Source organism: Cyanistes caeruleus, chromosome 4 (assembly GCF_971803275.1).
Source record: "Cyanistes caeruleus chromosome 4, bCyaCae1.hap1.1, whole genome shotgun sequence".
Taxonomy (NCBI): domain Eukaryota; kingdom Metazoa; phylum Chordata; class Aves; order Passeriformes; family Paridae; genus Cyanistes; species Cyanistes caeruleus.
The window spans coordinates 16268259-17421691 of record NC_141704.1 but is presented as its reverse complement, the minus strand read 5'-3'; the positions used below and the strand labels follow the sequence as shown (position 1 = coordinate 17421691).

At 35.8% G+C, this 1153433-nt stretch overlaps 1 protein-coding gene, 12 long non-coding RNA genes and 3 other non-coding genes across 36 annotated transcripts; 8 read left to right on the top strand and 8 right to left on the bottom strand.

Annotated features, from left to right (window-relative positions):
- The first annotated feature begins 94907 nt into the window (after positions 1 to 94907).
- On the top strand, positions 94908 to 97050 carry LOC147653450 (uncharacterized). Its single transcript, XR_015285881.1, has 2 exons — positions 94908 to 95122; positions 95412 to 97050. It is a non-coding gene; the product is annotated as an uncharacterized LOC147653450 (long non-coding RNA).
- Positions 97051 to 163066: 66016 nt separating this feature from the next.
- LOC111923073 (uncharacterized) lies at positions 163067 to 169858 on the bottom strand. Its single transcript, XR_002860902.2, has 4 exons — positions 169747 to 169858; positions 167405 to 167541; positions 166980 to 167063; positions 163067 to 163516 (listed from the first exon to the last, which is right to left on the bottom strand). It is a non-coding gene; the product is annotated as an uncharacterized LOC111923073 (long non-coding RNA).
- Positions 169859 to 199174: 29316 nt separating this feature from the next.
- Positions 199175 to 245839, bottom strand: LOC111923074 (uncharacterized). The gene is made up of 7 exons (XR_002860904.2): positions 245723 to 245839; positions 240764 to 240863; positions 229206 to 229270; positions 209631 to 209755; positions 205235 to 205297; positions 200364 to 200443; positions 199175 to 199358 (listed from the first exon to the last, which is right to left on the bottom strand). It is a non-coding gene; the product is annotated as an uncharacterized LOC111923074 (long non-coding RNA).
- Positions 245840 to 292063: 46224 nt separating this feature from the next.
- On the bottom strand, positions 292064 to 298015 carry LOC147653449 (uncharacterized). The gene is made up of 3 exons (XR_015285880.1): positions 297751 to 298015; positions 295814 to 295897; positions 292064 to 294256 (listed from the first exon to the last, which is right to left on the bottom strand). It is a non-coding gene; the product is annotated as an uncharacterized LOC147653449 (long non-coding RNA).
- Positions 298016 to 346217: 48202 nt separating this feature from the next.
- On the bottom strand, positions 346218 to 819425 carry TAFA5 (TAFA chemokine like family member 5). 11 transcript variants are annotated; one of them, XR_015286155.1, is made up of 7 exons: positions 818888 to 819425; positions 717957 to 718043; positions 592671 to 592820; positions 493339 to 493466; positions 488836 to 488956; positions 421146 to 421238; positions 418546 to 419816 (listed from the first exon to the last, which is right to left on the bottom strand). XR_015286155.1 is itself a non-coding variant. In XM_086886872.1 (6 exons), the coding sequence occupies exons 1-5, from the start codon at positions 818997 to 818999 to the stop codon at positions 386337 to 386339; spliced, it is 510 nt and encodes a 169-aa protein (XP_086742998.1). In that variant the 5' UTR covers positions 819000 to 819425; the 3' UTR covers positions 346218 to 348218; positions 386323 to 386336. The 11 variants fall into 11 exon arrangements, 7 of the variants coding, with proteins under 7 accessions (XP_086742998.1, XP_086743002.1, XP_086743003.1 ...); XR_015286157.1 differs by lacking the exon at positions 488836 to 488956 and adding an exon at positions 422108 to 422203; XM_086886872.1 differs by lacking the exons at positions 418546 to 419816; positions 421146 to 421238; positions 488836 to 488956 and adding exons at positions 346218 to 348218; positions 386323 to 386369.
- Positions 405023 to 415670, top strand: LOC147653448 (uncharacterized). 2 transcript variants are annotated; one of them, XR_015286166.1, is made up of 3 exons: positions 405023 to 410045; positions 412403 to 412510; positions 413191 to 415670. It is a non-coding gene; the product is annotated as an uncharacterized LOC147653448 (long non-coding RNA). The 2 variants fall into 2 exon arrangements; XR_015286167.1 differs by having other exon boundaries at positions 410476 to 415670.
- Positions 439422 to 445829, bottom strand: LOC111923035 (uncharacterized). Its single transcript, XR_015286168.1, has 2 exons — positions 445698 to 445829; positions 439422 to 444806 (listed from the first exon to the last, which is right to left on the bottom strand). It is a non-coding gene; the product is annotated as an uncharacterized LOC111923035 (long non-coding RNA).
- On the bottom strand, positions 647782 to 648641 carry LOC147653447 (uncharacterized). Its single transcript, XR_015285961.1, has 2 exons — positions 648078 to 648641; positions 647782 to 647964 (listed from the first exon to the last, which is right to left on the bottom strand). It is a non-coding gene; the product is annotated as an uncharacterized LOC147653447 (long non-coding RNA).
- Positions 709507 to 731132, top strand: LOC111923034 (uncharacterized). Of its 10 annotated transcripts, XR_015286159.1 has the most exons (8): positions 709510 to 709915; positions 711275 to 713477; positions 714336 to 714466; positions 715733 to 715906; positions 716502 to 716617; positions 717790 to 717873; positions 719314 to 719454; positions 719949 to 731132. It is a non-coding gene; the product is annotated as an uncharacterized LOC111923034 (long non-coding RNA). The 10 variants fall into 10 exon arrangements; XR_015286164.1 differs by lacking the exons at positions 717790 to 717873; positions 719314 to 719454; positions 719949 to 731132 and having other exon boundaries at positions 709507 to 709915; positions 715832 to 715906; positions 716502 to 716646; XR_015286162.1 differs by lacking the exons at positions 717790 to 717873; positions 719314 to 719454; positions 719949 to 731132 and having other exon boundaries at positions 709507 to 709915; positions 715829 to 715906; positions 716502 to 716646.
- Positions 819426 to 899225: 79800 nt separating the features above from the next.
- On the bottom strand, positions 899226 to 902281 carry LOC111923071 (uncharacterized). Its single transcript, XR_002860900.2, has 2 exons — positions 902145 to 902281; positions 899226 to 899829 (listed from the first exon to the last, which is right to left on the bottom strand). It is a non-coding gene; the product is annotated as an uncharacterized LOC111923071 (long non-coding RNA).
- A 24111-nt stretch (positions 902282 to 926392) lies between these two features.
- On the top strand, positions 926393 to 926511 carry LOC111923082 (5S ribosomal RNA). The gene has a single exon (XR_002860911.2). It is a non-coding gene; the product is annotated as a 5S ribosomal RNA (ribosomal RNA).
- A 256-nt stretch (positions 926512 to 926767) lies between these two features.
- LOC111923081 (5S ribosomal RNA) lies at positions 926768 to 926886 on the top strand. The gene has a single exon (XR_002860910.1). It is a non-coding gene; the product is annotated as a 5S ribosomal RNA (ribosomal RNA).
- Positions 926887 to 927170: 284 nt separating this feature from the next.
- LOC111923084 (5S ribosomal RNA) lies at positions 927171 to 927289 on the top strand. The gene has a single exon (XR_015286512.1). It is a non-coding gene; the product is annotated as a 5S ribosomal RNA (ribosomal RNA).
- A 31979-nt stretch (positions 927290 to 959268) lies between these two features.
- LOC111923031 (uncharacterized) lies at positions 959269 to 982095 on the bottom strand. Its single transcript, XR_002860877.2, has 5 exons — positions 981725 to 982095; positions 977847 to 981607; positions 976540 to 976633; positions 964583 to 964658; positions 959269 to 962923 (listed from the first exon to the last, which is right to left on the bottom strand). It is a non-coding gene; the product is annotated as an uncharacterized LOC111923031 (long non-coding RNA).
- Positions 982096 to 1064890: 82795 nt separating this feature from the next.
- LOC111923070 (uncharacterized) lies at positions 1064891 to 1069284 on the top strand. Its single transcript, XR_015286075.1, has 4 exons — positions 1064891 to 1064929; positions 1065334 to 1065437; positions 1065801 to 1065839; positions 1068832 to 1069284. It is a non-coding gene; the product is annotated as an uncharacterized LOC111923070 (long non-coding RNA).
- A 62951-nt stretch (positions 1069285 to 1132235) lies between these two features.
- LOC147653446 (uncharacterized) lies at positions 1132236 to 1135218 on the top strand. The gene is made up of 3 exons (XR_015286154.1): positions 1132236 to 1132356; positions 1134270 to 1134394; positions 1134497 to 1135218. It is a non-coding gene; the product is annotated as an uncharacterized LOC147653446 (long non-coding RNA).
- Positions 1135219 to 1153433: the final 18215 nt, after the last annotated feature.

Here is a 1153433-nt window from a genome sequence, read left to right as displayed (position 1 = left end):
GCAGTTAGGTAAGATAAGTGTACTTAGATTTCCAAATAATTACTGAAAAAAAAAAATTTACCATCATTAGATGGTATCTGCTAGATATTTTTCATAGTAAATTTTATTAACAACACTGTCATTTGGTCTTTATTTCTCCCTAGATCTGCTTCAAGAAAGAAATAAACAACTTTTGCATATTTTTGATTTTAACTTTCATCTATTTGCATATTTTATATTATTGCTCTCAAGTCTAACAAGATATATTGCATAGTATGTAAAAATGACTGGAATCTGATCTCTGTTACATCTGAATAATAAATAACACAAGACTGCCTTACAATGCAAGCAGCAGTACAAGCAGAAGATGTAAAAATGATCGAGAACTTGAGTTTATGGGAACACACAACTAAGGGGAATAGAAGTAAAGAAAAATTAATCAAACCTGTTTGTGAGGAAGCACAGAATAAATCTGTGTGGGTTACTCTTCTCCATCAGGCTTGTGTAATTGCATTGTTTCAAAACTTGTTTGCTGGCTCAGTTCACAAATGTGCTCAGGTTTTGGAAGCTTGCTGTTTTGCATTCGTGAGCCCTCTCCAAAAGCTGACACAGTGCAGTCATTTAGAGTGGGGCTCAAACATATTCTCCAAACCCAGCTCCATGTCTGCTTGTGATACACAGGATACAGCTGAGAGTCTGTGAGGGAAGGGAAGGGAAGGGAAGGGAAGGGAAGGGAAGGGAAGGGAAGGGAAGGGAAGGGAAGGGAAGGGAAGGGAAGGGAAGGGAAGGGAAGGGAAGGGAAGGGAAGGGAAGGGAAGGGAAGGGAAGGGAAGGGAAGGGAAGGGAAGGGAAGGGAAGGGAAGGGAAGGGAAGGGAAGGGAAGGGAAGGGAAGGGAAGGGAAGGGAAGGGAAGGGTCCTTAAAAAAAAAAATTACCATTAGAGCTAAAATTTTGTAATCCCAAGGATCTTTCTTTCTATATCTCTGTATTATGGGAGTCAGGTTAGAACTGTTTCTTTTACTCTACAGAGTATGAGAACTTCTCCTTATTCATGAAGCTTTTTGAAATTCCTTTCTAAGAGAATTCAGATCAACAGGTTGCCTTACAGGAAGACATAGTAGGTGTCTTGACAAGCCTTGGGAGGGTAATTGTTATGTAACACTGCCCACTCTACCACTGGCTGCTGTTTCAAATAGAAAATACTGAGTATGCTGAGGGAGAACACATTGTAAATTCATGTCCTATCTCTATCAGCTGTTTTTGCTGATCATGGACAGTCAGCTAAACATCTATAAAGCCTCTTCAGTCACAGAGCTGGAAAGGGTACATCTGAAGAATGAAAAATATGCTGGCAATGTGACAGATCTTCCTGCTTGCCAACCCATCAAAAATGGTGCTGAGTGTATCTGAAGGAGGCAGATGATGAATCAGTGAGTCAGGCTAACAGAAGGACATAAAGAAATTGACAGTTCTGTCAACTAGCTCTTGGTGGGAAGCAATTAGGTTATGATGAATAAAAGAAATAAATCATGCAGAAACTGTAGACAATTAATTAGAAGAAACCTCCCCCCAAAATACAGAATTGCCGTAAACTTTCAAACAGGAAATAGAGATTGCAGTGTTTCCACTGCAAAATTAAAATGAAGAGACAGAACAAAAAGGCACAAACCTCTGGTGAAAACTCATAATTCCTTTCATTCGCCTTTTCTTCTTGTCTGCCCAATCATTTCCCTTCTCTTACCCTCCCTCCATCCCCATTTTAATTTGAATTTTGTTACAGAATAGCTATCATGACCACTCAGAATAGAAGTGAAGTACTTGCATAAGAGCAGGAGTTCAGGAATATCAAGGCCTCTACAACTGTGGAGACAAAAAGAAAAGGAATAGTGAAAATGTGATGGGAAGTCAGTAATGGCCCAAAGATACAGGATAGCACCTGGGAGTGCAGAATGTTGCTCTTGTGGCTTTTGAGAAAGCGTGATGGGTAGGACATGAGAATTTCAGCATTCCTCTAAAGCACCAGACATCTTTCTCTTTCTCTGAAATCTGTCACTTTCTCTCAGAAATAGCTTGAATAGTTAAAGTGGATTACACTGGTCAGATCTACAGACTGATTTTTCTTACTTTTTTAAAATTTTTTCAATTACTAAACAGAATCATGACTTCTATTTCTCATCCTCCTAAGTACAACAAAGATGGGTAGCTGAGAATAAAACTGCCTTCAGTTTTATATTTTCAGTATTAGAATCAAAGTGGACCAAACTAGGTGTCAGCAACTGATAATTTTCTACTATGCAAACCCACTTCCTTTTTAATTTCATTTCATTCAGAGAAACAAAATTTACAGTATCATAGAATATTAGTCATATCAAAAAATATAGGGGAATCATCTCTCTGACTATTAAAAAAGTGTTACAGCAAGGAGGTTAAATCTCAAATGTCCCATTCTTTGCTAAGATTAGCTTTTAATTTTAACTTCTTCAAATTTCTATATGGGTTTTGTCAGCATACCTGAAATGTGATGGCTTGTTAATAAAGAATCCTAAAGAAATTTCTCTTTTGGAAGATGTATTTTATCAGTAATTTTAAGATTACATTATATTTCCTTAATGTTTGGTTTGATTGCACAGAGCACATTTTTGTAAATAATGAGTTCTTTAAAAAGCTTGGCTTCTTAATATTCTCTATTAAAAAGGGATTTCCTATTTTATCTGATATTTGGCATATCAAAATGTGTTTAGCTGAAAATTTCATTATATTTTGTTTGTTTGGTTTTTTTTCTGTTTTGTTGGTTGTTTATTTTTAATTTTTAAATCCTCTTCATCTATCATCCACCTAACACTTAAAAATACTAATAAACTCCTGGTACCATAGACAAAAAAAAATAAAAATTCCATTGTTGTTTCATACAAAGGTAAACATCTGTAAAACAAAGTAGATGCAGAACCTTTGTCTTTAGAAAACATTGAAGCTACAACTAAATAAAGTTTAAAAAAAATAGATTCAAAACTAAACCCAGTCAAAAATGATCTAGACAAAAGAAGTCTGACAAACTGCAGTACTGTGCTTTTGCAAAAGTATTGTAAAACTTTGGGAATTTTGCCTGCAGTAGCAAGACTGGGTGACGGTGACTGTGAGCTATTTTCAGGTTTGCTCAGTTTCTGTGTTTTGGGTTTGGGGTTTTTCTGTTTCAATTTGGGGGGCTTGGCTTTTTAATTTTTTCATTTCCTGTGATTGAAGGCCCTTGCAATCTTTGAAAAAAGGTAACAAAAAAACCACACAAAAACCTACCTAAAACTTTACATCTGAAAGAGTAAATAATCTCTATATGATCTTTGACTTTTTAACTGAATAATGATTAAAAGATCAGATAAGGACAGGACAAGACAGCTTTGTTCCTCATTTGTTTCTCAGATTTTAATTTCTGACCTGGGCAGGTCTCTTCCTTTTATAGTGTCTGTATTTCTTGCCTGTAGTTTTAAGGTGACTTACCTGACTTACTAAACATTCCTTCTCCCTTATTAACCACAATATGATCTAGAAATCAGAATCTTAAAATTCTCCATTTGAAATTAAATCCTCATATGAGTTTCCTGGCAGTAACTTAGGTGTGTCTGTGAGTGCCTGTGTTAACTCAGTGACAGAATCTTCTACTTTCTCTAGTTCCTCTCTTCCAAGTGGAACATTCCTGGATAATAAGAATTAGGCCCCACTTTCATCTGCACCAATAGATAAAAACTGCAGTTATGCACAAATATATGTCTCCCTATCCAAATCCATCATTACTGTCTGTCTCCTCTTGGCAGTAAGTTGGGCTCTTCTCTGGTTAAAAATCCTGTTACCATCCTAGCTATTGAGGCAATGGTTTCTCTTATTTTACTGCCACACAAACCATCATCTAGGCTAATGAAGTAACAATGAGCAAGCATTTACCAACTTAAGATCACACAGAAATTAACTACTTAAAATTTAATCCAAAACTTAGTTTATGTAAAAGCAAATCACTATTATACTACATGAAATTTGTGCAAGACAGATTGAACTGCCCAGATTTCAAATGGGAAAACTCTGTGTATCTAACAATGAAAATCACTTGCATAATTTCTTTTAAATATCTTTTTTTCTTGCTGAGTACATGGAAAATGCCATAGGCTGATTAGATCAGTGTTTATTTGCAGAGAGCTTCCAGCAAGTAGAAACATGGGATGGAGGTGGAGGGCAGCATGAGGGAAGTCTTCATCTATAAAGTGAGTTTGAATGACCTGAACTTGGGGACTTTAATGTTTCCCAGATATTTCATGCTTTCATGATCTCGTTTCTGCCATAGAATTTCTCAGTATTTTATTTTTATTTTAGATTGAAGTGCTAACTCAAAAATTTCAAGACAGCTAGCATGAATATAGCTTGAGTGAAGCATGATGTATTCATGTACATTAAAGCCAGAAAAAAGTAGATTTCAAGGTAATTAATCATCTGGATTTCTCATCAAGACATTTGTAGGTTGTACTCAATACTGTACCTTTTGTTCAGGGAAGATAGCAGTAGCAGAAGCAATCGTCAGAAACTGATAATGGTTTAAATTGTGCTTTCATAAAATGAGAAGAGTACAGCAAAATGTAGGGGAATCAAAGAGTGACTAAAGTCATGTTCTTACTGTGGCAAAGATTGAATCATCTTAATAAGCCGGCCATACTCTTACTTACAAAATTAAAAGAATATTTTTATTTCTCCTAGGTTATTAATATTCTTCCCTTTCTAAAATAAACATAGCTGATACATATATCAATAGCTACATGTCTTGGGAATATAAATCTACTTTTCCCACTGGATGCCACTGTTTGATCAAATTCAGGCAAACAAAATCCTGGAATAATAGTGAAAATTTGTAGCTGAAAAAAGCTGTTAATTCAAATTAAAACATAGGGTCTTAAGGAGACATTTGAAGCATGTTTTATTAAAATGCCTGGAGGACAATGACTGTGGTTTTAGTAAGGATTATACAAAATTAAAGATTGCATGAGGAAATAAAAAGAACTTAGAGGGTATGATAGAACAATAGAAAAATTTAGTGATATATAAACCAGAACTTATTTGCTGAATAAGAGATAATTGTTTCAACATCTTACTCATTTTGAGTATGAGTTTGTAATTTAACATTGACATTGACTGATGAGGGATTTTCCACTAACATTAAAATATTTCACAGGTGAAAGACCAAGTATGTTTTCTTTGTTATAATAGAATTAGCTTAGAATGAGCAGTTTCAACCATTATTCAAATTTTATTGTCACTGGAACCAATAGACTCTCACCATTCACTTTTAAAGGACATCATCTGACCAACATGAGTATTAAGAACATATTGACTTCATCTAACTCTTTGAAGAAGCATTGTTCAAGTGACAATAACAGTATTCAATGGTAAATGCTCTAGTACAAAATAAGAAGTGGCCTCTAAAATGTGGGTCAACAACATGCAATGCCACCAGAAAAGAAAATATTGTAAGAACATACCAGTAATAGCAGGAGATATGAGGAAGACATGAAGAAATATCAAAGACTGCAAGTAAAATTAATTCAGTTTCTGGAGATGAATTCCGATAATAAGGAATTATCAGAAATGTATAATGAAATATGCAAGGAAAAGATGGTGATAATATTGTAAATCTTCCATTGTATCTAGATTACTATACACTAGTCATTTTATAGCATTTGAAACTCTGCTTTTGCTCTTTTTTAATCTAATTTGAAGTATTACACAAATTGTGACAGCAAGACATTGGTTTAAGTATCTTATATGTATCTTGACTTTTGTAAGTACATTCCAAAAATGTTCTACAGCTAAGTAATTACAGTTATCTTATAGCAGAGACATAGCATGGGGATATTTTGTGATAAAATGAAATAATCTTTCGCATTACTTTTCAGTCTCTTAGACATTGAATATTATTTTCTGATCTCTTTACATTATAATACTGCTAGAATTTTGAAAATCCATCATAAATCACTCAAATACATTCCTAAGGCTTGCTTTACCATAGAAAGGAGCAGCTGACTCTCCTGAATTTGATATACTGCTTGAAGACAAGAATAACAAAAGCTTACCTATTTCAAGGGTGTGTATGTAAGCCCAGCCTTTATACAACACTGCAATTCACTGAGTCAGGACTTGTTTTTCCAGTTTACTTTAAATGAAGACTGCACTGTAAACCTTGAAATAATTGTAAATTCTGGCTAGCATAGTTCCATGATACTTTTTGACAGTGCCTTCTAGCATTCCAAAACAGAAAACTTTTGATTATGTTGCTTGGAAGCTGATGCAGTATGGCTGTCTTGAGCCTTTGATCAGCAGAGGAAATTCTGGCACAGGACAGTCAGTTTCATGGGGATGTGGAATAGTAGAAGCTAAGAATCAGTAACAAGAAGGAAGGTGACATGGGACAAAAAAAAGTGGAAGACAGACTCAAAAAGAAAAAAATGAAATGTTTGGTTGAAATTGAAAAATAAAAAAAAGAGCAAAGAAAGAAAAAATAAGAAACAAAATTTTAAGTGTTTTATATATCAAGGTTTTTTTGTCTGTCTGTTTATTTGTTTGTTTGTTTGTTAAATAAGTATTCTTCCCTGAATTTATTCTGTGTGGGTGGAGTTTTGGAGGGGATAAATGATCTCAGGGAAAACTAGTGAGTATGTTCTGTGTTTTTATCTATATATACACTTATGTGTGTCTATCAGCATATCTATGAGCATGTGTGCATATCTAACTCTTCTTTTTATGGAACACTGTTCCACTTTCCCTAAGAAGCTGTCTACATTCTGATTTATTTCTATATTTAATTAAAATTTTGTGTAACTAAATAAAGGAAAAGGGAAACTTTGGATATTGTATCATAAGGAGGAAAAAACCAAAAAGAGTCATACATTTGTGAACATCTACATGTGATTGTAAGGCTAAAGTAAAAGAGTTCCAGGCAGTCATCTAAAGTACATAAAAATAATTAGCAGCTTATTTAAGGATGCTGTAAATGTCTCAGTTAGAAACTTAAAATATGGATACTGCCAAGAAGAGATAAGTCAATAGAGGTATCCCGTCTGCCCTAACTGTGAGCCAGCCTTGAGTGCTAAGTGCCACCTTGAGTCAAAGCCACAAAGTTAAGAGACCCTACAGGAAGCAGGCAGAAATCTCAGGTGAGAGCTGATTTGTGTCAGAGGAGCTTCAAGCAGACAAAGCAAGCTCCTGTTCTCCTGGAGCTGCACACATGTCTAGAGCCCCTGTGGCAGGTTTGCAGCGGTGTGTGCCAGCAGGGAGCTGTTCAAGCCTCGCAGGAGGCATGGCACAGAGGACAGCCCTGCTGAATAAACCATAGCAGGGCCTGAGAATTATGCCCAGGGAAATCTGTGCTGCCTACTGCTGCCAAAGCAGGCAATGAGGAGGCACCAGTAAGGGTACAGGAATAGGGGAGGAAAGAAAGATGGTGGGGACTTAAATCTGAAAATATTACTGTAGATTAAATAGAGTAACAGGTAAGAATGAGGTTGAACAGATAGCATTTTATTTGACTGCAAAGCTTCCCTTTGCTCTTAAAATTTTAAATGAATTAAAGAAAAAAGAAAAAGGACCTGATTCTGAAAATATTCTGATGAGCAATGCCAATTACATGAACATATAAATACATATTACAAGGCTGGCAATACTGGAAATGGCCAAATGTAGTGCGTGAATTATCAATGTAATTGTTGAAAAGCACTTCTGCACATCTGAAATATCTAAGGAAACTCCTTTTGCATTACCCTTTTTAAAAGTTCATAAAAAATCCTGTTTAAAATGAAGCCGGTTGTGAAATAGGGCTATGCAATCTGACTTGGTTTACTTTGCCTATGTACAAAATAATAACAGCTTCTCTATTGTCATTCTTTGACAAAATTTTCCCTTTGTGTTTTTGTTTTTGTTTTTTGTTTTTCCTTTTATCAAAGATAATACTTAAAGCAAAGTCCTGTCTGGCACACCTTGTCATTTAAACATATTCTAGGCCCACAGTTTCTCATCTTAACCCATAGTCCACTTTTTCTGCTTTTGTTTCCATGGATTGTTGTGGTTATCTTAATTGCTTACTTTAAAGACTCACTAAGAAGCTTCACCTGTAACCATGGAAATTGCAAACAAAGAGCGCTCCCTATATGATAAATGAAGTACAGTATTTCAGATTTATCTGTTCTTTAATGTTTAAGGTAATTGTTACATTGAGTGTGATCAATGAATATGGTGTATATGAGGAGACTAGAAAACAGAAAGCTTCCATCCTAAACAAAGATATCCTTCTGTGGTTTTTGTGACATAACTAGAAATAAATTGCATTTCCATATGCTTTCTATGACATTCCATATGCTTTTGCTAATGAATTCTGGTTCATAATTCGTGATGATGAGAAAATATAAGTGTATATCATGATTTTCTTTGTAAATAATATATTCTCTTGAAAAGCTTGCCATTTGACTTAAATACTATTAAAAACAAATTTATCTTTAGGATGGACTTATGAATTTAGGACTGATTTATTCCATCTTAACTGCAGTTTAACTATTCTAAAATATCAAAACTTTCCATAATACTATTTATGTCTTTGGTATTTGGAGTCACTTTGATTGATGGAAGGTAGGAAAATTATCTTTCCTTTATTATTTTTTTTTCCTGAGTTCATAGCAATTACTAGAAGACATAAATTATCATTTCATGGGACTATTGTAAACAAGCTCTATTTTTTCTAGTATTTTTTAACACATGAAGAACAAAGCTTAGGGCACATTGAATTTCAGGTTATTATACCAAGGCTTTAAAAAGTCTTCTTTCTTTGAAGTCTCTGCAAAAATATGCTTCAATCATGGTTAAAATTAAAATCTATTGCAGGGCTTCAATATGGGAAAGTGGATATTTATAGAAAGGGTTAGGGAGAACATATCTTAAGAACTTTAAAATAAATTCTACTCTGTGACCTTCAAATACTAAACATAGTAGGAGATCTGTCATTACATTGTGATGACAAAGCAGCAGCTCTCTCTCTGACCAAACACTCTATAAAAACAGAAATGTTTTACAAAATTTCTTTTCCTATCTTAAACTGCCTTGTCTACCCAAGGGAATTGTTTAATCTGTCAGTACTCTAAGATACTATAGAAGGAGATAAATTCCCTACAATTCTTTCCCCTGAAGAGTTTCATTACACATACGTACAATCATGTGAGAGAAGGTGAAACAAAAGAATTAAGAAGGAATAAGGGGAGAGAAGGACGGACATCAGTTATGAAATCCTCAGTTTTAATGGTACTTTGGATAGCTTTCTATTTAGATATTTATCTTTCACGGAGGAATAATACAATTTGAAAAAATGAAAGCTGTGGAACAGAGGAAAAACCTATGAATATGAGGAGGAAGAAAGAGTAGGTAGCTGACAAGTAGCCAATGACAACAGAGAGAAGGATGTGAAATTAAATGTGTCTTTAAGTTTTGGAAGAAAACTGGTTGCAGTCATTGGTTAAGAGAGATGCATAATACAAAAAGTTGATCCCAGCTCTGGAGCAGAAGACCCTAATTTCTGTTGGGAGAGGTAGTTTAAAGAAACAGAACAGAGAAAGAAAAACAGCAATAAGAAGAAATTAGATTAAACTGCTATGCCTGTTTTTCTGGATGTCTGCATGCTGATAGAAGTTAGACTGTCTGAGAGTGCTGTTCTCTTTCTTACAAAAGATATCTCCCAAACCCAAGGTAATTTTGCATTAATTTACATTTCTTTTTTTTTTGGTATTTTTGTCTCTGTGTTCACAGCCATGGGATGATTGTCCTCACATACCAAATCTATCAATTCCCCCAGCAGGTATTTATACACTAGTGAGATACCTCTTAAACATTTTTGTCTCCAGGCATAACAGATCCAGTGTTTCAGCCTCTCCTCATACTAGAGGTGAATGAGTCTCTTGATAGTGATCAGAAAAGATTATTATCTTTACTGTCCTTCATCGGACTGTCTCCAGCCCATTTCTTGAACTGGCAAAACCAGAACTGAGAACTGTACTCCAAAGGTATTTCACAAGTCGTGAACAGAGGGGAAGGGTCACCTTCCCTGGCCTGTAAGAAACACTTCTCCTTATGCAGCCCAGGAGGCTATTGGCCACAAAGTCAAACATTCTACTTGGTTCCCACCAGGATCACTAGGTCTTTTTCTGCAAAGCCCTCACCAGATACCTCCACCTCAAGGTACACTTGACATTTCGTTTTGTTGAAATATGTGAGACTGGTCTCTGCCTGTTAAGTTCCCTTTGAATGGCAGCACAATGATCTGATCTAACCAACATTCCCATTTTTGTATCTTCTGGAAACTCATTTTGGGTGCAGTATATCCCATCATCACATCATTTATTAAGTGAAAAAGTCTTGACCCCTAGGGCACACCATTAATGACTGCCCTCCATCTGAACTTTGGTCCACTAGTAGATCCACTTTTGATCCTGGTAGTTCAGGAAGCTTACAAAAAATTTCAGTGTCCCTTTAACAAATGTGGAATTCAACAGTTTGTCAATGAAATATTATGACATTGTGGAAAACCTTGCTGAAGTCAAGTTACACAACATCTACCACTCTGCCCTCTTCTACCTTGTCAGCCATTTCATCATAGAAGGTGATTATCAGGTTGATTAGGCATGCTTTCCCCTTCATAAATCCATACTGACAACACCCAAGAGCCACCATCTCATTCATATTTTAGTGAAGGTTTCCAGGATTATTTGGTTCACCACCTTCCTGGGGAATGAGATGAGACTCATCAGTTCAGTAGAGGATCACCAATCCTCTTTCATACCTTCTTGAAGATGACAATGATCATTACATTCCTCCAAGCCTCAAGAGCCTCCTCCACGTGCCATGACCTTTAACAAATAACTGAGCAGCTTTACAGAGCCAGGTCCCTCAGCAGGCAGGCTTCCATCGCTTTGGGTCCCAGAGATTGCGCTTGTCCAGATCTGGTTTTTTTCAATACTGCTTAGGATTTGACAGGGAGCCATGATTTTTGACAAAGTCACAACCTCAGATATTTTCATACAACCCTAAGCTTACACAGTGTGACTGTGACCAGCCACAAATTACACTTTACCAAGAATGACAGAAAAGGAACGCAAAAACAGCAGCTGCCGCTTTTGTCAGTATCATACTCCACACGTTTTCATTTGACTTTTTAGTTGGCAAGTTTCCATTTGTTGAAATTGTCATGTCCATTTGCTCTCTGAGGAGCCTCTGGTTCACATTTTTGCTTTCAGATCAGGAAGAGCTCATGTCTGAAAATACAAAGAATTTTCCATATGTACCTATGTGTAAATAAGTACACAAATATTTATAAAATTTAATACTTAAATATAGATAAACTTTACATATGTTTATACATTGCATTTGTATATACTCAAATATGAAAGGTAATTATATGGATTCATAAAGGTTCATGTACAAAACATTCTGAAGTAAAAGTTAATGGGAAAAATAATTAAAGCTTAAACATAAACAGAAAGTAATTAAATGAAGTCAAAAATTTTGGGCACTCCCATGTAACAAGGTTAATGAGCTATTCCAAATGATTCCTGTTGGATCATGCTCCTTACTGAAATCAGTTTCTTGATGAATTGCTCCCAGCAATAATCCTCGAGGCCAGGTGGGTTGACATTACAGAAGGTCTACTTAATCTTGCATTAAGTTTCTCTGTGTACACTGTTGCTGTGTTTCTACCCCAGACAGCACCTAAGTACTGTACAAATGATCACTTATTCATTCCCTGACCAGTAGGGAGGAGAATCAGAAAAGAACCCAACCTCTTGATTTGAAATAAGAACAATTTAATAATTGAAAAAAACCCCAATTCTAATGAAAATAATAGAGAGGAATAAAGCCCAAGAAAAAAAGAAGAGATCTCTAATAAAATTGCTCAATGTCCACTGACCTATGCCAGTCCATCCCTGAACTGTGACTGTCACCTCTTCCTGGCCAATTCTGTGTTTGTATACTGGGCATGACATGTTATGGAGGATCCCCTTAGCCAGGTTTTTTTCGGTCAGCTTTCCCAGCAATGCTCTCTCTTAGCTTGTTTTGCACTTGCTCATTGGCAGATCATATGATATTGAAAAATCCTTGACTTAGGGTAAGCACTACTCAGCAACAAGCAAAACATCAGTGTGTTATCATCATTATTCTCATGCCGCATCCAAAACACAGCACTCCTCCAGCTACCAAGAAGAAAATTAACTCTATCCCAGCTGAAAAGAGGACAGTTATATACCTGTATGCACATGATATCAGCCCAACTTCTGAGAGGCAGAAAGGAGGAATTCCCTAAGCTGAAAAGTCCCATGGTCATAGATTTGAAAGTGAGTGCTGGTGTGTGTCCTGGGGCTGTGTGTTGAAGGCATTGTGAGCTCACCGTGCCTCAATGCACACTCTGAGCCCTGATAAGGGTGACAGGCTCTGTTGAAGGCTTGTCATCCCTTCTGATGGTGTAAGGTGAAAAGTAGTCTCTAATGAAACCCTAATAACAGGAGACCAAAAACTCTCTGTCAAAAATGATTAGTGAGTTTTATCTGAATCAAACATTTATCTTGATCTTAAAAAAATATAGATCTTTAAATTGTTCTTTAAACTGAAAAAACCCACTACTATCAAAAAAACCAAACAATAAAGCAAAACAAAACCTGGAAGTACAATGAATTTTCCCTATAGAGAGAAATTCCAACTAAATCTCTGATAGTTACAGAGCACCAGCTACCCAAAACACAATTTTCAAGGGAGCTGCAAACATGTTTTCAATTTGCCAATCATCATAATTTAAAATATATTTATAAGTACATTCTTGAATGTTTTTTTTTTTAAAGAAGCAACACAATTTGCGGTTCCCAAGGATTTTTTTCACTGTATTTCAACAAATATTGACATTTAGAAAGCTCTTTTTTTTTTTGTAAAGTTTATTCTATTACAAACCACATACTGTGTTTTCAAACATGTTTTTTGCATTGGATAGATTTATCACTGCAGTTATTTAGTTTTTCTGTAAATCAGACCCACAAAATATAACAAGATCTAAAGAGCACATTTTATATTTATATGGTAGCTATGTTGTACAAGAAGCCCATGCTGTGTCAATGAGAGATAATACCCCTACACACTGGCAGAAAGATGAATCCTCTGAAGCCTGAGCTGTTAGCTTTATGTGGGACAGCAACTGTGATGTTGTGGAATATTAACAAGATAAAACAGCAATTGCACATTTGATTCCCCAAAAGTAGGAAACCTGAACAGAAGCAGTAGGAAATGAGCTAGAAGAGAAGCAGGGACTGTGTCTTTTGTTCCCATAAGGCAGACAACAGAGCCCTGAGTAATACGTGACTTGTGAAATACTTTTATTTGTTCTCTCTTTTGTCCAGTGCTAAAACTTCTAGCCATTTGTTGAGTTAAAATTATTAATGTTTTAAAAAATATGAAAAACTGTGTCAAGTCATTGGTGAAAACAATTATATCATAAACCAAATTTAAATATTTATGTGCAACACTTTCCAGACCACAAATCAAAGGTATCACAATTACTATTGTCAGATAAATTTAATTTTTACCCATAAGACTTCTTTAATTTACTCTGTTTATTCCATCTTCCTTATTTATCTAAAAGTTATCATCTAACCGTAGAGGAATAAAGACATCTATATGAAACTATTTCTCTTTGTTCATACTGAAAGAAAAAATATAATATATATATATATATATATATTCTGAAGAAGAAAAAATATTCTATGATTAGAAGTTCAAAATTGATATGGTTCTGAAAATATTCTTCAAGATAAACAACCTATCTAAATAGATAAATATTTATGAATTTTCATATTTAAGAACTCCACACATTTGTCACATGATAAACAACAAATTAGAAAAATAAATATACTTTTTTGTTTATATGTAATAAATACCCTCTTTCCAAATCCTCATATAAGTACCTCTGACTAAAAACAGAAAAAAAAAAAAAATGCAGCATCAGTGAATCCTCATTTCTTGACGTAATAAAAAATAATTTCAATTTTCAGGTAAAGTAGATCTGGTGCATTTTTGGATTTTGTTATTTTTTAATGTTATTATTGTTGCTGTTTTTTTTTTTTGCTTTTTGGGGATTTTCGAATTATAAGAAAACAAAAACAAAACAAAATAAAACAAATCCACAAAAAAGCCAATTATCTCAGTGATTGACATGTTAACACTTTTGAATAGAGAACCAGTTGCAGTTGCCCACAGTCTGCATACTGGTTTCAGTATACTTAGAAAATACTCTCCATTAAAGTATACTGCCAGCAGAATATAAGAATATAAGAATATAATATAATTTTAATATAATTAAAAATAAATATTTCCAGAGCAGGTTTTCTTGCTTTATAGGTGGTGATATACAGACAATAATTTATCTTCATGTTGCATCATGTGTTCTGCTTGCTGTAATTTATTCACTGAGATATTTAGGTAGATGCACCTGTAGATGGGAAGAGATCCAGTCACCACGATATTGAGGAGCTGTTTTTCCTGGAGGGTGTTGTGGATCCACAGGGCACAGGCCTGGAGACAGTGCAGTACAAGTAAAATGAATGTTCAGTATTCTTCAGTCCAGGCAAGGAATGCAATTAATTAATACAATTAGTTAATACTGCTAACATTCAAGGTCTGCTCTCTGTCAGGTCTGAGGTAAGGTTACAGCTGATGTGTCAGTGCAGTGTGAGTATTGTATAAGCACCTGGGAGGATGAAGTGCCCTTCATCACCTATGCATCTGTGCTGTGACAGAAGCATATTTGTGTTAATAAATTGTTGCTTTTCGTGTTTATCTTCTCCTAAATATTGATAATTTAAGCACAATGAAGCAAGCCTAACTACAGGTGTGCCTAGGAATAAATTACATGCACATTCTCCCAGAGATATTGAATCATTTGAAAAATATCAGCCAGAGTCACTTTTTGTCATCATGGTTTTGGGGTTAGTCTTTCTTTATCACTTTACATTTATGAACAACTTTTAAAAAATGATGTTATTAAATATTAGAAGTTTCCTAAGTCTTTATTCTAGGCTCCAGAATTTGAGGGTTTATGTGTCCCAAGAGTTTGCTTTTCCTCCTCTTGTCTAGGCCCTGAGTCTGCCTGCTGTTATGTCTGCAACGTCACATTTTTCTGACTGCTAACACTTTCTAGTCCTTCATCTGATTTCCCCAAGATTATTTTGGTCTTTTTGTGTCGTTCTAATTCGGAACGGCGAAAAGAATGACATGGACTCTCAAGGGAGTCAGAACAGGAGAATTCTCTAGTTTATTGCTCTAGGTCTCTTTATAGACCGATACGTGGAAAGTACAGAAAGGAAACTCTTATTGGTTAGTAAATCACTACATCACCATCATTGGTCAGTGGGGCACAACACCCTCTGACTCTCTCTTGCAAGGAAAACAAGAGGACAGACAAACAGCACCTGGCAGTTGTTTTCTGTCTCTGAGGATTGTTTTGAAATCCTCCTATGAATTTCCCAGGCTAGCTCTCAGGCAGGACTGAGAGGCCATGGGGCCTGCAGCTTCCTCCAAAGCTAGCATCCATATTTCTGAAAATAAAAAAAAGGCCAAACCCAAATTATTTACAAATACTTTCAAGGAAAAGAGAAATCAGCCTTAACGTGGCCATTTGAAGTGTTTTGAATAGTGTAAACTCTTACTCATGGTAGTGTTTCTGAGTCACTGACCTGTGTTGGACACTGCATGTTGAGATATGATTTTATTGTACATGCCACACAAAAAACCATGACCTTTAAACTCCTTTCTTACTTCATTATTAACCATCAACTGGGCTTCTGGACTGCTGCTGCAAAGTGGGTTTTAGGAAAGAAAGGATAAGAATGGCATCATTGACTGCTAGCATTGTCTGCTGCTGTGCTTGGAAAGAGGCCATCACCCTGAGAGAAGAAAACCCTACAGATACAAAGATTTTACTCCTTCTCTACAACATCCTAGTAATTAGTCACACTGATATCAGCTCAGAAATACGATTCAAGCAATACATTCCTGTGGAACACAAAAGCTCTTTACTTATTCCAAGAGGTTTATGTAAAAAAATATGAGAATACAAATATAATATTTAAAAAAAAAAAACAACTTTAAGCAATATTCAAGACAGAAAATTATCTACTCATACTGTCCCCACTCTTGTTGGCTTTACTCTAACAATAATGTATGATCTGGCTGGAGGAGAAATATTAGTCAAGCATATATCTACATTTTTTGTCATGAGGATGTAGGGAGTGCTCTCCTTACCTGCCCTTACAGACTCCACAATTGATATGCTTGAGATATGTACACTAAAAAAACCCTATAGGATGCCTTTTAAAGCTCTGACCCAGGGGCAGAAATTTGTTTTAATATTACTGTAGTGAACAATAATTATCAAATTAGCCAAAAAAGCCCAGAACAAGAAAGTAACAGAAAAATATAATTTATGAGTATTTTCTAGTAAAATATACCATGTGTCCAAGATGCTTTGGAAAGAGGTGATAGTATCTTCCCTGATGAAAAAAGAAGAAAACAATACCACAAAACCCTTAGTTGATGAGAATAGACCTCCTTGAAAAATGTTCTTTTCGAAGATTAGCAAATCAATATGTAGAACAAAAACTACACATACCCATAATAGTGCAGGTTTTCTGTTTATTTTTAATTAAAAAAGTGAAGCATGGGAAGGTTTTCATTTCAATTCTGGTATATAGGTGATGCACTAACAATGTTTTTCTCTTAATAGCAGTTTCTAAGTGGAAGTATCAGCACAAATGTGATTGTGATAACCTAAACTCAATCCTTATTTTTCTAGTTTTGTACAATGAATTCTGAATTCAGTGGATGGTGTCTTTGTAAAAGCTGAAGAATAGAGCCTGATTTTAACAGCTAGGTGTATGGCTGGAATAAATATTTGACTTTGATGACTCTATTGACATGTATTGATTCACTCTGGATTTATGGATAAATGAGTTAGATCTCATTACAAACTAAAAAAAAGTATTCTAAAAAGTTTATTTACACACTTAGGTATGGGGCTGGTGTGGACAAAACAATTAATCTCAATTAACTTTGGGCATAAGTCTCATCATTCTACAGATTCTCTAGAATGGTAAGAGTAGTGTAAACTCTACACCAGCCTTAGGAAGCATTTGTTTTTCCTCAAAGATTATTCAGAAAATCCAAAATGAAAAGTGTCCTAATGTAAGAACCTTAGATGCTTTATTTAATTTAAATGTTTTTTTTTCTTTTTTTCACATAATAGAAGATATTGGCTGAGGGAATATTTTGATGCTGTCACTCAATTTTTCCACCTGGATGTTTATTGGATGTTTATAACTACAGATACTCGCCTCTGGACCTGTCATTATATTCTCCATATGTGTTAATTTAGTAGGTCAAGCTCTGAAAAAATGGATATTCACTGTAGAAATCATTCACTCAAAATAATGCCGGTTAAGCAATGAGGCAATTTTTTGACAAAAAAGCTCTGCCTTTGAGAATAAACCCTGTAAGATATGTAAAAAAGGCATTAGTAACGGAAGAGACTTGCTCTGCCATTTAGATACTCTTTTCTCAGTTAAATAGTGCTCCCAGTGGTTCAAACTGTGAGTAGTTTTACATATCTTATGCAGACATTGCATCAATGAATAATCCAAACCTTTGAATGCTATTGGTACTTTGGGAAGATCGTCTCTGCTAATCATATACTCTTATGTCATATAATCATTATCCTAGACAGAATTTACAGAACTGAAGCTGGAAAAAAGAAGTTTGCTCTCTTTTCAGGTGTATTTTGCCACTGAGGAGCAGATATATGCTGTATTTCCTCTGAATGTCATTAAATTACACACACATATTCCTTGGAATGACCGAGGGAATACACTTCATCTACATTCTATAGTCATGGAAAATTTTAATTACTTTGCTTCTCTTAATATATTTTTATTACTTTCATAAGGATCAAGGAGCATCCTCTGTTGGCTAATACAACACCTGATTCTGTTGTGCTTCTCGTTTACTATTGCCTTGTGAATAGGGTAATTGACAGTGTTATGAAAAGGTGTGGGTTCAATTCCTGTAGAGGATTCGCTTTGTTTAAAATTTCTTTTATTAACATCTACCTTCTTCTTACTGGGATGTGACTAAATTAATTTTTAAGTTTAAATTCTTTTCCTCATATTTCTAATTGGTTCTAACCCAGGAGCCAGTGAGCATGAGAACAGTAAGGAAGACATTAGAATAACAAAGGAGATATCTGGGCAAACTCTTCTAGTTTTATACAAGATATAGTCCTATTATATTGAAAGAAAGTCCTTTAAACTCTGAATTAAGCTTTTGAAGGAAGATTATAATTTGATCTGCAGTTTGAGCTGCTGAACAAGATTTGGGTTCTGTCTTATGATTAAGGATGGTATTAATAATGGCAAATAGAGCTGCTGTAAAGGAATCACTTTCTTGTTTGAGACAGAGAGTGCCTTGTACTGGATAACAGAGATCAGCACTTTTCTGTGAGTTCAAGATAAAATGTAGGCAAGGATTACCTTAAGCCATTTTGAATTAGTTCTGGATGATCAAGGTCAGTCATGATTATCTGGTGGGTTTCATTATGATTTTCTTTTCTACATAGGCGTAGTTATTATTGATTTCAATGCCCCTTCTTCCAGGCCAAGAGTTAAAGTCTTGAACAGTCTTCTCAGGTGTGTAAGCAGTAGCATTTACCTACTCATACATGAGGAAATCTGTTGTATCATCATCTCTCACACAAGACAGGAATATCATCATCCCAGAAACAAAGTATCATTCAGATTGCTTCACCTCAAAAATGACTTTGTAGAATCAAAAAGATTTAGATAAAAGGTGACAAAATTAATGAAATTACTTTCATTTACTTAAAATACAGTCAAACTGCAAAACTCCTTACCATAGGATGGCTCAGATGTCTGAAAAAATATATGTATATAAACTCAAATACAAATAGAATATGTTATTAGATGGCAAGGTCAAAAATACCTACCAAACTTTTGAGAACTTACAGGACATAGGGGTCCAGTTTTATGTGAGTAAAGGTCTTTGGTATTTGATATAATTTTGATATGGTCTAACTCCATAAACTTTATTAAAATGGGAAAATTGGCAAGTTGCAGAAAAGGATTGTGAAAAAGTACATAGCATAGAGCTATGTTAAATGAGAGAGCAGATACAGGGATAGTTAGCAGCTCAGGGGTAAGAGAGGAAAAGCACTGATAGGAAAATACATAAAATCCTAAGGAAAAAAACTCCCAAACAATGAGAAGACAGCAGGTCAGGAGCAATGTGTGTCAGTCCATTCAAAGGTGCAGTGGAGGCCAACATACCTGACCTTCCTGATAGCTGAGAATCCTCCAAAAACTCTCCAGCTACTTAATTGGAGATGGTGAACACATTGTGGGTTAGCTGAGTACCTCCTTTGACCTAAGTATCTATCATATGTGCTACTCTTTTGTGTCTAACTTCTGCTTCCAACTTGTGCTTAAAAAAAGTTTGTGAAATCTCTGTATGAAGCCCAGAAAAGATGGTTAAGAGGGGGGAAGGCTACATTATCTTTTGAAAGATGCATTCTGTACAGAAATACATCTCATTTGATCCTTTGGATGTTGACTTTCCTCATGTGCTAATTCATAGCAATCTTTGTCTTAATATAAAAGAGGAAAACAAATAAACAAAACACTTCCATTAATTCTAAATTTCACTTATCTAGACTGTTATAGGACTTGTTTCATGTCCACCAGGGTTGTAATAGAAATTTTTTCCTGATTTGTAATTAGCATAATTAGTCTTCTCTCAATCCTGATAAATGCCATGAGTTCAGAATCCGACATGTTCCAATGCATATTAATGTTAATTTTTACCTCATTGCCTACAATAAGATGCAATTATTTTGCAATGGCAAATACAGTTTGAAAAAACAATGACTACTGAATTAGTTGAACCCTAACTCTAAAGTAAATTCATAGTCTGTCTTTCTTTTAATGACAGGAACTGTTCTTATCAAAAAAACTATTTCAAGATACTTTCTTTTTTGTTTATTTTAGCAGCTACTTTTGATCATCACATGCAGAATTACAGAATGCTTCTAGAAACTTAGTAAATAGCATTTTGCTGAGAGGTCTCATTTTATGTTTAGATCAATATTCATTAGATTATGTTCTTTTTTTCTATTTAGACATTACAACTGGGAGATATTTTGAGAAAAAGCAGTTTGTACTGTCGCATGTGTATTGTATTTTAAATATATTGGCAATTTTGATGATCCTTAGCACAATATTTTAGCATGAGATATTGACAAGTGTATATATTAACATTTTTCCTTCATGCATAGTTTCATACTAGCACAATTATTCAGAACGTCTTCACTAATATGTGTTAACTAATTATGAGATTTGGAGAGCTATTGTTACTCTATTATCTATTGCCTCTTTTTTAAAAATAGAAGTATGTAAAATAATTATATGACCAAGTATTGGCTGCTCAGCTGTGTCATGTTCCATCCTTAGAGTTGGTTCAAAGAGAGTACTGAAAGGTTAGATGAACTTCTGTATGTGTGTTTTAACCTTGATGAACCATGCACTATAATGTAGTGTTACAGATATCAATACAATTATTGGCTCTGATTATCACTGGTGGTTTTGTAACGGCTATTCAGAAAATCTTTTTGACATAGCAATGCAAATCAACCCCTACTTCACTGTTCTCAAAGTTACATTACTTCAGGACAGGATGCTCCACTGTAACCAGCAGTAAATCATTGCATTTTAAAAATCTGCTAGTCCCAAGATTCCCTACCAATCACAAAAGTACCTGAGGCTCACAAGTGACTTTGATGGGAAGAGTACTGGTTTATATTAGATCCTCAGTTATTGCTTAGATTTCCAGGTTCAGAAGTATGAGATGAATTCTGCTTTTCTTAGCTCAGTTTTCTTTCCACTCACAACATTTTATTTTTTGTATAGGATATACAGTTTTAATTAACCACAGTTGTAGCTTTAGGCTTTATCTCTCCAACAGCCTAAATAATTAAAGATTTAGCAACTCTCCTTGGAGAGTTTCAGCTGGGATAGAGTTAATTTTCTACTTAGTAGCTACTACAGTTCTGTGTTTTGGACTTAGTACGAGAATATTAACACACTGATGTGTTTGTTGTTACTGAGTAGTGCTCAAGGGCTTAAGTCAAATGTTTTTCTGTCTTCCATGCTCTGCTGGTGAGCAGGTGCACAAGAAACTTCCTGAGAGAACACTACCAGCACAAGTGACCTGAACTGGCCAAATGGATATTCTGTACCATGAATTCCCAGTATATAAACTGGGGGGAAGTTGGTCAGAAGGGGCCAATAATTGCTTGGGGACAGGCTGGGCACTGGTCTCAACAGATGGGTAGAAAATACACTGTACATCATTTGTTTTCCCTCTGAGTTTTATTTCTCTTCTCTGTTCTTTGTTTTAAACCTATTATTACTACTACTGCTACTACTACTACTACTACTACTACTACCACCAATAATAATAATAATATTTTTATTATTATCTTTATTTCAATTATTAAACTCTTCTTACCTCAACCCCCACCACCAGCGATCAAGCGTCTTCATGGTATTTAATTATGTCTGAGGTTAAATCATTACACAAATTCAGAAGTGTGATTGTGTTTTTCACTGTCTTCTGCAATCCATATCAGTTAAATTGGAAAGAATTTACAATTTTATTCTGAGGAATGGGAAACAGTGGATCTGAGGCCAGTAGAGCCCAGGCAAGAGTTAATAAACTGCATCAAATATACTCATTTAGAATGCAATTTACTGCTTTCACAAGCAAGTTCATTGTAGAAATGTACTGACTCAAAAGACAAAAACTAAGCTACTCAAAGATGCCACTTCTGTTTATTATCCTTTAATATTTTTACTTGACCTTTCTTGTGATTCTCTAACTACATGTTTAATATGAAAGTATACTCCTATTTAAAATTTTCTGAGGTCTGAGTCCTAATTTTTCTTTAGGTTACCCATCCCTTCCTTTACTTTATTTTGGTTTTGTCAGATCTTTGGTTCTTTAGCCTCCTTATAAGTGTGTTTAAATTTCTGAATATTTTAGCACAAGATAATTTAATTTCTGAGTTGGTTAGAAGACCTCCTAAATCTCCCCTGTTTTCTTTTTTTTTTTTCATTTTGTATTCTTTATCCTCTAGAACTTTCTCTAAAGAGTGTTCTGTGTGAATTGGATTTTCAAGGTGTTATTTTTCTTTTCAATCATCACCTAATGAAGCCCAGAATTGTTCTGCATTCAGGGCTCTTATTTGGGGTATGGATGATTGACTTGTAATTCAGCTCTACCTGATTAAAGAGTATTCAGTATTAATCTCATGGGTTCCAGGTATGTATCATCTCACAGATTATTAATATCTCTTATCTTGAGACAGCTGAATTTTCTCTAAACAAGTGTTTGATGATTTAGAAAAAGTAATCCAGTAATTTAACAGCCAGCTCGGAAGAATCATATTAAAACCCTCAACAACATTGTAATGAGTGGGCTGCTGACAATATAAACATCAACATAAAATCATCCTTTCAAAATATTTCATACTTCATATCTTTTAATATTGTGCCTACTTTATGAATGCAGGGATTATTATTATTAACATTAATATAATTAATAATATTGACATTACTACTACTAATATAGATATTATTCACAGTATTCTGAACTTCCTTAAGGAATTGTGAGACAAAACAGGTTATGAAACTAATTCTGTCTATCTTGGAGCTATAGAAATAAAAAGAAGATAAAGTCTAGCAAGCAGGAAAATAAGATTGTAGAATTGCTGATAATGGATGTGTGATGAAGGTCTGAGTTTCATGGATGAGTTACAACACAAAGTTAAAAGTTGGCAAGCTGAGAAATGAAGATATGGATCAAACTCACATATATTCATGTATCACATGCTCAGATTTTTAAGAGACACAAAGTAGTAAAGTGATACACTATTTAGATTTACATTAGATAATTATGGTATATGACATTAAGGATTAAGTAAAAAGTAATTCTACCTGTTGATACAGCTGTAAGAACAGAATAACATCTGAGATATTGACATCTGAGGCGTTTTCAGTACATAAATATTGTAGGCATTTAGAGAGAACATTTTATTTTAAGTCAAATTTTACAACACAGAAGCTGAGAAAATTGCACTTTAAGAATATAACTCTCTATAATATATAATTCCGTGTGGTTTTAGTAGAAAGTTTTTATCATATCAGAAAAGTAATAAAAAAGTTGAACTTCTTTTACCTACTAGCATGCAATTATTTCTATAATGTTTAAGTGGCCATAATGCTGATTGACACTGTTCAGAGAGAATGTTCAATTTTAAAATCATAACCTGAAATTGATAAAACAATCAGATTAAAATTGCAGGAAATAAAATTTGAAATAAGATATTGTCTCCTATAACAAATCATATTTTAAATTAAAGTTGCATGATAAATATTTCAATACAGTGTATTTATCTCACATTTTTCATTTTCAGTGATTAGAATTACTATCTGTTGTTATTTACACCAAAAAATGAAATGATACAGACTTACTTGAGCACTGGGAATTGCTGGACAGTCAACTCAGTTATCTCATGGGAGGAGTAACACAGCAAAAGGAAAATATGAAAATGAGCACTCACATGTCATGCTACTAAACAGCCAACCCCATTTTGTTGCAGCTGCATAATAGCATTTTGGACACAGTCCACTCATCTTCCCCTGTAAATGACTTAGAGATGCAGCTGCTGTCCAACATGTTTTCTACTGGGACCATTTGTATATCGGGCCACACAGTAGAAAAATTAAGCAAATAATTTTTGTAGGAACTGGGACAGGTTTAATTTGGGTATGCTAAAATCTTTATATGTTTGTTAGTTTTTTCTTTATATATACTTATTACTTTGTAACTGTCACCGTAAACATATTTTTAACAACCCTTTCTGCCTTTCACAGGGCAACAGAATCCTAATCAAGCAGCAGCCATACAAATTATCTCCCTAAAGTGGTGAGCAATGTCACTGTAGTCCTCCTGCCCTGCCTGTCCTCGCTTCCAATGTACATAGTTTCCTTTTCCACCTAAGTTTTTCAAGAAAATCCTTGCTCATCCAAGGTGAGCTTCTGCCCCTTTTCATTGACCTGTGACACTTTGGGATTGCCTTCTCCTGCACTCCTAACAGATGTCTCTTAAAAAGTAACTGGCATTCATACACTTCAGTAACTTCAAAGGTAGATTACCAGAGATTTACTAACTACTTCCTTTAGCAGCCCAAAGTCTTCTCTGCCCATACCTAGGGCAAAAGTTTTGCTGGCAGCTTTTCTCCTCTTACCCATGATTTCAAGCTCAACTACATCATGATCATTGTGACCAAGGTATCCACCCATCTTAGCCCATGAGTCCCTCTCTGTTTGCAAATAAATCTAGGAGAAATCTTTTACAGATGGGTCTATAAGTATCTGCGTCAAAAAGTTATTTCCAACATATTTCAGGACTTTCCTGGACCTGCTTGTAACCACTGTATGTTATTCCCAGCAGACATCCGGGAGATAAAAGTCACCCATTAGGGCAAGGACAGGGTAGACTTTATTTTCTTTTCCTTTTATCTTTAAACAAAGTCTCTCAGCTGTCATCACTGTTTGAAGCCCCACACAATCCAATCCCTCCCTCAAGTTCTGTACCACCTCCCTGGTTTGTCTGCCTTCTGTGTCCCTCCAGAGGTGCCTGTGTCTGTCCATATTTAATACAGAAGGATCTCGTATAACATACATAAAGCATATATCTTTGTATAAAAAAATGGAATAATATGTTCTATTAAGAAACTAATATATATTTTATATAGTAAATTTTTTTATCAAGTTATTTAATTATTTTATATTAAAAGACACTAAATATACATCAAGAAAATATTAAATAATAAAATATATTAAAGTATGTTTAATATATGAATACATTACTAGAATTCCCCCTCCTGGCAGGATCTTTGGAATTAGATAATTTTAGGTTCCCATTCAACCCAAATCATTCTATAATACTATGATCAATAATAATTACTTAATGAGTGATAGAATGTATTTTACATTATGTAATAGATAATGGATACTATATATTCTAGTCTTGTTTTTTTCTGTAGTCACAATGTTCTAAGCTCTATGCTTTCAGACAGTCTACAGTATTTCTGAAACTTTAAGTTAAACACATATGTAGGGGCTTTTCCATGGAGCACAGCCAGTGCTACTCATCAGATGAAAGTGAACTGTTTTTCTCAGACATGCCTGAAGTTTTCTGGGGAACAAGCCACTGAGTGGTGGCTAAAAAGTCACTACAAAAAACCCAAAAGTTTTGTTGCTAACTTGTGAGAGGGAAAATGGCATCCATCAAAACAAATTCCTGAGAATTCTGTTCTTTTTAATAAAAATGCACATTTTTAAAATTTAAATGGATATATAAAAAAATCTCCTTATGAATTTAAGCTAAATAAAGGCTATTCATATATGTGCCAAAGTTCATCTCATCTATAAACTGAAATTTTTCAAGAAAGATTTTTTGAGTGTGAACATTCTCACTCCTGAAATAAGTTGTACCCAATATCTAGATATTCTTACAATGCAAATCAGAGTTTTGCTTTTTAATGTAAAAGTGGCTTAGAGTTTTTACAATGATGGACTTATTTAGCTACGAACCCACTGGCCAAATTATCCTTTTGTCCTTTGAGAAGGACTGTAATAAGTGATTCTCTCTGACAGTAAAAATAAAAAAGATCAAATAGATTTGCTCATTTACTGAGACCCTCAGTAATTTCCTACTCGTGACACTAAGCAGAAGTTTTGGCTATGTAACCCAAAGGGTGCCTGAAAAATTATTTTTTTACTCTCTTAATCGGGAGCAGATTTGGGATGTGTAGAAGTCCATGCACTCACTGATGGATTCAAAAAAGCCCAGAGAGCAGCTGTACTGATGTGGCTTTGAAGTGGCATTCTCAGGAGTACTGGGAATGATAGGCTGTTTTAATGGCCTCTATTCGTTCCACAGAGTTTCTCTTTTTCAATCCTATCTCATACAAGAGTTAACAACTCTAGTATGGTGGTGGGGATACTGTATTTATATGCCAACTCACTTCACTAGAAGTAGTGAATCCTTATCTGAATAGCAAAGTAAAAATTGAAACAGCTCTCAGGCATAATCCCTGTCTTCTCTAGTGCTTAAATAATAAAAGGACTGTAGTAAAAGAAGAACAGTGCTAGTAGCAATGAAAATATTATACAAATATAAAAAAAATAGAGATGAAATAAACTAAAATATAAGCAGAAAAGCTGACATATTTGTTAGAAAAAAGTGGAGAAGAGCGTAAAGAGAGAAATTATAAGATAGCTATGTAAGACAAACCCATAAATAATAATATATTTTTTTAAGAACAGAGGTATTTTTTACAGTGAAAGAATTCAATGAGTACAATAAAATAAAATCCATAAAGTCTTCTTGAAATAATAACAAAGGTTTCCATGTAGCATTTGCAATACTGTTATTTATATAATTTGTACATAGTAAATGCTTTAGATACTAAGTCCTTTAGTTTAATCATTTGCTCAGGAAAAACAGATTTTACAACTGAGCACTTTAGTAGTAAACTACTTTCATCAAGCCCACATGAATCAAAGACACTTAATATATTTTTTGGATATGTTACTCATTCTAGTGAGACTCTAAAAACAGTTTATTCATCTTACATGAAACCATTTAGGATTAACATGCATAGAGAAGAGCTGTTTACATACGTAGAGAAGCTGTTAACGTGCATAGATAGGAGCTGGGAACAAATTCTCCCTACTTTTTCCAATGTCATCTTTTTCCCATACTAAAGAGCATGAGGCTGACACTTGAATTTGACAAGTCTGGCACTCTCATCTGCACAATCAACCAATTTTGGAATGAAAGATGGAGTTTCCTATTCCTTCCTCACAGCAATTTTACTCCTACTTTTGTGAAGAAGGTGCTTGATTCTCTGAAAACAGAAGAGAGAAATCAGTCAAAACTTAAATAAGCTAAGTATCTTTTCTAACAGCTAATATTATTTATGAACATAAAGAAATGAGGCACTTGTGCTACCTCATTACTTATTTCCAGTCAAGCATCCTAACTTTTTCATGAAGACATGATACTGTAATAAGGGTGAACACAGAAATAAATTACCTGAATCTAAAAATCTGGTTGGCTAAAAACACCATCAGAAAATAAAAACTTTGCATAAAATTTTCTTATCGAAAGTGTTATGAAACTGCATAGCACAAGGCAAGGAACAGGTCACACAGTACCTGAAAGAAAAAAATGTGTGAATACCTAGGAATAATCTATCGTAGGCTTGTTTCATGTGGGAAAAATATGCAGCTCTTTAATATTATGTTAAAAATGAAGATAAATATGTGTTGCTACACTTATCAGGAAGAGTATCTTCCTCCTCATCTTCAATGGAAAATTCAAAATTTCCTGTCTGAAAAGAATAAACAGAATATTATATGAGCTTCTGTCCAGTTTCTCAACAAAGGCATCAGCCATTCATTGTTGTTTATAGTACCAGTTCAGAAAATTAAACTACTTGAAGCAAGTTAAGACTCTTGAGCCAAGTGATTCACACTGTCTGAACTCTCACAAGATAACTGTGAAATTTACTGAAATAGTATTATCTATGTGTTGCACTTATAAAACAACCACATTCACTCTCTTATCTGAAATAATAAAAAAATTTATTCCATTCTTGCCATTATCAGCTATCTTTGCCTTTCTAAGAACCACAAATGCTTTTCATGAAAGAGTTCTGCACCTTTATTTTTCTTCTCCTAACAACAAGAAATCTCTGCTCTTGCATTCTTAATTTTCTGTGTCACAAAGCTCGTCACAAAGGCGCTGCATACAATTATTATTATATACTGGTGACTTTTTCCCATCAATATTCAAGTAGGTAGTATCATTTATTATCAGCATGTCCTAACTCTGGTACTTAATTAAAAAATCAGGAAGAGGGAGCCTTTTTGGTTTCTGTTCACACTGCTTTCAGATGTGTTGGGAGGGTGCTGGCAGTCATATGTTGGAGGCATGGGCGATGCCAGAGCTGCACGTGGTCCAGAGGCAGCGTAGCACACCCCTCCTATGGAGCAGAAAGCACAGGATGTCACAGTACAACAAATACAGGCGCATACCTTGCTCTGCTTTTCCTCACTACATCAAGCACCACTTATGTTCTATGTTGTCAGAGAAAAATTTTGTGAGCAGGATATCTCCAGGCAAAGGAAAAGGGAGGTTTAAGGTAGAATCTCATGAAGCACTCCTCTCAGGTACATTTTATCATCACAAAGCAGCTTGCTCTTACCCAGCCTTTAAAAGCGTGGTTGAAGATCCATGACCTGTAACAAAACAGTGTTATTTCAGTGGGATTCACAGAGTAAAGAGGTTTGCTGTTGTAGCAAAGGGCAAACCCAGGTGAAGTGAAAGATGCATTCATTATACTAGACACTGAGCAGTACTGGAGGCAATAAAATACAATTCCTTCTAGGAACAACTTGTCCTAAACAAACCAGACGTGCATAAGTTAAACATGCAAACAGCAGCAAAATTTTCTTCCAGAAAATTAAAGAAAAAGTCCCAACAAACTAAAAAGCACAAAATACATGCCACTTGGCTGTTTTGGAAATGGGAGTACATTTGCTTGTTTTCAGTCAGAATATGTTGTCCTTCATACCAGGAAAAGGCGTACACAACCCTCAAAGATTACATGTCTTTTGTAATATGGCAAGGGAAAATTGAACATCAAACCAGGAGACCTAAATCCTCTGTAATTTGAAGTCAGGGAAAAATATGATCAAGGATAATGTTACACCTTTAACCAAATCTTCAGAAAAAACATCCCTTAAAACATGAATGAGTACTCAATTCAAAACTGAAACTAATTCACATCAATTACCATTTTAAGGGGAATTTTGGATGAATAGTGCTCAGTTTTTTTGATATGATTTTTCAGAAGACTGATGAAAATCCCCAAGAATTGAAAAGGAGCTATTTAGAATGCTCTATCTTGCTTTACACAGAACATGAGAACAGACCATAAAATCAGTCATATTTTAAATGAAATTTAAAAGTGAAAATAAGATAGCATCCTCCAAAGGCAAGATTCACAAAGATGAAATTATTGTAGGTGTTGGTGTACTTCATTCAAAGGTATAAATAATATCAGCTTGGTACTTGCTTAAGTGCATATTAATAGGAGTGAGGGGCACATGTCATGGAGAAAATAGCTATAATTGTTAAAATCATATAATACTAGTTTTATGGATTTTTGTATAATGAAAAGTTTCAATCTGTTAAGAAGCCAGTTGGGAATAACAAAAATGTCAAAAAATAAAATGTGATGCAAGGTGTTCCACAGAATTTAATTTAATGTCAAGGTAAACACATTTATTCAGTATTGTATTAGTTCAAATGACATCACAGCCACTAAAGATCTTTATTAATTTTCTGTTCAGCTTGAAGTATGGGCTGTTGCAGAATATTTTCATGATAATGATAAATGTACAAATAACATTACGTTCATCTATGCTGCATCTAACCCCAAGATTAAAACAGCAGCAATGTCAGAGAGATCTAGAAAGATAAATATACCTTTCCCTTCCCTTTTTTCTGATTTCAGATGAACAAAAGTAAAATAACCTTCTCTTACCCAAACAAATGCCAGATAGTCTCCAAAGACAATCAAGCTCATTTTTATGACAAATACTTTCATTGTCTGAATGATATTTCAGCCATTCCAAACATCAGGTTAATGTACACAATAATTTAACACAAATTAGTGTAAATAAACACTTTATTAAAAATCTTAAATAATTTACGTATTGAATAAACACATTATAGATCTGTGAGAGGGAAAGAAACATCAGAAGGAAGCCTGAACCAAAGAAGTCTTTTACAAAAAGAAATACAATATTGGCAAAAAATGAATAATGCATTTTACAGTAAAAAGGTTGGAATAAAGGCAATAAAAGACTCTGAGAACGAGAGAGGGAAAGGTGGCTTAGGCAATTGCCAGTGAAGGTAAACAGCACGTGGGAAGGGTTTGCCAAAGGAATAAATACAAATGACAAAGTTCAAAGTGGAGAAGAGATTGAGATAATGGGGATGTGTGACCTGTGGAGTAAGTGGGGAACCATGCACTAGACTGTGCAGATTAGCACTGCTCAGAAAAAAGGAAGTTGGAAGAAATGTACTTTGAGGTGCCTATATTCAAGATGTCTACATTGATGCAACAAGAAAAGGATGAAACTGAACAAGATATCTGAGGTAGCCTGAAGGAAAAAATTAATCAACGAAGGCAGTTTTGAAATTAAAGATGGTTAATGGGCTGAAACCTTAACACTGTGGGCATTAAATGCACTCAGGGACTCAGGAACTAGAAATAACCAAGAATTTTCCTAAACAGTGAACAAATTTGGGAATACTAATGTGATTTTTGAGCAGTTTACTTTGGAGATCACCTTTTGGTTGTGTTGTCAAAGCGGTGTGGCTGGTTATCAGGGCTGCAGCTATGTGCACACACATCCGCTGCACTCAGGCCATTCATTCCCCAGCTGGTACAACAATTCATTAGTTACTCATCTGCACAGACAAGATAGTGGCAAGATGAGTGATGGACTGCCCCATGAGGAGGCTGAAATGCTGGCTGCCTTGCAACAAAGCACTGGATTAGCTGGTGCAAGAGCTCTCCAGGTAGGAATTCTGGACGGACTTGAAGATCTCCTCAGGCAGGACCTTCCACGCCTACATTGAATTATATATTTCAACATGTTGATTTAATTTCTGTGGAAAAAACTGGACTTTATGAGGACTCCTAGAAAGGTTATTGCTGCAGGACTGACCAAATCCTACATAGATAAGACCTTTACAATAGAAAAGGGTCGAGTAGGACAAGCTTTTGCATACGATGACCATAGTTTGTGTGAGGTTTCTGAGGTTTAACAGCAGTGGGACAGATTGTGTCTGTGATTGTGAGCTGGAGTGCTCGTGGTGTGGGAGCACAAAGCAGCTGGTTACGAGAATTTGGGAACTGAGTGGAGCAGCAGGGTGGGGAATCTCACCCAATCCAGCTGAACACAACACTGTAAGAACCCTTGCAAGGGAAACTTTCACCATCTAGACAGTGACTGAGAATTTAGCTCGGAGCATTCAATTACTTGTATAAGCACTCCCCTCTTGGAAGATCTCAAAAACTCAGAATTTTTGAACAAATTATCTGTGGTTGTGCAGAAAATTCTAATTAAAGGGAGGTAAAAAAATCCCAGATACCTTCTTCTGAGTATAATGACCAGTATGGTTGAAGAAGACAGACTGCTCTCCCCCTGAAGCCCAAAGCAAATTGGAATTATCAGCTTTCAGATACTGTTACTTGTTTTTGCTTTTATTCCTAAAAGGGACAGATTGATATTCAAACTCTTGCATAATTTTTATTATTTGAAATAATAATCACTTGAAACCTTTTCATGTGTAAGCATGATTACCATTGTTATTACTAAAGTGTAAAAAGCAGAGAGAAAAACTGGCTAAAAGGTATTTGTGAATGAATTTGCTATTGGCACCACCGGGTATTAAGACTTTAAGATAATTCATTTAAAGATATTCATCTAGATTCCTGAGTCAGATGGAATATTCACAGTGTATGAAGCAATGTTTTGTAATTTATGTTTTTATAATATAGTTCCTTAAATCATTTCAGTGCAGGTACCCTGGCATGATAACTATTTTCTTTGCAAAGAGTTGGGACTTAGAAAAGAAGGTGATGCTAATAATTCTGGAAAAATTCCTTTAAGAGCTTTGGAGCTGTAGAAGATCCTCAGGCAAACAGTCTCACTGTTACAGTATCATAGTAAATTGTTTAACAAGAAAATATAAGATCTACATAAGACACCTGGATGTAACAAACTGTCCTCAGGTTAGAAAAAGGGTGAGGAAAATGCTTTGTGTGCTTCTGCTGTCGTAAAACAATAGGGAGATCAACACATTTAATGAAGAATCTACCTGTCAGTAGCATATGCAGGTCCCACATCAAGAGGAAGGGGCTGGAATAGTCCTTCCCACACACTCTTTGATCTGTGCTCTTGAGATATGACTTTCTCCTTAGTTTGACTCTGAATTTTAATAGGAATTGAAATGACAATTGTTGCTTCAAATCATTGACACTATTAATTTAAGTAGACCTAAAAGACTTTTCAATGTTAAAACACTTCTTTATCAGTAGAATATGAACAGAACCTGTTTTCATCTACTTTCTTATGTGTTGTTTTATTTTTTGGGTTTCTTTCCCCAATGGATGAATGAAATGTGGTTGAATTAAATTTTAAAATGTAAACTATGTTGATATCTTCATTAGGCAAAACTATTTTGGAAAATGAAATGCATATGTTGTATTTTTTAAGATGTTAATGTTGTATTAAAGTTCAAATGCGTAAATCAAGTAGAAAATATGATATCTTTCATTTTACAGTAGCTGGAAAATAAATGTTATATGCATTTCATAGATTTGAATATAAATAGGACTTCCAAAGTTTTTACAAATGTTTGACAATGTATTTGAAATTAAAAATGTGATTGAAATAGTGTCTTTAATCTATTTAATCATAATTTGTATTATGTTCTGCAATTTGACAATGCAGTTAGTAATAATCTTATGGCTAATTTGTAAAACTATCCAATCCATGTAAAAAAAAATAATTTTTTTATTTTTTTAAATGTAGGTAAGATTAAAAATTACATATGAAACTGGGCTTTGACTCATCCCTGCTTTCCATCTTGAAGATACCTAGAATGAGAGGTTTCTAATCTCAGTTCTTCTTCTCACTATCCAAGAAACTACAAGAACTTTACTACTACTTTACTTTTACTTCAAGGAAAATAAACTCTCTTTTTGTCAGTTCTTCTCTCTTAAATTTCCTCTTTCAATCACTCCTCTTCTTCCTCTACTAATTTGTGAGGCTGGGGAGGGACAGTTGAATAACTTTGATACACCTCATTTTATGATGAAAGGAATCTCAGCTAAAAAATTATTTGACATTTTACCTTAAAAGAAAGCCATGTAAAAAAAAAATTAATTTGTATATCAATGAAGATATAGCTTAAATTATTTTCACCTGATTTGTTGAAGGTCTTGAAATTCAAACATTTTCAGGCAAAAGTGAAAAATATTTTCATTTTCCAAATGAATTTAAAACTTGAAAATATTTTGGTTTGTTTATAATTAAATAATTTTTGTCTCAAACCAAGTTATTTTTTTAATGTTTTCCTTCCTTGTTTATATTTCTAGCAAAATTTGTAAATGAAGCAATATCTCAAAATGAAAAAGACAAGTGTTGTGAAAATATTGAAATTAGCATTTAAGCTGTTTTCTTCTCTAATTTTGCTTTGTCAAATCTGATAGAAATGGCATGATTTCACCAGCTTTTATTAATCTCATCTATGAATTTAGTAAAAGAGTTCAAAATTCTTAATGGAAAATACTGCAGTTTTCACTACATAATAGATAAAATGTTTCTCTTTCTAATGCCATATTAGAAGTGATTTCTTAGAATCAAGCAAGAGATTTAACAAACACATATCTAAAAATATAGAAGGGCATTTAGGCAGTAAACTCGTTTACTGCTAGATCAGCATGGTTTGTCCTTACTCAAGCATGTAGAAATACTGATTGTTTACTTATGAAGCATTAGTCGATGAAGTAATCATAATATCTAAGTAATTGGATTAAATAACTATTAATGAAGTTGTTACTGATTTTACACACATGCTTAGCTAGACAGCCAGTTTTTTCAAAAAAACATTATTTCTAGTTTTAGCACTATTATTAATTTAGTGACATACCCATCAGCAGAGATAAAATCTATTCCATTCTATTTCTATTTTTATATCACCTTCATTACTGTAATAATGAGCAGCTTTCAGTGGTGCATAAAGTATCATTAGTAATATTTTTCCCATGAGTTTTGCTCTCTATTTCCTCTTTCTAGATAATGATTATTGTGATGTAAGATTTTTTTTAGACTAAAATGCAATACATCCTTGACTAATTATTCACTAAATGGTGATTTTGTTGTTTAACTCCTGTAAATCTTTGGAGCTTTGGCTTGTAGCAGGAATAGGTATGTCAACTGTCTTTATGAGTATTAGTCTTATCACTGCAAAATTCATTGATCTTTTCTAGCAGAGCAGCCACAACAGTAGATTTATTAAAGCTCTTTTTCATCTGGATTATTTGTAGTCTTAGTGAGAACTGCAAGCCCAGAGGTTCATCCAAAGATTTCTGTGTGAGCCCAGACTAAAACCCCTTTAAACCTAGCAAGAAAATATATCACATACACTTACTGGAATGTTGTTGATCCATTAATGTAATTTTTTCTCATTTTTTGTTCAGATCTTAATTTACACACATTAAAAAAATATATAGAGAAGAAAATAATTAAAAGTTTGGTATCAAGCTTGCAACCTGTTATCTATCAAAAGGTTATTATTGTACAAATGAGACAGAAAAATGCACAGAAGTCTGAATGTGTCAGTGTTGTGTAATTCCCCTAAAACAGCAATAACAACACTTAAACACTAGCAAGACCTGTGCTGAGCTGAAACACGAATCAGTGAGAGCTGAATTTCAGAAAGCTTTCAGCAGCATGGCAGCTTTATTAAGGCCAGGAACATCAGTAGTACAGGCAGCAGCTCAGATGCAAGTTCACTAAATCCTGATGTTCGGAGCAGAAAGCAGCCCAGGGTGATGCCATTTCCTCCGGAGATCCACCTGACAGCTGCTGCAAAGGGTCAGGTTAGAGGTAAGGTGGAACAGTCAGATGTTTTTCTTCTACAAAGAGGAAATAGAAACAGGATCAAACTCCAAAATGAGAGCATAAAATAGAATATAATAATAGAAATATATAGAAATAATATATTAATAATAAAAATAAATATAAATAATATATTAATATCACATAATTTTGATTATTTGATGTGAAGAACTACCTATGCATCTCTTTAACAGAAATAGTTACATGGTTTAGCTCAAATACCAGGAATGGTTTAATTTACTCTAGAAACTCATGTCTTAAAAGGACATCAACTCACTATTTTTTTTATAGAGATATATAAAGTAAATCAGGCAGGATGTAATAAATAACTGCACTGGATTCCTGACACAAAAGGAAATTGAGACGGGTTTTTCTCTGAACTGACAAGTGGCCTTTGGTTTTGTAAAGACAATTTTGCTCTTTCTAATAAATGTGTCTAAATATCTTATTATGCCTGAAAATCATATCACTCAGCTTAACCCATTCTGACATTCAGAAAGAAAGCCCCCTTCTTCAAAATTATTAAATTCAGATTTTTTTTCCTTTTGATATTATTTGCATGCACATTAAATTGAAGGTGCAACTATTTGCAGATGAATAATTATTTACAAGGCAAAAAGTTATATTGAAGATTTTAATTGAACTGAACAGTCTATGTAGAATTTGTTATACTACCTGAAAAGGAGAAAGTAAGGAAGAAGGAAAAGGTTAATTATGACTATGATAATAACTGCTATAAGATTATAGATATAATTTTTTGTATTTTACATAATATAATTTTACATAATTTACATATGATTAGAGATATAATTTTTGTTTTTAAAAGCAATGACTTCGTAAATTTCAATTCTTCCCCAATTTTTTATGATCATGATTGTTGTTGTTGTTCCCATCATTAAACATTTGTTTTTGTCTCTTTACATATTCAAGGTCTGATTCCTTTAGTTCCTTCAAGATCACATTGAATTTTTTATAAAGGCTTTTTTTAAAGGCTTCTAATGGCAAAGTCCAAGCGTGACTACATATTTGGCTTGGACAAATGGATCTGGAGATTCTTGTCTTGGCTTCGAATCTGAAGAGCCAAATATGTAGCTAAAAGTACAATGATTCTTCATTTGCTTGTTCAATTACCAAGTAATGTAATACTTCTTTTGACACAAACAGAATTAAGGAAAACTTATTTAAAATCCTTACTTCACCTGCATATTTAGATTTCTTCTTTTACTGGTGGTAAAGAACAAAATGTTTGAGAATGTTGTAGAATCTTCAGATCTATGGATAACTACCTCATAATGTTTTACCTGTGGAGGAAAAACATCTAAAACACAGTAAAACAATGACAGTTGAAAATCAATTTTTTTTTTTTTTTGTATTAACATAAATATTTCAAGATAAAACAGAAAGAGATTTATTTTTTTTTCCCAGGGATACATCCTAAATGTTTCATGGAAGATGGGTGTTGCAGCTTCAGAAGGTAACTGGTGTTTATATGAGTAATATTGTCATCACCAGATTGTGCTAGAAAAGTTATTTAACAGAGAATTTTACTTGATGAGTCATTAAGGAAAGATAGATAGATAGATAGATCTTACTCCTGATTCTTGCCTTAGATGTGATCTTAGAGAGGCTGAATGAAGCGAGATATCTCAGTGAGCACTTGACATGCTCTTGGAACACTGCTCATGCTATGACTAGGTTTACCTTCAAAAGCTTGACTTAAAAACATTAGAGTATATTTTAGAAAATTCATTTTTATCACATAAAATTACTAAGCTATGCAGGCAATGCATGCTCTCATTTAACTCTTAAGTGTCCAGTTGAATCTATAGTGACTTTAATATACCAAACCAGGTGCTTCCTGATGTCATGATCTATTATAATCTTAAGAGACATCCTTGTAATCAGAATGACTTTTTTTTTAGCTGAACACTTTAAATTTTCATTCTACTGCAAAATATACATGCCATTTTCATGTTCTTGCAATTTCATATATTCTCAAAGTTTATGTAATAAAATGAATCAGTATGATCACCTCAGCATAAAAGTGCATATTGTACCACAGAATTGGTAGCTTCTGAAATTGAGGTATTTTCAATTCACAACAATAATTTAACTATGGCTTCTTCTAGAAATTATAGCACATATATTCTTAGAGGCTACAAATGATGAAGCACCTATCATTTGAAGTTCTGAAATTATTTTCAGAATCTAATTTCAGAGCTTGTTAAAAATTTTCTTCTTTTTTAAAAAAAATTAATATGTTGAAACATTATACTAGCTGTCAGGTAACTCAGTAGATTAAAAAAGCACAAACCTGGTGGATATTGAGACCTTGCCTCAGAGCTTCCTACCTGTCAGAGCTGAATTGTGTTTAGCATACTTGGCTCTGGGTCTTTAGGACTGAAAATGTCCAGACACTTTGAATGTGAGCAGAAATTTGGGATAGTTTTCACTTTCATGTGCCTGGGGAAACAAAACCATGAAGTGGTGTCCTCAGTAGCCCACAGTATAATTCATAAAATAAACCTAGTCTTGCATAATTTTAAGTCAGTCTGGATACCTGCTGTGAAAATGTAGTGCCTAAACTAGAAGAAGGACTGAGGAGGACCTGCCTGGGGCTTCCCTTAGACTGGCTCTCTCTAAAGGTGGAAGCAGCTTAGTGAATACAAGATGATGATCTTAAAAATTGCTACTTTAAAAAAATACTAATAAATAAATTAAAAAAAAAACCTGCCCCAAAATCATCAACAACCACACATATTGTTTGAAACATATATGTTGCACTATATTTATAAGCCATGACATCCATTAAAAGTTTTAAAAAGAGTCAGCTACACCAGGTATATGTTTTTCCTTCAGCATGAGGCATTATTTAGAGAAAATAAGAAGAAACACAATTTATTAAATAACAATTCAGATAGATCCTTCAGGAACCTAAGCATATGTTTGCAAAGCTGTAATTTGATGGCACGTTGATGTTCCTACCCTGGAAGTGTTTAAATCCAGGTTGGAGGGGGCTCTGAGCAACCTGGTCTAGTGAAGGTGTTGCTGTCCATGGCAGGGGTGTTGGAGCCAGATCATTAAGGTCCATTAAACACAGTCCATTATATGGTGGCTATTAGTTCTCATTCTTAAAATTCAAAACTACAAAGGTGCTGAAGAAATATTTGAATAACTGTGTTTAATGAAAACAAAAAAAAAAATAAATAACACCAAAAAAAAAAATCTTTATTTTGGTTGACCTGGAGCTATAGTGCAAATACCCACTTAAGCAGACACAATGGTGCACTCAGGAATTATGCTGGTAATTCTATAATTCTGAGAATATTGAATGTCAAATGTAAGGTGCTGAATATTGTTTTTGATTACTTATAAAAATGCCCTTGGAGAAAAAAAAAATATGTGACTAGAAAATGGAAAAAGAAAAACCTGAAATTTGGGCTCCATCATTATTACCTTCTATATGGAGTAAAGAACATGGAAAGTGTGTATATAGAAATCACAGGGGGTTCAGTGTGAATATAAAGGTTCAAATTATGGGTACTGCTTCATGTGTCCCATCACTTTGTATTTACTTACTTGGACACACACTAACTTACTTTTAATGTAGACCTATACAGACCACACAATTGTGTCTCACCACAGAAGACATCTCATCTCTACAAAATATGTCACAGCCTTTTTTTGGTACAAACCAGATTTGTGTAAACCTTAGTAAAGTCTATAATTGTTTTATTTTCCACCAGTGAAATGGGATGCAAACAATGGTGTTGTTTAGGACAATAGTTCAGGCACTGCTGATGGGGAAATGCTTCAAAAAAGTCCTCCAACCCAACCAAATAAAATAACCAAAATAAATGAATAAACAAACAAAACTTCACCAGATTTTGACTTTCCAGGCTATGGTAACAAGTAAGGGTAGTCACTTCTTTTCATGTTGTAAATTAGGTTCAAGTTGAGGGCAAAAGGAGTACCTTAGCAAATTGTGGAACACTTGGGTTTTTCAGCTTTGTTCTTTTCAAAGGCTTCCTTTAATCCCATTTGAGGAAACAGGTATTTTCTTACTTGAAACTTCAAAGATACAATTTATTTCTGAGACCACAAAATCAATATACTCTTTCTAACTGAACAGAGTATTTTATCCTGATCTTCTCATATGTTCCTTTTTTGTAATTTACCCATCTATTTAATTTTTTTTTACTTCATGTTTCTTATAGCCTGAAGTCTCATTCAGTTTCTCACTGTTACACCTGGCTACTCTTCTTATGCTACTATTCCTAGAGCTGCTCAAGTCAGAGCTGCAAACAAGTGTCCAATTAAGTCACTAATTTTTTTCCATGTGGATCTTCAATCACATGCCACGCATTATTCTTTTGAGAAGTTCCACTTAACCTGTGGCATTCCTGTCATCCTCTACCTTTGAGCAGTTCCAGCTCTCTTGATGCTCTTGAGTTCACTGTAAGGCTACTTATTTATTTTTCTTTTTTTCTTTTTGCTTTCCTCTTTCTTCCTTCTTTCTCTTTTCCTCCTAAACATGATGCATAATATTTACTGAGTTTTTTTACACGTACCTATGATTATTTTATATTATTAACTCCTGCATCAAATTCAGTGTGTCTTTCTGCCTTGGGTAGCATTTCTTTTTTTGGTCTATTAGCCATACATCTCTTACACTAAGAATCTATTCACACTTCATATGGTTCAGACTGGACAATGTCCTTTAGTTTGCTGTAGTAAAATTAAATGTAGAACTCCAGTTAGTGATTTATTCCAGATCTTAATCTGAGCTTCCTTTAGCCTTCCTTGTCAGGCAAAAATAAAAATTTTTAATATATCAAAAACTTGGTCAAATATAATGACAGCAGGAAAACTAGGAGAGGGTAAGATAACTTATTTAGGATTTTAAAGGCTTCAATACATGATCAGAACTAGTTATTTTGAGAATGACCATGACCACACATGTGAAAATTGAAGAAAAATAACTTTACTATCTGTAAAAATTTGTAAGTTATTCAAGACCTAATGCTTTCACTGCATCTTAGATTCAATAATAGATATGTTTTTGTTGTATTCAAAGAAATGTGTAGTCGCTTGTACAAGTCCTTGTGATTTCTATCCCTCACAAAGATGTTTGAGAAGATGGGGGTTTCACTTGTCTTTTATTTTTTTCATGAGGTTGTGTGAGTGTTTTGTTTTATTTTCCCTGAAATATGTGGTTTAGGGAACTTCTTCCTCATGGGAAATGGAAGGAGGGAATAGAGGATAAAATGGAAAAAGAAAAAGAAAAAGCAGCTAAGCAATAGGGCTGTTGGACAATTACTGCAACTACTATAGCATGTTATCCTATTACTGCTAAATACAAGAGTTACTGAGCTTTTCCTTACAAAAGATCATGTCAAACAAGACCTGGATTATTAACTATTAAACAGCTAAAATGTTTTGAATCTTCAGAGTAGAGAAGTCCAACATTTCTGTAATAGGATGTGAACAGTGATACTCAATTGTCCATGACAGTGACAATGCTACAGCTTTTCAGTTAACTGGTACTACCTGCATTTTCTATCTGACATTTTGCTTAAACTTCATCCTCTGGAAATTTTTATTAATATCATATTTCTATGAGATCTTATCTTAAACAGTGGTGTATATATTGTTTAAGATGGGGATACAAAGCTATTTATAATCTTCTTTCCTGTCTCATTTAATGTTTTGCAGCAACTCCTTATCCAAGCTAAACATGACCAGTACTAGAGATGAAAATCCAAGTATGCTGGGCTCACTAGAGGTTCTGTATTTTCTCTGAATCATCTGTAGTGTCCTCTAATGAAAGTTTCAATATTGGAAGACAAGAATTTCACAGCCTCTCAAAGTCAACTGAAAACGAAGACATGAATGGACAAAGGTCATCAGGTGTTTGTAGCAAAAGCATTAACCCTAAAAAATTGGCTAAATTTGAAATTTTATATTTATGTGCTCTCTACTTACATGTTCTGCCAGGTAGCAACAATTAGAAACAGTTGGACAAATTTTATAACCTGTTATTGATAACATCTCTCAAATGTTTACTAAATCAAATTAAAATTACTTTGGGAGAGAGAGTAAAAACAAGAAGAAAAATATATGTTGATGACTATGATCATCACAACAAAATTAGAGAAGTAATTCTCCTCTTATTTTCTGTCCACCTTCCCCATCAAGATGAGCAGCCTGGCCACATGCAGATATATCTTCTGAGCAATCAAAAAATTACAAGTAGCTATATGGGGGGAAAAAGGTAATGGAGAAGATTTATGTGTTTTATTGCTCACTATAAATTATAGCATTTCATGAGGATCTTTTAGTAGATATATGTAATTGATTTTTTAGATTGAATTGTGTAAAAATCAAAAGAAATGGCACCAAATAAGAGACACCTTCCTTAATTTTTCTTTCCTCACTTCTCCCTTTTTTATCTTTTCTCTGAAAAATTCTGTAAAAGATGGGTATTTTAAGCTTTTCCAAAGCTCTTTATCGCCAGTTATGTGATTTGGGGAGAAGAACATTTCAAACCAAATGATCACTACGAAGTTTGAAAACACCTTGAAACAAGCAGAATGTGCGTAAGGATCACTGAAAAATGGTAGACTATACTGCCACCCAAAGGCTCTGTTTAATACACTGGTTTTGTAATATAATAAAATAAGTCTCAAGGTGAAATGAAGATTTAGTTAGCTATTTCTTGGTTGGTAGTTACTATGACTGATTTTCCAGCACCAGTAATTTAATGAAAGATTCTTTGAGTTTTACTTTTAACTATGAAGTGGCTTGTGACTCTTTAGAAATAATTATTTTTTAAATTTTTAAAATCCACTTCCATATCCATTCTTCACTTTTGTCAGCTAGGTTTTTTTATTAAGGTGCTATCTGCCTTGGATTTAATAATAGTCTTTTCACATTATCTAACTTATCTTTTCACCAAGCAGAGAGTATAAATTGATAGCCTCTTGAGCAGAATTGGTGGTGTCCATGCGGAAATAGGAATGTGTCTCTTAGTTTTCTCTAATTTGTGCAGAGTGGTTGATCTGAATCTCATCCAATAACTTACAAACAATTCACCTCCTTATTTCTAACGGGTGTTTTCATGTCCAAAACATATGCATGTCTCATTTACCTAAGTGTGACATATGGCTTTCCAGAATGCTCATTTTGCCTGGAAACTTACGTGTTGTAGACAGATTTGCAAACCCTGCTCCACTCTTTTTTCTGCTGTGTCATTGAGTGATTGTGTGCTGTATAATTTGACAACCTCTTCGATCAGCTCATCAGCATAACCTGCAACATGCATAATAATTACAGCTTCATTTCAGGAAATACATGAGAAGGGGTCAGAAATATGTCAAACTGTCTAACTTCTGCTTCCACCACATCTGTTCTACTTAGTACTTGGGCAGAGTGGGACTGCCTTATAAAATAATAATGCATTTTTAAAACTGGACTGATCTCTTAGCCATCACACTGCTCATTCAATGTTATTCTATGACGTGTCTTTCTGAAGATTTCTTAATAAAATACTATATTTTAATAATAACATACAAAAATCATTGTGATCAAGCTACCATACACACAGTCCTATCCTTCACCAAGGCTTGAACCACGCAAATACAGCATAAGAAGTTCTGTGTCAATGTTCTGTGTACAATTTAGCATTATTTTGAGGGCTGCAGATAATACTAAAATGCCTGAAAGAAATGATTTGCAGGTTATTGAAATGTGTTATAATCATTTGATATGTTATAAACATATCACTAAAGTCATATATATGTGGTTTAAAATCATAATAATTTTATTTTTTTCTAGAATATATAAAAATTGATTTAATAAAATGTCTCTAGCAAGTTTAGTAACCTTTTTGTGAATATGGCTTTAAGCTATATTCTCCCCTTTAATGACTTTGTATATGTATGGATTTTATTATTTCTGTTTCATGGGTGATCGTTAAAACATATTTTCAATGTATTCCAGGAAACCATTTTTTATCATTAGACTTAATTTTTCACATTGAACATAATGTAGGTAGACAAGCAAATACATCATATGCGCCTTATAATTTATATTACACATTATTGTTAAAATTGATGAAGAAATTAATTGTAATTCAGTTTTCTGATAAGCATCAGGAAATTCTGAAGCAAACATTACATGTGGTAGCTCTTTATTTTTCTACTCAAACCATCAAATTCAATTCCCTTTTTTTTAAGCAAAAGATCAAAGATGTCTTGCAGAAGCAGCAACAAGCAAGTTGTAATTCATGCCCATAAACTAGTATATGCAAATACTCCTCAGAAACTGTCAGAGCCTACAGCTCTGATGGAGGGGAACTTCTTAACGTACATGAAATTAGAGCCCTTTAAAAGTACAGCGGAAACTATCTCACAATAAAGCTGCAGACAGAAAAGCTGACATTGCAATAGACTTGTCAGAGCTATTTTATAACAGGTGATCTGTTTTCCATCTGATGAGAAAGCAAACATCAAGGACACCATCCTACTTGGCATTTTTGTCAAAGGTTTCAGAGAAAAAAATATTTTTAAAGAATAGCAAGCTTCTTTTTGAGATTTTGATTTTGACTGAGCAACAAAAAATATTAGAAGCTACAGTGAATCAGATGAGGAAAAACTGTCTTCCATACATGTTGTTTTGTGTGAGTCCCCTGCTAGAAAAATAAGTATTGCTGCATTTTTCTTTTTCAAAAAAAAGAGATGAAAAGAAAAAGTGTTAAAGGCAAGTTATTTACCAAACACCCAATAGAATAATTAAAATGTATTGATATGTTTCAACAGAAAAGGATCGAACAGCAATGTGAGTCTTGTACAGATATCTGAATCACATAATTGGTGAACAAATTCTTACTTCCTTAATTTCATGTAAGCAATCATATTAGTATTTTTTTTTGGTTTTTTTGAGAAGGGGAGAGGGCACTATTTCACTTTTTCATATGAGGAACCTGCATCCAGACAGGGTGTCATATTTTGTTTTTCAAATGTTGATGACCTAAAAGCATTCAGATAAGATCCCTGAATTGTAAAATGGACAATATGGTATCTGAGAAACTGACTTGATAGTCTTCAGAACAAAACCAAAAAATTCCTGGGTAACATGTGATTGAAAAAAACTGCTTTTCTATCTCTTGTTTGATTATATATAGGTATAATGTAGTTCTTCTGACTACTGTCTGAGAAACTCAAAATGTGTTTATAATATATGCATATATGTAAATGAATGTGTATGATTGGATACATACAATCATAATTTTAAATATGGAACAAGCTTTATTCCCCAGTGGTCACAAAGTTCCTTTGAACATATTTTCCTTGGTTTCCTTTTTCCCCACAATCATGAATTTAGAGAATATTAAAAATTTGGTGCAAAATAACTGGTAAAATTTCATGCTCCAGAACAGGAAAAAGCTAAGCACTTTCTTACTTTGTCAATGTGATGGTTTGTAAAGAACCTGAGTGGCACTTTCCTGTTCTGTTCTTCACTGAGAGCAGTATTCTTTGCTTCTGCAAATCACTAAACCTATTGCAAACTTGATCAGCCTTGAAATCCTAAAGAAATCAGGCTTTGCACTCCCACAGTCCCCTCAGATTAAAAGGAGCCTTCTTGATTTAAACAGATTTATAGCTCATTGCCTACTCCCTCAACATTCATGCTAAAAAATGTTCCCCCAATTTTTGGCAAGGACTCACTCAAATGTGATCAAATTCATTGCAGTTGGACTACCACAAATTTATGGATTAAGAGATTTTGTTGTTTGTACACAACTACTTATCAAATATTTGAAAGCACTTCAATGAAACACTCTCTGGGATGAAGGGAAAGCCAAATTTTGATCCTCTAATTCAATAAAGAAATATGAGTAATTTTTTTCATGGTAGTTTTAACGGTCTGATACCAGATAATGATGTCTGATACCTCTCACCACTCTCATTCTTTGTACAGTGATATGATTGTGTAGTGTTGCTACTCAATGATATGCTTAAGGTGCTTTAATTAAGCTTTTAAGATAAATGTTCCTTAAATACATAATAAGATTTTGCAAACATATAGTCCTATGTCTTGTCTAAACCTCTGTTTCTTCCATTATAGTTTTTTTTCTTCTAATAGCCAATAGTGCAGGAAGGAATAGTCATCTCCTAACACGATTTTAACCAAGGAAAGTGAGTAACATCAAAGGGTTACAGTATAAGACAGTGTAATATTATACAGAGTAATCAGGAGGGTTTTTTTTACAGAAGAGCCCTAAATATGTCATTAGGCATGTAGGAAATTTTCAAAAGCACCTAAGCAGATTATGTATCTAACTCCCATTGACTTTAAGATAGCCAGATGTCTTTGGGAGCTATGAAACTGAAAATATGATAAGGCAGGCGATGTTTGAATTATTAGAGTAGAGTGACATCTCTAATATTATATCTAAAAGCTGATGCATTCAGCTGGTGGGGAATGAAAGTTGTTTGGGCAGAAGTGAAAGATCTGTGGAAAGACGGAATAATTTAAATGATAACTAATGAGATCTGTGCATGTAAGTTATGAATCAAATTCCTAATGCTGTTATAAATACACTATGAATACCATGGCAATTGCACAAAGTCAGGATACAGTGCTCCAAGACTTTCACTTTGATCCGGTATAATTTACTTCATGAAATTTTATAAACAATGATAATAGAGAAAATTAAATCAAAACCAGAAATGACAGCTTATCACAGGTAACACAGGATGACTTTTTCATCTCGCTGTAGTGACACTAGCTTAAAACTAAGGACAAAATGCTAACACAGAAGAAAGGGCTTGATAAATTTTTATAAACACTATTTTGTGAATTTGCCTTGCTGTAGAAATCACACAAGTAGCTTCAGATTAAACAGGCCTAACAGAGAGAATTTTTTTGGTGTTGTTTTCAGTGTAATTCATGAAATTGTGCTCTTAGTTCCAAAATAGTGTCCAGATGGGACCATGTTCAAATATTTTCCTTTGCTTAGAAACTTTCTTCAATGCCAGTTGGGAAAAAAAAAATTAAATAATCCTGTCTTCAAGATCTGAGTTCTACCCATTTCAACAGTATGTCAGATACTGGAAAATTTCCCACTGGGTTTTCATTTGGCTGTAAACCTACCCACTGCCATTGGCATAATCTATAGGATCTTAAAATCATAGTACCATTTGAAAATACAAATTAAAAACTAAGCCAAGTCCTCAGGTTTAAAAATTCAAGATAAAAGATCATTGGGATGAATACCTGGAATCTCACATAGACTGTCACATTCTTCCTCTCCTTACCAGTGGAAGCAATTCCATATGTTTGTCACTGAGAAAATTTTTCTCTCATTGTCAAGGACCATATTTATGTGATATTCATAAATGAGAGATTTCTCTGTGTTTTCTCACCAAAGAAGATACATCTAGTTGAATACTAATCATTGAATACTAATACAGTGATTTTCCTATTACAATAGTATTTTTAAAAACAGGCAAACCAAACTGTACGAGTAGGGTCAAGGTTTTCATGGTAAAATATTCAGCCAATGAGATGCATGAAACAACTCCATTTCCTGTGTCCTAACCACTGTGTCTACAAATTATATCTTCTTTATAACAGATATAACAGTTATTCTTGCAAAATTAATGTAATGAACACTTAGAACACAGAACCAAATAAGAAATTGCATAAATTCAGAAGGATTCTGACAGAAGTTGGTTTGACACCAGAGCCTCTTTTCACTACAGTAGGTCTCCTTTGTAAGAAAGCTCAAAAAATTTGGTCTTGAAATAAGACACGGAAAACAGAAATTCACCCTCACCCCATAAACATGCTCACATCCATGTTGCTAATGAGCCACATCCCTGATGGATTTTCCCTGACTTCCTGGTTATTGATGTTATGTGAATACCTGGGGCTGCACAGGAGGCGAGAGGAACCCGTGCTCCTCTAAATTCTTTTGTGACATATTGTTTGACACAGAATCTACCTGTTCTCTATTTAAGGAAAGAGCCCTACCTTCAGACTGAAGAATAATATAAACCTTTGTTATTCTTCCTTTAAAGAGATCATTTTGCAGATAAATCAATAGGGTTTTAATTAGACTATCTTATTTAGCAAACATGATCTATCTCTGTTTTATACTGCCACCATTTTCTTCAAATAATATCTAGCTGTGGGATCTGGACATACTCAGAAACTCATTAGACAAAGATTCTTAAAGTAAAGTAAAGTTTCATACAACTGTCATGAAAATAAGCTGCCATAACTCCAGCTTTTCTTTCACCAGACTTCCCCACCCATAGACCCACATATCTCTAGAAAGAGTAGGAATCTTGTCTTTTATCTGGAAGTTTTTCAGATCTTATTGAGCTTCAGAAATCTGGAAGTCTTGCGCAAGTGGCCATCTGCACAGGTCAAGTTCATTAAGAATGATGTATCTCATGGTTTTGAAGCAGAATCTGTAAATTTAGTGTGTTTGAGCACAACAGAAAAAATAGAGTTCTTGTCATGCTCTGTAGTGATGCAGATAATTTCCTTTGTGGAAAAAGACAAAGTAGACCAACATAGAGTATGCAGGTGCAGAACTCTGGTATGAGCTCAGCTGGTTAAAGCACTGTGCTCATAGCACCAAGGTTGTGTGTTTGGTCCTTGTTTTTCTCCCTGTATGTGCTGTTCATTTAAGAGCTGGACTAGAATATCCAGGTGGCTGAGGTAGGTCCCTCCCAACTCAGAATATTCTGTGACTCTGCACAGATGAGTTTCAACCTTGATCTACTAAAGGTGTTCTTTGCATGATTTATATAATCTTTTTTGCCTGTTTTTCTATATTAAGGGTTCTCCCCTCCCCATTCTCAGTAGTAAGAGAATTAATTTGAAGGAAAATGTTTCCCAAAATATTCATATCTACACTGTCTCAGACAGCCAAAAAGTATTAACAAATTCTTTAAGATTAGGATATTGCCAGCTTGGAGCATTTTATAGATTTCTAGTTTCTCCTTCTTTCTCAGAGCATAACCAGATATGACTTTTTAACAGTTTCTTTGCTTATTTGAAGTTGTTTTGAAAAATGACGTGTCCTATCCTTAAAATTATGTGTTGGCAGATATATGATCACATTTCTTTGTATTTTTTTCTTTTATATCCTGGCTAATTATCTATCTGGAGCAGGGAGTTACATGACGAAACAAATGTACATTCACTGTACTCCCACTGAGAGAAATACAGTTGAATAACTCTTTAACATTTTAGAGATCAGGCACTGTTTTCCAAGCAGAGATTTTGTCAGCAAAGACAGGAATGAGAAAAACAATCTATAAGTTTTTCTTTACAGTTAATTAACCATGCACAAGTTTTTGGTTTGATTTGTTTTGTTTTCTTTGTTTTGTCTCTGGAAAATCAATAGTGTTGCATGATGAAAATCTTCTCAATGATATATTTTTATTTTTGCTCCACACTTCCACCTGTCTGTATGAATATGATAACATTTTTCATTATCCAATTCTGGTACTTCAGGCTTCAGAATAGCTCTCTGATGCAACAATTAATAGTCAATTTAAATATAAATATCAAGCAATCTCCAGTTCTGGCCAGAATCATTGATTTAATTTCCTAATGACAGAAGAATTAGGTGATAGGCCTTAAGTAGGAATGCAAGCAATCATGTGAAACCATGTGCCAAATTGATATTTTAGCAACTCTGATAACTTATTAGGATGACGGCCATGAGATGTCACAGACCTGAATGATAAATCTTCAGTCTGCTTCTTTCCTACTTCTTATTTAAAATAATTTTTCTATTGCAAAATTAATTGGCAATCGTGTTGATGGTCAGGCATTTTTAGGAGTGTTTAAATTAAGAAGCTCACAATGTTACTAAATGTGAAAAAGTAAAGCAAATAACTTTGCACAATAAACAAGTAGAAAAAGGAGGCTGGAATCCCTTTTACATACAGCCAACCAAAGTCTGACACATCATTAAAGTTCATTTCATGGCAGGACACAGCTCTTAAGCACTGCAGACTTCTATAAATGGAGAGCTTCAAATAAGAGGGGTAAATTGGAAAACCGTGTATAGAATTTCAAGCTTAAATGCATTGGTGTCAATAGTAGCAGAACAAAAATACCTTAGGGCTGAAATAAACCTCTGGCTGCTATGAGGATTTTGGGGAAAAAGTCAGAAGCACAGAGTAGTGATGAATCTTCACAGTCATATATATTTTTTCAAGTGACTAAAAAGGGTCAATTAAATTTTAATAAAAAATTCAATGTGACTCATGCTTATAGGCTAGATTTTATGCTTTCAGATGAGCAGAGAAATTCTTTAAATGAATTAATGGCTATGCAGTTTAATTATCTCCCAGTATTCTCAGTAGCATATTTACCCCTGATTTTAAAAGAATATTATATCTTATCTACTTCTGAAAGAATGTCACTGATCCAATGCAATCATAGGACTTTTTCTCCCTCATCCTTGTAGTACTCTATAAACATTGACAAAATTGTAGAGGTTTCAGCTAGTAGTATCCTTGCATATACTCTATTTAACTGCCTAACTCTAGATTCTGTTCCAGAAAGCTTCTATAGAGTAGGTTTTTTTCTATTCTTTGTGCTCAAGAAAAGGATGCAGGCTTTTAAGATTGTATTGAATATCAAACAAGCTGGGAATGTCCCCTGAGAGCAGTGGTGCAGCTGTATTCCAACCTTAGGATCTGAAAACAGACTATTGTGTATAGAGGAAAAAGCTCTGTCCAAAATACAGACAGTCTAAATCCTGAACAATACTAAGAATCTGGACCAGTGATGATATGAAAAGGATTTGTGAAACAGTGCATGAAAGCAATACATGTTGTAGAAGTATGCTACTGTTGCTCTTCTCCTGTATTCTATGGCTTCTAGTGATTTCCCATGTTTTCTAAAGAAACTGGTTTTGGACACATGCCTTTGAAAGTTAATGCAGATCATGTGTTTTGAAAATTATACTTTCTGGTACAGAAACAAAGTGGATACTCCAGAAATGAGATGTGTAACTTCCCTGAAGCATTTCTGTCCCAGAACTCATTTACAGGTTTGCAACAAGCTTTGTGTAAGGGGACCACACATCGCTTTCACTACAAAAAGAAACCAGGGACTGGATTGGGAGGATGTGCAGCTCATTAATGTATGGTGGCTGAATGCATATTCCAAAAGCTTCACCCCTTCCCTCCACCCCAAATCCTACAAAACTAAACAAATGAACTAAAGAAATCTTAGTTTCTTTAACACTGCATCTCTGGGCAGTTATGACATCTTAACAGATGAGCAAAACAATTAACCTGCAAATTAAATATACCAATAATAAAGATAAATACCAAAAATATACCAATAAATAAAGATTATTCTTTCAGACACATTTTCAGAGATTAAAAAAATACAAATAAGGCTGGTAAATCCTATGTGAGTTGAAAAGACACTTGTATTAGTAAAAGAGATACTTAATGAATCCGAAACAACTGAAATGATTTGAGACATTAATTCTTTCCTCAGATATGGTTGCATAAGAATTTTCTCAGAGAGTGAGAAAATGAAAATTTTCAAAGAAATTATACCTATAATTTATTATAAGTGAGGCAATTCTAATTAAGCAGAATAATTCAAAATGTGAAGAACATGAGTTTGAACTTTACTAAAAGGTCAAATTCTGGCTTCTGATACATGAACTTTGAAGGAATGCTTTTGGCCAGAGTTTAAGCCCTGATGTTAATGGTGTATATATATATTTATATACAATGGTAAATATATTGAGCAAATATATTATTGAAACTATGGCTCTTTAAAGACATTTCAGTCATGTGTGTTAACTGTGCTGCAAGGAGAATAGGTCCTTGTGAGAGAACTCAGGAGTGCAGAAAGTCATTCACTGTAGGCAGTGATGAAAGTCCTGAGGATTTCTGACTCTTTATGGTGAAATATAAATTATTACTGAAACAGTTTATTAACATATAGCTTAAAATTACATTTATGAAATAATTTGAGTGTGCAATTATGGAGACAGTTTCTGATGCTCTGATATTGTGACTATTCAGAATATCTTTAAATCTATAATTTTTTGGTTGTATATCGTATTGCCAGGCTTCAGTAGTGTGGACTGAATATATCTACACTTGGTATAAAAGTAATACTAATAATGCTAATAATGCTAATAATAATACTAATACTGCTACTAATAAGAATAAGAATAAGAATAAGAATAATAGCAAAATTGTAAAGGATTTTAATTTTTTTATGTTTGGGTGAGCAAGGCTAGCAACTGATGCTGCAGGTAGTTTTACCTGCTTGATTGTTTTTCCACTGCTCTTTAGAAAATGTCTCTTGTGAGAATTGCATCTGTGTGGCAGAAAAATTCTTACTTACTTATTTAGCACTTTACTAAAATCCTTCCCAAATCACATTTATTTAAATAACTGTAAATTGTTATTTGGAAAAGCAAAAGCACCCACAAAAAAAGGAAGTAACACTCTCCCAAAACCACCAAACTAGAAGAACACACATGGAGGGGCCAGTTTTCCCTGTGTATTGAGTACAGGGAGTGTTGAAAGTGTTCCAACACTGATTTCTGAGATGAGCGTTCAGCTTCCTCCTCCACCTGGGAGGAATTATGGTACACATCATGGGGAAAATGCTTTTGGCAGAAAGATTTGAATAGTTCTTATGTAGGGAGCTAGAGAGGAAGAAGAAAATATCTCCATTTGTAAATTTTCCACTGGGTAGTGAAAATGAAATAATTTTCTCATTTACATGTTAGGGCACTCAATAAATGGAAGTTTGTAGGTGCCAATCCCCGGTTCAAAGCCTGGCTATGTAGTTTAGTGAATTATTTTTTTCATGTAAAATTCACAGCCAGTGACTAAAGCCCAGACATATTTGCTAGTTTTTTTCCAGTGTAGCAGCAGTTGCTGGTCAATCCTCACTGATACTGAGAAAAAAAACCAAAAACTAAGCACAGAATATGGATTCCATCCAGGATAAATGTCCTAAGACAGACAGAAAACCATGAATGTAAAGGAAGTACACTTATGTCAAAAAACACTACATGGATACAAGGAAGTCAGGCCTGTCATAATGGGGTTCTGAGGATGATGGAGGAGAGAAAAATAAACAGGACAAAACAGAATAAAAACACAGAACACAGGTTTTGTGTCCTGATTGTCCAAGGAGGCAGCTAGAGACAATCAGGCGGGTAAGCAGGGTTTCAGGATTTTAACCTTGGGTACTGAAATGCATTCATTTGAGGGGTTTAAATATTTATTTTCTTGATATGACCCATTTCAACTTCCTAAAACAGTTAGAAATGTAAGCCTCACTGATTGGGAAAGAAGCTTCCAGATTCTGGCCTGAGCTGTGATGACTGTCAGCTTCTGGTTTCTCTTTCTTCATGGTGAAGACCGACCTTTGTTTCTCCCACATTGTGAGCCTTAGTGAAGTTCCTGAAAGGAATTCAAAATGGAAGTACAATTATAAAGTCATAAGGTTCTTTTTCACACACCTGTCTCTCATGTGAAACCATGTAATCATTGTTCATCATCTTCCATCCATTCATGCCAAAAAACAGTTAGACAAGTTAGGTGCTCCACTTCTGGGCTCCAGTATCTTAGCTCTGATTAATACAGTGATGTTACTCAGACACCCTGGGAGAACTTCAGGGTTCTCATTGCCTTGCAATGGTTACAATTAGCAGAGAGTCATTGTTTGCAGAGCAGAAGACCTCTATTGACAGACAGTACTGACATTAAGACTTTATTTTGAAAGAATTCATGCCATCAATGTGTTTTAGCAATGTAGTATATCAAGCAAAGCCATGAATTAAGGTTCAGCTGAAATAACACTACCTTTAGAACACAACTTCTTTATAGTATGAAAAAATCAAAGGAAAGTTCTTTGTAGAGATCCATGCATTGATTTAAAGACAGCCTTTAAGTTGTGGTGGTGTTTTACTTGCTATGTATTCCTTTCAAGTTAAAGAAATATAAAGTATTTTTTCTTGTATTGATTTTTTTTATTATTTTAAGTCCCAAGCAGAGACCAAGGTAGATATTTCTAGTAATAGATAGTACAATTTTAGCATGGTATAATAGTGTGTCAATAATTTTATATTATGTGATGGTTATGACCAGATATCAGACAAGATGTTATGCTGCTAGAATAACATTATTGCATTATGATACTACAGATTTACCTGGTACTCATATATTATTTCTTACTATGGACTCTGACAAATGTCATAGCCTGTACTTCAGCCTGCCTTCTGCTATCATAAGAAATCATGTATCACATATTTAATCAAGCAGGAAAACAGAATTTGGAAATATAGTCTGTTGAGACTTTTTATGAGTTAAATTTTAATTTGACTCTGTTATTCCTTTGGTTTAACTTGCAGATGTATTAATACATGAACATCACCTTTTTGTTAGTAACATTAGAGGCCTCCAATACAACAGGCTTCATTCAGCCTGCTAGAAAACATATATTAGGTCACCTGGAACAAGCTTTTCTTGTACATAATGACAAGATTTAAAAACTTGTAAGACAGTCATATAATTTTTCATAATATTTGGAATAAAAATAAAAAAGAATTGTAGATATCCGATGTCAACTGACTCAAAGATTGATGTTCTGGAGAGTAATTGTGTAATCCTATAAAGGCATAAACATCCTGAAAGGTTAATTTCTGAAGGATTAAGCTATTATTCCATCTGTCCATAAAAAACCATAACAATGTGTACAAATTATTTATCCTATGGTAATCAATAAAAATTAATTTATTTCACTTTGTTCATGACATACTTTCATATGTAAGATTTCGAGCACAGGATTAATTCTAGGAACACTACTTACACTTTCATCTATCTGGTATTATATATCTACAGAACTGATCTGTAAATAATGCTAGGATTTTTGTTTTTATCTGCTTCTTTTATAACTGTTGAGAAACTTTCATAATATTTTCCTGGTCTGCAAAATGGTAACTTTGCAATATTTTTGTTTTATTTGAAGATCTGGAACAAGTGCATTAATTATAATCTAAATACTCAGGAAATATCTCTTTCACAGTCTTTTCAACATACTCTAATATACTAAATTAATTGTAAATACCAGAGACAGGAGAGAGCCTATGTTTTCAATTGCTGTTGCATATTATTTTGCCTAAAACATGCTGAGACATTTAACAACTTCCAGGTATCCAGTTGTCCATGACCCCACAGATACGTATCCAGCAGGAAAGATTTCCCCCTTATCCTCGGTCATTATGCAGACCACACCAAGCCTGAAAGGAGCGTGGATCTGCTGGAGGGTAGGAAGGCTCTGCAGGGGGATCTGCACAGGCTGGATCCATGAGCCAACAATTGTATGATGTTTAAAAAGGCCAGGTGCCAGGTGCCAGGCATTGCACTTGGGTCACAACAACCCCGTGAAGTTGAGGCTTAGCTGGAAATTTTCCTGGGGATAAGGGACCTGGGAATGATGTTTGACAGCCAGTTGAACATAAACCAGAGTATGCCCAGTTGGCTGAGAAGGTCAGTGGCATCCTGGTTTGGATTAGCAATAGTGTGGCCAGCAGAAGCAGGGCAGTGGTGATCCCTCTGTACCTGGCACTGGTGTGGCCACACCTCAAATCTTGCGTCCAGTTTTGGGCTCCTCATGACAAGAAAACACATCCAGATGTGCTGGAGAACATCCAGAGAAGGAAAATTGAGCTGATGAAGTATCTGAACACAAATCCTGTTAAGGAGTGTCTGAGGAAGGTGGGATTATTCAGCCTGGAGAAAAGGAGGCTCGGGAGGGACCTTGTAACTCTTTATAGCTACCTGAAAGGAGAGCGTAGCCAGGCAGGAGTGGATCAGCTCCCACAGGTAACCAGTGACAGGAAAGAGTGGAGTGCACAAGGGGATGTTTAGATGGGATATTAGGAAAAAAAATCTTCACTGAAAGAGTTGTCAAGTGTTGAATCAGGGGAAGTGGTTGAGCCACTGACTCCAAAGGGATTTAAAATACACGTAGATGTAGCACTTAATGACATGGTTTAGTGGTGGAGGTGTCAGTGCTGGGTTAATGATTTGACTTCATGACCTTAGTGATCTTTTACAGCTTAAAACATGATTCATTATATCACTTTGAGAAGTGGCTTAAGAGAAAAAAAATCTATTTGGCTTATGCCAGAGACCTGATTTAAAAATTTAACAAAAAAGAAATTCAAACTAAAATTGCATGAAAAAACATTTTATGATATGCCTTCATTTTTTTTTTTCTGAAAGTATTTAATTTTTAAAACTTTTGAAATGTGCTGTGACAGTAAAATAATGTTATTTCCTTTTAAATAGCTCAATCATTTCACAGAAAAAATAAAATGTCATGAACTGCTAGTCATTTTAGTACACAGAATCAATATTTTTCAAGCAGTTTCACAGTTCCATCTAATAATATTCTATTTCATTTTATTCTGCCACCTGAAAGTCCTATCTCCATATCATCAGTGAAAAGATGAAAACGCCTCCAGCTAACACTGCAATCAACAATACCGTTAAATTACAAATTTTGCTTTGAAACACACAAGCTGCTAACATTTTTTATGTAACACTAACCAAAAAGTTATGTAAAGATTCAAGTTTCACTCAGATTTGCTAATAAAGTAACTGTTATTATGAAGGAATAAAGGAGGAAGATTAATTAGAAATCCCTGAGTTGGGAGTGGGTATTTCTGAGAAATTTCAAATCACATACTGGCAATTTATAAAACAGCAGAATGTATGGAAAGTCCTTGCCAGATTTTTCAATTGTCAGGGTAATTTAGGTGTAAATGTGGGGAGCAATATTATATCAGACTTCTACATTAACAAAGCAGTCTAGTGAGACAGGAATTTAAACCCCGTATTTTAATTTGAATATATAGCTGACACTTTAATCACCTGAAGCTATTCCTGAAATATCTATAGGAAACTATGATCTAATTTTAATTTACCAAAAATAATCTGAAAAATATTTTGTGTTTTTTTCTTTTTTTATTTCAATGGAAACACACAAGCAAAATGGAATGATTCTCAATTACAATATATTTTACAGTCCATTGCACAGAAAAAACAGTGAAATATATTTGATTCTACACCGGTGGGGGTCTTTAGAGAAATTAAAACTACAACGCATAATGGGAATTATGCTGTATGGCACTTCCTTTAGAGCTACTTCTGGGTTTTAAGCAATATCTATCTGAGGTAACCTGCATAAATAAGGGACTGAGTTATCGGTCTAATGCCTTACATGGAAGTTACCTCCTGTGAAAATTTACTCCCTATGAGACATTAAAAAAAAAGCCAATTCCCATTTTTTTCTGTGTCTTGGTTCAAGGAACTTGCCTTCAGCAGAGCAGCATAGCTTTTAAAAAAGAAAGTATTTAATGCCTTTCTGTTCTTCTCATCTCCATCCTTGTCTTCAACTTGATGGTTACAGCACTCCGTGTTCCACGCAAGTAGGCGTGGGTTCAAATCCTGGCAGACTGAAGTGAGAATAAAATCAAGTCTTCCACCTCCTGGAAAAATGCACTAACCACTATTGTGAAAACTCGTGGTAGTAGCAGCATTCAAAAAGCAGCAGCAGCTACCACAGAGTCGTGTGAAGTGCCCAATCTTGTTGTTATGTGTTAGGCATTCTCTGAACAACACCATGAGGCCAAGCCCCTGAGGGGACTTGCACACAAACGTGTTGGTTTCTGAGAGACTCTCATGTGATGACACAGATCTCAGCAATCTCAAGTTTGAGAGACCCATGGCCATACTCAGGACAAAAACTTTCCTGTACTTAAGTGCTCAAAATTAAAGTAAAAAAAAGATAAGTATGTATATATGATGCTACTAGCCTTAGATGGATCTTTGAGTTTTCAAGATCACAGGTTTTGACATAAAATACTACATTCTATCTAGCTATCAGTATTTATATACATATGAAGATGGGAAAGGGGTAGGGGAGTTAAATGTATGCCATTGTTTTACTCTGGAAAAATGTCAAATTCTTTGAAAAATTATTTCATGTAGTTAGCTAAACTCCTAGATTTCACCACCCAGATTGTAACTTGATGGAATAAACCATTTCTTTGTATTTTATTACTTAGATTAAAATGGCTAACTGAGCAAATATTCACCTAAGCAAGCATATTAGTACAATTAATTAAACTAATTATAGACAGACAATTTTAATTGAGGTCACAGTAAAAATGGAGCCAAGAAATTACTATTTTCAAATATCTAAATCTTCAAATAAAATAGGCAATCACTGAATTATGGGTTTGACATGAGATGCAGTTGTTTTATACTAAGCTTGATTTACGAAATAGAATTCAGAACCTTTAAAACTGGTGAACAAGCAATTCCAGTCACTGCAGTTATAATTTCTTACCAGACAATTAGAAAAGAAATTTACAAGATGTATGTGTTCCTCATTTAACTGTCTCCTCTGAGCAAAGCTAATTGAGAAATGTGCTAAATTTTTAATCAAAAGAATTGTCTACTCTTTCTAGATTTGCTAGTTAGTCATTAAAAATTTTATTTTCTTCTTAAAATTATTTTAAGTAGTATCATCTTTTAAGTCCTACATTTATTGATTTATTTATTGGCATATGCATTTATTTTACAAAATTACAAATGGTGTTTTCCTTCTACATACCTGCATTTGTGCATGGCTATGCAAAATAAAAAAAGAAAATCTGATTAATATAAAGTTTAGGGTTCTTCTGCTTTATTTCTATAAAGAATAGAAGACATTTTTGCAGATAAAGTTTGAAGCTACATTTCTGTACTTGATCAGGGCTGTAAACCTATTTCAAATAGTTTCAAGAAATCCTGTTAAGATGAAGAAATGATATTGTACAGAACTATTTAAATTTAGATATCACAAAGGTACTGTGTCTTTTTCTGACCTTTGTATTAGAAATTCCCTTTAATCATCTTGTTTATTAAGAAGTTATTAAGTATTTGCCAAATAAATTAATTAAAATGTTTGTTAATTTAAATTAATCACTCTGGCTATTTTTGGTGGTTTAATATCTTAAAATTGATTAAATTATCAAAGTAGTCTAGTATATTGTTGTACTAAGCATTTATCATGATGAAAAAAAGGCCTGCATTTACATTTACTACATCTCAGTGAAAGGCTAGGCTGCTTTAAAAGTTTAAAGAAACAAACTCTTTTTCTTAAGCAAGTAAAAATATTATTTTTTTAATGAAAAAGAAGAAGAATGAACAGAAAATCTTAATGTGCCCACCACATATTTGTGATGTCACTAAAAAAATTATTGTGTCTTCCTGGAGCCACTGCAAGTTGTTGCAAGGAGCAAAATGGAACCAAGGTGAAGAGGGTGAATATATCTGCAGAAGGGGAAATCTGGCAGAACACCCATGTACCTCATGCTATGTCCTCCTCTGTCTAACCTGTCCACTCAGAGAATTGTGAATCTGCCACATGGAATAAGTTTTAAGCATCTATTAGGCTCATTTTGGAAAGGCAGTGTAATTCTTTTAAATTAATAATTTTCACTGACATAGACACTAGTAATTTATTTAATTCTGTATTAGTAATACAATGTAATATAGCGGATTCTTTGCCACATACAATAAATTTCAAGAGTAGGATTCACATCTGCAAAACCTCAGATAAAATTCTGACCTCAGACTGAAATATAGAAGCTTTATATTTATGTGTCCCAAGGGAGCTTATATTTTTAGTATTTCCCCTTGCCTACACAAAACATTATATCTCCTTGTACTGGAAATTTAATTTTAGAATGAGAAACACAAAATTTAGCAATTTGTTACTCATGACCAACATAAAAAATGTTAATATTTTTGCCATTATATGGACCCTCCCCTGTTACAAAGTGCCATAAGCTTGATTCTTGCCCTGAAGTAAAGCTGACACTTTTAGCTCTGCCCAGGAACAGAAAGGAGGGGGTCCATAATCTCTTAGATAAAATTGTCTGGGGATGAAGGCACTGACAGAGCTGGATTGTAAATACCGGCAACAAACTGAAGTGTCCAACCCAGAACACTGAATTCTTGCAATGTTCTTCAACCAATAAACCCATGGTGATGATGGGATGACTTTTTTTTTCACTACCTCTCACTGCAAACGTGCCACTGTGAAATGAATACAAGACCTGAAAAAGCAGAGAATGAATAAATGATTTAGTAATCAAGCAGAGGTTGCTGAGGACGCTTCCTCATTCTTTTTCCATCAACATAACATGCACGTAAATACTCCCCTTACTCTCCTCTACCTGTTCCTAATTAAAAGCAAATTACTCTGATACAATGATCTTTTAAATGTCACAGTCCTGTAGAATTTCAGCAGTTCTGCATTTTTTAGCAGCTTAGAAGCTCTGCAGAACAATTTCCGATTTGCATTTCATCACTACTTTAATGGAGGAACAGCAGTAAGCTTACGAATTAGAGCTTGCTAGATTAGGGAGTTTGTGCACAAGATTTCAGATCTCTGGTGAATGCCTTGCTGCAGCACTACAAATCATTCTGTCAAACTAAATCGCGGTGTTAAAATACGCATTTAAAACAATGCTCCCCAAATAGGTAATATGGAGGTAATTGAAAAACCCAAAGTGCATAAAATAGCTGGAGAAAGTGAGCAGGGAGGGAGTAAGAAACCAAAGGAAAAAGAAAAAAAGAAACAGACCACAAAACCAAGGCAAATGTAAATAAACATTAATGTATAAAAAAAATAATTTACTTTGTCACCAGTTACAAATAAACCACATACTTTGAGGCTTAGCATTTCACCTATTGTGCACAAAGTGCTATCTACTGAGAAGTGATGGGGAATCATGGGGAAAAATAGAGAAAACTTTGTGCCTCATAAGTCTCCCACTGAAATACCCTGAGAAACATAATCTGCAAATGCCCAGAAAAGATCCAGCTAGGAGTTCTTCATTTCATTAAATAGAATCATTTATTTCCATGTGAAGGTACAATTAAAAGAGAAAATAGAGGCCAATGAAAAATGCTAATTCTCTACCAGTTTTTAAATCATTGAGTTAAATATAAAAACCCAAACCTTCAGCACTATGTAACTCAACCAGATGATTTTGCAAATTGTATGAACCCTGCTGTAGGCTAAGATTAATAAAAAGACTTCTTCAAGTGTTCATCCACATGAGCTCCATAAGTTAGTATGTGCTCATACCAGTGACACTCATCAGGAACACCAAGACAGAATAAATTTGAATTAGTCTTCTCTGCTCCCCTCCCCCCAGCATCAATTGATGTATTAAGAGGAAGGGGAGATAATTAATAAAATCAGCTTAAGAGATTCTTAGGTTCATATTTTTTAATATTAAAATATGTATACTGAATATCCAGTTCAACTCTATATAATTAAGAACACAAACTTTTAGGTTAGATAAAGATGCTAATTAAGAATTCTGTTGAGTTAATCTCTTTCCATTAAACACCTAGGCCAACATGGATTTTTTCTTCATATGCATGAAAGGAAAGGAGAATACCTTAACAGAAAATCCTGAGCAATGTGTTATTATGCATTCAACTGAATTTTAAAAAAATCCGTCAAAAAAACAAAGCAAATTTTCTTCATAGAATGGAAAATCAATTATCTATACATATCAATGAATTTATACTGAAATTCCCTTCTGTCCCACAGGAATGTTTGACACTTCATTCAAAATTTAAAAAAAAAAAAAAAAAAAATTAATCCTTTGTGACCTTTCATCCCAAGAGTTCTTAATCAATTATCTTGATTGATTAATAGGTCTTTATACCGCTGTAAATTATAGTGCTCAAATCCTGTCCTTTTCTTCACTCTCTTTAATTATCAAATAATAAGAGCAAAAAGGTTATCACCAAATGTTTTCCCATGGTCTAAGACAAGCCTCATCCCTTAAAGCAAGTTTAGTGAAATACAGACAATGTAAATTCTGATTTTTTTCTATTACAATCACTTTAGCAAAGTTGTCAGATTATTTCTGCTAAAACTAAAGCACACACATTGTTCTTTCTATCTTCAGGAGTGCATATTTCATATTTCACATATTGCATATTTTGGTCATCAGAATTTAAAGATGGATTCTTTTGGTTTTGTTGTTTTGTGAGTATTGGCAGAGTTGGCATACTACAATTTCCTTATTAAGAAAATCATGTGATTAAAAGATATAACAAGAATTACAACTTCTATATCTGGAAACACTTCTACTTGAATGACTTTGAAAGTCCAGTCCTTCATTATAATTTAAAACTGATTATCTCTTATGCATGTAGGAAATATTAGCCTAAGGATTTTGGAACCTCTTAATCCTATTTCCTTTACACTGATAAATAAGGTATAAAACATCAAAGAAACATGTCTTGTTTGCCTTTTCATATCAACTTCACTTTTCTTATAATTACAGACCAAAACTTGCATGAAATGAGTTCTTTTACAGAATCTGCTGGCAAATTTGTGGATCTTGTAATGACCCAAAATTTTAACACCTGTAATTGGTAATTTCCAGATGAAGCTATACACAGGAATGTACTACTGATAAGCACATTTTAACCTTTCCTCTTCAGTGGAGTAACTCTATCTGCCTAACCATCTATTGAACACTGTGCAAGAAGGCAAAATATTTCCATAACTCTTGTAAGCCCACACACTGTTCAGATATGACAGTGAACCACATTTTAGTCATGGCAATATAATTTTAATCCACAGTCGTCTTTCTCCTCCCCTTCTTTTTCCTTCTTACACAGACCATAACCATGATCATATTTGTTTACTAATAAGTTCTTTATTCATGTAGATGCATATTCCCATTTAATCAGAGGCAAAAAGCATATTTAATGTAGCATGAGGAAGAATTCAAATACGGAAAGAATTTGAGTGTAAAGTAAGGGGAAAAAGAAGAGCTTCTATGAATAGTTAATTAATTAATTGATGCATTTCCAGATAGGAGAGGAAGCATAATGAATATTTATAACTGTGGGTTCTGAATTAAATCTATTTTTCTCTTTCCCAGAGGAGCAAAAGTATTTGAACCAAATTTTCTAATGTTTGCAAAAGGGTTTGGTTTTGGCTTCCTTTTTGGGTGTTTTTTTGGTTGAGTGTGGTTTTTTCCTCCTACTTTTCTGTGCAATGTACATTTGGTTTATCTCTTAAGATAATTTGTCTTGAAATTTTGCTGAAATGAAAAGAGAAAGTCAAAAATTTAGCCTTTTGTATGGGCAATCTTGAAAAACCGGTGCAGAACAAATGCTCTTTGATAAAGTTTTCATTTGTGTAGCACCTAATAATCAACACTTGATTTACTGGATGTTTTGTGTTCCTTAGGAGAGATGGTGTCTTTGGTAGCTCTGAAATCCCATTGCGGGTTTAGCTCTTTGCACTTCTGTAACCATTCACTTTAAAAGGACTTAATGAGATTACAAAAACTGTCAACCACATTCTATTAACATTCTATTAAGAGATAAGGATGTCCATAATGAGACTATGCTGAAGATGGGGCATTTGTTAATAATGATTTTTGGTGCACTTTATGTTTTGAAACAATCTCAAAAATATATTTAATTTAGTAGTACTACCTTGAATCTAAAATGCAGGTCTGCTCACCATTCTGTGATCAGAATTAAGTTCTTTTTCTATAGCAGATCAGAAAATTGAACTTCATGCTTTAAGCTGCTTCTACTAAGAAAAGCAACATATTGCATCCTTCCTTGGATAACAGTATCAAAGAAAATGATCCTTAGAAATACTTCTGTGATTGGCATTAGAAAGGCTTTGATACATACTACTCATAGAAAAAAAAACCCTATTATGCTTCACTTAGCTCCTTTGATGTCCTTGAAAGAGATTGCATATAATTCCTCATGTAGAAAATGTGCACAGCACCTTATAATGAACAGGAACAGTTTCCCTTACACACTGGGGTGTTTCATGTGCAGTCTTTAAGATTTATGCTGGATGTTGAGACTTCAACGTGATGGTAACTTTGCAGTTAGGAAAGAAAGCAAACTGCTGCTTAGGCCAAGGGACTTCGTACCTTCTGGCTCTGCATATACCTTCATGGCAAGTATGGTAAAAGATAATTAAAGAGTGGACAAGTACAATGGTGGAGTATGATATTTAATTGTGTTTTTTAATATATACTTGCTTGTTTGTTCGCAATAAGATAATTAACCAATTTGAATTTGTAAGTCTACTCAAAATTTACATTGACCATCTATCACAAATAGGATAGTTGACTTCACAGATTGTCCAGATTTGTTTCTTTGTTTGTTTATTTAATATCACTCATCTGCATATATGAGGAAAATTTTCTATCTTGGCACTACCAAATGTCAGCATCTGTTTCCATGTCCTCTTAATGTATCAACTAAGTTATATATATTTACTAATGATTCATTAAACTGTTTGCCATACAAAGGTGTAGAGGTGACACACATGACTTTAAATACTGTTATTTTATGTGTTATGTTATTACTATTTGAAAAGCTGGTAAAGAGCTAGCTGTGCAGAAAACAGCTGTCTTAGAAGGAATAAACTTAGTTGTTTGAATTCCAGCGAATTCCCACTTGGCTTTTCTTTTCAAAACTCTCCAGAACAGGGCATAACAATATCTAAAAACAGAGAAACAATATAAGAGAGATGGAGGGATTGCTTAGGATGGTTGCCAGAAAATAAATAAATAAGCAAATAATGAAAAACTATGCTGCATGGAAGTATGATGAAAGTACAGAAGGATTATGAAAAGATGAAATATATATATACTGAAAAACATATCACAAAGAACTTTCTCAGTGGATGTTAGAGAATTTCATCTTAATTGTAAGCAAGCCTTTGTTATGTTCCACTGTATTTGGGAAAAGCTGTACCAAGCATTTTACTCAGGATATGTTTTGGTTTTCCTTTAATAACCCAAACAGTGCTGACTTCATGAGATATATCCTCAAGAGATTTTCTGCTGTAGAGGCTTGAGATTACTATGATGGATTGTGATTTACTGTACACTAAGTGGAGCCTCACTAGTGTTGCTATATTCTCACAGAGGTTAAATGATATTCAGTATGGAATACTGTCAAAAATGTTTTCTATTGTGACAAGAAAACAACACAAGAAATAAAGGAGCACCCACACACTCACTCTCCCTGTGTCCAGTCTACTTTCTACTAAGCATCAAATTATGGAGACAGCAGTTTGGGAGTGAATTCTCTGGTGCTGGATAACAATGACTGGTGTGACTTCAATTTTTTTAATACATTTCATGATTCAGTTGAAGAAAAATGGCTGTTAGAAGTATAGAAAATAAAAAATTACACTGTTAACTCTATGATCTTAGTTTCCTATATTTGTGCTACTCCTGATTGCCAGTATAGTATTTGTGATTTAGTTTTTAACTTAATTTCAGAAGAATCTTATACTTTGAAGAGAGAGACATTGATTCTTCTATATCTATTCAATGCTTCAATAGAATGCTTTAGAATATTACTTTGACTGATTTAATTTATAAATAATTATTTTTATGTGGGTTATAAAATTATATTCTATGTATTTTTTAATATATAGAATTTTATTTTATTGTTGCAAGAGTAAATAAATCAATTTCAGCACAAAACTAAAGCAGAGAGACTGAAAAACAAAAGTGTAATTCAAATTAGTTTTTAGATAAAACACCAGCTGTATCTAAAGAAAAAAACTGTTGTTAGCACAGTTGTCACAATAACTTGAACCTGAATGGCTTCTGCATGACTCTTGTCATCAAGTGATTCACTTGTGTATTACTTTTAGAAAATCTGTCTGACACTTTTGACATATCATATCCTTTGAGTTTTTCCTCTCTTATTTAGAAATCAAGGCAAAAAGTTCACTGCATAAAATATTAATAGGTGCAAGTATTGTCTCTGACCTTACTTGATCAAAGCGATTAGTGTCAAAGTTTAATTGCATTTCATGTGTCTTAGCGACATCTCTAAATCTTTCATGGAGTCAATAAATTATTAGCATCACAAGAAAATCTCAGACAGCCATAATATAAAATGAGAAAATTCTGTAAATTAATACTTGAGAACTAAATGAAAATTTATTTTATTTAATCCTAGTATTTTTCCTCAGTTCTTACTAAAATTCAAAGATCAAAGCCTGAACAATTCTGTGGACATGGAATATTTAGGGTATTTATCACTAGACTTAGAAAAAGAGTATACCTTAATTTGAAGATACTGGAATAATCTTAAGATCTCAAAGGTCGCTTTCTTTTCTGGAATTTTTTGCAAGACTATGTTAGGCCTTGTGGTTTACAGTCAGAAGTCAGTTCCTGGTGCTTGTACTGAGCAGTCTTGCTGACATTCTCACAGTTCTTTCTCATTAGCTTACGTCTTCAAGTAGTTGATTTCCTTCTCTAATAATTTACTAGCAGTATTAGCAGTATTGTACCTCCCCTTCTAATACCCTGTTAAATCTGTGCTCAACAATGCCAGTCATCCTCAGCCAGCAGTGACAAGCAGTTGCCATTAGGGTCCCAAATACTTTGTTGGGACAAGTATACCACAGTGACTGAGTTCCTTTCTCCTCAGTAAGTTTGAATTTTTTTCATATGTCTTTCGTGCTCTCTGCTCCTGCCTTCTTTCTTCATGGCCCATTTCCCAGCCTCCCCAGCCTCAAATCATCCCCAGGGCAAAGAAGCCCTGAGTTTGCTGGACTCTTCCCATGCAGGCATTGGCACTGCTCAGGCAGGCACGTGCCCCTCAAAGCAGAAAGTGAAACCAGACAGCCCTGATACTGGAGTTCTCAGGGCAGAACCTGTGGCCTTTTACTAGGAACAGCAAAAAATCATATCCCTTGCGCTACACCACGGCAAGTGGAACTGCTTTCATGGAAACAAAGCTCTTATATGCTTCAAAAAGATTGGTAGTGGTTCTAAACTGCTCAGTCAGAAAGAATAATATTACTTCCTCACAAGAAGAATATTTTGTCACAGTCTGCTCATGCTGAAGAATTACAGTGAATTAGTCTGGCTAACAATTTGTCTTTTGGCCATGTCTTCGGCCTGAACTGTGCCTCTATTGGATCACTGTCAATAATTTCTCCCCTTAAGAAACCAGTCAGGGTTGGATTCCACCATCAGCTCTTCAGATGGAAGTGCAAATACTTCAACATTTACCTTAGCAGAGATCTCATCATTCCAGTTTTTCTGGCTTACAAACAGCTGCGCAAGCAAAGGGATCCCCTCTGCAGTCATCAAGATGCAGCCAGCAATGCCTGCTCCTCTTTCTCTAAAATACACTTGTGATTCATGTGAATCTCTACCTTATAACTATTGATATCATTAAGAATTGCAACAGCAAGCACTTGTCTTGTGTGTAGCTTCATTCATTTGATGGCAACGTTCTTCTACCATAACTGGTAAGCACTTCATTCTCATCTGGTTATTTCCAGTAGAGCTTTATTCCAATGCCATAGACTGGAACAACCCAAATGATAAACAATGTCTGTTTGTCATAGAAGATGAGTAGAATTGGATGTCAGTCATTTGATCACATTTTCAAAATGCACTTTTTTGCCACAAAGTCCATTGCCATAGATCTGTCCTGTCAAAGTAGCAGAGAGTAGTTCTGGTGACCATTGATTTTTGTGGCAGAGATGTACCAGAAGTTCAAAGAATAACTAGAGACATAAGCATAACTTGCTTATGTTTTAACTAAAAGTAAATTTAATGTTGTCCTGTGAAACTTACATGTATCTATTTAACATCTCCTATAACCACAGTACTCAAAAGAGTGATTATCCCTCAGTCTATGTTCTACTTTTCTGCTTTCATTGTTCGTGGACCTCCATAGGATGTGGGGAGACAGCCTGGATCACTGTGGTCTTCTCCCCTGGGCTGCTCTCATGCCTGGAGCACCTTCTCGCACTCTTTCACTCATCTGGACTAGTTCATATTTTCTTCACTCCTTCACAGCACCATTGCAGTGTTCTTCGCACTTTCTTAAATATGTTATCACAGAGATGCCACCAGCATCACTGATGGGCTCAGCTGTGGCAAGTGGTAGGTCCATTTTGGAGCTAGCTGGACCTCTCTGTCTGACAGATGGGGAGCCTGGTGTCTTCTCACAGAAACCACCTATGTATAGCCCCCATTACCAAAATCTTGCCCCATAAACCCAACACATATCTAGCTGTGCTTTTGTGAAATTTTTGTTCTTCAGCAGCTGGAACATGGTTTCACACATTACCTCCTGCATCGGATGAAGCTCAATAGTATCTGCTGTTTATTCTGAAACTTCAGCAGATGATTTCCATTCTTGTAAACAGATATTGCAGTTTTGGTTCTGCAACAGAATTCCTAGTGCTGAAGTTCATCAAGTGAATGGAATTATTATGCTAACTGACCACGTGAACAGTCACACACAGTAGGACCACCTGGTTTTCTCAGTCTGCTACCAATTAAATAGGGTAAGAGAGGGAGCAGACATGATCTCAATTCTTGTTCCTTCATCAAGAAGGAACAACCTCCTCTGAGCAATTCATTCTGCATAAAATGAGTACAGTAAAGTGTGTGTCCTTGAGCAAATACAGCATGCATGCTCATGGGACATAAAGCAGAGACTGGTGCTCTACCATTAAGAACAAAAAGATAATTACAGGCATGCACTGCAATATTGATTATGAATATTGATTATGCACTGCAATATTCCTCCTCTTCTACATATGTTCTCAATATATAATTCATTTAAATATAGCTACTATGGGCAATATGAAATAGTGTCTTCCAGCACCATGTTTATCTGGTAGAGGAAATTTCCATTGCTAAAACCACAATCCAGCTAGAATGTAAAAGTTTTTACAACTTTGTAGCTCTTTGTTGATTTGGGGTATTTCTGACGGTCATATGAAAACTCCTTTCCTTATTTAACAGTGGTGGTTTTGTTTTACTTTTAAAAATAGATTGTTCAAAAAATAGAACAAATTGGTGAAGAGACTTCAGAAATTCTGTACATCATTACCTTTTAACTGAAAGATTTTGACTGATTCTTCTTGAGTTATGCTGAAGGATAATACATGCATTAGAAACAGGGAACCAAGTAGACTTTTTTACTCACACGACCATAAATACTGGTTTCATGGGTTAGAAATACTGACCCTGTAGCATGTTTAAAACCTATTTTAGTATTTCAGATTCTTTTTTATTAGAGTTTTTTTCTTCAAGCAACAGATTTGTGCATTTTTCACTCTGAAAGTTGATATTTCAGACTGTTTTCATTCTTTTGAAGAATAGATATGCAGAATCATATATGACTAAAACCCAATTACATCAAAATAAAATAAAATTCTAATTGTGAAATATAATTTATAATATATAATTATATAAGTTATATAACATATAATATATATTATATATTTATTAATGTCAGAGAAGCCTAGAGTGTTCACAGCACCATTCTGAGTGACTATTTCTTCTGTTTTATCTCATGTCATATTTAGTTTGGTAATGCTAATGGATTTCTATATATCCTGTGAGCTATTTAAACATTGGTCAATGCACCAATAAATGCTAAAGTGAATTACTTGCATGTGATTTTCTATGGGCTAAAGCAAAAGCAAAGCAAAGAGAAACCATTCACTGCCTGCAAAATTGATGTGACCATGAAATCTAAAAAGTGCTATATGGATACATTTTTAAAATGCATAATTTTTATAGAATATTTGTTCAATATCTGATCTCTGTTTCTCCAGAGATTTCTAGACTACTAGACTTCTATCTAGTATTTCTATCAGCTCAGAACAGAATGCTTGTAATCCATGTAGTATCTCAAGAATAAAATATAGCTAGTCTTGAGAATATATTTTTCCAGTTATGTTTTATTTACATGAAAGTCATTCTGAAAAACAGACACAGTTTGACAGTTGCTCAAACACCCTAAAGGCTTCTCTTCCCAATCTCCCCTCATACTTAAACCCTTACCTGCAATGAATAAAAATGCTTGCAGCTATAATAATCGTACATAAATTGAATCTATTATCTTCAAAACCAGCTGATATTCAATTTCTTTTCTAAGCTTTTGTTAGCTTTAAGTACACTTGAGACATATTTGTACAAGTCTGTGCTCAGGCAACTTAAAGACAATTAGGTAGATATAGGAAAGGGAATTTAACACTAGAATGGTACTTGTCAGTTGCCTAGAAGTACTATGACATGTCAGTTTTACTAAAAATACACGGTGCTTGATCTTAGACTTCATAGTATGAAGACATATTTGGCCAGACCTAAGTGTTTCATCCTGAACCTGAATTTATTTAAGACTCCATGTTATGCTGTATGTTGATAGAGAAATATTTAATTTCAGTTCTATCTCTAACTGCATTAAGTATTTAATCTGGGAATGCAGAGATTGAACTTCTGTTCTCATTTCCAATAGAGGGCACATTTGCAAGCTATGTAAAGAGCCATTTCCCTGAATATATGAAAATGGGCGGGCGGCAAGCAGGCAGGCAGGAAGGCAGACAGGCAGGCAGGAAGGCAGACAGGCAGGCAGACAGGCAGGCAGACAGGCAGGCAGACAGGCAGGCAGGAAGGAAGGCAGGCAGGAAGGAAGGCAGGAAGGCAGGAAGGAAGGCAGGAAGGCAGGAAGGCAGGAAGGCAGGAAGGCAGGAAGGCAGGAAGGAAGGCAGGAAGGAAGGCAGGAAGGCAGGAAGGCAGGAAGGCAGGAAGGCAGGAAGGCAGGAAGGAAGGCAGGAAGGCAGGCAGGAAGGCAGGCAGGAAGGAAGGCAGGAAGGAAGGAAGGCAGGAAGGAAGGAAGGCAGGAAGGAAGGAAGGAAGGAAGGAAGGAAGGAAGGCAGGAAGGAAGGAAGGAAGGAAGGAAGGAAGGAAGGAAGGAAGGAAGGAAGGAAGGAAGGAAGGAAGGAAGGAAGGAAGGAAGGAAGGAAGGAAGGAAGGAAGGAAGGAAGGAAGGAAGGAAGGAAGGAAGGAAGGAAGGAAGGAAGGAAGGAAGGAAGGAAGGAAGGAAGGAAGGAAGGAAGGAAGGAAGGAAGGAAGGAAGGAAGGAAGGAAGGAAGGAAGGAAGGAAGGAAGGAAGGAAGGAAGGATATATAGTGTTTTTACTCACTACTAGTAAATGTAATAAAGACAGTATGAAAAGGTTATTAGAAAAAACATTAAATTTTCTAGAAATATAATCATTATTAAATGAAGAATGTTTGGGCAAACCTATATTCTATGGAATGTGTTTTGTAAGTGTGGTGTAATAAAATGAAGAAAGAAGAGAATTGATTAAATAACTCGTTAGTTCTATTGGTTGACAACAGGCAATTTGGAGTGAAATTTGTACCAACTTGAATAACAGACCAATGAATTTAAAAATATTTTAAGCTCTTCAAGACATTTTATTTTATAAAACTATAGAACTCTTTTAATTCAAATCAGATTATTTTTTTCTTTTGAAAATGTTGTATGTATATATATGCTTTGCTAATTCATAATTACAAAATATACAATTACTCTATGAAATATCTTGATTTGGTCAAGTCTATTATTGTGACAATCATGCAGCAGCTTTATCTATCACCTTCAGTAAAGTTGTGAATTTACATCCCTCCCCACATTAAAAAGCATGCACGAAAGAGGGAGGGAAAAAGAACTGCAGAGAAACTGCTGGTGAGTCACACAATGGTGTTAGTCAAAAATTAGCAGTGTTTGGTGAAGGCACCTATGTCAAAGCAGCCTCAAAGGAAAGAGCTGCTTTCTGATTGAAGGAAACAGCACGAGTCCTATTTTGGTGGAGACAGAAGCTTCCTCTATGCATTGACATGTATTCCTGAGCTCAAAGCCATGTCTCCCACTGCCTTGATTTCTGTATAATGTAATGTTGTCAGATCTTTCTATTCCAGACAGGTTTTTTCAACTGCACTCACTTAGAAGCAGGCAGAAATAGAAGTCTGTTTAGCAACAACAGTTAGCTGAGCTATTCTGCTCCCTAAATTCCTGCTCATCTCTCTTGACACTCTAGCAGATGCATTTTTAATTGCTATTTAGTGACAATGGCATTTAGTCAGAATTTTATAATTGTCAGAAGGCTTTTTTAAATTTTACAATACCTTGTCTTACCAACTAGTTATAGCTTTGTCAATCAGTGAAATTAGAGTACAAGTTAATTTACATGTCAGCAAACGTGGTAAGATTTTTGCAAAAATATCTCTGTAACTCAACCTTAATTTTGTCCAAACTGTTCCACACTGGAATATCATCATTCAGCAGATGCTGTAAAACCAGTTCACACACTGTGGAAATGCAAAAAAAGGAAATGCATTCTTTGTGCCGTATGGGAGATGAAGTATGTGCACAAAGCAGGACTGCACAAATCTTACTTACTGTCAGTATTGAAACCAGTACTAGACAAAAGCAGGTGATGTGAGTGGGAGAGAGAAGAGAACTCACAGTAAATAGGTACCGACAGAAGATGCTAGAATGAATTATTTCTGTCACTGAATCCTAAATGACTTAGAGTTGGATTGTTTCTGTCTTGCTGTCTATATCCTGCCAATGCCTACATGGTAAGAAAGTGTAAAATAATATTGAAGGAAAAGGTAAGTATCCATACATAAGCCAGAAAGATAAACATTTAAAAAGAAATATGAAAATAAGGAGGAAGTTATATGAGGAAAAGTGAGTTATTAAAATAAATAAAAATAAGTTTTAAAAGAAAATTATTTGCATGGTTAAGATGTCAAATATAAATTTTAAATCAATGTTTAACAAGAAAAATAAATAAAGCATTTTGTAACTCATGAAAAGTTCTAAAAAAGGCTTTTGAAAGAAGAGTAGTGGAAATGATTAAAGGGATGAATAGACTTACTTATTAGAAAAGATTAAAAGCATAAATACAAATAGTTTAGTGAAGTAATTAGGTTAGGGAAGAAAGGAGGACATAATAAACTACAAACATCTGAAGGCAGTAAACACAAAGGAAGGAGAGGAATAATTTAGCCTGATGCAAGAGAGTGTAATTAGAAGTAAAGGAATTAAAGTTAAAAGGGACTGAGCAGAAGAGAAAAGCACTTGCCTACTAGATGAAAAAAGATCGAAGTGGTGAGAGTCTATATCTGAGAGCAAGGAGATAAAAGGATTGTAAAGTATAACAAAGCAAAACAATAGCAAAAAGGTAAAAAACAAGTTCTAGAGGGCTGCATGCAACTGTCTGATTACAAAATTTACATTCCAGGACATTGCTTACCTTCTAAAACCAATACTTTTTACAAATAACTGGAAAGATCCTTTTAAAGATAATTTTCACTCCTGTGTAAATCCTTATGATGCCTGTAATCTCGCTGAGCCTATGCAGCTTTGTTTGGAAAATCCTCTGGGAGAGTGAAGAAAGATACCTGTACAATCACAATGAGCACCTTCACCAAAGAGAAAGAGGTTTATTTCCAAAAACATTGATGAAGCAATGATCAGGGAGATGTGTGAGAGGCTCAGTGCTTGATCTTCAATTTGCTTACTTCTAAAAGTTAGGGCTTAATGGGAGGCTGTGTCAGCATTTCAGATTTGGATTCCACTCTTCCCTGACCAGGTGTGCTCCACAGTCTTTCCATGTCTCTTTCCTATTTTCTGTCCATTTCCTATCAATTTTAGACTATCACAATTCCTGTTGCTTTCTTTCACAGCTCTCTTCTTGTCTTCTTGCCTCTCTTCACTAATAATTTTTTGCAAGTTTCCCTTTACTTTCCTTGCAAGCACACTAGTTTCTCTCTGCCTCCTTTCAACTAATACTTCTCCCAGCGGTCCTAATTCCTGCCTCCTAATTTTCTGTGTGTCTCCCAAAGGGACAAATGACATGGAGCATCTCAGTCCCACACTCTCTCCCTTAGCATCCTTCTTCACCTTCTTAATTTTCTCATTCAAAATCAGCTCTTATGATAAGAGAAAAAAGAGGACAGTATATAGTTGTTTACTTATATGTAGAAATAATTTACAACTCATATAATTTCTGCTATAATATGAAAAGTAAAAAGTAGATTCAAAAGGAAAGACACAGGTCCAGTTTTAAATTGTAATTTTCAATCCTTTTCTCCTTTTCTGATTTTAGCAAGAATAAGGTGTGTCCTGAGACACTTGCTAGAACTCAATTTCATTTTAGAGACAAAGAGGAAAGCAGTGTTTTAAAGTGAATAACCTCATATTACCATGAGTTTTAACTGAAGCACAAAGAGTGTAGCTGTTAGTAGAGAACAGCCATGTATGTATTGGCATGAGGTTGAGCTCTAATCTTTCTTTCTGTTTTTAGCTTCTGTTCCCAGGGCTTTTGATCCAGTGCTAAAGGCAGTAAAATATATTCCTACTGTCTGTTACGTTTCCCCAGTGTTTTACATCAATCCTGATACTCCTTCTCCTAGGTAAGGGAGGTTGTTATACTGTCCATCATTATTCAGACTTGTAATTATATTTTAAAAGCATCCTACTTTGTAGTGCTTTTAAAAACTTAGTCTACATATTTAATGCTTATCTTCCAATTGAGAGATTTAAGGTACACACTAAAACCAGATATACAAAAGAAAAAATAATTATTTAAGACTCCTTTTCCTATTTCTAGATTTGGAGGGTGTTTTTTTCTACTTTTTTGTCATGTGTACTGTAGCAATTATGACAAAGAATATCAGAACTATATATGATAACTTTTAAAGTAATTGCATGCACTGTTCAGATTGATTTATCAGTTTACTATCAGATCAATTTAAAAACAAACTTTAAAATAAAGAACATCTTCCATATTCCCTGCCTGGTTTGATTGTTAAAGAGGCTAGACTGGCCTTGCTATGATACATAAAAGAAATACAGTGGCTTATGAAAGGACCCTAGAAGACTCTGCCCGTTCCTTTAATTTGAGCAATTGGAAAATATCTGCAAGAATGTCCCACAGAATTATTACACACAAAGTGTCTCAAATTTGTTTCAAATAGCATAGCTATACAGTTCCTTCTTGAAACTCTGCTTTGGGTGCTGAAGCTTTAGATCATTTTCCTAAGCATCACTGAAACCCTCAGGGAAAAAAAAAAAAACAAAACACTCTAAAAGCAGTCACTGAAGTCACTTACTTTGGAAAGTGGTACCCAAAGTATAAAATTCAGAGGATCACATTATTTTTTCACTTTGTCTCATTTTAAAAATCAAAACTAATATCGTAAGTTTCCTGATTCAAGTTCTATTACTCAGTTATTACTCTAAAGCTCAGAAATATTTACTCATAGCCTAAAAGTAAAGTGTGCTCATGTTCTTCTGAGGGAGTCACTGGTTTTGTGGATTCACACTAAAATGTACATATGTGTAAGAGCATATGCACATGATTTTGCATATGATAATTATAATTTTTAAAAATGCATATTCATTTCTTAATCAGCATTCTTTATTGATGAAAAGCTATGAACTGGAAACAGCATTAGAAAACCCCCTAACCCTAAAATTATCAGATTCTGTTAAAAAAAATTAATAATTGTTTTCCTTTCCATTTCTCAGTCTGTCATTTTCTGATGGCTCAAGTAATCCTGTTTTCATCTTGCTCTTGATGAGATGGCTAACAGATAACTCACAAAGTATTTTAGAAAGAAAATGATTTTCTAAGTCATGGGCTAATTATATAATCCAAATATCTCAAATTGTTCAGTACAGGTCCATTTGGGAACACTGAATTGGTTTTAGTGACATCCTGTGATCAAACTATCAGGCATGATGACAAGTCTCACATTTGTTATCTATTTACTTGCTAAAGGTGTCCATTCTTTTATGACTAGACACATTAACAGGTCACAGGTCAAGTGCTAAAGGAAATTTTACTGTGAAAAGCAACACACAGCTGTTTGCTTTGGTTTGGCACTTTAAGAATAGTGAAAAATGAATAGAGTTATCAATATCAACAAGTCCAACTGGAGCTAAATTGTCATGTGGGGTAGAGGCTTACAACACTAAATAACGGTTGTAATAGGACAGTAAAGTATCAGACTGAATCTAATTTATTTAAATTTTTGCAAGAAAAGCAAATAGAAAATTTCAGAAAAGTGGTATGGAAGAAGCAGAAAATGTGTCTTTATAACCAAAAAACACATTTTTTTTTTTTTTTTTGTTTCTGTGAATGCACTTAAACATTCATCAGGCTGGTATATGTTTCTTTTTTTTTAGGTGTTTTTTATCCCATGCCATCAGGAGTAACAGCTAAATGTTAGCCACATAACTGAATCTATGCACTGCCTTATCACACAGTTCCACACCATTCTATCTCCATAAGCCAGGACAGCACAAAGAGAGTGTTAATAAAAGTGCTTTTTCACTGAACCACAAGGTTCATCTCTGGACTAGTACAATTTAGATATCATTGTTTCTGTCAGTAGGACTCTGATTTGCTCAGGGTCACACCCACTTGAGCCCTATGGAACAGAACACATTCTGGGGCACAAAATGTGTCTTAAAAGCCTCTTCATCCTCTCAAAGATTTTTCTCAAAAAAAAAAATCCCTCTTCACCATCTCACAGCTCTGGTCTAAGTATCCACTGCTGCAGACAATAGATGTAATTAGTAAAACCAGAAACAGTTCCACCACCCTGATACTTCTCAGCAGTTGCATTGAGCTCTTTAAAAGGCTTCTTAGAACAAGTTTATGCCTGATAAACATAAATGTAGTTACAAAATCCAAAGGACAGAATGTTGGTTTAAAGCTTCTTTTAGTTAAATGCCTCTCACATCTCCTTCCAAGCATTTCTTTGTGGGACCAGCAGATAGCAGGAGCACATGTTGTCGCTCTCTCCCTTTTAATATTTTTGATATGGTAGTAGAACATGTCAGAATCTATTTATGAGTGGCTGCCACTACTGACCTTTTTTATCCAGAGTGTTTTCTAATAAGTAAAGAATTAGCACCCAAAGAGTAGCAGTTTGTAATTTCCTGGCTTAACTGTGATATGAGTATTACCCTTTAGAACTCTATCATTACCCTCTTACTCATCTGAAAATTATACACAAAATTAAAATCAGTAGCTGAGAATATAATTTGTTCCATTCAAGCAATAGAAAAAAAAATAAAAATCTGTAAGAGAGTTTGAATTCAAACAGCAAAATTCAATAACATCTTTCAGTCAGGTAAGTCTAGATCCATCTGAATAATAGCTTTGACTTCCTAAATCAGACACAAGCAGTTATGTTAACATGTTATGTTAAAAAATACTGCTTTCCATGTCCTTACTTTCATTATTATGAATGAAAAGATGAAAAAAGTTATATTTTTGTGTGCTATATGTGTTCTACTATACATTGTGTCTCATCCCATTAGTAATAAGGTCCTAATTTTTAGTCAAACTCGTATAAAAATGTCCACTGTTTTGTTTTGCTTCGTATTGTTTTATTTCCCCCTGTATTTAACATTTACTCTTCACTTTTTTATTAACCAGTCTGATTTGTGAATTGCCACCTCTTTTACTGAAAAGATTTAATATTTGGCATTTATACTGTTCAAAGTTTAAATCTTTTTATCCTTAAACATGTAACATAATCTTTAAAAGGCTTTTCCATTCTTCCTCTCATTAAAAGACTCACCACATTTTGTCACCCTCCTGCTATTCAGAAAATTGGACAAATATACAGCTGAGAGACACCTGAAACTCTCTTCCTCACCAAGTTCAGCTTCATTCCTAACTTCTCTACTTCTCCCCTGAGCAGTTCAGAAGGACTGGGAGGAACTGAGCTGTAATATCAAACCCTGTATCAAACAGCCTATACTGAGTTCCAGAAATCAATACTCTAATTTATCCCTCTGGCTAATCATCACAATCCAAACTGCCCATCAAGAGGGACAGAATAATGCAAGAAAAGGTAAAAAACCCCTGCTCACTTTCCTGGGAGAAGGCTGAATTTCATCTGCATAAGGAAAGCCCCCAGAGGTCAGTGTTCCAAAAAGGTGATAAAAACACAGCTGTTACATGCAGCTATTGTGAAATGATAGAATTTTTGGCAGTACCTTTCAGTTTTAAAATTAACATACAGCAATTTAAAATGGAAGATCCAGGCAAGTTTTAAAAGTAACCAGAAACACTGAAGTGAAAATGCTGCTTACATTAATGTCCCTAACTGGGTATTCTGGGATTCTTAGAAGAAGCTGGAAGTGTTACTTTATAATTTTGGGATCTATTATCCTGAATAATTTTGAAATCCATTTACCTCAGGTTTCCATGATATATACCATTGACACTATAACTAATTGTTATAGTGTAAATACTTAAGACTTATATACACATTTAAGGCATAGGAACAACATATACAACTTTTTTTCATAATTTTTATATAATGAGTATCCTTCAAGTAGCCTCATTCACAAAACTGTTTTTGTATTAATAAAAAATATTTAATTTTGGACACTTAAAATATTACTATAAATAACATTATCATTAATATTAACACCAGCATAAAACTAAAAGAAAATGTCACTTATAATGACATTTGATTATGGTTTAATGACAATGACAACTTGATTATGGTTTTGAAGGCTTGTGGAATATGACAGAAAATAATCTATACTCTTTTTTTCTAAAGAGTCGATGTTACTAGAGGAATACAATTAGGAGAAAAAGAAAAAAAAAAAAGAAGGAAAAAAGATTTCTTAGAAATGCTGCCTTAACCATTAGCAGACAAAGTCTGAGAGGGAATAGAAAGATCTGTTGCATGAGTAACTCTTCTCCAGGTTTGACACTAGCAGCAGTAGGTGACACATCTACCTGTGGTAATAAATCAGTAGCTGCTTCTGTGCTAACTCATGTTGTCTATTTGAGTGGTATGCATGCCACAAGAAGATGTACACAATCCTTCAAGAAATAATGAGTTAGAACAAAATGAGACATGTCCAGATGTTGGTGCACCCTATTTTTATTTTTTTCAGTCAGTCTCTGGGAGTCTGAACTAAGTTAGGCCCAAAGGCTTGTAAATATTTTGTAATAGCTTTCATGTGAACTTTGCATAACTCTCCTATCTTGAGACAGATAAATAAACAGATGATGGATGGATAGATAGATAGATAGATAGATAGATAGATAGATAGATAGATAGAACAAACCCTATCTATCTATCTATGTACTTACCTGCCTACCTACTTACCTATCTCAGAGTATATTACTGTCTGAGAACAGAGGAGTTATTTCCCTGTATTTATTCATTCATGCCAGAACATTCCTGAAATTCTCATAGATGTAAATGGTTCTATGAAATCTCAGCAGCTTCTTGGATACTTTGAGACACTCAACACCGCCCTTTACTTCTACAGCAACTTGCAGAGTTGGTTCCTTCCTAATTTTAGCATGTTATTTCAGTATCTCAGCACTAGCTTTCTTTCCTCTGCCCCTCTGACACTGATTCTTCCTTTGAACCATGTAGTGTATTAGCAAAAGCTCTCATAATATTGATTTAATATAATTTAAAGGTGGGCACACTGCAAAGTACAGTCCTTCACAGGGGCAGGTTATTCCTTTAGTTTCATTAGAGTATTTGGTTACCATTATTGGCAGATTTATTGTTGTTGTTACCAGATTTATGAAGTAATGGAATAATCTCTGGGGTTAATTATTAAAACTGTTTGTGATAAATAATTATATATCTCATATATTATTACAATATTATACATATATATATATATAATATTATATTGTAAATATATATTGTACATTATAAATATAGACTAAATAATATATAGTGTTTAATATATAATATATAACATATATATTATATATTATATGTTATATGTTATGTATTATGCATAATACATTATATATTATGCATAGTACATAATACATCATGTATAATATTATACATGATATATAATATTATATATTATATACTATACATTTATATATATATATATATATATATATATATGGCAGAAATAATTTTAATTACGTTACATCACATGGAAAGGCTAAGTGTTTCCTGTTTCCAGAGTTATCTTTACCCATGTTCTCCAACCCTCAGTTATGATTTCGTCTTAAAAGGACTTTTAATTTTCAGCTCAATTCATATTACTGATTTTGTTCCAGCTAGTAAAGGAGTAGTGGAAAGGAAAGGAAAGGAAAGGAAAACATGATTAATTTTCTTTGCAACATATAAAATACTAAAATAGCTTTGTTGCTAAGAGCTTCTGTATCTAGCTTCACTTTTGCAGCCCAATGCTTGTTTGATAGGTTTGATTTCTATTGTTTTCTTTTGTTCTCCCCTTCTGTCATTTCTCAGCACTAAGTTGTTTGGATTCCCATTGCTGTAATTTCTTTAAAAACAGTGGTCTTCCTGCAGAGGGTGAATTTGGCCATGAATGTCTAATTAGCAAGATGTAGTGGTTGCCCATAAAATGCCCTGTTAAAAAAAGACCTACAGCCTGTACTGTCAAGTTAAGATAGCCAAAAGGAGAGGCACCACAACCCAACAACCTGGAAATCATATAGAATTAATATAATTACTTATTTTGATTTATTTATTCTTCAGTTTTGATTTGTTTTGGAGGATTTTGCTGCAAATCAGCAAGAATTTGTCACACGTGTAATTTAACAAGGCAAATGCCAAGCTTCATGATTCCTTATCTTAACAGTAATTTTCATAAATAACAAAAAGTTACAGATTTTTGGATTAAAATGAATAAAGAAATGGTTTTATAACAAAGAGCTAAATGTATGTGTGATTCTTGTTAATTAAAATAGATCTGAGGAATGATACATAGCTAGAAATTTTGCATAAGTATGACTGTGTTTGTGCATATCTGCCTATGGTGAGAAAGGGGAAGTCAAGGTTACCAAACTTCTTCAGACAACTAGAAACAAACCCTCTTACCTGTAGGGGACTTTACCTCAATATCTGCTCTCAGGACAATGCTGGACACAATCCAGGTGGGTTTTGGAGAGTTGAAAATAATATCTGGACACAGTGAATTCATGATCCGAGTGAGGCACTATATTGGACTTTTTGCATCAGATGATGCACAATGTCCTTCCAAATTTACTTGAAAAGCCTCACAACACACAATGTGAAGAACCAAGTATTTTGTGTTATCTAAGTACAATAAGCATATACTTATGTATATGCATACATGAATATACATATTTCCACTTTTTCAAGCATAAGTTATGTAAAAGAAGTTATTTCCCCATCCTGATTTTTTTTCCACAGGTTTTGTCATTTTCATAATAGATTTTGTTGTGTCTGCTTGAACTTTGACAGATCTATATTTTAGTTTTTCAGTTATTCATTTTTTTCATCCCTAAAGCATTGCAGAATCAAAAGATACCTGCGGTTGACAGGGACTTTTGGGCATTGCTTAATCCAATTTATCTGCTCAAAGCAAATTCAGTCAGAGCAGGTTGTCCAGAGCTGTGTCCAGCTGGGTCTTGAATATCTCTGCAGATGGAGCCTGCCCAACTCTCAACAACCTGTTCAGCCTGTGTCTGATGAACTTCACATTAGAAACGTTTTTTCCTTATGATTAAACCAAGTTTGCTGCATTTCTATTTGTGCATATTGCATTTTGTCCTGTCGCTGGATACCACTGGGAACACACTCTTTGCAACATCCTACCAGATATTTATAGAGATATTTATATAGCAAAGAATGCTTGAATAATAATATATTGCAAAGCTTTAGGTAAATTCTATTTTTAAATTTCATAATAAAACTATAAAGAGAGGGAATGAAAACTATGTGGATTTTTTAGACCTTTTTCTTTTTTTTTTTTTTTTTTTGCTTTAATTAAATCATCCTGACCAAAAACCAGCGCAGAAATACAAATTAAATTCATTCAAATTCTTTCAGTTAATTTTACAGCTTAAAATATTTTGGAGGTTAATGGGGAGGGAGTATTCTGAGTATTCTGCATATATTCCTTGTGTGCTTGTGCAGAACTTCCTGCAGAATTAGATTAATAGTATTTAATTTCAGAGAATATATTCCAGATAGTTGAACAGATACTAAATTTATTATTTGTTGATAATTTGCTAATAAGTTTTAATTACGTGCTTTGAGGCAAGTGTTGTTCAGGGTCAGTGTTAAAATTTTTAATTACTATTTTTAAATATCCCTTCAAACAAATAGGTAATACTTTGGTGTAGTTTTATAATCAATGATTGTTATACTACTTTCATTTAAAAAATCCTGACTTTCCATGGAAAGCAAACTTTTCTGAGAATGAATAGAGTAATATGTAGATAAAAAACCAAGAGCTTATTAGTAATTCTCTGTTACCAAGAGAAAGAATGAGCTATTCATGCCTAGCATTTAATTTCTCTGAAACCTTTTCTGTGTGATGTTATGTAGAAATGAATAATAAACAGTACAGACCCACGTATTCTTTTTATCAGATCTGCCTGAAAAGCTGTCTCACCATTCCTACAGTAAGAGTCAAAAACCTCACTCTGTGTCCAGGCTGTGAAGTCTTGTGGCACAGTTTATATTCAATCTGGCACTTCTTACTCACTCAGATTGGTCATTTACTGCATTTAGGCATCCCAAGGTTTTGCTGGACTTTATTGATCATCTGTTCCTAGATTAGACAGCTTTTAGGCAGGAGCCTGATTCTCCTGTCCCTTTAGGAATCCAGACTAAAAGATCAAACAGAAACTGGCCCAAGAAATAAAAGCAACATCTTTAAAATTGTATGCTCAAAATGATAGATGGTCACCCCAGTTTCTGATTTCTGTTAGTGAGGCACACAAAATCTCTGTTGATTTACATGGAATTTCAGTCTTCTGATGTAACTGAAAATTAATCTTGCTCGTACATTTTATATAAACAACTTCATATCCTATATAGGGAAATAAAGGCTGAAGGCTTTGTGAGGAGTGTGGACACTGTTTCAAACTTAAATACTGGTCTTGCTTACTTTTAAAATTAGTAGACTGAACACATACATCCTAATGAGACTGTTGTCCTTAGCTTTAAAGCAATTTTATTTAATTGTAACAAATATTCTGCATATCCTTATAAGAACAAGAAAATTGCCAGCACACTAATCATCTTTTTTTTGTGAGCAGATATGTTTTACTAGCAGATACATTAAACAGAGGAAAACAATCTGTCACCAGATAATTGCTAAAAGATGAGAATAAGTCATACTCTTTGTCTAATTCTTATGTTACTGGCTTGTGGCCTAATTTAATCTACTCTGAATGCACAGTAAATGCAAACCAGTCATTTTAAAATCATAAACCTCTCAAAAAAGCCAGGAAGAGGTCTGCTATAATGTGTTAGTGATGGATATCCTATTTACTATTGATCTCTGAATTTAGAACCAATCCATTCTGTACTAGCAAACATTTTTCATATATTTTTAGAAAATATTGAATGGCTCTTAATCAGTGACAAGACTGTTTTGTGTCTTACTCCTCAAAGTAGATTAGCAGTGCTTTACCAGAAAACAGCATTTCACCAGAAAAACAAAGCTTGTAGAGGCCGAATCTTGCGTGGTATAACCCGAATGAACTGACTTCATACTGAGATTCCCTTAAATTAAAGGAAACTTCAGAGTAAGCAATCCAGATGTAATGAGAGATGTGCTGCAGGAGTTATATATGGAGAACCACCTAAGCCTGTATTGTATGGACACAGCATTCATTGTAGTTTGAATCATTGCTGGGGAGGATTTAATTTAATTAGCTATTTATTATAGTTGGTTTCTGTGTTATCTGTCTCAAGAAGCTTCTGTTACATCCTACTCTCTACTCATTCCATTTTCTTTTCTTCAAACTACTGCATTCTAATGACCAGGTTCCTGCATCTCCTTCTTTATTATTTTTCTATTCAAGTTTGGATGCAGAAATCCCCAATACACTAACCTTATCTCACTTTTGTGCTCATGGGCCACTGGTCCAGGCTTGAATGACATTAAAACAGTATCACACATCTGGTCTAACCAAATATGGAATGCAAGTGGGTATGTACTTGTATTTAAAAAATAATATCATCAGGTTTTGACTATTAAAATCTTTTATTTCAGAAACCTTGTCCTGCTCTTGAAGCCTATTACTTCCTCCTTTACAACTCCTTAACAGCCTTTTCCTATAAAGACTGTGTTATTACGCTACCACAAGACCCAGAAGAGGCTAAGAATAGAGGGTATGAATATAAGAATGTGATTCAGTTCACTGATTAAAGATTCTCATTTTAAGCATCTACCAGCACATCTTTGGTAGATGTTTATCCTCCTATTACAGTCAACAGAAGCTGAGGGTAGGGCTCAGTTGTGTAAAATCAGGAATATAACACCACAAAATTTTCCATAAGGTGTCCATGATATCCACACAGGACTGGCAGGTAAGATAGGTAACAGCCAGGAAGCCTCAGCCCTTCTGAAGCAGCAGGAGAATGCCACACCGTATGTTTTATGGCATTTCACATGCCCCTCCATGCTTGCTTTTATTTCCCTTGTTCTCAGCACATCCAGTTTACCATGGAAAATCTTTGGGGACATTATCCCCTAGATAATATCTACCTGAGAATAAAAAAAATCCCCTCAATGAATTTTCAGAACAAAGAAACAACCCCTTAAAATAATAATCAATACTGGTGGAACACCAGCCTCCTTCCAAGGCTCGTATAAATGACACATTTCTTTTAATTATACTCTTATTTGTAAGGGAAGGGTTTGCACCTCTGCATGAAGAATGACAGATTCTGACTGAAAAACAACTAAACTACAGATGCTCTGTAAGAAAGGGAAATTCAGTGAAATGTTTCCAAAGTTAGATATCACATCATGCTCAATTACAGGGGAGTCAGGCTGTGTCTCTGAAGGTATTTCAGTTGCACTTCTTACACTGGTATTGACATTCACTAAAAGTACCAACTTCTAACCCTAGTTTAGTGAGGAAATATTTTCTGCCACCAGTCCATAGTCAATTCATTCAAATTTTTGTAGTTTCTGACAATTTAGTTTTCAGAATATCATTCACAAGGCCTGTGCACTTTAATAATAACTGCTTCCAGTCAGGAAAATAAGTATCATGAATGTTTTGAAGACATGAAATCTTAAAAAAACTTGTGGTCTTACTGACTTTTTAACTCATTTCTAAAACAAATAAAAAAAGAAAAATTTTGAAAATCCTGTAGCAGACATTAAAATCATTTAAATGCCAGTCCTTATTTTTTATTCTTTTTATATATTGAAGATATGCCAAATTTAATAGATTATATATTACTTTTTTCCTCATAAATGTCATGCTCACAAAAAACCTTCTTCATTTTTATCATTGACATTAAATCCCATGAAAGAAATAGCACCATTGCTGGCTCGAAAATTCCTCTAAATCAGCCCACAGAGTAACTGTTCTCTCTACTGTTAAATAGATGAAGCAGAATTTTGTTCTTCATCTCCCAGCTATATAACTATTCCAGAATGAATGCCAGCTAGTATCAGCACTTTCTTTTTTGACTCTTCCATTCATTAAACACTGAAAGAAAGTTTTCAGGTTTAAAGAATGCAGGTGCCACAATAATCTGAATTTTCATTACCTTTCATCACACTGTCTTTTTTTTCTGTCTCAAAAATGTATTTTCTTTTAATTTTCTCTGAAAAATAAAATTCCTGAAAGACAAATCACTTAAATAGTTTTGTCATCATAGAATGAAAACATTTGAAGTTTTTTAAATTATTTTCTCAAAATATATATAAAAATTACCTTTCCAAAGTAATTTAGAAGGATTTAAAAGGAGAAAAAAAAATGAAATCTTTTTTCTAGAGTGGCAAAACATGATGCTTCAATACTGAAACATTGCAGATTTTTTTCTGCTTTCCTCTTAACTTATGGATTATCTATTAGGAGAATACATTTCACATTGTCAAAACAATTTAATACAAAATGATCAGTACCGCCTAGACTTATTTCAAATAAATTTGAAAGCCTGTGAAGATTGCAATCTAAGCAGGCTGCAAAAAATAATTCATGTAGTGATGCCCTGAATAATAAAGGACAGTTATCTCTGCTGATACGGCTGAATGTGTCAGAAGCTGTTGCCACAATTTCTCAATTACCTGTTTGCAAGGTAATGTGAGGCTGGGCTTGGCTGTCCCTCTGACTGGCAGCCAGACATTTACACCCTTGCCATAAGAGAGCTGACCTTCAGGACACTGAAGTGTCTCTCTTTTGAAGGACTTTTCCAGAAGTAAATAATTCCATTTACTGGTCTGAAGTGAGACCATTACACACAAATTACAGACGTGGCACCAGGCAGTGGAGGGCTCCTCAAACAAGGTATGGGCAACAGCAGCAGGGGGAGGAAAATTTTTTCAGAAACTTGAAAGGTTTTAATTCAGTATATCTCCTCATTATAAAAGTAAAAGAGATTTAAAGGGTTATTGAGTTCATCACTGGACCATGACAAATAAACATACATTTTTTTCCACTGTGTGTCCTCTGTGATAGACATTTTTTTCACCCTTAATTTGATTATTAAAATGCTTTCTCATGTAGATAATGCAACAGAGAATTGGAAAGTCCAAATGCATATTATGGATAAACTCGACAATGAGATCCAGAAGAAAACAGTCTAAAAAAGTCCTTTTTTTTTTTGTGATTTCCTTGTTTATCTAGGATTCTTACTCTGCTTCCCAAAGAGAGTACAATCTGCAAAGAGATGATGCTACAGAAAGACTTATTATCAAACTTGGAATCATGACTCTTTCTATGGCACTGCAGGACTCATATTTACACAAATCACCTCCAACCCAATGAGTAATGTCATACTCTGAATAAACATATGATGATGTAATTAATACAGTTTAATTAATAAATTGTTTGTGAGGTTGAGGACTGAGGGGGTGGGAAGACAGAATATGTTTTAAATATTGTCCCCACCTCAAAGGCATCAGAAGCTGCAGAAGACTTGATATGGGGTATTTTACTGGTTGGTGCATCTAAAATTTTCATGTAGGCTAAATTGTAGTGCCATGTTTTTCAAAGTTGTTGTAGTTGCATCCACATTATGATTCTGCACAGACATGACATAAAGAAAAGGAGGAAATAAAAACATTATCAATGCTATGAATCCTGTACAGCCATGAACATAATGTGTTAATAATTTCCTTATATACTATTTGTACTTACAAAGACATTTTTCATTGTATGTTCTATATTTCATTTGATCTTCATTCTGTCTCCACTCTTCTTCTGGGTAATTTTTCTAGGTCAGAAGTAGTTCATGAACTGTGGGATTTAACAGTAATGGTTTTAATGGAAAGTCATTTTATTTGAAAGATTGGGAAATCTGGTTAACAGGAAGTGTACTTGAACATTGTTACAAGAATAAACCTCTCAGCTGGATGACTGATTGTGCCCAGATCATATATTACTAAACCAATATGTGTTGACATGGTCAAATTGTTTATTGCCTTGCAGATAGTGAAAAGGGTCGTATTTGTTATTAGAACACTTTTTTACAAGGCATGAAACATCCTTATAAAAAAAGGATAAAATAGAGCAAAATGGAAGAACAGAGATGTGAAAGGCAATGAAAGAGAAAACAGAGTTCAAGTTAACCTCTTTTTCATCATAAAAATAAGATATTTAGGTCGGACAACACATCCCAATATTTACTAATGATAAAACTCTTAAATGAGAAAACTATGTTCTCTTCAAAAATGTGTAAGGTGCATTTGATCTGCTTTAAAAAAAAAAAATGGGTTTGGGATATATAACATCAGAGTACAGTTTCACTGATTTAAGAGAAAAACAATGTAAAAATAGCTTTTTTTTTATCAATTTGAAAATTCAGAGTAAAATCTTGTGTTGATTTACTGAACATTTTTAAAGTTCAGTCCATTGAAAATTGCCACCCGTAGCCATTATTAGGGTCCTGTACCTTAGGTCTGGAACCTGCAACATAAGAAGGACATGGGCCTGCTGAAATGAGTCCAGAGAAGGCCACGAAGGCTGGAACACCTCTCCTATGAAGACAGGCTGGGAGACTTGGGGCCGTTCAGCCTGGATAAGAGAAGGCTCTGGGGTGACCTCATTGCTTTCCAGTACCTAAATGGGACTACAAGAGAGCTAGAGGACTTTTTATGGTGTATGTAGACAAGAGGGAATAGCTTTAAACTGAAAGAGAGGAGATTTAGATTACATAATAGAAGGAAATTCTCTGCTGTGAGATTGATAAGACACTGGAGCAGGTTGCCCAGAGAAATTGTGGATGCCCCATTCCTGGATGAGCTCAAGGCCAGGTTGAACGGGCCCCTGAGCAACCTGTCTGGTGAAAGGTGTCCCTGCTCATGGCACTGGCTTGGAACCAGATGATCTTTGTGCCTGGAATAAACTACAAGTTAATTGGTAACATCTTACAGGGTCTGAACTTTGTGCTATCAAAGATGCAGTGTTCTGCAACATTCAGAGTTCACAGACATCAAATCATGAAACTAATTATGTATAGGTCATCCAAATAGAAGCTATGACTTCCTGCAGACTTCGCAGTAGATAAGTTAAAATACCGTTGTTCATTTCTTGAGCTTAATGTTCATTTCTGTGATAAAATTTTTACCAAATCCAGGAAAGTTACAGATAAATTTGTCTATTCTGCTCGTACCTTGTCTTTTTGCAGAAAAAAATTCTGTTACCATAAATGAGTAATTTTGTACATACTATGTATTTTTTCATTATTTTAATTAAAATTAATTTTAAACAACCTGTTCATTGTGTATAACGGTTTCAACACAGCCCACAGTGATAGCTTTTATAAAGACTGCTATTCTCAACTTCAAAACTAGGACTTTCTGTGATAGTATAAGAAGTGAAAAACGGCCAGCACAGGACTCAGACTTTTCACATCTCTTGAACTGGATGTGAGACCTGGATTATTTTCACATTCCATAGAGATAATCTCTCCTGGTTAAATGAACTTAAATTTTACAAGTACCCCCTTGGAAATAGGTGGGGATTTGTAAAAAATTTGTGAAAAAATGCATAGAAAAATACATGGAAAGCCATGAAACGTTGTTTGCTACTGAGCTTTCTTCACAAATCCTAAAAAAGAAAAAAAATAATCTACATTTTATAGTTTAGCTTTGTAAGTATTATGATTGTAGTACTTGTTATATGACTTGATTTGACCATACTGACACATATTGTTTTCATAATCTATGATCTAGGGACAAATGAGCGAGCTACGGGCTTTATTCTTGCAATAGCATACAAGTGCAGTACTCATTAACCTTAACAAGTGCCATGCAAGCATGTCAGGTGCTGAAAAGTCTCCCTGAAATCTTAGTAAAGGACAAAGCAAACAAACAAACAAACAGAGCTACAATATGATTGCAGTTGTTATTCCATGAATAAAAATTACCATTGCAAAACTGCATACTTGGAAAGCATACACACATACAATCAGACCTCACAATCAAGTTTTCCTTCCTTTTAGCATTAGTACTACTAATTAATTTCATAATGTAATTTAATTTTATGTACAAAATTTTGTAAAAGGCAAAAATGTGTTTTAGCAGTGGTAATTCGGTTTTGCATAAAAACCCAATAAAGAGCAAAATGTTAATAGGTTGTAAATGGCCTATGACCTTTCCTAGTTATTTTCCAATATTTTTTCAACAGTTAAGAAACAGTCACTGCAGTAAGTCAAGAGTCTCTTAGTCTATAATTTACTTTTGAAAAATGAATGTTTATCAAATGGACTTGAATTGATAATAATATGATAGTTCATGCTTGAGAAGCTTCACAATCGCCAGTGTGAAGAACTGGATATTGTCTTTCTGGCATAATCACATGGAGAGTGGATTGCTTTTACACCTTCCATGACCTTGAAAAGAGCTTCCCATACCAATGTCAGAAACAATTTTTTTGATACTCATGCTGCTGCAGCCAAGTTTATAGATTAGACAAATAAAATTAAAAGGTATAGTAAACATACTGGTAGTATGTTAAATAGCTATGCTCTTTTTTCAGTTTTAGGATGAAAAAATCCTCAAAATTATGAGTTACGTTTTAAATTGTAGATTTTTTAAGACATTTCATAAAGAGAATTTTATATTGCTGAGTACTTATATATTGTAAACTGAAATTTAAATTGCTAGTGCTTTTAAAATGTGCTTTTAAATATTCACTGAGATTCCTTGATTCTATGATCCTAAGTTTCAAATATGTTAGATTTGATTCACAAGTTGCTGCATATTAAATGCTTTCAGTAGATTTGATTTCTTTGTTCCACTATATATTCCTAAATTTAGCAAAAAATATTTTTCTTTGTTTTCATGGCATTCTTCTCTTACATGTCTTCTAGATCTGCATATTTTTGTCATTTTCTGCATATTTTACTTCTATATTGGACATATGCTAATTCAGCTGTTACAAATTACAAAAATATTCCCTGAATCTTAAAATCAATATTTATCTATACTGTATTTATTGATCTGTTACTCAGCAGTTCCAATGTCCTTCTCTAAAGAAGACCAAGGAATTATTTTCCCTCTTTTATTTTCTCTCCCTCCTTTATTTTCCCTCTCTTCATACCTCAACCTTACTATAGTAAGATACAGAATTCTAAAATGTTGCAACCATAGCTAGGAGAAGGCAAATGCTCTGTGAATAAAAGAAAAATCTTGCTTCCTGACAGAGTGAACAAGAAGGCTCCATGGGTTTTTCCAATGGAAGAAAGTAAACTGAGCTTATGTACAATTATGAAATTCCTAAGCCCTACAAAGTCATCTGTTTCATCTTTGGATTTCACTGGTCTATTTTTCAGAATAGGTGAATTTTTATTTCACCTGTTTACATTGCAGTCATAACAGGTCACCTTATCTATCTGTAATTATATCCATATACCACATATTTTTATTTTATTCAAACTCTCAACACCGTTAAATTTTAGAAAGGCTCCATTGTATTTAAAAATCTAATAGATTACCTTATTACTTAAGATGCATTTTTGATTTGAAATGGGGATTTGAGTTACTGGCATGTTTAAGATTTGTTGGTTTTGGACAAGAATATGAAGCAGGTCAGTGTTTCTGAATTATATCACCATTCAGTGGAAAACAAGCCCTTTGAGAAACAACAATCCACTTCACAATCATGTTACAGCTATAGTTACAGTTTAAGATGATTTATTAATGAAGTCTGGTTTGGGTTGCTCAAGCATTTTATTTTGCTTGATCTGAGTGCTATCTCTGACACTGTTGATTATAACACTCTGCTTTATCATTTATGAAATTATGTAGAATAATCTGGCAGTGTTTTGAAATTGTGTCATTCTTATTTATTAAAACACATGTCCATGTGTGTCATTACATATAAGATGTTTTACTACCTTGTCAGCTCCTTCAGTTTTTACACAAATTCATTTTTACTTAGCAAATGATATAGTATTTTTTTTAGGTAGCTCCCTTCATCGTTTAGGTATTTCTTCCTTCATGTAAGGTAGTAAAGAACATGGGATAATGACTTTGTACAGCTGTATAGAAAACTACTAAACACTGGAAAGAATGTATTTGCAGTTTAAAGATATATACAAACTCAGAGGAATGTGTGTGCATGTCCTGGGGCAATGATAAAATTATTTTTCTTCTTTAGATTAAGTTAATCAGGAAAACATTATGAATCTGTGATATATCACAGGACAATATTATTAATCTGGGATTTGTCACAGCGGCAATAGACTTTATCAGGTGAAATTAGGAGTTTCCACAATTCTATACCTATATGTATATGATTCTTCTGAATATTTTTCATTACAAAGAAAACCTTTATTGATAAATAAGGTAAAATTAACTGTTGTAGCAATGCACATGGGACTGTACAGGGAAATTGAGATTCATTTACATTATCACGGTGTTTATTTATTTAGAGAAAAATCTTCATGCATGGCTTCAATTTGGTTTACATAAAGTATTTACAGGGATTTCACTTCAAGAATTTAATTGCATATGTAACTTAGAGGTAAAACACTGTTTTTCATAGTTCCTCTTGAACAACAAAATATTTAAGACACTCCAGATAATTATTTTCACATGGCAGTCTATTTTACTCTGTGAAACTGACAAAAATGATCTTGTGCCAAGGACATGAACTGTCACTTAGGAAATCTCTTTGCCTTCTTCAAGATTCTAAACTATGGTAGACCACTCAAACAGAACATGAGGGTGAGCTGAGATGTGCATGATAACCAAAATAACTCCAAGATCCTTTATCCCTGTGGTAAATATGTCTTGGGTCTACCCCAGAAACTTTGCCTGACACAATATTGTCAGCTATAGACATTTGGAAAATTTTTATGATACTGCTTAGACCACTCAAGGGCCTAAAAGTAGACACAGCAATTCTGAACAAAGAAAAGACTCTCTTTCTCACATAGCTTATTTTCTGTGGGAACCTGGTATCTGCTACATCCAAAGAAACATATTTTTATCAGTAAAAGCTGCATCTCCTTTTAGGGCTTTTGCTGAGATAGATGTTTTAGCAATCCCCCTCTAGTTTAGACTAGCCCTTAGCAGTATAAAGCAATTAAAGATAATCCTGGCATGCCTTGAAAAAGGATAATGTTTTCTGCAGCCCTTTTGTTCATGATTTTCAGGTGTGTGCTTTTCTCTACTGCCCCTGCAGATCGTGTAATATAGATTGCATACTGATAATGCGGGCTGTTATCTGTAGGTGTTCCTAAATAATGAATAGCCCACTGTAACAGCTTTTCTTACAAATAACTGGCAAAATCTGGCTTCAGTCTTTTTTTTGAACAAAATAATTTATAACATTTCTAAAATAGGAGCCTACCTCTAGGCTTTTAAATCCATTCTTGGGCACCTAAGGGTGTCTTTCAAGTTCTATTCATTTCAACTTTTAAATTATATTTAGTCCAAAAATGGAGATATTTCTTTAGACCACACTGTGCCTGGACAAGCACAAACTCTTGTCCTGAAGTGCATTGGATTTGTATGGCCTGTTTTTTTTTATTAGCAGGGTGTCAACAGTGAGAAGCTGCTGAAAGCTTTCACCATGCCCAGCAGAGCCAATCCCTGATGGCTCTGGAGATGGACACACTGCTGGCCAAAACTGGGCCAATGAGAGATGATGGTAACACCTCTGTGATAACAGATTTAAGAGGAAATCTAAACAAAGGTGGCAGCACAGTTTTGATTCCAGGCAGAGAAGAGGAGGAGATGAGCACATATGGACAGAAGAACATGGTGACACCAGGTCAGTGGAGAAGGAGGGCAGGAGGTGCTCCAGGCACCGGAGCTGAGATTCCTCTGCAGGCCGTGGTGAGATCATGGTGAAGCAGCTGTGCCCCTGCAGCCCAGGGATCCATGGGGAATGTAGAGATCCACCCACAGCCCCTGGGGGAGGTGTTCACACCAGAGTGGGTGGATGCCTGGAGGAGGCTGTGGTCCTGGTGGGGACACAGGGCCCTGCTCCCAGGCTGGAGCAGCCTGTCCTTGGGGGACTGCATCCTGTGGCAGAGTGACCCCCACCACAGCAGTTTTGGGAGATTGTTGCCCATAGGATGAACTAACATTGCAGCAGTTCACACAAAACTGTTTTTCTCATGTTGGAGAAGTCTGTGAAGAACTTTCTCCTGTGGGAGGGACCCAATACTGCAGCAAAGGAACAACCTCTCTCCCTGAGCTGTGGAAGGCATAGATGGTGCACTGACCATCACCCCTATTCCCTGTCTCCTTGAACTGCTGGGGTAGGTAGTAGAGCTGGGAAGGAGGGGGCAGTGGGAAGATGGTGTTTTTAAGGATTTATGTTACTTCTCATTATCCTGTTCTGATTTTGTTAGTAATTAACCCATTTCAAATTTCTACATTGAGCCTGTTTTGCTCTTGATGGTATTTGATGCTCAAATTCTCACAGTCCTTACCTCAACCCCATGAACCTAAATTTTCTCTCCTCTGTCCAGCTGCAGAACAGTCAGTGAGTGACTTTGGTGGGTGTCTGACATCTGACCTGGGTCAACCCATGGCATGAAGCTACAAGGGCCTTTATACAATATTTCAGTCCCCAGGGAAACAAATCTAGGCACGGCATTCTCTAAATATTCCTATCTTACATATCCATATGTGAGAGGAAGACGAATACTAGAAACATGTTTTATTCTCTCTTGAGTGTAAATGTATGTCTCCATAACATTGCAATAATATTTATGTCTTACCACATCCTCTGGGAATTACTGTGAAACATATTTGTAATGTGCAGGTTGGTGAAAGTTCTGGATTTCTTCTTAGCTTGAGGTTGCTTTAGCTACTTTCTCAGCAGGAGTTCCCTTGTTATTACTGGCCATGACTCTGTACATAATAAGAGAAATCTCAAACAGGGAACACAGTGTGTTTAGTAGCGTTATTGCCCCCTAATCCACTGCCCTGTCCTTTGTTCCATCAATGTTAGTCATGGGGTTTCTCTCAGCAAAGACTAATTGCTGAAAAAGCTGTACTCATTCTGCTCTGTCTGTTATTATAAACTAAAGCTGTAACTTTTTGTAGTCCTTGGTGCTTAATTGATCTACATTTAACAGAAGATTTTCCTTATGGAAATTATGCCTGCATTGACTCAGATACTGTGAATAATTCAGGATGAGAAGATCAGTTTCTAAATGACAGTTTGCACAATTGGAAATTGATGATCAGAATTTCTTCGAGCTGTAATTTACCATCAGATAGATCCTATTAAGTACACCAGTAGCTGTGGCATCACTATTTTCATTTGTTTGTCTTTATATAACCATGATTCATGATTCCATAGGAACATAAAGAAGGACATAATGTCCTTTTTTTTTTTTTTTTTTTTTTCTTTTTGTCACAGTCTTGCTTCTGTCTACCCAAGGAATTATTTCAATACATCATTAGTCATCTTGGAATGAATTTAAGAGTTCTTCCTGGGTGACCATAAGGGATTTCAGCACACTTAATTTATTGATTCTTTTCTCTGCTATTCTCATCAGACTAAAATACATGCCATATGAACAGCCCTTCTCACCACCCTTGTTTTTAAAAGAAAGCATTGCAAATTATACTTTTTTACATTCCCTTTAAAAAATAGTTTTAACACAAGCACAAGTGTCTCAGAATGAACTTAGAGCATATATGCAGTATATATATAGTGTATATACTATGTGTATATATATATACAGTATACATATTAGAAGAAAGGAAATCAAATAACAAATTAAGTAAAAAGTGAAATAACTGAGAAAAAATTCAAAATGTCAGAATTTTCATTTTATATCCTTATTTTTAGAGGTTTTATTCCATGTTAAAAACTATGTAAAGACTAAAAACTGATATATGAAATATGACATTTCTGCCTAGAAATAATTTTGTCTCATATATATTGCAAACAGTTAATTTGTGGCATTTTGATAATATTATATGATTGAATGAAATATGACATTACAAGCTGGAATCATGGAATAATTTTGAAGTATTTAGATAAATGTTAACATAAAAAATATCTCTAAGAGGAATATCACATCTTTAAATTCAGGTTTCCTTAATAAATTTTGGGGTTTATGTTTGGAACTCTGGTATCACTATTGTATTGCTCAGTATTATTGTTAATGTATAGGTAATTATAGTATAAACTGTGCTTATTTTGCTTATTTTTTGTGTTTTAAGTTGTGCTTTAAATTCAAGTTGTCCTCACAGTTAATGAGTTATATGTGTACATGTATGTACATAGTATTTGATGCTTGACAATATGCTCTCATTTTCATTCAATTTTCTTTTTCAATAGTCTTGTATTTGACTGCTGTATTGCTGAAGAGAAGCCAGGATATTAGAAAGCCTTCTGGTGTGTTATGAACAGAGCCATCACGTCTCACAACATGAGCATGAGACTTAGACAAGTGGCATTTGGTTTGCACCTTCTCACAGTAACACTTCTGTACCATATGTTTTTACAGCACAAAACCAGATCATTTGTCATACTTTGTGATCCCACATGACAATCACAACTGCATGCCTTAGCTGTGATCTGTCAAACCATTATGCCTGTCACATAGGGGTCAGAAGAAGGAGGAATACCTTGCTGCTGTGACACAGCCAGAGGGAAGAAGGAAAGATGTCAATGCAACATCTCAAAGGAGCTCCACCAGAGGGTAACAATACCCATCTCCAAGTGAGTGCTATTACACTCCTTCACCACTTGAATGTCCTGAAGGCAAATTTTAGTTTTTATTTTTTTAGGTAAAAGATTTTAGGCAAAAAATAAAAACTTATTTTATTTCCATGCAATCCCTTAAAGAATCTGCTTATGCAGATGCACTACAGGGCTTTGAATGGAGTTTCAAATTTTTGTTTTTGAAACACCACAGAAACCTCCATATATTGATCCTTTGGCTGAAGTTGAAATATAAAAAAGGAATTTAGCTCTTCACAGAATATTGAAAGTATGTTTTTCTTTGCAGATTAGCCCATGATTGCTAGCATAGCTACGCATCCATTGTTCACATTCCTTGGAGTATGACAACCAAATATTCCTGTTAAACATGGCAGATAGAATTCACAGAGAAGCAGATAAACACAGAAAATTTCTTTCTGCCCACCCAAAGAACCAATATACATAATCCTGAGATGTCTGATTATGTTCCTAGTTTTGTTCTTCATCAGTTAACATCTCTTGCCTTTACCTTTTCCCTCCAACAGTATACAAAGTAACACCTTTTCCTTTATGATAAATGTTACTTCCTTGGCTCTAAAATTTTCCTTTGAAAGGTCTGAAATACTCTGAACCTACTTGATAATTACATGAAAGTATGAGTTGATTCACTGTTATTCCTCTGTTCCTTAAGTATACATATAAAAAAAAAAAAACTAAAAAGAAAAGAAAAATCTCCAAAACAAAATAAGGCAAGCAAATAAAAAACTCAAAGAAACAAACAAACAAAAATAGGACAATGCAGACATAGCTTTAAAAAGTCCATATTTCTAAATGACATCTGGAACTCATTTCTCAATGAATGGAAAACAGCTGCCATATATGCCTCAATATAGGACAGTACAGAGAGTCACAAATGCTTTGCTGAATGATTAGTTCCGTGCTCCTGACCATTCAGAAGTGTTTGGTGCATTCTAAATAATTCAAAACCCTTTTAGTATGAGTATTTAAACTGCTGAGTTTAGTAACTCTTCAGTGGTTTTCTGAGAAAAGTTTAGGTGATTAAAAGAAAAACTACTATTGATACTACAAATAATCCAAACAATTTGGTCAAAATAATGTAGAGATATTATGGTATTTCCCAGTAAATGTCTAGAACACAGATGGATATTTTAAAGGCTAGGTGGAAGGCAAAGGGAGCTTTACAGATCTAAACAGACCCAGTGTCTCTCTACTGTTATCAGATATATCTGATCCTGAATGGTCCTGTCCTGAATGAGGGACAGTTAAAATTTGAAAGTCACCAGAACGCCTAAGATATGCAACTTCTGTCATTTGTTTGTCTGCACAAATAAAAAAAATCTGCAGTGCTCTTCTGAGTCCTGCTGGTAACACTTTTGAAAACTCTTCTTAAATGTAATTATTGACCTGTCTCTTAGGTATTTGTATTTTCTGAACTGTAGTCATCAAAATAATCCTGTAAACAAGAACCTGGTTACTTTAAAAATTCTATATTACCACTTACTATGTGTTTGTACAGTGCCTATCAGCATGATCCCTTATTGGGTATTACTGTAATTTGTGTAATATATTAATAGCAATTCAATGAATTAATATTTTTTCAAAGGGAAATAAAATTGTTAGCATGAACCAAGCCTGACAGAGTTCAAAATGTGGACATTTGGACAATACTCTCAGTCACTCCTGGAGAAGGTGCTGTGCAGAGCCAAGAGCTGGACACTGTAGTTCTTGTGAATCACTTCCAACTCAATATATTTTGTCACTATGTGGCTCTGTGAGCAAAGGAATGGGAAATTTTCTTACAAGTCTTAACAACAATATAATATCCAGCTATCTCAAGTGACAGACTCCAAACCTTCACAAAGACCTCTCCTCTGTCTCCTTCCGATACAGAAACACACAGTGTAAATAAATCCTTATTGCATCAATGAAAGATAATTAAAACTTTAGTGGCATCAACAAAATTTGAGACTGAAACACCTGCATGCATTCAGTTTGTGATGTATTAGCCATTTAGGAGACAAGTATGAGATAGGTCACAATTAATGTTGTGACTACTTTGTTTCTTCTAACCTAACTTGCCCTTTGATTTTAGGATATCAAATGATTAATTTGACTGGGTACAAACAATTAGCTCCTAAATTGTTGTCATTGGGTTTTTTTAAGTACTGATGTCTGACCTAAGATTAGATTCAATGATCTGAGAGACCTACAGTCAAACCTTGATATAATAATTTAGGGAGCCTTATAAAACAGGGAAGGAAATACTAATTGTTGTCATCTCTCAATAAGATTGAGGTGCCTAAATAATCAAGACAAAAATCTAAAATTTCCAAATAATTTCCACTATTTATGCTTATAACCATTAAAATTTATATAACTGATATCATATGTCAATAACTGATTTTTTTCAAAATAAAAGCATAAATATTTCCAGAGACCTTGAAGGAAATAGTTGTTGATCTGCTTTGAACTTTTAGCAGCTGTTAACTATTCAGTCTAATATGTATTCAATTCCCACCTCAAATTCGATTCTGCATAGATTAAATCCATACATAAAATTACCATGTCTTTCATGAACAAACATGCAATAGCCTCACCTTACTCTTTTTCTTATTATATAAATTCCTTTTCATTCTCACATCTTATTTCAGCTTTGCCTGTATTTTCTTACTTGTCACATATAGTCCTAACTTACCCATTCCCTGAGTTTTCCATATTTTCCTTTCTCCAATGACTTCGTGTCTGCCATTATTTATCTTCACAATTTCAGAGCCACACCCCCATCCCTCATCTCACATCAACTTGTTTCCTCAATATTTTCTTTGACACTTACCATCACCACATTTCACTGCTTCTCTTGCTCACATTCCAGCATAACATCTTTAGCACTTTATCTCCTCGCCTTCCCAGACCTTCACATGATTCTACTTACTCATTTTTTGTTTTGACTTCTTCCTAAGTTTTATTCAGGCAAGAAACACAGTATAATCATGTGTGTTGGCAGGGTACTGTTGTCAGTCATCCTAGGCAAATGGGGCTAAAGTACTATTTTGCATCAGTTTACTTCCAGCTGCAAAGATTATATTACCTGCGTTGTCATGGCTGTAATGAAAGATCCACAGCATTACACAAATTGTGTTGGAAATATATCTCTAAATGCCAGAGAGAGGATTTCCTTCCTGAGGCATTCTTTGAGAACCTTCATTGATTCAGACAAAACGATGGAGAGCTTACTGAGAAACTGATTAACAGCTTCTCTCCAAAGATATCTGGAGTTTTACTAGGATTAACTTCAAAAATAATTAGATCAAGTTAAAGTAACCCCAAGACTGGTTCTTACTGTACTCCAGAAAAATGAGAAAGATTTTTAGGCAGAAAAAATGTACTTACCTTTTCATATATTAAGATTGCTGTTTTACATGAGACAATCAAAGTGACTTGAATCAAGGAGAAATTTACAGTTTAAAAATGTTGTTTATTTAATATTCTAATAATGTTTTAATAATGCAGGTGTTCTTAATAAAAATAATTGATTAATTTATTTTTAGCTCTCATATATATATTGTTTATAATTTAGGGACTTTGCAAATCAAGGCATTTTTGACAATGAATTTTGGGTTTTTTGCGACTTGTCCATCTGTAAATCTCCTTATATTTTATAAGCACTTCATAACTTAAGAAAATAGGGAAAAATTAAGTTATTTGAGATCATTTCTGACTGGAAATCTCCAAAAATATATGATTTCCCTTCAGACATATTTAAAATTAATCCCTTTTGGACTACTGCAGTGGATTTTAATTAAGCTAGAATTAGTACTCCTGACAGGAGGAAGAAACACTATAAAGCTTTGTCTCTTGACCTTTAAAGTAATAGTTAACTTCAGCTTAAGGAGATGCTTTAAACAAGACTGGAATTAGGGAATACCAATTGTTCTGAAAAACAGGAGATTGTATTTGATTTAAGCTTATTTGCCATAAAACTTTCTTTGTTGCTTGTCAATCCATCTAAACAAAGCTGTGTGAACAAGCTGGGTCTCTATCAGACTGCCTCTATTTTCCGGGTTCCGAACCACTGAGTTTGTCAGCTGCTGACTTGCAGTGGGACTGGAAACTGCCATGGGGCCTTTACTGTCAATCTCTTAAATCTATAGAAAGAATGTTTGAAAATCATTGAACATGTCTTATTTTTACCTATTAGCTTTCCCGTTTGCATGCAGAATTTTCTTTCTGATATGACTATTTCCATCTTTTTATGCTGTTTGGAAGTCACCAGTAAAAAAAGGCTCAGCTAACTCCTGGTAAGGAAGGCTGCATAGCAGAGCAGCCCAGGCAGCTAATGGCTTGTCTAAAATTGTTATGGATTTTTAGAGAAGAAGAATTTAATGTTTAAAAATTAGTAAAGATTTTCTTTTCCATTCTTAACGTGTGTTTAAGAATAGTAACTGCTTTATTTTATCAAAAACTCATAGAGTGGAGTATATTTTTCTAGATCTCATATTCAGAAGTAATTTCTTCCTCATAAGATTTACCACTGGTGACAGACATGACATATTTGATTCTTCATCTGAAATATCAAAAAAATTGCCTACATGCAGGTGTATGTTTGGATCTGCACCTTTCTTATTCTAGATCAGGATCTGTATATTTACCATTGCTTTGTCTGCTGGTGTCAATCACAGCTTAAATACAGTTTAAATACAGTAAAGAACACAGAACTTTAATTCCTATTATACCACTCACTTTGCAGCTTTTCTCCTACCTGTGTCACATACTATCTTACCTGTTTAGAAGGCAATTTTATAAAATTACATGTTTTCTATCATATGCTATTAAAAGCCAGGACCACGTGGTCTCCTATAGTTTCATCTCTAGATTCCACTATAAATAGAAAATAATGAGTAATATTTCAAAGCTATAGTACCTGTCATAATCATGTGAGATTATGAAGTCAGCTATGTAAATAAAAGAATAATATTTTTAAATGTAAAAACAAATTCTGTGTGTGAGGAAAACAATATAAAAGAAGAAATAATGTTAAATTTTTTTTTTCAGCTTTCATGTTCTACATATAAAAAATGAAAAAGTTGAGGTATTTTTTCTTACTTTCCCTGATCTGTAGAACATAGTATATTGCCCTTTGTTTTCCAGTCTGTTCATATCAATTCCCCTGAATCTGAAAAGCTATCACAAAACAATTGATACAAGAAGCCTGATAAGGTATGGATTGTGCAGTGGAAACAAGCCCAAAACCAAGTTCTAGGCTAAAAACTCATGTCTTAAAAATGTTAAAAAAATCTGAAAAATCTCTTCCCAATACTCTTATACATTTCTAGTACTTGATTGGACTTTGAAGAATGGACTGAATAATATATAAAACAACAAAGGTAAAAAATACTGTGGGTTTCTGAAGACTTTCTGTATTAGAACACAAAAAGGTAATAACTAACTTCTGTTACCAATCTACGTATGCAGAGATGGAAGAAGCAGCAGACAGCGCTCCCTGAGGAAAGAAATCTCTGAAGAACTGACATCCAGTAAAAGCTGGAGTCAATCACCCTCTATAAGGTATATTCTTAATATTCAAAAAAGCTTAGGAAAAGCGTTTACTACTTGGAAATTATGTTATTCAAGACTACTGAAAAGGTCATAAAAGAAAAACCCAAAAGCAAGGGAAAGCACAGAGCTCTAAATATTAATCACTGCATGGAGAACCTTGGAGCAAGGAAAAAAAACTTGATATCAAGGAAGAGCTGTTATTGTAAGAATACAGTGATCTGAATGAATCCATAAAAATCACTGTCATTTTGCAAGAAGATGCTACCATGACTCCTGGGTTTCAGTGTGCTACATAAAATCTTTTACAAGCAACAGTGAAGGCTAATGCTGCTGCTGAAAATTATTTTTAATGACTCCTGAAATGTTAGTTTAGGTCAGTTTCTCATATTATTCATTAACTACAGTAAAACAGACTGAAATTTAATTTGAATTCAGGGTTCATTAATGTTTCATGTGGATACCAGTTCTTTAAGAAGCTGGTGAGTTACAGGGTACATGAGACTTTGAAAAATGCTACTTTTGTGACATGTTTCCATAACTGCGTTAAAACTTATTGCTATTTAGCTCATTTTTCAGGTTATTGAACTTGTAAATTGATAGAAAAAATTCCTTATGACAAACCAAACACAAAATCATATCCAGTTGTCTGGCAATAAACCATTTTGTGTTTATTATAATAAAAGAAAACAAATATATTAACTCTGAGCATATTCATTTCACTTCACTTTCCTCCGACTGGAATTTAAATTGAGGCCGTTGTTTTATTTGCCTTTTAAACTGCATATCAAATTAAGGTGTCCAAAAAAAGGGAGAATTGATCCATTAAAAACAAACAAAAAAAAAACCCAGAGAATATCCTATTTTCTTACCAAGAGGCAAGGAATAAATTAGTGAGACCAAATGGAAAATTTCAGTGAAGTATTTCAATACCAAAAATGTTTTTCAGAAATAAAAAAATGGTAATCTTGAAGATAATTCATTAAGACATTTAGAAAAAAAATAATAAGAATTAAACAAAATGTTGTGTATTTTAGTCATATATACCTGGAGAAAGAAAGAGAAAAAATAGCTTCCTTTTTTTCCCTGTCTTATTATATTCAATGTTCCAAGTCTGCAAAAAGTTCAATGTGCCAATGGATTAAAAGGGCATTAAAAGGGCAGTTAAACCCATTTGAGCAGATTAACACAGTGCCATGGATCCAATAGATTATTTTTCGTTTTTTCCTCTCTTTCTTTACCATTTCTTTCCTGTTAATCTCAACATCTGATAATGCAGACAAACACTGAGGGCTCAATTCAGTTGCCTAAACATCTTTATCTGGTATTTAAGAGTTGTTGGGACAGTCAGAGGGGTCTGAGAGGTAGGAACCAGCATTGTGGAGGTGTCCAGCCCTTCCACAGAGGCAGCTGGAGACCAGGACAGACTGGCAGGGAGGAGGCACAGGAGTTTCTGTTTAGGCAACTGACTTCATGTCACCGTATTCCTGTTCCTCTCTGGTGAAAAAGTTGCTGTGACAGGTTTTACCACAGAACTTCAGGAGGGCTTATGGTTTACTGATCATTTGTCATGAGCCCAAATTTTATTTTTTCACTGATTTACTCTGAGTCTTGTTGAAAAGGCAATTTTAAGGAATCTTGCTTTTGACACACGTAGATCAACGATATATCACCAAAATGGTAATTTTTTTTCTATCCTGCTGAAAGATCAGGTGAACTAGACAGTCTAAAACAAAGTAGCTTGGACACAGGGTACTAGTTAGTGACCATCTTTGGACAAAATCAAACACTTCTTCTTAGCTCTTTTCTGCTCAGCAATGCAAAATAGAATCATAGCTGGAGCACAATGGAACACTGGAGAAAGTATTCTAATGTTGCAAACTACTTTGACTGAAGCACATTATCTATTTAGCCTATTTTGTAATAAAATTACATTTTTTTAAAGTAATCTAACCTTTTGTTCAAATGGACACCAGCATTAAGAGAAAATATATTTCTTCCTTACTTGTCCTTGTTTGGTCATTTGATACAATTCTTTCTGGATAACAGAATCTGTATACAAACTGTGCAGAAGTATTCTTATTTAAACTAAGTACAAAAACCCAGTTGAGAAAAACTGGTGCATGTACTAAAATACTAAAATACTAAAAGTTTTTAGTTAAAAAACTAAACATGTCTGGCAAGTTTTGTTTCACAACTCCAGAAGTACAGTAGAAAATTAATATAGACAAGTCTGATTGTCTAAAATTAATTCTGAAAAACCGTAATGCTATGAAAATATGCAATGGTTAAATTATTTAAACCCCTCCTCCCCCTCCCAAAAAGATAAAACGACAAACACAAAGAATGTCTACAACTTAGTCATATTCTGTTAAAATACAAACCTAGTTTCAGAGAAAAGGAGAAAGGGCAAATACTGGTAATCCAATGGCCTCTCTTAATGCTTACCTATGCTCAGATTATAGTTTGGCCTCAAAGGTGCAACCATAGGTGTTTCAAGTACTTCATTCAGCATTAGGATTTGTACTTTTTTTTTTTTTTTAAGATAAGTTTCTGGGTTTTTAAATGAAAAATAACATTGGATGCTTGGGGGAAATACACATTGGCGGTATTTTGTTCAATTTCTTTGGCAATGCTTTTTCCCATCTCAGTAGCATGAGAAAATGAGATGAGAAGACATTTTAATAGGCTTTTGTCTTGCAGTCACTTGTTCAGTTATAATCACTAAATATTTTCATTAATTTTGTTTTCATTTTATATTATGTCAGTTTCTAAATATATTTCAGGAAAAAAAAGAAAGATGCCCTTGACACTATTTACACTAATTCTCAAGTTAGTGACCACTTCAAAATAACGTAATTCAGATGCTATTAAAATGTAGTTCAGAGTTTCAATAGACTGCTTGTGCCTGACAACTAATTTTTTTGTTGCTCCCTTGGGTAGTTGCTAGAAACAGTCTTCAATGTAGATTCATCCTGTGACTGAAGCACAGAAAGGAAAAGCTGAAAAATGAGCAATGGGAACAGCTTGCTGATGAAGTTGAATGAGGAGCTAGTAATGATATTGATGACATTACTAATTACTTAGCAGGCAGAATTTAAAATGAGAATTCATTTGTCATCATGATATCATCAATCAGCTTTCTATTGCCTTGGGTAATAGGTTTGTGCTTGCTTGGTGCAAGATAAACTTCGCTTTAGAACTCATTTTGGTTTGTGCATATGTACTTCTTAGTTATTATGTTTTAATGTTTTATTCTTCCCTGTATTGCATTGTGGTTTTATAACTGTCCCATTTCAAAGGTTGTGTATTTTATACTTAAATCAGATAATTAAAGACAGCATAATCTCTGCCCCTCAAAACAAGCAAATGTTCAACTAGGTTTTGTATAAGGATCATAGCCTGTAGCAACATCCATTCCTGATACAAAAGGAAGCCTATTCAAACTTTACACTTAAAAAAATTAAGATCTATTTCTAGATATTTTTAAAGAAAAAAATCAGCAATGATATGCAAATTCCCCTAATTTGGGGATAGAGGATCAGAAGTCGTAGTTCCTGAGTCCTGAGTGAAAAAAAAATCTCTTGACATTGATTTAAGCTTTTCAAGCAATCCAATATTCCTAATCCTTCAGCCTGTGAATCAGTGTCACAGTCCCAAGAGCCTGGAAACTATACTATCTCATCCAAACAGCTGAGATTCCTGGCTGAGTCACCCTGCTGGAGAGGGAGCTGGCCAGACTTTACTGATTGTGCACTCCAAGATTTTCCCCTCTCCTGTCCAACTTGGCATTTCTGTCATCTGCTTTCTGGATCCTTGAATTCCTGCCTTGGCTTTCACAGGGACACTTTCCACTTTTGTGGGCATACACTATGATCATTAATGCTTTGCTGTGATGGAAGTTAAGAGAATATTTGTTTACTCACAAGGGAACTGCTAATTGTCCCCTTGGAAACCAACAAAGCTGTCAATGGCTCACCCTACCAGCCCCGTGTCATGGCAGTAGGGATTAACTGAGAGTTACCCAGGGTCCCAAATGAAAATGTGGTCACCTCAGGGATCTGCTGACCAGCTGGGTTTGGCCAAGGAGGTGGTGCTCTGAATCAGCAAGTATATTGTCTTTTAATATGCTTATGGTACTATAGTGTAGTAATGTATGCAGCTTGGAGGTACCCTCTAACTCATTAAACAGCCTAATGGATCATCTGACACTTGGAAAGGTTTTCTGTGAGAGTGAATATTAAAGTGAATGTGTTAATTTGAGCCTATATTATTATGCCATCCCATTTGCACTGTTTTCTATCACTTTGATTAATGCCTAGATTGTGACTAACACATAGAAAGAATGAGGGATAATATGCATAAAACTGCAGTCTATGGACGTTCTTACCATTCTAGTTTGCTCATCTACTGAAATAAAATAAGTAAAAATGGAGAGGGGGAAAAAGTGTTTCTTTTGGCTTTCAGTCTTACAAAATTTATGATTATAAAATATTGATTTTCTCTATCACTTCTACAAGATGGGAATGAAGTAAGTTTTATTTAGTTAAATATCACAATCAAGAAAAAGCAATTTACATACATTTTAGTCAAAAAGAGAGGAAAACTTTAGAATATTCTTAGTATCTAGAAACATTTCCTTATTGAGCAGATTCTGAAGAATTAGTGTGTTCCAATTCAGTGGGTTTATAATTGTGGTGTGGATTACATGCAGGCTATTAATTTCTCCAGGACCCTTTGAAATACGTATGTAGCTTGTCATCAATCCACAGAACTGATTTTCATCTGCTCTATCTACATTGTTTCATACTAAGTGACATTTCACAGAAGCTAAATACTTTTTCACTTCATTTGTTTACCAATGTGGGTCATATTAAATAATAAAAAATAAACATTATATGAAGCCAACAATTTAAAAACATGTAATACCCACTAAAGATGCAATTCTTAGGATAATTCTATGTGTATTAGGTTGTACTACAGAGAAAATTCTTAAATACACCACACTTCTACTATATCAAATTCTTGTGAAAATGGAAGAGACTTAGGTGAATTTTCTGTTTTTCTAGAACAGGCTGTCTGCTTAAAATAGTTACCCTGAGTAGATTTCAGAGTACTTCACTGTTTCTCCTCTGAAAATCTCGCTTTAGGAAACTCTACAGAGAAAAGCAGGATGGCATACTAAATCTCATCAGAATCATACATGGAAATATCATTCAAATAACTCTCCCTGAGGAAAGAGGTGCCTCTTAACATGACAAATGGATGATTATAAATGAGAACTGCAGATCTAGACAATTGGTTTGAAGGTACTTGAATATTGCATTACCAGCTCATTGCTTTGCTCTGTACAGTAGAAGAGACGTTCAAATTTTGACACATCACCCCTGACTCTCCTGCATGTTTGTTTCCAGCAACTACCACAATAAGCTCTTTCAGAGGAAGGTAAAAAGTCCTCCATAATGTATGTGAGTCAACATTCTCGTGAGACATTGCAACTGTTAATATAGAATTATTTATCTGAATAAATGAACAATGTTTTCCCTACTTGTATGAGGGGAATGTGTCAATTACATTTGGAGGCAGGATAATATTTGCCATTAAGTGCAGTCAGCTTAATCTTATAATTAATTTAAAATATAAATGCTGTTCATAAAACTACTTTTTATTATTATTTTAACATTTTATTTTTTCTCCTGAGAATTACTTTCACTAAAGGACTCAAAATAGACTTCCCTTGATGCAATGGAAGATTTGGAGCAAGAAAAATTTCATCTCTATAGGTCAGGCTGCCAGCCTTCTCAGAGATTCCTACTGACAGCACTCTACTACTGAAAAAATGAAAAAAAAGGAGCAATTTTAGGACCCATTTTTGATTTATTTTCTTTTTAATCTAGGAAATATCTTCAGTCATGATATTGTGCTGGGAATAGCTTATTATTGCTAAATCTGTTCCTATTTTATAAGCAGAGGTGACTGACTTTGCTCTTTGAAAGTACTCATTTGCTTTTCTCTGTGTCATTATCTCTTCTTTTGGTTTTTAACTGAACACAAGAACTGGTACTCTAAAAAAGCTGTTGATTAATCTAATGCCATTTAATGAGATAAATACATGGCATGGAAAACAGAAGAAGGAGAGGCCTTTGATCTTTTCAAGTTAGACTAAATGATAATGGAAATTTCTCACTGTAGGTAGGAAGGTTGTTTTGGCCTCTAAAGTCTCTGATATTGTCAGTAACTCAAAGACACCTCCTAAGCTTTTAAGTTCAATTTAATTAAAATACATAACAATTGACTTCCATTTTTTCAGCACAGACAATCCTATCATGCTGTCATTATCTTATGTAAATGGGTTTGTTCTACATAACGTGCAGTAATTATAGTAGGGTCCATAAAAATATATCTTATTGAATTAGTGATAGGTAAAGTGGAAGGGGCTTAAATATGCATTCCAATTCAACTTTTCTATTTTTTTTTTCCAGTTGTAAAGCCTATTCATTCTATTGACTTCTTTTGTTTTATTTTTAAAGATTAAGGAAGAAATTTATTAGCTCTGGACTTCATTCTAACTATTGACTTTCCTGTTGTTGGTAATACTGATATTTATGTAATATTAAGAGACCAAAATGAGTACTGGGATATCTGGAAGTAGAGTTGAAGAAGTGGCTGTATCATTCCTGTCAGATCTAAATCTGCTGTTCTGCTTTAAAAAATCTCACCAAGTACATTTAAGAACCTGACTTCTACTATTCCATTTTGCTAAAATGGAATATACCCAGAAGAGAATTTTTGAGTGGTTCCCAGAGCTCTTTGGTGGGAGCAATGTACTTCCCATTAGACCTAACAGTGAGTGTGTGCCTGTGCTGCAGTCCCACACTGGTCTCTTTTTCACTTTTCTACCTTCTTGTCTCTCTGTAGGCATTAAAGTAATTCTAGCTTCCTTACATGGCCCTTATGACTCTTTGCCAGTCTCACCTATGACAAGCATATGATCTTGTGTTGAAATACCTTCTTTGATATGTGAGATAGGGCAAACAGGGCAATAAAGAGTGCAAAGTGGCAGCTTTTCTTGTCCTGTTCTCAGCTTTTATTTCAAAGGGAATATAAATCACTCTTTCACACAGAGATAACAAGAAACATTGATTATTTCAGCAGCTCAGGCTGTCATCAAGAAGGCACAGATACAATAACCTGGATCCCAGAGTGTCTTAAGAACTTTGACTATTCTTGAGTTTTAAAATATGCCACACTATATAGTTCCTATAACTATCCTGTAACTATTTCTGGAAATCATTGTGCTTTGGTCATTGTTATAAAAATACTTAACTACTAAGTCAATTTAAACTCAAATCACTAATTAAAGACTTTTAATTTTTCTCACTTAGTGAAAAGTACACTTCTACCAAAACAGACAATATTTTCAGGCTACAAGGAAGTTATAAACAGCCTGAGGACAGCTCAGAGGTGTGTCTCCCAAAGCAGGCTCCTTTCACCCCTGCCTGAGTTGTCATGCTGCCCTCTCCCTGCATGTTCAAAGAGCACCTGGTCCATCTCTTCAGTTTATGGATCCAAAACTATTTCTTATCTAGATGAAGATCCTTGATTAGAAATTATTAGCCTGATGGCAAACTTGAGTTTCTCTTTTTATCTTTCAACACAGAACAGTAGTCCACTACCACAATACTAGGAAGTGAACCAGTCCAGTGACTGATCCTTGGTATTTGACCTCAGTCACCAACATGAAATATTACTTATTTCTGCCAACTAGTATTTTTCCAAATAATGTCCAGGCATGATTTAGGGTCGGATACACCCCAGGAACTGTCCTTAACAAGCAGTTTGCATGTAGTGTCCTTGCTCTGGAGATAAGATACTTTATTAGCATAGACATGTGCCCAGTTCTGCCAGTTTGCCTCAGTAGTCAGAAATTTTCCCAGACATATTTAATCTACTTGCATGGGTTAAAAATGTGAAGGCCTTATATTGCAATAATTTATTCTGATACAGCTAAATTTTTGACTATTTTTTCCTTTCTTTTTCTTTCTCATGGTTGTATAAGACAAAATTTTTAGATGTTTTAGTCTTTGATTTCGTACTGTAGTAATCTTGATTTCTGTTTTCATTTCATTGTCATTACAGTGAATTCACAGGTTGGAAACACTGATCTATTCAGACCCATATATGTTATAAACTGATACCAGGAATATGAGGCTTGTCCGAACATACAATAAATAATTTTATCTTGAATATATGAATTGACAATTTTAAATATTTATCAGATATGCATCTTGAGAAACAGTCAAAAATTTTTTGTACATATTTTTCTCTCAAAAAAGCATGAGATTTTTTTAGAAAGAGCTGCATTCATTTTCCTCAGGCTTCATGAAAAAACTTGCCCCTGTTATACAGTATCAACTATCAGGGATGTTCTAAATTGTGTTGGTTTGACTAAAGAAAGCATTTCTGAGCCTTTCTACAGCAAGAGCTACACTCGTTAGAAGTGCAGAACAAATGCCTAGTTCCAAGTGCAGCAAGCCTATTTAACTCCTCTTTAAATAGCAAAAAGCAGAAAGTATATTTCTTTTTAATATTTACTTACTTAAATGTTGCCTGTGTGTGAACCTCAATTCACTTCATCAGTAAGCAAAATGAACAGTAGTGCACATCTGATTAAAGAATGGCTAGGGTTTCCTCTCTCTCTTGGGATTTTATGTATTTTCAATATATATGGAAGAGACCTGTATTACCTATAGAACTGAAGTCTATGGAAGCAGTCAAAATTCCTGATAAAATTTCAGAATTCTAATTAAAAAACCTGTGCTGATTTAAACGATATATTTATTTTGTTTTCTCATTGAAAGAACAGCTCAACTAGATGCTCCTGAATTACTTGTGGGATTACATGTGCTTATTTCAAAGTTATTTCTGAACCCCTTTGATGTCTAGCTAAATCCAGAGTACATCAAACAAAACCCTAACTAGTAAGGCTGTCATACAGGTGGGTGTAGAAGAGACATGGGACAAGAACAAAAGTATGTGTAAGTCGGACACATTCCATATATCTTCTGGACAATAATTGTATTAAATCACATTTCTATATGTTTCTAGCATATACCTTAGGATAGAAGAGTTTTCTTTTTCTATGGAATTACATTTGAATAGTAGAACTCAGGATATTGTACTAAGAGCTACTGATTTGTAATATTCAGGAAAAATAATAATTTCTTATTACTGAAACACCCAAGATAAGCAATATTTTTACAATTAAAGACTCTCATCATAATTACTGTTACATTTCTGGACATTTCAACATGATAACATGTCTTGCCCTTAAAAAATTAAAATTTGATTATGTTACAGAATGAAGGAATAATTTTGTCTTCTCAAAAAAATATTTCTATAATGGAATTTCTGATAAAGAAGGTTAGATATTTCCATCTCAAATAGCCAACTTTGTAATTGGATTTTTATTTATGTGACCACTATCTGTGTCAAAATTCAATTTCCTGTTCTGTGGGAAGATGATCACAACTTTGAGGTTCAGATTATTCCAAGGCAAAGCTTGCTTAGTCTGTTTTATGGCTCTTTTTCACTTCAACATCTCTGAGCAGAGACTCCAATTTCCAATTTGTGTCCGATATAGCTTCCATACTGTAGACTACAAATAAATGCAGCGATAAAATTTTCATGTAATGCACAGATTATACCACCCTAGAATATTCCATTGGTTCTTACCTGTATAATTAATCTAGAGTAAAAGAAAAGCAGAATTTGAGGAGTTATTCTTTGAACTTGCTTTCTCACATATTAATTGATTACATTGCTTACCTAGCAGGTGATCCCTTTCTAACATATTGTTACTGGATTAGTTTTCATTTTAAAGAAAATTTCATTATACATATCCTCATGAACTTTATTTATAAGTTATGGTGCAATTCTCAAAGAAAGTAAGAGAAGAAAGAAATAAGGCAAATAGATAATCAGCATTCTGCTTGACTGTGAAAATCCCTATGAAATACAAGGATTTTGTACTTTTTGCACAGGAGTCTTTGCTTTCATAACATGAGCATAAAATATTGAGTGTTTTAGGATCTGTTCCAAAAACCTTACTCAGTGATTGTTCAGTGCACTAACAGTTCTTTCTCTGGGAGTAAAACACTTAGAATAAAAAAACAAAAACAAAAACAAACAAACAAACAAACAAAACACCCAAAGGGAGTAAAAGGAAAAATAAAAAGAGAAAAATTGGGAAGAGAAAGAAATAGAAAGAGGAAGGAAGAAATAAGAAAATAAGAGAAAGAGAAAGAGAGAAAGAGAGAAAAAGAGAGAGAAAGGGTTTTCTAGTTTTCTTTTTTAGTTTTTTTAAGCACTTCCTTTGAGGCAACCAGAGACTCTTCCAGAGTAGGATATTTTCTGATTGATGATATCTCTAAAATAGCTAGTTGGACTACTCTTCTTACATTTATGTCCCATTTCCTATAAGGTATTTCTGGTCTGTTCAGAAATTCTTCTTTACAAGCATCCTGTAAAACATAATTAAGGTACCCTATCTTGTCCTGGCCCAGTATGGAGCTTCGTATAAGTGGAGAAATAAAACATCAAATGTATCTCCATAACCACCTCAAACTGGTTGCTGTGGGTTGCATTCGATCTAGAAGCTGCAAAGAGACGTAAGAGAGGGAGCTTCCCTCATTGCTTCAATCAGCCTGAAAAATTGATCAAAAAAAAGATGAAAATACTTTATAAATTAATTGAGTTTCTGTTTCCTGAACTTTGCAGCACAGAGAACTTTACTGTTTCATACACACAATGATCAAAGACAACCTCACTGCATCCCTTTTTCTGTCCTGGCACTGAGTGTCAGGGCAAGCCGGCCATGAAATAGGCAACACGTTATAATACTCCTGGGGGAACTGATCTCTACAACCCTCCTCAAGACTCCAAAAAGAATTTTTGAAGGACTGCCTACCACTGGATGCCAGCTAAAAATCTCTTTTCGGTACCTGATAGCAAAGAAGTCACACTCTTGCCTTCAATAAAATCGTTTATTGCTTTTTCTCCTGTCCAAATGCCTAAATATAGACACTGATCTTATCTTCTGGTATATTAATAAAATTTGAGTATGCATAGTCAGGATATAATTATGAGTATGGATAGACAGACAAACAGATAGATAAACTCAGGCCCAGTATAAACAAAGAACTGAAAGTTGAAACAACCTAGAGAAGATCAGGAAGTTCAAGGAATTAAGGGGAAAAATTGAAGAAATCACAGAATCCCAGGGTCAGTCAGGTTGGAACCAATAACCACACACCACCTTATCAACAGGACCATGGCACTCAGTGACACATCCAGACTTCCCTTAAACACCTCCAGGGATGGTGGCCAGGGATGACGATGCACTAGCTCCCTGGACATCTCATTCTGGATGTCATTTAGAGCGATAAGATCATCCCTGAATTTCTTCTTCTCCAGGCTAAACACCCCCAGCTCCCTCAGCCACTTCTAGAAGTCTTGTGTTAGAGACCCTTCACCAGCTTTGTTGCCTTTCTCTGGAGAGAGAGATGTATGAAGAAAAATGAAAATGAAATTTTAAAAATTTGCAATGAAAAGGAAAAAGAATTGTTAATTCTAAAGATTTCAACCCCAAGGACACCAGTAATTTTGTTAATCTCTCCTATTTATTTTTGTAGGAGACTATTTCCACATTGTCTTCTAGGTTGAACTTAAGGAACAGAATTTAAGTATGTATATTTGATATGCTACTTCTCCCAGAGTCCTGACAGTATTGGCTGATGTTGTTGCCAAGACACTCTCCTTAATGTTTGAAAGTCATGGTAGTCAGGTTAAATCCAGATGACTGGACAAAATGGAAAAATCACATCCTATTTTCATGAAGAATATGGAAAGGAGTATTCTGGGACCTACCAACTTGTCAGCCTCACCACTGTGCCTGAGACAAAAAGGAAACAGATCCTGCTGCAAGATTTGCTAAAGCACATGGATAACAAGAACGTAATTTGTGACGGCCAGAATGGCTTCACCAAGGGCAACTTTTGTGTCACCAGCCTAGTGGCCTTCTCTGGTGGAGTGACTACATCAGTGGGAAAGGGAATGGCTACAGATGAAATTTATTTGGAATTCTGTAAGTCCTTTGATCTGGTCCCCCACAACATCCTTCTCTCTAAACTGGAGAGAAATGGATTCAATGGGTGATTTTTCAGTGGATGAAGGATTGCTTGAATGATCACATCAAGAGTGTAGGGGTCAGTGGCTCCATGTCCAGACAGGGATCAGTCATGAGTGATGTTCCTCATCACAGGATTATTTTATACGGGGACCAGTACTGTTTAATACTGTCATGAATGGCATAGATGAAGGAACTGAGTGCACCCTCAGCAAGTTTGAGGATGACTCCAAGCTGAGTTGTGCAGCTGATACACCTGAAGGAGGGGATGCCATACAGAGGGACGTGGACAGGACTAAGAAATGGTCCCATGGGAACCTCATAAGCTTCAACTGAACAAAGTGCAAGGTACTGCACCTGTTTTGGAGAACCTTCCAACCCAAACTCTTCTGTGATTCTGTGATTCTCTACTTTACATCATATACATAAATATAAGTGATCCAATATAAAGATTTAAGGGAACAGCTGAAGAAATATGGTACTACAAGTACATTCAAACAACCAGTACACCTGCATACGTGTGTTAAATTGCTGTATGCTGTAATGCATTTTTCAACTGAATTTGCTCATTTAATTGTTCTGAGTTGATCTGTCTTAATTAAATTAAGTCTGTACAGTATATCTAAAGGCCATATAGAGAAATATGATTGATCTAGCAGTCACACTATGCTGAAGTATCCATCTTCTGTATAGATATTCAAAATAAACATTTTTCAGGGAATAATTGCAATTTTTATGTTTTACAGTCCTCATGTGGGAAACAGTGGAACAAATTCAGTGATGTGTCATGTTGGCTAGGTTCATACATTAGAAAGAACATATGTCTGACCCTGGTACCATTACTTTTTCTTTCAACTTTTTTTCTGAATGACAGCATTTAACATCAAGGGAAAACAAACATCCCCTCTTGCTATACACAAATGCAACAGCTCTTGTCAGTACTAGGTCATTTGCAAGCTCACTTTTTCTCCTGCTGTTGATGCCAAAAAAGTGCAGGGGCTCTGAGAAAGACTGGTGATATTGCCGCTAGCAATTGCAACCAAACCCCCCTGGGTGCAAACTTATGGCTGTATCTCCTGGTCTTCCTGGAAAACATTTGCAAATGTTTTCACCTTGACCAAACAAGTCAAACTCATAATCTCAGTGTGTTTCTTGCTCATGGAGTGTACTGTCTAACTACCAGGAGTGGGAATTGTCTCCATTTCAGACCTTTCCTGTTTTATCAGCTTTCACATCTGCCACTTCTTTTATATCATATGTCAAATATGACATAAGAACTAGGGCAATTTCATCTAAAGAAGTTTCTTGCACAGTCTGATGAAAAAGAAAACAAGCAAAGCGAAAAGTCAACTTTCATGCTGTATGTATTTCTTTTCTATATAATTTTAATGACCAGGATGGAAAGGGAAATCACAAGATGGAGACAAGTGTGTGGTGGACAAGGTATAGATTGGTGTCAGCTATAAAATTTGTAATGAATTATTGCATTTGATTCCAGTACTACCTGTTGCCATTTATGCACATAACTAGTCCCTAGATAATATCAAGACTTTTATGACATATTAAATCTAAAAAGGTATCAACCTAAAAATCAAGAGAAAAGATTCCTGCTCCCAAAAGAACTACAGCACATAATTTCAGCCAGAGGCCCATGATCACAAAATTTATTACTGTGTAAGCAGCAATAACCTTAATATTAGAGGATGTCTAAAATGAAGGTAGGGAGCTAGAGGTGTAGGAGAAATACTCTGAAAGGAGAAAGGGCTACTGAATAGTACCAAGCAGTTATTTATCTAATATGTACATTAGTTTCTCATTTTCTTCTTCTGTTTGACAAGAAAACAAAATCAAGATACCTTAGTTATGCCCTATTTTTTTTTTTAATCCTCTTCAGAGTTTTTAAGAAAGGAAAGTTTAAATATTAACATTTTATTTATCCCTTAACATTCAAGCTGAGAAGACTAAAGAGCAAAAGGAACATGCTTATTACATCCTATAACAGTGTCACTGAAAACATCAAAAAAAGTAAAAATTGGTCATACTGCAGGGTTTTTCAAGATATTTATGTAAAAAGAAACTCACCCTCCTTGTCTTCCAAATCATCTAAACTTGAAGAAAAGCCAAGAGATGAATTAGGGTAGTGCTGAGTCTTATTTCAAGCCTCTGCATCTATGGTAATTGTTTATCTCAAAACCAGGACAGGGACTAATTTAGAACTTAACAATTTACTAAATGGAGGTTCCTGTCTTCTTGTCCTTTTTTTTGAGATTGCATCCCAAAACACTGAATTTGCTGGTTTTCTGGGATTGTAGAAAGACTGTAAGCCAACTCATACTGACTTTCTGTGGTATTGGGGTACGCAACTCCCAGCAGGGCTTATGAAATGTCATTCCTAATTGATATTGAAAAAACTTACATTATTCTACATTAAAATTGAGGTTATTTCATAGGATTGCCATAGAAAATTATTTGAATTACAGTGATGCATGTTAATTTTTCCATATCACCACCCAATAAATTCTGCAATTAACCCATATCATTGCTCTAATATCATGTACTTTGGGGAAATCTTTTCAATTAGAAACTCAACACCAGAAGTGGAGAATTGGAAGGGATGCCTAAAATTGGATTTACTTTGCTTGTTTTCCCTTAAGGTTAAAATAGGCTTTTGAAAAAAAGCATTTTTTCTTTACATCTTTTCTTATGTTTTTTTCCTTTCCTCCCAATGGAATTAATGAATTGCACAGGATCCATAGGAATCAAAGAATATTTGTACATTTATTAAAATGAGAGACATAATTTGAAATAGTCATAAATGACTGGCATCATCATAAATTGAACAAAGACCTTTTTTCTGGTCCATTAAATTCTTGTAAGGACCTGCAAGTGAATAATTTTCATTAGAAAATTAAAAGAAAATAAAAATTAAAAAAAACCAAGAACAATGACAATGACAGCAACTGTCAAGCAATATTTAATCTATAAAATGCGTGTTAATTTCCTTTTGTAAATAATCACAGTTAAACACAAGGTGCTTATCATAACTAGGCTGTCAACAGAACTTTCTCTCTAGAGAGAGAAATAGGATATGTTTTCTGTTCTAAAGAGCTCAGCACATGAGAAGACAAGTGAAGAAATATTTATGGAGTTTTGCCTAAGGGGACAGATTAGGTGTTTGTGACTTAAGTTCATTTACTTTGGTGTGGTATTGTTCTGGGATTTTTGCTTCTTTTTCTTTTTCTTTTTCTTTTTCTTTTTCTTTTTCTTTTTCTTTTTCTTTTTCTTTTTCTTTTTCTTTTTCTTTTTCTTTTTCTTTTTCTTTTTCTTTTTCTTTTTCTTTTTCTTTTTCTTTTTCTTTTTCTTTTTCTTTTTCTTTTTCTTTTTCTTTTTTTCTTTTTCGTTCTTTGCTTACCTATGTTTTGCTTTTGCAGCTATTTTTGCAGTTTTAATGGAACTGACCCAGAAACTATTGTTCAAAATCTGCATTTTGCATTAGTGTGTTTCCTCACCCTAGCTTGGCTTTGGTTTTCTACAAAATTAGAATTGAAGTTTTCAATGTGGTTTTATAGTCTTGGTGCAATTTTTCCTTTTGCATTCCATTTTCATGTTCTCACACTGAAGGATACAGGGAGATGTCATTGACTTCAAAGGGCTAAAACATGCTTTAGGTTTGGAAAACATGGCTCCAGAAATTCTGTAGGCTGGCTCTAGAGTGTTTGTGGCAGCCTCATTCAGATGCTCTGCTAGAAGAGCAGTCAGTGGGAGCCCTTACACTCGGGGCACCAGAGCAGAAGAGCTGTGCAGAGCTCCATAATGGTCTTTTGCAATCCTCCCATACTGTGACTGTTCTTGGTATAGGGAATTCCCAGGACACAATTCATTGGCAGTACAATAATCTTCATTACTCCTCAATACATTTATATTGCTGGCCATTAAAAGTTTAATTAGACTTTAGAGAAGACTATTCAGCCCATTAAAATAATAAATTAATTTTGGCATTAAACAAACTTGAACAATAACCATTAGTTTTATAAAACAGAAATATATTTCTTTTGCCAAATGACATGACAATTTCTGGAAACAAAGCTCACAATCTAGTTTGTCTTGGATACAGGATTTCTCATTAGTCAGGAAATTATGTCAAGTTTGTGGGAAAAGCTCCTAAGACTCAGGCTCGAGTCCAGTTGCCTTTCACATTTGTGTAGCTCTAATATGGAGAAGTGAACTGTTTATAGAATACTGTTGACTGTGAGATTCTGTGAGAGAAATTAAAGCATCTGCCCTCACTGTTCAGAGAGCAAGGTATCTATTTCAGAACTGGGCATGCCTTGATGACAAGAGTTTTAAGAATTTGAAGTTATGAACTTCACAATACCAAGGGCTCAGTACCTACAGTGTGTGATTTTTTAGCTAGAATTTAATATATAAAAAAGTATTCTGCTTTCTGTAAAGGTCATCCTGGTCCTTGCATGTTAATTTGCATTGTGTGTATTTTTATATCTCTGGCTCCAGAGATATTTCACAAAGAAATAAATCTGAAGGAATCATATGTGATATTAAGTCTAGTTTGAAAAACATTCTAAAAATAGGAAGTCTTTGAGATAGTGTTAATAGATTTAGGCATATTATGAAGACACAAATTGCCATACCATGTCACCTCCATGTTACTTGTGATGGTGGAATTCTAGTTTTTAAGAAAATTGTCACAGGTTAAGAGACTACAAATGCCAACCCATATAAATAGTTAATATCGACTGGACATAATTTCCACAAATAAAATAACAGTAAGAAAACACCTAAACTCAAGAAAATATTTTTAAATGTATTCAAAAATGTTGCAAATAATTATCCCTTTACTAACAATATCAAGAATGTCTCTGTAATTTTTTATATGGTAAATGAAAAATAGATGTCAATGCTTATTCTTGTTCAGTACAGACTTTAATTGCTTTGCTTTCTTGTTATTTGCATTGCTATGCAAAATCCAGTGACCTTTATGTTACATTAGAATATCAGAAAAAAATGGAGAGACATTTCTGTCTTGAGATGAAATATGCTATTTGTTTTTCATGTTCCAGTCCACTGTTGGGACTTAAATCCCACATGGATGCATTTTAAAGTAAGATCCCAAGAGAAAACATGCTTATTTCTTCTCTCTCTATAGGGATGAAGATGAGTCAGAAAAATCAGTATGCATGATCATGCATAAAAAGATCCTTGAGGTTTTTAGTCCTCCTTTTTTTGCTCCTTGAAATTTTAGACAAACATCCTGATTCATTTTTTCAGTACTTTCTTAGGAACATATTTCAAGCTTAAATGACCTTGGATTTTTTTCTCCTTTATATTTTGTATTTTGTATTAAAATTATGATCTATTCATTGGTACATTAACAAGAAGAAGAAGACATGTTTTTTTTTTGGTTTCTTTTTAATTTTAATTAAGTTTAAGTAAATAAATAAAATTAAGTTTACTATTGTAAGCTGATTATGGGGAGGAGCTTCTATATAGACCAAACTTTCCTCAATAAAGAGTGGGCTGTTATCTAGCCCACTGCTGAGTTTTGGAATATGCACAGTGGCAAGAAAGTGCAGTGAGAAATCACTAAGGAGTTCAATATTTACTTTTGTTACAATATAAAAATCCCGATTTCTTTTAAGTATCAGGTGCTTAAAAAACCCTTTTATGCTGCAGTTATTATCAGTGAGTTTAGCTTACATATCTATTTTTTTCTAGCCTTTCCCAGTACGCAACTACATTCTCCCCTGCAGTATGTAGGAAGCTATCTGAATTAATGCTTCTGCAGTTTACAAAACCTCTTGTGCTACATAATTTTGCTGGATGGAAAAAGAAGGAATTAGATCTCTTTTGGCAGCCTCAGTGCATCAACTCACATATGAGCTGTCCTGCTGTTCCCTCTCTGAAAAGCCATTGTGTCTCTATCATTGTAGACTTCAGTCTTGGCAAAACTGCATTGCCACAGTGTGATTTCCATGGGCTTTATTTTAAACAGAATTATTTATGCAATTCTTACAGAATCTAAATCATCATGAGAGTCTCCAGAGTGAAGGTTAATTCTGTTGCCAGCAGCTGTAGCTTCATCCTCCAAAGCTGAATCTGGTGGTGGCAACAATTACTGGCCATTCCTGTTCTGATAAATTTGTGTTTTCTCTTTGATCAAATATGTCAAGCTTTTAATTCTGCATAATCATTGATTGGCATGAAGTGCCAGACCATCTTGTTTTATCATCATTCACATCTGCTGCTATTTTCCAGTGACACAGGTAAAATGCATTGACCTGGAATGTGCTCTTTTAACTTCAGCACCCTTATTGTGAAATAATGCCAGATGTGTCTGAAATAACTGTTCCCAAACACTTATAATCTCAAATGGCGGCATCCTGGATGAAATAACTGAAAATAAAAAATTTAAAAAAAATAAATAATTGTCCCAAAAATAGAGTGCCAGAAACTAAAATAAGGTGGAGAAACTCTATCACAAGGAAGAACACAAGGCCTTTGATCTTTAAAAATCCTGTGGATCATGCAGAATACCTGTTAAATTTATGGTATTATGTTGCACACTAGGGGTCATCAGGAATAACTGAAGCATGTTACTCTAATGACAAGTAAAAATAATAGGTCAAACCACAAATTTCTTTATTTCTTTTTTTTTTTATTTTATTTTTTTTTTTTTAGTTTGTGCCAAGTTTGGGCAGAAAGACACAATTTTAAAAATAATGCATTATGATAATAACAGGCTATTAAAAATCCCCAGTACCTCACATACTAGTTTCTGCTACCTATGATGTTTTGATTTCTATATTATATATTTTCAGCTCAAATTTCTACACAAAAAAAATAATTTGTGTGCAAATCGACCTTTTTTTTTTGAAATGGGACTCTAGCTAGTTCATAACTGCTTATTTTTTCTCTTCTTTCCACAGTGAATAAATCAATGTAACAAAAAACATTTCCTCCAAACTTTGTTCCATTAGAACTGTCTTTTCTGATACTTTCAAGAAATTTTATAATTCAACAAACATAATAGCAGGGTAGTGTCACAAAATGCTCTGATAAAATGGAGATATTTACTACCCATTATCTCCCTATGTACATCAGTTTTAAGCATTTACTAATTTAGAAAATAGGAAGCTCCAAGAACAGGGACATGCTTCCACTGCTTAGATAAATCCTATATTTTTACAGATGTGAACATTTTGCGTTCTTATTATGCCACGGTATGCTTTCAACTCTTCAAGCCAAAAGTGCTAAAACAAGGACAGGTTATATGGGGGGGGGTTATATCTGTTCTGAATTGTAGCAATTCAATTTTAGCAGTATTCACTCTCAGAATTTCGCACCTTGAAACCATAACTTAGAAACACAATTTTTTGACGTGAAGCAGCAAAATGTCATGAGGTTCTACATGTCATATTTTCACACAAGAGAGGAAAATTGCTAGGCTCAACACCAGACACGGTGGTATATATCTTTTGACCACATCAAGTAATATATACTTCATTTTATAGCAACTTCTAGGACTATTGTACAAATTTAGCTGTAGACTTGCTCTTTAACAAGCACTATTTACTGTGCATGACAAGTTTAGAAGTTCAGCCATTATTCAACAGTCTGAGTGATAAAACATGGTGATATTTTTGAGATGGAAGTTTATCACTGTAAAAGTTCTAATACAAAAAGGATTTTTTTTCAGTGGCAAAACCAGAAAGGACTAGGAAATACATTTATAACTGGATAGAAATTAACAATGAATATTTCCAAACAGGTGGTAATAAGAAGAAAATTTGAATGGATTTGAAAGTGTTCAAAACTGTGTTCTTTGTTGGTTTTATTCTGGTTTGTTTCTTTGTTTGATTTATTTTGGCTTGTGATTTTTTTATGCTTTGATCAACCCTCATTCCACTCACACTTGTTTTTTATACACTCCAATAGAACAAGGATATTTGAGTTCCCTCCTTGTTGTTAAGCTGCGCAGAAGGAGGAATTCTGATAAAAGCTGCAGTGCAAAGCAGAAAAGATATAGCAATGACAGTACACAAATAGATTATTCTCACTTGGATTAAAATTTTTCATCTCTTTTAGTAATGATCCTTCTTTTTGTCTGAATTATTTTTTGTTAACCCCTACATTTCAGAGTTTAATTATTTGGTAATTTAAGGAATGATATTTAGCCATTTCAAATAATCATTTTTGGGAAGCTTCTATTAATTTTTCTTGCTTGAGGGAGCTATCCAGCTTTTTACTATTTCACTGACTGCTGTAAATACTTTTCAACACATTTTGTATTCTCCCATACTCTCAGTAGGGGCCATAACTAGACTTTGAAAATCCATATAAGTATCATACTGTGGCTATGCACTTTCCACAATGTAGCAATAGTGTACTAGCAGTTGGCAGTTCAAACCACAATGTATATTTTTATAAGGATAGCTAACATAATCTGTTGGTTTCCCCTGTGGGGTTATGGACATCCAGAGAGTAAACAGTTATGTGGCAGGAGTTGGACAGGAATTCAACAGAAGTTTGACAGAAGTCCTTTCCACAGACATTGGAGGTGAACAGACATACAGAGGTATCATTCTGTTCATCTTAAGGTAGACAGAAAGAAATGCCAGAGAAACCATAGAAGTTCCTATGAGAAACCTGTGAGTATACCTCCATTCACATATAAAATGGAACATACAGGAGTGTAGCTCAGCATGGATGGCCAAATTGTAGACACCAACATCAGCCAAGGCAATATCCACCCTTAATGTGTTCCTTGTTTTAGTACATAAAACATGTAAAGATTTATTGGCCTCAGGCAGGCCAATCTTTCAAACTTATTACACTCTTAGGGAGCAGGGAAAGTTCCCGTCATTGCAAGTAAACTTGAATGGCAGATTAGAAACTAAGCTCATATATAAAACTTTCATTATCAGATATTAAAAACAGTGACAGTGTTTTCATTATCAGAAATTAAAAATATCAAAATGTGTTTGTTGGAAAGTCTTTGAAAATATATAAATATTGTTTAGTGCTGTGAGGGGTTTTCTGTGGGGATCTTTTTGTGTTTCTTTTTTTCTTTGTTTTGTTTTGTTTGCTTTCGTGGTTTTAGTGTTAAAAGTAAATCCACAAATTAACAAAAACTTAACGGCATTGTTCAGGTTTATCAAATAACTTCCATCATACCTCTAATGTAAGATTTTAAAATACTTCATGTCTAATTAATGCTTTTTCTGACAAAATTTGTTAAATTTGAAATCATGAAGCTTTTTTTAAAACTAACACTGACATTTCTGTTGCCTCTGTGTTCTAGAACTAAAGCTGTATTTTTATTAAGAATGAGAGGATGATATTTATTATGGAATACACTAAAAATTAGTTTAATAAATACCTATTTTCCTGTAAAAACACCTGCCATCTTTTATATAAACATAAACTTTCAGTGAAATAACTGTTCAGCATATTTTAGCTACAAAGTTGTTTTTTGGGGAATTAAAGCTCTTAGTAAATCATGAATTATAACATTTACCTCAGTGCACTAGTTACAAAATCACATATAAAACTGCAATGAACTTCATTAAGAAGATGCTTAGAGTTATTTTTACAAGCTTGCATTAGCTTTAGCAGTACATGACAGTGCATGCATATAAACATCTTGTGCACTTGGTTATTTTTCAGCATTAAGTGGAATCAGGAAGAAATATGACAATTATAGCAATACCTTCTCAATTCATGCATTAAAAAAATGTAAGCAGACAAGCCTTGTACTTTCATTCCTAATTTCAAAGATCTTTTTAAACAAAAAATTAAACTTCATCTACAGCAAAACGAGACCTTTCCTCCTAAACTTGTCTCAAAACCGAGGCAGTGTAGCAAATGGAAGAGCCAGAGATGATCTCATGTGTGTTATCCTGTTGCCATCTCACTTCTGCTGAGGTGAGATTGTCACCACAAAATTAAAACAGGGCTCTTTACCCACAAAGATTTAGAGGATTTACCCACTGATTTCTTTCAAGAAATGGACCTGAATATCAGGGGTTCACATGCACTCGTGTGCAGCCTGAGGGTTCGGTCGTGCTGCGCTGATTGTCTGTAGGAGGCACATAGTGCAAAGCAAAGGGCAATGGGCAGCACAGCTGATTTCTCATGTGTGCTCAAACACAGCTTTCCTGAGGGGTGAATTTCTTACCTTCAAAGGAAGAAATTATTGTACATCTGATCACTGCAGATGTGCTCTCAGAAAGTTTGGATGCCATAAACTCAGACCTAACTCACCTGTGCCCTGAAAGCAGCACACTGAATCACAGCGGGGAGGGAAATTCCCTTCTATCATTATTACGCAAAAGATCCGAGATCCTCACAAGGACAATTTTAGAGCTGTTCCCTAGAACATGTGGACTGCAAGCCGGGCCCAGGAGAGGAGCCGATGTGCGGACTGCACTGAGCTGTCACCAGCAGAGGCCAGCAGCACCAAGCTACTGCCCTGCCCGGGAAAAGAGCTGCGGCTCTCGGAGGAGCAGTAGCCAAAGTGAGACTTGCAGGGCAGTGAGGTAACCACGGAGGGAGATCAGCAGTTTCAAAGGCACCTCAAAGGCAAGGGACAGTGTATATGTACAAGAAGAGAAAACTTTAAAAGAAGATACCAAAGTTTCACAAGCTGCAAGAAACCCTAATATTTTAATGGTGTAGAGCAATGACCAGAAAAGGCTTTGACTTCTTCACTCTAAACCATTGCAGCTTCCCTGTCAGAGCCTTTAGCAGTGAGCCATAATGCACAACACTATGAAATGCAATGTAACGCTTGCTGAAGGCCTTTTAATAATGAAGGCATTACTATTCACAAGAGCTGATATTGTAGCGGTAAGGGACACATAAATAAGCTACCAGCTACCACCTCAGTGAAAACTACAAGTTCTTTCATAATCATTAAGTCGTACAAACAAGAATTACCTAGTGTCTAACAGAAAATCTTTTTTTCTGAGCAAAGGGAAGACTGCATGCATAAGAAAATAAGGGTTTTCTCTTAGTCTAAATACAGTTTAACAATCTATTACTGCAAGATATTTGATTAAGCTAGAAAAGCTCTTCACAGGTCATATCAAAAATTCTTAGTAAACTTCCTAATTAAAATCTTAATGAATGATAAATAAATTTAAAGCTACCAGGGGGATTTTCTGCCATGCCAGCATATTAAATACCTGGGGATTTTACAGTGGGATAAAATTTTTTGATAAATGAAACCAAAAGTGGACAGGCTTTTACAACATACAACTTCTTCCTCCTTGTCAAAACTTGATATGCTCATAAAAGCCATGCACTTGTTTTTTAAAGGGTGTTGAGTATGGAGCACAGTAGTTGTCTGATTCTGATACTTTGAGACAAAAACATCATACTTTCTCAGTACTGTTGTTGTTGAACTAACACTGAGAAATAGCTAGAGCAGGACTTAAAATTAAGTAACAGATAAAAGAAGTGAATGTGTTCTTTAATCTTTCAGGTGGTCATGTCAATTACACTTCTGATATAGATATTTTTTGATATGCATTATGAATGATATTAGTATTATAACTGTGAGGAAATATTCCACTGCAAGATAAAGACAGCAATAGAGCAGCTCTTATTCTGGTTCTGTTGAAAGTGGTCCTTCTTCTTCAACTCGATCTAAGCAGGAATAATCTAGAAAGAGTTCAGACTGTCTGGGAAAAGGAAAAAAATCTGTTGATATTATTGATGTCATTGTGCTGCCGGTTTTTTTCTCATGTTGCAAATAGAATCTTTAAATGTAGACGTGTTTTAACCTATCTCTGACTTTACCCTGATGGATAACTCTAGACTTCACAATTATAAGTGGATAATTGTTCTTTCAAGCCTTTAAATGTGAAACTGGAGACATGCTTTCTCATTTGTGAAATCTAATTACAACCTTTTTTCCATGTGTGTTTAGCTATAGACAGTTCCATACTTCTTCACCATGTCAAGTCAAGAAGAAAACAGAACAAAACAAAACAAAATGAGAAGAAGCCTGAAAACAACAAAAGAGGGGAAAAAAAACCCCAACAAAACCCAGGACAGTACAACCATTTACCAAACAGTTATAAAGTTCCTCGTTTATGAAGAAGGAAATCTGAGGACCAATATAGACTTCCACTGGGATAACAAAATCTGTATCAAATATGTTAGATTTGAGGAGAAAATTCACAGAGAAGTAGTAAAGACATTGCATGAAAATGCATCTCAAAGGCTGGGTAAAACCTTGTTTGAGCGCTGCTCTTCTTTCAATGTACATATTGGGATCTATCTTGTAATTGTAAAATTTTTCACACCATACTACATAGTTTTATAGTTATCTGATGGAAGGTTTAATGGATAAGTCTATTGTTTGTCTATGCTATAGCTTTAAGCTTTTGTTCCATCAAAGATGATCAAATGATAAAACTAATATCTGAGTGGTGAAAATTGACTAGTAAAACTACACAGAGCTTATCTGATGAAGAAAATTTCTCATTTTTAGTTCAGTAGAGAACTGACTCTAAACTGATTGAATTTAAATTTCCTTATGCTTCTTATACACTGAATAACAGAAGATAAACCCATCTTTGCATAGGAAAAAGCTTATATGCTACTCTTTTCCATAACCATGGAGGTGGAGCTGCCTATTCCCAGTTGTTCAGTCATCAGAACTGCCCAGATCTTTATTTTACATGTTTACTGGGTAGCAAAAGGGAAGCATCAAGTCCCTAGGTTCTGCTACAGCTCACTCAGTAGCTGTCACTGTGCTCCAGATGCAGAAGTGTGGTTAAGAATCAAGAAACTCTAGGAACAGTTTTTAATTTTTTTTGTATGCAAGCTAAAGATTGATCTCCCCACAATTAGATAAAAATATCCCATTTACAATTCCATGTAATTATTGTGTGAAAAATATTAAGCTGCACTAGAAACCATAGAGAAAATAAGCACATATTTTGATCCCAGATCCTTTAATATATTTAGTCACAATGCTAACCTACTACCTCATTTGCAACACGGGAAAATCCATTAGTTGTTGGAAATAGGAAGCTACATTAAAGAGGGTTGAAAATTTCATGGAAGCAATATTTATACCACAAAAATGCATAATATAAATTTATTGGAGCAGTAATAACACCCTTCTACACTAGAACTATTCTAAGACTTCAAGGGGCAAAGAAGTATCTTACTTCAGTAAAATTGAATTATATGCAATGTAATAAAAACATTCTTTAAATATAGATATTACTCTTAATTTCAAGATATGTTCACTAGCATGTAAATTTCTTTTTCAAATAATTAAAACTGCTTCTTAAAATGCCCTGTAATGAGTAGTGACACACTAATGCTGCACAGTTAAAATAGATTACTTTAAAATTGAATCTAAATGTACTGTAATTCACATTCATTAAAAGACTAGACATTTTTCAAGTAAATTAAACTATTCTATAAAAATCAATTCACTCTACAACAGTAACATATTACAGACCTGCAGTCAAAATTCAATCATGTAAATGGGAGAAACACTAATCCAGCAATAATAATTATATTGACTCAACAACACTTATTCAAATTTAAGAAAATAAAATACCTACCCTGCATCTGTGAGGGAGTCCAGAATATCTTTAGACCCAGTAATTGTTTATTAGCTATGAAAAAGACAGATTATTTTATAGATATCAAATTTGAAACATACATTGAGAATTTGAGAAAAAAAATTATTTTGAGAAACGTTTTAAACCTCCATCTATAGATTTTGGTCTCAGTATTGGATATTTGACATAAAATTGATGGGTTTGTAAATTTATTAGCTAATTTAAAAATATCAGATTATCTACAGTATCAGATATGATTGCATATGAGTTTATAATTAATGTTATACTTTTTCTGAAAACATAAGCTACTATGTGCTATTTGCAAAGTTTCGGTTTAGGATTTTTCTTCATGTATGTTTGATTGATTGAGGGGAGTTGCAGAAGAGAATTTTTTTGCCTTTTTAATACTAAACTTTAAGCATCAGAAGGCAGAATTTACAAAATTGGCAATTTAACATATTAATTAAACATTAACTTAAGGTAACCTTTTATTAAGAGTAACACCATCTCCCATTGTGGAGCTTGCATTCAGTTTCATATATCAGTGTGTAACCAGACATTTCCTATTCCAAATGTGGTGAATAGGATCATGATTTTGATTTTAAATGGCTTATCTCTTCCCTCTAAAAAAAAATCAAAATGGGAAAGAAAGAAAGAGAAGAGAGGGAAGAGAGGGAAGGGAGGGAAGGGAGGGAAGGGAGGGAAGGGAGGGAAGGGAGGGATGGAGGGAGGGAAGGGAGGGAAGGGAGGGAAGGGAGGGATGGAGGGAGGGAGGGAGGGAGGGAGGGAGGGAGGGAGGGAGGGAGGGAGGGAGGGAGGGAGGGAGGGAGGGAGGGAGGGAGGGAGGGAGGGAGGAAGGAAGGAAGGAAGGAAGGAAGGAAGGAAGGAAGGAAGGAAGGAAGGAAGGAAGGAAGGAAGGAAGGAAGGAAGGAAGGAAGGAAGGAAGGAAGGAAGGAAGGAAGGAAGGAAGGAAGGAAGGAAGGAAGGAAGGAAGGAAGGAAGGAAGGAAGGAAGGAAGGAAGGAAGGAAGGAAGGAAGGAAGGAAGGAAGGAAGGAAGGAAGGAAGGAAGGAAGGAAGGAAGGAAGGAAGGAAGGAAGGAAGGAAGGAAGGAAGGAAGGAAGGAAGGAAGGAAGGAAGGAAGGAAGGAAGGAAGGAAGGAAGGAAGGAAGGAAGGAAGGAAGGAAGGCAGGAGGAAGGAAGGAAGGAAGGAAGGAAGGAAGGAAGGAGGAAAGAGAAGGAAGGAAGGAAGGAAGGAAGGAATGTAAAGATTGAACACACTGAAGAAGTTGCAGAAGTCAACATGTCAGGACATTTTGTAGTTTTAGTTTTTCAAGATTGTGCATCAGCACAAATTAGGCTGCATAAGACAGCAGAAATGTCCCAGCATTTGTTACATATGATGGATTTTTCTATTTTAAATGTGTACTACATAAAGATCCCTCAGCATCAACTGCTTTTGGACACATGACATTCATAATTCTCAACAGCCATTGTCAAGTGAGTTTCATCTGGATGTTACTGCACTCCAAAAGATTCCTGATAGTTATCTCATTCTGCAGTGCCACAACATTTAAAGGCTGAAATTGAACTATGCCAGATGTTGTTTCAGGCAGGCAGTTGAGATTCTTAGGACCATTACTTGCCAGAAGAAAATTCAGTTGTTACCAGGGCCACATCCCACCACAGATGAGAAACATTACTTTCTCCTACACTTTTATATTTTAGTGGAGATATTTCCTACCTATGTTTTAATATGTTTAGCTGTTGAGATAATTTTTCCAGGAAAACACCAACCTGCCTTTGGGTAGATAAGAGACAAATGAGGTTCAGCCTGATTAAAGACTTCACTGTGAACAGACAAGTTTGATTCCATGTTACCTGCCATTATGACAATGGCTGACAAGAAAGCAGAGTTTGTTTCACACCTACTCAAACTCATGTTTACATGTTACAAACCAAGAAGAACATTTATGTCAAGAATTCTTAAAGAGAAGCAGCCAACAAATTGTATCTCACTTGTGAAAAACAATCACTGTATTGCTTAAGGGCTTTAGGAAACTGAAGGAACTATCTTTGGGTATATAGATTCTAAGTGCAATCAGATCAAAGCTCCTTGATGACACTTAGCAATAAAAGGATTCAGATCAACAGGAATGTAAATTGTCTGATGATCAGTAAGAATACTTTCATTAAGGTGTGACACAGAGTACAGAACAGAAACTGAAATTGTGATGGCTGGCTGCTTATCTCATCTGCCGTTATCTCTACCAGATGCCCAGATAAATGATGATATAGAGTACTTGCACAGATTACAAGCATATGTACTACAGTGCAGGACAGCAATTTAGACCTGCAATTTAACACATCTCATTCATCTGAAAAGTATGTATTTTCCTGATAATAGGGTGGCCCAAAAATCCCAGATATTTTCATTTATTTCTACAATAGCATTTTATCTTATTCTATAAAATGAGCTTTTCTTACAAAATATTCATGACAGGCTTGATCACGGTTTATTTTTCAATTTTTACAATTGTTTCACGAAAATAATCAACTGTTGAGACAAAACTGTAACTCTGAGAATTATGCTGGTTGCCAGAATTGCCTGTTGAAGTTGTCTACGTTTGAAGCCAGTCTTATGCAAATTTGCATTAATTTATATACTTTAATTATAAACTCTTCCTCAATTTTAGATATTTTGTTGTTATTGTTGTTGTTGTTACTTAATGTCACAACTGATGTATATGCTATCCTACTGCCTTGGTAGATTATCTGAAATTTATAAACTCAATGTGAGTCACATATGCTGTTGAAATTATAATATTTTCAACATGCAATACGTGATCTAATATATTTCAGAAAATTCTGAATTAATTAAATTAAAATTAAAAAAGTCTTATTTTTATCAGAAGGAGAGGTTTTATATACAGGCAATGAAGAATATTCTGCCTTGAATACAACACAGAGGCTGAATGCCTGACTAAAACTTTGAAAAATATTGCTAAGCTTGAAGGAAAATTTTGAAAATTCTTCTCTACAGACTTTCTACAAAATTACAAAGTTACATGTCTTCCAGCAATTCAAAGAACACCTGCTGATCTACTGCATGGATGGAGAATGCATACAAAGCAAAATGCTAAATGTTAATGGATTACCATTGTCTTATCCTGAAAGATCATAATCATTACAAGATAAAGCTAAAAATAAACAGAAAATATTTGAAATATACACAGACTGACATCAAATACCTTAAAATACACATTTGTGAAACTATGAATAACCAGACAACCCAGAACCCTTTCTGACAACCCAGAAAGACTATGGAAACTAAGTTTCACATAGTATTTATTTGCATCTTTTTTGACTGTTCCTTGTTTCACTCCTCAGCAGTAGGAAAGAAGGATGGGACAGCACTAGATTTTTCTTCCTCCTCCTGGTTCAGATCCTCAGAAATGTTTTTGCTTTTCACTATCAAATAGACTCGTATCACAGCTCTTGTCTTACAGACCATACTCTTCACACTGTACCATGAAATAAAAAAGTTCATTTTTGAAATTCATCAGAAGAACCTTTTTATGTGCTTCCAGTGCTCTAAATACTGTGTATGTGCAGTTGATAAGGCAGGCAGGGTGAACAGCAATTCAGTTGGAGCAGATGACAAAGAAGTGAATATCACCTAGGGAAATGATTGTACCTCTGTGATCAGCCTTGTTGGGGCCGTACCTCAAGCCCTGCGTTCAGTTATGGACCCCTCATTTCAATAAACACATTGATGTGCTGATCCAGAGAAGGACAATGAGGTTGGTGAACTGTTGAAAGAGTAAGTCCTGTGAGGGGAAGCTGAGGGAGCTGAGGGTGTTTAGACTGGAAAAAAGGAGGCTTAGGGGAGACCTTTATGCTCCCTATCACTCCCTAAAATGAGGCTGTAGCCAGGTGGAGCTGGTTTCTTCACCCAGGCAACCAGGGACAGGACAAGAGGAAATGGCCTCCAGCATGCCAGGGGAGTTCAGGTTAGACATCAGGAAGAATTTCTTCATTGGAAGAGTTGTCAGCCATTGATATGGACTGCCTAGGGAGGTGATGGAGTCACCATGAGTGGCAGTATTCAATAAGCAACCGGACGTGGCACCTAGTGCTTGGTTTAATTGACGTGGTGGTGTTAGGTCAAAGGATGATTCTATGATTGTATGAAGGACAGGACTATATCCTGTCTCTCAGTGTACCTAACATAAAAGGACTGTAATAGCCAGGCTCTATCTCGTATATGTATGTAAAATTGCTCATCTCTTACTTCACAGAGACAGTGTAATGCTTTTACTCACCAGCTGTATTTTGGTAGATTGCCCTCTGCTATTCAGCACAAAATGAACCTGACTCCAATCAGTATTCTCCTAGATAAAGAAAATGGAGACTAGACATGTGTATCCTGGAAGAGAGTTAGCTTTTATTCCTGATGTTAATCATGAAGCACAGGTCATTGCATAACTCTGCGCTATAAACCAGCTAGCCGTTTAGTGACTGTATAATTGCTGAATATTAGTATAAAGTAAATTCTAATTTCTCTACAATAAATCTGTCCAAAAACATACAGAGTGGTTGCATTGGTACTTCTCAGGAGAGGATGTCACTCACTGAAGCAGAAGCCTTAAGAGGGGATGTGTATCACTATTTGTGACTGGTTTTCACATGAATTGCAATTGAAAGTCATCTATACTGATGTAATAGACTTATTATAACCTATACATGCATTTTCAATTTAGATATGCAATGTTTACATAGAAAAGTCATCTGCAGTCAGAGAGACTAGACATGGTTCTTAGCTTATGTATCTGGAAACTTTTTAGCATGGCTGCATTAGACTACAGATACATCTTAGCTCAGAGTTCCTGTTGGAAAGCTGCCTAAAATCACTATGGTGCACTGTCAGCAGGGGTTAGCAGCAAAAATCCCCTCAGATCCAAACAGATTGAACATTCCCTGAGACACAGAGGGAGCTGTTCCTGCAATTCTAGCTGTCCCCTTCTATGCACTGTGAATTGACTATGATCAGGCCAAAAGGGAAACCACAGGACAGCCTCCTTGTTTAATTGCAGTGAATTGCTGTAGTTATTAACCTACACTTAACCTTCTTAGCTCTAGCTGTCCCCTTCTATGCACTGTGAATTGACTATGATCAGGCCAAAAGGGAAACCACAGGACAGCCTCCTTGTTTAATTGCAGTGAATTGCTGTAGTTATTAACCTACACTTAACCTTCTTAGCCAGAGATGAAAGGAAAGAAGCCTTCCTATGTGGAATTAAAAATTGTTAAAAGAGAGAAGAGACAAGAGAACAGAATTTGAAAAGGAATTAATTTGAAAAATGATGTGGAGGTGTAGTGCAGGGTGGGATCGTATGTTGTTAAAATTGTTACAATGGGCAAATTTGACTGCAAGAATAGTTCAGGATTAAGATTTTTAATACAAAAAGACTGAAAAGCTTTAGGGCTTCAAATTGTGCCAAATCAACTAATTTTTCTAATATAAGAGTTTGCAAATGAAAAGTTAGAGGTAAAGACACATTTTATATTGAAGAGAGTAACACATCTTACATTTCTGCTTTTTAAAACACACATAAAAGATAGAGGGAAAAGAGTAATGCCTAAATGGAAAAGAACTGGAAATGTTTATCCTTCCTTTGTTCAGCAGAGTCAAAATCAGAATATCCACAAGATCTATGGTACTTCTGAAATAAATAAATAACATTTTTTGAAGTATAATCAGAATAATTGAAACCTAAAGCTTGTTAATCTAGAGTGGTTTTCATCTTCAAAGCACAGCAAATTCCTATTTCCTAAAGCATGGAGTGTGCCCTATGAAAGGACTGATGAAATAGAGGCAGCTGGCACAGAATGACCTCCAAATTGCTCTCCAGAGTCTTAGCTATCATTAGTCACAACAGAGTGTAGGTAACATTTTCAAAAATATCTCTGTGATTTAGGAGCTGCCAGGCTGGTAGATGAAATCTGGCAAAATTTCTTCAGCATCTGAAGATGGCAACACCCCACAGTGATCTGTTTTCTGTCTCAGTTCAGAGTTAAATTCCTCTAAAACAACCTTAGATGTTTGCTTCTCTACACATGAATCAAAATCCTGTATTTTCTAAAACTTTACAGACACAGGAATATATAGATGTGTGTCCTCAAGGCACTGGTGTACATTGGGTGACTAACTCTTGTTGCCTCCCATCATTCAGTCCCAAGTTCTCAAAGGTGTTTTGGTGTCTACCTTTGGGGAAGGAAAAAGAAAAGGGACTAGACTTAGGAACCTGGAGGAAATTATTGATTTTCAGAAGCTGACATTCAGTATTTTCAAACTTTTCAAGCTTTTGAATTAGAATCTCAGAAAACTGTTTCAAAGATTTTCCTAAATAAATAAGCTTTCTAGGAAACTAGTACTAAATAAATCTTTTTAACATGATCAGGAATCTCAGAGCCTATACTGTTGTACAGTCCAAAATTACAAATAGGTCTAAAACCTAAGAACACTAGGATTCAGAAAGTCTCTGGCTTTCCAATTCTTAAGTCTGAGGAGCAAGTATGAGGGCTTTTCCTTCTGCATCTGCCAAGGAGATGGGGTAATTCAGTGGCCATTTGATTAAAAATGGGAACAGTTTTAGGAATGGAAACTAAAGTAATGCCTCCTTTATGTTCCTTTATGCTCCCTGCATCACTCATTATACTTTTTTCCAAAGGGAGAATGAAAGTCAAGGCCAGGTCTAAGAGGAGAGAGCTATCAGCTCAAATTTTCCAAGCCTGAAGGAGAGGACATCTCAGCTTTCCTGACACAGCACTGTCCCTGCTGAGAGTTCAATGTGAGAAGTACAGTTTGGGTTCCTCTCAGGGCTTAGATGACATTTAAGAAACATTAAAACCAGTATGCTCCTGTAGTGTTGGTGTCCTTTTTTTTACATAGTGTGTAATTTTAGATGTCTCTGAAATGTTTGTGATATTGGCAAGGAAGTGGAGTCTTATACAGTGTTAGACTTCTGTGCCTATTGTCTTCAGTTTCTTTTAACTGCTTAATCTCTGCTAAAGCATTTAACATTTTGTTCATTAAGAAAGCATTTAAAAATATTATCACATTGTTTTTTCTATGTTTGCAAAAATGAAATAACTATCACTTAGAAGACATTTTAATTTAGAGCACAGAACCAAGATTTCTGCGTGGAATCAAGGGGGCATGATTTTCTTGATAAAAAGCACTATTTCAGAAGTTTTCTTATTAAAGTTTGAGCTCCTGACATGGTTCTGACTGCATTGATGTTTTCTTGCAAGCACATTTTCAAACATGAGTGAAACACTTCTAAGGATACACCATAAAAATGAACCCAAAGATGACAGTATAACATGAAGTTTTTGTTTCAGCTCTGTGTGTTACAAATACCTTATGGCAAAGCAGAGAAGTTATGAAACTGTGTGTAAGTCATAATCTCAGCTGCTCAGAAATTGAAACAAGTTTTTATAAAAGGACTTGACTGGATTAAAATACCTGTGAATTTATTAATTCTTAAGCTCTATTTATTACATATCTTGTATTTGTTTTTTGAGTTTTGATTATTTAGCATATAAACATTATTTTCTCTAAAACTCAAGACCAATAAAAATATTATTTATTTTGTAATTAAAACTGAGGGTCTCTCGAAATGTAATAATGTTGAAATCCACAGATTTAGGAAAACCACAAAATATTATAACAATAAAATTATCTGCATAAGCAACTGTTCTTGCACAATGAATTTGCTGCTCATAAAGTTTGTTTTATAGAAGTAAATAATGTAGCTTAAATTACAAGGTTAAGTTTTTAATAATCTTTATCACATAAAGACTTATCAGATAATCTTTACCATTATCTGACAGATCATTCTGGGCTTGTTTGGCTTTCACTACCTACATTTAAACATTGTTTTTTTTCTCTTTCCTCTTAAGAAACTAGAACAGCTTCTGCTATTCAACAGCTTAGTGGTAGGAAATAATAGAAAAATACCTATGCATGTAGGAATTTTTAATCCTTTCCTGAAGATGAATATACAAATACATTCTTGAAGCAAGTAATAGACTAAGACATTTTACCTTCTTGATATATATTATGAATCAAGAGTCTCTGTACTTGACACTGGGCATTAATTCACTTGAGGAATTTCTAAACATCCTTAAAACACTGAAAACAGCTGTCCTATCAACACACAGATGCAGGCAAGGTAGATATGAAGAACTGGGAATTAGATGTAAATCCATGCAATACTCTGCAGGAAGGGAGGAAAAATTCAACCCTTACCCTTGGGGCATCTACTTGTGTTTTATGTGCAGCTTGTCAGCAAGGCTTAATAGCTCAAGATCATGCTAATTTGGAAACATATCTTCTGGTTTGGAAATTATCCCATCCTTCAGGATTAGAATACATCCAGAGCACACTCATTTCCACCTGGAAGTAACTGTGCAGCTGTACCTTACAGCTGAGATATGGGATACTAGGGCAGAAGGGAGATACTGCATTCCCTGGTTTGTCAGCAGCAGCTGTTTGGCTCACAGCAGTTGCCAGAAATCTAAAAGTTACTGCCAGTTTTCTCTCTGATTCTGTGTGTCCTGTGGGGTTTTGACTGCTCAGGAAAATAATATTCCCTTTAGCCTTGCTGTTCTTTGGTTTTACTACATTCATAGATCCACAGAAAGGGCCTTTTTTTCCTGGGGCTGTTGTGGCCATCGCAGAGCCCGTAAGTATGTCTCCAAAACTGATGTTAATCCCTGAAGCCTTTTAGCAGTGTCACAGAACCAGCCTGGTGTATCAGGCTTGACTGCACCAGGGTTTTTCAATTTACAGTGAAAAGAAGTGGAAAAAAAGAATGGGTTATCAAGAGAATTCTATGTATTCTAAAAACAACCAAAACAAATTCACAATTTAAACAAAACAAAACAAAAAAAACAAAGCAGGAAAAGGGTAGGCCAATCAGAAATTATTAATGTATAAAAAAATCCAGAATGCAAGCTCTAGTCCGTGAAAATGAAAAAAAAAGAACTCGGAAATCAAAGAGCTCTAATGTGCATTTGAAGTAGTCAGATTCTACAGTATGAGTACATGAGGCCTCCACACACAACCATGGCCAGGAGCTATATTTAAGCTCTGCCCTGGGCACTTCCTCTCTCCCTAAGCTGTGGTGCTCTGTCTTGCTCAGCTGTGCCTGGCCACAGGAACCTTGGGACTGGAGTTTGACCTGTGGCTGGCTCGACCTTGGTTCTGCCTGCTGGGTCCAATGCTCATGATCCTGGCTGTGACCTATGGACTGGCCTCAGACTTGTCTCATCCCTGTGCTACTGCCCTGTTACCTGGGCTTTGGGCTGAGTCTCCATCTCAGGTTTAGTCCTGGTTGGGTACTGTGACATGAGGCTCTGGCCCTCCTGGCCATGAGCCCCTTGGCTTCCCAGCCCTTAGGGAGAAGCTGGTCCTTGCTGTTCCCTGAGAGGATAGATGTCCAAGCACTAAATGGTTTCTCACAAAATAGTGTTACTTTTTTTCTTGTAGTGACTTTTTAGTTTTTATAGCATAATTAACTGCTGTAAGTTAAGTAAATAACAGGTGTGTTTAGCCAAGTGGAAGGCTGAGTGCCCGAGATTTTGGTCTGTAGTAGTAGGAGTGAAAGTTATGTTTTGTAAAGTGCTATAGAACCATGCCAGAACTGAACCCAATCTTCTGCTGTTTCCCTGCAGGAAACATTTCTGGTATGTAATATAAGCATTTCATGCGTACTCTTTACTTCAGCCAAGTTGAGGTGATGAAGTGAAAAGCATGCAGAGTTTGAACTGCTTCTTAGCTATTTATCAACAGACATTCTTGAAAGTAAAATGAAAACTAAAATGCCTAAATCTTTATGAGTCATATAAGTGATGCCAAAAGAATGTGCTAAAAATGTCTCTAGGTGCTGTGAAACAGGAAAAATAGCTATTTGCTTATGGGAGGCTCCATGGATTACTTCTGTATACACTATAAAATATGGAAGACACTTGAATTCCTGGTTTGAGTCATACCATAGCACAAAAAAAAAATCTTGGTAACTCTCATATGGTTTAAAGGATTTTAATATCTTAGTTTTTTGGTTGTGGTGGTTTTGGTTTAGTTTTGGGGGGAAGTTGGGGGCTTTTCTATTGTTGTTTTTTATTTTTTTTTTGGTTTTCTGGGTTTGGGTGTTTTGGGTTTGGTTTTTTTTTTTTGAGATTGTAGAGAAATAATGTTGTAGAATTGGTGAATGATACCACTGGGTTCCCATATGCAATTTGGTATGGGAGAATAGGAGCCCCACACTGGTGGCTGTCTGCTATACCTCAAAGAACTGGACTTCAGTTTTACAACTACATTCAGATGTGCTCTCTAATGCATGAACATGAAGAAATCCCTTTTGCCTCTTTTTACCTTTGTTCTTTGCTCATTTTTATAACAGGAAAATCTGTTTCAATTTGGGACAGCAAAGCTTTGTTGCCAATTTTGATACTGATGGCTGTGAAATTAAAGAGTGAAATGCATGCTTTCTTGATATCTAGCTTCTACTGAGTGTAAGGATTTATCCTTTCATAACCATTTCCTAAGAACTAACTTACAAGAATCCAAAAGAAGTAAAAGAGTTGGGAATTTATTCTCCTGTTACATTTTTTCATGATTTGCATAGAATCATTTGCATCCTGACTATCCAAAGCAAGGAAAACAGGAGGAAAAAAAAAATGGGTTTGGGGCTCTGCAGTGACTGAGAAACTAAAGAACTATTATATATATATATATATATAAAATTATGTGAAGATTACCAATTGTTTCCTTAAATTTAGTATTCACAAGCAAAACCATATTTCATTAAATCAGTGTAATAAGAAATAGGGAAACTACTATTTTATTTCCCGTGTTTAACTGAAAAGTGAACTGTCCAAAGTAAGTGGCCTCTCAGAGGGTGAGAAAATGTTAGATGACTAACTTTCAAATTCAGATGAATTAATTCATTGCACAGAACTATTTGTACAGAACGTCTTGATAATCACTTTATTTTGGAGCTTGTACAGGAAGCAGTTTTTGACCTGCAGAAATCACCAGGAAATGGTGCAGTCTGTTTGTTCTTCTTGCTATATCTCTCTTACTAATTAGCCAGTTCACCCAGTTGGAATGTATAAAGCTGCTGTACCTGGAACATCTTAAGCAGGTAAACCAATTTAGCTCCTTCTATCTCTGATATTAACATGCTTTAGAATCTGATGGATTTACTGCCCTGAACTCAGCTTTGGAGTTTGCATTAATTATTTGTTTTTCTCATGTGCTGTTGGCATCTGTATATAATTTTTACCCCTACAGAAAATAGCTCATAAAAGCTCTAACACGAAATGGATCTCTGAAGCTTCGTTATAAGAATAGAAAGCCAGGGGTGCTGTATTTCCTGTAAATTCTGCCAGACCCTTGACTGAAGGGATGTAAACCACATATCCTTCAATACTCATTATGTCCCAGGAAAGAGTAAAAGAACTTAAGAGTCTAGAAAAATGTATTAAATCAGGGATTTTTTCTTAAACATTTTATATTTCTAGCTATCCTTTCCCATGAGCCAGTACTGGATCAGTAGCTGTAGTGTTGACAGGTATTTCTATGATTGTGTGATAAGACATGGCTTCAACTTATAATAATGTAATATTTTCCATAATTGACATAATATTACATCTGTAATGGATATCTATCATAACTATTGTTTCAATGTCCTGTTTTATTGCAGTCCAATGCAAGATACAGTAATATATAGTAACATAATTTTTGAAATACTAAATCAAGGATGTAGACCATATGTATTTTTGTTAACCATTTAGATATACACTTAAATCTCAATGGTTTCAGTGAGTGACTGCTCAGTGGGTGACTAGGAATATCTAAAAGGAGAATATCATCGCTACACATCAGAATGCTGTTTAATTTTAATGTTTTTTTCAGAAATTCATAAACATTTTATATAAGATAGACACCTTTTTTCTCACACAGGAGTTTTTTTTTGCTTTTTTATCTTAAGTACCTACCGATACAACAATGTTGCCTGGAAATGCATTTTTTCTCCTACTACCAGAAAAATGAAGTCTAAAAATATGGGTTTAGTTTAACCTATAAGGTATAACGCAAAATATCAGTTGCAAATAGCAGCCTGAAAAATGCCTGCTGACAGCAGTACGATGATTTGATTCCTAGAAATGCTACTTTGAAACATTTTCATTGCAGAAATGTTATCACTTATGTCCAGTTTTACTATATTTGAAGCAGAAACATGCTTCTGTTAGCATTCCTGGAATCTGAATTTCATGGAATAATGGTAGCAGTTTTACTAGTTCTTTTTATGACCAAAAGAAATCACATTACATATGTGAAGGTAGTTTGATATTCCTCTTAATATTTTCATCTTAATAGTCTTAATCGGGAACACCCTCATTAGCAAAAATCAACCAAACAAAAAAAGGTAGCCAGTCCATAAAAAATTAAAACCCCCTAAATCTTTGTGGTCTGAGATAAAGACAATGGAAAGGCTGGGGATACAAGGGATGCAAAGGCAGTCACAGCCTTTCTCAACTGAGATGGTGACTGATAATAATCACCTTGGAAAACCAAATCCCCCCCCTTCTCTTAACTAAGGTTTTGGTGCTGATCATGTTACATGATATGGAATATCCCTTTAGCTGATTTTAGTCATCTGTCCTGGCCCTCAATTTCTGGCCCACCTGCAGCCTAATTCTGGAAGACCAGAGTATGGGGAAAAATGCTTTGATGCTGTGCAAGCACTACTCAGTAACAACTGAAATACTGTTGTGTTATCAACACTGGTTTAGCTGTAAATCCAAAATACAGCACCAGATGGGCTGTTATGAAGAAAGCTAGCAGCTTCCCACCCAGACACTTGTAATGGTGGAAATCACTTTAACTGGGCTGTAACTGTGATTGGCAGATGAGTAGAGGAAAAGACAGAAAAATATTTTTTATTTCTTGTTACAGTGCACTTTCACAAGGTGCTACAGAGTTCTGCTACAGCTATTTGAATATATTCATTCTTATCTACTTTTGTTTATACATTATTTCTGGTTTCTCAGAAAGATTTTACTTAGTGAGAATCTTTTAGTGAACATAGGGAAAATGTAACATAATAAAAACAAACTGTCCCAAATCTTTCAAGAAAAGTTCACTTTGAATTAAGGGGTTAAGAAGGGATTCAGGAAGGAAAAAATAATGAATCCTATGAAATGTTGTTTTCATAGACTGAAATAAAACAAAGTAGTTGGAGAATCAATGTAATTGTAGTGCCTTGGAAGAGTTCTCAGCACTAAAAATACTTTTTCTTTGTAAGTGAAATTATTATCATGAAACTGATAGCTATGTCTGAATAAAAGAAATAAAAATATTGTATCTCATGCTTCAGTGCCAGGTTGTCCTTGAGAAACTGATGAAAAATATTTGCCAAGACTTAAATACAAGAAAGAGTTCATGCTCTAATTGACATAAAAACATAATTATTCTAAGGGGTCAGAAACCTGAAAATAGCCTCACTTGCAAGATGTTTTTACTATCATAGCCTTTATGCATTATCAAGATCAGTCTTTTAAACAAAATGCATAAGTGCCTCGCCTTTCAAAGAATAAAAACTTAACTGTAAAATTATCTTTTTAAAACAGTAAATCATAGGTGAAGTTTTAAGATATTTTCAAGAACTGGATATTCAAATAGGACTTCATCAGAATCAATGCATACAGAAATCTGCTTTGCCAGAAGGACAAAACAGATTGTAGGGGATGTATTGTGTTCATAAAAATCATTATTATTATTGACATAAATCATGAAACAGATCTCAACTTGGGTCTTGTTGGTAACTTTAGTGGTATCAGGTAAGATTATTAGACATAAAATTGTATATAATTGTAGTTTAAATATATACACATTGAGTTATAATTGGAGAAAGTTCACCAAGTGAGTTAATTTGCCCATAGATAAATAAACACACATCCATTTCTCATTCAAATTATTAATCTCTAATATTAGCCCACATACATCATAAATTCTCATTACTCTTAATACACTGATTTAAATTCATATTAGCATTCTGATCTGCAAAACACTAGTAAGATGAAGCATTTGAATTCAGCTCAGTTGAAATCATTAAGCTACAAGTTTTATTACTTTAGTTTTCTCCCTGGCTTTTGTTTCAAAAAAAACAAGCTTAAAGGTTAGGTCTTTTCTGGTCTCAGTAGAGTTATATTATATGATACCTACCATTAGAATTAATGTTAAATACATATTTTTTCAAAGACTGCCTTTTTTGTGTGTGTGGATATTTCTCACATTGTTCAAGATCTCCAGAAAATTGAGGCGATTTAACATTACCAGTAGAAGTATATATTTATTGAAAAGTGATGACATTTTTATCACTATTGTATAGTTTGTCAGCCCTTCAGGCTCTTACTTGAAGTGTTTTGTTTTTTACTGATTCTCATTTCACCATTTTTTTCTATTTCTCCTGTGTTCTAACAGTAAAATGACAAAGGTAAATAAAGGAAGACGATAAATAAAGTTAAAAATCACTATAGATCACTATTATTTGAGCATTTTGGTAGGTTAGCATGTTAATTACAGAATGGGTAAGCCTGGAAGAGACCACAGTGGGTTGTCAGGTGGAACCTTCCTGCTCAAGCGGGGTAATCCCATAAAACATTGCATAGGGCTGTGTCCAGATAGTTCTTGAATATCTCCAGTGAAGGAGGCTCCACAACCCCTCTGGGCAACCTGTTTCAGTGCACAGTCACCTACACAATAAAGAAGTTCTTCCTCATATTCAGGTGGAACTTCCTGTGCATCAGTTTCTGCCTGCTACACATTGTCCTTGTGTCCGCTTGCATCACTGAGAAGAGCCTGGTCCATCCCCTTGGCAGCCGCTCTTCAGATGTTTGTGAGCGTTGATAAGATCCCATCTCAGTCATCTCTTCTCAACTTTGAACAGGCCCAGCTCCCTCAGCCTGTACTCAAACAAGGCTTGCTTCCATCCCCTTATCATCTTTGTACCCTTCTGCTGGATTTTCTCCTGGAGCTCCCTATGTCTCTTGTACTGGAAGGCCCAGAACTGGACATGACTCTCCAGGTGCAATCTCATCAGGGCTGAGTAGAGAAGCAGGATCAAATCCCTCAACTTACTGGCAATGCCCTTCCTAATGTATCCCAAGGCAGAGTTGGCTTCTTGACTATGAGGACAGACATCTTGTTCCTGGACATTTGTTCCAGGACCCTCCAGATCTGCAGAGCTGCTTCCAGCAGGCCAGCCCTCAGCCTGTACTGGGCTGTGGGGTTATTCCTCCCCAGGTGCAGGACCCTGCATTTACCCTTGTTGAATTTCAGCTCTTTGTCCATTGCTCCAATGTGGAGAGGTCCCTCTGAAGGGCTGCACAGCCCTCTGGGGCACCAGGCACTCCTCCTGGGTTTGTATCCTCAGCAAACATACTGCAGAGTCATCTGCCCCTTTGTCCAAGCCATTGATGAATCAGTCAAAAAAGTCTGGACATAATAATATGTGCATTCCTAGTTACTGAGAAGTTCTTAGGCAGTGGGCTCCATCTGAATGATGTTGCAAGGTTTTCTTGGGAAAAAAGATTATAAACATCATGGCTGTCATCAGAGAGCTGTATGAGAAAACCCTTAACAAATTAGATTTGTTTGGAGGCACTAGTCTGCAAGGCCTATAGGACAGCCTTTCACTTCATCTGTAATATTGTGGCTATTTTCCGGTGGCTTACATGCATTTATGTGATTTGCATGCCCCTGCTCTGTGCACTGTCATACTGTCAGCGCTAGCAAGCACATGAGATTGCAGCGGATACAAGGCTATACTAAATTAATCATAATAACAAATTCACAAACCTGTTAACACCTTTCAACCAAAGAAGTGACAGGGTATCTTGCTATGTTATTACTTATGTTGTAATTCCTCTCTTATTTTCTTTTATATGTCAGTGTTCCTTTATATTTTCCAACATTTCAATCCTCTATACTGAAGATAAGGGTCTTTATCAAATGTATTCACTTAATATTGAAATGCTTTTCAATGTCCTTGGCAAATTCAACTGGCTAGCACAGGCATTATTGTAAAATACCCAGTGTTAGTGATGCTTATGATATTAATTAGACTACTGAAAATGTGCATGGTAAGTGTTGCTTAGGCTTGGTTTTAATTCCAATGTCTCTAAGTCACATCTTCTGTTATTATATGTACTTCAAAAAATAAAGTTATTTAAGTTATTTTCTGTGTATGTATTATTTAAGAGATCTTGCTAAAGATAGTGTCATCCTAACAAATACAAAAAAAAAGCACACTCATTTCTTCTACAACTAAGTAGTCCCACCTTCTTTTTGCAATATAATTTTTATTCTAAAATTAGAAAGGCTTACAGAATGAAACTTCTTTTGCCAGTAAATAATTTACTTTCATTCTCAGTATAAAAATACATGAGGCAAAAAACTATAGATTTTTAACTGAATTCAAAATATATTCTAGAAACAAATAATTCTGCCTGGTTTGCTGGGGCTTCTTTCAATAAGCCTTTTAATTTAATACATAGCCTCAAAAGCATGCATACAAGGACTTTATTTCCTTTTACTGGGGTTTTTTGAGTAGTGCAAGCTGTTCCTTCACATATATGGAAAAAAACACCTATTTTTTCGCAGAAAACAGAATGAAAAATACTGAAACATTAGAGTATTTAATTGAAAAAAGATTAAATAGCTGTAGTATCTCCTCTTCCATATACATCCTTCCATTGCCCATATAGAATATGCAGAAAAGCGATGCTGAAAATAGTGATGCTCACAGTGTGGTGGGCTGTACTATTGATAAGAGAAGGGAAGATACAGCAGCGTTTTTAACATAGATCACAAGCACTGTAAATCATGCACACATGGAATACTTCCTGTTATTTTGCCTTGGTTAGTAAGGTTGCAGATAGTTTCATGTATATATCTCTGTATATATACGGAGATCATACTTTCTAAAAAAAAGGAGATGAAATCACAGTATGTTAAACTGTAAATTTAAACTAGTAGACTAAAATTCCTCCTGGTGGAAATAGGGACTAAGGAATTAGAGATGAGCTATTTTCTATAGTTACAACAACCTTTTAAATACTCACAAAATACACTAACTACTGGGTGAAGCAGGTAAAAGGTGAGCATGTCATTCTTCAGAAGAACAAAGCTTTCACTTTAAGTATCCTTAAAGATATGAAATGTACAAAATTTTATCGGCATCCTCATTTGTAGAGATGTTAGGTGTCAGATGGAGAATTATTGCAGGTCTGGTTGGATAGTCTGCTTTTTTTCCCGTGTTACTGCTGCTGGAGTTTCTGTGTACAAGAAAAGTAGCTTATGTATTTAAGAAGGAATATATTCCCTACTTACATTTTAAGTATATAACATTGTATCAGGAGCTGTTCTCTGTTAGGTGAGAAAAAGTAGTATTGCTAAGACCTGAATGGATGGGGTAGATCTTAAAGACTGAACTTAAAAGCTGAATACACCTGGATCAGACTTTTGTACTGCCTCTCTTTAGACTATCCAGAAGGATTTCTTCTGTAAGACCATTACATTGTGTCTCTCCAAATGTTTTTTCAGTATTCATGTCTCTTTGAAAGTCTTCAGAAATTTGGTCAATTGTAAATAAACTGTATGAAATCCAGTTAGGATTTAGTTGTTAGTGTTAGAGGGCTATAGAATTCAAAAGGATGGTTAATAAGTATATAGATTTAGTAGTTATGATTCAAGCTTGCTTTGTAGGTGCACTTTTCTGGGCATTGCTTATGCTTCCTTGTGAAGCAATTTACAACAGTTTTTAATACACTTCTCTTTGCTTTCTAAAAGAGGTAATACAAATGCCATTTTTCTATTGACTCCCATTCACAGACCTGTTAGACAGTGGTCTCATACAAAAAAAAAAACAACAATTAAAATAATCCATAATCTTTATAATTTCTCTGTGCTTTATTTTTGCAGATTCTTTTTCTGACAATAGTGGTTTTTAGGCTATTTCTTTTTGCTTCATTGTCATTTTTTCCCAAGCTAACATATTTATTGCAAACAAAAAACCAAAATCATCAGGATAAGAGGGCATATATGTAGAATGTAGTATTTGTAGCTCCAGTTCACTGAATTCCCCCCATTTGTTTAGTGGCTGTAATAAGAGACTGTTAGGTCCTGGTTTTAGTTTTAGCTGCCATCCTACACCAGCTTGTTAAAATACTTATCAAAAACTGGATACTACAATTCATAGACAACTACCTGCCTAACTTGTCTCTGGGCATGTAAAAAACAGGCTAGGGCCACAGGCAACTTTATTATTGCATTTCTTCTGGGGTTGCAGCTGGCTCCATATCACCACCCTTCTCCCATTCATTTTGGCTAATCAAGAGGTACATCCTCATTCCTATTAAAAACTTTTCTGGCAAGGTGGTTTTGAAGAAGATTTTTGGCTGCTCTGGATATTTCTTTATTTTCTCTTTACAATGCAAGAAAAAGGAATTGCTTTCTTTAAAGGAGAAACTAGTCACTTCACTGTTGCAAAAAAGACTTTGAGGTCAGTGGCAAAGAACTATGACCCTCTGACTGTGGCTGCACATACCTGACATCTTTTGCTCAATCATAACTATTTTATCACTGTGTAATGATTTTGCTCCATGTCGCTGTTCAGCTAAGTCTTGGTGAAGTACGCCTCAGCCAGCTTTGAGAACAGTAGGCTAAATCTCACTACAGATGGAGTCTGGCAGAGAGCTATTAATCAAATAGCCAATTAGCCATCTCTCATGATAGCAGGTTTCAATGCCATGTGATACAGAACATACCAGCTGTATTATACAGGACTGATCATCTTTTGGGAAAAGTTGCTCATAGCCACTGAAGTTTTAACACCCAACAGTCCTCTATGTGCAATGTCTTACCATCCATCTTTCTGTTGCTAGGAATTTAGTAGAATCGTTGTTCTTATCATCCATTTGAAATTAAAACTTAATATGTAGTTTATCTGGTTAAATAGAAAATAAAGAATTTATTTGGGAATTTTTTTAACAATCTAGAAAGAAAATTTCATATAAATTCTACAAGTTCTTCCTTTAGAAATATTTATTTTTGCTATGAAATTGATTGCTTAGTCAAAGGCATCCACATAAAGAAAACAAAAGCATCATATGGGCATCAGTACAGTGGATAAAAGAAAAAATATCCAAAAAAAACTGGAGACATGAAGATTAAAATAAGAGGGAGATGTGGGGAGAGTAAAATAAGAAGGATTTATTGCTATGAGTAAAATAGGAGAAAATTTAACTAGCAGCCAAGGGAAAAAGCATACTTGCCTGTTTCACCTTTGGAAAAAACAGTGGTAACAAGACCAAAGAGGCCTGCTGTAATTATTCTACTCAAGGGAAGCAGCTCTAAATTCTGCCTTGGGCTTCATAAGATCTGTCTGCCAAAGGCACTACAAGAGATGCTGAGAAACAGCAACATTTCTCTGTGAACTCTTTGCCCAAAAGTTATGTTTTTCTTCCTTCATTTGTTTTCACTGCCTGCATCCCTCAGCTTGTTGAAAGACTAGGTCTTGTTTCAGAAGGAAAGATGGGGAATGAAGATGTTCCACTAAGGATATAAAAATGAACAAATTGTATCCTACCATACCATGTCCTTCTCATGTTTTTCCCTGTTGCAGAAAGGGGTGCTTCCCACAGTTTCAGTATGAGTTCTTTCTGGAGGATACATTCCATCTGGGTACAGTCTGCTCCAGGGTCCTTCACAGGGTCAGTTCCTGTCAGAAAACCTCTTCATGCCTGGGTTCCTCTCCATGGGTTCTTGCCAGGAGTCTGCTATTGCCAGGGATTTCCATGGTCTGCAGCTTCCCCCAGGGCACAGCCTTTTGCTTCAGGGATATCCTTCACAGGCAGCGCATGGTGAAACTGCTGTAGGGGAATCTGCTCTGGTGCCTGGAACACCTCCTCCCCCTCCTTCTTTACTCTTCACTGACCTACAGTGTCTACAGGGCTGTTTCTCACTTATTTTTTTACTCCTTTAACTCACAGCTGCTCTACAGTGCTCTTACTTTTTCTTAAATATGTTTATACAGAGGCACCACCACTGTCACTGCTGGGCTCAGCTTTATCCAGCTGGATTTGCAGCTGCATGAAACTGTGTCTGACATGGGGTCTTCTTACAGAAGCTGCTCCTGCAGCTCACCTGCTATCAAAACCTTGCTGTGTAAACCCAGTCTTTAAGCAAATGAAGTTATAGAGACATAGTATCAATTGAAGTGTAAATTTCACAAGCTCTTCCAAAGAAGAGAGTCATCTGGAAGTCAAGGATTTTATCACAGGCCTGATTTGTCTATGAGAATCTGGCGTGAAAGAAACAAAGCCTAATTAACCCATTAAGTGGGTTTCTCATGATTGCAAAATACATTAATAGAAATCAGTCCATCACTACCTCAGGTTTTTTTTTTTGTTTTTTTTTTTTATTTCAGAGAATTGCCCAACATTCCTAAAAAAAAAAAAATCATGTTACTAGGTACCACAGAAAAGGTAAGAATCAAAAAAAAAAAAAAAAATATAGAGAGAGAAAATTATATAAATAAATTATTAGTTGTCCGTTTCCCACAGGGAACAATGGCTCATCTTGAAAAAATAGCCACCTGGTGTCAGAAGGAAAACAGGAATCCCCAAACCATCTGAAAAGTATGAACAGCAGTTTTCTATTTCTGCAATTAAAAATAATTGTTCATTTGGCCCTAAAGTCTTGCTTTTAAAGTCTGTAATCTACTTACTTTCTATTCTAGCTGTTAAAAAGAAAGAATAAAAGTAATTATTGTCAGAAATAGTAAACTCATATTAATCACAATTACAAGGAGTAATGTCTGATTACAACTTTTAATCAATCATGCTATTCCATGTTTAACTCAGTAATGTTGGGACCACTAGAGTGGACAGCCATCTGTGCCTTTGTAAAATTAGAAATATGATGAATTATAGCTACTGGTAGTTTAAGACTATACTATGAATACAAATCATTAGAGTTGTGGCAATTTTAACATACTGCCAAAAATATTTTATCAGCTGTGTTTGCTGTTCTCCTCATGGAAGAAAAAAATAGTACCAAGAGAAAGATCCACACTTCACTTATCAACTTTTAATAATGATTTACAGTGAACAAAAAAACAAAGTTTTCCTGACTTTCTGTTTACATAGCACAAATCCCTTTAGTCATAGTCAATGCTGCAGTCTGAAGGTTAGACTGCTCTTATCTCAGATGGTCACTACCTAAAGTTTTTTAAGCTTCTATACTCTCAAATAATTTACCTCAAGTGTTACATTCAGTCAAGTTGCTGCATATTTATCACCAGTAAACCTGAGAGAAGAATCAGATCTCTTTGGAATAGCTGAATTCTCTGCTTTGTCAAAATGATAAATTTAGGTCAGTAAGAGAATAAAATGGCACATGACACAGAAAATAAAATACAATAACATTTTTAAGATCACTCTAAGTGTCTGCTATTATTTCAGAGGATAAAAGAATAATTCAAGTTGGAAGGCACCCTAAGCTATCCCCAGTTCAAACTCCTACTGAAAGCAAGATCACCGCAAAGTATGTGGTCAGACATGGTTGATCAGGGACTTATCTACTCCCAAGCAGAGAGAGAGAATGCACAATAACTCTGGGCAGGCTGTGTCGTGGACTGAGTGTCCTTGTGGGGAGAAGGTTTATCCTGACAGGCAGTGAGAATCTCCCTTGGGTCCATTCATTTCCCTTGTCTCTGTTGTCCCATCTTGTGCCACTGTGCAGGGCCAGGCTCCATCGTCTCCACCACCCACCCGTGTAGGGGAGCTGCTGTTTGCTGCACCTAAAGCTGTCCTTGCTCCAGGATTAACAAGATCTTTTCATATGGAAACTATACCAAGCCCCCACTTCATTTGGCCTACATTGCACTTGGTCCAGTTTTGTCATGTCTTGCATGCACTGGAAGATCAAATCTGGATGCACTATTCTAGATATATAGAAGGAATAAATGCTAAAGGAATAGAGATGACTAGGTTCCTCAGTTTACCAGCTGTGCCTCTGCTAACACAGCCCAGGGATACTGCTAAATCAAGTACCTCTTTACAATGCATATAAATATGTGTACAGAGGTTACTGTTTTCAAATCCTTACAGTCATGCAGAAATGCATTGTAAAGGTACATCTGGTTTTATTTGTCAGTGATGGTCTCAAAATAAAGATACTGCTAATTTTCCCTCTAACGTATTGTGAATTTTCTCTTCATTTTCTTAGTCACATAAATTGTTTATTTACCCTATTTCAAAGGATTATTATAAATATGCATTTAAAATAGACATGGGGAGCAAAGTTGCAATGAGATTTTCTCCAACAATATTGTTACAATTGGTTAAAGATAATTCCTTGAAAAATATGGACAATAATAACCTTGAATGATTTAGAATTTAACAGTCTTTCCCTTTCATGTGTATGGATAACTATTCAGAATAATGTTTTATCAGAAACATTAAATGTTTCTGTTATTATTAGAAAGTACTACAGCCAGTAGTACTGTAAACAGTACTGTAAAACAGTACAGTACTGTTTTTTAGAATAGGATCCCTAAGTGTCTCAGCTCCTGACAAAGCTGACAGCTCTCTTTGAGAATTTAAGACAATAGAGATAGAAACAGGGCTAAATGTATGACTTTGTGCCTTATGAGAAAAGATCAGGTTTGGACAAAAGTTCATGTTCAAATAAGAAACCAGACTCTAAACTTAATCCTGTGAACAAAATTACTCTGCAAACAGTAATCTTTCTTAAAAATATATGACCAGATTTAGCTCCAAATTTCCTTATGTCAGTTAATTTTTTTCATTTAAATACAGAGCTTTGGATTACTGGGTCGTTCAACGTCAAGAAAAAGAAATTAAGATGTTTGATTTTGAATAATCATTTGATGATCCTTAGTAATTAAAAATTTAAGGAAAGAAATACATATGATATCTTAGTTCTTGGAATGATTTGCATATTATATTGGCTTCATTTTTTTCTGAAGCTTCCTATAACAAATCCATGGTAAGCATAGTTATAATATATTAATTTTACAAGAATACATGAAAGAATCAATGAAATAAAAAAGGGAAAAACTTAACATTTGTCAGCAGTGTTTTCAGCACTTGCCTGCTCTTACAAAGATACGTTTATTTTCAGTCTGTGTTATGTTTCACCATAATGAGCACAAAAAAATGCAAATATGAATCGATTTTATACAGAGGTCAGTACAAGGGACAAGCAATCTGTGAAAAAGTTAGCAATCCTAAGTGAGAAAAGTAATTAGAAAGATGACCATAACCTTTCTTTAATGAATAACAATAATAAATGACTTCCTTGGTGGTTTTGTGACCCTGTCAAGATAGCAAGGTGGTCTTTCCCAAGTCGATCTATGTTTCGATCCCTTTTGCAATCACAGTCTTACGGCTGTGGAAAAGTACCATTTATTAATTGATCCCTGATTGCTTTCATCTGTAGTGGGCAAGAAGCACTCAGGTTCATTTTCCACTGTTGTGAAAGGCTGTTGGGAGAAAAAAATGGGGACATTTGTCAGCCGTAGGTCTTGAAAGTTTTTTTCTTACTTCTTGGTATTGTTGCTTGAGTCATTCGCTTGTCAGTGTCGCAGTAGGCTCAAGAGCAAGAGAAAATTATAGCTTTAGCAGTCAACTCTACTGCACGAAGCATGCCAAAAATGTCCTCCCAAAACTAGCACTGGTGTTTTGAGATTCACTAAAGGTATCATCCAGTAAAAGATGTATTCAAGGAAATCTACTTATGTACATTAATTCGAGTATTTTCCTGCTGTCACAAGCATCTATTGTGAAAGACAACCATTGGTTAATAAGCACTGTGATAGGAATTGGGCACTTTGAGGCTTTTTACTCTTAAGGAATCACAAACAAATAACAGTGACTGGAACCTCACTGCCTGTTATGGGTCAGAAAGGCTCTTACTCCTGTGAGCTAGGATGCAGCAGCAGTTTTAACATTTCATTGAGGCATAGGGGAAAAGAAGAAAAAAACCCCACATTTTGTTTTTAAGTGGTACATCCTCTAATGCAGTACCTGAGAACAGCCTGTGCATTAATACATCTGATTAATTTAGCTGTCCTGATTTCAAAGCACCTCTGCCTAGAGGCATTATTTAGGAACTTGCATAAATAGACTTCTTGACTATGTTTCCTAGGCCATATTAAAATTTACCTCCCTCACAAGGTTTTGAGACAGACTTTTTCCTGGTATTACTATCTCTTGCTCTACCTTTAACAGAATTATAGGAGACAGCAAGTTAGAGATAATCATTCTATATGTATTCAAGAAAAAAAAATTAAAAAGAATCAGAGAACTATAGACTGACATTGGGGAATTATGGTGCTCCAACCTCTTCTAAAACCTGAAATTACATTTTCAGACAGAAGCAGCATTAAGTAAGCATACTCTGAGCTATTGATATAAGCAAGAATATTTAACTGCAAAAGGTTAGGAGTAGAAAAGGGAAACTACATCTTCTAAGTGATTACATCTCTGCTTATATCTCTAATTAATCTATTTTGGGGCTTATATCTTCACACAACTTCCAAAACAATAATAATGATTGAACAATTGTCTCTGATAGATCAATTAAATATTTACTAATGTATACTGGAATAAATCTTTTACTCTTGTATTTCTGAAACTACCATCAATGTATAGATTTTCGAAAACTGATTAGAAAAAAATCTTTTTCATTAAGTAAAACTTGATCTTGATCACTACCTACTACAAAAGAGAAGTTGAATCCAAATTTTTGAAATTATTCCGATATTTGTAGATGAAAATTTACAGTATGTATTTTTCGAGTTAGATATACAGTTGGTGAACTCATGCAAGTTTCCTTCCATTTGGAGACAAAAGTTCATATGAACAAATTCTGAGATGTTATTTAATTTGGATTTGAAGCCAGATGTCATTCTTTTAGAGAAATTAATCTAAACAATTCTCCATTCAGCGCACTTCAATTTTCAGGATGCAGTAGAAAAATCTAAATAAAATTCTAGGTTCCTGTAGGGCAGAAAGTGTTGATTTTATGGTAAGACATTCCCACCCCAAAATTTAAATAAAAAAATGCATACTAGCAGAACAACTGAAAGATTTTTGGGGCATTTTCTCTCCAGGTCACATTTTCAGTCTTATATCTGGCTTTAGAAATGCTAAGCGACAAGCCAAATATCTTAATATTTTATTGTAGGCTATGGAAATGACCTGCAAGAATAGATTTCCAAAACACAATTATTAAATCCTGTAAACATCAGGGGATTGAGAATCTTTTTTTGCTGCCAGCCTTGTCGTATGGGCAAAGTCCAAAAGCCCATTGAGAATGTAGTGTTTCTGTTCGATGAGCTGCCAAAATGTAATTAAATTTTTTTTTTGAATACTTACATGTTAACACATTTGAAGGAAAAAGCATCATAAAGGAAAAGGGAATGCAATTTATCATACTAAAATAAGTGCGCTGAAGAAATGTGGGCTTTATATTAGAGACACTGCCAACAGCCAGTCATGCATGCCTATTCTTCTGCCAGTGTTAATCTTGTGCATTGTACTTTTCCTTCTTTCCCTTTTTAATTTTTTTTTTTTTTTGTTCTATTTGAAAAATACAAAGAAAAGGAACATAGGACATGTGGGTGGAAACAAGCTGGGAAGAAATATAAGAAAAAAAGAATCTCTGAAACGGAAAAAAAATGGTTGAAGAAAAGGCCAAGCTTAAATATTTGGGCTAAGAAAAAGTCACTTAGATAAGCATCAATATTCCATGTTTCTTAAAAATTTGTACTTAATCTGGTTTTATAAAACTGAAAAATCTACTTCCTTGCAATCTGTTTTTGTTCTTCCCAAATATTTTATATAATAGAACACATTTCCACCCCCCATTTGGTAAGTATGCCGCGTGTGGAGGTCTCAAGTTCTAGTTTCATCACTTTTTTTTTTCTTTAATGTATGCAGGTCTTCCCTTTAACAACAGAGGACAGATAAACACTATTTCTTCAAAAAAGAGATTGAAATGTTACTAACTCACAAAAGTTACACCGTCAAAATTGCAGATAATCCACATCTTCGGTCACCTAAGAGGTCAAATACAAAACATTTCCTACACCGTATGCTCAGTTTACCCCCAAAAGAAAATGTAAACATGTTTTAGTTGCATGTTGTTTAGTATTTAGGAATCCAAGGTAAACTTTGAAGAAGATCAAACAGGAATCAATTGTTGTATATTTCGTTTCCTGAAGTGATAAAAAACATTTAGGCATGTTTTTCTTTTAGCAGTTCTTGTTCCCTGGATGCAATCTGTCTCCGATTGACATGAGAGATGAAAAAAAAAAATGGATGGTGTGATAAAGTCATTGGGTTTTATTGGAGAACTTATCATTATACTGTGACAGTGTGAGTCCTATTCATGCTGACATGGATGACAATTTTTGAAGGTCTTTTTTTTACAGTGTTTTTGCAGGGCCTCCAATATGTTCAAGGAAAAGTTTATTTTGTTAAGGAAATCCAAGCTAGCAAGGCTGATGCATGGTTCTTGATAGCACTGAAAGATGGCAGAATAAGAGAAAAGAGAGTAGAAGTTGATTACAGCTGCAGCAACAGCAATGACATTTTAAGTAATTATATCACTGAACTGTCAAAAGACAAAATGTGTGACAGAGAATCTCTGCTAATCTTGGTGCACTGAACGACAGCCACAATGTTACATCTTAGAAGACGGGAATTTAGCTGTTATCGAAAAAATAGGAAAAGAAGTAGTGATTATCTAAGACACAACTTACCAGGAAACAAACATTTTTGTACATAGATATGGATAAAATAAAGCTAAATCCAACAACTGCCTAATGACTTTGTCATTTGTTATTGAAAAAGTATGATCACAGCAAAATCCAACTTCTCATTTATAATCTGTTTGATCTGTTTTGGAGAGCTTTCATGCAAGAGACTCTATATGTGACCATTAAAATACTGAGATTGAATAGATAATTACAGGTGTTGTCTATTCTGTGGATGCAAGTGGAAACCTTTTCTCTCAGTGAAGATCTCATACAGAAGGGATTTGCATAAAAATAACACAGAAAAGATTTAAAATCCACAAAGCAATTATATCAGGTTTAAATCTTGTGACCAGTCTAAATTTATTTTCTTTCCAATGCCACGTTAAAGTCATACATGGAATCCAGACCTCAGGTCCTCCCTGAGGACATGTAGTTGTACAACACCTTTTATCCAGCTGCAGCTGTATCCCACATCACAGGATCCTGACACAGATTCGACAAAGTGTTTAACTGGACCACTGACAACAGATGGGATGCATTTCTTTCAGGGGGAAAAAAGACTTCTAACATAGAATTTAGTGGGGCTCCTTATCAGAGCTTTAAATTGGTTTGGAAGGGAAAAAGGGGAGAAAACTAGACTCATCACTTGCTCAGTGAAGAGCAAGTGGTGTGCCAAGACCTGAGGAAAGGAGCACTGTTGGGATTCCTCTATTTTCTTTAAGAGGTCTTGGCTACGAGGTACCACACCTGACATGTTTCTACACTAATGCACCCAGCAGGAGGAGCGAACAAGAGAGCTCAAGGCTTTGGCCCAGCCCCAGAGATTTGACATCACTGGTGAAACTGGTGGGATGAGTCCTGTGACTGGAGTGCCCTGTTGGATGGTTACAGGCTCTTCAAGAGGGATAGGCGGGACAGAAACGGCAGGGATTGGCGCTGCATGCTATGGAAGGGTTAGAATGTATGGAGCTGGCAAAGTTGAGAGCCTCTGGATAAGAATCAAGGGGCAAACAAATAATGTGGATGTCATCATGGGAGTCTGCTACAGACCTCCCAGCAAGGACAATGATGCTGATAAATTATTCTTTCAGGAGCTAAGCAATGCTTCCAAGTCAGTAGCACTTGTCCTTATGGGAAATTTCAATTTGCCAGGAATTAACTTTTAAGCATCACACAGCTGGTACAAGCCAGGCCAGAAGAGTACTAAGAATCTGACATAACAAGGTAACCCATCTAGTTGATCAAGGGGGGAGCAGTGGATGTAATCTTTTTGGATTTCAGTAAAGCTTTCAGTACAGTCTCTAATAAGATTCTTCTGGAAAAAATGTCCAGCCACAGCTGAACAAACACATCATGGAATGTGTGAGCAGCTGGCTCATGGGTGGGGCACAAATGGTTACAGTGAATGGGGTGACATCAGACGGTAACCTGTCATTAGCAGGGTTCTACAGGGCTCCAACCTTGTCCTGTGCTCTTCAGCATCTTTGTAAATGACATAAATGGACCCAGGATTAGAAGTTCTAGAAGACTAGAATGACTAAGCAAGTTTCCAGATAATACAAAAGTGGGAGAAGCTGTTGAGTCTTTCAAAGACAGGGAGGCCCTGCAGAAATACCTCAACAAATGAGGGGACTGGGCAATCACCAGCCAAAGTTTAGCAAAGGAAAGAGATGGAATCTGCACCTGGGGTGGTGCAACCCTGGACGTACAGACTGGGCAATGAGATGCTGGAAAGCAGCACCATGTAAAGGGAGCTGGGGATGATGATCAGTGGGAAATTGATTATGAGTCAGCAGTGTCCTGGCAGCTGGGAGGAAGAACTGTGTCCTTTGGGGCATAGGGTACAACATCACTAGGCGGCTTGCACATTTGCAAGATGTGGTTGGACAGGGTTCCAGTTTATCTCATCTAGGCTCCCTTTCTCACAAAAGATTGCACCAGATAATCTTCTGAGGTCCCTTCCAACCTGAGTTGTTCTATATTGCTATGATTATAACCTGATGTATACATTCTATATGGTAGAACTACATAGATGCAGAAAGTCAATGGCAGACCTGTTGCACCAGAGAAGAGATGATCCTACTAACCACTTTTGGATTAAATCACTTCATGTTTATCCCATCACTCATTGAAGGATACTTCTTCAACAACCTTCATTATCTAATCTGTTAATAATTTTCTTTCATTTTGTAGCTCCCATATATCTCATATATAACAGATAGTCTTTAAATATTGGTCTGAAGCCATGGTGAATACTCTTCAGTGTGTCCTGAGGGAAGAATCTTCCAAAAGTTGAAAATATATTGTTTTTAATTTCACCAAATATCCCAAGGTTTTGTACTGTCAGACTTAAAAAGAGAATGAAATTTCCTTCCCCTGTAGCTTTCAGTATTTTAGATTTTATTTCTAGTATATCTAGTCTTGCTTCATCTAAAGCAAACAGCCTCAATATTTGGTTATATCATATCTTCGGCCTCCAGAAATGTCTTAATTTTATATATATTTATACATAAAATATATATTTTATATATATATCCATTTATTTATAATCTAAACCATTCTAGTTCATCAGAAAGTAATAGGAAATTGCAAGGCATAGCACATTTAGCTATAAGGTAGGCAGCTGAAATACATCATAAGAAGTGCTTATTTCTCTCTGTTGACCACAAAGAAGAATAAGTTGACTAGCTCAGAAACAGAGGATCAGAAATTGAATGGATTCATTCTGCTGCTTCAGCAAAACACAAGACAGATTTACTTGTCTTTGATAAGGATTTTGTATTCTCAGCCAGTACTTCAAGACTGTGTTGTATAATAATACCTTGTGTATCGACATGTTAAAGGACAATGGATTGCATGCCATTGTTCCTGTAGTGCATACTGGTTTCTTGCTAACCTTTTCCTCTTTAATGGATCAATCAAGAATTGCAGTAAGCCACTAAAAAAATGTGGAAGAAAGACTAATTTGATGTCTATATGTACTAATTTATATATGACAGCAGAAGACCTAATAGTGTCTCTGTAACTGGGAAGGTTAGTTGAACAGCAAGCAGTAAATATGAAGATGTGTGGTAATGACTCCTCAGGAGCTCATTTCAGAGAGAAGAGGTTTGGGTTGTTGTTTGGGGTTTTATTTAACAACTCTCTGAATTACAAAAAAGACGAGGGAGAAGATTCTTCACTGGGATAAAGTGAAATTTAGTGTAATATGAAATTTAGTGGAACAGAAAATTCATATTGAAGTGCTACAAGAATACCTTCTCTTGTATGTTTAAATTTTCTTTTCCTCTTTCTGGTAAGATTATCCCAGAAAGACTGCACCAATCCAACAGTGCTGTTCTTACTCTTCTAAAGTCAGTAGATTGGACTGAAATATTTAAATTCACAGAAAATATCAACAGATATTTTGTAATTCACAGAGAATTCACATCTAAGCAGACCTTTTATCAAGGAAGTTTGAGATTTCAGAGTTGTGTTGCTCTTGGGCAAAAGGGTTTTTTTGATTGTTTGGGGAGCTTTTTTTGTTTCTTTAAGAATCTGGATAAATATGGCTTTCACCAAATCATTTAGTATTCCAATTAGAGACTAGCCAAAATTTCAGTAAGAGATGCTGAAGATCATTAAATCTCTTCCTACATAATGCACAGGAGCAAGTAACAAAACAAATGAAACAAACTAATAATATAAATATTTATCTCAGTGAAGACTTATTTAGGTTGGAAAAAAAGCCTTTCAGATAATTAATTACCATTTCTAGTATAATGCATGGAATATGAAAAAAAAACCAAAAAGGCACAAGAAAGCCTTCAAAATAGTAATTAAAAGGAGATAGTTGCTTTCAAAAATATTTAGATATCAGAAACTTGGCCTCTCTAAACTGTAAATACTTAAGTGGATGTAAATCACCAAATTTCCTACACTCAACGATGCCAGCTATCTATTACAAAAGGGAGAAAACTAAGTGTCTCCCTTTCCTTATCCTTTTTTAGCTATGAAAAGTGGTTAGGTTACAATCCCCAATGGATGTTTTTTCTTAGCTCTTCTGCAAACATTCAATGTCAACATGTATTTTATATATTTTTCCTTCATTCTCCCATCTCTGCACTTCAGGTCCAGATGCATTCCTGATATTCCCTGTTATTTAAGGAATGTATCTGAACCTGAATTTAAGCAGACCTGGAAAAGTATGGAAAATGTATGTGAAACGGCAAAGAGAGACCTCTAAGGATCAACAGCAAGACAAGAAATGAGGTGATTTATTAACTTTCCTGCTGAGGAGGCAGCTATAGTGTTTTGATTAGCCCAAAAACTCATAAAACATTTTTGACATTTTGTAAAGTTTGAGGATGCTGATGAAGCAGCAATAAAGTACTAGGGGAGTATAGCACTAAAACTGTAGTACTGGGGGTAGAGTTGAAAGTACAGCTGTGAATATTAAGCACTCTACCTTCTCAGATCTCCCTGTAGAAAACTTGAAATCTCTCAAAAAGCAGAAGGTACTAGAAATGGAGACACATTCCATATTGATAAACCCTTAATTTCATTTTTGCTCCAAAGAAAAAGCATGAGTCAACAAGAGAAGAATTTTGAGCTACATAAAAACGTTATCTGTATTAATGGGGCAAGGCCAGCAAAATGAAGGCTGGAAGTGCTGATAAATAGAAGGTAGTTTAAATTATGCTGATGTGTCTATTCCATTTTCTCAGCAGACCTTGAGCAGTATAATTAGATTGTTTTTTTCACTCTGCATCTAAAGGGCATTTATTCTTTGTGTCCCTATCCTTTTTACAGCAAGTGTCTGGGAGTGGTATCCTGCAATATTAACACTGTCACTGGAAAATGAATCCTTGGTGTGCTTTCAGCTGGAGTACAACTTCTCTTCCCCTAAAACCAGCAGACATACCTACACAGTCATAATTATCTGAACTATGCATTCTGTGCCATATGGGCACAGGCCTCAGTTTACCTTGAACAGATATAGGGACACGACTTTAATTTCAATTTCATTTTTCCCTGCTTTACTTTCCTCTGCCTGTTCTAAAGTATAACTTTTAGATTACCTAACTTTCATCTGCCATTGAGCAGGACAGCATGAAAAACCCAGGCAAGTCTGTGTGGTCTCCCACTGTCACTCAGTTGTGAAACTCCTTTTGAAACAAAGAATGAATTAATACTGGAAAAATATACGATTTTTTTAAGGTGTTTGAAGGTCTGCATGGAGGATAATTTGAGATGGGTTTTGGGGGGAGGGGTTGGTGGTGCATATCAGTGTATTTTTCATGTTGTCTTCAGCTGACACTCCATAAGAGTTCAGTCTTCCTTCTGGTCTCAAGTTGAGATCCAAGGATGCATTCAATTTGAGATTAAGACATCTAAACTTTAGTAACTACTTGTAGGTTTTTGTACAAGAGCTGGTTAATAGACTCAAGGTTAATGATGGAAGTCTGAAAATATCTATTAATTGGTTACAACTAGTGCTGCTTGAAAGGCCCAAGAGCACCTGAGATATCTGTGTGGCAGGTATTCTATGGGTCAAAAGGGAGAGACACTCTTGAGCATGTCTTGAGTGACACTGAACTACCAGGAGAGTTATATTCTGATATTGTGACTATATTAAGTGACTATGTTTTGGGTGCTCTTCTGGAAGTCAACTTTTGGAAGTCAACATCAGTCATTTGATATATTCCACTCACTGTATTAAGTAGATGTTTAGAAACACGTCTATAGCCACCTACATGAGCACATGGTAGTCCAGATTTCCTTAGGTTTAACTGAATTGTCTGTTGGGATGTGGAACTACTTTGTAATACTGACACAAAATTTGAAATGTGTATGGTAGTCCTGTACTACAAGCTTGATCACTACAAAATCTACTTAAGTTTAAACAGAGAAATCTACTTAGCTTATGAATTTTTACTTTAAAAAAATTCTGCATCTCCCACTGAACAGGAAGGTTAGAAGATGAGCTTTAAAAATCTGGGATTATTTTTTCCATAGATGAGATATTAGAATGCAAGCTGGATGTAATATTCAAGAAATAATGGGATAAGGTGTCAACATACCTTTCATATTTTTCCATAACCAGTACGATCAGGTATTACATATATTTATTAGGCCTTTTACTGTTTCTCTTCAACAACTCAGTTTCAGGAAATAAAATACTAATCATATTGGGGAATAACAATAATTCACAATTACTGAGAACTAGAATTTTGAAGAGTGATACTTATTTATTATGGTGTGAATAAAAATGCTTGACTGGTACTCCTTTACAAAATACATATGCTGAGAATAGCACTGCTTTCTGTACTTAAAGACAGGTGTCCTCAAATGAGAAAACTCTCAATTTTCAGAGACCTTACTCCTAACCAAATTCAAGTCATGTATGAAGCTCAAAATTATAAGTGACCTGCTGTTCCCAGCAACCACTTTCCAACAGTCTATGTACTAATTGTAAAAAAAAATTAAAATATACAAAAAATATTATTATTTTTATTATATTGCTAAAAAACTTGGTTTGAGCATCAACATAAAGAAAAAGAAGTCCTGTTCTGGCCCCAGTCTGAAAGAAAACTCATCAAGACCAGTACCAATATTGTCAATAAAGCACTATTCTGTGTAGATCCCTTCTACTATAGTCCCCTCTTCCTCTAGACTCCAGTGGATGAGAAAGTCACACAGAGTACACAGTAATAACAATTTTGAGACTAAAACATCCAAATGAGGATCCAAGTCAAAACAAAACTAAACTATTTGTTGCTATGTTAAGCATCTCAATTAATCCCAAGGGCATTTTCTTTCATGCACTTCTGGGTATATATTTTCAGGGTCAGGTCCTAGACCCTGAGACCTTACAGCACTGTTCTATACCATATAATGGAACATAGGACAGCTAATACAGCTTCGAGCATCTGCTCTATATTTTGATAAAAGGTGGCCTAGAGCTATTACTGTGGCTAGTTGAAATATGGGGTATGGATGAAAGGCAAGATGATGAAATGTTACAAACACCCACAAGACATATCTTAAGCTGTCACATTAGTTCTGCAAAAGGGCAACATGTAGAAAGAGATGATCTGCAATAGTGAGAATGCATCCTGGCCTGGGATTAAAAAGTCTGAAACGCAAGAAGAATACAAGTGGGTTACCAAGACACAAGATACCTATGTCCACAGCAAAAAGCTAATTTCCAAGAAAAATGGAAGTTGAGAAGTTTTAAACCAAACTGATGAGAAGCTATCATAGCCTAAGAAGTACTTACATCCTCAACACAAAATTTAGAATTTAAATTCTGGCCCGATTTGCAAACTGGACTCTTAAGTTTGTCATTGGAAGTTTATAACACGGTGAAATCATATTAAGGAGGAGATATGCAGGGGTTTTATTGAGATTCATTTAAGACAGCATAACCTGCCTCCATTTAAGTCAATTTTTGTGAACAATGTGGACCAAGATATGAATTGAAAAACCTCCTGAAACTTGTAATTGGTATTTCAGTTGTTATTTAGAATGTTCCCACTGTAACTTTTAAAATATTTTATATTAAGTTGCAATTTTTAAATTTGCCCAGTGTTGTAAGCTAAGATATGAAATATGAAGTAGGTTTATAATATCGTCCATTGTTTTTTTTTGTATATAATATAACAGTGTGAATCTTCTTCATGTTGAACATATCATCAGACTTGCTGAATACATCAGCATGTACATGTGAAGGAGGTTATGTGAGTTATGCTGCATACACTTTCACCTGAACCAGGTACAGTGTACTCCTCTAGAACTAAAACATTTCAACACCTCAACACCTCCTATAAAGGCAAAAATAGAGGAAGTAGGTTTCATACCAACAGTTAAGATAAAAATATACTTTGAGAAAGAGATGCTTTTCTGAGTACTAGAAATGTGAAATGTAAGTATTGAACAAAGCAAGAGCTCTTTCAAAATACTAGTGTATGATCATCTAATTGAGGCATATTGGGTAGCATATAAAGCATAAATTGATAGGATTAATTTACAGTTGCCCAAGTGAACTTTTTTCTTTAGCTTCTAAGGGTTTGATTTTGAAATGTTAGTATGTTTTTGAAGTGTCTTCCATATGAAAATTTATGTAGGTCATATATCTGATATTAATATTTTCTGTCCCTGTTTCTATGCAGACATTATCCACATGGTATGCCAGAGTTCACCATAAGGGAAAATTCCTGTCTGATTCTATCCTAGATTTTTTTGTAAAACTTCTTCCAGAATCCAGTCCCATTAGAAAAAATGTACAAGATTTAGCGAGCTTGTGCACCATTTATTTTATCTTTTCTCAATTAAAATTGATTATCATCTTCCTAGGAAAAGGAAACCCTTGATTCTACCTCTTATTTCCCAAGAGTGTGCAGTGCCTCCAGCAACAAATAGTGTGTATACAGCTGGTCTATGGTATCAGAAGTGACAACACTGAGATACAAAGAATAAACTCTGAGAACTAAGAATAAGGAAATATGCTGAAGTAGCTTTTATGCCTTACCCAGAAAAAAATAAATCAAAAAGAGAAAAGCTATTTATGCTGTAGTGTAAGAGCTGAATATGTCACCAGCTCCAGTTAAAATATCTTAGAGCTTTCTACAGCTGATTTGTTACTTGTTCATAGATTTTTTTACTTTTTTTTTTTTTCTAGAGAGCTACCCAGTACTCTCCATAGAAATATGGCTCTGATTGTTGTCCTACTGTTACAATGGATAAGCAGAGGGTAGACATCCTATGCTGGTTTGCTAACAGCTACATTGTGAATCTGTTTGCATCAGTCATGGTTATTCATACAGAGCTGGAGCTGCAACACTTGGCTGTCTCATCACTGAACACTGCAATACCTGAGCATTATTGTTTAGGGGATTCTCACAGTCTTGACTAACGCATCCAGGTTCTCTAGACAGTGCCTGAGGAGAGACAGACAGCTTTAAAGCTTAAAGATAAATCAATGTTGCAGTCATTTGTATGAGTACAACTTCTGTAAACAGACAGAAGTCACTTTAGAGTAGCTTCAGTACAGACAAGGGTGTAGCCATCTCAGCATAGAAGTTTGAGAATGTGTCTGCATTTTGCATTGAAAAAACAATGGATAAAATGAATAAATAATTTTATGACCATGTATCAAAATTTCCCTTGCCAGGGAGTGGCCTTATTTCTGGGCCATGTAGTCATACTCCCATTTTCTTATTCACTCAATTCCTCCCCTTTGAAATTTGCATTCTGCTATACTAGTACATATGGCAAAGAGAAGAATAATCACCTTTTTCTTTATAGCTTGCAACCAGCCGCTCTGCTGAGGGACAAGAGAAATGTGGGTCAGTTCCCATCCTGTAGAGGTTTTTCACCTCCTTGACAAACACTGTAACAACTAAGTAACTGAATCAATTAAAATGGCCAGTGCCTGCCAGACTCCTCTAACTACTTCTAGGAAGAAAAAGTTGAGCCTGAGTTTGGATAATTTATATAGCCAAATTACTGAATTTGCATTGGAGTCAAGAAGAGAGTTAGTATTTTTTTAATATTATTTTTAAAGGTATAATTATCTCCTATTATTGATTATGATTTAAGCCATTAAATTCTTGATACAAAATTGCAAAAAAAAATTAAATTATTTCCTAATGAGAATCTTTTAGGAAAGCAAAAGTCTTCCTCATAGCAAGCTCCTCATAATCTGCTATAAATAAACTTAATCTAATCCTGTGGACTGTTTTATGTGTTATAAATTCCTCTCTCAAATTGCCAAATTGGATTTATGAATTTTCCTCATGAGACAATATTATGAAATTGCTAAAAAGTAGGAAAGGCAGTTATCAACCTGCCTACAGGTTTGTGTGGATCTGGTCTTATCTTTCTTCTCTGAATCTAGGCCTCTGAAAAGGGAAAATTGTGGTGTATTTTCAATAGCCAGACAAGGGAGTAAAGAGCATGTTCGTTGCACCTCATATTAGTCATGTTTCAGTTCTCCAGACAAGAATAACAGAAGCCTCAGGGCACTGCTTATGCTCTTTGTGCAAGGGTTCATGCCAGTGTGTGCAGGCTGTTGCAGGAGCATAATCCTGCAAAGGTTGCTGTAGTTGGCTGGCTTGTCCCAGGGTGCCCTCCCTGCAAAACAAACAGGAACAAAGGGTAACAATTTACATCTTGCAGTACACAGTTGGATGCCCCATGTCCTGGGCAAAGCTACAGTCAAGCCCAAGTCAAACAGCAATTCCATGTAGAGAATGTTCTTTATAATTCTGAAAAACATGATAATCAGAATACCCTGAGTTGGAAGCGACCCACAAGGATCATCAAACAACTCCTGGCCTTGTAGAAGACAGTCCCAAGAAGCACCATGGGCCTGAGGCAACAAAGATGATTAAAGGTCTCTCTCTACTCAGAGAGACCTCAAACTTGAGAATGGAAAATTAAGAGGGAAACTCATCAATGTCTCTAAGCATCTGAAGAGAGAATGTCAAGAAGATGGAGCAAGACTCTTCTCAGTGGTGCCAAGAAATAGGACAAGAGGCAATAACCCGAAACTGATGTACAAGAAGTTTTACCTGATTATGGGGTAAAATTTCTTTGTTGTGTGAGTGACCACGCACAAGAACATATTGCTTAGAGATTGTGGAGTCTCCCCCACTAGAGATATTCAAGAATTATCTGGACACAATTCTGTGCAATTTGCACTGGGATGATCTGTCTTGAGCAGGGAGGTTGATGATGACCAGATGACTTCACTGTGGTCTCTTCCAACCTTACTCATTCTGTGATTCTGTGATTAGCCAGCTCTTCGAGTGTTCTCAGATGAATCCCATCAGGCCCCATGGACCTATGAGGATCCAGCTGGAGCATCAGATCCAGCACAGCTTCAGGGTTAACTGGGACTTAATTATTCTCACAGCCATAGTACTCAAGCACTGGCCACTTGAACCACCTTAATCCATAAAGCATAGAGGACAGAGGCAAACAAAAAATTAAATTTCTCTGCCTTGCCTACTCGCCTCTCTTCTGGACCTGTTTGTGCCATTTGTGCAGTGTTAACATCCAGCAACTTGATGTCCTCCATAAGGTCAAGGGCATATGATTTGGAAATGTCCTTTAATTCCTTGAAGAATGATTAATTGGATTCATTGTCCTGGCTGGGAGAAGTGAAGCATGAAACAGTATTGTAGCTGTATTACATACCACCAGCATACCAGCTCTACGGACCTATATTAGCAGAAAAGATCAAACAGTATGACCTTTATCAAGATCCATTTTGTTTTGTTTTCTAATCTAAAAGATCATACTTCAGAATCAAATTTGAAATTTGAAATCATCATGTAATTATATGCCATGTTTCATTTACTGTCAAACAGACACATGCGAGCTAAGAGAGTATTTTGTCCATCTGCTATAGCCATAAGTATTTTCAGCAACAATGTCCATTGATTTTCTCCTTCACAAAATTCCTTGTCAGTTTGTTTGACCTTCTTTTTAGAGATCATCAAGCTATCGTGGTTTTAGTTTTATTCTAGTGTGTTCTAGTGAGAGAAAAAAATGTAACATAACCTCAAAACCATTTAAAATTTTTAAAAAAAGGTATGCAGTTCTCTCTGATAACTGCAGAAAGTTACTTTTTTTTTTTTTCCCCCAGCAGACCAATTGGGTGTAGAGAAATAGGAGCTGAAAAAATAATCCTTCAGAAAAATACTAAGAAATGCAAAGTCCATGCAACTGGTTCAAGCAAAACATGGGACTCTGGTGCTATTAATAAAATTTAAATAATATCATTTGTTTGCTATAAAAATAATATTTTGTGAGTTTATTCAAGCAAACAAATATGTTGTCTAATGCAATGAATTAGTGTGTGCTGAAGAGGCAATTATCAGCTGAAGAAGAAATTACGAAAGGACATGGCCAATTAGTCAGGAATTCAGTGCAGGTGGCTGCCCTTGCTTGGGTTAAGTAAGCAGTCTCTAGAGGTGATGACACTTCATGAACTGTGAAAGAAACCTTATCAAAAAGATAAAGCATAAATCCCTTGTATGATTTGAAGTCTGAGTTTCAATCTATGCCTTGACAGAAGTGGTGGTTCAAGCTACAACTTTCAAATGGCAAAACAAACAGACAAGATGTCTTTTAAAAATAATATTAGAAGAATAAACTCACTTTTCTGTAATTTTGAGAGTTGTTGCCAAGATGCATTTTTCATAGTCTCTGCAATTTCATTTGTTTTCTTTTTCTCTTTTCTAAGAGTAAAAGTCATATGGAAACAAGTGTAGGAAACTGCATGGGGGAATCTTTCCTGTTTGGTTTCTGACAAATTTGAATACATTTGCCCAGCAGTTTTATACAGAGCATGTAGAAGAAAGAATTAATCATTGAGAACTTTCTAAGTTCAAGTTGTTGAATAGTTTGCCACACCATGCTGATAATATTGAGTTTTCATTAGGTTTTACAGGATAGAACTCAGACAGAATTAAATCAAATAAAGATAGGTTGACCTCCTGCTGCTCACACTGGCCTTCACTTTTGTTTCTGAACAGTAGGAGAAAATCCATTGTAAGCATTTGCTTTTGCAATGGTCTGTTGTATTATTTCAGCTGTGCAACAGCTATAGGAACAGAGAACAGCTCCCTTGCCAAAACCAGAGTGAAAGCACTTAAAATTGTCTGTGGGGAGCCTGATGAAAATTTACAACCACCACAAGCTGGTCACACAGATTTGCATGTTTACACAGCAGAAAAAGTGTACTGAGCTCAGACTTCTAAGTTTATCAGCCCAGGATGTGTTCCCAGGAAAAAAACCAAAAACTTCTACATCTGCTGTGCAGGTAGGCAAACAAAAGTTTGCATGCAGAAGTCTAAAGAAAATAATTATGATAGCAGTCACATTAGTTCTTCATAACTTATAACACTTTTCATCCAAGGGTCTTTACTTTGTTTCTAGAAATCTATTAGCCATTAAAACATAGTTTTTGGAAGAAAACATATACTTTCTTTTATTTAAATTCTTTATTTAAAAAGTAATGAGTCTGGACTGATCTCCATGATTTAGACATTCAGATGTAGTTTATTTTATTTTATTAAATCTAGTTTCTTAGCTCACTTCACCTTTCCTGTCATGTCCACTTTGGAAACTCAGTATGTCTTTCAATTTAAAAATTATGCAAAATTAGATGTGTAAATCTCCTAGGCAATTTACATTGCATTTTTTCATAAAGGCACATAAATTTTCCCCTTCCAACTGTTTTGTTGTAGTCTCCCTAAAGTTTTCCGCCCTTAACTACCCCTTACTCATATAAATCCATGCTAACTCATATATTGCCCTCTTGCTATATTGCCCCAAGAAGGACCCTTGATGAGCTGAATATGTATATAATTAAAGTTAGAACTCATTAGTTGGTTTGCTGATAGTTCACTATATTATATAAGACTGCATATTAAGTATTCAGTAAGGAAATATTGTCACATAAACACTGGGTCTAGTGAGATGCTAGGTCAATAAGCACACAGAATCCCCACCTTTCCCCATGTTGTCTATACTGTAAGCAGTGTGACACTTAAATACTTAAAGGTCAGAGTCCATATATACTTACTATTTGTGAGGTGCTGAACATTTTTACACTAGCTTGAAAATCTGTCCAGGGTCTTTATTCTCCAGGTTGTTTCCTGACCTTTGCCTACAAAAAGTGGAGAACTCATTATATAGTTGCAGCTATTTTTTTACACTTTGCTCTTTCCATTTCTTCTTCATCATTCCATCTTCCCTCATGTCAGAGAATTCTTCAGACAACTTCTGGCATAGCTCCTTTATTCCTTTAAGAACATCAAGAGATATAGCTCATCACTAACCCAAGGTGTCAGTGCTGTACTGGCAAGAACTGAGACATCTGTCTCCTTCAGCACTGGAGAGGATGGACAAGGACAGGCAGTGTACCAGTCACCCCTGCCTTGAACTAGCATTTCAGGAGATGCTGAGTTCTTTCACACACTTACAGGAGCTACTGCTTCCTGCACCTACCCAATCCTTCCATTGTTTTATGGCCCTCGTCCTCTTCTTAGCTTAGAGTCAGCAAAAGCAGAGTAAACATTGGTGCCTCCAAGGCCTTCTTTTCGAGTGTCTCAAAAAGTGATCCAGGATTCCTAAAGATTTTTCCACTAGAAATGACAAGACAGTGGCTGTAAGACTTAAATGGCATGGTATTCCACTTCAAATGATATCAGAGAAATTTTCACATTACAAGAGTATTATGTTAGCACAAGACTATTAATAACAAGATACATTTCATAAAGAGGTAAAAAAGAAGTTCATAACAAACACTTAAAATTTCTCTTTCTATAAATCAGCACCTATTATTAATGAATTTATTATTTACATAACTATAGTACTATTAGGTATAATTCAGTAACTACAATTTATTTGCTACAAAATTATTTGTTATTAAAAATATCAGATGTGGATTTTTTTTTATTGAAAAATCTTTATAACATCCCTCTCTCAAAGGAGAATAAAAATACTGTATTATTGAAATCAAATATATTAAAATTTTCCTGTGGTGGCCAGCATAAATCTATTTTAACTCAACTTATGAATTTAAATATGCAAATAACTCACAGGCAAAAACACAGAGCAATTGATACTAATTGCTCAAGCACTTATCCTAATATGTTCTTGGAATTATAATGAAGGAAATGTGGTGCTTTAAATACTATGAGTGACATCTCTGAAATTAAGTTTCTGTCAAAAGATTTACAAAGTAGTAGGCATATGCTCCAGTTTGCCATGAACACAGGATAGAGCTGAATGCTTTTAAAATTCGATTACAAAGTCAATGACTACATCAAATGCAATAGATGCTGTGTCACTATAGAACTCCCAACGCAGAGATTGCAAAATAAATTCCTGTTTTCACCCTAAACTTCTGTTTTCAGCCTAGCCCTTTGTCACAAAATTATCTTTTCTAATCTTGGTCAAAGTGACTATTTGCAGAAATTTTACAGTAAGAAAAGCATAGTTTAAATTATCACATAGTGTCTGCTCTCCTTCTGTCTCCCAAAAGAACAAGGTAAAGTATTAAATGAAAAGATAACAATATTTTGAATTGGGAACAATAGTTTAGTTACAGTCAAAACACACTGATTGTTTCTGTGTCTGCTTTTATTAAGCTTATTTTTTCATCATTTTGGAACAGAAGCAATTTGCACCTTAATATGTTACTAGATAGAACCATTGAAATACAGAGAAATAATAAAGGAAGAGAAATAAGAGTAAAACCTCTCAAGAGGACATAAAACATTTTATTCTAATGTATGCTGAAGAAAAGTATTCACAGAACATGCTGTGTTCAGCATACATACATACACAGCCACAATCAAAAGGATTAGGATACCTCCTAGCAAACTAGAAATAAGATTTCATGCAAGAGGGTGACAAAAGGCTTCCTGCAGAGACCTGCAGCATTAGATACCCTGCACTGAGGTAATTCTGCTTTACAGACCACTGCCTTTTTCTAGAGGTAGCCCACAAAAGGTACAACATATATTTGAAATACAGGAACTAATGGTCCCATTAAAAGAATTAGGATGTGTAAAGATGATATAAATATTTCACACCTAGTAGCCTTAACATAACACTTGTCATCCTCTGAGGTATTTCAAAGATTCTCTCAGCCATGCAACATAATCTATGCCATCTATCCCAGAAGGCTTTACACTTTTACTGTTTCCAAGTCCTTCCTAGGCCTCACCTACCTCAAAGGATCTATTGAGTTCCTTTCAAAACCCAATAAATCTGAGAAGAATTTCTGATCTGCTTTTACCAATATCTAAAATAACTTCCTTCTTTTGCTCCTCAGCAATGATTTCTCTGCTTCTGTGTTCTCTAATATGCTGTCATAGACTGCAAACTCTTGAGAGCTCTTAAGCAGTACGAAAGTTATGTCCAGCATAGGTGAGGTGCCAGATAATTTATCATTAGGTTATACTTGTCACAGCACTGCACAAGCTTTTCAGGAGCATATCTGAGTAAGAGAGGCTACCAGCCTTAGGCAGGAAAATAAAGCATATAAAATGCAATTTTTTGAGGACCACCTGTCACTCAGCATCAGCTAGTAGGGATCACCCATTTCTGGCTATGAAATAGCCTTCATAGACCTCTGCAAGGAGCAAGTTATTACTTGTGCACATGTCATTCCTGGATTCCTGTCTTTACCATTCCGGGTCCCAAGAAGCTTCCTGCTTTTCCTGATGAAACACTTTATTTGTTCATCAGCTACTTGTCAATCTACCCTCAAAGTTGTCTTTTTGCAAGGTGGTATTACCATCATCTCGTCTACCTATCAGAAATTGCTATCTGTGACATACCTGTATTCACTGGATTCTGGTAAAGCAGCATGTCCAACTGCGCTGTGACCGTCCGTGACAGATATATCCGGTAAGTCCCCAGTGGATCCCAGAAGATCATTAATGACAAGCATATCCCTGTTGCAAGACCAGGAGTTACTGATGTTGCAGAGAATTCTAGAACTTTACCCATCTGTTCAGAAAATTCAGACACACCAGAACCATTTATTTGATAGTGTTCTTCATGCCTGAGCATTTGACTCTTCCTGATGCAAATGGACATCTTATTTCAGTGCCAAACCTTTTCCATGTCCAGAAAGCATGACTCTGCATTCTCAGAAATGACAATCATCTCCACTGTCATCTTTCACATAGCTCTGTCTTGGTGACCAATGTAGAAAAGCAACTGCTCTAAGCTCTATCTCACCGACCTGCACAAACTCCGTTAAATGTTTCATTTTCTAAAAGAGGTGTCATGATATCAAGTAGATGTCAAATTGAGAATATAATCTGAATCACTATGCATGTACTGAAAACTGAGCAAAAGAAAAAACAAATCAAGAAGTCCTTCCAACATTTTTGTAGGAAAGCCTTGAATACAGCCTTAATAGCCTGTCTGAGAAAAATAAACCACAATTTTACTTAATAGCAGTAAAATTCTATGAAGTACAATGCTTATGAACCATTCTGTTGATGCAGAGATATCAGACTCCTTTTTTAATATCCTTCTGGTTTTTTTCTTCAAATTTAATCCAATTTTCCTTACTGTCTTGAGTCTTTTTGTGAAGGGCAGACTTTTACTTCTGTCGTGATGACAATAGCAGAAACCACTTGCTATCACATGCCACACTTCTCTGTACCTCTAACTGAAAACATTTTCAGATAAAAACTGTTGATTAACTCTCATTGTCTGCCATCTGGAAATGAGTTGAAAATATTCTTAAGATGGAGTACCAATAGGCCTTCTTCCTCATCAGAAAAGGCATTGCTCAATGTATACACTCAGGAGTTCTCTTAACCTTCACTCCATGAGAGCTTTGCCAGAATTGACACACTCAAGTGTCTGCCTGTACTGGGTCTGGCTGGGATGAAGTTATCTCTCATCACAGCAGCCTGTATGGTACTCTGCTTGCATTTGTGGCTAACAATTTTGTTAACACACCTGTATTTTACCCACTGATGATCAGTGCTTACACAGAATCAATGCCTTCTTTTTTTCTCACTCTGGCCCTGCCCTTATCCCCCAAAAATGATCCTGGGAGTAAACAGGAAAATGGAAGCAGTACAGCAGAGACAGCTGACCTGAATCAAAGCAAGGTCATTTGGTATCGTGTTCACAAAAATAAAATGCTTAGGGAAAGGAGCTGGAAGGGAGAAACACAGGTGCTTATGTTTGTCTTTGCAAGCCACTGCTGCCTGTGATGTTGATCTGCTTTAGAGGAAGTGGTTAAACACCTACCTGTGGATGAGAAACAGTCAATAGGTTTCTTATTTAGCTTTTCTTGCACATAGAATTTTGCTTCACTTATTAAATTGTGTTTATCTCAACCCACAAGTTTTGTCACTTTTGCTCTTTTTTTGTCTGCCCTATCCCACTGTAGCAGGGGAGTAGAATTAGTGACCAAATGTGTGGGTGATTAGTCACTAGCCAAGGCTGGCCACAACATCACCACATTCATATATCCACAGAGGCATACACTGAAATGTTTTTCTGTCTCCCTTGCACTATATTAATCTGTATTTAACTTTCTTCCAATTTTTATGCTTAAGCCATGATGTATTGAGAGACCCACCTGTGTCACACCTGTTATCTGTAGGAAAGCAAAGGAAGTAGCACTCCACATTCCTGCTGAAGAGAATAACCATCACCATTGATGTTTCCATCAGCTTCTTCTATCAAGAAGTGTCTCTGCTCTCCGCTATAGCCTGCACTCACCTTTCTGTAGACATGTCTTTGGAATACCTAGAATACCTAGGAATACCTCTTTAGCTAAGAATACCTAGAACTTGCACTTTCTTGAGATGATGATAAAAAAGAAGGACTTCCTAAAGGGTAAACAAGAGAACAAGACTCTATGACAAGAGATATATATTTTATTGCTACCAAGTTATAATATTCCTCTTGGAAATTATAGAAAAATTGCTGATCACATGAAAGGCTAGCATAAAGAAAAAAAATATGAAATCTGCAGCCACAATAATTCTGTACTTAAACTCAGATAGGAAAGGTGTCTCAAGTAACCTTGAAGAGTGTACTAAAGTCTAGCTGGAGATGCTGCCTCTGGAAATTATAGAGCTTGTTTTCTTTTCACAGGGAGGTCATGGGGTTGAAGAGAAGGAACCATAACAACCCTGTCTGTTATTAAATCAGTTTTTCAGGCAATACAAATCTGCTGTAAGTTTACACCATTTGTGATCCATGTTAGTGTTTAATTTATATTTGTGGATCAGGAACTTGAGAGGAAATGGATAAACCCACTTCTAAATCTCCACACTGGACAGCTTCAGACATATGGTTCCTATCAATCTAATCACTCTGCCTCATGGTACAAGGCAATCACCCTATTACAGTTTCTTCTAACGTTTCTGGTACTGAATATTATCAAAGAATATATATGAAGCTAACTGAAACACACGCCTGATTCAGAATGAGTATTTTGTGTCAGTGCATGATGACTGTTTCTTACTGTTCAGAAACAAGGAAAAGAGATATTATTTAGCACTCAAAGTCTCTGGGATTAATAATGAGCAATAACTAGAAAGGCAAAATGAAAGGTAAATACCATGGGGTGGGTTGGTATAAATATATACATCAAACTGTATGTGAAGATATCGTGAAGTCCAGTGATTCCTACCAACTTAAAATCAAATAAAATAATCATTCAGGGATGCAGAAACCAATCCTTTATCATCAGAAGAAAATAGACAAACAATTCTGAACTGTATTTGATATTATTTTCTTCTGCAATGTAACAAAATGATTGTCATATCTATTTAATGGTGCTATGAATGCCACTTTGGTCTTGGGACTCTGAGTTAGAGCTAGAAAAAATCTGCCATATTTTTTGCTTAAAAGAAAACCACAAACAAAACAACAAAACAAATAAATAAAAAACCCCAGGAGAATAATATGTCCCAAAATAGTGAAAAAAAACACTCCAGGGTAATTCATAGAGTTTCAGTCTCGTGCCAGGATATGTTTCCAGCAATGAATAAATGAACAGACCAGTCACATGTTGGATTGCATACTAAAACCTGTGGAAGTTATTTTACACAACCTTCTTCAAAGTATTGTTGATTGAGTTAAAATTGGATTTCTCCTCTGACTGATTATCTAATGTGATAGAAAATACACAGTCCAAGAACAAATTTAGATTTCTGTGGAAAATTAAACTGTAATGTGGGGTTATCCACTGAGGCATTAAATATAGCTGTATAATTGTATCTGCAGATGACAACTGTGATATGACTGAACTTCATCTGGTTTCCAATGAAGACTTACAGAAAAACATGTTCACAAAGGACAGATGCTTCCTTTGAAATATTTGGAGGGGAAAATTGATTTTCACAGTACACTTTTCATAAACAATTACTGAACTTGAAACTTCTGAAGAAGTAGCTTGAGTGTGAAAGTTTCTGCTACTGAATCACAAAGGTAAAGAGAGTTCAGTGTACGGTCATTTTCACAAAAGAGAGTAACTGAAAGACTATAAACAATTTGAGTAGTCAGCGTTCAATATCACTCAGAGCATTGTACTATTTTTATTTCCTTCTGTTTTCTTTTTCTTTAAGTGAAAGACTGCCCAAATATATTATTATAGAAGTACAAGCTTTATTCCAGTCTGGGTTGAAATACCGGTAAGGTTATGTACCTTTTTGAAATGAAAATATTCATAAGAAACTGGTACACAAAATGTAGGGTCATTTTTTATCAGCTCAAGAGTTAAGAAATTAAACATAAGAGAAGTGACTAGCAACTTTGACATATTTATTAAATTTTTACTTAGGAACAATTCAAAAATCAATATTCTAGTAATTATTTAACAGATCTTTTCAAGAAATATTTTTATTATGGTTATGATTTACCAAAGGCATAAATCCAGATTAACATTTCACTAGTCATCTTTATCTGAGTTATTATTTTTGCTTTTCTATTTTAACACACTAGTATCTTCTCTGTGTGTGATGATCACAGAATTATAGAGTTATTTAGATTGGAGAAGACCTCTAAGGCCATCAAGTCCAACCATATCATCATACAGTAGAGTTGAGCATCGAAAACATTATGTGTCATCCACAACTGTCAGGGGAAAGGGAAGGGGAAAATTGGTCTTGTTCCACGATTAGCATCCCTACACATCTTTTAATGCTTTTAGAAATTATAATGAGCCCCTAGAGGTACATGTGTGGTGTTTATCATAAATCAGGTTGTGTTACTCCTAAACTCTTAGATTACTGTCCAAAGCCTCTCAAGGTGTAGTGCAGCAATGAAATCGGAAAAACTGATTTAATTTACAACAATAACAAATATGTCTCCAATGAGCTACACAGTGGCAGGAAAATTAGGTGGTGGAAAACAAAACATGTTTCAAATACTTCCCACTTTTGCAGAACGATTTATTTTTTGTTGCAGAATTTTATTTGTAACACTGAGATTTTTTTCAGCTCTGACAGATTGAGGCAAAAATGTGACCCTTTCTTGTTGTCACTCAAAAGTCTGAATAGAGTGTAAAAATAATTACTATGCTTTATATTTTATTGATGGTCTTATTAACTTGAAATACTTGAAATACACCTAAAGTACTTATGTTACACATCTTCACACAGGAAAATCTTCTATAAGCTACTCACAAGGAAAGACATGCAAGTATGCACCTCTGGTAAAGGTATTAGATTTATACAGCAGCAAGATATCATGATTAAAACCAGAAAAAAATAACATGCTTTCACCATTAATACCATAAGTGCACCAGATAAATCACATAAGCAAATGTTCTGGCTTATGGAAATGACAGGGAAGAAAAACGTATCATGACCCCTATCAGGCCATACTATAGGAACACACGGGGTACAGTAGGGCTGTAATGGAGAATAATTGAATCTGTTAATATTAAGGCTGGTATTGTAAAAGTTAAATGCCTGGATGAAGTGAGAAATCTCTAATGTGTATGACAATTTCAGCTGCCTCTTTCTGTACCTGGAACACTCCTCTAAGAATTGCTACCAGGGCATATAAAAGCCTTGACAGCTGTGAATGGAGTTAAAGACAAATGCTAAAATAGAAAACATAAAGCTAGATGTTTCAGTCTAAAATTTAATAGTCAATGTAAATCATAGCTTATTCTCCTGCTATAAATAAGGCAAAGTAGATATCAAAGGAACATAATGAGCTACACTGGAGGCTGATGTAATTTGAGGTAGCTCCTTTGGAATCTAACTGGATTTATATCAGACAAGGATTCTTTCCTACAAGCTGCTTTACAGACTTAAATAAAACAGACAAGGCAAGCAGGGGGTATAAAACATACCAGGGGAGTGCATAACAACAGACTGATACAAATAAATAGTTATATATTAAGACTTAAAAGGGTGTGATTTGTTGAAACTCAGCTTTGCTGACTCTGCTTTGTGGTATGACTATGAAAGGATCCTTGACTCCACAGTTAAGAAACCAGAGATGGTCAAGTGAGACTTAGATAAGGATCAGATAAGGAACATATTGAGTGAAGGAAACAACTATGGACAAAGAAATCAATTTTTCTGTCATAATTAATTTTATTGTAAAAGAAAAATGAATCAAGATTGGTGAGAAGGAAAGACAATTTGAACAGATCCATGTACATGTATGGTTTCAAAATGCTTCTGTTAATTTCCACAAGCTTCAGACCAATCCCTCATCCTTCTACAATGGGAACAATTATCAAAGCTTTAATAAAAAAAAATAAAAAACCCCTCAGAAGTAGTTCATCCAGAAGAAAGCCTGGACCTAGTGGAGTCAGGTGTCAGGTTAAGTGATTACACTGCTTTTAGCCTTGTCATGGTTCAGCAAAAAAATCCTGACAACTTCCAAATATCTCCTGCCTTTTACATGCAGAGTGGTTCCCCCTGTTTTGGTTAGGGTAAGTCTCCCCAGCTTTGGCAGACTGCTTCTTAAATCCAGTATTTTTGTTAACTCATCTATTGCTGTAAGGATTCTAAATTAGTATAGTTATATTTTTTTCTAACAAATGACAATTGTTGCCCATTAGTATGAATCCATATTTGTTACTGATTGTCGAGAATGATAATACTTAAGAATATTTGATTTTAAGGAGGATACACTGATAGAATATATGTAAGTTTGGTTTTTTTTTTCATATTAAAGAGGGAATAAATTTAAAATATCAAAAGTACTTCATTATGGGCATAATACTCACCAAAAGAAATGTTTTGACTCATTTTGTGTAGTTATTTATCTGTTTTGTAATGAGAATATATTTAACTTTCTCAACTGATATTAAAATTAAAAATTTTAAACAAAGTATGCTAAATTTAGAAGTGTCAAGCGGGTTGACATAAAAGAATTAAGCTCTGTCAAATGGGAAATTATCATTTGAAAATTAAATTTGCAGTTATTTATGTAACATTTGAAAGAAAATTATAACCCTCTGAAATGCATTAAGATGATTTTTTTCTTTAGGAGACAAGTCTTTCATGTAACCACAGAAGAGCAAAGTATTTTAACTATTCCACTTATTTCTAAATGCCTATACTTTATCCCAAATTATTATTATTTTTTGGCCAAAGGTTGTGTTTTAGGTACTGGAGTACCTTTCTTTTCTGTACCCTTCCCCTACAAATGATTATATTCAAGGTTCTTCTCACATGTAGTGTAAAATAATTCTAACCCTGTAGTAAACCTTTGAAAAATGTCATAAGAAACAAAATTCTGTGTGCTACAATTGAGTTGAGAACATTTGGTGTGTACACAAACTTGGAGTGTTGAAAGACACATGTACTATTTTGTAAACATTCTTAAATATCTGACATTTGATCTGAGGAGGTCATTAATGGGCAGGGCTTAAGCTGATCTCTTGTGTGTTACAAGAGCACACAACAGATGGGCTGGGAAAAGCATAACTTCAATCATAAACAATTGCTAACATTTGACACTATTTCTCAACTCCAATATTTTTGCTAACACATTAGTGAATCATTTTGGAAAACTAGCTCTTTTTTAAATCAAAATAAGGTTTTACTATGAGGCAAGCAAGTCAGACTTTTCCGTTAGGTGCATATGCAAAATGTGAAATTATGGCAATGCTCTTAGCGTTTTCAAAATCTTGGGGAAAAAATAAAAAAGTAATTAAATTACAAATAAAAAAATTATTATTGGCTGAGGTGATATTTAAGCAGTCAAGATTACCCGATTAATGCATAATACCTCATCTGTAAGATAAAATTACTGAACACAAACTTTGAGTACTAGAGCCAGTGATACATATCTTTCAAAAATCAGACTTGACATCAACCTGAATTCTTCAAATGAGAGAATGCTACTCATGGTCAAATTTATCCTTCGTTGATCTTGGTTAGTTTGAGTTCATTTTTGTTACCAGGCATTGCTTTCTCCTCACTGTAGCCCAGTCAAAGTCTGGAAATGGCCCATCAGCCTTTCTCAAGATCAAGTAAAGAAGCTGCTGTATTTTGGGGGTTTTGTCCCCTCCATTTGTCAGATGTTTCCTGTTAACAACATTGTCTAGCTCAGGCAGCTTAGGCATTAGTAAGGGAAAACTGAGCTTATACTTCTAGCCAAGATGAGGGCAGATGAGTCCTGAGAACTTGCAGAGTAAAGTCAATTCAAGATACGAGGCCTTTTGTTAACAATGGTTCTATGATATTTAGGGATTAACTTTCTATTGTGGCCTAAGTCTGGCATAAAGACAGAAAGATTTTTTTTTTGAGAAAAAATGATCACATTTACCAGACTGGTGGATGCATTCACTCAAGATGCAGGATTTCCATTAGGAAAACATGATAAAATATGTTAAAGGAGAATCTTCAACATGTTCAAGGCTCCCTTATTCTACTTCTTAAAACCCATTCAGTAGTAACCTTGAGGCCTATGGGAACTTTACCAAGAATTTCACTGAACAAGATCTTTCTTAAAATGCATCTATCTAAAAGGATAAGCTGAAAAAATTTGGGAAACAATGACACACATCAATGGCATAAATCAGGTTCTAGCACAGGACTGGCTACCTCAAAAGATGAATTTTATTTTATTTTATTTCTGGTGTTTTAAATGGACCCACATGATTCAAAAGAGCTCTTTCAAAAGCAAGGGCTCTTCAGGCATCTTACAGAGAGTAGCAAGAATAGTGCTGTTTAACCCGTCTTTGGTGTGTCTTTGTAAGTAATTAGTTCATATGTGTGTATACATCTCTGTCTCCCTCTCTCCATCCCTCCCTCAATTCCTCTCTCCCCACACCACTTCTCCCAGTCCTCACCTTTGGAGAGAGTTTTTCATACAGATGAGGTTGCCTGAAAAAAATCAGAGTGATACAGGCAGGCAGGGGTTTACAGACACCTGCAGGTGAGACTAATTTTTGTGTGCCTTTTACACACACATATAAATACTCACTGCAAGAGATGAGAAGAAATCCGTAATAGTCTTATTTTCTTTTGCAGCACTGAATTCCAGATGGATGGCTGTCTGCTAGGACTCAGCTATTACAACTGATCAAGGTATGGGATAGAAGGAATGACATTAAGCCAATCTTGTATTCATGAGAGAAAAAACCCAAACAAACAATGAAACAAAATCCCATGCTTTCTGCAGACAGTGTGCTCTAAGGTTCAAGAAGTGAAAGACAAACACTGTTCTCAATTTCACTTCAAAATGGGATCTAAAAATGGATATACATGAAAACAAAAATCTTTTCCATGAATGTGAGAATATAGAAAATTTAAGTAATAATATATTGGTCCTATATCCAAAAATCATACCGAGCTTTATGTTCTGTAATACTACAACTCCTCACATAATTTTTTTGACCATACAGTATTTATTATCGCCTGCTTCCTTTTTCCTTTCTAAAGCAGTATTTTAAGTACAAAAACATCTACATTTTCAAAATCTGTATTATGCTGTTGTTATTAATATTATAAATTAAGTTGAAAGGGTATATTATATGCAATTTTGCCCTAAGGGTAATCATATGGGAATATATTCTTAAAACATAGATTTGATTGAACTTAAAGACTGGTATTTAAGTAAATAAATGTACTTCACATTTTTCATCTTACTTTACAGTGTTATTTAAACTGATTATTTTATCCATGTAATTCCATTTAATACTAAAATGTTTCACATTTTGCTTCACACAATAAATGTGTTTACAGAGACAAATTTCCAGATAAAGACAGTGGAAATTAATGTAAATTAAGAAATATAATGTAAACACAAAAGGACAGAAGGGCAACAGAAAATTTTTTTTTAAACTTTCAGGCATGCCCAGTGAAAACTACATAATTATGTGAAGAAACAGGGTAAATTCTAGCAGAATTACCATACTTTTGGCATTCCATTGCCAAATATGATTTTATGCTAAAGGCTGAGTTCATAGAAAATGAACTTGCTGAAGTTTGTTTTACAGGTAATGCTCAGATGACTTTTCTTTCTTGGCATGTTACTGTGGAAAGTCTAAAGTTTGGTATCTTGTTGCATTTTAACCTGAGACAACAACTACACACCACTCAGATTCTTGCTCACTCTTCCCCCCACCAGAGTGGGATGGGGAGGATAATCAAAATAGTAAACCCCATGCACTGAGATGAGAAAAGTTTAAGAATTGTAGTACTATTATTATTATTATTATTATTATTATTATTATTAGTAATAGTAGTAGTAGTAGTAGTAGTAGTAGTATGGAGACAACAAAAAGAAGGAGCTAGAGAAATAAAACCAAAAGAAACAAGCAACAAATAATACAATTCCTCACCATCCACTGACTGATGCCCAGCCCATCCCTCAGCAATGATCAGTTCCTCTCTGCCAGCTTCCCCCAGTTTATAGACTGGCCATGGTGCTCTGCATGATGCAGTTTCCCTTTGGCCAGTTTGGGTCAGCTGTCCCAGCTCTGCTCCCTCCAGTTTCTTGTGCTCCTCATTGTCAGAGCATGAGACAGTGAAAAGCCCCTGACTTAGGGTCAGCACTACTCAGCAACAGCCAAAACACCAGTGTGTCAGCAATACTAGTCTCATACTAAAGCCAAAACAGCATTTTACTGGACACTAAGAAAAAAATTAACTTTATTCCAGCTGAAACCAGAATAATTTACTTTATTTTTCGATACTAAAATTTTCCAGTTACACGAAAACTTTTTTTTTTTTTATGTTCATACTACTTTTGGGGAAATAAATTGTTGTTTGTGCTTAGGCAGTATCTGATTCTGTTAATTAGGGATTTATTAAAACAGGTAACCAAAGTTAAATTTGGTTTCAGCCTAACAGATCATGCCTGAAGTAAAATATTTTATACTACTTTTCACAGCTGCAAGAGTACATAGTGAGAGCTGAGTTAATGCATTCAAGATAGGTGTTCATCTCTTTCTCTGAGAAAATTCTCTTCCAAACCTTCTAGAAAGAATGTATCCTATTATGGATTAAACTCTCAAAGAAGATGGGACATTAAACACATTGTGTTGAAACTAGATGAAACTTAAAATTTGTGAGTCAGAAAGAAGAAGCTAGAAAAACTCTAATATTTATGGTTAAAATTTGTGTGCTGGCTGAGCAAAAATAATCTCTAGTCCTTGCTTTAAATACTATAGGTATGAGGGGTGTTGTGTTGGGTGGGGCCTGGGGTTGTTATTAAAAATATAATATATAGAACCAAGATGTGGGATCAGAACTTGCATTAAATTATTTCATGGGTAAATGGATACCATAGGATAATGAAGCTGAAGAGTTAAAAGGTTTTTTGTTTTATCCCTAGCATAGCATATTCAGAACTAAGCACAAAAAATAACTCAATTCAGAGAGTATATTCTGGGTTTTAAGATATTGTATTGGGAGGTAAAAAGGAAATGTGAAATAGCATCACCTCCTAAATAGCTACATAAAAGATGAAGACGGTGAAATCATATCCTTTATGAGGTGTTTTCTGAAAGAAAGCACTTGCCATAGTTTTCTTGAGGGAAGAAAACGTATGGACACATAACTTACAGGATGAGAACTGTGATTAAAACAAGGAAACAGGATTTATTAGGCACCTGTGTCATAAATGATATTTGTTGGTTTGCTTCTTCCTCTATCCACTTTGGGTACTTTTTATTTCATGTGGTTTTAGGTGACTTCTAACTCAAAATTCAAGGCAAGGAGAATATATTCTGCAATTTTTCACATTCTCTGTGTATTGTACAGAAAGTCGGTCCTGTAATTGAGATGTTCAAAGCTCTTCTGAATTTTTGCACAAGTACTTACAGTCCAGACCTTGAAAGATATAACATAGAAACTTTGAATCAATTCCCATAGTGTTTTATAACTTGCCTAATAACAATAAGAATTTTTAGGTAATGTTAGGATAAAAAAAATATATATATTTTTCAGGATCTGGACCATATTAATAAATTTGTAATCCTTTTTCTTCTTTTTTTTTTTAATTATTTTATTTCATTTTATTTAAGAGAAAAATAATTATTTAGTCTTGTATTTTAAGATCAGTCATGCATATCATGGTCCTTTACTTGTAAGGTGTCATCTTGAAAATTCTACTTTATGATTAACACTACATCGTGTGTGTGTATATCTATATATCTATATATCTATATATCCATATATCTATATATCTATATCTATCTATCTATCTATCTATCTATCTATCTATCTATCTATCTATCTATGTCTTGTGTAATTTTCCTAAATATAAGATAAAGGTTTTATTTTTCCCCTCAAGATTTGTAAAAATTGTCCAAATATGATATTTTTTCACCCTTTTTGAAAGTCTTCAAGATTCTGGATGCCCAGCTAATAACAGATGACATGATTTCTTATTCTCTCATAAATACTGTGCAGTTCATGGAAGAAAAGTCAATTTAATGGTTTATCTCTTTTTCTATTCTCTTTTACTCTGTTTCTTATTTGATCTTGAAATTTTCAACTTCATCCTTCACTGATCTTTTATTTTGCAGTGTTCAAAATCTTTTTAGAAATGTGGTTAGCATCTCTTAATACGCATATCTATTTCAATTATCTCTTTCCTTTCTAATATCTCCTTTATCTTTTTACTGTTTTCGTCATTCTTCTCAGATTTCTATTTAATCTTTTTCTGCATTTTTAATATCCTTTTTGTCTTTTTGTCTTTTTTCTCAAGGTCTGAAATTCACAATTTTATTTTTTCGTTTGATAGCCCTTAAAGAAAGATTTATCTAGTAATTCTAGAGTGTTTATTAACAGTTAAGTTGTTAATTATATGACATTAAGTTATTACATAAAACCATCCACTGTAAAATTTTAAAACACTAAACATTTCTCCTTAATTGATTCCTTCCTCAATATCATTACATTTCATTGTAAATAATCCCTTCAGATATGGCCTGCTTGAAATTAAACATTCATTCCAGTACTTATGCCTGACTGGAAAAGTTTTGGACAAACACAAATGAAGTGACCACAGTGAAATTTAGCAGTTGCACAATTTTTGTTTTATATACTGCATTGACTATGAAAATGTCAACCTCTACTTGGGTCACTTTTTCTGATCTTGAGGACACATTGTTTCACTGTCTCCTCTCCCTTTTAAAATTTCAAATTTTAATATATACATGTTTCATATGTTCATTTTATATTACTTTTATTTCAACATATGTCTCTACTCCTAAAATCAGTCATAACCTAAATTATCTCTATAAAGCATCAGTACTTATCTGAAAACATAATAGTATTTTTTATATTTTATAGCATTCAATTCAAACTCACCTCCATTTGTCACTTCTATCTGTTCTTTCTGGGACACATTTCATATAATCCTCCCCCATCATTCAGTCCATGTAACAGTTCTGTCTCTAGTTCCTCAATGAATTAAAGTAAAACTTTTGAAATTCTTATGTCTTTGTGAGTACTTTTTTCTTTTGTTGATTTACATAGCTAAAATCTATTCTCACCTCACAGCTGGCAGTGTCACCTAAAATCTTCCTTCAAGTCCTTGAGTCCATTCATAACCTTGAATTTTTATGTGGTTATGTTCTTTTCTGGAGTCTTTACTTATAAAGCTAGTGGAGTTTCCAGTTGTCCACACTAAAGTACTCCCCTGAATACTTGTATCTGGCCTGTATCTTTCCAAGCCTGAAATAATTACACATACATAATTATATAGACATGCATTTTCTTATTGCAACTTGTGTAAAATATTCATGCAGCTTTGCAGGACCAGCAGCTAAATTCTTACATCTGCTGAAGGGTCTTCAGGTTGTGGTAGGTGCAGGATGCCAGGTGCCCACTAAAGCTGCTCTATCACTTGTCCTCTTTAACTGGACAGGGGAATGGAGAAAATAAGATGCAAAACTCATTGGTCAGGTAAGAAGAGTGAGATATTCATTGATTACCATCATGGCAAAACACATTCAACTTGGGGAAAAATTAATTAAAATTGTTACCAGTCAAATCATGGCGAGATAATGTGAGATAAAAACCAAATCTTGAAACACCTTCCCTCACTCTCCCTTCTTCCCACGCTTAACCTTACTCAAGAATTCTGTATCTCCTCCTTCTTCCCAGTGATCCGTGGCAGCAGGGAAGTGGGAATTACAGTCTGTTCACCACATTGTCTCTGACGCTCCTGCTTCCTCATGAGTCGGACTCCTCTTTCCCTTCTTCAGTATCAGATTGTTCAGCCTCGAGACAAGGAGACTCTGGGGAGACTTTCTTGCTCCCTGGAACTACCCAAAAGGAGGTTTTGGCCAGGGGGGAGGAAGTTTCTTCTCCCAAGTAACAAGTGACAGGACAAGAGGAAACCATGCCCTCTCAGTAGTAAAAAGTTATGTCTGGATAAAAATGATCTACAAGGGATCATAAGTGAATAGAAGTACTCGTCTGCCCCTGCAGCTGCAGTATCTGGGTAGGATTTTCAAAATATATTGTCAACATGCCTTGGCTACTCTTCTCTTGGGAGGTTTTATCCAACTTTAAAACAATTAACTGTCTTCATAAATGTGTATGGAGAGTAAGTTTCTTAATTCTGAATTCCACTTAGGGGGCAATTCCATAATTAACCATTAATAAGCACTTTCTTTGCCACTGAGGTTTGTCTCCACTTCATTGTCAAGAAGTCGCTGTGAAACACAGAACAAGCAAAATTTTAAATCTCTAAGGTGGTTTCTTTGGGGAGTAGTTGATGTGGAGTCATGGGTGGAGCCTTTTTCCTCCAAGGATATGTTTGTTGGAAATGCCTGCTGACAGACATACTTTTTTAGGGTTATGGTGCTATTCTCACTATGTCTAGATAATTTATTTTCAAACACTGTTCATGCCCAGCAAGCTCACCTCCATGATGAAACAGATAAATATATAAACACAGCCTCCTTTGTGTAGCAGCTTTTAGTCTTTTTTCACAACTTCCCAAATGCATACAGTGAAGCTATGGAAAAGGCAAAGAACATCAGTAATACTTTCCATTGGTGGTAAACATATAATTTTTTTTCACTCCAAGACTATATGAAAAGTAAGAATCTGCAAAGACTGACTTTTTTTTTTCTCCCTACTGTGTCTCTGAAACTGCAGTATCAGACTTTCTGGTCTGTTTATATATTATTTATTTTTAATTCTGTAGTTATGGATGTGTCAGTTATCATATAATATACAAATAACATTATGGATACTTTTTCCATATTTGAAGTTTATCATAGGTTTGGCTTCAGGTTTTGTTATTTGCAAGCAACCCTTAATTTATGTTCATATTGTGCATTTTAATTTATGAAACAGAGGGAGAAAAACAAACTATTCCAGGATCCATAATTACAACCTGGACCATTTAAATCATCAGAGTCCAAGTCTGGTGACAGCTAATGTTTTATCCAGAAGGTATGTCTTTCAAAAAGTCTTAACCTTAACAGGAAACTAAAACTAGAGGAAAGTAAAAGATTCTAAGATATTCTCTTTTCAATAGCTTAAATTCTGCTTTTAGCCAAAGACCAGTGAGTCAGAGTCAATAAATTAAATGACAACAGCATTATGATATCTGTAATAATGTTATAAATACTAGCAGATTGTTTAAAAATAATTTCACCTTTTTTTTTAATATGTAATCTCCTTTCTAACAGAAATTTAAAAACCCACTGTTTATTAATCAAAAATAATTTTTGATTTGACAGCAAATTTTGCAAAAGATTACTCCATATGCAAACTAAAAGAACCAAAAACCACAAATCTAGAAGTATACCAAATGGCATATCCAGATATTGCTAGATAAAAATATCCTTTTAAATCTTAACCAATGCTTTAGCTAATTACCTTCATTAACACTGTCCTACTGCCTTCTGGCTTCTGAAGGCCAAGAACAGAGTTTGTACTTGGAATGAAATGTATTTTAATTATAAAGAATGTTATATCAAGCACCCTCTAGAAATGAAGCCTGTTTGATTAGAGTTAGCAAGTCCAAAGAGCACTTTATGTGCTTGCAAATCCTAACACTTTTTTTGTGCAAATAGTTATCAAGGAATTTGTCACGGTCTAAAATCCTAAGGGGTTCTGATTGTTCCTTCAAAAGCCTTTAGAAGCAAATACACTCAATGACTCAAGATGTCATCCTTTCCAAAGTTAAGCATTAAACATTTCAGGAACAGACTAATCATGTGTTTATTAACCTCTGCTCTGAAACCATCAAGTCCAGATAGCCTTGTTGACTTAATAGTAAGGTTAGGTTTATTAACCCATTTTATAAACAAGTATTATGTGCCACTTTGTGCAGAATCCTATTGGAAGGCAGAATAAATTGATTTTAATTGGAAATATATCAGTATTTTGTGATTTCTGCCCTATCTGCAGTAAGACTAAGTGAGGACAAAGAAAAAAAGCATCAATAAGTCCTGCCTACATGCACATGTATTTAACTAAATTTTTTAAGTGTTGCAAAACAACAAAAAGCCTTATTAGAGTATGGAATATATGGCAGATATGGTTTTCAAAATTAATTAAATTCATCCCTGTGTTCTAAAAATATCACTACATGACTTAGATTACTCAAAACCATGGATTATCATAGAATTAATCATAGAATTGTGTGGGTTGGAAGGGACCTTAAAGATTATCTAGCTCCAATGTCCTTGTCATGGGCAGGAACATCATCTTGCTCAAAGACCCCTGACCTTGAGCTCTTCCAGGAATGGGGCACCCACAGCCTCTCTGGGAAACCTGTTCCAGTGCCTAACCATTCTCACAGTAAAGAGTTTCTTCCTAATATCTGAACTAAACCTACTCTCTTTCACTTGGAACCAGGACTCTCTTGTCTTATCACTACATGCCTCTGTAAAAAGTTTCTGTCCATCTCTCTTGTAGGCTACTTTTGGGCACTGGAAGGCTGCTATTAGATGATGCCAAAACCTTCTCTTCTCCAGACTGAACACTCTCATCTCTCTTACTCTTTCCTCATAGGAGAGATGCTCCATCCCCCCAACCATCTTCCTGGCTCTACTTTGGCCTCACTCCAACAGGTCTGTCTTGTGCCAGGGACCCCAGAGCAGTATGAAGAACTCACAGTGGGGTTGTAATACTCTTTTGTATTCAAGTCTAACTTCTAACCAGCCATGTTCCACTGTGGATAAAAGAAAAGACAATACATGTGTGGATTCAACAATTATTTTTTATGTATGTGTGTGTAATTAACATCTCAGAAAATCTAACTAAAATACAACGGTCACCATTTATTCACTTAAAGAAACACTAGTATTCTAAGTAAAAATTAATATAGAAAACATTCACTGATATATTGTAACTTGTATAGAAATCTAACTTGCCTCTTCCTTTGATGCTATTCTCACTCACAATGTCCCACTAATGTCATTGTTCTGTGAAGTCTTCAATATCCCAAGGCCTTGACTAGGAGGGATATGATTCATCTTGGTCTAATTTTTGTTTCCTTGCCCTGGACTGCTGTCTTCTGGCTGCTCCACTGAGTGTGGGCATGGCTCTGCAGCCTCCCCAGGTCCCCAGAGGCTCTTGTTTGTCAGACAGGGTCTCCCTGAGTTTGACAGACCCCTCCCATGGAGGCACTGACACAGCCCAGGCTCAGGCAGGGGAGGCAGCAGGGACTTGGCCCAGAGATAGGAGCTGATACCAGTCCAGCCAAGCTCTGGCCAAGGTGAGCCCTGAGTCCTGGGAACTAAAGTCTATGACTGGCTTTTGAAACATCAGTTATATATACTGATATTGTAAAGAAATCTAGAAGCTCATACAAGCAGAAAAAAAAAAAAGAAAAAAAAAAAAAAAAGAAGGTAGAAATCCAAAGTTTTCCAGGATACTAATGTCATTTTGAATATCAAAATAGTCCTCTTTTTCCCCTTTGCTACTTATACTGCCAGGCCATCTATAGCACAAACAACATATGGCTCAATATATAAAGAAAAAATCCAGAAAAAAACCAGAGTTCCAAGGAAATCAACCCATAAATAAATCCAGTTTATTTTTTCTGACTTGTTTTACCTTATATCTCACCCTTGGATCTTTAATGTCATTAGGGACTGAACTGTATAATCAAAAATAAAGACACTCTGTGGAAAGCTTACCTATTCACCCAAATAGGTGAATTCATTTCCTCTACCATAAGTTACCTCTGTAGTGTTAAGCAAGACAGCATCAGGAGTCATAGTCAGCATTAGGCTGCTGATCATCCATACTGCTTAAGCGTTTGCATGCTCCCTGGCAAATCTGAGCCATTCCCATTTGCTTTCCAAGACATTGCCAGGGCATGATTTAGGTGTTAACATATGTTAGGGATCATTTACCATAGATAATATGGATAATAATGCACTTTCTCTGCCTTACATGGTCCTCCAACATTAGCCCAGTTGGCTTTGTATCTTCAGACACCCATTACATGATTCTACCCCACTGATCAGGGCTCGCCACAAAAGCTTTCAGTTTATTACTGTGAAAGCATTCTCATAAGGAACTCTAATGTATCTCAGCAATTTCTTGACTTACTTTGAAATGAACCTCCTCCTTCATACAGAGACACACATACACACACACAATTAGAATTAGATTTACTTCTTTTGGCTGTAGAGATGCCATATGGGCCCTGAAGAAGCCTTGGGTCAAATACTATACCGTGTGAATTCAGTGAGCCTGTGCTAGCTGGCCTCAGGTTCAGACAGTGGCCTCTGCTTTATTTTATTTAGCAGCATGACATAATGCTCTGTTCTGGTTTACCCCCAGCTGACAATTAAGCACTAAAATACCGCTTACTCACTCACTCCAGAAATGGAAGGGAAAAAGTGGGAAAACAAATGGCTTGTGATAAGAAGAGTTTAGTAATTGAGATAATAGTAATAATCATGATAACAATAATATTGTCATGAAAAAGAGAAAGGAAAAAAGTAAAAAGAGGAGAGAGAATTAAAGACAAATGATAACAAATGAGAAACTGTTGCTCACCACCAATCAAGTGTGCCTAGCCATCCCCCAACCAATTGTCCCCCTAGATTATGTGCTGAACCTGATGTCATATAGTATGGAATGCAATTTTGGTCAATTGAGGTCAGTTATCCCATCTCTGTATCCTCCAAACCTTTTTGTGCACCCTCAGCCAACTCATTGGCAGGGCAACATGAGTAACAAGCACTGCTCAACATTGTCAAAACTTCTCTCTGCTATCGGTACAAATCCAAAATGTAGCTCTGTACTCCTGTTCTGGTTCCTCCCAGATCAGCAGGAGGGAGCAAGGCCAAGACTTTGTGCTGCTCACAATTTATACCAATTTATATCATCGCTGGCTTGGGGGAAGGTGACTCTGGGTTTGGTGAAGAAAGGCATGGAGCAAGTCTGGTGGTTGGAACACTTGAGTTACTCTGCCACCACTGGCTGCAGTTGTGCAGCATAAATTCTAGTTGTGTATTTTTCATGTAAATCACCCAGTCTTTTTACACTTTTCTTATTCTATTCTTGCTTTTACTGTTCATTTTCTTATTTCTTTGCTTTATTTCCAGTAAATTGTTCTTGTCTCAATCAGTGATTTGCATCTTTTGTACCTTCAATTCTCAGCTCCTCAGAGCAGGAAAGGGAGGCGAAGGTGGGGAGTGATTGAGCAGGGTCTGGTTTGGGAGAGTCTCAGTGGCAGCACTGAACTGGGGAATACTATTCTTAAACCACAGCTAGTCATTATGTAAAGAAAATAATTACCCCTGGCAAAGCCAGCACATTCCACACCCCTTAATCCATGCCATCTATGTCATGCTTGGATATAGACACTATCCAAAACATTCTCATTAACCACCATCCTCATCATTTGATATTGTACATATCCCTGTACATTCCCTTAGTCTATTGATCACCTCCATGGAATGTCTGTAAAATATCTATAAATGTGCACTGACTTCATTTAGTGGAGGAATTTGGGCTCACCTGTTGTGGTGGTCACTCAGGGCAGGAGAGGTAGCACATTGCATGGAGTTATTGGGCTCCAAACCCAGCTCAGGTTGAAAAACAAAGATGCTTCAGTTATAAAGAAATCAACCTGAAAGCTGTTTTACAATTTCAACAACCACAATTTTTAATATAGCTTTCTTGATCAACCTTTTATGCCAAGACTTCAAAATTCTAACATTGTGTGTCTAGTGTGTCCTTTTGCTTTGTAGTTTGTATTATAAAGATAATGATATTTATTTTTTTAATATCAACAGGAGAAAATATATAAAACTTGCATTGGTACAATTGTTATGAATATTTTGATTAAATAAACAAATCATACAAAAGGGTTAGCTATGATTATAAAAGGAAAATTGTGTAGTATAAGGTATAGAAATATCAGGAGTGCCGTGTTTGGAATATGTAACTGTAGAAACTCGCCAAGAATTTACTGGACCTTTATGTTTCAGTCAAGAAACTATGGAGACTGTCATGCTCAGCAGTTATGCTTCTTGGAAACCCATTACCTTTCTCTTCTTGATTTTAAAATCAAGGATCCTGTTCCTTTTTTTTTGATCCTTAATAGCATCATTATTTTAGAATAAGAATATTGAAAATGTTATTAAGTATCGGAATTAATCAATGTAAAGGTGAAGTTTAGGAGAGGGCATAGTGTGCATAGTATGTAAAAGAACCTATGTCATGATGATTTAGCAAAAAAAAAAATATATAAAAGGGATGGGCTGTATCTTTTGAGTAGGATATATCTTGGAGGAACTATCCCCCATCCCACCAGTTAAGAGGTGTCTGCTAATTCACATCAAATTGGTGTTAAATAAGTTTATTTTGTCCCATTTAGCAATACAATAATTTGAAGCCTTTCAATTTTGCTTTCTTGCAGCATTTGTTTTCATCTACACATATGGAGCTGGATAATATGAACAAAAACAAATAACTAATAACTTTTCTACATTTCAGATACATATTTTTTGTTTCAACTCTAAGGGTGGTCAAGTGTGATGGAATACTATTTATTGCTTTTCATATCTTTTTAGAATAGTCTACTTGAAAGGATATAAATGATCTGAGAACTGAATTAATTAACTAACTCCCAGCTTCTCCATTAATCATCACTTTATTTTTATTCTGATTTTGGTTAATCAATGACATATGCATCATTTTAATCAAATACTTGATTAAATTCTTTAGTAAATACTTTTTCAAACTTCAATATTAATTGCACTGCAACTATTGGAACAGAGACTGAGCCTATGGTCTTTCAAGTGGTGTACACACAGGAAATGTTATCTTTTACTCTTTTGAATATTCCCATACATATTCAGCAAATATTTTGGAAAAGTCAGACATAGAATTCATTTTTATCTCACCAGCTTACTGGAAAGCCATTCTTTATCTTGTAAGATTGTTTTCTTTGTGATTTAAAATGATCACAGACGCCTTAGTTCAATTTTGTGAGATGCCTTGTACATTCATATGTGCTAAAATATCATTTACATCTGATTATGTAAGATAACACAGGTTGCTTTCCAAAAAGAGAACTACTAACTAGTTCATTGTATTGCCTGAATTTTTTAGTAATTTGATAAGTAACAACATAGGTAATAACATTTCACCATAAACGAAATCTTATAAAAGTAATCCACTTGTAGTTTAACACTGAGGTACAGTCTGAGAATCAATCCGCTATCTATATTCATATCTGTCCACAAACATTCAATTTATAATATGGCTAGAGCTCTGAAGACTCAGAACAATATAAGCAATTGAGAAAAAATTGATTTATTTATAAATTTCTAATAACTTTATAAATAACTATTAAATTTTTATCTTTTACTTTAATGTCAGTGTTTTTACATATCTTCCTGGACTAATTTGTATTAGTTAATTAACAGATCTTTTAATCACTGATACTATAAAGAAAATCACTGTAGTTCCTTCATATTTATCCAGATTTCAGGAGAGGAGTAGATGACCTAATTTCAGTTTAATGAGAAGCAGAAACACAAAATAGAGGAAAAACTGAAAAATCCCTCACTTTTGTTTTGATCCCTAGGTAATACTTTCTCTTAGAGAAGAATTTAGCTTTTTTTTCCCCCAGTCGTGGAGCTCTTCTGTCTCTAACCGTTTTCATCTCCCTTACTAAGTGTCCTCCTGTGCTACTTTTGGTCGGGGTAGAATTCTTCACAGTAGCAAGTAAGTGTAGAAATTGAGAGTTTGTGCTGGCAGCAGTGCAGATAACATAGAGATATTTTAGTTAGTGGTGATCAGTGCTTACACAGAGTAAAAGACTGTTCTGCTCCTCACATTACACAACCAGGGCCGGCGAGTGATGGAGTGAGTGGCTGTGTTGGGCCTAGTTGCCAGCTGGGGTTAAATCACAACCCTTTCTCATTCTACTCTGGCAGCCCACAATACAATTCAGAAATTAATTTCCTCCGAGAATTAGGGGTTTCCAGAATGAGGTATTGTAGCAATATCATTTTTCACAAGAGCTTGCAATCAAGAATAGGTCTTGTTTTGTCAATATTGTTAGTAATAAAAATAAAAATGTGAGACCAGCTATATAAAAGAATGCATCTATAAGGAATCTAAGCTGATTCTTTGTCATTAACATTTACATATCAGAGAACTGGAGATCAGACATTTTGCATTAATCTGGGTTTCTCTTCCATGTACCACTTCAAGTGTTTGCCATTATGTGCAGATGTGGTTGCAAATTCATATAGTGTAAGTATATTGTTTTCCTAATCTTTGTTGCAAAGAGATAGAGCGCAATTAAAAAGTTTCCTGTTTTTATAATTCACTGAAACACCATAATTTCCCTGTCAGCAAGAGTAATTCACAATTATCATGTAGTGCTGATTTAAGGAAAATCATATCTCCACTGTAAATAAAGAAATGTTACACTTTTGATATCATTATTATTGTTCAAAATAAAATTAACATATTTTACATCATATTTCAGAATAAATTTTTTTCTTGGATCTTATTTCAATTATCTTTTGACTCTTTCAAAAATCGGATTTGTAACTTGGTTCTTTAAATGTGCTCCTGAATGGCTTTTTAAAGCCAGAAAGCAGTGTTGTGAAACATAAGTGACTGTTTTACCCTTCAAACTTGTAGTTGAGGAGGTGAATACTGCTGAGTATCTCCAGAAGGTTGCAGCAGAATACTGGAAACCCCTGGAAGGATTAAAGTTGGATGGAAGTCTTAGAAGGGAAAAAGTAGCAACGACCTGTAAGGGACAATAGAATCTGTTGTAGGCATGGTGGGTTGAGCTTAGCTGGCTGGGCTATGCTCATCCAGCTGTTCTCATTTCCCTCTTTTCATATGATAGGGGGAAATAATGAGATAGAAAAGCTCCTGGGTTGACATAAAGACAAGGGTGTGCTTACCCCTCACTGACACGAGCAAACAGACTGAATTTGGAGAAAATTTGTTCTATTTATTGTCAGTTAAAATAGAGTTGAATACTGACAAAAACAAAATTAAAACCTATCCCTATCCCTGCTTTCTTCCAGGTGAAGTATTTAATTCCTCACTCTTCTACCTCCCCCATAAAGCATCACAGAAAGTATGGGAAATGGAAGACTCTTGTCAGTTCATAACTATTCTGTTTCATTCCTTTTTTCTGTGCTCCAGCATGGGTCTTCAATGGGCTGCAGTTACTTCAAGGCATATCCACCTACTGCATCATGGGGTCCTCCATGTGATCAGCTCCACTGTGGTGTCCCCCACAAACTGCAAGGGAATCTTTGATCTGGTGATGGAACACCGCCTCACCTTCCATCTTCTCTGGCCATAATCTTCATGCACACATGCCTATCTCACAGGTTTTCCCTCATTCCTCACTGACTGGGTCTCATGTTGAACTTTCCTAAAAATGTTTTCACAGAGGCACCACCAGCTTGGCTGATGGGCTCAGCTGTGTCCTGTGATGAGTCCTTTGGAATCAGCTATGCCCAGCACAGGACAGCCCTGGACACCTCTTAGAGATACTTTCAGCATCCCTGCTACTAACACCTGGATATGAATACCCAGTAAAATATGAATAACAAGTCAGAAATTTCTTGCTTTCATACTACCTAGAAAAAAAATTGTAGCAAAGGAACCTTTCATCTGATAGATTTCTGTAGATAAGTATCCTAGTTTAGGGAAAATTTAAGGAAGAAACTTCTGAAGTGGTCTTCTCTAAAAATCAGATTTCAGCATCCCCTCCCCCAACCAGTTCATGGGGAAAATCTTTGAGAAAAGTGGAAAAGACTGTTTTTTTAACAAGCAAAGTACTCACAAACATGAAAAAATTAGTAATATTAAACAGTGAAGCCTCTCGCTGTTCTGAAGAGATGGCAAATTCAGAGAGAGCCTTTTTCATGGGCTGTAACTTATCTCTCTTGGTCTCTTATCAGTCCCTCCAGCACTGGAAAATGCCGTGTCCCTGGCCTTGGTGTGCCACAGGTGTGAGCTCCCAGGGTTTTCTGGGTTTTCGGTTGAGAGCAGGTTCAAACAGATCCAGGAAAAGGAAAAGCCACAGTCCTGGGAACTTCTCTGCCTCAGCTAGCTAAAAAACATCTAAAAGCAAAGGAGAGATCTCCCACTGTCCTTGCTTCAGAAAAAAAGGTCCAGGAGCTGGAATTTGGGGGAGCCAGTGCCATTTCTGAGAGCTCCTTTTCTCCCCTTTCACTCTTTGAACCAGTGTTAAAGGTGCAGATCTTAATATCCAGCATAAACAGAACAGATGGCTGGGGGTACAAGCATCATAAAGTCACCCTAGGACAATAAGGAGAGACACTTTGGTGTTTGCAAATATATGGTACCCTACGTTTAGGTCATTAGTTAGCAATGTCACAAGGTAACATAGATGCTTGCTGGTATAATTTCTGTAAACTTAGAATCCAGTCCTATACTTTCTAGGGTATGTAACAGCCATGAAGAAAAGCAAAATAAAACCTTTTTTGCACAGGAAAAATAATTCAGTGTAACTGCAAGTTTTGTGAGAACATAATTTGCCTTATATGGCAAAATATGGCATTCAGCTCCTTCTCACATCATGTTTTGAGTAATGTGTTTCTTTTTGTTACTGAGATGTGAAGTACACATATATCTGGAGGTGGTTCTTTGTTTCCTAAAGAACTGATTCTTATCACAAAGTCCAATAAAATCACTATTATACTGGAGAAAATAATTTCTTTCCCTTGCTTTATTTCTGTCTCAGCAGTATTAAAGAGTGCACAGATGAAGCTCTTGTGAGATGTCGTCAGTAGCATTGGACCTGATCTAGTGCACTAACTGGGTCAATTGCTGTTTTGTATCCCTTTGCTCTTTTCCCTTTAGTAAGCTTCCTGTGCTTTCAGCATATTCCCATATGCTAAAAGTTACTGTTTCACAGATCTCCAATAGAATGGCCTAGAAATCATAAGTATTCAGTTTTGCTTGTAATATGATAATTTAGCAAATATTCTAAAATGGTAACATGTTTGTCCTCCAAATTACTTGATGAAATACTTTACCTTGAGTTTAAATTAACCCAACAGAACTCTAGGAACAGATGTAAATGTAAAAAATATGTTTATTGCCTGCATGAAGGGAAAACATTCCTTCAATGATTTAAATAAAGAAGGGATGCAAATTTTTTTTCCAAATTTTTTTCCCATTAGCTTGGAGGATTTAATAGAAATGAAATTCTTCAGGCTAATGAAAGCTTAAAAAGCTAATTGGGATTTTGGGAGGCTTTGTTTTCCTTGTATTGGTGGTTTTTTTCCTATCCATTATGACTGTAGGGTATCATAGGGCTCAGTGATAATGGTGGTGTTTCCACTTCTGCATTCTGTGACCATGGTTGTACAAATTCCTGCAGACAAATTGGCTCTCCCTCCTCATGCTTTGGACTGCCTGGATAAAATCCAGTTTTATAAATCTGGTCTTACATCCATAAAGCAGTATTAGCATGTCTTAGCCCTCTAAGAATCAAGACCTATTTTGTAGACATCAATCTCATTGTCAGTATCCAGACCGCCCTGGAAATTCCTTTGGACAAATTGTATCTAATGAAGATGAAGACCATTGTATCCATCGTTACCTTGGCAAGACAGCTTTGGCAGAGAGAAAAGGGGTTGGTGGTTCTGGGAATGCCTAGACAGCTGTTGTAGGAGACAAAGATGCAGAAACGAAGAGGAAAGGGCAGAAAGCCGTCAATATTCCAGGAACCTTGATCTTTGACAAAAGAGGTTGATCCTGTCTTAACTTAATGGACAGCTGTTTCTTGTCTTGTCTTGACTGAAACCTTTTGAATTCTTCCCAGAGCATACCATTTATCTCTAAAAACTCTTCTAAATTACCAAACCACAATGTCTGAAGTAAAGGAACATATGCGAGATTCATCCAAAGACTTCTCAGGTAGAAACCTGACAATAATAATAATTAAATTAATAAAAAGTGATATTTTGGTACAAGAATGGAATATACTTAAACAACATCACATTTTGTAAGGGAAACATAATTGACTGTAAATCAATTTACCTCATTTCATTAAGAGTCATAAGACATACTACTTCTGATTATACTAAATTAAAATCAGACAAGACCTGCAATTTTTAGCTTCTTTATCTTCTTGGAAACTAGGTGCACAAAACATTGTGATTTCTCCATCAAGCACATATTGAAACAATTAGAAATACTGAAAAATGGTCCATGCCTTAGTCTTTTATTTAGCTATTGGGTCATCTACTGTAAAATGTTCATTGCTGTAGTCAGGACAGTTTCATCACCTATCTGTGACGTATTTATTTTGTTTTGGGAATATCTTATTTGGTCCTCAAAATGAGATGGACAGCAATGAAGAATCCAGGCCTATTGGCAGCCACTGAAAAATTTGACAGCTCTCACACCAATGAGCTTAGTTCTCTATGAAAGAGTGCAACTGAAAAAAGACCATCTTTTTTGCCAAGTATAGAACTAGAAAAATAAAAAGAAATCCTCTGCTCTTAAGACTGCACTTGTGTATCAATTTCTTTTTACCAGAATAATTTCTGCAGCTTGAAAGTCACTGCATAAGTGATCTGATAAGTGATATTTCATCTATTTCTTTGACACTACTGGATTTGTAATCCAGGAATTTGTAATCCTTTATCTCTCAAATTTCCATTAAGAATCTCTGCCATATAGGAAACCAACAATACAATTCTTCACAACAAGTACTCAAAAATTCTCATATAACCTACTGTGCCTAATGAGGAAGAGTCAACATAATTCTTTTTGTAGAGTTGAGTAATCTCAAAATGAGTACAATTCTAACCACATTAGAAGACAATTTTAAATTCCTAAGGAAAAAGGTTTAGATCAGCATTCACGTCACACAGAAACAGTTGCCTAAGACATGTCTATGCTCTTAAGTAATTTTACAGCCTTTATTTAGTCATATTTCATATAGGTGTCTGTCATGAAAAAGAGTGCAGTTTTAACAGTCAAGCAAAAAGATATATTCAAGTTTCTGTTTATGTTTTTTTTTTAGTGAGTTAGTGAAAGCTGACAATTTCTATGACTTGTCAGCACCCAACTGATATTCATAATGAAAATAATTCCTTTCCTGTCAAGAGGAAAAAAGAAACAAATCACCTTTGATTCTATGATAAAAACTAAACTTGTCACTCAACACTGGGAAAGAAATTAAGCACTGCTAGCTTCACCATGTAGTGATATATGTTTATTTATTTACTTTTTAAAGAAGAGTGAAAGTATATTTCTTAACTAATGAAATAAACACTACTTTGACTCAAGATCTTGTTTGTTACCACAATAAAAAATAAATGCTTTCAATGGAAAGAACTTATTTTAAACTTTGGTCAGAAATACATCTTTAATTTCTGTGTATTTCTTTAGGGCTGGGTGGAGTTTCATTCTTATCTCTAGCTAGGCCTTTCAGAATTAATAAAGGAGTGATCATGATCACACACCAAAATGTACTGTAATCTTTCTACAATCACTACTGTAAATATTTTACTTCCACTGTGAGCAGAAATAAATAGCTACCCAAATATGCAGAACATAGAGATATCAAAGTGAGATAAAATGAGCTTAATTATTTTCTGTTATCTAGAGAAATCTGACTAAAATAAATGAGAACACAGGTACTATTTTTTTATCAAATATCAGACAAAGCAGAATTTGACTAGATTAATGCAAGTAACTTTTCTACTTTTGAAAAATATTTTAAAGGAAAGTTACATTTGATGCTTAAAAACAAGATACTGCAGACAGTAACACCCCAATTAACTCTCCCATTTACCAGTATAAATCAAGGGTTTAGTAATTTGTTTCTAGAATAATTTCAGTGGCAATAAGCAGTTTGTTATTTCAGTCAGTGATCTGAGCAGAGGACTGTGAAGAGATAAGAATGATGTTTAGAGGTCTGTTAGTGATTTTCAAGTTGAACTCAGTCAAAAACTTTATCTATCTGAGTCTAAATTTCCAAATTTGTGAAAGAGGATCAATGATATCACGTGAATTTTTTGTGGCATACTAATTGTAATATCTTGTTTTAGAGTATCAGAACGAAATATTAACTTCACTGTTATAATTTGGTGGCGTTCCAAGGGCATATTAAATGTGACCCACATTCTCAAAAACGATTACTTTGATCTTGGGAAAAGAGTGCAGGACTTTAAGATGGGGAATGTAATTTTCTGCCCTGTCCTTTATGATATGTTGAATACTATGAGTTGTGGAGAAATTATTCTTACTATTACTATTACTATTACTATTACTATTACTATTACTATCACTATTATTATAACTAGAATTATTACTGTTATTATTACTATTATTTAGCTTCTGGTCCTTCTGTAAACTGGAAAAAATATGCCCATGTAAACTTACATTTACTGACAGGGCAGGCACTATGCTTGAATATTTATCTGCTGTTCATGGAAACTTTTCTTGAATCAGGTTTTTTAAAGCGATATTTTTCGTTGCTATCTCTTGAACTTCCGTTGTTTGTCCCTGTTCCTTCAATACTAACAGAGTGATACAAAGGACCACCAGCTTTCTTCATGTGAGCTTGTGTACACATAGTTCTAGAAAGCAGAAACTTGAATACATATTTTTACTTGCCTGTTAAAATTGCATGGTCTTCTTCATGGCAGGCACCTGAAGGTTATCTGAATAAATAAAATCAGGAAAGCATATGTAATGTCAAACTAATATAATGATGTAAATGATTTTAATAACTTTGAAATTCAACAGAGAATAATGAAACAAGATAGATTGCTGTTCTTGTACATGGAATTTTCATGTTTTCTCTGTGTGAAACTGAACTCCATGTCCTGTTGGTGGTATTTTTTTCTCCATTTTTACACATTTTTCATGAGTTTCGTTTTTAGATACTTATGCCATATGTTTACCAATGCATCCTCCCATACTTTTTCAACAAGATACATGCATAAAAGGATAAAATAATTCACAGATTGAGCTATTAACAGTTAAGGTATTCTGTTAAAAATATTTTAAAATTATAAAAACGTATACAATTTTGTAATCTCGCTCTGAAAAACAAATCCCAAATTGACTTTAGACCTGAAGGCAGAAGTTTGTATCGCATACTCAATCTTGTCTGCAAAATCATTCTGTTTGAATTTTGAACAAAAACTTCACATATGTCCATTGCCTAGTGGCAATTCTGCACCCAGAATGCATATGATCTGGAATTTTTGCTAATGGTATGGATAATAACAAATATAATCTAGACATTATATTCATTGCATAGGTTTATCAGCTAATCTAGTCCATCCTGTCAAAAAAAAAAAAAAAAAAAAAAAAAGCAACCAATCTTGGAGTTTTAAGACTAAATTATTCTTTTTTGGAGCAGAAGAAAAATATATTTAACAGTGACATGTACAACAACATAAAGTAGGAAACAGTAATTGTCTACCAGACTCATGATTGGGAAGAGCTGTCTGGAAAGCAATTTTACAGAAAACAGTCAGGCTTCTAATGGGTCACAAGCTGAGTTGACTGGCCTGTGAAAAAAGAAAGCATCATAGTGGATTATATAAATGAGCATATAAGAGCCACGGGACAGGAGGTGCATCTTTGATAAACATACTTCAAACAAGACATGTCTGGAGTACTGTACTCAGCCTGGACCAACTTTGCATCCCAACTACATTACCAACTTTTGAGTAGAAGACTTAGACTGCAGTCTAAGTCTTTTACAGGATAGAATAGCATATGTTTGACTTGCAGGTGTTGATTCAAGGGACAGAAAAGAGGATCTTAATGTAGGGAATTTTCTGCTTGCTTTTCTCTTTCCCAAATCTATCTTTATTTCACACTGATAAATATGTACGGAAATATAATACTTCCATAACATATCTGTCATGTAAGATAATTTTCCTAGCATGCTTTGAACATACAGCTCCTATGGTAATCAGAATATGTTCTTTTTCTCTTCTTGTGCTCAGATATTGCCAGGAAAGAAATCCATAAAACCCCAGCAAATTCCTGTTCAAATCTGCTCTCACTTTTCTCTGCCTTTGGGATTTCTTTCTTAGTTCCTCTAGGTCTACAGTCTAAATCCTATTTCTCCATGGCAAAGCTTTCTACTCTGCCCAGTTAGGGATGGTTTACAGCAGAGGATGCATTGAATCATTGCAGTTCTTTCTAAAGATCAACAAATGTTCACAAGCTTGTCTCCCAGCTTGTTCTTGAAGGATTTACTTGATTATAAAATACTGTGTTATTTTGCCACTGAATCCTAAAAATAATATTAGGACATAATAAAATCTCAGGAAAGTAAGTTTGTATTTCATACATGTCAATTGGTAAAAGCCAGAAGTGTGTAGTTGAGATGAGGAATTGTGAGGATGATTGCTTGTACATGCGATGGAGTTACTAAAGGTTGTTAGAAGTTCACATTAATAGATTAAAAAAAAATAAAATAGGTGATTAGGAAGAGCAAAAAGACAGAATGGATTTCTCTCAATATAAGTACAGCATAGCCACCTCAAAAGTAATATAAATACCTGATCAACATAAACTCCTGCAGCTGTTCTTTGATATGTGTTATTTTTTCATGTTCCTTGGAACTGAAGAATGGATTGATCTGAGAATTTAAGTAAAATAAATTGTAATTTTTAATATTTTAATGAGTAGCAACCTTTGTAACTCCTTATCCTATATCAACATTCATACAAGGATCATGAAAATCAGCCCAATAGACATCTGAGTTGTAAGTGGCTGTTGCACACAGGTCTACAGTGCAAGGATAATCATGATAGATGTAAGACAGTGCCACTAAATATTGCTGTGATGCAAGTGATTGTGTTCTATTTTATTGAGGACTCAGGGAACACTAAGACACTCTGTCTGTCTCTTGAACACATATTAAAAGCAAAAAGGTAGTTGGCAACTTCATCAGTCACTTCATTTTGAAATATCATGGCCACATTGGTTCACTGTGTCCTCCTCAGCTGCACATCTCTACTCCTGAAACTCCTGGTGAGAAAACACTACAGACAGAAAGGTCTGAGAATACAAGCCTCATGGCCAGATCTATTTCTATGGATCAGGCACCTTGTGCAGGAAAATCTGTGACACTTCCCATTGGCCTCTCACAGATGTGTGTTTGACTTCTCATCTCCCCATCTTGGTCTCCTTTTCCAACTGGGGAAGAAATTAACCTCACTGCCCAGTCTGTATTCTAAACTCATTCACTCTACATATCTTTAAATTGACTGTGGCTGATGTAATATATGTTCCTTTTCCCCTTCTGCTCTGTCACTACACTTGCAGGAAAAAGATGGTAAACTGCTAAAACAGGGGTGGCAACCTCTTCTGGATGTCCCTGATGATCAGTACTGTGCACATAATCCCATGCCAACAACTTTTAGCCAATCCAATATTTTTGGAGTTCAAGTATATGTTACTGCCAGGTATTTAATAAAATGTATGTCTTTCTAGACTTGTAAACAGAATGCTGTAATGGAAGAGTTCTCTAATTGGGAGGGAAAGCTTGCTTTCGATGCATGCAATACAATTACTTTGTCTCTGTAGACACGTGCATCAGATAATATTCCCCTTGCCTCTACTATGATAGACTTCTCTTTTACTTACCACTTTGCATTGATAGAATGAATTCATATTTCATGCTAACCAATAGTTGTCTTTATACACAGCAAACACATCTAGAGCTTTCTGCCCCAAGACTTGCTTAAACAAGAAGTAATTACTTTACAATATTAAGAAGAAAATTTCTTCAATGCAAATTCTGTAAATATATTTTTCAGCTACTGGCTTCCCTCAGCAAGTAATAAAAAACATCTAACAATGTCATCTGGGAAATTAATACATCTGGAAAAACTGTAGAATGAACTGATATATGCTTCTAACATTAACATGCAGAGATGATTTCTCTCTCAGTATAGAATCTTTGTATTGTTTCACTACTTGTTCCTATCATAAAACACAGAACAAGTCTCTCTTGGTTTGAAATTGGATACATAGGGATAAAAATGATCTCTTTTTTTTTGGAAAGCTGAGTAATATCCTTTCCCTAACTTAGGGAAAACATGTGAAATAATGATGAATTTACTTTATTGTCAACTAAATCAGATTTGATTTCTTATAGCTAGCAAAATTACATATTCAAGGCCAATAGTTGATTAACCTATTTCTATAATTTTACATCCAGATACTCTTTTAAACCAAACATATTTCTAAAAGAAATTCTACCACTGTGGCCCCAATTCTCTAAATACTGAGATAAATTTTCCCATACTGCATAATGCATGCACAGACACATTTTCACTTTCAGTGTATATCACAGGAGAGAATATAGAGTGGAAAAATTAAACACCCTTAGGAAAAACTGTAAGACATATAATTGATGGGTACTTATTTTTGCAAATCCTAGACTTTGAGCATAGAAAAACAAATTGTAAAGGCATTATTTTTCTTTTTTGGGGTGGGGTTATGATTGAACGATGCTTGTAAAACTGATGGTTATGGGTAAAAATGTGTTTTCTTATGAGTTTTCAGATATTAACCTATAATTTTGCAAGTATTCTGTTGCAATTTTAAGCCCAGCTGGAAATGAAACACCACACAGCTTCTTGCTAACCATTCTTCTCTTCCACTCCCATCCCTGTGGAATGGGGAATCAAAGTAAAACTTGGATATTGAGATAAGAACATTTAAATAATTGAAAATACAGTAAAAATACAATAATAATAGTAAATAATAATAATAATAATAAATAATAATAATAATAGTAGTAGTAGTAGTAGAAAGGAAAAAAAAAATTGATGCACAGTGCAACTGCTCACCATGTACTGACAGATTCCAGATCCCTCTTCCTGAACCCAGATTGGCCCCCTCTTCTGGGTATCTCTCCCCAGTTTATATAATGGACATGATGTTCTATGTCACAATATTCTGTCTTTGGTCAGTTTGAGTCACCTGTGCCAGCTGTGCTCCCACTCACTTTCTTTTGTATACGCCCTTAATGTCAGAGCACGAGACAAGGAAAGGAACCATCCTCAACTTAAGAAAAACACAGCACAAAAAGCCCCAAAATATCACAGTGTTATCAACATCATTCTGATTCCGAATCCAAAACTGTAACAAGAACTGAGAAGAAATGAACTCTATCCTAGCTGAAACCAGGACACATTCTTAGTTTTCTATGTAAAGATGTGTTATTCATCTTAACTGGATCAATGTTGTTAAACTACTTAAAATGAGTCAAACTTAACCACTCCTTGACAGAGTGAGAGAAATTTAGCAAAGATGAAAGCTTGTGCAATTCCAATGACTTATCTTGATTTATGCCCACTTATACTTGAGATGAATTTGGTCAACTCACTTATACATGGGTTGAATAAATGACTTCATCACATCAAGCAATTGGAAATAAAAGCATTTTGCTAATGTAAGTCAGATTCTGTGGACATTTAGTTATATGTATGAATCAGTAAAGCTGGTTTTGTGGATAGACTGGCACAACATCTATAAAGCATTCAAAAGGAAACAAAATAAAAATGAAAAGCCAAGAAGCCAAAATCATACTTTGTCTCACATCTTTAAAATCTGTCTTGGAAGTATAAAGCTCTGATGCATGCTTACCATGGCATGATCCATATCAGCAATGTAACACTGATCACTCCATGAATATTTATTTTAGTGGAATTATCAGAGAATTTTCTATCAGTTTCTCAGCCTCAATAGAAATTTATGAGTTCCATCACACTATTTTGATCCTAAACAAGCAAACAGTATCATTTATAGTAACTGTAAAACCTTAACACGAGCAATGTCTTTTTCCTTTCTTTTCCTTAAGCTGCTCAATTTAATGAAAAGTAAACAAGAGCTTTAAACCAAACAAGAACAGTGCTGTTGTATTAGTTTTTAGTTTTAATTTTTCATAATACCTTGTATACTATGATTAAAACAGAAAACTGAAGTGAATGAAAACAACCCACTATCACAGGTCTCACACAGATGTGGAGAAGTTGCAGGTTCTTACTGTTTTTATGTCATAATCTGAAAACATTATATTAATAAATAGACCTGCAATATATTATCTGTAAGTCTTACAAAAAAATCATTCAGGACTCGGTCAGGCTTGATGTAAAATAGAGATCATCACAAGTGATCTCATTTTCCTCAGGGCCCTTTGAAGTCTATACTGAGTGAACAATTCCAAATACACTATTGATGGGAAAATTCCTGTTTATTTCATGTTTCCCTGTTAAGAAAAAAAATTGAGGGCTGAGTTGATCTTTCTGTTTCACCTCTCAGTGACTAGTTAAGGTTTTAGTGCCTAAGCACCATGAAAAATTGCCTATATTTCTGTCAGTAACATTACACGTTATACATTAATCCAGAAACAAAACTTATGCCTACTATTGTACACCTCCCAATAACTGCTCAATTAACCCATGACACTGATGTACAGTACAGGTCTCATTAGAACCTCTCCAGAGTCTATTCTCCAAGTCTATTCTCTTGAAATTCAGCTTCTTGGAAGGTTCTTGGAAATTGACATTGAAATCGCAATGAAATAAGGAGTATTAATTAGTTTATTTTACTAAGTTAGTTTACAGTTTCCTGGTTTGGGAATACTTTTCTTATATGTTTTGCAATTATTTGCATAGCAAATTTCAATTTGTAATTGAGATGTATCAGTGAAATATTAACTAATATTATCAACCTAGTGCATTTTCCCCTAATTCTCTGCTGGTACTCAAAGTACATCTTTTATCCTTCACTAGCCCTTACAGTAAGATCATCATCTGTCTCCAATATTTTCACTGTGTTTTATTTGATCATTTTACCTCTGACCAAATTTTCCTGCTAACTGATGATCCTGCTTCCAGTGTTTTGGAGACAAAACCAGAGATACACAAAGGACTCTGGAGAAAAAAAAATAAAAAAATACTCTCATTTGGGAGCTCTGATAGGATCAGCAAGACTAGTGTTCATGTAGTATTTGTCTCAGAAACTGCAGGATGAGAGAAGCCTGGAGACCTCAGTTATCTGGGAACTGTCCTACCGGTAGACAGGGCAGACACTGTTGAAAAAAGTAGGACTTTGCAAATTTCTTGCTTAGAGAGTATAGAGGCACATATGAAAAAAAAAAAAAAATATGTCAAAGAAACTCAAAACCCAAAGCAAGTTGTGTGAGGGGATCCCCATATATAGTTTATGCAGACCTAGGAAATTCTAGCTCATTAGGATCTTGACACACGTTTTGAGAAAGGCAGTTAAAATCTGGTAACGTTCAAAGCTTTGAGGATTGAAAGTAGATTTCCTCAGTTAGTAATTTAAGTCTTAAATGTATTTAGTTCTCCTTTATTTCAACTGGAATTGCCATGCAATAATCCCAAATACTCACACGGTCTATGCAGGCAGAAGCACTTCAGTTTGTGGCCAGTGAACCAGGCATCCTTTTCAAAATCTGCACATGCAAGAAATTTAATGAATATTTAATAAACTCATGTCAATCTTATGCTTCCCAAAAATATCAGATTTTCTATTTATGTATGGTGTATTGCATATGCACAAACTTTTTCTTGAAGCTACCTCAGGTTTATAAGCCGCTCTCCTGCAAGAATCCTGAGCATGATTTTAAAACCATACATCCAAGCAACTTCAGATGATAAAATCTTACACTCTTCACTGCTTGTTTTATGGTACTAGACTTGAATGTAATGAAAATATGAAGCCTGGAAGACTGGATACTTTGTGGTCCTTGATATACAGCTGAAAGAAATTCACATTCAGTTGACTACTGCACAGAAGAGCTTAACCTTGTGGTAGAAAAAATAAAGTATGTGAGAAAGGAGATTAGATGAGGGAAAAAAACCAGAGCAGATGGTTAATATGAGAGAGCTAGAAAGAGAATTAGACAGGAAAATAAATAATTTTACTTCACATACAAAGGTAAGCTCAAATGTTTATATAAAGCCCCAAAAATACCACTTTCCAGACAATGGATTTAAGTATTTTCTTCAGCAGTTCCAAAACAGATACTTTTTTCAAGAACTAAAAGACATAGTAAAAATTATTTCAGCTTCTGAAGCAGTCTTTAGATTATCATGAATAAAGAAAAAGTTTCTAGTAATAAAGCCTGATTAAAATCAGATATAAATCATATTAAAATGAAGTATATGTCAAAATATAACTCACTATACATGGAGCTTCTAAATACAAGAGAAGTGGTAAAAAAGCCTCTTTCAGACACTTTAACTGTATATGTCTATATAAACAAGAAGAGCTTTCCATAAAAATTTCACAAGTGCAACCTATTCCTATAAAAGATAGCATGTCAAAAGGGAAAATATTTACTATATTTTGAATATAGTAAACGTTATTTAACTTTTTGGGGTTTTTTTCAGAAAAGAATACCTGAGGGGAGAATACCAGGAAAAAAAATAATTACTGAATACTCAGAAATATAAAGAATATTTGAGTGGTCAGAGTGGAAATTGCTGCTTAATTTCTAACAAATATTCTTTTTTTCTCATTTATTTCAGAAATAGTTTCAAGGAAGGTGCAAGACATTCCATGAGCAAACCAATCTTGTCTTCACCTTTTCTAAGATTAAGAAAGCTTAAGCTTATTTGTAGATCTGCAACTGCCAGATAACCTTGAGCAACCTATTTGTCGTTCTCTGCTTCAGGTTTTTCCCTTAATAAAATGGAGGAAATCACAATGACCTTCTAGTACCTTATGTAGAATATTGACTCCTACAACAGCTGCTTCTTCCGTGTAATCAAATCCCAGGTAGATTCTCTTTTATCAAGAAGCGTTACTGGGTAACTTTAGATTGAGAAGGGTAATATGAATTTAGTGCCAGGCAGAAAATATTTGCTGCTGACTCAAGCAAACCAGGAATTATATTTTAAATGACATCTTAATAAAAGATGGGAATTTCAGATCTCTCACAGTACTGTGTGGTTATATGCTCGGACAGTGTCTGATATCATTTCAGCAACACTTTTCAAAAACCTGACCAATTAAATTAGACATCTGAGTGTTTGGAAATATTGTCCCTTTTCATGAATGGCCACTCTACTGGGAGATTTTCCATAGAGAATTGTAAAAGCAGTACTTGAATGCTCAAATATCTAGCCAAAATTTATTAAAGGACACAGTCCCAGTGCATCATCAATTGTCTTTTTATGATTTTGTTTACAATAGCTTTACAAATCTTGAAAGGGGCTGCTAAAGAGAAGTGTTTATGAAGGGAAGAGTCAGGGACCAGTAAGGCAGATAACATTTATCATGTCCATGGTGAAAATGCCAGTCTGAGACCACTCTATGACCCAAGGAGGGCAGAAGCCAAGTCAGTGACGCTGCATCACAGACGGTGGGTACAGTGCTGGGCACACAAGGACATAGAGCAAGGGCCTGAGCTTAAATAAAGCACCCAAGCAAGGGGACAGAGACCCCAAATGAACTTCCACAATGCCTTCTTGCTTATATGTTTGTCTCTGTGTTTTCACAGCAGACTGATCCCAGGTAATGTAAATATTTAAGAACACTTAAGCAAGCTGAGCATACCATACATTTATCACAGGTAAGCTGTTGAACTATGGGGTGGGTGAGCAGAAGTGAAGGGGATTAAGAGGGGACTGAACAATTGTGCCCAGAGGAATCAGATGATCATTGGCATAATTTCTAGTGCAAGACCAGTAACTAGTTCTGTATTTCATGGGTCAATATTGGCTCAGGGGTCAATACACAGCACAGAAGTTTCTGTCTGAACAGCAGAAAATACTTTTTGGTTTTTTTTTACTGTGAGAGTGACTGGCATAGGTTGCACAGTGAGGTTGTGGTGTAGATGATTTAAACAAGATTTCCAGATATTTTGGTGCAGCAAGTCTCCTTGCAAGTTGCAGACAAGAATGAACTGCAAGTGAACATGGTTCTTTCCTACTGTTAGGCCCCAAAATGTCACTTGATGAGACACTTAAAAGGACTTATGATTGTTCACATACTCTGAGTTAAACACATGACAGAAATACCAATGAGATATTCTCAAGGCATCAAAACAACAAAAAACATTACTGGAAACTTCAGAAAACCAGAGAACTGTGATAAAAAGTTTATGCATTCAATCAGAATGAAATATTTCTCAAAGCATTAATGTAACCCATTCAACTCAGCAAACTCTAAGCCTGTTTGATTTTAAGTTACTCAAAAAATCCAAAAAGAAGGACTTAGAAGAAGAGGAAAGACAGAGAGAAAATATACAGAAAAGAACAAACCACTCCTGGTTCAAGTGCTGTTCAACTGGTAGAGATTCCAAGTGAGCATGGAATAAGTACATGTGGTTGTTGCATGTTCTACTTAAAATACCCCTTGGCCTTCCCCTAGGTGGGACTTCATGTCATTTGGCCACCCAAGAGCTGGGTTAGAGGCTCCAGGGGCAGGACATCAGCTCTGCCATGCCAGGTTTGGCAGCCGCTGCCAGGCTGGGATGCTGGCTGTGAGGACTGGGGTGTACAGGACAGTGCATCTCTTCACCAGGGCAAGGTCCGACCTTGCCCTTACCCACACACATGCATCTGAAATGTTTTCAGCCAACAACCCCCCCGAGTCACACACCTACAAATATTTCCTTACATATTCCCCTACATATTCACTTTCAGTGAAGGTGAGCTGAGGCTAGTAGTGTGCACTGGTGAATTGGAATTAAGACTGTGCATGCTGTCTCACCTCAGTTCTGCAGAGGAAGAATTTAGCAAGCAAAAAATGTGATGTCTCATTTGCTGAGACATCAGTTTAAAAAAGTCCCTTTAGTAGACATTTTCTGTAAATAGGGAAGCAAGTAAATGTTCATGAACTTTACATTTATTTTGCATCAGTTTGTTGCTTGCTTGTTTTTTAAATTTCGTATGATACATATACACTTTAGTTAAGACTGAATTATGTCTTTCCCTATACTGAATGTTGATAACATTTGCTGATGGTTGGCCCAGTCTCAATCACATCATTTTGGTTTTCAGTAAAGTATTCAGAGAGTGTAATTACTATTAAGATTTACTGAGTTATTATAAGGCTGAAAAGATCTAGTATATACAAATACTTCCCCTGAAATGAATGTTAAGTATAATAGTGACATATTTCTTAACATAGATGGCAATAAGCCAGTTATTAAAGCACAACGATTTACGTCTAAGCCATGTAACTGAGCAAAAAGCTGCTAACCTTTAATATAAAAAATTAAGTTATTGTTTTACTTCATGAAACAGGTTGTTCACTTGATATGGTATAACTTTCTGCTTCTTTCTGCTTACCTTCTAACTACTTTTACACTTGTTCCCTTTAAAAATAATGTTCCCTTTAAAAATAAGACTTACTGACTGAAGATTAATGACATGATAGGTGCTGATAAAGCAAAGAACTTGACACATATTCCTCCTAAGTTCTTACCTATGGGATGATATAATTCTTACCCTCTACTTTCCAAGGAGAATAGTCATATGACTATTTAATTTATACAGCCAAATAGATTCATTGTAAGTGATTTTTTTCAGTTATATAGATTAGTTTAAGGCTAGAGGATGTAATATATCTAAACATTATAGAGTTCAAGAATAGTAATGAAAATTAATAAAATCTCCTGAATCTTGTGTCAAGTGTCAACAACCTCAACATCTGGATGTATTTTGTCATTTTTTACAAAAGATTCAGTGCAAAAACATCTCAGCTGAATACAGTCAGCTGATGGAACATACTTAAATGGCAACACAGGACATCTTGTAATAACTCATATTACTTACCTTCAGCTTTTTCTTTTCATATGAGCAGCTTGAATTTGGACTTCCTTGTGAGTTGGATCCTTACAATGTCCAGACAAATTTCATCAGGTAAACTGGAAAAAATGTATTTGCTTGCATGTCACCTTCTGTCAAGAAATGGCAAGGAATTTAATTTCACCATGATGTCAACTTTTCTTAGCTCTTTCTGATCAATGTCCAAGGCTATGACAAGTGCCTTCTCCAAGTTCAGAAATAAATACAGAAATAAAATGGAACCTTTTATCTGAAACTTTCAGAGCTTAAAAGAATTATTAGAAAGAGAAATAGTAATTTTGAGTTATTTTTCAAATCCTCCAAAAAGATATAGAAGGTTTTGTACTAAAGAGATCATCACAATGACAAAATTATAATTCTGTCATGGGTATGAGTTTACATATTTGGTTAAATTTACAAACAAACTGGAAAACGAGCACATGGAGACATCAAGAAGAACCTCAATTTTTCTTTATCCATAGTTACTTGACTCAGTCATATTTTTAATTCCAAAACTGAGGATAATGTATATTTTTCACTGTCTAAGAAACTTTGGCATGCCAGGATGTGTGGTCATGATCATGTGGAGCTGTGGTTGACATTAGAACTACAATAGTAATAAGATTACAGTATTCTAACATTGGCATGTTTGCCTTTCACTAACAAAAAATCTTGGATCTGGAAGACATTTGTATTTGACTGTTTTTTATACATTTCTTGTACTAATTACATTATTAATATGATGACTGTGCAAGAGATTAGCATACCTAGGATGTGTCAGATGAGCTGCAAAACAGCAGAGGTCTGTGCAGGGATGCTGAGCACAGCTCATACATTGTACAGGTGATCATAGAAGATGCAGCAAATGTGATATCTTCACAGCATGCTGAAGTCTCTGTATATTCTCCATAGAGTGCACTCTATATTCTCTGTAGAGTTCTTTGTGTCTGTGAAATCCCTGTCTTAACATTAAAGTTCATGTATGTGTAAATGAGCACATACAGCTCCGAGTTCATTCTATGATAGAAATGAGGAGTTTCAATGTGAAACACTAAAACAGGACAAGAATCATATGTATTTTTCTCCATGGGCTATGGATAAAGGAATAGGTTTTTTTCCTAGCAGTAGAAAGTACTGCAGTCATTCAAACTGGCATGAGTTCAATCCCTCTTTCCCACCTTTCACTACAAATCTGTGTTATCTCAGCAGACAAGAGAAAATTCTAAGAAAGGCATTCTACTCTGTCCTACTGGGTCTTTCAACAGTCTCTGAGAAGTCTTTGTTCTAGAAGGACCTGATCTGCTGCTGAATCTGAGAAGCACCAGGCAGCCACAATTCATTTAGGTGGTAAAATATAAGGTATAAAGTGGTTTTTAATTTTAATATTTTCTGTCAGAGTTGGAAATGCCTCACTAGTCCCACATATGTGCAAATTAGAAAATGAATAAGACACTTAGACTTCTATTTAAATGATGTGGAGTCCCAGTCTCCATTGAGTAAACATTTCAAGGTGTTGAAATAAGCATTCCTGCACTCTTATGGCAGGCAACACAAAGCAAAGTTACTCTTCTTCAGTTGTTGTTTATTCATTTCACCAAAGTTTTATCAAAGTCAAAAAATAAAAAGGAAAGAGTTATAAGGCCAAACTGATAAATCAAAAAAACTTGGAAACTTTGCTTACATTAACATCAATTTTGGAATGATTTGTGGTCAATCTAACCAGTCTGGGAAAAAAAAATATAAATAAATAAAAACATTATATTATCACAACACAAGAGAGGAAAAATATGTTCTCTCTGTCTCTTCTGCTAGATTTTCCTTTTATATGCCAGAATTTATGCTTGTTTGTTTTGCTACTTGCTTTTTTGATAATTCGGAAACACTTTTGTTTCATTTTTGGGAAAAGAATAAGGATACCAGGGTGACAGGATTCCTTATTGAACCCAAGAGAGGCAGATAGGAACAAAAGGGAAAAATTGTTTAGACTACAATAGTAGCCTAAGAGATCTGAGTAGTTCTGCTCAAAATTTTATTAACCCCTTGACAAATGTGGTTTAGACATGATTATAATTAGTTACTTAGCCACTATAATAAGTCTTCTATACTTATCTTGTACTTGGGATCTGGACAAAACACAGCAGAGACCTTTGAACTATCCTGCTATCCTATGCCCTTCAGTAAAACTAATCCTCTAATTGTGCTAATTTAAAAGTCATCAATCTAGATGGGCAAAAGAGCTCCCTCCATTTGGCATTCCATTATATAAGCATGAAATAAAAATAAAAATTTTAAAAAATCCCCAAAGGTGCAGTTTTGTTTGCCCAGACCCCAAATCTGCACTGACTGCACCAAAGAGGACTCATCAGGACCCTATGTCCTTTATTATCTTCATGTCACAGCCATGAATATAGAGTTGCTTTCTGTAAATACCTATTTTATGCTTTTTATTGATGTAAGTTTGCATGCAAATTCAACATCATGTCATTTAATTATAAGAACTAAGGTAATAAGTGTGAAGACAAATATTTCACAGGCCTAATCAGGAATTATCATTTTAAATCACTATTATCTGTTGAGAAATATGCACAGCAATCAATACCAGGCAAAGCCATCTAAAAGGTAATTAGAACTGTGCAGATTATAGCACGCCCATTTTGGATGCTGACATTATGTCAAAGATGTCCAGTTAGGATATTATATTGGGTTTTCTGCAGGGATTATTGGATTTCTTTTTATGCTGGGCAAAACATAACTTTCTTTATGATACTTCATAATTTTTATAAAAACTTTTGAACATTTCCTCATACAGAAATTGTGATGTGGATTTTTTTTTCCATTACTAGTAAAGTTACACAGTTAATAATAAAGAGAAATATCATGCTACAAACAGAAAGAAATAATAAACATATAAAGCTGATTGACTACAATACTGTGATTTTTTTCGGTGCTGCACAATAAGCACAATTACATTTTTAAAAGATTTTTTCTCCATAAGTCAAATATCTTTTATAAGAATTATATAATGAATCAATTAATATAAAATAATTAATAAAATTTTAATATAACATGGAGCAGTAAAGAAGAGAATTTTCTGACTTAAAGAAGTATCAGGAGGCAGAAATCATATGGAAGTTTAGAAATACCATATATTTCCAAATACTTTATGTATAGGCATCTTTTTATATAATATAATTTGATGTGTGGGTTTGTTTACTTCCAGGACATTCTATTAATCACTTTCTCTGACACACACAATTTTTCCTGCCCCTTCTGATCCAGCTGGGAAGGAATGGCTGAAGTTCTCTGGGGGACCTTCAATTTCACCCTTTCATCAGTCAAGAGAGAATTGAAGAATTCACATTATCTCTTTAGGACCAAGCATTCTTTTTGCATTCAGCACTCTTCTTCCCACTTGGCCTGGTGTGAATTGAGCAGTGAATTGCACTTTTTTCAATTGAGATTTAGGGGTTTTAATGGGGTTTGTTTTTGAGGTTTGGCTTGTCTTTGTTTTATTTTGTTTTTCCCCAAAAATAAGGGTCAAAGACATCTAGAAATATTATCAAACTGCTTGGTAGGATTTACTGTATGCTGCACATTCTCAGCCATTCTTAAATGTGGTTTATAACTACCATGAGTTTGCAAGAATGTGTTTCCATAATATTTAAAAGCAAATAAAAGGAAGAAAATAAATGTTTGCAAATAAACTTATCCTGTAGGATAGGAAATATTGAAAATTAAACCAGAAATATTTCAGAAAACAAATAGTACACCAATAAAGAATTACTGAGACAAAAAATTAGTGTACCAGTTAATTGCTTCTCTAATAAATATATAAATAAATGAGCCTTTCAGCCAAATGAACTTGAATTCTAGTTAACATACTTAATTATAAAATATGTTCTCATATATATCGATCCCAGCTTAAGAAACTTGAAGGCAAATACACTGATTTGACTATACAAAAATATTTTGTTGAAAGTCTTCCCAGATCTTGGGCTGCAAGACTGTTCATAAAATTCTGTGTTTCAATTTAGAAGAAAATGTTAGTTTCATTGAGAGTTATGCTCCAAAAAAAAATTTTGTAGAAATATTTTGGTACCAGGCAAATTAAGCAGAGATTTTTAAAGGAAACTAGAAATATCAAGAAATTTTTTCTTTCAGTAGGTCAGATTGCAAACATCTTAGATATTATAGTGTTCACTAACACAGTGTTTACACAATGGTACAATGCATGCCTTGACAGTAACTACATGATTAGCAGGGAAATTATTTTGTAAAAAAAAATCAAAATCAAGAAATTAGAGAACAGGCAAAGAACATGTTAAAACTTGCTCTGATAATTGCTGATGTTCTGATTTAACAGGGTATTTTATGCATTAAAAATGTAACATTTTATAGAGATAAAAGGAAGAATGTATAAAAATATTAACATATCAAAGGGGCTCCAATTCTTAAATATTTACTTTCCTGATAGTATAGGCTGATCTATTTTTAAAATGTTTTTGTTTCATGTAAATGTACAGGAGACAGAAGTTCAAAATATGAAATTTGAGCTAGGTGTATTCAAAAGAAAAAAAATTCACAGAAAATGCCATAAGACATTATTTCATAAAATGCAGCCCTTCATCTGAAGAAAACAGATTTTCTTTCTCCCCAAAAAAACCAAAAGAAAGCTTTGAGATAATTACCATTTATTTATTCCTTTCTAAATAAAAATATTAGTATACGTTGCAGAAGATTTGTGCAGCCTTGGGGGCTGACAACATATATTGGTGAAGCTACTTTGGTTTTGGTTCAGAAGGTATATTTTTCAAGAAAATTCTACAAAGAGATGCTTATTTTGCATGAGAAAACATGTTGGGTAAGACAAAAGTAAATAGTAAGAGAAGACAAGTGGAATCTTTGAAAGTAGAGAAGGTAGAAGAGAAAGGCACCTAAAACACTGAAAAACCAAGACACTTGTAAAAATGAATCCTGTAGTCTGAAATGTTCCCAATAAATTCCGCTGGACTACTTAGAGGCTGAGAATTAGTTTGTAGCTTCACTGGATCAAAATAAAACCTTCACCACTGAGCCACAGGTAATCAAGTTGCTTCCTGCAAGTATTATCAGTTCTCCTGAGTCTAGATATACCCATTTATTCACATCCACAGGCACAGGGAAAAACCCTGGTTCTATTTCTCTTACAAAGATCTTATTTGCTGCAAAGTAGGAAAGAGAACAAGGATGAAAATGGATAAAAACAACAATGAAATTCTATCAAATCATTTCTGGACTCTCAGCAGGAAGATATCAAACACTAATCCTACAAGATGGGTTTCTATATCAGATTAAACCACCTTGAATTTAGATGTTTTATTCTCAGATTATATCTAAGTTAAACAGATTTCGAAAAGGTAATGTGCATTTCATAAAATCATGGTTTAAGCAACAGAATTCTTAAAAAGTAGACAAAACCACAGAGGTAAATTATTCCATACATAGTTCAAAAAATGTTCTATAGCTTTTTATTTGCAAGTTAGTATCTACTCTGTAATATATATATAAATGTTTCAAAAATACCTGTCTTTCAATGGTTAGTATAGTAAGATGAAAACATAGATCAGGCAGACAGTGCCCAACTAGAAATCCAGTTTTGGTTTATATTCTGACATTACCCACAATTTGTTGCTGAGGGAAAAATATTGAGGTATTCTGGAATCTTTAGTGTATTTCCCATGATATATATACTCAAGTGCCATACATATGAGTTTTAGGGATGTCTACATCCTTAGGTTAGTGATTTTTATTTCTGTTCCTTAGCTCTTAGGAGCTGTGACCTAATCAAGGAGTAACACAGTTGAGATGTGTACCAGGAAATAGAAATATATAAGGAGATAAATAAATAAATAAATATGAATTTCTTCTTAATCTTTTACACCAGCTGTCTGATAATTTCATGAGAAAGTCCCTCATTTTCAATCTGTGAGAAATAGGAAATTGTCATTATGTTTTCACATTCCACAAACAATTCGTGACTTTATAGTCCTCTATTATATTTTTGTTTTGGTGAGAGACAGTCTCAGTACTTTTAGAAAGTAAAAGTACTTGCAAAAACACTTGGAAAATACAACAATATCAAAAAAAACAAGCAATGAGTGATATATTGTCTTTTGCCATGTTGAATTCTCTCAGTACACTTATTCAATTTTCCATTACGATCGTTTTCCTTGTCACAGTTTTAATTCCCTTTTTCTAAGTAAAATAGAACTGAGTCTGTAGTTTTAGAGATCACTTCCTAAGTCCTTGTTGAATAAAATATTCCAATCCTGAAAAATTTTGTGATTAACTATGAGAAATATATATGACCTGTCCCCTTTTTCAAATCAGGTAAATCTGAGGGAAATATGACCTGTGAGCCTCATGTTACACTGTTGTTACATGCACAGTTTGTTTTAACCATTGCCATTTAACTTTGCTTTGAACTGATCTCTGATCTTGAGGCATTGCTGTGCCAAGCACCAACGATGTCATGTGATATATGTTTCATTTTCCAGATTCTGGAAACAACCTGGATACAAGTTATTTAAATGGTCCTGCTTTCAAAGATATTCTGGTATTTAGCTTCTTGGCTTTAATGTGAGTATGTAACCTTTGAAGTATCTTTAAAAACATTGACAGTGTAGTTTTCAGAAAAGCAAAGTATGAAATCATTCCTTTAAAAATTACTGCACATGTAGAAGTCAGGAAAAATATAGAAACAGAGCAGGAAAATCAGATGCACCCTGGGATAATGGAATTAAGATATTACGCTGCAGGGAAGTTTTGTAACCCAAAATGTCATCAAATTCTCTTGACTGAGAGCACAAGAGAAAGAAGGGACCTGTTTATAAAAGGCATAATACAAAGGAGTGGGATTTGCTAAAAAATATTTCTATTGCAACTTTTCATACAATAATTTTGTGCTTCTTTTAAGTTTCAATAATTTTTTGTTAAGAAACATGGCATTTTGAGATTAGTTTCTGTTGCTTTTCAACAGGTCACTTTAGAGAAAGGATGAATCAATTCTACTTCAGGACAAATAGGATCTGTAACATTCATCAGACCCTTTAAGAAATTTACCTATAGGGTATTTTTGACAGAACAACTAATAGCTGACATTATGGTATTGAATCAGGTGTTGCATGACAGGTTTGCTAAGTGTCATATCACACACCAGACACAGTCATTCCATTCAGTAACAGATGGAAAAGTAAGTAAAATACCATATGATATCGGGTGAGTTCAGAAAAAAAATAACAGCTATTGTAAACAACTGTTTCTGAAATTCTGCTTGTGGCACGTATTGTTTTAATGTTTCAAAGTTGCTCTGATCTTTGCTTATATGGAGTGTGTAGCAGTGTTTACTTCTGAAGAAAAAAGAAAACACTATTTTTGAAGCTAACACTTTCTTTGATTTAAGGATACTTTATTTTTGTAAAGAACAGATTGAATATTGTCAGGAGTGTACTGTTGTTCACAGCTTTGCTATTATTCATTCTCTGAACCTATTTTGACACGCTTTGGTATTTGATTGTCTTGGTGGAAAAGTGCATGTTTTGAAATTTGAGCTCATTTTGGTATTGTTTTTTGCAAGACATTAAATAAAGTAAACTCAAAAGTGACAGTAAATTGCAAAAAATCAATATAAAACAGATCTTTCAGCCATGTTTCCAAATGTTCAGTTGTGGTAACATCCAACAGAATGGTAGAGTGAAAGAAAAATCAAGACCTTAAACCTGAGGAAAAATCTTTAAATTCAGACAAATCAGATTTGATTCTAAGAAAATAATTTAGAAATACTTATTGCTCACAGTAACCTTCTACTCTTTCAGTATAAATCCAGTAATATAGGAACTACATCTCTACTAGAGCTAAAGTGAAACAAGCCAGATTAGCATATGTGGAGCTCTGTGCTTGCAGTTAAAATGCAGCTAATAAGCTTGCTACACCACACAAAAACAATTTCTCTAGATATGCGCTCATAAGATTATCTTTAAGTGAAGAAATATCTACTGTTGCTGAGGCACAAAATCCTCTGTGACACATAATGGTACAAATTTGGAGCCATTCCATTTTATTCTGTGCTATTCCAGTTCTCTATAGATGCAGAAATTGTCCTTGCTGTATGGAATGCTTTGGCAACAAATAAGAAAAATCCATTTTGTATAGCTGGTGTCAGTCAGGAAGGATGGAGAAAATTCAGCATATGGCAAGTGGGATGATAAATGGAAAGAACAATTGACATGGACTACGAAATCTAGAATTGTATAGTTCAGAGAAAAGGCGCTGAAAGATAACAGAAATGTTTATTTTTTAAGGTGTGTCTAGACAGAATAAAGTGAGTTTTATTCTGAAACACCAGTGCTTCTCAGGTGATAATACTGATATTTAAACTTTCACACTTTTCCTACCACTAATTGCAGACAGGACAATATCTCGGCTCACTTCATGCCCAGTCATGGTTTGTAGAGAACATAACCCAAAAGCAGAGAGATAAGCATTAGGATCTATAGGTGTGAAGATACTTTGCATGAAAACAAAGTGAGAAGCTTGGGGAAAGGTTTTAGAGGGATGTGAGAGGAGTAATGAAAGGCAAATGGCAGGTCCCAGTAGTCAAAACTTTTCTTATGACTGTAATGTATTCTGACTCTCTAGACAGGAGAAGTGAGTTGAAGGTAACAAATTCCAACACTGTGAAAATTACACATAATTTATAAACTGCATATTATGGAGATTAATGACAGCTAAAAGAATACTGAAGATCTCTATTTTTCACTTTCAAATTTAATGAAAATAGTAACTAAGAATAGCAGATATACAAATATACAGATGAAAAAAGGGGAAGAACAATTAAGCAAAGAAGTGATGAAGGTGAGAAAGATTATATTTTCATTTTTGTTCTTAATAAGTTTAGTTTTCTATGGGAAATAAATGTTTATGTGAGAAGGAAAGTATGCTAGAAGGGAATAAAAGAGAGGAAAAAGCTGTATTAATGGGCTATGTTGAACAATGAACCCCACAAGGGTTTTAAGCAGGTCAGAAGAGGGAAAAGTAAAGCATATTCAATAGTTAAAGCTGCTTGAAGTTTCCTGTCTCAATAACTGAACGAAGTTCTGGACAGTAACATCTGGACAAAGAAGACAACACTTGTGTCAGTAAACAGAGCAAGAGGATACAAGAACTGTGGAAGCCTAGCAGAATTTTATGTTGGGTGACAGCCAGTATTTTCTGTGCCCACGGAAAATGACAACTACGGCCTATGACTCAGTGAGTTATCTAGCTAGGAATTCAATGCATGAATCAAATCCTGACACACCTGACATAATACAGCAATAACACATAATAAATGAAGACATCATAAGGACTTCTGACAATTAGGAAAGGGGGTATGATGATAGCTACATTAAATCCAGTTTAACAAGTTAATATAGCAATGTAATGAAATTACACATAAAGTAAAAAGGAGCAACAAAGACTGAGATAAGGCAAGAGATTTTTTTTTTTTAATTCCTAAATTTAGGTTTGGAACTACATTTGAATATTAATACACAAGGAATGCAACTCTTCTTAGAGCTCAGGCTATGTTTAGGTTTTTTGCCTGCTATCGCATTCAACAATAAAGGCATTCAAATACACAATTAAAATCAATTTTGGGGTGAAAATTATAGAGATTCACAGCTGGGATGAAAATCATAAGAAACCAGCAAGATTTACTTCCCCAGGCACAGTATTAGCACAGAATTTAAGAAAAGCTTAATCAGAAATCAAGGAGGTCTTAGCTGACACCAAAGCGTCACCCTCCTCTTCACAAGAGACACAAGGAATCTACTTTTGTAACCAGTCATCATTCTCAGACTACTTACTAATGATAGAGATTATTTCATTTTTCTCACAATGACTGTATGAAATAGTGATGATGACAAGAAAGATAAAAAAAACCCAAACTAGAAAGAGGATTGAGAGATGTTGTCATCTGGAGTTATAACAACTGTAGGTTGCGAGGTTTTTTTCATCTGAGGCAGGCTTTGAGGTATAAATTAAATTATCAGCAGTGAAAAAAACTCTAGTAAACAAAAAATGTTTTATAGTTTTTGACTTGAATTAGGATTTATTGACTCAGTAAGTGACAGGAGTTTTAAGCATCTATCTTATCTCCCTTTCTCTGTAATGCCATAATATAGAAATTTCATCTTCCTGTTATAGCTTAAAAATCCAAACTTTGATCAAAAGTCATGATTGATTTTTGCATTATATACCTTTCCAGATTTTTTTTATTATTATTATTTTGTTTGTTTGTTTTCTTTGTTTGGTTTTTTTGGGTTTTGTTTTTCAGAAATAAAGCTATGTATTAAAATTATTGCCTTAATCAGGATAAGTGCAGACTAAGTAGCTGGTTTTGTGTTTTGCTTAGCCAAATGTACCATCAATTATTAAGTTAAATTCCGGATTCTCAAAAATAGGTAACTTCTTCATCAAGCAACATTGCTTGAGTTCAAATATGCTTCTGCTTAAAGCAGCAATAATATTGTAATTATATTTTCACCAAACTCGGGAAATGAAGTATTACTATATCTCACCTACTAACACTGAATTTGAACTAACCAAGAAATAATAAATAAGGGAAAAAATTCTTTGTTGGATGTGGGAAGCTCATTCTTTCTTTTCCTTCTACAGACACAAAGCTAGACATAACAAGAAAACTTTTGGATCTTTGAAAGTGAAAGCATGTTGCAGGTGCTCACTCAAAAATAGAATATATATTCAAGACAGTTTAATTAGAATCTTGACACATCTAGAGAAGAAGAAGCTAGATTAATTTAGATTATTCACATACACAGAGACAGACAATTTAAAAAGATATAATTGCAGTGTGTCTCTCTTTTCAAAAGGCCCACCTACCTGATCAGGTACAATTTTTTATCTATCATCATAGGATGCCAGGCACATAGGAGCTAGGACTTGTGGTAGCTTTCAAAGTGTCAGCACTAAAGAGAGTGACTGGCAGGGAGTGCATAAGCAGCATCCATTTCCAATTCATAGATCTATCACCACCTGCACCACTCCCACTTTTTTTTTTGGATGGGGGTGCTCTTTTTTTTTTTCAGACAAAACATGGAAAGCATAGTACATGCTGGAATGTTTGAGAGATGTTAAGTGTTATGGTATTTTTCTTCTTTCCTCCTCTTTCCATTAAAATAGCAACTGTTAATACCTAAAATGAATTTAGAAATCCATCTGCTTAACAAACAGAGCATTTATATCCCTGCAACTGCCTTTCAGGCAGGGGAATAGTTTGTGGATAATAAAGTCAATTGGTTTCTGCATGTTTCCTGTCAACACCAAGGGAAACCAGCAGAGAGTAGGAAGAACTGAAAACAACTCAGAAATTAAGCAAAAACTTATTGCCTGTATTGGACAGTCTCTCATTTGGCCCCCACAATCAAAAATCAGCTTTCTTCGAGTATTGCTGAACTCTGTCAGAAAGATTTTGTTATCTACTGGCCTCAGCAAAGTTTACAAGTCCCTGAGTTTCTACATTATATAACTTCTATTGCCTTTAGCTTCATGGATTAAAAACCCAAGAGATCTTCCTGTCCACATAATCTGTAAACTAGATGGTACTTCCCATGGATGTTGATGTTCAGATGATTTTACTGTTGTTGGTGACAGAGGATAAACTTGGTCTTTCATGATTTATAGGTATTAAGGCCCTTCATCAAGTCAAAAATGAATCTGTGGAAAATGCACTTAGCTGTATTAGCAACACTCCTGTGTCATAGTCTTAGCCATGGAAATTCAGCTGTGCTCCCTTGGCATCCTGAACTTGCTGCAAGCCGACCAACAGAGAATTTTTGGCACATAGTTCCAGATGTTAAGGCTTGTTCTTGACTACAAACACATTGCAGAGTAAACAAGTAGGACATGCACCTTAAAACAAAGATTACTATGTCATCAGCTAACAAAAAGTTCAGTTTAAGAAAGTGAACTAAAACATACACCCCAAAATTGCCTCACAGCCTACACCTTACAGACACACAGAGTGTATGATGCCTGACTGGCTCTAAACAGTGGATTCATTCCATCTATAGCTTTGGACCAATAAAACATAGGAAAATTATTGTTTAATTTAATTACACTTGATTTACAGAATAATTAATAAGTATGGGAATGATAAAAATTATCTACCACTTCCCCAAAGATTTATTAATAAATTTAGGTATTATCCTTCTTCTGATGATTAACTACAAACTCTTGGAATACCCATTAAAAACATTTGTGGAAAGGAAAGAAGGAGAGAAAGGACTTCAAATTTTGTATTGAAAAAAAAACTATCTTTTAAAATATAAATGAGTTTACAATCTCAGTAGTTACCATCACTGACTATTTCCACAAGCTTCCCAAGTTTTCATCAGAAAAATATGTTCCCAAGCAAACTTAACAATTTTTGCATCATTCTTTCTCCAGCTGGGTTAAACATTTTAAGAAAAGTCCAAATCAAGCAAAGTCAAGTTCAGTCGATATTGCTAATGAAGAGCATAGAGTCACCTAAAAACACAATTCTAATGTGATTACCACTTAGGTGCTACATCTCTGTTCACACAGGAATGCAGTAAATGTTAAGGGTTTGCCCTGCACTGAGAACCATGCAAGGAGTGTATTGATTCCTGGAAGAAACCAATAGAAAGTTAAAGAAAATATAGGACTGCTAAGATTTGTGCCATAGAAGCCAAACTGATTTACCTAAATCTATGCAGATCAAAAACCTCATTAGTTTCAATAATCAAATTACTAACAGAGCAACCTCTTCCAAAACTGTAATTTAGAAATGTAGTAGCACAGATATTAAACACATAGTTGTATAACATATGTAAAACATCTTTTTCTCTAAATATGTGAAAAATGCTCATGTCATGTCAGCTGTTTATCACTGCTTTCTCTCATCTGACTAGCTACAGGCAAGCAGCAGCACCATGTTTCATTCCCCAGACAGAGGATCAAGAAAGGGGATATCACTGTCATTTTTATTCCAGCTATGAGAAGACAGAATGTTGTGGTGTTTCTCCTGACTGACAGATGAGTGAAGAAGTCAACCAACTGTGTCCTATGGTTGAGGTTATTTCCTTCAGAGAATATCAGAATAAAATTGAAAAATAAGTTCTTGCTATAGAGCTGTCATAAAATAATTCAAAAATCCTATATAGCAGCTATCATTCTTTCTTAAAATTGGAAAGCCAAGCATCCTTCTTTGACACAGGCTGGTTCTCAGACTATCTGAAATTCCTATTTCTTCCTGTCGCAACTTTCCTACTTAATTCAAACGTGTTTGTACTTGTTCTTCCTCTCAAAAGTTTCCTTCATCTTGAAAAAACATCCTTCTGCTATGTTACTTTCATTTCCTATTTGACTTGGTTCTATATTAAGCTGAAAGGTAATAACAACAAACTGAAAGATAAAAAATATCAGTAATATTGATTTATGATGTAAAAGCAAGTACCAGTGTTAGCTCTTGAAAAGACAATATTTTTGTAAAATTAATTGCTTGTTGCTTACCCATCTCCACCCCTGAGGATTAAACTAGCTGAAAGCTGAGATTTTTTAAGGTTTAAAAAATGGTTTTCTTTCAGAAGGAAGGAAAGAGGAATCAGAACTCCACAGCTAAAGAAAGAAAATAAGCAAAGGGGAAGTGATTACCTGCATCTGAGAAAGAAAAGGGATATTCAACCTGAGTGTGCCCCATCAGTTTCTGAATGAAACCTGATCTTGGGATGCAGTGGTGGAAGAAGAGTAGAAGTGGAGAAAGAAAAGAGTTCAGTTAATTGTGAACACATAAATCCTGCTGAAGATTTTTGCAGCTATTGATATTCATTAATGTAACCTGCCTTTGCACAACATAAGAAGAATAAAAATAGATATGTGACGGCCAGTCTGCCATACTGCAGCTACAAAGGTGAGGTATATGCAAGATGTTGAAGAAATCCATTCATATCCTGGAATAGTTGTGATTAATGTTTCTTTTTTTATTAATATTGGGGGGTATCAAAAAGAAAAATATCCACACCACAAAATGTAATATTTCAAATTCAAGGCATAATCTAGTATCTATTTCAATCATTTGTTTACTCCAAATCAAGGAAAATATGAAAAACCTGTTGGAGTTAGTATTTTGTCAAAAGGATCTAGGTGAACAGCAGTGATGGGGCTGTCTGCTTCTTCTGTCCTGGCTGTTGTGCTCAGGGTCAGGTGCAATCACTTGAGCTGAGGTGGGGATGATACTTTCCTAAAAACAATCAAAATATTCACACTGGGAGAAAAATCTGGTGTGCCATGTAAGGATGATAAAGAAGATATTTCACTTTGAAATCCAGCTTCAGGTTGCTGCTGAAAAGATTAGCCTCTTTGTGCCCAGGTGCATGTTCCCACCTCTTCTACATCTGCTCTAGGAGTCATGAACTAAACCATAAAGAGTGCCAGACAAGCCCTAAAGTCAGTGCAAAGGGGAAAAGAGGATGGTGTATCAGAATAGGAAGAGAGTAGAAAAGCAGAAGAGAATTCTCCCTAGAGAGAACTGATAGTTAAATTAGATTAGGTATATTGAGAAAAAGCAGTCTGAGATTCACAGGCAGGAGATAGCCTTTGGAGAAAAATGTTGATTGAAGCATTTCTGTGTTAAGTAGAAGAAAGAAAAAAGCATCATATCAAAGTTAACAGAAACTGAGACCTATTTTTATCAGCAACTGGACGACAGAATAGTGTTCTTGCAATCTGGGAACAGATTCAGAGCAGTAAGAGCAAAAACCAGTGTAGTAGGGAAAGATTCCTACAGTAAAGTGACACATATGGAGGTGTATTTTCCACCCATTGATTTTACTATCATGTACTCATTCTAATAAAAACTTGTATTGAGAATTGACTGCCCTTTTACTGTTTTCATAGTACTGATTAGAAGTGAAAACAGCCCTATTCCTCAGATATGATATATATTTGATCCTGATACAGTGCCTTAACATGAATGCATAAATATGCATGATCTAAGTTTAACAGTTCCTCAGAAGTTGGGCAGAAAATTTTACCATATGAAGGTCTCGAACCAAAAGTTTTAAAAATAGCTATTGGGTTTGAATGCTCAGTGTAGCCATACTGAACCTAACCTTCAGAGGAAAAAAAAAATATCTACCTTTTCTAAAGATGTGTCCTTTGCAACTGGACAAATCTGAAATCAAAATTGGTCACATAAGGACTCAGATGACAACTCTTAGAAACCTACTTTGTTTTTCTGTAAACAGCAAATTGTGGCTGATAATAACTCAAGATGTAACACAGTGAGAAGGAAAATATTTTGCCCTCGTAATTTATATTAAGTTCCTCCTATGATTGCTCCTAAGTGCACTTAATAATCAACTAATGTATTTATTAGAAATAAAAATATACAACTTGCATATCTGTATGATTGGAAATCTAGATTCAAGTCTAACAAATGTGCATGACATATTTTTATTAGTTGACCTTCATATACTTAATTGCCACATTCATGATGCATCTTAATCACATTTTTTTCCGTTTTCTTCAGGTTCTAACAGTAAATATTTAATCATAAATACATTTGAAATTTATATTTCAATCACGAATTTATTCTTAATATTGCATATGAGAATCAATTGTTTATTTCTGTGTTACTTTCAAATGACCACATAAGGAACACTTAGGAAGATAATCAGGATGTCAGACTCCAGCCCACAAAATTGCCTGTAGCTACCCCATAACAAAAGATAACCTTCTTTTCCTTGGGAAATATCACAGCAGATGTATTTATTTTGCCTTTCAGAAAGCTCTAGAAGAGCAGGAATTCCTGTTGCTTACTCCAAAATGGGAAAATTCTGTACTGTCTCAATATAGTTGCTCCAATTATAGATACTCCTTTGTCCTCTCCAATCTCTAGAAAGTCACTTGATTTTCCACGCAAAATAATGAAGGTGCGTGAATATTTTTTCCATGCTATGTATATCAGTACATCTGAAAATAAAAATTATCTTTTAAAATAGAAGTCTGACTTCTAACACTAATTTGCCAGAGTTTTTTGCTGCTTTAAGTAGTTCACAGACAAATTACAAAATTAGAATCTGTACCAAGCTAAATAAATAATTTGAACATCTGGTGGATGATGAAAGTTTTGGCTACCTAAAGGAAAAAGAAAAATATTAAGTTATAGATCTTGTATAGTACATTATTTCAGCCTGGAGAAAATATATTAGAAAAGAGTCACAGAAGGCCTCCAAAGCTTTGAAGTTAACAGTTCACACTAGAACAACAACCAGGCAAAACCATGAATTTATACAACTGTCATGATGATGTTGTTAAAAAATGTCTTTAGCACACAAATAATGAACAAGATATGATAGACCTTAAATTAAGTCACATCAGCTCTGGATCTGACATCCAGAGCAAATAATATGTGTAAATCCATTTCAAAATAATCTTTAAACTGAGATTTTTTTTCTTTTTTTTTTTTTTCTTCTGACTCTGGTTTTGTCATTGTTGCTTACTGCAGCATTTAAAATCTTTCAGCATATTATATGGTATATCACAAGAGAGTGACAAACTTGCACCTGTTGTGTGTGCAATATGGTTTTGCAGGAGCCCTGACCCTGAAGAGGCATCCTGGTCCTGTGGGACTCTGACACTTTTTTGGTTTCCTGTTCACATAGTCCAGGTTGCTCTGCTAAAAGTTGTGCTGCTGGCTTATCCTCAGTCCTGTTTTCCAAGACCTCCAGAGCCTTTTTTGCAGAGCTTCTCCCCACATTCCGCACCCAGCTTGTATTTTTGTAGAGCTCTTCCTCCCTGGGTGAAGGAATTTGCATTTGACTCCACTGATTTTCACAAGGGTCCTGTTCTTCATTCATCCACTTGTCTAGGTCCCTCTGCCTCAAGTAAACTATGTCATCTCAGTCTGATGTCAGCTGCACACTGGACTGAGTGTACAACATATTCTAAAGTCACTTCTTCCAAGTCATTAATAAAGATGTCAACCAAGTCATATCCCAAAATAAGACCCCTGTGGTATTCCACTTATAGCCTGAAGGTTGAGTGAGTCCCATTAACCATGGAGCTTCATCATTACATCTATTTTTTACCCATCTATTTATCGATCCATACAGATTGTGATATCTCAGTTTGGATACAAGAATTTTGTGGTAGACCTTGTCAAAAAAATTTTCCCTATACACCATATCTACCTTCTCAGGCAAATCCAGTCTTCCAACCCTCAGGTCTAATAACATTAGTTAGACATGATTTACCTTTTGGTAAGTTATGCTGTCTGTTCCTGAACACTGTCTCCTCCTTCATGTGCCCAGAAATGCACTCCAAGAGGACTTGCTCTATAATTTTCCTAGGTAACAAGGTGAATTTGGCAGGCCTTAGAGTTTTCTACTTCTGATCTTTTTAAAGATGGACTTTTGAACATCTACCTTTCTCCAGTTATTGGAGCCCTACCTCAGCCTCCATGATTTTTCAGATATGATGGAGAGCAGCCTTGTGAGGACATGCCTTTACCTACAGGCTGTTGGGTCCCACAGACCTGTATGAGTAAAGCCATCTCCACCAATCCTGGTCTTGACTCTCATTCACTGCTGCTTGCTCTTCTCTTGGAGCCATTTATTTGGCCTTGGCAGAGATCTTACTGGCAAAGGCCAAGACAAAGAGCACTTAATACTTAGACCTGTGTTCACTGCCACTAAATGACTTCATTCAGCAGTGTCCACATTTTCCTTGTGCAGATTTTCACTACTAATGTAGCAGTTGAAGCTCCTTAGGGCCCTTCATGTGTGTTCCAAGCTTCATTTGTCACAGAGCCTGTTTTTTTCTAATACCATCCTTATATCATATGGCAATGTTTCTGAATTCTCCTTTGAAGTGTGTCACTGCTTCTACCTCCTGTATACAATGATTAAAAAAATGAAAAGTGCATTATTTGCTTGATTTAAATTTGTCTCTCTACTGTTGTATGTAATTTTATACTGTAAAAAGAACAGTGGTTTCATTTCCTTTCATCTATAGACATTGTTGAATATAAGTGTGTTTGTACAATGTTGCATATTCTTTGGTTAATAAATTGAACAATTTACTACAATTTATTAAACAAAATGAACAAGCTGTACAATCTGTAGTGCTTCCCATTATAATGAGTATCTTACCTGTACTAGTAAAAATATCTCTCTACTTTTTGTCTTAAAAATATATTTTATCATTTCAACATAACGAAATCTCAGTCAGATCCATCACAGCTCCTACAATGACAAGCAGCTGATTTTCAACAAAACTGAAAGTTGGATAATTTAATATACAGTTATTATTTTTTTCCCATGAGTATAACCCAATGCTGTAATGCTGAGTGTTTAACAAGATTATAAAATGATTATAATGAATGATTATAAATTGAATCTAAACACAAACGTCTATAATATAATTAGGAGTATGTGTTGTTATCCATATGAATCTTTTGACTTTAGAAACCATTGTTGAACACTCATAGTTGAAAAACTGTTTTATAATCAGATTATAATGCAATTATGTCATCTGACACCAGTTAAATGTCAGAGAAAGTAGTAACTTGATAGAATAGACTATTGGTCAAATTTAGTATGTAGCTTTGTTGGTTTCCTTGAAATATAGAGAATTTACATTTAATACTTACATTAGTTTTACATGGACATTAAGCAGCTTCAACAAAGCAGGAATCAAATCCTCATTTTGATGGCAATTTACAAGAGGGATCATTGCTTTTATGAACATCAGATAATTTATAATCCCTGCAACTACTCTCAACAAAATCCATGTTTATAAGCAACAGCACCTTCTTTATGAGAAAAGGTAATTATTTTTTGTTGGAGGGAACAGATTTCTCATCAAATGCAAATCAAGGAAGTTTAAGTGGAAAACAATGGCAAGTCAGAAAAGAAATTTTAAAGGCTTTTGAAATGTTATATCTGCATAATTGGTTTAAGTGATTGAAAAAAATATTTAATATCCTAGCTATGATGATCTATGGAAGTTTTCATGACAATTAGCATATCTCATTTCACACCCTCCCTTTCTTCCACCAAAATAGAGAAATATCTTTCTTTCCTTCTTTAAAGAAATTATGATTTCATAGTACCTGGAGTAGACCTTTCTGTCATGAAGGACAAGAGAGTATTGATACGTAAAACTCAAATCCTTAATTGGCTAATTGGGCATTTAAAATATAAACCTGTGAAAGATACCACTTTTAATGAAGTGAAACTTTCTGAGAAATATGAAAGGCTTCCCTTTCACCTTCTCCATGAACCAACTTTCAGTATAAAGCAAAGAGAGCCCCTCATCTCCTGGAATAACCCTAGAGGCTGGAAAAGTTATTTGACGTACAGACTTTCACACAAAAACTCCCAGCAAAAAATTTTTACCAGAGCTAACATTTCTGTTGAATCCATTTAATTTCAATACCTAAGTAACCAGGGGGACTGAGACTTGAACTGCGATCTCCCTGATTATAAGTGAGTATCTTACCTGCTAGAATTATTTTTTTTTTCATTCTTCTTTTATTATTTTGTTTTATTCTTCCCATTCCACACCTGGAAAATAAGGAACCTTATTTTAGAGTAAAAATAGAGTAAATAATTTAGAATAAAAATTCTGTTGGACTGTGTTATGTTCCAAGAACATTATAACATGGATAAATGAATTTCTTATTGTTTTGTGTCCAAAGTCTCCAGGGATATAAGCAGTTGACATTAGCATTGCTATTTATTTCCTTTTAAAATAGTATTGTTTATGAATAAATTTCAAAGTTAGTTTTCATGTATAACAATACTGAAAAAAATTGCTGGCTTGATGCATTTCTTGGTGATTAATCTTCTTAAAATACAAAGCCAAAATAATCAAACAGCATGTAAATATGAAACATTTTAAATCTCTCAAGCACTACTTCTCATTCACAGGGCATAGCAGATAAACAGGTTCTTAAAAAACTGAATTAGTGACATAGTATATTTGTTACAATTATTTCTAAAGAATATTTCTTCTCCAAATAATCATATTGTCTAGTGCCAGCACAATATCTGCCGGTGCACCTGTTAGATATTTCTTCCCTTCCTGAAAGCACATGTTAGATTTATACATGTAGCATGACCAAGACTGCAAATATTAATTAATCTTTACAGCCAGTGGCTGAATGAGTCTGACTGGCACAAAAACCCCTGACAAACAGAAGCTTTGTGGTAAGTAGCTTCACAAGATCTGTTTGGCAAAAGCTTTTCAGGCATGTATAGCATTTGAATACTACATCAGTAGAGGCTGAAAGGCATGTTTTTCACAAAAAAATTGGTATTTATTACATTGAGTAATCAAAGTAATCAAATTTTAAAGAGATGTATATTTTGTAATGTTTATAATTTTTTTTAATATAAATCTTTTCCTTATTGAATTATTAGTTGGGCCCATAGGAAATATCAGTCTCCCAGAAAACAAACATTTCAGTGGCTTTTGTAGAGAATGGGAGCATTATTGCATTATATATATTCATCAAAGTCATGGATATTTCTATTACATTTCTCAGCTAGTTAAGCCTTTCTATAGATGCAAGTCTTAGAGAAAGCAAAAAGGAAGAGAAAGTAATTGGAAGTACAGATTCAAGTCTAAGCTAGGCAACTAAATTGTGCCAAAATTTTAAGATTCTAGGGGCACATTTCTCCTGAAAATATGCTCGCGGACAAGGTGAAAAAGAAAGTACTTTTGAAGTAGTAGACAAGAAGTTCTTGTCTACCTAATTTAGGGTTCTAAAATTAATTCCACCTTGAAAATATATCAGCAAGCAGAGGGAATGAAGTTCAGACATGATAAAAAGGCACTATGTCCATGTGCAAGGAAAAATTACAAAATCCAAAAGATTCAAAAACTTTAATAGCTTTACTCAGGGAAAAATGACTTTATAATCAGAAAGAGTTTGTGAGGGTGCTGTTGTAAACTTTATGACAAAGCTGCAGCATAGTGGATAAAACAGTCTGGTACCCAGCCTGAGAAGAGTCAGCAAGTGAGAGAAGCTCCTCCCAATGCAAAGGATGTCTGGAGACCCTGAGGAAAGGTTCAAAACCTGTGTTCCTAGGCACACATATATCCTAAACCATAGCTCAGCAGTTTCAGTGACATTTTCTGTAGCAGGCATCTCTTATACTGGAGGCAGAGCTATCCTCCAACAACCTGCATATGCTGCCCTGCAAAAGAATGATAACAAACGTGGCAAAGACCAGCAGGTTTCAAACTCGAGCTCTTTAGGGCATGACAGCTTTCTGACACAAATAATGGAGATGTGTCAATTTTATTGTCATTTGGATCTTACTTCCCCAAAGAATAGATGCCAAAATTAGGTTAATTCACAGAAATTTTTGGGGCAGAACCCTTTGGCTATGCTTTGTCACTGGACTCCCAGGCAGGCAGAGTACTTGGTGCACACCTATTCTCAAAAGGAATGTGACTTAAGAAATTAATAGCTATATATTCAATGGGTCATTAAATGTAGATGTGCTTCAATTTTGAATTATTATTACAGTGTATGGTGTCATAAAATTATATGGAATATCATCTAACCCTTTAAACCAACCAAAAAAATAGAAAAAAATCAGTGTAATATAAATTTGCTAATTTTTTTCTCATACTTAGAATCAAATTTCTACAACGCATTTAAAATTTATTTACAATATTAATTTATGAATGCTCCAAAGATATTTTTTCTTATATAAAATTACTAAAAGTAATTTTATACTACTAAAAAAGTAGTATATACTTTAGTATATATGTATACTACTAAAAGTAGTGCACTGTTATATAAAACTATGAAGAGATGAGTGCACTGCAGCTGAAGCACAAAACCCGGACCAGAAGCTGTTTGTCACCTCTGAGACTTGGATGAATTCACCCACTGTGGCCATCAATACTCTGGAAAGTTGTCCATATTATGTTTTCTTGTAAATCAACATTAAAATCAGCAGGCACTAACTATAGTAAGGTCTCTGTTAAGTTGCAAGCTCATTAAATCCTGTTCTAAATCACAATTAAACCTTCTGTGGTCCTAATCTCCCAAGCTACTGATTGCACTCACTAAATTATTGAGCTGCTGAAAGTAAAAAAAAAAAAAACAAACAACTGAGAAACAAGTAACTCAGACATTAAATGTACTTTGGACACAAATAAAGGACTTATGCCACCTTGGGAAAAAACCCAAAGAAATTGACTTTCACTAAGAAGCCACTTTGGCTTCTGTTTAGATCATTAGTTAGTTTCAGAGTCAGGAATGGGCCTAAAATTGCTCCATGTCTTCCTTAAGCTTACCATCAGAGAGTAGAGATGCCCTCGAAACTATAGTGGTCCTAGCTCAATGTCCAAAGGGCACAGTGGCTGTGCTTCCAATGCTCTTTTGTTAGCTTTTGCTGTTCTCTCTCTATTCATCATTTCTCTGTCGTGTTTAATACTCTTTCCTGCTAACCCTTGTCAATACCTCTTTTTTGTGTGCTCTACCATTGATTGACCTTGATTCATCTATAAGAGGATGACATGATGAAAACATAACTGTTCACAAAGAGGCAAGAAGATTTGTAACAGGTACTCAGTCTTATAGATAAAGAAACTTCATTCTGAGAAAAGAATTCTCTTCATCCATTCTGAGAAAAGAAACATAAATAACAGTCTTTGGAAAGACAGTTAACAAACCTGCTCACCCTGTTTGTGCCTCTCCATCCTCTAAACCATATAACCAGTGCCTGTGAATTTAAATAATACACATTTCTTAAATCTCTGGATGAATCCCCCTCCTAACATTTATTCTTGTCAGAAAAATCCCCAAATCAACCAGGTAGCAGGCTATGTCTACACTTGCTCAATTCCATAGAACAACATTAAATATGGCTAAGTTAAATACATTCAGACTGTGTTTTGAGAAGTAACAAATTTCCTGTACAGCATTTAGTCTACAGTAAAAAACCTGTTTTATATGCAGGCAGATGGTTGCTCAGTTGTGATGAATGTCATAGTTGGCTCAGCTGCGTGGGAACGACTGCTTTAGTATTGCAGGCCAATCCAGGAGAGTGGGCACTTATCCCTTTGATGGTAATACCAGTGAATGTATGCATGAATGCATGAATGTAAGTGGCTGAATAGCTGCATTGAAAAATCAGTGTCTTTGCTTTTGATGAGAATGTGAGTCAGCTATAGGAGACAGAAAATTTTCTTCTTCTTGCCTGCAGTTTGTCAAGAAACTGTAAATATGTTAGTCAAGAATCAAGACTGCATCATTTTAGGTAAGATGCATTACCAAACACAAGGTAGGCTACTCCTGTGTATGTTTTGAGGGCTTTCAAGTTTTCTGAATTCTCATTAACTATATATTGGTCCTTACTATAATGATGTAGTCAAGTTTTAAGTTATTTCAAGCTACATGTTTTCCATAATATATAAAAAGGAAAATATGAATTACCCCCCTTATTATATGAAGTATCCAAATACTTATCATGCATACTAGATATTTGCCCTTAAAATATTGCTTATTCCTTTAAAATGCTGTTTGAAGTGTGGCTTCAATCAAAACTGTAACATTTGGTGATACTAAAAAAATGTAAAGATGATACAAGCTCTTTCAGCCTTAATGAAACTTACAGAAATTTTATACTAATTTGTTGAAAGACAGACTCATGGGCCAGCAGTGAAAAGTTATTTTAATAGCTAAGTTGGAAGAACCCATTGAACCAAAGGGATATGAAATGTAAATTCTGGCAAACCCTCGACTGTAGCATTGTAAATTATGAAACCCTAATATTACACTAATCATCCTATCATTTTTCAAAAATAATGTTCCCAAAATGAAATATAATAACTGGGAAGCCCACTTCAACATTAGTCAATAAACTAATAAGCTTGTTAAAAGAAAATAATTACTTGGCTGCAGTCTTTGAAGAGCATCTATTTATTTTTGAAATCCTCTGAAATACAAGAGAAAAAAACTGAATAAATCTTAGCACAGGAATAAACTTTCCCTCTTGGATTTCTTGATTAATTAATGATTAGTAGACTCTTATACATGAGGCCAAACAGCTGAATGCTTAGAAATCAAGAAAAGAGAATCATAAGGCTTATCTCTTCCCTCTGAACTTCCATAATAAATATAGCTCTTCTTGTTGGATTCATATGCTACATGGAAAATAAATTTGTTATTAAATTTGAATTTCCATCTTTCTCAACCACTGCACTTCTAGCTGCTTGAGCAAACTTGGAATTCATGTTTGGGTTGTGGGGCTGATGAGTATAAATCAGAGATTAGCTACTTGTTCTTGGTGTAATTGTGAGAGAAAAGTTCTTTAGCGAAAACTTCCTCCATTCATCAAAAACTTTAATTAGCAATCACCTTACTCCAGGCTTGATTGGATAACTCCTCATTCCATGAAGGGCTAGTAGATGTTTTTCTGCTTCTGAATAAACATGACAATAATTTGGGCTAAAACGTTCCTACCGATTTCAATTTTAAAACCCACTCAAAGACTCAAAACATTTGTCTTATTAAAAACACAAATAAACAAAAAACCAAAAAAACAAAACCAGCTATGAGAATAAGACCTCTTCTGAACAAAAATAATGAATCAAATGAATTTTTGCTAGTTAACTGTTAAGACTGCATCATAAATTACCCTCTCTGGACATCAGAGAATCCAGGAGGGGAAGAGAAGGAAGAGGAGTGAGAGAATCTGCCTTTGGTGACTATCCTGTAAACACAAACTCCTGCTCAAGCTAATTGCCAGAGGTCTCCTAACAATCCTTACCTTTGTGCATTCTTGGGATTGCAAGAGGAGGAACTCATGCTCCATTCTTTCCCTGGGAGGGAATCAGTGTAGGTTCTCTCTTATCTTCCTTCTCTCTCCGGAGAAATTCTGCATTTGTGATGTCTCATTCTCACCACAGGGTCACTTCAATATATTCCACATTATTTCACATAAACTCATTATGTATGTTGGATTTATTATAACAAAGATGTAATCAAATTTGCAGTGTATAGTTTTAAGGGATAAAAAGAGAGAATTAAGATATAGCTCATGGCTTCCTTATTTAAAGAAGGTGGAGTTTAATTAAACAAAATATATTACTTGCGCTGTTTTCAGGCTCAAAGACAATGCCTTTTCTCAGAGAATTTCTGAGGTTATCTTGACAGATAATGCTGCTCTCTGCTGAGTGATTGCTTCAAAAGTTAACTTCATGAAGTAAAAACATGGGGTTTGTGGATTTTTCTTTTTTTTTGTCCACAAAGAATCTATGATTAATACTTTAAGATGTTTATGTGTTTAATTATCATGAAAATAATCTCCCAACCAGAAACTGTTAAAAAATATGTTATTAAACAAGTAGTCTTAGTATTGCAAATGGCAATCAACAAGTAAGCAAGCCACTTTGATTAGTAAATTATTACTAATATATCCAGTCTTGTCTGTGTCTGCTTGTAATACAGATGGATCTGGGTTTTGACTGAGTGTCAGAAGTGCTGTTGTTCTCCCAGCAGCAGTCAGAGGCAGATTTTTGGGAGTAGTCCTAAATTCCCTCTCTTGTAAGGAAATTTGAGCTCAAAATCAGATGGATACTTCTGCCCACTTTGCATAATTCACAACATTATAGGATGACCTTTCATGAAGACCCAGAAGGAAGAAAAACTGGGCCAGAATGACGGCTTCTTAGTAGATCAGCTACAGAACTTCTGTTATTAGTATTTAATAAGACAGCTACAGACTTGAATTCATGTCACCTGAGACTCCAAAGCGAGTAAACTCACCCTTACTTTGCTCTAATCAACAGGGATTAATAAATGCTTCCATCTTCCTTTAGCATACCTGAAATGTGAGCTATCTTTAAACGATACTATATCTGTACCATTTAATTGCACAAAGAAATATGCACACACCAATTTTACCATCTCAGGCTCCTAAACCAAATGTGGCTGATACAGAAACAGTTTTACAATTAGTGATAATACCATAAAGTACCTAAAACTTAGATTATCTGGTATGCAAAAGACTTCTGCTGGACAGAATGTTTCAGAGAGGATGGATTGACTTTTGTCTACTTGTGGAGTTGCAACTTCTGTGCCATTACAGTATATACTTGCTGAACACCAGAATTTTATGTAATACAAGGCTAACACTAGAATGGCATTTTGGAAAAGGTCTGTACAACTAGACTGACTGCTTTCTTCAGAATAAATAAAATGTTGATGTAGAAATTTAGATAATTATTCTTAGGTGCTCTGAGCTTTTTACATTCTATAGCAAACAGAATATTGCTAAATTCTTTAGAGAACTGGGAACAGGCAATTTGTTAGGTGTGCTTTATATTAATTTTATTTGCTAAGATGTTTGAGGTTTAAAGCAGTGACAGATTATCCTCAGTCTATGAGGGATTCAATTATAGCAAATATGTCTAGACCAGAAAAGAAAACCGCCTACTGATCACAACCTATTCAGAAAAGGAAATCAGTGCAACAAACCTGTCAAAGGTGTGTCATGACACAGGGTGAAAGAGCAAATAAGTACCCCATTTCTTAATTAAAATTCATATTTCCATCAGCAGTAAGCCCACATTTTGAAAGAAATATCACTCTTTCTCCAGTCATAGCCACAGTCCTCTCTAGAAAATATTTCCAAGGTGTGACAGCAAAGAGAGAGTGGAAATTTTACTTTCTTTACATATTTGTGTAATCTTCTGGGAATGGAAGCAAGAAAAAATATTCTTCTAGAAATAGAAAATGTCATGCGAAAGAGGAAGAAAAAATTCTGTTCCTCTGAAAGAGGATGAAAACTATGGAAAATTATTCTGAATTTTTCTTGTATCATGTTAGAAACTGAAATCTACAGATAGAAGTTGTTTCAGGTCATAGCGCCTAGTCAATATGGAAGATAAATAAAGTCTGGTCTTCTAAATGAATTGAAAAGTATAAGTTAGAGATTCAGAACACTGATCTGTTTTGTGTAGCTTGTTTCTTTTCCATTTATCTTACTTAAATATTTTTCACGCAGCATTTTTACTTTCCTACAGAGTGAAAAGTGGACTCATCATGAATCCTTCCCTAAACCAGAGTAGTAAAAAAAGTAATATTCTGTTAAAACTTTCAGGTCTATTAAATCATTGTAGTTCATACCACTGGATGTAGGTGCTATGTGGTTGTCAAGTCAGTAGAAATGAAGAAAAATTTTCTATGAAGTCAAGTAATGTAACCAAATATAGACCACTTTTTCTTCTGGAGACTGTAAGTTAACTAAAGCAGTTATTGTGTTGTGTCAAGAAAGACAACAGTTTCATATTTATAGGCTGAGTAAATAGTAAAGTGCACTTAGGCCTCTTAAATAAAACAAATTGGGTCCTAATGTCCATATCCTAGTTTGTGATTGAAAACTATCCCATTTCTTTATTCCAACTATTTTAGCCTGACAGTGAAGGATGATAATCTTCCAAATAGCAAGGAATAAAAAATGCTACATCAGGTATAATGTACTTAAACAGAGAAGCTCTGTGCTAAGGCTCAGAATTTTTCATGGTTTCAAGAATATAAACAGGTAGATAAAATATTAGCCCCTCTGTGAACATCTTAGAAATTGCAGCTAATGTAACATACATATCATTTGGCTTCTAAAATTATCAGACTTCTCTCTATTGAAATCTTTCAAGCAGCAAAAGCACTGATGCTAGACTGAGCCCTAGATTAATTTAGAGATCCAGAAGCCAAATTATTAAGCAGAATGGGGCCAGGTGATAGCAGGTGGGGCCAGATTCTAAAGAGAGATTTTCAGAACCCACAGGAGAATGGTTAAAAGCAGGCATTTCTACACAGCCACGGCAAAATAGTGTACAAGATGTGTAGGATAAAAGTGACAAAGAAACTGGGCTGGCATAATTGTGTGGAGTACCAGACCCATGCATGCTTTGTCTCAAACATGTGAACATATTGTTGCAGGGACAGTGGTCAGAGGAGAGGGTCCCAAGAGGGGCAGAGGTTTTCTGAGCCAACATCCTGCTCTACCTGGAGCCTCACGCTCCGTGTTGTCCCCCCTCACTGACAACTCACCTCCCAAAGAAGGCCCCTCTGTGCTTGTGTGAACAAGTTCCTGAAAAGTCTAATTTGCATCAAAAGTGCACCTGCTCTCTTTTCTCTCTATTTTTATTTGGTTCTCCTTCTCCCCCTTTTTTTCCTCTCTTTCCTCTGTCTCTCTCTCTTTTTCTCTTGCTCTTTCATCTCTTTCTATTTTGCTTTCTCTGCCTCACCACCCCAGCTCCAAATCATCCATGCAGCAGGACCAAATTGAGATCTAATTTGCTGATCTCTGCTGGTGCTGCTGATATTCTTTGTTTTCTTCACTTGCTTTTCCTTGGCATAAACAGCATGAGAGATCCCTGCACAGGGTGCAGTGTCTGCTCAGCCTGATGAGAATTCATAGTGAACATTTTTGCCCCTAGTCATGGATCATAACAAGGTGAAGTTGGGAAATAATTGTGATCTTAGAATATTAGCTGTGTGTGGAATTCTAGTTTTCTAAAATTTAAATCTAAAGCTGCTGTCACCCCAAAGTTCTTAATGACTTTTATGGCCAGTCTCAATCACACATTTATCTAAACATCTGAGGTACTATTTGTTTCTTTGCTCATAGTATGATGATGTCACCATGTGACACTTTCTCAAAAAATGTAGCATTTCCATAAAAGAAGAATCATGACAGTGCTTAGTTATAAGACTGGAAAAACAATTAGTTAAATTAAATTAGTATAAAAGAAGTTTAATATGTTGACATTATAATGACGAAAGATGCATTATTTTGTTTTTTATCTCTAGATCAGGATAACAGTGACACGTTTTTAGTCCCAAGTGCATTCTCCAGACTACCAAAGAGTAATAATGTGTCAGTGATAGACTGCAGACCTATCTCAGCGCTGTTATCAAAAGGTTGCTGAGAGGAAGAAATGTCTTTCAGGCAGTAGCAGTGATCAGGTCATGTAAGTGGAAGGCAATAGGCAGCACACCAGAATTCTGAAGATTAATAGGAAGTCTGTTGACAAAATTTGGATTACCATGGTTTGGATTACGTGCTTCAAGGAAAGAAAAGACCAAACAATCTAGGACAGAAATTTAATATGCAGGAGGTGTTAAGCACAGAGTATCCAGAAGTAGATTTTGGTGCCTATGATGACATTTAGGTATCTAAGGATGGGATTCATTTGCCCTAATTTATTATTAAATCTTCTAAATTAAAGTTCTATCAGTTGATGGTAGAAGAAATAGGTAATTCAAAGGGCAAAGTCTCTAATTACCCACACAAAGGGTGGTGATGTCATCTTTAATATCCAAAAGAATCTGATTTTTTGAATAAAGAGTTTTTTGATAAAAGCTCCCTGTAGATAAAAGAAAAAAAATACATAAATGTTCATTTTAATATGCAATTAATTTTTTTTAATATCTGAGTTATGCTGTTTTAATTTTTCTTTCCCTTTGTCTTTCAAAAAAAGCAGGATTATACCACATGTAGTTCTTAATATAATAAGAGTAAGATATGGAGAGATCTGGCAACATTCTGAACGGAAGACATGATATTTTAAATGTGAATGAGGCTGTATATGTGTGCATATCGATTTTAATTTACCAAGAATAAAAACATTAGTCATGATATTGTCACACTAACAATTGAGAACTCTAAGTCAGTGAAGTATCAGCAAATCTGTAAAATTAACTTATTGAGAACATCCACATATGGAGTAAAAACTTTTTGTTCAAGAAGTTTTATATTTGAAAGACGGTAGTATATTATAAAACTAATGTTATTTAGTATAGCTTTAAAAAAACCATGGAATTTCTCAGTAAGACTACATTGCTGTTGGGCTATGACAGTGTTGTAAATAAGTCAGTCTTTTTATTCTAGATGTGATCCAATAGCATTGTGTGCTTTTGCATTGTCATTTTTCATTACAGATATTCATTAATTGCTGTCATAGGAGCTTTTCAATAAATATTTTTGTGCTTCCAAATGAGCACAAAGCCAATGTATCGTGCATATCTACCTAGGCAAGATTATCTATCAAGTTCTGAAATGTTTTCTTTTCTATTGTAACCAATGTTTAAAAGTAAAATGATATTATTAAATTTGCCCAGAAGTAAATTAAAGCATTATCCATCAGAGGTATCACCTAAAATTCTTGCAAGTCCCCAGTAGTTTTTTATCTTATAATTGCTAATTTCTTTCATGAAAAGACTGGTGAATTTGCTTCTCACTTGTTTCCATGGAACTGGAAAAGCACTTTCCACATTGTAATCCACCAATATTTTTAACGTACTAGTTTATTTCTAGCCCTGCTGCTGATTACAAAACTTTGTATTCAGAGTATGGATCTCCCTTTCTCTCTATGTTGTGACAGAAAATTTATTTAAAAGGAAGATCGAAACTAGGTTTTCAAAATGATAATAAAACACAGGGGGCTATTTTTCCTATCTGTTACTCCATGTTTATGCTGGTCTAATTCCACTGAAGTCAATGCAATTACTGTAGAGTAAGAGAATAGTGTTGTTGCAGTTATTTATATTCAAGGTCTTAGTGTTTTGCCTATTTGGACACGTGCAGGTCAGAAACTTTTGAATGTCAGTCGAAATGGATTAAAACACTTGATGTTATGATCTTTGCAGAGTAACAGTATATACCACATGTGAACATTTTAAAGTGACTGAAAACATTCTAAGTCACATCTCTAAAAAAATAGTGTCATAAAAGTGCACCACCTCCTGACAAACCAACCAGATCAATTTCAATCAGGTGCGTTGGCATCAATCCTACTGTAGCAATTTGCAGGAGTTGTTAGGATCTGAGATAGGATTTTAGCTTTTTTGAGTAAGTGGTGTAAAAGGAGAGGAAGATATGTATTCTGTTCTCTGATAGCCCTAGGGTGCTAAACATACTTGATTTTCACGTGGGAATGAAGATAGGACTTGACAAATAGTATTTAAAAAGTGAGTATATCACATGCCATTCATTTCTGCTGAGAAAGGTCAGGCCAGCAGTTCTTACCTTTTGCTCCCATCACATGCGTGCACGCACACAGACACACTTCAGAAGGTGACTTGCAGACTTTGAACCTCAGCAATCTTCTGGCAAGATATGCAGCTTCCTGAAAGATTTAAATTCATTAAAAAATTATATTTCAGCAAAAATGCATTTTCCCAGAAACATTTCAGCCAGCTTCCTGGAGAGTAAGAGAGTTTATTTTCTCTAAAAAGGTATTGTGAGCAATAACTTTGTCGTCAATGTTGTTGCTCTTACTATTTGAAATTTGTTCTTCTACAAAAGGTGCATCAGGCAAAATGACAAAAGGGACATTTTAATTCAGACTATTCGTCAAATCTATGATAGCACTTCACAAAAACAATCTGTCTTTGGCCTGGAACACACTGGCAAACTCCCAGCTTACAGCACCTGTTTCATAGCTCACAGTGAAGATTTTATAAATACCTCGCAGTCATCTTGAGAAATCATTCATTTCATGATATGACTGAAAGTCGTTCCTGGAATTATAGGCATTCTATTACACTATTTAACTGTTCCACAGAGTCATTATATGAAATGCCTAAAAGTGTCAGGCATTTCATGAAATGGCTGGTGTCAGTGCTTTAGTCATTTTATGAAACTTAGCATTATGACATTCTATTCACTACTGCTGTGAAAAATCAATTTTTTCCAAGGGAAACAATGTCCTATCAAAGTCCCACTGATATAAATAAGCAGACATATTTGTCATATACTCCTCACAATCTCTCAGCTGCTGCAGGCCTGAGGCAGAATGCCTTTCCTGAGTTTCCTCACTCAGACAGACCTCCTCCTCTTTTGAATTGAGTTTCTGGGTGGTTCTTTATCAGCACTTGTCACTTAGAGAATGAACAAACCACAGGGAATTATTAGTTTAGTTTAGTTTAGTTTTTCATTGCTAACCCACACCTAAGTCTGTACTTAGACTTGCTTAGTAACATGCAACACTAATGAGATAGAGATAGCAGAAAATAACAGATAATAAAAACACCCACTTTCCTATAATTGACTCAGGCAGAATGAATCCACAGAACAGTTTAGTATCATAAAAGACGTAGATGAAAAGGGTCTGAAAGGGATTGGTTTGAAAAGTAAAATCTATCATGGGAAATATTGTAAGAATTAATTGGGTCTGTGTCCCAAGCAGCTTCTCCAAGAGAGGAAATTGTTAATGGCAATCGTGGTTCCCTCTTTTGAAACTTTACTGATGGAGATCAGCATTTTTTTAAATGCTGTGTAGGCTGAAGGAAATGTAAAATAACTAAATGCAAATGTTCTAAATTCAAACTGAATAGTTGATGTCCTGGTTCTGAAAACAATAGTTATTGTGTTACCATACAGCTGAAAAGTGAAATATTAAGTATTTATAAATAAAATTATTATGGAAATACTTTAAAATATTGTTTTAGGTTAATAGTCATAATTAATCAAGAATTGTGCATACAAAGCCTAAAACTGTTGTGCTTTATACAAGCCACTTTACAAGACAACCAATAGCAAGAAAGCAAGAATCATAATCTTGAAGTGGATTTGAATGACTCTTCTTTTGTTGTTAATGATATAATTTGTCAAATGGAATATATTTGAATACTTATGACTTCCTTCTTTTTTTGCATGCAGCTAGTTTTGGGAACCTTCTAGTTTCTCCATGGGTGAAGAAAAAAACCAAAACCCAATATAGCACTCATGAATCAATTAATGAAGAAATGAGTATTAATAAAAATGGAAAAAAATCCATGTCCTGGATGTTACATTCTACCGAGGGATGGCAAATTAGACTTCTTGCCAATATCCAATATAATAATCTACATTCACGGTTACTAAAATTATGAATTGTTTTTAAAAAAATAATTCTATCTCTCATGAGGTATTTCAGAATTTTTTTGTGGGTTTACTGAACTAGGGCACTCCTGCTGGAGTTAGCTTACCTGTTTACGAAAATCTTTTCCCATAATCTTGATGCTAATGGTTGCCTTTGCTCATTCACAGTGGAAGGAAATTAACATGAGGTGAACAGATTTGCACAGTAGGAAATGTGTGTAAGCAGACACCATCTTATAGTTGTTTGAGTAATTTGGGGACATTTGCAGAAAACACCCAGCATGACTTTCAGTACTCTTTTTTTAATGTGCCTTGCACTGAATTTCTCCAATGTGAGCAGGTTAGCTGAACACCCAGCTCTGCAAGTTTTCCGATAGAATATTCCATTGCAGACAATCATTTCTGCTGCACCAGGATAGTAAGATGGAATCCTTAAAGAATTTATAATTTTTCAGAATCCCAGTTTTCTTTGTCTTTCTATCTATATCCCTCACACTGTGGGAAAAGTTGTTACTAAATGGAAAGTTCCTATGGATCAGCTTCCACAGTCTTTGGTCAGGTGGATTACACCAGAAATCTCAGTGAATTAATTGAAATAGTGGAAAGCTCATGATGGCCCTTTGCAGCACTCAGATTTCATCAGATTCTTACATTGCATTCATTACATATTTTAATATATTCAGAAAGGGCATGGGAATGACTATGTTGAATCATTTAATTTCAGATATTTAAAAACATCTATTTATATGAGTTTTGTTGTTTCTACTTTGAAAGTAAATTTGGAGTCCTGAGAAAGTACTTAGGAAAGTTTCTCTGGACCGGCTGTCAAAGTCTAAAAGTTCTTTGATGTTCCTGTATTGACTATCTACTTGATAATTCTACCATATTTCACTCCCTTTCTCCAAAAGTAACACAGAATCTAAGAAAATCCACAAAGCTCTCTTCTTCTGCATTATATGTGGAAGAGGAAACAATTGATTAAAATTCCTTAAGACGTATAGGGGAAAGACCCACCAGCACTCCAAGGAGATTTTGGAAGTGAAGCACAGTAACAGCCATATTCCTGCCACTGCCTTTTTCTCCCCTTGCATACCCCACAGGGCTGCAAGGCTGCACCCAAAGGAAAATACTGCAAAAGGGTTACTAGAAATAGTAGCTACATTTGATCCTGCCATCAACTTTGTGTGTATTCTGCCTACAGATGTCGGGATCAGGAATGATGCCTCCAGCTTAGCCGCATTTCCCCCCTTCTCAGACAAAATGTGGTCTAAGGCTCTTGGTTAAGCATTAAGATAACTATGTTTGAATCATTAAAATAACTCTGTGATGTCATTGGGACTATCAATGATAGTTTCGATCATAATATCCTGGCAAACCTTATTAAAATGTATATTTGTTTAAATGTCCTGTTCACATATTTTACTGCTTTTTTTTCACCACACATTATATATTCACATAAGGAAGATCTTGAAGGAGGAAAATGGAACCTGAATTTTCAATCCTGCTCAAATAGGATATAAAGCTAAATTTGATACTTATGATACTTTTAGTACAAATACCGCATAAAGTAACAATTGCAAAGGCATAACACTATTCATTATGAGTGCAGAGCTGAAATGTTAAGTGAAATTGAAATTTTTCTGTTAAGACTTAGTAATGGGTGCCTGGATAGAAGTTATTTTGAAAGCAATAGTTAAAAAGAGGGAAATCTTTTCTCTCTTATTTTATTCAATAGGTACACAATTGCTCCTACAATGAAAGCAGGTTAGATCTCTAAAGTCTGCAAGATTGAATTCTGTTCCTGAATGTTCTGAGACAAATGAAATTAGACAGATTTCTCTAGAGGATGAAATCAGTCACCATTGTGCTGCATAGATAAATTAAACAGAACAGTATGTCTGAGGAGAAAAAAAAAATACATTGTCTTAAATTTTCCATGGCATTTCCATTACTTATATTTCATAGCATTGTATTTATGCTCCATAGCAAAGCTTTGGCACTGCTCAATTGCTGTAACAAAGGGCAGAATTGTACTCTGCTTGATTTTCTCAGAGAATGGGCCACTTAACCAAATAATGCTGTAAGTGAACTGATAAAAGTGGGCTACTAATTTTACAAATGATCCTCTACTACTGCCAAGTACTTCAGAAAGCTGGCATGAGCTTTCCAGCAGGAAATATCCCTGTGTGCAATAGTTCCCAAAGAATGCCAGCTAATGTGGAACAAAGAGGAGCCTGAATGTGTCATGAAGAGGTTTTGAGAACAGAGATATAAGGCTATGGAGTCACACTAGAGACACATTTGGCTCAGAGTTTTTGAACTATGAGTTAGCAATTTTTGTTAGGAGAGCTGGGTATGAAAAGCATCTGGTTGTTTTGGAAACAGGAAATGAGAAGTGCCCCAGAAGACACTAGTGAGAAAAGCTTTTGCTCTTAGCAACTTCATGTTAGCTGAACAAATTTGCATTTGAGTTCCAACTGCAAAAGTGGTACCTTGGTAAATGGAAATGGTTGAAACAGAACTTATCTATCCTGCATCTGCTTCTCATACATTTTCTCTCTCCTTTGAAACAAGCAAAGGAGACTCTGCAATACCCATTTGAGGTCAAGACAATTTTGTTAGATACATAGTAAATGCAGAATTTGCAAACAGTAGTCTAAAGTCTAACTAGGAAAAGCCAAAGTGACTAAATGACCAGAATATCTTATGAGAGTGCAGCAGATATAGGAACAGTAGGAAGAGAAAGTAAGATCCTAGACAAAAAACCATAAGAGTACATGGAGAAATTTGATAAAACTCTGTAGAAAATTTTGATACCCTCTTTTTAAAAACATTTTTTACAGTGTTTACTGTGTCTTGCGTTTAAAAACGTTCACAGTGCACGGCATTTCTTCCCTAACTCCCTACTTTGACTCACACTTGCTGCCTTCTGAGCTATTTTTTTCCAAGAATCTGTTTTTTATACATGATATTTTCTGCCTTGTTTGACCTCTACAGAAAAACTGTGTGTCTTCTCAACATTTTATGTCCTCTTTTCCCAGGATTAAGGCAGCAATAACAAAGGAGAGATGCCTTTCATTTATTCCATATTTCTCAGGCCACTGGGGCATCTTTCTTTCTCACCTTAGCAGCACAGCTGAAGGGCATCAGGAGTCAGTGCTCTGACTTCCATTTGGTGATATTTTGCTTGCTCCTTCTCAGCTGCTCAAATTAATTGATGGTTCTGCCCATAAGCTGTCAATCAGTCAAACACAGGAAAAGGGAAGCATATTTGAATGGCTCCTTACAGATATATTAGTGAGTTGAGGAAGATTCATTTCTGTTTGTCTTCTCACCAGAAGAGTTAAGTGTTGAAAGAGAAAATAAATCCTTTCCTTTGCTCCATAGGAATAGCACCTGCATTTTGAAACAAATTCAGGGATTCAATGGAAATAGCACTTTTATAAGTCTTATGAAGGTTTAGCAGGTATCCTCCACAAATGCCCAGAGAAAAGAACCTGAAATGAAATTAACACTGGGAGAAAACAATATATACAGAGAAGAAAAATAAAGTTTTCTGTTACAATATATCCTCAACACTTAATTGTATCTTCACAAAGAACTTTTCATTACATGTTTTTCTGGTTGACAAAATAAAAGAGAGTAAGAAAGATGTTGTGGGAAGAATCTGATGTCCTGGAAAAAATTCTGATGGATTTGGAATAATGATCTATCTTTGTAGGACTTGTCTGTTGTATTCTGAAGGAAAATCACAAATAAGTGAAAGAAAATACATATGTACAACAAATTTTATATCAGAGGGATTTCTGAGCTATAGCCTCAATTTAATTCTCACTCAAGACACATTTTTGAGACTCAGAGGTCTCAGAGGCTCTGTTACTGACCCTCTCTGTTACTCAGAATTTCACACCATTATTGATACCATTCTCATGAGATTTTTCTAATTGATACTTAGAAATGAGTCAGTGAGAGAACATGGGTGTTTTTTGATCAGCAGTCTTTGACATTAATCAAGGCAGAGTCAGTGAGGCATCACTCATTAACAAAGCTCACCTTTCATTGCTTCTGCCCCACCACAAGTTCACTTTATGTTCATTCAAAGAGTATGCAGCAGGTTCAGGTACAAACATGGCTTGGAAACAGCAACTGCCACTTATGCATTGAAGTATTTTTTACTGTGATTTCAGCCAGGAAGATCATTTTCAGAAAGCTTAATAGTTATGGCTGACTGAAGTGATGAAGACACAAAGAGCATTATGCAAAGGAGTGTGAAAGCACAAGGATGTCAGAAACAATATAGCAAACTGCTCCAACCCTGCATTTAGATCAAACTCTTCAAAGGAAGTAGAATGAAATTAATGCTTTTATACCCCTCAACTGGTTACCAGGAAACAGAAATCCCTCTTCTTCTGCAGATTGGAATGAAAAAATAGGCTAATAAACAATAATATATGGAGCTATCTGTAACCAAAGTATAAAGTTTCAGTGCAATATTTCTGTCTCCAATCTGGTAAATTGTGTACCACTAAACCTCTTCCAGAAAAGTTTGCTCATATCAAGAAGTGTTTTTTATCTACATTTTCAGGCTTGAGCATATTAAAGAAGTAAGAGAAAAGATTCAGTCACACACTTGCTATATGGATTTATGTCCTACAATTTTTTAGTTGCATTTGATGTCTTATTCTTCCTTGTCCAATAAAGCTACACTGCACTACCAGAGAAATGTAAGTTGGTCCTAAACGGAGACTTCTGGCAACAAGGGATTGATTTTAAAAACCTCTCTGTCTAGTTGTTTTCCCAAATTTAGGTGTACTTAGTCCTGAATTTAAATGTGCTTTTAAGCCCCTGCTGGGTGTTTACTTGCTTAAGGACCAATAACACTGTAAATTAGGAATTAGGACAGCCTTATAGGGGTTTATACTCCAGGTCAGTTTGGCCGCTCTGGCAATCTCAGGGCCAAGAAGAGAAACTCCGAGCAATCCTTGCCTCCAATTGCAGTTCTGCCAAGGCTGTGAGGCTCTAGAAATTTTGTGTTTCTAAAGTACTGGGATTAATAATACTTTAAGGTATTACCTATATACTTGAGGTATATCATATTACACTTCTAATCTAATATTTAGAAAGACCATAGCGTTTTATGTGAGATACAGATGGCATTAACCAGTTAAATTCTTTGAAAAAATAAACCATGGAAACTAACAGCAAAGAGTATTTTATCAGAATCTATGTGTTTAGAGAACTACTTAGGTACCAAACCTTGACATCAATGTTGACTTTATATTTGGCATTTATCAGCAAAGTTCATCACTGAACTATTAGGGTATGATTGAGATATGTATTTCAGATCCCTCACCAATTATAGTCTGGGTCATGTAGCCCATCTGCTTTACAGAAATCTATCATCATTACAAAGTAAAATAAGAAGGAAAATACTTCCAATGGCTTTGATAGTGAAGGACTAAAGCACATGGAAATTACAGACAGAGATGCTAGAAATGTCCTAAATTCTGTCATGGAGACCTACATAAAGGAGTATGTGGGACTTTGACATTTTTCTGGGTTCAATGAAAATTCTGAATATTTTTGTTGAAATTCAGTTGTTGAAACTCACAGCAGTTAATAGATGAAGAGGCCAATTCTTTTTCTCCAAAGAGCTGGTGATCACCATTAGCTCTCTTCACAACTGTGCTAACAACTCACATGCTCCTAGGACAGTGAGGGGACTCATCTCTGAAATTGCAACTCACAGATAAGGTGCAAGAGCTTGGGTAGTCTACAGGAGTGTGTTTGCCACCTTGGCTGAAATCTTGTACAGCTGCCTGAGCTCCCTCATTAAACTCAGCACAAGGGCTGGAGGCATGGGATTGCCCTGCTTCTAAAGGAGCAGCTGCCACTCCATGGTGTGCCAATCAGTCACTTTTTCCTCAGAACATTCCAGGCTCCAACTGGCAGTCTAAAGGCATGCTTAAGTAAATTTACAGGATCAAAGACAGCCTGAATAAATCTTGAAAATCTTGTTGAATAAGCAACATCTTGAGCCAGAGTTGAAGGCACTCCGCAGGAAATCCTGAGGTCTATTATTTTTCCCTCTTACTAAATTCCTTTTTATCAGAGAATTTGTTACTATACACATGTGGAACCTGGAGCAGAGACCAGATAAACTTAATCTTTCCTCCTCCTCATTACATTCTACATCAAATGATGTGATGTGAGGATCAATATTCTCAAAAACTGTCAGGAGCTCTGATACTGCAGTGATAAAGCACCATAAATACTGTAAATAATCCTCCATTTCTTGTGAAATGGTTGGATTCTGAAAGGGTAAAATTGGTAGCATTTAACTAGTATAATTAATTTGTAGTGAACTGTTTGGCTAATTGTTAGAAGAATAACATTAACAAAGAGTAGCTGAGGATCTCTATCAATATTGTTATAGATGGGAATAAAACCCTCCTGATCAGAACAATCACTTCACTGCTGTATGCATTCTGAGTCCTCCCAGGTGTCCCAGAGTGTTTGATTTAGCTTTTGAATCTCCAGTTGAACTGCAAGATGTGTGAAAATTCAAGTACCCAGACAGCTTTCTATTAGCTCTACATCTGAGGAGACTCAAGAGCATAAATTAATCCTTTCAAAGTCACTTACCTTCATTAAATTGGCTCAAGATCATTCTGCTTGAGATAATAACATATGACTGACTTAAACTTTTTTGTTAAAGACAGATTTTTCCCTTACCTCCTCCCTAAAAAATCTGTTTGCTTTTGACATTGACTGTCAGTGCTGAAAGAATAGGCACATTTTCTAATTTTGATTTCTGAAAGGGGGACAGAGTTCTGATACACATGAATGTGTGATATACTACTATATAAATACCTGATCCTGAAGAGTCTCTCATCTGACTGGAAGGAGGTGAATTAATGTGCATGAAACAGCAAAGTGGAAATGGCTGTGTGGCCTCTGGTGGATATCTACTTCCTACCCATTTAAAAAGTATTTCCTAGTATTTAATATGCCCTCAGAGCTATCAGTTTCCTAAGATAGTGGCAGAATATAATCACTCACATTCGTGTGAGGGCCAATGCCAATAGAATGAGTTCTGCCATGGAAGCAGGGGAAAACAAGTAGCGTTGCAGAGTTCTTTCCATTTTTCCTTTAAACATTCTGAGGTCTTCAAGATCTCCTTTACTTAGTGATCTCTTTCTCCAAACAAGTTCATTTAGAGGAACATCTCTGAAGGGCAGTGAACTTTGAGGGGCTGTCCTGTAACTACCACTTAGTCTGGATGGATTGCTACATAGCATAAAGGTAACATCAAGCTTTGGAAGCTTGAAGAATTGCAGAGGCACATTTACTGCTGATGCATTTGGATGAATCACCTAATTCAATTCAGTGAAAGAAAATGTCAGTTTCCAGTCAGTCTGGTCCATATAGACTTTTATCATTAAAAATTCCAGTAATACACAAATTAAATGAGACTGAATTTAGCACTTTAAGTTTCCTAATACCTCACATGGATAATCTTCCTTGAGATAACCTGTGCTTACCTTATTATTGTCTACTCTTAAATCTTTCTGCCTTACTGTAGAATTAGCTTTTAAAGACGAGATCATTTTTCCTTTATTTTTCATTTTCCCTCTTGAAAATATAGGGTGTTTTTTTGGTTTTTTTGATATTTTTTTAATCAACATCCATTAAGTTTCCAGTGTCTGTAACCCAGAACATTATTTTTAAGGGGTATCTATTTGCTTTGAAGTGCTTCTTGGTTTCAAGAATTCTGGAAGAGGACTTTCTGGATCACTTTCTCGGAGGCATGATCCAATTTTCAATTAATCCTACCTGAAAGCCCATTCAGTCACAAACAATATCCCAGTTTAAACAACTGGCACATCTTTCTCATTTTGACAGCTGATCTCAAAACCAAACAGGTTTCAAGAAAAAAAGCTTCAGTGTTTTAGTGAAATGTTTAAATTAATCAAATGCAATCATATCAAGTAAGAAAAGCTTAATCCAATTTATTGAATGCAAGATGCAATTGAGTTTTAAAATATCTTTCCATCTAAGCTGTTATAGAAAGATATATGAGTATGAATCAAAGTTCTTACACCATCCCTTTTCCACACTGGAAAAAAATTACAGTGGATTATGAATTTTTGTCCATTACCAGAATACAGTGCTCTGGTAGTCAATAAAAAAATCTCAAGAAGTCATGGGGAATTCCCAGAAAACATGAAACTTTTGATTGAAAATAGAGTAACACCAAGTAAAATCTTCTGATCATTAGACTGATATTACACGAGTGTCTGGGGGCAAAAAGAAGTATACTTCAAACTTAATGGCAGAGTTGGAGTCCTTATTTTTTCCCATTTTTTTGGTTGAATTTCTGACTCCACTTCCTGCTGCTCAGTACTGACTTCAATTATCTCTTATCCTGGTTCTTTGGAATGTCTTACTCTGATTTCATCTCCCCAGCTTCAGTGTGTCTTGTCCTGGCACTGGCACTCTTAGCTGAGCCTTCTTCTTAGTGTGACTCCAATATCCTGTAACCCTGGCCATGACTGTGACTCGTTACTCAAAACTTGGTAGAGTGGAGCACCTCAGACATGTCTAATCTCCCTCTTGTGCTGGTAGAACAGGGGATCAGACAAAACACAAAAGAGACCAGCTCTTTTTTTTTTTTAAGGTGCACTTTCTGTTCTTTGAGTATTTAAATGACCCAGTTATAGGACATAGATATAGTATTTTATTTTTAAACAAGAGCTCTATTTCCAAATGTAAACCTTTAATCAATTTGGCATATTGGGTATGTTGAGATCTACCTTACTTCTGGCTGTCTTCTATTGATAGAAGGTCCATGGAAACTATGGAATCCAAGCTTCTGCAGGAATTTATAGTTTGAAGGGAGTTCTATATTTAGGAGTTCAAGTTATCCACAATTTTCTTTACACTTTTGAAAGAGATAGGAAAAATCATTGGTGAAACTCTCTGTTAAAAGCTTACAGAACACGAACATTTCAAGAGGAAAACAAGAAAAAAGATTGATTTCTCCTCTAATAATGCCAACCCCCTTTTTTTTTTTGATGGAACTTGTAAAGGATTTATTGCTCACAAAAAAAAAACACGCAAAAAAAAACCCCACAAGCATTTTTCCAATTAACTCTCCACAATATGCTTTAATTAGATAAAATAATGTAAGATATTGATGTTGGCATAATCTATATAAGCTTTACAAAGTCTCTATATTTCTTGCTCACTCTCTCCAAATTTAAATATCTTCTCATGGTGCAATAAATATTTTAAATGGAGCAGAAAGACATAAACATAATTAAAAAGTGCTCTTGCACCATCTCCTTATAAATATTTTACAAGTTTTTACATTAAAATAATATGAGTCTGAACATAGTGAATTAGAAGGGTATTAGAAGCATCTGTTGAATACTTCATAAAGAACAAATTCAATTTCATTGAATGATAATTTTCAAAGCACAATATGAATCTTCGTATCATATGGCATATTTCAGTGTACTACATTATTTTTTATACGTCACAGAGATAAGAATGACTGTTCTATTTTGTACTGTAAATTATTTCAAAATTCATGTTGTAGGAAGTTGTCACTTTAAATTTTATAGACAAAAATTGTACATCAATAAGAAATTATTAGTGTATAATTTAGGATTGTGTGTTTACACATAAAACCCTGAAATTGCTATGTACTAGGCATCTCATTGGCTAATTCAGTCAAACATATTTAGCTGTATTATAAAGACATAGCAAAATTTACAGTGTATGGCACAAAACTCCTGACTGTTGTAAAATCTAAAACCAGAACAGATGGAAAACCTATTAAGACTGATTTTAAAGTATTCTGAAACCCTAGTTCCCATAAATTAGTGTCAGCACAGTTACAGACCCAACTTATGCGAACATAGTGTGTGAGCATCTTAAATATGAAAAGATTCAAACAACCACTCTGATGTAAATCTAATTATGCAGCTGTATAAACAAATACTTGGCTGAAACCATAACTAAATGGACACAAAGAATATGTTATGGGCATGGAATTCTTATACATATGTTCTACTGTTCAAGTCCAGAAATTCATTCAAAAGGAGCAATGAAGGTGTACTTTCCAGTGCCAACTCCACTTGGTCATTTGTTTCAAACAAATAATAAGGGCTGGTGACTGTTTCATGAATAGTATTTATTTAATTTCACTTCCAAATGTAGCCAGAGGACATCTAGTATGTTGGACAGCCCATTTCATTTAAGGCATTTTCCTCTGGTGTGGAAATGGAGAAAGATCTGTTGGAAGCACGATTTTGGAAAATTTTCCTTCACGATAAGTTCTTTTTCCAGTATAGTTTGTTAAGTGTGTTTGTGTCTAAGGCTGAATAGAGCATACTTCAGGGTGTTTCACACAGCTCTTGGTTTTATGTAGGTTTATTGTTATGAAAGTTTAACAGTATCCTATAGGTTATCATTTCATGTATGTTGATCACTACCCCTATGAAAAATATATAACATACATCTTAAATTTTCATAGAGGTATAATGATCTTTAATTTTTGGCTGCAATAATAGACTTACAATCTGAATTTTATGCAAAAGATAAAGATATTTTACAGACACACTGCATCATGGACTGTATGGTAACTTATTCAAGTATCCTTTGAACTTATTAACAAATCTCTTGATCAAAGTGGCTTATTAGAAGTTCAGCATATGATGAGACAATCAGTTATCTGTCATAGTCTGAAAAAACTTGTTGTTGTGAAAAGTAATTTTGACATGCTTAAGGATGAAATGGATGAGATTAGAGTTGTAAGAGTCTCTGGACAGGATGTGATTGACAGCATCATAACCTGAGTATCTGATGTACAAATTGTTCTAGACCATCCTGTTAATGAGAGAAAGATGTATTTAGTTGCATGGCTTATAGAGGAAATCTGATGTGCTTTACAATAAACTTTTTTGTGCCCTTTTTGTGCTCTTTCAGTGCCAGAGGGTTTAATAACAGTTTTGTGAGTCCTCCTAATTCTTCATGGAGAGTATAAAAGTTGTCTACTAAAAGCTTACTACTTCTTGAGGAAGACATTACCTATGTAGGAAATAGGAAGGTGGGATTATGTAATTTTTCCCATAGGATAAAAGTAAAATGTTGGATATTAACTCTGAGGTCTATTAGAGTTCCCTGTGAAAAACTGCTGTGAGAGGTTGACATGCAGAGACAGATTATTCATCTTAGGTTTAATTTTATTATTTTATTTTTTTTTCATTTTTCTAGCATACTAACATATTTCAGAGAATCTTTGGTGTGTTCCATATATGTACTTTAATTGAAGCTGTATCCTTTATATCTGTAATTTTATTAAAGGCACACAATTTAAAAAGTTATTAAAAAATTTGGAGCTGTAATAACTTCCTCAAAATGCTACCAAAAATCCTCCAAATGAAAGCAAATTAATCTTATAAATCTGCTTTTAAAATTTCTTTATCTTTCAAAAATAAAACCACTTCATGAGCTTTTCAATAAATTCCAGTCCACTCATATAACCTACGTGTATTTTTCATTGATTTTTATATTCCTAACAAAGAAAATCTATTTAATTCTTATTTTTTGTGTGAAAACTTATAGGAATTCTAACCAACTTGTTTTCTCAAAATATCTTCTGGCTTAAGATACTGAGGATATTTCTGTGCAAAGTTTCAATGACACAGAGCCACTATTTTTATATTTAAAATGAAGGCCATAACAAATTTTATTAAGCATGATAAACTATATTAAACTAGAAGAACAACATTTATTGTTTTGTGATAAAAAATGTGAGATTGGGCACATCAAACACACCAGCAGAGATCTGATAGCTAAATGAAGGAGGGAAGGATGGAAATAATTTCATTCTAGATAACAGATTTGAGCTGAAGGAATTCTTTACCTCATTTCTGCAGTTTTACCACCCCATAACTTCTGGTCAGCTGCCATCAGACCTTACTAATTGTTCAGCTACAGCAATATTTTGAAAGAAAACCTCTTAAACGCAGTCCTGATGTAGCACACTGCTCTTTCACAGTCTCTGTCCCTGTTTTCTCACATTTTTATTTTTGTATTTATTTATTTTTCTGTATTTATTTTTGTATTTATTTATTTATTGTATTTGTATATATATTTGTATTTATTTTGTATTATTTCAACATTGTTTACATCCTTTTATTCATTTCAAAACTATTTGTGAATAAGCAGGGTTTCTGTCTAAAAATGTAACAAGGCCCTTGTGCTACAAATGATCTGTAGGTTAAAACTTTATGTGCCAAATTTCATTCCTGAGGGAGGTCACTTGATGTTGCTGCTTGACACCCTTCAGCTGATAAATCTCTCATTAAACTAGACACCTCCACAGTTGTGAGAATTGCCTTTTATGAGTCTCCATCACGTTTTTAAGTATAAGTGCAAGGAGCAACTATCTGTTAAAAATGATTCTGTAAAACATGACTAAACTCTGGAACCAGGATAATGATTTCAGGCACTAGAGGAGAAAAGCTAGCTGCTTTAGCTGAAGGAGATTTTGTTTAGTAGCTACTTGCTACATAACAATACCTTGTTAGAGGTTTGATAAATATTTTATTGAGTGTTCAGTTCCTAGATTACACGAAGTACAATTACATCAACATGAATTAATTTTCCCTAACAGCACATCATATTGAATATTTAATTATTTTGTTCATACTATCATCATCAAAAAATAAAATATCAGGTGAAATAAATTGAAACAATTCTACTGTCTCTCAGTTCTTGTGTTGTGTAGAGCAGTGAATATGTTTTGTCTGTCACCTCTCTAAGGCAGTCAAATATTCAGCTACTAAATTTTGGAAGCAAATTTTACATGTAAACCAAAAGAATCCCAAAAATTCACATATGGAACAAAAAAAAAAAGAGAAAATTTATCATTAACTCCTTACTTGATATAAGCCAAGAAAGAGCTTGCATAATTAACACTCTTACAGAATACAAAAGAAAAATATCAATCCGTTCTTTATTTGCATGTATATGTTCTTACAAAATCTGAATTACAGAGAGGTATGGCCTGTATCATTCAGAAAAACCTGTAAAATTAATAAAGTCTGATGATAAGTATTCAGCATTCCATGTCACCTGAGAATCCTGTAAAGGATTGTCTGCCACCTACAACATCCCTTAACATTTTTAGTAGCCTGCTGCAATCCTTGGCAGGGACGACACCTCCATCTGCAAAGATACCCTGCCTTGTTACAGGACAACTGCATCCCATTTGAACTAGTCCATTAAAAATTCCATCAAGAATATCTGCAGCACCAAGAAAATATGGCAAATCTGTGGAGAGTGAGGGTTCAGTGAGATCAAAATAAAGTTGGAAATTTAAGCTCTAATGGCCAGTGATATCCTTCGGACTTACACCTCTTCAAGATCAGATGAGTAAAGGTAAATATTTCCTTCTGTATCTGAAGTCTCTGGTACAGTCTCTTATTCACTAACTGACTACCACTGCTGCAATATAGTTATATACCTTACAATTCTGAACATTAAGAAGGATGATTTAAATATTTTAAAGTTTATTAGTTCAAATTTTATATATGCAAATAAAATTACTACATACTCTTGTATACCAGAGTATGTAGATGGTCATTACTAAAATTCACTCAAAGTTCATTTTTCAAGGCACTCAGTACCTTCCAAAAGCTCAAGATGTTATTTAATTTTTACTGGAAATTATGATTTCAGTCTTTTCAGGGATTTGAACATTGCACAGCACTGTCAGTTTACCATGATTAATATGGGAATTGTGGAACTTTATCAAGGTTGTCCTGGATCCTAAGCTATGCAAAGTGAATAAGAAAAGCAAAAGAGCAATTAACCTTGCAGTATAGAATTTTTAGGGGTGAAAAAAGTCCCAACATACAGTAGCAGTCTGACAGGAGACAGAATTACATCACTGCTTTGGCTACAGACAGACTTCATGTTGTTTGTCTTTCCTTAATACATTTTCTTTCCTCTGCACATCTTTTTACTAATTCTATTGTTTAACTCTTGTTTTTTTTTTTACTTTCTCTCTATAAAACATCCAACTTTGCCAAGTAAAAGGGTTCATCTTCTGTAACAGTATCCCTAACTCATAGCTATGAATTCAATACAAAATCAAAGGTTTGAAAAATTCCGAGCCATAAAATTCAATTCTTTGAGCAACAGGTAAGATGATATGTCAGTGGTTTTCCACAGCAAGGATGTAAGAGAGAGTAGAATTCAAGAAAAAATTATCTGCTTTATCTCTTCTAATGTGTTTTAATTTCACATGGAAGTTTTCTGTTGGGGAAAGCAGTATCAGGCTGCAGAATACTTTTATTTTTCCCTTGAGTTAGTAGAAGTTAGTAGTTTGAAGTCAGTAAAAACTGTGTTGAAGTGAAAAACAAAACAGGAGCTGTTTACATGAGATGCATAATTAGTTTTATAATGTTGTAAGTATGCTTTTTTCTCAATTTTGTGTCTTCACAGCAGCTAATATATATATATATATATATTTTAATAAAGACATTTAATACAAAGCAGGCTACCTAGGGATACCTTGATCTGAAAAGGAAAAGTAGAAAAAATATTCTTGTTACTATTATAAGTGTGATTTTTTATTTTTCTTTTTCTATTAGTTTTAATTACCATCTTCACCCTGCTTTACTTCTTCTTTTAATCAATCACTAACTCTTTCAGTGAAATTACAGAAACTTTTTTTGCAAAATAAAATCTTCTCTCAGGTAACTTTAAGTAAAATGCATCTTTCACAGCATCATCTGTAAATTATATCTGTTAGAGGTAGAATAAATCATCTGGATCATTGGGGCAGAATATCACTGGTTTTCTTAATATTATGAACATAAATATCTGTTTATAAATCTGTCAATACTATTTCAGTTTGAATAAAATTTCAAAATAGACTAAATCATTGCTTATCTAGCATTGGATGTAAGCCTAAATGTTAGATACTCAGTTGTCCTGCAGTTACTTAAAATTAAAAGTGGCAAAAGCTAAATTAGACAATTAAAAATAATAATTTTTATTGTAGCTATAGATCTATGTAAAATAGGGTTTACAGTGTACCTGTGTGTGCCTACTTACATTTTAACAAGTGAAATTAAATTTGGGAAAAATTAATTTTTCTAGCAGTCAGAGAATAAACTGATCAGTTTTCCAAACTGAGGGCTACTTTTATCTTTCCTCTGTGAGGACAGAAAACTATTATTTAGAATTTCTGAAAGATACATATAGAGTCTGTTATAAATTCTCCTTTCCTATTACCGAGCTTGCAAGCCCTGTCTGGATACAAGAATCAGTTGAGTATTAAAAGATAGAATATTGTAAATGTGCTATAACCTGTATAAGTTAATTATTGTATATTTTTTTATATAATTTATTTATATAATTACTCTAGGACAACACGTTTACTAGTGAATTTCTTAGTTTGAGCTATTTTGGTAGGTTGCACATGGCTTCAACAGCAGGACTGAGTCACTCTCCATGATAGATACCAAGTACCTACCCTGGAGCACAGCCTGCAGTTGTCAGAGTGATTTGCTGGAAGCTAATAAGTGCTGAATCCTAAAGCAAATTCTCTCCTCTCTTACTCATATTCCCTGATTCATAACCTCACCTATATGAACAGAGAGAGAGAGAGAGAGAGAGGGAGGGAGAGGGAGGGAGAGAGAGAGAGAGAGAGAGAGAGAGAGAATGAGATAAAATACATATTTCAAATACAATAATTAATGTAATGTCTTCATCTGCCTACTGAATGGTTTGGTAAAGCAGAACTATTTGTTTGCAGTTGTATAAAAGATGCTTTACTGAGAGGAATTTCTTGACCCTGAGAAGTTTAAAACCAAAACACATGGAAGAGCAGATACTTGACTGCACTTTTTACTACACCAAGGTATTCTGATAATTACAGACTAAAATTCTCTAAAAAATTATCAAAAAAAAATGATGGATTGTGTACAGACTTGCACAGTTTGCTGAAAGGGATTGGTGTCATTGTAGTAATTTCCTTGTAGTAATTTCCTATCTCCTCCAACCATGTATCAGATTTTTTCATTACTGGGCCTTCAGTTTTTCACTGTCTGCATCATTCAAGTGAGGACTCTGTAAGTCTACACCTCTTTCTGAAGTCTTTAGTTGGGCTTGAGTCTAAATATAAAATAAGCATGCTATTTGCAAGTCATGCAAAACCACAATGCTACAGAAGATTGATGTTTGAAGTTTCAGCACCTGAGAAATATCAAGGTTTAATTAACAAGTCATGCAATGATGTATAGAATCTTTGAATATTTATGATGATATAATTTTTGGAAGGGACCAAGACAAGCATGACATGAAACTAGGAAATATTTCAAAATATTTTAAACAAAAACATTTGCTAGAGGATTCAAAGCAAATAGAAATTAGGTATTGATCTAAAAATTTTAGAAAAATAGAATGACTGGTGAACTTTTAAGTGACTGAAGTTTGTTTTCCTAGTGAGTGTTTTTGGGATTTACCTGTTTTATTTTATCAGATACATAGTGCGCATAAATCAGCATTCCTAGGATTTGATTTTTGTGCAATTGAGCATGCAAAATGAGGAAATATGCTCAGTAAGACTGTAAATGTATCCCTAATTTCACCTCCAGCTGTATATTATTGTAGGGTAGATAGCCCCATAGCTGTGGCAATCTATGAGCATGGTAGAGAAACAAATGAAAACTCACTGCCAAGTCTGTTTTATTACACAGAAAAATTTCAGCTTCCTCCAACCACAACCCATGTTTCTCTACATGAATTTAGTCTAGTCTGCTGGTTTAAAAATTCTTCTTGTATCCTGTATACAGCTGATTGTCTGCCATACCTTGATCCTTTGATTTTCAAATTGCAATCCTATTTTACATGAGAAAAAGGAAAATAATCCATGAGCACTAGGGGAAGAACAGATTGAATAGGAAGCAAAAAAGGAGGCTCCTAGATTACTTAGTTTTTCAACCAAATCTTAACATTTGGGGGTTTTTGACTTCTTACAAGTAAATTAGGCTCAGGAACGGACTTGTGCCAGAATTGTATTTTTTTAGGTAGCCTATTTATTTGATAAATCAAAAAATATGTGGATGTTTGACAACATAGAAAAAATTTAAGGAGCATAGCAAACACATTTATAACTAAATGTACATACCAAACATATCTAATAGAATATTTTCAGATTATCGCTTTGTTGCAATGGCTCCATCAGGAAACTACTTCCAAAATGCTTCCATTCTTTTGTAGATAGACATCTGCAGCTCCTACAGCTGTAATACAACAGAGCCAAATTTTCTTTAACATTGTTCATTCAAACTGCATCTCAAAGCACTTTATGGGGTGCAATAGCAGACAGAATGAGAAATTAAAATGTAGTTTTACAATGAAGTGACTATGAAATGGTTCTGTGGGGTTTTGTATTTATTGCATCTCAGTGATCCCATAACAAATTTGCTTAGCTTAACTTAGTTTAAGGATAAAATATTGATTTATTTATTAACAACTGAGCTTCAGAATCCATCTAGCCCTACATATCAAATCAAACTGAATTATTTCCTAATATGAATTATCAAATTAATAAAAGAGTTTACAAAGGGGAAAAAAATTGTCTTCAAAATGTAACCCCACAACTCATCAGCTGGTCTTTAACAGAGATGGGAAGCAGTGTTTGCATTGTTTCACTGTTCTTGTTTTACTCCATGTCTATTTCTGTCTTGATTTAGACTTTGAAATTTCCAAAGCAAAGAATTTCTGCTTGCTGCAGATTCTTCTAACTAGTCAGAAATTAATTTGTTGCAGACAGTTGTTATTACATCTCTTCCTTTTTAATATTACTAAGATTTATTAAATAGGATGTACAAGCCCCTGGATTTTCAGGTTAGCAGAAACTGTTTTCATTGAGAAACAGAAAATTTATTATTTCACCAGAAAATACATCGAGTATATTATAGCAGGTGCTATGTAAGTAATATAAAGCAACACCTAGTTTCAAAACTCTTACAAAATAATTGAAAATGTAGGCAATGAAGGGTAGAGGTGATATAGGGAATAGATAGAAAGGACCCTTCTCTAAAAGCTGAAATAATGACAGGTAGGCACCCTCTTTCTGGCAGACAGCACGGCAGCTGTGATTCTCTGCAGGTATCTGGGACGCATGAAGACACTTATCATTCAAATGTAGATTTTGGTATGACATGGACAACCTGAAAGAACACAGGTATGATAATGAAAGAAACATGAAGAAAGTCCCAAAGATGTTGTCATTAAGATGTTGTCATTAAGATGTTGTCTGATCAGTGACAAAACTGGGGCATGCAGGTCCATTTTGAAAGCAAGACCAGGGTGTCTGCATTAGGTCAACTCTACAAAGTCCATCACATTCCCAGCTCTAACTGTTGGCTTTATCACTAACACACAGTGTGAAGTACTTGGTATTTTTATGCCTTTCACAGGTTAGAAATACAATCTCATAAATTTGGACTTTCCTTCCAAGTGTATTAAATGACAAATTGAGGCTGGATCTGATTTTTTTTCCCCTTTAATGGAAAAAAGTGCCAAAGTAAGTTGAGCCAAAGTCAGCCAAAGCCAAAATACATTGAAATAAAGTTTTTAGGTTTGTTCTTGCTGTTAGTTTTGGGATTATTTGCAGGTTTTTTATCTTTTCTTTTTGTATTGTCAATACTGTTTATATCACCAATATTTAAGGTACTTATTTGGATTTTATTAGTTATAACTATAAATATATTTTCATTTACTGCTATAGCAATCAATTTTAAAAGCATTGCTGTGAATTCAAAATTTCCATCCTCTAACCAGTCAGCAGAAATTCTACAGAATTCACTCCCATTCAACAGGTCTGTATTAAAGATTTTAGAGTCTTGACAGCCCCTCAGCCTTCATCTAGAATATTTATTGAAGACCATATATCTTATTGATCAGAAGGTGCACAGGAAACAGTAAAAAGAGCCTAATTCTTCCCTCTCTTCCCTCCTTTCTTCTGAGAAATCATGGGCTGAGAAGGAATTTTTTTAAAGCCCAAAGACTTTTACTGTTATGAAAACTCTCTGAATAGAATCAAGCCTGAAATGAAGAAATGTGCAAGATTCCCCTGAATCAACGCCAGCAAGAAAACACATGACTGTCTGCAAGGCAATTTGCTATTCACAGCCTGCCCTGCTAAAAAAAAAAAAAAATTGATATAAAACAGGTACCATGTACAAAATATTTTAGGAAAGGGTAGTACTGGAATAAATAATATTCCATACCATTTCACATTATCAGCATTCAAAACTGTAATGCAAGGCCAGTGCATAATTTAGCTTCCTGTATTAGATGTCAGTCTTACAAAATTCCTTTCTGAGTTCCACATGAGAATGTATGAATTGTCACAGAAGAACAGACCAACATATCACCAAACAAATCTCACAGAGGGAAAAATGATGTAGGAATTCATTTGTGAAATTTGACTCAATACGGTTCTGATGACTGCTGTGTGTTTTACTTCTTTCTCTCTCTTTTTTTTTCTTTTTTTTTTAATATTTTTCCTCAAAGTATTTCCATTCTCTTATGTGCTTCAGTAGAACAGGGTCTTCTCATTGAATGCAACTAGGAAGAATAATCTAATCCCAAATCAAACGGGTTTATTTTCTACACAGTGACAAACGATACCTATTTGTTCTAATTACACTGTGGAATATTAAAGTGCTTCTCATATTGCTACAAAGATTTTTGGGTTTTGAGATAGTTTTATTCTGTTTGTGGGTTTGATATTTGCTTTTTTTTTGTCTTGTTTTTTGAGTAATGCGCAATTATCACAGAGGTATACATGTTCTGTTTCCTTTACTACTATGCATCATTAATGCACAAATAGTTCTAACTAAAGATTATTGACTGTAAAATATTAATAAAAACTTTATTCCAATCCATGATACTTATGGGTTATGCTGTAGAAGATTTCTTTTTTTTTTTTTAATATGTTTGGCAGCATTTGGGTATGATCAATAACAATCCATCCTGACTTTCTGAAGCAGTCACATAGCTTATTGCTGTGCTGGTTACCTCAGAAAGGGACTTGTATTACCAGCATTGAAAGCCTGGGAGTCACATAGAACTTTCCTAAATAAGGTCTACCATGGAATATTTTAAAGTAGCCAGCATTGTTTGTCTTTTTTATTTTTGCCAGACTCTTGTTTTTGTAACTAGTGTCTTTAGGAAGCAGAATGTCTCATCACAGTTCATCAACATATTAGGTTTTATAAATAAATAAATACAGAAAATTACTGAGGGGAAATTTCAAACATAATAATTTCACTGAAGACATTCATTCAGTATATGGCAGAAGTCAAAAAAGTAAGTTGATATGCCATTTAGAGGAAAAGGTATAATCTTGGCTTTCAGCTGGGTTTCCAGCATTACTTCTGATTATTTATTCTCCTAGAATAAAGAGCTTGAGAACTGAAACTAGAGCACAAGATCTTTCTACAGTGCATTTGGTCACATGAGTCTTTGCTTTCTTTTTCTCTAAATTCAAGAATCTTCTGAACTTGACTGTATTGTTGCTCAGCTTCAGAAAACTTTAAATATGGAAGATATTACAATTTTCTTGACATCCTGTATCCTTGAGGAAGATCTGCTTTCACAGGTCTCCTGATGAGAAGGGATATGAAAAATGAGTTCTTTAAGAAGCTCTCTGTGAAGTGGGTGGCATGACTCCTGGAGAACTATCTAAATGCAATGGTGTTGGCCTTTGTTTTAAAGGGTAAAACAGAGGGAAGAATGCTGTTACCAAATGGTATCCAGAGATCTGTTACAAAATCAATATAACTTGAATTATCACATAATTCCACAGTTAAGTAGTCTCAAAATGAGTGCACAAGCCCTTTGCAAGTTGTTGACACATCATTATTGTTAAAAGTTAAACTAGAGTTAAAAGATCTTTGTCTTGAGATAAGTGAGAAGAAATTTCTGTATAGAAACATTGTGCATACCCTGTTGGCTGGATGGTGTCATCCATATCAGAAACAGCATTATTTTTGAGCAACATCAGGGAATATTAATTCCTATATTCTTCCTGCTAATCACATGCTGGAGTGTGTGGATACTGATGAGAGTTTTCACATGGGTACAAGTACTGATTATGTTAGACCTCATGAAAAACCACCTCTAACTAAAGAAAGTTTTTGCAGCGTTTCCTGAGCACTTAATCAGATTCTTATAATGACTCAGAATCCTGTAGTGGATCAGTTATCTGGGGAAGTATGTGAGGTTTCTTACTATGGCACTTACCTGGGGGTATTTTTAGCTTAAATGGAAATACAACCTAAATTGGAACTGGATGACTAGTTTTCATTTTGTTATACTTCTGCCCAGAATCTTATTGATGCTCATGATCAGAATGAGTGTCATGCTAAACTGGGGTTTACAGTATTTTGCAGTACTGTGTTTATGATTTTAGTTTGGCACATTCAAAAGCTGAATATGACCTATTGAGAGTTTGAAATTAAAAATACATCTTTATGGAGATGTTTTTGAGTAATATTTATTGGGGATGACACTGCTCAGTTTGGCACCATTTTTACCACTAAGGTTTTTCCTTATACTTTGAGTATAAGAAGACTGTGAACTCTGCTTTTATCCATTTAATGACTAGAAAAAATTCTACACTGAAACCGAAATCCAATCCAAATATCATGGGAGAACCAGAATATATTTGCACTACCTGATATGTACTTATTTATATTTCTCTCCTAGATCATTCTTCAAATCTGTTTTCCACGTCCATAGTTCCATTACATAAGAGTAGATGTTATTAAATGATTAAAAGCGAAGAGAGCTGACCATAACAGGAATGCACTGCAGTTTGTCATTATAAAGCCTTCCCTAGAGGAACAGATACTTTATTTGACATCCATTCCTTCCATCTCCTTAGATAATCATGGACAGTCTAATAAAAAATACCTTATAGCATTCTAAGCTGCTTTAAAACATGGTGTACAAAACAGTATTTTCTATCATAGAACCATAACACAACCGTGTACTCCTGCTTTCCTACTCTAACCTGTAATGTAACCAGGCCTCTTGCTGAGTTACATTCAGCAGTTTCATTTTGTACCCTTCATGGAAGAGAGGTAGAAATTAAAATTCTGTCCAAAGATATCAGATAGAGGCACTACAATGCCTACAGATCAGGACTGAGTTATGGAAGAACTTATAATGAGCTTCAATCTGTTGCTCTGGTAATTTGCTACCTCATTCTCCATTTATAATGTGAAGGATGGCTCAGCTTTTGTCATCTGCTACACCTTCCAACAAGAGAAAAAGAGACTGGGGGTGACCTTATCCCTCTCTACAACTACCTGAAAGGAGGCTGTGGCCAGGTGGGAGCTGGTGTCTTCTCCCAAATAAGTGACATGAAAAGATAAAACATGCTCAAGTTAAAAAAGGTGAGGTTTAAATTGGATATTAGGAAAAAAATTATTTGGTGAAAGGGTTGTCAAGTGTTGGAACAGGCCAATCAGAGAAATGATTGAGTCAACACTCTGGAGGTATTTAAAAGATGTATAGATGAGGACTTAGGGAAATGGTTTAGTGGTGAATTTGGCAGTGCCAAATTAATGGTTAGAGTCAATGATCTCAAAGGTCTTTTCCAACCTAAATAATTCCATGTTTTTAATCCCCTGACCATCACTGTCCTGTCTCACATGAGATATTTTTCCAATTTAATCATTCACAGGGTACTTGTTTATGTTATAGGCAACAAAGATTTTGTAGTACATTCTGATGTGCTGGTTTATTTCACAGATTTTAATCCTTTGAAAGCCACAATGAAAAATTGTGAGGCCCATTTCTGTCTTTTTTCTACTGAAGGAGAAAACTGTAAATAACAAGGTGTGGTATTTTATGATACTGTGGTTCAAATAATAAGAGAAAAGAGATCTTCCTGTTTTCTCTTACATACATAAGATCAGTTGAAAAATATAAAAAAATGCATCTAGGATCTTGGTCTCTGATTCAGTATTGGTAACAAGTGAGGAGAGGGGGAGAAAATGCTACTGAAGAAATGGGGTATGAATAGGAATGAACAAGATGCAGCATAAGCAATGGGGAAAGGAGCTCTGTAGAGAAGGACCTGGAGATCCTGGTGGACAAGCAAGCCGTCCATGAGCCAGCAGCCTGTCCTTGCAGCTAGGGAGGCCAAGGGAATCCTGAGATGCATTAGGAAGAGCATTGCCAGCAGGTCAAGGGAGCTGATCCCATCCCTCTGCTCAGCCCTGGCGAGGCCAGATTTTAAGAGCTGCCCCAATTCTGGGTTCCTCAGTATCTGGGCTTTAGGATGACCCTACTTGAGAAGGGAGGTTGGACAATATGATCCACTGTGGTCCCTTGCAAACTGACCTTGTCTGTGATTCTGTGGAAGTTTTCCCTTTTAGGTAGAAAAAAAATCATAGAACGCAATAAATAATGTAGCATAGGTCCTATAGACACTAAAATATTTTCATTCACCAAGGAACCTAAGTTGTAGCCTGGAAGTAAACTTGAAGATATGTTAAGTGCAGTAGCAAAAAAATGTTTTCTGATGGAAAATTGAGGCTCTGGAGGGTAGTTTCAGCTTTTAAAAATTCTTTTAGCTTTCCCTTTAGGAGCAAAGTGATGGGGATGTTAAGGCATTTGTTTCTCTTTTTATCAGTCTATTTGAATTTCCTAAAAAATAGCATTATTTTTTAAAGATTTCTGAAATATTTAATGTTCTGTGGTGTGTCATAGAAAAACAACCAAAAGAACTAAGTGTATAAAATATTTGATTTTTTTTTTATTCAACTGATTGAGTGAGGTATTATTAAATCCTGAATTTCAGTAAAGAATTAAACAAACTCTGTTTGATACAGTCATGACCCCGTTATTACTGATGTGTGGCTCACACTAAGTCCTCCTACAAGAGGTACAGCTGATTCTGCATTTCCTCACAACCAGTAGTTGGAAACTGGAAGTATACACTATATAGCAGATGCTTAGGATGCAATTTTTGATGAAACAATGAGGAAAAAAAAGAAATTACTTCCGAAAAAGAGTCCAGCTTCCAATTAGGAAATGTCTTGTCTGGGATATCCTGAGCCAGTGAATACGCATGCAGATTGGAATGAGTAGAATCCTTTCCAGACAAAGAGGAGGTAGTTGGAAGGCTGTTACAATGACCCTGAGAGATGTGCCAGCAGAGACTTTTCTGCTAATCAAACAGAAATTTCATTGCACAAGGATTAAATTAAGATTCAATCCTTTGTTGTTCAGATTTAATGGACAGCAGAAAGTTAAAATCTTCTCTTGGTGACAGCATAATTTACATAAACTCTGAAATAAGATTTGGGAAAACAGAAATAATAGTACTAAGAAAAAAGTCCAATGCAAACCCAGACATAAAAAAAAAAAAAAACAAACAAAAGAATCCCCCAAACCACAAACAAACTAAAGCGGAAAAAAAACCAAAACAAAGGAAGGTGTGAAATAGGAATATAACATGTTTTGAAATTGTCAAATTATAGACCTTGAACATGTACCCATAGCCTCCTTTTCTTAACATAAATTGTAAGAAAATAGGTTCCTCAAGCTCAGAAGTTCCTTGCTATTTAACAGAAAAAGACAAAATATTTAACAAGAATCAAGGATATGAGGAGCAGTTCTAAAATTTGAAGATGATTGAATCCATGAGGAAATGACTCTTAAGACAAAAAGCCTAATGACTCTATCAGTTTTGGGTTTACTTAATTGATGCCATCATTGCAGATGCAGATACTCTTTTGCAGTGCCATACCAAAACTCAAATAGGAGAGAAGAAATACAGAAGCTGGCTAAAGAGTATGAAAGTAGTATAAGACCTAATTTCAGCCTCCCAATAAAAACAGTTTGGCACTGGGGGGTGGACCCTAGCTGGACACGAGGTGCCCACCAAAGATGCTCTATCACTCCCTTCCTCAGCTGGACTAGAGAGAAAATAATAATATATGAACAGGAAGAGAGCATTGAGCAGTTGCCATCACTGGAAAACAGACTAGGGGAAATGGGTTGAATTTTTTACCAATCAAATCAGACTAAGTTAATAAGAGATGAGAACTAAAACTTAAAACACCTTCCCTTACCCCTCTCTTCTTCCCAGGCTCAACTTGACTCCAGACTTCTCTCCTCTATGAGGGGACAGGAAAGGGGGCTTGCAGTTACCTCATGGCATTTTGTCTCTGCTGCTCCTTCCTCCTCAGGGGCAGAATTCCTCAAACCATTCCCCTGCTCCAGCCTGGGATTCCTCTCATGGGAGACATCTGTCACCGGTAAATTTGAGCTTGTTCAGTGGCACTCCATCTTGGAGCTAGCTGGCATTTGTTCTATCGGGCATGGGGAGAACTTCTGGCACTGATTTACAGAAAACCTCTCTTGATACCCCTCCCTAGCAAAACAGTGGTATGAATTCATAAACTCAGCATAATGACTTAACATGGAGGCATCTTAAAAGTATATGGAGTACGATCCAAGCAGCCAGCTACTGGATTGCTGTTCTAGGACTTCATAAACACATTTGTGAAAGACTTTCTTCTAATTTCCAGCCCAATTTTATTCATGGACACGAGGCACATACAGCATAATCCATAGGAAAATTTAAAATGTTCTGCCGTAGTCAAGAAAGATGCTTATTTGTTTCAAGAATAGGAAAAAATCACTTAAAACTAGATGAGGTTCACAAATCTGTTTCTTCTTTATATCTGTATGATTTCTTAGCAAAATTAATACAATTCTTCCTTGTGCAATCAGTGCACAGGTACAGAAAATGCACTTAGTTAAAAGAGATTAATCTAGCTAGCACCTCAGTAATTAGAATAGACTTTAATGTTATTTAATGTAAATAACCTCCAAAACATAAGGTTTAAAGTTTACATGGATTTACTATATTTTAAAATATTTTTTGACTGTAACTTAGTAAGCTAATCATCTTATTATATTTCTATATAGATGCCCTTATTACTGACTCAAGTACTTAAATCTATGTTCCAGTACAAATTCTGTATTACACTTTGTAGAAAAGTAATGTCTTCTAATTTCATGTAAAGACATTGTAATTTGGATGAGATTAGAATATTTGCTTCTCCTTGCATTTAATATTTTTTATCTTCATATTACTACTTCTCCATACTGTTTTGTTATTTTACAGCTATAAATTTGTCATACCAATGTTTTCTTTTTTGTCTTTTTTCTTTTTGTTGTGTTTGTCTGCTGTATTGATAATTTCATATTGTGTTTGATAGCTCATTTATAGGAAGAACTATATTTTATGAATTATCCCTTTGTTAATCTCGTGGAGCCTTAATTAATATTTAAATAATTTACTGGGAACTGCAAAGACATAATAGTCTTTAAACTCTGTAATTATCCTATTTCACTGCTTGCTATGTGGCTAACTATGAGTTTAGGTATTTAAGTACACAAATTACTGAAACAGAAAGTTAGGGATTTACCTTTGATGGTGGGTGCCTATGGCATTGTAATATCTCCAAAATATTTTCAGTGTCTGGAAAGTATGTTTGAAAAATGATGTCTCAATAGGTAAAATTTCTGGCTGTATGTTTCAGGGTACATTTATGGAGAAAGTACAAGTATCACTTGGATAAGTCTTAGTATTGGAACTGTTTGGGTCATCTTCAGTTCTTAAGGACTGCTGAAAATCATATCTGGAAGCAACAACATTTGCAGCTTAAGATCTAAAACATAATCCTTACACCTACTCCTGAGAGGATTCTCATGTGCCACAATTTTGATTGCTTTATTTATTTCCTGAAAGTATTTATTTCAATCTCCTGTTCAGGTTCCTCTAAGTTTGATAATTCCTTCTGAAGTTCTTTCATTTGTGACCTCAATACATCTTTCTGAGAAAGACACTCTGGAGACTTATGTTCAAATGATCTTTCATATTAAAAGAAGAGTTTGCCACAGCCATGTACAATAGCAGCTCTTTTTTCTCATGCTTTGTTGGGGGACTTATCTGTGGTACTTTAAGGTTGCAAACAACTTAACAAATATTGTAAAGCCGAGGTATTTATCTCTCAGAAATAGGATTAAACTACCTCCTCTTTTGTTTTCTTCTGCTTTACCTTGGTGATGTCTTTATTTTAAATATGTTTAAGTACTGCACTTTCTCAAATGCTAGTCATGCTGTTCTCCTGAATAGTGATCTTACTATGTTTTTTTTTTTAGATACAAAAAAAAACAGCAAAAGAAAATAAATGTGGATAATCATGTCTGAAGTGATCCTTACTTTTGCTGACTTAAATGAGAAAAAATTTAAGCAGACAGGAAAAGTAGAGAGGGAAAGAAAAGGAAGGGAGAGATACACAAGTTCTTTCCCACTAAAGAGCAACATGAATTTTTGACCGTGAATAAGCAATCAGGAAATGCACAGGTAAAGTGCAATTTATACATAGAATTTCTGGAGCTATTGTGTATTGAGTCTCAAGAATATTTCAGCCAACATTTTGTACTGGAGGAGATCTTCACAAGGCACTGGGGAAACCTAGGGGCAACCAGTAGCAATCTGGGAAGGCAGTTTATCACCTACTGGTAGATGCTTTGACAGAGTGTTCATCCACTACTTCACTATCTGTGCTCAGTAGGCATGGAAAAAACTGCAGCCTGGAGCAATGACCACAGAGAAGATCTGATACCCTCAGTCAACCCCTGCCAAGATACAGCAATTCCAGTGCACTTTCAGAGGGCATTTTATATAGTTCTGAGGCTTTGATTAAAATAAATCTAAACTTATATGTCTTTATAATTACTTTAACACAAGTCTGTGTGATAACAAAATGCCACAAAAATATACATCCTGTCAATTGAACGTGGCAGAACATCAGGGTTTCACACAGAAATCAGAACTCATCCTAATAAAACTCAATGGGAAGCCAATTCCAATCACACAATTTAATTTTGGTCCTGAGATTAAAACCAGGGGGAAAACTCAATTCATTAATTCCTACAGGAAACCAACTCTAGATTTAGGATTTGAAAGGCAAAAAATAATTAAAGTGAGATAAAGAAAATATCTGAAATCAAATATGAATTGCACGTTTGTAATACAAATATTGTTTTTTAAAAACAAAGGTTACTTTCTACTTAATGTCAACAATCCTACAGTTCCAAATATTATCCAAATCCTAGTTACCCTGAAAGACTAAAGGATCAGATACTATTACACAAAGAACTTTACTCGGTACTTTTAAAATGACCTGTTGCTTTAAGGGTTTGAAATTACACATATTTATGAAAGATACAAAAGCTCAAATATTACTACAATAGAAAATGTAAACTATATACCTCAAATGTTGAAGGTTTGAGATAAAAACCGTTAAGATATATTCACCTTGCTAAGTTTAGGGCTGCAGAATTTTCTCTTGGTTTTTATTTTTCCTTATGACTTTCTTGTATTGTGTGGTTCAAGTGAAACTTCAGTCGGTGCTCAGAGATTTTAATATGTCTGGGAGGTTAATCCTACCAAAAATCACTGAAAAATATTATTTGGCAACTCTACAGATTATGCAGTTTTTTATGTGTATATATCTAAATCCTACATCCTCATCTAAACAGCACTTGTGAATGAAGAAAGAAATGGTAAAAATAAACTAATGAACATTCTTCAGTGAGAGTACAATATGCAAGATAAACTTCTTACAGAAGAGTGGCCTGGTGGTGTGGTCTGTGTTTCCATGAGTGTTTCTGCTTTTCAATATTTAATATAAAATGTATTCACCTGTCAGGGATTAGGATCTTAAATGCCTCTTCCATTCTCTTTCAGTTGGAAGACTCCCTGTGGCAGCAATTCAAGCAGCAAATTGTAAAGGTGGCAGAACAGTATGAGAGGGACAGTGATCAGCTGTTCTACCTGGAACTCAGTCCAGCAGTTCCTGCTGCTAGTACTGCTGAAAGCAGAAACACACAGACTTTCTTGTCTTCTCTTTCTACAGGTCCATTCCCACTGGTCCATCCATTGTGCTTTGGGCTCCAAAAGTCCTCTTTTAGATTGTGCCCTAAACTCCTCTGTACAAGATTCTTGTCCACCACCATGAAAGTTCTTGCATAAACTGCTGTCCAGTAGGAAACTCAGATTTCCAAAATAATGGAAGATATCTTTGCCTGCTGGTAGTTGTGCCTTTTGTGTGATCACAACTCTGAGGCTTGTCCATGAATGTGGGGTTATTGACTGATCCAATGTATCACATGTATTCACCAGCGTGGTAACCTGATCTCGCAAAACTCAGCATTCACAGTGCAAATAAAAAATCTAAAAAAAACCCAAAAAACAAAAACAAATCAAACCAAAAAATTAAGAAAACCCCAAACAACATACACTAAAATCCAAACCAAACAGTGAAACCCAAACTAGAATTTTCCACACGTCTCTAATAAAAGCTCAAAACACCTTTTCTTAATCTATAGAGAGAAAAATGTGTTTCAAATATTCGGGGAAGACTTTCAGTGTAACTCATTGAATTATAGGATAACTCAGGTTGAAGAGGACCTTAGGCAAAACTTCTCAAATCAGGGAGGAGTTGTGAGATCAAATCAGATTGCTTAGAGATTTATATAGTTGGGCAAACACCTAAGGATGGAAACTTGGAAAAAAAAAAATCTTTCTTTGGACAACCTGCTTCAGGACTTTGTTATCCACATTTATTATTTATTATTATAAATGTGAAAGTGTTTATTCTTATATCCAGCTGGTTAGACAATCTTGTTTATGAAAACTCTCATTTCAGTGAATATCCATTGTCTCTTCCCCTCCTGCCTTCAACTGCTGTGTTGAGCCTGGCTCTGTCTTCTTGATGACTTTCTCCCTAATATTAGAAAAGTACTGTTCAGCTCCCTTAAAGCTGCCTCTTTTTTCAGACAAAGAAGTCCATCAGTCTCCCCTCATCAAATTTTATCCTGTTAAATTGACAAATAAATGGTGGCTTTAATTCTTCCATTGTAGTGCTCAGAGCATACATTTTATATTCCAAAGCTGTCTTTAGGAGAATATGAAACCTAGATTAATAAGAAAATTGAAAATAGGGAAGGTGTATAAACATACATGTTCAGACACTGTGATTTGACCAAAATAAGAGAAATTGAGTGGTTGGCTAGAGTGGAATTAGTAGTCACAGAACTTTTCATGCTTTAATTCTGTGATTTTTCCTTATTTCTAAGCTGATAAGTAATGAATTATATAAAGTTTTGCATGATGCTCTTCCAAAAAAGTTTATAAAAGAATCATGATTTCATCTTTTCTCTACTTTGTGGTCATAAGTATGTTCTAGTGCCCTTTATGAAAAAATATTCAAAAGGTCTGTAGTTTGCATAAGCTCTTTTAATATTTTAAAGTTCTCTGCCTTCTCCCTTATTTGCCAGTGTGTGTTGGCTTTGGCTGAAATAGAGGTAATCTTTCCACAGTAGCTAGCATTGTTTTGGATTTGTGCTGGAAACTATGTTGGTAACACAGGGATGTTTTTCTTATTGCTGTGCAGTGCTTGCACAGAGTCAAGGCCTTTTCTGCTCCTCGCCTCACCTGCCAGCACAGAAACCAGGGCTGCACAAGGAGTTGGGAGGGGACACAGTCAGGACAGATGACCCCAACTGATTCAAGTGATATTCCAGAACATATGGCATCATGTTCGTCATATAAAGCTGGGGGAAGAAGAAGAAAGAGGAAGAAATGGTGATCTTCCCCAGAGAGCATCAGGTGTGAGAGTCCTGCTTTTCTGGGGAAGGCTGAGCACCTCTCTACCCATGGGAACTGGTGAATTAATTTGTTGTTTTGGTTGTCTTACAAACCTAACTTTCACTTTATTTATTAAATGGTCTTCATCTCAACCTCTGAGTTTCCTCACTTTTACTCTTTGTATTCCCTCCCCAACCCCACCAGTGGGGACTGATCAAACAGCTGCATGGCGCTTAGTTGTCACACAGTGGTTCAGCCACAAACAAGAAAAAGGAAAGCACTTAATTCTGCTTACTTAAAATTACTTTAAAAACAACATTTTTGAGATTATAAGATTCTGTAAGACAGAGTAGAATGAGACTGCACCTTCCGTTTTACCCCTTGTCTCGTATCTCTGTATATTTTGTATTGAGAAATGGATATGAACCCATATTCATTTTAGGAATAAGTACAGCATTTATAAAATGCCTGGCTACATCTACATTTATAACCTGTGTTGTGAAATCCCTGATAGTTAAAAGAAGTTCTCACAGACAGCTGAGAATGAATCATAAGAGAAAGTCTGTAACATTCTCCTGCCTTTGAACACTTTATATTCTCCACTAGAAATGCTTTAGGCAACATAAACTGTCAGTTTCTGATTTTAAATACAGTCATCCAGCTGAAAATGCATTCAAAACATTGTTTAAAAAAATATTCCTTTTTGCTTTGTACTTTCAGTTTTAAAGGTGTGGGTATCAAAGGAGAAAGAGCCTACAAAAGACCCCTGTAAAGTGTCTTACACAGGAAGAAGCCCATACTTCAAGGTAATCAGGAAGAATCCTGTTGGTGTTCTTGATGCACAGTTTTAGTGAAGGGTCTCACTGGAAGCATTTATAGTTCTGACACTCTGGCTAGAGTCATGTGGTTGCTAGGGTTGCTGAGCTGAGTAGCCCAAGAAAACCAGGGCTGATTCAGGCCCAGCAGCAAGGCTGGGCACATTTTCTCAATATGCACACAGACAACTGCATGTATTTTATACACATGTGTATCCCCCTGGCAAGCCCCACAGATCAGCACAGACAGAAAACACAACATTCATGCACGTAGAAACAGCATCAGTGGTCTTATCCTGTTCCCCTCACAGGCTGAGCAGGCTGGACATGCCTTAGTGAGAAATATGTTGATGCACATCTCTGTAGATACCGTGTCTGTACCTGTGTGATACACGTCTCCCCAGGAGCTGGCCTTACAGTCCATCTGCTAATTAGAGCCCTCGTGTCCTCATTCTCCAGCTGCTGGCACCCAGGCACCCAAAGCCCCAAGGCACACAGACACACACACACACATGTAAGCCTGCACTGGAGAAGACATCTAGCAGGACCTGTGGCTCTCTGGGCTGGGGGCCCATGCTGGAACAGGCTTACAGGCAGGACCTGTGTCCCCGTGGGAAACCCATGCTGGAGCAGTTTGCTCCTGAAGGCAGCACCCTGTCGAAGGGACCCAAGCTGGTGCAGAGTCTGTGGAAAGGACTTGTGTTTTAAAAGTTTCTGATGGTCTCCTATGGGATGAACCCCATGTTGGAGTAAGAGAAGAGTGTGAGGAGTACCTCCCCTGAAGAGGAAAGAGTGACAATGTATGATGAACTGTTTACAGCATCCATTCCTCAATCCCCTGTGCTGCTGAGAAGGCAGTGCAGATAGAAAAAATTGGGGGTGAAGTGGAGCCCAAGAAGAAGGGAGGGGTGAGGGAAGGTGTCTTTAAGATTTATTTTTTATTTGTCATTATTCTACTCTGATTTGATTGGTAATAAATTAAATTAAATTCCCCAAATCTGTGTTGCCCATGACAGTAATCACTGAGTGATCAATCTGTGCTTATCTTGATATATGATCTGTCTCCAGTTGAGGAGGGGAGTGATAGATCTGCTTTGGTTGGCACCTGGTATCCAGTCAGAGTCAACCCACCACACACCCCCAAAAAGCATGCTATAAAAATTTTTGTACATTCCAAAAATATTATTCCTCTGGATTCCACACTGTGCCCCAGTATATACCTAGGCTGTCACCATACTCAGTGTGAAAGGTGACCTGGAGAGAAGCTCCCACAGTTTTATAGTGGTGGGTGTAGCCTGGTCAATGGGAAGGAAACACCTGGGACACACCTGGGGGATCCAGAAATGGAAATTTTCTCATAAAATTTGCCTCTGCAGGGATCAAAATTGAGATACCTAAAATCAAAATTCAGATACCTAAAAGACATTTTGCAGTTTTTCTCCCCTCCTAAAACACCGAAGTATCTGTCTGATATTTCAACGAGGGCTTGTGTCTTCTTTGTGTTCATAGACATGCTAAAACATCTTCCTATTGAAAGTGTGGAATGCCTGGCTCTATGGTTCTCAGCAACATTCCACCAGGTTCACAAGTCAGACATTCAGCATCCATATTACTTTCACAGTAGAAAAAAGAAAACTTACCACTAGTCCGTTTTCCTTAGGGGTTAAAACAGGAAATATAAATTAATTTTCCTCTTCATGGTAAGATTTGAACCTAAAGACATCTTAAACTCAGAGGAAAAAAAAAAATTACACTGAAGAATAAAATACATGCTAAATATACATAGTGAAGAACACAACCAACTGAAACTGCAAAATCATCCCTGCAAAATAATGGAAGGGTTTGATACCATAGAAAATGTAAAAATTTCAAGCTAAAAAAATTCTAGAAGAGAAATTATGTACCCTTATCTATACTATATGTTCCTCAAATATGACACTTCAATGATCTGAAAAATAGAGAAGTCTTTTTTTGCTCTTTGGATTGCCAAACTTCTAATATTAACTTAAAAAAAAATAATAATAATAATAAAAAAAACCCCTATCTTCAAAGGCATAGGACATGCAGGCTTTCCCAAGAATGAAATTCAATCTGGGCTATTCACATGACCAGCTGGAGTTTTTTTGAGAACTCTTAGCTGAGACAAAATCATCCACTTCCAGGTAGATCTTCATTTCTCTATATCTTCCTGGAAGAACCTGAAATTAACAGTTCTGTTTTCCTAAAAATTGCTTTAATTAGAGGTGAAAATTAATTAAACCATAAAGATTTAAAAAAGTGTATGATCATTTAACTTCCTACTGCAGCCTTTGTAGTCATGCTCTAAAGATGTCTTAAAATTGTTTAAAGACATTGTGGAAAGAGAAAGGGCACATAATAATAAAAAAAAAAAATACAAAAAAACTACTATCCTGTCTTTGTCCTTTGAAGATGATTAACCAGAGCAGATTTTGCTCTTACATATAGATAGAGAACTGGAAAAGTAAATTCATGTATCTGTCAATAAGGAAATCACCAGATAGATGGCTGTTGGGTATTTTTAAGAGTGCTGGGAGGGAGGAGAGGGAAAAAGAGAGAAAGAAGGAAAGGGAAAGGGGAAATAGAAGGAATGAAGAAGAGAAGGGGAAGAAAAAGGGGGGAAAAAACCAGAACAAAGAAAATTGAAATCCAGAGATTTCTGCATTAATAGAAGTGGGAAAGGCTTGAGAAAAGAATCAGGATATCAGGAATCTCATGCAGAAATCAAAGAAAAGTGTTCATCTTGCACTAAGGGCTAGTCTTGCTATACACAGGAAGAAAACCACCTTAATGATACCTCCATCTTCTTCAAAGGTGATGTATGCTCATCAATGACTAGAAAAATCAGGGGTTAATGTTTGCTGTTAGAATTATCAAACTCCCATAATATATAAAATAGAGCATGTCATGCATGTTTTGCATCAATACACTTTTTCCTCCATTAAGGCTTTTTTTGTGTTGGCTGAGCTGAGTTCATGTTCCCCCAGCAGCCCTCACAGTGCTGTGCTTTGCCCTGGAAGCTGGAAAGGAGCTGATAACCCTCCGGTGTTTTGGCTGCTGCCGGGCAGGGCTGGCACAGCACCAGCGCTGTCTCCCAACATCCCGGCCCCATCGGGGGGCTGGGGGTGGGAAAGGGGCTGGGAGGGGACAGGACCAGCCCAGCTGACCCAAGGGAACCAAAGGGCCGTTCCATAGCGTGTGACAGCTCAGGTATAAAAGCTGAGGGAGGGAGGAGGACTGGAGGGACATTTGTTATCTGCAGTGTTTGCCTTCTGGAGTGACTGCTCCATGTGCTGAAGCCCTGCTGCCTGGGGAGTGGATTGGCACATTCGCTGATGGGAAGTAGAGAATAAACTTTTTTTTTTCTCTTTTTTTTATACAAGTGCAACGTTTTGCTTTTTTCCTTTAATGAACTGCTTCATTTTAATCTACAAGTTGTTTTTCACCTTATTTTCTGTCCCCTGCCCTGATGGGAAGGGGAATGACAGAGTGGTTGGTGGGCTCCTGATTTCCAGGCAAGGTCAACCTACAATGTATTTCAGCTTGGAAAGACAAGTATTAGCACAAGTTTCCTTGTTTCGAACAGCTGAATTCATAATAAAGCATTATGTCCATTCTATTCAGCAACATGGCTAGAATTTCTCTGATTTTGTGCCTTGCATAGATCAAGAACACAAAATCTTAACTACTTCAGTATTTCTGGGCTTTTGTTTTTTACTTTTTCTTTCAGTCTCACAAAGCAGAGTGACAAAGACCAAAGAAATGTGGTAAATACATTTCACTTAAATTTAAACAAACCAGTCAGAATTCCCCTCACTCATTCTGTTTTTAATTCTGTAATTCTGTGGTCTTCATATTTTCTTTTGTGCAGAAAGACTGTATGTGTTTCTATCTTCCACTTAAATTCAGAACAATTCTTATCAAAATCTCCTTTGAAATACTATTCATCAAAATGAGGCACTTACAGATTTCTAGATGAACAGGGAGCATTGTTGGGATGCCTTGGAAACAGACTGTGGTACAAAAGTGAAAGAATTAAGAAAAGAAAATACTTCAAGTAACAGAATTTTGGTTTTGTTTTTGTTTTTTTTTATCTGAGCACAGACAAAGATGTCAGGAATTGTGGTTATATTGTTGTGGAGCATTTTTAACAAACAAGATATTTCCTCTGAATAAGCTGACCAAACCTGCGATTTTTGCCTTGTAGAAATCAACAGGGAATCAGAGGGCCCCAGGCATTCCATAAAACTATCTTCTTGTTATGGAGATTGATTGACTTAACTTAGCAGAAATTTGAACAGTTTGCAAATCTGCTACAGGGCAAACTCCCATTTAATGAAAGTTTTCCAGAGTCATTGGACCAAGTTTTTCTTATACAATTTTGCTGAAGATGCACCAACACCAATGAAGTAATATTCTGTCTCTGTGTTTGATTTGTAATGAAAATAGTAACTACAGGAAAATGAAAAGAGTGCATATGAAAATAAGTCTCATAGAACAGCAAAAAATTTGTGTAGCTTTCTTCCCAAATCAAAATCTGCTGGGATTATTTGTGCTGTCATTTTCTTCCTACCTACTTCTGCAAATGAGAACAGAGCTCATTTTCTGCAGAGATATCCTAGAGATGTTCTACTGATAGGATGTCTTAAAATGTGTCTTTTGCAGTAAATTATTTTGAGAAAATAATTCATCCCATGAATTACCATGATGACACCATGATGTCATTAAGCTACCCCAGATGGCTTACCCCAGCTTTAACATTTTAGCAAGAGTCACTGCCTTTCATTTGTCTGAGCCCTATGAACAAGAGAATGAAAATTTATAACATTTCTACAAACAAAAATTTTGAGTTTGGTGCATCCATGTAACAGCATGTGCCTTCATTTGCAGTAAGAACAGTCCTCCATCCTCCAGCAGGAAGACAATTGGCAGTAAATTATTAATGAGAATTCTTCTCAACTCTCTAGTGAACCAAACCTCCAAGGAGGTAAAGAAGTCAGGCTATGCTCTTGTCTATTCCTTCCACCAAAAACAAATACGTAGATCAGGTTTTTTTCAACCCAATGAGTTGAGTTGGGGTCCTAAAACTGTTGTTACTTATCTATATGAAAGTACATCCAAAAAAGCTATCTTGAAAATTCATTATTGAAGCTGCAAAAAGCAAATGTTCAAGTGCTAAGAACCAGAAGATTCCTGTTCCCTGTAGAAACTAAATTCAAGCTTCTAGCACATTTCTCCTACACAGTGAGTAAAAGAACCCCTTTATGGAAGCAGTAGCTTCCCATGTAATCAAGAATGCACTTGAGAGAAAGTGATGGCTCTGGAACTGCAACTCTTGTGAATACCTAAACACATGCACACTGCTCCTGCCTTTCCCAGGCTTCTTGTGTGCAGCAGCTCTCACACACAAACCCCAAAACTCAGGGTGAGGCAGAGTGTCCTAACTGACAACTCTTTGTAGACTGGGTAAGAAGGCAGTGTTTCACTAGTGTTTTGGCCAATTATCAAGCAAAAAATCACAAATAATTGTGATTTTTAAAAGCCTCACTCTGAAACTCTAAATTAGAGATGTTAGATCCTAACAAGTTTAAGATATGTTGAGGCAACTAGATACTGGCTTTACAAAAAACCCCAAACAAAATAGTGTTGCCCTTTTTGTAGTCACAGCCACGGGCAGGAGATGACTCTGTGTCTATTGCTAAAATGAGCTTAATGGTTCAGAGTTCACCGTTTTCTGTAACCAATTATTTCTTCTGTACTAATGCATTGGCTTAACCTTTTTGCACATTATCAACTATGAAGATATCTTAAAAGACTGACTCTCCATTTCATATGAAAGTTAATTAAAGTTTGGAACAGCTAGGAAAAAAAAAGAGAAGAAAATTGGATTACTTGTGACAGTGTTGTGACAGGCTTTTTGCATATGATGATTTGCAATAATAGCCTCTGAGTTCTGGGTGCAGCTCAATGAGAGTAATATCAAAACTAACTTGAATATGCAAATGTGAATATCTATGACAAAACTTTTATTTACTTTTTCTAACAGGTGCAAACAGTAGGGATAAAACAATTCCCTGGAGTTTTCATATTGCTGATGACCATCCCAGACATTTCAAATTCTGGACTAAAATATCTTCAACATTTTTAGGGTAGCTCTTTATGCATTCACAATTATTTTGTAAAAAAATTAATCTTATTAAAATTCAGACAGGAATATTTCTTTATTTTTTTCTTATTTTTATGTTTTGCTTTAGAATAAATAGAACATAACATATGTCAGAACATTGTGCATAAGAAATTTATATGACAATTTTAAAAGAAAATAATTTTTATAACATTTAAGTGTTGTTTTTTATTTACTTATGTATATTTTCTGTTTTAGTTAAATTTTAAATATTTAAATGGAATAAATTTGCATTAATTTTATTGCCAAAGGTAAAATTAAATCAACATAAAATTCCAGTTCATATTCAACTTAGTGAATATTTTTATTAGGAATATATGAGGGAAAGGTCAATTTTTACACATGAATAACTTGAATTTCTGTTTCAGATTCATATTCTTTAATCCCTACAGCAAAAATTTCAACTGAGCAGAAAATATTTTTTCAATGAGCCATTTACTAAAACAATCACATAAATGTACTTCTAACACTGCATGAACTACTACTGTGACAATTTGCCATGATTTAACTTTCAAATTTGAAATTGCTGACATGATGACAAAGAAGACAAATAATGATAGCAAACACATTACAGGAAAGGGCACAATTTTTTTCATAATTGTTACAGAATTGTGTCAAAAGGACATATAGCTCCTGTTGTGGAAAATAATCTCGTATCTTTGTTCAATTCCAGTTTCATACTGTGTATAATAATTTACAGCTCTTGGAGAGCAAGAGTCACCTACCCAAAACAGTGCATTTCCAGTCTTAAAAGCTTCTTTGTGTTATTGCTTGAAGGATTCATTCTCAACGTTGTGTTTTGCACATCACTAGTTTTTCCAAATATTTTTTCTCTTTGTACTTAGGGTGTATTTCTAAATGAATCAGCCTTTTATATCCTCAAAGTATCAGCAATCTCTCAACTTTTTCTTAAATATTATTTTGAAAATGAAGGAATAAAAAATTCTACAATATCTTGTTATTTATTATAATTTAAGGCTATCTTAGTGTTAGTTGTATTTGTTCAGTAAAAGAAACTATTGACTTAAGACACGTTTTTGTCTGTATAATGACAATCAAAGAATGTGTCTAGCTTGTTCCAGAAATAGGCATTCTTACTGTTGTAAGATACAAATTTTCCTTTACAAAGAACATGTCTGATTTCACAGAACATTCATATATGTCAACAGAACATCTAAAGACATGACATGCTTTTTCAACTAGTGAAAAGCAATTGTTTGCCTACTATTAACCCTTATTCTAAATACACTTAAAAGCTGCACAAGTTTATTGGTAAGTGCAGATTTTTTCTTCATGGAAGACTGTACTTCCTGAAAAGAATTTTCATGAATTTTTTTTCCATTTTCCAAGTCACGAGGTAATCAAACCATTTTTAAATAGGTTTAAAAGAAAATTTGTCAAAACTGCCTTGTACTGAGGCTTATAAAAACAAAACAAAATTGATCAAGCAAGTAGGTTCATTCCTCAAAAGTGAATTTGGAATGCACCCAACTAACCTAAAAAAAATTAGAACTTTGCAGCATTGAAAATTTTCTGCACTCAGAATGTGAACATGTGTTTGAATTTGAAAATTTTAAATTTTAAAATTCTTAATATTTTTCACTTCATTGATATTTTGCATAGGATAAGAAAAAAAGGAAGGGTTTTTTTGATAAATTGATTTACATACTGAGGCTAGCTTTGATAGAAAGGAACATGATGCAACTATTCTTGACTTAATAAACATATATGGAATAATTTGTTTTGAATTAAATATTTGAAAGTATTAATTGCTAAATTATTATTTTTTTTAATTTCCTGTTTATTTACTTACATATAATAAAAGTTATTGTCAAGATATTCTTTCTTTCAGTTTGCTAAACATTAAAAACATGAGAGCTTGCTTTTGTTATTCATGAAACTAGCTAGAAATAAACTTTTAAAGAAATTTATCTTACTGTGATATTCACTTTTTTGCAGTTTATGACAATAAAATGATGAATTGTCTTGCAGTAACACTCACTGAAGTCATGAAAGGTTAATAACTCATTTAAACATTCATTACATGTTCCTATCAAAGTCATCTTAATTTCACAAAGACATCTAAGTTTCTCTTTAGGGAAACACTCTCTCAGGATTCAAGTGTGATTCTTTATTAACAAAATGGCAAGTGCAAAGTTACATGTCAAAACCCTGACTGATGATGCTGCAAATTGGTTCTTCCACCAAAGCAGAAGACTTTAAATTACTGCTTTTTAAAGGTGTGCTCCCTCAAAGGCAATTAATGTGTCAGTTGTCACTCAGGATTATTTAATTTCCCAGTGAGGGCTAAGAAAATGGGTACAGCAGATTGATGAACAGAACGTGGTGCTGCCCACAAGAGAATTCTAATAATGCTTCCAGTTTTTCACCTTTACTTGGTCTCAGATTTAAGAATTGAAATTTCAGTGTGTCAAGTAGAATTTGGTTTCTTTTAATACTTTCAAAACCAAAAACAGACAAAAACCAAACCAAGCAAACAACAACAACAACAAAACCAAAACCCCAAAACCACAAGAAAACCCACAGAACAAACCACCACAAGGACATGAGCTTTCAAGGAACATAATATTCCCAGGGATTCATAACTTTCCTCATGCAAGTCATAAACAAGAATGATAAAATTTCTGTTTCCAGTATATCTCTTCTGGTATTTATCTCTTTGACAAGCTATGTCCCACACAGCCCTATCTCAGAATGAACAATAGTTCACCCAAAAGTTTTTTAACAAAATTTTAAATACTCTTTATATTGTGATTCAGGACAGTTATTTTTAACTGATATCCTATGATTTAGGAATGTCATCATGTTCAGTATTCAGGACCCTTTGCATCTGCATTACTAATTTTTCCTGGTTCAAATCAAAATTGTTCTCCAAAAGTGAATCTTGAAGTTAAATACACTTATATACTGTTCATTTCACACTGTAGACCATTCTTACACTACATCAGCTGAATTTCTAACAAATGAAATTAAATTGGAAAACCCAATAAATCCAGGATTATAAATCAGTCAGCCCATGAGTCTGCACTGAAGCCAGCCTGAAGTATACTCTCAGAAATTACATGGACATGAGATTCTCAGCACCAAACATTCCGGTGCATAAATCTATTCCAACTCAACCATATCATTTGCTGATGTATACATAGCTCAGATCTCTCCTGCTGATACTGCTCCACTTGTCATCATGTAGTCAAACTTCCAAAATAGAAATATTTCTGTAGGAATGCAGTGAACACTTGAATTGGAATAAATTCTGAGCATTGAGGAACAGAGGCCGTGCAGAAGAACTTCAGGGTGGAAACAGTCATCCCAGTTATGTTTTGCTCTTTTCAAGTCCTGATGCCTCTAAAAACAAACAGCATAAAAGCATAACCCTGCCTTTCAATAAAATAAATGTTTGCTGTGTACACAGATGGGATTTGATAAACCCAGAGGGTAACTTACAGAAAAATACATGACTAAGTTTTCTGGAAAAATGAGGCAATATGCAGTAGATTTCCATTCTCTGAATAAACACGATCATCCAAATTGCTGTCCAGGCATTTGTCACATTAAAGCTTTCAGTACATGATATTACTTACATCTATTGTTTTTCATTTTATTGATTCAGAATTCAATTTTTTCTAGTAACAAAATGCAGTGTTTCTAAAGATAGCATATATAAGTAATTTCCCTTTAAGCATGTAAACATGCTGAGGTGTTTGAGAAATCATTATCAGAAGAGCAGAGTGTTCCCTTGAAACTAAGGCTGTTGTATAATGGAGTGTAAAAAATAAGGCCTCTTCATGTATTCTGCTCAAAAAAAGATTTTGTATTAGAACAGGGACCAGAAAATCCTACATGCAGGGGTTTTTTTTTTGTATGGCAAGTTTCTACCTAAGAAATTACATGCAACAATTAAATACATGTGGTATTATTACTTATTTTATATATAACTTTTATAAATATATAACATTTAGAAAATTCTGAGGGCTGTCAATTGAAAAGTAGATAAGGCAATTTAGGTTTTCACACCAGAGTACTTGTGTTCTGCTTGACAGACAAGTAAAAGAAAGTAACATTCTGTTTTCTAGTTTCTCTTTTCAAAGACCTCTGAGAAGAAAGCTTGAATATTTTAAATATAATTTAAATGACAGAATTTTTGCTAATCCTTATAGAAGTTCATGTTGTCATGAAGAAAGAATCCCTTATCTTTCAAGAATCTAGTCCAAAATGCCTATGGTGTTTTGGAAAACATAACAACAAGAGCCTTTTACTTGTTTAAAGCCATAGGTATCATTAGAGAGCAGAAATAAATAACATATAGCCAAGGAAATGTGTAAAATCAATGCTGATAATGCTCTTAAGGACAGAATCATAATGTACTTTGTAAAATATATTCATTTCCTTTATTAAGGTATCTTAAATGTGTTTTTGAGTGTGAACAGGAATGTATACAAGACACAATTTCTTCGGAAAATAATCAGCTGAATACTGCTTCTGTTTCATTAATGTCAATAGTCTTTTGTTTTCCGAAAAATTCTCTGATTTAAAGATTTGATTGAAAGTTCATTTTATAGTATAAAAATTAAATCTAGTAGCATATTTTTATATTGCATTAATATATTTAGAATGTCTATAGTTATGAGCATGTGAGAGTACTTTGATAGCTTTTGTATTTCTTCTCTAAGACATGGTTGACAGGGACTCAAAGCCACTCACAATAAACTTAGCCATAAGTATTAAAATATTTAATAACATTTTGCTACTGGAAGACATGTCTGAGGACTTACTATATTCTGAATCATCTACATTGTGGCATCTGGCTCACTTTAAAATTCATTTTTATCTGAGTCATCTTATTCTTTTTTGCAATTTGACAGAATAGCTTGACTCATTTTTAAAGATACAAAATATGTTTTTAATTCCTCAGGATGTGAAAAGCTCCTTGACTGATAATGTTTTCTGTCATTCTTTTCTTCCAATATTAAAAGTTATCTTGATTTCACTGCACTAGTCTCTACACACTTTAAAATAGTCACCCAAATTTAAAGCTCTTAGAAAAGAAAAAAAAATTCCTGACTTCTGCACTTAACAGGCCTCTCTCTTGTGCCTTTGTGCTGTTCCCTTTCTGAAATGTAAAATTTGCTTCATGGATCAACAAGAGGAAAAAACTTTCTTTGCATAAAGATGGAGCTGAAGCAGTCATCAACTGCAGCCTGAAATCCAATGGATGGAAGGATCCTTCATCTGTTTCATGACTATGTAAAAGATTTGGATATCTTTGGAATAGAAATCATCACAAGTCAGATGAAAAGTTTTGGATAAAAAAAGTTTATTCTGAAGAGGGTTATGCAACTTCCTTGGGCTGGGGTGATTTCTTTCTGACAGAGATTCTCCAAAATGATGTGAATGATGACAATTTTTATCTTATTGCAGGAAAGAAACTTGCAGGCTTGATACAGCTTTTACATTTATCAGCATTCCTGACATTCTACCTGTTCAGCTTATTTCAAAGATGGTGTCATTTATGGACAAATTGTTCTTTATCTTAAAATACATGCTTAAGTGGAAACCTTGCAGCTGGCATAGAAGGAAAAAAGGGCAATAATAATAATAAAAAAATAAAATATATATTTTTGATACTTATGGTTTTCCTTTGGAAAAAAATGGAATGTTCTGCAGCCCATGAGGTTTCCACACTGTTGGGGGTCAGGTGTCTTTTTTCCCCATTAGTTGCAGGGAAACCAGACTGATGAAAGGCACGTAAAATGGATTTCTTCTTCTTCTTCTTCTCCTCCTGTTCTCTCTGGTCTAAAATTAATCTTTATTATTTCTGAGATGGATACAGCAAACATTCACAGAAATATAGGTATATATTGAGCACTAAGTCAATTTTCTTCCATCACTGTAAATGTTTTGTGTGTTTCATTATTTTGTGTATTTCATTCCATATTTTATTCAAATGTAGAAAAAATTTCATCCCACTGAAGCCAAAAAATCATGTTTCATTACGTTCAAAGAGAGAGGAAAGGGCAGGAGCCAAGATCAGGAAAAGGGAAAGGAAGGGAAAATATTTTGTCACTATTCAGACACAACTATTAAATTAAATGAAACAACAATTAAATAGACACAACTATTAAATGAAAACTATGAACATTCCAGAGGGAAGCTACTGGTGGGAAATCAGAAACTGTGAAGATTAAAATGTATTTATTTAAATTGCCTAACTTCCTTGGCATTTTTTGAAGAGCTAAATCTTATCCTAAGAACACAAACAGGACAGACTTTGAGAATTTAGTAGTGAAGCACAATTTTCCCTGAAAAAAATATTTTGTGTCACATGTTAAAAACTTGTAATTAAGCAAAAAAAAATATCTGTCTAAATTTTAACATATTGCAAATAGGAATGACAGTAATGCCAAAATCTACAAATATAAAGGGTTCTTCCTTTACTGGAAATAATTCTCTGTGGAGCAAAGATGAAGGGTATAACCAATTTTGTAACCAGCTTTTCCATTAGCATCAGCAAGGTCAAGAAAAGGCAATATCCATAAGAAAACGCATATGTTTCTCTTTTCTTCTCCTGTTTGGGAAGTGATAGATCCTTACAAATATTTTTAAAAGGAATCTCACAATTTTAGCTATCACACTTATGATCATTAGTCTGATTATTGCCTTTCCACCCATATACTTGTTGCCTAGTTCTGTGCCTTTATTTATCCAGTCAGATTCATTTTTAAGACAAAAACTACCTAACAGCTCCCTTGAAATTAAAGAAATCTTAACAACTCTGAAGACAGCCTCCACAGGCCCAAGGACGTGGAAGAGCAGTTGTTACCAGAGAACTGTACTATTAAATTATTAGAGCAGATGTATAGTTGTGGAGTAGAAGAGAATCAGAATCACTGAATGGTTTGGGTAGGAAGGGAGCTTAAAGATCATTTAGTTACAAACCCCCTGATATAGCAAGGAACATCCTTCACTACAACAGGTGTCTCAAAGCCCCATTCAACCTGGCTTTGAGCACTTCCTGGGAGGAGCATTAACAGCAATAAATATCTCAAAGTTGGGGGCCAAGACAATGGTGACACACTCTTTTAGGGGTGTGCAGTGATGGGACAAGGAGTAATGGGCAGAAACTAAAATACAGGAAGTTCCACCTCAACATGAGGAAGAACTTCATTATGCTGAGGTTTGGCAGAGCATTAGAAAAGGCTACCCATAGAGGTCATGTTGTCTCCCTCTCTAGAGACATTCAAAATCCACCTGGACACATTCCTGTGTCAACTGATGAAAACCCATCTATCCCTTTCCTTGGCATGGGAGTTGGACCATAAGATTTCTACAAGTCCCTTCCATCAATAACAGTTCTGTGATTCTCTTGGCAACCTGTTCTAGTACCTCACCACTTTTACAGTAAAGAGTTTCTTCTTAAAATCTCATCTAAACCTACTCTCTTTCAGTTTAAAGTAATTTCTCTTATCCTGAAACTATATACCCTTGTAAGCAGTCCCTCTTTAGTTTTCCTGTAGGTTCCCTGGAAGGTTGTTGAATGATCTCCCTGGAGAGACTTTCCTTTTTCTGGCTGAACAACCCCAATTCTCTCAGCCTCTCCTCATACTCCATCCCTCTGACCATCTTTCTGGCCCTCATTTGGGCTCAGTCCAGCAGGTCCATGTCCTTCTTATATCAGGTCCCCAGACCTGGATGCAGTACTCCAGGCAGGGTCTTCCATGAGTGGAGCAGAGTGGAAGAATCACCTCCCTCAACCTGCTGTCCACACTTATTTTGGTGCAGCCCAGAATAAAGCTGTCCTTCTGGGCTGCAAGTGCACATTTCTGGGTCATGTTAAGCTGCTTGTCAATTAACACCCTTAAATCATTTTCCTTAGGGCTGTCCTTAATGCATTCTCCACTCAGCCTGAATTTCTGCTTAAGACTGTTCTGGCCTACATGCAGGACCTTGCACTTGGCCTTGTTGAAGTTCATGACTTTTGCACAGGCACAAATTCCAAGCCTATCACTGTTCCTCTGGTTACCGTCCCTCCCCTCTAGCCCACTGACTGCTCCACATAGCTTGATGCTGTCAGCAACCTTGCTGAAGGTGCCCTCAATTCCACTGTTATGTGGGAGGAAGTATGTCATGAAGCAGAAAGCAAGTCATGAGAATGATGCAGAGACATGAATTGAGCGGCTGACAGATTTAAGAAGTGTTCAAACACTGGATTATTAAGTATTTTGATGTAAGAATTCCTAATTCTTGCAAAATAGTTCTGCTAATAAAATACATAATGACCCTTTCTTACTAGTACTTAGCCAGACCACTGGAGCATGATAAGTATTATAGATTTTCATTGAATATGTATAATGAGCCGAATGGACCCTTATAGATTTGTGCCTAAAATTCATCTAAACCAGACTTATCCCCCTAAATGCTATTAAAAAAAGTAGCAACAGGAAAACCTGTTTCCATTCTGAAGTATTTCTTCTCCTCATAAACAATATAGTAAGCTGAAATACTTAATTTTATCCTGAAGGTTAGCTACGAACTGAAGCACCTCACTCAAATTTTACGTAAATATTACCCATTCCCTAAGTATTGCAGTGCACCAGAAGGTTTATGCATATAAACACACAATCACAACTCACTTGTGATACAATTACAACTCACTTCAAATCCCAAACCAGAGTTTCAGTGCAGTGTAAGTTATATGTATACCTCTTCTTTGCACAGCACAAAATAATTGACAGAGTGGACACAAGTATTTGAAAGAAAACTATCAAGAGAAGTACAAGAAATTAATCCCTAGACAGGGAACAAGTCTGTTTCCTTTAAAAGGTGAATTGGTAGAAATTTGGTAATATTTTATCCCATGTCTCAGGTATAACATCTCTAAAGCTATCAGCCATGTAGATCACTCCTTCACTCACATTCATTATGCATAGTGCCTTAGTGTCTGTGTCTTAAATTGTAGAATGCAAGATGGCTGGAGGTTAATACCAGGTTTCTTATGCACGCTATCTTTGAAACCAGCATGCTGTGTCCATTTAGGATTCAAGCAAATTGAACAGAACACAAAAGTGCTTTACATATATTAACTCAGCAACTCTACAAAAAAGTTCACTTGTAATGTAAGAGGAGACAAATATCCGCATAACGTTTCAAGTGAAAGCTGATGCAGGCTTTACATCTGAAAGCAGGAAGGATGGTTTAAGGCATGGAGTCTAAAGAAGAAAGGATTTAAGGAGGATAAAGTATGCTCACAAATGAAAAGTAGTTCAAGACTGAAAGTAGAATGTGCTACAGGGATTGTCAAGCAAAAAGCAAAGTGAACTAAAGTAGACAACAGCAAAGAAACATTAAATTTGTATACAGCACATATATTTCTGTATATTTGTAAATACAGGTAGGCAACTATGGGTATTAATGTGTGTGCTGTACATCCAGCACCAGCCTTCATTACAAGGGATCACAGTTCCTCCTTCCAGACATGGCACAAATGCTTTCAAAGCCTAATGTCCTGAATTTCCAGCTCCTTCAAAGTCAATGTATAATCCAGCCACAGGATGTTCCAATCTGTGTTCTCTCATCCCTGGAAACATGCCGATGAGTTTCACAGAGACAGAAAAAGGTGAAGGATGCCTTTATGGAAGAAGAGCACGTAGGGCTAGAGGTAGGCAAGAATTGGATGCAACCACAGAGTCAGGCTGGGAAGAAATAAGTGTATTTACAGTGAGGTATCTGAGTGGGAGAAGTGTGAGGCAAGAAAGTTCCTGGAATTCCTCGCTTTATCCACCCACACTATGCCTGACTGGGGCAGGAGTTTCCATGAAGGCCCACAGCCCACTGACAAGGCATGCAGAATATATCCAGGGATGCACAGGAAGAAGTCTAAATTACTTCAGAAAAGATAAAGGCAGAAAATGCTCTAAAATAAAAGAACTTTTTTGAATACTATTTCTTTACAAGCAAAACCACACCAGTTTAGTGGAGCATGTATTTGACACAAAATCCAGTACACTTTAGGCAGCACTTCAGTGTCCCTCAGATGGACTACTAGATAAGATCTATATGTTTGGTGATTATAGCTAATTTCTTGCATTGATCATCAGGGGTTTTAGAGGAAAATATTTTTTTTGTATCTTCTAAATACAGAAGTAACAGAAACATTTTCTAAAATGTGATTAAGTTTAGCAGTACTTTTTTAAAAAGCATTTTCTTTACTAGACAGGATATTAGACATATAATCCTGTAGCATATGTTACTGATTAAATAGTTCAAAAATGTTTTTTAAAAATTCATTCTCTTACCCAGAGTAATAATTTAACCTTTTTTTTTTCAACACAATGTAGTCTTTGATAAATTTTAATTTTTATCATCTGAAACACTTTCTCATGGAAAATTTGAAGATGTATACTTGCAATAATTTAAATTATGACACCATATAATCCCAGTTCAGCTGACACTTAAATTCAATTATATCTATATTCATATACAAATAATTCAGAAAACTCACAGCCTGAAACAGCTTAAAAAGCAGTAAATAATAAAATGTGACCATACTTATGAGATATCCAAAATTTCCTATTATCCTCTGTTTTTACAGGCAAAATTTTCTATGTTCTTTTGCTATGTTCAATTGTGAATTGTGAACAGAGAATTCAACTCTGTTTCAGATGTTGACTCTGAATTAAATTAGATTGTGGTGTAGACAAATTGAAATGTTTTCCCTTTATGCAACTACTTATTTCCTCAGCCTAAAGAAAGATATTTAGCTGACATCAGTTGTGCAAATTTTATGTCATATCTTTGAAACTACATAGAAATTCCCTAACAGCTTTTTCAGTAAGCTGGAGACAAGATTATCCCAAGATGATACACATGGGAAACATAATACATGAAAAAATAACGTATCATTAATGTTAAAGAAATTAACTCAAAGCAGAAAACAGAATATCATAAAATGGAATTGAAATGTGTTTTTTTATGATTATTAAAACAGATACTTACCTTAAAATGCTTAAACAGATCAAATAAAAATCCAGGGTAATAAAAAAGGAGATGAGACAATTCATAACATATCTAAAGAATGAATTAGACCTGAATTTAAATGTTTCATTCATATTTGTGTCTTATGAATGTAAAATAAAACAAGCACAACATGAATGTTAAGCAGATTTTATTTAGACTGACTGCATGTATGAATACCCTTAAAGATGTTTGGACACCACTTTCCTTAAATGAAAATGCACACTGTTTTTCTACTGACTTTCTCTGTATCAGATCAGTAAAGTATGATATAAAACTACAGACAGCATGAAAGGCTATTTTTGCTTTCACATTTAAAAAGCCACTGACCTAGAATAAGATCAGCTGGGGCACATATACATACAGTATTGCTGATTTCCTTATGAAATCATTTCATTTCTTTTATTAAAATATTTTAACAGAGAATATACTGGTGTTATTTCAGAATAACTTTCTGATGCCAACTCTCAGCTTTACTATATATTCAGCACAGTAATCAGCAGAGTCTTTTAACCCCTGCTGTCAGGAGGCTGGGTTTATTAATAACAATGAAGATGATAATATGTGATATAAACCTGAGCAATATCAAAATAGAAGGTGTTTCCTTGACAAAACAGAGGGAAGCAAAGAGGCTGTAAAACATTATTAGCTTTTAATGAGGAATACGCTACAGCATCAGAATAAAAGCATGAAAGGATAAAGCTTTTAGAACAGACATTATGTCAAGTTAACTGAAAATAAACATTGATTAGTAAGGAAAAACTTCTAGTGCATACTACAAACAGCTTAATACTGGGGTGTTAAAGAGAAAAGGATGCATAGTTTTCAGAATCAGACACATTTAATCAATATAAAAATCTTTCCTTGCATAATTTTTTCACAGAATCCACTGGAAATTTCATATTCAAAGGCAGTTTTAGATTTAGATTCTATTGCATTCACATTTACATTTCACAGACTGTAAAAGAAGAACTAAATCAAGCAAAATTATATACCAAATCCCACACTAAATTTAGCCCAAAAATTAAATCATGTTTCTCTTCTTTAGCCTATTATCTTAAAAGAAAAGTAATATTATTTCTCTGTTTTTTTCTAATAATTCATATTTAGGTAAATCTTGCCAATTGCAGCCCCACTTTCTGCCTCATAAAACATAGTACGATATTATGAAGCCAGTAGGATAGCTGGACTTGGTTCATTTTTTAAAATAGATGGATAATTGCTTTCCTATTGAAACTCTCTTTGGATTTAGTGTGTGTTCCCACCTTTCATTGAGGGCAGTAGTAAATCAGGAAAGGTGTGGGAGACAACACCATGCATCAGCAGTGACTGTGATTTTCCTCAATTCTATTTTCTCTCTTGTTTATAGACTGGGTAGTGAATGAAGAAGATTGAAAAATAATAAGGACAGAATAAGGATTCTTTTAAATTGCCTGCAAACATTGTAGAAATCAAACAATAAAACAGACAAACAAAAAAAAGTGAGTGAATAAAATAACAAAATTATCCAAAGAAACTTCCCAAACATACAAACCAAAGATTCAAAAGCAGAAAACCCAAATTAGTTTGGTTTTTTTTCTTTGTAATAATCATATTATTTATTTTTCCACTGCTAAAGTGTCTGCTTATTTCTGTAACTGTTTATTGAAAATTATATTATTTCTATATTCATTTAGATACTAACAGTTTTACTTCTTCAAGTCTATTGCAAACTACTTCAAAAGTGGTAGATTATTAAGGAAAAAATAGATGAAAGTGCACGAAGTTCCAGACCCAAGAATCTTCAGACATTCAAAGCCCCAAAGGCTCTTTAGTACACAGTAAGAAAAAAACAAAAGGAACACAGAAATTAGTGGTCTTGTCTTTCAGATATTTCTTTTATTTCTGTGAACTGCTGAAGCTCAGAATTCTCCCTGTGACACACTGCTTGTCCAAAGCAACCCAAAGAATTTTCCTGGAAATATCTGCAGTTTTCAACAATCTGCAATATTTGTTAGAAAAAAGTAATTTAAAATATTCCTTCAAGTTCTCTATCTCAAAAATACATCATAAAAATTACAGAGCTATAAGAAACAATTAACAATTTGATTAAAAGCAAAGCTGATAAAATACAGTGTGACTTTTTTAGTCAATGATTCTTCATAAGTTATCTATGCATCATTTTTTTAAGAACATGAAAATCACAGAATCACCGAATGAGTAAGGTTGGAAATGACCACTGAAGGTCATGGAGTCCAACCCCCCTGCTTAAACAGAGTCATCCTAGAGCTTTTTACTGAGGTTTGTGTCCAGGCACCTTTTGAATATCGCTAGTGAGGAAGACCCCACAACCTCTCTGGGAAATTTGTTCTAGTGCTCAGTCAACCACATAGTAAAGTTCATCCTAGAGTTCAGTTCAAACTTCCTGTATTTTAGTTTCTGCCTGTGGTCTCCTGTCCTTGGCACAAATAAGTAGAGCCTGTCTCCATGCTCTTGACACCCTCCCTTCAAAGACAGGCATTGGTGAATTCCCCTCTCTCAAGGCTGAGCAGGCCCTACTCTCTCAGCCTTTCCTCATAAGGGAGACGCTCCATTCCCCTGGTCTGTGTTGTCTCCCCCTGGACCTGCTCCTGGATCTCCACGTCTCCCTTGCTCTGAGGAGCCCAGAACTGGACACAGCACTCAGGTGCAGCTTCACTAATGCTGAGTAGAAAAGCAGGACCTTGACCTGATGACAGTGCTCTTCCTAATGCATCCCAGCAGCTTTCTTGGACACTGGGATACACTTCCGGCTCATGGACAGCTTGTTGTCCACCAGGACCTCCAGGTTTATATCTTCAGAGCTGCTTTCCAGAATAATAAAAGAAAAAAAGTGATATAGATTCCTAAACCAGTAGTTTTAATATCATGTCTTGCTTTACTTATTAAATTCTCTTTTGTTATTGAAATGTAATGACAAACACAAATAACAACAAATTAAAATGTAATGTGGCAGTAAGGCACCGTTTGCAGCAGTGCCAAAATCAGCATGAACTTTATGCTGACCTGTAACTAGAAGTATCAATATTGAGTCTTACTGCAGTTTACTTGGTAACAAAGCTTACTTCAGATTTTTAGCCCTAAAGTCAAAAGGTCCAGAGAGGCTTTTATTGCTACTTTTTGAAAAATTAAAAGTATTGCCCCACAGAATTTAATTTGTGTAATTTCTCCAGGGAGATTTTAAGTATAGAATGTAAAGGAGTAGAAGAGACCCCCAGAGTACTGTTAGCCTGGGCAAGAGCTCTATTCTTGTGCCAAAGGGTTTATTTCCAAGCAGTAAGATTTTTCCCAGAGGCCCTAAACACTCTTGTCTCTAAATGTACTCTGTGCCAGAACCTTTCATAAAGGTTTCTCATGTGATGTATTTGCTGTAAGCGCTGTCATAAAAATCATGTGAGAAATAACACAGTAGAAGAGCTAGAGGACTTCCTGAGACCCACTTTCAATGCTGATCATTTTTAAAAGCCGATCAGTAAGTATAATTGAACAAAGATTTTTCTCAAGGACATTTGGCAAGTGTTTTTCTGAGATCTAGATACTAATCCACAACAGAATACTTTATAATGCTTAATTTAACCTGAGAGTCAGGTCTAGCTACGTGACATGGAATCTGCAACTGTTTTCTCCAATATTTATGATGGTGTTGTCTCACTTTATATCAATTTCCATCTTTATAGTCAGTCTTTTTTCAGGATTTGTGACTGGGCAAGTTAGGCCTCGTAAAAGAGCAAATGAATTTACACTCATCCTCTTAAAATTTATCAGTTTAAACTTAAAATACCTTTCTATTATTGTGAAGAGGCCATTAGTTATATTGACCTTTTCTGCTGGAAATAAGCAAAGAATAATAACCGCATATTATTTTCTCCTTTCCTCCTATGTTCAGATTGCCATTTACTGCTTAACCTGAATTCTCTCTTTACTGTAATATCCCTTACAAAAAAAAAAAAAAAAAGTTGCAAAAGTGGTTAATCTGCTTCTTTAATCTTCTCACCCATAATTTCTGCTAAACCTTGATTACCAGTGACGTTTTTTCAAGATTTTATATTTGCTCTTGGTAGAGGGTTAACAGATACCTGGATGCAGATACCCACCAAGATACTCTGTCACTCCTCTTCCCAGGAGGACAGGGGAGAGAAAATAAGATGGAAAACAACTTGTAGGTTGAGATAAGCAAAAATACAAAACATAAATAAGAAGCAAAAAACCCACAAAAGCTTGCACATGCATAAACAAAGAGAAAAAAGTTTAACCTCTACTTCCCATCAGTGAATGAAGTTTATCCACTTCCTGGGAAACAGGGTTTCTGCACATGGAGCAATTGCTCCAGGAGGAAAACATTATAAAATAGCAATCATCACCTGTCCTTCCTCCCTCCCTCTGGCTGGGGTGTTGGGGCTGGCTTGGACTCAATGATCTTGAAGGTCTCTTCCAACGTAGTGATTCTGTGTGTGATATGGTATGGAATAGCCCTTAGGTTAATTTGGGTCAGTTGGCCTGGTTGTGTCCCAGGATATTGCCCATTTCCAACCCCCTGATGGGAAGGGAAGGAAAGGGGAGATGGTGCTGTGCCAGCCCTGCCCAGCAGCAGCCAAAACACCGGAGGGTTATCAGCTCCTTTCCAGCTTCCAGGGCAAAGCACAGCACTGTGAGGGCTGCTGGGGGAAAATGAACCTCAGCCAGACCAAATAGATTCTTATTGAGCTTGCCCTTGTGAAAAGAAATAAATTTAATGTCATATTTTGTCATACATCAATGTGAAGCTGTGATAGTGCAATAGGTATTGCCTACAAATTAGACATTCAAACATGACTTTTGCATACTATTTCCACCAATACCCAATCTGTTCACAGGGAACGATACTGAAAACTCCATAGCCATGGGAATGGTTAGTGGTGCAAATTTTTATCGACCAAGTTCCTCTGGCCATAGTTTATAATAACATAAACTTCTTGACAACACAGTAAAAACACTCCTTAAAGATCTGAACTATTTTTCAACCTTAAATTTAAAAAGAATTCCTACCTTCCCCCATAGAAAACAAGTCTTTCACATGTCTTACCATGCAATCAAATCAAATCATACATATATGAAATAGGCTGCATCATGATAGACTTTTGATGTTTGTGGTAAATTTGATGGAATTCCTCCCATTCACCTTAGACTTCTACATCTGCTTAACAGTGGAGATCAAAAGTCTTCTTATCGGACCATTTCTCAGATGTATTTTAAATATTCTCTCTGGGATGATGGGAATCAGATCCTGATCTTTAAAGAGAGTCTGGACAACTGTCTCTGATGTATAATAAAGACATCCATTGAATCTTTTCCTTTAACCCAGAAAGCCTCTTAGAAATTTGCATCCATTTTTTCTCAACAAGTTTTTCTTATCTCAATAGCCTAATAAACCTATATAAATTTAGCATAATTTAGTTTCAACAGCCATCTCTTCCAACAACTCAAAACATATGGAAGTTCATGTTTCCAGCTTTATACTTTTTTTATTTTTTTGTGCTGTAACACAAGAACATTAACAGATAAACCTTGGATATAAAGTTTACTGATGGGTACAAATATAAATAGCTTCTGCTGCTTTGTAAGGTTCTTATGACCAGACATTCCCAATAGAAGCTATATCAATAAAAAGAGGTTTAGGTTTGGGATGTTGGGTTCTTCTTTTCTTTTACATTAAGCCAGAAGGCCCAACAGCACATTACTCAGCTGATCAGAATTGGTTGGACTTCTTTGTGGAGTGGTGTTTAGTCTTTATTGCATCCAGGTTTCCTCAGAAATATAGAATCATTTGATTTCTAATCATGGTATCTAGGAAATAATATTGTACACATAGAACTAAAACCCTAAATTATTTTTTAAGTGTATTGTGCTGGTTTTGCATTAATTGGTATTCGCTGAGGAGGGAAGAAGCAATCCACAGAAACGATCTTTCTGAGAGAAGCTGCTAAGAGCTTCTGTACGTGGCAAAAACCAATAGCTGGCTAGCTCTGTGAATTGACAGCCTATGAAACCATTTAAAAGGTAGGTCTGCCTCTGTGAGATTCACATTTTAAGGACAGGCAAGCCCAGAAGACCTCTCTCTTGCTTCAGGCCTTGAAGAGGTACCTGGGCGCTGGTGAGGCTGGTCCCGCTCTGCCAAGGCTTCACAGCCTGGTGGGGTCAGGCCGGACCCCAGATTGGTGAACCAAAACCACTACAATAAATTGGGGTTTCTGCCCAGTTTGAACAAAAATCACCACATATATGTACATTAAAATTTAGAACTTCTCCTCATTGTACTCACCAAACTTTCCACAGCCAGTTGATGCTTCATCCATTTGTTTCTCTTATCGCTGTGAGACTAAAATGTTGAAGGTCTCAAAAAATCAGCCATTTGGCAAAGCAGCAGGTGCTTGGAGGGAGTTCAAGGTCACAGCCCAGGTGCAAAGGGAGTGCACACCCACCACCAGAGGCTAAAAGCTGGATTTTGGCCCAGATAAGGGAAAAGGCCAATAAGAAACAGCTCTTTCAATGTGGGATAATGCTTTTTGTCATGCCAATTTCTGCCCTTACACAATTGGCTCAGGTGTGAAAACTTCTCCCTGAGAGAGCTATTGGGACATTCACCTGAAGGTATTCAGCACTTCTGTGGGGCAAAATTGTCTCAACTGTACTGACCTAAGAGGCAGCTGTCATGTCTTAGAAGATGTGACAAACCATCAAAGACTCCTGAAGTGCCCTGTGATCTGGAGTGCTCTAACAGTGTAAAACCCTCTACCCCAGTGAAGACACCTGGGCATTCCCACATAACAGGACTGTGTGTTAAATCATTGAACTCTGTGTTTTGTAGGCTTTGTCCACCCTGATGGATGATGGATCAAGACTGCAGCTATCGCTTTGACTAACAGACATTAAAACCGAAACAGTCAAATCTCATTGCTAGATTGTAGGTGGTGACTAACTTCCTTAGCTCCTAAAACCACCTTAAAGGTAAAGCCACCCCATGACAACTACCTTTCTGTCTCCTTTTCCTCTCTCTTTCTTCTCCTCACTTCCTCTCAAAATATATTGTAAGCAAGCCTAAAAAATTCCAGTAAATTTCTTAGTAAGTGCCTTGTTCTTTAGATAACTTAAAATTGGCAAAGTATAAATTTGCTAAGTTAAAGTTTGTGAAATGCCTTATTTTGCCTGGGTGTTGTTTTAAAACTTGCCAAGTGCCTTATTCTACCATAATGCTCTAAACTTTGCAAGTAAAAGTGTGGTTTTGAACCTCCTGAGAATTTTGCTGCTTCTTCTGTGCACAGCCCAGAATAAATCAAACAACCTTCCCCTAACCAGGCAAGTGGACTGGGGCGTAACATTCACCCACAACATTACACCATTCTACAAATTGTCTTCCAGTGACTTTTTCCTGTTTTCCAGATAATTTCTTTCCATCTTAGCTGTAATCATTAGCAAGTAAGTTATGTTATCGCAAAGTTTGTTTGGAATAAAACTTCAGATTTTACCTGCCGACTTTATATGTGTGAAGAAAATTGGTATAGAAAGAAGAGCTGTGCTGGATGACTTGTAACTCATTTTTTCCCTTCCTAATAAAAATTTGGCTGTATTCTTAAGTTTTTATAACAGACTAATAAAAAAGCTGTCTTCACCAGCTACTAAGTGATAAACAGTTCGTAACAAATCTACATTCTAACTGTGCCATTATTTCAATTGCATTTTCTAATATTTTAAGAAAAATTCTTGCAGAATGCTTAAAAATGAAGGCTGATAACAAGCATAAGCTAAGTGTACAATATACTTAGGAGTTACCACTGTTAACATTCTGTGTTATCCACAACACACAGAATTATAGACAAGCCAAATTAGCAGAGACTCTAATTCTACACTCCTACAATTTCCACTCTGAATTCTCATTTTTTCTGAAACTGAACTTGGTTATCTTATCTACAATTATGCAATACCATAACTTGGTATATTAAGAGTTTTATATTGAAATGCTGAATTTCAAGGCAAAGAACTAGATTTATTAAATGTCTCTGTAGAAACATTTCACACCATAAACATTAGTGTTAAACTAATAGCAAAATTCAGACATTTCTAACTGCCATTACTCATTCAAATGCTCCTTCAGCTGCATCGCTACAGCTCATTCTGCTAGTAAAGAGTTGAAATTTAAGTGTATATGCATACATTTTATTTCCACCACCTACTTTCACAACTTCAAATTATTCAAGGTAGAGTTACCTCTCGAGCTAAAAGTAATTTATTTGTATTTTCTATCTCTCAATGTGTTTTCCTTCCAAGAACTTCCCCAAAAGCAATAATAAAAAAGCCAAATTTGAGGTATTGGGTATTTAGCAGTATTTATTAATTTTAAAAGTAATTCTACACACTAGATTTGTACTAGAAGCAAAATAACTCAGAAGCATTCTTTGTGGTCACAGGAAAGAATGGTGTCACAATCTTTTCCCAGGATCTTACATTTTGCAGATCTTATTAAAATAAACATAAAATTATGGTTTTTACCTAGACATTTACGTTTCACTGAAGTACAAGGTACTCAACACATTTCCTTAATGAGGTTTTAATTCTTCCATGTAGTTTGAATTTACCAAGTTCTACTGATTCCAGCAAAAGTAAGACAATGATCCCACTGAAAAAGCTAACAAATGTGAGGCTTAGTATGATTGACCAAGATTTCTACTCTCCTTCTGCAGTCTCCTCCAGAAGGCAATACAGAGAAGGAGTTTGTCTGGTGTTTCAAATTACCCTGTAGAAGAGCCAGTTTCTGAAATTGGAAAACTCAGAAAAGAACATCATAACAGTTGGAAAATAACATCATAACACAGACTTGTAAATTAGATGTCTTATTTTAAAAAGCCTCATACAGATGAATGCATTGACAGAAAGAATTTTAAAAACAGGTAATCTTTTGAAGGAGGACATCAAGGGAAACTACATGATCACAAGTTTTATTTTTTTAACTTTACATTAAAATTAAGCATAATGAAATATTGGCACCCACGGCAGAGCAAGCAGGTAGTCTTCTTTGTTCTAGGAAATATGTTCATGTATACCCATGTCTACATATGGGAAAAAAACCAGAATGTAAATACAGAAGGATTATTTGGAGCAGGTAGAAAGTAAGATAAATATCTCCATAGCAAGCTGCCACTGAAAAGGACAAGGATTACCAGAATGCGGTTTTTAATTTGGTTTGACAGACTTTTGAGAATGGGAAGCATCAGTGCTATAGCTGTCATCATGTTCAGGGCCCATAGCCAAGAAAGAATAATCTCTGAAGTACATTAGCATTTTCTGAGGCTCTCCAGTTTTGTGACTTTAGATAGAACTGAGCATCTCTCGTGATTCTGAGGAAATGCATCCACTCTGCTACCTAATAATGAAAAAGTACCTGGAATGGAAGCCAGGGATGTGCTTTATTACTTTTATTTTAGGGAAGCTGTTGTTCTATCAAAAGATACATTACTGAAAATCCATTAATCTCATCATAATGAAGGACTGAGAATGCAATCACAAAACACATTCCTATAAGAAATCCCTGTTAAAAAGTCCATCTTAGTGATGGGTATAGCATCCCATCAAAGAGCTAGTGTAGCTCTAGCTTGATATTGAATTTGTATGGATACCATAAGATGGTTGTCTATTTTATTTTATGAAACTGTGCATAGAAAACAACATAATAATTTAAGTGAAAACTCTGGAGAGAAAATACTTTTCTCCTGTCATTCTGAGCACTGTACTTAAAAGAACTCTTGCCTGGATATAATATTAGAAGGGGAGGATATTTTGTGCTACTTCACTTGCACTTATTCAGCCTGAGAAACATTTTAAATAAGACTTGATTGTTTGGGACATAAAAATACTAACTCCCTTGATAATTAACTACTTAGCATTTCTTCATCACTGGTCAAATTTGGAGATCTTTAGTCACTTTCACTTGGGCTTGTGAACACTAAGAAAGAACTTAAGGCTTAGCTGGAAGTTGTGTGACCTGTCTGCTGTTCAGCACAGTGTGTAGCACTCAAGTAGTATAACCAGGTACAGAATCTAAGTGGGGAGTTAAAAAGAAGAAAGATCTCTGTGTTATTTATACACCTCAGAGGAAGTATGAGAAGACTCATGGATGGGACTAAAGTTCTGTAGCTCTCATGACTGGTTGTTTGGGGTTTTTTAAACAGGATATGAAATTTTCACGTCTACCTGGTTAGGAAGATGCAATTTAACTACCTACATAGACTTTTGAAACCAATTTATTTTAATAATTCCAATTTTGAACAGCAATTTCATATAGTTGGTCCCTCTAATAGTTAGGAAATACAAATTTATGAGAACAATGCAGCATCCTTTGTGATCTACAACTGTTCCAAAACCAAATGCTAGCTCCTTTAAATCATCTACTTATTCTGACATAGCTGCAGTCTCCTGAAACTCTATTTGTTGTAATTGGCTTAAAAGCAAACACTTCCAGAATAAAAATATTAATAGCACAGTCTATTCACCAAAAAGCAGAGAAGAAAACGTGAAAAATTCAAGAAATATATATTTTAATATTGTTTCCCTTTTTATTTTGAATACACAAAAATACATAAATAATATAAGGACTAAGTTTCTCTAGTTGAACATACAACATGCATCCTAAATTTTATCTTTTATATCCTCCTCAGTCACATCTTAAAAAAGATCCACAGAGCTCATCAGTGGAACAGTGAAGCAGCAGGACATCTTCACAAAACCATGTGACTATACTTGTAAAAGTTCTGTGTTCATTCACACGCAGTGAAGAGAGTCATTATTGTTACTAATGCTGAGAAAAAAGTACTTCAAAGTAAAAAGAAAATTACTTTATTAATATAGAATGCCTCATTTCCCACTGCTGGTTATTGGTGCTCTTTTGCTATTGCCTATAGTTTGTCTTTATTCACTTTCACTAAAGGAATTTTATCATCCTTTCATCCTACTCTAATTTTCCTTCTTACTGCTCATCTTCAGAAGATTGTAGTCGGACCACACTGTTCTAACACCTAAGTAAGAGACATTTAATACAGAACAGACAGAAAGATTGCTTGGCAAAGAAAGCACACACACACAAACACAATTATAAATATATAATAAATATAAATATATATAAATGTATTTCCTGCTTTCATTTACTTTTCTCTTAAATATTTTGTGTTAATATCTCATTTTTCAAAATTTTAATCTGGTAAATTGCTGGAAATTTTGTCTCTAATCAAACCAAAGATACAAACACATGCTAAGCTAGAAACTTCCACATCCATTTCTTTGAAGTCACTAACCTCAGAATTCTAAAATGAACCAGTCTTAAATACTTTGATGAAAAAGGAGCAGAAACAAACTTACAGTTCTGATTTCTAGAAGACAGAAGACAAAATACTTTCTACATGTCATGCCTCTGCTCTTGTTTGCATATATATATATATATCTATATATCTATATGTCATCTATATATATCTTAATCATCCTATTAACCCTGATAGTTTAGTACAAATTAAAATCAGTAGGATATGATTTCAAAGTGATTTTGTTTTGCTGTTTTCAGGGTTTCTTGGTGGGTTGGTTTATTGGTTGATTGGTTGGTTGTTTTTTCCCATGAGATAACTCTGCTGTCAATTTCAATTATCTTTCTTTTCGAATCTCCTCAGCATCATTACTCATCATGTGAAAATTTTCCCATGACTTCACTGAGTTTGTAAAACAAGAAGTGCATTGTGGAGAGTCATTGCTTTATGCTGATTTGGGCATACAGCAAGTCACACAATTAATTTTTATGCACTCCTGTAGAACAATAGGAGTAAACAGTGCTATATATTTTAAACACTATGTTTTCCAGGAGTCAGGAATATTCATAATGAGTACAGTTGTTTTCTTCTTCAGGGAGGGAGGAAGGAAGGCAGGAAGGAAGGCAGGAAGGCAGGAAGGAAGGCAGGAAGGAAGGCAGGAAGGCAGGAAGGAAGGAAGGCAGGAAGGCAGGAAGGCAGGAAGGCAGGAAGGCAGGAAGGAAGGCAGGAAGGAAGGCAGGAAGGAAGGCAGGAAGGCAGGAAGGCAGGAAGGCAGGAAGGAAGGAAGGAAGGCAGGAAGGAAGGCAGGAAGGCAGGAAGGAAGGCAGGAAGGAAGGCAGGAAGGAAGGAAGGCAGGAAGGAAGGAAGGCAGGAAGGAAGGAAGGAAGGCAGGAAGGAAGGAAGGAAGGCAGGAAGGAAGGCAGGAAGGAAGGCAGGAAGGCAGGAAGGCAGGAAGGCAGGAAGGCAGGAAGGCAGGAAGGCAGGAAGGCAGGAAGGCAGGAAGGCAGGAAGGCAGGAAGGAAGGAAGGAAGGAAGGAAGGAAGGAAGGAAGGAAGGAAGGAAGGAAGGAAGGAAGGAAGGAAGGAAGGAAGGAAGGAAGGAAGGAAGGAAGGAAGGAAGGAAGGAAGGAAGGAAGGAAGGAAATGACTATTTGAAACCCATTATTATTTGCATATCCCTTACTTTTGACTACAAGCAATTATTTAGCACATTTTTGAGATTTCAGTTTAGCACTGCTTGGTGATGAAAAGCAAAAGCCACTTGTCAAAAAATCAGCCAGAAATGTACAGAATAAACATACAGCTTTTCTTTCTCATTGTACCTGAGTTCATTCATCTCATATTCCTGCAATGATTTTTGATCACAATGAGAAAAGTCACACCTTTTAAAGCTTAATTTATGCATGCTTCATCTAAAAATATTATAAAGCATTTTCTGGATTTTGTCTTCTGTCCTTTTAATACAGAACAGAAATAATGAAAAAAAAATATTTTAAAACTTTTTCCTTTGTGCTCAAACAAGCATGCCCAGCTTTAAACCAAAAGAAAGATGTCATTACAGACTAGTAATGTTTCCAGAGAGGATGCATTAGCATTAAAAACAAGTATTATGCATTCACATAAAAGTAGAGATCAGTCTGCACAGTAAATAACACTTTTAGATTCATGATATTCAACAACGTACAAGAAAATGGTAAGAAAAAAGCTTTTACCATATATATATATATATATGTATGAGTATACAATGCACTTAGTACTTTTAGGAAAAAAAGATGATCATGCTTTTAAGCAAACCTGAATGCAATTAATTTAGAGGAATGTAGTTCATTCATTAATGTGGAGTGTGGCTAACAGACCACCAGTTAATTTACTGAATCAAGTCCATGTGAAAAACAGCTTAGGAGTATGTGTTCATCTGTTCCAGGAAATTCATCATTAATATATATTTAAATACAAACTATAGTGCTTATGAAAGCTTTTTTATAACAGGACTTTTTGTAAGAGCGTAAGATGTGATTTTGTACGTATTTTTTATAAAAATAGATGAGAAAAAAACCAACAGAAAAAAGAAACAGAATGAAAACCAAATAACAGTTTCATCTGTGGCCAGAATTGTAGCACAGTAAATTCTACCTTTTTTTGCCATTTCTAGTAAAAGGCTTTATGCTGTTCTCTGAGCTCAGAGCACCAATCTCAGGGCTGGCTTGGGCTTATCTTAGCCAGAGCTGGGCTTGGCTGGTTTCAGCTCCCCTCTCAGGTCCAAGTGCCTGGTGCATCCCCTGCCTGAGCCTGAACTGTGCCAGTGTCTCCATGGGAAGGGTCTGGCAAACCCCGGCATCCCCACGTCTGAGCATGGGAAAATGGTGAGGGTTATGCTCATCCCTCACCAAGGATCAGCCAGGAAGCATCAACCAGAGGTAAGGAAGCATTTAAAAATAAATTCAGGCATATCATGCTGAAGAGGAAGGGTGCACCCCACCTTCACACATAAATCTCACATGCACTTCATAAATTACCTGCTCCTCCTGGTGAGACTTTTGATGCTCCAAAGCCATTAAAATCTTTCCATCCTGTAGGTCATCGGGCATAATGAAATCCTGACCATCGATCCCAAAGCTATACTGAAAGGATGACAATGAGGCCAGGTTAAAGGGGTTCTGTCCAGTTCACATACAAGGATTTTAAGAGTATTATTGCTATTTTTTAGGCTGTTGGACTGTTAAATAGTTAATTGGATTAATAATAAGATCATACATAAATGTACATTATGTTCCTTTTATTTTTTAAAGATTTTGAGTGTAATATATAAACTGCTTGAGAAGAAAGCTGTTTTTTTTACTGTTTTCACACTTTGATTAAAAATAATCTGGAGCAATCACATGAAAAATGAAAATTTTAGAACAGAGAAATTAATTAAAGTCATAGTTAGGTAAGACTGCAGCTGTTCTTCTTAGCTCTGCTCTCATGCACTGTCTGTACCTGAAGATATAACATTTTTTTTTATATTTTTCTTTGACAAGAAGGGTTGTCTTCCCAACACACATTGACCACTGAAATACAAACTTAGGAAGGCAGATAGCTAAGACCTCTAGGTCAACAGAGCATGCATGTGGCATCACAGGAACAAATGTGTACCTGTCAATGAACTTGACCTTTAATACAGGGTAGAGGAAACTGTCCATCCCTACCCTGAAAAGTTTTGCAAACATCTCTTTCACATGGAAGGAAAGAAGGGAGTTTTACAAAAGAGAAGGAAGGAAAGAAGGAAAGTTCTGAGCAGGGAAGGGAGTTCTGAAGCAAGTTCTGTGCAGCATGTGATGATTTGCATGCATAGCACTTGAAGTTGTGATTTTATGTATCACAAACTAAGAAGAGTTTGTCTAGGTCGATGCTTTGTTGAAAAAGACTTGCAAGGAGCAGCCAGAGGCTGAGGGAATGTAGGTGTTCTTCTGCAGTAATATGCCAAATGGCACAATGAGGCTTCAGTGACAGGCCTTCAGCTGAAGCAGAATAAATATTGAAAGAAATTTTGTATAAAAAATTTTGTGTAACATTAGTGAGTGAGATAAAGAAATAGTAGGTGAACAATATGATGAGTATCACTCAAAAGGGAGAAGTGAATACCTCATTTCTTTCCAGAAGTGTACAAGATCACTTTGCACAGAAAAACACTTTGGAAGAAATCTGCTTTCCAGCAGTGAGCAAAGTGATCTTCTTCCTTATTAGTCATTTGAAATTTTCAGCAGGTTTTTTATGTTGGGACTGCTGTACAAAGTACCATGAGCTTTAGAGGCAAAAAAACCCCACAAACATAAAATTACATTATGGTCATATTTTGAAACTTTTGAAATGCATCAATGTACATTATGGGCTACCTAAAAACAAAGACACCAAAGATAAATAATTAGCACATTTTTGTACTCATATTAAATTGAGGATTCCTCACTTAACTTGCTGTGATATGATTTTTATATCAGCTGCCAAGAGACAAAAGATCTTTTTATGAAGAAATAGATAGATATCTCAGTTTTGCAGGTTTTCAAAAAGTAATTACACATGGTAAGAATGAGTACAATAATAATATAAAAAATGGGTACCATTGTATTTGAGGAGATGATAGCACATATGCAGTTTGATAACTACAGTGATGGTAGTTTGTAGTGCAGCAAAAGTTAAATTTGGAAAGCAGAGTTCACAGACAGATTATTATATATTTCTTCTGTAGAGTATGAGTGATTAGAAAATGTTTGGACAATTAAGGAAGCCTTGTAAATATTCATAATATATCTCTGAAGGGACTTAAATTGCTTGAATATTAGTCAAAATACAAATTTCAAAACAGACAAAGGAAAAGTGTTAAGCATTGCCTCATAATTTACTTGGCAAGTCACAAAATCATAAGCTCTTTTGAATCATGTCTCAAGAAATAAACTACATATTGGTAGTTTGAACGTACTAAAAACCAGAAATATTGACTTTTGATCCCACAATAGAGGACATGAAGTTTTTACATTTCCATTCTATGTCTTTATTTATGTTTACACCTTTGAGTTGTGGGCAGCTGTTCAACACACTTTCTCATTCAGGATAGAGGAAGTAAAAAAGAATAAAACATGCAAAATGTGAAAGAAATATTGAATATTCTGAACAAAGTTGTTTGTTCCTTTCCTGCTCACAAAGATATCTTTCTTCAGTCCTAGATTAGTGTGCTTTTAGCTGATGTATAAACCTCATTAGAATTAGGTAGTCATATTTATGTGCACTGTTACTCTTTATCCAATACATATTCTTTGTCTAGAAATTACTAATCTTTTATTATTTTTATGCAGTCTAGGTACAGCCATTCTCAAGCTTTTAGACCAGTTCTTCTCTTTTCATCTGTAGTAGTTTGGATGCTCTCTTCCTTTGCTTTTGCTAGATAAACCCTGTTTCTTCTGAAGGAGACTTTGTACAGACTTTGTCTATGTGGAGAAATAGCAGTGGCATTTGGTGAGTCAGTGGCCACCACAGCCAAACTGAGATCCAGACAAAGCCTTTGACATTATCTTACTCTTATCCTTCCATCTTCGTTAGCACAGAATGAATGAGTTAGCTGGAACAGATGTGAGGCATGGGAAAGGAGCAGTGAGGACTCAGCAGAAATGAAGGCTACCATTTGGAATTTCTTCCTTTTTTTACTGAACATCTTTGGTGTGTTGTGAGTAAGGAGTTATTTGCAGCTTGAGGAAAAATAAAAGAATAAATGACAGTGCAATGGTCAGTTGTAAAACAGAAGATGGAGCAGTAATCATAGAATATTACTTTACCTCAAAGTCCCATCTCCTCAAGTTCCTTTCTATATTCAACACAGAAAAAGAAAATTCTCTAAGGGACAGCTTGGGGTGGTGACAGCTGTAACATTGTTATGAACAGTCTTACCCCATTAATAGTCTTCCTAAGCCAGAGGTCTCTTGGTGAATATTCTGTAGTGATGATAACAATAAGGTTTAAAAGTACTTTTCTGACATACCTACGCAAGATTAGTCATATGTATTGCAGGATATTCAGTTGTGGAGTTTAACAACAATGAGCTTTATATGTCACAAGAGACCTGCAGGAACCTACTTCAGCATGAATTAAGCCAACAGTTTTTATTCTAGTCTTAAATAATATTGTAATAGTTTTAATCTGGAGTGGCCTAATTCTGATAAAAAGGATGGGAAGTTGTGTTTTGAGAGGGGTGAGGGTTTTATTGTATTTTTTTAAAAATGGAATGTGTGAATGCAAGATATGAATAGACATAATTATCTTACCTATTCTTTGTCTCCCACTGCATGCAAAAATTCACCTCTTATCCTCTTATTTTTTGTGAATAGGTGTACCCTCTCAAAAGACCCTCTTTACAAACTATTCCCAGTAGAATCTCATGAGTGAAAAAGAGCTACAGACTGAAACACCTGTATATGCTTTAATTAGACTGGAATAATTCCATTACTATTTAGCTATTTATTAATGTTGTAGAGTTCAGCTGTGTTATCATTAAATACTTGTCATGATAACGAGACTTCGTGGAAAAGCAGTTGGACATTCAAGTCAGTTTTTTAGAGTGATACTCAGAGAGCAGATGACAGAATTAAAAGCAATTACGGCTAAAATTTTACAGGTTTTGGGAAAATATTTACCTGTCCTGTTGTTTTGCTTCCTTCCTTTCATGAGTTTGATTATTTAAAGCCAACATTTTTTTACATAAGAATTCTTTAAAAGAAAAATAAATTAGAAAGATAAAATTTTCTCAATTGTGTTATGAATTATGATAGGAGCTGTAACTTAATGATTACATTTGCTGCTGCTGTCAGTGTCTGCAATGTACAATGTCCATTAAATCAGTAGGTATGTAGTTGTTATCTATTTGTTGTTCACTGCCTCTCCCCGTCTCAACTAGATTTAGATGTCTATATCCAAAACCAGGTTTGAAGAGACAGTTCTTAATATATCATGGACATTTTTTTGCCACACATCAAGATAAATTCGCTCTGGTTATAAGTGACTTTATTTCTTTTATTGCTGTCTTATGAGGAGAATCTGTGTTATTTCAATTTTACAGATGTAGAATGGGTATATATGGAAGTTAAGGTTTACATATTCATTGGTGACATATCTGGTAAGGTAAATGGCATGCACGAATATTTATTTCCAATTACTAACATTCAAATTATTGTTACTCTGCACTGTACGCCAAGCCCTGCTATCAGTCTCTTATCTGGCTTTTTGCCAGTGCAAGTGATTACCTTCTAATAAGGGATTCAGTCTATACCAACACTTATATTTCAAATAGCTCGATTATAGTTGCATATGCTGTGAAGTAGCAAATAGAAATCACACATTAATTAATTTTGTAATTTCTGTGGATAAGACACTGTAGTATGTGGCTGTGTTGAGCCTTGCATAGGAGGTCCTCATTCTCAATGCAAATCCCACACTCTGTGGAAATACAAATAATGGTATCATGTGTGAAGCCCCAGAGGTTGCACAGAGAAGAATACATACCCAAAAATTAATGAAGTAAACATGAGAAATTCAAGGAGTTGAACAGTCAGAGCAGTCAAAAAAATCAAAAGAATACCAAGCAGGGTTGAACCTATGCTGGGTTGAACAGGGAGATGAAGGAAATCTCAGTTCTAATTCTATTTATGTTTTACAGTAAACGCTAATTGGATTTTAAAGAAAATTATGATTAAAGCCTGGAACCTTGATTATTTCTCCACTACTGACTGCTCTAAATGCAACTATCAAGGCAGAAGACTATTTTTATTCTGCAATCATTTTCCAGGCTTGTAAAGTCCTGTGCCAAGGGATGTGCAAAGGAGCTGAAAGAACCAGCTCACCTCTGATAAACAGGAAATTTTCACAGAGTATGAGATACATAGATCAGATCCCCTGACATGGCTGTGTGAATTTACTAACTATTGGTTAAGGAAAAATGTGTCTTTTGGTTGCCTGTCAGACGCAGATGTGTAACTACTCCTGCTAGAACAGCCATTGGCTTTTGCCCTTAGCAGCGGGCTCTGTGTGCCCTCTACAACTTACTACAGCTTTACACCATGCATCAGGATGGTGACCCCAGGACAAAGCATGAGAGTTAGACCCCATGTGAGGCACCTAATTCATGCCATGCAAGAATCCTAAGAGTCTAATGTCACTGTCAGACATGAAATGATTCACACAGATGCAGCTTGAAGTGAGATGAAAGAAGAAGGAAGTTTATTTGTTCTTTCAGTATTTATAGGTTTTTGACAACGACCAGGGATTGGACAGTCAGGCTACCACCTTCCCAACCACACTGGCCATGAGAGACATCCATCAAAAGACATATCTTTAATGGAATGTATAAACACCAATTTTATAGCTACCTTCCTGGGAAAGAGGCTAGAAATTATGAAAACAATATCGAAAGGCCTGATTCTCAGGGCGACAGTCTAATATTCCTCTTTGGTTTCCTGTTTTAGCTCTTTATAACTATCTAGTCTAAAACTGAAATCAGCAGTTCTCTGCTCTGCTGATTTCAATGAGAATATTGCCAAGGGATCTATAACCCCCAGTCAGAGGCTTTTTGAAGACCTTTCACCAGTTTCAGAAATTTGGCTTCCATTTAGAAACCAACTTCAATGGGATATACAAATCTGTGTAGGATCCTCATTGCATGATGGCCTGAAACTCCTAAGCACAAAACGTGTATGAAATATCCAGTCAGAAGTTCATATTCTGTATATTATGTAATAAATGGTAGTATTGTGAAAATAACTTAAAAAAAAGGAAAATAAAATGGGGAAAAAATTGAACAAATAAAAGAGAAAACAAAAATGAAAGAAATTAAAGCTTTTTGTGTATATAAATTTTAAACCAAAGTATCATGAGTTACTGCTTTGACTCTACCTGTAACTTTTTCAATACTGCCATAGAAAGCATACTAATGGAGAAAGAGATTTCTTAAGAATTTAGGGGCAGATTCCAAATGTTTTTCATTTTATAGAGTCATATATAACACTTCAAAGGGCAGAAATATTCTCAAATTTTAGAGGCAATTTCTCATTTAATATATAGTGCCAATATATTATAGATATGTATGGCTGAATAGAAAATACATATTAAAGCTGGACTTCTCATCCTTTCCACAACTCAAGTGACAGTGTCAGCAGATTATTTCACAATTAATTATTTGAGGCTCATACAAAATAACATAATTAAACTAGATCCTTTTTATCTACTCTTTATGAGATTATTTTTTCCACCAGAAAAAACAGTATCTCTTTAGTGAGATAAGTAATAAATTGTGCCCAGATTAAGAGGAAATAGTGTAACTGGTTTTCTACATTTCTCATTTCATCTTTCCTTTTTTTGGTTGGTAACTTCAGTTTAATGATACTTTGTGATACATCATAGGGTAAAAAATGTTGGATTCGAAAAACAGCAGGAAGTTTTAATGGGCCTGCTATTTAGTAGCAGCAACAATGTACTATTCTCTATAAATGACCTTTTTTTATATGTTGGGAATTCAGCCCTCAGTATGTCCTTGAAAAATGAAAAACACCTCTGGCATGAGGAGACCAACAGACAGTGCCTCAGATATTTTAAATGATAATTGCCACAGCAGGCCATCTCACAACAGAATGATGACCAAAATTTGTAATCAGTTTTATAAACATGTTATAAGGGTATTTGACAGCTACTTTTATTTTACCTTTATTAGATGGCTGCCTTCATGGGGGGAAAAAAGCAAAGTCCAGGTCTACAACTCCATCATTCGTCTTTTGAAGCCACTTTAATAGGACCCTGGTGATATCATATAATTTACCAGTCAGCCACTGGTAACTTCATAAGAACTTTTCCCTTGGGGGTGGCTGGATGCTGAACTGCTGAGTCTGATCACTAATAGTACATTACTAAGTGGATGAAAGGGGTAGAATTAGATGAGAGCATTTACAACAGCATTTGGTCCTTGCTGTTCTGCAACAAGAATCCCTATTGTGCCCAGTGTGTGAGATCATGGAGAGAGAAGATAGATATTTAGAGTTACCTCTCCATTCATGAGCCAGTGTTACTGCCTGCATTCCCATCTGAAGAAAAAACACTCATCAACTACAGCAGTTTAGGCTTGTAAAAGATTTCAAAGTGGTTAAGGAGCAGAATGGATTTTAACTTTCTGTCTTTCATGGCAGAAAAGATTTAAAAGAAAGGAAGACAGAGAAATTTTTACAACTTGCATGTATCTACAAGTCTATGAATATAATAATTCAGACACAAATTTGATATAGCAGTATGTATTTCAAGGAGCAGGATGTGTGACTCTTGGGATTAATTATTTTTTAAAATGCCATTTATTGTTTGAATTACAGCAAGAAGTTTAGACAGTGATATATCCAATTTTAATTAGACTGCAATTTAAATTGGGGGCTTCTACCAGAAAGCAATCAAGGAGCACTTATAAGAGGGAAATCCTCTTGGATTTTAAGGTCCCCTCATCATCCCTTTCCAGTATAGACTAAAGGATGCTGCTACACTTATATCACAGCCAAACCAGATGCATACCTCGTTATTTGAGTCCAGAATGCAATGTCAGACGTCATATAGAGTAAGAAAGAATCAGTGAGTCTTCATGTATTTCAGAAAATATAATCATAATCCAAACAAAACAGTGTCTTTAAAACTGTTCTGTTCATAAAATGTCACCTTTGGCACTTCATATTAAAATCAACTATTGGAAACCTTGCCTTCTCAGTGCAAAACCATTATCTTCAATATTATGTAGAAAAAGACAAAATAAGCTTGTTTAAGCAACAGTGGCAAGTTATTGAGTGTGGAGGTTTTTTGTAAATATTTTCTGTGAGCTGTATCATTGATCTCAATCTTGTAAATGTTAATTATATTATTACTGTGAAATAAATGGGCTCAAGTCGAAATTTTTATATGTGACTTCCTTAAATTAGGAACATTTGTTTTGTGTTTACAAAATTTAAAAACTCTTACAGAAATTACAACAGCTGTATAATAATAATAATAATAATAATAATAATAATAATAATAATAATAATAATAATAATAATAATAATAATAATCTAATTAATCTTCCCCATTCCTCAATACCACGAGAAATGATCCATGCTGATATTTGACTGGGAATTTTTCTTGCATCTGTGGTAAAAATTCTACAGCATATGACCTTTTATTTTTAATCTTATGTCTGTAAGTTAATGTTGGGAGTCCCTGAAGCAGGACAAAGAACTTGTGTGGAACATATGATATAAGTACATGCAGGTTAGAAATGGAAACAAGTTCACATGAGCTTATTGACCAGAAGTCTCTGCCACCATGATATATAGCTTTAGAATTGAACTCTATAGATCATTTCATTTTCTGTCACTGTGTAGTTCAAAGTTTTTCAGGTCTCTTGTGGAAAGAAAGACATAACCCCTTAAATCTTTGTAGCTGAGACATTGATGTTTCTCATTCAGAAAAATGACCCTGGGATATAAATGAAAATGAGATGCAACTGCTCATCTCAAGAGGTTATCTCAGGGCCTACAATGTGAAACAGATTTTTTTAAAGATTTGTTTTGCTAAAAAATAACAATATATTTATTAGCTACATACTATAATGAATATATATCATATGATATTTATATTAGTCTTATTACAAACAACATTCAGGGACAAAGTGTTGGAAGAAGCCTTCTCATTCAGATTAGGGGAAAAAACAGATGTGACCTTGCCCTTAAAAGCCTTATCACAACACTGGTGTCACAAGCTCAAGCTTTGTGTCTGCATAGAAATGTCTTGTAATAAAAGTTTCCAAATAGTAGGAATTTGAGAGCTGCTCACATTCTTTATTGTGGGACCATTATCCAACACATTTTTAGAACTAGTCTTCATTTTTGCTGATTTGTTGTTTTAATAAAGGTACAAAAAAACTGGGAAGAACTTATCTTTTTGATAAATTGATACATCTATGTGAGTTATGGACACATATTTTACCACTGAGAAATTACTCATTTTGTCTGGTAGGCCTCAGTAAAGTAACATAAGGTTTTCTTATATTAGCTTTCATTTGGGTATGGTAAATATGAAAAATTAATTTGTTCTCCATAGCTGCCATATTTCAGGTAGAATCCAGGAACCCTATGATTTACATACATGCTCTAATTTCTGAATAGTGACTTTAATTAGAATTATTAACTCAAATCCAGTGCTATAAGGGGTAGCATAACTTTCCCCTCCATGTGCTCTTTGGATCAGTCCTACTTGCACTAATATCAACATTAAAACTCCTGTTGATTTTCCTGAGAGAGAGATGGGCCCCATTTACTGCATGCTCAAGATCCTAAAGGATCTTTTAAAACCTTCAATAAAGCAAGCCCCTGTTGTACTGTGGCTGTTTAATTCTGTTAGAATTATTCCCTGAGTAGCACTACACTGCAAAACATCTTTTTTTTCATTTCAATTTCTTTTTTCTCATACCATTTTATTGCTTTTAAACTTAAATTCCCTTTTCTTCATCTTTCATAATCAGCTTCAATGTCTTCTTAGGCTAGCACTCAAATTTACTGAGGGCAAGCAGCAGGCAGTGAAACAAGGGCAAACAAAGGAGTAGAACATGGGAATTACTGTGAAAAGACATGTTAATTCAAATAGTTTTAAGTTATTCAAATGCATCTACTTTCATTTTTATATGGCTATTGACACTAAATACTTGAGTTAGTTGAATCTTGTGGTCATCACTTTCAGTAGTTTAATATACCTCAATATTGCTATCATTTCCCCTGAGAGGCACAAACCAAAACCTCACAGAGATAAATTACTGAAGTTTGAAAATAATTAAAATTTTCAATTCTTTCATAAAACAAATTTAATCTTCAAATATACACATTTTATCAAGTAAAATAAATATTTGTTTACATTAGCCAAATCTTATTTCCTCAGCTTTATTTTTTAGTAGCAAAGATAACAAAGGACTCATATACACCCATATATATAACACATATAACTCATATATACCTAGGCACATAACTGGGTAAACACAAATGTGCATTTTTCAAACCACGTGTGTTGTGTATGCATATATATTCTGTCCTAATAATGCTGCTTCCTTTGCAGTTTATAGCACCATCTGCAGATTGTCCTCCAAATACACAGTATGTGGCATGACATACCTGTCAATTCTCTCCTCCACTTGCTCTGAAAAGGGCAATGAATACTGGAGAGAGAGTTAACTTGAAATGCCTAAATTCCTTTGAAGAAATATAACTGAAAGGACTTGACAGTACATTTCTGATTAGACCTTTCCACCTGAACCCATTCTTCATTCTTCTCTTTCTGCTGGCATCGGTTTTTATTGTAAGGGGATAGCTTTGTGCAAGCTACTGTGCAGAGCTAGTGAGCAACTAAGGCAAGCCGTGCAGCTACAGTGAAGTGAACAAAATTATAGTCTATTAAACTATGTCTACATATGGGATTAGCTGGATGATAATTAAGCTTTCCCTGCTTCTAGATGACAAAAACCTGTTGGCAGGTCTGGATCACTATTTTTTAAGTGGTGGTGTTTGTAGTGTGGAGAGTTGAAGAGCTCCATCCTTTTGTGAGATGCATTAGTTTCCTCTCTGGATCAGGGATCAGGGGCCTGGGCCACTTGCACTGAAACACACACTGTATTGACACTTGCAGTATTTTTCTCCAGAGGCAGGGTAAGATCTGGAGAAATGGTTAGTAAAAGGGAACACAAAACAAAGCCACACAGCAGGAATGTTGCAAAGCACCCCACAGCTGCATGAAATAGAGTTGTGCTTACACACAGTCTGGTAGGATGAGACTGTATGTTACTATGGGAGTATTTCAGAAGTCATATATCAGTCCTGTATTCTTAGGTAATCTGCACAGTGCTCCATAAAAAATGTCCCAAAGGGGAGCCATTTTTTTTTTCAAATACGCCTTAATTTAGCTACAAATGCAGGGAATGACAACACCTGTGTGCCACAGCTCCAGCTGAGGCATTTAACCTGGAACCACTGTGACTGACAAAGGGTGAAACCACCAAGGCAAAATCCTCAAAAAGATTCACCTAGTCCTGAAATCTGTCTCTGACAGAAGTTAATGCATTACCCAGTGGCTTAATTTTAAGTTCGTGAACAAGAGAAGTCATTGTCTTGAATATTTTCTTTGCCATTACAGGATATAAGAATACACATCTTAGGAACTGAAAGGCCGCTGGTTTATAGTTTCATCTGTGATAAGTTTCAGTAATGCCATAAGAAACTGTTGGGTTTTTGGGCATTTTTTTGTTCTTCAAAGCATTTAATTTTCTTAAAATGTCTGATAAGATTTTTTTTTCTCCATTTTATCTAGTTGCACTTCAAATTAAACTCTTCTTTAAAGGAAAATGCTTCTGAAAAAGAAATAATATTTTATGAAATAAACCCTGATATCACTCACATCACTTAACAAAATCTTATGCATTTGGAGCCATTGGGTCTGAGAGGAAAATCCAAGTCAATGTCAATGATTTTCTTTCTACTATCAGGCTTCAACTATTTTCAGAGTTTCTGTAAATAAAAAACTGTCTTGCCCTTCATCATATAATGTCCAAGTATTATCTTCAAAAATTAAGAATAAAATGTCCTAAGACTACCAGCAATCTGCACAAAGTACTGTCACCATCAACAGGTTATATCATATGACATGATGGGTCAGTATTCAGGTTTGACAGTTTTATTACAGTTTACAAGAATATTGTTATCTAATGTAAGTTGCCTAAGATTCTTGAATATTTGAAAGCTTGTTGACATTTTCTGCACAGTATATACATTAGAAAATATATTTTGAATCTCTAAAATCTTGGTGAATAACTGTCTTAATTTTATGGGGATATTTATTTGAAAATCTGTGATAACAAAGAAAGAGTAAACCAGGCTGGTTTTGCATAGCAGGTGAAAACACGTGGTAAAAATAATGTGATGCTTCTTTTTGTATTGGTGTGATGGCAACTGCACCCCCACAAGTTTAATTTGGGAATCCTTTCAGTCATTCAATTCACTTTAACAAGTTCATTCATTCAGTCTTAAACGTTCTAGAGCTCGATGCCCTGTGATTAGCTCTACTTTCTTGCGTATGCAAAGGGGAAGAATAGTCAAATAATTTGAATCAGGCTACAAGACTATTGACATATGCATTAATGTTACCCATGACAGGATAGGCCCTAGTGATGGTAATCCACAGAAGGCAGCATGCAGCACCGAATAACATAAATCCCACTAAACTGAAAACAGCGCTAGAATTCAAACCAACCTAATTCAATCAAATACAGCTGTGCTACAGACTGTCCATAGATTATATTTTGGAAGACTCATTAGAAACAAACAAAATTACGGTGATCATGTTTATTATTTAACATTTGATTTTGTCAGTATTCATATTTTGAATCAATTATGTATATTTTACAGTCTGTAATAAAAATATGATGCCAAGAACAACTGAGGGAAGTTGAAAACTACGTGTTTCTTTTTGAAAATATGTAACAAAGCGCTGTTTCAAATTGTGAATACACAAGCTGGACTTCAGGGCTGTTTTTTAAGAATTAGAAAACCTAAAAAATCTAGAATGCCTTACTGTGAAGAAAGAGAAAGGGAGAGAGAGAGAGAGAGAGAGAGAGAGAGAGAGAGAGAGAGAGAGGAAGGAACAGACAATTTTTCTCCTTTCGTGTATGAGAAATGTTCCCATCCACCAATGACAGATATGTGCATTATGGAGAAACCCACAGCACATGACCTGCTCTCAAATGTTGCAGTCAAATAGAATTCGGTATTATATTCCCATTATTGACCTTAACTGAAGGTACATCCTTGAGGATGCAGCATGACATTGACGTGATAGAGAATGGGGAGTCTTAAAAAGATTTGTTAAGATGATTTGGTCATGCTTGTCAAATCTCAGGCATCTCTGACTCCTTTCATTATTTTTTTATTTTACATTGAATCCTGGGATGTTTTATATTGAGTGCTAGGATGGAGGACTGAGTACTATGATGCAAATTTAACCTTGTGCAAGATGGCCCAGCCCTGCGGAGGTTGGCAATGTTTCCTGAACCGTGAATGTGTACGTGTGATTGGTGCTCACTCTGCCTCACGTTGCCGTCAGTTCTCCAGGGCTGCTCAAGTGTGACTGCAAAATCTGTCCTAAAATTTTGGAGAAATAATCTGTGCATGTGCAAAAATATGTAGAAAATCAGGAACTAAACCAAATTGTAAGCCCTTGGAACCTTGCCACCAGCAACAGATCACTGGTAATTCATTAACAGAGAATTCTTTTGTTTTGGCAATTAATTTGTGTGGTAGTAGGAGAAATTGCATAATTGCATTCAATATCTCCCAAGTTATTTACTGTTGAAACAGATTCTTTCCAAATATCAGTGTTTTTAGATGTTATCATGAATTAAGAGTTTGCTAATATACAAAATAAATCAAATATTAAATCTGTTTAATATAGGCTTTAGTATATTAATTCAATAGACTTTTCATCAGCCAGTATTTCCAAAAGAAAAGAAAATCCTGCCAAATGTAAGCAGTATAGACAGTATATGCTTATACAGAAATCATTTGCACATACCTGTCTTTAACATTCATTACCTTTCCCTAGGAGTCTGTCTTTATTACTGCAAAATAGATCATAAACAGACGCTACTTCAGCCTCACTCAAAAATCATAAAAAATTGGTTTAATCAAAATCAGCCTTCCATAACTAAAGAAGGCATATGAATCAGTGTGGTGAGTTAACCTTGCTGACTGCCAGTTGCCAAACCATCCATTCTCTCACTCCGCTTTATCAGCAGGACAGGAGGGGAAAAAAAATGTGAAAAGGGTCATGGGTTGAGATAAGGACAGGGAGATCACTCACAAATTACTGTCACAGACAAAACAGACTAGACTTGGGGAAACGTATTTAATTTACTGTAAATTAAAAAATAGAGTGGAATAAGAAATGAAAACAAAATTAAAAACACCTACTCCCAGCCTGCTTTTCTGCTCAGACTCAGCTGCATTCCTAACTCTTCTAAGTCCTCCCCCTGAGTGGCACAGGCAAGAAGGTAATGAGGGTTCTAGTCAGTTCATAAACTTTTGACTCTGTCACTCCTTCCTCATCACACTCTTCTCATAATCCTGTGTGGGTTCCTCAGCAATGGAATAGAGCCCTTCATTAATTTATTCAGTGTGGATCCTTCCCACCAGCTTCATGAACTGCTCCAGCAAGATCCTTTCCATGGTGTACTGTTCTACAGGAATGGTTTGGGCTCCCTACACAACTACAGCTCCTGACAGAAGACCTGCTACTGTGTTCCTCCATTGGCCTGGTCTTCTCCACAGATTGCAGGAGGAGATTCTCTGCTCCTCCTCTCCCTCCTTCCTCATTAACCTTGGTGTCTGTAGGGCTGTTCACCTCTTTTTCCTCTCTCTCAACAGCTACACAACATTCTTTGACCCTTTCTTAATTATGTTACCACAGATGGGGCTTCAGTTTGGATCCTGGGCTCAGTTTGGTCCTGTTCTGGGGCCTTTTGGAGATGGCTGGAACCAGCTGCATCCAACATGAGGCAGCCCCAGGTTTCCTCTCACAGAAGTCACTCCTTCTTCACACTGTGACACCAAATCCTTGCCAAGTCAACCCAATACAACGAGTCCAACAACAAAAGGCAATACAAGGCATTTCACTGAATCCTGTGTGACCTTCTACAGGCTTTTTCATTCTGCGGTTTTAGAGCTTCACTGTAAAGCATCAGCAAAACTGACAGTGGCAACAGCAGTAGCCAAATATTCTGTGGAAAAGATTGTCCAAAATACTATTAGGAAAACCAAAATTAGTATTCTGAAAGCATTTCCTTGATTTATTCTTCTTTAGAAAGATAGAAAAACACAAAAAAATTGGTGTAAATTGCTTTTCTGGAATGAGCATGCATCACATATTTTACTTCTCTTATGGCAATACAAAAAATATGGAAAATTCAATGTAAAATAAAGACTAAACCAAAAATTAAAAAAAAAAAATATAATCAACAAATAAAGATGAAACTCTGTCTTACATATCACAATAGATATAAGAGAATCATCCACCTAATAGAAATGCTGTTTCAATATTAGAATGCTCAGCATTTTTGGGATAGTTGTTTAAAGATAAAAGGTTGTAAAAAAGGGATGTTCTGTCAGATTTCAAAGAAGCACAGACACACAGCCAATATTTATCTGAATACTAAAGAAATGCTCAAATCTGTCACTTATATTTCTGCTTTACTTCATTAAGTCATACTCCAGTTGTTGGCTCTAGCAAATAACTTTCTTGAGATAATTTCTGTACCATCTATATGGATGTGAGTGCACCCTTCCTTACTATAAAAAAATATTAATGTCTTAAGATCATATTCTTTTAAAACAACATATATGAAGAACATCATATTGAATTCACAGTAAAGGTGTTATTGTCCAATTTTATAGTAAACCAGAGCAGCCATAGGACTCTAATAAAATTAAGAGTCCTTTATTTCAGATTTAGAAAAAAGAGAAGAACACAAACCTTCCATCAGAAACATGTATCTACTTTGGAACTACAAGTTTTTTAGGTGCTTTGAGGGCAATCAGGACATTACTGAAGCATCAAAATCTGTGTTAGTTTTTGAGTCAGTGAGAATAAAGGCAAATTTCTATACACCAGTTTTAGTTATATCAAGGACAGTGTTTTATGAAATTTTACAAATACTCTGGAATTTTCCCCCTAAAGAATACAGCAGTCATAGAAGTCTGCCATCTCTTTTTTTGAAAAATCAAAGTTCAGGATAAAGCATCTGAAAGGGCTGTTAATAAATGTTTGGGTAATATTGGACAGTATGAGTACTTTTCTGGAAGGCCACTTGTATAAACCTAGTGAAACTTCCCTAGATTCTACCTGTTCAGATCTCCCTATCAGAGTGTCTGTCTCCAACACATGGTAGGAGACAATTTCATGTTCAGCCTCCAATGCTGTTCTTCTCATGAAACTAAAAAATCACACTCAAAGGATGAGAGAAAAGTTACTGTCAAAGCTGTCATTGTCAAAATAAAAAAACCAAAACACACAGTATGGAAGTGAAAAAAATCTGTGCAGTAGTTATTGCATATAGCTGCATCTAACAGAAATTTGGTTGTGAACTAGGAAGGCAAGAGATGATAATTCACTGGATTCTTCAGCTGCAACTATTTTTTGTCTGTTTGTTTGGGTTTTGTTTTTTGCTTTTTCTTTTAGTATAATTCTTCCTCAAAAGAGAGAGATTAAATGGGAGATTGTCTTCTGAAAGAAGAGAAGCATTTGGGTTTTTTTCAATACCTCATTAAAGTAAAATATCTCCAAAAAAAATTATTTGATGCTAGACAGATAAAGGAGAGAATAGAGGAAAAAATGCTTCATGAAAACATCTTCATTGATATTCAACTACCAATGAATGAGCACACCCTTTAATGCTGTTTTTCTGAGAGATGAGAAAGTTTGTGTTTGATATGAATTTAAATGTGATGCCTTAGTAAACAAGCTGCACAGGTAATAAGCTCCCTTGGCCAATTGTGTCTGGGAAAATGTCACATGACATAGCAAGTTCAAATATTGTTTCTAAAGCAGACATTATATTAAAGAATTGTGGTATTTAGTCAACCATTCTCTCTAACAGTAGAATCCGTTTCAATGGTAGGAGCTTCATTTCAGGGAGCTGGGCAGTGTGAGAGCAAGCAACTCAAAGAATACTATCCTTTAAATCCGTGCAAGATATATTTCTTATATGTTACCATTTAAAATGGTGAAAGATTCTGCTGTGAAAGCTAAGTGATTTATTACCTTGATATGGAGCACAGGTGAACATATTTCTTCCTTTTCCACTGATACCATTAAGAAGTATTGCTTCATTTATCTTATATATTCTACCTTCATTTATCTTACATATTTTACCTTCAACACTTGTTAGCAAGCTGCAATACAAACTTCTTAAAGAAACTTTTGATACTCAAATAATGAGATTCCTCTGTAAAAAATACAGTTGCAGAGACTCTGATACATTGTTTTTCCCACTCCTTTTGTAGGAAGAATATTAAAAATTAATTAAAAAATAAATTAGTGTATAATCTTGAAAGAAAATAAACACTAGGCCCCTTCTTACTAACTCACCTCTCTTTATATGTAAATAATGTAAAAGCATTTTTATATGTAAACAAACTTTAAAATTTCTTAGTTGTATAGTTTATGATAGTAGGTGAAAATACTTCCTACTTCAAAGTTTATGATATTGAATGATAAATTATATTATTTCTTGACTCATATGGTAAATAAATCAACCACATAATTACTAGTACAATTAGTTAGTACACATAACAACTAGTACATGGGAAAAAAAATAACATCAAAATGAGACATTACAAGAACCATTTGAGAAAAGTACTAAAACAATATGATTTTAAAATATAAGAAAACAAATAATTCTCCCCTTGCCTCCCCCAAGATGTCAAGTGTTGCAGCTAAGCTCCTTGGGGCAAAACTTCAAAACTCAGCAGAAACTGGTTTATATAAAACAAGAGTTTACCAGGCTGAAAGACATTCTCTGTGCATTTCTATGAATGGCTTTCAGTGAAGTTGCAATAATAGCTTACATACATGGAGCTAAGATTCTTCTAGGTATTCCTGATAGTTCCAACCGACAACAGTCTGTACGTCTAACAAAGTGTTTCTGCTTCATTATAGAGTCATCTTGCAATTCAGATTTCTCTGAGGAACCAAGAGCTTTTCTCTGAACTACCTCATATATGTTTTTAATTGGAAAAAGAAGTTTGAATAAGCAGCATGTGTTTCTTTCCATTTGGATGTGTCACGTAAGTTAAAATGACATAAAAATATTACTATGATAAAAATTATGTTAGTAGCAAATTTTGTTTTCCAAACAGTTAAATGATTTCAAGCAAGCGGCAGCCACACTTCTGCTGTGCTTATGCTTTCCAGGAATTGATGAAGAAAATAACTCTTAGCAGAGAGTCTAATTTTTTTCATTTGCAAGAAATCTCATGCACATTTTGTTGAGGAATACATCTGGTCCGGGTAGCTGGGCTTGAAGCTGCAGATGGAGATGCAGATTGGGCTTGGGTGGGAGCCCGAACAAGAGGCTGTGAACTGTCAAATTTTGAGATAACAAAGGGCATGAAAACTGGTGACATCAGTCAGGTGAATGGACACTGGGACACACAGCTGAAGCTTGGAATTGCTGATCTTTTGGTAACAGAAGAGATAAAAGGGAGTGACAGAGAGCGATCTGGTTGGACATGGAGAAAGGCAGGAAAGGGGCTGGAGAGGAGCAAGGGTGAGACCTGTGGAGAGACTGTGAGGATATAAAAGCCATGGGGTTCCTTTTTTGGGGCTCCCTCCTTAGAAACACCAGCTGGAGCTGTTTCTGTGTCACTGCAGCATGACTAAAAGGCTTTATGGGACAAGACAGCTGAGACTGTGACAGGAAACCTGGGGTGGAAGCGGTGAGGGAACCTGGTCTGTGATGGGGTGTGCAGGGAGTCAAGGGGGCTCCCCTGGCCACTGCAGCTGCTGCTGCAAAGGGGCTCCGGCCCCAGCAGTGAAAGCCTCTGGCCTTGGGAGTGTGCCCGACAGAGAGGCTCCAGAATGCTCAGACTGAGAAGTTTCCTTGGCAATTTAAAATCTCCTTTTTAATTTCATTGTAATTTTAAATGTTTCATGTATTCACACATACATTAGGAGGCACAACATTCCCATTCCATAAAAAAAGAACCACCATAGTAGAAGGCCAAGACACATAAATATACACATAGTTTAACCCACAGAAAAAATTCAATGGTATTACCATGGCCTCTGCTATATTGGTAAAACTTACTCATGCAAAATTTTGTACTGACCCCAACAAGTGGACCATGTCCTCTGCTACAGAGAAATGGCATATTGTATGGAATATCATTTTGGGTGATTTAGAGTCAGTTGTCCTGACTATCTCACCAATCAACTCCAACCCCAGCCTGATGGTGAAGGGGGCAGTGTTGGTGAGACAGCGCTGATGCTGTGCCAGCACTGCTCAGCAGCAGCCAAAATGCTGGTGTGCCACCAACTCCTTTCCAGCTGCTAATACAAAGAACAACACTATGTGGACTGTTAATGTGGAAAATCTTAAACTTAATCTCAAACAGACCAAATTCACACCTCCTGTCCCAAACTCTTAGAATAAATTACTCTTCCATTCTTCCTACACGGAGTTGAGTTCATCAGCTCTCTTTCGATATGACTGTGATTTTTTTTGGGACATACAGGATACTGCTTAAACTTTTACTAAATCAGCATGCTATACTCATTTACTTTTTTCATAATGAACAGCACGGATTTAAATTAATTTCTCATCCTGAAAACTTTTGCTAATATTTATTAAAACATATTAAAGCTGCTACAGCCTGACAACTGTGTTTGGCTTCTGCAGTTTATGTACATGACTAGCAGCTATTTTTTAATATCAGAAGTGAGTGGAAAATATTTTTTAAAAAATTAAAAATCCACTCTTCTTTATGAAAAACAACCAGAATGTTTGTAGAGTTAAATCTCTCAATGTGAAAATGTAAGACCTTGGCTCACTCTATATGTGGCAAACCTCCAGAAGTCAACATGCTCTTTGGAGGTGAACCCTTCAAGCTTAGCTCCTTGGTATTGATTGTGACATTTTCTTGTCAGCATGAACATCCAATATCCAACACAGGCAATATTTCTCATTAAGTTGTATAGACTATGGACAGCACAAACTTAAACACATGTGCAGTGTCAGAGCATAGTGTAGCACCTAGTTTTAATAAACTGAAAACAATGCAGCTGACAATATTCCCTAATTTTACCTTCGACTTGGTTTACATTTTGTTCCATACAGCATTCCTCCTTTTGTCATTACTTTACCTTCTGCTTTTGTAATCTTTCTTTTTTTCCCCAAGTGAGTAGCTTCACAGAAGGCTGCTTCACTGAGCTCAGCAATAATCCTCTCATTGGCAGCAATGGTCCAGTGTCAAGCTCATCACTAGCAAAGGAAAATTTTTATTGCTATTGCTCTGTTAAGTGCTGAATACTCTTCTCTAGCTGTATAATTCAAGTATTAATTCTTCACTAGATTTACAGATTTTAAAGCATGAAGAAATCAACACGATCAGCTAATCCAATATCTTGCATAGCATAGTGCTTATAATTTTGCTTTATTTTTGTAATGCATTCATTACTTTCAGCTATACTATCTCTTTCCAAAAGTCAGCTCTCTTGAATGAATGACACATAAAGCAGAACGTGTTCTGGTCTTCCATAAGTTGTTGAAATGGCTCATTAAATCACAAACCAGTTATACTTCAATTTTCAGTATCTTTCATTTATGAGAAGTCACCTCTGAAACTTCTTTTGGGTAAGCTGAAAAGCATGTCTCAGTTTAGGTCACTGTCAAGCCATGAATACTTTTATCTGTGTTTTATGATGCTATTTCAATCTGCCATCTTTGCTCTAAAGAGGTTTACACAGTCAGTATTCAGGTAATGACCTCACTAATGTGGTAATACAATTTCCCTCTTTCTACTCAATAGTCTTTTGCTTGTTGAGACTCAATAGTCTGAAGATATTGTCTGCCATAGGTATGCTCAAAGTGCTTTCTGATTACTCACATTTCAAAGTTATTTGAGTTTTCCCACAATTTTTGTTGGTTAGTTAGCTTGTTTTGCGTTTAACTGTCTTAAAGGGTAAGTGAATTTGGTTGATGAATAGCACAGAGTTTTCTGTATAACAGCCAATATTTTTGTTATCCATTGAGTTCACTAGTAATGACTTCGCATTTTCTTCTACAGACTTTCCAGCTACTTGAATATTGTCTCAGAAGTTTCTGAAATTGTGTAAAACAACCTCTCTTTTTTATTCTTTGTTATTTGTTTTTTTCTTGTTTGTTTTTTGTCTTGTTCTGTTTTATTAGTGAATATAGGGGAAAAACCCAACCTCTAACACGCATTCTTATAGAACAGTCTGCAGCTTCCTTCAGCAGAAATCCCACTGTCAGAAAACAAAGAAATGGTGATACTGTGGAAACAGTAAAATCAATAATATTCTTCCCAGTGGCTGGTATGGATCTGTGTTTTGGATTTGTGCCAAAGACAGGATTGATAAATTAGAGATGTTTTTATTATTGCTGAGCAGGGCTTTCACAGAGCCAAGGCCTCTTCTGCCTTTCATACAGCCATGCTGGTGAGGAAGTTGGGGTTGCCTGAGAGATTGGAGAGACACAGCCAGGTCAGGTAATCCAAACTGATCAAAGGGTATTGCAGATCATATGGCATTGTGCAGTATATAAAAGGGGAGGAAAAAGGAGGAAAAGCAAGAATGTTTTGAGTGATAACATATGTCTTCCCAAGTCACCGTTATGTGTGATGGGGCCCTGCTGTCCTGGGGATGGCTGAATAAGCACCTGCCCATTGGAAACTGAATTAATTCCTTGTTTTGTTTTGTGTGCATGGCTTTTGATTTCCATACTGAACTGTCTTTATCTCAATCCATGAGTTTTCTTTTACCCTTTTGATTCTCTCTCCAGTCTCACTGGTGGGGGAGTGCGCAAGTAGCTGCCTGGAGCTGGGTTGACAGCAGAGGTTAAAACATGACAGAATGTTACTACTTCAAATCTATGTTAAGTCATTGTTGTAACTCCAGTGAAATCTACCAAATCATTTTGTCAAAGTTAAAGTACACGATGATTATGAGCTATTACACACTTTTGCACCCTCATCTTTCTTCCAAATCCTTTCTGCTCTTACCTACTTTTGTATTTCATGTAAATCATTCAAAATTACTTCTAATTTGACCTTCCTTTGTATTAGCCTCTGTAGCAAGCAGTAGAGTGAATCTTGCCATTGAACTCTGTAAAACTGTATTTTCACAAATTCATAATAAACCCTGCTTTTGCCAGTACCATGGACAGCATTTCTGAAAGTGGCCAAGCAACTCATCTACAACATTTCAAAAAATAAGTTTATTTTTGTTTTTGTATTTAACTTTGTTAATAAAGATATCAGATTAGACCTTGCAGAAAGCAGAATCCAATTTAATTTACTTACTAGCTCTGAGGTATTAAGCATAACTAAGTTTCAGGAATCCTGTGTATTCCTTGCAGATTTAATCTGCTTTTTCAAAGACACAACAAATTAGGCAAGTAAAACCACAATTTACCAAACAGAGGCATAGAATTATTTTCATAACCTTAAATAAATTTCCAAAAGCTTAGAAGACTAAATCCAGTACATATACATATATATACACACACACACATATATATGTATAGAGGAAGAACAAAAGATGAGTAGAAGAAAAATGATAGAAGGCAAAAACCCTAAAAACCAGAGAAGTAATTTGAATTACAGCATTGGGAATGAGGGAATAACTTTATGGTTTTGTGAAAAAGCTCAACATTGTAGTTGGATGAGATTTAAATTGTAAAAGGCTTTCCATATTAATGGGAAATAACAAGGTTGCTAAATAACATTATGATAGATGTTAAATCAGCAGGTCCAGATAATTTTGCCTGCAATTGCTGTAAAGAGTAAGCTGAGCAGATCTCTTGATCATCAGTGATGATTTTCAATAAGTCTTAGAGCACTGGAGCATTTCCAAAGGGTTGGTATGAAGCTAATGTTATGCCAATATTTTAAAAGTATAAATGGGACATCTAATTATAGGCCTGTCATCCTGACATTGATCCCAGACAAATTATGGAACAAGAGATATGGGATTTGATGAATAACCTATTAAAAGAGGATAATATAATTAATGGCAATCAACATGGGCTTATAGGAAAGACATACTTTTGAACTTGCTTGTATGCTGATCAGGAAAAGCTGTCATTGAAGTTGTTTGAGGATGATGCTCATGATCTTGTTTTGCTTCCATAGATCATTTAGTTTCATACTGAAAATGCTTATTAACAAAGAAGAAATTGCAAACACCAACATTATATATACTAAGCTGAATAAAATGTTCTAACATGTAGGTTTTAATATACTGTATTTAAAAAAATCAATGAACATGTTCTAAAAAAATGCCAGGGTCTTATTTTTGGTCTTATTTGCAGCCTCAGTATAACAGCATTATTGCTGGGAAAAAAATAATAGATAACACAGCAACTGCAGGAGGGATAAATGAGGAAAAGGAAAGATTGCTGACAAGCAGTTGGAACCCACCAGATATCAAATATAAAAAAATATTTATTATAGACAATGAAAATTATATACCTAGGGACAACTGTGTAAAGAACACTTGTAAAATGGGACCTCTCTCCTAAGCATTAAAAGTCTAAAACCTGTAACCTATTATTCCTGGAAAAGCTTAATATAATCCTGGCCTGTGCAGGATTCCACCTCTCTTTCTTGGTATATGAAGGCTATCTCTGTACTCCTCAATTAAAGAAAGACATTCATATATTGAAAAACAAGTGCCAAAAAACCTTGAAAATGTATCTAAGTATCAGGAAATAAATCTTACACCTAACCTTAAGGAACTGATTTAAAAATTTTCCGGTACAGCAATTCCTTTGCCTCTTTTAGCAAAGAGAGCATAGAAACAATTCTAGTAAGAAGTCAGCTTTCGTGACTAATCCCAAGAAGTTCAATCTGCTTAAGAATCACAAAAGAAAGTAAAATATTCATTTGACCATAAGCTGTCTGTACTTACATTCAGAGCAGAAATATGGCTGTGGAAATATGTGATAACCAGAATCCATTTACAAGACAGTGAAGCTTCTCTTTTTTCTAAAATCATACACTAATTATAACAGAAAGTGTAGTTATGTCATTAGCTGTGGGCTTGTTTGACTGCAGTTATTTCCCCCAGCAGACAACTTCTAAAAGTCAGCACTGATACATCATTCCCACCGATTTTGCTTTTGCTAGGTGCTGTCCTGGGTCATATTTAATTCAATAACATTTATGAGATTTATGTTTGATGACAATCCACTGTATAAACCTAACTTTAAATACCCAAACTTGAATGAATTATTTCCCTGCCCTTTATATCTTCTTACTCATCAAAAATAGAAAGGAGAAAAAAAACCCCAACAAGTTAAACCAAAACAAAAAACAAACAAAAAAACTACCACAAAAAAAAACCCACCACAAAACCACCACCTAAACAAAACCCTACCTGCAGAATAATTGTAGCCAGTAGTAAAAGAAATAACAGACAACTTCTTGGGAAACAGATATTAAGAGTGTAATGTGTAAAGTCAAAAATTTCTACTCAGTTTTGCTTGCTTTCATTCAGCTTGTAACAAATTTCCCTTCCTTTGGAATCAAACACACAAAGTATTATATTCCAAATATTTGTTTGTACAACAAAACAAATGTTTGTTTTGTATGCTAGAGAACATTGTGTATTTCTGTGTTTTCAGGAATAAATAATAGGTGTTCCTCTCTTTTTTGACAATAATGCTATGAAAGGATTCAGTTTCACCTGGCTGTCTATGCAATAACCTTTTTTGAACTCCTTCTCTAAGACTTCAGCTCTTCTAGCCTAAAATACAGCAGTTGTTTGAGAGCATTCCCAGTCCTTTCTAAGGAATTCCTATGAATAAAAATTAACATACTATAGCCATAACATTTTACTTTACTGTAAAGTAAAATGGTCTTTACTGTAAAGACCATACCAGTCTCCACTGAATTCAACATTCAGTGGAGGAATTCAGGACATTCAGTCAGGAATGTCAAGGAGAAACATGATTCTGTAATGCTGATGAATTCAGGACTCTTCTTCACAGCAAACAAAAAAGTACTTAAAGAAATAGCTTCTTCTTTAGGTGCTGATTGTTCCACTGCTGTCCTTTGATTTTGAAAACAAATCTAAATTCCAAAATGAAGAAATCTTGAAAAATAAGAATAATTTGAAAATCAAGTTTAGCATAAAACTGAGTTTGCTTTGCAGCTCCAATGCTACCATTTTGCACCAGTACAAGTAATGACAAGTGAAGTTCATTCAAATAATTAGAGGCTTTCCATATAAGGAGAGCTATTTTGAAAAAGAGAAATCAGTAAAAGTCTTACTTTATGAAATACTGTATAAAACTCTCTCAGTGCTATCAAAATGTGGTGGAGAACTTAAGGGGCAGAAACGCATATAAGAATACAATTTTCCAAAGGTGCAATGCCAGACTTAAACTTTCACTGGAGAATGATTTTGTAACAAGCAAAAAATACTTTATCCTGCTATTAATTGATTGGCAAAAACCAGCATAATGACTATGAGTATAACAAATTACGTGGTTCCTAAGTGTTTCACAGATGCACACTGCCAAGGTACTGGAGTGTGAAATTAGTGAAGCACTTATACAATATACAGACATTGTGAATATGATTATATCTAAGAGATGATTCTAGTAATGATAACTTGAAGTTCATGCTAGAACAATTACTCATTTTCACCAGGTGATAATGGTGACAATTTTAATGTTTAAGGTCTCTGTGTTGATTCCTCCAGAGTCTGTATGGATGTAGCCAATGCAACCATGCAGTAGTGTGGAAACAGTTTATTTTCTGTTGAGAGGGCTAATCTTACCTCAGTTCTGCGTGGTGTGCCAACGGCTAAAGAAATTTCAGTGTGGCACACAGAACACTAAGCCATGAAATATATTTAAAGAATAGGATAGACTAGAATAGTTCAGTTTGAAGGGACCTACAGAAGTAATTTAATCCACCTGCAATATTTTGCTCATATATGTGATAGGTCAAATGCTGCTATTATGTGGTACACTGACTGCAAATTTATAAGGTGAGTCAAAATTATGCATGGTCTAAAATGACACAGTAAAGAGTATGAAATGAGAAAAAACATTGAGCTAAAGCTAGATACTGATCATGATGTGTCTGTTTGGATACTTAGGGTCAGCTGTTCATGAATGAAGACAGATTGTGTGCATATTTCAATTCATGGAAATGTCACTGTTGATCAGTAATAAACCAAAACCAGTTGTGTTCGGGAAGGAGCTCAGTTAAGTTTCTTTCTCTTTTTTAAGGGGATCATTCTGGAGGATGCAGGCTCTCCACCCTGTCAGTAAAAGCACAGCAAGATAACTTATACGGACTGATGTCTTAAGTTTTAGCTTTCATATTTCTCAGATTGTGTAATGCATTGGTATATAACTTATAACTCTGAACTTCTTATAAAGTGTACACAAATTCTCTTCACAGGGTAGTTAGACAAAAAAATTCTTTTCCAGCCTGAGAACCAAGGACATTGTTGCAGCTTCAGGCTCAAAAAGTAAAAACAAGAGTGACATGAGGAGAGCAATCTGGGAGGATATGAGTTCTTAACCTGAAGTGGGAATTGGACAGTTAACCCAATATGTGAATGGACCAAACTTATAAAAGTGTGGAAACGTATGACCCATTGTCCATCTTGGGTGTAGCCTCGGCCGGGCTCTTGTAGTGCCCAAGGTGTATCCTTTGAAGACCTTTTTAATAAATACCTACTGCTCCTTTAACACTGTCCAGCCTCTGTTCCACGTAGCTTCTCAAGGCATCAGGACAATGCTCTCAGGTACAGGGTGTGACTCTTGGGGTGTGCTGCAGAGGGCCAGAAGCTGGATTCAATGATCTCGATGGATCCCTTCCAACATAGCATATCCTGTGGTTCTATGAATTAAGATCTAGATTAAAAAGAAACAGCATATGTATGAAGATATAGCTTGAATTGTACAAATGAGTTTTGACCTTTGCTACAATCTTCAGTGTATCTCAAATATATATATATTCAGTGTAAAATGACAGTGCCCTGTGCAGTTGAACATACCATCAAGCATTCCGAGAGCTCCAGTAGACCAAGTCTGAGTTTTAAAAGAATCCTATTCTCTTGAAATATATAAATCATGACAATGCACAATCACACTATTTAAAGTTGTTTTTATGCAGTGACTGAATTGAAATAATCTCTTATTCTGTCACTGAAGCCAACTTGCATCGAGCTTCTCAAGCACTAATGTTTGAAAGGAAGAAAACTTCCAATATTTATTTTAATATGGGCCAGAAAATATCTTGTTTTTCAGGCAAATGCAATCACAAATACTCAGAGGTGGTTGTCCTAGGCATCTTTAACTTTCTACTCCTTTGTATTGATGTCCTCAAGCAAGAATTCCTAATTTCATTTTTGAACATATTACCTACTGAATTATAAATCTAAAAACACTGACAACTAGCCTGCAGTAAATTTATTTTAATGTAATCTGAAACTTTTATTTGGATCCTATCTTCCTCCAATGGCAATATAATCACCAAGAAAATTTGCATGATTAGCTGGAAAACTCTTTTTCAATACTAAACATGAGTACATGAAAACCCATGTTGGTTTATTTTCTTCTGTATTTGAAAATGAAACTGAACACAATCCTTGTTGAACCTAATATTCATGAGTCTTCAGAGTAAGACCATTTTTAAAAAACATTTGAGGGAGCAGGTGGCTCAGGTATTCCAATAACTTTCATCTTTTCTCAAAATTTTAATAATAAAAATGGGAGGGATCAGTAAAGGTCTCATTCCAACAACTTGGCTTTAATATGAGCCACAGAACTAATATTTGGGAGGGTAATAACATTGTTTCATCCTAAGCTGACCATGAGCTAATACAGCCCCAAGAACTACAAGAGTTCAAGCTGATGGAACTGAAAGTCCTTGTCATCCAGTTAAAGATTCAGGTTTTAATGTAAATTGTATCATATGTTGGAAATTGTTAGTTTCTTACAGTTGCTTTTACAAGAATACATGTGCAAAAATCCAGAATGCATCTACAAATATGACATTCAAATTCCCAGATTTTCTCACTGACCTGACACAGAAGGTGTAATAATATGTAACAAGGCAGAAGAAGAAATGAAAATGTTTGCTAAAAAAGTACTTGTAGTTTAGATACTGGTCAGGAGACCAGTATTCATTTCCTGATTCAGTAAGAGATTCATTATATACTATTGAGCAGATCTGTGTCTCCATCACCCATTTTCAGAGTAAAGATAATGCTGTGTGATACTCTCTAACCACAACATCCCAAAACCTGCTCTGAGTTTCTGAAGCTTTCTAATGGTTTTTATACTCACAGCTTCATCTGTACAGTCTCTCTGACTGAAGATGTCAAAGGGAAGGAATAAATCAACATTTCCTTTCCCATCAAAAATTTCCTTCTTCTGTGATCATCTAACCTGACTGGTTTTGTTACTATCCAGATGGTCTCGCTGTATTGTCCTTGTATTTTCCTGGTAACCCACAGCCAAGCTCCAAGGACATTACCACTTTGGGGAGTCCTTCAGCTTACGTATTGTCTTGTTTATTCTTGTTTCTACTAAGAATATCACATTCTCTGTGGCTGTAAATTCTAGCTTCAAGGAAAGTCAGGGATGTAGGCCAATGCACGTAGCTACATCCTTAGAAACTGTTTGGAGCTGAACAAAAACCCACCAGAAATATACAGAACAGGCTTGATAGTAAGAGATAGTACCAAAACAATATTTGGTACTCAGCAGCCAGTCCACCTCTGCCCAACACCCTCCCATAATTCATAACAGCTCTCGTTAATTATTTATTGCAATTTGTGACAAAATAACATTCTATTTGAGGCTATGACCAGAAAAAAAACAAGGTATCAGTAAATGACATCTATCTGAAAGCACAAAAAAATTTAAAAAGAAATATTACTTCTAAAAAAAATATTTTTTTAATCTTATTTAAGCAACACTGTGAAAAGACCATTTCTGCACTAAATTATCCCAGCTGAGTATCTAATATGTTCTAGTTTTGAAAAAGTGATGCTCAACTGGTGCTATAAATTTCACATAAATATTCCAGTTATTTACCAAATGATTAAAATCAAATATATTATTGTCATATTACTGATTTCTATTTTTATTTTTTTCTGGAATCTTAAAAATGCTGCTCAGACATTCCCTTATTGTCATTCACCAATCCTGAAAGTTTTATTCTCATATGACAATGATGGAAAGTTTTATGAGTCGGCAGTACCCAGCAGCCAGGAGGGCCAAGTGTGACCAGGGGTGCATCATGCAAAGCATCACCAGCTGGGCCAGGGAGGGGATTGTCCTGCTCTCCTCTGCTCTGCTCTGCTCTGCACTGGGGTGGCCTCACCTTGAGTCAGGGCAGTTTGGGGTGCCACAACGCAAGAGAAACATTAAACTCTTAGCATAAAAAAGAGGGCAACAAAGATAGTGAAGGGCCTTGAGGAGAAGCCAAACAAGGAGTGGTTGAGGTCATTTGTTCCGCTCAGCCTGAAGGAGACTGAGGGGGGACCTCACTGCGGTGACAACTTCCTCATGAGGGGAAGGGGAGGGGCAGGCCCTGATCTCTTCTCCATGGTGATCGGTGACAGGAGATGAGGGAGTGGCCTGAAGCTGTGTTGGAGGAGGTTTATGTTGAATATTAGAAAAAGGTTCCTCCCCAGAGGGTGGTTGGGCACTGGAAGAGGCTCCCCAGGGCAGTGGTCACAGCACCAGCTGACAGAGTTCAACAAGTGTTTGGACAATGCCCTCAGGCACAGGGTGTGACTCCTGGGGATGGTGCTGTGCAGGTCAGGGAGCTGGACCCAATGGTCCTTTTAGGTCCTTTCCAACTCAGCTTATTCTGTGGCTCTATGATAATTTTTCTCATAAAAATGTTCTGAAACTGTATTCACTTTAATAATTTAACAATAATACTGATCATGTAATGATTTAAGTGCCTATTTCAAAAGCATTTTAGATTTTTTTTTATTGCAGATTTTTATTATGAAGTTTTCTGAGGTGGGGAGATGTATTTTTTCCACTCAAGCTGTTTTAAATTCATACATGAATTTATTTTGATAGAAAAAATTAGTTAATAAACTGATATGTCATATAATTAGTGTTGAATTCCTTTCTTCCTTCAGCTGGATAAGCTATCCGAAATAAACAAAGCAAGGTTGAATGCAGTTCTTTTCACAGATATCTGGCTTTAGGTGAAAAGACTTTGGGAAGCACCTGTCTTTTTCATCTGAGTTTAGGGTTTGTGTAAGGAGATGAGGAATCCCTTGTCAATGTTTTGAATCAGAAATGGGAACCAAAAATTGTGAGTCCACAGAAGTGGGTGCTTTTTTAATTACTCTGCCTCTGAGATCCTCCCTCTCTTTAGGACACAGGTAGGACAATCTATTATCTAAACAAATATCCATAATCTAAACAAATTAAAAAATTTATATAATGAGACTTCTTTATATTTGTGTATTTCAAATGTCTTGAGGAATCGACCTTCTGTTGCCTGATCCAAAACAAATACAGAGAAATGTGAGCTCTTAATTAATTAAATTCCAAAGCATAACCATAAAGCTACTGTTTTCAGGCAGCACACAACCCCTCTTTTGTGAACTGACTATTAGCCTTAATACACCACTGATGTATTTTACTCAGAATCATAGCAGACATTATTTTCTCTTCCCAGAATGCTAGTAAGTACTAAAAACTTAGTACTTCCCAGCACTAAGAAAAGTTATTTTCGGCAATTTTCTTCTTTATTCACTCTTTTGAAATGTCAACATAGAAAAAAATGTTAAAATCAGAGGATGCATCATTATATGCATTTTAAGAAAAAACATAAGTACCAAGCTGGTAAGAAATGTTTGTAAGAAAAGCTTTTTCTTGTCCTTCTGTTGTCATTTGTTTATGTCTGAATTACAGTAATTCTGAAATCCTAATCTTAATTTAGGCCAATATATACTGACAGGTGCTGCATTCTCTAAGTGTGTGCACTTGCTTCAAATTGACATCGCATTGACTGGACATGCAGAATCAATTCTTGCTGTAGGATTAAGTGACAAACTGACTCGATCTTCTCGAGTGTGACCCGGCTAGCTCAGTGATGAGGTTTCTCTTCACTCGAGTTTAGAGCCAGTATATGTTTGTGAGATTCACTGATTTTCTTCAAGAATTCAAGTCTATAGAGCGAGTAAAGAAATCAGGGGGGGACTCTCTCTCTCTGGTTTGCATTCCACAGTTTATTTCTGTGAAGGGGAATCCAAGGGACGAGAGACAAAGGATTTGGGGTCTGGGGGGTCTCTTTTAACAGGGTTTCTCGGAGGGAGGGAACATCAGAGAGAGAACCAATTATTTTTCTCAGTTAGTACATCTTACAAACTTTCTACAAATCAAGGTTACACACACCAAGATAAGAAATAACAGACACCAACTTCTTCAAATGCCCACAAAGGTGTAGGAGTATTCTCCCCAGAGGGGCAGAGGAGGAGAGAAGGGGGGCTTGGTTTCCTGGCAACCCAGGGGGGAAAGAAAGGGAAGGGAAGGTAAGCCTGGCCTCTCAGCTTCCATAGCTCAGAGGCATTCTGGGACAGGAAAAACAAAGTTACAAACTTCCGTGTTGGAAAGAAGGGTTCTCTTCTCTCAACCCCGTGCTTTCCTGGGCTAAAGAAACTTCAAGCAGCTGGAAATGCCAGCAGGGTCTTCTCTTTACTCTATCCGGCCTCTCGCCGTGGGGCTGAGGAGAGAAACTTCAGTAACCATGGTAACTTGACGCCAGGTAAACAATTAGGAAAAAGAGAAGCTGGGGGTGGGGGGAGGATCACAAATAAAAGATGGGAAAAGATACATCTCAGGCTATCAACTACAACATCTCCCCCTAATTTTTTCCAAAAGAAGGAAGGGAACTTGGTTTTACTTCTTCAAACCAAGGGGAAGGGGTTTGGGGTATGTTGGGATTTGGGAATTCCACAGCATTTATCTGAGGTGCAGGAGAAATTAACTTGGTGGTAGTGGTAACACACCAACGTTGCAAAACAGAAAACATAATCAAAACAACAACAACAATTGCAAAAAACCCTAAAACAGTCCGGAAAACAGAAGACAGCCATCCCGAAAATCCCCATCCTGAGAAAATGTTCACAAAACTGTCATGCTGGGGATGGTTTCTTCCTAAAATACAGGTTAACAAGGAACAAACAACATTAGCTGAATTCATCAATAAACAGATTCAACAGTGGAAAGTCAGGGTAGAATGGAGAATCTGGATTTCCTTCTCCACCCAAATACCTGTTTGTCCTTTGAACTTCTGCCACTGAAATATCGGGGGGTCTTGTGGGGTGTTTTTCAATGTACGGTTTTACCCACCTCTGTGGGACCCACCGCAAACCCAGGGGTGTCGATACACAAGCGTATCCTCTTCCCCATGTCACTAATTTGTAGGGACCTTCAATTTTTCCACTCTCAGGGTCTCTCATCAGCACTGGTGGATGTTCCTTGAGCTTGTGTTTGCCATGAGGGGAGAAATGCTTAACCACAGGGGGGTTTTGATCTTCCATAGAACAATTTAAAAAATTGAGAGTGAACAGGGCTTTGCATAATCTTTCTTGTGGTGTTAACTTTACTTTGTCTTTCCATTGATTTTTCAAAACTCTTTTGAGTGATTGGTGTGCTCTCTCTACTATTGCTTGACCTGTTGGAGAGTGTGGGATTCCTGTCTTGTGTCTCACTCCCCATTCCTGCAAAAATTCCTTAAACACTTTTGAAATATATGCTGGTCCATTATCTGTTTTAATTTCTTTAGGGATTCCTAGTACAGAAAAAGCTTGCAATAGGTGCTTTGTGGCGTGCACACCTTTTTCTCCTGCATGGGCTGAGGCAAAAATTGCTCCCGAGAAGGTATCAATAGATACATGTACATATTTTACTTGTCCAAATTCAGGAATGTGTGTTACATCAGTTTGCCATACTTCACAGCTTTCAAGTTCCCTTGGATTGACTCCAGCACCCAGGGATGGCAGAGCTGAGTGCTGACAGTGGGGACATGTGGCCACAATGGCTTTGGCTTGATCTCGTTTCAGATTAAACTGTCGAATCAGGCCTGGTACATTTTGATGAAACATTTCATGGCTTAATTTTGCCTGTTGAAACAGGTCAGGAAGTCTGGCCAGCCCAACAGGGGCAGCAGCCAGGGAATCAGCTCTGTCATTCCCTTCTGCTATGAAACCAGGTAATTCCATGTGCGACCGGGTATGCATAACAAAGTAAGGATGTTCTCGATGGGACACTGCATAAATCAGTTTTGAAAGCAATTCAAACAAAGTTCTGTTTGAGATCTCTTTGAGGACTGCATTTTCTGCTCTGGAAACCACTCCTGCTACATAGGCTGAATCAGTGACCAAATTGAATGGTTCTGAAAATCTCTCAAATGCTCTAACCACTGCTGCTAACTCAGCAATTTGAGGGGATCCTTCCACATAATCAACATCTGATTCCCACTGCTGCGTCTGAGGATCTTTCCAGGTCATTACTGACCTTCGGGATGCTCCAGAAGCATCAGTAAAAACAGTCAAAGCTTCAAGGGGCTTCTGACTCCTCTTATCTTTTGGTACCAAATTAAATTTTGAATTAAACAATTTGTGTGCAGGGGCATGAACTGAAATCTGCCCAGTAAAATTCTCCAGAGCAATTTGCAGGGTCTCTTGATTCCTCAAGAGGTGCTCAAACATTTCCCTGGTCATCTTCACTGAGGAGGTTTCTTCCTCAGAGAGGCTTAGGGGCAAATGTATACATGAAAAATCACAGCCAGCAAGTTCTCTCATTCTCAGCCTGGCCTTTCCAACCAGCTGGGCCATCAATTCCTGTGGCCGTGTAATATTTTTGGACCGATGGTGACTGAGAAAGACCCACTCAATTATTATCAAATGGTCTTTCTGGTCCTTGTCCCACTGAAAAATCAACCCCTGAAGGTGTGGCAATTTCCCCATTACAATAAATTTGAAAGGCAGCTCTGGATGGCATCTATGTGCTTGTCTCTTTTCCATCATACTGCTTACCTTCTCTAAAGCATCCCTGGCTTCTGGAGTCAGTGTCCTTGGAGCACTCAGCTCATCTCCCCCTTTCAATAAATTGAAAAGAGGGGCTAGGTCATCAGTGGCAATGCCTAGCCAAGGCCTAACCCAATTCAGTGTTCCACACAGAGAGTGCAAGTCGGCTAAGGTTTTGGGATTGCTGTTAAAAGCCAATTTTTGAGGAACAATTGTTTTTGCTGTGATTTCCAGACCTAGGTATTTCCAAGGAGGCATCTTTTGTACTTTTTCCTCCTGAAGGGTGAGTCCTGCAGTTGTTAAAACTTTGATCACCCGGTCCAGTGTGGACTGGAGCAATTTTTCCTGGGGGGCACACACTAGCACATCATCCATATAATGCAGGATAATGGCTTCCCCCACCTCAGCTCGCACAGGGGATAACAAGGTGGCAACATACCATTGGCAAATCACAGGTGAATTTTTCATCCCTTGGGGAAGGGATTTCCAATGAAACCTTCTCATTGGGGCTTCTCTGTTGAGGGAAGGCACAGAAAAAGCAAACCTGGGGGCATCTATAGGGTCTAGAGGAATTTTGAAAAAGCAATCTTTGATGTCAATCACAGCCAATTCCCAATCTTGAGGAAGCATGGCAGGAGACGGCATTCCTGGTTGAAGAGGTCCCATGTCTACAATGACTTTGTTAATTTCTCTCAGATCATGAACTAATCTCCACTTGTCTTTCCCTGGCTTTTTAATGACAAACACTGGGGAGTTCCAAGGGCTAAAAGTAGGTTCAATATTGCCTTGGGCCAATTGCTCATCTACTAACTCATTTAGCGCCTTTAATTTCTCTTTACTCAGCGGCCACTGGGGTATCCAAATTGGGGAATCTGTGGTCCATTCTAGTTTTTGGGTCTGGCGCTTCTCAGTGGCCGCAATCAAAAATCCTGAGGTGTTTTTGGAATTTCAATGCGGACTCCCCATTGGGACATGACATCTCTTCCCCACAGGGGAACCTGGAAATCAGTGACAATGGGGCGAATAGATGCTATTTGCCCATCAGGTCCTCTAATCTGAATGGGTTCCTTTGATATCTTGGCCAATTGGGCTCCCCCTATACCTTGGATGTGGCTAACCATCGGTTGCAGTTCCCATTGTGGTGGCCATCTCCTTTCAGGGATGACAGTCACATCTGCTCCTGTGTCTATCATGCCTGTCATTCCCATGCCTTCACTACCTTTCTTCAAATGGCATGAGATGATGGGTTTGTTTTCTCCCACTGCTTGAGCCCAGTAGATCTGAGGTGCTGCATCATCTACTGGGATCCCTGATGGAATGGGAATAGCTTGAGCAATTACCTGCCCTTGTGCCAGGTAGAATGGTGGGTTGATGCACCGTGCCAAAAGGATGAGTGCATCCAAGTCAGCTGAAAGAGTGACAGGAGAAATTTCAATCTCTGGGGGTGTGTTTTTTGTGTCCCCAATAACAAGAAACTTACAATTCAGGTCGGGGGTCAGTTTTTCCCTCAGTGGGTCAACGGAAACAACTGTCCAGTGGCGAGACCTAAAAAAATGATCTTTCACAGTAAACAATTTGAGAGGTAATTTTGGCTTCCAATCTTCATAACCCTTGATGTTATTTCGGTGGCAGAAGTCAGACCTGTGAGAAATGTCACGTTTAAGACTGTTATCACATTCAATTTTCCCTCCCCCTGTGACTTCTATTCCACTTGTGTCTCTGCGCGGAATAGACTCGCGCTGGGTATCTAGTTTTTTTGGTTCTGAGGACCCCCTCCCTTTTCCCGGTTTCCCTGCCCTTGCTTGTTAGGATATGGCACTTGGCAGAACTTTGCAAAATGTCCTGGCTGTCCACACCGATGACAGGTGAACGGTCCCTTCGGCTTGGCTGGCGATGGCAGAGTAGGTACAGTTGTGGCTGCAATCCTTCCTGGGGTTCTCTGGGAATCCTCAGTCCTTGGCATTGAAGTGCTGATTACATCCGTACACATCTCGATTAAAGTTGTCAAGGTCGGTGGTGGATCCTTCGGCAGCACCCGAATCAGAGCTTTGCAGGCTTCGTTCGCATTCACTCGAGCCATTTCCAACAGCAAGTCAGAGTGCAGGGTGGTATTCTGCACTTGTCTTTCAATCTGTACCTTTAATCTATTCACAAAATCTACAAATCTTTCATCAGAACGCTGTTTAACTTGAGCATAGGGAACAACAGATTCAGAAAGAGGAATACTGAAAAATGCTTTCTCTGCAGCTTTCTTTATTTTCTCTCTAACTCCTTTTGGCAAATTTTGGGCCTGGTCAATAGGTTCGCTCCAATCACCTTCGCCACATAAGTGATTCATGGTAATTATTTTACCCCTTTCATCTAAAGCCTCAAAATCACTGCTCAGTAATTCTCCCAAAAGGGTTTTCAACAATCTTTTCCAAGCCCCTTCCCAGAGCAAATATTCTCCTGGGGATAGAAGGCAGGAAAACAAATCCTTCAAATCATGTGGGACCAATTGGTTGGAGGAGAGGGTTGCCTTTAAAAGACTTTTAAAAAATTGGCTTTCCTTTCCAAACTCCTTTGCTGCTTTGCATAATTCCATTTTCAATCGAAATGACATTACATTCCATTCTGGTAATGTTCCTCCCCTCCCATAAGTTACAGGTGCTGCAAAGAAGGCAGGTCTCTGTTCCTGGTTTGTCCCTTCACCCCCTCCCTTCCCCACTCTGTGTGAGCTGGAGGGAGTGACCTGGGAGCCAGCAGCAGAGAGAGGGCAGGCGGGGTTGCAGGGGGGGTAGGAGGGGTCAGGGGTGGGGTGCCTTGGGAGGGAGACACCCCTGAGGGGTGGGGCGGAGGCAGAGGAGGGAGGGTCTGGAGGACCAGGAGGGGGGAGGTCTTGGGGGAGGAAAGGGTTGAAGGGGGGAGGGGAAACAAAGGGATTGTGGGAAGAAGAAGCAACTTGGGGGTCGACCATGTGCTCACCACCATTTTGAAGTTCCTGGGCCCTTTGTGTAACACTTGGGGGGAGACTCACCATGTGGTCTCCTCCATTTTGTGTACCCAAAAGACCACCAGGAATAAAAGGAGAGGAATATTGAGGGTAAAGAGGGGTAGGAGAGGGAGCTGGGATGGGTTTTAGGGAAAGGTTTCCAACAGCTTGGCCAGAGCTACTGGAACAGGGGTGCTGAGAGGACTCCCCCAGCTTAGGGTAACAGGGTTGAGGTAAAGAAACAGGGTTATCAGGGTTAGGATTGGATAACCTTTTTTCTTCTTTTTCAATAAGGGTTAGTCTAATCAAAACAAACAAATGGATTACTTTCTCTGCTGAACTATCTCCAGCATTCACAGATTCAGTCAATTTTGTCCCCACTCTGTTCCAAAAGGAAACAGAAGTTATATCTGCAGGAGACACTTGAGGAAAATTTAAAAAAACCCAATTCACTAATTTTTTCACTTTTTTCTTAGAAAACGGTTTCTCTCCAATTTGCAAAATGCCAGTCACTTGATTAAAAATCCCCCTTTGTGCTACAGACAGTCTTGCACCCATCTTGTGATCTCACCTGTCTGTTGCAACTATTTCACCAACGGCTCCAAACTGCTCTGCATCCAGAAGTTTCACCTGGGATGGGACTCTTCTCTCACCCACTCCCTCTTCACCACTTCCCCCCTTTGGGGAATTCAGTCTTCTGAATGCTCCTGCCGTTGTCTCGCTCTCAAAAGCAGCCCCTCGGTGCACAGGGGTTCTTGCTTTTCTCCCCAGCACGTCTTCCACTTAGAACAGCGAAGAGACACTTCTGGGGTAGATGTCGTCCCAGCGGTGGTCAGAATCTCACCTTCCGTGGTTCTTCTGTCCCCTTTATTGAGGGACAGGCCAGCCCCACGTTCTGGGCGCCACCTGACTCGATCTTCTCGAGTGTGACCCGGCTAGCTCAGTGATGAGGTTTCTCTTCACTCGAGTTTAGAGCCAGTATATGTTTGTGAGATTCACTGATTTTCTTCAAGAATTCAAGTCTATAGAGCGAGTAAAGAAATCAGGGGGGGACTCTCTCTCTCTGGTTTGCATTCCACAGTTTATTTCTGTGAAGGGGAATCCAAGGGACGAGAGACAAAGGATTTGGGGTCTGGGGGGTCTCTTTTAACAGGGTTTCTCGGAGGGAGGGAACATCAGAGAGAGAACCAATTATTTTTCTCAGTTAGTACATCTTACAAACTTTCTACAAATCAAGGTTACACACACCAAGATAAGAAATAACAGACACCAACTTCTTCAAATGCCCACAAAGGTGTAGGAGTATTCTCCCCAGAGGGGCAGAGGAGGAGAGAAGGGGGGCTTGGTTTCCTGGCAACCCAGGGGGGAAAGAAAGGGAAGGGAAGGTAAGCCTGGCCTCTCAGCTTCCATAGCTCAGAGGCATTCTGGGACAGGAAAAACAAAGTTACAAACTTCCGTGTTGGAAAGAAGGGTTCTCTTCTCTCAACCCCGTGCTTTCCTGGGCTAAAGAAACTTCAAGCAGCTGGAAATGCCAGCAGGGTCTTCTCTTTACTCTATCCGGCCTCTCGCCGTGGGGCTGAGGAGAGAAACTTCAGTAACCATGGTAACTTGACGCCAGGTAAACAATTAGGAAAAAGAGAAGCTGGGGGTGGGGGGAGGATCACAAATAAAAGATGGGAAAAGATACATCTCAGGCTATCAACTACAACAACAAACAATAGAGGTGAGTGTAGAAGCACCTGTGTAGAACAGTAGCTGCAAAAGATGGGCAAGGTAGCACTTTCATATCTCCATCAAATTGTACTGAAAGTCTGTAAAGCTATTCAGTGAATTGCAGCTCAAATCATCTCAGTTCCAAGAACTGATCCAATTGAGAATTCCAGTTTGAACATTTTTCTAATTAAATCTCTTAGCGACACATCTATTTGGATGGGGGTGTGGGGAAGTGGGTGGTCATTTTTCTGCTGAAGGCACCCTGAACTTTTCTTCATGGATTTTTTCTCTAATTTATTTAGGCTGTCATAAAGCTGCATGTTTCATTGCAGTATTGGTCTCTACAGGATTAGAAAGTCTAAATTTCAAATAGAAGATTAAAAAAAAAATAAAAAAATCTAGAATTAACCAAGCTAATTAAAGTCTCAAATGCTTTCTCTTTAGATAGCAAAGCAGAACAAAACAAAATATAGTGTTGAAAACCAGGCTGCCCTGCCCTAAATGAAGCATAAATATTTTTTTCTTGTAGAAGTGCTGATGCACTGCATTATTTGTTAACCTGATCCTTCCTAACTCAGTGGGGCACAAAAGCGTAATCAACAAGGCACAAATGTTTTATCAGAAGATGAAGTATGGGGCAGAGAAGTCTACTATTACATGCTGGAGGCTGCTGAGAAAACATCACAACTGCTCACTCCTGTCAGCAAAAGAGGTGTGTGTTGAGGTGCCTGATCAGCAAGGTGAAGGGAGAATTTTACTTTTTCTTTTCCCCCAGCATTGGGGTGGGTATCTATTGTCAGAATAACTGAATAAAGGTAGTGTCCCGAGGAAAGCACCCTCAGCATTCTTCATACTGACTGCACAAGGATAAAGCTTACTCTGAGCTTAGTTGTGCCTTCCACTAACACTTGAGCTAGAGTGCAAGTCCTGTGCACTGCCCAAAGACTTCCTATGTCAGGGCTTTTCCACAAAAGCTGGAAATTAATCTGAAGGATTCACATATCTTACCTGAAAATGCTAAGCACGATAAACTGCTGCTTCTATTCCTTTCAGACAAACAAAAACATGTAAAGGCACATCTACAAATATCTATATCCAATCTATATCTAATCTAGATCTATATCTGTATTCATATCTATCTATACCTATAGCTATAGCTATATCTATCCATATATGTCTCCCAAAAAAATGTTCCTCCTTTATGTCAATTTGTTGCAACATGAAGTGAATACATACCTGCTTCTCTTTAAACTGTATTTCAGAGAAAACAGTATTTTTGTCAAATGGGCTATGGATTAATTATTTATCTTTGAAAAGTAATTTCTTTGTCAATATGGATACATGAGCTCTCCATCTGTGCCAGGAGTACCAAAGCAAATTTCACCCATTGTGTTTTGCAACATTCCAGAACCCTCTGAATTGGAAATGGAGCAAAGATAAAGATTTCTAGTGCTGATCAGATGAAAATCCACTACAAATTAATCTGGAAAAAAATTAAAGAAGTTTGCAATTTACTCAGTAACTGTGCAAAATTGAGATATTTCAATTTGTTTGTAAAGAAATTCATGTGAAGATATATGTATATTAATAAAACACATGGTCAAACTTTTACTCTAGCTGCTCTAACTGAAGCTATCAGATGCATGAGGGTTTAGGTTCTATCTATAATTCGTATTTATTTTGTCTAGAAAAAGCTTTCTTAAAAAGAAAAAAAACCCTTGAATTTTATATGCTTCCACTAATTTTTCAGTCTGGATTAATAGACGTGTTTTGACAAAATTTATTTCATAGCAAATTCCAAGCTGTGTTTTCTCCAGTGTTCTCAAATTTTAGTGATTTAGATAAAACTGGATGTAAATCTAGAAAGCATTAATTTCAAAACCTAATCCACATAAACCAGTGTTGACCAGAGTGAAAATAAAAGAAGAATCTCTTTAATGAGCTCTGGTCATAATAGGCTTAATCACATCAGAAGGTTGAACTTAGAATTCTACTTCTTGATTTCTAGAGTTGATGCATTCTAGAAACTGAAACTTAATTATAGACCCTGGCCACATGCTCATACAGTTAAGACAGATGAGACTAATAACAGTTATTTTTGCTTGATAGCCTGCTAAAGAGATTGCATGTGGCATCATGATTTTCCCACTGCCTCTTCTCTGATGGAGAGGATACTTGATTTGTTTTATTTGTATTATAACCCACTTTTAAAACTGAGATTAAATCAATTTACTTTTAATAAAATAACACTGCTGAATGGCAATTATTTTATCACTCTGTATCACCCTATTTATTTTAAGAGGTAGAGATACAATTGAAATATTTTATGTTTTTTTAAAGAAGACATCAGAAAACAAAACTCAGTTCTCACACATGAGGTTTTAATCAAGTAAACATACAGCACCATATCACATATGATTACCAAGAAATTTTTATTGCCAGAAAAATATAGAAAGAACACTTAGAGTCATGAGCCTGAAATGCACAGCCATTCAAACATGAGCACAGCAACCCTGAAATAGTGCACAGATCTCAGGGGGTCAAACATAGTCTGTTTCCAGTGTTCCCTTCCAAGGGATTCCAGTTTTTCTTTCAACATAGTGGCACATGTGACACATTATTTTTCAAACGGACATCTTGTCAAGTAGTTAAAATAAATAGGTTCATACAACTTCTTCTCTGGACATGTCACTCTCTCCTCATAGGATGAGCTTTTGTTCTTGAATTCCTTGCTTTAATTAACTCTTTCCATGCCATATGATAACTGAGAGATAAAATCACTTGAATTTTGAATATTATCGAATCTGGTCTATAGTCTGACATAGTCATACTTCTGCATAGTCTATAGCATAGCCTAACACTTTCAATTGTATTTAAAACTATGTCTCCCACTGCAATGCCTAACTATGCTAGACATCCTCTCATTTTAATAAAGCATGAAAAAAATTGATATTTTATTGAATACAAATATTACCCTATTTTAAATATATAAGCCCTATTGTATGTGATTGAGAAAAATTGGACATATATAAAATCAGCTTATGTGCTGTTTGTTATCCAGGTGTTCTGTGAAAAACATATAGTTAAGGTCAAGAACATAAAAAGTTATACCAGGCCCAAAGGTTCAGAATTTAGGATATGTTCCTATAATAAGGTGCTTGGAATGAGGGAAGCCTTGGAAAGATGTTTGATAACATTCATGGATACAGTCAAGATTTTGATAGAATAAACAGAAGCATTGCACAGAGAAGAGAATTTGTTTATACAAGTCAAGAGCAGATTACATGCAGGATTGGTGTAGTTATCAATGAAACCTGGTGTCTTACCTGCAGGATGAAAGAAACAATAGCAAAAACTTAGCATTAAAGTTGAGTGTCATTTATGGTTCTGCAAGGTTGTTCTAACACACTGTTTATGGATGCAATGCTGTGCCATTTAAACGTAGGCAAGAAAGGACAGTGCAGTCCCAACAGCGAGGAATGACAGTGGATGTTGCCAGCAGGACAATTCTGGGCATAAAGGAAAATAAAACAACCACTAAAACAGATATGTAAAGAGAGATTATGTAGGGAATTTCTTTTTATGATCAGTGTCTGAATTTCCTACTCTAAAGGTTTTGACCATCCCATGTGAAAAGAGGTTACCTTTGATTTCACCAATTACAATAGAGAAACACGACCAGGCCTTTGTTTTGGCAGTGACAGATAAATACCTCTTCTGGTTATAATTGGAATTTTCACTGCATGCACTTATCTCCATGAATTACAGTATGCCTGCACATCCTCATTTGATGAAGATTTCAGGGAGGCTAAGAACTCTTCAGAAAAGCTTTTGAAAGAGGATCTGCAGAATATAGCAAATTTTATAAGGATTGTCTTGTTTTATCCCAAATCAGCCCCCTGCTCATTTGTCCTGGTGCATGTGAGAGAGAGTTACAAGAGTAAAAGTAACTCCAGCCAGCAGCTCCAAGCATTACCCAATAAGGTTTTGAAAACACAAAGACAGAGGGAAAAACAGTATACTACATAATGAACATATACTACATGATGAAACCAAACAGATTAATCTGGGATCTGAACAAGGTATACATTTCCAATTGAAATAGATGAAGCTTCTTATCATCTACATATGCACTGAATCTTTTGGGGAAAAAAAAAATATTATCAAGTATGAGAAAGCCAGTGTGGAAGAAAAACATTAATAAATACAAATTCTTCATATTTTAAACTATTAGGAATATGTAACAAACACTTATTGATGTATTTCTCAAATATGCCCCCAAATAGCTGAATCTCATAGTTGCATGGCTCTTGAAAGAAGGAGATGAAAATGGAAGAACAGCTGCTGAAACTTCATATTCCAGATTAATATCAAGTCACTCCTAGTGAACAGAAGAAAAACAATGTAATTAAGATTCAAATCATGGAAGTTATGCAGCACCTTTTATATTTTAACAAAGTAGTTCACCAGTAAAATTAGTCAGTTTGGTTTCTGCAGTGAAAACAAAGGTTTCTACTTCAATTTCATAGTCAGAATAAAAACAAAAACCTTAGGGTTTAGTGTTTTTGAAACTAAAATCTTAGATGGGACTCTGGTCACATGTCTGAAACTGCATGTTCTTAGTTGTTCTTAATGAAGACCGGAAGACGAAGAATGGAGGGAATATAATTTTTAAGAGGTGATTATTTGGTTTTTTTTCACCTGAAGACAAAATGATGAAATAGCTTTACAGACAGTATGTTCTGCAAACACAATTTATCTTAATGAAACTACAACAGTTACAAAAGGTCATGAAATCTTCATTAATTGAGATGACTCTTCCTCGTCATGTGTTCCTGCAGGTCTCCAGCACATGGTAGACATAATTTCATGTCAATCCAGCATTTACTGCTGAAGCTATGGTCAAACACTTGACATCTATCCCATATACCCCTCTTCAATGTCTGTATTAGGTGTACTTATTATAATTAACAGGGTTAATCACATCAGTATCACTCATATAGTGCTCTTGCAGAGTTTGCTATTGACCTTATATAATTTAACAGTAAGAGGTCAGGATCCTGAAGATAAAAAAAAAAAGCAGCAGTTTTTCTATTCAATATGTACGGTATTATACATATATAAATTATTACTGTTATGATTTCCTCTATCTTACATTTACAATTATGCTTGAGATTTCAGTTATTAAAACCCTTGTATCTCCAAATTTTATCACAAAATTCTGAGGTTTATATGTAAAATATTATTCATATATATTCTGCAAATGACTGTAAATAAACAAAACTACTAGCATATAGATGATATTTTATTTTTTTTTTTTACTGTTCTACCTTAATTTCCCCTTGATTAAATTCTGTGAAGGTTGTATTCTAAGATCTGTGATGAGAAAGAATCAGTTCACATTTAAGTAGTTCATGGAGAATGGTAAAACAGAGTGCTGAGATAATTAATTAAGTATTAAGTGGATTAGTTGGTTACATCCCAAAGCTCTGAAAGGCCTTTTCAGTATGAAATAATACAAAATTAATACAAAATTTTATGGTAGAACTTCAGTCATGGATTTAGCTGTCTTTGTGAGAATGAGCTTTTACTTTCTGTTGTATTTTCTCCTTGTCACCTTACAACAACAGAGTCATGACCATATTATAACATTATAATATGATATTTATAATACTTTAATTATTTTCTACTTTCAGTATCAGTTTACATGGCAGAGAAGGAGTCTAGAATAAAAATTTGACTCTGTATGGATTTCATAAAATATGTAAAATATGGAACCAACTGATACTCTTTATTTCTACTCTCATGGAAAATAAGAGCGTCATAGTACTGGAATTAATTTGTCTTTAAGTTCTGGATATTTGTTATTTGTAGGAATTCAGATAATGACCATTTTTCAGGGGAAAAAATGGTCTTAAATTGTTCATATTTCACATTAAACTGTATTTATTTTTTAACTGTTGTTTGTTTTGAATTAATACTTATAGCAGGACCAAAAAGTTTCAACTTGAATGGTATCTCAGAATTCAAATAGTATTTCTCAAGAAGTAAACATACAGAAAGGAGAAGACATTGGATAAATACAGAATTTATTTTTAAAGAGAGTGACCCGGCTTGTTTAAATAAGTCATTTTAGGATTATAAATAATCCCTAAATGGAGTGTTTGCTAGATTTCTCATTCCACTTTGGAAATCTGAATTATTCGGCATACAAACTTCTCTAAGGTTTCACTTAAAAAAATGTTGGTGTCCTTGTCTCATAACAGTGTTCCAATTTTCTATCTCTCATTTTTTCTTTTTTTTTAAAAACTGGCCTGGAGAAAGGTACTTAAGAAAAAACATGGGAACTGTTTAATCATAGAGTTTTAAATGTATGTTAATTAAATCAAAATTCTATCTAATAATTCTTCAAAGTGAAACTCCACAGAAAATCTTTGTCTTCCTTGGAATTTCCCGGGTTAAAAATCTGATTAATTAGTTTTTAATTTCATCTCTAATCTCTTGGAAATCACTTTTTTTTTTTACTTATGACCCTCTTTTTTTTCTGTGTTCTCTATCATGAATGACACTGCTATATTTTTATTCTGTTTTGTGGATGTTTTGCAATACCTTTTCATGTCAAGTCACATCTTCCTGGCAAACCCTCCCATTTTGTTTAAAGTATTGACATTTGATGGATTTTGCTTTAGACATCTGAAGAGAAATTTTCTTTTCTCATTCAGCTTAAGTTCTCCATGAAATAATAGTGATCTTCCCCAAGGTATTTCACTAGAGATTCTTTTCTTTAGTAATATCCCTCGCTGCAGTCTTTTAAATACAGACACATTCTAAAATTTGAAAATATTATGAAAGGAACTTTGCTTGAATAAGCCAAAGGCTTGTTGACAATGATTTACAATTTTCTTTAAAAGCATAAGAAAGAGAGAGGTCAGAACCATAATTACCAGACAATAGACAACAGTGTAAAATCAGCAGATAATTATTATTAGTTATTAATTTCCACACTTTCCAGGTGGCTTTTGTCAGCAAAAATAATTTCTTAGTAACAGGCTTATGCATTATCATAGTTGTATAACACAACAAACTATGTGTCTTCATGACAAATTTTGACATAAGGAAATTCCAGACCATTCCAATTTTATATGATTATTGTTTTGAATACAATTTTCCTAAAGAAGATGTCCAGTTATATGTATATGAAGTAAAGAATGTTTTGTAAGAATAACTTATTTTTTTGCCAGAAAATATTAAAATCGTTATCAGGAAATCACCTGTTTAAAGTGATACAAATGTTAAAAAATAATTTTTAATGTCTTTATAACATATAAATATGCAAGTATTTAGATAAAAGGAAAGTCAAACAACAAAACTGTCAGGTTGGGAAATTCTGGTTGAAGCTGTACACACACACACACACACAGACACACACACACACACACACACACACACACAGAGATGTCATTGCAAAAACTCTATCAGTTAGAAGGTCCTTAAAACTGGGAGGAAAACTGTGATATAATAATATCTTTTGAAAGGGCTGAATCTCTCTCTCTGTACTGAAAAAAGAAGAAATTAGACATTAGAAAGGTAATGGAAGAGAGTACAGAGAAGATAAAGGGAAAAACCTACCCTGAACCACAGTAGAGGAAATACTTATAGTACATGTCTTTAACCACCAGTTCTTGAGGTGTTTACTTCTCACTGCTGTTTTAAATTACCTCTCTTCAGGCTAAGAAAATTAGTAAACTGAATATAAAGTTTTCCACTGAAGTGTCCTTATGCAAATGATTCATTAATGCAGTCTCCAGGATGTTGTCAGCCCAATCTGTTTCTATCTTAGCATTAACTTCATAACATATGTTTGCATCTATTTTATGATACTGGTAACACTTCTATCATGTGAACCAGGAATTGGCCCCAAAACTTCTGAGTAGTAGCAGCTTGCTGCACAATACAGGAAACTGTTGTGCAGATCCCTTAAAAAATTATTTTAAACATTCCCAATACATGGCTTAAATAGATTGCTCCTTTAAAGAATTATAGAATAAATAGATAAATCGGTTCTATCCATTACACACACTGGTGAGTTTCCTACTTTGTTTCCTTACTATTTCAGATTTGACATGCTGGTACTGTGACTAATGCAACCTCACAGCGCCTAAAGAAGCTTATATGGCAGGAATCAACAATAAAGGGTATCTCTGCTTTGGTTTGCACACCTTTATTTATTTAAAACAATGAAAATATCTGTTTCTTAGTAACAGAGACAATACTTAGTAGTTCTTATCGGCTATTTTTAAAAATAACCAATAGCTACAAAAAGTGAAAAACTATTCAAAATAATGTACAAATGAAAACACTCTTTTGAAAATGAAAACACTCTTTTGATTGCACAGTGATTTAAAATATCCTTCTTAAACTGATAAAAAGAGCACTTTGTACATAAATAGCCAACAGCAAGCTGATATTGTGTCTCTTCCGCTCTCAATAAAAATGAAAATTATAACCCCAAAAAGCTTTCCTTTTTTGGCATTATTAAAAATTTGATAGCTACCTTTACACTTCAGTTTGAATTGCTGTCTGAATGATTTCAAATGAATTTTTGAGACTAGCAGTCTGAAAGAGCTCAGAAATTTTAAACTGTTACCAGTATAAAAGGCATTAACATCCCACTGAGCAGGGACTGAAATGCTGGATGACTTCTTAAGCTATCTCATGAGTTTTTGAATGAAGTGTAATTTTTCTGCTGCAAGAAAGAGAGCCAGGGTCTGGGCCACTTATGCCATAGAAAGGATACAGTGGATGCACGAAGCTCGTAGTTTCTGCATCACAGCCGGGGGCAGCGGAATGAAGAAAGAGAGAACTGACAGGTTCAGGTAGGAGGGTCCTCTTCCTCTGCAGAAACTGTTGTCCCAGCTTCTCCTTTTGGAGCTGGCAGCAAAGGGAGCCCACCTTTTCACAGCTTTGATACAGCAGGGAATGAAATGGTGCAATAACTGGCTGTCTGGGTCCAGCAAGAAACTGGCTTGGAAAATGGTACAATCAGAAGCTGCTCAGCCTTCTTCCTAAGTTATCATTCCTAACAATTGCACTTCAGCTATGCTTCCACTTTGTTCTTTTTTGCCTTGGTCTCATGAATCATACACTTTGATTTGCACAGTGATGCAGCTTTGTTATATAATTAGCCTATAACAAGTGGTCATGGTGAGATATGGATCTGAAGCTGCTGGACTGAAATGGATATTTTACCTTTATCACCAATTTCTTGCATGATTCATAAAACTGTCTATATAAAGTTGGCAGGAAATTGTGGCCCATGGGCAGTAATTTATTATGGATGCTTAGATAGTCTACAGTCATTTCTTTTTAATTTGATGAGCATATCTACCTGCAGATATGTCAGAGTTCTGAGACTGAAAAGCAATGGGATTTCAGGTACTAACTCTGTGGTCCTCCATATTTCCTAAATCCCTAATCAACACATGAGTATTTTGAAGTATCTAAGTTCTCTGTGTAATGCACAGGCTTTCCCACTCACATATTTGATTTCTGCCCAAATACAAAGGAGGATCTAATATACAATTTCTAAAAGAGTGGCAGCTCAGAATAACTGTGCGAAAATTTCCATCTCTAACCCCATTGCAGGATCACAATGCAAGATAATAAAAGGTTATTTCATCTTAATTTCCTTCAACCTACAAATTTTCATCTGGATATTGTAATATTCAATATTTGGGGCTAAAATGTCATCTTGGATTTTGCTTATTGATCTGTTTGTGGTGGATTTTACCCATTTTCTCTACAGGTTTTCAATACTGCTATTGTTGTTGCAATGACTGATACTACCTTTTTCACTGCTAAAATACAGAAGTAAAACATATATTCTCCAAGTTTAAACAAAATAGTCACCAGGGACATCACTATACAGGGCAAAACTAGACCCTTGGGAGCACAGCAAGAGAAAATCATTCCCCCAGAAGATTCTGCTGCCGAAGTTATAGCTGTGGGAAGGAAAATAACAACCCATATAGCAGTGAAATCCAAGAGTAAGAGAAGAAAGGAAAATGAAATAAAGTAAAGAGACTCAGTGAAGGTAGTCTTTAAGGAACAAATGGAAGAATATACCAGAGGTCAGAAAACAAAAAGAGATTACTGTTACTCTGCTTAATCAAAACTTGAAACATAAATAAATTTTTATTCCCTAAATGAGAATATTTATAGTAGATCCTTGGATGAGCAGGAGCTTACAAGGTTACTTCACAGCTTTCATTAAATTAATACTTCATAAAGGTTTTTTTTTTCTCCTAAATTTGAATTTCAAGGAAAAATTCCTATAGGAAATTGCAGAATCTCTTTCTGACATAATTACTTAGTCATAAAAGACTATTGAAATATAAATATTGGCTAAGCATTTATATTTAAAATTTTATGTTTAGATATAAACTTTGGGTTTAACCATTTATATAAAGTGTATTCATGTACAGCTGTGATTATAATCTTTAAATGCAGGAAAGACTTCTAGTGCTCCTCAAGAGTTTGCACATATGAGAAAAAATGAGTTCATTTGAGAGATTTAACTAAAGAGTCGTTTGAAAACCTCTCTAAAAGCTCTTCCTCCTCTGTTTATGGTACCTTCCTCCTTATGCATATTTAACTGTAGGATTATTCTGCTTTATATAGATAATATTAATTCAAATTTTTTCATAAAAAGACATATTCAGTCACATTCCGTCCTTGTGTTTCATCTGTTCTTTTTTGCATTGTATGATTTACGTGTGTTTTCTCCTCTGGCTTTGGTGTAGCTGGAAATAATATATGAGGGTAAATGTAAGGTGCTTGTCTGTGCCATTAAAGTTATCTGGTCAAAAGAGCCATAAACAAGAACACACCGAGACAAACCTGACCACACAGATAACAGGGGTTGTGATATAAACAATTGTGGTTAGTTACCCAAATCACTAAGGGCATAATGAATGGTGAGAATGTCCCTTTATTCAGCTGGAAGGATAAGGAAGGGGAGGAAGACAACACACAGACATAAAAACTGAGCTATAAATATTTACAAAGAGAACAGGAAAGAAACCTGGTCATTAGCACTAAATGATGTGCTCTCAGGAAGCTGCAGGCAAACCAGGACACTGGTTTTTGGCACATGGGAAGAGGTCAGTTGGACTATGCCAGCTGGTGAGGCACTGTGCAGAGTAAGAGCAAGCAGGGAGCGACAAAGTGAGGGCCAAACAGAAAATGGTGTAACAAGGAGCAGCTACATGAAAAATGGGGTCAGTCAGCACACTTCTCTGACTGAGCCTTGTGTCTGATCTTTCTTATCTCTCTGTCTGTGTAATCCCACACTTTATCTTGTGTGTATTTGTGCAATACAGTGGCTGAATTCCAGCTACTGGTGAGACCTGTATGAGTGTCATTTCACTCACTTGTGTGAGTGAAATTTGCCAGCTACCAGACCCAGTCTGGGGGTATGGGCACCCCTAGCCTGTGGTGTCAGCTATGGGAGCAAGTGTGATCTCAGCAACTGCGATGAGTGGGCATCTTTAACCTCCAGCCATAGAGTGGGAATGGTGCAGATCCCAAAAAACAACTGCTCGGGGCTCACTCCAGTGTGAGTGAGGAGCTCTGTGCTGGTGGATGGAGTGGTACCACAGGACAGAGGCCATGTGCCATGTGCTGGTTGCTGGGGCTCTGGCCTATGTGCTTGAATGTTCTCTGAGAAACCTTAAGCTGACAAGGGAGGGAGCAGGGGTGTCTGGTGGGTAGAGGGTCCACTTTAGTATCTGGGACACCAGTGACTGTGGGGTGCTTGTGTGAGTGCTGCATGTGTGCAGTGACTGCCAAGCTGGACCAGCCAGCAAAGAGGAGATCCGAGGCTGGGGAAGGGGAGCAGGTGGCAGGGGTGCCAGGCGGACAAAAGGGCCTTACTGACTCCCATGGGAACCAGAAATGTGCATGTGTTGCTGGAGAGCACCGTGTGTGTGCCTGAACCAGTGACCTGCTGCCTCTGCAGCCCAAGGACTTTTGAAGGCAGTGCCTTGTCGGTGACACCTGTGTGACCAGTGATGCCAGTGTCCTGTGTATGCATGTGTTTGTGTGTTTGTGTGTGTGTGTGTGTGTGTGTGTGTGTGTGTGTGTGTGTGTGTGTTTGTCTCTGGAGCAAGTGAACAGCTTTGTTACTGATTGTACCTGCAAACAGGAAAGCAGCCACTGCAACACCTCAGCCAGAGCAGCTGGAGACAGCCGTACTTTCAGCATCACTTAACATGATATATTGTTCTGCAGAATTTCTTTATCAAATTTGTGTTGAAGGGAATTCCACACCCTTTAAATCAGTGCAGTTTTTAGTTGAAAAACCTATATATTGTTAATATGTATTTGTCAATATGTATTTGTAAGTGATGCTGCAATACTTACCAATAAGTTTTTAATAAGTTCCTACTAAGATATAAAAGTCTTAACCTTGTATCTGAAGTTAATACTGTAATTTTAGTCTTTTGTCTCTCAAAGATTTAAAAAAAAGCAGTATGATAAGTTGGTTGCATGTATCAAAATGAATTAGTTTTTTTAAATCCTTTTTTTTGCTATGAAAATATAAAATGGTAACCCTTTGAGGATAAAAGATTGTTAACAACACCAGTCTTGATATTCAGTTTGTAGTAACATATAAGCCTTACATGTTATTTGTAAGGCTTTCAGACTGAGAAGCCAGATATCCAGACTCTGATTTGATTCTTAATCAAACTCTTCATTTTCTTTTCAAATTTGACTTCTTTCACAACATGAAAATGAAAGGAACATAATATAAAGGCAAAAATATTTCTACATATTTAAATAGGTTCAGTACAAAAATAGGATCACAATTCTCTTTTCAGTGCCAACTTCTGTCTTTTTATTATACTTAATTAAGCAACTGATAATTTTTTTTATTACTGTGGAAATTCACTGGATAAATAATCTTTGTGCAACTTGAACACTCAGAGCAAAGACTGCTTGTGTATTGTTTTTGAAGATGACTCAGATTTATGTGGAAACTGAATGTTCATTTTATGAAATAAGGAAGTATTAAGTTAGAAAGTTGACACTTCCCTAGCTACAATCCATGACAAAACTTACCTTCAAAATTGCAGTAACTATAAAAAATATGCATGGTTTGGTGTCTCATGTAGGGCATAAAAAGTGCATCTCAAGGAACCTACAAATGTAGGTATGTAATGCAAATGTCTATGACCAAACCAATAGATCATTCTCTTGAAGTAGAATGTTTGTGCCCTGCTGTAAGACCTCAGTAGTGGAAAAAGGAGTTAAGATGTTCTTAAGTCACATTTCACATTTCTAAATCCCTCATCTTGTCATTCATAAGAGTTGCCCAGAACAATTTTGCCTGGCGGAGCAGTATAATTCTCCTTTCTTTTCAGAGATTCCTCCATTAATTAGAAAATAAAAAATAAAAAATAATTAAATATATATATATATTATAAATTAGAAGTTAGAAATCAGGGTAAACAGTTCTCACTAGGTGGATCTAGACTATCAGAAAACAAATTTCTTAGTCCTTCCAGCATTTGTCAGCTCCTCCCACCCATCAAAACACAAGGTGGGTGTTATGAAACTTTCATGATCTTCAGAGACTTCAACAAACCATGAACAGTGTATGTTGCACAAAGGGAGTCACAGCAGAAAAGCAGGACTTCTTCCAACAACTGTTTGACTTACAGCATGAATTCATAAGCAAATGCCATCTAGAGACATGCACTGTTTGGTGTGGAATCGCATTTTTTAATCAGTAGAAGGAGCAGGGAGCTGAGCCAGTACAAAAAAAAAAAAACAAACCCAAATACATTTCAGGGATAATGTGATCAATAAATTTCAGTCTGTGTCAGAAGTCTGATTAGCATATCCCAGATGTAGTGAAAAGGACATACAGGGCTCCAATAAAAAGGTCAGAATACAGCACACAGAAGTAATTGAGTGTGCTGCTTATAAAGAACATCTACAAGATGGTGTATTGCCCTTAGTGAAAGAGTGAGAGAACTGACTATAGGTATTTTCATTTAAGAAAACTTGAAGGAAAACCTCTTTTTGCATTTTTCTTTAGAAAACAAAAATTGGAAGTTTATAAACAATACTTAACAAAAGAAAACAAGTAAAACCCAAGAAATCTTCTCCCTCAATAAAATTCTAACTCCCAACAAGAACTGATATCTGATCATATATCTAAATATAAATTCAGATCTGAGCTCTTTGTCTTGCAATTATTTCTGTTGAGGTTTAACTCTAAATATCAGAATAGATGAGCCAATTAACTATGTTAGATTGGTATTAACATCTGCTTTAGTTCTGTAATAGCACTGTTATTTTTAATAAATGATAAACAGTATACGGTTCTTCAATCTAAGGATAATACAGTTTAGATTTATGTAGAAGATTATGGGTTACTATGTCTTTACCACTACTGGAATTAAAATGAAAACTGCTGTTAAAGAGGAAAGGTATAGTGAGAGATTGATAAGTGTTCTCTGGCTGCAGGTCAGATTAAATTAGTTTACACACCTATTTGTGTTGAGAGGAAGTCATTCAGTAAGAGTTTCTGGCTCTTAATGTATTTGTAATGCTTAACATGAGAAGCCACTATCAACCTTCCTAATAACAAATTGAGAATATGGGAAGGAAGAGGTATTTTTCTGCATGCATTAGCAGAGCTGATGTAGTCTCCCAGTCATTTGTGTCACCTGCTGCTCTAGAAGGATGCCAGCATAAATATAATCTGCAAAATCTCATCCCAAAATAACTGTGTAACAATCCCTGTGTTACTGTGATCTTTTTCTAAACTAATTATAGAAGAAACTGATAGGTATCTAAAGAAAAAAATTACATCTTTCATTCTGTATAATATCTATGGATCAAAATCCAGCCAGTTCTATGGGAGAGATGTAGTTGAACCTTTGCAACAGACTGAAATACCCGTGTGAGAGTTTTTCTCTTCTAAAACTAAATTTTACCTGAATGCCTAACCCAACATATCAACATAGTATCTAAGCAAAAGGAAGAGACACATTTATGGCACATATGTTAACTATAATCTTCTTACTCTTTATTGTGTCCTACTGTCAGACTCTCAAATTCCTCTCCTTTGGGACATTGACTCTTTTGTTTCCCACTTTTCAGCCTGTAGAAGAGGTAACATGAAAAATTATTCCCTAGTGAATAGTGAATTTCTATCATTTATATACACAGGGTCTGATGTCTTACTACTGACTTGTATGTTCCTTGTAGTTGCTGTAACAATTGATAATGAATTGATTAATGCAAGTAGAGACATAGCCAACAAAATATGTAGCACTTGTAAACTATAGGCCTTCAAATATACAACTCAATTCAGCCTGATTGTGTCATTAGTGATTTGTGTCACTGTGATTTGACTCCTTCACAGTGATTCTTCCAGGCAGAGCATATTGGAGAACATCACAGAGTTTCTTGTGTAAAACAGAAGCAGCATGTTCACACATCCTAGCTGGCTGTAATTTCATGCTGAGAGTAGTGTATGTGCTCACTGGTAAGGGAGGCTGGCTACAGCCCAACAGACATCTTCTTCTTCCCTGTTTAGATATAATGTACACATTTGTAAATCTGCCTACCATGATTCCTAAAACACTGCCTTTACTTAAGGAAAGCTTAATCCTACTGAACATGCCACAGGAGAATAGACTTGTATAAGCACAGAAACACACAAACAAAAGCCGACAAAAAGCTCCTTATTTTTCAGAGGAATTGTATTCCCTTATTAACCTCTCACAAATAGCAAGAATTCAAATTCACTGTTTGCCTCAGGGAAAGAGTCCTGTAACTATGGTTGATATGGAGATAGGGTTTCTACAGTAGCCTCATGCAAGTAGATTCAGTCCTTTCAACTGATAGAGAAAGAAAACATATTTTATGTTTTCCTCTCCGTCTCACTCAGACTTTATCAAATGGTAGTGATATTTTCCTTGTGTTTCATAGGGGGTACAGTAGCTCATACACAGCCAGCTACTGCCATTCTTTTGCCATATGATGTCTCATAAACTAATGTGAAGTTTACAGACACAATTCAGGACTTTCAGGAGACAGACTAGAAGTCTTTTGAAGCAGCAGCTGGAAGACAAGAAGGGGATGCTAGGGCATACACCTGGCTAAAATACAACAAAGTAGATGGAAGAGGGGACTCTGAACACTTTCAAGTTCATTGCCAGATCTGCAATTCATGTGGCAATATGAGCACAGCAACTGATCCTACATACCTTTAAAAATTAACTTCCATCTCTGACAGCAGAGTAAGGTACCATTCCACATCCTCTGTATTTTCTCCCACCTTTCGACACAGTGAGAAGGAAGATTTGGGGGAAGGATTGAACATGCACATCTCTATGCAGCCTATAGCTCTCTTCAGACAGCAGTTATACTGCTGTAAGTGTATTTAAAAAAATGTGAACTAAAGGCTCTATTCACCCTTTTGTCTTGGGGGATGGAATACCATATCTAAAGACATCATCTCTTTCTTTCCATTTTTCTGAGTATGACAGCATTCCCAATAAGTGAATGATGCAGTCCCTTTTAGGAAGGTGTCATGATCCGCAAGGTGGGATTCGTGATGTGGTTCTTTTAGCCGGTCTTAGAGTACAAAAGATTATCAGCAAACCAAGGACTTAAACAAGAAAACACAGTTTATTGAGTGCTCATCAGCACTAATATGCGATAGAGGGAAAGAAAAGAGAAAGCAAAGCATAAGGAAAAGAGAGTAAGGGGATTATAGCTACCAACGTCGAAGTCCACTCAGCCGTCCAATGACACAGAATCTTCTGTCCGTTGGGGAGATCTCAAAGGAAGGTGAGTTTGGGGTATAATTTTATAGTCTTTTGCAAAGCGAGGGGCGCAGGGCCAAAACCAGATGAGATTGATGATCATTGTGATGAAATTCCATTGCGCAGGGACCAGGTGTAGGGTACAGAGCGATCCATGTCTTGCAAGTCTTTGCTCACCAGCAGGAACAAGGACAAGGTGTTGTGGAAAACCTATTGCACTGGGTACCACGCACAAGCCTCTGCTCACCAGCAGGAATGAGAGCCATGAGTCGTGGAAAACCCATTGTGCAGGTTACCAAGCCTCTGCTCACCAGCAGGAACGAGAGCAGTGTACCGTGCAACCACCTGCAAACAATCACTGAGCAAACATCCATCTCAGCTAGGCCCAAACCCCCAAACCAAGTCCCTTGTGATATTCAGGGTCTCAGTCTCTGTCCTTGAGACGGTTGTGAGACAGATGAGGGAATCTTCGGACCGTCTCTTACAGAAGGTTCCAAGTCAATCAGAAACACAAAGGGCACATGATTTGCACTCTCATGTCTTAATCAGAGTTTAATCCACAGGTGTTGCATAAGCAAAATGAATCAGATGACTGAGGCTGGAAATGTGGTTAAATTGTTTGACTTTCTGTCCTAAAATACTTCATATCACACACATTTTCTTTTATCTTTCAGCATGTCTTTCTTTTTACACTCACTACTTTGGCATTCTGAAGGGCAATGCTCATTTTAAAATATGTATAGACTTCATTTAAAATAAATGAATCTAAAATCCTTTGGGGCAAGACCACATTTGGTGTATCTCAGCTAACTTCAGTGGAGTTGCACCAAGGTTGAATCCAGGCCTACATCCTGCCATCATGAGCTTAGAAAAAAACAAAGAGACATCGTTAAAAATATAGATTCTCTCATTCATTGACTAGCTTTGTTTTATGGCCTTAATAAAACCTTATATTAGTGGGATTTCATGCATTTATCTTTATGTTTGATAACGTTTTTCAGCACTATGATAAAATCAGCGGAAATTAATGTAATTGTTTCCAGCCAGATTCAATAACTCTAATTACCACCATTTCTAGTCCAACTGCATAATATGCTTAACTATCCTATGTACTGAAGAAAATTTAACTACTGCTGACTCAGTGGTCTTTTATATTTGTATGTGGATAACAATCAGAAGAGTAAATAAAGAAAAAAAACAAATTTGCAAATTTCTGTTCATCATAGAATTATCATTATTGCCAAGCTCCATAGAAATATATGAAAAATCCAATCAGGAATCTTTCTTCATGGTGCATTTACAATTAGAGAAAATTGTATGAACATATAATATGAAGAAATGTGGTGACACAGTAATGCATTTTTAAATTGAAGAACATCTATGATTTCCTAAAATAGCTAGCTCTTTCTGGTATGATATATTCATGACTGTCTTTGTACACTTTGTACACCCTTATTTTTGTATTCCTCTTGGCTGAAAATGGCTTCATGTGCTGAAAACAACATGAAGAAAAAGATTTAGTCCTGATGATTTATCTGATTTTGATCAAGAGAAACAGGAAGAAATTATAACCTACTTGTATCAAAAAAAAATCTAAACAGACATCCAATTAAATTGTTCTGTTGCTAAACTTAAAAAAAGTATTGATATATCACTGAATTATGGGTATTTTGGCTTATGTGGATATTTCTAGATATTTTCATCTAGGAAATACACCATAAAACACAGGCACATGGTATGAAAGTTGCCAGAATGTTTTACCTTATCACAGCTGACTCATGTGTCTCTAAGCAGTATATTCTACAATATTTTAAGTTATCAAACAATTAATAGGGGTGGTATCACTGTTACCTTAAAAGGATAGACTGAAAACAAAGACTGAATAAGAAAGTTCATAAGGTTCACATGTGTGATCACTGGGGATGGAGGAAGTCACTACCACATGATAGATAAGAAAAATGCCAACTTCTTTCCACTGAAAATACAATTATTTATATTTCAGAGAGTCAAGATCTGGAAAATTATTTTGCATTTCTATGTAAGTTAGTGTTTAAAACTTGTTGTGGATATGGGATTATAATTAATACTTCTCAAGATTGAAAATACAGTTATTCACTGAGTTTATTACATGTGGCTCAACAAACCATTAAATTAAAATATATATACATCACATTACCTACATTAAAATAAACATTACCATTATATGATAAACACGAAGTGCAGAATTTTTTTTCTAAAATTTTCATTTCCTATAACAAGTGTTTTCTGTTCCTTGAACTTTACAAATTAAGTTTCCTATGCAACGGCCAAATACACACTTATTTTACTGCCTATATGTTACAGCAGTATATTTCATTGTGTGTCCCTATGGTGTTCAATTTTACTGGTCCACAAAACCAGATGAGACATAACAAAGACACAAAAATCTTCATATATTGTATAACATGCATGTTCAGAAGCTCAGATATCCACGATTCTTTAATCTGAAGCAAATATAAAGCAGAAATCCCTGTTATTCTGACATGCTCATTGTGGTTTTTTTTTTCCTAAATAGAAAAAAATTAATTTTTCTGCAGAGGAGTAGCATAGCGCCTCTACACTGCTCACATTGTTCTAAATCCCTGAGCTTTGTACTGTTCTTCTTCAAATTTATTAAATTTATCAAATAGCAGGACTGGTAAATTGTTAACAGTCCTGAGTGTCTGTCATTTTTAGAATGACATGCTAGGTCATGTTTATGTTCTCAGCTTGCTTCGTCTATTTTGGTTCCCTTATTCTGGCCTGCTGCTATATTTTGTTTACTGGTGCTTGTGCCAAGCCTAGTTTTTTCCTGTTCATGTGGAGACTGTCACCTCTACAGTTACTGTGATGATTCCCATAAAATCCAACATCTCAAGGAATCAGAACACTTGGTCTTCCTGAGAGTGCAGTGAGTATAGAAGTTTAGGGATGCAACTAATATTTTTTAATTAATTTATTTAAAGAACAATGATCAGATTCACACAAGCCTCCATAACTCTGGACATCAAAGCTTAATTTATTTCTCAGACTGCAGAGTGATAAAGTGCCCTAAGGAAGGTCAAAGTACCTGGAAAAGCAGACTCTTCTTAGGAGATTCAAGCTGTGTATGTTTATTTTTTGATGTTCAGCACTCTAAGGCTTCCTTTAAAATAATTAAATATTACTTCCTAATAAAAATATTCCCTATATTTATTTCCATAAAAATGTTTACTTCAGTAGATAATTTTTTGAAAATCAATGCTTCAGAAATCCTTTAATATAATTTGATGTTTGGTTTGGTTTTTTTATCTTTGTAGAGAGCTACCATTTTAGTACCTGCCTTTTGTGACCTACTTTTGATCCTGGTCTTGATTTTTTTTTATCCCTTATTAGAGTTTCACATCCTCATCTGAGCTGTGTCAGACAGAAAGCAGAATTGTAGGTACCACACAATGAACACAATCTCAGCTGCTGCTCTAACACCCTTCAGACTGATGAATATATAAAATAATGTTCACTAACAATGACAGTGCACAACTACATAGATCAACTTTCATGCTATAGAGCTGAGGAAAATAATGTTGCTTCACTTACCTTTTGGATTCTGCCCTTTTTAGTTGCTACCAAGATTAAAGATGAGGAGAGGAAAATAAAGTAGCAAAATTGCTCCCTAAGGAAATGTAAAAGTAATCGATGGCACTAGTTAAAACAAATTTACTATAATATCTAGGACCTAGTAAAACCAGGAGTGGGATTTTTTTCTTTTGAGCAAAATAATTATTAACAGTTCATTCACAAATTATATTGTCAGAGGTGTTATGTTTTTAATAAAAGAGTTTAACATCTTTTCCCAGATGTAGAATACAAGTGCTTTAAAGCAGTACAAGTACTTTCAATTTTATTATTTTTTTCTTACTGAATTTGTTGGGGGCTTTTGTCCCAGTATTCAAACATTCTGATGATTATTTGCCCTCCTTCAAGGAAAATGCTTTAAAGTACCACAGGCTCAGCAGAGTTCTTTGTGTATCCATCCAAGACCTTGGCACACTTCCCTGTGCTCTTCTAGCCTCAACCCTAAGGGCAGCCAAAGGCAAAAATATTTTCAGCAGACTAAGAAACACTGTAAACTTCAGGGATTTCTGGATGACAGATTTTAAACTGTAATCAAAGTAGAGGTGTGATTAAAAATAATGAGCTAAAACCTCTCTCTAAATTGTAAAGGGAAATGTAAAAATTTAGCTTTCTTCAACATTGTAACTGATAACTGAACAATTTCTAAGTTATTCACAAAAATTAAGACCTGGATCAATCCATAGGGCATTTGAGCCATGTTCCTAGCAAAGCAGTAAAACTTTACATTACATTTTCTCATCTTTTTTTTTTTTTTTTCTTTTTTTTTCTGTCAGAATTCAGGTGTTTTGGAATTGCCCTTGCTGTATATAAGGTTCTCATGTGAAATATCTATGCTCCCCTTGGCTCTTAAAGATTTTCATTCCTTAAATTCTGAAGTAACATAATTGTTTAGTCTGGAGAAAAGGAGGCTCAGGGGGGAGCTCATTGATCTTTTTCAACTATCTGAAAATCTCCTGCCTAGTCTAGAGTAAAAAGATGAAAGGAAATGGCCTTAATTTGTGCCAAGAGAGGTTCAGATTAGAAACTAGATAATTCTTTATTATTTTTTTTTTCCACTTAATGAGTGGTTAGACATTAGAATAATTTGCCCAGGGACTTGATAAAGTGTTCAAGAAGGGTCTGGACATGACACTTGGGGACATGGTTTAGTGGTGATTGCAGTGGTGATGGGTTGACCATTGGACTAGATGATCTTGAAGGTCTCTGAACTTCAAGGATTCTATGATTTTGTCATTCCTGTAGAAGAGTGTATAATCACAACAACAAAAATAGCCTCTTCTTTTATAGCTACAGCAATCTTATTAGCAAACCTGTTTTTAGACAGGTTATGGAATCAAAATCATGTAAAGTAGTGAATAGTTTCAGCTAAAACTTATAGAAGCATTTGTAGAATTAAGAATTAATTCAGGGTAAAGAAATATTTATACTTACAAAATTGAAATCTGTTCCGCACAAAGACCAAAATCCATCTGAGCAATGGTATATGTGCTAACCATTCTGCCACACATCTTCAGAATAAATGTGGTAGAAGAACATGGTACATTCAAATTTATAATAAAGTCTCTTATTCCAGACAAAATAGTTGTGCTAAAAAATGAGAAACCTTACAGTGAACGTAAAACAAAACCTGTTTGCATTTTATTGAGAGTCTTGCACCCGGGAATAGACATGAAGAGTCCTTGCTTTTCTTGGATCAAAAGGTCTTGACTCACCAACTCAACACAACAGTGTTCTATCCCAAGTCTACCTCCAAGATCATTAGATTAGTTAAGATTAAGATGTCCTTCCAGACAGCCCTCATTCAATCAAAGCGGATTTTTTCTTTTTTGTCACTTGTAGAGTATAATAGCTTTCCTTTTTCCAATCCCTACCAGCCTTTCTCATTCAAAAGCATGTCAGGGATAAGTTGAATGCAATTCAAACTCAAAATCAAGACAATATCTGTAGCTTTAGATCTAACAAACTAATCAAAGAATTATTTTTTTCCAGATACAATGATACTAACTAATATAATTCTAAGTATGTGCCTTTGAAAGGATAAATACTAACTTTTATTGGTGTGTTGCTCATCTATACTATGCCCCTCTGTACCATTCAATTTCAGTGCACAAGGCAGAAGGGGAAATATATATATTATTATATTATAATATAGTATAGTATATCATATATCATATATCATATCATATATATCATACATTGTACATATTATATCTTACCCTATTTATTATTTATTATGAATCCTCAGTTTTTTGTGACTATGATGGTGGTGTTGGTGATTTCCTTCTTACCTCTAGGAGTTGCTTAAGAACATTTGCATATTTGCTAATACACCTTACTCATACTTCAGTGGTCTGCAAGTCTACATAAACATGAATTTGTTGTCTATGCTGTGTTTCTCTTATGTTGGATAAGTGTTCCTTGCTGTCTTATCATTGGAATCAGTATTCCAATAATGAGAGGTAGTTGATCACTGGTAGGTGGTTTACAGTTCTGAGGCCTCCCATATTGTCCTGTGCTTGTATTTTTAAGGTCTTTAAATACAGGTATCACATCACCAAGTCTCCAGTAGCCTCTGCAGAAGGGTACATGCTGATTTACTACTTTTGTCATATCTGCCAGACTTAGAGTGTCTAAAATGGAGCTGCAACTTTACATTGAGGCAACTGAGCCTCTTCTAAAGTTCCTACAACTTTTGTGAAAACCTGTTGTCTAATGAAACAATGAAAAAAAAAAAAACCACAAACAAACCAGTAATTCCTCAACTGGCAAGAATCTACAGAACTCAGTGATTATCTGTCTAGATTGAACGTTTTTTTCACAGCCTGGTCAATCCCACACTGAGGTCAGAATCAGCTCTAAGAGCTATTCCCATTTACTCAGTTTTTAATATTAGGTTACTGAAAGGAGATGAACATACTGCTGAGGAATTTTGTGCGGATTTGGGTTTTTTCTGTCTTCTGCTTCTGAAATTCCTGATTATTCCTGAAGTGATTTATGTAACAATACAATTTGCCTGGCATGTGTCAGGAAGATGACTTTGGTCCTTTCTTAGCACCCTGACAGCCTTGAAGGATTTGTTCATGCTGATCCTCTGGAATTAGACCTGTTCCTCAAAATAATTCTCTCCCTTCAGACTATAATTCCTTTTCATTTCATCAATTAAGCTGTCCAGTTCTTGCAGTTTCTCAGCTATTCTACCTACTTCACAGATTACATTTTTATACGTAAGTTCTATATCAATCACTTTTTCATCAGCTGGTTAGTGGTGGATTCACTTCTTTTCCCTACCAAGTTTTCCATCTTATCTCTAAAGTCAGGGGCAGAAGGAATTGTTTACAGCAGGATTTTCAGCTCTGATCCAAGACTGAAGGAGAAGGAAGAAGTTTCAAAGACTTTTGTTCACCTTTTCCTCTTCCTGTGGAAGAGCTGCAAGGATGGAAAAGGACCAAAGAGAAGAAATATCTTTGTACTAAAAGGACAAAGAATCTGTCCTGAAAATCTTGTTCTTTCTGTATCTTCCTTCCCATTTACTTTAGGCAACAAAAACTTCATTGTTTTTCCCCCAAGGAGACAGGCCTGTTAAAAACAGTATTTTTCTCAAGGAAACTTACTGATTAGACAAACTTTCTATGTCATGGAAAATTCTTAATAGTCCCTGAAAAAATGTTATTATTTACATTTTTATACTGTTGATTGGAAACATTGTAATGGCTAGGAATATATTGTATTATAATTTGATTTCTCACACATATAATTTTATAGAGTAGGCAACAAAAATTTGTCATTCAGTGGTCCTTGTTATAATTATTTTAAGCCTCCAATTTTAACCAGACAATTTTAAAACACACCATGTTTTCTTTCAAGACACTAAGGAATTTCTGAGACACAGATAATTACAGTAGTTATAATTCACATATTTTAGCTTTGGGTTTTGTTTTTGTTATTTTGAACAAGTCTCTGAACATATCTATTTCAAAGTAATAATAATTTATATGCTAAATTTCTACATATTACAACTGAATATATTTGTCTATAGATTAAAACTTGTATCATTTAGGGAATTAGAAATTGTGTTGGGACTGATGTCAAGAACAAAAAAATCAGGTCAGGGGAATTGTTTCTGTATTGTTTGCAAGTATAGCTGTGGCCCTCAGTGGTGCTGAGTTCCTGTAACCAAGGTGAGCAGGCTTGATAGTCTTTGACATAAGAAATCAGACAATGAAGTGGAATTGTCATCTTTCTTCATCTTCACTTATTCCTGATGCACTTATAATATTCAATCCTCCACCCCAAAAGGAGATTTTATTTGGTCCTGATGCTACTTATTTTATTTGTTTTTATTTTCCCAGTCATCCTCAGGGACTTTGGTAATAAGTACTTATTCACAGTCCTTTGTGCTTACCTTCTTCATTGTTCTCTAACTTGAAAGAGCCATGATTTGGGTTCTTCTTAGGACCAACCACAAGTATTCATCTGTCCCTCTATGTTGACATACTGCATATGTATTTGTGCAAAATATCTATAAATTTTATTAGGCTATGACATCACAGTACTGCTAAATACCTATATACCGTTGTTGGTCATGTAATTACTGTGTAAATTTTATTTTGCGTATCCCATCCCATCCTTGTAAGCCTGGGCAGTTCTCACTTATGATCAACAGATTAATTTGAAAATCATTGCTTTATTTTGTTATATTTTATTTTGCTATTTAGCCATTTTCCATTTAACACAGATTAGGATTTATCAGAATCTTTTTGTCTGTGGACATTGATCATTCTCACATATTAATGGATCAAACTGATGTCATTTAAGGTCTGTGATCAGCACACACCATCAGCCACATTGCCATGTCATTCTATACCAGACCACAATGGAAATACTCATCCTGTGAGAGGTCCTGTGCATTGCACTGTGTTCTGTGCACAGTGGCTGGGCTGCATCTTGCCTAGCTGAAGATACCTACAGTGCAGAATTCTATGCCTTTTGTTCACAAAGGATAGACATTTTTAGGGTGTTATTCAGCTGATGAGATGAGGCATCCCATGACATGCCATTTTCTTTCCGTTGGCTCAGGTACCTGTTTTTACCAGGACACCCAACTTGATGCCTAATACAGGATAATAGCAGAAAGTCCCCCAGACTGAAATAGTGTTTTCTGTATGCAATCAATTTTCTGTATAGCTGAGTAATAAGATTCTAATATCTCCATGTTTAATTTGAAAAATGCAACTATATAGCAGGTAGTACATGGCTGAAAATCCAAATTGATTAAGATTGGTAGAACATTGATCCTTTATCCTTTGTCTTCAGGGTCAGAAAAAAAGGCAGATATATTTCTGCAGAAGTAACTGTAGTAGAATTAGTCAACTCTTTTCTGCTTTTCCGATTTAGTCAAAGCCAAAAGTGATCTTCCTTCTTTCAGATCAGCTTGGTAAGCTATATTTGCTTACATTACTTATCTTGTCATTTAGAAACAGGTGTTACTAAAATAGCATCAGTTTATAATTTATGTCTATTTTAAAATTTAACTTCCATCCTAAATTTATCTCGTATTTGATCTTTCTTGTGAAAATGGATCTGAGTTTAATAATGTCAGAGTATATTTCTTTTAAAATGCTGTCTTTGCATTTTTCTAAATGTTACTTGGAAAGACTCCCATTAATTTCAGAAAATTTGTTTTAGGTCTTTGTTAAGGAAAAAAATTCTATTTTAAGAATTCTATGTTGCTAGTTACAGTGTTTCCATATGGAAAATAATTTCCAATTTAATTTTTAAGCCAGCATGACACATAAAGGTACTACAAACATAACAAATATACAGAGATTTATACAAATTTTCAATTCGTTTTAACTCAATATATCAAGAGCAAGTAATAGAATATATAATTTACATCAGTATTAAATTTGATACAATTTAAAGCAAGATTTAAAAATAAATGTCTGAGTGATTGAAAAGCTGATATAAAACTGATATGATTTAAGTCCAGAAACTGAAGCATATAGTGAAAATAAAGCAACTCAAAAAGCTGATGCAGCTCTAAGTGAACAATGGAAATGGTGAGTTAATTTAACTTGAAGAGATTTAAACTTGAAGAGATTTAAAATGTGAAGCAGCTAGGTACATCAGAAAAACCTATGTGATTTAAAGAGAAGACTGGAAGACTGGACCTGAAGTAGAATTGACCAAAAAACTGATTAAGGTGGAAGTGAGAAATAGAAATAGTCAGCTGAATTATGACTGATAAATTTCAAGGAAGACACAGTATTAGACCACATGTTGAAGGTCAGGATAAATTTGATTTTAAACCCATGCCCACTTCCAAATATAAATGCCAAATACTTTTATGAGAATTTTCTTGGATTTCTTTATCTTTTGTATTGAAATTTGTTTTTTTACTTGCAGCTCCATGTGGAGCCTCATTCTTCTGCCTTGTGCTCCTTCATTTTCAAATGCAAGATTTTGACCCAAGCAGCTATTCCTATTTATGACCTAACCATGGCTTTCATACCTGCATTACTGTCCATGCTCACCTGTGTTTCTCTGTATCCCAAAGTTTTAGAGTATTATGAGACACTGCAGAAATATGCTGGTTTCCTTTTTTTTATAGTCAGGGGCTTTCATGGGTGAAATCTTGAGTGATATCTTCTTGTGTTTTGAGGAGAGGGATATGAATCATGAGTGAATCCAACCTTGGCACTAACTTTGACAGCTCCATGGTACTGGACAAGACACTTCATGTTTCTTCATCAATTTCTCTTTTTGCAAAGCTGTGATATAAACACTTCTCTGTCTACAGGCTGTTTCAGTGAATAATTGAATTTGTAGGTGTACAGGCCACTATTTCTGCCTGTTTTTTTGGCACAGAAAAGCTTAATTGTGCTGGTGGGAGAGCATCAGGGAAACAAGGGAGATATGGGAGTGGGGTTGAGGCAATAAGTAAATTTAATTATAAAATGTGACTCTAATTATTGGATAAAACTCTAAAATTCCCTGGGGATGACAATATTAATGATGTGATTGTAACATGAAGTAAACCTACTATTAAAAGAAGTGCATATATTGACATTCTATGGGTTAACATCAGATATTTAGACATTGGGCTATATTTATATCTCTTAAAATCCTGCACATTGCATTTATCAACTGATTAAATTAATCCCTGCAATTGTGTTCCATCTGAGTTTTAGGTTCTTATGTATCTGCAAATATAAGTCTGACTTAGAAGAATTTGACATTTTATATATTTTACTACTGAACACACACATGATTCTGCTCTGGATATGATTTTAACTCATAAATAAACTGTATCAGCATTAAAAGCATGTAAGGTAAATACCACATGTAGTAGGGGTGGAACAAGTACTTACACAAGGCACATTATTAACTGCAATTCACTTTCCTTCTATGTTATATTATCAGGAGGAAAATACAGTGACCATCTTACTTAGGCTGCCCTGTTCCCAGCTGCACTCCACAACACAAGTTCCTGTAGTTTGCTGTGGAGAGTGAAGCAGTGAAGGAAATTGGGAGAAATGTAACACTGAAGATTATTCAGTCATTCCAGATATTTGACTGAAAATCCAGGGATAAAATTTCATAATTCAGGAAGTTAAGTTTGGGGGGAAAAAAGGGAAAAAATATTTCCTAATTGCCAGTTTATTTTCTTTTGTCCTATGAAACAAATTATTAAAACAAAGCTCTAAGGAATTTAGCTGAATTCTACGAATCACTACTGTCAAATGAGCAATCTACTCATATGGCTGACAGGCCAAGTGACAACTTCATACAAATTCAGACTTCTAGATCTTATGCAAACACTATTTAAACAAAAGTATATGGATTATCCCATTAATTTAGTGGGACTGCAGACATGTTTTACATTCAGAAACATATAGAATCATTTTCAGCAATATGGCCAAATAAGGAAAGGGTATACTAAACCTGAAATAAAATAATAATTTATCACATTTTTATCTGCCAGGCAGAAAGGTCTTTGTGAATAGATATACCTTATTACTAAATCAAAATACAAATTCTACTCATCCTTGGTCCACTTCTGGTACTGCTTTGAAGAGAATGTTGAAGTAGTAAAATGATGATTAGCCTTGATATTCATCCAAAAATAATTTAAGATTCATGACTAGGGTAGGGGAGAAGAGATTTAATTAGCATCCAGTCTGTTTACTGGCAGATACATTTTTGTTAGTACTTTTTGATGGTACTCTGCCTCTTACTTAGATCCACTTAAAATCCAGATACTCAAGACTAGCCAGCTATAATCTTAGGAGTTAATTCTGAGCCGGACAGTTTGAGATCAGCCAAACTGTTCAATATCTAGGCATGTTTATGTGCCTGTGTGTGCATATGTGTAAAGTCATTATTTATTGCTTTGACAGATAATTACACAGCCAGTGTCTTAGGTTGTTCTTTTCAGATAGATCAAATAAAGAAATTGCAAGTTAGTGTAATTGAGACTTAATATCTCTATTTTCTTCCAGGTACCTAGGAATAGGAACTAGAATGAAACTCCAAAGGCCTGAATCCTAATCCCAGTTTTGCTATTAGGTTGTTCTCCAAAGTTGCTAAGATATTATAAAACTTTAAAGGAAATCAACACAAGTATGAAAGCTCACTGTCTTGGAATTCAGGAAAGCAGACTCTGGTCTCTTCAAGGACCTGTTCTGTAGAGAACCAGGGTGTAGATTCCTGGAAGATAAATGGGCCAAAGAATTCTGGCTGAATTTCAAGGATCACCTCCTCTATGCTCAGGAACAGTGGATAACAGCACAGAGAAAATTGTAATGGTCATGAAGGTCAACAAAGCAAAGTGCAGTGTCCTACACTTGGGTTGTAGCAATCCTAGGCACAAATACAATCCAGGTAGGTGAAGGGGTGATTGGGAGCAGCCCTGCAGAGAAAGAATTGGGGTGTTGGTTGATGAGAAGTTCAACAGGAGCCAGCAATGTGCACTCACAGCCCAGAAAGCCAGCCTGCATCAAGAGGAGCATGGCCAGCAGGTCAAAGGAAGTGATTCTCCCCCTGTGCTCTGCTCTGCTCTGCTCTGGGAGACCCCACCTGAATTACTGCAAGCAGCTCTGGTGTCCAGTGTCAGATGTGGGCCTACTGAGATGCCAGAAAGGAATTATTTATCAGGAACTGTAGTGAAATCACAAGGAATAATGGGTACAAATTTAAAGAGGGGAAATTTAAGTAAGATATAATAATAATTTTTTTTTACTGTGAGGGTTGTTAGACACTGGAACAGGTTGCCCCAGGAGGTTGTATATACCCCAGCCATGACAGTGCTCAAAGCCAGGTTGGATAAGGCCTTGAGCTACTTGGTCTAATGGGAGATGTCCCCTCAGGTGGCTGAGGGGTGGTTTGGGAGTAGATGATCTTTAAGATCCATTCTATATTATATATAAGTCTTCTATATTATATATAAGTCTTCCCTGAGAATATGGGTTCCTTTCTGTTCTACACATTCTTGACTTATTAAAGGGAGTGAGTGGATTCATATTTGGAATAAATATTTCCTCACTTTCACAGAAAAGACTGGAGATTAGACACTGAGGGTTTAAGTGTTGCACAGAAGCCTTAACAGATTCACTACCACCAAAATCAGCATTGGTGTCTACTGTGCTAGTACATCAGTGTCCATATTGTTCATACTCTAGATCACTCTGGTTCCATAAACCCATGGGATGTAGCTCTTTGGGATGACAGGGTAAAGGCAGCAAGGTAGTGAGAGATATTGGAATAAGCAGTTAGTGAGAGGTATTACAGTACAGGTTCCAGATTCTCTTTTTCATCTTGGATTGCTGGAACTCTTCTTATTACTGTTTCACACCCCACCAAAAATAAATTAAAAAATAAAGTTGTGGGGAGGAGCACACCAAACACGCAAAAGTTTTCTGGAGTCAATGATGCAGTAAATTTTCTATATATCACAGATGAAGGAAGAAATTTTCCTGGGGTCGTCACCAGACATCCATGGCATAGTGCAAGGAGAAGGCACTTTCACCTATCATAGAAAACCTTAATGATAGCTAAAGGTCCTTCCAAAGCTCACTGAATTCATCACAATTGCTTCCTTTGCCTGTGCTGGAAAGGAGTAAGAATTAAACAGAAGCAAACAGACATGACAGAAGACTGTAAAGACAAGTGAAGATAAAACTGAATGAAAGGAAAGCAAAAGCAGATAATTAAATTAATAAGAAGAATAGCTCAATGAACAAGAAAATAATGAAAGAAATGAGAACTGAAGTATGTGAGACACATAACCAATAGAAGGTACAAAACAAAAATTAGCTTGAAGTAGTTAAGGGAAAATTGTCTTTTAAACAGAAATCTGAAAAATGCAACCAAATTAGAAGGATGAAGGATAAGTTGACTAAATGCTGCTTAAGAAATCTTCCATGTCTTCATTACTGTTTCTCTTTCCCCTCTCCTCATTTTTCTTATTCTTTCAAAAATCTGCTTAATTTTCTTCTGCAATGGTCAGCAGTCAGTGCTGAAGTTTGTTTTAAAAGGACCACTTACGGTTCATTTCAAAGGCTAGTTGAGCTTTGTATTTCTATTTGTTACTGCTTCCAGCTAGCAAAATTTGTAGATTCTGCATGTGTTACTATACTGACCCCCAGTTCCCTACTGATTTTGCCATCAGAAACAAGAACACGGCAATTATGCACATTTATTTTAAAAATAAAGCAATCCATTACTCACCACCTGCCAATCAAGAATTGCAGTCACATGAACTGCAGTCACATGGCATCAGAGAGGAAAACGTACTGTTGGAGATGTTTCTATCAATCAGAGAAGGTCTTCTGAGTAAATGAGTTAAAGATTCTAGAATAGTTTGGGTTGGAATGGACTTTGGAGATCATCAGGTTCCAATCCCTCATCCATGAACAGGGACAGCTTCCACTACACCGGGCTGCTCGGAGCCCCATCCAACCTGGACTTGAACAACGCCAGGGATGGGGCATCCATGATGTAGGAAAGGAGTCCAACAATGACCTGTACAGAAAGGTAGGCAAGTAGGAGGGGAAATGATGTTACTGACTAAACATTGTTATAAAACAGGAAAGATTTTCCTAGTGTGTATTCAATTGCACTTTCAGATGAAACACAAATGCTTTTGTGAGGAAAAACCATGCCAGTTATTATATTTACTTTTACTAACACACTACTTTGGAGTTGTATTCTTGGCCAAGGATCACCCTGTGATAAATTAATTAAATTGATAACAATTTTAAATATTTCTCTATGGGTGTTTCATATTGATGACAAATCTAAATAATAAATAAATTTATAAAATATAGATTGCTGACCTTAGGCATTCCTTTTACAGACCTGTTATTCTTTGCAGCAGAATTGAAACATTCTTTAGTTAGCCCAAAAAAAATCTCTAGGTGTTTTGATTTTTCATACTTTTTCTCATAACAGCCTATGTTGTTTTGGTGTGAGCAAGTGTAGTCCCTGCAAGATAATCAGATAATCAGGTTTTAGACAGGTAGAAGATGAGATTCAAACAAAATTTTCTGATCTATGAAAGTTTCTGGGAAATATACAAGAGATTGTTTAATTCAAGATATAACGTGTCTGTATATTGGATTACTGGTTTTTTTTTCCTTTTTTTCACCCAGCATTTTTTCCTCTTTTTTTTCCCCCCAGAATCAATCTCTGTGCATATCTTGTAATGTACTGAACAACAACAATCCAGGAGTTCTCTTAGAAGTAAAACATAACTAGACTTCTAAAATATAAATATAAATATAAGTAAAACATTAGGACTCAGTTTAAATTTAGTGGCAATTTTCAAATCCAAATTAATTGCTTTGCCTGGATGTTGTAAGTCACCAACAACTGATAGATTAATGTCTTCTGATTAATTAGGTGGTCCAAAGCCAGAAGTCACATTTTTAAGAATACAAGTGCATCATGCAGCCCAGAATAGAGAGATCCTAAGCCAATTTAAATTGTAGTATCTTCCTTCTCTGACTCTTAGCTAAATTATTACATTTTCCAGAGATTGAGTACTAAGACACAGGTTGTATTCTTAGTGATATTCAGATGGCCTTTCCCCACCTTCATCCAAGAGATATTCATTGTGTTATAAAACACCTTTTTATTTTATTCACCTCTTCTTGGTGAATAGCTAATTTCTTTATTGTGAAAGATTGGTTAATAATATATCTACAGCATTATGCTATTATGCAACTGTCTCTCTCTCTTGATTTAGAAGTAAGAGGGTGACCTCCCAATATAGCTAATTTAATCTGTAAAAATAATCTTGCAAATTGACTTGCCAGAGACCAATATTAGATGAAATCTTTGTTCTATTGAACCTGACTGTCATTAGTGATTCTCCATAAAAGGCTTAATCTGCAATTGTAAAAAATCTCTACTAATGTTGTCAGGTTTCATAAAGTATCTATTCTATTAAGGAATTAGTGATGCTGATTCTGGTGGATTTGCAATATTTGGGTAGAGATCTTGGATCTGATTCAAATTCAGATCACCTTTTTGTATTAAAATTTGGTAGAGCTGAAAAAGTGTTGCAGTAGCTAATGTTGGTATAAGTCAAGAGCATATGGTTTTATGGAAACACTATTTCTTTTAGGAATGTGAAACATTCATGTTTTCCATGAAAAAGGAAAGTTAGACCATTAGAATCTTTTTCAGCAATCCCCATTAATGTGACTGCAATTTTCTTCTTACCTAAATAACTACTCTTTGTTTTAGATTTCCTATTTCACCATATAGGAGCAATTAATCTTCACAACAAAACAAATATGTGATGGTGCTGCACATTATAGGTAGTTCTACAGATTTCAGTAGTAAAGCAGCCAATCAATTTGAAATAGATTTTAGAGCTAAATATATTTAATTTTGTTAAATACTCAAGCAAAGATGCAACAGCTATACTGAAAAGTTAAAATTCTTTGTGCATATCTGGAACCCTTAAAATCATATAAAAGTGAGGATAAATAGGAGGATGATTCTCTAATGCCTAGGCTGTGTCGTGTTTGAAGTGGTCTCCCACCAGACAGAGTAAATTGCTAACACCTTATCATTTAAAATTAAAATGCATAGATAAAAGTTATAAAGAAAAATCAAGCTTTGACTGGGTGCAGAATAAATGGGATTAGCTACTTTTCTGTGATTCTTTTTACTTACAGATAAGTAAATTATCTATATATAGATAATTTGTATATATATAAATTGTATGAAGACAAAGAATATTTTTTTTTTAAATACAAATATAATAGACTGTGAACAGACTGCTCTGTGAGCCAACCAATGACTAGGTATGCTCAGTACATACACATATATTTTTTATTAGGTCAAGATTGGAGGCAAAAGATGGGTTTAGGAAAAAAAAGCAAAATCTCTTTGAACACCACAAATTTTTGAACATGAATTCTGTTTAAAATTCAGAGTTAGATGTTAGAACTCTTCCTTCTAATGGTCCATTATATTGTACAATTAAGTACTGAACTTCATCTGAGGCCACAGCAATAGTTTTATATATATATATATATATATATATATATATGTATGTATGTGCACATACATTTATACATGTCTTCTCAGAATTTACCTGGTTTACATTTTGAAGCTAAGCTCCTTCTTGAGTACTATTTTCAGTATGTTTGAAGAGTGTCATTGGACTTTGGACTGTCATATCAAGATATACAGATGCATGAAGAATTTAGTTTATATTTACATATTTATATTTAGTTTATATTTATATGAAGTATATATATGTAATTTACATGTACTGTTCTATATCATACCCCCATTTTTAATGCTGTCAATATATGATTATACAAAGACATGCAAGAAACAAGACACATGTAGCTGGTTATGTCTGCAAATAGCTGTGTCAGTACCAGCTACTTGCATAGTTGTATTTATTCATATCTTTGTACAAAATACAACCAGGAGGAGTCTGTTTTATAGCTGCTTAGAATTACAATAACATTTTTAACATTTGAGTCCTTAAAAGCTACTAAGTAAAGCCTAATTTTGGACACTGCTTAAAATGATGGATCAAACTATTACACTGTCATTTTTTTTTTACAAATTCAGCAAGTGAATTCAAAGGTGATGTTTATTTTTAAATTAACTGCCAGTGTTGTGTAGGATAAAGAAACTATTTTAATAGAGGAGAAGACATGGTAGCAGGCTTCTGAGTTAATATTACATAGAATGTGAACAACAGATAGCAATTCCAAACAGGCCATAATAATTACCCATTTGAATTGCAATGTGCTTTTTGCATCATATTAAATAAATAAGCATGCTAATGGGCCAATAACTTGTCCATAAAAAAAAGGTCATCTGTCACAGTGTATACTAGCACTTTAAACTGTTTCCTATATGCTTGGCTTGAACTGGCTATAGTTACATAAAACACCACATTTGATTACCTTTCAACAATCTCATGTTTTCCCAGTCAAAAGAGCCACAGTAGGAACATCAATGTTTCTCTTGACAGTTTCTTTTCATGAAGTGATACAATCAAAGGAAAGCAATTTGCATCCTTATAGCATGTCTGTCTGCATGAGGATAGTCAGTACATTTCTCAGGTATTATGAAAATTTCCACACTATGGTTAAAAATTATTGGTTAAGAGAAATAGTTTTCTTAGGGAACAATGTGAGTCTGAATATGAAATGAATTACAAAAGGATCTTGGGACCTCATAATTTTGCTAATGCTGCTTGTATGGTGACTCATTCCAGTGGGCTTTGTTTCTCTAGAAGGCTGCAGCTAGGTCATCTGGAGGAAATCACACATTTTCTGTACTTCAGCTGTTGCAGTCTGAGTCACCCAAATCCTCTGGAACGTGGAGGTGAGAGAGGAGACCTTCACATTTTGAAAATGAAGGGGTAGGACAAGGAGATGGAATGACAGTAAGGGTGGAACCTGAGGCACACAGAGGAAGATGGAGCTTGCTAAAATGAACCAGGTCAGGCTCAGCAGTCAGGGCTTGAGAAGGGATTACATAGACTTTGTTGCGAATCAGACACAGCTGGAAATTTTTTGGGTCAAGCCTTAAGGCTTAAAAATGTTACATCCAAAATTTTGTTATGGTAGAAAGAAACCAGACACACGGAGCAAGGAATTTATTTTCTGTTAGTGTTTTAGCAGTCTAAAAGAGTAAATTATCATATCGTAACAGAAAAAACTATGTCAATAGTTCAAATAAAATTGCATGTAAACAACTCACTACTGTTCCTGGTTTATATTCACCTTTCCTCTAGATCTTGAGTATGAAAGTTTCTGTCTTTCTGAAAAGCACTGGTTGTATGTAAGCAGATGATACATGATATGTCATTAATAGTCTAAGACTTTCAAAGGGAGGAAAATAATGATCATGGTAAGAGACCCTTCCATTGAGCCTTCCAGGGCCCTGCTCAGGCAATATTTATATTCTTTCTTACTCTGGTCTCCTGCCTTCTGGGTGCTCCCAGCTGAGTGTGAGTGTGGCCCTGCATCCTCCCCAGGCTCAGCCACAGGGGCTCTTCTTATCTGGGCAGTGACACCCTGGCTCTGCCAGACCTTCCCATGGAGGCTCAGCAGAGCTCAGGCCCAGGCAGGGAAGGTAACAGGCTTGTGGCTCCAAGGCAAGAGCTGAAAACAGCCCAGCCTAGCTCAGCCAAGGTGATCCCCAGCTTTAAGACCAGCACTCACAGCTCAGGAGTGTGTGATTTCTCAGCAGGATTGACAAAGCTTATTGGTCAGGCTATGCCAAGTGCATTTTTCAAGCTCCCCTTGCAGTCCATATGAATTGCAGAGATCAGAGACAAAGACCATGGATGTTCTTTAGGGATCAAGCATTGTCCATCCAGAGGTCTTTCCCTAGACTCCCCTCCCTGCCCCAAGTTGTTCATAAGCACATATGCACAGACTTATTGAAGGTGGAAATTTTTGCATTAATTTACCCGGGCACTGGGTAAGAAATGTAGGTGCAAAATCACACCCCACTTACAACAGAATTATTCATTCTGCATAGGAAATTCATAATAATATGCTAATTCTTCATACTATACAGCTTCAAAATGTACCCAATCTTCATTTTCTTGAGAGCTTATTAACATAATATAACTACACATCAACATAGTCCTAGCATTAAGCTCAGAAGAAGTGTTCACAAAAGGAAAAATAATACGATAATTAGGGAAGAAAATAAGGGAGGAAGAAGTTTGACTAAGATCATCAAAACATCTTCAAGAGGCAGGAAGGAACCTAAAGCTTTTTCAGAAACCAGCAAAAAAGCAGCATAACTACTAGTCCTCTGAACTATCAACTAATGAACAAAGGAATCAAAGCAAGACAAAAATGAAAAGTAGCTTTCTATGCTCATATTTGTGCAAAGGGCAATGAGGAAATTTCTTGACTCAAAGATAATTTTTATAAGGAATTAATGAGTGGACTTAACAAAGGCTGATGCCTCTAAGAAAGATGTTATTGAGAAACTCAAAAAACTCCAGGGCAGTAAATCACTGGGACCAGATGGTGCTGATGAAAGAATTCTGAAGGAACTGAAGTGTGAAATAGCAGAGGTAGCAATGAAGATATGCAATATATCCTTAATAAACCACACACTGTTCCCAAAGATTGGGAAGTTGTTATCTTAGGTTAAAAATAAAACAAAAAAGCCATATAAGACCTTTGGCATTACAGACCAGTGGGTCATATATTTGCTCCAAGGAAACCGGTTTAGAATTTAATTAAAGACAGCATTCATGCAATTATAGCCCAATAGGGTATGGTTTCTGTGAGGGCAAACCTTTCAAATCTCCTAGAAGTTTTAAATGACAGTGGAAAAAAGATTGGTGCTTCTTAACTGACCAGACTAATAATGTTTTATAGGTTCAGCATATTGCCAAACACATGGGGATCACAGTATGCAATCTAATAGATACAAGTGCAGGAAAGGTACTTCATTTTACCTTCCAGAGTTATGGTGTCAGGAGAGGCAACTGGGTGCTTCTGAAGTGCTGAAAATGTAATTACCATCTGAAATGAAGATAATCTCACTTTCCTGCTCCTTAACACTGTAATCTCAGGAGAAAGGATTCTCTGACAACCTTTCCAGAGTTACACTAGTAAATTGGCTATTGACTTCTCAATGATACATTTTTTAACTTGCTTTTACAGCAACTGTAAGGGAGAAGGTAATGAAAACTTAACTTTGAATAAGCAGACATCTACTTGGAAAGGCTGAAAAACGTTGCTTTAGAGGAACTACGATCAGGTCTTTGTTATGGTCTCTTTTTTTCCCTTGCCAGAATTCTCATTTTCTACCTCACAGCTTGAAAGAAGGTAGCTGCTAGATGCTTTGAGGTAGCAAGAATTCCTCATTAATCTTCTCATTACTTCATTTTTCTTTCTATTCTTCATACCTAATTAGAACTGTGCAGACAGGGACTGTATATTTTGAAATTATATTATGAAACAAAAACCCAACCAAAATAACCATTTCTTGTTGGTGAAAGAAAATAGACCTCTATTTAAAAGTGAATGACATGGCTTGTCTAAAATTTTGCATCCTAGAAATCCCAGAATCCATGTTTCTGGGTTCAATCCACATGGTTCAAGACCAGACAATATGGAAAAATTGCTTGGTGTTACAATAGGGTGTTGTGGGATCCTCAGCCCTGTGGCAATCAAAGTGTCTGACAGATGCATCAGCCAAGTTGTTTCCCTCAGCAAATCTATCTCTGAAGTGTCACTGGTGTACACTGTAACACCTTGCAGATACATTAGCACAAATCCCAAAGCAATATATTCAAAGTTATATTGAATTCACTTCAAGGTCTTGCTTGTTCAGCACATGAGTGTGGCTCTGGGCACCATGCAAAGCCTCACTTACAGAGCTGAGCTCCTAGGAAGCCAAAACTGCTGATGTATTGTGCAGGTAAATTACCTGGAACCTAAGCATGCCATATATTTAGGGCTGATTTACAAAACTTACAATGTTTATATCATTATTTTTTTCTAGAATTCCTAAACTTAAAAAAAAATAAAAACAAAAACAAAAGAAATACAAACATACTGTGTTTGGGATAATATGACACCAATTTATTATGTACCTGATACTTTGGTTCAACCTATTTCTATACTGCAAAGCCCCCATTGGACTTCCACCTTCTTGTTCCTCTATGACATTTCTTTTCAAATAAATACTATATCATAGATTGTGGAATTCTATTTTATACACCTTATAGAGCACTGAATTGTTGTTCAGGTGGTGTTTCAATACAGATGTTAAATAGCAGTAACAAAAATTTCATTCAAAATACAATTGTGTCAGAAGAAATTTGAGTTCCTACTTGAAAGAGGACTATATATGCTCTTGTATGACAGATTCAGTTTTTCAGTCTTGTAAAATAGTTATCTTGTACAAATGGTCAATATGTTTTCACATTCATATTGGCCTCCCTTGTAAATCAGTAGTACATTTATAAATGTTTATTTTTGACATACTGAACGTTATAGCTTCAAAACAAATTACCTTTCAGCATGGTATAAACAGAACAGAGGAGTTAGTTCTGAAGGCTGTTGATTTTCACAATAATAACATATCTGTCTTCATATCACTTTTCAGACTGTACAATAATCTTTGTAATGCAAATACTAGAGTAATGTAAGCATAAGACTAAGCTTAATTGCCTTACAAAATCTTTATCCATTTCTCAACACGCATTTTAGTCATTCAGCTATTCATTAACAGATAGTTTTCTGTGTGGAGATGATATTTTTAATATGTAAGGCAATTTATAGACTATAAGAGTGCTTACACTACAGAGCTGTTATACAGGTCATTGACCTGTAAGGAAATTAATGAAGAAAGCTTCTTAAGACTGCCAGTGAAAAAAATGAGACACACCAGCAATGCAAATCCATAACATTTATCTATGTAAATATCTTCTATATACATGAAATCCCAAAAAAAAAAAAAAATCAATAAATTAAACTCTTTTTTTCTTTTTTCCAGCAATCACTCTATTGCAGGTATCAATAACCAAATCAGGAAAACAAGAAAATGCTCTTCAAGTATTATTCATTATCATTTAGGATAATATTAAAAAATTAAGATCTACCAGTCACGAACCTTCTAAAACAACCCTTGCACATAGATTCAAGTGTAATTAAAATCAGTTTCAGTTCTCAGTTCTGAGGTGGTCTTAATTATATCTTAATACTAAGACAGGTGCAGGACCTTGGACTCCCTGAACTTAATAAGGTTCATATAAGCCTACTCCTTCAGGCTGAAAAGATTCCTCTGGATCCTTCCTTCAAGTGAATCAACTGCACCGTTCATCTTGGTATCATCTGCAAACCTGCTGAGGGTCCACTCAGTGCCAATGCCTGTTAATAAATACATTGATTAATACTGATCCCAATGTAGACCTCTGAGGGACACCACTTGTTACTAACCTCCAAAGGAAAAAGCACAGTTGACTGCAAGTCTTTGCAAACTGCCATCTGTCCAATCCCTTGTACATTTTATATTCCTTCCAGCAAACCCTTATGTCTCCCATTTAGAGACAAGAACATTGTGTGGGAACACTTCAAAGGCCTCATGAAAGTCAAAGTAGATGATACCTATAGCTCATCCACTGATGTGGTCAGTTCATCATAGACGGCCACCAGATTACCCAGGCACAATTTTCCCTTTGCGAAAACATTCTTGGTGCTTCTAATCACCTCTCTGGCATCCTTGACATAGATGGCACAAGAATAGGTTCCATTATACTGCTGGGGATAAAGAAAAAGCTGTCTGGACAGTAGCTCCCGTGGACTTACTTTTTCTATAGATTACCAATTTTAGATATATGGATCAGTATACTTTTTGAATTTTTGAAATGCTAAGCATATACATAAATGCTTATAATATTTTATTAAATACTTCTTGACACAGATGTTGTGGTAAGTGCTGTATACTTTTTAACAAGCACACTTTAGATTTCAAAAGAGTCCACCAGCATGTAGTGGCTATTTCAGCGATTGGTACTGTGCGTTGTTTCTTGACACTAAATTAACCTACTTTCTGCTTTTAATTTGTGTTAGTTTCATTTGAAATTTTATCTGCATTTGAAATAGTATCTGATTCCATAGGACATCTGTAGAGTGTATATTGGGATTTAATTTTTCAGCTTTCTCTAGTGTTTTAAATAGTTGTAAATATGTTATAATGAAATTTCTTAAACTACCTTATAAAGGTCTGTTAGTTAAGCCCTTCACTGCAATGCTCTGAAATGGGGTTTCTAAAGCTTGTGTCATTCTTCTAGCTCTTTTCTAAATCCTGAATTATTTTCCTATATATTTTAGAGGAGTGGAAGTGAGGAGCAAGGAAGCAAGGACTAATAGGTGATACATTGAAAGCCTTGCACCAACTGAAAATCTATATCTGCAGATGTATGAAGTATTCTTTAACATCTCTAATCATTCTCAATTTTTGTAATCTCTGTATTCACAAATAATATCACCATACAGTTGTGCAGCATCACTTTCAAAATGTATGCTAAATGTAGCTGTTTATTATGTCTGTTTTTGCAAAATAATTTTCTTTTTGTGACTCTCTCCTTGTAAGAGTAATGCAAATGCAACACTTCTACCTGTGTGATTCAAGCCATTTAGCATGTCCTGTAGAACTGACTTGTTCCATTTCAATGATGCTAGTATGTTCTTCAGAATGCAAGACTGTTCACAGTAATCTACTCAGCTTTATTAAAAATCAACAGCATTAGGGATTTTATTTTCTCCTGGAATTGTTAGGAATAAGTTAGTCAAACCTATAGATCTAGAAAAAAAAAAAAAAATCCATTTAGAATTTGCCTAAATATTTCTGAAATGGAAAATATGGCTGTTTCATTGAAACTATGAATTTGTCATCAAACTTTCCTGCAGATGCAGTAGAAAAACATTTGTTGAGAATCTTATGCCACTTTCCCATGCCTTTTTTAATCTTTTGAAACCTTTATTTACAGAAAATTGAAAACAACAAAAATCTGCTACATAACAGCATTGCACTTTCTCATGTTTAAAGTAGCATTACTCTTCCTGTATTCACTTATTCATTGTCTTTTACCTTCCTGGTTTAATGCTTAAATGCATTTCTTTCATTGGCACAGTCACCTCTACTTGTGGTCTATATAAATACAACCAAAGCCAGTGGAGAAATGGATAACATCTGCATGCTATAGATTCCTAGGCTACTGTTCCTCCCTCAGCAGACCTCATGAAGACTTGTCAATATGATGAGAATTTAAGTACAGAGAAATTCAGGGCTATAATAAGGGAAAGATGAATTGTGTGGTACCTTTCTCGTCTCTGCTGTTGGCACTGTCACATAAAAAGAAATACTGAAGCTTTACAGCCCTGTGGTTGGAAAAAAAGGCAAAAACCCAAAAGAGACAGAACACTCTATAGAAGGCTCCAGGAATATTAATCCCAAGATTTAGGATTACATTTTTATCGTGTGTTCTCCTTGTTATGCTGGGGATTGGTTCTTTTGGCTATGTTAAATTCAAAATGTTAAGAGACAGTTGAAAGCAAGCAGATTATCACCCACTGTTTCCAGAAGGCATAACTACATAAAATCTTCTGGCAGCTTTGTAAGCAGGAAGAAACTGATCACGATTGGCCATTTCAGCACTGAATTCATGCATATTTCCCTCAATATTCGCAGTTCCCATCCCTAATGGGAGCTGACAGAATGTAAATGAGTTCCTAAAGGAACCAGCAAAAGCGGCAATTTTTCTCATTTAATCTTTAGATGAGCTGTCTGTCTCCCAGCTGCTGAGCTTCATTAGAATTCTGAAACTAATTTCACCTATCAACACATGATTATTGGTTTGAGTGAGGGTTTTGGGATACTCTGAGTAAAAATCACTCTACAATGCAGTTGGCTCAATAAAAATAAAAAAAAAAAAAAAGGATTTGAATAAAACTGGCAGGCTTCAGAACAGTCAGTTCTTACCCTGAAGAAAACTTTCATCCATCTTTGGAGTCTGGGAAAAGTTCATCCTGTACAGATCAGGAAAGTAAAAATATGTGTTAAGTAGGAAAGCTAGAAAGAATTACACTTTATTTATTAGCTTAAAATAGAAATTGTTAATATTTTCTTCCAATGATGAAAGGTATTGTTAAATCGCTGTTGTGTTTACCCAAATAAAATACGAGTAATAATGAGATTTAAATTACAAAGTAGAATACACTGAAAAAAATATATAGAATCACTAATTTATTCTTCTCTGCAAAGTGAGCAAGTTTTCAATATTAACATCAGATGAATATTTTCATTTCCATATCTTCCCTGAAGTCATGCTTTGGTCATCTCTAATGTTTTCTATCAGTCATTCTTAATCAAGCAATCATGTATGTCCATTTACCTGTCTCCACATCTATGATGATCTCTGATACCATCACAAATTAATCATAAAACTGTGTGTATACAAAGCAAGAAATAAAAAAGGATTAATTTTGGACATTTTAATTTATTCAGAAAATTACATATGTCTGCAGGAGATGGTATAATTTTTACTGTGACTGTGTGTCCTTAGCACTGGACAACTGTGTTTTGCTGTGATTGACTTCCCATTTATCATGAAGAAATTTGTTCTCTGTCATCCATTTACCTCTGCATTTTTTCTTTATGGATCAGTACATGCTCATAACAAAACGTATTTCAGTTCTCTCACTGCTTTCATTTGAGAAATCAAGTTTTCCCTAATCTTGCAAACTATTCAATGCTCTCTTAAAGTACACAATAATTCAGCTTTGACCTAGTTATCAGTTACATCACAAATAATTTGTCTCTGTTGGTCCATCAGTTATCTGCACAGCTTACATGATTTAGCTTTATTATGTAGGGGTAACAGAATGGCTAATAGTCTCAACTGGCAGCCTGTTTCTTTTAAAGAAAATTCCTTTCCCCTGTGATATTATTGAATGCATCACAGCAGTCTTGAAATTTCTAAGTGACTTTGCCTAGTATTTTACATTCCCTTCCCTTCTCCCAAAAGAGCATTGCTCTCAGCTTGCAAGACAACATTTTGATTGTTTCCAACTCTGATTTCTCTACACTGCTACCCATTTTAACTTAATGAAATTCTACAGCAAGAACCTGTGACACATGTGGTAACAGACCATAGAAGCACTGGGCAGAAAGGACAATGTTGATTTCCTATCCCTCAGTCCAATGGCATGGGGCAGTTTGCAGAAAGATAAATGTACCAAAACAGAGATTAGCATAACCTGATACATAGGAGGTATAGTACAAAAGAAAAGGAACAAGCTAGCTCTAAAAAAAAGAAAACCTGTTTTTCAAGGTCAGATCATTATATTCTTTTTAGAAATCAGGAAATAAAAAAAACTTGAATACAGAAGACTTGGAGCTAAAATAGCTTCATATTCCCTTCTTATTTCTAAGGGCAATGAAGCACAAGGATTTCTTAAAAATAAAAAATTAAATTAAATTTAAGAACAAGGAATAATGATAGATACAACAGCAATTTGTGTTTACTAATTAAAATTCAGCAACCACTTACCAAAAAAGCACTTATAAGAAGTGAAAAGTAAAATTTCAGCTGTTTCTCCTTCTAGTATACATATGCAGGCTTGAGAGGTGAGCCCCTGCAAACCTCGTGAACATCAACAAGGCCAAGCTCAAAGTTCTGCAAGTGCCTTGGGTCAATCTAAAGCACAAACACAGGCTGAGAGCAGCTATGAGGAGAAGGACTTGGGGTTTTGGTTGATGAGAAGCTTGACATGACCCAGCAATGCACAATCACAGCCCAGGAAGCCAAATGTATCATGGACTGAATAAAAGGAACCATAGGCCAGCTGGTTGAGAGAGGTGATTATCCCACTGTACTGCACTCCAGCGAGGCCGTTTTGGAGTAATACATCCAGCTCCAGGGCCACTAACATAAGAAGCACTTGAACATGTTGTAGAGAGTCCAGGGGAGCACCATAAAAGTCATTAGAGGGCTGGAGAACCCTTCATATGAAGACAGGCTGGGAGAGTCAGTGCTGTTCAGCTTGGAGAAGAGAAGGCTCCAGGAAGATCTTACAGCAGCTTTTATTACCTGAGGGAGACCTACAGGAAAGCTGGAGAGGTCTTTGATCAAAGGGTGCGTAGTGATATGAAAAGGGATAATGACTTCAAACTGAGAGCAAGCACAGATTAGATATCAAATAAAAATTCTTCACAGAAAGGGTGGTGAGGCCCTGGAACAGGTTATCCAGAGAAGCTGTAGATTCCCTGTCCCTGAGAGTCTTCAAGGTCAGCTTGGATGGGGCCTTGAGCAACCAGGTCTAGTAAAAGGTGTCCCTGACATCATAAGGGGCTTGGAGTTAGATGGCCTTAAAGGTTCCTTCCAACCCAAGGCATTCTGTGATAGCACATCACAGAATGCATGGTCAGTTAGCCATGGCCTATGTGCAGATTCACATCACAGGCTTAAAAAAGACGGGTCTGAAAAATACTACAAGAGACATAATAGCAGTAGCCTACAACTTGTATAAAAAATCTGTAGCTGTATCAGAGATACTTGTCACTTTTCCAAACTAACATATGTAAGAATTGCTTATTACATAACCGTACTTCATGAATTTGTAGCTTCTATATAGGAGGTTCTGAAGGATAACTACAGAATGTCATTATTATTCCATACATATCAAGTGACAGAAATCTTTTAACAGAAATATTTTTCTGTTCTCACATTCACACATTTTGTATTGCTAATAACCCATAAAACACCTTTACAGTCAATTTAACCTGCTTTAAATTTATATTTATCAGCTATAAAACACACTCCCACTTGCTGCAGTTGTTTCAACAGGTTACCACTATATTAATACATTAAAACAGCCTTCCAGGGCTAAACAGCTAAACAGGTTCTAGAAAAAATCTGAAGAGGGATTTTGTAGAAGGGCATGTAGTGACAGGACAAGAGAGAACGGATTCAATGAGAGAGAAATTTAGATTATATACTATGTAGAAATTCTTTACTGGAGAGTAGCGAGGCAGTGGATCAGGTTGTCCAGAGGAATTGTGGATGCCCTGTCCCTGAAAACATGGAAAACCAGGGTGGATGGGATTTGAGAAAACTGGTCCAGTGATGGTGTCCCTGCCTGTCACAGTGGGCTTGGAACTGAATGATCATTAAGGTCCCTGCCAGCCCAAATTATTGTATGATTCTATGCTTCTATGCTACAGTAAAGTCAATGGTAAAGGATTTGACATATCATAGAAGTGAATCTTAACTATTATCTGTGCTACTACAGTGTCTTTCCTGATGAATGCCCTTCTTTTTTATTGTTTTACTGCTTGCTTTAATTCTTATAGTGGTGTAAAATGAGAAAAACTCTTCTCTGCAAAAGATTTCATAGCTAGCTAGAAATGGTAATTTTTCAACAGGTTCAGTTCAGAGGCTCTCACTAACTGTGTTTCTGTTCCTGGTAGATAAGTCACTGATGATTCTTAATCTCATAATGAAAAAAACAAGTCCTGACAACAGATATCGTCACATAAACAATTCTCTAAAAGATAATAATTATGTAGGAAAAGAAGCAACTTATTAAATAATACTGAAATAAAAAGCACCTTGAATTGGATAAGCAGCTGAAGATTAGACAGCTGAAGATGAGCAGCATATAACATTTGTATCATAGGAACACAAATTCATTCAAATTTTCATTTCTAATAAGTATGTCTTACTCTTCACATGATTTTGGTTATCTGAGAGGTCATTCTTTTTGTCTTATTTACACATAATATTTTCTAGAGAAAGCCACACTTTCAAGGGTATGTATGGAAGAGGCAAGTCATTAAAAATAGTCCCAGTCTCAGGGACCACTATTTCCCTAAAACCAATGATATTACTTATGTTGTTTCTGATGCTGTCTAATCAATCCTAGAAATGTCTAATCAGACAAAGCTGGAAAAATGTAGCTGAAGCTATATTAAATGAGTCTGAGCTGATTTTTTCTTGTTCTTCTCATTTTTTTTTAGTGTGTGGTTTTTTAGTGTCATAAAGGATTCTTTTTTCTAGGGAGTTTATGGATGGATTTTGAATATTAAAGGAAAAACCAGGATACAGGTGTTATGGCATTCCAATTACTTTTACAAAGGGACATTCAGACAGAGCATGAGTCATTGCTGAATTCTTCTGCCTGTGAAATGGCTGATATTAAGAAAACCTCAGAAGTGAAATAACCTTTTTTTAGACTCCTTTACCCCTTGTCATCTTTACACACTCAGAGCTTGCATTATACCGGACCACTGCCTATGATAAAATTTCATTTACATAAATGTGCTTCATGAATTAACTTGTATTTTTTGCATCCTTTTTTTCTGGTTTTCTAGAACTATTAATGTGGATCTGAAGGTTTTTCATAGTGTCATTCACAGTGGTAGGTTACACTTATTCATTTGCTTAATTAGTTCATTTATCAAATGGATGTGCTCCATTGTAGAAAAGCCTGATTAAAAGCCTGTCTTTTCTGTGGGTTGGTTGGACTCCAGCTCGGCTGTGAGTTGATTTCACTAAAACCAGCCAAGAAGTTTATAGAATGAAGACATGAGCCTGATCGATCTCCAGTTCCTCCTGTTGTGTTCACAAGAACATTAATAACAAGTAATTTTTTCTAAAATTACAGAAAATGAGGAAATTTCTTTCATTTGTGTGCTGAAGACAGAGTTAAAATTGGCCTTATTATAATTATTATTTATATTGCAGTGGTTTCATTGTGCATGCTACAAATGTGTAGTATAGACTCTTTTGAAAACCCTAAATTCTAAAGAGAAGAGACAAAGGCAGAAACAAGAAATGGAGACAGAGAAAGGTGAAGTAACTGCTTAGAGACCACACAGCAAGTCACAACAAAACCAAAAATAGAATGTCTCTTGTCTTGCAGTTCACATTGTCTCCAAAATCCCCAGTAAAAAATCATAAATTCTCTGAAATAAATTCTTTACATGTTGAATATCAGTTTTCTTGCTGTCGATTGAGTGAACATCTGCTGTTTTCTTGGCAACAATTCCAGCCAGTTTGAGGCACATAATATGTTTTGTTCCTTTGCAGTATTCATCACGGTACCTCACAAAAAAATAAATATAATTTAAACTATGCTAACATATAGAACATATATTACAATATGTTTCACCTAAGGGTTGACTAGAATGGGCACTGGAACAGATCAAACTTTACATGTGCATTTTAAGCCCATTTTGTTGAAAATACACATTATAGGAAAACAAAGAAACACATTTTTGCTGTGAAATGCAAGAGCAAAACAATACCTAAAAGATAAGGATTTTCCTCACAAATAGCTGAATTTAGTAGACTTTGAATACATTAGTTTTTACCAAACAACTAGTGATCTTGACAAGATAGGAATAATTGTTCAAGAAATGGTATAATTTTAATTAGACTGATAGTTGGATCTTGCTCATCAATCTGTCTTTTCCAGAGTAAATTATAATCTAAAACAATGGCAGTGCAAAACCATTAAGCAAAAAGTTTAAAAGATTCTTGAATTTTGTTCACTGTTTTAGTTGTATCCCTACCCCATATAAAGCCAAGATTGAAGTCTTCCTATCACATTTCCCATCCAAGACTTTCATTTCCCTGTGAAATAAATCTGGAAACACAGAGCAGTAGGAAGTGGAGCAGGTTTGAGCTGGTTTCTGGTCAGGACAAAGAAGAGGTGGGGAACTCCACAGTATGCATGAAAGGGCAAGAGAGAAGGAAGTCTGTCCCACTGACTTGCTTGCCAAATTAGGGGCTCAAAAAGTTTGACTATTAATACTACAGACAAGTAATATAAAGTTACCTTTTACTGAGTTTTAAAAAACTTGGAGGTTTAGGCTTTGGTGACGATTTTTGGGGCATGATTTGAGTTTTGTAGGGCTTTTTTTTTGGTGCGTTAGGGGAGTTTTCTATTTTGTGGGTTTGGGGTTTTATTGTTTGAAGTTTTTTTGCTTTATTGTGGTATGTTTCCTAATAAGTAGGCACAAGGGCCTATTTAATGTGCATAGTTGTGATATTTTGAGATTAAACACAGCACAAAATGGAGCTATAACAGTATATGAAGATGAAAGTGGGAGACGAGAAACAGCTTAAAGTCTTTAAAACCATTTTAAATTTGTTGATAATTTTAACAATCTCTAAATCAGTCATGTAATTGAAACATTCCAGATACAGAGAAGGGAGGGTTAGACATCTCTTCATTCACTTTCATATCTTCATAATTTTAAGACAGAAAGAAATATTGTCTAACACTTGTCCCCAACATTGACTCAGGATGGAATTCACGTCTATTCACCTATGGAAGAGCAAACGCACCTTAGAAAGTCACTTCTCTCAGTCTGATGTTCTCTGAAGTTAGAAGGAGCATCCTGATACCCTTGCTGCTCAGTCAGTGATTTATAATCTATTATCAATATATATTCAGATAATTGATAGCTCAGCTTCCTTCTTGACTAGCCCCAAAAATTGCTAAACTTTGAATTAGTAGAAAGGGGAGTAAGATACTTAAAAGCAAAATAACTACCCTAAACCTTGAAAATGTCTTCAATTTAGTTGAACAGGCTCTCAAATAAATACCCCAGCAAAGCATAAAGAATCACGTGTGCAGGTTTTACACATTCCAAATTTACTTGCCTATTCACTAGGGCTGCTGACATAGCAGAGCACGAGGCTCACACAAAGAGATGGACTCCCTTGTTATTCTAGATAGAACAGAATATTTCTTCCCTTATCTTTCTGTCTCCTCTAAATCACATCATAATTTCCTTTCTTAGTTTTAGTTTTCTTCTTCGTTTTATTTCAGGCTTCTTGAATTTAGAGTCATTGCATTTTGCTAAACTCACAAATAACTTATTTTATAAGTTTCCATATGAGTCCTTAGATTTATTGCTCATCAGTGTCATATTCAGTTTTGTAACCCACGTTGCTATGTTGTTCCCTGCTGTTCATCAATTTCAGTCAACTGATTTCTATTCAAAGCTAATAAAAAATGGTTTGGCATCAGCTAACTATAAGTAAAAATGTTTCTAGAGAAAGACAGCAAGATATGCATATACAGTTCTAATTATTTTTTATTAGTTACTTAGTCTGCTAGGTTTTTAATTATAACAAACACAGTTTCTTATAACCCTAAAGCCAAAATGCTTGTTTGCCCCTTGCTTGCATTAACCTAGCCAACAAGATGGACACAAATGACAATGAGATCATCTGCTTAGACAAATAATTTCTGTTAAAAAAAATTATAAATAACAATCTAGGTAACAGAGATAGTCTGATTATTAGGCTTCTCAGCAGATGATAGAAAAGATGTGGACTGCCTACAAGCAAAAAACATACATCATCATCCCAAATGAGTTCTATAAACATCAGGTTATGACGTTAACACCTTCAAAATTCCTGTCTTTCTGAACATATGTCACTTTTTTAAGAACAAAATCAGACTAAAAAGAATAAGCAACTAAGCACACAGTCCAGTGACTGGGCTATATAGGACCAATTCTTTACACAGACAGGACTTGCATGAAAGATTGAAGAAAAGCCACTACAGGATTCCCACTAGGGTGTTAATAGCATAATCAGAAAGAGATCTGGAGCCTGAATGCAGATGCCTCTTCTGCTGGGTCAGGCATAACCACACTCACCTACAGGGCTCTGCATGGAGTGTGCAAGAACATTTGCAATGACAATTTCATCAACAGTCATTAACCAGTTTGAACTGATAGCAAATTAAATGCCTTCTTTTTCATATGTTCTAAATTAAACTAAAGTTATGGACAGGTGGAATATATTGTTTCTAGTAATATATAAAATATATCTAGATAATTTTAGTAAGAAGGTAATATAAAGGGGGATCTTTGTTTGAAGGCCTTCAGGACCAGTCATGTCCACAGCAGCTCTGTAAACATTGGTTAAAACGATTAAATGAGAGGTTGTACCAAGGACAAAGCAGGACAAAACAACAGGAATAAAAGACCTGGTTTTCTGGAATAAAAGCAGTGGTTTCTGCTAAGAATGATGTCATGAAGGTGTGAGACATTGATTTCACTTAAAGTCTTAAAGCTGTGAAAGAACAAGACTTAAATGCAAGGAGAAAAGGGAATGAGACAAAACTCCGTAGAACAAAATTGGTGAAACATGAAAGCTCTTTTGCAATGAGGGGTTACAGTATAAAGACTATATAATATACTACTATCCTTCACTTCATAACAGACCTATTTGAAAAAGAAATATATATAGTTGCTAGGAAATTCTGTTTCCTTTATGACCTTATGTTATTCTTATTAATTTCAAACAGATCTAAGCCAGTGATGATAGATATTATAGATTAATTTCATGTAACATTTTTTCATAAATCTTCAGGTTGCTTATACCCACAAATCATTATGAAGACCATATTTTGTAGCATGCAGCAAGACTGCAAAGTCTTCCACATCTCTTTATGTACTTTTAGTGAAGAAAGAATGGGGAGAGTATGTATATATACATTTAGTTTTCACATATATGCAATTTTGAACAGATAACAGCTATCTTTTTGGCATAAGCCTTCTAACTATGCATATAGTACAAAGCATTTGCAATACTCTTTAGATCTACAGATCCTATAATACCTATAGAATACAATGATTGCATAGCTGTAAATCAAAAGTTGCTTTTATAGTACACTAAGATTTTTTTGTCAGACAACTGAAAAGACAGAGATAATTCTAATGGATTTGGATAATTACTGCATTGTGTCTAAGTAATATTTATAACAATTCATGCATCTTTATCATTTATTGAGGCAGGATCTCCCTAAACTAGTCTGAGACAAATTCTTAAGGAACTTGGAAAAGCAGTTTTCATGATTTGCTTCAAGAATCTTGGTTTAAGATCACTTACTTGAAGGTAGTATACTTGAAAGAGTATTCACAAATTAGAATACTTCTGAAGCTCATCCGGTTTATACCAAGTATTAGCTTGAGCCCATCAGCTCTCAGAAAATGTGCTAATAAGGCCAACTATGGGTTAACTCCCTTATCTAGGTGAAATGAGCCATGTGTGTGCAAGAAGGCATGTTTGCACACCCCATTATGTAGTTTCACATCATGTTCCAGACATATCTCGGTAGTTCAGTGTTTAGGAATTCACTTCTCATTGCTTTATACAGCTGATTACACATATAAAGGCTCTGTTATTGAGCACACAGTGCAAGGGACTGTTTTGTTAACAAATGTTCTGTTCCACGGATGAGATGGTACATAATTACAAACACACAGATCTTTTCCTTTTGTTATTTTGTGAATACCTGTTTTAAAACAAGCAGTGAAACATTTTTATTCCCAACATTACTTTCTGTAGCAATTTAACTTCATTTCTAGAGTCTAACATTTATGGCTTCTACATTTTTCCCTTGTCAAATAATACTTTGAAGAATGTAGGATCACACCCTTTTTTACAGCAAGTCTTTCTTCTCATATCTCCATAGCTGTGTGAATAGCTGAGGATATATTCAATCTTTAATTATCCTCAATAGAAGCTTAATGTGGATATATAGCTATCAAGACCAGAGCAGACATCTTGTCATGGAGCTGTACTAACACAGGAGATAGCTTAGAGCTGAATCTAAAAGGCCTTAATAGTGCACTGTGCTGATATGGCCTTCTTTTTATTTTGTCTTCTCTTAAAATGTGGAATGAAATTCATGGGAACAAATCCAGTCTACAAAAAGAAACATATATCATATAAATACCTTAAGGAGATAGTGTAGTAAACATCATGTATATATTAAATCTCTCTTGCATTACATTGTGATACTGAATTATTTAACTGCAGAAAGCAGAGCAGAACAGATACACCTAATTGAAATATCATGTTCTAAACTGGCCAGTGGTTTTGACTCCCTAAATAAACATGAGAATATGTAAGTTCCTCTGTTGACCAAATTCTGACTTCACTCACAATCAGACCGCTGGTCTAAGATGTAGCTCAATGCACTGTGAGCAGCAGAGAGGAACCAATCATTCCACTCCCATGTTGTGCTGCTTGAGGGGGCAGTGGAGGAGATAGACGATGTAGGAATGAAGGAGTGAAGTCGAATCTGGGAGAAAGGAAAGTGCTTCTTTAATTTTGTCTTTGTTTCTCACCATCCAAGTCTATTTTAATAGGCAAGAAATTAAATTTGTTTTCCCAAGTCAAGTCTGTTTCGTATATGACAGAAATTGGTAAGTGGTCCACTTGTCTTTTTCTTTACTTACAAGTTTTTTGTATCTTGTGCCCTGTCCTGTTGAGGAGGGGGAGTGAGACAGCAGCCAGGTGGACATCTGGCATTTTGTCAAGGTCAGTCCACCACTGTCAGTAACAGAAGAACAGTCACAAACACAAGAATGTCATTCCCAATGTTGCCTTTTTCCCAAACTGGAAATGAAACTCTAAATAATTTTAGTAAGGAGGTAATATAAAAGGGGATCTTTGTTTGAAGGCCTTTAGGACCAGTTATGTCCACAAAAGCCCACCCCCACCAGGGATGAGTACATTTTATAGGTTTTGGGAAATTAGAATAAATGATAAAAAACACCAATTAGGAGGACAAGTGGTGATGGAATTCCTCCCCTTCTCTGGAGCTCCCCCTTCAGCACTAGTTGCATTTTCTCCATGAGAATGCATCTCAAGGAGTTGATCTCAGCCTTGGTTCCCAGGAAGAACCAAGATAGCACTGAGCCTTGTGCTTGTGCTCCCAGGGCTTGTGCTCCCAGGGCTTGGAGCTCTGAATTTGTTTTTTCTTTCTGCTTAAGGCCATGGAAAAGTATTGGAAAAACTAGTCACTAATAAAATATGCTATAGAGCTACAAATATATGTGTGAAGAACACAGAGAACATATAAAAGAAAAAAAGGCAAAAGCCTAAATGGCATCACCAATTTCCCAAAGAAATCCTTTGTGTAATTTCCAGAGTGAACATACATCTAAAAAGATATGAAATAAGCTTGAAAAAAAATAAGCAAATTATTTGCATGCTAAGAACCACATTAGTGGAGAAGAGCCATCAGAGTTCTTTGGAGCTTTCAGTCAGCGTCTTTGAATATTACAAATTCTTATTCAACAAATTATATAATGCTATTATATTTCCCTGATTGCACTTAAGAATTCAACCTATTCAACTATTTATAAAGTTAATATATTAGAGCCTTATCACAGTGGAATTAGACACACTTGAAAGGCATCACAATACATACACATTTTCAGTAAAATATTTTAAAGAGAAAACTTCACCACTAAAATAATGACATTCACTTCTTTCCCAATGTATTTCCATGGAGATCGCCTAAATATGAATGAAGGTTTTACTTCTTTACCTTTACATTGTGTATACTTATAATGAAAGAAAAAATAAATAAATCTCTGTTTCTAGAGTTAATCCTGCTCTGCCTATTTTGTCTATGAAAAAACACCTGAAAGACCCTGGGATGTTTGAGACTCCTGGGAACAGACTTCAGCAGTTAATCGAACGCCACCCAGTGTTAGAAGAAGAAATCGCTACTTCTCAGTCCTGCTCTAAAATAAGATGGGCATTGAAAAGTGAGATGGGCATTGGAAAATGAGACAAGGGGAAGACTTACAAAGAAGGTCGAGCTGTATTTTATTTTTAAAGTAGTATTTTTAGATGTAGTTTTCTTACTGCTGCTGTGCTATTAAGTGGAAATTAATTAAGACAACGAATAGAAGAGTAGATAAGAAATAGTGAGGGAAACAAGTTTAACCTTCAATTTAAAAAATATTAGTTTGAATATCTATTTCAGGTAGTATTGATCTAAAGTTTAATATTGAATTTATAATCTACCAATTTTCAAAAAATTTTCAGCAGTGCTAGCCTACATTATATAAGTTGTTTTCTGTCTTTTGAACAACAGTAGCTCTTGATAATTAATGGATATTAGTGAAGACAATTTTGAAAGCTGTCTTAAGTCCCAGCCACATATTATTCAAAGATTAATTGTATCATTTTAAATTTAAAACAGAAACAAAACAAAACAAGCAAACAACTACAACAACAACAACAACAAAATAAAGTGTCTTGATATATTATATAGTTGAAGGAAGAGAGTGCTGGGAAAAGAATAAATATATCCATAAAATTCAAGAAGTTTCTGAGAAGAATAATCAATGCAGAGATATAAAAAGCAACAATTTTGAAATAATTTTTGGTCATGCCTCATGAAACATCACAGAAAAAAAACAGAATACTGGGGGTGGAAGGAGGGATTTTGCCTTCAGACACTCATGTTTTGAATATTTGTGACTGATAATTAATTTGGTTTTTGCTTCTTTCCCTGGTCCCAAACTGTTGGTGAGCAACTCACGATTGTTTCACTTCAGTTTATATTTTTCTGAACGACTGCTGCTATTGGTTGATCTCTTGGTTGTTCATATTCACTTTGTTACTCTTGATTCTAAATTAAAACCTGCCTTGACTACCCACGCAACAAATCAGCATGACAACAGAGAGCAAAACCCAAACACTTTCCACACTGTGCTGTACTCAGTAACAGAAAAGGAAATAGACAAGAAAACAGTGAAGTTTATTTGGTTAGTTTTGGGGTATTTTATATATTTGTGTAAATATAGAATTCATTTTATTATTCATTTTATAATAATTATTTTATATTCATGTGAATATTTGTGCTGCAATCTGAATCTTTGCTATACACTTTAATTCACAGCTAGGATAAAATCTTTCCCTAAGAATATACCTGTAGCTACTCTTTGTGTTTCTTACTATCATTTCCTAAAAATGACTGCTCACAGCTCAAGAAAGAGGATTTTATGTATTATTTTATACTACATGAAAATATAAGCCTCTTCTCTCAACAATATGCACCTAGCAGATTTGATAACCATCATGTCATATCTACTCTAGTTTACATATACTGATAATGTGAGACATTTTTAATGCTTTTGTTAAGTAGTGTATGAGGAAATAGAACAATGAATAGTCTTTGGAATTATTTGGAAAAAAGTCAGTTATCATGGGACCTTGATGGGCCAACTTTTTACTGAAGTTCCTAAGGTTATTTGAAACATTTCAGTCGAGAGTGATAGGAAACATCTTTTTTCATTAGTATATAAACAACTCTTTTTATGAGAACAATCTCTGCAATCATATCACCACTGTAATAGAGGATGCCAAATTCATAATCCTGGTATTGTAAGAGAATATAATGTGTACCTCACTGAAAGAAAACAAAAATCAACTGTCTTAATAAATAAATAAAATAAATTAAAATAAATAAATAAATAAATAAATAAAATTAAAAAACCAAAAAAAAATAAACTGAACTCACATTGAATTTAACAGCTTGAAAAGAAATTAATACTAATTATAGAGTAAATAATACAAATCAGAACCTCTGCAATCTGGTTCTTTTTTGGTAATAATGGTTACCTAAGAACAGTGCACATTCTTCATAAGCCAATAAACTTGTAAGAGATGTTTAAAAACCATTTTATTGTTTTTAATTTAAACTTCAAGAAGTTGTGGAACAAATGCCAAAGATAGTATTGTTTGCCACTAAAGAGATTCAGCATTTTCTAAGATGCTGTAATTTCCGCATATAGTAGTATTTAGATTTCCATTTACACAAACACATGCACTATAAAATCAAGATGGACCCCAGATGCAGATGTAAAATTAGAATTAAATCCAAAGTTTTTCAAAATAGGCCTTGGGGTTTGGGTTGGAGTTCAGCCTGCTTAATACATAGCACATTTTTTCACATAAACATATTTTATATCCCAAAAATAACAGAAAAATATATACTCTTCATTGTTTTCTATTCTAAAGAACAGATAACTGACAATTATAACAATTTTTTTTTTTTTTATATTGCTATCAGCATAAAACATAGCTGTATTTTCCAATTTAAAGGAATGGGAAAGAACGAATGACTGCTTTTATGCAGGGTTTTTCTATTTACTACATACCTACTTCATTAAAAACTCCTAAACTGATCAAAAAATAAAGTGGTTCAATTATTATCAGCACTAACAAAAAAGTGAAATCTGAGGGGTGGGGGAAGGATATATATATATATATATATATAAATGGTTAATAAAGCTAATATTTTATAATAAGAATCTCCTTTAACAGGTTTTACTCTGACATGATGGGGAATGAACACCAGTAATTAAATGAGTTTGTGAGGCAGAAAAAATAGTAGTAGTAGTAGTAGTAGTAGTAGTAGTAGTAGTAGTAGTAGTAGTAGTAGTAGTAGTAGTAGTAATAGTAATAATAATAGTAATAATAATAATAATGATAATAATAATAATGATAATAGGTTCGTAGCTATTTAAGCAAATTATTATACAAAACTTGTCATGTTCATATGTTATTTCAAATACCCCATGACAAAATGCCACGTCTTTAGCAAGGAAATATATCTCAGGGTATTTATTTAGATTTGTATATTTGTAGAAATTTTTGTATTATTTGTAAATACAGTATCTCTATATTTAATACATGGGGGTTTTTTCCCTTTTAGAGTGGAACTGGTTAAAACTTAAATGATAGAGATTAGATACATTTTCTTCAACAAATTTTCAAATTTAGTACAGCCCAGAAGAATAAGTGCCGTTACAAATTGGGTGGGAATTAATCACATCAAAATAGTCTTCTTAAACCATAATCACAAGGACTTTAGTATTTATACATGCCACCAGGAAGGAGATGCAATCATTACAATCTGTGATCTGAACTGTTCTCTGTGTCTGTCTTTCTCCATAGGAGCTGAAGAAACCTCAGTTCAGTGATGATGGTGCCCAGTTTGGGCATGTGGGCTGTTAAGGGTTTCTGCAGTCTGAGCTCATGAGAACAAATAGAGAAGAAGGCAGGCAATGCAGAATGAAAAAAAAAAGAAAAAAAGGAAAAATGGTCTATAACAAGAAAAAAAAAAATTAGATGAACGAGGTCTGGATTCATTCCACTTAACTTGAGATAGTCTGCTAGTTAGAATCATCAGTCACTCTAAGCTCCCTGCACAGAAAAACAAATTAGAGACAGAAACCTTCAGAAGGCAATCTACCCCACCTAAGAGCCAAGTCATCTTCGGGTGGCTTGTCCCACCCTGTTCACTCAGGAACAACCCTTGCTCCCAGATAAGGTATGCCATTTTATTCCTGTAGGTATCCTTGAGCTTAAGTAAGAGATGGGAAAAGTGGCAAAAATAGTAAGACATAGAAATTAATAGCTGTCCAATCAACAAAAAATTAGGAGCATGAATGAGAAAAGATTAAACACAAGTTAATCACCATAGAAAGCAAAAATTGCAAAGTGGAAACTGAAGAAGCAAAGAAAAGTGCAACAAATTACACAGAATTAAAAACAAGAAAAAGCTTTTCTTTCTATTTAAAAAATAACATGGATAGAGATGGCACTGATGGTGTGAATCAAGAGGCTGTGTTCCATTTATTATGTTTTATATTATTTTTATGTTAAAGCAGACTGGGATAGCTCTAGTCAATTGACAAACATTTGTCCACGCATATGGTTTGATGAGATATAAAGGTGATGATGATTTCAGCTATGCTGGGACTTGTAATATTTCAAACATCCCAAATTATGGCCAAAAAAACTAAATCCATCCAGAGAGAAAAAAATTTTCTAAGCACCCAGACCTTACTGAGAGATTCAAATGAATAACCTTTGTCAAATATGTATATACCCTCACTAAAATAGGGGTGGGGAGGAAAAGTCTGCAGAAAATGAAAAAGTATCTTGAACTAATTATTAAGCGATCTTTGGTAACACGGGTTAACAAATATTTCAATGTTCATTATTTGTTGAGCCATGTACATCTTGTTAACTAGAAGGATAAAATACTCCAGTTCCCCCATTGAACAGAACACTCTCTTTGACTTGGAAATTGCGCAGCTTCCAAAACCTACTTAATTTACACAGGCTATCTAAGATGTTAAATGAACCATAAAGGGCAGATGACAGAGACAAATAATCCTTTTCCCTGAAAGTGCCAAGTTTCAGGGCCTTGGTCTCCGTCTCACACTGACACAGTGTTTGACACTGGAGGACCTGGCTATCACTTTCTATAAATGGCTTAACCTTCAGCTTTGTGTGGTCTGTCTAGTACTATACCCTGACAATTAAAGAAAATCAATATCTGGTGCTTCAATGCTGAAAACATTGAACCCACTTTGGAGGTAAATAATTAGTTCAGAAATGCTTCAGGCAATAATTAACCAAACTAGACTTATTAGGAACTCTTCCCTACAGCATTTTTCCTTTTCAGAGGTGTTTAAAATCTATCACATAACTTCTAAATTATTTAGGTTTAAGCATTTCAGCTTTTGACAGTGTTATAATTAACATTGTTTGACTGGTTACTATTTTACACAATAAAATATTCTCAAATCATCTTAGTGAAGCTTTAGACCTCATGCTCATTTATTTAATCTACAAAGAGAGAAACACATAAATTATTTGATTCAGAAGCCTCTGATTTACATTCCTATTTAATACTCATGGAAAGGCATGATTGTTTTATATGTTTCTGTATGAATCATAGATTACACTTTTGATTATACAACACATTTCCTCAAAGAATTCCCATGTAAGCCACTGAGTATGAAAGTGAAGGACTAACACACTTAGCTGTCTGTCAGATTTTTTCCACTGGCTTTAGAAGGAATAGGAACTTATGGAAAACTCTTATGGTGAAGTCCAGTGATATGTCTGACAAATTTCATGTTTACCTCATTTGACTCAGTGACACAAAATGTAAAAAATGTCATTCCTGTTGGCTAGATACCTTATGGCTCGGCAGCTGGCTGGAAAGAGAGAGTGGGAGGAGAAGAGGTAATTTTTGTCAGACTAGATGTTTGTATTTTTCATTATCAACTGTTGAGTTATTATCCAGCTTAGGTCCTAGCAATTTTGAAAGCATCAATATTTATGTTGAAGTCAGCAATTCTTCTGAAGCTCTACAACACATGTAAATATTTTTCAGGATCTGGGTCTCTACATATGTTCTGTTGCTGTTACAAGACAGGAAAACTAACGTTTTGAAGACAAAAAAGACACTTCATACTTCTGGGTTCAGTGGTTCTGTGCTATCCTCACACTCAGTGGACTAAGCTATGATGCCACCACCATTCTTATGCAAGTAATTTACAAGAGCAAAGTAAGAGATTTTCACAAGGCTGGGACTGAGGATTGCATGTGAGTGTGAGTATGCCCGTGTACACACACCGCTGCTCAAAAATCCATCCTTCGCCTTCAAAACTCTATGGGGAAAAACTCTTACTAGAACATTTATACGAAAAAAAAGGAAAGAAAAATCCTAAACCCAGTTTTGCAGCTAAACAAATTATTCACCCGCAGCCCCTCTGAGATCAGTGGAAAGAGTTACAGAAGCTCTATATAGAATTCTACCCTTTTTTCTCCTCTAATTGAACTACTTGATAGATAAAATTAGTATGGTATGTAATCTGTTTTCTCCAGTGCCTCATGAATTTCATGGCTATAAAAGTACACTTCATTGTACAATGCCTTAAAAAACCCAAACACTGTAGGAATTGCCAGTCATGGATTACTTTCTATATTTTATAGAATCTATATCATCCGTTTAACAATTTAAACATGACTAGTCAGGAAAGTCAAACATGGAATCATAAGGGTTTACCTTATAAAGCAAAGTGCATACCTGTGGAACCTGAGACACTCTAACGCAGAAGAGAATTGTCCTGCTTTATTTCACCTGCTAATCTTGAAATGTAGAAGTACAAATAATGCAAGCAAGATATCTGATTTTAGTTACACACTTAAGCTTCCTGTATGCTCTCTGTAAAGGGATTCAGTTCTCTGTCCATTGGACCATATCCTACACTAGAATGCATAACTTCTGGAGCTGATTTATTGACTGCAAAAGGGTTATAAGCAGCTTATACTATGGGGAAACAGTGCCCTCATTTTCATAGTATAGAATGCAAGCAGCTACATATATTTCATTTTAAGGTATCATAAGTCAACAGAAATTAGGTTCATGATTTATAAGTTGTTCAGAGGGTCAAAAGTTTGTGTCTCTTAGGATAAGGTAAAATTGCTCCCAGAACACTATTAACCGTACTTACAAGTTCTCCACTAACTACACGGGGAGGTCTGAATAAAGTTGTGTGTGCTTGAGGCAGTTAAAGCCAAGGCAAAAAAATTCTACTCATGATGCCCAGCTTTTAGGCATATAAATTTAGATAAGACAAACTTTATCTATCAGTTATTTCCCACTAGACCTCTCTCTGCCCATTATCTTGTAATTTCTTTTATATGATTGCCATATCATGTGGCTCCTATTTTCACTTAGTTCTACCAGTTTTATATCACTGACCTCACACACATCAACACTCACATTATATTAACAGCGTGAATGTTTAATTTTCTTCCCATGTATTTAAATTTTAAAGGTTAATTCAGTTACAATACTTCAGGCTATATCCATAAGAGGTTTAACGAAACACAATTTATTTCAGAGTAGTATTATTTGAGTATTTTTTATTTATTTTCAGAAATTGAGGTATAACAGGAACAAAACTTTAAAAAATGTCAATATCTATTTTTTTTTTAATAAAAATTCCACCAAGGATGTAAAGTATTTATTCAGTCAGTATGTTCTATAGATATTTGAAGAAAAAAGGCATAAGGAGGATACATACTTGCCTTTTCTAAGATTATAGATTTGGGTTCAGTATAAGAGTAGAAAATATTAAAGACAAAACATTCAGTCACCTGAAATTATTGTAAAAATGTACCATGGAGGACAAAATAGGTTTGCAAATAAGTTGTTATAAGATTTTTGTTGAAGGCCAGGGTTACAAGAAAATAAAGTCAAATGGTGCATTTTATTATTTCATACCCATTACATTCTCATGGGTAGATGGTACCCTTACTGTGAAAACAGATTGATTAATTTTCCGTATACTCCCATATTTTTATATTGATCTTCACCTTATTTGTGTTCTTTTGCCTTTCATGGATTGTTTACCACAGAAAGTTTGACAGACCATTTTTAGTGCTACCCCTGTGTTCAGTGTAGGTCTTCACTATGGCAAGCATTTCATTCTGGCTTTAATGAGTCAGGGAAGTCTAAACTGAAGAATGAAATCCCAGCACTTTTCAGAACCATTCATATGAAGTCTTGGGCATTTTAGGCACAATCAGCCAGCTTCTACAACATTTGGTTGGTTTCCATATATTTTTTTCCATTTCTTTGCAAACCTCCTGCCCTCCAGTGACATTTTTAATTCTCAGCAAACATTGCATCTCATTCAATAAATATTTGCTCTGTTGTGTTGGAAAAGGTGAAGACTTTAACACCAAGGGAATAAAATCACTGACAGTCTAGAAGTAGGATGCCATTCAAACTGAAGGAACAGGAGGAAATGCAAGTGGAGGAAATAACTTTATTACAGATAATATTTCTTGTTTCTGTATGACCACACGTCATCCTTAATAGTATTTTAACATGAAACAATCATACAAGTCTCTGCCCAACAGGGATGTGAGCTCAGTCTAACCAAAACTAACATTAGTATGAAGGAAAGTTTAATTACTACTCTTAAGACTGACAACTACAGGTTTTTTGAACTATGAAGATTACATTCCTCTCTTCTCAATAATGTCTCTGCTGTACCACAGGAAAATTTCCACTGGAGATTGCCTAGATTTATTTTGAAACTAGATTCATGGAAATTTGCTATAAAAACAATAGGTTTTAGATGCCTTTAATGTAAAAACATCCAACATCCAAGTATTTAATGTCTGAACTGTCCAACATTTTCCCAGGTATTCAGGTGATGATGTTCCTATGCTTGAAATCAAAGATGTGTTTTCATTTAAAGATATTCCACAGTTAGTATTTGAGATACATTTATATTTTCTGTCACTTTTTTAATATGCTGTCTCATGACCACCTACTAATTAGGGAACTAAATGGATAATTTAGAGCATCCTATATCTCATCTGACCTTCTGTGTATCAGTGGAAAAGCAACAGAACACATGCGTGAGATCAAATTATTGGCATTTTCTCTGACATGTTAGCAGTGATGAGGAAAGCAGATGGAAAAAAACATATTAGATATTGATCCCTTTCTCATTCCTGCATACCCTTTAATTAGATTTGGATTGTAAATAATGCTATTGTATCTTGTGACAGTATGCATGAAATGATGGCCTGAACTGTATCTGTATATATTTTGACAAATGAGTCAACCTGATTGCTTGGGAATTTTATGTGTTAGAAACATATGCTTTTCGTGAATTTGCAAATTTTCTTAAAAATTAACATTAAAAAAAATGAAATGCACTTTTGAATGCATAATGAGGGAGTTTACCAATCTCTTTTAAGGAAAGGAAATAAAGAAACACACGTAAGGATGTGCTGTTAAAGTTTATATTCCAAGTATGCAGAAAATGAAAACTAACCAGGACACCAATAGGTCAGGATTTCTGTCCTTTTGTTATGCCACAGCTGTCACTGCATCAGCACCAAGCCAATACCATGCAAACAAGCAAACATGCCCCTCCATTTTACACAGACTGTGGTACCTCACAAAATTATCCTTCACAAAGGTGATGTAAGTCCTGCAGAGTTTTTCAGCTTAGTTCTGTTGTCACACAGGGAATGCTATCTGATTGTAAAACAAGCTCTCTCCTATAGCAGGCCACATCAACAGCCTGATCACAGGCTCTTATGTTTTGCCATAAAAACATGAGCAGCAGCCCTGAGCAGCTGAGCAGTCTGGATATTCTTCTGCATGCTTTGAATTCTGGAGGGGCTGATTAGCAGGAGATCTGTGTTGTAAGACTGCAATTACACTGCATAGGGTGCTATGCCAGTTCTTGGCACACAGGTGATCCCAGCTATCTGTTATTAAGACAGTCAGAGTTCAAGAGTTTGGTGCAGAGAGACAAGAGTTTCACACAGGAACAACTCTGTATTGGTTCACTTCACACTGTTATGCTCTGTTAATCTCAAAAGATCACTTCAGTGATGTTTAAAACAAATACATGAAAGTATAAACCTGAAATTAAATATAAGGTTGCATGTAATTAAAATTACCAATTTGGATTTCCCATTCTGTTAGGTAGTGGTGCAGACTATTAATGAAGTATCCTCTTCTTAGAGATGGCAAACAGGACAAGAGGCAAATTGAGGAACATAAAATTCCGTTTTAAAACAACAATTTCTGTTTCATTATTACTTTTTACTGGTGGGATCATCAAATAGTGGAATAAATTTCTGAGAGAGGTTGTGAACTCTCTGTTGTTCAAAGCACTTAAATCTGATTGATCAAGATCCTGGGAAACCTGCTGTAGTTGACAATGACCACCAGTCTCTGCCAAGCTCCACTATTCTGCCAAAAGACATACATTTCAGTGAATAAGTTTGCTGATTTTTCAGATATAGTAATATATATATTCCCTTTGAAGAGACTTGTATGAATATGCTGCTGCAAGACCTTCCAAGTATTTTCTACTAGAGGACAAAAACTGTATATTTATCTTTTTTTTAGAGTGGGTTACACTCCCCCATGATAGGACAGATCAAAAAACTCAGCATACCACACATATGAGTACAAAGATTCCTGTTCAAGGCTGTCTAGTTAAAAAAAAAAACCAAAACAAAAGCGGTTTCTTGAGATTTAGCAAATCCACTTTTTTTTCATTTAAAATACTATTCATTGCACTCCATTCCACATGCCATGCAATCTACTTCTCTGTTCCTTCCTCCCAAAGCACCACCAAACCTAAGTTTTACGAAGGATTTTGGAGGAGGGGAGGAGGTGGAGAAGATCTAAAGAGATTCATCCAGCCATTTCTCATACAGACTATCTATTGCTAGTGACTTCTTAGCATGTGGATACAGCAATGGGCAGAGTGCTAAATCTTACAATAAACTCAATGAGATGGTCTGAATGGAATAGCTGTAATGGTGTGGCTTCTCTTCAGTAAACACAAGCCACGGAGAAGTCACGGATTGCAGTGTATTGTGATCACGGATTGCAGTGATTGTGTATTGGTAAGTCTGCTATGGTTCTCCATGGCCTGCAATGAATGTCAAAAGCCTCAGATATCTGGAGCTGGCTGCAAAAGAGAGCAAGCCATAAATACAATGTCAAAGGCATTTGCTTTTCATTTTTTAATCCACTGAAAATACAATTATCCCCAGAGACAGGAGATGAAAGAGACTTGGGAAAAAGGAATTTTTTACAGTCCTACAGGAGATTGTCAAGAAGGGTGTTTTGTCAGGCTCTATTGGCTTCACTAATTTACTTATTTCCTAATTTCCTTCAGGCCTCATCACCTTTTTTAAGAAACAGTACTGTACTTTTTTTTTTGCATTTATGTCAGTAGTTTGAAAATTCTTTAAAGTGACTTAAGTGGCATTGAGGATCAGTGGAATTTTGGTTTGAGTTTTTTGTTGTTTTGGGGGGTTTGTTTGTTTGATTTTGGTTGTTTTGGTTTTAAAGACAGTTGCTATTAAAATGTTCTCAATTAGAGACCAAATCCCTTGTATTTCAATTAATGCAGAAAGATGTTAATGTTAAAAAACCCCAAACAATTACAAGGGAAAAAGAAAAGCGGCTGCTGGGAGTCTCAGTTGGGAGGGTCAGGGCTGCCCTAGGCCAGCTCCAACCAGCTGAGTACCTTGGCCAAAATGGAAACACCACTGGAAAAACAGATTTCAGAAAAGTCAACACACTGCACAGCAGTGAAAAGTGAGGTAAAAACTGTGAGAAACTGCCCAGCAGAAACCCAGATCAATGAAGGAGGAGGGGAGGTGCTGCAGGTGCCAGAGATAAGATTCACCTGCAGCCTGTGGAGGGGACCATAGTGGAGCAGGTATTTCCCTGCAGCCCTTGGAGAGATTGCTGGAGTAGATATTCACTGTAGCCTGTGGGACGTGACACATGGGTTGTTGTAGGTGGATATCCTGGTTTTGGCCAGGACAAGTTGTGAATTTTTCCACAGTAGCTGTGAGGGGGTGGAGGTTGAACCCGTGTGGTGTGTGGAGGTTGTTATTCTGTACAACTCATTTCACGGCCAAGGAGAAAAAGTAAGGGATTCCCACTTCCAAGGAGAGAAGTGTGACTGGTACTTGTGAAGGAAAAGGTGGCCTGTGGAGGGTCTGCTGCTATTTTTTTTTGTTGCCTCAGAGGTGTTTCATTTGGTGCTAGGTTGGTCAGTGAGCATCTTTTGCAAGCAAATCATTTTGTATTCTTATGTTATTAATATTGTTCTTGTTCCTATTTGTTTTCTTGTCTAGATTTCATTTCCAGTAAATGGTTGTTATTACAATTTGGGATTTCTCTTTGTCTCTCTCACCAGAGAGGTTGGGGAAAAGGAAGAAGTTTGTGGTTTGTATTTTAGTGGGAGAAATTAATCAGGGAATACTGCTCCTAAACCACCACAGTGGATAAGGTCTGAAGGAGCTGTGGCATGTGGCAGACCCACACTGAGCTGGTTTTCCCTTGAGGACTGCAGCCTACTGAAGTAACTGTGCTGAAGCAAAGAAGTCTCAGGAGACAAGAGCAGCAAAGAGACTGTTATTGGAGTCATCACTATTCTCCCACCCCACATCCTCCCCGTGCCTCTTGAGGACAGGAAGAGAAGTTTGGAATGAAGCGGTAAGGTTGAACTTTGGGAAAAAAAGGAGAGAAAATATGATCTTTAATTCTTGTCTTTTTTTTTCTTACTATCCACACATATTTTTTTCTGTCGATATCTTGGACTAATTCTCTGAAGTTCAGTCTGTTTTTCTTTTTAGATTAATTGGTAGGTTAGCTCCCTGTTTCTATTTCATTTTCTCCTCCTGTCCTGTTGAGGAGCAGGAGTGAAAGCAAGGTTATGTAAGTATCTGGCTGCATGTCAAGGTTAATCCACCCTATATATAAAATCCAAATAAAGTTACCTTGAATACCAGGAGCAGCAATACTTTTGAATACACTGTCAACATGTAGATTGAAAGGTTCTGTGAAGTCTGTAGCCTATGAATATATGTACAGTATGTGCAGTACAGGAAGAATATCACTAAAAGTACCCAACTTTTGTTAACAGTACCACAGAAGATGTGAAGACAAAGTTTGTCTTGTAGAGACCAGCATCTCCAAAAGGCCAGAACTACCCTCATATATGAAAGACTAAATATTTCTTCCTCTACTACCTAAGCTCTACAGATGATATCTCTATTATTTTTATCCATGTTGCTGTCACAGGTCCTGAGTGTAAAATCTATGAGAGCAAGAAAGACAGTAAGCTCAAACCAGTGTCCTTCACTATATATATACACACATACATTTACATAATGCATTTTAGATTGAATTATTAATAAAATGGTAAAGCATTAATAAAAAAATATTAATAAAAGATAAAGTTATCCTTTACCTGTTCTGAGTTACCAAAGAGCTTTTTTCCTTTTTAATTATCTATTTTCACACAATTTTAATCCACGAAAGAGCTTGTAATCAGGGCCTTGAAATAGGAAGGAGTATTTGGTCTTCCAGGTCCTTTGACACATTTAACATCTTACCGCATTTTCACGTAGCAGAGGGATCAAGGTGTCTCATGACATAAGGGCATTTTGATGTTCTCAAATGCTGCTGCAAGGTGTTGCATTTCAATACTTGTAGACTTTTAACTCACATTTATTTAAGCCTGCTAATGGAATTAGAGAGTTATGATGCTTCTTGACAGTAGGTATGTTGTCCCATAGATTTTTGCAGAACTTCCGTTTCCATTAAAGGGAGTTACACACTGGAGTACTGATGTCTATTAATACAAATAGCATCTTCCACAAACAGTCTTCTAAACAGCAATTTGGGTGTCCTAAAGCTCTCTAGTCATTCAGGAGAAATTACTCTGATGTCAACACTTTAGCAGCAGAGAAACATCCATTTCTCTGTAAGCACTCACAAGAGACTCTCAAGCAAGACCTTTTTTTTTTTTGTTTTAGTTAGTGAAAATGTCTTCTATTCTTGAGCCTATTAACTTGTAACAATAGAAATAATAGGAGCTGAGACAGGTGTAGAAAGTTTAATTCTCTTCTTTCTTGTGAGCTTCAAATTTGAAAAGGGAGTTCAAAATTCATGATAAAAAAGGTTATTAAAATTCATGAATGCCAGTATAATATAATTTTGATCTGCACAGTTTTTCAGGGATTGTTGTCAGTTTCTATTCCACTGTTAGCCATCATTAACAGCAAATATGACAGATACACTAATGAAATCGATTTGGTCATGTTATCAATTTAATTCAAAAATGTAACCCCATTTTATTACCATGTAAGTTATAAAGGCTTATAGGCTAATATCATCTGTCACTGTAAGGGTTCTCTGCTGGACTTCTTAATAAATAAATGTATGTTTATTTTATTTTTTTTTATATTTTCAATTAATTACTTCAGTACAGCAGTAATGCTGGTTTAGCTCATGGTAGGACTGAAATATTGGTCAATGCACTCTAGTAAGGGAAACCTTTCAGTGAAATGAATATAGCAATAGAGTATTGCCTTGGAACCTTGCTACAGCTGGGCTATAGATCACTTTGCAGCAATATTCCCTGCAGCCTACTCACTGTCTAAGAAATTAATACATTCCTCATGCCCCTATAAGAGGTCTGCCTTGTTGTAAGGAAGTTTTTTAAGGTACAGTGAAAGCAGGACTGTCCTCAAACACATACCTCTCTCATTAATAACATTAGAAAGCTCAGCAAGATACTCCTCCTTGTAGATGGCAATATTTTTTTGAGCATTGATTATCTGATGAAACCACTTTATAGGTTTTATGTTTTGTTTGGAAAAATAACAGACAAAGTTAGCTATCATTATGACAGGTGTCACCAGATGGCATCATTAGACACAGACTTCTGAATTATTTCACTGAGTGACCAAATGCTTAAATTTAGGAAAGTTCTCAATTATAAATATAAACTTAGGCATTATCTTAAAAAAATGAATAAGTAGCAGTATTTTTACTTCTGGTTCTAGTTTGTTCTTCAGGAAAAACTGGGTTTGGAGCACAGAAAAATACTGTTGGAGGTAAATAGTTGTTTTACCAGCTGATTGCCTTGTTTCCAGGCTGAGACATCTTTACAAGTAAGTAGAAAGTCAACAAGTTTTACTGTGTATCTATCTAGACTTTGTATGTCTAATTTTTCACAAGACAAAAAATAATGATAAAAGACTTCTGAAAAAGCAAAATTTTCTTTTTTAACTGAAGAGACATACTGAAGAAATCTTTAATTCCTGTTCATCTCAGAAAGCTATTCAAATTGCAGTGGTTTCATATTGTGCAGCCTATACAAATACCCCTCAAGAGCAGCAAACCTGGGGGCCAATTGCCACCTGGCATACAACTGCTCAGTATCATGGCAGTATCATGAGCTGGGCTTCTAGTTGGAACTGCACCACACACTGTCAAACCCACACCAAATCAGGATGACCACCCTTAAAATAATTCCTTTAGGACTGCTGGTAACCATTACAATGGGTATGTCTGTACAGACCTAGAGGATGAAGCCAACAGGAGAAAAAGGAGAGGAGAGGAAGCTTGCTGAGTTTGTCAAACTTCCTAAGGAGACTACAGTCACCATCTAAATAATACAAAGTGCCCTTGCCATGGAGTCAGTGACAAAGATTTCTTCCAGCAAGATTTTGTTAATCTATGAAGAACAAGTAGTGAAGTACAGGGAACATTAACCTGATGTGTACAATTAAATGCAAAGATTTCACAATAACTTTTCCCTTTAACTTGCTGTATATATCTTTGTGTTTAGACAGTTTTCATCTGTTTCTGGTTTGGAAGAAGCTCTACAGCAACACATGTAGGTTCCCGTAAGAGCCTCCATTTCAAGAACAAGGTGTGGCCATGTGCTCTTCTTAAGAACTGTCTGTGTCATTTCCAGGGATGTTTGTCTCCTGTGCACTCTAAGATCTTTGTTATTTACTTTGCTAGTATTTCTGCCCCTCCAGTTCTCACCCTCATTTGATTTGTCTTGCATGAGCTGAAAGTTACATTGTCACTCTCATGTTGCTCTCTTCAATATTCTGAGAAGAAACAAAACTGTCTGTGGAGAAAACCAAGTTCTGCATGGCTTCATTGAGGCAGAAATTGTAAGTTCTGTCAAATTAAACATAATTATCTTTAATCACCAACACACTTTTCAGTTTGCTAATAGCACAACATTTAGGCTTATATGCTTTAAAGTTGCAGTCCATGTTGAATTTCTCCTCTGGAGTCTGGTTAAATGCATCTTTGTAGAAGTGAATGGAGAGTGTAGACAGAAGGAGCCACATTAATTTCCATCTATCCACGTGGAGATTGTCTGCATATACAGGAAGAAATATATGACCCTTGCACTTGTTTTAGTTGTTGTGGTGGGAAGACCCTCTTTACTGCCACTGGGGCTCCATGAGCTGTTTGGTGCAATGTGTTTGTACAAACATGTTAACAAACACATCAGGCTTCTACTACCCACTGTTTGTTATCACCTTCACAGCTCAGTAAAAAATGCTGGTTGACAGCTGATGCCAACCTTTCCTGTCATCATAGCCTCTGCCTGAGGTGGGTGACATGTATTGTTATGCCTGTGTGAGAACCCAGACTAAACCACCTGTCTCTCTTCTTGGGTACATATAAATGTATACATCAGCTTCTTCCAGTGGAGCGAAGGAAGATACTTGCTCACAGTTGCTTTATACAATGGTTTTGAGGTAGTACTCAAGCTCCTTAGATAATGTAAACTGCTCTCTGCACATGCTAACATTGCTCCTTCTGTTATGTCAGACCCTATACTCATAATTACCTTTTGAGTTTCTATTCCTAAACAAAGATCTGTACAGAAATTTTCTTTTTCATTCTATATTTTGGTATGGGGTTTGTTTGTTTGTTTTCTTTTTTACATTGACAGTCCTTATGTGTTTTGTTTTGGTTTTTTTTTACTGCAGCTGTTCTTTGCATGCTAATTATTAATACTTTTAGAAAAATTGTTTTCTGATTATTTGTTAATCAAATTTGTTCATTTGCACAGGGCTTTTTTCATCACTGCTGCACAATATTGCATTTTAGTGTCACTTTCACTAGCCTGATACTGGCAACATCAAACCTACAAAGTTGTGGGCATGGTCTGTCCAAGCCAGATGTGGAGGGCATCAGTGCCATGAGCACGCTGAGCTTTGTAAGAGATATGTACTGAAAGGCTTCTCCAATGGCTTGCTGGAGCTCTGGAAAGGCATAACTAATTTAGGATTACCATATGAAACCAGTGATCTGACCTGGGCACTGAGTAGCTTGAAACCAACATTAGTATCCATTTCAAGAGCAGAAATCCCTTTTCACATAATTCCAAAAAATTGATATAGTTGAAGCCACAATTACTTTGATGGTGTAAGAAATGATAAACTGACTCCCAGTTTTCAGTTTTCCATTTTCTGCTAATATTTGGTGATCCATTTTGTCTCTACATTACTTCATATGCCTCCCACATCTTCACTAATCTGTGTAATTTACTGATACTAACAAACTGTGCAATCTCAGTATTCATATTTCATTCATAGTCAAAAGCAGTACAGGAACTTGTGTCAATCCTCCCACAGAATGGCTCATTATTAGTCACTATCTATTCTGGCTTATTGTCATTTCCACTTTTTAGTTTAGTTTCCATTTTTTAGTTTATTTTTAATCAGTGACAGAATTACCTTTTTATATATTACCCATGGGTCTCAAAGTTTAATGGGATTTATATCTCTAAAGAAGACAACCACATTATCAGTAAAATTCTCATCTCTGCAGTTAAAATAATGTTTCCTTTCTTATTTCCCTGTTTCAAATAATACTCCTTTTGACTCCCCTAGTAGGCACTGAATACTAAAAAGCACTTACTAAACAAGAAATGCTTTGAAATGAAAAATTTGATTTTCCTCTGGTCTTGGTTGTTTTTTTCCTCAGTTTCTTTCTTGACCTCCTTTCTCTACTCAAGCCCCAGTCTGAAAGCAGAATTAGAATGTTGTGATTTCTGTCCATCTTTATTTGCTTAAGCCCAGTGTGAGAGATTCATTACTTCAATGTAGGATCAATTCTGTGATGTCAGAAAAAAATAGTCAAGCCATTCCTGTCTTTGTTTGTTATTCATGTATATGTGATTCTTGATATACACTGTACAAAGATGTTTAAAAGGAAATGCCTTCTTATGTATTTTTTTAAATTGGAAAATATACTGCATATATGTACATTATATATAATAAAAGAGCTGGTTCTAGGTGTGATTTTCTCCCTCGATTAAGTATAATAAATATTTCAGGTTTTGTTTGGGGTTTTTTTGTCTTTGTTTTGGTTTGGGTTTTGTTTGTTTTGTGGTTTTTTTTGTGGGTTTTTTTTTGGAGGGGGCAGGGGTGGTTGGCTTCTTGTGCTACATCCACTGCTGGCTTGTCCATTTTTGACTTTCCACTAGCTCAGTTGCCCAGGCATTCAGTGCTATGATTTTTCCATCAACCAATCATTTACCACCTTCTAGTTCAGCTGTTCCTCACAGCTATAGAGGCTTTTCAGACACAGTGTTGAATTCTTTATTTTCTTATGGAAACTCTAATTAGTAATCAGGACTGTGATGAGTAGGCTATATGAGATAGGAGCTGCCTGGGTTAAAGATTTATGCAACAGCACACGGGTACAATTTCAGCAAACAAGTGAATGATTGAGAATACCACATAAAACCTGAGTTGCTGCTAAGAAGAAATGAATTGGCAAAAAATAAAAAAGGCTAAAAGCATAATTATGAAATTGGTGAATGATGTGTCACATTGATTGCTATAGTGTGCTAATGTTTGCTCCATTTGATATCTGAGATATTAAAAGCTGTACTTATATGTGTCCTTTCCTGGGCTAACAGAAAGCTACATAGAAGGTTTTTTCAGAAAACTTTTAAAGGTTTCCTGCATTTCTGGAGGTTGTTTTTATTAGCCTATTATGTGCTTTTATGTATTATTCTGTTCCTTTTCAAGCATGTTTTGAAAAAGTTACTTGTGTGCAAGCTGAGAAATGACGGATATTTAATAGCATTCAAATAAGACATTACCCTCTGTGTTTCAGATTCTGCTTTGGAAGAGGCACATAAAATAGTTTCAGAAACAAACAAATTTCTTTTATGTAACTTAGTTTTGTAAAATTAAAGTTCACAATATTCTGAAAACATATTGTTCCTGAGAGAGAAACATTTCACCACTGCTCTTAGAGTAGTAATTCACAGTGACAAAGGCAGCCAGTATATTTTGTTTGTTTAAAACTATACATTCTGGGGGAGGACGGAGAAGCACAAAACACATTTTAAGTGCCTTGAAGTGTCTGTTGTACACGAGAGATTCAGAAACAAGAATGCACCTCTGAAGAGTAATCAGAATATTTTTTTCAATAGCTCTTATCCAGAGTAGACCTTATAACCATGTCAATTTACCCTTTTTGGAGTATTTAAAGTAATTAGAAAACAAAAACATAAGGTTGCATATTCAGAACTGATTGGACTGTATGATATTAGATGTAAATATCTCAAAAATTGATTCTTAGATTCTCTTGTTCTTAGAGGATCCATTTTCCAGAAAATAAATGACCTTAATATGATCTGTAAGTGAACACACCAAAATGAAGGTACCCAAAACATAAAAATGGAAGGGTAAAAACTTCAATACACAGTTCATGTCCTCAGTTTCTCATTCCATCTTCCTCTCTGTGCTCCCACCTTACTTATCATCTGGTGAAATTCCTTTGGTGATGTCATGCTCAGGGAACAAGTCTCACTTATAAAAGGATTTTCTTTATTTTTCATAATTTAGCTGAACCAACACAAAACTGAATACTGTAAAGCAACAAAAATGATGTAACATCTTTCATTTTTTTCAGTGTTTACTAAATAAGGCTACGAAGCTCCCTTTAAAATAAATCAAAACAGAGTTGGTAGAGTGAGGGATCTGGCTCTTGAGGTCTACATGTACAGTAAATGTATTTACCATCATTTATTGCATGACATTTTAAACCTGACATTGGTCATTTATAGTGCAGTCAGTCCATAACACTTTAGAAGTGGCTGGGCTTTAATTGCTACTTTGATACTGGTCAAAATCCTATGATTAAATAAGAATTTTGTATATATTTATTTCACTTGAAGACAAAAGGATCCATAGTTCATCTTTTCCTGCAACCACTGCATTATATAATCCTCAGTGTTTGAATAGGTTTTTTAAAAAAATCTTTAATCAACTTTTCATTTTTTTACCTTTCATCTATGGTCACTTGAATAATCTCTATATATTTTTCTTTAGTAGAATAGAACTAGCATAACACTAAAAGTTAATTGGAGTATTAGGTAGTATACTTGAAACCATAATACATTTGCCAGGAAGAAATTAAGCTCCCTTGTTGATTGTATCTTACCAATATGTACCAAACTTATATGCCAAAAGGTACAGTAAAAGGAACAAGGTTTTGTTTGTGTTTTATCATAATTTCTCCCTTGTCTATGCTGTCTTTGCTAAATTTTCACTAACCAATAATGCTGAAAAAGTGGGCATTCTAACAATGAGGTAAAACACTGAAAATGGGATCAAGGAACAGGCTTCAAACTGACCCTTACATAAAAGAGGAAGGAGGGAAGGAGGGAAGGAAGGAGGGAAGGAAGGAGGGAAGGAAGGAGGGAAGGAGGGAAGGAGGGAAGGAAGGAAGGAAGGAAGAAGGAAGGAAGGAGGGAAGGAAGGAAGGAGGGAAGGAAGGAAGGAGGGAAGGAAGGAAGGAAGGAAGGAAGGAAGGAAGGAAGGAAGGAAGGAAGGAAGGAAGGAAGGAAGGAAGGAAGGAAGGAAGGAAGGAAGGAAGGAAGGAAGGAAGGAAGGAAGGAAGGAAGGAAGGAAGGAAGGAAGGAAGGAAGGAAGGAAGGAAGGAAGGAAGGAAGGAAGGAAGGAAGGAAGGAAGGAAGGAAGGAAGGAAGGAAGGAAGGAAGGAAGGAAGGAAGGAAGGAAGGAAGGAAGGAAGGAAGGAAAACCTTGCTATGAAGAGCAATGAGTAAAATATTTTACACTCTATTTTTATCAGTACATAAAGACAAAAAAATAAAAATAAAATAAAAATAAAAAATGCCTTCCAACAGTGCAATGGTTGAATGCATTTATGTAATATAAACAACATTATTCTTTGCTTTTTCTACACAGTCCTCTCTGGTCATGCTTTACATCCAGAATGTCCCAATGGAAGAAAGCAAACGACACTGGTCACTTCAGAGACAACTGAAGTAATAAAACACAACTTAACTCTGAACCACTTTTCATGACTGTCAGAGTTATCACGTTAATTGTTAAATAGGATTTTCTACAAATATACAACATATAAAAACTGTTAAATATATAACTTTAGGCTTTTCAAAATACATTTAATGATCTCTTTCAAACAAGTGTTACTTTTGTTTTCTCTTTAATTTGCTTTCTGGTGCTAAATGGTGTATCAGATGAGACATAGGCCACAGATGACCAAACATGCTCTTTGCAAATACTGTATTATCCAACTTTAACTATCAAAAATGGAACTGTAGAAGAGGCATGTTTAACTGGTTAAAACGGAAAATGATTTTAGTACGAGAAAGTCAATCTAAGTACAGAGGAATAAAGGTGCCGCGTAGACAGTTTGTGTTCTTTTTGTCTGAGTTTTTCAAACAGGTCATTTTCTCTCAGTGCTCCATTATGTTCTCTTGAACATGGCATTTCAAGAGCAGGTCTCTGAGTTAGTTTTTACTTCAGCTTTCCATAAAGACTTCTGCTGGACAACATTTCAGCTTTGTGAAAGCTGGAATCATGTCTTTGTTGAGACCTCCTTCAATTTAATGACATAACTCTCTTAAGAGTAAGATTGTGTCCACTTTAAAATAGATTTTGCTCTTTGGTCTATTGTAAATACTGAAAGTATAAGAAAATAAAAGCAATTCAGACAGTTTAGGGCACAAGAAGAGTTTCTCTTTTGCACCTCAGTGTCCTCCCATAGGCAAAACAGTCTTCTCTAAGGCTGATTGGGATGATACTCTTCATTGTAGCAGACTCTTCGGATTGAAACATGTAGGTAACAGCAAGTCCAGCAGTGGTGTATAACGCAGATGAAACGTTAACCATGAACTTTTTTGTATTGCTAATGCCCAAGCATATCTCTTTTTCTATATTCCTTAGTCCAGTGATCCTTAGAATGGTAGAACAAACTTTAGCTCATAATGCAGAGGAATTATGCTGTCATTCATGAGATACAGAGAAACAGACAGTTGAGTTGATGACATATAACAGATGATGATCAACAGCAGTGAAACTTGACTAAGTTAAGTAGCTCACAGAGAGCCTAAACCACTCCTACGAGGATTCTGTGTTGCTGCATTTGTCAGGAGACCTGTAAATCAATAAGAACAAATGAGTCAGTGTTTTAATTTACAATTCTGCTTATTCTTGATGTCCATTATCATAAAATGCACAGTATTGAGATCTTTCAAGGAGACAGTTAATGAATTAGAAGATACTTATTTTCCACAGCATTTGCCCTGAGAAAAAACATATGAAAAAGCTTATTTTTATAACAAAAATGTTACACTTTAATAATTATTTCTAATAAATGATAGCTTACAATAACTTCAATGCTATCTAATTTCTACTAAGCTTCATGCACATTCTCATAAAAATCACAGAATGTTCTTTTACACACATTAAAATTACAAATAACAATGTCAAATATACATAGTGATTAAGATTACTTTTACTTTTTATGTTTAGGATGTAATGAAAAATGGACTTGAAAGCCATGACCATATATTAAAAATGCAAAGACATTTGTACTGGAGGCTTTTCTGAAGTTAAATTTCCAAAGAGCACTAGAGTGTGCCTAATTTAATCAATACTGCCCTCTAGTGATGCTATTACAAGTTCAAATTAATGTAAATAATGGCTATTAATAGTCAATTTAATCAGAAAATTGTTTTAGTTACGCACCAGAAAAAAAAAAAAAACCAACGAAAGAAAAAACAACAAAAAAAACCCTAAAAAAACACAAGATAGCAAAAATGGGCAAAGTACTGCCCAATGAACCTGTTGCAAAGAAAATTGAATGGAAGCAGTATTTTGAAAGGGAAGCTGAACCAAAGTTCACACTGTTAAAGAAATCAAAAGTACTGAAAGACAGCGCAAACACAAATGAGAAAATAATGACTTATTTATACAACAAAGAGCCAGCTACTCATGCTCACACAAAATATGAGTTTATAAATGGTTTAAAAATTCCACAGATTCTGTATACAACAAAATGTTGTGGGGTGTATTAAGCAAGCATGATTGTTACAAATTGCTGTTTGAATTTTCAAACACCATCTCCTGCTTTGGCATTGTTCTGTCTCCAAGTAGTCAGAACTGTTATTACTGATGGAAATACCATGCAAAACTCCATAAAATACTGAAGAGTGAATGTAAAAGAGCAAAACAAATAAGAAAATCCAATTCAATTGGTTTAAGCCATATATTAAATATTGCATTTTAACCTAACCTTCAGAGCAGTATATGAAAGAAAAATCTGCCTCCAAATCAATTTAGTGACAGCTTGAAACATATGGATCTCTATATATATGCATGTAGAAAGAAAGAAAAAGAGAGAGAGAGAGGCAGATAGACAGATGAATACTTTCCTTACAAGGCATAAAGTGTATGTCATAGATTTCTGCTTTTGTCCTCTCACCTTTTCCAGGAAAAAACACCCCAGAAATCTTGCAAACAGCCTTTCCTTTTCGGACTAGTGATCAGATCTCCAAACCACATGGCCTCAGACAGGCTGAAGGCAAAAAACCTCGTTGATTATTGTGATATATTCCCCTTCTTAAATATACTTTCAGCAAGAGAAATAATGTTTTGCTTCTATTAATTGCCCTCTTTCCCCTTTAAACCCTTTCTTGACCTTCCTGCTCTGCCCCCTATTTTTTCTTCCCATTAGAAAAGAACACAACTTTTAAGGTAGTAATATTTTTTAGGTTGCAAGACACAAAGCAAACAATTTATGGTTTATTAGGCCTGAAAGTAAACTATTATGTGTTGAGAATTAGCTTGACATAGCTCCATCTTTCCTTTATTATGCCATAATGGCCCACAGCTAAAAGCAACAGCGTAAACTGCTGATGGACTGCATGTTCAGTGTTTTCATAGTGTACTTCTCTACCATATCGGTCCCAGGAAGAAGAGAGAATTCAGGTACAACGACATATATTCAGAGATAACCTGCTGCTTTGTCATTTTGTGGGGATAAAAGCTCCCTTCCTTCCTTGCTATCCCTGTCTCCACCCTGAACACCCCTGCTGCATGAATATGGTATTAACACTTTAAAAGAAGACGAGAAGAGGGGAGAAAATTATGCAGTTTAAAAATGTTGAGGAAGGGCATAGAGCAGGTTGGAAATAAAGTGATGACAGGAAGAGGAACATATTAGAGAATGGAGGTGAATTTACAACTTTGGACAATGACAGGAGAAAATGAAATTAAATGAAAGGGGGAAAACCCCATAGGTTAGCCAGTGATGTATAAACATCTCTTATTCATGAAGTCATGAAAAAGAAGTAAGATAGGTAATAAGAATAACAAATATAAAAGAGAGAGAAAATAAGGGAGAGCACAATGAGTCCAGAGAAGAGGAAGAGAATGCACACCTACCCTCCCACCTCCTGTTTTTTCCCTTTCGTTCCTCATTACAGGTAAATTAATCACTCCCCAGAAAAACAGAGATCAAATAAGAGAAAAGAGGGACTCCTAAAAAAAATAAAAAGGACTCGTTTACTATTTATAGTTCAATCCATATAATAGAATCATATAATCATATAATCAAGGTTGAAATATCCTTTTAAGACCATCAAGTCCACCCCAGCACTCTCAAGTCCACCACTGAACCATGTCCATAAGGACCACATATGTACATCTTTTAAACACTTCCAGGGATGGTGATTCAATCACTTCCCTGCATAGCTTCTTCCAAGGCTTGACAACCCTTTTAGTGAAGAAGTTTTGACTAATATCCAACATAAACCTCCCCTGATATAACTTGAGGGTGATATCAGTCATTCTGTCACCTGTTTCTTAGGAAAAAAGACTGGCCCCCTTCTGGCAACAACCTCCTCTCAGAGTGATAAGGTGATAAGGTGTCTCCTGACCCTCCTTTTCTCTAGGCTACACAACTAAGTTCCCTCAGCCACTCCTCAAAAATTTTGTGCTCCAGACCCTTTCCAACCCTGTTGCCCTTCTCTGGACATGCTCCAGTACTTCAACATCTTTCTTGTATGTGAGAGGCCCAAAACTGAATACAGGATTTGAGGTGTGGACTCACCTGTGCTGAGTACAGGGGGAAAATCACTGAACATACTAATGTGGATACAAGCCAGGATTCCACCAGCTTTTCTGGCTGCCTGGGCACAGCTGGCTCATGTTCATCTACTGTTGACCAGCACTCTCAGGTCCTTTTGTGCTGGGTCATTTTCCATCCATTCTTCCCCAGCCCTGTAGCACTGTCTGGGGTTGTTGTGACCCAAGTGCAGGACTCACTACTACACCTTGTAGAACCTCCTATACTTGTCCTCAACCCACCGATCCAGCCTGTCCAGAGCCCTCTGCAGAGTCATTCTACCCTCCAGCAGATAAACATTTCCATCCAACTTGGTGTCATTTATGAACTGACTGAGGGTGCACTCAATGCCCTTGTCCAGATCCTGGATTAAGACATTAACCAGAACTGGCCACAGTACTGAGCCCTGGGGAACACCACTAGTGGCTGTCTGCTAGCCAGATTTAATTCTATTCTCCACCACTTTCTGGGATCGGCCATCCAGTATTTCTTTTTATCCAGTGAAGGGTGCACCTATCAAAGCAGCCAGTTTTGCTGTGGAAAACAGTGTCAAAGGCTTTACTAAAGTTCAGGTAGACAACATCTGCTGCCTTTCCCTCATTTACTGAGTAGGCAGCCTTGCCATTAGATGAGGTTGGTCCAGCAGGTCGATGCCTTTCATATACCCATGCTGGCTGGGTCTGATCCCCTGTGCATGTGCCACAGGATGACACTCAAGATGATCTGCTCCACGACCTTCCCTGGCACCAAAGTCAGACTGAAAGACCTGCAATCTACCCCATAGAAGCCCAGGGTGGCAGCTCTGCTGATCTCCCTCTTTACTTCTCTAAGAATTGAAAACATTAATTGAACCACATGACAATTACTACTTGCCTAACAGGCAAGTTTAAAGTAAAACAGTGCTCTTGATGGCTGTTTGGCAGCAATTTTTAGAATATTAATTAGCTCATCAGATTGCAGTAATAACTGTAAATTAAATAACTACTTACATAAAACTGCTTCAAATCCTGGGAAATGTGTATTAGCATTGTTTTGGTTCTTTTTTCCCTTCACATAGGAAATTTGTAGCAGCATAAAATTAAAGAAAGGCTGCATAACTATCACATAGAACAACATTTTTTTCTGTTCGTACACAGATCTCATATAATTTCTAGGTACCCATGCACATGTGTGTTTGTCACTGACTTCAGTGAAGTCAGAATGTCTTCCCAGCACTTCAGACAGCAGGTTCTGCTTCCTTTGGAAGGAGGCAAATATTTGGGCTGTAAGTTTGAGTTTCCTCAAATTTGAGGTACTGAGCAGGCATCTAGTACCTGAGATTAAAATACTATTATATGTTTTCTGACTGTTTACATAGTGGAAGTCCAGGCCCCTGTGTTCCACAGGAATCTGCTCAAGAGGAAAACAAATTTTCCTGCTAATAACCCAAAACATAAGAAACAATACAGTTCACATGAAAATACACATCTTACTGTTGTTCTTGGGTGGCGTCAATATGTCATGAGAGTGTTTGGCTTATTAGAGCAATTATAACACAGTCCACTTAATTTGTCTTACTCTGCAGGGAGTAGGATAAGGGTCAGTCTAGCCCCAACTGTGCCCTAATGGCACATAAAACATGTTATTTCTTAATTTTTATGGTCAAAACAAAGGGAAAAAAGTTATTCAAGTCACCTTGAGAATATATATGATGCTTTGCTGACTTAACACAGGTTTTACACCATAAGAAATCCCCACAAAAACCTCTCTTTCAGTGCAGTATCTAGGATTTAACTGAGTGACAAAAACGTTTGAATTTCTCATCACAACCAGAAAGCTGAGACAGGCTTACTGCAAGTGGCAAATATTTTCAGTTAGGATCAAGTTTCAAGTACGTCTTGACCTTTTACTTTACATGGAATCCACATAAATACCAACAATTCCATATCAAGCCTGATAAAACTTTAGCAGTTTCATCTGTTTTTCACTTAATGTTTTCAGAATAAAGAGTTCAACAAAGTTGGGTTTTTTGCTACAGTAGCCAAGTGCTCTTACACGACTACCTATTGCAGCCACATTGGCACTCTGATGACAATTCTACCTATCATGCTTCCAGAACTGATTTCTGGAAATTTTCTGGACACCTACAAAGTAATTGGTCATTTTAAAGATGTTTCAGTGTTGCTTAAAAGCTGCACTACTTGTTTAAATTGTCTATTTTACACTTCCAACTACAGTCTTATGCCTCTGTGAGTCTTAGGATTCTGTACAGCATCCATCAGTGCAAATAGTTTTCTTTTTATTTGGGTTCTTTTTACACCAAGAAAATTCACAGAGATGGATGCAGGTTGAACCAGTCTCTGACTCACAAATCTATTCCTAATAGAAACAGTTCCAAACCTTTTACCAACTGACTGCAAGTCAGATAAACAGCATGTCTTTCCCCTCTGCTTCTGTGGCTCTCAGTTCTAGGTCCCTAAACAACTAAGCACATATGATACAGAAAGAAAGATGTAAAAGCATTAAAATGCCCTAGGAAAACCTTACACTGCCTTGCAAGATACCTCCTGCTTTATGGGAATAAAAATGTAAATTCCTGGTGATGATCCAAGGAGTAGCAATGACCTGTTTCATTCATGAGAACTCCCATAGTCCCTCCTGAAAATTAATTTTGTTTCCCTTCCTTCCTCCCCTTTTCTCCATGCTGTTCATATATGCAAACTGAATTGCTTAGTCTTCAGAAAATAAGGACAAGTTAATCTAACTCTAAAGTATCTGCAGCTATTAGGAATAAGAAAAAGAGCACGAAAGCTACCCTACTTAATGCTGTATTCTGTCTCACTGACACAGCCACCGGAAGAACAATTTCAGAGTTCAAACCACAGTACCTACAGAACTAGAAGTTATAAGACTGAACAAATTTAGTGTCTGTGATTCTGGGTGAATATTTATTGAAAAAGAAATCTAATGCATTAGGTAGTGTATATGTTGGTGCATATTCCTGTGCTGCACTTCAACAAAGTAGCATTCCTGATTTACAGATAGCAGAATCCCATTATCAGCCACCTCAAAAAGAACATGCCTTTTCTTTTAACACCCATTGTTTGTTTTTTTTCTCTTCCACTATTCAAATCTGACACAGAAAGAAGTGTTTATTCCAAATCTGAGACTCTTTGTAAAATACTTTTTTTTCCCAATAACTATTTTAATATCAGTCTGTCTGAAAAAAAAAACCCAAAAAGTCTCATTTCCCCTTAAATAACACTTCTAGCCCTATCTTCTCAACTTCCCCTGACCATCTGTCAGGACTATCATCATGATCATTAATTTCCTCTTCTATTAAAACCCTTTTTGTCTCATATTACCTTTTTTTAACTTACAAGATTTTGGAATACTCTGGGTCAGATGATACACTCTTCTTCTGAATTGCCTCATAAGCAATAAGTGCCTCATAAGCAATAACAGTGAAGGAAGTGGGGCTGTTGTTACAATTAGATAATCCTTACAATGACTGAAAATGCTAGAACCACACATTGTAACCCAACTGAAGTACATTTGAACCTGGCTCACGTAAGTAACCCTTGTTTAAGAGCTCAGCATGTGTAATAACTCAAGCTTGCCTTGGGGTATCTGAGCATATACTAAGGAAAAGCAATGGAGGTGGCAGAATCATAGACTCATTTAGGTTGGAAAAGGCCTCTAAGTAATTGGCTCCAATATCTGAGCATCACCTTGTCAACTAGACTATGACACTGAGTACCACATGCAAGTTTTTTGCGAACACCTCCAGGAATGGCGACTACACGACCTCCCCACTCAAGCTGTTCTAATGCTTGACAACCCTTCTGTGAAAAATTCCTCCTGACCCCAACCTGAGCCTCACCTGGTGCAGCTTGATGCTGTGTCCTCTCCTGTCACTAGATGGTTGTGACAAGGTGATCCCCACCTTTCTGCAGCCTCCTTTCAAGTACTTGTAGAGTGCAATAAGGTCACCCCTGAGCCTCCTTTTCTCGAGGCCAAACATCTGCCTCAGCTGCTCCTTACAAGGAGCTCCTTGTGTTCCAGACCCTTCACCAGCTCCGTGCCTTTCTCGGGACACACTGCAGCACATCATTGTCTTTCTTGAAGTGAAGAGCCCAGAACTGAACACTGGATTCAAGGTATGGCTCACCAGTGCCAAGTACAGGAGCCAAGCACTGCCCTGGTGCTGCTGACTTTATTGATCCAGACCAGGATGATATTGGCCTTCTTGGCCACCTGGGCTCACTGCTGGCTCATGTTCAGCCAGCTGTGGACTCACACCCCAGGTCAACATTGGTCCAGAAGAGAAAGACAGCAGCAAGAATATCTGTCCTCAGTACATTCAAAGCCCTTGGATACAAAGGTGATCAAGGGGTATTTTTTTCTCAAAGTAGCACTTAAAACTGTTGTGGAAAACAAAAGAGCAAATCAGGTCTCATTTTGCCCCCTGTGAAATCCAAAATCAGCTCCTTCAAGCAACATGGGTTGAAAGAGGGAAGGATGAAGAGAATCACACATCTTATGAGGCACAACAATGCAAAACAATGTGTTTTCATCTCTCACATGCTGGCTAAAATACTAAAAACCCTTAAAATAACTCCAGCTAAAGACCTTGAGTAAGTAACTTGATTTTATCTGATTTCTCGCTGCTGTTCTATATTGGTTAGAGGTACACATATGAAAGTTAACAGCAGATAAAACTAAGAAAGATTTGTAACTGGTGTGGAATTGTAAACTTGAAAAATTACTACTTCTCTGTCACCCTTTTACTCTTCAAATAAAAAGCAACTGCAATATTAGCAGATTGAAAGTGTCTCAGAATAGCCATGGGCTTTCCTCACGATACTGAAAAAATAACCTGAGTTATTTTATATTTATATATTTATTTATATTTATATGTATATTTATAACCATTTCTGACACTTTTCTCTAAGGTAGGAGACAGATTCAGATTAAATCACCAATGAATGTATGAATTTATTTTTGTTTATATGCAATAACTTAATCTTTTACTGAATTCTGAATGTTCATGACTATATACCTACATTCAGAGCATACTCTTTATAGACTAACAAATCTTAACAAAGTTACAAGCTTAATTACATTAAATCTTCTTGTGAAAAAAAAGTGACTTAAATATTTCTGTGTGCTAAAAAAGCTAATAAATACAATTATCTTCTATAAAAAATGCTTTTATTCAAACCATAGAAAAACATTTTGTTATGAGAATGATGTGACTTTTAATTACAAAGTTCAAAAAATAATCTTGTCACTACAGTCTACACTGTGAAAAAAAAAGGAAAAAAATCCAAAAAATGGTATCAGCCAGCACTGAAGTCCACACACAAATATAAGAATTAATTTTTCTTTTCTAATTAAAAGGAGAAGATTGTTCAAGGACATCTGGGGTTACTTTCTGATTGACAGGTGGTTGGGCTGAAACAAGGTTAGTCTCATACTCAATAAAAACTGAACTGGTTTACTAAGACTGATTGTGAAAATAGTTGAATAATGCATCAAAAATACAACATGCTTTTAGAGGGAATAGTTAGGATATTTCACCAATTAAAAGAGCCATTTCTGACTTTAAAAGCATGAGCTTTAAAGTGGAACTTGAACTGCTAGTGAAAGAACTGCATAGTCAATGTTCACCAGTGAGATACTTTGCTTTATGTGCTCCATTTGACAAATTACTGTTTAAGAAAGCAGTCATGTTTCACATCATTCTAGAAAGCAATGTAGCACTGTAAATGACTTCTGACAAGCAATCTTTATAAATACTTTGTGTATGGGAAATAAATTTTTGTCTTTGGAACTACTCTGCTTAGCCTTTGACTAGGACTTGAGGAGAAAGTAGTAAGTGGACAACTTTGGGGAATCAGAGTAGAGGAGGAATATATATATTTGTCAGATAAGAAGAATGCAGGAGAGTTTTTATTCTCTCAGAGACAGGCTTCAAAACAAAAGAAAGAACACAGACAACATTTTTCTGTAGAAATAACACACAGACATCTACTGAAAGCAGAAAAGCAAGTGTGGTCTTCAACACAGCTCACATGTAGGTAGATATGTAAACAGAAGAAAGTCTATTACTGCTTTTAGTCCTTACTCTGCAAAGGGAAAATCCCCTGAAGGTAAAATTTACTAAAACAGAATTGTTATACAGTTTTCTATTATGCACATGGAAAATAAAATAAGCATATAATAGCATAAATAATTCAGTTTTTTAAACCTTGATCCTATTCACTTACAGTGCAAACCCAAAAAATCCCAGACTAACAGATTGTTACATCCTTGTTAACAGGTTTATAAGATTTAGTTCCTGGCCCTAAAGACAATTTCCAAAATAAGAAAAATCTTTCCCTAAAACACCTCACCACAGAAAGAGTGAGGTTCTTCAGAAAAATGAAATGGATGTTCTTAAAAAAGTCAACTATCATTTTGTATCAAATTAAAGCCAAGGTTTTCTAGAGATCCTTCAATCCATCATTCAATCATAGACATTCTGAAAGGACAGTGGGAAATGTAGTGATTTAACACAGTTTTTCCTAAAAATTTGAGGAGGAAGAGAATATCTCTTGACAGCATAAGGGGAAAATTTACAAATATAAGGGATTGTGCATACAGCAGCACATATTGATTTTCTGTTTAACGGCAATATATCCATAGACCTCAAAAATATTCAAATCTTAGTGTTCTTCACTTCAGGAAATATTTATGTTTGTTTTGTGATATATTCTTATAATCCCTGGTAAAATATCCTTTTGCACACCTATGCTCATCCTCTAGTTTAAAGTTGTGCATGACTATGGCAAAGAAGTGGGAAGAAGGATGAGACAGGGAATTTAAGGACCATTATCCTAAAGTAGCCAATTAAAACAAATTGAATCCCCTAGAATAACGCATTTAGGCATAGCAGACACCTAAATGCATTATAATGTACAGCATTCTGATTAACAGTACAAATATATTTCAACTTAACACTGGTTATGGATGAAGTGTCACAGAAACAACCAGTGTTTCAATGACTACTGAGGCAGAGTGCTGTGTGCACTGTGCAGCATATTGGATAGAAATTCTTTGGCAAGATCACCATTACTCTCTCTACCCTGTTTCTGTGCTGTTTTGGCAAGTGGTTCTGTGGTGATCAGATTTCTGCAGTAGTCTGAAAACAAACAACAAAAGAGGAAAAATAAACTGTGGCAAACTTCAAGGAATTTTCTGTAATTTGCAATAAATTTATACAGACAAAAGACAAAACTATAAATGTTCTGTCTAAAGATAAAACTATGTAACTTTTGGGGAGCAGGAAAGGAAATAAATCTTATCTTCTTTCAAAGATATCAGTCTTATGTGCCTCTCCTAGAAGTGGGATGGATCCCCTACCTTGTAAAGCTTTTCCCAACCAGATTTTAGAGATGCCTAATGAAGTGTCTCTTCCACGACAGCCCTTAACACCCTGTTATTACAGTCTCTTTGGGTCAAATCCAGAGGTTATGAAACCTAAATGTAGGTATTATATGTGATGATTGTGATCTCAGTCAGGAGCAACAAAATCTAGAGCTATTATGCAATTCTACACAAGGATAGACGCTTAGTGCCTGTTGGACGTGCTTGGGTACCTCTCCTTGTCTACAGATGCTACTTAAAAACCCTTGTACTCTTGAATATATCTTGGACTCCTGGAACATATAGGCTGCCCTGGACATTTGAGTAAAGGGAACTGAATTCTGCCCTCACTCTCTTTACTCAAGCTGGAAAATTCCAAGCAGCTCCTGCTTGTGGCTCCGTGGGCCTCCTTTAGTCATGAGTGACCCACTGCAGCTGCACCAGTGCCCAAACCACGTCCTTGTGACTGAGCATTTCATCTGGGTCAAACAATGCAGATGACAGGGAAGAAGAATAAGGTATCAATCATGATTAATCTCTGTGCTTAAGAAAAGTGATCATTGTTCAATTAGTCAACATCATGAGACAGGTCATGAAGCATTTCTGTGGGTCCATCCTTGAGAAAGAAACGTCATTACAGTGATCCCACAGGATCAAGAGGATGGAATCACAGATAAGTGTCTTATTACACGAAGCACAAGCATTATGAGAGCTGTCAGTTTCTTTCTTAAAAACGTTTATCTGACCTTTTTATCTTCCAGGCTTGTTTTCACTTTATAAGAATGACAAATTGTAACATCAGACCCTAAGACTTTTTCGAAAGTGACTGAGCTATTTGAGAGATACTTCTGGATTAAATCAGAGTAAAATGATGGTTCCAATCATAGGTGTGGAACGGAACTTGTTGGTTCATAAAACAGTTACTCAGATGAAATGCAATGAACCTGAGAGGGAAATAAGCTTCAGGAGCAGACAGGATCAAGCTATAGTATTGACAGTGTCATTAGTGAATCCATTTTAGTGGGTCCTGTGCTGGTCATCACAGCACCATTTTGGTGTTCATAATCTAATGCAACAAACCAACTTCAGGAACCACTGACATGAAACTCATTTTTAATATAATATTTTATGCTTTAGGATGTTAGGCCTTTCATTTTGGTAAGATTCTTGCTGCTGAGACTTCACAGATTTCTTTTTCTCATCATAGATTTTCTCAGATTTCAAAAAAATATAGAAGAGATCTGAAAGAGTTCAGCTGCTGGCAGTATCAAGCCCTTGGTTCCTCTGGTATGCCTGGGTTTGTGAGGAGGAGGTTCTCAAGACAGAAGGAAGAGATATCACCATGTTTTAGCAGTTACAAGAAAGTACATCAAAGTTAAGGGGATAGGTCCTAAAATATTAACTATAGTCCAGATGGCCTGTGTGGGTGAAACTTGAGAATGTTTAATGAGAAATCACACAAGACTCAGATGCTATAGAAACAAGAGACAAAACAGAAAAAGAGGAAAATGTATTACTGACTCTGCCAGACATGCTAGGCAACATTTCATAAATATCAGATGGAAGAAGTCATGATCAATCTTTCCATTGAGGTCAGGAATTACACGCCACATAGAACAGGACTGGTGCACAAATGATACTGTATGTTTTGAGTTTCTGCTGTCAGAAAGATACTTGTATATTCTCCTCATAATAGGTATTGGCTTGGGCTAAGAGTTTCTTGGATGTTAGTGTATCAGGGTTAATTAGGAAGGAATAGTTTGTGTTTCTCTAACACTGGCCATTTTTCACTAATTAATCAGAAATGGGGGGGTGGGAGGGGGGGAAGGACCTTTTTTTTTTCCCAAGTAGTAGCAGAAATCTGGTCTGTGTAGGAGACAATGTGGGTGTGTTCTACAGATTCTGCAAGATTCACAGGGACCACTGTGGAATGACAACATAGGCGGGAAAGTACTATTGAAAGACAGCCTTGCAAGGTAAAAATACAAAGTTTGTCCCAGAAGTCACATCTGTTTGGAAAGCTTAGCTAAAATTATTTTCTATATACAATTAACTCTGATCACAAAATCTTTTATCACTCCTAGACTCAATAGGCACAAGAATAGTTAAAAATTATTTTAAATAATTTTTCTTAAGAGAAAAAAGATATTTCAAAAATTTAAACTTCCATTTGAAAGTTAAATAATTAATTTTTCATTCCAGAAGTAGTAAAATGCAATAAGACATGCTATTATGACCATGTGACTATATAATATTAATTTTATTACTTAAATAATTAGCATCATTAGTTAATAAGAATTAACTGGGATGTCTGACTTTGAGTGTTACAGTGTTACTAACCTGTGCTGAAAAGTAGACAAAACTTCAAATAGAAAAATGAAAACTTAGGTTGCAAATATTATCTTATTGACCTTTGGACATTTAAAAGCCTAACTTACAATTTTGTTGGTCAACAAGACTTCCTAGAAAACATGTTTTGAGATGGCAGTACAGTTTTTTCATACATACTGCAACTAGCTTTTTTAGGTGCCTTCATGTCAAATCCTCTAAAAATGTATAACCTGATAGTATTTGAGGAAAAGATACAATTGTCTTAATCATGTAAATGAAATTAAACCTCTTCTTTGGAAGGACCTATGTCTTTCTACTGATGATGGGGAAGGCTAACAGCAACTCTTTTCTGAAGTCATGTAGCTGGTAAATGCCTCATAAAGAAAAATGAATCTGGATGCCACAAATTATTTCTTTGATATTTTAAAAATCATGTTCCTTGGTTTTATTATGTTTTTGTTGGTTTATTTAAAATAAAAACAAAACAAAAAAACCAACTGCATGCTATGTAACTTCTAAAGATAAGATGACATTTTCATCTTCCCAGTAAAAATTATTTCAAGCTAAGATATTAACAAGAAAACAGGTGCCTTTCTAATTAGTACATTTGATGCTTAGCTTCTTTTCATTACAGCACAGACAGGGAACACTTTGATCTAAATGTTTTAATCAGTTTTAAGTAGCATCAGGCCCCAATAATTTAAAAATTATATATACATATATATGTATATATATAAAAAAAATGGATATATATACACACATATATACATATATATATACATTCATACATATATACATATATATGTAAATGTATTTTTAATGTACACCTAAAAGTTGATCAGATCAATACATTCTCTTACATCAGTAGGAACTGAGCATCTAATTGCTATGGATATGCCATAAACCAGTGCCACAAGTGTAATGCAAATGAGAAACACTGTGATAGAACTGAAGTTTCTTTTCGGTTTTGAAAGAAAAAAATATTAAAAAATATAAAGAAATAAATTTAAATATCAAAAAATAAATAACAATTCTAAGTTTTAACAAATATGATTAGTTTGTTGATTTAACATTTGGGACAGAAAAATTTGAAATTATTCCTGAATCTCCTCCCTTTCCTTTTTAAAACTCCATACAAGCACTCCATCTGATTAAAAGGTAGGGATCAGAAGAGTTTTCTTTTTTACAATATATGCACTACTAAGTCTTTAAATTTACTCAGGTAAAGTATGCTTAATTAACCAATAGTACTTCTTCTTCATACAGACTTCCAAATTGCAGAACAGCTATATCAGTGTGTAATAGAAGACATTTTCCCCATGATTTTCTATTTAAAGGTGCACTTATGTTGATATTTGATTACACTAGTGTTCTTCTATAAATAGCAGAATATAAATCTGCATATTCCCCCAATAAGCTCTGCTCATGGGAATTTTTATTCAAAATCTGGCATGAATGTAAGTCAGAGCTTTGACATCTGGAACACTTTGGGCTATCTCCAAATGAAAAAAAAAAAAAAACCCAACAAACCAATTTGCCAGAGGCCATCTTTCTCAAAGATGGGCCAATCAACCTTGGCCAAAAACATATAATGTTTTGATGGCACCTTGCCATCAAAATTAACAGAGTGACTTGAAAATGGCACTATCATTCCAAGCAATGACACTGCTTTGCTCACTTTTGAGATATACAGTCACCTGATAGGTGACTGTACAGTACACAGTACATAAACAGTATTTGGACTAAATTTATATGAATAATAACTAGACATGATTCAGAAGCTACATATTCAGACCTTTATTAATGTCAATGAAGAGAGAAATACATTTTAATTTAAAATCTCATACACTGTTTGATCAGAAAGTAGTGTCAAGATTCATCAAAAGCTGTCAATTGCCATTTGCTGTACTAATTTGAGATATTCATGTACTTAAATATAAGTACACTTTTTTGTTTTTCAGCAATCCTGCTGGTTCTCCTGAGACCATTATAACTGGCTTATTTCCCAGACATCTCTGTAAAGGATATTTGGCTCATAGAAAATATAACATATAGCGTCCTAAAGTGAAAAGTGTGGCAGAACACTTCTGTCTGTCAAGTTTGTGAGTTAAGGGAAAGAAGGACTCCAATTTCAAGATACAAAAGGTAAAATGAACTCTTGGCTAAGTCCTTACAGCTTTAAAAAAGACAAGTAAAAGCAAAGCTCTTTGGTCCTTTTGCCAAATTAATATAATTATTTTTGATTAAATCACTGCTTTTTGTTTTCTAAAAAATAATTTATGACTGGCCAACTGTACAAACAAAGACCATAGTTTTCACAATTCATTTCCTACTGCAAATAAGGCACAGAGTCTGATGTAATATCTTAAGCACTGGCTAATGGCCACACTTTATCTTAAACAGTGCTCACAACTACCACCCAGAAACTAAGAAAGTTATTCCCTGAGATGCTGAAGGCAGGATAAGGTGTACATATCTATAACACTTTCTGTCACAGAAAGAGATAAGGGGACTAGGGATATAATTTGTATATCAGTATCTGAAAGCAGTATGGCTGTTAACACACCAGAGTTATTAAATTTTATAACATCAGAGAAGCACTTAGCTGAATTGTATGAATCTGCAGGTTCTGGTTATTGTCTCAAAGCACAATGTCAACCTGCTTACAGATTCAAGTCTATTTTTAATCAGATGTTGAGTAAAGAACTATTCAAGTAGTTATTTTGTGTTTTTTTCTTTCTACTTTTTTTTTTTTTTTCCCCTAAGGAACTATTCAAAAGCCTGTCTTCTTTGCTAGGCTGCAGTTCCAAATTCTCCCCTGCTTCTTCCAATGTTCCTGGCTGTGGTTTGGTACATCTACACAAAAAAGATTCAGTGTTCATTTTCTCCCTTACCTTATCTCTATTCTAGAGACAAAGTAGATTTCAATTCCTACACTGAAAAGAGAACAGAACACGAGTTTCTTGCCTCATCAGTAATTACTTTCCATTAGGTCTAACCACTAAGTCTATGGGTCAATTCATTAACCCCAGAATGACATGTTTAGATGCCTCAGTGTATTGAGTGCTGATGGACCTGGTCAGACTCCAGTGATCATGGCTACCTGCCTAAATTTCATCACCAAGTACTGTATCTCCTAGTAGGGAAGCAGGTTGGCAGCTGTGGGAACTACCTCACATAGGAATAAATTGCAGCAGATGAGCCATTTCCTTGAAAAAAAATCAATTTTCTACAATCTTCTGCCTTACAGGTATTATGTGACAAAAGTCTGCACAGGGAGAAGTAGAGCAGAATACATGACTTCTGATAAATTGACTCAGAAGAAGTTTGGACAGCCCCAAACCTCAGAGGTTTCTAGAAATATTAGTCCCCAGGCAGCTTACTTGCAAAATGATGCTCAAACTCCATGAAACCTCCAACAGATTGGGTCCTGGTTTTCACTTTGAGTCCTCTGTGGTATTGTAACAAAAACATGGCTGGTGAATTCTTCTAGTTTTTGAGAGAAAGACTTTTGGATCCAGTGCATTGTGCAGAAGACCAGAGTACCAATATGCCCAGAATCAGTTCAGAATTGAGGGAACTTGCACTTTAGTGGATATTGAACACGCTTAACCTCAAAGCAGCACTAAATTTCTCCATTTTGCCACAGTAGCCAGACCTTGGGGTGCATGCAGAAGTGAAATTATATGCCTCTGAGCAACTTTCCTGGGAGAAAAATATGTTGTTTCTAAAATTACAAGGACAAAGATACTAGACAGACCATCTTGGATTTAAGGCTCATCAATAAAACAGGAACAGCATAAACACAAATATATTGCACTAGAGTATTCAAGTAGAACATAGTTCCACTCTAGAAAGCCTATTTCCCTGTATGCTGTCTCTGGTAATCTGTTACAGTTTACATTTGTGCCTTAATCACCACACCAAATGTATTGACAACCATTTTTGAGCTCACCTTTTGACCTCACTGTTAGAAAACACTCACCTCAGTTCCAGCCATGGCCAATATTTCATAGGAATTATCAAAAAGAAGTCAGAGTGGATAAAGATGAATGGGTTCTAGCCCCTATGGGCTTTAAATTGCTTTTGAAAATGAGCCTGGACATTTTGAATGCTTTGGCACAACAGAACATTTATTCAGTAAAAATTACTCAGTTGCCTTCCAGTGGAAATATGATAAATACAGTATCACAAGATTCAAGATGAATGAATGTCTACTCCAGGGACAAAGAATGCTGACAGGCTTTTCACATGAGGGAGCAGATATCCTACTGCAGATGTCTTCATTCTCACTAGTCACCAGTCTCATTCTCCATGTTGTATTTGAAGGACATCTCCACCAAAAATGTTTCTCACAAAGAATTAATTCTGAAGGAGACCTAGTTTTCTTTTCTTAACAAAGGTATGTTGCTTTGGAATTGCTGCAGAACACAGAGCAGAAATCAGTAAATCCACATTGCAGATGTTTTTTGTGACAAAGTCGCACTGTAGGCATGCTGGAATAACTGGAATGCCTAAGGTCAGACCTTTCCTTAGAGCTCAGACAGATGCATCTCAACATCTATAAGATGTTCTGGAGACACTGAGATGTGACAATTTTCATAGGAACTTTCATAAATGTATCAAACTGTCTGAGCACTGCACTAATGCATACTCTGTAATATTGCTAGTATGAACCTGATATTTTTTAGATCTAATCTAAAAATAATATATATTTGTAGTACTTTTTGTCTATTACCTGTACTCATGAAAAATGAGTACTTGACAATACAAAGGAAAGGGACAATAAAAAGAAGTGCTGGCACTTTCTTGTTCTGTCTTTTCAAACAAATATATTTTGAAATTCCCTAACATCCACTTCTTTCCACTGGACCGTGTGCAGCATCTAAAATCTTATTTTGCAATGTAACAGCAACCAACAGTGGGTGATACTGCAGAAAAGGAGGAGAGTATTGTTCTGTCTCATACAGCTGCCTGAAGTAAAGCACTATCTGTGGTCCACCCCAGGACACAAGAAGGGGTTCATGTGTGGCACAGCTCTTCTTACAGCACCTTCCAGCTTCACACAGCTTTCCTTCTCACTGAGGCCTATCTCGTGTTGTGACACAGTCAATTCCCAATTTACTTCTAAAGCTAATTTGAGCCCAGTACTGCCCAGTTTAATGCCCATGAAGTGTATCAAATATCCCCACTCAACAGGACAGATAGGAAATGACTGAGAAGCAGCCCATGACCCTGAAAAATACCTTTACTCCAGCCACTGCATCAGCCCATAGCTGGTTGCAGGAAAGCAAATGGAAATCATATAACTCCTTATGAAAAATTAAAGTCATAAAAGGTGCATAACTGACTGACCAGTAAGACAAGCTTCAAAAATCTTAAAAAGGAAAGAAAGCCCAAATTTAAAACCTTCTCTTATGCTTTAAAAACCTATCATCTTAGTTTCAGAGGCACACTTATCCATTTATTTTCCTCTTGGAAAGAAGAAAGGTGAAATTTAAGGCTTTTTTTTTTATGGGTGAGTTGCTATCAAGGGCAGCAGATGCACCAAAAACTTCTTAGTGGTTTTGAATTTGGTGGGGTGGTCAGTCTCTTCTCCCAAATAAAAACTGACAGGATGAGAGGAAATGGCTTTAAGTTGCGTCAGGGGAAGTTTATATAGGAATTTGTGACAAATTTCTTCACCAGATGGGTTTTCAGGCATTGGAAGAGGCTGCCCAGGGAAATTGTTCAGTCACCAGTCCTGGAGGCATTTAAACAATGTGTAGATGTAGCACTTAAATACATGGTTTAGTGGTGGACTTGGCTGTTCTGGCTTACAGTTGGACCCGAAGATCTTTTTCAGCTTAAATGACTCTATGTTTCTATGACCCCTGATGATCAAGAGAATAACTTGGGCCAAACTTCCTTAACTCCTAATAAAAAATCAGCAACCTTCAGTTGCAGGTGAAGGTAAATGAGATGCCAAGAAGGCATTGAGAGAAGATGTGGCTGTCCATTGACTCTTGTACCGGTGGGGAGCTGTGTGTTGAGCTTTCTAACCATGTCTGAAGTTTTGTTGATCCTGACTTTGGCTGTAAATGGGGAAAGGTTCTCTACAAACGTGTTGACGTGTGCTATACACTCTAGGATCCAGATATACAAAACCTTCCGCTGACAAAATATATCCAGTGTTGACATCAGTAAAATTCATGACTGTTACCTAAGCATACATCAATATTAAGTTTTTTTAGTATCTACAGTGACTACAGTGCCTATTACCACTAATGTTGATTGAAAATTCAGGGAAAATCTATTACAAACATTCCTTTTTTAAATAAATTTATTTGAAAAATGCATTCATTCTATAAAATAAGCTTTCCAAATGTTCTTCTTATATAGTATCTTTCCAAGACTTTCATGTTATCTGGATTTCATTTTGGTTTCTATCTCAGACAAAGATCATCCCCCTTCATTCTTGGGTATTTTTTCTGGCAGAATTAAAAAACCTTTTGTGAATTATAATTCTGGACAAAGTAGGTAACTCTGACATTCTTAATGATGGCATTACCATGACATTTTCAGGCACTTTGGGCAACATTTGTGAAGATTATAATGCATTTCCATTCCACTATGTACTCATGGCCTAAAAAGAAAACTTCCATTTCCATTCAAAAGGCAGAATTTTGAACTTTCTAAAGCATTGGAACTATATGCTTACATCATCAAATTTGAACGCAAAAATAATTATTTTATTTGAATAACGTTTTTTGTGTTCCTGATATGCTAAGGAAAAACTAAAAAAAAATCTAAACTATCTTCACAAATCTAAACAACATTAGCATATAACAAATTCTTTTCTGTACATCAGTTGATTTAATCTCTCTTCATTGCATCTCTCATGCTTTGTCACACAAGTGGAACACTGAAATAAATCAACCATTTATTTGCTTTATTGCATAAATCTCAGAACAGTAAAATAGAATTGATCACACAAAAAAAGATTAAGATAGGTTTCAGTGAATCCTTGAAACACTTTAAATTAATCATGCAAGCTGATATTATATTTCCCAAGGGAAATATATTTTAATAGATCTTTTCCAAATATTTTCCTCCTTTAATATATTTATAAATATTGTTACTACTCTTGCATTTTTCTAAGATGATTAAACCATTATTTTTCCCTAGCCTTGTGTGTGGAAAAACAAGTCAAAAAAATTTCTTTATTACTTATAAAAATATGCAACAAAATAACTGGGAAATTTAAAATGAAGCTATGTGTATATCTTCAGCAAAAATATGTATTCCCAAACTTTTTTTAGACCAAAATTGATGACATTGCAAGAGGATCCACAAAAATGGAAAGCCACCCTATATGTAGCATAAAATGCTACCCTGAGACAAGTTTCAAAGAAATGAAAGAAAATTGAACTTGTCAGTTCATCCTTTGCATTACTTGATACTGTCCATAATATAGTATTTTAAATAATTAAAAATTTGCTTCATTCATTTCAAAGCTGTTTGATTTCTAATACTAGAAAATATAGTTTAAATTCTCATTTGGAAAGTATGGATTTAATGATTTTATGTTCAAAAATGTAATTTAAAACAGGACTGCTACGAGCTCACAAATAGCTCCTGTGTGAATGCTGTCATCTTCATTGCTGTCTCCCTTTTTTAGAGACCTGAACTGTGAAAGTCTCTGCTTGCTCTTGAGATCCTATACTAAATCTTTCCAATGTCTACAGATTTGTGTAAATCATCATAATCTTGTTCTAAGATAGTTACCATTCTGAGAAGACTGAAACAAAACATGAGCATTTCTGTACTTGTCCTCACAATTGAAACTGACATCAACAAAAGGAGGGAACTGGGTTAAACTATGACTGGAAATGAAAGCACTTTCCCAGTCCTCAGTCTTAATTAACTAAATCTGACTAGTTTATTATGGAAATATGAGATTAAAACATCTGAAACCTGTGATAGACTAGGTAGTGTTAATTCCTTTAATAAAGCAAACATATATGATGGTTTTAGTTTGCTGGAAGTCTAATAGCTCCACTCTGTATGGGCACATCTGCTTGGCTCCTAACCATCAGCCCTTAAAAGGAAGTCTGGTGCTCATGGTTGTTGTTGCTATTGTTGTTATTATTATTGTTGTTGATGATGATAATAATACTAATATCATAAATATAATTGCTGCTGCTGATGATGATGATCTCACCAATATTATTTTCCTTTCTGACAAACAGCTGGCTGATAAATCCAGGTTGAAACACAACATTGTCACATAGTCAAAGTCATCATGAGGCTCTTTCACCAGAAAGATGTTTATGTGAATGGAAATCATGCATGATTTTTGGCATAGAACAAGGCCAGCAAACTTTGTACCTGGTTTCAGAGTACAAACTAAGGGCTACTTGTGACGAGTGAAATGGATAGGGTGAAACCCAAGACAAACTAGTAACACCATGGAAAATAACATTGAACTTTGCTGCACAGGGTAGATGTTTCCAGTAGGATTTCTACAGGATCCTGTAATAAAGGTATTATCTTTATTCTTCCATAATGTAGTTTGGTTTTCAGTGTTATTGAAAGGAAATCCAAACAGATTAAGAGTATGGTAAATGTTTGTTGCAGTATTTTGCCTTGTTACCATAATTTGAAGTGACTGATCCCTCATCAGCTTCAGACAAAAGAGGGCACATGTAAAGTAAAAACAAAAGAATTAAACAGGGCAGTTGATTGCAATAGTAAGCCAGTGTTAATCTGCTAACTCTTTCACTTTGATTAGTAAACTTTCCAGACAGAGAAATAAAGGTGTGGTCTCATTATACTCTATGCCATGGTTCACTCTTAGACTTTTTAATTCTTCTCCAGGTTTCTTGCACCATACACAGTTGCTTATCCACTTGTTTCAAATCTAATTATGGTGCAATCAAAGAAGGAAGTGGAACAGTTCAATGATCTGATAGAAAATTAACTCATTAAAAAAAAAGGAAAAAAGACTTTCTGTCAGAGCAGTGAGCTCAACTGATTTATGCACACAATTGCTAGTTGCAAGAGATGGACATGAATTTTCAGCCAGGCCTAGAAGAGCTTCCTTTTCAGAGGCAATATAGCTGTACTGAATCAGGTACAATGTCACAGTAAATTCTGAGAAAGATAAATACAAGGCTAATGACTAGATGTAATGTGATAGGAAAACAATGATTAGAAGTTGTCTTGACACTTTAACATAAGCAAAATATAATGGTTGCTTTCGTAAAGACTTTGAATATACAGGACTCAAAGTAGATGATTTTATCAGGTCTGTAGGTCTACCATACTTGAATTGGGCTAAGAACCATAACCTTAAACAGAAGGTTTTACTATATTTGAAGCATTTATAAGATGATTTCAAACAATGCCTTTTCCATGAGGACTGTGTTTCTCATCTTCCCAGGGACCAGCTAGCTGTATGCAGACTACTATATGTTTCATAATATAATCATTACTTAACTAATATAATTGAACTCTACTAAGCTAAGTGGTCTTCTTAGCTTTTACTACTCTCCTTCTTTTTTTGATCTGATGTATTGCTTCCCACAGATTTGAAATGGAAAGTTTTGAAGACAAGTAATTTCTCTTGTCTTATGTGTAAAAGAGCTGAAATAATGGTTGTTGATAATATTAGATTATTCCTATATTAATCATTTGATTAATAATTTTGTGTTGATTTTTTCTTATTAATAGGAAAAGCAATAGCTGATACCAAGGTTCAAGAAAGTAATTTATAATTTTAAAGAGAATTCACAAGTCATTCACCATCTTTGCAACATGTTCCAAATAAAGTTTAATGATGAAGAGAAGTGTTGGCCTTCAGCCCTTTTTATTTAATGAGCTAACAATGCTTCACTTTCTTGGCCAGCACTGAGAACATTTTGATTTACAGTGGATAAAACTGGATAAAATGTTTACAGCTTAAACTGGAAAATCTTTCTTCACAGACAGACTAAGCATATCCAGCTCCTTGCTAAAGAACTTTGAATCTATTTTCTTATCAGAGGTCAAGCTTGTCAACTATTTTTGCAATGGTTCAACCTCTCATGCACTTTCCACAGCACCTGGAAAGGATTAGTGAATAACCTCTTTCCACTATGGAGATCAAGAGTTAAAAGACTCTCATAGTGGCCTCTGAAGTTCCCTCAGATTATGATTAATGAGTTCATTCTATTTTCCTGATGGCTCTTCAGTTCCCTCACTATAGGCTGGGTTGAGAGAAACCCATTTCTTTGCTTGAAAGAAAACTAATTTCCAAGTATTTGATGGCTACTACAGTTTTGCTGTACAGCACACCCCACTTCAGAGTATTTGTTCAGTCAACATGACCAAGATATCTGAGTAAACACACCAGATGAATACAAGCAGGAAAAAGCAAGGGAATATGGCTGATCAAGCATGAAAATGAACATTTCTGCCCTTAAAAGTCTGTGTTATCTTTATGTTCAAAAGAGGCATTTATATTGGAAAGAACTCTTGTCATGAAAAAACCAATAAACACAAATAAGAACATACCACATAACCTTCAGTGAACTTCATTACTAGTCTTACTACAAGGAACTAATACTGGGAAATAGGAATATGAATGACCATTTCAGTGCTTCTTTTGATTTGCTTAGCACAAAAACTTGGTAGTACCTCTGGAAGAGATGCTCTTTAATACATGTAATCAGGTTACTACTCACATGTGCTACTCTTTGGGTAGTGGTGTATATATATGTACAGAAGAATTTACTGTCATATCAACTAAAAACAATAATTTTTGCCTGTTAGTTGAAATATTTCACTTGCACCTTTTTCCAGAAAAGGGAAAGAAATTTTTTTTTCTAATGTTTTTGAAAGAAATTTTAAAAGAGAACTTTTTTTCTAAGTTTACTCACTGAGTTGAACTTTATGTAACTAGTTTCCATGCATATAAGATCAACTATAGTTTCCTTCTATGCCACAAAACATTGTTCTTTAAAAAATGCATTGTTTTCAATTCAGTAGCTGCTTCAGGCTGAAAGAATTTAGAAACCATTTCACAGTGTGAGACAGGATAAACTAGAATGGCACATACCTTACATGAACACATACATAGACACACCAAAGAAATACCTGAAGGACAATTGTGTTGCCAGTGCCAGCTTAAGTAATCAAATCTTGTTGATCCACCAAGAATGAAAAATATCAAGGTTTTTTGTTTGTTTGTTTATTTTTACTGTCAGATATCTTGTTTTTAAATACTGTGATAATGCTGAAATCTCCATTCTTTCAGAATTTCAGAAGCTGACAGTTCTGAGCATGCTGCATACTGCTGTATTGAAGTGACTGAAGCAAAGCCAAACATCATAGTTGTCATCATATTCCTGAATTTCCATTTTTTCCCTGGCCTGTCATTGGAACAATTTGTCTTTTTCAGAAAATGCTCCCTTTCCAAAACACCCCTCAAACAGAACAAGCTGCCAGGAAGACTGAAAGGCACATACAACATGGTCATGATAGATTGTAATGAGTGCTGTGGGTGTTAGACATTACAATGGGTGCATTTGGTGTTCCAATTCAATGGTACTTCTCAAGATGATGTTTTTCCACATGGTTACTTCCAGTCTGCATTGTACATTATAAATAAGGATTTTCTGGGAAGTATATTTGGCATACTGAACAAGGAGGTACGATAATGTTATATTAGCAGGCCCCTGGTATCACTCATTTCTCTACCATTTCATTACTGTTTTTTCCTGCATTTCATTCAGACTGCATTTATACCTGAGGTGATATTTCTATAGGTTACATATATCTACCATATATAGCATGTGGCATTTCAACAAGGCCAGTCCAATTTCTTTATGGCAATTTTAGAAGTTTTTTAAAAGGATTTAATGTTCATATCTAGATTTACCATGTTTAATTTCATCAAAGTAGAGGATTTACCCAAGTAACAAACAATTTTATCATCCCAGTATCATTATAGTTAAAGGGAGACATTTTGGTAAGCTACATGCACACATGGACTGTGTGCTTATAATCATGTTATGAATATGAGAAGTGCTGCTTTCCACATTTCCCATGCCTAATAGAAAAACACCTTGCACCCTTGTGATGGTTTGAGAGACTGTCTCCTGTGACTCCCCCCACTCAGGAGGGGGTGCTCTCTGGGAACACCTCTGTTTGGTCAGAATCCCTTGAGGAGTACCTCAAGCACAATCTTGTGCAGCAGTTCAAATTCTCCTCTGACCCCCTGCTGGGGGCTTCCCTATGGCATTTTTTCACAAAGAAGCACGGGAGTCTCTGCCTCTGCATGGATTACAGGAAGAAGAAGGTCATCAGAGTGAAGAACCAGCACTCCTTGTCACTCACTCTGAAGTGCTCTGAACATCTGCAGTGGGTTCTGCTGCCCTCTATGGTGGATCTATAAGGAGCCACTATAAACATCCTCTGATGCCATTCGGTCTCTACAAAATTCCAGTATTCTGTAAATGCTGTTATTAGAGACTTTCTTCATAGCTATGCTATGGAATACCTGTATGACATCCTGATTTTCTGCACCTCTACAGAGATATCCATTAACAACCTTTTCAATGACTTGCAGCAGTGTTAGCTGCACTGATCAGAAGAAATGCTGCTTTGACAAACACAGGGTGGAGTTCCTGGGGTAACACTGAGTTGCACGTAGACTCCACGGACACTGATGACATCACAAGTTGGCAGCATCTTCTAGCAAAGCGCAATGGTCTTCAGGATTTACCATGTTCTAAAGATAGTTCAGGAAGGGGACTTCTGGTTTGTAGCTGCCATAACAGCACTCACCCAAAAGAGGGCTTGACTTTTATGGATGCCTGACACACAATAAGCTTCTCAAAATGGGTACTCACTGTAGCTTTTATCCTATACTGACTCTTTTAGTGCAGATCCAAATGCTTTAACCTGTACCTGCTTCTCTAACTCATCCCACTGAGAGGAATTATGCCTGACATAATGAGCTCCTGTTAATCAGATCTGACTTTTGAGTACTGAAAGCACAGTTGTGAGGGAGCAGAAGGACTGAAAATGGTGATGACCACCCTCCCAGCCTGGAAGAGTATTGAGGGATTGTATCTATCTATCTCTGCTTTGCCTCCTGGCCCCCCTTCTTTTTGTCCTTCCTTTTCACTTTCATTTGTCATCTATGAATTTCATGGCAGATACCTTGTCATGGAAGAAGGACCCAGATTTGGCTGCACACCTCATACACAGACCTGGTCTTTTTCTCTGCTTCACTTTAGCTGTGGCAGAGGATGAGCTCAAGGCCAAAATTCAACAGGTCACAGCAAACAGCATGCTTCTGGCTCAGCATTGTGATGGCACAGCATCAACCAACCTCTAAGCAGGCAGGCAGATACCTCACAGGGACTGCTGAAAAGATGGCTCTTCCACTGATGCCACAATGCATCTGAAACTGGAAATGAGCTTCAGCACCTTTGTATCCAGTCCTGTGGGTAATACATTGTACAGACATGTGTGGTTGATTATATTTGGGTCTGTAATATCTGTAGTTGTACCAAAAGGCTTCTGCAAAGACCACAGGGTGATGTATAGCCATGGTAAGAAAGGGGGGCTGTGATCCCTCAGTGGTACCTTAAGATCTGTCTCTAATCAAGCTAAAGATGTAAACACCTGTGTTGTTCCTACAGCTCTCATTGCAGGAGGTGGGTAGGAAAGACAGATCAACATTTCCGTGTCTGTCTCTCCCCCCATCCCAGATCATGGGTACAAAGGAGGAGAAAAGAACTTTCATTTCCATGCTTTCCATTTTCTGGATTGGAAAATGGTGGTCCTGCCATTTCCCTGGTGCTTTGAATAAACGGTGCCGTAAGGAGAATAGAAAGCTGCCATGGAGCCTTTGGAGAGATCTCCTCCAGCTGTGCAGGTTGCTGGACAGAGAGCTCCTTCTTACTTTTTTACTGCAGTCTTAATTTTTGAAATTTATTATCTCTCATCACTTTTTCAGTGCCCATATGGTAAGCAGAAAGGAAGAGTTAACAAAATATCTGTTGCATAAGCACACACAATTTGATGGACAGTTTCTTTTCTCCTTTGTATGTGAGATGCTCTATTCAAAACTAAATTTTAAACAGTATTTTATTTACATAACCAGTGCATCTCTACCAAATTATGGCTTTCATATTATTCAGTATTAAATTTATAATTTCTTTTAACAAATAATTTTTTTCCATGAGACCTTCTCTGCTTTTCTTGATGTCATGACCTAATGTAAGAGAAAAATCTTTGTGTAACACTGTTTCTATCAAAGCATCATAATTAGCACTAAAAGTGCCTTAATCTTTATTCTTCATAATGAGACTGTATCTTCTAACATTTTTCTTGGCTTGCTTGCTCCCTTCATTCTGCATTGCTCTTTCTGACTTGGTCAGACTATTTTTCTAATTGGAAAAATGCAAGCTGTCTAGTGCATACTCCATTAATTACTAGTTTTAGTCCACAGTTTGCAAAAAGTCTTGGCAAATTGTCAATAAAGAAAAAAATGTCCATTGTAAAAAAGAGAAAAAAGAGTTTTCTGGTGAATTTTCTCAGCCTGTGATTATGAACACTGGAATAACTATTATTAATAGATAAGAAAATATAGGTAAGAAAAGATACGAAAACATTCACCATTTTGATTGGACTATAATTTCTCTGGAAAGGTCACATACACTTAAATTAAACGCCAGCAAAATCTTCACAGTTGCACACAAAAGGTGCAGAAACACAATATGAAAACAAAATTGTGGAAAAAATAAACTGGAGATGAATATGCAAAATAAAGTAAATTTTAATGGCACCAACTTTCTGTAATACAAACTGTGAGGTGCTATTAGCAAAGTGAGTAAAGATAAAAAGAACACTAATCTTGTAAACACAGAGAAAAATTAGGAGATTATGTAAACAGAATACTAAGAAAATAACAGTTTTGTTTTTTTGGAAGCTCAAGTCATGGCTTTTCGAAGAATATTGGAACAGAATTCTGTGGTTGTGCCTAGTCATGTGGAAATTTGATTACTGCAATGACCATTTATGATTTCTGCCCTGCCAGACTGACAGTGTCAGCTGTTAAGTGTACAGGTCCCTGTATCCAGCACTGGGATTTTGATCACACAGCTTTGTTGTTGCTGTTCTTACACTGCCCAATGGCAACCTCCTGAGCTTTGGCTCTGCAGCATTTTGTACTGTAACATTTCAGGCTGACATTTCTGGTGTGGCACCTGATTCCCTGCTCCTGCAGACAGTACCCCTGAGCTTCCTCCATGGGCAGAGTTTTCATGGTGCTTTTTCCCTCTATCAGCCTGCAGTGGTTCAAGCCCAAGTGGAAAATAAGCACTATGCAGCCGCTCCCTGAACCCCCCTCTCTCCCTTGCTCTTGCACAAATTGCTCCTCATTATGCCCTTCTGACATAGGAGGGTGCTAGGGATACCAGTCACTGTCAGCTGAACCACCACCAGACCTTATTCCCAATTCATAGAATATCAGATGAAATTGGAGAAAAGCTTTGTATTTCTCTTAATGCACAACTGTAATTTTGCTCTGTCCTTAAAATGTCCTCACAGGCTTGAAAAAATCTGTAAGCCCTGCATTTCCCACATATATCCAGATAATATAAAATTCATTCTGGCATATAAGAACAATTTTCAATTTTTAGACAACTGGATTTATTAGATATGCATAAGAAGAAAGATACTTGGCATGCACTGTCTGTGGCAATGTCTCACACAGACTCTCCTGGATTCTAACATACCTACCTACCACCTTGCAAGTTACACAGCCCTGTTAGAATGAACAGAAAATATTTAGGTCTGGGAGTCAGATTCAATCTAGACTTTGAGCTCTAGGTCAGAGAGCTTGCTTTAAGTACCATCTGCACCTCAGGCATCTCCAGACACAGCACAGGACATTTTCCCCTGTTTCTCCAAGGATTGAATGACCTTCTGCATGACAGTCATTCAACTGATTCTTTTAACGTTTTAGTTAAATGCAAAACATTTCTCAGAGTCATTTCCCACTTGATACAATCCACAAGGCTACATCTGTTATTCTTTCCTAGTACTGCCCCCTGGTACATGAAGGACAGATGATAAATCTGGGCTAGATTGCATCTGGCTTTGCAGGGGCTTGCAGTGAATCAGACAAAAGGGTACAAGGAACTCCTCCTGCCTTCTTGAGCATTCAGTCAAGGGGCAGACACAATCTCATCCCTGATTTAGTAGAGCTCTGAATGTGCACAACTTTTGTATTTAATATTTATAGAAACACTGAGTGCCAAAAAAGGATCTAAGGCCATGGTCAGCGGTGGAGTTAAGCAACTTTTTTTATGAATTTCACTTAGAAATGCAATCCAGAAGAGACCAAAAATAGTAGGATAGGTAATTTGGATTTCTTGACTAGATTTACTCCACACTTCAAAACAAAAACACCAAGTAAAATATTTTCCTTGCCCCTCAAATAAGAATAATACAATGACAATAAATTAAGTTATTCTGTTTCAGTTGTCCTTGTGTCTTGATTTTATTTTTTAATTTGACTATAAAATTAAAAAACAAAACCAAAAAAAAAAAACCCACACAACTTTTTTACACAGTACAGGCAATGAGAAAGGCCAGTGTTTAAGGAACACAAATTGTACTTTTTAAAAAGAACAAAGGAATACAGCACAGTAAAGGTCCACCACACCTCAGAATATATCAATTTCATCCCTATCATACAGCACTACTGCCAATCACATTAAAATTTGAATTGAATTTCATTATACTGTCTTAGTTTCATTCTCTTATTAAGAGGCTAATCCAAAGCCTGCTTCCATTATTAATCAGAAATATTTTAATTTTAAGTTCACAATTGTCCATAGCTACTACTATCATCCAATTGATCTTGTACCAGTATTGTCTTTAAAACAATTCATTCCCTTTGGTGTTTACTTTCTAGCCTATCGTGCAATCATCTGCCTTCACAGGCTTGTTCTCTAGACAGGGCCACAAAGCACAAAGTCTCTGTATTTTTCTGTTTGGTTTTATTTTTGTTTTTATTTTGGGGTTTTGGTGTTGTGGTTTGGGTTTTTTTTTCAAAAAAGAAAAAACCTCAGTGTATTTTACAGAAGTGCTTTAATATGATTATTATAGTAACCTTTTTCTGTACATTTTCCACTTGGAAATAACCTTGAATGGTGAATATAATTAAACTTAGGATTATAGATGAAGTTTCATTTGTGTCTTGTGCAATGGCATTATAGCTTCTTTAATCCAGGATATGATTCTTCTGGTGCTTCCAAGGGCCAGTAACATTTAACTTATCACAACAACTCATATTTATTGGAAGGGCTGATGCAGAAGTGGTGGAGTTAATAACAAAAAAAAGGAGTGTACTCCTGAGGAGTTAGAGGAAACTATTATAATAAGACTATTAGCTTTGAGTTAAAAGAAAAAACAAACAAATAAAAGACAAATGCTCTTGGTAAGGCTTTGGGTCAGATAAACTAGATTAAAATAATATTTGTTTTAGCCTCAGGAGAAGACAACAAGCAAACTGGGAAATAAGAGTTATTACAGTTAGAAATGGATAAATATAAAGAAGATTAGCTAAGTAGTTTAAACCAAATAATCAAGGATGGAAACATTTCTTCATTGTGTTTATGAGGGTATAATGGAAAGCAGGAGTTATTTGAAGTTCTTTCCTCAGTGTCTTCCAATATGCTTTTGGATTGATTAGCCACCAGTGATTCTAATATGGATATAGAGCCCACTACAGTTCAACATCATCTCTCAAACAGAACCATTTGAGCACATAAAGCTTTCCATCAGGATGCTGAAATGTTGAGACATGTTGCCATTGCTATTCAGGATTACTTGTACTGAAATCAAGTCCAAAGTAATTTAATTTGAAGGCAAAAGTTGTAGTACTTTGAATGTCTTTAGAAATGTGTGATTTTTTCCACTTTTCCTTATTTAAGTTTGTAATTGCATGGTCAATTAGCACATTGGCCCCATAAAAGTTTCATTTCAGTTTGACTTCTGGAAATCTTCATTTTATTCTACAAGAAGTGAGCTTTTGTATCCTTTGCAGTTTCTCTGTTTAATCTTAATGTCTCATTTGTATTGGTTATTTATCCAGTTTTGAGCTTTTCTGCAATGTCTTCTAGCTCTCTGCTTGAGATACATGTTCAAGAACAATTTTGGATGTGCAAGACAAAGGACTTCCAGGCCTCTTTCACATCCGAGTCAAATATTAATCTGAGTTCTGTTGCCTGTATGAGTAACTTCTACATTTTATCTTAGCTTTCCTCTTCAAAACTGATACCCTTCATTACATACCACTCTTTACTCTTCTACTTAAATGAAAGTCAACTGCCTTACAATCATGCAATCCAATCCTATTTTCTACAACTGACATTTTCTATAACATCCTCACTACTTTAAAAATCCAATTTTATAGGTAAATCAGCTTTCTTGTTTCATTGGTGGAAGCAGCACAATTTCCATATTCTGAGGGAACATATTCTTTCTGAGTAGCTTGTGGTCAGAAGCTCTGCCCAGGAAAACAAAACCTGCTGCACATCATTTTCCCAAGGTACTGACAAGATTTTGCATATTTACTCTCAAGAGTGAGGTGACATAAAACTCTTTCAGGACGGGTAAGTTTCTTTGAAGTATCTGACTCACAAACAAAGTTCAGGAATACTCCAGGGCTGTGGAGCATCCTGGGATGATCAGAGCAGTATTGGAAGGGGTTTGCTTACATTATTGTCTCATAACCAGTTGGTTTCACTTCTATTACACTTTGCTTCTTTATTTTTTTTCACACTGCAAACAAGAGCATGTTCCCAAAGCAAGTATGTTCTCCCCACTGCTATTATCTATTGATTTTTTTATTCTTTATTTTTTTAGCTTTCTTTTTCGAACAATGAAAACTGATATGCTCAAATAAACTATAAAATATAAGCCTGAGTTTTAAATAATAAAGACTGGAAATAATCAACTAACATATATGAATTATCAGCTTTTTACTATCCATTCTGTAACAAAGTAATTTGAAAGCTGTTTCCAATTCCCTCACATGCTTGATGAAGCTGGGTACTGACTAAAAAATGGATGCCTGTGACATGCAGAAGGAGTGGCAGTAATACATTTGTCTTACTTACTTTCATACTAGGATTACACAAAGGAGGTCCTCTAGAACTAATTTAACAAACCTTCTGCTCTTTTGCATTGCTTTGTAATCTAAAAGGAAATCTTCTATTATGTTCTTACTCTGTGGGTCTTTGTGTCTCCAGATAAATAATTTTTCTTTGGAAACCATGACATTCTTTTTTAAAAATTCAGTCAGACTCAGGGAACATCCCATTATTGTTCCATGGACTCTGTGGCTTCACATATTGGTATTGAATGAAAGATTCAATACATTTCAACAATATGAGCTCACATGAGAGCTTTTTAGGACAACATCGAGAGGTCATACCTTTGTAGGGGATACTAGAAGAACACCAGTAATGTTAAGAAGTATTCAAAATAGATTAAAACCTCATATCCAAAGACTGTTTTCCACAGTGAATACTCTCCCTTTCATTTTCATGGATCCCTTCATTCTGACTGAAAAAAGAGTTTTTAAGCACATACTCAGTTTTCTGTCAATGTGCATGTACCAGTCCGAAAGCAGGAAGTGAATCACATTTTTCAGCATTAGTTAGAGGTGAATGTTATTTGGGGGCATTGCTTCACTGTAACTCCATTTCTTTTCACTTCTCATGTGGGGTCCTAATTTAGATTTCTGTAATTCTAGTGTAGCACTCAGTCTTTCTAATGAGACTTCAGCCTAAGTAAAACCACTGACAAGCAGGTTTTTATCTTCCTGTAAATTAATAATTCTGCAAGAAAGTCAAATGGTTCTGCTAAACACACAAAACTGGCCATGCCTGAAAATTAACTTTCTAGTCATTGCTCCAGCCCACGTGGCATTTGACAAGTGCTACAACACTCAGAAAAAACCATGTTAATTATCACATGACTATTATTTATATCTCTATTTCTTGAAACACTATTCAGTTATTAAGATAGTGAAAAATGGAGCTATCCAGAATGAATATGAAATGAATATTCATAACACAGCTAATTGTCACTGACATCTCAAATTTCATTATAATTTCTGTTTTGCTTAGCACTTTCTCAGACTTGCAATAAGCCCATCACTGTGTTATTCGATTGCCTACTATAACACCAGTCCAGACAAAATTACATATACACAGTAGGACTCTACATTTCATAATCAGCAATATAGTTAGGATGTTTAGAGATATGCTTCTTATAGAAGTTCAGATGCATTTATGTAGCATACCAGATCTTAACTTGCTTAACAGAATCCCCTACTTTTTTTATTTTTTTAATAGGCATCATGTGTTTTAATTCACAGCAAATCTAATAATTCAAGAGTTTTTAAACTTGTTAGTGTAACTGAAATCAACTTTTCCCTTCTATTGGGACATTATAATCGGCTTTATTTGTTTACTCACTGCATTTCGTCACTTCTTTGAATGTGCAGGTAGAAAAATGCAACTAAACAAAAAGGCTTACAACATTCTAATGTTTATCAAGACCATTAGTTTTCTTGCAGGCTTGTTAAGCTCTTAAATATGCATTTGCATCAAGTTAATGTAGCCCATACTTTTTGTGTAATATTACCTACTTCACATACACATAGACAATACGGGAGCTTAATTTAAAAATTACTGTGGTTATAATGCTGGCTATACAAAGCCAAAGGGAGATTATTTTAGCTTTAAAATTGACTTGGGGAAAATTAACACAGTGAACAAGCATATTAAATACTAACTGCTTCAAACCATACTGATTTTTGCTGCTGCTAAAGAAAGGGCTATCCAATTTAAAATATCCCCCAGACTTTAATGAGCACTTCTCTTACAAACACTTACTTTTACAATCACTGCTATTTGAACTGCATTAAAAAGGAAGCTGTTTATTGTCAGCTCTTTGGAGCTGAAAGTTTTGAACTGGACACTGTGATGAGGCAGTCTGTCACAGGTGGGCAAGTAGACATTTGGGCAGGAGAATTTTTGACGGTTTGATCATGACATATTTGCCAGCATTCCTGGGATGGTGGGTCAAGAGATCCCCTTTTCTATAAAGGGGAAGAAGTCAGCTCCTAACTAGAGGGCGGTGGAGCCACACGGAGCTGCAGAGCCAGCTGCAGAATGCCCACTGACTTCTGCTTGCCATAAATGTCAGCCTCCGAGGCTGTTATTTACAAGCTCTGTCTGTGGTAGCCCTGAGATTCCCAAAGCATGGTTGGCTGCAGCACTGTGCATAAAAGTTCTTTCAGTCAGAGCAACCAAGGCAACAGAGACTGAAGCTGACAGGTCACAACCCCATTGCACTTTATGGTGACTGACATTCTTTTTCGTTAATGGATACTTTTAAAAAATTTAAACCATTTTAAGAAACATTTTCCTAAGAAAATGTTTGCGTATCTATAAAAAAAAATAGCTTCTCTCAGCTTCTCTTGGGTCTGCTATAATTATTTCTTTTACTTTCCTGCTGCAGAAAATCATGGAGAGATCTAAGCAGGAGGGACAAAAAGAGCTGTGTGTATGAAAAAGTTTTAGACTAAATTTTATTTTGATTCTCTAAAAAGGGTAGTAGGCAAAATTTTAAAAATTCTTTAATGGGAAAAATCCATGCAGACACTCAGTTTAAAACTGGTTTTGTCTGTATGGTATTTACAGAAGCCATCCATGATAATTCTAACTTAGAGAAATATTGAATAGGAAAAAAAACCAAAAAAACTCGGAAAAACATCATATGAAGATTCTTTCTTGAAAATGAACTGTCTGGTGACACTCAAAGGCCTAGTTAGCTGCCCCTCTCTAAAGAAGGACTAACAGCTAATGACAGTGTGCCAAAGAATTTCTGCTGGAGGTCATACTTGATACTTGTGACATTTAAAACAGAAATGTACAAAAAAAAAAGGTGTTAATTCTGGGAAAAGAATCAGTGAACACAAACTGAGGCACAACTAAGTTATTAATCTTTATATCTATCTACAAACATCAGTATTTTCTTTATCCCATCATGCAGCTAGCTGTCTGATACATTGTTATGCTTTTTGAATATGCTAAATTTAAAGATCTATTTTAAGTGAATACAAAAGGAAGGTTTTTATGGACCCAAACTGACAGTACTGAACCCGCTATGGGAAAAAGAATTTGGTTGTCAGGAAAGAAATGGACAAATAAATAAATATACTGGTAGAAGTCAGAGAAAAAAAATTTGCAATACTGCTATTGGAATTGCTTTAAAAAGCATGACTTTAATCTACTAGAGGACCCTATTCAATGTGAAGACATTATTTTGACAAGAACAAAGGGGGAACAATGGGAGAGTAATTATGTCCCAGTTTATGACAGATTATACTATTAAACTGGCACAGTAGTCATGTTTGACCTCACCTACAGAGTAGTTTTTTAAAAAAATAAGCAAGCAAGAGAACAAAACATAGTGCCTGTAATAAGAACACAATGTACAAAACCACTATTTAATTGCAAATTTTGATAATGGAAAACAAGGCTACAAAATATAAGTGAAGTGATAAACCCTCCTCTTCTAAACATCCCTTATTCTACTTAATATCTACTGGATATTTGAGTTCACAAAGCAAAATATCACCTCATCTGGAGATGAGATTCTTCTCATTCAAATTTAGACTTTGAGGTCAATAAGATTTACCTCACATGTTTGAGGCACCAAATTTATCTATCTACATGTGGCTTACACATCCAAGACCTCAGTCCAGTCAGTAAAACCTGTAGTTTCAGTTAGTTGTCTAAACACAGTATTGCCTTCCCATTTAAAACGCCTTCCCACTAAAAATGCCTTCCAATTTAAAATACCTTTCAATTTAAAATGCCTTTTTAGATTATCTGAGAAAACCTCAAGGGACTGGTGGATATCACTGAGGACTTCAAGGACACTCTGAAAAAGAGGCTGGAGAGTAGACAGGAATACCCGAGACATTGCTCATAAATTTGACATCTCTGCATGGACAACTGAAGCAAAGTCATTTGATCAGTGGATCTAAAGAGTTATTTAAGCCCCTCCAAATTGGACATCTTCAGCAGATTAACTGAGCTGATCCCTACATGCCCCTGCAGAGGACCAGGATAAAATTAAAATTATGAATAAAAAAATGTGCATCTCCATTCTCTTATGCATACATATTAAGTGCTTGGTTAAACATTATTCTGCAGTGCACATGTTCTACAAATGAGCCAAGCCTTGGATTCATTATTAACCAAGTGAACTCCCACAGCACTGACTTTTACAATCTACTGGGTAAATCACTGGAAAGAAAGAGGATTATTGTCTTGTCATATGAAGCCACTTTATTTGGAATACCTAATTCAAATGAAGGAACTACATTCTCAGAAACAGATTGGGAAATGAGAAGGAGTTATTCAGAGAACAAAAGAATTAGGAATAAATATTTCAATTTTTACTTATTAAATCACTTAAATATTCCAAAGAACTCAGTGCTTGAACAACCACGGACAAGTGATGGAAAGGAAGAATAATAACAGCTTCCAATAGTACAACTCCTTAGAAAAGAAGGGGATTATAGTATGCAGTACTCTGGGGTGTAATTAGAAAACAAAGACAAAAAATATAAAGAGAAACTTCACAGTCAGTGATAGTTTTTTAGTTATTCGGTAACCTCTGAAATGTAGAAATCCCACTTCACAGGATACTGAAAACCAGACTCAGATTAGTAATAGAAAATGTGCTTTAGGAGAGCGTCCTATGTCAACAGGGAGAAAGACAGGATAATCTGAAAAGCTTATTTATTAGCAACACCTATGAATTTTTCTAAACACCATTAGTTGTCAGACATTTTGTCAGAAAAGCAACTATCCTGATAAAGAAACAAGATTTGTCAAGAGAATACCAAAAAAACTCTTCCTCAGAATTTAAACTGATAGGCCCTTAACAGGGCTGCCTTAAATCATATCTATCCACCAATATTTCTGTTTAGCAGATGCTCCTTGGCTAGTACTTATTTTGGACTGGCTTTAAAGTAAAAGATTAAGGGCATTGAGTATTGATAACTAAATTAAAAGGGCTGGCTGCCAATAGCTATAACAGTAAGTAAAGAATAAAGAGCATTGCCTGCTCTGTGTCCTCTTGACCACACAGAACAATCATTAAGAATTAAGTGCTGTGATTCAGTCCCCCTCCTCCCTTTTCCCCAGGAGGCAATGCCTCACACACCACCAAGTATGCAGTACTCCGGGAAAAAAGCCAAAAGGAGCAACTCGTTCTCTGAATGAGAACAGCTCAAAAATAGGTCTTACCCAAGACAGAGGGGCAGGGGGAGGGGAACTACAATGCTTCCTGCTATTGCTTATAGTGCAATTTTTGTAAATGGAATGAAATTTGTATTAACCCGTCTTTTGCTGGAATTCTTAAACAAAGTTCAGGATTTTAGCTGAGAGGTTACTACAAAAATCTGTAATAAAATTATACTGTTTATATTATTATTTTTCTTATGTAATAATATATAGATATATAAGCTAGACTTTTGTCTAGCCAGATCATGTAATATAGAGCAATTGATAATGTGTGAAGTTTTGAAGGAAATGGCTTCCACCATTCTATATCCCTCCTTCTCTTTTCTGCACTAATATCTGCTCCTGGTGCACATAAACAAAAAAACCTCACCAAAGAGCTGTATGATACATATTACAAATATGCATGCTACATACAAAGACGTCAGCCTATTTGTGTATATATATTCATAGACTTGCATTAACCCTTGTAGCTAAACTGAAGACCTAGTAATAATCAGAGTAATGATTTGAAAATCTGTTTTACAAAAAACTAAAGTGCAACTAAAAATAATAATTGAGAAACAGAGCCCCTTCTGTTGGCTTGAGCTTGCTGTCTGAAAATGGTTGTACTAAAATAAGGGCACTGACTCTATTGTAGTTGCAAGCAGGAACAAACTACAATGGAACTTGCATGTATGTATGTAATGGTTGCATCTCTTTAATTTATTTAATTTATTCTTGGTAGAATGCAACACAACTGTTGATTGTCTCAGTTACATTTTCAAAGGGTTTCTCTCTCTTTTGCTTACAATCAACAGCCAAATCATTTCAAATACATGTTATTTTCCATTTGGAAAACACATTGTGATTTGTTGTTTGTGGGTTTTTTTGTCTAGGTTTTAATTTCTAATGATCTTCAACATTATCATCACTTTCCTGTTTAGTCTGCTTTCAGATCAACTTTGATTGTCAGAACAACACTGTTGCTAGGTGTGGTTTTTAAAATTAGTTCTCTTTAGAGGACTAAGTGCTCTAGAGAGCAGAAAATGGGCATGATACCGGAATCATTCAAAAATCCTCCTGTGGCTCTTGTTTAGGTGTTTTTAGATGTCTACATTGATGACTGCAAGGTAGAATAGGATAAACACAAATGGTATTGAATTCAGTGATATTATACTGATGATGCATTTAATCAGGCATGTTCAGCATAAAGAAAACATTAAATACTCTCCAGGCTGTGGCTGACATACAACTGGCCAGATGACAGAAAAATCTACTCTTGCAGGTGGGAGCCACAGGAATACTGGGGAGGGCAGTCGAGGTTAGTAGAATTTAGCTGAGCAGCGACAAACAAGCTCTGAATCATTTCAAACTGTGGCTGAACTCCTCCTCCAGCATCCCCTCTCCAGAGGTCTGGCACCCTCTGAAAAGGCTTCAGTATGTGACAGATGAATCAGAGAGTATTCCTTGAGGGAATTCCACTGTTGCACGGCTCCTCTTTGTCTCTTGTTCCCTCTAGCGTAACACAGTGCATGCAGTTGTCACGTTCAAATATTCAGACCCTGGATTTACACACAAATACAGATGTTTGCATCTGCATAATGAATACACCTCTGGTTTTAAGGGTATGCTCAGAATGACTCCAGCATTTAATGTCTGATTAAATTAGGAGGATGTGCATTGTGACTTAAGATAAGCTTCATGGAACAGTTCTCAGATCAACAGTCTGTGAATTTTAACCATTAGATACCAATGTCTTTCAGTTGTTCCAATATTTTGTTTTTATTTTTTTATTATTTAATACTCTAAATACTGGAATTGGGCATGTCTTAGATTTCTCTTAGTATGAAAAAAGTAGATGTAAAATGGAATATTTGAACATTTTTTCTCGACTGAATAGTTTTCCTGATACCTGACTTTTAAATATCTCGGAACAAACTGGACACTAAGCTTGCATTGCAGTCACTAGAGGGGGAAGAAAATCTTCATCCAGAAGACAATCAATATTATTTTACAATAAATATCTGAGGTAGGCCAGCACATTGGTAAGTGCTCATTTCTCTGTGTAATTTACAGGTAGAAGCTAGGGTAGATATCTGAAAGATATCTGAAACTTCTATATCTACATTTTTGATGTCTGTTGTCAGAGAAATCAGCACAAACCCAAATGACAAATGCAAGTTAAAAATACCTCTATGCTTTTCCTCTTCCCTTTTCCCCTATACTTCATCAAGGAATTACAATCTCAGTGGCTGAGCTTGATGTGGACATCTGGAAATCCTTTAACACCTACACTCAGAGCAGCTAAAGCAGCTTGCCCAGAGCTGTGTCCAGGTAGGTTGTAAATATCTCAAAGAATAGAGACTCCACAATCCCACTGTGTTTGACCACTATCAAAGTAAAAAACAACAACAACAACAAAAAAAAATTCTCATGAATAACTGAAAGTTCCAGTATTTAAATTTACCTCTACTGTTTCTTGTCCTTTCACTGGGCACCACTGAAATGAATCAGGCTGCCCCTTCTTTATAACCCTCCCACCAAATACCTCCAGAAATGGCTAAGATCCACCTGAGCTTTCTTATCTCCAGGCTAAATGGGACAGATGCTGCAAGCCCTTAACAATCTTTGTTGTCCTTTGCTGGACTTGCCCAAGTAAGTCCATGTCTCCCTCATACTGGGGAGACCAGCACTGGACAGCACTCCTGGTGTTTTTCCAGTGCTCACCAGAAGAAGGTAACTCCTGACCTGCTGGCTATGCCCTGTCTAATGCAGTCCAGAAGGCTCTTGATCTTCATTGCAAGAGAGCTCAGCTGGCTCAGGCACAATTTGCTGTCCATCAAGACTTCCTTATTCTGCAAGTTTTCCACCCAGTCAGTCCCCAGCCTGTACATATGTGTGGTGCTATTTTTCTTTGGCTGCAAAGATCTGTATTTTCCTTTGTTAAACTTCACAAGATTAATACTTCCATTCGTTATAGCCATCAAGAAGTCAATTAATCCAATTTTTTTTAAGTCATCCCAATGAACTGGTATGGCAGAATTGCTTCAAAGGGCAATTTATCCATCTACTGCACCAAGTAACGTCTGAGAGAATGAGACACATCCCTCTCTACATCTGTGGCCAGTCACAGACTGGAGAGTATTTGACGTTTCCTTTATGCTGAATATGTTTGCTTGCTTCACAAAAATTTACTCTTAATGCCTTATACAGTCTCATTTCAAGAAAATATGGCTCCTAAATTTTTACTAAATATGGTTGTGATGATGCCCAGCTCTTCTTTGATCCTTGATAGTCAAAATGCAAATTCTCCTCCAATAGCACTTTCCCCCAATCTAAGGCATGTCTTCTATTTGCTGTCTTATTTTAGTCTTCAGTTACCTTATCCACTGTGCCAGAAAGTTTTATTTTTAGCTGTAATAATTTAAAGCTATTTCTGTAATATTTTATAAATCTCATGTGATAAATATTCACGATTCCTACGTCCAATCAAATTTAGTACCTCTAATATGTCTTGATTTTTTCATACATGCCACATATATTACGCCTGATTTTAAAGTTTCCTTAATATGAACTACATTTTCTATGATACTTTAATCGGTTTTTAAGAGTTCATGCTGTGGGAGCTTTCAGCAAAGAGAGAAAGGAACTGAAGTCAGTAAATTTAATTTTTTTTTCTAGAGCAAAAGCAAAAAAAAAGGGTTGATTTCATAATTTGCACTAGTCATTGAATAATGTTTGTATTGCCATTGGCAGTTTAAAATCCAATGACAGTTCATACATTAAAATCATAACATGAAACTCACTTGTAATTAAAGTATAGATTATTTTACAAAATTGTCTGCAGTCAAAAAAAATAAATGGAAGAATAAAGATATAGGTATGCTAGTTAAAGGGAAAATACAGTCAAGTGGAACCTTATATGTAAAGGAAAAAATAAGAAATAACAATTCTTGCACCCCAGAGGTTTTGTAAACACTTATGACTAAAATGATAAATCCTGTTGATCATGGAAAGAAGTTCTGTTACAAAGTACAATTTTATGATGGAATTCCATAATACTCCTTCTGGAGTTTTTTTTTCACAAAAATATTTTTTGAAGAGCAATTGTCACACAAATCACTCCATTAAGCCAGGTTCTGAAATTCTCATTCATTTTTCCCTCTACTGAAGTGGCCTTCAATAACCCTTTCAAAAAATGACAGAGCTCCCCCTCTGGCATGCTCTCTCCAGAGCTGTGCCTCCTTTTGAAGAGAGGTCAGCTGGTGCAATATAGACCACAGAATGCCAAAAGCAGACTGTTGAGATAGGCCTATCATTTGAAGTCATGAATGCTTTTCTCCACCTTTTTGTCACCTTCTCTTCTTAATTTTTAAGGCTGTTGGGAACCAAACTGGCCTCTGGCATAAGTAAGTCATTCTTAGCAACCACTTTGCTGGGCTTAATTATTGCAGTGATGCAGAAGGGCTGTGCACTTCGTTTTGTATTTTTACTGTCCTTGGTAGAATATTATTGAAGGACAAAGCAGAAAAAGTAATATATGTCACAACATATTACAGAATTTCTATGAGGATATATATATATATTTTTTGAAGCAACTTCAAAAAGAGCTTTACATTTAAAAATGTAAATCTCTAATAAAAAGATAAACCTACCAAACATAACTAGAAGGATAGTGTTTAAGGATCTTACTGTGTCTTCAACTTTATTCCTGCTAAAGGATATTCTGCATTCTCATATAAAAAACAAACAAAAACAAAATAACACCCCCCCCCAAAAAAAAAAACCAAACCCAATCACACCTCAAAACTAAAAAAAAAACCAAACAAATACCCAAAACAAAAGCAAACACAAACTGGTTCCTAAAGTATTCCAAGTTAAAAAGCTTGGGCCCATAAAACCTGGTATATACAGCTATTTACAATAATTCCTTAACTTCCTCCTTGATTCCAAGACACTGCAAGGCTTTTTTTTTTTAAAAGCACCAAAAACATTTTCACTAAATTACTTTCCCCTTGTTCTTGCTTTCTTCATTGGTGTGAACTCTACACTGTTTTCCTTCCAAGTCTGTCATCAAGTAATCCATGTAAACACTTGCCTGTCGTTGTTTCTACCTGACCTGAGCAGGCCTGATTACTTCAGTGCATTTTGTTAGCCTTTTATTTTTTTATGTCATAGGAACATAAGGTTTTGCCACAGAGGAAGGTTGTTGACATCTACTCTTGCCATGCTCCTTTGTTGTGAGGATACAGGACAGCACGTTATTTTACTTGGCCAAACCAACCCAGAGTCAGATTCGGGACTGCACTTTTACCGCTGATCTCAGGTGTTCCGTGGCAGGAGGAGCAGTTGCATGGCTGCATCCTGAGGCTGCTGCTCTCCTCGCAGCCACACACACAGCAGGTCACAGCGCCGTGGGCAGTGGATGATTCTGTTACTTCAAAATAACAATTCTTTTCTTGACACACCTTTTTCTTTGAAGTAGATATTGCAGCATCAATAACGAAACACCTTTGAATTGTATCTGGAAACCCACAGCTTTCTATAAAGGTTGTTGTTTCCCCTGATTAATGTAGCTTTTCTTCAGCACTCTTCCTCTGAAACATTTGTCTGCTGTGTGTTTTCCTTCTCTAACTAAAGCTGTCATGGCAAAATCCAAAAATTTTAAGAATAAGAGAAGGAAGATTTGACTTTCATTTCTAACCTAATTTCTGTCTGCCATGACTACTCATGTATAGAGTTTAACATTATCAACATGATTATAATGTATGTTTCCACTAGATTTCCTCTAAACAAGTAGTCATTTAAAGAGATTGCTCCAATGTAAAATCCATGCTTCTGTATCAACTGTTTGTAGCTAATATTCTTGAAAAGAATATTTGAAATTATAATCTCAGAGAGAGCTAAAAAAACCTCTTCTGGATCTTCAGACTTTAGTTTTTGCATAGAACAGCCTTCTTGTGTATCATCATTCTGTTCCCTCATTGACTTCAGTCTAAATAAAAGTGTGATTTGGTTAAGTCCATAAGAAATGACAATATAATAATTAATAGGAAAGTCTATATTAAATAATACTTTTTTCCTGACACTAGTACTGTTAAGCTTAGACCAAATTCCTGCTTGTTACTCTAGCAGAAAAGCAGAAAATCTGCTTTACCATCAGAAAAGTTAATCAGTAATGAGGGCCAAAGAATCATGTCCTGTTTTAATCATGATGTCAACAAAGATATCTCCATTTATTTGAAAACATGTCATATGTGAGAAATTGCAGAATGCTTTGTGTTTCATTAGAGTTATTGGCATTTTATCTCTGATTCTTCACAAAGTTGCACCAGTTATTTCATCCTTGTGCTCACTGGCATTTGAATCATTGAAGACAGTGAAAAACAGTTAAACTTTCTAAGACCTGGATATTGATCTAATTAAAAAACCAAACCAAACCAAACCAAAAAAAACACAAAAAACAAAAACAAACAAAAAAAAAAAAAAAAAAAAAAACTTTCAAGGTTTATTTTTATTAGATTTGGTAATAAGAAATAAAAGTGCAGGACCTGCACAGCAGTCATGCTGTCCCCTACTAAGTCTGTCACTTCTGTGGACATGTCATTTATGGGATGTCAGATTCAGCCCTTGCATTGTTTTGCCTATACAGACTCTAAATTGTAGGCTAAATTTACCTGTGCTGCACCTTTTTCCATCTTAAATATTTTGGAAGGACTATGGGTGTCTTCTACATGATATATTTCATTACAGTTTGCCTTAAGTTAGACTTCACATTATCTGTACTGTATTTCTATTCTAAGATAGTCAGACTATCTTAGTCAGATAGATAGTCAGTCAGTGAGATAGTCACTCAGGCTCCCTCTGCAGCCAAAACTTACAGGAAACTATTAATTTACCCACATACCCTAGATACCATAAGGATGAGAGAAATCAGTCACTGCTAGGGTCGGTTTCACTCCATAGAATTTAAATGTGATTCTCAATGTCTACACTTCAGTGAGTCAAATTCCTTGTCTGTCTTTTTCATCCACAACTTGCCTAATGTGCAATTAAACCATGTCTCTATCACTCTACAGGAGTCTAGTCAACAACTGAAAACCAAACCCGCTTATCATATTTAATTAGGCAATTTAACCATGCTGATTTCAGGATTGTCCTTCTTTCTGATTCACATTTGAAAACAAAACCCAGACTGTTTAGAAAGAAACTGTCACATTGAACGGCAGCTGAAGGAGCTATCCAAATCATAGTGTCACTTTTTCCTGATATATCAGTTCTTGAGGAGATTTCTCTATCACTCTAGGAAGATAGGGACTGAGCAGATAAATTGTGATGTCCAGGAATGTGTGGAATTTGAATAATATTGCAAGCCAACAGTACAGAGAATTTAAAATAAAATCTACTTCTGTTGCTTTTCCCACATAAACGTTTGGGCTTAGCTTAGGTTCAATGTAAGGAGATATTTTTTAAGAGTCATTAGTGAGACAATATAATTTTGGTATATACATGTCCCATATGAGGTTTGTTCAGTTTGCAGTTTTCAGAATTGAAAGAAGATCAGAGGTGGTTATAACCTTGCATTGCATGTGGATAATTACATGGCTCACTCATCTCATCAGAAAAAGTCTGAAATTCTATGACTGAACACTAGACAATCATGTTCTTAGAAGTATTTTCTAAATTTAAAGTACTGAAAATGTCTGGCACCTCCTAACCCCTCAAGTCTGCTCTTCCCATTCAGAAAGAACCAATGAAAAAGCAAAAATTTATTGGAGTCAGGTTAGATTCCTTGGAAGTAATTTACATCAGTCTGTATCTAAGAGAAAATATTCCTGGGTAAATACTGATAAAGCAAACCTAGATATAATTCTAGGCAATTTCAAACGAGAAATACATTTGATTATCTAACATCAAACCTCCTTCTCACGAGTCAATCTGTGAAGTTACAAAGCATTTTTAATGGCACAGTGTTAGATTAAAAAAATAATACATGTTAGCAGAAATGTAGGAGGTTACAATTTTTTTTCACCTTGGTTATGAAAACTATAATTTGTACTTTTGGAGAGTCATTTCAGTAAATTCAGTCACCAAATGGTTTTCTTTTGTTTAGGAGCTGTATGATTGACTGATTCTTAATAAGTGCAAAAAATAGCTGTAGGCAAACAACAATACTAAGCTTGCAGTGCACAGAACTGAGCTGATAAACAGATGCCAGCCCTCAGCTCTTCCTGTATAATTTGTACATGGCAAAGATAGTAAAGTGATTCCTTAAGCATATTTTCTAGCTTATTATTCACTAGTATCTTATTTCATGTGGCACTTCAAAATGCTCTTTTATACCTAGGTTGCTAGAACAGGATATCAGCAGCTTTTTCCTAGTGCATAAAATTGAAAGGCGGCTACATAGAGGAGGAACCATTAAAAATCTGAATTTTCCAGCAGTTAAAACCCAATTCTACACCTAGAATAGAAAAGCAATTATGATATGCTGCTGTATTTAGAAGTGTTGGCAAGTCCTGATCTCTTAAGGGTGACTTCTGTTTATAAGATGCACAGAGACAGTGCAAGTAGGTAAGGTAGAATGAAAAATTTTATCAGGATTTAAGCTTCAAAAAATCTAATTCCATTACATTTCAAGGGTCGTTTCATTTCCTAAAAAAATTTGTTGGTTCTCCTGATTTCAGAAAATTAGTTTGGAATCACATTTTTTTGTTTCTGTTTTGTGAAAGCAATCCCAGTGTTTGACATGAAGTACTTAATCCACTGTTCAGCTTTAAAATGAACACCACTAACAATTCCTGACTATACAGTGCTCAAGGGGGATGAAAATCAAATGACTTAACATTCTAATTTTTTCCAGAATACAATCCTGCTGCCTCAGGTGAAATCAAAATAAATTCCTGGTACTGCAAAGAGTATGTGTGTTCTACCATACAGATGTGTCCTAATGGAACATAAGTTCATAATAATGAACTGCATACAGTGCAGCATGTTGAGCACATTTACTGCCCATCTTGTGCATTTGTTAAAATAGAAATATACCTAGCATTTCTGAGGTGGACTCAAAAGATCAGGAGGATAAAATTATTAAGTGCTGTGCCTTTTGTCACTGAAAAAGGTCTTATATTTGAAGAGATGAGTGAGCTGACTAGATTCCTGTATTGTTGCACGTAAGCTGGATTTACTCTAACAATACTGTACTGATTATACCTTAAAGCATGATTTACTTTCCTGTAGAAGATCATCCCTCTTTATTTACTGAGCTAAGCACTTAACGGGCATTGCCTTGTCTAGCATGAAATAAAAGAACTTGTATTGAAAAGGGCTGCTGATGAATGAAGAGTTATGTATGTTGTAATATATTTAAATTATTTACCATTTATGCATTTAAAAAGCATAAACTTTTGAAAGAAACACACTTTTGTGAAGAATTGATACTTATGTCAATTACCATGTATAGCCTTTGGGAATGTAATGACAAAAAGTCCTCTACTCCTCTGTTATCTCAAATTGGAGCATGGATGGATGTCAACTTGATCAATCACATTCAGGTGAGATTTTTATCCTAAAAGATAAAATCTCTGGGTTTTTCTTAATACTCAAAATACTCAAAATGTGTACTTTTATCTAAATGAAGAAAGCAATTTATAGAATCAAAAAATCTTCCTTAATATAAGGAATACAAAATATTCTTTAAAAGCTGTAACAACCTCAAGTGAAAGGTAAAAAAATTAACTTTATTTTGTTTGCTAAAAATGAGAAAACTTACTTGATGCTGTAACAATGTGAGGTCACTGGAGACTGATATCTTCATATAATTCAAGGGTTTTAAAATATATTTTTTTTCTTTTATTGCTATAGCAGCCTCTCTGGTATTAAAACACTAATCTATTACTCAAATTATATGTTATTAAATAAAAATAATGGCATTTCTTTTACTTTGTCAATATAAAGTTTGCATTTGAAATGCAGCTAAAGAGAAATACTTAAGACAGGAAATTTTCAAGAATTCAGGAAAAGTGCTTCCGCATTATACTGAGCAGAGCTTATTCTATCCTTTTTTAAATATAACTTCTGTTCTAAGAATTTAAGATACTGTGGAGTCACAAAAATGGCACACAGAAATCCCACTAGGAGCACAACTCTGGAGCTCAGGTACCTGAAAAAATGACACAAATCATAAGAAAGAAAATCCAGTCTCATTCATTTGATTTAGTAGATGAAACAAGGAACAGATTCCTAAGAGAAAACTCCAACTATATGGAGCCCTCATTCAGGTCAGTTCTCATGAGCACTGGCATGAATTAAATCAAGACAAGATCTAAAAGTTTGGCTTAGTAGGATATGTAATTATATGTGCCAAGGTCTGGCTTTTCTGAATCTTTGAAGAATATCAATCTTTTTACATGATTTGCATGTCTGTGTTTCTCTTCAGTACTGAATGTTTACAAATCTGTAGTAACATTCAAAATGCTACTCACCCTGCAAGTGTACTTTTCTGATGTACTTTTCTGTACACAGTTAAGTGTACTTAACTGATGGCAGGAGTCATTGTTATTTTGGTTATTTTGGGTCACGGAACAGAATGATGAATTTCAGTTTTAGTGACCTTGTGTAGAAATTCCACAGAGCTGTTCTCTGTACATAAGTAGACAGCAATAACAGTAAAAATGTTTGTGACTCTGACCTTCATTGGTGTTAATCTGGCAGTCTTCATAGAGAGGCAGACATTTCAAACCTCATAATTTGGTGGTAAATGCTTTTTGCAAGGTAAGAGAAATATTTCCTCCTGGAATTCCTCTCCATAAAAGTGAAACTGATCCCCATGAAATGTCAAGCCCCATTGAGGAAGTCTTTCAATTCCTTATATGTTAACTGCAAGTCAAATATTTCACAGTCTTACTTTTGATCTGGTAGATTATCTTATATCTTTTATTGACTTTCTTGCAGTCATGGGTAGACATCTAAAGATACAGGTTTTTTCTATAATAAAATCAGGATGGACAGGAATAGGAATGCTAAGATTCCCTTAGCAGTCCTCAAGAACTTTGCAAAGGTTTTTCCCTACTGCTAGTGCAAAACTAAGCATGTAGAAAATCCCTGTTGTGGACTAATGCTCTGAATTTTTCTATTACTTTCCACCAAAAACAAACAGTGTGCGATAAGTTGTAAAATTATGATGCAATATCCAACTGCAAAACTAAAGCTTAACTACTTTATCAATTTTAATGTAGAGGTCTAAAAATCTGTTCTTTATATTAAAAATAAGAATATCTAAACTAAAAATCTTAGAAAGGAATACCACTTGTAGAACTAGACTCCTCTTTCTTTTAATGTGAAATTTTTATACACATCAATGATATCTATAATCTTCTACTAACAACCTTCACCCAATCATAATTGTTCTCTCACATTCTAAATTACTAAAAGTCATAGTATGATTTTTAATTCTCCAGAGGAATAAGTTTTTCCTACCATCTTCTAAAAAGTAGAAGAAATGATATTTTTAATGTAACTGTGTTCCGACCCAGCTGACTGTTAAATCAGATCATAAAGAATGTATGTCCACTGTACATGAACTTTTGTTTTATAGTATTTACATTTCTTCCATGCATGCAAAGGAATTCCCAATCCAATCAAAATGCTGATAATCTTCAGTTTGGGGATTGGGTTTATTTGAAGGACATCTAGATTTTAAAAAGTAATAAAGGTTAAAAAACAAAAAAAGAAATTTTTTAAAACTAGCTATCTGGCTACCTAAGAAATTGCAAATATAAATGAAGAAGCTTCATTGACTGAGATTCTAGAAATCTCTAATTTTTTTTTTTCTCATGCAAATAGGCCACATCTTGGTCACATGATTTTTAACCATATATGTAAGTAACTTCCAACACAACTACATCCAACATCACCTCTGGTAAAATATATGGTAACACAAAGAGTAGAGCCAGGTAAATGAGCAGGTCTGATCCCTGCTACAGAACAATTGTGACTGGTTGATAAACTGTGAATAGGAAAAATTTCAGGAGGAAAAGAAAAAAAGGGAAAATTAATATGGCAAAAATAAGATTATATCTCTATGAAAAAAAGAATGAATGGCATTGATACAGGATCTTATACTAGCTTCTGTGGTACAAAAACTCTGCTAAATGTTGTGGGACTGGGGCTGGGCCGAATATCACTTTCCTGTACAAGATTTATCTAAAATGCTTATAAAGGGAGGATCTTCACTACTGAGGCAATAAAGCACTGCAGTCCAAGACACAGCTAATTTTGGAGCAGTCTGTTCAGTTCTGCTAAAACTGTCATCTAGAAGATCACCAATAAAATGGAGGGGCTTCAGAAGATATTAGAGAAAATAATTAAAGGAATGAAAACAGGCTTTCTGTGCAATTCAGAGAGTCCAACTTGCCTGATCAAAAGAAAAGATTAATGGGGAAGAAGGGACTTAGTCATAACCTGTAAAGATCTATACAGGTTTTTATCTTTCATTTTCTTATCCAGAAAACAAAGGTGTAATAAGATCCCATGATTGGCATTGATGATAGACAAGTTTGCCTCAGGAGTGTAGTTAAATTATTTAACTAATGTATTTTAGAAGAATTTATGCATTTTATGCTTTTGAGTCTCCCTACCTGATGATTTAAAATAATGCTTTTTAGAGCACTGTTTAATAACATGATGGTCTTTTCCAAAGTAATAACCTACAGAACAACTTAACTGATAATTAGCGCTTCTAATATTAGAGGGTAAATTAATTCAGTGAATGATTCAGAGAAAATACGAGGCTACTTCACCAACAACCTAAGTGAAGAAAATGAGCATCATAAACCCCTATTTTATTAAGAGATCTGTGATTTAAACACATTTTTTCAAAAACTCCTAAATGAAGATTAATTTCTCTTTGGTCAAGAAGTATGATTCTTTATTCATGAGTCCACAGTTCTTTAAAAACATGGCATCCATTCTAATTTTGTCATTTGGGAAGGTAATATGCTGAGTTAAAATCTTGTCTATTCAGGCTTTTTCTCTGTAGGATGTGGACTACAGATAATTTGAACAGCAAAATCTCCTGTCTCTTGGGAAGTACTAGTTTGCTTTTAAAATCCAGTACACTCACTGCAAACATGTACTAAACCATCATATTTAAAACATGGAATGCTAGATGTATTTATCAGGTTCAATTGTGTTTGCTGTTAAAGATTAAGAGACCAAAAGGTGGCATCTATTGCCAATACTGTAGGAAGAAAGGAATCACTGCTGACTGAAGTCCCACTGGGGGCCTAACAAGCACCTGCCAGTTTCACATGGTGAGAGATCAATCAGTCTCTGTATGCAGCAAGACGACCTGCCAAAAGCTGAACCACAAGGGGGAGAGAAGAAAAATGATCAATTCCCCAAACTGTGCACTCTGCAGTAATAAAACACTGTTCTCTAAACACTTACACTCTCTTTGCAATTGTGATATCTTGGTCAAGATCAAAATTTGCAGTGAAACCCCATGCTGATATACAGAAAAAAAAAAGGTATCCAAAATGTATTAGAAAATGAATTCCCTCTATTGTTAATGTGTAAATTACTTGCATTATGAGAAAAATAAGTTTTAAGGGTTTCAAACTGACAATTGTAGAGTACAAACAACCAGGGGTTTTTCCTCATGTACAAGACTGCATTTCAAATTTTCCAGACTTCAGTTTGTTGTTTATTTGATTTCTGGTTGCCATAGAGGACTGAGTTGGCCAATGGAATATTAAAGCATTCTAAATATGTTTCTAAAACACAAGAGTGACAACTGGAAATGAAAACAGGAGAATTTGAACCTGGTATTTGTCTATTTGCTTGAAAGCGTTTTACCAACATCCCTAAAAGGTCACTTATTATCAAGCAGAAGAATTGCCAAAAAATCACAGAATCTTGCAAATAATTCTAGGCCCTACCAAAAGTCCAGGCCATTACCAGTTTGGGTTGGTGCCAGGGCATGTGGATACATTTACATGTTAAGGTAAGGAAAGCCAACCTCAATTTGCAAAGATGGGAAACCATAAATGAAATCTCTAGACATAATAATTCTTTCCTAGGAAATCAAGTACTCAAACTCATCTTAACATCTGAAATGATCAAACAAAATTATGTGGAATTCTAGGGGAAGCACTTAGATAATGCACTTCTTATGCGATTAGCCTGGATTTTTAAATATTTTCATGTTCTCTGTCAAGTGTTCTTACAGCCACTCTCCCACAATATGAAGTGTGATTTTTCATCTCCTGTTATAGAGAAGACAGCTGTGGAGCAGTAGTACAGTAGTAAATAATACAGGATAAGAATCTGTTTGGTATACAAAAAAAAAACAAAGAGGCTTATTAGAGGTATTTATTTGCATTTTCCCTTCACTACTGTTAGAAGCAATGATGGTTATACTAAAACCCCTCAATTAGAAACATCCAATGCTGTCTTTCAATGACAACAAAAGAAGTCCAAACTAGAAAAAATGAGAAATAAAGAAGACAACCAAAAAATTCAAAATAGTGTATTATTTTTCATTCGTTGATTGAAAAATACTTCTGTTTGAAAAATATCAATATGAATGGTCTGAGAAAACAGTGTGCTTCTCATTCACTGGAGAAATTGTTCTAAAAGCCATCATCCTTACACAAATACTATCTTTAAAATGTTATTAAGGTCATGGTCTGCAGAGGTTATCTGCTGAGCAAGTGACTGTAGTGTTAGCTCAAGAGAAATCCAAAGATGGCTACAACTGTTACATCAAACATGCAGAAGAAAAAACATGACATGACTTTCTCATAAACAGATAGGCTTTTAAATAGCTAGTTCAGTTCTGCCAGTTCCTGCTTTAGTCTATTCTCTGTGACTGCAATTAGGTTTCAGCAAACCCATCTCCCCATTAGTTTTGCTCCTCAAACACTATTGTCAATATATTTAATTTTAATACCACACCTTCAGCTGTGTCATACAACATGACACTGGGCAGACTGTACTGCTCTTCAATCTGAAGTTCTGACTTTAATGGAGGGAACAGGTATACTTCCTCTGACTTCTGTGGTATCATGATTTAACTCACAGACTGTATAAATAAACACATCTTTATGGTTTGCACCATAAATCCTGTTATCACTTAGTGCCCTGACCGAGTTCCATATATTAACTCTTGGTAAATAACTTGTACAGTTAAAAAAAACCACAAAAAACTTAATCGATGACAGTTATGTAGATTGTCTGTAAGAAAACACTTAAAACAAGCTCTTGATAAAGACTACAAAGATAGAAAATAAAAAAACAAAACCCACAACCAACAAAAAAGCCTCTTCCTACCCTCCATCAGAACTACATATATGAGGAAGTAAACTGAAAATAATTTCTTTCACACAAAACAGAATAGATTTCAACCTGCAATGTGTAGCATACTTCCCTATTAAATTAGAAGAAATAGCTACTTTCTTTTTGGCCACAAATATACTTTCTGTACTGTGTGAGAACGAAGTACAATAATGCTGAACAAGGATGAAGTCCTTAGCGGTTTCTTCTTTTCCAAAAAACACTTCTAGGATGACATAACTAACTAGCAAGTTCTGTGTATGAACTGTGTGTCACTTAGGCTTTCTGTGATGCAATGCCTGTGGAAGAGATTCAAACTCAGAATACAAAATAAAACACTTCTCTTTCTGGGAATAGTAGACTAAACTAAATGATGCCTAAAATGATATTTAGATATCTTACATCAAGACATCACCTAATATCCAGCTTTAAACAGTCCTGAAAGCATTTCACTCTATCCAGTTCTCAGTTTGATCTCAGCTTTCCCTGTGTTTTTATATTAAACATCAGTGTGTGTGCATCGACACTGATACACTGAGAAGCATGTGCTCTGGGGAGAGCCCTGTCTTTCTTCTGCCTAAGCTTCTCTATGATCTACTGGGCATAACCTAAATTCCATTTAACTCCCCAGAAAACTGCAAACAGTTTTATGGTCAGTCTCAATCTAAAAAGCAATGGAAAACACAGTGTTTAACTCCCTGGAAGCAATCTAATGGGTATCATCCATACTCCTTGCAATGTAAGCTATAAAAGTTTATATTCACAGCCTGAATCATATTGAAAAGTTTCCAAGAGCTCAGCTTAGAAGTTTGAATAAAAAAAGTGTAAATATTATCTCTTAGGTATTTTTAAAGGATGTCGGTGTATTTTTCCTGGATCAAGCACACTGGCCGGTTTATGCTGAAAGGAACTTCTGCTATCATTGAAGAGGAAATATTTTGAAGTAGTATTGTGCTAAACAAATTAGAAGGCCTCTTCTGAGTATCCATAACATATATTTATAAACCACTTTAATTAAAACACATATCTCTGTACTTAACTTAAAGCCTGTATTTCAGTCTGCCTCGTTATGATTTTTCAAGGTTCCTGCAGCATATGAACATACATTTTGAAAAACAAATATAAATAAAATATGACAGAATAAACAGTGATTAGAACACTTTATAACATCATTAACATACCAAATTTACACGGCACAAATCTGCTAACATCTGCAGTGATATGGAATCCCTCAACATCTTTCACACCATGAAGAATAAGGGTTTTTTGGGGTTTTTTTTTTGGCTCCATTTGGTACAATAAGTAAAACAGTGTATTTCACTCATTTTGCATTTAATGAGTGCAATGAGTGCCATTACAGCATATTAGCATAGAACATAAAAAGGGAGAAGATGGAAATATGATGCTGAGCCATTCAAGTAATCTGTTAGCCGAGGACCTAGAACAAGAAAATACCTCCATCAGACAGGAATTCATTGTTCTGGGAGGCTCCAAGATGAATAACCCAGACTACAGCATCACCTCCCTTGGCATTCTTCACATTTCTTCACTTCATTCATCCATACTGAACAGTGGAATTTTAAACAAGGAACAATCTATTAAAGCTGATGAAAAACATATCCTTATGTACTCTAACATGCAGAAAGATCTGAAACAATTGCTGTTGACCATTTGTGACAAATATTAAGTCCCAGTTTATTTAGATGGACATTGTTGTTTAGCTAACTTTTGATCGGGAAAATGTTTTCTTGACTCTTAACAGGAAAATAAAAATCTGCCAAAACTGAAAATATATTCTGAAGGGTGCCAACTCGTGATGTAAAATGAAATATACAATTACAATTATATCCATCATGTGCTTGCACAAAGATGGAATGAGAATCAACCATTCAGACCTTACAAAAAAAAACTCAGCTTAATACTCAGCTGCCAGACTTTTGCTTCAGTTGAACTGTTTTACTCAAAATCCATTTGTATTAATAAATTAAATACTAGAGTCTTTATTCAGCTTGAAAAAGCAACTGTAGTCTTCCCCTAATTAGAGCTGCGTGTACAGCTTACCTAAGAAGCAGAAGTTCATTCAACAAAATAATAAGTCTTTAAAAACAACCCTCCTCTGCAAAGTCCTTCAGACAAATAACTGTTGACAACCTCTTTAATTTGCAGTTATTTCCACAGAGCCATGTGGCAGTAATCTATCATCCACAAGGTTTCTCATCTCTTTGCTCTCTTCCTTTGTCCACATCCTTTGCCCCAGGCACTCTTCTGCTTCACAAAAACGAACTGCTTGTATTTCAGAAAACCCAAATGCAAAATGTCATGCATTTGCAAGCTTCCAAATCCAAGGAAGCCATTGTGCCAAAAGTAAGCAGTTAGATTCAGGAATCTGAAATCAAATCACTGAGACTTTCAGCTCTTAATAATGGCAAACCAGTTTTGAAACAATAAAAAGGCCAGAGACACCTTGTACCAAACCACTTTCCCATGGGCCACTGCAGCTGCCAGCATTGCAGTGGCAGCCAGTGGCATGGGTATTGAGCAGGTTTTGAACAGACACTGATTTTTCTACTTGTGCTATTTGCCTGCCTTTCTCTTCCACTCAACTGAAGCTATCTCAAAATGATCTCTTCCTAGCCATCTCCATGTGTATATTCCACACCCTATCAGGTGTGGGATCCCACACCCTCTCCCACACACTTCCCAGGTGATGAACAGTTACCATACATGAAGACAACCTGAAAACTTAATAGCTAATCATAAGATCAGTCTGAAAAACAGTTTATCACCACTACAGATTTTCTGACTACTTATCTTTTGTAACTCAGGGCATTTTCTTCTTTAAAATTATGCTTCAGATACATCACACACTTTTCCAAGGACAAAAATGAAATGTACGCCAAAAATAATTTTAATATGTATGTGTAATTTCTCACATAAATTAATGGAAGACCTAGTCCTTAGCTCATAAAATTCTTTATGAATTCTTGCTTATTTGCCTTTATTACTATGCATTATCAATGACATATAGGATACATCCATGTCTGCTATTTTAACAAGCACTTTTACTAAAATGATTGTAATTAATGATAGGCCCTTTATTACAAATTATTTCGAAATTTTTAGTTCCAAAAATATTATCAGCAGTAAAATCTCCCTCACTAACAACAGGGCGCTCTGCACCATTAGGCAAGAGAAAGGTAGCTTCAATAGTGCAAATAAAGTAACAAAATTAAGTTTTTTTAATGAAAGCAACTATAGCTGCTGGACTACTCATATTGATTATATATTTCTTGTGCTTTCTGCATTTTTCATGTTCACCCAAATTTTTAGAGGATTTAGAGGATAGTGGTTCCATAGGATTATAAAATAGAAATCATTCCTCCTAGAAAGATAAAATTGCTCCTGTGATCAAGTCAAGTAATTCAGCTTGCTCTGGCTCTATGGGAGGCAGGGAACTCAAAGAGCAGCAGCCCCTCAGATCACTGGGTCACTGTCCTCCCCTGTATGAAGATCTAATTCAAATGACCCAAGTGACTAGCCACTCACTGTAGATGAAAACTCTCTGATTAACCCTTATCAGGTCTGTGCTATCTTCAGAGGACTGTGTTCATGAGATTTCTAATATTTAAGATGCAGTTCATGATCAAGCAGCAATGGGGATCTACAGCAAGACCTTAACTGAAGCAGCACTGTCTGTCTGGGGCAATAAGCACCTGAAACCTGGCTGAGTTGTCAGATGACACTGCATGGGTAACAGTAGAAGTAAGGAAATCTGATTTTGCAGGAAACTTTCACAAAGGTTTTTCTAGAAAAGTTTTAGGATGACATTGGCATATTATATTAATTGGTAGTTGTATAAATAACATTTTTATTAATGTATTAATACTTTTTCCCCTTTCCAAACTCTCAGTTCACTTCTGACTCTTGTAATCTACACTATGGAGTCCCCTCTAGAGGCCAGTGCAAGAAAGTATATCATTTCATGGTGGCAATTGTAAGAGCTATGGGAAGATTTCTGGTTTTAAGAGGCACAGTTGGACCAAAATATTCTACTGGAACATGTACTATCAACACTACAAAACCAGAAATGCATCCTATTTTATGGGGTTAATAATCTTTAGTGCAGTTATCTTATTCTTTCATCTTTTTATTGTCTCGTAACAGAATACCATTTCAAAAGGATATTGTTCCAGATAGTATCAGAGATTTAAGAAATATAACCTATTAGTTTCTTTCTGCACTTATATTAGGCCCCTTAAGAATAACTCACTTGGAAATAACTTGTGAGAAATAGTGTCTCTATCTTAGGGGGTTTTACAGAACTCAGCTTTATTTTTATGGATGTTGTTCATTTACTGAAAAGGTTAAAGATCTTTTAAAGTATTTCATTATTCACAGCAACAGAACTTTACACACATTCTATGAACACAAAAATACCCTCACACCACCTGCACTCTAATTGTTTCTGCCATTATATACTAGCAGTGAAAACCCTAGATTTTTCTTACATTATACAATAAGTTATATTAGGGTACAGTATGATGAAATATACATATGTAGTGCTGGTCAACAGAATATTCCTAAACACAGCTCAATAAATTCTGATTTTCTATGTTTAGCAAGACTCAGAAAAAAACACAACTTATCAGCAAATAAGATAAACTAATGGGGTTTAAGTCCCTCTGTCATGGAAAAAGAAAATGAAAACAGGAAAATTTCCCACCATTGAGGAAAAGTCACACAAATCACTTCTGCTTCAATTGCTGGCTTCCCTGCAAGCACAGACCACACATAAGGGTCAAGTCTTCCAGGGCTGGATTACATTGTAAGCCAGAGCCAGCTGTGAGGAATGGAAGCTGGCTAATCCTGCCTTCATGCACAGAAATATATGGTTAGAGACAAAGGTCTGGAGAAATGGGGGCTGAGGAAAGACCTTACCACTCCCTGCAACCATCAGAAAGGAGATGGTACCCAGGTGGTGGTTAGTCTCCTTAGACAAGTCAGGATAAGAGGAAATGGCCCCAGGTTCCACTGAAGGGTCAGGGTGGTAGAGGGATGTGTGTGTGTGTTAGATTGAATATTAGGTAAAACTTCTTCACCAAAACAGTTGTCAAGCATTGGAAGAGGCTAGCCAGGGAAGTGGTGGAGTCACCAGCCCCAGAGACATTTAAAATATGTGTAAATATGGCACTTAGGGACATGGTTTAGTGGTGAACTTGGCAGTATATGACAGTGGACTCAATGATCTCAAAGGTCTGTTCCAGTGAAAATAAGTCTATGATTCTATGATTTTATCATTCCTGTCATAATGATTCTCTACCCCTGCATTTGTAAGTAGGAACAAAACTACCACTGGAAAGGAAATGAGAAAGATTTTTGAGAACATTCTTCTCTCTGAATATGAATTAGTGGACTGTTCTTGAACTAATGGACAGAGAATTCAATGCAATTTTATTAACACAGCATGCTGACAATTTAAAATATGTACCAAGAATTCATACTTGATGCTGTAGTCAATAGAATACAGTGTCTTTAGTCTTGTTGATACTAGCAAAATTTTTACAACATATACATGATTTGTGAATAGAGCTGTGCCTGAAGCAAGGCCTCATTAAAAACAAAAAAAACAAACAAAAAAAACCAACTCAAACAAAAACAAAAAAACACAAAAGCAAAAAAAAAAAAAAAAAGGAAAAGGAACCCCCAAAATTAGAAAGAATTGCTGAATTATTTATAGAACTCTTGAGAGGTCTGTCATATCTTTCCAGTGTATCATTTTGCCAGCAAAGCTATAACAACCTCAGACTTCAAAAACATGTGATATGTACAAAATCAATCAATAAAAATCTGTCTGAAAATATCAGCAATAACACACTAACTTTATTACTTAGCACTCCTAACTTTGTTTTTGATCAGGAGGTTTACTAGTCTCTTTTCAAACTATTAGCTTTTCATTCTGTGGGCAGTAGAATTACAGAATGTGAAAGGGCTGAAATAGACTTTAAGAATTATCTAATCCCAACCACCCCTGCCATGTGGAGGGACCCCTCCCACTGGATCATGTTGATCAAGGCCTTACCATTCTGGCCTTGAACACTGCCAGGGCTGGGGCATCCACAACCTCCCTGGGAAACCTGTTCCAGTGTCTAACAGCCCTCACTGTAGAAAAATTTCTTCCTAATATCTAACATTAATCTCCCCTCTTTCAATTTGTAGCCTTTAGTTCTTGTCCTGTCACTACAGTTCCTGATGTAGAGTCCCTTTCTGGTTTCCTGGTGGGCCCCTTTCCAATAGTGGACAGATCCTATGAGGTCTCCACACTACCTTCTCCAGCCTGAACAGCCTCAGCTTTCTCAGCCTGTTGTTGTAAGAGAGGTGCTCCAGTCCTCTTATCAGGTTTGTATCTCTCCTCTGGACTTGCTCCAACAGTTCCTGCACTGGGAAAACCAGAGCTGCTTGCAGTAATTCAGGTGGGGTCTCCCAGAGCAGAGCAGAGCAGAGCACAGGGGGAGAATCACTTCCTTTGACCTGCTGGCCATGCTCCTCTTGATGCAGGCTGGCTTTCTGGGCTGTGAGTGCACTTTGCTGGCTCCTGTTGAACTTCTCATCAACCAAAACCTCAATTCTTTCTCTGCAGGGCTTCTCCAAATCACCCCTTCTCCTGGATTGTATTTGTGCCTAGGATTGCTACAACCCAAGTGTAGGACACTGCACTTTGCTTTGTTGACATTCATGACATTTACACAGGCCCACTTCTCAAGCCTGTCCAGCTCCCTCTGGATGGCACTAACCCCTCCCTCCAGTATGTTGACTGCCCCACAGAGCTTGGTGTCAGCAGCAAATTCCTGAGGGTGCATTTGATCCCAACATCCACATTGCCAACAAAGGTATTGAACAGCATTGGCTGCAGCAGTGACCCCTGAGGGGCACCACTTGGCACATGGACAATGAGCCCCTGACCACAACACTCTGTGTGCAGCCTTCCAGCCAGCTCTTCATCCACAGCATAGTCCATCCATCAAATCCATGTCCCTCCACTTCAGAGAAAAGGGTGTCACACAGTGTCAAACCCTTTGTGTAAGTCCAGGTAGATGATGTCAGCTATCCCCCAGTGCTGTAGAACTGTCCTAGAAGGTCGCCAGGTTTGGCAGGCATGATTTCCCCTTTGTAAGACAGTGCCTCTTGCCAATCACCTCTTTTTTTTCCATCTGCCTTGGCACAGTTTTCAGGAGAATCTGCTCCATGATCTTGCCAGGCACAGAGGTGAGACTGACTGGTCTGCAGTTTCCCAGATCTTCTGCTTTTCCCATTTTAAAAATGGGGATTATATTTCCCTTTTTCTGTCATCATGGACTTCACCTGACTGCCACAATTTTTTCAGCAATGATGGAGAGTGGCTTAGCAGCTTCATCTGCCATCTCCCTCAGGACCCACTGATAAATCTCATCAGGTCCCATGGCCTTGTGCACATTCAGGTTCCTTAGATGTTATTAAACCCAACCTCCTCCTACAGAGGTCCGTGAATCTTCCTTCTCACAGTCCTTGCGTTTGCCTTTCTCAAATTGGGTGGCATGGCTGGAGCCCTTGCTCTTGAAATCTGAGATATCGAAGTCATTGAGAACCTCAGCACTTTCTTTTTCCTTCTGGAGAGGGCCCACATTTATCCCTAGTCTTCCTCTTGTTTGCAACGTATCTGTAGAAGCCATTCTGTTATCCTTAATATCCCTGGCATGCAAATAAGTGTGGCTCTGTTTTGTTTTGTTTTGGTTTTATTTTCTTTTTCTGTTTTGATTTTGGTTAAGCTGAATAATACTGTAATGAAGATTTTCTTGAAAAGCCATATAAACCCTGCTGTGCAGATATTTCACTCTTTACAGCCTAACTACAATACTCGTCCAAGCTATGGTGCCAAATTTTCATGCAATGCTCAGTTTCATGGCAGAAGTCTTTGCATGCATACAGACATTTACATGGCAGATGTTTTGTGCGTGATATTTTTTGTTTTCCTTTCAAAAATTATGTTATGTCTATGCAAATTCCCTGTACTTCAATAATTTTGTGAAGAGCTGACAAATACGCTCAGTGATGTATCTTCTGATAGGAATAATACTCAAATACAGACTGCTTTGTCAGCAACATCTGCAACATTTTGGGAGGTGCTTCAAAATTTATTCCATTTTAAAGTTCATTAATTTGAGGCATTTAAAATAAAAATGTATTATAAAATCATGCATTTCTGTCTTTCATTAAAATGTTATATTGCAGAGAATGTGATTTTGTCAGTGCTCTTTATTTCCTTCAAGTTCACCATTAAAAAGACAACTATTCTTTTGTTAGTGTTAGAGTTTTATTTCATATTGTTGAATCAGAAACAAATAAAAGCTTGGCACTAAACATACTCATAAGAGTATGTTTTGACCCAGTTAAATTTTGATGTTCTTAAACTAAAAATAAAATACTACTTCTAGAGGATAGAATGGGAGTGGATTTCTACATTACTAAGTATATACATTGCTCTCATAAGAGCCAGATAACAACCCAATGAGAACAGTGTGACTATTTCAGCAATGAAGGTAGAGACATTTTCACACTTCCTTGAGCAGAACATCTGCATAGTATGCTGCCAAAGAATTTTTGATTTGATTTTAAACATCTGCCAGTGGTCTGGTATTTTTTATCATTTATTAAGAAGGACAAAGAGATTCCTGATGAAACACAGTCTTTTGAGAAAGCATTCATACTGTAATTAGAGGACCTTCTAGCTAGCATTATATAAACATTTATTCTTCAAGCCATACTATTGATTTCAGTATAGTTACATCAAGAATAAGACGGAAGAGAAAACAGCAGTTCACAAAAGAAAAACAAAGATGAAAGGTATGATATTTAACATAACAAAGCCTACTGAAAATCAGATCATTAAGTGCAAGAATGCATTTTATGAAATGGAGGAGAAAGCAGTGTTGCTCGCTGTGTCAAATTATCTTCTGGAATAAGGGTAGCAGGGGATGATTTGATTTAAAAAGAAAGACATAAAATGTGACTATAAAAATAAAGCAACTTAAATGTTTGGAAGCTTCCTCCCTCAAATGCATTTTGCATTGCTCCCCCAGCCTTAACTGAACATGTGTACTGCATCACTATATGGGTAAATCTGATCCTGTGGATTGCCTGCAATAGCCAAGATATCCACAGCCTCTGTTCAGATTTCCTAAAGGCTCCAAGTTCTTATTTTTCCACAAATAGCAACGGACTATGAAAAAATTTCAAAAGTCAGTAGAAAATTCTGCAGTGATCACCATGATCTCTTAGCAGGTAACATGAAATGAAAAGGCAAGCCACCTAAAAGGTTAGGTGATAAACATCTAAACCTTCCAAATTCAATCTTTTAATTTGCATGCCTTCTAGAATTTAGGTTTATTAGATTTCTCTTGAGCTAATATTAAATAAAAGATGTTCATTTCCATGCTGAGCTGAGGCCCTTCTACTATTTTCCAAATTTAGGCAGACAAGAATATGAAGTCTGGGTAAACCACCAGGATGAATTAGGAAAGACACGGCAGCACCTCAAGTAAGGATGATGACAATAAGGACAATCCATCATTTGCCTATCAGGTAGACTAATCATCTGGGATGTATCTAGATCTAATTATGGCAAAGCTGACTGAATCTCCAAATCCTGCATTCCAGGAAAATACCATGATCACCAGGCAAATATCTCAAATCAGAACAATTTTTTAAGTCTTTTTTTCAAAAACTAAAGCACTGTGCAGCAAATCTGAAGTCACCTGGAGAACTGAGGATAGATTGTTCAAGTTCAATAGCTGACAGCCATCAGGGAACAAAGCACAGGCTACAGACCTCTCTCCATGAAACATAGATACATTTTTATATTAACATTGGAAAAAAACAGTCTGAAGAGATTTAATTTTCTTCTGGAGATACATAATCTGGCTGCAAAGCTGGGGGGTCAGCTGGGGACAGAAATTTCAATGTCCTGGTAGAGGTCTGGATAGGTACCCACTCTTCTGGCTGGATAGTACAGTTGGGCACATTTGCTCATGTCCTTTTGAAAAATACAGCAATTGGCTTGTACCTGATCTTTCACATGCTACCTCTACTATTATAAGAACTAAGCATCATTCTTCCCATTACCCCATCAACTTTCTTTTACTTTTTGCACATTTGACACTGCCACACCACAAAATGTCTCATTTTTTGTGGAATTCTAAGAATTCTAAGAATTGTTCTGTAAGGGAAAATTCTCAGGCCTTTATGGAGCAAAAGGAAAAGTGGTAGGAACAAAAAGGAAAAGAATAAAAGAGAAAATTTAAAAATAAAGTAAATGTATTAGAAAGTAGAGATGCTACCTTTAAAAGCCCTGGTACAGAAAATTACAACATCCTTCACAGATAAGGACATGGACTCAAACATGTTACCCCCTTCATGTAGGGGTACACTGGTGTATTTCACATGAGTGATGAATTTAATGCACTTTGTCTTTACTTCAGAGGCAGCTTTGGAATTCTTTGGTAAGTGCAAATGGCAAAAAATAGCAGTGTTGGCTAAAAAAGCTTACTAGGTATCCATCAGCAACTGCTGATGGCCCAAAGGCATTGGAACTATGTAATAAAGACAGAAAAACTCCATAGTTTTTGGCCTAGAATAATTTAATTTGCAGTATTGCAATCAGAAGCTGATGTGACTGAAAATAACTTGGCAAAAAGTGATGCCTATTTTGCATCCCAGACATTTCCACAAGCACTCAGCTTCTGGGCAAAGCAGAGGTCAGATATATACAGAGTGAGGTGGGAGAATAGGAATGGGACAGTCCAGCTTTAGATTGCTTAGAGTACCATAAAGCTGCACTGTCAGTTGAAAGAAAAGGTCTTATTGTACATGTTAGTGATTGATTTTACTGTCCCACCCTTGCCTGGCTTTATCTGGATCAAGAATCAGTCAGTTTTATTCACTTCCAACCTCTCATCCATGTCATGACATTGCTAAGATCTAATGAAAAATGGGAACAGCCCAAGCTTTGGGCTATCACTTTCCTATGACAATGTAAACTGAATTGTCTTTCTGCATACCCCTGCATGCTCATATGCTCATATGACCAGGAGGAAACAAAAACTGAAAACAAAACCTCCTGGGCAGGAGTTAACTAGAACAAAAATCTGGCAACTTTATCCATAAGGTCTGCCCCCAAGGTAAAGAAACACGTGCAGACAAAATGTTACTGAGTACTTATAATCCAAATGGTAAATGAAAACAGAGCAGGGGAATACTGGAAAACAGAAATGTCTGGTATGTGTCTACCTTTCACAGATTTTCAATAACAGTTAACAGCTTGATATCTTTTATGCTTTTGAAACCATTCTTAATAAAATACTGTTAGACTTTTCACAAGTCTGTCACTTCCTGGGCCACCTCGACCTAGATCAATACACTCTTGTTAAGTGTTATTATGCACTGTTCACAGGTCCTCCATCAGTAACTTGTTGAAATGACAGTTTTCAATATGACAGGCCTTTCTGAATTAATTTTCAAGTATGGTTTTAAGAAATAATGTGTCAAACGTTATTATAAAAATCCCTGAACTAAAACACCTTTTTCATTTTCTTTATTCACTGCTTGCTTTTTTTTCAGTCCAAGAATTCTAGCTTGCTTTGCAAGATTTAACAGAAATCTCTGGGGATATTATTAAGAAATTAAATGTTCCAAAATGGATATACATGTGCAACAACTTCAGCTTCTAACACTTGTGTAATGAACATTTTCACTGTGCAAAATGGGTGTGTAAGAATTTTAGCATTTTAAATTCTTGATGTTGATATGACATACTAGTTTCCAGCTTCCATAAGTTTGTATTACATGCCCACAAAAAAATTGTTTTAAACTATATACCAGGTTCTTCATTAGTCTTTCCAGCTTCCTTCCTTTGCATTATTAAACCAATTTTCTTCCACACTTACAATGTATCCTGTAGTCCCCTTCAGTTCAACCATATGGCACTCAGCATCTATTGAATCCTTTCTTCCAGCGTATTGGGCTACTTAGCACAAGAAATTGCACAAGCAATCTCTGACTTTGTTTCCTCAGATAGTCTCTCTTTGCTGTCACTTATTAAATGAAAATTGATTTTCCCATATTCAGGCAAGAAGTCAGAATTTTCAGACAATATCAATCTATCATGAAGCATATACGGGAGGAGCAGACAGAAGTGTCTCAAATTGTCTGATTTAGCAGATGAGGAGTAAGATTTAGTTGCTTAACACAGACAGTAAGTGAAACCAGCACCTTCTGCCTGATTTCCAGCTGTCACTCCACAGGGGCACTGGTCTATAGGTTCTATGTTACAGAAGCTCACTCTGTGCAAAATGCCATCAATACCCTTAAGTACCTGAATGCACTAAAATGGTAAACTAAAATCACTTTTAGGAAACTAAATCACATTTAGAATGTCTATCTGTTATGCTAAGAATTGTCAAAACACAGAAAGCCCCAATACTACCATTACTAATAGGAATTTGGTTTATCTGTTGCTTTTAGTCCATCTCAGTACTAATTCTTAATATGCTTATTTTTGGACCAGTTACCATGCTATTTCAGTATTTGGAAAGGCTTATTTAAATGCAAATGGTGACCTGGGTGTTAAACAATAATAAAAAAATCTAATATGAGACTCCCCACATACATTTTCTGATGGCCTTGAAAATTTTCCAGGCAGATACCTGAACCATCCAATATAGGTGTGAATTTTCTGTCCTGAGCTTTGAACTTTTAAATTGAAGCTATTTTTTTGTTTTGTTTTGTTTTTGTTTTTGGGAAGATGAAAGAGAATCCTAGCTTCAAATAAAAACATAATTTTTACTGGTTTCCTGAAAAATTAGGAAATTTAGAAAGAATTTCAACTGCAAGTATTTTCTGTCTATCAGGACCAACTTGACAATTTATTCATTCCTTAAAATGCAGCTTTTAAAGTCTTTGAACACTTGAACATTCTTAGATATCCACAATTTATTGTGTAGGTTCACACTATGAAATAGTAATCAATGAACTTGCCAAGCTACAGATGTGGTTTTATTTACATTTCAGAATTCTGGTTTCAAAGTATATGGAAAAAAAAACAACAAAGGTTTTGCTTGGTGTTTTTACTGAAAACGTAATTTATTCGGCAAAGCCATGAAAAAGATGATTGAAAATTATTATTATTGCCTTGTATAGAAACAGCTTTTGTTTACTTACTGAGACAGTTCAGACCTCAAATGGATCAAAATGTAGCTCATTTCAAAGTGCAGTAACTGCTTTTAAATATAGATTAATGTATATAACAAAGAAAAGCCACAGTTTGTAAGCATTAATCAGAAACTAGTTTTACCTCACTGAATCTAAAGCTGGCCTGTCTCTAAGGCAGCATAGTAAAATTGGATGGAATGCTAGAACACCCAATATGAATATGAGCTAAGTAACAGGAATCCTGAAAGAAAACATAGCTCTAGAAGTCCTATCTGTCTAAAAATTCTGTTTATTTATTTGCACAGTAATTGCAATATCTTTGAAATAGCCCATGCAGAAGTGGGAATTCATATTTTATGTAACTTTAAAAAGACAAAAGAGATTAGCATATTATAATTCATTATAATCTGAAAATATGTGTTCTAAAAGTGCAGAACAAAACTCAGATTTACCTAATTTCTTCCAAGGATTTATTTGAGATGTTAACATAGTATGATTTCACTTAGCATTCTATTTTAAAAGTTATATTTAGCATAAATTTTGGTCTCTTTTCAGGCAGTGTGGATGACTGAATATCGATAGAACTAGTATTCAGCATTCACGACAGAGGAAGGCAGCTAATCTCTTTAAGGTGGTTCTTTAAGTATCTGACAGCTCCTTTCAACTTAAAGCCTACAAAAATCACAAAATCTTTGCTAGCATTTTGGCTTAGGACTTGAAGATCAGTTATTTGACATGAAGAAGTGTATTTTGATAAGGATAATGGAAAACAGAATGTGCAGGTTTCAACACATTGGTATGACAAAGAAGTGCACAGCTTTCAAAAGACTATACTAGTTGAAGCACTATTAATATGCAAGAGAACCTGTGTATTTTGAATGAATAGTATGGCCCCTTCATGAGATGCTTCAGCTTCATAAGGATTTTATTTCTATTTAGATTTCTTTGTTCATGTAGTCCTTAAGACATGGGGCCACAAAGGCCATCCTGCTTGTACATTGTCTAAAGGGACTATTCTTCTCCAACACAAGAATTGGTTATGATTAACCAATTAGATATGATCATTAGAAACATAATATTTCAATTTTCTGCAAACTGTGACATCCAACTCCCATACTACCTTGCTTGGAAATTAACAGAAAAGAATCTAGTTCCAACACTGTCAGCAATGATGATGATAATGAAGATGATGATGTCGATGTAAGATTTTTAGATTAGGATACCTTCTGTAAACAATGAGAGTAACAGAAACTGCTCAAAGCATTAAAATACCTTGTAAGTCATGGAAATAAATGGGCTGAGTCTTGTAATACACATCTACAGTGTGGCCATTGAAGCACACGGCTATAACATGTTAAAAACTGTTTTTTACTCTCATAATTTATGTTAGTACTACTGAGAACATCAGATTAATACAAAACTATAAAAAGGCTCAGTTAAAGCACTGTATAATGATTAGGACTGATTTTATAGATAAGCTGTTACATTAGAAGAAGATGTTAATTAAAACTAACGTAGTTCTGGCAGTTCATATATACAGTCACAGATGCAGATATCATGCCTTTTTGAACTCAACAATATCTACCAAAGATATTCTGGAAAAAGTGTTCATGCTCTACCCTTTCTCAGTTTGGTGTGTATATATGAAAGTTAGAGCACATCAGTGTTTTAATATATGAAAGTTATTTCAGGCTAACTTCCAGTTATGTGGTGTGGTCTCAGAAAATCTTAATCAAATAATTTCAGAAGCACCCTACTGAGACCTGAGTTAGTTTTCAAGGACTTGGTGATGCATAAAGCTTGGTGAAGCAATGGTTTCAGAGCTCACAAAGCTGGCTGTGAGTGTGGGAAATGGTAAAGGTAAGAAGACTTTCAGAAGCTGTGAAAATAAGCCTCAGAAAAGAAAAAGCAGAGAACTTAGAGTTAGCTGCAACTGCAAAGCCTGAAGGTAAAGAAGATACAATAATACAATATGAAGGATATGAAACAATAGTTGAGTTTTTAAGCTTGGCTAAGATAGACCTTAAGGCTGCAGAAAAATATGCTTACCAAGATAGTAGGAGGTTTCAAGCTTAATAATAGAGTATTATGTATTGATAATAGGAAGCAAACAAGTAAGCATTGTTTGAAGAAAGTGTGAGTGTGTTTTTAGTGATTGGATAGAACAATTGTCTGTAAGATTTAGCAGTATATTATTGGCTGAAAAACTAATAAAATGTTCTGTAACAAAGAGATCTTTGGCTGCTCATGGCATCGATGTGAGCTTATCCCAAATAAAAACTCGTGATGCGTCACCTGGCAGTCCTGTCCCGTTTGTGAAAACATCAACCTCCAACATGTGAGGACTTAAGAATGCAAATGAATTTTAGTGGCAATAAAGACTGAGGTTTTCTTAAACCTGAATTCTAGACAACCAACTAGACATTAAGTGAGTGTATCTGAGCTTGACCCAAAAGAGTTAATTATCTATTTCACCACAAAAGTGTATTTGTGAGAGCCCTTTCTGCTGCTGTTAAGATCTCTCACAAGACAGTGGCAGGAGTGCCATCATGAAGAGGGACACACAGAAAGAGAAAAGGCACAGACATAAGGACTCACATTCTGTAAGCTCATGGGTCTTGGAAGCAAAGATAGTCCCATAGGTTAAACATAGCCGAAGATTCTGATTCTCCAACAGTCGGCTATAAACAATGAAAAATTGAGGATCCTAATTTCTTTCTAATACTTGGACTGGAGTGAGGGGATACACCAGCCTGCTGAAAAGTATCCTCTGTAATCTTGGTCCATATATAGTTCTCCTGTTACAATTAGGACAGTGAAGGAATTTAGTAGATGAATTGCTGACAGATCTATAGAGTGGACACTGAAGCACACAGCTATGACATGTAAAGAATTGGTATTATTGTATCTGTTTCATAAGCTGACCACTTCTGACAAAAGGGAAGGGTGAAAATTAATTTGGCATGGCATGCATGCAGCATTTCACTGCTCTAATCTGGTGCTGCCTGAAAGCTTGTTTTGGCAGGTATTGTATCCTGGAATGACACAGAATTAGAACCGGCACGGTTTCAAAATACTTCCAAAACCAGCTTAACCAAATGAAATCAGCTGAGCTCTGGAGATGTGAAATGCACGTTTAGAAACACTCAGAGCTGGAATGTAGGTGAGGCTAAATACAGGAATACCACTGTTATGTGAATACCTAACAACAGGAATAATACCAATAAGGATGTTTATACATAACAGCATTTTTATTTCTAAATTAATCTGAATTGCTAAACCTCTTAAAATGTTAAGTCAGGACTCCCAGATTCACTGACATATGGAGCTAAGAACTGTTAATCTTAGTTTTACTGCTGGGGAAACTGAGGCAGAGAGGTTCAGTGACTTACCCAAGGCCACAGAGGGAGTCACTGTCAGAGCCAGGATTAGAGCTCAGGAGTTTCTGGCTCCCAGTTCCCAAGCTCAGACCATTAGACCATGGCCTCAGGATATTTCCAGCTGATCTTCAGTCTAAAAAAAAGTAAATTCTCAAGTATGTTACAAATATGTAACATATATATATATATATATATATATATGTATATTTTTATGGGTATACATATATATATATATATATATGTATATTTACCTGGATGTAATGGTATGACTGAAAAGACATTGCTCATAAGTCAGTGCTAAAAATCAAACCAGTATATTTTATCTGAGTTACCTTAATCATACATATATGTATGATAAAGCTGTGCTGAAAAAAATTATGCTTTCAATTACAGCCAATACAAGTACGCATTGTATTTTTCAGGGTAAGGAACAAATTGCCTTTCCAACCCATCCAGCATGTCATTTATATTAATGGTGAGGAATGATAAGTTGCTCTGTGTGTAAGTAAACTCTATTAAGAAAGTCAGGTCCCTTGGTGAAGCTAGATCCTTAGTAAATTTTACTAGCTAAGCACTGAGCTCCATGTCAGAGTAATTACACCTTTTATCCACTGCGAGCTCTCTCTTTGCTTCTCCATATTCCTTAATTTCCCACTTCAGCTAATTTAGCAGTAAAAACGCAAAGGTTTAAAAGGTTAGCTGCCGAGGAACTGGCGCATGAATGTTCTGTTAAGCTCCGTGCATTGAAATCGCATTATGTAGAAGAAGGAATTAATTAAGCAACAATTAGGTAGTGATGGATCATTGACAACATATATACACTTGGGTGCTAAAAATTAATCTCCCCTGTAAAAACAATACACTGTGCATCTTCTCATCTATACACAAGCAAGTTTTACACTTGAAATATCAAATAGAAAGGCCCTTCAGCAACTTCTTTAAGAAAAAGAGGCATATCTTCTGTCACTATTAAAACTAAAAAATATTTTTAAAAATCATATAGCTTAATTTTTAATAAATAATTGAAAAAGAAATAAGAATAGCAAAAGGAGAAGAAATTTTTAAAGGTAGGAAATTTTAAACTGACTGTAAGGACATTTGTTACATGAAAGTACTTAGTATGTTAAAAATGCTAACAGCTGTGTAGTATCTTCTTTTGCTATCTTCTTTTACAAGTTGCCATATTCTTTCCTTCTATTGACAGTCAGCCTCTTAATACATAGATTGGCAGTTAGCCCAGTCAGTCCTCAATTCTAAAAGCCTCTTAGCAGATGAAAAATCTTTGGTTCATTCACACCTTGTAGAAAGAACAACAGGGCAGAAGTGACATCCAGATCCATTTAGAGTACACTTTGAGTCTGATTTTCCTTTGCCTTGCACCTTGTGTAGTCATTTATAGCTTTGCAAAGTGAGCACAAAATGGATATAAAACACTGCTACTCATGTGAGGAGAGAATTCTGATTTGGTTGCATTATTTCCAGAGGTGATCACAGAAAGTGCCAGCCAGCTGAATAATCTGGCTCTGCATAGAATGTGTAAACAATTTTGACACAAAATATAAAGTAAAAAGCAGCAACCCTTTCCAAACGTTTTACAGAACTTACACCTTTGTTTTGCAGCAATGGATATGTTCATTTGCTATTTGCTAAGAATTTTCATAGAAAAAAGGCTTAACTTATCTACAGAACACAAATCTGATTTCTTCCTTTCTTTTTAAGAACCGCATTAGTCCTAAAGTATATTCTCAAGTATATTCTCAAAGTATATTCCCTTAAAAGGGAGGTCATGTCATCTCTAAGGTCTACAAGTCCTAACTTTCCACATGTTGCTTCTAAACCCAATACTTAAAAAGTTGCATTTCCACAAAACCTCCAGGAATCAATGTGAAAAGCTGGCATTATCACAACAGCTGGTCTCAGTCCATCAGAGTTCAACACTGTTCTGACTTTAGTATGGGTGAGAAATTATTGTCAGCATTTACCAGTGATATCTCTGCTATACTATCTACTATCAGTATGATAACTCAAGACCTACTGCCAAAAATATTTTTAAGATGCAAGCTATATCAACAGGAAAGGGATGCTGATATTAGATTAATGAATGTGTTCTTAAAAAATTGACAATTAAAAAATGAAGGATCTAATTTGGCGGTTGCTGGAGATGCGGTCAAAATTATTTCTACTTAAGAACAGGGTACAGTAACTAAATCAGTATGTCTGGACACTTTTTCCCCATACTATCTGGTGGTCATTTTTCTGGCCCTTCCCAGCCTGAAGTCCTTCCTAGTACACTTAAATACCATGATGGCATGATAGTGCGTGGCAACATGTGTGTGCTGATTAGGAGCAGAAATAGCAGTTATTGCATTAGCAGCTGTTGATCTGAGAGTATTGCTACAGTAAATAGCGTCCTTTGGTGTTTCTGTTGGATTTTTTTTTTTTCCTTTTAATCACAGTCATGCATTACGTGGAGTCATCTTACGACACAGTTTCCAAATCTACTACCATGGTCCAAAGCTTACTCTTCAACCAAGTAGCTAAAGAACATGTTTCTTGTAAATTCTTTCTATGTTACTATACTGTATTATAGGCTAGAGTTTATTGCAGGGTTTTGTATCTGTTTTTCTTCTTGTCTTTTTTCCCTCTCCCCCTTCTGCATTCTGAGCTTTTGTAGGCATTCTGAGTTGCTAGTCTGGCTTGACTGGAAAGTACTGCGTGTTTGTTTTGTATCTGCATGTGTGATACCAACTGTTGAAGACTGCTTGATGTTAGATGAGGGTTTATGCTCAGAGCTGTTCTACAGTTGTCTCTGGCAAAATCTTTCCTTACCAATGACAATGATGTATCTGTGTGGGGAGAGTCTGTTTTACAATATTACACTTGCCGTGGTCTTAATTTTACTGATGGGGCATGATTATGATTTCATTTACATTAATCAAATTCATGAGTCATTCCATTCATGTCAATAGCATTAAAGAGCTATAGAGACAAGTTAGAGTTCAGAATCAGGCTTCTGGTGTTTAATCTGAAAGCATATCTGAATCACTTCATTAAAGACAGAAACTGAAGGATAGATCCTCTTGCTTACTTTGCATTACTCAGTCATGCCATTAGCATTAAACATCAAATAAAGAGCTAAAATGACACCTGGCAATGTGTCACAGTACACGGGTTTTCTGTTTACCTCAGATACAGAAAATACCCCTGAATTAACAAGATTTAAGACTGTATTTCAAGTATGCCAAAGTTATGGTATTAGATCTCCTTGCCCTTGAATGTTGGCATTTATGTATAAAACCTTTTTTCTTCCCTTGTTTTTTTATGTCACTCTTACATAATTTGAATGCAAAAGATCTAAAGGCAAACTATATTTAAGTAAGACCTCAGAGATGAGCTTAGTTTTATAGCCCTATCCATAAGGAATATTATATCTGGTATATACAGACGCATAAAAACAGTGATCACAATTCATAAAATTTGTTTTGTAGGTATCTTATAAAGCATTATCTAATTTCCCTTTTTTAAAAAAGTGAAAATCATGTTAACTTTCCAAATACAGACATTCTAAAACAATAAAAGGTTTTATACTGCTGTCTGTCTCCTGCTCAGACAGAGAAATTGTGCAGGAGATGATGGGCATTAATTTAGTCCGTACTGATAAGTACTTTTAAGACTAAATATTCTTGAAATTGCACTTATTTAAATTACACTCAAGCTCCCTGTAAATCTAAAAAAAGATTATAAGGAGGGGAAATAATTTGAAGAGGCCTAGCAAGCTATCAGAAAATTGCTCTATTATATCTCTTCAGATTTTTTCCATTTTTTTAAGTCAAAGAATTGCTGACATTTGAGAACATTTTCTAGAAATCTGTTTGATACATTACCGGCCTTAGAAACTATTATTGTCGTATATACTTTCAGCTTCACTACAAGCATATGCCCCAAGACACCTGATCAGAGAACTGAGGGATTTATCAACAAACCAGGGCCAAAGGAAGCTGGGAAAAGGGATCTTTTGCTATATTTTCTGTAGATCTCACTGAAAACTAAACATCTATCTGTGCAACTTGTTTTTCCAGTGTAGTCGCAAAAAATATTTTCTTTGGAACTCCCAGTGAAAGCTTTCTTTTCACCCTGACAGACCACACATTGAGTTTTACACCCTACACTACCACAGCATAAGAAAGTTTGTGTATGTTGAAACAATAAGACACTGTCTTCAGGCTGGATACAAATGTTAGTTAAGCCACTGGTGTCTTATAAGAAAACCTTGATATAACATCTACTCTTAGTAACCATGGGAATTACACATTTTCCTTTGTCATCTTTTCCAATGTTGTACTTTGTGATAAAATTGCTGTGTATTTCAGCATGCACACTTGGGCACACAGATTAATTATGAGGCAATAAACTTTACATAAAAGGGCTGAAAAACAATTAAAAATCTCACTTCTTGTTTTTCAGCAAACTATAGTGAATAAAAAATTGAAGTTAGAGAAGGGAGATGAGACCTACCGTGGTTGTCTTTATCCGTCCTCCTGGTTGTGTACAGGTCCAGCCTGATTTATTGATTAGCAAATCACAGCCTTCTCCTTCTAAACATGGAAGCATTTCACACCACTGTTTTGTTTTGATAATTCGTGCTACGAAACAGAAAAGAGAGAAGAAAAAACAAAACCAAAAACAATTGGCAGGAGAATTCACATTTCACTTATCTCTAAACACTTTCTCATTTGAGTTGTCTATTTTCATTATCTGATAATTCAGCAATAGTTTATGATGTAGACAGCCCTAGGCAATTAGCAAAATTATTTACAACACCTGCTGTGCCAAAAAATTTAATTTCAAAGTTAAAAACTAACAAAAAAAACAAAATACAGCTTTATTATAAATAAAAAGAACATAGAAACTGGCTATTTTTCTAAATTGATGCTTGTTCCAATTGAGGAAACATTGCTGGGGGACTAACAGTTGAAGACTTATTATACTACCTAATCATTTTGGTGTCCCACAACTGGGATCCACTGTGTTAGACTCTCTACAAACCTGAGCAGACAGTCCTTATCCTGAAGTGCTTACACAGTAAATAGGCGTGAGACATGCAGTGGAAAGAGAAGAGCTGTAATAAACAGCTAGAGTGGTCACTATAATGACAGCTATTTTGAAACTCTGATATTTGCAATGGTAGGGGTATTGTCAAGGGCAGAAACTAGGAACACAAGAAGGACAGGTGTTGAATGAAGCAAAGTGGAAAAATCATGAAGAATAAGACAATAAACTGAGGGAAAAGACAGGAACAAACTACAAGGGAAAAGCAGTCTAGTTAGGAAAGATTCTAACAGAAAGCTGGTTTGATACGTGTTTTGTGTCTACTCTTAATGTTTGTGTCTCTGGCAAGCCAGTTCTGTAAAATTTCCTCAAAGTCATACACAGCATGTATTCTTGGAACAACAGATGAGCCTTGACTGCAATAAATTAAAAGCAAAGGAGTTGTAAGGAGAAATTTTTCCTCAAGGTAGGGAGAAAAGGGGCTTTAATACCTTAGACTTCTTCCTGGACTATAATACTACTCCTTCTGAGTTCACTTTTGTAGTATCTGGGTTCCTTCCCATAAAATAGCAAACAATATTACTAATATCTGGTATTCCCTTATTCTCTCACTCTTCACTGAAGACAATATTTGTAGAGTGGAGTGGTTAGGATACTTTTTATAAGACACATATACAGCGAGACACTCACTTGCATGGTGCCATATACTCACACTAAACGAGCTAAGATCTCCCAAACTAACTTTTACTCAAAGTGTAAGGCTTGCAGTCTGCAGAAAATGGGCCTTGGTTCCTCCAGGGATCATCTCACCAAGTCTTGTCTGGACCATAAGAAAGCTTCACCACTTCAATGTACACCTAAGTGTCCTAGGGTTCAAGACCATAACTTGCTCCACATAGAAGGACATAGATCATTCCTCTATGTTGATGTGTGACACCAGCACACAAAACACACTTTCAATAATCATAAGCCCAGCAAAGAGAGAACTACAGGAGAAATACTTGGTGAAACAAGAGTACAAGAAGTTTATGCTATACCAAATTAATCTGGGGTCCGAGGAGATTAAAAGCAGGGATTTATCCCAGTGGCAGCTGCAGCTTTATGCCCCCACTGAACGTGTGATTCAGCCTGACTTCTCCTGATTTGAACTACTTAAGAATGCAATTTCCAATGCCACCAGATCATGACAAAAAATAGAAGTGCAATTTAAAATATTTTAATAAAACCCTCTCCAATATTTTGACACAAAACAACTTGTGCCCTCAGCTCTGGTATAATTGTTGGTAAGCTCTGGAAATATAACAAAACCTTATTTCTTTCAGTGGAAGCTTAATCTGAGATTCATATCAATATTTTAATTATAAATTAATTAAATAACCTCTTTAGCACCTAAATGTCTACATAGGAATTTGCACTGTTCATTAGGTAGTATATAAACCAGTGCTGAAATGATTCATAACTACAATTTTTTGAAGCAATTCTCCTAGGTTTTTATAACACATATTACACAGAAATGTGGATTCTACTTGGGCACCAGAGGTACTGCTCTACAGGTAACTGGATCATACCAGTTTTTGAGACTAACCCCTCCTCTGTAAGAAATAGCCTCATCCTTTCTCAGTGAAGGCATACATCCAGCTACAGGCTTAACAGAATAAGCTCAGTAAAATGTTAACACCAAATCTGACCCACTTGCATGCATATCTTTCTTAATTCACAGTATCAAAATGGCTATTTCTATAAATGTTTCAACAATATGAAGGATAATTGAAAGACTAAATAATAAGCTAAACCTCAGAAATATCCACTAGATTGCCTTTACTATCTCAGCTAGGAAGCTTTCCTGGAAACATGACTTGAAGTAATCTTATTTTATAAAAGTATCTCTGAATTACTCTCAGTGTTTGCTTAGTTGCAATTGCTATTATCATAAATCCATGGGGTCTTTGCTCTGGGTATTGGCTATATCCACACAAATTTAAAACACACCAAGAGTATTTTACAAAGCATAAAGTCTAAACATTTCTCTGCTGTGTATATACCAGTTCATGCATTTAGGCCTTGAGAATCAGAACTTCTTTTGTAGGGAAAAGCTAGCCAGCTGACATGGTCTAAAGCTGATCAGTATCAAAACCACGCCTCCTCAGCCCCCATACCCCCCTCCAACCTCCCTGCCGGGGTCTCTTCCCCATTATTGGTTTTCACATCCCTTTAATTCTGCTTCTCCACTCACTCATTGCTTTGCTTCAGGAGCCTCACCAGCACACTGGCCCTCGCACACATGGCCATGAGGGAGGCCCTGTTCTTGTCTGCAGGACATCTATTTTTGCATTTTCACTTTTTGGTTTGCACATTGTACCACAGCATGAGAGCATAATATAGGAAGGGAGCAAAATGTACAGCAACTTTATCAGCATAATATCAAAGAATTTTCATCAGTAATTTAAACTGAGTTGCACTAGTCAAAGCAAAGGAATATAGTGTATTTCCTGAGGCAGTGTAGTTGCCTTTTTACTGTGTATATTCACTGGGGGTGTAATTCAGCCCTCTGCAGACAAGGGAGCAAAAAGCCTATCAGCTTCTTCAAATCCACTCTGAGCTCCATTATAAAGAATTAAGTGGCACTTAAATGATGCACGGGCTTTGTGCAGAACTTCTGCAAGGAAGTGAATTTCAGCTTTAGAATCTGTGCTGACACTACCTTGCATCTCCTAAGAAGGGCTGTGCCTCTTCACTTAAAGTGGAGTTAATGGGAACTGACGTTGCTCAGCACATGGTAGAATTGCTTTCCCGGGTAGAGCCATTGGAACTGGAGAACAAATGGACTCTATCCAAGTCTTTGTGTCTGTTTCATGCAAACAGTTTTGAGGCATTGGATGCAAGCAGATGTTGTATCAACATAATGACAAACTACCCACCAAAGTGATCTTAACTGTTCTGTAAGGCAGAGAAACTTGCAACCAATTTCCAGTTATTAGTATAAAAAGTCTCCATTCATGATCAGTATAGTCTAAGATTGCTCAACTGAGTAATGCTTCAGAACACCATAGATTGTTTTCTGCTAGATCCTGCAACTAGATAAGGCTTGTCAATAAGCCTCTCAGCTGGTTTAATATTATATATATATTTCCTATGGAAAATCAGGTGTATTTTCTAGATATCTTTTTCCCAAATTCACCCCATACTCAGGGAATTATCAATCTCTGCATCTCTAGTCAATATTTTAACTGAAAATCATCAACTGTTTGTGATAGCAAAAAATGGAAATAAGTCTTTTACAGCAGCAGTAAATGCAAAAACTTACAGCCATCTAAAATATGATAAATTAAAGCACTCAGATTGATACAGTTTTCTGTTTGGCTTTTTTTTTTTAATGTTGGGGAATGAATTAAATAAAAGTAAAAATGTACTTTATTTTCACTGAATAAGAATATTGATTGAAACAGCATTGGATATTGACACTTATGATTTCAGAATACATTATGCTTCTATGCATAAAAGGTAATGTGCAAAGTCAATATTTTTAAATTTCTATATATTAATAAAGTATGACCAAAACCATGATACATGAGGCTAAATAAAGTAAAAAAAAAAAAAAAAAAACAGTATCAGAGAAGATACATTGAAGTAGGGACTAGGGAAAATTTCTTCCAAGCAGAACACAACATTTTGAAATATGCTTCTTAAATGAGAACTTAGCTCACCAATACTTTTTACAGAATGATGTTCTTCTTCATATTATTTTTTTCAATAATTTTTTAGCATTTAATGTAAGCTTTAATATACACATGGAAGAAAATATTTCCTCTTTGACTTTCATGTATTATTTCAACATGGTTTTCCTTGAACTTTCAAGAAAGGTGATCAGCATAGCAGATTCCCAAGGTTCAGAAATGCCTTTGGCTTCACCACTTTAGAAGTACATAGACAAACACATTCATCTCAGTGCATTTTGCTTGCCCCATTAACACTGAATAGGTCCACTTCTTTTATAATTATTCACCTACAAATGATCCCAACTGGTTTCATCATCCCACTCATCTCCCAGCCTTCTTTAAATTTTATCTGATATTTTTCCTTTTTCAGTTTTTTTCAACTCTAGCTTTTTTCTCTGACCATTTTCCTCGTCTGCCTGATTTAGTAGACACACACTATTTACCTATCAGAGATCCCCAAACATCTTGCAGAACTTCCTATGTTTAGCTAGTTTTACCTATGACTGGTAAATGCTGTTCACTGTCCTCATTATGCACAGAGGTTAATCATCTTGACCAAGGTCACACGAGAAGTTGTTGCTCAGCCAGAAACAAAACTTTTGAATTTTTAGTGCTCACTAGACTGAAGGAAGACCTTTCTGTGTCCCTTCCTCCTTCAGAGAGAGAGAGTGTACTTTAATATGTGTACATAAAACAATTAGACAACAATAAATATATGCAAAGTAATATACTTTCAAAAACATATCAGTTAAATTTCAGCAGCAGGAAAGAGGCCATCAGAAAGACAAACTGAATCACATCACTCTAAGAAACTGCAATCATGAACTGTCTTTAGAAGAGCAATTTGACTGTAATAGTGTAAAAGCCCCAAATGTCAATCTATTTTACAACAAGGAAATATCACAAAGCTTGGATACCTTTTACAGCAGTCATTCTGCTTCCCTAAAAAGAATTGAAGCACTGCTAATTCACAGAGTTAGATTGTGTCAATTATTTATAGGGCATCTAGACCAGAGACTCTTTAGTTCTAAGAACAGCAATATGGCAATGTCTAGACACCTATTTTATCATTTAGCTCTTGCTGTCAAGACTGGGAGGGATGCTTGAGCTGAGCTTGAGAAATATATGGGGAAAAGTGATCTCCTGTGGGCTACAGAGAAGCTACAAATTGAGACCAAGTAACTAGATCATGAGTAAAACATTAAATGTCAGGGCAGAGGCTCTTCCTGCAGCTCATCCCATCATAGTTCCACTGAGGGATAAATCTTATTGCAAGCCCTGCGTTGAGAAAATCCCGTCAATGTTCACCTGTACCTCCCAAAAAATGAAAATCTGGCTTTATCAGAAATGATGCAGATTGCACCTCGTACAATATTATGTAGGAGGAGCAGGTAATACCTAGGAGATAATCTCCAAATTATGAAGTCATCCATATTATCCCAAAGAAAGACTCCCTAAGGCACACCACTGCCAGTTAAATGACTGGTCCCTAGGAATTTAGCTGAATTAGCTGGTATAAGATATTGTTGGATTAAACTGAGTGAATGCAGGAAGCTTAGTATACCACTGATGCAAAAACTACTACAAAATTCTTTGAAAACGTAAAACCAAATTTAAACTACTGCATCTAGAAAGGCATGTATTTGTTCAGTTTTATGATATACTTAATGTTTTTCTGTATCTTCATAAGATCCAGTGAAATAAATATATACTGACAGCTTAAAAATAATTACAAAAATAACAATTGAAGTGTAATCCAGATTCTAGGAGCACTCTCATGAAGTTCAACAGCTCTTATCATTTTTCCTGTTTGTGTCTCCAAAGAGAAGAATTTCCTCATTATGATACCCCAAAAAATAAATAAATAAACAATGAAAAGCATAGGAGATTAAATGCCAAGGAACATTTTAAAATGCCTTTTTTTAGTGTAGAAACCAGAATGTATTTTTTTGGCCTCTGTCTTTTTAGTTCTTGCATAACTTTAATACCACGTGACTCACTGATATAGTGATAGGTACCTTACATTAGCCTACATCCAGATGTTCAAATATTTGTATGACTGAAGCATTATCCTAATATGAAATGTGTCCTAGAAATCAGCTTCACTGTCAACTCATGTCAGTTTCCATTTTACTTTTCAAGGGCCAGTATTCTTCTGTTTCTAATTGCTCTCATTTGAGATTCTAATATATCTCTGCATTTGCTCTCAACTCCTCAGCCTCTCACTGGCAAACAGTACTCTGGCAAAATTGCTTACTCAGAAAAGTAATGCAGCAAATATAATACATATTTTCTAACTGCCCAAAAGGAGAAAAAAAATAATTTATTATAATTTACTAAATTTTACAGGGTCACAACAAGCATTCTAACAGTTATAATAAATAATGAATACCGAAAAAATTTACATTTTGGTTAAGTATGTGCTTCTAGTCTCTTCAAAACTAGCATTTTTTGACTAAATATTAAAACATCAGTGCTTTGAATAAGCAACCCGGCCTTCAGCTTTGCCCAGGATTTCAGCACTTGTCCAAATATCCATAGCTGTACATAGTCAATGGTTTTCAATCTAGGAATGATCTTACTGCTTCCTTGTCTGTGGGTAGTTAGCATGTGCTGTCTAATGAGAGATGCTAATGGAACACCTACCCCCAGAGAAAGCTTTTGTCAAGACTCAGTGTTTTCTGTTTCTGTCCCCTGCTGTTCTGCTCTGCTGTATTCAATTAGTGTGCTGTAAGCAAAGTAAAAATTACTAAAAATCTGATCAGTGATATGCCAGCAAAGAACCCTTCAGAGATCAGGCTTTCATCACTTTTCACTTTGCTGCCAGCACATCGAGAACAGCAAATTTCACTGGAGAGGAACAGAAATTTCAGAGCCAAAGAAGAGAATTTGAAGATCACAGCAGAGGATAGACAAGAAGGGTTAAAATGGAAAGTGGTGGGAAAACAGATACTAGGGAAAATAAAAATAAAAAAAAAAGCAAGAAAGGAGGGAAAAAGAGGAGAAATTCCAGCTATATGAAGTAGTTACTGAAACTAATGGGCAAGGTCAAAAACTTGAGCAACTTGTTCAGTGGAGTCAGTATGACAATGTAGGTAACTGAAAGCAAAGGACCAGTACATTTTGGTTTTCTTCTCTTAAGTATACCAGTTTAAGTCCTCCTGATGATATGAGCAGAAAACTCCAGTGGAAAACCAGATTCACTACAGTTAGAAGTCAAATGACAACTGACTAGATACCCACTGTCATCCCAATATTATGCAGAGAAGGCTGGGAAGCTGTGGAAGAGGGAGAAGGACCCTGAGAACTCCCCTAGCCATGAAACGTGAACATACAAAAGTAATCACTGAATAGGATTTTAAGGAGAATGCCACAGCAATAATTAAACTTGTTTTAGGTTACATGGTCAGAGTTTTCAGTGCCATAGGAAAAAGTTGTGAATAAAAGGTTGAGTCCAGAGTGAAGGAAAGTGGCAGGAAGGTCATAAATCAACTTCACAAAAAGCGTGTAAACACAGACTAAACCTCAGAGCATTAATACTTATAGATATGGGTAACAAAGAATAACTGGACACTTCACCCTGTCTGCAGCTTCACATTTGACTGCACAGTACCTGATTCTGTGCTCACAAAACACACATTAAAACTATAAACAAGGATCAAGGTCCTTCTTGGGACTCTAGATGTAGAGAATTCATGTACCCAGTCTTACTGGGTACCTTTAATGAACTCTGCACATGCTTAGTAAGGAAAATATAAAAAGAAAGAAAAAGAAAATAAAGAAAAAGAAAACAAGAAGTATTCTACATTTTACAATTTAGCTGAGTGGTTCTGCTGTGGCCCTCATTGCTTTTAGTACTTTCCAAATCTGGTGTCAGCATGTGTATTGCTGCTGTGATATGGTAGTGGCATTTTATTGTGCACTGAAAGAGATAATAATTCAGCTGTTCTTAAGTACAATGGGCTTCCTTTGTCAACAACTAAAGCAAGGGGAAACTCTGCCCTCTTTTTGTCATGTATGTATGAACAGAACATGGAAGCAAACTCAGTTGAAATGAGCTTGATGACTAGCATGGAAACAGACTAAGCTGTTCCTGTGAGAACAATTAAAAGTATTAGAAAAGGGAATGCAGCAATGAAGCTGTGCTTATCTCCTACTCAAAGTGTTTTCCCCCTATTCCACACGATAAGATGCTGTGTTATAGTAAATGGTATGCTTTTTGGGGTATGCCTGTGACTTTTTTGCTTTCACCAAATATTAAAAATAAGCTACAATTATGCTGATGATTTTGACACAAATAAATGCTTCAAGAATGAAGATTAAGAAAAAAAATTAAACTAGTGAAACAGGTGAAAACAGAGAAAAAGAGAGTAATTTTTATGGTATCACTTTTCATAGAGAGAATACAATTAATATAAGCCCTTATGATTCTTTTGCAACTTGTGTCAGTGGCCCAGGAAACTTGGCATAGAGAATTGTGATGTTGAACATTAGACAGCTTGGAAACTGCCCTTTCCTTATGACTTCTGCTTTCACTAGCCAGTGTTTGACCAACAGAAGAACAAAAGTGTTAAAATACAGCAAAGATGTTAGTTTAAATAACATGCATTGTATTGGTACACTGTCCACGGGGAAACCTTGTAACAGGTGGATGTGTTGTATCTCAACTGCACAGTCAATCACACATCTTATCAGACAGCAGCTTGATATTATGGCTATATAATATTTATATAATTAATAAATTATATAAGATTTATTAATAAGATTTTTGACTGACAGGTAACATGAATTTTTTTTACAGTTTTTCATCTACACAGAAATATTACTGTTCCTTACACCAAAATTTTATGATCTTGCACGATTTTCTTAATTTTGTACTTTATTTTGGCAGTCATTTTTCTCATTACTTAGTCACACTTTCTCTGTAGGTACATCAGTATTTTGTAAGAATAAAAATAAAATAAAAATTAGTGTCTTCTATTGACATTCAGTTCCCATCTTTAGTTTATATTTATAATGCACATAAAATTGGGAGAAAGATACCTTAAAAAGACAATGCATCTCTAAAACTCAGCTAATGCATGGACATTTTTACTTTGTGTACCTAATATAACAAAAAATTGATTTTCAAAGATCCTCTAGATTCTACTACATATATATACTAACACTACAGTTCAGAAGGAGCTCTATAAAAGAAATAGTCACAGGTTAGAAGGAATAGTATTTATTGACCTAAGAGGCAATATTTGATGCATTGGAACACTCTAGCAAACCTATGAACAGCCAGATGTCTTCTTGATATCCCTATCTTTTTCACCATCATAAAACCTAATTTTCAAAATTATTTCTGTGAAATTAGACTAGAGGGATTGGCCACAAGGTGAAAAAGGGGGAAATGCTGCCTCTTTCCCAGGGCAGACACTGCATGTGCTCCCATGCTACAGCCACTCTGCAAGCAGGTCTGTTCCCTGTCAAAAGCTGCACAGTGGAGGCTGGTTGAGCCAAAGGACACAGCAATAGCACAGAAAATATACTCTGACTTACTTTTCTAACCCATGAATTCTTAAAATTAGGTGCTGTAAGCATTTGTGGTTCTGCAGCAACTGCACCAATTGTTAAAAATCAGACCACCAGGCACAAAGCAGTTGATCAGGTCAGTACACTGGGAGTTGAAACTACTTTTCTGCACTGTACTCCTTTATAGGAAATATGATTGAGTTACATATTTTAAGGACAGAAACAACAAGTTTTTTGAAGGCCATAAAATTTAATCCAGCAATTTCTGTAAGACTTTCAGCAATTTCTTGTTGACATAAAACATAACTTTTAGAAAGACATCATTACTAACTTTTACAGAATGCTCACATTTCTAAAAACTCTTAAGGCAGCTTATACAATTCAATGGAAAAGGCAAAACTTGTCAGTTCTGTAGATTTTAGTGTTATTCCTATAGGACTCATTTAACTCTCATAGGTGTATACTTGTCTTCCTTTACTAAACTCCAAGTGATTGAGTGGTCTACTGTAAGCTATAATAAAGCCACATCTCTAACAAAGCACTCTCTGCTCCTAAAGGTTAATTATCTAAATTTTAAATCTCCTGCTCTTGCTTTTTTTATTTTTTAACATTCAAAAGCATTTTAAGGAAAACAAATAAAACATCAACACTAGACACAAACAGGAGATAATAACCCACAAAACTAACTGGAATAGAAGCAAGTTAGTATACTCCATCTGCAGGAATGTAATTGTTTTCTTTTAACAGTAACTGTCTGAAAAAAAGCTTTCTCAAGTGAGTTACTTTGTAAAAGCAATGGGGAAATCTCACTGGAAATATCTACAATTTGTAACAATGCAAACAATACAAGTTCACAATCCTGACTCAGACAAAACCTGCAATGGGTTTCTTGAGGGTTCTTCTGAATAAAGCACTGCTTGACTGAATCTGCAGCTTGGAAATAGCCCCTTGCAGATTAGGAAATAACAACTGCTGGATCTCTATGCTTCTCTTAAGTACAATACTGAACTATTTAAGTGTTCATTTAGACTCAATATTTTAAACACACAAAAAAATATCTTAAAGAAATTCCCCCAGGGAAACTCCACAATTTTTTTTTTTATATTTTGAAATAGTAAAATGGCCCTTTAAATTATCCCGGTATGCCTAATTATGATATTAAGCTATTAAGCATGTATGTATGTATTTATGCATCTATGATATTAATAATAAAAGTTACTGTTACTACATCACTGCGGTGTTTTACTCTGGTCAGCAGGATACCCTGTTTCACCACTTTAGTTGTACTGGAATAACAGAATAATTTGTATTAAAGTATAGAATAATGTGTACATTTTCTCCTGTGGAACTGACAAAACACTTTAGTAATTCCATAAGTGTAGAGCTTGTTTACTCTTTAATTCCTTTATGTTCAAGAATGGAAATATGTATATATTAGTATATATTACACTTCTTCCTAATAATACTAGTAAACATAAAATTATTCAGATATTTTACGTCATTATCAGCATATTGTGTATTCTAAAGTAATCTTCAAATTCCTAAATTTTGGCTAGTGAAAAGGTAGATATTTTTAGCTGCCTGTTACAAAGATTTCTCAGCTATCAACTTCGAAATATTCACAAGATATTCAAAATATGGGATAATAATTTCATGAAAACAGATACACAGTCTGATAGTATGGAGACTCTCAATTTGTACCATGTGCACAAGCAGGCACTTCAGTTTTCTCAAAATCAACAACTCAGCATATGTGACAGAGCTATGTATAACACACACAGATACAAATTTGTTAGCAAATTCTTCAGCTGCTTTGCTGTAATATAAATGCTGGGGGTTTTGGGGTTTTGGTTTTTGGATTTTTTTAAAAGAAATTTGCAGTGGATGCTACAGCTTCAGTGCCCTGTTTATTACATGTATGGTCTTGACTACTTGAATCTGTGCAACCCATTCAAAAACAGACTGCAAAATGCCAAAGACTTTCTTTCACTTCCAGCCCTCAAGTTTTCTTTGAGGCAGTGCTCATCTGAATCATTGCCTGTTTCTTGCTTACAAAACATTCATATTCAAAGCACCATTAGCACAATAGCAATTAACAAAGAGCCTTTTATGCCAACGTGCTACAACTTCATCTCACACACCCTTTACAGGAAAGAAGTCTTTTCTCTTCTTTCCAGTATCAGTGAAGCACTCATGCCCTGTGAAAAGAATGCTCCCTTTCAGTGAAGAGGGGACATGGCTGTGCCTTATGCGAGTTCCCCTCTACGTACAACTGAGGGGAAGACAAGGTGACCTAAAAGATCTTTCTCATTTCTAACCTCTAGGAAAGTACATGGTATAGGGAATTTTATATTAACAACCAGATGCAGGATTTTGTGTGGAACTGGCACAATGTTTCCACAGGATGTTTCTTCTTAATTTTTATCTGCTGTAAAGGACAGGAAAAATACTTTTAGGTTTGTCACAAGTATGATCAACAAGAACAAGAAAGGACAGAAATTAGCCTTGAGCCATTCACAGCAGTCATTCCCAAAATATTGCTAACACTGAGCAGTAAATGGGAAGGAGGAAGAATCTGCAGCTACATCATGCTAGGAATTGGTGGGGTTTGTTGCTAATACTACATCAAGGTGCCGCATTGGCACTAAGACAAACACTGAGGTTTCCCATGAAGTAAGACTGCTTTTTAATGGTATGCTGTAGATGCAATGATCATATTAATTAGAGAATAACAAAAGAAAATGGTAATGTGTTTTAATTCCTTTTAATAATAATTATAATTTATAGACAATTTCACAAGGCAAAAGAGTGAGTGCCACAGGGTTGGTCAGAAAAACACAGATCACAAACACATTTGCAATAATGTCATATAGGTGGTATCAAAACATTTTGCAGTAATGTAAAGATAGATATGAGAATCTAACTGCCCCAAAACTTCTTCAGTATCAGTCACAATATTTCCAATACCTGAACTAGACAAGCCTGTGACATGTTAATAAACTCATTCAGGAACAGCTGTAGCATTCTCTAGAATGTGTTACCCTGAGTTCCCACTAGCACAACACACACTCGTAAAACAAGAAACAAAAAAGAAACGACCCCTCAAAGGCTCTTGTGTGCCTCTATTTCACACTGAATAAGCAGGCACAGTACAGCCTGCTGCTAAGCTTTTCCTTACCAGTTGGTCAAAACATGGATAGACTCTTGGTTACAGTTCCTAATGTGTTGATCAACTGACCCAGAATAACAAAGGCTAAGGGTAAGCAACACAGAAATTACTATACTGGATCAGACCTGAATCAGTCTAGTCTAACATCCTGCCTCCACAAGTAGCCAGAGGCATGTGTAAGAACCCAGCACCAGCCAGCTGCCCCTATTTCTGTATGTTCTAGCAAGAACTGTTCTAAGAAGAAATAACTTAATACACACAGATTTGTTTCTCAATTACTGCTTTGCAAGCTGTTGATTGAGGGGCAAAGGGTGGAAATTGTACATCTCAGAGGAACAATTAACTTTGTTCTTGATTCCCTGAGGTGGCCAGTAAGCCATAATACCATAAATTAATCCAAGGAGAATTTTCCATAATAGATCTAAATTGATAGCATTTAAAATGTTCATACATTTGTGTTTAAAAGTGCCTTGTTTTTGTTTTTGTTTTTTAAGGATTTTTCATTGCCAGTTTGATGGGAAACCCACTCTAATTTTTTTCATTAAAATACAGAAAGCATTGCATATGCATCACACATTAATCACAGAAAAATTAAGGACACAGAAAAACAAATATGATAAATCACAGATCATTTTGCCTGATATATAATACAGCATCAAGCCTCTATACCTCATTAACTACTGTGTTTGCCATTAACACTTCACAAAAATGTGTGAACACATAGCTGCATCATGAAGCTGTTTAAAAAGAAAACTGTCTGATTTTTTCTGCTTCATCTTCCTCTTCATATTAGATGAAAATCATCCATACTGCATACATTTCCTGGTTTAAAACAGAAAAAATTCCTTTACAATGGAATCTGCAAGGTATTCCATTCCCTGTAATACCTACAGCACATTATTTCCCCCAACCTCAATGAAAATCTTTCCTAAAATAAGCTTAACCTGCTAATACATGGTTCTGTTCCATTCAGCTTCTTACACAGCACTCAGCTGTGCTGCACCCAAGAGCCTCTTGGTAGGATATGAGTAATGTGGCTCTCATTTATCTTGTGCACTCTCACTCCCAGGACAAGAAGTATAGGCAGTAAATTTTTTGTCTGACAATTCATTGCTTCTGTTTTTCTTAATGTGAATATATATATATATATATATATATATAAAAGTTAAGGAAAACAAGTCAGTGAAACAAACCCCAGGCTTAGAGTGGAAAGTGCTGAATCTTATCCTTAGCTCTTTGAAAAATTTATTGCAGTTGAAGTTAGGCCAGGTACTGCTTTCCTTAGCATAGACACATGCCAAAGGAGGCTGCTGAATACACTCTTATTCCTGCTCTCTCTTGTCAATATATATGTTTAATTATATTAACTTCAATTTATTAAATATATTTTTTAAGATATTTTTAAATATCTATCCTCTCTTCCATAGCAGCTGTCAAAATAACTCTCAAATTAAGAAATCACATTTCCTTAAATTCCTAAAGACTAATATAATATAATAATATAATATAATATAATATAATATAATATAATATAATATAATATAATATAATATAATATAATATAATATAATATAATATAATAATATAAATACCTAAATAGCCAATGTTTCAGATATCAGAAACTGTTCTATTTAGATTAATTGCTTCAGGAGAAAGACAACAACTGCTTTCATCAGGATCTCTGGCACCCACCCTTAATACAGGACAATTTTAAACACAAACCCACATTTATTATAAAGCAAAGTGTTAACATTTGGAATATGAAAAGAGAATATTAAAAAAAATCTGAATGCTAGCATCCAGCTTCGTACTGGATGTTACTCCAGTATCTAACCCACTTGGGGTGCTAGTGGTCTACCTTATTTAATAGAGAGGAACTTACTGGAGTTAAGCAACTCTATTCCTTTTTTTCTGATTGTATAGACTAAAGTCCTTAAAAATGAGGATTTTTTTTCTCCTGAGCAGAATCACTAGTAATCACACTCATATCCTTCAGTATGTTCCTTCACTCTTAGTGCTATGGTTTCATATATTTTTTGTGCAGTTCCTGCATAGATCATGACAAATATTCAAACATGCAAGTACACAAACAGTATATTTATCCTAAAAAAATGTGTAGCTTCTACCTTGTCCTAAGGGTTTGACAGGGACAATACATGTTGAATTAATGACAAGGTAGCAGTTCTGGCATTTAGAACACCTCCCAAGCCTGCACTCCTTCATTTAGCTTTTGTGAACATGAACAGCTCCTGCTTTCACAGCTTCTTGTGAAAGTATGGAACTGACAACCTCCTCTAGGTACTCTGACTGTACTGGATATGCCACTCAGTTCCTTTAAATTCTGGTATAAAATGTAAGTAAGATTTAACATCTTCTGGTGATGTAGGCACTAGCAAACAAATCAGCTGGTTTGTCTTGCAGTGATGTATACTGCCAAAGATACATTTCATCGGAAGATTTTTCAAAGGCTTCAAGATTATGCTTCAGTCAAAAATGGTAAAAATAGCTGTAGCCTTAACTCACACAGTCAACTATTTAAGTAAACTGTCGTTATAAAACTGACTCATTAAAACAGTGGGCCAGGAGTAACCTTGAAAAAGGATTTTGAAAGATTATTGCTAAAATAATGTGAAAAGAAATGTCTTGATATAGCAGTGAATAAAAATAAACCCTTGTTAGGAAAAATTACATATTTTTACCAACTCTGATTTAACAGCAAAGGCTTAGGAGAAATGCAATTCTCATTTACTATTCCACAGTAAGAATCACTAAAGTATAATTCCAAATTTTCCAAAAAGAGTTTTTAAGATCTCTGCTTTTATATACCTTTTTATTTGTTTTAGCAAGTTATTAGAGCATGATGCAAAATAAATAGCTGCTATTACCAATATAAAGAGTATTTGTGTGTTTTTTTCAAGTAATATAAACCAGAATAATATCACTGAACAAAATAAATCTATTTACATTAATACTAAATTTAGAACTGTTTGCGTTTATTAAGCATTGGGATTTTTCACTGAGATTTTATGTTTATAAATACATGTGAGAATATCTTACAACTAACAGAATTGTAGGTCCTTTTGGAAATGAGGAAATTCAAAATCTGTGTTACTTGAGAGAAAATGAAAGCCTGTACTTCACATCTTAATTGCAACAGTTGTCCTAATACTGCAAAAAATTGCAGAAATCAACTTCATAGAAAACTGAAAATTGTCTCAATCATTAAAACGTGTGAACTTAAATAGGTCAAGAAAGGAAATAGATGGATAGATAGATAGATAGATAGATAGATAGATAGATAGATAGATGATAGATTTGGAAATATAAATGCAACACAAGTTGAGTAAAAAATCTGAAACTGGAAAACAAAAGAGCTGTTAATTTATTTTATGGATGACAGACTGTAAGACCAGCAAGAATCATTGTAATTCTATACTCTGACCTCCTGTACAATGTTACCCAGAGGAATTCTCTGCACTCATCACTTTACTCGCCACAGCTAGCAGTAGCTCTCATAGAATTAAAGAACTGTTTTGGAAAACAAACAGAAAATCCTGAGTTTAAAATTTTCAAACCACAACTTCAGTGACATATCCCAAAGGACAATGGCAATTGCTCATAGGAAAATATTGTGCTTGTTTTGCATTTTTTAAAGTTTACAACATTGGTGCCTTAACTCCTTAACTCCAGAGTTAGGGATGGAAGAAGCCTCAGGAAATTTCTAATTCTCTTAACTCTTAATCAATGTCTTGATTAGCACAAACTTCATACAGTAAAGCATGTTACTTTCATCATCACCAAGACTGCTGTCTGAACTCTTCTAATTTTTTCAGTCTCTTTACTGAGTTGTGACCATAAGAACTGAGCACACTAATATATTAAAATCTGTCCCATGTCTTGAAAGTGCCACACTGGGATTTCCTGTATTCACCCAAGCTTTTCCAGACTTTTGTCTGTAAGATATTCACCTTTGTGAGCATTTTCCTTCTTCCAAATCTTTTATTGCAGTGTATATACCAGATCTGGCTGGGCTGGAGGTAATTTTCTTCATTGCAGCTGGCACGATACTTTAGTCTTGTTATGACAAATGTCTTGGTAACACACTAGTGATTTAGTTAGCCCTGAGTAATGCTGCACAGCACCAATGCTTCCTCTGCTTTTCATTCTGCCCTCCCACAGAGAACAGGCTGGGGATGGGCAAGAGGTGGGAGGGGACACCCTTCCAACACAGCATATTCTGTGATTCTGTGACAGCTGATCCAAACTGCCCAAAAGGACATTACATGTATTATAATGTCCCTCCTGTCAATAAAAATCATGGGGCAGTTTTTTGAAGGTAGACATGCTGGCTGGACATTGGTCTGCAAAGGTGGTGTGCAACCGCCTTTGCATTGCTCCCTTCCCCTCTTGCTATCTTTAATCTGTCTTTATCTTGACTCTCAGTATTTTCTTGCTTTTTTTCTTACTTTGGCTCTTCTCTCCCCTATTCTGTTGCAGGGACTGGGAGTGGGGGGTCAGTGAGCAAGCCAGTAACTCAAGCAAGAGTGCTTGAGTTACTGGCTGTGATTAACCCAATACAGCCTATTAAAAGATATAGTTCACATGGTTATATGGTACTGTACCTTCTGACAATACCCCTGAAGCTTTAGTGGATAATTACCAGTCTTCCCAGTTCCAATGTTCTTTGGAACACTTTGGAAAAAACTGGGTAGTCTTTGCTGTCTTTAGAATCTAATTTACAGCAATCTGTGCTGTCTTTCTGGGTCACCCCATGGACAGAAGTGACTTCCTAGAGCTGCTTGAATTCATGGAGGCATAGTCCTCCAGTGCAATGCATCAGATCCCACACAACTTCCTTTCCAGATCATTCTACCATCTCATTATGACTTACATATGCTTTGTCTTTTCAGGGGCAGGATGTAGTAAAAATCTTACTTGTAAGAGCCCAACACAGCATGATACTGCACAGGAAAAGCACTCCATGTGCAGCCACAATTAGAGCCACAGCTATAAGAAGTGCCCATGATGATCACTAAGAATAGAGCAACCTCACACCTTCCAGCACTTAGGTTCTACAAATGCTTTGCTTAGCTTCTATAAATGCTAGTCTTGGGCTCTTGCCCCAACATTGTAGGTTGAGAGCTTAAGTGGGGGTTTCCCAGGCAACTCAAATCTGTCTAGCAACCACCCATGTAAGTATTCATTACAAGGTCATCACAGTGTGTTTGCTATTTCCCATGGCATCATCTTGTTCCTTGGCAGCTACAGAAGACAGATGCACGTGGTGCCTGCTCAACCTTGGCTCCTGGTGCCAGCAACCAGAAGCCAGCTGGACCTGCAATCCAACTTCTGACAGCCAGCAGCACTGTCCAAGGCTGAAACAACACCCAGTAGAGAAAAGTGGACAGAAAAGTCCCTATTTGGTCCATACATTAGATGCCCTGTGGACCCACTGCCCGGTGCTGCCTGGTCCAACCTGCCTGGCTCTGCCAGCAGACACAGGTGAACCATAGCACAAATCAGGTATCCACAGAGGCACCTCGGGGAGAGCTTGATGCATCCAGGAGATCCAGCTGAGGGGAAAGTTCTGGAAAGACTGTGTTGAAACAGCAGCAATGGCATTTGGGACATCTGTCACTCTTAAAAGCTTTCTTTTGCAGAATTCAGTGACTGAGGTCACCTTAAGGGCTTGCAGTAGGAATGTAAATAGCTACTTTAGCACACAGTGCCACCACAGGGGTTACATAAAGTTATCTAACACAGCAGGATGGGTAAAGCCATTAGAACTACTGTAGCCATTGATGCTTTTTTTACCTCCTTTTAGTTTGTGAATCATTCACAAACACCAAAAGTGACCTTAAATTTTCTCCTAAGTTAAGAACAAAGATTAAGCACTACAGATTAAAAGATCCACTAAAAATACAGCTGTTTGATGAGACACTATTTATATTTACCTACTGATCTGCTAATTAATGACTTCTTTCACTTACTATATGGCATGATTATTTTTAATTGTATATTGTCCTTGCTTGCCTCCAATTTTAATAGAGGAAATACATTATATTAGCACTAGTACCATTATAACATAAAAATGTAATTGATTTTGAAAAAAAAAACCAAAAACAGGGGGGAGCAGTATACTAGCTGAAAATATGCAATTTAAACTAGCCCAAGAAATCTGAAAATTGAACTCACCTCATTATCTTATTTTTTATATGCAGATTGAAGTAAATATGCTTCCCCACATCTTTATAGAATAATTTTAATTTTTTAAGAAAGATTTTCAGAAACACAGTATAATAGCCCTTCAGAATAATCACTGAAACAAATGGTCTTTTGACATGTTAGTGATATAGGCATTGTTTCACCTCAGATTACCTATTCTCCTGTTGGAATTAAGTATCTACATTTGTACTAGACATTCAAATGTTTGTCCCAATATGCCACCAGATTATCAAGCAAAAATAACCTAGCTCAACCTCCACTCCCATGAATTCTCTTGACCTGTCCCTGGTCATTTTCCCCACTTTCTAGACTTCCTAAATACCATACTGATATTCAGAGAAGAGTCTTTACCTGAGTATTCTTTAATCTAAGAAAGAAGGTATTTACTACTACTACTTTCAAATTAAATGACTGCATTGCTGCTGTAACAAAGTATTTCATGGCTATCATCTTCATCTAATATGATGTCTTCTTTTTACATAATTCTAGACATAAAAAAAGAAGATTTTGAATGTAAAGGACTGCTATAATTAGATACACGGAGAGAGGCATTGAGTTTATTCAGTAGCTGAGACAGCATTTATGGTGAAAGCATAATTTGTTAAGGAAAAAAAATAACTAAATCCAGAGTAAATATTGTTTGATCAGATTAAGAAGCCAAATATCATTGTTTACATACCCACAAGGGAAACTATTTTATCTGTCATTCATTGCTTGATACGTGCAAGCAATATAATTCAAAGAAACAAACACATAAAAATGCCTTCCATCTCACTTAGCAGGTGCCTTAAATAGCAGATTCTATAAACAATAAAAAACTTTGTCTTACATAGGCTCAAACAGACCAGTCTCTGCAATTTTCTCAAGCAGCCTCTGAAAAGATACCTTTGAGAAAATCTCAGATTACCAAAAGGATTTGCTTTTATTATTATTCAATATAATTTTACTTTCAAATTAGACAACACAGTCCTCTCTACAACTAGTGAAGTGGTAATTTATTTCATCACCTGACATCAAAACTCTGGGGAAGCTTTTTAAAAAAAGACACATAATCTTTAGCATAGCAGGCTCATACCAAAGCAAAACACTAATAAGAAAACAAAGGAAAAAGGCCAAAACTCAGTTCCTGTGTAGAGAAATCTGCCTTTGATCAAATAATATTCTCTTTATTTGGATTTAAAAGTGAATGAAAAGTTTAAAATTGTTGTACTAATTTGGAACACATTAAAAAATTAAAATCATTGACCTAATGCATGGGAATGGAGTATTGATGAAATATTGATGCCAATTTAGATAAAAAAAGATGTGCTTCTCCATTTGAGGCAGCTATAAAGATTCTCTTCCCAGTGAGTGCTGAAGACCGATTATCAGTTATGAATTATACTGGCATTCCAGTAGTTTTACCTCACTCACAGCTCCTTTAAGAGAATTGAGCAGTAAAGCAATATTCTAGAATGCACCTCAGTATTTGTCTTTAGTGTTCTATGACTTCATATCCACATAGCCTCAGCTACCTACACTCAAATCAATGCTTTGACTTTTGATCAATTTAGAAAGTAAATCAGAGCAGAAAAATGCTATTTGACTCGGGTAATAGTCACAGTGTGACTCCAGAATTTCATGACCTGCACAGCTTCCACTTTGGTTTTAACTTAAAGGGAGCTTTAACACAAAAAAGCTCCAGATGTGCTCTGTTCCACCTACTTGAAGTGATACCACAGCTAGTATCAACAGAGAAGCTTAACCTAAATTCCTCCCAGTTTAAAGAAATTTGAGTGTCAATACCTTGCTTTTAATAGGAACTTTCTGCTCTATGGGACCCAAATCAACCAAATCCTTGAAGTAGAATTACCTTTGCCTCCCTTGCCTTCCTGAAGTGAATCCATCAAATGATACTTAATTTTTATTCCCTACAGGCATGTTTTACTAGAATAATAAAAACCCCATGGAAAGACAAAACAAAACAAGCCCCAAAACCACAAAACCAACCAAAAACCTCTTAAAATACAAAAGTCTAAATGGCTGGGTGAAACTTGAGATGCTTGTAAATAAATCTATCCCTGTTCCCTGTTCTTAGACTAAAGTGACCTTTCTTCTAGCTCTCCTTTTCGGTGTAATAACTTTAGTGAGTTTTCACCTTGACAGGCTACAGAGATGGGCTGACAGGAGCCTCATGAAGCTTAACAAAAGGGAAGTGGAAAGCTCTGCACCTTGGGAGAAACAAACCCATCCCAAGTAAATGCTGGGGGATACCCAGATGGAGAACAGCTTGGTAGAAAAGAATCTGAAGGTGCTGGTAGATAACAATCTGATCCTGAGCCAGCAATGTGTCCTTGTAGCCAAGAGGGATAATGGTATCCTGGGCCACCTTAGGAGGAGTATATATTCTTCCAACAATGTCTTAACGTGAGAATGGAAACAGCAGATCCTTTTCTCTGCATATTTACATGCCAGTTACACAGATAAAATCATTACAAAATTTCAAAGAATATAGAACTAGCATAATTATCATCACTTCATCAAAATAGTGTAAATTACACTACTACAATAAACCAATATTTACAGTATTTCAGTGCAGCATGAGCCAAAGCAAGCCTCACTTCCAGCAGTGGGAGATGTAGATTTAATATTTAGTCTTTTTCTCCTGAGGGAAATGTCAACTTTCCTGCCTTAATTCTCTTTGGCACGAAACATTCACTGGAAGTACACCTGGTTCAACAGAGAATGTTACAATTAAATACTGAATTCTGCTCTAAAATAAGCACCTCAATTTAAATACTGAATGTCTCTTCATATTATTTGTATCATTTTTAATTATAATAGTACATGCAATTACTAGTATGCAGTACTTTTCAGCTTCAGAATCCCACAGCCAAAATTAGATCATAATAAAATATTTCTTTGGAACTTTTTTTAATTTCAATAAAAGGTTCTCTTTCACTCCTTTTTAATGTGAATGTTCATTTTAAATGCATCCAATTTAAACACTATAGCACTTTGACAGTGCATTACAATAAAACATAAAACTGACAGAATTAATTAATGAACAGTAATTACTGTAATTTACAGTAATTCTGTCTGACAGCATCTAATTACCAACAGAGCATCCCTATGAATATAAAGGTAAGCATTTTATTGCTTCTCATTTTTTAATGGGGAAATTGAGGCAAAAATGTTAATTAAGCTCAGAATACTGAAAAATTAAATGTCCAGAATTTAGTCTGGTATGTATCTGTGGTAGATTTAAAGCTACTTTTTTTTATCAGAATGGCTCATTAGTCTCTAGATTTTCCTATTGCTTCAACATATTTTCAGAAAGAAAACAGTCTGATTGGGAGGGGTAAGAAAATTTTCCAAATGACATATTTTTCTGAGGTTTTAATTTCTCAAAAGTGGACAAATCCCAAACATCTAAATGGAACAGTTAGATTTTAGATTAGCTTGGACAGATAATTTATGAGGATAGTTAGCATAGCAAGTTTCAGGCTTTTTTAAGAGGTTTTTCCTCTTCTCAAAACCTCCTCAGGTCCTTTTCTGTGGTGCCTATCTCCAGCATCTCATTCCCCAGTCTCTATGGAATCCAGGACTGCCCTTTTCCAGGCACAGAATCCAGCACTTGCCTTTGTTAGATTTCATCTGGTTGGTGATTGCACAACTCTAAATTGTTGAGGTCTCTCTGCAGGGCCTCTCTGCCTTTGAGGGAGTCAACAGCTCCTCTCAATTTACTGTCATCAGCAAACTTACTTGATATACCCTTGAGTTCTCTCTCTCTGCAAGCTGTTTATGAAGGTATTGAAGAGCACAGGAATGAGGCTGAAGCCCCGTAGAACCTCACTGGTGTCAGTTCACCAGTCCAATGTCATCACATTCACTATAACCCTTTATGTCCAACCCATGAACCAGTTGCTCACCCATCGCACAATGTGTTTATCCAGCTGTTGTGTGCTGGACAATTTGTTCAGAAGGACCCTGTGAGGGTGAAAAGCTCTACTGAAATTAAAAAAAAAAATTGCTTAAGAGTCCTACCTTAAATCTCATGTTTTGCATTGTAAAAGTGTATCAACAGAAGAATAAAACAACTTTGAACTAATTCAAAATGCTTAACTGGATACGGAAAATGGCAACAGAATCCCTTCGTGATCCCATTTTCCCAGACAATGGGGAAGTTTCCATTGTATTTAGGAGCTAAATATGCAAGTATATGAGTGTGTGTAAGAACCAAGATCAGGTAGTTTATGGTTATATGTTCTTTGTCTGCCCATTTGTTGTAATTTGTGGAAAAAAGCACAGTACAACTGAATGAGATATTCAGCTGTTGTACTACGTGTGTAATCAACCCACTAATCTTCTTTTCCTCTTCATTAGAATGTTAGCTTATCCTTTCTTGTCACTGGTTCATCTTTCTGTCCCAGAATCATTTCCCATTATAATGGGAGAATTTCCCATATAATACCACATTATCCCATACTTGTATCAATACTACCCTGCCACTGAGTTATTGGCAATATGAAGTACATTACATTGACAGAAAGTTGTATTGGTATGTGTCCATAAAGTTACATATACGTTTTTGAACATGTGACAAAATATGTTTCTCACAGACATATTCCTTGGACACAGAAATGTCAAAGAGAGAAGGAATTCTAAGGTTTGCATTTCCCCACCCAGGTAGTTTTGCTGCCTGTGATGGTACACATGCCTACACCGCAGGTCAAGGCTGCAGCCAGGCTTCTCCTCAGTTCTCTGTTTACAGAGCTGTGCCTTTATCTGTTCTTTAAAAATACCAGAATGCAATGCAGTAAAAGTGCATTAAACAAACATGTTGGAAATACAAGCTTAGACATAAATACTTCTGAAAAGAAGACATAAATACTTCTAAAATGGAAAATGAATGGTTTTAAAAGCAACACTATATTTCATCATGCTATGAAAATTGAACCTGTCCTCTTGGAGTTCACTGTTTCTTGGTTTCTGTTAACACATGAATCTGGTTACTTTAACCAACAGCTGGAAAAAATTAATCACCTAGAGCAAGACCCATGAGGCTGCACTGAAGTCCTGCATGTACCATTGCACACTGCTGAATTCATATATGCCATAAATAGCAAAACCGCCAGTATTTTTCTTAAAGGTATGGAAAATTTGCAAGAATTTTCAGAAGTTCAAGAGTGCAAATATTTCTTCTAACATTTCCAAATAGTAAAGCCTATAAAGTCACCTTGTTTTTTTTTTTGTTTTTTTTTTGTCTTCCTCAGAAAAGGGTAGGAAGGCAATATAGAAAGCTCACTTTCCATTTTCCAGTACACGGGTAGTGCACAAACACACAGCATCAGCCCCAAGTTCTCTCTGACACTAAAGAGAGAAAACTAAGCACAAGGAAAGATAGCAGTCTCAATGGTGTCTAGGTTTGGGTATAAAAGACATATTCCAAACTTTCTCATTGGCTTTGTAACATTTACAGTTTAATCAGAGGTAATTATTAGATTACTTATAGTCTCTCCTGCGTCTTTTTCCCCTTTTGCTTCACTAGCAGATGTATCACTTACACACGCTCATATTCACACAGGTCTGTCTAGGAAACTGCTGACATTCTTACTATTCACACTGTTTGCACTATGATAATGTAACTGAACATATAAATAAAACAATGACAAAAAATGACATCAGCATTTGGTGTGAATTATCCACTCACCTGCATGAACCTTCAGTGCAACCTCTTTCTTAGTGAAGTGTAAATTCTGCAGGATTTCCTTTTCATATGAAAAAGAAGCAACCATTCTGGGCCTCTTTTGTAGCATCAGCCACCCCAACGTGAACAGAGTACAAATGGACATCATTGTGACCGTAATGCTCAGAAGAGCCAGCTCTAGTGCTTCTTCTTTCTTCTGCTATTGCTACCTTCACCAAGCAGCAGAATAAAAACTGACTTGAATTTTATCACGTTTAATTGAAGATACTGAAGATATTGTCAGAATTGTGGGCAATACAGTCACCTAAGAAAAGACTGATAAAGCAATCTGAAAGTCATGATTAGGCTGCTTACACACCACAGGTATAATATTTTGTGAAATAGGTACTTGGCTGTCAGCAGCCTAACTACTTAACAGTGCATGTTTGATGGGGAGCCCTATCAGACCCTGTATAAATAAGCAACAAAAGGAGACACCTCTGAAAAGTTTAACAGCTGCTGCAAATTACAGTGTTCTCTTGTATTACAGTATTATTCCCTATTTTATCTATGCAGAAGGTCACTGCATTTCATGGGGGAATCTAATAGTCCAAAATCTAATTTCAATCTGATTAAGAACAAGAAAATTCACATACTGAAATGCTCATTTAAGAGGGACATATTTATTGGATGTGAAAGCCCTGGAGCAGTTTGCATAGAAATTCTAGGTTAAAAGGTCAGCTCCTGAAATGCTGTAGTCTCCAAAGCTCAGATTTCCATACTGACAATTTACCAGTATAATTTATTAGAGATATTTTGGCCAAATTGGACAATTTCTATGAAGAATTCCTGTTTAAATATTTACTATATTCCAATGAAATACAGAGATTTTTCTTTTCTTTCTGACTTTTTCCTGCATTCCTGAGTTCTTCAATTTCTCCAAACAATGCTTCCATCACTCAGGAACCACTTCACTGCTTAAGGACAAAGCAGGCTGCCTGGAATGCCATAAAACATTAAAACAAAGCAAGCTTGGTAGTGAGAAGCAATATATTCTATTAGCCCTGCTGATCAACTTATCTAGCCAAACTAGCAGAATCAAAACCTTTTTTTGGGACAATACAGGACCACAAAAAAATACTCATTTGAATTCAACTTGGATTCACAGTAGGATTTCACTGTACCATTCTGCAAAGAGGTAGCAGCCTTGGAATGCAGTTCATGCAGACTTGCATTAGCTTCATACTGTGGCAGCTGCAAAAGAGCTGCAGTGTAAATAAAGCTCAGGGTTTTCTTTTTCTCACAATTGCAAGGATCGATTTTAAATCAAGACTACCTGTAAAATCAAGAACTTGAAAGCAAAGAACCAGTGTAAAATGAATTCTAAGGCCTTCAGAAATCAACACTTTTCTTTTTATGTGTTTTTATAGGTTTTATAGAGTAACACAGCATACAGCTTTAAAGAATTTTGTGAAAATGTGTTTCACACTGATACAAAAGAGCTGCATAACAAAATACAACACTCATTGCTCAAATAACAGACATTTCCTCCAGTGAGGGGTAGAGTAGATATAATGTGGGGCATCCCATGACTTTTATCTGGTAACTGTCAATTTAAGTAAAAACATAAGGAATAAAGAAAAAAAAAATCCTTGCTAAAGCACAATGCTTCAAGCCTGCATTTTAGATGTAATTTCCCTAACTTTTTTATCCCCAGCAATCCATCAATATAATATGACACTTCAAAGCTAGACTCTAATCTTTCAAATTAGTATTTTAAAAAGATTGCAAGTGTTTTTGTTTGACTCCTGGGAAATGCTTTTTATTTTAATGAATAGAAGGCAGACCTCATGATATGTGTTCATAATTTTATTGGTGCATTGCTGATATTGCTTTCTTGACTTAAGAAAACCAAGATAGTAGAATTGCAGTTAGTTTATGTCTCTTATCACATACTGACTATCAGTAAACTTCAGATATGGTTTCTCTGGATTAAAATCTACCACTAGTCATGTCCCAATAGCTGTGTTCATAAGAATTTATTTTATTAAATTACAATTCAATTGGAAGCATTCTTAGAAGCATTATCAACCTCTGGGATAGAAAATATGAAGTACAACAGTGTTCACAAAACAGGCCACAGAAATTTTATCATTTTCATATTTATGCTTGCTACATAAAATATTTTGAAAGAAGGAAATATATATTTGTTAGAAAACAATTAACAGAGAGCATGAAAAATTCTTTATTCTGTGTTTTGTGGCAAGATTTGCACTAAGATGAATTTTGACAAGACTAGAGTTTCAAACTTTCCTGATAAAAGAAGTATTTGAACCCAGCTAAAGCAGTATCCTTGGGAGCAGTCAGAGGCTGTGCCTATTAAAAAAAAGCTAGAAAGAATCAAAGGATAAAGGTTGCAGAGTAAGATGGTGCTGAGAACCCAGCATTAACCAAATACGGATTTGTGGGGTTTACCCAGGACTAGATTTACCCTGCCTCAATGTTCATAACAATTACACTAGTTGCCATCAGACAAAATATCTTCTTGCTGAGTTTCATCCAGAAAGAATTTAGCTTGCAAGATCTCAGAGAGGTCTGCAATGAAATGTAAAACATGGGAAATGGGCATCACTGGGAGATTTGTTCTGAAATTGCTTTAATCCACCGTGCATCTTATCTGTGATTTTTGGATGCAAATACCTGAAGAATATCTTAATCATTTGACCCTTGCCTGTATTCATTGATAGGAGGAAAAATCCATGGGAGGTGTAAGTCTTCTAAACACACAGGAAGACTTTAAAATGCCTTTTAACTCCAGTGTGTGAGAATGAGAGACCTCACCTGTCTCTACCTGTTCCCCTCTGGCATTTCTGACAGCAAGGCAGCTAAGTCTCATAGAGTACAATTGGTAGATATTTTTATTATACCACAATGCCCTACAAACTAAGGAATTGTGCTTTCTCTTTTGAAATCAATTCAAAACTTCAAAAGCTCTGTGATGAAGACTCTGAATCTGTGTTACTTAAATCACTGCTTCAATTCCTATCAGGTGAAAGGTGGGTGAGGACTGCTACTGCTTTATTTTGAAGTCCTGATATTTTGGGCTCATTCACTATTGAGATGAGATTATTGTGTAGCTAGGAAATGTTATAGCTTTAAATAACCGACCATGATTAATTTCTTTTCTACTCTTGGTTCATTAGTTGCAGCCATATCTTTTCCCTCTAAAAGTCCCTTTAAATGGTTTCTAATTTGTTGGTAGAGTTTCACCACTAACTGGGAGGGAAAGAGGAAAGATTTTCACACCTTCAATTGAGTGCTACATCAGCTTGTCTTAGCAAATGGCCAAAAATAAATCAATTGTAGTTTGCTCTACCTAAAGAGACAAATCATTCTAATCAAAGTGGTGATTTAACAGACTACAAGCTAGTGAGTTGCTTGGTTTGTTTTTTCTTTCATTAGACAAACTAAAGATTTTGTTCCTTTTAATCTTTATTCATTATGTGACAGAATCCTATGTGGCACTAGACTAAATACCAACTTACTCCTTACTTGCTTAGTAAGTTCTTGTTTAACAAAAACTAGAATACTGCTCATTGGTCTTACAAGCCTTCTAATCAATGCAACAGCTTAGTGCAAAAAAAACCCCCAAACCCATCATGCTTTTTTATTTAGAAATAAAGAAAGACAGAATAGACAGGACCACTCTAAAGAAGTGACATTTAGTGAAGTTCCACAGTAGTTCTAAGAAATTCCCCAAATACATGCATTTGTTTTTCTATCAATATTGAAATAAAATAAATAGGTAGCTGACATTTTTTGATAAACAAATATTCTGAATCTTTTCATTCACCACTTTTAAATCTTTATGCTATCATTCAAGTTAAATTAAAACAGTGAGAAATTTCCAGTACAAATTTATACAAGGTCATTGTGAAGGAGATGATGCTTTCCTATTGGAAATGAGTTTATTATGTATATGTTAGCTTTTGTATGGACTGCCATTATTTGATTAGGATTAGATTATGCTTGATTACTACTTAGAATGTCCTTACCAAAAATTGTTTCTTTGCAATTTTTAAATTGATTGTCTGCATCTTAATTGTATTTGTAACAGCTTAAAGAATAACTAAGATTATATAGTATATAAAGTAAATATGTGATACAGCCTCAATAATTTTCAAAGATAATACATTTGAAGGTTGGAAGGATGCTTCTTCACACAAGCTGAGGTTGCTGGATAATTTAAGATCTTTTGTGAAAACAGGTGAAACACCTTTATCCGAAAATGAAGATATTCTAGTGTGGATAACTGACAAATCTACAAAGACATTTACTAATCACCATCAGTCTTCTGTGATAGCTATTAATAATACAAGTTCATAATTAACAAATTTTTAATTTTATAATAGTAAAAGCATAATGACATGCCAAGCTTACTATTAATGATATAAGGATCCATCACAAAAATAAAATTAACTCCTTTTTCCTGGAATTTATGAACATTTTCCAAAGCAGCAAACAGATTTCCTCCTTTTTTGGTCTATTTTTGATAATGAGCCTAATCCCTTTCAAGACAAAACCAAAATGTCTGATTAGTTAAGTGAGTAAAGGATTTTACTCAGAAAGTAAATAACAGACAAATCTGCAATGTCTTCAAATTTCACACCTGAAATGAGATTCACTGCTGTCTCATCCCAGTCTTCAATATGAGAGTACACTATTGTTATTAGATACAACAAAGTCCTGTTTCAAGCTATTGTCTGTTACATCATTTGGACAATGTATGCTTAAAAAATAAAGACAAAAAGTAATTCATGTTCTGAAACCACAAACACTAAAGGAAAGAAGTTCAAAGAAACAGCAATAATGTGAAAACTTAATGGATCACATTTCCTGGAAAAACCACTCTGGGGCAGTTTTCTTCTAAAATGATTTCAGCCCATTTCTTTGTGTTTCACAACTTCTATTGAAATATGATAAGAATGACAAATAAGTAAAAAAAATAATGTCTCTAATATCAGAAAGACAACAGTAACAAGAAGATTTTAAACTGTATTTATGTACAAGTAACAAATGTTTTAACTTGAGCCTCTAATCTGCAAAACTTACGTTTGTCCATTCTGGTAGTGTCACTAACGCCAGTGAGATCACAAATGTTTTCAAAACTAGAGACTAGAACCTTGTCTATACCAGAAGACACTTTTGCTTATAAATATACTTGTATACAATCAATTTTTTAATCATTGTTCCTGTTATATCACTCTTTTACCCATCTAGCACCCAGTACAAGCTGGGCTGCTCTGACTGGCATAAATTTTATCAGTGAAATCAGCCATGCACATACAACTTTGTCTGCAGTGTCAGCTGAAAAATAGAAAGCATAGCCCTAACTAACTCAATTATACTGGAAAATAACAAGTACATTTGGACTTATTTCTACTTGTTTAATGTTGTACAAATATTTACAAATGACAATATATATATCCCCAGAGGGGAAAAAAAAACAAAACAAAAACCAAAACAAAATAGAAAAAAAAAAAGAGAAAGAGAGAAAATAAAATATTTTTGAAGGTAAATTGAAAACGAGTGAATCTGTGGAATAATTCTGGCCTCTCACTGTGTCTAACTATAACACTAAAGAAACTGCTAATAGTTCAAAAACAGACTGAGGAGGTAAAGAGCTAGCAGCAGGAGGTAGCTGCAGTAGAGGCAGTATTAGTTTCAGTGTAATCTAGACTTTCCAGCTCCACAATATATCCTAAACCCTCTATCTGATTATAGAATTCAGAAAGATAACAGAAATGAGGAGTTCTTCAAACAGCAAAGTAAAATTCCTCTTTAAGTAAATCCAACCAGCACTGAACAGAAATATACATAGGATATATTTTAAATTTTCCTCTGTATCATATCTTTTAAAAGGTAAACAAACCTCAGCCTGTTTCAGCCTCCTCCCCAAGTTTTCCTCCCACAGTGTGGGATTCTGTCTGAGGTGTTATCTGAGAATATTTAAGCTATCTGAGAATGAGAAATATGTTATGTCTGAACAACTAATTTCCTCTCCCTTAAAAAGACTTTGGTTCTGTTCTGTTTTTCTGGTGGTACTAATAAATGGCTAGTGAAATTGGTTCAGAAAAAAAAATACACTGCAATTCAAAGCAAATTTAAATATGCCAAATTACAATACCCAATGTAAGAGCTCTAGATATATATGAATTATTCCATAATTTACAATTTTATTAAAATATTTTTATAACAAAAATTTGATTATAAAATATTGAATATTTTTGCTTAAGTGCCTAGGGCTGATGGGGTCAGGAAAGGTTCTAAATAATATTTCAAATGTATCTAAGGGTGAAATTAGGAAAACTGAAAAAAAAACCCCAAAAAACAAAGCAAAACAATTTTGTCTGAATTAAGAAAGAAAAATGTCCTTGGTTTGTTTCTGGGAAATTTCTAATAGTTCTGTACTCCTAAATAGGCAGGTGATAATGGGTTCAGATGTAATAACTCTCTGAGATGTTCTTCAGGGGAAAAAAAAAATAAGCAAATAAAGAAACAAAAATTAACCTACAAAATTATTTAGAAAATTAAATAGTTTGGCAGGTAAATTCTCTAAACATGCTTCCTTTCCTTCATGAGCTCCCTACATATCAATAATCTCTGAGTAGAGCAGAGCTCTTTTTTGCCACAGGACAGCAGCTTCATTATAAAGGAGAATTTTCCTCACAGTTTGCTGTTGTTACTGAAATCTAAAAGAGAGAAAAGTGGCACAAGGTAGTGGAATAAATCAGCATAGGAAGAATTAAGATGGGCAACAGAGACCAGGTGGATATGTAATCACAGCAGGATATTGCCTCGCAAAACTCAAGAACCTTTCTACTGGCAGATAACCTGGAACAACTGAAAAATGTGTCATGTATTTCCAGGGGCTGATACAAATAACCTAAGACTGTCACCAGTTACTTTGTATCAGAGATTGATTAAATGATTTGCAATATCTAGGAAGCTTGTCCTACTAGCAGAAAAATCATCCTGTATCCTTTTTCACTGCCTTTGCCTTGAGGGTACTCTTCCCCTATCCAACCCACCTGAAATCTCTTGCTTTTCATCAAATCCCTAACACAGAAAAGTTGTGGCATAGACCCCATGGGTTCTTCCATAATCTTTAACTCATATGAAGACCACGTTCTTTTTATAGACCATGCCTTTTACAGAAAGCAGGGAAGAGGTTTGTGGGAAAGGTAATGGGTAATGGCAGCCATCATCACTTAAAGGATGTGCTCATTACCTTTCTTGACATTAGAATATTTGATTCATAAGCCTGCATTTCATATTGCTTTAAGGTCTCTGAAAATCTTTAATGAAAACAAGATTTGGACATTTTTAGTAGCTTACCTTCATTCAAAATGGAAGGGTCTCAGTTGACTTCTATACTCATGCATTCTGAAATGCATGATGGTTTTGGGAACTCCACATGGTTAGTGTCACAGCACAACAGTTATGAAAATTATTTCAAAGCTTTGCTTTTGGTCTCTGAAAGAACCTTAATCAAGTAAACATAATTACTAACTAATAAAAATACTGGTATTTTTCCCCCCCAAAAATATTATTACATATATCAGTGATTAGAAATAATAAATCACCTTCTGTTTTTCTCCAGCTTTTGCAAGTAATCCTAAATGTGACTGTCATCTTAATTAAACTGATCCATCTGTGGCTTTCACTCAAAGTATAAACTATAACCTGCTTTTGATCTAGTTTAAAAATATATTAATTCATCTCAAAATAAGACAGTTTTCATCTCAATAGCATCATCACAAGATCAGTTGTGGACAATGATGCTTAGAAATGATGGAAAGATCTGCCTGAGTGTGCATGCCAGTGGACTCAGGCAGGCCATTCCTAACACCTTGGGAAGACACACCAGCATCATGCCTGTGATGTGAGCATCCCTTCACAATGAATCAGCAGCCACAACAAGGCAGCAGCTCTTCTCCAGGTACACACCACAGCAAGGCTTCCTCCACAGCTGATGACCAAGTGGCCACCAGTCAAAGCCAGGAAATCCGTGGTTATTACACACCAAACTGAGCAGAACATCAAGGAAAATAATCACAGTCTTAAATCATGATAAAATAAGTGCAAATTTGATGGGACAAGCATTTTTTCTCACCATACCCTTCAAAAATAAGAGAAGTGAAAAATTAAAAATAGGGGCAAGCTTTGGATCAGGTGCAGAGGACCTGGGGAGAGTCACCAAAGAAGGGGGAGAGAAGCAAGAAGTGTAAAGGAAATTAGAGAGGAATAAGAGCAGTGGCTGATGGGGAGTGACCAAGAGGACATTGCTTAAATTCATGTATGGGCAACTCAAGGGAGGGAGGACAAACAAAGCAAATGTCATCTTCCTGAAAGGCTTTTCTAACTGAATGTTAGGGCTGTGACATAAGGAAAAGATATAAAGAAACTCATGCCTTGAAATAATGCAAAAAAGTTGGAGAGCGAGAGGTAGAAGGAATGTGTTCATGACAAGTATTCTTACATGGTATTTGGGAAACTAGAGAGCACTGGTATTTTCCCTTTTTTTTTTCTTTAAATCTTCAGCATGGCATGCTGAAAGTGACCTACATCACTCTCCATACAGTACATCAAATAACCCATTACTTAACAAATCAGTGAAGCACCTCTACTAAATGAAAGGGACCTATAGCTTTAATCCCACTTCGATTAACTTTGTTCTTCTCAGAAGGCAGACCTTAATTTATATCAATTTGCAGTAATCTTTACAAGAACATTCTACTTCACTTACACATGCTGTTTGACAGAAAAATGAATTTCTCAGGCATGTGGATACCCTATGATGGTTCCAATAAAAATTGCCTCTAGTAACAGTGAAAAAGCTGAACACTTTCTGTCTGCTTAAATGATTTCTTTGGTTAGACAGATGATAAGGTTTAATGATGTATGTTGTGAATTCTCTCCACTAACAAATACATGTAGCACTTTGATCAGTGGAAAGACCTCAAGGACATTTGGTACAGTCATTTAAAGTTTCCTGTACATCTCTGTAGAAAGGCATTTTGTTACTGTATTCCATTATACTAATATACATCTCCATAAAATAAGTTAAATATTTCTAAAGGTCATCAAAACAGCATGTTATTTTGCCAATAGGGAAATACAGGCAAGGAATATTTCAGGATAATGCTTTACAAGTGGAAGAAATTAAAGGTAATCACTTAATTGTATAATTAGGCATTATACTTATTTTAGGTGCCCCCAATTTTTCTAGAGCCCACACTAATTGATTATTTTTCAGAAGTCTTATATGAGTGCAATTTCTCAGGGTAGTCAAAGACCAGGTCTTCAAAGACAGTCAAGCATGTCTCTCTTATGCATTTCCTTAAGTATACTGAGATTTAGAAGCTGAAGCAGAAATAGAAGGTATCATTTGTGTGTGCACTTTTGCAGAGTTAAGTCTAAATCTGTAACAAGAAGATGCCAATGGGATGCTCAGAAGTCCTGTTAAATTATTCCCTAATCCCTTAATGATCTGAAGCCACAGAGAAGTCACATTTTTTGCTGAATAACAAGCATGCAACAAATTCTTGATATGCCAAAAATGTCTGGTGCTCAGACGCCAGGAGATCAGCCAGTTCATTTCTTTTGCACCTCAAAAGTTATCACATTCTAGGAAGTATATGTAAAAATAGATGCTGGAATAGTGTTGGCAGCAGGAACAGACTACCTGTGAACTTGTTTGTTAGCACATACACAACAGCCAATGACTCCACAAGAGGAAGAGTCAAAAAAAAAAAAAAAAAAAAAAAAAAAGTAGGATGCCTGTTTTCAAGTTCGTGCGCTAACATGAAGCAGAGCTTGAATCTAGATTGTGAATGCCTTGGCATTCAAGCTGTAAGACAGGCACCATCTCTGGAGACTTCTTTATCCAAATAATTATTAAAAAACTGATTGCCAAGTGGAATATCTGCAGGAGAAAGGACTGGGACAGTCTTTCACCGATAGAAATGCTCTCTGAAAACTGAGAAATTTCCTGAAGCCTCAGAGATTCAGGTTTGAAATGTTGCTTCACCTGTGGCAGAACAGTATTACAAAACATATGTTTGGCCATCAGTGGGATGCTAAAGCAACAAGAGGGCTTCAATAAACTATGCATATGAGGGAATGGTTGCTAATTTTCAAATTACCAGGACTAATGACTGTCTTAAAAAACAACAGACATCAAGTATCCCAACAAGTATGAACAGAACTAGACACCTCACAACAACCCATATTTAGGTAGAATTAGATCTGACTTTAAGTCCAGGCAAAATTTTGATATGAGTCAAGACTTCTCTTCAGGAGGTCACTCACAGGTATCTAGTGCTTTCTGAAATACCATTAGGTCCCCTAACCTCCAGCTGGAGATTCAAAAAGGCAAGTTTTCTGTCAAAACTGGAGGCCTCAGATTAACGTTTTTGACATTGTAGAGCAACTCAGGCTTGTTAGGTGGCTACTGGGAGATAACTGAGTAGAGCCTTTTGTTCATGCAATACAAATAGTTTAGAGAGTTATTCATCTGACCAAATAAAGACATTTATTTTATACTGAATGTCTCTCTAGATTTTTTTGACTACAGAATAGGCATGAAGATACCAACATTTAGATAGGTTTATAAGAATATTGAACATTGCAAAATCTAGCTTCTGTGGCAAATTTATCCATGATATTATTTGTCTCATCACAAAATGGTTGCCAAAAGAAATCAAATAAATTAAATTGTTTCACAAAACTGGAAAATCTCACTTCTGGATTGCAGTTCTGTGGTTGGCATAAACTCTTAGAGATATTAGTGAAAATAATAGTAGGGAAGGGTTTTCTGAATGGTCTTTCTCACAAACAGTTAAGTAAAACATACTCTCATAAAAGTCAGCTTAGAATTTAGGATTTCTAGCTAAAGAAAGAGATGCCAGTCCTGAAATTCTTTTATTATATCATTTTAGATTATTTCCCACTGTGTCACACTGTGAGTCCATGAATAATTAATGTGTCAGCAACAAATCCAAACATATGGATTTGTATGTTTTGTGTTGGTCTTTGTTAAAAGGATAACATTCTGTACAAACACAAACAAACCCTGTTGCCCTTCATTCTTCCCTCCCTCCGGGATTAGCATTGTACCAAGAGTAAAGGCAGACAGTTTACAAAGCTTTTTGCTGTTTAAATACATAGATGTCTAAGTAAATGCTATAATTTTGCAGTAAAGTTTTATTTATACATAACCTTTTATTGATTTGTGGCCAATTAATTAAGCAGTGGGTATCTAAGTTTGGATAAAACATTGCTAGCGCAAATATGGATTTTGATGTGGATGTACTGTTTTGGTTGGTTGGTTTTGGTTGTTTTTTATTTTAAATCCCTCTATTTCCTACATAGTTCAAGAAGAGGCATCTCACTGAGTCTATATCAGTTCAAGAAATGGCAATTAATTGCATTTCTAATTTGTTGTTCAAGGTATTATTAGTTAAACCTTGAGATAAATTTGCAAGAAAGGTAGTAGGTACCATAATGCTCATACCAAAGTGATGATATTTTATCAAGGCAATTAAAGACAGGAGTATAAATTGGCTTGGATGATATTCAGGAACCAGGAAGAAGTAATTTTCAAAACTAAAAAGAAAAAAATGAGCAATCATAAACAAACAAAAAGACAAGAAAGTGACAGCTTTTGAGCACAGTTTTCACATGTGAAGTCCACTCAGGGGCTCAAATGTATTTGTAGTCAAAATAGAGATGCACCCAAGCAAATCATAGCTTTCCTGAGGAGAAAAGGAGGGGGTGGCAGGAGTACCATGTGTTTAAAATTAGAAACTCTTCTCAAAGCTGATGATTACAGTTAAATATAAATGAGGGAATCCAGTCCATGACTGTCAAACAGAAACAGCTTCATAGCCCTAAGGAGCTTTCTAAAAACCATCTGAGTTCTAGTCTGCTACAAGAAAGGTGATCAGTCACGCATCCCACAATCGTACAGGGGAAAAAATACTTAATAAGAGTCGTAAGATATTTGACCCAAAAGATTTGATCTAATATTCTTTATATAATATAAAATTATCGTGCATGACTTCATCAGAAGTCCCTGAGGAGCTATTGCATAGTCACTGCTACTCTGTTTTGTTAACTGCCCATTTTTTCCTCAAATGAACCTTGTTGAAGATGCCTACTCATTTCAGCTTTCAGAAGGTCATTTCTGATTTAAAAATCATGGATGAAATAAAAAAAACACTGATATTTTTTGTCTATGATTTACTCATTTCCCTGATCACTCGTTATTTTTCTTCACTCACTCTCTTTTCCCTTTTGGCTCATACTCATTTTGTGCATGGATGCCTGAGGTGAAAAAACCCCAACTCATAGATGCTTATCCTCTTTTAACAAGTTAATGAAGAAATAATAATCCAGGATGAAGCTATATTGGAAACAGAGTCTTTTTCTTTATCTGACAGATACAATCAGCCTGTCTTCTAATCAACAGCAAGATATCTAGCTAGAAGTTCTGCCAACAGTATTTCTTTTATTCAATGGATAGTTATTCAATCAATATGAAATGCATCTCAGACGAGAAGGGAGCAAAAATTATTTATCTTAAGTGGTCTGAAAAAAACTGAGCAAACAATAGAAAAAAAAGCCAGGAAGTATATAGGCATGTTTCCCTGCTTGTTTGCATGTTTTTCCTCTGGTAATACATTCTCCAGTATAAATGAGTTCATGACCAATGCCTGAGATTCAAATTTATTCTCCTACAAACCTACAGGAAATTACAAGTTATTCCTCTTGCAACTAAAATATCTGCACTGCCATGGATTTATTTCATATTACACTCTTAATTAACTCATGTGTACATAAAATTTGAAGATGAAAAATGTATTTCCTAATACAAGCAGGCATGGTTTTCAATGTCTCACTTATTTTTCTCTCAGATATGTTAGAGCACATAAAAAATCTGAGGGCTGCCTGAAATACTATGCATTCTAAAACCAAGTGTTTCTACAAGTAAGTTTTAAAGTCATGAAATGCTACTAAAATCTCTGTTGTACAGTTATTTACCTACAAGAATTCTTACTGGAAGTGACAGACCAAACAATGGCTAAAAAAAGGACTAGATATTAATTACTTCTACCAACTCTTACAGCATATGATGTCTGGCATTTTTTTGTGTGTGGTTTTTCGGTGTGTTTTTTGTTGTTGTTGGTTTTTTTTGTTTTTTTTTTTTTGTTTGTTTGTTTGTTTGTTTTGTTTTTGTTTCTTAAAGACTGAACCCCTAAGAAAGCAGAGAAAGCCTTATATATGATATCCCATGAGGTTTCTGAAAGACAAGAAACTGAGAAGGACTTTTTTTTCCTCAGACCTTCTGTAGTCACTATAATCATAATTGATCTTTAGGTACTTATTTTTCAGGCAGAAGTGATTTTTTTCACGCTATTGCTGACCCTTTAAAATTGCTAAAAGGTTTCCCCTTGTTTCCAGATTTTAATGGTTTTTAAAAATTCAGTTTCAGTTTAAACTGTCAGAGCTCATTCTCAGTCCAAAAGTAATTCGAAAAAAACCCAGAAATGTCTTCCTCACACTCACTAATTTGACATGACAAGAGACAGTAATTGGGAGGGGTGAAAACACATAATTAGCAGAGCTTTATAATGAAGAAACCACAGCACATTATGTGCAAATCACTTATACCATACAGCATCTCCCACAACCCCTCAGAATCAGCCTGGCTAATAAGAGGTTCTATCCTGATTTAAAAACACATATATAATGCACCTATCCTATTTTATTTCCAGGAAAGAAAAACAACAAACCAAACCAAAACCAAAACCATAAACAAAAAACAAACCCAAACTGTTATAAACAAGAGGCATCAACTTGATACTCTGCTTGGCTGACAGGAGAAGAACTTATTTCACCCATCAGTAGAGACTAGAATGCAGGAAATAAAAAAATACAATGCAAAAAATAAAACAGTGACTGAAATTTCACATCTGGACATGCTCAGTAATGATCTGCTAAGAATTTGGCAGAGCATAATGAAGAACCATCTTCTTAGTGACCTCACTGAACATTTTTTCTGCCCAGTTTGGCAGGCACATCTGCTCCTGAAACAATTTTCATGAGGCAAATTTTAATTGAGACACTGAAACACAGAGCCATGGTCTACAAAAACGAAATAAACCAACACTTCTTTTGCATCAGGCACAGGGAAAACTGCAACTCAGAAAATAATGTTAAAATATTTCCATGCTTTGTTGTTTTACATGATTTTTCTCTTTCCCTTTCTATTTCTGTATTAATCTTTTTTTTCCCCCTCCAACAATATTTTCATTACAGCATGCATAGACACACATCATGCCCTAGTAACATGCTCTGAAGAGGGACCTCATTGCAGTCTTCAACATCCTCATGAGGGGAAGAGGAAGGGCAAGTACCAATCTTTTCACTCTTGTGACCAGTGAAAGGACCCAAGGAAACAGCATGAAACTAAACCTTGGAGGCAGTTTAGGTTAGATTTTAGTTTTCCATCCAGAGGGTAGTTCCAGAGCAGTAGAACAGGTTCCCCAGGGCAGTGGTCACAACATCAGCCTGACAGAGCTCAAGAAGCATTTGGACAATGCTCTGAGGCATATAAGGTGTGATTCTTGGGGTGTCCTGTACAGGGCCATGAGTTGGATTTGGTGATCCTGACAGGTCCCTTCCGACTCAGCTTATTCAGTGATTTTTCCAAAGTGAATGAAATTCAGCAGTCAAGTTACCCAGCAACAGAATAGCATTAGTAAAAAGTTGAAATTTCACTCCAGCTCCAACCAGTTGTCTCAGTAAAAGGATAATTTCATCCCCAATTAAGGAAAGTTACCTCTGACATTAAGTGAGACCTGGACAGGATGGAAAGCTGGGTGGAGAAGAACCTGTGGAAGCTCAGCAAAGGCAAATGTAGGATCCTGAATGCAGGGAAGAATAACCCCACACTCCAGAACAGTGTTGACCTTCTGGAAAGCCATTCTGTGGAGAGAGACTTGGGAGTCCTGGTGACAAGTTGTCCGTGAAGGAAGGCCAGTGGTATCCCAAGGTGTTTTAGGGAGAGCATTGACAGAGGGTCATGGAAAGTGATCCTGCCCCTCTGCTCAGCCCTGGTGTGACCACACTGGAGCACTGTGTCCAGTTCTGGGCTGCTCATTTCAAGAAGGACAAGAAACTATTGGAGACAGTCCAGTGGAGTGCAACAAAAATGATTAAGGAACTGGAGTATCTCTCTTATGAGAAAAGGCTGAGAGTGTTTGGCTTGTTTATCCCAGGGAAGAGATGACAGAGGAAATCCTGCCCATGCACACAAACATGTTAAGTGCAGCTGTCAAGAGAATGGGACCAAGCTCTTTTCATTGGTGCACAGTGAAAGGACAAGTGGCAGAGGGCAAAAACTGAAACACACGAAGTTCCATCTGAATATGAGGAAAAATTGCTTTTTTTTTGAGAGTGGCAGAGCACTGGAACAAGCTGCCTAAAGAGGTTTCTGAATCTCTTTCCCTGGAGATACTCACAACCTGCCTGGACAAAATCCTATGCTACCAGTGCTAGGTGAACCTGCTTTACCAGGGACATTGGACTAGAGGACCTCAAGGAATCCTTTCTAACCCAAACCATTCTGTCCTTTTGTGATTCTCTGGTGATTTAATTGTGAAATAAGCAAAACTATTTCCATTCTCTCATATCTGTTAAAAAAATCCCAAACCACAAAGAAAATAAAAATATAAAAACAACTACATTAAAATAAATGTTCAGTTAACATTTTCTTTAAATCTAAATGCTGATATGAAGATTCCTGCCCCCCAGGTCACACTGTACTTCCAACATAAATGTGAATGGTTTTGATCTTTAATTAAAATCTGAATCCTGTAAGCTATTTTTAGGACTATATACATATTTTTGTGTGTATACACACACACACACAGATCATGCTGTCCATTAGGTTCATAATCACAAAGTTTCCACATCACTGTCAGTGATCAGCACTAGTGCAAGATGACAAACTGGTAGCCACATACAGTTTATGAGCAATTCACATCTGGTTCCCATGCTGGGACTGCAGTATGGGGCCAGTCTGTTGACATGAAGATTTTGGCATAATCCAAATTCTCTGTCAGAGAAAGTGAAGCAGCCAGGTTGTGCGAGCAGTACTGCAGTCCACTCCAGTACTGAGCTGGACACCTAAACCTGTCCTATGCCACAGCACAAATCAGGAGCACTTTAACAGGCCACTTGAGGGCTGCTTTCAGAGTAAGCCTCCAAAGATGCCCCACTAAGCACACAGCCCTCCAAATCCTGCCCACATGGAGATGCTGGCTCATGCATGGAAATGTGGCTCACGCAGCCACCAAGGCTAGCCAGCTGAATCCATCCTGCAGCTGAGCTGGTTGACATCAAACATTGGTCTGAAGCTCAGGGAGACCCCTTGTCAGCTCTGTCAATACATGGTGACCCACAGCAATGGCCTGAGCTCTGGAGATCTACAAATAGTCTACATTTGTACATCTCAAATGGCTTACGAATTAGCAGAAGAATTTCTTTAATAATGAAAGTATTTTTCACTGGATGTACACAGAATTTGTTTACCAACAAGCAAAACTTGGAAATACATTGTAGAAAAAAGGCAGGAAAAACCCCCACAATTGTGAAATGGGATTGTATTAATGTTTTGCTGCTTCTAATTCCATTCATAGTTGTTCAATTTTACCAGAGTATTGAAGTGCTTAAAAATGTTTTCATGCTTTGTGTACTGTATCTTTTCCAGGCATATCTATAAAGTTCTCCTTAAAATGTGCTTATACACCTAGAAAAGAAGCCACCTATTTTTCATTTGGCTTTATTTAAGTATCCTGACAATTCACTGAAAATATTGCAATACAGTACTGGCTGCAGTCGCATTAGAAATAGGAAATCGAGTCAAGAACACATGCAGGTAATACACAGTGTTTTCTAAATACAGAGATCAGGCCAAAAGCCAGCACAGTGTAAAATGGGAAAGCATCCAAAAGAGAGCTTTATGCTGTTCTCAGGCATAAATATTTATCAACCAGTGCAAGAGAATGTCACATTCCTCCTCAAGCAAAGAATTTGCTCAGAAAGCATTCCAGAAGAGACAGAAGGGAGAGAGAATGAAGAAGAAGAAAAATAAAAAACCGTAAAAAATGTTGCCTTTATGATGTCAAGCTGGGTTATAGCATAGAGCCCCAAATAAGAAGCTGAACTAATCACTGTTTCTTTTGTTGTCAGGGAGAAAGAAGCCTGTTCCAGAACACCAGCCATCTCCATGACTGGCCAACACTGAGTGTAGCACAATCAAAATGGCAAACAAACATTATGCCATGTGAAACCTGAAGATAATTTAGAGGTTGATGTATGTGCTAAATGAAGAAAAGTAGTCTGTGAGTATGCACTACACTCATCTAATTAACGCATCACACACCTTTTCTAGCTTACATTTACTTTCCTCTCAGAGAAACACAATCAGCTTGCTTAGTTTCCTAATGAGTATAATAGACAATCATGTAAAGCAGACTATCACTTGGTAAATATGTAATGGAGAACTGCAGGCAGTCTATTAGATGTAAACTTGCTTAATTCTTTAATTATGTGTCTTTGATCAAAAGCAGCTCACTTGGAAAGATTTTTTAAAAAGCAAAGTAATGAGCACTCACCTTTCATGAACACTATTGACTGTTAGGCCAACTTGATCTAACCGTGGTTTCACTGCTTGTATGTCAAGAACACCACTAAAATTGAGATAATAAATGTTACTTACAGCTATTAAAGCTTTTCTTCCAGAGACACAGACCTGTTAGAGCTGTTCTGCATTTTTAGCTTTTCTTTCCATCTCTGTCAAGTATCTCTGAGAATTTTTAAAAGAGCTAATTGAGGCCATTTATTTTTTTTTCTTCTTTGTCCTCATCCCCTTTCGTTTCCTAATTAACCTCAAAATCTCTGTTGAAGATCTATTTCCTATTAGTTTCAACATCTTATGCTGTCCCTTGGGCTTCATCTTTTGGCAACCCTTAGTCAAGACACAATCTCTTCAAGACTCTCCTACTTGCTGCCTATTTATCCCATGTGGCTATTTCCTTCTCATCTCCTTGACAGATTCACGGAATTCCAAGGTTGGAAGAGACCTCCAAGATCGAGTCTAACCCAGCCCTAACTCCTCAACTAAACCATGGCACTGAGTGCAACATCCAGTCTTTTTTAAAACATATCCAGGGATGGTGATTCCAACACCTCCCTGGGAAGACCATTTCAGTACTTTACCACCCTTTCTGTAAAAAACTTCTTCCTAATATCCAAGCTATATTTCCCTTGGTGAAATTTAAGACTTCCTACCTGGTACCTCAAATAATTTCCTCTGTTCATGTCTGGTGCCATTTTGTAAAGGCACAAAAGAGTTGCAAACCAAGTTACTATCATATGCTTTTTAGATTTTACAATCATGATAATTTATAATCAGCCTGAAGGTGGTGTAACAACAGGAAAAGTTTCAGAAACTGCTGCTCCAACCTTTTGGCGATAAGAGTCCATAAGTTTCTGTCATCTTTGACTGGCCAAGGCTCCGGCCCACACTGTCAGAGATTGGCAATGAAATCACTTGCCACATAACAAAGACAAAGAATTGGCTATGCAGAAAAGACTTGGAGCCCTGTCTGAAACATGTCATGGTTAGTAGGGTCTAGGATGGAGTAAAAACTCCTTTCAAAGCAGTAAAACTGGAAATTAAATTACCTAGATTTTTTCAATAGAGAATTGTAACTATCTATCAACATATCTTAGGTAAATTTCCACAAGCATGGGATTCTTATCATGAGAGAATAAACACACTACATGTTCGTTACTAGTTCTTTTGTATAGTGAAGTATTAGCAAATTTATGACTGATATGGAAGACAAGGCTCATTCACGCTGTCTACTTCAATCTAACTGTATTGGGAAAAAATAATAAAATCTGCTAAAAGATTAGGTGGAATCTAAAAGAGAAGGTTGCACAGGGATGGTCTCTGCCACATTCCTGCAGCTTACTAGACATCACGAAAAGTGACTGATGCTATTCCTCTCCTGCAAGTGTATCTTATACACAGAAACCTGAAAGAGTATTAAGGACAGGAGTTTGAATCCCGTTTAATTGATTATATGAAATGATTGTTAATCTAATTTTTCTTTCCTATAAATGAAAAAAAAAACAACTTCTGCTGTATTCTGTTACAAGCAAGGGGTAACTAAATGATACTCCTTTTCTATAAGAAAAAAAGAACCCACACATTGAACAGAAAGAGCTTGATTTGTCTTCTCAGTACAGTTTGTGTAAATTACTGTTAAATAAAAATTAAAATAATAAAAGCTTAACAGTACTGTAAGAGGGCTTACTAAACCCCAAAATGTCAAAAGAAGAAACAATAAAAGGGAAGATAAGTACAATTCTGAAAACTTATTTTAACTCCATGTGTTCGCTTACTGAAACTGCAGTACAAAATCCATTCCAGCTCTCACAAATAACAGCTTACATTATTATACTGTTTATATCTGCAGTTTCTTCTCTGTGTCAAATATAATGACCCAATTCTCTGAAATCCTTGTCAGGACACATGCAAATCAATATCATGTTTTGCCCCACACTGCCCAAAGTTTCCTTTTGGGGTAAATACATATGTATAATTACTAGATCATCAAGATTTACTTGGATTTTAGAGTGAAGAAATATTTCTTGATTTGCATGAAATGTTCTTTTTTAAAAATACATTCTTGGACAGTTTTCAGCAACATTTTTAAGACATTTGTGTTTTCTTACTTTGATGATGGTATATCCTGCAATTTACATTAATGTTAACTTTCATAAAATAATTTTTTTAAAAAAAATAAAATACCAGAATGTTTCAAATATTCTTCCAATTACACCTGCCACTCAGAATCACAGATCACATCATTAAAAATCAGACCAAGTGCAAATACTGATATTATGTTAGAGAGTAAAACTGACAAGAGTAAGAACTGCAATTATGACATGCACTAAGCAACTCTTTCAACACAAATAAAAAAAAAAATCTTATCACAGAAAAATTATGGTATTCAAAAAGTAAAACTTCCATTTAACATAATTTCTAGCTGCCTCAAACCAGGACCTCTAGGAAATCCTGTTTTGTCTGTTTTAAAGTAATGAAATTAGTACAGCTTTGTTGCCCCTTATCTGTTTAGTCTCTCATTTCTTCTTCTGACTAAGTTGAGTTTCATCAGTTGACAGCTGTCTGTGGCAGAGTGAACCAAACAGTTTTTGACTAAATGAACAAGCACATTCTGTTGCAGCTTGTCCTGTTCTGACATACCAGTGGTGATCCAATCAATGGCATATCTACTGCAGGCAGCAGGAAGAGCAAAAAGTCATGAATATAAAGGCCTGGGTACAGCAACACAGGGAAGGTATATTCTGTAATTTTTTAAACTTTTCTAAATTTCCTTTTCGTAAGGTGGAAAATACAGAATTAATCTCTTGAGATTCCACATTAAATTTCAAGGGAAGATAGCTTCAAGAAAATGGTTCTAATGGTAATCTCAGCATTTCTGATTACACAGCCTTTGAAAACTTGTTTAAGTTTAGAGTAAAATATTACACAGGAAATATCTTCAAAGTATTCTAAAAATACTAATGTGAGATTACACAGTTAATTCCCAGAACACAGGCAAACAACATTTCTGCACTTTCTTTGAGTCACTAATGTAACCCAGAAATCTAATTTATCAGTGTCTTAGCAGTTTTACAGAAGGAGTGCTACCCTATGATTTTTCTCACTTTGTGATTTACTCATCTGTTGATTTCTGCACATCTTTCTGCTCATCTGCAATGCTGTTTTTGCTTCATCCCATGCATCAGAGTTGAAAGAGAAAACTTAAGAGCCTGATGTAATTCAGTTTGTCAATTCCCCCCACAAAGTTATTCTGCACATGTAGGGAAAACAGCAGCAGTTCAGAGCAGGAAGGTGCTACATACCTGCGCTGACATATTGACACATCTGTTTCCATTGTCAAAAGATCAGCTCAGACTTAGCCTTCATTGCATGTACTGTAGTTTTTCATACACATTCAGTCAATTCTCTCGACTAAATCCCTGCTGTAGCCCCTCTGATTTTACATATTTCAATAATTACCCTAAATGAGGAACGTGGTCAAGCAAGTTTACTTTGTCCTGTGTGTAGGGAGATCCTTTTCTCCTCAGAAAGAAACTCAGCACAACTGAGAACTTCTCTTTGGAGATTCTTTCGTCTCTCCACTGATGATGAAGGGTTTAAAGAGACTTAGATCTTGACACTGGGGACTTTGAAAAACCTCTGAAGTTAAGTGGGATCAACCTTAGCCCCAGGACTGACATATGTAAGGGGCTGCATGAGGCCATGGCATGAATGATCATCTCATGAAACTTCATATGAGGTTGTCCAAACAATCTGAATGAGTTCATGCTACAAGTATCTTAAATCTTCCAGGTCTGAAAGGCTGCCTATTCAACTTACTCATTTAAGCAGGATTTAGAAGACAGGAAGGAAGGAAGGAAGAGAAAAGAATTGAGCAAGACAGACAGATGTGCATCTATCTACATGACTTGAAGTCTTCCCATCACACACTTCCTTTTCTGTTTCTGTTGACTTCTTCCATAGCCAGTTGAATAAGGAGAGGAATATAGATTACTAGAGAAAGATAAACTTCCCTTTAATAATTAGATGAGAAGAATATGAGAAACCATTTTTTACCTAAGCCAAGATGACCAAAAGGGTTAGGCTTCCTCTCTTTGAACAAGACTTATGACCTAGTGGTCAGAACGGAAGAGTAAAACTGTGGGATTTGTTCCCCTTCTTGTTCCAAATAAGCTGTATGAACTTTATTTTCTTTGTGCCACTGTTTCCATGTCTGTGTAATAGTAATTCCTCACAGGGTTACTGGAAAGTTTAATTCGTTAATGTGTGTAAAGTACTGAGCAATTTTTAGAATGGGACTATGGACATGTGAAATATTATTAATTTGACAGATATTTTCCTATAAAATGAGACCCTTTTGACTAAGTAAAAAATAATTGGTATAAAAACAAGACTGAAAGCTTTTAAGTATAACAGAAAGGCTTGCTTATAATGACGAGGTTGTCAACTGACACCACATCCTGCTGAAATTGTGATTCAAAGACCATAGCATGACAACAGAGAATAATTTTAGGTAGCATAGTTCACATTTATATGTATTCCAGTATTATGATTACACACACAAAAAAAAAGAGAAAAAAAAGAAAAAAAAAGTACAAGGGACAAAGAAACAAATGCACCTCTGAGAAATCTCTGCCAGCCTGACAGTTAAAAAGATACTTCTCCTCTGCTTGAGTTTTTGATGGATATTAGAGGCATCAAGCTTTGGAGTTCTTTAGGAGACATTCAAAACTATTAAAGCATGAGTTTCAGGGAACTGCACCCAGAGAGATGCACTATCAGAATTAAAGAAGAATAGTAAAGAGATATGTGATACCTGTAAGAGAAGGCTAAGGTATCTCATGGGAATTCTGGCAAGCAGTGTGCCTATGTGTTATAATAAGGACTGACTATGAGAAAAGTGGCATGCTGGGAATACGCAGAAAGTCGACAAAGATGATGAAGGGCAGATTTTGACAAGGACTTTTTCAGACAGGCTGAGTTTCTTATAACAGAAAGCGTGTTTGAAGAAGGCAGGTTATGAGCCAAAGAGTGGTAGCATTAATGAATAAACCAGACAGGCAGAAAAGGTACCATGTGTTCTTTTTATCATCTTACTTTAGACAGGAGCCATGACAGAAATTCAGTCTGCCTCCTATCTTTCTAATCCTTATATGTGATAACAGAAGCTTGGTAACACCACTTCTTCCCTAGCAGTGAATCATACTGTGTACTGAGGTTCAAGCTAGCGTGAGAATGAGTATTTAAAATTCCTTTCATCACTTCTCTTACCTACAAGGGGGCAAGGACCAGATGTTACCTTTAACACAGATGTAATTCCACAGAGCCTCAGCCTCTGTTTGATTCTGCAGCTCCCACAGCAATTGCTATTAAGTGCTAATAATATGATTAGGAGAAAAGAAACTGCTTCAACAACTAAAAAGTAACAGAAACACTTTATTCTGACCCTGCATATCTTTACATCTGATGTTCTAGGAAATGCAACTGAAAACACTGTTGATGACTACAAAGAAAAATGGAATGAAGTACATCAGATTGTGCAATAAACACTTGGTATTATAAATACTTGTATTTCATATTTGCTGGGAGGTAGCAGTGTGCTAGAAAGCAGAGTGACAAGTGTGACTTAAAATTATAAATCGACTGATGATAAGAGAACTGACTGACTTGAAAACCAAGTGATCCTATCTACAAGCAAAATAAATGGAATTCCTGCATAAAATGTCCAAACTGGGATATTTTATGATTGTAGTGAAAAGGAAGAAACAGGGACAGGATGAGGAAAATAATACAAGGCTGCAAAACAAAATTCAAGACTGTAATTCAGCTGAGGTCTGCTGACCCCACAAAGCACAAAAGCCTAACTCAAACAGCTCCTGAATGACAATGAATTACTGAATTCCAGCTCCAGTATTTCAGCTAAAATCAGGATGCAACAGAAGCCAGCAGAACAGGACCCTTAAATCTGTTTCTTACAGTCTGCAGGTGAAAAATGTCAAAAAGCCAAAATGGCAGCAGCTACCATTTGTGAATTTTAAATAGATAATTAAATGAAAGAAAGGCTCCTGTACACAGATGGGAGATTTAAAAGGTTAATGAAGGTATAATAAAGATGGAGATCTGACTATGAATGCAGTAGTGGCTTGAAAAAACAATTGTGAATAATAGGCAAAAAAGAAAGCTGATTAAAATAATTTCCATTGGACTCTTGCCTTCCCACTTGCCATCTACTTTTCTGGTCATTTACTATACATAGGCACATACATAAAATACATATGATACCACTTGTGGGATCTCAAACTATGAACATCTCCCATGACCCATTTTAAATCAGTAAGTCCACTATGAGAGCACATGCATATTTATAAGAAAACCCCTAACAAATCATTTTTATTTCATCTATTCTACTTTACCTTGCCAAGTGCCCATATCAAGCTGGATGTTCATCTAGCTTTCAGTAGCTATTTTAATCTTAACATTATTTTAAAACAATCTAAACTAATGGATAGCAGAAATTATTATGATGTTTTACTTTTCCAGCCAGGAAACAGTGGAGGTAACACTGGAGGTAAATACAAACTTCCTCTTGTTGACTTTTAGCTTCGTCAGGGTGGATGGTTATCTGTTTCTTCACAGTTAAGATTTACAAAAGGTATGACACAGTGTTAGAGTTAACATGATAGGTCTTAGAAGTAGTATCTTCAGGCAAACTCCATCTTAGGCAATACTTTAACTTTTCAGAACACTTGAATAAATAAATAAATACAATATGTTTTGACAGTGTCAGGTTATCTCTGAGTTTCTCATTTTCTGTAGAACTATTTTGTGATAATGCATGCCCAGTCTCCTCTTCATGGAATACCTCAAAAGATCAAAAAAGCATTCTAAACTTTTCTCTAAATCCCTGAAATCTCATATTGGACTTAATTCCTGTAAGAAATTATTTAAAACAATTTAAACTGTGATTTGGTTTAATTGAAAACATGTAAAATGAGGTCAGAAATGCATATATATTTGATTGCATAGAATTTGTTTACGGCATTACTGTTCTCCCTCAGGCCATGCCTTACAAAGTGAGCTTTGAAAAGAATCAAAGCTCTTCTAAGTACCACAGTGTCTTTGTGTAGACACTAATGTAACAAATATATTTTCTGAATTCTGTACACAGCTGTAACACTGTTCTTGACCAATGTAAATAACTTTATAGTTATTAAACAACTTAGTTGCTCAAATCCACCTTATTTCAGTCCTGGGAAAGTAAAGAGAAGCAAGTAAAGTATTTTTAATGACAGAATAACCAAAGCACAAGGCTTGTCTGAAATATCCTCTAGCTCCAAATTCAAGTGGTGCTATCTCAGTGTACCTGAAAGTGCTAAAATGTATTTTTCATTTTATAAAGCTTTTCATCAACATAAAGAGCAATTTAGCAAAACCTGCCTGAAATTAATGCATAGAAGCTGGAATTTGTGTGCTCACAGAAAGGTGAATTTAAGTCTTTTTTGTACTTCCATCTCCTTTCTAAGAGTACCTGTATACATAGGTGTGCATGAAAATAGGTTAGAACAGACTCAAGGTGTCAAAATTTATGTCTCCTTGCCAAAGTGTCAGACTGACAAAAATCACCACCATCAATGGCTCCTTTTCCCTAACTATACCTCTTTACCAGAGAACAGGAAAGCAGTCATGTAGAATTTGTACAAGTGGTCCTAATCCTTTGAATATTTTCTGTGTAGGAGGAATTTGGGATAGTGGTAGGTTAGCATATATTGCAGGAAGAGTGCAGAGCGTCCTCAATAAATTTCAGCTTTGGCAAGCATATTCTCACTGATTTCATAATTGCTGACAGTTGTCAGTTGGCTGGGACCAAGCTACAAGATGATTGGAGTTGAGAGTAAGCAAAGCACAGAAACTGCTTAAAAAGGGAAAAGGAAAAGAAAGGAATGCTCTGGCATCAAACATGAAATGAGTCAGTGAAAAAGCAGGATCCTAATATTGATGATGGAAATAACAGTGGAATAACCTGTAATACACCACTCTGCAATGTTCAGGTGTAGAAGAAAAGGGGTAGTCCCCAAGGCAGCATCCAAGTCAATCAAACAACATACAGACCACGTACATGATCTACACACAAACAAGGGTCAGTGTTATGACACACAGACACATACTGGCCTGAGATGTAGCTGACTCAGTGGGCCATAAGAAATTGCTGAACACAGCACAAGGAATTGTTGGAGCCAATAAAGAACAGCATGAGAAGGTAACAAAAAGGACAGAGTGGTGGTGATGAGAGGAGTCCTCTGAGAACAACCAAACTGCCTGTGTACTTGCAGGGCAGAACTGGAGACCTTTTGTGTAGAGAAGAGCCTCACAACCCAGTATCAAGCAATGCCATAAAGATCAAGATTACCTAGGTAATGGGTTTAGAGGTACTAAGTTTGGGTATGGATGTAGGACAAGAACACCAAGGCCAGCAAGTGGAGCAAAAGGGATTTAGGTCTGGCTCTCGAGCAGGCCACATGTGTAAAGCCAGTTCCAGATCCCATTGTGTGCACGTGTCTGTGTCACTGTGTGACCACCAGCAAGCCCTTATGCTCATCAGCTGGATGAGAGAGCCCAGTGGGTGCTCACAAGGGTGTCACTCTGACACGGTTTGCTTTGTTGTCCATGTGGCTGGTTGTTCCTTACGGTGTGTGTGATGGGGTGTGTGTGTTCTCACCTCTGTGTGCCTGCACAAACACCTCTGCAATACCTGCCAGCCTGGCCACAAGCTGGACCTGCAAATGGGAATGGCAGCAAACAGACTCAGAGGAGAAATCACCTGAGCTGGAAAGTCCACTGGATTAGAGCTGCCATAAAAGAGTTTATTTTTGGAAGTCCTCTGCTCCCAACTTAATAACAGGGGGCTTTACAGCTGGAGATGGAGAACCTGTGTTGATACAATAAAACTAAAAATCAAACTGGAAGTTTAAAGGAGTTACAGAAGTGAAATATATTCTGTCTGGCTAAGAAAATAAAATCCTTTCTTTATCTTTCTCCTGCTCCATGCTTATTTACGTTCATGAGTGTGTGCATAAATAGGTAGATAAACCAAAATACAGGCAGAAAAATGCAAAAGAATCAATACATATTTGTTGAAACACTTTTTGTTCAGCTTTAACTCTAGAGAGGGGCGGGTTATACTTTTTTGGGAAGGGGCAAAAGCTTCATACTACAGGTGTCATTGACTGTACTGTATACACAAACCTTTTTGTCAGACAGATAAACGATTAATTTGCATTTCTCCGAGGTTTTATTTATTGGTGAGGGTTTTTTGTTTGTTTGTTTGTTGTTTTTTCCCTTTATGTTTGTTTTAATTTACTAACCAATGCTTACTAATGTAGATAAAAAATGCATGAACAACTTGAATAGATTTACAGCTATATCTCTTCCTAGATTTCAGCACTGTTTTCAAATATGTCACTCAAAGCAAGAGTAATTTAATGGTGATCATATATTTCTAATGAATCCAAATGCTTTGAGATGAACACAAATTTTGTTCTCAAGAGTGGTTTATCAATAGTACAACCTTGTCATGAGAATATCCAGGGAAATTTACTGGTATCAGCATACTAAAATAATTAGGCCATTATTACTTCCTGCATCTGTGCTCTTATTTCTGGTTTTGCTTATGTGATTACATGGAAATAGCATGGAATGCCCAACACCATTGAATTAAGAACTATTTTTGTATTCATAGAATGTAGCTTTGTATAAGACTTGAGTAAGTAAATGCTCATAGACAGAATGTGACCCTGTCTGCCATGAATGAAATCAGAGGACTCAATGCCCCACTTTCTGCAGAGCATGCATTATCCCAGGGCCTACTCCGTGGGCGAAGCTGCCACAGTTGGGTCCCCAGCTGGAGATCTCTGAGGCTGGACTCCTAAAACAAATTGTTAACTCTGCTTCAAATGCCTGCGAGATTTGGACTTTAAGTACGTCATTATCTATATATTGCAGCCTTTTCATGGAAATTTATATTACACTGTATCAACAATTAAAGAAGATAAGAAAATTAAATGGCACACTTGTAGATGTTTTGCAGCAATCTTGATGTGTTGGGTTTTTGGTTTTTTTTAATTGTATACTATTAATTTTAGATGTGTTTCTCATTTAAAATAGTAAAAAATAATTTCGTAAACATTCCACCTTACATTAAAAACCTAAAGTATCTTTACAATAATTATAATGGATTAAGTAGAGATTGTGGACTCTAATATTAAGTTTATATACTTCAGACATAGGTTTTTAATTTTGAAGATGGCAACAGATGAAAGTCTAAGCATGGAACAGCATTTGTGGGTGAGGGAGTAACAATATCTGTCAGTCATGAGGCCACTGCTGATATAGTCAACATTAAATCCTAGTGCTGGATGTTTCACTGTGCACTAAACAATAAAGCACAAAAGATTGCTTGTTATCCTTATTGGCCAGAATTGAAGCTGGCTTAAATGGCTACATCTTTAATAACCTTAGCATAGCTGTGCTAAGATGTATGATCCATTTCTTTAGAGATACTCATATTCATGATGTCTTTCTATTCAAGAAAACATGATCAAGTGTACATGTAGTTCCTAAAGTTGCATCATCTATAAATACACACACAGACATGTCTCAGAACTTTCCTATCTCTGGTATAGAATTCCTAAAGCTAAAGTGTAGAGATAGACAAGATGATTGCATTCAGACTATATAATTTCAAATCAAAATTCTGCCTGTGAAATTGGCTTGATCTGTAGACAAATGTCAGCTCCATGCCCTATTAAACTTGCAATTGTTTTAAAAGGACGTATCAGTGAGCCCTGAAATGTTGAATAAATGTTAATTGGAAGTCAAAGAAAATATCATGAGTAAAATAAAATATGCAAAGAAAAAGCATTTTCAATCTTCAACACAGTAGCAAGTAGATTCAAGAAAGAAAAGCATTACCGAACAGTCAGGCTCCATCTTAACAGAAGACAAGACAAATACTGGAAGCTAGATTGACTTAAATGAGCATAGTCCTGATGACTATTATTTTTATGTTGCTACCATGAAAATATATTAATTTTAAACATTAAATTGAATGATTAAATTGATTGTTGTGCTACCTATTAGCAATCCCATATGCTTAGCAGGGTAAAATGCATGGGCTTTATGATTGCATTGCATCATGTAAAACATTGAGGATTTGTATAATCTAATTAGAATGAGGAAATAACAATTTATAATGTTCTATCTTTTTATTATTCATCCAAAACTAAGTATTAGGAATTATTTTTTTAAATATTTCAATCATTTTTCTCTGGTAAATTTTTACAGTTTGACAGCAGCAATTTAAAAATGAAGACAGAAGAGGGATTTGATTTTTATTTTTAATTATGGAAATGCAATCTTCTTCACATCTACTTTCAAAATGATGACTAGAGGCTATTTGCTTAAGTGAACAGTGAACAGTATGATGAGTGAATAATCACACTTACTTCAGGAACTGTATAACTTATGAAATTATGCTAAAAGGCTGCTAGATATAATACTAAAGGGAAATACCATCAGAACATTGTATTGTATATCTTCTTAGAGTAAAAAATAGCATTTTGATGGAATAAAGTAATCACATCTTGATGTGGGATAGCAGTAAAGAATTATATAGGTATACTCTTTTCTAAATCCTGCTAAGAATTTTATAATTTGGAAAAAAAATTATAATATTTTAACCCTAATAAAAGCACAAAATCTGACTATTTAAATTCATGTAGTATGACTAATGTCATCAACACAGACTTAAAAGACTCAAATACAGTAATTATAACAATGTTGTTGGATAGAGAAAAAAACAGTGTTATTTCAAATAATACCTAGCTCAAAACAAATTCTTGTGGAATATGACAACAAATGAAATAAACTAACATTGTTTATTCTCTAAGAAAACAAGATACAAACACTTGGTTTCATATGATTCAGTAAGAGTTTTCCTTTTGTCAAAGGCTGAGGAATTATTTGATTTTAGGCTTTAGGCTATTTTTAATATTATATTTTTTTTCCTAACAAGAGTGTTCCCATTGTTCCAATTTCCATTTTCATTAATCTGACACTTTGATTGCATGTTACTGAATTGTCTCCCGCTCACACTCTTAGAGAAAAGATCTGATAAACTACTTTCTGAATTTACTAACAACAATAAAAAAGACTCTCTTACTATTCATATATCTTCAAGTGCATCTGGAGAAACATTTCTTTTCCTTGGGAAAGAATATAATACCTATTAAGTTTTAATCCTTGGCTCACTACTTATACAGACCTAATTCACATGCTCTCCAGAGAAGCTTCAGTTTTAGTCTTGAAATATAACCAACCAGCTACAATGGAGTCAGTCAATCAATGTCAAGAAGGCAGTTTTAATAACCTTAACTGAGAACTCCCTCTATTTTTTAATTGTAGAGAAAAAAGAAAGGAGAAAAAAATTTCATCTTTTCTTATTCTTTCCATTCCTCTCACTTTGCTAGGCCTTACCTGAGTGACAAAGTTTGGTCACCCTACAGTTTTACTATAGAAAAAGCTTTGTGACCCTGTTTAAGAACATGCTGATAACAGCAGTAAGATTATACACATTTCATGGAGTATATGCATATGGAAAAAAATCTCCTTAATTCAAAATAATCCTCATTTAGTGAGATGATCCTGTCTTGTGTTAATTTTCAGCCTTCCCATCTTGCTATGCTTCATGGAGTGCATCAGCACTTCAGATCAATCTCATAGTCTACAGTCATGTATTACTCATTTCTGTATGTTGCCTCTTGTTTGACTCATTGTCCACATTGCTGCACATTTATGGGGGCAGATAAATCAGAATCTTTGGGGTTGATGGACTATCCAGTTTCATCACCTTTTACTATTATTTATCCTTCCTTTTTTGTGAGAATGGCAGCTACAGAACAGCACCATCTTCTTCATTTCCCAGAAGGGCAATGCAGCAAGGGGAATGGAATATATCCTGTGCAGCTTCAGATATTTATCTCATCTAAAATTGTCTGTCTACAGCAATGTAGATGAACCAAGTCCAGTAGTGACTATTTCTCTCCAGTGAGTGGAGGAGTTTAGGATGGTTAGCTGAGATGCAGTCATATGAATTAAGGAAGATGAATCCAGGTCCACCTGTCCAAGGTCATCAAAATAGTCTGAAAAAATACATTTCAACTCAAGTCTCATATTTACATTTCTGTAATTTATATATTCTGGAATATCTGAGAAATAAAGTGATGGAATAAATTTTTCAGACTAATGAAAAATGGTTAATGTTGTACTAGTGTCCTTATAAACTGAAAGAAAAAAATTAGTTTATAGATGTCCTCAGAGGCCCATTTGATATAAGATATTGTAATCCCTTGAAAATTTTAGATCTTGTAGTTATGATTTATGCTATTAATTCCAAACTTTTAAAATAAAAGAAGTGCAGTTAAAAATAAGTTTGCAGGTTTTTAAAATTATATACACAGATTTGAGATCTCTTTGCATCTAGGACCACTTATTAATTAAACATAAACAAAATGGAGAGTCAAATGATGAATATGAGTACTTATTAATACTTATTAAGAGTTGCACAAAAAGAAAGGATCTAAATATTGTTAATTGAGCCATTGAAGGTTGACTTGTCTAGAGACAAAGAATGTCTCTATAACACTGAACTATACTTCCTGTTGACTCAGATAATGGTATTTTATGAAAAAAAAGTGCCTTAGTGGATCCATATCAAAACCTGATGCTAGGTTTACTTGTATTTTTTGTCTTTGGTATATTCCATGATCTCAAGCTTTAAAAATGAGTTGAATAATAAATATAAGGCTAGAAGTGAACAAAGTATTTATTCACTTTGATCTCCAGCTCTCAAACTATTATTTATAGTACATAATGTCCTTCTCAGGTGAAAATGCAACTCCTATTAGCATAAGGTTGTACTAATGGCCAACACAGGAAGACTTTAAGTTCTAGTTCTTAATAGGCAATTACAATAACAACACAAAAATTAATTGCTTTAAAAAAATTGGTTTGGTGGGACTTTTTTGGGGTTTTTTATTATTTTGTATTGTTTTGGGTTTTTTGGGGGGGTTTTTTGGGGTTTGTTTTGTTTTGTTTTTGTTTGGTTTTTGTTTGTTTTAATTAGGTACTTTTGTAGCTTTACAGAACACTGTAACAGACTGTAACTGAACAGTGTAACTGACTGAAAATGAAAACTTCTGTATTGTACACATCCACTCTTAAGGTCAGAAATTTTTTATACATTTTTTGGAATACTGTATTGTTTGCTTTGTTTCATCTTCTTGATAGCTTTCATATCCTTTTCCCTGTGTGTTTCCCAAAGACAAAGGGTTGCATTTTGCCTGCAAACACAAACAAATCTAAGCATCTCTTTCCTACACAGATGTTTTCTGTGCAGCTCTCATTGCAGGGGTGCAACTTTTACAGGTAACATTGCTACATTTTGCAAATGAGAAGCTGAGCAAGACAATTGCGATATATCCAATCTTGACTTGCAGAAGGCATAAACTGACCAGGACCTCTACAAATATCAAATACCTTGTGTCAGTCGTTTAGTTTCTTTAAACATTGTTTTTATTTTAACAATAGTTAAAGATTGTCATGTCATGACAATCCTTATAGGGACTGACTGATATGAGGTTCTAGCATTGGGTTCTCCAGAATTTTTTAATGGCCATTGCATAACCAACTCTCTCTCTCACCAAAACTTGACACATACAGGCAAAGCAAAGATCTGACCTCTTTTTTTTTCCTGATATTTCTCATATGGTTTCTATGTTAAATTATACCAAAAAGACCAGAAGGCTACAACTATTCCATCTAACAGGGATAAAAAGAATGGAAGACTTTCAAAAATCTTACACAGGAACAACTTAGCTTATAGAAAAGCAACATAAAGGTGTTGCACCTACCATCTTCCTTATTTCTCAGGAAGCCCACCTGTACTATAAGCTGAGAATAGATTTCTGAACCAATTAAATACCTGTCTTCTCTAAACTATACTTATCACAAGAATGCCTGCCCACAATAGGTAACAGAACTAAAAGCTGTAGGTGTATTCAGTCTCAGAAAATCTCCAATTTCCTCAAAAAGAGAAAAAAATATGCAGTATTTCTGTACATTAAAACACTGTAACTGTTCTGGAATGAATAACATTCCCAGTCCACACGATTATTTCTAGCAACTCAAAACAGAGTGTTCTGCTTGTATAACGAGTATTTAATTTTGACTCATATGCACACTTCTATACAAGCTGAATGCCATCATAAGCATCCTCTTCATTTCACTTACCTTGATTTACCCTCAGAATCACTTTGAAGACTGCAAAATACAGAAGTGATTAAAAGGGCTTAGAAGCATGGAAGGGGCCAGATCAAGGACTAAATGTATAAAGAGAAAAGAGTACCGCAAGGATTTTTTTAAAAATATTTTTCTTCTAGAATCAACATATGAAAATATAGGATGCCATATTGTGTGATGGATGGACTATAATTTGCTAATGGCCTATAATTTGTAACTTTTTTCCCTTTGTTCTTTAGACAAAAAAATACACTCCCACTACCAATCGAAATCTCCTGAAAACTCTAACACTTCAAAATATTAAAACTGTTCTCAAGTGTGACTTTTAATATTACAGGATGATTGTTAATCAAAAAGGTTCATAAGTCATAGGCTATAATTTCTTTTTTGTAAACAGGATTTCTTTTGCTTGCTCTCTTTTAGGTTACAATTCCCAAGCATTATCCTCATGCCCCAACTCCCCCCAAAAAAAAGCAAAACAAGAGACAGATAGAGAGAGAGAAAAAACATCATCCAATTCCTGTAATTCAAGTAGGAGAATACCAAATTTTCCTGTGTTTATCAGCTTCAAATGCAATTGAAGTTACTCCTAGTCATAGCATACACTGAAAAGCACACAGATTTTTCTGTCTTTGCACACACGTTCTTGCCTCTATATTTTTTCTCAAGTACGTCTTTGCAATGCAATGATCAGATTGGGAATGTACTATCAAACTAGAAGGTCTGAACTCTGATGAAATACATGCTCAAATGCAAATATAATAATAGACATTAAAACTATTTTTAACTTCATATAATGATGAATTATGTTAAAGAGAAATAGTAGAATAATTTTAATCTCCTGACCACAGCTGTGATCTGAACCAGGTTTTTTCACTGCTAAAGGAAGAATAAGCAGTTTTTCACCTCTGCCATTCTTTGAAGGCATGTTTTGGAGGACTGAGGGATGTGTTCAGCAGTTGTAACTAGCTTTATTCTGAATCTCTGACTTACAAACAACAAAAATTTCGAAGGCAAAATAAAAAAAAATAGGGTGGCTTTCGAACACACTATAAGAGTTTTATTCTGTTACCTGTCTTTCACAGACTTCCACTTCAAACTTCTTCCCAATGTGGAATAAAATGAAATACATCCTTACAGCCATGTGACTGATCTGAGGGAGGTCTTGGCTTTTTGCTGGTTTTGTTAATCACTTCTAATACAATGGTGAGTAGATTAACAGATGCTGCCAATAGTCTCCAGGGAAGTGCAAGTACATTAAGATGACTTTGCAATGCGTCACTCCTGCTTACAATGTAATTAAGTTACAGTTTTCTGTATATAATTTCATTAATATGGATTAGTCAAAATATCAATGCACAAATAAATGCAGACTTGCAAAATGTATATGTCAATAAAATAAACATAGCACTCTAGTAATAAAGCAGGAGTGTAACTTCCACAAGAAGCCAATTCAATACTGCTACTCAATTGTCATTCACATGAGTAACTGAGGTTATCTGAACTGTGCATTTATGGCCACCTCCTTTTCACAATTCCTCACTGTTCTAGTATGCTGTGAGAAATGTTTTTTTTTCCCCCAGTTCTCTGAAGGAAGACTCTTCTGTTTACTTGAATCAATTCTCTGGGATAACATTCTATGAAAGCAAAGGTGAACAGGAGCTCTGCAGAATGAAACAAGTGAAGTAAGGCAGCTCAGAAGTGAGCCAGCAGCCCATGACAAGAGACCACAGAGTCAGCAAAGAATCTGTCACATTTACAGTCAAGAGGAAAATTTGACTTAAAGAAGACATAATAGAAACCTCGACTGTGTACCTGGCGAGAAATTATGTGTCCAAAACTAATAGGGTTTTCATACAATATTAGTTTGCTTCCCTTCCCTTCTTTCCTTTTCTAAATCCTACTCTACTTTCCCTTTGAAAATTAATTACACTTACAATCATGTATGGCTCTATTTGTAACTTGTCCATACTCAGCTTTATAGAATATCATTAAAAATACAAACAAGAAAAAAAAAAAAAAAACCCAAAAAAAAACCCTATAAAAATTGATGTTTCCACTCTCACCATACTGGAAAAATGGAAAAGCCTTTGAGAGGACAAAAGGGCAAAATTGCCATTGGCTAATCAATAATAGGCAAAAGTTTTTATTTACTGACTTTTAGGTTATTATTACATTTAATGTAAGGGTAATAAATAAAATAGCAAAACCATAAATGCTTTATAATATAACCTACTTTTAGATCCCTCAGAGAAATAGAAAAGAAATAGAAGATACATAATTTCCTTGTTAAGTATTTTTATAGTAACATATTATATATATATCTTTTTCAGCCAGAGGAATAACAAATAACATCTCCTGGATCAGTTGTGTTTGCAGATTAGTACTGCTTGAGTCAGAGAGAATTAAGCTCCCAAAGCAAAGGTAAAGGTGATGATCTTCTATTACTAATAGCTAATAAAATCCTGCACTGCAGAAAACAATCACAAATAAATCACATGTTTCCAGCACCAAATTTTGTACATTAAAAGTAAGGATGATGCAAGAAAACAAAGACATAGAGATTTACAGTGTTGTTCTACAGAGAACAAAATGGCTTAAAAATTCTGCACAGCTCCTTAAGAAAAATAAACAGACGAAGCAAACAAAAGCCAACTGCTGTTCTCTAAAAAAAGACAGGGGGGTAACACACTCTTCAAGCATAAAATAAATTAATAATTATGATAATTCATTCATTTGAGCTTATTTTCGAGCAGGTTCCCTGTTGGTTTCTTAATGAGGATAATGATGTATAATCTTCACAACTGAAAGTCTCAGAGGAAAGTTTACACTTCAGAAAAAAAGAAAAAAAAAAAAAAAGAATGAGACAAAGTGCCTTAAGAGCAACCTAAAGTCTCACTGGGATAGATCCAAACAAGTGATATTGTAAGCCTTAGGAGAGGCTTCTATCCAAGCCCTGTGCAGTCATGGAATAACAGCATCAACACTAGAATAACACTAGAGCTCCTGATTCTTAGAAGCATCTCTTTTTAGACACCAACACCACATTAGGATCAAAGACTAGGCACTATAACCACAGTATGGTTATACCTCACATGAAAGCTATGAAATAAATGGTCTTTCCACTCATCCTATGCCTTAGGAAACTGCATGATTTTATACCAATAATATGTATCTTCCTAGTACTGGCTGACTCTGAGCTTGTGTTTCAAGAGGATCTGACAAGCAGTGAAAGGTAGCCACCTGCCTGCAGAAAAGGAAAAACAGACATTCAAAAGTACAAATACAGACAGGATAATAGAAATGCAGAATCATCAAAGCTTTTAGATTGGAAAAGACCAATAAGATCATAGAGTCCCACATTAACCAAGTCCACCACTAAGCCATGTCCCTAAATGTCATAACTACATGTCTTTTAAACATCTCCAGGTATGCTTACTACACCACTTCTCTGGTTCCAGACAACCCTTTCTGGGAAAAAAAAATTTCCTCATATCTAATCTAAACCTCTCTGGTGCAACTTGAGGAAAATTTCTCCTGTCTTATCACTTGTTACTTGGGAGAAGAGGCTGATGCCCACTGGATTACAATCTCCTTCCAGGTAGTTGGAGAGAACAATAAAATCTCACTTGAGCCTCCTTTTCTCCAGGCTAAACAATCCCAGTTACCTCAGCTGCTCCTCATGAGAGAAAAGTTATATATAAAAAAAGAGACGAGAACATTGATGTTAAAACTGAAACAAAAATACAACCTAACAAGCCCAGAGCACTTTCTCTTCTTTATGTCTGGAATTTTAATTAAAATTTTAAACAAAAATAAGCATGACATCAGAGATGTAGCTATTACAGTAGGGCAAAGGAGAGTGATGCTTGTTTGATATGGTATTAGTAAGTTAATAATGTGATAAATCTACTTATTACTTAGCATTAATCCAGAAACTATTGAGAAGCACTTGATAAAATCTGCCCTTAGAGAAATTACTTTCCCCTTGTTTGAGGAACACATCTAATTGGGTTTGAAAATGGCATCTGATCTGCTAATCTGACAATTTTGAATGAATTGGTCTCTCAGGTTTTATATACTGATAAATCTACAACTGCTGGGCTTTTGGTAGCATTCTCATTTTTAACAGTTTTTGAGATGAATCAATGCCCATTTGGACACATCACTCTCTCATCTTGATTAATCCATTAAAGTTAATGCTTTAGACCTCATCTGCAGCAGAATCTCCTTGAAAAGCTGGTAAGGCAAGTTAATCATGAAAACAAGGTGATGCCACATCACAGTCCTTAATATGCCCCTTCTGATAACCTGATTAGTAGATCTTAAATAATAGGGAATTATTTTTAAGAGACAAGGATCTGAGTTTCTAATTTAAACTTTGCATTATAAACTGCAAGAATTAGTGAATAACTGACAAATACTCTTGTCAGCTATGCAAGAATATAAAAGAATAAATGACTAGTAGACTTCAGTTCATTGTACAAGCAGTGAAAAACATTTCTAGTCAAGTAATGTTTGTAATCTAAATATACATCAGTGACATAGAGAAAGCAAAATAATTGAGAGCAGTATCAATGTTGAAGACACTGATAAACAATAAACACATCAAAATAAAGAGTTCAGCTACAGGGCTACCCCAGTTTTCATCCTTGCCCTCACACATAAGAAACCTATTTTGCTTCTTCTGAACATGGTCAGCTAAAAAATTTCCAGTACTGCACAATAATAGCGGTTATTGAACATAACTAAAAGCAATGATAAAATGTGATTGATAATTAAAATAATCTGCTTATAGCACAGGAGTCTTGCAAAAAATTCACCCCAGATATCAAAGAAGTCCAGAATGACCCCTTTCTGTATCCAGAAGAGTTTTAAATATAGGACACTTCAAAATACATTTTATGTCTCTGGAAAATACTCCACTAAAAAAATCCTCGCCAAAACTACATTTTTATAATGAGCTATTCAGGCTTAGGGAAGATGCTGCCCATCTATTAAACCAATAATGCACTGAGGTGGATATTGCCATATGTGGAATTTTTATTTCTTCATGTACTCCCTACAGGTGAAATCAGTGTTTTGAATAAAGCATATATAAACATATATAAGCATATATACACACATGAAACTTGCTAACAAGTTGCAATTAGAACATAAAAGAATAAAGGAAATATCTTCCACATTCTAATTCAGCAGTTGTTTTAAAAAACTTTATTCCTTACCAGGAGCTGAAGCAGGAGAAAGACATATCCCACTCAAAGGAATTTCTGATATTTTAATTACAAATACACCTAGTATTCTTAAAATTGCTTTGTTTTCCTATTAATCATAGAACACTCATCATATGCACATAAAAAAAGTGGACTGCCACGTCAGTAATATGTATCAGATGAAGATATGAATGCATCAGATGAATTCCACTATTTGGAGAAGTTTTGATGGATGAATAAAGAAAAATCATCACATGCCACAAAATTTTGAAGTCCTAAATTTGGATCATTAAAAACAATCCAAAATGTTAAGTCATTTCAGTTGGACCAAGATATCATCCTCAAATTTAGAAATTTTTCAGAGCCATGTTTTTCCTTAAAAAAACCAACCAACCCCCACCCCTGAAAAATAAATAAATAAATAAATAAATAAATAAATAAGAAGTAAATAAATAAATAAATAAATAAATAAATAAATAATGTGGGGAGAAAACAAATAAGTGGAAAAAAGCGGGGGGGGGGGGAAGAAAAAATGTTACAGAAATTTTAATTTGCTTCACTAGAATAAGATTGGGTTTTTAAGTCATCTAAACAGAGGCAGGCCTCTAAGGAATTTTGTTTGCAACATTTTAAAGCAGAGAAGTACAGAAGTTTCTGAGGTATTTAAGTGGAAAGAGGCACACTATGATGAGCACTGGAGTCACAACTATAATAATCAATTAGGAGATGCACTATAAAGCCTGGTAAAGAGAAAGGACAAAAATGTTAAGAAAAGCTTTCCTCTGAACAGAAATCAGCAGGAGGGAAGAACTCTCAGAAACCTGCAATAACTTCTAAGTGCAGATTGTTGGTATTTACCATTTTGTAATGCTTCTTTTGGAGTACACCACCTTTTTCACTGATTAAGAGAATTCACATCAGACAATTCCTGATGTAGGGAATTTTTGTTTGTTGGTTCCATTTTCTGGTTTGAAGTGTCTGAAATAACAGGAGAGTGGACTGCAGCTGCTAACAGAGGTATTTTTTTATAGGATGTAACTACTTCTGTGCCATACTCTACAATAGACACCCAGCACATGGGAGTATCTGTTGGTGAAAACATGTTGAGATAGTAATGAAAAACTGTGGAGGGAGCCAAACTTTATTTTAACTTGTTCATACTGCTTCTTCAGGAATGGTCTCTGGAATTTACCCCCTCAGGCACCATCCCAAGGAGCACTGGCTGGCCCAGACCACAGACGTGTCGGGGACCACGCTGATAAGAGGGCTGGATGGGTGCAGGGCAGGGAACAGGCTGCTACTCTGGCACTGTTTCACTTGTTATAAAGATCCCTGCTACAGAGCCAGAAGGACACAGAGATGGGAGATGGACAGAAAAGTTGGATGTAGACAAGAAATTGTCCAAAGGGTTCCACTGATTTTTACTAACAAAGAAAGAATTGTAAAGTCTGGAAATCATGTGTTTATATTGGATCATCCTTCTACCTGTTTTGTCCAATTTAAGCCCGTATCAGAGAATCACAGAATCACAGAATATGCTGAAGGAAGGGACTCACAAGGATCATTTAGTCCATCCATTGATGTCTCTCTTGTATCATCATCATTCCAACCTGTTTTACTAATTGTTAGCTCTTCACTGTAGCTCCTTTCTGCTTAGTTCCTATCTTCTCTCAATTGACTCCTACCAGCTTCTTCCCTTTCCTACCCATTCCTGGGCTCACACTTAACAGAGAAGAATGCATTATTTCCCAAGTCTCTTTCTTGGAAACAGATGAACCTATTTAGCCTCAAGATGAAACAGATTAAGCCTCAAGCAAGCAGCTGTAATGAAAAATTTCAGTCCAAAACCAGAAAGTTTAATAAGGTTAGAAACAATCAAAACCAAAGATCCATTTTTGTGGTAGACAGCTAAAAGTTGTGTGTATAATACACATAGCCTTTTGTATACTCAAAATAAAGAAACTCCCCAAAATCCAACCATGCCTGACATCTATTTGGCAGTGTAGCCTCACTGGAAAGATTTATATTTTTGAGACTAAAATTAGCTTAGAAAAACAGTTGCAAACACAGCAATTCTGGGCATATTTTGAACACTTTGCAAAAAAGAAAAAAGTAAAAAGAAAAAAATAGAATGAGATGACCTAATCAAAATGAAAAACCCCAAACATTTCCTGCCTCACAGGTCACCTAATACTCTGAACCCTGCCCTGTAATTCTTCTCAAGCTAAGGGACCTTTGGACACTGGAGAATAAATAACCTCATTTCCTCTTCACCATGTTGTTGGATGTACCACTAAATAGGAGGGATGTGGCAGCTTTGACATAAAAATTGAGATAACTTATTTTAAACAAAAAAAGGAGGGAAAAACCACCTTGGCAGAAGCAAACCACAATGTTTCTTTCCTTTTTTGACACACTTACACAAACTATGGAAAATAGAACTATAATTTTTCCAAGCATGTGAGACCACTGTTCCTAAAATAACATCAAATGAGCTGGCACAATCACATGCTAAGTTCAGTCTCATATGGCAGCAAAACAAAGACCTGGGAAACAAAGACCTTTAAAAGGACAGGAAAATCTTTTAAAAAATTGAAGTTTTATAACTATGTGACATAGGACAACAGCTTAAGCTCATTTTAGAAAATGTAAAATTATTATCACAGAAGTAAGGAATTTAAAGTCTTCACTGATTTGCACAATGTAATGATCTAAGTTAATGAACAAACTTTTGGTATTGATCCTTTAAATTATGAGTTTTGTATCAGTAGCTAAGGTAAAAATTAAAGCACTGAGCAGTAGCTTGATTACATACAATAAATACTCTAGCTGCTGTACATGAAAAAAACTTAAAAAACCTCAAATGTGTCAAAATAAAATAGTTCATATATAAAGCTATCAAGTTAACAGAGTATCTGAGAGCTAAAGCCCTCCAGTAAATGTGACAAATTTGTGTGAGTTAGTGTGAATGCTATTTTGGGTATCTAAAATTCAACATAAAGAACTTTGCTGCGCCTTAGCAACTACATACAGGTAACAGAATTGAGAAGATTTACAGGATATGTGGTTTCATTGGATGTTATGAGACAGTGGTTATAATTTTATATAATATAATTATATATAATATACAATTTTATATAAAATAATAATATATAATATATAATTATATATAAAATAATTATATAGAATATATAATTATATTGTGAAAACAATGCTTTAACTGTGATATATCATAAGAAAAGTACCTCTTACTTTTCAGAGCATGCTAATGAGACATAGGATGGAAATTGTCAACATACTCCATTTTAATTTTTTCTTAGGTAATCTGTATTTTCATGAAGCATCCATAAACCAGATTACACAAAGAAAATGTTATAAGTTGACTAAATGATAAGAAGGGCTTTCTGTAATATTAAAAAAATTCTCTAATATTAGTTAAATTCCATAATAGTGCATGAACGGTGGTAGTTGGATAATTGTCAATGCTCTATCTTGAAATACTGCCTACTTCATTTGTGGAAGGATATGAAAGTGCATCAAGAAGTTCAAGGATGAGTAGAGGCCTTCATAAATAATACTATAGTACTATATATACTTTATAAATAATACTAACGTATCTGGTACTTGTCAGTACCAGAACTTATTTTAAAACTAAAGCACAAGCATTCTTCTTTAAATACTATATAATATACAATAATATAATGGATAATAAAACTTTCAAAATATAAACCAGATATGTTTAATGTAAGCTAAATTTGAAAACGAAGTGATGCCATTTGTTACAAGAGGTTGTAACTACTCCATTCACCGCCATGTGGAATGTGTTAGAAAAAATCAAACATCCACTACAAACATCCACTAATTATTGTGGATAAAAACTGTAAGGCTATATGAGGATTTCTTGGAACTACACCCAAACCAGTCACAGACAGGAAAGAATAAAGGAGAGAAAAAAAAAGCCAAGGGAAAAATGTCCCTTCCATAAAGGAGAAGAATTTGAAAGATTTTTTTTTCACCTGTACATTTCTTCAGGCAAGTATTGTACATACAATTGTTATAAGTGGAGCTGCTATTAATTAATGACTGCTTACCATTCAAAATATTTGAATGTTAATTAATGTTTAGAAAACTCATTATTTTAAATACACTCCTATAATGCCTTGCCCTGATCTACAATTGCTTCAGAGATTGTTGACTTCCTCATTGTAAGTATGAAGATGAAAACCAAGAAGTTCCATTTCACACATAAAACTGCTGGGAATTTTGCTTTATTTTTTCCTTACTATTACTTATTATTGATTATTGATGTTTCTTAATTATTGCTATTACCTACTTCTATGCTCAAGGCAAGCACTAAAAAGTTCAAATAAGAAACCTGAAAAATAGTGATTGGTGCTCCAGGAGAATTTCTAGGAGAAATATATTTGAGATTTCAAAAAGATAAATGAGTTATGTCTTAATTTCTTTTTATTTTTTTTTCAAAATGTGGAGAAACAAGCTATTATAGTAATGGAAAAAAATGTTGAGAGAAACTTTTATTGAAAGAGAACCTAGTTGGAAAATATTTTATTAGGTCTGTTGCAGAGCAGGGGATTTTCAGTATACAACATCCAAATGTTGCTGAAGAGCATTTCAAAGAATCTGTGCTATTTTTTCCCATCATAACTTTCAGGTAATTTATAAAAGCCAGTGCTTTATATGCTGACTGACTGAAAACCTTCAGGTGCATCTGTTCATGTGGCAGATATGGCCAGACATGAAACAGTATTTGTGAACTCAGATCTGACTTCTCTGTATGTAAACCAGCTTCATCTTTCACACAACTTTATAAATTCAGGGGATGAAGGAGTTAGTAATTTGAATATATAAATTCTAAAACAGAGGAATACTTTGAATTATTTTGAATAAATTTTTTCTATAGATGTGATAAACCCAAACCTAAATAATAGCCTCAAAAAGATCTGAGACTATTTCTTACCAAATCCCTCATAAAATATAAAAACTTGAAAATTTTTCTTTCTCTATGACAGATTTTGATATAAAAATGCAGTCAAAATACAGAGAACTAAGTAAAACAGATAAAGCTTTTTGCATCTCAACATTCTTTAAACAGAACTCTCACTCTAAAGTTTGTTCCTCTCGCTCTGCTTTTAAAGATTATTTGTTGCAAAGATTGGGAGAAAAAAAATATTTGAACAGGAAAACTAACTGGGAAATACATTAACATATTTTGTTAGCAAATATTCAGTTTGTGCCCTAGACTCTCAAGCCATTTTACAAACATTTCCTGTTAAAACATTTTTATCAGTTGTACAGATTTACATGCCAACATTTGCCAACACATATAGTTATCATCAGCCAATGTTACACAGTTACTTAGGGATTACATCAGCTTGTTAGAATTTTATGATGATAATTGTCAACTCTCCCCCATGCTGGAATTTTTGGATTATCCTTTTTTTTACTGTTCACACTTCAGGGCCCAATCCTGTTAACATAAGAAGTTTATATTTTTTTTAAGATTTTAAAATTAGAAAAGAAAGGGGGAAAAAAAAATCTTCCTGTTAGCAGAACTAGGAAAGTGACTCTCTGGTGATGTGAAATTGTTTCATTTCTGAGAGCAGACTATGATCAACCTTGGTAAATAACCTGAACATTATCAAACATGTTTCTGATTCTCCTAATTAATGAAGAAGACCCAAAACAACAATGAAGTAAATGAAATCTGAGGTGTGCATCAGATCTGTCAAGGGCTAGACAGTCATGTGTGTGAGACAGATCCAAAATAAGGCTTGAAAATTATGCATGGATGATCAAAAATTTGCTTAGGGGGTCACATCCATGTTGAATGCAGTACTCATCTGTTTCAAAGCATGTTTGGTAAAAAAAAAAAAAAAAAATAAATACATATATATATAAAAGAAAACCAGCAAATTTGGATGGATGAGCTTTCTTAGTAGGGAGGACAAATCAGGATCTGATTAATTGAAAATGTGCCCTTTGCTATTACCTACTGTGGAACTTGTATCCTCTAAGGTGATGTACAAATAGTTAACACCTAATTTGGTATTTCATTAAAAAATATAAAAGGATACTATAAGATCTTTTGAAACGAAAATGCTTTTAAAGTGAAGTTCTGGACTCCATGAAGAACATTTTTCCTTTGTACTAACTCCAGGTTAAAGAGCACAGATGAGCATGGGTGCACTTTAACAGAAAAATGTACACACTGAACTCATCTAAGGACTTCAGGCAGGTGTATTCCTTATAACTTGGGGAGAAAATAAATTCTTGGTTTCGAACTCATGTGATTTTAAATAACTTTTAAATAACTTTTCTAAGATACAGACCTACAACTGCTGTGTATTTTGCATTTCCTGATACATAAGTGTTACCAGGCTATTCACATTTCAGAATGTGAACCTTGCTCTGGTAACTGTCAGATCCTTAACTTCTGGCGCTGGTCATAAACTTCAGGCAGCAAATATTCAAGACATTTTGGAAGTTAAGCTTCCTTCAGTGTTCCTCTGACATATGAAATCAAAAGCAACTATTAAACTAGGGGAATTATTTCAAAAATCATGCTGTGGGATGCGATGTTCCATCCCAGCTGTGCAGGGTATTTACAGGAAACTCTAAAAACAAAGATCCTGATGGTGATAATTTTGATATATTAAACTCACATTGACACAGCTAACTGGCTTTCAGTACCTGAATTCAGTGCTGAGAGTTACTCTATGTGTTTCAGAAAGGGCAGAGGTCACACAATTAGATACAGGCTGCGACTGTTCCAGATGAGCATCACACTTCCTAGTTATGTATGAAAGAAAGGACACTAGCACTGACTCCTTGTTTCCATGCGTGTAACAAAAATGGCAAAATTAAAGCCAATGCAGACCTTATGAAGAAATATAAATGACAGGGGGAGACATGAAAGTCTTCTCCCACAACTCTGCACTCGATTGGGCACAGTCTACCTACCATATATGTTACTTTAGGATAAATAATACAATAAATATAACAAATGTGATAAATGTGATAAATATAATAAATATAATAAATATACCAAATATAATTTATTAATAAAGTAAATATAACATAATTAATATAATTACTATACTATAATATCATTTATATAAACTCTGAATTTATACAACATATATATACAAATATAAATGTATATATATCTGTGTGCATATATATATATCTATATACACACACACACATATATATATCTACTGTTCAAGATGCTATTAGTAACTCCATTTCATAAAATATCCCCTTTTTGGCACACAGTGTGTTGTACCTATCTGATAGGTCTAATGCTGGTGGGCAGATGTTGCATGTAACCCATATTGTACCCATCTCTCCAGAGCCTGTGTGTGCAACAGCCAGCCATCTGTTTTCTGGGCTCTCTGATCTCCCCTTTAAGTCTTTTAAGGCCAGCTCTATGGAGAATGGTGGCAGCAGTGGCTTGTCATCCACTGAACAAATATCACACCAACTCCTCTACTGTTTTATACTCCCTGCACAATATTGTATGGCTTATTTTAATTATAAACCACCTTGTTAATTGCATTTTGTTTCTTGAGTTAAACCCACATAACCTGGAAGTTGTCTAAATACAATTAATTTGGATTCCAGAAGTATTTAGCAGTTTTCCAATTATGGATAACTTCTGACAGGGAAAAGAAAACAAAGGCAAAAAATTCATAAGTCACACTTATGTATAAAGACCCTGGTTGCAACTGCTCTGCAAGTTAGCTAGAAAAAAATAATTAGTATATTATCAAATGCAGTACTTAACAATAATAATGATAGAAATACTTTTGGACATCTAAAAAAATGTCATCCACAGAACTCTAGATTGTTCAGTGTACACCTGCACTGACAATTCTAGTTTATAAGGATAGCTTTGTGTCCTGTAAAATCTGCCTCACCAGTCTGACTTTGTTGTGATTTATTTTTAATTTCTTTATTTTATCTTAACTCTAAACTTTGGAATAGACCACAGAAATAGAAATATTATAAATATTTCATCAATTATACATACTATTCTAAGATTTTAATATGACATCATAAAAGAGAAAAGTTGTTTGGGATGTAGACAGAAACATGTTCTTGCATCCAAATGATTGTTCTAATGCTTTTATGGACTTCAGTGTTTTCTTTCATCCCTTCTTAACTGTAGCATGTAGAGTGGTGATTTGATCAAAACCTCTTACAACTAGATATCTTATGAAGACAGATGAAGGCAGTGTCTTTTAGCAAGACAGAGTGAAGAAAAATTGAAGAAGGGAAACAAACAAAACAGTTAACTGCATTTAAAATTTTATTTTCTTTACAAAGAAAACCCTCTCTTCTGAGGTATATTTAAGATTTTTATGATCTTTTAGCTGATAATTTGTAGAATTAATTCATTACAGACAATAATTAAAGCAGGCAATCTCACACAGGTTTCAAATAAACTGTTGCTTTATGATCTTAAATATTGAGTAGGAGGAAATCAGCCAGGAACTTATGAATTTATTCTTAATGAAGGTTAAAAAAAAAGGATGAATATTGGACTCAGAATATTTTATTTATCCATATTTTACTCTGCATATAAGAAAGGATAATCTTTTTCAGTACACTAAATATCATAATTCTACAGGTGTCCAGAATGCGCCATGAAGTAAATCAGCTTGTCTGCTGGCTGGGATTTAGACTGTCTTGCCAAAAGCCTACCAGTTTAACTGAATAATTCATGATGTTTTATGATGTGGAGTGCTGTCCACAAAAGAGACAAACAGACTCATTTTTCTTATGTCCTGAAATTGGACTCAAAATGTGAGGTTAAGAAGAGAAGAAAATATGGTTTTACTCCTGCATTTAAATAAGCTTCTCACCTTGTAAGAAATGCACTATATAAGAAATGCATACTAGTGACCAGTCATGTCCTATGGTATAATTGCTCTGATGAAGATGTTGAGGAACTTGCAAGAATGAGAGTTTTCTGAGGAATCTTTTGTTAAAACTCAGGAGGTAAAATGTATTGAAAAAAGTGACAGAAAACAGACCAACTTTTGTAACCCATTATCGGGATCTCTTATGCTACCTAATTCCTATAATGGAATGGTTATAATAGTTTTGTTTTAAACACTAGTGTTCCTAAAACCTTCCTGCAGGATATAGCAAGTACGTTTCTTGGGTAATAGCCTGATTCTCAGTAATTATCTTTTTTTAAAATTCTATGGCAATTTGTTTTAACAAATGGCTCATTTTTTTTTGTGTCAGGCTTCTGTAACCTTTTACACATGACTACAGTCAGTATGGCATTTTCTGTAGAAGAGAATGTTATTATAATGTCAGCACCACCAATGTTTTCATCTCCAAAGTGCTCCCATAAAGCTATGGGGTGACTAGTATAATCTCATTACTAACAAATAATTTCAAAGATGTCTATAGCTCTAATCCACTGAAGTTGTGGTGAATTTCACTGAGTTAAACCACCAGAAATTCAAATTATGGAATTGATGTAGATGAGAGCAAGATGAGAAGTAACATCTCTATTTCTAAACATCTTATTTATTATACTCGTTGTTTTTTTTTAAAATAACTTTTGAATAACTTACTACTACATAAGATATATTCTTATAATTCAATATCTGCAAACTTTAATGCCTTATATATATATGTACATAAGACATTTTCCTCAGATCTAAAGATTATTTAATGGGGAAATATAATAATCACAAAACCTGAAAACTATGTTGCTTATACGGTTTCAAAATAAAAATATTCATATTATTACTTTCATTTTCTAAACTCTAAGGTTCAGATTTAAAAGCAAAAGATTTGTCACTTAGCAATGCAACAATCAGAGTTTTAAAATCTGTTTTCATACTTCTGCATTACATATATTTTAATGTGTTTAAACAGAAAAAGAAAGAAAATATATTAAAATGCTCTAAATAGATTACCCTGGACTTTTACTTTCCCATTATATAAGATAAAATTATATAGGACATAAAAATTCTTATTCAGAATGTCACTTAAAATTTCTTATGCAACTTTAGTTTTTCACACTTCAAGCTGGTGTAGATGGGTCTTTTCATTCAGGTAAAAAGCAACAGGATAAAAGGAAATATCCTCAAGTTGCACCAGGGCAGGTTAAGATACGATATTATTTGATATTATTTTATATTTTCCAAAAGGTGAAAGGGCTCCCAAGAATGGAAGTAGGCTGTCCAGGGAAGTGGTGGAGTCACCATCCCTCAAGGTATTTAAAAGAGATGTAGATGTGGCAGTTAAGGAAGTAGCTTAGTGGTGAATTTAGCAGTGTTAATGGCTGGACTCGATGATCTCAGACGTCTTTTCCAACCTAAACAATTCTATGATTCTGCCACTGATCTTCTCAGTTTGGTGGCAACTGCAGATTTGACCATTTATTCCTCCAGATAATTAATAAAGATGTCAACAAGACTGCCTACAGATATCTGCATTCCACGACCACACATGGTGCTCTGGTTCCTCCTGCCTGTTTACCAGATTCCGTGTCTTTCTGTACATATACCTGAGGCAGATCTGCTATTTTTTGTCATTTCTCAGGTCCCTCTTCTTCACATAACTCAGAAGCACTTGCTTTCTACTGCTGATCACTATTTCTTCACTTGTCCCACAAATTCCTCATTTAGAAGAATCTTGTTACCATGTTGACCAGACTGTTGACAAGGATGCTGACAAGGATATTTACTGTTGACAAGGATGTTCTTGACCCACTTTCTCAGGTGGATCCTGTCTCTCTACCCTGGAGTCCTCAGTGCTCAGAGTGAATCTCATGGCCATAACAGTTAAATCCCTGTTGTTTGCACAAGCAGTTGAGCTAAGTGTTATCCAGCAAGATTCATCTGCTCCCACCTAAGCTTTCCTTTTGTACCAGCAGGACTAAAGAGAGAACATCTGGGGCCCCAGGTCCTTCAATCCTAGAGCTCTGTAGTGATTCTCAGTGTGCTACAGCCCTTCCCTGGCAGCAAAATTTATACAATCAAATGTAGAAAGTGTCTAGCTATTTTCACATTGGAGATACCACAGAAAATCTTAAAATAGGAAGTGATTTCTGAGACTTTCATTAGCAATTTATTATGTGATTTTTTTTGCCTTGTCTTGTCCATTTTTTTTCCTAGATTCTTTGAAATTACTTATGCTGATCATAAATTATTAGGCTGTTCAGGAAATACTGTTTCCACATACAGAAAGTCAGAAAACAAAAGCTGATTAAGGTTTAGCCTGGTTCACCCTGAATTGCTGAAGCTAACAATACTTAAACGCATACTGTCACCTCAGTCTGAGTTTACCACCGAGCTATGAGGATATTACAATTATTTAATCCAACACTGAATTTCTGTTTGCATCATGGAATGTGATTCCATGGAGAACATATTAATGCAATTATGCAAAGGAGCTATTTCATTCCTTTTTGGAAGTATGAAATTCAAGATAAATTAAAGTAATACAATCTGTCTCACTGCAACTTGTCTGTAACAATCTGGTTAAGAAACTAGTGGTGTTATGGCATATGTAGTTGCTTCACTGGACAATATGTGAAAAAAGCATAAATAATAAATATTTCCATGTAGCTTGACGTATATTAAAAAAAGCTCATTTGTTTTCTCATAAGCACAATGAATGAAAATTAACTTACACTTGTAGCACATTGGACATGGAAGGGAATATTTTTTTATTCTTATAACAGGAATTCCTACTTTAACTGAGTTTTGTATCTGAAGATGCCTCTGAGTAGCCACTATATTACCACTAACATGTTAAGTTAGAAAATTGTTCATATATTTTAGTTTGTAATCACAAAATGCTGATGTTAGGCAAAAGCATTACACTAAATAGAATCAATATTAAAATGAGCAAAGATAGCACTGTACAAGTCCAATGAAATTGCTGTTTTCTCATGCAATCTATAGTAATCCTACTCTCATTTAGAAGCACAGCAATTTTTACATTCATCCCTTGTAGCTAATGCCATCAGTGGTGTGTAAAAAATAATAGCATTGCAGTAGACTTCAGAAATAAATTGTTCAAATAGGATTTTCTCATTCTTCTTATTCTTCCCAATTCCATTCTGTTTATGGGGCACCTCTGGCAAAGGTTAGAAGAGATGTGTTTGGCTGAATGGCTTCAGCTGCCTTGCTGCCTCTGTTGGTATTATGGTCTGCAGCAGAAGAAGCAGCAGGGTGTACTGTACTGTGTTCAAGCAGGGAAAGAGGTGAGTTCTGTGCAAGTCTGGACAATGCCAGGAGGGGCAGCAGCGTCTTGTACAAGGGGACTTTGCTGCATTTACTGCAGCTTCGCTTGCCCCTTCCCCCAAACTCCTTTGATTTCTTTTTAACCCAAGCAACATTTCTGAAAATCAATGAAGTTTAAGTGACATTTCGTTCTGACGCAGTTAACTAGCACAATTCTCCCTATGCCACCTAATAAAATACAATATTGAAATCTGAGATATTTTTAATCACTCATGACTAGCTGTGACAACTAAATATCCTTGCCGCTGCTGCCACCTATTTTCTAACATACACTAAGTGTCAATACTCCATTTAGACATTAAGGAGCTTAAATAGTATAGCAGGACACAAAACACACCTACTAATTTTTGGGTAACAAACCCAAACTGTGCAGGCAGAGCACAATTTTGGCAATGGCTGTGTTGAGCATCAGTGCTCATTACATTACTAACTGCAAGTAGGTGTTCTTGTTCTTCTACACTGGTACTGAGATTTTTTAGACATAGTTTATATTTCTTCATTCTTGTTTAAATAACTCTGGAGAAATGAAACCGGAATATATGACTCCTGCCAAGTGTTTTGAATTGTTGTTCATTCCACCGCCTGCTCCGGAAGTGAGGTATCTGCTGTTGTCAAATATTTTGCTCCAGCATTGTAATACCAGTACTGGTAACCCCAGCAGAATGATGTCAGCCACAAGACACCCACATTTATCTCAGCTATGGTCATCTCAACTGCTGGAAGTAACTAATCAAAAGGAATTATGCTCTGTACTCTCGTGTCCTATAAACTGTCAAATCCTAAAAATCTTGAATTCTAAAGCATAATGTTGCAAAATGAATAAAGTCCATAAGTGCTGCATGTGTACAGATATAATTTGTATGTGAAGGATTCAAGCACAAAGATGGAAAAGGTGCTGTACCCACAGAAACAAATATATGTGATTGTGCTTTATTAGGCTGTTAAGCTTAATTCTTTGTTACACTTCAGTATTCTCTCTGAAGCAAACCATAATTAATTTGTTACAGAAGCAATCCCAAATCTGTTAAAGAAAGATAAAATATTAAAAGCATTAAAGTGACTGTAGCTTTTTAAATTAAGCTATGCACTCAGAGCTCTGGTGCATTTTGACTGATTCATCCTCATAATTCATTGAAACATGTTATGATGTCACAAACAATCAAACATGGTAGTGGTATTGTAGTAATCCATACTATTGGCAAACCAAAATCTGAAACAGTTACTCTGTGTTGGGAGTCAGAAGAAAATTATAACATTCCTGAAGCTGACAGCCATATACAGATCTTACCATTCTTTAAAGAATACACCATTCATCTTCATAAAGAAAAAAAAAACATTACAGGTACCTCTTCCATCAGGAAAGTCCTACAAACTGAGCAAAATTCACAGAAGCCTCAAATCTTTAGATGCTATATTTTTGCATTATTTAGAATTTATAATAGCATTTTTTAGCCTAGCTTTTCATAACATGGAAATTAGTTATCTCGTAGAATGAGAACAATCACCAGTCTGATATATGAACTACAGCCCAAAAAAGTTCAGGAATTATTTTAAAAAGTGGTGACCAGAAAACAAGTCCATTATTCTTACCTATAAATTTCAGATTCCACAGGTTTAAGAAAAAGTTTATGTATCCTACTGCAAAGGAAATGGGATTTGCACATAGAGATCTCTTAATTACCTACATCCCTAAAAAGGAAGCTTTGTTGGAGTGTAGGAGCTGTTCTAGCTTTGAAATATTTGGTAATAAGATTACTATAAGGAAAGCTTATCATATGTTTAGGGAGACACTGCACAGTAATTTTATCACTCCTTATTTTCAAAGATGAAATATTATTACCTTATAGAAACAGACTAATATTTCCAAGCCAGCATTCAAGCTGTAAGTCTTCTTCAAGTGACAGAAGTGATAGAAGCATTACAGGAAACAATGTTTTCATTTTATGAAAAATTGTCATGAGCTTTCTCGGACAATGGTTTCCTGTAACAAAACTTCTGGCAGAACTGGACATCTACTGATGAAGATATTTGCTTCTTATTATTTGCCAGTCTTCTTATTCTGAAAAAGTTAGAGGATCTTTGAAGGAAATTAAACCACTGAAATCTTTAAATTCTATTTATGAACTTTTAAGGATAATGTAACGATGGGGCTTTGTTTTTCCTCCCTGAACTAAAAAAAAAATATTTTAAATAAAGCTTCTCTCTGCTTCACTACAAAAGTTAAAAGTAATAATTTAGTTTGAGGACATTTTCCAGGACATAAGCTATGTGAGAAATAAAAAATTAATTGGGAGGAAGCTCTGCTGTACCACTGCCTGAAGTTCTGACTGTCAATCTTCAGGTGAGATTTTACCAAAGAGCAGACAAGAATGTGTCATGAAAACATAATACATTACAGCACAGAAGAAACTGAAGTGATTTTTGCCATAATGTAGAAAACTACGAGGCAGTTCTGACTGACCTTCAACAGCACACACAGAGGAGTTCAGGCTGTGGGTGACTGGATGCTCTGAACACTCAGAGGAGACGGTGAAGAACATGGGTCTTGTCTTGGACACAAGGTTGGAACAGGAGCCAGAGAAACAGGAATGCCACCAACTCCTGAAGAAGACTAACTGCACAGGTGACTTGTATGTAGGAAAGATGGTCTTTGGAAAATTTACATAAATTCTACTTGCAAAACAAGTACTAAAAGCTATTACATTATGAAATACTGGAGGAAATCTGGACAAATAACTTCACTACCAGTGCTTTTGATCATGCCTCTAAGTCCATATACTTGGTAGTTCACAGAAACTAAATACTACTGCTCACCTTATCATGCTTTTAGCTCTAATACATCATCAGTCCATTTCTTATTTGCTTACTCAGTGAGTTCATATGCATCTGAGGAATGCTAACACAAACACTCTAGAAAGAACAAGCCTGGTGCATATAAGTGACATATTACATGCTTTTTGGACATTATAATTTAACTACTAACATCTGTAAAAATTACTTTCTCCACCTTTACTGGTTTTCTTGTACCTTCCTCAACAAACAATCCTCATCTATTCTTACTCCTCTAAAGAAGACCTAGAAATACCACTAGTCACTTAAAAAAATAAAAAATAAAAAATTGTACATCTGACAAAGAAAAAATTGCTTGAAATCCAGGAACTTAACTGTATCCTGTACAAATCATCCTCACTGCTCGAAAAAAGGGATTGTGAAGGGATTTCTACCAGGACACAACAGTTAGAAGAGAATTCACAGGACTAATATTTCTTATCTGCTATGAAATGTATGCTATTCTAATAATGCCTTAAGAGACTCATATTTTCTTATTTCAAATTTAAAAATAAGAAAAGCTTATAGGGATATGTGATTATGTTACTTTGTTAATATGGATAGCAAATGTAAAGCTAACTGTTGAGAAGTGAAATCCCTTGGAAATACTTCATAGATCTACTGTGAATTTCTTTCAAGCATAGCTTAAATGGAACCAAAGAAAGTATTTGTGTGTGCTGATTGACATAGGGATGGTCCTGGAGGAGTTTGTACTTGAGCATACAAATGTGAAATAAAATCAAATTAGAATGCTAAGGAAATTAACACTAATATAAATATGTTCCTGAATAGTCACAGTTAGCGAATCCCTGGGAAGAATAACTTAAATTCTGTTTTTATTTATGAAAATGGATTCTAATAGAGTTCCACTTGCTAAAAATGTTCAGAGCCTTAGGCTATGCCTAAAGGCAGAGACACTATATGTGCTACAAATCCCAACTATTTCAAGTATTTCTTCTTAAAGCTACCCTAAATCTGGCAAAATTTTAATACCATATAATGAGCTTGACATTCAATTCCATTAGCTGCATACATAATGAACTAATTTCCTGTTTGAATTATTTGATAGATCTAATTAAATTACAATTTAAAATACTATTAATCTTTGCTAATCAGCAGCAGTGAATGAAGATACCTCAAAGGTAATAGATTTTATATTCTCTTAGAAAGCTTCAAACAGAACTAAACCAACTTGTTCTAGCACTAATTCAGTAATGAACATAAAAGCACTTAGCACCTAAACATCTGGAAAAGGAGTACAAAAATCCAATAAAAATGATGAATAAAAAGACACCTATACATCTATAAAACTTGCATTTTACTCTGATACAATTAAAACAATACTCTCCTACAGATGCCAAAATGTATAATCTAGATTAAAAAAATACAAAACATAATAAACAATAAACCAAAAAAAGTTTCATTATGCCAAGAAAGGACAACTTTTAAAGAATATAAATTCACAGACTGAACTTTCTTTCTGTCTTTTTACCCCAAAATTCATTTTAATGTTTAGCTAATCTAAAGCTTGGCTTATTTTCTGTACAGATGATCGTGTGAAAGTTGTTTTAATAGGTCATACATAAAACCCAAAATAAATCAGCTGACAAAATAACTATTTTCTTCAGCTTGTATCCAACATGACAGCATGCTATATTAGAGATATGATGTCATAAGGCATTTTTGCTAGAAGCTCAGATTTAAAGTCAATTATTTTACAAAGGCATTTAATGGACTGTGAGAATATTTAAAACTTTGCTGATGGTAAAATATGCTACTGTGTTAGTGTATTTTGACTTAGGAGAAAAGAAGCAATCTTGACTCCGAAGAGTTTGAACTAAGACTCATTTTGTAACTAACAAATTGCCAGGAATAGTATTTTTATTAAGGGTAAAGGTATCTTGTAAACAGACAGTACACATTTTTTGTGTGAATTTACATGAACTAATACTAAATGTAAAAGGCAGCCTCAATTACATTTCCAACCACTTGATAATCATAAAAAGTTTTCAGCTTGCAATAAATTAAAGCTTACATTATAGGGAAAAGAAAAAAAAATCACAAGGAAAAATTTTTAAAAAATCATACTGTGGAAAGCGATCCAGTTAAGTGCTGGTCAGAAAAGTCAACTGATTATTCTACAATAAAAATAAACTTTCCAAAAGCAGTTGACTACTGACATCAGACTAGAAAAAAGACCCTGACAACAATTCCCAAGCCAACAGAAATGTCCTTTTCCAAACAACAGTGAGTGATATTATTTCTTTATATTACATGAATTAACTTATCATAGGCATGTTCTCTTTGCTTTTTGCATGCCTACAAAGGGGCATGGAGAACAGAAAGAGTAAATTTGAAAAAGCAAAGGACAACCTGAAGTTTAACAGTCTTGGAGAAAACTGCAAAACGGTAAAGCTTGTTTAGTGTTAAGTATGATAATAAACAACACAAAATACAGATGAACATTAATCAGAATGTCCACAGCCAGGAAGGTGTGATTCTTCAGCTTTTACTGAGCTGGAACTGTGAGGTCTATATGCTGATGTCAATACATTATTCTGAGCAGTAGAAAGAAAATTGCAAAAGCTGCAAAGAGATCTTATACTGTTGTGAAATCAAATGATAAACTGGCAGCTGAAATCCAATGTCAATAAAAACAAAGTAATGCACATGGAAAAAAAAAAAAAAGCTCTACCTATAGATATACAGGAATGTATTCTAATTTAGCTATTATAATCTCAGAGAGAGATCTGGAAATCACAGCAGAAAGATTTCAAAGTAAACATCAAGCCAGAGCTCAGTAACTGTCAGAACTGGAAGCAGAATGATTCAAGTTACTAAGAAAAGAACAGAGAACAAAACAGGAAAAATAAAAGCACACCGTTGCAAAGCTAAACAAGACCCAGTATCTACCTTGGCAGATTTAAAACTGAAAAGATGCAGTTGAAAGAAAGTGTTCAGAGAAAGGAACAAATTAAATCTTATTACTGGAACACCCCATGAAGACGTATATATATGTACACATACACAATTATGAGCACCACAACAGAAGTGAGCCACTGCTTACAACAAGAGACAATAAAAGAACAAAGGACTTAATACAAAAGTTACTGACACAACAAACTCTGAGGACTTTGAAGAGACACCAAGTAGCAGATGGCGCTGTCTCTTTACCAGTAAGGTGTTTGAAAGTACCAGTGTTAAGAGAGAAGTGCTAAATTCTTGCTGCCCTCAACATTTCCTTCTCTCCAGCCCAACAGGATAATGGACCATGGAGAGCTGTCATCCTCTAACTTGGCCTTCTAAGCCAATGTAATATGATCATTACTGGACACCCTTCAGTCCTCACCAATAAAACTTCCTTAGTTGTAAATTCCTGACAAGATCATTTGTCAGTATTATGAGGGGGAAGAAGGATGAAGAATAATGGATTTTAGAATTTGATAACAATTCTGGAGTTATCAACAAGCAAAATCATACTGTGAAGCAGATGTGAGATGTCACTCCTCTCTCATTATGGCAAAACTGCAAATAGTTTTCTATTAATTTATCTATCTCTCCATATGAGGAATTTAGTATCACATCTTCTATTTTACCCATCCTGACACTGAGCACTCTTCAGTCTTCACTCTAAACACTCCATTCATTCACTCACCTTGTCTCATGAAGCTCAGGAGCTACCTATATTTTTTAAACTAAAAAATTACACACATATGTATAAAGCATACACTGAGGATAAAAACAGGTCAATAAGATGAATGTCTACAAAAACATTATCTATACTGTCCTTGTCCTACTACACAAGCAATAAGGGACAGATTTATTAATATTTTAATTCACATTATATTTAGAAATATGATTAACTACTTTACAACAAAAGAAGAAGGGCATCCTGGTCTGAACAGTCTACTCAAGACAAATGGAACAGAAAAGTAGCTGAAGAAACCCCTGCACAACAGTTACTTGCAGAAGAAAAGGTTTCCTCATCAAAATGTTGAAGATACTTTATCATTGAACACAAGAAGAAAAGAAATGCAATTAAAAGTTCTACAACAATTTGGATGTCAAGTAACTCTGGATGGCAGGCATATTTATCTTCTTGTTTTAGGTGATGGCTGGTATTTCCAAGTTATTTCTGGAAGAGGATGAATAACCGATGAATATCTGTTAATGGGCTTGTGAGAAAAGTGCTGAAGATTGAGGAAGTAAGCAACATGACTAACACAACTCGTTCACTAATGTCTTCCTTTAGGAGTTTAATTAATCCATCTGATTAAAGCATGCATTATTGGTAAAAACAAGCACTATTTTCCTTGTACTAAAAAGTTAAAAAGCAGCTCAGGGGAAAGGGAAAGTAAGGATATATTCAGAGATATATAGCAATATTAACTTCTCCTGTTTCACCTTCCTGGTTCAGGTTCTACCATCCCTCACAAATATGAGAACAAAATGGGCCTCTGTTTCTATCTTCAGGTGAATCTATACCTGCTCTTTTTTATTTCAGCTAAATTCAGAGCTAATTACAGCTTTTACTCACTTGGAAAGGCATGCTATTATCACGGCAATTATTCAGTTCCTCTGTATTGCCTTTTGATTCACCTCATTAGCCAACCTCTAATTTTACTTAACCAGGCCACAGTATTTAGCTTCTTGTCCTTGACTCCACCCTCTCCTCATCTTCTATGTCCCTCTCTGTCTTCTTTCTTTTCCTACACTCCTGCTTCTTTTCATAAGTCCAGTAGTCCAGCATCCAACAACACTACTAAAATAATAAAAAGAAAAAAAAAAAACAACCAACCAACCAACCAAAAATCGATGAAAACAAAGCAAAACCCAAGAAGTAAACATAATGAAAAAAACACAGTCTGGGATAATATCCTAAAAATAACATAAGTACATATATAAACAGCAAAAGGAAAGAATTTTGGAGCTCAAAAATGTTGTTAAAATGCTGGTAGGACTTCCTCTACTCTGTGTTGACTTGCTCTGGCCCTTCACTTTCCCTTCTCTTATGCACGCTTGTGTGCATACCCACACTTCTCAGAGTCTTTTCTATGGTTGTATCCTCTTCACCTTTTCCCTTCAGAATTTCTTTCCACCATAAATTGTTTTCATCTGGCTCTATCAGCTCTCAGCCCAACTTAATTCCTCTACACCCTACAGAAATTAACAAAATGGAACAAGCATGGAACAAAATTATTTGGTCTCATATTTTCTCTAGTAAGTTTTGGCCCGTTTGCCATCTTATTTCTATTTAATTTTTCAGGAAGGGGATTAACTATTACTTTGAGTTTCTACAGCAGGCAGCATAATAATGGATTGTGATTCTCCTTGCACACTACCATGGCAGCCATGAGAAACAATAACAAGAATCTTGCCAATCATCTTTTATACACTTATCCAATTTTTTTCTAATCTTACTAATTTTGACTGACCTAAGAAGTCAAAATCTTTGACATGAGCCCAGTCACATTTTGCTATAGAGGATGTGATATACTTTTGGTGATGAAAGAATATAGCAATGGTAAACTAAGTTATGAACACATCATTATTCTTCCTAAAATGCCTTTACAAAAATCAATGTGAACAGGCTACTGAACAATCTCAGAGACCCTTTTTTTTTCAGTAAAGTTATGGAAAATTTCTTTTTATGTTGATAAATCCATCAGCAACAGTCCATTTTCAGAAAAGATCTTTATTCATGATTACATCTGCAACTCTGCTACTGAATGTCTACCAGAAAATAGTAACCATGCAATCTATAACTGAAACAAATGTCAGTACCACTCTACCGAAATCAGTGATTAAATACTTTGGTAGATAAAGAATCCTTATAAAATATATTAAAAAACCCACAGAAATTTGGTTTCAGTAGCTACTGATAATCTTACAGAGAACAGGAAAGGCCTTCAGAGGTAGTTATGCCTTATTTTTCTCAAAGTGTCTATGACTGTTCTTAATGCAACTCCTATAAGCTACTGGTTATCTCTCCTTACTCAGCTGCTGTGCCTCTGCAGTGTAATGAAATTCTGGTATGATGATAGCACATCCTATTAATGAAAGTATTATGGACACAGATGGCTATCAAGGCTGCAGATTGCTGAACACCACGACCGGAGCTGATTTTCTAGCTGATATCATTCAGTGTTGAGAGTCAACAAATCTGGGACACAAATAACTTTTTATAAAGCATACCCTAGTACTCAGTGGAAACTTTTTCTGTTCAAATCACAGCATGCAAAGGATATAGAAAAGAGAGGGAGAGGGTAAGGAGAGGGAAGAGTGTCTACCCCATTTCCATTCTCATGAATAGTTATTTTTTTCAATGGGCAAAATATTTTGAAAACCATTCAGGTGGATTCAGTTTTACAACCTAAAGGCACAATCTAGGAAAGGAAAAAATAAATGTCCTAATCCAAATTCAAAAAAAATCAGCTAATAAGGCAATTTTTAAATATATTTGAGCATACTTACTAATATCCTCCTAATTTCCTTAAACCTCACTTTCACAGACACACAAGAAATTTATACTGCTTTCATTTCAGTCTTTACCTCTTTTGTTTTATGCTCATCATATGTGTATATATATATATGTATTGTATATCATACATAACTTTAATTTTTCTTTTATGTCAAATAAATCAAATCTCTTATTCCACTGTTTTTCAGTGCAAGAAAATTCAACATTTTATGTTATGGGAAAATAAAAATAAAAAACATGTTATATGTGGAAAATACTATACATAGGCACAGTATTCTTAAGAATTAAAAATTTGAATCCTGAATATTGTGCAAACTAACATTTAAGTGAAGTTCCATAATTTTGAGGAATACTCCAAAGTTAGGCTGAATACTGAAGTTAGCAGGGGCAGTCTAACAGGATGTCACACCTCTAAATCTCATCATCTTATGATATTAATTCAAAGATCAAAGGAACACTATTTTTCATTATTTTAATAGGCAAACTCAATGCAAAATAAATTTTAAAAAAATGGAACCAACACGTTAACAGTCCACAATAAAATTAAAAAAAAATTCAGAGTACAGAAAAAATCCAATGCAAACTGAGAAGCAGTTAGTCTTTCTCATATAAAATTTTCTATTCCAAATAAAAGCTTGCAGTAGATTATTATAGATTACAGTTAAAAGTACACTATTTAAAGAAATTGTTATATAAAAACTTAGAAAAAAGAGAAACCATTTATGCAAAGAATTTCAAGTTACTCTTACATGAATCTGAACATCTTCAAATTTATTTCTTTCAGGAAGCTTGTGACTACACTAATATAATTTTTTATATATTATATCTAGCTATCCAAAAGACTACTGATCCGGTAAATTCAAATTCAAGGAAACAGGTTCATTAGCTTCAATAGCATTCATAATTTGACTAAGAGGTTAAAGTATGTGAACCTTAAATTATAAGGATATCAAGATAGGAATCATGTCTCTCTGTCTGGGTAGGCTGTTTTATTAATTCCATAATAAGATCTAGACTCATACTTATGTTCCAGATATAGTCATCAACATCTGAAAGAGAAGCAAAAGCTACTTCAAGTACAGAAACCTTTCCATAATCTTTATTTGCACGCTGAACACAATGTCATTTTAGAATTTCCTACACAAAGAACTGGCACCACTTAATTCATAATAAATTAGTTTAGCCATTGTAATAGATGGCTGGGCTCTTACACTGGTTGAAACCTGACTTGAGTCCTCTGGCTTGTCCTGGAAACTACTCTCATGGGTATAATTACCAGCTTAGGACAATTACAACTGCTAGGTAACTTTGTACAACAGTGAGGCATTTTTACTTACAAAGTCATCCTTGACCAGGAAAGTAATACAGAAACACTATAATATATACAAATATAAATAATAAAATATATATAATATAATATATAATATAATATATAATATATTATAATAATATATATAATATATATTAATATATATTATATTATTATATATTATTATATTATTATATATTATATTATTATATATGATAATATATAATATATAATATAATATAATATAATATAATATAATATATAATGTAATAATATAATATAATATATAATATAATATAATATATATAATACAGAAACAATACAGAAAGTAAAACAGAAACACTAAATGTTGGGGAATAATATTGTGTTTTGGACTTTCAGCTTCTAATTTATTCACTTCAATGCCACATAACAGTATAAATATAAAGGTATTTTCTGTTTTCTATATATTTATACATAAACACTCTACATATAGATATGACTATCAGATATATAGTTATATAGGTATATATATGACTATAAGATAGACATAAATATGAAAAACACGATACAATTATCAGAAAATACAATCTTATTCCATGCAGAGTACCTACAGAACTGAAGATAACTTGATACTCAGCATATATTTTTTGTTTCCAGCTACATTAACCAAAGGGTTCTAAACTGTGCAAAGAGGTTCAAAATTAGCTGTACTCAGATTACCTTAAAGAACAAGATGCAGGGCAAATTCTGTGAAAAGCAGAGCATGCAGTGCTCCACATGGCATCCCCTGGAGCCTCTAGTCCAGCCCAGAATGACTGTCAGCCACTGGCACACCAGAGACCCCACCTGGAGGGAAGGGTCCCAGGGGACCAAAGCAGATGAAAGCAGTTGCACAAAGGCACATGTGGGTAAGGTCCAGCATTTGGATTTTACAGTAGCTATAACTGGAATTCAAGCGGTGACTATTAATCATTCTTTCTCACTCTCATCCTGCTTTCCGTTCTCCGAATTTCCTCCTCTTAAAATCTGAGTAACTTGAAGTTAGATGGGTTAGAGGTTTCTAAGTCAATGCCATGTGAAATGCTTTATTTTGATCGAATGTTTGCTTTAAAATTTCACAAGTACCCGTATTTTCTAAAGTTTGACAGGAAAAGTTTGTTGCACAACCTCCTGAGAATGTCATGTTCCTCATGTGCCCCTGCCTCAGGATATAAAAAACCTAAGCCCCTTTAAAAAACTCATCAAGCAAGTCTGGAGCTTAACACCAACAAATGCAGATAATACAAATATCACTGGTAAAGGAACACTAACTCAGCACTTTTTAGTGTAGGATGGTGAAATCACAAAAATTAAAGTGTGATGTGAATTCAAATGAACAGAGGTCAAGTACTTAAAATATTCATACAGACCAAGACTTCCACTTCTGACATGTGACAAATGCAAAATTGCAAAACCCAGCTCATTAGCATAAAGAGTCCAAGAATTGCTCTTCAGGAAATCTGGAACTAAAAGCCCAGCAATATTTTCTGTCAGTGAAGATCTACCGAGGTTTTTAAACCCAAATGTCCTCCTGCCCCAAGACTGTGAGGCAGTTTATCTGTCTACTGCCCACCACTTCAACAAGGAGCTTCTAACATTCACATTGAAGTTACTAAGCAGGCTGCCTGCAATTGAAAATAAAAATTCAGATAGGATCTATACAAAAATACAGCTTCAAAGAGACAGACATCTGTGGGAGTTTCTGAACTTCTCTGAGATGAAATGCACAGAGACAACCTTGATATTATTAGCTAAAACATGATACGTTCCTGATCCAGTTTCACAAAATCAGACCACAATAAAGTTGGGTTCCAGATACTTTGTGGATAGCATGATTTGTCTTCTGAAGGAAGATTAAACTTTAGATGGGAACAAATTGCTGATGCTCTTCAGACAGGCAACAGGACCTTCTAGAGGGATCCATCGGGTATCACCCCACACAAACACAGAGTAAGCCAGGAGGGACACGTGTCAGTGTACATGACCAGATGACACTGAATCTGGTTCATTTATATTCTGAGCAGGCACCTGCACTCAGCGCTGCAGCCTTTTCCTTATTTCAAGGCTGGCATTTCCCTTGGCTTTATACTTATATATAATGATTAGACTTCCAAAACTTACATCAAAATTCTAACTTAAGGCTGTTAAAGTAAGAGTGTCAATACTGCGTCTAGGATAACTACTTTAAAAAGCTACTCAGAATTCGTCAATATTCTTAGCAAGTGCTCAAAGTTTTAAGCTTAACAAAATTAAAAATTCATGCAAAGCTGAAGCCTGAAATTAAAAATATGCTTGCTGCTTTGTGCAGAAGACATCTATCCTACCAAAGAAAGCCTTTTATTGAATTATTTTAATCTGTATTACATATACCCCAGGCAGTAAGCATTAAAAATACAATTAAAAAAAAAAAAAGAAAGATGATTATTATCAAGGTCAGGAGGACTGAGTCTTCCAATTTTGTAGACTAATTGGAGAGATCTAATTGGAGAGAAAATAGGTGATTATTTTCATTGGCTGTTGTTATTGTAATGCCACTGCTAGTTAGTGCACCAAAACATTCCAGTACAACTGAAAAAAACACAACTCATAGACCTTTCCTTCTTTTTAAAAAAACAAAAACAAACAAACTCCAAATCAGTTCTATTCTTTATCTGAAACACTTAATTTTTTTTTTCTATCTCAAGAAATAATTTATTTATCCTTTGTGATGCACAGTCTTGATTGATACATCTTCCTTCATATTCAACTGGGGCTGAACCTTGTCCTCTCAAAAGGGATAAGCATGGCTGGAAGTTGTCTGTGTATGCCCTTCTCAGAGGGATGCTAGGTAAATCCCTGACACCCTCAAAAGACCTACTCTGAAACAAATGGATAGAAATTCTACTTGTCCACTATCACCTCATCTAAGAGTACAAAGAAGCTGTGAGGGCTTTCCTCCTTATCCTACTCCCTGGAATATGGAAAATTAACAAAAAGAAGCACCTATATATCCTTATTGCTTTGTATCACCAATGATGTCTATCATTAGACTGCAAGAGCTTTTAGTCTAGGACTGTGTGAAACCGGCTTACAAAGTACCATGCATGTCTTGACACTGTAAAATAACACAGCACCAAAACATAAGCAAAACAAGTTAGAGAAATAAAAAATAATGACATATTAAAGTTTATTTCTGATATGAAAATGCCAGTTTTTATGACACAAATATTTTTTTCTTCCTCTAATATGACCTCATCCCATAACTGCCGTGGAAGTACAACTCCTTCATATCACCATAAACATGTAACTTTCTAAGGTTCTGTCTTCAAAAAAGATATTTTCCCTGAATCAGCACTGTGCAGACTATTCTGAAAGTGATATATAAAAATGCCTAGAACTAAATACTCTGTCTCAGGTGCTGGGTATAGTAGTGCTATTAATGTTGTCACTAATTTAGCAATCAAGTTTAACATTTTCTAGGACTCTTCTGACACATCATCTATCATCACAGATATTAAACCTAAGGTAAGTTAAAAATAAAGTGGTACATAGCTATAAAATGCCATTTCTAACCATGTTATAGCCTTTCTTGATTCATTTTTATGAAACACTATTTTTTTTTTGTTTATAGTTCTTTGTGCTTAAATTACTGGATTACTGCAGGGGGGAATATTCCTTGACCATGATACTTTCAAATAGTAAAAATGCCATTTAGCTATAGTTATAGCTCATCCATTGATGGCAGGGGTATTTACAGAGGTTCATGTCTGTATTCTCCTAAACTCACTGGAGACAGAAGCCCACCTTCACACATGAATAATTTTGAAAGTTTCTCTTTTCCTGCTCTTCTGGGGATAACTGGAAGGTAGGATGATAACCAGAGGGAGTAATATAAACATGTTACATTTTTTCTTTAAACTGCCTCTAATCAGTGAAGACAGTGGCTTTTCCAGAAGGCAATCTGAGCTGCTGATGGCCTGAAATGTTTACACACATTACATTCCAGCAGAAAACCTATCTGCTAGTCATCTTATGTTCTCTTTAATGCCATAAAAAAAAAAAGAGACAAGCTTTCAGAAGCGATTCCAGTATTGACAGTAAGTGATCTCTGAAATGCCCATTGCAGCCCCCTGTCTGCAGAGGGAGATGCAGAGGGAGCTTACAGTGACCAAACTCCTGAATTTAGGAATGTCATGTTGACCTATTGCCTGAAGTTAGGTAATGAATCAGACTGCAATCAGACTGCTGTGGTTGTTGATAGTGCCCTGCCGCAAGATATCAAGCACAGAAAACTCTACCCAGTGATTCAGTGCATACTTATGCTAATGTATAATATGTTCTCTAGTTATTTTGTCCAGTTCAATTTAAAATGTCTGTAGTAATTAGGCTTCTAGTCACTTCCTCAGAAAATTGTTCCACAATCTAATGTCACATAACCTCTAACCATTTTTATGTGCTGAAACTGCCATCAGAGCACATAGATGAAAGAGGATTAGACTACATGGGTGACTGCGTAGGAATGTCAAGGAAGTGAAGGAAACAAAGCTGTTAGCATTGATGAACTAATGCATCCAATCAAACACCAGGAGGCTGAAGGTGTTGTCTTTCAGATGAAATGTGAAAGCAAGGCACTAAGCATTAGAGGCAATTAAAGTTCTCTCAGCACTCTTTGCACGGTATCAGTGCTAACCCCTGGTTCCTGGCCACCTTCCAAATCACATAAATAATTCTGCTTTCCTAAATATTTCCCTGCCCTGTAATTTAAAAAGGCAGTCATCTCTTGACTTGAAATAGTACACTGATGCCAGGTTTAACCACGAAGTAGGATGCTTATAAGTGAAAAGTATTTCCAGGTCTTTGTTATAGGTACAAGAAGTATTTTATTTTCAATGACATTTTATTCACTCTTATCCTGGCATTATTTCCCTTACCACAAACCTATATTATGCCCAACTTGTAAGCTGTGATCAGTACTCACTCTCTGCTACTTGACTGCTATGAATGAACTGTTTTGTGGAAAAATCTAACATTATGCAAAATCCTGATATGCATCTTTATGCCAGGTCCAGTCATCAAATCAAAGAATCATTGAATATCTCAAACTGAAAGAGACCCACAAGGATCATCAAATCCAATCCCTGCTCCTCCCAGAAGTAAGAGAAAACCACATGACCAATTACACTTCATCTGTCAGACAGATCACCACCACTAACACTAAAAAGAAAAGTGTAATCGTAGTGGGTGACTCCCTCCTGAGGGGAACAGAGAGCCCCATATGTTGACTGGACCCATCCCACAGGGAAGTCTGCTGCCTCCCTGGGGCTCAGGTATGGGATATCACTGACTTCCTGGGCTGATTCAGCCCTCTGATTATTACCCACTGCTGATAATCCAGGCTGGCAGTGAAGGAATTGAAACGAGGAGCATGCAAATCTGCTCTCCATTTACCAGCAGTCCTGGTTCACTGGTGAGGCTCCAGATGACTGGAAACTGGCCAATGTGACACCCATTCACAAAAAGGGTGGGAAGGGGAATCCTGGTAATTACAGGCCAGCTAGCCTGACCTCAGTACCTGGTAAGGTAATAGAGCAATTTATACTGAGGACCATCATGCAGCACTTACAGGATGGCCAGGGCATCAGATCCAGCCAGCATAGGTTTAGGAGGTCATGTCATGTTTGACCAACCTGGTCTCTTTCTGTGGCCAGGTGACCCGTCTGGTGGGTGCAGGAAAGACTGTGGATGTTGTCTGTTTGGACTTCAGCAAGGCTTTTGACACTGTTTCCCACAGCACACTCCTGGAGCAGCTGGCAGCCCTTGGCTTGGACAGGAGCACTCTGTGCTGGGTTAGGAACTGGCTGGATGGCCCAGCCCAGAGAGTGGTGGTGAACGGTGCTGTATCCAGCTGGGGGCCAGTGACCAGTGGTGTCCCTCAGGTGTCTGTGCTGGGGCCAGTCCTGTTCAATGTTTGTATTGACCACATGGGTGAGGGTATTTCACTGATAAATTTGCAGATGACACTAAGCTGGGAGCATGTGTTGATCTGTTGGAAGGGAGCAGGGCTCTGCAGAGAGACCTGGAATGGTTGGATGGATGGGCAAAGTCCAATGGGATGAAGTTTAATAAGTCCAAGTGCCGAGTCCTGCATTTTGGCCACAACAACCCCTGCAACACTACAGCTTGCGGATGGTGTGGCTGGACAGTGCCCAGGCAGAAAGGGACCTGGGGGTTCTGGTGACAGCAGCTGAACATGAGCCAGCAGTGTGCCCTGGTGGCCAAGAAGGCCAATGGCCCCTGGCCTGGATCAGGAGTAGTGTGGCCAGCAGGAGCAGGGAGGTCATTCTTCCCCTGTACTCGGCATTGATGAGGACACACCTGAGTGCTGTGTCCAGTTCTGGCCCCTCAGTTTGGGAAGGACGTTGAGACGCTTGAGCGCATCCAGAGGGGGCAACGAGGCTGGTGAGGGGCTGGGAACACTAACCCTGTGAGGAACAGCTGAGGGAGCTGTGGTGGTTTAGCCTGGAGAAAAGGAGACTCAGGAGTGACCTTATCATTCTCCACAACCTCCTGAAAGGTGGTTGTAGTCGGGTAGGGCGTGGTCTCTTTCTCCAGGCAGCAACTGACAGAATGAGAGGACACAGTCTCAAGCTGCACCAAGGGAAATATAGGTTGGATATTGGGAAAAAGATTTTTTACAGAAAGGTTGATAAAGGATTGGAATGGTCTGCCTGGGGAGGGGGTGGAGTCACCTTCCCTGGATGTGGCACTTGGTGTCATTGTTTAGTTGTGGTGTTAGGGCTGGGTTGGACTCAATGATCTTGAAGGTCATTTCCAACCTATTCATTCTGTGAATCTGTGACCAAGAGTGTTGTCCAAACACTCCTTGAACTCTGATCAGTTTGGTGCTGTGACCATTTCCCAGAGAAACCTGTTTCATTGCCTGACCATGCTCTCAGTGAAGAATCTGTTCCAAATGTACAATCTGGCCTTCTCTTGATGTTTTTTCATTCAGTTTCCTTGGGTCCTAGCACTAGCCACCAAAGAGAGGGGATCTCCCCCTCTGCTGCCCATCTTGATGAAGTTGTAGACTGAGATGAGCTCACCCCACAGACTTCTTCAAGCTGAACAAACAAAGTTCCCTCTTGTTAAGTCTTGCCCTCAAGTGATTTCATTACCTTGGTCACTCTCCTCTGGACACACTGTAACAGTCTGATGTCCATCTTATACCGAGGCACCCAGAGTGCTCAAGATGGGGCCTCAGTTTTTTGAGTTTAGGTACCAAATATTTCAGAACATACTGAAACCCTTACCTACTCTTCTTCATTAAAGTATTCCTTTAGGGTACTTATCAATCCGTGTGCTACCTTCCTAAGCAGGGGTTTGGGTTTATTTTTCTGTGGTTGCTTTCTTTTTATGCCATGTGTTTGGTTATTCCATTTATGGATTCTCAGTCAAGAGAGGAAACCTAAATTACCTCCCTGTATTTCTTATAGACACATCTTTGTTGCCACTGATGGTGCAGCTTCTGATATGTTCCATTTAATACTGCTCAGTTTCTGTCTTAGGGTTGAACAGTGGCATTTCTTCCCCAGAAACACTTCAATCTCTGACACTTGGCATTCATGTTCAAAGAGAACAAAGGTATTCAATGTGAATACGTTTACATGATTTTACTAAGTTTGTGATATTATTGAGACAAGAAATTTCACTCAGCTTCTTTTGGAATGTCACATATTGTCCTTAGTTTGGGGCTGAAAGCAAACTGGATTGAAACTTGTGCATTTCCAAACAAAAAGTGACCTGCAAGGTGGAAATTGTCAAACTGTGTCTGTACCACGCATAGGAAAGGGAAGCTCATGAATAACAGAAACAATTTTACTTCCATATCAGTAACTAGGAAAATCTACAGTTCTGATGGAATTGTCTGGAGGTAGCTGAAAGAAAAGAAAGCCTTGTACATGCACTGGTGCATCTATAAGTACAGATGCATTTGTGACTGTATATGTGGGAGCTAGGATGAGAAAAGGAAGAAAAGAGTTATTATTTCTTCAAGCCATGTGGAAAAACAAGTTTGGTATGCATACTAGTTTTCCTTTTGGTTTTACTTATGCAACAAAGTAAAATGTATTATAATTACAGTCAAGGAAGGTTTGAAATATCTTCAATAAAATTATGACAAAATAACATAAATATTTTAATAACAAACATTAAATATTATAGATGGAAAATAAGAAAAAAAGATTAAAGTAATTATAGTTATCCTTTTAGTTTAGTTTAGTTTAGTTTAGTTTTTATAGTTATACTTCTTTTTTTGCTCCCTACAATATGTCTAAGACTCTTTAGAATGATGAAGCTCTCTCGTTATTAAGCAGTTTTGTTTGAAGTGCATGACCTAGGATTCTATTAATGATCAGTTCTGACCCCTACACTTCCCTATAGAGTCACAGAGATAATAAGAGCAGGGAATTATTGATTGAAACTAATGTGGTTTCCTTGTAGATCTTGAGTGTCTGTGTTAAAAAAAAAAATCAATCAATGCCAACTGAAAAGCATGTTAATCATAATGTATGAATAACTTATATACACTAACATCCTATAGAAACCAATATCACTACAATGCTTGCAAAAGCAATTTAATATTACTAAAACTGTAAAAAGTAAAAACCAACAAAACAAAAAACCAATCAATCCACACTTTGATTTATAACAAAAGTTGTCTGAACACTTTGAATTCAGTTACCTGAGCTACAACTGCCCAAATTTAAGATTTTTGGATATTGGAATTGATCTCCTGGCATTTCTCATAGCACTTACTGGACATAAAAGTAACCAGAGCATAAGAATCTTCTAATCACAGAATTTAGGTAAGCAAATTAATGATTGCCATCCTAATTTTCTCAGGCAAATAAACAAATTCTCTCATACCACTTTTCCTCTCATCAACTGTTTCTATTTTCTGAACAAAATTGCAGTTTATTTTTTACCTATAAATATGTATTAGACATAAGTATTAGAATTATTGAACATTTAAAAGTTCTTTGCACACTTCTCAGGAAACTAACTTTGCATTGTAAGAAAAGCTTTGCCATAACAAATCTTATTTTCAGATTTATACAATTCTTGTGAAAGAACACAAATCATGGGTGCATCTGTACACAAACTTTTATTAAAGACTTTTCATCATCACTTGCTTTAAAACAAATTTAAATTAGCAAAGGTACTGTACAAAACCAAAGAATAATTGCTATCTTCCAATCTCTCACTGGTTCCAGCTTAAAAACTGATGAAGCTTAACCAACACACAGGGAAATTACACTGGTGATAAACCAGATGATATGTTGAAATAAAATATCTTATCAAACTAATGCAACTGAGGTCATTGCTATGGAATTTGATCTCAAAAGTGGGACTAGGGAACACCAGTTGCAAATAAAAATAATATAATGAAAAGTGCAGGCAAACTGCTGTCATAATATCACAAACCCTACATTCATGAATAAAAATTACATCATAACCAAACATACCAAATATACATTATGACTCTGTGGGTGTAGAAATGAAGCAATCAACACTAAATCAAGCTTTAAATCAGGGTGAATATCGATGTCTTTTTTTCAGAATACATTAGCAATCTGCCATAGTTAAGACTGCTAGAAAAAAATACAAATTAAATCAACCCTCTCCATCATATGGAAATATTTCAAGAAATTCTCTGTTCTTCATGTACTGCTCAGACCAAATTCTAAACATTGTATTTCCATTTCTAAGAATTCCAGTTTTATCTATTTGACATTCACTGTGTTTCCTTTATTAGGAAAAGACCTTCAGTGATGCAGCAGTGGAAAGAAGAGTGGATTTTGATAATCAACTCAGGACTTACTCTAAGAGCTATGTTGACAAGTTCAATCTCACCCAATGTTTGTAAGGTTTAAGAGCCCTTAAATTACCTACTCCTTTTGCTGCAAGAATTGACACTTGCATTTCGAAGCTCCAGGAAATATACTACACAATCAAATATATTCCAAGGTACTTCCTTCCATTGAACATTGTACAAATGATAGCCAGCTACAACACGATGTATTTTAAGGTTGTGAAAATTACCAGCTTTAATAATGAATCCTTAAACCACTCTCTTGCCAGAACATGAAACAAAGCTGTTAGCTAATATTTTGTCACCATTGGGTTAGCAGGTCACACTTACTATGCCTACTATGCTTCCTTCACGTATGACTTTGCATTAAAGGTCTAAGGTTTACTTTCACTTTAGAAATAATCTCTTTGAAATCAAGACTATATAAAGAATAAAATTAAAAGAAGCAAATTTTTGAGGGTTTTTTCCTTTTTGATAGCAAAAATGAAATGTCAAATATCAGTTATATACTTAACATGAACAGTAATATAAATGAAGAAAAATTTGCAAAAGTACATTCTACATCCTATTTAAGAAAGCTGAGAAGGATTTATTTGTTTTTTTGAAAAATGGGATTCTTTATTGCAAAAAAAAAACAAAACAACCCAGCAATTATGTTTGCTTGTTACATTCCTAAACCAGCAGAGTCTGACTTAATATTGGAGACAAATACAGTTTTCTCCTACATAATTTTATGCAGCATTCATATCATGTTCAGAATAAAGCACTAAGTAGTTGTGTTTGAAAAAATGTATTCTAGAAATGTGTATAAAAATATGGAAGAATTCAATGTTCATTCTTTAAACTATGAACCTGGTAAATTCACAGATGGATGCTTGTCAGTTTGTGGCCAATTTATCTGCCAGCTTTACTTGCAAGCAGTTTAGAGACAACATAAAGTGCTTGTTTATTCCTTCCTATATAATTGTGTTGATGGTATGTAAAACTAAATTTTTTAACTTCATTCATGACAAAAACCTACAGATCAAAGATTTGACTTTTGCCTAGTCTGGACACTTGATATACAGTTCTGGGTATTACTAACCTTTTTGACCTCTGATTATAAAACATCCCCAACAGTGCTCAGGAAAATAAAGTAGCATGTCCTACATATCATGTAGTTATTCTTAGCAAAGGGCTTAACATCCTAATTATAAACATTTCACAAAATAATGAAGAACCATATTATTATATCTTAATATGTCACAGAAGCAAAGAATAGGAAGGGAACCACAAGGATAATCTTGTCCAACTTTTTAGGCAAAAACACCAGTCTAGACAAAATGGCCCATCACCCTGTTCAACTGCATCTTAAGTATACAATACTGGGGAATCCACCAGTTCCCTGGGGTGTTTCAAAGGCTGAGTTTTCTCATTTTGAAAAATTATCATTTTATGTCTAATTGGAATATCCCCAGGAGAAACTTGTACCCATTATTCCTCATCTTTTCCATGTGACTCCTTGTCAGCATTAAAAAAATAATTATGGTATTTAGACATAAATGTTAAAGGGAAACTTTATTTTTCAACTGATGAACTTCCCAATTCTTTTTCCAACAAAGTATTACATAAAGAACCTTTTCTGACTACATGATCTCTAACCATGAATCCTGTCATCCAGTTATTTTTTCATGAAATGATGATCAAGCACATTGAAAGCACAAGCAGAATTTGAAACAGACTTTTGTTGTGAGTTTCCCCCAAGAAATAAGTAAAGAAAGAAAAAATATTTTCAAATATCTAATTAACTCAAAGCTTCCATATTTTGCAAACAACCTAATGTAATAATTGAAGGATGAGGTGCAGGCATGTCTTCTTAGTGACATGTGTATTCCAGCTCAGTTTCATCTTAAGACACTCACAGGTGTATCAAGGCAAGGCAGACAGTGTGCAACAAAGAGTGATACATCTGACTTATCCTAGGCAGTAAATATGAGATAGATTACTCTGAAAGGGTGCCTTTTGGTCTTTATTGGATATAATGGAAAACTGGAGTCATTAGCAGCTACCTTTGGATACCCAAGTTACAGCCAATCAATCTAACCATAGGCCAAAACTAACTGAGGAAAAATTAGGTTTGTTCCCATCAGCTGGTGGAAAACTCTTTTCTTCTTGCTTAGAACTTTGTTGCTTTAAAAAAGAAAACATATGTTGAATATTTTAATTGGTAGTAAGGGCTTTTCCTAAAGTTGCAATTATAAATATAATAAAATAATTCCTTTCTTAAGCAATTACATCTTATGATCTTACAATAAAACATGAAAGGAGAACTACTGGATATAGTATTGTATTATGAAAGAGACAGCTAAGAAAGTATCTTACAGAGTACTAAAAACAGTGAAAGAAAAATGCAAAAATAGAATGTGCATGACGTTCTATATTTAGCTTTGTGGGTTGGCTCTGAAATCTCCTTTTGAGCTGTCTTCTTTGATAACCACTGATAACGACCAAATTCTGAGGCAACAGTAGGGTGTTCTCTGCAATATTTTTATCTGAAGACTCAAACCAGCCAGTATTCAAAGCCAATACATGAATTGCTTATAGTTCTATACATAAGCATGTATATATATATATTTTTTTTCTTTTGATAATGGAGACTAGATCAAAACTTATAATTTAATATCATTATTTTCAACATGTCTCAAATTTCATTTTTAATATTAATGTTTACTGAAAACCTTTCAGGGCAGACCTCTCTTGAAGACTCTCCCACTGTTAATGTAACAGAGAATTTAATTTGTCTCAAAAAATTATTTCAAAGTGAAACATTTCCATACCTCCCTGTATGCGAGCAGTTTTCCAGCTACATGTTATCAGTGCATCTGCAGTGAATCATACAGAATATCACTTTAAAGAGAGACGAAATACTGGACATGTGATGTACATTCAGATACTGTATTCCAATTATAGCATCTGTGCTTTCTTCAACAGCATTAAATATCACACAGGAGCAGTCACATTAGCCTCCCAGTGGCATAAGACCTTTGAGGATTACTTGATGCATTTTTTTAATGTTTTAAGGAATAAAAAGTAGGGGAAAAAAGAATGCCATTTCACTGCTGATTCTGTAATCACATGCAGAATGAAATAGTACCATGCCTTTAACATTCAACTGCATATCAAGTTAAAACAAAAGTAAAATTTCCCAATGGAAAAAGATGTAATTGAAATATCTATACTATTAGTATTACCCTTTGGGTGAATTTCAATGCTATTGCCATTGCTAGTTGGAACAACATGAAAATTTCTTCTATAGCATGTTTTGGTTTGTTTTGTTTTTTTAGGAGACAGCACTCTTGTATTGGCAGAAACTGATTGAATAGATTTTTGCTTCTTACCATCAACACACGCTGGCCTTGCTCTTGTTGTGCCGGCAATCTGTCCTTTTTTACATGCACAGCGAGCTGTTTGTCGGGCTATAGTCCTTCGGGGCTGACTGCTATCTCTGTCCAAAGTAACAATCTCACATGTACCTGCAGCCAGCTGACCTGGAAAACAAACCAGCAACAGGTACCAGTCACTGAATGCACCGCAGGCAATCTATTACAGCCGAATAGAGCCACGGCCCCAAGTCACAGCAGACACTCCACAACAAATGGGCAGCCAGCTGATGGATATAATAAAACTAAGATGACATACAATTTTTCTTTGTGGTGGACATATGAAAACCCTGCAAACTGGTTCTGTCAGAAAATGATTATTGTTTTGTAAAAGCCAGAGAGTTGAGGTTATACAGGTTACTTTTACTTACGTTGGCTAAGTAAAGGGACGATCTTTTGCCAATGAAATGTAAATGGTATGCACTTTACATACTTTCAGAAAAGAAGTTATAATGTATATGGCAAATAGAAACTTCCCCAAATTCCCATGAATACAATGAAGGCTTAACTGTTTTATGTGTTGCTTTTGAAGGAGAAAGACTTTCAAAGCATTCCCATGTTTGCCAAACTGTCAGTCCTTTGGCTCCTGCGCCATCTAAACTGAAAGGTAATTAATTCTCTTCCTGACTCATACTTGATGTAGCTTTTATTTTCTTTTTTATTTTTTTTACTAAATTTACTAGACAACTGTCAAATGGCTTAAATGACACCACACCCTTAGCTCAGTAATTACTAACTTTTTATTGACTTTTCCAATATAGGTAGCCTTTCCTAGATACTAAAGAAATCCACACCACCTAATTCTGAATTTGGACTATGATATGAGAAGCAAACCCAAAAGTTCAAAAAAATTATTTATGAAGAACATTAGCTTAAAGTTAATGTTATACTTTCAAAGCAATGCACTTCCTCTGGTACAACCAGTATTAGGCTAGTAGTACACCAAAATAGTACCTTTGACAGTCAGGAAAGATACATTATTGAATTTCAATATGTAGAAAGACTGAAAAAAAATTCCAACTACCATTTTACATTACATATATTTTCTGGGGTTTATAGTGCAGTAGTAAACATGTGCAACACTATCTGCAAATCACAAGCTTTCTACGTTTTAGTTTTTATTTAAAAAAAAAAAGAAAAATTAAATTCAGTTTTTTAAAAAAACACAGTTTAAATAATATTCATGATAAATCGTTTTTATGCTGTCGAAATAAAATGAGGAAAAAACCAAAAATTCTATAATAACATTAAAACTAAAAAAAGTAAAACCAAATCAACCTGAAATATTTATGAATGGCCTTTAAGTCAAAAAATAAAATGCTGATTTTCTATTAAACTTTTTTTTTTTTTTAAATCAGAATACAAGTTTACCCAGTCTGTTCTTCTCAGAACCAGTTAAGATGCTTTTGCAGAACAGCAAAATATTGTAGACTGTCACCAGCACTTGTGTCTTGTTCACTGCTAAGGCACCTAAATTTTATGTTTCTGTGACTCTTATACTGCAGTAAATTAAAAAATGGCAAAAATTAAGATATCAAGGATGGGTATGGAATCAGGTACTACAAATGAATGCAAATATATGACATCTAAGTAACATACATCAGGCACTTACATCAGGCACTTACAAACACATATTATTTTCACAACAGTGAACATTATCACCACTGTGTTTAATGACTCCTGGCAACTAGACTTATGGGCTTTGGTCAATCCTGTATTTCTACTCTTTCCACCCAGTCTGTTAATAAAAACATCTTAGGATAAACTTCTTGATAAGAGGACTTTATTATATTCTGCTTTTTTTCTTTGTTCATTTAAAAATACTGGATTAGAATGCAAAGGTTTAGCAAGAAAGATAGTGGCACATAATTTTCTAGAAAAAGACAAGGGAGATCCTGCTACACTCAAATATGTTGAACAAAAAAAAAACCAAACAAAAACAAAACAACAACAAAAAATAATTTTTTTTGCCCAGGCACTAATATATTTCATTCTGGGTTGTAGGAGATGTATTGCTTCTGAGGAATATAGCTGTCTTGCTAGATCATGTGAAAAAAAAAGATAATCAGAGGCATATTTAGATGCTGTTGCCTCAGGCCACAAAAAAGTGGAAGGGTTAAGTATGACACATATAAGTGTATGGGTTTCCATACTCTCCACTACCAATGAGTCTTTATACTATTATTTCTTTCATTAGAAGCTATGATAAATCATACAATCTAGGGGAATAACTGCATAAACTCCCATTTCAGAGGAAAGAACCAGATTTACAGCACAGTGAAGGCAAATAATGGCTATAGTCAGAGAATAAAAACAATGAAGTTCTATGTCAAGATAATTTGTGAAGGCAATGAGCTTCCCAGGGACTGCAAACAATGAGCATCAATAAGAACGCGTAATGGTATTTTCTGCTTTTGGACCTGTACAATTTTAGTTCTGCTTTGGTTTTCAGAAATGATAATTTCTTCCAGGCATAGTGACCCTATTTTCTTTATGAATTTTGAAAACTAGGATACCTACACAAAAGTAATTGTTATACACAGATATTTCATCTGATGCTTTTCTTTTTCCTATAGCAGAAGAAAATTACTGTAGTTACAGGAGCTCTAACATATATGACATAAATATTTTCTCCTGATTGTGTCACAGGCTGCAAAGATTGCAAGCATGTTGAGCACTGCAGCAGAGAGTACATCCACTGTTCCTCGGCTCTAGATGGCTGTAAAGCATGAAAGGTATTAGTTAAGGTTATGGAAGGCCATCTCCAGAGAGAGAGTCATGCTGGTGTAAAACATGCCATCTCTCTGTCTTTCATTATGTAGAGGGTAAGACTACAGGAGTACCTCACTTAGATGATGTGAGCTACTTTGGCTTTTTAACAATTTAATCCAGAAACATAAGGTACAAAGTAATGGAACTAAATGAATATGCTTTTTGCAAGTACTGAATGGCAAAAATTAGGATACCTTTAAAGTTAACATGGTGACCTTTTTCAGAGATGTTAATGAAAAAAGACTATACATTGGTGAGCCTCTGAACATGCTCCACTTCACTACTAAAGCCAGAGAAGAAATCTCAAGGCAGCAATGGGTGGAGTTTCACTGAAGCTTTTCCAGTTCAGAGATTAAAAGCCACAGTGCATGAAAATTCATAAAGGCTCCACACTTTCATTATATTTTCTTTACATATTTGCAGCACACAAAGCAATTCACCACCCTCCAACCTAAACAAATAATCTTGGTGGAAAAAAGACAAACATCATTAAGGAACAGAGTAATTTTCCTTTTGTCTAAAATATTTTTTCCAAGAAAATTTTGTGTTTTACTATTTTATGAACCAGAATGAAGATTATTTCAGAAGTACCATAAAACTGAAGTTTTCCAAATTAATTAGCAGATATTTCTTTGTTTTTGCCACTGTTACTATATATATATATATATATGAAAATAATTTTAATATTTGTTTTATTATTTTAATCCAATAATTAAGATCTCACTGGCAATTTATTTGATTTTGTTTTGTCACCATCTGAATACTAAACAGAGAAAGGTTTCAGTTCTTTAATGCTCTTTTATAGTGTAGCACTGCATTCTTAAAATGCCAGCTGATCTCTCCCCACTCTCTCCCACCACAAACACAAATGCTTCTATATGGAATTATTTCAGAAAAAGGGAAAACCACAGGATTCTGAATTAAAAATGCAAGCCAAAGTAAACAAAAATAAAAAAATGCACAAGTGTTAAAATTTTAAATAAAACAGGACTGTGCTTTTGGCTTGTATCTTGAAATTCTTTTCAGTAACTGCTGTATACAGCACTTTGGCATTTTTTCTAAATGAAGTCCATTTGTGATCAGTCCTCAAACTGCTCTTTGTGAGACTTTCATGGGAGTGTGTAGGAATCATGAGTACACATATTTAGCAAATGTGCAGGAAATATCTCAAGGTAAAAAGAGCCCATTTTTAAAAGATCATTAGTAGTTCATTCTTGAAAAAAAATTGTTATTGAAAAGCTTAAAAGCAAATGGCATTTTTCATCCTTATTACTAAGACTCTTCTGTCAACTATATGTCATTGTTGAAAGAACAAATATTTTGAAAGATCTATATTTTCAGCAACAGGTAAAAGCCTTAAACAGTAGATATATTTGTATTACATGGAGGGTACTTGGAATAATATTTTAATTTTACATGGCTAAAAATATTTTTACTCTCCATTAGGAAATAAAAATCTAAATAATCCACATTAACTACAGCAAACTTTTTTTTTTTTTTTTTTAAATTTATGTTTATTGTAAAGCTGAAGACTTTACCTAAAATTCATTTAAAGAAATAAAATATAATTATGAACTAATGGAATCTGTGGGTACAATGAAAGTAAGTCTTGATCTAAACATAAAGATTTTTCCAGGGGTTTAGATTTCATGCTCATCCAGAAAACCTACTTGTGATTTGTACATGCAGGCTTATATTATAGTTTCAGTGAACAATTTTTCCATGCATCACCAATTTGATGCCTAGCAACACAAGCTCTTTTAGTTCAAAATGCATTAAGTTAGATGGTATTAAAATTCTTGGCTAGATTCAGATATGCTTTTGTCAGTGAATACAATGCAGGAGTTGTTTCGAAATCAGATCATAGGAATACATTCAGTAGTTTTATATTACAATATTGAAGTCTTTCTGGAAACAGAGCCATGTCAATTCCTGAGCAGAGCTGAGGATCAACAATTCCTACTGAAACAAGGGGGAACTGAAGTACTAAGTGTCACTCATTATCTACAGCTTGACATTAGCCTGAGTAACAAATATTTAAAAATTATTCAATTTAAAATATAAAAAGCATATGTTTAAGCAGAACTCAATTTTTTTTCATATATCCTTCTTCAAGGAAAATGTCCTGAAAGATCTCTTACACTGAATATGATCCAAATCCAGACAGTTCAATTACCTTTTCTTTTTAAAATCTAGTTCATAAAGAGGGAGATTATGGCAATGAATTGGTTTGCCTCAAAGAACCATAGTCATGTTTAAGCTGCAAGAGTAAAATTTTTGGAAATCCAACTAGCATTAAATAAGAAAGAAATTAAATAAGAAAGAAAGCTTCTGAAAAAAAAAAAAAAAAAAGTAACAGGAGAGAATTGACTCAGCCAGTATGAGAAAAAGTTTTTCAAATTAATCAGCACAATTTGAGAATAACTGTCAAATAAGAACATTGTTTCAATTGTTAACTTAGGTGATACAAAGGCATTCCAGTTTTTCAGTAGAATATTTTCAAGGAAATAGACTATTTCCCTTTCCACCTTTCAAACTCAATGACATGAAAAGCATTTGTTCCCAAGATGTTCCATATATCATTTTGGACCTTAGATCGTTTTATTGAAACAAATGTTGTGTCTGTTTAAGTAACAAGACTACACAAAACAATTCTTCATGCTAGTAGAGTTAGACAAACTCTTTAAAATAGTCTTTACCAGTTTTTCTTGAGGGCATGATTATGTTGTCAGTAGAAGACAGGACCGATGTTACTGAAACAAAAACTAACTAATTTGGATAATCCTAATCTATTGGTGTAACCCACAGGTGCCCAGTGGAGTAAAAAGCAGTACAATTTTTTCAGAAGTTTCCTTACATTTATTTCATTGTAGGTTTAGAGCTATATTTGATGAGAGTCAATGTTATAATGTAACCTTTGTAGCTTTTCAGTCTTAAAAACAAGTGATGTTGAATTTTAGTGGTATTAAAGAATAAATATCTTAAAATATGTGGCTTGAGTGCCCATTTGATAAAGAAAAAATCACTATAGAGCTTAATTTGGTCAAATTTATGAATAATGAGAAAAATATGATTAATGCCTTCTCCTTTAAATACTTAGTTTAAATATTTTCAGAGTTCCACTGCAATGAAACAGTATATTATGTCCCCCTAGTAATTACTAATCTTTCTGCAATTTTCAAACTACCACTTAGCCATCTCAAGCACATAAACAGCACAGACATTAGGAGGACAGGAAAATAGTTTTCAGCTCTTCCATTCTGAAATAAGCAGTAAATTTTAATTAAGATAGATCCTAGTCTTCTAAGTAGTTGCACAGGAAAGAAAATCAAGTCTGTGGAGATTCAAGATACATTCAGGGCCCATTTTGAAATTTAATTTTTTCCTAGATAAGAGTAATGCCCTAACTTATTGCACCTGATACTACTATTACATGTAATTGCTTAATGTTTTGTTGTGTAATTAGGAATAATTCCCCCTATATCTGACTATTAAAAACACAAGAGAAAGAAAAATACATGTAAAACCAAACTGCAGTAAAAACAGACTGCAAGATTTCAGATTCCAAATGGATTTCTCAGTAAGATTTGGTACACAATAGGGGAATTCCAGACCAGAAAAAGCTCAAAAAGTCAAGGATGTATGATTTAAAGTGGAAACAAGTGATTTGCCTAGTTAGAACGTAGTTCTAACTGCTCCTCCTTTGTTACTTGAAAACATAATTCATACTACGTATGTAGAAATGACAAGGTGTTTGAGTCTTTTTTTCTTTAAGTAATTTCTCCCTCTGTGTAAGGCAGTGTGAACTGCAGATCTCAGCTCCACAGAGCTGCTCCAAGGAGGACCTGCAGCTCCAAAGGGTTAGTTAATTGCTTCTGGAGGCCTCAATTGGTTACAGAAAGGAAATAACTGCAGGAATTCAGGATGGAACAAAACTTTGCTTATTTGCATAAGTCAGGAAGTGGCTGTTATTCTATTACTTTCCTAGAAATAATAAAAGGTATTATAAAAAGAAGGAAGAAAAAGAAAACAAAAAAAGGAAAAAGAAAATTAAAATAAAAAGAGAAAATGGAAAAAAAAAAGTAAGACAAAAAATTTCTTCTATGCTTTTACCAGCCTCTACATGTAAAATAAACCTAGTCTGTTTATAAAACAAACGGAATAGCCATAGGGGAAAAACTGTTATTGCAGGGATGCTGATATTCCTCTTGAGAAAGACAGGAATAAAAAGCACAGGTTTGTCTAAAAAGCTACTGACATTTGTTGGAGCCAGAAGCTTTATGTCGGGAAGGAACAAGTCTGTTGTGTTAGCAAAATATGTCACTGCAGGGAGCATGAAATCAGTTTGAAAGAACATGCAGATAAAGTCATATATCAGAAGTAGATATAAAGTAGCTGCTCAGGTAAACCGTGTTTTTATCTTCTCAGGCTTTCCTTTGTACTATCAAACCATTATCCTAGGATTACCTGATTGTTATTCTAGAAGGACTTGAAAACTGCTTAAAATGAACAGCCTTTAAAAAGTCATCACACAAGTAGCCATCCTACTTGTATCAAGATATGCACTCCAAGATTCTGGGTTCAACAGCAGGTTTTGGGTGAAATTTGGTCCAGTAAGAGTCCATGCAGGAAAGAACTAACTTACTGGCATTTTGTTGTACTGAATCTCAGTCCTTAAACTGCAGAAACAATAATCCCAAAGTCTAATTACATCTACCAGGAACTAAATTATATACTACACAAAAAGAACTGTGTCATTATTCCATGCCTGTAGCAGGTTTCAAAACCTGAAGGCCAAAGTAGGAGTTGAAGACAACTACTACCAAGCAGCATCCAGCCTTGTTAACCTGCCATATGCCAACTCATACCTATGTATGAATAAAAAATTCAAATTATAAAAATTTTGTCATTTTTCTAGGACAAATATGATCACACCAAATAACCTATTGTCCTGTTGCTAGGTCTAGATGATTTCTTTAAAATAAGGCTGTTCATTTTCATTACTGCTTGTAATACTACTCTTCCCTTTTCACAAAAGACTATGACCAAAAAAACCTAAAACATTTTATTTCTAGTAATGACAGTGTAATGCAGTTGTTTTGGTTTTTTTTTTGTAATCTAGATGGCAGGCTTACCCTGAAGTCATGAGATAGCAGACAAAATGTTCTAGTAGCTCGGGCAATTTTTTTTGCCATCTTTTTTGTTTACAGGAAAAGTCCATAAACATTCTCTGTTTAAAATTAAGTCTCTCAAGACCTGGTCATGCTGCACTTACTACAAACATATAGGTACAACAGCTCACACATAACCACAGGGAAATATAAAAGTAAACACTGGGAAAAAAAAAGGAAAAAAATAAAAAAAAAATTAGAAAAATAATAATAATAATAATAATAATAAAAAAAAGAAGCTCTGAAGTAGAACAGTATCCATATCCAAGAAGGAAACAATCTCCAACAATTTTGAAAGTCTTACTGTACCTAAGAAGAAATAGTCCCACTGAAAAATACATGACATTAATTAGAAGTATTATGGATGAATCCAAATCAGTCTCATGCTGAGAATCTTGAGCATACAAAGGAACCACAAGCCCAAAGCTCCAACAAGTAGAATTTGCATCTTTTACAGTGTGTCTGCAGTGATCATGAAGGGAGTTTATGGTCCATGTGTTCAACTAATCTGGATGCTAGCATGAGTGCTCAAATCAAGCACATCATCAGAACCAGAAGAGAACAGCTAGTACCTGCTGTGTCTGCTGTTTCTTCTTGCTTTGCTCTCACTTTCATCCCTGATGCCACAAAGCAGTTCCCCCATGTTTACAGCAGGGTGCAGGGAAGGCCCTCACTCGGGTGCTGCGCTGAGCACACGGCTACACTCAGCACACGAGCCCCACCTGCACAGGTACAGAACCAAGGGGAGACTTAAAAACACATAGTATGCAAAAGAAATATATCCTTTCTGTTAGACTAATGCCAACTTCAGCACCAACCAGAAGTGAATTTGACAGGCTCCTTAACTGATTAATTTGAGTGATGGCTTTCATTTTAAAGGTTTGTCTGGGTTTTACGCAAGTGTGACAGAGAAGCAGGAGTATGCTGGCTATTATTCTCAGATGTTCTGCAGACTTGGAGGAGTGATTTTCTATCTGGGCCAGCTTCACTGCTGCATTTTCCATTTTTATCTGTTTTGCTCAAAATGACTTATGAAACAGGTGCATGCTGAAATGAAAAGTTTTCATGGATAAAATCCATGATTTTTATATCCTTATTTCTAGCCCTCCAAGAAGATAACCATTTATGGGATAAGATTCTCTTTTGCACAACTCAGAGGAGGGTGTCAGAAAAAGAGTTTTTAAGTTGTTCATGTATCCAAGGCTACCCAAAGAGAGAGCAGTGAATGAGGATGACTGTCATCCCACCCACCTTTACCAATCAGTAAAGGGCTCAAGATTAGAAACATACACAATATGTCCTCCTGTGTCCCAGTAACCAGGAACAATGCCTTCCATTTGCACAACTAATTGTTCAACCATTGCACACTCACAACTCCATTATTTCAACTCTACCACATATAAAGGGGCTTCTGCTTAAAGAATGTACTTCCTGTATGTTCACACTAGACGTAGAATTAATTTCAGTTTACTGAAAACCTGAAAATATTTTAACTGTATAAATTAATTTTCTGCTGGACTTAGTGGTTGCAAAATAAACACGAAAAATCTATCAACAGAAGCAAAAATTATGTGGTATGTATGTGTTCATATTACAGAAGGCAATGTCAAAAAGACTTTATACACTGATGACCTTTTAAAAAACTTTAAATGAACCTTTTATTATTATTATTATTATTGCCTCTATAACAAGGTCCATCTTTTTATGTACTGCTTATCAGTTTTACTAGCTAATAAAAAAGTTAAATTACGCTATCAATTTCCCAATGAATGCCTAATAAATAATACTTCCTTAGTTCAATGTCCTCAATAAAAAGGAACAAAAATGAGGCCTGATACCACTCTGCTCAGTATTTTGATGAACTAAATTCACTATTACTCATGGCATACCATCATGAAATATGTTTTCTACGACACAGAATAGACTGCAGTTAAGTTTTCTAAACACAAAAATATATGTACTCGGATAAACTCACACACATATACACATAGAGACAGATATTCTTCACAGAAGGGTGTGCTGAACACTATCCAGAGGCATTGCTTCTCATACTGACCGTAAGATACAAGCAATTTGCCATGGTTCCTCACACAGTACTGTTATATTAACACAGAGTCAATCATTAAGTCTATTCTTTGGCATACCATGGTCAATGGATGCAATAAATTTACTTTACAATATATAACTTCTAGTCCAACCCAGAGAAAACTTCAAAGCAGAAACTACCTGTGTAAGAATTCCCACTTATTTCTAAGGGAATGAAAAATGAAAAAAATTAAAGGTCTGAGTTTAATGTTGGCTATACTTTGCACTTTTTGTTCTGATCTACCTGCTGCAAGTTTTACACGACAGCGCTGACTGTAGAAAAGGTTTCAGTGTTCTGACTGTGTCTGGTGGATGACACTAAATTTTCCTCTTAAATTTGGGATTAAGTGCATCATAAACCATTATAAACTATATTTCATCTTTTATCAGCTAAGACTCTAGTAAGAAATGCTAAGATGTGAGATTTCATCAGCTCCATGGGTTACACTGAAGAAGCACCAACCAGAATTTTCTGTAGCAGAGGACAAAAAGAAAGCTGCCAAAGTAAAGAGCACTGACTGTAACTAAATGTTGCTCCTCAAACAGAGGAAAAACTGAAGGAAAAGTGTTAACATCATGTTAACAGCACCATTAACATTTTCTGCCTTCTTATTATATATTGGTGAATATATTTTGGCTTTTTAGGTCAGTGATACTGATACTGTGCTCCTGTGGTAATGGTATGTAAGCAGGAGAAAGTATAAAACTCACAGAGAGGAGAATGATCCCACAGGGATGAGTAAGACAGCAGTAAAGCAAGATTTATTGAATGAATGTTTGCACTCACCAAATGTAATAAAACTTGAATGATATCCAGCAACTAATGTACATATATGAGATATACATGGTCATGTTGATCACTTAAGGCCTGCCCTTCTTATTTTAATTTTCCCAATGGCAATATAGAAACCTGAATGAAAACTGAGGATAAGCTGATAGGAGCCAGAACAGAAAAGCTAGCAATAAATATTTCATTAAAAAAGGGTTTCTGAAAGGCCATATAACCTTTTGTCTAAATGCCTCAAATCCAAAATGTATTAGGTTCAAACAAAATAAAGTTATTTTAATTAGGTATAGGTAATCAGAATTTATACAGCAACAGCTAAAGGGAGAGTGATTATGACACTAAGACAAATCCAATCATTCAGATCAAAGATTGGGCAGGCTATCTCCACAGAAAATAGGCCAACACAAGTATGTATTACCTAAGGGGCAAGTAAGCGTAGTGAACTGAATGATTAATCACAGCTGTAACTATGCATCACATTATCTGGGTATATGTTGATGCATAAACATGGATATTTTGGTCTGATATGAGGTGGACAGCAGCAGAGGGAGACAGTAATTTTGTAATAGGGAGAGTATCACAACCACATTGAAAGCGAAACATGAGCCTATTTATATACAGAAAGCAGTGACTGTTTTTATCATAGAACTTAAGGAATGTATTAAATAATGATTACATAGTCTTGGTTCTAAACAGGTATGGCAATCGAAAGACTACGATTCAGTTTCTGATGTTGCCATGTATCTTCTGTACTGGCTAACAATTTTGCTCTTGTTAACAGAAGGATAGAACATTGTTTGCAGTGAAACTACACCACCATCAAACTGACAGTAGCCAAGAGCTGAATACCATAAGGATGTAATATTAATCAAAATTCAGTTCTTCTAATCTGCTAAAACTGAATGAATTAAAGAACTACAATCCTCCCCTAGTCTTAAGTGAAAACAATAGTACATTTTCTGTACAACATGAACCTTTTCACAGTGATTAATCCCATTCCTAATAAAATCAATGGAAGTTTTACCACTAACTACATGGACAAAAAAAAAAAAAAAAATCAGCAGCATAAAAGTCTCCACACTCTTAGCACCAGTCTTTTAGCAAATTTGTGTTGTATCTTGAATAACTGTCATTCTAACCAAGGAAATATGTCAAATGAATTCTTAAGCCAACTGGAAGCTCTATTTTAAGAACCATTCACTTTGTATGACTTTGTATGTACCATAAGCCATGGTAGCAGCTCAGAACAAAGGTGCCTCAGGATCAGAAGGTAGAGGTACATGTAAAACCAGAGGCCCACTTGTTCAGTGTTGCACTTGGCTGTGCACTGTATGACAAGTCTATGGTTTCTCCAATTCATTTTGTACTAGATAACCTCCAGGCACCCATTCCAACTTAAATCATTCTATGATTAAATGATAAAAATAATATTCCAGAATACACTAGTGTGCACTGTGGGTATAAACGAGTACACGCAGAGTCTATACTCTTGTACACACACCACATCCATTCTAGCAATTTCAAGTAGACAGCTCCTATTTTCTACTGCTTCCCAATTTCAGATATTAGTACCATTTTTCCCTAACACAACTTCTCTGTTAATTGAGATAAGTTTATTCCAAAGTTATTACATTTGATACCTGCTTTCTGGTAACTTCAATCAAAAGAAGCTGGTCAGTGTTGGAGAAGCAAACACAGTAATAGATACAAAGACTTAATGAGAGTAAGGTATACAAATAAACTATTTCTGACAATGCTAAACTCCTTAAGAGAATACAGAGCTATATGTATCAATGATATAAATACTGTATATATGTAGTATCTCTATGTATAATGCAGAATATAAATTGTGAAAACCTAGAAATTGTAGCGATATATTCCATACTCAAAAAATTTAGAGATGTACAGATATAGATTTGGTCCATCCAGATCCCTCTGTAGAACCTCTCTACCCTACAGCAAATAGATACTTCCACCCAGCTTGGTGTCATCTGTGAATTTACACTTGATCCCATGATCCTGATCATCAATAAAGAGACTGAAAGAGCCCAACACTGGTCCCTGGGCGACACCACTAGTGATAAGATGCCAACTGGATGTAATGCCATTCACCAGCACTCTCTGGGACCAGCCATACAGAAATTTTTAACTCAGTAAAGGGACCACCTGTGGGCTGCCAGCTTTTCCAGAATGCCATGGAAAACAGCATTTAACCATTCCCTTTTCCACTTCCTACTAATTAGCTTTTTCACCAAGTCTAGCAGTAAAGACAAGAATAAGGACCAAGACTGGATTGGATGCTTAACCTTTCACATAAACTCATGCACTGTCAGCCAAATGTTATAAAATCTAGACTCTCTTTCTCTTTTAAATATTACATAACTGGTATCTCGTATACTCTCCTACAGAGAGTTTCATAGTGATTACTGAGGTTGTATATACATCGTTACAAACATAAAATGCATGGCTATGCACAGAAACACAGATGCATATCCCACCGTATCCTGTCCCGGGGTAAGCCATGCCTCAAGTTTTTGCCTTCCTCATAACAGAAAATCCATTGATAATAGTTACTGCATGATCAGTATGCAACTGGGGAGAAAAAAAAAAAGAAACAGTAAAAAAGAAAAAACCCTCGAGCTGTCTAGGCAACCAATCCTTTCCACATTGCAACAACTCTCAAGTAATGAGACTTTCTTAGAGGTGGTGAAAAATTAGAATCTTTGCCAAAGTCCCTTGGTGGCAAAGGAAACGGATTTTTATATTTAAGCCCTAAACACAAAGTAGAACCAGCAAAACATAAAAGAGAACAAATCTATTTAATAATCTGATTAATTTTTACCTTCCATTTCTCCAACAATGGGGCTGTATCCAGTGACAGTGTAAACATTTTACTTTGCACAGTACAAGAACCACAATAGAAGAGTGTAATTAGTGCTGGAAAGACATTCTTGAGGAAGTACTTTGATTTCAAAAGACTGTTGGAGTGATTGTCACCCTGCTGTGCTTGGATTCTCTCTTGATGTGCATAAAGTGTGAATGCAGAACGCATTATTATGAAACTCACTCGTCCTTGCATTTGTGTGCTCATTGCTTTGCCATCTTGTGGTAACCAAAAATAGAAACCTACAGAGCAGCATATAATTCACACTAGAATAATGCTGCTGTATTTTTTAATGAATTCTTCGGTGCACTTGCTGGAAATCTACAACTCAAACCATGTTTTGCATTTTGTCATTTATTTAACAAATGTGCAGTCATTTTCCGTTTAAGATTGAGATCACTGAAAAATACAAACTCTTGTCTAAACATTAAAAATAAACACAGACCTTAAATGAGTTCATGTGCACAAATGACTTCTGAAGAATTTTATCAAAATACACTATGAGATTTTTTGTTTAAAGGAAGTGATTCTATTCTCCCAGCTAATATAAAAGCTATACCTGTATAAAAATTGTCCAACTACAGGACAGTTTAATGTGTTATAAAATAAATTGGATTCGGCCTTTATAAACTAGTCAATAATTATTTATGGAACAAAGTCATTTGCTGGCTTTAGTTTGGGGTTTCTCCTTTAAATTATCATGGGAAAAAATGAATAAAAAGCATCTACCCCTTCTAACTTTAACTTTTAAAAGAAGTAGCACATTTTTGAGTTAGCAGTCCCAAGGGAGAGAAGATGAGGCCTTCTGTTGCTAAGCAAGAGTTTGCCAGTTATTTCAAGCTTTAGCTGAGTACAAGCAATAATCACTACTGCCTGAAATATATTGGAATGAAAGTACATGGGACCATTCATGACACTTCATCAGCATGCAGGAGGCAAACAGAGTGACTGCAGTGATTGAATACAGGCTCAGAACTACTGGCTTTAATCTCCATCTCATTCATTCAGCCTTTACTTTTGGCACAGCTGTATGATAAACATTCTGACATTTCTTTCTTACCCACCCTCCCTTGGAATTCCATGATTGCTGTGTGTATGTTTGTTATGTATTTAAGATCATCAGGTTTGTTTTTTCTTTTTTTGTGGTTTCGGTTTTGGTTCCACCCCCCTCCTTCCCCACCCTCCCCCAACACCCAAAAAACAAACAAAAAGAAAGCAATAAATGTCTGGCTATGGGTAATCTCCAGGCTTACAATTGTTACTACCAAAGCACCTTTATTTTGTTGAAACTAAGTCATGTTCACTTTGCCTCTGTGGACATCTTGAAATTTTTTTAAAAAAAGCTAAATTCAACTAATACTAATCCTTCCTACTACCTTCTGTGCAAAATCACATCTATACAGTGAATATGTCTATAAAAAAATGTTTTATATGTTTATAAAAAAGTATAACTGGCTTGTAATAGTACTACATAGAATTTTAAGATAAGTGGTGCTAAAAAGAAATCTGATTTAAAGAGAATACAGTTTGTTACTCAGTAATGGGACCTTTGTTTGGTTTCTTTGCTGCTTGTTTGGATTGTTGGGTTTCTTTAAATTTTTTTCTGTACATCACTTATCTTGACAAGAAGAGCTTATATGCAGTTCCATATCACCAGTTCCTTGAATCTGCCTAGGCTTTGCAGCCACTGGGTTCTAAGGGTCCTGCATACTTTAAAGGCCTAACTGGTGCCTCAAACATCCCATAGCAAATTTAATGGAGCTATACATAAACCCAGTGAGCTCAAGGAACCTCTGCAACTGGGTAGCAACTATTACAGTGCAGTGACACTGGTGTCAAAAAACATATTTTAATATTTTCATATTAAAATACCTAAGAGTTTTGGGAAAACCTGCTTAGTCTGCCTACAGAAGTTGGGCTGACTTCTTCTTCTCAGTATGCCAGACTCCTTGAATTCACAAACCTGCTACACAAAACTATCACAGCTTTTCACTCATTTTGTACTGAAACTGATGCTGTACGATCACTATAACAGTTGTAATTTTATCAAAAAGATACCTTCTTGACAAAAAAAGCATTATAAACCTATTTAATGCTCTCCACTCTAGCAGTTTTGCTGACTGAATGACCATTCCTTAATGTCCAGAGGTAAGTGGGATAGAGCTCTGCAGAGGACTGGCTCTGCAGTGCCTGGAACTGATATGAAGATGCCTTTTCTCTTACACTAAGTTTTTCTGCTGCTAAAGAGTTACTGAGCAGCCAACATAATGAAAATGAAGAATGAGAAAGAAAATAAAAACAAAACATCTACACCCTTTTCAGGAAACATGCAACACCATCTCTCTCTCAACTAAGTAAAGAGCAATTGATACACTGCATTGAAATCTGGAGATAGCAAACAAATCAATGAGTGAAGAGATAGATGAACTTTTCAGGTTCCCAAGGAGATGCAGAAATATCCTTGGAATAGCTAAAATAAATCTTTTAAAGAAAAAAAATATTTCATTAACTACAATGCTCTCGAAAGAACGGGACCTAAAATCCATCTCCAGAAGACAGGGCAAACTCTGTGCTGCACTTAAGTAGCAGCAAACAACCCAGCACGTTCCTCCTAAGCATTCTTACCATACTGTGCACTTTTAAGGATCAGGTTTCATTAGTTATTCACCTCAGTCAGGAAAAACCAAATCCTTGAATATGAAAAAAAAAAAAATTGGCCCATTATGGGAGACATGAAAATCTTCTAAGCAGCAGCATAGGAAGGAACACAGCACACAGTGAGACAGATCTAATCTTATTACCTGTATGTTGTTATGGAAGAGGGAGTTAGGATGACTATATCTACACTGTAGAGCAAGTACATTGAGTTTTCAACCAAAGACTGATACCAGTATATTTGTTCAATACTTTCCTGCTCTGACCTATCTTTCCCAAAAACAACCATTCACTAGTAGCAGTTGGTCAGTTGGTAATTCACATTGAATGATTTAACTACACCAGCTCACATTATGATTTCTTTATTATTTCTTTAAAAACAGAATATCACTGCTACAAAACCACCACAAGTTCCAGTCCACTTCAGAATGTTCATACTGGCTGCTTAATTAAAATAATTTCTGCTTAATTAAAAATAACAGGTTTCCTGCCAAGAAGTTTAATGTACTACCAAAAGAAAACAAAAGAAAACAAACAAATAAAAAGTAAACAAATGTAGAAAAAATAAACCACAATTGTCCAACAGGGTGCACAATCTGATTTCTTTACGACAGCTATGAACATAAACCCATTCTCATGCGACATATATCTCCAAAAGTAACCATTCTATTGACTGTTCTTATTTTTAATGTAGAAGTTATTCAGGATATATTTTAAGTGGTGGGCTAACAGACTAAACAGGCCATAGAAAAGGAAGGCTGACAAGTGGTTGCAGACAACATAGCAGTTTACTAGAAATATAAATGATGAATATCACAGAAGACATCATCAGTGCATTGTTCCCTGCTTAAAGAAAAAAAAAAAAGGTCTTATTTTATAATTGTAGCTAAGTTAGATCTTACTTTTAGCACCATCAGGCAAAGAAGCCTGCTCTTTTTTTTTTTCTCTTTTTTTTTTCCTATCTTATTTCTTTTCCTCATTAAATGTAGGGCAAGAGCAACCTTGCCTCCCAATGTTAGGATTTATGAATTCCCATTCACAGCGTCCAAAGATTTGCAAGACAACCATTCTGACCTTGGTTAAAAAGGAAATCACTCTGAATGAGTTTAATGAGGATTTCAAGAATTGTCCTTGGAGGTGTAGCTTGAATGAAAATGTAATAATGTCTACATTTTGCCTTGTACCTTATGAGGAGGCAAGAAACAAATTTATTCAGTATTTTGCACTTGCTACTCTCAACCTCACTGAAGCTGCTTAAACTAAGCTAATAGATATCAGCCCAGTGAGGAATTATTACTTTCATCTGCAGTATTTAGTTCCATTTTTTTATTCTGACTTCAGAAATTATGTATTAAGACAATAGAACAGTAAGTCAGTATAGTATCACTGTGGGTAAACTTAACAAGCTTTAGAGGCAGCTGATGATTGTTGGTGTCTGAAATGTTTCTTTTGATTTTAGATGGGAAGTTTTGTGGGTTTTTTACTGCTCTTCTACTCATTTTTTTTTAATGTTTTAGGAAGATGCTGTGTTTTTTCTAAAACATACATCACTGCTCCACTGAAAATTAGACACCTATTCTGCCTTTAAAATAAACTAACTCATCAACAAAAGGTAGCAAGTGTACTATAGTACATTTTCCCCCCTTTAAATACACTTCAGGCATGTGGTCTTATTTGTCATGTTGTCATGTTCTCTTTTTGGATGTCAAGGGCCACAAATGACATTAGTCTGATATTCAAATAGTATTGCACAGAAGTGTCAATATCAATGACACAAGAAACGCTTGCAGTAAACTTGTGTTGCTAACTCTTAGTTATCTACACAAAGCTAAGAAACTGTTTTGTGTAAGATACAGCACAAAGCCACATGTTTATCAGAGAACAATCAAATCAGATGACATATAACTAGCTTTGGTGAATAAGAATTCAGAGACCAGAACGTTCCACAGTATTGCTCGGGAACACAGCAGGGTCTTTCCAGTGACTTCAGTAAGAACTGTAAGACCCAGTATGATGCTACTGTCTGCTCATATAAACTAGTCCAAATGCAGTCTTGAGAGATTCATACCGCCAACACAAATGGTTTAGTGTAATTTTTAACAGATCCTTCTATGGTACTAATTTACATGTCCTCATAAACAGAGTTTGAAAAGATTACCAAAATGGTGGAATTTGAATGTGATCTTGTTCTGCAACTGTTTGGATTACTCTCAACTGTTCCAGTGCCTGACCAGAAGAGGAAGAGTGAAAATAAAGCTTCCACCTCTGTGTAATAATCCATAAAATAAAAATCTGTATCAGGCAAATGCTAACCTGTATTCTGCAGGTGTAAGTTTGAAGACCACATGCTAGGAGAAAAACTTTAAAGCAGAAGCCGCTGCCAACCTTAGCTGGAATAACCTGTGTTCTTCAGACTTCACAGCTTGTCTCTTGAAAGTTCTCTGGCAACATGTGCTTTTTCACATTTGTCATCTAAATCACAGATCCAAATGCAAAGTATAACATTAAGGAACAGTAAGTGCATTTGCGACACTCCTTGGAGAAATCAGGTACACATAAGGCAATGACTATACTATGTGGAAATATAAGCATCCCCTAATGTGACTTTGTTACACATTTAATTTAATTAAGGAAGATCAGTTGTTCTTCCTAACATCAGTGCACACCACCGATACTCTGCTTTTCAGAAAACTTTGCTATCCCTAGGTATCAATGCAACAAGATACATGACTCCTTGGCACAGCAGTTCAAACCACATACTGTTACCCTAATTATTCACAATGCTGTACAAGTGCAGACAAAGAAGTATGAAAACTGACTCCTCGAATTGTGTGTTCGACTGATTGTGAAATGCAAGGCAAAGGAACATATCTACCTTTCATCTGTGACACTGAAACAGCTCTACTGAAGAACTTAAACCAGAAATTTCCAGGCTGTTTTGACTAGTTTCTCACTGTACTCTGCAAAATTCTCTGCAAACACCCAGTACAGCTGCAGAGAGGTAAATAGTAAATTTTACTGTAGTGTGGTTGCACATACTTGCTTCAGATTGTGGACCACTGACAGGTGGCAGATGAAGTTTGTATTATGCAGCCCATCAAAAAAGTTTATTCAGAATATGGGTCATGTTTTGTAGAATTTGACATAAAATCAGGCTATCTCTTCGACATGAAATAATAATACAGAACATTATATTGCTGAGTTATTAAATCTAGTGCTCAGATTCAGAAATTAGCTGATGTTGAGGAAATTCCTTAGGCAAAGGACTGATGATGTGGCAACATTTATACACGTCTTATGTAGAAAAAACTGTGCAAAATACATGGTATGATACCTTACACAGTCAATTTCTCATCAGAGTGAGACAGCCCATACAAGTCTTGCACTTTCTAAATGCTGTCCAGGATCACTGCATCATGACAAAAAATCCCTACTTTTTTTAAAAAATTGTGCTGTAGAATGACAGCCTTTAAAAACTGTCAATATCATCAATGAACAGCTCTTTCATCAACAAAATCAACAAAAATCTATCCCAAATACTTTTCAGAAAAAACAAGCATGAAAATGAAAAAAAAATTAAAAATGCTTGAAGGTCATTGCAGCTTCAAATCCAGCTACATGCTTGCCATAAAACCACATATGCTAGTATGATTTCACTGAGTACTTCTCTCCAAATTTATTCAAAAGTCACATCCAGAGTGCAAATCTCACAAATACTTTAATGTTTTATGAGACATAAAGTATATAAAATTTTGCATCAGTCACCTTTTCTTTTGTGTGTTTTTTTTAAATTTTCCCCAACGATAATTTAATAACATATATATATTAGCCATTCTTACATAAAAAATTATATTTCAAATCTATCCTAAATGGGGCTAATACCATCACTACTATCCTTTAGAGGTTTTTATAGAATGAAGCTTTAAATCAAGGACTTCAGAAGAAATCTTGATCTTCTAATTTTTATATTATGACAAATACAGTTATTATTATAATGAGGAGAAACCTACAGTTTTCAGGAATGCACTAAGTGAATATACTTTATGTATTCACAGAAATTAAGCAGATTCTCAATAATAAGATCATTTAGCAGCAGATAACCAATAAGCCTAGTCTGGGCAATACACTAGACAAGAATATTTTGAAAACTTTATCTTTCTCCATGTTCCTTAAAGATTTGCAGCAGATTTTGATGATTACTACAGAAAGTTGTGATTGATTCCATCTGGTGTTAGAGTTACTCCACTGAAATGAAACAAATTACAAAACTAAAAATCTGATCCTTTGAGGATTTTTTTTTCCTATTTGTTATTTACTTTTTCTCTGGTAAATCTAGCATTTGGGTTCTGAAGGCCTCTAGTGAATTTATTTATTTATTTATTTTCTACTCCCTAATTTGAAATCCCAAATTCCTTTTTTTAGTTTTCTATCATATAAATCCATTCCCTAGGATGATTATGTTCAGATTCAATTTTTAGATTTTTTGTCCATGTAATTAATTTATCTTGAAAATTTTCAAATAATGGAATCATATTTTCTTAAACATGTATCATTTAATTACATTCTAAAGATGACTTTGGGGTTTAACTATTATAATGCATCGCCTAGGCAAACAAAACAGTGAAATGAAACATTTTGACCATGCATTTATATATTAATTAAACACAGGTTTGAGAAGTAAGACAACCAGCACATCTGTACAGTTAACTATATAGGTTTGTACAGCAAGTAACACCGGCAATGCCCAGGAAAACGTAGTTTTGCAAACAATAAATAGATAAATAGATAAAAAGACATTGATTTATACACAAATTCCTGTATTTTAATAGGTTTGTTTAAGACTTTTGAAATTAAAGGCTATTGATGAACATGAGTTTACTTCAGTAGGAAACATGCCTTTGGGCTAGTAAGTGCTCTGAGGACTGCCATTTAAATCTATCATATTACTCAAGCTAAAAATAAAGGGGAAAAGACCCCAACTCAACAACAAGAAAAGAAAACTAACATTCAGTCCAAAAAGCTGGACTCCCCCAGCTGCATCCGGTACTAGAAAGATACTACACTTTCATAACTCAATTAAGAGCCAATCTACACCATATTTTATATAATTCTGGGGGTTGTTTGTTAATTTTACGAGAGAAACTGCTATGGTGAAATACAACCTTTTCTTTGTTAGACTAAAGATTAAATTGTATCTACACCTAATTATTTACAAAATAAATAGAATGTTTGTAAATACAAATGTTAGATGTATACCCCTGATATTGTAAGTTATTTTAAGTAAAGATTCAAATGTATTCTGTTTGCTCTTTAATATAAAATTCAATACATGCTTTATATGTTATGGGAGTAATTAAAGGGATTTATGTGGAAGAGAACAATCTTGCCCTTGTCACTTGCTTTTAAATAATCTATTTTGAAAGAAATAAATTACTTTGGACATAACGTTAAATTGTGAACCAAAGCATAATTAATCTGTATCCTGAAACTCTGCTTAGTTGTAGGAAGGAATAAGAATTGTTTAAACACATATTCTGAACTGATTCAGTTTGCATGACCTACAGAGAAACAGAGAGAGCACATCTTTGAGATATCAAAGTACTTTTTAACAGCATTACAAGAGCTCTACTGACAACCATGATTAGCTGGAGCATATGCTGACCTCTTTCAGTTAACATCATTCCATTCTGCTAGTACACAAGAGGTGAGATTAAATAAAACAGCCCAGTGGGCCTTTTCTAACTTGGGAGGAATATATATATATTCCTTTGGTTTCTCATTCATAATCCTGCAGCAAAATAAAATAAAGTTAAATCCCTCTGTAATCCCTGTTTCGAATTTTTTTTATTTTTTTTTTGTACAGAGTCCATGTGGCTTCAGAAGTACACATCTACACCTCTCCACAGTACTGGTTATGAATCAGAACTCCATCCAAGCAGAAGGAGGAAAAGTTGTGAATTTGCAGTCAGATAAATTCCTGAGGAAGGACTTCATTCTCTCATGCTGCTCTTACTGTGTGTAGTAGTCCCCACAAAACACCATACATTTGGAAAAAATCTTAGGACTTGAAGTTGAATAAGGACTGGAAAAGGTCTCCTACAAAAGCAGCACCACACCAGGTAGGTGTATTTGTGCAAGCTTGGTGGATTTCAGAATGAAGCTCTAGGTGGCAACTAGATGTGCAGACTCCATATGCTAGGGATGGAGGCATCTGAAGAAAATAAGACAGCTATGTTAATCTAAGGTGGCTCCAGTTCAGCAGACAAACTGCTTCCCACATGCTTAGCTATCCAGTAAGACAATCTGTTGAAACAGCTGATTTCTAGCTCACTTTGTTGTCATATGGACAAACAAGGATTCTTCCTGAAAGGCCTCATCCTGGCAATATAAAAAGAGACAGCTTGTCTGGAAAAGTGTAAGAAGAACTAGCACATACACTGGGGCAAAGATAGGAAGCCTTGGCTTAAATAAAATCCAGTGCCTTAAAAAATAAAGGGTGTTTTCTGAGGATAACATATCACAGAAAAATGAAGAGGAGGAGGCTGTAAATATGTATATACACCATATTGGATTATAAAGACTCAACTGCAGAGATCCGTATTTCTTCCCTCTCTTTTGGTTTGAAAGGAATATCCTTAAGGAAAGATGACAGAGGCTAAAGTTGTTTGAAGGCTCAAAGCACTGACCCACCTCTAATGTAACAATAGGTTAAGGTATTGGCTGTGTATACTGGAGGAACTAATACTAGTTTCCCTGATTGCAGATTCACAGGTATGTTTTGGAGGACCCCTGAAGGTGGTCTGGCCCTTTTAATTTCCTTTTAGTACTCCAGTCAAAACCACTGACTACAAAATGTGCCTCCTCCTTCCTCACCTTTCCTTTATGTTTCTGTTTGTAGTAGCTCACAAAGTTTACAATTACTTAACTGTTTACAAACTCCTGATTCAGTTATTTGGTGACTGAAATCTGACTGCAGTTTGTAGTGAGCCACTCCACCAAAAGAGAAGTTCATGTTACTTTTCTTTCTGTAGGGCAAGTTGCAAAATATGCATTTTGTCTACATTATTTGTAGCTGAACTCCTTTCTACAGAGGGACAGAAAGCCTGACACATCTCATTAGCGTGAGCTTCAAGACAGTGACGTATGTACTGAACTTCAAGGTCAACTGCAGCCTCCGATCTCTGAGATCACTGAAGTGAAATACCCATCCAAGGAAGGCAGAATTAATCACTACTTACTTAAAAAAAAGTAAGTGGAATTGATGCTTATATCCACTATGTGCCACCCACAGGGAAATCTTGCATCTTGCAATGTACTCCATCTGTCCTGGGAACCTGTGGGGAGCAGGATCCCCTCGCTTTGAAGAGTGGTTTGGGGAGCGTTTGCCGCTATTAGTGTGTTCCTGGAGACACTGCTTACCTAAAGGCTTCCTGTAAGATCTAGGAACTGAAGCAGAACTTCACTAATTACTAAATTTCATCACAGTTGTTTGCATGTTTTCTCAGTAGATATTCTTGGTATTTGTACTGTCCAGAATTTAAATCCAGCCTAAATGATGGGATTTGATTGAATCACACCAGTCTCTAAGGCAGAATAAGCAATTACTGTGAGTACAGTTTGAGGAACAGTGGAAGAAATGGTAGATTAAGTCTGTATTACTATTACTTTACACTCTGCACAATCTTAATGAGGTAGCTGAAAAGAACTGAGGATGTGGTATGCACTTCCATATCCACTAATGGGTAAAAAATACTACTGCCTAGGACTTCATATGTAGGTTCTCTGAGTATTTATAAGGGAAAATAAAGCCTTCTATGCTCACTAAAAGGCCTTTTAAGCTGTGTTTTCCACAATGTTTCCACTGGAAATTGCATATAGCATGTATCACCAAGTCTCATTGTCATCAAGCAAGTATTTATTACTAATAAATATATTTTTTCAACATTTTACATCTATAGATCATCCTAACAACCCCTGCTGTTAAACAAATAACCCAAAACACTTTCATGATTACACTTCTGTTCGATTCTTGTCACCACAGATTGATGTCTTCTCACTGATAATTCTAAAAATGTCACTGAAACTGGCTTTTCTACAGCAATATGAAATGACATTTTTGTTTAAATTTCCTGTCACCATAATAATTTTTCAGTTATGATTCACTGAAAATGCAGGACATTTTCTGGCTAGGAATTAGTTGCGTTAGAGACTGGCAAACTATGTACACTGATGGTGGCTGCATAGCCTTTGAGCTGTACTGCTATTTGCCATGGGATAAAAACCAATGAAAATACAATCTATAAAAAATATGCCCATCTTATCTTAAAACAAGATTTGAAAAATAACATCTGTTTGCTATATCTGCGCTCCTTTGTTACATGTCAAGTACTGAACTGGATAAAATTTGGCAACTAAGCCAAAGGTTGAAAGCATGAACATCTACAGTAACAGAAAAAAATAACAATAATATTGTTTTAAATACAGCATGATGCTACAAAAATAGAATTATGCTAAAAAGATTCATTGTTTAAGATCACTAATAAAGTGTAGGCTATAATTTCATAATACAGGCAGTGGAGACATCTTCCCTGGGGAGATTTAAAGAGAGAAAATATGTGCTGGAAAGTGAACTGAAAAATCTAGTAACTTTCATCTTTAATTTCTGCAGGGTCTGATCTACTTTCAGCTACCCTGGTGTAAATGCCAAAAAAAGAAACCAGAATTGCAAATTCAGAACTTTCTTCAGTTCCTCAGTACACCTCTTATAATAATAAGGACACGTCAAGTGATGAAAGACTGGATGTTCCTAATTTGGGACACTGTTTGTCCTGCTAGCCACTCTGCAGAAAGCAGATCCTTAAAGACCAGTAAATATATATACCTACCACACTGCAAGTGAAGCAATACAAAGGACTATGATTCAAACAGGAATAGATTTCTAAAATACTAACTCAATTATAGAAAGTTAAGTTCAAATTCAATTTTCCTGCATTGTCTTCAGTCTGAGGAGTATCATTCTCGAAAACTGATCTCAAAGCTCATAAAATGGATTATTAAAAATAAATAGTTACTAAAAAACATTTTAGCAGTTACTAGGAGGCTGGAAACCTATTCTAAGACAACAGAAAATTCAAGAAGTAAAAGAACATACAGACAAAGGTTTGGAGGAGTCTGCATTTCAAAGCTGGGGAAAAAAAAAATCTCCCCTAGATTCTAAAAAAAACCTACAAAACAACCCCTGCCCCCACCCCAAAAAAAAAAAAAGAAAAAGAAAATTGATTGTGAAAACGCATTCAGAATAGGTATGTCCTACAGTTGATGTTCCATTCCACTGTTTCCATACACATCTCTTCACTCATAATGATATCTATCATGTGCACATGATGGCACTGTTCACAACATTTCATATCTTATCCAGCATGATGTCATCACTGGTGAGAGAAGAACTCCCATCTTTTTATATGCTAAGAAAATGTGGTATTTAAAGAACCTTAGCCAGCCTGCAAATCTCTGCCACAGAGATCTAGAGGCACAACAGTGGTTCTGATTTTGTCACTGTCATATTCTGTCTCTAAAATGCTGGGACAGAAACTCCTTACATCCAGAAGGGTACTGCATAATCACAGAAAATGTAGTGGCCACATCCTGCAATCAAGATGAGCAAGAGGACCAATAGGTAAAGACAAAAAAAATATAAAACTGACAGATAGGGTAACTTGTGAACATTTGCTTCAGCCCTTCATGTACTTTTAAGTATCTGCGTTTCAGCACTCCTCTCAAGAGGTTGTTTGTGTCTGTGCATGAAATTATGGTATAAAACTGATAATATCAAGACCAGATAGAATTAATAACCTTTACCAATTTTACAGTACAAATAGCAATGTAAATATAATTCAGCTTCAAAATTTATGTCTGATGGTGTCCTGCAAGCCCATCCATTAATTCAAGGAGTGAGTTTATTAATTTTTCTAATAGCTTGGAAAGCACGGGCATGTGTGCTAAGGCTGGCAGATCAATCCAATTCACTTTGAATCACTTTCCCTTCAACATGGCACAATTTTGTTGCACCTCTGAAACATAAAACTATATTTGAGATTATGTGCTGAACTTAAATGGTGGAGAAATTAAGACCTGTTATTAAAAACCTTACAGTGAAACTGAGACTCAAAATAGTCTTACAATGCCTACTGAAGCGTCACTAAGCTCAGCCTACACGGTGTCCTGCTCAGGTCACTCCCACTGCATGTTCATGGACTGCAGACATGAGGCATCTACTAAATCACACACACTTCTCAACAGACTAACTCAAACTGGAATTTCCCAAGTGATCACTAATACAGTACTTCATCTGCCATTTAAATATTCTCATGCACTTAATAAAGACTCCTGCAATTAATCTTTCAGGCAGTTAAATATTAACTAACATTGCAGCATTTGGGCGGAAGTACTGAAGAAAATCCAATGATAGCCAACTGAAATATACATTTAACCACAAAAGGAGAGTTGAAAAGGGACTGCAGGATTTCTGCACTAATTCTCTCAATTATTTCTGCATCATGTGCTTGCATATTGCAGTAAGATGTGTGCGTGCCACACACAGTAACCAAGCCAATTCCCTAAGTTTAAAGGCATGTCCATCCCATTTGAGCCACTAAATAATTGTTGGTGATACTCAGTGATTCTGCTTCACTGAGACAGAATTTAATATTTTGCACTGGCATAAATTACTGAGTTTAGTTCTACTGACAGAGCTATTGACTCTTTCCAAACATTTGCTTCTTAATAAAGAACAACAAAAAAAATTTCATCATTGAAACCAGATGTGATGAAGTAGATAACAAGTGAGCATCTCATGAATGTTATAGCATGAATGGGAATATGCCATAAAATAACAACACTCTACGTGCAGCTTGAAATTGTACCATGTTACAATGATGTTCCTGATGTTGATGATAATTCAACAAATGCAAGTTAAGTAAAGTATTCCTTATGATTTTACATTACAAAACTCAGGAATTATTTGCTCCACTATCTCAACCACCTGCTTTAAAATTTCATCTGGTTAACAATGAACTGAGACCAATAATTTGTTCTTGGCAAGAGTCAAATAATTTCCTGAGAGTTATTTAGTTCTAATTTGACAACCTCATGTGATGGAAAAATCACTTGTTTCTCTTGGCAATTTGTCCCAGCAGTTAATCACCTCCCTACTGAAAGTGTTTGCCACATATTTAATTTGAATTTTGGCTTCAGCTTCTACTAACTTGCTTTGCTAAATTAAAAAGCCTTTTATTACTAAGTGTTTTAGACACAGTTAGCAAACCACCTCTCAATCATATCTGTGATAAGCTAAATGTATTCAGATGCATCTGAAACTATCATTTTGTCCTACCAAAAGATCAGTTTTAAGGTTCTTTTCTTCACTCTTTATTTCCAATATGAAAAAGAGCAACTGCAATCAAGTATTAGTTCTGCCACTGCTTTGTACCTAACTCCACAATACTTATTTCTCACTTAGCTCTACTTATTCAGATTCCTCAATTACTCTGTTGTCACTGTTGATGTTCATTCTGAATTAATTTGTAGTTACAAAGAAATAGACTAAATTAACTTACCACTGATATCTTTCCTTTATTTAAAAATCTCCCTCCCCAGAATGTTTACTGTCTCATTGAGCAATTGATTCTGCATTTAAAAATCTGTATATGATCAGAAAATTATTTGGGCTGGCATGATATTAAACATTTTACAACCTCTACACAGTTCACTATGCTACATTTGCATGGCCATACATCAACCAAACTTGTTTTAAGAAAAACAAATTCATCGTTGAAATGTTAACTGCCTAGAAAAGTCTGCTACTCTTTCTTAACTACATCTTTTCCCCTTAACTCTCAGACTATTATTTTGCCCATAACTGATACCAAATAAATCAACCTTGAAACTATCCCTCACTTGAAATATTCAGAAACTTTGAGTCCCTCCATCTTCTGGTGCCCTGGGCTCTATCAAGCAAGAAAGTCATGAGGTTGGAGATGCCCTTACCCAAATAATTAAAGAATCATGGCTGATAACTACCCATAAATTTTAAGGCATGTATTGCTCAGATACATCATCCTCAAGAAAAGAAGATAGTAACATAAATATGGCAAGTATTTCTGTTAAATACAGTACACTGTTAAATGTAACACTGTGTGTTTAATTTGTAAAGAGCCCTATATGTGACTAGCTTTGTTTATAAATTTTACTTTAAATACTTTAAAGGTATTTCCAGAGAAAGATTAACTTAATTTCTTTTAAACTGAGATGGAGGAGGAACGGTTCTGACAATCATTAACTAAATGAACACTTCTCTTTATAATCTGAAGAAAGATTATTCACACTACATGGCGATTTTTTTCATATCACAGAAGTGCTTTATGATTACAGTGTTTCCTGGATGCAAAATTACAGCATAAACTAACATTACTTCCCGTAAACTACGTATAGAAAACATGTAAAGAAGAAAAATAAAGTATTTCTGTAATGTTCATAATTATGTGCCAGACATCATTAATCTGGCTGCTTGACCTAGATTTGTTATATTTTATACACTCAGCTGTGGTCACCTTCATATGGAAACTGATGGAAGAGAAATCATACAATATGATATCTGGGTCCAGCAATCATTGTTGATTTTTCACTCCTCTCTTTCATAGATTTTCCCTATGAAAAGAAAAAAATAGTTTCCTCTTACAAATCTAGTTTTGCAAGAACAAAAAACAAAAAATAAAACAAAATAAAAAAAAAATAAAAATCAGGCATAGGTGAAATTAATTTTCCATGGAAGAAAAAAAAGTAGTTTTGCTTCCTTGAACAACAATTCTTCCAAAAGAGCAGGCTACTAATAATTCTATGTTATTGATTCTGGTTTGTTGATTTACTTATAAAAATGATTTATAAATGATTTAGTAGTGGGTTATTAAGCATGGCAAGGTGATGAAAAACGTGCCCATGCTAGAAGTTTTGTATTTTTATTAAACAACCATTAGACATATTCAGTGCTTTTCGTGGAACCTTAAAAAAGTAGTTGCAGTAATGGTTTAAGTACTTAAATTGTACCTAGAAACACAGGTTGAGAAGAGAATTCTCTATATAATATTATAATGTCTTAACACTAACCAGTGGTTACTCAGTGTATTGGCTATTTTGAAAAGAGCTGTAATTCTCATAAAAAAGATTCATAGTCTATGAACCAACTTCATAGAAAAGTGCAAGATTTTCTCAATAAATTGTGGCACTGTTAACAACAACAAAAAAATGTATCTTTTTCCCAAGAGCTACTGCCTTACTGCTTTACAAAAAATTGACTTTTAATACAAGCAGTATCTACATTGACAGATATGTTTTTACAGCAGTATTACCTCCCACATTCCATTCCAACAAGATATAAGAATGTCATCTTAAAACGCCTATTAATAGAACAGGTTTTGTTGTCCAAAGTCCACTTCATGATACTAACATAAAACTGCAAAACTGTGTTCATATGAAACACATCATTAAAATATGGAAATGTAATGCAAATACAAAACTACTCAGAGATGCCTTTCACATATTCTTAAAAATGTGTTCCACAAATTACATAATAACAAAAAAGGCAGCATTTAAACTGTGTTTATTTCAACCTTCACTGTAATAAATAATTGCAATAAAAGAATAATTGAAGAAAAGGCAATGAATCCCTGGCAGCTCAGCCAGGGACCAATGGTGGCCACCCAGCAGAAAGCCATGGTCTGTCTAAGCTCTGCCCCAGGAGAACTCTGCAGTGCCCAGGGCTCCAGGGCCAGGCTGCAGGGTATGTCCTGCTCCCAGGGCAGTACCAGGGCAGCAGCAGCGAGCACAGGGGAGGGAGGGCACTGCACTGCCTGCACAGAGGAACTCCTCCCTTATTGCCAGAGCTCAAGCAGGAGCTGAGCAGGCTGAGGAGTATCAGGGAGTTGAGAGAGATAATACCGGAGTCCAGAGATGCCACTGGAATTGCAGACTGCCTTCCCTGGAACAGGCTCAACATGCAGACAGGATGCATGACAGGGAGGATTCCCTATCCTCTCCCCACCAGCCTGAGCACTCTGACTTAAGGGATAGGGGCAATGGTGGTGAGCTCCTACTTGGTGCAGCGGGTGCGTCTCCTGCGGGACTACCCCGCTGTCCCGGTACACAGGAGCTGTGAGGTGGAACTGAACAGTAATGAGGATGATGGTCCATTTAGTTTCAAAGTGTCCCAGGGTTAAGGTAGGTTACGCTCTGCATCAAAACTAGGTCCATAAAGAAGAAGGATGGGTCATTGTGATAGGAGACACCTTCCAAAGGGAACAGAAGGTTCAATATGAAGCCTAGACCCCATTCTTAGGGAGATCTGCTGTGCTCCTGGAGTCTGCTTTAAAGATGTGAAGTGAAAGTTTTCTATACCAGTACAGCCCCTGGGCCATTAATTATTATTTTTCAGGAAGGAAGCAATGAAGTTGCAGGAAGAAGATTGCCCAGGGAAGTGGTGGAATGACCCTGGAGGTGTCTGAAAGATGTGTAGATGTGGCACTTAGGAACATGGTTCAGTGGTGGGCTTGGAAGTTCTGGGTTAACAGTTGAGCTCAATGAACTTAATAGTATCTTCCAAGAGAAACAATCTATGAAAATAAGTCAGTAGTAATTAAATTTGCACTTTTTCTTCCCAAAATGAGGTTACCTTTGTCAGAACAGAAGCACAACTATCCTGCTTCTTACAAGAAAAAGAAGAAAATACAACATTATTTACCCAATCTCAGTAACAATGTACAGGGGAGCATTTACAAGGGACAGTCAGATATACATACAAAAACACAAACATCCTCACCTCACTGAGTTGCAAAAGAGACATTTTCTTAATCAGATTTTCTTCACTCTGAACAATGAATGCTCAGCAGTTTAAAAATTAGGTCATTGAGAATCAACTGTTTGAAGAGATTATCATAATATTGGTACAGTAAAAATATCAGAAAAAAAAGAATAATATATAAACACTGGACAACTGACAGACTCAAAAGTGCAATAGCACTAATGTCATGATATAAGCTATTTCTGGAACTTCCTGTTGCTTTCTGCAATGGATAATTTGTTTGTGTTCTGGGACTCTTTAATTCATTTATATAGATAGAACACGCCTACCTGAAGAAAAGGCCAGCCTTTCAAGTACAGAATCAGGGCAGCTACTCATGAGGTTAGTAGGAAATAGAAGAGATGAAAAACCCACTTTTTTTCCCATGGCAGAGGTATGTGGGGTTTTTACACCTTCCTTCAGTTATTCAAACAATATGAGTAGAAATTAGGTTGCTCCTCTAATACAAACACTCATATTTTGGTTCTCTCTTCAAGGCAAGGTCATGCAGTGTTTTGATGGGTACCACTCAAACAAGAGCACAAGCAAACAATGTGTTTGAAGGAGGTGTTTATCTGGGAGCTATGAAAATTGAAGTACTAGGGTAACTGCTACTATATTCTTTCTTTTTCAAATGCTACTACTCCTTTTGATTCACATGACTCAGCTTTTGCTGCAGGTTTAGATGGAAGCAACATGGATTGAAAAGTCCTATCACAGAATTTGGTGCTGTCTGTGCCTCCTGTGATGAGTCCTTATGCTGAAGCAGTGGTGGGAAATGCATTGGACCAGGCCTTCACATGGAAGAATTGATAGAAACAGAACTTTACATAATTCTTCATAAACTTCCTTGGGGATAGAAGAAGTCAGCTCCTCTGACTTCCTGCAAGCAGTGAGGACATTTACCATAAAAAAAAAATGAAAATAAATAAAAACTTTTCCATTCCTACAAAGTTGTCTCAGGTAACTGCTGGCAGTTTGTCTAATGCAAGCCAGAGATAAAAAGCTCCTATTTTAAAAAAAATAGAAAATTGTTACAACAAAAACATTTTCTAAGAACTCAATACATAAATGTCACAATATATTATTAAAAAATACATTAATATATTAATATATATAACATTAAGACATTATATATGATAATACAGAATCTAAGATATAGATAGATAGATAGATAGATAGATAGATAGATAGATAGATAGATAGATGGATAGATAGATAAACCATTGTTTCTACAGGTTGAGAAAGCTACTTTGAATTCTTCCAGACCTGACTATTTACGTTAATGACATTATGACAATAATAATGTGCTGAAAGAGAGGATAGCTGGGCATGAAAGCTCTCACAAAATGTTCAAAAAGAGTGTACTGATTGTCAACAAAAGGCAAAAAAAACCCAAAACCCAAGCAAAAAAACAAAGTAAGAATATTTTAGGATCTTTTGCTGCTAACTCGTGAACTGGAGAAAATGTAGCTGTCTTTTCTACTGAAAAAAAAACCAACAAACCAAACAAACAAACAAAAAAAAACAACAAACAAAAAAACCCCTCAAAAACCCAAAAAAAAAAAAAAAAAAAGAAAAAGGATGGAAAATACCCAACAGATGGCACATCTGAGCTGAAGCTTCTGAACTCAAGGAATAATAAAGCAAGAAGAAAACCAAGACCTTTTGGGATATTTTTCATAATATCTGTACTAAATAGAACTACTTACATCAAGCTGCAGGAATAACCAGGAAAAATCTTTTTTCAGGAGCTATATCTGTTCTCAAAAATCTAAATTAAAGGAAGTAGTATTTTTTTTTTCTGAAGCCATAGAGCACAACTCACATAATAATTAATAAATTACTGGTAACAGCTGTCTGCATCTAAAGGAATAAATTCTGCCCATCAAATTTTAAAATGCATCAAGTTTTAAGGTCCAACAAAAGCCACTCAAATATCACAGTACCAAATTGAATTATGTATCCTGAAATCACTTCACCAAGTGAAATTCTCTTGTTCTGTATTTAACAGAATATTATAAGCCTGTGTGAAGCAAAGGCCTCAACAGATCTATATAAAAAGAACTAGAGGGGTAATAACACCAAATACTTTATGTGACTACAGCCATTCCTATTCTCTAGTATATAAAGCTGTTAACACATTACAATGAAAGTGCATAAGGGAGATTATGGTACAAATTGGTGATAATAAACACAACACTATTACATTGTTTCTCACTTGTTGTGACAGACTTTTTATGTGCAATTATGTAATTATGATTCCTAAAGAAAATTGAGGTCTTCATTCCTTTGCTGTTGAGAGGTTCAAATCTTACACAATCCAAAAAGCCAATAATCATAAATCTGTTGCTTCCAGTCCATTATACTCTACAGATATGATGTGATGAAAGGTTCATACAAATTCAGGTTCCAAAAATAAATTACTTTGAAGATATATCTAAAACAGCTACTAGATGACACACCATAAATGTAAGATGTTACTGGTGTATATTTTTAAGTACCTCAGCCCTAAAGGTAGGTTCATACACTTGGTAAGAAAAAATTATACCAGTTTGGTGGCTAGAAACCATCAGATATCTCAGAAACATCAGTGTGAGATCACTTACCTTTGGAATACTTAAAAAATAATGAAAAAGTACGAGATACTTTCCTAATTTTTCTTTTAAAATGCTGACCAAATGAAGCATTTGTTAAGATGGATTGCAGTTATTTCCTGAAAAGATACACTGTTATTTGTCACAAATTGAAAATTGCTATTTGAGTCCAACTTTTAATGGAGTAAAATCAGCTATTATTTTTGTTTGCTTTGAAATTCTGTTTATAAGTGAAACAGGCACAAGTAACCTCTTCTACAGTGAACTCTTTGCTCTATTTCCTTCATAAGTTTTCAGTATTGGAATTAATAAACCTAGAAAACTGAAGAAGCAGAAAAGATGAAGCCTTCATGTGATCATATAATTTTGCTTGCTAATATGGCAACATTTACTAAACGATATTAGAAAGAAAATATGGACACTTTTATTGTTCTCCTTGAGGCAGAAAATACTGCAGTGAAGAGGTTCATTACTAAATATTTTACCACTGTCCAGCTGCCTTACAGTCAATTATGTTCAGTTAATGTGCATCTTAATGAAGATCTTGACATACAGTTATAATCACAAACTGTCCACTCCAATGTCAGTCTTCAGTTCATGATTGGTACTTTGTTGGCATAATATAACAAACACTTCTAATTATGTTTCAGGTCATTAAAATTAAAACAGAGTTCAATAAACTTCAAGCAACTTGCAACATGCTATTTATTCTAGTAAAGACATAATCCTATTCTAGAGATGAAGATTCAAGAAGCAATATAGACATGAAAAATGCACAGACTAAAACTATTAATATTATACCTGTTCAGTACTGAGGATCACTTTCATTTGGTTATCAAAGTTATTATGCAAATATTCCCCATAGTAAATCAACACACTACATCAATGTTGTTTTTCGGAAGAGAAGATATATGAAAAATAGAATACCCCCAAAACACAAAGGTACTTCTGCAGAAAATTTCCCTTTGATGAAACCATGGAGGTTGCTATGCCTGAAAACCAGATAATCTTAGACCTATAAAGATGATTCAGGAAACGAGAATGCTATTAACTGAAAATAAGATATGTAGCAAAACATGCTGTATTGTTTCAAATGAAGATTTTCAGTCTAAATATATTCTCTTAGTCACCACTGGTGATACCATGAGAACACCTGAGTTACACATTGTGGACAGAGTATGAAGGAATATCAACACATCCCGGTATCAGACACCTCCCGGTATCACCAGGGAGGAAGGGGACATTGTCCCAGGCCTCAGGGAGGGAAACACATCACAGGCAGTACCACTGACTACCTCATCTTGGGTACAGATTATGCACCATGGAATTACCTTGACTTTTTTTTCCCCTTTTTAGATGAAAGTTGTTCCATTAACTCAACACTGATAGAAAATAAAGAATGTATTTTTCAAGGCATTAGAAATAATAGGTAAGCTTTGGGGACAGAAATGGGATGAGAGGCTGGTCATCAGCTATACTGCTTTATGATGATACAACTGAGACTTCAGCAGATTGCAACTTCGCAATGTTACTGAGAGGAAAAAAGAATCCCAGCTTGTAATCAGGAAATTACTGTGGTATAAGGAAATCATATTTCAAAATATCCTCCCATTGGAAGATATGTCTTGTTACTGCACTAGGAATAAGAATATTGTTGCTCTGAGAAGAATATGTAATTTTACATGAGTATTTTTACAGTAGAAAAATCCTATTTATCACATGCATTGTGCAGTTCTCTGATTTTATCTATTACCATGGACCTCTTGTGTTAAATCTTTCCTACTTTCATCATAAGTATGTTCTAATGCAATAGACTTTCATTTTTACAGAAGTGCAGAGAATAATAATACATTAAGATAATAGTTCCAATATTCATAAGATATTATTAAAGTGACAGAATTAAAAGATAATCTATCTAATTTTAACTATTTAGTATCTGGAGGTTGGGGGGGAAGGAAATTAAGGGACTATTAATTCTCTTGAACTTCTAATTAAAACAGAATGAAATTTTCCCGCCTCATCCTTACCTGACCCTAATTGATGAGATGCAATAGGATCTTGCTCACACTCTTTGCAGCCTGGATATATGCATGGCAATTGTATTATCACTGTAGACTTCCAGTCAGTAAAGACTGAGTAGGCAAAACACAAAAATGCTGAAAAATTCAGGCAGCTGGAGAATTGAGAAAACCTGGATCTTGCATATTTAACACCTTTCTTTGAAGAAAAAAGTGAAGCAAAATGTTATCACAGACTTGAAAACCCATTCTCCATTTTGAGTGTGACTCAGGTTGTGAAAGAGTTAATGTTTAATCATGTGAAATCCAAGGAAAGCCTCGACAGGATTTGTTCTTTTTTTTTTTTTTTTTTAAATCTACACAAAAGATTGCAAACCTGTACTCTGCTATCATTTTCTGATTGTATTGGTTGTGGTATTCATTGAAAACAAAGGTTGGTTTACATGTGTATCCAAAAAATATCATTCTTCCTTCACACATATCTCTTGAATGCCTCTAAGTGCTGCAAAGGTCTTAAATCAACAGGAAATTGATTTTATCTTTAACCTTTGTATTACCTCTATGTTCATTTTCTCCTTCTCTATCTTTAAGAAGAAATGGAAAAATTTCTTTTGCCTAATGACAGAAACAGTAAAATGGGTTTGATTTATCAATTCCAAGTCTTGTCATGGTAAATGAAACTGAAGAAAGGAGATTTCTCCCTTCTTTTGATACTTTGGTTTATACTGTTTCCCAAATCTGGCCTACTGGGGCAAGCAGATGTCACTTCCCCTATCATTACACGGGGGGGAGTTATTTTTGTTTTCTCACAAGTTCAGAATGTAGCCAGTGCTGTAGAATGAAACAAGTCTCAAACACATGTAAAGATTTAAATGATTCAACATTTTGTAAACATCATTCTTCTATTGCTCTGCAGGAAGGATTAGTAAAGATGTGCTAATCCTGTCTTCCAGAAACTAAAATTGTTCACAAAAAGTTTCCCTGGCATAAGCAGAATACTGAGAAAAAAATACTGATAGTGATTAGGCCCTGTCTGCAAAACAAAGCTATTTTCACAGTGAAATATCTCAATGTGAAGCTCTCCTGGGGATCAGCACAGAAAAAGTGAAAGCTGTGAAGTATGCGAGTAGTTGTGCCAACCTCAGCTAAGAGGAGAGGAACAATTATGCCTGCTCTGCTCAACTACATAATTTTCAAATTAAGATAGGAAATTCATGAAGGAAACACTGATATTAGTGGGAAGCTACAGCCTAAAGTATTGTAAGTATTTACCAAGAATCCCCAGGAGTGACTATTAACTGCTTGATACATTTCATTTTTTTCTTTTTAATAAATCCAGCAAAGCCAAATCCAGTTTCAGTTTATTATAGACACCAGACATTCTTCTCCTCTTTTCAGCACACAAACCTGCAGGCACATACACAGGCAGACACATGCACACTCTTTTTTTCATTGGGAAAGAAAATAAAAATATTTTTAAACAATTCAAGAATTAACTATAGGGTCCCCCAGAAAACCTTGAGAAGGTAAGAAAGATCAACTAATATTTTCAATAATAAAGCAAAACATTTTAAAAGGCTACAAGCCTGTGAAAAGAGTAAGGGCACCTTCTTTATGAGGTACTACATAAAACAAGTGAGATTAAAAAAATCACAAGGCGACATAAAATCCTGGCCCCTGTAATTGCCATCATGTATTGCACATACAGGCTGTGTGCTTGAAGCCTTCAGCAGTCCTAGGGAACATTCTGCAAAACAAGGCTCAGCAGGGCTAGGAAGACATTCAATGAATCCACTGAATAATCAAAGCTATGATTACACAAGTTGTTCATCCTGCAGTGAACAACAGTGATGTAGCATTTTTGGTCCACAATTATGAAAAACACCAAAACCCATGGAAAACATGTCAATAAACAGCTTAATTGATGAAAATCCACACCCATGCAGAGAAATAATTTGTTTTCCAACCATGCAATACACACAAAAGACCTGAGGAGAGCCAACCTTGCTCAGTGGTCTCCTGGTGTTCCCCATAGTACCAGGCAGTGAACAATTACCTCCTTATTCCCAGCTTTGATGGCCAAATACATTTAGAATTGTATCACTATTGTACAGGGGCTGACCCATGCAGAATCCAGGGAGTGTCTCTAGTCTTTCCCATACTGAAAGATTTACCAGCAGAAAAATAGCATAAGCCAATTGGGCTATGAAAATTTATAGTAAGAAAAAAAGTGTAAATTTTTCAAACATTTGACTAGCATCTTTTGAAACTGAAACTAGAATCATATAAAAAGGTCTCATGTAAAACTTTCCTGCTTAGCTATATTTCTAGATTACTCTTAAAAAACTCTAATGTGCAATGCAACTCCATAGCATCACTTTATCAGCCTGCATTGAATTATACCTTAATTCATATCTTAGCAATTCCACTTTATTTTAGAATTTATCTCTTGATTTCAAGATAGATGTTCAAATAAAAAAAAAAATCTATTTTTTACTATTTAATGTGCATATTACCAAGATATGTCAGGCATCTTCTGTGTTGCTATAGGGTAACCAATTTTGTTACTAGAAATGGGCACCCAGAACAGCATATGTAAAAATCTGTCATGAAGCAGGAACCTCTAGGCTTCTCAGGTTACTTAAGAAAGGATTTTATTCAAAATCAAATGCAATGTGGTTTTCAACTGCTTCAGTTTACTAAGCAAGAGACAAAAAACAAACCTCAGTCATCTAAGTCAATAAACAACCAAAGTAAAATTATTTTTGATCACACTTGATCTAAACAGCATTCTTTCAGAAAGCCTGTCATAAAAAAATGTCTATTTTCTTTGTAAGTCTAAGATAATAAAATGTCTTTTTATTTTCTTTTCTTTTCAAACAAAACAAGCAGTTAGGGAACACAGGTATTTGAGGACTACCCTAATTCTGTCAACCAAATGCTTGTAAAGTTTTCAAGTGATTTTAATTCCAAGTTGTTGTTTTCTGAGTCCAAAACCATTACTTTTTCGGGAAAACTACTGCCACTGGGACCAGAAAACTGTCACCGTGAACACATCTTCAAAAAAAGATTCTGATAGGCTCTACTAATTTTCTAACTATTGAATATTGTAGCTTTAATGAGTGCAATAAACACAGAAGACCAAATGGGCAATTAACCTCATTTTCTTTCCAAACAATGTCCAGAGAATACTCCTTGTGCTATCATTTACTATATAAAAACAAGTTAGTGCCAGTGAGTTTTTAAGATACAAACAGGTTTATTTGTCAGCAGCATTACTCTGAAATATCACATGCTGCTCGACAAGCTGGAGAAGTGGGCCCATGCGAATCTCGTAAGTTCAACAAGGCCAAGAACAAGGTACTGCACCTGGGTCAGGGCAGCCTCTGGTATCAATACAGGCTGGAGGGAGAAGGAATTGAGAGCAGCCCTGCTGAGAAGGACTTGGTAGAACTGGTGAATGTAAAGCTGGACGTGATCTGCCAATGTGCACTTTCAGCCCAGAAAGCCAACCTTACTCTGGACTGCATCAAAAGAAATGTGGCCAGCAGGTCGAGGGGGGTGATTCTGCCCTTCTACTCTTCTCTCACAATAGCTTACCTGGAGTGCTGCATCCATTGCTGGAATCCTCAGTACAAGAAAAACATGGACTTGCTGGAGTCCACAGGAGGGTCACAGAAATGATCAGAGGGCTGCAACACCTCTCCTATGAAGACAAGCTTAGAGAATTGAGGTTGTTCAGCCTTTAGAAGAGAACGCTCTGGGGAGATCTTATGTGGCTTTTCAACAATTAAAGAAGGCCTATAAGAAAGATGGGCACAGACTTTTTATAGGGCTTGTTGTCAACAGGGCAAGGGTTAATGTTTTTAAACTAAAAGATGGTCAATTAAGACTAGATATTAGGAAGAAATTGTTTATGGTGAAAGACTGAAACAGGTTGCCCAAAGACATGGTACATGCCCCATCCCTGGAAACATTTAAGGTCAGTTTGGATGGGGCTCTGATAATCTGATACAGTTGAAAATGTCCCTGGTCCTTGCACAGGGACTGGATTAGAATGCCTCTAAAGGTAGGGCCCAAGACAAACAATCCTACAATTCCTTGACAGATATAGACAAGTCGTAGCAGGTATCTTTTACCTAGGCAGAAATAATTCCATACAATATTACTGATGAAAGGCTGATTGCCTAGAAAGAAACTCTGTATACAAATATGTGGGGTCCTGCTGGACAAAAACATGAGTCAGCAGTGGACCCTTGGAGAAAAGAAGGCCAGCAGTGTCCTGGGCTATCTTAGTATGAGTATAACCATCAGAGGTAAGGAAATGATCCTATTTACCATTAACTATTTACCTATTTGTATCTGGTGTGCTGAGCCCAGTTTTGGGCTCCCTGGTACAACAAAGAAATAGATGTACTGAAATGAATTTGCTGGGAGTCACCAAACTGGTCATGGAGATGGAACACAGGACCACCCAGGAGAGGCTAGGAGCTGCATCTCTTCAGCCTGGTAAAGAGAAGGCTTGGGAGTCTGCAACTACCAGGTTGGAGGGTACAGAAAACAAAGTGTGTAGAGAAAGAGTCAATGGACTTGGGAAGCTCCAATTAGACAAAAGGAGAAAAAATTATCCTGCAAAAGCTCAAACAGTAGATCATGACCCAGAGATGCTGCAGGATCTCCATGCTGGGAGATATTCAAATTCAGGACATGGCCCTGAAGTATTTGTTCTAACTGCACTGGCATTGTACAAGTAGCTGGAAAATATGGCATATGGAGTTTCCTTCCAGCCTACACAATTCAGTGAGGATAAGACCATTTTTGGTTTTATAGTTCTCAACATTGCCTCTCAGTAGTCAGGCACAAGTTTATTTTCAGTATATTAGCAAAACAAAAACTTATATACCGTTTTTCTTAATAAATCCTATCCCAGATGGCAAGATGAGTCCAAAAAAAGACACAATGCTTTAAAAACCCTAAGTATCTCCCAGCACACATTAACAAAATTGTTTAATTTTATCTTAATATTAACCCAGAAGAGATTATTTTAATGCATAAAATCAGCATTATAAGAAGTTATCCAAATTATAACAATGCTTGTAATCTCAAAAAACTTAAATAATAATAAATAAGAATATATAGCAATATATAATAACTTTGTAAGGCATATAATGAAGGAAATGAAGTAAAGTTGACTGGTGTTCAAATAAGTGCTATATTTGTAGATCAAAAGGTGGTCAAAACCACCTTATGGACTCCCAGATACAACTGCTATTTCATAGCAGAGTTATGCAACTATATAAACTCTATCTTAACATTTTTTTTTCCTCTCTTGTTGCTAACTGTGTTTTAAAAATATTCTTTCATCCTGTTAAAATTAATGTGAGTGTCTGTGTAGTTTAACAGATTGGTTGCAGTAAGCTCAGAGAACAAAGCCTTTGTCTTTCATATATCATATAGAGAAGTGAAAACTTTGTCACAGAAAGCTTACAGTGACTCAGAAAAGAGCTTAAGGAACAATCATCAGATTTTTTTGATTTTTTTTTCTCCTTTATCTGCAATACCCGGTCTTTCTGGTAAAAAATTTGGAAGAAAAACAAGAATTAGTAACAAACGTCCAAAATTTCTAGAAGTCTGTCTAAATTCAATGAACCTGAGTGACCAAGAAAGTGGTTTAGATGATTTTGGCAGAAGTTGCTAGTCATTAAGGAAAATTTTCATATGTATTTATACAATGGGAAAAAAAAGTAAAAAGAAAAAAAGAAAAAAAGAGAAGAAGCTTTGATACAAGGATGCATTTAAATTAGGTAGTAGGTCGATTTGGTTCCCAAATGTACATGTCAAAGGTCTTTATCTATATGCCTCAGCATCTTATATTTCAGTGTAGTGCTCTCTGGGCATGCAGGATTTTTCCTCTATCATTATCCCATAACCTATGAACACCTAGAGTTTTCTCCTTTTTTTCTACCACTGCTTCAGTCAGAATGTTTCTTTCCTTAACTTAATTCCTTCACAGACTACACCTAAGCTGCAGCTGCCAGAACAGGAATTGAAGCCAGACCTCCCACAGCCCGGGTGAAACCCTTAAGCAGCAAACACTGACTCATGGTGCTTCTCACCCCTCAGCTCCTCAGCTCGGCAGCTCTTGGCTGTGCCGAGGAACAACTGCCTTTGCAGAGCTGCACAGGTGCTGGGACTGCCCACCACAGCACACATGACACCCAGGTGCCAGCCTCCATCCCCAGAGCTGCAACTGAACCCCCTCAAGGTGAGAAAGAAGCTCATATGGAAAAGCCAGAATCTCCAAGACAGAAAATGTAGGTACCACTCACCATCCCACACTAACATAGATAGAGATCTCCTTCCAGTTAAGAGCAACAATGAGAATTGATGAGGGTTGCAGAAGTTCTGTTGTACCTATCAGGTTGCAGATGGCAAATGGAGGAAGGTGCCATCCGGAACATACTGTGATAATATGAAAAAGGAGCTTGATCTCCAGGGAGAATAGGAGTTTCAGACAAACCAGCTGTGTTTATCATTTCCTACAGGCTTCTTCCAGACAGTACCAGGCAGGCTATGCAGGTATCAGTTTCCTTTAGACCTCATCCAAGGCATCTATTTTTCCCCAAAAACATACAAAAAGTCAATAAATTGAAATGTAGGTTCCTTATTTAGCTACCAAAACCTTTTCCTCTACCTTGAAACTGGTATCCACTAATAGTCAACTGTGAATTTTACATTACTTTTTCTTTTGTAAATTTACCTGGCAATTGTGATGTCTAAAATCTGTAACAAGATCTACATGACCTAGCTACAGATTTCACAAGTGTATGTTGTCTCCTGAAGTCTACATCATCTGTTCAGTCCTGAACTACTACAAAATAGGATTGTTACCCAGCTTTCAAAAACTAAACATGCAAGTGATTTATTTTGCTCCAAAAGATAATAAATATGCTAGAAAAAAAAAAAAATGTTTTTGCCTACATCAAACAATAAAAATATAGAACACGTATTACCAAAAGCACAAAACAACAGTGGGACAGTAATTTGTATTTTAGAAACTGCAACTTATTCACTGATGTCTCAGTAGGACACCATAAAATCATAACAGATATCCCATAATAAGCTTTAAAAACGCAGTGCAAATAGAGAAAACATCCCCACGTAATTCCACAAGATGAGGCTTTTAGTGAGGAGAACTGGATATACAAGCAGGAGTCAGATGACCCAGATTCAACCCAGCTCCTCTACTGGCTCTGAGCTTATCTACCCAGGGAAAACAACCTATAATAGTTTCTCCTACAGACACTCTTATTCCATTAGCCCAAAAATTTCTATGTTCAGGTAATTTAGTTCAGTTTAGTTTAACTGAAGACAGCATGGAATACTCACCATGTTTAAATTTCATATGCCAGCCTATTTTGACACAGGTTCAGTGTATAGGGAAGAGTTGATTATAAGGCTCAAAATAATCATTATGTCACTTGGTGCTCTGATTTATTCAAAGCATAGATGACAATAAGTCATGTTACATAAATCAGAATAATATTTTGAATCTGTAAATATTCAAGAACTACGTCTAGATCTTCAAAGAATACCATACATATCTAACACAGACATAAAATTGGTGATTTTTTTCCCTAAATTGTTTAATAATTATGTAAAACACTATTTTCTGACTTTTACTCCTACATAACTCAAAAAAAAAATAAATTAGCTAGTTCCAGATACAGAAAATTTTAAAGACAAATTTCTGGAAAAAGAAAGGAGAAAATTGGCTTCTCTATGGGAAAATTAAAGAGGCTTCCATTACCTATGCACAACATTGTTTTGTTAAATGGCATGTTAGAATGAAGTCAAGAAATACACTGGATTTAGAAATTATTTTAATTCAAAGTGCACTTTTCTACTTCCATGAACCATCTTTGAACTGTAATTTAAATGTAGAACACTTTATAAGTGAATATAAAAAGTTTTGTGCTACTCCTGTATAATAATACGGGAAAACCAAGACAGGCAATTATGTCTTATTCTTGATCAAAACATAATTTTAATTTATAAAGGTGCTTGCTTTCCACCTGAATCATATGTCTTAAAGCTACAGGTATTCTTACTATCTATTTTTGTTTGTTATGTAATTGACATGCAGTAAGTATGTTTCCTTTTATCCCTGACATTTCAATAATCAAAATGCATTTTTGCTTCTTTGTGTGTATTAAAGCTAAGACTACTTAGTCTGAAGAGTTTGTTGTCAATAAAAACTTCACCACAAAAAGATAAGGTAGCATTGTCTCATGGAATAAAAAAAAAAAAATCGATTCCAACTGAATATCACAAACAAAATAGCACTAGGGGAATTATTGAAGAGACATATTTCTGTTGAAGAGTGTCCTTGCACAGAAGTTTTAATCTTTAAATATTCGATATTAAGAAAAAGCCATACTGACTTTGGCTGGGTCACGTGAAATTTCATCTTAGTTGCTGGTGCAGGGATGTGTTTTAGATTTGTGAGGAGCAGTGCTGAAAACACAGGGATGATTTAGGAATTGCTGAGCAGGGCATAGACAGCATCAGGGCCTTTTCTGCTCCTCAGGCTGCCCTGCCAGGTGCAGCTGAGGGTGCACAAGAAGCTGGGAGGGGACACAGCCAGTACAGCTGATCCCAACTGACCAAAGGGATGTTCCAGACCATATGGCATTTGTGTTCAGCAATAAAATCTGGGGGAAGGAGGAAGGGGAGGACATTTGGAGTTGTGGAGCTCCTGTGTGACACCTAATTTCTAATAGAGCCCTGCTTCTTTGTCAGACATCTCTGAAAACATGACGTGATTAAGCATCAAAACTTGCTAGTTACATTGTTTTTAAAATTCTTCATATATTATCTTTTAATGGTGAGATTTTCTCATACTTTTTTCTCTTTTTGAGAAAAGTTATTTTTCACATTAAACAGTAAGTTTAGGTCCGTGTCCCAGAATGGTAAGTTAGGTTTGCCTTTACATCACAAAAAGCTTCAATGTGGGATACTAGAAGGAAGAGGAATAAGGACACTAAAGAAACTGACTCTTTTAAGGACTTCAAAATCTGACAATTAATACCCACCCAATTTCCATTACATCTAAAACACATTTAAAATGTGGCCTTGCAAATGAGTGAACAACCTATTTAGATTTGATGAGTGATTCCAGGAAGTTACCTTCTCCTCTCCTTTAACACTATTTTACTATAGATATTTTAAAAATCAAGTTGTCATAACAGACTTTCCCTTCTCTACCAAAATTAGACTGATCACTGTTATCATTTACTGAGGAAAAAAACACATCTGATTTAGCAAAATTCACATGCTCAAGTGAAATAAAATTTGTGGCCATCCCCTCTTAAATACAGAGTTTGTGTTTTTTTTAAATCCTAAATATAAATGCAGATTCAATGTCTGTTGATTGCTAGGGTAAGGCTAATAGCATTGGTATGGCTTTTCCTAACCACAGTCTTAGCTCTTGCTCCAGAAGAGGAAGAGGAGGATATGCAGGAGGAAGAAGGAGCTGTAATTTTGTAGCAGTCTCCTGTTTCTAACATTATTTCACTTGTTTTCATGCTACCAGATCTTCTTTCCATTCACTATTTTACTGGCACTGTCATTGGACCAGGCTATCAAGGCTTTAGATGGTCCCTTCAAACAGTGATGAATGTTCCTGGTATTCCATATGTTTTGTGACATTTGAGACTCCCAAATATTACATTTAATCAGTGCAATATGCTTCAAAGGTTCTCATTGTCACACAATCTCTAAGTCAAAATAACAAAACAACCTCCCCCCAAATCCTTTTAAATGTGATACTTTATCACAGTTGCCAGCATAAATTTTCCGTTAGTGACAGCTCAGTTTTTCTTCCAAATCCACACATGTACCATTTTAAAATATTCATTCTATTTATGGAACTCATAGAACTATGCAGTGAGTTATAGTATGCGAACACTCATAGCCAGATTAAAAACATTGTCAATGGATTTCACTGAAACATGTGGAACACTCCTAAGAAACTTTTCTTTTTTTTCTGTTATCTAAAGACAGTATAATTAGAGTAGTTTAATAAAATGCCATTGAATCAGTTGATTAGAAGAAATATTTGAGTCTTACTGACTTAGTGTATCTTGCTATTCATGTCAAAAGACTACCTGTTTAACTCACTCCATTAGGAAGTCAATAAATTTCAACTCCAAATATAAAATAATTAGGTCTATTTTTTTCCAAATCACTCTCTGGAACTTGAGGACATGGTGAACACTGTGGTGGTGCTGGGTTGATGGTTAGACTTGAAGATCCTAAAGGTCTTTTCCAACCTTTACAATTCTGTGATTCTATGACTTCATTACATCTTCAATACTGTAGGATGCCCACCTTATTTCTATTCTTTATATATAGATATTATGTGAAATATCAGAAAACAGTAGTTCTGCTAACATAAAGTCTTATTGACTTTAATCAGAATGTCAGATAACAGTTATGTACTGCTGCTCTTCAGAAAATATTTAATGCTGAGGGTTTTTTAACTTTCAAAAGATCAATCTAAAACCCCGAAACCTTGCAGAAGTTAATACTTCTACATTTAAACAATTTTTGATTTTCTACAAAAAGAAACTGGGCACCCTCACAGATTCCTAGAGTACTGTATGATATAAAATAAAACCTGCTTTCCTACCTACACTTACAATTGGAATTATTGATTTAATAAATCAGATATTTTCTTATACTCAAGACAAGAACAGGACTTCAGGAAACTGAAAACACATTCAATTCCTTTGTGTTGCAAACTAGTGATTTTCCACGAACTCTGCATCTCTAAATATTTAAAAAAAAAAAAAAAAGGAAAAAGACAGCATGGAATTTTTAGTGTCTCTTAGTGTATATGCACTTCACAGAGGTGCTCTACTGACTGCTAAAATGAAAATAAAATAAAATAAGGATCCATTCAAATAAATATAAGGTAAAATAAGGATCCATTCCTTCATTCTTATATAAAAATGTATCTTCACTGGACATGCAAGTAGAAGCAGATGAGAAATAAAATAATTTAGAGTGATAATGAAATAAAGAGAAATGGTTGCACAAAAAAGAAAACATTGATAACAAATCTTCATTAATTTCCTCTCCAAATGCAGCACTGCACCATGGGAAGTTCTCCATATTCTAAAGAGAGATGGTAATTACTTTCTTTGATGCCTTATTCTAACTGGAAATGTCCTTTAATCTTTTATGAAAGCCTTTTCCTAGCAAAGAATTACAGTCCAATATAAGCAAAATTTAAAAAAAAAAAATAATAAAAATTCTATTTTTATTTTAAAGTCTACAGCCAGTACCAGGACTATTTCCACCAGTACTGCTGGCAGCTGGTCTGTCTGTCCAGTGTTTCCTTTTTCTGCACAAGGCTGCCAAAAGTACTGATATGGAGCAGAGCTCCTCAGGTTTCTGGCTCAGTAAGGACGAAGGGCAGCCAGACCTCCAAGAAGACTGTTTGCCTCCTCAGCAAATACATGTTGAACTAAGACACAGCTGATTCTGTTCCTGAATCACCTACCTGCATATTTGGCCAGCTCTCCTTATAGGCAAGTAGCCCTTGGCCAACACCACGGACACTTACACTACTTCTTCCAGGCACCAAGACTCCTGGAGCACCTGGGAAGCAGCTCTGGCAGCCATTCAGACTGGCTAAAAGATTTGACTTTTCTGTTTCTACAGTAATTTGAGGTGGTAAAAAAAATGAAGGCAAAGGGTTAACATGGACATGAAACTATACCAAATATTTCAACAACACTCAATAAAATAATTCAGTAAAATAAAATCACAAAAAGACCCCACAATAATAAAAAACAAGCAAATAACAACAAAAAAAAACAAAACACAATACCCAAACAACAACCAGAAAAAAACCCACACAAGCAAAACCCAAAAATGCACAGATAAAATAAATTATAGAAACCAGAAATTAAGAGAGAGAAAATTATATATCGTAATCAAACCGTATACATTTTTTGCACCTTGTTCCCTAAAGGTAATCCAGCCTCAACCTATTCAGGCAGAAACAATTCTACTGGCTTCAGAAAGCATAGAGAAGGCCACATGCTGTCTGTCTCAGACCAAAATCTCTCCTAAATATCCCATTAAAGCCCTCCTGTAAAAGTAAAGCCAACTGTAATTTTTCAGATACTATTTTGCAAATATCAGGCACCTCAAAGTGAAGGTAAGACCAAATTTTCAAATTAAAATTTGAACTCAATTCAAATTAAAATTTGAAAATTTGAATTTTCAAATTAAAATAGGAACTCTTTACATGCCTTCAACAAGCTCAAAGATTCAAACATAGACCTTGCTGACTCACAACAGCTGGCAGGAGTCTTCCTTCCAAAACTTTATTGTGTTCCTTGCAACACAGGCTTAAAAGTGTCTTGCTAGAATATCCCGTCTGCCTTTTGCAAATGTAAAACAGCGCTCAGCAGAAATACCTACTGTTGCTTGTCAAATCACCTGATGAATTAGTCAAGAACAAATTATTTCAGGATGTATTCAGTCTGTTTCAGACCTGCCAGATGTGTGAAATTCTTGAGGATTTTTCCAAGTTATCAGTTACTCTAGTAAGAGATACTTTTCCTTCTTTAAGCAAAGTACCCAAGAAGAGAGTGAAAGATGAGAATGTTCTGTAACACCATCCTGCCTCCTTCTACTCTTCTTGTCTCTCTGCTCAGACCTGAGACTGTCAGCTCTTGTGGGAAAGAGTTCTTTTGCACAGCACAAAAAGAGGAGTCCAAGACTGGGCACTAGGAATATGGCATTCCAAAACAAATCTTATTATTCAGGAATAAAATTTAATGTCTGAGTTTGAGCTGAAGTATGATTTTAGAAAAATATGTATGTATTAATATGCATAAATCTTCTACTACAAATTCACGAATTTTGCTGTTCAGAAGAAATCATACAGGAAATTATTACATTTATTTGATTAGATTTACTAGGATTTACTAGATTATCATTGTATTATCTATATAATAAACATACAGATAGCAACCCAGTTTATACTTGGCAGACTTGAAAAGAGTAACCATATGCCTTTAACTGTGACTTTTTAAGAATTTTTTTCCAGGAAAAATTTACTATCTGAATGAGTAAAAAAAAACAAACAACCAAACAAAAACCCACAAAAGATTATGATAATTTCTGGATGACACTGTCAAAATTATTCAAGAAAATTGTATTAAGCAGTAAAAAATCCTGGGCAACATAAGGATATTAAAACTAGAAAAGTAAATTGAATACAGCTGTAAGACTGATTTACAAGGGATTTTGTCTTGCAAAGTAATTCCAGTACTGAAATACAAAACCTAGAGGTACTAGAAAACAGTGAGTGAAGACTAGTTGTATAACAGAATACAGCAATCAAAGAGCTAACCACCCCTAAGGGTATCCCATGACTGAGTTTTGTGTAAAGGTCAGGAGAGTTAAAAGGCAGTAGAAGGCAATGTGGCATCCCTGAAAAAGGACTAAACTAACACAGTAGCTTCACCGGTAATTCAGTCTGTAACCTTAGGCATATTTCCCTCCTCCTCCTTTTCTTTCCTTTTCTTTCACTCTTTTTGGCAATTTGAATATCTGCACAGATGTGAACAGACACTGAACTCATTCTGATTGCCCTGCACAACAGCTGAATGGGAATCATCCCCAACCAGAATGAAATTTAATGACACTGTGCTGGGGTGTTCAAGCCAACAATGCATGCTGACATCTCTCTGTATTTACTATCTCTCTCTCCCAAATGGATCATAATACTTGGTTTTATAATGTAAATAAAAATATTTCAGACATCAACAAAATGACAGCAAAAAAACCCAAACTATCAAAATACCCACATATATTGATCTTCATTTGTGTAAATACAGGGGGGGAGTGTGGCCAAAGATGCATAACATGTGTCAATGTAATAGTCAATAGGTATCTTTGGGACAGGCCTAAAACACAGCCCCAGATTGCAGGTTAGAAAATTAGCCATTTGGGAGTAAATTTTAGATTAGTACTGTCTGTGTCTTCATTTATTTTTGACACTCCAGCATCCAGCTATAACAGTTCCTGAGACATTACAGTTGCAGTAGACAGAAACAGGCAGTGTTGCTACTACCAAACTCAAAAATTTCAGTGTGACACCTAAGGGGAAGTCTTGTTCAGGCTTCAAAACTTTTAGGTTCAGATAAACATTTTTGTGCCTGGTGGAAGCCAAACTGCCTGCTGCTGTACTTATACTTTTATCAGTACTCATACCAGCTGTATGAGTACTCAAAATTAGTTTGAGCATAAGATTTGAGAGCCTTTTGTATCTCATGTGTATCGTGATCTGGACAAGGGATCTAGTGCTCCCTCAGCCATTTTAGAGATGACACCAAGATGGGCAGGAACATTGATCTCCTGCAGGGCAGGAAGGCTCTGCAGAGGGATCTGGACAGGCTGGATCAATGCCAAGAACAACTGGATAAGGTTCAACAAGGCCAAGTGCCAATCCTGCGCTTGGGTCACAACAACCCCATGGAATGCTGCAGGCTGGGAGCAGCACGGCTGGAAAGTTGCCAGCAGAAGAGGAACTGGGGGTGCTGGTTGACACCAGTTGGACATGAGCCAGAGTGTGCCCAGGTGGTCAAATAAGCCAATGGCATCCTGGCCTGTATCAGATCCAGTGTAACCAGCAGGACCAGGACAGTGATTGTCCCCCTCTACTTGACATGCTGAAGCCACACCTGGAGTGCTGGGTTCAGTTCTGGACCCCTTAGTACAAGGCACGGAGGTGCTGCAGTGTGCCCAGAGACAGAAACAGAGCTGCTGAAGGGTCTGGAGCAGAAGTCTTAGAAGGAGCAGCTGAGGGAGTTGGGACTGTTCAGCCTGGAGAAAAGGAGGCTCACGGGAGACCTTATCATTCCACAACTACCTGAAAAGAGGTTGTAGCCAGGGGTTGGTATCTTTCCCCAAGTCAGAAGAAACAGGAAAAGAGGAAATGGCCTCAAGTTTGCTGGGAATGAGTGTGTGAAGATTGGTAAAAATTTCTTTACTGAAAGAGTTGTCACGCACTGGAACAAGCTGCATAGGAAAGTGGTTGAGTCAGCATTTCTGGAGGTATTTGACATGTTGATGTGGGGCTTAAGGACATGGTTTAGTGGTGGAATTGGCAGGGTTAGGTTAACAGTTAAACTTGATGATCTTAAAGTTTATTTCCAAACAAAATGATTCCATGATTTTATGATTCTAAGATCATCATCTTTACAGTTGTCTCTTTCTGCATCTCTCAAATCAATTTGTTATCTTTCACTAATAACTTCTTTCACTCATGTACTTATTTTACAGAAGATTCAAGAAGTTTGATTCCTTTCATAAGCTGAAGAGCCTCTGGTCTTATTTCTGCAAATATAGGTTTTGAAATGCAGCGCTTATCTAAGAAATCTTGTAGAAATTGTTCCTTTGCTAATTAACAGATAGGAAAATACTAATAGACTGCATGCAAAGCCTTTGCACTATGACAATTATGCTAATGTTCTCTGATGCTTTTTCTTATTTTCTTTTTAATTGTAGAGACACAGAACATAATCCTGTGAACATCCAAAATTGATGGCGCTTATTATCAAACTGAACACTAGGCAATTTCCTTTCTGAGTCCTTACATTTTATGCTGCCAGTATTTTTTGTTTTGTTTTGCTTTTTAAACAGCTGTCTCTAAAGACTCACAGGCATGAGCAGTTCTAGAAAAGATCCTCTCTTCCAATACTTGGCTCTGTAATTCAGAAGATGCAGCCAGCATCCTCTCCCTACAGACATTCACTAAGGCAAATGGGAAGACTCCTGTGAGTCATGGCACAACACAGGCTAAATCAGCCATTCTTCCAGCACTTCTTTCATAAATTTCATGATCAGGAGTGTAGCTGTCATATGCACAGCGTGTGAATTACACACAGATTTGTCTTAAGTATACCTACAGTGGGCAAAAACACAAACTCACCACCATGTATAAAATCTGAAAAATTTTGCAATGTTTATGAACAATATTATAAATAAACACAATACCTAAAAATCAGTTCTCAGAAATGGAAACTCATAGAAGAGTTATAATTACATAACTGCAGAATAAACTTCCACCAAAACTGTTAAGTGTAAACAGTGCAATTCTATTTCCACTCTCTGTGATAGCATTTAAGGGCTCTTCTCCCTGCTCTCCATTTTTGTTTTTCGAATCTGTAATTTTTAGGGTTTATTTCCATTGCAGAGGTACATCTGGCTGCTGCTCAGCTGCACTGCCAGTGCTGTTTGTACTCATCCAACAGTATCTGGGAGAAAGATGGCAAAATACCCATTCTCAGCAGGCCATTCTGGGGTATAGGTAGTCTTCCTCAAATGGTTGATTAACATGTTAGTAGGACATTTTTCCCTGAAATTCCCTGCCTGTACTCTGAATGGCTGTCTAATTCCAACAAGATTATTGGGAGTATGAACTAGTGGTTACAATACCCAAAATTTAACAGCCGACCATGAATGCAGTAGTGTGGATGTCATATGTAAGCTTGTCTCTAAAATGTGCTTAGAATCAAATTTAAATTGCATGTGGCTGTGCAGACAGGTAACTGCCTCACTTGCCCTTACACCAGTTTTTACGGTTTTCACAATTAAAACCCTTGGAAATGTTGCTGGGACAGTACAGATTGCACCCAGCCTGCTCTGCCAGCAGGTACACTGGCCACAGCAAACTCAGAAAGTCTGTGGACATGCCCATCCTTCCAGACACCATACTTTAATACAAGCCTGCCTTTTGTTTGATGTTTTAAGCTAAAATGCCAAGGAAGTTGCTGGCATAGCTGAAATACAGCACTGGTGTGATTGGTCTGTGTTCTGCACCACCAATTCTGATGCCATGAACAGTAAGTTCCAAAAGAAGCCCTTTAATACCTGAGAGCTATAACATTTTACAAGGCTGCAGACCCATTTACTTTAACTTGTCTATCAAAGCACGTATTACCACGAAGGCTTTAGTGCAAACCCTTCTCTCCTTTACGTGGTCATGACATAGACAAGTGCCCTTTTTAAAACCAGTCAGCAAATGAATCTAGAAGTTTGGGTTTTTGTCAAATCAGACAAAACATTATAGCAAATTACTTTAAAATAAGAAAAAAGCCTACATGCTTACCTAAGCTTCTTAATCTTATACTTAAATACAGCCTGTGTTATATAAGCTTTCCTCTGAGTTAATATAAATGACTCAGTTTGAATTTCTGTTGAAAATATCACAGGAGGTTGCTTGCTCACTTCAAGGTTTTTGAAAAGGCCAATCTTGTCCAGGTAAAGCAGAGACCACTTTCTCTATGCATGATGTCTACTAACACTGGGCCACAACACAAAGTCCTTCTTTTGTCTCAAAGTGGTACTTCACTAGGAAATCCATCATGTCCCTTTGGCTGAAGCAGAGCTGCTGTAGCATTTACAGCTGACAGGGGTAGCATTTGTCCTTGCAGTAGAGCATACAGAACTACTTTTTCTCTCTCTCTCTCTCTCCATCCTTTGTTTCCAGACATGCTGCTAGCAACACAGCTACACACCTACTCTCAGAACTGACAATCATTTTCCAATGTTCATAGAGAAAGCTGTTACAGGACCAATCATATTTGTATAGTGTCCTTCTCCTATTAACGTTATAGAGACTTATACTATTTTGAAAGCAATATTCTGCCATTTAGCCAGAATATCTTTTCCATTTATTATGACTAGAAGAGCAAATAATCACAACTTCTATGGTCCTCAGACCAAAGCTTCCTAATCAGTGCATGAAATACCTTCTGCAACAGATTATAGCTACATTTTGATATCACTACTCAGAAATTCACTTTATATTTTATATATATCTTTAGGCTAGGATTGGTTTTATTTTTGGTATTAAAATATGTGCAAAAGCTAATATTTAGTACTGTAAAAAACATTCTTTCAGAATATGAGAAGGTTTAAACCATTTCTGTTACTAAACTGCTGGAATAGTCACAATGCATTAGTAATTTCAATAACAACTTAACTTGATTTAAAGATTGTATACCTAAGAACCTATAGTCTAATTTTCAAAAAGTGAAAGAATTACCTCAGTGCAAAAGGTTCAGTGTAACTGAAGAACAAATTTGGAACCCAAACCTCCTCTCATCTGCCTAATTTTAAAACAACCCTCTACCCTAGCATACCTATCATCAAAATTGCCATCAACATATGCTGCAGTAAACAAATCTTCACCAGAATGAAAAACAGAAAATGTGCCCTTTCACAACTGGAATAAACACCTGGCATAACAAAGCCATCAAACACGTGGATCCTGTGCACGTGCACATGGAAGGCACCAACATGGTATAAAATTATGTAGGGCAAAGTGAAGAGACCTTCCTATACCAGCAGAACTCACATATGAAACAGTAAAAGACAAGACATGCATTTAATGGAAGAAGAGTTTTCACAAAACATTTCACACATTTCTGATCATTCAACCTCTTTCTCAACAGAGACATAAAAAATAATTTGAAAAGATAAGCTTTGGGACTAAAACTTATAGCTTTTCCAGATACTAAAAGTCATCGATCTAACAGTGACACATTATTATAACACTCACATCCTCTCCCTAGATAACTTCTCCATGTTCCACAGGTAATAATTATCTGTCTCTTTTCATCCCACAGAGTTAACAACTTGAATACCTCCAGCCTTGCTAGCAGCTTCCTACTGTCCCGTTTTTTGTAAAAAACACGCTTTCATTATTTCTTAAATGGTATATTAAAGTAACATGATTAAATTAAACAGATTAACTATTTGCAACATGAAGTGTTTTATTTCACTTTTGAAGAGATGGATTTGTGTCCAGGAACTGGCTTATTTTTCCAACATCTCTCGCTTAAAAAACTCAAATACACACACAAAAATATCTACCCAACCATATATAATGAAGACTTATTAATATATATTTATACATTGTAATGTATGTGTGTACATGTATATCCATGTATTTCTAATATAAATATGTGTAAAACTTCTTAATATATCTTCATAAAAACCTTGTCTTATAAAATCATTAAAATATTTTCAAAGCTTATATTATCACATCTCAGAAACACATAAAGCTTAAATAAGTAAGAAAAGATAAAAATCATTAAAAAATTAGAACTGCAGATAATAATGGCCTGATCTCATTTTATTGGGCTTGTGTGGCCAGGTTTTGGTGGTAGAGGGGTACAGCAGTGTCTTCTGTGAGAAGCTGCTGGAAGCTTCCTCCATGTCCAGTAGAGCCAATGCCAGCCAGCTCCAGGATAGACCCACTGCTGGCCAAGGCTGGTCCAGTCAGGAATGATGGTAATGCCTTTGTGAAATCACATTTAAGAAGGTAAAAATAAAGTTACTGTGCTATTGTGATTGTGGCCAGAGAAGAGTAGGGGGAGAATACATGAGATGAACAACAATGCAGACACCAACGTCAGTAGAGGAGGAGGGAGATGAGGTGCTCCAGGCTCCAGAGCTGGGGTTCCTCAGTAGACCATGGTGAAGCAGCTGTGCCACTGCAGCCCATGGAGGTCCCCAGGGATGCAGAGATCTGCCTGCAGCCCATGGAGAAGACCCATGCCAGAGCAAGTGGTTGCTTGACAGGAAGATATGACTGCGTGGGAAGCCTGCGCTAGAGCACTGTCAGGGACCTACAGAGGGATGGAGAGAGGAGCCCACACCAGAGCAGGTTTTCTGGTAGGATTTGTGACCTCACAGGTGATCCATGCTGGTGCAACCTGTCCTTGAAGGACTGCAGTCATGAAAATGTACCCACTCTGGAGCAGCCCATGAAGAGCCATAGCCTGTGGGAATGACTCATACTGGGGAACTTAGTGGAGGACTGTCTCCCACAGGATGGATTCATGCCGGAGCAGGAAAAGAACTCCTCTCTCTGAACAGCAGCAGATACAACTTGTGATGAACTTACCAGAACCTCCATTCCCCATCTCCCTGTGCTGCTGGGAGAGGAAAGTATAGCCCAAGAAGGAGGGAGGGGTGGGGGGAAGGTGCTTTCAAGATTTCTTTTACTTCTTATTATCCTGTTCTGATTTTCACTAACAATAAATTCAGTTAATTTCCCCAAGCTGAATCTGTTTTGTCTGTGACAGTAACTGATGAGTGATAACTTTCCTTTTCTTTATATCCACCTATAAGCCTTTTGTTACATTTTCTCTCTTCTGTCCAGCTGTGGAGGAGGGTGATAGAGTGTCTTTCCTGCCTACCTGGCCTCCAGACAGGGTCAAACACAGTTCATTTACACATCTCCCTTACTCTTGGGGAGGGCACCACACCCTTTGAATATTCTTAATACAGATTTTCCTTACCTATTTTAAGCCTCCAGAGAGAGAGAGATGCCCTAGAGTTTTCCAAGTATTTAGCTGTCACATAAAGAGATTTCTTGCCACAGATTCCCAATGTTATGGAGCATGCTGATTATTTTTGTTCAATTTGTTATCATTTGGAAAACAGAACCATCATTGCTCATGCTTATCTTTCCTACATTAGAAAACAAACAATTTTGTAATAATATTGACATATGTACCTCACAACTTTTCTACAGTACTATGAAATGTTCTTTTGTCCTTCTAATATCTGGTGCTGATTTTTGTTTGTCTCCTCTGGAGGCCATCCAATTCAGCTGTTTCTTTTTTTAAGCCTAATGCCCAAGACCAGGCAAAATGCTTCTGTGATATCCCAGTCAATGAAAAAAAAAGCTCAGCAGCAACTCCCATGTGTTGCAAATGACATTCCGTCTGCATGACCCAGGGCTATTTGCTCTTTTTTATGCAGGAGAATCACATCATTAATTAATTTCAATTTATGGTTATTCTAACACGCAGATATATTTATACACTACTGCTTCCTACACATTGATTTTCTATTTTTACATAAACATTTGATTCCTCATTTCCAAATTTCAGTAGTTAGCATTTATCTTCATTGATCTTCATCTTACTGACTGAAAAACATTCCTCCAATTTATCGCTCATTTTGATCTGAGACTAAGTGCTTAGTACTCTTAACATCTCCATGCTATCAACAAAACAATAAAATTTCTTTCTATTGCAAACAAAGGATCTTTTTACCATTCTTGAGTTGTATCTTATTATATTCGTGGATCAAATGGAATATACAGTTTTCTAGGTTTAATAAACCTTATGATTACTTTTTAGTTCATAGAACATACCGTTTCTAAATAAGGTGCATATATTCAATCTCTTACCAAAACACATTCACAGAGTATTGGAAAGAGGACTGATATTAAAAACTTTAAAACCAAAGATAATTCAGTACAAAAAAAAAATAGTAAAGAAGAAGAAATAAACTAACTCAGAAAGCACATTATGACAAAGAAAAGAAACTGCTGACTCTCTACATGAAAACACACAGCTAATCAAAAACTGACAAATAATCCCTGATAAAGACAAAAATCCATAGAAAAAAATACCAAAAGGGAAGAAACAGCACCTGTATACAGTAAATGCTACAAGTCTTTCACTAAATCCACAATTAGAGATCAATACAACCTCCAAAGTAGATTCTGGGAAAACTGTACTACCTTCAGATTTTAAAATAAATAATTAAAAAATACACAGACATGAACTCAGCACATAATTTCTGGGGAAAAAAAAGCTATTGAGCTATTGAGCTAGATAAGGCCTTTCATATTAAGGAAAAAACATATTTTAAAGAGAAAAAGGTGTAAATAACAATTTTGCACAGCCTTGAGTTTCTTTCATAATGGTACAGCTTCAGGCAGAGAAAGGAGAGAAGAGGAGCTAGGGACAGAAGGAGATAATTCATGAAAGATAACTGTCATCCACATCATCTCCAAGAAAGGTAATGTTGATTCAGGAAGGTCAGCAGGAAAAAGTGAGGTATAAGAACTGAGAAAAGAAATTTAACTGAATAAAAGGGTATGTTAAGAGATTTTTGAACTGTACAGAATAAGGATGAGGAAGATACAAGTAGAAAAAATAAAAAAAGAACACATGTAAATACCCCAAAATGCTGTCTTGCCAGTGAGTGCAGCATACTGCAATAAACATTCCTACACACTAAATCTTATGTGAGACTTACAGTAAATGATAGTATTTTTGGTTCAAATCTCACAAATCTCCATTCAAATATAATTGATTTATTTTTGCTAAAACTCTATAATGTAATTATAGTTTGTATCACTTTACAAATGGACTGACAGACAGCGGGCCTTGTTCGGTCTCACACAGTAACTATGACAGGATGAAATTATTTCAAATCACAACTCTCTTCATCATCTATATTATCCTTCTCCACACTTTTCCAAGTTTTTTTCTGAAGACCGGCATTAACATCAAGACCTACAGGAGAATATTCTGTTTTCATGATGTGCCCTCAACTGTACCAGTAGGTATATAAACAGTCATACAATCCACTCCTTTTGGAATAAAAGACTTACTGAAAAAATGCATTTATGAGTGGATAACTGAAGCTTGGCAGTATCAAAAATGGATGCAAATACATTGTGCCAGTTTTACTATGCATAAGCCAAATGGAAACCGAACACCCCAGCTCATATTCATGGCAAAACATAAGTCAACTCAATCAACAGTAGAAATAATTGCTTAAGAACAGTTCATAGACACTGATCTTTGGCAGCCACCTTCAGACTCTTCCTCTCATAGCAAACCTGCTTACTTGATAAATCAAAGAGGAGGATTCATAGGCTTTGACGTTAAGCATTTCAAAATGACTATAAATGATGCATTCTGTAACCACTGAGTGAAATCAGCTCTGGAATTGACAATCCAAGCATTTCACAAGTTAAGAAGTAAAAAATTTGTTTCAACATGGGGAGCCAAAGAGCAGTTAATACATAGAAATATATTAATACAGGAAAAACTTCAGTATGAATAAGCAGTAAGTAAACTAACAGACAGATTTCTAGGAAACTCAAGTCCTGCATTTGATGGATCATTGATTCTTAATATTTCTCATAACTCAGCACTTACTAATAAATGAACAGCAAAGCCTCATCTATTACTATTAGAACTGGATAGTGGCACAATAGGCTGACACATGTTTCCACCTACACAAGCACATGGATTTTTCCACCACGCACTGTGCAGGGTGCAGTGATCAGCTGTTGCTTGCAAAGGAGATAATACTGCAGTGCAGTGCAGCAGCTGAAAGCTGCCACTGTCATGTCCTGAAGCTGCTACTTCTGAGGATAAGGACAGATTGAGATATGCTACAGCTCCCTCAAATGCACTCTGGGATTCTGATAAATTTTCCTACCTACCTCTCTTGAACGGAAAAATAAATAGATAAATAAAAAATGTGTGCCGATTCTAAGAGGCAAAATATAATTTTTCTCTGTCTGCTGAGAGAATAACAGCACTTTCAGAAGGATGTTTCTTCATATTAATTTACCCTTCAAAACTGAGACTGAGGAAAGCACTGCTATTGCTCAGTGTAGCTAAGCTAACTAACAAGTGATTTCCAATTTTAAGAATCTCTCCGATTTCAGTATTATTTCTATTTTGAAACAAATCTTCAAACCAAGGCTTCCTCTTTACAAGCAAATTGTAAGAGCTACATAATCATTGGAAAACTGGAAAAAAAAAATTATGATTCAAAGAAGATAAGCACTTTGACTTGAAAATCAACTTTAAGTCATCAGTTTCTATATAAAGGAGAGAGTTTTTACATACCAGTTTCTTCTTTGTTCAAGGCTGCAATCAATTATATATTTTAGGACAGTAAATCCTGTTCTACTTGTCTCCTGAGATTCAAAAATGCGTCACACCGAGAGTATAAAGGGTTAAAGAGAATAATTCTTTCTGATCCAGGACAACTATTTCAGTATACTAAAGGGAAATAAAAATACTATTTCAAGGACTCCTCAAAAAGTCATACATTGACTCTTATTCCCTAAAAGACTGACCCCAACTCATGACATTTTTCTTTACAGAAGATAAATTATTCTAAGAGAAGGGTTAATCTACCTCATGACTTTTTATCTCTGCTCATCTTGTCTACCACTATGTATGTACAGTAACTTAAGGTTGAAAAATTAAATTTTAATGCAGTCTAATATGCATATATGTGGCTTCTCCACAAGAGAATCCACTGACCCACTGTTCACCATTAAGTTCAGAGAAATGCCACTCATCTCCTATTGCTCACCTCTTTGGCATCCTGTATTAGGGCTATTAATTAGAGCTACCATATGATTAAGCAATAAAGAAAAACCTGCAGATCTTACATAAAGATGGAAGCTCATGCAGCATGAAGAGACAGGCAGGCTGTGCTTTGCTGCATCTGAAGATACAGCTTTTATTTAGTGCTCTTTCCAGTTCCACACATCTCGAAACAGCATGAGAACTTCTGCTTGTCAGTGCTATTGCAAATTCCCCACACGCACACACACACAGAAAATCCTGATTCAGTAACAACAGCCTGCACCTCAGCCATCCCCAAGTACTCATTCCCTTCATTGCTTCAGCAGCACTGAATTGCTGTCCACCCTTTTTTCATCCTGTACGTGTATCACTGACCTCAGTTCCTCCCTTTCTCATACCTAAATCCACGTCCTGTCAGCAACCCGTGCTTTGCTGCTCTCACTTGCCACGAACCTTTCAGAACCTTTTCAGAAGGATTTCAGTATTCCTTGCAGTTCCCATCTTCTATTTCATGTTTCCTAGGCTGCAAGGAGTGCTTACAGGCAGCTCATATACTCAGGTTCAGCAGAAAATAAGCTGCTGCCGTAAATTCAAATTACTCAGCTATTTCCAGTGTAAAGAGCTCATATTTGGAGGGAATGGTAAGACAGACCATGGCACCTGGAACAAATAACCCAAGATGTCTTGGAAATACAAACCTGACTCTCTGATGCATTGGGACAGATGTTTTGCTTGAGAATGTAAATTCAACCTCACTGAAATCAATGTGGTTGAATCTATACAAAACCACTTTTAAAATAAGGAGTAGCCCAGTAACAACAACTTCTGTCATTCCTAGCAAAAGCCCACAGGCTAGGCCCTGAGCTGAAAGCTGCCAGAAGGCAACAGCCTGGGCAAAGAAACACATGAAAATAAATCCAAGCAGGTCCCAGAACTGAAGAGGTGGGGATTCCCATCATGAACATCACAGCCCACTCAGCAAAAACCTCATGGAAGTGATTGTACAGCTGTACTTAACTGTGGGCTAGGAGAAGTCATAAACCATCAACCTGGAAACCCAAAAAGGAACCTGGAAGGGTGAGCATGGACCAGAGAAAAGACACCATAAAGACATGTCAGCTAGACTACAAAGACGTGACAGCTAGAAAAAAGCCAACCTAAAGACTTTAAGACTGTTGCTAATGACTCAAGCTCATTAAAATACTAAAATAAAACAAGAAATATTCTAGCTCCTTCAAGGGCTTGATACTCATCAATTTTAACTTTAGAATTCCTGCAACACTGAAATTGTGATATCACAAATATCAATTGCTTGATACTCCATACTAAATTCATAGTTTTCTCATATAAGCATGCCAGGGATGAAAGGACTTTAAATGGTGTAGCATTCCACACCTTCTCACATAAATGACCATAAGAGGTGGCAGGCAATGGATAAGTGGGTTCATGGTAACTCCCAATTCCAAACGAGGTCATTTACTTGTTTTAATGCTTTAATTCAGCCAGCAGGCTGAATCCAGACTTTATCCATATATATGCCTCCCCTGCACACTATAAAGCACATGAGCCAGCTTGTAAGTGACAGCAAAAATGCTACTGTGTCTGTTGACTGTGGGTTGCAGAACTTCAGAATACTGAAAGGACATGAGACATCTGATGGACTTGAATTCATCCTTCAGCAAGATGCAGGTGGAAGTAACTTTCAGTGTATAAGCTCTGTTGGGAAAATGATGGGAAATGAATACTTTTGTACTGCCATACTTCACACTGAAAATTCCACTGAAAATGATGAGTCTCCTCTACCATATAAATCCAGGGAAGGAAAAAGCAATTTCACCTTCTACAGTGCAAATTATTTCCACGCTCACTTAACACTATTATTTTTTTTTTGTCTTCCTTGAAGTACTGAATATAATCTTTTGATTGCAAAGCTCTGTCTCCAACATTCATTCAGAATACATAGAAAATCACTGATGAAGCCAGACAAGGTAAAGTGCACCTTTACATAAATCTTAAAACTAAAGCAGCTTCATGAGACCATTTCATGAACACACAGGAACTATCAAATTTCTGAGTTTTTCACAGATGGGATTCTGGCTTGAACTCTTCATTGATATTAAAATGAACGTTAACCAACAGAAATTACTTCCCCATAGTGACTGGGGCTTTCCTGGCAGCCATAGACTATTGTTGAAGGCCTCAGTCACTGCCAGGGACAGCAGCTGTACTGTGCCAGTGCTGTGCTCAATTTCATCATTTTTTACTTCATTGTGTTGCTTGTTTTCACACTTCTAAAGGTGTCTTTCTGTGCCAGTTACTTTCATAATAAAAGCCTGACTGTGATCAAAATGTTGAAGCAATTTCTTCATGAATTGCTCACAGTGGGCATAGCTTGACATCTGATGCATTTTAGAGGTTGCATCAGAACAAAGAGAATACATTTTGGGACTTAGCTTCCTATTCAACTTCCTCTATGTGATCGTAGAAGATGAGTGCAGGAAATGTGGGGAAAAAAAAAAAAAATATTCAGGAAAAGAGACCTCTTTCCCAAGAAATGCTGATTTTAGTCAGAAAGATAAATATTCTTATCCCAAAGAATGTCACTAACTACAAATTTCAAAAGTTTAAATTAAAAAAGCTCAAAATGTCCTTGACCTTTTTGCTTAAAATACATGAAGGTTTTTCGATATTGAGCAAGCATGATTTTAAAAATTGCTGCTATTAACACTACAAAACACAACACATTTTCCATCATATGAAGACGCATATCCTCATATGGATTAGAAATGCGAAGGAAAAATAGCAGGTTGACGTTCACAGTGATATACAGAAGGGAAAACATTACCCAGCAGGTCATTTTATGAAAGCATAGTCCAGAAATACTTGGGGAATATTTTCTAATAAAGAAAATACATATTTTTAGTCCACGTTCACAAGCAATATAAAAGACAGACAACAGAATGTGTGCCAAATACTACGCAAACCCCTACAAGTTCTGTGATTTATCACATTAAAAACAACATATGCTTTATACAGTAACAAGAAACTGACTTTACCTTACATTTGTAACATTTTTACTACACTTTGGTCCAATAATCCATCTGTGATCCCTCTAATCCCTTGACTACTAGAGTATTCTACCACAATGCTTTAGAAATTTGCCTTTCAAAATTAACTTACAGCTCAGGAAGATTACTCAAACTCTCATTTAGGAAAAAAAAAAAATCCATGAAACAAAAATGAAGGAGGAGAAGTTAATGAGTTTTCTGGCTAAAATTTACTGATTTAGGAAAAAAAACCAAAACAGCCAATAACCAAACACCCAAAACTCTAGAAATTATATAAAAAAGTATTATTTTTTTTTTATTAAGTATCTTCAATATGTATATGCATATACATAGATATAATATAACTGCACACACAAACTGGTAAGATATTAGATAAAAAACTGAGCTCAGTTATACTGTAAAAACAGAAATAACTTTTTCTTAAAAGACTAACTGTAAATTTACCCCTGCACTTTCTTCCTTATGTTAGCCAGTTGTGTTTCCATGGTTACTCAGTTTTAAAAATCACTGAGTCTTACCAGAACATGAATAATGATAATAATCCTTTATCAATACATTTTATGAAAAGATCAACCAGGCTAGAATTCTAAGATGTACAAAGTAATTTCCCCTTCTATTTTTTTTTTTTTAATTATTATTTAAATTTTACATTAGACACACATCTAAACAAAGCAAACAAATGGGAAAAATGTCACAGAAATATTGTAATTAAAACTGATTTTGAGCTATAATTAAAAAGTTAAGTAATAACCTTCTCAATTTCTATGTAATGATGTGTATATTTATTAAAGATGTTTTTGTTGGTTTCTAGCACTGACATTCAAAAGGAATAGGAAAGGGAGGGAAGAGTGGCTAATGTTTGATAAAAGTATGGCTTTGAAGGTTACAGAAAGTAACTGTTGTCCAAGCAACTACTCTTGATTGAAACTTGATCTTAGAGACAAGTTATTATATTAATCCTTTTCTTAAATAGTTCGCAACAAAAGATTTGTCCAAGTTCTTAGGTGAAATCAGTGTTGTGTAGCACACACACAGATAGAAATCTATCTGTAAATTTGGGTTGTCATGATACAGATGCATAGAGAAAATCCTTTATTCCTTAGCCACCATTTTCAAAGTATTACTCATTAAAAAATACTTTCCATGTTGAAGGAGAATAGAGATAAAGAAGGACAGAAAGAGTACAGAATCACTGTTTTAAGTAGATAAAAGAACAGGGGTAAGTGCATCCTCCTTCTTTTTTCCTTTTTTTTTTTTTTCCCCAAAGGTATCACCTATATCAGTGCATTTATTTACACATTATTTTGAAGGCACTAGAAAATACCTTTTACATGTAGTGTTTCAGTGCAAGCCATCTACACATTCCTATTAAAGAGACAGGCTTATTTACAACTTCAGTAACTGGCACAACTTTTGAAATGAGTGGTTTAGCAACTATATCAGACAGTTCCCTCAGGACCATGGGATGCATCTCACTGGGTCCCATGGACTTACACAAGTTCAAGGTGGATTCAAATGTGATCTTCCTCTACAATGGGAGGGACCTCATCCCCCCCAGTACCTGCCCTGAAGTTCAGGGCCTGGAGAGATGTGGAAAAAGAGATTACCATAGAAAACTGAGACACACAGCCACAAACACACAAAACCTACTAGAAATGCTCTTAATTGCATCACCTGTCTACAAAATAACACTACCTATTACTCTGTAAAAAGAAACCAAAAAATAAACAGAATTGGTATCTCTTCAGCTTCATGACATTTAGATATTTAATTCTGAAAAAAGATAGCCAAGAATGTACACAAAATCTCAGTCCCAAGCATCCTAAATAACCTGATAAATAACTCAATTGCTAACTCAATTGGAGTAAACTTTTATCACCTCCTTATCACCAGATTAAATTTTCAGTGCTTATTCACTCTTATTCTAGTCCCCAAAACCTTTTATACATTTGCATAAAAATGCAACACATTCACAGGCTGAAAGTCCCACTGAATGAAATGTGTTACAATTTTATCAACCTGAATCTGATTCAAGGGTCAAGCTTATGTTCCATGTAGGACAAAAATCAATTCTTAGAGAAAGCACAAATAACTGACTGGATCAAAAGTAAATTGATACTTCAAGGAATGAGAAGGTTTTTTTGGTTGGTTGTGTTTAGCTTGTTTGTTTTTTTTTTCACATTTCTGCCAATGTCTCATTTGCATTACAAAACAAAAACAAAATAAAACCAAAACAAACAAACAAACAAACTCAACAAAATACCCCAAAACCAAACCAACCAACCGAAAAAAAAAACCAAAAAGCAAAAAACAAAAAACAAACCAAACTAAACAAAACAAAACAACACAAATAAAACAAAAATACCAACCCAAACACATAAAATCATTAGTTCTTTTCAGTGATGTCAGGGCTGGAAACAGTTTATGAATCAGGATGCTCAGTGACCAGAAAACTGTTACATCACTGTGAGAGGCAAGAGAGCTCCGCAGTTTCCAAGGCAGCACTGCTCTTTAGAGGGCTGAATCTCCAGGGCCTTTCAGGATAAGTTCTTTCAGCACTATTAGCTGGCAAAATGTAGAATGAAATCATGACTGCTATATTCTGGGAGGTTCACATGTAGACAAGGCTCCCGTCACTGTGGTGGTTTCACCAAGGGTCACTGTCACCGCATGGGGCACAGGAACTGACACTCATGATATGCAGTGCACTGTCCTGCCTCTCGCTGGGACAGCTGCCTAAAACATGCATCAGGAACCACACAAAGAGGAGAAGGAAAGATGACAAATCACTCACCACTGCTATGGGACAAAACCAGTCCTGGCTCACTGTGGGTGCCCAGGCCCTGGGAGCTGCTTGGGGCTCAGTGTCGGGAGCTTGGGATTGCCCTGGGCTGGACGTGGCCAGTTCCAGATGACTCCATGCCACCCACCACAGGGCATGGCTGAGCCCCTTGCCCACAAAGGCAGCACCTCTGGGAATTTGTGAATTTAAGAAAGAGCAAAAACACCACAGACCAGTGAAGTAGGACAAGGTAAAAAGTGTGGGAAACAGCCCTGCAGACACCAGGGTCAGTGAAGGAGCGGGAAAAGGTGCCCCAGGCACTGGAGGGGAGATTCCCATGCAATGCCTGGAAAGGGCCCCAGCAAAGCAGGCTTCCACTCAGCAGCCCAGGGAGAAGAACACAGTGGAACAGACACCCACACTGCAGCCCATGGAGAACCCCCAGGCCAGAGCAGGTGGATATTCCTTAAGGAACTGCAGCCCGCAGAGAGCCCACGTTGGAACAGGTTTATCCTAAAAGACTGTAAAATATGTGGAGGATCCATGCTGGAACAAGGGGAAAATGTGAGGATGGAACTTGAATTTTAGCATTCAGTTTCTTCTTAAAGAAAAAGAATTATATTTTTCTTTAAAAAAACATTATGTTGGTGGTGACTTCAAAACTTTTAGGAAAAATAAACTAGACAACCAAAAAAACTACATAAAGGAAAATGTGAAATCCCCAAGTAACTTATTGGACCAACTGTCCTAAATTGGCTTTTTAACAGAAGGGAAATAAGTAAGGACTTGGAGACTCTCATAAACATGAACTTGGTTGACAGAGCTCATAGCATAGGAGAGGAAGAAAGCAGGAGCCATCAGCAAGTTCAGCATAATGGGAAGAGAAAAAGAATTTTGCTTCCACACTTATGATTGACTAGACAAAGGAAAATACATTAATACTATCTAATGGAAGATGTAATAAGGTCAGCTAAAATTCCAACAGGGTACAAAGAGGAGTAAATTCCAAGAAACCAGTAGCTTACCACAAACTTCAAGAGGTCCCTCTAGGAAAATCACATCAAGTAATTCATGATTAAAAAAAAAAAAAAAAAAAGAAAAGAAAAAAAAGAAAGAAAGAAAAATAAATAATTCAGTTCCATATAATAAACACTCTTATGGGAAAGATAAGGCTAAAATCAAGAGGCTGAGAGGCTGACCCTCAGGGCTTTTTTTTCAGTGTTCTTGATATTTTAGAAGGTATGATGGCCATGATGTGCTCATGACAGATTCACTGTTCCATTAACTCATTCTTTGGTTTACTTTATTTTAAATAATTTGTATTTTAAATCATTTAAAGGTAGCTAATGAAACATTTTATTCCTAAGGAGGGTTTTTTAAGGGCAGTTATTTTTTACAGCATAGTTACTGAAATAGCAAGCCAGAATGACTATTAAACCAAGTAACTAAGTTTACAAATTCCGAAGAAAAATGCTGTGGTTTCTGCACAGACTCATATTTAAATATCAGTGACACCATGACTTTCAAGATCCCATTAAAGGTCTGGCCTTCAAAATGTTTTTCAAGCATCACTCTTTTGCATCTGGACATCTATTCTGGTCCTCCTCCCACAAGTCTAAGGTACCTCCAAGTACCAATGTAAATGTTCTGATTTTTTCATTACATCCAGACAATGAGTCTATCAATGACAAGATCACACTATAAAACAGTGGGCAAACAAAATGTTCATCCTTTGCCAAAGTTAAAACGGGGGGTGGGGAGCATGGTGGGGGTGGGGGGAAGGGACATGAGCATGTATGAATTAGATGGGAAGAGTACCCACACATTTAAAATATATCTCAGTATAGTTCAATATAGAGGAGAAAATGGCATATAAGGAAACATGAGAAAGCACTGACTTTATCATTGTTGATTTCAGAGTAGAAGCATTTTAAAGGTTATTTGAGCCCAAGTATTATACAGTATTATACAGACTGATCTAAAAGAGATGAAACAGTATCTCAGCAAGGACATTTTGTACAATTGCAGTCTTAGGTGCTTATCCTCCTTGGTCTATAACTCAGCTGGAGGCTAGCAGAAATAAACTGTGCTTTATAGAGAAATAGTAAATCAAAAATCCCTCATTTTAAAGGGTTTCTCCTTATGTTATTATTCTTCTGAAATATTGAAACCACAATAAAACTCACTTTGTCATATAATTGATTTCTATATTTTCTGCATTATATATTCAGCTCAAATACTAAGGCTTATCTAGCCATTTTCTTTTTATTTTATGTTAGTTTTTATCACATGTTGGCCCTTTTTAACAGATGAAATTTTAAATAAACTAAAATATATTCCTCAGTTATAACTTATATTGACTAATCCTTCGATACACAGAAAACTCCTTACTGACATCTGACTTGGGGTGATGGGTGTCCCTTCACAGCTTCACTAACCACTGTGATTATTCCAAACAGCTCTTGATCTGCTCTCCAAGTAAACAGACCTAGGTGTGGCTGCAGACTGAAAGTTTCTGAATTCTCACAACTATCTGCTGTACTTATTAACAAGACACATCAGCCTGCTCATCATATGTTGATATGGCTGAGGTGAAACTTAGTTAATATAAATTTTGTGTAAGACAGCCAAGAATAGCCCTGTTTTCAGTCATGATTAAAGTTACTGATACTTCACCTTGAGATCCTTTTATTCAAATATGACTGTTTCCATTTTTCTTGCAGAGAAATCTCAGTGTTTCATGATAAATATGACAGGTACATATACAATACATTTAAAAGTCTGTAAAAGTCTATTTTAAACATCTGAGCTTACGCTTTGTTTTTGTAGCAACATGCGTGTTTTCAACTTGCACTGTTATCAGAAGTCTGCAACTCCTAACTCAAGGAAACAGAATTGCTGACAAAATAAGTTTGAAATTTAAGAATTTGCTTAGTTTATCAAAAATGAGCAGCATATACTATTTACAAATACAAAATCTTACTATTTTCACTTCCTTCAACATCTGCTTCGGCCCCAAGAAAAATACTAAACTATGTGAAATATCTCTCTAATAGTAGCAGGTTTTCTCATTAACAGGCAATTTCTTCTCCCTGACTTTGAGACAGAGCAAAGCTCTAAGTAAAATGTTCTAATTTTTAAAATTATGCAAAGATAGCTTACATTTATGAAAATTAAATCATTTAGCAACTTGTATATGGTTAATGAAGCATAATAAATATTACACTAATGACATTGTAAGTCCACAGAAGATAATATGCCAAAGCAATTCACAGCCATCATTTGCTATAAAGACAAGTCTAAATTTTCATAAGCATAGTCAACTCCCTAAGCAGGTATGAGGGATTTATTATTCTTATTATTGTTGTTATTATTATTATTATTATTATACCTAGTGCATGTTTTTCACAACTTTTTAATTTTGTTACACAGCAACGTTTTGACACGCTATGAATAGCTAGACATATGAAAGGAAAACTGTAAGACTAATACAATATTATATTATAATATTTTATATATAAATAATTATAAAATTTGATGATAAAACCAGATCAAAGAATCTGTTTACAGAAGATGATGAACAAAATGAGAATGTTTGCAGAAAGCATATTAGTCAGCTCTTAATTTTCATTTCAGTTTTTTGGTGAAGCTAAGGCATTTTCAACTGAAAGTAATAATATGTTTTACACATTTGTTGGGTTAGACGTTATTTTATACACAGCAGGAACCTGTCTAACTACAAATTAAGTGCTTCAGGGTGAACTCAAGCACTAGAAGCTTCCCTTCCTCTTTTCTCCCCTCCTCAAAGTCAGCCAGGAGACCCAGTGATGTTCCACCACTTAGGGGAGCAAATCCCTTGTCTATGCTATCTGCCAAAGGACACAAATTCTGCACCAAGTAGGAAACAAAACACCCACCCCAAATTCAAGACACTGTGCTCCTGTCAGTGCAGAAACTGGATCTTTGCTCCTTGTGAGCAAGCAGAAGTCACGTCCCCCAAGGACCTATGTCCTTCCCAGCAGCACGAGGACAGTGCACAGCTCTGGCAGCATCACAGCAGCCCCAAAAGGCACAGGTCCAGCCCAGCAGCTGGGGAGATGCAGCTTCCAGCCTGGCAGGGAAAGGTCTGCAGCGGCTGAAGAGCTGGAGCCAGAGCCCTTGTGGCCCAGCGGAAACAGCCTCCACAAGGGCTTGGAGTAATCAGATCAGGCAACTCCTTGTCAGTGAAATGTTAGTGTTCGTGGGGTAAAATTCATGACAGCCTCACAATTTTACTAAATTGGCACATGCTTAAAGTCCTGATCTGGGAAACTTCACTTCTCTTCCAACTCAGGTTATGAGACCAATGCAGCTCCATGTTAAATACTAATGTTCCTCCATGTTCTCTGTGTCCATTTAGTTACATAATAACAGAAAAAAGTCAAGTAATCTTCTCTTTTGCCATAGATTATTATACAGGAAGAAAAAATAGTATTTAAGATGTATCCTTAGATCACAAGGATTTCAGAATGGATAAAGCTTAGAAAACAAAATTCAAGAAACTTTTCAGTAAGATGACTAAAGAAAAAATTAGAAATATGCCTTATTTATATACAGATGTAAAAATATATAGGCATACAGATATAATATTTTATAAATTACTGTATATATGTTATACTAATTCTATAGCTTATATGATTGATTGATGGTTATATAGTTTGTCATAATTACAATTTTTGGCTTTATATATATATATGAGATTTTTCAATGACTGTGTACCTGTTCCAAAAATAAAAAAAAAAATAAAAAAGTCTCCTTTCTGGAATTCTCACATCTTATTAGAAGTTTGTGCTACATAGATATTTTAGGGCTTTTTTAAGAGTTATTAAAGTTTCCCCTTCCCAAATATTCTGTTGATTAGTCAGGAAGTTATCTTGACAAGAATTATTGTGCCAAATCTCCCTTTGAATTACCCAGTGGCAGACCTAGCATCATTCCTTTGGTAATTACATCCACCAGTCTAGAAAGGAACCTTATCACAACATCCAGTTATTAAAATAACAGGATCGATGCCAAATTAGTTTTGCTCAGGTCCTGAAAGATATATAAATAGATGCACGTAACACATATATTCACACAGACTATATTACATGCACTCCCTTCTAACACATAGAATCAGTTTGGACATCTCTAAATTCTGTGGAGCACTTTAGATTATACTCACTGTTTTTCAAATCAGTCAGAAAAGCAGAAATTAATTAAATTCCTTCATGTTATCTGAAATTTGTATACAAGCTCTAGAATCCCTCTGATCAGGGGGACCTTGGTCCAACCAGAGTGTTCTACCACTGCATTTGAGTACCAAGATTGTGCTTCATGAACAGTCCACTGATGTCTGTGGCTCAGAAGGAACTACTGTGTCCAAGGGATAAATGTTGTAGTCAGAACCTAAACAATCCACTGAATCTAAGGTTGATTTTGACCAAAGCAATTGTGTCCTTGTACGTTTATTTCCTTCTCTTTTCTTGGGGAGGGGAACAAAATGGCTGAAACTGTTGACATAAGTATATCCTGGAGAAATTATTTCCTCGATAGTAAAGCTTCTTTCATGCATGGTAATCTTTGGCTTTTAGGAGCAGATTGTGAATCTGTGATCTACACAGACTGACAGATTTTCTACAGCATCAAAAAACTGTTGGATGCAGCAGATCTATGATGGGATGCAGCCAGGAAGTGTTTTCTGTCCCAGGCTTAGAGAATACAAGGCCTAAACAAGGAAATGCTTTTACTTGTCACAATCAGGAACAACATGCAGTCATAACACATCTAGGGAGACAGCCAGAGTATGCTGTGCTCCAGCTATTTCCCTGGCATCTCCTTTACAGGAGTAGTAGTAGAGAATGAGGACCAGCATTGACCAACTATAATTCTACTGCCATTAGAGAAATTAAAATAGGGAACTGCCCCGCCTGGCTCATCGTCTCTGAATGGGAGATGTTCCAATGGGAACTTACATTTTCACTGCTAATCCTGCAATGAACTGACTGAAACAGCTTCCCTAAATGTCTTGCATGATACTCTCTAGTGTTCTTTACCAGTACAGATATGAGCACTTCAGTGTGAAAAAAAAAAAAAAGAGTTGTCTCGTGGAGATTTGCAGTGGCAACCTTCTGAGCTAAAAAATATGAATTCCACTCTCTGGCATCAGACATACAAAGTCAGGCTGGTTCTGCCAGAAAAGGAGAAAGGAAGTCAAATAGCCAGAAACATGTCCTGTTTCAAAATCATATGAGCCTGAAAATGACTTTTTTTGGTTCCTCTGGTAACTGGACAACATCCAGAATAAAACAGATAGCTGTTTACATTAATGCAACAACTCTTGAAAGCCTAAAACTCTTCTTTCCTCTTGATCAAGACTCTCGTTATGCTCTTCCCCTTCCATGAGGATACTTATTCTTTTAGTAATGTTGCCAACAGTTACAAGATGTTCCATTCTTGGCTCTACAGCAAATCTATTCACTTATTAATCAAAAGGAACAGTCTCCTTAGCTTTTCAGATCTACTGATTCTTGAACCAGAAATATAAGGAGGGGAAAAAAACTTCCGAGGAAGCTGTCAGAAGCCAGAAAGTGTAGGGTCACAAAAATGTTCAATAGGTTGCACTAATACTCTGAAAGTTTCTTGTTTGATGCGAGTGGATATGGTTTCCTCAGATTGAATTCCCTTTGATCTCAAAAAAGAAAAAAACCCCTACAGAATATTGCTCCTTCTCATGCAGAAATGTCAGGAGGAGTAGGAGAGGGAGGAGGAGTAAACCTGACTCATCTTCAGTCAGATTCAACAAACTCTAGATATATTATCCATCAAGAAGACTCTAATCAAACATATGAACAATAGATTATGCTATATGGATGGTGAATAAGGAATCAGAACTGGATGCAAGCATCAATCTATGGTACTAAGGGCAGTCATTTTGATGTGCTCAGAGATGCTGCAGGTAGTACAGATTTCCATCTCCTATAGTCAGATCAGATGGCAGGGTTACAGTACATTTTCAATACAAGAAAGGAAAAAAGAGAATCTATTAAAAATTATTTACATTCCTAAAGAAAGGAGGGAAATAAGTGATGGGAGGAACATAGAAATTTTATTAGTCAGGAAAAAAAAAACAAACAAAACAAACAAAAAACAAACAAACAAAAAAGAAACCCAACCAAACCCCATTCTACCCACCAACTGCTTAGACTGAGATAAAATATCAACCAAAAAAAAAAAGTCCAAGTAGATTTTAATGCCTGTTGGCATACCACACCACAAAAGAACTCTTTCCTGTAGTAGTGCTATAAAGAAAATAAGGATAATGATCCCATTTAAATTAATTTTAAAAACTTTGAAGGTCCTAGTGATCCCTAATGACCAAACCTTTGCTCAAGATCAGGGCACAGTCTATTTGCAAACTATGTGATGCCCAGAAGCTTCATCCTCATTCAGAGCAGACTGGTGTAACAGACACAGACACACAAAAGAACTGTGAAAACCCATGGGGTTCTCTGACCAGGGACACCTTGAAATAATAATTTGCTTTTCTTAACCCGGGAGATATTTGCCCATAAAGTGACTGTAAAAGCAGCTACACCAGGAAGAGGCATTATTCCCTACATGTATGATTCCAAATCATTTACATCTGCCCTTATAAAAGTAGAAAAACAAAACAAAACAAAACAAAAAATAAAGGCAAATACTGTACAGATATTAAAGAATAAACAGAACAGGAAAAAAATCACTTAATGAATAACAGACATAAGTTTCTCATAATAGGAGAAAAAAATTAGTTGGTCATGTTTATTTCAAATGTGTTTGAAATATATCTGCATTCTACTTCACATACAAATATCTTTTTTTTGTTGTTGTTTTAATCTTCAAATTAAGCTTGTCTCCTAAAGCTAAGCATGCTTTTCACTTAATTCAAATAAAGTAGTTTAATTACTTCTGCTGGCACTAATTTATAGCCTGTAGATTCTTGCTAATTAAGAATCCTAATCACTGTTTCAATCTTCTCCATCATGCCTCCATCACCTGGTGTGATTCATACCTGCTGATTCCCTTAGGCACTAAAGCCATATATCAGAAAGACATTTCCTAGGATAAAAGTAAACTTTTTAAGTATTTAAGAATTAAATCAAGGAGACTTATATGCCTATATGCTTAAAATTTTATCCTTACAAGTTTTAAACAAAACATCACAAATCCTGTATTCTACAGAAGGCCAGTGCTCTGAAAATGTTTACAATTCAACTTTAAAAGATTTTTGATTTCTATACTAAGATGTTTTCAATTGTTTTTCTTTAATTTTCTAGTTCTTCATTGAAAATGAAAGGTCAAGAATGGCAAAAATCATGACTATGAAGAACACCAGTACCAAAACCCAAGAACACTAATTATTACTCATAAAATTTAAACGAAGGAAAAAAGTTAGCAATGGGAAAACAAAATGAGTTTCGGAAAAGAATTATTTTTTTTTTCTACTTATTTGTTCTGTTTGTCTTCAAAATTGCTTCTCAAAATTTCCTCACATAGTCCTTTTCAGGAGAATGTAGGTATTTTTCAAATATTGCCATGATAACACTCAGACCTGCAGTAGTTTAATGCATATTTATTTAAGCTTTGTATGGGTAATACTGTACTCCTGGAATAGAATGTACTGTAGTTAATCCTTTGTAGTTAAGTTTCCAGTTTTGCACAAGAAAAGCACTATAAGGAAAAAATACAGTATAATCAATATAGATTTTAAAATAAAAATACAGGATATCCTAAAAGAGGAGAATGCCTTTGCTGAAATCCTTACAATGTTGTTCTCAGGGTTGTTTGGGGGGTGTGGGTTCTGCAGTAAAGCATTTTCAATTCTTTTATACCTTTTTTTAAACTTCAAATAATTTATAATATACAGACCTTCCTATCCATAAGGAGTTTGAAGCAAATGGAGGGATGGCTTAAAACAGGTGGGACAGGTTTAATGAACCTAGATTGAATTGCTGTTCTTATCAAGCAAAAGAACAGAAACTTCACCAGCACAAAGTATGATGGGATAGGCAAAAAAATTAACATAAAAATCTTTTTACATTTGCCAGTCTTGATTTGATAAAAATATTTTTTTTTAAGGCTAGTTATTTTCTATAAAACCACAGCAATGAAAATCTAAAATGAAAACCTTTAACTGTTAATAAACACAGTAAATCTAAATTGGATTAATGGAAGTAAGGCTTAGTTTGCTTAATTACAGCTAAAAGATCTACTGGCAATTTTCAGTTATTTTATGATTCTTGTAAGACAATACTTTTAAGGATCCAGCATAATAACCTATATCTTCACATGTGTTACAACAGGAATTCCATAACACTCACACTGAAAACACACTGAAATAAGAGATACCCCTATTTGAATAAATGTTATTACACTTGGTAGAACTTTACTTTTCTCATTTACTAAATTTACATAATTCTACACTACCACATGTGGGTGGAGTAGGAGTTCAAAACAAATGAGTCAATATTTTTCTTCAGGAAAAATACCATTAGCAGAGCATTCATGAGCAATCATATAATCACAGGCAAGTGTCCCAGACCCATAATATATGACGACAAACACGCTTCAAAAAAATATCTGAGACAGAGAAAAAGCTCTCAGTATGGAAAAGCCACAATGTTATTCCAAGAACAATGAACTTAAGCTTGACAATTTCCCTGCATTCAGTTATAACACAGTCCCCCCTCAGTAAAATGGGTTTATTAGTATTCCTATTCTGAAATTTTTACATCTTTTGCCTAGTCATACTTGAAGATTTTCCATGCAAGAACCTTCTGTTATGCTTTTACCCAAGATATACCTCAATGAGTTTCATTGTATTCTGTAGAGAACAGAAAAGATATACTAAACCCACAGATTCCCGCTGTAATGCTTTGGAAGAGTTCATACTTCAGAACCAAACAAGTCAAATGACCAAAGCTACTATTTCTTTTTCTACCATTTCTTGTATGCAAGAATTAAGAACAACACCCATAGAAAAGGCAATTTTAAATAGATTATTTTTTTTCCGTAAAAATTTACAGAAATCCAATCCTCTATAAAATGTCTAGCTTGTGTTTTGCATGATACATTTGGAGAACATCTTTCTGTCAAAATTATTGAGAACATTTTGTAAGTAAATTGCCCTGCTGTCTTGACAGAAAGCATGTATAACTGCAGCTAGAATGATTACTGAACTGAGTTCAACACAGAGTCAGCACTGACTGCACTTGTTTCAGTGAAGATACTTCAGTACCACATTTTAAACAACAAAGTTTTTGTGCCAAACAAGAAACACTCTAAAATGGTGAAAGCCTGGATGTGAGCAGCCAAGGGCTCATTCCTGCAATGGAAAGAGCAAGTCCTTGTAAAATGTCACTTTTCTTTGTCATCCTTTACTTATCCCTTATCCCTGTGAACTTTTGCAATCCTGCAGCCCAGAAAACACCATATTGCTGCTGCTAGGAACAAGCCACCTTGAAACCACCTTTGCATGGCCTTGGGGCTGACACTTGTCAGACTTGCTTTGACTGGGCTTGTCTTGGTCTGCCTGGAGCTTTACTTTAGCTTTTCTTGGTGGAAAAATGAAAATTTTCTATGGTCCAGGAGGCTACAGCCTGATTTGTATTTGAATAATTTTGTGGAATATTCATAATTTTTACAGGCAGGAGTAACAAGTCATTTTCTGAAGACAGAACTATTAGGCCTGGTGTAATGGTGTAACATAGAGGAACAGAGGCATTACATGATGACAGAGATCTCAACAGTGAGGTGAAAACATGAGAGAATAAGAAAGTGAATCATTTAAGACCCCCAGGACCATAAATTTTTTTTTTATAAAAATTAAGAATAGTGAGTTAAAGGAATGCAGACCTGGAAACTGGGCAAAACCAGATGCTAGTGCAATAAAGAACATCGAAAAGAACAGTACCCTCCAGTCTGCAAAGACATTCTAAGAAATTTGATAGTAATGTGAATTTGCAGACTGAAGAGTTAAACCAAGGTACAACACAGAATATGCAATAATACTCCTAACTGAGGGTTACAGTGGAAGAAGAAACCATCAATATCAATATCAGATCTCCTGGCAGAGGACAAAGGAGACAGACATCAAACTCTCCCAGAAAAGTACTTGTGATAGTGGTGGCTCACCAGCAGGCTTAGGACACAGAAAAGCAAGGGAAAGAATGTGACACCATTGAAATTAGTAGATAGTAGGAAGTCTATGTGAAATAGTGATTTTTTTCCCCCTTTACTAGTATTCTTTCCCATTTTTTTTTTTATTTTTTTTTTTTTTTCTGCACTAAATAGACCTGGATTAAGAAGAACTCTTTGATTAGACTGAGAAGATTTAAAATACACTAAATTCTTTATTTTTCTCTTAATATGTGTTGTTCTGGGCAATAATAAGACAAGGAGCACAATACCTTCCTAAACTTATATTCTTAGCTTGTACACACGACTGAAAATCTCCCTTTTTTCATCTATGCCTTCCATTGCGCTTCTCAGTGTTCAAGGCCCTGATCTCTAAATTACTCCAGAAATAACAAACTCAGGTTTGGAAGCCAGATGACCCCAAACAACTGACCAGAGTATCCAACTAGTTAAATCCAGGTTATTCTGTCTTTCTTTATTCCTAATATAGTGACATGTTAGTTCTACTGAACTCGGATTTATCACTGATCCTTTCAGTGTAGACTCAGTCTCATGCTTGTCAAACCTAATTTTCATGAATATATAATTGTTATTTTTTTTACAGAACAGATAATCTCTCTCCCTTCCAAACAACCCACTTCCATGTTCATACATTCGTCTCATGTTGGAAGCCATAAAATCTGACATGGAACATCACTCCTGAAGGAACAGACATGTTTGCCACCCACTGTTGTGAATCACAACATCATGATTGCGAAGAAGTGCTGAAGATGTGCTGTCTCTTTACAGTAGGGAAAGTAGAATATTTTCAATAGGCCCTCACATTACTCTTAGTAGAAGTTAGTTTTGAGGAATTTCCACACAAAAGGATGTCCTTATTACTGAATCATAATTTTAACATGTTACATCTCTGCTTAAATTTCTACTTCTGACCTACCATTCATATCACTCTCCTTTTTGCTAGACTCATGTCAAAAGCAGTAACTATCATCTCAGGATACACTATTAAAAGAAAAAAAAAAAAGACTTGTTTAAAAGTAAAAATTAAATATGATCACAACACATGACAATCAGGAAGAGATCATACTATTATGAAAAAATTCATGTAAACTTTGTTCTATATTTTCATATTACTTGAAGAAAAGATGTTGAAACATAGTTGTTTGATTTTCAGGGCTACTCTCAGAACTCAAAGACAAATCACCCAAGCCAAAACTATGAGTCCACAGAGCCTTCAAAGAGTAGACAATTGACTTCAATATCTCTTCCTGGATATAACTCATCAGATACAAGTACTTTTATCTTTGGCCTACTGCAGACCAGTGAATACAACTTTTGCTTGTCCTAGTTGTGTGATGGGCTCTTCCCTGGGCTGGGAGCAGCAGCCTCGGGGCTGGCCTGGGCCCACCTTGGCCAGAGCTGGGCTGGGCTGGCTTCAGCTCTGCCTTGGGGCCAGTGCCTGCTGCCTGCCCTGCCTGAGCTGTGCCACTGCCCCCATGGGAAAGGCCTGCAAACAGAGGTTTTTAGTTGCTCTCTAAGCAACAGGAGTCCTTGGGAAGGCTGAGCAGAGGGAGGAGGCTCTGGGGCCATGGTCAAGCTCTGTTGGGAGCAGACAGATGGCAGCAGTGTGGGAAGGACTTTTACAAAAGGAGGATCAGGCTCCACACCTGTGAAGGAATGAGATCAACCAAAATCAACATCTAAATCCCCCCAGCAAAGAGGAGTGTCCTGAAGTCCCCCCTGTGATGTCTCCCACCACCCCTCTGCCGAAGGAAAATTGACACAATCACCACAGTGGAATGTGGGAAAGGTGAGCACAGCTCCTGAGAAAAAGGCCAAAATTTGAAACAATTCCCATGTAAAAATTTTAAGGAGTATTTTGATTAGAAATACTTTGTTGTATTATTTTACACTCATATTTTTGAACCTACTTGCTTTTCTATGTTTTTTTTAATTAGGTTGGTAAGGTTTAAATAGAGCAGTAATTCTTGGGTCCATGTTAAAGTGCATTTCCTTTTGCCCAGAATAACATTTTGACTGTGAGAGGTCATCATTTATTTTTTGGTACAACAGGAAAAAAAAATCTCAAATTAAATAATTAACACTTATAATTAACCACCCTGCCTCCATTAGGCTTCTGATCTGCCTTCTCCCTTTTCTGGCTCAGAAGCCCACACTCTCTCTCTGGGGATCAGGGTCCACCCCTCTGTCTTATGTTGATCAGAGGTTTTGGTACCACACAGCCCAAAACTCACTTCTACCCCTTGGGGGGCAAACCCTGCCCCAGGCAAAGCACCCCACCTCCACAGTGGGCGAGTGCTTTGAGTCATTATCATTCCAGTCTCCCACAGCAGAAAACAGTAACAAAAAAAACCCCTGCTGGGATAAGATACTGACATACAGAAATAAAAAGGAAACCCTAACTTAGAATGACATCAGCAGCAGTAAAAAACTTCTCTGAGACCACACACAAGCTGTACAAAATGTAACAAAATGAGTTTGGGAAAGCTTTTAATGAATATTCACTCTCAGCAAAGCATTAACTTACAGTGAGCACAGAAACACTTTTCATTTAATCTTCATGGTGTAATGTTCTGTATTTGACAGAGAGGGGGAAGGAATGGCCATGAACTCTCATAGTTCTGGTGAAACTAGACAGACCTCACATCCATAATAAAGTACTAGATATAGTCATGTCCCTAAACACCAGCATCTAGCATGCAGAATCTACTGTGACACATTGACCACATCTGTACCATGTGCAACTAATTCTAATTTAGAATGTATAAATGAAAAGTGACAGAAAAACCTGTGGATGTTTAGCCTGTATATGCTAAAGATATGAATACACATAAATAATTAAAATCTAGCCTTGCTGTTAGACACCTTGTTCTTGAAGCATATTAAAAATTAAAGGAATACTATGGATGACAGAAGGAAATTGCATGTTTGCATAAGAGCAGTATGACAGTAACAGGAAAGCAAATGAGCTTTCAGTTCCAATGGGCTGCACTTACTTTAGCCAAAAGTTGGTTTTGGTAATTTAGTGGCATATACTAATTCTCCTCAGGGCTGCTTTTCCATAACTTTAAATATTGATCCCCCTGGACTAGCTAATTAGCTACTTGTCTATCATTTAAGTAGTTATGAAAGTTTCTATCACAATAAGTTTATTTTCATGCTATGGAAAATACATATTGTATCTATGTTTTAACAGAGTAATAGTCCTATTCAATATGTATAAACCCTTGAATGTAAATATTAAGATATCTATTATCTGAAACAACTACTCAGTAGGAAAATACGCAATGATGCCAACACTATATGTGTCCCATTTACCCACAGATATGAATTCTCCAAAATCTCATCAGAACTAATCCCTGGACAACCTCTGTGTTTATGCAATGATACATACTGAGGGATCAGGGACCAAAGTTGATTTCAGTCTCTTCAAAAGATTGCTTGAATCACTAGTCTGAGATCTTGTGACCTTTATGCACTTTATTTTTTTCAATCCCTGGTTCCACTGGGGTTCAGTTTCGACAGGCACAAGGAGTGCTGTAGTGGTTTAGTCACTCCTTCACAGGTTGAGAGGTGTCAATAGGAAGCTGGTCTAAGCTTGTGTGCAGAGAGACAGAAACCCTTCCTCCAGGGACTGCTCCAAGGTCTGCTCAGGTAAGTACTCCAGCAGACACATGTGTCCCTGGCACACACACAGCCTAGGCATACTATTCTTTTCATCATCTCTGCTCAGGCTTGACCAATTTACAAATGCACTTAGTTATTTTTATCAACAAGTGTACAGAAGACCTAGTAAATCTAACCTGCATAAATTAGCTGACACAGTCTCTGTAGGTGCTAAATCCTAAAGAGAGTTTTGTTCTTTCTTTTTCTTACTCATCTTCTTGTTCTCAAATCTTATACACCTTTCCAGCACTGAAATCATATCAGATATTCAAGGTAGGATTAAATGTAGGGACTAGGACAGCCAAATCCAGGTCTGTATTTTAAAACAGTTCCACAGACATGCAGACAGCTACACGTCAGTAAGCAGAATGGCATTTCCTACCAAAGAATAAAGAGTAAAGCTAAGAGCAAATTTTCCATAAACGAGACACCCAAACATTATGCCAGAAATCTCTATTCCCTTTTGAGCTGTGAATGAGAGGAGGAGTATAGGGAGTTCAGCTAAGGCGCTGTTCCTCAGATCTCCCTTATATGCACCTAACTCTGCATATCTCACCTAAATGGTTTAATTTCCACAGGAGTAAGGGAACATTTCACTTCTACAGACATTAAACATTAATAGAAGAACATAAGAGGTCTCCAAATACTTCATTTCAACATAATTTTTACCATTGCTGTTTTCCTCTTGAATCTTCTTGCTCTATAAATAACTCTGTTACTACACAGAAATGCCAGAAGCATGTGTGAAACTTGCAAGTTTCAGTTTTGGAGAGAGATTTCAAAATAACAAATAAAAAACAAAAATTAAACAAATGCAGATCTTGTGCTAATGCTACACTTCATATCTTTGCCAATGTGCAAAGTGAAATTACTTTCAATGTGCAGGAGTGAAATTATTGCCTATCTTCAAGCTTGAGAAGACACACTAGTAAATGTTCACATAAATTTCCTATCTTTAACTACAACAGAATCTGAAGAATATTTATTTATTGAACCTACATGTTCAAGTCCCTAGAAATGGCAATTCCCAGTTATAAAAAACCTAATACCAGCTTTAAAAGAAATCTTTGCTGGACATTTTTATCCAAAGTAAAAAGTTGTCCAATTTCTAAAAAAAAGAAATAAATCTGCTGCCTCTTGTGTCTTTTGTAAAATGCAAAGAAGGCTAAAGCAGCAGAAATATATCCTTGAGACATCCTTCTAGACTTTTTTAGATCTTTGGCATAGGCACCAGACAAAGTTTGCAGTCAGGAAATGTCAGCGGTATCTGATTATCGCCTCCCACTGCCACATGTATTGTTACTTGTCTTTTTGCTGAGCCAAGTGGGAAATGCAAATATTTATTTTTATCTAAAAAAACTCAGGATATGAAATTTCTTCTTTTATTTCTATGCAATGGAGTAATGACTTCTAAAAGGGAAATTTAACACAGAAACAAAATTTACAATGATGGCCCACTGAATTTCTATATTTATTATGAGCCAATGAAAGAAATTATTGTAAAGAATTTTCTATTTTTCATAGCACTGTTACAGCCAGTCTTGTTTGCTTTACTAGATTCCATTTATTTCAAAAAATTTCAAGACACAATAAATTTCCCAGCCTCAAAATGGGAACAGAACATTATATCTATAGCTTCTTTTGAAATAGATAAACTGCATAAAAAGATCAGTGAAAATTATAAATCAAATCATATTCTAGAGGGATGATCAGAGAGGGAACCCTGAAATTCTAGCAGACAATTCTAAAACTTCCTAAAACTTTCAGTATTGCCTCTAATTACCATGATGTCTTAGAATTTCCTTGTAGAGTATGAACTGCCCTTCTACCAAGAATATAAAAAAAAACAACCAAAACAAAACAATAATTTTATGTGCTTGTTCTACACCCTGTTTTAGAAAAGAACAGTTATAGTAAGTTACCAAATATTCTGACAAGCCCTCAGGAATGTATTCTGACTTTATAAATGCATGTTTGATTTCGGCAATGTAATGCCTATGCAATTAAGATAAATGAGATAATCATGCGCTTAGAACATATCACACTGAAACTTTAATTGTAGATATCACCCAACCCAATAACAAGTTCCTACTCCAAATGGAGCATACTAATAGATGTGTAAGAAGGTTCCCAAAAACTCAGTAGTGGTGCAGTCATGTGAGCAGCAATATTGCAGCTCTTTATTGGTTTCACACTGTGAAAGCCACTAACTTTCAATTCTGTGATGTTATTCAACACAATTTGATCAGCTATTTTATGCCACTGTGGATAACAACAACGAAAGATATAAGGGAAGTAATAAAATTGGAATTTGTTAAAGTCAACTGCCTTGTCCCATTATACAGATGATAGTATGAGGAATGCAGTAAGATTCAGAATTGTCAGGCTATTAAAAGAAATTAATTTTGCTCTGCTTATGCCAATGAGAGCAAAAGAAAGAAAGAATTAAACAAGACAGCATGTTTTTCAGTAGCTGAAAAAACAAACACGTAGTTCCATGAAGAAGAAAAAAGTAAAAGAATAAATGCTATATCTAAATGATAGATTCTACAGATTTGTTCACTTTTAGCTCTTCGGGTGTGGTTCTGAGGATCTGTTCCATTATAGGAATAATCCAAGGGTGCAATCTACATGTGTTTTCTATGTTCTGTAGTTTCTGCTATTGATTAATAACTAATATTTTTTGCATTAGCTTTAGATATGCACTAAAACAAATACATATAAGACATAATTTTCATCTCTTTCGACCACATATTTGCAAATCTTTCAAAGATCTGGAAAACACACAAGAAATGTTTTTTGATTTTGTTTTTCAGCAGATAACAAAACAAAACCAAGAAACAAACATAAACAAACATACAAAAAAGGCAAACCAAAACAATCCAAGATCAATAAAATGCTGAAATATTTATTTATATAGATAATCCTGATAAAACTACCCATATTTCATTCCTACAGTTGTGGTCAAACATTATTAACTAACCAGTCTAAGAATGAAAAATGTCAGAGAGCAACTTTTTTTCCATAAAGTACTCTAACACTCAACTAGCAAAAAGTGATTAGCAAGAGTCTGGTGTTTTATTTTAAATGGTTTAACACAATGTTCATCACCAAAACATCCTAAAGATATATTGGGCACCTCACCTTTAAAATGCTTCTGAGAGTCCCCTCAGACATTTAGAGAAAGTAGCTTTCATGAAACAGCTTTATAGCTGAAGAGTTAATTTTTTTCACAGAGAAAGAAACAGACATGTAAAATCATATGACACATATAATCAAAAGGAAATTTCAAATACCTACGCTAAACTAATACAAATTATGTTACATTACTAATCAGCTCAGAGTTAATGTCAGAAAAATTGCATTAAAAGTATGTACCTTTACAAAAGTCGATTTATTTCCATCTAATCTACAAACATATACAGTCAAACTAGAAAAATAATAACTTCATGAATTTGTATTTCATGTAGAAGAATATATTACATAAATAAATAAATCTGCAAAAGTGAAGTTTTACTGGGCAGTTTTAAAATCCAAACCAAACCAAACCTTCTTTTCTATTGTACACAGATTATCCCCAAAAATTCAAAGGTAAGCACAAACAATCTTGTCAAACCAACTACAGAAATAACGTACCAGACACATAAACTTTATGAAAAATCCAGTTCATTTCCCTGTCATCCTACAACTCAAATCAAAACAATGTATCAATTATCTGCTCAAGGATCTTTTAAATAACAATTCAGCATTCTGCTCATTGTCTTAATGTTAGATGAGTCTTTGTACAACTGCAACATCTTTCAATTTCTCCAGGCACATATGATAGCTTACAAGATTATTCCAAATTTCTGTGACAGAAGTCATACATCTCATTCAATGCCCTCCACTGATTGCTGTGTCTTCATACACTATGCTGTATTCTTGTCTCATCAGAATCCAAAAATTTTCAGTAACACATTATCAGAAATGAAAAAAAAAAATAAAAAACAAAAGAAAAAAAGCAGTATGTTCCCAGGTGCCTTACAAGAAAATTTATGAAAAATTAGCCTCTAAAAATTTCAGTATTTCTAAACCATATAGACAAACTGATAGAAGGTAATGGTTGCCAATATTGGTTTGACCTTCTGTTTCCCTTTGGAATTAATACTTCTTTCAGAGAGAAGCAAATATAGCCACTTGGGCTACTCAAAAGGGTCATGTACTTATGACAGGCATTGATTACAGTGTTTTGATAAGTCAGCTAATGAAATAGCACTAAAAACTAGCTTGCAGTGGAGGTCTGCCAAGGTTCTATTTAGAAAACCACATCCAGATATATCAAAAACTCTTTACAGATTAATGAAAACAAAACAAAACAAAAAATTTGCAATATATTAATTATGTTCAAAACTAAATTCTCCAATTAAATGGAAAGAACTGCACTTTCCTTCTCCACATGTTCTCATTTTAGTTTTAAAAATGATTCCTTGTCTGAAAGGCAAATGGGAGCTAGTAAAATGCCTTTAAATTTTTTTTAAAAAAAGGAGAATTCTTGGTATTTTCTACCAAGTGCAAACATTCCAAGTATGTGGCATCTAACAGAGCAGTGTTCCTGTGTTTATGATCCAAATTAGCACAGTGATACCATGACATTCCAAAAAATATGGCAATAAACCATGAGAAGACACTTACATAGAAACACTAATCCAAGAAGAAATAAAGGCAGTATTCACTGGGTCTAAAGTCTAATCCCAAATTCAGTGTAAAGAAACTTTATTTCTCTGATTTGCTTCTGGAAGCAAAGGTCTCAAACACAATGCATCATTTCAAGCCCTGGAACATTTTATGCTTTTTTCAACATGGATTCTACTTCCAGCAGAGAGTAGATACACCTCTAAAAAACACAAAAACACCACAATATTGCATGGATGAAATTTCTTAGTAGATGTATGCAAACTAATTTTACATTATTAGTCCAGAGATTAAGGTCCTCTGGACAGGTTCAAAATTGTGAACATCTACAGATACTGGCAATGCATGCACCCTGATACACACCTACTAATTTAATTGAGAAAATTTTAATCATTCCTATACAATCCCATGTAACTCCATGAAAAAGTAACATTCTTTGAAAATATAACCAACTCATAAAAAAACTAAGTGTCAGTTGTAAAGAGGACTGCATTGTACATATATTATGGTGTTCTTTAATTCTTGAGGGACACAGAAATAAAAGTCCATAAAAATCTCTGCCAAATCAATCTCAAACAATGGCATAATCTTCCTCTTTTTCTTCTTCAATTCCATTCTTATGCAGTAATACCCACTTCACTTCTTTGTTCAGCCCTCCACTTAACACATAGCTCTGTGGCCATCACATACACTGCTCTCTGGGAGCACCTTCAGAGGCAGCCAGAGAGTCAGTCTCCCATTGTTCATACTGCATAGCTGCACTGCATCTTCAGGACACTGCCCACCTCCAAGGTCCATCCTTGTTTCCAGCTAACACACCCCTAAAGCCCTGGAGAGAACGCCACAAAATATGCTCTCCACCACAGCATGTGCGACTAATAGTTTTTGTTCTGTACAGACAAGCTGAATTGATCCAGCAAAAACATGAATGGAAGCATGGCAGAACCTCCCAGAAAACCAAAGCACATGAGCAAACACAGCCAGGAAAGCCAGTCCTGCAGCAGGTTTCCTACAGGCAATTTTTTCAGATGGAGAACCAGGATTAGCTCAGACCACGCTGCCATTGCTCTCTCTGCGCTGGGAAGCTGCTCACCAAGGCAAGCAGAACCTGACTGATACAAAGACAACTAGGACTATTTCCACCAGGCCACAGAAAACATTGCTATGAAGGAATACTGAGGCAGATGACACTTACAGTAACATCAGGGACCATCTAAGGAGTATCTGGGAATACTCTAGCACTTGCAGTGAACCAAAATAGGCAGCCAAGCACTGAAGGGAGCTTCGCTGTCTCCAAGTCCACACTCTGCCTGGGACACACTGATATTTATTTCTCCTCACTACTGACAGTACACCTTCACAAGCTGTCCCTATCCAGGGTCTAGAGGAGAGGGAAAGCACCCAAACAAGAAATCAAAGAAGCTCCTTAGATTGTCAGTAACTAAAATAGTCAAAACAGCAGCAGTGGGAAAAGAGTGGAGCATTTTCTTGGAAAATGTCAGTTTTATTAACTGTAATAAAAGGGTAGATATCTTCTCAGGACAGGATGGGCTGAACAGCTTCTTTTCAAAGCAAATCTTCAGCTACCAAAGGCTCAGTCTGTGGGCAACAAGTAAGAGCTAAGAATGTGGCTTAAGACCTTTTGGACACTACAATTCATGAGAATTTGATTGGGAACCAGCAAAGCAGGAAGGTATCTTCACAACATACATGTTCAATTCCTGTATTTCCCTGGGGGAAAAAAAAAACCAAACAAAAAAAACAACCACCTAAAATTCAGGTAGAAGACACTGCCAGTGATCAGTAAGATGATAGAGTGGTGATGGGGTTTGGTCAAGGATGTTTCTGACATGCTTCCAGCAAAGCTATCATGATTCCTGCGACACCAACCAGGGGAAAAAGTATTATCTAGAGGATGAGCTGTAATGACAATAATACCCATGCAGACTCACTGCAGAACTGCTGTGCTACAGACTGGCACAAGCCTGGTTATGGCGAGTTTCCAGAGCACAATTCCGTTCTGCTTCTGGGCTCTGATTCAGAACTAGAAAAAAATGTGCAACCTTCCCTCATGTCAAGGGCAATTCATCACAAAGAGCCACCAAGGTTATCTTGCACGTTTAAAAATTATCAGTCAGTGGGTGGTTATTTCATGTCTGATCCCAAAGAGTTTACCAGCAACATGGACAGCCTGTAACACAGTTAAAAAGTTTTACAGCGCTGTGCAAGACTCTTGAGAGATCAATATGGCTGTGATGGGTTGACCTTGTCTGGATGCCAGGTGCCCACCAAAGCCACTCTGTCACTCCCTTTCTCAACTAGAGAAGAGAAAATAGAAAAAGGCTTATGGGTTGAAATACGGAGAAGGAGAGATCACTAAGCCGTCACCATCACATGCAAAACAGACTCATCTTGGGAAAAATTAATTTAATTTACTGTCAATCAAATCAGAGGATAAATTTGAGAAATAAAAACAAATCTTTAAAATACCCCTCACCTCACCCTTCCTTAATTTTTCTCCCTATTTTCTCTGCTTTCTCTACCTTAGTTGTGCTGGGAGATGGAAAATGGGAGCTGCTGTCAGTTCATCTCCAATTTTCTCTGCTGGATCTTTGTCCTCAGGGAGAGGACTTCACATTCTTCCCCAGCTCCAGTGAGGGATGCCTCCCATGGAAAATTGTTCTCCACAAACTTCTCCAATGCATGTCCTTCCCACAGGAAGTTTGTCCTTCTGTACAAACTGTTCAAAAATGAGTCTCTTTCATGGGGCACAGTCCTTCAGAACAGTCCCTTGTGGGGTCACAAGTCCTGCCAGAAAACCTGCTCCAGTCTGGGCTCTTCTCCCCATGCATTCATATGTCCTGCCAGGAGCCTACTCTAGCACAGGTTTCCCACAGGGTCACAGCTTCCTTTGGGCAGCCACCTCCTATGGCTGCAGGGGAATTTCTGCTCCACTGCCTGTAACACCTTTTCCCTCCTTCTCCACTGACCTGGGTCAGTCTGCAAGACTGTTTCTCTCACATATTCCCACTCCTCTCTTCTCCAACTGCAATTTACCTCTGTTCAGTAACTTTTTCCCCTCCTTAACTACATTACACCAGAGGCCCTACCTCCACCACTGATGGGCTCGGTCCTGACCAGCAGCGGGTGCCAGCTTGGCCCTGGCTCCATTGGACACAGGGGAAGCTTCCAGCACCTTCTCACAAAAGCCACCTAGCAGCAACCCCCACTACCAAAACCTTGTCATGTAAACCCAGTGCAACAAACCATGAGATTAGCTGGGCAGCACAGACAGACAGCTGGTGGTCCAATTCCTGCTCCACTTCTAGCCCTTTTCCTCCTTTGTTAGCACCTGATTCCTTACACTATGATTGTAATAACAAAAATGATGTCAAGCTGCAGCGATTATCAGAGTTCCTGAGAACTGTATGACTCAAGGGTTGTACAGAGTAGGCCAAGAGCAACACACCTAAGAAAGCCTTACAGTAAATCTTCTTGGAGTGGTGTCATCCCTGAAAGCATCAGCTGGACTTCCAGTGAAGACATCTGAACCACTCTACAGAGCATACATATCTGAATGATGAGCAAGCACTTCAGAATGATACACTTTCATTAGCATCATAGACTTCTAGGTTATAGTTCTAAGTAAGCAAAGCAAGTACAGCCACAAATTTTAGGTGAAGCTCTAAACCTAGAGCCTCTAATTGCATATGCATTCTTTATGCTCCAGTGCTCCTCAGACTCTTTTTGCTAGATAGCATCTGATAGCATTAATTTCTCTCCTCACAAATCAAAGCAAAAGAGGCCAACCATCAAATCAGAGGCCAACCATTTCAACAGACCTGTGTTCTACTTTTAGCTCCACAAAGGCCTCCCATGGACAACTAACCTGCATCTATTATAATTTAAGCTCTCAAAGCATTGTAATAAAGAAACATACACCACTTATAAGGGTATTGTGATAATTAGTTCATTCATTATAAAGTATTATGAATTTTTCAAAAGAGAAATGCTACAGAAAAATATTATACTGCTATGAAACTATAACAATCTTACAGGACAAATGTTGACAAAGCACAGAGAGGATTATGACCTTCAAGTAAATAACTCTTTTTTTTTTTTTATCTTGGCATTTTTATGGACCTTATCACTGTAAGGTCTGAACAACTCACAAATACTAATTAACTGAGCCTTTTTAATTATTCTCCCTGCTTACACAAGGGAAACCCTAAACCCAGTCCAATCTAAGTTCTCCTTTAACACCAGATGAGTCAGAAGAAAGGAAGGGCAAAGCACAGTATGCAATGTTGATACTCACTGACCTAATACATTTTTCCAAGAAGGCAGTGCGAAATGGAGCGATCTCTGAATTATCTGAACTCATACACAAGGCCTCATGGTGCCACATGTGAAACATTTATAAGCCTCTCAGCAGTGGGTCCGAATGCTCTCTGCTGTGTGCATAACCAATAAGGCTTAAACTTGTAAAACAAGGAGTGTTAATATATTCAATGTTCATTCCCTTGAACCCAAAACTGTTTCTTGAAACATTTGTAGTAAAGGATCATAGATTAAAAAAACCCCAAACAACACAGTATTAAAAACCTATCTAATAGATCAAATTATTTCTTGCTAATAGCAAGACTGTACCAATCTGTCTGATTCTTCTTGCACATGCTTCACTGAAACTACAAAGTAAGCACTGGTGCAATCACTCTGTTTCATTAAGCTGCTGAAAAAAAATCTGTAAGCATATATAACACTAAAAATTATCAGGTGGATTATTACAATGCTTTAAGTCTCAACCCTTTTTGTTCTAGTTTTTTTGGGGGAAAAAAAACAATAGAAATGTAGAGATTTAGCTACTTAAAAAATAGAGATTTTTCTATCTACAGTGTAGTTATATTAATTAAGAAAAAAAACCCCATATACTATTTAGTCAGCCAGTCAACATGCATCTTCACTTAAGAACATAAAAGATCTCATCTGCTTTTGATTCAGGTTTGGTTTGGTTTTGCAATATTTGGATGCCTCAGTCTCCCCTTCTGAACAGCAAGGGACTGATCCTACAAGGAAATTACTCTAGTGCTAAACTGCAGCTAATATTTCAACTAGGAATCAGTGATGAAAGAGGAAATGCACTCTTTTGTTTTTGAAACATAGAACACACGGCCTGCTCTCACATTTTTCAACATAGACCCTTTTCTCTGCTCTTTCTGCCCTTTTTATTCAGATATCTAAAGTCAGTAACAGTTTAATTGACCTGCCCCTGCCTTGCCTTTGTCTTTCTTGTAGCATGATATGTACAGATATTTTTAGGGCAGAGCTGTTGGTGACAGAAATATTGTTCCTATCAAACTGCAGAGCATAACTAATGTAAAACAACATATTCATGTGAAATAATGTCTAGGAAGGATAGCTATGACAAGCTTGAAATTAGGTATTTACTAGGGAAAAAAAAAGAAATATATTACCAATTTTTTGGGTGTATTTTCAGTGTCAAAGCAGAGTTTCTAGATACCAGATACAGCTCAACCAAGCACAGAAGCAGGAACTGAAGGATTGATACATGTCCTTGCAGGAAGAGTTTTGAAGTCCTTATTGTATGAGATGACACAAGGGTGAAAATTCAACAGTACCATTGCTAAAAGCTCTGAAAAGCAGAGGGCCCCTTCTTCCCCCCAAGCCTGTGTCCATACATGAAAATGGAACTTCATGAAACAAAAACACCATCATGCTGGAAGCCACTGTGCAGCCTTGTCAGATACAAATCCCTTCCCTGAGCAACACAAACTGCACCCATTCTCTCACTGGAACTGAAAGCAGTATTTTCACTAAACTGCATGCTCTGTTTTTGGGGTGGGACTGCATGCAGTCCTCAAGATACACTCTGAAAGCACAGCTACCCATGAGGTAAAGTTAAAGGAGTGCTGCAGGACAGCATATGCAGCCCAAACAAGAAGCTTCCCTATTCAGACACATAACCAATGACAAATTAGAAACTGCCCATTATACTGACTATTATCAGCGGGAAGCTGTACAAGGCACTGCCCCTATATCAAGCTAGGGCAGACAGGGGGCTGTTGTCCCCATAATTCCACCAGAGAATGTTTCCCACAATGGATATCTAAGGCAAAGAAAGGATGAGCAATCATCAAGTTTTGGAAAAAAGTTTCTGCTCCATAGTAATGACAGAATTGCATTAATTTGTGATATTTCTCAAACTCTCTTTTTTTCAGGTCCAGAAAATATTCTGTTTCAAATCACAAAACCCTATTCTCTAAATCAGCCATTTACCTAAAAACCTGTCTTCCATTAAAATCAAAGAGTTGTAAAACAAGTTATCTGCTGGTTTAATTTAGTTATCAAGCATATTCATCTGGATTTTTTTTTCCTCTGGAAATTGTGTATTTTTTAAAAACAATTTAATAGCAGGGCTCCCTCAGTTCTTAGATTGAATACCAATGGTAAAATAAGAATGGAAACTGACAATGTTCCATTCCAACCACTTGTAGGTTTATTTCCAGCTAATGAAAAGATAACTACAATTTCATTTGTATACAGTGAAATTGTCTATTAGGTCTAGTTTAAAAAGATGGCAACAAACTCTGCCTTGCTCTCTCCAATTGGTTGAATTACATGGAATTAATATTCCCTTCCAACATTAACCAATGAGATCTTCCTGATGGGTAGCATCAGTGTCTTCCATATACTTCATGACTTTGTTTATAGCATCTAACATGGCAGAACTAACTAAAAGACAACTGACAAGTTTCATATTTTCATGACAGAACACAAGGACAAATCCTGTTATTCTTCATTTGCTTGTTCACAGCTGGCACACTGTCAAGGGGTATTGTAATATGAATTAAGGTCAGCATATGAATCACAGTGTCAGTGCATGCACAGCTGGACTCTTAAACAGACTCATGCAAAAGACTCATGCCTTCACACAGAACTATATCTACTAGTTTGTATTTCCAAAAAATAACCATCAAAACAGAAAAATTAACATTAAAGTGCTTTCTTTGTTTGATACTGCCCCTGTGAATGCAATTTTTTAACATAAAGAGTTAACAGGTACCATTCTCAGATTATTCAGTATCAGATCTATATATAGAAAGATCCTTCCCCACATGCATCATTCTTTCCAAGGAGTATGGAAGAGCCTGGGCCTGTCAGTAATTCTTTCAGGTTTTCCAGGCAATTGATTGTATCTTTGATTACATCTTAGCAGCTGTCCTGCCAGCCTCAGTCCCTGGCAAGAGAAGCATAAAGGCTATGAAGTGGATGTCTGTGGTGTAGAGGAGTAATCAAGGTCTTTGTCCCCTCTGTAGAAGATCCTGCTGGATACTTGTTTTCACTGAGGCTGGAGTCAGCTTTTCCACAACAGTTAAATGAAGAAGGGGGATAATCTCAGTTTAGTATCCTAAAGTCAGTTTTTACTGTATACCATCAAACAAAAGAAACTCTCCAAGGAGGTGAATCTCCAACCCTATTGATTTCATAGAAATGGGGCTAATTTACTTTTTTTTTTCTCCCACAGGCTGCTGTTTTGCTTCAGACTATTGTCACAGCAGCACAGGTGCTGCCACGACCCTCAGCAGCCCTTTGCTCTGCTTGCCACATTCCCTGGGAGCAGTGTGATCCAGCCTCCTCCAAACCCATCCCTGCTGAAACAGGGACAGGCAGGGGACAGGGTCACAGCTCACCTCTGCTCTTCCATCAGGCAAAATGGAGCTGCCAAGCTGAAGACCGTCAGGCAGTTTAGATTAAATTAACCCCCATCTCTGAAGGGCAGCCTTTCCCTCCTTCTGTTTGACAAGCAGTGTTAATGTGCCCGCTATATTCCAAAATTATTCAAAGCCTGGTCCTGTGCAGACTAAATACATTGACTATTTGGTAATATTTCTTATTTAAAAACATGTCATTTGTGCTAATATCACTTTCTTCTGACTGGAATTAGTTTACACTACATTGAAAAGCCTATTCTATTGACCAAGAAGCAGAGTAAATTGAGAAAATTAATGACATGTTGAAATAAATGACTGCTTTCTCCTCTATTAAGCACATTGAATTTAGGAAAAAAAATACAGATGTATGACACAAACTGTGAAACATGGTCTTCTTAACAGTAATACATTAAATAATTGAAAAAAATACGCTAATTCTAAGTGGAAATGGATTTAAAAAAGGGAAGATAACAGAACACTAATGATTATTTGGAAATGTCCATTTTCATACTTCACATTTTTGCATAATCAGAGCACTTAATAAGGCTCCAGAAAGATACTGTGCATTGCAAATTTTAATTTATGCAGCATGTAGTTCAGCTGCAGTTCTGAGACAGCCTTACTTCTTAGAGGATTAGAGCACAGTATTATTTTAATGTTGCTCCGCAAAGACATTAATTAAACAGTATATTGATACATTCAAAGCTGGTTGAATTTCAGTCCCAGAAAGCTTTCTATCTATCTTTTTAAATGTCTTTTGTAGACATTTATCAAATTCTGCAGGTTTGCTTGCTGAAACTGATAAATCTTGTTTACATTTGAGGAGTTTTAACCCAGCCTGTTTGGTGGCTCAGACGAGCAGCGTTTAGATCAGTTGCACAGCTCTCCAACCTGCACAGAACTTCTTCCTGTGAGAGCTCTTGCTACTGCCAGAATTAGTCTGTGTATCCATTTTCTATGAGCCATGTTTGTGTTAGAGAAACACACGCCAGAATCTTGTCAGCTGAACTCTACTTGCTGCCTAAGCACTGCTACTGCTGCAGCTGCTGAGAGGAATATTGTGATTTGGAGGGTAAGATTTATAGCATCTCAAGTTAGAAAATAATGAAAAAGGCATAGCATATACAAATCACCCTTGCAGGTTCTAAATTCTGTAATAGTTTTAATTTTTCCCTTTGAAGGTTTCAACAGGAAAAAAGCCCCACAAGATTTGAAAGGCATAGAAGTATCTGCAGCTTTTGCTGCTATATTTGAGAAACATACATTACAGTAAAAAATGCCAGCATGAAACAGAAACCCTTAATCAGCAATTACTGTGGAGCAATGTAAATCCTGATCTGTTTACAGATGAAAGGGGGTCACAAAACTCAGCCAAAATATTTCATTTTCTGAAAAATCACAGTTCCAGTCGAGTTTGTAATATTTTAAAAAATCCTGTGTATTTACAGTCAGCTTATAGGCAGCTAGGGTACACTTCCTTCTCCAGTAAAATATGTACTTTCATATCAATCAAGTTTATAGTTCACATGGTGCTGTAAATGTGTTAAGTCTGTTCCTTTTAAAAGTGTATTAACAATTTTCAAAAGAAGAGCGAAGAAGCCATTTGTAAAGCACATGTCTCCAAAAACCTCGTGAGGGCAAATGACACAACAGAAGGGCCAGCAGGAGGTAACACTTTCATCACTCTCTGACACGAGGGACCAGCAGAAAATTTTGAGGTTGGTCCATAGGATAAAGAACATACTGCATGAGAAAATTAGACATGAAAAACAGCTTTCAGGAAAACACCTGGTTTTTTTCTTTTCTCAAAAAAAAAAGTGTAGGTCATGTGAGTTCCTACCCTAAATTCTGCAATTAATTTCAGGACTAGACATCTCAAGATCTCAGACCATCCAATTTTTACTGGTACTGAATAAAATCAGAAATATCTTCTTGATATATGGTTTGGTTCAAAGCTGAGTCATGGTTCACCTAAAATAATCATGAACTTCTGTTAACCTTTCTGTGAAATTAAGTCAGTTAAGTGCTTCTTATAAAAAAATGGAAACTAGTTTCACACCATACAACTGCTCTAATCGTCCTCTTCAAAGCCAGTAAAAAGTTAGTATTTGTAGTCACTTCAGCTTGCATGACAAAAAAAGAAAAGTTAAGCTGTTCCTTCCCAAACGAAGGAGGCAAGCAATGTGAAACAGTCATCCCTAGGAAACTATGTGTGTTTGAGAATGTAATTACGTACAATCACTTGCTAAAAGTGATGGGAGTTTATTCTGGGGGATTTGTTTGTTTATGGGTTTTTTTGGTTTTGTTTTTTTAAATCAAGACAGGTATTTCATTACCAAAACCCAAGGCTTTTCTACCACAATTCATCTTCAACTGTTTCCACTTTATTCAGTGGGGTCTTTTCAGGCCTAGGCAATTTACAGGAGTTCTTAATTTAAGAAAATAGCAAACATAAACTTTGAAATTATTCCTCTCATTTCTCTCCTACAGCCTGATCGTCTATTTGCAGTAAAAATACAGAAAAATAAATAAAGAGCTTGAAAAGCCTATGTCCCTAATACACTGGAAAATATGCAGTCTAATTCATAAGACACTAAGCCTTTCTTTGTAGACATAAAAGCCATAGCAATTCAAAACTACATTTCTCAAACAGCAGGTATCAAAAAAGAAAAGAAAATATTGTTGTGAAACTGCCAGAGAACAAATAACCCCACTAATTCTCCTGTTCATACCTTTTCCTAAACCCACTAAGTGAAAACCATTACATATTTTGAGTGTTTTTATAAATACATACAGAAAGACCAAATACAGAGTATAAAATAAGAGTTGATTAATTAAATATTAATTGACATAACCAACCACTGAGTTCAGTTCTGGGGGGAAAAAAAAACAAAACAAAAATAGTGCATGTTTTTCTAATTTAATTATGAAAGCCTGGAACATTGTAAGATGGAAGTCCTAAAAAAGTGAACTAGAGTAATACCATTCTTGATCAGGTCTTCAGAAATGTAGACAACAGTTTTAATTTGAAAATTTAATCTCCAAATGCCAGTTTAATCCCATATCAAATCTTAAATTTTGCTTTTTTCCCCAGTGCTTTTTTATGTGCAAAATAAAGCATTACTTTAAATTTGGTTACTGAATTATTTTTATTGTACCTCTGAAATAGAAGCTCAAAAGAATTTTAAAACACAAATTTTAGATGCATAGTTAATACAATAAAAGCTTAAAATACAACATAGGAAGAACTGAATGCCTTTCTGATGATGGGTTTAACAGAAGTGGGATGAGAACAATGAAATGGAAAGCCAAGTAGGCAGGAACTAAAAATAATTTATATGAAAAATTGGGGCATTTACTGTTTGGAAATGACAGAGAAGAAAAAAAAGGACTAAAATGATGAACTGATGACAGATTCATGGTACACTATCACCCTTATTCACCTGTGAAAGGACAACTGCTATCCTAATAAACAGGAATGGGAGAGGTAATGCTAAAAAACAAGAGGCAAGTGCTCACCACCACTGCAGGACAGCTAAAGGTAAAATTATACTTTTTCAAGCCACTGTTTGTGGGGAAAAGAAGTAATGACAACCATACTACATGTGCACATTCTGAAGTAAAGCTGCAAAGATATCAATTTTTCTTCAGCAGGGCAAAATAAAGGCTAAGAAGGAAAAAAGGTATATTAATAATTTAAGTGGGTACACATACTGGAAGGAGGGAAAATGTAAAAAAACAAATGGACACATACCACAAATAAATTAAGGTGGAAAAAAATCATATTTCCAGTAAAAACAGCAATAAAAATCTCAAAAAGACTATGATAGGATTAAAGGTGAAAAAATCTTCAACAAACTCAGTTTATAGACAGAATACAATGTAGTTGACTGCTATGGCCTATGAAGTTCTGGTGCTCAACTTGAAAAATTTAACTAGATGAATAAATGTTGGAAAAAGGCAAAAGAAAGAGTAAAAGGGCTGGACCAACAGAACAGCTGTAGAGCTGATCAAATGAGAGATGGGACCTATGGTGTTTAAGACTATTAAGTTTACATGTATAAGGAAACACTGTACTTATAGTTAGGGGTGATGAAGCTTTTAGCCAAGAAATGCTTCAGTGTGCAAGTTCAGAATTTACTGACTGTAGGAAGCAATTGGCTTTGATTATCCAGCAAGTCTAGAATTAGTCTCCATCTTCCACCCCTTGTTACAAACCTTTGAAAAACCAAGTTCATTAAAACTTAAGACATATAAGTATCCAGTCATAACATTCAAGTCCCTTCCATATAGTATTTATGACATATTTTTAGCTTTCATGTTCACAGTGTATGTACACCTAATACCTCAGAACATAAATACACATTTTAAACATGTTAACTCAAGTTTCATCATCATCATCACTGAAAAGTAAAGCTAGATAAATAAGAGTGTTTTTGCCTGTGCAGAATATTGAAAGCATGCATCCCAAATATAAATAAACCTTTCACCACTTTCTTTCACTAAAAATTCAATAAGTATACTATGCATATGATCATGATATTTCCTATTTTCAACCAAAACCCAAATTTCAGTCATTATTTACAAATGAAAACCAAAAGCACATTTCATATACTGAGACATAAATGAACATGTAAACAAGATGTCTTACAAGTATAGCACATCCCCACTGCTGCTAGCAGTCACTCTCACAGCTAAACTGAAATTTGGTCAACCTACCATCCACAAATGTGCATTTAAGCCTGTCAAACCTCTAAATTGTACATAAACTTCCAGGACAGGTGGACTGGGACACAATCAAAATACAAAGTAAAACCGTGGTAGGGAGGGATGACCAGCAAAGCTTCATCACACACTGCACATTTGCTGCACACAGATATGATCTGAGACACTTGCAGAACTTAAAAAGAGCACACACTGTTCAAGCTGAGTGAATTTCTGAGAGTCCTGGTTACTCATTTACCTGCAGCATTGCATAGTGCTATCAATGTCCTTTGAGAAATCATAATTGCAGACTATGTAAATTATCCCCCAGAAGGACAATGTGGGTCTCATTGACATTGCAGCATGTCTTTTGCATACAATAATACAAAGGGCATTTTACAACTGCAGTTTTAATGAATTAATATGTTTATATATGAATTAAGAATACAGTATCTGAAATACGAGCTACTCTACCACAATCACAAGTACAGTCAAGTATTTCCTTACTTGTGGGGATGCAAGTCATATTGTTGTAACATCACAATATGCAATATAGAGGGAGGAAAAAATAATTCAACCATGCATAGTTTGTGCCTAACTTCTACAATTTAAGATTGCAATGTAAAACTAGGAATTTTTGCTACTTTTAAGCATGTCCTTCTATGTGATACTGCAATGATTCTTAAATTCTGTGTCATGGCAACACAATCCATTCACAGTAGATGAAACTATGCTGTCCCTTATTCAATGTTATTCATTGTCTGAAGCATCAGGCGGAATAAAGGAAAATGGAAAGGAGATAAAAGTACTGGTTTAAAAGTACCCTGCAGTGGATCCTGCAACCCAAAATGCTTCACAAAGTCACATCCACGGAAGACAACTTCATGCTTTTCTAAGACTTTCAGGTACTATTAAAACGCAGCAAACCTTTCATTGTAACACAGTTTAGAGAAGGAGGACCTAACTGATAACATCAGTTAGATAACATTAAAGGAAGTCCAATACAGTTCAATTCAGTATTAACCCTCCATTCTTGCATTTCTTTTCTATTCTTCTGAAGAAGTGACAATTTCAGAAGCATAGATCCTACTTCCTCGAAGAACTGACATAGTGCAGCAATGTGTCATCAAGCACAGGGCTCAATTTATCTTCAAGTGCCAGTCCACACAGAGCTCATTCAGGGCCCATTACCACATTCAGAGAGTAATGTGCATGGTCTCTAAAAGACAAGTATATGTCTGCCACATAATATGCAAAGCTGCAAAATGCAGTGTCAGTGAATGCTGGTAGTCTCCTGCTGCCTTTATAGCAAGTTCAAGGGACTTTCTTAGTGGATCAGCTACAAAGGCAGATACAACACCAGGGCCCTGAAGGTACCGATGTCCCTTCTCGGCACGCCCTAGGCCCTCATTCGAGCCAGCAGGGCCACCAGCCCTGACCCAGTGATGCCACAGCAGGACTGATCTCCAGCCCCCTCCAGCCCCTCACCGCCCAGCCACGGGTTCCCTGCTCCCAGGGAGGGGACTGGACAGGGATCCTGGGACTGGGCTGTCCCTGTGGCCTGGCTGCCTGGCTCTGGGCTGTGGTGGGACAGGTCCTGCCCCTGCACCCCATCCCCGGAGAGCAGCCAGCCTCAGAGCACCCTGAAGCAAAAATGCAGAACATGAACCTTAGCTAAGAATATGCAAGGAATATTTCCTCACAGACAGTGCCCTCTAATATGAAATTTAGTTACTGTCTCTATCATAAAGAAATAAGCTACATATTTGCCAAGACTTTGGAAAACAGAAACACAAAGTGAGACTGCACAGAGCAGCAATTAGAGATGGATGATTTTCAAAAATATTCAAGATTGTCAACAGTAGCAACTGCGTGTCCTAAATACTCCCAAGTACCAAATGTTTCCTTATATAAAAATGGATTTAAAATATGACTTTTTATATCCCATTGGACAGATAATTGCTAGTGACCTCCTTCAAAACTTTCAGGAGAGCTAGATTTGGTGTTATGAATACCTTCAATAATTAGCTGGTTTGAGTACCTTCAAAGTGCCTCTTTGAATACCTTCTGTGCCTCAGATGAAGAGGAACTCATGTATTTTTAAAACAGGAAAAGAAAAAAAAATCAGTAAAATTCTCACTTACACATTTGCTTTTCCATGGGAAGCAAAGCATCGGCACAAAGACATTAGTCACAATAACAAATGAATTATTACGAACTGTGCTCGCAAGACATGTTGCAAGTCTTGGACAACAACAAGGGTAGAAGTCAGAGCTTCATGGATGCTACTCCTAAACACTAAAATGCACAGACTTGCACTTAAAAATTATGGAATATCATTAAATAGCAACCCTTGGCAACCTCTAAAACCACTGGTCTGTTGACCTGGGATATTTTGGGAAAGGAGGGGATGAGTACCCAGGGCAGTACCAGAAGCCATTTTTATGCTGCACTGATGTGAAGTAGGGGCCACCCAGGATGTAAAAACTTCAGGATGGGAGCAGAAACACAAATCATGGCCAGATACTAGTTACTGAAGGAATGCTAGCTTTGCGAGTTCAGTAGAAACAGCACAAGGAAAAACAGGGAACATGCATCTCACACATGTAAAACACCCTTGTATGAGGTGCAAAAATAAAAAAAATAAAATAGCCATAGATAAATGGCTGCTGCTCCTTCAGGGGCAGAGGCCAAAGAATAACATGTTTGTCCTAGTGCCTTCTCAGCTAGGGATGCCACCCCTCACCACTGATTCTGGTTGTCCTCAGAAAGTCTTCCTTCTCCCCAGCAGCAACTGAACACTGCTGTTTGATTTGCTATTCACCACATTCTGCAACTGCAACCCAGCATCACAAATAAAGTCCTATCTTTACAATTTAATTGGGTTAAGTATGTTAGGATTTCAAAAAGCTCTGTATGTGTGTGTGCTTTCTGCTCCAGCCTTCCCACATGACAAAATGATTGATACCACAGCAAGCACTCAAGAGTAAATGCAGACATAACAGATGAGTGCAGCATGAAAATCTGGGAAAGCTGTAGAATCTCCATCATGAGAGGTCTGGAAGAAAAATAATGGTCCAGGTGTACTCAGATCTACTGTGTGCTTTCTGACTTATTTCTTATGATTCTATAGGAAAGAATAAATGCTAACTAAAAATATCTATACTAAAAATTTATAATAGGAAAGGGGACTTTGCAACAGAACTGAAGCTGAAAAATGCAGCTGAAAAATGGTAATGGTGGTATACATTAGTGCTATCTAGCCATGAGTACCTCCTGTTATTACATTTAACATATGTAAAAATGATTTTTAATCTATTTTTAAATCTAACACAACATTATAGAAGAATTACCCAAGCTATAACACTCAACTGTATCAGACATCAGCAAAAACTTCACCTTAAAAAGTTACATAGCTCAGATCCTTCCATGAGTCAAAAGGTCACTGGCCATCATCAGTAGGGATGGACCCAACACAGCGATACTTACAAGGCACTGGACAATGGTGGTGTGAAAACATTATTTCATACATAATTCCTAATCAGTTTTAAATATATAAGCAGCACTGAAAATAAAAACTGGCTGTTTGCTGAGATTTCAGATATTCAGTAAATTAATTAGTTAAAAAACTGACCCTGCAAATTGCTCCATAAAAGTTATTTGCTCAGTTTGGCTGCATGTGGAGTTAGAAAGGAAACAGCCCATGGCACTCAGAACTAGAGTTTACAATACTCACAATGTATAGTATTAAAACTAGTCTTTTGAAATAGCAAAAACGAATCCTGTTATTAAACTCTGTCTTTTCATCTGTTCAGCAAAGCCCTATTGCATATAAAAATATTATTGGTAAGTTTGTTATAGAAAAAAAAAAGTTTATCATTTTATAAGAATTAAAAAGAAATTTAAGGGAACAGACAGAATATAGTGCCCCACACGTTTAAAAATCATCAATATTAACTGTACAGTTGCTGAGCAACAGAGATGCAACAAAGTCTTATACTGAAGAGCACCTATATATTCCACATTTTTTTTAGGGAAAAAGATTCAAAACAACAATTATCTTAGGAACAACATAATTAGAAAGCTGATTGGAAAAGACTCTGTTTGCATAACTTACTAATGCCTGCTTATTTTTTTTATGTTTTGTGCAAAACTGTGGCCAAATACACAGAATTATGCTCTTATTCACAAAACTAGGGAAACATTTCATGCAAGTTAAGAGTTTCTTCAGTCTAATACATCAGATTTAGAAAATTTTTGCAACCTACATGTTACTATGGCAACTTTTTTGTTTTTTTCAAAATGTAAATTAACATTGAGGCTTCATTACAAACTCTGTATTTCCTTTGTGTTCGTACATAATTTTTTCTCATATATGGAATCAGAATAGCTTTTTACTTTAAATGGCTACAGTTGATACAAAAAGATGAATCCCCAGTGAGAAGAAGTTTGGATTAAATCACAGTTTGTAAGCACATCTCTGCTTAACCTTGAGTTTTAAACCATAACAATAAATAAGTGCAAGAGAAAGCAATCAAACAAATGGGTTCTATGTCAAAGGTTTTTCTCTTTGACTTTTACATTTGTAAACTTCTAGAAAATGAAAATATGCAGCACAATTCAGTCCTTGTCTTGCTTTTTTTACTGCTAATTCCATTAAAACCAATTCTACTGTTTGTTTGGGTTTTTTTTTTTTTTATTTTTTGTAACAAAAATTTGAAAATGTGGGAAAGAAAGTATGACTGCTCTGGTTTTTTATGAAGAAAATTGTGTTTTGATATGCCTCTCTAGTAGTGGACAGACTACTGAATTCAAGAACCTGCCTGCCTTAAGATGCACAGGTGTCTGCAGTTCCTGTTACAGTGAACATTACAGGAATTATGTAAGCCTCGAGATAGGTCTGACATCATCATCATATCAGAGAGTCACAACATTAGAATGAATCTGACAGAAAAGCTACTCCTTTTAGTTTGACTCCCATTTCTTGTCTGCTGAAAAAGAGACTTGCAAATCTCAGCTTGTGAACCAACAAGAATTTTCAATCTACTTATTAAAATACCTGTAATAATTATAGAGATTCAATTCATTTTACACCATTACTAAACATGTATAATTTCTATGAACTGAGTTTAATATTAAAAGTTATTATAAATCTAATGCATTTTAGCTCTTATCATAATGGAGCTCACAAAAGTGAGGAAAAAACTTTAAAACATGAAAATATAATAAAATGCATGTGAAAATGTAGTAGGTTAACGACATATAAAACAAAATGCCCCCACCATGGGTATTTGGGCAACCTTATCTAGTAAAAGGTGTCTCTGCACATGAAAGGGGATTTAAATAGATCATCTTTAAGGCCCCTTCCAATCCAAACCACTCTGTGATTCTGTGATCTGTGCTGTCTTCCTAAGGGACCAGTTGTCTGGAAGTTTGCAACCAAGTAATTGAGTGAAAAATAACCATCTAGCAATGACTTATAAAAAGGGCACAAAGTCAATGTTCATCCTAGTTCTCTGTTAGTACTACAGAAAAAACCCAAAACATTCAGACTATATTCTAACAAAATTAGATCAGGATGCTGGTAATTCACTAGCTAATACACAAAACCTCAGTGCCCAGTGAACTAGATCATGCAGCCTGCCATATTCTAAACTGAAAATCAGACTGTAACAATTTTTTAATGGGTGGAGGGACAGTCAAGGCTATACTTATAAAAGCACACAGGCAGAGCAAACATGGAATTCATTTCTAAGAGAGCCTAGAAACTAAGGAAAAAAAAGCACAGCATTCAGAATATGAGATCTCTTGACCATCTTCTTTGTCCGTGTTTCCATGGGTGCATGCAGAAGGAAGCTGCATTCTCTTGGGAGAGCATGCAAGACAGAAACTAAAAGTAGACAAGAGCTACTACAGAAATTCAGCAATTCTAGATGACGAAAAGCATTATGCCTGTGAAGAGACACTGAGGAGAAATTATATTTCATAACTTTTGTTATTTTAACTACTTGCTCATGTATAATTTAACAATCTTTTTCTTGCACTTCTGTGAACAGCAAGTGCCTCTAGATTTGTTAAGTGACTGCAAGGATACAGTTTTGGCTCTAGGTAAGTGCATAATTAAGTAGAAACACATACTACTAACACTAATAATTCCACATACTACTAACACTAATAACTCACTGCAATGGACTAGGAAGTTGCACAACAGACATAATCTTTAGAGTCCGTGGAATAAGGAAAATAACCTCACTTTGCCATCAGAAAACAGTGTCATCAGGAGCTGCAGTGCCCACGTATGGGACAAGGAATGGTAGTGTGGAGCAGAACCTCCGCAGTTAAATACACGCTTTAATCAGTTGTTTTCAAAGAGTTTCAGTAGGAATTATCTTCCAAAGGCATTTACCTCACATACCTTACAGATGGAAAGGATGCCTTCCCAGGTCAATAAACCAAGGTAAAAAAATACCAAACTAGAACCTCAATGCTGCACTGGAGCATAAATGAAAACAGCAAGAAGTTCAATCTCAATTTCAATGCAGACAAGATTTCATTCCTAACATCAAACAATCATATTGTTCCCTTTAATGTTCATACCTTATAGATTTACTTTCTTAAGGCTGTTACCAAAGTTTAAGCTTGCTTAAGTGAAAAGACACGTGGTTTGCAAAATGCTTTTGGGTTCAGAAAAGTGCAACAAAAAGGAAAAACGGATGTGAATTAAGCCTATAACGCCTTTTACTATAAATACTTAACACTACAAGTGATGCCTATATATCATAACAAATTGATATTTGTCTAGTTATGAATTAACCAGTAATTATAATAAATCTGTTGGGCCTTGACATTAGATTAGTAAGTGGGCATGGCCAAGAAATTGGTCAATCCATGTTTTATCACAGAGTCTGTAACTGCAGGAAATGGCAGTTCTTAGGTCTTCAGCCCGCCTGAAAATCATGCCACAATTCACTAAATAACAGGCAAAGCACACGTTTAACACTTAAATAGTCTGTAGGGAAGACACAGAACTGCTTAGAATATTAAAATACAAAAAGTTTTACTAAAATGTTAATCAAAATAATGTAAAGGTGCAAAGAGTCAACAAAATGGGGCTGTTACTATATTCTACCAAGGAAAATGATACACAGCAAAGTGATTTTTATCTTTAAAGGCTTGTATCTAAAACTCATCAGCATCCATTATAATTCTATAAAATAAGATAGGGCAGCATCTGGTACAATCTATATAGTTTTATAGCCAAGTACACCAAAATGCTTAAAACATTTACAAGATCTTTTCACAATAAATGGAGCTAAAATACTTCATCTACCAGCATGTATTATAAAAACAAAGGCAAAAGAACAGAAGAGGAATTAAAAAGAACATTCATTTTTCTTAATGACTAAATAATACTTTTAATGGATTAACAGATAACAGGACCTGCTGATGCACAGGAAGAGGAAGCATCTTCACAGCCATTTTAGTTTAATCTCAATTAGTTCATAGCCCTAAGCAAGGTGATACTCAAGCAATGACCATTTCAAACAACTGTTTGATTCTCTTGAGGCTAAATTCATCTCCAAAACATGTGCAACTGAATAATGGAGCAGAAGTTTTGGTTTTTTCTTCCTTAAAGCCATAAATTTGTATAGACAGAATAATGCAGGAAAAAAAATGTAGTTTAATACAATAAAAACATTAGAAAATTTCGAAAGACATCATATAACATCATTGTCAGGATTAATTAGCAGTCAACACAAAACGACATAAAATGCAAGTGCTTTTTCAAAAGCTAGTGTAAAGGGACAAAGAAATTTTAACTTGCATTACAGTAACTCCAAAAAACTTTTTTATTTCCTCTATTTTAAGAAATGTTAGTACTGCTCAAGAAAACAAGAACTGTACCCAGATCTTCTACATCTCTAGGTAGAAAAACTCAGTAGTGCATAACTGCTCCACAGAAACAAAATAATTCCACACAGAACTTGCTCCAAGACAGGCTGTGGACAATGCATGTACTTGATTTGCATGGCAATGTTTGGGGACAGATGGGGGGGCTTTAGGGATGTCTTCTGTGAGAAGCTGCTGGAAGCTTCTCCTGTGTCCAAGGAAGCCAATGCCAACCAGTACCAAGATGGACACATCAGTGGCCAGAAGCGAGTCCATCAGTGACAGTGGTAGAAGGACGTGGGGCGTGGAATCCATGCAACTCTAGCAGCATTCAAAAAAGAGGAGTGAGAATATGGGAGAGAAACAGACAGCCCTGCTGGCACCAAGGCCAGTGAAGAAGGGGGAGAAGGTGCTCCAGGTACAGAACAGAGATTCCTGTGAAGACCATGGTGAGACAGCTGTTCCCCAGCAGTCCATGGGGATCCACAGGAGAGCAGAGACTCCCCTGCAGCCTCTGGAGGACCCCTCCCTGCTAAAACAGAGGGATGCCCAAGGCAGGCTGTGATCTTATGGGAAACCAACAATGGAGCAGGCTCCTGGCAAGACCAGTGGATCCAGGGAGAAAGGAGCCCACGCTGCAGCAGTCTGTCCCTGATTGACTAACCCCAGGGAAGGACACATGACAGAGAAGTTTGTGGAAGACAGGAGGGACCCCATGCTGGAGAGGAGGAAGAGAGAGGAAGAGTATGAAGAGGCAGGAGCAACAGAGACAATGTTTTGATTGCAACCCCTCTTCCCATCCACCTGCACCCACTCAGGGTGAAAAGAGAAGGCAGAAAAATTGGGAGCAAAGTGATGCCCAGGAAGAAGGGAGTCAGGGGGTGAAGGTGTTTTAGGATTTGGATTTGTTTATTGTGACTCAGCTCTGAGTTTCATTGGCAATAATTTAAATTCATTCTTCCCTAAATTAATTCTTTATTAAGAAGAATTTGTCTGTGATGGTAATTAGTGAGTGATCTCTCCCTGTCCTTATATCAACCCACAAGCATTTCTGTCAGCACAACTTGCTAATTCTCCTTTTGCTACCAGATTTGGAACTGTAGAGACATCTAAAAACTGGACAGTACTGTGTCAAGGTACACACCATTGCAGACTGCAATGAACACAAAGCTTTTAATCACAACGTTATTGTTACGTTAACAGAGAACTTTATGAAGCCATTTCTGTTGTGGGGCAGGTTCTGTGTTTCCCATACCAGAGGTCTGGGTAGCCATAGGGTGACCTGGAAAAAAGCCCCTCACATGCTGGGGTAACAAGATCAGACTGGCAGAAACAATCACTGCCAGAAACACACAAATCCACATCTCATGAGAAATACCAGAATGTGAATTGGACAAGTATCTCTAGTTCACTGCTCACTGCATATGAAGAAGCGCAAACAGAGCACGGTCCTGATTAAGGACACCTTTGAGTCCTAAATAGCTGTGACATAAACAGTACTTAAAAAAGTAATCTTTATTTACGTAAATCATGCTATTTTCTGTTCCTTTGTTTTGTTCTTAAATTACATCTGCAACTTAAAAAAAATGTATGAGTTAGCTAATAATACTTAAAACTCTGGCTGATTTCTTGGAATTGTTTTTGTTCTCTGAGACTTTCAGACCCCAGGATAATTTATCATGAGCCTACTGACTTCAGCTGCCAACAGAAAATTGCCCTAAAGTTAGATGTTTAAATATCTTTCACTTTCCTAAGTTTTAGGTAAGTGCCCATTTCGGAGAAACAGACTTCAAGGGACTTGAAGAAACCACCTAGTCCACCTGTCTGCTTCAATTTAAGAATACTGTTCCCAACAGACAAGATTGTAATCTGAAAATAAAACTCTCCTACTCCACAACTTCTCAAAAAAAAAAAAAAAATAAAAATCTATCTCAGTGCTTAACTGCTCTTGCCAATGGCAAGTTCTTCCTAAAGCACCAGCACAAATCTGTCCTGCTGCAACCTTTTCCAATGCCTAGCTTAAATTTCCCTCAAATCACTTTGCATTCATTGATTCTTGTGATCTCCCTACTTCACAGAAAGGATGGTTTGTTATTCTCAAGGTGGGATTTTACCCACTAAAATCTCTTACCATGCTGGTAATCTCTTTGCTAAACTTGGTACCACTAATGTCTTTAGTTCTTTTTTATAGGTCATATCTCCTAAAGATTTCACTATTCCCTTTGTTCTCCTATGGATCCACTTAATCTTTTCTCATGTGTGACTGCAATTAAACACCCAGACTTCAAACACCACATAGCCTCTTGTTCTAAAGTAGAACATTAGAAAGAAGCTGAGGTTCAGAAAATACTTGTGTAATGCAAATATATTTTTTTACCTGTTAAATTAATACAATCTCCTTTCCTTTATATGGTCAAAATTAGTACATCACTCATGTGAAAACACACATTAATACACAGTCTGCCTTAAGAAAATATTAGTATTGTTAATTTCTATGTTAATTTTGTGTCTGGACATATTCCAAACATGTTACTCATTGTTTTTCACAAGACTAACAACAATTACTAGACAGATCTATTGCCCTGAGTAAGATTTACTTGTGAACTGATGTGGTGCCAAAGGTAAAATATAATGAACAGGCAGATTCACTATGTTTTGTTGGATTTCTAGAACAAGCATAGAAAGCACATTTAGGTAAATAATAGGATTTTATTAATCAGAACCTACTATCAGTGTGGGTTTTAAGCAGTACAAGGATATAATTCCTAAGAAAAATAAATCTTAGCTAAAATGCAATACTGGGTGGAATAGATACCCCAGTTGGCCAGCCACACTCAACTGAGTTATCACTTCCAACAGGATATCTAAATATGACCAGAAAACAAATACCGTTCTTTTAATTTGTACAATTGTGTTGTGTCTTTTCTTCGTGATTATAAAGAGGGTTTTTTTTTAAATACATAAACAAAGAGAAAAATTTAATCTATATTTTGACGAGTGAATTAAAAAAATTATGGCTTCTCTCAGCAACCTTATATTGAACACAACTTGTGAATACACGCTTTTTTTTTTAAATTTGGCCTTTTTAGTTCCATTTCAAAAAGTCTCAGTTGTATTTTGTTTGGGCAGTTGAATATTTGATACAGTGTATGCGTGCTAAAAAAGGAGAAAAATAAATATTAACCAAGAGATCTAAACAGCAAGCACTTTTGTATGATGTGACTCACACCAGTCTATAGTACTGCCTTTAGGAATAGGTAGTGCTGATAAATGCTGAGAAAGGTCAATAATTCACCACTTGTGCTCCTGGGCTATAAAAACAGGCAATCATAAAAAGGCTACTGAAAAATCTCTTACTAATGGCTTTTTTTAAGTTGCTCAGTCAGGAAAACTAGGAGATTTATACCATCGATGGTGCAGCTCCCTGTGAAGACATACAAGTCGTTCATATTAAACACACAAAGTCAAGGACTATTTCAAAGCTTCCTCCCATGGGTAGAAAACCCATCAGACTCCCCCTCTTGATACATCCCAGCACAGCAGATGCCACATAAAGAACATCTTTCCTGCCTCCCTGAAAAGAAAATGATTGAGAATTTTGTCTGCACTGCTTCCTTTCACTGCTACACCTCTCTAATCCAATTAAAAAAAATAAAAATAAACAAATGAAGAAACAAAAAAAATCAACGAACTGGAAACATCAAAATATTTCAAATACAAAGATATTTTATCTCAAAGCAGGACCCCCTCTTATTTTTCTGAAGCTCCAATGTGTCGCACACCCTCACACAGCCACTGAACTGGGTCTTAATTCTACTTAGTTTCCATAAAACTAAATCAAAAATGAAAAAAAAAAAAAAAAAAAGATTGGATACCTTTCACATTTTGTTTCCTGTGTAGCCCTTATTCAAGCTTAGGGATTTTCAGCCACCTGAAACCCATCCTGTTTCCTGGATGGGAAGAGTAAATCCTCCACTTCTGCATTTTGTGCCTCTCTCCACCTGATGTCCTGAGCTGAAAATATCATTCATATCTGTCTCTTCACAACACCCCTCCCAAAAAATACATGGAAGATAGACAGTAGAAAAAAATATACTACAGTGCATTAAATGTAACAAACCCTTCAGCAAATTTGCAGCTGGGACACACTGTTCTCATCTCAGTTTTAGTAAATATAGGTAACATATGCAGTGCATCTGGTATGCAAGGTATCTTACTGTTTTGAGACACAGGTACAGCATAAGAGAGGAAAACTGAAAAAATAAAATAAACCTAAACTTTTTTTTCCCCATATTCTGAAAAGCAATTATCTTTCTGTGTCTAACTGGTTCAAGCATTTTTTTATGTTTAGAAGATAAAAGAAAAATGAAAGGATAGCAATATTATCTGTCATACTAAGTCACATTCAAATTCTTTCTAGGAAAATTTTGAGGGACAAAGGCTCGAAACGTTTTAGAGGATAACAGCTCCTTTCCTCAAAAGGTTTTTCACAGCAGTAAACACTAGCAATACCAGCTTCCTCAAGCCATCAGGTTCTATGAACAGAACACTCTTTAAAAAAATCATCTTGGGTATACTGTCAGCAGACATTTTCAAATGTTAGCAGAGGAGTAGCAGAGTTGTTTAGGGTTACACAGCTAAAGAGAGTATGTGCCTTATTATTGTCAGTGTCAAAATGTACATGCTAAAAACAAAACTACACATAAAGATTTTTCTGTAGTTTTAGAGCAGGACAAAGTGTTTCAATCTGTATAAAAAGTATCAGAAAAAAAGATATTTAATATAAAACTTAGCCAAGTTATTATGTGTAATATTGCACTCTTTTCAAAAAAGAAGTGCTGTAGCATTTTTCACAATTTTGACACTAATTCCTGTAAACAGAATTGACACAGAAGTGCCTACAAGTGTAACCAATAATTGCTGTCTTTTGCCCAAGGGTAAAAAGAGACCTACGAAAAATTTGCTAACCGATACCTTATTCATATATATATAAGCATGCACTATTTTCACAAATGATACCAAATTTTGGTCTATAGCCATAATCATCTGTTTATAAAAGAAGTACTGGAATTCTCTTGTCGCAACTATTGCAGTGTATCAACAGGAAGTCACCTTATTTTACAGAGCTTACTGAACATCTATCCAATAGATTAGGAATACGGTTTTGGGATCTGAATATTTCAATTCTCTATGAGCAAGATTCTTGAGACTGAGTCTGCTTCTGTGCAGTCCCTCTCCAAACAAGGCTAATATCACCCAAATCTTCTAAACCATTCAAAATATCAACACACCTCTTGATAAACTAGATATTTCTATCTCCTAATGAGGTATCAGCACATAAACAAAGCTTTAAAGCATATCCTGAGCTGTAACACATTTTGACTGCCATGTACGCACACCCTTCTGAAGTTACTCCCTAACTGCCCTACTTTCCATGAGACTCAAAGACACATTTAGAAACTGTATCCTTTACCTTTCCCCATCACTGCAGTGTCTGAATGGTTAAAACGTTCTACTGCATGAAAGAGGTCCTTGTCAGGGGCAAAGGAGTTCCCACAATTTATGGAGTGTAACATCAACTCAAATGTTTTTCGTTTCTCTTTCAATAAATGTGTGAAACAGTATTAGTTAGTGAATCACTTAAAATCAGACATGGGTAGTGAATATACTTGGTTACTTTTAATTTTCAATAGTGTATGCAAAAAGTTTAGGTATTGAAATTTTAAACACTCCTTCACACTGACTGCAGCTGACTAGAGTATGTTAAACTGCTTTGCAGGAAGATCAGACAGGCATGGGACCGCAATTATGTATCACAATACCCTTTTCTGGGTTCACAGCTCTATTCATCTTTTAGAAACACTGAAGGACAGATTGGACATAGGGGAAGGGATTAGCCACAGGACGACCTGTATTTCCACACAAAAGCCTAAGTGTGGAAAAATGGCACCCTGTGTCACCCATTCTTCACTTGCTGAAAAAAACATATTCATGAAAATAGACATTTAAACAGCTCTTTCCCACTCATCTCAGAACAAGCATTCATTGTTTCTTAACACCATTTATATGGTAGTAATGTAATGCTACTACCAAACTACCTCAATTCACAAATGGCTATAAAAATATCTAAGAATTAAGAAAGGCCCACTTCAGCACAGGAACACAAAATAACAAAATTAACACTAATTAACACAAAATTAACATTAATTATGAAAAAAATCTCAGTTGACTGTTGCAATACACAATCTCATATTTATGAATGGGACTGAAGGAGGATTTGTGTCTGGTAATAAATTTCAGCTGGATGTCATGGAAGTTCTACACACTATAGCCATGCAGAACAACTGAAATTACAAAAATGCATTGTGTTAATAGGTCATAAGAGCATAAGCTACCACATAACATCAGTAATTCCATGTGAGTAAAAGGAAAATGAACACAGAAAAATACATGTAGTAATGGTATAATTTTGTATGAAGTGGAGATTATGTCCGTTTCCTGTTCAAACTTAGCTCTGGAAAAATAAGCAGTAAATATTATGAAACATGCAAAAATGGAAAGAACATGCATTAATAAACCAGGTTTGAACTTTAATTAATTTTACATGTCATTCTTCTTAAATCAATTGTCTTGCATACAAAAGAAATGTTTGGTGTAAGGACTTGTACCATCAACTTGTCTCAGGAGATAGGTGTTACCAGCTAATCTGATAAAGCTAGTCAAACTGGTGGCTTTATTTGAATGTTCTTTGGGACAACAGGAAATTATCCTTCTGCTCAAGCAATAATCAAATTAAAATGTCCAAGCATTTAACTCAGGAATTCGACCACACAGCTGTGTTGCAAACAGCAAGCCTGTGTAGCTCATTAGGCTCCAATGGGAAATTAATCTTTTTGCCAGGAAATCAACAGTCTAAGATCATGTGCAATGGACATAGTGTTCCTAACTTTTTACTAAATTATAATGTAAATGAATAATTCTGACATCAGAAAACTATTTCAAATCTTATGAAGGTAGTGAGGTAATCTCACATGTACTCTTCTTTGTACATATTTACTTAATAAACTAATGTGGTAGGCATATGGTTAAATTATTTACTAGTTCTTTCCTCACACTTTCTCTTCTTGTTTTTTTTTATTGAAAGTAACATAAAACACCAGGTTCTAAAATGAAAAAGTAAACATCTTATTCTACAAACTGCTTACAATTCATAGCTTAAATCCAGTGTTATCCATTTTTCATTCTCTTATATGCCTTTATTTAAATATTTTACGTTTAAACCATTCACTTCTATTGGATATTTTAAAAGTTCTTCATAAAGAAAAAACTCAGTCATACTGTACAGACTTTCATTCAACTCCATCAAACTATTCAGTGTCTCTTGAAACTACGGGGAAGAAGGAATACATGCACTGCTGAAGTAATTATACAGAAAGGGTCAAAATGCTATCGTGAAGATTAGCACCTGTCAAGAAAAGTCTGACAGCTATCCCAATACGTGCAATTTACAGTCAGTATATAGTTCTCACTGCTAAAGAAAACAGAAATGGTTTGGGAACAAATATAAACAAACTGATGTAATTAAGTTATCCAACAAGCTAAAGAGCTTCAGTGTGCTGTCTGCAGCCCATGTTAAGAATAGTTATAATTGCTAGAGAAATGTAAAACGTGTTAAAAGTCCTTCAAGTACAGCCATGGGCTCTGTTTTTATAAAATAACTTGCTAGCTTTCTATTCCTACAAGGCAGGATGAAATATTTTAAGAGAAACAAAATGTTTTTTAAGGATTTTTTTACAGTAACACAGACCTTAAGCCCTAAAAGACCAAAGAAGAAGAAAAAAACACAGTATAATAGCAAATAGTGTAAAAAACCAGACTGAAATTCTGCGAAATCTCCTCAAAATAGGCCATGTCATTAGACAGATACATAAAAATACAGTTGTCTGAGCATTTTAAAAGAATGTTAAATAAGTCACTATGTGGGAGGCATTGCATACAATGCAATTACAGCATGGGTAGGTTTCTTAAAGGAGAAACCTTTAGCACTGGAGGTATCTGAATAATGCTTCTAAATTAGGCAAATCAGAGTTTATTAATTTCAGAAAAGAAAAAAAACAAAACTGTGAAAACAGAGTTTCATGCTTTGCTTAGACTGACACTAAATCAAAATCAGTACTGATACTTCAGTGATTGCAAGGTAGTCACTTTGCACTTGAGTGAAGTTTTGTCCCAGTCACAAAAAAGTTTTTTCCCTGTTTTACACAGCCAGCACTCCAAGATGAGTTTGGTTCATTTTTCCTCCAGCTATACTCTCAACTATATTACAATGGTAAAAAAAATAAAAATGGGTTCACCAACATCCCCATATTGTTGCGTTATCTTTGTTAACACTGCTTAAAAAGACTGGACTTTTCCATACACCACCAAATATATATACATTTTTCAGGATTCACACTTGAATCTCAAACTAGAGTTCACTACACAAGTAACAAAGGGACTAATTATTTCAGTAGTAGGGGAAAAAGAGAAAATACCAACTTCTCGAGGAAAGAAAACGAAACAGAAAAGGGGTAATACAAGGGTTACTCCACAGGAAAATCCCTCTACTCACTTAATCAAACATATTTTTTCCACCCAAATCAAGTAGGGAAAAAAAAAAAGAAAAAAAAAAAAAAAAAAAGAGAAAAGCCTGCCCTACAATCCAAATTATTGTCTCCTGTAAATTGTAATCACAATTTTCTGACCACAAGGTGGAAAAAACAAGAGCCTTGAAGCCACGAACAGGCCTCTTCCCGTTTCGGGGCAGTGAGGAGAAGGAAGATGCTGAATGCCCAGGATTTGCTCTGCCCTGCCCTTTCCATAGAACTTTAGTGCCATCTATTGAAAATGTACTGAATAAGGAAGAGGCAAAGGATGCCTATTGATTTGGTATAAAAATAAGACGTTTACTTGTTAAGGGGTTTTTTGGTTTATTAATATTCCCATGATGACTACTGTTTTGTGGTCATCTGATAGCAACAAATATTTTCTATACACTATACATGCCCCATACAGAAATGAGACGTCAGCTGAAACATTGAATATAAACATCATACAGATTCCATATATATATATATATAAATTTATATGCACATATAACATATATACATTTACCAAAGATGTAAGTCTAAGCCTACCTATTATCTAAAGCAACAAAATTGAGAAGGCTTTAACGGAAAGGAAAAATAGCGTGGAAGCACTGCTGTAAATAGAACATACTGGAAACAGTAAAAATAATTAAGGCACCTCGTAAAGATCTTAGTATTAAAGAACAGGATATGTAGACATGCACATACAATTACCTTCTTTAAGAAACTGTGAGTGGATGACAAATATAAGAAAACAGCAGATCGCTGCTCCTGCTAGTGCCCATAAAGCTTTCAAGAGCTGCATCTCGGTCTGAAACTCAGTAAATACCCAGAAAGTCACACAATGAATTTCCACAGCGATGCATCAACGCTTCCCTCTGTGCGCCAGGCGCGGCGGCTCCCGGCAGGGACCACACTCCCGAGCAGGGCGGGCGAGCCCGGGGCTGCGGAGGAGGGGCCGGGGCTTCACACCCCGCGCGGGGGCAGCGGCAGCGCCGCGCTCTCCTCGCCGAGGCAGCCGGCGCGGGGCCCCATGAATCAGCGCTCCGTCTCCGCGGGAGCCGCGCCGAGCCGGCGGCGGGGGCAGGGAGCCGGCAGTGCCGGGCAGGGTTGCGCAACAGCGCCCGCTGCGCCGCGGGGGCGCGGGGCCGCCGCCGCCGCTCAGGGCGCGCCGCCGCCGGCCGGCGCGGGGCGCGCAGGGGCCGGGCCCTCCCCGCCGAGGCTCCGCGGGAGCCGCTGCAGCATCGCCGGGCTGCGGGTGCCGCTCGCTCGTCGGGCCGCTGCTCCGCTGCTCGCTGCCACGGCTCGGGGAGGAGAGAGCGAGCGGGGAGGGGAGGGAGCGGGAGGGAGGGATCTCTCTTTACTGCAACTTCTCCCGGCTGGCGGCAATTTGTTGCACCCCCTTCCTCCTCCCCCGGCTCGGAGATGCTCTCCAGTGCGGGTGCGGGGGGCGGGAGGGAAGTCAGTTCAGCTCCGCCGTCCCTGGCAAACGCGGGGATGCTCGGGGGCTCTCGCACGGATCGCTGCTCTCCCTTTGGGCTCGCACCTCCACCGCGGGGGCTCCTCGTCGCCCGGCCCCGGGAGGTGCCCCAGGCGCTGTGGCTGCCCCCGCTCCCTCGCCCGCCGTCTGCCCGCGAGCTCGACCCTGTCCCGGGGCCGCGCCCCGGCGGTGGCAGCGCAGCGCGCCCCCCGAGCAGCCGCGCCGGGCTACGGCGGGCTCTCCCGGTCTACAGGTTGATGTCTCCGCTGCAGCAATCCCCGCGGAAAACAGGAGTGCAAATGAAAGAATCTAATAAATCAGCGTGGGGAGAAAAAAAAAAAAAAAAAGAGAAAAAAAAAAAAGAAAAAGAAAACGACAAAAAAATACCGAACCAAAAACAAAACAAAACAAAAAAACCAGCCTACCAAAATAACCCCGAAACACCAAGGATGTGATTTTGCTGCCGCCCTCCCACTCCAGGGGAAGGAGGCTGCCGCGGCCAGCGGCTGCCGTAGAGCAGCCGGGCGGGGGGGCGGAAGGCCGGGGCGGTGCTGCCATGCGGGGCCGCTCCGCGGGGACTGCGCGCTCGGCCCCGCCGTTGCGGGACGCGGTGCAGCCCCGGGCGGGGGCAGACGCTGCGCTCCGCACCCGGGGGTCCCCCCGACGGCCGGGGCTGCCCGCTTAGGGCACCGAGCTCGGTGCGCACAGGCGGCTCGGCGATGCGGGGCAGGGCAGGGTTAACAGCCGCACACCGAAGTGCTGCCGGCCGCACAGGGGGGCTGCCCGAGCCGGGCTCGCTCCCGGTGCCCTCTGCCCGCGCAGGCGATGCGGCTCCGCGCCTGTTGCGTTCAAAGCCGCCGCTGCGCCGCGCAACCTCCGCGGCGCCTGCGCGTCCCGCAGCGCGGCCGGCGCTGGCCCGCGGGGCGGAGCGGGCGGCGGACGCGAAATGCGGGGAGAGGAGCTCCAGCAGGGGCTGGAGCAGGGCAGGTGCGGTCCGCAGCCCCGCGGAGGCTGCGGAAGGGCAGGTGCGGTCCGCAGCCCCGCGGAGGCTGCGGGCAGAGGGCTGGCGGACCGTGCAGCGCGGCCCGGCCGGCGCGGCGCAGGGTCCTCCCGCCGGGCAGCTCCGGACGCGCCGGGAGTTGCGGTGCTGCTGCTCGGGCTGGCGCAGGGTCACTGCATAACGCCGACAACCGTAACGCACCGACGGCCAGGGAGCTACACCGCTTTCTCCGGGATAGGCATCCATAGTTTTGGAGATTTAAACCAAGTAAGGGAATACTTGCACGCTGAGAGCTTTGTTTTCATTGCACCTCGGTTACGTCTGCGTTTATGATGCGAATTGGGGTTTTGGTTTTTTGGTCTTGTTGTTTGTTTGGGGTTTTTTGTAATATTTAATATTTAAATATTTGCTTAGTTTTAAGAAACCAGGAAGATGCTTGAAAGGACAGATTAATAAAAGATCAGTATTTTTATTGGGCAAACATATCCCATGCTGTTGATGATGTGTCTTAAATTCATCCCTGTGCCTTTTCATTTTCAGCAGATCGCACAGAGAAACATTAAAAACAACCATCTTTTGAATTTTAAACTTCACACAAATCCCTATAAACCCATGTATTGCATTTACTATATTTGAACATTACAGCAACGCAATGTTAAAGCAATGTCATAGCTACACTAGAGAAATTCCACTGTAAATCTTTCATTCTGAAATGTACACTTTGGTGAGAAATTTACCATGCTTGGGCACAGTTCGAGTTGGGTTTTGTTTGTTTATTTGTCTTCTGGGTGAAAGAAAATGTGTCAAGTAGCTAAAGAAAATTCACACATTTTACACTTAAGCAAACAAATCTCTCCCCCACCCTGCCCCCCCCCCCCCCCACCGACATAGCAGCTTTAAAATCCACAGGTAACTGGATTTTAAAAGTGTCAAACTTTAGAGTTTATACAGTCCAGAATAAGCAATATATTTCTTTTAGTTTAAACACATTTAGAGAGAAATCCTCTGAAAAATTTGACTCATTGCTTCCCTTTTTGACTAAAGGTACATGAAGGTCCTCTCTCAATGGGTCAGAAGCGCCAGCGGCTTGTTCCTTGCTCCTTTTGAGGTGCAAGATGGTGCTTTCTCTCATTTCAACTAGTCTTGCTTCTTAAAGTCTCTTAATTAGACAAATACTCTGGGGTTTCTGTGGCCTTTAGATCAGACCCTTCATAAACAAAACATCAGAACATGTCATTGTGCTCCCTGTCCACAGGGGAGCCACTCTACTTGCACACTAGTGGAAGTGGGAGCAAAATCTGGTTCAGCACTCACACTGTATAGACATATTTAGTCTCATAGCAACAAGGGATTCCAGAAGACTTCCCATTTGAGAGGACAGTGGTACCTGGCAACGCCACTTGCTGTACTACATATGGTTCACTCTCAGTTTTGTGTTTTCTAAATAGCTTTGGACTTTTCAAATAGGGCAAGTCCTATTCAAAAACATCCATCTTCAATTTCTTTACTTGTCACCTGCATAAAGATTTATAAAATATTAAAGATAACTCAAGTTACCCTTGTAGACGTTGCTGGAAGACTTTTCTAAATAAATTCCACTGATAAAAATTCCCCCTTATCTTTCAGCTGATTAAGATTTGCATTCCCAGCACCTGTCAAACAACTTCCAGGCTGCTTTTCCAGGCTCGGTCCCAAGCTCTGACCCCGTTCATCTCCAGCAATACAGAGGCAAAAGGCTGTGGTCCTAGCAGGAGCTACTTCTAGGGAACCACTCCACAGGAGTTTTCCTCATTGTTTTTTATATTTGAAGGAGCAGTGCTTGGCACCTGAAAGCTGCTAAAGGATGGTGATGGCATTGGAAGACATTTCTGATATAGAAGGCATTTGTAGCTGGGAAGAGAAGTGAGGAATACATTTCCCTGATGATCAGGGAGCAAGAGCAAATATGTAAGAGATAGAAGATCTTCTGAGATCTTACAAGAAAGCAGAAGAGAAATGATGTGCATAATTTTCAAATCTGCGTTCTCTCTTGGAAATACAGCTCATTTGTTCTTTTCACCAAAAATTCAGTCGAGTTCTACAGAATTACTAAAACTGGAACTCGGTAGCAAAAACAGCAGCAGTCTCAAGTATAGAGACTTGAAAAAATTATCTATACTCTGCATTTAATTTTGTGAGAAGATTCTACCAGACTCTGCAAGATTTATTCTTCACTACTGAGATATTTCATAAATAAAGATGTGCTAAAATTCCTGGAAAACAATCATGTTCAGATTGTATTCCACAATCCTAGAAATACCTAGAAATGAAGTCCTACTATTTCCAGCTGTGTCAAATGCCTTTTGCATAACTATTTTATTCCTGTTCATGCAATAAACCTCCAAATTATGCATGGCCAATGCAGATCTAAATGCAGGAGCACAAGATGTGACGTTAGCCCATTTTCAGTAATGAATTTGGAAACTACTTCTGGCTTTGGGAAAAATATAGAGAAGACAATAGCTATTATTAGGTTATCTAGACCAAACTTTTGCCAATGCCCACTGGATTTCATTTTTGTTACTTTTGAGTTACTCAGGCAATCGTCTGTCACCAGCCACTTGAGGTGATTATTCCAGCCCAGTGGTTCTCTCAGCTGGAATGTTTCTCCTGATGCTAAGTTTAACATTTTATTTTGTTGAAATTCACCCAGTTCATCTTTCACATATGCTTGAAGTAGCATTATAAATCCTTTTCTGTTTTGAATCTAACCAAAATAGAAGATACATTGAGTATATAGGAATGAGCACAGATAAATATATTTCCACCAATTAGTTTTAGCAGCATTTAAGTATTTTTTTCTCCTCTTTTCTCTGCATACCAATGTCTGGTTTGCATTTCTTTGCTTCTGAGCTATGCACAACTACAGCAGTCCTCAAAATTTTATTCCTGATCTTCAGCTGATGCTGGGTAACTGCCACTGGAGTAGAAATTAACATCTAAAGAGATGCTATTGATCTCTGGTTTGTGACATGATGCAGCTATCATTAGAACCACAAATACATTTGACTTTTTCCATTAACACCTAAAATTTTCTTAATTCTTCCCTTGACTTACCAAATTAGGTGATACATTAATACACCTTTAATATTTTTGACAGACTATACTCTGCTTCCTGTCCTGCCTCCTAGCGGCAGATTCATAAAAGGGATAGCACGGCCTAGATAATTTAGAATTATCAGTGTGCAATCTCCTTGCTAACAGTGCATGCTTACTTAGAACTTTTGATGGTTTAGGGTTTGGTTTTTTTAAGTTATTTTTGTTTCATTTTGCTTTTCATTTGCATTATTTTGCTGTTTGTGTCTTCTTCCTACCATCTTACTGACTTTCTATTCAGGTATGATTTTCTTCCTCTTCTCTATTTATAAAGATTTGTGCCAGCAGTCGATGCCATGTAGACAGTTTTCCACTGGGAACTCGCTGAACGTTCTCCCACACAGCAGCACCGTTTGGTAACAGCTTTTGGCCGCTACCCAAAAAGGAGCTACCTAAGAAGAAGTTAGAGGCCCTGTGAGACCACTCTGATCCCTTGAACCGCTGGTAAATTGTCCCAAAGCACCCATCTGAAATCACACAACACACCAGCACAAGCACTGTGTGCAGTGCAGTGTCCTAGGTTTGCTCACAGAGGGGGAGCCCAGCGCCCTGGGGCGTGGCCAATGGAATATCGCTGTTGTATATCGCCCACATCATCACTGCCTCTGTCTCAGGAATAACTGTGAGCTGCTGCCAGCTGCAGGAACATCTCTTATCTTGTCATTGTCTCAGCAGCACGTGGAACTAAACTGAGGTATTAGTGAACACCTTTCACATGTAAAGAGCCATGTCTTTTCTATACTTTCGTTACTAATATTGCTGTTGCCACTGTGCATTTCTTATTCTACTGCTGTTTGCTTTCAGTAATTTGTTGTCTCAACCCACAGTCTGCTTTTGTTCCTCTCTCACCAGATGGGGTCTGGAGAAAGGGGAGTGGCTTATTTGAGGTTTAATTAGCAGCAGGTGTTAAAACACCACATGCAGTCAAACAATGCTACCATATTCCTTCATCGCTGTTGTACTCATGGATCATCCTCCTCACATCTGCCTATCAAGAAATCTCCCCTTATATAATTCAAGTCTTTGAGCAGTTCAGTTCTGAAATGTTGCTTTTTGTCCTCTCTCATTTCACTTGATATGCTCCACCTGTTACAGGGAGCACCTCAATTTGCAGTAGCTGCTCTGACACATTTAACAGCACAATTATAGATGACTTGGTAACCACCCATTGACTAAAAATAACCTAGCAACTGAAGACACACTTGGGTATTTATACTTAGATATCCCAGAGGAACCCTTCACAGCTCCTGTAGCTGGGGAAAACATATGTATCTCACCAAATGCAGTAGGCTAGGAATCCTCAGGGGTGGGGGCGGAGGGATGTAGGGGAAGTGATAACATTGCACAGCTGAAAGATTTTCCAGACAACACTCTGCCAGCTAATCCAACTCTTATCCAACTAGCTCTGCAATTAGGGTTTCCTACTGAGAACAATGACAGCGTTGTGACCTGGGGAATTTTATACATAGAGAAAGCCCCTTGCATCTGGGATTGTAAAACTTAGAGCCTTAAAATCCAACTCCTACACTGATGGTTTTTGCCACCATTACAGATCCTAAGGAAACCGTATGCATATGAGAAAATACGTGAGCTGCAATGAATGAACTTCCAGTGAGGAGGGAGATGGGCAGCATATCCTCTGTGAAGAATCTGCAGTGCTGAAACTCATTCTTGCCTTCCAAAGTACGGATTAATTTGGGTTTTTTTAATTCAAGATGTACCAAAATTTCACACAACCTGTTCAGGTGGAAATACTCTGATGTCTGAAGAAAGAGACATCTAAATGATATGATTTAATTTCTATAATACATGATTACATGTGCTATGGTTGCCTGTGGCTAGTTTTATATTTGAGCAGAAGAAACTTGGAATTTAATGGAAAGAACTCCATGTGTTGTAATGGAGAACTTATATTACTGCAGTATCCATCTGCCCATCCTTTTTATACTCCCTGTTATTTTTCTGGTTTATCTATGGCCTTCATCCATTCTTGTCTTCAAAATATGCTTTCATTCACCTAAAAAGCCCTGACTAGTTAGCAGATTGCAGCAACAAAGAGAACTACTAATCTCAAAGAAAGATTGTACAGTGTCAAAAGGGCCTTTCTACCTGCCTTTAGTTGCAACATTTTTGTCTTGAAATGAAAATAAAGTGTTCAAGGTGAGGTTGGATGGGGCTTTGAAAAACCGGATCTAGTGAAAGAAGTCTCTAACTATGGCAGAGAGCTTGGAATAGATGATCTATGGAAGTCCCTTCCAACCTAAACCATTCTGTGATTATATGATAATTCAGAGAGAATACAACTCTTGAAACTCACAGTTAAGACTGATGTACAAGGCATAGGCTCAAACATTCCAATGACTGTAGTGCTATTCACAAAAATTACAATTAAACTCAGAGGTATTATGGTCATATTTTTACTTTTTATGTATTTTAAGATCATCTGGACTTTTAAACCCTTCTCAAAATACAAATGTTCACTCCTTTTTTCAGAAAAGGGATTTGTATTTTAATAAGGATGATTAAACACATGAAATTAAGGGAAAGTAGTTATGATCCAGATTTCCAGCATCAATTTTTGAGGGTCTAGCTTAAAAATACACAACTAAAAAATGCTGCAACATTCAAGGAGTAAGTTCTTAATTGAGAAAGAGACCCACAGAGAAAGCCATGCTGAATTCACACACAATCTATGAGCCATGTCACAGCAAACCATTATACAATGGCCAATAGCAGTGTTGCATGGAAAAGTGAGTAAGCTAACAGATTTGCAATGCTTGTTGTTTTCATTCACCTTAGTGAACAGGGAAAGTTAAAAAAAAATCAAAAAAACAATTCTATGAAAATGAATTCTGCTATACAAACTCACACTCACTGGCAACTTAAGCAATGAACTCTTTGACCTGTAGTTTTTATTTTAACCAGAGAACCGTCTTAAATTTTCTTTAGATTTCAACTTTCCACATTTTTCAAAATCTGGGTCTTACAAAAATTGATCAGGAGCTGAAGTTAGGCCTCAACAGCCACTTGAATTCTTTCCATTAGCAGTTCTTATTGTGGTGTGTATAAAAGGGAGCTGCAGCAAAAGTGATGCATATCCAGAACACCACCAGGCACCTCACAGTAAGTTAAAACAGGTTCTGAACATATGGGGAAAAGACAAACTGCCTCTAATATTTGAGCACAATGGGTGATATTCCTGAGAAGAAGTAATCTTTGGTTGCTTTTAAGCTAGTGAAGGGGAAGAAAATATTTTTCAGACAAATTTTAAGTGGAGATGATTTAAAATAATTCAAAATCTCAAATAAACAGTTAAAATTATTACATGCACAGAATTAACAATTATTACATTTTATGTATAAAATAAAATGTGTTTACCACTATTTTTTTTAACCTAAATATTCTCATGTTTTCAAGAGATTATCAGACTATGACATTAAAAGAGAGAATTTTATATATTAGGGTTCTTCTGGGTCCGTATTCAGGAATAAGTAAAAGTGAAATGGTTGTTAAATTTAAATCTTTAATCTGAGTAAAGAAACTTGTTTACCATTGAAATATAAAAAAATCATTTTACAAGCCATTCATGTATAATATTGTCCACTGGTTCTCGATAGTAAAGTAAAAGGAAAGTATTAGTGAATCTCTAGCTCTTATTAACTATGTCCAGTTAATACTAAATGGTATAAGACTTTTTTTCTTTTTTTTTTTTTCACAGTTGGAAGAAAGTGGATTATTGGAAGCTAATCTCAGGTTTATTACTGGATGCTGTGGAATTAACACACGGGAGGCCTATCTCTTTGCACCTGGGTGGGATAATGGCAGAAACTGCAGGTTAATAAAACCTTCTCTTGCACGCACAATCTATTCATTATCTGCTTGTCTGTTTGTTTTTGTAGGAATTTTATTTCTTCTATTTACCAGATATATCAGGAGTCCTGTAACTTATTATATTTAAGGAAGTAGCCACAGCATAACACCTTTTCACAAAACCTTTTGTGAAAAATGTATTTTAAGAAGCAAACAACCTCTTTGTTTTTATTTTAAATTATGCTGCCCTTATAGGAACCATTTTTTCTGCATGTTTGCATTATTTTGAAATAGAAAGCTTTAATTACAACATGAAATGGAGCATCTAAGATTTTTGACATGTAACAAAAAAAAAACAGTATTAAAATATGACCCCTGGTACATGGGGCAGTGACAGTGCACAGCCTAAACTATCCTCTGTAAAAATCATGCAGATACTGTAGCTGATTCAGCCAGATTTCAGCTGGATAAAGCATTACAAAGAGCATTATACAAACATTGTAGGAAATAAAACATCCTTCTCTACAGCAGAATATACTCTCTCCCTGGACACTGCTTAACATTAAATAGAGGAGTGGAGTGCCAAGTCCTGGGATGTTTTAGCATCACACTTGTGCTGGAATGTCATTATCATCATACCCATGATGGAATGATCAACATACTCATCTTCAGGCTTTTAAACAAGAGATAAATGCTTTCTCTGATCTCTTAGTGCACACTCAGTGAAAGCCCCACACCTACAGCCTGTGTACTCCACAGGTGCAGGTTTACAAGCCCTTAAGTTTTCAGTTGTCTGTGTACATAAGTGAAAGGGGAGATGAGTCATGGTAACTAATTGTTCCTGTCTGAACAGGAGTGTGCAAGCTAATATGTAGATAGTAAGGATGATACAGCCATTACAGCTTGAATCAAGTATAAATCTTAAACTAGCAGATTGGTTAAGACATGCCTGCAGAAACAGCTTTGACCTTAAAGTCACAGTAAAAATCTGAGTCTGATATACCACACCAGTGTACTAATAAAGCAGTAATAGATATTAGATTAGCATATTATACATTGAATGGCTACTATATTGGAAATAAACATATCAGAAGTGGGCAATGATGAATTGAAGGTTTTATTCATGAATTACCACATACAGATTAGATACTGTATTTAATTTTTTAAAAATACTTGTTACCTGTTCTTTTTTTTAGGAAAAAAAATGTTTATTTGGTTTTGTTCAGCATTTCAGAAGAAACTGGTATAGTCTATTCTTTCAGTAAACCATTGAATAATAGGTGAGTAACACAGTTTATAAGCTATGCTCTCAATCCATGCCATAGTGCTTTGAGAACGTGTCAACACTCAGTGATTTCCTTACCCAGCTCAAAAGCATCTTGGAGGCACCCCGGGCAATGTCTCATATACAGCCATTGAGGGTTATCCGCTCCAAAATAGCTGTTATAATCTGAATGGAAGAACCATAAATGATTCAATTGAAATCATGCCTGAAAATGCAAAAGGAAACACAGAACAAGCTATAGCATTAGTGGGTCTAACTGCATGCACACCTGAATACCTAGAATTGAAGACTTTGGTGTTTCCCTTTGCAGTCATCCTATTCTATGAGACAGTTGCTTCAAGATGCTGAGAATAGTACTTACAAAATTGACCTTTACTGATATTTAGAAGAGTTATTTTGCATCATTTCAGATGTAAATGTAAGAAGCAAAGGTAAACAAAAACATCCAGTCACCTCTGACAGAACGGAAACTTTGTAGAGTCTGCCTTCCCATCCATTCTTTTCTTTTTGAAAGAGTTTAAGTATTCATATCTTCCCTATAAAGTGGTTATAGTGTAGTGCATAGCAGCTACCTAGTCATAGCCTTAATAGTAAAAACATTTTAAATAAAAACATAGAGACTAAATACTGGAACCAAGTGCAGCTTGATTTGTGTTTTGTTTTTTGGTTTTTGGTTTTTTTTAATTTATGAAGAAACTGGACCAGAAAAACTTTTTTTCTTCTTTCTTCCCCACAGAAAACTAATGGAATTTTATACAGTCAGAACAGATTGAATTCCCAAAACACATGACAATTACTTCTAGAATTGAGGGACTAGTAAAAAGCAGTATATTTAGTTGACTAATTGTTACGATTAAAAAGGACATCTTGGATTTATTTTGAATGACAACCACTTTTTAAATTGTTTTCTCTTTGCCTACATGTAACAAATCTTTACTTTCTTCCATTAGGAACCATAAAGTTTTAAAATACTTTGTTTTCAAAATCACTTCAGAACAATAAAAGGGGGGATATAAGAAGCAGGTGTGCACTTTATGTAGTAAACTAAAATATGAAGTAGTATGAACAAGACAACATCTAATTGTATATTAAGTACAGCCCGAGGGACCAGGCGATCTGCAAGTTATCAGAATTTATTTTATTGAAGTAAACATGTGCAACTGGTATCAATCCTAAAGACATACCAAAGGTATGAAAATTTTTATCAATAATGTCCTATCAAAATGGAGAAAATCCATATATGGCAAATGACCTCCTATTGTGAAAAAATAGCTACAATTTACTTTGCTATAGAAAAAGGCCTTTCTCTTTCCAGATTATGTACCCTGCTGCTTCTCATGCAGAAAAGCATTCTCAAGAAGTCAGTCCTTAAAAAAAAAAGTAATTAAACTGTAAAAGTTTCAGCACTTTTCACTGTTTTGTTTTCTTTTTCCAGGTATACTACCAAATATGTGTAATATTCTTTCTGACAGAGACAACATATGACAATAAATTCTTTAAGAGAAATTTGAATTTTCCACTGTTTATGGTGATGATATTTTTTTAGTTGGCTTTCAGAACTGAATTTTGAAAACAGGTATCCTTTTCTTTTAACTTTCTTTTTTTTCAAACTACAATAATTTTAGCATCCAAATTATTTTCGTGTGATTCATACCATGTCTTAAAGAGGATTAATTTGACACAAAATATAAAATATTTTCTATTTTTTTGAAAAGATAAAAGTAGTCCTTTGAGTTACATTTTTCCTGAATATTTGGTAGATATCTTAGTGTTGCTGCACTATAGCAAAGTATTTTTACAGGAATTTCTGGTAACAAAGTATTTTACTAAAATAATGCTCAATAACCAGACATGAATAAACTGAAAAGCTGTTAGAATGTATAAGAACTGAGACAAACTACTGGCTCACTAACAGTTGTGAAACAAAGCTTTCTCTCCTGATTTCATTGATAAATTTTTCTTCAAACATGCATCAACTTAAATTACAGAATCTGGAATTCTTATTAAGAATCGGGTCCTGCATTTACTGAAAAACAGAGGAGATGATACTGAGTCTTTTCCTAAATCCAGGAAATAACCATACATGACACTGGGAGCAGCCTGACGGTTGTGAATTCAAGTGGAGACTGGGAGTTGATGCATGTGGCTCCTTTTGTTGTAAGTTTTTACAACACTGCAATAGTGTACTTTCATTTTTTTCTTCTTCTGTCCAGAGTAGTATATGTTATGTATGTGTATAATAGAGGATATCAACCCCATTCAATCCCCAATTCTCATACAGATAAGAAAAAAAAATTACAAGGCTCTTTTCTCTTGCATTGTGAGGAAAGTATTAACTATAGTATAATATAATACTCATCTTGAGAAGCATTTACACTGTCACTCATATGGGAATGTTATTAAAAGCAATTCTATTCACTAGAGAATGGACTCCATGGCAAACAAGTGACTTCTTGAACCCCAGCACAAATGAGGCCTGTTCTGTATGTTTACATCTTGTATTTAACTGCAATTAACTGGATTCCTACAGTTCAATACTTTTTAAGACCATGTCAATTCTCTACATTTAATGCAGTAGGAGAGGACATAGTATGTTCCCACCATTGTGACATTTATAGGGTCTCTAGCTTCTAATGATAATTTCATAAAAATTTTTGTTGAACTCAACCACTAAATTAGAAAGCTTTACATGGAAGCACAACAGATATCTGGTTTTCTGAGCCCCAAGAGCTGCAGAGCCCTCTTCATTGTCCTGACAGCTCACACTCTTCCAAATCTCTTACTTGTACAGTATGTCTGCTGCTACTACTTTATACAAATAAAAACAAAACAAGCCATAGAAAAACAAATTTTTTTATGAAGTCGTTGCAGCAACTTCTCCCATAGTTTGGAAATCTCTCACCAACTCCTTTTCAATAGCCTTCGGAATATTGACTACCCATTTTCTGCTCCTTGGTGCTAATGTCCTGAGCCTCACATTCAGATTTTAACACTGATCAGCACTCAGCCAGGAAAATGATCAAATCAAGTTATTGTGGCTTACCAATTTACCTCCCATCAGCACTAAAGCAGTACCTTGTTAACCTGGTGCAACTGCGTGGTGTGTCTGAATTGAACACATGTGAGTGAAGGTTATTTCAGAAAGAAAGGACAGACTGAAAGAGCAGCCTATATCCACAAGGAAAAAAGTAGAGTAGACATTTGAGCAAACTGTTTAACTTTAAAGGCAATTAGGCAATGAAATTACTTGCCTGAGGTGGTAGTTTAGACAATGTAATAAGAAGTGCTTAAAATAGAATAAACTATTTGTGAGACAGATACAGATGTAAATAATCCTCCATGTTTTGAGCTAGATGAATCATGAGAGGTATCTTTTCTATTCAAATGTCTGACTATAAAATGGTATTCTCTTTCTTGGGAACAGCTTTCCAACTTACGACTGTTTACACCTGTTCTGAATACTAAAGTGAAACTGCACTCCGAAAGGCAGTTTAATCTCACTGTATCATTATAAAGTGGATTTATTCATAACAAGCATCTATGAAAAACTTCCAACAAAAAAGTCCTTAGTCAGGGAGACACACATTGTTGCAAAAATGGATTGTTTCTCTAAGTGCTTATATGGCCCCATTGCTATAGCATCCAAGTGCCTTACAAACATTAATGAATGTATTCTCACAACACCCCTGGGAGATAGAGATAGTATTATTAGCTAATGCACAAAGAGTAGCTTGTCCAAAGTCACACAGAAAGTCTGTGGCACAGCCAAGACTCAAAACTGTGATTTCCTGCTCACTGCTGTAACCATGACTATATTCTCCTATCAATATACAGCATTTCAAAATATGTTACATATAGCCTCAGATCTTTACACAATAAGCCTGTCTGTTCAGCTGTAGATCCAACCACTGACTTAATAAAGAAAAATAACTATGTTTATCTGGAAGCTTCATTACAGCAACAAATTTGCAGGTTACTCAAACAATGACAGTTATATGGACCATAACTGGTGTTGATATATGAGAGCAATGAAAGAGAATTCCCTGATCATCACATTCAGAACAGAAGGCATCATATCCTGAACATGACTTTGATACCTAAATATTTTCCTTCACATAATGTACATTATACAGAGAAGGCTTGTCTTGAGAATAAAGGGAAGAAAAAAAAAAGAAGGAAAAGAAAGGCTAGCTGTATTCCCCGAATAGTTCCTTTTGGGTAAACTATTTCTGCAATAAAAGGACACACACTGTATTTCCAGATGTAATGAGGTCAGATCTGGAGGGACAACTGCAGTAAGTGTATTTACATCTGAATATCAGAGAAGAGAATATGACTTACACATTTGATATTATAATCATGTTAATATATTATATTGAGGCACAGATAGATACACAGATAGATATAGTTTTTCAGTTATTTAATGAATTCAGAGATCTGATCAAATGGTAACAGGATTATTCTAATTCAGAAACACAGCAACTTTTATTTTGGCAGAGGGGAAGCACAGGCATTAGGTTTTTTCTTGAGTGGTAAACAATTAGAAAATAATGGACAACTGCATAAATAATGGAAAAAGGTTTGAAGGTATGGTGGATCACAGAGTGAATAATGATCCAAAAATACAATATTAGTATAAGAAACTGAAGTATAATATTGTAATTTATTGGCAGGAACAAAAGACATGGTAAGTAGTGTCTACTGAAGACCCAACAGCAGCACTTTTCTCAGTTTATGGCTTCATCTTTTAAGAAAAATGTAGATAAATTAGACCTGGTTTTAATTAGAGCTGCCAGATAGGAAAAGGAATTTATATTAGATGCTGATTGGAAACAGCTCATCTGTTGGGACAATTAAATAAATAATGGAGCTATTTATTATTGATAGTGAATCCACATTTCAACACATGTATAAGAATAAGTTGATAAATACACATTGTGATGATCCTAATTCCCATAAGAAGACAGACTAGACAGTCCTCAGATCCATTTTAGCCTAACACATGCATTTAATCACTGTACAAACCGTTACTCAGACCACTTATCGTTCAAGAACTTCCATTGTAGAATCTCTTATTCTGTCTCTCTCCATCTCTATTACTTTCGATTCTTTTCTTTCTTCCTCTTTCCCCCACCAATTCTCTCTCTTTCAGCCCTCCCTCTGTCCTTTCTGTGTGCAGTTAAAGTCACACATCCCTATTTGGACTGGAAATTCCTGAGATGTCTGCCTTTAGCAACCTTAGCATGTTAAGGAACATTCTATTCTTAGAGATCAGATATCTGTTCCCTACAGACTAAATCAAGCTCCAAATTTAGATAAAATATTACTTAAGCTCTTCATACTCTCACTACAGGACCAGAAAACTGCAATGAGTGGGTACTTCTGGGTAATTTTTATTATCATTTTTATTACCAGAGTAATAAGAAGATAGACTGTACATTAGCAAAATTATCAGGTTAGAGAAAAAGAGACTCTTGATATTAAAGAGCTTAGGTGCTCAGTTCAGATGCAGGAATAGTTTTTCATTTTCTCTGGTTCTCCCAAGTACAGGACAAGATTTTCTTTGCCTGTTCACTACCATCACAGCTACCTGTTCATGTTTGCACATGCAAAAAGCCTCCTCTGACTTAACCTGTTGTTCATGGATCATTCTGGTTCATAGAAACCAGTGTCACATGAAAGACAAAAAATTGTCTTGTACCATAGATTTGTCTCCCTTAATTTCTTTTGAGACTGTTGACACAAGGATTGGGTAGAGATAAATGGAAGTGCACTCAAATGAAAGGATAATAGGATTTAATAGTTCCTAGTTCCAGGTAAAATGCAGTCAAACAGGAGAGTAGGAGCTGTTTCTAACAAAGGACTAAAGGAAGACTACACTTAGAGCACCCTCTTGGAGATATAATCCCCTCTGGGACTGTTTCCTAATACTGAAATCAGGCCATGTTATCTGGTTAGAACAGGTTTTTTGCCCTACTTTGCTCCCACATATATAAAGCTGACTGAGACAAACTATTCTGTTACCTGAAATGATACAAAAGCCACAATATCAATAAATATATTTTGACTTTTTGAAATAGCAGCCTGCATAGTTCCCACTAAGAAGGAGTACAGTCCCTCATACAAAAAATCCATATTCACAGGCATAGAGGTTATTAGAATAGCTATATTTATGTGCAGTTTAGAAGTGCAGTATAAAGGATTGACTAAAAGCTCACATGTCTGGCAAGTCCAGAAGTGCACACATGAAGAAAAATGCCTACTTGAGGAGAAAATCAGCCCTTGCCTAGAATGTGCAGGAACCTGCAGGATGCTTTTCAGACAATCTGGAAAGAAAGACTACTGAAGTTACAGCGGGTACCAGAGAGCCCACTTACAAGATGTTAGCAAGGGCCCTCTGCTGTGAAGTGTGTGGAGTGCCTGGCCAAACACTAATGAAGAAAGCCACAGGAATCCCATACTGGAAACTGAAAGTTAAGCAGTTAAATATGAACATATGGAGCTAGGCAAGCTTAGGAGCCCCAGATAGTTGTGATGGCTTAAGCAATAGCACTCGTCATTCCTCACAGGACGATCGTACCAACGGGAAGAGTCTCGGAATTGCGAGTATCAGTTAAAATGGATGGCTTCAGGAGGTAACAGACTGTCACCAGCATATAGGGGGAAGATCTTAGAGAATGGCAAGTGAAGCACACTCATTCTTGTGAAAGGCAATACTTCCATTCTTTGCAATCTCTGATATAATATGACAGTACTAAAAGACAGCCAGAAATTTAGTTGTGGGGTAATGTTTTGTTACTTTTGATTTTTCTTTGTTTATCTTGTGACTGTGCTTGACTACAGAAAAGCACATGGCCTTTCTGAATTTCACACAGAAAACAAGGGCCCAATGAGTGAGAAAAGTTTGAGGAAAGACTGCTAGCTATTACCAAGAATCTCAAATAAAAGCATGAGTCTGTTTCATGTAGCTTCATTTCACTTGGTAGCAGAGGTAATTTCCTCTCATTTTACAGTCTTATGGTCACAGAGTAGTCAAAGTTAGAGGAAACTTTTGGAGATCATCTAGTCAAATCTCATTGTTCAGAGCAGGGTCAGCTGGGGATATAGGTAATTCAGAATTCTCTGTGAGGATGCAGATCACCAAACCCTAGTGAACATCCTCTTCTAGTGTTCAAACACCCTTATAAGTAAAAAAATTAATTAAAATTTTATTTCAATTTATACCCATTTTCTCTTGACTCATCATATTAATTTAGGCAAAACTCAACCAAAATGGAAGGAATCAAAGGAGACTGTTTCTGAGAGAAGAGGGTGACAGAAGCTGTTGCTCAGCTGAGCAGCAGCATGCAATACTAACTACCACAGGGATCTACAGGCCACTATGGCAGGCAAAGATGTCTTCCATGGGCTTTCATGTCCACAGAAATTTTACTGCAGTCAACTCCACATGAGACCTGGATACATGGATAACGTTTTCTTGCTCCAAAACTTTATATAGAATTTATGTTATTTGATAAGGCCAAAAATGACACTACCTGACACTCTAAGATACAGAAATTTGCAAAACACTGATAAAAGTTTAGAGCTAAGGCAGTTTACAATATTTATTGCTAAAACAAAGTTTAAGGGAACATTTTAAAATACATGAATAACATGCTTATAACATATAAGAAATGAAAATATCAATAGGAATTTCAAACTTTGCTCAAATTATCAGAGTTTAAATTCCTAATGACTGAGTAAAGAGGTTAAAGAAAATGAGAGCCAAGTGTTAATTGCATCTTTAAAATTCTGCTGATTTTATTTTGTTTAATTAAAGATTAATAGTTTGAACTTTTCCTCAATAGTGAGTAACATAACAGAGTAAAATCACATTTCAGATGTTACAAAAAAAGCTATATGCAGGGAAGCTGCGACAATATCACATCATATGCTATATTTTATATATTTTATATGTATCATGTGCTATTTTTTTTTCACAAAGTAAAGGGAAGAAGAAGAGAAATACGTTTCTTAAAAGCCCCAATACCCAATATCTTGGTTTGCTTTCTCCTAAGCAACAAAGCAGATTCATTTTGAGCTAGGACTTCTTCACAACCCTCCTAAACGTTTCCATGATCCTAGAGAATGTAGTGTGTTCCATAAAGAAGACGACTACAAATATTTTGTTTATAGTCAATTATATTTATTATAAAGGAACTTTTAAAAACTCTTCTCTGATCATTTCAATATAATGATGATATCCTAATGCTTGCTATGGCCCTTGCCCCACCCTCCTGCTGCAGTGCTGCTGCCTCCCGCTGCCATGAGCTGTCCCTTCAGCACCACAACCCACCAGAGCAGCTGCTGAACTGCTCAAAGCCCTCCAATCATCTCCATCGGTTAATTGTCCCTTGAAAGAAGTGTCCTACCATCCTAATCAGACTCTAGGAATATATGTTTAAAAGGCATAATTTAAACTATTCAAATTGAGTTCTGAGTTATGCATATGTAAAAGTAGTCATTTAGAAGAAACTAGAAACACTGGTAATTTTATAAACCACTACTTGTATAAAAGACAAAGAAATACCTTCAAAACTATGTATTTGGCAAATCTATATGTGTTTGAAAATCCTGTCAGGATTTCAAAGCAAGAAATCATTTATTCTCAACGATTTAACAGGCATAATAGAATTCCTTTAAACAGCAAATTAATTTTACTAAATCCCACTTTATAAAAACTCATTTTTTATATGGGTAATAAGTGTAGATTTTCCTTCCAAAACATTTGAGTGTCTATGTGATACAAAATTCCTTCTCTGTAACCACTAAAAGGATCATATGAAACACTGCATTGATGTGATTCAAAACTGTGTTTCTTAGTCAATAGAAAAAATGGGGAAAAAATATTTCTAAGACTGTCACCTATGCATATGCATGACAAGATGAGACTAAAACCAGCATTAAATGCATTATACTCTAGAGAAACTATTTAAATAGACTAAGACTTACTGTTTTCTACTGTATGTTTATATCTTTAAACACTCTTGCAAATTTCAGATATAATTGGATGTCCTGGGTTCAGCTAGGGTAGAGTTCATTTTTTCTCTATACCTGTTACAGTGCTGCATTTGGGAATCAGAATGAGAATGGTGTTCATAACATAAGGAAGTTTTGGTTTTTTGGGAAGGCATGTTTATCCTAAGTCAAAGATCCTTTTTTGCCTTGTCTCATGCTCTGGCAGTAAGCAGAGCACAAAAAAACCTGAGGGGGAGTACAACTGGGACAGGTGACCTGTACAGACCAAAGGGATATCCCACACTGTAGAACATCATGTCCATTATATAAACTGGGGGAGTTACCCAGAAGGGAAGGCCAACCTGGGTTCAGGAAGGAAGGTCTGGGATCTGTCAGCAGGTAATGAGCAATTGCATTGTGCATCACTTGGTCGGTTGGTTGTAGTTTTTTTTTTTTTCTTTTTATTTATCATTCTTCTAATTATTTGCCATTATTATTGTATTTTACTTTATTTCCAATTATTAAACTCTTCTTACCTCAACATACAAGTTTTACTACAATTTTCTTTCCCTTTCAGGGAGAGGGTTTGAGAGAGTGGCTATGTGCTGTTTTATCTTCAGCTTAAAACAGCATCAGTCCGTTTTGGCACCCAATGTGGTGCCCCAATGTGGGGCACAAAGAGTTGAAATAAGGACAGATCTGACCAGAGTGTGCTGAAAGAAAGTTATTATAAACATTCATTGCATTGGTTTAACAGTTGCTAGTCACAATGTGGACTTACTTGCTCTCATATGTGGCTTTTAGTTTCTATTGTAGCAGTAATACATTACTTGCAGTGTATTTAATTGGGTGGGCTAATGACAGCATTGCTGGTCGGGACACCAGTCTGGTGTCTGCATTCAGTATTGCAGGCACTCTGTGCTTTGGGAGTCATCTCCTGGGAATGATTAATAGTCACACCTTTGCTGTTCTCTCTCCAGAGGAACAACCTATGGGGATGACACTCCTAATTTTTTTCTCCCCTCTTTTTTTCCCTTCTTGCCATCCAAGCTGATTACAGTAGTTCAGAATTTTAAAGATTTTGAATATCCTTTGGTTACCCTTGAAACCAAACTAGTTTTTTTTGCTAGGAACGTGTTCTTCTGTATGGCTCAGTCCTTCCTTCAGGTCAAACAAATAGTTAAGATTATTATCCAGAGGTCTGCCCAACAGCTGGATATTTTGGAGTTGTGGGGTGTGAGGGATTGTATGGACAAGTACCCAGGGCAGTGGGCACCTCAACATGTTTGTGCCTTATCCCTTAATAAGTCCACAAGCCAGAAAAACTCGTAAAATATTTTTTACTGGCACCTGGCACTCCAAAGAGGACCCAAATCACTGCAATGTGCTGTGGCCTGGCTCAGGTTTACTGAGCCATATTCAACACTGCTCAGTGTTGAATATGCTCAATGAATATCCTCCTGCCTGCAGGAGGAAAAGGTGGTCTCCAAAGCTGACACTGAAACAGCAACAGGCCCTGCAGCTGCTCCAACCACCATGACACTGTGGCTGCAGTGTAATAGTTAAGAAGAAATTACGGTTGCTCCCTTTTGATGTAAGGAAGAGATGGTTCATGCTGGAAAGTTCAGAACTCCACCTTGTGGTGGTAATTTTAACTGTATGTTGAAAACGGGAGATGAACACTGAGAGGCAACCAAGGAAAGCAGGAGAAATTCAGGTTTCAACTAGTGAATAATTTCTGTTGAGGTTTATTTGAAGAACCTTTGAAATTGACTTAAGATGCAAGGCAAAGAAAAACCATATAGGAATGTCTTTATTTTGGCCAAAAAATTTACGGAACACCATAATGTGTAATATTCATTGTGGACATTGGCTTTCATCTCTGCTCTACTTCTTCTGTCAAGACAAATGTCTGGAAGTTTGCACATACCTATGCTTACAGTGAACATTCTATGGATTCTTTTAGCTGTCTTTTAGCAACAAATGCCAAGCACTCTGCTGGACTCGAATTGTTTAAGGAAATCCAGGCTGACCATCTCCCACCACAGATTGCAATAAATACCTGATAATTAACAACATAAGTTCTATCACTCGATGTTTCTATATGAAAAGCAAATAATCTGCTAGCAAAAGATCCATGCTTTTTATTTCTAAAACAACATCTAAGTATCTAAGCATGTGGAAATTTTCCCCAATGTAAAACAAAATGATCATAGCATCAGGCTGATGTACAGAAGCTGAAACATTCATATGTATATATTAAAAAAAAATCCAGGAACTACCATTTTAATTATAATGTTGTGGTTTAATTTTTCATTATTCTACAGAAAAGGAGGTTTAAGGGTGACAAGTTGGTCGAGCAAGTTCCTATTCCAAATTCCTAGAATTCCACTGATGCTCTGATTTATGTTTCATTTTTGCATTCTGAGGATCCCTGTTTCCTTTCATTATAATGCTGAGTTGTAACTGAGAATCATATGCTCTACTGCTGATGCATCTTTGCAGAAAGCATAAACTGAATTATCTAAGTTTTTAAAAAAACCCAAAAAATATTTGTTTGGTGTCTTTCTTTGCCTGTTTACACTATTTGTTTAACTAATTATTTTACATGGAAAAATCACTACCATGCCACAGAAAGTCTTTTTCTGGGGAAGAGGCCAATTCTTGCACATCTTCAGTCACAGAAATGCAAAAGGTAAAAAACCCAAAGAATCTTGCCTGCCAGGGATCCTCAGCTTTTCAGTGTAAGTTGGAAATCCTCATTCCTGGTCAGATATTCCTTTATTACTGGAAGTATCAATTTGTTGCAAGAGATATTAATAACTTTACATATCATCACATACAAAGAGAAGAAGACATCAAGACCTATTCCTTTGTATTCTTGTGCAAGCCCTTCTATGCCATCAGGAGTCTCCTGCAGGAGGAGGCTGCAGAGAGCAAAGACACTGACAGAGTTCAAGACACATTTTGCCAACGATCCCAGGAACATGGTGTAATTCTTGGGTCTTCTGCCAGGAAGTTGGCCCAATTATCCTGGTGGTTCCTTCCAACTCAGAGTATTCTATGATTATATTCTATGATTCTATGCTAATCTGCTTAGAGAAGACACTGGAAATAGTCTTAAAAAAAAGTATGTGTTTCTTGTATGCCAGAGTACATTGTACCCTAACAGCTCACACCAAAACCATGTCTGCACACAAGCACTGCACACCCCTGAGTAGCTAATATTTCAGAGAACCATTTTGTAAAGCTTAAAAAACAAGTACTAGGTCTTTACAAAAACTAAATGAGTTCATACCTGCTCCTGGAATATACCCTCATGGAGCACCCTGTGAATGAACTATAAGCAAATCTACATAATCCTAATTTACAAGACACACACACACACTGGTATATTTCTATCCTGACATGAAACTAGTAGCAAAAGCAATAAGTATTTTACATACAGGGTTTGCAGACAACTATAAATATTTAGGTCACGATAGTATAAAACTTTTACCCACCAGAGGAGAGTAAAATCTACAATGCAGCTATAAAAAATAGCAAGCTTTCATTAATTTTTAGCATGGTTTCCTCTTAATGAAATGTTGCTACTATTATTCTGTGCTTCACAAACAAAGAAATCAGAATGGAGATTCTGCCAGACTTATATGTGCAATTCCAGCAGAACTCTGTAAAAAAATAATTATTTTAGTTGAAGAAATTAAATACTTTTCTTATCTTTCTTTGGATCCTATGCTGATGAATACATCCTGTCTTGAGGCACCTGAATTAAAATTGAGCTTAGTGTATGAATGATTGAAACATAGTAGATATTAGGCAGAATAGACAATCAGAAAAGCTGGTCATGCCAAGATTTCTCCAAACCCCAAACATCTAAATTTGCAGTTTTTTGTACCTCAGTTACCAGGGAAATAAGAGGTTTCCTAGATCTCTCATTTCAGTCTCATCTTTTCCCTCAGGTTCCTACTGCTAATCTGCCCACAGAGCTCTCCTCACACTAGAAAAATAGGCAGAAGTTTCATTTAGGACTTCCATATTGCTCTCTTATTTTGAGAATTTCCAAGTTCGAAAATTCACCAGATACTCATGTAACTTTTCTACTTTTTATCCTCATTCTCTCTGGGAGTAAGGATAGCAAGTAAAGCCCTAAACCTAGTTATTATATTCTTGGGTCTGATGGCTTGTAAATGTATTATTTTTGTCACATTATTTCAAATGCCCACTTTTAAGGATGGTTTATATATGCACTCTGCCTGTGACAGTACTTAATGTTTTATTACAATTTTTATGAGAAATGAGTTTTAAAGAGGGGATCCATTGGCAATAACTTAGGGCAAATTTCTAAGTGAGAATTTTTTTTCTAAAGGAAACTTAGCTTATAACCCTTTATCCCAGCCAAATGCCTAAATGATACAATAATCAGAGTCCATGTAATGTGCTTGCTTACATTGGTGCTAATTTGGTATGAGCAGATTTTCTACAACCTGGCAAGATCTTTTTGTTTCAGCTTTCCAGGGATTCCACTTACCTGCCAAGGTCCAAGGAGTTCATCTGAGCAGTGACCCAAGTATTGCCCTGCTCTGGGACTGCCACTTGCTGATTGCAAAATGCTACCTTTGGTACCTCTCTTCTTTGCAAAGTCACCATTTGTGCCTTACTCAGCACCGTTAGTCAGTGTTGCTGGCAATCCCTCACATTAGGAAGTGAGGTACATAAGTAGGTTAAGAAAATATACTTTACAGAAGAAATTCCACTGAAAAATTAAATCAAATCCATAAAAAAATAAAGAGAATAAAGTTCTGTAAGCAGAACTTTTGTTTCTTGAACAAAATAAATTAAGAAATTTTAAAAAGAAGATGTTTCAAGAAAGAATTTTAATTAGACTTGTGTAATAAATCCCACATAGTGTTTCTGAGGAAATGCATACTACTTTTTCTTCTACATTTTTAGAAAAAACTGAATGACTTTCTCAATGATCTTAAATTGCATTTCCTACTCAAGTTCTGAAATATTATCTGTGTCAGAATCTGTATATTCTGTTGTGAACTACCAACAACAAAGCCAGCCCAAAACTTAGAACAATTAGTTATGAAAACACAGAGATTATTTGCACACATTATTCAACATTCTCAGGTAGTCAGGAAAACTGTTCACAGTCATGGGAATTTAAGATCAACTTTTACAATTTAATATTTGTGAGGATATACATGCACAACATTTTAACACAACATCTATTTGTGGCACTGCCTATATGACCTTCATTTTCCAGAGACCATTTTTTTCCTAATGTTTCAAATATTTCATATATATATGAAACAACCACAGGTACCTTTCCCTTCTGTGAAAAAATACAGGGATTAAAGCACAGCAATACATTAGACTACTATTCTTAAAGCAGCTTCATTCAAACTCAGATACTGTTCCTTTACAACACATTATCTCATCAAATCAACTTCTCATTTGGGTATGATCTCATTTCCAAGAAGCAGTAAGTATGCCTGCTTATGGATGACAACTTTAAAATTACTTATACTGTAGAATGGCTTTATTTAGACTTAAAAAAGCAATCACAGAAACCAACACACGGGTTAATTATGACTACATTTTAAAAAATATTTATGAATTCTATACAAATTTATATTATATAGGAATATATAAGGAGAATGTTTTTTACAAAAATTTCAAGTTTCTTTAAAACCAAGCCAAATTAAGTACCAACTAAATACAAATATGTTAATCATATAGTTCCCTTGCTAATTTAGTAGTTTAATGTTGAAATAAAGAAAACAATAATTTGTTTTAAATATAGTTTGATTGCAAATAGCATTGTTTATGATTAAAAGCTTTGAGACAAAATCTTATTCTTACTGACACGAAATCTTTAATCTTACTATCTATGGTTTCTGAAATATGTTATAGATAGATGAATTGTAGTATATTTTTAAAGAAAAGTAAATATGTAAATAAAAATTCTTGCTCTTCTTACTAAAAGAATTTGTGAGAAAAATGTGACAATACTAAAGATTATGCTTTGGTTTTGGTAGAAAATTCCTAGGCATAGTACCAAGAAGCAAAATGTAATGCATAGAAAACCTTTTTATTTCCAGGAAAGGAGGAGGAGGTACCAGAAAGGTCATTTGCAAATGTCATGGGAAAATGTAGTAATGACTGCTGCATTTATAGTAATTACAAAGAAAAGGAAAATAAATATAAAATACAGAGTCCTTTTTAAACATTTATAATATTCCAGGTGAAAGAGTATATGTACTCCTGAAAAGTTATTTTTTGACATTAACCAAATTTCTGCCATTTCTTCAATCCTTCTCACTACTCTATTATTCCTGACTTCAAGTTGTCCAAGATTTGCTCACAGGATTTTCATAAGTTCCCAGTGCTGCAGTAAAAATAATTAGGCATAAAAAAACCCCAATACTCTGAAGGGTAGTTGTCATCAGTCAATTGTGAAGGCACAGGATAAGCACAACAACTGTTTCCAATTTGGTGTGCGGCTCAAAGCAGATACAAACATTCCATTTGTGGTAGTTGGCAGGGGCAGGGTAAGAGATACTAGAAAACACCTACTGCTGTTAGCAGTGTGCCAAAGTAAAATTCTGCACAAGAAAAATGTTACAATTGTTTTTGGAAATACAAAATCCAAAAGAAGTCAAACTAATAGAAAACAGCATCTACTCAGAAAATACATGTACCCATATGTATGGGCTAATAAAAAGCTAATAAACAATGCTTTGATCACATTACTATAATTTTGAAAAACTCACAGTTTTTACACTGCTTGAAAAGCAGTGATACTGCACTGATGCCCAACAGCCACTGTGTAAAATAGTCTACTACAAAAGCGCAGCACTAAGGTGTAGAGTTTTGTAAACCAATGAACTAACAGTAAGTGACAGCATAAGCAATAATGGAACATAACTTCCCTGCCTTTACATGCCTTTTACATACTCATATGACTTAAAAGAGCATTTCAATGAAAATAAACCAACCAAAGAAAAACCAACTAAACTTTAGGAGGACAATCCTAATTCCCATTTTCAGGTAAGAAATTACAGGAAACTCAAATTCCTCCCAATATAAAGCCCTCAACCATTTGGCTGAATTACAGGAAGACAGTTGAGGTTTTCACATCTTAAAATGGGAAGTGGCAGGTTCACTCAAACAGTGCTAAAGAAAGAAATCTTAGTGAGCCCTGAATGATAGAGCTCAGCATTTAAGGTGTTCCAAAGAAAGTCATACAAATAGGGTTTTATGGGAAGAGTCCCCAGCTCCTAGGTGAGTACCAGAATATCTCTAACATAAGTTACAACAATACAAACAGTGTTAATTGAAAGCTTTCTGATTGATATTTCTTGCCATTGGCCTAAAGGCTCAAACACTGGTAGCTGGTATACTTGTAATGCATAGTCGGTAAGTCTGTAGCAACAATGATATGCAGGAACATTTATCATGTAAATAGCAACTAGGCAAATATCAGCACTTTTTAAAAGCAGCTTCTGATTATACCATCAATTCTACTATCCCATCAATTTATAACCTGGAAAGAAAGAAAGAAAAAATAAAAGAAAATATAGTGAAAAGTTATTTAGGGAGTATCAAATGAAGCTACAAGAACCTGTGAGTTTCAAATAGAGCTAACAGCAGTCATGCTCTAGGGAAACAAAAGCACATGATTCTCAAAACAAATAGGCATGCAGAACACCTTGTGTGTTGGGATTCAAGGGAAGACAGGACAATATGGAGAAGAAAGTTCAGCTGAGAGTTAGTAATGTAAGAAATCACATCACAGTCAGAAAAATATCTAATATGGGAAAAGCTTGAAGAGTTTTTCTGACACACAATATATACTTGTCCTGTTCTCAATCCCCCTGAATACCAACACATGAGTGTTGGAGACAGGGGAGGAGATGGGCCATTGAGCTGAACACATGTAGTCATTTCTAGGTTCTTGCAGTCTTGCTTAAAATCTTCCAGCTTCTTTGCCATAAGTAAGCCAATGAAATAAAGCCCCATATTTTCCTAAACATTTTACACTTATATTGTGGTTTATGCCCATCTGGCAACCAAACCCCACGCAGCCACTTGTTTACTCCCCCATCAGAGGGATGGGGGAGGGAATTGGAAAGGTAAAAGTGAGAAAATTCATGGGGTGAGATAAAGATACTTAAATAGGTAAAGCAAAAACTGCACACAGACCAAGCCAAACAAGGAGATCTTTCACCATTCCCATGGGTAGGCAGGTGCTCAGCCATCCCCAGAAATCTGGGCTCTATTTCACAGAATGACTACTGGGGAAGACAAACACCACTCCAAGTGTCTCCTGCTTTCTTCTTCATCCAGTTTCCCCCAGCTTTTATGATGACATATGGTATAAAATATCCCTTGGGTCAACTGGGGTCACAGCTGTGTCCCCTCCCAAATGCTCATGCACTCCCAGCCTCCTCCTTGGTGATATGCTATGAAAAGCAGAAAAAGACTTGGCTCTGTATAAGCACTGCTCAGCAATACTGAAAACATCTCTATATTATTAACATTGTTTTCAGCACAAATCCAAATCATAGCTCCACACTAGCTACAATGAAGGAAATTAACTCTACCCCTGCCAAAATCAGCAGCTTGCATAATATCCTTTTAATGTAAAGAGTACCTTTACATACCAAAGAATGTTGCTTTTTTTAGTCTATTCAGGAGACTACCTTTTAAGTACTCCTGATCGTTAGTATAGGATTAGGATGGTCATTCATCCAAAGTGCATTTTCACTTTTATTGGAAATATAATCGGTGTATTAATGATCCATGTTGCAAGTCACTCACATACTGCCATACTTTTCCTCTCACAATATATTTTCAATAGGTCTTTGATGTCCCTATAGGGAAATCTTGATTGTCATAATGATACAGCAGCATGGAAGCCAATTGTGATTTCATCCCAGAATACTACGCTTTCTGTGGCCTTTCACAGTAAGCGCCACACTAAAAATAATTACTTACATTTAAAATCAAAGCCAATTTTTTTGCTGCCACTTTCACTCATCTTTGATAAATTAAAGAAGTAGAGATCTTAGAGTAGTTGTAGTCCAAGAACAGATCTTGGCGTATAATATACATCATAAATTATGTTTCGCTGACTCTTCTTATCCTTAATGCAAGGAAAGTTCCAGGGTGGTGCACAAAGGGGATAAATCAGTTCTCCAGGGCACAGATAAATAACTTTCTGAAATTTGAGGTATTCAATTTATATATTATTATTTATTTATTTATTATAATTATTTATTATATTTATTTATTGAAAATAAATAGCCTTGCTGGTTTCTATTTTTACGTTTAGCTTTTTGCTGCATTTGATTTGTATGTAGAACTCCCTTCTGTGCAAGGGCACTTTTTTCATGCTATTTTTTTCATTTAGACTGTCAGATTATCTACTTTCCAAATTTTTAGCTATTGTTGAATTGAGATTGTGACACTAAAACACATATTTGTTTCTTCACTGATGTGTAAGATGCGACTTTTCTCTTTACTATTACATCTTAGATTAAAAAAAAAAATTGCTTTTTAGTAAACTTGAGAAATACATTAGATTGGGTTTATGATTAGTCAAATGTCTATAAAGCAGTTTTAGTTCACTCTTGTATTGTCCACTTCAACAGACCACTTCCATGACTGAATTGTTTACAGTAATTCAAAGAGAATTTGTGAAATTTATATTTCACTTTCAAAAAATTATACATACTTATAGATTGTTCTTAAAAGAGAGAATACATTTCTCATTTCAACAAAAATGTATCATAATACTTACAGCATTTTATTTGTTATACTATTAACATTTCTTTCAAACATGATGTGAATGCTTCAAAAAGGCAGTAAAAATAATTTAAACAGCATTTATAGAAATCAAAACAAAGTTATGTTTTATCTCATACACTTAGAGTAAATATACATTGTAAAAATATATTCATAAAGAATTTTTATTCATAAACATCAGGTTTTGTTATTAGAAAAATTCATCTGGCATTTGGGATATTTCTATGCATGGATTCTGTACTTTGGATAGACTGAATAAATTGAAATAGATGTTTTCTAAAAGTTAACAAGATTATAAATAAATTTAAATCAATAAACCAACCCAGACTTTGTATATTCCCCAGAGATGCAGCCCACATATAAAGCAGAAAGGTGACAAACTGAACATACATTGTTAGATATGCCTAACAAAGCTAATTATAAATGTTAAGCACTTTAAAAATTGCTATGATATAAAGTTTGTGAAGACATTTGGGAATCCTTCTTCTTTGGCAAAATTAATTAAATGAGGAACATTAAACTTTCATAGTACAATAGAGGGAAATTTTATTACGAGTAAGCCCTCTGCAACAAGTTCATTTGGGAGTACCATGTCTGAAATGGTACCTATTCAAATAATTTTATTTTTAAAACATATCATATATATCCTTCCTCTATGGCTCACAATGAATAAGCAATAAATCATTTTAAATTCTTAGGTTTTTTATGGTTGTATTTGATTCATTTACACAGAGTGACTCAGATCAATTCAAAATTCTCCCTATATCAAGATTTCAACTTCTAAAATTTAATTATTTTAGTAAGATCCACTGTAATCTAACCTCGTTAGGATGTTTGCCCACACCCATATTTCTAGTGCAACAGATTCCTTTATATCCATTGGCCATCCATTCCCTTACATCCATATCTTGGCCTAGGTCCACACTGCCTGTGTCTCTCTGAAGAATAAAGTATCAGACTTAGTAGCAAGTAGCACTTTATTGTCATATAAACCATCTTTGTGTTCACACTGTTCATACTTGAATTGTGAGGTGGGTTTCCGTTTCTACTCAGCTCGGAAATACTGAATCCCTGTCTAACAAGATATCCATAGCAATGGCCGTGTGTGATTATTTGAAACTAGGCTACGGCGTAACCAGGACAGCAAGAAATACTGATTCAAAATTAAATTGAGTCATAGTCAAGGAACTGCATTTGGAACCAAATCTATAGCTCCTGCAAATTCATTGCTCGTCCTATTAGACTAAAATTAGATATTTACTACCTTTTTTCCCAACCATTGCATCTGTTGTTAGCATACAGATTCAACTTCTAGAATAATCAGTACTCTTATCCATGGCCCTGTAGCCTGGTTCTTACACCACTTGCTAGAAATTCAAAATAATAAATTCAATATGCTCTATCAGACTATTTTAATTATTAGCTATTAAGCAAAAGAGGACTGTTGTAAGTACAACCACTCCCCTCCAAAAAGTCAGCAGATGGGATCTTCACTGTATGGAAAGATACTTCTGATATTTTCCTATGGACTTGAAGAAAAAGCTTGGGGAAGCATGGCTGGAAAGCTGCCTGGCAGGAAAGCAGCCGGGGTGCTGGTCAACATCCAGCTGAACATGAGCCAGGGTGTGCCCAAGTGGCCAAGAAGGCCAATGGCATCCTGGCCTGGATCAGAAATATTGTGTCCAGCAGGACCAGGGCAGCGATTGCCCTGTACTCAGCACTAGTGGGGCTCAAATCCCTCAAATCCCGTGTTCAGTTTTGGGTCTCTCACTGTAAAAAAGACACTGAGGTGCTGGAGCAAGTCCAGAGAAGGGCAATGGAGCTGGGGAAAGGCCTGGAGCCCAAGTCTGGTGAGAGGTGGATGAGGGAGCTGGGAGTGTTTAGCCTGGAGGAAAGGAGGCTCAGGGGAGACCTCATTGTTCTCTACAACTATCTGAAAGGAGGTTGTAGCCAGGTGTTTTTTGGCATTTTCTCCCAGAAAGCAAGTGGCAGGACAAGAGGAACTGTCTTCAAGGAGCACCAGGGGACGCTTAAATTGGATATTAGGAAAAAAATTTCTTGAGGAGAAGGGGCTATCAAGCATCAGAACAGACTGTCCATGCAGCTGGTTAAATCACCATCCCTGAAGGGAGCACCTGTAGATGTGGCACTTAGGAATACACTTTAATAGTGGACTTGGCACTGCTGGGTTAATAGTGCAATAGTTTGACTTGGTGATCGTAAAGGTTTTTTCCAATCTGAAAGATTCTATGATTCTCTAAGAATTAACTTAATTGTCTTCTGGATACACAATCAAAAGGGAGTTCTCTAACTCAGAAAAATACAAATTGTCTACAAATCTTGAAAGTATAATTAATGTGTGTGTTTTATATTCTGACATCTAGAATTATTGATTGCACTGGATTCAGGTTGTTCAGTAAGTACAAATGTAGATATGAACATAGAAAGCAGGTTAGGGATTTAAGTTGAATCTCATTTACTCAAAGAAGGAAAAATGAAAGACAAAGAAATGAAGGAATAAACCATAGTTGATTTTAAATATAAGCTACAAAGCATGAATTGTAAATACACTGACGTTATGAGAGGATAATAGGTTGTCTTTCTAAGTGCTAAGTTTCAAGCACTTAACAAGTTAAAAACAACACAAGAACAAAATTAAGATGTCAAAATTAATTACTTCTCCCAGCTATCCATTAAATAAAATCAATATCTATTTTCCATACGACCAGCTCAGAGCAAAATACAACAAATGTACTTGTAATTATGTGTGATTTCCTCAGGTCCTAGGTACACTTTTGCCTCCTTGAATTTGATCACCTGTGCTGGAGTGCTGGTATGGCACAGGAGCATAACCTCAGCTCAGACTGCAGTGAGCAGTTGCCTCCCCCCTCCTTTGCTGTGAAGTTTGAGCCCAGGCTCTTGTCCTTGGCTGCTGACTGAGCCACAGTACCACCATGTCTGTGCCTGGAGATGCATCCTGCTGATCCGGATCCTGACCTGGAAACTTGACTTCCTGGCTTGCCTTTCAAAACCTTGACCTGCCTTCTCACCCCAGACCTGCCTGGGATCACTGCAGTGGGACTGAGCTTGGTTGTGCAGCTGGACCCAATCCGCACTTGCTGACCTGACTTCTTGGCTTGACCTGGGACATCCTTCTTCACTTCAGTTTTGCCTGGTGCTTTAGGCTCTCCTCTCACTTAATAATGCAACCAAACCTGCTTTGCTCATTGGGTTTGGGATTGCAGCATTGGGCCCTTGCTGGTGAGGGCACTGCTACTCACCCTGCTTCACACTCAGCACCCAACTTGTTTTTCCTCATGGAGCAGCCCATACTTGCTGCTCTCTGATGTCCCTAAAAATGGAGGTGCTTAAAATAAACACATGGAATGATCCCATATTCAATCATTTTCTTTTCCTTCATATTAGAAGATACCACAAAAACTAGCAAGGTAATTTGCTTTCCAAGTACTGCTATAAGATTACTAGAAATAATGAATGGGTTAATAACTAAAATAATAATTAAATCAGTTAAATTAAATTAAATTAAATTAATGATACAGTGAATGGATAGTTTAGAAATAATACTGAAATCAGATGTGAAATTCTAGTATTCAATTTTTATTTTTTTTTTTAATATAGAGTATTGTACTCAATTGAGCATTTTCTACTGGAAATTTAACTTGATAAAACCAGCATTAATTCAATAACTAATGGCACCAGAGGTACATTTCTACTCAGCTAAAATAGACTAACTGCCATTCCAGTAGCCAATAAAAATTCCCCGTAAGTAAATCACCGACAGTATCCTACAATGCAATTCAATACAAAAGTTCTTTTAAAGAAAAAATAAAAATGCAAACTCCTAAGACAAGTTGGATAATATAATTAAAAGCATTTTTATTATTATATAAGGTGCACATTTCACAACTCCTAGCAGCATTGCCTTAAATGTGAAATATTTCTATTATTTCAGATGTAAGCATGAAATTTAAGATAAACTCATAGTTATCTAGGCACTCCACCATGAATTTGTGCATAGTTGATATACATAACCATAGCTAACCACTGTTAAAATTGACAGATTGAAGGAACTAGCTTTATACACACAGTATGATGGCTCTAGAAGCAATTTAGGGCATTTCAGCCATTACTGATCTAATGTGAAGTTAGTAAGAGAGAATCAAATGGTGCAAGTAAATCATAATTTAATCACATATGATGTAAAGTATGTAATTAGAAAGAGATAAAGTGAAAAAAAATATAAATAGAGAGATGCAATTAGAGACCCAGTCTCACAGATTCAATTTTACCATCAGATCATTTCTATAAACAAACTTCATAAATTTCAGGAGAGCTAAAGTACAAAAGAAATATAATGAAAAGCACTAAGTTTTTTACTATCCAACTCTGATAAAAGTAAACTGGTACAAAGAAGATTAATCTCACCAAACTTTTGAGCTTTGCAAAGCATAAATGCCTACTCTCAGCTGCTCATCTAGACTCCCTCTAATGTTGGAGGGAAGGTGGCACGGTAAGTGGTTTCGCTCTGTGATTCCTATGTGAAGACAACCACGTGTCTCCTCAAAGTTTAAGTGAAGCTCAGATGTTTAGCTGTGCTGTACAGCTGTACTTATAGGACTGTGAGAACACGGATGAAGCAAAGATTGGTTGCTATTAGAGTATTCTAATACATTGTTCTAGAATGTATTGCAAAATTAGTGCTGCATTTGGTTGGTGTTATCATGTCTGCCTTCATACATTCTTCAGCTGAAGCAAGATCCCTGCTGGAAGCAGCGAGAGATGAGGTGAGTCACGCTGAGTGAGCACAGTGGTATGGAACTTCAAAGCACCAGGGCACATACTTGCAAAGGAAGACAAACTTCTATAGCTACAGATAAATATAATACATCCTTAGCTGGAAAAGCAACAACAACAACAACGTCATGCTGCTGTTTAACGTACACAGAAATGAAGATTAAAGAAGCATTGACTGCAGTACTTGGACAGTAAGAAAAGACTTCACAGAAATAAATTCTGCAGCCTCATTATAAGAAATAAAGGTCAGTGTGGTAGTAATGAGGTGGAGAGGGGATTGTAATAGCCTCACCTTCCATCATACCAATCCAACCCCTACCAAATACTGAAGCAAGCTTTGCTCAGTCATGAGCAATTGATACACAATTTGGACCACAGGACACAGAGATTAGATCTTCTTTCTGACTTATACCACTGTGCATGCACACACATAAAACTGCTCCTATACTATACAACTCATTTGACAAATCAGGTGTTGCTACATGTTCTCTAATATAATAGTTTTTTCCCCTGCTTTTGAGAAGTGCATTTTTGCACACGATGATTTGCTCTATTTTGTTCTTACTTAACCCTGAAATAAAATCAGTAATATTGATAGAGCTGTTTAAATCCTTAATTTAAACTTGTTTGTAAATATCCAGCAGTAACATGTTCTATATTTTCTAGATTTTTCATCCATTTCATAGTTTGAAGTTCCCCTTCACATAAAATTTTTATTATTATTTAACCCCACCCATAGGGAGGTTTCATGCATTATGAAGTTAAGATTCTAGATTTAGATTCCAGATCTTGATATTAGAAAGAAAAGGTGTTTGGGGTTTTTGCTTTACACAGATACCAGTATTACTAGATTTCACTTGTTCTCAATTTCTAATATAGCAAGAGGTACTTGAGTATGATTATCTGATATTAGAAAATTTCTCAAGAAGAACTGAATGTTTTCTTAATTTGGTTCTTTGCACACTGTTTTGTGGGCTTGTCCAAACAGTTTGGTGTAGAAAGTATCTCATAAGTACAGCTCACCCTGCAAGCACATTTGCCAAGAGCTCTGCTGTGCTAATGACTCCTTCCTTTTACCTTGTTCTCTAGATACCCAGAAGAGTATAAATTATGGGAACCATGACATAATTTACTTATTTTAACATCGGGAAGCTTTAACTGGCCACATTCTTAGTGGCTAAATATTTACACATTGTGGCAGGTTAACTGTGGCTGGATATCAGGTGTCCATCAAAGCCTTTCTATCACTCTCCTCAGCATCTGGGCAGGGAAGAGAAAATAGAACAAAAGGCTCATGTCTCAAGCTAAGGGCAGGGAAAGATCATGCACTGATTACCATCACAGGCAAAACAGACACAGCTCAGGGAAATTAACTTAACTTGTTGGCAATTAGGTCAGAGTAGAGTAATGAAAAATAAAAGCTAAATCTACAAACACATTCCACCCCAGCCTCCCTTCTTCCTCGGCTGAACTTTGCTTAAGATTTCTCTTCCTCCTCCTGCCAGCAGCAGGGGATGGAGAATGGGGGCTGCAGTCAGTTCACATCTCTGGCACTCCTTCCTTGCACTCTTCCCCTGTTCCTCTGTGACCTCCCTGGGCTGCAGGGGCACACATCCATGGGCTGGCTCACTATGTGCCATGAGCTGCAGGGGAATCTCCACATACATCCCTGGCCTGGGTGTCTGCAGGGCTGTTCCTCTCCCACATTCTCACTCATCTCTCGTGTTCTCACTCTCTCCAGCTGCAAGTTCCTCTTGTGCAGTAACGTTTTCCCCTTCTTAACTATGTCACCCAGAGGTGCTACCACTGCCACTGTCCCTGATGGGCTTGGCCATCAGTCAAGCAGTGGGTGCACCTTGGAGCTGGCACTGGCTCCACTGGACACAGGAAACTTCCAGCAGTTTCTCACAAAAGCCACCCTAGCAGCAGCCCCCACTACCAAAACCTTGTCATGCAAATACAATACTTATATTTCTGTTTATTAGTTGAATAATAAATATATTCAAACTGGCAAAACAGACACTTAAGCAAACAAAAAGAGCTTAAACAATGTTTGTTTTTTTTAGTTCTTCTGTTGGGGTTTCACAAATGTGTGGGATACAAAGAAGATTATATTCCATTTTTCTTCTCAGGATAACTTTCTGTTCTTGAAAATGATATCGTTTTAGGCATGTATTTACTAGGTAGAAAGAGATCCAAATTAAATTTCAGTGAAGTGATTTTGCCCAAGGAAATTAAAGATATTTTTATTCAACAAAAAAGAAGCATATCCATGCAACCTCTCTGTTTTTAATTGAAATAAAGAATTTACAGCTGCATCTGAGAATGTTCAAATTTTTTTCCAGGAAAAAAATTATACTTTAGGTACAACCAGAACATGCTTTTAGAACTTCTTTTAGAAGGCCATATAAAGTCATTAAAATGTTCATTTAAAAACAATCTTTAAATAGAATATTCTTGGATTTGTAGATGAAAGTCAAACACATACAACTGCATGAGTGTGAGGACAGCTGGTCAAACTCTAGAACAATCATGATTTTGTGGTTTAATCCATTAAGACAACAGTTTTTATTAAAACTCATTTGTTACTTGTGAGAAGTTGCTGACATAAATTGATGATTAAGCTGCTATGACCTTCACTGAACCTTAGTAATTCTCATTTGCATTCTCATTAAAGCCGGGTTTCAGTCTCATCTTTTCAAATCTGTAATACAATTCTACTCAAGTCTTTCTAAATTCTTCTTCAAGAACAATTATTGGTCTAAAACCAATATTTAATATATATATAAGAAATAAGCATGTACAATTTTATATTGAAGTATATAAAATAAAACATATAATTAATAAATATATAAGCAGGTACATAAGCATGTATATGTACATTTATTTATCATTATATATATATATATAATATTTAAATGGATACAAACAAGAGGATGTGATATATACAATCACCATTCTTTAGACGGAAGATTATGGATTAATTCATTTTTCTTCTTAATCAAGATAAATTAAGAGAAAAATACTGGAATAGTATTAAAAGCCACCATGAGGCAGTTATTATTATGCATAATAGAAACTACTTTGGTATTCTGAATTTTGGTAAATTCAATGCTCCTATTTTTTATGTGGATTTAATTACATTTGTTTAAGCATTTCATATGGTTTTTTGGTGGCAAGGTAAGCTGAGCAATTTGCCAGAACTAATTTACTGAGCCTTACTTCATAAAGGAATAGATCTCCTCTGAAACACAGGTCAAAGAAGACATAATTTTAAAGATAAAGTCCTAGACACAATAGTTTTCTGTGTTTCAGTAAGAATCAACAGTGGTGAGGCTGGTGCAAATATTTTGTATTTTCATGCACAAACATAAAGATTAATATAATTATTTTAAAGGGTCTTTGATATCAGCAAGCAGGAATTCTTCAAACAGGACATGACATCACATCGATCCGAATCACCTAGGAATCTAGGATTATGTCTCCCTATACCTGAGATGTGTTAAATTCCTCTTGAGAAAAAAACAATTTTCAAAAAAGAACAGATAATTTTGTCTTCAGAATCATAGACTTTTCATATAATAAATCAACTGAAATCTTATTTCTACTTGCATGCTGATAAATGAACTATATGAAGAAAATCTATTCAGAGAGCTTCTGGTGCTGTAAAGAATGACAGTATTCCTAATTTTGAGTTCACATTACTTTTAAAGACAGAAAATTTGCAGAGTATTCATCTTAAAGAGAAAATCAGTACTGAAGAAAGACAAATGCAGTAGCTTTTCATCAGGCCTAATTTGACATTCATCTTTAAAATTAAATTATTTTTTTAAGAATATAGAAGCTATTTCTAGTATGTCTCATAGTCTGAGGGATCTAGACAAGCCAAATATAAACCCTTTATTAAAAAAATTATTTGCTCTTTAAAAATTCTAAAAATAGGGAAGTGACTGAAATGTTCTTAAGTTGCTTTTTTTATATCAGTTCCTATAACAAAATTCAACCTTGACAAACATCTTAATTAAAAAACACCAAAACAGCACAACACCCAAATAGGTTCATTAATAGATATTAGAACATCCTGACACTATTTTAGGTATCATGTGCTTGGCAAAAATGCTGATAGAGTATCTGAAATGATTGACCTAATTAAGGCCATGTTAAAGGTACTCAACAAATTCTAACTAATTCAATATGCATGACTGAGCAGAAAAGAAAGTAAAGGGTAAATGACTAAGGCAGGAAGGCAACAGAAATGTGAATACCAGTGATGCCTGAACTGTAACACACTGAAAAGTGTCATTTTCCAGCCCCCACAAACACAAAAGCCCAAACGACTAGATCTCCTGACTTCACCTTGCATCTTTAATTCATGCAGACTTCCAGAAGAATTAATGAACATCAAATTCACATGGAACATTCACATTCACAGACAGTCTTGAAGGTGTTCATCCTTTCTGATGGGACATAACTGGCTCAACTATGCTGACCTGAGAGGCAGCTGTTATGTCTTAGAAGGTGCCATAAACCATCAGAGATCCCAAAGTGGCCCCAGACTCATTTCTGAGGCCATCCACCAGAGCCACATGTGAGCCACAAAGGTTGGGAAGGTCCAGTGTTGCAAAAGATGGTGTAAAACATACCTGCCCACGGGGGAGCTGTCTGGGCATTCCCTTGTATACCTGAAACATCTTATCCCACTCAATTCTATGGTTTATGGAACAACTACCACCAAGAGGACCAAAAGAAGGACCAACAGGACACTGATGGATCCACAGTGCTGTTCTACTTAATGTCTCTCTCTCACTCTCTTTTTTCTACTTCTGTATCTCTCTGTATCTCACACTTACAGTTAAATAAGATCTGTTCTATTGGCTTCAACATATGGTCTCGTTTGCACCTTAATTCAGGTACAGGCATCTCTGTCTAGCAATTGGATCTTAACCCTTTAACCAGAGCCATCCCAGTAAGTATCTCTCCTTTTCCCAGTAAGTATCTCTCCTTTTCCCAGTAAGTATCTCTCCTTTTGCATTTACCTCTTCAGTCTGGGCAGAAAAAAGAAGAGATGTGCTATGGTTAACATCATTATATATATTGTACATATTATATATATATATATTATATTGTAAAAATTTTCATGATATCCAGCTTTTTCCCAAAAGGCACTTAAGAATATGTTTTCATAGTAAACAGAGAATGCATTTATATATTTCTTGTTTCAGTCATTTTGAGAATATTCATTCTTTAGCCTCTTAAATTCCTTTCCTTGCTTTGAACAGAGGATGAATTTTCCTGCCATTATAACAAACTCCAGCAGACATTCAAGTTGAGGAAGTCCTATTTTGAAAATCCTTTTTTTAAAAAATATTTTTAAAAATAATATTAAAATTTCTTGCAAAGACTTAAACATCATTTTTCCTCAAGTGGTCCACTGTTTAGAACAGAGAGAATTACATGGTCACCTCTTGGATGTCTTTTATGTATTCTCCCTTTATCAAATAATTAAATCAATATAATTTCTTAAAAAAAATCTAACGTTAGATTTTATTGAGAAAAAAACATGTATATGGCAAATATTTTTATACCTGCAGTATCACCAGATGGTTTTTATCACTGCATTTCCTCTAACTCAGGCAAATTGATAACATGTTAGTAAGAATTCTCAGCATTCCTAAATACCACCAGATGACAAAAGATGGAAACATCACTTCTTGGTGTGAATCAGAGCTTTAAACAGCTTATCTTTTATAAATAAAGATTATGGTAACTAAGGAATTAACCACAATCTTAAGAAGCTACCAAGAATAGGGGATGCAAAGCATTACTTCTATATTTACAGGATTCATTCCAAACCTATTCAGGGGATTTCTGGAATACTTGTGTAATTTGTACAACATCTAATTGAGCAATTATTTTGCCTCTGTATGTTTAAATTTGAGGTGATAGGAGAACAATTTCTCATTTTGATTAATTTTGAAAAAGACAAGTGCTTAGAGAGCATTCAGAAACTGCCTTTTCTAATTAGTTCCTCATCCCATAATCTAATAAACTCTTATTCCTGTAAGTAGAAATACACAGTAATTATGACCAGTAAGGAAGTTTGGTTTGTTTCATTAATTTTCCTACAAATCTACCTGATGTTTGGCCACCTTCTCCACAACGTGATACTAATGCCTTGTCTAATAAAACATCAACTATTTGCAGGATAAGCTCTTCCACAAGCACATGACCAAGTATTCACAGAAATTTCATTTACATTTGATCACATAGGCTATCAAAAATAAAGTAACTTTCTAAATTCACTTTTTTAATCTAAAAGAATTAATTGTGATAAATAGCAACCACAATTTTGTAAAGTGTTTTGGCACTTCCAGGATATAATCCAGTCTCCTACCAGATGAAAGTGATTTCTGAACAGAACAGAGAAAAAAAGGGGAAGGGAAGGGAAGGGAAGGGAAGGGAAGGGAAGGGAAGGGAAGGGAAGGGAAGGGAAGGGAAGGGAAGGGAAGGGAAGGGAAGGGAAGGGAAGGGAAGGGAAGGGAAGGGAAGGGAAGGGAAGGGAAGGGAGATGTCTATGTATTTGTTTCTCAGTTCTGATTTTTTTTTTAATAGTTTAGTATACGATGTGTTCAGATATGAATGCATTGCTTTAAAAGTACAGAAAAGTGGACACATACACAGAAAAGTTATGCATAACTGCAGCAGTAAATTAATTTTGTTGAGATTTTTGCATTCTATACTTTTGTTAAATTTCATTGCTATAAATTATATTTACACATCTGAAAGCTGCTAATTGCAAAAATGTTACATGAAAGATACTTTTCTAAACATTAGAATTAGGCCTAAAACAAGGACTACTTCCTACATATGGACTTACCAGAAATTATTATTCAATAAAAACTAGAAAAAATAATTTAATTAAAATATTCAGATGGAATGTGGTAACAAAACTTGAAGAGAATGCACCACTGGAAAGTGAAAGGGGTATATTTATTGTAGAACAGTTTTCATCAAAGAGTTCATCTTCCAGAACTTGTTTTCTTTCATATTTTAAAGTTAAAAGCATAAGATAGATTGCATGCTTACTAATATCCCAGCAATCTTGGGGAGCCAGACAAGTTGGAAACCTTACATTGCTAAGAGCTTTGCTGCTGGATATACTCTATGGTTCAAATATTCTAATGAGAGTTCAGTGTAGTCTGCATTCTGAGGGATCTGGTTTTGCCAGATCAATGACTGAGACAAAACAAGTTTTGAAGCTTGGGTCAAATTGCTTCTCTTTGGAACTTGGTTTTACTTAAGTCAAAGCCAACAAGAGTAGGAGTTGTAGTGCGCTGACAGAATTGGCCAAACTGATCTCACGTCAGCATTTTTTAGAGGCAAATATTACTAGGGAGAAGATTAATAATAATCTCTGAGTAATAAATAGAGTCATAAATCCCTTTCAATAATAAAAAGTGATGACTATATGAATAAATTAGCCCCCATGTTATGAAAAAAAAAAACCCTAAAACCTTATAAAGGACTATTTTTACAGACTACATCTGTATTGCCAGTAAATAGATTCATCCAACTGTATTTAATGATTACCCAACATACTCCAATATTATCTTGATTTTATGTATTTTTACATTGATGCCAAGTTTTTAATGGTTTAGAAGACAGTTTCCTAAGGAAAGATACAAAATCCTACAGGCGTTTTCATTTTTTTCCCCTGGTATATAGAATGTTTGTGCAGACTTCATATATTATAGGAACTTAAAAAACAAATCACAGGAAACACAGTTGAAAGATAACATTTCTTATTTATCACTAAATTTCATGTACTCTAGGCATGAATGTAGTAGTTTATCATTTGGAATATGCCCTTCTTATTTATTTAATTGCCAACCAAGAGGCAAGATACATAACTGAATAGGCATTAAAATAATGCCTGTACATGATATACAAACCTTATAAGATAAGATAGTCATTGGAATCTTAAATCAAATAGGGGAAGGTAGAAATGATTAAGGACAGGATCTTTCTCAGACCAATTCATCCCTTCAGTTTTGATTCTGTGCCAGTTTTGTGCATGCTTTTTTTCAAGCCAAATTGATAGAATTCTCTTAAAAACAATCCAGAGGACTATGCAAGTAACTAGTCTGAATGCAAGTCTTGGACATAGTTCAGCATTGATCTCTTATCTAATCCTAAAGTGAATATTCTAATCTAATTTTTAAGCAAGACTTAAATGTACAGAAATATTATTAAAGCTCATTTTGCCTTTCTAGTTTAGATGAAAATTTTATTTTGTTTATTTAATTTAATTAAATATCTTAAAATTAGTACTTAATCTATAAGATACAAATACTAAGATACAAATACTAAGACCTTCTTTAAAGGAAGAGAACCCTACAAAATACTCAGAATACCAGTTTTAGAAGTTTGATCCAAAAGCAGAAAGGAAAACTGCCTGTAGCATTACAAAAATAATATTGCTGCAACTCATGACAAGAAACCCTAACATATCTCATGACGTCTCTTTGCAGAAAAATAGGAAGGAATTAATGTGGTATTAAATATAATTAACAATGTTTTTTCTTTCTTGCTTTAGTCTTCATTGTAATCAAACTGGAATCTTTCTTTGCAGGAGCTTGTGTACTGAAACCAGGCATCCTCCTTTGTGGAATATTAATGAGCTGATAAATAACTACAACAATTTCATGTAGGTTATTAATTAGCTATGTAGTAAAATACTACTAAGCAAATCATTTCTTTCTGTGGGAAAGATCTCTAACTGTTCAAATCTCATAACTTCTCCCCCTTTCTTTTTTATTTTTTTTTTGCCAAGAATTATAATATAATAGTTAGTCATCAATTTCTTACTGACATTGATACCTCAAGTGCTTAACATACTCTCAGATTACTCAGATTTTAGTAATTTTAAAATGCTGGTAAGTAAAATAATTTTCAATATTAGCACCCAGTAATATGTAATTTTTAAAATTTTGTTTATCTTCACTGGATCTCACTTCTACCCTTTGAACCCAGTACTTCTTTTCCTAAATTGCAAATCTCTTACAAAATTAATTATATTCATAGCATATTATCTTCCTTAGCAAATTATCTTCCTGAAAGTCCAGCTTTTATGTTTTGGCTGCCAGTCACAGTATGTAAAAAAGTCAAATTGCTCTACATGTAAAGAATTCCCAGTCAGAGTCTCTGATACCAGCATCTCCTTCACCCTTAAGTTTCTCCTGCTGGCATACACAGTGGCAGAAATTGAGTAATAAAAAGCTTAACAACCAAGTATTTCACTATACATTTTTTTTGTGCTAAACCCTTTAATTATCTTTGTTATCCACTCTCTTTTAGCTTTATCTGTTGTCATATTCTAATCTTATAAGTTATGAGCTGTTTCAGTTACCCATTTGAATGATGTCCTAATAAATGGAGTCTGAAATAATTGAGTTATCCTTTACCAGCCATTAATGTAATAAATACTAAATGTATTATTATTACCCCATTAGAAACAAAAAAAGTTATGTGCATTCCTTTATTGCCATGTATCTATTTTAGAACCCTCCAGCAACAATTAGAAGATATTGGAGGTAAATGAGGCACAAAATAACTACTGTGTCTTTCTGGTCTTAGCACAGAAATGTTGCAAATCTGCTAAAAAAATGAACCCACTGAAAGAGGACAAATTCCTGGCAGCAATGACTTTTCCCCATCTTGCCTTAGGAAAAGGCCCCCCTTTGACTGTTGGTCCAAAGAGCAGTGACTCACCATTTCCAAAACTTGGGGAAGGATGGTTACTGGAAATAATATGTGCAGAAGGGCAACCAATGCCTTCCTACTTAAGAAAGCAGCTTAGGAGGAGGCAAGCCATTCCCTCTTAAAGTGCTCCCTGCTGTGTTGAGTCAGGTCTAAGAACCACAAACATGAATCAAAACATTAATATCTTGCTGAGAAATTGAGATAATGAAGGAGGTTGGTAAACTGTTTAGCATTAAACTGAGTTTATAATAAATACTGTATCTTGTAAATGTAAACACACAAATCCTTGTCTCCTTTTGATCATAATGGAAGTATTTCCCCTACCAGTTTTTATTTTCATTTTCATCGTGATTTTAGAAGCATCTGAGGAGCTCCTCAATTCAACATATTGTTATAATGTTGTTGAAATTTGATTTTTGCATTTTGCTTTCTGTGATTTATATTTTTACTCTTTAAGGGCATTCATAAAGGAAATTAGCACTTGTAAGCATAATTTCTATTGATGAAGTTTTTCATCTGATAGATAAAGCGGCATTATAATTAAATGTCCAGCTAGTTAAGAATTACCAGCTGTTAAGAATTACCATCCAAGATACAAGTATGCTTAATTTAACTCAAAACTAAATGTGCTTTAATTCAAGATGAGTCTAAAGTTAGAGAGGAAAAGCTAAGTATTATGTTAACTGGAAATAGGAAGATTTTTGATGAAGAACTTGAGAGAAACTCTTTCTGGAAGTATCAAAGTGACAGAGGATAAATCTTGTTTTCAGAATTGATCTAGGGTACTTCCTGCATTTTAATTACTGAACAGCTCACAAGGCCATAACCTAAATGACTTTACACACTGTACAATTAACACAGCCGCAGAAGCCAGACCTCAGCATAAACTACATAGCAAATAAGTATTTACCCTGCTTTTCAGACTCTGTATGTGGCTCCAGGCCACATACAACTACAGGAAACCAAAAAAATACCCTTCTCTGAAACCGGTTAGAGCTAGTTTGTACTAAATGAAACCATCAGAAAATATGCATGTGTGTAGGGATATTCAGGGGTATGGTCACACATCCTATATGTCATAGGCCCTGGACAGACATTACTTGGAGAAAGGTCAGAATCTGTCACCTGCTCCTTCTCTGCCCAAAGACTCTGTAACCTGTTTTGCACAGGGACATTTTCATCCCTCTCCTCTTCCATGAAGCTCACTTTACAGGGCCACTGTTTGGAGCAGTTTTATGTGGGCTTAAAAGCTCTCTTCAAACCAGAATAAGAGAATGAATGCAACTGGAGAGTACACATTTCACACAAACTATTTAAGAAATAAAACTTGTACTTTTTAGATGGCCATACAAGTACATAAATTCACAAATACAAAAATTCAAATTTACATTTCAAGGAATACAGCTGTGAGACTGACACAGCTGAACAGAAGGCTGGGGTGAAGGTTTAGGGCAGGGCACACAGGTGCAGAGTGGCACTGCTGTGCAATGCTCACCGGTGTCCCAGCACCCCTCACCTCCAAGCCTGGTCTGCTGGCTGTTAAAAGCTTCACTGCCACCCACTGACCAGGAGTATTTGTACTCCTGACACCACTACCTGTGTGAGCACAATTCTACCACAGACTGTAAGAACTTTTCCTCCCCCTCCTTATGGAGTTAACTGACACTCAAACTAGAGCATTTCTTATCAGGAGCCACTGCATTTTGCAGTTTAAAGATCTAACAAAGATTTTCTCCCAGATTAATAGCTTCGCTTCATGCCAGCTGAATTCTTTCATTTACCTGGCTAACCTAAGTAGGCTGCCTGCCCAATGGCAACTGCTCCAAGGAATCTGTTTGAAAAAGTTGACTGACGTTTGTAAAAAAGTGTAGCAGCAGGTTAGAAAGGTCACTTCACATGACAGAATTTTACCTTTCTAGGTGAGATGGTGCTATGGATTTCATGTTAAGGAAGTTGAGATAGGAAATACTGAAATAGGAAGAGGTATAAACAGCATCTCAATTTAAGTAAATCAGTGATTTGTAACAGTGGAACGAGAAGGATTCTTTTCATTTTCAATGAACATCTTAATCATGGGAAAAATTTTCTTCTAGGCTGTCTTTCATAGGGAGAGCAGTTCATGCTTTTCAGATGTGTAACTAAATTATACCCATACACTCGTGCAGGCTATTTCACTCAGCCTCTAAGCAAAAATCACCATGAACAAGCATTAACACAGCCACTACTGTGAATTATACACATGGAACTCCTCTGTTTCCAAGAGGCTGGTATTTTTCCACAGAGATCACATTAGTGAAAGAGGAAATGCCAAGCACTTATAATTCAAAATATTGGAGTTCATATATCAATTGTTCAAAGCAGTATTTACATGTTAAGTATTCCTGTATTTTAACCTAGTAACAACCTTTTCAATACAATATTTAATAGTTGGAGAGGTTCAAGAAAGAAATAGAAAACCAACACCAGAGAAATTTAAAAACCAGAAAAGGATGAACCATCGCATTCCAGTAAAATCCTAATCTAATAGTTCACATTAGAAATCTAGTCCTAATCAATAAGTGCAAACATATTAATTTTGCTGAAAATTGAAAACATATAAATAAAAATTAACCATTTCATAGCTTTTCAAATTGTTTTATGTAGACACATAAATGTTTGTTGTGGTTTGACAAGTAAAACATACAGAGCAGAAAGAAGGATCTGATAGGACATCTTGAAATGTACTTCAGAAACAAGGAGAACACTAAAGTATGAGGGTTCTTAAATGGAAGGTGCTTTAAACACTTCTGATTTTCAGGAGAATGTGTGCTACTATTTGCAAATTTCATGCTTTTCTTCATCTACCAGTAAATATTTTATATGTCATCAATTCATGCCTTATTTCTCTTCTGGTTTTATTTCATTTTTCCATATAGTCACATTAATAAAATACACTCTGTGTTCCCCAGTGAACAAGGGAGTGTAGCAACGAGATCTATACTGCATCCTGCTGGCTATGAACCCTTGTCAGGCCTTTCATCCTGCCCATAGCTCCAGTAAGAAATTACAAGTTACGGACATAGAATTTATTTAGAGCATTCTTAGTATTCCCTATCATTATATGCAGCTGCATCACTGGTATCCTGGGGCAGTGAAAATCCTCAGTCACTAACTCTTCATACCGTTGTTGCACCATGTTCTGAAATACACAATGAACTTTTAGCCCCAGGCAAGGCTCCTTATAAAGGTTGTTCTTTCTCTGCCCCACTTTCAGTTCATTCTATCATACAGAGCTTAAAGCCCTTCTTCTAATTTATTTATTGGTATGAACACCAAAGAAGGTTTCTATTATGACCTGCAACCATAGCTGTAATATCCTGCTAAAACTAGTAGGCATAATACTTGAGAGTGTGTGAAAAATACTGACCAAGACAGGGAGTAACTTAAAAATATGTACACTCAACAAGAGAAGGTAAAATTAACAGAAAAGATAGTGGTATAGTTGATTTATCTACTGAATTCAGAATTCCACTGGCTTACCAGCACAGCTAGTATGTATTAGTATGCATTGGTAACCTAATGCAGATGTTAATTATATATTTTATCACACCACTGGCCCTGCAAAGTAGTTGAAGATGGCATTTGGCAGACTTTCTCCCTGTAATCCTGTTCATTGTTCCCAACAAAATCAAAAATGGAGAAAATTGGGCTGAATGTGCCATTGAATGCATAGAAGAATCTAAAAATAAATAAATCTCCAAAAGGGACACTGAAAATTTCAGCAGTTTTGCAAATGCTAGTACATGTCTACAGCTACCCAAGCAGAAGAAGCCTTCTTTGCCTCTTCAGAAACAGATTTATATATATGCAGTACTTAGTGCTGGCCAATAAAACAGTTAAGCAAAATAAATCACTTAAGGGGAATTAAAAAGATCATAATTTTCAACAGTATTACATTTGGTTGATGTTGAAAGTGCATTATTGAAACTTTCCACTTTAAAAGCACAACCTGAAACACTGATGCCATTGATACAGTAGAATTAAATGGCAGTCTTAAAACCAGTTCCATTTTTAAATAAGTAAGCAAGATAATTTGCAGTTATTTAAAAAACCCTCATATGAACTATGTTAAAAGAACATCTCTGTATGCTTAAATACCTATGCCTAAAAAGTTATGAAAGATCAACACTGATTCCAGTCTTTATGATAAATGTTGGAAAATGGCAAAAAGTTCCTCTAAATTGTGTCATAATAACCACTATGCCAGTTTCAGCTGAAAAACAGCATGAGAATTCTCTTTGCTGTATACTATTTTACTCTCAGTCTTAAAACAACTATTGATGGTCTATTGTGCTGAAATTTCAGAATAGTATATTTTGAACATACAGAATGTTTTGGCATAGGAAAAAATACCAATGAGTTTTCTACAGCCTGTGAATTACATTTGGTTGCTTTCCTATTTCTTAATGACAACAAAACTACAGTAACTCTACTGTTTTAGAAAATCATCAGAGTGAAAGACTTTCCCATTCCAATCTCCTAGTTCTTGCTGAAAAAAAAAATTAATTTAATTTATCCCAATACCACACCACTTTGCTAAAAAAAATAATGTAAAATTTAGGGTAAATCTGCAGAATCCATTAGTGAAAAAATTCTAACTCAAAACACTTTAAGAATAAACAATTAGCAATTTTCCAGTTTTCTAGGTTTCTGTGTTAGGAAAGGTATGGCGGAGGGGGGAGGGGAAAGTATTCAGTAGTTTGAATTAAGTCACTCTAATGATTTTCACATCCTAATAGAACAACTTCTATCCTTATTAAGTGATCTTATAAAGAAAATTTGCCTCTTTTAGGCTTATGCTCCCCTTGTCTGAAGTCTAACACAATTGAATTTTGGTTGATGAAAGGTTTTCATTGCACACTGACTGAAGAATGAGATTCCAGTGATGAAAAATCCATCATGACTGAGTTTTTCACAGTTCTCTGTGGAATGACACTGATAGATACAAAGATTGTTTACAATTCACATATTAAATATATGTTTTAGACAGTGTTCCTCACATACTTCCTTAAGGAACTGAAGATATCTGCTCAGCTCCTAAAACTCAACTCCTAAAATGTTGAGGGCTATTGGAGATGGATGCTAGAACAGTTGGAAATTTCTTGGTAGTGTTTATAGAATGACCAAGGAAAAATAATTGGATAGGTTTCGTCATGTTCACAGCTGACACTTTTCCCTTTGAGGAGCCGGATGTGGGGGTGGATGGAATGGGATAATGTTGTCTGGAACAATCTCAGAGATTGTTTTCTCTGCAGAAGTGTGAACAAAATGTTTTATGCTGAACCAAAAGTGAGATCAATTGAGCTGCTGTTTCTTTGCTTTTCTTATCCAGAAATAGGGGTAAAATGAAGTGCATGACCATCGTGCCTGAAGTCAGATACCAAACAACCAACATCATTAAGCCTATTTTGTTTCATTTCATAATATTTAACCCCTTAAAAATGGTACTGTCCCAGCCATGACAATTAGTAACAGTTTTTTCCTTTGCCTAGTACATAAAAAAGGCTGATTTAAGTAAAAAGCAAGAGAGGATCACTGCAAAAAAAATTACATTCATTATGGTAGGTAAATAGATACTTCAGAGTAATGATGGATGTACTTACCAGTACTTACTGGTAAGTAAAAAGAGGGCTGGGTTATTTGGGTTGTTTGAGCAGCAAAAAGAACACAACCTGACCCCTCATGTTCATGAAAATGGTGACATTTGCTTCTTCTGTATTCCAGTGTAAGTTAACCTTAAAGGAAACTAACTCCATCTTTTTACCTCGCACACAAACATGACTTCAGGTTTACATAATTTCTCTTTGTAATCAACAAAACATTTATACTCAGAGAAGTACACTTCAAAGGCATGAAGAACGGAAAGCTTCTAAAGACACATACCAGTGCATGTTAAAGCAGACCTGTGTACAAGGTCCCTGTAAAAAGCAATTTAAAAAAAAAAATATAAATAGGCACTTAGTATATACACTGCTTGTTATTAAATTAACAAAAATATGGGTTTACTTTGATCAATTCAGGGTGGTGTAGCCCATGAAAAGGTACTCCCATTATACAGCATATATGGTACAGTACTCTCCACAGCACCTTATATGGGTATCATTTTGCTACCATTAGTATTTACTGGGACAAAATCATAGGTGCTTTTGAAACCACAATTTCATCTCTGGTTCTTTCCTTTTTGGAATTCATACAATTTCATGGCAGGTAACATGCATATAGCACAGGTTGATACAACATTTTCTGCTCCTAGATTCCTCAGCATCCTTTCACCTTTTGAGATCTCACTTACCCCTTAAGATCTTGGGACACCACAGTAAAAGCTGAAGTATCTCATGTTGGATTTTACAGCACAAAAAAGAAATCAGGCATATGAAATAAGGAATACTGATGGATATTTCATTGTTTATACTGCTTATATGTTTGTTTTATGAACATTTCAATGTTTCTGCTACTTGCAAGGGTTAAAAATTACATTTTTTTTTTTCTTGTACATTATGTGGCTCCTAGACACCACTTTCCCATGATCAAGTGGGCATTGATTGCCATGATAGAGAAGATAAAGCAGATTATGCTGATACTTTGGCAGAGATCCTCTGAAGTAGTTTGTCTTATATGTTCAGGTCTTAATCACACATAGAACTCTCAGTCAGGGAAAGGTTTTTTTTTGGTCAGGGGGCAGAAAACAGTGGCTCTTCTGTTGTCCAGCACACAATCCACTTTGACTTTTTATTTGGGAAGTTAACCTAACAAAAATGCTTTACATAAAACAGTACTCTTTAGACTGACAGCATTTGAAGTACCCAAATTACTCCTTTATTCTTACAGCGCATTTTTATTGTAATTCATCATTGCCCAGGTCTAAAGTTCATTACAATGTGTTGGTGGGAAATTGTTCTAAACTTGGCACATGGTTTCATTGATTCCTCTGAATAATTTTTTTATGGCATTACTGGCTCTAGTTACAGGCTTCCTTCTTTTCCATTAATTTCTGTCTTTTTACAACAAAACAATCTAAATTATTACAGTAAATTCAATATTTCATTTCCTTCTTGTTTCAAAAATATAAGAATCCCTGAGGTCAAAATTAGTTTGTCCTGAAATAGATCCAAATGAACCTATGAACTGAATTGGAAGATAAGATGTCAAACCTACAGAATCCTTACAAAGAGACTGAGAAAGATGGCCAGCTTTAAAAATGGCCATTTGAAAAAAAACTGCAGGATCAGGAATAAAACTAAAAATATAGCAATTTAATAATAGTCAGAAGACAAAAAAAAAAAAAAAGGTAGAAAGTGAAAAGGAAAACAATGCCAGGAAACTGAATTATTTTCCTGGACAATTAAAAATCATTGACTAAAATGCATAAGGCATGGTCCATGACATGACTTTTTTATTTTAATTATAACCTTTTAAAATGTTGTTTCATGATAATGTTAGATAGTATTTCCAAGACTATATGATTTATAAGCCAATCAGACAACATGATCCTAGGGTGGCTCTGGATATTTAGAGGTTTGAAAAATGTGAATTGCAGATTACAACAAGAATTTGAACAACAGAAATTGAAACTGAGTTTCAGAAATCCAAAACGAAAAACTGAAAATAAGAAAGATAATTAAAAGAAGTTGTGATAAGATATACTCAGGTTTGTCTAATAACTTTTACCAATATTAAAAAATTAGGCTACATTTTGTAATTATAATCTGTGTGAAGATTACTAGAACAATAGCCCAAAGAATTTGCTTAAACTGTGTTAAATTTATTTTTTATGCATGTCACAACTAAATTTTCTCTCTGCAGCTCTGATCCACTGGTAATGACAGTGTCAAATGTAAGAAGCCAGGCTCAAATATTATTCAATAGTCCATCCCTTCTTTTGGCATATCTTTATAGCAAGTACTTCAATAACTTGAAGATGGAATTTTAATTTTCTGGAATTTGAAAGATTAGTCACATTTCCATTTCATCTGTGTTCTGTACATCTTGTCAGAAAGATTTCCCTACATGAGATAATCCACAATACAGAGAACTTGCAAAAGTGGTTAATTATTAACAATGACAGAAGAGAGCAGCTGCAGAGAAGACAGAGGCTCTCACTTCACAAGGAGCCATATGGAGAGGACAAGGGGTGGCAGGTCGAAGTTGCACCAGGAGAGGTTTCAACTCAACATAAGGAATATGTTTCCCACAGTGAAAACAATTATTCACTGCAACAACTTCCCCATGGACATGGCAGAGTCCCCACTGCTCAAGGTTTTCAAGGTATTATTGGACTGAGTGCTATGTAATGTCATCTGGACTCCCTTTTCCAGGAAAGGCTGGAGCAGGGGATCTTTTGAGGTTGCTGCCAACGCGGAATGTTCTATGACTCCATGACTGGGTATTTCTAGATCTCACCCTCTAGTAAGGAAGGCCTCTAGTAATGAAGTACCTCCATTTCCAGATGGAAAACCTGAGGAAGAGAAGTGGCTTGGTTATCATACAGCAGGTGGCCAGCAGAGCTAGGACTAGAATTTCCCAGCTAAAGAATGCTCAATGATATTCTTTTCTGATAAAACTTGAAATGTAATTATAAAGGGATTATTTACACTGATTTATTTTCACATTTTTCCTGATTCACTGATTTGCCAGACTAAGGCAAAAAATGTGAAAAATCATTCAGATTTCCAGTTCCTAGGGGCATCTATTTATTGAATAATTTTCTCTGAAGCTGACTCATCTAAATAAGACCTAAATTTGTCCAGAGCCAATATTTGCATGAACAAGAGACAGACTTAAAAATATTTAAAATGGGAAGAGGAAGCAGTTTGTTGGGGGTAGCAAGGTTTTCAAAACAAGGCAAATGAATCCAATATCCCATGTAGTAAAATTCTCTTTTAAAAAGATGTGGAAAATAAGTTCATATCAAGCACAATGAATGCAAGACATTGACATCTCCAAGTAAAAGATAATTTTATGGCTTTTGGGGATGATTTCATAAGACATTTTACCTCAAAAAATTATAAGAAAATGAATTTAGAAAAAACTCTCCTTGATGCCTTCTCATTTAATTAGATGTTATTATATCGGTGACCACCATTTATAAGAAGTTATTTTTTATTAATTTCTCTATATACAAAAAATACCACACATAACTATTTCCAGTACATCAAAATCTTTTAAATCTCTGGAATCTTCAAAGTTTGATTGTAATGATGTGAATGGTGAACAGATATGTTGATGTCAGCAAAAACAAATCCTCACCAAGAGTCTGTACCCATTTAACTATTTTGAAAGAAAAATAGAAAATGGAAAGCTAATAACTAAATGTTGATAATGGATCCTATAAATTCAAGTTCAATATAAAAAAATAAGGCAATTTGGTACTTTAAAATAACTGATGTGAACTGTTGCAATTGAGGAATAGCATACTTAGGGTTCTACTAAAAATATTTTTATTAAAAAACTATTCAAATTATTTAACTTAATAAAACTTACTCATCATTCAAAATCTCAAAGACAGATGCTTTCCATCATGCTGAGAAGAACTGAGAATTATTTCATCATACTATTTTAATTATTGTTTGCAATTCCATGTATTCAATTTTCTTAATATCTTTCATTTAAAGAATAATTCCACAAACATCTCTGAGTGATTGTATTGTTTCTTCTATTTCCACTATCATTCAAATCAATAAAATAACTATCAAACACTAGGTCAAGTGGAAAATGTTTACAAAAGCAAGAATCTTCTAGTACGATGAGTGACAAGAATTTACCATTTTGGATATGTTGCAGGGTTAAGAAGAGTGACAGCACCTGAAATTTGTAAGGAGTAAATATGCTGTTTCTTATATCAGCTAACTGTCCAAATTCACAGACTAATGAGTCTTTGTAGCTACATATAGCTCAGTTAACTGAAGGAAGAGTTTAAAATGAATTTATAAATATTTGAACACTTCTGAAAATTTTCATGTCTGTATCTTTTAATTTCTTTTCAGTCTGTTTTAGTAATAGTAAACCACTACAGTCAACATGATCATCTGTGGGTGAGATACATAGTTCTGTTTCACCTGCTATCCTGCAAGGTACATGGAATGGATGTTGCAGAAGTGGGCACAACTAAGCATGAGAATGTGTTTTCCACTGGCCCAGAGCCCCATTAGGGCTGGATGTAGTTTTGCTTCTCCTGACACTGGTTGTACTAAAGCCAGGAGGACTCTCAGATTATGCACAGCACAGGGGAGGCAAAGGGGCAGCAACATTACCTTGGCCCATGGAGTGTCCCCTCTCCAGATGGTGTTATCTGAACATTGTGCTCAAGCACTGCTCAGCACAGCAACAGTACTGAAGCACAGCAATAAATACATTAACAAAGACTCACAATCTTTCTTGCAATATGCAGGCTTCTCTCAGTGTAAGGATAATGAACTGTAATTCAAAAGCATTAAAACTTTAAACCTGCATTTAAATAGTAATTATACTGATTGTTTTTAATATCTGCCTAATTTATTTTCTTCAGAGCAGCTGAGTATCTTGCATGATTAAATACAAACTCTGCAAGGAAGTCCACTGTCTCTAACCACAAATAATATTTTATAATTGCAGCTATTTTAATTTTGAGACATCATGTAATCTGTTAAACACAAAAGTTGAATGAGGCCTTTTGACTTTCAATATGCTGCAGCAAGTCATCTGCACATTAAATTTTGTGAAAACTCTGTAAAACCACCATAAAAAATGAAAATTGCCTTTTTAAAATCACATTTCTATGGAGATGTGTCCCTGTGGCTTCCTCATATCAGCTGCCAATGACAGAATGCACACCAGAGGTAAATGGAACTGAGCTGCCCATCTGCGTGCTTCAAACACAATTGTGTGCCAACAGCTAAGGAGTGTACACACAGAGACACAGATATAGATGTGTACAACATCCAGCTCCTTCCTCCTGGAAAATGCAGCCGGAAGAATAAAGCCATGGTAGGAGTCCATGACTGCCATCAAAGTTAACAATGCATCAATTGCAGCACCATTTGCAACTCTGGGACAGAAAGTCTATCATGCTGCCTCCAAAGCCTTGCCAAGATGAACATGTGTTGTCAGGGCAGACAGCAGTGGAGAACAGAGCTTGACAAGCAGGCACTGATTCCACCCTCTTGGTGAGAATCACTTGCCAATTGTGTGGCAGAGTGTCATGTTGTACTAAGGAATTTATGAATTTCATAAATTAATTTCTACATGCATAAAAATTTTAAAAATTTATAATTAATGCTCCTATCTTCTATTGCTTCATAATAAGATCCCTTTTCTACAGATTACATTAATATCCAAGAAAGTATGGCTCAGATTAACACAGATTTGCACTGAGTCTACACAGATAATTAAAAAAGGTTTTGATTTTATTCTGTTACAATAATGTTCTAATTATGAATAGATATGAAATAGTTGCAATTAATAAGTTGAATATACTGAAAAAAAAGAGCAACTGAAATATAATTTTGTCATCTTTATTGCTTAATCTATAGTTATTTATTTATTTATGTTTCTTCCATGCTAAGTCTAGTTGGCATGTAACTATTAAAAGACATTTCCTAAACCTCAGTATAGTCAAGCTTTAACTGAGTTCATTACCCATTGGCCTACTTACACAAGTTTTTCATATGACATCTTTTATTATGTATATTTTGGAGCAAAGGTTTTGAAGTGATGTATACTTCCACTTTACATACTGAGAAATAGTCTTACAATTAAATTTAAAGCCATCTCTTGCAAGACATATAAAACATCCTAAGAAAGTTCTGTTCATTTCCTCAGGTGAACAGATCAACATTAATAAATCTCAGCACCCTAGCAAATGATGGTCTAATGCCTAAACTTCCTCCTTTCTCAGGTTTAGGTTGACTAATTTCTTATAGATGTTTCACTCTATTTCAAGTTAATTTGCTAATGCCCACAGAAATCTTTAAACTCATCAAACAATTGATTTCTCAATAACTACAGTTATTGCTTTTTTATTTTCTATGTGCCATCCCTCTGGTTTGTTCAGTATTATGTCCCCTCAGAAGAGCTGTTTGATTGTTTTCATGAAAGGTAGTGTTTCAGCTCCACTCAGATTGATCCTTCTTCTCTGAATTGAAAATACATTTTAAGATCAGGGTACAATAGTCTAATAATCTAAAATGCATTAGATAACACAGCTCAGTACTGAAATACTCCTGTATGGAGGTTGTAGGGCTAATTTTACAAGTTTATATTTTACTTTTATGATACTGAGTCAGTAGCAAACTGATCAGTTGGAAAATCTGATAGGTTCAGGTCTTCAACTACATAGACAAAGCAAGGCAGAAGAGAAATGCTGGCACTTAGGCAATAACAGGGGACAATTGAATTCTTTGCAGCCAGATCTATGCAAAACACATGTAACAACTATAGAAGGCTCCTTTCTCCCTGATTAGAGTCAGTAAATAGATACCTATCCACAAATGTGCTAACCACTGGAAAAGATTAGCACAGCAGCAGAATTTGGTACTAAATGCACAGGGACAGTACCTGACAGGACAGAGGCATCCTTCATCCCTGCACCTGAGCTGCTGGCCTTGCCAGTGCTGCTCTGCATCCACAGTTCCCACAGTGGCTCTAAGTCCCCATGCACATCTGGCACAGCTGCATGTTCTGCCTTGTACCTTTGCTCTGGCTGTCTCCTAAGTCATCAGCTCACTTGAAAAGCAAGAGAGGATGATCTTAAGGGTGAAATTGTGACACTCAAATTAAGTTTTCTCATGTTAATTGAGACTTCCACAGTATAGATATTTAAATATCTTACCTGCCAAGATTCAATTGATAGCAAATGGAGAGAAATGGATTTTTTTTGGAAATGCCACTTACCACTTCTCACAAGGCATGTCTGGGGAAGGTTATGTGAATTACAGGAAAAAGGCCTGTTTCCTTTCATCAGTTAGAGAGAAAAGGTAGGGAATTAGCTCATACGTAAAAATATACACTTAATGGCTGTGTTAGGTGAGATGCAGCTCATCTGCTCCTACACCTTTTTTCTGTTGAACCAGTGTAGATAATTTTTCTAAAATTGTCTAAAGAGGCCAGAGTCTCACTGCCACACTGAGGATTGTTTTGTCAATGCAGGTATTATAGAAGACAGTTTTAATAATGCCTACTAAAAAGTAAGAAAAAGCTTGGCATACAGACAGTGCCATATTCTTGAAATCAGTCAGTCCCTGAAGAAGTGTGAGGAGATACCATAACTGACAACCAATACTGAAAGGTCATAAGAAGGAAGAGATGAAAACAGCCTCCTTACAGCTTTTATTCTTTCTCTAGTAATTATTTTTTTTTTTATCTTATAGATATATCTTTATAAAATAAAGTGCTAACAACGTTTGAACAATGAATCTAAAATAGTAAAAAAAAAATATGACTTCACATCTATCAAAATTTTACAGGTAGATAATGTCTGTGATCACTTATATTCCATATTTATATTTTTCACTGATAAATAAAAAATCTTTTATTACTTTATTCCATCAAGTAGGATACTAAATATGAAGTGGTTTCGATGAAGTATACTGTGATAGACTGAGCCTACCAACTGAGGCAACAAAAAGCTCCTGATTAAGAGAATATGTTTTAGAATTAAATCAGTAACTTAATATCCAAACCTCTGTATCACAGTGCTAACTCTTAAACCACTTGATCTCCTCAGACTAAAAAATTCTGATATTAAGGCATTATGTCTGGCTTACCTGAAAAAAATTACTAGAATTATTCCTAATACAATAACATTTTTTCCAGAACAGAAGCTCCATATCGGAATTATTTGAAAATAATTACATCAGAATAACTTCTTCTGGTCTATTTATCTTCTATAGACAAAATCTTTGTTTTAATACAATTCTACTGATTTCAGGAGAATTACTCTCAATTTTCCCCAAGTGAAAGATGAGACTCAAGCTTATTTTGTTCTCATAACTTTCATATGTTAAACCTACAGTGGAGTCTACAGTTACTAATATTTGTTTTCTCTAGACTTAGAGGTCCCATTCATCAAACTATTATTAATCCATTAGAGAAATTTTCAAAACCTCTCTGTATCTAAGAACAAGACATGACTTTATCCCTTTAGATCCTTCATTTTTTTTTTCCTAAATATGAAATCATCTCTGCACAGAATATTCAAGCACTACATTTTTCTGTGTCAATTTGGAATTGAAACCTCATCATTCCTCTTGTACCTGTTTTAATGGAAAATAGAACTAGGAATGGATAAATGTCATTTCAGAAAGACACACATTTTTATAGGAGGAAAATAAATAATATTTGCTTCAAGGTGTTGTTTTTTTTTCACATACACTAGTGGGACACAGATTGTTGGTCACTGACTACATCCATCTCAAACACCCCACTGAAATACCTGATATTACACCTCTCAGGTGCCAAAATCTACCAGACTACATGATGGAGGGCTCAGAAGGTGAGACATGGGAAATGTATTTCCCTCTTAGATCAGCTAAATTAGAAGCAATGGCTTAGACATCAGGGGAGAATTGGATCAAATTTGAAATGCTGAGGGTGATTTACACAGTCTAATATCTGTCCTTGGAAATTTTTACTTTAAAACTCCACATAGTATAGAGATAGGATCTTAAGTATTTATAATTAATAGTTATTTACCTAAAAGTGAAGAACAGCAAGAGATAAATTTTAACCCCAAGAGGCTTTTTTTCTTAGAAGAATACCTGAAGTGGCATGTAAAATTGTCCTACATGCAAAGGCAGCTGCCACTTTTACCATTTTTGTCTCATAATGACCTTACAACTGCTGAGCTAATCTTAGGATTTGCAATTTATATTCCAACAGCCTATATCTACTTATCACTGTGAAACATATTGCCATTCACATGAAAATGATGAAAAAAAATCAGCATTCCGTGTTTAAACTCTATGTAAAACAAACTAACATAGGTCAGTGCTCCCTATTGATTTAAGTTAGTCTAACCCCTGTTTACATCAATTAAATGAGAGCAGAAGCAAGCTCAATCAATAGCTACTAATCTTAAATATCTCTGCAAGAAATACTGGTAATTTAAACCAAAACACTGACAAGATTATGTGTGTGTGTGCGTGTACACATGCGTGTGTTCACAAGCACAGGCAACTGCAAGGACCTGAATCTGGGACTTTGACCTTTGTGTGTAAAATCTCAGAGAAATATCTATAATAAATTTCAACAAGTTGCAGTCCTCATAAATTACATATTACCTGGAATTACATTAATTCCACGTAAAGATGGAAAATGCAGTATCTTTAAAAAATAAAACATCTTTAACAAAGTTGTTAGAATCACTCTACAAAGACCATAATAATTGTTACATCTTTTAACTTTGGAGTATTGAAATTGAGATATGAAGAACATTGATGAAATATATTTTTAGCTTATTTCTTAGAGGAACAAAATGTAAATAATTGCTTTGAATGCTTGATTTTCCATCTGGTAGACCTTTTTAAACATTTGGATAATTTCTGTCCATTTGACCAACATAGTCCATTGCTTATCTAGAAGTTTCCTAAAAGCGGGCTGCTAGGTAGAGAGTCTTACTAAAAATGAGATGCAGGAAGAGCAGAGCCCATAGCACACTGACAGCAACCAGCTGGCCCATCAGATATGTGTATTGGCCAGATGATCAATATAAGGACAGGTCTAAATGAGCCTCTCTTGCCTAGAGGTATTCCCATAGGAGAGAGCTATACTTACTGCAGCAGGAAGGAAGAAAAGATTAGGGATACAGAATATAAATCTCTAAGATACTCAGCTGTTGTCTGTCCCTCTTCTAATGGAATGAACTGTTTTCCACATACTTTTATTAACTGTCACCACAGAAACCAAATCCTAAAGCACTGGTGAAAGAGTAAAAGGCGTTTTTGATCTTTTATATATACATACAAAGTGCACATAATCCAGTGAGGAAAAGCATTTCTCATTCTGACACAAAGTAGGTTCTGATTACATGGGAAATGGAGCTTTTTCCTCACTCGGGCAACAGGAGTTGCCTGCACCTGTGCCTTCATCACCTGCTCAAGGCACTGTCTGGTGGCAATGTATTCAGCTCTACAGACACATCTGATTTCTTCTTTTGTCTTACAGAGGGGATAGTTCAGCAAGCTTGGTGCAGCCCTAGGGAAACAATGGTGACTACATAATGAGAACAAATGACATTTTCTCCCCATTTTCATGGACTTTTTTTTTTTTTTTTTTTTTTTGTGTGTGTGAGTTGGAAGAAGATTGTTTACTTCACTGTGATTTTCTCTGTTTAGGAGAGTAGTAAGTTGGTTTATTTATTAGGACAAACAGATAGTGTATGTTTGTACTCTCAAATTCTTTTAAATGAGACCCGAAGTTGCTTAGCACTATGGAAATTAGCCAGTACCTGAAACTAATCATCCAAAATCAGAGACACTCAAAACAACCCAATACTTTGGTTTACAATTACTCATATATTCACTGTGAAGAACAGAAAATTGACCCCTGAGTTCTTAATGTTGTTCTTATATCACCTATTTTAAAACTTTACTTATCTAATTGATGACATAAAGTATCATTGAAGCCTGATTATCATTTAATCATGCTGATTGCATAAAAAAAATCTTGCCTCAGCATTACAAGATAGTTTATGTTCTGTACAATTTTTACAGGGCAGTAATTGCAGTTGGGTGCATATTCTGCAGTGAAAATGAGGCAAGTAAGTCTCGTGATGATTAAATACAAAACAGTGTACTTTGTAATTTCACAAGGATGTGGCAAAATGCCTGAAGGTAAAAATAGAGAAAACTGAGAAGATTCACATTCTAACAAGTTATAACAGTATAGAAATTATAAGCTAAAATACAGTTGCTATTCCCTGGACAGGATGCAGTCATGCCAACTTCCCACACATAATCCATGCAAAGGAGGACTAAAGGGAGGGTGGAACAGAGTGGACACACCACGACCAGACTCTGCTAAAACCTTTGCAAGAAGGAGAACTTAGAACTTATCACAATGTAGGTGATAAACCACATGTCAGCTGTCAAACAAGGGAGAAAAAAGGAGATTTCTTGATGTTGAACCAGCAAATGGGGCAAGATCACAGATGCACATCTCCATCCTAAAGGTTACCTCAGATGTAACCGACATTATCCACCTCCAGGGTATGGCCACTGAACATCATGTATGACCAGAGTCACACAAGCTCCACCTAAATGCTAACATACTATAAAAATAAGTAAAAATGGGGACTAGTTAAAGAAAGCTCCATTGTAACTGCTGGGATAAATCTATGGGAACCTGTCTTCAACCCCATAGGGATGCCTTTCCTGAGGCACTGACAGACTAATCAAACACAAAAGGGTTTGACAGAATCTTTCCTTTCATGTGGCAAATGACAAAGATAAATCATAAAGACAACTGGAAAAAAAGAAAAGCTGTTGTCATGGAAACATAACAGTTAAAAATTTCTCATGCTCTTCCAAAACATCAAATTTTGATAATCAGGATGAATTCCCTGCTCCTTATAGCAAACTATTGGGTGAAACAAGTACTGCCATGTGTCTTTGACAACACATCATCTTCAGTTGTTGAGCAAAGCCACATGTCTACAGTGCACTGTAGTACAAAGTAGAAGTTTCTCAAATTCCTTGGACAGCACAGAGGAGGAAAAATGTCAACATTTTCATCCAAAACTCCAATTTTAGACATCCAGTTATTTTTGTCAAAAGTATCACTTGGGTTTTACAGATGCTCATCTAGTCTTACCGTGTTCAAACACAAGTTAAATTCAGCTCCTTGTTTGCATACAGAGTAACAACTGTTTATATTAGTTTTCACTTTAATGTACCCAGCAGTGTAAATTTCTGCTAGTCACACTTTTTTCTAAAAGGCAGTTATTACACAAATTGTAGCTCTGACTAATTAAAAAAAAAAAAAAATCAAAAAAAATCACCTGTGCATCTTGATATATTTAGTTATTTTATAAGGAAAAAGAAATAGCACTGTCACTAATTGACTTCTGCTTAGCTCAGCTGTTTTATCTGCCCTCAGCACTCTCTAAAGTTGGCTCAAATGAATGGTGAGTCCTCTATGAAATCAGCCAGAGAAGCATGCCTGCAGATTTTCCACCACATTCATCTGTTATGAATGGCTACCATAGCAAAACAGTGAATAGTGCAATGCTTCAGACGAGATCTTGTAAGGGACAGAGATATAACACATAGGCTCAGTGAAGTCTAATTAAATGCATCAATCTGTAGGATGAAACAAATTGAACTGGAAATCAGTTAACTTTAAAATAGGAGATAAACATTTAATTGTCTTCTGTCACAAGAAAGTGGCAATTGCCTAGATGGAGAAAAGGAGAGAGTTCTACCATTACAGATTTGGCAGAACTAGTAAGGAATTATACATTGTTTTTAGAGCTGGGAAGAAGGAATCAAAATTACACTAGCAGGTAATTCCTGGTTCAGTACCACTGGGTTTCCACAGGCAGAAATATCTCCAGGATACATTCAAAATCAACATTTTATGATAATTCACGAGGAAGACACCAGTCTACTGAAGTACAGACATACTAAATCCCCTTCAGTCTGTTGCTGAATCTTGATTCTTAAATGCCTTTAGAGACAGGGACATCTTGGATCTCTTTTTTTTTTTTTTTTTTTTTTTTTTTTCATTTGCAAAGCCAAATCTATGCAATGCAGGAGTATTTTACTTTACAAAAAATATGAAGACAAGATTGAGTCTAATACCAGTTGCATTTAAAATTTGGGAAACAGATTTCAAGTATACTCCAAAACTTTCCGTATGCAGTGGATCTCTGTGCAAAGCTCCTAAGTGTAGAAAGCAATATTTCTCATCACTTTCTTTGCCTAAGGCTATTGGCATGAGCAGTGCCATCATAGTGTAATTGAACAATAGAAAAAGACATGGCACTATCCAAATGCCTAAGAGAGGATCTGCAACCAATCATTGTCTTTGGAAAAGACAGAAAACAAGTGCTGCATTCAAGTGTGAATTACATTAGAACAATACTTCTCTCTCCGACCCCAGGTCCATGTACTGTCACACAAGTGATGATAATTGAAATCTATGGACAAACTGCTTAGTAATTCTCATCCAAATATGTAACCACATAAAACTGTATCAGAAAAAATATCTCCAGGCTTCCTTAGAATTTTTCTTTTTCTTGAAATGCACATGCAACTCAATCAACTGAAGTAATATATACATAATTTTATTAAGAGGAAGTAGACTCTGCAATAGTTTTTGCAGAGCTTTTACTCTGGGAAGGAAATATCATTTTTGCTAGCTTGGCTGCTTAACATTTAAATGTGGAGTTCCTGAAATGTACCTTGTCTTTATGAAGAAATAAAATCCCAGTAGAAAAATATAAAAATTGTATTAAACAACATGGTTGTTGTTAAAATTATTACGTTAAAATTATTGTCAAAGTATCTTTTGTTTTTCAAACCCTTGATTATTGTACATACCATTCTAGATTAACTCTTTAGAAACTGAACAAGAGGAATTAATAATGTTGTGATTTATCATCCATATTTAAAAAGGAAGGCAGGTTGAAGCATTTTTCTTTCTTGGGGAAAATTAATTTGATTAGATGTTTAGCTAGGTAAGCTATCAGCTGAAGTTTTGGCCTACAATATAATTTAAGTACATGAAAAAAAAGATGGACGTTACCTAATCCTGCTTCATGAGTAAAACGTACGTTGACACACAGGACATTAAGCTAATATTTGCATTAGGGAACACTTGGCAGCATTCTGGGGACAAATGTCTAAACCATCATGATCAGTGCAGTAAACATGTGCAGGCCTTGGAAAAATAAATGAAAAGTTAAAATTTAAGACAAACCAAATATTCCATCCTTTAAGAATTTTGACGCCAAAAAAAGACTGTCTTGGTACATAATAGAAAACAACTCACCAAAAACTTTTTTGTTGTCAAAGCTTAAATATAAATAAACTAACCAGAGAGTGGTCCAGACTTACTGTTGGCCAAATAATTCAGAATCTTAAAGCAGCAGCTGACATTGCATCTGTCTTTCTGAAGTAGTAACGAATTTGGCTTGTCCAGTTAATTCAGTCATCAGGTATCATTATGAAAACTAATATGAAAGAGTGTTTTGGGAAGGAAAAGCATCAGAAAACTCAAATTATGTTATAAATGTTATTTTTATGGTTTTTTATTGCTATATTTCTACAGATAATAACCAAAATGGCTACATACCTACTTTCAATTGCAACCAAATTGTTCTGAAATTAACCTGCCATATGTATATTTATAAACAGGAGTGATTTAGTGTCATTGCACTCGAATCCTCCCCACGGGATCTATTATTAACAAGAATCTCAGTTACCCCACCTTCAGGGGCAGGTCGTAACAAGAGTATCCTCTGTTCCAAGGCTTTTTGAAAGAACACCATTCTTAGTCATCTTTACTGGAAACTTTACTGTAGCTGTACTTTCTTCTGGCAATGATGATAAACAAAATTTACTGCCTGTTTAAATTGTACTTCACCAGGCTAATACAGCAGCAATGGTAACAGCTTAGAAATTGGATTGCATGTGACTCAGAAAGTGGGGCATATGAGCGAAAGCTTCTGCTTCTCATATGTTTGCAAAACAAGCTCCAGGGCCCAAATATAGAAAAGTAAGGTACAAAGGTCTGAACATATGTGCTCTGGGAATGTTTAGAAAAAGGATATGCCACATCAATGAACTGCAAGATGGTTTTCCCCAAGAGAAAGTAGACAAGCTCACACTACTCTGTCATTTAATTCTCTTGGCTGCCAGCAGGAGATCTATCACATTACTTTAACTTCATTTTCACCAAACTACTTTATTCCCTTTTTTCTTCAAAATGGAGTTTCAGAAAAGAAAAAAAAAAAATAGTAAGGGATGTCTGAAAGGAAACAACCCATTTTTTTTCAGGAAAAAAATGAGCAAGGAATTAGGGGAAGTTATTCGACTGTAACAAAACAAAAAACAAAACAAAAAAGGACATACATTTTAAATGACATCTAAAAAACTAGCCTAATCCAAAAGAGACCATGAGCAATCTGTTTCCAGAAACTTTATTGTGTTCTGTGAAAATCGTTCTGTAAATAAACCTGTCTAAATTATTTAGATTAGCTTGAAAGATTAAAGTTCTATTTTCATGGGATCTCATATAAAGCTTTTACCAGTAAGTGATCACTTCTGGGACAACATGTCAGAAATTTTCCACATAAAACCCTTTAGTACTAAACACATAATCTTCCTGACAAACACATCCTCTACTTGCCTTGTCCATCCATTCTTCTTAGGAAAAAAACCAAAAAAAAAACCAAAAAAAAACCCAAAAAAACACCAAAAAAAAAACTTTAAGGCAGTTCTCATCTCATTCATCTCATGAGATTATAGTTGCTATTCTTAATCTTTCCTTAAGATTTTTTATTTTTAACAATAATTCTTTTTCTAGCAAAGATGAAAGACATGAAAATTGGCAGGGTTGCATAGAAGTGTTTAGAAGGTATAACAAAATGCGTAAGAAACCTGTATAAATTAAGTATCTCAAAATAGAAGAAAAACTGGAGAAGTCAAAAACTACTGAATCTATTTTCCCCAGTCTTACTGAGGCAGAGCTCTCACTGGGGTATGTTGAACTATGCACTAGAATCAGAACAAGATGATGTAATTTTATGTTATACTGAATAATGTGTGATTTCAAAAAATGTCACTAAATTCCTTACAACTTCAGTTCTCACCTTTGAATAACAGGGACAATGTTTTTTACATTATCAAAAGATACTTCAGAGAAGTGGAATATGTATTATCTCAACTATCTCATCTTGGAAAAGTCACAATGAATTCCTTGATTAAATATGTGCTAATTATTAATTAAATATTGCATTTTGCTACACACTGGCAATTGAATTAAACACTACTATTGTCCTTTCCTGCTTCTTCACCTCCTTCCTCCCCTCAAGGATCAGTCAGATGTCAGAGAAAATCACACATCTTTGAAAGGGAAGGAAAATGTCTAATGGTGAAGCATAACAGAGGGTTGCTAAAGTTACACAGAGAGTGGCAGAAACTGAGGTATCACAAAGAAAATGAGTTATTGAATCATTTTTGTTCAACAATCTAGTATGAAAACCTTGCTAATGGATAAAAATGCTGACTCCATCAACTTAAAATGCTGAGCTTGATGCTCAGCAAACTAGATACAGGTAGTATCTATGTTATAATCTAAATGCCATTATCTTGGTTTTTCACCTCTAAAACTTAATATCCAAAAATAAATACAAAACAAATAAAAAATTGCTTCCCCACTCTTTCAGAGAGGTGGTTTTATGACAGCATTGAGGTTTCATGTTCCCAAATTAAGTCCTGACTTAGAAGCACTTCTGTATTCAGCGTTCACCTGTCTGGTTATTTTTTAGAGCACAGTATTTCTAAAACACCACAGTGGATTACTTTATATAAAAACCTGCATTCTTATTCTCCTGTTCTAACTGCTCTGTGCGAACGACTGTATCTATCAAGACTGACCATTGTCATGAAAATACTGTTTGGCAGAGAATTTTGAAATTCCTATCTGCATTCTGCTTTAAGAGCTTCTGGATCCTGGATTGTCAGAGGACCCTTGGGAACCCCCTGAGAATCTGCTGCCAGGTAAGGAGAAGGTAAGGCCATGTGTGTGAGCAGGAGAAAGCTCCAGCAGCTTGTCTCAAGCTGAACCAGCTGACTGTGACCCACTGCCTGCGGTACAGATGCCCCCAATTAGGGGGTGTCAAAGACCCTTTAAGTGTAGCTGTGAGGGGCCAGGGCTGAAGCAGCTCCCAGAGTGTAGCTGATGGATGCAGGAGCACAAAGAGTGGGTCCCATCTCAGTTCAGACCACCCTGTGTGCTTCCAGGTACAGTGATGTGCCAAAGAGAAGGCTCCCCAGGGGCGCAGAGCAGCTGCCTCTACCAGGGCAGAGGCTTCAGCCCCAAGAAAGCTTCAGAAAGTGGGTGCAGCCCTGAGTCCCAGGCTGCAGGGAATCCTTGGGGCCTCTCCCTGGAGGTGGAGAGGTGGTCCCCTCACCTAAGGAGGTGTGCTGCCCTTGAGGAGCTGTTTCACCGGTCAGGAGCTACAAAGGAAGTGAACAAGCAGTGCAGCATCAGAGAGGATTAGAGAGAAATCTACAACAGCAACCAGGACAGAAAAGAAGACCTGTATTGCAAAACAGATGGTACTGAATATCTGATCCATATTAAATCCCCCTGAAAAATTTATATTCCTGATCAGATCAACCCTGGTCGCACATGTTTTGAACTCCTTTTGAAAGGAATATGATTCACAAGCTTCAAGACCATTCTGCAATGTAAGGGCTGTAAATCTCCTAATGTAAATAAACTCCTTTGATCAACACTATTTACATCTTCTATATCTTTTTATTTTCATAGTTGCAATGTTGGTTTTGGGATTTCTTACTTCTCAAGCTTCTTCAAAGAGTACTCAGAGGGGGAAGAAAGTCAATTATTTTTAAGGAAACTCTTGGTTCTGGTTTTCATGGAATTAACACTTTTTAAAATGCAGTTTAGGAAACCTCTAATAGAGATGCGTAGTGATTCATTTAGCCCTACCTTAAACAAACTACAGTTTTTACAATTTTCTTCTGTACCTGACCAGTACATCTGATAAGGATGGTAGAGAATAGTCATAATATGGCAAGAAGGACTGAGAGGACTGGAAACATGTGGCATGCCAGAGCAACTTTCCATATGGTTCATATGCATTTCTACATGAAACATTTGTCATGGAAGATCCTGTTAAGGGCTCAAGAAGTAGCCTGGTAGGTGCTGCTTGCCTGTGGCTTAGAAACATTCTAGGCTGTCTAAACATTTTCCTGACATGTAAAATAATACCTGTGGGGGAGAAAAAAAGTAGTTTCATACCTGTATACATACATATACAATAAAAAGAAAATTCAGGGATCATGCTGCTTTAAAAATGTTTAATTTTTCCAATTGATTAGAAAAGGTCAAGTGATCTCTAAAGAAGTCTATTGTTATTACATATAGGAAATAGTTATCCGTGCTTAATTTAGCTTGTTTTGGATTTTTTCTACAAAAAAAATATGTCTTTTTCAATCTAAAGACTTTGGTATAAGTTATTTCTTATACACTTGCATTCTATGCAAAGTTTGTCAAATTTGATTGGAAAAAACTTCTTGATTAATGTATCCACCTTTTTCTTTCAATTAGCAAGACATCTCCTCAAAAAGCAGTATTTAAATTAATCTTTTTCACCTACAAAAAATACTCTATTTTATAACTATTAATCTGATGTTTCAATATAATAAATTTATATATTACACATGGTATAGATTGTTCTGTCCCATAAAAATGAAGTGTTAGCTCTTTCATTCCTTCACATGACAGCATGGTTAGATGGCTGTTGAAGAGTTACTTACAGAGTTACAGAGGGGTGGGAGGAACAGAAGACCTTTGTGGCAATGCAGTTCCATAATTAGCCAATTGCAATAGGAAACCCATGTTCTGGATGTACAGAAAAGTGTTGGCTGTATCAAAACACAGGACAACAGTTTCTGGCAGGGCTCTGGAGGCATTCAATACTGGATAGCAGCACATTAGATGACAACCAGAATGGAAAATAAAAAATAAAAAAAATTTATAAAAATAATTTTTGACAAATGTCTGAAATGTCTTGTTTTTGTAAATCTATCTATGCCTTGTCTAGTGGTGCCTGCCAATTGTACCCAGAGGAGCACTACTTCTGTGTACCAAACGAATACGTTTCCCCTTTGAACAGCTGATAAAAACAGCTCTACTGGGTTTCAGTAAGATGTCAAAACATAAATGGACCACTTTTGTCTGATTGCTGTCTGCTTTCTTTTCTGCTTGCACAAGATGGCTGCAAAATGCCTGCAAAATTGATTTGAGGTTTTCTTAATCACCACTCTGCATGCAGTAAACGATACATTCAACTGTGTCTATTCAAAACATTTCCACATTAAAAAGCTTTAAAGTTTGGTTGCTTTTCTTCATCTATGTATTTCATACTACACCAATAACACCTTGAAATACTGTCCAGAAAGGTTGATTCCATGTTCTTCTTTGCTCTTCCCAGCTGCTGAGGTATCTGCAATGCACAAGGCCACAAATTAGGAGAAATAGGCTCTGGGATAGTCTGAGGCATATGGCAGGTAGTCTTTAAATGTCTCCATTCCCTAATTCTCCACACTGTTCCCCCCAGTCATCTTAACTGAAGCAGTACTTTTCTTTAGCTTTTCTATCTGAATACGCAGGTAGCAGATTTACAATATCTCAGCATCTTCTCTTTCTGCTGGTCTACACTAGTATTGTCTGTGTCAAAAAGGTAGTATTAGCGAAACTCCCATTTCATCAAAAGACTGATTTCATCTCCTGGAACAGTTGAGAAATTGTATGACTGATTGATTACCTTGTAATTTCATAACACCCATTATTATTGCCATGTTCAATGGTAATTTGTAAAGAACTTACTTTCTGCTTTCTGTACTGTCTCCTCACTAATCCTTTGATCCATATTTTCTAGGTTGGTTGGGTTTTTTTTTAATCATCACAGGTTTTTTCCTTACCATCATAAATACTCCATATTATCAAGAGAATTCAGGAAGCTTATTTCAAAAATCTTGATATGTAAAGTGTTATTATTTCTGCTGAAGGGAAAAGGATATATTTTAAAACTTACAATTATATTTAAAAAAAATATTTGTATGAGGGAGTTTAAAAATTTGGATAATTTAAAATAAATATCTAGAGTAATATCTATTCTAATAATATTTAAAGTAATTTATTTTTTAAACCAAATCAGGTGTATTTTCCCAAATTTTTGATCTGAAGACACAATTCTTCAACTTCTGATGTATTTGTATAATCCCCGAGGAACTGACTGAAACTAAGATAATGTGTTTTTAAAAGCATCTGTTAAACTTGTTTATCCTATTTCTTTGAACAAGGAAATAAGTCAGTTATCAAGGTTAATAAAGTTTATCTCTTAGAGATGTGCTAGACAGATGACTGATATCAGGTTTCAGCAAAGTCACTTAGGAAAAACCCACCAGACACTCTGTTCAGTACAGAGGCAATTGGGTGACATTCTATGGCCCATTTAACATGGGAAGGTACTGTAATAATCCCTTCCCATCTTCCATCTAAGGATTAGGAGAGTATTTTCTAAAAGAAGAAAGAGAAAAAATACAGAATACCACACTTAATAAATGTTCTCTACAGAAACCTTTCCTCTTCCACTCTCTTCCTACTTTTTCTGTAGTTGCAGTCTGAAATAGTTAAGCCAGACCCCTAGTCTCTGATTTAATTGCTTTTCCAAATACATCATGATATAGTAACACACTCTTGTGGTGTCTTACGTAGCAGGTCTGAAAGAGCCTCTGCTGTCATGAAGTTTTAATTACTGAATTATTGAAAATAAAGACCACTGAGACCTACTGCAGATAACTTAATGGCTCAAACTAGAAAACATGTTCTGATTAACAGATAAATATGGACACAGTGGGAGGAATATGTAGCTGTTTAATGACAGATAATCTTGTGTGAGATGGAACAGTTAAGATGCCAAAAATTTAGGGCATAACTGCATTTCTAACTCACACAACTGATTTAGGAGCCTACTGGATGAACCATTCAGATATTCAGAATATTTAAGGAAATTTAATGGAGAGCTTGATATTTTCTCTTGGAGAACACTTCAGTTATTAGGAAGTATCCAGTAACAAAATATATTCAAAGATCTGGTTGTATGTTAAACAGACCATAGCCATATGGCAATGAAATGAGATTCATTCTAAAAAAACTATTTGAAATTGGAATATTATTGTATTATTGCTGCCATTATCACAAAATCAGCTAGGTTGGAGAAGACCTTTGAGTTCATCAAGTCCAGTTTATGATCTAATACCAGCTTGTCAACTAGACCATGGCACAAAGTGCCCACATCCAGTCCTTTCTTAAACAACTCCAGGGAGAATGATTCAATAACTTCTCTGGCAGCCCATTCTGCTAAGAACTTCTTCCTCATGTCCAAAATTAGGTACACTGATAAAATATGAGTAGTAACAGAAACTATAATTTCTTAGCCTCACTATTAACTTACATGTTTTTTGGCTTGTTTTTAGTATGAATGTTTTCACTTCCAGACTTTGGAAACAGGGCCTGTACGGAAAGACCTGCAGAAACTGCACAGCGCAGAGTAAAAAAAATAATAGGCTTAACTGAAAAAAAAGTGTACAAAACAATTATATGCAAATTAAACTGTACCTTCTGGGGATCATCAGAGGATTGACCAACTTAAAGCACTAAAGTGAATCTTCTGCAAAGAAAAGTGAGACAAAACTAATGCTGCTTTTTCTTTTTTTTTTTACTCACATTTTAAAGAATGATTCATGCACTTTGTTTAGACACAAAGATGTTTTTGCTGTCTTCCTGAAAGATCTATTCATCAGATTAATATTCTAGTGCTTGAGTACTTCAGTACAGTACAAACATTTTATTTTCTATACATTTATAGAATAAACGGTACAATTAGTCATAAATTCGTAGCATTTACCCTGCTCTCTGCCTCCTTTTGCAGAATGTATTTTATTATTGTCATGTACATTCATGGTAGGTTTTTTTCCAGGCATTCAAAGAATATTTTTCAAGTGATTAGTCTTCTTCTGATGAAAGGTCATGGCCAAGGAGTTCTCATTATATAAAAGAAACTAACAGAATGTGAAATGAACAGACAGATGAAATATTCTGTGTCATATACTGAAATTCAACTATCTGAAAAGAAGTAGGTAGGATGGTTGGGTAAACACACAATTAAAAAATGTTTTCCAAGCTAGCAGTAAAGCGGCTAAGAATGCAGACTGTCAACAGTTTCCTTGCCTTAGTTTCTTCAATTTCCTTCAGTAAAACATTTAGCTGAGACTTCACTGTAGCTATTTTAGCAGTCTAAAAGACATTTATCTGACATTAGTCATCTTGGTTCAATCGGGGGCCACCATCACCAAAAAATTATTCATTCTGTCATAAGATATATGCACAAAATAACAGGATGAATCAGAGATGTTTCTGCCTCTTCTTTTTGATTGACTCTGGAGAAAGTCTAAGGACATGGCTTAAATTAGTCAGCTAAATGTTTTGATGTCTACAAATTGTCCAGGTCCAAAAGTAGTTACAGTTTTGTACTTTGGTTATTTTCAGAATAGGAAACTGTGAGGCCTTCCAGAACAGAAACCAAAAGAGCAGGTAAAGGAAAGCCACCCGAGCCACACAGATAAACACTACAGACTAACAGTATAAGCACTGGATGCTAACAGGAACTGTGAACACTGTACACCAACAAAAAGTCAGAGGGATGAATGACTGCATAAACAATCAGATAAGGCACTTAAATGGAGGAACTTCAGGTCCAGTTCCTGTTTCAAGGCGTAAGAATGCTTGTGTGTCCAAGAGCCCTGAAGAGGTGAGACACCACTACAGCTTTCTCCCAACAGCTGCAATTTTAGGTGCTGCATAATTCTGTAGCTCACTAGCATAAGCAACTGGTACCTTTTAAAAAGGGAAACAAGTGAAAATACTTCCCATGTGTTCTACTTACACTTAGGTTGAGATGTGCAAGCCCATTGCTTCCAATTTAGAAATTCCTATGCAGAAAGTGTGGACTCTGATCCTTTGAAACCATCAGATAAATTCAAAGGTGAAGATCTTTGTCCCCAAGTCACCAAAAAATAGTAAAAAGCCCAAAATTAAACGAACTAAAGGAAGGCTACCACATCTTGTTCTATGACATGCTGACATTTATTTCTATCTCTAAAAATAAACTAATGAAAAAGTCATCTTCAGACAGAACAGGACTAATGTATTATCACAGACCAGACCTTAACATAAAGATTAAAAATTTATCTCAAACTAAGCATAAAAAATGCCATTAACTGCTTCTATCATATAACGTATTTCTTTATGTTATGCTCTAAAATTCCAGAACTGTACCTGTAGTGATTGTAACCAGAAGACCACTGTAAATTGAGGGGTTAGTGATCCACACAACAGTTAACCTGAGCAGGTGATGCCTGTGCTGGTCTGTGCTACATTTCTGTCACTGTGCCATCACAGCTGTGCTGTGCTGTGCTGTGCTGTGCTGTGCTGTGCTGTGCTGTGCTGTGCTGTGCTGTGCTGTGCTGTGCTGTGCTGTGCTGTGTGTATCTCTGGCTGCAGGAGAACCTCAGCAGTGCTGTGCTGTGTGTCTCTGGCTGCAGGAGAACCTCAGCAGTGCTGTGCTGTGTGTCCCTGGCTGCAGGAGAACCTCAGCAGTGCTGTGCTGCATGTCCCTGGCTGCAGGAGAACCTCAGCAGTGCTGTGCTGTGTGTCCCTGGCTGCAGGAGAACCTCAGCAGTGCTGTGTTGTGTGTCCCTGGCTGCAGGAGAACCTCAGCAGTGCTGTGCTGTGTGTCCCTGGCTGCAGGAGAACCTCAGCAGTGCTGTGCTGTGTGTCCCTGGCTGCAGGAGAACCTCAGCAGTGCTGTGTGTATCTCTGGCTGCAGGAGAACCTCAGCAGTGCTGTGCTGTGTGTATCCCTGGCTGCAGGAGAACCTCAGCAGTGCTGTGCTGTGTGTCCCTGGCTGCAGGAGACCCATAGCCCACCCAGGGAAACACAGGAGCTTGTGGGCAGCTACTCAATTCTATTTAGGCAGAAAGGGGGGAAGAAATTCTCAACTGAACATCTTTTTTTTTTTTTTCTTTTTTTTTTTTTTTTTTTTTTTTGACATTTGGATTTATTACTAGAACTATTTTCATAAAATCCTGTAAAATCTCAAAAGACCTTCTCCTTTACAGTCTTAGTTCCAATAAATGGCATTTTTAAGTGGTGTTCTACAGTATGACTGCCCTCATTATGATGATAATGAACCAGCACTTGCAGCTGCAACACAGTAACCAAGATACCTTATGCTCCAGCTGAAAGGACAGTCTTTAAAAATAAAATGTTTCTACTAATATTTCTGGTGTTAATAATGCTTTATCCAGACCACGTCATTGTTAATTTACCATTTTATATTTTGAAAAATTTCTAATATATGTCTTAAAATGAAAGGTGAAAGTATAATTTTTTGACTAAGCTTCAGGTGCAGTCCATACTTCTAACATTCATTATGCTGAATAAAGCTGCTTAAGAGTGAACTAACTGCACAGCTTTTTGAAAATACACCGTTCCTAGTACTTCCATGTTTCTGGTAGTATTTTTAAGAGCTACATACCTAATATATGAAAATCTTTAATAATGCCACCATTTATTTCTCATATGACCACAAACTGCAGCCTTCACCTCTTTTTTACCTACATTTAACAGAAGCATCTACCTAAAAGAATGACTGACTGTCACCCAAGTCACTAAAAGTTTGTTATGGAAGCTCATTTACAGTGATGTCCAGATCAGGCAGAAAGGATCTCAGTGCAATCTACTCTCTCTTAAGTAATTCCAAACATAGCTAGTCAATTAGATAATAAAATATACATATCATTCTCACACACTAAGTGCCTTTTATGAAGGAGTTCACAAATCCTGGCAGCTGAAAAGACTTGCATGTTTAGGAGAAGCAACAGTGTAAGAGAATTAAGAAGGTTTAAATGTAAAAGTTCTAAAGTCAAATTTAGTTCTTACATCTCTATAAATTCTGATGAAGCCACAGACTAAAGGGAAATACTCCAGATGTCTGGTAAACAAAGATCAGGCACTAAGACATAAAACTCCCATAATAATTCCAGCAACTTCTATCTTCTGTAAAATATGCAATTACTTAGGTGTTGAGAGAAGTCTTGGATCCTTTTTTGTTCCCAAAGCTGACACTACAACTGAGTGTTTTAATTTTTTTTTATTTTTACCTGCTTTATAAACAGGTATAGTTAGTAATTATTTTTCTTTATCTCAGATACTTGAAGATATATGCTCCAATCTTAAGGGAAGCACACTGTCTGTGAAAAGTCTCTCTCCTCATCTGCATAGTAATTAAGCAGTACTCAGGGTGCTATCAGACAGCACACAAGAATAGGGCTACAAGGCAGGGAACAACTGCAAGAGGCTGGAGTGCTGGACTGGAAAGTTAATGCAGAGTTTTTTCATGAAAACTTTTCCATCCAGTTCAAATTACCTTTACAGGCTGTGATTCTGAATTCCTAGTTTCTTTTCACAAAAGGGATATTTTATAAAAGATGGACAGTCAAAATACAGAAGTATCAAACAATGAAGGAAGAAAACCTTGCAGAATATAAAAAACACTACAACGCCTTGAGTGCTCACTGTCAGACAAACCACAGCTCCAGTGAACAGATCTCTGTTAATTTTCTAAATGACGCATTCAAGAAACAAAAGCCAAATAAAAGGAATCATCAGTTCAGCATTTAAGAAGAACACATTTGGTAGTATATTTTTAAATGAAATCTCCTCCTCCAATAAAAGTGCCATGTTGCAATCTAGTTAAGTCTATTCAAAGTACTCCACATTGATCATCTCATTCTTCTCCTGCAAAAAAACTCCAGAGGACACATAATGCCAGTGTAATCAACATTTAAATGAATTCACCAGACATTGTCCAATCTTGTAAAGACTAGGGAAGATATAACAATAAGCAGTGCAGAAACTGTCTTAACTATCCTGTATGGATGAGTTTCCTAAAAGTGTCTATCTCAAAGTTGTAAATGAAATAAATTAATAGAGAGATAATGGAGATAAACAGCACTTACAGGCTTATCCAGGCTTATGCTGAGTCTCCTCATCTTCTGTATCATTCATTATAAAGTGAAGGCACTTAGCAGGATTGGTATGCAAGATGATTATTCACTTATACATTTCAACCATATCCTGGTGTTTATTCTATCTCATCACAGAAGAGAATTTAGAACACATCTATTTTTCATTTTAAATATGAACTGTTTTTTGGTGTTTTTTTAATTTGTTGTTCAAAACAATAAAGTTATAGATTTTGTAGTCATATTTTAAGATGAAAAATGGATATACATCAAAACGACCGATATAATTCATCCACAAAGATCCCTGTAACTAAACTCTCACCAAGCAAATAAAAATTCCAAAAAAGAGGATTACATTTTGCATAAAAATCTTGAAAGCCCAGAGGATCCATCTGATTGCACCAGAGAAAAGGATGCTAATCTAGCCTTCAGGATCTTTAGTGTTTATCATCCCTCAGTGAAATACACAGAGCTACTAGTTCCATTTAGAGAGCTGCTAACTGTATTGCAGAGGAGCAAAGAAAGTCAAGTTTCAAACTCTGTAAGACTCATAAATCAGTATCAACTCCTTATACTATACCCTGGCATAAACGGGAAAAGTGCTTTCTTACATTAGAAGTATATAGAAAGAAAATACTCCACTTTAGAAATATGCACGGTATGCTGAGACTGCCATTCTTCATATTAACACTATTCCCCTCTGGTCCCTTCAGAATTTATTTTCTTATCTGTAGTCTTACAGTTGAATTGTAAATTTCTGAAAGGAAGTATCTGTATTTATCACTTGTTCAGTACCTAAAATGAAATCAAGTTCCCATTCCATGGCTGTTCCAAGCCCACAACATATTTGCACAAGGGAGACTTTTAAATCTTTACATTAAGTGACAGATTTGTCACTTACTAGCATGCAAAATAGATGAACAATTTTTTGTTTCATTATAAAGAGAACTAAAGTTTAGGTTTATATGATGACACAACACAAAGGAAACAGACATTTCTAGTGTTTAAAACTGAAAATGTTTCATTCATTAGGGACAGAAGAGTCAGTTATCACATCCCATGAAAAATATCCATAGACTATCCAGAGAGAAATCTTGTCCTAGGCAATAGCAATTCGCAGTTTAAACTTTGGAAGTCTAATCTTCTTGAGCCTTCAACAATTTTACATGAACACATAAAATTTACCAAGAGCAAGAGCTGGCTTCTCCACGTGGAATTAGAAAATCCTAGTTATACATAGGAACTGGGGAATAAGAGTCCAGAGAGCAGCCTCACCTGGAAGTCCTGGTCAATGGCCAGCTGAATGTGAGTCAGCAGTGCTCTGGCAGCCAGGAGGATCACCCCTGTGCTGGACATACCAGGCACAGCATCGCCAGCCAGGCAAGGGAGGGGATTGTCTTGCTCTGCTCTGCTCTGAGGCAGCCTCACCTTGAGCGCTGAGAGCAGTTTTAGATGCCTCAACAGATATAAAGCTCTTAAAGAGCATCCAAATGAGGTCTAGAAGATGCTGAAGGGTCTGGAAGGGAAGCCATGTGAGGACTGGCTGAGGTCACTTGGTTTGTTGGGCCTGGGGAGGAGGAGACTGAGGGAAGACTTCATTGCAGCTACAACTTCTTCAGAAGGGTAAGGGCAGGTTGCTGACCACTGCTCTCTGTTGAACAGTGGTAGGACAGGAGGAAATGGAGTAAAGCTGCATCTGATGAAATTCAGGTTGGACACTAGGAAGAGGTTCTTCACTGAGGAAGTGGTCAATCACTGGAACAGTCTCCCTTGGGAAGTGGTTGTAGCACCAAGCCTGTCAGAGCTCACGAAGAGTCTGGAAAATACTCATGGTCATATGATTAAATTTTTGGTAGTCTTGCAAGGATCAGAGAGTTGAACTCAGTGATCCTTATGAGTCCCTTCCAACTTGATATGTGATTCACTATGATTCTGTGACTCCATTCCACAGATTCCATCTGCGAATTTGACAGATTTTTTTCCCTTACATTGTTTCGTGATTTTTCTCCAGAAGATGGAAAGCCAGTATCTGTAATGAAATATGCTATTAAACCAGGAGAGCTATTTGGAGAATAAATACACGTAGTTCATGATTAAAAACCATACAGAAAACATCATAAATAGCAAAATGTATATTATCTTTGTTTAATCTATTGGTTTTATTAAATTCTGCTTAGACACTGAGAAAGAAGAGGCTACACTAGCCAAAGAGGATTAACACCATAAGAAAGAACAAGAAGGATTAATTTAAAAATGCTCAGGAAAAAAAAAAAAGATTTTGTTTCAGAAGATAATATTAATCTATAGTTTGGCAAGCTGGTAGCTTGAATCACTGAAAAAGAAGTAATTGCCTCCTTGGCTTCGAGTGCTACATCTGTTTAATTGACTATCCTCTGTCCTTTGTCATTTCAAAAATTCTAAACGCATAATTAAATAGTTTCTAGCAGCCAAGCTTATCTATTCCTCAGAAGATATCAGGTAGCTTTATGTGTTTTTACATCTTATGCAGACAAAACAATGGCAATGTGTTTGGTAAGACAGCTGTGCAGCAAATAATAGGTACTTTTCATCAGTGAATAGACAGCCTCATAGTTAAGGAAAATTCTGCTGTACATCAATCAGTTCAGGTGGAATCAGCTATCCCTTTTCCTTGCCTCATTACCATCTCCCATGTACTGAGGTACTGCTACCTAAAATGTTCTTAGAAAGAATCACTGAACCATATAGCTTGCACGCAGTGCACACACTACAGCAGTGAGCTGACTGTTTGGCAATGTTATAAATATAGACTATGCAAGAGCATCAGTGCTGGCTTATATATGTTCTTATAACATTTATGCCTAATACTGATTTAATGCACAATATCTGTGATTCTCATATAGCACAGTGATGGATGCATAAATAAGTTCAGATCAGCAGCTAAAAATCTTTTTGACATTAACTGTCCCTTAAATTGAGATTGGCCTCATTAACACTGATATTAATTTTCTATCAAGAATAGTTTATATACATCAAGTTTATTGTGGTATTTATTTTCTCAATTTCACTGTTTGTCCCAGTTGATCTGTTTCTGCTAACTAGATATGATAAAAAAGTCCTTGGTCCTATGCAGAGCTCTTCTCAATACTCACAAAGAAGGTTTTACAAAGAAGGTTTAGCATTGTGATCTCCATTGCTACCAACAGAGAAACTTCCACACAGATAAGTCAAGTGCCTTTTAAAGTATGCTCTACACACAGCTCAGAGAGATAAGCTAACAGGACTCGAGTCTCAGTCCTGTGCAATATTAAAACAGCTAGGCTCTCTCCCCTAGAGATGGAAAAAGCCAAAATCTGCTGGCTAATTACAAGTAACTGCAGACAACCAATAATTCTAGAATAATCCAGTTTCAAGCCCCCTGAATTATTAGATTCATAGATTTCTTGTAAGCCTCTAAAGTAATTAAAGCCTGACAGAGAAGCTAAGTGATCTTCAGCTGAAATCCCATGAATAGATTAGCTTGAGAACATAATGTATGATGACTATTAATGTACTATTTTGCTGTTTGAGCAGCAAGCGTCATTCAGCAAAACCTTACCCAACTTGTACATGTAATAGATTCACATCATCTTTACAAAGCTAAAGCTAATGTTAGAAGAAAGCGCCAAAAAATGTGATTTAATCTCTTCCTATACCAATGACACAAGATGCAGTAACTGAGAGAACACAGCCAGATACTTCAAGGCCCCAGGAGATGAAGAACTGTGTCTTTCCATAAATTAGGGAACTGAGCACTTTCTGATGAGGGCAGTCTAGTTACAGGAATATGAACTTGATACTTTTCCACCATTTTTAAACAAAGATTCTCCATAATTTGGAAAGAAATTTTAAGATTTAAGGGCTTCTAGAATTATCAAACTACTGTTAATTCTGTATGTTTTAAGACAAAATACCCTTGGAAATGTACTATAGTGTCTAGAGGAAGTTAAACATCCTTGTAATTACCTGGAATCTCTCCATTGTCCATGCAAGAAGCAGAAACCATTTATTAGGCTCATATTTAAACTGTGTTGAGCAAAAAATATTTATATCCTAACCATTGGACTCTATTGTAAAGGAATATTTACTAACTCATTCTTGTGTCTGAGCTCATTAAAACCCTCATCACTTAATCAGAAAATAAGAGATTGTTTATTCTAATTCAACTTGGAATCAACCTAAGAATTTATTTTTAATAATCACAATCACTGGATTTCTGTCAGTCACGAAGACTGGAGCCTCTGTCTGAGCCATTAAGTACAATTAAGCTCAAGTGTGAATTTGATGCAATTTGACAAGAATAATATCCATCTCTGCCCAAATTCTTGGGCTTTTTTTTTTTCTACTTTCTGCATCTATTTTATGTAAATTTTTAGTGCACATTTTTAAAGAAAGTACAATTCCTGAGATGTCTGTTCAAAAAAACCCCATAATTTTTAGCAAGACTATGAGGCTAGAGCCACTTTGGACCACAGTATACACAGATCAGTGCTTAGCTTTGTCACAGCTCTTTTCTTGAGGAGTATTTTTTGCTGAGCATCTGTTACAGTGCTTTCACAATGTAGAACCCAGGACTTGAGACATGAATGAGTAGCAGCATCTGCTTATATTACCAACAGCAGCATACACAACTAATGCCTTAAGGGAATGTGTATTGCTCTCCTAATTTTACATTCCTGCCTGCACAGACCTGCAACTTCGCACTCCATGGAGCCACATCATCCATATTCCTTTCTCCTCTCCCAAGAGAATCTGATGCCAAATGGGGCCAAACATGGTCCATCTGCCCAAGAAGGAGCAAAGTAAAATAAAAAAGCTAAGTTTCACAAAAGTGCAGCAGAAAACCATCACAGCTCTGGATTCTGTTTTGAGCACCTGTTCCACATCTATGTTATGATGCCTTTTCAATGAAAGAAACCAGTGATCCACTTTCATATACTGGCCTCACGTCTGACTCACTTCTCTGTTCTAGTCACGAATTCTATATCCTCACATGACTTCTCTTTGCTAGCTAAACATCTCCAAACCTTTTCTTCCTTTGCCATTTGGAGGTCCTGATGGTATTTCCTAAATCTTGGTATCATTAAGACTAGTCAGGTTTACTTTCACGTCAAGAAACTTTCTTTAAGGAACTTGTATCTTTTTGTAGACAGCAAAAGATTAGGGGGAATCTCATTTCTAAACATAAAATGCAAACATTATGTAGTTCAAATTTAAAAATCAAAAATACCCATTTCAATTAGCATAAATGTTCGAAGAACTTTTCATGCCTATGCAAGAAACTATCAGTCTGATATAATAGCTATGGTTCTGAAAATATGCAGGTGATGAAATATTTCTAAATTTCCATTAGAAGCTTAGATCACAATGGCAGTTTAATGAAAGACTAGAATTAACCTCACTGAAATGCAAAATTATACTAGAAGACTCTTTATATTACACTAACAATGAAGTGAGATTATATAAGCTTTTGAGACAGAATACTGTTGGGTTCAATTTTTCAGGTGTGCCTTGCAAAGATGAGAAAAAAATCCACTGTTATATCTCTGGTGCACTGCAAAGAAGCACAGCATACATATAGTTAAAGTGAATAGGAACAATAGGTCAGCATGATGGAGCTTGTCAGGAAAGAAAAGCTAGGAAATGAGGAGGTCTACAAAATTAAAACACATATTTCACCCCTGAAATGATCTTTGGACTCATGCATTATATTAAAAAAAAAGAAAACAACAACAACAACAACAAAAAAAAACATATAAAAGAGAAAAAATAACAGAGAGCAACGTAAGTGATAGAATTTGCAACCACAGTAATTTGAACCAAGCCCTGGGAAACTTCAAAAGGTTTCAAGAGCTTTGTAAAACTTCTGCAGAAATTCAAAAATAATCTGACTTCTGTTCTTTCTTCTGACACTATTACAGTTTCAGATGTGCATCCCATATATTCAGTTAACACCAACTGAGGGAAAATTTAAGCCAACTGACCTCTATCACCTCAGAAGATTTCTCACTGTATCATCCTATTATCTCCCAATAATCCTATAAAGCATCTCTCTTATTTGCAACATAAGAAGAAAGTTACTGGACTGGTGATTCATCAAGTGTAGCACCATGCTGCTGACAATGGCCAGGATCACCTTCTGTAAGAGGAAATTCTGCTCCCAAGAGATACAGAATACACTGTCGGTGTGGAGGCCCCTCCATGGCTATGGATAGATTTACCTTGTAAATTGTGAGGATTTAGAAGAATAATTGTATTTTTTATTAGAATTAACAATATTTACATTTTCCATATAAAGAACAAACATGGTTTCAGTTTAATCTACTTTTCTATATCCTTGATTCCTTCTTGAACTAAGTTGAATAGCTCATTATGTGCTATCTAAAAAGAGGATCATTGTATCAGTTTTGATGGGTTTTTTCATTGTTGTTAAAAATTTGTTCTTTTTTTTAATTATTAGGAAGGAAAGAAGCATCTAAAGTCTCCTGGCATGGTTGGTCCATCTTTGGTCAGTATGCTGCTCCTATTTTCTTTGTAATAATGATGAGCCCAGATCTGCTAATGTATGCATGCAACTATCGTCCTATTTGGATGCTAAATTCTCATTTATCTAACATGAAATAGGAAGAAAAACATTCAAAGATTTCATTCTTTGAACTTTAGAAGTTCAAGAAAAAATAATAATTAATATAATATTTGTAATTCATCCCACTGAAAGCAATTTGAGACAGATATCTGAGTTACAAACTGCAAAACCAAAGAAATAAAAAGATCTCAACTACTAATAACAATGAACAGCCTAGAGCAATTAATGATTTTTTTAATGACAAATAGAGGGAGTTTGACTATAATTTTAATCCCTCTGTCATACTTTTCTTTCATATTTAATAGATTAGGACCATTTGCTGTTTTTTAGTTACAGTTCTAAAGACGTATTAGGATATGACAAGATCCAAGAAGCCATACTAATTCATCTTGTAAATATTCCTTTAGAATTTCTGACTTTTATCATCAGTTTAATGAAGCCTAATGGATCTGTTATTATTCCTTCCCTTCAATGGGGTGATAAGAATAAAATATAATTAAGTGTGTTTGAAATAAAGGAACAAAAGCTGACAACGTGGGAGAAGAAGAGATAGATACAGCAATACTACATGAATGAGAGGTCAGGCAAGCTGCAAATAGCTTTTCTGTAGGCACTCTAAACATAGTTATTCTGTGATTCCAGAGCTTATTCATAAGCTTTCTGCAGCCTTCTAAACTGGTTACGTGCCCAATTGAGTTATGAACAAAAAGAAACAGCCTGGGTGAACCCAGTAAATTCATTTTTAAGAGAATATCAAGTCACATTTTACTGAAAGTAAGCTAGATGTATAAAGAAATAATTGTGAAGATGATGTTCATTTTCTGCACATTGCGACTGTGACTGTGTTTTATTTAAATTAAGGTGACCTTACATGCAAAAAGATGTCTGATTAGTTCCCAGTAAGAAGAGAAAAATTTATGTTAAATATCTGCTTTCAAGAGGCTTCTTGTCTGTATTTGTTTTTTGTTTTGCTTTGGGTTTTTTTATAATTTTGCTATATTAATTATGCATTGGGTAGAAGAAAAAACCTTAATTCGAAGAAAAATTATAAACAAGATAAGGATGCCTATGCAAAACATGCATTTTTTTTAAAAAAACAACTATTTGTAGTGTCAGTATTTTTCTTGGAAGTTATCCTACACTGAGAAGATTCTACATTGAACATTTTTAGGCATTATATGAAAATATTTTCCTTTTTTATTAAAAAACCTGAAAAATTCAGTTTGGATTCGTATGACAAATGGGGAAAAAATATCTTGGAACTCTACCACAAATAGATAATCAAAATATTTCATTTTATTTTTCACATTTTTGAATAAGGAAAAAGCATTTAAATTACTTCATAAATAACAGGATATTTCCCTTTCTTATCTAACACTAGAAAACCCACCATATATCTTGTGTTACACATTTCTCATTAATAAAAGAAATAACAGGTTTTATCACAAACCTATGACTTCCCATCAAAGTAATTCAGCTTACAAAAAAAAACCCATGAAAATTCATACTATGCTCTCTTTGTTTCTCAACTGAAGTATGATATTTAATTATTTTATAACTTAACATCCTACAGTAAAATTACTTAGTATAGTTTCAGCACAGTCAAAAATGAGTATGGGTTTATAAACCACAGGGTTTGTATATGAAGCAACAAGGAATACAAAATTAATAATTTTATTTTGAAAGATGATAATGAACCTGATCAGGAGATGCATAGAAAAGGAATTGGTTTTCTCCTTGGACACTTTTAGCTGCACTACTTGTTAAAGAGAAGACAATATCTGGAGGTAGATCAGAAGGTATATTATTCTTTGCTGAGATGTTATTTCAGCTCATCAATAAGATCAATGAAATGCACAAGAGAGAAATTTAGTCTTTTGCATTCCAAAAAAGCAAAAGCTACCCAATTCCCCACACTGCTTTCTCCCTACAACACCCCTTGAAATTCTTTCTAGATTTTTGTATTGCACATTGCTCCTATAGTGATTAACTCCTCTGGTTTATCATTTCCACTATAGAGGATCTACACTTTTCCTTGAAGCCTAAGGGAATTCTACAAATAGAGTACAACTGAAAGTGCTGAGCAACATGAGCAGTGAGATGAATCTCTGCATACAACTAAGTTGCCTAATTTTTTCCTACAAAGCACGAATTTGAAATAATATAATGCCATTTAGATTTCTACTTCATGCTTCATAAGTAGTTTTTTTGTCAGAAACAGAATATCAGTATGTAATTAATGTCATTTTTCAGGAAAACACTGCTAAATTTCTTTTACTCATTTTCCTTTCTAATACATGGATAACTAAATGTATCCCAGTTTTTTCTACTGTCATACTAAGCTCAATATACTACCAAAAATAGTTTTTCAGCACCTTTTGTCACTTTCATGGATAAATGGCATAAAGGAGAGCATCAGGGTGGACAATGATGCCTTCATGACTTGGTTTGTATGAGTTGAATATATGGCACCACAGCAGGACTCTTGGGCTGTCCTACGCAAGGACAATTGAACATTTGGTAAAGAAAAAAATTATGCAACTCCTCCTTCCCTCCCTTTCACACAACAGTGGAGCCACATGGTTGTTCAAGTTTGTTATGCACAATCCTGTTGTTGTTACAGGAAGAACTATTCCATAAGAAGATTAGATATTAGCTTAAGCTGCCTTGATACAACTGAATAAGCATGAGCCTACAGATATACAAATGCTAAATCTACTGGCATTATAATTTCTTAAGCATTTAGAAACCTCCGAGCTTTTCTAGATGGTAAAGCATCCTACTACACATAAATCTATTTCACAGACATACTAAATCTGTTTATTTTGAACAGAAGCAGCATTGTTCAAGCTAAGTTATAGTGTAATAAACAGATTAGGGCATTAGGCAATACAATTATTAAAAGAGTAAAATCCTTAAAATGAGGAAAAGAAATGAATGTGAAATCCTCTGTCAAACAAAAAATGCAAGGAAATTCAAATTAAAATGCAAGAAAATTCAAATTAAATCTAGCTCAAAATAATTTACCTTTGGCATCATACATCAGTAATTCAGGTACCAGTTCAGAAAGCAAATAACACTTCAGGTTGAATGAAATTACCATCTTTTTTGAGCCAGTGTGGATTTTCAAATTAATCTGTGGTCATGTATTTAGGGCACATTGTTAAAGAATTGTTCATTACAGCAGAGACAGGAACTTTAAAGATTGCAACTTGCTCCTGGAAATCTGAATTCATTTCGTTATTTTTTCAATTGCACTCAATAGCTTGTGGGAGAATTGGCTCATTGAAAATAATGCAAATGGACTATATGTAACATTTTCTTCCACCAGCAAAGATATAATTCACAGGGAAAAGGTTCCTCCACTACTCCTCTTTATAAGAGTTTAACTAATAGAAGGTTAGGTCCTATGATGGACCTTGACACAGAACTGTGTTACATAACTTTTATCATTTGGATCAATTCCATCTCTTTTGACATCAATTTTATCAATTGCTATTACAGAGGAAAATATTGCATCAAGAGTCAAAAAAAGTCTGATCCTTTCTGAGGAGTTTTCTTAGCTATAATATAAAGGTGACTATAGCTGTGTTTCTAGCAACGTGTATCAGTATTTTCATACTGAAGTACAAAGCCTGAAGACTAAGAACTTGAAGTGGTTCAATTTTTCATAATAAAAGATTTTGCAGATACTACCAGAACCTGCAGAAGCAAGGTTGGGGGTGGGAATGTGGACTGCTTTCAAAGACTTATGAAAATCTAGCTATTTATAGTGTCTTCCAATCAAAAGGACTTTACAGCTGCCCTGATTAACTTCAGAAAATTGTGCCAAAAAAAAAAAAACGTAAATTTTCTTACATCTAAGTTTCTATCATTTTCTAAACTTCACCAATAATAAAAATCAAGTCGAATGCTGAGAAAACATAAAATATTCAGGTTATAAGATAACATAAGGACAAGAAGCTCAGGCATCCTATTTAAGCACTTTCAAAAGAGTATAACTTGCTGGCAGATATATGTCTCAAGAATACATGTACCTCCATCTCTGGCCAAGGAAGAACTAAAGAAAGAACTTTGTCTCAGTGGTAGAGGTATCAGGCCTTAAGAAACTTAACAAAACAATTTGGTGAATATTCATGGGAAACAAGAATAGATAATTTTCTCCTAGTTACACTATTATGCATATTTGGAAATATGTGTTCAAATCATGTTTTAACTCAAAAAAACATCTTTGTAATATTTAGCTTGTGTTGCCACATAAATGGGGAATATCACAGCGTGCTGTTCAGATAGCACAGAAGTCAGCTCTAAAGGCAGTAACTTTTCATATGTATTTGGATTCTCAGATTTTCCTGCTATCTGTGGACACAGATGCTCAGAGTAAATAAATCACACCAACAGACTCCAGACTGCAGTATATGGTCAAGTTTGAATGTTCTCTGGACACTATCAGAGACAAAATACTAGACTATTTGGAACCTTGGTCTCTCTCAGGGGAATTTCTTATACTGTTACCCCTGAGTTCAATTCTGAAGTGTTATCTTCAAATGAGAACATTATCTTCTAGGTTTAACTACTCTATAGCACTCTATAGCACTGAAGTATTTCCAACACCTTCAAAGGATTAGAAAGAATTGATTGATGATGTTTCATACATTTGAGACAAACCTGGGGAATTCAGAGATAACTACAGTAGGGTTTTTCTGATCTTTCATTTAAAAAAAATAAAATAATGAGTTTTTTTCTGGAAGACTGAAATTGAAAGTGTGGAACTTTCACTGATCTACTTCTGTGTCAGTAAGTCAGGTAGCAAGCTTGTTATTCAAGATTTGCTGTCCCCAGCCCTTCCAACCCAGAGCATCAACAAACATATTTAGCATTCAATTTGTCACCTTTACCTTATCTCATACATAAAACTGAACACCAGGAATGAAAGAATGAAATATAGCTATAGTAAGTTATACTAATTCTTTCTCATTTTCTCATGTTAGCCTTGTGGTTTCACTGCATTTTTTCTTCTCTTTATCTCATTGTTCTGTGGCGTGGAAAACTTCTGTATACTGTTGACAGTGCTAGTTGCTGGGAAACAGACTGCAACAATTATCCCTTCACTAGTTCAGTTTTCAAAAATGGAGTTTAAGAGAAAATTCTTGAGATTCACTCTGTTATTGTGCACTACTCTTTTTTCTCTCGCTTACACGTGTCATACTTCAGAAACAACTTTGGATTCTGTAAATCAGGAGGAGTCTACTTAAAGTCGGTGTTACTCATTTGTAGAGAACAAGCTTGCATTGGCTTTATTGGTTTACATTTCAACTACCTTGAGACACTATAAAGGGAAGAATTATGCAGCACTTAAAGCTTTAGACTACATGTTGTATCTTTCATGTGAGTAAATCCTTTACAGAGACAGCTCACATAAGACTAACATAAGTAAGTGAATAGAACTGATAAGAGAAACTGAGAAATTAAGGCAAGGGAGAAAACCTAGCTCAAAATAAGCTATTTCAGTGTGCAAAGTGTGAAACAATTTTGAAATGTACCCTATTCTTTTCAGACCACTGAATGCTCTCCTTGATCATGGCAACTATAAGAATCACTGGGTTTTGCCAGTAACTAAAGATAACATGGGGCAAGATTTCTTGTTTAAGAGTGCCATGAGGTCAAACATTTCTGAAAAGGTATTGCTGAATTTAATAGAGATTGATATTAATCAATCCTAGAATTCTAGGAGAGTTGCATGGAATTATTAAATATGTTAAATACTTTTTTAGCATAATTTCTGAAAGCTTTAGTTAGTTTTATCTCTATTAAAATTTCTAGGGCACTTCGACAAAATGTAGTGATTGATTGTCAAAAGACAAGACTTGAACTTCAGGAAAGCTGCAAAGGAAAGCAATCAGGAAAGACTCCCTGAGAATTACTTCGTTTCATAGATTTCCCTAACACATGTTATTTCCAGCTCTTCCAAAGCATTTATCATTGCCAAATGGTAACAAGGACTTGGGCAAAGATTTTCCATATAGTCCTTTACCAGTTCTATGAATCTCTGTGTAGGCTAAACCCATAAATTTATTCAAATTACATTAAATCCTATTTGTGCAGAAGAATTTATTTTCTTTTTTTAGGGATTTCTAGCCAGGGAAAATTTGGTATTGTCTTCTTTCTTTTTATAGCTTCCTCTGCAGTCTTCTCTAGCAAGAGAGTCTTACTCATGTCTAACTCAACTGTTCTAAGCCACAATAATCCACGCTCAATGAAAAGAGCAGGTCTCTTTTCTAGCCACAAATAACTTACTGACTTGGTAAACAATAGGAGAGCAATGGATATTGTCTACTTTAACTTCAGTGAATATTTTAAGTTTCTCCCTCAAGACTGTCGCCCTGAGAATTAAACCTTCTGATCTTGTTTTCATAGTCTTTAGCCACTTTCCCAGGAAAGTAACTATAAGTACAGATGTTTATGTATTCCATTAAAGAAACATCTTTTGATGGATGTTTCTCACTACCAGTGTGGTAATATAACCATCCAATCCCTGGTCATTGTCGAGAATCTATAAATACTGAAACCACAGAATAAATCACTCTCTTTTTCCTATCACACATTGAGCTGTGTCTGTGTGAACCATTTCATGTCCAAGAGTGACATGAGACCATCACAGAGAACTGCTGAAGTATGGTCTGGATGAGCAGACAGTAAGGTGAACTGAACAAAAGCTGAATGTCCAGGCCCAGTGGGTTGTGACCAGTGGCACAAATCCTAGCTGGAAGACAACAGTGAGTGGGGGTCTACACAGGGTCCAGTCCCTTATAACACCTTCACCAATTATCCGAATGATAGGACAGTGTTCCTTTTGCATATTTGCAGGTGACACAAAACTGGGAGAAATGGCTGTTATGTCAAAGGGTCATGCTGTCATCCAGCTCAACAGCCTGGAGAAATGGCCTGACAGGAACCTCATGAAGCTCAAAAAGAAGTGCACCAGTATATGTTGCACACCAATCATCTGGAAACCATCATTTGTAAAAGCAGCTTGGCAGAAAAGGTAGGCAATGTGACTATAAGCCAACAACACACACTTGCAGCAGAGGTTAATGGTATCCTGGGCCAGAGCAAATGATTGTGGACAGCAGATTGATGGAAGTTATCCTTCCCCTCTACTCAGCCCTGGTGAGGACACAGCTGGAGTGTTGTGCCCAGTTCTGGGCTCCTCACTACAAGGCATGGACATACTGTAGACACATCAGTGGAAAAGGAACTGAAGCTTCTCTCCTGTAAGGAATGTCTGAGAGAGCTCAGCCTGTTCAGGTTAGGGAAGAGAAGCCTCAGGGTAATTTGATCAATACCTCAATATCAAGTACAATTTGATCAAGGCAGTGTGTAAGATAGAGTCAAGGTCCTTTCAGTTGTGCCCAGTGACAGGACCAGAGGCAATGGGGCGCAAACACTGAAGGTTTCCTCTGAACATAAGGAAACAATTTTTTTACTGTAAAGGTGACTGGGTACAGACACAGGTGGATTCTTCATCCTTAGAGATAATAATAATAATACAAAAAATCTGGACATAATCATACGCAGTCAGCTTTGGATGAACCTGCTCGAATAGAGCTGTTGGACCAGACGAACTCAGGGGTCCCTTCCAACATCAACTGTTCTGAAAATCTATGATTCTGTAATGCAGATTTGTGACTGAAGCCCAGTGAAGGTTCAGAATTCAATAAAAGTGTTCAAAGCATTAAAGAAATAAGGCTGCAACATCCTACATCAAATTGAAATGTTAATAGCATCAGACTTATCTTTGGCTGACTATATTAATCCTCCATTTAAATGAATATTAAATCCAGTAAAATAAAGTTCTTTTCCACATACCAATAGCAACACTTACTTGTTTGGCATTATGCTGTGTGCAAACTCTGCTAATAAAAATGCCTTCATATAAACACTCACATGAATTTCCTGCTTGGCATATTCATAGGAAATCACCATACCAAATTATCAAATTGCTTCTCCATTTAGATACAAACAAAAGATCAAGTATTTTTATTTAAATTAATCTTTGTACTTTATAACAGTAACATTGTTAGACTTTGTAACATTGTTGACAACTCATACTAATGCTACGGACTGCATCATAACTAGTAGAAATTTAAAGCTGAGAAATATAATAGGCAATTATAGATAATGTATTAAGATAATTTTTCTCTCCCACTTCAACCAGCTGAAGCTCTCCCAGAAAAAGGTATGGCTCATCCAGTCAGAAGAAGAGATGCTCACTGTTAACGCTGTTCTACAAGTTGTTTGAACAGGTAGTTGTGACTAAGAAGTAATTTCCACTAGAAAGACAGAAGCATATAAAATGATCAAGGTAATGAAAGCACATTATTCAAAATCCTTCACAAAAACAAGATACAGTTAACTTAATTTTATGAATATTTTCAGTGCTTTTAACAGCACCTGGATAAGGAGCAGCTGTGAAGATAAAACATTATTCCATAATGCTTTATGATCATAAATCTCATTTGTGTGTTCCCACTCTCATTTAATTTTACATCAGTTCAGGCAATGGGACTGCATATTTCCATGAGCTGCATTCTGTTCATCAGGCAATCTTTAGAAGAGAAATACTATCAGTGTATGAAAAGAGTTACCCGTATGAAAAAAGTAAGCATAATAGAGTTTTATGCTTTGGGGAATAATGGAGAATAAAAATAACATAGTAATTATTTGAGGAATATAAAAATAACAGCTCCACTTATGGGCAGCAGAGAGATTTTAGTCATAATGTATGTGGTGTGGTGTGTTATTCTGTATTATTAGCCCTGCATGGCACAGCTAAAGAGAAATGGTGGAAAGTCAGGACAAATATAACAGGAACTGGAGTATTTGTAATTCCCTCCTCAACATCTGTTGCATAAAATGTAATTTGCTTATTTGTACAAGCTGTACTTCTTTAGAGACAATCTCCAAATACTTATTTTGGATGTACCTGCCCTAATTTTCACAACTGAATGTGGCCCAAAATAGTTTGCATTTTGGTTTCGCATAATTTGTAGATACCGCAGCGTGCAAACTGTTTATTTAGATTACATAAACCACAAAGCAACATAGGGGTATGAGTGACCAGAGAGTCTGAAAAAAAATAATTCAAACAGGATTTTTGTTGGGTTTGTTTTTGCTGGGTTTTTTTCTGAGAGTCAGAGCTCTCAAATCACCAGGAAGAATATTAAGGAAAGCAGTTAATATGTAGTTAAAGGAATCGTAATGCATATGAACATATGTTGTTTTACCTAATTTTGATCAACTTAAAAGTAAAAATATCTTTATTCTTTCAGTTGGGTTTAACACACCATCTGGTTTAATTATTCCTTAGGTAGCACACCATAAAGTTAATAGTAACAGTATTGTTAAGCCAATCAGAAAGAACATTTCTGATGTGATTTTTCACCAAGGATGTTTCTCTTAAACCCATTGACTATAAGGTCAATGTAATAAGCTTTTGCATAAGGATTATGTTACTGCCAGTACTTGACAGATGTTAGTTGCGAATAATCACCTCTCAATTGACTCAAATCTGCTTACTAAGTAAAAGAATTTAATCATAATCTAAAGTGCTACTTTAATCTAGAATTTTGGGCAAATTTTTAATTTAAAAACTGTTGAGAAGCTATAACAATATTAAAACCACAAAATCCTACAGGATTGTCTACTAAAAGGAAATAAACTGGAGTTTATAAAAGTCACATTGATTAAAGAGACAGAATTCTAAAGCTAATCTCAGACCCCATTTCAGCTTCTGAAGCCTTCAGAAGCCCAGTGAGCCTTCTGAAATCCACTTCTTTGATCAGCTAGGCAAGTGAAATATGGAGTGTTCATTACTCATTGTAATACCAGAGGGACAGCAGAGATTTAGGGATTCACTTCAACATCTTTGAGTTGAAAAGTGACTTCAATCAGTTTTGCATAATCCCAACTTTAAGATGTCTAGCGAAGTTCCCCATTCCACTCCTGCTGACTTTTAACAAACTTAATTATTTAAAATTTTAGCTAAAATTACTTCATGTTGTTTATCTTCAGAAGCATTATTAAAAAAGAAAAAGAATGCTGTAACAAATTCTTAAAAAACCAAATGCTTTCTTAAGGCCCCAAAAACCTGTTTTTGAACTGATCAGCAAAAGAAGGGGCTATAGAACAGAATTTCATCTCAACAAGTTTAAAATAATTACCTTATTAAACACACAATATGCTATTCTCAATACCAAAAGAATGGGAGATGATCTAGAATATATTATATGAGTGCTTGATACTCTCATCATGATAACATATATTTCCATTTAAAAATGTAGTATTATATGTTCTCATTCCCTATTCCACCTATATGTGTGATAAAAAAATTGTACATGGTGATCATGAATTAACAAACCAGATATCAGTCATGCTGAGAAAAAAGACCATATTAAAACAATTTAACATCACAGTTAATCATTTTCCCAATTCCTATGCTTTGCCCATTGTCACAGTATACAATTTATGGCATAGTACTGCCATTCTAAATCATACCAGTTACAGTAGAATCCAGTGACCCCAGGAAATACATGAGGCAAAAAGACAACTTAATTTCTCAACAGCCATGCTAAATGTAGTTAATGGAAATAAAATTTCATTTATTAAATGTCCCTAAATCTCATTCAACCCCAGACTCCCTGATCAGAAAACAGCTTGTGAACGGAGAGCTTTAGAGACAAGTGTCCTATAGCCCTGTTCTGTCCTTAGATTTCCCTAAGTACACATTTGCAGCTACCTCTGTGAGTATTGGCTGAACAAATGGTTGATGTAACCAAGTAAATTTGTTCCTGTGTTTCAGCATAAATAAAGAACCAAACTAAACAGAACTGTAATCCATAAAATGATAAATAAATTACATCAAGACAACTTTGGGTATGTAAACATGCCTTCTCAACAGAAGAAATGCTACACAAAAGACGGGGATCTCTCCCATGACTCATTTGAGGAAGTCCTACAGATAAGAACATACGATATTGATGAACAGAAGTCATTCCACCTGTAATTCAAAACTTGAACTTAAAAAGTTTTATCAGACAGTCCAAGGGACTATCTGACTAACTTGTCAGAAATATCAGGAGATGAAGACAGCAATCCATAGGTAATTCCATGATTTAGTGAAGATTTATTGGAAGAAGTAACCTCAGCCACATGATTCTACACATTCTTATGCCAGCCACAGCCCTCAAGGAAGCTATCTGTCTGAAACCAATTTAACCAAAAGAGTCAGCAGATAAAGAGAAGTCTCCATGAGATCTCTTCAAGTAATCAAATCTAGTGCCTTGGTATCACAGGCTCCTATATAATAAAATCCTGTTTCTAAATCAATTAAATTCCACTTCCCCTTAATCCTGAACACTTTTTTTTCTCTTTTTTTTTTTTTTATTGTCTTTTGTTCTTTATTCTTCCGATGTACTTTATATCTCTCAGTTGTTTGACTAAACAAGTTAAGCAATTTTCAACTTCATTTCTAAAAGGGACATTCCATTCTTCTGAATATCCAATCATTTTTCTCCCTAGTTCACTATCAGTTTCTGAATAAGGGAAATTATACATGGCTTTGCTAATCAAGTCTAAGCAATGCTCTCTATAGTGACATTAACACTACTAATTCACCATGGGGTCACACATCTTTTTCACAATTCCAGTAATGATTCACAGCTCTCCTGCAACTCACCACCATGCCAAGGATCCCTGTTGCTGGAAGATGATAGATTGTGGGAAATATAAAAGGTAGAAAATGATCTTTCGTTTTACTGCAGAAATTCATGCTGATAATTAAGAAATAGAATCATAGAATAGTTAGGGTTGGAAGGGCTCTTGTGTGAACTTCCCTTCCCAGCCCCTGCCAAGGTATGGTCACCTAGAGCAGGTGAGACAGGAATGTGTCCAGATGGGTTTGGAATGCCTCCAGAGAGGGAGACTCCACAACCTCCCTGGGCAGCCTGTTCCAGTGCTCTGCCACGCTCAGTGTGAAGTTGTCCCTCATGTTGAGGTGAAGCTTCTTGTGTTTCAGTTTATTGCCATTGCTCCTCATCCTGTCACTGTCACCACAAAGATGAGTCTGGCACATCCTCTTGGCACCCACCTTTGAAATATTTACATGTATTAATGAGATCCCCTCTCAGTCTCACCTTCTCCAGGCTAAACAGGCGCAGCTCCCAGTGTCTCCTCGCAACCAAGATGCTCCAGACCCCTCATCATCTTTGTGGCCTCTGCTGGACCCTCTCCTGTATTCTAACTGAATACTCGAGATGTGGCCACACTAGGACCAAGTGGAGAAGCAGCATCACCTCCCATCATCTTCTCAAAAAATCTCATACCACACTGTACTTGATCTAACTGTAGTTGATCCCATCCTATTCTCAGTCTTCACTAATCATCCTTTGGTGTTACACTTTTTCTTACAGATAACATATCAGTACGGTTTTAATATTCAAGTTAAAGGAGACATGTTCACCCTAAATGAATTTGCTTCTTCAAGCATTAGGTTCAATGCATTCTTTGATATTGTTTAGACTCTATGCTTCAATATATCCCAGGCTCATACTGTAGCAAATGCCATGATCAAATAATTTGTTCTAAACTAGGGAAACCAGCCAAACAACAAATTATACATAGAGATACTATTGCAACAACTATCTGATTTTATATGCAAAAGAAAATTCTTAATACTTTCCATTTAGTAGGAAGCAGCTGTACTCTTAACTTTACTATGTGGAAAACAGGAGGGGAACCAGCTGTTTAAAAAATCGTAACATTTGTAGTGAAAAACGGCTTCAACTTTGGGGATAATTGATGTTGCCAGTAGATTGTTTGAAAATTACCAGCATAGTAAAATACGTAATTTGTATAATACACAAAATGTGTTAAAATTCAGTAGATTTTAAAGTAATTATCAATGTAAAAACAATTATTAACTCTCAGTCTGTTCACACATATTAGTGGTCAAGAATACATAATTGCAGCTTAAAATAAATTCTTCAGTCACTCACTGGTAGCTGTGGCTAGAAGCTACCTAAATATATCAGGAAAGTCGTGTAAAAGGGAGCCTTGAAGTATAAACAGAAAGTTACCACTTTATCCCTTTCTATCATTATTTCTTTTTCATTGCAAGTTCTAATAACTTGATCAATTAAACATTATACCCAAAATTATTATGGGCTTTTCACCATCATTTTTCTAAGTGAATAATTACATATTTGAGGAACAAAAGACACACTGGGATTCAGTGAAGATTAAGCCTTATCCTATTCTTTTTGTTCACATGTCAATCCACTAAAAGAAAATATCGATAACTTTTCTTCTATTTCAGTAAGTGTACTGTTCTTCGAAAATGAGGTCAAATCAATTATTTTCCTGTAGAGAATCTGACACAATATTTTCTAATTAGCAAAGTACCTGTTTTTCTGTAAACACAGTTACAAGACCTAGATGTCAAGTTTTAATGTGCATGTGCAGAAATGTACATTTATGTAACTGAGAAAGATTGGTCATTTGATTATAACTGCTGGCCAGGCACTGAAAGTACTAAACCATACAACAGTTTGACATCTCAGTGCTGGACATGCTCTCAGCTGTTGGCCAAAATCTGATCACCTTTTTTAAGCAAAATATTCAGTAAAGTAGTAAAAACCCCTTCTGTCTACCACCAGCTGTCAGCTGGGCTTCAGACCAGACCACTAGCCTGAGACAGCACCTGTGGCTCTGCTGGATGACCTCTGCATTATAGGGAAAAGGAAGAGAGTCATATCAATTCAAATAGAATTGGCACCTTTGATACAGCTGATCTCTAAAAACTCCTACTTTCATCTCAAAGAGAGTTGCAGACAGCAAACATTAACAGCCTGAAAGGACTCAGGCCATTTTCCTCAAACCATAAACACAGGAAAATACAGGCATTCCTTTTCTCTGACATCTTCAGACTCTCACAGTAGTTGCACTCCTTCTATTTACTTTTCATCAGGCTCTAGATATCCTAAGTGCAAGCAGCAGAAACACACACAGCATTCAACTCTACCCTGCACCAAGTATGAACGTAAATGAATTCTGTAAAAAGCTCCTGTTTAGAGAGGTGGTGGTGAGAACTGAATCCAGGAAGGCCAAAAACAATGCTTGAAGCATGACAGAAGTGCTCAAAAAAGAACTTCCTCTGGAATAATTTCCATTTACAAATATGTTTGTGGCATTAAAACAGGTGACAGTTTCAAAGATATATTTTCTTATTCATCTTTGGCTCAGATACTGTGAAATCAAAAATCATTCCTCTGGATTTCATCTGAGACTTACTGGAACTTATCAGGCATGGGTTGGTCCTGGTGAACTGGTCAGTCATTTCTCCAGATCTGCACTGCATGCATGAAAGGAGGAGGGAACCGTGATTTTATGTGGAAATGAAGCTTCAAAAGAGACAAAATTCAAAAGAACCAACTAAGCAATAAAAATGTGTACAAAGATTAGTTCAAACTTTCAAAGGCCTATGTTGGTCCATGAAAGTAACTTCTGTACTCATTACCATTCCAAGAAAACAATTATGTTAATCATTCTTTACAATGAAGTGTAAGCAACAAAAATTTTATGATGGTATTAGCATCATTGTGATACTAATTCCCATAAGATTAATAGAATACAAATCCAATTTATTCAGATTAATTTACCTTCATTTTCTTCTTTTATACACAAAATGGAAGACTCCTATAAATTAATTGAGCTATTTATTTTCCAAAGGAGAGAGAGGGACATGGTTGTTGGCAGTGTTTTATGAACCTGAAAGGTAATGGGGCCCATAAAACTCTTTGACACATGTTTTTGAGCTTCACATAATTACTCTGTACCTCATACTTGAAGTGTAAAAAGAGACTAGTTTCTTTTGCCTGATCATCTACCAGACAAATTTGCTGCTCGCAAGAATTTATGTCATAGGTTTTTACTCCCTGCTATTTAAAAAATAATATTTAATTCATTGAGGTAGTTCATCTTTCATAAAAGGCAAAAATAGCAGTTGCATTATGTCTATCCTGCAAAAATACACAACACAATCACTCTTTTTCGATGTTGTTGAAAGCATATGAAAAAAATGAAATTATGTTTAGAAACATGTTGTTAATGTAAAATCAATATTCTTCATGGAAAATTAAGATTCATCTCTTTGAATGAATTGAGATTCATCTGTTCTTCACAGAAGGAGAGCCTGGGCATTGGAATGGGCTGCCTGGAGAGCTGGTGGAGTCACCATCCCTGGAGATGTTTAGGAAAACACTGGACGTGGATCCAACTGCCATGGTCTAGTTGGCAAGGTGGTAAGGTCATAAGTCGGACTGGATGATCTCAGAGGTCTTTTCCAACCCTATTCATTCTATAATTCTCTGTGATCTTACACAGACCATACGTATAGAATCTGGTCAGGCAATGGGGAAGAAAATCTACTAGAAAACGGGGCTTATGCTGTGTGTATGTGGACTCTACTTGGTACAGACAGAATCACTCTCCAAAATAGGCCGTAGGAACAAAAGATACTAATTTCTGGTATTCATTAAAGTATCACATTTAGTTGAAAAATTTTTCAAATGTGGTATAGAAACTAAAACAGAGAACTAAAGCACATGAAAAGTAATACCTCAAAGCTATCTTTAGAAATCTAGTTTGTTTCAAAACAAGCTGCATACTTAATTTCAACATGGTAAGAAATATTGCAAGTTTGTTATATATCTTGATACTATCTGCATGTGTTTCATATGTGGAAGCTCTACTTCATTAGTTCCACTGGCTAAGACACTATTGCAAATTTCCAATGTGTTGTTTCAATATTAGTCATCTTAAATCCAAGTAAAGTCTTCTCTTTTCACCATAAATACTCTTTCATCATCTGCAATTGATTTAAAAAGAGGCTTTTCAATTCCTTACATAAAATAAAACATTCCTTATCTTGTGTACTTAAACTTGCTCAAATTCCTTGTTTTTAGGAAATAAGCATTATGGTGCCTAATTTTTACTGGAATAATATAAACTGTTAATATATGTAGGTATTAAATGTATCAAAAAACAGGCATTCTGTCTGGTAACAGTTCCAACAAGATCTACTTTCAATGCAGGAGAAAATACATTTTAATGGTTATCACTATTGTGTTTTATAGATGTAAGCACTGCAACATTTCATGAACCTTGCAGTCAAGATTCCTGTTAAGTGTACACAGCAAGTAAATGAATTTGCCAATACACATTCTGTAAGATCTTGATTTTCCCGTCTCGCAGCTAAAATACTACAAAAGCTAGGAAGGAACATTTTGACAGATTGTAACCACTTTAATTCCTCCGCTACAACAGTTCTGGCACTAAGCAAGGAGGCAGAGTGTATGCTCTCAGCAGGAACAGCTTTCTGACTAGCAGTAATGTTTCAGACTCAGGTGCCTGTGGGAAAGACAAAGAGAGACACGTTTGTTTCCAGTGAAGCAAAACTAAAGTGGATGATCCAGACTATCAAATGGTCTTCTCATATGTGTATCCCTCTGCTTATTTTGTTTTTATCTGAACTGTGCAAGTCTGCCAGCAAAACCATGTGACTAGGACACCAAGACAGGAGAGGGAAAAAAAAAGAGATCCGTAAGATAAGGGAGATGTAGATAAGAGGAAAAGCAACCAAAACACAGAAAAGCCACAGTGTGGATTCAGAAGCTTTCATTACTTAATGACAGAATTTTCTCTGACAGTTCTCTAGCACATGTACCTGATTTAATTCCAAATTTTACCTCTCCATTATTTCTTGAAATATGTATTTTTTTCCTTCTAACTGAAGTTAAATTAAAAATTTAGACAGCAGCAACAATGCCTAACTCATGGCACTATCCCAGATCTTCCATGAAAGAAAAAAAAAGTGCAGATTTAGAGATGTGGGGAAAGAATTCTACATTTTGATCACTTAAGTTCAGCTACAGTGTTACACTGAGATACTAAATGTGTGAATTAATAGAAATATACACTGAAAAGAGTAAATCAGAAGCAAAGTAAGAACACAAAATTGGTCAAAAGCATACTTCAGAAATGTTGTTATTTGACTTTACAGTAGAGCTCTGTAATTCTCATTCCATATGCTTTATGTCACCATCACTTTCAAACAAAGACCAAAACCAACTAGCTATGACTTCAGTTTTAGCTTCCTGACACCCACTTTTAAGACAGTTGTTCCTCTTCCTGGAAAACTGGATATTATTCAGCCAAACCATAGGTGTCTTTTGTCACATGAAATATATAAGACCTCAGTAATATTGACATGCATCTGAAATTTAGGGGCCCTTGTCATGACAAATGATACATAACCATCATATCTACCAGGGCTCTCCAGCATTTTGGCAACTTAAAAGGCTTGTTCAAATTACATGCACTGAAACTGAAAGCATATTTTTTTCCTTAGCACTTCAGTACTAAGCTTTTGTGCATAATCATATCTGTTGCTTAATATACTTCCAAAATAATTGAAAACGGCAGAAGAAAATTTAAACTGAATTCTAACAAGGTATTTAGACTCAAGACTACAGTATGCTTGTAGTATGCTTATAATTGGGCTCAGAGAACCTGATGTAGGGGAAAAAAACAACCAAACAAACCAACATAAAAAAAAGCCCAATTCTCAAGTCTCTGCAAATCTAGCACTTGGGAGAAAAAATCTCTACACATATATCAAGTTAATTTGTCTGAGAAGTCACTGACAAACTGTGATTCACATAGCAGTACCTGTCACGCCAACTAACAGAAAAGCACTTCAAAAAGTGGCAAGACAAACAGTAGGGGCAATTCACCTGACCTTAGATAAGAAAAATAAAGAAGCAAAACTGAAAAATACGAAAGATAGGAAACTAATATTGGAACTCAATGCCAACACTGAACACTAAATTCAAAAAGAAGCCCTAAGGAAGGAAATGGTTATCATTTATTATAAACAGTGAAAGGAAAGGTAATGAAATATATTGGGAATATGCTCTAATAAGATTACATAGGAGATGTTTTCTTGTGTTCTATATACTTGGTCTTTGATGGAGACAAAAAAAAAACAAAAAACAAACCTGTAATTTCCAGGAAATTTACTAAGAAATAAGACATTTGATATTTGTGTCCATGCTTAAGTTAAAATACTAAGGAAAAGATTAGTTTCACTCTGTGAAGTTGAAGATTCTAAAGGACATCCTTTTCCTCTATAAAGAGATGAATTATCAGAGAAAACAACAGACAATTATTCTTAATACTACTTATTCTCAATACAATGTCAATCCTATGAAGGCAGTGTAATATTTATGCCAAAGAACATTTTGGTATATGTACATTGCCATCAAATGTCAGGGCTAATTTTTAGCAGTCGCTGAGAGGGGGCATGTCTAGGAAAGAAGGATAATTCCATACCACCTCAGGTTCATTGCCAGGTGATGGGGAAAGGCACTCTCACTTCTTGGGAAAAGGGGTTTCTTCTGGTCAAGAAAACATGTCAGAGGAACTGTCTGGTCTTGTTTATCCTCCTAAGGTCTGCAGTCACCATTTTCCCATGGGAATCACTCTCTTTTGCACACTTTTATAACACCATTGCTGCTGTTACTGTTCATTCCTTATCTCAGTTCTGTTTCCAGTGAACTGTTCTTCTCTCAATCCATAAAGTTTTGTGCCTTCAGTTGGAGGTGGGGTGGAGGGGGAAACACGTTTGGGGTTTTTTTTGGCAATAGTACTAAATTTGAGATTACCATTTCTAAACCATGACAAGCAAGGCATTCTACATTTGTAGACAGGACAAAGGTAGAGATCTGTGGTTACACAGGCAGCACAACCAGAACTGAACAGCTTTTAGACAAAGAATCCATGAAGATATATTTACTGTGAAAAAGATGAAAAGCAATATATTCCTTGAACAAAAACATATTTATAAAACAATGAGCTATAGAAGGCAACAAATCTCTCCAGATGAAAAGAACTGTAAAAATAGCACTTACACTGAAGAATGGAAAATTGGAGGAACATCTCACATCATAAAGCCCAATATCCTCCCAAAAATAACCACATAACATTTTTCATACAAAGCTTTTATTTTCTTCATATCTGCTTTTATATTCAAGGTAAGCATTTCAGGTCTTCTTTGCCTCTGCAGCTTCTTATAAACATGCACACATTGTTCACTTTTAAACCTTTTCTTACCTAAATCAGTAGTAGATGAAAGTGTTTCATATGTTTTAACCACACTATAAAACTCTGCATGTTGAAAATGTGTTCAATATTATTTCATATGGAAGAGGCTTAAAAAAGAGAAAAAAGGAATAGTAAAGCTGATAACCTTTGGTACACTCCAAAATTCACACAGGTTGCAACTTCTGGGGGAAGACAGTATTTTTAGAGTCCAGAGTGTAACAATACTGGCAAAGAAACTGGAGAATTTACAGTAAGACAAAACACTGAAAAAAAATATTCAGGATACAAACTGTTTGCAAAGATGTCTTCAGAAAATCCCAGTAATTTATGCCAACTACATCCCTCGAACTGTACAAATCCTTTGCTGCATTAATTCAATATCTTGACCTACAGTCTTAATCAATCTGTATCACAAACCCATTTTTCTGTGTTTTTCTTCCTTACAGAAATACTGAACCAGTTACTTGGCATTAAACATTTCAATATTAAATGTGGGCCTTGAAAATAGGAAGAGCAACATCCTAAAGATGCTATAATGATGGACTGGATTAATGTAATAACACATACAATAAAATCTTAGCAAGCTATCTATCTGCCAACAAAGACAAGCACTTGTGCAGCACAATTTACATCAAACTCTAAACTCTATAATGTATTTTAAAAAAGTCACATGGACTGCATTGTGAAAACGTTTACACTTTCACTGACTTTAAAATGAGATTATGGTAACTATAGATGACTACACTGCAGAAATCTAAAGTAATGAAAGACCTGTCCTTTTCAGATGAAAGTGAAATTATTTGTCATCTGTTCCTTTTAATCTATGAGGATCTGACTTCCACAACATATATTTGGGTTTGGTGGTTTTGTTTGTTTTTTTGTTTCATGGGTGAAGCTGATAACTTAAAATGAAAACATCTGTGAACATTCTTTGAAATGGTATCTTCTTATCATTAATCCAGTTATTATGCTCTACAAGCACACATTGGGTCAAATGCTTTAGAGCAGATAATTTCATCAAAATTACTACCTTACAGTAACATTTGGTGAAATCTAACTTTAAAGCATCTTATTTTAAATATTGATATGTTTTTTACTGAGCACACATATACACAAAACTATATATATTCTCACCTTAGAATGAATATTCAATAGAGCATTACTGACAGTAGATACTTAGAAAAGGAAAATCTTTCAGATATTTTTCAACAAAATTATTTTCAGTAATACCTCAGGTTATTACATTAGTTCAATTCAGGAAAGAATTTTCTGTTTTTCTGTTTTTAATGATTCAAGGTGATACACAGAACTACATTGGAATTTGTTCAGTGTACAAAATAAATATTAAAACCAGCAGCATTTCTTTTAGGTTGCAAAGAAGAAAAGTGTCTACACAAGGTACAATTAAATAGAAGATTCATTTTGGTTCAAAATATGAGAAAACAGTGAACCCTTCCAATAACACAATGCTATTCAGTAACAGAATGCTATCAGTAACAGGTAAACTCTCAATATCTTTTACATTTGTATTTGACTTTCTACCTTCTACTACTTCTTCAGTAGTGTCAGTAAGGAAAAACTGAAAGATTAGTGGGACCCCAGTAAAAGAAAAATCTAATTGTTTAATTTAAAGCAAGATAACAAAAGTCATAGACTGGTTTGGGTTGGAAGGATCTCTTAAAGATTATCTACCATGGGCAGGGGCACCTTCCACTAGACAAGGTTACTCCAAGTGCCATCCAGCCTGGTCTTAAACACTTCCAGGGACTGGGCATCCACAGCTTCTCTGGGAAGCTGTGTCAGTGTCTCACCACCCTCACAGTAAGACTTCTTATGTCCCATGTGAATCTACTCTCAGTTTAAACTATTGCCCTTTGTCCTGTTGCTACAGGCTTTGGTAAAATGACTCTCTCCATCCTTCTCACAAGCCCCCTTGACAATACTGCAAGATTGTAAGTAAGGTCTTCCCTAAGCCTTCCTTTCCCCAGGCTGAATAATTCCAATCTCTACTGGTCTTCATAGGCTTTAGCCCCCTGATCACTTTTGTGGCTTCCTGTGGGTCTGGCAGAAGTTCCAGAAGCCACTGTTCCCACTGCTTTTCAACATTTCTGCATTCAACTGAACCACTTAATTAACAGTGTAACAGCTTAGCTTAAACCCACTTCTGTCATCTGGCTAAGATGTTCTGCCAAACTTTGCACTGGTCTAGTTCAATGGAAAATTTAAATATCCACTAAAAGGAATATTGACATCCAAGACTATGAAAAGTGATAGAGGCATTCAGGGTTAAAGGTATCTCTATTTGTCAGTGTATCATCTCTTGGAACATATTTGTCAAGATCAGTATTATAAGTTAATCAGAAGAAAAAAGAGTTCCAAGAGCAAAGGTCAAAGCACCATAAATTATATCGGGACTAACAAGAACTTTAACAAGAACTCATAAAGAACTCCCATTTTACCTTTTGTTTTATTATTATTTTTATTTTCCATATTTAGTGATTTCTCATTTCTGTAAGATTTAAGGACCTTTCTCTCAAATGACATGTAACAGAATCATTAGGTTCTACAGCTGTGCTTCAATAAAGTTGGTCAGTAAAATTCTCCCCTACAATGGATGAAAAAATAGGAATTAACCCAACCAACATAACCTGCAATTTGAAACATTGCCAATCTCCTAGGTACTCTGCTCTGGGCTTTTAGTCAGTTTCTGGTACAGAAAATAAAAACAGAACACATCTGTTTAACTATGTTCTGGACTTAACCTCCAAACAAAACCAAACCAGAGACAGTCCCAGTTCCAGACCTTCGAAATACCAGAATGAACAACGGGGTCATAGCATAAATTGCTACTTTCAGTTGCAGCCAAAGGCAGAAGGATACTTTATTATGAAAAGTATGTGATCCTAAAAACTTCATAAGATCCTGCCCTGTTAAAACACTCTCCTGTTGGAAGAGCAGGATATAACAGTGGAGGAGGATTCTTTTAGTCAAGGGTCAGATAAAGGCATGGGTTAACTCAGGCTGCAAGAGAATGAGGCAGCCTAGGAGTGGGACCATTCACTGGGCCACTTAGTGATAAGGGGTAATGTTTTGAAGTGCTAGTAGCTTCAGATTGAGAGGGGAGGTTTAGATTAGATATTAGAATAAACCTCTTTAACTTGAAGGTGTTGAGGAACTGGAACAGGTTGCTCAGAAAAGTTCTCATCCCTGGAACTGCTCAAGGTCAGGCTGGATGGGGGTCTCAGCAACCTGGTCAAGTGGAAAGTATCCCTGACCATAGCAGGGGGTTTGGGACTAGCTGACCATTAAAGGTCCCTTCCATCACATAGCATTCTATGATTTTATGAGGCAGAAAAACACAAAATTAATAAACATATATCGACAATCAAAAAGATCATCAGAACTATAAATAAATCACACCAACCTTGTTTTTAGAGTGCCTTGAAAGGCATTCTAACAAGAGAAATTGAAGATAGAGGTCTCCCTACATATGGTTTATGTTTTCTCCAACAACAGCATATAATTTGTAAAAATAAATAACACTTTCTTCTAGAGAAGCAATTTCCTTATTGCTGTACTGTACTACAGACAACAAAGGGAAGTGTTAGGACATGCAAAAGCATAGATGATATTGAGTCACTGGATGCTACTCAGGAGAAAACCAGAGGGGCTGTTGCTCAGAGACCCCTTTTAAAAATAGTCATACTCCTCACCCCACTTAGATGATTTTCTCTTATCTGAGAGCAATCAAGTGTTTGAAGAAAGACATCCAGAGAACCAGTCTGGTCAGAGATCAAAATAATACACAGGCCACACAATTTGGAAGAAAGCCAAAGATCATCACATAAAAGCAAAACCATCTACAAATTTAACATGTTATTCATGAACGGTCCTTTTATTTAAAAACATGCACAATGTCTTTGAAATAAACCTCCATACCAAAAGTATTGGAAAATATAGTCTAAATACAGTTCATATATTTTCAAATAGTCACCACATAACATTTTCCTATTTGTAGGGCTAACATAAAAGCATATCCAGGAAGCATATTCCAAAACATCTAAAATAAGCAAATTTGCCAACCATCTGTGCAAAAAGCAGTCTAACTTAGATTTAAACACAGAAAAAAATAAATAGATTCCAGCCCAGCAGTGGAACAACACACCTGATCTAACATGAGACTAAGCATGGAAACATTCTAGTTTGAATTTAGCAACAAAGAATATGCAGACCAGGAAGACTGTGGCTAATCAAACCTGTTTGGATTTGCCTGTATATCTAACACTTTTATATGAAGCACAGTATTTAGGTGCATTTTTGAGTTATTGACAACATTCACGGCACACCTCTAATGAACAATATTTGACATGCCAGATGCTAGACTAGCTGTCAATGGTTTTTTTTCAGGTAATAGCCTTATGGTTAGAGCAATCTCTAAGAAAGCACTAAATTGCATCTTAAAAACAGATATTTCATACCATCCCCTTCTAGCAGGGAACGAATGGGAAAATATCCACTCCTAAGGGCTAAGCTCAGTGAAGGACTTTCTACCATTTCTTCACTGGTGTCAGTAAGGAAAAACTAAAAGATTACTGGGACCACAGTAAAAGAAGATCTAATCTAGCTTATGTTTATGCCTTTAGCTGGAGCAGGGGGGCTTACTCCAGTAATAGCAATGAAAATCACTATTTTCATAGTATACAGTACGAAAAAAATAGTACATTACATAAACAGCACAAAGAAAACTGTCAAAGAGGTCTCAAGCTCTGTCTTGTCAGTCCTGCTGAAAGACATGGAATACTCCTCTACCACATATTTAATTGAAAATATCCATTTTCTTCAAGTTTCCCCTCCCAACCTACTTCCCGTCATTCATCCACATCAGTGGTTCTACTTACAATGGAAGTATGAATTGCCAGAATTCAAACACATTTGAGAAATTGTAATGGTGCTTACGTAGCCTGAAAGGGTCGAATCCAATATTCAAAGCAGTAAGAAGACATTTCTTATGTTGATGCTGAGGACTTCTATGTAATACATCATCTGGACAGACTACAACACAACTGGTTAGACAATCTCAGAGTCAATTTGCTACTCACATTAACAGGTTACTAGTATGTTATAGAGACCATCAAGTTCAAAGCTTTAAAATCTGCGTTTTTCACTTTTGAAGTTGAATGATAACAGATCAATAACAGAAGCTGCAGGCTTTCATTCAGAGCTGACTTGTTTGCATCCAATGTAAATGGGCAGTGACCATTTGCCATCTAACAGCTGTTCAGTATCCTGTGCATGATGATATGGTAGCTCCTGCTGTAGAAGTGGCCAGGTGACTGCCACAGTTAATTGCCATTCCTGCCGGCAGTCGCAAATCAGGAAACAATAAGACCTGGAGACCATAGTAGCCCGTGTCTTTTAGACAGAAAGCAACTCCAGAACAGGACAATGAAAAGGTATTTCTCAACTGAGCCGTGTCTACCTAATAAGAACAGGGTGTCAATTTAAGGTAAGGTTAATAGAATATAATATTTTTTCGTGGTTTAACCCCAGCCAGGAACCCGGGAACCAAGACCCAGGCAGCTGCTCGTTCTCTCCCCATGAGCAGGACTGGGGAGAGAATCAGAAAGGTAAAAGCCAGAAAACTCAAGGGTTGAGATAAAAATCATTTAATAGGGAAAACAAAAGCCACGCACACAGGCAAAGCAAAACAAGAAATTAATTCATCCCTTCCCATGGGCATGCAGGTGTTCAGCTGTCACCAGGAAAGCAGTGCTCCATCATGTGTAACAATGACTTGGCAGACACCACCACTCTGAACCTCCCCTCCTTTTTCCCCCCATTTCATATACTGGGCATGATGTCACATGGTCTGGAGTACCCCTTTGGTCAGCTGGGGTCACCTGTCCTGGCAGGGTCTCCTCCCAACCTGCCATGTACCCGCAGTTTCCTCACCATGTGGCAATAAGGACAGCAGAAAAGGCCTTGGCTCTGTGTAAGCCCTGCTCACCAGTAGCAAAAATATCTCTGTATTATGTTATGGGAAATATTTTGTATTTTGGACTTTCAGCTTCCTTTTTCCTAGTACTATCACCATTGAGTAAACATAAATGCTGGGTTTCATACTGCTGTCTTCCATACACAATACTCAAAGCAAGAAGGCAAATTTTTCAAGTACCATTCAGTTTTAGTAACTCCTTTCAAAAAAACCCCATTTACTCACCCATAGAAATATTACCTTAACAGAACAGCACAGGGCTCTAATGTTCTACTCCTTGGCCTTAAAAAACAGTATAAAAAAGGAAAAGCAAAAGCTTGTAACAGCCACAACTCTGCTAAAAGCTGATTCATGTATTGCTTAAAAAGTTAGCATTTACATATAAAAAGCTCCTCAGTATTTATAGCAAACTCAACTGAATAAATGCACTAAAATATAGTTCTGAATCAAAACCATGTTATTTAGATTCCTGATGTTAGCAGGCAGCTGTGATAACACATAGAATTTCCTTAATTTGACCAAACTTTCTAACATGGTAAAATTCATACTCCAGTTATGAAGAAGAAAAAAAAACCCAACAAACAACTACTCATTTTACCTTTACAACAGTAAAAAAACAGTAAAAAACACAGTGTGGGGTATTCATTGTAGGTAGTTCTCCCTGGTTTACTCCTGTTCATTAAACAGGTATGTGAGATACATGTCTGGAATCCAAAAATGTCACAACTCTTTGAATTCTGAATTGCCATGAAGGTGGCCACCCTCTACCAGAAGAGCCTTCTGAGGCTGTTTTTGCATTTAATGATACTTCTGCTGAGTAAAATAACTCTTTGTTGGTCACACCAAGGACCATAAATAGCCTATTTCTACTACTTTGTTTTTGTCTTCCCCTGTTGAGAGCCTACCAAATCAGACCATTTTCCTTCAGATGGAAAATATTACATTATATTTATCACTATAGCAACTAACCTAATTGATTTGATGCAGGTTTCTCTTCCACCATAGGATGGAGCCATTATCCCTAAGTATAATCTAAACATTTAAGAAAGAAAAAATTATCAGTTTATCATTTTATCACACCAATAGGAATATAATTGGACTTCAGATACTAAAATATAAATGAAAGTCTAATGTGTTGTATATGTACATCCAGAACATTCTTTATAAATATGCTTATCTGTCAAGTGGAATTTAGAGTATAGTGTTTACTGGTTGCTCCTGGTAATTGGGATGACTATTGTACAACAAATACACTTCCAGAAACAAGGATTCACAAAGTAATTAGGAGAAGGAGAAGCAATGTTCAAATAACTGATTCAGAAATAAGCTTTGTCAGACTAACAGATTAAAAATGGAAATAGCTAAGATAGATCAAAAATTGTATGTACAGTGCTATTGAGAAAGGGAAAATGGAAAAGTTCTTTCCCAGATTTTGTTTTGGAGGCTCAGGGTTTGTTTTCAGTAGAATGATACAATGAGAGATAATAAAACATTAGGTTCCTATAATTAGTTTGATAATATATTCACCTTTATTGTTATACTTTCATGTACCTGACAACAAGGTGTGGGGGAAAGTAGAGACCACCTTACATATTCAAATTCTTTCCTTTTACTTTCTAAGAAATATGGCAATCCTGTTATTTTTAAAGCATTTTTAAAAGTCATCGTGTCTCCCCCCCACCCACAACACCCAGATCTGCTTTTCTTCAAGAAAAGGCATCAGATGAAAAAAAGACTGATTAAACTTTAGCTCATTTATAAAAGAATTCATAAAATCTGAAGTGCAGCTTTACCTAGAAATAGCTTTACTTTTTTTATCTTGATTTTTTCACAGAGCAAAAACCATTTTTTTCAATGTCTCAAATACTACCACTAGAGAAAATGTTCATGATGCTTCATTAACATTTGGAATTGCAATTGTCAAATCAGTGAAGCATTACACAAATGGTGGAGTGTTTTGACACTGCATATTTTAAGCAGCATGGTGCTTTTCAGTGCTATATGAAATGAAGAGTGTACTACATATTTGAGGAACACCATCGACACTGTCTGAGAGAACTAATTGGAAACTGGTCTTTAAGCACACTAGAAAATGCCTTCAGATTATCAGCCAACATTTGCATTTTTTATCAGTAAACAATGCAAAAAAATAAACAATGAACAGTGTGTAACAATTTAAATGGACGACTACATTCCTTAGGACAAAACATTGTCAAACTTCTCATTGCTGAAAATAAATCATTTTTAAAGTGTCAGAGTTCATGGTTAACTCTTTTTGAGGCCATGCTGATCAAAAATATATGCACAAAAGATCTCATATCTCCTCAAAAGAAGCCCATGACTCTTTGGACACTTCTAGCACAAACTTAACAAAATATTTCCTATCACTAATATCAAACTGAATTCCCTTTACACCTGAAATATTTGTTTTGTAATATGCACTCCCATGATACAATAGATGCTTTTAAAATTTACTATGTTGTTATATCCTCCATATTAACACATTGAATAAAGCATTATGTGAAAAATATTAATATTTAAAGTGTGGCCTCTTTAATATGATTTTATTAATGAGAAGTGTAATGCAAAATGTGCTAAATTACAAAAATAATTACAAAATATGTTATTTTCAGAATAATCCACTTTCAGTTTCATCAGTATAAAGGGCCCCTGTAATAAGCAAAACAAAGGTGAATTAAAGGTTCTCCTAATTAATTATGATCTTGTTTTGAAAAAAACCCAGAACACACACACACAGAAAAATGGTGAATGTAATACAGTTGGAGGGAATGGAATAGAGGGTTAAGAAATGCAGCAGGTATGCTTCTGCAAACCAGCAGCTATTTCCTATTCATCACAGCCTACACCTATTACAGCTCAACAAGACAAGCCTAGTGCAAAATCTTTTATGCTACAGCTAATGAAAGCAATATGCACCATGGGTAAATTACAGACCCCATTCAGCTCAGGGTGGTTAAATACCGTGTAGATTCATTTTGGCAAAGCTGTGTGGGTCCTTCCTGATAAATTGCGTATTTTTTTTTTATTATTGTGTAAAACTGCTTTTTCTGTTCTCTTTGCAAGTTTCCCACCCTGGTGCTATAGACCAACGTGCATTCGCTAACTTGAACTATGGACATTAACCCCATTTATGTTATATAATTGCTTGAAATGATTCTTGCTAAAAGAAAAACAAAGAAAAACAAAAATGACCAAAACAAACCAAAAAGCAGGAAAAAAAATAAAGACCTTTAAAAGCATTTATAGTCCAAGTACTTGATTCTTACAGATGTCTTATCTGCAAGTGTAATTAATGGAATATCAATCAAGCCTTAAAAAAATAATATAAAAACTCTACTGATAACCTGCGATGCAGCTCTAAAATAGGCAATATTGACTTGCTAAACAGCTGAGGATATGCTAAGGAGGTGCCAAGATTTGCTCCTGTAGAATTTCAGAGGATCACATATAATCCCAGGGATGTTAAGATATCTGTCACTTGATGAAACATGTGCTTCCTAAAAGAATGAACATAAGCAAACCATCATTTTCATGGAAGGTGGACGGAGTTAGGAGAGTGTGTATGTGGAGGGAGCAGCCTCAGAGCAATCTGGTAACATCTGACAACAAACAGTGAGCAGTGGATCAGGGTTACTACCGCTAGAAAGTTTGTTTCTAAAATCCAAGAGATGCTACTGCTTGGACTGGAAAAGCAGTACAACCTAAGGACATCTCACTCTCCTGAGAAGCAGCAGTACTAAAGTGCCAGTCTACCTGCTTTGCCAGAGGGGAGTGGGGGGAGATGTGCTGAGGGGAAAGTCTAAGGCACAGTACCTACCCCTGCCAGCTTCAGAGCTTGGCCTGCGCCTCAAGTGTTACCTCACATGGGAAGGGTGTAGATGTATGCCCAGCAAAAGCACCAGGACAAATATGTACTTACTGCAGTAAGCGATTAGGAGACTAGCCAGGATCATGATAGCCCAGAAAGTTGAGGACATGCTTGGCAAGGCGCTGGCATCTTTCCTACTGCTTCTCCTGGGAGATGGAGCCATTGAAGCCACTTCCCCGTTGGGGGAAAGTCAGACAGTTTCACCAGCCAGCTCTCCCCTTGACTGATGGCCTTGCTCCACGTGTAATCCTCAAGGAAGGCATCTTCCAACGACTCTGCTGCTCATCATCAGCAACCTGTTCCTGCTGCAGGAATCATCTTCCAGCCAGAAAGCCAAGGCTGCTCTAATGCACGCGGGGCTTGGGAACAGTGGCCACAGCCAGCTTCCCTCCTGTCCCTGTGGTGGGGCTCACTAGCACGGAGGGTTTCACTGCAGCTTGGATACCTCGCGTGGTACTGAGCTTCGACGATGTCCCACGAACAAGCCTCTTTTTTTTTTTTCTTTTTTTTTTTTTTTTTTCCCCTTTCTGTTTTTAATTTGCAGAAGTTGTTCCGCTTGCTGTCCTTCCCCCTGCCTCCCCCTCCCCGGGGGCAGCCCCGCAGGCGGAGCGCGGCGCCTCCCCCGCCCGCCCGCCCGCGGCTCTACGGCGACCCCCGCTCAGGGCGCCGCCGCCCCCCGGCCCAGGCCAGCATGGCCGCGGGGGCCCCTGAGGGGCCGGGCAGGGCTCCGCCGGGCAGCTCCGCGCAGCGAGGGCGATCCGCGCCCCGGCCCAGCGCCCGCAGGGCGACGACAGCCCCGTTCCCCCACGGCCTGTCCAGCCTGAGCTCCCCTCCCGACCGCTCCTGCGGCTCGACGGGGCGGAGGCGCGAGAGGCGGCCGGGACACTTTAGGCGGAGGGTCGGCAGCGGCTCTCCTCCTCTCCGTGCGCCGCCCGCTCCGCTCTCAGGCTCTGCCGCTACAGCGGCGCTGGCCCCTCAAGTAAAGGAAGCGGGAGGAGGAGGAGGGGGCCGGCGGTCACGCCCACAGGTGCTCAGCGCTCCGAGCGGAGCGCTCCTTCCCCCGCGCCGCTCCGCTCGCGCGTCCCCGCCGGAGGAGCGCGCCCGCCCCGGGCTCGCATCGCCCCCGGCCCCGATCCCGCTCCCCGATCCCGCTCCCCGCTCCCGCTTCCCGCTCCCCGATCCCGCTCCCCGCTCCCCGATCCCGCTCCCGGGGCGGCGCCCGCCGGCTTTAGGGTGGGAGGAGCCGCGGGGCGACCGTCCCTGTCCCCGCAAAGGCTGCTGCCAGCCCTGCGGGGCCGGCGGCGGGAGCGGGCTGTGCGGCGGGCAGGGGCCGAGGGCCGAGCCCTGTGCCCCGGCGGGGTAGAGCCGGCTCCGGCCCCCGGCGCCTGCCCACGGCCGCCAGCGGAGGGGTGGCGCGGGGGAGCCGCCGGGCCGGGAGCGGAGCAGAGGCGAAGGGAGCGCAGGCGGTTCCCGCCCCGAGCCCCCTCTGGGAATCTTTGCTCTCGGCTGACAAGGGGTCTCGACAGTAAGAAAAGTGGCCCAGGGAATTGTCTGTCCCCGTCCCCTCACCTGCACAGTGCGGCTCGAAATCTCCACGATTGCGCCTCGGCACGACTATAGATGCTAAAGGAAACAATTCCTCATTGTGTATCCATCTGCGGTCCTTATGGGGACTGCTGTTGGCACGCGGTTTCTGCCGCTGAAATGGCAGTGACACATCGGTATGAAACCCGCTTTAGAGACATTAAGTTCACATGTGTGCCGGTGTCCTTTATGATTAAAAGCTTAAATGTTCTAAGAGGGACCAGGTAGTTGAGCTTTTCTGTTTGGAGTCTCCATAGCAATGTCTTCAAATTAATATTTTAAGTTCTGCAGAAGGTAGTCACGTCCCAGGTACAGGCAGACTAGAAGAAAAGCTTGGTCACAAAACGTCCCATTATCTCCTCCTGTGTTTTACTTGCTTAATAGAAATGCCATGAAAAAGGTGATCCGTATTCCTTCAGAAGTCCCGGGTTTGTATGATTGTTTGCCATTTAAACATCTAGACTTAAAATTGCATATGAATGACGCAATATTCACAAGACAGGACTGTAAAGACCATTTTAATACAGCTGCACTTGATTAGATTCTTGTAACTAAGTTCAGTTTTGCACCACGAGGACATTGCCAATGTAATCATACTGATTTTAGAGGAGATTTTCTACCAGAATAGTTTCATCCTGAACTGGTAGGGCAATAGATTAATGTGTTCAAACATGCTTCAGAGATGAGATTTTAACTATTGTTTGGGCACAACTACATTTGTGTACAGAGCATCACCTTCCAAATGTTCCTTTCTCTTCCCTTATTTTCATGGGAATTTCTTTTCTAGTATATTTGAAAACAAGAATAGAGCACAATTCAAGCATTAAGACAACCTGCTAAGCTGTATTCTCCTTCCCCACATAATTTAAAAGAGCATATGTAGAGAAGAAATCTTTGTATCACCTTCCATCCCTAACTTACACACTATATTTTCCTTCTAAGTCAACATAAATTTGTCATCCCTCTTGGAATCCTGAAGTATTACTTCAATTTACAGTTTACCCAAGAAGCTGTGGTTAGGCAACAGGATTTCCCTCGGAAATACATCCAGCTTTCAGTCCGAGGAGTGGGAACCATGATTACTGTCCACCTAAATAGAACTTGAAGGTTCATGCAGAAACTGAAGTCCTGCTTTGATAATTCTGAAAACTGACATTCTTCACTTGAGACCAGGTTAATTCACACGTTGAAGAACTACTCAGTTGCTCAGAAAGTAAGGCACCACTCCCTGAGTACAGGAACCACTGAGCTGGGGCCTTTGTGTTTTTCTATACAACCACCTGTAATAATTTTACAAAGAAATTTTAAATCTAGAAAGATTTTCAAACATTACATTCTGATTTGATTGTCAAAGACAAGACTTAAAACTGGTCTTAAAATGTCATTTTAGGTCTCTGTTGATTTGTTTTGTAGGTGCATGTTGATCTCCAGTAATGGCTTGGCTGCTCTGCACGGTCTTGTACTGAAGAGTATTTCACCCTACAGTGACACTATTCACAATGTAAAGTCTTACTTAAGGAAGAAGTGATAGAATGTGATCTCAAATTAATTTGCTTGCCCCTTTCTTGATATGTTCCCCACACTTTGATTTTCAAGGAAAGTGTGTGAGTTCTGCCTTTATTGCCTCCCTAATCTCCCAAGAAATTCCCAGTATTCAGACCTGTGTGTACAGAAATGTAAGAAACAATGATTAAAGTCATGGGCAGATGTCTGAGAGCTGAAGAGAAAATAGAAAATAGAAACCTAATATAGATAAATAAAATAGAAACCTAATAGCTGAATAGAAAATAGAAACCCAAGTTAATATATATATCAAAGTGAAATACCCTTTTCAGAAATCAGATTGGTTCCCATACAAAGACACAGATCTCTCATTTTTCCATTGCTGTTGGAAGAGTTACTATCTGCAAGAAAAATAAAATAATATTTAAACTCTTTACTAAGATAGGCTGTGCCACTGGTCCAATTGAAGTTAAAAGCAAAATATCTATTGACTAGAAAAGGCATAGTTTGAAAGCTGTTGTAAGCTGTATCTATGTCAGAGTTTGTGCAGTGATGTGTGTATGCATCACTGCTTTCTGCTCAGATGTCAGACCCATGAAGCCTGTGTAGTGATGTTGACCTCTATTACAGGTGAGAGGATAACCTACAGAGAATAAATCTTAACATTCATTTAGCATAAAGCATGTACATGGTAGAAGGTAGATAATGTTCTTCAGGTCTTTACAGAGAGACCTTCTGTTCTTTTTGAATTTGTTTATTTGCTTTGAAAATAGAAAGTTTAAATAAATTGTGGCTAAATTTTGGACATTTGTCCAAATCTTGGACATTTAAAAATGGCATTTCACTGATTCAGTACATGTCAGAGCGAATTAACAGTCAGTAATATTTAAGCCAACAACTGAGTTTTTGCTTGGGATAAAATAAAAATATTCAGTTGATTCTAAATGTTGATTTCAGGGAAATAACAGAATATCTGAATGGACATTATTGACTAGATTTGTAAATTTTGATATAAATATAAGCAAAAAATATGTAAAAGAAAAGCAGCCTTAATATTTTTTTTACAATGTTAAAAACATGAATTACATACAAGAGCTGTGTAGTATAAGCTTGTTGTTATATCTCAAAAGATTTTCAAAGGAAGAGCAGTGAAGCTTAATACTAAAAAGTAAGCTCCTCAATTTTATTTAACTATTTATATTTTCAAAAAATTTAAAATTAAAAAAAATTAAAAGTTAAATAACTCTGTATGTCTTTTTATAAAAATCCATAGCACATCCTTAACAACCATGGCAAATATAAAGAAAGAATAAAAGAATGCAAGACAATTGCAATTCTTTTCATCTTCCTTGAAATGGAGACCATTCAGGGGATATAGATTCATGCTTAAAGAAAAATAATCATTTTAGTTAGATTTTATGAGAAGATTTTCTTCCTTTGTATTTACTATCTTAGGCTATCTTTGGAAAAAATGTTTTATCTAGACATATGCCTCATTTTTTTTTCCTTTTTAATTCCTCTTTAGTGCCAGGAATATTGACCATCTATTTAGTAGGGAAGTTTTTGCTATTGATTTACATGAAGCAGAAAATTATCATACTTTTGAACAAAGAAAAAGTAAGAAAGAAAGAGAAATAGTGTGTAGTTGAATGCTTAATTCATTGTGAAATTATAATTTAGAGAGTTCAGTCCTCCAACTTTTAGTCTAAATGGCAGCCAGCCACATACATCTGAAACTGTGGGATCAGTAACTTAGTTCTCACCCACTTTTCTGAACACTTTTTTAGTTCAGAAAAAGTCTTTCTTTTCAGAATACTTCAAAATTTGTACAGAGGTATTTTGATACATACATATGAAAGAGCTTTTATTATGGTCAGTAACAGTAAAGTTCTTAATAACAATTCTGTTAATGCATAGTCAAAATATATTTAGTGAGAAGCTATTGACCAAATTTAATTATTGCTTTATAATTGTCTATGTGACAAGTATTCTCACTGAGGAGTACTTTTGTTGATTTTTACAAATGTAAAACTACAACCTTGTTCGTGGTAAATTGTGCATTTTCACTGATCTTTTTTCTTTAACAAGGTACCAGTTAGTAGTGTTCTTTCTTTATTTTTTTTTCCTAACCATTATTATTTTAGCTGGGTTTGAGGTTTTTTTCCTAACTTTAATTACCTGCCAATGATATTATAGATATTATGTGATATTGATACAGTTTGAAAAGCTGTATAGGGTTTTGATTTAACATGAAAGTTTTCATAAGTTATGGAAAATTCTCACCTTGTAAAACCAAATCTATGAAGTTGTTCACTGACAGCTATGTTAACCTGTCCAATTATGTGCAAAGCCAAACATTTTAAAAAAGCAAAAAAGTGACAGTGGGAATATGTTGCCAATACAAAACATTTTTATACCTGTCTGTATAACTGATGGGGTGTCACAACATCCACTTTATCATCCTGACTGAATTTTATTTGTAGATTTTACACTAAAATACAGAAAAGCAAAGAAGAGGAATAATTAATGGTGTCTTTTAATTCCACTTTTTGTCAAAGACACAAATAGTTTTTATTAAAAAATTACACCAATATTATAGCCTTTTGAAATGTGTCTGCCATTTTTTAAAAGAAATACCAGTTGTAGATGACCAAGGGATTAAAATAACTTTTTGTAAAATTACTATATTCCCACTTGGATCCTGAAGATATAGAGACTGGAAAAAAAACCACCACTTTACTGTTGTCATGCAAGCCCAAATATCACATATAAAGCTGAGTCAAAATAAACTGCATCTCTACATAACATGTACTAATAAAATGTTTATTTTTTTATGATGTGGGTGTGTAAAATTGTTTCTTTGCATTGAAATGCCTACAACTGATGTGTCAGATAAGTACATTCCTGTCACTTAGCAACCTTTGCTAGTTCAGAGAAAAAAATTAGGGGGTATCTTAAATGGTATTATAAAAAGTGTCTGGAATTTAGAAAATTACCAAATCATTCAGAAATGAATCATTACCTGAGCTACAGTGATGTAATATACTGGATTTGACAGCAAGAACAAAAATAACTAACTTGCATGCATGGATAATTTAGGAGGTGAGTTATTTAAAAAAAATTAGGAAAGAAATCAGAACATGAAACAGCAAACAAACCTGAAATAAATCCAAATATGGTAAATTGCTTTCATTACAGCAAATAGATAGAAAATGAGAGGGATATGAAATCATGACTATGAGCAAATTTCTGTCTTGGAAATGGCAAATTATTAATCAGATCTGTTGTGAGTTAGGTCTAGTTTAATTTTGTGCAATCAAGCAAAAGGGATGCTAAATTTCAGTTCCAAAATATCCAGAAAAATCTGCTTTTGATTACATGATAAATAACACATGCAATTCTTTTATAATATATTTAAAGTGAGGAAAGAGTACATTACTTGCTTAAGAAATTATTCTATTTTGTCTTTTTTCTTTTTTCTCTTATTTCCCTCTACTTTTTTTCCTTCAGTGACATACCACAATTTGTTAACTTACACACTTGACACTTACACATGTGTTAAGAAGTGTACAGTCACAAAGATCTAATTTTTTTTGTCTATTCTGTATTTTTTTCTGTCCTGTGTCTGTTAGCTTCCCAGAAAGTATTCTGTAGGAGAGAGAAATCAAAGTATCCTACAGCTGTCTGTATATACAATTGGCAAGCACCCATTCAAAATAAAAAAGCATCACTGCAAATCTGGCAACTGCATGATCCTGTTTTTCAGGAAGTGCTCTCTAAAGCCACCTATGAATTTTCTTTTTAAGTCATTATTTCCTTGGACATATTAACACTCACATCAGAGACGTAAAGGCGTATGAGGCTATGTCTTCTTGCCTTTTTCTGGAAATCTTGCCCCTTCCTCACAAACCTTGCTATAGGAGAGGAAACGGTGTTGTCTGGAGTTAGAGTACAGGGTTGTGTTTGAGAGCTGAATTCTGTTGATAATGAAGCCAATACATTTTCTGAGCAGCTCTTTGCTAATTGTTTAAATGTTTCTTGTTGCCTTAGTTGCTGCTGGAATCATGAATTATTAAAGTTTGGTGAGGTAGCATACAAATGTTTAAAAAATGTATTTTTAAGAACTCATCTCTGTGATGCAGTGAGTTCAGATGTGCTCAGTGTAAGCTGGTATTTGAAGTCTTAAATTCATCATGCAGCAATATGTTTGATCAGTGTATAGTAGGAAATTTTCTCAGGAAAATAAATCATGAGAAACTATGAAAAGATGAAGATTTAAAAGCTAGAATTTTCATCTAGAGTTGATAGGACTTACAGAGAATGTAGTTCCTTTACATTCGCTCATTTGCTAGTTCAACTATTTGTTCTTTAGAGCAGGATGAAATGGTGTTTCTGGTATCAGTATCCTGTCTCAGAAATGTTAACTTTCTGTAGCCAAGAATGCCCTCAAAGAAACCGTTGCCTTCCTGAGTGGAAATTAGAAACTACTGGTTTACTCTAACATCCAAACTGCAAGCTGTGAACCTGCTGGACTTATTTTGAGAAGCAGACAAGCTGTCTCTTGAACGATATTGCTAAGGAGCAGACAAGGGTTGAAATTGCCAATGTGTTTTCAGGTGAGTTGAAATGCTCAGTTCATCATCAAATACTATCTGTTTTTTTCATCTAAAATAAGATTTTAGATGTAGGGTAGGAAAAGAAAAGGTACTACAAGGTAGAGTAGACAGCAGTAAATTAAAAATAGGAGCAATTTTCTGAAGATCTTGCTGGTAAAATAAGTTTTAGTTTGGGATTTTTTACTTTGGGTGGGATTTTTATGGGGGCAGAGGAAGGGAGAACTAGAGGTGGTGAGATGGCAGTAAATGCTGGATTAGAGAAGGGTATTTTTTCATAAGACAGTAGATGTATTTTATTCTAAAACTGTCACTTCCATGTGCATCCTGCAAAATTTTGGCAATGCTGAAGCATGACCAGGTAAAATGTTTGGCTTTCAGAGAGCACTAAACTCTCTCAGAATTCTCTCAGAATTGGGAAATGCGAAGTCCTGCAGCTGCTCCATGCACCACTATGGACTGGGGGTCAGGATGTGGAAAGTATCTTTGCAGAAAATGACCTGAGAGTCCTGGTGCACATCAAGGTGACCAGAAGCCAGCAATGTGCTCCTGCAGCAAAGAAAGCCAGCTTTCCTTGGCTTCATTAGGCAGAGTGTTGCTGGCAGGTGAAGGAGGTGAACCTTCTCCTCTAGTTAGCACTGGTGACACACATCTGGAGTGCTTTGTCCTGTACTGAGCTGTCACAAGAGGCAGTACAGGAGAGCACAGGAGAGGTATGTCCACCTCTCTCTCTAGTTGCAGCAAGGAGCTGAGAGAGTTAGATTAGGGAATCAGAGCATCTGTTGTACAATGGCAGGCTGAGGGAGCTGAGGCTGTTTATCGTCAAAAAGAGAAGGGTGTGGGGGTATGTGTGGTTTTGTGTGTGTGTGTATGTGCACATCTTATTAATGGGTCCTGATGGAGCAGGACAGACTCCTCTTATCCAATGAATGAAAAAGGGACAATAGGTGCAAATTGAAACAGAGGAAATTCCATTCAATTATAAGAAAAAATATTTTACTTTAAGGGTGATCATACACTGGAACAGGTTGTGCTGACATTGTGCCGTCTCCATCCTTGGGAATATACAAAATCTGTTTGCATAATATCCTGAATTCTTATGAAGTCTGGTGTAACTGAGCCTGCTTTCAGCAAGGAGGTAGAGCTAGATAAATTTCAAAGCTAGATAAATTTCACCTTCAACTGCTCTTTAAAAAGTAATTGAAAAATACTAAAATATATATTATAGTTATTTATCCTTGCCTCTTTTCAAGGTATTTGTCTCTTATCTAAGACACCAAGTAACATTTGTGCTTTCAGACAGCATGATGAGGGCTGGGTACCTCAGCACAGTATCTGCCCATAAAGTCATCAAGTGGTGCAGCTTAAGGCATAACGTGGCCATATCATCTTTAAAAAGCTGAGGACAAGGGTAACTCCTGTCCTCTTATGAGGACTCTAAGTGCTTTTCTATCCACCTGGGTAACCTACTCCTGAAGGCTGTTACCTATCATCCTTCCTTCTAACCAGTATTGTGTTTAGAGGAGAATGAGGTGGTGGCAATAGGACAGGCATTACACCACGTCCTCAAGGCCTCCTAGTCATTGCAACATTTATTCAGGATGTATGGGAGCTCTGTTCAGTTCTCGTCTCTGCCGAGGGCAAATCTGCATCAATCAATGGTTCTATAATGGGGTACTTACAATCCCCTTGTTGAAACAATGTCACTGCACATGTCATAAATCAAGATTTACAGGGCAGAAGGAGAAATTGTAAAAGTGAAACTTATTCTGTAGCTAACTGTTTATGTGGGTACTCACCTTGAGAGGAGACCAATCTTTTCTTTCCAGATCCCAGGACAGTTTGTATAATTTTAACTATGACTGCATAATGTCAGTAGGACATTATGGAAAAGTTTAATTATGGACAAGACTGGCTATTGAAAAAGACTGATAGCTCAAAATTTTATTTACTAGGACTTAGCATCCATTCTTTGTCTGCAAATTGAATAATACCTACTGTAAATATGTAGCCTTCGTGGCAAATTTTGGAATAGTTATATCTAGGACATGTTTCATTAAACAAGCAAAAAAATGAAATTTTTACATTAGTATTCATAATAGTGTTTTCTAACAAGATAAAACAAATATTATAATTAATGCACTTTTATTCACCACTGCTTTCTTTCTTTGGGATCACATTCTTCTTTTTCCTACCCAGACTATATTTTTGCCTTTTTTCATTAATGCAAACACTTCAGTAGGTATATTATTTATTATTAGAAAATAATACTTTCCATAAAAAAATATTTTTAGTTTTCCAAAACTTGTTTGTCTTCTGCTCCACAGCTTCATTTTTTTCCCTTTAAAATCTGCAGGTTGCAATATGAGAAGTCAGCTGCTTCTTCACTGTATTTGGGATTACTGTAATCCAATTTAAGCAGTATTGCATATAATTCTTCTGCATATAATTTCTGTGTATATTGCTGTTTGCATAGAACACCTGACTTTGAACCTTGAATGCTTTCAAGACTGTGTCCCCTGCCACTCTGGGAAATCTGTTCTAGCATTTCACCACCCTCATTGTAAAAAAAATTCTTCCTGAAATCTAGCCTAAACCTCCCCTCTTTAAATTTAGAGCCATTATCAATTGTCCTATTACAACAGGTCCTCCTAAAATGTTTGGCCCCATATTTCTTGTAAGCCCTCTTCAAGTACCGAAATGTCATATTAAGTTTCCCCTGAGCCTCCTATTCTCCAGGCTGAACCATCCCAAATCTCTTAGACTTTCCTCATGGGAGATATGTTCCAGCCCTCTGGTCATTTTTGTGGCCCTGTTCTGGACCCTCTCAATTTGGTTCACATCTTTCCTGTGCTGAAGACCCCAGAGCTGGATGCTGTACCCATTTGATACACAAGACTGGTAAGTGGTTATTTGCCACATGTTCAGCTCATTAGAGCTGGTTCATTGGCACCCTAGAAAGGCATCTTGGTTCTTTCTCCTGTTGGGCACACTAATGAATGGCTGGGGATATTGATTTTGTGTGTCTCTTTGAGACATTGCTTTGCTGCTTCCCTATGGAGCTTCATTTTCTCCATCATGACAATATCCTACATTATTATCTCCAATTGACTGGAACTGCTTTGTGTTTAGGGCAGGGTGAGCCACAGAATCTCTTTAATACAATTTTAGGTACTGGAATGAAAAAGGGTATACAAATTTTTAAAAATAATTTAGCTTAAAATGAGGAAGCAACATACTTATTTACAAGACTACTAATGAATATTTTAGTTCACTTCTATTCTTGTGAGGGTAGCAGGACAATAAAAATGGAACCCAAACACATTTCTGTGTCATCATGAGTTAAGGCAATCAGAAAAATTTCTTGACAGGTTGCCAGCCTTCATCATTAGGGACTTCTCTGGTGCTCATTCCACAATGAATTTTTAAATTTCATCAGTTTTGTGAGCCATTTTTGTCAGGCAGGAAGGAGCTTAAAAATGTCTTTGTTTATTATCTGAACCTTGCATGAAACTAACATGACATTTCAAGTCTGATGTGAATGTCTCTATGTCCATAGACTCTCTTTCAAGCATGCTAAATGTTGATATCTGGTATGACAGAAGCTTTCAGTCATCTGTGTTACTTAGAGTTGTACAGTACTGCTTCCCTGTCCACCCCCAAAATAACCTACTGTAATCAAAATGTCCCCTCTCACACAAAGATCTCTGTGCTTTTTGACAGATCTAAGCATTTAAGTCAAAAGAAGAATTTGCTTCAAGAAAACATTGAGTTAAATCCTTATATATTTTAAAATACTAATTTGAGAAATTCTGAGGATGAAAACTTCAGATTTTCACTGATCTGCACATTCTTCAAAATTCAGAAATTATAAAAATTGAAGATAAATAAGTTGGGTTTTTTTTGCACAGGACATTTCAATTATGCCCTCAGAAGTTATATTATGATTAACTGTGGTGCTGGATGAAGCTTTTCTATACAGTATTCTCTTCTTTTTGTCTTGTCACTTTTAGTTCCAATATAATTTTAAGAGATAGCATTTGAATTGGTAGACTTTCCACCTAATTGCAAAGTCATTACCAGAAAAATATGGCAAGAACTGAGCCTGTCAATGCACCCATCTCTTTTAGTTTCATTTTATTCCATCCACCTTCTTCCTGATCTACATTTAAACTTAGATAACATTCTCTATGAGGTTTCCCATAAACTTAGACCTCATTCTCGGAAATTGTGATACTTTACAAATCCTTAAGAATCATGCACATTTTTCTAAGGTTATTCTGATGCCAAATGAGAAGCAAGATAGTAGATATCTTTTAAATAATATCATAAAGTTGTCATCTTTTCTCTTTAAGGAAAATCTGGTGATAATATTTTTGACAAAACATTTTTCATAAGAAAATATATTGATGAAATGAAAGCTTCTTAATCTCTATCTTTTTAATAATAGTTTTATAATGAAGAATTTTTTTTCATGTCCAGGATAGAATTTCTAACCAAATTCTGACAAATTGAGATGCACTCTGTGATTTGGGCAGATTAGGAGATCTGGATTTAAACTATTTACTTTGAGCTGCAGAAGGTAACTGAACCTGGGCCTAGCACTCTAAAAGTGACGGTCCTTAGTGCTTGAATGCTGGTTTTTGAGGTAAATCTATCTTAGTCTCCCTTAAGATCTCTTCAGAGCTTTTTATATATCAGAGTTTTCCCCCGATGTGGACGTAAAACTGAAGAGAAAACGTCAACTATGATGACTAAAATAAAATTCTTTTGGTCTCAGGTTCCAGCTATTTTTCAGATTGCAAGCAAAAATGCCATTTGGATGTATTTAGTTAGGAAGGCTCATATGGTATATTTTAAATTCCAGTTAGAATTTCAGGTTACAGCTCTCTGTTGATTCATAACATATAATTCTACTTGATTTAAGTGAAATTATCTCCATAGATGCATGTAGACAGCTTGAGTATTTCTGTTTATAAACTTTGGCAAAGAAAAAACCCTGTAATTTTAATACTTTAAAAAAATTGTATTTGTCATTTGAGTAAACAGTTTGATGCTTATTTTATATAACAATAAAATTCTCTGCTTACATTACTGTGCTAGTCCTTTATGGAGTAGACTCTAATATTTCATTTCACAATAATTATAAAAGAATTTCGATCAGTCAAGGAATTAACCAAATAGTTGAGGATGTAGGTTCTAAACAATTATAAGTGTTAACACTGCTGGTAGCCACTATTAGAATAGTCAGGACTAAGAACACAAGCCACATAATATAATATCTTCTGTTTTAATCTGAGACACTCAAAATTGTTGAAGATGATTAGAACTGTCAAGTGGGCCAATGTACATATAAAAATATCAGAAGATACTTCTTTTACTTCAACATAAGATTTGTGAAACACCTTGGCTATCGGGAATGAATTACTAAAATTTATCTGTTTATAATGAAAAGAACTGTGTAAAAGACAAATTATTTATAGTTTTACAATAAAGATAAGCTGTTATATGATTATAACAAATATTTCGACTTACATTGGCATATTTAAATAAAGGGAGTATTTATTTGTAAGCTTTTAAAAAGTGTAAGTTGACTTTTAAACTACACTAGACATTTTGTATACCATGAGCAAAATGCTGTTTTTCATGCACCAAAATAAGTAGAGCTTCTTGACAATGAGCTTTTTCATGCATTTTGATTGAATAGGAATTGTCTAGCAGTAATGGATATCTCTACATTCTGAAGTGTAGGTTAGTGAAATAAAAAAAAAGATTATTTACCATAAAACTGCAACCTTGTTAATTACTGCTTAGCTGCCATCCATCCCAGGATCACTCAACTACATCAGGCAAATCCTTCTTTAGGTTACCCTGAGTTTTTACTGAGGCTTTACAATTCTGCATCTTCACATGACCTGAATTGCCTTACTTTGGTCAAGTACCTATCTTCTTGACCTGCTGGATCTGTGTCACAGCCATAGCAGGGCTCACATCTGCTAAGAACTCTCACAGCATAGCAGATGCACACTATCAAAAGAGCTATGATAAAATGTAATCATGTCTGCATTTTTTTCTAAAACTTTAGAAAAGGTTATCAAGATATAGATGGATAAGCTGTTAGCTCTCACCTTTGAATATTAAACAAAGAATTATGACCATTCCCTCATGAAACCTGAGATAACTTATATTCTAAACCTTTCTCCAGACAAGCATCTTCAAATACACCTTTCTTGCTTCCACACAAAATGAGCAAGTTTTACTGCATAGAAAGTATTTTAAACTGGAGGGTAACTCTCTCTGTGACCACATGGGCATTCACTTCATTCATGACTGCATGGGAAAGAAGTAGAAAAAGAAGTAAAGAAGAATGAACAAAAATTTTATATAAATATGTATAAAATCACTATAATCACAATAGTTGAGTAGTTGTAGCTCCATAGCAAAGAAAATCACCAGGATGCATATATACTCTCAGAGCACATAGACTGAACATTTCAGTAGAAGGCAGTATTTTTCTTTTCTATTTACTTACTATTGGTTTACATTCTCAGACCTACAAATAACTTCCTGAGAATGAAACTAAATCAAGAAAAATGACTGAGAGCATTTTCATTTGTGTCCTTCTCTCAAATGTTCTTCAGAAGAACATGATGCACTCTACTGATTCTAAACACCAGCAAAGCTGAAGTTAGTTTTGTAGGACTCCCTCTAACAGAAAACAATTTCCTTTCTTGGCACTCTGCAGTCTGTTATTACATTGAGATTCATGCTCAAGAAACTGTTATTTACTAACTTTTTGACATGCTACCATTTTCTGGTCACTGTGTGGCTACTTGAGCTACTTTGGCACAAATCAGAGCAGATACATTAGGAGCAGAAGTTTTCTATGTTTCTATGTAGTCAACAGAGATCACTAGACACTGCTTGGGACCAGTTCATAGTGCTTGAAATTAATTAAATTGGTATTCAACTAGTCACTATAATCAATGGAGATTAGCACAAAGGTTTTATCATTCTTATAACAAAGGTGAGCTCAGCTGGGAACTAAATATTCGTTCTATTGATTGCAAAGCTAGCCAACCTGGGACTAGATCAGACGTTACAGAGACTTAAACTTAGATGAGGAGAACTTCTAAGCCTATCTTTTTCCTCAGCTCAGAGAATTCACAGTCAATATATTAGCACTGGACTTTGCAGCCGGGGATCCCACATTAATATACCCAGGTCAGACTACGTGGTTCAGAGTAGGTGACAGCTTTGATCCATCTGCAGCTATTTCCCTCTGAGAGTTTAATTTCTCCTTTGCAAAGGCTTTGATTGCTATCTGGTCCCACAATGCACATCCATTCTAGTCACCATTTAGCACATAAGCACAGTGAGAGTTAGGAAAACCAGGTTGAAGAAGGGCCAAAATAATGATTGCACTGGGGGAATGGTGTTTGTGAGGACATGATAATCATGTCCTGTAGATCTGTTTGAGAATTTCAGTGTGTCTCTATGCTAAATTCTCAGGGACTTACTATTTTTCTGATGCAGTTTGAAGAATTCAGTCTTGGTCCATACCAGCAGTTAATCACTTGGATTTTGTATGTTATTCAAGCATTTTAATTAATTTAAATTTATTGGAAGTAAAAATAGAGGTATTCATGTATCAGAAGAAACTATCAGAAATTATTGTCCTCAAAAAGTTTGTTTATTTTTTGTCTCTTCTGGGGATCATCCAAAACCTGTGAAATTCTGAGTGAAGTACCAATATTTGTCCTCCTTGGAATTATTAACCAAGGAAAGAACATGAAAAAGGTTCTGCCATGTTATACTGTTTTCTTGACTTGATTTAAAAAATAGTTCCACAAATATGTTTACCCAATTTTTTTTCCTGGAAAACTGTTTCAGAAACTCATCTGAATTAAATTTGCAATCTCCATATATTAATAGCAAATATATATATAGGTATATTTAGGTGCGTGTATATATATTTGTGTGTATACGCACACACCTAAATATACCTATACACTAATGTTTATACCTAAGCAGTTTAAAAGAGATTGGTTTTCCTCATTGTTTACCTCCATATTTACAAAGGGTAATATTATCTCAGCCTCAAAAGATCCATGTTTATATATAATATCATTTTGACTCTCCCCAGCTAGGACTTTTCACTCATTGAGAACAACGTGGTCTGAAGTATTTAAAAGTTTTTGCTTCTATTAATGCTGATCTCTTTATAGGCTGTGGTATGTTCAGAGCAAAATGATAGGGCAGTGCATCACCTGCCAATGAAAAAGCCCCTGATGACTGTAGTGTACTTTTAATCCTGAACTTCGTTATTAGCAGGACGTAAAAATGTTGGAAGCAAAGTTTAGAACTGAGGTACACTAGTTTGGAATGTAAGAGAAATCACCTAATTGAGAAAGGCACATATGAACTAGAATAAATCTGGAAAGGGAATAACTGACTTGCTGGAAGTCCAATCAAGCCACTGCAGGCATTTTCCTGTTCTAGTGTGATTTTTGCAGGTCTGCTACCTTGTTTCCCTACAAAGTCAATGTTGATTGAAGTACCACTTAAGAAGGTTTACCCTTTTAAAAACTCACCATGCTGATACATACAGGAGTCTGAGTGGCTGTAACATACAGGCCAACAGGACATAAGGTTTAAGTGTGGTAGAGCCTCAGTAACATATCCACACTCTAGTCTGTAAAAAATGGGATATTGAAACTGACCTGCCTTGCAAAGCACCTTGAAATGTAAGTGATTTTAGCTCTTGTGAGGTACTCAGATCTCCTGAAGATTTGACAACAAAATTGCTTTATTGAGGTCTGTTTTGAGGTGACAAACCACTATACACAGTTCCGTGAAAGGAAAATAACTGGGGCTAAGCACGCTGTTGTAGATGAGTTGTTTGAGAGCTCTGCTTTGAGAACTTTTCCCTTGTGGAGAAAAGAGGAATACAAACCCTCCCAAGGTTAGTGATAACACACATGCTTTGGGCAGTGCCAGAAGCACTGGCAGCTGCCTGGAGCCAGGTACCAGGAGACATGAGGGGTCCCTGTGAGCCTCAGCAGCCAGGCCTCGTTCCAGAGCCCTTGCACAGGGAGCAGGGCAGGCCAGGACGGCAGCTGGGCCACCCCCAGGTGCCTCTGTGGGAATGGGGATGACAGGCTGTGGGTTGGCCCTGCCGTGGTGTGGCTGGAGAGCCAGACCCCTACAGCACCACAGGGACAGACTGACAGCTCTGCACTGAGCTGAAACAGAGCCCCAGGCATGGAGCAGGGGTGTGGGAGCCCCAGGAAACATGGACAGGGCTGGTGAGGGCCATTATTTCCCTCAGTGCCCTGACATTTAATGACCCGTATGTGGAACATAAAAGGTCAGCTTGTCTTTGTCAGAAAGAATGGTTACATGCATCTTGATCTTCTGGGCTGATGACCTTTCTGTTCACATTGTTTCCACAAAGATAAAAGAATCTGGCAAGGAAAAATAAAGAAACATTAATGTGAAGAGCCATTTTTTGACATTTCCTACCTACGTTAGGGGTGGGGAAAAATGGATGACAATATACTTATCATTTCTTTTAAAAATAAACAAGCTAATTTCGAATTAAGGCACAGTGGATTGTAGCAAATTTAAAAGTCAGAATATTTGACTTATTTTTCTCTTGGTGTTCAGGAATCCAATAACCCCTTGTTTTATTTAACATGGAGATCTGTTCTTCATGGATTGTATTGCAGAAGGCTTAAAGAAATGAGCCATCATTATCTATGTCTTACCTTTTCTTTCAGAAGTTCTCTGCTATACAAAAATGCCTTTTCTTTTTCACCAATAGAATATCAAAGCATCAAAAGTGACCTATATATGCATGGCATGACTGCTATAAGAGCATGTCTTTAAAATCTTGGTGATGAAAACCTTATTACTTATTCATGGCATTAGTTGTTCGCAAATATAATAAATCACTGTTTTTCATTTACTGTCTTACAAGGCTTTTTCATTTCTGATTTAATTTCACAGCTCCATAAACGACATCAAAAATCAACACATTTAAAGCATTCAGATAAAATAAGGGACAGCTTACTACCATGAAATGGCAAAGTGTATGAAAATAGATGAATTTGAATGGTGAGCTGAACAGTAAGAAAATCTTTCTTAACAAGGAATTACATATCTTTGGAGTTTAATTACAATAAGGACTGTCACTATAAGATTAATGATGAGCAGTTTTTCACTTCAAAAAATTTCAATTGAGTTAACATAGTGTCATTATTCTTAGACTGATAAGGTCAAGCAAATGAGGAAAAAGTGGGCAAAAAATGGAAAACCAAACTGTACTGAGAGAACATTCTGTGCTATTCTATGCTATTTAAAATATTTCAATAAGATGATAAAATATATTTTGTTTTTGTTGTTGTTTACCATGCAAAATTGTAGGATCTAATACAATTTTGAGAACTGTGAATCAGAAATTATTTGTACATTGGCATCTCTGACTCTTTTCTGGAAATGTGTTAAACTTTTGTAGTACATACATGCCACTTTCTCAGTTAGGTATCTTACAGCAGTACTCATAGGCAGAAAAGCCATCTGACTTTTATGGTAGGGATAAAGTCTGAATTGGTGATTATGAGGTGATCTTTTAATGCACTGGGTAATGTCACCATGGGAGTCACTTTAGTTTGTGTCCTTATACCTTGATATATTAAGGCTGTATCCCTTTTCCTTAGGGAAGAGATATTTAAAGAAAGAAAGGATTGGTATTACTTCTCCTCTTATGTCAGAATCTGAGAAGAGGAAGTAGGTCCATTTTCTTCATTTCCAGCCTCTTTTCTGGAGACATTTTCTTTAAGCATTGCTTTCATTCTCAAAACTTTTCATAATATTTATTTGAATCAGGAAAAATAATTTTCAAATGCTACACCATAAACTCTAGTTCATAAAATTAGACCACCTGAGGATACATATAGGGGAAGTGGAAGTGACTTTCTAAGTCCACTAACCCCACTAATGGAAAACATTCCATTAGGCACAGTTTTACTTTGGATCTCTTTCTTTATTAAGTGCTAAAATACTATTTAACAAGATCCTAGTAAAAGTGGTTAAAAATATCCTGATCAATCTTCACAAATTATATATTTATATATAAATCCTGGTCTTTCTTCCTTCTTTTTTTTTTTTTTTTTTAAGTTATATTTAGTTATTACAATATCTAAGGAAATGTGCATTTCTATTTGCATTGTGTGTGCACTTTATGCCGACTTTTGGCCATTATTAACCTCTTTTGATACCTTTAAGGATCTCTTATATTTATTAATGCAAATATATATTCACAACCTACTAGAATATATGATAGAATAGAAATCACATCGAAGATTTTTGAGAAGGAATCAAGTCGCACAACTCATGAGAATAACTGAAAGAATAACAGTAATTGTGATAAATATGAAGAAATGCATTTTCTGTCTTTATGTACTTGCTTTTCTAATGAAACCTCTAGGGAGAGTGCAGAATCTGGCTAATACTTAGCATGAGCTATATCAAGAAGCAGGCATAAGTAATGTATTAGCAATTTACCTTGTTTACTCTCTTAATTCAGCACATAATCTCACAATGCTTTCAGCTTGTGAACTAAAGAAGCTACTCAATCTTCCTGACCGACAACAGAATAAATTAATCAATAAACATGATTTTCTGTTTTAATTAAATTAGATAATTTGGTGTAATCTACAAGAGAACAATAGTGCTAGTTTTTCAATCCACTTCATTAATAAATTAGTTTGTCTGAGAGTTGGTGCTTATTCTGAGCTCTTCTGAATGTGAATCACTTAAATATAAATTAAAACCAGAATCATCTTTCAAATTCTCATTACTTGGGAACAGATGTTTCACACTCTTGTTGAAAATAATGCATACACCTTTTTACATGAAAGTGCATTTTAGGAAAACACAAATAAATCCTTCTTGTTTGGTAAGTAATCTCCACAAATAAACTGTATCTCTCATCAATCACCATGTAAAATATATTATATTTCCTTTCAGGTAACAAAAATTAAGAACAACTAATCCTTGAAGTGGTAGAAAGCCAAAAACAATCTCAAAGGTTGCATAGATCTGAAGATGTTATTGACTCAAAGAACAGTGTCAGCATAGCACAGAGAAGGCAGATCAAAGATCCATCAAATAGACCAATAATTATATAAAAAAATCGATACTTATTTGTATATCATAAACATTTCCTCCAGAATCCAGCAATGTAAGGATCCAGACAGAAATTTTATAATACAACTTGGTGCCAAGCCAAGTTTGAGCTTATTGCTTTTGACACTGACCTATAATGTGGGAATATAAATGGAATTCCTCTACATGCAACCGGTGTTCATTAGAGTAGCCCCAAAGCCTTAGAGAGAATCAGCCAATTTGTTCACTCAGACTTCAAAGTCTAGACAGAACTTAGACAGTACTACTGAGAACAGCACAGTCATGTATGGTCACAGATCATCTGTGCAAGACAAGATATTCCCAACCTCTTCAAAAAGGCTGAGCTGTATTTTATGTTTAAATGATATTTGAACAAGATATATTTGCTTGCATTACTGCATATTTCTGTAAGTGTATATAATGCTATATATTTCTGCATATAATACTACTTATTAAGTGGCCTTACACAGCTTACTTGTATTATTTTGAGGTGAAAAAAAAGACGACAAAACCCTGGTAACCTTATATAATTGACAATAGCAACTAAACCCAGTGCATGATAGGTGACTCTTAACTGATATGAAGACAACATTAATCACAGTGTCTTGAAAGGAAAAAAAAAAAAAACAAAAACAAAGAAAGTGCAACAGCATATTGTCTATAAGTCAGCAAACTTCATTTGCTAATTTATACTGAAATATTTTTAATACATACATTGCATTGCTAATGCACAGAAGTCATATATTTTCCTTTCTCAGGGTGGTGTAAGCTCTGAAGACAATAAATCTGGATATACAGTTAGAACTGCTCTCTCTTGCCCATAAATTTAGTAAAAAGCAGAGTTTCCAAAAATATATATTGGACATATAGAACTCCCTCTAGACAGAAAAGCAATATAGTAAAAATATGTTCTTCTTTTTCACAGTCCTTTTATGAGAAGGTATATAGCTTCTCTTATTCAGTATATTCAAAACTGAGTCTTTCACTCTAAATCATCTGATGTGGTATGAGCAATATAAGTTATATTATTTTGAGATTATAATAAATGAAATGTAAACCATAGGATTATCATTATTTTAATATTGCTTAGGTTTTGAGGGTCAAAATAAAATTCAGAAAATTGAATCCCCAGCTTTACCATTTGTCTTGTATAAACTATAATTTGTAAGCTTATAAACAGTGAAGCAAAACCTATGGATCTAAACAAAGTTGTTTTAAAATACCCTGAGAGAAGAACATTCCATTTACATACATAGCAACTTTTCAATGTGTTTCTTTTGCTTTTCATGTGATATGATTGATGCAAAATATGGTCTGAATTCAAGCTGTCCAATTACCATTCTTTTTCCTGCCTTGCACAAAGTCAAACCCTTTAGAAAATTTCCAAACACGAAACAGGGAGTACAATTTTGATGAATTATACTTTTCTGCACTGTAAAATAAGATCAGCGTTAAATAGAATATCTTCAGCATTATTTTCCTCACCCAGCTCCTCCTTTTTCTTTTATTGAAATACACTGAGAAGTAGGTCAATAATATACCAAACAGTTTTTCACAGTTGTGTACATACAATGGTTCATTATAGCTACTGTCAGAGGTCAGCCTATGGGCTGGCTTTCACATCTGCCATGCTTCTGTAACTCCAAGCAGCACACAAGGCTGCCCAGAGAGATTGTGCTGTCAGTATCCATAGCTGGAGATTTCAAGGCCTAACTGGATAAAGCCCTGAGCAACCTGGTCTGATCTTACAGCTGACTCTGCTTTGAGCAGAACTTTGAACGAAAGACACCCTAAGTCCCTTCTGGCCTTTATTATCCCCTAATACTGTGATTTTGAGTGATATTTAGAATTTCTGGGGTAAATTCACATATGCACATAGTGTACTGCAGTGTCATGTAGAGAAACTATAGAAATGCATGTTTTCAGAGCACTGTCATGAACTGACCGCATGTGCCATAATGTGCCCCTTTTGAGGATATTGGAATTGTTATATTTTTAATCCAATGAGAAGTAGACTCATAATTTCTGAATGAAGTTAATGAATTTAGTTGCCTTTCTGAAAAATATTAGGGACATTCAAAACACCACACTGCTCATGAAAATGTGCTTTCCTTTCTTAAGGAAGTAAAACAGCAACAACTGCTGTGGTTGAAGAAGCTTCTCTAATCCCCTCAGGCACAATAAAAGTTCCAGTGTTTGATTTTTTGCTTACAGGTTTGGTTTAAATACTCTAAGTTTTATTTTATTTGGAACACAAGTAATTTTGCATTTCACAGGAGTCTTCATTGAATAAATAACCATTTGTGTTTATTCCTGCTTTTATACCTATGGATTACAAACTACTGTACCTGTTAATGACATTTTCCTATTTCCACCATTTTTCAACTTTCTGTCTTCTTGCTTTCAAGTTCACTGAAGCAGTGCCTTTTCTCACAGTCTATCTCCATTCTTCCTGCATAACTAAATAAGCTTTTTTTTTTTTTTACTACTGCTATGGATCACTTCTTTTGTGCCATTGTTTTCATTTAGGTTCTGACTGCATTCTTAAAAGAATTAAAATTAACTACTATGCTTTCTAATTCAAAATAGAATCTATATTTATTTTGGATTATAAATGCAATTCAACAGTGCTGAAAAGACCTTAAGTAATGAAATTTTTGTTGCCATTACAGCTGTTGACAAAATTGTCTTCTGAACTACCAAACAGTATTCACAAAGGCTTCAGTGACTAAAGCAAGTCAAGAAAGATCTGCTATCATATTATAAAGATGGAGAAATATTTGTTTTAAGAGTCTGGCCTCTAAATGCTGATTGTTATTTTACTGAAAGCCATGACAGTCTGGAGTACAGTGATAGTGATAGGATCTGTCAAATACTATTTACAGATTGCTTATGTTAAAATGAAAATCTCCTTCTTATAGCATCCGTCTTACTTGTGTGTGGGGTTTTCTTTGTTTTTGTTTTTGTTTTTTTTGTTTTTGTTTTTTTGTCTGAATATGGAAGCAAAACAGGATCAAGCATGACTTTAAAACAATTAAATAAGACTTTCCATGATATTCTGGGCTGTTGTACTGTGCAACATGGGTCATAGAATCATAGGAAGTCTGGGGTTGGAAGAGACTTTAAAGATCATGTACTCCTAATCCTGTTACCATCTGCGGAAACATCATCCACTAAACAAGGCTGCTCAGGGCCCCGCTCAATCTGACCTTGAGCGCCTCTAGGGATGGGGCATACACAACTTCTTTGAGCAACCTGTTCCAGTGCCTCACCACACTCACAGTAAATAATTTTTTCCTAAAATCTAAATCTCTCTTTTAGTTTAAAACGGTCCCTGCTTATCCTATCCCTATCCTATCTGTCTGGGCAAAAAATTCTCTATCCCTCCTTTTTATAAGCCATCTTTAAGTGCTGGAGGGCCACAATGAGATCTTCCCAGAGCCTTCTCTTCTCCAAGCTGGACAATTCTCTCTCAAATTTGTCTTCCTAGGAGACTTGCTACAATCCTCTGATCATTTTTGTGACCTCCTCTAGACTCAATCTCACAGGTCCATGCCTTACTTGTGCTAAGGACCCCAGATCTGGATGCAGCAGGTGAATGCAGATGTGGTCTCCTGAGCACAGAGTAGAGAGGGGAATGCCACTTTTGGCTTTAACTCATCACCGAAGCAGTGCAGTAATCTGGTGATTAACTTCTTTCTATTGGGAAAAAAAGGTAAAGCCAGGCTCCTGCTTAACCAAGAGCACTGAGAGATATTTCATAAAATACCGATTCCATGGAACAAATATTTCATGTAAAAGGAACTTTTTAAAAAAATTGTGTAAAAGACTGTACACATTGCTAAAATTTACAGTGACAACATTATTTGAATATGTAAATGTGGAGTTGATATAAGCTATATTTCAGATGTAGTATATCAGAAAACCACTATTTTTTGTAGAAGCCAGACTGTGGATACAGGAAAATACCGAAGCTTTCAAAGAGCTGTATATGGCTAGAGCAAGCTTCTCAACAGTGGAAACAGCTGCCACTGTGGAACTCTTGCTGACTTTATTGCTTATATATCCCAGTAAAGACCTGATTGCCTCAACATAATTCAAATTAGCTAAAGGCAGTGTGTAATGTATGAAAAGACACCCTGCATTTAACCAACTGACAATAGCCAAAATAAAATAAGTCTTACCTTTCATTACATGACCCTATCCATTTTATTTCAAATCAAGATACACTTGCTTTCTTACTTTACTTTCCCTATAGCACTGTGATTTCTAAATGGAAAATAACTATAGTATTTCAGGGCTGGGGTTATTTTTCCTTATCACTTTTCCTTTAATGCATGTTATGGGTCCAATTTCAGCTGAATATTTGACACTGCTTGCAAAAATGTGCTTACACATAGCATTATCAACATGGGTGTCCTGCAATTGCATTTGTAGATATGCATTTTCTTTGTTATAGGTTTAACTGATCTTGACTGCATTATTAACTCCATATTTCCAGGAAACCATTCCATGAAACCTGACACAAAAAGAAGGATGAGATGCAGGGGTTTTTTCCATCTCAGTGAGTGCTATCATTCTTGTCTTGGTTGAACTGGGACAGAGTTAATTTTCTTCTTAATACCTGGTATAGGGTTGCAGGGTGGATTTAGCATGAGAATAATGTTGATAACGCACAAGTGTTTTGGTGTTTGCTAAGTAGTGCTGGTCTAAAGTCATGGGCTTATTCAGTGTTTCACGCTCTGTCAGGGAGCTGGTGCAAAAAACACTGTGAGGCAGTGGGCCAGGAGAGCTGCCCCAAACTGAAAAAAGGGATATTCTGTATTGTAGAATGTCATGTCTACTATATAAACTGGGGAGCTGTGCAGAAAGGACCAGTGTATTTGAGCATAGGCTGGTTCTCAGTCAGGAGGAGGTGAGAAATTTTATTGTCCATCACTTCTTTCTTTTGGGTTCTGTTACTTCCCTTCTCTCTTTATAATTACTATTATTATTAATAATATTATCAGCATATTATTATTGTTAGAATTATTAGCATTATTAGCATTATTGTTGTTATTATTATATTTTATTTAGATTATTAAATTGTTCTTATCTAAACACATGAGGTTTATCTGTTTTTCTGATTCTCACCCACGCAGGGTGGGTTGGAGGGTCAGGCAAATTCAAGAGTAGAGCAGGTTAAAACACCTTCTGCATTTCATTTCCTAACTGATCTTGGAAGGATAAACCAGAATGAGGTGAAAAAGGTTTTCTCATTACTGATGGAGAATTTAGGTAATAGAGTTGCCTGTACATTGGTTTTAATTTACTTAATATCCTGAAAATGTAACCTAATAGATTAAAGACAGTAATGGAAACAAATCTCTGAAGCAGCTTGAGGCCCATTCTTACAGAATCTTAAGAGCTGGCAACTACACTGTGGTAATAGATGTTGCATGAAGTCCTTGGGGATATTGGTAGAGGACAGTTTATCTTCTGGCTTACAATTAGTCCTAAACTCAAACTCCACTATACTGTCAAGACATTGACAGTTATATTTTTATTGATCTTAGAGTGAATGGTTTTTAGGTTATTTTTCCACCAAGGTCTACCCCTCCCATTAATATAAATCCTTCATTTCAGCTACAACCTGATATTTTGCAAGAATAGTTACTTGGTTTTCCTGACTTCAAACAGTATGGCAATTAGCAGAATGGAGTTAAATTTCATATTACCAGTCAAACTTCAGCCAAGAGATGTAGTAATTGTCCAGGTTCCAAAATCTGAATTTGACTAATTTCCTTCTTATATAATTACAGTGTTACACATTGCTCAATTTGCTAATTGACTACTACCTGACATGCTTATGTACTTTAATCAGTACTCTTGCTGGGATTTGGTCATGGGCATACCTGCAGTTTGGTAACATCCTGACTTGGAAGGATATTTTAAAGTGCAATTTTGTGTGCACATTTGTGTACATATGTATGTACGTATGGCTTTCATCTAATATAGATAATTCCTTTGAAATTTTGTTTTCATTAATGTGTTGGTACCAGCCTAACACAACATTATTCAGCGCTCTTCAGTGTGAGAAAAGTCCCAGAAACTTCCCAGCTTGTTGTTTTGTAATGTATTTTGTGATCATCTATAACACATGATATGTCCTAGAAAAATGGGAAAATAAATTAATACAGTCCCTTTGTATTTGAGCTTTCTCCAGGTTTTAGACTGAAGATATCAGAATTTGAACCAGGCAGTTCAATGCCTGATTTTTGTACATCTTACTGCCTCAAGTCACAGTAAATTTTATTTACTTTTGGTAAATTTGATCTGAGAATTGGTCAGTAAATTAGAATATTAATAAAAATTCCTAGAAGTATTGTTGTGTGCAAGATAGGAAGCAGAGAAGAAAAAAACAGGTGTGGTTAAAAACAGAGTTTTGAGAGGCTGAGATTGCATGGCAGATAGTCCACAGAGAATGGATGAGCACGGAGACAAAGGGTGAACGGGGGCAAGACCTGAAAGAGTTTACAGTAGAGGAGGAGATTGTCAAAAGGACAGGGGGGACTGTTGCCTATACAGTGTCAAGCTTTGTTTATTGCAAGAGCTGAAGTACATAAAGGTTGATGTTATATTTGCAGAAGCTGAATGTTTGTATGCAAACTAGATTCTGTTCTGCTACTGATTTTCACTATATTTGATAAATCACTTTAACAATACTTTCTAAAGGTGCATGTTCATTACAGTCAGAATATATTGCTCCTCAGGACAGTAATATTGACTGTTCAGAGATGTAATTAAAGTTGATTTCCTATGCTGTGAATATATGAAGATTCATTAATGCAAATAATATGAAAAATAAGGTCATAGGTATTCAAACTAGAGATTTTTTAATCTTAGTCCTTTGGTGTTTCAGCTCTCTCTCTCTCTAAAATGGTGACAGTGCCTATATGTGAAATTTAATTTATTAATGTTTATGAAACAATAACACATTCTCTGATAATGTAGAAACACTTCTGGGGAAATTAAGAATTCTTTCTCCAGACCAGACTTACAGTCTTATGGAGAAAATAAGGAAAAGGGCCAGTGGGAGCATATTGTGAGACAGGAATCCTAAGAAGAACAAAGGTAATTAGATGATACATCACAAGACACATCTACAGTAGCACTGCAATAACTTTACAGCAAGTACCCTTAATCTAGTCAATTTTTTTCCATGGCTTGATTTTTCAATTAAGAATGGAATTAAATGGAATGGAATGGAATGGAATAGAATAGAATAGAACACAATAGTTCTAGTTATAAGGGATTACAGCAGTCATCCATTCCAACTGCCTCACCAAAAGTTAAAGTGTACTGTTAAGGGCATTGTCCAAATGACTCTTAAACGCTGACAGGAATGGGGTATTTCCCATGGTTTAGGAAGGATGTTTTGCTGTTTGATTGCTATCTTGGTAAAGAAATATTTCCTAATGTCCATCTTAAAATTCCCCTGGTGCAGCTTTGAAGTCTTCCCAAGCATAATACCACTGATTACCAGAAACAAGAAATCAGTAATTTTCTCTCCACTTCCCCTTCTCAGGAAGCTGTGGTGGGCAAGGTTGCCCTTCAGACTCCTTTTCGCTAAACTAGTTTAAGCCAGAGTTCTTAGCTGCTTCTCACAGGACATGCCCTCCAGCCCTGTCACCAGCTTTGTTGCCCTCTTCTGGATACATTCAAGTACCTTCACATCTTTCTTAAACTGTGAGGTCCAGAATTTCACACTGTGCTCAAGGTGATGCTGCACCAACACTGAATACAGCTCTTTTGACCAGCTGCTGATGCTGTGTTTGATGCACCCCTGGATGGGATTTGCCCTCCTGGCTGCCACAGAACACTGTTGGTTCCTACTGAGCTGCTGCCAACCAGCATCCCCAGAGCCCTTTCTGCTGGCCTGTTCTCCAGCCACTTTTCCCCCAGTCTGGACTTTTGGCTGACCATACTCCATCCCAGATGCAGAATTTAGCATTTGTTCCTGTTAAATTTCAGACCATTGACAATTGCACAATATCTAGGTCCCTCTGTAAGGTATCTTGTCCCTCAAAAGAGTCAACAGCATCTCCCAGTTTAATATTGTCAAAAAACTAGTGGTGCATTCACCTCCTTCATGCAAATCAACACAATCCTTTCAACCCTAACATTCAACCAGCTCTTCCCCCAGTGCACTGTGTACCCATTCATCTCACAGCTGGAAAACTTATCCAGAAGGATATTGTGAGGGTCAGTATCAAAAACATTAATAATTCCAGTAAAGCTACATCTGCTTTCTTCCCTTCACTACTAGGAAGGTGACGCATTGAAGGATATCAGGTTAGTTAAACAGGATTTTCCCTTTGTGAACCAATGTTGACTGTGCCTGATGATTGAATTCTCCTTTTAATTTCTCTCAATAGCAGCCAGGATGATCTACTTCATAATTTTTCTAGGTATTGTAGTTAAACAAAGAGGTCTATAGCTTCCTGGCCTTCCCTTATGCCTTCTTTTAAATTGGAATAATGCTGGCAGGCTTCAAATCAGCAGGAACTTTCCCAGACCATCAAGACTTCTGATAAAGAATGTTCCTGCTGCAACACTGCTAATTCTTCAAATCCTTTGGGATGAATCACAATCAAGCCATACAGACTTATGAATATACAATTGTTCTTGAATTAGAGTTTTAGTGTTCACAAATGGTAAGCCACTGTTTCCATTGTCCTGAACTCATACAATCATAGAATATGTCAAGTTGGAATAGACCCACAAGGTTCATTGAGCCCAACTCCCTACTTCTTGCAGAACTACCTAAACATAAACTGTATGACTGAGGTCACCATTGAGGCACAGGTTTGGTGTGACATCCAGAAGAAATTGTTACTGCTTGGTATTAGTCCAATGTTTTCCTTAGACACCTTCTTGATTTTGACATACTTTATAAAGCCTCATGTTTTCTGACACAACACTGGCCAGTTTCAACTGTACTTGAACTTTTTCAATATTATAAATTTAGCTCAAATTTCTCAGGTGTTTTGTTTTTTATTTAAAAAAAAAGAGAAATCTTTGTTCTTCTTCTTCCTATGTAGTCTCTTTTCTAAGACTATATCAGATATGCAGGGAATTCTGAACAAATGGATTTCGATTATATTTACTAATATAAAGATACCTGAAACTAGTGGTTACGTTGATGAGCTGATAAATTGTAACAAAATGGATTTACATTCTGTTACTAGCTGCTGGGTAACTGGTGTTTAATAAATCACTGATCATTATTAAGCCTCAACTTTTCTCTCTGATAGTTGGCTAAAATTTTCTTTGTAAAATACTATAAGAAAAAATACCATAAGAAAAACTATATGAGTAAACTGTTAACCTATATCCTATTAAAATTTTTTTTCTTAAATTCATATCGATAGTAAATGTTTATTCATTTATTTTTTTGTTTTTACTCTAATGCAAAAATTAAGTAGCTAATTTCCTAAATTCAGCTTCCTTTGCTTTTGCCACAGATTAAACTCAATCCTATGCTGTTCCTCTGGGGAGGCGATGTGTGGCACTCTTAAATATGTCTGAGTAGCAGCACTAGATTCTCCTTGGGCTGGCATCATATTTGGCAGATGATGGGTTATTTAGGTCCATTTCAGAGAAGGTCCTGGTTCATTCCACACAGGTTACCCTCCAGCAACCACCACCAAGACCTGATAGCTATGACCACAGGACAGACACCCATTTAAATGTGTTGCTTTTTGAACAATACACCTAGGGAACTTAGAACTAAAGGAGATTATGAGAATCTTTTTTCTCACCTCACTGGTCCATTTTGTGATGTCTTTTCTGAGGAACTGGATTATTTTTATATGACTGCCGACTGACAGATTGGACAGTTTGTCCACACCTTCATAAAACACGATAATTAAATGTCTGAAAAAATTGTCTCTTTTGACAGGTTTCATTTCACTTCTTCCTAATATTGCTGTGTTTTCTCATTTATGATTATTGGAAATTAAATTGAAAATATAATGTTAAAAAGGGAAATAGTAAATTGCACATACAATAACCATCAGGGAAGGGAGCAAAGGCAATAAACTGAATATAAACAGATGATACAAGTAATCTGATGGCTCAATATGTATGACTGTACTTCTCTAAAAATACTTTCTGGAATGAAAAATCAATCACCTACAAAAATAATACAGTATCAAATTTCTAGAATTATGATGAGGGTTGTAGACCATTTTTTTCTTGAAAAATTGGCCCAGAATTAAGAAAATCTTCTTTGTAGAAATTCAGGAAGGATATGCATTATTGGAAAGGAAAAAAACCCAATAAATTAAGGTATAACCTGATGTATTCACAATGAAGAATCAGTTCCTTGTTCCCACACAGTATCATATATATAATTATATGTAATATATTCAAAGGGTCAAAATAGAAGGTGGTTAGCCATGTTCTGCAGTTTCTCTCAGAATAAGCATTTGAAGATTGTTACAGTCATTCTACTTTCAGTGTACAAAATTAATTTTTCAGAAATTTTTATGTGGTGATTAATCTTCATGTTACTAATAAACCTTGAATCATTAATTAAAAATAAGTACATTATATCAAGCTCTCCCTCATACAGTTATTTAATTCCCTCTTTTTATTGGTGTTTTGATCTTGTAAACAGGCATCTAGGGGAATTTCAATGATTGTCTGTTTCATCAAAGACTAACAGTCCCAGTCATGTCTATGTAACATGCCATGACACCAGAAGGTGCAAATTAACGTACAATAAAGTTAACCATCTTGTTCCTCAGTTCCAGTGTCATAAGTCATCAAAGTGACCATCATCTTGAGATGAGATGAAAAACAGTTTTTCTGCCGAGGCAGTTTGAGTAACAGCTGTGTTCAGATAAATTGACACTGCATGAAGGAAAGAGTAATAACAAGAAAAAACTAAAAGCACATGTCACAACAGTACTTAAACATTATTGGATTTTACTTTTTTTTTAAGAACAACAAGGACTGGGAGCACAGATTTCAGCCCATGATCTCTTTTTTTTACAGCAAGGCCTATAACTAGTGCACTATAGAGTAAAACTCACTTTTTCGAGTCCAATAAATCTTAAATTGTTTTCTGCAAAGAAACTGCCTTCAGCAGACTAACCTGATAATACCACACTAGGAGAGCAGCTCAAGAGCACATTTTTAAGGACTGGGAGATGTGAATGTTGATCCTTAAAAAGAAGAAAAGTGTACTTTGGAATCTGTAGTACTAGACAGGTATGTTCAGGGAATGATTCTGCTTCTCCACTATGCTTTCTTTTTCTGTTTTGAATATTTATGCTGTTGTTACTACTCCTAAATGTCAAAGCGGGTCTTTCATTGAAAACTAAAATTTTCTGGCAACTTGGTATTCTGTCTTGTAACTACAGTCATAAGTGTGGGGTTTTTTTTCTAAATTATTTTTTTATTATTTTTTTTAAACATTGATTCAGTTCAGTTTCTTTGGAGGCATACAACAGATTGGCCGAAGCATATTGTATTACAAAATGCAAATATATAGAAGCCATAGATTTAATAATTGCTTATGTGGTGTATTTGAGTAACTTCATGTAGAGTAAAAACTAAAGTAACATGTTTAAAATACTTACAAATTCATACAACATGAGGATTTTAAAATACTACATGTCAATATCATGCCCTTCTAAAGACTCTAGGTATTGAGCTGAACTGAGTTTCTGTGCTTTTTTTCCACTGCAATCACTAGAATGAAGACATGAATTCAACAGTGTAAGTACTGTGAAGGTGGCAAGCAATTAGCAAATTGACAAATGAACAAATTGAGAAACAAAACCTGACAAATTAATAAACTGAGAAACAAAACCTGACAAATAAACCAATTGGCAAACTGGAAAAAATTGGCAAACAGCTTGGTAAGATGGAGACATGCTTGGAATTTATCAGAAAGCGCAGTTTGGGTAGTATGGGTTAAGAAATTTGATTCAAGGTCCTCTCTGGCACTGGGAAGTAGTTTTTCACTGAGGTACTACAAATGAGAAAAGGAATAAAGTGAAAGGCTAGGAATATGGGATTAGACATTTTAAAATCAAGTTGTATGAGAATTAAATATTACCTGAGAAATGGTAATCTTTGGACTACAAGGTAATGTTTCTTTACTGCACGTAGCTTTTAGATGAATAAATGTCCCACACTTCAAAATGCGATATCTAAATGGTAAGCTGGATATCATGAGTAGCTCCTATATAAAGTATGCAATGATGTTGAGTAAAAGACTGCTTGATAGGAAGAGCTGGTTCACTTCCAGACATCCTTGGGCACAATGCTGAGCCCACATGGTAGAGTTTGGAGACAATGTGATTCACGTCACCTCTTTTTTTAGCTTGCAAGTTTTAAGTTGTTTGATTATTTCTTCATGTGGTGGATTGACCTTGGAGAATGACCAGACACCATCCATCCTCACTCTCACTCCCCCTCTGCAACAGGGCAGAGAGAAAAAATGAGATGAACAGTCTCATGGATTGAAATAAGAGAGATTGCTTACCAGTTACAGTCACTGTTAAAAAATTACTTGACTTGAGGAAATTAATCTAATTTGTTAAAAAAATAAAAAAAGTAATGTAAGGTGGTGAGAAATAACAACAGAACTAACACCACCTCACGCAGACACAGACAAGACACACCCTTTTCCCAGACTCTATTTTGTGCTTTAATTCTGGCTCCTCTACCCTCCTCCCCCTGCTCTAAGAAGTGTGAGGGAATGAAGGTTGAAATTAGGTGCTAGGAATTCCTCTCTGTTGCTCCTTTCTTCTTACACTCTTTATTGCTGAAGCACAGGTTCCTTCCCACAGGATACAGTCCTTCTTAAACTTCTCCAAATCTCCAAAACAGGCCCTTCCCATGAGCTTCAGTTCTTAAAGAACTGCTGCAGCATGGGTTCTTTCCATAATGCATTGTCCTTCAGGAACATCCTTCTGTGGCATGGATCCCTTACAGGCCACAGTTACTGCCAGAAAATCTCCTGCATGGGTTCCTCTCCCAGGGCTACAGCTCTTCCTAAAATTCTGCTCTTGCATCTGCTCTCCATAGGCAGCAGCTTCTCTCAGGGCATCTCCACCTGCTGTGGCGTGGCTTTTTCCACAGATTGCAGTGTGAATTATTCTTCTCCAGCATCAGCCTCAATGCAAGTGGCCAACCTGTGTTGCCATGGTCTTTTCCAAAGGCTGCAGGGACACTTCTGCTCCAGTGCATGGAACATTTTCTCCTCCTCCTTCTTCACTGACCTTGATCTATGCAGTATTGTTTCTCTCACATTCTTCTCACTCCCTTCTCTCACAGCTGTTTTTTACCCTTTCTCAAATATGCTGTAATAGGGACAGACACCACCAGCATTTCTCCAGTGGCAGGTTTATTTTGTAGCTGGCTGGAATTGTCTGGCATGGGGGCAGACCCTGGCCTCAGAATAACACCTGCAGCTTCCCCGCTACCAAACTAGGGGGGAATACAGCATGTAAATGCAATTGAAACTTTAAAATTGAATTAAAATTCACCCAGCAATCCTGCTGTAGGTGGGAATGTAGCCCATGACTCCCAAGGCAAGTGTTTGCTTGCCCCAGGTACTGTAACACACCATAGGCTATGGAGTTTAATGGCATTAATTATCCTGATGCTACAAACTTAAAAAACTGTGTATCACCCTAAGCAAACTGAAAAATCTGTCTTGAATAAGATTTATTTTCTAAGGGAAATAAAGATACATTCTGTAGTTAATGCAGATGATCAGGTTCAGTTTAATAAAAGACAAAGATTGTTCAAATATTGGCCAAAATTACCAATGATCATCATTTCATATATTACTTTTTCCTATTAAAAAAAAATAATTTCATTTATGTATTTTCAGGAAAAAAGTAGTAATGAAGTTTTAATAAAAAAGAGAATCAAAATATAAAATATGCTGAGAAAAAAAGTCACCAGAAGTTACGTTATAAAAAAGTAAGTCATTCAGAGGAAGAAAGTACACCTAAAAGTTATCTTTTATCAGTCACAACCTTCTTAGAACAGTAAACTAGAGAAAAAAAACTCATTAGAAGAATATAAATCTTATTTATTTGGAAACAAAAAAAAATTATTTGTTCTTGATATAGGGAAAAGACTCTTGTTATCACCTCCTGCTACTGTCACAGTGGCACAAAAATAAAAGGAAAAACTGTGTAACTAAAGACATGACCTCCAGGGCAGTTCTGGGAGGTACAGCAGATATGGCCTCACACTTATGAAAGTCTGATCTATGTTTGGTTGACTGTAGCAGTTTCTACGAAGAACACATTGAAAATTTTGTAGCAAAACTCAGGAATATTATAAATAGAAAATGCAAAAAGGCCTTTTATCAAGGTCCCAAAGGCACTATTGGATTTCAGTGGTATCAAGCCTCTCCTGGAAGCCCCACACCCAACAGGCCCAGAAGCCCCATTTCATGTAGATCTGTGAGTCCTGGCAGGAGAGAGGCTGTGGATTTATCAGCTTTCAGCTCCATCTGCATTGCAGCTGTGCCTGGGCCTGGACTTCTGTGCTGCTAGTCCTGGCCATGCATCTGAGCCTGGTCATCCTGGCACTATGTCTGACACTGGGTACCCTATCTGGCACTATCCCAGAGAAGGAGATTTCACCTCAAATCCTGTGCTCACTTTTGGGTCCTTCACTTCAAGATGTTGAAGTACTGGAGTATGCCCAGAGAAAACAACAAAGCTGGTGAAGGATCTGGAACACAGGACCTGTTGAGGAGCAGCTGAGGGAGCTGTTGGGCCATTCTTCCTAATAGATCACATGCCTGAGGCTATTGTGCTGTGTCTAAACTAAAGAAACCTTAACTGCCTCTCTGTTTCACAACAAGCATGTATTGTGTCATGACCTTTTCATGCATCATCCTTCTTCCAGCATAGAAACATGAGGAAAAGTGAATGCAGAACTCAAATGGACATAATATGAATTTCAATTATTTTCCATTTTGGTACCTCCCTTTCAATAAAAGCATAGTAACCAACAAACAGCAGATTCCTGGCTTATCTGGGTCAACAAAATTATGTTAGATATTAAATGATCAGAAAGTTCTACACAATAAAATGATACGGAGAGAATCTATTTAATAGTACATAGTTGCCTTCAACACTGTTTTAAAGGTATATATATGTATACTCCCTGGTGAGAGCTAAGGATTCTCAACTACAATACAGTCTGAGGAAGACTGTTCCAGGTTTGCCTTAATGAGTTCTGTCTGTATCAGCTATGAACTCTGCCTTGGCATTGCTATCCAATCTCTCTCCAAAAGCACGCAAATTTGAATTTAGCACACAGTTTAGACTAGAATAAAATACACAGTCTTCCTGTCAAGCACTTTATCTCCCAATAAGAAAGTAACATAATCATGAAGTATAAATGGTCAGCTACCTCAAAAAGTATGACCATTGAGACAGGGAAAAAGTATGATTATTGTTTTATTATTGCACAACAGAGTGCAGAAAACTGGGATGTAATCTATGTATAGGTGCCTCATTGTAGTATTTGAGTAATTTAGAATCATACTTGTTGACAACGTATCATCTTAAATGTGTGTCCTGAGAGCCAGAATCTTATTTGCTTCAGCAGGTATTCAGATTAATTATTTTAAAGTAAATGAAATAATTTCAGTTACTCCTTGTCTAAGTGAAGTATCATTCTTCCCTAAGAAACAAGGCATAGATAAACTACTGTATGAAAAAAGGTAGTTTTATTCGTAAAGACACCTAAAGAATAATCTTCTATAAACATTTACACAGCATGGTCAGAACACAAACCATCACCATATTGAAAAATTAACGACCAGCTTATACACTTATTGGAATAGAGATATCCTCCTCTCCTGTTTTTTTCAAAATCACTTCAGTCAGCAGGAAAAAAAAACCCATCAAATTTAGTGAGCTGACAACAGTGGAAAGAAGAGTATCTTAACCAAATAGTACCCTGCATTTTGTTTTCGTACAGAATCTTCATATTTATTTCATTCTCCATAAACTTCATAAACATTTCTGCAAGAAGTGAAATCACTGGAATTTTTTCTTCAATGAGAAAAGGATGTTTTTTTGTTGCAGTATATCAAGAATTAAATAGAACACTTTACCTTTCAGCCAAATATTTTCACTGGGACATGCCCTAATTAGGAAAATACTCCAATGAACTGAAGCATTTAACTGGAGATGGAAGTACTTCATCATTCATAGAGTATAAGAGTAACAGATGGAATACAGAGATAATGTCAAAAAAACTGTTTTGTTTTCTAGATGAATACAATAGCTTTATTATCTTATTCAATTATCTTTTAATAGTTAATTGGTTCAGAATTGAATATGCATTCCTGAGAGAAACTTGAATGTTTTCCAGTGTTTGCTTGACTGTAAGACCATGCTATGTGCTCTCTCTTCTAACTGTTTTGTGTTAAAATACAATAATTTACTGATGACTTTTTTGAAGCATATCAAGAACTGTAATGAATTGCTCTTTTCCAAGGTTGTATATAAACTCAAAGGTCTCAAGTTATAAAGACTGTTAAAATTTATCATTAATGTCCTTGGTTGCCTTAGAATCGTGCCCTCTGTGCTTTTTTACCCTCTGTCCTTTAACTTATGGGCTTTCATTATTATCAAAAACCATAGGAAAACATGTTTTGAAAAATCAGCCATGATAACTCATGCTGATAAAAAAGATGAACAGGTCAGAGAAGTAAAACATGTGGAAACCTCAATTTGCATTATCAACTCCCACTATCTCAGAAGATTCACTTCAAAGAGACCAAGAGTTTTCTTCCTGATAGTAGTATATAAATGAGCAGAGTATTGATGTTCTGCACTGGTTGCACAAAGTCAAATGTCATTTTAGTGGATTTCAGGAAGAGCAGACAGGTATGAGTTGTCCTTTTCATCTAAATACAGTCCTTGAGGATTAATAATTAAAGTTATTTTAGAGCTTGCCAATGGCTACTATTGTAGCTACAAGATTTTCCTTGTGATAGGTTTCATCAAGAGGAAAAGTCCTGGATTTTATTATCACTTTCTTCTAGAGCTTCTCTTCTTTAAGAAATAAACAAAACCAAACAAGAAAGACCTTTAAAACTCTAACAGAAAGGGGGAATAAAAGCACTTTGAGAAATTACTCATTTTCTTGCTTCAGTGGTAGCTCAAGGAACAAATTATAGAAAAAATCATAAAATAAAACCTTTCTATTTTCCCACATTACTGCTGACTACTCTGAAAGAAAAAAGGATGTCAAGAAGAAAGAAGTTGTAGTAGGGAAGCAAACAGAACAAATAAAATTGTCTTAATGATGAAGGTAAAAAAGTTTGGACTGCTAGATTTCTGGTTTGAATGAGTAGCAAAGTGTGATCCATACTAGCAGAAGCTGATAAAATGTTTTTCCCCTTCTTGGTGGCCATGCACAGTAGCCTCTTCTTTGTTCATGAAAAAAATTTCTTGTCTGTCTTAAAAGAATATGAATCATGTGTTTTCTCATGGCTATGGATGGTGGATCAAAGAAAAAAGTGGTGGGAGTACAACAGAAGAAAAGGCTTTTAGAATTGCTGCTAACTTCCTGGCTCTTGAGACATCATAGAACTAAATATTGCAACTGGACACAGTGTCTGGTCACAGGCATATGATTAGAAAATACCATTTCCATACGTTAGGAGTCAAACCCCTGTGTGTTTCTGGCTCTTATACATCCTGTTGATTCACACCTGGCATACTTCAATCCTAAAGTGTCAGAACATAGCCTAGAAGCCAAGCTCTTCACGCTGCCTGATATGCCAGCCTGTGGTAGCTGGCATGCACTGGTTGTACTCCAGTAGCCCATTTTCTAGTTCTGTAGGAAAGAAATCCTACTTATATCTTTTGAAGTTTCTTGCTGTCAGCCCAGTTAGGGAGATTGTTTGGAAAATTCACTTCAAAAAATACATCTAAATCACTAAATCCTCACAAGTTATAAACTAAAACCGGAGAATATAGTTAGTAGCCTAAGTAATTCTGCCTTAAAATGAGTATTTCTCAGATTGGAGAACTGAACAACTGCAGAACTGTCTGCGTGTCATCATCATCTAGTGAGTAGGGATAGGATTTATTCTAGATCAGCTTCCTATACCTACATATATATATATATATATAAATACATTCTCTCTTTGAACATTTGTATCCTTCTTCTTTAATTGCCTTCATCTGGCAATTCATCTTTAATTGCATTCACTGGGCTCAGTGAATAATGTTTATTAGGAGAGCTGTATATTTTTGCTTAATAAGTGATACAGCTTGATCCCCAGTTGCAAAATGACATGAAACAGATACTGCTTCCTGAGACACCCAAATAAGGGATTAATTGCAAATATCTCAGCTTAACCTGCAACAACATTTGATTTCAATTCATTTTGTTTTGAACAGATGCTGTGTACTATTCTCCTCAAATCAACCTGTTATCACCCAGAGCACCAGCTAAACTTACAGAAGTCTATTCCAGTATTTAATTAACATTTTATTACAAAATTAGAATGACTCTTACCACAAGGAATAGTAAAGACCTACAGTGTTTCTTTACTTGGTCCCAGTGACTTAACTGGCTTTGAGGCGAAATGCTAGCCCCAGGGACTCAGATTTCCAAGGATAAATCTGTTTCACAGAACTTCATAACACCTCTAACTTACCTGTTTTTATTTTTAACTCAGTTGATTCAATTAAATGTAGAAGATAAGGCATTTTTTCTCCCAGAAGGCTTTTTTGACACATGATACTTTTATTTATGTATTTGGTTTAGTAGATTCTTCAGAGCCTAACTGGACTTGCCATTCACCTTTTCAAGAGTGACACAGCATTTTATATGTAATATAACAGATAAAGCATTTATTTTTCATACATACGATAAGGATAAAAGGCAATTGTGTGACTTGACACTTTTGGCAGCAGGACCATATTCCCATTTACCCTTTCCTTCACTACCACCCTTGTCAGTTCATTACTTTTTATATTGCATTTGCTTTAGGGTAAAAATCAAAACAGAACAAAACACAAACAGCCCTGCCCTCTATCATACTGTAAAAAAAATGTTTTTCTTCCTGTCTAAATTTTCCACAGATGGCTGTCTGAACAACAATTTAAAGAAGTTTTTTTTGTGCATTTTTTCTACCCTGTCTCCAAATCAAGCAAGTTTAAAGCAAGATGAAGTTTATAGAAACTGGATATGGAAATAGAGGCATCAAAGCCCATGTAGATAGGATTGATAAAGACTCATCAGTTTATAAATATGAATATATATATAATAACAACGATATAGTCTATGACTTTGTTAAAATCTGGTGATGCACTTAAATGGAAACACCACCTAAGATTTTATGGATAAATATAAACTTTTCAAAAAACACTCCTATTTCTATTAGCAGAGTACAAAAAACTGCTGAATATGCTAGATGTTTTGAGCTCTCCAATTGTTAAGCTTTTAATGAAGCTAAATCATGATCATTCCCTAAGATTTCCTGTAGTCACTTATCTTTAGAGTGAATAAAGTGCTATTAATTGCATTTATATGCTTTAAATGAAGTACATCTGATACTTTTTACTGATGGTTTGCCAGCCAATTTACACTATAATGAATAAAATACCAAAGATCTTACATATAGTGGAGAATTAATGAGGTCAATATACAAATATACTTATGGTCTGAGACATTGCATAGTTACACCCATAAGAGACACCCACTGAATAAAAAAAAAATAAATAAAGTAAATAAATTTTGGGAAGCCCAATGTCAGTTAATGTATGTCACACCACAAAAGGTTTACTTTTATTTGACTTTATTTGACCATTTAAAATGGGGGGATCACCACATGAAAAAATAACAAGCACTTTAAAAAATGGCACACATTTTCAGGCAGTTTCATTATGTCATAGAATAGCTTGTACTTTGTTACATAATTTTGTTATGTAACTTGTAACAAAAGTTCTGTGATAAACTTAACATAAAAGTCAATGATTCAAAAGTATGCTGACAGTACCCAAAATGGTGAAGGTTCAAGGCTGCTATATAAACTGCTGCTACATTAAAATTGGATGGTGTCGTAAACTGTTGGATGTCTTAGATAATATTTGCTATGTAAAGGAAAACACTGTTTAAACATCAATTGCCTGTGAAGAAAAGCAATGCTGTGCTGCTAAATGTCTGAATCCCATTTTTGCTATGAACAGATGTTAACAGGAACAGTCATTATATTAAACTGCATTAATTAAATATTGACAGAACAACCTTAGTTGAGGAATTTATTAAAACAGCATGAGGGCTGATTAGCAATTAGTAGATTGATGTATTCATGATTATTTGCATGTGACAGCAAACAATCAGACAGTAGAGAGAATATTTTCCATGTTATAATCCATGTTATCCTTTCCTACTATTTGAACCAGGAAATTTCCCTGGATTAACAAACCGAATTAATGACTCCCTTAATTTGTTCAAAAGTTTGTATTAATTTTTATGACATTCTGTCACCACTGATTCTGTTAACAACTTTCCCAAAAAACAAAAGAACTCCAACTCATAATGCAGTTACATGTAACAATCCTAGATGATATGTTCGTAAGAAATGAAAACAATATTTTGAAGAGCTTTTTTCCATCTGAAAAGCAAATAGAAAAGTTGGTAAAGCAATCTCCTCTTCCTTTATTGCAGGAAGACATCATCATTCCATTAGTCTATGAAAATTAGCATATTGATACAGTTATTTTTCTTTTTAATAATTTTAATCTTTCACCATAAGGTTGAGAAGTTCCTGAGTCGTGATTCTAATCAAAATAATTGAATATTAGCTATTACATTGATTTAAAGGAGGTAGGTAGTCTTAGCCCATTATTTCTATAATATAAACCGTTTCTTTCATTTATAATGTCCCTGGAAGGTGAATAATTATCTACTGTTAGTTTAAGTTTATCTTTATGACTTCCAAATATAATAGATTAAAATATTACAATTAGATCATAGAATCATACAGTATAAGCCTGTGATTATATTTTTAAGAAAAACTTTTAAATACCCTTCTTTATTGCTATAATCATGCACATGCACAGATAAGCTCACATCTTCATTATTTTTCACAAATGCCTGGTCAATGGTAAACAAAACAGTCAATGCCTATTGGCAATCTGCACCGAAAAGTGCCGATCCACAGTCTAGTGTTGTCTACTACAATCTTCAAATGGTGGCTGATAAAGCTAAAAGAAAGATTGATGAGTGTCATGCCAACTAGCCCGCCTCAGCCACTCACTCACTCATCCTCCCCAGTACAATGGGCCAGTGAATTAGAAGGGTAATAGTGAAAAAAACTTTTCTGTTGACATAAAAACAGTTTAATAGGGAAATCAAAAGCTTTGCGCACAACCAAAGCAAAACTAGGAATGAATCCGTCATTTTTCATAGGCAGGCAGGTGTTCAGCTGTCCTCAGGAGAGCAGGGCTCCATTATACATCATGGTTATTTGGGAAGACAAACATCTCCACTCCAAATATTGGCTCTTTCCTTCTTCTCCCCCAGCTTTAGAGGCTGAGCATGACGCCACATGGTCTGGAATATCCTTGGGTCAGTAGTGGTCAGCTGTACCAGCTGTGCCCCTTCCCAACTCCTTCTGCACCCCCTGTCTCCTTACTGGTGAGGTGGGGCAAGAAGCAGAAAAGGCCTTGGCTCTGTGTAAGCTCTGCTCAGCAGTAAAGAAAATAGCTCCATTATCAGCACTTGGACATAAAAATCCAAAACACAGCCCCATGCCAGCTACTATGATGAAATTTAACTCTTACCCCCAGCCAAAATGAGTAGGTGCTAAAAAGCATTTGGTAGAGAGAAACTTTTCATTTAATTTCTTCTTGCAGAACTTTAGTTAGAGCACACTAAAATGTCTACTGAACTGAAATGCTGTGTCACAAATGGGCGTAGCTAAGTGACTTGCTAAAATTTTGTGCTTTTGCTACAAACTGAATTGTTAATGTAGTTGCAGTGTTACTAGTACAAACAAAGCACTGTGCAGAAGCTCATTTCCCATATCCTATTAATCATTATTCAAAATAGCTACTGCAGGAGGATTTATGAGAGTCAGGAAAAACCAAATGTTTCGCTGTACCCTATGCAATAGTGCAGTGTGATGGGATCTGTGAGACCATCATTCCATGCCAAGGCCTTGAACAAACAAACCCTCTATAATTTGAATAGATTTTCTGATTTTTTTTTTTTTATTTTTATTTTTAAGTTTTCCAACTGCTTAAATATGAAGAGATAAATTGCCAGTTTCTGACCTTGATTAATTTTTTTTTTAGATAGCTGTTCTATAAAAATGCACAAGTCAGAAGGTTAGCCATGGAAAGGTCTTTAAATATCGTATTTAATATATGTGTGTGTATGTGTGAATGTCTTCTTCTGGAAGTAATGATTTCATAAAGGTCAGTAAAGTATTTAATAGTTATACTAGATGATCCTAAGATTTAGATGATGACCACTGGTTGGAATCAAAACATTATCGTAAGTTAGAAGGACTTCAAAGTCTTATTTGAGATACAGGAATTCTGAAGTCAGTACATAAAAACCAGCACACCACATTTCACAAGAATGAGGTTAAAAACAATTCAAATATATTTCCAGATATCTACCTCAGGCTACAGGGCATATCCATTTCCCTGGGATCTGCAAACAAGGCAGCCTTTCCAGGAGAAGAGGAGAATCCAATGTTTTCTGATAAAATAAAGTCAAAGGCGGAGTTTTTCTGCTTGTATAATATATTTTTATGCACACATTTAGATAGAAGCCATTTCACTGCAGGCTCTACCTTGATAAAGTAAATGCAAATCTATTTCTCAACCCTCAACAGTACCTGCCTGCCTGCACTGGCGCTTCCCTTATCCATGTCCTGCCCAGTTAGAAAAGAGTTCAAGACATATTGCTTTGGAGAGCAAGTTCAAGACTGAACCTGTGTCACCAGCAATATCACTTGGTTCACTTTGAGAAGACAGAAACCTGGCTTCAATGCTCCAATGTCCTAACATTAATTAACTGGGAGGGGACTTGATTAAATCTAAATTATACTTGAATGACAGAATAGATGCACTTTAATGAAATGAATATTAGAGATAAATTTTGTTTAGCTCTGAATGGCAGACCTATACAGGAATTTCTTTAAACTTAACGTAGTATATTTTTTCTATTAAGTCCTTACGGCAGAGTTTTTGTTCTCCTACATCAGAGCCAAGCATTTAATTTACATCTCTGTCTGAAATCATCTTCTGAAAGTACTTAATCTCTGAGATTAGATTCATACCTTTAACAGGTCACAGAGGAACTATGAAAACTTCAGGCATAATAAAAAGTTAGCAAAATTTCCAAAGGTGGAGCTCTTGGTCTTCCTAATTAAAGGCTTCCATGTCTTTATGCCTCTAGAAGTTTTGAAGTCCACTAGACTAATGAGTACTACATGAAAAAAAAAAATTGCTTCAGTCTGGTTTTGCTTTTCAAGAACTGTGTGACAGCTGGAGTTGTCTGTGTTTTTGTTAAATTATCTGTCATAGTGAAAGAAATTAAAGTAAGTTTGTAACTCAGCACCAGTAAATACAGGTGTGTAATTTTAGTAGTTCTGAGTAGTAATTCTGAGTAGCAGCACAAACTTATTTAAGTCTATACAGGATAAGTCACTATTCTCCAGAGGAAACATTGTCTTACAGATGCATAACAAGGAACGACTGGGAAAGGACATGATTTATTTTAAATTAGAATTTTAAAAAATCGTTGAGCACATAGGCTGGTCTGGTGAGTGTAGATATAGTTCCCCCACCAGACAAAAAGAATATAATTTGATTTTGTAAGTGTTCAATAATGATAATTTTAAGGTTCTTTAAATGATTGTGTGGGTTTTTAAATAAACAACTGATTTTTGAAATTCTGATTTTTAATGGAACAATAATATAGTTCCTTTCTTACATAAAATTTAAAATTATTAATACTGTAGAAAAATATATGTAGCTCCTAACTATGAATATGATCCAACACTCAGTACAATGAGTTTGAGTTTCATTTTTCATTTTATTATCTACTTTAAAGGAGATAATAAACTCTTTTTATTAATCCCTTTTCTCTAATCTCTTTATTATCTACTTTCAATTTAACTGTGTTTCTGATTTCTATTGGTTCTACTTAGGCAAACCTCTGATTCACTTAAATAAGATTTTTGGTAGAGAGCTCTTAAGCTTATCAATTGGCAGAAATACGTAAGCAAAGTTTTGTGGTTTGGGAGCTTTTCGGGTTTGTTTTGTGTTGTTTTCAGTAAGGATTTTTTGGTTGGTTGGTTTTTTTGATTTTTTTTTTTGGTTTTTTTTTGTTTGGTTTGGTTTGTTTTTTTGTCTTGTGTGTGTTTGTTTCTTTGGGTTTTTCTTAACTATTAACATACAATAACATGTAAGTCAACAGTCAGTCCAAAAGGTCAGGGCATCAATTGTGCCATGGGATACATGTTCAGAGAATTCCTTTTGATGTTATAACTTCTCATCTTTAATTGACACTGCATAACACTTTACCATCAGTGTCAAAATCTAGGTCTAAAGAAACCACACCATCATATTTTGGCAAGCACATACTCATAATGTAAACTGTGTAAACCTACTCATAGGTTGAAATGTAAAATTCTGCAGAAATTGAAAAAATGTCTGGCAGCACTTAAGAGTCCCCTTAAGTGCTCATTTTCCCCTATTAAGCTATTTCTTACAACTTAATTAAAGGGGTTATTTCTCATAAATAATTGTGGAAAACATTGGAATAAAATTACTGAAAACTTCAGTTACATTCTGCAAGAGATTCTATAGGTAAAAATATCACTCATCCCATAAAGTCCATTTTCAGAAGCATGCACCAAACCCCAACATGAAAGTATCTATTCAGTGGTACTTTGGTATTGTCAGGCATGCTTTCCTCCATTTCATAAGTTTTCAGTACCAAACACTCTAACTGTGAGCAGCCTGAGATAAATGTTTTCTGCAGATGCATAAGCCATCTGTGATGCACTTATCTCACTCAAGAACAATAGCTATTACCAAATTCCACAGCCTGTGAAATATATAATATAAATGGGCCACTAATGCTGGGGAAACTTCTAGGAATTTAGCAGCTGATATACTAAATATTCTGTTGTAATAAATTTATGAACTGGTCAGGAAAACTGTAAAAACAAAAGAAATCAAAGATTTAAAAAAGTAGAAAGCCGAAGTTGATACAGTGATATCTAGCTAGAGGTACTTTCAGCATGTTAAAACAGCTACTGGTGCTTATTTGGGATATCACTACATTTGCACAGCTGCACATTGCAGTCTGGAATCTTATGACATCAAAATTCATAATGTGAAAGATTTCTATCACTGTAATAATTAATTGCAGTGATATGCTAATTCCCATGTTGAAAGCATCTTAGCTGTAATGAATACACAAAATAACTGTGTTTTTATTGCTTCTGCCAGTAAGGCAGTAGCCATCTGAAATGAGAATACAAATTAGAAGCAGGGCAGCTCAAAAGTAAAAGCTGAACATCTATTTTTGTTAATGAAATGTAGCAGAGTTCTAAACATGGCAGACAATATGTCGAAATCTGAAAAGGTCAGATGTTGCACAATGCAAAACCTGTATCTTCTAAAATTATAATTAATTTCAGTCTATGCTGTCAAATGGAAACTGCAAGCTACTCTCAGAGTAAATTCACCAGAAGAATGTAGATACCTCCAGAAAGAACTAAGCTTCCAACAAAACTTTCCCTCCCCAGAATTAAATTAAAAATGAAAATATATCTGTTTATTATATTGTTTAATAATACAAACATTTATATTTATAACTTGAAATCACTGATTGCCCAGTATTAACTTTAATTTTGTATAGAAAGATTGCAAAAGCTATTTATGCATGCCTTCAGAAATGTTTTGAATAGTATCTTTGAAAAATGTAAAAGAATATCTATATTCTTGATGATTCACCAAACAATTATTTTGGTGGAAATTTTAGTGCTCTACTTTTCTTTAAACCACAGCTCCCAGTGCAGCAATCACAACTTAGTTAATGAATGATTTCGAGTGTACTAAAGAGGAAACTGAAGGATTTAAGCAAAACCTGTGGACATTACTGGTGAAACTGTAATTCTTTATATTTTTGAAATACATAATTTTTTCACTTTATAAAGTGGAGAAAAATTAGGTATTTAAATGTCAGAGTTTCTTTCACTTATAAATGAAATTATACACCATTATCTGAAGACACTTGTCTGAAAATTCAGCATTAATTTTCCAGACATAAGCCAATTGTTTTAAAACTCTTACATCAAACTTTTCAGTTTTGTTGATCAAGGGGTGTCCAAACTCAGTAGTCACTTTTCAATATGTTCTTATTCCTTCCACATTGAAATATAATCCAAAGTCCTTATAACATATACATACACATATATTTGTATTATCTGTCTTTTCGTCAGCTACAGAAAAGAAACATTTATTGAATTATATTATTGTATTCAATTACCTATTTCTATCTGGTAATTAGTCATTGGTAATGGTTTATTTAAAAGTCTCACCATCCTCTTACTTTGCTGGCCATAGAGTTATCTATATTTTTTTTCTTATGAGCTTTCTGAAATTTTATCTAACGGTTTATACTAAGCATTGCTAGTTTTCTCTTTATTGAAGTTTATTGGATTCTTTTTTTCTTTGTTTTTTAGAAAAAGCTGATTTATACCAGAAAAAAAATTGAAGGTGTTTGGGAATCTAATAAAAGCTTTTAAGTAGCTCTCAAATATTAATTATATTGGTGGATTTCTCTTCTTTTTCAGTGTAACTGGCTTATAATTTTATGTTTTCCACTTTGTGAAACTGTCACAGCATCCTAGAGTTTAAAGCAAACAAACTGGCACATTTTCCCCAGAGTATAAAACAGGCACTTCAGGCTCTTTGCAAATGTAGACAAGTTACAGCCACTTGGAACTAACACTAGAAAACTAACTTATAGTTCTGTGATCTGCTTCCCTGTGCTTCATGGAATGAAGTTTGAGGTAAAAATCAAGTCTCAGAGTATGCAGATCATTGATTCTCCTTAGATGTTGCAATTATTTGATGTAAGAATTTACAAATTGCAAAGAACAACTTTGAACAGTAACCCCAGGCTTTTACCACAGACAGAAGTTCCTCATGGCTTTTTTAACTGTACTACATCAAGAGTATTTAATGAGCACATCTCTTTCCTAATGGGATGCTGTGGTCTTTAGCTCACACCTTCTTTAGCACAGCTTCAGTTTTGTCCACTGGAGTACCAATCTGTGAGCATCCAAGAATATTTGGAACTGAGTTTTTGTTGAGGTGAATATATCCTACATTAGAATATACCAGACCAGAATCACTATGGTTGGTGAAGACCTCTAAGATCATCAAGTCCAACAGTTAATAAAGAGTTTAAAGCAAACAAACTGGCACATTTTTTGTTTTGTTTCGTTTCTCGTTTTGTTTTTTGACTTTAAGCTTTCCTAAGTGACTTCTAGTTTGTGATTTTGATATTCTAATCATATGATTCTATCCACTACTTTTCAGTAATATCAAGACAATTAAATTTATGGCCATAAATGAGCAATTTATGAGCTCAAATTCTCACTGTTTAGAAGCCAGTCTCTTGGCAGATATATAAACGACATGAAATATTGTATTATTTTCATGTGTAATGGTGACATAGTGAAATTCTTCTTGACATTTTTATTCAGTGCTAAATGAGTTATTTTTTTTTTTCTTTTATGTTTACTTTAGTCCATGTTGACTCAGTCAACTAGGCAGTCATCTTGAAGGTTTTCCCCTTTTCATTTCAGTAAAGCTTATTCAAACTTATATGCTACTCTCTTAAAATAAAATATGGGTCATTTACCAAAGTTTCTGTCTTATTCTCTTCACTGATGATTGCTATCAGAATTTTCAGGGAGTGAAGATTTCAGGACACAGTGCTTCCAAGCTAAGAGGAAAACTGAACAGTTAATTTCAGTTTCAATTTCTTTTGATTGCATGTGTATAGGAGTCCTTACTGCATTGTCCCATGTTCCTTTATGGTATTACAAAGAGTTAAATACAGGATGTAGCTTGTTTAACACAAAATAAGAACATAATTCTGTGTCCCATTCAGATTTTAAATAACAGAAATGTAAGATGTATTTATCTTCTCTTCCCTTGACCAAAATTTCAGTTTAAAGCAGTTTAAAGCAGAGTTGCCAACAACGATGGAGACATTTATTATCTGCTCGGGGATCACTAAGTTTTACAGAAGCAATCTCAGTGATATTCATTACCTAGCCTGTAACTACCATCAGCTTTATTGTTTACATGTATTTGTTGGATGTGAATCAATGTAATCACCCTAGTTATTACTGAAATTCAGGGTGCATTCTTCTCAAGACATTACTTTCACCTTTGGATCAATACTGAGCTCTGTAGGACTAAATCCAGGAAGCTGCATGATCCCCCATACTAATCTGTGGGATCATGACTGAGTCTGACAAGACATACCTTTACAGATCTTTCTGAGTGAGAAACAGCTTTCAACAATTATGATGCTTCAGTGAAATTCTTCCATTTAAAAAGATCACTTATCACTTCCTGTTCTATTTATGCTGCATTTATTTCTAATATCTCAAAACTGAGAAAAGCAGAGATTTGGGTAGTTAGCTGTATGGGCTTTTTCTCACTTTTTCTTTCTGTTCCCTGCTCCCTTCCTACACCCCAAGTTCTAATCCCATACCTCCTCAGAAGTTAGGAAACTAAAATATCTATTGAAGATCTCTTTGTAGGTAAAGATCCTTTGTTAACTTTGATATCAAAAGATAAAAAATTTAAGTCTGACCTGTAAATGAACTCGGGCACCTTGTTTCAAACTGTGAACTGAAAACTCCATTCCAGGTTCTAACACTGAATGAGTGCAAAATTTTGCAGTCAATGGTCATTTTTTATTATGTTTCTGTAAGCATATAAAGTCACATCTATTTCACATCTACTACTCACATAATATTGAATTTTCTGAGGAGCCCTACACTCAGTTCATGGCCAAGAGACACACTAAAATCTTCCTCAGTCCCAAAGGGCTTGTTACATATAGAACACTGCACAAACACATGCACCACCTGAATATCTTTGTAGTGCAACACAAATCCTAATGGGATACCTTCTAATATAATTTTCATGCAAACTGCAGGGAATCTAAGAAATAAAATAAGTGGTTTGATCTCCTTGAATAAGGTGTTACATTCCATATATCTTCTATTACACCTGACACTTGGAAGTCAGCAGTGCTATTAAATGTATTTTGAAAATCTCTCAGATTGTAAAAAGTCTAAATATATGCTAAGTTGAAATAAGGGGACTTCAGTATGAAGAAAATTCAAATGAAAATATAATGATATTGTTCCACAAGAGTTAGGTTTGAGTGCCGTTATTTTCTCTACTTGATTTCTGTAGTACCATTTAAGCTGTTTGAGGTAACACATTACTTTATTTACAATGCTTCACTACAATATTTATTGCTCTAATCAAATCTGCAGCTGGTTTTCCTAAAAGGAGATTCAGTACTGGCTCCTTCATGAACAGCACTGAATCTCCTTAAATTTAAATATAGTGTTCATGACAATATGTTCATCAGAAAAAAAAAAATCAAACTAAAAAACCATCCTGTTCATTCTGTTTCCATTTTAAGGGATGTGTATGATGCATGTTAATGTTGAGTTCTGTAATGTTTTCCCTTGAAATATCATATAGACTGTATTTTGCTAGAATATATGTCATAATGTTTTCTGATATTTTCAGATGAGCTGAAGTGTATATCTGTTCTTAATCTATTCCCTCTGCTGAGGCAATGTGCATCTTCAGCAGCATATTTAACCAAATAGATTTTTTTCCCTTAGTAGATCAAACTGAGTTCTGCTGCAGGCACAGAACTTCCTATTTAAATGACAAATGTCTCTGCTTGCAGATTTGAAAACTCACTTATTGACTCTTTTATCTTGTGTAAACAAACAATCAGCCCATCGCCAGTATGGTGGGAAAAGTGGAAGAATTAAAAGGAAAAGGAATTTTTGGGAGTACTGTCGAATATTGCATTACTTGGAATAAAAAAGTACTTGTTTGCTGTTAATGTTGCCATTATACACAAACAGCAGACAGCAATGCTGAGAAAGAACAAAGGAAAATCTACAAGTTGCTGTAATACCAAACACTTCTTCACACTGTCAGAAGCAGTCAGGTTTTGGGTATTTTTCTGTAATGATAGCAGAGAAGTCCTGATTTTTAGCAAAATATTTCAAGCTTCTTCTACAATTAAATTTTGAGAATGCTATTTATTTAAGAAACCTTCTATTTATTCTTCAAGTGTCCACAGAGTTTAAATGTAACTTCATTTAGTCATCTTTTGAAAAGCTTGAAGTTAACCTGTTTCTAAATGTTGTTTCCCTGTTTTGTGGTTTTTATTTTTAGAAAAAGCATATATATGTGTCTTATACATATATAAAGCTTATATGTGATATATAGATATAGATAGATATAGATATAGATATAGATATAGATATAGATATAGATATAAAGATGTAAGGCATCTCATATCCTTTGTTGCTCCTCTTGGACTTTTGCTTTCTTAGAAAACTGTTATGAGAAAAATGAAAATCAGTGGTTCCTAAATAAAATGATATCTGAGTGCTCTTTTTTTCACGTAATGGTGCTTTGCAATGTACTGTTGCTGAACAATTTCACAGGGTAAATAAAAGTAGTGGAGTTGCTCAAGGGATAAGGCACTAGTCACTATAGGTAAAGCAGTCTTAGGGTGAGGTAAATCCATAAGGAAGAAAACATATACTGCAGGATTTAGACACAATCTGCAGCTGCTATGCCTGCAAAAAACATCTGCTCATATTGAAGATAGAAACATTTCTGTGTTAGGTCCTTGGAATGGCGTTAGTAAATATTGATTTTGGATCTGGACAAGATACTCTTTCTCAAAGTAAGATTTGTTCTTTTCTTACAAATGTTTTATGGCTCCCCTAAATTAATAGAGGACATTTCATGAAAGGAGATGGAAGTGACATGTTACACCAAAGTATCTCAGAACTGCATTCAGTGAAATTGCTGTTCTGGATTCAGCTATTCCAGCTCTACAAAACAGTACAGATTTACAGCTATAGATGATCTTTGTGCCTATCTAATCGTAAAATCTACATTCTTCATACTTAAAGTTAACATATGCAAAGTCTTAAAAATGTAAATCTTCTTTCCCAGATAGATTGTTTTGCAATGAAGACAATAGGTTAATAGAATGGATGCTTGCCACAAATTAATGAAATTTTAATGAATAAAAATCAGGGATAAGAAGAAATTTATTTACAATGCACTGGAAAACAAACATAGAAGTAAATAATATTTTTGCTCTAAATCTTACAGTAAATAATTTTTCAAGCTGGGAGGCAGATATTTGTTAATGTTAGATACTATTGCTCCATGTATATTGGTGATTTTTTTTTTCCTGTGTACTAACCACTTAGGGCAAGCAATCTCCATTTTTAAACATTATAGAAAGCTGCAAACTTTTACTAAAGGTGAGTAATATAAAACTCACAGTGCAAAAACTTCACAGGAACATAAGAAATTAACATTTTGAATCAATCTGGAAGATGAAAATATATGTGCATAGAAGACTTGCAAGCATTTATAAAAAGAGTGATTAAATGAATACTGTCAGACTATATTGTGTTGTATCTCTTTTGATCTCTTCATTTAAAAGAAGATTCTGAGTTTTACTTCATCATTAATGCATATTAGTTACAGAAAGTGTTGGAATAATCTCGTACAGACATATGTGACAGGGACATTTTACTTCTAGTTGAAGAAAATCTTCACATATTCCTCTCAATAACTTTTTCATTCACTAAAGAAACTTCTTAAACCCTCAACATTAATTATCTGTTGCGTTTTCTTTCCTAAGCCTAATAGTGATTTTGCTCAATATTTACAAATCAATTACTGCTCCTACTGGAATTTGTGTGGAGTGATACAGGGCTGAAAATGAGAAGAAAAAAAGAGAAAAGTTATTTATTATTATTTATTGTAACTAAAAAGAAATGTAGAATCATAACAAATGAAATTAATTTAATAAAATCATATAGTGTCTTTAAATGTTCTTAAATAATGTTGTACTTTCTTCTTCAGATTCAACAGGGGTTTTTTCCCTCTTTCAGTGAGAGAAATAAGTTAAAGGAAAAGCAAATAAAATAAATTAATGATAAAATATAACCCATGGGGGAACTTTTTCTGTCAGATGAACTGATATAAAATCATTATCTCATTAGCTTCTTTCTTTACACCATATTTATCTTGGGATAGTTAGAGTAATATTTAGCCCATAAGACCTGTTACAGCAATATAGCTCAATTGATTGAAATGGGAATGATCTATCATGCTAGCATAAATTAGATCTGGAATATAGTCTTTGTTTTCAGTCTTCTGTAGATGCTTCTCACAAGGCTAAAGAGGCTAGAAAGAAAGTTATTTTGTTGTGTTTTGTAGTTTCTGAAAAATAAAAACAAAACCTGAAGAGTTTTGCACACAGTCATCCACAGTCATGACTATTATATCAGGGAGCCACCACCCCAGTTTAAAATTCATTCATTATTTATAAAACTGTTATCTTACTTTCTTCTGTTTGCTGGGTGAGGAAGCTAATCAAAATCTCACAACTTTTGCCATCACTCAAAGACTCCTGGACAGAAAATCATCAAAAGCTTTGGAATGTTAGAAGCCAAAAGCTGGATAGCTCAGGAACTATTTCACAAAGGATGGAACCTACCTCCCTCTGAATCACATGGTTTATTATATATATATGACAGGTCAAATACTCAGTTCATTTCAACAACCCCACCATTAATGTGGAAGTTCAAAAAAGTAAAAGGATCAGCTAACTTCAGCATATATTTTTCTTAAAGAAGACTTTTCAACATGATGTGCCTCTAATGACTGTGAATACATTTTAATCAGGAAAGCTCTTCTTATAAATCTCAATTAGATGGCTTGTATGATCGAGGACTACTCATGCAATTATTTACCAGGCTCCAAAGCATGGGGTGGAATTTGAAGTGTGAAATAAATAAATGCATATTCTTCAATAAGTGTTCAGTATGTGTATTCTAACAGTTTATTCTTGATCCTTATTTTAAATAAATAATATTTAAACCTGGAGAATGATTTTTAATTTTACATCCTGGCCTAGTCAGCCCATCAGTCACCAGGCACAATTTGCATAATATATGCCTGCTTGAATAAGCTGTGCATTAGTCATGTAGATTTTTCATGGGCATTTTGGCCATAAGTTAGAATGACAAGTTGTAGTGAAAGAAAAGAAAGAAATAGCTGAAAGTGAAGATTTTTTTTTAACCATTTCCTTCAGAAAATGAAGGAAACTTGCAGAGCTGAAGGTATTCTAAAAAGTAATTCAGACTCTGAAAACTGTGGTGCTTTATAGGAATACATAGAAGAGAATGGAATTTCTGCATGAGATTTTAAAAACAGTTAAAAAGGACTGAAATTTAGGAATAAATAAGTGCCTAATTTACTCCCCTACACTTCTTCACAGATAATTTGCTTTAAGGTAAATATCTAGTTTGGAATTATATTGAGGAGTTAAGTTACAGTATCCTCAGCAGCTATCTACAATGAAAAATGTAGTTTGAGATGGCTGCAAAAGTTGGATGGATGTCAAAAATGTTTCTGGTAACACTACTATATAATTTTAACAAGAATTCAGAGAAATTATAGTGTGCTATTAAAAGTTCTTCATCATTGTTTATTATTCCAATATGCTGCCAGTAGTATTAACATTACTGTATTAGTATAACCCCTCTTAGTGTATCTTCTGTCTTGATGAGCTTGATATGTCCGTGTGCATATTTGATATGTATACAATCAAATGATAATGCAGAAATTAAAGAATTTCTACAGTTTGCAGGGCTCACAGAATATTACAGAGGATTTTGCGTTACTTTGGTAGTAGAAATGAAATAATTGAAAACTTCTGAATGGTAGGCTGTCATCATAATATATAACAGAACATTAAACTGAAATTGAGGAAAAAATAATCTGTTTTCCCTATAGTAATTGCTTGGTCACAAAGAGAAAAGAACAACTAATCAATTTTTCTGATAAAACCACCAAGACAGAACTTTGAAGATTGCCTTCTAAAAACGCCAAAGATCTGCAAGCAGAAGAATCACTTTTTGGTTGTTACTGGTGAATATTAGAAATATTAAATTCTCTATTTCTGAAAATCCCAAAGACTAGTTTATTTGTAACAGGTAACTCTTGTATTTTGCCCTTTTGTATCTGTTTGCCCAAGATTGCTTAAAAAATCAAGGGTATGAGATAATACCAGATTTAATATTAAGTGACAGCAAATTCATTAGTAAGATTCACTCTACTGCTTACAAGCTAAGGCATGCCAAGGAAAAACAAGCAACAACACCAAACAAAATCCAGACAATCAAAACAGAAATGCACGGAGAACTGTTCAGGGGGTGTCTGTGTCTGTGTGTGTGTGTGTCTGTGTGTTCACGTGCATCGTGAGAAAAAAAACAGTGATGTCAAGGATGAAAAGAAATATGACTGTAAAGTTTAATAACACTCAAACTTAGCATTATTTTAACTTAAACTTTAAACTCAATAATTTAAGAAAGGAACAACAGTTAACTTATACCTAACTTAACTTCTACCTCGATTTATAACTTCACGGATTTATAAATTAATTTAGCAGACTAATAACACTAAATATTTAACTAAACTTGTAACTTTGAAGTTATATTTAATTGCTTAGCAAAAAAACACTTATCAACCTTTAAGCAAAATTAAGTCACAAGCTGACTTAGGGGCCTAACTTACTTAGACTAAGGTACTAAACAACTAAGAAAGCAGCATTTCTCCCAGATTTGCAGTAGCATATATGCATGTGCATGCACAGAGGCATAAAGGGTCAGTGTAAGAAAGGTACCTGTTAAAAATTCCCTGGAAGGTCAGTGAAATGGCACTTTGGATGCCTTTTCATCTCCCAGTAGGCAAAGCGATGGGGCTGGAGGAGTGGGGGTATCAGCCCAGGACTTGTCACTGTTTGGTGATCCTCCAAGGGTGGCCAACATGAGTTTGCTGGCTCTGAGAGGTGTCCCCTTCAGAGGGAGGCTGCTGGCCACAGGAGAGCTCCAAGGGCCCCGTTTTGGACCACTGTTGTTTATAGGGTCACACGAGAGGCTTTAGTCATAACATTGCTTCATCCTGGTCACAGTTTGGGTTGGTACCTTCTTTGAAAGAGTGACAACAGGAATGTTATGCCATTTAGGCAAGGAAAATATTTTCCAAGGCTGTTTGTGAGGAGAAGAGGAGTGGTTTCTGGGAGCAGACTGTTTCTGGTGAGCTCGAAGATCTGAGCCCAGGTGCTGTTTGTCAAGGACAAAGGCCTAAGGAGTATTTCTCAGATCACATCGTGGCCTGGAAAGTGTGTGTGTGAGGGGGAATGCACCACCGTGGGATCATTCAGCACTATTTATTACTGTATGTTTTAACCAAAATATTTACTTATTTGTTTATTTGTCTGTTTACTAAAATTGTTGACTGTGAAAAAAATATGTTTTATGACACAAATTTTGAATGCAGAATTGCATGTGACATGAGCATATAATTATCTCCAGTTGCTGCGATCTCACCAGATACACTTGTTTTTTTCAAATACCTGGTGAGGCACAGACTTTTTTTTCTTAGCTGAGTATTTGTTTTTCACAGACAGTTTTATCTATGGTCAGTCATTTCAGTATGACTGGCAGCACTGCAATTAGGGATTATCATCTCTTGAGTGCTGATATTGTGGTTCTTGAGTCTCAATATCTTCTACACAGAAATGTATTTCTTGTGGTATCTCTTGTCCCATTCCTTCCCTTTTCTTTTCTTTCTGTGTCTTTGACTGTCTTCCTTTGGAGCTGTTTCCATAACATGTATCACATGATGTCTATGACCTTTACTGACATGAATGCATTTTCATTTACTGTAGGGCTTTCCTGAGCACAGTGAGTCATGTAATGTCATAGTAGTAGCCACATAAGGAAGGGAGGTGGGTAATCAAAAACATTGTGTAAATCCTGAAACAGGACAGATTGAAACTCCGGTGTGATGAATGTTCTTTATGTTTCTGTGTAGCTGGAGTTCATGTCTATGTGCCAAATAGCTGAAGTATTAAAAAACCTCACTTTTTTGAACAGATCTTGCTTTGGATGGGTGGGGTTTTGTTTGTTTGTTTGCTTTCCAGGAGTTTATTGCCATTTCCCTCCTCCATCTTTTTACTGGAAGTATCCTAACTAATCATTTTGCAGCACAGAGTTTACTTTGTTAGATGACAGTTCTCCCAGTTCTACATAAGACTTGTGAGATCCAGGAAAGCTCATTTCTTTGCATATCTTTCCTTTTATTTCAGATGATTTTATCAAAACATATATTAATTGCTTTCAAAATAAGACTCTCATATTTTATTTTCTAGCTGGAAAAGAAAGCTTTAAAGACATACCCTGAATGCAAAGACACAGATTTTTTTAAGTCATACTCATAGCCTGTATGTCAGAAAATTAAGCTTTTTTTGTTTTCTATGCTTTTAAGTCTCATATGGAAATAAAGTGACCCAAATCTTCTGGGGGAGAATTGAAGGCAATACACAGAGAAAAAATCCAGTTTATATTGCAGTGTAATTGTTTCCTAACCTTCTGTGATTGCTTTGAGGGAGCTAGAGGCTTGAATTTTAAAGTCTTAGGTAAATCTCATGCTACATTCTCTGCACAGTATTAGCTCTCCTGTCAGTCACAATTCACCCAGAATGTGCTACCAGTAAATAGAGGTTGTGAGAACAGATTTGGAGTAATGAGAGTTATCACTATTAGTAAGCCAATGAAATATAATGGTTCCACAGACATTTTATGGGCTTTCTCTGCATTTTATTTTTCCAGTTATGTTCTCCAATTTTAGGACATTGCCACTTGTGTCAATAGACTTGATCAGAGAAACTTGAATAGCAGAGAATGACACTCTTTAGGATACCTTAACATATTATAATAATTCTCCTGCTTGTAAAATTTTATGTTCTAATATCCAGACAGTGCTTGTTTAGAGTAGAAATTTTTTTAAATAAGTTAATTATGTATTTTTATGTAATATAATTATTTTATAATTAATTATGAGTTAATTATGTTTGTTTACATACTGCCAAATTAATTTTAGAGAACAGGAAATTAAAATATTTCTTATCTTAAAATGCTAACATTTAATTGACTAGAATTTTCTGATAATTTTAAGAAACCTATACTTTGGCTTACCAAGGTTTGTTGTTTTTTTTAGAGAAATGGGAAATATAGTCAAACTGCCAGCAGATTTCACAATTTATGAGTAAAGAGTATGTGGATCAGATACTTCTTCTCTTTGTGTTTGTTTTGAAGGCATACATCTTTTTTGTGTCTTGTCAAGTGCAACTGGCCCTCACCATGACTGATATAGCCCTCCAACATACACAGAAAAAAGATGTACTTGGAAATGCTGTGCAGAAATATCCACCATAAAAGCAATAAAGAAATAGAAGTTAATGATAGAAAGTGTTTTATTTTATCCTGTTCCCAGAATTCAGAATATTCAAAATCACAAGTAGCTGTACAAGGCCTGCCCACCTGAAATTTAATTGGATACAGGATTCAGAGGAAATTCAGGAGCAAGTAAAAGAGGCACAATAAATAAGCCTAGCAAAATCCTGCTAGGGAAAACTGTTACATACTCTCTGTGTGTTGTGATGTCCAGACTGTTGCAAAATCTTTTGCATGACCCTCCAGAAAAAAATTGCTATTCCAAGGCTCACAGAAATAAGCAAACATAGGCCAGAAGCTTACAAAGTCCTTGGCCAGGTATTGGCCATTTTGCTGTTTGCCAATGAGCAACAAGTGCATTGTCTTCTGCTGTTAGTGTTATATCAACAATGAATAATTCATGTTCTTATTTTGTATAATATTTTTTGCTTAAACCTCCACTGCATTGTGCTGCCCCCTTCATGTCATTATAAAAACAGGACAAAGATTTTAATGAGGTTTATAAAATTCAGGTGGGAGGAAAGAATCCAAGAAGCATCCATTCTCCCTAAGGTAAGAGATTCTCCTGGATTTGCCTTAAACATATATGTCAGGATAGCTCTGTTAAGGAAGCTGAGTGAAGAGCACTCTTTTGACTAGAAGTATTTGTACTGAATAAAATAGACAACCAGCTTTGTTCAGGCTTAGGAACTTGCTCGTCTGGTGAGGACAATCCAATGGTTTGGCTTTGGCACAGGACTAATGTCAGAAGCTATTTAAGAGAAAGAATGTGTAGAATGCTTAGAATTAATACCTTAAAGTTAAATTAATTATAAAATTCCTGCGTATGTGTACCCTTGACTTCCTTTAGTTTTCTGTTTCAATGATGATAGGTATGTTTTTCAAAATTTGTGCAATACTCTTCTTTGTTAGCTTTTATGCTTTGAATATCATTTCATAACTGGCACTGTTATAATAAAAGTTCTTAAGTGGGTATGACACTATTTATAAAAAAATGCAAAGTCATAAGTTTAGACATTCAAATATACATTTGAAAGCCTGTTTATTTCATACAACAATATCAACTTTGCTGCAATATTGATGTGCTCTGCATTTTAAATGTTTTGATCTTAGTTTCAGAAGTATACTGCATATCTTAAAATTAAAAAAAAAAAAAGAATTCATGGATTCTTGAGAAGCCTGTCAAAAACAGATTCAGTTACAGAAAAGAAGAAAATTTACCAACTGGTTTGTGCAGAAATTCCTTTTGTGTTAGACTGATGAGATTTCTGAAGGAAGAAAGAGATGAGAAAGAGCCACGTGGGTCATTTGGATAACTTAGGATGGTTTCAGCAATATCTTACAGACTGTGAGAATGTGATGACATAGATAGCACTCCTTATCTTATCTCCCAAAATGACATTCTGGCATCAACAGCAAAGATGAAATTATTATTTGATGAAATGAAATGTTTCAGGAATTCTTTATGCATAAGCATCACATGTATTCTTTTATCTAGGACGTACTGGAATATGAAAATACCAGAACTTCCAAGGATATGAGTATTTTTCTTCTGTTGTCTAAAAATCCCACATCTCATGAGTTTTTTTGCAATATGGGATGTTTTAATTATAACAGCTTATAGACCACTGAATAGAAACATTCAGAACACTACAGAAGTTATTTTGAAAACTTAAAGTACCTAATTCTTTAGAACATGAAATTAAAATATGCTGCTTAAGGATAGGCCTATTCTGAGTTTTTTCATAGAGGAAAATATATACACTGATGACAACTATTAAGGAGTTAGCTCAAAGTTTTCAGTGATACAGAATATGCTTTTAAAGTGTCTTAGACAATTTGTTCACATCTTTCTCCCAGTCAGATAACCTACCATATTTTATAATGCTAAATGAATTATATAGCCATTAAACTACTTAAAAAAAAAAATCTTTAAGGAGAAACTCTTGTAATATAACTGAGATGAAAAAAAATCCAACAATGATGATGATAACTGCCATCAGATCACAAGCTATATTTTTAGAAACGATTATATGACAAAGTATAAACTACAGTTAATATTTCAGAAAACACAGTCTTGTGTTAAATCTGGAAATGTTTAATAACTATGCTACATCTTCCACCTATATTTTCCAACTAAAACAAAGTGTAGACTTCTAGTGTGCAGTTGCATCTGAAAATGGAAGTGTTTGGTTTTTATTATTATTCTGTGAGCAGACTGTCTACTTTATAGTAATGAACTCTGTAGTTTATAACCACTTTTTAATCTCTCTTGCTCCCATGTATAAAGGTGGGAACAAAATTCTCCTTACAACTTTTTTTATTTAAGTGAAAATTAAATATTCAAATGTTTGTATAAAACTTATAGCTGAAGTTTGAGAAAGCTCAGAAGTTATATGAATAGATAGCTACACTACTTACATTTCTTTGGTATGCATAGATTTTTCTACCTCCTTTTTTAATAAAAAAAAGAAGCTATGATATTATTTCATACAGAAGAAATAAGTATTTTCAGCTCAAGATGACAGACATGTAGAACCTGCTAGTTTACATTCACTGGTGTTTCTTGTGACTTTTATTACTCTGACCTGCATAGACTCCATTTGTAGGTCTTTCCTCATATTTCACTTTGTATTTAGAAGATAATCAAAGAAAATGATAGTGGAACCTGTGGAGGTGGATCCTCGACCCTGATGACTTGAATTTATTCAGGTGTAATTTTGTAGACACTGTTATGGTAGGACAGGGAGTCAGGTTCACTGATTCCTATTTGGTTTCCATTAGAAACCATAAACCTTTTGCCAGTGCTAGAAAATCAGCCTAGGTATCTCCACATTCATTTCCAATCCACTATCACATTTGCAAGTCAGAAAAGCTCTCTGAAATGAATGATGAATGAATTGTTTTCTGTCAATCATATGATAAGCTGGCTGTGAAACCCAGTATGTGTGTGTTTATATCTCTGTCCTTCACAGCTAACTTCCATAAAATGTACGAAAAATAAAGAACCCAAGGAATTTTGATAATATATGGGACAACCAAAGAAATGAAGTTATTATAAAATGTTTTTATTTTAATTTTTTTTTTTTTAAATCTTGTTAAGAAGTTAATCATAGTCTTAGCTTCAATACTGAAGAAGCCCTTTGCAACTGAGCCCCAATGGAGCAGAGTGGGAACAGAGCAAGGCTTCTCCACATAACCTTTATTTCAGGAGCTCAGCTGTCTGTGCTCCAAACACCTTTTTGTTAAAGCATGGTCATATATCTGTGGCTTAGTTTTATTGTGAAAATTGTTTATTGGAAAAAATATATGAGTACCTAAGCTATACCATGCAGTATAAGAAAAGTAAAACCACAGAAGTGTAATTGCTAAATGGGGAATTGTTGGCAGATGGATTCACAAGGTAAATACTGACTTAAGAAGAAGCAAACTCCTAAGAAGCAAAACAGTGAATCAAAAAAGAGCAAGAAAGCAACATGAAAGATCAATCCAGTACAAGGAAAATCAGCTCTTCCTGTCCTGAATGACAGCTGACAACCCTACCCATCCTCATCACCTGTCTCACTGGGTGAGTGAAGCTTAATGATGTCTTCCCTACTGACATGCTGAAGTCTCAGCAAGCTACTGTGTTTACCAAAAATACCTACTATGTTTGCTTGAGTTATTTAGATACTGCTTGTAGTGTCTCCTTGCTGATGTCAGAAGACCCATAATTAAAATGACCTGTGAGGGTGGACAACTGAAGACTAAGAATTCCCCTCAGTATGTGCTCTGTTGGGAAATAGTGAGAGAGTGAGAAGGATGTGGGCAAATTTATTATATGCTTTGAAGCCTGTCCTTGGAAACTGGTATAAATAAAACTCTAGAAGCTGACTGTAAAATGTCCTGCTGCTGCATATTTGTGGTTTTCATGCAGCTTCCCCTTCTATATTGACTGGATGATAGGGAAAGAACTCGCTGCTTTAAGTATGTCTTGGTACCACATTTGTTCAATTTTGTATGTGAGTCTTTTTGTTATCTTTTCTTCCAGGCCTTTTTCATTTTTGTTCCTTTGTTCACAAATAGCCTTTAACTCTCTCTGAACAAAGTAAGTATTCCATGCTTTCCTCTCATTTCCTTCCCTTCTGTCACATAATCAAACATTCTTTGTGCGGCTTTGCTCATAGCAGGGTTTCACAAAATTATTCAAAATTGATGATAGTTTTAAGAAGGCTTGAATGCACTCTACATGTAGTTTTCTTTGTCTGTGTGAAGTCTTGCACAAGTACTATCACTTCCTTTTATCATTTCCTCAGAAATACACTCAGTAGAAGATAAAATTTTCTCCATTAACAATAATGTATGATTTTTTTTCTCCATTATTTCAATATTGTAGATTATCGGTTGTATTCTTTTTGGTGGAACATTTAAAATATCTAATTTTTAGTTATGTTTTTGAAACCAAAATATTAATTTTATTAGATTTCTTGGTTTATTCTACAGTTTAAACTAGCAGCACAATTATCTTTTTAAGTTCAGTAGTTTTCATGCAGTACTAATAAATAAATACAAAGCCATGTCCTTTTAAAATATCACATTTTATAAAAAATAATAAGCAAAGGCAGTGAGTCACAACCAGCAGTAAATTTTAATTTTCTCCTCCTAATCTCTCAATGAATGAATTTATAATGTTCCACATGTGGAGATTTGGTTTTATTCTCTCAGCAGATGTTTCAAAACTATTACATTATTATGTATCCCCATCAAATTGCTATTATAATCTATTCCCTCAAACTTTATCACTTCAGATGTTTTATACCTGATGATTTTTTGTCTTTCTATAAGGCAGGTAACATCTATAAACTTAGGCTCTTTTTAAAAAATTTGAATGCAAAACTTCAATTACATCATTCAAATAACATAATAAAATTAAAAATGGAATAATAATAATGATTCTTCCCCATGTTAATTGATATAATTCAGATTTCCCAAAACAGTGCCTCAGAAAAAATGCACTTTAATAGCAAAAATAAAGGCTAAGTTGTAAGTGCATGCATTTCCCTTGTGCCTTTTATGTATCATATGCCATTAAGAGCATGCTCTGTCCAGATAAAAATAAAACAATCTTCTGTTTAGCAGGAGGAATTTTTAATGTTAATCAAAGAAAGACCTCAAAGTATAAAAAAAAAGTCTACAATTTACCTGAATTAGAAATTTCTTGTTTGTTTATTATCTTTCCAGCCATAACTGTTAGAAAGAACCCAACATCCCATTCTCATGATATGAGAATCTTTTTTAGGGGCTTAATCAAAGACTTAAGCCATTGGCGTTCCATTTTTCTGTCATGAAAGCGCTTGGAGATTTCAATGAGAAGGCATCACACTGGGGACCATAGCAAAGCTGAGGTGGAAGCCAAATCCCTGGGGTCAGGAGGTCCTTTGTGAAGAGCAAGGTTTCCTTTGCATTAGGGCATTTATGCTGCAGCTTTAGAGATTGGAAGCGGGTTTTTTTCACTATGCTCACTTTAAAGCTATGACCTACCTTCCATCCAGCTCGTAAATACAAATGATCGCATATTTTCTATAACTATGCTTCAAGTAAATTTTATTTTCATTGCTCATGCCAGTAGATCCATTATTAGCTACAAATTTTAGCAGTTTCTTTTTCATTTCTTTTCCTTCTCAAAATGCTTAAATAATTAGATTGTCAAATCACAAAAGAATGCTACTGCAGCTTGAAACCTATCACCTGAAAATTTGAAATTTGTACATATCGGCATTTTAGAAAATGTAATAACTTCTTCATATATTAAGTGTTGACAGAAGTGAAACTAAAAGGAGGCCTAACTGTGGATGATAGGAACTTGTTAAAAACAAACATAACTGCTAATTTTATTAGGCAATTATTTTAAAAGCTTACAAGAACAAAAAGAATAATTTACCTAAATTCTTATTTTATATGAAAAGTAGCAGATGGAGCAATTCATAGGAAAACAGGACAAGAGAAAATATGTCTCCAGATCCTTTCTTTCAGGTTAGAAATAACTGTACAAAGAATATATGCAAGACCACAACTAGTCAAATGCAAAAAAATATGTTCTAAATTACCCACATGAAGGATGGCTGCACTGTTTTTACATTTTGGAGCAAATCTTATTTTCCATATTTATGTTAATACTCAACTATCCACATTTTTTTGCTTTGTTATGTAGAACAAATCAAAGGGTGAAAACTTGGTTAGGTCTGAATAGAACTAACTGAAACTAAATAGTGCACCATAAGGCAACTGGCCTGAAAAAACAAAAAAACACCCCAATTATCACTAATATATTTTAGGTTACAATAATAAAACATGTGCTTGCTTATCTTTTTCTTCTCCCCATCCCCCTGATGGGAAGTACCCGCAGTAGGAATAATGGCAGGTGCTTAGGAAGTTATCATCATCACTTTGCCTTTCTGATACTTTTCTTGATCATAGCCTTCCCAAAGATTTTTTTCAGCCACCTGGTAAAAGTGTTTGTTTTTACTTTCCCTATAGCTGCTTATCAGTGTATTTGATTATCTTGACTAGGAAAGAAGTAAAACAGAACTTAATGTTGGCGGGTTCATTCATTCTCTTTTTTCTCCTTTTTTTTCTTCTCTGGTGAGAGAGAACATATATTAAGAAGTTTAAAAATTCTACAATTATTTCAAATATCATTGTCTATTAAAATAATAAAAAAAATCCAAACCACAAACCAAACAAAAAAGCCTTACCAATCTTAACTTACTGTGTCAGTAATTTCAGTATTTACAGCTAATATGGAAAACCCTTGTTGTTGGATAATACTGATTTAATGAGTCATTCATTTCAGTAATTGTTAACATGCAAAGCTGTTACAAAGCCTGAAGAGTGTGCAGATGGGTAAATGATGACCTGTCAAAGTGTTCAGAAGCTGCCTTTACCCTTATCATATTCCTCCAGCCAATCTGTTTCTGCTGTATGATTTAATTGATCTTGCCTACAATCTCTTTTACAGTCCTGTAAATAAATATTTTTTTAAAAATAGTAAGTAATTCACAAATAAGTCTAGATAGAGACATGTTTGGATCCAAATAAGAAAGAAAACTTGGTCATTTTGGTCATATCTGGTATCTTAAGGAAAATTAATGAGTATTGACTATAAATAGTAAAACTTCATTTATCATTTATGACAATAACTCCTTCAAAAAACCAATAAGCAAATAAGATAAAAAATAATTAAAAAAAACCCCAAAAGGCTAATTAATAAAATTACTCCTTTTAGGAAATAATGGTGAAGAAATGAGTTATATGCTAGGCTGTAGTTACTAAGAATATGTATTTTTATTCATGCAAACATTTTTTGATCTTCCAAAGGACATCATTTAAATCCCCTCAATTAGTGAGTGGATGATTGACTCTTTTAATACAGAAGTGCTTCGTATTTTATCCAGCAAAACAACAAAAAAAACCCAGCATTATACAAACTTCTAAATAGTTTGGCCATCTTTCTGATTTTATGCATTAGTTTCAAAGCTATCATTTTATGCTTCAAAGGAAGATGCATGCATGTTAAAAATTCATATATTTCAAATTCATAGATTTTACTGGTGTGATGAGAAGTACAAATGTTACTAAAGTGTAAAAAAAAGAGGGAGGTCCTCTAGGCTTCTGTTGGAATTGGTAAAAATTCTAGTAGAGAAGGAAAGAATATTTGCATGTACTGACTAATTTCAGTAGGATAGTCAAGTAATTCATGGTCCATTTTGTGATATATTTTGACTGCTAATTACAAGTTAAAATAGCTTGAAATTCAGCCACATGCCTTATAGGAAAGATATTTTCCTATCCTTTGTGACTTTGCAAAATTATGAAGTTTTACGCAGATGAACAAAGCCAAAGATTTTAAAAGTGTGGTGGGGTGTTGCTTGGGTTTTTTTGTCGGTGGGGTTTGTTGGTTGGTTGTTTGGTTGGTTGGTTGGTTGGTGGTTTTTTTGTTTTGTTAAAAATTCCATTTTCTAAAAGCACAAAAATACAAGGCAGAGAGTAGATAATGACTTCACAACAGTTAGCTGACAAATTACTCTTCTACTGAAAATATTGCAGAGCAGTAGAAAATTAAGTATTATGAATGTGCTGGTGCAAGTCTTGAATAACTGGGAAAAAATTGTGAAGAAAGAAAAGGGGGAACAACAAAAACTAAATGAGTCTTTGTTATTTTTATGTTTTCTGTGGTTTTACTGAAAACAAAGACTGTTGACCCCATCAATCAATTATTTTCTTTCACATCTTTTTATGGAAATTATGCCAATTTAGATTTGTTATTATTGTATGACTATGGTGTTCTTTCATAGAATTGAATATCTATCATGACCCCAAACAATTTTTAGGAAGCTGGGACACGTAGGTTATGAAGATCTCAATTTTAATATTTACAGAGGATAACAAGAATTAGTTTCCTACCAGAGAAAAAAACCTGTCTACAATCCCCAGAGTATTTGTTTGCTGTGGGCAGTTTTCTTACTGCAAAGCTCATTTCCATAGTTTTTTAGAGAACGAGATGAGATAAAAGAAAAAAAGAATTAAAATCATTGTGAAAGTTCTTATTTATAAAACAAATCTGAATAAGTTCCTAAAATCTGAAGGAGATTCGGTAAGAGAAAACATTCTTTCTACTTTGTTTATTTTCTATTTCCTTGAAAATGTGTTTTGGGATGGATGGTCTTTTGTTTTCTTTACCTCAACTAGTTTTATAGCCTTCAATGAAGGAGATCTTTCTGCTACTGCAGTTGAATTATAATGACTCATTCCACATCTGTTTTGAATGCAGGACATGATACTAAATTGATATTTTTTTGAAAATAATAACTTAGAAAAGTCAATTTCCAGCTAATTAAAATATCTCTAAGGGCAATTTTCATGTTCTTTTGTAGTTTTTGTTTCATAGGCTTTTATTTGGGGTGTTTCCTTTTTTTTTTTATTTTTCCTTTGATTTGGGATGGGTAAAGACCAAGAATAGCCATAAACACAGTTCAACAAAAAGAATTCAAACAAAATTCATAGCAACACTGAGACTGTAGGTAGAAGTGTTAATCAATATCCCACGACTAGAGGGTTGAGTCTGGTGTTACTTGAGTGGAGTCAACCCATATGCTTCCATGAAATCTGACACTCTGACTTCAAGGGTGCTGAGAGAACTTGATGTTCTTGAAAAAAGAAAGAAGGTAAAAATGAAAAGGCTGTTGAGAAAAACTTAATCTACATAAAAATAATTTTATTTTCTTTCCACTAAGCTTTTGTCCAGAAGCATAGGGCAGATTCTCTATTGTGAGTCAAGTGCAAAAGAAACCTTCAGACTGAATTTGAGATCTCCATTAAAGATGAAAGTGATGTCAAAATATGGGCAATTTTGAACAATTCTATTTGTTTCCACAAAAGAACAAAATTAATTATATTTATTGTTGGTTACTGTTATCTTCAATTTATCTTAGGTACATCTACTATAAAAGGAAATTATCAAGATAGAGAAAGGCAGCACTGGTCTCAGGAGAGATATGCAATGTGGGTCTGTATAATACAACATGAAGATAATTAAGTACTCTGAGAAGCCTCAGAAACTGGGAGCCCAGAGAAAGCAACACCTTAGAACAGCTCATCTCTCTTTATTGCTGATGACTTCCACCCAAAACTAGCTCAGGCACCTCTTTGCTGAGCAAACAGATACTCCATTGCACAACATTAGCCTTCATTCATCTAGATAGCATACATGTAAGCAGCCATGCATTCATACAGTAAATATAAATATAAAATAATATGCAAGCATTTTGTCTATATGTTGGCATTTCCATGCCTAATTGTCTGCAACCTCTGATTACTAATAATAAAATTATTAGTTCTAACAGTGTATGTTACAGAAAAATGGGAGTCTTTTATTGGTCAGCATGGCAATTATTTGAAAAACATTAAATGTGTTTCTCATTGCAGTAGGACAAACATAAAACCAACAGAGGTCTACAGGTGAACAGATATAGAACAAAAAGTGGATAGTCTGTCAAAGTAGTTTTAGCATGTATTTTACTGCCTGAATGAAGACCATTTACTGCTTACATAATCAAACCCCTTTTTTTGAAGAAATTGTGAAGCCATGGGAGTCTACAGCAGGAAAAAAAGTGTCTTTAATAAATGAAATTCAATTGAAACACAGAGAAATAATATATATTCAGTAAGCATTCCAAAATTAAACTGATAAATGTAACTTTTATTCAATATAATATTCTCTAGATTTAATTAAAAGTTAAATGTGAACTTTAGAGTCTGAGTGAAAGAACTACAAAAATTGACTTTGAGAATTTGATAAATGTGTACTGTACATCTACCTGTTAGTCCCGTAAATCTAATTATGGCAGAAAAGGACATAATGTAAATTTTTTGAGAACACATCTTCACCTGATGGAGTGGCACTCTCTCCCTGTCTTCTTTCTCCATGTATTTTCTACTCTGTCACACAGCAGGGAAATAATTTTAAAACTGAAAAATTTATAGCTCAGAACAATATTCATGGAACACAACATTGCTGCATGAATGTGTGGTTAACCTTTGAAATGTAGTCATAAAACAGAAAGCTGATAATATAGAGGATTAAGTTTGGGCCTGACTAAACTCAATGGCAAACAGTCTCTTGGTCTTGAGGAATCAAGGTTTTGGCTGGTGAATTCTATTTGGCATTTTAAGGCCATGATAGAGATTTATAAAGTCAGAAACCTTGGCTCTCTCTTAGCATAAATCCAAAATATTGGGCATGTAAGGTATAAATGAACCCATTTGAAAATCCTTTCATATAAAACCATTTCATACTCAAAGGACATTGCAGCTTTAAAATTACAACACTGAACCATATATACCAAATGTCTCTCTTTCAGTTAAGAAATTCACTACAGGTAAAATTGCAATCCATTCTAAATATGGTGTGGTATATGCAAACAAGGCAAGGCAAATTGTAAATTCCAGTCTCTGAAAAGCAAAGACAAGATAAAATTTACATTAATAATCAAGCACTACTGTGGCAGGAACACAGTTTATATTTTGAATCCACTTGGAATACCAGTGGACTTTTTGCAAAAATATTCCATATTTCCATTCCAGCCAGTGCAGCCACAGATGTCTGTTTAAGTCTTCAGTCTTTCATCAACATCAGCAACATGTGCTGGAAGGAAATACAATATCTATTTGACATGTCAGAGGAGGAAGACATAAAAGTAGTTTGCTAATGGTAACCTTTTCTCCCCATCAATTGCTACACTCTTCTGGAAGGGACAGTGTGGAACAATTTGCCTGCTCTGTCACCTGTTTATCAACTGATGGTCTTTTGATTTCAAACCTCATTTGTTTTTAAGTTCTTGCAAAAGCTTAAAAAACTTGCAATTTTGGAATGCAGTTGGGAAGAAGAATAGAAACAATACATTTGCAAGGAAGGGATTGGGAATCAGCAATCTCAACCTCTTAGTTACACAAAATTGCCTGATTGAGACCAGACAAGATAGAAATAAAGTCCACTTTGATTAATGTTTTAATGATGGTCTGTGGTTTTAATGCTGGTGCAGAGAGAGAGAGGCCCAATTAAAGATCACTTCCATCAATTGGTAATGCCCAACAGCCACCAATCAACAATTTAACATCAAAAATAAAAAGCTGTTTATTAGCAACTGCAGTCCAGTTACTTCTGGTACAAAAAATTCATCTGTACTTGCTTTTTCTCCTATAGGTCTTCTATGGAAGAAATGTCTAGTATATGCTCATGTTCTCAATTGGAGAGTGTTGATGAGTTTTAGAACCAAGTCTAATGAAACAAATTCTGTACTTTATAAATATGTAAAAATTAAATTTTAAATTTCAAATTTAAAAAAAAAAAAATAGTATTTATTGCATGAAACATATAGACATGTCAATTTCCTTCTGGACTAACAACTAGAAACCAAGTGAGATACTCCAGAACTTCTACATTTAGGATAATAACCCAACTTTAGCTTATGTATGAAAACCTCATTTTAGGTGACCTCAATTTTCCTTTACACAGATTCTTTTGTAATCTGGACTGTTAGTGTATTCCATATAAATCCAGCTTCTCAGGTGAGGTTTGAATCAGTGCTATGTTGCCCCAGTCCCTTTGTGATTAGTACAAGAATTATTTTCAACCTGAGCACATATGCACATAGACTTCTGGCAGGAAAGCATTGTAGTGCTGCTGTAGTCAAATCCAAGTGAAAAAAAAAAAATACAGCTATTTTGAAGTAATCAGTTTGGAAATACAAAAGTACTGAGGGAATGTTTTCTTTCTTCTTCTATATGACAATTGCAAAAAGGCAGGATTTAGGAGAGAAGAAACTGAGTAGAGTGAATCCCTCTTTCAAACTGTGCCTCCTCTGAAATTTCCTTGCCCATTCTCTTGGGCCTATTCTCTTCTCTCCCTATACATCCTGTGATCATTTACTTCTTCTCAGCAAAATTAGAATGGTGTCTTCTGTCCTTATAAGTTTGCTGTGAGTTTGCAATTCATTAATGTTAAAGACATAAAGGTGGTAGTGTTTACAAAGAGGAAAATTCCTGCTGAAAAGTACAGTTGAACAGTGTGATATGTTTATGCCAATAAAATAAGGATGATTATTAATGTTGGCCATGATTAAAGAAAAATCCATTAAAATTAGCTGATTTTTCATGAAAATATTTTTATATTTTTATGCTCAGCTCTAATATTGAAAACCTCATTAAGACAAATATTTAAACTCAAAGGAAAATGCCAGACTGGTTGGATAAAATCCACTTTTGGCAAATCAGGGTATAATTTAATAGTTACAGCCAAATAGGTGATTTCCTTAACACACCCATCTTCTAACATTTTATCAAACCTAAAGTGTGTAGAGGTTCTTTCCTATAGCTCCTTTCCTACATTTTATTCCTCTCCTTTTGCAAATCACAAATTGCAGAAGAGGAATTGCAAGTACTAATTTTGCTTTTCTTCAACCATCAAGTACGAAACTTGTTGATAGGATTAATAGGAATCCATGCTACTGATCTCAGTTTCATCTGTCAATTATTCAGTATCTCTGATAAAAATTATTCAATCTTCCTGACTTCAGCAGTCATCTGAGTTTTATTTCACCTCAGCTATTTTAATTTGCATTTCTATATTGTTATACCCATTAGCCATTCTGCCTTTGCCACTGTGTTATAAAGTCCTCTTTATTGAAAACTGAGATGAAGCATTCAATTTTTGAGCCAGATCCATATTATCTTTAGGACAATACCCACTTTTAACACATTGCTACTCCACTTTTCTCCCTATTTACTAGAAAAGCTTTCTCACTTTTTATAATTGCCTTTGCAAGGTTTATTTCTGCCTGACTTCCAACAATTCTGTATTTATGAATAAGAATTAAGTGAGGTCTCCCCTTTCAACAGTCTTTTCCACCTACTGAGATGCCACTTATTTATCAACAGTAACTTTTCTGTTATAAATCTAGTTGACAATGACTCTTTTTATTCAGTAACCTTAATTTTCCACTGCATCTTCTTTATTAACCTCTCAATACCACATACTCCCCATTATATCACAAACAGCAGAAACTTAGAGATCATATTTAACAGAGGCCAACTAGCAAACAGAATGGGAGTCACATGTTGTGAACTGTGAACTTCTCTGAAGAATCAGTATTGTTTTCTACCACATGTTCTGCTGCATGTTCTATTGCAGCCTTTCTCCACTGTCTCATTTTGTCTGTTTCTTGGATGTGCCCAACCACAGCTTAGTTTTGTTTTGCAGAATAAAATTTAAGTAGAATCATCCAATCATTTAGTTTGGAAAAGTTTAACTTTTAACTTAAGAACCCAACTTTAAACTAGCACTACCATATTCACCACTAAATCATGTCCTCAAGTGTTAATGCACATATTTTTAAACACTTCTGGGGACTGCGACTCTACCACTTCCCTGGGCAATCTAATTCCAATCTAATCTAAATCTCCCCTGGAGAAGCCTGGGGGCATTTCCTCTTGTCCTGTCTTATCTATATAAAATATAAATATAAATGTATAAAATAGCCTACACTGTACTGGAAACAATTCATACAGAATTTCTGAAACTGATGTGTTAAAGAAGAAGTTGACCAAATATACCACGTGCTCCTAGATACCACTGGCTGCAGAAAAGACTGGTCACTGGAGTCATACCCAGAACATATTTAGATAAGGCAGGCCAAGAGGATTCTAATTCTATGCAGAGCTTGGACCTGAGAGTGATGGGGGACAACCTGTGGTCTAAGCACTTTCATTCCCAGATCAGATCAAGAACAGTGCCCAGTGGCTGAGGCCAAAAAGTATCTCCTATGCTGTTGTACAGCAGGAACAACTTCAATACTGTCAGGTCAGGCAGAGAAGCACAAAGCTTTGCAAAGGCTTCTGGCTGGCTGAAATCAAGGACAGAATGGTGAGGGGCAGACACGTGGTGCAGCCTCCTTGAGGGAAGCTCTGAGCTGAAAATGGGAGCATGAAACTGGAGCTCTCTGAAGTACAGTTCTTCCTTTAGACTGCTCTCTTCAGAACTGTAAAACTCTAAGGCAAAACCCCAAGGCTGAGCATACTTAAAAACTTCCCACTCCCAGCCAATGGCTAGAACATACTCTTACATAGAAGTATGCTCTTATTTTCTTTACAAAAACATAAATGCACATCTCAATGCTGTTAATATTCTTTTATTCCATATTGACGGTAGGTTCTTTATAATGAAATTATCATAAGTAGATTATATATATTCTCTTTTCTCATGCCCTATACATTGAAGAAAAGGTATAAAGTCTTTGATGTTTTGCTCCTGAAAGGGACAAAAATGTCTCAATATAACTGCCATTTCCCTAGTCTAAATGTCAGACAAATCCCTCTCTGTTTCTTTTTCTCCTTTATTTTCTAATAATAAACTGAGGAACTTTTTAAAATATCTGAATATTCATCATCACAAATGAAACTTCACTTTTTTTCTGTCTGTGGGGGCAGTAATTATAGGTTTGCCCTTCTAATTGAAGCATTGATGAACATGCCTCACACTGCAGCAAATATAAAATGATTGCTAGGCAGGCTATATGGTTTTCTGGGGGAAAAAATACCTAACAAAAAATTGAAAGCATCAGCATGAATCTTGATAATGACTACCCTGATGGCTTACTTCCTAGTATCACTTACTGTCAGGAGAAATTAAACTGGTGGAGGCAGGATATTTTTTTAGAAAATTACAAACTTCTGGTTCTTCCTCAAATAACAATCACCTGATGCCCAGGGGTCAGATGTAACCACTGTATTTGTAGGGCAGTACAGCCACTCCTCAAGGCAAATCAAATGGAGCAGAAGCAAATGTTTTCCTCTCTGGATAAAGGATCCCCAGAGAACCAACCCAAGCAAGCAAGTAAGCAACCAACCAACCAACCAGCCAACAAATATTAAAAAACAGGAAAGCCATATAGAGCAGATTAATGACTTCCTACATCTGTTAGAAGGACAAATCCATCTGCCAGTTACGGTACAGAATGGAAAAAAATACTTTGATTCATGGTTGGTTGTTCCTTCTCTTCTTGTTAACTAATATAATTTCTTTGTACTTGTGCCTCAGTCCGAGACACTTGTTAGCAGCAAATTCGAAGGTGACAACAGAGAAATGGCAAAATGAACCAGCTCCCCTGTGGTTCTCTTGAAAGCAGCACTTGATGCACTATTCAACCAAACAACTGTTTTGCATAACCTGAATAGGGCAGTAGAGTCTGTTGGTCTCTGAAGTTACTGATACTGGGGGACTGTCTACCCGTACAACGTAATGAGATCATTCATAGCTGATGTAAACTATGCACGTTTACATCACTGGAAACAAAACCTGCAGATCTGAATTTTGTTTAATATAAAGAAAAAGCTAGAAAATCAGGAGCAGTATATTTTAAAGCTTATTAGGCTTTTGTTTGCATTTCATCCAAATAGTTTGGGTTGTGTATTTCCATCTGTGTTATCACAAGGACATTTCAACCATTTAAAAATTTATTTAATTCAGGTCAGGAAGAGAAAATCTTTATAGTTCTGACTGTTGCTCAGTTTCAAACTTTGCTGAAAAGAAATGCAATACTGACAGAATAACAGTCATAGGGAGTTCTGTAAACTAAAAAGTGTTAGAAAGAAAGAGTTAGAAAGTTCTTATTCAAGATATTCAGCTTATGATTATTGGTAGGGAAAACCGAAAAAATTTTATAGTTAATTACAGATAAAAAAACCCAAACAAACCACAAAAAAAGTTTTATGTCAAGACAAATAGAAAGTATATAGAATTATGAGGGGAAAAGGTAGGTACTCAATTCCTAATTTCTCCTTTGTTCAAAAATAGAATCCCATTTTTAAAATATTTTTTATATAAAATTAAAAACAAAAAAAGCATGGCTGTCACAGATCATAAATCGGAGAGCCAATTTAGTGAAAAACAAACCAGCCAACCCAAAAAAACATGGAGCAGGAACGTCCTCTCTTAATGAAGATATGGGACTGAGAGATCTAACACCAATCATGTTTTAGTGTGTTCATATTAAAGCCTCCTGTCTTACTGAAGGAAAAACATTATAAAACTCCAGGTAGCACTTTAAACCACTTAGACTGAACCTCCTGTGCTCAGCTGCTTGGCATTTTCGAACTAGCAAATTAATGCCAATATTTAGCACAAGAACAGGTGGGAAAACTAATGACTAATTCCTTCTCTTCCCTCAACTACCACCACTGTATTTTAAAAATACAACTCCTATCATTGCCTGCTGTTTCCATTTCTTGTCAATCTCATTGCTCTGACATGGGGCTGCAATAAACAAACAGCGGGACTCATCATTCTACTGCAAGTAGAACAGCCTTGTTCCTGCAGCAAGAGCATTGTCTTAATGTGCTCACGTTGCCTCTCTTGGAAGGGTCAAAAAATATGAACTCTTCTAACAGGGGGATCAGCAGCATGTGTGCTCAAGTGGCACTGGTTCAGCTTGACTGCCAAACTAAATAATCTCCATTAGAAAGGTACCTTTCTTTTTTTACTATTTTTCAGGCATATGTCATAAAAGCAGAGGGAGACAGGACAGATCCAAACATTTCTATTCAGCAACTCAGCAACAAGGGTATTCATCCAAGCTGTTGGTGAGTGGATACAAATATCTGCTCTGAATCAGCTGAAACAGGAGGGGATTTAACTGTGCCTACATAAAAAAAAAACCCAACAAAACATTTTCAACTGTTCTCACCTCAGCTGCTTCAGTCTCTCTCTATTTACAGTGCTAGTGCTTGTTCTTTTTTCTGGATGAATGGCCTTGTCAGTGACCACAGAAGGTTTTACCAGGCAGATCTAGGCCTGTAGCAACTGCTTTGTCTTTAGTTCTGACATGTCCCAAGGTTTACATAAACAATTGAGCTAAGAAAAATTATTAACATGCTTAGAAGAAACATGTGATCCTACATCTTCATCCAGTGATGCATATAAGAAACATGGATAGGATGCTACCGATGCTGGCTAAGAGAGAGAGTAAGGAAATTCACCATAGTTTAAGAGACCACAATTCATAGTGGGCAATTGTGTAGGGACATTTACTCTCCTTCAATCTTTGGCTGAACAATGACCAGAAACTTTTAATATAATGTTTTTACTCTTGGGATAAAAATGCCTTTATATTATTATTATTATTTCTATTATTATTATTATTATTATTATTACTATTACTATTCCTAAAGGAAGCCATTGAAAATAATTCAAAACTATTTTAATTTCAGCAGAAAATTTTCATCAAAATTCTCATACATCTGCAAACATTTTTACGTGCTACAAAACAGTCTCTCTGGTAACCTAACACCATCACAGTAAATCCTGTGTGTTAAATGTTTGAATTGCATACATGACAAAGTTTGATAGAATATAAATGTGAACTTTAGTACTAGCTAAATCTAGAGTGAATAGAAACGTTAAAATGATAAGTGAAGTACAATAAAAAGTAACAGTTGATTGATAAGTTCGTTGCCTTCATACATGAGTTCAGCTGTGTGTTCAGTTCATACTTTGAAAGGGATGAAGTCTTTACTTAGCTCCTGTAGGAAAGCTGAGCTTTTTAACTTTACAGCAACAAGCAGTAAGAATCCAGAGGGAACTAATAAGCAATAAATAAAAAAAAGTTACAAAGGTTTCACTTCAGATACCAAAAATTTGTGTATATTCTGTTATTTTTGCTTTCAAATACCATGGAAACCAGGTGAATTTTAAAGTAATTTAGAATGTTGGTTGGGTTGAGCAATTTAGCTGGGAGGGGGAAATTAATTGAAGAGATGGATCTGAAATAAACATTTGCTTAAAAGTACCAGTTTAATAAAAGGAATGTCTTTAGGCAAGAGAACTTCAATCTGCACAAGACAATGTCAAATTCATCCTCTCCCCTCACTGACCACTGTGTCCACACGTATATATAATTTTCATAGATAAAGTTCAGTAGGTGTGTAGTAATTGATGAATTGTTTTAACATACATTAGTGAGGTGACAGAATTCCATGCTAAAATCAAGTGTAGTTTTGGTCTTTTCAAGTTTAATACAGAGCAGAATATTGCTGTTGCATAAGGTCCTTATTCTGAAAGCTTGTTATTTGTTGCCACTGTCTTTTGTCAAACTCCATTGAAAAATGTCAAGGTACAGTTGATTCCTCAGCTGACATTAACCAATGGAAATGAGATGTCTCACAGGACAGAAAGATAACTTTTGCTTGCATACTTAGGATAGAAAACAACAGGTTTTTTTACCTGTTGTTTAAAAATAAGGTTTTGGGGGAAAAAGAAAACAACTTGGCAGGATTCTGTGTATATGAAATCTAGCCTTTAAATGATAGATATCCATAACATGGAATAAGAATGAAAAATTTGAACCCATTAAGAGTAAGTATGCTGAACTTTTCCACTTTCTAATCAGTTTCAGCTTTACTCTGTAAAACTGTCTCACTAGAGAAAAACAACTTGGTCCTTTGCATTATAATTTAGTGTAAGTTATAATACTCCAGTATCAAAACCTGAAATGTGGCACTGAAAATGGATAACTGATATTAATTCTTTAGCTACTAAACTTTTCAACTGTGACTCACTCAAACCCTTCTAATTCATTTGTACCTGTAGGTAAATATTGAACATACTGTGACCCTTTTACAGATTTTTTTTCTAATATTTTTGATTTTTGTATAGTATCACTTCTGTTTTTTGAACTGTTCTGCTCCACTGTCATAATTGACTCAGTTTAAAAGGAATTTTAACTTTTCAGGAGAAAAATTCTTTTATTTAAAAAAAAAAAATAAATAAAAAAAAAAATAAGGCTAAAACAGTAAAAATTCACAGTGATATCTGATCATTAGGTTTCAGTAGGATTTTTAAACATGCAGCCATGCCTGCTTCCAGAATACTCTTTTGCATTTACTAATGAAATACTCTTTTGTTTTTACTAACTTTCAAGTTAGTCACCTAAGAACAGTTAAAACAATTTAAGGGAACAATCACTAACTACTTCAGAAATATAATGGTGGTGTAAATTATGATACTTATATAATGGTTTAATAACTGCCCCAGGTGTGAGCATAATAAGAAATTACAAGGAAGAAGAATGATGATTCCTTCCTTCCACTTTCTTAGATACACTGATATTAATCCACAATAAAGGACAGTCTCATCTACAAAATGGGAGCATGAATCTGGGCTCCAGCATGCAATCAAAAGATAGAAAAACTTATGATGGAATTGACACTTCAGGCAGAGTTTTTAAATTACATTAGATTGCATCAGAACATAAACTAAAACATGTAGCATTTTAAAATAACAGGAAATTTAAGGAGACCAAATTGAAATAAAACATTTATAAATCAGCACATCCCAATCTCTTACATATCCTTTCAGGACTACTTTCCCCAGCGTTCCATGCAGGTGATGAACAGCTCCCCCATCTCTTCTAAGGCTTCCAGAAGGGTGTTTCTTTGCAACACTTTGGAAATCTGAACCCTTATTCCTTTCAAGACTCAACTCCACCCCAGGAGCTTCTTATACTCTCCCAAATGACACACCCCCTGTAGAGAGGTCTAGTTACCAAGAAAATATTTAGGTTGCATTTACCCTGACCATTAATACTATTTATCTAATTTGCTTATTTAACATTTATCCCATTTTTTTGTATATGAAATACATGTTTTTCCTGGTTTTATATTGTATCCTGTTTACCTTCTAAATAAGATTCAATTGGGGCTTTAAAGCCAAGCAATTAAATACTACAGTTGAATGGATCATAACTATAATACTTTTTCAACCTGGCTAAACCTCCTCACATCCAGTGGAATGCAGTGAGAAGAAACTGTAGCCAGCTCCAATATGTCGCTGTACCTGTCAGTCAACAGAGTAAAAAATGATGTTGCTAAATACAAAGCTAAACAATGTTTATTATTTTATCAATATGCTTAGTTGGAAAAGATAATATTTATTTTTCTGGTTAAATCACATTCTCTATAATAAGCATATGTATAGTTTTATATTATGAATGTGTTATAAATCCTGGACTGTCATTTCTTAGGAGACTAGTATACAGTTAAGGGTTTAAATGTGACTTATTATTTGGAGATATCTGCAGATAAAGATACTGGTTCCATAAAAATTATGTGATTATTATTGCCAAACTATCCATCCTCTACAAATAATTTAAACAGAAGATGCCAGATTAGAGCTTTGCAGAAGCTGCCAGTTCTGTCTTGTAGTAACATTTAAGACTTTGACATTTTTAAAATTATAGACTAGAATAAAAGCAAGATTTAAAAAACATTTAGGTGAAAATTAAATCTCAGTGCATAGATTTTCTCATGAGATTTTCCACTCAGTAAAAAAGAAAAAAATTACATACACCCTTATGCTTAGAGCACAGGATTCAGAGACATGACAGATGCAATATTCCACATTTCAATTTATGCTGACAAGAGTGGTAATGTAAGTCAAAATCTCCCATGTTGTATAACAAAACCCTTCCCATGAAGTTGCAGAGCACTTAAGAATTTTTTTATTTTATTTTAGCTAAGTCAGAATTTCCAGAAAGTGACAAATCACTGAAACGAGATCCCTTAGACACTGATGTCACTGCACATTTAGATGACAACCAGAAGTGTCTATCAGTTCTCTCGTACTATTTCAGAGGGAAGGAGAACCTCTTGCTAGTCACTGGAAAATTAGCTCAAACCCTTGAAATTTCACTAAAACTTTATAAATTATGTTAATAATTTTTGGTTTCCCCATTCAACTATTTTAGGAAGAATAACAGCACAGATCTTCAGTTGATGACTCCTGGTATGTAGACCATTTCTTCAGAGTAGCAGGCATCAATTAGAGCACCATTCCTGTTCATCCAACTTGTAGTGGAAATTTGAGAAGGTGACAAATCAACCACGTAATTCTTCAAGTAATGTTACAGCTAATTTCTTGCAGAGTTCAACTAGGTAATTCAAAAGCGTTGTGAATGAAGGTGATTACATGCTGAGCTGTAAACATAACTTAAATTTATCTTTATCAGTATTTTTTCCACATTTTCTTTTATTGAACTTGCAGTAGCTAAAGCTTAGATGTTATGAAGCAACAATACACACTTTCATAAAACCTTTCATTAAGAGACAGCTTCTTTTATATCAGTCAAATACTTAAGATAAGACAACCACTAGCTGGAGCAGAAAGAAAGATAAAATATTTCAGCATTCAACTACAGAGTAGAGAGAAGTGCTTTGATTATGATAATAGTAGAAGCAAATTCTGGAGCAAGACCTATCAATAGTAGCTCTTAAAAGCTTTGCCAAATTAAAATAAAGTACAAGATTTTATGGTGAATTCTTTTTAAATTCCTTAATATATTGTCTTTTCTTTTATAAGCCACAAAAAAATCACAGCTCTATGAAGGTAGCAGGAAAATTTTTTTGTTAGGTTACTTCGGAACTGAATATTAAGATGTTCCTTGGAACTTTTCCTACTGTAAAACAGCCACTAACACAAACAATTGACAATATAGCTATATATCTTATAAAAATTACTGGGTTTTTAACTATTAATAGGTTTTTCTTGGAAGCTGAAGAATGTGAAAGAAAGATAGGATTTGCTGTCTCACATTGGATACCAGAGCTGTTGAAGCAGTTCTTTTGCTTCTCAAGGTACATGATTTAATAAGCTTTACAGGAAAAGTCCCCTTAATATGCACAGAGAGAATTATGTGCTAGTATTTATGTTGGTCAGTGAAGAAGTTCTGACCCATGCAATAATCAAATGAGAATTTAGAGCAGAGATAATTCTGTCATTGGATAGTCTTGCTATTGATTAAAAGATCATCTATTCTAAGAAGTACAAGAAAGAGGTAAAACCATTGTAAATATACATCAGTGTGAATTGCTTTTCAAGAACAGCAGGTTTTCTAGATGTGTTGTTTATTAATTTTCTAGGCATTTTTTCTTCCTTGTACACGGTATGCTACCAGACTTAACACATGGTTTAAAACTAAAACTATCTTTAAATGCAAGAAAATAATATTTCTGAGACTATTTGTGCTTAAAGGTTTTGCATTGCTGAGCCAGACTGAAATCTGCAGTGCCAGTGTTTCTAACTATCTCAGAAACTCTAAAGAAGAATACAAGCTGACTGCTGCCCTGGAGCATTGGATGGAGTCAGCAAAGGATGATTTTACAGTATGAATTATAAGGAAACAGACACAAAAAGACACAGATATTTACTTTGAATAAGAATTTTATTTAGTCTCAGGGTATTTCTGCTATCACGGCAACAGTCTGAAACAAGTGACAAATTCTCAGTTCCAGGAACATCTCAGTGTTTGTATGTATGTGTGTATAAACATGTATAGTGTATACACACAATCACCTACACACACATGCATGTATATTTATATGTATTTGTTAACATGTAGCCAGATAAGGCTTGCAGAGACGCCTTTTTTCTTGAAGTCTCACCTCAGTAGTAATTGGGCTGACAAGAATTTACTTACCCGTTACATTTCCCATTAACCAAAAATTACAACTGATGTAATGTGGTTGCTACCAAAATAGTGCTTACAGTTGTGCAGATTTTGCTACACACAAATAAGAGTTGGGGAGAAGGAAGCATGACTGGGAAACAGGACAAGAGCAGGATTAACAAAAATGCAGGCTTCCATCCTGTTTACTATAAACAAATGTTTTAAAGTAACCGTGCTGTATTTTTCACCATGTGCAGCTTTCATAAGAGTAGAAGAGACTCATTTTACATCCCAGTGACCTAGTTTTCCAGGAGGAAGGGCCTCATATCGTTATGCATAACCCAGCAGTTTTGAAACCAGCTGTAGAAGAGAAACACAGAGTAATGAGGGGAAGAAGGACTACAGGGATTCAAGAGTTAGTACACTGGTGAAAATGAAGCTAAATATGCCTGCAGGCAGCGGCAGCTCTAATGCTTCTGCAAGAGTGACTTAAAACTCAAGAGGCAAAGGATGTAAATTTCTAGTGGGGGCCAAGCCCATTACTCCTAAATAAAATCTACCCCTGCCTGCAATGCATGAGGAGATAGAAAGAAGACAATGCATTGCGAAAAGTTCATTTTCATCTCTTAGCTAATTTAGTAACAGAAGGAAGAGAGCAAGCTAACTAAGCAGCAGTATCAAAGGGTGAAAAGAGGCAGGCCTCAGATTCATGAATATGATTTCCCAAATACTTTTTGACTTTTGAATGCTTCAGGTCCCCTTAACATATTTACAGTTATGTCTCTTTAACAAATCAATCTATAATACTGTCCCAGCTGCTTAGAAGGAAATTTTATTTACCATCCCCTTGTAGTTAGAAGGTGCAAGTAGTTTCTCTGACTTAGTCTCTTTCTGCTGTCTCACTTTGATCCTCATGTAATGTTCCTGAGCCAGGATTAGGCACGTGACTGAGCAATATAAAGTAATTCTTCTTGTTAGGAACCTACTTTTCCAAAAAGAGCTAAATCACCAAAGAAAATAAAAACCAATAATGTTTTTAAACTTGAGTGAAGTTAATAAGTGCTGGAAAAAGCCTTAGGCAAAGCTGGGATTTCTGTAATATAGTAAATGATTAATGTTTTGACTCTGAATCCTTGTTTCGAAACTATCAGTTTTGTACTTTAAGAGAAAGGAGGGAGTGGAAGTGTAGATCCAGGGTGAATCCAGTAAGTATCCTTAAAAATGTCAGGAACTGTTTGTAAGAAATTGGGTTAATACTCTGTTCCATATTTCTACAAAAAAAAAAAAAATAAAAAATAAAAAAAATAAAAAAAATTATAGGCAATCTTGCCTTAGCTTATACTTCCATCCAGGCAGCTCACTGCAGAAAAGCAGCTGATATACTCTGCCCAATGTCTGAGCATAAATGAGCTCCACTCTTGACTTTTTATTACTTCATTTTAACACTGATAACAGGTCAGAGAGGGAAAGGCTAAATGTAGTAGTTTCAGGTCATTCCTTCCTAATAGTCGCAAGGCCTGTATACTTAACCAGAAGAAATTTAAATTATTTTTGTGTTAGTCATACTGTGGGGAGTTGCAGTGTCAAAATTATTTAATGGCTTTGGATTAGCCACATCTTATTCTATGTGAGCCTTACTGCTTATCTCTAATGTCAAGGGCTGTGTGTGGGAACTGTACTGTGTGAGATGCCCAGTAGTAGACCCCTTTTCATATAATAAATATTGGTTTTGCATCCTCTTGGTATGAGATTACTAATACTGGAACAAGAACAAGTCTTAGATATTCAATAAACCACATTCAGATGCTGTCTGAGGTTTGCTCATGTGTGGGCATGGCCAGATTTCTGTTCTATACCACTCACTCCATAGACATGGGCCATGATTTTGGAGGGAGGAACAAAGGACCCTATCTCCAGGAGTGCAGCATTTTATTTGCCCTCATGATCAGGAAAATTAACTGTGGACTCCCAGGACCATCACTGCAGACTCTGTCCCTCCAGTGCTGCCATCCAGCCCTTCCCATTCCTCTGAGACAAAGCTCTGAGATGCGAAAAAAACATCCAAGATGCAATTCCAGGATACAGCTCCAGAAAAAAACACAGCAGCAAACCATGGTGAGAAGAACCAAGCCCGAGCTGAGCCTGATCCCAGCCAAGCAGAGCAGTCCAAAACAGTGGCATCATGCAGTGGATGATCCAGCTCTCTGGGGCTTCATCCATCATTGTTTTTCATTGTCTGGAATCTGGGGACAGGAAACACTAGCCACAGGAGCACCTGAGATCTTGTGTTTGTCTCAGCAGCAGTGCAGAACTAAGTTGAAGCGGTGATCACTTTTTGTGTGAAAAGCACCTTCTCTTTTATGATCTTTTGTTAATATTTTTGATATTGCTGTTAGTTTCTTATTCCACTGCTGCTGGGTTTCAGAAAATTTTTTAAACCCTTAGTCTCTGTCTTTGCACTCTCTCACCAGAGTGGGCTGGGGGGAAGGAGAGTGGCTTATTTGGAGTTTAAATCCCAGCTGGTGGCAAACCACCATGGATACCATAAACACATACTGTAGATTTAATTTAAATATGTAATAGCATTCATTGTAAGCTCCCCCTGCAGCCTTAAAATTCCCATTTTTCACTCATTTTCTTTCTCAAATTGATTCAACATCCAGGGGAACTCCTACCTTCTTAGTAGATTGGCACAGGTTGCCAGGTTTGTATGTAACATCTCAGATGATTCCAGAGAAATAAACACAGGTGGGGTTAGGCTTTATCTGCCTCTTCCCAAAATAGATGTTCTATTGATCACATACTGTAAGTAGGCACTTCAGGATCAAGCGATGGGTTCAGCAGAAAAATAGACAGAAAAGCAAAAGATCAAAAGATGATCAATTAAAATGAATAATACCTGTTCTTTTGTTAAGATCGCTGTTACTGATATGACAATCAAAAACCACCAACACATCGTCAGTGATAGATAACAGTTGGAAAAAACTCATGCAATCTGTTACTTGTGGCATAATGTCCACTTTTTCTCCCACTTGATCTTAAATAAATATCACCAGACATAAAATCTAGATGTAAGGAAATACATTTTTTAAGTCCCTGAAAATAAGAGATTTGTAGAAAACTGCTAATTTAAGGGAGTGTTTGTGTTTTTTTCTTAAAAAGTTTAATTATCCTTCAGAAAAGTCACAGATCCTATTTTTTATTTCTTTTTAATTACGGGGTAAGATTGGGGTTTATTTTTAACAGTCTGATGTGTTATATAATTTCTAGAGTCCATTCCAGAAACATCTATGATTATGGTTGTACGGTGCTGATTCTCATGCTCAGATGTATGAACCATGCAGCCTGGCATCATTTCATCTTCTGTGACAGGCATCAGTTTCCTTATGAAAGGTGCCAGAGGAGAGATGGCAATTGAACTCCCTACTAGGGATGAGAGGGGGCAGGGATAGGTTGCATAACATTTGGATTGAGGCAATATTGAGTCTATGAGTATGGAAGTTTTGCTTATGATTCTTTCTTATTTTTTCTGTTTTCTCTATAATTACGGGTGTTCTGGCCATCTGTAGAAACATTCAGTTTATGAATTATTTCAGTTTTGTTTTTGACATTCATGTGAAATTGTGTTTTTCTACCTAATCCTGAGTTGAATGAAGACAGATGTCTTATAAGTTTCTTTAAGAACACTTTTATCAGCCATTCCCTGCTTGTCATGCTATGAACACAGCTCAAAGGAAGTGCTCCAAGCCAGGTTAGCCAAATTTGAATATCACTTATCCATGGAAATGTACTCATGGCTAGTTTTGACTGCTAACACAGCTCCAGTATCCATGAATTCTTTATTGAACTTTAGTCACCAGTCTGCTTTGTGGGTGCAATACGAAATTTGTGATTCTGTCCTGGAGATGCCATGACAGCTTTACTGCTGTGGCTTGGATGTAGCCTGCTGCAAGGTCAGATGGGAAATACAAGCAGACTCAGATGAAGGCTGAATTGACTCTGGGAAATCTGAATGTGGGCGCTGTATATTGGGCATATGTTGGCAGCTTGGGCTCTAGAAGAACCCCAAAGCCAACCAAGCAAGGCTAAACCACCTGCCCTATCCTGTCTAGATCCTTTAATAGATCAATGGAGGGGACATTTTTATCAATTTCCATCTTCTTAAGATTGCTCATTGACAGTCTTAAAAAAAAAAAAAGGTAATGGTAAAATCTTCCTTTTGTGTGTGTTCAAATAAAAAAAAAATGAAAATTTATAATTTTCTGTACAGATAGCACTAGTACTAATAATTTTCTGTACAGATAGCACTAGCTTTCCATAAAATCTTTATCTCATTACTCCATTAATCTACATCAAAAGTTGCTAAGATTCATGGCCAGGGAAAATATTGAAGAATAGTTTTGGCACAATCACTTATGCAAGTTCAAGTTTTGAAAAATTATGGTTTTTAAATCATAAAGATTTTCTCTCTACTTTTGAAACTAATATGAATATCTCCTTTTTAATAATAAAACACATAAAATATTTTTTCACAAGTTATGTCAGAAAAAGAGCTATGCTGGAAGAGTACAGACAGTCATGATAGAAAAAAACTTTAAAAAGCTCAGTCAATCTAGACACTATTTTCTACATTTCAAAACTACTTATTTATGATCAGGTTTACTGAGCCAGAAATAAAAAGAACAAAATATTTTTACTTCATTTGGACAGAAAGTCTCATTATGTTGCTTGTTGAAACATTGCACTTGGATTCTACACAAATTTTGCTACATATGCTAAAAAATTAAATTAAGTAGTAAAGGGTGATATTTTTTACTTTTCCATATCCTTCCAAGTTTAAAATATTTTAATTTAAAGCTGACTAAGAACTTAAATTACAACAATACAAAATAAAGATTTTTTTAGGTATGGAAAAAATTCAAATGAGAAATGCTTTACATATCTCTTTTCACAGTGAGACTGGCAAGTACAAATCAAATTAAGTGAATGTTTTTGAGAGGATCTAGTAAAAAAATCAGCCACAACCAGAGGAAAATGCCCTAGAAAGTCATAAACTGGGGGGGATAGGGGTGGGAGGGAGGGGGATGATTTTAAAAAAAGAATCAACTGAAAATCTGGCTCCTGAGTAACAGAAAGCAAAACACAAAACCAGCCAGAAAAAAACCAAAACAACAAAAAGCAGAAAACAAAACAAAACAACAACAAAAACCCCCAAACAAACCAACAGAAAAAAAAACCCCTTCAGTCACCTTTGGAGCTTTAACGAAACCAAATTTTTTAAAACTGAAGTGTTTCAGTGCCATCTAACAAGGAGATGTGACATAATAGCCTCAGCTAAGCCCCTTGGAAGGGAATGTAATCCTCTAAACAAAGAAGTAGTAGATTATTCCTGAGAGCACAGAAATATTTCCGAATGAAAAACTGACTTCTGACAAGTAATATAAATGCTTTGCAAATTACAGAAGGTAATTGGTCTGACAATTTCTCAGACTGTTTTCAAAAGATCATCTTTTAAAGATCGAAAGTGCCAATATCCAGAATTCCTTTACTTACCATAAGCAAAGTTACATGGGTATGCACGGTCTTGGCAGATGTGTTTGGTTTGCATGGCTAACAAAGATATGTTTACAGCAGCCTGCCACTTACGTGAGCTCAGAAGGGTTAAACTTCTCAGGTCATTAATACTGGGGAAGAACAGCTTTGCATGGGGAGAATGCAATCTTGATATCAATGCATGCAAGGGATGATCCTCCCACTCTACTCAGCCCTAGGGAGGTCACATCTGTGTCTAGTTTTGGGCTTCTCAAAATGAGAGATATGGAGCTCCTGGAGCAAGGTCCGTTGAGGACAAAAAAGATGATTCAGAGACTGGAGAACATCTCTTGTGAGGAAAGGCTGAGAGTTGGGTCAGTTCAGTCTCAAAAGTCATGACTGAGAGGTGACCCCATCAATGTCTGTAAGTACCTGAAGGAAAGCTGCCGAGAGAATGGAGCCAAGATCTTGATGGTGACAAGGAATAAGACAAGAAGCAATGGCCAGAAACTGATGTGCAGGAAGTTCCACCTGAATATGAGGAAGAATTTCTTTACTGTGTGGGTGACCGAGTACTGGTACAGGTGCTCAAAGAGGGTGTGAAGTCTCCCTCCCAGGAATTATTCAGGAAATGTGTGGATGCAATCCTGTGCAATGTGCTCTAGGATGACCCTGCTTGAGCAGGGAAGTTGGATCAGCTAACCACTGTCATCCCGTCCAAATTGACCCAGTCTGTGGGTAACTTTTCTATTTCTGTACTTGCCTGAAAATGAAGTTCTGTGGGAATGATTCAGAAACATTGAGGAAAACATGAATTTGCTTAGATTTGCATGTCCAGTGAGATGGCAGAAATGGTAGAAAAAGTGATATTTCTTCTGTTTTAGACTTAAGACCTCAAGAAAAAATTGAAGTAGAGAGTTACCTTTTAATTTATCAGATTTAGCACTTTTTCTTCCCATATTAGTAGAACAAAACACAATGCCTGGGACAATATTTTCAATAGTAACAATAACAACAGCACTACTACTACTACTACTACTACTACTACTACTACTATTACTATTACTACTACTACTACTACTACTATTACTACTACTACTACTACTACTACTACTACTAATAATAATAATAATAATAATAAATCTAAGATATTTTATTTTTTGACAGTGAGTTGAAAGAGGTCTATCATTTGTCTTGATAGGAAATCTCATAATTTTCATAAACCCAAGAATTCTACTAACTTGTAACCCAGTTGAATGATGTAAATTTTCTTATACTTCCCATTTGACAGGGTATTCTTCTTAGCTTCACATGTTATTAAGAATGTGGTATGCCTCCTAAACCATTCTCATTTTGAAAAGGTGGATATATTAATGTGATTAAACATTCCATATACAAGGTATGCGCATTACTTTCACATGCTTACTGAGAAAAAATGCTGTGTTAATGCAATCTATAACATTATTCTAAGCAATAGAAATAGACTTCAGAGGAAAAAAAGCTTCATTTAAATAATGATTGATGATAGCACATCATGATACAATAACTAATTTCCTGATTGGTTAAAAAAAAGTCAATGAGTGGTTTAGATATTATTGTTCAAGAGAAGGAAATATTTAAGGTTAGATGAAGATTAGTCATGAAGTTCAGACAAGATGCCTACTGACTTTACATACAGTTTAGGTGAAAGTGTAATAGCATTAGCCCTAACAAGTAGTTATTGGAGAAATTTATATCAAAAGGAATCCCACTCTCAGTGCTCGTTGACTATTTTTATCTGGATAATTGATAGACTTTCTGTAAATAACAAAATATATGCTTTATTTAAGGACTCCCCTGGAACTTTAGTGGCATTTAAGAAAAAACTGATGCTTTCCTCTTTTAGAGAACAGCAAATTTCTACAAAAACTTGATTTGTCCTTGAGTACATCTGCCTGTGGGGGCAGAATAAATGTGTTTTCCTTCTTCTGATACTAACTCTTCCTTCTTCTGATGCTTCATGTTTGAATTCCTTCTCAAACACCAAAGAAGTTGTGCAGTTGTGCAAACTGATCTTACTTCCTCGGTCATGTAATTCATTTATGGGGCAAGAGGCTGGGTGGCACAATTTACTTGGGATGGATCAGGTAAGGCTGGCACACAGATGGGATTAGAACTGACTTCAGTATTGTGGTTTAACACACACTGAAGTCTCTAAGTCTTGCCTAGAAGACCAATCTGAAAAGACAAATTTGTTGTTGTCCTTATTTTTGTGGTTTTGAGGGTTTTTAAGATGACTTATAGATTTTTTAATTTTTTTTTTAAATATTACTGTTTTAGGGTAATTAATAACAAACAAACAGAAACACTTGATTCCAGACTCTGAGAGAATTAAGCCCATTTTATTCCTCTGCCAGACCGAGTTACTAGTAAGTCATCCTTTCAGCTGAGTAAGTGGAATTTGGCCTCACTTTCCCCCAGAAGGTATCTTTGATATAGAGTGGTTTGTGTTTCAGCCTTGAGAAATGAATCATAAAACATTTTAATTAGGTGTGGAATAAGTCTCCAGGAAAACGATCTGTTACTAGAAAAAATTCTAAGCAAACTACGTGGATTAACTAAAGTTGAAAGTACTGTCTGTGGCTTAAAAACTAATACAAAATGTCTGTCTGATTAACTGGGAAAGCAGGTGTCTCAGGTGAGTAATGGAATAAACTATCTACCAGCTGACAAACAAAATGTCTGGACTGTGTGGATAAATTGACATATATACAGAGTTATAATCTACGTCTGCTGGTTTAATTGACAAATGATAAAGCGTAACTCTAAATGTAAACAGAGCACAGTTAAATCTAATCAGAGAGATCAGCACTCAGGAAGCCAGTGCTTCAGCTGCTCTAAAAGTTTGTGCCAGAAAGAATACAACTCATGCAGTGAATATGCAGATTAGGAAAGACTTGAAAGGGAATCAGATCACTGGTGGTAACAAGTTAAATATCATCACCTCTACTAAATTTCAGCACAGATTGCCCCTGGCGAAAGGAAGGGAGAAATGTGGCCAAGAGTAAAAAGCAACAGGATCTTTAACTAGGCTTCAGCAGAGTACTATTTCCATAGCTTAGTAATCACCTTGACAATGCAGTCATGCTTCTTCTTCAAAATAAATGTTTTGTAGGTATATAAGAGATCTTTACCAGTAACAATTGCAAATTTCATATACAACTTCAGAACAGCATTTTTGTTTTAATGAGAAGTCAGTCTTTCCATTTTTTTATTAATATCTGCCTGTCAGTTACATAAACAGGTGGAGTTGATGAATATGCAATGAGAGACTGAAGCTGCCCATTTCTCCTCAATATGGCTTCCTGCTGCCCCATCCACCTGCTTTGTATTTATTTCCAGAATGCAGCATTTTTCACCATTTTCTCAAGTGCTTTCTAAAGGGAGACTCCATCCTGACCACAATTTGTTTCCCAGAGAATACATAATATGGATCTCCAAGCACACTACACCATTCTGTATTATTATAATTGTTATTAATATAAAGTATTCCCCAATTACACAGAGTAGCATAAAATAGAAGCAAACTAATAAATACCATCAGTTAAAGTGTCACAAAAAGAATGTACTTTTTCATTATAGAAAAATCTAAACTGAAACAGCTTTGCCAAAGGACTGAGAGTGTAACCCTTTTGCTGTCAGATTCTTTACTAGCTCAGTAGATCCTTTCAACCAAGAAAGCTTCATGGTTCATAGTCATGGGACTATGTTGCTGAATTACTGTTACTGAATTACTGATATTGTTGAATCAACCTGAATGAAGGTTGTACAATATAGCCCAAAAATTGAATGATAGAAAAAGAGTTAAATAAGTTAGCTCCATAATGCTTGGCTAAAAAGACATAATTTTAATTTACATCATCAAACAAAATAGTATTTGGATTCCTGCAGTTACCTACTTCCTGAAATAGAAAAATTGACTTGTAGTCTTGCAAATCGTCAGGATTTTGTAAGGTGAATGCTATAGCTGATCTTTGAAAATCTCCAGCAGTAGGCATTCTTGAACATTACCAAGGATGGATGTCTGAAAACAACCTCAACATTTCAAAAGACTATAAAAGACAGGTAAGACTGAGGAAGCAGAAATTAAAATATGAGGAAAAAAAGAGATCAAATAAAAGATTTCTGCATGAGAGAGCGAGTGGGATTGAGTTCACCCTTAGTAAGTTTGTGAATGACACCAAGCTAGGTGGTGCAGTTCATCCTCTATATGGGAAAAAAATTATTCAATTGCTCACTGATGCCAGATCCCCCTTCTTGAACCCAGGTCAGCCCCCTCTTCTGAGTGACTGCCCCCAGTTTATGTACTGGGCATGACGTTCTATGATGTGGAATTTCCCTTTGGTCACTTTATGTCGCCTGTCCCAGCTATACTGCCACCCAGTTTCTTTTCTACACCTCCTCACTGGTAGAGCATGAGACAAGATAAAAAAGTCTTTGACTTAGGATAAACACAACTTAGCAGAAAACCAAAACATCAGTATGTTATCAACACCATTTTCATTCTGAATCCAAAACACAGCACTGTAACAGCTACTGAGAAGAGAGTAACCCTCTACCCTAGCTGAAACCACGAGGCACTGGAACAGGTTGCCCAGAGAAGTTGTAGCTGCCCTATCCTGGAACTGTTCCAGGATGGATGGGGCTTTGAGCTCTAGTGGAAATGTCCTTGCCCATGGCAGGAGTTTGTAATTCTATGATCTTTAAGGCACCTCCCAACCCAAACCATTTCTATGATTTTATGATTCTATGATAAGCAGTGAAAAATTTTCAGGATATTTCAGTCTTGAGTTCATTAGTCCATAAATGCTCTCTTCAATTATCATCACTCATCATATTATCACTAATACACTAATACACTAATATACAAATAATGTAATTAATACATCATTGCATTGACATCATTTGATCTTGGTGTGCTTTCTACAGACTGTAAGAGGATAGAAATGCTACATATATATAAGTAATATGTTGTAAAAGAATCAAAATTTCAAAAGTTGTTTAGGCTTATGTAGTTAGACGTTGTTCCTAGGTGTATAAAAATACTTTGTATTGGATTATATTTGATTATGCTGATCTTGGAACAAGGATTTAGGAGCATGGAGATCCACAACCAAATGCTGTAACATTTTGATCATTGTTTTTTTTCTTACCTTTTCCTGTCTCTGTGGCTTTTGAAATCCTGACTGCCAAATGTCCTAACTTTACCAGCAGACAAGGACCACATTTTTAGCTAAAGAATTAATCTGTGTGGTGGTTTGGGAACTCTCATTACGTCTACTGGGTCCAAGAGGTTATAAATTGTTTAGAACCAATTTCCTACCTTACAATAATAAATGAAGCTTGGGACGCTAACCAGTGACTGTTGAATTTAGGAACTTTTGACAGTTAAGGGATAAACATATTTTGAGGTTTTCTTTATATTTTTCATATTTTTATATTTTGTAGTGTGATGCTTAGGTCCTGACTAGAGCTAGATTTGTTTCCATAAAATGAAGAAAGAAAATTCTGGGGGAAAGAATTCACTTTTGCAAAATGTAGACAAGAAATCAAATCTGAAGATCAATAGTCTACAAATACAACTATATTCTTTTTCTATTTAGTGTTCCAAAAATGTTACCAATGCGCCACATATTGAGGTCAGAAATTTTCCTTGGTTAGTTGTTTGAAGTTGGTGCAGAATAAGATCATTTTTCTTGTTGGAGGGGAGGACAGGAAGGTCAGGAGTGGCAATGATGTATGGAAATGTGAACTAGAGGGAAAGAGTGGAAAGTTTGAGGAAAAGAGTCTGTGCTGACAGACAGAAGTGTTTATAAAATGGAACAAGAATCTTGTTAGACTTGAAAGTAAGAAAATAAGGCTTGGAGGTTACAAAGAAGCTCTTCCACTGTGGTATTATCCTTATTGAAATAATTGTAGTGAACTGTGGGAAATGAGATTAATCACTCTATGAGATAAATTTTTGAGACCCTGGAAACCTGGGAGGACGTCCATTATACTACCACCAGGTAGTGGTATTCTGAGTTAATTTAAAAAACACAAACAAAATATTCCAAAGTTTATTAATTTTCCTGAGTATGCCATTCTCTTAAAGGACTCAGTAGCTTTCATATTTATCTCAAATAAGGATGAAACTGAATTTGAAAAGTAAAACACTTTCACAGGTTGTGGAAGCAATTTAAATCCAGATCTTTAGTTATGGCCCTTATTATAGATATGGAAAAAATATGAAGGCTGATAATAAGCAAAAGAGAACAATTTCTAGAGTATTTATGGATCACCTTTACTGCACGTGTTACTGGTAAGGGGAAAATAGCAAGTTCCTTTGAATTCATAATTAGTTGCAAAGGTTCAGTAACATGAAAACAAAGCTTAGTGAGCTACTGAAAATACTAATGAAGCACAGCTGGGTTTTGGGTGATATGTGGACACACTGTGCCTAGGGATTGGATGAGGAATTTCATATCACAAGTATGGGGAGTGTTTAGGTCTGTACTCAAACTTTGCTGCTGCTACCAATCTCTGTTTAGAGCTGACGTAGTTTTGCCACCCATAGCTATGACATTCTAACTTGCATTGTAATCTAAAACTCCAAAAGGGAATAAAAATAGAACACGGAGTCATGTCATTTACACTGAATACTGCAGGAAAGGCAGCCAGGTCACAGCAGATCAGGGGGAAAATCCATTTCTGTCACTAAGCAGAAGAAGAAAAAGTAAATCACAAATAGAAACAGATTAATTTCTAAGGGACCAGCTATTAAATGTAGCATGGAAATTGGACTCTCGGAGAAGTTTGCAGATTTTAACTTCACAAAATATGTGCAATGGTGAATTATTACTTCAAACTCATAACCCAAGGCTGCAATGCAGGGATATAGAAGGTAGAAATTAATTAATCAGCAATCTAAACTGAGAGCAGTATTCGCTTTTAGATGCCTGGTGAATGGAAGTAAGGACACCAAAAGGACTTACATAAATTATAGGTCACTGGAGATAACAGCACTCAAATCTGTGAAGGTCTCAATGTTAAATGAAGAAGTGGTGTAACAAGATAAATAACAAGTGTTTAATGATGGCAGGAAAACAATAATAACCTACAATCAGATGGGTAATAAATTATGGACAGATGGTAGTTGGAATCTTCAAATATTTCACTGTCCCATCTGCCTTCATCCATTGTTATAATTTTAAATAGGAATCAAAAAAATAAGGTTTTATTACTCTCTTTTTTCTTTTTTTTTTCCAAATACATTATTAGAATCATGTTGTGTGAATCTGTTTCATAGTTTTCTATAATCTATCACCAACAGCTTTTCATATTGTGAATTTTCAGTACTGGAAAAAAGACAGGGTAATTTTGGTTTTGTACATTTTTGTCTTATGAAATTCCATAAAACAAACCTTTCTTTGTAAAGATCATTTTATTTCAGAAAACATATTTGAAATTTTTCCTCATTCAAGCAGTAGTATGACTTTGAAAGTAAAGTAGATTTTCCTGTCCAAATAAATATATTGTACAAACATAGACAGTACCTTGACAGAAAGATAACATTCAAGGGCAAAGTGTATATATATGCACAGCCATTTGGAGATGCTGTGCAAATTACCAAAAAATATTTAACTTCATGGGTCCAAAATGGAGAATATGATTTTTTCTGACTTGTAGTTAAAGGAAAATTTCTAGCTCAAATAAACAATGTGAAGCTAGTTTTTTTGACATAATCTTTTCAATGCTTTTATATGTGTCATTCTCAGTTTGAGGATACTGATTCTTAATTTTAATCTGATCCTACATAAAAATCAAAGGAAAAAAATAAGCAAGGCCACTTTCTAAGAGTTTGTACAAGGGGAAAAAATAGTAGGAGAGGGCACTTTCATTGTAATGCCATTCTCCCTAGCAGGCAGGTGGGTAAGGAAAGAAAGAGAAAACTTAAACTCATTTGAAGCAGGCTGTCCATCAAAGGCACTTGCAGTTCCTCAGGTACAACCATTTATCACCACCATCCTACTAGAGGAGAAAAGGGCTTTTTCAAGCAACTTAATGAGCTTAATTCTGAAATCTGGCAGAGCTTAGCCCCAGGTAGATGAGCTCTGAGTGGTCTTACATTTAACTGCTTTACAAAATTCTATCTTTTTGTAAAGTGTATGTGGGAATTGGGAAAGGGAATTGCAAGGGCATCTGTTTTGTTTCTGTAGTATTCAAGGATAATAGATAAAGTTAAGGGTCAGTTTTCTTTGATTTATATACTTACGCCAAACTAATATGCTAATATCTTATTTAAATCAAGGCATATGGATTTGCATACTGTAGTGTTCTATATCCCTTTGAGATCTTCACTGCCTCAGTGTTCTGTGTTCTCCTTGTGCTTCAGTTTCAAGGGCTTTTTAACCTCTGGAAAAATTTATTATGTGCTTTTCAGATGGAAAGGAAAGAAAAAACCAGTTTATTATAAAACATCTAAAATAATTATTAACCTTTCACATGTGGAGCACAAGACAAAGTCTATGGTATTGATATGCCAAAGAAATCTGGGGAGATTAACTAAATTTTGGAATTGAGAGATTTACCTATATGTCAATGTATTTCTTATAAATTTTCACAAAGGCATTAAACAGTACAAAATAACCAGGAAGCAAGGGATATCTGTGGAAGCTTTTCCCTCAATTGTTTTGCTTTCTTTAGGGGAAAGAAAATGTGTTTCAGACTTCAAACAATGAACGATAAGTAGGATCGAATGGTAACTAATAATATTCCAAAGTGGTTTCATTTGAAACATTTTGCAGAAATGTATTAATTTCTGAAAAATTAATTTCAGAAATCTGTTTGGTGAAATCAAAGTTTTCTCTGTGTCCCAGATCATTCAGACCAATGTCACTTTTCACATGTGAGCTCTGAGAATCAATCACCTCACAGAATGAGGAAACAAATGATTAAGGAAAGTAATTAAGAGTCTATTTAAAAAAAAAAAAAAAAAAAAGCCAAAGTAAAAAAAAAATCATGTATTCATTTTGGAGCAGTCTGAAAGAAATACAGTTATCTTTTCATATATTTTTATCCATAGTTCAAAAAATGCAACTCTAGAAAATTAAAACCTCAGGAAAAAAGAAACCTGCTTCAAGGAAAGGGTTTCCAGAAACCTAAAAGGAAGTAGATTCCAGAAGCTAAGAGGATTTAGGGAGAATTACAGACTATTCAAAACTCAAAGCACTAAGGATGTTGAAACTGGTAAATTAAAAAGATTTGTGAAACTCAGGGAAGAAACTGTAGGGAGACTTGATTTGGAAAATTTCTAATGAGCCTGATAATGATACAGGTGAGCTTATTTTGAAGGCAATAGTTGAGGTTTTTTATGCTATTCTGAAAAATAGATATAAAATTAGTTTGGGATTGGATCAGAAATGGACTGAAAGAGGCTATTAGAATAAGTGTGGTATAAGATGGAAAATAAGTATTTTACCTGAAATAAATTAAAACCATTTCTTCTGCAGCTCACAAATTACAGAATCTGTTTAACTGATTTAATTTTGTTGATTATTTAGTTTAGTGATTTTTTTTTTAAGATGTAAGTATAATTATGGAGAGAATAATTTTTCAGAATTTCCAAATATCTGTGGCTTCCTCTGAAACTGTAATACATGCCTCTTCCCCTCTTCTTACAAATATGCATAGAAAAAATTATATTCTAAATACTTCAGTCAATCTTTTGGCATTATTTATACAGAATTAGATATAACAGTGAGAAGAGGTGGCATCATATGCTGTCATTTCTATTCTGTCCTCATGCCAGCACTTTATTCAATCAAAACTACAATAATTTTATAAGATCCAGCCCATCTTTTCCCAGAGCTCATCCTCCTAGGAACAAATATGGTCATTTCCTGAAACCCTTGCAGCAGGTCACAGAGCTTGACACATGCCATAGATAAGATTGTGCAGCTTGAGTTGCTTTCAGTCTTGCATGTTTCAAATGTAAGTGCTGCCTTCATGCTCTGGGTGTTTTGATTCACATCTCTGAACTTTAATTTTGTTTACCTGTTTCCTTGCTATGTATGAAAGCTGACTTGTGTTCATGCTAGTTAATCATGTTCACTTAATAACCCTACTTCAGTTAATTTCACCATAACCTTTGCTATTTTGGTGTAGTGCTCCTTTTCACACCCTTCTTTCTCAGTGATGCAGTTCTACTTTCCTTCTCATTGTCTTTCAGAATATGAGATAGGATTTAACAGAAGGAGTCAGTCTCTCTCCTTAACACCTTATTTATTATACAGCTCCTAAATTTTAATAATGTTGCTTTTATTTATATGAAGAACATTTCCTTGAAAAATTTTCTTATTTTTTGCCATAGTTCTAATTTTTTTAATGATGCCAAAACTGCATTCACTACTTCATGAGCAACATTTCTGTTTTGTCACTGGTTCTTCTGCCATGGGAAGACCATTATCCATCCTTTTCAACCGAGAGAAATATTCAAAATTTTATTTTGAAATATTGTCCTATTCAACTTGTAAACTAGATTCCTTCTGTGTATGGATGAACTTCAAATAAGTCTTGTTCAAAGGCAATGTTTTATGTCAGGAAGGCAAAATTAAAACCTCTTTGACATTTATGTATCTGGTTTTTATTTTTTTTAAACAAACTTTGTGTATAACAGCCTTTGTCTTTTGTTGGGATTGGGATTCTTTTTAATATACTGACTCCAGATTATTTAGATTAACTTCAATTATTTTGGTATAAGGCTGCTAGACAATCATAACAATTGCACACCATATATTCTGGTATTTTTGTAACACTACTCCTCATATAAACTACTGAATCTGTTGCTTAAAGTCTGTGGTATGTTATATTATAACTACAGTTCATTTTTTCTCATTTCACCTTCTGCAACATTACAACAAAAAGATTTGATCCTTTAGAGGGTGTGGGAACAGGCAGACATAATGGCATTCTTGCAGCATTTATACCCTTTTTTTCTTCCATTATTCTAGAAACTGAACCTGTATGAGAAATCAGTTCATTGACTAATACCATGTATTTTCTCTTCAGTCGCTTTTCTGTTTTAAAAAAGTCTGATACATAATATTTTTGTTCTAGTCTTAGAAATTATTTTTTCTTCAAATTAGTCTTCTGGGCTTTAATTTATGCCTAAAATACTAATTGATCCTCATTCTTTATATAAAAGTAGATAGATTTAATTTCCTCCTTTAACATATTGAACAGTGTTAAATTATATTTCACTGATTTTTTTAAAGAGCAGTTTCCTTATTCTTTACAGAATTTGGTGGATAATAATTGGGCTAGTGTTTTAGGAGCCAAATATGGGCTTCAGTGCATTGCTCCATGCATGATATATCTGAACTAACCCATATCATGTCTTGTTTCTAATACAAAAACTTTAAAATACAATCAAAATGTGAATGGGAGTAAAGATGTCCATATAATGTGATCCCCATAATTTAAAATAAATTTCCCCTTCTAATTTATTAAAGAAGAGGTAGTCAATATAATCAAGTTGTGCAAGTCAAGATGATTTTTGTGCAATGCACAGCTAAGCTTCTAGATTCTTGGTTACACAACGTGATGGACAGTTAATACATAAATGGGGTTATTAAGTGCTGAAATGCAGATATAATCTTAAGGTAAGGTATAAATGGAGAAGTGGGCCTTCTGGAGGAAACAGCACTTCTTCCTGACCTGTCCTTAAACTTTTTCTCTATTTGGTGTCAGTGGCCACAGTCAGATAGAAGACTGTGCTAAATGGATAGCTGGGTAGATGACTATTCTCCCCATTAATTTTTCCTTTGCAATGCAGAAAAAATAGTCTAAGCAAGAGTAGTCACTGATGCCATGAGACAGTGCCATGGAATGGGAATCAGCACAGTGTTAGCTGGATGCTCCACTTCTCTCACAGTGTTTTCTCTATGGTCAGGGAAACCCTTTACCCTAGTCCCAATGGACAGCAGAAGCAGTTTTTTCTTGTTTCCTATGGTCAGAACCACAGATTGTTTTTTTGTCTTGCTCCAAGTATGGTGATCTAGCATGAAGTGTAATGCCCTGCTCAGCTTGGTGTGTTTAGGGGAAGGTAGTTGGATTGACTCTGGATTACCATAGAAGAAGCAACAAAAGTCTCAGGAGGTTAAATAACAACTTTATTTGCAAACTTTAGAACATTCTGATGGAACAATGCACTTGGCAAAGACTAATCTGTGCCTGCATTTTGCACAGAGCCAGAATGTTCCCAGCAGGTCCATGAGGTCAATCCTCAGTTACAATGCTGACCAGTGTCTGACTTTTCAAATGCTCAAGTGATACATAGTGCAGTGAGAGGGCCCAAGGGGGTAGGGAGGAGGCCCAGCAACAGCTACCTATGCAGAGCTCACCCTGTTCCCCTACCATTTCCTATGTGGTTGTTTTGAGACAGTAAACCATTCCTCCAGTCTCCTACACAAGGCTGCTCCACAGGTACTCTCAGATAAAACCTCTAGTATGTGGCTACATACTTTATTGTCCTTTTCTCACATCTCTTGACCTGCTTTTCATTGTTCTAACTTTCTTTCTATGCCTTTGTGTCCTCCTTTGTGTTAAAATCTAGCCGTGCTTACTTTTTCATTATTTTCCCAGCTGTGCTACAACAATACCTAAATGTGTTATTTCTGAACACATTACCTAGGTAATCTCTCTTTTATATCGCCTTGCTGGTACGCTTACCTGGCCAGTTGGTCTTGCAATGCTTCCTCCCCAGTTCCTCCCTCCACAATTCTTCTGTTCAGATTCCTGTGCAGTTTGACTGTCTCTCCCTCTGACCTATGAAATCCAGCCAGTCTCTGTGGTACTAACTATATCTCATATCAACATGTCCCTGGGTTATTTGTTAGGGCAAACAGTTCCATGTCCAGTAGTTTTCCGTGCCCAAGCCATTTACTTTGGCTTCCAGCCAGGGACAAGGATGTGCCGTAATAATTTGCCTGCAATCCCAACACAGCCATTGCCATTTTATACTTAAATCAGTTTACCAAAGTGCTTTCCAAGTATTTTTTAAAAATGTTTACAAGATTAAGTTGATATTATTCTAAGTATAAATTAATTGAATTGATCCCACCACATTCCAAACTTGATAATTATTAAAGTGGTAAGCACAGCATTTTATTCTATGAATGGTGTCTTATTGAAGGCCAGAATGGAAATTTCTCTCAGGGAAGGACCATGCTAAATTCCAGACAGTGAAATTATATACTTACCCATGAAAGAGCTCTGTATTGAATGTACATGAATATCTGCTTTCTGCATTAGTTTACTAATGATGACTTATTGGATGTCAGTGGAGAAAAAGTTAATGGCAAACAAATGTGAAAATGACAGAAATTATGTAAGTTTCATTTTATATTTGTGTATGTGAATCTTCATTCTGTAAACATTTTGTCTTTGCTTCCCCCCTCAAACTAAGATGAACTGATATATAAAAATGGGATAGGAGCTAAATTATTAAAATATTCTACTATATACTTCATTCTAGCACTTTTTTCAGAAACTCTTAAGTATGCTAAAGGTTAAACAGATTCAAATGGGAGCAGTCAAAGGAGGTTACTAATTATGCAGGAAAAAAGTTCTGGCTCAAGAGCAGCAAAGGATTGAAGACTAAAAGAACAACTGAGAATTTATGTAATTTTTACATACGCCTGCCCTTATCCCTTCTCCCAAGGATCTCCTGCTACTCATGGTTAAAAGCTGTGTACTACTGGCCCAGGCTGATCTTTGGACTAAAAGAGTATATTAATGGTAATATTCTTATGGTTTAGAGAGCATTCCTCCCTCAATTCCTCCTCCTTTCTGCCATTGCGTAAAAAGTCTTTGAAATTCCCATTACAGGATGCTGTCTAGAGAAAGCATGTTCAGCCAGATAAACTTTCAAGTGGTTGGATTTATTTCCAATATTTTTATTCAGCAGTGTAACTTCTCTTTCTCAGACTTCTAGCAATTTTTACTCACACTGTATTTGAAACACGAAAGAAACTGAAGGTTATCTTATTTCTGATCAAGAGTACGACTTATATCACAATTTAATTCTGCCATATTCCCATTTCCTTTCAAAATAGTGTCATTAATATTCTCAATACGCTTTTGCTCGCAGGATAAACTCTTACTTTGTCCAGGCCTTCTGCCAATGCAATTCATTGGGTCAACTTCAGAAGAACATTGGCATTAAATAAGCACACTGAGATCTGTCCATATTAGTATCTCTGCAGATGGCATCTGCATGATAAGGATTTTTTTGTGAGTAAATACATAGTTAGCCCTATTTAAACCTTGCTCTCGTGGCAGTATTTCAAGACTAACTTTGTAATGTTTAGCTATGTCCTCAGAGAATAAGCTACCAAGTGAGAGCTGAATTCTATGCAGAAAGTCTGCTGAATTGGCTTGTCATTTTTTCAAGAAGCATCCAGGTCTTGAAACCTTTTGTCTATAGTGGATGTTTTAAGATGCTCCATTTTAATTAAATCGTGGGATAAACATGGTGTGTAGACCTGTTTGGCAATAGTCAGGTTAGATGCTTTCACTTCTCTCTGTCTTAAAACCTAGTATGGATCTTCCATCCCTGTTAACATTTCACATCCTCTATGGTACGTCTAACAAACCAAGACAGAGTAATTTAGTCTTCCAGTAAATAAATATTTATACTCTCACTGACAGCAGCCAAAATTAATGTCTAGAAAGACATGGACCTGATACAGTAGGTCCAGAGGAGGGCCAAAAAATGATCAGAGGGGTGGAATGCATGTCGTATGAGCATTTTGAGAGTTGTGATTGTTCAGCCTGCAGAAAAGAAGGCCCCAGAAAAACATTATGGTGACATTTCAGTACTTAAAGGTGACTTATAAGAAAGATGGGGGCAAACTTTTTAGTAGGGCCTGCTTTCATTAGGACAAGGGATAATGGTTTCAAACTATATGTATTTATGGAAGAAACATACAAAAGAATGTTTTTTATAATGAGGGTGTTAATACAGTGGAACAAGTTACCCAGAAGGAGGTATGTGCACCACCCCTGGAAATATTGAAGGCCAAGATGGACAGGGTGCTGAGAACCCTGATTTAGCTGAAAATAGCTCTGCTTATTGCAGGGTGGTGGGACTAGATGAACTTTTAAGGTTCCTTTCAACCCAAACCATTTCATGATTCTATAAATATAGGAATATAAGTATTTATGGATATTTTCTTAAGCATAAATTTTTGTGATTCAAAGTTACACATATTGAAGATAACATCTTTGGATTCAATAATCTTGAATTATCGTTCTTCTAAAAATATATCTAAAACTGTTGCTGAAGCCATGTGATCTTTTGGTAATCAAGCATCATGTGGAAAAGAATTCCATTACTTAATCATCATCATCATGTGAAGAAGTGACTCCTCTTGCTTATTTTGCATCTTCCACTTAGTTTAATTTGTTTGCTTTATCAAGTAGGAACTTTGTACTCTGTTCACCTATTGAGTGCTGCTACTCATGATTGTGTAGATTTCTATCTCACCTGTTTTTCATGCTAAAGAGGTTATCTAGTTTTATCCCAGTTTATCTAGCTTTTCCTTCAGTGAAGGCTACGTCTGTAATTGTTCGTACCGTATCAGTGAAATGCTAATTCCCAGATGGCAGCTTCTGGAAGAGACATTTTCAGGCAGTTCCAGTCCTTCTTGTGAATCATTCTTTTCTTTTTCAGTCTTTTCTTCCCTCTCCCTATACAATGACATTTTTATGTACTTGTCCTGGACTACTGCTTCTGCTTTGTATGCACACCCTTAAATTCTAAGCTTTGACGACTTTGTAGACTGATTGTTTTTCTGGTTAACTGTCTACAGTCAACACATTATGACTCCCACTGGCAGTTTCAGAACTAATAAATGTCTTAGATTTGTGTATCAAACAGCTGTTTTAAGGATCCTTAAACAGTTTCAACCTTTGTTTCTATTTAAATAAAGCAGACATTGTAAGGAACAAATCCAAAGGAACAATGTGATGATACCTGGAGTTCACAATTCTTAATCCTTTCAGATATATTTTCAATGTGCAGAACAAAAAACAGTCTCTCCCTCTATTTTGTAGCACAGATCACTTAAAAATTCACATTGATTATTCTGTCATGGCTTGACTTACAAAGTTGCCTCTATACTTGATTGTCTGGAAACTGGATCTCTGCTTCATCCTGAAAGAAGGCTCACCTCTCACTGTCTCAGACTTCTTTTAAAACTGTGTGGGTCTGTGAAACAGGAGAGAAAAAAGAAGACTAAGTACCTGCTGGGGAGTCCATCTGTCAGGTGGTGATGCTAAATTAATTTTCTGTGTAAAAGTAAAGCTCTTTTTCACTGGTGAATAAGAGTTCTTCTGTATTTTCAGATAAAATATCAAACTTATTTTCTTTACTGTGTAATGTTGGGACTTTTTTTTTTTTTTTTTACATTGTTACCTTTTGTTTAGTTTAGATTTATTCATGTTGCTTTACTATTTTCAAGGTGTCCCTGAGGTTTTCAAAAATCTGTGGGAAGTATGATGCTTCAAATCAGGCACCCACTTCTGGAAGAGCAATTCCTAGCATGCTAAACTGGGCATCAGTGCTCTAGATACAAGGTATGCAGGGCAGGACAGCTCTCGCATGCAGCTTGCGTGAGCTGGCAAAGAGCAGTTGAGAATCTCTTCCAGCAGTGCTTAGATGCCACCCTAGAACAGAGGTTACCTTTCTATAGAATCAAGGTCCAGTCCAGCAGAGGCCTGGCCTCACTTCCAGCCCTGACATACCCAGAACCTCCCTGGGAACAGGTTTCTGGCAATTCTTATTCTTGCTGTCATAGTTATTTGCTCTTTAAATCCAATTTAAAATTGATGAAAGGTCATGAGAGTTGATATTGACAACTGCCTCAAATATTGAACATTTCAGGATCTTAAGGATGTGATCCTTATTTTTCTTTAATTTTTTTCCTAAACTAAGATTTCTGAGATTCATTTGCATATCACTAGTTGTGCAAAGGTTTTGCTTCATGTCTGCCCAGCTGCTCTGATATTCATCTGAAAATGAATAGTAGGCAATCTTCACCTATACATTAGGTATTCACATAACTAAAAAATTGCTTTCAGTTTCTCACTAGTGTATAATAGGGTATGCATTTCAAAGTATTTCCTCTCCTCACTTTTATAGTAGTTGGTCTTTTTTATTATCAGAATTTTTATGCTATAGAGGTATTAAAGTTTTTTGCTACATCTGAAGAAAAACAGGAAACAATTACATCTAAGTTGTATTTATTCCCATTGACATAGCTGCTTTCTTTTTCTAGAGGGAAAAATTGAACTTCCAGAGATCTTGCTAGTCATAAAACTGCTGAAGCAAGGTCAGGCATTTCAATGTGGAAATAAAATGCTAATAAATGGGGGGCCATTGTCCCACACTCAAAAATTTATGCACTACCTTAATATGGGATCATTCTTTTCTTGCTTAAATTCACCTAGTAATTTCTGACTGCATTCATTGCCCAAGGATATATTTCTTTACAGTTAAATATCCACTAGCTTAATATTTTGATAGAAGAAATGCAGAATGTCATTTATAACTTACACAATAGTAAGTGAGTAGAAATTTGCCCCATGGAAGAAATGCTACAGAGTATATAAAAATACAATATTCAGTTTCAATTACTTATGCTGAACAGCACTGGAAGAAATCCCAGTTGGAATTCTAATACCATTTCAGAATGTCTTCATTCTTGCTCCTCTAAGAACATAAAAGCAGTGATGCATTGATAGTCAAGGCAATGCAAGATAAATGCAGTCTTAGGAAAAAAACCTTGAGATAATCAAAGTAAATTTTGAGAGCACACATTTCTCTATATTTTGTACAGTTCCAGACATATTGTTGTAATAAATATCTTTCCCATGGCATCAGTAATTACAGGAGCATGCAAGTAAGATGATCATTGCCCTCTCCCCCCCAGTCTTACTCTTTAAATAGATCTTTTAGAGATCAATGTAATTATCAAAAAGAGGACTGAGGGGTTATTTGATCATAGTTTCTAACTGCCTTCTCAGGGTAAAAGTACAGGATATTAAATAAGTGTTTAATCTAGTAGCAAACAATACTATGGGTACAAAAGATGTAAAAATTCAGGAGAAAATAGTTATCAAACTTTTTTTTATTATTATTATTTTTTTATGTGGAGTAAATGGCCAGTAAATCAAAACATGAAGGAAAGAGTAGATGCCTCATATCTCAATGTCATCAAAGCCAGACTGAATGCTCCTGTGGAAAATCCCAAGCACTAGGTCTAAGCTGTGGCCTTGAAATCAAAATTAACCTACGTGACTGGCCCTAATCACTTGTGCCTTTAAAACCAGCTTTTCCCTATAATTTTCATTTCTACCTTGCCTTGTATAATGCTGATAGTTTTCATTAGCCTATTGAAATACATCTTCAATTCAAAGCAGTGATAAATTGACAAAACATTGATTGACAAATTGACAGTGATAAAAAAATTGACAGTGATAAATGCACAAACAAGGCTGGGAAATACATATTTTCATATGTATCCTCTAATTTGGATAAGTAGATACATGGATAAAAGCTGAGATAGGCCAAATAAATTTAGCAGAAGCATGTGAGGACATAGTCAGCAGAGTCTGCTGGTTATGCAGAATTGTAGAGGTTAATACTAAGAAAAAAAGTAAAGCTGGATACAAGTATAGGTTTGGACAGGAGTGGTGGGAGAGCGGCCCTACGGAAAAGGATCTGGGGGTGTTGGCTAAAGAGGAGTCAGCAGTGTGCCCCCAGTGAACGCCATGCTGGGGCAAGTGAAACACAGCATAATTAATTGGTCAAAAGGAGTAATTACCCAGCAGTGCTGGCAACTGGGGGAAATGAGGCTGAGCAGCAAACTCTTTGCTCTCTACAAACACCTGAGGAAGGCAAGGTGCTGATCTCCGTGGTATTCCAGTGAGAGGACATACGGGAATGGTTCAAAACTGAGCCAGATGAGGTTTAGGAAGTATTTTTATCAAGAGAGATTGGTCAAACACTGGAACAGGCTTCCTAAGGAGATGATTGATGGTTCCAAGCCTGTCTGTTTGAGAGGTACTTGGACAACGAGCTTAATAACATTCTTAACATTTTGGTCAGTCCTGAATTGATTCAAGCAGTTGAAGGAGGACATGGGGCTGCTGGAGACCATGGATATGATCAGAGGGCTGGAATACCTCTCCTACGATGACAAGCTGAGAGAGTTTGGTTTGTTCAGCTTGGAGAACAGAAGGCTCTGGGGCAACCTTAAAGCACCTTAAAGAGGGGCTGCAGGAAAGCCGGAGAAACTTTTAAAGGACATGTAGGATAAGGACAAGGACAAATGGCTTTAAACCAAAAGAAAGTACATTTAGATGAAATGTTAGAAATTCTTTAGTGTGAGGCTGGTAAGGCACTGGAACAGGTTGCCCAGAGAAGCTGTGGATGCTCCATGCCTGAAAGTGTTCAAGACCAGGCTGGATAACCTTGAGTAACCTGGTCTAGAGGAAGATGTCCCTGCCCATGGCAGTGTGATTGGAACTAGATGATCTTTAAAGTCCTTTCCAACACAAACCATTCTATGATTCTGTCATTGTATGACTGTTGTAGGACTCTTCCAACTGAAATAGTTTTTTCCACTCTTTTTTATTGTGTGACTTTCGTGACTCAATGCTCAGCTCACTGAGGCAATCTGCCTTCCCAACAGGAACAGAAATGGAAAGCCCCATGAAACACTCATCTTAGATGATTTCACACAGCTCAGTCTCCTAGGAAAATACGGGTAAGCAGCTTTTCCAGTACATGCACAGTTCTTCATTGACATAATGCATGAATTTGAAGCAGGGCCATCACCTCAGGGTTACTGTAAACTTCCAGACATAGGTGTCACAAGAAACATCGTACTCATATTTGTATTCCAAGTCCATCAGTCTAAGAAAACAGACTTTCTTGCAGAACCACTCTATATCTCAAATATTGAGCTGCCTGCCTTTGCAGGAATAGCTCAAATTGTTCCTGTGTGAAGAAATGCCCTCATACAGGCTTAAATATATACTTTTACAGGAACTTGATCTCAAAGTATGGCTGAGTGGAGCACTTGGTGCTTAAAATGGCAGCAAACTTGTGTTAGTGAAATTCACAGATAGATCCATCCCAAGCAATTCCTTTTATCCTTAACTCTTTCACACTCCCATCCTTGTAATCTCCCTACCTAGCTGCCTACAGATACTCGATCTTAAAATTCAAATAGTTATGTTATTGGAGACACCTTTAATTCTCTGACACCTCTACTTCTCTGACACCTCTACTTCTCTGACACCTCTAAGTATTTTTCTTTACTGTTTGCCACAGACCCTGGAGCACTGTCCCATTCCTGCCCCTCCCTCCTCTCCTCCCCCCAGTCCCAGACGGTATCTATTTTTTCTTATCTTCTGTCCTCTTGTCTTTTTCCACCTCCATATATGCATCTAGAGACATACACACTATTTTTGTTTGGCTGCAGAAAGTTTGTATTTTCAGTTCCTTACAAAGTATTTGAAAATATAGCATTTTTTTGCATTAATTAAAGGCCATAAAATATCCCAAATTATGCCTTAGAGAAAAAGGCAGCAAACACTTGAAAAAGTACTGGCTTGTGGTCACTGATGGAAATCCAGCCCCTTAGCCCAAGTGAAAGGGGCATAGCCCATGTATCTGGAATCACGGTTTTGTGTTCTCTTGGTTAGATTGTGCTCATGTTATTAAACAAACTAATAAAGTCCTCCAAGAAAGATGAAGCTATGGTTGGTTGTTTGGGCTTTTAAAAATTATGATATCTACACGTTGTGGCATCTCCCTATGGCCACAGACTTGCCAGAAGTTACACAGAAAAAAAGGACTATAGTCTGTTTACTTTCAAATGTCACACCTGCACTGTGAAGAACTCATGGTGACATTGAGGCCATTTAATTTTGGACCATATATTCTTATTATGTGGCAGAGACTAATAACTTTTAACAGTACCACAGGTACTGGGATATCCCTTGTTTTGCTTGGGCAGCCTTGGCGAGGGGCAGGAGCTTGTGGGCACACGTGGCTAGTGTGCTTTGTGTGCCTTGTGTGCCTTGCCTCCTGTGGTTTTTGTGCTTTGTGTGCCTTGTGTGCCTTGCCTCATGTGGTTTTTATGCTTTGTGTGCCCTGCGTGTTGGTGGCTCTGGCTCCGAGTCCGGTGTCGCCATACCCAGCCCTGGTGCCCGGGCTGTGTGCTCTGCGTGTCTGTGCTGTGTCCGTGAGGCTGCGGGGCACAGCGAGAAGGTGAGCGCTCCTGAGAGGTCGAACAGTGCCTACGGCCATACCACCCTGAGAACGCCCGATCCCGTCTGATCTCGGAAGCTAAGCGGGGTCGGGCCCGCTTAGTACCTGGATGGGAGACCGCCTGGGAATACCGGGTGCTGTAGCTTTCTTTTGCCGCGTGCCGGCGATTGGACGGGAGGGCTCTTCCTTTGTCTGGGAAGCTGTGGCGAGGGGCAGGAGGGCGCAGGCAGACGTAGCTTTTGTGCCTCGTGTGGCTTTTGTGCCTTGTTTGGCGTTATGTCCGTCTATAAGTTGTGGTGTTGCCATGGGTGGCCCTGGCTTCCCGAGTCGAGTCCGTGAGGCGATGGGTGAGGGCGGGAAGGCGGTGGTGAGCTCGAGAGCGCTGCTGAGGGCGCTTGTGGTGCCTACGGCCATACCACCCTGAGAACGCCCGATCCCGTCTGATCTCGGAAGCTAAGCGGGGTCGGGCCCGGTTAGTACTTGGATGGGAGACCGCCTGGGAATACCGGGTGCTGTAGCCTTCTTTTGCCGCGTGCCGGCGACTGGACGGGAGGGCTCTTCCTTTGCCTGGGAAGCTGTGGCGAGGGGCAGGAGGGAGAGGGCACGCGTGACGTGAGTGCCTCGTGTGCCTTGCATCGCGTGGCTTTTGTGCCTTGTGTGTCCTGTGTTTTGTTAGGTCCGGCTCCGGGTTCCTGGTGCCCGTGGCCATGGGTGGCCCTGGCTTCCCGTGTCGAGTCCGTGAGGCGACGGGTGAGGGCGGGAAGGCGGTGGTGAGCTCGAGAGCGCTGCTGAGGGTGCTCGTGGTGCCTACGGCCATACCACCCTGAGAACGCCCGATCCCGTCTGATCTCGGAAGCTAAGCGGGGTCGGGCCCGGTTAGTACTTGGATGGGAGACCGCCTGGGAATACCGGGTGCTGTAGCCTTCTTTTGCCGCGTGCCGGCTACTTTTCTCCTAACAGTAGTATCCTGGTGATTTCTCAAAGCTGTTTTAAAAAGAAAATACAGGATAATGTCCTGGATTCCTTCTTTATGTTCCTAGAAAACCTTCTGTTATGCTGCTTGCCTGTGTCTTCACTATCTAGCCTGAGACATGGATGACTAATCATATTAATTAAGGCAGCATCATGATTAATATCTCCTTGTATCAGTCAAAGGTAGATAACATAACTGAACAGTTCCAGATGTCCAGTAAGTCTCCACACTAGCCTGGCGAGCACACCTAACTCTTGATCTTCCTCAGATGATCCTAATGTTCCTTTGCAAGTCTCACCTAATCATATCTCTCAGACACAAACACTTCTGGTGTGCTTCTTACTCTTCTAATTTGTCCCAGTCTCAGCTGCCAGTCTGTAGATGTGTACCTTTCTCATTACAGCTGTAACCTTCAATTATGAATGTAGTTTCCACATGTGTTGCTGTTGGACACTATGTAGAAGTGTGGATTCACAGCACACACCAGAACGAGTTGCTAGGAAAAGGGCCTTTATTCTCTGAACTTTTCAGCTTTTGTAGGGTCTTACACTACAGGTTTAACATGATTGGTCACGGGAACATGATGTCTTGTCCCATTGGTGGGACAAGAGAAAAACACACTATCCACAGTTATACAGAACTGTTTTGAGAAAGTAAAATTGTTTACAAATGTCCTTGACCGAAAGATCTTCCAAGAAACTTTCCCTTGGGAACAGATCAGCCACTGACAGGCTTTAATTCTCTCAGGCTCTCAGAGAAAATCATGCATTTAATCTTCAGGACAAAAGGGACTGTTGTTGTGCTCTCTGGCCATATTATCATTTCAGTCTTTGTTATAAGTGCATTAACTCATCAGAAGGTCTTTGGAGTCAGTGTTCACAGGAATAACAGGAAAAAAGCCATCTTCTCTCACCTAGTGGCCATGCAGGACAGTGTTTCCTACCCATCTTTTTTAATTTCTCAGGTTTAAACGAGTCAGAATATTTCTACTCTCTGATGCAGCTATATTGCAAATGATAGGTTGTACCATCTGAACAGTCTTTCAGTCATTTCATTAGGCTCAATGCTCTTAATGCTTGCACAAGGAGATCACTCAATACCTATTTTGGGATGCCATGTGTTGAAAACAGAACACTGTGTTTAGCAGTGGCAGAATGGACTGACATGTCAGGAGGAGACTAAAATTTTGGAAAGTGGAAAAAAATCCTTAAGTGGGTATGATATGTCAAAGCAAAACCAAAACCAAAACCAAAACCAAACAAACAGCAACCAATCAGACAAAAAAAGAAGAAATCTTCAGCTATTTTGTGCCATTGGACAAAAGAAACAGTGAAGATTTTATGCAGAAATTGTTCAGTATTCTGAGTCATGCTAGACCAGCACATCTACTTATCTCAGGATTTGTTTTTCTGGTGATTTCCATAAAAAGTATTTATTATTGGTAACAAATTATCAGACTATAACAACACAGATGTGGCAGAGTGTAGTCTTTATTTTCTACAAACTTTGTTTCTTTCATGACTGTTGCAAAGCTGTGGTATCACAAAACAATTATTTTAGATGGGCAGTTAAACCTACTTTTCTTACACAGTACTTTCAAATTTTCAAGGATCTACATACATCCTTCTATGTGGGCTCTTCTGTCAGTGACATCTGTAATATATTTGTTAAGTGGTTTGATTAATACAGCTGTCCTATGTGTTTGAATGCTTTTGTTATGGGTGGCATCTTTTCAGAATGAATTGAGTATATCATCGTTGTTCCTTCTTATCATTTTCCTCAGTGTCTCTGTTCATCTGGGGCTGGTACAGCTATCATCGCCTCATCATGTTGTTGTTCAAAATATCAGCAAGTTTTTCTTTGCTCTTTTATTAAAACATCCCCTATTTCAATTTATTGCTATAGGTAAATGTATAATCTTGAAGCTGCTGTATAGGGTTTGAAATTGCTCAATTCACCTGATTGATTCTGTAATCTGGCTTGCCAGGACCTGTCCTTGTTCTCAATGAAAATGTTTTTATCAACTTGTTGGTGCTGTATATCAGCTATTGTGCAGATAGGATGATGCTATCTCGAGATAAACCTGATATTCTCTTGTGAATGCTTGTTAATACAGATTTTCTTACCTGCCATTTTCTCTTCCTAATTTTGATGAAACCGTTAACCCATATGTTTGAGGTAGTGATGTTTATATGACACATTTTTTTTCTTCGTGAATTCTAATTGAAATTCCTTCACTATTTTCTAGTTAGTCTGTTTTCAGCAGGAGCTCTAAACATGAACATGCTATTGGGTATTTCTGAAGCTGGCACTTATTTTCCCCTTTCAGCTTTTTTACATGTCTTATCTGCTCTTTTCCTAGCTGTAGATAAGAAAAGGACCTGATTTTGATCAAACCAAATACTCTTCTTGGACTACAGCAGTTCCTAAGTATTAGGATTTCATTGTAAGTGGAATATTTTCAATTGGTTTCTCATAAAATGAATTAATACTTTCATGACTTTATTGCCCGCTGTGTGCAATAAGAGACACTTGTAGGTCCTCTTCATATTTATCTTTACCCAAGGCATTCAAATGGATTTGGAAATATGTTTTTCTTTTATTTCCAATCCTCAGCATTTCTCTGAGATAAGACTATTTTCTAGGTACTCTTCATTTATCTCTTTCTTGACTTTCACATACTGACAGGTTTTCAAATAAAACAACAAATCTTTTTTTTTGTGTGGGCTATGGTTGCTTTTGACAACATGTTGTGCTGTCCTCTTTATATATCAGGAAGCCAGATTGTGACCAAGGATATAACATTTAAAGTAGAGCTCACTCTATTAAACTCAAAGCACAATAGCTTCATCAGACACACTTACTGCAAGATCCCTTCAGTAATTAGATATAATTAAACAGAATTGGAAGAGGTGTGATTTCGTAATTCTGAATTTTCCCTTGAATTCAAACCTAGGAGGCCTATGTCTAAAATTGCCTTTGGTGAATTTGAAGTTTGTGACTTTTTCTTTGGAATATAATCATATTCACTACCAGGATGATATTTTAAAGCTTCCTGTATATGTCTTTACTGGCAAACTTTAGAGTATGTGAGGCTTTGTGACTTCAATAAATACAGCATGCTGCTAAAGAACATTGTCAATTTTGTCAATGGGAAGTTGTTTTGCAAACATCTATGAACATACTATATAAGTTTAGTTATTTTTGCTCATATTTATGTTAGGTTTAAAATAATCTAAAAGGAAAACCAAGAAGCAAATGAAAGCCCAGACACCATCTCTGAAATCTGGAAAATGAAACAGCCTGTGAATCTGCTTTTAAGGATGGTATTTAGGATATACTATAGTCCATTTATTTTTCTGTTTTGCACCAGTCACAAAAACAAAGAGTGATGTCAAGAGAAAATAATTTTAAAAAAGCAATACCTCTATTGTTGCCTTGATATTGATCTATGTCATCTGATATTTCTTTCTGACATTAGCCTTTGGTCCCCAGTATATTTTAGAGAATAAAATGCTGACTATATATTTTGCAATAAACATCAGAGAAAAGTATGAACTACATTAGGCTTTATTTAGTTTTCTGCACAGTGACCTCTGAGAATCTTACTGTTCCTATAAATCAGTGTTCTTGTTGATGCAATGTAATTTCTAGTGAAAGGGCTGTTTTGTCAGGAGATTTCTTTAAGACACACTTTCTTTAAAGATGATCTATGATAATTTAAAACAAGACAATCTAAAACAAAGGATCATTTACTCAAGATTTTTTAGCCTGTTGCAGTCTCTACTGATCATGTTTTTATTTCTCATATGAATTTTCTGTTAGTTGTGTTTTAAGAGAAGAGATATTGTCCTCTATTACTTGATCCTCTTTAAAAAATCCTCTCCATCCCTTAAGTTCTCAGCTCTGCTGTGGTATATTTTCTTAACAAAAGCTAATGTGTCAGAGACCTCCAAAATTTTTTATTTTGCATGCTACATCTAAAACAGAAGCAGGTCTTCAAAGCATAGGCAGTTTCTAGTAGAGAAAACATGTGGGATGATTTTTTTTTTTCCTAAATGTGTTATATAGAGTGCCATGTGATTTTGTCCTACAGTGTTGCTATTCTAACTTTTCCTTTATAGGTTATAAAACAAAGTAACATATAATTATTGCATTCTGAGTCATATGAAAGATCTAGTGAGATAAATAATTGTCCAGGAAGAGGACACTGAGGAAGAGGTCCCAAATACACTTACACTCTCAGCTGTGGAGGATTCCTGAGACTTGCATTTCTCCTGGTGACCTCCTGTGTACGTCACTTGCAAGAAACTCTCTGGTCAACCTTTTAACTCAGAGAAATCATTTACATTCACAGAATCCTTTGCCAGGAGGACTACAATTTTACCTGCTGGATTAGGAACTACCTCCTTTCTAACAGAATATTTAGGATAACAACAACATTGCATATGTTATTTATTTGCCTATTTATTTATGTATGTAATGTTACCCAGCACTTGACTTGACAGCTTTTATAGAATGGCTTACAATATCCCAAAATCACTTTTGAGTGACATTGGTCAGCTGAGAGCCTCCCATTTTGTATATGAATCTGATATTGCTTTTCCCTCTATGTATTGATTTTCACCTACCTGCACTGTATTTTATCTGCTATTAGAATATCCAGTTACTCAGTGGATTCTTCACAGTCTGCCATCATCAGTATCTTGAATTACTTTGCATCATCAGCACAGTTACTTCTTCAATGTCATTACTGGGCTATTTATGAAGATGTTGAATGGCACAGGACTCCACTACTGATCTCCCCACACCACAGGAATTAACATTTCAGTCCTGTTTCCATTTCTGTTCTCTCAACCATTCATTCATTACTTTCAGCCATGAAAGAATTGCCTTGTACTGATGCAATGGCTCGTTGCTTTCCTTAAGATTTTGCAATAAAGATCATTGTGAAGACTTTTGGAAATCCAGACAGACTATATGTACTTAATCATTTCTGTCTCTCTGATTATTGACTTTGGGGGCAGTAATTCTCTTCACAGAAGTCTCTGGGTTTCGTTTTCTCCAAAGTATTAACAAAGAGATCCAGTAAATTTATCCTTTCCAATTCTCTTTAATGATTTGCTTCATATAAAAGGATTTTTAAAATTACTTTTTAAAAGTTAAGATTATTAAATAAAAATTCTGTCAGCCAGCATTCATGTATTGAGCTTCAAGTGAGAGGCTATCTTCTAGATTTAGTAGTTTATATATTTCATCACTGAATTCATTTGAACTCTTGAGTGAATACCACCTTGTTCTGGTGAGTGACTGACATTCACTCTGTCTCTGTGTATAACCACGTTAGTTCAACTTCAAATGCAGCCACCCCATAAATCCCTCAATCTCCAAACCTGTCAAGGGATTTCAGATGAAAACTTTCACCATAAAATGGTGAATATAAGTTAAAATAATACATTCAACTTTGGAAAAAATATTTTTTCCTGAGTGCGCCTTTATATTTTCATGTGCTGTGTACATCAGAACAGAATCCTTGTTTTGACCTCTGCAAGAATGTTATGAAAGAAGTTTAATTTGTTAGCTGACTTCAGAATTTTTTTTTCGTCTGGCTCACAGCTTCTAATACAAGTGCCATTACCACACTTCAAAGTTCCCTTCCTTCCTAACTGTCTCAAGGACAAAGCAGAACATCTCTTTATCAGTCATCTGGTAAAATTTTTCCACTGCATTTGTGTCCTCTCCATTATATCACTATACTACACATCAAATATTCGTGTCTATTTTTTTTTCCTGACCAAATTCTGATTCTTTTCCTGGAATTTATTTTGTGATTGAACAGTTGAGGGTTGAGTTGGTGAAAGAGGTAATCATAAGTCAATTGACATTGCTCCATGTCATTCATGATCCTCCCTCTCAAGTCAGAAAAGTAATTTTCTCAAACTAATGATTTCTGGATACCTAGGCCAATTAAATTATCCAAATTAAAACTGATAGTTCTAAAACTGTTCAGAGAGAGCTTCTAACTGGCTAGTATCAAATCATTATTAAGGAATAAAGTAAACAAAAATGGACTTTCAAAAGAAATATAAATAATGAAGTCAGTTACTTTATTCACACTTTAATGTTGTCAAGTTGGTCCTCAGGTGGTACATGAGGGTTTAGTTGTAAAGAAGGCAGTAATGCCTACAGAGCACCACTTGAGTTCTGGCTACTGTGTTTTATTTCCCAAAACTTTCAAACAACACAGGAAGGAAATACAGCTCAAATATTTTCAGAATAATCAGAAAAATGTCTCATAGATTTTTTTCTAAATTAGTTTACGTTGTGTAATGTTACTATGTTAAGGTACAATATAGACATTGTTCTTAGTGGAAGCAACAGATCAGGCTTTCATGAAGGCTGTATATAACAAAAATACAGAAAAATGGTTTTAAAAAACCACATATATTTATTTTGAGCATTTCTTTTTTGCATCAAGCCTTGGTTCAGAAATAAAATCTCAGATAAAGTCAAGAACACAGCTCCTAACATTTCTTCATGTATACTTGAATGGTGCATGAATAAAGAGACCATCCTTTGAAATGATTCAGATATTGTCAGAGACCTTTGCTTTCTACCTGCTAGTGTATGCAGAATTATCTTCAGACTGACAGCATCCCAGTTACCTAAATGCAATTTGTGCACATGCATACATCACAGAAAATTAAATACCATATGGTGCTGAGCCAGTCACAATTTGTACTGTTTGAAAATAGCACACTTTTCAAGCCTGATGACAAATTTTATGAGTTTTCTCTCACTAATTTATGGAAAAGTAGCTCTTAACCATTTATCAGCAGAAGCACTGCCTAAGCCATGGCTGTAAACTTCACTGCAATAAATATTTCTAAACAAATCACTGTCTATAAAACATAGAAGACCTATGAAAAAATATTTTTCCTCTCAAAATACCTACAATACTTTTAAAATTTCCTGTCTTCACAGGAAATTCTTCTTCTTCTTCCTGGTGATGATGTGTTTTTACTCATCACAAATTAAAACATCCCAGGCAAAGGAAATAAACCTAGCTGTTTCTGTTACCCCTGAGATACAGTCCTGTTACTGAGAGTGAGATGGATTCAGAGTGAAAGAGTATTTTTTGGCACAGTCTGAGGATGTGTTTGTGCCTTCTGTTGGTCAGATGATGTAACTGACTGGTGTTGGCCAGAATTTATCTTTAAATTGTTGATAAAATATCAGGATATAATGAAACAGAAATGTTATAAATTTCTGGGTTAAAAAAAAATTGTCCTTAGTCATTTGTATAAACTTTTGGAGTAATCTCTATTGTTTAGCATGATATTTTGTTTGCTGTGTGTGAAAGTTGTAAACTACTAAAGCAGCAAATAGAACATTTAATCTTTGTATTTTTATAGCAAATTCATGTCCTATCTGAGACTGGAGGCTCCTCAAATGAGATCCTGGGACATGTGATAAGAAAATGTGGAGAGATATTGTGTATCTCCTGAGAGAGGCACAAAGCTCTTACAGCCTAGTGGCAATTTTGCCTGAGTCAGCTGCTCCAGGTCCCTGTATAGGTAAGGGAGGAAGAAAGCAAGTGTTGTGATCCTTAATTAATCGGCTGGGGAAGGAGTTCACTGATTAATTGTTGCCTTGTCAATGAGAGCACAGGGGCCCTGTCAAGGGTGGTGACTGAATCTAAGCTTTCTGAGCCACATCTTGTTGCTAGCAGGACCATCCATTTGCTTCAGAAGGTGGAGAAAATGGATTTGGATACCCTTTTAAAGATGGTTGGGTTTTTTTCTCCTTGTCTCTACAGTATATTGGAATTTCTCTCTCATGCTTACATCACTGTTCCTCAGTGACAGTCTGTGCCTTGTGTTTTAAATGCTGCTTGTTGTTTCCCTGCTCATCTTTATATAAGAAGAATATGGACTATATTGAAAGCCTGCTCTTAAAAAACAATTGCAAATATTTTGATATTTCTCAGCTGTAGAAGTGTATATATATATATATATATGAGTCTGTCTAATTAGAAACTTTTCTTTTGCTCTTTCATGGAATCTGTGTGTCTTTGCCTCATTTTCATATAAAGAAAAAGAGATGATTTGGTACTGGCAAAAATACTGTAATTTGGATCCAAAATAAGAAGTTCTCTATATTTCCTTTCTGGATCATTCTAATTAAAATCATTGTATAAATTAATGAAAAATAAAAATCATGGTCAACAAATATAAGGATTTTTACTCTAAGCAAAACATCTATTTTACAGAGATTTTTTTATTTAAGTAAACACAATTTTTTTACAAAATTTTTGTTCATCCATTTGATATAGAACCATATTTAAGAGAAACTCAGGGAGGCTCCATTAAATCAAATGCATGTTTTCTAAGTAAAAAAAAAAGTTCAAAGTAAAAGAAAAAAAAAATAAAATAAATTACTTGAACCTACTTAGTTGTGCAGCATATCATGTGCCAGTATTGCTTTAAGATGTTTACTCCACTACGGTGAAAACCCACCTGAAATACTCTGCTCAGCTCTGGAGCCCTCAACACAAAGACAAGGACCTTTAGGAACAGGCCTGGAAGAGGGCCCAGGAAATGGTCAAAGGGCTTTTCCTATGAGAACAGACTAAGAGACTTGGGCTTGTTCAACCTGGAGACTCCAAGAAAACCTGACTGTGGCCTTACAGTACTTAAACATGGCTTATATGAAAGATGGGGACTGACTTTTTAGTAGAGCCTGTAGCAATAGGACAAGTGATGGTTTCAACTTAAGAAGGGTAGATTCAGGCTAGATAGATTACATATAATTATATAAATTTATAATTAATTTATAATTCTTAAATTTGTACAACATGCTGACAAAAGTATTTCATACATGTTTAGGGTGTTCTATAGCTTAACAAGGAAGTTCAGTTTAGTATTTAGCTTACCAATGAGATTCTTCAGCCTTTCTGGTCAGGAATGAGATATGTTTCCACTTAACTCATCTGAGGAGCTGACTACAGAGTCTGAGCCTATGTTCATTCTCCCCTGACCTGCATAAAGTGTAAACAAATCAAGGAGAGAATGAGGATGTATGTTCATTACCTGTAAACTGGTATAAATTGCAGGGAGACTGAGTACCAAGTCTTCTTTCTTCTTTTCCTCTTTGCTAGTAAGTTTCTTCTAATTAATCATCACATCATTCTCATAGACTTTCCTTCTTTATTGTTTTGGTTTCTAAATGTTGGTCTGGGAGTTGTACCTGGTAGAAAATCTTCTCTGCCTCAATGGACATTGCTCCAAGAAGTGGGAGATAGGGAATGGTTAACAAGGAATTGAGCCCTCTGTACCTTTCTGAGATTGCTACTCTGAATGCTATTGCAAAAATTAACTTGACTGTTAATAGGAGGTCTACTTGGGTGGTCCAGTGCATCAAGATAAATCTAAAATAATGAGGATCCAGTGAGTCGGTCACAACTGTGCTTTCTGACTGCCAGTGACTTCTCATACGGCATGGATCTGGAAAGAGCAATCCAGGAAGTTGTCTCTAGAGATTCTTCAAAAACAAATTTTCCATATCTTTTTTCCCTACCCAAAGCAAAAGACTAATAATCTACAAATGGCATTAAAACTAGAAGAGAAATAATTTATGTTTGTCTATCACATAAACAAAATAATAAACCAATGTGCACTTGATCTGAACTTGTGGGTTTTGGCTCATAATTCTGTCATTTTTATGACATCTACAGACTCTTATCTCCGAATTTTGTCCCACTACAGTTGTGCTGTGTGGGTATGCCATGATCTGGTACACCACAACCACAATATCACGTTTTATTTAATACTCCAGCCATTTGTTTGCTTAGTAGTGGCATTATTTTCTGGCAGTGGCAGTAAATACTGTATGGCCATTTTTCTGACAACTTGTCTGTTTATATAAATATTAAAAAATAAAAATTCAACAACTTAGGGCTAGAACTTTATTCTCTGTTTGATGTCTACAGTGATAAGATAGTATTTATAGCTTGTTAGTACCTCTTATACATAAATTTCTCTTTGTGAGTTTTGAACAGCCTGCTGTTATTGCACTTTGCAATTTTCCTGAGTCTTGTATACTATATTATCTGCTATGAAAAATGTTACCTATGCACCACCCAAAAATATTTGGTATTCGCTGTTACTCCAAGAATTTCTTCCATTCTAGCAGTGGAAAACTATTTATTTCTAGAGACAAGTACATATTTTTTTTTGGTGAGTCAATAAATAAGCAAAGATAGCCACGTTTTTTTCTTTACAGTTACCAACAAGGCTACACAAGGTTACGTAGTTATTTATTTTAGTCATTCTATAACTTCCAGGTAACAACAAGCTTATCCTGTTTGTCTCTCATCTTAGAGTGAGAAGAACTTAATAATGGTCATGAACGTTAAGGCAGTTGGTCTCTTTTCATCTCTACCCTGTGCACTCTTATTACACTCCAAGTCCTGGTACTGGGAAAGGAAGAATTCACTGTATCTATGGAGCTAAGGATTTATTCTTAATCCAGGTAATGTTTTAACAGAATAATAGTCAAAATTCTCTAACACAGAGAAGTCTTACAGTGTAATAAGTTTTAAAGTGTAAATTGTTATAACAAAAAATCCCCACTCCAACACCCCAAAATTTCCTAGTATTTACCTTTTCCCCTGATCCTGCACTCGTCCCTTCAGCGTTCTTCTAGCTCTTAAGGTGGAGACTTCCAGTTTTCTCAGAAAAAATGTAGGTAGTGGTATATTTTTAATGAGCTCTCACCTTCTGGAGGTTTCTGCTAGGAGAAGAGTGACATTAATGGTCCAGGTATCTTCCTCTTTAGTCCCAGGACCTGCTTGTGTGTATTGTCATATGTTTCCCTGCCCCAGGCTGCTGCCTTCTGGCTGCTCTCAGGTGAGTGTGAGTATGGCCCTGCAGCCTGCTCAGGCTCAGCTTCCAGAGGCTCTTGTTTGCTGGGCAGACACCCCCTGTGTTTGTCAGATCCTTCTCACAGACACTGGCACAGATCTGGCTCAGGCAGGGCAAGCAGCAGGTATGTGGCCCCAAGGCAGGAGCTGACACGAGTCCAGCCCAGCTCGGTAAGCCCAGGCCAGTGCAGACCCTGGGTCACTTCGCTTGGAATGAAAAAAGCCTTATTTATGCAGCAACAAAGAGCTTCAACCCCAGGAACTATTTTTAGAATTTTTTTTTCCCTCTGCTGTGTTCTTTTCTGCTGTCACATGTCTTCATTCTCTTGAAGTGATCAAGGGCTTGACAAAACTGGATAATGTTGTGTGTAATAGGATGAGGAAATATTTTATTCAATTTTCAATTCAATACATCTTGTTAGTCTACATATCAATTTCCTGCAAAGGAGAAAACATTACTGGAGTGAGCTATTAGCTTTGCCTATTTATGCTGTACTGTCGGTAACTCCCTGAATGCTAATAGAAATGTTTTAGTAAGTTCTGTCTGGATTCTTCTTTAAATCAGTTTATGTCCTAAATATTTTTATGTTGATATTTCATTCAGTTCTGTTGCAGCTCTCTGCCCTGATGCTGTGAACAGTTGCTCTTACAGTGCTTGTGGACCCAATTTGTCTCTTCTGTGATCTCTACCAGCTCTGGAAAAGCCTTGTAAGGTGACGTAGCCCACTCAGGTTTTTTCATGTCTTCTGCCAAATTATTTTTGCCTGTATATTTTGCCTTCATTTGTACTTGGCTGAGTTCATGATTTGACAGACTTTGGTTTTTTGAGTAATACCCTGACTTTTTGGTCTCAAAAGAAAACTATAAGTTAGAATTTTATTGCATTTATTTTAATAATTCCTACATATAAACATTTTCTTTGTGTAATAAACTTAAATGACAGGCCTTTTTTCTTTTCGGTCACTGGTGGTTTTTTGCTTTAAGCATTCTGTACATTCTGGTTAAAACAAGCAAACAAAACTCAGAGCTTACCCAGCCTTTCTGGTACAACTGCATCTATGAATATTTAGTCCCAAATAAAATATAATTGCTTTTCTCTACCGTTCCTTAGCTTGTGTATTTAATTCCAGAATGAGCAATATCCTTTTCTCTGAGGCCTTGTGTCTGTCTGGAAGTGTTGGTAAAATGGTAACTATAGGTTGAACTGCTGAGTTACTCCTGGGAGTGAAAGACAGACCCAGTTCCTCAGTCTCAATGGTTTTATACTGGTGTAACTGTTTACTGCACACAGCTGTAGTTGCAGTAGCAAGCTGCAGAGCTCTGCAGTGTATAGCAGACAAAAGTCCTGCTGTCAGGACGGGGAGTGGAAGATGACAAGCAGGATATGGAAAGAAGCTATAGCCAAGCTGAAAACAGGGTATCTTTTTACAATATAAAACAGTTACCAAAATGCCAGTTAAAAACTGTGCCACAATTATTGAACTAAGAAATCAACCCCGTATTCAGCATACGTGTCAGTGTCTGTGAACGTTCTTGGCAGAGTGCATTGACAGAAGTCAAAGCTTTCCACTGAAGTGAGGAGAGAGAAAACAAAGTGATTTCTAATCCCCATACAGCTTTTATGATTTGAATGAACTTGATTTTTTTCCCCTCCAATAAGCTTTTTATTTTCTGAATAAGAATGTGAGGTTGCTTACACAGCCTTCGTTTCAAATAGTCTGGTGCCTGGGTCTCCTGTGGCGCATTGCCACAGAGGTGTACTTGCAGCAGATTAAGCCACACAGATCTGAATTTCATGATCTTTTACTGTTTGTCATCTCTAGCATTCTTCATTCAGAAACTGTTATGCTCCCCATGCATTCATTCCCTGATCTAAACATTGTCCCCTTGGTAGCACTGATGCAGGCAGTAGACTGAGTTGTCAGCATGGTTTACATCTCCATTAAGAAATACATTTCTCTATTGCTGCTCAAGGTCAGAATACTCCTTATGAAAGATTTTACAAAGGGAACAAATGTCACCTGACAGAGAATATGAAGGCAGGTCATTTGCTGGAGTACACATTTTTAGAAGCTTGGGTATGAAAGTCTTAACCTTGTTCCATAAATTACATTGCAGAATGTTTTCAAAAATTACACCTTTTAATCTGAGGTCAATATTTCTACAAGGTTTTACAGAGAAACAAATCTTTGAAGCACAACTTTATTTTTCTTTTAAATTTAAATAATAATGCCATTCATTGGTTAGTCTGATATTGCTAAGTACTTAAGGATTGCAGATTTGGGGCAGTAGAAATAGATATTTTAAAATTCTTGAAAAATATTAGTGTGCGTTTCACTTGAAGCTCTAAAAATGACAGAAAGTAGGAATTACAATAATGCCTATGGAAAGGCAATATTCTCATCCTTAAACAAAAAGGAATCACTTCACTGTCATTATGAATCTATTCACCGTAGTCATAGAGACAAAGCTGTTAAAAAAACAAATTATAGAAATTCTGTTAGTAGAAGTCATAGTAGATTCACGTCTGAAATCAAGTCTGAAATTGAAGGTTAAAAAGTGATAAAAGTAGATTTACTTAAAAAGCAATAATTTATTGAAGCTCTATTGCCTTGTGGGAAAAAATATATTTTCTTCTAATGAAAATGAAAGTTGTAGATACTGTTACAGTTAGAGAAAAGTTGAGACAGTCTAATTTTGGAGATCTACCATTTTAAACATTTTTATGCCCTGATTACTCTTTGACGTTATCTTGTGAACAAACTGTTTTAAATAATTCTTACCACTCTTAATGGGTTTGAGTGTGGAAGACTAAAGTTGCTGGATTTGAGATGAATGGATACCAAATATTATAAGACTTCATTTAGTAAAATAACATAGGAAACTGCAGAAGGCCCAGAATGAGTTTCTTACTTAGGAAAACTCTTCCATCCTTTTGTGACACTATTTTCAGTCTTGTCATGAGTAGTCTAAAAGAAGGGACTAATTTTGCTTCTTTGCACACAACACTAGCCTGAAATCATGTCGACTGGCAGCTATAGCAGAAACTTACAAAATTAATCAAACTTGGTGATGAATTAGCAAAACTGCAGACCATATAACCTGTAGGCACACAAAACTCAGGACAAACAGCTGTTCTGACATTTCTAGCTGGGAATCCTGCCCTCCACAAACATATTTCATGCTCAGACATGGTCTCTTGGCTGCTTGCACTCATCCCCATCTGTCAGGATGGCACTGTGCCCATACACAAGGTGGTATGTCAGCTTTGGTAGGGCATAGGTGCCAAGTAAATTCTGCTGTTTGCAAAGCTTTGCATGTGCTGGTTCTTCAGTAGGAAGCCTCTGCTCTGACACAGCAAGGCTCCCTCTCAATATGACTCCCTACACTTGATTACACCTGTTGACACTCTAGTAGCTAAGGAAATAAACTTAAATAGTACATGCAGGAAAGATTGGTATGCAGGAGTGGATTTAGGAATCTGTATTGCACATACACCTCCAGGTTCATCATTCTAGACTGGGGAGAAGAATATTGTCATAATTTATGTCATCATCATTAACACCTTCAATTCATGATTCCCCTGCCCCTCACCCCAAAAGGAAAGAATACTAGTTTACAGCATGAACTCAGTCAAAAAAGAAAGTAAAACACAGTGGGCAACAGTTGTTGAAGCAAGGAAAGAAAAACCTGTCTTTTCTGTCTTTTAGTCTTTGTGGAGGTGAAACTGTGTTTACCACAATGGAATAATCCTTTCTTTATCCCAGTGCATGAACTATGAGGACAGAGAAAAGTCAGCCTGGGTATTGTGTTTCAGAACTCTGTGAGCAGTCCATATATCTGAGAAAGCATGGAGTTTCCTTAGCAGTAGAGGACACATTCACATAGAAAGATAAGAAAATTCTGAGACTGCAGAGACTTTTCTGTACCTTCCTCCTGTAACAGTTCACATAGCTGGTCTAGGGAAGAAGGCTACAGTGCCTTGGGGAAACCGAGATGTTCTGGGTTCAAATTACTCTTGAAATTATTTTCTTTGATGAAAATTTGAAAAAAAAATGGAATTAACTAAACTGTCCTTTTAAAGGACACCTCTATCTCTGAAAAACACTTCCTCTCATTCTCACATAAGTGGTTATTCATAACAGTCAGCAACAGAAGTCTTCATCATTCCTTTTATATCTTGTATATTTTAAATTCACAGGAATGTTCCCTGTAACAACGACGAGACTCTTAGCAACTTTACCAGCTGCTCAAAATTCCTACTTGTCTTTTCTTTTCCTAGCTTGTTGCCATATAACTACTGTTTTATGTGTGACTCATCTCCCTGAGTTTCATTCTTTTCAATTTCTGCAGGTTGTATTGGAAAACTCGCATAACAAGTTTTCAGGTGTATTTACTCTTGTTTTTCTAATACAAGAATCTATTTTCGAGATACCTCTTTTATTTTAAAAACTGCTGGTGTCCTGATTAGTCATAAACGTCTTTAAAGAGGATTTTAAAAGCTAGAAATATGCACAAATAGTTTGCCCTTCCAGAAACACATCCTTCTGTTTTATCTGTCTTTACTTTGTCCACCCTCTTACTGTAATGAGATATTTAAATTGAGTAACTCAGAAAGATTTAATCCAGAAGAACGAGACATAAAATGATTTTGTATTGTATTTTTCCCCTTCCTTGACATTAGGAGTATTCCTTTTTTTTTTCTTTTCTCAAATGTAGCTTTCTAAGTGGTGTGGATTTACCCTTCTGTTTGCATAATTTGGATTATAGATATTCTTAGGCTTTATTTGTGGTGTATCAGAAGAATTCCAAGCACTCATATTTTTCTAAATATTTCTCAGTCTTTTAGTACAAAGCAGTGTTTTCCCATTTCTTTTTTCATTTTTTTCCTGTCCTACTAAGTTATCCTCCAGCACTATTTCATATTATTCTAACTAGATAGTGTATCATTCTACCTCACCTGCCCTACCACTCTATCTCTTAGCGTCTTTGACAAATTATCACCATTACTTCCCTTCTAACTCTTCTTGTGCCATTCATCACCCATGACATTAAATAACTGCTCTTCTATCAAAATAATATACCTACATCATCTAACCAAGTGAATATTCAACCATTTTCTATTAGAAATGGCCTGAGACTGACATATCTGTCCCACCGGGCTATTCACAGATAAATTGATGAACTGAACTGTATTAAAAAGAAAAAAAAAAGAAAAAAAAAAAAGAAAAAAAAAAGGTGTGAAGATTTTGGGTTCCAGTTAAACATTCCTAAAATGATTTAGTTTTCCAGGAAATTACAGTCCTTAGGTTCTTTAAACTAAAAAACTTCATCATGGAGTATGCTGTCACTGACAAAAAGTATTAAAGACATTTTAATGCACTGCTTTGCAATGTGAAAAAATTAACTTTCACTCTCTTTTTTGTGTGTATGTATTGCAGTATATTAATATTAGAAATGTTTGATCTATTGCAATACCACCAGTTTACACAAACTGATTTAAGGCAAGTTCATGCCCTATATGTAAAAGAGAATTAGCTAAAATGGAGGATTTCAGCACCACTTATTATTTCCATTACATTTAACTGCAATTGGAAAAAATATTGGAAAAAAATCTCTCCAAACTTTCCAAAGCTAGAAACATGAAGCCATGTTGGCCTTTTGAGCTGTGAAAAATTATAATGGTTTATGCTTTTTTATTATTTTATGAATTTAAAGGTTTGACATTACATCCAGCATGTTTTTTATATATATGTGTGTATATATATATTTATATATTATACATTTTTATTCAATAAATAAACAAGTTAATACAATCTGGAACTAATATAAATTAAAATATCTGGCTATTGCATTGAAATGCTAACATTAGATATTTAGTACTTTTAATAGGATAGTAAATTGGGCTGTGAGTCTGTGCGTACTGAAATAAGAAATAGGTTTCTGTACTAAGAAAAAGCATTTTAGGCTAACATTTTGAAAAGTGATGTTATAGCAAGTGTAGAGACCAGGTGTAAAAGGCTTTGTGACTCTCAGCACAGAGGATCGTGAAAATTAAGCACCCTTTATATTCTCTGTTACTGACATAGCATTTACCAGGCTGGCAGAAAGGGGGGAAATTGTGGTAGAACCTGTTCAAACCACACTCATCTCAGGTTATCAGACCCAATCCTTAGCCATTAGTATAAAATTATGAATCTTGATTTCTGTTGGCTGAGTAGCATGCTTTGACAGAAATTTCCCTTCTCAAGGTTAATGTACAGTGACGGGATCTGAACAATCTTGATAATTCAGCTCCATTCAGGCTGAGCTGAACGTACTACTTTTATGTTACTAAATGGTAGAAAAGCTTTCTCAGTTCATGAGAGAAAGCTCTCCAGAAAAATGTCATAGATCTAAATTCCTACATCTTTTTCTGCATCCCTGATTATGGACTTATGCTGTCAACATGGTGGTTTTATGGGCTTGTCAAAGAACAGTCATCTGCCCAAAGCCATTTAAGGCAGAAAATTATATATATTGTTTACATCATATTTACAGTATTTGTCTTATTTAGGCTTTTCATTTCATTATAGGGTGTCGCTAAGCTGATGTATCATAACATTGACTTTAGATTAGCTATAATTCTTTTCTGATTGTATCTTTAACTTCTCCACTTTTAAAAATCAATATTTAACCTGTGTTGAGGCCTAATGACTATTTCCAAGAATCCTTATAAAAATACCTTATCTTTTTTCTATTCTGGCTTGAATCAGGCCAGTTTTTTAATTGTACAGCATTTTAATGAAACTTATAAAATTCAAAAGCAAACTTTATGCACACCTTTTGTGTGTTATTTTCCATGTACCATCTCATAAATAATACTTCATTATTAACGACTTTATTCTTTTGAATTAAGGAAAAAAGACCAAAAAATATCCATTTTTCACAAAATAAAAAAGAATACATTTCATCGCTGTTCTTTTTTCCTTTTCTTTTTTTTTTCTTTTTTTCTTTTGTCAATAAAGGCGTGGTCCTCTAGAAAAGAAAATCTTAGCAATATTTTTTTTTAGGCATTGCTATTGAAGGCAATCATGATACCACACTGGGTTTTCATGATCCTCTGTACATGGTGATATGGAGTTAAGCAGCTATTATCAAAGCATGTGTCCTCTCTGTTGATAGGGACATACCAGTCTCTGGAAGCAGAATGGGTTATCTATGATTACACTAATTTTTCTTCTAACAGATGTAAATGGAATGGCATTACTCAAAAAGCAGAGCTGATTACCCCTTGCTGTTTGCCATGATTGATCTCTAGAAGCAAAAGATGATTTTTCTTTCCCATCTTCATGTATGTGAAATGAGATCCCAATTAGTGGTGCATCACTGGGTGTGTGATAAGGAAGCTCTGTTTCCAGATGCATTTTGCAGTGAGAGGAGGGAAAGGCAGAGGTGGAGTTCCAGGCCATAGCCAGCTAACCTGCTGTTATCCAGCAGAAGAGAGCCTGCAGCCCCTTGTTTTTCTTCACATCCAGGTGAACCCCACCAACCTAAATGGGCAATCCATCAGTCATCTGTTCTGCCTAGCCAACTTACTGCTACAGGAGACAACTAACTTTAGATACAAAGGAACAATGTCTGCTCTCTTCCCTATGGTGTTTGACATTTTGCCACACCTTCTCTGTTGAGGATTACATTTAGTGCAGGTAGCTCAGTTTGCGAGCTGCAGTGAGAGCTGCAGAGGGAACTCTGGCTGTTGGGAGCCCCAGTTAAGAGGTAGTGAACTGATAATATTTTGCATAACAAAAGGCATGGGGACTTGTGGCTCAGCCAGGTGAATGGACAATCAGAGGGGTCAGGACTTTTACCCTTAGACTGTGAGGGTATGAATTCTAGAGGGGTTCCTCTGTTTGAGGTGCTTCCTCGGGGGCACCAGCTGGAGCTGTTACTTTGTTATTGCACCAGGATTAAATTAAGTCTTGAGACAAGTGAGACACTGCTGTGGGAAACCTGAGTTTGAGGCGATCAAGGAGAAGACCGGGTGTGCTTGAGTGTGGGGGGTGAGCTGCGAAGGAGCCTCGGTCCCAGCTCAGGGGGTGGGAGTGTGACTGCCAGAGTGGCTTCTGGATGGTCAGACAGGGAGATTTCTTCAGCATCTCCTGTGCTATCCGTTCTGTCAGACCCCTATTCCCTTCACCAGAACTGTCCTACTTCTTTCTTTCTCAAAAGAGTATTTTGCTGCTCTTGCTAAATGTATTCCGTATCATTCAAAATCTGCAACGTTTTTTAAAAAAAGACAATTTTCTGTTATTGGAAGAATTTTGAAAAATACCTCAACTATTAGACACTGAATTAAGAAGAGGAGAAGGCTTACAGTCACATATGTTATTGGGTCTTTTGTATTTAAGGGAGGTACCCCTTTTAACTCTCTGTTGCACCTCAACTAAGAAACTAGATTTGGGAAAAATAAAACAAAAGAAAATTAAATGAAACCCAAACCAGAAACAAACAACCCATATTTTCCTCATGTGGTTCCTGTTCCAGCATGCAAAACACACCCTTTTCAAAGCATCTGTCACATCTATACAGACAGATGAAGCCAGCCCAAATCCATTCTGCCCACCCTGCAAGCTGTCTGGCCTTACTCCAGCTCCCATCCAAAAACCATGTGGCTGTGATGGAGCATCACTGAGCCTGGACTAATAAACCTGACCTCTCAGAAGCCAAGCACAGCACTATGGAGCTCTGAGGCTTCAGGCCAGGATGAGGTTGTCTGCTTGCTCAGAGCATGAACAGAATAGATTCAGGTCTGTCTGTTCTTGTGGTTAGAGACTACTTTTGTGTTTCTCTGTTAGGTTCCTTTTCACATAAAAACCCACCCAAATAACAAAATTTCACTCTTTAACCCTTGGCATACTTTCATTCACATAATCTGGTGAGTATTTGTACTCATACATTGTTATTTACAGTCCAAGCAAGAAAACATCTGAAGCTAATTCTTATTTCAATCAAATCTGTAAATCATAAATACAGAAGTAACATACATGAGAAAAAAGTTGCCTAACCATTCAAATAAAGCAGTAAAATAAGGAATGATAAAGGAGAAAATAGATGATTCTGTTCTTTACTTCTAATCATTTTAAGAATGTAGTTGTTGGATCCCAATCTGGTAGTCTCACACATCTTCCCAAAATTCCTACATGCTCCCTACTCCCATACTGTGGGGCTAGAAAAACATCAGAATAATGGAGAGGTTCAGGAATTACAGGAGATTTTAATGAGTGATGGATATTCTCTGTAGGTAAATAACTTTGAGAGCCCACAGGCCAGGACATGAGAAGTTCTTAGAGTTATTATTCTGCTTTAGTTTGGGACGGGTGATTTTTCATAGTTTTACTACTCATAACAAATATGAGTTGAGGTTCTCATAATAGACAAGGATTCATTTCCAAACAGAATCCTTGCAGTTGTATTCTATGCATATTTTAATATCTTCACCAATCTGAGGAATCACATCAATAGTGTCAGTAAATTTTCCTGTTCACTCCAAGCATGACAATTTTTTCTAATGGATTAAAGAGCTCTGTGTTCTCTTAAGACACAGCTGTTGGCTGATGGCATGCCTTCCAAAATAATTATTTTTTATATGAATGGTGCTTAAAATACTATCTTAAGTCAGCATTTAAACTTAACCAAAGTTTATTTCCACAGTATTTTTGGAATATAATAGGAAATAAAAATTATTATTAAATAATTTATTAAATTTTGTTTTATATTATATGAATATATTTATTAAATTAAAATGAAATATAATATTATATAATATAAACAATTATTTCCTAAAAAATAGGAAATAACAAATCACATTATTTATTTTCTCTTTAATCTATTATCTTATTCTGGAATGCTATGAGAAAAAAAATAAGTTTAGATCTTACTTATTAATTTTCTCCCTGAAGAGAATACATACAGAATCTTAATGTCAGAGAAGAAAAACAAAAACATAAGAAAGGTGATTGAGACAGACCTGTTGGCAGGAATCTCAACATATCTAGAAAGTATAATCAGCTATATGGTTTGCTGTTTTGTGTAGTTCGTGCAACTGTGAGTAATAAAGTTAAATATGCAAAAGGCCTTTCACTTGTACGAAGGCCCTTTGACAAATCTCTTTAAGCTGAAAGAAGTAAAAAAACCTTTCATGTACTACTGAAAAGTCATAGAATTAGAACCAACCACTTCTGTCTTCCCAGCATGTGCTTGACAGAGGTCAGCGTCCTGTTAGGTTAGCACTGGCAAACTTCAGACAGACTGAAAGCAGCTCTAACTTCATCTGCATGCTGAGACACAGTTGGACCATGGAAGTGTGCTGGACTTTCTGTCCTTCCACTGTAAAATTATTGAAGAAGGTGAGCATGTTTTACAGCAGCCTCAATTCCTATGTAGCCATTTGATTTGGGTCTCTGAAAAAATACATCCAAGAAAGACAGAAAGATTTGGTGTGGTACAAAAGTCTTTCCAAGCTTTGTCATCTACTTTATATAGTTAGTATAGAAAATAGTTTTAACTCTTACGTTTTTCAACCCAGTGATGTGGAAAGCCAGTGATTTCATAGAATTGTCTTTCATAGAAATCTGTCCTTTCTTTGAATCCCTTGCTTTTGTTCACCATCCCATATCTGTAACCAGAGTTGTCATGTGTTTCCACACCTGAAGGGCACCTGTAAACAACACTGTCATTCTGTATGACTTTTATTACAGGGTTAGAGAAACAAGAAAACAATAAATATATCAAGCAAGGGCTCCCTGAAGGAGGGAGTGTATGTTTCTTCTCTCATGTAGCACAGCAGACCTGTGAATACAGCTGATTTATAGAAATATAGTATGTGGAAAAACAAACTTTCTTGTTTTTACCTAAGGCTGTTTTCATCACAGATATTTGAATTATCTACTTGATACATGAAACAGGCTGTACAATTTGCAGAACTTGTAATTTGTTTCAATTAATGCAACCGTATGCTTAGCAGTAATGACAGAGCAACAGAAGGAACTCTGTGACCTCAATTGTAACTTACAGTAGTTCTAAAGATTTGTTTTACACATGAAGAAATTAAATGAACTCAGATTATAACATGATTGGGTTGGATATAAATACCTTAATGAATATTTAGAAAGCTATGAATGAAAGTTGAGAGCTTGACTGATACATAATCACTATAAGGCTTGAAAAATGTTCATAGATGAATAACAGAGCTAAAGAATCACACTGGAACTTTAGACTAATGAAGTCGAGGGTTTATCTTAAGGAAAAAAAGAAATTTAATTTTTTTTTTTTTTACAGATTCTAATGTTTATAAGTATAAGGCATCCTAAGGCATGCAGGTTCATATTTCTACCCCTTTCATTAAACAAATTCTTTAGTGCTAAATGAAGATCTGTTTAGTGCAAATATTTTCAAAAAATTTTTATTGCATGAAGTAAGATAAACCTTTAGAAAGAGCCATTCAAGAGGAATTTATGTTGATCTTTAGCAATTGTGGTTTGTAGACAGATCAATTTGATATGTAGGAAAAAATTTCAATATCAAAGTACACAACTAAATTAAATATTAAGTATTTAATATTCAGAAGATGAAAAAATGCAGAAGTGCTAACCATAAACATATGGAAGGGAATAAATGAAATTTTAAAAGCTTTTGTTGCTATCTCTAAAGCCTTCATAAATTGAAACACAGAGGAACAGGGGAGTTAGACAAATTATGAGAATATGTGCAAGGGTATCTTGGACAGAAAACTATTTCAGTTACCTTCTGAGCACCTTTCTTTTGTCAGCTTTAACATTAGAGCACAGGTGCTTAAATCTAATAAAAGGAAGAAATAAAAAAACCCACAACTTTTCAGAGAACAAGAATAAAGAAAATGTTGTAGTCAGCAACTGCAGGATCATGTCCAGGGACGCTACAGTTTCTGGGAACCAGCATGTAATACAAACGAGACATGTTCATGAAATCATTTATTCAGCATGGGGACAAACTCCTTCAGAGACAGAGAGCCCTGAACAAAGGCAGGGTGATGGGTTTTGAAGGACAGAACTCTTGAGGGTCTCCACCTTTGAGGGTGGAGTTCAAGGTCAGGGACCCCTGGAAACACAACAAGGGAGAAACCCCCAGGGACTCAAACCCAGTCAGAACTCCTGGGCCACTCTTCCCAAGAGGTCTGAGGTGGGGTAACTTCATCTAGGGCTCCCACTGCCCATCCTCCAAAGCAGGAGGTCAAAAATTTCCTATCTGGCAAAATATCAAGCTTGCTAGCTTGGCTTACAGCCATGCCTCTCACGTTAACAATACTTATCTGAAACTAAATATTTGCCCTCATGAGGCACCTCACAACAAGAAAATATCCGAGAATTGTAAAAAATGTTCTCTCAGTTAAAATAAGTAATCCTTTAAATGACATGAAGGATTATAAACCTTTTCTGAATTTCCTCAGACCCTTGACAGAGAGACCCAGATATGACTATTCAGTACTCATCAGGGTCAACACCCTAAAGAAATGCTAAGAGTTCACTGAAGGAATTGGTTGGAGGAATTAACTCAAGTTTTACTTTCAGTAGTTATAAAAATCATAATGAATATTGTGGGTTTTTTTTGAGTTGGAAGGAATCAGGGAATTGGTTGGCACATTTGTAATTAGGATCTTTGAAGAAGAGAATCAGTTGATTCCATGGAGAGGAAAAGAAAATGTTCCCACAGACGTAAGCGATGTACTCTTGATGGAGCATAGTAGTTTCCTTCTGCCAGAAAATTCCTTCCAATGTTTAGAGTGAGATGCATTCAGCAATCGTTCCTCTAGACACTGGCCACTCCCCATGACTTAGCTTTGTGGTGTAGAATGATGGAACCTGGACTGTAAAATGCATAAAAATAAAGTCCTGGGCAACACAAAACATGGAAACCAGAAAAAGAGCACAGATATGCTGTGAGGAGAATCTGATTGAAGACAGCTAAACTGCACAAATGCAATCCAGAAGAAGGAGTTCTCAAGGAATCCTCCCAGTTTGCAAAAATAAGGATTTGTGATGGAAAAGCAGCTGGAAGCCAGACACACTATCTTAGGGCAGCAAAAATAAATCCAGACACTTATTTAGAGACACTGAAATTGCTGTCTCTTAGGTCTTAAAATCCCAGAGCATATCAGACATTATTCACTACTCTAAACAGAATGTAAGATTCCAAATAAAATATTTTGGCAGACTGTGAATAAAATGAAGAGACCTGAATAAATGTTAGGATTAGTTTTAAGAAAATTCTCAGCCTACTCACAAGTTGGAACATAGAAATTGGACCCATTTTTAAAGTCTGAGATGTATTAATTATTAAAATTTCATATATCCCTCTTTTACCTCCCATTATAATAATTAAAGTGTACTAAATGAGATGGCATTTTGTGAAGTTACATAAAAGAAAATTTTCAACAAAAGAGAGCCTTTTAAAGGCTGTTACTACTAAATGTGATTAAAGTCTGATTTCTTCCATCAGGACAGATGATGAGCAGCAAATTGCCTGCAGTACTTGCAAATTGAACAGAAAAACCTGCTTATTGACCACTTAAATTGTTTTAGAGCAGATTGATACATCTCAGTTATTTATGTGAAAAAATATCAAGAGAATAAGCCTCTCATTTACAAGAACTCCCAAGTGGTAACTGCCTGGAACACTGAAAATAATCACAATATCAATCCTCTACCCAACAGCATGTAGATTGGATACAAGCATCTCTCAAACAGCATAGCCAATAACAAGCAGCTTGAAAAGTGTAGATAGAAGCAATTTTGAAAGTTAGGGTCAGAGTCTTCCACAAGAGCGTGGCTGAACATGAAAAACAAGCAACACTTTGGGGAGGCATGTTAGGTAAAACTGCAAATATATTTATAAAAACTAAGGAAGCATTTTGAGCAAAAATTTTCTGAAACCACAGGAAAGGAAGTACAGTCTTGGTCTTCTTTTAAAATAAGAAAAAGATTAGGCTTGACACATTTCTGATTAGCACATTGGGAACTGATCCTCACTGTGTCATGACATAATGCTCAGCATTCCTAACACATAAAAAAACTTCCTCATTCTGCCATCTGCTAGAAAGCTTATCAAGTTCAGAACAGTATTGTATTATTAGCCAGCCTGCTAAAGGAATCATTGTTGTCCAGCAGAGAGAGAATTTATTAGTTCTTAAAGCTATATTTTTTCATTTAAACAAGAGCAGCAGCTGGTATTTGTCTGAAATTGCAATCTGATGATTTTTGTCCTAATTAAAATACCTACACAAGGTACATAAGGAATGAACATCTGAAACATATTCCAAATATGTTATTATTTTACTGCTGAAAGATTTGGATTGATTTAGCCTCAAATACTGAAGTCCTCAATTAGTATGTAAATGTATAGATAGACAGGTAGAGCTAGCTAGCTAGATAGATGATCTAGTTGAACATGTTCCTCCTTATTGCCTATACTGGACTAGATGGACTAGGTCCCTTCCAACTGAAACTAACCTGTGATTGGATGGAAGGATGGATGGATGGATGGATGGATGGATGGATGGATGGATGGATGGATGGATGGATAGATGGGTGTGGCATGACTGAAGTCCCTGCATCCACCTTCATGTCACTGGGAATATTTGGAGACCTTTCCAAAGAATTGTGGAAGACAACTTCTTTTCAAATGCCAGTGTGAAGAGTACTGTATGCATGGTACAGCTGCCTGGAGCCAGACAAAAATGTTCCTTGGTATGGGCCTATTGCTTAAAGAATTTTAAGGAAGCCTAAAAATGCATCAAACAGTCCAACAACATTATCATGACCTGTGAAGATCACTAGAAAACATTTATTTATAACAAGACCTCCTTTCAGCACTAAAGTTGTTCAGAATTTAAAAGACATAATGATACCTCAAATCTCTCAGACTCTTCAGCTCTGTCAAAGCTTTACAGAATGTCACTCCTGTACCATAAGGGCTTTACCATAATGTCTTCCTATCTGGCAAAATATCAATACTATTAGAATTCTTTCTATTATATAGAACAAATGTAGATAATAAACAGTAATGTGTGCTCAATAAGCCAGTATTTTTCCAAGACTTTGTATTGACTTTATGTGGAAAAGCAAGGGAGCTACAGAGGTGACTTCTCTAAGAAGCTGCTAGATGCTTCCCTTATGTCTGAGCCAAGGCTGTGACAATAGGTGACAGTGTTAGCACCTCTGAGATAATGTATTTAAAAAGGGGAAAAACGTCTGTGCAACAGCAGCTGGAGGAGATGTGTGAGAATATGTCAGAAAAACAGTCTGGCAGACACAGAGGTCCATGAAGAAGGAGGGGAGGAAGTGCTCTAGAGATGCTAGAGCTGAAATACCCCACAGTCTGTGGTAAAGAACATGGTAAGACAGGCTGTGCCCATGCAGCCCATGGTGCATGGTGGAAAGGAGATCCATTGGAGATGTACCAATGTAGCGTGTGGAGGACCCCACACGGGAGCAGGTGGATATCCAAAAGAGGCTGTGACCCTGCAGGAAGCCCATGCTGGAGCTGGAGCAGGATCTTTACAGGACCTGTGGACCCATTAGAGGAGAAGCCCACACTGGGTCAGGTTTTCTGGCAGGACTTGTAACCCTGTAGGGGACCCCCATGCTGGAACAGTCTGTTCCTGGAGGACTGCACTCTGTGGAAGTGACACAGCCTGGAGCAGTCAATGAAAAACTGCAGCCCATTGGGATAGTCCTGTTGGAGAAGTTCATGAAAGACTCATGAGTTACCCCATGGTGGAGCAGAGGAAGAGTGTCAGGAGGAAGGACCAACAGAGGCCAAGTGGGATGAACTGATCACAACCCTCATTCCCTGTCCTCCTTGCTACTCTGGGGAGAAGAGTTAGAGAAACAGGGAATGAATATGAGCCCAGGAAGAAAGGAGGAATGGGGAAAAGTGTTTAAAGATTAGTTTTTATTTCTGGCTCCCTTATACTAGCTTATATGGCAATAAGTTAAATTAATTTCCCCCAAGTTGAATCTGGTTTTGACTATGATGGTGACTGATTCTTGACCTCTCTCTGTCCTTATCTCAATTCATGACTCGTGAGCTTTTCTCTGTATTTTCTATCCGTGTCCAGATGAGGAAGTGACAGAACAGTTTTGGTGATCCAGCACACCACATAACTCTTAGAATTTCTAGTGTCTGCACTGTTTGAATTATCACAGTCAGACAGTGGTCCAATAGGCCTGTGCAAGGACCTTTCCTCAGGAGTGGGTAACTTGCAGTATGCAACTATTTAAACTCGTTTTTTTTCCTTCTGAGCCTGAGAAAATTTCTCTGCCAGTTACAAATTATAGGAAAAATAGGTTTATGTGAAATATTCATTTTAAGTACATGGCAACATGTAAATTAGGACACGAAAGCTTTTCAGATAGAAACTATCTTTGGTCTTAATATCAAAAAAATTGCATTCTCCTCCCACCATGCCCCCACCCCAAGTGTTAGAGAAAAAGCTTTATAAAAAACTTTTCATAAATGTTTCTGTTGAAAATGTTTGCTATCATACCTTTGCTACAGAAAGGTACCATTTTAGTTTGTCATGTTCCTGCCTGGACATCCCCAGGGATGAGACCAATCATTTTGTAAGTAGATGATCAAGAATAGGATTCATCTTATATAATTTCAGACATCCAAATCTAGGGCAACTAGTCTAAGCTAACTGCCTAAGCTCCCTGTGCAAGATAGGAATAGAAAGGAAAAGGGGCTCTATGTTCCTTATCCCATCTCTCAGATGCTGTATTTGAGTGGGGTAAACCATACACCAGCAATGCACAATTTCTTCAGGTAGCCAGCTGAGGGAGCATAGATTATTAGTTTAGACAACATAAATTAGCTCTCAAATCTCTCTGCAAATGAAAAGAGAGCTCAAACATGTTTCATAGTCCTCACCTAAACACTAACAGTTATCAGCTCTTTAGTAGAATGGCTGACTAACTCAGTAGATTTCAGTGACTATGGCACTCGGTGCTTGTTCCTCCTCTGACTCCAGAAGGAATTGTCACAGACACTGTGTTTTAATGGATTATCATAGATATCATTACTGTTGTATTCTATTTCCTAATCATTCCCAAATTTGTTTTAGAAAACTGAAATGTACTTCAAAGGGAAAAGGTGCTCTGAAGACACATATGACTGTCAGGAAAGGCAACCATATTTTATCATACCCCATTCCCCAAGCTATATGTAGCTGTAACTAAAGATAAAATTAAAAAGGAGAAAAGGAAGTTGAAAAAAAAAATCCTATTTACTTTCATCTCCATAGTTCCAACCCAACCATTAGCTTTTATATGGGAACACATGGTCAGTATTTAACGAGAGAAGCCACTATTTCAGATGTCAGAGGAAAATGTAGAATCCCTTCTGTAATACTCTTTTGTCAATGTAACTATTTTCAACAAATCTCATTCAGGAGAGTAGAGGGGAGGCAAGCATCTCTATTACTGAATGTCAACAAAACAGTATAGATGGAAAAAAATGGTCTCATCATATTAAACTGGTTCAAACCGCCCTTGATATTTCTATTTTGATTTCTGGAGCACATAAGATATACTTTACTACACGTTGACTCTTTTGGTTGCTGATACTTATTAAGTTTAACTTACCACAGGTTACCATGCTACACCTTGGGAAGCAGAACATGTAATAATTACACCTGCTGACAACGACATTGTGTCCTTTCCTGTAGAGCTGAAAGAGTTGGGAAGGCAAAGAATAATTGCATGTATCTTTATGTTTGATTGCTTAGGAACAATACTTTGACAAGGCCATTATTATTATTATTTTGAGGAATGAGACTACGATTAGTAGATGAAAGTCAGAAAAAGATCACAAGAAACAATTTATTCAACAGTACAGTAATGTTTCTGCTGAGTACTTTTGACAGAAATACATTTTACAATGTTTAGCTAAAAACTGTAATAGATATTAAGATGTGGCTGCAGAATTCTTTATGTTAAAATATTGCAAATTTCTTTTTTTCTGTATTTCTGTTACAAAACACATTTTTGTAATATTTAGTACAGCAGCACTGTATTCTAATTTTCAACTTTAAAAGAGAAAATTTATCTATGGCTCTGAAATGATAATAAATTAACATCCATATTTACTCTCCTTATGTTTTCAGCTGTAGCAATGTTACAGATCATAAGTTCTTTCTGCCACTAATGCCTAATCATCCAGGTAATAATTTATCCTGGAATATTGTGGTGAACACACCCTATCCAATACATCATTGCTGCAGACCTGTCACATATTTTATACACTTGTTGAAGGTTCAGTTCCCTGCCCTGTGTTTTCAAGCTCACTGAGGCATTAGGATACTCTTTTCTCCTTTTCTGTCCTCTAGAATTCTAACTCTTGAATACAAGAGATACAGAGCATGCTGTAATTATTGAGAATTTTCTTCAGTAGCTACCTTTTGAGTCAGAGAAGGCAGACACAAGTGTCTGAGACAAAAGTATGCTTTTATGATTATTGAATAAAAATTATCTTTGATTTTTGTATAGTATTTATGGCTACTCTTATTAAGAATTATTGGTCTTAAATCCTGTTCCTTTACATGTGGGAGAAGGGTTTTATTTATATGTAAAATCCTAAGGTTGCAGAATTCTGTTGCTTGCAGACACAACTACCAACAGTTTGGGAAAAGAGAGATTTTGGGTTGAGATGCCTGTAGGAGCTTTCTTAATATGAATCTACTAGCAAGTGACTTCTGTGGTAAAAATTCTGAAAAATTTCCACTATTTATTTCCAGGATGTAAATACATGAGAGAGTTCTTCAGGTATCAATTTGCTATCTAGATGTGGCTCTGAATATGTGATTGTCACATGAGTTTGAAAATACATTTTTTAAAATCTGATTGATGTTGAGTATGACAATGCCTAAAGGTTGTATCACACCAAAAATACCAAAACTTATTTTTACAAACATGGGGTTTTTTTGTTCTTAACTGAGATCTGTGACAACACTTAGAGTATATAGAGAGAATGAATAGAACATCACTGGAATTTTCTACCAATTCCAAATTACACATGTATCTACCAGCTTGAAAACCAAGTATCATTGCTCGGATTTCAAAGGTCCAATGCAGAAGCCATTTTTGGGCACCTTTTGACATCAACACTAAGGTAATTCCTTAACCATTATAACCAGTTGAATCAATTTTATGTTAAAAAAGCCACCCCCAAAGACCCAAAGAAGAATCCAAAATCCAACCCAAATTAGCTTTCTAATGTGAACTGATGGCAATATAATTTTCATTTTTTTCACCTACAGTACTTTGAAATCAAGAGTTCAGAAATTAATAGTGTGATTTTATAGAGATATATCTGAGTGTTTTTATCTATAGCTTCATCCATAGTAGAACTGCCAGAATAAGTCCCCAAATTTTTTGCTGCTATAGATGTCTGCTCAATTTTTGTGTGTGGTAATGCATCATTCAAAGAATTTTTTTATCTGTTTGTAACGATATCACAACACAATTCATTTATTAATCAGAACATGGTGGCATTTCCAGACACCAGTCAGGTATTCTGTTTTAAATAGATTTGTGTTGAAGAATGTGAACTTCCCATCATTGTAATTGGAATGAAAAGCTTGTAACAGCAGGTGCTTTAATCTTGTTACAGACAAATAACAAATTTCAGAAGAAATTATATAATTACACTGATCAAATATATGAGAGGGATCCAACAGCTTCACAATTTTAATCTATAAAAATTACTGTATTAAAGTGATCAAGGAAAACAGCTTTTCTTGAGTAAATGAAGTCAGAAAATAAAGAATTGTGGTTTTAATACGAGGTTTTATTCTTGCACTTTTCCGCATATTTTACTTAGTGTGTTTCTGAGTTTTATTAGCTTTGACTTTTAAATTAAATATGTATCTTTTACAGTGTAATCTTGAAAACTGCAAGTCTGTCACAGAACCTCTTTTCATTTCACAGCATTTTCTAATTCAGAAATATTCATATATATTTAGTGTTATTAGCAGAATTATTTCCACCTACACTAAGAATCTCTTTGTCTCAGATCATTTGGATAGGCTGGATTTATTCTACATGTAAAATTTTGTATCACAGTCAGTAGTTCTGAATCCTTTTTTTAGAGTAATTCATGACCACAATTAAGACCAAAATGTTTTATCACAAAAGCTGAATATCTTCAATATGGCTCCATATTCTGGGAAGAATATGTGTTTCATGTGACTTTTAGTTCCTTTAGCTCATTTTCTATACCCTTTGAGGTATAAGACAATTATAGTGACTTAATTAAATAGAAAAGTATGCAATGTAGAATTTATTACTTTATTTTCTGGTGGTGGCTACAGGTTATTGATCTCAATTGATCTTTGTTTGGTGTTTTTTCCCCCAATAAGTGATTATACTTGATAAATGTAATTCAGAGCACATACTCTTACCACTTAATTCCAATAAGGCAATATATCTTTACATCAAATAAAAATGCACCAATTATATGACACAACCAGAGCTCTGGTAACACTAACCTTCTAAACCATCATAGATGTGGCATACAAATGTATTTTCTCAGAAATATCAGTACACCAAATTTGAGTAAGTCTTTCCTATCACTAGATGGCTGTGAAATAAAATTAGAAGATTTCCTATCTGGAAAATAGTCTTATTAAAATGAACAGTGTGCTTAGAAGGGAGTCTAGAGGAACAATTATCCTGTACTCTGGGAAGCAGCTAAATCAAGATAGTCCATTTGATATCAATTTTGGTTTCCAACACCTGCTGTCAGTAAGAATACTTAAAATGACATTTTCCAGTGAAAAAATCAGAAAGTTTCAATAGCATTTTAAAGAATTCAATAACTGTTAGGAAATCTGTCTTCCATCCAGAGGGTAACATCATTGGATATATAACTGTTCTTGGTTCCTTAATTTGTTCAATGTTAGTAGAATTAAAAAGATATCTCAACAATAGATTTTTTTTATTGATCTAATTTTAATGAAACATTCAACATTTTCAAACAAACAGATATATTTTTAGAGTCATGTGAACATGGAGAGTGAATAAAATATCTTTATATTATTAGTATAGTTGGTTCAAAAACTTTATTTCCATCCCACAGGAAATTCTGACATTGTAAAATTTATTTTTATTATTTGGATTGAAAAATGAAAGTGTAGATATTTCTTAATGTGGAGAAATTGGGAAAAAAAAAATAGGCACTTGGACATTACTGCATGTCATTTTCATGTCTTTGCATTCCTATGTGATGTAATCCCTATAACACAAAATATCAAGTTCTAATAGCATAGTGAAATTAAATATAAAGTTCAAATAGAATATCTCTTTCCTGCTGAAGTACACGTGCATTACAAACCTAAAGCTAAGAAGGCAATACTGATTTGTTTACTTTTAACAACCTTAATAGAGTGTATTTATTTAGGAGTGATTTAGTTCCCCTCATTTTGGAGTAAAATTTTGTTGAAATAGGCTGACTGCTGATACAAGATATATTGTTTTCTCCAGATTTTTTCTTCTGAATTTTTTCTTTAAATTTTGAAACATTTTTCAGTTATTTAATATGACTATAGGATCACAAAAAGCATTTTTTTATTTGTTAATTCTTCCAGTCAATCAATAAAAGCTGTTAATGTCAATTAAAGTTTTGTTACATGAATCTAACTCTTCTTCAGCAGACCTAGAAATATTTTTTTTTACATTTTCTACCAGTCCTAAAAAAAAATCATTCAGTAGATTAAATAGTTTTTACAGAATTTTTAATGGATAATTTCCACAAAAAGTCACTTTAGGAAAAAGTTATTTTCTGTATGTAAAGTTGAAGGAAATTCCAAGAAAATTCAAGAGGTTTTTATTTTAAAAAGAAAAACTTCACTTTTGACTCCTTATATCAAAAGTGACCTAAATCAATTTCAGAAAACACTCAGCTTTGCTCAGCTTTGCATTTTCAGCCTCGTGTATATTTTAGCTGAAGATATTTGTACTGTTCTACTTCTCAGTTATCTCCAAACAGTCTTAAAATAAAGAAGCTTAGTTTTCCTCCTTCTCATCTCACTTTCCCCCACACCTTGCTCAAACTGTTGATTGAACAATTTGGCTAAGGCTTTGCATAGCAACTGTGCCTCCAGTACCTGCAGCCACAGATGCAAACGCGACGCTCCCGCAGGATGAGGAGCTGATGGTATCCACAGACATGAACCTACTTGACAAGCACATCGTATTTACACAGGAACTGACTGCAAAGTCCTTTGAGGCTAGTTTTCTTAGTTCTTTACTCAGTGTGGTTATCACTCTGACAAAGCAATTGGGGGCTGCTGAAGTGTAAAATCAGACTGATTCATCCTACAGTTCTATTGCAGACCCTGCTTGTTTTTCCTGCCTGTGGTTTTGAATATAGTAGATGTAGGTTCAATTCCTCTTAGGATTAACAGAATCTGGAATGTTTAATATTCGATTTTGAGATGCTCTGACAGGAAATCAGCTCACATGTAATGATATATAAATGGAAGACTCCACATGTCTACAGCTTAAAAGTTTAATCTCCTATTATCCTCATTGGTATCCTTAACAGTCTGTGTAGCCTAGAGCTGATCATGGCTATCTGCTTTCCTTAGGATGAGTTATATATGAGTTATATAAGAATTAATCTCCATGATTCCTTGGCTGTGCTGACTGCATTGTCTCTGCCTGTACTGGAGCTTAGGCTCCTGGTTCATTTGCAGAACCTTTCCATCATGATGTGGAATGCAAATATATTTTCTCAGAAACATCAGCAGTAGATGCTTGAATTGGAGCTGAATCCTACCCCATGTTTCTCTCCCCTTCCATTACACCTTTTAAAGATCCCAGTAACAGCCCCGTCAGTTTACTGGTCTGTAAGTATACAAAGTGAGCAAACTCTTAAATTTTGCAGATTTTCAGGTCTTTGACTCTCCAAGATGAGAGCCATTTGTCTACATTTTGGAATGTAAAGTTAGACATAGATATAGATTATGCTTTTTCTAAACTAGTTTGTGAGACAATTCATAAAGTGAGGATTCTACTCTATTCGCACTACAATCACATTAGAACTGTCTTTGTAATTTTGTGCATCTTTAGCTCTGCCAGAATAGCTCCAATATCATTCTAGAAGTTTTAAAGCCAGTTCTGCTGACGATTTTTTTTTTTTTTGGGTGTGTGTGTGCATGTGCTGATTATTGTTGTTCTTTCTTCCTTAGGAATATATATTTAAATTTCCCTGCTGCCTCACAGTTCCCACACAATGTTTGCTTGATTGCATATTCTTTGTGGCTTCATTTGGTTTGTCTCTCTAGTGGGAGGTCCTGCAAAAATTTTAATAGACCATCCTCCCCAGAGGAATTTATGGTAATTTTCTTTGTCATCTGAAAGATTTATCACCAAAATATTAAACATGAATAGGAAACTGAACTAAATAAATCACAGCTTAATTCTATAGATGTATGCTGATTTATTTATATGTGGATACAGTACTCAGAGACCCCAGTTTTACTTCAGACCTGCTGACAGATACAGGAAGGCAGCAATTTCATCTTGGTGTAAGACTTTTATTCAACTTACTATTGGTGCTAAGGTTCTTCCACAGTTTTTGATGAGGCATTTGGGTGCAGATGCAGAAAAGTTTGTGAGCTGTGCCTGTCTACAGTATTCACACTATGTTAAGAACTTCATTTCACCAAAGCAACACTTAAAGTGTTGTTAGTGGGCCTCAGCAGGATAATCCAAACCACCTAAATCAGCAGTCTAGACTCTGTAAGTAGACAGTGGAGAGAAGTAAAACTCCTCTCAGGGTCTATGAGTACCTACTTTGGTTAGCAAACTATTTCTCTCCCTTGGATCCTTGGAGCTTACAAATACTCCAGTGTTACGATGTCCTGAGCAAGGGGCAACTTAGAGACAGCCAAAAAATAGGAGTCCCAGTCTGAGCCGAATGCTTGGAGAGTAATCCTTGCCTGGAACAGCTTATAACCTGAAGGTTTGCACGTAGGTTTATTTTTTTTTTCCCCATGAAAAATTGTAGTAATGCGTAGTAAAACCACATCTTTGGTTTTCACTTTTTTTTTTTTAAGTTGTAAAGTTTTTCAGTACATTGAACTATGAAAATAAGAGATGCTTATTACTTAGTAAGGCAATGTAAATGTTATTTTTCACTTCAGAAACAAAAGCAAATGCTACTGTTTCTCTGAGCTTATTTCCATATTTTAATGCATATATCAAGGATTTTCTTATATCTGTCAGTCTTTGTCAGATTTTGGACTCTCTCCTGCTCTGCATAGATGAGACTTGGAAGTTTCATTCAGTATTCAACATTCTTCTTACATTGCTTATTTTTTACTCACACAGAATAATGTACACAATGATTCTGACAAACTATTAACAGACATTTAAAAGCTTCTTTCTTGCTTACTGCTCCTCCTTGCACATCTCCTCTGTTTTAGTTGACTCTTTTCCTGGTATGTGTAAACTATACTTCAGACTCTTTCTCACAGCTAGTCATTGTTGGGATCTCAGATGTCAGACAACTCATTTTTGTTTAGAAATTTCGAGCCCAGACTCTGTTCATTTCCAAGCATGTTCCTGTAAATGATAACAAACTAGCATCATGCTCCAAAAAAGCTCTACTGCTTGTCAATTTATTTTTAAAAAATATCTTCCAAATGTACTGTGAGATTTAACTCTGTAAAAATAAATCCAACAACCATTATTTCTATGATTTTTAAGAAGTAAAGATTTGTTGCTACTGTCTTAAGAATTCATTTAAAGAGATATTATTTTGGACTATGTATTTCTTCTGAAAAGGAAAGTAAACATGATTGTATATAGTTCACAGCATGAGTACTAAAATATTCTGCAAACAATGAATGAAGCTCCCAAATTTTTTATGCTTGGTATTTTGCTTTTTAAATGCCAACATCACATCCAAAGTAGAATCCAGGTTTCTGCTTTCTCTATTTAGACACTTCCCTGTTATCGTGGATTTAGTTCATCTTAAAAGGATGATCATGATTCTCAGTGGTGTTTGAGAGCTTGCAGTGGTGATTAACAAAAGCCCATTTCTATTCTGAAGTGCACTGAAGTATGTAATTAAACGTTATTCTTTTTCTCCAGATTGGAGCTGAGTTTTGAAATAAGAATGGCTTGATTGAAAACTCAGCTTTGTGAAATGGTTGAGTTCTCCCCCAGCTAAAGCCAAGTTCAAAAAGCTGATGATATAGTTAAAAGAGCCTGAGATTAAACTATTAATAGGAAGACCTTCATGCTTACACTGCCTTTAAATTCATCTGTAGTCCTAAAATTCATGATGGCTGCCCATTCATTTCAACTTGATATAAAAATATACAAATCCCTTTAATATCTTTATTTTCTTGATGGACAACAAGCTGAATATGAGCCAGGTATGCACCCTTGCAGCAAAGCAGGCCAACAGCCTCATGAGATGCAGTAGGCAAAGCACTGCCAGCAGGCTGAAGTAGGCAGTCCTTGTCCTCTACTCAGCACTGATGAGATACATCTGGAGTCCTGAGCTTACAGCAGAAAAAAGGATGAACATACTGGATTGACTCCAGCCAAGGACCACAAAGATGATTAAGAATCTGAAGCATCTGTCATTATAGGTTTGGAGAGCTGGGGCTGTTCAGTCTGGAGAAGAGAAGCCTCTTAGGGCTTATGTGTTTAAAAATATCTTTGAGGACATTAAATAAAGTGGAACCAAACTCTCCTTTATGGTATCCAATGATCCAAGCATAAGAAGCAGTAGGCACAGTTTTAATTCCATCATGAAATCAAAACTTCAGGGTTTTTTTGGTGAATATGATCAAAATCTTGTAGAGGTTGCCCAGAGTGGTTGTGGAATCTACATCCTTGGAGACACTAAAAACCCTGACTGGACACCATCTGTAGGAACCCACTCTAGCTAATCCTTCTCTGAGCAGGGCCTAGTCCAGTTGGCCCATCCACTGCTGACCTTAATGCCTCAATGATTCTGTTTGTGGATGATTCACAGACTAAAAGGATGAAAATAAGTTCCATTGATTAGAGTAGTTCTAATGACATTAGCTGTCCTTTTATGACAGATTTGACCCCAGAAATGAAATTACATGTTAAAAATACTTTCATATCTCAACAATTTTTTATCTTTTATTTTAGTATCCTTTCAAATCTTTTATTTCAATTTTTAAAATCTTTATCATAGACAGTTTTGCGAGGAAATGATAGTATTCAGTCTTTAGAGGGAAAAAAGTATATTTTTCTACCATCTTTGCAAAGAAGGTCTTTCCTGAGAAAAACTGTTAAAGCAAGTCATCCATGATGATAAGATAATCTTTTTACCTGTAAGAGAACAATAGATTGTTTAGTCCATAGTTTCTTTCATGCATGATACGAGCATTTTTGTTAGATTTCATGCACTCCTTGGGTCAAGTTACTAACATATGTATAGTTTAAATTATTCATCTCAGAGAACCACATGGGTTTAGCAAGCAGATTTACAAAAGTGCTCTTCAGAACAACAAAAATATTGCAGAAGACATAAATGCTGGAAGGAAGGAAGGAAGGAAGGAAGGAAGGAAGGAAGGAAGGAAGGAAGGAAGGAAGGAAGGAAGGAAGGAAGGAAGGAAGGAAGGAAGGAAGGAAGGAAGGAAGGAAGGAAGGAAGGAAGGAAGGAAGGAAGGAAGGAAGGAAGGAAGGAAGGAAGGAAGGAAGGAAGGAAGGAAGGAAGGAAGGAAGGAAGGAAGGAAGGAAGGAAGGAAGGAAGGAAGGAAGGAAGGAAGGAAGGAAGGAAGGAAGGAAGGAAGGAAGGAAGGAAGGAAGGAAGGAAGGAAGGAAGGAAGGAAGGAAGGAAGGAAGGAAGGAAGGAAGGAAGGAAGGAAGGAAGGAAGGAAGGAAATATAAAATAAAATATTTTCTGTTGGCTACGGGTATAACCTTGGTGAAGAAGCTGGTATTAGGTCTCAGAGGTGTGGTAATCTTCCTTTAAAATATTGAATATTCAGAAGTAATAAATCAAGTTATACTTTATTAGTTTAAGTTCTTCTTAGTGCATATAGACTTTGCCTCCTATTGACAAAAAAAAAAAAATGTCAACAACATTCCTTAGAGGTGCCTATCTATCCATTTTCTTCTTTGTTTCTTGTGTTCAGGATTGGCAGTTCAATTGTTCAGGTTTGTGACAAGAGTCAGCCCCCTGAGCTCTAATTTCCGTTAGTGGTTATTTCCAAAACATGTAAACTCCCTTTAACCTTAAGAATAGAGGAAAACAAACTTCAAATAGCAAGAGTGATGCACATCCATGACTGAATACTTGGATGGATGAAATATGTGGAAATAAAGCAGAGCTTTCACATGATACCATGATATGATTAAGAACATACCATAGTAAATAATATAGATTGAAGTGAAAGTGTATACATTTCAGAAATGTTGTATAGTTATCCTCCTATCTATAAAGAGATACCAATGAATAGGGTGTGAACATAATTACATGAGCAACAATTTCAATAAGGTGATTTGTGTGATTCTGTAATGGTGGAATTAATTTCAAAACTGATTCCTTGCCTAAGACTTGGTTTCCAAAAGATCCAATTTAATTTTTAATGAGTGATATCTCTGTCTTTTGTTTACAGGACAACTCTCAGAAATGTAAATGAAGTGTAATCTGACACAGTTTCATAAAATACCAGTAACAGTGTCAAACAGAATAGCTAGAAGACATCAAATCTTATTTTAGCTAAACATCATTTCTAGAAGATTTCAGCCTTTCCAGTTTGATCACTTTTGGTTTTTTGCCTATGCAGCACTATGACTGTAGTTGTGTGAAAATTAAAAAACAATATTCAGCCTGTACCTACAGCCAGATATCAATTATTGATCTTTGCTAAGAGGAAAACAGAGATCAGTTCTGTAAAACTCTTCTAAACAATTAAAAAAATTGTCATCAATGTTTTTTCAAGATATTATTATGGATCTTCACATCACCCAACTTAGCTTCCCATCTATTGATGAAAGATGAGGGGAAAGGACTGAAGGCTCTGCTCACACTCATATTGTGCCAGCCCCAAGGGTTGTGCCTGGCCATCTGTGCAGGTGATGGAGCTGTATGAGACAAGGAGAGTCTCCTGCTCATTGCTCCAGGGCTGCTCTCAGAAGGCCATTCACTTCAGAAGGGATCCATAGGTATCAGTACCACCATCTGCAGTGAAGCCAATTACAGGCAGACAAGGAGTGAAGCAAGGAGTATTGCAGGGCAGGATTACAAATCTGTATAAGCCTGTAAACTGCTTCTGTTCTGGACTGTCCCGGGATAGAACCCCATCTCTTCTCACCTACCCCATGGTTATCTAAAAAAAAAGAGGCAAATTTTGTATCTAAATATGTTGTAGTCTGAGTCTGTTTGAATAAAATGACATGAGGGATGAAGGGCATTAAGCTTGTAACTCCACTGTCAGTTGAATAGTCTGTTTTACTTCTTTTCCTTATAAACTCTGGTCTGACCTAAAGTGCACTTCTCTGTCTTGTCATAATATTTGAATGAGTCATTTCAGTGATTAATTCTATTATTTTTCTTCTCAGAATTAATTTCTGTTCTTCTGAGTCTGTTCCCTTTTTCAGGCTCTCAGAATCTCTTCCCATATCAAAATTTTGTGGCCCTGATATTTACACTTGGGTAAATACATGGACTGTGGATATTGAGGAATATAACTTTGTTTGTAAATTAACTTATGTAAATTTCAAAGAAAAATAACTTTTAAAAATAAATTAATTCCTAATTTAATCTTTTTGATTAATTTAACTAGGAGAAACTTTTAAAAAATGCAGAAAACCTCTTTATCTGTCTGCCTTAGCAAGAACATACCGCACAGTCATTTCCAATACTGTCTGCATTTGTCAGCTCTTGTAACTTGCATCCTGGCCTGTCCTAACCTTCGCATGACAGGCAGTTAACAGCTTTCATTCCCACATCACCAGTACAGTTAGACGCTAGGCACGGTCTTATGGGATCTGGTCTCTTTCATCAGGACACACTCTTACTTTTTTCAGATTCTTGGAGGCCTCTCAAAATAGTAAGTCCTTTTCTTAAACCCACAAAAGAAAGCTGTATTATTGGATAAATGGTGAACATATCAGGTGGAGATAAAGAGGCCATATAATTTTGTCTTCCCTGTGCTGAAGAAGTAATACCTACAAGAACGGAGTTCAATGATTTCCCTGGGGTACCATGGCTATACACAGATCCTAAACAAGGCTGTGACAGCTACTTAGCAGTCTAGTCCCACCTCCCCACTTCCCATATGTTGAATCTGTCCTTGAAAAGGACTTCCTCCAGATAAAGAGCAATTTGAACTTCTTTGTGCATATACAAAACTCTGTTTATATCAGTGTCCTAATTGCCAGAATATTAAGTCCACATGTTTAAAAACAGGTGAAACACAGAAAAAACCCCAAATATCTGAAATACTGTCTATCCCCTGTGGCATGCATTCATGCACCAGGGGAGAAACATTAATGGACAATCAGAGAATCCTCTAAGACAGTGAAAGTACACTGAATGATCTATTTTCTTAGAAGAACTGCTGTGACAGTGGTTTTTGAATACCAGAATCAGAGAGTCAAAGAGGAAAGGCACGCTCTGCCTCAGTCCTTTGAGAAGTTCCAGGAATTCTTCCCTCTCTTATTTTCAATTGCTTAAACCCACACTTCAAGGAATCTGCTGGACTTTATTGTGTGCTTCTTGTCTACAAAGGTTTTTCTAGCTGGATTCTCAAAGCAGTGAATACAGTTGGGGTTTGCTAGCTCTAAACAAAGATCTTGATACCTGGTTGAACTATAAAAGATCTGGCACCTCTCCTCATAAAAGCCTCCTTGTATCATGCAGCTACTGAATTGCAGACAGAAATTTCTCACATTAGAGCTGGCAGGCAGCAAGGACCATCCCACTCTAAGGCTTGTACTCTTGAGAGCAGGAAGAGGGACACAAGTTCACCCAAGGTTTCTCTTACATTTCATTTGGAAGAATCACTGTGTTTGTTGCTGTTTTAGTAAGAAATCTCTAGTGACATTTTAATTGTACTAAAAGGTTGTATATTTGTTGTTATTGTCTGTTGGCTTTCTTTTTTGTTTTTTTTTTTTAATATTCTCATGTTAATCTGCTGCTGGTTAGAATAGAACATATTAAGTCTTCCAGAAGGCCAATAGAGTATTCTAGTTTAATTTCAATTATCAGCACAGCTCCACCCCTCCTTACATTTCATCATACTGCTAAAATAATGTTACGTTCCCTCATGCTCTTCATTTGCCTTCTTTCTCTTAACTGCTCCTAGTGGTTTTCCTTTCTGCTCTTTACTTTACATTTTCTCCCTCCAGTCAACCCCATGTTCTTAAAACTCCTTCTAGCTCATGTGAAAGAACCCATCTTCTCCTTCCTTCTTCACAGTCTAACCACCCTGGGCTAAATTTTCAGAAAAGTCAGGATATAGAGAAAGCAATGCACACTGAGAGATAACTTCTATTTCAATTTTTGTTTTAAAAATACTTATGTTTCTTATTTTCATCTATTCCTGCAGCAAAGGGGTAATACTCTAAGCAGATTAAAATGATTGGGAAGATATGCCCAGGGACACAAATATTCATATTTTTCATTTGTGCCTAGCTCGTTGCTCCTTATTCTGATTTTGTGCTCTGGTTTTGTATTCATGTTTTTATGACAAAACTGCACTATTATGAAACCAGAGATGCTCAAAAATGAACAGGTAAGCCTTTAAAAGCAATAGTACAGAAACGTTGTTTTGCCCAGGCACATGTCCACTCTCTGGGTGACAGTTTGCTGTACATGAATCCAATCACTCAACTGAGTTCCTTACTCTCCTGAGGTCTCAAGTTAAGAGTAGAGACAGTCGCTGTTCACAACACTGTGAATTTCAGGAATATAATTTCAGGACAGCTGTCACAGTTCTTCCAAGGATTTTGTGTTAACATATGCTCTGCATGGAGACCACTGGTCTGTGGGAGCTCTGCTTTCCCAGTTAGAGGTAAATATGGGTACATGGTGAGAGAATGAGAAATACATAAGTTTTTCAAGACTGTGTAGACTGTGAAAAAAAATTCATCTCTGAATAAATTTCTGCCTGTATCCTGCCACTCTTGCATATGATTCTCATTTACAAGTTGTGTAATGTCTCATAGAGTCTCTTCAGCCTGATGTGATTATTCATAAATCAGTTCTGGTTGGAAAAAGTCTCCTTTTACACCTCTGTGAAATGCTACTGTGAGGTTTGGTTGAGAGGCTGGTCCCAGCAGTAACTTCAGGCTAGCCTATTCCCTTCTGTAAAGATTGTAGTAAAACTGAAAGGGAGAGAAAGGATAGGAGTGAACAGTGGAAGAGAGGGAGAAGGTAAGAACTGTATGAGCCATTCTATCACTGAGAAAAATTCTTGTGGGATCATGGTCTTAAACATCTTAATCATGATGGAGCTTACAAAGCAAGTGAATGTTGCAATGAAAATGCTTTTACCAAGTAAATTGGAATTCATAAATTCATATTTAATATCTCACATCTGCTATTTGTTCTTTAAAATGTAATAGTGCCTACAAGGTCACTTGAAAGAACACTGTTCCCTTACACTATAAAAAATTATATGCACTCAACACCAAATGCTAGCATATGGTAAAAAACAGTAGAAATTGGAAACAATTATTTTATTAAGACAAATGTAAAGGGTGGCTGTCAAAAGACACTGTTTATAAACATTTTTAAGAATTTTATTCCTATCAGCACAGGGGAATTCCTTTATGATTTGGTCAGAAAATTGTATTCTCAGTCTTTATTCATTCACCACCAGCAGTCTTTAGTTCACAGTTTATAAAACTATTATTCACTACAATGAAGGGATTAAAGCTAGTAAGATATACTACTCACAGTAATTATATATTTCAAAGAATATCTTAATCTTGATACTGAACCCTATAACTATATTTCCTGGTCTTTTTTAGGTACTCTTCTAAAGCTCTGGAATATAGCCTTTGTCCACTTCCACTCCACAAAACCATCACAAAAGTTTACTCAATAAGTAATATTAAAAATAAGTTAGTCCAAACGATTTGAATTCTTGTTTTTTCTCCCACAGCTCAAAACCAGGAACTTGCAAACATACAATGTTGAAAAATGCTGAAATGAATGCTCCAATGTTGGAATATGCTGAAAGTAAAAAAAAACAAAAAAACCCTGACATGAAAGATATATTAGAAAGCAAAGTTTCATGAAGGAAAATAGTGAGTGAATATGTCTCCAGTATGAGTATTTATAAACAGATAATTAAAAACTTCAGCTGGCCTGTAGGTTATCCAGGACAAGCAAGAACATGGCTGAATTGCAGAGTAGGGGAATGGGGGACTATGTTCTAGTAACATACAGTTCTTCAGACATATTTGAATAACTCCCTGAGTTATGTTTTTAGGTGTTTAAACACAAATGTATTTATGGTAACAGAAGTTGCAAACTCTATAAGCCTACATGTGTGATATAATGTGGATGTAAAAATCTAATTTGTCACTTTCTAAAATATCTATAATTTTGTATCCACCATTTCTCTCTAAAAGAAAACAATGCCACATATTCTAGAATGAGATTAAAAAATATGGGATATCTTTTTCTAAATTCCCACCTGTTCTTATATTTCATTTTCTTTCAATTCCACCAAATTCATGGAAGACTAACGGCCCTAGAAATGATAGAGTGGGTTCATTTCTGGGAAGTTAACAGCTTATCAAGGGCAATATAAACAAAAGTGGCACAAGTTAGTGTTTCATAAAGCCGCTTCGTGTATGTGTATGTCTCAAATCCCAAGAAATTTCTGAATCCTCACAGAGCATTGTGGTGCACTTGTTGCAAAATAAAACCAATTTGCTTAGCATGAATGTCTGCATTACAGATTCCAGAAATAGCCAAACACACTTATCTGTTCATTTACTGAGAACTCCTGTTGCATTACTGAAGCTGTTGCCCTCAGATAACAGTGGGAGTCAGATTGGTGAAATCAGTATGTGATTTCAGTTATAACAAAACTTGCAGTAAACTTTCAGATCAGACATTTTATAATATTTTGGTTAATTTGACAAGGAGTAATGGCTTTAAATTGAAAGAGGGTAGGTTTAGATTAGATACTAGGAAGAAATTCTTTAGTGTGAGAGTGGTGAGGCACTGGCATAGGTTGCCCAGAAAAATCACCAATACGCCATCCATGGAAGTGTTCAAGGCATAATTGGATGGGGCTTTGAGCAACCTGATTTAGTGGTAGGTGTTCCTGCCCACAGTAGGGGTTTGGAACTGGGTGGTCTTTAACCCAAACCATTCTATGATTCTGATTCTAGGATCCTGTGCTATTCACATTCATGAAGGTATGTTTCAATCCTGATATTTAAAAAAATATATTTTTTCATAATCATTAAATGCTTCCTGTGATGCAATACAGAATATGCTCAAAAGTGCGAAGTACTGAAGCCATGTTCAAAAAACCCTTCTCTGATCACACTGCAGAGGCTTGATCTGCACCGGTCTATATGCATACCCAAAGTTTCCATATGAGTAGTATGCAAAGTTTCTGCCTGTCTCTCTACAACTTTAAAAACAATGAAAAATAAAAAGACAAAGCTAACTGTGTTTTGATAATTTTCTTCTGTTTTCATTTTTTTCCTTTAGTCTGTGAGGTGATGGCCTGAAAAATAAAAAAAAATCCTGATCTGCTACTTCTACCATCACACAATTTATTTTACTGCTGGTATTGTATTAGAAGGGTTTTAAATGCTTTATTACTAAGTTTCCAACCTTAAAGGATAGGATTCAAAACTATGGTGTTTCTGAAGCACTTTGAACACTGGAGAATATGTTACTCAGCTCCTATACAGCTTTGTTTAGAAGTCTGTCAAATGGCTCTGGAAAACAAATCAAAATACAAAAATTTTCTTTGAATGCCATTAAAATAATAGTTCTTGGGTATTATAAAAGAACTTCCCAGGTCTCTTAGATATATAACTGAAATACAGTCATGGTAAATGATTTTAGGTGAGGTGAAAATTTAACCAAGCCTCCTGAGAATCAAATTGTAAGTTAATACTGCAAACACAGTATTATTCTCTTTTCTGAAATAGCCATTAGGGTTGTATTACTCGAACTGTATTTACCTTTTCCTTAGAGAAAAAGAGGTGAATGACAATATTTGGATTAAACATAATATTACCAAGGCAATACATATACGTTAATGAGATAGACAGGTAAATCAGCCAAATAATGTTGCTAACTGTGCTATTGCTTCAGAATAATCTTTCACCCTCACATAAATAGTGGAAGCCAGAACTATAAAAGAATTTAAAAGAAGGCAAAGGTTTTGCAGGATAGTAAAAGTCTGAACGTGATCAATCTCTTTCAACATGCTGGAGACTCTAACTGCAAATTTTGAAGGATGAGTGTAGCTGATAAATGACAAAAATGATTAGTCTGAAATATTTACTATCTGTAGTGCTAACAGTCATTTCATCTATATTAATTGGCACAGTGTCTTCTGTGCCAGATGGTCTATTGCAGAGAGTGAACATTACCCTCGTGGATTTATCCAAATTATGTATTTGACGTTTGGATGAAAGCGTTTTGCCTTTTTTACTAGTTGAGCACAGAGAATTATGTCTATCATATTTATGCTATTATTCTATACAGGTCATCAATAAATATACATACAAAGGTCTAACTGGGTTCTAAGCAAAGACAGCTATGATGTATTTTGTTTGATAAAGCTCTAAAAACTTCAGTGTTATTATTATCAGTGCTTAACTCAGCTTTCAAATATAAATTCTGATGCCCTGTTGCTAAGGCAGTGAACAAATACTAGAGAAGAAAGTCACTGGGAAGTGTAATACTTTACCATCTTCCCCAGATCTAGGTACCTTGGGGAAGACTGACTGGAATACTTCCATAAACATGCTGTGTTTTGGCCTAATTCCAATACAGGTGTTATAACTCCCTTCCCACTGAATATTGACTGCCCAAAGGTGATTGCTGTAGGGCTGTATCATCCACCAAGCACGGTGATGTGGCAGTTTAGCTCAGCTCCCTGACTGACTTCAGCCTCATAGCACTGGATCACTCATACCAAGAGCTAGTGTCCTTGGAGGGAGGTGGAAAGAAGGGACTGTGCAATTCAACAAAAGCATATTAGGTAAGAAGTTGCCACAAGGATGGCTGCTACTCAAAGGACCAAGATACTCTCAGAAAGTCTAGGTTTTCACTCAGTATTTGAATAGAAGCCATCTGGGAGTTGATAGTTTGTTAACTTTTTAATAGTCCATCAATAAACCCCAACAAACCAAAGTGACAGTTTATTTGCTATTATGTAACTAAAAGCTTCCAACACAGACTTTTTATTAATCACAGCATTAAAACATGGCACAGAATGTGTGAGATAAGGAGATCAAGGGCTGGAAGCTCCGTGCAGCTTAAAAGGTGTGATAAAAGATGGGATCGTCTGTTCTACATGCATACATACATTCAAAGGATATACTGGGGACTATACAGAGAGAGAGAGTCACATTGAAAGTAAAGGGATGAAAAACTTAAAAATAGGGAGGGAGGTCAGTGGAAAGCAAGACAGAGAGCAGGATGTCTTCTGTCAAATGAATCCAGTGAACACAAAGAAGAAGGTAAGTGCAAAATGAAAACAAAATAAAGCAAAGTAGAAGAATGAGAACAGCAAGAAGGAAGAAAAGAGAGTAGGAAGACATGATATGGGCATATAGAATGGGAAAAGAATGAAAAATTCAAAGCTGAAGAGGAAATAAGCAAAGAAATGGCAAAGATGTTTGCACTCGGTGCTTCTTTTTGCTCAGTCTTTGCCTGTCTTGGAAAAAAGTGATGCCAGAAGGCCAAAATCATCAGACAATTTGTATAGCAAGAATTTTCCTTTGGAAGAAATAACAAATCCTAGCAATTATATTTTGTCCAAAGCACTCTCTTCACCAGTGAAACGGACTAGGGAGACATTCGGTCCTTCACAGTCCATTTTTATCTGAAATAAATCAATTACATTTTGGAATAACTATCAAAGTTTTCAGGAGAAGATTTTCCCTGTTCCTCCTACAAGTAGGTCCGTGATTACAATTCAAGTGTATGTGTGGGGTTCAAGCTCACTGTGAATATTTAAATAAAACAGTCATTGAATAGCTATAACTTGCTGCTTTGTACCCTGGCTTATGCTTACCTCAGAACATTCACCTGCTGCAATAAAGGACATAGGCTGGAAGGAGGTCAGCAAAGGCCAGAAATGTGAATTAACATTATCTACCTGCTAAACAAAGTGATGATTCATGAGTGAAAAACAGGCATGATTTTAAAGGTCACTAGACCCAGTTAAACTGCATGTCTAAGACTTGTGTATGTGGCACACACAATACGCAGACCTACCATAGGGGAATTCCTTAGGTATTCATTGGCATGAATAATTCTGATCTCGTTTAGCACATAGCCATACTAAATGACAAAGAAAATGAGCTATAGTCTCAGATCCATAGTCAGTGGTTGTATTACGTAACTTCCACGTCTTGCAGAAATTCTGGCACTCTCTATAGCTTTAAACCCTCTTAGGAGACATGAACTATTTCAAGAGCCAATCTCTGAGAAAATTCACCTTTGCAGCCTAAGGCATAAGGAAGGCTCGCTCCTGGCAAAAGCATAGGTTTGTAATTTTACAGGATGCTCTCATAGGTCATTTTTGGATGGCTTTCAGACTGATGCATTAAGATGATTTTAGCCTTTATTCAGTAATGCTTTGTTATTTTGAGGTATTCATTTCTTCTTTTTTTTTATTTTTTTATTGCTGCTTTTATCTCTGGCACTTAGAATGCCAAGACAGATCGCCTCAAGAAAAATAAAAGGCATTATTATATTCTGTCTCTATCCAACATTTGTGCTTTCAACACATAATAAATATTCAGATGTGTTTTATGTCATTAGCTAGAATGGGAAGTCTGTCACTGAGAAAAGGAAGACCTATTTAATAACAGCAGGGCCAAGCTTCCTTTAATATTATGAAACTAAGCAACTTGATATTTCATCATGGTCTTTAACAAAAGCCTAACAACCTAGTGTAGAACTGTTTTTGTCTGTGTGCTACTGGGCTATAATCTTAAGGTATTTCTCTGAAATCTTCAGCACAATAATACACATGACATTTGTCATTTTATGGGCTGCAAAATACTACCAGTGGTTAGTCCATACGTGTTTTCTAGAGATCCTCCTTTAATTTTGACTATCTTAACTGGAAGGGGGCAGCCAAGGCCACATCCAAGATGAGATGGTTATTTGAACTCCACTTCTCATCTGCTGGTAAGATCACAATCCCTGTTCTTCTCTAAATAAAAAAGGAGAAGCCACTTTAATAGTGAACTCTGAAACAAAAGATAATGGAGGGTTTTCAAACCATGATGGTCTATTATTAATTACTTTACTTCTGTTCTTTTGTTTGGGGAAGCAGTATGGTCCGTCCACAGGCAACCAGGAATGTAGCATTAGTTCAGTTTTACACTACATGAGTCATTACCTCTTTCAGTAACTACATCTGTGAAGTGCAGATTTTGGTCATAGTAATCACTCCTTGAAAAAAATATCTTGAAGTGGTTTGCAAGGAAAATTACATATCAATCTGTGTTAGGAATTTTTATTGTTCAAAAAATATGCAAATATATTCCAAGTCAAACATTGAATGGTACTATTTTGCTAAACTTCACTGCAAATTTTAGTTAATTAATCCATGTATATGAAATATTTTATTTTAAAAATCAGTTGCAATTTAAAGTAATTAAACATTTTAAAATGTTAACATAGTTTCTTAGTAACTAGATACCATTCAATTATCATCCTTGAAAAATCACTTCATGATTGGTGACATTTTGTCTTTTCTTCTGCATTAACAAAACATGATTCATAGTTTTCTTTTGTCTTCTGATTACCACTATTAGTTCAGAAAAGAAAGTGAGTCAAATTATTTATTTTACTTGAAGCTTAATTCAGCATCAAGGTCATACTCAAAAGTGAGGCTACAAATTGAAATAGCAAGGTCTAAATGCAGTACATATTTTTTCTCATTATTTCACTGATATAAAAATACAATAAATTTTTATGTAAAAATACAGTAAATTGTACATTAATAGAAAAAACACAAAATATTTTCCCCACCTTTTTTTTTAGCTTCTCTTCCTCACTTCACCTGGCAAAATTCCTTTTGGATACGAGAAACTCAACTGCATATATTTATCTCCCTGGAGAGAGACTGAAGGAAAAAAAAACATGTGACAGATGTTAGTCACATTGCTTAATGTACTACTGGAACACATTCAGAAACTATGGTGATGATCATGATATAAATAATCTATATAGAAGAGAATCCTGAAACCATTCCTCTGAGAAAATGTTCATTAATTTCAATTAGGCTTTTACCTAAGTAATGATTACCTGGCCAGATTATCAGATTATAGGTATTATTATGCTATTTTATAATATAAATAAATAAATATTAAAACATCCTTATGTTATTCCTAAAACTTGTTCTCAAATGTTTTTGACTTACTTTCTTCAAATAAGGTGAATTTACTAATCAAAATGTTCATGATAAATGGCAGCACCACAGGTAATAAAAGCTCTGTAAGTGGTACTAGCCAACAGCTAAATTAATAGCCAAAGTGCGTCTTATCAGTTTGTACTACCTGTTGGCCAGGATGTGGTCAGCACTGTGGAATGGCTCTACTAGGTCAGTCAGAAAGGATCACCCAGCTGGGGGTCATCTCTCTGCTCAGTCTTTGTCTGAGCTTATGGAACCTGTTTTCTCTTCTAATTTGTTTCTTTTCTAGATAGAAGAGTCTTAGCTTATTCTATATGCCTCAGTTTTGTCCCTTTTGGAAATAAATACTCATCTTTAATAATAACTGTTACTACCATTATTTTGCTAATAATTCAAATTCTGCTATATCCTTTTGAATATTGGGGAGCAATGGGAGAGAGGTCTGAACTGTTTTAAAAGTGATTCATGATTTGCAAATGAAAATTATGTTGTTCACAGGTTTGTTTTTTTGGTTGTTTTTTTTTGTTTTGTTTGTTTATTTTGTTTGTTTGTTTTTCCTAACAGTTACTACCATTTTATTTGAGTTTTTGCCTGTTATTCAGAATAGGACTGACATATTTGTGGGACTAACTCTCATTATCTCAAGATTTTTCTTCTGAGAGGTAGCACTTAGCTTGGAGCTCATCATTTTATATGTGAATTTGTGTTTTTTTCCTCTTGTGCATCACTTAACATTTTTCTGCACTGCATTTCATCTGCCATTTTATTTTCCAATCAGCCTCATAAGTCTCTGCAGCAATTTTTCACAGTCAGTCTGCATTTTTCCTATTCTGAATAATTTAGTATTAACAGCAAGCTTTCCAAGCTCCTTACAAAATGCCTTTTCTAGGACTTACATGAAGTCATTGTAAAGCACAAGTCTCACCTCAGCCCCTTGCGAAACTCCACAGCAGCATAGAGTGATCCTTGGAGTGTTCTGCACAGGGCCAGGGGTTGAGCTTGATGATCATGATGGGTCCCTTCCAACTCAGCATATTCTAAGAGTGTATGATTTTCTTTAAAAGGCTTGAGAGATGGCATTGTCAAATACTTTGTAAATACAGCTAGACTGTATCAACTAAATCATTCTTCTTTTCATGTTTGATGACTTTGTCAAAAAAAAAATACTAAAACATCCACAGCACAGAACTCTCCTCTACGTAAGGCATGCTGGTATCTCCAAGGAACTTTTCTTTTTCCAGATGCCCACTAATTTTGTTGTACATTTTGACTACAAATTTACCTAATATGGAAGTCAGAGAATCTAGCTACCCCAGTCTTCCCAGAAAGTCTCTCATATACCATCTGCTGTGGATACATTGATGTGCACAACGAATTCAAATGACATAGAGGAAATTCTGACCATATTTTACAGGAAGATTCCAGGCAATTTCCTGCCCAAGGTGAAACTTGACTATTTGCAGATAGGAATGCAGTAATAGGAACAACTCACTGAATATTTTGGTCAGGCAAATTGCAAAATACTGCTGATATCATGACATCTTGAGTCTGAGCCATTTTTGAAAGAAAGTGGACATGATTAATTTATTTTGTGCTATGTTCAGATCCCATACGGCCTCTACTTATGGTACTTAGCACACCAGCCAGAACCCACCTGTACAATTTTTTATTTAAGGGTTTATAGATAGTGCGATTGTGAAGGCCATGAAACAGGTATCTGGACATTTTACTGAGGCAAAATAATTTCTGGAGAGGTACTGAAGCAGGATTTCAAAGCTGAGTGTGCAGTCTAGAATGTCTAAGCAGCTGGCCAGAGCTTACATTCTGTTACTGAATATTATTCATGTGCTTATGAGCTATTTTAGATCCTTGTCCAACATCTGTTGCTTTCAGAGTGGGAAGAGAAAACCATGTTCTCCATCCTATTTCAGAATTTTACTCTCATTAAATACTATGGTCAAACCATGGTACATCAGGTATTTCCACTTTGAAGGCACAGCCTGAATGTGGTATTTCATGTAAGCCTTCAGAAACATAATTTTTTTTTTTTCCATTAATAGCAGGAGGAGAGATGTGTGACACAGAAATACCCCCATTTATACAGATTTTGGTTTTTGTAGGAATTCCCGTTGAGTGTGCTGACATCTTGTGGCTGGATGGATATTTCAACAAGTCATGTGTATGCTGAGGGGAGGCAATTCCTGCACAGCATCTTGGGATCTCCTGCTCTTCTTGAAGTCTTCAGCCAAAGGCCCCATGCTGAGAAACATTTTGAATTTGACTACACAACATTGATTGTTTTTCTTCTTTCTCGGTTGGATTTTCTTATTTCACCTCAAGCCCCATAATTTTGGGGGAAAAATAAATACATTTATTTTCTTCAAGTCACGCAGTCATTAAATCTCTGTGCCTGAAACATGGACCAGAGCTGTATGGTAGCGATAGCAAGAATGCTGGCATGTGTTTGCCAGTGAACTGCTCTTCTTCTGGTTCTTGGCTTCCTTTTGTGACCAGATGTTCGCAGAAAGAGGGAATGTTGTGCTGTTTTTTTCCACAGCGTACAGGATGGACAGCTGTGCTCTAGTTCTTTGGGATTTTGTTTGTTCACTCTTTCTAAAAAATATATATCTCCCCCAAGCCCTTCTTTTCGCATCCATTTACAGTCTAAAGATTACTTCTGTCACTGGTGTCTTCTGGCTATTATGTTTCTGCACATTGCTCCTCCTTTGTCTCTGCAATCTCCTATCCACTCTATCTTTAAAAATTCTGTCTTCTTTTACTAACTGTAGTTTTTGGTCCCCTGTTCAAATTTCTAGAGCTGAGAATTTGTTGTGCTTTTCTGCAACACCAGCAGCTGATTCCACAACAAAATTTACCAGCTTTCTGTCATCCTGCTGTGAGCGACAAGGTGAGGAGCAGAGCCTGTGAGAGTAACTCAAGGGAAGCTGAAAAGCTGCTCAGGGTTGCTGCAAATATTATTTCCATGCTGAAGGCCCAACAGACAGGGCGACTACAGGTGTTCCCAGAGCAGATACTAACAGCAGGTAATACAGAATCTGTGGCTCTTCTGGGGTTAATAAGATGCTTCTGAGGACCAGGGTAGAGGTTCTGTGGGTAGCTGCTGCCTCAGGCATAAGGACTGGCATCCACTGTGCTCGGTGTGAGAGTTAGACACAGAGGCTCAATGTATACAATCTGTCTCCCCCTGTTTATGTTCATGATTCATCTGTGCCTACATACTTTCGTGAACAGTATGCTGCACTATGTTATTAAACACAAAACTGTGTACATAGCTTCTGGGATTTGTATGTACGTCTCATAAGAAGAAAGAAAGGGTTTCAGTGAAATTGTGCCCATATGGCAGGTCAGCATGCATTAGTCTCCACTTTTCTGATGTGCCTGTTCTGAAGAACCATTCAGAGAATTTATCTAGCCAGCACTACAGGAAATTTCCAAGCAGAAGAGGATATATACACATATGTTTCATTAAGATTTGATGACATTTTCAAAAAGGTGGTGTATCAAAAACCAGAAGGCAATATGATCAAAGTATGTTCTATGTCCAGCATATTGTCAGTAAAGTGGAAAGCTTACAGATATCAATGTATTAAGTGTATTTATAACATATAGAGAAAATGGAAGAGAATTTAATGACTTGATAATCGTTTTAGGCAAAAACGAATTATTATGACTGAAAATGAGAAAAATCCTAATATCTTCAGGAGACTTTTGCAACACAGATCTGTAGTTACACTGTCAGAAGTTATTTGGGAAAATTAGGAGATTGAATTATTTGTGAGGTCAACACAAGAATGAATAAATAGATCTTATAAAAAATGTACACATCCCAGAGAAATTTTTATAGCTCGTAACACACTGAATTTGGGCCCTTTCACTGCCAATAGATCATATGACTAAGGAATGCCTGTCTGACAGAAACATACAGTTAAGAGATGCAGACAGAAAACCAAAACTAGATCAGTTCTCTTGAATTGTTCTCTGCAGTAAATACTACTCTTTTATTTTTTTTTCCTGGATATTTTGATGAGGAATAAATTTGAAAAGAATCTATTCTGGTTTATTTATTTTCAATAACTGCGTACCTGTCAGGAGATTTAACCCGCATTGTATTTGTATAACCACAAACATTAACCTCATCTCAAGAACTTTCTCCAAATCCATAAATAAATTACATTTCTTTAAAGATGTTTTAATAAGGTTTATGTGGGATAGAAGTCAAGCTTAGACACTGCAGACGCCTTTGTGCTGGAAAAAGAACTCTATGACCAGAAAAATTATAGTTCTGAAAGTCTGTTTGTAGGCTTTTCTGCATAACTGCTATATTAAAGTTGCTATAATAAACCTTGTTCAGCTCTTTATTGTCAACTAAAAATATCTACTTCGCTTGTAACTCACAAACTGTAAGAATAAGGAAATACATTTTTCCCTTCTTCCTTTTGTTCCTTTTACTTATACAATTTTTCCCATAAGTTGCTAGGAAACCTTAACAACTGGATACTTAAGAAAACAAAGATGTGGCCAAGCCTCAGGGAAGGAGGGCATCTAGTTGCAGTGGAGATATCTCTCTGAGGGAGGAGAAACCGTCAGAATTGGGCAGGTGAAGGTGCGGGGGCAGCTGCTGGTCTCTCGCTCTCGGCATCGGAGGCCGGCCCAAGCTGCTGTTTGCTGTGGGGAGAATTCCCTGTCACCGCCGGAGCCCAGGCCTGTACCGCCTCGGCCTTCCCGGGGGTGAGCCCGTGCTCGTAAGAGCAGCTGCTGGACTGGGACGTTTTTATCACCCACCTCACTAAAAGAGGGACCTATCCCCATCTGCTCGGGTGCCGGGATCCTGAGCTCACTCCTCTGCCCTGCTGGCAGCCGGGTGCCGCTGTCCCGCCCCTGCTGCTTCTTCGGCGCTGCCCCGAGCTTTCGCTGCTCTGTTGCCCCGCACCCCCTGACTGCCGAGACATCCAGCCGGGCCAGCTTGCTGTTTCCGAGAGTCCTGCAGAGCACCGGGACCGGCCGCCCCAGGTAGGTTTGTGCAGCAAAGCCTCTCCTCCACCCTTTCCCCTCTGGGCCGAGCCGCCATTACCGCGTGTGGCCTCAGCCCGCGGCACAGCGCCCCCTGGCGGCGCGGCGGAACCACCGCCCCCGCCCCGGCCGGCGGGAGCAGCAGCGCCGCCTGCCGGCCGTGCCCGGAGCTGCAGCCAGGGGAAGGGTCACTGCGTCCTGTTCTGTTCGGGGCTAACGCCGGAGCTGCTGCTGTGTGTTTGCCTTATTAAAGTAAAGAGCTGTTATTCCTATTCTCATGTCTTTGCCTGAGAGCCCCTTAATTTCAAATTACAATAATTTCGAGGGAGGGGGTTTACATTTTCCAGTCCAAGGGAGGCTCCTGCCTTCCTCAGTAGATGCCTGTGTTTAAGACACTTGCCAATACTTCCTTGAGTATTTTTTTATTTTACTACATATTAATATTTAACATAAATTCTTCTAGCTCTGATCTCCTCAGTAAAAGAGAAGGAACTACCAAAGAGTGTCCAGCAGAGGCCACAAAGATGATGAAAGGTCTGGAGCATCTCTGTTATGAGGACAGCGGGGATTTTTAGTCTGGAGAAGGTGAGACTAAGAGGGGATCTCATCAATACATGCAAATATCTCAAAGGCGGCTGCCAAGAGGATGTGCCAGACTCGTCTTTGTGGTGCCAGTGACAGGATGAGGAGCAATGGCAATAAACTGAAACACAAGAAGTTTCACCTCAGCATGAGGGACAACTTCACACTGAGCGTGGCAGAGCACTGGAACAGGCTGCCCAGGGATGTTGTGGAGTCTCCCTTTCCAGAGACATTCAAAATGCTCCTGGATATGTTCCTGGATCTCCAGAGGATCCTCCCAACCTCAACTATTCTGTGATTTTCTAAACTCGTTAAGCATTGTGTGTTTGATCTAAATGACACCATACAGTCTATCAATATTACTTTCAATGATTTAAAGCTTATTTTTGGAAAACATCAATCTAAAAAAGTAGTGGTTGAAGATTTCAGCACAATTTCAGAAATTTCTGTTACTGTGAACAATTGCCTTGAGGTTATGTAGGCTATAGTGAAACCAGACACAGTCTAACCTGTGTCACATTTGGTGAGCTGTTCCTTACGATAATCCTGTTGCATTGGTGAAAGAATTTTACAAATATTTTCCTGGTGTTTTATAACCAACATTATTTAATGAAAGGATGACTCTGCCTACACTTAAAACAGTAATAAACATAAGCATTACCTTTATTCAAACAGACAGTTTTGGCTGCAGTATTCATTGTATTGCTTTTTATTCTGTGAATGAAATCCTAAAATGTTTCAGCTTCCACAAAATGCCAGGATTTTTTGTTCTGCTCTAACTGTGATCTGGTGTCATCAAAACCAAAGTTTCAAGATAGATGTCACTGTGTCTTTCACACTTAATGAGTCTGCTGTAAAATCAAAATATTTTAAGACCCTCAAAGAACAGTTTCTTTAAACAAAAAACGGTAAAGAATAATTAAATAAGGGAAATTTGCTTGATATCCTTTTTTTATTATCCTTGCTTTTCCCTACTCAATCTGCATAGCACCAGTCTCAGACCCTTCTAGACTCCTTCTGAAGTCTTTTTGCTACTTTTTCTCCATGGTAAAATGTAATTTCATGAGTGTCAAGGTCTTGTGACTGTAACTGACTCTCCTGTCTCCAACATCCTCTGCCTTGAGTATGCTCGGTAAGTCCCTCAGGGAAGGAAATCTGTCCCTTTCTCCTCCCTCTTTTTAGCTCCTTTTTAGCTGTTTCATTAAGATAAACATAATTATAAATGCATAATAAAGTAAATCAGCTGGTACTATCACAAAACCAAAACTCTAGAAGATACATTTCTTTGTTGGTTAGCAGCCATAAAAGAAAGCAGGATGCAGTCAGTATCTGGGCAGCCTTTGAGCACGTGGTGCATGTTCTTAGCACTGTGTGTGCCAATACAGATTGAATAAGGAGGGATCTTTGGAAGCATCTTGTCTTTCAGAAGTGCTCTGAGCTTCTCTTGCACTCTGGGCTGTCTTCTGGGTGTCAGTGCAACCTGATTTACTCAGAACACTAGTGAGACATGCTAAAAGAATTCAGTTTCCATGCACAAGGCATATTTTAGAGGCATTATTTTCAAACCTCCACAGCTCAGCCAAATCAAAACCAGTTTTTCCTGGAACACTCAAATGCACTGTTCTGAATAAGGTATAAGTATCTGCCAATTTCTAATTTTCTAGGTTCAGCTGATTCATCAGTACAGTTTTTCAGCGAGTAGTCATAAGGCAATTTATAACAGAAGTCAATTTCAGTCTACTTATATTCCAGAGAACTAAATTAATACAAACACTGCAGAAAAAAATAAACAAACTGCAGGTTTAGGCTAGGCTTGAAAGATTTTAATCATCGAGGCAAAAATTTTAGGGAAGTCTTAATGGAGAGGGGAAAAATATTTTTGAGAGCACGATTTAGGAACCTAATATAAGAATATCATCAGTATCCAACATTAATTAGTTTGAAAACCAGTTACTTCAGTCAAACTATTTTTCTGGCACGCTAAAATGTATTGAAATGTTGATAACAAAATTTGAAATGGTTTTCTGACTAAAGAGTTTACAAAGGATTAATTGTGGTAATTCTACAAATACAAAACAATTGTTTAAGCATTTCAATTCACAAACCTAAACTTGTTCATTATAAACATTATTCCATGTTGGTACATCAGTGATATATATGTCTGCCTAACAGTATATATGATAATATATAGGACTGACTGACAAAATGGAAAAAAAATCTTACTTCTTGACAAAAATTCCTACACATAGGAATAGTAAAGTAGAGAAAAATTGTACTTGGATTTGCTCCTGGATATATTCTGTCTCAACTTCCTTTCCTCTAGAAAATCAGGATAGAAAGCAAAGTAAATGTTCATGGGTTGGTCTTGGGTAGCTGCTAGACCAAACCCAGACAAACTTTTAACCTTCACAACCAAGATGAGATAGAAAATAAGATGGGAAAGCTAATAGGTTGATATGGACATCACTTACCAGTTGTCATCACACATTTGACTTGGGTAAAATTAATTTACTTTATTGACAAATAAAATCAATTTGGATTATAAGAATCAAAGACAAATATACATTTATGTTTGGAAGATGGGAAAGTTATTTTCTGAAAACACACATGAAATTAGATTCTATTTGTCCTGAATGAAAATCTTAGCTATGTATTTGATAACATCAGTAATCTCCTAGCTTGAAAAGCATATTTTTTTGCTTCAAAGTGTTCTGGAGATGCTTGTATGCTCCCCCTTTAGAAGCTGTCTTTGAAAAGAGCCATTCATTGGTCACCTTGGAAAATTTCTGAAAGTTTAAGGAAGGTACCCTTTTTCAAGAGTATTTTTACCAGGGAAATTGCAAGCACTTCAAGAACATGTGTGAGTATATTTTGGGCAGAAAAATAGCCATCCCATAAATCCCTCTGAGATAAGGAGAAAAAGAAGCAGGTCTATCTCCATATACAGGAAACACAAACCACCATCTCATTCTTCTTGAGATGGCAGTGAAGTAGAAACAACCTCACAGAATGACAATTGAATTATATCCATTGGATGCAAATGACTCATTGGTGTCAGAACGATCTAAGAATGTTTCAAGGAGCCTAAGGATGTGTGTGTGTACAGGATGGACCTTTCTCTTCTTGCTCTGCATGTAATCACAAGCCTTATGTATGTTCTGTCTGGAAATAGAAATTTCTTCCTTCTGGTTGCTGTAAAAACGATGTTGGAACTCTGCTCTCCCCTGAGATTCAGGAAATGGTAATAAACCTTTTCTGCTTGCTCTGAGGGACTCATATTTGAAGCAAGAGACAAGAGAGCTTTGAAAGCTGTTCCCAACTCACTGCTATTGGTCTCTGGCCTGGTACCAATGAAGGCCGTCTTTCTGTGACTGGATCAACTATCTTGGCATGGATTTTTGCCTTTGTGCCAGGTGGGAGTCACATTTCACTATGCCTTGCACTTCATCTACACACTGGCAGAAGCCAGATTTCCCTGCAGGCTGCTTAACCACCTTGGCATGGCTTTTGTCCAAATGCTGGCTGGGAGCTGGTTCCTCTGTGGCCTTCTCAATTCTCTTGGCATGAGACAATTGCTCAGACACCAACTGAGAGCTCAGTTCCTGCAGCCTGCTGTTTCCATCTGCTGGTTCTGAGTGGCAACAAAAAGAGAGGGGCTATCCTTCAAACCACCTCGGATTTTTTTTCTTTGGAATTTTCTGAGAGGAAATAAAACCAGCCCTCAGAGATAAAGAAACATTAGGTTAAACATTCTGTGAAACCTCTGTTCCAAAAAGAAATTGGAAGTTCAGCCCCTGTGTGTCTCAGTCAGTTCCACCTGGGCAATCAAGCTACATCTGGCTGTAATTAATCTGAAAAAAAAAAAAATGAAGGGTTGCCCTGTGGGATGCATCCACTTAGAAAATCCACAGTGATTTCTGTATGATATGCCTCTTACTTACAGATGTGTTCTAGGCTCTTGATCTTCAATCCTGATCTCAGAATCTCTTTCCTTAATGTTTTTTTGCAATTGCTGACTGGTTTGCTTGACTTCTACTAATTTCCTTATTCTTCAGTTCAATAGCATTCTTAGATTCTGGACTATGTTGGAGACATATTTTTCCAGACTAGTAGAAAAAATATTTCCTTTTTTGGTTCACTATAAATAGGTCTGTCTAGTTTTTATTCAGCTTTAAGTGCTGAGTACAAATGCTCTGTCTTAAGCTACATTCCCATGAAAGGATATTGTCTGGATACATAGAAATCTGGACATCACTTCCTGACAAATGTTGTTTAATTTAGATTCTGTGTGAAGATCTCTCTCTATCTGCATGGAGATCAAAAATATTTATCTCTTACAAACTGGAACAAGGCTGAGAGAATTCACTGTTTTTGAAGCTTAATGCACCAATGTGTCTGCAGTTTTACTAAATCCAAATGATGAAGAATCCTGAATCAGACATGAGAAATCGTGATACTTCTTCTAAAAACTTATGACTACTAAGTGTTTATAAAAGCTGCATATCTCAAATGTCCTTGGCATTTGGGAGGTGGGGATGTGGTGGGGGAGGAAGAAAAGTAAAGGGATTGCTGATTACTGGGAAAAAGCTTTACAACCTCCTTACTGGAAATCTTAGTAGGCAGATTGGAACATTACTACCACTCTCATACACCACCTAATAATACCCCATAAATGTGTTCAAATTTTTCTTACTTCTGTACTCTATTTTGACTTTGAGTAAGCGTTTTGAAAATGTCTGAAGAGTAAAAGGAAGACACTAGACAATTCTAAAAATATTATATTCCCTTGATTAACTTGTTAGGTCACATAATCTTTGCCCATTTCTTGGCTTGTTTGATAGGAAGACACTGGTCTGCCTATTGCACATTTTATAATTAAATAATAACTTTTTTCTAATAACTTTGAATGCATAAGAGCTACATATGGAAAGATAGTCACTTCCAAATGTACTTAGAGTCTCTTGGCCCACAAGCCCAAAAGGTGAGTTCCTGACCTGACTTCATTTGAAGTCTTTAAATTTTTCCAGATTTCTTACAACAACCAGTCTGTTTAAGTACAAGGGCAGGGGCCACTCTAGTTTCCTTCTGGACACAGTTGGAGACCCTGATAAAGCTGAGATAGTTTGACAGCAAAAGTCTTCTCCAAAAGAAACCAAGACCCCACAATAAATGGAAGAGAAAATAAACCCAAAATCCAATTAGAATAAAAGTCCTTCCCCAGGCTGTATTATTTTTACTGAACACCTCTTACAGGGCTACTTGAACAAAATACATAATTTTATTTTTGCTTTTGCAGTGATGCTTTGCCACTATTTCCTTCCAGTTCCCTACATGTCAGCCTCTACAGAATGCAGGTTTATTAAAATGGCTACAGAGACAGGTCAAAACAGCTTGCTTTTGTGTTAATGGGTTCCTTCCACACATATTTTCACAGGTTTTCTAAAATGCTAAATTGTATCATAATTCTGTTGAATTCTGAAGTCATTCTGTTTTGAAGTGTAAAGATTTGTGTAAATGCACTGTAAAAACTGGCAAGAGTAGTACTTTGAAGGAAAAATAGAAGATATTATTCTAAAATCACATTTTTAAAACATTCAACCAGGTTCTGACTTTTGGGATAGGTATTTTCTGAAATATATATTCATCATTTAAATAAATTATATAGTGTATACAGGAAAGAGTACACTGAAAATACAATAGAAATAGCATAGTTTGACTGTCATTAGAGATCATTAATTCTGAAGGCACTTGAGTGTCATGCTAGTACCGGTATGCTTTGCTATGTATAAATATAAGTAAGGGAACATTTGTAATTTTTTTTTTTTTTTTAATCCATAATAAACAGAAACAAAGGAGAAAAACAGCAGATACTTTTGGTTAACATACAGAGACTTCCTCCATGTGCTTGGAAAGAGCATCTTTCCAAGTTGTGAACTCCTAGAGATCACAGCCCCTAAGAAGGAGCAGGCTGGACCCCTCTCCCCGCTGAGAGGGCACTAATCTGTGATGTCTGGAGGAGCCTGGACAGAGGAACAGGACACCAGAACAGGAACACTGCCAAAACATGCTAAGTCTTGGACATTGCCAAAGACAAAAACATCCAGCTCCCTACAAAAGTCTGCACTAGAGACAACTGAACAATTACTCAAACAACCCTCGACGTCACAGCCACTGCCAAACTACCTGTGGCAGGCAGCCTTCCTCCACCTTACTTTAGTAAGTATTTGTATAATTCTTAGTGGTAATCATGCCAGGATTAGTCCCTCAATATTTTAACTAGAAGAAACTCATTTCTTTCATTCTCTCATGTCTTGTTAAAATATTAACTTTTGGGGATTTAGGGAACCTCTCACAGATAATTTCCATAATACCTAGTGCTGGGATGGACCACATTAAAACTAATTTCTCTTTATGCTGCTATAAATCAACTTGCAAATGCAATTTAATGTTAAATTTTTAACCTTTTTAAAATACTCATGAGCCAATCATTTTAAATTAGCCAGCAGCACTTAAACAATCATTCTTCTTTCATTTATTACATTTTCCAATACAACAATACCTAAGGAGAAAAGAAGCACTATATTTATAGGTATACAAAAAGGGGTGTAATAGGAACCATTGAAATGTCTCATTCCAGCATCAGTGTTTTACAAAGTATTAAAAGTTATTGTTGTTTTTATTGCAAATAAATATAAAATTGTAGAAATCTTAAAAATGGTGTTTATAAAAGAAGATGGATCACACATAGGTTTTTATTTCCATTGTTTTTTTCATACCTTTCTACAAAACTATGAGAAGAACTACATATATACTATGGGAAAACAAATATATCACTGTTTTCTAGGGAAACATCTGTCCCCTTTAACATGTCTATTGCTTTTTAACAATCCAATCTTATGTTTATAGTGTTTTACTTAATAGAGAGCAATTAATGTATTTAGAACTTTTTACATGTTATTGATTTTTAAAATATTTATTTACTACTTTTCTTACTGAGTATAAAATTTTAAAGAAAGTTCATCTGCCATAAATCTCTATTCTACTTTATAGGAGAAGAAAAAAGTAATTGGAATTATAAAAAACCTCTTGAGTTTGAATAGAAAAGCCCCCCCATCTGTGGAATAGCTGTGCCAAAGCAATTTTTTTTGTGAGTAAAATGTTTAAAATCCCAGTAGGCCTCAAGCTCTTAAATGAAATTTAAGTTTCACAAAGACCTTTCCATGTTCTCAGGTGGGGGTGATTTCCAAATATATATATAGCTACTGTCAGATTAAGTTCTTAATGACTGAATTTTTCAGAAAGACTGCTAGGAATATCTTCAATGACATTCAGCAAATGCTTGTTAAGGAGATCCTTCAGATTCAGATCTAGCTATAAACTTTTTATACATGATCCTCAGTGCCCTAGGGGGATTCTTTGTGAGGTCAGAGTCTTAGCCAAAGTTATTTGAATACTTTCAAATTATATGTATTAAGTAGTAACTTGAAAACTTGACTACTTAAAGTAAGTGCTGTCAATTTTTATCTTAAATAATGGCCTATGATGTTCACATAGTTATTTTGCAACCAGTATTACATTAAAGCTGTGAAGTGTTCTTCACAAAGTCACATTTCATTCTAATTTGAGGCTCCTACTGTGTGCAGAATTGTTTGTTCACACTCTATTTATTTCCATAGTAGTTGTAATAAACTAATTTCACTATCAGAACAGTCCAAGGTATCCAGTGATATGCCCTTTGGAATACAATTTTCCAGTCATAAGAGGAAAGACCTGATTTTTTAAAAGAAATAATTAAATCTAGATCAAGTTTAGACCTAGTCGCTCACAAGTTAGGAATAGCATTTTCAATTTGATTAACAAATTTTCAGAAGTTATCTACCTGTCTGCTAATACATTTATTATGTTTGCACGTACATTTTTATTCTGAAAAGATGTGCATATTTCAGTATATTTTCACTGGTATGACCAGTTTACTAAAGATGATCACAGAAGATATTTTAGTGATGTACAGAGTTGGCTCAGTCATTAAAGAGGACCTACAAGAAAGATGGAGAGAGACTTTTGACAAAGGAATGTAGTAGTAGGACAAGGGGTAATGGTTACAAACTGAAAGAGAGTAGGTTTAGATTTTATATATTGGGTAGAAATTCTTTATGGTGAGGGTGGCAAACACTGAAACAAAAAAGCTGCCCAGAAAAGCTGGGGATGCCCCATCCCTGGAAGTGTTCAAGGCCAAGCAGGATGGGGTTCTGAACAATCTCTTCTAATGAGAGGTATCTCTGTCCATGGGAGGAGGGTCAGAACTAGAAGATTTGGAGGGTGCTTTCCTACCCAAACCATTCTGTAATTCTATTCTATGATTCTGTGATTTATATATACTTATATATATATATATACTTATATATGTGATTTTATATACTTAACCAGTTGAGAAACAAAATAATAAAGCTACTTATTTTGTCTTGTATATGCAATGAAACCTACAAAAAGAAATAACCCTTCCTATTCATGAAGTTCTTTTGCACTTCTGATTTAATTTTATGACTTTCAGTTTATGTTTACTCTCAGATTATTGTACTGTTCTCTGTCAAAAGACTTGACTGACTGATCTTACTTTATTTCAGTCCCATAAATTGACTCAGTACTGTGCTTGTTTCATTCAGTAATCCACGTCAAATTCTTGGTTGAGAAAGTTCTTAGCCTCAATTTCTGTTTCTCTGTGCTGATTAGAATCTGGGTTTATTTTATGCAAGCTCATATACCATAGCAGACAGACAGTCAAGTCCACTTCCCGATCTGGAATCTCCTCCATGCCTGGAGACTGACAGAAGCTGTTGATGAACACATTAAAGAATTTTATTTCCTTTAGAGCTCCTCGTTCAAAGTATTGTCTTGTACATCAGGGTTAAGCATAAACCCAAAATATTTCTTCTAGCAAACCTTACTAATATAATAATAAAAAAAAGGCTGTTGAGCTCCTGCATTATAAAGGCAGGCATTCTAAATAATACAGTAGAAAGATATCTAATATTTGTAATGATATGTCTGCGTCAACTTTTAAATTTTTATCTACTGAATATATTTTGAGCTCTGAAGTACATGTTTGTCTTAATTTTGTCTTTTGAACACCTCTCAAGAAAATGTACAGAAGATATATCATGGCACAGAGACCTTGAATTTCAACAGAAGAGCACTTTTAACATAGTTGATGGTGATGTCTAAGAACTAAAAAAAGGAGTTATGTAACTGACAGGAAATTTAGGGAACAAGAACAAGGAAAGCACTGTGAATGTTCTTTAGGAAAATGAAACTGAAGTGTCATATCCTTTCATTTAGTAAAGTTTTATTCTATTAAATTTAATTATTTTTTCTTCAAGTTTTGATGAAAATGAGTTTGCTAAGAAACTCTTTCTGATTTCAGGTGTAAATATGGAGTTACTAATTTACACTGATGACAGCTCCTTTAGTTCATGGACTGAAATAAAAACAGTTATGGAGTAATTTTAATGTTTTTTGATTATTAAAATAAGGAAACATATTGTTACAAAAGAGACAAAACACAGCTGTCATCTTCTAGTGTCAAGTCAATATCTGTACTAAGTTATGAGAAAATTATGAGAAATTAGATTTATGCCATCCTTTTAAATCCCTAATTCCTCCCCAGCAGACCTGCACTCAAGATTGCTTTGGAGTCATGAATCCATGTTTATGGCTCTTACATTATTATGGATTATGGAATTAATCCGACATTAATATTAAGAGATAAGTGATTATTCTCTGTGTTGTAGGTTCTAAAGGTTTGTTGATGATGGCAACAAAGCTCTTCTTACACTGATACTGCTTTTGATCGCAGTGCCTGAGTGCATGTTTACTTTAGTGGGTCAAAGGGCATTTACTGCTTGTGTAAATGCTACTTTAACCGTAGCACTCACTACCTGTATCTATGCAGCGTTTTGGTATGAACTCACTGGGTGATGATAACCAGATTACACCTTTCACATGTTAATGCAAGTGGCCATACCAAATATTTGGCCAATATCCCCTCACACACACCCAAGGACCTATCCAGCATATCTCTATCAGAAAACAGTCTTTCATCTCTCTACTAAATTTCCTGCGCAGCAATGCTGCCTAGTGTTGCACCAGGGACTTCAAAATAGGTCTGTTAGGAGAATTCATTCATCTATATCTATCACAAGAAATAAAATAAATATAATAGGTTTTTTATTATATCCTTGACAATAATGGAAATAGAGACTATCCTAATGGCAAAGCTGATTCTCTCTTCCTCTCAGGAGATGGCCTAGATTATTGCTTTTGTCTAGGCCAGTCTCCCCTTAGTTGAGAAAACCAGCACTGAGGGATCATTATAGACTGTCATCCTCAGCTGGTGCTAAGAGAGATGAATATGAAAAATCAGCCTCAATGGGGGACCTTCTTCAGAGCTTGTAAGGCTGTAAAACTCCCCCTCACTGGTTCATTTTTGTTTACTTAATCTTAGCATGAGCAAAGAGATTCTAAACACAGAATATAAATAACTGAAACTTTTTTTTTTGGGGGGGGGGTTTATTGATTAGTAAACAGGGTATTATAATACTTTAGATCTAAGTTTTTCTATATGGTCATAGTGTGGCAAAAGATATGGAACTAAAATTCCAAGTTGTAGGTGTGAAAACAATTTTTTTCAGTAGTTGTAATTCTGGTGTAGGTAATGATGAAAGATGTGCCTTTATACACATCCAGAAAATGTGAACCCTGTCACAGGTCCAAGAATTAGAAAACAAATGGCACAGATGTAATGCAAATATCTGGTTTGAGAAAATGGACATGGCTTGGAGATTGACCAGCTGCTAGCGACCTTCACAAATAAGTATTTGACTGATGGTTACAGAAACTCTTGACATGAAATTTTGGACAGTTCTCAAGATTCCCCCAGACAGCTCCTGCTCTGACTAATCTAATTTATGTGTTGATTAACACCCTGTGTAGGAACTCCCAGAGATTCACAGGTAGTTTCTGCTGCACAAATTGTACATAGATAATTGCAAATAGAAATCATTCCCAAAGATGAAGAAATTGCAAATTTCTAAATTGTTTTAAAGATTTTTGAGAGATTTTTTTTTCAGCGGTTAAAACATCTAATCACACGTGCTGGGGCAGTTGCATTGTAGAACAGCTGGTTTATAAAACTTGAGTAGAACAGTGGTTTGGAGAGCCTCGATCAATCCAGCTGAAGATGTCACAAGAACCCTTGCGATGTTGGCTCCCATGACTGTCCCAACAGTAACTGACCATCCTGTCTGGGAGATCTGACCCTTCCTATAATTACTCTCTGCCAACAGCAGAGTAATCCTTTGGAGGAAGCACTCTGTTGTTGTCTGTGCAAGAGTAGATATGGGGCTGTGTTTTTTTCAGATGGGCTCCCCAAACAGGTGGCCGTACACTGCTCAGCACCTCTGTCAGCAGGGAAATGACTCTGACCCTCTACACCCTTCTGAGTCTTGCATGTTGTATCATGAGCAGTGCCCACCTACCATAGGTATAAAATATATGCCACCTACAGGTTACAAAACTTCCCAGCCCTAAACTGCAGACAGTCAAGCAATTTTGTCTGCGGACAGGACACGAATTACGTTTGCATAGGCAATGATCTGCATGCCTCACTGCTGTAAGTCACACAGCTCTCCACCAAGAAGTTTAGGGCACTAAGGGTGCTTAATCAAAAATTAATGTTCTATATGTGACAATGGCATTTTCAAATGCCTGAAGGGGATAGATTTTTTCACCATGTTTTAAGGAAAAATGGAATTGAAGCTTAATTCCTGTCATGTGGCAATTAAGTGTGTTTTGAATTAGCTGTGAGCTACTGCATTGTCAGGTACAGCCTGAACAGTATCCCAAATGCCTTTGGAATCATTGTGTCATGCTGTAGACTGCAGCAGGGTGTTGTGCAGGGCTGACAAGAAGCAATCCTAACTGCAGATTACTTTCAGTTTGCCTAACATTATCATAGGCATGAAGTCTTTCTTCTGTGATGAGATGATAAAACATTGGCTAAAAAAATATCTTTGTACTCATGTTTCTGGCCACAGTTAGAAACACTGCTCCCTTTTGCTATTCCATGCGCAATTTCCATCCTTTAAGCACCCACTAAAGAAGATTGAAGGCCCCACTGCAAGAGCATGTGGCATTCCAAGGTCTAGTGTCAGGCATGCCTAACAGGATAACTCTTATGGCGAGGAAGTTCTCCTCTTATTCAAACAAACAACAAAACAACAATAAAAAACCACACTATGGCATATTCCCAGAATGTAGTTTTCATAAGGCCTATCTCCAGCAGAGATACACCTTGTGTTACCAGTAGTGTCATTCTAACATGCCCTCTGGGCACTCCTCTAAAGGTGGCTGTAACAATGCGCCAAGGAGCTGGGAATCCTTAAGGAGTCTGAATACTTCAAACATGTTTATCCAAACAGAGAGGAAATTTACACTGCTCACATAAGCAAAGTCATCATGCTCATGTTTATGGGTCACTTGGGTCTAAAGTCACATTACAGGCAGCAATGTGCCCCTGATCCTTTGTATCTCATAGGTGATATGCAACTGGCTGCCTTTCTCTCAGACAAGTTTTAGTCTGAGGGGAAAGTATTTTTTCCACAGTAGGCTTGTCTAAGATTGGCTTCTTTCTAACAAAAATCTTTGGAGAGCTTAAAAAAACAACAATCTCATCTTCCAGAAGTTATCAGATTCAGATGGAGTTAACAGCATAGAGCAGGCACAGTAATATAAACCCAGGGGAGACTCACAGTTCAGAAGTAAATGGCTATATTGGCAAATCTATGTATGACTGCAAGATGAGCTAATCCCTCACTAAAGGCCTATATCAGTCTCCTTCCCTGCCCCACACCAGATGGTACCAGCAGTGCTCTTGAGATCTTTGCCCAGAAAAAAAGGAGCTGGTCTGCCTTCACTGTGTGAAAAACAGCATGCCTGCAGTGGTTCTATATTTTGTCTCCATATTCTCTTTTATATCGTGAGTACCTCAAGCATAACAAATTAGTAATGAATTTAATTCTCCTGAAAGTGGAGTGGACATTTCAGTATTGGCTTGCTGGCTATTCCAGCTGTGCCATCATGTTCTTCCTGATTGAATTTAAATGTAAACTGAAGGGACTGCTGAAATCATGAGAAGCTGCTCATGGAGGTCTAGACTAGCTGGTGTTGCTGCTACGTTACCTTAGCAATCAGACCCCGTGACAAACAGTTCTGCATCTGATGGTTTGCAAAGACTGCTACACTGATTATCTCTATTAGAGCTATTGCCACCTCTGTCACTGTTTTTCCCCAAATAGGGTTAATGCTGGAGGCTCAGAAGAGAGAATTTCTTCTGAGACTTTCACCTTACTACAAAGTGTTAAACTCCACTGATCCATGCCTCTTGATTGCCAGAGCCTGCTTTACTGCACCAAGGAGCATTTCAATGCAACCATGAGACACGTCCCTTGTCACCAGGGAATTCCCAATTAACCTGCTTCAGCAACCCTTACAAAAAAGCTATATGCAGTCGATGGATTTTATCCTAATTAGAGATGTCTTGACTGTTCCTGCAATTAGTGTTATACCTGCTGAACATGAACTGAGGCTTGGAAGTTATAAATGCACCAATAAATTTACGTCTGTAAAGTGCATATCAGCTGTTGGTGGAAGGGAGGCATCTTTCAGAACACAGCTTACTGGTTTGGACAAAGTGATTCTGTATGAAGCAAGAATACGGTCTAGAGGGTGACCTGTCTGTCAAATTCCTAAGGTCTGCTTTTCTATCTACTAACTAACAATCAGCACTTCAGCAGGAAGGGCAGAGAGACACAAGTAATTCAAGCAGGCCTCTCAGAAGGTGTGAGAGCTTTTATAAATGAAGTCCATTTCAGATACAGAAAATGCCACAGATCTGAAGTAGGATATTTTTGTGATTGTTTTTAATTGACATTCAAAGGTACATATATACATTCAGTTCTGACACATTTATCTTCTTTTTTTGAATTATTCCTTTCTTCCCCTCCACCCCCTCCCCCAAACACCAAGTGCTATAATTTTTTTTTGTATAAGATTTTACAAGGAAAAGAAAAAAAAATCTTATGTTCAGAAAATACTCAGCTGAAGATCTCCAGGAACATAGTCTGTTTAAATGTGCCCTTGATATGAGAAACATTTTCCCAGAACAAAAAGGCACCACTCAATACTTGAAGGCCACCATCTCTATAAATAAAAGGCGAAGGAGGGGGTTAAGCAATAAAACTTCTGCACACACAGTAAGGCAACAGGAGAGAAGAGGCAATGAGAATCAGTGTCCACAGTTTCTCGAAGTTACAGTAAATGTCTGTGAGCAAGTAGGAAGATGCAGTGATGTTAATAAATGCTGTAACAATATCTTTAGTGAATACAGGGCTCTTTATCCTGATAATAATCAGGTTGCCACATTTTTCTCCACTTAACTATCTGCTCATGCTGTATAAAAGCAATATCTTTTTTTAATCTTCACTAGTTAAAATCCTGTTTGTTTAAAGACATCAGAAGTTGTTAAAACCAATCTTTTTTCTTTTCCTAAATAAAATAATCATTGCATGATTCAGAATTCCTAAAGTTCTTTGAAGAATAAGAACACTATATATTTTAAAGGAATTAATACCTCTTCCTGTATAGTGAAAATAGTTGTTTTTTTCCTTGACAGTCTGTATTCTGACAGCAGACTCTCAGTCTACCATCACCTCATCACAAAGTCCCTATTCTCAGGCCATTCTTTGCTCAGTTCAGATCCTCTGTGCTCTGCCAATTATCTTAGGCCTAGGTGCACGAGAGTATTCAAGACCTAAAATATATTTGGTGGTGAATGGAATTGGACATCTAAGAAGGTGCAAAATGATCTAAAGTTAGTTAGCAGCTGTTCACATCAATTGAAAATTTTAACAAAAACTTTTCCATCTCTATTTGTGCTTCACTACAATCATGCTCACCTGTTTTTATTGATATTCCAATGGTTAAAATAATGAAAATTAAAAATGCTGATAAGTTAATGATTAATTATTTCTAGAAAACCTTATAGTTAGCCATCAATGGAAAGGAACTAGGATGGGAACTGTGGAAAAGTCTGTGTAGAAAATTTATCACCAGTATTTTCATTATTTAGGAAAACATTCTACATACAAAATCTGATTATTATTTATGAATCTATCATTCATCCATTTCTTGTCTACTGTTTAAACAAGATAACTTTAATATATAGCTTTCTAAGCCATTGAATACAAGGAAATTTTTCAGCTTAATCCACAGTAAATTTTTAAAAGGCAAACTGACTCAATTTTCATATATAAATCTCTGTGCTTTAGGAAGTACCTTCCTTTATTCTGACCTAAAGTATTTTTTATTGTTTCTAGATGGTCCATACTCACTGATTAAAAATATCTAAAGGAAAAACCTGGAGCCTTGTTAATGTTTTTTTGCTTCATTACTTAGGACACTTGCAATTTATGAGAATGAGTAAATTAGTCCTAAAACTTACTCTGTTAAATTTTTATCTTTCGCAGGGATGGGACAATGAATTTTGCTGCAGTGCATGGCCTTGCACAAAATCATGGTTACTACTGACATCCTGGAAATAATTTTGATAGTCTACTTTGCTCTGTATTCCTATACCCTCTTTGGCCAAATACATAATTTGGAACAGGTTCCATTTGAGATTACTTCCAATGTGATTTTTCTTTTCCAAAAATTTGAAGCACCCTATGGAAATATGTTGTTTCTATGAATACATTTGCCAGTGAACTCCTTTTCTAAATTATTTCTGGGAAGTGAATAAATGAGGAAAAAAGGTCAATAGAACTAAAGCTGTTTTACAGCTGAGATGTATGTTTGTCAGAAAATATTGCAGCATTTTTACAGATAGAGTAATTAACAACATTTAATAATACTAATAGTTTCTGCATTTACTCTGTTGACTGAAATGAACTAAAAAAGGTATTATGTAATTATTTGCCTTATTGCAGAATATCTGCTAGAATACCAGAAACAACGGAGTAAACCAGGGACAGAATTTGTGACTAATGGGATGGAGTCAGAGGCACGATCAGCTCTGAGACTCTGTCTCTTGCTCCACAGTGGGGGATAACACCCCTCATTCTAAACCATCTCCTGGCAATGTGCTTCCGTACAAATTCCATCAGTGTTTCCACCTATTTACTCTGGTCTGTGGAGGAACATGAGTTTATTTTCATTTGTCAGCAGATCTTGAAAAAGAAGACTTTTAAAAAAATAGAGCAATAAGGATTTATTAAGTAATCAGTTTGATCAACCATGGATGAGCAAAGATCCCTGCAATACAGATCTTCTAAATTTATACTTTTGATTGCAATTCCAACCTGACTTTACGCCTGAGTAAAAATAATCATTGAGAATATGAAAGAGTTCAAATCATTCACTTCTTCTGGAAAAATCAAACCATCAGGATCATTCTTCTCAAATCAATAATGAGCTGAACTTCTCTGCCATTGTCTACACAATGGCCTTTTATTTTCTTGCGAGATACTTGTAATTCTCAAAAGCTGCTGCTATGCATTACTTTTTCTTGCTGATCAAAATACACACTGTACAGCATTTGCAGCTTTCAAAGATCAGGTCCCATCATAAAGGACTTTTTCCACTTTGTTCAACACATGACAGCATTTATTAAATCACAAAACAGCATTGTTAATATAATATTAAGGGCATAAATACAAATGGAAAAACCCTATGAAACAGTGATTTTTTTTTTCCTTTCTGCATTATTCTTAACACACTAAGGTTTAAAGGTAATGCAGTCTTTAGGCACACAATGAGTTATTTCCTGTGCTAGACAGTAGCTATTATTACTTCAGGGATGTAGTAAGGGACTGAAATTATTTCACAGTATAACAGAAGTGTCAGTTGGAATCTCCTGCCTCAACCTGGGCTATCGCCAGCAGTGCACAGGGGCAGCTCTATCTGTGTCTGGCAGAGTCTTCAAGATGCCCAGGAGAGAGATTTCACAGCCTCTCTGTGCAACTTATAACAGTGAAGTACTGCCTACCTTCTGACTTTTTCCCCCCTCAATATCCAATCTTAGTTTTTCAAGCTGCAGATTGTTACCACTGTAACAATTATGTTGTTGAACATTGCCGCAAAGATTTTTTGAAAAAGAAACCAAACTAAACAAACTAAACAAACCCCAACCAACCAAAAAGCAACCTTGATATATCTGCTCAGACAGCACAGAGTGAGCATGACCCTAAATAGGGGCACAAAAGTATGCTCTAGTGCTTTATATGTTGGCATGTCCTTTTTTTTGGTGGGCAGAACAGGAAAGAATCCCTGAGAATTCAATCTTGTTTGGTTTTTCTTTCCCCAGAAAACTGTGAGTTATTACTCAAAAGTAAGCACATTTATGACAGTTTAGTTAGGGAACTCACAACACTTGAAGTTTTCAAAAGATAAACATCAATTACTAAATAATAACAGTACTGTTGCGATGCAGGGCATTAATAATGAGGGATGTAAGAAAATGATTCTGGAATAAGAAGGTCTTCAAGCAAACATAAGACTTGGTCTCTACTTAAAAAGAATATTTATTTATGTATTAGATATAATAATACCATATTTAAAGGAACATTAAAAATGCCTGAAATTCCTTTTGAGCCTCGAGGAGAATGAAATATATTGTATAAGCTAAAATCTAGGATTACTAGATATTCCTTGTGTTAAAAGTGAATATTTAACATCCTTGCATTTCTTCTCATTTTTCTGTTAAACAGTTCAGAAATCTAATTTAACACACAAGTTCCAAATCATAAAGAGAAAAAATATGCACTTGCCTATTTTTAGTTATGAAACAGATGAGTTCATTTGTGAATAAACTGTAGCACACTAAAGCAAGTTATAAATTTCTTAAGAGCTTGATAATTTAAAGGAAACTAACTGCAGAAGATGAGACCTATGCAAATGTCTTAGCTGGAATACAATACCTGTGGCATAGTGCTGAAATCTGTAGAGATCACAACAGAAAACATGAAGTGTGAAAGGAAGCCTTTGGGACTTGCAAAACAATATGTTAAAATATTCTGGAGTTATAAATAGCACCCCAGTTTATTGAAAGGGGACTCCAGAGATTGTAACGGAAGATGAATCAACATTGTTGGCCTCTTTTCCAAAATCTGCTAGCCTGCTCTATTGGAAAGCACAATACTCCTTCATTAATAATTTTTTTATAGCTATAATGCTTTATACATAGAGAGGGAAATGAAAGGTGTAGAAATTCAAACACATAAGTATCTATATAAAGTAAAGGTCAGATGGAAAACTCGGTTATTATAGTTGAACTTCACATATTTGTTAGTTTATAAATACATTTATCAAATATAGGTGTGAATCTGGAGAATTAATCTGGATGATGGATGTAAGGCTGCAAAACTCAGGCAACAAGGCTTTTAAAAGGGCTTACAGTTGTTCATGTACTCTGTCTTAGATGCATAAGACAAATACTGACAAGATATTCTCAAGAGGTCAAAACAACAACAAAAAAATACATCACTGTCAGCGTTAGAAAATCAGAGCACTTTGTAAAAAGGTTTGCCATTACATTCAATCAGCATTAAACATTCTACAAAGCATTAACTTAACACATTCAACCTCACAAACTCCAAGCCCAGGGAATTTTAAATTACCTAAAAATTCAGAGAAGAAGAAACAGAAAAAAACAAACACAGCTACAATTCCCATTTCCAATGGTGTTCAGCTGACAGGAATTCCAAAAGGAGGTCGGCTCAAGACGTGCTTGCATTGTTTTCTGCTTTAAATACCCTTGGCCTTGCTGGGCCCTTCCCCCATGTGGGGCTTCTGGTCATTTGGCCACTCAGGAGCTGGGTTAGAGGTTCCTGGGCTGAATGTGGAACATTGCCTATGGTATTCCAGGGATTGGCAGCCACTCCAGGCTGGGATACCGGCCCTGGGGCTGGGGTGTACAGGGCAGGGCACTGCCTGGCCAGGGCCAGGCCTGACCTGCACCTTCCCCTACATGTTAAATGTTTAGAGCCAGCAATTCTTCCAGTATCTCACCATGGAGGAGGTGATCCTACAGTGGAAAAAGTAAACCCCCATCTCCCTGTGCAAGAACCATCTAGAACTCTTTTTTGAGATTCCTTAGAAAAGCACAAAATGGAGTCACTTTTTGGTGATTTTGTAACTAGGACATTTTACAAGGTGTGATTAAAACTGCTCAAAGACTTTCAATAAAAGCTAGATACCTTGTGATGTGAAATTTTGCAAAATTTTAGTCCTCCAAATTGAATTGTCACCTGTATTGTGGTTTTTCATTTGCTTTTCTTTTTTGATTGCCTTCAGGTTGGTTTTGATGTTTAAATTTACTACAAATGTAAGACTGAAAAGTTAGTGTGATGGAAAGATTTTGCATATCAACTTCATAATATGAAACTCTGCATGAACCTTGTGTTATTTATGTACAACTGTGCATAAGCAGCACATAAGAGTTTATGTTCAGCTCCTGTTGCACAGGAAATGGTATTCAATCCCTGGTACAGAAATGTTTGTCTGTTATAGCTTCTAGCATTTAAAATTTTTACTGCCCAAAGGTTTTAACTCTTCTCTTCCATATAGAAATATAATTGGTAATTGCCTTGAAAGAAAATCTCTGGGACCCATTTTTCATTTCATGGATAATTCAGAAGTCCAGTGATTTTAGTACCAGTGGGGTTTTCTTCAGTGTGTTTGTACTGTTATCCCCAAGGTGTTCCAACTGGTAGGCTGAATATTTAATTCCCAAGCATGCATTTCTGTATGCATACTGACTTCTTTGATTATGGATTTCGGAGAGAACCTTGTTGAGGGCTGGCTTAGCAGACTATATAAATTATTATTGGTAAAGCCTTCACACCAGCTGTTTGTGTTTATTTCCTATCATGTCCTGTTCCCCACTGCGGGTGTCTGTCTCTGAAGGACTCTGCCTCTCATGCCTTCCCTGGTGGAGAGCTCACTCTCTGACCAGGCACTGGACTGCTCTGCCTCTTCACGGACTGAACCCTCCACCCTCCCTGCCTCATTTGTAGAAACAGTTGATGTTTTTGTTATCTTAAGCACCCTTGAGGGATTTTCAAGGATACAGAGGTGCTGTAGCTTCACATAATACCTTAATACAGCTGGTCCCAGATCAGCCACTTTTCAAGTCTGGCAACAGCAGATCTTGCTAAAGAATGAGGCTCTGAGCTTGAGCACCTCCTTAGATTTTACTGGTTTGAATTTGTTTGTCATAAAACCCTGGAATTTTCTCAAGCACCGCTGTGTGCATCAATACAATAACAACAGCATTCTTACCACAGTACCGAAGCCAGACATATTCCCTTTTTACTCCAATACAAAGCAGCTCTAGCACCTTCAAAATGTTGCTGAAGACAACACAATTGTTTAGCAGTAGTGAAAGATAGCTAAAACACAAGCACAAGAGAAAGACTAAAGTGTATTATAAAACATGTCATGCTGTTAGTTTAGAAAAAACCCAATCAAATCCAAACAATGCAGACTGAATTTCTTTTTACTGAATTGCACTATTTGTTTTGTTCCTTTCAATTACTGCACAAAGCTTTGGTAAGACATAGTGTTGTAAGACATTCATGCTAATTTTTCAAAATCTTTTCCACAGCCTGATTTCTTCAGTGAATTGTTCACTTTTTCAGTGGTAACAATAAGCATAGATTAAAAAGTAGCAAGGGGTATATACATGCAGAAACAGAATAAAGTTTGTGAGAAAGCTTACAGGCAGAAAATGCATGCCATGTGTGATAAGAAAATCCTGAAAAATCTGGTTTTGATGAACCAAAGAAGGCAAGTTACAATGGTGTTGGTCTTAATTTGTTTCTATCGTCTCTTCCAGATTTCTGGTGTAAAACTGGACCTTGTTAGTTTCCTTATTTACAGTCGCATTTTCTATTATGGATATTTAGGTCTGGTAGTATTTAATGAGCTGCCGTCTGTCTGGCAGAATTCCTTAGGAAGAACACCTTCCTAAGGAATGGAGAGAAACAGAGCCACAGCATCTGCAGTGTCTGAGGAGGCTTTAATGAGGTGTTTGTCACTATCCACTGACTTTATAAGTCTCCTTCATACTCAAGAGATTGTCTGAAAATCAATAGAAATGGAATTAAGAGAAGAATAGAAAGAGAGAAGGGTGGAGAAGGGGAAGACAACAAAGCCCTATAAGAAAAGAGGGCTCTGGATTTTAAACTGACAGGGCTTGAACTGCTTCCCAGAAGAGGTCAAACTCCTGGGCTGCTCTGCAGGCGGGGATTCACCAGTCCTGCCACTAGGGATCATCCTCTCAGAGACAATTGGTCCTGTCAGACATAGACTGGATGTCTCAAGTGAATTGAGTTTCACCCACTGCAACTGGATCCAGGTGGATCCATCCACAGGCATGTGATTGCTTATTGCTGCTGAGCTTTATATCTTAGAAACCAGTCCTTGCTTGCACAGGACTTATATTTTTGCAGTCCCATATTAAGTGATGGCTAAATGCAGGGTCTTGCAAGATCTTTATCCTTGATATCAGCTATCTGAGCCATGGCCTGAGCTCCAGGCTTTGAGCCTATTTCACGTTTATGTACTGCCTGCTCACATTCCTCCTAGTCTCTGTACAAAGCTTTATTGGTGTTTTAGTCATGTAGAAGGTATAATAGTTTTATGACTGTATGTTGTTTTGAGGATTAATCTGTAAAGTGCTAGTGAGTATACCACATGAAAGTTGGAGGTCTACTCTTTTTAAATTTTGAAGACTTATTTCCAGCATCGTTGAAAGGGAGGTAAAGTTTTATTTAATAATAAAAAGGAATAAATGAAAAAGTCTGTGATTAGTATTTATCAAAGCCAACACCATATATTTTTTCTGCAATCTGGCAAAGTTTTAGAAACAAAGTAAGACCAGTGATAAGTGATTTTGCATTTTTTACCTATCCTGAATCTTGTGTACACGATAAGTCCACTTAAACCAATTGCTGACATAAATGCTGCAAAGTAGAATTAATAAAATGTGCTAACATTTTGGTTAAAAAAATATTATACATATGCCTCATTTAAATTTAAATACATGATGATTCAGATATGTGCCATACATCACATGATCAATTTTCTGCCAAACCTTTTTGGAAAGGCAATTAGGCTTGTCAATCAATATGAATATGAAAATATCAATACTGTATCTGCTGTTTCACAGATATACTGTGTATGGAACAGTGGCTGAACAACACTTACTTCAGGGAACTGTGATAGTACTGAATTTTAAAAGACTAAACAGATGACCTGGGAAGTTTTAGTTTCTTATCTAAAAGATAAGATTTGAAGTATATTTTCCATGACCAAAAAGAAGAAAAACATGAGAAGAAATCATAAAATATAGTGATATTCTTCCTGAAATGTGGTAATTTTCCTCAAACTTACACATGCTGCTATTAATATAGCTCCTTAATTTGAATGTAGTTTAAACTGCTTAGTCTATCAGATGCCATTACTGAAGTACCCATACAGTGTCTTCCATAGTAAAGAATGTATTCTCCAAATCTCCTATGCTTTAGAGCAAACAAGAACTGAATATTTTTATTGCACATAGAAATGTTGTGTTGGAGTTTATTATTTGAAGTGATGGCTTCTGAAACTGCTTGAGTAGATAAATATAAAAGTCTAGAGGAAACATCTCTGCCATCAAAAAAGTTAAAGTAAGGACATGTAAAGAGTATAACTAGTGCTGATAAACAAAAAGACTGAAGACTTTGTCCTGTATAAGTCATAACCTTGATACTAACAGGCAGTCACAACATTAATTCAATGACTAATGCAATGACATTTCTATTTTTTCCGTATGTCCTGTTGCCACTGAATGCACAAAGTAGATGTGGAGCTGTTATGCATACCAAGCTTTTTCATTCTCAAAATGTCACAGTTACATATGAACTTTCTACTTTCCTGTCTGGTAAGTAGTCTACTTAATTTTTGTGTCCTGTAGTTCCAAGAAACAGAAGATGCAGATATTATTTATCTCTTTCAAACATGTATTCCGTTTGTACGTTGATATCCATGCTACAAAAAAGTATAGAATTTGGGTTTTTTCTAAAAAAAAGGAAATTCTCATTTTTCTTATAGTGGTAATCTGATGTTTTAAGAGTAACCAGCATCCACTCCTTTTGGAACATGGGGTCCACCCCCATCAAAATTTTATAATCCTTAGGAAAATCTTCCTGAGCTCTATTTCCTGTTACAGAAAGCACAGTACTTATATCAAGTCTGGCACTACTACAGACTAAAACAAGAAGTGCTCACCAAAATATGTATGTGAGCAGGAAATACATCATTCCTCTGCAGCAGTGTTTGGTGGCAATGCTCACAAGCTAAATATCATTTGAACTGCCAGTAGGCATACACTTCTTATGACCATAGTTATAAGATATTTTTAAGCAAAATAAACAGTACCTGAACATGCATTCCCTGAAGTTTAGAGAGGAGACCAAATAATAATTTGCATTTTCAAAATGATAATATTCTGTAAGTTTTGGAAGAGGAGGTACTCTGTAATCACTACTTAGTTTTGTGATGAAAATAGGCATATTTATAAAGGAATTAGAATATATTAATCAGGGCAGCAGAGCCTGGACTATGCAAGAGTTCTTGTTGATCCTCTGTCATTGTTCACGTACAATCCCAACTGTATCTAGATATACTTGTTTTTTGCTCAGGGGAGAGTCCTGTGATCACATTAATGAGCCAAATTACATATACAAAGCACAAGTCTATATTGCCATATATTGGCAACTAAAGAAACTGGATTCAAAACTAGACATACTGGATATCCTTTTGTCTGCATTTAGAATTATTTTGCTGTTTGGATTTATACTTTTTTTTTTTTTTTTTTTTTTTGCTTTGTTTTGATTTTCCTAGGGCTAGAGCTAACTCTCTGTATGACAGAGTCTGGACATTATCTTCAAGATAGATCATTGCAGGGAATTTATTTTTCAGTATTTTGAACAGAGAACATATCGAGATGATAATTGCATATTATGGCATGAATAGTGCTCTTGATTGAGCTAAATCTCAGTCACATGGTTCCCAGACTGCACCAGTTGGTCTGGGTATCAGGGGTACTTATTGAGACTGCTCTGTTTACTTGTATAGCCACTGTGACTTTATGCAGATTGAGTGCCACAGGTTGTGACAGTCACGGCCACTAAAGATCATCCTCTAGAGCTCAGAGGATCTGGCATATCTGAGGGGGGATCCCACCTTATGTAAATAAACTCTATCAGTGGTGTATTGAGCTGTCACCTGGCCAATACTACCAGTTTAGCAAAATTCATTATTCACTTTGTGCACTTCCAGCACCGGTCCAAGTGCTCACGTGTACTCCTGCAGAACAGGACATCAAGGTGTGTTGGAAAGTTTTTAGGGTCTGCTATGAGAAGAGAATTGGCATAGTTTTGTGGTGTCTCAGAAACATCAAACAAGGAGCCATGTAATTCTGAAATGCAGGCTAATTTTTCAACTGTTTTTTAGTTTATATATATATATATATATACACTATCCAGGACAGTAGAAATTTCAGTAGCCAAAAGTAATGGACAGGTACACTAGCATTAATGCAAACTTTTACAGCAAAATTACTCGAATCAATATCTCTCTTCAGTTTCTAAACCCTTATAAATTTCTTCCAGATTACTTAAACAGTAATGAAAACAGTTTGTTCTCAGGCAAGTTTAATTAACTAATGAAGTCATAACCAAGAAGTATTGACTTCTTTCCTGGGACAACTGCAAACAGAAGTTTGAAGAGATTTCAAAGCTGAAGACCAATTGAAAATCCAAGTTTGAATATTGTTTCCTTATTTCAACTCATTAAATTATTTTTCAGGCTTTTCTTTAAGTAATTTTAAGCTTCACCCATGTTCACAACTCTTAAGTTTTTTTTAAATGTGATTGATACAATGCTTACTCCTTCTTCTTCATCATGACTTAAATATTTCAGAAATAAGCTCAAGTAACTCCTTGTTACTACCTCCTGAACGGCTTAACATCAGTTTTATAAATGACTGCAATATTTGTCCAACAAAAAGAAATTTTGATCCACATAGATTTTGGAAATCCATGCAATAGGAAAAGTCCATAAACAGTAAAGAAAGGGAGCACATACATTATCTCACAAAAGTGCACAGACCTATAAATGTCATAATTAGACTCCCAAGGGAGTAGGAGAGATATAAACAAATTAGCAGGTCCTATAGCAAGTGCAAAAACATTTCTCACTTTTTTCCTTTTAGGCAGACTAACAGCAAGATTGTTCTAAAGCCTTGGGCAAAATAATTGAAAATAGGCCCATAAGTGAGAGGTTATGCAATAGTCCTGGAAGAGCCTTCAGTCTGTGTTATGAATCATTCAAGTACCAAAAAAAAAAAAAAAAAATATAGTCTCCAGTCAAATAGAAAGAAAGAACTTACCTTCTAGCTTTAAAAAAATACAGGAAGATGATAAGGAAGAAATGTGAAGGCTATTCATGGTACCAAGGGCACTTAGTGCATTTATTTAATTCCTCTCAGGCCTCAGACATCATCAGTTGTAACTTTTGTGTATATGGCATTCAAGGATTGCAGTCTGAGTTAAAGATGTGAATCTAAGCTTCATTGGCTAAACCATATTGAATCCATGTATTTGATTTAATCAAATTTAGTGAAAAGCATGAACTTAATTCCTTAAATTAAAGCCACTTCACACACTATTTGTTTTAAGTTTAGTACGTTACTGTATTTTTCTCAGACAGAATACAGAGTCAGTGTTACTACATCAAAAAAATTAATTTATAACACCAAGTTTATCTTTCAAGTAAATGGTTTTCATTCAATGCAGAAAGGATCATCCTAGCAATGTCATTTTGCAATTTTTCTGCTTCTGTTGTGGTTAACATTTCAACCTGTGCAGAATAAAGAGCATCTGTTTTTAAAACTTTATAACATTTTTTGCTAGTGTATCTTTAATTTTCATTTCATTTACAGTAAATATGTCAACTTACCATATGTCAACCAACCTACCATGAAACCTCATGTTTTTTTTGAATGCATCCTCCATTCATTTTTAGCTCCATTTCACTTTTAGCTTTTTAGCTGTCTCTTTCAAGACAGACATTCTAAGGCATCATGAAAATGATTTTACTGAGGACCTAATGAGGACCCCACTTTTCACTCATGATCCTATAGATAGATCTTTTATAGATAGATCCTGTAGATAGATCTTTTATAGATAAATGCTTAGAGTAGTGTAGGGACACCCTGGTTTGCTCAGCTCAGCAAAAGTTGAATGCCACACAGAGCTGCTCATCCTTCTCTACAGCTCAGACCTACTCTAAAGCTTCAGCCATGATTCACAGCAGAGCTCAGACGTGGTAAAATCAGACACAGTGAAACAAGAGGTGAATTCCCTCTATTATTCCAATGAATTTAAATTTTCACTGGTCACTGGCTGAATTAACAGATGCACTACAGTAAGAAGCAATTCCTTTCACACTGAGCATGGCTCCATGTGTGTACTTATGGCCCCATGTCTAGGCATTTCACATAGAAAAGGAGAGTCACACAGGCTTTCCCCTTCCAAAGGGGGAAAATTTTTAAAATGTTTTTAGAGCATTTCAGCTTATCCTTATATTTCACTTGCATAATTTTTTATTTGTGTTGGATTTTTTTAGTGTAATCAAATTAATTTTAAATATGTCTTGTTTTGGATTTGGGAATTATCTTTTAACATATTTTAAATAAATGAACATGAAAAGTCATTATTAAAAAAAAAGGTGAAACTTCATTAAACATACATTCTCTGTTTGAGAAATTGCTGTGTTGCTAAATCACTCTCTGAAAGTGTTGCTTCCCTTGATGCTTTCTGGGAAGATTTGATAGGATGTTGGAAGCAACGCGGTTGTCCTGTAAATCAGCAATGATATATTTCTTACAATATCTATGTGAGCCTAAGGGGACAAAAGACATTCCATGTTTCCTCCTTTAATGTTTCCAGAGTAGTTATTGTGCCTGTGGAACTGGTTACAACACTGTATCAGTACTCAGAGGAAGAGCATTATATTTTGAGATATTGGCAAGGGTATTTTGAATAAGGCCTGATATATAAATATATATATATATATATATATATTTATGTATGTATGTATGTGTGTGTGTGTATATGTGTATATATAAGGATTAACTGTAGCTTGCAAATTAGATTGGTCATAAAAAAATTAATGAAGCAAGAAAGCATCTAAATTATCTTATAAAATAAGCGCAGTGATTATACAATAAAGCCTTATGCTTGTTGAACTTGATCTCTCCAACCATGATGTTAGGTTGTCTGAAATAGGCTGTGTCTTACTTTGAATTTACTGCCAATACCAGAGAATGTAAAGGCAATGAGATCACATATCCCTAAATTTAAAACTGCCTGGGTTTTCTGCCTCCTTATATACTAGAAATATACTACCAATTAGGTTATTTCAGAAAGTATTTTAGGAAACAAAGATTTATGTCTATTTGTCCTGACTAATATTTTTTTTTCTAGGCGTGTGCTATAGAATCATGATACAGGACAACACTGTATGAAAATGAGTATAAGCTGTTAGACTACCCGATGGCACAAGGATGGTTTTTTTCTGGGTTTTCATGTAGCACAGCACTAAGTCTCTTAAGTTGTCTCCATTGCTTAAAATAGCTTGTCAGAAAACAGAAAACTCTGATAGCCATAGGTTACTGTAGACGAGACCTTTAGATGATTCTAGCTTGGAGCATATGAGGTGAATATGATCAGTTATTTTGTAGGCAGCTGTTTCTGTCCCTGTGCCTTCAAGCTCTACCCAGCTGGCTGAGATGTGAACAGAAACCCCAAGGGGTACAATTTTTGAAATGGATCCAAAGCAGCTTGGCTCATGCCATGCTTCATGTAAGTTTTATTTTTTATCATGATGACATAAGTTAAAAATAGTTGAGAAGTTTGTACTGTTCATGAAATAGCAAATAGTCTGGGTTTCTCGCTGTCAAAATTAGACAAACTAAATTAGTCTGACAGTTGTGTTCCTACTGTCATTCTTGTGTGAACTGGTACTGCTGGGGTGAACTGATAGTGATACAGGAAAAACAACTTGCATCTTGCTAGACAATGCCACAAAAAAGGGATGTGTTGACAAATTGATACACAGTAGTCTTCAGAAAGTGGCCGCCTCAAGGCTTTTGGATTCATAAAATTGAAAGCAGCTTTGGAAACAATACTGAAAAAAATTTAGGGGGGCTGTGTTTCTTTCGTTCTTTTGTTCAATCATTCTTTCTTTTTCTCCTTCCCTTTTTTTTTTAATATCAGAATTAATTCCAGCTTAGTATTCACTTCACTTTTTAATAAATATATCGTAAGTGAAAAGTGCTAGTCAGTAAAAAATTCAGGAAAAATGCAATTGGCAAGGAAAGACACTTGAACTAGGAGAAAAAATCTTTCAGCTGCCAAAAGTAGAAAATTTTAATTAGTAATTTGATTTTTGTGTTCTGCTTCTTTTTTTAATTTCTTTTGATTCCCAGCTAGTTTTGATTTGTGCATAAAACCCTAATCATCAGAAATTAGAGCATATAAAGGGTATTTTTCAGTTCTCTTACCTTTCGATATTCTGTAGTACATTTTTTGTGGTTTCTTTAGCACACAACTTTTGGTTAACTTCCTGAACATGTCCTCACAGCAAAGTGAGATGCTAACCACTACATTTCTCCCAGTCTGTTGGGTGATGGATCTGAGAGTGTGTATCCAGTTCTGGGGTTCACAGGCAGAGTTGAACGTGCAGCAAATCGGCTGGAGAGCAGCTGCCCCATCTGCAGCCTCCCCAGTCACTGAAAAGACAGAATCAAAGCTTGAAGCTTCCCCAGCTCCATTTATACACTAAATTTCTGTCTGCCATTTAACCACTATGGTATGTTTTTTAGTTCCAGAATTTTTAGTTCACACAAACACCCTTAGGTTTATAGCCAGTTCTCTCTAACTCATTGCTTGATTTCAGGCAGCTCATGAAATCTTATGGGGTCTTAGTTTAGGCATCTTTTAAACAGAAATAGCTAGGCAGTAGTTATTTCAAGATGAAAATAGTGGCTTTAAAATGTTTTGACTCCTTAGAATAAACAGATTGCTGAAAAGATTAAGCCATAATGTTATTTTGCTTCTGCTGGCCTCCTGCAGTATTAGTAAAATCAAATATATGTTTTTGCTTGTATTGAGAGATTCTAAATATACAGTTTAGGAAGACTGGGAGAAATATCCCTGAATATTATTTTGAAAAATGCTAAAAACTCTCACTCTATCATTTGGTAAAAGAAAACCAACGAATTAATCTGAGACACAAAGTAACCATACACATATAATCAAATAATGAAAGCCTGCCAGAAATTTTGTAAAATCTAACTGTTCTTTGAGTTTAGCTGGAATGTTTCCATTTCCTTGACTTTGTTCTTCAGCTGGAAGAAAACTATGGGAATTCTAAGCTTCATTCTGAAAAAGCTAACAGCAATTTAAGAGACTATTAGGTTTTTGCTATAGCTGTATATTTCTTTGTTCTTCTCTCCACTAAATAAAAGAAATAACGTGGCTCAGTCCTATACATTTTACTCTGTAGACCCCTGTAAAAATCCACAAAACAAGCTTGTTGACAATGTATTCTTTCTGTGAAGTATTCTTACTCATTAATAACTGATGGATTTATAGGAAGCTAATCAAAAAAGGTAATAGCTAATGTAAGATTTGAAAGATTTTGGATGCCAAAGTAATACTAGTTCATTGAGCACATAAAGATAAAGCAGGGTAGATTATTAATTTGGAAGTATAAATCTTAGTAAAGTTTATTGATTCTCAGTCATCTGTATTCCTCTCTTTGTTACTTTTCCCTCTCTTTCTGCAGAAATATTAGGGTGAAAAGGAAAGGAGGAATAGCTATGTTTTATCTGGAATTCTGCATCTACCTGAAGCCTGTTCTTCCTTCCATATGAGATATTGTTGTGTTGGTGTCTTTACATGACAAAAAGGGAAAACTCTGTTCTTCCATGGATTTTGTGAAGAGCATCTCTAATGGTGTCTGGCCCTTTCAGGAGAATGGACAGAAATCCTGCAAGTCCTGAAACACCCTTACTCAGCTGCTTGTTAGAATGCATTGGAAGAGTGACTAAATCAGAAACAGATCTGAGTCCTCAAAATTCTTCTTTTAAAAATTGGTTGGCCAATTTTAAGCAATTTTTGGCTCAATTTTTAACAGAAACATATCATAGAAACTGTAAGTACACTCCAAGAGTATAGATGGTTTGGAGAGCTGTTTTTTGTTTGTTTTGGGGTTTGTTTGTTTGCTTTGTGGTTTGGGGTTTTTTTTGTTAGTAATTTAAAATGAAATTAAATCTTTCAGAAATCCACCAAGGGTCCATATGAGTGACCATTTTGGTGCAACAAACAACAGGATGCTGGGCTGCATCAATGAGGGCATCACCACCAGATACAGAGAAGTAATTATCCCACTTTACTCAATGCTTTCCAGGTCAGGCCAGGCATAATTTCCTCAATTTTGGCTCCCACTATAAATAAAGTAAAAAAAGTGTGGACAGGCTGTAGAGGATCCAGAGAATGACCACAAAGATTACCAAAGGATGAAGCCTGACAAGGTGAGGAAAGAGATCTGGGTTTATTCAGCCTTGAGAGTAAAAAGCTTAGGGAATAACTTATAACCATTTTCCTGTATGTAAACAGCAGTTAAAAAGATGGAAATTCCCTTTTTACAAGGAATCACAGAGAAAATATGAGGAGTCATGGGTAGAGTTTACTCCTGTGAAAATTTTGGTCAAACAAAATAGGAATTTTTTTCACAAAGAGAACAAACACTGGAATAATCTCCCCAGGAAAGCAGTGGATTTCCTAGTGTTGGACACTAAAGATTTAGAGAAAATGGTGCTGGGCCATCTTCTCTAGACTGTGATTTTGCTGAGAAGAGTTAGACTAGATAACACTTGAGGTGCCCTTCCAACCTAGTATTCTACAACTCCATGAATGCAAGCCACCAGATTCAGCTCTGCCAGGACTCTGATCTTGTGCTCTGTTTCTCTGAACTGCTCACATTCCCAGCTGTCCATTTGTACTCCTAGTCCATCACATGAGCTGAAGTGGCTGTCAGACCTAGTTTCCAAGCCTGTGTTTGTCAGGATTGCAGTCCCTGGACTCCACATTGAGAATCTGCCTTTTTCACCACAGGGCATCACTGAAGTTTAGCATCTGGTCTCAGCAGCAATGACAAGGTTATTTTGTGGTCAGACTTCTCTCATTCAATTTATTCAAATCAATAGTATTTTAGAAAGGGCATAAAAGGAGAATAATTCCTGGATGTCTCTGTATCATAGGCCTGGGCGCTTACAGAATATTTGATCTCTCTTTTCCTTGCTGGAATGACATTGCTGTGGGGTGCAAGCACACAAGCAGATATCTGAAGAAGTTCAGAGAGGACCAGCCCTGTGTGACACACATCTGGTTCTGCTATTTACGAGCAGGGAACAGCTGGCTGGGGAGATGGTAATCAGCTGCAGACTTGGCTGTAGTGACCTGGAAGTGGTGGAGCTCAGAGTACTGAGGAGAGTGACAAAAAAGAGTAAGAATACTGACCTTGGACTTCAGGCAAGTATCCTTAAGTGTTTTCAGGAAACTTCTTGGTGGGATCCTGTGTGAGGACACTGCCTCAATCAAAAAAATGGAAAGTGGAAGTAGTACAGGCTACAGAGAAATAATTTAGAACCGTTACCTAGGTGCTTAGGAAGTGCTAGGAAAGCTAAAACTCATAGAGATGCAATGCCAGCAAAGAAAATAAAAAACAGCAAGAAAATATTGTTGTGGTTACAACAGCAGCAAAACACTGAAAAGGAAAGTATGGAAGGGGGAAGGTGATGTAGAGGCAAGGCATACAAACTAGACTGACTCACTGTTTCTGTTTCTTAAACTTTTACCTCACTAGTCATCAACAGGGCCTCCCAGATTCCTGTGATTAACAAAGTTTGAAGGAGAAATAAAAATTAGCAGTAGATGAGAATCAAAACTGGTGTTATTTGGAAAAACCTCCATCTATACACACCCTTAGGTCAGGCTGCACCCCAGGCTACTAAGAAAACAGACCAATATCCTTGCACAACTGCTTTGTGTTGCCTTCCCAGAGAGTAACAGAGAGTGGGGAGATTCATGATGAATGAAGAAAAACACTCATCTTCGAAAAGGACCAAAAAACAAAATATGATGAACTACAGGCCATTGAACTTTATTTTGTCTCTGGGAAAATCATGAAGTCCTTATATATCACATCTCTATGCATATGAAGGAGAAGAAGAAGGTGGCTGGGTTGTTAAGGGTAAATCATGTCTGACCAACCTGATTGCCTCTGTGATAGAAAGACTGGGTTCACACGTGAAGGAGGAATGAGGGATGTTATATAATAACTTTAGCAAGACTTTCAACATTGCCTTCTCCCATGTTCTTGTACAAGATTTAGGACACTAAAGACTTGGTGAGTGTACACCCAGTGGGTAAAACTCTAGTAGGACAATCAGGCTCAAAAGGCAGATGTTAATGTGTTGTGGTCATATTGGAGACGGATAACAAATAGCATCCCAGAGAGGTCTAACCTGGGAACTGCTCTGCTTAATATCTGACAGTGGTCTGGAAAAGGCAGTGGAGTGTGCCCTCATCACCTTTGGAGATGCTATTGAATTGAGGAGACTAGTCCATGGGCTTGACAGCAGCGCTGTTTGAATGTGTTGATAGGAACTTTATGAAATTGAACAGGGACAAATGTACAGACCTGCACATGAAACAGAAGAAGCCCTACAGTGGCAGAGGCTGGGGACAGATTAGCTGGTGAGCCACTTTGTGAAATAAGGCCCTGGGGTCTTTTCAGACAGCTGGTTGAAAATGAACCAGCAGTATGTCCTGGCAGAAAATAAATCCAACAGCCTTCTGGGCTGTATTAATATAAACAGAGCTAGTTGTTCAAGGGGAGAGGTTTTCTCCCTCCATTCACTACTTATTAGATTGCACCTGGAATACAGTATCCAGTGTTGGCCCTGCAATACAATATAGAAATTTACAAGCTGTAGTAAGTTCATCAAAGGATGACAAAAGTAGGTTGAAGTTGTGAGCCTGTCCTGCTTAGCCTGGAGAAGAAAGTTCTTCTCCAGGCTAAACTGGAGAAAAAGAAAAATGGATAAAGTGTACAGATGCTGCTCCCAGGTCTGATGAGGAGGTTATAGAAAAGACAGAGCTAGGGTCTGCACAGTGGTGCATGGAAAGTCGATAAGAGACAAGGGGTATGAGTTAAAAAGAGGTTTACATTACATACAAGACAAACTTTTTCTGCAGAAGCAAAAGGCGGAAGCTTGGTAGCAAGCTTGGTAACCAGAGAAGTTGTGCAGTCTCAGTCCATCCCTTGAGGTTTTCAAGACTCAGTGGTATAAAATTCTGAGCAACCTGGTCTGACTACAGAGATCACATTGTTTTGAGCAGGAAGTTGGATTAGGAATATCCACAGACACTTTCCGCTCAAAATTATCACAAGGTCATATTCTATGATTCCATAAACCTAATACAAAAAACTGCTTGTATGTCTTGGTCTGCATGCGCCTCCAGCATAGTCATGCTTCCTCCCCTCGAATATCCTAGTGTATTTGAATTTCCCATACTCTCTTTTTCAGTGCCTTTTGTTCTTTGTGTTAAATTAGACAGTGGTCCTCTTCCACATCTAGCTTTTCATATAGAATTATCCTCTTTGACTTTTTCTTCCTGCTGGCATCTCAAACCTGATGATGTAATGCATGTAAACCCCAAGAAAAAAAACATTATTTCAGCAGTGGGGATTAACTAACATCCCTAGTGTCTTTAATTCTTGCAGGAGGTCTACTTTATCTTACCATCTTAATTGAGGCTGCTAGCAATATGAAGCCCATAAAGATACATAAAATATTTTAAACTTTAAAATATTACACAAATATAATGCTATAACTTCTCTTTCTAATCATTGACATTATCACTATGCACACCAACACGTGCAAAGACAGCCTGATAAAATGGGTGACCTGATTAAGCACTTCCTGATTGAACACAGTGCTCCATATAAGCAAGCCTTCGATTGTGCTTCTGCATGCTGGGGAAATGATCTAAAAAAAGACATTCAAGGAGAAAAGAACTGGAAAAATCTTAATGTAGAGATATGGAATGTGAACTATGTGTTTCTATCTAAAATAAGAGGAGCAGAAATACCATTCTCCATGTTAATAAATTTGCTTCATTTGCATGTTGCAAAATCTCCTTCATTAATGGCTCTTTAAAGACCTTAATTATACAGCATTTACTACTAAATACAAAATTTACTTAGGAAAGTTGAAGCAGCTACTAATATCTTTGAGAGCAGGTAGAGACATGGTATCAGTTGAATTTGTAAGTGGACGAGGGCATTAGAACTCTGAAAGGGTTGGATGGCTGCTCTAAGGAGCATCTGAGCACCCTGGGTCTGTCTAGTTTGGAGAAAAGGATGTTGAGTGGTGACCTCAGTGCTCTGTATGGCTTCTTGAAGAGGGGAGGTGGAGAGGGAGGTGTGGAGCTCTTCCCCCTGGGATCCAGTGACAGGAATTGCTCAAAGCTGCACCAGAGGAGTTTTGGACTGAACAATAGGAAGCACTACTTTACTGAGAAGAAGGTCAAACACAGAATACCTAGAAAGGTGGTTTATACCTCAGCCCTGTCATCATTTAAGAGACATATGGACAATGCCCTTAACACCATGCATTAACATTTGGTCAGCCCTGACATGGTCAGGCAGTTGAACAAGATGATGGCTGTAGATCCCTCCCAGCTGAAATATTGTAGGGTAATGTAGTTTAATTTTGGTTTTGTCTGTCTTCACAATCAACGGATTAAGCTTTCTGACCAGACTGCATTTTTTATGATGCACTATGGTTCTGTGATGCCAGTGAATCACTGAACAGGCAGCTTGTATGGGAATTGAGACCACAAAAGAAAATGGAGATACAAACCTAATCAGACATGCCTCCCATAAATCATTACAATGAAAACAGTTTATTTTTTTCAGGTAAAACTGGAAATATTTAGGCCATCCACTCCAATGGCAATTAGTGCCTCTCAAACCTTACCTCCTGCCCCTGCAAAGTAATTTTTGTTTTTTATTTGCTTTAATAATTTGATTAGTGACCTCTGAGCTGTGCATTCAGTTAACATAATAAATAAAATTATGTTTTGAGCAATATATAGGTAAAAAATCAGTTTTGGTTCTCCTTACCTTCCTCTTCCAAGAAAATTGTTTTCTAGCCTTTTCTGATTCATTTTTACTGTTGTGGTTTTCTTCCTTTTAAAGAGGCAGTGTGAGGGCATTAACAGTGCTCACTCACCATTTAAGAATGTGTCAGTGACTTGTACTATATTTGGTGTTCCACTCAACTGTGCATAGCAATAGATACTTCACAGTATTTCACACAGATTTTGCGGTAATTGTGTCTTTTGAAGCAGGAGCAACCATACCAAATATGCTGAGGTTTGGCCTGCATGTGGGTTGTGTTAGCTCTGTCATGAAAATGCAGGAACAGGTTGTTCCATTCCTTTGGCATGGGTGAGCAATGACACAATATTCACATCTTGAAACTCAAACCCACACAGATCACTAATCTTAATTCTCAGGCACTTATGACTTTACTGCATGATAAAGGAAGAACAAGAGGGGAAAATTCTCAGCTGATAAACAATTAACTGCTAAAGTCTAACCTATTTAAGGCTCACTGATGAAAGCAACGACAATAGGCCAGTAACAGTTTCATGTATTTCAATCCATAAAGGATGAAATCTGTTGTTTTATGAATATTAGCATTTAACATTATGAATAGTTCACAGCATGCCCATCTGGGTCTAACATTCTCTATATTTAAATATCATTCAGCAGTTATGAAACTGTCTGAAAATGTTCTTCTCCTGCTGATTCTTTAAATGCATTTATTTCTTGGTTCTTTTATTGATTTTTCAACATATCACTACTATGCCTCTATATTATGTCTTATTATACGTGGAAGCATTTGGAAAGTAGCTTCTTTTTGAGTACTATTTGTTCTGTGTTTTTGAGATTCATAAAACTAACTAGTTTTTGTTTAAGTCTGAAATTTTTTTAATGATATGCATCTAGATCCTCAGTTTTTCCAGCTCAGGATATGTGATAGCCATCTCTTAAACAGACTGAAAGGAACTTGGCAGACTCTTAAAACCAGAAAAAGAAATTGTGATTACCTAGCCTGACTTTCTACACAAATGTCATTTAATGATTTCACTTTAAGTGAGAATAAATCTCCTAAGGAAAAAAATTAGTCTTCATGTTCATATTTTAAGCAATATACTGACAAGTGATCTTTGCAAACTTTTCCAATAGTTAATTTCTGAACTTTAAAATATGCAAAATTTTTGTGGCTTCAATTTTCAGACACTGGGTTTTGTTATAATTTGTTTTACTAGACTGAAAAACCTTCTTTTATCTCATAGCTTTTCCTGTGGCAATACCAGGAGAGAAATTCAGAGAAGCTAACTTAGTCCACATGCAAATCTAGATGCAAATCCTCTCTAGATTTCTTCTTTTTGAACAGTTTTTCTCTGTGTTCCCTCTCAACTCCTTGTGCATCCCCAGTGTACATGCTGGCAGTATAGTGTGAGAAAGAGAAAAGGCTTTATCACTGTTCAAGCACTGCTCAGCAACAGTTTAAATACCCCATGGTATCAGCCTAGCAGTATGAGCTCCTCTATAGATAATTAACTCTCCCAGTCAAAACCAGCCTATCTAGGAATTTCCAATGTTATTCAGATCATATTCTAATGTGTATGTGTATATACATACACATATACCTTTTAGAAAGAGTATATGCTTTCTATAAAACATGATGAATGACTAGGAATAAAAGGGTAGGAAGTGTGGCAACTGGGCAGAGCATCAAATGAAGTCCAGCTAGCAAAGTGTATAAAGGTTTATAGGAAGAAAGATTTCTATATTTAAACTATAAGTGGCAGTGAAACCAAAGAGAGGATGTTCCAATATGTATCAAGTAAGAAGGGTGAATGAGAGATGATGGGAAGTTGATTGGGGAGCTCCATTTTTACTGGAAAGGTCAGCTGTGATCAGATGGATAACATGATTTCCATCAGTAGTGTTCAAGAATTGGGAGACAATGAGCAAATATTAGGTCTGATATTACTTAGATAGGTGAGATGACATCAACTCGTTTGGGTGTGACAATAGTTAGGCCAAGGAAAAGGATCCTGTGCCTGTATCGTTTGGGTGCATGTGGCAGTAGCTGTGAATACCAACCAATCTAGGGCTCATACTGTATTCAGCAGCAGATTTAAGAATGTGCTGAGTAGCACTGCCCATGAATTAGGAGCAATTGCAAGTAAGTGCTTCCACATTTCTTTGGCCTTTAAAAAAAATGCTTAAACGAATAGTACCTTGGTCAGAGAAGGAGCAACCTTTAGACAGGTGTTTAGATCTCAATTAATTTATTTTCAGTTAAATAGTTCCTGATGAGCCTAGTTGAAGGTGTAGGTAGTATTATAAAAAGTAAAGAATATTTTGTATTCTGTATCTAAAACTTTAGAATTGCAAGTTTTCAAATTCCAAAATCCAAAATAGATCAGGAACAGTTTCTCTGTGCTGAGGTTGGTATTGTCCATTCAAACCCATATAAGTGGCATTATTGTGTGTAAGTATCATCTATATAAAGCAGTCTTCTTATTCACAGCTGAAAAGAGAGGAGCAGGAGGGAATTTTATTTTTAGAGACTATATTATTGATCCAATTGATTTTAGAACAGCTTTCATAGCTTGGCAGAAGTCAGACAGCACTTAACAGAATACTAGCATTCATAGGATGATACAATGCTTTTTTTTGATAAATTCCTGTTTAAAACTTTTAGACAAAGGTCCCTGAAATCATGTACCATGGTTTCTTTCAGATATTGTTCCTTCAACATTTCCCTCTATCCATAGCATTTGCTTCTTCCCCTTTTTTCCTCCATGAGCACTTCACTGCAATGGCACTCTGTCCTTGTCTTTGCCCTTCTCTTAGTTCTTCCAGTGCTCCAGAAGACATATGTAGTGTTATGCTCAAAATCTTGTAAATTCCACAGAGGAAGAAGGAAAAATTAAAAAGAAAAATAAAAAATTGTGTATATATATATATATATATATATATATGTATATATTTCTATTAATTTATTGTTTGTATTATGGAAATCTTAATAATTTAGACATTATTAGTCTAGCTCTAATTGTTAAAAAAATAATAAAAATTAAGTTAAAATTATTTTACACAGTTTTTACTCCTGTTCCTGGTGTTATGCTCACCCTTCTGCTCCTCTGAATCCTAATATTGGTGGGGTCCTAATAATTAAGTCTACTAAGGTTGAGGGATGGGAGGTGCTATGGAAAGTCTGTGGGCTTCTTTGTCAGGAGTAATGAAATGCTAATGGTTTCTTCCTCCTTCAGTGGTCACTATGAGTCAATTTGATATATTTGCTTAAATATTTTTATGTTCTTCTCTTTATTCATTGGTTTCCATACCACATTACCCCCAAACTTACTACATATGTTGCCTTTTCTGTATGTTTGATAATACTTCTTTTTCCTCCTTCTTATCTGTAAAACCAGTTTTGTCCAGCTCCATGTTTGCATCTCCATAACTCAGTTTTGGTCAGTGGATTAGTGCTGTGAGATCCCCAGTACCAAAGCTGTTCTCCATCTCTCACCATCCCTGTCCCACATTGCTTCATGCCACATGAATATATGCCACATGCCACACCTATATCTTTAGTTCTCAGACTTCTGATCTTGTCTATCATTTCTATGTTACAGAAAATAATTGCTTATTACTCTTATTAGTATAAAACTGATTGAACCACCCAAAGATGAGCCCCTTGGCAGCAGTTCCCTTGGTTCAAAAGGTGAGATGGAGATCTGGTCCAAATGACTCCTCACAAAGAGTTTCACACTGGGTCATTGGGGCTGAGGATCTGTTGGGAGGGGAATGTACAGCGTGTCCCTTTGTCTGAGTCCTTAATTTGAGATCCTTGGCCCTCTGCCATTGTGCTCTTGTTCTCTGGGTTTGTAGAAGTGAGATTTTGATGAGCTAAAGGATCCCTGGTGATGGACCTGGGAGCAAACTGGAAACATCCAGGACAGACTCCCGCCACCTGCCATTGTGCCTCTATTCTTTTGTGGGTGTGGAGATGAGTTTTATCATATAACCTTAAAAAAACTATAACTGCCCCCTGATTGACAAGATAAACTGCCATCATAGCAAAACAAAGAGAAACAAAGATGCAAGTAGGTCATGCTACTCATAATGTCTCTGCTGTAATACAGGACTATCTGGGACTGTTAACTATCTGGCTATCAGTTAGCTGATACAGCAGGTGACACTTCAGAGTCACTGGCTCTAGGCCACATAAGTCACAGTGGCACATCTGGAAGCTGTACTGCCATATTTTCAAGAATACTTACACTTGGTTGGTTAAAGGTGTCTCAAATGGGTGAAAAATCAGAGTTAAAATTATACATCTCAATTGCTGGTTGGTGGGAATTTGTGGAAAAAAAATAGACTGACTCTATGAAATCCTGGGACATCACCTTGAAAATATAGGGTTATTTGCCTGTATAGTGTAATGCATAGCTTAATGCTATTCATTCCTACCCATTTCTCAGTCTCAGGTAGGGGCAGTTTCCTTTACTTGCCTCTCCATCCCCAGCCAGAGAGAAGTATCTGGCCACAGCATCAGTTTGCTTACTGATATCAAAAGGGGCAACATTTCTACAGGTTATAGGGAAGAGAAATGTTTCTGTCTAGGCTCCTGATTACTAAGAAATTGTTTAAATTGTTTGATGAAAAATCTGTTCTAATTTTCTGCTCCATACATGGAAAAAGATGCTTCATTCTACCTTGTGGTAAAAGGCAGGGATGGAGAGGAGTTAGAGGGAGGAGTTTTTTCTTTATTGCTTCTGGGAAATGTTAATTATTCATTGCCCTTTGGAATACAAAATTGTAACTAAGCAAAAGAGATTTGAGCAGGAAAATCTGAGAAATATTTACACTTCCTTTTTTGAACTGAAAAGCCCCAGTGTTCATTTATGATGATATTATGAGCTGCAGTGAGGTTCTTAAACATCATTAATCAGTACAGATGGCTACAAACCCATTAAATCTTTTAAGCACCTGTTTGCTTATCAAATGCTCACATGGTAAGCTACCCTCTGGTTCACATAAGTACATTAGTTTTAGAACATATAATTACCTCACAATAACCGTACTTGTGCTAATTACCTGTCCCCTGAAAGAAAAAAGTGAACCTATTGAGTAGTGGGGGTGGCTGGAACTTAAAACAGAGCTTCTAGACTGAGCATCAGGGTTGGAAGACTACTTGTAAAATGTTTGTCTTATTTCTGGTAAGCTTAGTTCAATTCCACAATAAGCACCTGAGTGAAATAGCTTGATTTTTGTTGTTTGTTTTTTTTTTTTTGCCATCAGTCACAAGAGAACTCTACCACACATAATTTATCACAATTTGTCTCTTTTGAAGAGAGCTTCAGGATAGAAGTAGCATAAAGACCAAATGATTTCTCACTCAAATATGTTGCACCATCCTTGAGAATGTGGTCATAGACAGAAATTGCAATTTCTTGTCATACTTCAAGTCTTATCAGTACGAAGCTCTGTGCCACAGCACACATGAGAGTCCTCACATTCCCGGAAGTATCTAGAGGCAATAGCATTTATTCCCAAAGTAATAGCCTTCCCTTTTGGGATAGTAGGGTTTATTCCATCCTGCAGAATGGTTAAATTAATTAAACAAATGGACAAAAAAACAAAGATATGATCTAGTAAGCGTGGTGAGAGGGTTATTTCAATAAGAGATTTCTGTGCCATATATATGAACTTCTAATAGAGGCATAGAAATATTCTTTATCTGTGTAAATTTATATAATTTTTGCTAGGTCTATATATATTTCTATAATCTTAGAGTGTAGCCCACAATTTTCTGATAAACTTCCCTAAATCCAGATCCACTCTGAAGGATCTGAAGGACTGTGTTCTGTTGACATACTACAGAAAGAATCCATGTGAGCAATCAGATGTCATCTTGACAATATTGAATACTGATCAGATTTCTTCATAAATTATTTCCCAAATGTCGGAATACAGTCACTGTACATATTTGCATATAATCATATCAGAGAAAACACACTAAAACTATGACTAGAGCATTAGCACAGTTACATGCTGTGAACTAGAAAAGCGGTAACTTCAAAATATATATACCACAGCCATACCATAACAGTAACCCAAGCCAAATTCCATCCATAAACTTTGAATTGGGTTTGATTAACTAAAAGGAATAGAAAAATTCTGCAATAAGTTTCTGCTTTGTTCCCTGAAATAGCTTTACATGGCACAAGATTCAGAAATTTGAAGACTGAGATATGATCACAGTGCTGTACAGTCATTTTACTGAAGTTAATCAACAGAAATTTGAACAGTGTCTGCAAAACCAGGAATTGTTTTGAAGGCAGTATTTATCTACCCATCCTCGTCCTTATTTATCTGGATACCAACTACTCCCCTTTCATTTGGAATACACTCTGGACTGATTGTCAAGATGTCAGTTTGTTCTAAAGGACCTGATAGACATCATCATCAAAAAAGGTGATTTGTAAAAATCTCAAGTATCTACTACAGTTTATTGGCTGAAATGTGATTCTTCTCAATCTGGTATAGCCTGAATGATGTTACAAAGGTTGATATCAAAGGCTGATAGAAGTTTTCCAGAGTTCTGGGGAAGTAGCTCGCTGAAATATGTGCTGTGGAAGAGAATGTTTAAAGGGATAGATTGAGGTAAAACATAGATGGTGAATTAAAATTACTTTCAAACACATCTCAAAAAGGACTAAATTGAGCACAAGTACAAAAAAATATCAACACCCTAAATATAAGACATTCCTATTTTATTCCTGCTAATATTAGGTCCCAGGGAATCTTTGTTAAGAAGATTTTAAGCTCAGAGTGTTGAACAATTATTTATGAAGTCAAAGGCAGTTTGGATGGAAGCTCAATCTTTTGTGAACTCTCCAGTCTCTCCTAGGCATTCAGCAATAAAAGGTACATTACTTTATGTCCTTCACTGTCTCACTCTCAGACAGAATAAAATTAAGTGGTTTGATTAGAAACTTATGCATTGACCCTAGTAAATCAAAGGCTCTGCCTTGGAGGTAAATCTCATTCCCAGAAATCCATGACAAGTATTGTTGTTTAGTTATATACCATAATCTGACTTTGAAAAGTACTTGCAAGTGAAAGGAAAGCTGTCTTTTCAACCCCTTAAATTGGTGACAGTTCAACTAATGGGCCAGTTAATTAACTAATGGGTGTGAAATAGAGGCCTTCTCCAGAGGTAAAACAGATTAAATATACCATTTAATTGCCTAGTAAGAATTGACACAGTTTACAGGTGGGACTCACCCAAAGTTTCCACAGAATTTCCTCTGGAGGAATATGAGCAAGTATAAAAAGGAAAAAATGGGACATATAGTCATTCTTCTAAAACACTAATGTACTTCTTCTTAATAAAATGTGCTATAAGAATAACAATTACTGTCAAGTGTGATGACAATTAACCTAAGTTTTTTAAAAGAAGGGATTTTTTAAGAAGAAAAAGCTGGGCTTTCAAAACCTTGTAACCTGGTTGGAGATTTTTATACAGTAAAAGTATATTATCTAACACAAATGAGATATCAGAATTATAAGCCATAGCCTATGAAATTGATAATTTTTCACCTATATCTGCTTTGAACTGCAGTATTTTTGCATTAGTATGCAAGATTCCAAGTGCTGCCTCCTCACCCTGACTCCAAAATCTATTATTACATTTTAAAAATAAGTTTTTTTGTGAACTGACAATAGTCTCCCAAGATTCAGTGAATATCCCCAAATTTGTCATTGAGAGGAATACACCTGGTGCAGGTAGCTCAATTGGCAGTGCAAGAAGCAAATTGAGATGCAGATTGAGCTCTGGGTGGGAGCCCAAGACAAGAGGCTGTGAACTGACTCTATTTCTTCCACTGTAGCATTCTTCTTCCAACTGCATCTTTCCTTAGCCCAGTCATATTATTTTCCTGCTGCTTTCAAGTGATATTGCAATTATATTATGTAAGACTCACTTTCCACCAACTTGAAATTTGACACACACACACCTTTTTACATTCTCTGGACTGATTTTGCATCCACCTGGGCTGGCCACTCTGAAATTTTCATTGGCTGCCTAAATTCTAGAGGATATGATAAAATCTGCATGAAGATTAATAATAATTTTATTATTGCCATAATAAAAGCCCAACACAGAAACCACAAAGCTGTTGTCTTGCAATGTACATCTTTTTTGGTGATAAACAGACTTTTCAGTTTGAGCTGGCTGCTTTCTTCAGAATGCAAGCTTTTGTTAAAAACAAAACCATATTTCAAGTTTCAAGTCTGCTGTGTTTTTGGTAGCGTAGAATTAGGTGTTTTTATTTTAGAGCAGTGCATATGCTAAGACTTGTTATAAATTCACTGTTTCCTCTTATTTTGTCTTGGCTGCAGAAAGTCCAGATTAATGCCTTTGATAGTAGGTTTCAACCAAATATCTCCTTAGCCCTTCTTATTTTAAAAAAAATTGACTGGTAAGATATTCATGCTTGATTCAATAAAGATGTGTTAAAACCTTTTTTGGAGAGATTACCAAACACAATTCAGAATTTAAGAAGTTGTTTTAAAAAAGTTTCTCATCTGGTTTCAAGCTAACCTTAGAAATATAAATCAGTCAGAAGGGCCTTTGTGGGATTTATAACAAGGCAGCCTAAAATAATGTTGTGAAGACAAGTTAAATAATAACTCTTTTAACTGGCTTCAAAAAATCTCAGGTATTTGCTATCAAAAAGAAACAGTTTCCTTCAAGATAGTTAAAGACTTAAATTTTACATGGCTTTTAGAAATTACTCTACAAAATTATCCATCTTGCACCAGCAAAAGTTTTCTTAAGAACTGATTGTCTCTTTGACCATGATAAAGGCTCTTCTGAATTTAGGCTTATATAACATCTTTGGTGGAATTTCGCTTTCAAACCTCAACACATATTTTAATTATGGATGACAGCACTAACAGGACTGCATGGCAGACTTTAAGGAAAATTTAAATATATAACATATCACTGCAAATGGTTGGAACATTTTCACCTCTATGATATTTTTGTAAAATACACTGGTGAAAGCCCTCATGTTCCCTAAGGATAAAACTGTTCCCATGTAAATTTCATCTAAAAAGATTTTTGTTCAAAAAGAACACCTTGTTGAGAAGAGTAGGATGTAGCTTACTGTCTGAATTAGTGCCTTGGATGTTAAGAATATAGATTTGCATTAGGATTGAAAGGCTCTGTTGTGCCATAAATACAGCAACGACCCACAGTTAGGATCAATGCATGTCCACCTCAGAAACTGGGTTGCAAAACCTGATTAATGTAAACAATAATAAAAGGATTTATATATATAAAAATATATATCACTAATTTAGATAGATTTTATTTCTAAAATGCTGTATTTGGGTTTGCATATTTTTTAATCAAGCATTGTCAAACAAAGACACCAGGTATAAATGACTGATGAGATCTCAGATCCTCAAATATTGAAATGTTTCTACAACAAGAGTTATTGCAAGTAATGAGTGTAAAAACACTCATAAAATTCAGCTTGCTTTGTCATCCTTTTCCAATTCAGCTTCACCACATCTAATAAACCAAAATTACTACTATTCCACTGTATTGAATAAAATGTTGATGTAATGAAAAAGTGTCTGGTCCTGTTCTGACTAATGTCATTGAAAGGTTTCAAGTCAAGAACATAAATAAAATGGAGAATGTGTTTCTTAAAATACAGACTTATTGAGAAGTTCAAAGGAAAATGGTGTCTCTGAAGTATGTAACTCATACAACACCAAAATGCATTTAAAAAAAAGTATTTTCTTTTTAAAACATTTTTCCAGGCTATTTGATATGAAAGGACAGAAGATACAGTCCCCTCTGCACAGGATTTCTGATTAAGTAGAGCAAATACATGTCATACCAGTTAAAGAAAAGGCTAAAGGATCCTGATTCATTCCACCTATCTCCAGGCATTCCACTTAAAAGCATAGGTAATGGATGCTCCCTGTGTACTCAGCAAGAAGAGAGGGATTTCCAGGGGGAAGTTCAGATCACAGACAAGGTATTTTCCTCCAGGGATGCCTCTCTGTCTCATCAATATCATAAATAAAGAACCTATGGCAACCAAGAGCCTAATTTAGGAATGTCTGCAGGTGCCTAAAATCAGAGAAGATTAAGTTGATTCAGGATAGGAGATAATGGATATTCACTTAGAGAAAAGTGCTGTACAGATGGAAGCAAAGATATTTATTTATAATAACATTTTTATTCATGTTGCAAGGTAGCATGTCACATGTTTTACAAATGCTATGAATTGTTAAATATTACAAGCCCAATTTTAAAGAGAGCATGACCAGTATGAAAACATATGCAAATATAGGTCCTACATGACAACAGCTTGCAGTCTTACTGCTGGATGTACAGTGTATTCACATCTCGTAGGATGAAAGGATTTTGAAAGCTGCTCCACATTAAGCACTACAGTCTTTTATGGCAGAGTGACTGCAACAGCTGATAAGGAAAGACTGTCTGATGCTCTCTACCTATAATTCTGTAAGGTGTTCAACACAGTCCCACATGACATCCTTATCTCCAAACTAGAGAAACACGAATCTGAAGTGGGTGGATAAGGAATTGACTGGATGGACACAGCCAGACCATTGTGATCAATGGCTCTATGTCCAGGAGGAGGCTGTGATGAGTGTGCTACCCAGGGCTCTGTCTCTGGTGATCTTTAACATCTTTATCAATGACACAGACAATGAGACCAAGTGTACCCTCAACAAGTCTGCACATTATATGGAGCTGCTACAAGTTGACACAGGAGAAGGAAGGGATGCTAGAAAATCTTGAGTTGGATCATGAGAAACTAATGAGGTTCAACAAGTTTCAAGTGCAAAGTGCTGCTTCTGGGGCAGGGGAATTCCAGACATGAGTATAGCCTGGGAGAAGAACTTACTGAGAGCAGCTCTGTGGAGCATGACTTGGGGGATCTGGCAGATGAAAATCTGGTCATGAGACAACAATGAGCACTCACACCCCAGAAAATCAAGTGTCCTGGCCTGCCTCAAAAGCATCAGGTCAGCAGTTTGAGGGAGATGATTCTGGTCCTCTGCTCCACTCTCTCCCACCTGGAAGACGGTATCCTTGTCTGGAGATTTTAGCACAAAATGAACTTAGACCTGTTAGAGTTGGTCTGCAAGAGGGTCATGGAGACAAAAGAGGGCTAGAGCACCTCTCCTAGAAAGACGAGAGAGCTAAGGTTCTTCAGACATGAGAAAAGAGACTCTAGAAAGATCTCATTGTAGCCTTCCAGTAATTGAAGAGAGCTTACAACACAGTGCGAGCAGTTTTGTACAAGGACATGTAGTGACAGGGCAAGGAGAACGAGAGATTTAAACCAGATGTTTGGAAGAGAAGATTAGTGAGGCAGTAGAAAGAGGCTGTCCAGAAGAGCTGAGGATGTTCCATCCTTGGAAAATTTCAAGGTCAGGGCTGGATGGAGCTTTTAGCAACCTGGTCTGGTGGAAAGTGTCTCTGCCATAGCAGATATTACAACTAGATGATCTCTAAATTCCCTTCCAACACAAATAATCCTGTAATTTTGTGATTTTATGATATTACTTGGGGGTATGAAAAATTATAGTTTTTTCACTAGAGAAGCTTGTGTAATATTGTTTCATTAAAAATCTTTGTCCAGGTGTATAATAATATCCCCAGAATCCATGTGAAGGAAGGGGAAGGACTGTTGCTGCCCTTTCCCTCCCCTCAAAGCTCAGGTTTCTACCTTGCAATGATTTATTGCATATATGTGGTTGCTATGCTTTTTTCCCAAATTATTTATCTTTTCTCTTGCTTCTGTCTCTCTGTTCCATATGATTTATTGCGTCACTGGCTTCCCGGTATTGCTAATGCTGCCAGAAACATCCTAATTAAAGGACTGAGTCATGAACAGAAAAGCAAAGTGGAAAATGAAGGAGATTTTCTAGCCCTGCATCCATAAACGTTGTGGACAGGCTATTTCTCTACAAATATTTATACCATCACTCCCTAAACTTTCAAGAAGTAATTATTTCTCCTACTTTTGAATAATTGTCCTTTCTTAGGAACCAGATTATCCCCAGGTCTTAATTAATGCGATAACACCAAAGATGGATTATTTTTTTTCCCCTAGGTTTTTAAAATATATTTGAATAGAAAGATATTTGGGATGTTTCTTCTTTTAAAACATTATTAGTATGAGTAATACATACTAATACAGTAGAGTATTAGGAAAGCCCTAATGCTCTACTGAGTTGTTATTTTCATTAGCCTTTAAATAAAATAAAGACTCTACATACATTTCTCCTTTAACCTGTGTGAACACACACACACATACACGTACGTATACATGTGTACTACACTAATAGATAGCAGGTATAATATTGATACAATAGAATAGTTCAAGGAGATATTGTTACCTTAGAAACAGCATTTTGTTCTTTTTATGCTTTTTAATGGCCTAATTTTATAAATATCTCTTGCCTTCACCTGTGCTTTTCATCATTTCCATCATTGAAGCATCAGTGTGTTTTTACTGAGAAATGCATTTGGACCAACATAACATTTAAACAAGAAGAATATGTAGCTAATTGATTTTATGTTGCCATTCTAGCTGCAGAAACACATTCATTTTAACAATACTAATGCCAAAATACATTCAGCCAAAACTTGCAGCTGCCTCTTGTTGCTTAAATGGCACAGAAAGTTTATGGTAGACTATGCAGTTTTCTACTTCCAAGTAGCACAACCATTAATGCTTAATACAAACAACGAGTCAAAGAGATGAATAAAATAATAAAAGAGTAAATCTGCATTGGATTAGGAAACATGTTTTAGTTTTCTATATTGCTTTCCCATTCTTTATTGTGAGCCAGTTGCACACATTCATGTTTTGTGTATGGATGATAATCTTGGAAAAAAAGAGTTCTAATCTATCTATATATAAAAGTTTTTGGTGACTTCCAGGTGTCACCTCTTTGGAATTTCTCTTCCCACACAAAATGGAAGAAAATAGATAAGTCTGCAGAGAAAGTCATGGAGGAAAGTAGGAACTAGATGAGGAAAAAAACAAGAAAGAAAGAAAGATAGAAAGAGGAGGATTACTGCAAAACACAAGACTATAAAAGGTTCTGAAAAACACTTGTGAATCTTGAGAAACATAAATTACTCAATGACACAATAGTAGATCCCCTGTGTTTGGGGAGATTTATCAAAACCAATTGAGAAAAATGAGAAAAATGCTTTCTAAAATTTCTCCACACGAAAATTCTTCTAATGAAGGGGTAGAAGATTCTGTTTACAATAATCTGCTGCATAAAATGAGGACACTGAAACCATTTCCTTTTTTCATCTTTAGGAAAGAAGATTCTCAGCATCCTGTAACAGTTTTTGCTGGTTTTGCACTATTTTGGTTCTATACATTTACCAGTTGCCAGAAGGAAGGATAATGATGTGTTGAGATGATATTAAAGCTTCTCCTTATCCTGCTGCATTCCACTGTAAAGCAAGTGTAATCACATTTAAGGAAATACTTGATAGAAATTCAGTAAAATAAGATTGAGTCTATTTGTCTGACCTGGCTTAAAATTCAATACAGGAAATATAACATTTATCCCTTAAAATGGTGTTTTACTTGTCAGCTTTTGCCTTTAATCCATAGCTGAAGATTTGTTGTCTGCCTGTCTTCATTTAACAGACTACGCTCTCTGCTTATGGCTTTACAGAATGTAGGCGCTTGTTGAGTGAATTTATATGCGGGATAAATTTTGAAAAATTGATCCAGAGTACTTAGCTGATTTGGTTTTAGTTGCTAAAAATGCTACAATAATTTAATACTTTGGCACTGTAATTATTTTTAGCTCAAAGAACTGTTTCCTTGTAGAGAAATAGGATTTCCATGAGATCTGTGCTGCATAAACTCTAGTTCTTCTCATGGAGTAATCTTGCAGAGCATTATGGAGATGGGAATTGACTGGTTCTCTGCTTCCACAGGTGTGCAGAATTTGGCTGCAAGCAACTCGGCCTGTGAGACAAAGATAGACAGATGATAGATTAGATAGATGATAGATAGATAGATAGATAGATAGATAGATAGATAGATGATAGATAGATAGATAGATAGATAGATAGATAGATAGATAGATAGATAGATAGAACTGTAGAATCATAGAATTGTAGAATCATAGAATCATAGAACCAAAGATAGATAGGCCCTGGTTTACAAAATTCTTTGGGAAGTAGTCCTTCAGGGCTGGAAACTCAGCAGAGTTGCTATTTTGGAATTCTGAGACAGTAGACTTTGGCCTATTTAGGTCATAATTTATTAGGAAATAAATATAAATAAATATAAATAAATAATTTAGGAAACGCTGAAGGTCAAAGGAATCCAGGAAACCTTGAAAATGTTCAAGAAGAAAATCTAAAAGCTACAGGAGCAGGCCATACCTGTGTGCAAAAAGATGATCTGGAAGGGAAGAGGAGAAGCTTAGGTGAACAAAGAGGTTTGGCTCAAACTCAGGAAAAAAAGGAGAGTGTATCACCTTTAGAAGAAGAGGCAGGCAACTCAGGAATACCAGCAGGATGTTGTGAGATTATGCAGGGAGAAAATTAAAAGTACCAAAGCACAACTAGAACTTTCTCTGGTTACTATCATAAAAGACAATAAAAAAATAATATTCATATTTTTGCAAAAAAATGAGGGCAAAGGAGGATTTCCATCCTTTATTGTATATATGGGTAAATGTAGTGACAAAGAGTGAGGAAAAGGCTAAGGTGCATAATGCCTTCTTTGTCTCAGTGTTTGACAGAAACACCAGTTGTTCTATAAGCACACAGCTGATTGAGCTGGAAGGTGGAGACCAGAATGAAAACCTCCATAATCTAAAGTGAAAAGATCAGTGACACAATATGCTACTTACACATGCACAGGTCTATGGGGCCAGACTGGATCCACCCAAGGGCTGGATAAGGGTGGCTGAAAAGCTGCTGCAAAAGCACTTGGGGGTGCTGGTCAATAGACAGCTGAACATGAGCCAGGGTGTGCCCAGGTGGCCAGGAGGGCCGATGGCATCCTGGCCTGGTCAGCGACAGTGCGGCCACAGAGCACCCCTGCACTCAGCACTTGTGAAATCACACCCCAAACCCCGTGTTCAGTGTTGAGCCCCTCACGACAAGGAAGATATTGAGGTGCTGGAGCATGTCCAGGGAAGGGCAGTGGAGCTGGTGAAGGATCTGGAGCACAAGTCTGATGAGGAGCAGCTGAGGGAGCTGGGGGTGTTCAGCCTGAAGAACAGAGGGCTCAGGGGGGAACTTACTGTTCTCTATAACTGCCTGAAAAGAGACTGTAGCCAGGCAGAGGCTGGTCTCTTCTGCCAAGGAGCAGGAGATGGGACACGAGGAAATGTCCTCAAGTTCTGACAGGGGAAATTTAGGCTGAATATTAGGAAAAATTTCTTCACTGAATGGATGTTAAGAATTGAAAGAGGCTGCCCAGGGAAGTGGTTAAGTCATGATTCTTGAAAATAATTAAAAGATGTGTGGATGTGGTACTTAAGGGTATAGTTTAGTGGTGGACTTGGCAGTGCCATGTTAATGGCTGGTCTTGATGATCTTAAAGGTCTTTACTAATCTAAATGATTCTATGGTTCTGTGGTTCAATAGATAGATAGATATATAAAGACACATTGACATTTCAGCACAAACTTTTCTTAAAGCACATAATATAATCTGTGACTGAAAGAAGTAGCATGACTGAAGTGAAATACTTTTTAAACCATTTTTTTCTCTCTCCATTCACACAGACATTGACTGAAATGTGCATAGCTGCTTGTTCTGAAAGCATAGGAGAAATACCTGCTCCTAGTGACACTGTGGCATAAACTTCTACCACTAATAGAGGAGGAAATTAATATGAAATCAACTGAGCACTCCACATACATGAATGCATGTCCTTTTGTTGGTGCCTCAGGGTCTGCTGTCACATTCTTTCAAACAGCTGTTCACCTGCAAAGTGCTATGTGCAGATTCCAAACTTTTCCAGGTACTAATATTTTTAGAAACTGAACAAATAACACTGGGAGACTAAGATTATACACAGTAAAATAACATGATTAAAAGAAGTCATAACTTGCAACCATGTAGCTAGTGATTATCCAGATGTAAAATATTTGCTATATAGACAGAACTACTGACCCTGCTAAGTGAACATATCTTATTCTGACATGACATTCCAGGGATGTGTTAGCATTTTACCAGCATTGTGAAATGCCACCATAACATGGAAACCATGAAATTATTCCACAGCAAAATGATTTAACAGAATAACAACAAAAATAAAAATAGGGGATAGTCACAATGCTTGGCAAACCTGCAGTCTCCTAAGACCAGCCTCCAGCAGTTCTGCAGCGCTCTACACAATACCATAAATAAAGGTAATTATCCAAATGATGTTATAGAGCTAAGTCAAAGATGGTCTTGTGGAGAACTTGCTTGTAATTAAATTGGGAAAAAACCTGTAGAATAATGTAGGAAGGAAATAAGAATTTTTCCTCCATTTTTTAGGCTATTATTCTGTATTAAAATCTCTACTACAGTGCAAGAATTATGTTCAAAACTGACCATTTGCTTTCAAAAACCAAATCTTTTTTTAAGAGCATGAGATTTTATATGTAGCTGGAGTCTATGTTGCTGTCTAATCATAAAACACACAGCAGTATTTTTGAATGACAGCTAACCAATTCAAGGTAAAACCATAGCAAAGACAAAGCCATTAACAAAAGCTCACAGGTTAACTACAGTTTCTAACTTCTGTGAAAATAACAGATTACTCTACTTGACTGGTATTTTATGCTAAATAAGAGGAGCTGAGTCATATACCATGTCTTCTCATGGTGAGAGCATGCTCTTTAAGATTTCTAATTCAGTTTTGTCCTTCATCTATTGCTTGAGAGGTGTCAGGAGGGTGAAAAATAACAATAAACAATTCTTTTACTGGTGGGATTTTTTGATGGTGCAATATTGTGGTGAACTTTCTCCCTTCCCCTTCAGGTTCATACTGGAGATGGGGTGGAAGGGTGACATAAACAGGACTTCTGATGTCTGCAATTGCTGCTGTATGGTTTCTCTAAAGACCCCAAACTAATCCTCAAGCAAAATGTTTGGCTTCTAAGAGTAATGAAATTTGCTGGTCTGCAGTTGCTCACTCCTGTTTTGGTAAGGGATAATTTAGTTATATACTTCCATGAATAAAATTCATGTTAGTCAAAATTCACTTGTAAATAGTTCTGTATATCTCCATTGTCTTGGAATTGTCTTCAAAAAACACACTTTGAGTCTGAAATACCAATAGTTTTTCCTGCTTTACTGTCTTCATTCTTAGAACGGCTTTTCAGGACTAAGATTTCTTTGCTAGAACAGTTTCCATCTCTTATCCTTGAAACCAAATTATGTTCATCTTGGTTTAGGTTGATAATCTTTGTCCTTTATTAATTTTTAACTCCAGACAACACTGAACCCCAGTGTACCTAATCTCCCCCTTGTCTTTGTAGCTCTTTAGACCTTGAATTGAACTGAATGGAATAGACAAATTACTTGCAGGCATGATTCTCTTGGTTACAATGGAGTTACAGAAATGATGAACTTGCCTTCATAAGAAATAATGGTGCACATGTGAGCATTGTTTTCCTAAGCATCTGCAATGCTGGGGTAGTTATAGAATAGCATAACATTTCTAATGAGCAAATCTCAGATTTATGTGATCACAGATGAAAAGGGGATACCAGCAGCATAACTGCTTCATGTCTGCCTCCACAGTCTGCTGTTCTGATGACTGGTTGGATGGCCCATGAAACAAATCCTCATCACCCCACATTTCAGCCACCCTGAAATGAACCATCTCAAATCTTTTTACTCTGGTATTACATATTGAGCATTGTGAAATTCCAGGAGCTAACACCTAAAATGCTCAGCAAACCTTGATATGGGAACTGACTCCAGTAGAAAGGCAGGATGAATGGCTGTCCAGTTTAAATCTACTATTACGTATGTATCCAGCTTTAAGGATTCTCTGTGACTGCCAATACTCCTTTATAGTTTACTTTTCTGCCAGATGCAGACCTATAGCATTTCTTAAGGAGACACATTCCATGTGGCACAGGACACTACATTTAGACAGAGATGTCAATAATTGGATCCATGTTTCCTGTGGTGGTTTTTCTTTCTTGTTTGTTTTGAAACCGATTAAATTGGTTGACTTTATATGGGATTACTTTGGATTGCATTACCACTTTGATTTTGGCTTATTTTCCCTGCCAGCAGGGTTATCAATTGTGATTGCAGGCTAGGTAATAATTATTGGGATTTTTAAGAACTATTAAATTGTTAGTGCCAAAAGTTACCACGTAGTGGTATCTTAGATACCAGAGCCATTTGACTGCACTTAGCATAGTATATCTCTCTGGGATTTTATGATGTGGTAACAGTTGGCAATTTGTGACTTACTGATAGTGACAATTGGGTGTATGAAACCATAAATCCATTCAGCAATAGCATGCCTGTTGCACATTATTCTAGCAACATGAAATGAACACAGCTGTGCACTGGTAAACAATGCTTAAAAACAAATAGAAAACATGGAAGGTGACTTCTAAGATAAAAATGTAACTGTCAATAAAAAATAATGACAGGGTTATATTTTGTGCAGCTTGAAGACTATTGTTTTCAAGAATATTTGAGATTATGTACCAGTTAAGATCTTCATTATAAGCATGCTTGAATGGATAGGCTTTAATTAATAATTCACATTCCAAAAAAATCAATTTTGTTCACCCAGAAACTCATAAGAAATCTCAGAGAAATTCTTCAAATAATTTTGTCTGAGGAAAAAACATAATTTTAGAAATACTAGAGTAGTCTGGACATTTTGAAAATTATGATTATTACATATTATATTTATATTTCATAGGTGTATGTTGACCTTTCTTATAAAGATGAATTAGATTTACACTTCCATTTTGGTACTATTAATAAAACAAGACTGGTGTGGTAGTGTACTTCAAATACAGAAGAAATTCACCTTCAGAAGTAGTACAGAACAGGAAAGAACAAACATTGAATAGAATGATTCCATTTGGAAGGTACCTACAGTGATTATCTAGTCCAACTGCCTTACCACTTCAGGGATGACTAAAGGTTATTAGCAATAATTAATTAATTAATTAATTAGTCATAGTGATTAATTAGTAATTCATAATATTAAAGCATTTTATTGAGGGCCTTGTTCAAATGCCTCAAACATTGAATTAATTTGCTGAATTGACTTTACCAATGTAAAGAGGATATTTTTTCTTTCTATACACTTGTACAGGGTCTGACTGAGGTAGTTCACAGCCCCCACAGGGCAGTGCTTTGCCGTGGTAAGTGGAAAAGTGTTGATAACACAGCAGTGTTTTAGCTACTGCCAAGCAATGCTGTCCCTCTGACATTCCTTCCCCCTTCAAGGGGAGTGGGCAAGTTCCTGGGAGGGGACACAGCTGACCCAGATGAACCAAAGGCATATTCTATACTGTGTGATATCAGCTCAGGTATAAAAGCTAAGGGAGAGGGGAAGAAGGAGGGGGAATTTGTGATTCATCAGTGTTTACCTTCCAGAGAAACCACTACAGGTGCTGAGGCCCTACTTCCCAGGAAGTGCCTGAACATCACTTGCTGATGGGAAGTAGAGATTGATTTTTCCCTTTGCTTATGTGTAAACAGAACTCTCTGTTGTTTCTTTCTTTCACTGTAATAAAGTGCCTAATCTCACCCTGTTTTTTCTCCACTTTATTCTCTCCTCTGTGCAACTGGGAAAGGGTGTGATGGAGTGGCTTAGCAGGCAACTTTCCCACAGCCAAGGTCAATCCACTATGGTAATTTTGGCACCCAGACAGAGACAGGCAGCAATATTTTGGAGGAGGAAAAAGAGACCTGCACCTGCTAGAAAAGACAACAATGTTAACTGAGACATCATTTTCCTGTGAGACTATTGGGTTCCTTTCCACATGAGACAGTTCTCCACAAAACTCTCCAGCATGGTTCCAATCTCATGAGAAGCAGTCCTCCCCAAACTTCTTCAACGGGAGCACACTGGCTTCAACTGGCACACTGGTCCTCCCAAAACTGCTGGTGGGGGTCACTCTGCCACAGGGTGCAGTCCCCCAAGGACAGGCTGCTCCAGCCTGGGAGCAGGGCCCTGTGTCTCCACCAGGACCACAGCCTCCTCCAGGCATCCACCCACTCTGGTGTGAACACCTCCCCCAGGGGCTGTGGGTGGATCTCTACATTCCCCATGGATCCCTGGGCTGCAGGGGCACAGCTGCTTCACCATGATCTCACCACAGCCTGCAGAGGAATCTCAGCTCCGGTGCCTGGAGCACCTCCTGCCCTCCTTCTCCACTGACCTGGTGTCACCATGTTCTTCTGTCCATATGTGCTCATCTCCTCCTCTTCTCTGCCTGGAATCAAAACTGCGCCGCCACCTTTGTTTAGATTTCCTCTTAAATCTGTTATCACAGAGGTGTTACCATCATCTCTCATTGGCCCAGTTTGGGCCAGCAGTGTGTCCATCTCCAGAGCCATCAGGGATTGGCTCTGCTGGGCATGGTGAAAGCTTCCAGCAGCTTCTCACAGAAGCCACCTCTGTGGTCCCCCTGCTACCAAAAACCAGGCTGTGCAAAACCAACACAACACTTAATGCTACATTATATAACCAGATTTATCTTTTTTTTAAAGATGAGCAATAGTATGCCAGCAGTGCAGTCCCTTTACCTTCTGGAAGGCTTCAAGAGTTGGAATTATGGAGTCAGGGAGAAGTCATGGATTCCATCTGAGTATCTGGATTTGAAAAACCAGTTATTTTGTCACCCTAGGGTTATAAATATTGCATCAATGTACATATAAATAATAATCGAAACATATGTAAAAATATGTATAATAAATATAAATATAATAATATAATAAATGTACTAAATATCATATCATAGCATATCATACCATGATATTTACAGTGATCTTTGGGAGATTTCTAAATGTGAAAGAGGGGACATAATAAGAGACTGGTACTGGTGAGAACCAGGGAGGTAACATTAAACCACTAAGAACAGAATCACCTCAGCCAAGTTTCATTTTTTATCACATAAGCAGGATTGTGTTAAATATGTAAGCAAAGATTTCTGCCAAATAAGAGGGAGGGAGAATCAGCCAACTGCACTGATGAACACGTGGGCTGTCATAGCATTTACAATAAACCCAAATTACTACAAGTCAAAGTTACACAGGGATAACATTAAGATTTGTATTGATATGTTGATGTGTTGATGAAATAATATTAATTACCTATTTTTTTAAATCAATCTGAGCTGATAAATCTGAGGATTTTGCTTTGGGATTTAAAACAAGAAGTCCTTCATGTAATTTCTTACAATATTTAAACACATTCAGTTAAGACTAGTATGTCAAAGTGCAGTATGAAGCTGCAGGGAAAACAAAACACAAGTAGATTAACTCATCTTTGTATTCTCCTGTGATTTTTAATAATTTGTAAAGGACAAATGCTATGTCAGGCTTTCTAGGTTTCCTGAATCCCTTGCCTTGCAGAATCCCAAATTCATCAGTAATGACCAGAACTTTCTTTCACAAGAGTTATTATTACAAATACTGTCATGCAATCAAATATTCTGGAAAGTCTGAGAAAAGTAAATTGCTGTTTTTCCCTTCATTTGCTTATGGGACAGTTCCCCTGGAGACAGGACAGATTTTATAGGGATTCATTTCTACCAATCCAGAAATTAAACAGGAACCCAGCTTGTCAGTGAACTTTCCAAATCACATGTGAAAATAATAATTCAGTTCAGTGTGGAAATTTTTTAAAGTCTGATATGGAAGCATACTGCATTTTATTTCCATCTAGTTATTTTTCTGCTTTGGATTACATATATAAAATCTGTTCAAGGTCACATATATCTGGTGAGCTCAGTGAACAGTTCATTATATTCATCCATTACAGAGTACAACATAAAATTGGGATTTTTTTACACTAAGTAGTTTTTTTAGGAAAATGACCTGAACTATTTTAGGTTAAGGTTGAAAGTATCAGCAAATGATAGACTTGTTAGACATTCTAGTCACATGTACTCTTACATTTTTGATAACCTCAAAAAACTTGCCACATATACCTGAACGCACTGTGTGAAGGAAAAAATTCTTGCTGCATTAGTGCATATTGTATTCTCCTTAGGCCAAGCAGACCATATATATATGTATAATGATTCTACTAAAACTCTTTTTCAAAAATCATGTTATAAGCCACTCAAAGTAATTTTTTATTTTTTATGAAAATACAGATATATTTCCAAAAATGTGGAACTAAGTCATGTTTCCACAGTGAAAACTTACATGAAAGATGGACATCTGAAAAAAAAGGCACAGATAAAGAGAAAAAAAATAGTCAGAGAGGAATGCTTTAAGTTAGGTTTTTGTGTTACATCTAAAGAGGGAGGTAAGCACCATAATATCAGGGATTCAAATGTCTACTGTTTCCATATAAAGTATAATGCAGAGCCCTGGGCTGGAATCACAGGGTACATGCACAACACACAGAAAAGTCCATAGATGATGGAGCTGTCCCCAGAGCAACGAGGCTGATGAAAGGGGATCTGCTTACAGCCATCCAGCAGGGACATGCTGACAACAGGATAGTGTCTTAACTGTTGTCCAGCTTTATATAGGCTTACTTGTCTAATGGTTGCATCTCTTTCTGATCCCTCTTTCAAAGGAATGCAGCTGAGATTTTTCCTTTTTTTCTGAAACCTCAGATGGACCTACCCATCTAAAACACAGCAGGCACTGAGTGGCAGTGATAGCTTTGCAGAGCTTGTACATTATACTTTATCAGTTGAAACATTATCCCAAAATAGGTGAGATCTAAGTTCATTTCCCCCTTCTGTTTGAAGGAATTGAACCCAACGTTCCTCAGTGCCCTCCCCAGCAGGCTGCCCACAACCTCAGCACAGTGAGGCAGCAGCTCTCTTCAGAGCTGTTGAGCTCTGTAGAGAAGGATGCACAACTTTCCCAGTAAAAGAAGGAAACTGAAAATTGTGACAACTTTGTTCAAAAATTATAGAAGGCACCCAGGAAGAGCCAGAATCTAGATGCTGCTGTTAGGTGTGTTTGGTCCACATTTTGCCCAATGATTGTCCCAAGAGACTTCCATGAAGTTACTGAATCAATATTAGCTTGAGTGATAATTCCATTGCTCAATGCTGAGGGAAGAAAATTTTGATTTTAATGAATGCTGTCATAAATGTCAACAAATAAATTATTAAATACTTGTATGAGAAATTAAACAAACAGCTTTGTTGTTTTTCTAGAGGGATCTGCACAGCTGTAACTTGGCTCAGCGTGTTTTTGAACTGATGCACTACTGCTTCTTTGATGATACTTTCAAAAGTTCATGACATTCTGTCATTACAGAACTTGCTTAAAGAGGCAAGTACAGTACATCAGTGATATTGTAACACATAGAATAGGCAAAGAATATATTCTTGCACTTCTTTTAAAAAGACTTTCTTCTTCTCCAATCCATTCACAAAAAATCCAGTAGCACTGCAGATATTTATATAGAGCAGGAAGAACAGAAATCCCAAAGCACATTCCAATTATAAACATGTTATTTATATTTTATGGACAAAAAGATTTATTTCCACAAGCACATTGTTTTCCTTTATCTGTGTGCTTCCTTTAATGCTGTCAATAACCCAGTAGGCAGCTGGTTTCTGCTCATAGATTTTTGAGAAGATAATAGAAATATGCATGCACAGTAGATAGAACTATTCATGGGTAACATAAAAGTGCCTGCTCTTCATCAAGATTTCTGCTTGCTAATTAACTGGAAAAATTTGGCATGATATTTTTCTAGTATTTTAAACTAAAATATTAAACTATATTAACATGAAAAATAAAAATAACTTCTTAGTTAAAGATATAATGAAATGCTAGATTTACATTTATGTTTTAAGGTGCACAAAAGGTGTACTGATTATTCACGCCTTGAAGGAGTATTTTGATATCTATACAATTTAAGTATTAAATTGTTCAGCAAGTTGCAATATCTATCATAATGCTAGCCAAATTAAAATGTTTTGGGGAAGGAAAAATATCACCTAAATTTATATAGGTAATAAATAGGAGGAAGAAGCTGAAGTAATTTGATGCACTTCAATTTCCATGTGTTATATGATAGTTTGTAAAAAATGTCTCCTTTCTTCCTTGAAAGTTAAGAATCTCATTATGGGGTGAGCAACTTGGTAACACTTAAAAGGAAGATTATAAGAAGGCTTCTTCATCAATAAGTAAATTCATCAGCTGTAAGAAAAGCTGTGAATATTTTTTCACTCTACTGGTCAAGACAGAATAATTTGCCAATGTCATTTCCCTACTTTTCTGTGCTATTTTTGGACAATTGTATCTCTCTCCTTGTTCCCTAAAGAATACCAGAAGAAGAATCACATCACAAATGGGAAGGAGATAAATCTGCTTAAATATATGTCTGGCTGCATTCCATCCATACAGCTTCTCAAATGTCTGAAGTAGTAAACACCAGGCTGAGATGCATACAAAGTTATCTAATGATCCAGTTTTATAGCAGCTATATATACTGAAATCCTACTCAGATGAGTGTGTCTGGCTTGGGCCTCCACAGATGGCCCTTTTGGGATTCAAATTCACCTCTCTCTTGCCTCAGTTTTTTTTTTTTAGAATTGTACACTAGAAAATCTGGGACATTTGGCTTGAGGAAGGTTTTTCCATATAAATTAGAATACTTCTCAAAGTCACAATACCCTCCAGTTCATGGCTCCTGTCAAATATTCTCTTATCGTGGACACTGCAAAGCTTTACAGTAAGCGATTCTTTTTAATTAAAATTTCTAAGCATCAGACTAATAGGTTTCAGAGTAATATACTGACAGTGTCTCAAGAGCAAACATCCTAATGTCGTATAACATGAAATCAAATATGCTTATGAAAAACATCTTACATCTCATAGAAAAATATCTCGGAGGCCAGAAGCCCCTACCAGCTCCGTGCTTCATCATATAAGTCTGAAGAGAGAACTGACTTTTGTCATGGTGAATATGAAGTGGGTGACCAGGAGCTTGAAAATAGACAGTGTAATAATTTCTAGTTCTCTGAAGGTTTACCCACTAGAATATTGTTTGCCTACTGTGTTTATAAATGAGCCATTACCAATAAGTGAAGTGGGGTTTTGCTAAGTTACAGGGCAGTAGATATGCCAATTTAATGTAATTCAATGAAATTTAACTGTGAAATATGTGTCTATTATTTTGAAAACCATAATGAATTTTTAGATAGAGTGAAGCTTAGAGTAGAAACCAAAGAAGCTGCCTGCATTGGTTCTCTGATATTTGGAAAAAAAAAGAATTGCAAGATTATGACATTAAGTACAGAGGAAGTTGAAGATTTAAAGTGTTGTTAAAGTCAAAATTTAAGCGAATAGCACAGAATGGAACTGATGAAGCAAAATCCAGTTTTTACATTGAAGTTTGCAATCATATTTCAACAATATGACCATGACCTGTTGAATATGTGATCATCTGTTCCTAAATGTGAGGATTCTTTAGATCATTTAAGTTTCAAAAGCATAGTTATGGACTTATTAAACTTTAAAAATACTAAGTACATGTAGTAGTGACAACACTGAATGATTTATTGCTATATAAATTTCAGCCTGAACTGCTGTACCCTTTTGCTTAGAAATACATTCTGATTTGATGTGCAGCAGTAATTTTCTTTGTGTGGAATTTGTCATTTGCCAGACAGCTTTGCTTTCGAGTCCCAAGTGGATTTTCATCTATGTGATACATGTTTGCTTACGAGAAGCATTGGTCCAAAAGTGCCAGCTATTACAATGGATGGCTTTGTCTAGATCCAAACTGCAACTCAAATTTGTAAACCTTTTGCTATTGAAAACTCTCTATAGCTGCTTGCTGCTTTTTGTTTATTATCAGAAAAACCAGTAGTTTCATTTAAGAACAGGAAGATTTTCTTACATTTTTTCAAAAAAACTTTAAAATCTGTAAATTGAATAATTTTTTTTCCCTGAAAAATTAAGTCTGGGTTTGAAGTTGGATAACTTGTTTTGAAGACATTCAGCCTCAGAGTTTGATACATATAATTTTTCTTATGTTACTAATATAGAAAAAAAATATGGTTTTAGTAAAATGCTTGTTATTTGTATTTTATTACCAATTATTTAATTTGAAAAATCAGTAATTTTAATCACAGAAAACTGTGAGAATGGATATTGTCATGTTCTCTAGTTTCCCTGAGTATGGGAACTCTTGCCTTTATATTTCAGCGTAGGCACAGGGTAGTTTAGTTTAACATTAATTTCTTAATAACAAGGTAGAATTATCAATTCAGAAAAAGCAATAAATGACAGATTCGTAATCATGTCATGTTAAAAAAAAATAAAAGAAAAAAGATAATTTCAATTTTTAATTTTAAATATTCCAGATCCAAGACAAAAAATTGATTCTTTTTTTAAGATTACCAAATAAGAAAAATGTCATAGAATGTGGCATTAAATTTAAGAGAGTTGTAAGAAACATGGGGGGAAAAACAGCTTGTTTAGTATACCATGTGTGATATAAGCACCTAAGGAAACAAAAATATTGGAAAAATCCTAAAAGTGAATGATTTCCAGTCATGATACATTACCTCCTACGTTTGTGATTCCACTTGCTAGCTAAATGGACTTCCATGTGCTTTTTGTAGATAAAGAAATATTATCAGTAAAAACCAAAAATGTTTGTTAACTGCTGAGACCACATCACAAATTATGTAAATTCTGATAATGTCTAAATTCCCAAATAACAGGCAGTAAGAACAAAAATAAGAAATTTACTTTGCCACTATAGACTGTATTTATAACCTACACCATACATCAAGGCCAGATCCTGTACATACACAGCTACAGGTAGCATTTTATTCAATCATTTCTCCAGCAGTGAGGGTTATTGATTGTGTTAAGAAAAAGTTTTTATCAAAGGCTGCCAAAGCAGTTCTAATAAGTTTTTCTTTGCTTTGGTTTTCTTAATTCACTTTGAGCTACATACTTCAAGAAAAGCAGAAGCAGAGGTTTTATGACTGGTTCATAAACTTCTGAAATGATATAGTTGTTATAGGAGAAAGAACAATACAAAACATATTTCAGTACCATGAGCAGAGCTATTACAATAAATATTTGAAAATTTTCAACTATAATTGCTGAAGCTTGGAAATGCACTTCTGTGGTTTCATAAATTACGTTATCATTTTTGCGTATTAATTGTTATAAAATAGGTTACAATGCATGTTATAATAATAAAACTTCTAAGGAATGAAATTGCACTTCAATAAAACCCAATTCCTTTTATGCTGTCATAAATGCATCAATTTTAACCTTTTCAAAGATTTATAAAAGGGACTTGCAAAAATAAAATGACCACACAAATTATAACAAAAATTTCCTAAGCTAAATATAGTTTCAGTTTCTTCAAGTATCATTCAGGAAACCTGGAATTTCTAATATACATGGGAAATATACTCCAAATGCAGCTTCTAGAATACAATAAAAATGTGTTTATTCATTTTAAAGAATGATTTTCATATATTTTAACAAAGCTGCCCAGTCCTGGGAGTAGCTTTGAACTAGAACGATCCTTAAATTCGAAGTCTGACATCTCAGTTATCCTCAGAGGCAGCCTGAATTTCTTCTCTGTTCAATATGCAATCTATACTTCAGTTAATTATAAAATTTTTCTTTAGAGCACATGATGCTGCATTCTCCTGGGATGCCTTTGTAGCCATCCTCTGTGTGTGACCTCCTCTCCCAAGGTGCTGGCAAAGCCCAGCGGGTCGGTGGGGACAGAGAAGTTGCACCAAGGTAGACAAGGTGTGGTTTGGAGTGTGGGTACATGGAATGCCATGGAATGCCATGGAATGCCATGGAATGCCATGGAATGCCATGGAATGCCATGGAATGCCAGAGCCCAGCTGCTCAGAGGCCTTATGAGAAACAGGCTGCTGTTTGTGTGTTTGTGTGCTGCTGGCAGGAGCCTGTTTGGAACCACGTGTGCAATAGCAGAGGAGGTTCTGATAAGAGTGCCTATTACCGGATAAAAAAATAAAATCTGAGCTCCTTTTCCATAAGTTGTGTAATGAATTTGTACTAAACTGTGTTGAACACTTCAGTCTAAGTTTTTTTAATTCTAAGAAAGAGAAGTCTAATAACTCACACTACCAAAGCACTTTTTATTTTATGTATTTTATTTGATATTTATTTTAATATTATCAAGCCAGAAATTGGGTAGCCTTCTAACAACTAAAATCAGTTGAATTTAACAAGGCCCATGACCCTTTCATAGTATAGATAACATTATTTTCAGACTGTTTTCATATTACTAAATTTTAAGTTTGTAAAAAATTCCAAATTTTCATGTATTTTTGGGGTTTTTTTAAGAACAATGGAATCTCCAGGTTATCTATTTGACAGGATATCCCAGAGGTGGATATGGGAAACTGTTCTGAGTGTTACAGTGTGCCCCTTGGGAAAGCAAGAGCTACATTTCAGCAGTGATTTTAGCAGATACATTTTAGCAGTGAACAAGTGGCCTTGTTCTCCCACATGATAGAAAGAAAGCACTGTTTGATTAAGGACAGGAAAAGTCACTGATCTCCACATTTTCAGGTCTTCCTAACTCTATCATTTACTTCTCACTCTTAATTCGTGCAGGTGTAAGCACCACTGAATGTGCAAATCAGAGGACAACTAACTATAACAGTTACATTTTAAAATATTTTCAGCAGATATGATTTCAGAGCAATCTGGCAGAATGTTGTTTTATGTACTAATGCAAACTTACCCTAAGGATAGGGTACTTAGATGAAGCAGTAATTGTTAAATTTTCTTCCTCTCCTCCGTAATCTGTAATGGTTACTGTGTAAGAAACAATATCAAGGGTTCAGATCACAATGTCAATATTATGTAGATGTTAATATAATTACTCCTAAGAACCCTTTACTTCACTACACATAAAATCTCTCAATTATTGTGATCATATATTTATTTTCTCATCTAGGATATTTTTAATAAGTTCATTGTACTAATATTATTAACAAGTACAGAACAAACAGCAGCTAAAAATGTGAATTCACACTCCAGAAGTAGATAATTTGCTTTTTATTTTCACCTCCGCTTGTTTTGATGTCTAACTTTTAAAAATTTGAGCCAATTTGGTTTACAGGCAAATAAAAACCTACTTAGCTGTAGTCTAAAATTTAATTTGACATAATTTTATGTTCAGTCAAATAATTAGAACTCAAAGACATCTTAAAATGCTTTTTCATCTGCTTTAAAAAATTGAGGTAAGCTAAAATATCATTGACTTAAATACATGCATAAAATATGTAACAGCAATCAGTGGATCATTTATGGATATAAAAATAATCGAGGCTCAAAAAATGCTCTAATATCTATTTTATGTGTAGTGATTTAGTTTTTACATTGGTCAATGTATTTTAAATAAGTTGACAAATAAGGTGTTGACTCATTAACAACCTTACATCTAGTGTAAATACTTCTTAATCTTTCAGGTCCATGGAATGAAATACATGATGATTCAAAGACCAAAACTTTGTTCTGTCCTTCAGATTGTCAGTATTCTTCATGGATACTAATTTTTCATATCTTTGACTGCCAAGACACGATAGGACCAATACCTCAGTTTGTAATTTATTATATCATTCCCAAGGAGAAGATTTTGCAGGAACAATTAAGTAACAGAATTCTTCCCCCTCTGAGACTTATTTGGTCACAACAGAAGAGATTAAATAATGTGAGGACAAGAGAAATTGAAGATGAATGTCCTATAATTTCAGAGATGGCCAAAGTTACATAGATAAGCTAGATTTCGCTCACAGAACATGCATAAATTTAGGACCTTTGAAATTATTGTCTTGATAAAACAATAGTTTAATTGTTAAAGCTGAACATCTTTTTTATTCCCATTAAGTGCTGGGTATGTAACAGAATTACTAGCTGGAAAGGCTGAGAGCCATCAGCAAAGAGGGAGTAACAGCATAACACAACAATACGGTAACAGCTCCTTTCTGGTACCAAACTGAATTTTACTGAGGTTGCAAGGAAGACAGGTTGACCAGGTGTTCCCCAAGATTTACTTGTAAACAAGTAGATAATATCTTGATTTCCACAATTTCGACATACCCAAGACCTTAAAAAATATCATGACTTGCATATCACCAAACACTGTGAATAATAAAATGTATGTTCTCCATGAAGACGTACTGACATGGGACACTGCTGAATAGTTCGGTACTCAATCTCACATTCCACCACTCCTGCTGCAGTTGGCTTTGTAAAGACTCCTGCAGCAAACCCTCTCACAAAGGGCACATGGGGAAGGAAAATCAAAGTGCCTGATGGGAAAGCAAAATCACGTTGATTACTTTTGAAGACTTTTGTCAATGATGTGGATTACTTTTGTAATATTCTGAACGTTGTTCAGTTCAGATTTTAGAGAAAACAGAGAAGCTGTGTTAGAAACAGGTATCAGAATCCGAGTCACATCTTCCTTGTTAGGGCCTCCTTTTATCTACAGTCATGCTTGTCTTTGCTTGCTTTCTATCTGTTCTCAGAAATATTATATGTATTACTGCAGTGACATGCTTTTTAGCTGTAGATGTGATTTCTTCACTTTTTTTGGTGAATTTGTTGTTATGAAATTAGTTATGGAGATAGATAAGAGATGAATTAGGTTTATGAGAGAAATAAACAGGAAATTCTGACAGCAAATACCATAGAGCTTACGAAGTGTAACACTATCACCAATGCTTCATCCATGAGAGCAGAAGCTAGATGTTAGCCTTCCTGGAACATTTGTAAGATTACTTTTGACTAATGTGCTGAAGAAGGAGGCAGCAGTTAATTTCCTTTAGAGCTTCCAAGAACCTCTCTACATTTACCACATACTATGAGCTGCAGTCACACTTGAAGTTGGCAGCTTGAGGAACACAGCCTTACAACAATATTGTTTGTGAGCACAGTCGATCATGGGACAGAACAGCTGGGAGGTTTAGCAGTACTTAGCAGTATGAGAAACAACAACAACAACAACAATAAAAGACAAAAATAGTCACTCTGAGCAAAAGGTGCACTTGAGACACTGTAGCCTCATTCCCATGAGCTGTTGCCAGCTGCACCCTATTTTCCCAATATGAAACGTGGCAGCAAAAGGTGTTTCTGTTTTAGATTTCTGTTGAGTCTTTTGTGCTTATTTAAACCCATCCTGCTTAAAAGACTGTGTAGTGTAGCACAATAATCAACAGGGTTTTGCTACTGAAACAGTATTACATGACTCTACAGAACTTTAACTCAAATGTCAGAAGATAAATTGAAGAGATAGCAAGACTAGTATCTCTAGATTTTCTGTTCCCTCAGATGAGAGAAGAAAAATCTCTTCTACTGCACTCTGGTGTTTAGGCCCACTTAATGTGAGGAGAACAAAAAGGAAAAAACAGCAATAACAAAATAATTAAGAAAAAACCAGAAAACCAAATCAAACTCAAAAAAATCAAACTGACAAGTTTTGATAGCTCTGCAGCTACCTCTTCATCCTGACTGCCTAGAATAAAGAAGAAGAAATAGAATGTGTATCTTATTCAGTTTTTGATCTTCTTGCCCATACAGTCAGAAATTGGAATGGAAATGGCTGTATTTTTTTTCTTTTTCAGAAAGATATGATAAAATATAGTTTCACCTGGTTGAAGAATTTTTGCTTGCATGTAGCACAAAAGATTAACATTCTGTAAAGCATCATTATTACCTCACCATTAAATATTTTTGGTACAGTGCTCATATACATACATGGGAAAACTATATACAGTTCCTACAAAAGGGATCTCAACCACTCGAACACACAGCATAAACCCATTTCAAGTATTTTTTTTGGTTAGGAAGGAGCACCATTTTGGAACTGAAAAATCTTTAGGTAAGACCACTGGTGAATGCTTCAAAAAATAATTACACTAATGGAAAACTGTTGCTGTTGGACACTAAAGGAGTCACACAGACACAGCTTGAGGTGTGGTGAAAGAAAAGAGACCTTTATTTTCTTTTCTCAGTATTTTTAAGTTTCTGACCATGGCCAGGGATTGGATAGTCAGGATAACACCTTCCCAACCACACTGGCCGTGAGAGATGTCCATCAAAAGACGTGTAACAGAAAGAATGTACACATATCTATGTTTACAGTTACTGTCCTGGGAAAGTCTTTAGAAACTATGTCAGCAAGATAGAAAAACTGAGTTTTCAGGGCGACATCTCACTCTTTGTGTTGTTTTTTTTTTAAAAAAGAAAAATGAACAAAGAAGCTTACAACATTCTAAACAATCAAAAGGAAAAGTAATAGGAAAAATAAACAGTGCTTCATGCAATCAGAAGGCTGTAGTTTCAGGGTGATAGAAAACAAGCAGGATGAAAAAATAATGTCAGGAATTTTGTAAGACATGCAAATAGAAGGAAAGGTCACATGTTGATATTTCTAAAATATACCTAACACTGATGTCTGGAACTTTCTTCTTTGATTTTTTTCTCTACTTTGAGAAAACTAGCTCTTCAATTCTGAGGACAGCACTGAAAATCTCAATCTCTTTGATTTGTCATAATTTCAAATTCACATTCAGGACTACTGCATGCAATATTCTAGTGCTGATTATCTATTTGATAAGATTAAGGGACAGTTTGGGGTGTAAAGACAGAAAAAAGTAATAATACTGTGGTATGATGTAAAGAATTATTCTTCTCATCCTAAAACGTTATTGAAACAAGTCTGATGATTGTTATTAAACAAGTCATCATCATTTTAACTGTTCCACCTTAAAATTTAATATGATTAGTATATTTTTAAAAAGGCATCAGAAGGCGTAAACTATACATTTGCCTAATTTTAGAATTGTTTTAATTTTTGTCATAAATGTTTTCAATGTCACGGTAGTGATTCTGTTCTTCAGCCTTCAAGAAGCAAATGCATCTCTTAGAAGTCTTCAGTCATATCTGCCATTCTCATGCAGATACTTCAGTATTTTACAACATCTCAAATCACACTAACTACCTTTTGTTTAGTGAGCTGAATTAATTTTTCTGTGATAGCATGATGTACAGGAAAATAGGGGAAAGGAATAATACTGTTAAAAAAAAATGATAGCAGGATTTTCCTTTAAAGATAAAAGGATAAAAGTATCTTCATAACTTAGTACAATAACTAGCGCAATCCAACTTTTTTATAGGTTGCCTTAAAACTTCTGAAAAAATAATATACTTGAAGGAAAATATTCTATTAATTATGTATGGTAGTTAGGTGCATGTTTTTATGTCTGAAATTTTGCCAGTAATACTTTATATTGAAAAGACAAGGTTCCATGCCCTCAACTGTGTATGAAGTTTCAAGCAAAGAGAGAACACTAAAACAAGTGAGCAGTTGGCTGAATTCATTGGGTGTTACAGTTCACCGTCAGCTGAAAGCCAGAGCAAAGAGAGTTCATTTGGAACTCTCTCTAGGTCTAGGCATGGTCATAGGTGAGTATGTTTCTGTTTCAAGTGAGTTCCAGAGAGTGCCTGGCTTTTCCATCTCTGATGATTTTTTTCCTGTGAGATAGCCACCTCCAATGTGATAGGAAGTTAAGCCTAGAATTTTTTTAGGATAACTTCAGCTTTTATAGTGTGGTTAGCATTTTGAACTTTACACGCATGCCTTAGTACACTGCACACACTGCATAGCCCAGGTGGAACAGAGACAGGATTGTCTCTCTCCCTAAACTCATGCAGGAGGAGTCAGATAAATCAGACTGAAAGAAGGAGCTCTCTGGACAGATCCTGACACAGTTCTCAGTGAAAGCAACAAAAGGATTCACAGGAGTTGAATCAGGCCACCAGTAGAAGGAAGTAAAGCATTAAAAATAAGGATTGAATTCAGGGTCAAAGCAGAAATGTGGAAGATGTAGGCATTCAGCAAGGCCTCCCACACACCACTGGGATACTTTGACACTGATTGGACGTGAACCCTGATCTGACTGAGAAGTTTAGTACATTGCCAGTGAAACAGGAAATGTTTCCCTCCACTACTTGTTACAATAGGGGCTTTAATTGGATTGAATTTCAGCCAGCTGGGTGGCATCCAGGCCTCAACTCTGCCAGACTGAAAAGAGCCTGAATAAAAAACAGTATATGGGTCAAACAAAAATATGTACAACCTCAGAATTTCCTCAGATCTCCAGCTATGGAGAAAAAGACTTTGGAAGAGAATAAGTTACAGGATTGAACCCTATGGGATTCTCCTCCAGTCCAATTTGCCTGAGGTAGAAGGAGGTTGACTAACAGTGTCCTACAGTTTAGACTTGAGATAAAAAAAACATATCAATTTGTGAGTGGCATTTTTCCAGGTCTCACAGTGGTGTCAACAGAACTTTATATCTAAATGTTATCAGAGATCAGGTTCCATTGCCAAGACGCACAAGCTTCAATATAGCTGTCCTGGCAAAAGATCAATTGTCATCTGGCTTGTTTTCTTTACTTTTGCCAGGATTTGCTCTCAAACACCTGAGGGTCATCCGAGAAGCCCAAGGTTTGTTGTATTCTCATTATCTTCTCATCATCATTTCTCAGAAAAGGGAGACCAAACACCAGGTACTGTCTGGAAAAGACTAAAGTTATAAGGAATTTCAATCATTGCAAAAAGTCTTCTGAAAAGATGCATAAATAGTTTTCATGCTTAAATAAAGGGCATGGCAAGCGAAGGTGGAAAGAATGGATAAATAGTGAGTGGACTCTATTCTGCTACCCAGTGGGCATTAAAATCCTGGTTGCCAGCTGCTGAAGACTGTATGGAGATTCAGGACCAGTGCATTTTACCAGTTAATATTTAATTCTTGTGGGATTTTTTTGTGTAGACTCTTGTTTAACAGAGCATTTAAGCAGGTGGCTAAAATTTAACAAATATGAATTGTCACAGTTTGGAAAACACAATGCAGTGCAGTATATAGATTGAAGTCCTTTACTGAAAGGCCATATTTCTATACATATTTGTAATACAGAACTTTGGATAGCATGAAGCCACCCTGAAAGTTCAGATATTACCAATTCATGTTGTGTGCTGGAATAGTGTAGCATTTTTGTTAGGTATTTAGTGGGTTCAGTGCTTGACTTTTGAAAAATTTGTATTTACCAGCTGTGGAAATACCGAATTGAGAGACTGAATCCCTACATCCTGACACCCTTGACCAGTGTTGGCAGCAGCCCACCCTGTCCAACACCGGCACCACAGGCTGAACTGATGTCGGGTACACTTCTCTGTGATCCCACCACCTCTGGGGGACACAAGGGGCAGTTCAACTCTTACATTTAATATATACCATTGGCTGCACCATTGGCTGTTCCTTGCAGATGATCTGGACACCTCGAGTCCCTGGCAGTCCCCTGAAACCATGGCACTGCTTGTGGTCTTGTGCTCGCTCTCAGTGGTTGGGTGAGTCACCACATGTATGCATTGTTGCTCATCTTTCCTACTGCCTCAATAAAAATGTGTTTATAATGTGTGATCAGGATATTATAGGGATTTTGTGAGAGAGATGGGACAAGTTAAAGACATTTCAAAGCATGATTTATTCTTCTTCTTCTACAGTCCCATGAAGGAGTAAATACGTCTTCACCTTATTCACTACATGTTCTTGGACCATGGTCACAAAACCACAGGTGACATGGGTTTTTTAAGGTTAATTAGCCAATAAACTTCCACCACAAAAGAATGTTTCTCCTTTTACACAAATAGCTAATAATTTTGTGTTACACATCTTTGTTACAGTCCAGACTTTCTTAACCAATCATATAATGACACACAAAACTACGTGTTATACCTTAAACTTCTTATTACCCTTAAAACTACTTCTGCATCTTAACTTTAAAACCTTAAAACTTTCCACGATTCAGCTTAATGTCTTTCTTTCTGCAAACTCTCATTCTTGCTTATGGCTTTAAATCTGGAAGCCTTTTCCAAGGTCTCAAATTGAACCCTGTGTTTATTTCTATGTCTGAGCTTGCATTCACAAGATCTTGAGAACTTTCTGTGCTTGGGATTCCTACAGATCTATTTTGTTTGAGGCCACAGAGATGTTTTAACTTTGTTTTACAATAAGGTTCTACTGTCAGTTTGATATTGTAATGTTAAATCACTAACAGAATTTCTCAGGTATCTGTCATAATTGTCCCTGGGCACCAAAACATACATGCACAAGTTTTATACATGTCTTTCAGTTTGTAAATATTTTGGGTGCAGTTTACCTATGCATTCAGATTTACAAATGCTTGTATTCTGTGATTTCCATGGCTGTTGTAAGCTTCATTGATGATGGGATGAGAAATGCAGACTAAAGCAGAATGAATGCCAAGGCCTCTCTGCCAGATATGACAGGAGGACTAGCTTTGCAATGTAACGCTACATATTTTAGCTTGTCACTTTGTTAGTGGAATTTTATCCTAGAAATTTTGCATTTTAATGGAAATACTGAATTTCAAAATGACATTTCTATCTGCCTATAGTTGCATTTTCAAAACAAAGAATAAAGATATGTGGGGTTTCTCAATATGGTGAGAGATTTTGCTATAAGACTCCCACTTTCATGTTCTGAATAGAAGACAAAGGTGACTGTCTTGAATTGAATGGTTATAAAAATATACATTGGAAAATGCACTAAATAAACATTGTGACATCACTTTTTCTTGGAAATGACGCTTTTCTTCATTCAAGGTTGTGAAAAAATTGAGAGATATTTTATTGCAGATTGCTATCATTGCTACAGGTCTATTCATGCTAGAGAATTTTATTAATGGCTGGCTGGTGAAAAATCAGCTTGCATGTCCATGATGCTACTGAGCACACGATCAGCTAATCAATTCAATAACAGCAACACCTACCAAAAAGATTCCAACACCAAAACTCCCCACAAACTCACTCAAAATTCTGTCATATTGAACAGCATTGTTGTTTTAGTCCAGAGAGGATTAATGCATGAAAGACAGTGATGTAAGAGCATATGTCCTAAACACAAGAGCAAAAGAGAATCCTTTCCCTATTACATCTCTTTTAATACAAATTATTTTGTTCCCCTCCAAAGTTTTCCTGATATAAAATACTAAAAGAAAATAGGATTGCTGCAGGGATTTTAATTCTGTTTTCTATACAGCTTTACACAAAGAAATTATATCTTTATGGGAGTGGGAATGATAAGAAAATCTGACACTAAATATTTTTGGGGAGTTTTTGATGTTTTTCAGAAGTACTGGAAGTTTCCAGAAGTCATTTTACATATATGGATCATGCACAGAAGGCCTCAAAAGAGTATGATTATTAAGTGTCATGAGATCATGTAATGCTCAATAATATCATTGCGCATTTAGATTGAAAAGAAGTTTCTCAAAAATGTTTTTTACTCAATATCCCAGCTGAATTAGTCCTATAAAATAAATAAGCAACTATTTATTTCCAGCAGGTAGGGGGAAGACTAAAACAAAACAAAACATCAAAACATGGACATTTTTACTACATTGACAGACAAAGACTTTGTGGTGGTTTATGTAAAGCTGATGAATATCAAGGTATATATTCAGTCCTATAGATTGAATTAAATAGCTAAGATCCTCCAAATTTCAGTGCACTTTATACCTTCCATGTGCACCCTACTGAGAAAAAGAAATTAAACAAACAACTCATTCCTTGGAAATGCATGTGAGTAACTAAAACTGTATACAAGTCTTGGAATCAGGCAGTGGCTTAACTTAGTGTTGGCTTAATTTCCTCTTCCTCCTTTACAGATTCACAGAATATTCTGAGTTGGAAGGGACCCACAAGCATCATCAGTAAAGATTCTTTGCTGAATAAAGCTCTTGCATTTTTCAGCTCTTGAGTCATCCACCTCACTCTTTTGTCACTTCCACTTCCCAGCAATTACCATCCCAAATGGCTTTTTCTCTCATGTATGTTTTATCAGTCACCTGTCCCAGATGATTTCTTACTCTCATCATGGAGTACACCAAGAACTGGGATTTTTTTGTTATGTTCTGTTTCCTTGCTTTTTTTTCCTTCTCTTTTCCTTCATATCAAAACATGGTTTGAGGCAGTATCATGATGGAGCTCTGGTATTTTTGCCTGGTGAGGATTTTACCTGAAAAATCAGTGCACTTCTGTTTCCAGTGTACCAATCCAGGTCAGCTGGAAACCAGGCATGTGACAGTAGGCTTGGGTCTGACATGTGTGCCATCCATACTCCTTGCAACCAGGAAGAACCCAGAATCAGAATCTCCAGGCAGATTCTATAAGTAAGTCTGTTAATTGAGTGTTTGGGCATTGCATACCCCACTTGTTGAACTCAGGCATGAGGCTATACTTTTTTTTCAATTCCCCCACCCTATTGTTTTCTTCCAGATGTTTGGTACATACTCACACAGGCAGACTATGAATTGGGGATATAACTTGCAACAGATGCAAAATTGTTTACTCCAGACTCCTTTGTTTCCTTGTTTTGCTTCAGTTAAATCTTAGAGATTATTTTTGTTTTATCTAATTTTGCCAACATCAAAAGCTGCTGTTGTGGAAAAAAAAACATTTATTGCAATTCTAGTGTTACAATTAAGAATCTACTTAAATGCAATGTTAAATCACATAAGTCCCTAAGGGACTGGTTATGGATTAATTTTTAAATGTACATGAAAGACAAGCATCTTGGAAATTTGAATGTATTTTTACTGCATTTTCATACAGCATTTATTTATCTGCCTGCTCAACAGTGCCTTTTATCAATTTCACCAGGTACAGAGGAGAAAACTAACAGTGAAAGATTAGAAGGCTCTCTAGAGTGAAAATAATAAAAGAAAATAGCTTCTTAGATTATCTTACATTCCTTTCACTGTTACAAGAAGATAAGGATACTTTAACATCTACTGCTTTTATCACCTAAATAAATAAATAAATAAATAAATAATATTTCACAATCACTTGCAGCTCGCTCAGATTTCTGCCATAAGAAAATGCTTTAAAAATCTACATGCAAATAGATATTTTTTGCAATAATTTAGTAAAATTTTTTCTGGTTGCATTCAGAAATAGCCAACAATGTCTCTTAAAATGTGTGATGACTACCTATACTTGAAGTATTTGCTCATGTGAGCAGCATTTTCATCTCTATTTTCTCACTTACTCCAGGAAGGTGAGTCTGCCTGTGCTGTTCAGTTTAAGTTTTCTTTGCGCCAAATGTATAAAGGCTTATTTTGCATGCTTTACTTTACAAAACACGTGCATATGATTTAGCACAGGCCTTGTGGGTTTTATTTAGTGTTGTGTCGGGTTGTTTTTCATGTGGTGAGTTTTTAATTGTTGCTTTTTAAAATTATCCTGCAGGCTACAAATAGTAAAGCTTCCGGGGACTGTTTCCACCAGTTTTTATGAAAAGTGTCAAAATGCCTAAGACATATATAATTTAATGTGACATATCTCATTTACTTTTACAGAATAATAGTTTTTTTAAACACTTGAAACTTTGGTTATAAATTTTATCCTTTATTTATTAAAACTAAATCAAAATTCTGCTGCAAAATAAGTCCAGTTAGTGAAAGAAACCAGATGTTTCCTAAGTTGTAATTGATAGCAAAATCATTCTCAAAACTTTCATGTAGTTTCTATTAAGAAAAATAATTTTTCATAATCAAGCATAACTTCTGCTGTGCAGGATGTCTGGCTTTCAGACCTAGCTGGGAATATCTTTGTGCTATTATTAGCAGTAAATGCTGCTTTAAACAGCTCCAAAAGTATAGGATCCTTTTGAGTGGTTCAGGTAAATAGTTATTACAAGTTTAAAATGGGAAAATTTTTAATGTTATTTGAAGGAGACAGACAGTGTGTGCCATTTTGAAAACATCCTATGGGGAATAACAGTAATGAACATAATGTGCATTTGAAACATGCCAATTCAAGTACACCTGATTTGCAGTAATACACATACCCAATGTAACAGCATAATTATTGCTGTCTCAGCAGCAATAGATTTGACTTGTCCTTTCCATTTTTTTTTAATTTTTTTTAAAAAATTTTTTTACCTTTTAATTATTCTGGGAGGGCTTCTAAGTCAATAACTTTAAATCTGGTGTACAGACCTATGGCCTTGGAGCAATTTTATATTAAGATACCAGGCTTTCTGTTTTGGAGTTAAAATCCATAGTGTAATATACTTGTTTTGCCAGTCCTTCACACAGAACTATGAATGTATAAGAATGTATACGAAACTGGAGGTGTTTAAGTATCTTACTAGACACACAGAAAAAACAGTTGTTTCACAGAATATAACTCCCAATATATGTTTAATAAGTTTTAATTATACTTTTATATAATACGACATGATTAAGATGAAGGTAAATCATGGTGTTATATCTCCTGTATCTTCCATTATTACTAATTTTGCTTTTTCACACTCTCTAAAACTCTGCTTTCAAATGGTACTTAGCACTTCTTTCATGGAAATCAATGAACATTGTCCCACTCTGTATCCTAAGATTTAATTATTAATAGCCACATAAAATATAATATATATATATATAATATATAATAGCCATAAAAAACCCTCCTTATGATGTTGATTTAAAAAGAATGAACCTCAATAACATGCAAATGGAAAAGACACTGGCTTTGGAAGATCTGTGTGCTCTTATAATTTATACTTGAACTTCCACTTTGAAGTTAAGAGTCACTATGGCTTTGTACCACTTTGAAATCTAGAAAATCTTCACATCTGCATTTAAAGCTAATGATATGTAATCAGCTGTTGTCAATGTAAAATGAAGAGCCATAATTTTGGAATTTTATCTGCTAAACACTCCACAAAGCCGTTAAGACAATAAGATTTCTCATGAAACCTCTGCAGAAAATGCTTTACCATTGAAACATCAGATGCTGTCTTCTGTTTCTTTAACACATACATACTTCTAAATTTGTGGTTTGGTGAGTTTTACCTTAAATAATCCATATTTATTTTTCTATACATCTAAGATATGTTTACATGTATAATTCATGTGGCTTTGATGCCCATCCCCCATACATATATAAGGAGAGGAAAGAGAGCCCTCCTTGCTTCTCCTGTAGCATTGAGACAGGATAGTAAAAGAACAGACTGTCATGGTCATTGAATGTTTTTTATATGATTTGCAACATTGAATATTATGCACTTGTCTCTGGAAGAGTCAGTTTCAGGATGAAACATAAGAGAGTTCTGCCATCAAAACAGCTAATTCATCAAGAAATCTACTTTTTAAAAAAGTTTTTTTTTTCTGTTAGTTTGGGTAAGATATGGACAATTTTTATACAGTTAGTAAAAATTCAGGAAGGAGATTTTACCCATGAAAAGATCATGTTCTTCTCTTGTCATAATTATGACTTTGTATTTAATCTTTTTTCCTAATAGTCCCCTAAGATTCTGGGTATTCCCATAGTTTATGCATTCTGATAATTTCTGTTATTTCAAAAAATAAACTGAAACCCAAATTATCTTTGTAAGCAATTTAATCTTTGTTTTATGCATTTAAATTGCAGCCAGGGAACTTCTGAACTGGTAATATAAATTTAGATTTGAATTTTAGGAAGATGAATGTAAGCCAAATTCCTTACCAAGCTCTAATGCTCCATAAAATATACTTTTCCTTCAATGCCATATCCCATGGCCTTTTAACAACTTGTCTCTGTAGCCTCTGATATTAAATTTGAACTCTATATATCCTCATAGTGTGCTAGCATGTGTCTATCCAGTTAAACTACCAAAAGCTCCTGCAATCCCTGATAAAACACAAAACAGAAAACTAAAACAAAAACTAGCATTTTTGTAGGGGACTTGTAAATATTTCTGCATCCTTCTGAAGCCAAGGAGAGCAGAAATCCCTAAAAGACGCCTCCAGAAAAAAGTGTGTTACAGAATAAGAGAATCATGGAATAAGCTGGGTTGGAAAAGATCTCTGAGATCATCACATGCACCATATGCAAGAACAGCACCACGTCAACTGGACTGTGGCTCTGAGTGCCACATCCATCTTAAACACCTCCAGGAACGGTGACTCCACCACCTCCCTGGGCAGCCCATTTCTGTGAAGACCTTCTTCCTTCAACCTAAATCTACCCTGGCACACTTCAGCCTGTGTCGTGTCCTACTGCTAGTTGCATGGGAGAAGAGACCTACTGTCACCTGTATCCTTTAAGGGAGTTGTGGAGAGTGGTAAGATCTCCCCTGAGCGTCCTTTTCTCCAGACTGAACAGCTCCATCTCCCTCCGCTGCTCCTCATTTGTGTTCCAAATCCTTTACCAGCTTTGTTGGTAAAGCTTTGTTGTCCATCTATGGACACGTTCCATCATCTCAATGTCCTTCCTAAACTGGGGGCCCAGAACTGGACACACCCCTCCAGGTGGGGCCTCACCTGTGCCACATACTGGGGAAGAATGACCTCCCCACTCCTGCTGGCCACACTATTCCTGATACAGGCCACCGGCTTTCTTAGCCACATGGCCAGTGCACCCACCTGGCCTAGTGTTGTGAGTGTTTTAAAGGCAAGGGGTAGAAAAAAACAAGTAAAAAGGTTGTGTTTAAAATCTTGCAGCTTCAGAAAAATGTTTGTTCGCATTCCTCATGATCTTCTTCAATGATATAGAAATTCACATTAACTGCCCTCAGTCCCAACCATAATGGATTTTCAGACACAATTAAAAATAACTTTGTCCTTTAGATTTTTAAAATAAGATTGAAGATATTTATGTACCTTTTATTTTTGACACTGGAAAAAAAATGCATTCAAGCAGAAAATGCTTGACAGGAAATTATTATTTGCACTATGCTGAATACAAGAGAGGAGATGTCTGCGTGTGGGATGCCAGTGAAGACAGTTATAAAAGGAGCGCTACAAATAGAAATAAAACCAGTGTAGCATCAGAAGTAAAAGGTTACTGTCTCTTAATGGTGTGAAGGAAGTGGGATGACTAAGAGAATAAGAGCTTACAAGCAAAAGGAGAGAATGAAGGGCAAAGCAAATGCACTGGGCAGTGAGGCAGTTAGCCCAAAGGAAAGGTGTATGCTGGTTCCTGTCCTGCTGCTCACTGCTGCATCCCCCAGAAGAAGCAAAGAACGTACCAGGAGAGGTACTGTCTGAGGAGGGGAAATACTGTTACTTGTGTAAAAGGACAAGGCACAGTATTGTGACAAGTCCTGCAGACTGTTCAGCTGTTTGTTCAGAGACTGTGAGAGCTCTCCTTATCCTATTTCCTCTCCAGTAACCATAACTGTCTGCTGTCTGATAATTTCTTCTGGAAGGGAGGCACGGAGGCCTGTCTGCTCCAGAGAGTGCCAGTACCACTAAAACTGCCTTGGCACACACATCATACACACAGCACGGTGTGAGAGGCTGCAGAGACGGATCTCTGAAGACATTTTGGGGTGCACAAGTGTGGGTGAAGGGGCAGGAATGGCCTTGACCCCGCAAGGCAGCGCACTGCCCCACTCATCCCACCTCCCTGGAGCCAGAATTCCTGCCTGGCAGGGGCTGCCAACCATGGGCATACCAAAGGTCCTCACCTGCACCTTGAGCCTCCAGCTCAGCTCCTAACTGGCCAAATGAACAGAAATTCCACCAGGGGAAAAGGCCAGGAAGTATTTAGAGCTGAATATGAGGCAAATACATTTCTTCACCCTACATCCTTCTGGACTTTCTATCGGCTCAACACTGCTGGACCCTGGGAGTTTGTAGCTGTATCTGCTCTTTTCTATATATTTTTTGTCTTTCTTGCTTTCTTTCTTCTATTTCCCTCTTCTCAGAATTTTTGAGTAACTCCAAAAACTTTGAGTAATATCAAAAAGGTTTAGAATTTGCTAAGTTGAATGGGTTAATTTAATGCTTTGTGGAAGTGTTTCATGTTGTTTGAATGCTGCTCTAAACGTTTTTGCAAAGTTGTCTGATTTACTAAAATTGCCAGTAAAGTATTTTTTGTTCTTTTGACCTCTTAAGAATATCTTGTTGGTATTTCTCTTGTGTGTCTAACTCAAAGTAAATGAATCAAAAAAGGCCCTTTTAAAAGCCTTGTTGAGTGAGTTGTTTGAGGCCTTACCCATGGAAAGAGCTTACCTATTTCCACAAAATTGTGATGCAAAATTCAAACAACAAAAGTAAGTGAATGACAGCTGCAGTAAATACCACACAATACAAACTGCACTATTCTTGAATAAAAACTGTGGAAAATGTAAAATGCTGAAAGCTAGGAAATTCAAAGTTAACATGCTCAGCCTATTCTTAAGTTACTTGCTGCTTAAATAATCACAGTATCATTACCACTAGGAGTGCCATGGGCAAATTCAATCAATCAAAGTCACAGGAAAGCTTTGAAACAATCTAATCAGTCCAAGGCTTCCACTGTAACATTTCCACTACAGGCTTCAAATATAAATTATTTCCTTTCTACAAAGTAATATTCACTCCTGCTTTCGTCTTATAAAGCCTACGGGGCAGGACAAAGAAAAAAAACTGTATTATTTGAAATACAGACTAATAAAGTATGTGACTCTAACATCTTGACAGTCTGAGTCACAAAATAAGCAGAAAAGGGAGGGAGAAAAAAAAGAGATGAAGATATATAGCAGACTTGCCTGGGATATGTACATTATGGAATAACTGGAGTAATATTAAAGAAAATAGAAATCCTGTTTCTATAGAGGTGGCTGATGAATTGAAATCATATCTCTCTAAAGAGGAAATCTTTAAAATATATTTTTATTTTTCAATTTATGCATCCTTGTTTTCTTACCTGAAATTCACTTTTTAAGCAGTGGCTGTGAAAATTTGAGTGGTATGAGAAGAGTCAAATTAAGGTATTTTGACTCAAAAACAGATTTGGATACATTACTGGCATGTTTCCTCATAAAAATGTAAGTTTTGTCAAGAAATTTGACTGATCACATAAAATGAAGAAAAAAATTGCTTTTGGGAGATGTGGGTTTGAGCCCAGCAGGTAGGTCTGCTGAATAAGAATAAAGGACAGAATCACCATTTTATTTGCAAAAAAGACAATTTAAAGCTTTGTTGAGGATTTAATTATCACTATACTTGATCTTCTCCCTGAAGGAGAAAACAGATGGAGCTTATATGAGTCTGATAAATTGTCCCTGAAGACAACAAGCAGAGTGCAGAGGGTTGGTTAATCTACAGAGAGGTTTACTTTACTGTCTGTCTCCAAGATTATTCTTCCCTGAAAACACTGACCTCTTGACTTGGCCTTCTCAAAAGCTTTCCTTCAAATTTAACTTTTCTTATGGCATAAACTAGTTTTTGCTGGACTGGTAGCAGCATGACTGTATTAACCAACTTTCCTCCTCTTAAAGTGTTTTTCTCCAATAGCCATTAACCTACCAATTTGTAATTAAAATAATGAGAACCCATTCACCACCAAATAACATTTTATGGGGTTTAAAATGGAGATGAAATCTAGGAATTGAGAGACAGGACAATGTGAGTGAGAAAATCAAGAGATTAAAGCTGTGTGAAATAGAGGTAAACAAATGTCTATGTTTCAAACAGTTGGAGTCTTTTCCACTGTCTGAGGAAAAGTGATATAACCAAGAAAGACAGATGACAGAATATAAATTTTTATGAGTTTTATTTCCTTTTTTTCTGTGAACATTGCCAGATAGATACTGGAATTACGAATTAAAAATTCAGTGACAGAGGAAAATTGTCTTTTTACATTGGCCAGGAGTTAAATCCAGAATTGCTGCATATCAGATGTTGCATCACAATGAAATGTCAGCATCAGTAGCTGCAATAAGTTGTTGTCTGTTGCATGTTGTGTGTGCGCCTGTATTCACATCCAAATCAGAACTGGCAAAATTAAATCAAGCCTGAGTCCAGCCAACCTTGAGACACGGCTCAGGTCTTGGAGGGAAAGGACTCAGTTTGTGCATGTCAGTTTAGGCCATTACGATGTGGACCTAGATGCAGTGTGCTTTTCCTGTTGCTGGGAAACCCTACTGTAGCTCTTGAAATTCACTTTTCCTTGGACAGAACAAGTCAGACAGGTGTTCTTAGTCACACTGGCCTCTTTCTTTGTAGCAGTGGTCCACAGGCTGGTGCTCTTGAAGAGCACTTAGGTGGCAGGCCTATCACAGCCAGGCTTGGATATGCAGATGGGTCTCAGAGCACTATGAGATTATGCCCACTGGGCATTTGAGGAGCTGTTTGCTTCTCAACTACTCAATATGTCTTTGGTAAGAGCAAATCTTATTAGGTGCTGCGGTGCTAGAAATATCAAAGAAACTACACTGCCAATAGCAAGGGGAATTCTGAAGGCAGCTTGCAGGTAGATATACCTTCAGTGGAATTGTGAAGAAACTGACTGGTTTGGTTTATGCTTTTAGAATAGAATGAAATTAAAGTAACCATCTTACACAGTTTTGGACAAGTTGTCCAATCTGCCACCACCTATTCCTCATGCCTTCACACAAAGGTCCCCATGAGACTTGGCAGCCAAGTCAGAAATGGAATCCCATGCAGAAGGACCATGCTCCAGAGACAGGAAGGAGATGTTACAGAGCTTATTAAAGGATAGAACACATTGAAGCAGGTAGAATATACAGGTTATGCTGTTTATGAGTGCACAGATCCAGGATGAAAAGTATAGACAGACTTTTGTTATATCAAATGAATGGATTATTTTAATTAATCGGCTTTTACCTCTGTGTTAAATTTTATTATTTTCTCAGGGAGAAACTGTATGTGACAATGTGATGAACACTGCTCAGGTAGATTCTTTCTTCCATCTTACTGCTCAGAAAACTGTGTGAAATGAAGTATCTCCTTTTATTAGGGGTTTGATTTTATTCTTCTTTTTAATATGTTTTTACCAATTTTTTTGAACACATGTATTGCTATGCACTCATTGGGGCACTGTCAGAAGGCATACTTTTTTATGATTTGGATACTTGTGTGTGGTCAAGATAAACACATTTCAGTCTGGCCATGAACCAGTAAAAGGAGAAAATTCCAGAGAGAAAAAGAGGCAAGCAAGTGTTCTGAAATAGGTGTATCAGAAAGTTTTAGTTGCAGGTCTTCTAGTTAGAAAATATTGGCAAACACACAAAAAACCCCCAAAGTTTAAGGAAAGATAATTTTGTCAAACAATATGCTATTATTCTGTGGAATGCAGGACACCTGCTAGGACAGTAATGATATATGAAGAGGATAAATATAAAAACAGGAAAGACTCTAATCAGGATACAGAATTTTCAGGCACAGCTAGCAGCTAGGAAGGTAAGAACTCTTCTCTCTTCTGGATTTCCTCCTTCCAGTGAGGTTTCCAGTGCTGGCCAGTGTCAGATTTGTGCCACAGAATTTTTGAATAAGGAGTCAGATGGAAGATAATTTTTATGTGTGTTGTGATCTGCTCTATTTTGCTACCCTGAATATAGACTTTTATTTTTTATTTTTCAGATTTTCCTTGCTTTTGAGATTTCCACTACAGTTTTACTGACTCAGCTTTAAGTCTGCACCCACTACTTTCCCTTCTTGAGTTTTTTCCTTTTTTGAGGGGGATTGCTTTCCATTACTGTGAGCCTATTTCAGTTCTTCCTCTCTGTTTTCTGCATTGTTTGTGTCCTTTTTGTTTACTTGCAGGTCCTACTTGTCTGAGGCTACAAGCATGAAACAGAGCAGGTGAACGATTGCTATTACCTTCTCTTCTCTCTATATTATCTATATTACTTTACTAACTGCTAGATTATGAACTGCTATAATTAGGCAATAGACAAAGATGTCCAGGAGACTGTGTAAAGTACATCAAATATTTTCTTGTTAAAGGAAACCATCAAGTCCTTTTCTAATTCTTACAAATGTCTTGTCTGCTTTCACCAGAGCTGTCACAATTTATAGATTATATCTAAGTGTCCCAGCCAGAACAAGATTTTCATCTATTTTACATATATTTTACATAATTTTACATAAAACTTCACTTTTACATATAATTTGCTATATCAGGTATTATCTCCCATGCCTTTAATTCTGTGCCCAAAGGCTTAATAAGTGAAAAAGATATCCTTTATGCCATTCATTATTCAGAATGCCATTATGACACCTACTATTTGTAGCAGTGCTTTATTGTGTGAGAGCTAAAATCAACAATGACACTTTGCTTGTCAGTAGTGCTTAACTGATGGGCTAAAGTGTTCTTAAAAGAGAACTCAAGGGAATTCACTTTCATTGCAGGTCAAGATAAGAGGGAGACTTACCACCATGCTGCAAATCTTGTTATGCACAATTATTTTATTATTTTATTTTATTTTATTTTATTTTATTTTATTTTATTTTATTTTATTTTATTTTATTTTATTTTATTTTATTTTATTTTATTTTATTTTATTTTATTTTTCATGTTCTATTTGAATAAAGTCTGTGTTCCAGGAAGAGAATGAGTGCCCTGATGCCTCAGTAGCTAGGAAAGGTGTCACTGAAATCAGTGGGGTTTATGCCACCCAACTCCTGGCCAGACAGGTTGGAACATAATGAGACTTCACATGTTTGTTTTCCTCCTCTGCCCCATCTCCCACAGAAGATGAAAGTGCATAGATGCAGACTAAAAATTAAGAGATATTAATGATACCAGCCAGTGATTTTTGATTCATCTAGGTGACAAAAAAGCTGCAAGGTGTTTAGATCAATAAAAAAAAAACCAATTAAATGACTAAGATATCACAGATGGCCAGATCAATTAAGGACAATCAATTAAATATCTAAGGGAACACAGGTGGGATGGATAAATTAATAGTGCAAATAAATCAAATATTCAGGATGCTTGGGAGGAATATAACCTGAGAAGATAATCATGAGGTAAGTGTCAGTGGGTGTAGTGTTTGGAGTGATGACTGTGTGGAATCTGGTGCATCTGTGGGAGTGTGTTATGCTCCCTGCTCTACTCCATGGAGTTATTGCTTCTACATTTTTGACATGCTATCATTCAGCTCTCCTGACAGCCTTAGATATGTTGCCGTTGATTTTTGCCCTTGGTGAGGTTTTAACTTTGAAAACCTGTAAATATGGAGAACTTCAATATCAGTTTTCAGAGACCATGTGAGTTTATAACAAATGGTAGAATTAGCATTTGTCAAAAAAAAGTTTATTTTGTTTTAGGTTCTCTCTCATATGAATCAAATTACTCATGTGTAATTGTCTGCTTTCATGGTAAATCTACACACTTCCTTTGTTTGTGTGAAGGGGTGCATTTATATACAGAAAACTAAAATGCAAGAAGATGTCTGGATTATGTGAGAGCTGATGCCCTTCAGGAGTCACTCTTACACATAATTCAGCTCATAATTCTTCATACTGGTACAGAGGTCATAATTTTGCACAACCAACAAATTTAAATGGAAGAGCATGGCTTGATTTTTATTTTTGAAGAACTTGTATCCTTTCACAAATCTTATGTTTCCTTCTCAAACAAAACCCTACCAGCAGCACTCCAAATGTACCTTCTGTAAGAACCTTTCTAATTTGAGTTTCACCCTGTTTTTCTTCAAATATCTGCAGCACTGTAACTTTACATGACATTGTTAGTCTTGAATAAAAATGCTTGTACATTTAAATCCAGATAAACACAATAAATGTAAGATCCATGTGTCTCCATATGGTTTGTCTGATCCTCCTGATGCAGGGTGAAATTATTTGAGAGCCCCAATAAAGTGATTGGTGTATTTCTAAATACCAGAATATTAAGAATGGGCATGCCTATGCATTGACAGAAAAGAGCAACTTTTAAATGACTAGTGATCCTGTGCCAGCAAATTCAAATAATCTGATGTCTGCAAAGATGGACACTGGAAACTGAAAAATAAGAACAGCATGACTTCTGGTGGTAAAATAATGGGAAACTTAAGGGAATTTTTGTGAGACTCAATGGAAATATTTAGGGAATTTTTGTGAGAGTCAATGAGAATATTTAGGAAATTTTGTTTACTGCTTGGGATGGGATGAGGGAGGAAGCTAGCTCTTCTTGTGCAGTTTCTAAGTAATCACTTCACTATGAATAAAATACATCACATTCAAACTGTCATCATGGGAACATTGATTACTGCAGTTTTCTCAGAAAAATTCAGGACTTACAGTGGTGATGTTCTTTGTATAAAGTAGAATGGAAGCAAATTAACTACATTCAGCCCTGTGGCCCTATTCTCTGTCAGAGGGATATTTTTTATTATTTTTTATTTCCCATTCAAGTGGACAGGACCTTTCCAGATGTATTATAAAGTAGTATTTGAACACTACTTCAGTAAAAGATGAACCAATTGAGATAGAGCACTGACATATTGCCCTGCTGAATTTAAAAGTTCAGAAAAGTTAAAATTTGTGCTTGCTTTCTCATTTCCTTTTACATTCTCTGAAGAAATACTGCTATAAAACAGCTCCATACTTTTCTCCTAACTACCTATATCTACTATAAGAAATCTTTTCTGGATAGTGTTGAAGATAATTACTAAGATACAGTGATAAACCCTTGCAGTCCTGCTCTGTTCTTGTCCAATCTGACTTTTTGCCATTTATTTAACAGTAGTTATATAGCCTTGACATTTTCAAAGCTCTATACGAGCACAAACTAATTAATCTTTAGTTTGCCTTTGAGGTAGGTGAGTCAGTATTCTCTTTTTTTTCCCAGATATTACAGTCAGAGCAGAGGAAGTACATGAATAGCCTGAAGTCCTACAGAAAATTGGTGTCAAACCCAGCATTTTAACTTGGGCCCTTTTGGAAGAGAGGGTGCTTAACCCTGGAAGGTTTCCACTTTCCCAAGGCAACTTTCAGTGTGCTGGGTTATATTTGCATTATTGACTGAAATAACTAATCTGATCACAGAGTGAAGTTCTGCAGCTGTTTTTCTACAGTATCTGCACATTTGAAGAGACACCAAAGATAATAGTTGTATGAAAGCCCTCTTTTGATACTCTGTTTCTACACTGGATGCTATCACTTGCTTGTGTACAGAATTCAACCCAACATCTGCATTCTCCTCATTCGCTCTCCTCGTCCTGAGCGATAAAGGAAGGCTCAATTCAGCAGCTGCTGCTTCTCTTGTCATTATGTTGCAAACAATAAAGAAATTATGCTCATACTGGTTACTTTAATTCTACACATTCTTCTCTGCAGACAAAGAAACATATCCTTCATTGTTAGAATGATGCATTACACATTCCATTCAATATTTAAGAATGCATACCCATAAAATAGCACCTGCTCTGTCTCATGCTGTCCCAGTTTAAAATGAGGAGATGCTTTCTGACTTTCTGACTCTGCCCCTGTCCAGTCTGGTTTCATAATGACTGTACTGAAGAGAAGCCTCAGAGAATCTTTAAATACACTAGTCAATAAAAGAATACTTCTAGTACCTCACATCTTCATTGAATAATAATGATATAGATTGTATCTATATGATATTGCTGCAAAATTATCTTAAGATTTTAATCTGCAAACAACAAAACTCAGTTTTGTTATGCAGAGGTCAAGTCTCTGTACATTTAGGATAAGGCTGAATAAAGGATCTTCAGTCCTACATTAGATATTCTCACTATATTCTTGGCAAGGAGTATATGCATATCTATACCTATATATATATATATATCCATACAGATGGATAGATAGTTATATCTCTGCTTGGAAAAAGGTGAGGACCACTCCATCACTTCTCTAGCGTTATTATGCCAATAATTTTAAAAACCCTTTTAGAAACTTGGCAAGAGTGGTCAAGCTCTGGCCCTTTACATTGTGCTAATTTATGTGGATACCAACACAATATCTCATTTTACTTCTATATCTTTTTCTCTCTATCCTAGAACTGTTATACAGCCTGATATAGGCCCTTCAAACTAAGAAAGTCTTCTAAAATTCTCTCCTATATTAATCATCATAGAGAGCTCTTTGAAATTATATATTTAGACCACAAAGGCACCCTACGTCTTTAAAACCTATGATCCAAATGTATTTAGAATATGTGAATGGTGTTTTCTCATATGGAAATTACATTTAGCAACTTATATTCTGATTCCAGAATTTCCTGTGTGTAGTAGTACATAGCCCTGAAGTATTCTTATTAAAATGTCTTCAAGTATTCTTATTAAAATCATGTGGATTACCAACAAAAATAAGTTTTTAAACTCAACAGTTGAAATTTATCTATTTAACCAGCAAAGTTAGGTAATAAACCAGACTCTGACAGATGAACAGACTCTTCCTTTTGCTTTAAAGTCTCTGATTGTTTCTTTTTATTTCTATTTTCTTTGAAATCTCCTGCCAAAATGCACAGGGAATAAAAATTCATACATGTAATTCTTCATCTGAATTATCTTTTGAGTGTAAGCAAGCTTCCATGGAAACTCAGTTTCATTCTTACAGAAGTTAATGTTTCTTGATAATGAACTGTGAAATAAAAAGTGATTGGATACAATACATCAAGGAATAAAGACACCATGCCTGTAGTGCTCTCCAGCTCCCTAGGAGGAATATCTCTGAAGTCTAAGATAAGAAATGCTTTCAGCAGTTGCAAGATAAATAGCCTACCTAGTCTGTATTCAAGGTCAAATTTCCTCTGTTCCTAGTTTTCTTTCTTAATTCTCATTTTTAGTAAGATTAGAATGTTTTGTCAACAAATAATCTTGATAGCTTTAAGGTAAATGAAATCTGGTTTTCAGTGTTCAGTGATTTTCTTTCTTCTTTCAAAATGACTAGTGAAGTGCACAAAACCTAGATGTGAAGTTACAGTCCAGTCACCAAGAATCTGTTTGCTTTTTTGTAAGCCAAGGAGTTTTTTGCATTGCCTAATTTTTGAACTGAAAGTCATTCCTTCATTTTGGAAATATCAGCTGGTTCTGAGGGTGGCTTACAGAGCCATGAGTGAGAGAGACACTTCTGAGTTCATGAACCTCTTGGTTCTTCATCCAAGAGGAAAAAGAGAAGTGTCAGGGAGAGGAACTTGCTGGAGGGCATAGTGGAATCTCTCAGAATTGGTTCAAGATACTGCTCTGGGTTTGGTTTTTTTTGTTGAGTTTTTAGTGGTGTTTGGGTTTTTTGTTTGGCTACTGTGGTCTTTTTTGTTTTCTTTTTGCAGCTGGCTCTAGTTACTGACGTGCTGGAACATTCCTGCTTACAAAAACAGTTTTTTATTGGTCAGTTACTGGGTCCAGCAGTCATCCCCATCCCCTCCTCTCTGGATCTGGAGCGTGGAGACTGACTGAGAGGGACTGTCACATGGAGAGTAAGGAGCTTCTTCTCACACATGTACTCAACACTGTGTGGAAGAGGAAACTGAAATTGTGTTTGCCATATGAGTGACCTAGAAAGAAGAATTTACTTCAGCCTTTATCCCAAGGCATGAACCAGAGAACATCAAATGAAATTAATAGAATGTCTTTAGAGACATTTAGAGACTAGGATAAAAAATTAAATGTGTTTTAATTGAGAACAAAATATAACTATGTAACTCATTGTCAGGAATGCTGTAAAATGTGCCAGATTCAAAACAATTTCTTAAGATTACTCAATCTAAGGACATAACCTTAAGGAAATCAACCTGAAGACTAAGTTGTTAAGGAATTACCAATGCTCATTCTGCAAATTTCATTTCTTTCTAAAGTACCCACTTTGGTCTCTCATCAGAGAAAGCATATGTGATACAAGCCTCTATCTAACTGCTTCCTATATACCTATTCTAGTCCTTACCACTGTGACTAATTAAGTGAAAAAACGTGACTGAAGGAAGCAACAGAATTATATCTAAATATATTTGTCTTATAAAGTTTGAGATAAAATTGGCAGTGTGTCATACTGACATTTATCCTTAAATTCTCATTGTGTACTTTCTGTCATGAATTGTCCAGCTCTAAAGTTGGGAAATCCAGTGTTCCTTCTGTCAGACAGTCTAGAATGGATCACCATATTGCAGAATAAGAACCAAGCAGGGCTTCTAACAGTCTTTGTAGTCAAAGTAAGCTTTGTAGGAAACCATTTTTTTGTTGACAATCTGTTTTTAAAATACAGATTCACTGGTGATGAGACCAAGTTTTTTCTTTTGAAATAAGTTTTACTCCAAAATGCCTTGAGAGAATGAGTGCAGACAGGAAAGGTTGATACCTCTGATGCTCATAAGTTTGAAGATTGCTGCGTTTCACAGGTGCTTGGCTCGTCTTTAGCCAGAACAGTATTGTCTATTGCATCTGTATCTCATTGCCTCTTTCTGTTTCTGCTACTTATTCTTTCCCTTGTACAAAATCCTTCCCAAAACGAGTCTCTGGCAGGCTACAGAGTTATGTCCTGCTGTGGTTTTATCCCAGCCAGCAACTAAGCTGCACAGACACTCACTCACTTCTGCTTCAGTGGGATGTGAGGGAGAATCAGATAAGTTAAAGTGAGCAAACTTGTGGGTTGAGATATTTAATAGGAAAAGCAAAAGCCACTTGCATAAGCAAAGCAAACAAAGGAATTTACTCACCACGTCCCACGGGCAGACAAGGCTTCAGTGGGTGTAATGGTGACCTGGGAAGACAAATGCCATCACTTTGAGCTTTCCTTCCTTTCTTCTTCTTCTTCTTCCTCCAGCTTTTTATGCTGAACATGACACCATATGGCATGGAATATCCCCTGGCTGAGTTAGGGTCAGCTGTACCAGTGTCACCTCCCAAATCCTTGTACCCACCCACTGGTGGGGTGATGTGAGAATCAGAAAGAGCCTTGACTCTGTAAACACTGCTCAGCAGTACTGAAAATATCTCTGCATTATCAATATTTTTTTTCAGCACAAATCCAAAACATAACCCACACCAGCTGTGAAGAATATTAACTCTACACCAGCCAAAACCAGGATAGCTCTTTTGTCCTTCACTCAGATGTTCATGCTCTAACACAATTATTTTTAAGGATTGGAGGTTAACAACATAGCCAGTTATGAAAAGAAATAGTTGTGAAAGCAAAGTAAAGTATCAATCTCCACAATACTTCTGCTATCCTAAAACCTCATATATTGCTTCCAAATAAAATCCAGAAAACTGGAACTGTTACTTAACATATTAACAAAGGAGCAAGTGCTCATTCTGTTTTCCCAAAGATTAGAAATATTTTTTGTTCATCTACTTGTTTTTATTTAGCTTAGGAACATCCTACTTTCCAGCCAATAAAAGTGAACCCCTCCAGCCTCTTGTTATCCGGGATTATGCAAAACAGGAGTAGTACTGGGAATCTGCTTAATGGTGGTTTGTTTGAGACATTTTCTGGGAATTTTTTATGGTAAAGATTTAAGTTATTTCAAATTTTAAAATTGCAGAACTTTCCAAGGGATGAAGTAAGTTAGTCTGTGAGCTCTCCTACTGTCATTAGGAAAATGTCAGGAATGTTGATAAGGTGGATTTGATCCAAAACTGTCAGAATGCTTATACAAATGCAAGGCTTCTTTCAACAAAATTATTGTTAGTTGTTCAATAGCTAATTTTCCTTTTGCATTTAAACCCCTCATAGATCTTTATATCTCCCTGTGCTCCTGAGTTTATGGATCTGTGTTAGGCATAGGTTTGACATTTTTGCCCAGGCTGATATACTGATAATGCCCTTTATATGGATACTGTTATATAAAAGAGCAGTTATGAATATTGGAATATATTGGGGAAAAAATGGTCTGAGAGTAAGAGTGATAACAGCAGGGTTTTTTTATTTTAACAGCATTTTTAGCACTATAATATTTATGCTAGTATTCATGCATCCTTATATTTATGCATAGACTGAACCTGAACTGTATATAGTTCAATAAAATTTTCTCTTTTTTTCTAAAATTTTTGTTTCCTGTGTACACACTGTAAATGTCTTGGTCAAGGACCAATCACTTCAAGGACTTTAAATGTTTATGGTAAGACAACTGTACTGTATCTTACAGTATTGTGCTGTTAGAACAAGATGGAAAGTCAAACCCAACAAAACTGCATCCACACATTCCAGTGCTGCCTTGGAGTTTTCATTTATAGTTTGTACTAAAGATTATATTTATAGCAATTAATCTGCCACGTCCTCATGAAAACTTGTGGATAAATTCAAAGTCTTTGTAAAGTCATGTCATGTCATGTCACTGTGTTGTGGGAGATTTTTAAGATGATTCTGGGTTCACAGTGAGGGCATTTATCCTTTTGGTAATATCTAACATTATTTCTATATAAAATATATACATATATATGTCTATTTATAGATTATCTCAAATTACCCTTTCAGAATTTTTTCTATTTAACACGGAACTGTAAGGAGGTTCTAAATTCTCTATTCAAGTGCTAGTTATGTTTGAGAAGAAGGGACATGGAAGATGCATTCTTATCTTCTCCAGTACTTATTATGGAAGCTGTGAGAATATGAATGACAAAAAAAAGCAACCACCTCAGTTTGGAAGGTTGGACCAAAGCTATTTCTATGCCAGTTTTTTGGTATGGTGAATGTAAGCAGATGCCCAGTAAAGACTACAGAAACAGGGCAAAAAAAATTAATATATTTTCTATATATTCTCCTAGTCTCCAACCATTCATAGACTGGGAACTTAGGGGTGTGGTGGGGTGTGGCTTCTCTTTAATGCCTCAGAGTAGTCACCTAAAAAAGTCAAAAAGGAGCCTGAAGCAAAAGAAACCTTGCTCAGGTAGGGTTTATAGCACTTGTTTTAGGTGCCTAAAAAATGTATAATGAAAATTTTATCAAAATACTATTGGCTATACTTGAATCTTCTCCTTTTGTTTCTTGTGTCATTTTATTTATTATCAGTTTCACAGGGTTTCTGGAGAAAAAGGACCTAACGCCTTATTCAGCAGCAGGAAATACTATAAACACTGAATGTTTCCATTCTATTCTTTAACTGTTTTAATGATTATTTCACCACTTTTGAAACATGCTTAAGCACATTGTCGTAGCAGTTTTATAAAGAGTAGAGGAAAACAGTAGCAGGAAAAATAAAACCAAAGCAATACCTAATGGCACGTACTAATTTTTAGAATCATACAGCCATATTATGCAGGACCACAAATAAAAAGAAATTATTTCATAGACCTTCCATGGAATTTTCCTTTTGAAATGTTCAAATATCTCCCTTCTTGACTAGAAGGAGATGAATGTGACTGTCTCTAACAAGGGAAAACAGACATAAGTAAGATTAAAATCAATCTCTCTTCATGCCAAGGGTCTGTTGAAAGGGCATTTCTTGCTTATTAAAGGAAGTGGAAATATAACTTGCAAACATGTATAAGAAATATATATGTTAAAAATATCTAAATTTAAATAAAGCACTACTTTAAGGCTCTCAAAAATTTAACTCAAAATAGAACATTACAGACCAAAAGAAATGAAGATGTTCATGTAACTAAATGCATTACACAAAATTAAGGAGGAAAATTCTAAAACTTGATGGGGTTTGCTCCTGGATATTTAGAAATTCCTGAATTACTGGAAGAAGCTCACTATTGTGGTGATTTCTAGACATGGAAGTGTCCTTCAGAGTACCCGTGTTGTGTTCCATCACATCAGCAACTTGATATCTTTTCATTTTCTGACACCAGAACACTACTAATTGTGTGCCAAATTATTCAGTTACTTAAAGAATCACAGATTTATTTATGTTGGAACAGACTACTGAGATCTCTGAGTCCAAGCTTTGACCATCACTTGTTAATTAGGCCATGACACTAATTTTGATGTCCAGTCATTTCCTGAACACCTCTATGATTGGTGAGTGCACCACCTCCCTGGGAAGTCCATTCCAATGTTTAACAACACTCTACAATTAAGAAATTCCTTCTGATGTGCTGAACCTCTCTCACACAGCATGAAGGCTATGTTGTCCCATCTTGTCACCACTTGCCTGGGAGAAGAGACCACCTGGTTACAACCTCCTTTCAGGTGGTTGTAAAGAATAAGAAGATTCTCTGAGCCTCCTTTTCTCCAGGTTAAACATCACCAGCTCCCTCAGCTGCTCCTCCCAAGGCCTGTGCTCCCGACTGTTTCCTGTTTTACTGCCTTTCTCTGCACATGCTCCAGCACCTCAATGTCTTTCTTGAAGTGAGGGGCCCAGGACCTTGCAAACCACAATGAAGTTACTTCAAAGTAAAGGCAAAGTTTAAATTGATAAAGCGCTTTTTCAACTCAAGTAGATTCTCAGTCATTCATTGAACTGCATGTCATACTAGACATTAATTATTCTTGCTCAGACATAAATACCTACAATAGTTTGTTTCAAGGAGTGCCTTATATAGTGTTCATTATGGCTCTAAAGCACATAGAAATGCTCCTCATTATGTGTCCAGAGCTTGCCATTGCTTTGAAAGATAAGAAGGAAGGACTACTGAACTGACAAAATTGCACCCTTCATACTGACTGCCAGTTTGGAGACCTGGAGTACATTGTCAGTGGTTGAACTTTCCCAAATATCTGATATCAGCATCAGATGTCTCCTCTCCATCCAGTCCTCCCTCTACCTGGATAAATAAGGTACTACAGTGGAGCAAAGGACAGTAAGGAATTTCATTTTTTTCTCAGCTTGATCTTTGAGTAAATGAGTAATATAAGTAAATCACATAGGCACTTCTCGTGCCAGCTGCCCATCTGTGGAACTGAGAAAATAGTTTTCTTTCTACAGTGACTTTAAAATATGCTACAAAATGTAAACCCGTAATATTCTGGGTGTTTTTTAACAATTCTGATTTGAAAATGTTTTAAAATACCACAGTAATTGATCCCTTAGAAATTTCCCAGATCAATTAAAGGAGCTTAAAAACCTTAGGATGTATATCAACTTCTGTGCCCTGACAATGAAACTAGCACAAGAGTATTTTGACTTTTACTTACCAAATGAAAGCAATTAGTTACTAAGATTGGAGCAGAGATAATGAGGAATTAAACATCTCCTTTTAGATTCGCTCTGGGAAGTGTTGTTTCCTTCCTATATTAGATTATTTTCCTTCTCCATCCCTATTGACCTTTGGGCCACACAACCAAACATTCTGCCTTCAGGCTCTGCCTCCAGCCACTCTCCTTTTATTAAATTGTGAAACTTTCTGCTGCTGCTCTTGCTCAGTATTCTCTACTCTATCCTCAAATACTAACAAAAGGTAAACAACAGCTGGTAAAAGTTTTCCGCTCACCTTCTGTAGCATTTATTTTTTATCCATGAGTTTTCACACTGTTTCCATTTTATCTTTCTTTGTTATTGCTAAAAGTGTTCAGTCTCTGCATCAACTCTCTTGATAATATCTACCTTTTCCTGGATCCAGTAAATGGAATAGTGGATACTAGGATCAAAATTAGATCTTGAGTATTTAGGCTGGTAACAAAATATAATTTAGTGTTGAGTAATAAATACATATTTGTGATGCACCAGAAATACCCTAAGACCACAATTATGGACAAATCCAATTAAATTTAATTTGTGTGAAAAGAAAAAGGAAAACAGCATAATAAATTCTCCTATAGCAAGATCAGTCACTTTAAATATTTATTTTGCATCAACAGTACTGATCAAAAAATGCAGGGTAACTAGTTATTTAATATTTATTTGGTTTACTAATATTGAATTAAGAATAATTACTGAACAGATGCCCACCCATTACTCTGTAGTTTGATTCTGAGTTATAATTCACAATGTGACTAGAACAGATTTTCACTGTATTAAATATTTTATAGTTTTGTGGGCTTCTGTTGAAGTACTGCCAAAGAACCTGGTAGGTTTTTCTTGGTGTGGGCAGCAGGTTCAGCTTGAGTTTCAGGAGCTGGAAAAAGTTTAAGTTTTTCTGCCTTTATCATGGATCTTGGGACATATATGATTTGTCTACAACAATAACAAAGGGAAAAGCATTAATAAAAATAATTGTGAGGACATGTAGAACAGTTTCAATTTATGTATAAGTAATTACTCCTGAATTAAAATATGGATAATATTTGTTCAAGACATTAGAATCCAATAAACCTGAGATTTAGATCTGGTCAAGTTAGGTAACTGATCAGATTTTTTCACATGTCAGTAGCTTTGGAGGACTATATGTCTCTCTACTACTTTTTAACACAGAAACAGATGACAAAATAAACCTAAATGGCCCTATCTGGCTGTTTCTGGAAAATAAAACAAAACCCCCCCAATAATTGCCTAGGTTAGTCTAATATGTCAAAAATAATAAAGTTATTTATTAGAATCAAGCTATAATGAGACATTACTTGCTTCATTCTATGACTTATGAAATCTTTGGAAAGTAGTGTGATTTTAACTCTGAAGTTATCAAAAGGCTATAGAGCTGGTAGTTTTCTCTTCTAATGTACCTGAAACACTATAGCAAAATTAATGGAAGACTTGTAAGGTGCCTGATAATTCTGATAATATTTTATGAGTTGAGTTAAAAATCATTAAAATATTTTTCATTTAAAATATATTTCAGGAAGATGGTAAAAAAAACCCAGTAAGCTTTTAAATTTCAAAATATTGAAATGTCAATGCTCCAAAGCATCTCAGTCTTTTACTTAAAACCTCATGTATTCATTTTATAGTTATTTGTTCTTTAAATTATTTTTTTTTTCCATACAAAGAGCTAAATCTGATACCAAATGCCGGTTTATGGAAAAGGCCTATTTGTGAAATACTGAACTTTGGAACACATTGAATAATAAGAAACTCTAACCCATGGTGTCCTTGGTCTTCCAGGCTTCACTGATGTTTGTTGCCTTCTCATTTACTATTCAGTATAAGATCCACTATGGTCACAGGAATATTTCCCATATCAAATGCTCTGCTGTTATCTACATATTTTGCTCAAATCTATTTGTATTCCCTCACAAACATGCTCTTGTACCCAATTAACACTTTTTTCATCCTCTATATTCTTTGAGAATTCTCTCTTATTGACTCTGCCAGCTTATTGACTAACATGCCTAATCTATCCCTTCCAAACTTGATTTATTCTTATTCTCTTCCCAGTTCTTCTCCTACAGTATTTCAATATTTTCTTCCTACTGTGGTGCTTTTGAAATATTTTCAATCTTGAATTTCAGTTATATAAAAGCAATTACATTTTCAACATTTCTCTAGGAACTGAATATGCACTGCATTTATATTACAGTATTACCAGATTTCAAATATTTCAAAGGCATTATGGTTAGAAGAAAGTACTGAGATGCTGTTAGTACAGGTATATTTATGTCACTGTAATAGATAACTCCCCAGAAATCCATTTTCCTTTATTTTTATTTTAAAAAATATGTTTCCTCATAGCCAAAGTCTAAGAAGACAGCAAAGGTGCACTGTGATTAAATGTTTCTATTTACCTGTGCTAAAAACATTAAATGTGTTCTGTATATAATGGCATGTCCAGGTTGGAAATATAGAATTATTGGATACATAGGCAGTTTAGGTGCATCTTTGCTTTTTCCTGTACTGTGATCAGTATTTTTGTGAATGGAGAAGGAAGAGCATTAAGCTAGTATTTTCTCCTAGAAACTGGGTTTTAGAAAAACATGCTAGTCCATGCAGAGCCTGGTTTATTTTAAAAAAAAGACAAAATGAAACAAAACAGAAAAACCCAAAGCAAAAAAACCCCTGCTTTCCCAAAGTATAGCTTATGAGTCCTGCAACTTAATCCTAAATTATTTTTTTAGAAAATGTATCACACATTTCTGTCATGCCCTAACTCCTTGACAAGGATGGCTGATGATATATTTTTTATTTTCATGACTATTTTTATGAGGAACTCAAAGGACTTTTGTTGATGATGATTCATCATCTTACTACATTTTTTTAAGAAAGAGTGTTGACTAGACAAAAATAAATTGCTGTCTTGAAAAGTCTCAGCTAAAGTGAGAAACTGTATGACAGAGAGAGAACATAGTTATATGTTTAATTATTACATGGCTTGTTTGTCTCTAGTGGACATGAAATAGGAGCATAAATTCAATTACAGCAGGCAGAGCTATTGTCTGAAGAAGGCTTTATTTCAGGATTTTCAGCCCCTTTTGCAAGGTGTTCTGATACAGGTTTAACACTATTGGTAAAGGGAGCAACACCTCTCATCCCTTGGTGGGGCAAGAGAAAACACTCAAGACATCTGTACAATATTGTTTTAGGAACAAAAACCTATTTACAAAAACAGTCCTTGAGAGAGAAACGTTCCCAAAAGACTTTCCCTTGGGAACAGATCAGCCACTGACAGGCTGAAAACTCCGACTCAGAAAATCATGTCCACATAGGTTTTCCACGTTTTCCAGACAGTATTGTTTAATAAAAAAGCTCTGGCAATGCAGGGAATTGCAAATCAAGTCAGGCATCTTTACAAAATGATGGGTATAGATAAACCAAGGAGTTTTAATAACAACTTAATAAATAAATTTGAGCTCTGGAAATAAAAGATAAGATTACACACTACAGGCACAAAGTTGTAGAGGGATTAAAAGTTTCATATTAAGAGCATTGAGGAATGTGTGTTTCGTAATCACTATGCCCAGGGTGGCCTCCAGCCACCACATCACCCACAAGTCCTTCTCTGTCCACAGCAAACAGGTCCAGCCTTTCCTGACTGCCTCACACGCCAGCTGTGCTCACCACACGCTCAGGAGCCTCCAGCTCTGCTCCTCTCTGCTCTACTACATTTCCAGTAGACATCTAGTGAGGTCTTTCTCCAACAGACCTCCACTCTTCAGAGATAATTCATACTACAGTCTGAAAAAAAGATCCTACAGCTCATTCCTTAGATACACTCCCAAACATTTCATAGATTTTTTGATGTTTCATTACCATTACCTTTTTTTACCAAAGTACAATCACTTTGATCATACATCTAAATTCCATTAGTCTGACTCTTAATCTATTACAATGTACTGTAATCAAAATTTTTGATACTTTATTTTTTATCTAGATTAGGAAGGACTAATGCAATGTAAATTCAGTTTATGATAGATGAAATTAATGTGCAAACCATACCTGAATTTAAGTGTAAATAATGAAGGAAAACACTTCATTTCAATCCTATTTCTCTAATGCCACAAAGAAATAGCTACTCATTCTTGCTAACATAAATGTGTGACAAATCTCAGTGGCACAATTCTTGAAGAATCACCAAGCAAAACATGCAAACATAAAATAGATATGGTAGGTATTAACTGATTTTTTTCTATGAACTAGGAAAAGACTGAACATCTATAGTGCTCCTGCTAACCTATCTGTGGATATTTCATGATTTTGAGTTCAATAATTATAAAATAAGCATTTTGAACTACGAATCCTTTATTAAGATTACTTTATTTTTTAAATGAAGAAAGCTATTCTTTTTATGTAAATTTTATAGGTTATGGTCTGGTGTTTAACTTATGTTTTTAATCTCTGAAATCAGTAACAAAAAATAGAATTAAAAAATCATGAAATCTAAAATCTTTTTTTATAGTTTAAATAATAATAGATAATAATAGATATGCATTGTAATTTCTGTGATTCACTTGTGTAAGCATTTAAGACCACAGATGAAAAAAATCAAGAGTCAGAAAAAAAAATTACAAGAGTTTACCTATCTTGTAAACTTTATTGAAATAACCAAGTCTCATGTTTTTACTTCTGCATTTATATTAATCAGTATTCTTTTAAATAAATTCTGGTCTTAAATGAGACTTTTTTTGATAAAAAAGGAGTCTGTGTACTCCTTTACTTTGTGATGGTACAAAAAAGAATAATAAACTTTGACAATAGCAGTATAAATTTATTCTCATATGGTTTTGGAAATGAAAGAAAGGTCTTTTACAATACTTGCATGCTTCATAAAAAACCTGAAGTTCTCCAAATCATGAAAGATCTATTTCAGGCTTCTATCACTGCCTGTCACTTTCTAAATGAAGATGTAGTAGTATAAAATACAAAAAAAGCAAAATGATCAAAGTTTAGCAGCTAGTACAACAAATGACAACTAACAAGACTATTAATATTTTTAAAGTTCATCTTAGACAGAAAATTCCTTTTCCTGCCATCTCTGCTAGTATTTCTCTCACAATATTTAACTCCTGCAAGTAACTGCAAACCTAACTTGTGAACTGTGGGCTGTGAAATCCTATACTGTTTTAATTATGTGATGCAGGATCCTATACTCTCTTTTGAAATGATGAAGATATCATTTCTTTCTGGTTTCAAATATCTTTGGCTTTCCTACTTGTGTTTATGTCTAGTCTAAGGTTTGACAGGTTGTTTTTCACCCAGGCATGTGCCTGCCTTACATTTGGATGTCACATCTGTGGTAGTGCTGAAAGATCCTAACTTACACATACCAGGGATCATGTTAGGAAATCTTACCTCTGTGAGACCCTGTATTAGAAAAAACTTGAAGATCAAATAGTTCTCCTGATTTAAAGGGCAAGTTTAAACTGATACTTGCCCTTGGATGGGAAAGGCTTTACTCTTCTATGATTGCAGTCATAGATAGAAACCTCCTGTACCATGTATTATTGAATTTTTGTTCAATGCTCTCTGACCATAGGTAGGTAATCAGCCATTCCAATTCCATATTCCTGAGCACATGAAAGAAGGCAATCTATTTTTACTCAGTTGCATATTAATGAATACATAGCATTGTTCAGGAAGGGACAACCAGCGTCAGGTCAGATAACATGGAAGTCAGGAAGCTACTAAAATCTGCTTTAGCTAAGGATTGATGACACTACTTAATGCTTATGGAGCTGCAGCAAACATTAATTAACTCCATTAGCTCCAGCATGAGGCAATGCTTCTTTAGAATACATCATGTCCCTTTGATTAAGATACCTGCTTAAGAGGTATGAGAAATTATCTCAAATTCACTTTCTTCCTGCTTCAGGACAAAGATTTGAACTTTGATTCCTTAACTCACAAGTGAAGCTTTTACACGCCAGGGTATCAAGTTTCCTGCAAAACAACTCTCTTTGCTGGAGCTATTCCAATATCTATAAAATACTTTAATTGTCCTATACAAATGAAATGGCTCTATCTTTTGATAGCATGTTTACTACAAGACCTAATCACTTTCTGGATAACTCCATCTGGATGGCTATCTACCTACTCAAGACCAGTTCTGTCCTGTCATCTATTAAGTTCTCTCTCAATCAAACTCATCTGCTGTCAGACCCAGGGGATGTATAAACTCTTAGTTGATTCCAAAGGACATTAGGATATGAGGAAACTGTGTGGAGGACTGTTTCCCAACACAAAGAAGCCAGACTTTTTTTCTTTTTTCTTTTTTTTTTCTCTCCAGGTTAGTGATATTTAAGAAAGTTTCCTAAGAGTCAGATTCAGATCCAGATATTTGTTGGGGAAAATTACTGTCCCACCCTAGTGAATATTCTTAATGTTATTTTTCAGGAATAAGGAGAGGAGGAAAGCTCAGTTTATCTTGTCATGGAAAGGCAAGACTTTGTCACCTTCAGCTTCCTTTTGACAACTGATATGAACTAATTTCTTTCTTATGGAATAACATATGTAGCTAAGAATTCTTTTTGCCTTTCATTTCAGCAAGAAAAAAATTAAAGAAAAAACTAAACCATTAAACCTAAATATTTTTATTTATTGCTTTTTCAGACTCATATCTGTACTGAAAGCCCACTGAAAATACATTTTTTGTGACTGTACGTTCACCCTAAATGAGGTGAAAATCAAATTATTTCTTGGTAGAAAACTAAAACTGAAAACTTCCCCCTCAGTTTTAAGTAAAAAATGTATTTGGGTGAATCTTCTTTCCTCATATATAATCTATTAGAAAGAGATTGCTTCCTTTCCTTTACTAATGTTAAAACTGAATATAGGCTTTATAAAACTTGGGCACTATTCAGAACTTCGTACTTAGCTCATATTATAGATCTAACTGCACAGAAATAATGCTATGAACATAATTTCCATAAAAATCTATTTATAATCTTAGTTCAGTTTACATATCTTATTTTCACAGTGCTCTGATTTATATAGGTTCTTCCTTAATTGGTTTTAAGCCTAGATACTAAAATACATTTTTAAGGTCATTTCAACAAGTTGCTGAATCAACTTTAATATCACTCTTATCCTGTGTTTGCCATCTGGTTTTGTATTCTTTGTTTGCTTAATTGGTTTCTTGATGAAAGTTCACTGTTCAGACTTCTAGAATGTGGAAATTCATATCACTGAATGTATTAAAACCTGTATTGCTGCAGAGCATTTCAGGAATGCCTGTTTTTTGGCATGGACTCATACTGCACTTTGGCTTTCCAATTATTTTGAAATTATTTTTAGTATGAAAAAGAAATTATTAAAATGATCAGCAACTCAAGATCTACTTTTATTTGTGCCTATCTTATTAACTTTCTGCTGCATTTTAACTTTTAAATGTGTGGTTAGTAATCCTTTAAGATGAATAACTTATAAATCAAAAATCTTTGTAGGAGCTCTTGCTCATGCCTTCCACCAGAAGTCAATATGCACTATTGAAAACTTCTGTATTGCCAGAAATGCAGTTGCAATTAGAATGGAAGATGCTTTTCAACTTCACTATTGTAAACTTAGAGTAGTATTTTACTTAATTCTATCAGTGTAAATAAATGTGTTTCTTCATAAAATAATGAGCATCTTTAGGAAAAAATAGTTGTGCAGCACAGCTGCTTCAAACAATTCTATTTACTATTGTACTTTCAGTTACAGCATATCCCTGCTAAAGAGGCTAACAGAGATATGCAATAACTTGTATTTTCCACATAGCAGAAGGTGAAAAGTCTAGATTTCAACCACTTTTTGCATTTCTCTCTTTTCTACCCATCATCAAGTCAGCAAGGAATATTAAGTGTATGTTCTTTGCATCACCCCATGCAGCTAACTTTGGAGTCAAAAAGCTTTAAGACATCCAAGGCAAATCTGCCTAACTTTCCTTTAGAAGAGCATCAGTGAGAGTTAGGATCAAGTCCACAGGTTTTCCAATTTTTCCAGGCCTTATTTAGCATTCTCTCTGATACTTTAGAGTATTCCATGCAATGAAATTTCACAAAAACATTTGGAAATGTATGATCTCTCAATAGTCTGTTAAGGAAATGCAACTAAGCATCATTAACCATGTCAGGGTAGATATATGTGGATGGTTTATGGACATCACAAGGAGTCTGACACATGAAATGGGAGAAAGATAGATGGTAAGAGTGGGAGTTTGGAGATATGCTCATATGAAGCCCATAGTTTGCAGAACTGTTCTATATGTTAAGGTAATAAAAGTGTGAATTCTTGTAACCTGGAAGTATTTCACATAAACTCTACATGCTCCACTATTTGTTACAGCAGATTTTGGCAAGGGGTTTTACTTTTTTCAGTCATTCTAGAATTCTCAGACAAATTTTCATAACCACACTATGTGATTGGTTGGTGCTAATTTCATATAAGGGAAGAAATTACTTGTGATCGCTTGTGGAATTGTTCCTCATTCAGCTAAAATTAAAAGCAACTGAATAAGTAATCTATGATAGTAGGTAGACTCAGGAACTAGACAGATGCCCTTTTAATATGTAAAAGATGCTTCATCTTTTATCTTTATGTTTTTGTTTTGTCCTTGCAAGTAGTATTGACAAGGGCTGTTGGTATGCAACAAAGATATTCTAACTATAACTTCTTTTTACTGCCAAAGTTATAAAAGCAGTAGGATGGACTTATAAAAATCATTTTGCACTTCAATTAAAATAGGCTGCTGGGATATTGCTTATTCCATTTTCTAGACCCATTGAGAAGAAAAAAGCTTTCCAAATTAATATAGACAGGGGACACAGTATCTCAAAGAAAAAAACAACAAACAGGAAAAGAATCAATGCTGTAAAAAAAATAGAAAAATAATGTAGCATTTATTATTTTTAAATTCCATATTCCTAAAAAGAGGAACACACTATCTGATATATGATAATTATGTTTTCAGGAGAACCAGTAGGAAATGTGATGGGACAGTGTAGCCAGGCACTAAAAAGCTTGAAGATTTCATTGCAGAGTATTCCTGATGAGTTTGGGCAGCCAAGTCCCAAATGGATTTCAGTGGTTGCTTCATTCCTTGCTCAGTGCCACAGTCATTTGATTTGAATTGGCCAACATTTGCAAGGCCTTTCCTGTTTAGCTGAAAAGCTGCCTAAGCTTGAGACCCACCATGATTTAGAAGTTATATTTGCACACACATTTCAGAAGATGACAGGGCTGAGTCTGAAAGTAAAAGCATATGTAGCTTTTTAATTTAATAATATGAATGTATGGGAGAGATTTTCTCGTTACTTTGTGTAGTTAGAGAATTCACTCAAGAAATGAGAAATGAGATCTTCCAGTTTCGGACAGTCATGAACCCTTTCTGAACTTCTACTGCCAATTTTAATGTGAAACATTGAGAAGAGGAAAACAGGTGTCTATGCATGTGAATACCTCAACTAAGAATATCATGTTCTAGGCTCCTATGTCTACTGTAGTTTATTTATTCCATAATCTGTATATTGTATAACCACTTTAGAGAATAATTAAAAGAATATTAACAAGCGTGAAGGAGAAGACTTCAAGCTTTTATTGCCTTAACTGATGCTTACCTAAAAGTTATGCTGTAGTGATCTTTTTGTCATGTCCCCCTCAGCAGACCTGGCTGAGTTCAGAGTTTTGTTCCAGCAGTGGCAATGAGGTCATGGTCATCCCAGACTCTTCCTGAGACTTCCTCCATGCACTCTTCCAGCCAGTAGACTCTGAACTTCAGCCACCGCCAGAGCTGGAAATAGGCAAAATTTTCAGTGCTGATCTTACATCTGTATCCTTATATTCATTCACTTGTAGCAGCTGTCAGGAGCACAAGCAAACTAAGCATCACTAGCAAAATATCTGGTGTGTTCTACTAAATCTTCTAATCTCCTTATCTCCTTGCTTGATTGCCCTAAAGTATATATTGATAGGTAAACAGTTCTGGTGGTAAGAGGTGAGAAAGGCAAGAGGAGTATTAAGAATTCTTAAAATATCTCAATATGGTGAAAAAGCTTTGCTGAAGTTGGGGATACTTCTCTTTCCACATTCAAATATTCTCATTTACTCAAAGACTCATTTAATAGTTGAACTTCTTTCCCTCATTTATATTTACTCAAGTCTGGACCATTGTAACATGTTGCTTAAAAATTAAACTGCCTAGACTCCATGAAAATCTACATTGTGTTTTTCTGATCAAAAATTCTCCTTCTTCCATGAAAAACATTTTGTCTTTTGAATTGTGATGTTCTCTCAACAATAGGAAGATCCAAGCTTGTTCTCTCCTCCTACCACAAAATTAAAAAAATAAATTTAAGTCTCTACTAATTATATGGTGCAGTCTGTTACAGAGAGATAAAGATGCAAAACAAAAGGAAAACAAGTGAGTCTTTAATTTGACTTGAGAGTCTGAAAAAGTAGTGACATCCCTGTCAGATTTGTGAAGGGAATTCTTTACTGAAAGTGATAACTAGTTGAATTAATAGCCATCCAGTATAGCCTGTTTAGACAACAGGAAAGGAAAAAATGGGGATTAACAGGAGATGATTCTTCATGAATAATTTAACTTGTATATGAGCAGAAATATACAGGTTCACAGTCCAGTCCTATATTGCTTGATAATTCAATTTTTTTACTGATTTCTGCCTGACTAAGGATTGCAGAGATGAGTTTTTTTCCATTTTTTCTTCTTTCCAGATTTCCAGTTCCTTTAGACTACTGAAGTTGTGTCCCTGTGGCTTTTTTCTTTTAGACTCAGGTTACCATTTTCTATTTCAAGACTCAATTAAGCTGAAACATGGAATACACTACAATTTCTTTAGTAGTTCTGGGAATTCTGTTGACAAAAATATTCACTCAGCTATCATTCAGTGTCAGAATAGAGTTTTTCTATTTAATTCCTTGAATGGGAATTACAGCTATCATTGTAAGAAATTAACATATTTTTAAAGACATAAAATAAGGCCAGATAATGGTAGTAGGTTATAAAATTGTTTAGAATATATTTGACTTAAAAATAAGCATACATTAAAGTCAACTGGACATTTGAAGTCCTGAACACAAAATTTATATTGCAAAATACAGCTATAAGTGAAGTGAAACATATTCTGAAGAAGGTAAGAATGTTTAAGTTTAGTTTAGGCACTGCTTCTAGGTCACAGGCAGGCTAGTTCACAATGTCTAAAGAGAATTTGTAAGGAGACAAGGTAGTTTTGCAAGTACGCTGCAACACAAATTACATGTTTCATATTGGCACATAATCTAATATTTATTGTGGAATTCACTGTGGCACAAAACAATCAGGGAACTTAGATTCTAAACTAAGTGAAGGAAAAAGAGGTTTTGTTGTTTGGATTTTTCGTTCCATTTACCAGTAAAAATACAAGTCACAGCACTTCTCCATGTGACCCCTGGTAGCAAAAAAAAATATTTTTGTTTTCACTTAAGTGCAACAAAGGGGAGGAAGATATTCTCAGTGCTTTTACAATGATTCAGGAGTAAATTAATGGCCTGCATTCTCACTCAACATCTGCAGCAGGAACTTTAAAGTCTTTAGTGAGAGACAGGAAATAACATAGCGAGAAAGGAGTACTGTGGGAAAGGACCCAGTGGTTTTGCAGAAACTGGAAGTTAAAGTAGGAGAGAGGAAAGATATATTAATCAGCTTTTACAGGCAAATTAATTTAATTTCCTCTTTTAATATAAAGATGCAATCCTTGCATATTCAACTTATATTTAGAGAACTTACTATTTGTTGTCTGGTTAAATTGTATTTATTTTAATCATGCTTTATCTCACAGATCCAGTTGCACTTATGTAAATTCTTCTGCTTGGGATTTATTTGATTGGGTTGTTGTTGTTTTGGGGGGTGGGGTTTGTTCGTTTTGGTTTGGTTATATTTGTAGAATATGTGTTTTGGTTTGTTTTCCTTTGTTTTGCTTTGTCTTGCTTTGTTTGTTTTGTTTATGATTTTTTTCTTTTGGATGTGTGTTTATGGTTTTTGGGTTTTTTCCTTGTGCCTCAGTCATTTGGCTAACAAAAGAAAAATGCAGTTGTTCTTCCCAGCCTACAATTTGAATCCTTCTCCTGATGTAACTGTAGATCTAGAGGGGGAAAAAAGCAAGAAAGAAAGCATGTATAAAGTGTGTACCTTATTTACATATCTGTCACATCAAATTCATCTTTTTCTCCTCAGCTCCAGAGTGTAACCCCACGACACCTCAAAACACACATGTCACTTCAGGGTGTCCTTTTGCTCTGCACTCACACATGTCCATTAATCTCCTTTCTGATGATGTTTTCCTCATTCAGGTCAGGCAGCAGTCAAGCTGCCACTCCAACTCTGACTTTCTTCCTGAGTGCTATTCAGGACTTCCTTCTTACTCTATTGAAATTGTCTGTTTATCCAAATCATCTGATACACATCCCCGAGGTTAGGCCTTATTGTTTCGAGTTCCATCAGTTCAGTCACACTAACTCTTTTCACCTCATCTGTACTGCTGATTCTTTATCACTGACACCAATTGTCAAAATGGAGCTTCATTGCTCACGGGCAAGAACCAAAGAGAAACAGCTCCCCCAAAAGGTGCCATAAACCTCAAGGATCCAACCTCACACACTCAGACCCACATTCTTACCCCTCTGCAAATATGGAAACTAGGAATACAGCCTCATCGTTCAAGGTCTAGTATTTTCCACGGTTATGGACTGAAATTAACAATTCATGTTCATAATGAAATGCAGAGTTCATACTGTGTGTTCTTTCTCAGTAAGGAAACTGTCACAGATGTTGAGTTTCCTGTTTTTTCAGACAGGTTCATATTGAGCCAGGGCAGAGCACAAGAAATACAAACTGTATCTTGGATTAAAAATATGCAGGAAGTTCTTCAGTGGGACAAAAAGTATTTCCCAGAGGAAAAGACCTGCATTGCTGCTAATCTCAGGATTACATTGTGGTCAGAAGAACAGTTTTCAGCAAGGAGAACATTGAGCACATATGAAATGCCAGAACATCTAATAATATCCTATGAATGCACCATGTAAGAAACAGTAAAGTAGTTTGGACCTCCTTGTGAACTGCTTAACTATGTCTTTATTTTAATTATGTAGTTACTAGATTTTTTCTTTTTTAAAGGAATAAAATGGATTAAATCCTAATAGCAAAGACAGTTCTGCATCTTGCAAAATTCACTGATTGGAGAAAACTGTTTAATGCTGCATGAGAAAACTGATCTTGAGAAAAACCTGCATATGTGTGTTTGAACCTTATATTACATTGTAAAGTGTTGTGCTACTTATGTGGCTTGCATGTTTAAAAGTTCAAGAGATTTTGCTTTAAAGGCAAAAACAAAGCTCTTTTTCAAGGGTAAAGATCGCATGATTCGTGACTCTTTGCTCTATTATTTCAAGATTTCTTAGATTAAAGTAAAGCTGTTAGGCCAATAAATGTGGAAAGCCTGTTTGGACCGATTTTGTGTTTCTTGCTTTGTTCTTTTGTTCATTGTCAGTTGAAGAAAATAGCTAATAGCCTTGAACTTTTCAACCTCTGAAGGATGAAACTATGATTCGTGTAACTCTTCAGCACCTGAGTCATTCTTCTTTTCTTTGCTACCAAGGGCAGTCATTACAGCTCCTCCCCATCTCTTTCTCTCTTTGCTGCATCTTTGTTAAACTGCCAAGGATGTTTGAAAGCAATATAGTTCTCCTTTTTTCTAACTTCAAAGTTTGTCTGTAGATTGATAACAGACTTCTTATTGATCTCTTCTCCACCAACACAATTCTTGCTTCTTTGTAAATACGACATGAGAGAATACACTACAGTGACAGACAGTTAACCAATATATACTTCTTTTATCCTTTTAATCAGAACTGGGCAACAGAAGTTCACTGTTTAAGTCAAATTTTTTAAGCAGAAGAATAGTATCTTCAAATGTGTCAAGCATGAAAATAATTTTTTTCAAGATATCAAATGACATAAATGATTTCTCAGAGTTATGATAGCTGCAATATCTCTTTCTCTTCAGTTCCTCACGCAGTTCTAAGGGCCCAATCAAAAGTCATCAAGTTTTGTGGGTTTGATGTAAGTTTGGGACATCAAGAGGAGTGATGTCTCCTGTGCCAGAAGGTGGTTCTGCCCCTCTGCTTTGCACTTGTGAGACCTCACCTGGAGTGTCCAGGTCTGGGGTCCTCAGCAGATGAAAAATGTGCATCTGCCAGGGCAGGTCCAGAGGAGGGCAAAGGGATGTTCAGAGGGCTGGGGCACATCTCCCATGATGACAGATGGGAGAGCTGGGGCTGGCAGTGAGAACGTTTTGTGAAGACCTTGTGGCCATCCAGTATCATAAGGGGACACATAAAAGGGAGGAAAAGGGACTTTTTGTATGGGCAGATAGTGGCTTAAGAATAGTTTTAAAGTAAAAGAGGGGAGCTTTATATCAGATATTATGAAGAAATTCTATATTCAGAGGGTAATGAGGCACTGGAACAAGTTGTACAGAGAAACTGTGGATGCTCTATCCTTTGATGTTTTTGAGAACAGTTTAGATGGGGCTCTGAGCACCCTGATCTAGTGAAAGGTGTCCCTGCTCATGTTAGAGGGATTGGAACTAGATGACATTTATGGTCCCTTCCAACCCAAATCATTCTATGATTCTTTATAAGGTAAGCCTGTCTGAATGGGTGCTTGACTTTGGATGTAGAAGCAAGACAGAGAACTGTATTAAAGATGGCATTACTATGCTTTACTTTTAATCAGTCATGTACAAGAGAATTATTTAAAGGCGACATGGATGCACAAGTGATTTGCAGAATGTGTCAGATAAATTAGTCACCTGAGAACAGAATTTAAAAGGTCTATTAGATAAGCCAGGTAACAGTCATCTTCAAAGACAGCATCTGCAATTCACTGCTAGACTTCAGAGCTGGAGGTCTGCAGTTTTCTCTGGTTTGGTCTCTACAGCTCTCTGACAGCCTCTTCTGTTTTTTTCTGGGTCTCAAATACAATTAATCTTGCACTGTTCAAACAAGAACCTGTAGGATGGATTAAGAGCATCTTGTCCTCCTCCCTCAATGTTGCTGTGCCAATGACTTGATAGACCACTTTTCTGATTCACTTACAGTCATGAGCCTTCTCAAATTTTCAAGCTTGCTTCCTAAATTTTCCAAACACTAGATTATTGTAGAAAAGAATGCCTCTTTCTGATACATATTTGTTGCTCATATTTACATTCATTGACAGCAAGATTTAATCGTGACAATCTGAACAGTCTGTATTATACTGTCTGTTGTAGGATCACTAACAGGTTGAGGTGACATCATATTCCAATTATGTGTTATTTTTAGAGGGATTAATTTCAGAGTTACTGCATTTCCAAAGTGATGTTGTTGTCTCCCTGTCTAGACTTGATCAAGTGACAATAGGGTTCATATGCATTGTTCTCTTGCTTGAGTTTGCACAAATCATAGTTTTTACAAATACAACCTTCCACGGATCATAATTTTGACATTTTTAAAATGTACTCTATCAGTATTAAGGACTATTGTTTCCAAAAACATTTTTTTTTTTTTTTTAATACTTAATAAGGAAGTTCAACTAGAGGTTGACACATTTTTTTTTACTGTCTGGGCAGAGGAAAACTCCGTCTGTCTAAGCCAATGGACATCAGCCATTCTGAAATTACTCATTGATACTCCATAAGCCTTTAGAGCCTTATTGTGAGCTGTCCCGATAAACTTATTACTTCAGTAAATTCTTGAGAGAATGGAGTAGCAGGTTTTAACCTAAATGTAATCCAGAAGGCATTAACTTCCAAGAAAATGCATCAAATTCTGAAATTCAAGTGTCGACAAGATTCTGCCTGTGTTCCAGTATTTCACACACAATCTGTAAGGCAGTGTAGATAAAATTGCAGAATCAACATGGATTTAAACCCCACAGTCAAGTATTACAAAAACTATAAAATTGCGGAAGGTATTATTAAAAAATCATGTCCATTGAAGCCCAAAGTCATATAAAACAGGCAATGATAGTGAAATCATAGCCACAAAAAACCTTTAAGTGCTGCCATGGCAGTGTATAGCAATATTGTCATATCAAGTGTGATTTTCAACCTCAGAAATAACTGTTCAATCACAGTGCTTTAGTAAGCTATTAATTTGTATAATTACTATTCATATATTCTATATTCATATAGAATAATTCACTTTTTTCATTTTTAGGACAGTATTTTCATAAATGCAAAGTCCCAATAAAACAGCTTTGGAAAGGGAGGAGTTATTTCTCAAATATTGAATGTACCCTCAAAACACATTACATTTGAAGTAATTTTTCAGAATAAAAGTTAGTAAAAACTCTAAAACAAAATTTTCTTTTTCTATTAGCAGTCACAAATGGCACTTTAGAAACCAAAGAATTTTTGTTATTATTTGTTATTTATTTGCTATACTTTATTTATTTATATTTGATTATTTTCATTTTTTGTTTTTAAAATATTACATTTTAAATATTAGTATCTTTATAATTTTAATTATTAATTTTAACATTTTTATTTAGCTTTGTCTTGTTTATTATGCAGTCTCATTTTACAGCTCCTTCCCTTTTTGTATTTTCTCTTTGAAGTGAAATACTTCAGTTTTCAGATATTAGCTATCTTTTGGAGGTATCAGTTTCTTTTCCACTGACAGTCTGGAAGATCAGGTTTGTAATGCTGATGTTCCCACTCAACAGTTAATGTTGTCTTAAGAAATCTTGACCTTTTTTGCTTCAGGACACATTCCATAGGGCTGCTGTACTCTTATGTCTGCTTGCAAATGGCTGTGCCTAGTGACCAGTGCTTTTTACAAGTAATTTAGGCTCCTGAGCCATTAAAAATTCAGCTTTTAGTACAAAAGAGACTCAAGTAGAACCTAATTTTAAAAAGATATTTTTTGAGTTTAAATACCTTTTTATTAAAATTTCATCTCTTAATGTCAAAAGAAGCTAGTATTGCATTCTATATGACCTAAAGCAAGTTCTTGACAAAAAATGGATTATGAAAAAATAATTTTATTTGATTACTATGTCTGAATTTGTCCCTCTTCATACGGAAGAGGCTGATACATTTTTGTTTCATGACATATTTTTCTATATCCAGAGTGCTTGTGTGAACACATATTATCTTTCTTCTCTGGCTGTCGTTCTTTTAAATGGCAAGAACTTTTGCTAGCTATGAAAGACCTTGAATACTTGATAAACATTTACAAACAGACCTCTCTGGAACTGTTTTAGAAAGGTCCCAGAAAATAGCAGTCCTAGGTATGCTCAATAAAACTCACATTCCTCAATGTGATCGCATGACAAATGGTTCAGTGCTAAGAAATGGGCCAGTCAAGGCCATAAAACATCAAAAAGGTAGAAAGCACGGAGATGGACGTGTATGAATTACACTGATTCATGAATGCTAAGTTGCCCTTGGGCAGTGCTACCTCATGCAGCCAGCACTTATGCAGCTAATTAACTTTATGAAGGTAATTATTTTCAGAAGGATGAACTGTTCTTGAACAATTCCTCCAATACTGGATATACAAGGCTTTTCTTCAGACCCTGACATAAAGTTCCTCATTTGCAATTTTTTAATTCCTCAATGAATAATTATTTGTATAGTTGTAATATAAAACATATATACATATGAGTTTTTTCATTTTGTTTTTTTTAACTGGGAGTGAGATAATAATATTCTCATTCCATTCTGAGGTGTCTTAAAATTTAAATTAGGGATTTCAAGCTATTTCACAGCTTAGTTAAAGGACTTGGCAATAACAATATATTCACTGTATATAATAATGATTGAAGTACCAGAAATAATAATAATAATAATAATAATAATAATAATAATAATAATAATAATAATAATAATAATAATAATAATAATAGTAATAATAATATACCTGCTGGCTTTTCCTAAGAAATTAACACCAAATATTTGAAGAGTTGAGAAATGAAGATCAAAAAAGTTCATATCCTGTTGCATCTAAGAAATTGAGGCCATCACAGCAGCAATGATTCACTACCCTAATAAGCAGATTAAAGAGCCATATTCCAGTTTCTTCTCTTTTTAAATTATTTTTTCATTTTTCTTTTGTCTTCTCTTCCTTTATTTTTTTCAAACAACTTACAATTTGTTGCACAATGGAACAGTTTTATCAGGGCATAGAAAAAGTACTGTGCCACAGAGATTATTGTCTGGACACCCCATGGTACACCTGTGAAGGAATTGCTTTGAATGGAGAGGACACTTGAGTCAGTGTTCCTGATATCTCTCTTGAGCTATGAGTGATCAAGCCAAAAAGTGATTATTCAAAAAGAAAAAGCTACAAATGCCAAAGGAATCTCGGGAATATTTTTAATGAGGCTGCTCTGAGGAAATTTATCAGAAAAACCCATGGAAGTCATGGAAAATAATACCTGACTCCTGATGATTTTTTGCTTTGGGATCAGCTGTTCTGAGTGGTTCCTTATTCTCAAGTCTGGGTCAGTTTTCTGTGTCAACAGTTTTTATCAAAGCTAAATATGGCAAATACATATTGCAAAAATATTCCTGTCATCACTGAGGCAGGAAGCCAAAGAGTCCATGAAAGGGTTCTTCATAGAAAATATGGGGATATGAAACTGGTAAGCTGCTAGCAGACACCACACTTGTTTAGAGGAGGCAAATTTATTGGCATCTCACAACATTTATCTTTTTATACCTCTTCTTCCATTGAAAAATTCATTCATCTTCTCTGATTAGAAATTAATTTCTAGATCCTCCTTGAAAGCTTCTCTCTTCTTCTCATTGATTATTAATTAATCTGTGAAATTTCAGGCAAGTAAGAGCAGTCTTTCTGCATAATGTCATTACTCAACACGCCTCAGTTATATTTTTTGCACTGTCTGAAGCTCTGGAATATCATTGTATGGTGATTCATAAATTTATCTAAGCAGATATAGTTGGAAGCAATCAATCCTGGGGTTTAGCATTGCATGTAACAGAACCTAAACAACTTTAATTCTTTCTATAGACGTAATGAAAAGTATAAATTTGTTATAAATGTAAAATATTTATAAGGCAGAAGAAAACTGGAAGTTCATCTAATCACTCTGTCTAATAGATATACTGTTTATGATTTTCAGTGTACTGTAGAAACATCCTCATTCTTAGCTAACTACTGCTAAAGATTATTCTAGTAATAAAGATGGGCAGTAGTTTCTATATTCTGTCTTCAGCATACTGGTGCAGGAGAACTGGAAATGCACTAAGAAGCATCACTAAGGAGAAGATGAAAAGAACAAACTGCATAACTATTCAGCAGGGCTATCATTTTTAAGTCAGTGCACTCTTCATAAGGAATGCCTACTTGGAAATTTCTTATTAAACCTCTGTATAGTGACTCATTTCCAACCCACAGAAATCAAAATTACTCTGGAGTTTCCTAACTTTAACTAGCAGCAGCAGAATGAAAAGGGAAATTTGGCAAGCAAGTAATCTTTATATTTATGCTCAGTGAACCACTGTTCTGTCTGGAAAAGATGTAAACTGAATATGTAGTCTGATCTCCAGTCTCTGTCAACAAATTTTTCTGCTAACCAGCTGTAGAATACTTTAGATCTTGAACAGCAGATCCACTAAAATTCGGTGTGTGGTTTTACAGCACTTAAAGCCAAGTCACGGAAGATTTAACTGTACAGCACACTACACAGATGAATCTGCTTCCATAATTCTGTTTTTAGTAAACACAGTTTTAAATAAAGGTTCATGTGAGTTCATGAAAAAAAACCCAAACACCACAAGAAAAAGAATTGTCCATGCTTGACAAAAAAGAGCAAAGAGCAACCAGCTAATGAGGCTCTACTTTTTAGTGAAATTATGAACAGATGCCCCATCAGTATATTTCTATTCAACTTTTGAATCCCCTCATCTCCTTCAGGTACATAGTATGAGATGAAAATTGCATAAGAAAATTGTTGTCTGAGGTTTCAGACAATCCTACTCACATCTGAATTTGAATAGTCTGATTAAAAACTGTTTGTCCATTTTTTACAAAACAGCTTGAGATTTTCCAACTCCATTTAAAATTTTTCTGTGTGTCCTGTGCTAGTGAGCTGGTCTAGTTTGCATATAAGCCTGAGAGTGTTCATGTGAACCCCAAAACTAATGTTTTCAACCTTGTGAATTATAGACACCCTGTGCAAGCCAGAGAATGGTTATTAATTGAGAGAATGAAAGAGGAAAAATCACTGTGAGACATTTCTTACACAGTCTATTAATACATAGTAGTTTCTAATTTATTTTAATTGAAATGTTAAAATATTATCTTACCCTTGTTCCTTGTCTAGTATTTCTGTACATGTTGAATACTCTAGCCACCATAGTACTGACTGTGTCTTCACAATGTATACACAAAGTCTAATTGAAAAAAGTAACAGTAAGGAGAATAGAGAAACAAGGGAAAGAAGAAAGTCACTCTTAAGGGGGGACAGAAATAAAGTCCTTTTTTTTCACTAGAATCTCAAGAAAAGAGATCTACCAGTCTTTCCAACTGCAAAATGACACTTTGGAGTGTCTTGAGCAACACAAATAAAAGAAAGACACTTTTAGTGCTTTGATTTACTCAGAGGTATCACTAGCTGAAAATGCTGAAGTGTCACAGATCTCCATTTTCATGTGGATTGACGCAAGAAATCTTTCATTTCAGAAACTGGCTGTTGTCTGTGCTAGAAGAATGCTTAATTTCACAGGCTAGAGGTGCAGAAATCTCTCTTCCAAAATTTCAGCAGGACAACAGAATCCCTTTTGGTAGATTTTCATCTCCGTCTCTAGTGATGACACTTTGTTGTTTAAATTACCCTATTCAAAAATGTGGAATTAACAAGAATGTTATTTTGGCAATATTCCTTTGTACATTAGAATAAAAATAAAAACTAATTTTGGTGTCCTCTGTGTAGTAGTAGCATAAATAAAGTCTTGTGACTGGACATCTATTTTTTTCAACAGGGAATTCTATGTCCTCTAAAAAAGGGGAAAACTGGTCTACACAATGACATAAAAAGCTATATAAAGGAATACCCAATTATATTCTACTTAAGATGAGGAAATCCTTTGTGATAAAAACATGTTATTGTCTACCTTTTCTTGGTAGAATTTCATACATACTAGTTTACAAAGGGTTTTCTCTTGTGAGATTTCCTGAATAGAAAGCTACTCTGATATTATCCCCAGCAGTAGCTCCCTGAAGAAATAAATGTGCAGAGAAGGTGCTAAATCAGTCCAAGTTCTCACAATGTTACCTTCCTGCATAATTCTAGAGGGTTTAAAAATGGCTCAGGTTTTACAGCCATAGATATTGCAGGACAGGGAGGAAATGTTCAGAATTGCCTCAGGGAATTATCCTTACTTGTAAGAGAACTCTGAAGTGAGGTGGATTTCTGATGGCTAAATCCAAGCATGCTATCCAAATCTCTCTCTGTTCTACAAAGTGCTGTTTTCCTTTTTCTGCTTTAGCTCAGAAATTAGACTGTTCATACAGGACAAAGTAGATCTCAGTCACAACAGCCTAATGGAAATCTGTCCTAGACTTTAGTCCCATAACAGGATTTACTTTTCCTGCCCAGTCACTCCTGGGACCCCCATCCCTGCCCATACACCCAGGGCCCCTACCAGCCTGGGGCCATCAGCCTCAGGGGTGCTGTACAGTGCCTGCTGCTGCTCCAGCTTCCTGAACAGGGCTCTGTAAGTAACTCTTCTCCAGCAGGGATCCTGGGACATGCATCATGGCTTGCTCTGCCCTCCTACAACCCTCTCCCTGGGGCAGTCCTCGGATGCACATTGCAGGCTGATCTTTTTCCTTGTCCTTCGCTTTTCCCCTGTCCCAGATAATCTTTTCTATATAGAATCAACTAGATGAGAGACACTTCCTGCTGTTGTAAATAAACTATCTTGTTGATTATTGCATTTGCCAAGGACATAAGAGATGAGAGTTTGTATTCCCTGAGACAGAAACTGGCACTGACCCTAGGTCTCTTCTGTTCTGGGAAAATGAGTTAGCCAGTGAGGTTTTTTATAAAAAGAAGAAAGCAGTACCACATCATCACTGACAGTGCTTTAAAGAAGGTCATCCTACTTTGTTTCTGTGAAACAATTAATTCTAAAACTAAGAAAGAATTTGGATTTATTTTGCAGCTGATTGACTCTACAGTCTATGAAAATGCCATCTCTGAAGCTTTTCCTTTGATTGGGACACAATGCTTCAATATTAGAGCATAGTTAAAAAAAAAAAAAAGGAAAAGGAGTAGAATTTAAGCTAAAATATTTTCCCTCAATCATAACAATTTCAGAGTCTCTTGTTTTTTACCATCCAGTTTTTTAAAAGGTAACAAAAGTTGGGAAGGCATGGTTGGCAAGGCACAGGCTAAATAAAACTAATATAACTAACTAACTATAACTATAGTTATTATAACTAAAACTAGTACAAATAAAAAAGGCCAGGAATTATTCTGTGGCCCTGATGGTAAATGGAAGGGTAAGATTCACATTCATATATTTTTTCCTCCCTTTCTTACCAGAATGAGTGGAGCTTGTTCATGCTTCCTTGTTAACAAAGTTCTTGATTTGTTATATATCATTTGCCTGGACTTTGGCTGGGAAACAGCTCTCTTGTGTAAAAATTTTGCTAAGTCCTATTGTAACAGACATAGTCATTGACCAATGTGGAACACTTTCTCAATTTCAGAACATTGAGAATACACATAAACAGCAGAACCTGTAAGAAATAAGTTTAAAATCATAAATATAATAATTAAATAGATTTTTAACCTGGCAAAAGCTGCTTCTTAGAGAGATGTATGGAATCATATTGTAACAAAACTCCTGATTTTCCTGAATAGCACACAAGTTTACCTTTCAGATGCGGGATTTAAAAATTCATGTTATATTTTATATTTCTCTTTTAATAGTTCTGCAATGTTTTTTCCACTTAAAATGATGCTGAGAGCAAAAATTGAATATAGTTTGCATGTAGATTCAAGAATCTCTTATTATCTGAAGCTTAACAGCCTAATGGAAAATATGTCGCTATATTGGGAACGGCGAGAAGAGCGACACAGACTCTCTTGTGGAGTCAAACTGGAGAATTTCTCCCAGTTTATCGCCTCAGGTCTTTTCTATAGACCGATACGTGAAAGTACAGAAAAGAAACTCTTACTGGTTAGTAAACTAACACATCACCATCATTGGTCAGTGGGGCTCACCACCCCTCGACCTTCTCTTGCAAGAAAACAAGGAACAGACAAATAGCACCTGCAAGGCTGTTTTCTGTCTCTAAGGATTGTTTTAATTCCTCCCCATGATTTCCCAGGCCACTTTCTCAGGCAAGACTGAGAAAGTTATGTGGCTTGCTATTCCACAGGCACTGAGCTGCCTGCTTCATAGTTAGCATCCATAGAAAATATTACAAACACTAATACTTCTAATCCAAAGCTTCTTAAAACTTTCATTTCAGGATATTTAAAATTCTTGAACAAAAAATTGTCTGCCCTTTGTGGTCACACTTCTGCTGTCCCTCTTGTCTGCCCTTTGTGGTCACACTTCTGCTGTTCCTCTGTGTGGTAAGGAGGATGGGGTTAGCCTTCAAGAAAAATGAGAAGCATGAATGAGAAGGAGATTCAGGGATGAGCCACAAGGTTCCCTTATTCTTTAACACATATTTCCTGACATTGATGGTAGAGATTTCTTCCAACTGTTCAGTCATGGATCTGCCTGAAGTTATTTTCATGTATTCTTAAAAAGACTTCTTGACCTTTCTTTCTTTTCTTTTTAAACCACACATTCATTATGCAGAAATTCCTCACTTTTTTTAGACATATATCATGTATAGTTAGACCATTACAGAATCAGCATTAAGCTACAACAAAAGAAGTCACTGCAGAAAAAGTGTAAAACTACAGGAAAAAGCCCTCCTGAGCCTTGCCTTACACGTCCATGCACTGAAGTCACAGGTGAAACAAACCCACAACTGCACATGACAATTATCAACAAGTCCTAAGGCCAAAGTTAAATCATTTTCAAGCCTGTAACCTATGGCTAGGAAGATTAAAATGAGTGAGAGAAGTGGCCTTTCACTTAGCAGATTAATAAAATTTTTTAACTCCTTAATCACTACAAATAGTGAGAAAAAGTGTAACTCAGAATTGCTACCAGCAGAAATTCAGGGACTAAATATTGGGTATACAACACTCACGTACAATTTTGTGTCTGCCTGTCACTTAAGGGCTTTAAAAGTTTACAATTTACTCACTTCTATAAATAAATACACAATTTATACATGGAAAAAGACACAACTGACATCACACTGTTGTTTTTTGGGTTTTTTCTAGTTATTCTTTGGGGTATTTTTTAGAGGCATTTTTATGTTTTGTTTTTTTTTTCATCACAAGACACAGAACTGAGTGGAAAAATTATCAAGAAAAAAACAATATACAGGATTAAGTTTATGTGTCAGATGTCATTGAAATTAGTGGTCCTGATTCTGTATCAAATTGCAGAGAGATACACTAACTTCACTGGAACTTCTTTCTAAGAAATGAAAAATCATAGGAGAATTTGTTTTATGGGAAAATTATTATGTATTCAGTGTTCCATGATGCAAATAAAATTTGCAGATCATTAATTATAATTCATTAGCATTCTTGATCAATGTTTATGCTGTCTATTTTTGACTGCCTTTCCTAAATTCCCCTTAATATTGTACTGAGTATTGACTTTGTGCAGATTGTATAGCTTAGTCCAACAGTTTCAAAATATTTTAGCTGTTATAAACTAGGAGACAAAATAACAAAGCTGATGTAATAATAGTCTTGTTTCCACATTTTCCTTCTTCTAAATCAACAGTATCAGTCCTGTGACTTCAGAAAACCAATTCATTATCCTTTACTCTTTTTTTTTCAGCTGCTGGATAGTTTTTTGGTGGTTTTGAACAAAAAATAATTTCAGTATTATCAGCATTATTTTTCAGTATATATGATGAATGCTTTCTTCACAGAGACAGCAAGTACTCATGTATGAGGTAGAAATGAGTTTTGTGTTTGGAATACAATTCCATAATACAGCCTCTTTACTAGAATTTGATGCATAGTAAATATTCCAAAAAGCCCACCTTAAAATCCTGTGCAGTTTTTCACTAAGATTTTTTTTTAAGGTTTGTCTTTAAGTCTGAGATTTGAGCACCATGTGGTATAAAAAAAACCTGCAATGATTTCCACTGTTATAATTTGCTGCAGACCCAAATCAGTCAATATCAACAACAAACTACATACCCTATCCCCAACCCCGGTGTTGATCTCTAAGGTCTTTCATCAAAACTTCATGAAAACTCTTTCATATTAAAAACTGGAGCTGTGTAATTTCCAAATACTTCTGCAGTTCTCCTTACAGTAAAATAAGGCAGCATTTTTACAAAAGAACAGATGACATTGCTGCAAAAGAGGGAATTCAGACAGTCCAAATGAAAACAAAGGATTGAATGATGGAAAGAGTACCCTGGCTGAAGAGTAAAAAACACACTACCTAAACTTGCATTAAAATATAATGTCAAGCAAGAACCATTCCTCTAATTATTTTGTAATAATAATAACTAGTCTGCCTACATTTAAAAAATTGAAACTTGGATTTTTTTTCCTCATTTATTCAAATAGCTGAAAGGTACAACCATGTGGATGGCTGCTATCCCTTTATAAGTATGTGAACTTCACATCAATATTTGGAGTCTTCTTAGTACAATTGTAAAGTAAATAAAGAAAAACTGAAAATACATGCATGTTTTTCATTTCCAATAAAAACTCCAATCCCCACATTTTTAAAAGCCATACTTTTATAGCATCACAGATTTTCTTCTTATCCAAATTTTTCAAATAGATGTGATCCCTTTCATATACACTCTCTGAAATAAAAAATTGAAAAATTCTAAATAGACCATTTGATCAAAGTTCCTAATTCTAGCAGAGATTAAGTGTAAAAAGTGTGATCCCTGGTTAAAAATGTGCAGATGATGAGTTTAATCAATGCTCATAGGTGAAAGCAATATACCATTGGAGAGTAAAAATTCTGTAGAACAGCAGCAACAGAAGGTGGCTCAGTGGTCGCCTTTGCACAGGTGGCTCTAAAATATGTTCTGTGTCAACTCTCTAAAACCTCAACCTGCTTTCATTGAAGCTGATGGCAAAATTCCCATTGAATTCAGTGGGGGCAAGAACAAAGTTCTTATTATGCCTTCAGAGAAATTAATCTCCTCTTCAGCTCTCATGTAGTATACATATACAGCCTATAGTTAGAAAATGTCATACAATTAGTGTTTAAGAAAAATACTTGCAAGAAAATAGCGCAAGAAAAACACTTGCAAAAGTAGACACTAACTGAACATCTGATAAACTCAAAAATATTGATAGTTCTTGTTTTCTTTGAGCTTTCATGTTCCAAAAACTGCTATTGACTATGTGAGTCATATGAGTTTAGGAAGTATTTTTCGAATGTTAACATTATGCAAATCTATTTTATGCTGAGTAATGCAACAAATTTTATTTGGGATTTCTAAGTCTGTTAAAAGAGAAGACACACTATTAGACATAATTAGAAAAGCAGAATAAATTATAAATTGTAAATTGAAAATAAAGATTGTATAAATATTTTCAGAGCTCAGCCCTAACTCTCAGTTTGTCCAATCACATCAATAAACAAAAATTTTTAGCAAAAAGTAGCAAAATATATTGTATTTATAGTTACCTTTGTGACATTTTTCTGCAGTATAATCAAAGAGGATTTGGCATCATTCCATTGCTTTATTGTAAGTATTATTAATTATTTTCTGTCATTTCACTAAGCATTCAGATAGTTGATGTTGCACACTGTGTGCTCTGCCATATCAGTCATTGTGGTTGATACCAAAGGGATTCCTTTGTAAACCATTTTTATAAAGTATATAGTTTTAATAATGTATGTTTTTATTGTTTTTGTTGTTAAGCACTGCCAAGAACAATGAGACTTAAGCTGTGAGTTGTAAGGATGTGTCCTTTAGTCATAACATGGGGCAGCAGGACTTCAGGTTTCTGCACACTGTATGTAAGAATAATTAATTCTTTGGGTTGTCCAGGAACTTTCCAGTCAGTCACCTCCATAAATTAATTAATGGACAGGCTTGAGACAAGGGATCAATTTGAAACCAGGTGACTGACTGATCAAACCTTCACAATAACATATTTGACAAATAGTTACAGAAGCCCTTCAGGTGGAAGCTATGGACAGTTTGGCATCTCCTTCCCTGTCTAGTTCAGTGTGGATGCCTGTTATGATTAACATTCTGTGGCGTCTTCAAAGGACTCACCCAGGTCATTCCTGCTACAGACATGACTGAATTTTGTGTAGGTGAGACTGAATTTTGTGTTGTAGACAACAGAAACTCTTTCTGCAGAAACAGTTGCACAGGACAATTTTTCTGTGTAGAAGTTTAGGAGATGTTTTGTGTGCATTTAAAAAGTATCAGCATTGATGAATTGTGATGGTTAGTCACAGAAGATGACTGAATGTCTGATTCTCTGTTGCAAGTATTTACAACACAACAAGATTCCAATAAATGTTTTTCTTTATTTTTACCCAGCAGTGAGTATCAGAGTGAAACAACACTATTAATGGGTTAGTAACGTAAGTAACAGGCACCCAATGGAATTAAGATTCTGGAAATTTTTCTTCCTGGCCTGAATCTGCAGAAGACATGATTTTCCTGCTTTTATCTAGGTGCCATGCCAGAGCTATCTGTCTCATGTTGCCTCAGTTTGTAATCTGTCCAGAGAGCACTGATTTTAAGCAACAGTATAGAGCTTCTAATGTTCTTTTCGCAGATCTGAATTATTCTTTAGCTTCTATTGACTAGTGTCTACATGCAGAGATCAACATTTAAATATATTGACTTCCACTTCTCATGTCCAGTGAGTTGAATTGCTCTTCTGCATTCCACTAAGGCTTGTTTTTATATCCATTGACTAGAGCAGGAGTTTATACACCTGCATTTAGACACCTCAGTACCTTGACTCCCATCATCCCAGTCTACTATCAAGAGACTCCAAATCTGCATGGAAAAAGTGTTTGATACCTGCAGGGTGTTCAACATAATAGAGAGAAAAAAAATTATGTTGGGAACCTGCTATTGAAAACTGAAATGAAATAGGTACTAAAAATAATGTTACACTTTTAACACTAAGGGCAAATATCTATTTAAAGACCTTATTCTGGCAGGTCTTTAATGAGAATCAAACATCTTTCTTTAAGAAAACAAATTCTCTTTAACTGTCTTGAGTAGAACATTTGTGTTTTTTCCTCCTTCATATTTTCTGAAAAATCTAAGTTAATTAAGAATCTAAAACTTTTTGCTTTGCTATTTTTATGAGTATATAGCAAATCTTTTTCATATCAATTAAACAAAAAGGAAAATAGTACTGTCAATCTGGATAATGATTCTGCATATTGATCAAACATATTCCTTATTAGATTTTTGAGACAGAAGCCTGCATTTTAATATCTAATGATTACAGTTATGTCAATCTGAGCAACAATAATTAGAATGTGATTAACATTGTGATTGAGAGCTGTGTCTATTTCTTTTCCTCAGATGTTTTTACCAAGTTATCTCTCTGGCTGAAGTGCTGGTACAAATTGCTGGTACAGATTTATCACATCTTTAAAATCTTGTACTTAATGATTAAATGCCAGAATTTTTATACATCAGTAAGTAATATGAACAAGAATATTCTGACTGTGGCTGAAATTTCTAAAGCTTTTTCTTTTCTTTGGACATGTCTAATCTTCCACATCTATTATCCTGTACTTTTAATAGTATCCATGTATTGTGTCTTAACAATTCCTAGGTGTATTCAAGGTCCATGAGCAGATTTTCCAGCATTCTTTGGGGAACACTGAATTCATTGCAATTCAACCCGTGGATGGAAGCTCCTGAAAAATACATGTTGGATGATAATATTCTGTTCTCAGCTTCTTTTCAGTGATAAGGTCTGAAATGTTCTTAAGTACTTTAAAGCAGGACATTTGTAAACTTCCGAGGTTGATGCAGCCTAGAATAGAACACTCCTTGCAACCATCAAACTTGAGACAGCTTAGAGTTCAGTTTCACCAAGTTTTGTCCTGAAAAGAAAATCTTCAGATGTCTCCACTTGATAGTTAGCATACCAGAATGGCTTGGATGAGAAAAGGGTTTTCTCATTTTGGCATCTGCTCACTGGCTGTCTAGACCTTGAACCTATACAAAGCAATATTCATCAGGGGATTCATCATTTTAAAAAGATGAGGACATTCTGTCTATCACATTTCAACATAATCTAGTTGGAGGTGGAAGTAGAAAGTAGTGTGGATCACCTATTTGTCCTGTGGCTGCTTTATTACTATGTAGATTACTGGCAGAGCTTTATTACTGGTAAGATCCAGGGTATAGGAAGGAAATAAAAAATGAGGGCAGATAATCAACTGCCTTGTGAAGGGTTCTAGGCTGTCTACTTCAGGAATGTTTCTGTATTTCATAAATTAGATACCATTTTGATTTACTAAAATGTAATTCCATAAGAAAAGCAGAATTATAAAAGAAGAAAAGGATTACTTATGAGACTTGGTTTTGTTTTCAACTATTTTTAAAGTCTTTAGACATCTTTACATTTCTTTTAAATCATTTTTGTGAACTTTCTTTTAAATACGCAATAAAACTTCTGGCAGATAATATGTAAGGAGCATTTTTTTCTTTTTTTCTAGATTAAAAAAACTTGAGAAAGGAAGGGGAAGATAAAATTTTCTTTCACTTTTGATGTAAAACAGCCATAGAGTATCTTCTTCAAATATTTACAGATCTGTTCTGCCTTGCATTTCCCACTTTCTACTAATGGGTATATTGAGAGTCTACTGCAGTCTTCTGGTTTTACTACCACTTGTGACACTCTGAACACAGGACTTAAACTCAGGAGACCTTCTGGAATCTTCTCTTGGGTCATTTTACCACTTCATGTCCTTGGGAAATTCCCTTAATCAGTGCAGCTGCAAATTGTCTCCCATTGCATGTCTTGTAATGACTTAAAGTTTTACCAGGTAGGTAGGGACAAATCTTGCAGTTGTTCAGTGTGATGAAGGAAGGATAAATGGGAACTGGCCTTAATCACTGGTCTGACTCAGGGAAGAGAAAAGAAAGCTCTGAATGCACAAGTCAACAAAACCAGCCACAGCCTAAGGAGGATCAGCTGAGCCTGTCCAGGGTGTGCAGGGGCAGCTGCCCTGAAAGAGGATTCAGCCAGCAGACAGATCACAGCACTATCCATGGGTTTTTTTCATGTCAAACTGAAGATATTAGCCACTGCTTTTGGGGGGATGACTGAATTCCAAGGAGTTTTTTTACCTGACCAGCTTTTTGACAGGGTATGCTATAAATATGAATGATGTGGATGCATTTTCTCAGTGAACTCCATGCATTTCTGCCCTCTAATTTAATAAGCACTGTTGAATAAATAATAAATTGAAGATGGTTTGTAACTAATTATTTATTACTCCTTTGGGTAACAGGGGTTCATTGGAACAGGTGTGGTCTCCTGCCATGTATGCATGTGGTACAATGCTCATCATGCTGGAAGCCTCTAATCACTAATGTTTTACAATTAACGACCAGGATTAAAGCAAAAAATCAATCCAGACAAAAATAATTTATCCTTTTTCTAAATCTGGTCTTAATGGATCTTAACCTACTCTCATGTACAATAATATCACTGGGTAAAGGACCTGAATCTGATCAACATTGTCAGTTTAGAAAGACATTATGTTCTGAAAGTGAAAAATACCAAACCTTCCCTCTCCATCAGGGCTTGAAATATGTCCTCTGACATGAGAGGTAACAATGTCTGTTAGATACATATCTACCCATCTATCCATTCATCAATGTTTCTGGAATCATAGTTACTTTATGGTCTATAGATCAAAGATAATTTTCAGCATGGTAAATAATGCAAAATAATAATAATAATAACAAAAATGTTTAGAACATACCCCCCCATTGGTTTGGGGGCTGTCATTACTTATGCACTCAAAAAAATTTTTTCTAAAACATTACAAATGGATTTAGATTCCGAATTCTTGATGTCAAGGAAGGGAAAAAGGAAAATGCTATCTTGGCTTCAGGCTAAGGCTTTGGGAATTTCAGAGTGAAATGGACCAGACCTAGGAGCAGTTACTCACTTTATGTTTATGTACCATTATCTAATGGCAAAAGCAGAAGTAGTGCAGAGAGCTTTTCCCACAATTCTCTGCAAAATTAAAAAGTTATACAACTCCCTCTGTTAACTTATTTCATTAGGATGCTTTAAATTAGAACAAAGTTCACTTTGTTAGCCTCTAACAGACTCTCTTAGGACAGTTTGGTTTTGACTTGCAACAATGTATGATCTCTCTTGCCAGGGCATTCAATTTCTTCTCGAATTAATTTAAATCCTCCCTTGTAATTTAAAATTTTTATTTGTCATTGTCAAAGAAACATCAATTATTTCTGGCTCTGCCCTCAATTTGGCTGCAAGAATCAGTCTCTTGGTACTGTTTAAAAACTTGTTAGGAATTTTAGGAAGGGATACTGAGCAATCTAATGATAATTATTTTTGTCATTGTTAGCTTGAGTAATCATGTAGCCTTTGTAAAGGAGTCTGATAATGGTCCCATATTCTACAGGAATATGAATTGTATAGAGTAAAAACATAAAATATTACTTGGTTGGGAGTTTCTAAATAAATATGTGGATATGAATTAACATAAGTGGAAACCCTGCTTTGTAAGCAGGAAAGTTAATTTTCATATCTTTGTTTTGTATCTCATGAACATCAGAAAGTCATTTATTCTCTTTCATTATTTTTTGCCTAGATTGAATTTTCACAATCATTTTCTTTCTTTATCAGAACTTCTAATGTCATAGTTCCATAACTATCTAGCAAGAAGTCTGATAATGGCAATACTCATTCTTAAGTCCTCTTCAAACTCCATATTGATGGGAACACACAGTCCTTTCAGACGTGCCACTTTTTCTGTGAGTAGCTTTTTTTGAATGTGGATATGACCATATGTGCTGACTTAATGAATTATGAGCAGGACAATTAAATGCCTGCAGAGAAGACAAGGAATGCAGGATGCAGTATGCCTGCAGGACAAGGTTTGCCTTCATTAAAAAATCTCAGACATATAACCAAATACAAACTATGGATTCATTTTTAGTGATACCCATAGTAAAGAAAAGTTCAATGAGTTCATTCTTTCTCTAGAGAATCTATTTTTAATAAAAACAGTTGAAACTAATGTATTCCTTTCCCACAGGGGCCCACAGTCTGTCAGTAAACGCATTTTTCCCATGAAACCCAGAAGTTTTCAGTGTTACAGGACACAGTCTCTGTGGTAAACAAGGTCACTGGTTCTTGCTAAATAGAATTTCAACCCTCAAGGATAATAATTTAACTAATGAATTTATAAATTAAAAATATCTTTATTTCCTCTTTATATAAGAAAATATTTATATGGAAAGGAGAATAAGGTCATAACACAGTCACTGAAATTCTCTGTGTGTCATCATAGATTTAGCACTGCTCAAAGTTTCTTACAAGGTTTTTGTTTTAACCAGGGAAAGCCCAGAACTTCACCTTAAGAATTCAGAAACTATCCAGTCTGAAAATTTGGATAGTCATGCTCTTGTGGCACTTACATATGAAGAAGCAGCATCTAAACCTTTTTGGTGAGAGGTTTAAGTCTCAATCTCAGTTTTGTTACAAACCTCTTCCAGTATGCTTGGGAGGTAACCAAATAAGAATTTACTCTTGTTTTCTCACTCTTTTCCTTTCTTTTTGTAATTTGATAGAGGAAAGATTTGCTCCTCAAGTATCTATAGAGACAACTCAGATGAGAAAAGAGAAACTTCGTAATAGGAATCGAGTGACAAGAGTGGGGGGCAGGAGTTCACAGTCTCTGGGACTGGCCACCTTGCTCTGCGTTTAGCACAAATCCAACATGATTTACATTCTCTGTGCATTTCTTCCCTTTACACAGAAGTGCTGCTAACTCAGCAGGGAGCTCCTCTTCAATCAGTGTTGAGCTGACTGGGACTATGGTTTAGGCACGCTGATAATTGTCTGTCTGGAAAGAAGCTAAAGCAAGTACTGCAATTTTCATTTGAACACTTAAATGCTTGAGAACAATCAAGTGTCTTACCCAAAAATTCACCCTTTCAGAATTTGGAGGTAGATTTTTCTCCAAGATGAACTTCAGTCAGAAAATGAACTTGTTAAAAACCTTTGTGTAAAGATGAAGCTATTTAGATAAAAGTTAATTCTTCATACAGTCATTCCTGCACCTCAGATACAGTTAGAAGGGAAAGAGATACAATTAGTATTCAGAAAACAAATGATGTAGGCTAGGAGCATATACAAGGTATTTAAGAGACAAAAATACCCAAAATCTTGACAGGCTGAAGGTCAGGACACAACCAATAAAATATCAGGAATATTTTCTGAGAGCAGCAATCTTTGGCAATTATTAAACTAGCCCTGTAGCCCAGTAAATGTAGTGTTGCCATCACTTTTAACAGGTCATAGGATCATGGATGAGGCTTGCCAGGCTTTATCTAAAGTTGTTCTGGCCTACAAAGGATATTGTTTCTACTTCTTTAGATATAAAGACCATGCGGTATTGACCAGGTCTGATCAGTTTTACTTTTTGTTGTATAATTTTGAGGTTGTGCTTGCATCCTTAGAAGAAAATCGCTCTGCATAGAATGATATATTCATCATAGAGTGTAATACTTGTAATCTAGAATAATGATGTAGTGCAGAATGCAGGTATGGTATTTCAGCAAAGGTCTTGAAAGTGAGGACACAGAATGCAGTTCTAAGGAGTAAAACCTAAACAGGATTGGTGAAACACATAGATGACACTGAAAACCACTGAGATGTAAGGACCATCTGAAAAAATTGAGATAGAGGATGATGCAAAATAGATTTTGGGACTGAAGAAAAAGCATCTGACATAATTAAGACAGGCTATATCTAGCAAATATGGATGTAACATGGAGGTGTGGACCAGTGACTAAAGAGAAACAGTAAGTATGAGAGAAAAAGTTTTAAAGCAGCTCTAATGTATAAAAACGCCCTGTATTAAAAAGGGAGAAACTGTCAACATCATGACCTTCCCTATGAGAGGCTTGGGAAATGGTCAGCTTGCCGTAAGCCTTTCTACACATGCCCAGGGTGAAACAACTCAGAAAAACTAGAAGTGTGACTGTAAAAGTAGAAAAAGGACTATATATTAAGAATAATGACTGTAACAATTGTAATTGTATTATTAGTGATATTTTCCACAATTATATATTTTTTCTAGTAATAGAAAAATCTGGACTTAGACTTTTAGGATTTCAATGTCACTAAAAATGTATGTAGCTTTACATAGTAGAAATGTTTTCTTTTTGTTTCAAAAAAGGGTTTAAATAAATCCTAGTAACTGGGACTAATTTTTAACAGTAGGTTAGAATACTTGATACATTAGTGAGATCTAAAGTTACTAATGTGAATGGTTAAAAGCAAAGGCTTTTAGAGTATTACAGATAATGTTATTTATCAGCATATGCTACATTTTCAAGGGAAACCAGGACAATGGTAATACATCATATTATGAGATTTTTCAGAATGCCTAAACAATGTATTATCTGTTCTGTTCAATTAATTCCACCACATTGAACATTTAATTACCCTGTTTTGAGCAGTTGCATACTATAATAGTAATTTGGAGCCCATTATCCCCAGCATTAGTTCTAGTTCACAGTTACTTCTCCATTTTCTCTCAAAAACATTGCAAGTAAGTTGGTGCAATACCACGAGCAAGATACGCATTCTTGAAATAAACGTATGAAGAGCCAAATTCTATGAGGAACAGATCTAAAAAATAACACAGAAAATCATTGTAGAAACATAAACCTTCTTGCAAGCAAGCAAACTCTTCACAGACTTCAGTTTTAAAACATGAGACACAGTCCAGCATGATGTTCTCCAGGATCACTTTTACAGATTGGAAGGAAATAGATTGATGGAGATGGAAAGACAAAGTTTTGACTGCATCTGAAATTCTCTTTCCTTCAGTATTTCAGTATGTATTTCTCCATTGTTTTTGTCAGATGACAGACTTCAGGTCAAAAATAGTTTTGAGGCTTGCAGTGTTCAGATGCATCCACATTAGATGTCCATGGAGAAGGGCTACGGCTGCTGCCCTTACCAAGATTTTTCTGGAAGCCTTATATTGTTAAGTCTCAAAACAATATTTAGAGGTAACTGGAGGAGTAGCACCCACCTGGACTTACTATAGACATAATAAGAAGCATCCTATTATGTCAATCTTTACTATTAACATTTTTTTATTTATCTTGATTAACATTTTACTATATTTAGAGATCCTGCAGTTTTCTCCTTTTTATAGCTTCCTGCTATAGGGAACATAATTTGATATAAATTGAAGTAATTAAAATATGATTGACCAAAGCAACAAACTACTGGGGGGATATTTTTGTTCCTTAAGAAATGGTTAGTTTACATTTTGCTGAGGGACTAATATGTATTTCTTAGGTTTATGTCTTGTTTCTAAAGTCTGTACCTTTAATTAATCTGTTTATGCTACTGTGAAGGGTTTCAACTATTCATGTGAAATTTTATTATAATTAAGATTCTCTCATAATCATTCCAATAATCATATGCATCTTCATTTTAACAGAGATTTAATATCCCAAAAAGGTTAACTGACTTAGACAAAACGCCTGTAGTTTTCCTGCCAACCACAATAAGGTGGACACCTCAGCCCTCGAGGTAGGAAAGAAGTGAAGAATGTTGTGGCTAATGAAATGTAATAGATTTAGATCTGACCTCAGCCTTTGTTTTCTCTGTCATCTTGTCTTCTCCAGAGTCCTCATGTCAGAGATGCTGCTCCCTGTTACATCTGTCACAGTGGGATCCTTGGCCCCCTCATAGTGGCTGTCACTGAAAGGACACGCTATCGAAAGTGTTGAGGGAGATTTAATCTCTCTGTTGCACAGCTCAGTGATTTAGTAGGTTCAGCAATGTGACACACTGAATCAGGTCTGCCGCTGATGTTAGGAGTCTCTGACTACTTGGTGATTATGTGTGGTTTTGTTGAACAGGTTATGCTACATAAAAGAAAAATGTGGGTAGTCAGGTAGAGTAGAACCACTTACAGTGAAATGTTGTGAAAATTCCAAACAGCCTTCATGCATTTCAATAAACATTTTCCTCAAGCTGCGTACAGTTATTCTTCTAGATAAACTTTCAGAAGCTAAACCCTTTTGTTAGGGTCTAGATACATTAAATAATGTGTCTAGCTAGTGTTAAATAATGGAGATCATTTTGTACAGAATCATAAGTAGAAAAGAAAAGCATGACACCTGTTGCTGCAGGTTCTCTCGGAAGTAAAAATCAGTTAGGCTAATAATTTTGTAGATGCTTGACCTCATAGTACAAGATATGCCTTAATAGCACTTGGAAACCAAACAACTTGATCTTTATGACAATGGGACCCTCTTCAATGACTGAAGACTGAAGACAGGGTAAAAGCATCCTTGCCAGCTGGCTTACAGTCCAGGTGAGGAGAGCTTTAAACCAGAAATTACAGTGAAGGGAGATGTCAGCCTTCAGTCGAATGAGAAAATGGTGAGCCAGGTTGAGAAGTAAATGATGCAAGGTAATGTGGGAGAGACAGGCTTAATAATCAACAAAGTAGAACTCAAAAAGGCAAATCCCAATGTACTCCCACAAATAAGGGAGAGCCAAGAGGATGGCATGATAGGAGAAATTTTCACACTTTTCCAGGGAAATTGTCATGGACAAGTGCCCCTCTCCCATGCCTGTGGACTAATGCATGCACCATGGTGAACAAAAGGAGGAATTACAGGTCTGCACACCATCGCAACATAGATGTGCTGCGATATCTCACACATCTAGAGTGCACTGACTGCTAGGCACAGGCTCCATAAGAAGGACCTGCTGGGAAAGGAAGGGGGAGTTTCTCTTTGTGTGCAAGAGAAATGTGAATGAATGCACCTAGGAACAGGAAAGGAAATAACTCCAGTGCTGGTAGCTGTAAATTTTTTGTTCAGCTCAAATACTTCCATCTCACAGTGGTCAGATAAATTAGAGGGGTCAGAAAGTAGAAAGAAAAAAGGAACTTATCTGGAAGGGCGGTATCTGTTTTTCTGTTAAGGTCTGGCAGCCCACCAGTGTCAACATCCCACAATTATCTCCTGCTTTCTTTTAAGATACAAGGGTAATTTCTAAATACTACCCTTCAATTATTACATTTATCTATGAGTTAATTGCAAAGCACTGAAAAGGAGCTTGACTAGATATGGATAACCTCATTCATCTATGACCAGTTTTATTTTTGTGACAAGCATGATGTTTTGAATTTTTTTTATTTAGTCACAAAAAATAATAAAGCCTAAACCTCCTCACCTCTCTTTCCAGTACTAATTCCAAATCACAATATCATTCAGATTCATCAGAATATCAGTTCATTTACCATTTTGTTGCCAAACTGACTTGAGTCAGATGGAGAAATTTCTTGTAGACCACAGAGCTGCCTCTACAGTCATGTGATCCTTATTTCAGAGTGAGAGAATAGAATGGGTCAAGATAAAGACAGGGAGATCACTCAAGAATTATCACCATGGCAAAAAAACTCAAGACTAGGGGAAAATTAAGCTACTACCAATTAAAATATATTTGGATAGTGACAAAAACTAAAACACCTACACACACACACACACACACACACACACATATGTGCCCAGTCTCAACTTCACTCCTTTCTCACGTCTTTTACCTCTTCCCTGTCCCTGAGTTATGCAAGACCGATGGGGAAAGAGGGGTTATGGTCTGGCCATAACTGTTTTGAAAGGGTATTTTGTCTGTTCTTAACTGTTTTCCCTGAGCAGTTCCATCCTGGCTGAGAGGCTCAGCCATGCCCTGCAGTGAGTTCCTTGGAGCCCTCTGGATCCAGCTGTGTCCAGCTCAGAGCAGTCCCTGCCCCTCCTCACAGAGACCTCCTGCAGCCCCTGTGGCCAGTGCTTGGGCACAGGTGCACAGTACAATAACACAACATAATTAGGATAAAATGGGAGAGGAGTATTTCTTTTTCATTATGAAACTCTACTCTCTAGTATGTTTTCTTTGATATGCTGTCATATCATACTTAGAAAAATATATTTGTACTCACATGAGATCCATGTGATACTCATAGATCAGTACCTGAAGGCCAAGACCTCTAAAAGCAGGGGTGATTCCTACAGCAGTTACATTCTTCTCATGTCAGCTGGATACATTCAATGATTAAAACATTGTGCTGTCTCTCTGTTCCACTTAACAGGATAGGTAAAACTTTTTAGCAAAGGTAATAGCAAAATATTGGAAAGTATGTGATCCACAGTCAGAACACATTCACTGAGTAGACTTCAACTCTTGTTGGTCTCTGGAGATGCATATGATCACCAGCAAATTGAAGGTTGCGGGTTTTTAATTGCTTGTTGTCAGTGCATAGAGGTTGTATTTCACGTCATGAATTTTAAGTTGTCCATCCTTCCTTTGTTTCCTAATTATATGCATATGCACAAGAAAGGTACAGAGTTATGAAATTGCAGTAACACCTCTTGAATTACATGTCATAAATCTATTTCTGTTCTAGCATTTTTCTACATAGAATTGCAGAAAGAGGATTCCAACTGTTGTCTTACAGGTTCAGTCCAGATTTGTTTTGGCATTTGTCCAGTGTAGTGCTTTCTGCCATAAATAAATTTAGACTTAAGAATAAGTAGAAATATTCTAAAACAGTGAATCTTTTAATTTGTGGATCTGAAAATAGGGAAATATCCAACAGATGCATTGGAAGTTGAGTGGTATGATAACATACAAGGAACTGTTATTTGAATAATTAAAAAAAAAAAAGTGAGATACAAATGAAAGCAATTAAACCACTAAATTTTCAAAGACAGACCACATTATGCAGATGTCTAGGAATACTTATCAATCCCTGTGCTTCACCTATCTTTCCTGTAGTTCAAAGCCCAGATATGTTGAATATCCATGCAAAGAGCATGTCTTACCCCTGAGGAAGGCTTTCTAACCTCTGAGCCAAAAACCAAAAACCAAAACAAAAACTGAAGAGGGAAAATCCTCTCCCCAGTAAAGTAATATCACAACTCTGAAAAAGCATGTTTGGAAAACAGTATTTCAAATACAGCATCCAGTGGTTTTAAGCCAGTGCCTTCTTGTTCAAGTAATGCTGAAGTGAACCCTCTGCAGAAACCTAAAGAAGGAAGGTCCTTCCTTCCTAAAGAAGGAAGGTAATTAATGTTAGTTAAAATGTAACTAACATTAATTACATTACTTCTAAATACTTTTTAGTTACTTTGAGCTAGTCCTTACACAAACCTGAAAAATAATGGGCGATTTAAATTAGATAGCATTAAGCAATTAGTAGCATTAAGAATCCAAATTCTCTGTTTATTTCTTGGAAAGCTTTGGTCAAATTCTTATTTGAAGAATTACATTCCCAGAACATGATAGTTCCAAATTACAAACAATTGAAAGCAAATAAAATAAAAGAATTTTATTAAAGTTGGCTAAATAAAGGTAAGAAGACTTATAATTTAATCACATTTGTCAAAATTGAATGCCAAGTGCTGTTTGAGTTGTTTAAAAGCTCATAAAAAAAAAATTCTACCAAGAAGTAGTTTGATAAATAATTTGTTTTACAGGATCAGTGCTAATATATATCTGCTTCATCAAAAACAGACAGTTTGTATGACTTAGAGGAAAAAAACTCAAAAAGAATAGAGTATTTTTTGGAATCATAGCCCAAAAGCTTTTGAAAAGTCTATAAACATTTTATTTTCAGCAAAAACTGTTATTTTGGTTGTTCTGCAGGTCCTGCTAGACCAAGGATCAGAGTCATCCCAAGTAGAAGTCCTTTCTTTATTTCAACAACTATAGAGAGAAATTCAACTCTTGTCATTGCCAACATCATTTTCAGTCTCTTTTACACTTCATTTTCTATTGCAAGCACAGTGCTAATACAGAAATTACAATATTCAAAATCAGTGTATGAGAAATTATTGTTCCACTGAGACTTTTTGATGGCATTAAAAGCCTGTTACTCTAGATCAAAAATGAAAACTTCACAGTCTTTTAGGATAGATGATTTTCTATACTTTCATTGTAGTAATTCTTCAACAATCAGCATGCTAGTCCTTCACAATTATTTATATTCATGCAGTAAATCTGGGTGGTTTTTTCCAATTTCTGTACTTTTTTCTAATTTTTTAAGAAAATCATGTTGTTCTTTGATCTATCCTCAATTAATAGATGGGCTCCAAATTGTACAAACATAATATTAACAAAAATTGTAAACAACATCAGTGTTGAAAAAACTCTTTCAATACAAAGAAAATACATATTGTTTGTGAGTGCCTGTATGCTCCAGTAAATTATTTGACCCATTCCCCAATCAGTCCTCCAATCACCTGGTTACCTCTGGATACCAATTCTGAAAACTGACATTAAAGTTCTGTGTTTTCAGTAATTATAACAACACAAGAGAAAAGAGAACTATCAGTAAATTTCTCTTATGTTTTGCTGTGAACTCAAGATTCTGTTATTCAAGCAAAATCTCCATTTGATTTTCATTATGGAATGGAAACTATATGAAGTAACTATCTGAGAAATGGGTTATAGATCTAATCCCATAAGTCCAGCTTTTCAAATTTTGGGGTTTTTTTTCCTTAGCTAAAATAGATTAATTCTAATTGTTCATAGTTTAATTATTCATTTCTAAAGAACAAAGAATAAGAGAAGAAAAGCCCATAGTGGGACATTCGAAGAATGATATTTTAAGTACTTGCAACATTTTTATTTCAGAGCTATTTTACTTTACTGAAAGAGTCAGTGGACATAAACGAAAATTCATCCACTGTGAAGAATAGTGTATCTGATTTTCCATCAAATACTGTGTATTCCTTGTGGGATATGGCTGATTGTGCATAGAAATATTGGCTCACGTGCCAGAATGTTGTATTTCTCAAGAATATAGCTCAGAGGCAAGTCAACAACAGCACTATTTGATTTGTTTCTTGCCTAGACATGGAGTTAGAATCTATATTACTTCACATACAATAATTTTATTTGCCCTTTCTGTAACATCTTCAGTTTTACCTAAAAAGGCTGCCTAACAGGTATAATTATTTTACCTGAATTTTCTGATGATTAAGAAATAATTAAGTAATTTTATGCAATATCTCTACGACAAGTGAACTACCATATACTTTTGTTTTACTGTTAGTTCTCTACTAAATACCCCATTTTAATAATATCTCATGAGAGTTTTCTGAAAAAAAAATTAACCACTTTCTACAGTCAACTAAGAGAATTTAATGATTATGTGTATGTCAAAAACTCTAATTATAAAATTATAGTTAATTTCTATGTAAAATATATTTTTATTGTTCTTGTTATTCCTTTTTTTCTTTGACTAGCTCTGTAGAAGACTTACCTTTATACATCTTTTTTGTCATCTGCTACCCCTCTTTTACTTTCATAGTACAAATATATGTATATTCCCTTTATATACACACACATTGCTTGCTTCCAGTGCACATTTCTCTGTTGACAAGTAGCAGTATAAATAATTTATGGATAAAATTTATTGCAAGATAGAAATATGCTGATACTAAACAGAGAGATCCACCTTCTTTTTATTCAAGGAAAAGCAATATAGTATCCAGTGTTGTAATAAACTGCATATTTTGTTAGGAAAGATATTTTATTGATTTATTTTCCACTTGTACATTGCAGATTTTCTATAATTCAAGTACTGATTTTTTTTTTCTTTTTTCTTTTTTTTTTTTGTAATATCATAGCTTAAGTTACCAGAAGAGGAAAATAAATTTTCCCACTCAGTGGTGTGAACTGTCCTTAGATGTGAGTGAGATTGCTGTACTTAACTGTGCAATAATCCACCATTCATGCTGAGTTAGCAGAGGGAAACAGGGTATCTCTTCAGACATCAGTTTGCTGGATGGCCTTCTCAGAAGGGAAATAAAAAATCACCTCATCTCAAAATCACCTGCTTGAGACTGGCCTCCACATTCTGAATCCCTCTGCAGGTAGATCTTAACAGCCATTTATCTCTGACACGGCCGTGGAGCCAGCTTTTCCCTGAGGGCAGAGAGAAACAGCAATATGGGATGTTATTTTCTTAATAATTAACAATCCTTCAGCAGACTGGTTCAGCTTTCTTCCTCACACACCTTAGACCTGGTGACCTACTGCCAGTCTCAGCAATTTCTACCCCCAGAGGTGTGTGACCCCGTGCCTGCCTTTCAGGGACCTGCACATTGCCTGAGAATCAGTACCATGTTGATGATTAGGCTATGATGAGGTTCTCAATGGCATTTCTCACCTCTTGGAAAACATCCTTTGTCCATTTTAGCTACTAAAATATGTTATTAATAACTATGAATAATTAAACTGCTTCTTTCATCTGTGAAATGACAGCTAAGAAATATAGCAAATGTGCCATCTGACACATTGAGGATTCTGAGAATATAAAGATACTAAAACTGCATAGTTAAACTGAGTTTAAAGATGCCAAGGTGGCTAAAGAAGTAACTACCCTAGAAAGTATTAACATTTGTATAAAAATAATTGATTTTGCTGAAACTGGATGGCTACAATGCAGATTTTAAAGTGAATTAGATCTACTATCTGTTATATTTTGCTGGTCTGATTCAAATTATAGTTCAGAAAAAAAGGAAGACTAGTCATGTAATAATATTTTTTCAGTGTTTAAGTGAAATAAACAAAATAGACATGGGATGGAAGTCATGTTGTTTTTGCAAGCATTAAAAAAAACTAAACAAAAACATTTACAAAGAAACATCTTTGGATGTTTGTTGAAAGCATTCAATTGCTGATCAGGGAAATCTAGGTCAAAGATAAATTACAAAAGGTGAGACATAATACTTGAGAGAAGACAATTATATTCTGCCTTGCAGGTGAATACGTTGTAGAGATAGAGGACTACTCTATTATTCAGAACCTAAATTCTGTCATCACCAAAGTAAGTAGCACTGAGGTTTCAGTACTTTTAATTTCACGTAGTCCAGTGGTCACAACACATTTAGAAGGGGCAAACCCCATTTTTAAATTCTTCCTTCTGGTCCAACAAGGGCCTTGGCATTTATGTATGAATCAACACATGCAGGTATCCAGACCACAGAACCACAGCTGAAATACAAAGAGTAGATTTATTCCATTACCTCTCTGACTGCACATCCCCAGACCATGCTGGGCTGTGGACACACAGGAGCAGGGACAGAGGCTCTGTCAGTGCTCACATCCCACGTGGCCTGCCCTGATCTGCCCAAGGGCCTCACAAACACACAAGTTCATCACCACACTGTGGTCTCTGAGCTTTTGGTCTCTCTCAAAAGGTGGCTCAAGCATGCTGGTGAGAGTGTGTTATCTCTACACAGGAATTCTACTTCTCAAAACAGACAGAGGATAAATGCATCAGGCATAATAAATGGAGTTTTCCCACACCAATATTCTCCATGCTTTACCATTCCCAGTTGCAAGGCCACTTGAGAGAATTCACCATCCTCTTTGCCATTCTTGCCCATTTAACCCTTTCCTCCCAGCAGGATTTATTTCCAGTACACTTAAAAGACCAATCTACAGGGAGTGGCTGGCTGGAACTCTTATGGCTGCCACTTCCATCTGTTCAGTAACAACTTGGATGTGGGACTTGAAGGGATACTAAGCAAGTTTTCAGATGATACAAAACTGGGAAGAGCTGTTGACTGCCATGGAGGCAGGGAGGTTCTGTAGGGAGACTTTAATAAAGGACTGGGCAGTCACCAACCATATGAAGTTCAACAAAGGAAAGTGATGGATTCTGCACCTGGGATGGGGCAACCCTGCATGTATATTCAGTCTGGGAAATGAGAGGTTGGAAAGCAGCACCATGGAAAGGGAGCAGGGTGTCCTGGATGACAGAAAATTGAATATGAGTCACCAGTGCTCTGGCAGCCAGGAGGGTCACCCATGTCCTGGGGGCATCAAGCACAGCATCACCAGCCAGGAAAGGAAGGGGACTGTCCTGCTCTGCTCTGCTCTGCTCTGCTCTGCTCTGCTCTGCTCTGCTCTGCTCTGCTCTGCTCTGGGGTAGCCTCACCTCAAGTGCTGGGGGAAGTTTTGGTCACCGCAGCATAAGAAAGATCCTGTGATTTTGTGATTTTAAAAATTACTTTATTCACAGGAATAGAAATCTCAAATACTACTGTTGGTTGTGCAAAGTGTAAGGAAAGAGCTTTAAAGAGTCACTCAAGAATTTTGCTTCTCCATATCTGTGTTCATTTCAGTTTTGATTTTCAAGAGACTTTGGTTTAATTTCTGTCAAGGTAATGGCTGAAAATCTTCTGCAGGTCCTTTTGTATCTCTGAAAGGAAAAGATGTAATTCCAACCAGTCAAGAGTAGGATACAGGGGTCTGCAGGAGAGAGGCCCTTTAGAGTCTTCGTATGGTCTTAAAATGCCAGCTCTCTTTATAAATGTGTATGATATTTCACTCTTTAAGAGTATGTGCTTGTTCTTTTAGTCATAAATATCCACAATTGTCTAAAATGGGAATTATTTTACTGTGTTCTCATGTATGTGGGTTTTTTCTTTCAATTTAAAAGTTACTCTGAATTTGAATAGATGAATAGATTTGTTCAGACTCTAGAACTCTCCTAGGTTTCTCAGGTCTATGAGCTGCGAATGGAGCAATTAGAAATGCATATATTTTAAGGAGATGAGTTTCAGGGCCTATTATACCTTACTTTCTGCCTGCACTCTTCAGCATTATTCTGAGCAGAGCATATTGACACACCAGACAGGAAAACAATCTAAACAGAAAATTAGGAGTGCCTATGGAAAAATTTGAATTCCAGGAATAACTTTGATTCACATCATTGCCTACTTTGTGGAAGCTCCAAAATAACTATTTTAAATGGTAGGGTGCCATACAACTGCATATCAGGCAGCTGCAAACACCATTTATACATAAAAATATGCAGTATGTACAATATCAATCAGAAAAGTACTGATTGCCTTAATTAAGTTTGTTAGTACTGGCTTAATTTGGTTGCTGTATGCAAATGTATTATGATACAGAACTAAATTGCAGAATGTAAACTGCAATTTTCACAGAACTCCCCCTACATTCACTGCACAGAATATCTGATCCCTTAATGAGCAAATAGTTAATGTTTTGTTTTCTCTTCTTTGCTTGCTTAGGTTTCATGGCTCATTTACTTGCACTGTCCAAATCCCTCTGACTTCAGTACTATGTTTTGATTCAGAAAAAGCCTTTTCCTAGATTTTTTTTTAATATGTTTTATTTCAGAAATAGTACTTTTTCTCTGTATCATTCTTAAGAGCATAAGGGGTAGTATATGTTATAGAAAGTTTGGTGTCAGAGACATTTGACACAGCCATATGATGAAACCTTTCTTTCAATCTCCTTAAGTCTGTGCATTCTTATAGATATATTCCAACCCCTGAAAACAAAAATTTTATGGATTCTACAGCGTAAAGACATTACTGCTGCATAGTCAACCCTGCTACAGGTTCATGGAAGAAATGGTTCAAGAATTTCATAGAAACAACTTGACATGGACATGTAAATTGTTACCACAAAATACACTGGAACAGGACAAGAAAATGCATGACTGTAAGGTATCAGTATCTAAATTTTGGGGGCATCTTTGCTGTGCAATGAATGCATACTAATACTTAATATAACATCCATTTTCCTTCTGTTTTAAAGAATAACTTTTAGAAAAAGGAATGTCGTCATAATATGTCATTGTTGTGATTTAACCCCAGTCAGCAACCAGGTACTACATAGAGGCTTGCTCACTACCTCACCAGCAGGAGAGAATTGAAAGGGTAAAAGGTAGGAAATTTGTAGGTTGAGATAAAGATAGTTTAACAGGGAAACCAAAAATCATGCACAGATGCAAAGCAAAACAAGAAACTGACTCACTGCTTCCCACAGGCAGGCAGGTACTCAGTCATCCCCAGGAGATCAGGGCTCCATCACATGGCCAATACACCATCACTCCAAACACTCCCCCTTCCTCATTCTGCCCCTCAGCTTTATGTACTGAGCATGATGTCACAAGGTCTGGCATATCCCTCTGGTCAGTTTGGGCACCAAACCACCTCCCATGCACCCCCAACTCCCTCACCAGCACAAACATCAGGAAAGGCCTTGGCTCTGTACAAGCCCTGCTCAGCAATAGCTAAAATATCTTTGTATTATCAACCCTGTGTTTAGTACAAGTCAAAAACACAGGCCCATACCAACCTCTGTGAAGAAAATTAACCCTACCCCAGCCAAAACAAGCACAATCATGTATATAATTTGTTCAGAGACTGAAAAAAATTAACTCTTTGGCTTCTGCTGCTTCAAGTAATTGTCAAAAAGTCAGTGACAATAGCAGGCTATTGACATTAGTGTGCTGCAATACATCAAAAAATGGCAGTGTTTGAGCCTTTTGCTAGCAGCTGAATAATAGTTAGACACAGATATTTGGGTTCTGGAGGCATAATAACCTCGAGTACATTACCTTGCCAGCCTTCTTCTCACCTGGGCTTTCTCTGTAAATATCTACATCCGGTTCTAGACCTGATTAATTTGGTGTAAACTCCAGCTTTATCTTCCAGCTTCTTTAGGCTCTTTCCAGTTTCAGTTGCCCTTCCCCACTCAAATGTTCTCTAATCTGACTTTAGAGAAATTAATTACAAAATGCAAAATTCAATTTTCTTTTGAAAAAAACTTCAGTGAATTAAGTCTTGGTGCTAAAAAATGAAAAATTTTAATTTTAGGAAAACTTTTTTATTCTTCTGTCTTATTTCTACAACCAGTGGATGTTTATCCAACTGTGAGACTGCAAGTTACTTGTATCATGTAGAAGCATGTGTAACCTTGGGCAGTACAAACAAGAGGCCTGTATAGTCCTCTGACAAGTCTATCACTGCTTAATGCAAGTGAATGCCAGGAATTACAGCTTTTCACATTTTAAACTAAATTGGTATCATGCATTAATATGTGTAAGAATGTCAGATATTAGTACAACATAGACACACATGTGCATTGAAAAACGAGGGTTCAAATAGTGGGTTGATGCATCACATTTTCAACATCAAGCTAGGTCTTCAAAGTCAAAGTGAAATCTTCAAACTGGGAGTAAAATCAGGTTTATGACAACTAATGTTACACTACATAATCATGTTATGGGAAATTAAGGTGTAAATGAAGATGTGCTGCAAAGAAGGTAGACATATGCAGATGCCTCAGATCTTGGATGAATACTCCGTTTCTTTTCACTTTTGCAAAAAATGGCAGTTTGCAGTTTCATTCAACCTCACCTCTGTCATTTCTCTGCTGCTTTTCTACACAGCTTCCTTCCTGCATCCCTGAGAAAGCATCTCCCTGCCTGTTTGGCCATCCAGACTCTGCCCACTGCAGTGTTTTCAAGTGTAATTTCTTCTGTGAAGCCTGAAAGAAGAATAAATTCAGATAGCCATAATACAAGGAGAAGGTGGGAATACCTGTAAAGAAGAACAGTCATTGTATCTAAACAGAAAATAACAATGACTAATGCTGCCTTTTATGAACGTAAGTAGACTTACAGGAGTGTCATCTTGTGTGACTTACAGGAGTGTCACTTCTCTGACAGTGATGTATCACTAATAAAAGAGTCCCTATTGTGAGGGATGCCTCCTAGGATGCCAAAAGGTTATTCACCTTCAGCTAATGTGTCTGTGGATCTGCATCCATCGCTGTTCTTGTTTCAAACCCTCAGAGGGAACTTCTTGGTCTGTTTTAAAGTGCTGTCTCAGTTTCATCATTAAAGAAACTTGCTCCTCATTCCCTGCCAGCTGCTGCCATAATTTAGCTAGACCTTTGCTCATAAGAAGTGGTAAAAGAAGGGAAGGGAGCACAGTGAGACATAGACCTGACTGATTTTAAATTGGCACAAGCTGTTATCTAGTAACTCAGCGGTCTGTTAAAGGTGATGTTGTGCTCTGTGGGACTGAACACTATGATGAAAAAGACAAAGTAGCAGAAACCAGAGGAGCAGCGAAATAAATAGGTATTTCTCTCTAAACCAACATATTGGCTTTCACTTGCTTAAAATCTTGCACATGGAGTACACCCATTCACACATACACATGAATCCTATGTATTCTGGTTTCAAGGATATAGAACAGTTGAAAGTCAAGTTGCCTAAGCCAATCTTTTCCTTTGTCTGAAAATTTATGCTTCATCAAGACAATACAAAACCACCCAATGTTCAATAGCTATTTCCTGTGTATTCCTTAGTGTGTGACTGCAATTCCTTCAAATACTGTGTAAGTAAAAACACTCCTGGAATTGGAACAAATGGCTTGAGGGCGATTTAACTTGTAGAAAATTCATGTTTGTGTGGATCACTGAACAAGCAAAAAGTACAAACAAGACAAAGATTAAGTGGAGACATGTCATTTCATTTACAGAGAGGAAAATGCTTTACATTGTACAGTTTTTTGACATTTTGATTTGTATTGAAATGCAGTGGTATTATGCTGCTTTACTACTAAACCAAAGGTTAGAAGAAAATATCAGGTCTTCCCTAAAATTGCCAATTCACACTTTGAGGACAGAACAAACCTTTTCAATATTTGCAAATAAGTTGTAAGTTCTCAAATTAGGACAAACTTAAAACTGAAAGTTCAAAACAGAACTTCTGTGCTGTCTGTCCATTTTTTATTTTATGAATGACATATGAATTAATAAAATCTGTGGGCCTTTTCACTGAGTTCAAATTATTATGATTCTTTTAATAAATAACGTCCCTAGAAAGTAGGTTGCAATAAAGGTAACAATTGGCATTCATTATATTGAATGTCTGTGAGCATAGAAAGTACATTTAAAAACAAGAGCATGAATAATACTTTAGTTACCTTTGTGTTGTGACATAAAATTAATACAATCAACTGACCTTGAGGATTTCCTTGCATATAGATTATTCTCTAAGTAATTTGCATATAAAAATGTTTTGTTGTTTTTAATGATGTGAGAGCAACTGGCCCTGTATGTTGAAAAAATTTGTTAATTGACACCTAAAAGAATAGTATTTTAAAGTGTTTGTATCTACACACTAGTTTGAGAAGCATCACTAGAGCCCTGAATTTCTAAACAAAACCAGTGCTGGGGAAATTAAGCAGTACAGACTTTATTATAAGGGAATAATACATGCCTTTAAAAATAAAAAATAATAGAATATGAGAAGATACTGTAATGTCTGTGATGTTATTTTGTGTTATCAAAAGATAACAGAGCTACGATGAAATCAGAGTCTTAATTGTACATACATTTCTTAAAATGTTGGGATTTTCCTTAAAATATAAACCATTATTTTTTAGGTCTAAAGATGCTTTTCCCAGTTATTGTGGCTTGTATGGAAATGTTTTGACATGGAGGTATTAAATCCTGCCCTTATCCTCAGCTCCATTTGAATCCATTTTATTTTGCTCAGTCTTACTCAGTATTTTGTTCTGAAGCTTAACTACAACAGTGAATACTTCAATGTCTTCAGTAATGTCTACATGAGGTTCCTCTGGGATTGATTGAAATATTGTGAATTGTTGAGCTGGCCATATAATTCATAGTGAAGGTTTTTGTTGGGTTTTTTTTAGTTTATTTTAGTTTGGTTTACACAGAAGTTTGTATGAGAACTTTCCAATCTTGCATAAGGAGCTCGGAAATTTAGTGATGTTATCAGTGTAAAAGGCTAAAAACCCCAGCTTATGCAGCATGACTGTAAGAACAGAGTTTGAATATGCCAGTGTATTTTCAGACTTTTTGGGCACTAACTTTGCATAGGTGGAAGATTACATATGGCTGCTTTGTGTGTATGATACTTTCTTCCTTTGGAGGGATGAACAGAAAACTCGGAAGCAGTACCTTTCTGATAAGTAGAAATCCATACCTAAACTCAAAATTTTAACTAAAAGTGGAAGGTTTTGAGGAGGAAAGATCATTGGGTCATTGCTGTGAAAATATGAAAAATTATATTGTTCACAAGCATATCCAGGGTTTTTAAAGTCTATTTTTACTAAAATAGACTTTAGGGTCAATGGAACAAGTGTTGTGTGAGTACAGGTGTGTTTGCATATACACATATTTTTGTGGGTCTGTAATCCTTAAAAATTCATTTTCCTAGGAATAAACCAAAAATTTTAAACAGATGAAATTTATACAGATCATGATACCAGCCAGTATCCTTAGTATTGCCTATGTTCTACTTCATCATTAGCTATTAATAAGAACAGAGTGTGATATAAAAAAGCAAAGTTGAGTGGTTTTCATAGACAGCAATTTTTTTATTATGAGAGGTTAGTTTGGAAAAAGATGCAATGTTTTATTCAAGGTTAATACCAATTAACTTTTTACAGACTCTTCATTTTGTGAAAATAGAATAAATACATTGTTGTTAAGAATTACTGCATCACTTAGAAATTTTTAAAAGAATACTGAAAGCATTTGCACAGCTGAGTTCTTTAACACAAACATGATGGAAAATTCACCATACATAATCAAAGAACAAGTAACTTACTGTTCAGAATTTATATGACTTTTTTAATAGGATACAGTATTTTTTCTGCAAGTGTATGACAGAAAATGCAAAAAATTTTTAAGTAACTATTTTATAAAAAATCATAAGATATTATAAATCCTATAGATGTTTTTAAGTCTACAAATTGATGGAAATCCATTGCATATATGCAAATTCCCAGGTCTGTTACTCAAAAGATGTCTAAGCAGTATTGTATACAATATATTTCATAAACACATAATTTGCAACAAAAATACTAATAACTTATTTTGAAATGGTGAACTTTTTTATCAGTTCTTAAAATGGAATATATCCTTTATACTTCCAGAAACTTAACCTATATATTTAAAAGAAACATTTTCAGCTCTTGTAAGCTTAAAATTAGACCAAGCAGCTTTGTTTGGCTTGTGCCTTTATGTGAGTTACACTCTCCTTCTGCTCCACCTGCTGCTCTGCTCTGGAGAGCCAGCAGGGCATTCAGACATGCAAACCATGGGCACTGCAGACTTCAATAGCAAACACTGAACAGCAGCTATTTTGAAGAAGAGACTGGCTTCTGACAGTTTTTGTGACCTATTAATGTTTTATTTAGCTTTTATTTCTGGATAATCATTTCCAGGTAAAACAAAAAAAGTATTTTGAAAAATAAGCAAGGAGCAATTGTAGGTACTGAGGTGGAAGGTAAAGCTCTGTCTTTCTGTTTTCCCCTTGTTTTGTATTTACCTTGTATCTTTATTGGAATAAAAGGATCATAGAGGGAAGTAGCTCTTCAGGAAGTGTAGGCATTATCTGCTTTTTCAGAGTTTGCTTAAAGGGCATAGCCAGCAGTGTTGGGAATGGTTTCAAAGTAAGCAGTCAGCTGGGAAAGGGCATGCAGTGAATATTATAGGTCTCTGCCATTATTTCTGTTCATCCTGGTTTTAAGTACATGGAAATGAGAAAAAAAGAGGTCTCCTAAAGCTTGAGTAATCCCAAACAATTTCAGGCAAGAGAAGGAGCAATTCATCCATACAGAGATATGATTTTGAATGATTTAACCAATGCAACATGAAAAACATGCTATAAAAGTATCATATTTCTCAAGCATTTTAAACAATGTTTCAGGATATAGTAATGGTTTTTTGGCTTCTGAAGGATCTCATTAATTCCGATTTTTTTTTTTAAGCATTAGTTTTTTTCTTTGGATCAAAACTTTTAATTTGTACATTTTTTTCATCCAAATAGCATAATGTAATGTTACAGTGGCAATGTGTGGTGAATCAAGCCAAGCCCTAATGATAGCCAAAGACTTCAAGGCTCCCTTTCCTAACCCTGTTTGAAAGACAGGATGGATTTTCCACCGTGTAAATGCAAGTTTTTCTGTTGTATCCAGGGATAAGAAGAGTCCTCAGAGCTGTCTTGAGAGCACCATGAGACTGTGCTTCACTTTCCCTTCTCACCTTCATGACGGGCTTTCAAATGCAACCCCAGCCATGTGCTGAGCCCAGACTGGCAGGCACAGCTGTTTTGGTTTCTTTTCCCAAGAAAGAACATTCATCTTAGGCAAGGTTATTAGTAAACTTGGGGAATTGTTAGGCAACCTTCTGTATTTCCAACATCTGTGAATTCATTTCACTCTCAATTTCACATGTAATTTAGTTTTTATATATTCTCTAAAACACCTTGTGCCCAATCCAATTGCCTGCCTTTAAAAGTACCTCAGTGATTTATTTTGGAGTAAAATCCTTTCCTTGAAATTTTAAAGAATCATAAATATAATTCCAATCAGAACAAATATCCACTTTGTCACCTTGCATGAGGCAGAAGTGAAATTCACAAGAAATATATAGAGATATCTGAATTATAATTCAGAATAAAACATAGTTCTTAATAATATTTCCAAAAATTTCTACTGAACACAGATACCTGTGAGTATGTATATTAAAGATATATATTAAAGATATATATTAAAGAGTTGTACCAACCTAAAAACATCTATTTAGAAACTGATTTGGTTATGTTGGTAGAAACCTTTAAGTAGATTTAAGTGAAGTAATTTTGTTTAGGTTGAACAAGTAAATTATCAGAATATCCTGATCTGCAGGTTAGTGCACCAATAGAAGGGATTTTTATTCAGTTCACTAGACAAATTTAAAATAAATTTATAAATTTAATTTAAAATATAAATATAAATATATAATAAAATATAAAATAAATTTAAAATATTTTTAGAAAAGTTAAGAAATTAATTTGATAGTGCCAGAATGTTAGAAATTGTTTATATATTATACTTTAACATAAAAGATGTAAAACAGGTCCCCTATTTGTCTTCATATTTTCAATAAATATACACATCCTACAAAATTGCTTTCTCTGGTAATTTTAATCCTACTTATGCAAGTGCAAAGTAGGTCAAGGCATTGGGAAAAAAGGTTGCTAATATTTTGGAAGCCTGTTCCCTTTGTCACATTGTGGCAATTTGGCACCATACACATTAACAAACAGAATGTTTGACCCTAATATTTTGGGTTCTCAAGGAATAAAGAGATTTTCTGTGCCTTAAGTTTACAGTGAAAAAGCATTAAATAATAGAAAATTAATAAACATATCAGTATCTCTGAGTAACCAAGGAAAAATTATTAAAACTGGTTGTGTCTTGAATGTGTAACATATGAGTCCTTGACCTATTATCTGAAATAAATCACACATTTTATTCTCTTGGAAACTACAAGCAAAGCTTCTGCTTCAAGTGTAATAGAAAGTATTTCTCCCTTTAAAACAAAGTCTTCTGTTGGTCCATATAAGCCAGCAGCACATATTCCAGAAAAGAGTCTAATGCTTCAAGCAACTAAGGATCAGGAAAAGGAAATTTACTGCGAACTACCCAGGGAATTAACAGCCATACAAGAAGAATGTTGACATCCATTTTCTATCAAGGAAAGACCATGATTTTGTAAATTTCCCGAACTGTATTGAGAAGCATTATCTCATCACTGTCAAACATGCTTTCCAGTGTGGGATATACCAAACATGGGAAATTCTTAAGCAAAAAAAGCAGCCCTTCTTCTCCTGTTGTGTGAGCGAGTTAACAATGGGAAATCTTCACAGCCATGTTTTCTAACAAATAGTTTTCCTTCATTTCACCATTAGATATGTGATTCGCCAGAGACTGATTTCTATTTTCATGGTAAGCAGATTCCAGTTCTTAGGTAATCTGACAAATATTTTTCTGTTTGGAATACATGAAGTCAAAAGTCAGCATGTGAAACAGTTATGTTCAGTCAACTCCAAAACTTACAGGGATGAAAGGCATAGCAAAGCCACCCAAATGAAAAATATTTATATATTAACCTGGTCAGATTTCAGACTATGAGAACAGAAGTGAGTAACTAACCCCATTAATTTTATCCTCATTAATTCAGGCTCAGCTCTGAGACACAAGTAAAATTTCAGCCCTAGCCCTCTGTGTTAGAAATGCTTGAATTTTTTTTAGTGTGATCACATAATCATTTGGATTGTCATATTCTGCTCCTGTTAACCACCTTTTTTTTCTGCATTGGAAGATAAATACCAAAGAACTGAGGAAGTCTGCCAAACAGGGGAATGTAGAAAGGATTTTTCCAATTTAAAAGTATCAACTCATGAACACAGCTCTGATTCTCCATATGCTGGTAATTGTGCCAGACCTTTCCTGTATAGCATAGGATGAAGGAGGCAGAGGTCTGGTCAGAAAATTTTGAGTTTTAAGTGCTCTGCAATGCCTTTGGAGTTCATGTCACTCTTTCTTGACCAGATATCAGCTTTAGAATCCTCCTCTTTGAGCAAGTGCAGGTTAGTAGGCAGCGTTAATGACTGTGTGCCCGACCTTGTCTGGCTGTGCCCCGGTGCTGGCACTGGAAGGAGCCACATGGGCAGTCTCTGAGCAGAGGCCAGGGACTGCTCCATGCTGGACATGACCAGATCCAGAGAGCTCTGCATCAGACCCTCCACAGGACATGGCTTAACCTATCAGCTAAGCTGATGGCATGTGGGGGACAATACTAAATAAGTATATCAACAATTGAGGGCAGTGAAAAGTGAGGAGGAAAAAAGTTTGAGGCACCAAGGTTAGTGAAGAAGGATGTCATCCTTGCAGGCTGGGGAGGAGCACCCACTGGAGCAGGTGGATGTTACTCACATCATGTGGAGAGACCAGACTGAAGCAGTTTATCCTGAAGGACAGTAGCCCATGGAAACGACCCATACTGGTGCAGGTGAAAAGTGGTAGGAGAAATGAGAAGCAGAGAGAAATGGTATGGACTGAGCTCAACCCCTCATTTCCCACCCTCCTGCGCCTATTGGAGCCAGGGAAATAGAGGAGTTGGAAATAAAGGAATGAGTCTGAGTGAGAAAGACCAGGGAAAAGGTAGGAAGGTGTCTCAGGGTTTTTTTGTTTCTCACTGTCTGAGTCTACTTTAATTGCAAATACCTTAAATTGATTTTTGCCAAGTTGATCTGTTTTGCTCATGATGGTCAATAGCGAGCAATCTCTCTGTTTTTGTCTTGAGCCATAATGTTTTCAACCTTATTTTCTTCCCTTGTCTTTTTGAGGAGGGGGAGTAAGAGAGCAGCTAGGCAGGCTTCTGACAGCCAAACATGATCAACCCTCTACCAGAGAACTGCAATTTCTGCAATATTTTTTTTTTTTTTTTTGCTTAAGTATAATAAGATTTCAAAATCTGGAGTGACTACATTTAAAAATAATAACAGAATTATTTATCAAAAAAAAGAGATAAATCCAACAGACCTGATAATTTTTCTAATAACTCAGACCACTTTCTTGACCAAAATCCTGGTATGTAAAAATCTCTTTTTTTGGAAAGAGATCACAGTGTGCAGTGTTTAGCATTAATCATTTAAACATTTTAAAATGGGATTTTTTTTTTCAGTAGCTTGCTTCAAAAGATACCGCTGTCCTGTCCAGAGCCTACGCTCTTCCTATCCTTATTGAAAGTGTATAATCCACATTGAGATTAATACTGAGCATATATATACTTGGTCTTTCATTGCCTTCCTCCCTGACCAGCTTTCCACAATAAGAAGATTATTCTCTATGGAAAGCTTTGATTTTTGATAATGCAGAACCTTGTCACAGTAGCTAATTGGTGTATTAGTTGGACACAGTGAACTCCACAGGCAAATCTCCTCTTTAAGGTATAAATTGGAAGCAGGAAGAAACAGTTCATCAGGGCTGTATGCTAAACTATTGATTGCTGGTTTCACACTGTACAGTGATTGTATTATTGCACTGAAATGAATAATGGAATTTTGCAAAAATCCCATTCAGTTCTTTCATAAAGATATGCTTCCATCATCAGAAAAGGACAACCTAAATCTTTTATTTCTCTTTTGTTCAACATAGTCTCTCATTCAATTTAAATCATTGTAACTGTTGCATCTGTAGCAAAGAAGCAAGTCAGGAAAGGCTTCACAAGAGTTTGAGTACAGAAAAAGTGAGTAAAATGATACTTACCTGGAGCAATCTGGAGGTTGAAGATGTTGAACATTAACCTGCAGCATCCAAAGGGCTTTTGTACAGTGAGGGGTTATCTGTCATGTTGATTTTCCACAGAGCTGGACTGAGAGGGAAGTAGAAAAGTATTGAGGATTGTACATGGAAAAAAAACAAGAAAATTGATGTAGCCTTTATGAATAACAGCATGAGGATTTTGTAGATCAGTAAACAAATTTTAATGTTTTTCTTCACACTGTCAGATGACAACAAAAACATCTCCCTGCTTCTTTCACTTGATGACATATCTAAGGAAGGAATGATGGAAAAGATATGGGTGGAATTGTTGAATAGTTTTCTTAACCTTTTCAGTTTTATACATATTATCTATCAACATATATAAATGAAATTTAATACTTGAGTTTTTAATATCATAATTTTTAAAAAGCCTTTGATCTGTTTTATACAGGAACAGACTCAACACCTCTTGATCAGGAGGCGGATTCACTGAATGTCTTAGATACTTTAAGGTTTAGTTTCACAATTTTAATTTTTTTTATAAAGACGTGAGTTTTAATAACTCTTCATTAAAAGCAATTATAATCAAAGTTTCAGAAAGCAGCACTCTGAGCAAAAGATATACTTGGCTGTGTCAATAATGTTGCAGAAAAAAAATCTCAGAAATATTAAAATATAGAATCTTTTATTAAAAAGAAGGGTCTGATTTATAATTTATTTTTAAAAAAGAAAAAAACTAGCAAGAATTACTCTTTCTGAAACATGGATAAAAGTGTAATTGTTGCATTATTTTTTTTTTCTATCTGCAGTAGTTCCTGCAAGCTGTGAAAGATCTATTCACCCACAGAGATTTAGATTTCTGTGTCACACCTCTGAGCTTTTGATAAAAGAAAAAGGATGACCACTGTATTTTGCAGAGAACTCACTTTTCCATGTGTGTATTGAGCGCTAGATTAGAGGTCTCAGGAGGAGACATCTGGTCTGGGATCTTTTCTCTGTTGAGACACCAGAATAATTCTGACCTGTTTTTTCTCAGCAGAGGCAGGTCGTGTTGCAAACACAGAGGGAAAACTTAGGACAATGAGGGAACTGGAACAGGTACTGACAAAACAAGATATCACTTTTCAGAAGAAACTGTTTCATGTTTATATATGTGAAAAAGTCAGCAGTAAAACCCCTTATAGTTAAAAGTATTCAGTTACTTGATGTTCAAATGAAAATGTGTTTAAAAAAAATCTTCAAACACCTAAAATCTCAGTCTATATAGAGATTTTAATATCACATCATTATAAAATTATTTAATTTTGTGGTCTATTGTTCAGAAAGAATACAACAAAGTGCATGGACAAGAGATGCTTTAGATGACTTTCCAAGAGCTGGTTATTATGCTCTCTTTCAAGTCAGCTTTGTGGGTTCCATGAAATGCTCACTCTCCCCTAACTATTTAACAGGAAAAAAAGGAATTGAATTACCATTAAAATTTCAAATATTTTTTTGCTTGCTGAGGTGTATGAAAAAGTTCAGTAAAAAGTGGGGCAACAGAAATCTCTGACTGTTCACCATCTAAAAAGATTTTCATCTGTATCTTTTCTTCTCCTGACCAGCATTAGTTTTCTAGGTAGAAAAGAAGACTGACTTGTATGGAAAATGATTTCTTCTAGACCACATGATAAACATACATCTTTTCAAATTATGTCCTTCCAAGCCATTTACCATCCAAGAATTATCAAAATATATTTATTGGGTAATAATTTCAAACACTGAATAAATTAGAGAAAAAGCATAGCCTGCTCATTGAAAATTCATGCACTGAGAGTAAAATTCATCAAATACATTACTAGCTATGATTCAATTACTTACATTAGTTCAAACCCTAAGTAATATATAAGGTCTTTAAGCTGAGTACTGAACAGTGTGGCTGAAAAAAATAAAATTTGCATCAAATAAATACTCAAAATCTTTCTCACTTGAAAGTGGAAATAAGTTCCATTTCCTGAGAATTTTAATGAGAATACTTTTGGGGAAGTCTAATCATAGATTACTGAGCTCATCCTAATGCTATTCTATTTCAATAGTATGGTCCCTCAAGATGCTATCCATTTTTTCTTAAATTAAACTTATTTGGGATAGGTGAATCTGTTGGTCAATATACATCTTCACTAGTTTAATTTCTGCCCCTTTATCTAGAATTTATGTAGTCATAGGAAAATAGTATCTGAACCTGAAATTATTAGCAGTTAAAGATTTAATGCACCTGAAATAAATCTAAACATCTCATTTTGCATTCAGTACTAGTCCAGTTTGCTAGTCTGATTTTGAAACTTATTCTATTATTCTGTTAAATATATTTATTGTCTGTTATTTTAAATTTATTTCTTTTCTTTCTTAGGCAGACTAAAAGCAGTTTTCTGAATAAGTATATTTCAGGTGTAGGAAGCCCTAAGAGTTGAAAGGCAAAAGCCCTAATTCTCCTCTGGTGCCAACTAAATGTCTGGAATATTTGTGACTGTAGTAATCCAAACCCAAAGTGAACAGTTGATGAAGTGTTCAATGAAGCCAAATACATTTATTTTCATTTCTCAGAAATAATAAAATGTTTTGTTATGTGCTTTTGTGATTCTGCCCCAAATTCAGTCTTGGTTGCTTTACTTCCAATCAAAAATAAACAAAGAAACAAACAAACAAAAAAACCCAAACCACAAAAAAAGAAAAAAAAAAAAGAAAAAAAAAAAAGAAAAAAAGGGAAATAAGGGAAATAAGAAAGAGACCTGTAATTCTAACTAGAGAAATTCAAACAGAAAGCTCTGTGTTAAACTCTCCCTGAACTCATGCTATCTCTGTGCTGGATCACATAAGATGTATTTGTCTCATCTTCCTGCAACTTCAAGGTCTGGAACAGGCCAAGTTGTCATTAGACTAAAGAGCAATGACAATCAGAGTGAAAAACATTGGCATGAAAAGGCACTGAGCACTTAATGGTGAGAGTCCAGGAAAGGAAAGGAAAAGGAGGAGGTAGCACAGATTCTGATGCTTGAATAGACAACACTTAACTGAAGGCACAAAATTCTGTCAGGTTTTATAAAGAAGTTTAATTATACAGGAGGTGCAAGCTGAAAGTGTTAAATAGGATAAGGAAAGATTAAAAAAGAATTTGGATTTATTTTTGTATAGATTCTCACTCAGATCTAGATTTTGGAAGAGGCATACACATATATATAGTTTTGGTCAAACACAGCCTTCAGTGATGAGACAATTTCATCTTCTCATTTTATTCAGGTAATTTTTACCTCCTGTCACAATGTGCTTACAGCATTTCTAGCATATATTAAAATGCTATGTGCTATATGTTTCTTCACTTGCTTCCCAAAGAATGGTAAACCAAATACGATCAATATTAACAATATAGCAACATCATAGAGTATTTTATGTTGTTTTTATATTTTTAATACAAGGTTCAAGATCATTATTTTAAGTTAAACAAATGAAATAATATTCCAACTTCACTCAATTTCTATTCCTCTAAATATGATATGAGGACCTTTTAGATTTTCCATAATCTAGAAGTGTTGAAAAGAAAATTAAATAGCTGTAACACAATTGATAGCAAGCTACAGTGGATAATTTCTAAATAATAATAAAAAAAAATCTATTTTAAACCTTCATTTTAGGTCAAGTATGAAATCCTGACTTCAGTTTTCACTAAGTATTACCATATGAAAATTTCCTTTGGCATCATTTGAGGCTTCTGTTCAGAATGAGAGAAGGAAATTACTTCAAGAACTCCTCTTCTTGCCAGTTTTGTCTTTATTGAAAGAGAGGATTTCCCTTTATTGCTTGCAGTGTGATCTTGATACCATTTGAACTGCATGATTGAACAGCTCCATTGTAGTAAAGGGAAGTATTTCAGATAAGTAAGCAGAGAATCAGCACACTCACTACACTCTTGTCTTCAGGAAACCCAGCTTTTACTTCTAATGTAAAAATGCTCAACTTCATTTGTCACTGAGAGCAGATATGTTCAAATCTAGAAGCACATTCAGACCATATTTAGAGATCTCCACTTTTGTCCTCTCAAGGCTGAAGATTCGGTTTGTATTTCCCACTTTTACTTTTTTCTCTGCAGAACTTCTCGGAAATTTTTTGCAAATCACAAAACCTTATATTGGGTCCCTTGTTGATGCTGTGTGCATTGACTCAGAGATTTCTCTAAGACAAAAAGAAGAGTAATTCTTGTACTGTCATTGTTTCACTTGCAGAGAATACTTTGATATTCTTTTTATAGCCAAACCCAAGAAGCAAAACTAGCCCTAAGGCCAGCTGGTCCAGAAATCTTGGGTTGCAAGAGCAGAATGTAAAATATTCTGTGCTGTCTACTCATCTCACTAAAATTTTGGTTTCTGACAGATCAAATATGTTTTGAAGGGGCGGAGAACTGTCTATACCAAATAAGCAGAAATAAAATATAGAGTGCTGTAGATGTGAGGAGAAAGCAAATTATTTATGCTTTGGTTGGTTGTAGAGTTTTTGTTTGTTTCTTTGTGTTTTATCTGCTTGCTTATTAGTCTGACAAAAAAATCTTAATGCTGTCACACTCACAGAAGTTCATGACCAATAGAATCAAGTGCCTTCTGGAGAAGTGTGATGTTGCTATGTTGTCTTTCAGATTGCTCATATCCTTACTGCTTTGACTCAAAATCTAGCAATTCCTTGCCAGATTTTCAGCAGCCAGATTTTCACTTTTCCAGTCAGAATAGTAATGCTATAGAGTGTCATTTCCCAGTGCACAGCATTGGGGCCAGTCCTCCAATGGACTTTTACTTTTTTAAAAAGACCTTTTACTGATGATCTGAAGGAGAGGATAGAGAGCTGCCTCAGTCAGCTGATGCCAACTTGGGCAGGGGTATTGTTTTGCTAGAGGATAGGGAAGCTCTGCAAGGAGATCTGGACAGAGTGGATCAGTGGGTCAAGGACAAACAGAAAGTTTAGTAAGGCCAAATTCTGGTCACAATGAATCCATGGAATGCTATAGGGTTGGGGCAGAGTGGCTGGAAAGCTGCCCAGTGAGAAAAGACCAGGGGTAGTGGTTACCAGCTGACTGAACAGGGGCCAGTGCTCATCCAGGTGGCCAAAAGAGCCACTGGCTTCCTGGCCTGTACCAGCAATAGTGTGGCCAGCAGGACCAGGGCAGGGATTGTCTGTTGTAGTTTAAGGCCTGGCGATCTGAAGATTTCGGGATGTAACGGAAAGTTAGCAAAAACCCCTCTCTGCTAGGACAGTAAAACCTTCTGTAATTAGCCAATAGCACTTGACTATTTTTGACGAGCAGATGGGAGTAACACAATGACCCGAGGTTATAAAAGGTCAAATCCTCCTGCAATAAACGCCATTGCTTCGCCATCCATCACATTGATGTCTTGTGGGTAGATTGGCCAGGGTGGCCAGGGGGGGAGGCCACGGTGCTGGCTTTTGAATTGGGGTGTTTGCCTTGCTTGAAAAAACCTACAATTGTCCCCCTGTATTCAGCACTGGTGAGGCCACACCTCAAATCCTGTGTTCAGTTCTGGATCCCTCACTACAAGAAAAACATCTATGTGCTGGAGTGAGTCCAGAGAATGGCAACAGAGCTGTTAAAGGTTCTTAAGCCCAAGTCTTATAAGGAACAGCTGAAGGAGCTGGGACTGTTTAACCTGGAGGGAAAGAGGTTCAAGGGGCCCTTTTGTTTACTACAACTGCCTGAAAGGAGGTTGTAGCAAGGTGTACTCTTTGCCAAGTAACAAGGAATAGGACAAAATAAAATTACTTCAAGTTGCAACAAAGGAGGTTTAGATTGGATATGAGGAAAAACTGGAATAGGTTGTTGAGGGAAGTAAGTGGATGAGTCACCATCCCTGGAGGTATTCAAAAGACATGTAGATGTGGCCCTTAGGAGCATGGTTTAGTGGAAGACTTGGCAGTGCTGGGTTAACAGCTGGACTCAATGATCTTAAAGGCCTTTTCCAAGCTAAATTATTAGATGATGCTATGATTCTATAATCCATGCAACTTGAAATTCAACATGAGAAACAAGAGGGCAATAAATCAAGTACACACACTATATGTAAATATTGCTTACACCATAAAAAAATGCATCTATTACAAGTAAAGCCACAACTTTCCACATCAAATTAATAAACTAAGTGATAGACACTAAACTATTTGTAAGACATATTTCTTTACATTAGTAGAATACTATATTGAGTTTCCTGACTGACCTCCTGGTGAACCTGCCTTTATGCGCCTTTTAAACAAGGAGAGTGAAGCTACCACATGAGAGTGTGTCAGAGTCAGACTCAACAGATTCTAACTTCTTTCAAAACTCTTTGTCAGAGTAACACAAACTGGAAAAAAACTTCTGCTTTCTCTTTTCAGTCTGTCTGCATACCAATATTATTTCCTCTTCACCAGCCCTCTCCATCTTTCCCCCTCTCGTTCATATGGTAAACTCTCTTCTCATATATTTAGAAAACAAAAATGCTACTTCATTTTAAGCAGAATTTAGATTATCTTGACCCCTATGTTACTTACATTATACCTTAGGGCATAGTTAACTACGTGAATGATGGAGAAATTATATGATTTTCCAAAGCACTCCATGAGGATTCATTTCTTTAAGTGACTCATACACAACCCTGATTGACCTCATAGGAAAGAGGGTCAAAGGGTAGAATTTCACATCTCTTTAATATCTCAATCATGAACAATTTGAGACAACAGAAAATAGCTATTGTTGCTGTTTGAACTGATATAAATACCTCAGTGAAAATTGTGGTTTTTACCACAGAAGTACCACAGACCTGGTATAGCAAAAAGCCAAGTTTCAACCCAGGGAGCTCTTTTATATAGATAGTGTACCCTATAAAGAGGATTAAAACCCTGGCAGATTATTAGCTATATGTGATTTCAGCAAGACTGCAGACAGTTCTCATAGGTCAGTTCTCATTTAAATTTGTCCTTAATAATAAATGTCTTAGCCTTAAAATAACAATTTCTTCAAAACAGTATTTACCAAAGAAATAATTGATGGTTTCTAATCCTGTTGTTATGCCTCTCTTGGTTTTCTTCTCAAAAACTCAACATAAATAGTGAGATTCTTATCTTATATTGGTCATGATTAATTGTATACCAAACATTATAGATTAACCAACACCTCATTTATTTTGTAGTATTGCTTCAAATTATGGAAGTAAATGCTCCATTTATTATCTGTGTCATGGGAATAAAACTTGAAAGGAAAGTAAAATTTATACACATACATGCAAAATTGAACCAGGCTGAAATTTTATTGCAGTTATAATTTGCAATTATTGTAAAGAGAGAGGCATATTTAGAGTATTTCAATAAAACAACAAATAAATAAGTAAACATAAGGCACTCATATTTATATTCAAAACCAAGTCCAAGAAAAATATTTCATCCAGCTTTCACTGAAAATGCTTGATTCTTTGTCATCCTATAAGTGCCTAACTGTCCAAAAAGCTTTATTTGCTCTGCATTTTCAAAGCGAAAGGAATGACATTCACAAAACATGCTTATAGAAACCTTTCAAAATCTCTGTGTCTTCCTAGATTTCTGTTTGCTTCTTAATATGACAACAACAATTTAATAGAACCATGAGTAAAAGGAAAATGAAGAGAAAAAGCATCCCACTATTTCTACCATTTCCTGTTTTATATTAAAATATGCTACTTTTCCTCATTCCATCAATGTTAATTTTACACCCCAGTATTACCCATTCATTTTAATTGCCAATTTAATTGATCATTTTTTGCTGTACATATCCGTTCTAGTTAGACATAAGTTTGAACACAGCAACTTTCCTAAAGGCTGTCTGTCTTTTGACAGTCTATCTTGCATGGTCCACTGATATTTTATCAGCTGTTCTTCAAAAGTTTTTGCAATTCCTATTACAGGTTCTCCTCTACACATAATTCTATGATGTTGGTCCAAAATGTAGAGTAAAAAGTAAATCTCCTTCTGTAAGAATCCTTGGTGTCTTTTGTTCTTGTTGTACATGCCCCTATCTCATTAAACTTTAGCAGCTGCACAACTGAAGTTCTTTTTTTTCTCCATAGTTATTTAGAGCCAAGAGTTTAAATCTATTCCTATTCTGTATCCCTTTTGTTTTCATTCCTTATCCAATTGTTAGAAGTAATTAATGTACTGTAGTAGCTGCAGCACATACATTCCTGCTGTTTGCAGTTATTGATTCCTGCATATTCAGCTTATTCAGTACCTTCCTATGCTTTCAGTCCTATGCATTTGTTCTGTGACATTTCCCAGTGCTGCAGTATCACAAGCTTTCCCAGTGATTGAAATAGGCCTTTTAACATTCTCCTAGGAAATTATCTTAAGATAGGCTTAACATATCTATTTAAAATCTATGCAAAACTGAAAGCATAATGATAATTCACCCCTCTTTTTCTTTTTTTTTTTAATATAGAAATTATTTTTAAATTATTTTAAAATTATTTCCTTTATCCTTGGGCCAGCAAAAATTTCGTAATTGACCGGAAATGAAATTAACAGAATCAAAGGATACCATCTGGCTGTCTTTTATTTCATGTTTTACTCATAAGCACATGAAGAGCAACCTTTGAGGGGTTTTGCTAATAAAAAAAATTCCTTCATGTCTGTATATCCATGTAGTGTGCAGGAAGTGAATACTTGCTAAGGAATAAGAAGAGGAACCAAAAAAAATAAAAAATAAAAAATAGGGTGGGATGACAAGTGTAAACAATGAAAGGATCCACAATAGGATTTTGTGGTTATTTCTTTCTGATAGAAAGATATCTGATTATCTAGGTAACAAAGGCATGTACTTGTTTTTCCTGGTAGTGGAACATTTGTTTAAACAAATCAATGTGTTTTAAAGGAAGTATGCTGCATTATTCATTCATGCTAAATTCCTTATGACTTTCTGCCAGAAATTGCTAAATGATAGTCTCAAAACCAGGATAATTTAATCACAGCTCTTTCTCATGATACACATTTTTAACATGTGTAATTCACAGTGTATACCATAAACAGTCCTTATATATATCTTGATATGAAATAGCAAAATAACACCCTTATTGAATAATTATAGACCAAGGAATCAAAGAAGTTGTAAAACAGAGATACATATTCTCTCTACAAGCCGAGTAAATCTGGCTGCAAAATTCAGTGGAAAGAGGACAGTGTGGTTGAAATCATCATTGTTCTACAGATATTACAAGGGAACAGGAGAGGTGGGAAACAAGTATATTGGGAAGTGGAATAAAATGTAAAAATTTGCATGATGTTTAAATTCTTTATTTGATGTCTAAATTCTTTATTTTTTCAGCTCCTCTTGTTTCTACTACTGGTAGAATAAAAAAAATTAAAAAAAAAAAAGAGAAATATTTGTGTATGGGCAGGATAAATTGACAGTGAGGTGAACTGAAAATTTGCTGAACTGTCAAACTCAAGGGATTATGATCAACACAAAGGGCAGCTGGAGACCAGCTCATGGTGCACCCAGAGGTTGATATCAGGGCCAATACTGTTTTACATCCTCAGTTATGAGCTGGATGATTGCACAGACTGTACCCTCATCAAGTTTATGGATGATACCATATGGAGAAATGGGATTATGCTTGATTCATTTGAAGTTCTTGCTACCATTCAAAGGAATCTGGACCAGCTGGAGAATTGGACAGAGTAATTTTGAGAACTTCAACAAAGCAAAGTGGCCAGTTCTGCATCTGGGGAGAAATGATCGATATCAATACAGGGTGCAGGCTTATTGTTATTTAGGAACATTTAATGTGGAGACTTTTGTTAAGTTTCTTCATAGTGATGAAGACTAGAAAGCTGAAGCAAAATTAGTCATATAAAAATTGCCATATTTTTTAGATCTTGGATATGTTTTGTGTATTCAAATCTTGGTGTTTCTGTCTCACAAGATTTATGGAAGGCCACCTGTAGAGGAGCAATAATCTGCTCCTTTAATTCTGGAAATCAATTTACTCAACTTTCTCCTGCATAGCAATGTTATTGAGACGTTCTATAATTGAAAGATCTGAGGTGCTTCAGTTAAACCTGGCCTTGTAGCAGGCATTCTTGAAACAGATTTATTTTCAAGAATCTCAGAATGAGATTACATCCTGCATCAGGGTACCAAGGTAAATAACATGACAAAGTATATTTAAAAAACTATAATAACAGACAGGTGAAATATAAGTGGGAGGGAAATAATGCACTGTCTTTCTATGAAATTATGAGACATGTGGGGTCACTGAGAAAAAACAAAACTGAGACAAGGTAGAGAGATTTTTCTCATTCTTCCCGATAAATAAATCAATTATGCTACAAGGTCAAATAATTCTTCCATGACTGACACTGCACATTCATTTTTAATGCATATCAGTATTTTTAATTATTTTTAATTCATAATTATTTGAGGTTTAACTGCAGGTTTTAGGTGAGGAATTTCTCATTGACAAGGATGAACTTGATAGAAGTGTTTACTATTGTAAAAAAACTGTATGTTGGCATGTGTAAGAAGTTCCAATGAATTCATGCCGCAAGTGCTTAAAAGCCAAATGTCTTCAAAAGTGCTGAATTTGTACTAACATTTGCTGGCAAAAGCACTTAAATACCTACTTTACTTCAACTGTATACTTATCACGGTTGCTAAATTGGAGTAAACTTATTCTTTTCTGTGTCTGATCACAAGTTTTGTAATGTCTCTTCCACACACATTGTAATTTTTTTCTTTAATAAAGAACATTTTGGAGACTGCTAGTTTCACTATCTCTTTCCTCCAAGGAAAACAGCTCCCAGCTGAAAGGCAGTAAAAAAGTATTAAGAAACCGATTATAGCTCCCATACCAGTTATTGTTTTTTAACTTCTAATTTAATGCTTATCTTCTCTATCTAGATGTTTTTTCCATATCTCTAGCTGCCCGTTCAGCAGCTGTTGGTAGTCTAACTGTCACTTCCTATTCACTTTTTGATGAGAAACTAAATTCTGAATATTCACCAATTCCATCTAAATGTTTACATAATGACTTGCTACCTAATTAAATTCCCCTCTCTTGGACTCTGCACTCTGACAGTCTCTCTTCATTTTCCCCTTGGTTGTCTCTTCTGCCATCCTCTGTTTTGGCTGTATGCCTAGAATATATTTTCTGCTTAGATAGAACCAAACTTCCCAAAACACTGTAAGAAAGAATATGAGTCCTCTTTTTTCCCAATAGAAATCATAGGAATGGATTGTTCCTGAACATACTCACTGCTTCACAGCCCACAGATTGAATTTGCACTTTTGTCCTCTTCTGTTTGCCTCTGTAAAAATCTCTTCAACACTGGCTTTATGTGTATGAATAAGATTGCTGAACTATGTACAAACTGGTCTTAATCCCATATAAAGTTGACTCCATTTGCAAATCCTGTCTGGTGAGGCATATTCTTTGTAGCACAATGCAGAGGCACCAAGCAGTTTGAAAGAGATGTGAATAAGAAGTGCCAAACTTGTGAGGATGGAAAAGAATAATCTGTCTTCTGATACATTCTTAATGAAGCTTTAAAATTTTTTCTTATTTTCTATAAATTGTAACTTTTAGTACTGCTCACAGCTGATCCAGTATTTCCCACTAATCAATTAAAAGACCATTCCCCTGTTGTCCAATGCCCTTGGAAGTTTTCTCTTTTGGCTGTCAAGAGAATAAGTGATTTTGTTAAATCAAAAATGGAAAAGACACAAGTTCTGCAAGCTCTAAGGAAACCACCACAATAGTGGTTCATTATTACCACGCTTCTGCTTATTGCTCCCTGCTGCTTTTCCCTGTGGCTTTCCCTTCAGAAGCCTTGTTCTGCAGATGGTTTTAGTGGGAGTTGTCTCCTATGATAGCTGGTTGGGCCTAAGTCTCTTGTAGGGCTGAAAAGTACAGTACACATTACAATTAGAGTGCCATAGCACACAACTTCCTCGTTAACTTTGGATGATAAAATTATTTTTAGATGTACCATACGCTTTTGAATACATTTTCAGAATTTTAATATTTAAAGAGCACTTCCACTGTGACACATTAATATACTTGAAATTAGAAACTCATACAAATTTCATTAACTCTTGTCAAAATTTTATCAACAATTATCTATTCTTTGCTGCCTGAGAAAGAAGAAACTTGCACATAAACTTTTACACTCATAATGTGTTAGTTTTACACAAACATGCTAATTTTCCCTTAAATGGCCATGGACTCACAGGAAAGGCCTGAATGGAATAGATTAGTGTAATCGTAATTAAATTAATCTTGAAAGAGAAATGTATTTAAGAACTAAAAATGTTCTCAGTGAACTGCAATAAATTATTACAACCTTAATTCCTTTTTTTTTCCCTGTGCTAGAGTTATTAATCATTTTTCTTATGCAAGCATTTCTAAGCACCGTGCTGTAGCTTTGCTCTTATTCAAATCACACTGACCCTCTCTGAAGTGGTATGTGAAGCATGCCTTTTACATACTCATGAAAAAAGAATGATAAATGAGAAAATATCAATTTCTAGAGGAGATACTTCTCTAGTATATAGTATAATACTTCTCTTCTGTAATAGGTACTAATAGTTGTCCTCTACTTCTGGAGAAAGAGAAGATAAAATTACATGTAACAATTAACAGTAGGTCTACTAGAGTAAGAAATGTTCTGCAGTTTTCTTTCAGAGTCAAAACCGACAGTTTAGAGCACATGGCTGTCAAGGAAAGAAAAAAACTGGTGTACAGGAGATATTGTCTCCTCAGGGCTTCAAATCTGAACAGTGAGGTCTTAGATGCCAGGTCTCTAAGTGTATCCTTCACTTTTTTTTATCATCTGTGCTCTGGCTTTGCTAATGCAGAAGACAAGCATTAGCCATAATTTTCACAGAAGAAAAGAGTATTCTGTGTGGAATCAAATGAGGAGAAAAAATGCACTTTATTCTAAAGACAGTTGTACTATTCTTTAACATGCCTACCTGACCACTCTGGTTTCAGCTGGGATAGGGTTAATTCCTCAAAAAATGGGGAAGTGCTATGTTTTGAATTCAATAGGAGACAAATGTTGGTAAACACACTGGTGTTTTGGTTACTGTTTAGTGATGCTGACTCTAACTCAAAGACTTTTCAGTGCCCCATGCTCTGCAATGAGGAATTGCATAAAAAGCTGGGAGGGAGCATGGTCAGAACAGCTGATCTGAACTGCACAAAGGGATATTCCATATCATAGAACATCATGTTCAGTTTATAAATTAAAGGAATTACCCTGAGGGAAGCCAACTGCAGCTTAAGGACAGGATTGGCATTGGTCAGTGGGTGGTGAGAAATTGTACAGTTCATCCCTTGTTTTTCTTGTGTATTATGTCAGGGGGTAAAGCAGCATGGAGTGTGTGACATTGTGGTACCCTCTGCTACAGGAAGCTCTGCTCTTACAGCCCTTGGCTGACACAGAGGGCTTTGTCATCCTGACATATGCTAGAAGGACAATACTGGAGAGCACAAGCTCAAGAGCAATGCTTGTCTGGAGAGCATCAAGGTTTATTTTTTGACACAAGATAGTGATCTGTTAGCTGTCAGGGGAAGGCTATTGGACATTAGATATATGATTAAGGAAGGACTGAAAAGTTCTTCTAAAGGTTAGTAAGGTAAACAGCGAATTTAACAGCAGGAAAAAAAAATGCTCCCAAAACAGGGGAGTTCAAGTTCCTAAAAGTGAGCAAGATGAATATGAGTATCACAAACATGGACTTAAGGAAAGAAGATTCAGCTAACTCAGGAATAGGCTTGAAAGCATCTAATTGGAAACTTCTCTGAAGAAAAAAGAGGCTTGGAAGATCTGGTTGATATTCAGCAAAAGCTCTTCAAAGAACAAAAATCATCCATTTTGATGTATAGAAAGTCAAGCAACCATTGTAGAAGACCAGTACTGCAGTACTGATTAACTGAGCTGAAATACTAAAATCCCAACAAAAAAACAAAATATACTGAAAGAGGAAGCAGGAGTGTTCTTCTTGGGAAGAACCTATGCATGCCAGGAAGGAGTTAAGAAAAACAAAGTTCAGATGAAGCTAAAACTAGGCTGAGTTAGAAAGCCAAAAAAGAATTTCCAAAAGTACTTTGCAAGCAAAAGGAAGCCTATGGAAAATGTGAGGTATTGAGCTTAGTAACAGAACACCTAGAAAATGGTCTTTACCCCTGTTTTTAACAATTAAGGCATTTGGACATTTTAGAACCATAAGGGAACGGTCAGAGTCAGTGTTAGGTGAGCACCACCCATTGTAACAAAATGGAAGGCGGAGAAAGGAGTGGCCAAAATACTTGCGATCAACAAGGCAAGTGTTAAGTCCTGCATTTGGGATGGAATAAACTTGAATAACAATATTGTCTGATGACTTACTGCTTAGGGAAGGGCTTTCTAGAAAAGAATCAGGTGGACAATAACTCCAAAATGAGTCATCAATATATTGTTATAGTGAAGGTGATCAACCACATACTGTACTATATTAGCATGAATATAAGCAAGAGACTGAGGGATGTGATTATTTCCCTCTATTTAACACTACTGATCACACCAGAGTACTGTATCTAGGTTGGCTCCTCAGTACAAGAAAGTTTCTGACATACAGGTTTGAGTTCCATGGACAGCTGTCAAGGTTAAGAGGATGAGAAACAATGTACAACGTCCGTGGGAGCTGGATTTGTTCAGGCTGAAGAACAAGTTATGAGGATGTTATTGCTACCTACAGCTACCTTCTGTAAGGGCATGAAGACCAAATCAAACTCTTCTTGGAGGTGCACAAGAGGCCAGCAGACACAAATTGCAGCAAGGGAAATTCCAAACTGATATTAGGAAGAATCTGCACAATGACAGAAGTCAAGCACTGGAACAGATTATGGAGTGAGGCTGTAACCTGTGTCTGGGTGAGGATAAAACATTATCCTCAGAGATGTTTATTTGAGAGTCTCCACAGAAAGACAGAGAAAGAAAAGTTTACTGCATCTTTCTCTCCTCAAAGGGCTATTATGTAGCTTATGTGCAATTGTTAGCACCCGGCCTCGAGGATGCATTGCGCAGGTCTTATCTGCTAATTACACAGAGAGAATTTCTGTGGTCTTCAAATGCTGCAGGAGGCTTACTATTCAACCAAAATTGGGTTTCTATAGTTAGCATCACAATACAGAAGGTCAGCTGTTATCACAGGTAGACAGCTATCAAACAGCTATTGGGTGTGTTACTGGCTTATCAGAAAAGATGGATTAATTTTGAAAACCATTGTGAGTGCAGAAACTGTTTACTGTCTCTGATTTGCTTTTAAAAAAATAGTGAGTTATTTCAATATTCTAATTTAGAAACAATACATTTCTCAGAAAAATCAAGTTTTCCCCACAGAAGACAATACATAGACACTGCAGGACAGTCTAGGATGATTGTTATCCACATTTCTACCTGTGGTAGTGCCATAAGGCAGCTTTGGATTGTTTCACATGGTATTTTTAGAGGGAAACTCAGACATACCCAGTGCTTCTTAAGTATATTTACTTTCCATCATGTGCTTTCAGACATCATATATTCTTTAGGGCAACATCAGTTAGAAAATATAAGTGAGGTCCTTATTTACAAGTGACAGAACATTCTTAATGAAAGACATTTAGTCATCTCACCAGAATATCTGTGCAAGCTGCTGCTGTATAGGAATTCCAGAGATACCTGCAACACTCAGAGTCCTTCAAGGGCCTCTGTTATAAATACATTTCAGATCCTCCATCTTGAGAGTAAGAAATAGAATGTGATGGTGCACTGTGCATTCACAGTCCACATTAGAGCACAATAATTTCCCTGTGTAAATGAGCCTCTAATTTCTCCTTAATGTCCTTCAACCCCTTGCAACCTGCAGAGGAATGACACCATCAGCTAACAAGATATTCCAAATAATGAAACATAGTTGTAACCCCATTGTCACTAAGAAAATGTGACCCTTATTTTAAGATAGTTTCATATTTTGTAGTTTTAGTTAATAAATTATGCTTTGTCAAGTAGCAAAAATGTCTCCTATCCAATCATGTTATTAATTATGTTGGTTTCCATTAAGAAATCATAAAAGATTTAGTAAAGCTAAACTAAACTTTGTTCCTCAAATTATATACATGTATATATTAATGTAAAGATAGAGGGTTAAGGTAAATAGTAGAGAAATATGATTGCTGGGCATTCTTTGTTATAAGTATCAAATAAATACGAGATGAAAATATCATCTTTGACAGATTTAACCATTTGTTGCATTTCCTATCTGTTGAGTATTGTCTACACAACACATTGTTTTAGAAATTTTCATTCAGTATTAATGGGAGCAAAAAAGATTATATGTTACTCTAGTTTCTTAGAAATAGATGTTTGAGTTGCTTGGGTTTTGTTTAGCAGTACAACATGCATCTGATAATGTATTTTTCTGGATATATTTATAGAAAAAAACCAGTTAATCGCCTCCAAATTTCTACTGGTTTAGGGTTTGCAGATTTTTGTTGGTTTTTCTCATTGGTTTGTTTCGTATTTGGTTGCTTGGCTTTTTTAGGGGGGTGTGGGGTTGTTGGGGTTTTTGCTTTTTTCTGTTTTTGTCTGTATTTTTAAAAAAAAAAGAAAAAAAAAAAAGAGGGTTTACGAATTGAAAAAAGAAGCTGAAGGGAGACAGGTAATTAAAATTCAGAGGAAGAGCATGTGTCCTAATAAGCAGTTCATTTCCTAGTAGGTAGGTAGGACATGGACAAAATGGCTCCAACAAGAGTGAGAGAAGGCAGGATATTAACTCACCTTCAGTGGACAACAAGGAAAGGATACAGTAGCAGTTCTGAGTTTTCAAAGATTTTTCTAGAAAAACTTCTTGTCTGCTCAGGTGAGATTGGTAAGAGTCTCTATTATTGTAGCATTTTTCACCCATATGATATGGGCCACAGAAAAATGGTGCTTAACATCTATGGAATTAAAAGAATGCAATGCTTGTGAGCATAGTGCCCAATTCTCTGCAAAGAACTTGAAAAGATTGTTTTAGAAATCAGTGGCTTCATAGCTTATCTGTGTATATCTTCAAACTTTTTTTTTAAAGATTTATAGACTAATCCAGCACTTCTAAAACAGCCTGCATAAAGCCTCACTCATATATGGCAAGTCTATATATGTCTATCATCAGGTCATGCCTTGGTTTTATCACAGCTTTCAATATGAACAAGGAGCAGATCTGAACATGATCTCACATGCTATCGACCAAAAGTAAACAACTGTCTTACATTCACTGAAATTAATCAATCAGTCAAACAACAATATGCTATTTATATAAATATTCCTTTTCGAAGTAGGAAGAGGACACTGGAACCAACTTTGAAATGCAATTATCTCCAGTTTTGCATACACTAAAAAAAATCCACCTGCTTTTCAGAAACTAGACAATATTCCTAGTGCCAGCTAGCTCAAAATACCTGGGAAAGAAAGCTCCTTGCACTTAAGCTGTGAATTTCAAGTGCCATTGTTTTCACTAAAATTGAAATCAGTGAGTAACTTACTGTATCATTTTCCACAGCATTATTGGGTAGTAGAACAGCACTAACTACTCTATTATTCACAAGTTTTAATTGAGTGGCAATAACACCCCAAAGAATTGCACTTAGTCAATGATCCAAGTGTTGAATTTGTTGAAAATGCATGTGAGGCCACCTTGTCTTTCACTAGTTCTGTGATGAATATCTGTTAATACTGAGCTGCTTGTTTCCTAAGCAACAGTAACCAGGTAAATGCTTCAAAGCCTTCTTCCTACTTGCTTGATGATTTTACAGAGAAAACATGAGGTTTTATTGCAAGGAACAGGACTTAGGATGTTGTTAACTGTACTAATTACTGACTTGAAAAAGAGTTGAATGTTTCAAAATATAGATACTGAAAAAATACTTTAGTCTGTTTTGGTTGATGCCAGTATGCGCTGATATTTAATAAAAATAAAAAACTCCAATACAAAGAAATAGAAGTCTCAAGGCAAAAGCAGGGCTGAATTTGGGTTGGTATTGGTTTTGTTTTTGTTTTCCAATCTAGTGAAAGACTGCTAGATACTCTGGAGAATGCAAACAATACTCTACTTGCTTGAAATACTATTACTAAAGGAGATCTGAAATTCCCAGTTAGATTCTGATCAGTATCACAGGACAATCACTATTAGACTCTTAATATTTCTCAGACAAAGCAGGGAGCTGAAAACAGATCCCATTACCTAAACTGCTGTTCTATTCTCTAGACTATTATAGGACCAACACATTTTAATTTTTTTTTCTACTGACAGGTTTTTATTTTTTAGAATACAGTTAGAAAGACGTGAATTTTTAGTTATTTGGGGCAAAATTACAGTTTTTCCATATTACCAAAACAAAATAAATGAAAAATCTAAATTTTCATTAAAGGGAAATAGTTACTTTAACTAGAACTCAGATATATTTCCATGTTGTCTAATCTTTTTCCTCAGTTTTTAAAATCTTATTGTAATCTTTAATTTTCATATTTGTATTTTCAATACAAAATCTATTGTATCTTTAATTTTTTACAGTTTTATAGCAAAAATAGATTGTTTAAAATGAGGTGAAACAGTAGAAATATTTTAAGTCTAAAATAAGATGAAATTAAGACTAGGCTGTGCACCTAGTTAAATGATCCCATGTATCACACTCAATTTAAACATATTTCCTTCTGAGAGGAAGATAAGTAATTTTTTCCTATTTAATAGCTAATATTTCAGGAATGTCATAATTTTTGGATTGTAATATTGAGTACCCACATAAGTTACTTATATGTTGCTCCTTCCAGGCCACCTTCAAGCTGAAGCTAAGATCACAAGATCTTTACTGCATCAGATTTTCAGAATACAGAATATGCATCCAGAATTTTTTCTGGAAGTTCTGGTTTTTTTCCAAACAGATCTGAAAAGTATCTTCAGATTTCTGTGCTAGTAACATCAGCCAATTTACCGATGAGACTTATTTATAAACTGATACTGATACTGTAATCAAATTTCTGCCTAGTAAAGTTTTTTTATTGACTTCAGTGGAAAGGAAGGGAAGCTGACAAAAGAAGCTTAGGTTCTAAATATAAATATGTCTTCAAAATAAAGATTAAAGTAATTTCACGTATTACTTCTTCAACGTATATTGAACTTTAACAGAGTATTAGTAGTAGTAGTAGTAATAGTAGTAGTAGTATATGTAAAAATAAGTCTCATTAACTGTATTAATTGTTGCGCAGTACAAATTCTAAAGAAATTTTGAAAATTATAAAAGAAAATTATGAAAATTATGAAAGATAGCAATATAAAAAGCCTATACAGTGACTTTGGAACTGGAGTTGAAAGAGTCATAGGAATTTTCTCCTAAATGAAAGTTATGCAAATCTGCCATTACTGAAGTTTTCTGCGTTTTATGTGTTTCATGTGATTTTCTCAAATGAAGGGAAAGAAATCACAATTCTTTCCAATTTTAAGAAGTGTGGTGCGTTCTTCAGAAAGACAATAAAGAAAGAACAATGAATGAATGAAGAGCAAAAAAGTTGTTTAGAAAAACACAACTTGAGAAGAAACACAGACACGTATTTTTGAAAATCAAATGCTGACAGATTCAGCTGTCTTGATAATATTAATTTATGCGTTTTTTTCAATTTCTTACAAAACAAGCTAAGAGAATGTTCTGTGCAAGAATATAAAGATTTAATTATTTTCCTTGTCTTACCAGCAAATGGGCTGAAATAGCCAAATTTCTCTCTCACAAAGCCATCACATTCATTACTTCTCTTCAGTTTTTAATGAATTGTCATAGTCATGGATATGGATGTAGAGATTTGCACTAAAGTTTGTGCAGACAGGAGTCATTTCACAGTACTTCTGCAGTGTGATTTTTTCTTTTTTTTGAGATTGAAAG

Excerpts from the sequence above, each read along its gene's own strand:
- TAFA5 (XM_086886872.1), bottom strand. The coding sequence starts at position 818,999 with ATGGCTCCATCTCCCAGGAGAAGCAGTAGGAAAGATGCCAGCGCCTTG. Across the intron at positions 592,821-717,956 it reads CCAAGATGCTTTTGAGCTGG|GTCAGCTGGCTGCAGGTACA; the intron begins GTAAGGAAATCA and ends TTTGTTTTCCAG. Across the intron at positions 493,467-592,670 it reads AAGGCCAGCGTGTGTTGATG|CACGAATTATCAAAACAAAA; the intron begins GTAAGAAGCAAA and ends TCTGTTTCGTAG.